Genomic DNA, 1,153,433 nt, shown 5'->3' with positions numbered 1-1,153,433 from the left:
GTCTGACGGAGAGCCAGAGTGGATTGTGCTCATGGTCTTGATGGTGTCATCGACGCTCACGCTGGCCCAGGCTAGCAGGGGGCCTTGCTCGATGGTGTGCGGAGGGTCTGTTGTGTGGCTGTCTGTTGGGGCTGTCTGGGTGTTGAAGCTGTCGTGGATGTCTGCTATCTTGCGGTGGAAGAAGGTGGCGAGGGAGTCGCACAGGGCTTGCGATGGCGGGATGTTGGAGCTGGGGTTGGAGAGTTCCTTCACGATGTTGAAGAGCTCCTTGCTATTGTGTGCGTTGTTGTCGAGGCGGTCTTTGAAGGAGGTCCTCTTGGTCGCTCTGATGAGGTGGTGTTGGTTGCGGATGGCGTCCTTGTGTGCTGCGTGGCTGTCCAGAGTTTGTTCACTGTGCCATTCCTTCTCTAGTTTCCGGCAGGCTTGCTTGGAGGCAAGGAGTTCTGAGGTGAACCAGCTGGCCCTCTTGCTGGTGTCTCTGTGGGGGGTTTCTTCAGCGGGGCGAGGGTGTTGGCGCAGTCCTCGATCCAGCGTCTGAGGGCAGCGTCGGCGTTGGAGGGTTTGGTGGGTGGGCGGAGAGTGAGGTTTGCATGTAGTTGGTCTTTGGTGATTTTGCTCCTTTTGTTATGCCCCAATGGAACCTTAATTTGGTCTTCACTTTTTTAATGAGTTCCCCTTTTAAACCCATGCACATCTGCTTTTTGAGGCTTCTGACGTTTAAGGTCGTAAGTATATATATTCCCATTCCTCGATGACTGGCTGCTAAGTGAGGGCTTGCTATAGTTTCATGGACCACCTTTGGACAACTGCTGAACTCTTGCCATCATTGCGTTTCATCATCAAGAAGCTAAAATCCAACCTGAGCCCCATGCTGAGACTTCCGTTCATTGGGACAATTCTGGACTGAGTGGCGTTCCAGACATTTCCACCACTGTTAAGAGTCTGGGAAATTCATGGTGTGATCCCAATATTTCGGGTTCACTCCTGAATGTTGGTGAGGATATCTCCAAGGCTTTTTGATTTCATGAATCCTCTGCATCTACATTAACAGGTGACACGTGTGAGCATTGCAGTGGAACCGCAAATCCCAGAGGGTCTGATTAAAGATTGCCTCTCCAACTCCATTAGGGTATCAATGGAGATGGCTCTGGAACTGCAGTGGTGGCTATTAGATGCTGATCTGAACCTTGACATGTTCCTCCCCCTTCCACACCCAGAGCTCACAGATCCGTAAGTGCTGGGTTGGGGTGGTGGGGGTCACCTAAGGGAGTTAACGAGCAGAGACCTCTTGTCTCCAGCGAGGAGCCTGATCTGCATCAACCTGCTGAAGCTTTGGATGATGATCTTAGCCCTCCAAGCCTTCCTATCCTCTGTCAAAAGAAAGCACATTCTCTTGGACAACACTACTGCCATGCATACCACAACAAGCAATACAGAGTGGGGTCATAGGCCCTGTACCAGCAGGTTTTCTGCCTCTGGATGTGCCTGGAATAGAAAATCTCCCTGGTTACCAACAGCATGGCAGTGTCCTTCGGTGCACAAACTGAGCAGAGGTCTGGTAGATCAAGGGTGCTGTCTCCATCCTTAGTTTGTGTTGGATGTCTTCAAAAACTCGGGGTGGGGGAGGGGAGCCCTGGCTAGAGCTATGCACCACAGTTCGGAACATGCAGTGCAAACAATTTGGAGCGCTGAATGTTTCTCTAAGGTGCTTGTTAGGAGACACATTCTGATTGATATGGAGCGTGGGACTCATGTACACCTTGCCACCAATACCTCTTCACCCTTTGATTATAAAGATCAAGGAACACCAGACCCAAGTCCGCTTGATTGCCTCCGACCGGGCCAGGAGAGTGTGTGACCCAGAGCTGCAGTGCCTGAGCATTTGCCCTGATTAGTTTTCCGTTTTGAGTGGCCCTCCTGTCTCGACCACCAACCCTACATGTCAAACTTTGATGTTCTTTTAATTATCTCCTTGGCCTAGCAGGGGCTTGCAGCGGGTACAGTGAAAGGTTACCCAGTAGCCCTTTCAGCATTTCTCCGTTTACTGGATCAGCCATCCTTTTTTGTCACAAGTTGTTAATTATGTTTGACACATTCTTCCTCCAAAACAGTTTGGGATGCCCCAGTGGGACCATGATCTAGTTCTGACATCCCATATATGCAGACTTTACTTTTTTTATGCGTTTGTTGTGAATCGTGATGGTATTTTACAGTGTTTGCAAAAGTTGTAAAAATCAGTGGTTATCAGTTTGTTTTTTTGCTCCGCGCACAATCATGGGGTGGTGTTTTTCCAATGCTCAAAGAAAGTTGCTTTCATTTTCCTTCCCTCATTCATTACTATTTTTTAAAATTATTCTTACATTCTTCCTTTGTACCCTTTCATTAAATTTGCTCTTTCAGTTAACTGATAGCCTGATCCTGTTAGTTTGATTTGCCACTTGCCTAGGTGTTGATTGCGGGGCATTGAGCCCCTTTGCAGGACTCCCATACTTTGCTCGCTGGGGGCATTGTTTTATAAAAAAATTTTTTTTTTAAATGTATCTACCTTTTTAGGTCTCGCAGACCTAGCGCTGGAGCGCGCACGGGCTCTTCGCTCTGCGAGGGCTTTTTGTCATCAATACGCTTTCCTAAGGGGACTTGAAGCCCCGCCAATCTTTTTGATTGGGTAGCGTCATCCTCCATGCTAAACGCTGGCTTCTTATTGAAAAGGAGGCTTCTTAGTCCCTCCTAGTTACCGCCCTGTCCACTTTTGGCCCTGCCCACCCGGACTGGATCTTTCACTTGCGGTGCTACACAATGGGCTTCATTAGTCAGCAGGCACTGTTTTTTCAGTCCTCTCTCCCGACCACTAGTTTCCGTCCCTCGCTGCTTGTCAGGCTTTGTTTCTAGCCACTACTCCCTCCTGTCTTAATTTTCAACTCGTATGCTTCCCAATGCACCCGCACAGCACTTGTCCCCCGTGCTGTCTGTACCTTTAAATCGCTACTTCCTCTTGGAAGGCAAGTACCCGGTGAAGCTCGTTCTCTCCTGCCTCCAATGGATGACCCGGGATACAGCTGTGATGGCGGTCTTGATTGCAGACGGGCCCCCGGTGGGTGCTGACTTCCTCCTCTGCACGAGTGCCCTGGCTGCAGTGGTGATTCCGATCTTAACTGGTTGATGGGCCCCATTTCCGCTCGCCGTCTCATAAAGGTCCCAGGTCGCAGCAGTCGCACCATCTTTGCTCCCCACGGGCAGGCCCCTGGGGTGACGCTCACCAGCCCGCATTTCACCTCTGGTCAGTGCTCTAGGCCCACAGCGGTAATTTCAACCTCCCGCAGTCTCCCTTGACACGATGACCTCCTGTCCAACTGTGTTCTCAAGCTCGATGCCCCAAGAGCACTCTCTTCAAGCTGTCCTGGGTTGCAGCCGCATCTGTTGGTCTTCCCCTCTGGCCAAGGTACGTCCTCTCCTCTCCATGGCACTGGGAGTGGTTGCCCGCCTACTTTAATAGGAGATTACATGCACTGGGTGTGCATTTTCAAATCCTGCATGGCCTTCCCATTGGCCGGCAGGCTTCGCTCCTTTTTCCCCCTGCTTTGGTGCCATTTCTCCACACAACCAACCTTTCTCCTGTAATTTGGAGGGGAGGGGCATTTCCTGGCCATTGCCCCACAGGGACCCACAATTCCAGGCCTTGGCAAGTTTACCATGCCGGCCCCATAAGCCCCCTTCTTGTGCAGGCCTCTGTTTGTCCATTTAAATGTTAGGCTCAAAGCAGGCAGAATCAGCTGCAATTCTTAAGTGGTCCCATACAAGTCAGCAGTTACTAGGCACTAATTATATGTATCCTCCTCTTGCTTCCACTTGTGTTTTTTCCCCTCATTGTACCGGGCAGGATTTTTCAGAGCACCGGTTTACCTCTCATGTTACCAGGGTTTTTAGTGCAAAGCGGAGCAGCACCTTTGTTACTTTGACCCTAACAGTTGCCATGGGATTTCTACACTCAAAGTCCAGGAGCTCTGTGAGAGGGCAAAAGCACGCCAAGAACAGCCTTATTTCCAACCTGCAGTAGCAACGGTGTGTAGTCATTGCGGGACCAGGATTTGTATCACAGAACCCCAGTTCACAAGCCATTTGGCAATGCTTGTAGTACATTTACCCTCAGAGAATCTGTGGGACAACACATCACGGCAGCACCCTTGTCGGTGTTCCTCTCCGTAGGGACAGTCTGTTTGTGCTTTGCCGGCAGAATTTGCAGGGCAGTGTTGCAGAACCTGTGAAATATTTTCACGGAGGTGTTACCTGGTGCGTCACCCTCCCAAAGTCCACTCTCTGGCAGCAGACCGTGAGACAGGGCAGCTGGTCCTCTTGACTGCTCTAACCAGGAGGAGGACGGTTTCGTCTCCGGGAAGGGCAGGGTAGATCCCTGGGAGAGAGGCGTCCTACCTGTGCAAGTTTCAGTCTTGCAGGAAGAGGGCTGGGTGTTCCCTGTCTCTCCTCCCCCCATGGGCCAGCCCAACACGTTCCACCGGCGCCAGTCAGTATACAGCCACAGCCGCCGTGTGCCCCAGTACCGCAGCATGCCCTGCTAAAGAAGCAGGCCCGGAGCACCCCAGGTATGGTCCACAGCACCCGACGCCATGAAAAAGACCCACTCCAAAACCGGGACCCTGACCAGGCTGTTTGGAAAGAAGCAGGCCAACAACAACCTCTTTGCCCCAAATCCATCCTGGATCCTACAACAGACTTCCAGCAAAGGAATCAAGAATACCTACGGTCAGTATTTCATTTATCATCAATCCCTCCGTTCTTACTTTCTCAATAACATGTTCCAGTTTGCCTTTCAACCCTTGTGGATTTTTCAGTGGTATCAATTGGTGGGTTTTGGTCTTTAATGATTGTTTTTCTTTTGCCTAATTGTGCTCGTTGGCCTCGGTCGTCTCTGGGCTCAATGTTTCTAGCGCTATGCGCAAGCAGTTTGTTAATCCAGGCAATCTTTTCTCCTTTTTTTCTGGTACTTGTAGTCCCGCTTTTATAATTAGAAAAACTCTGGATTTGTTGAGCTCCTGGATGGATCGGAGATCTGGGAAGTCGACCTTCTTAAAGAGATCCTCACCCAGACTTGTACTGTCAACAACGGGGGTTCCCGGATGGCTCCTCCTTTCATGGTCTCCAGGCCTAGTGTGGCCCGCAGGAGGCCGCCCATATATAAACTTGTTCGCCTCTCATCGGGCATCAATACCATACTAATGACATATTTAGTGGCAATTATCAATACCAAAAACACATCACATCACAGCACTGCCTGTTGATCCACCACACACCATTTTACAGCTGATCAGCTGAAGCCGCAAACACCTAGCCTCGACTGCCGAGGATGTGGTGGAGTGGTCAGATTGTTAGCCCTGGAATCAGAAGTCCTGATTGCCACTCACAAATAGGTACTGTAGAATTGACACTTTGTCTATCGTCATGTTAGTGTCAAATAACGTCATCAGCAAGGGCATAGTCTTCCTTTCATGCATTTCTGTATTACAACAAAATGCATTGTATGAGTTATAGCTCTGGCTTACCGTAGTTAATGCAATAAAACTAACATACCAAGAAACAATGATTTGCAATGAAAAAGGTCACGGTTGGATTATTTTGATCGTGGTTATATGAAGACCTCTTTTAATCTTTTAGTGGTATGATCCTGTGAAAAATCCATTTATTTCCTTGATTTCTTTCTTTTGTCAAATATTAGAAGTGTTTCAAAACAAATTTAAACTGCAAAACTATATATGTAAAAACAGAGCATTTTTATAACAGATTATTATCATGGCATCATATCTACCATTGTCAGCATAACTGCCAAGTTTCCCATGTCCACGTGTGACATGCTCTTCCAGTCCAGTCCTTTTCCTTACAATTCTAGGACTATTAGTCCTGTTTTATTATGGAATAAACAAGACTTCAAGCCCCAGAATAAAGCTGGACTGGATCAAAACATAATGCTTGCACCCGGGAAACATAGCAGGGTGGCATCATCTTGATAATTAGTGAGCAAGAAGGCTTAGTAAAAAGGACTTTAAAGTATACATTGACCAACTATCTCCATGTCTCACTCCTGAAGCTTTGTTTAACGTCCTAATGAATTCTGGGTATCGTAGTCCTGGTTCAATTTAATTCATCTAATTGGGCCAGTACACCTGAAAACAATGATTTGTCAAATGAAAGTCTAGGACTGGAGCATTGTATCTTTGAAGACATGGAGTCATCTGGTATCTAGACATTGTCATTTACAACGCCTTTAGCTCTAAACTAAGCAAATGCAAGACATTTTGCATTTCCAATCCTTGTTTAGACTTGTTGTACAGAGAAGACCTTGATATGTTTTTAATTATGTTTTCTATGCTTGTAGTGTGCTTTTATGGCTGTGTCTTGCCGCTCAAATAAAGTATTATCCGATCTGAACTGTTCATTATTTCTCTCAACTCCCCTGTTGTATTCAAACCCTCTTTATGGCAGTGCCTATACCACCCTTTGTCAAAGATTTGCATTAAGGGAGACCTGTTTGCATCCCATTAAGATTTTATTGTAGCAGATAAGGTTTATCTGCTCCTTTTGCTCTGTTCTTCTGACAAATTACAAAGATTTGCTAAATGAAGATTTTCTACTTATGACATGAGTTGTACATAGTGGGATGCTCTGTGCTCAATTATTGCAAGCCTGCTTCGATCTGCCTTTTTCTTTCCTTGATATCTAAAGAAAGTACTGAGCTAATAGATTTATTTTTACTGTACTATCTGGGCCTATTACGTCTCTGCCAAGTGATAGGGGAGACACTTGTCTCTCCATATGCTAAGGAATAATATGCATACTGTAGGAAACTGGATTTTTATGTGAAATATCAAAAATCTGATATACCATTTAAAGAGTCCAGGACGGGGCTTGTTATGAAATACAAAGTGCTCTATTAGGGGGTAGTGTGTTTGAGCTGCCTTAGGCTTAATACAGAGGAGTGAAAGACATTTACAAATACACACAATGATTAATTAATTACTCACACGACTCAAGGAGATCCACACCAATTTGTAAAAAATACCAATTCCTGTTATATATGATTTGGCATCGGAGAAAAATCGTTCAGGCAAGTTTTTAAATATAAATTCTTTTCACTTTAAAAAATGGACCCAGAACTTTCTGAATATATTAACCTAAGGAAGGGAGAACAAGTTCTGTAAACAGGTACAGTACATCAGCTTACAGGACCAATCTCCAGGAATTAAGGTGAGCGGTAAGCAAGGTCCAAGGCAGCACCAACAGTATATAGCAAGCGATACGAGGGCGTCCGGGTGCAGAATACAAATCAGCATTGGAAGCCCAATGTGTTTCAATGGGGATCGTCACTGCAAAAAGAGCCTGCAGGCTCTGGCTAGGAAGCCAGGCGGTCTGAACCAGCAAGTGGGCTCAGACCTTGCGATGCTTGGAGAAGGGAGGGGGGGAGGCACACCTCCGATCCACTTCTCCAAGGCCCATGGGCGACTGGTGCAGGGGTTTCCTTAGGTGTCTGGTTTTTCTTTACTATAGCAGCCGCGGTTGAGGTGACCTACATGCCAAGGCTGCAGTCGATGTCTGAGAGTCCAGGAGGGGTGAACTCGAACTCTGGGGGGCTGGGGAACCTTGTTGGCACCGGTGGCCCCCTTGGGCTGGAGAGGACTGGTGCAGTTGTAGCTTCAGGTGTAGGGTTTTGGCGGTTCCGGAGGCCTCAATCTTTTCTTTTGGAGTTTCTTCAGAACAAGTCTGCGGTTCACGGGAGTTCTTGGGTCTATTTCAAAGGCAGGCAGTCCTCCCAAGTTTCTGGAGTTACAGTTGCAGGACATGTGGACTTTTGTGCTGTTTTCGACAAGGGATGCAGACAGGCCGGCAGTGTTACAAGGACAGCTACATTTTTGATCTTCTCTGCTTTTGCGGCTCTTCGGTGTCCTCTCTCTTAGGTAGTCAGAATCAGACTCCCCTAAATACTAAATTTAGGGTCTTTAGGTGATTGTTAGGTATTGGCCAATAGGCTACTGACCCTTGGTGTCACTATGCCCCCTATAGGGCCACTTACTGTGGGAAGTGGGCCTAATCCTGTCCCTGAATTCCTAAGTATGCCATCTCAAAGATAGCTGCTTCTGAAAAATCGTGTCCACCTCACAGTAGACCTCCTAAGTGGTGTTACTAGCCTGGAAGTGGCACACCTACCTGACTAATTTTCCCGCCTGTCCAAGTGCGCTCTGGACAGGGAGGATGGCTTCCTCTCCTGTGAGGGGAGTCAGATTTGCATTCCAAAGGTGGCAACTTCTTTGAAGCTTGCTTGGCTAAGGCAGCTAATAAGCAGGTCATCCTGTGGGGAGGGAGTGTTACACCCTCTTCCTGGACAGGCTTTTGTTTTGAATCCCCTGAGAGCAATGGCTCTCACCCTAGGAGGTCAGGCCAGCGTCTATGGTGGCAGGCTCTCAGGGGGCACCTCTAAGGTGCCTTTTTGGTGCATGTATTGGTAAATTCGACACTGGCATATGTGTGGGTTTACCCATATGAGATGTTTGATACCAAACATCCCTATTTTCAGTGAAGCCTTCATGTAGCTGGGGATCTAGTTTTCACCAGTGTCCAGCACGTGTTTTAAAAATTGCTTCCCTGGTCACTTGTACCAGCAGTAATAGGACTGACCACCACAGGGTGCACACCTGCTCATGCAGGTATGCCCTCACATGTAATATTCCGCTCCCTGCCTTTAAGGCTGTTAGACCTGCTGTAGGGGTGACTTACAAATATTACATGTAGTGGTAGGGGACATGACACACGGTTGTGTGACAGGTCTTGTTTTCACTTTTGTCTGCACCAAGACCCGCAGCCTGCGATGGCAGTCTAGCTTCTGCTTGGTCAGAGGTCCCTTAGGTTGACAATTTGTGCTGCAGCGCTAAGGGGCCCGCTTTAGTACCTCAGGCTCTAGGTATCATTTACTGGAGACTTACAGAGGGTGCTAAAGAGTTGGCAAATTAGGGGAACAATTGGACAGTTTTAGGAACAAGCTCTGGCACTGGGGACCCCGTTAGCAGAAACCCAGTAAACTACATCATTTACCAGGCAAAAAAAGTGGTGACCATTTAAAAAAGGAACACATTCCTACACATACTGTTAGCGGTAGGGACTTTGGCGACAGCAAACTGCGCTGCTGTATGAAGAAGAATCTAAATTAGTGGTAAAGACGTTTCATTTCCTGCAGGATGCCTAGCATCTTTTGCATGTGCAGTTCACAGTACGATTTGCATTTTGCATTCTTCCTCCATGTTTGTGGGATTTTGTGTTAGAGGACCTCTTAGCATTGATTTTTCCCATGCATGTGGGTATTTGCTTTTTGGAAGCAGTGCAGGACTGTGTTCCTACAAGGCAAATCTATGCACTGATGTAGGGATTTTCCCATCTTGGGAGAAAATAATAGGACAGCTCCATATGTTTCCATTAAATGCAGTCAGTGTTCCATATGGAAATTTTTGCTGTGTCAAGCCTTCTTTTAAGACCATAAGACCAACATATATTTTTGGCATGGTAGTAGGAATTACATTTGAGCTTGGTGACCAATGGGGCTGTATTGATTCCAGTGTAGTGTGTCACAAAGGGTCCATACACCTGTTTTTTTTTTTTTTTAACTGCACCAGTCGTAGCGCATAAAAGCAAACTGCTAACTTCAGTGTCTACAGCTTATGCACTAATTCATACATTTTCGCAGTTCATGTATGCACTAAAAGCAGCAGCGTTTAGCCAAAACGAGCTTGTGGACCTCTCTGCGTGGTGCATGGACAAGGATTGTTCTGTATGAAGCTTGTAAAGGCATGCAGTTTTAGACAAACATGTAGCCTAAGTACAGGAGTGTTAGGTGTAGTGCCTTATCGGATGCCATTGATTATTGAGGCATCTATGTGCATAGGGAGCTTAGTTGTGATACTTTAGCTTTCAGCAACTACAGCTCTGTCCCAATTACAAAAAAGAGATACTCTTTGTCCTGAACTGCTCAGAGTTCAGCTGCAAACCTGCTGCCCACTGTGCAGCAGCATACAGTGAAAGGTCAGCTAAAGTCTTATGAAAGTGAAATAAGACTCCATTTTGTGGTACTCCTGGGATCGTGCAGATGTCCAGAATGTCATATTAAGTGGCTTAACATGGCCTAAGTGGGTCATAGCATCCATCACAGAAAAGTGCTTAGAAGTGTAGGGATGCCTTTATTCGATTTGATACTAGAGGCTGCAAAATAAAATAAGTAAAATACTGTGTTTTCCAGATTCTACTGAAAAATATTCCCTTTGGTTAGGTTTTATTGGTTACTGAAAACCGGAAGCCCGACTTAAGTGCATGCTGTGTGAACCCATGCGCAGTTGCTCCTTCAGGTTTTGGATGCTAAAATAGGTATTTTTATTGCCATGTCAGCAGCATGCTGTGTGAGTGAGCAGGAGGCGATATTGCTACAATCGGCTGCACTACCTGGACAAATTGGTATTTTGGACCTGGGCAGCTTTGCAGGTGTAATGCGGATCAGGGTGTTTCAGACTACTCTGTCAAGGTGGATTTCATTCAAATCTACTATGCACTGACCATAAATCAGTCTCCGCTGCCTGAGAAACCATTTCACCAGTGCCTAGGTCACTATGATATTGACACAAACTGTGTCTTGAAATCTCCTAGACTGAGAAGTGAGCGTCAGTTCATACGTTCTTGAAGGACTCCTTTAACAGCCAGGTCGGACAAGGTTACTCACTCTGTCCTGTAGAACTTTTAGGTCTGAGCCCACCCCCAGAGTCTCCACATTTTGGAGATACTGCTTTGGTATCTTTTCTAAAAATGGGGAAATTGTGGTGAGAATTATCTATTCTCAGAATAAGTCCCTTTCAGCAACACACTCCTAGATACTCGAACTTAAGATTCCTCAAAGCGGTACCAAGTTTGCGATCTGTTCACTGTCAGTTGTTCTACGTGCCACGTCTGAAGGCCCAGAATGGTGTTTTTGTGCAGGGTCAGTACTTGTATGTGGTTCTGCTCCATCACTTTCCTGATGATACTGAGCCAGAGTGAAGCTGCACAACACCCCTTGCACACATGCAAGAGCACTGCTGTTGGTTTTCCTCCACTAGTATGCTGACTAGGGATATTCCGAAAGTGAGCTATCTGGTTAGAGTTCCACCAGAAATAGCATTCCTGAAAGAAAAAAATGTTGTTAATTTTCACTTATGTTGTTTTTTGCAGACTGTAGAATGCTGTTGCTTTTATTACCATGTTAGGATCCTATTTAGTGGTTTCTAAATATCTTCATTTTTCTTTTCTTTTTTCTGACACCTGTTTGTCCTCTTGAACATGTTGTGACAGTGGTTAAAGAAATGGATTAAAAAATGTGATGATGATAGTGAAACTTCCAACTGGATTGCAGCCAACACTAAGGTTAGTTCCAGACTTTTGTTCCTAAGCTACATGTTATGAAACGTGCTTCACTGAAAGTACTGAGCCCCAATACAAGTAGCATATATTCATAATAGTGGATACTGTATTTTGAAGCCAGTAGTAAAATAGTTTTTGATACTGCACATTGCAAGGATAATGGCACACTTGTGATACATTTTAATCACAAAAGAACTCCACTGTGTGTGTGGAGAAGGGAACAAAAGGCATGGGGTTCTAGGAGCTAGCAGCCTCCAATATTAAATGTTTACCACAAAAGAGCTGCTCCTAGTGTGATAACCCAACGAGTTACGAGAACGTCCTGAGTGCGGGCATCTCACAAAAAGTTACGGACTGGTCTCACACACCACCTGGTGTCATGCTTCATCATTGACCAGTCCTCGCCCTCTAAAACCTTCGTTTGATAGAGGGCGGGCATGCACTTGATGACAAGGATGCACTTCTAAATGACTAAGTGGGGGCCCGTGATACTGTGAGTGGATTTAAAAATCATTATAGTAATCAGGAGTGTTTTTTAATGTGACTGAAAACTATATGATATTAAAAATATATGTGAGGGTGATTGGGGTAATTAGTGTCCCCTAACCGTCTCGTGAGTGGTCAACATGTTTCTGCCAAAGCGGCCCAAATGGGTCCAAGGCATTCATCAGGACCTAGTGATATCAGGGGGGCTCCGTTCTTACCAATCGGTGGTAAGATGTTACCACTGCGTGGGTGTGGCAAAGGCCACACTCCACTTCCTAGATGGCTTCCAACGGTGAAGCCTGAAACAAAAGAAGAATATTTGAGAAATTATAGTTACTTCGAACATGTTGGGTTAACCATACCTGTAAAGGAAAAGAGAACAATGCATGCATTGGTTTCTAAAAGTGAAAAAATTGTGCGTGACAACACAAATGTCCCCCCCCCCTTTTTTTTTTTCCTTTCCTCATGCACTTGCAGTGTATAACACACTGCTATACTATGCATGCATCCACACTACAAGATGGGTGTTTCCACCGTGTACTTGGTCATTTTCCAATACCATTTCATATACTTTAAAACATGTACACCGGCATACGTTCCTACATATGCGAAATTGCTTTTAGAGGTAAGCCTCGTTTGGGAGCCATGTGTGATCAAACACATTTCATTTTTTCCACCAGCATGCCTCCCACGCTTCCTTTTCCCGGCGCGTGCAGCGTTACCATACCAACGCAGAAAATACGGACGCGCCCAAGCACGGCGCAAGCTCCATTGTTTACCTATGCGGCGTCTATCTTAAAACGGGTTACAGCCCCCTGAGTTTTCTAGCCAACCACGCACCCGCGTGGAACGCTTTAAGCCCTCTATCGAATCAGCCCCCTTTTCATACGGAATACTGACACAAATACGCCCACACCCGCCATTTTGGATCCAGGCAATGCTTGGGACACCGGGGAACGCACACCTGACAATATTCTTCCTTCATTAACGCTGATTACACACATCAAATGATCTTGCCACACTATAAAAGACTGCGGCCGCTCCCTCTCATTTCCACATTCGGGAGGACCGGGAGCGGACGCATAGGAGCCAGGAGCAATCCAATACTTGTCACAGTAAGAGTGTGAATGAACAGAGAGACAAGCGAGTTTTAGTTTTACTCTTCTTTTACTCGCAAGGGTGTTGGAGTGTGTGCTGTTCAGAATGTTTTGGAGATCTTGCTCCACCAGTATGTCTGATGGAAACTATGGTTTTATGCTTTCTTTTGCAGAGCTGACATAAACCGGATTTCTTTTCTCCCCTCCCCCCATGGGACAAGTAGTCCATAGAATTAGGGTAAGACTGATGGCACCTTCGGCTGCCATCACCTCCGGAATTCTCTCACATGTGTACACAAATAGTGTCACGTTGTCACGCACAATTTTTTCACTTTTAGAAACCAATGCATGCATTGTTCTCTTTTCCTTTACAGGTATGGTTAACCCAACATGTTCGAAGTAACTATAATTTCTCAAATATTCTTCTTTTGTTTCAGGCTTCACCGTTGGAAGCCATCTAGGAAGTGGAGTGTGGCCTTTGCCACACCCACGCAGTGGTAACATCTTACCACCGATTGGTAAGAACGGAGCCCCCCTGATATCACTAGGTCCTGATGAATGCCTTGGACCCATTTGGGCCGCTTTGGCAGAAACATGTTGACCACTCACGAGACGGTTAGGGGACACTAATTACCCCAATCACCGTCACATATATTTTTAATATCATATAGTTTTCAGTCACATTAAAAAACACTCCTGATTACTATAATGATTTTTAAATCCACTCACAGTATCACGGGCCCCCACTTAGTCATTTAGAAGTGCATCCTTGTCGTCAAGTGTATGCCCGCCCTCTATCAAACGAAGGTTTTAGAGGGCGAGGACTGGTCAAAGATGAAGCATGACACCAGGTGGTGTGTGAGACCAGTCTGTAACTTTTTGTGAGATGCCCGCACTCACGACGTTCTCGTAACTCGTTTGGGTTATCACACTAGGAGCAGCTCTTTTGTGGTAAACACTTGTGATACATGGCAGTTAGCTATTTGAAGCACTGAGGGCTGGAGGGGGAAGATCTAAGACTGATTACATTATATGGGTTAGGATGTAATCCATTGGCACGGAGTAGTGACACAAAACTTGTGATCAAGGTATTGAAGCAAATAAGACCAGTGAGATAGAAAACTGAATAGGAGATTTGGAGGCATGGTTCAGGGGCTGGCCAGGGCATGTGATTATTAGGGGTTAAGGAAATGTTTTGACAGTTTTGAATTCAAATTTAAGAAGCTCTAAATTGAGAAGTATCCCATTCCTGTACTCAGCATAAGGCAGTTAGGGTATTAACCCAGATTATTCTTCAGTGTGACTGCTAAAGCTATTGATTTTACGAAGAGAAAAAAGTATGCTGCATCCACACCTTTCGTTGATATAACAGTATCCTATCATCTCACCTCATTTAGGCAAACCAAATATTAAATCATACAAAACTCATTGGAACAAGCTGCTGCAAAACAAAATTGCCGAAAATAAACTTAAGAGTTAGCTTAAGATTTATGGTAAAGATTGTTCAGTTTTATAATAGCCTCTTATCAAAATAGAAAATGGACGTATAGTTTCTTAAAGGAATGGAAGTGAGTTATGGTTTTCCAGCGTTTGGTCTTTACATTTACATGCTTTGACATGCCAAGTCCACCATAAGGATATACTTGAAGAACAGTTTGAATCTATAAAATGCCAGACACAGCAGAATGTAGGGTCACATGTTTGTTGTCCACCGCTTATAGGACTATAGATCAAAGATCAGATATTTGGTCTACTAGTAAAATTTGAAGTAGAATGACCTCTCCTTCTGTAGAACCTATGTGTTAGAGGCATGTGAGCTGTAGATCACATGCTTGGCATAATCCTGCCATCTCGTGTTGGGTCCCGATGTTTGCAGACTGTTTTTTTTCCGAAGAAGTCTTTCCAGTCACAAGGTAAGGTAACTCTTCCTTTTGGTGATAGTCCACATGGGCATCAACTCTATTGTTAAATAATTTTTATCCGCCATCGGTTTCGGACGTGTATTGCTGCACTCCGGTTCAAAGCCGTTCTTCGGGTTACCCTCTGTTTGCAATCCACTCTTCCTGCGTCGGTATTGTTTTCGTACTCGTATACCACTTCTCCGTGTATCGTATCGGTTGAAAACATTTCTATTTAGATCGGAAGATTTGTTGAAGGCCGTCTGGTCTAACCGCGTCGGTCAAACCTTGCAGTCGATGGAATGGACTCTCCGACGCACCGACTCTCACCGCACGAAGTGTGCAACTTGTGCTTATCTCCAGAGCACAACGAACAGGACTGCGATGCGTGCAGATCATTTCAGTCGAAGAAAACGCTCTGCGATCGTCTAGCTTGATGTCATGAAATGCAAAGCCAGAAAATCGAAAACCACCGGACGTCTTCGGTAAAGGATCCAAACAGGAAGAATTTGATGCACAAGGGGCCGAAGAGGAGCAGGAAGAACCTGTATCTATTCCGGAATCTGACTCCAAGATGGAAGATGACCTACCGCAAGGTCAACGTCCCGTGAGCACTGAACACCCCTTGCCCCGAATTCAGATTCAGACCAAACAAAAGGCTTCAGTTCCACCACTGACCTTTCAGGCCACGGTCGGCACCGAGACAATGTTTCTACCACCCTGTCTCCCGGCTGGGCACTGCACCGAAAAACATAGTTAAGCCTTCCTACTCAGGATCGAGTCAGCCAAAGTCAGACACCGATCAGAAACATTCGGGCTCAAAGCCTGCTTCAGAGCGAAACCCTCGACTCCGAAACCGGCTTTGGAACCCAAATCTTAATGCGCTGAAAAGACATTCCACCCGGCACCAAAGTAGTCGGTGCCGAAACCGAAAAAATGCTCCTTCTAAACTGCAGGATCCTCATCCTCATCCTCATCCTCATCCTCATCCTCCTCCTCCTCCTCATCCTCCTCCTCCTCCTCCTCATCCTCCTCCTCATCCTCCTCATCCTCATCCTCCTCATCCTCATCCTCCTCATCCTCCTCATCCTCATCCTCCTCATCCTCCTCATCCTCATCCTCCTCATCCTCATCCTCCTCCTCATCCTCCTCCTCATCCTCCTCCTCATCCTCCTCCTCATCCTCCTCCTCATCCTCCTCCTCATCCTCCTCCTCCTCATCATCCTCCTCATCCTCCTCATCCTCCTCCTCCTCATCATCCTCCTCATCCTCCTCATCCTCCTCATCCTCCTCATCCTCCTCATCCTCCTCATCCTCCTCATCCTCATCCTCATCCTCCTCATCCTCATCCTCATCCTCATCCTCATCCTCCTCATCCTCATCCTCCTCATCCTCATCCTCATCCTCCTCATCCTCATCCTCATCCTCCTCATCCTCATCCTCATCCTCCTCATCCTCATCCTCCTCATCCTCCTCATCCTCATCCTCCTCATCCTCATCCTCCTCATCCTCCTCATCCTCATCCTCCTCATCCTCCTCATCCTCATCATCCTCCTCATCCTCATCCTCCTCATCCTCATCCTCCTCATCCTCCTCATCCTCCTCATCCTCCTCATCCTCCTCATCCTCCTCATCCTCCTCATCCTCCTCATCCTCCTCATCCTCCTCATCCTCCTCATCCTCATCCATTTGAACATTTACTTATCACACCAACTAACTCTCCACCACCACAGCCTGATGATGGAGATACTCCTTTACCTGTAGATCCCTGGTAAAACTACAATACTGATTCACTTTCTGACAGTGACCCAGACCTTTACCCTCTTGACAATATAGTGTATTTATAGAGCTGCAGAATATCATGGAGTACAACTACATAAAGAATCCCTAGAAGAGGATTTCTTGTTCGAAATTCAGTAGCACACAGATCTAGTCACTCTCCCTATGCTCAAAGACATGATGATGATAATAAAGAGAAGATTTAAGCAATGAATCTGCACAATCGTGATGACTATGTAAGGACTGATAATATCAGGGGGCAAAATTAAATCTCTACACAGTGTATTCAAGATGATATTTTATAGAAAAACAGCAATTAGCATATACACTTTAAATCAAAAGCACAAAACTTAGTGCATGGTGTCCCCAAGTGAAAAATGAAACCAAAAAAGTGACTATACGTTGTGAAACAAACACATTTTTTTAGTACAGGGTTTCCATAAATTTATAAAGAACGGCCATTTAAATGCATTTTGACAACAGTCCACATATGCAATGATGCAGGCTGGATAATGGTCCGTCCTATGTACTGGTCAACGGCGTTTCGACCCTTCTGCAAATGTAGGGTCTCTTCAGGACTAACAGTGTAGGGACATCTAAAATAAATTAATAGGAATTAGCAAAAGACCCATATACCGGCACAGATGCGAGAAACTATAAAAAGGGCTTAAATGTACACTAATTACCTGGATTGTAAAATGGAGCGCAGTCTTAGTGAAGGTGTGGTGCCTTAGTGAAAGATGAAAAAAGAAGAGAAGAAGAACTCACGTGAGGACCCAGCCGGGTTCTTCAATGGTGTGTTCAAGGAGAGGAAAACAAGGAATGTTATTGCTGAGTGAGTAACTGGTGGCAAGTAATTGAATTACTGGGCGCAATAGCCATAGTACTCGATGTAAATAATGAAGACGCTCGGGCAGGCCCAAGTCGCACTGACAATTACCCTGGTCAGGCTTTTTTAGATCGAGGAGGCAAAGTGAAAACCAAAACATGGTACCAACACCCAGGAGAGAGACACTCGCAGGAAGCGCTACCAATGGGGCCCACAGCCATATTAATACTCAATAATAATCAACCAGAAACTATCCCTATTTTTAATTTATCTCAACATGTACTGTCATCAGCAGAAATATCGCTGCTCAGCAAGGGTCTTTCCTTTGTGATCACAGAAAGCACAAATTGTTTTACATTAAAAACAGAGGTTTCAATTTTTTAGGAAAATAAGGTTGAAACTATTTTTCAAGGATAAGGAACCCTCTGTTCAAGACTCATGCAAAGAACTTAGACCCCCCCCTCTAATTTCTATCCCACTAACGATATGATGCCACCAGAATTATTAACCTTCGAAAAATTGGTTATACAAGTAATTGACAACATGAAAATTAAGAAATCTTACACTCCATATAACATCACATTACTTGAGCGCCAAGCTCTTCAGGCACTAAAGTGATGATTCTATAATTCTGAAACCTGCAGATAAGGGGGGTGGTATTGTTGTGCAAAACCGTGAAGATTACGAGGTAGAAATTTGCAAACAAACAAATGAGGAAAAACATTACAGAAAGCTAAGTAGCAATCCTCTCCCTCAAATTTGCAAAGATATTCTGCAAATCACCACAGTTGCAAAAGAAGATGGGTATATCACCAAAAAAGAATTTGAATTTCTTAATGCTGATAATCCCAGGACCCCGGTCCTCTATACCATACCAAAAATACATAGGAGTACCACCAATCCCCCTGGTCGACCGATACTATCAGGCTGTGGTTCCGTGTTGGAACCCTTAGGCTCATACATAGACTATTTCATCAGAGATTTTGTCCCTCTGCAAGATACATATGTCAAAGACACTATGTACATGATAAATCTAGTGGACGGTATGCCATTTAATCTAGGTAGTGACCTATTAGCTACCTTAGACATCAGTTCACTGTACACAAATATACCTCACAAAGAAAGCATTAAGATTATAGAGAGTCTCCTAGAAAAAAGACCCAGGCCTATACAAGTACCTACTAGCTTCATCATCAGTCTCTTACGAATTGCTCTACAGAGCAATTATTTCATTTCAGATGGTCATTATTACCAACAGTGTTCTGGCACCAGTATGGGTGCAATTTTCACTCCAAATTTAGCGAATATTTACATGGACCATGTAGAGCACAAATTTGCCCTCAATAATGACAATATGTATCGCTCCAACATTAAATGTTGGAAGCGATACATCGACAACATTTTTATTATTTGGACAGGCGGGGTCACAGATTTTAATAATTTTGTCACATATTTGAATACAGTTCAAACACATCTTACATTTACATCTACCGTTCATTCATCCTCCATAGCATTCTTAGATCTTAATATCAATCATGAAAATGGGGCACTTTATACCTCCCTTCATAGAAAGATCACAGAAAGGAACACGCTGCTATCATATCGTAGCCATCATCCACTAGCCTTGAGAGACGGTCTGCCATTCAGGCAGTTTCTCAGAATCCGCCGCAACTGTACTCACAAAGCAGACTATATGAGAGAGGCGGAAATACTCAAAACCAAACTAGTCAATAGAGGCTACCCAAACAGACTTGTAAAAAGAACACTTTAACGAGCCTGGTATTGTCCAAGGGAGGAACTACTGAAGACCAAAGAGAAACCAGATATGGACAAAATAGTATGTTACCACTTTTGGAACACATACAAATCAAGTGCGTAACCTCATAATAAGCAACTGGAATATCATCAGGAGTATAGATCCGGCTTTTGACACCACTTTTTGCCTATAAAAGAGGGAAAAATATAAAAGACCATCTTGTAAGATCTGCCACTAATAAGTGAACTCACCTAATACTCTCATTGATGCATGGGGTTTACCCAAAATTAAAGGACACCATAAATGTGGCAACTGTGTGTCTTGTGAGTTCACATTCAATACTTCCACCTTTGAGCATGGCAATCTCAAATACACTTTAGAAAGTTTTTCTAATTGCAACACAAAAAATGTTGTGTACTGTATCTGGTGTCCTTGTAACCTCCCATACATAGGCCAGACTCAACAACCTATCAAAGCAAGGATTGGCCAGCATCGAAGCCGCATTCGGAGATTAGTTCCCAATGCTCCTCTGGTCTCCCACTACATTGAGAAAAATCATACTGCCAACGATTTCAAATGGCAGGTGATTGATATCGCCTGCCTACCAGAGAGAGTAGGAGAGATTACAAACGTACTGCAACGTACTGAATGCAGATGGATGGATAGATAGGATTAATTCAATCGAACAGGGCCTCAATTCCGCTGAGGAATGGAGAGGCTATGTCACTACCTTACACTGAGACCAAAGAATGAGTACCATCTGTTTCACAACTCAACGTAGAACGTTTCTGTAACCAACGCTCCTACTAACAGTCACATATCATTATTCTGTATATACTCCCAATACAACAGTTCAGACACCACATATATGCAGCCCATGTTAAAGAAACCAGTCCTTATCTAAGTATCCTTCATATTGATATCTATATTAAAGCATGTTAAACATCATTTTCATTACTGTTTGCATTTTGTAGTAATGAGGGTTCATAGAATGTGAGCAAATATCCTCTATACGAGGGTATATGACAGACATCACGTTAAAAACAGAAGTCTAACATGTCCAAAATGTAACGTACCTATTAAGGCGCATGTAAACACTGGGCACACACTGTAATTTACTCTGATCAGGCAGAGCTGTCAAATGCTTATCGTTGCATGTTTTTCTCCCTTACTATATGCAAAGAGTAATACATTTATTAGATCACTAATTCACGTTAGAAAATGCAATTGGAGCATTTTGAGCATTGTTTTGCAACACCGCCGTAAAGGCACTAGTCTGCTTTCCGTTTCTATTCCCGTGGCATCCTAAGCAACGGATCGCTCGTAATTACGGCACTCTGCTGTTCGAACTGCCGACTGATAGGCGGAAAAGGCGGTACTCCGTCTATATTAACAAGGCAGTGCATTTACTCGTGGTCATCGCACCAGGAACAAACCCAGATCCAGGGAATAACAAGCGTTACTCGCGGAGACTCGTCCGCTCGCATTTTCCAAAGTAAGTAATAACGCGATAGACGTTGTCAGCCCTAATTCCCTTCTATTTCAACTGCTCTCCCTTACATAATTCTTTAACTTTTACAGTTACCCTATTGCGATTCCACTAATTGTGAATATGTGGCAACATTGAGTGGAGCTCATTAATGGAAGACAGAGCGCCACAGCGGTAGCAACATTTTTGAAGATATCATTGATATATACGTAGCATCGTAGAGCCAGCCCTCCACCACATGAGGTATCTTTATTATTTACATCGAGTACTATGGCTATTGCGCCCAGTAATTCAATTACTTGCCACCAGTTACTCACTCAGCAATAACATTCCTTGTTTTCCTCTCCTTGAACACACCATTGAAGAACCCGGCTGGCTCCTCACGTGAGTTCTTCTTCTCTTCTATTTTCACCTTTCACTAAGGCACCTCACCTTCACTAAGACTGCGCTCCATTTTACAATCCAGGTAATTAGTGTACATTTTAGCCCTTTTTATAGTTTCTCGCATCTGTGCCGGTATATGTGCCTTTTGCTAATTCCTATTTTATTTTAGACGTCCCTACACTGTTAGTCCTGAAGAGACCCTACATTCACAGAAGGGTAGAAACGCCGTTGACCAGTACATAGGACGGACCATTACCCAGACTGCATCATTGTATATGTGGACTGTTGTCAAAATGCATTTAAATGGCCGTTCTTTATAAATTTATGGAACCCCTGTACTAAAAAAATGTGTTTGTTTCACAATGTATAGTCACTTTTTTGGTTCCATTTTTCACTTGGGGACACCATGCACTAAGTTTTGCGCTTTTGATTTAAAGAAGTGTATATACTAATTGCTGTTTTTCTATAAAATATCGTCTTGAATACACTGTGTAGAGATTTAATTTTGCCCCCTGACATTATCAGTCCTTACATACTCATCGCGATTGTGCAGATTCATTGCTTAAATCTTCTCTATATTATCCACTGGAACCACTGTTTCTTCGTATATAACTTAATACCCTGGTTCCTTGTGAGTAGGGTTCCCCTGTTTTTGGTAGCAAAGACATGCCGATATATTTAAGGACCCTGTTTGTGCTCGTATTCTCACTCCAAGAATAGACAAATATAAGCTGCTCCGTCAGATCCAGTCTTTATTAAGGAGCAATTACCACTAGACTTGCTGGTTGTCTCTAATGCTGGTAAACGGGTCAATTCTTACAAACCTTGGGGGATGACACCAACCCCCTTCCGGACTAAGAGTCAAAATTAATCGACGCTTCTGGTAAGCGAGTAGCCGCCCAGTCAGCAAATCATTGGCATATAGCCAACACCCAGGCCCTATTAGCCAGGTATGATAGAGGGCACTGGGACGAAATGGAGCAATTGCTCCAATATCTCCCAGATGAGCACAATGCTAAAGCTCAAGGTTTTGTACAAGAAGGAAAGCTCATCTCCAATTCCTCTATTAGATGTGCTTTAGATGCTGCTGACACTGCAGCGAGAGAGATTAACACTAGTGTTTCTTTGGAGGCACGCCTGGTTAAGGATTTCCGGGTTTAAACCTGAAGTCCAACAATCCATTTTGAATACTCCATTTGATAAAAACATCTCTTCTGGCCCAAAGTAGATCAGGCATTGGAGAAAATGGAAAAAAAACCACTGAGGTAGCTAAATCAATGGGAGCCCTACAATCTCAAATCGTGGCTCCTTTCGTCGCTCCTTTTACCGTGGGGGGTCCAAGACCATATCCTCAGACAATACTTCTGCCTAGTACAAAGGCAGCAATCAATCTACATCCTCAAGAGGCTTATTTAGAGGAGGATACAGGGGTAACAATGGCAAAGGTAGGGGCGAGGGTTCCAACACCACGTAATTCCCCTTCCCCTAACAAGCAGTGACTTGCCTACCCTTCCTCCCGATCATAACACCTGTCGGAGGACATATTTTACAATCCTTCTCCATTTGACAATCCATAACTACAGACAAATGGGTGTTAGGAATCATCCAACATGGTTATTGCCTGGAGCTTATCACTAATTCTCCAAACGTTCACCTCGTTGGTACAAAATGTCACCAGAACATTTACAGCTGCTCAAACGGGAAGCCTAGTCTCTCTTGCTAACCTGAGCCACAGAGCCTGTACTGTTACAATATCAAGGATCAGGCGTGTACTCCCTGTATTTTCTAATTCCCAAAAAGGACTGCTCCTTGAGACCTATTCTGGACCTAGGAGAACTCAACCACTACATACGGTCAGAACATTTCCACATGGTGACACTTCAAGTGCTCCCACTTCTACAGCAGGGCGACTTTGTCTACTCTAGACTTAAAGGACGCATATGTCCACATTCCACTCCATCCCACTCATTGCAAATATCTGATTTGTGATAGCTGGTCAACCTTACCAATTCAAAGTAGTACTGTTTGGAGTCACCACTGCTCCCAGAGTATTTACTAAATGCCTGGTAGTAGTCGTAGCTCATCTGAGAAGACCGCACATCTGTCTTCCCATATCTGGACCACTGTTCATCGAAGCCAGCACTTACCGGAAGTGTCTCAAACATACTCAAGCCACAATTCACTTACAACACCAACTAGGGTTTACATTGAATGCGTTGAAGACTCGTCTGCAGCCTTCCAACACACAGACCTATCTGGGAGCCACAATAGACATTCAAACAGCTCAAGCCTCTCCCAATGCAGCCAGAATTTTCAGTATTCAATGTGTTCTCACTCAGTTTCAGCCCAAACCATCATTACCAGCTTGAGTCTTCATTCAAATGCTAGGAATGATGGTGTCTTGCATCGTGATCATTCCCTATGCAAGACAAGCGTCCCCTTCAAGAATGCTTAGCAAGTCAGTGGAACCAGTCGCAGGGTCAATTGACTGATCTAGTGTTGGTAGATGGTTGCACTCCTCGCTCTCTGCAGTGGCGGAACCCACAAAATGTATCCAAAGGGCAGCCCTTCGATCCTGTACAACAGAAATTGCTAAACGCAGAAGCATCGCTCACTGATTGGGGTGCTCACTTACACAATCACACAATCCAAGGATTGTGGAGTCTAAAGCACAAAAGGCTTCATATAAATCACCTAGAGCTACTGGCAGTGTTTCAAGTGCTCGGAGCCTTTCAAATTCACCTCATAGGCAGAGCTGTCCTAGTCCGTACAGACAACATGACAGCTATGTACTATATACAAAAACAGGGGCGGTGGGGCGGGGGGGGGGGGGAGGGGGGGAACACTCCAACTGGCACGCCTAGCGCAATCCATTTGGAAATGGACTATACACCACAAGATTTATCTTCCAGGAGTAAACCATCAGATTGCAGACCTCCTCAGCCAACAGAAGCAGCAAATTCACGAGTGGGAACTTCATCCCCCATGTTCTCCTCCCCTACTTTCAGGAATGGAGATTTCCTCACATAGACCTGCTTGCCACAGCACAAAATGCCCAAGCTTTGCCTCCAGGTTCCCACACCCGCTCGCCAAAGGCAATGCTCTATGGATGAACAGGTCAGGGATATTTGCTTACGCTTTTCTGCCTGTCCCAGTCAATCCGCCGGTAGTTCGGAAACTCAGACAAACATCCCTCACACTGATTCTTATAGCTGCCCCATGGACAAGGCAACCCTGGTTCACCACCCTGCTGGAGCTGTCAGAAGTTCCCTACCAAAAACTGCATCTTACCTCCCGTCTCCTCACTCGGAGCCATGGAGAAATCAGCCATCCAAATCCCAAAGTACTCAAACTAGCATTCTTGATCTTTGAGTCATAGATTGGTTATTTACAATTGCCACCAGACTGTAAAAATATTCTAAAAGAGGCTAGAAAGCCTACTACTAGGGCATGTTAAGCAGCGCAATGGAAACTATTTGTTATCTATTGTAACAATAACAATGGCAGTCCTCTTGATGCTTCTGTCCAGAACATCATCTGTTATCTGTTACATTTACAGCAGTCGGGATTAGCCTACACATCCATTCGCTTACTTCTAGCAGCAGTAGCTGCATACTTTCAAAACAGACAAAACTTAACTCAATTCAGAGTACCAGTGATTAAAGCCTTTATGGAAGGATTAAAAATAGTGATACCACCAAGAGTCCCTCCTGCACCAGAATGGAACTTAAACATAGCCCTTACAAGGCTAATGGGTCCATCACTTGAACTAATGCACAGGTGTCAATTACAATTCCTCTCATGGAAGGTTGCTTTTCTCATCACAATCACTTCATTAAGTAGAGTTGATGAACTCCAGGCATTAACTGTACAAGAACCCTTCTTTCAACTGCACATAGACAGAGTGGTTCTTTGAACCAATCCTACATTTCTTCCTAAAGTAGTTTGTTTTCCATATCAATCAGTTGATTTAACTGTGGGCTTTCCTCAACCTGCTTCTGTAGCAGAGCAAGCTCTACATACAATTAATAGTAGAAGAGCTCTACTATATTATGTGGAAAGAACAAAAGAATTCCGCAAAACAAAGCAGCTTTTTATTGCTTTTTCCCACCACACATAGGTAATCCCATATCTAAATCAGGCATTGCTAGATGGATTGTGAAATATATCCAGAACTGTTATGTGAAAACAAAAAACTTTGCTAATACCCCCTAGAGCGCATTCCACTCGTAAGATAGGGGCTAATATGGCCTTCTTAGGGAATATTCCCCTAGCTGACATCTGTAAGGCAGCAATATGGTCTACACCGCGCACACTCACCAAGCACTATTGTGTAGATGCGTTAGCAAGGCAACAAGCTATTGTAGGCCAGGCAGTACTTGAAACACTGTTTCAACAAACTACAGGTTAGCCACCGCTTTGGCAGTATACTGTTGTATAGTCTATGGAAAGCATGTGATCTACAGCTCAAATGCCTCGAACGGATGTAGGTATCTGTTCTTGGCATGTAGAGTTGTAGATTCACATGCGCCCACCCGCCTCCTCGGGTACCTATAGTTGTTGCAGTTCTCATTTTAGATATGGATGGACATCTTTATTCTACACTTACTTAAACTCCATTCTCACCCTCTGCGGGAAAACAATCTAACAATGGAATCGATTCCCATGCACTTTATCACCGTAAGGAGGAGTCACCATACCTCGTGACTGGAAATACTTCTCCAAAGAAAATCAACTTGCAAACATCCGGACCCAACACTAGATGGCAGGAGTATGCAAAGCATGTGACTCTAAAGCTCTACATGCTAAGAACAGATGCTTACTGGGTAAGTTGCATTATCCTTTTATTAAGTGTTGAACGTTTTCAATACTTCTGGTAATGCCAGGAGACTGACAAATCTACATAGAAATAATTTTAAATAGAGCAAATGTGCGGGAGATTTTAAGGAATTTGCGAAGTTTGTTTTTCTATCTGTAGCCAGGCCTTTTTGAACCACTCTTTTGATCCTATACAGCAGTGGGCAAACAGACAGATTGGTACAATTCAAATTGCAGAGGGGGCCATTTTGTTGACTCTAACCATCCTGTAGAGTGTCTTGCATAGAAGTTATTCCGGATTTGCTGCACTTGTCAGTTTAGGGGAAGATTTGTTGTGGCATGAGTTCAGTAAGATTCTTGACAGAAACAAGATCTCCTGTTTGGCATTTCAAATGTGCTCATAAATGTACAATTCCTGTCACAGTACTGTATCCCCTGAATGCTTCTATATCAGGTGTCTCCAGCGAGTAGCTTGCGAGCTAACAGTAGCTCTCCAGCTCCCTGTAAGTAGCTCACCTGTGTGCAGCCCAGCCTACTACTATAGAAGCTTTTGCTTGGTTGAATTATTATATGTATACCAAAAGAAATAAAATCTGAAATTCGAAATGAGCATGTGTGTATTTTCAGTACTCATAAGGTGTTTGGTGAAAAATAGTTGCGTTTTCAAACATACTTAAAGCTATCATTTGAGTAGGAGAGATTTATTACTCACATTATCACCTTGGTGACAGGTGCGTTGCAGCTATGGCTGTTATATATTGCCCATTTTGAAGCATTCTAAATTGATGATGTATTTTTGCTATACTGCTGGCAACCCTACTTAATATACTGTTGTCATCATTGCTGACAATCCTAGACAGGGTGGCCACTAATACGCCGCCAATATTAGAAGCTCAGGATGACTTTCACTGACTAGAAGTAGCTTTTGTTACAGAAAAGGTTTGATACCCATGTTCTAAACTGTATGTGAGTGACAAACTATAGTACATTTTATAAAGATTTTCTTTTGAGTCCTGAATACTATAAAGCTTGAGGGGGTTTTACGTAGTACTTTGTTTTTATTTTCTTCTTCAGAATATAAGAAACTATACATATGCAAAGCTCTCCTTTCCTCGTGGAAAACCGCAATATGCTTTTACAGCTCCAGGCTTTTGAACCTCTGTTCATCTTTCTTCCAGAACATTGACCTTTGCCCATTGCAGGGACTGACTAGAAATTCGAGGCGTTTTTCCTTTTCTCAACACCTTCCTAACAGCTATATTTTCTGTTTGATATTTCCAGAGGTGGTTGTTTTAATCAGTCTATTATATTTCTGTTGCCAGAAATACCTTCAGTGCTTTAACCCCTTCAGTGCCACGCCCTTTCCCCCTCCTGTGCCGGGCGTTGCACTAGTGGGTGGCGTTCATGACGAGATAGTCTCGTCATGGGCACAGCGCAACCGTGCTCCATGACGAGACTATCTCGTCATGGGCACTGAAGAGGTTAAAGTACCTGTTCGAAATGGGGGTTTCTAGTTGGCAATGGGGATCAACTAGGGACCCTTTCTTCTAGTGAGGGTAAGGGGATTACATAGCTAAGATAACCCCTGCTCAACCCCATTGGTAGCTTGGCATAAGCAGTCAGGCTTATCTCAGAGGCAATGTGTAAAGCATTTGTACAAAACACACACAGTTACACAGTGAAAACACTACAAAATGGACACCACACCAGTTTAGAAAAATAGCCTAAATTTATCTAATCAGAACAAAACCAAAACAACAAAAATCCAACATGCAAAAGCAAAGTTATTACTTTTCTTATGCATAAAGCAACAATTCAGTCTGACCTCGATGACCCGCAAACAGTACCTTGGAGTTGAAGAGGGCTTGAGGACTTTGCGGTGAAGAGTAGTGGTGAGGCGCTGCTAGAGTCCCGAGGTGTCAGTGTTGCACGTCGGTGCAGAAGTCGATGAGTCCTTGAAGTCGCACACGTTACAATTCAAACTCTGCGAGGTTGAAGTTGGGAGCGCGGACATCGGCAGTGCCAGTGTTGCGGTGTCTTGGATGGGCGGTGTGTCATGCACTTCACAATGCGCTGTCTGTGGCTTTGGTGCAGGCAGCGGCGTGGCATAGGTGCAGAGCACTGGTGTCAGTCGATGCCGCTGTCTGTCAGCGAGAAGCATTGATGTCGGTGAGACCAGGGCTGCAGTGTCGTCAAGGTTGGTGCTGTACTGTCCCAGCAAACGGGGCCGATGGCGTCAGTGTTGGGAATCCTTTCTTTGAAGCTTACAGCCCAGCAAACACCTCCAATGGCCCAGAACAGGAATTGACACCACTTGGCAGGTCAGAACTCCCAGCAGTGGTATTCAGGTGCTGTAAGTGAGTGTTTTGTGTCCCTGAGACCTCAACAGCAAGCGCACACACAAGCCCTTGAAAAAACTTTCCAAACAGTATACACAGCCCAGTCCTTTTCCTCTCCAAAGCAGAAGCAGCAACTGCAGTCTAACCCAGCAAAGCAACACACAGCAAAGGGGCAGTACTCCTCCATCAGCTCTTATCCTTGGCAGTGTCTCCTCCTGATCCGGAAGTGTTCTAAAAGTCTGGGTTACAGGTCTAATACTTATACCACTTTTGGTCTTTGAAGTAGGCATTCTTCAAAGGACAGCCTTCGTAGTGCACAATTCCTGCCTTGCCCAGACTTTGCTCCAGACACACTCGAGGGGGTTGGAGACAGCATTGTGAGATTCCAGGTTCAGCCCTATTTAGTTGTCGGTGATAACTCCGCCTGGTGCTGGGCAATCAGGATATGCAGGGCACATCTCAACTCCCTTTGTGACTGTCTAGAGCAGGGGTACTCACAAACTTTCTCTCAGGGGCCAAATTTACAGTGTGGTTTGTGACCGAGGGCCGCACTGGTGGGGCCGGGGTCAGTGGCGGAGGGGGCGGGGCTAGCGCAAAAAAAACTGTGTCCATGAGGTTGAACACAGGTCTCTGCAGTGGACGCCTGCGTCCACTGAGCCACCAAACCTGGCATACGCACATCTCTCTCTCTCTCTCTCTCTCTCTCTCTCTCTCTCTCTCTCTCTCTCTGTCGGTCTGTCTCTCCCTCTCCCTGCCTGTCTCCCTCTCTCCCTCTGTCTCCCCGTCTCCCTCCCTCTCCCACCCTCCGTCTCCCCATCTCCCTCCCTCTCCCTCCCTCCCTCTCCCTCCCTCCGTCTCCCTCCCCCTCCGTCTCCCTCTCTTCCTCCCTCCGTCTCCCTCTCCCTGTCTCCCTCTCCCTCCCTCCGTCCCCCTCTTTCCCTCCATCCCTCTTCATCTCTCCCTCCCTATGTCTCCCTCTGTCTCCCTCCCTTTCTCCCACCCTCCCTGTCTCCCCGCCTCCCTCCCTCTCCCTCCATCCATCCATCTCCCTGTCTCCCTCAATCCGTCTCCCCCTCCCTCCATCTTACTTCCTCCATCTCCCTCCCTCCGTCTTCCTCCCTCCATCTCCCCCTCCATCTCCCCCTCCATCTCCCTCCCTCCCTCTGTCTCCCCTCTCCCTCCGTCTCCCTCCCTCCATCTCTCCCTCCGTCTCCCTCCCTCCGTCTCCCTTCCTCTGTCTCCCTCCCTCCCTCTCCCCCTCCCTCTGTCTCCCTCCCTCCCTCCCCCTCTCCCTTTCTCCGTCTGTCTCCCTCTCTCCATCTGCCTCTCTCCGTGCCTGTTCCTGTCTCTGCCTCTACCTGCCTCTGCCTCTGCCTCTGCCTGCCTCTGCCTCTGCCTGCCTCCTGCCTTTATCTGTCAGTCTGTCCCTGTCTATCTATATCTCTCTCTGTCTCTGGGCCTCGGGCTGTGTCTACACGTCCCCGACACCAGCCCACAAACAGCCCCCCCACTCGCCCCTCTCCCTGTGTAATGTAAAGGCCCTGCTGCCCTCCGTCACCATACCTGGCTCTCACTTCCTGCTGCCCCCGTCAGCCTCTGCCATTTCACCCGGCTCTCACTCCTCGCTGGCTCACTCCCTGCTGCCCCCATCCCCCTCACCTCACTGGGCACTCTCACCCTGCTGTCCTCTTGTCACCTCACCCTGCATGTGTGGCAGCCCGGGCTGGGACAGCTTTCCGGGCTCACCGGAGAACTTCACGGGTCTTTAAAAGACCATTTACTTGCTAATGAGGCTTTGTTGTATTTCACCTCTTGTTAGCGCCCCTGCAACATCAAAGCCTCGTTAACAAGCAAAAGGTCTTTTAAAGACCTGTGAAGTGCTCGGGTGCAGGGAAGCTCTCTCATCCCGGGCAGCCAAACACGACGGGGGCCTGTCTCCACTCTTATCCTGGAATCTCCTGGCCCCCATAGAGCAGTCTCTCTCGGAGTCCGGCGGAGTTTGCTGACACACTTTGGGAAAAAATAAAAAACCAAGGTACGATGTCTGCATGGTCCGCGGGCCGCCAAGGAAGGCCTGCAGGGCCGCTGGCGGCCCGCGGGCCGTACTCTGGGTACCCCTGGTCTAGAGTGACAGACCCCTGTTAGACTAAACCTGATATTGATTCCCCTAGCAGCCAGAGGTGCAGGATGGCAATGCAAGAAAATGCTCACTTTCTAAAAGTGGTATTTTCAAACACAATTTAAAAACCACCTTCACTAAAAGATTTTTTTTCATTCTGAGCTTGGAGAGCCTAAACGCCAAATCTCTAGCTTTTCCCATTTGAAAGTTACACTTGTAAAATGTTACAAGGCAGCTCCAATGATAACCTATGGGAGAGCTGGTTATAGGGAAAGCTAAATTGGCAGTATTTCACTATAACCATGTAAAACACGCCAGTACATGTCCTACCTTTCACATACACTTCACCCTGCCCATGAGGGGACCCTGAGCCTACCTTAGGGATGCATTACCTATAGTAAAAGGGAAGGTTTGGGCCTGGCAAGTGGGTGCACTTGCCAGGTCAACTAGGCAGTTAAAAACTGCACTTGCAGACACTGCAATGGCAGGTCTGAGTCAAGTTGTAGAGCTACTCGTGCGTGGCACAACCAGTGCTCTAGGCCCACTGGCATCATTTGATTAATGGGCCCTGGGCACACAATGCACTTTACTAGGGGCTTACCAGTGAATCAAATATGCCAATTATGGATAACCAATCAAAATTACAATTTACACAGAGAGCCTATGCGCTGATCAGCAGAGGTAGTGTTCAGAGTCCTAAAGCCAACAAATACAAGTCAGAAAAATAGGAAGCATAAGGCATGTTAAGTAGAGTTAGAGAGTGGAAATACATTTTCAGGGCCAGATTACAACGGTCTGAGATTCCTCAGCATGGACACCATGTAGCCCTGATGTGTGTGAATTAATGAAAAAACGAAAAACTAAGAAGAAACCACAATGTAAGAAAGCAAATCAGGGAAAAACAATTTTAAAGGTAAGACGAACAATTTGCATTAAAAAAAAAAAACTGATATTAGAGGAAACATTTTAAAGGAAAGATCATATAAGGAAAAAACAAAATTACATTGGGTGTAATGTAAAGGTAGGGAGGGATGATTTTGATTTCACGAATGGGTGCTGTATAGGGGTGTGGAGGGTTTTTATGGGTCAGAGAAGGGCAGAGTTCAGGTGTAGGGAGTTTTTAGGATTTAGGGATGGGTGGAGTTGTTGAAGGTTGGTGAGGGTTTTTAGCGATCAAGGATGGTTGGAGTTTGGTGGTGGGGAGGGGTTTCTATGGTTCACAGATAAGTGACGTTTAGGGTTGATGAGGGATTTAGGGTCCAGGGAAAGGTGGAGTGTAGAGGAGTGTGTGTTTTTCAGGTTCATGGACAGGCAGAGTTTAGGTCTATGAGCGGTTTTTAAAGTTCAGTGTAGGGTAATTTGGGGTGGTGAAGGGTTTTTAGAGTTCAGGAATGGGTGGAGTTTGGAAGTAGTGTGGGGCTTTAGTGGTCTGGGATGGGTGGAGTTTATGGGCAGATTGTTTTAGGGTTCGGGTGAAGTTTAGGGTGGTGAGCGGTTTTAAGGATTTAGGGATGGGTACAGGTTAGGGTTAGAAAGACTTTTATGGATTAAGGCTGGGTGGAGCTCAGAGGTGATGAATTTTAGTGGTCTGTGTGTGTAGTTAGGAGTAGTTAGGGTTTTTTAGGGTTCAGGGATGGGTGAAGTTTAGGAGGGGTGAAGGGGTTTAAAGGTTCAGGGATGGATGGCATTGGGACATAGAAAGGGTTGAGGAAAGGATGGAGGTAGGGGCAGTGAGGATGGATGGAGTTTGTATGGTGAAGGGTTATTAGGGTTCTGGGATGAAAGAAGTTTAGGAGTTTAGGAGTAGAAAGTGATGGGTGATGGGTGGAGTTTAGTGGTCAGGGATGGGTGGAGATTAGGCATGGTGTGGATGATTTTTAGGGGGCAAGGATGGATGTTTATAACAAGACACAATTTGAGTGCTTAAATTAAAGTGGTAGCCCTGATTCCAGGCCACTCTGACATTTGTCCTGGTGTGAGCGGACACCTCTTGTCTGTCTGGGTAGCCAAAGGCTTAAGACACTTCTACTTAATAAAAGGACACTAATTTGTGAAAATTTAAAGAACTGTGTTGACAAATTCAGCTACCACTTACCACTCATTTGTTAAACAATTTAAAGATTGATCATTGTTTTCAGGATCATTCATGTACAGTGCGGATTGACTCTGCACTTTAAGCTGGATAGACAAGTCGGTAGATCCTTCCATGTCTTGACACCTTGGCTGTGGAATGAACTCCACATTCACCCTAGGAATATATCTAATCATTTCAGTTTTAGAAAATGGCTAAAAATCCTGACTGTTTTAGGTAGGAGAACCTGTTTCTTAATTGATGCATCAGGTGCCCTGGGAATCCCTTGTCTTGGCTGCCATACACCGTGAAAAGTCTTATAAAATAACAGTTCGAGGCATGTGGGCTGCTGAATTCATATCTGTGCATAGATCGCCGCCTAGTGTTGGGTCCGGATGTTTGCACGTTGTTGTCCTGGAAGAGTCTTCGAAGTATCCTGAGATAGGTGACTCCTCCCCTGGACCATAGTGCGCATGGGCATCCTCTCCATCCTCAGATTGTTTTTTTCCGCCATTGGGTTCGGATGTACTTATCTTGACTCAAGTTAGGAAAAACTTTTTTCAGGCCAAAAGGCCTTTAGTTCGCGTCAGTACTGTTCCCGATCGGTATCGGCAGTTACTTGTTAGTTTATTAACTTCAAAAAACAACTTTTTCGCATCGACCATCGACGATGGAATCGAGGACACCATTCAAGCGGTGTCCTGTTTGCAATGCGAAATATCCCCATATCGACGTCCACCCGGTGTGCAACAAATGCCTTTCACCGGATCACGACGAATCCACATGTATGGCCTGTGCCCGATTCCGATCCAAGAAGACCCTTCGGAATCGACGAGCGGCGAGACTTGAAGCGCAGCAAGCGGCACCGGCCCCGACCAACATCTTCAGCGCCGAGGACGAAGATGTAGAAAGCATGGAGAACCTGCCCTCCAGCCCCGCTTCCGAACACGATTCCGGATCGGAAGACATCGAAGAACAACTCTTTCACAGAGATGAAGACGACACCGAGGTAGGAGACTACGATGAGGCCTTAGGGGCCGAAGAAAGTGGCTCCGGTGACGAGCAAGGCCTACCCGTACAGACGGAGGATATCCCAGTGCGTCAGTCTATAGCTCCGGTCGAGGGATCGCCTTCGGGCCTTACCCAAGACCTATCTCGCGGTTCTTCGGCCCCGCCCTCTGGCCCGGCCTCGGACATTCAGCAACAGCCATTAGGACCCAAACCGGCTGGTTTCCCTTCATCGAAACCGAAACCAAAAGTCGTGTCGGTTCCACAGAAACTGAAAGTGGTACTGGTCGGATCGAAGCCCACTACACCTTCGACGCCAGCAAAACCCGTCGGCACCGACCGCACCAAACGGGACTTCGGTGCCGAACTCGCAGCAGCAGACGTCGGCGCCGACACACGGAAAAAGGCCATCGGCACCGACAAACCGCCTCGGCACCAGGCACCGAAACAATCGGCTCCGGCCACGAAGGTCAAAATGGCCGCTGCGTCGCACACCTCTTCGAAAGCAGCACCTAAGGCACAATCATCGACGCCGTCAACGGCTACCGCCTCTCCTCGACTCGATGACCCCGTGGCCCCGAAGAAGCCCACGCCTGCCTCTACTGAACCGCTCGGCGCCAAACAACCGTCGGCGCTCCAGGTGCGACAAGTTGCAGAATCCTTGCAACGCATCAAAGAAAAGGCAGCCCTCCAGGACACGTCGGGCCCAGAGCCGAAAAAAGCTCAAAAAGCTTCTCCAGCGACACCTCATATCACTTTTGGCCTGCCGCCATCCACGGCGCCAAAAATGTTTGAAATAAGAACTTGTGTCACCCAAACTAGGATCACACCCGCCGAACGCTCCCCTACGGAGACGTCACCATCTCACATCATCGATGCCGACACCGGCAGAATTATGCTCCACAAGAGGAGAATATCTTCCGAACACGCTTTGGACTCCTACCGGATCCCGCTGAAGAAAAAGCTGCCAGCGGATTCGGAGCCAGTTCTTTACGAACGTCTCCATACCTCCTACCCAGTTCCACAGTCCTTCTCCCCGACACACTCCGAAACCGACGTTTTGGAGGACTATATGGGTGACGACGTCCCCTACCCAAGAGGGATGGACCCTGAGGGCCAACAGGACCCTGACCAGGCTTGGGATGACCCTGTAGACACAGGTGCACCTATGGATACACAGGACACGCAGCTCTATGGCACAAAAACATCTCCCACAGAGGACACTGCCGCATTCAACGCCCTAATTGAACGTGCTGCGGAAAATCATGGTGTGCAACTCCACTCTGACACAATTGAGGACGATTTTCTAATGGATACTTTCGCATCCTCAGAAAGGAATATCAAAACTCTACCCATGCTAAAAGGTGTCCTCAAACCAGCAAAGGACATTTTCAAAGAACCCACCAGGGCAAGAGTGATAAACCCCAGGATCGACAAAAAATATAGGTCGGCGCCTGGGGACCCTACGTACATTAGAGGCCAGTTGCCTCTAGATTCCATCGTAGTCGCAAATGCTCGCAAACGGGCACACTCGCAAACAACTGGGGATGCTCCTCCCCCGGACAAAGAGTCCAAGGTGCTAGAGACCTCCGGCAAACGAGTGGCAGCCCAGGCAGCTAACATATGGCGTATTGCCAATACACAGGCGCTCCTAGCTCGCTACGATCGCGCACACTATGACACATTAGAGACCCTACTCCAACATCTCCCTGACCAATACAAAGAGGGAGCAGAGATCCTCATCAGGGAGGGACAACTCCTCACAAACGCATCCATTAAGTGTGCACTGGATGCCGCAGATACAGCTGCCAGAGCAATAAACACCAGCGTCATGCTACGACGACACGCCTGGTTACGAATCTCCGGATTCAAACCTGAGGTTCAAAATAACATTCTCAATCAGCCGGTCAACCCCGACTACTTATTCGGGCCGGAAGTTGACAACACCCTAGAGAAAATAAAAAAGGACACAGACACTGCAAAGTCCATGGGGGCTCTCCAAACACAGACCTTTCGGAGTGGCTCATTTCGTCGCCCCAGGAATAAAGGAGCAGGCAGAGGACAGGGGTCACAGCAAATCTACAACCAGGGCAACACACAAAGTACCTACGATAAAAACACCCGGGGTGGGTATCGTGGCTCCAGCACAAAGGGCAGAGGACGCGGATACGGCAATACCAGGTCCTCCCCCAAGAACAAACAGTGACGCCCTCTCCCTTCCTCCCGACCACATAACACCTGTCGGGGGAAGGCTACAACGGTTCCTGTCCACGTGGAACTCCATCACCACGGACAGGTGGGTCAAAGATATTATCAAACACGGTTACTGCCTAGAATTAACCTCCACTCCACCCACAATACCGCCAAAGCACCGTCCTATGTCCTCAGAGCACTTAGCGCTCTTACAGCAGGAAGTACTAAGTATGCTGGAAAAAGGCGCAATAGAGGTTGTACCCGTCCACGAGCAAGGCATCGGGATATACTCCCTGTACTTCTTAATACCTAAAAAGGACGGGTCACTCAGACCTATACTAGACCTGAGACCCCTCAACCGCTACATTCTGTCAGAGCATTTCCACATGCTCACCCTACAACAAGTCCTCCCACTGCTCAAACAGGGAGACTTCCTAGCCACGCTAGATCTCAAAGACGCATATTTCCACATACACATTCACCCCTCACACAGATAATATCTCAGGTTCACTATTCAAGGGCAGCACTACCAATTCGAGGTTCTCCCCTTCGGTGTGACAACAGCACCCAGAGTTTTCACAAAGTGCCTAGCTACTGTGGCTGCACATCTACGGAGGCAACACATTCACGTCTACCCTTACCTGGACGACTGGCTTGTTCAGGCAAAGTCAGCCCAGCAATGTGCCAGCCACATGTCCCACACCATTCACCTTCTTCACAGTCTGGGGTTCTCACTAAATTACCCAAAATCACATCTCCAACCCGCACACGTACACCAGTACCTAGGTGCGACCATAGACACTCTGGCAGCCACAGCTCAGCCGAATTTAGTGAGGATCAACAGCATACAAATGCTGATTTCCAAGTTCAAACCACAACACTCCCTTCCTGCGCGAGTGTTCATGCAGTTGATAGGCATGATGGCCTCCTGCATCTTCATAGTCCCACACGCGAGACTACATATGCGCCCGCTTCAGGAGTGCTTAGCACGTCAGTGGAATCAGGCTCACGGGCAACTGAAAGACCTAGTGTTGGTGAGCGGTCGGGCATACAACTCTCTGCATTGGTGGAACCCACAAAACCTTTGCAAGGGCCGACCGTTCCAAGAGCCTGTTCCACAAATTATACTGACAGCGGACGCGTCTCTCCAGGGATGGGGAGCTCATGTACTCAATTACACAGTGCAGGGACTATGGACAACACAACAAAAGAAGATGCACATCAACCTTCTGGAACTGATGGCAGTCTTCCTAGCCATGAAGGCATTCAAAGTACATCTGTGCAACAAGGTCGTGTTGATCCGGACGGACAACATGACCGCCATGTACTACATACAAAAGCAGGGAGGAACACACTCTCCACAGTTGTCCCATCTGGCTCAGAGCATGTGGAAGTGGGCCATTCAGAGGAACATGTTCCTCATGGCGGAACACCTCCCCGGCAAGGACAACCAGATGGCGGATCTGCTCAGCAGACACAGCCACCAGATGCACGAGTGGGAGTTACACCCATCAGTACTCCAACCGTACTTCCAGCAGTGGGGTCATCCAGAGATAGACCTATTCGCCACAAGCGAAAACGCAAAATGCCAAAGCTTTGCCGCCAGGTTCCCACATCCGCAGTCGCAGGGCAATGCGATATGGATGAACTGGTCCGGCAGATTTGCGTACGCTTTTCCCACAGCACCATTGATACCGCTGGTGGCGCGCAAACTCAGACAACACTCACTGACACTCGTCCTGGTTGCTCCAACGTGGGCACGCCAACCATGGTACACCACCTTTCTCGAACTTTCCGTGGTGCCGCATCAAAGGCTGCGGATCAAACCCGCGCATTTGACGCAGAACCATGGAGAGATTCAGCACCCAGATCCGCAACAGCTGAACCTGGCAATCTGGCTCCTGAAGTCCTAGAGTTTGGCTACCTGAATCTGCCACCTGACTGTATGGACATCATTAAGGAAGCTAGAAGACCCACTACCAGAGCTTGCTATGCAGCCAAATGGAAAAGGTTCGTAATTTATTGCAATAACAATGACATTAACCCGCTAGATGCATCCATCCAAAACATAATTTGTTACCTCTTACACCTATACCGATGCAATCTGGCATACACCTCAATACGTGTCCATTTGACCGCAATATCAGCCTATCTCCAGACCAGGCAGCACCTCTCTCTATTCAGAGTGCCTGCCATCAAAGCATTCTTGGAAGGACTCAAACGAGTAATTCCTCCAAGCCACCCACCAGCTCCAATGTGGAACCTCAACTTGGTCCTCACACGCCTGATGGGTCCACCCTTCGAACCTCTACACTCATGCGAGATTCAGTTCCTCACCTGGAAAGTAGCTTTCCTAGTAGCGATCACTTCTTTAAGGAGAGTTAGTGAAATCCAGGCACTAACCATTCAAGAGCCATTCATACAGGTTCACGCAAACAGGGTTGTACTACGTACCAACCCAAAATTCATGCCTATTGATCTCGCAGTTCCACATGACTCAAACTATTGAACTGCCTGTTTTCTTTCAAAACCCACAAACTGTCGCAGAAAGAGCACTCCATACACTGGATGTAAAGAGAGCCCTCATGTACTATATAGACAGGACTAAAGTCTTCAGGAAAACAAAACAACTTTTCGTTGCCTTTGCCCACACCACAAAGGTAACGCCATCTCCAAAGCAGGTATAGCCAGATGGATCGTTAAATGTATTCAAATTTGCTATCAAAAGGCTAAACGCACATTAACGATTCCCCCACGAGCCCACTCAACACGTAAGTTAGGGGCCTCCATGGCTTTCCTGGGAAACATTCCTTTGCATGATATATATAGAGCAGCCACCTGGTCCACTACACATACATTTACCAAAAACTACTGTGTAGATGTGCAATCAAAACAGCAGGCAGCTGTAGGTCAGGCTGTTCTCAAAACTCTTTTTCAGACCGCTGCAGCTGGCACTGGTAGCCGCCGCTAATAGGAGGTACTGCTATGTATTCTATGCACAGATATGAATTCAGCAGCCCACATGCCTCGAACTGAATATGCTACTTACCAGTATGCATCTGTTCTTGGCATGTAGGGCTGCTGACATTCATATCGCCCACCCTCCTCCCCGGCGCCTGTAGCAGCTGCAGCTCTCAGAATTACTGTATAGCATGGTCATCACTTTCTGTATCTACTCCATCACTGCCACAATGGCGAAAAACAATCTGAGGATGGAGAGGATGCCCATGCGCACTATGGTCCAGGGGAGGAGTCACCTATCTCAGGATACTTCGAAGACTCTTCCAGGACAACAACGTGCAAACATCCGGACCCAACACTAGGCGGCGATCTATGCACAGATATGAATGTCAGCAGCCCTACATGCCAAGAACAGATGCATACTGGTAAGTAGCATATTCATTACCCTCTGCGCATCTTCACTTATTTTATGAATGTATGTGTAAGGGTATACCCTGCGATCAGGCGAGACTCTCTAAGGAAAAATCAAACTTGGCGCTAGATATATATTTAAACCGCTGAGCCACAGAAAGTTCGTTGAAATTACTGATGGCAGCAGAACCATTTCTCCATCAATTTAGAGGACTGTCTTTTCTGTGGAGTGGCCTACAAGCAACGTCAACCTTGCCAATCAGTGTTACAGCACATAGTCCAGTTCTTTCGTAGCCGTGGATGTAGCACTAGCATACACTGCACAGGGCAAGAGTTAACTGTTCTCCAGATACTGCACCCCCACTGCAGCAGCTGCCAAGCACCTGAATGTTGCCCTAAATGACTCCTGTCAATCCGGTGGGAGGCAGGATTCAAATCTTCCTTCCGTGCGGGTAACCCATTACATCAGACAGGTGGGTTTTAACAGATTATTAAGGGAGGTATGCTATATCATTCACTTACTCAGCCCCATTTGTTTCCTATGTAAAAACGAATTTCAGAGGAGCACATTACCATCCTGATACAGCAGGTACATCTTTTACTCTTCAGGAATTCTATTGAAGGGATACTGGACCTCGAGAAATTCAAGGAATTCTATTCACGTTCAGGAAAAGAACGGGGACTTTGGGTCTAACCTGAATACTTACCTGTTGAATTTCTTTCGGCAGAAGGACAAATATAAAATGCTCATGATCCACCTTTGACCTGGGATACAAGAGTGTTTGTATACCAGGTGTTACCTGGGCCTGGAACACTTTGTTTGGCATGCTCCCCTTGGACCTTCCCTCAGCAGCTCCGGTGTTTACTAAACAAATGGCAGTGGCCGTGACCCACCTTTCAAGTATATGTATTTCCGTGCCTCAGTGACTGGCTGCTAAAGCCAGACAGCCATTAAGGTACGGTCATGGACCACCTCTGGATAACAGCCGAACTCTTGACCTCATTGGGTTTCTCCACTGCGCAGAAGTCCCACCTGGGCCCCACAGAGACTGCCATTAAGTGGGACAGTTCTTAGCACAGTGGAATTCAAGCCGTTATCTCCACTATGGTGAGTCCGGAACATTCAGGGTATAATACTGATGTTTCAGAATTAGTCCTGGCTCTCTGTATTACTCTGAAGCTTCTTGGCTTCATCCAACAGGACCTTACCAGCATGTATGAATCTGACACCGCTCACTCGTAGGAAGAGTCTTTCATTCTATGAATCTTCATTTTTTTTTAAACTCCCAGAAATTAATCAATCACATTGCGGCAACTCCGGCAACTGTTTCTTTTTAACAAAAACATCTCTGAGAGCTAATTTTCATAAACAGAAATGTTCCTCACTTGTAGCTTTCACTTCAGACAGTGATTTACGGTCAATTTCAGCAGTTGATCACAATATTGGTTCTTCCATCCACACGAGCCTGCAGCAGCCTAATCTCCACGATCTGTTATCAATTATTCAATTAAGGTCAAGAAGCAAGCTATATAAACTGCGTCCCTCCAGACCACCTTCAACATTCGGTTGGAGAGATGCATGCAGGAGCACTGCGCAGGATGGTTTACAGCCAAGTAAGTTTCCCTTCACGCTTAAACCCTGTCCTACGTTTCTCCACACCATGATGCTAATTAAATGTGTATTTATGGTAGTTTCTTTGAAATAAAAACAGCCCCCTCTCCCTAAATGGGTTCTTCAAACAGCCTAGTAGTATCATTCCACTTTTTTAAATAACTAAGATATTTTTGTCCCCTATTTCTGCCAGCATGTTTGCCAATATTGAACGAAGTGATGATATATCTATTCATGATCATTTAACAGAGAGAATGCTATACTTTACCACACAGTTCTCTACATATGTTTGCCAAGAGCAAGGCAGTATCCCTGTTTCCCCTGGCTTTTTCTTTCACTAATGTATGTCTATAGGATAACCACCCCGTCGACATATTTTCCCACGGTTTTCCAGTGTCACACTGAGTGAATTGTGAAATTGGCAATGTTAGTTTTATCAAGCATTTAGTTTTTCCTTTGGTTTCCCTCACAGTTATTGTCCTAAAGACGGTACATATAACCATGTTCCGTCTGGATCAAAGTGTGCTCCCTGACGAAGACGAGTGCTTCCACTCACTAATAACACAGTATCTGGGAAGCCCTGAAGTTTAAGGCCTCCATATATGTTTCTTTGGCCCGGATGAAGGCCATAGATGCGTAGGGGCTGTTCGAGGCCGAAACATGTCAACCCGACCACCAAGTGTCGTGGACCAGTGACTCGTCCACTAAACACTGCTTTGTTTTTAGGCTTATCCATATCCAACTCTTTCCCCCCAATAAAGATTCACCTACAGGATAGATATATTTAATCCACTCACCACTGTTGGCATCCAGACAGTACACCTCCTGGTGGAGGTTTCAATGCAATTTGTAGAATGGGGCTCTCAGGTGACGAGACACGATGATGCTACCCACAAACCACAATTACATACACCGCATTCTGTGAAAGTGTGGTTGAGGGTCTCCGAGCATAAGTTCTGAGACTCTGGTATTGAGACTTATGTGATTCATTCCCACCTTTTCTTTTAGCCAATACCTCTTGAAAGCTGAATGGACCTCTTTTTCTTTCTCCCTCCATTTGTTTTGATCTGTACCATTTCCTCTACTTATCAGGCTTCTTTCTTCTAAGAACCTTCTGTCTCAGCTGGGGTAGCGCCCTGCATCCCCAATGTCCTCAAATTAAAGCTCCATGCATAGAGGTTAGACAGTGGTAGTTAAGTGCGTTTTAATTGCTGACTGCGTTGCTTGTACAAACTCCATCTGCGCTGGTAACTGGGACAGATTCATTGTCTGGTGTGCTGTCTGAGACACCAACTACCTACAAGCCAATTTTCTTGAAAGCAGTTGGTGTTCTGATGATCTTTCATTTATTCTCTCCTTGGCCCACCAAGCCCTTGCAGGGGGCACAGTGAAAGCAGAGACGTTTTAAGACATGGGCAAAGTGGGCTCTGGCCCAGGGCCACAGCCTTTCTGTGGGTCCCCTGATAGAGCTCTGATCAGGAGAGTCTTGCCCTGATGACCTTGAACAATTCTTAAACCGTGTTTTAAATACTGCTTTCCTTTAATTTATTTTTTAAGTAACCAATGTTGAGGTCAATCACAGACATTATGTAGAGAAGTTTTGTGTTTCTTTCATGCAACATTCATGAAAAAAGTTTATTTTAGATCATAACAAGACTTCACATATGAGAAATGGGAGGGTGTCACTGAGATTATTTGCAGTAATATTAGTGAGCTGCTGTGCTACAATATTGAAAACACAGGTCACTACGCCTGTGCATTGTCTGGACCAGGCCAAAGAGGGCATGAAAGAGCTGAAATTGGATCATAAATTCAAAGTTGTTCTGAACAGGGGCCCCCAAAATCCCTTTAGCCCAGGGCCCCCAAAGTCCTTAAGATGTCCCTGAGTGAAAGGCTACCTATTGACCCTTTTGGTATATTGGACCAACCATCGTTGTTTAAGTCACCAGTTGAGATATTTTCATCAAATGTTTCACATGTTTCTGCCCAAATCTTTTGTGTTGCCCCAGTGGGACTTTAACCTTGCATTGACATTTCTTATGCACACCTTTCAAGCCTACTTGCTGCTTCTCCTTACGGGTTTTGTGACTGAAAACAGGTTTCCCTATTAACATCATGTCGGCATATCATGGTAATCTGGTGCAGATGCTGTCAGGACAACCACCCTATACTACACTACCATCTTCACAGACAAGTCGGTATTGAAACCCCAGGCATTTTTCCTCCAGAAAGCCATTGGTGCAATTTAATGTTGGCCAGTCGCACACATTTCCTGCATTTTCTGTGGTGCCTCATTCCCTGAAAGAGGTGGAGCCAACAGAAGTTTTTTCTCTGAGCAATTCTGTACACCCATCTTCTCATCGCCCCAGTCAGTGGAGAACTTGCTACATGTTTTCCAGCCGGCCCGTGCTCCATTCTCATTCACCTTCGGTTGCTAAAAGCATTTTGTATGAAAGAGGACAGGCTTCATCATCTTGATCCAAAGATCGTGTTGAGCTTTTTTCTTGAACCCGATGAAAGTTAATCAGCCAGACTGTCATCTTCTCGGGGGCAAATAAGGGAGAGTTGTGCAAAAGAGGACCCTGTGACTGTGAATAGACCTCTGTATTAATATCTGCTACGCATTGGCAAAAAAAACAGCAGCATTGGCGAGAGGGATGCCTAATCTTGAAATCTGGCAGGCTGCGACATGTACATACGTTCACAAAAACACTTGAATGTAGCTCCAGTATGCCCCTTCTGAGGTGGTGCAAGAGCCTTACAGGAGCACTGCTGTTGCAGTTCTCCGGAACCGGTCTGGCACCTGGGGATAGTCTAAAGATGAGGAACCTGCAGTTAGAAAAAGTATGCATCTTATAGAGCATTAACTAAAGTAACTTGTTGTAGTTAGTTAATGGATTTGCAGAGCGCAGTTGGTCTTCATACTCTCATGGAGATGAAAGGGCTGAAAGGACCGCGTATCTACTGCCACGTAAATTACAACAGCAACTTTAAAGATAAGTAGGCCTTCTGTAGGCTGAATCAATTTTTAACAGAGATGTGCCCAGGCAAGCAAACTACACTGCCTATTCTTTTCAATGAGGCACTGTTGCCTTATATTAAAAAGACGTAGGAAAAGCTACGTTGTCTCGTAGTTGATTTCCATGTATAGTCATACGCATTTGCATAGTTCCACCCATGTGCAGGGACCCGAAGCACTTCTTTTAGATATATCATCTTAAGTGGCTATTTTATACCTTTCTTCAGGAAGGACTGCAAAGACACTTAAGAGATGGAGACCATAATACAGCCTGAATAATTAGGCTACACTTGCCGCATCTTCATCTTGAAATGAAAAAAGGCTGCCAGTATACTATATTTTGTGCAATTTTGTAGTGTGTAATCACACAGAAGAATCCCCTTCCTTTTTTCATGATAGAGATGAAAGGGAGAGGACAGAATAGCCTCAAAGGCTGCCATTATATGTCTTGAAAATAGAATCTGTGCCTTTAAGAATCCAGAGACCACCAGTATCACATCTTGCACAGCTAGTGGCAGTTACTTTAGTTCTTTTTTCCGGCTTCTGCTATCAGGACCCTGGAGCATTGAGCTCTACCAAATTTAGTTTTTTTTCTTTCAAAATTCACTTCTGAATTTACCAAATAGCTTCTTCACTTGACGTCTTTGGCTTTTCCCTACCTTTTTCTGACAGGACTTTCTACAGTTTTCATTAAAAATGCCATCTCTTTTTGATAAGTGTTCAGACTGCGGTTGAAAGAAGGCCAAGACTAATCCTCAGAGTGTGAATACTATGCTTGCCTGCAAGCTATGTTCCTGACTCTTGTCTCCTCTGTAAAACGTTCTCAAAGCGCACACTGCCTGACAGAAGATTTGCCTCAAAGTAGCAGAGAAGTGGTGAAAACTGCAGGCAGAGTCTTCAGGTGTGACTTCAGAGCGAGGAGAGGGTCAGTCCTCTACCAGGGCTCTGTCTTCGGTCTCGGCAGGGATGAAAATTGGCCCGGTCCCAGTGAACGTCACGGACGATGGCGTAGAGAGGAGGTAGAGCGTCAACCTGTTCGCTGCTGCTCCAGAGCTCAGGGTCTAAGAAATGTCGGCCCTCTATGTCGAGAGGAAGAATATATACATTGGATGGGTATTCCCGAACCTATTCTCCATCAAGGGAAGTTCTCTTTCCGATGCCAACGCTTCTGCCTCAGCATCCTCCACTGCCGCTACCAGATGTGAAACCAAGAACTCCAACACCGCCACTGCTTCCACCTCCTCTGCCATCACCACCACCGAGACCAATGATTAGGTCTCGCACCAACATTGATCTCCCAAACGAAGACGCTCCTCTACTCACTCCCATTATCTGCATCACGAAGGAAGGTCCAATTCAAGACATACCAGGGACACCACCTGTTCAATCGCAGGGAGATACACGCCAACACACTCGGACTCTTGCTCCCCATGTAGATCACCATTTGATGACATATTGACCTTTCAAACGGTTCTGGTGCTTCCAAAGTAAATATCCCAGTGTGCACTCCCGACAACTATGTAATATTTGAGACTCTACAGCAAAAAAAGCTTGACGCCCCTTGTTGCCTCTCCTAGAGCCTACAACGTTTTCCGACACTACCTTCAATTAAGTCCGCTCCATCCAGGCTGCAAAAGAAATACAGTCCTCCAGAGCTGGACCCCACTTTCCTGCGGGCAGACCCAGCTCTGGATTCTGTCATTGTGGTGGCGCCGAAGAAGCAACATGCCATGGCTCCAGCATCAACAGTTCCACTGGACAAAGAAAGCCAACAAATACTCAGAAGGGAGGAATGTTTGCAACACAGCAGAGACTTCCATGAAAGTAGCTAGTGACACATCCTTACTAGGCAGACCGGGCACTGTAGGAGTCCCTACAACTGTTTGTAGACTACCTCCCTAGAGTCAAATGAGAGTACGTCAATGAGATCTTGACAGAAGGTCTTATGGTCTCTAATCAAGTCATGAGCGCAGCAGCGGACACATCTCTTCTAGCTGCACACGAAAATTGCCACGGTGTGGCCCTTTGGCAGCACTCATGGCTGCGCCTGACGTCTCTTAAACCTGAATCACAGCAGCGCATCCTGAATCTTCAGTTTTTGGCGACTACTCTTTTCGGCACTCACACGACGAAGAAATGGCCAGGATGAAGGCAGAAATGGAGACGCTGAAAGCTGTTGGCTTATAAAGACCTATGGATCAGTGTACATTTCAAACCTTTCAATGCTGCTATCCTACACAGAGGGTTCAAACCCCTCGGTGGTATCGGGGCCGCCAGTCAGGTACAAAACATTACCAACGATCCTATCAGCCTTCTCAGAAACGACAGGCCAGAGGAAGTTCAGGGCAGCCACCTGCTCAAGGAATCCAAATACTAGCAGGGTCGAAACACCGAGATCTTTCTTCCCCCTTGCCCGTTACCCACCCCGGTAGGGGAAAGCATATATAACATTACATAGCAGAGTGGCAAAAATTCATGCAAGACAATTGGGTGCTTAATAATGTTCGCAGTAGATATTCTCTCAGATTCATCAGCCCTCCATTATCGATACCTCCGCAACAATCCAAGTTCCAACTGCACCAATTAGTCGGGGGCCAACATTCTCTTACAGAAACAGGTGGTGAAACCCATACCGCATCTACAAAGGAGGCACTGGACTAAACTCACGATTCTTTCTTGTCAAAAAGAAAGACCAGAACGAGTTCAGGCCCATTCTCGAATTAAGAAAGGCCAATAAGTGCATTCGAAGATGAAGGTTCCGGAACCTGGCATTGCACCAAATGTACACTCCGTTACACCAAGGGGATTGGCTATGTGGCATAGACCTCCAATACGCATACTTTTACATACCTATCACCAGAAAGCATCGCAAGTTCTTGAGGCTTGCAGTGAGGCACAACCACTACCAGTACCGTGTACATCCATTTGGCCTGAAGTCAGCACCCAGGACTTTTGCGACCCGTCTCAGGAAACATTGTGTTTGAGACATATGAGCTGCAGAATTCACACTCTGTGCATAGATCTCTATCTGGTATTGGGCTTGGATGCTTGCACCTTGTTGTCTTGGAAGAAGTCTTTTGTAGTCACGAGATAGGTGACTCCTCCCTTGGACGATAGTGCGCATGGGCATTGACTCCATCCACAGATTATTTTTTTCCGCCATCGGGTTCAGATGTAACTTCTGCGCTCCGGTTCAGTACCGTATTATCCAAACCTTTTCGACGCGCAAACCATCAAAAAACTCAACTGTATTGTTTTTGTTTGCGTGCCCTTCGACACGCTCCTCAAATACCAGATTCCAGTCGTCTACGTGGGCCGCTGGGCCTATCGATGCCATTCGGGCCTACGGCTAATGGAAAGGACTCCATTTAAAAAATGCCACCAGTGTGGAGCTAAATTCACACACCGCGACCAACACAAGGTTTGTAACCTCTGTCTCTCGCCCAAGCACAAGGAGAGTAATTGCCAGGCCTGTGCCTCCTTTCGGTCCAAAAAGACTATCCGTGATCGCCGGGCCCGACAACACATTATGGCGTAACGACCAGATCCGGTGCCGAAGGACATCTTTTTTTTTTTTTTTTAAACCGTTTTTATTGCAGAACAAAAAGATAAGCAGCTTACATACATAATGACCCTGCACCGCAAATGCCAGTGCCTTTTCCTTTCTTGGCCATGAGGCTTCTGTACACAGCTTGTGAGCCCACATCCCAGAGGCCGGGCAGCGATAACATGTAGGTCATTATACTTAACCATATTTCAACCTGTACATTTGTTTGTCATTATAGGACGTCTGCGTTCCGCTTTTAAGTTTTCTCCCCCCTTCCCTCCCACCCAGTCACTCCCCCTCCCCAGTCCCTATCCCCCCTCCTTGCCGAAGGACATCTTCAACGAAGGCCCCGATGTCCCGGAGGAGGATACGGAGGATCTGGAAATAGTTTCCGAGGCAGACGAGTCAGACTCGAACGACCACATCACTCCAGGTCAACGAGTGAGTACAACTGCCCCTACCCCACCCCCACCTGAAAAAAAGAAAGCTCCGGTCAAGACTTTGCCTGCTGGCCCCAGTCGCGACCAAAAGAAAGCTTCATAAGTTCCGCCCCGGGCCCAGCTCTGAAAGACCAAAGAAGCCTTTCGGCGGCTCGGGACCGAGCAAGCCGCATATCAGTGCCCCACAGACAGTCTGCACCGAACCCGGGAGCTCATCCTACTCCCGCAAAAAAAAACATCGGCACCGAACACCTCGGCACCAAAGGAAAAGGCCTCTGATCTGAAACTATAACATTAGGAACCGAAAAAGATTTCGACATTGAAGCCGAAGGATCCAAAAACCCCTTCAAAGGCTCCAGAGCAGTAATCTAAACCCTGCTCGAACCCAAAAAAAATTGGCACCGAAAGAGACTACCGAAGAGGAAGAACTTTTTCTACCGGATCCCATCGTTCTGAAACAAACTCTCCAAGTGGACCGCAAAACAGGACATGTGGTCAATGTTCCACACAAGAAGAAATTGGACACCTCACACATCCCTGAGGTGCTTGTAAAGAAAAGACTGTGCCACTTTACCTTTACGACCCTCTTCTCCTGTTCTTCCTGCTAAGCCTTTCTCTCCCAAAATTCCACCATACTTGCCACCACCACAGGATGATGATGATTTAGGGGGTGGGGGAGGGAACAATGACCCTTTCACTGACCCTGATGATAAGACGTACCACAGGACGATTGGGATGATTATGATGACCCAGTAGTTCCTCCAGACCTTCCTGATCCCGATGCATACCCAACAAAGTCATCTCCCCCAGATGACAATATTGGTTTTAGTCAGCTTATAGTTAGAGCTGCCCAGTACCATGGTATTCAAATGCATTCGGACCCCACAAAGGAGGACTTTGATACACACTTTTGCACAGTCACAAAAGACTGTACAAACCTTACCAATGTTAAAAGGTGTCAATAAATACGCCCCAGACCTATTCAAAGACCCTGTAAGGGCTAGAATTCTCAATCCCAGAATTGACAAAAAATATAAACTCGCTCCCAATGATCCCACCTACATCAAGGGGCAACTTCCTTTAGATTCTCTAGTGGTGACCAACGTTAGAAAACGTGCCAACTCTCAAACCTCCGGTGATGCTCCACCTCCGGACAAAGAGTCCAAATTATTAGGTGCTTCGAGCAAACGAGTTGCTGCGCAAGCAGCTAATCACTGGAGGATAGCCAATGTGCAGGCATTACTTGCCAGGTATGATAGGGCTCATTACGACCAGCTGGAAACCCTATTGCAGCATTTGCCTGATCAATATCAGACCAAGGCCAATGATTTGATTCAAGAGGGCAAATTAAAAACTAATGCATCAATCAAGTGCGCCCTCGCTGCAGCAGACACCGCATCTAGATCCATTAACACTAGTGTTTTACTAAGGAGCGCATTTCTGAAACAGGAGGTACAAACCACTATTCTCAATCACAAACAACTTTTTGGCCCAGCTGTGGATACAGCTTTAGGAAAAAATGAAAAATACACGGAGATTGCTAAATTCATGGTAGCATTACAGACTCCATCCACATGAGGTTCCTTCCGACGCTCCTTCTATAGAGGCGCATCCAAAAATATCAGTGCAGACACTGCTTCTTCCTCCTACAAAAACCCCAAACAAACATCCCCTAACAAGGGATATTTTAGAGGTGGATACAGAGGAAATAAAGGAAGAGGCCGAGGTAACAAATCTCACGCCTCTCCCTCTAATAAGCAGTGACTTCCCTCCACTCCCTCCAGACCATTCCACTCCGGTCGGAGGGAGACTCTCACAGTTCCTACCTGTCTGGAAATCCATCACTACAGACAAGTGGGTAAGACAAATTATCCAGTATGGTTACTGCCTGGAACTTACAAAAACTCCACCCAACATACCACCCAAATAGCGTCCAATGTCCATGGAACATCTGACACTCATCAAACAGGAAGTTCATTTGCGTCTTCAAAAGCATTCAATAGAACCAGTCCCCATACAACATCAAGGAAGAGGAGTATACTCTCTATTTCCTAATCCCCAAAAAAACACGGTACCCTAAAGCCAATATTTTACCTCAGACTTGTCAATCTCTACATACAGTCAGATCATAATCACATGATCACTCTTCAACAGGTTCTTCCACTGCTTCAACAATGCGAATTCCTTGCCACACTAGATCTCAAGGACGCATACTTCCATATCCCCATACACCCTGCTTGCAGAAAATACCTAAGGTTCACAGTGGACGGCCAACACTATCAGTTCACAGTCCTTCCATTTGGGGTGACCACAACACCCAGGGTGTTAACAAAGTGCCTTGCAGCAGTAGCAAGATACCAATAAAGGGTTTGGCTGTTAAGCAGCAAGCCAAGCCAACTATAATCACAAAACAATGAGAATGCCAATACTGCTAGTACATCACAGTTCTTTTAAACGTGCATTGAAGAAAACAATGACACAGCACCCCCTATTCCGTTGGATTTAATCCCAATATTGTGTAATCAATACATAAATATTTGAACACCACAAAACATCTTTCACTTTTTAGTAAAACATATTTTTATCCTTCCAAATAACGACAGCACATATTTATTTACATTCAAATCACACTTGAACAAACTATCATTTCCCCATATATCCTGACTGATTCAAAACTTCACTCACTCTAACAATACACACACTTGTCATACCAACATATAACAATACCTCACATATTTACAACAAAAATGCCAAGAAACAACTTTTTGCAATAAGTGCAAGGCCATCAACACAAACGATTTCTCTAAATCAAAAACATATGCAATTTTGGTCTTGGATTGGCCATAACAACGGTATACGCGTTTCGAATCCCTCCAAGTTTTTGGGGGATTCTCATCAGGACCAGAATAGCTGGAAAACAAGAAGAAATATCCTAGTCTTAGTCATTGACCTTAAGGACCCCTAGCTGTGCAGACCTAATCTGTTCAAAAACCCTTACCAGGGCTCGACAAATCCACTCGACCGCTCGCATTTGCGAAGTTAATTTAATGAGGTCGAGCTATGTTTAGGTCCTACTCGCCCTGTCTGGCGAGTAGGAAAACATACTAACTTTTGTCCTCTGTCTTTGAAAACGAAGCAAATATGAAAAGATAACAAGATTTAAAGGCCTTTTTATTGCTCACAAATAAAGATGCCTTTAAATCTTGTTATCTTGTCACATTTGCTCCGCTTTCAAAGACAGAGGTCAAGTAGGTTACTGTTGGGTCGAGGAGAGTTTTCAAGGTATTAGACCTGCAGGACTAGTACCATTTTTCAGATTTTTCGAGCCCTTTACCTTTTCAGATGCTCAATGATCAGCCGACCAAAGAACGTTTCAGTTTCTCCAAACTCTCGCACCTAAAAAACAATCATTCTGTCACAGTCTCATTCATTCAGTTGTAAAGTCTGTGTGAAACCACACTTTTATAGACAAAAATATGAAAATTATAAGTATTTAACTCTTATTTGTAGCAAATCGATAGTGGCAGAAAGCCAGTTGCAGATTGATATGATGATTTTACATATCTGTTTGGAAGACATATATATACCTCGTATTTAATGGGGCTAAATCATTGATGTAGTTCACAATATTCTATTTGTTCAAAAATGACAAGTACCTTATTTAATGTCCGTTTCTCCGCTGAAAAAACGAGTGTGGTAGCACCCGCGGTGAAGGGGCGTGGCAGCGTTTTGCTATGAAGAAAAAGGGCTACGTTACTAATGTAGCGATTAAACGTTGCTTCTTATATTGTTATTCAACACAACTAAATATGGTCGTTCGCCGAGCGTGTTTATCCATAGTTTAAGCTACCTTGTATTCTGTCTGTCATCCGCTTGAAAATAATTGCGGAAATGCCAGTGGCGTTCGGCGTCTTTCTGGAGAAGAACAGACGATACAATTCAATTTGCGCTTGTTTAAAAGACGTGGCAATTATACAAGCTGCTTGCACCAAACTGTTTCACGCAGTTGAAGAATTAACACGGCTCTTACCTCAAATTGCAGTATCAAATTTGCAAACGGGTTGGTTTGTTTGGCAGTTCGACGTAGAATCGAATCACTAGCGTTATGAGGGCGGGAACTATTTTGAACACGAGGGTGATTACATCACCGTCCCAGGAATTCTGGTAATTATAGTTAAGGTTGGCCTCATACAAAAGTTCTTCGAATGCTTAACATGATTTGTTAATCCTAACGTTTCATGCAGCAACTGCCTGGCTCTGGACTATTATAATATGTATATATAAATGAATATCGACTGTGCAGTTGACGACTCGCAGTATTAATCTCTGCACTGTTTACAAGTCATAAGACATGTGGGCGACTCAATATTACTTAGTTTGTAAGTTTCTGAAAGTTCATTTAGCCCATTGACAGCTGTATTGAATCTGATAATTAGCATTGCTTCGCTTTTTGTTAATTTCACATCCAGATCTCCACCTCCAAGATCCTGTTCGACCTTTGAGATAACAGTCCATTTTAAATCTTTTTCTGTATGTGTTTGTCTGCCAGTACCTGGATCAACTGGTCAGGCAGATTTCTCTACACCTTTCCGCCAGTTTCCCTGATCCCAGCAGACCTCCTCAAGCTGTCGCAGTCATGGGCCAAGAGGATGCTCATAGCCCCGAAGTGGCCTCGCCAATGGCAGTTCACGAACCTCCTTCACCGGTCTATCCATCCAAATCTCAGGCTTCCATGCAAGACAGATCTGTTATAGTCTTTGAATTTGGCAGCATGGCTCCCGAGCTAGTACAGTATGGACACTTGAACTTACCTCAAGGAAGCAAAGCAGCCGCTTATGCTCATAAATAGAAGAGATTCTGTATTTATTCATCGAAGAATGAGGATCCTACCTCTTGCCAGGAAGATGTCATCCTTCATTATTTGCTCCATTTGGCACAATCTGGCCTTCAATTTTCTTCCATTAATGCTCACTTGGCAGCCCTAACTGCCTACAGGAAATGTCCTTCACAAATTTCTTTTTTCAGAATTTGTCAGATTTCCTGGAGGGTTTGAAAGTTTTTCGTCCCATTAGACGTCCTTCTCCTCCTTGGAAGCTTAATGTGGTTCTCTCTCGTGTTATGCATGTACCTTTTGAACCTATACATAAGGCTACTCTTCAGCATCCGTCTTGGAAGACCGCTTTCCTTGTGGCTATAATGTCTGCCCGCAGGGTTAGTGAAATCGAGGCACTTTGCTGTTGAGCCATACAGTGTTTCAGGCATCCAAAGTAGTCATGAGGACTCATCCGAAATTGCTCCCGAAGGTGGTTTTGAATTTCCATGTAAGCCACACGATCTCTTTACCTACTTTTTTCCAACATCCATCTGCTGGGTGTTAGACAGGTTCTGAAATTTTATTTTGATAAAACTAAGGATCTCTGCAGATATGACCAGTTATTTGTAAATTATGGCTCCCTCCGAACAGGTCTAGCGACTTCTAAGCAGTCCATGTCCAGATGGATTGTTTTGTGCATCTTACTTGGTTACCAAAAAGCGAATAAATCTCTAGCTTCTATACCCAAGGCTCATTCTACCAGGCAGCTTCAGTGACTTTGCTCCGTAATATACCCATTCCAGAGATATCCAAAGCAGCCATCTGGAAATCAGTTTATGCATTCACTAAACACTACTGCCTGGACTCAGATGCCAAGGCGGATGCTCAAGTAGAGCAGGCTTCCCTTAGGAACGTATTTGCTTAAATCTGTCCACCTCTATTCTCTCTCCCCCACCGTGTTCTATAGGGATGGGCATGCTAATCTATTCAAGTGCTTATTGTGGAAAAGTGAAGATGTGCACGCAGTTGTAAGTTTTATGCTCAAAGTGAGTTTGAGAGCACCACAAGTAGAAGCAGTTGCTCCAGGCTCCCAAGGCCAACTGACTCAAAGAAAGAACATAGAACCGTGACACACAAGATTGTACGCATCATAACCATAGGGACATGGAAGGAATAGGCAAAACAAGCGTTGTGAACTAACTACTATGAAAATACTACACATCTTCCCTCTAAAAAAGAAAAATAACAAAACACAGCAAAAGAAAATATACAGTTACCCTCCGCTGAACTTCACAACATTAAGTTCCAAACCCTACCATCCTCCAATTCAACAGCATTGCGGAAAAGTTTCACGACTTTGAATGGACCTATGAATCTGGAGTTTCCTTTTTACATCAATGGCCACTTGACCAACACATCATCACCCACCACCACATTCAAAAGCTTGACACCTTTACGAACATCATAACTCAATTTTTGCTTCTCAACTCAAGCCTTCTCTTTATCATTACCACCACTCATGGAAAGACACACCCCCACAACCACCACCACCAGTACCCCCCACCCCCATTCTCTCCCCCCCCTCTACCCCCCCCCCCCCCCCCCCCCCCCCCTCCCCACGCCTCGTGCTTAATACCCGTTTCACTCAAATACTTTTGCATTTCAGTACACACAAACTGTGGCTCATTGTCAGATAGGATACAATTTGGGAAGCCCTCTCGGCTGAACACATCAGACATGAACTAAATTCTTCTTCTTGACTCAGTGCTGCCTACAATACCAATTTCAGCCTACTTGGAGAACTGGTCAATAAGAACTAACAAATTATTAGAACCACCTTTCATATGCAATGGTCCAACAATGTCAACAGCCACATTCTCCCAGGGCTTGAATGGAAAATCTCTTTTGCACATGGGGGGATGGATTTCTAATTTTGTACTCTTTGTCACTGAAGCGAAAATCCAATCACACTCTGATCTTCCTTTCAATCATAAGATCCATTCCAGGCCACCAATAACTAAGATGAATCCTGGCCTTAGTCTTACTCATTCCTTGATGCCCTTCATGTCCAAGATCTACAATTATTTCTCTCAGTACCACAGGCACCACTAGTCTCAATCCTCTCAACACCACCCAATCATCACAGGACAACTCATCTCTAATCTTTCAAAAACCAACAATACTTTCGTCCCTCTTCATGTCATACTTCCAACCTCACATAATGCTTTCTTACCACGCTGAAGTACAACATCCCCTCCAACTGCATCAAGCTACTCCTCTCGACTCACACATCCACCAGTAACACTGCACACTTGGACCTGGTCCACCTCCTCATCACACTTCATCCACACAGGAATTGAGTCTACATAAACAGTCCTCAACCCTATTCTGGGGTCCAGGAACATAGGAGGCTTCATAATTATAACCTTGAAGACCAACCACCCTTTTACAAATCTTCATTGAAATCGTGTCCAAACCTTTCTTAGAAAATACTTCAACCAAAGGTTTGTGATCGGGGTACACAGCAAATTCCTTATCCCAAATGAAATTCTTTAATGTCTTGATAACCAAAATACACTAAAAGCTTATCTTTCAATGGTCAAATACTTTTCTTCAGCACCACGCAATTACCTGGAGATCTAGGCAATCTGTCTGAAATGACCGTAATTCTTATCCTTCTGCATCAAGACCCTTCATGCTGGCATCAGTCATAATGACACAAAATATCGAATGATCATACCTTTTGAGACCGCCTGCACTGGACAGTTCACTTTTAATGAAATCAAATGCCTTCTGACTATCCTCATGCCACTAAAATTTAACGCCTTTCTTAATCAATTTCCTTATGCTTAGAGTCTTGGACGCTAAGTTGGGAAGAAATTTAGCATGAAATTCCACCATACCCAAGACGGTAAGAACATTCTCTAGCTTTTCGGGATTTGTCAATTTCTGCATATTCTCCACTAGGTCCATTTTAGGGTATCGTCCTAAGTCATTAACCCAATGATCCAAATATTTAATCTGTCTTAAAAGCCAACTTGGAGAGTTTCAACGTGAGACCGCTTGCACTCGGCACACTCAGAACATCTTACTCTGCTGTCATGCACTTCTTTGGTGTCACCATAGATGAGAATGTCGTCTTGAAAACAGCTCCCCGGTGGAATAGACAAAGGGATACACACATAAGGCATGCATTCACTTCACATTGCCCTCAAAAGGATATTCAGTAACTGCCACTAGCTGTGCATGATGGGATACTGGATTCTTAAATCCACAGCTTCTTTTTTCAAGATGTATAATGGCAACCAATGAGGCTATTCTGTCCTCTACCTTTCATCTCTATCGTGAAAAAAGGAGGTTTGTAAAGGGGATTCTTCTGTGTGAATAAACATTACAAACTTGCACAAAATATAGTATACTGGCACCCTTTTTTCACTTCAAGATGAAGATGCGTCCAGTGTAGCCTAATTATTCAGGCTGCATTATTGTCTCTATCTCTTAAGTGTCTTGCAGGCCTTCCTGAAGAAAGGCGAAAAATATCACTTAAGAAGATATATCTAAATGAAGTGCTCCGGGGTCCCCGCATGAGGGCGGGACTGTTCAAGTGCTTATGACTTATAGAAATACTCCTACATGGCAAAAAATTTCACTTTAGAAGATATATCTAAAAGAAGTGCTCCGGGGTCCCCGCACGTGGGCGTGACTATTCAAGTGCTTATGACTTATCATAGAAATACCCCTACATGATAACTGGAGTTACAGGTAAAAAGGTGTTCCTTTTGCCTATGCGTCTAGGAAGCAAAGATGTGCATCAATTCGTGCATCCCAGCACCACATGTGAGAGCCTGAGTTTTCATCCAATAAGTTGGATAGAACACTTTCTCCTTTCCCTGTCTGGATAGGTAATCCTTTGGCTAACCAATGCTCAGAAATGGGCCTCATGATCAGCCTATAACTGGGGCGAAATCGGTACTGGGTTGCTTGTGTTCTGGTTCAGGGATGACCTGGCTTAGCAGTTCAGGCTAGACTGTCCATATCCCTTCGTAATCATAAACCTCTGTTTGTTTTAGCAAGAACCTGCTCAGGGCCCAGGGTGACGCAGCAGTCAAGCTTGATTGATTACAGCGCTTCCATTTGCTCACAACTTCACAAGGACGGCATGCTTTGTTGCGATTTGAATTTCGGGCTATGGGTGCAAAAACCCATTGATAGCAATCTAATGCCTTTGATCTAGATGTATTGCCCAGAAAGGAAGTTGTTGCCTACCCTCCCATTAATGGGGGCAGAACGCTGGCGTGAGTGCCCCTGGGAGAGCTGGCCAGGTTTCAATGAGCCATTTACATACAGCACAGGGAGGGGACAGTGTAGCCAATAACTATATGGCATTATGCCACAGGTGACAGTTCCGCCATTTTATACCTCTGGCCCAGACTGTCACAAAATTAGCCACACCTGCCAACCGATGAAAATGACACAACCAAATCAAACACACACTGTCCACTTCCTTCTCAGCTGAACAACTTGTAAATTGAGACTGCCAGCAAAGTAGTTTAACTTTATAAATGTCAAATATTAGGAGTGAACACATGTACACCATTCTGACAATTTAACAAACAGGAAGTTGCATTCTGGAATTTGAAGTTTTCAATTTAACATTGTAACAAAAATAGCAGCAAGAAAATGCTACTGACTAAAAAAAAAATCGGGAGCGACTTAAGGCCTCGTGAGGGACAGGCCACACCTTGGTAGCTTTCAGGAGGCACACACTTAAGGCTACTTCAGGCTCTGAGCATCTCCCCAACCCAGGTGATGACTTGTGAACCCCTTAAAAGCACCGGTCAGGCACCCTTGATGCAGAAGGCCACCCACCCTAACTGTTTGCTCGCCCCTTATTGCAGACACCACCAACACTATCTGCCCTCTTACCCACATGGTAGAAGTCTTCAAGACCCTCTGCGTCCCCTTTCCCTCCGTTCCATGTTCCACTGTCGCAGCGTGCATCTTGTACCTCCAAACCCAGCACAGGCCTACAGTAGACAGCGCAGGGAGGGTGGGTCTGGTACCACCAGCACAACTGTGGGGGCTCCATGTAAAGATCCTGCCTGCAGCTAGCCGTTGACTCTATTTGCACAGGTGCAGGAGGACCAGGCCTACGCCCACAGACTAGGAAACCACAATCAACAGTCATGTCCACATGTACGTAAAAATTAAACTCCTACTTCTGTGACACTATACTAGGAAAGTACCCCAAACAGGGCTGTGCCATGCCTACAATGAGTAAGTGACTCTCATGAAATATAACTGGGCCTACACAAGAAAAACATTTTAAAAAAAAAGTCACATAGCAGAATCCCACCAATGGAAAAGAATTATCCATTCAAGTTACGTCAGTCTGTTAAGTGACAAACCACGGCCAACAAGCCACTATTGCACTGACTGAAATCACATGCCAACAAACCTTTTTTGCCCTTCTCCGGGTGGAGTTGAAAAGTTGTTAACTTGAGCAGAGTTTACCGCCCACCCCTAAGTGTAACGTCAAATAGTTTGATGTCAAACTTAGGCAACCTACCCACTTGTTCACTGTCGATAGGTACTCTGTCAAAACGACACTCTACATCGAGACGCCATCCAACATCGACATAACCTCGACGGTCACTGTTGAACAAGTTAAAGACATCTAAGATTCCTCTGTCAATGTCAAAGGCAGCAACATCAAGGCTATTGTCTGTGGCACCATCAAAACATAGATCTAGATCCAAGTCAAGATCTCATTCACTTTCATTTCAGATATCACCCAAGTGGCGTCAAAGTTTGCATAAACAGCAAGCTGGCACTCCATGTTCTGACTACTCATGTACCTATTTGCCTTTCAGGAACACTCCCGAGACAGTGCATTGTATCTCACCCGGGTGTGCACCAGGTCCATGATCATATCCGAGACAAATAAGGGCATCTGCTTCACTTTAGGCTCATCTACAAGCCCATCAATCAGACAATCATTTTACTCCAAGATTATCAAGATCTCCTCGGAGGAGACATCATACACAATCTAGATCTACGAATGTCTAGAACAAGGTCTTCCTGTTCTCATTCCAGAAGGTCTAGTGGAACAGCAGCAAGATCTCGCTCTCTCCACAGAAGACATACTCCATCTTGGACGACCACTTCATGTTCTTCTATCCGAGATTATTCTTCAAATCTGATGGGCACTCGTCCTGTAAGAGTCTCACCAGTAGATGACCTCACTACATTCAATGAATAACTAATAGGTGTGGCAAAGATAAATATTGCAATGCCCACCACATAGACATCGGTCACCTTTCAACCTAGAAAATAAGTTTATTTTATAAAGTGCGCAATTACATGAAGGTGTCTTAGCGCTTGCAGTTATGCGACAGCTGTCAGTAGGAAAGAATAGAATCGGGGTTGAGTTTACCTAATTATCAGTGAAAAGCCATGTTTATAACTGTTTCCTAAACTGCATCAGATTGTACTGGGATCTCAAAGTTAAGGGCAAGGAGTTCCAGAGTTTACCTGCTCCGAAGGTGGAGGTTCTCCCGCTTCATCTGACTTGATTCATTCTGGGAACCATTGTTTGTCTAGCTGAACTGGGTCTAAGGTACCGATTGGAAAAGTGCCATAGGCGCCTGTTCCGATGCAGGGTCTTATGGACCAGGCCTTAAATTTGATCTTGTTCCTCACTTGGAGCCAGTGTACCACCTGCGTGGCCTGAGCTGTAGGGTAAAATCAGTCTGGCGGCTGTTTTTTTGCAAAGGACTGGAGTTTATTCAACAGTAGAACCTCTGTTTTATCCGAGTTTAGCTTCACGCAACTTTCCTGCATCCACTTGGCTGCGGGAGACATGCAGCTGCTGAAATTTAAGGCTTCCTTTTCCATGTCAGATGATATGGACACCAGGGTTTGCTTGTCGTCGACGTAGGAAAAGATGGCGAAGGCGTAGCTGTGAATGAGCTTTATCAAGGGAGTGAAATAGACATTGAAGAGCGTGGGACTGAGGGAGGACCCCTGAAGCACGCTCAATATCCTGTGATTCTGGGCAAATCACTTAATCTCTCCATAACTAACAAAAATTAATGTGTCCTTGTGTAACGCAACTGGTGCTCATGTAGAGTGCTCTGACACCTCATGCCTTCGGGTCAAGTTTGCGCTATATAAAACTCGGGGGGGAGGGTAGGGGGGGGGGGAGAAAGGGTCTGAGATAAAGTCTCCCAGCTCCACGGTCTGGTGTCTGTCACTCACTTAAGTGCTCAGCATGGCCAGTGCTGACTTGTCAAACCAAGCATCTGAAGCCAAGTGAGTGTTGGACCGTATCAATGGCGGCAGATAGGTCTAGTTGAATCAATGCTGCCTTTCCACCCTTATCCACTACCATTCTCACGTCTTTGGCTGCTACTAAGGCCGATTCTGTTTCCCGGTTCGCTCTGAACCCATACTGTGAGGCGTCAAGGAGCTGGTTTGCTTCTAAGAATATTATTTCGACTTTAATGGCCTTTTCTAATATTTTTCCTGAAAACTGAAGGCGAGATATAGGTCTATAATTTCACATCATTCGGGTCCAGTGAGGGGTTTTTCAATAGCGGTAGAATAAAGGCTTTTTCCAGATAGCTGGGAACTGGCCCATGTACAGTGTGTAATCAAGTAAATCATTAAGCGGCTCTGCTACTAAACTAGATATCGTATGTAGAACCAGCGGGGGGCAAGGGTCTGATGGAGCCCCTGATTTGGTGGAAACGGATAATTTGATCACGTTTTGTTTAGAGTGTGGGTGACCTTTTTCAAAGCTTGTATCATCCCTGCTTTTGAAAGCTGTTTGGGATTCTGGGCCATCTGTAGTGGCCGGGGTATTTCCTGCACAGGGGGTAATCTGAATTTGCTTCAAATCCTGGAAGATGGTGTTGACTTTGATTTGGAAGAAATCTGCAATTTGATTGCAGAAAGATTGTTCAGGGTTAAACATGCTGTCATTACTAAAGTTGGGCATGGTCTTCACTGTTTTGAATAGTTTTCTAGTGGTACCTTTAGCTGTATTTATCTTTTCAGTGAAGTATTTAAACTTGGCTGCAATGATTAAAGCTTTGTAATCCGGCAGGATTTTTTTATACTTAGTCTTTTCTTCTGGGCAGTGGCCTTTACTTCATCTGCTCTCTTGGAGTCTCCATTTTTGTTTAGAGGTTTTTAACTCTTGTGAACGCCAGGGGGCCAGTGGGTTTTTTCTGTGGTACTTGATCAGCTTTTCTGGCACCAGTCTACAGTTGTTGATTTTGACCGTTGAGTGTAATTCCCTGCAGCAATTTCTACATCGTTGTCTAAGACTGGCTTTGTGTTGGAAAGAATTCCCATTAAATCTCCAATTGAGGTTTTTCCATGATCTGAATTTTAAGGTTCTAGATGTGCTTGCATCTGGGCCAGTTTGGGGGGGGGGGGGGGGGCACTTTAAGTGAGAGAAATATGTACTTGTAATCAGACCATATTATTGGCAAGACTTTAACCAGAACGAGGTTATGATTGTTAGGAAATACTCAGTCATGGGTATGACCAGCTAAATGCGTGGGTACATTAATATGTGAAAAGCTGAAATTGTCAGTCAAATGAGTGTCCAAATTACTTGTAAGCTCTAAATGGAAATATAAATTCCCCCAGAAATGTAAAATTTGGGAAAGCAATACAGGATTCTGTATAGTCCTGTATTTTTGGAACAAAGTCCCTACTGGGGCCGGCGGTCTATTGATACAATGTGAAACAAATGTGTATTGATCGTTTTCAGATTGAAGTGGTGCCTCACAATCTAGATGGGTGACCGCTTGGAAGGTAGCTTTGATGGTTTTACAGTGAACTATCGCAATTCCTACCCCCCTTTTTTATCTGTTTGGTCCACTTTTTCATTGTTAACACTCCGAAATGGCCATTTTTTAATTCTGGCCCGAGAATTCATCAGCCCAAGTCTCCGTGAGCAATACCATATCATGCTCGTGGTGTGCCATAAAATCAGCAAATTCATACCTGTTTTTCATTAAGGACTTAGTGTTTAGTAGTACACAGGAAACGGTCCTTCCTTTGGATTTCTTTTTTTCTCATAGCAAGTGAGGTAGGGGGGGGGGGGGGAGATGAGTGATAACTGTGGTTTCTGCTGGACGGAAGCCTCTTTATTAAATGCAAAGTTGCATTGTTGACCATGCAGTACGCAGCTTCAATAGTGCTTCTCTTGAATAGTTATGTTGTGACATTGGCCAGGGGGCCTGGCGCTGTCTGGGCGCAGATGGGTTTGCTTTGGCACGCCAGCGGCATGCCCGGACCATCATCTCATTTTATCTGTAGAGGCGCAGTGCCTTAGTCCGCTAACCTCAGTGATGGTGGCCGGAAATGGCAGGGAGAAAGTGAAAATATCCCCCTGTTGGCTTTCTCCACACAAACGGGAAACCCGCAGTAGACCAGAAAGTCAAGCCGTCAAAGATGTTTAAAATCATCACATAAAATACTTTTATGTGTAAATCCCTGAAGAATTTTAAGTAAGTAGTTTTTAAACGAGCAATCAGGCCGAGTAATAGAGCCTGCCTTACTGCGCTTTGTCATCATAAAACCTCTTCAAGCTCTTCCGTTGGTCCCAGATCTACTGGGACCTGCTATGCAGTTGTTCCTCACACTTGTATCTATACAGTTTGCTCCCTCAGGACTGTTGAAAAAATACAAGTCACTGGATCAGGACCCTCTGTTCCTCAGACAGGACCCTGCTCAGGATTCTGTTATTGTGGCTGCGTCAAAACAAATCCCTCACAGTTGCTCCTACTTTCTGTTCCACAAGTTAGAGAGCAAGAAAATGGACACTATGGGTAGGAAAATGTGCGGAACATCTACATCCATCATGAAAGCAGCAAGTGCTACAACGTTTTTTGGGAGATACGATCAATACCAAAAAAGATAGTGATGATTTTGAAGAAGTATTTTTCATGGTGTGCTGGTATCCAACCAAGTCATTCAAGCAGCAGCAGCAGCAGCAGCAGAAACTTTGGCCCTAGCAGCATGTGGGTATTGTCATGGCATATGTATACTAGATTTAACTCTTGGCATAGGCTGACTGTTCTAAATCCAGAAGCTCAGCAGAGAATTCTAAATTTACCCTTAATTTTTATATAGCGCAAACTTGACCCAAATCGGGTATCAGAGCGCTTTACATAGCACCATTTGCATTACATGAGGACACGTTCATTTTTGTTCGGCATGGGGAGATTGTGATTTGCCCAGGATGTTCAGCGTCATTGCTTAGACTCGAACCCAGTTCCCCAGATTCGAGGTTGACCGCCCTAGCCGTTAGGCCAACTCCTCTCCCCATGTTTAGATAACAAGCGAACGACGAAATGTCTTGTATGAAAACTGAGATTGAAACTCTAAAAGCTGTTGGCCTGGTAAAGAAAAAAGAATTCAGGAGAAGCTACAGGCCTTTTAGTCGGTACTTCCCTCAGGGTTTGAACCCCTTATTGGATGCATCACCAACAGGGACAATCATACCATTCTAGTACTTCTTCCAGAGGTAGAGGAGGCCAACAATCTGCTCTTGCAGGAAATCCTCCTGCAAAAAATGACATACCTCTTCCTCCCCCTGCCGGCTACTCCATTAGGAGAAAGCATTTCCAATTATTTCCAAGAGTGCTGAAAATCATCAAAGACAAATGGGTCTTGAATATTTCTCAGAATGGGTACTCACTACTCTTCAAATCCCCTCATTCAATATCACCAGCCAGCACATCGACTTACCAGCTAGTTCTGTTGCAAAAGGAAGTCAAAATATTGTTACAAAAGAATGAGGTGGAGTAGGTTACATGTCACCAAAAAGGATTGGGAATTTATTCATAGTGTTTTCTGGTTTAGAAAAAAGGGACCAAAATAAGAGTTCAGACCAATTTAGATTTAAGAATATTGAACAAATACGTTAGGAAAGCGCACATCAAATCTGTCCTTCACTGCATCAAGTATACTAGATGTGTGCTTTAGATCTTCAACATGCCTACTTCCATATACCAATCATAAAGGGACATTGACATTGACAATTTCTACAATTTATATTCTGTTCCAAGCATCTCTAATGTACAATCCACCATTTTAATCTGTCAGGTCCATGATCATTTTTAAAATGCCTGACTGCTGCTACAGTTATCTGCGGAGGCAAAATATTTGGGTCTACCTTTACATAATAATAGTCCATCCACAGAAAACACTCAAAGCATTTTCAAATGTGTCAACACTTTTTCAAGTCCGGTCTTTGAGTCAGTAGAAAAATCAACAACCAAGGGGCAATCTTGGATTCTCAATCTTAAACTTATCTCCCAAAGGCTCAACATATATCTCTGCTAGGGTCAATGGCATTTTGTGTCTTACCTCATTCCAGACTTCACATGAGACTTAAACATTTTAAGATCCAAATGTCCTTTCACTAGAAAAACACATATGGCATAAAACCAGATTGGTCTTGCGCCACTACCTGATGTACGACCTACATCAAGCCGTTCAACACCTTCACCTGTAATTTCACTTCCATGTTCAGGAGCAAAATTGGGCCTTAGGATGAACAATGGTGGGAGGGTGCCCTTTCTTGTGGGTAAGAACCACATTTGCCTGCTGTTGATCCTCCAGCAGTTCCCCTTTCTGTTTGAACTCGCAAAGCATAGCCCGTAGCTGTTTCACTACCTGGCTCATAAAGCATTAAAAAAAAAAATCAGTGTAAGGCCACATGGGTGAAACCTATACAGAACAATGGGCCCCCTTTATACATTTACTATCAAGAGTGTAGGGAACTCATATGCCCAAAACACCTTAAAATTCTGCACTTGATCCCAGGGGTGCAGATACCGAGGGCATCACCTAAGTAATGGCGCAGGTTCTAAGGTTGAGCAAACAGTTGAGGGTGAGTCGAGCCTAAACAATCTAGCAAGCCCAGGTGTAGGATCCCTTTTTTTTTCTTTTTATCCCCGCTTTTGCGGGGGGGGGGGGGGGTGGTCAGTTCTTCTTCCTTGTACTGATACTAGTCTTTTTTTTTTTAATATATACTCCTGCTACCTAGACAACGCTGCCAGCCTCCGGGTTGTAGGCATTGAAGCTGTGTATATTTGATTTGTGCTTCTATCCAATGCTGCCGGCCAAGGTGGTTGTAGGCACACAGCTGTGTACTGGTGACAGATTGTTCATAAAACTAATAAAAATATTTGTTCCATTAAAAAAAAAAAAAATTCAGGAGGTAAGCCATTTTGTCTGGGGGAGCCTTCACATTGTTTTTTTTCATTTGTTTTATTATTTTTGTTATTTGGTATGGCCATGCATAGCAGGACAACACAAATACATGTCAGTGTGGTTCCTTCCCCTCACAATATCCCCTGTTGCACATCTGGCCCATTTGAGGTTACACATTCCTCAAGTATGATCAACAATTGTTTTCCCCTCACCATTCTATGTCCTTCCAATCCTGTTCCACCCCCGTCTCCCATGGTCTTCAGTTCACCCTATGTTGCTAGTCACCTGTATTTCGCCCATCTCCCCCAGACTTTATCCCATTTACCAGGACATCCCTGCCCCTGAAAGATTACCTTATCTGCAGCACAGCACCAGTCCAGGTCTTGCTCCCATTCCCTTGCTGTAGGTATCTGCGGTATGCCCCACATTCTAGCTATATTTCTTTTGCCACCATATCAGTTAGCATTAGCCATAGTTTGGTATATCGTGACCATTTCAGGGCTTCCTAAACGGTCAATATGTGCCACTTAGCCTCCATCGGAACTGTCTGTCCTACCACCTAGGACATCACTTTTATCGACCCCTTACAGAATCTATCACGGGACAGCTCAATAACGTTTGGAAATAGTGCCCTCCTCTCCACAGTCCCTTATACATGTAGTTGAATCACACTTGCCCAAATAGAAAAAGTCTTGATCTGGTTTTGTATGACCTGTGTATTATTTTAAGTTGTAGAAGTCTGAAACGGGACCCAATGGCTACCTCTGTTGGGCTCTGTATGACTTCCATACAGTCATCCTCTTCTAAGGTCCCTACATCTCTCCCCGTTGACCCCTTTGGGCTACCAGTGGATCTGGGGTATTTTTCATTATTTTCCTATAGATTAAAGATGTTGCAATATCTGCTATAGGGTCCATTAGAAGTATATCTTCCAGCGGTGCGTATTCTGGTATATGCTCTCCTTTTTTTAATATGTGCCCTTAGGGCGTGTATCAGTTGAGTATATCTGAAATTTTCAGTAAATTACATTTTATATTCGACCTGCAGTCTCTGGAAGTCTACTATGTCGTGACTCTTCCAGATGTCTCCTAGAGAGACTATGCCGATGAGTATACATGCACGGAATCCTTTTACCTCTCGCACCTCTTTCAGAAGGCCACAGTCGCACAGGGGGGTCCGTTCCGTCAGTCCGCCGTCTCAGCCAAAATGTGGTTGCCTCTCCATAGTCTGAAGGCCGTTTGCGAATGGGCCGGCAATCTTCCCGTAGATCCCTTACTATATAAAGCCTCCATATATACTCTCTGTCCCATTGCCCATCAATCTACTCGATATGCCGGTTCCTAGTTTATTTGGTAACCTGAGTAGCTACCAAAAAGCTGAAATATGTGTAGGGTTTGGTATACCATAAAGTATGGTCTGCTAGCATATATGATTGTCATCCGCATATAATGAAATTCTTTCTTCCCACTCCTCTCCTATCATTATGCCTCTTATTATCAGGTCACTTCTAACCCATGCCACCAGCGGATCCAATGCAACTGCAAATAGCATAGGGGAGAGGGGACATCCCTTTCCTTGTGCCCCTACGGAGCGTCGCCTGTCTAGAGACTGTACCGCTGACTTGTATTCTGCCGGTGGGTTTGTGTATAACTGCGTAATCCATTCCCTTAACATGTGTGGGGCTACTAAAGTGGCCACTCGTTTATATAATTCCATAGGTATAGTATACCATTTGACCCTGCTGCCTTTCCTGATTTGAGTGCTCCAATGGCCCCACAGATTTCCTCACTTGTAATATCCCTATCTAGTTCCTCCCTCTCGTCTTGTGTAAGCATGGGGAGTTATATCTCCTCTAGGAGTTGCACACAGTCCGCCATAGTGCGGGTTGTGGTAGGTCGATATATCTGTTCATAATTGGATGCAAAGGCTTCCACTATTCTTTCTCCCGTTGCAGAGAGTTCACCCTTCGTATTTTGGACCTCCAATACCCAATTCCACTCCCTGTCTTTCCAGCCATCCCAGCAGTTTTGTAGCTTTATCGCCAACTTCGTATAACCTCCTTAGAATGGCCATGTTATATTCCCTGGCCTTACCATCCGCCAGATCTCTCATCTTTTTGTTTAAGCTGCATCTGATGGCCAATTTGTGTGTCTGGGACTGTCAAATTCATATTTACGATCTCTAGTTGTAATAGTTCCTTCTCTAGCTCTTCATAACATATTTTCCTTTTTCTTCTCCCCCCTGTCAGTGCCTGTGTGAAGCCTCATCTTACTGTTTTATAGGCCTCCCAGAGTACCTTTTACGTGCCTACCAAACCCGGTTTGTCCTGAAAGTATTGTTTTGTGCGTACTCTGATTTTGTCTTGTCTGTCTAGTTTTAAAAAGCCAAGGGTCTGGTGGGCTCCTACAGTGTGACTTCTACTGGTGAGTGGTCAGAGAGGCCTCTTGCCCTAGTAACGGCACCTCGGAAGCTACCAGCCCTTCAGGATTGTGTCAGTAAGTAGTCCGGTCGAGAATGCCCTTGATGTGCAGCTGAGAAATGTGTATTGTCTGGTCAATGGGTTGTGTACTCGCCATAGATTTAGCAATCCCATTGCTTCCACAAATTACTTTAGTGTGTCCCCTCCCGCTTCCCTGTTTGTGTTCAATATTCTGTCTATATTTGCGTCCATCACTGTATTCCAATCCCCACTCATTACCAAGAACCCATTTGGTAGTTTTAGGAGCAGAGCACTCCAATCTGGCAGTGTGGTAGAATGCATTTAGGTGGCATGTTCACCGAGCATATGTTAAGAATCTTGCCTTCCCACATCCCTGTGAGTGCTACATACCTACCCGATTTATCATACCATGCCTTTTGAGGAACCAGTGGCAATGTTTTCACTACAATTCCCATCCCTCTGGACCCTGATGTGAACCCTATATAATTGTTTGCAGCCAAATCTGTTTAGTAATTTGTATGTGTTGACCTTTAGGTGTGTTTCTTGTAGCAGGACTACATCAGGGACATGTCTTGGGATGTACTTCAATACCATCGTGCACTTCAGCTTGTTGCCCAATGCATTGACATTCCATGTTATGAGCGTTCTGTCTCTCCCAGCGAGGGTGTGTATTTCAGGTGGGGATTGGCTCTGCCTCCCAGTGTTCTTCATAGCCATTGGTGCCTTTGGTACAGTATTGTACAGAGTATATGTCGCTGTCTCACTTATGTCTAGAGATTCTATGCTTCCTGATTCTAATTCAAATGTATGGTCTTATCTGTATGTCCAGTCTCTTGCTAGAGTTCCTCCTGTTGTCTCAGCCTCGATCCCTGCCCTTAATTCAACATCCGATGTTCGCACCGCCTTGCCGGACTGTAGATCGTACTTCGTCTGGCTGGGGCTGACTGTTCCTGTGTTTCCTGGGCCCTCGTGTAGCATCATCATATGCCTCCGCCTCGTTGTCTGTTATGTTGCCTTTACTGCCATTCGTGTGTTTTAGTTTACCAACTTTCCTCCACCATCTTACCACTCCCATTCTTCCTCTGGAGTGAAAAGCCTCCAGATTTGACCTCCTGCTGTCACCCAGAATGTGGACGGGAAGAGCATGGAGTATTGTATGTCCTTTAACCTCAGTGCTATTTTTTTTAATTTTTTTTTTAACTTCCAGGTATGTTTTCCGAGCTTGTTGCACTTTTACTTAAAAGACCGGATTGAAAGATATTGTTACATTGTCTATCTTAAGTGGTGGAGAGCTCCAGGCAACCTGCAGAATTACGTCCCGGTCCCTGTAGTTAGATACGTGCTATAATGGGGCACGGTGGGGCCCTGCCTCAGCCTTTTTCTGGTTATTCCATAGGCCCTTTCCACTGAAAAGTATTTAGACAGGCCCTTAAGTTGGAGTTTTTTGACAATCAAGTCCTCTACATACAAGTCAACGGAGGGTCCTGCCCATCCCGGCACTCCTCTTATGTGGATATTATTCCAGCATGACTGTGCCTCCTGGTCTTCGAGCTTTGCCTCTAGCGCCTTCTTCGTTGTGGAGAGTATCTGCACACGCTTCTGTAGTGCTTGTGTCTTCCACCAGAGTGGTTGTTACTTTTTTAATTTCTTTCACCTTGGACTCCATATTTCGCGGATCAGCTCTCATCAGTGACACCTCTGTGGTCACTATGTCTATCTTGCCTGCTAGATCCGTTCGCACTCCTTGCAGTATTGTTATAATGTCCTGTAGTGTTGGTCCACCCCCGAATAGAGCACCAGGCTGTGGTCTGGTACCTGATTCCATCTCCTCCATGCTCACAGCTGCGTGGTCCCTGAGTACTGTGTTTTTATCACTTTGGATCCATTCTTTGGTCCTATGCGCGGTATGTAGAGGCAGTACGGTTCCGTGAACCCCGGTCGTACTCACCTGGCTGCCTCTCGGTTTTCTTGTCCAGTGCTCTTAATTCGCGTCGCCCGGGCCGGTCCTCTACGGGGCCTTTTAATTATCTATTCCTCACCGCAGTAGGTGACGCTCCCCCACATTTAGCAGGAGGTCTGGTGGTGGTCGCGTGTCTGGTCTTTTTGCTGTTTCAGTAGGCCTACGTCATTTTAGCCACTTCGTTGCTTCCAAATCGGTGCTTTCCTTCCATCTTGGCCCACTCACTATCTGTCGCACCATGGCTTCCAGGCCCTCTCACTTAGCTCTCTGTATCTTGCCGTCTCTCCTCTCCAGTCAGCGGCAGCACCCCCGAGAGGTCTTATTTTGTTGTGCTCCTCATTATCTTCCGCCACAGTGCACACTGTCGCAGGTTGCTTCCACTTTGCCAGCTGAACTATCTACGTAGCGGACAATTTGTTTATTCTCACTGCAAAATACGATGTATTAAAATTATGTGAAATGTATGAAAGTTTCTAGAATCTTGTGGGTATACATTTGGCAAACAAATTATTGTTTGCAATACGCAGAGCGGACAGGGTCAAGTGATCAGACACACTTGAAGTATTTGGTTGATCTTCACATCAGGGAGGGTAGCTACCTCCTTTCCCCCCCAGCACGCCCAGATTAAACATAGGATTAAAATTAGATTTAGGTTTGAATTTTTTCAAAAAAACTAGGTGTGCACAGTACAAACCATTATCAACCTCGTTACCTTCCGCCACAGTGCGCACTGTCGCAGGTCGCTTCCACTTTGCCAGCTGAACTATCAACGTAGCGTACGATTTGTTTATTCTCACTCCGCCCGTTGTTAGGGTTCCCAGGCTCTGCTCATTGCCGGCCCCAAAGTAGGAGGAGGGGGCCTTCTCACCGAGCCACAGGCCCTCCTGCTTCACGTCTTTCTTCCGCTTCAGGTGTGTCCACCTCACCGGCCTGTCCTCGCCTAGTTCATTGTTCCACCTAGTGTGCCCAAATCGGTCACTTCTTTTCAGTGTCTCTGAACCAGGAGGTTCTCCGACCTCTTCTGCTCTGCATGTGGCCCAATTTTACAGATTTTTACAGCATTTGAGGGGGGGATTAGTGTATTGGCCTGACGGAGCTCTCCTACCTTGCGGCCATTTTCCTTCGCAGCAAGCCACGCTTCCCGGCCTTCACATTGTTAATCTGAGGGAAAGCCCTACAATCTCCTCCTTCCGGATTTCTTCTCCCAAAAGCTTCACCGCCTCCTCTCCCAGCATTAGTAGTGGGAAGTCAGCCAGAAATTTCCCCAAGTTTTTTGTGACTGAGGCGTCTAGATGGAGGAGCATAGATATTTCTTGGGTAAACAGAAAATGTTGTGATATTTCAACCACGATTCCACCTCTTGTCCAGCAGGCGTAGCCACCTTGTGTACCAACCTCTGCCTTGCCTCTTGCCTTGCGAGCCACACCAGCAACTCCCCTGCCTTATTTCCCATCTCATATAATTTCTACTGTTACTCTCAAAAGATTGCCCCGGCTCTTGGTGCATGAAACAGCAATATTGCTCCTGTTTGGTGTCAATAGCAGTCGCTAATCGCGGGTTGTGCTGGACCACATATTTGTATTCCCCTTCCACCAACTGCTTCATCAACTTGCACCCCGGTTTCTCCGGGTTTTGCCCTGCCACTTGCACTATCAACTGGTGCCTTACCACTGTTTTATAGGCGTCTCAAACAGTAACGGTGGAGGGCACAGATTCTTTGTTCTTCGAAAGATATAATTTGGTCGCCTCTTGCATTAAACACTTGGAGGCCCAGTACACCAAGACCAAGGGATAAACTGACCAGCCCCGTGAGTAAGAGGATGGGACTGGTGAGGTGCAGCTTAAGTGGGGAGTCGTCCAAGATACCTTGTGGCAGGTTCCTGAGGTCGCGACAATGACTGGCATCCTGCCGGGACCAGAAAGTTATCTAGTCTGGAAAGAGATGCCATTTTATTGATTAAGAGTACTGTTGCTTGTGTGGGTCTCTACGGGACAACGAACCCCAGAGCATCCATAAATGTCGCCAACCTGATGTCTGCCCAAGGGCATGCCTCCCCATACAACTCTGTCCAGGGCACCCCACAGTGTAAGATAAAAGAAATTCCACCAAAAACATCTGCCACTTGCAGGATCCATTTCCCCATCACCACTAGTCCATCTGGATGTAGGTCTGACGGAAGATACCCTAAAGCTATCTACAGCTCCTCCCCTTGCCAGGTGCCGCAGACCACCACTTAGCAGCCCTAGGAGCCCTTCGATGTACCTAACAAGTGGAAGGGTACACATTTTCAAATCCTGATGCATGCACCACGTGCACTCTTGGAAAAGCCTGCATGTGCCAGCACTGTATATTTTCCCCTCCCTAAGAAACCACAGTTATTTCCTGACTAGTGGGTCTCCTACAAAAGCATGAAGTCTGGAGCATGTCGTGTTACAAACTTCCAAACCACCCCTCTCTTCACTTTTTTGGAAAGCCCCTTTACATTCCACTACAGAAAGGTCAATGAGGTGTCCTCTTTCCCTTGCATCATATTTGTGGATTGGCTGTGTGTAGTGTACAAGTCTGCCTGCTGTTAGTGTATGTGCGTCTACTCCATAAGTATGCCATGCCCTAAACTTCCCCTTAGCTCCCAAACTATATCCCCACTATAATCTTGTTCATCGAGCTTCCAACTACTTGCCTCTCCAATACTCGAGATGCCTGTCCCCCACCGCCCTAAAACATGGTGTACTATCCTCTACAAAATAGGAAAAGTACTTGTTAGGTGGGAGGGTGGCCATATTCCTGCAGGCCAGTTTTACTTTCTCTTGGGGAACATTGTCACCGTCCTCGCATAGCCGAGACACCACCGCTGCTCCATACAGTTTTCTGCCTAGGGGCTAGAGCAGGTCCTCTGCAGTCATTGGGGTGACCACCGGCTGGCCCGAACCCTCCCGCTCCCCCTCAACAGCCTGAGCCACTCCTTAATTCAGAGGAGCCCCTCCAAATGGCCACCAACTTACTGTCCATTGCCCATGGGCTCCCCACCTGGAAAATGTGCGTCACTCAAGCTCTCTCCTCTCAGGTCTGATCCTTTGTTGGAGTCGTAGTCCCCTGCCGGCATCCCGGTCTCAGGTTTAGGCGGTGGATGGCCTTGCTCCTCCAACCATTGCCCGTCATCATAAAGAACCAGTATTTCTCTGAGGTAGAAGCACAGAGCTTGCCAAGAAAAGTAGGGCATATTTAAGACTGAGTATGGAGTTGGCATTTTACCGGCAGGAACGTCTCCCGCTGTTGCTGATCTGTATTTGTATAGTCTTGGTAGATATTCACTGGACTGCCCGCCATTCTCCATGGGGAATGCATACATGCCACCTGCAGGATGTGGTCTATGTCTCTGAAATTCAACAGTCTATGATCGGACGGGGGGGACCACTTAGCCGGGGGTAACCTTGGTACTCAGTGACCCCTTTCCTTTGTGTAGAGTGTCGAAGCCCTCCCAGTCAGCTCCTTTCCAGAAGCAATTTGTCCACAAAGAGATTAGCACTAGGGCCCTCAGTCTTTTCAAGGACGCAAATGATGTCCACATTGTTGTTCCTCGAGCACCCCTCCATATCTTCCAGGTGCTCTTTTAGGGTCTTGACCGCTGTTTGAAGCTTACATAACTGGGCAGTATTGTCTTTGACCACAGTCCTGATGTGGGCCAGTGCTTTCTGTGTCGGACACTTTCCCAGCCAGTTTCTTATAACTGGCGCAAAGTAGCCCCAGTTCTAAAGACTGTCTTGATCTTGTATTCAAGAGCCACTTTGGTGTCCTTGATCACCACCAGAATGCGTTCAGTGAGTGTTTCCAGCTTCCCCTCTTCTGCAAGCTGTGGCCCGTACTTCACCTGCAGACTCATTTTGGTTTGTTTGGGTTGCACCATGCCTCCAGTCGCTTCAGGAGATATTCCGTCCACTTGGCCACCCCGACACACCACCCCCCAAGCAGTCTTTCTCCGCGCAATTATTTATTACATCTTTAATCTACATTTACTTACTTCCTTTATACATCTAGATACCTTCCATGTACTTATGGATTTATATATTTCTTACTTCTATTTAAGCATATCCAATGCACTACCCTAGGTCTCATCCTGTACCTCGATCAATATATCCCCTACCTCTGCTCTTTTATCCCAAACCCCATACCACTACTATAATCCCCCAAATAACCCTTTCTAGTCTCTTCCCTACTCTACCCCTCCTTGCACAGTCTCATACCTTTTACTGTTCTGATCCCCCAAAACAAACCTTTCTAAACCCTTCCCTCTGCCTCTTCTGCCTCCACATTCCTTTTACTCATTCAAACCTTCTCCTACTACCGTGACCTCCAAAACAAAGTCTAAATCCTTCCCTCGTATATCCTGTCACTATCTTTTTCAATCTAAATAATAGACTAACATGTCCACCTCTCAAATTAATTTTGTATTTCACTATACTAAATCGCCATTAATCCTTTATGGGTTCCAGAGTAACGCGCTACTCTCCAAAAAAAACACTTCAACACCCCATCCAGGGTAGCAAGCACTATATAAACACAAACCTTTTGTCCCTCTTCTATCCCTCCACTATCCTTCTGAATCCAAATAACTGACATAACACCACTCAAATTACCTACATAATTCACTATGCTAATTCACCACTACTCCTTTATGGGTTCCGGAGTAGCGTTCTACTTGCCGAAAAAGCACTGACTCCTTGTTGGGGGTAGTAAGCGCAATATAATTGCAATTACAGTACATTACATGGAACAGATTTTGTATTTGGTGTATACAAAAGAGCTATGACCCATCTACGTGTCAAGAAGATGTAATATTACCTTATCTGGCATGATCTAATTTACAATTCTCTTCCATTAAGGTTTACCTTGCTGCTGTAACTGAAGGTAAATCTCCTTCACAAGCCTCATTCTTTAAAATACCTTTAGTTAAGGATTTTTTGGATGACATTTGTGGTTAACCCTTCTGTCAAGTCTCCATCTATGTGAATTTAACATTGTTTTATCTAAATGTGAACTCCATTTGAATACATTCATAAAGCCTCTTTACAACACCCTACCTGGAGAGCAGCTTTTTTAATTGCTGTTACTTTGGTATGCAGAATTAGTGAAATCAAGCTGTGTGCGCAACTTAACCATATACAGTATTTCACAGTAATAGAGTAGTAATGAGAATCCATTCTGGCTTTCTTCCTAAAGTAGTATTGGACTTTCACATTAATCAGACTATTTCCTTACCTACATTTTTTCTTAATCTAGCAACTCCAACAGAGATCTCTGCATTCCCTTAATGTATCAAGAGTTTTGAAATTCTATTTACAGGGGTGTGGAATTTAATATAATATCTACTTGTCCATGGGACAGTTTGTTTCATAAATCCACTTGTCCCTTTTGTGCCATGTAATTATGCGACAAATGATGGCAGCAATCACCTTATATAAGAGCACTGGTATAGCCTCTCTGATTATGCCAGTGTTCATACCATAGTAGAGTTTGAATACTATCTCTTCCCTTATGTTGCCACGATTTCGCAGATCTACAAACTGTGGCTGAAGTTAGAGGTAAGCAATAGTTCCAGGGTTGGAATGTCCTTTTGAGTCTGTGCAAACCTACTAGCTTGCATGTTTTAAGGGTTTTTTACCAACTCTGCTCTAATCTTTTCCCATACTGAGAAAGGTTAGAAATGTACTCCTGACATTGGTAGACTTAAAACCTCTTCCAGGGTTGGGAAAAAAGTGGTTGGAGGGAAAGTGAACTTGCGAACACTCAGATTTTGGCATGAGCAATTCTACACACACATTTGCTCATGCTAAAATGCAGTTCACAGTACTATTTCTTGGCCTACTTCTGTAAATTCTTGTGAATTCACGAAAGCCATATATCTGCATTTAATGCAAGGACACATATTTGATGGTGCACTTTTGAGACTTTTTTTTAATTGGGCCCCTAATTAAGTCTGTGACAATATGCGCTTTTTGAGACCAAAAATTATTTTTGCTATTGCCAATATTTTTATAATGTTGAGGGCCAGGCAGCTGCCACACCAATAAGGTTTTTCAAAAACCAAAAGCCTGATTTCCAATTTCCTACGTACTGGCTTTGCCACTGCTTGTTTTTTTTTGTTTCCCATATCTTATTGAAACTGGTTACACTTAATTTCCATTATGAATATTTTGGGTAAATACGTATAAATCAACACATTTTACTAAATGATACTGCAAAGACGCGGTCAAATTTTACTGTAGTTTAGCTAAATGTTTTGTTCCTACTTGCATTTTCCTGTGAACATTTTATTTTGAAAGCAAAGAATTATCAATCTTGCTTTCAAGTTTCTGCAAATATTTGCATCTAATCAGAGCATTCTGGAAGCTTTATACATATCCTCATATTGCTAAACTTTCAAAACATCTGTACACACGTAATACTGGAACAATTGTCAGTAGTGCCGTCCTACCTTACAACATTTACTTAGAGCAAAAGCACTCACCCTAATAATAAAGGCTTAACATTAATGAACCATAAATACAAGTTTGAACAGCATTAACATTCCCTTATCTATGATGGTAGTACTGTAAACTCAAGCCAAAGGGTTTGTGCTCTAGGGTAGGGGGTTGTGCCTACTTGTCCCAAGGACAAAACACACATGAAAACGTATTGCCCTTGACCCTAAACAATATGTCCGGGGCGTCGGGCTACAGAAATTCCACATCCTTGATTCATTGCAGGACTCCTCAGGATCCCTCACACCTGCCTACACTTCCCATTAGCGTCCGCTGCTGAGAAGTGATTGGAGCTTCTTTCTCAGTTTCTCCCGCCCAGACATCCTAAATCCCCGCGCTACATTGCGTGACGTGCACAGACGTCGCCAAGGTCGGTCCAATCCACGCCCAGATGAGGCTCATCCCTCTTTCGCCTGACTCCCAACTTAAAGTAGCCTGTCTCCTGCGCCACCGCCTCCTGCGCCACCGCCTCCTGTCTCCTGCGCCACCGCCTCCTGCCCATACTGCCATCTCAGCGCAGCCTGCTGTCCTGCCCCAGTGCACTGCGCCGCCTGCCTGCTGCCCCTCCACTGCCTGCCTGCTGCCCCTCCGCTGCCTGCTGTCGCTGCCCCTCCGCTGCCTGCTGTCGCTGCCCCTCCGCTGCCTGCTGTCGCTGCCCCTCCGCTGCTTGCTGGCGCTGCCCCTCCGCTGCCTGCTGGCGCTGCCCCTCCGCTGCCTGCTGGCGCTGCCCCTCCGCTGCCTGCTGGCGCTGCCCCTCCGCTGCCTGCTGGCGCTGCCCCTCCGCTGCCTGCTGGCGCTGCCCCTCCGCTGCCTGCTGGCGCTGCCCCTCCGCTGCCTGCTGGCGCTGCCCCTCCGCTGGCGCTGCCCCTGCACTGCCTGCTGTCCCTCTCCGAGTTTTTTGCTACAGGTTCCTGCCCAGGTCCACCTGGACCATCTAGCAGGACTACCAATGGAGGCCACCGCACGCGCGCGCCACCTACTGGTTGGAAAACGCTCAGCGCCAGGACCCCTGGCCCTCCGCCACCCGACAGTTCACCACCAAGGAACACCTGGACCTGACCCCCGGACGCTGAATCAGCAGTCTCTTCTCCTCCCCACGATCCAGCAAAAAAAAAACACTTGTCACTTCTCCTGTGACACAACCTACGAAAGATCCTGCACCACTCCTGGCCACAAGACCAAGAACACCTGCAACCGCTCCACTGTATCCTGCTCAACACCCGCTCACTCTGTAAACACGCCACGGAAGTCTGGGACACCATCACCACCCTCTCCACAGATGTTGACTTCATCACTGAAACGTGGCTCAACATCACCACCGCCACTCCCGAAGGCTGCAAGATAATACACCAAGACCATGCCAACAAACAAGGCAGAGGCATCGCCACAATCTTCAAGGAAACGATCAGATGCACCATCACTAACGATGACCCCACGCCTCTCATGGAACATCAACTTCCTACTACAAATTGGCACAAAGACCACAGTAAGAGGCACACTCACTTACAGCCCCCCAGGACCCCAAGCTAAATTCTGCAACGCCATTGCCAACCTAATCACCCCCGAGCAATCTATTTTCATCACTACGTCCTACTCGGTGACTTCAACTTCCACATTGACTACCTGAATGAAGCTAACTCCATCGCCCCCCTGGAGAACCTAGACAACATCGGCCTCACCCAACTGGTCACTGAACCCACGCACAAAGCCGGGCACACACCCCATTTGCATCTTCAGCGACAGAATCAAATTCAGCCACACCACAGAACTCATCTGGACTGACCACACCATCGTACACTTCACTGTCACCAACGCCCAACACATCATTAGGCCTCAGATCACCTCCCACCGCAGTTGGAACAAGGTCACCGAAACTCAGTGGTCACAGGCCATCCAAACCTGGCCGTCCAGACCTTTGCCGCCTGGATCACCTCTGAAACCCACAAAATCCAACAAGACTTCCAGACATGCCAGCTGGTACACCCCAGAAATCAGGACCACCAAGAAGAACTGACACCAACTAGAGAAACGAAGGTGCGCCACCAAAAACCCTGCCGACAGCTGCTCACAAAGCAGCCCTCCGCAACTATCACCGGCACATCACAGAAGCCAAGAAAGCAGCCATCTCCACCCACATTAACTCCCACGGCCAACCACACAGAGAGAAACTTCAAAATAGTCAAAGAATTAAAATTTTCCTTGCTATCGTAACGTAAAGTTTCAATTCCACTAAGGACTCTGAGGTGAGGATTATGCTATTCTTTCTCCACTTTATTGAATAGCAGCCATTTAAAGTTAAATAAAACCAACTACTATTCCCATGAAACATCGGGAATAACACTAGCAAAATGATAGTGTCCAGGGCAGAGTGTCCCCCTTCATGCACCAATCACAGGGCTCCGAGGCGTTGGTAGTCCTTCGTCCCTGTCCATTCCCCCTCTTTCGTTGCTGAAGGTCATCCAGCCAGGAGGCATCACGAATCTTGTTTACCAGACTCGCCTGCAAATCAAAATAGAATGTAAGCGACCGCAACGGCTAAGGTTTACCCTGCGGAGGAAACCGTGCAGAAGATATATACATGAATCTTTAATCCTTGTCGCAGACAAGAAACCAACATCTTACCTCAGTACGAGGGTGGGAAAGGTACAAAAGACAACCTTGTACCCTGGGTGGGATAATCCTTGCCTCAGAGTCCTTAATAGAATTGAAACTTTCAGTTACGATATCTATGAAATTTGTCATTCTATGTCCGGACCGGAGGCGAGGATTATGCTAATTTAAAGCTTGCTCACCACCAAATGAGCCATGTCAATCACTGGCTTGAAATAAAACCGTTTGAAGGTGGAGTCCAAAGATCAATCTGCTGCATTCAGAATGTCTTCTAGACGAGCTCCCAGGGTAAAAGCTTTAGAGGCCATCACTCCTCTGACAGAATGGGTGCCGAATGCCCGAAGATCAATTCCAGATTTTTGCGTCACCCACCTTACCCAGCGGGCAATGGTGGAGAAGAACCACCCTATGGGGTTTCTTGAGCGCAATAAGTAACTGCTGCTCCCCTGGAGGACGGAACTCCTCCGACATGTCCTCGTTTAAAGAATCTGGAAAAGCAGGATAAAAAATGGATTTCGTCCCAGTCTTAGTTCGTTGTCGAATTGTGAAAGTAACCCCGGTGGGGGAGAAAATCCTGCTGGAGACATCCAAGGCCCTAACATCGGAAACCCGTCTGCAGGATATAAGGCAAAGAAGCATAGCCAACTTCGCCGATTAAGACTTCATTGAGAGGAATCTTTTCGGCTGCCAAGATGGGAATAAGTTTAGAACCTGTTAACATCCCAGAGCTGAGAATAACGAGGCTCAGGAGGCAAAGAGGCGGATACCTCAAAGAAGACGACAAACCAAGGAGTGTTCGCCCACCGGAGAACCATCCACCATGGTATGACCCGCTGAGATGGCAGAGCGGAAGGTATTAATGGTCCTGTAGGCCAAACCCTCCTCCGCCAGGGAGGCCAGAAAATGTAAATTGGGTCACATCTGTTGCCACAGGATTGAGACTCCGTCGCACACACCAACGATACCACCTTCTCCAGGTAGAACAGTATCGTTTGACGGTACTATGGGCCCAAGCCTTGGACATGAATGCCTCAGCCACTCCCTACGCGAATAACGGGTGAGGAACCTTGTCCGGACTGATAGGGAGTGTTGGAAAACAGGGAGTGGGATTGGAGAATCCCAAAAAAGTTCCAAAAGAACCGGAAACCAAATTTGAGATCTCCAAATTGGTGAAATTAGAACCGCGTCTGTTCTCTGGTGCCGAACCTGGGCCGAGACTCTCGTTAACATGGTGAACAGGGGGGAAAGCATATCCAGTTTCGTCTCGCCAGTCCTGAAGGAATGCGTCCTTCCGCGCTGCTACGGGATCTGGCCTCCAACTAAAGAACCTGGGAAGATGGTGGTCCAGGTGGGAGCCAAATAGGTCCACTGAGAACGGACGCCAGAGACTCTGGAGATCTGAAAAGACTCCTGGGTGTAGTTTCCAAAGGCTCACATCGTGAAAGTTATGAGAGTGGAAGTCTGCCACCTGAATGTCCTGACCTGGAAGGTATTCCACCGTCACAGAAATGTGATGATCCAGGCAATACTGCCAGAAGCTCTCTGCCATATCCGAGAATGCTCTCCATCACGTGCTCGCGAGATTATTGATGTATCGGACCGCCGATATGTTGTCGATCCTGAGAAGGACACCGGACCGGACTGAGTCCTTGGTCCAGCTCCGGATCGCAAACGACCCTGCCAAGAGTTCCAGACAGTTGATGTGTAACTGTTGTTCTTGTGGAGACCACACACCTCCTGTGGTGAACTCGCCACGCCGCTCGCCCCAGCCGGATCTGCTGATGTCTGACTCGATAACGATATCTGGCGTGGAACCGAAGATTGCACGCCCATTCCAGGCCTCCTTGTTGGTGAGCCACTGCTGGAGTTCCTCTCTGGCTTCCGCCGAGAGGGTCAACTTCTGAGAGTAGGCAAAGCCCCTACGCAGATGAGCTTTGAGCCGCTGGAGGGCCCTGTAATGGAGCGGGCCCGGGAAGATAGCCTGGTTCGAGCCCGAGAGGAGACCCACGATCCGGGCTAGCTGCCCGAGGGAGATCTAAAATTGAACAAGAGTTCTCCTGATCTCGTCATGGATTTTCGTCATCTTTCGAGACAGAAGACTGAGAGTAGACTCCACAGAGTCGATTGAAATCCCGAGGAAAACAACCTTCTGGGCTGGAACGAGGGTGGATTTCGCCTCGCTCACGATACCCAGGCGCTGAGGTAGGTCGACCGCCATCTGGAGCTGACGAGCTAGAGTTGTGGGACACTGAGCCATCAGTAAGATGTCGTCCAGGTAAACGATAAGCCTCATACCTGATGCTCTCAGACGCTTGATCACCGGACGGAGAACCTTGGTTAAGCACCAAGGGGCGGAGGACAGACCGAAAGGGAGCAGTGTGAACTCGTACACCTTGCCCCAGCAGGGAAACTGTAGAAACCTCTGGTGAGGAGGAAAAACTGATATGGTAAGGTAGACGTCCTTGAGGTCGAGGCGCGCCATCCAGTCGTTGGGCCTGAGAAGGTTGCAAAATAAATTGATTCCCTCCATCTTGAAATGGCGGCAAACCAGCCACTGGTTGAACTCGTGCAAGTTGATGACGGGCCTCTGGCTTTGTCCGGTTTGTCCACCAAAAAGAGGTTGCTGACAAAACCCCTGGGGTGAAGAGGTCTCTATGACTGCGCCTTTCTCTAGGAGGGACCGGACCTCCTGGTCAACCAAAGCGGCGTCTGCCAACGAAAAAGGAGAGGGCACAGCGAAACCGGTTGTGAGGGCTCCCTGTGAAACTCTGTTTGAACCTCGAACGGTTTGAAGAACCCAGGCATCCCCCGTGACAGAAGTCCAAGCCTGGAAAAAATGCGCCAGATGGCCCCCCACTTTTAGAAGGGAAGAAGGGAGAACACTCGCAGGAAGAGCTGGAGGCGCCACCGCCTAGACCGCCTCTGTTCTTCCCTTGACGCCCTCTTGTTGGATAGAAATTGCCGAATTGGGCTTGATTCTGCTACCGCCCATGATTGGAACCTTGCCCTCTGTGTTGATTTGGACGGCCGGACGAGCAGCCCCTGCCTCGTCCGGCCCCTCTGAAAACCCACGGGTGAAATACCTTCTTAATGGAAGATTGCGCCCTATCTAAGGACGTAAAGGTGTTCACGAAGCACCCAAGCTCCTTTATAAACCGCTCCCCAAAGAAGCCACCCTGAGCAATGGGACCTGATTCAGAGCCTGCCAGGTCCCCAAGCTTGGGGTCTACTTTAGTTAAAAGGGACCTGCGCCTCTCTGATTGAATAGCGCAGTTAGCATTCCCGAGGAATACTACGACGCGTTGGGCCCAAGCTGAGAGGTTGTCTGGGGATATGAGGGATCCAGATGACTTTGCTTCCTCCGCCATATCAAGAATTTTTGTGATGGGGCCTAAGGCGTCTAAAAGCTCGTCTTGGCAAGCAGGCCAAGACCTGTCAATACCCTTTATACGGTCCTTGACAAACTTCTGCAAGAATGTCGCCATGCAAGGTTCAATGTCGGGGGTGGCATGCTACCATCCCTTCCAAAGAGGGCCAAGGGCACGCTGTCCTGAGACCGCTGCGAGCTGTTGCCTCTAACGGCCAACAGAGGCGGCTAGCGACATATTGGGCGACCTTTTCAGACGGTGCATAGTCAGAGGACCTAGGATGCAAGATGTCATCAGGGTCTAACATGTCTGCCAAGATGTTCTGGGAAGTTGGATCGGGCGTGCAGGACACCAGGGGCGAGAAGGGCCAGCAGCATCATCCTCGTCCCCTGTAGCCGTATCCCCAGGGGTAGTAGGAGTCACTGGCGGGGCATTATTCATAACAGGAAAGCCTGTTTATGGTGAGACACTGTCCCGGGCGCACGCAATTAGGATAACGTTTGGTGTAAAGTCTCATATTCTGACAGTATCTGCGGACCACACCAGTGTGATGATTAAATGTTTTTAATGGTGCAACAACGTAAAACAACCAGCCAACAAGTGTTTCGTCACCGAAGGGAGTTATCCCATGACTACTTCAGGGCTATAAGGAACTTCGGGGTGATGCCGAGAAATAGTGGGGCCGGTGATTATTCCAACCCGGCTAAGTTGTCCACAAGGGGGTTAATAAGTCCCTGTAGTACCGTAAAAGAGCCTGTAGACTCGGGACATCCCTGTGGTGATCCCCTGTGGGTGAGGATGTAGGGCGAGCGGTATGGCCCCTGAGCGACAACAAACCTAATGAGGGTTCATCAAACTGGATGTGAGTCGTGGACGTATCCGTGTGACCAATGAAGAGGTGTAGGTAGCCGTGTGAAGTAAATTATAGAGCCGTCCATGGTGAGGAGGGCGGATGCGCCACAATAGCAAAATAATCTCGAGTAATGCGAAAGGGGTGAGGAGACACTGGTGCCGTCTCTCATCCGGAAAGCAAGACTGCACCAGTGTCCCCTCACTCCTTTCGTTTTACTCGATTATTTTGCTATCATGGCAAAACACATATTGGCTGGTTCTTTTTCGTTGTTGCATCATTAAAAACATTTAATCATCACACTGGTGTGGACCGCAGATACTGTCAGAATACGAGACTCATTACACCAGAACTTTAGCCTAATTACGTGTGCCCGGGACAGTGTGTCTCATTGTTGTGTTCTTGACTCACATATTTACGGGGGTTACAGGGTATTTCCCCCTACCTGGCCGCACCGTGCATACACAGAGCATAGTAAACCCAACGCAAACTAGCCTGAGCGCCAATCTTCCTGTCATTACTAAAAACCCTACATCGATAGAGCAGCCTGTTTAAGGCGTTCAAAGGCGTCCATATAAACCCCCGTCTCTTTGGGACGTTTAGCTGGAGGAGGTTGAGGGTCAGCAGGGTTTCCATTGGGTGATAGGGAGGCAGGGATGGCCTGAGCGGCCCTGTCCAGCTTGTCGCAGACATGTTCAATCCGGCGGGAGAGACGGATGCACCGCCTTGTGGATGGATGCGTCCCCCGCATCATAAGTCTTCATCCCACTGAAGTGCCGTTAGTGGGTCCTCCTCCCACTGGTCATCGTGGTAAGTATTGTCCTGGTAGGATTCCATTCCCAGGCAAAGATGACACAACCAGGTAAGTGGGGTAAAATGAAAAAGAGGGGTTACTTCAGGCTATGGGGGGGGCTGGGTGTCAGCCTACACTTTCTGCGGGCAGTGATCGTATTAGGAGGCCAAGCTCTGGGACCCAAACAGCCTTGTTGCAATAGTCTTTATAAGGGCAGCCTGCCTAATGGGCCCCAGCAGGGTTATCCTGCAGTGCAGACTCCAAAAAGAATGTTAAATAAGAGCTATAAGTACAGACCCCCAGGCGTTCGAACACAACCGCCAAAATTCCCCGTCTGACAGGTTACCAACCCAGTTGACGTTTGCGGGGGCGTGTGAGCAAAAAGGTTGCCCAATGACAGAACCAGACCACAAGAGGTGTCAGAGGCAGGCTCAGGCACGGCGGCGCGATCGGAGATTGCAACGCGGAATGCGCGGAAACTCAGGAACACCCGCCTCGCCGAGGACACAACACGCCCTCTAGCAGCTGGAGGAATGCTGCAAGCCACACCTATGACGTAGCCGCTAGGGAGAGAGAGGCTCTCGCAGCCGAAAGCGAGTCAGCCGAGTAGCAGCAAAGAAAGAGGGGGAATAGACAGTGATGAAGTACTACCAACGCCTCGGAGCCCTGTGATTGGAGGGGGACACTCTGCCCATGGACACTATCATTTTGCTTGTAGTGTTCCTGATGTTTCATGGGAATAGTAGTTTGCTTTATTTAACTTTGAATGGCTGCTATTCAATAAAGTGGCGAAAGAATAGCATAATCCTCGCCTCCGGTCCTGACATAGAATTCTGCAGCTTGACCGCCATAGAGAACACCATCTACCCCTTCCAAGACCTCTGCGTACCCTCTAAGACTACTTACACAGCAATATCACCAACATCTACAATTTCAACCTCAAACCCGCCCCCCTCTACTCTGACCACAACCAACCAGCGTACACCAGCCAAACCATTACTACCTTGCTTCCACTCACTGCCCTGAACACCTCGGCCAATCTCTTCGATTCACTCAAGGGCGCCCATCCACCTCTGCCCCCACCACCTATGCAACCTCGCAACAAACCCAATCAGCACGCAACTCAACAGCATAGTCGACACCTCTATCTCCACTGCAAGCTTGCCGGACAGATGAAAACAGACATCAGACCCCTCCTTAAGAAAGGCTCTGCGGATCCCAACAATCTCAAAATTGTCCAATCTCGTTCCTGCCCTACCCAGACAAAGTATTTGAGAAAGTTCTCAACCAGCAGCTCGCCGAATTTTTGAAACAAAACCACCTACTGGATTTATATACATCAGGATTCCATGCCAACCAAGCCACAGCACTGAGACTGCGCTGATCGCTGCCACAAACATGAGAACACTCCTCGAATCTGATTCTCCTTCGCCTCTCTACGGCGCGTGACAGTCTCCCACAAAACCTTCATCAACAGACTCTACAACACAGGCATGCAGGAAGACACCCTCAAGTGGATCGCCTGCTTCTTTAAAGGGCACACCCAGATATTCTGACTGCCTCCTTTTATCTCCGCACCCAAAGACTTCAATATGCAGCTTAACACAAGGATCATCCCTCAGCCCCACCCTGTTCAACATCTACATGACCCACCTCGCATATTTTGTCAGATCTCTGACTCAACATAATCTCCCACGCAGACGACACATCAACTGACTGAACCTCTCACACATTGAGGACCACTCCAACACCAAATCCAACTTCTGCAATGTCATGACCAACATAGCCAAATAAGGAAGACAACTGCCCCAACTCTATTCGGATAAAACCAAAGTACTGCTTTTCAGGAGGAACACCTCCACATGGGACTACAGCTGGTGACCCGGAGAACTTGGACCCACGCCGACCGACCATGCACGCAACCTCAACATCTTCGACAGCCAACCGACCATGAAACAACAAGTCAACGCAGTCACCTACTCCTGCTTCCACACACTTGACTTGCTCAGCATAATCTTCACATAGATTCCAACCAACACCAGAAAGAACGTCACTCAGGCCCTTGTCACCAGCTGCCTCGACTACAGCAACGTTCTGTATGCCGGCATCTTCACCCAGCTCCTCGGAAGACTCCAGACCATACAGAACGCTGCAGCCAGACTCATTCTGGATCTCCCCAAACAAACCCACATCACCCCCCACCTGAGACACATCTACTGGCTGCCCATCCAGAAGAGATGCCAGTTCAAGATCCTCATTCATGTCTACAAAGCCCCCCACGACCTAGGACCTGCCTACATCAGCCATTCACTGATCTTCCCCATACCCTCTAGACACCTGCGCTCCTCTTCACTTGCCCTCGTACACAGCCCATGCATCCATCGCAGCGGTGGTCGCTCCTTCTACATTGCTGCTAAGACCTGGAACTACCTTCCCCTCCAGCTCCGTACATCCCCCTCAGTGGCAGACTTCAGACCGCGACTCAAGATCTGGCGCTTCAACTGAGACAGCACCAAGATACCCTTAGGGCTGACAGTGTTGCGCTATACAAATGCTGTTTGATTGAGATAAGACAATATGAAAGGTTCTTCATAAACTATGGGCCAACAAGAACCCGTTTATCTTGTAGAAAGCAGTCCATTTCAATAGGATAGTTTCTTGCATAGTTTTTGTATACCACTTTGGCAAAAAAAACAGCTCTTCGCTTTATAGACCTAAAGCTCACTCTTCCTGAGGTAAAGCTGCTTAGATAGCCCTTCCTAGAAATGACCCCATTTCAGAAATTTGTAAAGCTGCTGCCTGGAGATCAATCCTCACGTTCACTAGACCATATTGTCAAGATTTTGGCTCCAGGGAAGATACTCGAGGAATCTTTTGGGTGTTTGGTGAAGCTGTCCCTGTTTGTCTGCTCTTTTGTGGAATGGAGTTGCTATTCTATTCAGAGGTTGAGTATTGATGAGGATCCCCTGGAAGATAAGGAAACGTTGCTATACCTGTAATCTTAGATCTCTTCCTGTAGAATTCTCATCAGTCATAAGCAACCTTTCCTCCTCTCTGGACAAGAAATACTACAGTTTTGCAACTTGAATCTTTTCTGGATTCACATGCTGTGTAACAGACACAACACACACCTCAAGAAGACCAGTGAGTGTGCTCAAAATGAAGACAAAGCAACTAAAATCAGGATCACACACAGTTACTCTTGCGTTCTACACCAGTAGTAGGCAGACTAAAACTTCTTCACAAATGGAAACTTATCACTTCGCACAAATGGATTCTAAACATAATACAATACGGTTACTGCATAGAACTAATGAAAAAATCCCCAGAGGCCCAAGAAGGAAGGTCCATTCCGAGGAAGAAACAACACACCTACTTAAAGAAGTAGAAGAAATGATGGCAAAGCAAGCAGTAGAGTTGGTGCCAAACAAGAAAATAAGCAAAGGAAATTACTCCAGATATTTCCTAGTTCCAAAGATAGAGAACACTACGCCCTATTTTGGATGACAACCCTGCTGGAGGTAATAACCACAGCTCCACAAAGGGGACTATATAGCTACAATAGACTTGTATAGGACGCTTATTTGCACATGACCATGAACGCAAAACACAAAAAATTCTGAAGGTTTGTGATCAACAATATGTACTACCAATTCAAGGTGCTGGCCTTTGGTATTAAAGCTGCACCAAGAGTATTCACAAAGTGCCTAGCAGCACCAGCCGCATACCTAAGAAGACCAGTAATAAATGTAGCAATGCACCTACTGCGAAAGGATAGCGTAGAAGCAGACACTGAGCAGGCAAGCGTCATGGTCGACAAATACACCAATTCCTGACCCAACCACTAGATGACGGAATTATGTGACTCCTGAAAATTCTTCAAGCTGCAAAACTACATCGACATGTAAACTATACATTTTCATAAATGTTTGGCCCAGAATACTGTTATTCTGTAAAAGTTACCTAACTGTCAACTGTGGGGCACAATGAGATGCTGGGTGTGCTGTGAGGTTCTTTAAGGCACAGTGTCAGTTTTGTTTGCTAGGCTTTTACATGCAACCTATTGGCCAATTCTGTCCATTCCTTTTTATTTTTCCTTTTAAGAGGTTTGTGAAAGATTTTCTGTGGTCACTTATCGTTTAATGTGACTTATAATAATAATTGCCTTTTTAAAAAATAAAAAAAATGAAATGTGGCCGCCTTAGCCATATAGGCTGCAAATATTTGAGTGTAAATTATTTATATATATATCTCATACGAAATTAACATTTATTACTGCATTTTTTGTACAGCGAATGCACATTTCAAAAATTTACACTCAATATAGCACATTTTGCACATGCGTATTTTGCACATTTACGTTGCGTATTTTTGCACACATGTTGAATATTGTCAAATTTTAAAACAACAAATATATGAATTTATTTGAGAGTAACATGACAATTTGCAGACTTTCTATACTAGAGTTACAGCGAATTTTGCACATGCGTATTTGCACATTTGTTATGCATGTCGTGCTTATTTGCTTATTACGTGCAGAAATAGATACGTATATTCTATACGAGATGCATAGATCAGTTTGCTCAATGTCAATGTATAAGATTTATGGTGCATCCAAGTTTGAGATTTCTGACATAACTTGTTATTATTTATTAACACATAGTCAGTGAAGAACGATACGAAAAAGATAAAAGAAAAGGGAGGAAAAAAAGCCTACTTGTTAGTATGTTACTTTCCATTATAACGTGGTGTAATTGCAAAAAAATCAAAGAAAAAAAGCGTATATATGTTTAAATTGTACCGCTAATCCGTTGTGTGATCAAGGGCACTGGATGCCCGAAACGCGTCGTGAGGAGTGATTCTATGAGGAAATAAAACTTACCTGTGACTGTGAACTTTCGCGTGGGACGTTGTCTTTCGTGTTCGCCGCAAGGAGTTACAGGAAGTGTTGTGATACTAATTCACGGAAGTCCGGTTGCTTCCGCTACAACAGTCCCCTCTCCGCAAGCTGGTGGCAGCCCTCAATCGAACTTTTGCTGTGAATCCGAAAAGGAATTTTGGCTGCATACCCCCTACGAGCCGTGAAGACGCACACCAGGAAGCAGACACCCAAGTTTGTAGTCGGAGGACTCGCGAAGGTATACTGCACACACTGGTGAGTAAGACTGCATTTACGTAGGTTGGGGAATTGCGTGAGTTCACACAGGGCTATTTTCTTCCAACAACAATATCAACGTTGTTTTTACGTATCACTGAGCAACACCTCAAAATATGTCTAGTGACGCGGTATGAGAACGTGAGGCAGCAGCTATTATATTATTTGGTAATTTACCAAGAGTCAATCCGAATGCTACAATTATCAACGAACTTAATGGCAATATAGACACCAATGTCAATTTCATGCTGAAGAATGTAGAGAAAAAAATGAGAAATGAAGTAACGAAGTGGTGGGAGCACAAATCCCTGACAAAATATGTGGAGGCGGATAGAATACCTCGGGGACTAAATTCTTCTGGCTCCTAGTTTTGACTACCCCAACCCAGCAATGCTAAGAGAATGGGGTGAAAGTAACCTGGCAGCATCTATGAATTTAGTACGCATATTAATTAAATATGCTGAAATTGATCGTCAAGTGTTGCTTACGGAAATTGAAACAATCAATAAAGATTTAGACAAAATTGAAAATAAAAAAGATTTTATCTCAGCAAAACGGAAAGAAATTGACGAACGGCTAAATAAACATGAAGAAAAGATAAAAGCAAGAAAGGCGCACAAGTTTGCTCGCGACCAGGCGGACTATGAGCTGGGCCAAATTTACACATTTGCACGTAAATATGACAATGCAAGAAAACTAAAAGCAAGCAACAATAACAAACCCAATGCTATATGTCTCGCACAAACAGGTAACATCGAGGCAAACATAATTGAAACTGACACTGAATCTCTTACAAGTGGATCAAGCGTTGAGGGCCTTAATGTTGAAAGAACACCTAATGATGCAATTCTGACTCTGGGCGAAGAGGTTGATTTTTTTAGCGGATGCTCGGAGACAAACTCTGAGACCGCGGAACGAAAGGAACAACACAGGAAAAGACGTAATACAATCAGAAGGACGAGGCGCCGTAGGCGGAAACGCGAAGCGGAGAGGAAATCAGCGAAATTATTGGCGCAAAAGGTAAAACCGGATGAGAAAACCATCATAAATCTATCGTCCATAACACTAACCAAGGCTGAGGAACAACTTCTAGCTTTGGGACTTAATTTTTGCCCTTAGAGCAACTTTGATTACGCCACAACAAGAGTCGACATTTTTTGCTTTATACGTAAACTAAAATTTAAAAAATTCTTCATGATTAAAGCAGGTTTGGAAAAGAAAAAGAACTTTGAAGATATGACCAATCAGTTTAAACTACAAGCCTCTGATGTACAAACATTGTTGACTATGCATGAATTAAAAAATAATGAGCACGAAGAACCTTTACAGTCAACTCAACAAAAATTACGCACAATTGATTTACTCCAAAAGGGTGCAGGGGAAAGCCCCTACAAAGCTAAGTCCACATTTTTGCCAATTATGCCTAAGGACGCTGTGGATATCTTCCATGAACGTGTTATAGATGAAATAAAGAAACTTCATCGTCAAGTTAATTATAAAAAAAGTAAATCAAATTTCAATCAAAAACATTATCAAAATTTGATGAAAAAACTGGGCGAGGACAATGAAATAATTGTGAAAAAATCAGACAAAGGTGGCAACATTGTCCTTTGGCCTAGAACACAATATACACAGGAAGCTATGCGACAACTAAATGACATAAACTGCTATGAGAAATCCACTAAACTAGCCTACAATAAAGCGAAAGAATCGTTAAAGAAAGAATTGAAACAATGGAGACAGGAGAGACTTGTATCCACAGAAGAATATCAATTCATGTTTAATTAATATCCAGTCCTTCCCTTCCTTTATTTACTGCCAAAAATTCATAAAGAGAAGGTTCCAGTTCCTGGACGCCCCATTATTTCAGCTATCAAAAGTATGACTGAACAATTGGGACGATATGTAGATTTTTACTTACAAGATATAGTAAAGACATTACCTTCCTTTGTTAAAGATACGGGAGATTTTATAAATAAGCTAAAGGACATTTCGTGGAACAATGATTGGATTTTAGTAACTCTTGACATAGAATCGCTTTACACGAGTATTGAGCATTCATGTGGAATTAATGCAATAGAATAATTTTTGAGCTTCAGGCCATGTGAATATTTTATGCACAACAAAATGCTGTCATCTTTAATTTCCTGGTGTCTGAACAACAATTATTTCATGTTTGGGAAAGATATTTACAAGGTGTTGCGATGGGGGCCTGCTTCTCCCCTAGCTACGCGTGTTTACACGTGGGCTATTGGGAGGAGCGGGTCCTCAGGACGCAACACAAGGAAATGTTTGACACAAGAATTATGCACTGGTTGCGGTATATTGACGATGTTTTTATGGTATGGAATGGAGATTCCAAAAGTGCAGAGGATTTTATTAGAGCTATCAATATGAATTGTTTTAATTTACATTTTACATCGTGTATTAGCCCCACTAAAATTGAATTTTTAGATGTCTGCATTCAAATTAAGAACTGTGAACTAGTCACCACTGCTTTCAGAAAACCTACAGCAGGAAACGCAACATTACATGCAACCAGTGCACATCCCAAACATTTAATTAGCAGCATTCCTTATGGGGAAATTTTAAGATTAAAACGCATATGTAGCAACTCAGAAGACTTTCAGAATTGTCAAAATGAAGCCCTGATTAGATTAAGGAAAAGGGGTTATCCTAATAAAATTCTAACAGAAGCAGTTACAAAAGCCAGTAAGAGATCAAGGGCATCTCTCTTACCAGATGCAACAGAAGAGGAAGAACATAATACCATATTGGAAGAATCACCTAGACTTATCACAACTTTTAGTCGCCAGGAAAGGAAGATTAGAGCCATAATGAACAAAAATTGGCCTATTGTTCTTACCGATAATGTCCACAATAATAAGCTGCCTGATAAACCCACCATCACTTTTAGAAAAAATCAATCTATGGGGGTACAACTATCTAAAAATTGTCCTGAACTTGCTATAATCACTTCATGGTTAAAACCTAGAAACGGTTTCTTCAAGTGCACAAGTTGTCGTGCATGCAAATTTGGTATTAACACTACCAAATACAACACTCCATTTAGGAAAAATGGGGTAGAAATCAAAGGCAATTACAACTGTCGTACTGATTTTGCGATATATGTACTCACATGCACCTGTGGGCTTAGGTATGTGGGAAGTACCAAGCTCCAGGCGCATGTGAGGATACTGCAACATCTTCGCACCATCATCACCAGCGATCCGGCATATCCGGTCGCTCGTCACTTCAAAGAAGTTCATAACAAAGATCTTAATTGCCTTTCGTATTTTGTAATTGACTCAGTTTTAGCTTCACGCAGAGGAGGTAATCGAGAAAAAATACTTAGACAGCGAGAGACAAAATATATTTTAGAACTTGATAGCAAATTTCCGAATGGTCTTAATAACACAGAAGAAATGCACACTTTTTTATAATTTTAACTGGGCTCAGTTTGAATTTGCATGACATTATAAGAACTAATCAGAATATTGATACATAACATTCCATTTTTAACAGACTTATGTGAAGACATGGTTATTGTATTAAGCAGGTTCATTATTTCGCTGTAGGTACTCTAATTTCCTTCATCAAATATCTGTCCAATCTGCCTCAGCGTATTTTCTTAAATAATATTCTTCTTAAATAGTAATTTTTCTTTGGGAATAGCTTTCAGAGATGAAGTTGCACTAGTCACTTTAATTTATAAGTAACATCATGAACATCTAGGCTATTATGAATGTCAATAGGAATATCTCAATAAATAGCTGATGTACTTAACACCTGTAAACGAACTCTCATACGAAATTAACATTTATTACTGCATTTTTTGTACAGCGAATCCACATTGATGTGGGAATTTGCACATTTCAAAAATTTGCACTCAATATAGCACATTTTGCACATGCGTATTTTGCACATTTACGTTGTATATTTTTGCACACATGTTGAATATTGTCAAATTTTATAACAACAAATATATGAATTTATTTGAGTGTAACATGACAATTTGCAGACTTTCTATACTAGAGTTACAGCGTATTTTGCACATGCGTATTTGCACATTTATGTTATGCATGTCGTGCTTATTTGCTTATTACGTGCAGAAATAGATACTACGTATATTCTATACGAGATGCATAGATCAGTTTGCTCAATGTCAATGTATAATATTTATGGTGCATCCACGTTTGAGATTTCTGACATAACTTGTTATTATGTATTAACACATAGTAAGTGAAGAAAGATACGAAAAAGATAAAAAAAGAAAAGGGAGGAAAAAAAGCCTACTTGTTAGTATGTTGTTACTTTCCATTATCACGTGGTGCAATTGCAAAAAAATCAAAGAAAAAGAGAGTATATATGTTTAAATTGTACCGCTAATCCGTTGTGTGATCAAGGGCACTGGATGCCCGAAACGCGTCGTGAGGAGTGATTCTATGAGGAAATAAAACTTACCTGTGACTGTGAACTTTCGCGTGGGACGTTGTCTTTCGTGTTCGCCGCAAGGAGGTACAGGAAGTGTTGTGATATATATATATATATATTTTGTTTAAAAGTTCCCTGGGATTCCACATGTGTGTGGGATTGTTCAGTGCTTATGACTGATTAGTATTCCCCTGGAAGAAAACTAGGTTTACAGGTAAGCAACTTTTCCTTTCACCAGTCATTAAGGTGGCCATTGCAAGATGGCAGTTCAAACAATCCAAACATGCTGTGAAACTGCTGGGATAGAACTGGGGGGAAATCTGGAGCACACTTCAGAGGCACAGTAGCATTGCTCAACGTTTCCATAAATAGCATCTGTATGGCAGCTACAAGCTCATGAATACTGAACTTCACAAAACAGTATGTTCGAGGCATATGAGCAGCAGATCACACACTTAGCATAGATCGCCATCTGGTGTTGGGCCCGAATGTTTGCACTTGTTTTTGTCTTGGAAAGGCTTTGGAAGTCACGGGACAGGTGACTCCTCCTTTGGACTATAGTGCGCATGGGCATCGGCTCCATCCTTAGATTGTTTTTTTCCGCCAACGGGCTCGGATATGTTTGTCGTGCTTCAGTTCGGAACCGTTACCGATTCCACTTTCGTCGCGCAATCCTTCACCCTTTCGACGGTATTGTCTCGATCGCAAACCCTAATCGTCGCGCATCTCTCCAAATCGAAGTCCTCTATTCTGATAGTTGAAGAAGGCCTTCGGGCCTACCTGGGCTTTGGTTTCTGGCTCATGGAAAGGACGCCATTCAAGAAGTGTCCTCAATGTGGGTCGAAGTTTCCCCACACCGATCTGCATGAGGTGTTCAACCTCTGACTTTCACCAGTGCACGATGTCAGAGACTGTCCAGCTTGTGCCTCTTTCCGCTCGAAGAAGACCATTCGGGACCGAAGCGCGCGAAGAACCATGGCTTGCTTGTTGACAACCATCCCCGACATCTTCCAAGAGGGCGTCGACGTGCCGGAGCGAGAGCGGGTCGAGGAAGGCTTGGTCAGCGCCTCAGAAGCAGACGACTCCATCGTCGAAGAGATCACTCCGGCGCAGCGGGTCGTAAGTAAGCACGTCTACCCCGACCCCCTCCCTGCACCCTCGAAAAAGGCTTTCACACCTTCACCTTCGGGCCCAGGTGCACACCGAGAGACTGTTTCCCATGCCCCGGGCTCGGCAAAGAAGCCTACTAAGCCTTTAGGCAGCTCGGGCTCGAGTCAGCCTGCCATCGGTACCGAAACACAATCCCCAGCACCAAAAAACAAACCGCCCTCCTCCTCCTCCGTGCTGACAGCTGCTTCCACATCCAAGCACAAGGCACCAAAACCCACAAGCACCAACTCGACACCGAAAAAACATTGGGAACCAAACAAAACCACTCCCAAAGGGCTCGGATTCGGAGCCAAGAAAAGCCTCTGAACCGAAAAAACAACAAGTTCCACAGGCCACAGAGACTATAAAGACACACCGTTCCAAACCAAAACAACACAGAACTGCTACAGAGTCTGTGCCAAAGAAGCCTACGGAACCGAAACGCTCAGCACCGAAAGACCAACCTACAGCAGAAGAGCTGTTCACACCAGACCCTGCTCAAAAGACTCTCATAAGGGATCCTAAAACTGGTCAATTGACTTATAGGAAAAGACCACTAGAGGCACCTGCACCGGCTCCACCACCTAAAAAGAGGGACATTGCTTCATCTCCTCTAAGACTCCCTTCTCCCCACCACATCGTTCCCCTACACCATCTCCTACACTAGTAGACGATGACACGTTGGATGACATGGGGGAGGGTCTGGACGATGTGCCACTAGGGGATCCTAGTCCACCTTCTTCTCAAGACCCCTGGGATGACTATAACATGCCAGATGTCCCTAATGTTCCACAGGATGACATCTACCCCTCCAGGCCTTCCCCTCCAGAGGGGACACCATGGGCTTTAATCAGCTCATCCACAGAGCTGCCCAATACCACGGGGTTGCCTTGCATACAGACCCCATAGAGCAGGACTTCCTAATGGATACATTTGACACCACTCAAAGATCCACCTCAACACTACCTATGCTTAAAGGTGTTATTAAGCATGCACCTGAAGTCTTTAAAGATCCTGTTAGGACTCAAGTTATTAACTCCAGGATCGATAAAAAATATATAGCTGCCCCTGACGATCCAGCTTACATTAAATTCCCAGTACCATTAGACTCCCTGGTAGTTTCCAATGCTAGGAAAAGGGCCAATTCCCAGACATCAGGTGACGCTCCACCACCCGACAAGGAGTCTAAACTCTTGGACGCCTCTGGCAAGAGAACAGCCTCACAAACGACTAACATATGGCGCATCGCCAACACTCAGGCGCTGTTAGCCAGGTATGATAGGGCACATTATGATGTCCATAATGCAGCACCTCCCAGATAAAAACAAAAACAGGGCCAATGAACTCATACAGGAGGGTAAGCTCATCACCAACACCTCTATCCGTTGCGCTCTTGACGTGGCAGACACAGCCTCCAGAGCAGTAAACACTGGTGTCCTTTTGCGTATGCATCCTTGGCTACGCATCTCTGGTTTTAAACCTGAAGTTCAGAGCTCCATCCTCAACCAGCCTTTTGATCAGGAGCACCTATTTGGCCCAAATGTGGATTCAACCCTTGAAGAAATGAAAAAGGATACGGACACAGCTAAATCAATGGGAGCCTTGCAGCTGCAAGCTCCCAGACGTTCCTTTCGTCGCTCACCTTACAAGGGCACCCCCAGAGGCTACTCCTCAGACAACCCCTCCACCTCTTACAAGGCTCCCTCCTAGTCTACATTTACCAGAGGTTACCAGAGAGGAGGCTACAGAGGCAACAATGGCAAAGGCAGAGGCAAGACCAACACCACCTGCTCTGCCTCCGCCCCTACCCAATGACTTCCCTCCAGACCATTCCACTCCAGTCGGGGGAAGACTACAACAGTTCCTGCCTGTCTGGACCAACATCACTACAGACAAGTGGGTGCAACAAATAGTTCAATCAGGTTACTGTCTGGAACTTAATTCTACCCCCCACACATACCACCCAAACAAGGCCCAATGTCCTCAACACTTAGCTCTGCTAAAACAGGAGGTCATATCCCTCCTACAAAAGGGTGCAATAGAACCAGTTTCCCTGCAACATCAGAAAACAGGAGTTTACTCCCTGTATTTTCTCATACCAAAGAAGGACGGATCCCTCGGACCTATTCTAGACCTCAAACCGCTAAACCTGTACATACAATTGCACCACTTTCACATGGTTACACTCCAACAGGTGTGAGAAAGTGCCATCTTTCTTGCATGGTATGCCCCCACTTTTTGCTAAATTGCTGAATGAACTTCGATTGAGTGTACCCTGGGTTCCTGCCAATCAGGTGCCCAGGGCCTATGTTCCTTCCTTAAACCACACAAACTCCAAATTGGCAAACCCTAGCCACATGTCAGCCCCTAGTAAATGGTACCCTAGGTACCCAGGGCCTTGTGGCCAGGGAAGGCCTCTAAGGGCTGCAGCACTCATTGTGCCACCCTCAGAGGCCCTGTACCCTTACACACACACTGCCCTTGCAGGCTGAGTGTCTGGGTGCAGGACAAAACAAAGAGTCGACATGGCACACATCACTGTGTACCATGCCCATCACCTACACTGCCAAGGCATATGTCAGCCACCCCTCTAGCTGGGTGCATTACGCCTATGGTGTGGGCACAGGAGCAGGAGCCCTGTGCCCCTACAGTACCCGGGTCCATTCCTGAGCACTGTGTGCAGTGCTGTCATTTAAGAGTACATGGCGCTGAGAGCTTGTCAAATACGAGCTCCACAGCACCATATTGGCACCACTGAAGCCTGGGAAGTTTGGTATCAAACTTCTCAGCACATTGAACCCACACTGATGCCAGTGTAGGATTTAATGTACTAAGCACCCCAGAGGGCATCTTAGAGATGCCCCCTTACAGCTAACTTACAATCCACGTCTGCTCTGAGGCTGCCCAGGCTGCCACACAGCAGACACGTTGCTGGACCCCTGGGTGGGAGAACCCCTGTTCTCCCGGGCCTGCAACAATGCACATCCTGGGTGAGGTGAGAAATCTCCTCCCGCAGGATGAGCAAAGGGAAGCTTCAAAGGCAGGCCGCCATTTGGAGTTTCCCCAGGCCACTGCAACCCCCCACTCTGGCGGGAAGCTTGGCCGGAAACCCCATACAAGGACAGGGGATGTGCCAGCCTGCCCACCCCACCCCTCAGGTGGGGGAGGCGAGGTGAAGCACATCTCCGGGCTCTCGCCATCTTGAAGATGGGAGGCCCTACCCTATCAGGATTAGGCTACTGCCCCCCTCCCACAGGAGAGAGGCAGGATAGGGGGTGTACCCACCCCAGGACAAGGACCCATTGGTCCCTGGCCTTCACCTACCTGTAACGCCCCTAAATCTAGTATTTAGGGGCACCCTGAACCTTCCTTCCTTAGATTCCAGATAGAAAACTACAAGAAGAGCAAGAAGAACAAAGACCTGCCCTGCAGCTGCTAAAAAGAGAAGAAGACACCAACTGCTTTGGCCCAAGCCCTACCGGCCTGTCGACTCTCGAACCTGCACCAGCGCGGCATCCCTCGTGGCCAGCAACCTCACCAACCCCGGAGGACCTGGCTACCTTTTAGCTCTAAGCCCCTGGGACTCCCACGAGTAGAGGCTCTACTCAAGAAACCTATTTGCTATCCCTGGCACCAGCCCGGGACCGCGGACCCAACACACTCTGCACCAGCCAAGCCTGGCCAGTGCCGGAGTGGACAAAGACCCAGAGGACGACCCCACGGCGACTGTGACCCAGAGTCCGGCACCCAAGGACCCCCCTCGACATCCCGGAAGAAGCCTGCAGCCTCAGAACCAAGTGCCACCCCAGCCGCGATCAACCAGAGGGTAAGATTCCCGACGTCAAAAGGCACCCCTGCACCTGGCGCCCTGCGGCCCCCTGTGCCCAATCCCGGGGTACCCACCTAACCTACAACTACCCAACTTACCTCTCGAAGTGGTGGTGGCACCTGAAACATCCTCGTCCCCGAGCCTGCAGCCTTTTTCCAAACCGGAACATTCCCATTGATTTCCATTGAGCGCCCGAAGGCTCAAAAGCACCCTGCACCCAGCCGCCCGAGTGGCCCTGGCAGTGCCCTCTCTACACTAACCTACTTCCCCACTTGCCCTGAGTAAGTGACCAGGAGCCCAGCTCCCACAGCCGCGTGGCTTGCCAGACAGCAGCCACCAACCAAGGCCCCCCTATCCCTCATAGGATAACATTGGGCCCAACTCTCTCTGCACCCGGCCGTCCTGAAACCGCTGAGGGTGAACCAACTGTACCTACCTGACACTGGGGGACCCCGGAGTCCATGCCCAGAATTTCAACACTGCCAGTCGAGTACTTACCCTTAAACCGCTAACTTCATTTTCCTCATAGGGTAACATTGACTGGCTTTTTCTTCAAAAATCTTCTAAGTGTGAACTTTTCAAAACTGCAAAAATTCACCAAAAATCAGCCAAGTGACAAAAACGAATTTACTCACCTGCTCCTAGGTGAGCTCCCAGTGCTGGATCTTGGTGCCCAGCCCTGACCCTGAAAAGTGTTCACAACTATACTTACCTCTAACTCATTTTTCTCCCATAGGAAACCATTGTCTGCTTTTCTGTGAAATTTCTTCTAAGTGTCTATTTTTGCAAATTTGAAATATTCTTTTAAAATCGTACCAATTCTGCAAACGAAATTACTTACCTGCTTTTGATAAGGACCCCAGTCCTGGGTCTTGGCACCCAGTCCTGGATTACTAAAGTAACGATAAAGTACTCTACCTGCAATGTGAATTTCTTGCCATAGAGATCCATTGAATGTTTTCTTTGAAATATTTTCTAAGTGCTAACTTTTGAAATAGCTAAATATTATTTAAAAATCATTACAGTTATTAAGTCGACTTTCATCACTTGATTCTGAATACTGACCCAAGGCTGGTTCTAGGAGCCAGACCTGGAATTCCAAAAGTAATCTGAAAAGTAATTTATTACAAATAACCTGAATTTACCATTGAGCTCAATGCATTGTTATGTTTAGGAAATAGGATTGTTTATTGCAACCAACTGTGACTGTTTACACAAATTTTTTGCTTAAGACAAAAGTATTTATATTCAACCTCTCATTCTGAGAAAGTATATTTTTACCCCCTTTGTGGTTCTAAAAATAAAACAAGCATATATTTTATATATATAAACCATTGGCCTAGAGTTCAGTTATTGAGTGTGTGAAACCATTTGCTGACTGAGTGTGTACAATAAATGCTTTACACTGTCCTCTGGTACTGCCTTACTGCTCGACCAAGCTACCACTTTTGAGAGTAAGGTCATACCTAACTTTGACCTCTATCAGCCTCTGGGGGACTGTGGACTCTGTACACCCTGTACCTATTAGGGAACAGTATATACAGAGCCACTTTCTCACAACAGGTCCTTCCTCTTCTTTCACAAGGCGACTTCCTTGCTACTCTAGATCTCAAAGACACCTATTTCCATATTCCCATTCACACGGCTCACAGGAAATATCTAAGGTTTGTAGTGGACTGCCAACACTATCAATTCAAAGTACTCCCTTTCGGAGTCACAACAGCACCACGGGTATTCACCAAGTGCCTAGCGGTAGTGGCAGCCCACTTAAGAAGACAACACATTCACGTCTTCCCATATCTGGCTCATAAAAGCCAGCTCATACAATCGGTGTGTTAATCACACTCTCACCACTGTCCAACTACTCCACAACTTGGGGTTCACAGTAAACTACTCTAAGTCTCATCTACAACCGTCCCACATACAATACCTTGTTGCCACAATAGACACCTCAAAAGCATTAGCCTATCCCAACCAGGATAGCAAACATGCAAGCTCTCATAAATAAATTTCAGCCTCAATATTCTGTCCCAGCAAGAGTGTTCATGCAGCTAATAGGGATGATGGCATCTTGCATACTCATAGTACCTCATGCAAGTCTCCACATGACTCCTCTACAGGAGTGCTTAGCATGCCAATGGAACCAGGCTCAAGGTCAGCTAACAGATCTGGTGTTGGTAAACGGTCACACTCCTCGATCTCTGCAATGGTGGAACACCAAGAACCTTTGCAAAGGGCGACCGTTCCTAGAGCCAGTTCAACAGATAGTCATGACAAGGGACGCATCGCTCTCCGGCTGGGGAGAGCACCTATTACATCACACCATGCAAGGCAGGTGGACTCCTCAACGAAAGTTACTCCACATCAACCACCTGGAGCTACTAGCCATTTTCCTAGCCTTAAAGGTTTTCCAAAAACAAATATCAGGCGCAAAGCTGTCTTAGTCCGCACAGACAACATGACAGCCATGTATTAAATACAGAATCAAGGCGGCTCTCTCAACTGGCACAGAGCATATGGAGATGGACTATACCCCAGGGCATCTTTCTCCTAGCTCAACATGTCCCAGGAGTCCAAAACACCACAGCAGATCTGTTAAGCCGTCAAATGCAACCGATTCACGAGTGGGATCTTCATCCATAAGTTCTTCAGCCATTCTTTCAAATGTGGGGGCAACCAGAGATAGACCTCTTCGCCACCCACAAACGCCAAATGCCCAAGCTTCGCCGCCAGGTATCCACATCCATTGTCCAAAGGCAATGCGATATGGATGAATTGGTCAGGCAGATTTGCGTACGCCTTTCCACCTCTCCCACTCATTCCAATGGTGGTGCGCAAACTACAGCAACACTGACTCTCATCCTGGTTGCTCCAACTTGGGCCAGACAACCATGGTACACAACACTACTGGAAATGTCTGTAGTTCTGCACCAGAGACTACACCTCTCCCCACGCCTCCTAACCCAGAACCGTGGAGAGATCAGACACCCGGACCCAGCTCAGCTCAACCTTGCGATCTGGCTCCTGAGGTCTTAGAATTCGGTTACCTTAATCTACCCCCTGAATGCATGAACGTCATTAAGGAAGCTAGACGCCCCACCACTAGAGCCTGCTATGCAGCCAAGTGGAAGAGATTTGTAATATACTGTCATACCAACTACATCAATCCCCTAGACGTGTCTATCCAACTCATCATAGGTTACCTACTTAATCTCCAAAGGTACAATTTAGCCTACACATCTATTAGGCTACACCTTGCTGCCATAGCAGCCTATTTACAAAATAGACAACACCTATCACTTTTCAGAGTGCCTGCCATCAAAGCCTTTATGGAAGGCCTCAAAAGGATAATTCCACCTAGAGTACCACCCTCGCCTGTGTGGAATTTAAACATAGTTCTCACAAGACTAATGGGTCCTCCCTTTGAACCGCTGCATAAATGTGAGCTCCAGTTTCTAACATGGAAAATTGCTTTCCTAGTAGCTATCAATTCTCTTAGAAGAGTTAGTGAACTGCAAGCGTTAACTATTCAGGAACATTTCCTACAAATCCATCACAATACGGTTGTTCTCAGAACCAATCCAAAATTCCTCCCTAAAGTAATTTCTCCTTTCCACATCAATCAGTCTGCAGAGTTGCCAGTGTTCTTCTCACAACCACAGACAGTCGCGGAAAGAGCTCTTCATACCCTAGATGTCAAGAGCATTGCTCAGTTACATTGAAAGAACACAACCTTTTCGTAAGACCAAACAACTTTTTGTGTCATTTTCACCACCACACAAAGGCAACCCCATATCGAAGTTTGGGATAGCTAGATGGATTGTTAAATGCATACAAATTTGCTATCACAAAGCAAAACGTATTTTATCTGTTCCTCCTAAAGCCCACTCAACACGAAAGATAGAGGCTTCAATGGCATTCTTAGGGAACATTCCCTTAGATGACATCTGCAAAGCAGCTACATGGTCTATTAGGCAAACCTTCACAAAACATTCTGTGGATGTGCAAACAAAACAAGCTAGTGTGGGCCAGGCTGTACTCAAAACACTATTTCAAACTATTGCAACAGGTACTGGTGGTCGCCGCTAAGGATGGTTACTGCAATACAATCTATGCTAAGTGTGTGATCTGCAGCTCATATGCCTCGAACAGGATATGCTACTTACCAGTATGCATCTGTTCTTGGCATGTAGAGCTGCAGATCCACACACGCCCACCCGCCTCCTACCTTTATCTGTTCCAGTACTATCTTATTTAGATATAGCATACATGGGCATCTTTCTGTCTCTTACAAAACTCAATTTCCCTGCTGTCAAAAAACAATCTGAGGATGGAGCCGATGCCCATGCGCACTATAGTCCAAAGGAGGAGTCACCTGCCCCGTGACCTCCAAAGATTTTGCCAAGACAAAAACAAGTGCAAACATCCGGGCCCAACACCAGATGGCAATCTATGCTAAGTGTGTGGATCTGCAGCTCTACATGCCAAGAACAGATGCATACTGGTAAGTAGCATTTCCCTTTGTGGCTATTCAGGCCTACCAGGAGGTGCTTGTGGGACAGAAGGTACTAAAACACATGTTTGGTTAGAATTTAAACCATCGCCCTCAGTCTACCCCCCCTTTTGACTCATTTCCACCCCTCTCTCTTTGCATTATCTCGGTGAGGCACCCTTTTGGCCCCCTCCCTCTGACCTGTTCCATCTCTATTTGCGACCCGACGCTGTGAGGGTGACCGGCGTTGAGGTGGGTGATCACGGGTACACCACCGGTTTAACTTCTGACTTTGTTTGGTGTCGCCTGCCAGTACTTTACTCCATGGCCCTTTCCGCTGATACATGATCTGCATTCTAACCCCTTTACTTTTTCCCCCTTTTCCCTCTTTGCTCCATTGGTCTTGATTTTGATGTTATCTAATTGCACTAACTGATGTAACTGTAACTGATGTAACGTTGTAATCCCTGTTTTAACATCATGTAAAGCGCTCTGATACCTCAGGGTCTAGCCAGCGCTATATAAAACTCTTCAAATAAAATAAATAAATAAAAGATCTATGCTGCACTAGAGGTGAGAGAGTCCGGGTTTGAGAAACCCTGGGGCCCATGCATCGCTTTAATGGTGCAGGAATACACGGAACTCACTTGCCCTAAATTCTTAAGGGTACTCCATCTCACGTCCTCCCCTACCCCTTTCTTATATCATAAGCCCATTACTCAATATACAGCGTTTACTCTGGCTGATTAGTAGTGCACACACTGGGTGGTGAGGTGGATAAGAGATCGGGAAGACTTTGATTAGTGACTCTACTGTGTTTGGGTATACAGGGTGGGTTCAGGGGGCCGGTGGGTATCTGCAGTTGAGATGGGAGACTCCTTGCACTGTTCCTTTTCATGCTTTACCTTATTGGGTACACCGGCCTTTAGATGTAGATGGCACATGTAAATCCATAATCCGACTTAAATCATAAAACATCTGTTTGAAAATACTCTTCAACTTTGTCCCACCTAGGAGAAAGAATCCCGCTAAAAAAATCAATGCACAATGTCAAGCTAAAAGATATTCTCACTGCAAAATCAGTGGTACTTATTTGCACGAATAATTTTTCTGCTTAAATTATTTTCTGGATTCACATGTGGCCCTCCTATCTCCTCAGGATATTGGGTTAATTGGAGGAAGTAGGTGCGAAGAATAGACAACTCAAAGAATAATGAAAATTGCCTAAAGAGGAGGAAAGAATCTAAAGATGGTGACCCAATACAGTGGGTTCCGGCATGTATGTCTAGCATCATAGATGGGTGGACTTGCCACCAAACCTTCGACAACGCCTAATAGAGGAATAAAAATATTAGAAAAGACAATTCCAGATCCAAACACTAGATGGTTGAATAATGCACAGCATATGAATCATGGAAATTCTAAGATCTCAAAACTTTTCCTACAGGTAACTATTTTGATTCTTTTCTTGCCTCCCTGGAAGGATGCCCATAGGTTGGTTTTGGAAACAGGCCTAAGGATCAAGAGTTAGTCAATGTAAAAGTAGTTTTATCTTTTTATGCTTCCACCCACAAGTTTGATTGTAGATTTGTATTATTTAATAATTCATCATGCCTTCTGAAGGTATGTTCCTGGTATAGATGCACAGGGCAGCTACTTGAATCATCCCACATATCCAAAGTATTGTTCTATCACAATGTCCCAGTGCTGTGCCAGGTAGCATTATAATTCTGTATGCAGACACTGCAGACATTTTTAAATAGAATTTTAGTTTTCTAAAATGTAATGTGGTTCTGCTGTCCTCACTCAGATATCCACATTTTTTAAATATGATGTTGAAAAACATAATAAAACCATACTAAAAAAGGCTTGTAAAAATGTTCAGGTTTGAAAACAGTTGGGGACCCATTCCCAAGCTTAAACCAGGAAAAGAAAAGCAGGTTCCCTAGGTACACTATCTCGTGCCATTCTGCTGCCTACTCTTTTTTAATGTTTATGACCTAGGCTGTGGAAGGGGACATTGAGGTGGTGACCCCAACTGTAACATTGTCCTTGGAGAACATCTTCCTAAGCTGCCTCAGTTGTTTACCCTATTTTTGCTGCTTTCTGTATCATACCATAACTTGTGTGCAATTATGAGACACCAAAAGCTAAACTTAAGACAGCAGAAGTACTGATACATAGACTGTTGGGATCAATTTACTTGAAACAAAAGTTTTTCTTTTTTTTTTTTTTTAATAATCCCTGCATAGATCCACATGTAGGTCGTACCTTTAACAAGTGCTGTAATTTATAGGTGAAGTAGAGTAGGATGCAGCAGAGGACCAGTCCTTAAGTGAAAATTTTGAGAGGACCTTTTGAGAAGCTTTGGTTTTAAAGTAGTGAAGAAATAAAGTGATTAACTTTGCGACAATTGTCTCCTGCAAAAGAGTTGGATGATCAGTCCATCTTGAGCACAAAGGTAAACAGTTATTCATTACGGTGTTTATTCGCATCACAGGTTTGTGGTTGAATTGCCGCAGTCTATGCAGCTAGCAAAATCTTGTAAAAGTCATTTTGATGTATAGGATAGTATTACTTAATGTTGTCTTATTTGATGCAGCTGAAATAAATGTGAAGTGTGACTGAGGAAAATACGTAGGAAGTCGGGGAGACGTATGTGCAATCCTGAGACATCAAGCTATACTCCATGAACCAGTAATACCTTACCGATAATGATAAACATTGGAATGTTTTACTATTACTGGGATTGTCCTCTCCACTTTCACATAGTACACTTTGATCCTTTGGTTGGGTGAGATGCAGATGTGTATATTATCTTTTACATGGAACCAAAAGAAACTTGGAACAAAATTGGCGTTCATATACGAGGCTGAGGTAGTTGATAGCGACTTGGTGCTAATAGAAAATTGAGATGTTAGATAAGCCTCCCATATTGATACTTTAACCCAAACTTTCTCAGTAGGGTGACTGTTCTTTGGGATAGTGCAAATTGATTTTCTGCCTGTAGTAAGAACTCACTTTGTTTGAAGAGAGTTGGTAAGCCATGAATAGTTTTTTGCTAATTACCTTTTACCAACATTTTCCTTACTCTTGTCCTGCAGGAATGTCCAAAATGCCATGTGACGATTGAAAAGGACGGGGGCTGCAATCACATGGTGTGCCGCAATCAAAACTGCAAAGCAGAGTTCTGCTGGGTGTGTCTAGGACCCTGGGAACCACATGGATCTGCCTGGTAGGTTCCAATCCTGAGGCAGGGGTGAGAGACACTTATGACTTTGAGTATATTCCAAACTTGATCAAACAGTTATTTCCACCCATAATTGATAGACTGTAAGCTTGTTTCAATAGATATTTTTGTGCCCCTCGAAGTCTACGGATAGTTAATAAGCTGCCTGGTTTCTCACATACCCAAATTGCATAGTGTACACAAGTGGGGTTTAACATGAGAAGAGTGAAGGAAAGATGCCAATCAGGTTTTTAAAATTACAATGTTGTAGTTGCATGTGGGAACGTTTTTTCCTAACTGAACCTAATGTCAATCAAGAAAAATCCCAGCCAGTTGTATTCAATTTTATCTTTCCACCATAATAGGAATATTTGTGGACATGTGAATAGTGTGCGGTTTTTCTTTTCTTAATAAATCTCCTCCAGTGCTTTCAAAATAAATATGCATTTTCAAGTGTTTGTTTTTTAACTACTGCTGTGTGAAGAGAGCTTAGTTCAGAACATGTCTTGATAACCTAGTGCGCATTTGAAAAAAACTTTGACTCATCTTGTGAACTGTATGTAAAAATATGAAAAATTGTAGTCTTCATTTTCTTTCTGTATCCATGAACCAATACAACTATGGGCTAACATATGTAAAACTGATTTAATGTGTTGGTAGCAACCGAATTGAGTAAATGGAAGGAACGTGAACTACAGGTTACTTAATTCCCCTTCCATGATTTAGTAAAAAAATATCTGAACAAATATTAGCTATCAGGTGGAACTTCAATCCTACCTACTAAATCGAGTATTTGTAGACCATGCCTGTATGCACATTCTTGCAAAAGTAGCTTGTTATGCCAAGTTACTATGTATGGAGTATTCAAATAAGCACTGCAGCGCTGAGGAGCAAATAAGAACTCAGTCTGAAATGGAATAATGATTTCTGAGAGATTTTATAATCTTTCCTTACATAGAGAACTAGGTTTGCGTGACTGCACCTTTTGAAATATGTTGGTGTAGCTTCACAAGCAAACCTAACTTATATTCTCCTTTGTAGTAGGATTCGGCAACGGTGATTACACTTTAGGTCCAAGGGTACCCTCTAGCATCTTATCTTTTTTAAGTGAAATCTAAAGGATGGAAAGAGATGTATTAGCATCACTTGGGATAAACCTTGAGCTTTGATTGCTAAAAGATACAATTACTTTTATCCAGTTAGACATTCTTGTCTTTCACATTGAGCTTTTTCAGTGATTTCTCTTTATGGTCATTTGAAGATGGAGTTGGAATGTTTAAAAAATCCAGACCATCATTTTAGCTCATCATAAATAGTGTATTTCAAACACTGTTTAGTTAAGTAAGCACTTATTTAGCATTGTAGGTCCTGCAATGATAGTCCTAAATGTAGAAAATTACCACCTATGCGTGTGAAAGCAATCTTTACTTGATGGTAGATAAAACGTTCTGTTGGCACTTTCTCCAGTATATAGACTGCATAGTTTTGAGGGAAATGTATAAAGGCTTTAAGACCACATTGGACCACCTAGCTGAATGGAGATGTAACTGTATCCCAAATAACCTTTTACCATCTCTCTCTGATAGCGAAAAAATGCAGGAAATGGGTGTCAAAAGGTCACGTTAAAGAGTTGACCATACCTATGAAAAGTATCTATCAATCGAGATTTGTAAAGCGCTACTAATCACCGGTGTGGGTATCCAGGCACTAGGTTCTTGCTGGGCTCAGCTGAAAAGCTTTGTCTTGAGTCCCTTTCTGAATTCCGGGAGAGAGGATGCTGTTCGTAGGTGGAAGGGAAAGTAGGTTTAGGACTTGGCGGTGAGGTAGGATAAGGAGCGTCCTCCACTATAGATTCGGTGGATGCGGGGAGTGCGTGCAAGGGCGCAGGAGAATGTTGCGCAGGTGTCTTGAAGGGTTGGTGGAAGTTCAGGCAGTGGTCAATGTATGCTGGTCCTTGGCAGTGGCGTGTATCAGCAACTTGATTTGTCATCTTTTCTGGATGGGGAGCCATTGGAGGTTCCTGAGGCGGGGGTGATGTGGGTCAGCTTTGGGAGGTTGAGGATGAGTCTGGCAGCAGCGTTTTGTATTGTCTGGAGTCTTGTCAGGAGTTGGGTGGTGATCGCTGCGTAGAGTGCACTACCGTAATTCAACCAGCTGGTGACTAGGACTTGTGTGACTGTTTTCCTGGTGTTGACTGGGAGCAGAGGAGACTGTTGATTTGGCATTTCATGGTGAGTTATCTGTCCAGGATGATGCCAAGATTGTGGGTGAGGTCCATTGGTGTGGGTCAGAGTTCGGAGAGTCACCAGGGGTCATTCCATGGGGAGGCAGTGTTCCCAAAAATCAGCATTTCCATCTTGTCCATGTTTCATGCAGGTTAGTCTCATCCAGTCTGCAGCACTGGTCATGCAGTTGTGGGAGTTTCTCCGGGTAGTGGTGGGGTCTTCTGGGAGCAAAAGAATTAGCGGTGTCATCTGCATAGGATATGACGAGGCTTTGGGTTCTGATGATGTTGGGCAGGTGTAAGTGTTAAACCGGGTGGGGCTGAGGGATGAACCTTGAGGGGCGCCACAGAGGATGCTTGGGTTCGATGATGAAGGATGGTAGACAGATTTTCTGGGTACATCCTGTGTGGAAGAATGCTATCCATCTGAAAGCATCTTCCTGGATACCAATGTAGTGGAGTCTCTTGGTGAGGGTGTGGTGAGATACGGTATCGAATGCTGGTGAGAGGTCGAGGGGGGGTACGGATGTCATTGGTTGCAGCGATCAGGGCGGTCACGAGCTGTGGTTAGCCGCGGAAGCCGCGTTGGGGGGAGTCCAGTGAGTTGTTCCTGTCCTGGTGTTCAGTGAGTTGGCAGTTCATTGCCTTCTCAGGGTCCTTGGAGAGGAAAGGGTAGCAGAGAAATGGGGTAGTAGTTCTTGAGTTAAGGGTCAGCGGAGGGCTTCTTGAGGTATGGTCTGACCCATGCTGGTTTTCCAACCATCGAAGAAGGTGGCTGTGATGATGGACCATGATTGGTGTAGTATCGTCTTCTGTGGTGGTGCAGTGGATGGTTTCTTTGTGGATGATGACGACACCGCCTCTGTGTTTGTTGGTGCTTTCCCTGTGTATCAACGTGTAGCCGTTGGGTGACATTATGCAATGTTGGGGGTGGATGAGGGGTTAAGCCAGGCCACTGTAATGACAATAACATCGGAAATGAAGATAGTGTCCCAGATTTCCGTGGGGTGTTTGCAGAGTTATGAGATAGTGAGATAGTTTAGTAGTTTTGGGGAGGTCGTAGTTGGTTGGTGGGTGGGAGTGGTGTGTGTTTCTGTGATGGCCGAAGGTTATGATTTGCAGGTAAAGAGGCAGCGGCAACAGGTAAAAGGTCCTGGCATTGATAGAGGATATGTGATGCAGCAGTTGTTGCAGCGTCTGTGGTCCAGGGCTCAGAGCTCAGCAGCTGAGTATATGTGGGTGGTGGAGGGGCCAGGAATCCTAGCATTGGACGCAGTTCTGGCGCAGACTGGCACAGACTGGGCTTACCTTTGGCACGTCTGCACTGCGGCTGGCATAAAGTAGGTCCTGGGTGGGGCTCTGGGTTGATGGAAGCTGGTACGGCAGGAAACAGGCGGAAGACCATGTGCGAGTCAACAAAAAACAGTGCGGCTACGTTGACAACCCACAGGCAGCAAAGTGAACAGTGAATCCAGACAAAAGCAACACAAAGGGCAAGAGACACAATATAAGAATGCAGGAGTGAGCGGTCAGGCGGGCTAGCTCCTATACAAAAAGCTTCAGGAAACAGGCGGAAGACAACAATGTATGAGTCAACAAAAAACAGTGAGGCTACAGCGTTAACCCACAAGCAGCAAAGTGCACAGTGAATCCAGAAACAAGCAACACACAATATAAGAATATAGGCAGCAAAAAGGACAAGCAGAGGAAAGGGCACAAGCGGAGGCGAGACAATGCCGTAAAGCAAAATGGTTATCCGGTCAGCATTCCCAGGAGATATGCTGATGCAGCAAGAGCTGGAGAGGATCGAGAATGGTTTCTTTAAGACATATGCTGTACTGGTAGTTGGTTTCAAAGCTGCAGTCTATCGCTCCCCACCGTCCACAGGTCGAGCTGAGAGGATCTCAGAACACTTCAGTATTGTTGTTGCTGCTTGAGGTTCATAAGATCCATACATAGCTGTATCTCAAGGGTCCATAACAGGACCTTGTGGTGGCATAGGACATTTAGGAGATTGGCACATGAGGCCTTGGAGGAAGATTCAGAGGCTTGAGTAGTTCTTGAATCGGATCTTCAGCTGGAATTGTGAACCTCGGAGCTGGTAAAGGGCAACTTTGCTCCGAAAGACCAGCCTTGTGAGCAGTAATGGAGTAAACTGATGCTGAAGAAATTTGATGTCTATATACTTGTCATCAATCTCCTCTGTGACGATCTCAACATCCTACATTTAGATTTCCTATACTGCACGCGAGACTTTTTGACGTAGTGTCATAAAATAGAAAGTATTCACGGCGTAGGACTAGACTTTGGTGCTGAAGACAGTCAGCTGCTTAAATGAAACCATGGGACTCTGGCATCTGAGGCACCATTAAATCGTCAACCGAGCGTTTCAGTGCCGATGGTCTTGACGTCTACCAGTACACTCTGGTGTGGCAAGAGTGTTTAGAATGATGGAGATGAGATTTTCTTCGCTTCCTTTCGAGCTTCCTCTGCAGGTGTCTTTTTCATAACGAAGTAATTTCATAAGACAGCCCCTTCTCTGTTCTGCCTTTTTGTTTATTTCTCTCCGTCGGCTCTGATATCTTCTTTCTTACCTCCATTCCCTCTGTCTTTAAGGGGAAATTTTGTCTTTGGTTTTATTTTGTTACTTTTTTTTTTTTTTTTTTACAAAACTTGCAGTCTTTTACTGAATGTTGAAGACAACACTGACATGAGGGTCTGATGCAGCCTTCATTCTTCAACACAAAAGTATTTCACAAAAAGATGGCATTCCAGTTAAAAATTCCCTTCAGTGTTATTACAAAATATGGAGAAACGGCCAGATGAAGATGTTGAATGAAGATGGAAAAGCTTCACTGTTCAAGAAGAAACTGGGTTATTAACGCCTAATTATTCTGAGATCCTCAACACAAGCCAAAAAAACACTGGAGCTGTGCAGCAAATAGTCCAGTGCATGCTGGGGAAGGGAATCTGCTGACTTCTGCAAGAAACAGTGCGTTTATAGGTATGGTCACCCTTTGACATGACAGGCACACTTTCCTTACATTTTACCCTAGCAGAGTGGAAGGTAAAATGTTATTTAGGATACTGCTACACATACCTTCAGCTAGGTTCTGCAGTGTGATCTTAATGCCTTTTCAAATGGGTTTTTGTCCTGCTTAGAAAAAAAATGCTGGTAAGGTTGTACTGCCAATTAGTAAGTTTACCAATGAGGTCTTACTCCAACTAAAGGGTACCCAGTGCATAGATGGGAATATTCAACGTTTATGACTTCAGTGAGGATTCGTACGAAGCAGAACCACGAATATATATTTTCTTCCATTTCCTCTTGCTAGTGCCTCAATCTTTGCACTCCTTTTTTGTTTTCAGGTACAACTGCAATCGTTATAATGAAGATGATGCAAAAGCAGCCAGAGATGCACAGGAGGTAAGTCCACTGGGCATCATGAAAAGGAAGATCCAATCTGTAGTTGGTGTGTAGGAGGCAGCTGTCCTCTGAAGAGGGTAGGAAGGCATGCCTACATCTCTCCGTCAAGATGTTTGTCGGCACCGACTGAGCACTGACATCTACAGTATTTAGGATTAATACAATTTTCTCATTGTGCAATTATGAAAATTTATTTAATTTGAGTAATTAATTTTTTACCTATTTGGTTGTCCTAACCTTCAACTCTACGTTTGTGAATATATATTATTCTGTAAGGTGTTTTTTTTTTCTTCTTACTCTCCACCAACATGAAAATGCAAGCTTTTACTCTGCACCTTTGCTACTATATGGGATCTATACAAGGATCACTAATTCATACGGCAGGAGAGAGCCAAATTGTGTGAGGGTTGACTAAATTATGCTCCGCAATGCATCGTATTTAGTGGTATTATTTTCAGATTTTGACACAAGTTAACACTCTTGGCAAATGTTTCACCTCATTAGTACCAGCTAAACACCCAAATGCAACATTAAGTAACAAAGGTGACCCGTCAACCTTTGGAAGGCCTTTAAACTAAACTGCAGTACAATTATTGAGTTTTGATCTGTTTGAGCTAGAAACGTTTTTTGTTAAAATCTGCAGATTATGGATTGTCAAATGCGGAAAAGGCAGCCGCCATAAAATTGCATAATTCTAGTGGCCCTCATCTACAATGTTTACTTCTGATTTTTTTTTTTCCTGTTTCAAATGTTGAGTGCTGTCCAGTCCTAGTGTTTACAGCATGGTTAATACAAATATTTAATGTCTGGAAAGTTTTGGATTGTGAAGACACTCAAACAGCATGCAAAAAGCATAATTTATTCCTTCAAATCAATGTATGTCCCATTAAATAAAAAGCCTTGCATGGCAGTTAATTCTTCATACCATTTCATTACATCATGTAAAAGCACCTTGTAGTGTCCCCATTATGGGTGTGCAGATTGCCTACTTTGTTCTGTGGAAATGGAGTGGGTTTCTTCAGGAGCTCAGTGGGTTCTTGGAGGCATCAGGGAAGACATTTCAAATTCTTAAGACCGCTCAAACACATTCAGTTTTCGGGTCATGGTTTTAGATATTGAATAAAATCAAGCCGTTTTCTTAACTGTAATAGCTCCTAATATTATCAAGGCGCTTAGTAAGGTGTAAAACAAACCTTTGAGATCAACTATTTTCTGAAGTGCCATCTTTTTTCCTAACTTTTGTAAGTTAATTTGTTGCAGCAATACTTCGATAAAAAGTTATGGCACCTTTATTCGTTGTAGGAAGCTGGCTATTTATATGCTATATCAAAATGAGATGGATCTTGTGAAGAGTTCAGGGGGCTCCCTTGTGAGTGGCAGGGGGCTTGCTATGGCAATTCCTAGGTGCTCTGCTAGGGGTAGTATGGTCGAGCAGCCTTAGATCTATCACAAGGGAGTGCAAGATATTGAAAATACACACACTGGTCAATAAACGAGGCGCATGATGGAGATCCACACATGTTTAAAATTGGCAAGTATATTTATATATGTTTAGGCATCAGAAGAAAATCGTTCAGGTAAGTTTTCAAAGAGAAATACTTTTCAGTAAAACAACTCAACACTTAGTGCAATTTCTGAGTTTAGCTATAGAAGGAAAATCATATGCTATTTACTAGTACTTGTCTGCGACTTACGGGACCAGTGTCTTGGGTCAAAGGTGAGTACAGGGCAAGGTCAAGGCAGCACCAACAGGTCGCCTCCGGCAGCACTAGAGCGGCTGAGTACAGTGGTGCTAACAGCATTGGGTGCCCAAAGCAAACCAATGGAAATAGTCACAAAGAGGCTGCAGGAGGGGAATGAGAGGCCAATCCATTGAAAGAGTGGCTACGGTTCTTGCAATGTTGGGGGACGTGGGGACACCTTTGACGGCTTGGGACCATGCTGACACCATTGGCCAACTTAGACACTGGTTTGCGGAGCTATGGTGTAGTGGTGTGTCTCAGTGTCTGGTTTTGGCAGTGCCGGAGTCCTCTTGGTGGTTCTTTTGTTGTCTGCAGGAGGCAGGGTACAGTTACGCTATCCCTCAGGAGGTCTTTGTTCCTGGGCAAAGGTGGGCAGGTATCCCACGTTTTGGGGACTCAGCAGCTGCAGGACAAGATGACTTTTGGTGCAATAGGCAGTCAGCCAGTAGGGCTGGCGTCAAGTCAGTTGCTAAGTCTTCTGTTATCGCTGTCGAGTCTTCTCGTCCTTCTTTCTTCAGGTCATCAGGATCTGTTCTTCTGGTGCCAGTGCCTCCCCTAAATTTTGAATTTTGTGGTCTTAGGGGAGTGTAGGGTAGAAGTCAATAGGCGGCTGACCCTTGGGTTTACTATGCCCCTTATATGACCACTTCCTGTGGGAAGTGAACTTAACCCTTTCCCAGATTTCCTAAATGCGCCATCACAAAGATGGCTACTTCTGAAAAGTCATGTCTACCTCAGTTTTTCCCACCTTAGGGGTGGCATTAGCCAGGGGTGGCACGCCTACCGACTAGCTAATTTTCCCACTTGTCCAGGTGCCAAAGTGGGTTGACTTCCTCATGTGAGGGGAGAAAAATTGGCATTTGAAAGGCTGCAGCTCTTTGATGCTTGCCGGCCTAGGAGCGCTAATCAGCAAGTCATCCTGTGGGAGGGAGTGTCACTCCCTCTTCCCGAACAGGCTTTTGTTCTGGGTCTCCTGAGAAGAGAGGCTCTCGCCCTTGGTTAGAATCTTGTCTCGGGTGGCAGGCTGGCAGAAACAAGTCAGCAAGCTAACCAGAGGCTGGTAGGATTTCAGGGGGCACCTCAAAGATGCCCTCTGTGTGCATGTTTTGATAAATCCAACACTGGAATCAGTGTGCATTTACAAGTATGAGATGTTTGATACCAAGCATACCTATTTTCAGTGAAGCCATCATGTAGCTGGGGATCTCGTTTTCACCAGTGTCCAGCACATGTTCTGAAATGGCTTTCCTGTCCACTTGCACTGCCAGTAATGACCAGCACAGTGGCATGTCTGCTCATGCAGGTATTCCCACAAATGTAATATCAAGTGTGAGAAAATGGGGTTCTCTCACAGTACCACCTCCCCACCCTCCTTTTTGCCTGACTTTTGATGTAGCTTTGACTGTAGAGTACTTGGTCCTTGCTGTCCAGGTTCCCCGTACCAGTATTCTTTCCCTAAAACTGTTCCACAATTCGTGTAAAACCCTAATGGTACCTGGGTACCGGGACTGAAGAGGATCCCCTAGTGAACCCTCGCCTAGGCCAGACAAACTGCCACTGCAGCATGCTTGGCCTGGTGCAGACAAAAAGAGAGTCGACATGGCACACTGCCCGTGTGCTATGCCAACTAGCACTGCCTAAGGTATAGGTGTCACCCCTCTAGCAGGCCTTACGGTCCCGAGGCAGGTTACATTATACCACAGGTGAGGGCATATCTGCATGAGCAGATGTACCCCTACAATTCTTAGATATTGTAAGTGCCAGGGTAGCCATCAAGAGTACATGGGCTGGGAACTCAACAACTCGAGCTCCCCAGCACCATGATCGCTTTTTTGAACCCACAAGCTTTGGGTACCAATCTATTCCTCTCTATAAACTACCACTGATGCCAGTATGGGATTTATTGTACCATGTGCTCAGAGGGTGCCTAATGCTGTAATTGCACCCTTCACCCGGTCGTCCCTGTGCCGCTAGTGGTGTATGTTTGGTGCTGCTTTGTTGCCCCCACTGTGCTTGCTCTAACCCCGAAAGTTTGGTCCCTGTAACCTGATTTACCTACCTTCAAGCAGTGTGGCTTCGAGCACCCCCACTCTTCATTGGGCCGAACTCCGATTTTTGACCTCTGCACCCGCCTGCCCCTGTGCTGGTGGTGGTGCAATTTTGGTACTCACCTGACCCTTGAACCTTGCCCCTTACTGACCTTGGGTCTCGTAGATTGGAACTGTAAGTCAGATCCTTAACTGTATAACTGCATTATTGTTTTCCTCCATAGGATAACATTGAACTGTTCAGAAAGTGTCGACTTTTAAAAGTCTTAAGTATTTTTCTTGCAAAACGTACTTACCTCAGTGCGAAGATCTTGGTCTTGTAATAAAACTTGAACAAAGCATATTTTTATAAAATTGGTGTAGAACTCCTTTTTGAGTCGTGTGTCCCTTAATTTATGTCTTACTCCTCTGTTAGGCCTATGGCTGCTCGCCCACACTAACACTAATAGAGCACTTTGCGTTTTACATTGAGCGCTTTACACTTCTGGGGAATCTCTGGAGTTTATGCACAGCATAATCACCTATTGATATACCATATGCTGAGCTAGCTCCCTACACCAAGCACCCTTCATTAGGGCTGTAAGGCCTGCAGTGGTGGTGACTTACATGTACTACATGCGGTGTTAAGGGGTCTGACACACAGGAATGTGTCTGGTCGTGTTTTCAGTTTTGTCTGCACCAAAACACGTAGCTTGTGATAGCAGCCCTGCGTGAGTTTAGCGAGGGGTCCTTTAAAGTTGCACAATTTGTGCTGCAGCCATTAGGCACCCTGTTTAATACCCCAGGACCTAGGTACAGGGGTTACCCTTTACTAGGGACTTGAAGAGGGTGCTAAAGGTTTTGCTAATTGGGGAAACAATGGTTCAGTTTTGGGAAGGAACACTAGTACTGAGGACCTGGTTAGCAGAAACCCAGTTCTCTTCAGTCAAAGTTCCATCAAATACCAGGAAAAAAAGGGAGGGGGGGCTACTGCAACAAGAACAAGCTACATTTGTGATCCTGGTTAGACCATCCCTTCAATAGACTGGAAATTTTTTAATTAAATAGTTTTATTATCTTTAAATGAATTTCACATTGAAATCGCTGATTGAGTTCTCAATGTACGATATAGGTTTAGGTTTATAGATCGTTTTAAGAGGTACCATACATAACGAACATCATGAGTATACATGAATTGTTTTCCAAGTGCAGTTATTACAGCTCATTCAAATTTGTTTCAGCAAATACATTTTTCGCATCTTAGTCAGTTTCTCAAGGCTTAAATTTGATGCCAAGTTATCACTTGGAACAATAATAATGGTATATTGAATGGGTTTGATCCCAATATTAGACATAATAGAACTGGTCCATTTTAAATGTTCAGTCTATTGAAGGAATTTGCTGAACAAGATCACAAATTCACGTACCTCAGTCGTTCATAATAGTATTTGAAAAGTAAAGTCAGAGACGTAACTGACATTTTAGAGTGCACCATGCGCTGTTGTTGAGATGGAATGTCCCTTGCATGGTGACAGACGTGCATGCCTGCCCTGAATGGCCCAGCTGCAACAATATCTGGTTTCTTGGTTCTGCTTTTTGGTCATAGGAGAACACAGATCATGCATGTGTGCAATGATCTAGGCCTGTGTCACGGATTGCGGCCATGCATAGACTGGGAGTGGTTCCCAAAGCACTGCCTTTATAAGTACTATTCTTACCAAAGAGTTAAATAAGTGCACGACTGTGGCAGCACAACCTGTTAGTAATGATGATCAGTAATGTGAACAGGTCTTTTTACCAGTCATTGGAATGGGGCCTACTAACTCACTCATGTAAAGTTCTGCTGCTGTGTGTTTAGCTTACCCTTGGCCTGCATGTAGCGCTGTGCTGCCTGCGTGCATGTGTGTGCTGAGATATGTGCTACTCAGTGGTATACTACATGGAGGCTGATGGGTTTTATATTGGAAGTCCTGGGTCTTGAGGAAAGCATGTAGAGGAGCTCCCAGACAGATTTGTGGATTGCCACATTCCTTAAAGCTGGGTGGGACGCAAACGAGGAGGAATGGAGAGCCAGGCGCTCCTGTGCACTTCAAAAAGCCTTTTTGATTCTGAAAAGGTCACTGATCAGTGGAACCTCTGCACATCTCGTGAACAAGATGGGCTATTAAAAGAATCGCAAAGGGTACGGATGGAAGCCTTTTTAACCTTTTGTTAGGCATATATCAATGAGGCTAACATTCAGATACGATTCACAAATACCTCCCATGGCCTGTGTTGTAGTCTCTTCCTGGGCAAAGGGCAGGACACAGGAGTGGGCACGCTCGAAACAAACACTCCAAAACATGAAACACTTAATCACATTTGTGTCTGGATATGGTTTATAAGAAGGGGAGCTGGTAACTCACAAATAATAAAGCAAGCTATCCTGGGCTGTACTTCAACGTGGAGAAGCTCAGCCAGAATTCTTCCTAGTGTGTCCAGGACTTGGGATTAAGGACTGACAGTCTCTCAGCTGGGTAGGGGACATCCCATCCTCCATTTGCCCTGGAGCACCAACCAGCGCATTTCTGCCAAGACTAGAGTACCCTGTGGGGATGAGGACAACGCCGGGAAGGAGTAAGGTCTAGTGAGTCCTGGCAAGTGGAGCCCCACATCAGAAGCAGCTGTTGCACTGATTGCGCAGTTGCTTGTTTGCAAACTTAAGTCTGTGGCTCTGTGTTCCAGAGGAGTCCACCCTGAAGGAAGCTGATTTTGCACTGATCGTGCCATTGCCAATGTGCTGACTTAAACCAGCGACCCCTGTATGCCAGAGGGGGCCGCCGTGAATAGCTAAGGCTGCCGCCCTAGCGCACTGTTTTCCAAGAAGGGCTGTCAATGGGTGAATTATGTGACCGCGAGAAGGGGACAAGGGGGGCGCTTTGAAGAAAGTTACTGTTGGACTGATCTGGCCTTTGCTTATGTGGAGACTAAAGTTGGCAACCCTGTGTGCCTCATGGGGTCACCGTTAAGAGAAAGACCATTGTCCTGGTGCACCATATGCCAAAAAGGAGTGCTCTTGCTGGATGAATTGTGTGAACACGAGGATGCAGCGGGTTAAGACCTGTGATCATACCCCTAACCGATGCATTAGTAGCAGTAGTTCCTCTAATCCGAACTTACCGCATCCGAAGGAGCACGGCGGATGACTGACTGCCTAACCTGTAGCTCCTGGGGTCTTCTGTATTGCAACACCAGCGGGAGCGGATAAGCCTGATTGCCAGGCCGGAGAGCCTAAGGGGAACTTCTGCCTCTTGGTTCTGTAGCACTGGCTTATAAAGAGTCATAGTGGAACGTATAAGATTAGGAGTGGGGCCTAACCTATTACCCATTGTAAATGGGTAATAACTACTTCAATAGACAGCAAAGTGAGACTCCAGGCTCTGCTCAGACGTTAGAATTTCGGCCTTAGGAACCCTGTATATATTGCTTGCGTTTGACTCATTTCACTGTTTGTATATAAACACTACCTTTTCATAAAAGCTAGTAACTGGCCAAGCATTAATTTATCGGGGTTGCCATGTGTATTTTGAGTCGTAAGCCTGTTCATTTTGCACCTACCTCCCCCCATTATCTGACACCTCCACTCTGCCTAAGAACACTTGGACTGCTAAACCCATGTTGCCACTGAGAATCAAGTGCGGAAAGATACTTGGCCAAGTTGTTCAGGCCACATAGTAGGTCGGGCCCCACGACATCTGGAGTAAAAGGCCACAAACACCATGGTTTGGTCCAGTAGCTCCTGGTTGCCATGTGGCACTCTAAAATGAATTCTGACATTACAATTTTCAGTATCACCTCATATTAGATCCTTTGTTGTAACACTTCTGTTTGACCCCTGCTCCTATCAGATTTGCCATAATCGCTGGCTATGTGAAAAGTGCCCATCTTATCATTTGTCTTCGATTCAACTTAAGGTAAGCTTTACGCAGTTTAACCATCAACAAAGACCCCTAAAACTGGCTTTTTCCATTGCATGAAGCTGCAATTTTCAGTCAGCCACAGTGTAGTGACAACACTCTGGCCATGCTACCTTCATCAGTCTCACGGAAATAACTGGCCTTTAACCTTTTGCTATTTTTAGGTCCTGCTTGTTCGAAGTTATGATTATCTGATAAAGCCTTGTAGCCGCTGTTTCCTTACCTTTTAATTATCCCCAGGTGCCAGACTGGATCCGGAACCTTTTCTACAGCAGTACCTCTGTGGTTTGGTAGAGGGTGTCGAACGACTCTATAGCGACATCTTCCACCGGATGTGATGTTGACAGTCCAAATAAGCCCTCCCCTGGCGCGCTGACGTCAGTTTCTCCCTTTCCACAAATCCAATGCAGATTCGGAGAGTGGTTCCACTGGCTGTTTTTGGCCTATCTCTACATTTTCTGTCGAAGCAACAGTGTGTGCTTTTTAGGTTCAGCATGGGCTGCGCATGCGCTGCTCTGCAAGGCATACTGTTTTCGGGTATGGACTTGAAGACTGTCCATCTTTTCATTTAGCTCCTGTTACTATCCTTTCTAAATGTTTGCTTCTGATTCGTTAATAGGCTTCTTAGACCCTCCTTAGTAATGCCTTGTCTGCATTTGCAACCTCCCACATCAATGCCGGATGGCGTCGGGGCAGCGTTGGTGGAGCAGTTCACCTTTGGGGACTTCCTCCTTCGGAGAGTCCCCCCAAGAAACAGTCCATGTTATCCTATGGAGGAAAATAGTGTTATTGGTAGTGGGAGTTGAGGTTCTGGGGGTAGTCTCGGGGGTCCCCCTGGGTCAAGGATGCACTCTAGTTACACCCTCAGCGGCACTAGGGCGGCCGGGTCCAGAGTGCTGAGGCCCAATGTTATCCAATAGCTCAGTGTTTCCCAAACTGTGGTCCGGGGTCCCTGACACTTTCCCAGGGGGTCCGCAGGCAGCAGTTTAAAAAGCACTGCACTAGTATAATTAGCAGTTTTCCAGCAACAATAAAAGTGTCAAGATAACACCAGTGATTAATGTACCTGCTGGGGAGAGATGAGTTTTGTCCTGTGGCAGCTTTGAGTTATCTAATGTAGCACAGAGGGTTAATATGCCTATTGCAAAGAATGTTTACCATGCATTTTAAATACAGTATTTTATGTGCATAGGTGAGTGGGTTACTGCTTTTGTCACAAAGATTTTGTTACTGTGCAGTACATAAGTGACAACCATAATCTAGCACAGTGACCTATAAACTGTCATCAAAGAGCTGCTTGCAAACTGCATGGTACAAGTTAGTAATTTATGTTTTTTCCCTGTCTTTCATTATCCCGATGCTGCTAAAAAGGTTTACCAGGGTGGAAATACATTTTTATTGTTAAAGTCAATGCTAACCACTGTCTTATGTTCTGAATCCCAAGTTTTTTGTGCTTCTCCATACCAAACACTCTTTAAAAATGCTTACCAGTATAAATGACATGTGAATCCTCACCTTGTAGTCCCCTTTGCCTTATGTAACATTTTCTATACACTGAGTTACACTTATGATTAATTGTCTATATGTGTGTGATGTAAAGTGATAAACGTGTTGTAGACTGCACCATTGTTTCCTAAATTTCTTTGGGGGTAGAGCCTCCCAAAGCCCCCTTTGTAGTGGTCAGGCACACCAATGCACTTGGTGTGCACTGTATGGGGACTGAAAACATTTGCCAGGGCTGCTTTGGGTTTCCAGTCTGGCCCTGGCAGGAGTAGGAGCCTCGTACTGCGAAATAAAACCAACCATTTAAAAGTTAGTCACAGAGATGCAGCACCAACGTTTCCATTAAAATTTTAGTTTTTGCAAATTCTTTAAATATAAAATACTAAGGGGGATATTTACAAAAGAAGTGGTGGAGTGTGTCGTTAGCCTCTGTGGCTTAACGACACGTGCCGCCACTTCAGAAACGCTGCGCTGCACCATATTTACAAGAATATAGTGCAACCCTACATTTCGCCCTGTGCTGGTGCTATACTTAGCAGTGTAGCGCCAATACAGCACCCTTGCAACACAGTACAAGGGTGTCTGCGTGAAGGGGAAGATTGTTTATGTAAAGGAAGGTCCCCCCTTCCTGCATGTAAACAATCTTGAAAAGGGGTTTTTCTCACTTGTATGTGTGCTGCTTAATACAGCATACATGGAAGTTACAAAATGCCATTTTTTTTAATGATTGTTTATGTACAGGAAGGGTCACCTTCCTGAACATAAATAATGCAAGGCGTTTTGCTTTTTCCATGTGTGCTGCACAAGGCAGCACACATGGAAAAAGCAAACATGAGGAGAAATAAAGCATTCCTCCTCGTTTCGCCAAGTTAAGATCTGGTTTTCCCTGGTGTTCATTGTGTCGCTGCCTTCTATTTACGCTGCCCCTGTGAATAGGGGGCAGCATCAAAATCAATGGGTTTTGCGGTGGAACGCCCACTGCAAAACCCACAACCCACCCCTTTCACGCTAAGCATTGCGCGAAAGGGGGCCTTATTTACAAGGCAGCGTTAAGCCATGTTAAGTGGCTTACCGCTGCCTTGTAAATAAGGCGAAGCCCCTATCGACACGCGAACGTTGCAAAAAGTGATGTTTCCATGGTGGTACGGGTCTGTAAATATGCTCCTAAAATCCTTAGTAATTCGAGTATTTGTTTTGTTGCTTTTTTTTTATTACTGTTTCAACGTTTGAAATTTAAATCATGCAAATTGCTTGGGGGTCCCCGACTTCCATTGGTGACTCAGTGGGGTCCTCAGGAGTCAAAAGTTTGGGAACCACTGCAATAGCTGATAGGGAGCCTCTGGTTGGTGGCTGCTGACAAGCAGGTCACTTGGTTGTGGGTACACCCTCTATTATGCCACCCTCCAGCGGGAGGAGGGCATGAGCCTGTCCCTGGTTGGTCGCGTCTTCTCCCCCCAATGATGGCGAGGACTGAGAGTTGTGCTTCACCTCGCCTCCCTCACCTGAGGGGTGGAGTTGGCAGAGGTAGGTACACCTCTCTTCCTCACTTGTTTTTCCTGCAGGTTCTCCCGCCCAAAGTGGGGGTCAGAACCAGTAGAGTCCAGTTGCTGAAAGCGGCAAGTGGCCCTGGGAAGCTCACAAAGGCGCCAAGCCTTTGAAGCTTCCCCTTCGTTAACCCTGCCCATCGTGGGGGAGGAGGCTTGGCACCTCGTCCCAGGATGTACATTGTTTCATGCCCCAGAGCAGCAGGCTCTCGACCCACGGGTCCAGAAACATGTCTGGTGGTGGCAGCTGAAAGCAGCCACTCAGCCTAGACACTAGTGGTAGGTTAGTTTTCAGGGGGCATCTCTAAGATGCCCTCTGTGTGCACTTTTCATTAAATCTCACACTGGCATCAGTGTGGGTTTAATGTGCTGAGAAGTTTGATACAAAACTTCTCAGTTTTCAGTGTAGCCATTATGGTGCTGTGGGGTTAGTAATGACAAACTCCCAGCACCATATACTCTTAATGGCAGCACTGCACTTACAATGTCTAAGAATGGCCTTAGGCACTGTAGGGGTACAGGGCTCATGCACCTGTACCCTCACTACTGGTATAGTGCACCCAGCTAGAGGGGTAACTGATCTATGCCAGGGCAGTGGGTTGTAGGCATGGCACACAGATGTGTGCCATGGCGACTCTTCACTTTGTTGTGCACCAAAACACATAGCCTGCAAAGGCAGTGTGAGTGTAAGGGTGCAGGACCTCTAAGGGTGGCACAATAAGTGCTGCAGCCTTTAGAGGTCTTCTCTGGTCACAGTGCCCTGGGTACCTGTGGTACTATTTACCAGGGGCTGACCTGTGGCCAAAGATGCCAATTGGGTTTAGGCTTCAATGCAGTTTTAGGGAAAGAACATAGGCCCTGGGTACCTGATTTGCTGGAGCCCAGGGCACACTCAAAGTAAATCAGCAATAAAGAAAGAGGGCCCTTTCTCACAACCTTCCCTTCCTTGCACTTGTTTTCCCCCTCCTCGCTTCACTACTGAGGTTAGCTCAGCTTTTGCTGAACGCCTGAGGAGTATAGTAGTGAATCTGGAGCTGCAGCTCCCTACGGTGTAGGTGGCCATTGGCCTCTTAATTGGGGTGCTTCATTAGTGCCAAACGGGTGTGGAGCCTGTTCTCCCCTTCAGTGAAGCTCTATTTGATATTTTGTTAGGCTCTTGGGCTAACCCGTTTCGGAGGGCCCAGTGGTCTGGTCTGTATCTAATACACCATCCTGTCCCTGGAGACCTGGCCTGCCTTCTCCAGCAACCTACTCCGCACAGCTTTGTGGTTCAGGTTGCTACAGCCTCCCATGACATCCACGCTCTTTCCAACATCCCTCAAGACAGGGAGCCTACCGGTCTCAGTACTTTTAATCCGCATATTTTTGCTGCCAACAGTTTCGCTTTGCAGTGACTTAATACCACTTGTGGTGATTTTCTCATGTGTTGTGAGATTCGGTGTCGCGCCTTCTCCCCTTGATCCCAGATGAGACCCGGTATGATCTTCCTCAGTTACTCCATGATGGCCAACAAGTAGCTAAATTGCCGATTCGATGTGACATGCATACGACAGATTCTGTTGGGCGAGTCATGGCTTTTTTAGTGGCACTTCGCCAGCATGTGTGGCTACGCACCTCTGGTATTTTAGAGGCTGTTCAATCCACCTTGGTGAACATACTTTCAATGGTCAACACCTGTTTGTCGCTCATGCAGATTCCGTGTTATACCATTTTCGGGACAGTTTGGGTGAAGCAGAATCCTAATCCCTGTTTTGCTATATCGTCTGTTGCTCTTCCTCCCATACTGAGCTTCTACGGGGTATGGTCTCCTTGATATTTTTTACATGCGAGTTGTTCTAGGACAGTGCCATGGGCTTTTTTCCTGCAAACTTCATCTACGAGTGGCACTCAGTGAGGTGCTCCTGCCTCCTTAAGGTCTTTGTTTTATACTTCCTAAACTGTCCATAACCGGTTATGGTCCCCGTTGTTTGGGACACATATTGTTTTATGGCCCTGTTGGGCTTCAACACCTGTTGATACAAGGTGTTGTTCTGCTTTTCTACCCAGGTATCTATCTATACCTTTATGTTCGAGGCATATGAGCTGCAGATTACACACTTGTGCATAGATCGCCATCTGGTGTTGGGCCCGGATGTTTGCAGTTCTTTTTCCTCTTGGAAAGTCTTTGGAAGTCACGAGGTCGGTGACTCCTCCTTTGGATCGTATTGCGCATGGGCTTCGGCTCCATCCTCAGATTGTTTTTTTTTCTGCCATCGGGCTCAGATGTGATCTTCGTGCTCCGGTTCCGAACAGGTTTCCAGTTCAATCGACGCGCAATCCTCACCCCAAGTATTGTTTTGATCGCGATCCCCACACTCGACGCGGCTGTCATCGATCAAGAACCTTCGATTCCAGTCATCGACGCCAGCCTTCGGGCCTACCCAAGCTCCGGTCCTGGCTAATGGAAAGGACTCCCTTCAAGAAGTGCCCTCGATGTGGGTCCAAATTCCCCCACACTGATCTCCACGAAGTATGTAATCTCTGCATCTCCCCTGAACACGAGGCTCGAGACTGTCCGGCGTGCAAGTCCTTCCAGTCCAAGAAAACTATTCGAGACCGAAGGGCAAGAAGAACCATGGCACACTGGTCGACAGCGATTTCAGATGACCTCTTCGGAGAGGGCATCAACGCTCCAGAAGAACGCCACACCGACTAGGGCCTCATCAGCGCCTCCGAAGCAGACGATTCAGATGTGGAGGACATCACTCCGGCACAGAGGGTCGTTAGTACCAATTAGAGGCCCTAGAAAAGATGAAAAAAGACACAGCCAAATCTATGGGAGCCTTACAATCACACCCTCCCAGGCGTTCTTTCCCCATTCCTCCTTTCGGAGCACATCCAGAGGATACTCCTCTGATACCGCTTCCACTTCATATAAAGCTCCTACCCAATCCACCTTCACAAGGGGTTACCAAAGAGGCGGCTACAGGGGCAACAATAATAAAGGCAGAGGCAAGACAAACACCGCCCGCTCTGCCTCCACACCTACCCAATGACTTCCCTCCACTCCCCCCAGACCATCCTACTCCGGTCGGGGGCAGACTCCAAAATTTCCTTCATGTCTGGGCTACCATCACCTCAGACAAATGGGTAACACAAATAATTCGGTCAGGCTACTGCCTAGAACTAATATCTACCCCCCCAAACATTCAACCCAGACAACGCCCAATGTCACAGGAACATCTAACATTACTAAAGCAGGAGGTAATCTCCCTCCTATAAAAAGGGGCGATAGAACACGTTCCTACCAACCAAAGAAATCTGGGGGTTTACTCCCTATATTTTCTCATACCAAAAAGGGACGAGACTCTACGGCCCATCCTAGACCTCCGGCCCCTAAACACATACGTACTCAGACCATTTTCACATGGTAACACTTCAGCAGGTACTTCCCCTGCTCTCCCAAAACGACTTCCTGACCACTTTAGACCTAGGACGCTTATTTCCACATTCATGTACACAACGCTCACAGGAAGTTCCTCAGATTTGTAGTGAACTACCAATTCAAAGTACTCCCATTCGGAGTCACAACAGCACCACGAGTATTCACCAAGTGCCTAGCAGTCGTGGCAGCACACCTCAGGAGACAACACATCCATGTCTCCGCATGCCTAGACGACTGGCTAGCTAATAAAAGCCAGTTCATACAACCAGTGTGTACAACATACGCATGCCACTATCCAGCTACTTCACCAACTGGGCTTCACGGTAAACCACGCAAAGTCCCATCTGCAACCGTCCCACGTAAAACAATACCTCGGTGCCACCATAGACACCTAAAAAGCGCTAGCCTACCTCAGTCCGGCCAGGATCACAAGCATCCAGGCTCTACACGCAAAATTCATGGCACAACACTCCCTTCCAGCTCGAGTGTTTATGCAACTAATCGGGATGATTGGCTCTTGCATATTCATAGTACCTCACGCAAGAGTCCAGATGCGTCCTCTCCAAGAGTGCTTAGCGCGCCAATGGAACCAGGCCCAGGGTCAATTAACGGATCTGGTGTTGGTAGACGGTCGTACCCATCGCTCTCTGCAGTGGTGGACCACCAAAAACCTTTCCAGAGGGCGACCATTCCTGGACCCGGTTCCTCAGATAGTACTGACAACGGACGCATCGCTCTCCGGCTGGGGAGCTCACCTATTACATCACACCATGCAGGGCAGATGGACACCTCAACAAAAGTTACTCCACATCAACCATCTGGAGTTACTAGCCATATTTCTAGCCCTAAAACCTTTTCAAACACAGATTTCAGGCAACGCAGTCCTAGTCCGCACCGACAACATAACAGCCATGTACTATATACAAAAACAAGGCGGCACACACTCTCCACAGCTCTCACCTAGCACAGAGCATATGGAGATGGGCCATACCCCACAAAATCTTTCTCCTGGCCCAACATGTCCCAGAAGTCCAAAACACTATGGCCGATTTACTCAGCAGACACACAACAGATCCACGAGTGGGAACTACATCCACAAGTTCTTCACCCGTACTTTCAAATGTGGGGGCATCCACAGATAGACCTCTTTGCCACCCACAAAAACACCAAATGCCCAAGCTTCGCCGCCAGATATCCACACCCATTGTCCAAAGGCAATGCGATATGGATGAACTGGTCAGGCAGATTTGCGTACGCTTTTCCGCCTCTCCCACTCATTCCATTAGTGGTGCGCAAACTACAACACTCCCTCACTCTCATCCTAGTAGCTCTAACTTGGGCCAGACAACCGTGGTACACCACACTGCTGGAACTATCTGTAGTACCACACCAAAAGTTGCACCTCTCTCCACACCTCTTAACCCAGAACCATGGAGAGATCAGGCACCCGGACCCAGCTTAGCTCAACCTAGCGATCTGGCTCCTGATATCCTAGAATTCGGTTACCTCAATCTTCCCCCTGACTGTATGAACGTCATCAAAGAAGCTAGGCTACCCACCACTAGAGCGTGCTACGCTGCCAAGTGGAAACGTTTTGTTGTCTATTGTCACAACAATACCATCAATCCCCTAGATGTGTCCATTCAACACATCATAGGCTATTTACTACACCTACAAAGATGCAATCTAGCCTATACGTTTATTAGACTGCACCTCACAGCCATAGCAGCTTGTCTGCAAAACAGGCAACATCTATCACTTTTTAGAGTACCTGCCATTGAAGCCTTCATGGAAGGCCTTAAAAGAATAATTCCCCCCCAGATTGCCACCCTCACCTGTGTGGAACCTAAACCTCGTTCTCACCAGACTAATGGGGCCTCCCTTCGAACGTCTGCACAAATGTGAACTTCAATTCCTAACATGGAAAACCGCTTTTCTTGTAGCCATCACTTCCCTCAGAAGGGTTAGTGAGATACAAGCACTTACCATTCAAGAACCTTTTCTCCCAATGCACCATAACAAGGTTGTTCTCCGTACCAACCCAAAATTCCTCCCTAAAGTCATTTCTCCCTTTCACCTAAACCAATCAGTAGAACTACCAGTATTCTTCTCGCAACCACAGACCGTTGCAGAGAGCTCTTCACACACTAGATGTCAAAAGAGCCTTACTCTACTACATACAGAGAACACAACCTTTCCGTAAGACCAAACAGCTGTTTGTCTCTTTCTCTCCACCACACAAGGGCAACCCCATCTTCAAGTTGGGAATAGCTAGGTGGATTGTCAAATGCATTCAGATTTGCTACCACAAAGCAAAACAAACGCTATCCGTTCCCCCTAAAGCCCACTCTACACGTAAAATAGGGGCTTCAATGGCATTTTTAGGGAACATCCCATTAGATTATATCTGCAGAGCAGCTACATGGTCAACACCGCACACTTTCACTAAACACTATTGTGTAGATGTGCAAACTAAGCAACAGGCTAGTGTGGGCCAGGCTGTACTCAAAACATTATTTCAAACCACTGCAACAGATACGGGTGGTCGCCGCTAAGGGTGGGTACTGCTATATAATCTATGCACAAGTGTGTAATCTGCAGCTCATATGCCTCGAACGGAATATGCTACTTACCAGTATGCATCTGTTCTTGGCATGTAGAGCTGCAGATCTACACACGCCTACCCGCCTCCACGGCTACCTTTATCTGTTCCAGTTTATCTTATTTAGATACAACACACATGGGCATCTTTCCTATTATTACTACGCTCCATCTTTTCCTGTTGGCGAAAAACAATCTGAGGATGGAGCCGAAGCCCATGCGCAATACGATCCAAAGGAGGAGTCACCGACCTCGTGACTTCCAAAGACTTCAAGAGGAAAAACAACTGCAAACATCCGGGCCCAACACCAGATGGCGATCTATGCACAAGTGTGTAGATCTGCAGCTCTACATGCCAAGAACAGATGCATACTGGTAAGTAGCATATTCCATATATTTTATACATCCTTTTATATAGTTATCTCTATAAACAGTCATGTTATGCTGCCTTTCCATAGAGAGAGATCATTATTGCTTATGATGCTGTGCTTTTCCTTGTATCCTAGAGGGACCTTCACTTGTTCGTTGCTTTGCGGTTGTTAACCCTTCCTCCTCTTTGGGTTCTAAGTTAAATAGTCACAGAGGGCTCACTTCTCTCTTGTTTCCTTTGAACACGAGTGGTCTATGTCTGTAATAGTTATGGTTACCACTGCTTTTCTTAAAGCATTGATTGGTGATCTCTACATTGCTTAGTTCCATGGCAAGGAACTTTGGCTCAGTGGTATTGGCTATATTAGCTATTGTTCTTTGCCTTCAACCCCGTCCACAAATAGTCTAGCTACCATTGGAGAAGCTGTGTAGTATTATATGAAGTGTTCTTAACAACACCATTTTATTCTTCTGGCAAGGGTCGCGCCATGTTTTTCTATAGTTACGACCTTTAGTTCCATACGGGCTTTCCACAATATTTCTGGGGCATCTTCTGTCCTCCCCTACCTACAAGCTGGTCACATGGACACACCCACACCTCACTACACCAGTCAAGGATCTTTTACTGGGTTTCTAATTCAAAGGTAAGTGATCTGCCGCTAGATGTCTATCAGATAAATACGTTATTTACCTGAGGTAATGCTTCATATGGTAGAGACAGGATCCAGTTGTAGATTACTTACTGACCCACCCATCCTCCCCACTCTGCGAACTAGTTTATCCTTTTGTTTATCAGATCCTTTTCTAAGCACTCTTGTACTTTTCATTATGATTAAAAAAAAAAAACATTTTACAAAATTAGTTTTTGGGTACACTGATTACATAAGCAGCTCCGCGTTTTTCAGAGCAGATTAGTCGCAGAAGAAACTGACTGTAAAACTGAGGCTCCACTGAATTTTCCTAATTAATCATGTTATAGGAAAAATAGCTCAGCTGTCTGCGCCTCCTGCCTTTAAACACACACCTCACAGGGTAAGTGGTTCTCGTCAAAACAAACATGGCTACCATGTACTATATGATATTATATTGATAGGAATTAATCATTTTGGAAAACTCAACTTTGTTGCATTCTCAAAGCCACATAAGGGAAGAACGATTTCTAAATTGGGTATTTCATGCTGGATTGTAAAATGTATACCAACCTTTTATGCCAAAGATAAAAGACCGCTCACAATCCCTCCCAAAGCTCACTTTAATTGTAAAAAGGGAGCGTCCTTGACGTTTGGAAATATACCGTGGCTGACATATGTAAGGCAGCTACATGGACTACGCCAATCACATTTACCAAACATTACTGTGTGGATGTTAATGGCGCGGCAACAATCCAATGTTGCTTAAGCGATTTTACGCACATTATTTCAAGTAAATGCAACCCACACAGGTTAGCTACCACTTATGGAGGAAAACTGCTTTACACTCTATGTTAAGCACGTGATCTACAGTTATACATGCCCTCAAACTGAACATGTTAATTACCCAGTAAGCATCTGCATGTGGCATGTTTTACTGTAGATTTACATGCGCCTACCCTCCTCCCTGAACACCTTTGTTGGTTTGCACTTATCTACATTTAACATTAAAACATCACATTACTTTGGCATGGTCATCTCACTAGGATACATCATCCTTTACACTCCATCCTCACCCGCCAAGCGGAAAACAATCTTAACAATGGAGTCGGGGACCATGCGCATTGCAAGCAAGAGGAGTTACTACACCTCGTGACTCGAAAGACTACTTCACAGAAAAAACAATTGCACACTTCCAAGCCCAACACAAGATGACGGACTTATGCTAAGCAAGTTAATCTACAGGACTGCATGCCACAAACAGATGCTTACTGGGTTAGTTAAAGTTATCTATCTTGGCAAAAAATGGCTCCATTTTTTTGTAAAGTGTCCTCTTGTAGGAAAAAAAGGCTCAGACAGGCCACCTTCTGTTTGCATTATTTGCCTTCCAGAAACCCACCACCCCGAGACATGTAGCCTCTGTCAGAAGCTTTCCAGGCGAACTCTAAAGGACAGAGATCAGGCTCCATGGTCTGCAATAGAGAAAACCGAGAATAGAGCAATAGAGAATGCCTCTTCAAGAGGCGTTAAGGAAGCTCAGCCTTTTCCCAAAGCACCCTCTTCTCACTCCGAGGGCTCTTGCACAAGAGGACCCAGAGAGAACACCAAACAAAGAGAAGACGCTCCTGGTTGATGTTGAGGACAGTACAACTAATGTTGTTCTTGCTGTCGACGGGTACATCGTCAAACCTGCTGTCAAAACGTCCTCTGTGTTCTCTATCAACGTCACATCACCTCCAACGCGTATGTCAAGGTTGCCACCGGTATTCCATAGCCGATAGATGTCGGAGTATGTATCAATGTCGAAACCTTTGACGTTGAGGGAACCACAGTCACCACCTCATTTTAGACCTCATTCTACATCAAGAGCCAGATTTCAGTCAACCTGTATTTATCTCCATGTTTGCTTCAGAGTTTAGATCATAGACTTGTGCCGAACACATATAACTGTGAATATTTTCTGACTTCCTTTCCTCCGAAGGTAACTCCTGAGATTCAGATTCCAAGTACTCCATCTCCCAGGAGATCTCATCACCTTAAATTTCACCAGGAATACTGTCTCCGCCCCCAACAACTCCCAACAGGGCCTCAAAGAGTTGCTCTCATAGATGTCCGAAAAGATTCTGCGATTGAGGGACTTACTTTAACAAGGTGTTTATAAGAGGAGCATCAAAGTTGAATACAGATACCAATTCCTACTAAATCCTCTTCTGTAATATTTGAGACTTTACATCAAAAACACATCACAGCCTTTCCTTCTGGTTCCCGTCATGTTAGAACCTGCAATGCAGTTGTTTCTGACACCTGCATCAGTGAAGTCTGCTCCATCTCAATGTCTCAAAAAATATAAGCTACAGGACCAAGACACACTTCCCTTAGAACAGATCCTCCTCCGGATTCTGTCATTGTAGCGGCCGCAAAGAAGTTGCACACTGTTGCTCCTTCACCTTTCATAACACTGAATAAAGAAAGTAGGCAAATAGATGCACTTGGCAGAAAAAAATTTGGGACATGAGCATCAACTATGAAGGTTGCCAATGCTTCCGCTTTGTTGGGAAGATATGACAGATCTTTATGGGACTTGTTGCATACATTCACTGAAACTCCCCAAAGAAGACCGATAAGAATTTCAAGAAATCTTGAATAAAGGTGACCTAGTGGCAAATCAGGTCATAAGTGCAGCAGCGGACCCGTTTGATCCGGCTGCTCGTGGATATTATCATAGTGTTATGGGATCTCTGCACGTAGATCAGTTTGACTCAGGCTCACTGATCTCAAACCACAAGCGCAACATTGTATTCTGAATTTGTTGTTTTTAGGGTTCACACTCTGTGTCTTGTGCAGATGAGATGTCCCAAATGAGAACTGAAATGGACACCTTAGAGGATGTTAGCCTAGAAAAGCGGAGAGAATATCATAGGAGGTACAGATCCTGCGATAGAAGCTATTGTCCTCGGAGGGTTCAAACCCCTTATTTGTCTCTCCACTAACAGCAGCCGAAGCAGCCCTATAACCCTCAAACCATCAAGAGGTAGGGGAACAGAGCAGCAATTCACATCCACTGGCAACACTCCTTTAATTCCTCCTCCAGTTACCCACTCCATTGGGAGGAAATTTTTACCAAGGATTTGGAAGAGTGATACTTAAAAACAAGCACATGGGTCTTGAATATGGTTCATAATGGTTATTCTCCACTTCAGGTCCCCTCCTCCTTCTGTTCCACCACCAAAACATTGCTTTTTTCAGAAGGACCTACTCCAAAGAGAAATCAATTGTTTATTGCAAAAGAATGTGGTGGAAGAGGTTCCTTATCAGAAAGGATTGGGAATTTATTCTGGATTTATTTTGGTGCCGAAGAAAGAGCTAAACAAAGAATTAAAACCCTTACTCAATCTTTGAGCACTAAACAAATACATAAAAGAGAAGTTCAAAATGTTGGCGTTACACCAGATCTCTCCTCAACTTCACCAAGGAGACCAAGATGCCTACTTTCATGTTCTAATAATAGCAAAACATCAACATTTGTGTTGTGCAGTTCATATAAATCTATATAGGATCTGCGCGTTTAGACAACATAAACTAAGGGATTGGTGTCCAGCCTGATTCCAGTCTCCCTCCCCCCAGGATTTGTTCTCTTTGAGACGAGACAGTCTGCCTAGCGGGCCTTCAGGGAACCGCAATAATAAAGTCACCGGAGGGGTTCTGGAAATTAAAACGTGCACAATAATTTGAGCAACAATTGAACAATACTCAGTAAACCTTCCCCGGGGGGGGCGTGGTGGAACGCGCGCCTCTGCGGGGAAAGTTTTACTATCATAGTTCTACACTAAAGTATGAGATAAGAAAAAACACTTAACTGGCTGTGAAGCAGCGAAGAAAGAGGGGGCACTAACCGTGTGAAGGGACTATGTGGTTTCATGGATACTATGGAAGGACTATGATGTTGTGGATCTCACTTTGGTTCATGGGAGTTGATGTTTTTTACTTCAAGTTTAGTCTTTCGGGCTGCTATGAAATGTATTGTGTAATAAAGCGTAGAAAGACTTAGCATAATCTGAGCCTCCAGTCCTGACCTAGAATTCTGCCATGGTGCTAAAACCGTGAATATATGCAGGAATATAGATACATAGCAATAATCAAGCGTACTGTAGCTAGCATGTATGTAAGAGTGAAGCCAAGTATCCCTCTAAGAAAGCGCCATCCCCATTACCTGATGGGAAAGAATGAAGGACCCAGTCTTGGTCTCGAGTTCGACACCCCACGAGGGATGTTGGACCACTGCGTGCTGGAGTTTCTGTATGCAGGGACTTCAGCATCTAATGACAGCATGGAAGCCCAGCGAAGATGTGGTGCTTATATACCCAAAAGGTACTCTTGGGGGTTCTACGTAGATGTGTAATGATACTATGGGCCTGTTCAAGGATGACGATAGCGGTGACTTTTGTACAAAGTTCTTATACAGAAGATGGTAATCCTGCTGTGAGATACTAAGAATCCTCATGCATAATAAATTCGGCTAGTTTTAGAAGAAAAGCACACATTTATTCAGCACATAGCTAGGCAAAAGATCAGCACCAGCGCCGTTCTGTAGAGCAAGGTAGAACAAATGTAGGTAAAAGGTCGTGCAACTACCTAGGCCTATATTGGGGCTCATAACACCCACTCCTCATCCAAAGGACGATAAGATAAACTAATGATAAAATATGCCTGTCTAAGAAGCATAAAAAGATTGTTAAAAAACATGGTACATGTAAAAACAATGTAAAAAGTTAAAAGAAGAAAAAACTCTACATCCTCTAAATAGTCAATATACTGTTTAGACTAACTGAGCACATCGAAAGCCATGGTGCTCTGTGAGAGCAAGGAGAGGAAAATAAAACAAAGTTATGTTTCCGGATTCCGTTTTGGAAAAAGGCTGAATTGTTCCCGTCACAGAGAGCCAAATGTTTGTGTCCTGTGTGGGAGACGCATCATCACTGTTGCTTGCCTTCGCAGACGACTGTCCCTGTAACACCTCTTGGAACAGGTCAATGGAGCAAAGGTGATCTTCTCCGTTCCCACGGCAGCCGCTGAGGAAGCACTTGACACCTGTGAGCCTGTTGCAGAGCTGGTGTCAATTCCGACAGGAACTGAAACATCCTGTGGTTGCTCGAAGAATGCCGACATCAACATGGGAATACACTGAGGACACTAATATGTGGGCCTTTAAGGGGTCTAGTAGTACGTCTAGGTCCGGTGGCACAACTGATGGAAGTGTTAGACATATGTCCAACACGCATTCGTATCCGCAGAATAGGCAGCGGAGCACATGCAAGACTCAGTCAATCCAGACTGATCTGAATGATCAGTACCAATGCTGACTTAGCTCCCGAAGCCTAGGTGTGCCTTAGATGGCGTACCATGCGTTCACGGCAATGTCGCACCAGGAGTGTTTTTTCCATTTCTTAGGAAGTTGGGATGTCCAGTGCGTAGCAGGAAAATTAAAACCAGGATACTCATTACAAGGAGTAGGACCAGTGGAAGCCCACCAAAAACTCTTCCTAATACGGAGTGTATGAATGATGGGTTAACTCCGAAGATAATCTGTAAGGTGCTCAATAGTCAAAAACCTATGCTCTCAAATAGGTGCTCAATCACTCTTGTATCAGACATGTTAAAGATACGATAAACCATTTCCCCAAAATGAAGCGGGAAGTTCAAACAGACTAGTGCCTGTATCTCAAATGAAGACCTTGCAACCCGGAGATCAAAATCCTCTCTGGCTGAGGTTAAGGCCACATTCTTCTGTAAAAGCATTGCTTTGTCAGCTCAGAGAATTAAATGGTGTAAGGGGAACATTCAATGAAGGCCACAGCGGCACCTCTCTGACTGTGTGGGTTGGTGGAAAACATACTTGCATGCAAAAAGTAACCCTGGAACTTATTGTGACCAGATATGCAGCATCCCACAACAATCTTAATCATTCAACATCAAATATCTCCCATTCAAGAGCAGTTTGAACACCAGATGAATTACTGCAGCTGGCAACCTTTTCAAATGACAAGATAGGTTTGCAACCAAAGCATTACATGCTCCGTGAAGCATAATATCCTGACAAAGAGACCCACTTAAAGAATGCTCAGTCTGAACCGCTGAGAAAATCTTCAGTGTCCCATTCCTGCATCTAAATTTGTACGGTAATTCCCAAGATTCATGTATGCACCCCTCTCCAAATGCTTCATACCTGCCTGACAGGTGATACTGTAGGCAGTACTGAAATTGGAATCTCTTGACTGGCAGTGTAATATGGCCATGGATTAACCATTCTGTGAAGGGTGACTCTGCCCACGGTAAAAGGTAATTGGTCCAATTTTTCAGTGTGCAGCATTGTATACTTTGCATCTCTTCGTGCCATTTTTGTCTGTCTTTCTGTTAAATTGTATGCAGAAAACAGATGTACTGTTGATATACCGCCAGGACATGTGACCAGAGCACAGCGATATCAGCGTCCAGCTCAATAACAGAATGGATTGCGATTGCCCATGTTGAAGAATAGACAAATCCTGTCCTATTATATCTATTGCAGAAGACACAATGTTGCACAGTGAATAAATCCTGGATGTCGGTGTGGGTATACCATTGACCACTGCCAAAGCCTCTTCTAGGTTAACCCTGTCAATCTCACACAATCTCTCTGCAGCCTCTTGTTGAGAAATATTCCATACTTTTTTGTATAGTGTATAAGACATGGCTTCTGGGGACCTTACAAAAAATCCCTTATATCCATGTCATCGAACTACCTTTAGGAGGTGTCGGACAATGTTCCCATTGATGGTAAGAGAAAATATTACGTGGAATGCTTGCTTGCTGCAGGAAAGGACCATAGTGTGGGTAACAATACATGGTATCAAAAATCAGATGCATCATGTATCATCATCCAACTCATTACTTGAGAACCCAGCAGATTGTTCTAAATCGGACAGCATAGTATTTAGTTTCCAGTCGCAATTGCCAGAGACAGTACTGGAGGTGATATTATCACTTAAGGAAATTTTAAACAAGTGTGGTATTTTCTCAAAAGTTCATTTGGACCGTATACATCATATGCAACCCTATCCCAAACTATTCCCTCCGGAATTAGAACTGCTGTAATGTTCACTAAGAACAGGTCTTTGTTCGCAGTGTGATGATACATGCAGTTTCAATATCGATGAAGTAGCCAGACACAGTTTAGTCTATCTTTGGTAGCTCAGCAGGTTTTGCAGAACTGGCAGACTACTTGTTTCAAGACATATTCACATAGATGTTGGCATTAGGCTGAATTGATATGTTTCATTTGTTTTTTGTTGCTGTTTAATTTCAACAAGCACAAGTTCCATTCCGTTACTGGTAACGCCTTCAGTTAGTAGCTAAGGATCTTCAAATGTTGTTATTCTTTCTAAACTTCCTGTATTGTAGCGACAGGAGATCGGCGACTAACCAGGAGCCCACGTGACCTGCTATTCAGTATCTGCCGCATAGTGTGGTTTGATCGTATCAATAGTGACAAATCTATTTTCTTTCTTGCCGGCAAGGGGCGGAAGAAGTACTGTTCTTGTTCCTTCAACAGCCAGGACAAGTTGAGGCGCTCTGTAAGATGGCCCACATTCTTTTTTTCTCCCAATCTTCGAGACCCAGGCAGGTCTTGCCGGAACAGCTTTCACTTCCCTAGTGGCAGTGCATTTTACTTGGACATTTTTTTGTGATGCCCAGAATTCATTGAGTTCCTGTAAAACAGCCAAATGATCATTGATGTCAATTGGTTTTTCATCCGCCACTGTGCTGCCACAATTGAGGTTGGGTACCCACATTCTAGTCCCAAACAGGACTTCATACGGAGTACAGCCCCCCAGGGAACTTTTTGGCATGTTAAATGCCCTCTGTACCCCATATAGGTGATTGACTCAACTGCCACCCAAGCCCAATACCCTTGCTGTTAAGGAATGCTTTGAGTCCCGGTTTTTCCTCTCCACAATATAATTTCCCTCGGGATGATACGGAGCGGAGTACAGCAAGACCACACCCAAGCTTCCCATAGCTTATTTGTAAGCCAGAGAACTAAAGGCAGGACCATGGTCAGAATGTAATGTGCCAATTGTGTATGTCCCTATAAAGACTCGCAAATCCTTTATAACAGTTTGAGCATCAGCCAAACACTGTGGCCAAACCTACAAGAATCTAGATCATGAATCCACCGCCACCAGGATGTACCTGTAAGCCCTGTCAGATTGTAAGGGACCGCACTGGACCAAATACAAATGCGAGAGGTCTGTCCAATATCATTAGTGGTGTTTGTGGCGGACAGATGTCGCAATTAAGGAGAGAACCTTTGGTCTGTTTGGTACGACCTGGGCATCAATAACGTTGTTTCAGTAGTGAAGCCGTTGCAGTAATACCTGTGTGCGCTGAACCCAGACCCTTGTGTGCAGCTAGAATTAAACCTAATCTGCGATCCATGTTTGGTATTGCTCTATCCCCCACTCATGGAATTTGAGTATACGGAATATTTTGTGCATCTAACTTGTAGTACTTAAATGGAAAACCTTTTGGCAAGGTTGAGCTGTTGTTGCGCCTGGTGTTCACAGCGATCATTATCTGTCCGTCTATCCTCGTGCTAGAACAAGTGATTGCAGCAATGGCAGAAGCTCTCACTGTCGCCTTGGCTGCTTTATCAGCCACTGAATTCCCTTCCACATGCACACCAACACACTGGTGACTTAATGTGTGAATTACATGAGTCCGTGGCAAGCCTCTTTTCAGCTCTGCCACTTGTTCCCAAAGCAACTTGTGCTTTATTGTGCAACCTTTGGAATCGCTAACCCCATTTTGGCCCCAATTGTAAAGATATTCATTGCATGACTGGACACAGTAAAACGAATCGCACACAATAAGTGTTGGGAATTCCTGATCTGTATTTTTAGAGCCAGTATCATTGCTTTTAGTTTTACCAGCCGTGCAATCTCCTAGAGATTGTCTCGGTGTATTTCTCGGAAGGAACTTGCCATCCTGCATACATCCTGTTGCAATCTCACATGCTGTTCTGTATTGCTGTTTACTTGTTACGGAAGGCTGGGCAGAACAGTCGGTGTAAATGATGTATTCATGCTGATCTAGAGGCATTATTTCATTTGAGAGAAGACATTTTTGTTCGTACTGCAGGAATGCTTGTGTTTTTAATGTAGATTCGAATTTGTAGTCTAGATCTGTTGCAGTGAGAATTATCCCATTGTATCTATCGCGGATGCTTTTGTAACTGGAGTCAAAACAATTATTTGTTTCCCCTAAGCTAGTGCTAGTTATCTCACTATAGCAATCTGTACTGCTGTCAGTATCTTTTCTGTGGATGCAAAACGCTTTTCAGCGTTTGTGTACAAATTAGATTTGTATGTAATTGGTACTTTCTCGCCTTCATTGAAGTTTAGGTAATTGTATCCTGATTGACCCGCTATTACAGGGATCACCAAGTTCGTAGTGTTTACACTTGTAAATGTTTAGAAACTATCGTGTCAGCTTGTAAGAAACTGAGAATTTCTATGTTCCGGTGTCCAATGTCGAACTGAAAAATCAGGTCTAGTTAAGTCTTACAGAAGTTTTACCTTTTTTGCGTAATCTAAAATGTATGTTCGGCCAAAATTCAGGAATCCTAAAATGGATTGTTACTTTTTTAGTCATTGGAGGTTGGAGCAGCACACATTAAAAAACAATTAGCTGCCAGGCTGTTTCCTTCACTTCATAGCTCATATCCTAAAACTAGGACATTGAGGTGAGCAATTTTTTGATTTTTTTAGAGTTAAATTTGTAGCCTTCAGCGGCGAACCCCAGAATTGTTGTTCACCCTGTGCAAGTGATCCAACAATTCATCATATGTCAGCTAAAGGTCATCTACATAGGACAATACCTCATCTTAATTTTGAAGCAACTCTGATACTCTTGCTGAGAACAAGGGGCTATTCTTATACCCTCGGGGCAGTCTACAGAATTGGCTCGGAGAGCCAAGCACTGAAAATGCTGTCAAATATATGCTTTCAGGTGCTATATTTTGACAAAAGAATCCATTTGAGATATCTAGTGTTTTGAATTTCTTCTGCACAATGTTGTTCATTAATGCGACACTGTGTGCATTTTGAACTGGAAATGTCTTTGTGCATGTGTTTTAATGCCTGTAGTATAAAACTAGACTGTATGAATTCTTGGGTTTAATTTCGGGAAACTAAGCATTATTCATGGAGGACGTGCAATTCTCGATTACACCCGGGTATTCAAGTTGATCTAAGATCTCCCTGACCGGTTTCTTTGCGTCCTGTTTAATTGGGTATTGCCTTTGTATTGTAGGAGTAGTTTTAACTGGGATTTCATGGTTTGGTAGCATTTTCCCACCCTACATGATTGCGGTATAATCCAGGATCTAGTGCTGCGCCCACTCCTATGCGTATGAATGATTAAGTGATTCTGGCATTGGGTCAGAGAAGGCTGGTTACATTACAGCATCTCCTTATGGGCAGTTCATAACAAAATTAGGTGGCCAATCTTTTTCAGCCAAAAGGATGTTGTATCCATATGTCAGGTTCTCCCCGATGAGACCATTCAATGTCCTTGGTATGTCCCTCTCAATTTGGAGTGTTAGTTCGTAAAACTGATGTGGGACACTTACCCTAGTATCAGGTGTTTCAACTGTAATATGTTCATTCGATGCTGCTGTCACCAGAAATTCCATTAGGTGCTGGCGAGCTATTGTTACTTCTGCTGCGCTGTCTAGCATCGTCAGAGCCCATTACCCGTTCCGTAGTTTAGTCCTCAGTAGCCTGGGCATTTCTTATTTTAACGCCTGCTACCTTCTTCTCTTTAAATTGAGTTATAGATTTTGGTTAATCTTCTTATTTGATAATATAATCTGAAGGGCGATGTGTCTCTCTTGGCTTTGCTCTCTCTTCTGATCTGCATTCTTACCGTCCTTCTCTCTGAGTTTTTTGATGAACCCTGAAAGGAACGAGAGGAAAGTGTATCAGTATCCAGATACCTGTCAGGTTTTTTTAAATATTGTCACGGTTTCTAAGGTTATATTTCCCGTCAGTTCTCCTGTTGGTGAGATCCACCCTTGATGCATTTTGCTTGTTTTTTGATTTATTGTCCCATTTCTTTTTAGAAGAATCGGGTGCTTGCTTTGTTTCCCTTTTCAGGATCACCTATTAATAGTGGTTTCACTGGTCAGGCTCCCAAATTATCTCTACCCAGTGGCGCATAGGTATCTTCGATAATTTTGGGTAATTCTCGCTGCTGTTGTGCAGGAGTACATTTCCTCAGGCATTGGCGTATGGCCACCGCTGCTGCTTTCCCTTTTATGGTAGCCAACAAAATTGTTGATACCTGGGCAAAATTGCCTATCAATTTCATCCCCAAGTCCAAGGCAGGTTCTGCCCTGTACTCGTTCTCTATTTTTCAATACTTCTGGTATGACTGCTATTGAAGGGGTACCATGCGTTCTGGAATAAACTGCAGTGAAAACTGTACCCCAAGTTGTAGTGTCTTCTATCAGGGGAACTATTCCCATTGGTAAGCAAATTGTCAGTATTGTGGTTTTTTTTTTTTGCAGGGGAGTTTGTGGAAAAACTCCCTCAAGCTGTTCTATTTTCTGTGCTATCGAGAATGGCATTTGCTCACGTTTAGTGGGCATAATCTCATTCAGCTTTTGTGGGTTGATTTTTGTTGCGGTCCTTTGTAGTTGACAGCCAGAGTGACCAGCTGCTGGCAATGTGTCAATGTCTGGATGCGGTGTGTTAGCAGCTAGGACCGGGCAAGTCTCTCCTTCTCTGCTGAGCTGACAGTCTCACTTTTTCTGTGGTATGGGGGAGGCCGCTTTTAAACCAATATATATGTTCTTGGTAAGTTAACAGTACTTCTCTGTCCTCGTATGGAGAGTATTCATCTGGTATTTCATCTGTAGTATAAGAATAAAAGGTATGTGTGCTTGCATCTGTAGGAGGGAATTTGATCCAAAAATAGAACACCTCTGTTCTGTGTGCCTCAATCTCAAAGGTAATGCTCCCGCCTAATGCTGAGACCACAATTTTCTAATTTTACTGCAAATGCATTTCTGCAATTTCCTAACATGTTTATAGCACCTTCCTGCTCAGCTTCCGCCCTACTAGCACCAGCAGTACCACCAGCATCTGCAGTTTGAGACATTATGGGTGGAAGTTTATAGAGCCAGAGAAGGTTTTGCACAGTGCGGGTAACTTTAATCCTTCAAGCTTGAACAAACCTACAGCCAATGCATAGGGTGTACCTACTCAGCCGTGGCGGAAATGTCCTCCCCTCTCCAGACATGTCTGGGTAAATGTGAGTAGGGGTCTCTGAGGAAGCACGACTGAACTCCTCAGATTTGACCGTTAAATAACAACCAAACTAACGTTGAAGGCGCCATGTCGTGTAATTCCTATAAATCTAAAGGATCTGTGCGTTTAAACAACATAAACTAAGGGATTGGTGTCAAGAATGATTCCAGACACCCCCAAAAGATATGTTAGCCTTTAGACCAGCTCGCCCACAGTGCCACCATAAGCCCCTAACTTGACTAGGAAGTGAATAGTCTCCGACAACTATCGAACAGGACAACCCTTGATCCTTCAGGGATCGTGGAAACAGTGTACTACTTTTCGCTCAGTCACTCGTGCTCACTTAGTCTCCAAGAAATACACAGAATAAACAATGGCAACGTTTTCAAAAAGCATTTATTAAACCAGCATCATTCTAGTATAAAATGTGTGCTGCAACAACCATTAGACAGAAACAGATATATACGATTGCAAGCCCCGGCAGAGTAAATAAAAGGTTGAATTCTACCATGGTGCTAGAACCATGAATATATGCAGGCATATAGATACATAGCAATAATCAAGTGAAATCCTAAGATGCAAACCCTAGCTAAGTGTACCTAGGTTTACCTAGCATGCATGTAGGTATTGAAGCCAGGAAACCCCTAGGAAAGAGCCAACCTGATGGGAAAGAACGAAGGACTCGTCTTGTCTCGAGTTGGACCCCCCGCAAGTGATGTCAGACCACTGTGTGCTGGAGTTTCTGCATGCAGGGACTTCAGCATCTCGTGTAAGCCTGGAAGCTTCTCCTCTGGTTTGCCCAGCGAAGATGTGGTGCTTGTATACCCAAAAGATACCCTCATGGATTCTACCTACATGTGTAATACTGTGGGCCTGTTCAAGGAAGGATGGCAATAGCGGTGACTTTTGTACAGTTATTCTACAGACAATGGTAATCCTGCTGTGTGATACTAAGTATCATCATGCATAATTAATTAAGCTTGTTTTCAAAGAAAATCACAAAATATTTATTCGGCACATAACTAGGCAAAAGGTCAGCCCCATAGCAGTTATGTAGACCAAGGTAGGACAGATGTAGGTAAAAGGCCGTGCAGCTACCTAGGCCTATATTGGGGCTCATAAACATTTCATTTTTTTAAAGTAGGCATAAATAATTATCAATACAAAGTTCACTTTTTCGCTAAACTCAGCCCCACGAACATTCACACAATGCTTAGGCAGTTCGCAGCATATCTAAGGAAACAGAAACTATTTGTCCCTATCTGGACGATTGAGTAATAAAAGGCATATCAACAATTGAAACACAGTTCCAGTATTACATCAGAACACTAACCAACCTGGTGCGTCGGGAGAGGGCTTATATGAACTTCATTGACACCACATTTGAGAGATGGCGTTGCTGTCGAGTTGCTAGACACCCTCTACCTACGTGCAGAGGTACTGCTAGGAAAATGTCTGGATCCAGTCTTGCTCCTGTCTCTACCAAATAGGGCGTTACCAAAGGTAAGTAGCTTGTCCTTTACTGTCTTTGCTGAAAGCAAGTGAAATGGATTGGGATACAAGGAGTGCAACATTTATGAAGCATTAGTAGAAAAGGTGAGTGTCTTTCTGAAGGCAGGCATGTCCAGTAGAAGGGATTCAGAGCTTCTGATTGAGAAACCTCCTGAAATTGATATTGTGCATCGACTGTATAATCTGGGCAAGTGTAATCTGAGACTTTGAGCTATGCAGTCCATTTTGAAGAGGCTTCTTGCTTGTTTTGCAAAGCTATTAAACTGTTAAAAAAAAAAAGCATGTTAAATATGTTCAGCACGCCTCATTTTTTGATCATTTCAACTTCAGCATCCATTTTTTACCCACGCATAAGGCTTTGGAATGGTATGGATCAGTTTTGGAACAATATTCTAGTTAAAGGTCATCCATTTGTTAGTGGATTTGTGTCTGGCTCGAAGGGTCTTGAAATACAATTTGGTAATTTTAACCTTTTTAGCAAGCATTCAGCTAATTAACAGGGAGGGTATTTATTGATATGGGGGTGTATTTATTAACTGTTTCACTATATCAAAACAAGCATTGCCATAGCCAATAGGTGTCGTCTTTGGGACCTTATAAGTGTTTAGCTATGCAACAGTTGCATAACTAAATACTTATAAGGTCCCAAAAGCGAGACCTATTGGCTATGCGCCGTGAAAGTGATCGCACTCGCGATCACGATCAAACATCAAAGCGACCGCTAAAGTGAAAGTAATTGCGGTAAAGTGCGGCGCCCGCGCACATGCACTGTAGCTCTATGCTGGCCTGGTAGCACTTTTTGGAGCCCTCTCAATAAGTCTCGCCAGACCAGCGCATGCGCTGGGTCAGGCAAGACCTAAACAGGCATTTAGTTACACGGAAGTTCAGATCAATGTAGTATAGAAGGATTTTATCTTTTCCTTCTGAATCAATGTGGTGACTGATAAAAGGATTTTCTTCTGAAATGTTTTCTTGTCCACTGATAGCTTTTTGAGATTGGAAATCGACTGACATTGTTGCCATCTGTGTTCTAAGGCACTTCAGGATTTCCTTTCCTCATTTAGGTTGGGTAGTGTTTTGAATTTCAATAATTTTAGTACCCAATAAGCAAGATCATTGGTGTGTGATCTTGTTACATTACAATGATGAAGTAAGCAAGTTAATTGGACTCTGAATAGTAGGTAGTTCGTAAGTAACTCTGAGCCAAAGTCTGAGCTAAACACCTTTATTGTTTTTAAATAACACTTTCTTTTCTTAGCTCTCCAAGGGTCAATATTTTGGAAAATAAAGTTGTTTTTTTTTATATATTGGTGGTTATTTCATTTTAGTCTCCTGGTTTTATCAGTGAAAATGTGCTCCAGAATCCCACACAAAAGGAAATGTAAATCCCACACAAAAGGAAATGTACAGTATAATTTCAGTGGAGGAGGACAGGGAGTTTGAGTAACTTGTTTCCTTGTTTTCATAAACGCTGCTAGTGACTAAACTGAAGCATTTAATTGCTAATCCGTAATATTTTGTGTAAATGAAGTCTGTGGGAAATTCTTTTAAAGCCCTCTACTTTAACCAGTACTAAGTGAGGAGCTATGAAACATTACTCTTATGAAGAAAGATTGAGGTTCTTGAAGGAAGACATTAATTGCTGTTCACTCCTACTTCTTTAGACAAGGTCACTACCTAGCAGGCATACCAGTTGCACCTGGAAGTCAAGGTATAAATGCACCACATTGCTGTTTGCATACCCTCATTCTTTTGCTCTCCAACTTCGTTCAAGGTTGTCACTTTATTTTTATTGTATTTCATGTGTACTGACACAGCGATCCAGAGCAGCCTTACAGAGGTACCTATTCTATTGCAACCGCTACATGAACCATATGCAGAGCCTGCGTTTTGAGCACAAACTCTATGCTCAGGTGAAGCAAAAGATGGAAGAAATGCAGCAGCACAATATGTCCTGGATTGAGGTGCAGTTCTTGAAAAAAGCAGTTGATGTCCTCTGCCAGTGTCGAGCAACGCTGATGTACACTTATGTCTTCGCCTTCTACCTCAAAAAAAATAATCAGTCCATTATCTTCGAGGTAAGAAAACGGGGATTTCTCCTTTAGAGTTAACGTTGGCTGGTCAGTGTGGACAACATTGTGTCAAGTAGGAGTTTGTTTCTATACTGTTCATTTTCTTAAATAGTTGTGAGGTGGCAACTGGTCAGTCATTAAAGTTTGGCAAGCGCTCCTAAGTTTTATTGGGTCTTGTTTGCCCCAACGTTTGTCAATGCTAGGGTCTTTAAGTGCATGTTTTTGTGTAGGTGGTACTATGTGTACACTTCTAAGCTAGAAAATGTGACATTAACAAAAAAGTGACTGTCTCAAAGGATGCCATACATTTCTATGTACTTATTAAAACTAAATTATCTTTCTATTTGTAGAATAATCAAGCAGATTTAGAAAATGCTACAGAGGTGCTTTCAGGGTACCTGGAACGAGATATATCGCAAGATTCACTTCAAGACATAAAACAGAAAGTACAGGATAAATACAGGTTGGTATGATCAGAAGATTGTAAATGCTGACCAGTCAGCATTTCTTACTTTCACCCGAAAGAGAGTAGTACCTCTAACACCTGCTAAATTACATTGTTGGTATGTCCAGTGCCCTCTTCTCCAAACTCTTGAATTAATGACAATACCAGGACCTCCAATTGCATCCTGATAAGAATCAGGAACCTCAAATAGCTCAGAATCTATGCAGCCTCCCAAAGCCCCTTTTAATGTTAATATGGATTTCCATAGCAATACATTTATTTTTGTTTTCAACTTCAACTGGAAATTTAACACAGCTAACTCCTCCCACCGGTTTTTAATCCATACTTCAAAAAGGAAACTGTTCAAGAAATTGTAGATGTGCAACGGAGTACAAGTCCCAACATGTTCTGCGGCTTTATCTTGAAGCCTGTTAATATTGTCACTCTGTTGAGCTAGGACTCCTGAAAAATCATTGGGATCTGCTCCAGTGTTTACTTGTCTCATCCTTGGGCTTCTATAATCTGTTAAAATCATTGTGAAGTTAGGTTGCTTTATTATATTTTATGGTCTCTTTAGAGCATCTTCCTTTGCTTTTCAGTTACCGTTCTGAATGACTGTAACAATTGTCCTTTTTACAGTGTCTTCCTGACACTGGGGACAAGTCTACTACTTGTTAGATGTTTGGGCTACTGAAAGACAGGGATGACTCAGTTCACCTGGTGACGAAGCAGGACTGTTTTGAGAAGCACACTGACATAATTTGTGACATATCTGTTTATGGTATTTCTATAGGGCAGACCGAACTAAAAGTCTGTGGAGCGTTGTACAGGGACAAAAACTAGCATAAAGCCATGGAGTGATAGAGGTTATGGATGATTATTGCATTGTGATAGTGTTCTTTTAAGGGGAGAGTCTTCAACTCTTCCTAAATTGGATCAGTGTTGGGGTGGTCCTGATAGATACCAGGATGTTGTTTCAGGTCCTGGGTGCATATATTTAAAAGACCTGCTACCTTGTTAGGTCTTTTTTTACACTAATTAGTCTGATGTCCTGGTTGCAGAAGTTGATGTGGTTACAACTCAGCTGAAGAGACAGAATGGGAACTTACCTTTACTTTAGGCCTACATTAGACCATGGTAGCAGCCTTCTTGAAAACCTCAGTGGGTTCTAAAGAAGCTGTGCACTGCTTCGGTTTCTGCACTGACATTCTTCTAGATGACCGAGATACCGGCGTTTGCCAGTGACCTGCTCTATGTTTTACATAGTATCAAATGGTTTATATGTGGGTACAATTGTCCTGTAGGGAGCTTTGACCGAGACCTTGCTAGAGGCTGGATGCAGCCTCAACCATGAAGCCTTGAAGTTAGTCACCATAGAACACATTCCACGTATTTTTCACCAATGCCTTTGAGGACAACTGTTCTAAGGGCATGTCCAGCATCGGGTGAATGAGCAGAGCACTACAGATTTGTCAACCCGGAGGAGTTCTTGTTGGAGACTAAAAGTAGTAACACGTGGTTAAAATCTGCATTGGTTAATTTCATTACAGGAAAAGATAGCTCCTTCAAGATTAGATTATAAAATACCTCAAGGGAGAGAGATCAGAGTACCAGCTAGGGCATAGATTTGAAGGGTAGTAATTTCCCTCAGTTTTCGGGTTCCTACTTCCAAAGGCCTTGCTGGTGGATAACTGCACCTCTAATGAGTTTTACATCAAAGCTGCTTCTTGTGCTTTTTTTTTAACATTGTTCTTACATCTGTGTCCTCAAATACTGCTGCTCCAGACAAAAGACCTATTGAGCTTCAGATCACAACTATAATAAAGATTAACTCTCCTTCTTCTGTAATAATCTCAGATGTAAGGAAGTAGTGTGCATTCACCTACTGCTCCTCCTGGCATGACAAAGTTGATAAATGCAAGTTGGAAGAAAGCTTGTAGAACCTCCACAGTCATTTCAAGCAAAACTTGTTCACTGGCTGATTTCTGAGCCATCAAATATTGCTGACCAATATGCCCAAGGTTATTGCCAAAATCTTTCCACGAGACCTACATCTTAGTTTTGCCTCACTGGTCTTAAACTTGAACTCTAATATCAGTTATATATTTGCTTTTGACAGTTTCTTTCCCTTTCGGTGCGCGTCCTTTAGATTAAAGACAGTGTAAATCTACCCCAATGAGAAAAGGAAGAAGTTTACAAAGTCCCTTTTGGGTCATCTAAAGTGTGTTCAAACTCTAAACAGGTAGAAAGAGAAGCGTCTCATAAAACAATCTTTATCCAAAACAAAGGTAACAAGCATTTACAATGCAATGGTCTCGGCATTGGTAAAGTTAGAGCTATTGGCATTGCTCATGACATTATTTTTGTTTATGTTTTTGTTTTTAAAACCTTTAACGAAACGGCATTGTCATGAGCAATGCCAATAGCTCTAACTTTAACAATGCCGAGACCGTTGCATTGTAAATGCTTGTATCATAGTAGGTTTGGGCTTAAACAGCCCAGTCAGCAAAGGACAGTGCGATAAAAATCCAGAGCTTGTTTATGATGCCGCACGTTTGGTAGGGGTTACATACCTGTTTACCGACGGAAATAAGACGGGGTTACTCACATTTTCCTTTTAAATAAAATGGATTAAACAATACAGAACATGTGCAGGTCATTGCAGAGAAGCATGAGATTCCACTTACTGAGGCCGGCATCGAGGACCTAGGTTGCGCACAGGTCCGTGGTGGTCACCCGGCAGAGCAGCCCCATGTCACCCCTAGATTCTGCCCGGGCCGCCCTCTGGGATAGAGTGAACCCAGAGACTCGAAGCACCATCCCGGGCGGTCGCTAAGGACTCTTTGCAGGTGTAACCAAGGGACGGCGAGCCTTAGGAGCCAAATTACACAAAACGGGTGACGTATAAGGAGGACTCAAATAAAGCATCTGACCTGACGGAGACCGCGGCCATCTTGGAATGGGAAAGCTCTCCGATGAAAGGAGGGCGAGGAGATACGAGTAAAGGCTTAGAGGCGTTGATACATTTTACGTTCCTTTGTTTAATTGACTTCATGAAATGTAGAATTACGGATAAAATTTTTCAATGATGTGGCGGAGTCAATTAAGAAGGCCATGGCCGGGGGCCCATAGCTGCAAAGTTCAGACAAGCATGTGTGCTTTTGTGTGACATTTCCGTGGTTTCAAAGCTTTTCCTTAATATCTCGTGCCGAGTTAAAATATGACTCATGAGGTCTTGGGCCATCCCACAATATCCGACACTGCGCGTATTAAGTATGCCTGTAACTTGATGGGGGAGAGGGCCAGAGGTGCGGCGTCTGTGACAGGAAAGTGATGCCTCCTTTAACAAAGAAAAACAAGGAGATCAGGTGAGGGAGCAACGCCGGGACACCACCGCCTTTCTCCGAGGCACAGCAGAAAATGCCTCGGAGAAACGCCACATCCTTTTCGGATTTGGGGGCGTGTTTTGCTGTTGTCTCCTCCCTGAGACTTCTCGCAAAAAACACACCCCCCGATCCGAAAAGGACGGGGCTTCAACGGAGTGACTGGACCTCTTCTCCAGTGGCTGGCCAGCATTTAAGAGGCCAGCCAATGGAGAACAGGAGAGAAGAGGGGCGGGTGCAAGCCCCTCTTCTCAAAGTCATTAAATCTCGGAGCGAGACTGCGCAAGCGCAGCCTTCGCAGCCGAGACCTAAAAAACCACACCACACCAACACATGCCCGTGTGGTGTTCGCCATATGGGGCCTGGGTTGGCAGATAAAGTGAACACGCTGCGGCCTGCTACAGGTAACCACGAGATGTGGTCTCGGCGCTATCCCAGCATCCTACCAGGCTGCTTGCTTTTAAGCGCTATGCCTCTAGAGCAAGAGGCTAATTTATGCCTGCTTATCCTAGCGCAATCCAGGCAGCCTAGTAGGCATGCTGTTAGGCGCTATGCTTGCACACCCCAAGCTTGTTCCCAAGTACTATGCATGTTTTCCCCGAGGTTCACTAATGACTACAACGCCTTAGCCTTACCCTTAGGCGCTGTACCTGCGCGCCATGAAGGTTAGTTTTGGTTGCGTTGTTAATAGAGATATATTTGTATGCAAGCAGCCCACGAGGCTTGCTTTTGGGCGTTATACCCACAGCCCACGCGGAGTGCTTTCGGCGCTACGTCCAAGGCCCCCCCTTTAGACTTGTTGTTCGGCGCTGTGCCTGCAGACTTAGGTACTTGTTTTGGGCGCTAACCCTACAGTGCATGAAGCTTGTTTGTGCTGCTTTTCCCGTAGAACATAACGCGTGTTGTTGAGGTATACCTGCAGCCGTGGGAAGCTTGTTTAGGGCCGGAGTTAACGTGTTTTGCTCTTAAGTACGCCTTCTGCACTGCAGCACACCAAAAATGTGTCGCTGGGCACTGTTCTTGCCACCTCTAAGGCATTTCCAGGTGTCCGCAACAGTGGCGTCTGGTTTGTAGACTCCTAGCAGCGGCCGGAGTTTGTTCTTGGGCGCTATGCCTGCGGTTCCGGCGGCTTGGGCGCTGTCCCTCAAGTCCCTGCATAATTTGTACGCACTAGTGCCATGCCTCTGGCTAACCTCTGCTGCACGACACTTTCAACTGACATCCGGGCTGAAGTGCAAAACAACTACCCATAATGAGCAAAATGAAATAAGACAAAGTTTCCGCCTCCTGTACTTGTGAAAGTACAGTGCCTCACATCGGAAGCACGCCATTTCTGAGCGCTGCATGTTTGTGTAACAGAGGCCACGGGAAATTAATCGCGCTGCCCACGATCACTCAGTGTGGAGAAGCCTGCCTCTTCTGGCCCCACATGACATTTTGATGGAGCAGACCACCTACCTCTCCGTGTGGCCGCGAATGCCCGCCAAGAAGGGCAGGGAAGGGAAATTCCATTGCGGGGAAGTGGAGAGAAACACGCGTGAAACTGCTCTGAAAACCTGTAAATTAAAATCGATAATCTACGGTCGGAGAGGGGGTGTCCTCTCACCAAGAATGCAAGGGGGAACGGGCAGAGCTGTATGTTCTCAATTTACTTTGTTAAATACACTACTTTAGTTGTAATAAACACCCGATTCAAATATGTGGCAATTGGAATTTGTCCCAAATAGATAAGTCCTTTCACCCCAAGCCTGCGGAGTTCTGCCTTCGCCCAGATCCTGCCCCTGTGGCCCATAACCACATAACGTCTAAAACTGCGGCGAGTGGATGCAGTGGAACAAGAACATTTCTTGTAGCGCTTACAATACACGGGAGGCGTGTATCGCTGGATGCACCAGCTCTACTTTCGCCAGTCGACGCCCTTGCCTCGGGGTTGGGAGACGGCTAGTCTGCCCAGAGGCCCCGCATCACTTCTGAGCACCCGTGTGGCAAGGAAGTTACACTGTTACAAAAATGAATCGATTTAAAGCGCCACAAGCATCTATTCTGGTGCCACTGAATCTGACCTCAGTCGAGTGCTTTGAATTTCAGACGTGCGCCGCGGCGCTACTTTAGTGTCTGAATAAACATGACCGCAGCTCACTCAGTATGAAGGGAGAGTGTCGTCTGTAAAACTAGGGCATCAAGGGAAAGAGATTGTTTTTAATTCGTGCATTCTAGAGACGGTGCGTTTATGTTTGGGGGCAGTCTGCAGTCGCGGGGATGCGTGTGAGATGTGGACGCTTTGAATCAGACTGAGCAACAAAACAAGAACAAAAATATAACTTTGAAACAGACCGTCCAGGCTGGACCCCGATCGAATTCCAAAGCGAGGCGGGTTGTAGATGTGTGCCCGAGGGTACATGCAGCGCACAGAATTGTGAATTTAACCTGCGATTTGGGGAGCGACAGGACCGTATGTCGGGTTTAGTTGTACAACTTTCAAGTGAAGCCAAATATGCAACGGGAAAATGCGATTTGTCGTCTTCTAAAAGATAAGACAGTTTAAGGCGGCGGTATCTGAATGTGAGCAAACTACAGCTGCATACGCGCGTATTAAGTATGCCTGTAACTAGATGGGGGAGAGGGCTAGAGGTGCGGCGTCTGTGACAGGAAAGTGATGCCTCCTTTAACAAAGAAAAACAAGGAGATCAGGTGAGGGAGCAACGCCGGGACTCCACCGCCTTTCTCCGAGGCACAGCAGAAAATGCCTCGGAGAAACGCCACGTCCTTTTCGGATTTGGGGGCGTGTTTTGCTGTTGTCTCCTCCCTGAGACTTCTCGCAAAAAACACGCCCCCCGATCCGAAAAGGACGGGGCTTCAACGGAGTGACTGGACCTCTTCTCCAGTGGCTGGCCAGCATTTAAGAGGCCAGCCAATGGAGAACAGGAGAGAAGAGGGGCGGGTGCAAGCCCCTCTTCTCAAAGTCATTAAATCTCGGAGCGAGACTGCGCAAGCGCAGCCTTCACAGCCGAGACCTAAAAATGGCACCCTGAGGAAAGAGGATTTCACTCCTCAGCACTTGAAAAACATAAGGGCATATCACCATAGTGTGATTTCATTCCTCAGTCCCCTTGGCCAGAGCCTTAGTGGGAGTAAATCTGTTTTGTATTGGAAAAAAAATAACGGAACAGAATGGGTGCTAGGTGTACTGGGCAGGTACACTAGAATGTGTCTCCCTTACTCTTGCATAGTTTGTGTCAAGTATTTCACGCCTTTCTAGGAAAAATAGCTATAAAAAGTGTTTAGAATATCAAAAGAAATGCATTTATTTCAGTGGTTTTCTATTGAGGCAAAGAATTCAGATTGATGTATGTGAATTAGTGGAAAAACGAAAACTGGGAAATTACATTGGAGGACACAAATCATGGAAAAACAATTTTGAGGAACGACAAGTTTAAATACATGAATCAAACATTAAAGGAAACCTGTTAAAGGAAAGATGATTTTTTAAGTAAAAATGCTAAATTATGTTAAACTTGGGTGGTGTTTAGGATAAGTGAGATTTTTGGTTTCTGGAATGGGTAATGTTTGCAGGTGGTGAGGGTATATTAGGAGCCAGGAATGAGTTGAGTTCAGGCATAGAAAGGAGTTTTTAGTTTTGGGGATGAGTGTAGAGTTCAATGATGGATTGTGTTTAGGGGTGGTGAGGGGTTCAACAACCAAAGCAATTGTTTGACAATGTAAAATATATAAATCCAAAATGAGATCCCCTGAAGTAAAGCACTGAAATGGTTACCTCAGCAAAACTGTTTCTGAAAGTAAGACCTGCAACATTTTCATTTACACATTAAAAAGTAAGCATGAAAATCCAATTTCAAACAAAGATATTCTATTAATTGCTTTGTGTGAAATGGTAAATGTTGTTTATTCTGCAGATTTCCATTAAACAGTTTAAGTGAAATGGTTTCTCAGTAATGGTCTTCCGTTAAATCATCTTTCTATATAATGACATACAACCGTTCAGGCGTATCTAAGATTGCAAGCATGAAGGTAAAGGAGGAAGAAATGAGACTGTAGTCCCTGCATCAGATTTATCTTTAGCAGAGAGATTGAATGTACTTGGTAGACATACAAAGATGCACAATAGGATGTCCCCAATTTCAAAATAGTTGAATTTTCTGAAATTCATTGTGAACCTTTAATATCATTTCAGAATGCTCTCTTTTGGTGCTTTACGCTTACCTTCACAAAATGTAGGCATTGGTGACGGCTCACTCCAAGAGAAATGATTTTTCACATGATATCCAGCAATGCATCTTCAACAGTAATAGGGTTAGCAATGGTTCCAAGCAAACTCCAAATATTCCCCAATCCTTTATACCCCATGGAACCCCAAGATAGAATGTTCTTTCATCTTTATACAAATGCTTAGCAACCAGGCCTTCTCCCTCTCTCCATTAGCCTGCTCTACAGCACCGGAAATGTTTCAAAAGCTGCGGTACTCGGATAGCGCTCACAAAAACCTGCTCTCCTCTGCTCTTACACCCTGATCTAGACTTATTACACTGTAGGACGGACGTATATCGGGAGAATCCTAGTCGTTAAGAGGGTAGGTGAGAGAATCTCCTCTACTAAAAGAAAAAAGTATCTCCTAAATGATTTGTACATTACAATTAAAGGCACAGCATCACCCAGATGGCCCTGCTCTGTGTGGGATAATTAAGTGCCTTTATCTGATAGACTTCTAGCTGCAGATTCCTTACTGTAGAGTTATCCCCAGGCATCAGACTGGATCTAGAAATGTTTGAGCATTACCCATGTACGCCAGTAGGGGGAATCATTTGACCCGAAGTGAAATGCAGTGCCTATATAGGCACCACCCCTGTGCACTGACATCAGTTATTTTTCTTTTTGCGCCAGTCAGCTCGGATCCGGAGAGAGCTAACACTGGTCATTTTTTTTGATTTATTGTTTTTTGACAGTCTGTCAAAGTTTTGTGAGATTGTTCTTCTGGTGTGGCAGGGATGTTCACTAGGGAAGCTGGCTTCAAGCCCTGTGGTGCCAATCACCAACAGATGTCTGTGATAGACCTGCATCTTGTTTTCCTCTGGGGTCTTGAGCACGGCCACAACACTAAGACCTGCGCTGACTGCCTCACCATACACCCCAAGACCTTGAGGGAGTGGCCCCTCAAGCTCCTTACAGCTCGCTGTGCAACATCTATGATGGTCTCAATCCAGGTTGAGAGGAAGGTCCCGGGAGAAGTCCTTGATCTTAGTCGTAGCCGAAGTCGTTCAGGTACGTCTCACAAGAAGAAAGAACAAGAAGTCAGAGAGGTCTTAGACTTCACCCGTCTGTCAAAGTAATCTGACTAAGCCAGCTCTGTGCCCCCATCTCTCCAAGCCCCCACACCCCCCTCCTAAATTTAGGGGCATGAGGCCATCAGTGGCGACTCCTCCGCTAAGGCTGAGGACCTTGGACCTACTGCTCAAAAGGAAATATAAAATAACGCATTGCTATTATCATTTTATTTTTACTATTGCAGTCAGTGGCAGGGTTGGCAAGAGCAGTGACTACCCTTCCACTCATGCCACCCTTTTGCGAGACGCTGACGGAGGGCCATCACTCCTTACTCTGCCAGGAAGTGGCGGCTCCCTTGACCGAGGGAGCCATAGAGAGGGTGCTGACTAAAGAAGTAGGTCGTGCTGGTTAATCTCCCTACTTTCTGGTGCCCAAAATGGACCGAAGCCTTCGTCCAATCCTAGACATGTGCTCACTCAATTTCTTTGTGAAAAAGGAGAAATTCAAAATGTTCATGCTTGCTCAAGTTCTGTCTTCCCTCGACTAGGGAGACTGGTTGGTAGCGTTGGACTTGCAGGACACATATTTCTACATTCCCGTCTTGCCTGCCCACAGGCGTTACCTGCAGTTCACTGTAGGCCAATGCACTGTACTCCCTTTTAGCCTACCAGTTCCTCTTGTGTGTTCACCAAGGTGATAGAGGTGGTTGCAGCTCATCTGCTTAAATCAGGGGTATCAGTCTTCCCTTTTCTCAACGACTGACTGTTGAAGGCGGGTTTGCTGCAAGCAGTAGTCTCCCACCTACAGACTACGTTAGACCTCCTGCACTTGCTGGAGTTCACTTTCAATGTGCCGTAATCGCACCTGACTCCATCTCAGATGCTCCCTTTCATCGGAGCTGTACTGGAGACGTTGCAGTTTCAGGTTTATCCTTCCGAATGACAAGTCTTTGATATTCAGGTGGTGATACCAATGTTGCAGCCTCTTTCCTTGGTTTTGGTGAGACTGACTCTGAGACAGCTGGGCCTTATGGTTTCCTGTATCGTGCTTGTGATAAATGCCTGATGGGATATGTGAGCTCTGCAGTCGGACCTGAAGTTCCAGTGGGCGCAGCAAATGGGGAATTTCTACAACATAATAGAGATCTAGTAGGGAACTATAAAAGATCTGCAGTGGTGGTTAGCGAACCACGATTGGTTCAGCAGCAGACACTTCTCCCTTCCCCAACCAGCTCTGACCATAATGACAGATGCGCCATTCCTGGGGTGGGGCGGTCGTTGGGATAGTTGGAGATCAGAGGACTCTGGTCTCAGGTAGATTCCGAACTCGAAGTCAACCTACTAGAGCTGTGGGCGATCCGGCTGGCATTGAAAGCGTTGCTGCCCTGTATCAAGGGAAGGCAAGTGCAGGTGTTAACGGACATCACCACTGCCGTGTGGGACTGCAACAAGCAGGGCGGTGTTGAGTGGTGGACTCATTATCAAGAGGCCCTGCACCCCTGGACATGACTGGAACGTCAGGGCATATCCCTGTTGGTTCAACAACCGACGGGCTCTGTGAACGCCAGGGTGGACAATCTCTGCTAAAGATACCTAGCAAATCTCGAATGGCGTCTCCATCCAGAGGTGGTGGAAGGTCTTTCATCAGTGTGGAGAGCCTTGGTTATATCAGTTTGCCAGAGCTGTTAACACACAATCTCAACACTTTAGCACGCCGAAGTTTTCAAAGCGGCTTTCGCTCAGAGGCGCTTGTATCGAATACAGCTCAGGGCGCCTGTACGCCTTTCCGCTCATACCACTCCTGCCCAGAGTTCTCAAGAAGAGCAGAAATGACCAGGCCAAGTGTGAGAAAATGCCTCTTTTGACGTAGTTAGCCCCCACTTTTTGCGTAGTATTTGATATGGTTTTGATTGTAGTGCACAGTTCCTGCTAACCCGGTCCCCCCTGTGCCAGTGCTTCTTCCCCCCCAAACTACTCCATAATTGGCCCTTCAGGCCCCCTGTAAGTCCTTAGTAAATGGTACCTAGGGAATTGGGACTTATGAGGGTCCCCTAGGGACCCTCACCGAGACTATTCAGACTGCCACTGCAGCATGCATGGCCTGGTGCAGACAAAACAAAGTCGACATGGCACACGGCCTTTGTGGCGTTTTTAACTTGCACTACCTAGGGTAAAGGTAAGTCAGCCTCTAGCAGGACCCCATAAAACCTGCCACCACCAGACATGTTTCTGGACCCCTTGGTTGAGAGCCTCTGCGCTCTGGAAACAGAAACAATGCACATTTTGGGCAGAGGTGTCACACCTCCCCCAGGATGGGCACAGTGCTCGAGAGGGAATCTTCAAAGGCATGCTGTCTTTGTAATGCGACACGCCCCGCCTCTTCTGGTGGCCCCCGGTTTACACCCCCACTTTGGGCAGGAAAGTTTTGAAGAATAGGTGGTGTGCCCACCTCTGCCATCTCCACTCCTAAGGTGTGAGAGGTGAGGTGAAGCACATCTTTCGATCCCAGCCATCTTCAGGATGAGTAGACCCTCCAATCAGGTCTAGGTTTATGCCCCCTCCCACAGGAGGGTGGCATAATTGAGGGTGTAGTCACCACAGGTAAGGTGCCCATTGGCTCTACCTGATACTGCCCTAAAACACTCCTAAATTGTGTATCTAGTTGGCTCCCCCAGACCCGGAAACAAGTTCCTGCTGACCTAAGAAGGACAAAGATGACGCCGGGCAGAGAAGCCTGAAGACGACTACTGACTTTGCCTCAGCCCTACCGGCCTGTCTCCAGCCTCAAAGACCCAGCCAACAAGACGACTGTCCAGCAGCCAGCAAATTCAAGAACCTGATCAAGACTGCCTGCACTTTGATAAAGAAAACAGAACTCCAGAGGACAGTGGATCTGTCTCCAAGAAACCAACACAAAGGACTCTAGTGCCCTCCGGAAGCAAAACTCCTGCCCACTCTGCTCCGGCTCATGTCCAGGTGGATCAACAATCCAGACAGGTTCCCCAGCGATCCCGACCTCAAGTCCAGCATTGACTGGCCCCTCCGTGACTCCAAGATGTCACCTGCAGCCTAAATCTAGAGGCTCCCCTGACTGTGACCGGCTCCATTAAGAAGAATCCGGCATCTAAAGGCCACCTTGCACCCGAAGCCCCTGGGCCTTTGTGAGCTGAACTGACAGTGCACCTACAACCCCCGACATATCAACTTAACTCTGCTGTTGCCAGTCTCCCTCCTGCAGCCTTCGGTACGATGCCTGCAGCCTGTTTGTCCGAAGCAAGTACTCCAATGAAAGGCATTGGGCGCCCAATTCTGTAATTGCACCCTGAACCCTGCTGCCCCTGTACCACTGGTGGTTTGTTTGATGCTGCTTTGTGCCTCCCCACCCCCCATGCTTGCTCTAACCCTTAAAGCCTGGCCCCTGCAACCGATTTACCTACCTGCAAGCAGTGGCTTCGCGCACCCCCAGTCTCCATTGAAACGAATTGGGACGACCTCTGATTTTGACCTCTGCACCCTGCCGCCCTGTGTGACACTGGTGGTGCAGTTTTGGTACTCACCTGCCCCTTGCCGACCTTTGGTCCCGAAGACGAACTGTAAGTCGGATACTTAACTCTTGAACAAAGCTTATTTTTATAAAATTGGTGTTGCTCTCCTTTTTGAGTTGTCCCTTATTGGTCAATGTTGTGGAATATATGTCTTGTACTCCTCTGTGTTCGGCCTAATGCTGCTCATCCACACTACCACTAATAGAGCACTTTGGGTTTGCATTGAGCCCTGTACAGTCCTAGGGAATCTCTGGACTCAGTGCACGGTGTAACCACCTAGTGATAACCCATATACAAAGGCAGAATCCTACACCAAGTAGTCCTTGTGGTTCCAGGCTGGCCTCAGAGTTCGAAATCCATGGCCATCGATCAGGCTGCCTCTTTGGAAGGATCTGCTGTCGCAGCAGCAGGGTAGGGTTCTCCACTCGAACCTTTTAACACACTGCCTTCATGCATGGAGATCGAGCGGCGACAGTTGGCAGCTTTCGACCTTCTGCCTGAAGTCTCCATTGTTATCTTTGGAGGCAGATGTCTCTCAACCAAGACTGTGTACACCTGCTGCTGGAACAAGTAGTTTGTGGCATGTTGTGCAGAAAAGCAAGTTAACCCTCTTACTGCTCCCCTTTCTCTGGTCCTTCTATTCTTTCTCTTCCCCAGCAGGGCTCTGCTTTGGGCACCTTAAAAGGCTATCTTTCTTCCATCTCTGCCTTCCTGTGGTTGCCAGATCAGCCATCCCTGTTCAAATTCCCCCTTGTAAATAGGATTTTGAAAGGTTCCAACATATGTTTCAATCATCTTCCTTTATCGTGCCACAGTGGGACCTCAATCTCGTACTCACAAGTTCAAAGCATATGAGCTGCAGATCTCACACTTAGCATAGATCGCCATCTGGTGTTGGGCCCGGATGTTTGCATTTGTTTTTGTCTTGGAAAAGTCTTTGGAAGCCACAAGACAGGTGACTCCTCCTTTGGACTATAGTGCGCATGGGCATCGGCTCCATCCTCGGATTTTTTTTCCGCCATCGGGCTCGGATGTGTTTGTCGCGCTCCAGTTCGGAACCGTTACCGATCCCACTTTCGACGCTCAATCCTTCTCCCTTTCGACGGTATTGGCTCGATCGTGAACCCTAATCGTCTCGCATCTCTCCAAATCTAAGTCTTTGATTCCGATCGACGACGAAGGCCTTCGGGCCTACCTGGGCCTTGGCTTCTGGCTCATGGAAAGGACGCCATTCAAGAAGTGTCTTCAATGTGGGTCGAAGTTTCCCCACACCGATCTGCATGAGGTGTGCAACCTCTGCCTTTCACCAGAGCACGAGGCCAGAGACTGTCCAGCTTGTGCCTCTTTCCACTCGAAGACCATTCGGGACAGACGCCCGCAAAGAACCATGGCTCGCTCCCATACAGAGATGATAAAATCAGACCAGAATAACATACATGTCTGTGAAACAGAAATTACACTAATTTAATTGTACTAGGAGTGGGGTGTCCAACGGTCTGCTAGGGTCAGTTGTGCCAGGTTTTTGTAAAAACCCTTGTCCAAGTAAATTACTCCCATTATGATTAATTGTATATTTATGAATCTGAGGTGGATATCCCGTAAATATAGCAAGGATCAGGCCCTAAAAAGTCAGCACTGACAATGTGCCAGTGGATTCTGAAGTTAAATTTGGAAGAAGTGGCCTGAATTAGGATGTGGCTGGGCTTTACAATATGAAACTAATTCATTTGAGACAGGCACATACGAGTTTCTTCAGCCAACAAAATTAATCAGTAAAGCAAAACGTTTTCGCTTTATAAAATTGGTTAGAAGAAAAGGGCTGAAATCATACGGGACCAAGCCATATGTTCAAATAACAGATTGTATGATTTAAAGAATAAAACACTATGACCTTAAATTTCATTATAAAAAAAAAACGCTCGCTCGCTGACAACAATCCCCGACGACATCTTCCAAGAGGGCGTTGACGTGCCAGAGCGAGAGCGGGTCGAGGAAGGCCTGGTCAGCGCCTCAGAAGCAGACGACTACGTCGAAGAGATCACTCCGGCGCAGCGGGTCGTAAGTAAGGTCGGCGACCCCGACCCCCTCCCTGCACCCTCGAAAGAGGCTTCGGTCACACCTTCACCTTCGGGCCCAGGTGCACACCGAGAGACTGCTTCCCTTGCGCCGCCCTCGGGCTTAGTCAAGAAGCCTACTAAGCCTTCATGCTGCTCGGGCTCGAGTCAGCATGCCATCGGTACCGAAACACAATCACCGGCACCGAAAAAGAAACCGGTCTCCTCCTCCTCCTCCGTGCCGACAGCTGCTGCCACATCCAAGCACACGGCACCAAAACCCACAATCATCGACTTGTCGACACAGGAAAAACATTTGGAGCCGAACAAAAAACCACTCCCAAAGGGCTCGTATTCGGAGCCAAGGAAAGCCTCGGAACCGAAAAAACAAGTTCAACAGGCCACAGAGACTGTAAAGACCACGGTTCCAAACCAAAACACAGAACCGCTACAGAGTCTGTGCCGAAGAAGCCTACGGAACTGAAACGCTCGGCACCGAAAGACCAACCTACAGCAGAAGAGCTGTTCACACCAGACCCTGCTCAAAAGACTCTCACAAGGGATCCTAAAACTGGTCAATTGACTCCAAGTTCTAGGAAAAGACCACTAGAGGCGCCTGCACCAACTCCACCACCTAAAAAGAGGGACATTGCTACAGACTCCCTTCTCCACCACCACCACCACACCACCTCCCCCACCACACCGTTCCCCTACTCTATCTCCTACACCAGTAATCGATGACACCTTGGATGACATGGGGGCGGGTCCGGGCAATGTGCCACTAGGGGATCCTAGTCCAACTTCTTCCCCAGACCCCTGAGATGACTATAACATGCCAAATGTCCCTAATGTTCCACAGGATGACATCTACCCTCCAGGCCTTCCCCTCCAGAGGACACCATGGGCTTTATTCAGCTCATCCACAGAGCTGCCCAATACGACAGGGTTGCCTTGCATACAGACCCCATAGAGCAGGACTTCCTAATGGATAAATTTGACACCACTCAAAGATCCATTAACACTACCTATGCTTAAAGGCATTAAGCATGCACCTGAAGTATTTAAAGATCCTGTTAGGGCTCGAGTTATTAACCCCAGGATCGACAAAAAATATAAAGCTGCCCCTAACGATCCAGCTTACATTTAAAGGCCCCGTACCCTTAGACTCCCTGGTAGTTTCCAATGCTAGGAAAAGGGCCAATTCTCAGACATCAGGTGACGCTCCACCACCCGACAAGGAGTCTTAACTCTTGGATGCCTCTGGCAAGAGAACAACCTCACAAGCGGCTAACATATGTAATGTATGACCTTATTCCGCAGCCTTTTTCCCCGCTGGGAATCACAACACGGTCGTTACGACATTGTTGCGATTCCACATTCCATTACTCCGCAAGTCGGAACAACGACTTGCGGAGGGGGGGCACTGGATGTTGGAATATTATAATTTACTATTCCTACTCCAGTCTGTGCGGACACTAGGGAAGGGCTTGGAGTTTAGCTCCAACACCTCCCAAAGCCCCCGTTCTCCCACCTCCTCCCCCTCTCCGCAAGCCGTTGTTCCGACTTGCGGAGTAATGGTATGCGGAATCACAACGCGGTCGTTGTAACGACCGCGTTGTGATTCCCTGCGGGGTAAAAGGATGTGGAATAAGGTCATTCACTGCATTGAAAAAGTTTCGGGGTAAACATTGTTTACCCTGTTATCCAGGTATGATAGGGCACATTATGATGAACTAGAGTCCATAATGCAGCACCTCCCAGATAAATACAAAAACAGGGCCAATGAACTCATACAGGAGGGTAAGCTTATCACCAACACCTCCATCCGTTGCACTCTTGACGTGGCAGACAGTCTCCAGAGCAGTAAACATGAGTGTCCTTTTGCGTAGGCATGCCTGGCTACGCATCTTTGGTTTTAAACCTGAAGTTCAGAGCTCCATCCTCAACCTACCTTTTAATCAGGAGCACCTATTTGTCCCAAATGTGGATTCAACCCTAGAAAAAATGAAAAAGGATACGGACACAGCTAAATCAATGGGAGCCTTGCAGCTGGAAGCTCCCAGACGTTCCTTTCGGCGCTCACCTTACAAGGGCACCCCAAGAGGCTACTCCTCAGACAACCCTTCCACCTCTTACAAGGCTCCCGCCCAGTCTACATTTACCAGAGGTTACCAGAAAGGAGGCTACAGAGGCAACAATAGCAAAGGCAGAGGCAAGACCAACAACACCCGCTCTGCCTCCACCCCTACCCAATGACTTCCCTCCACTTCCCCCAGACCATTCCACTCCAGTTGGGGGAAGGCTACAACAGTTCCTGCCTGTCTGGACCAACATCACTACAGACAGGTGGGTGTAACAATTAGTTCAATCAGGTTACTGTCTGGAACTTACTTCTAACCCTCCCCCCCCCCCCCCCCCCCCCCCCCCGCGCACATACCACCCAAACATCGCCCAATGTCCTCACAACACTTAGCGCTGCTAAAACAGGAGGTCTTTTCCCTCCTACAAAAGGGTGCAATAGAACCAGTTTCCCTGCAACATCAGAAAACAGGAGTTTACTCCCTGTATTTTCTCATACCAAAGAAGGATGAATCTCTCGGGTCTATTCTAGACCTCAGACTTCTAAACCTGTACATACAATCGCACCACTTTCACATGGTTACACTCCAACAGGTCCTTCCTCTTCTTTCACAAGGCGACTTCCTTGCTACTCTAGATCTCAAAGACGCCTATTTCCATATTCCCATTCACACAGCTCACAGGAAATATCTAAGGTTTGTAGTGGACTGCCAACACTATCAATTCAAAGTACTCCCTTTCGGAGTCACAACAGCACCACGGGTATTCACCAAGTGCCTAGCGGTAGTGGCAGCCCCTTAAGAAGACAACATTCACATCTTCCCATATCTGGCTCATAAACGACTGGCTCATAAAAGTCAGCTCATACAATCAGTGTGTTCATCACTATCCAACTACTCCACAACTTGGGGTTCACAGTAAACTACCCAAAGTCTCATCTACAACCGTCCCACATACAACAATACCGTGTTGCCACAATAGACTCCTCAAAAGCATTAGCCTATCCCAACCCCACCAGGATAGCAAACATGCAAGCTCTCATAAACAAATTTCAGCCTCAACACACTCTCCCAGCAAGAGTGTTCATGCAGCTAATGGGGTTGATGGCATCTTGCATACTCATAGTACCTCATGCAAGTCTCCACATGCGTCCTGTACAGGAGTGCTTAGCACGCCAAAGGAACCAGTCCCAAGGTCTGCTAACAGATCTGGTGTTGGTAGACGGTCGCACTCATCAATCTCTGCAATGGTGGAACACCAAGAACCTTTGCAAAGGGCGACCGTTCCTAGAGCCAGTTCCACAGATAGTCATGACAGCGGACGCATCGCTCTCCGGCTGGGTAGCGCACCTATTACATCACACCATGCAAGGCAGGTGGACTCCTCAACAAAAGTTACTCCACATAAACCACCTGGAACTACTAGCCATTTTCCTAGCCTTATAGGCTTTCCAAAAACAAATATCAGGCAAAGCTGTCTTAGTCCGCACAGACATGACAGCCATGTACTACATACAGAAACAAGGCGGAACACACTCTGCAGCTCTCTCAACTGGCAGAGAGCATATGGAGATGGGCTATACCCCAGAACATCTATCTCCTAGCTCAACATGTCCCAGGAGTCCAAAACATCATAGCGGATCTGTTAAGACGTCAAACGCAACAGATTCACGAGTGGGAACTTCATCCACAAGTTCATCAGCCATTCTTTCAAATGTGGGGGCAACCAGAGATAGACCTCTTCGCCTTCCACAAAAAAACCGAATGCCCAAGCTTCGCCGCCAGGTATCCACACCCATTGTCCAAAGGCAATGCGATATGGATGAATTGGTCAGGCAGATTTGCTTACGCCTTTCCACCTCTCCCACTCATTCCAATGGTGGTGCGCAAACTACAGCAGCATGCACTGACTCATCTTAGTTGCTCCAACTTGGGCCAGACAACCGTGGTACACCACACTACTGGAAATGTATGTAGTTCTGCACCTACACCTCTCCCCACCCCTCCTAACCCAGAACCATGGAGAGATCAGACACCCGGACCCAGCTCAGCTCAACCTTGCGATCTGGCTCCTGAGGTCTTAGAATTCGGTTACCTTAATCTACCCCCTGAATGCATGAACGTCATTAAGGAAGCTAGACGCCTCACCACTAGAGCCTGCTCTGAAGCCAAATGGAAGAGATTTGTAATATACTGTCATACCAACAACATAAATCCCTTAGACGTGTCTATCCAACACATCATAGGTTACCTACTACATCTCCAAAGGTGCAATTTAGCCTACACATCTATTAGGCTACACCTTGCTGCCATAGCAGCCTATTTACAAAATAGACAACACCTATCACTTTTCAGAGTGCCTGCCATCAAAGCCTTTATGGAAGGCCTCAAAAGGATAATTCCACCTAGAGTACCACCCTCGCCTTTGTGGAATTTAAACATTGTTCTCACAAGACTGAGTCCTCCCTTTGAAACTCTGCATAAATGTGAGCTCCAATTTCTAACATGGAAAGTTGCTTTCCTAGTAGGTATCACTTCTCTTAGAAGAGTTAGTGAACTGCAAGCGTTAACTATTCAGGAACCTTTCCTACAAATCCATCACAATAAGGTTGTTCTCGGAACCAATCCAAAATTCCTCCCTAAAGTAATTTCTCCTTTCCACCTCAATCAGTCTGTAGAGTTGCCAGTGTTCTTCTCACAACCACAGACAGTCGCGGAAATCATACCCTAGATGTCAAAAGAGCATTGCTCTATTATATTGAAAGAACACAACCTTTTCGTAAGACCAAACAACTTTGTGTCATTTTCACCACCACACAAAGGCAAAAACATATCGAAGTCTGGGATAGCTAGATGGATTGTTGAATGCATACAAATTTGCTATCACAAAGCAAAACGTATTTTATCTGTTCCTCCTAAAGCCCACTCAACACGAAAGATAGGGGCTTCAATGGCATTCTTAGGGAACATTCCCTTAGATGACATCTGCAAAGCAGCTACATGGTCTACACCTCACACATTCACAAAACATTACTCTGTGGATGTGCAAACAAAACAACAAGCTAGTGTGGGCCAGGCTGTACTTAAAACACTATTTCAAACTACTGCAACAGGTACTGGTGGTCGCCGCTAAGGATGGGTACTCCTATACAATCTATGCTAAGTGTGTGATCTGCAGCTCATATGCCTCGAATGGGAAGTGCTACTTACCAGTATGCATCTGTTCTTGGCATGTAGAGCTGCAGATCCACACACGCCCACCCGCCTCCCCGGCTACCTTAATCTGTTACAGTACTATCTTATTTAGATACAGCATACATGGGCATCTTTCTGTCTCTTACAAAATTCAATTTCCATGCTGGTGAAAAACAATCTGAGGATGGAGCTGACGCCCATGCGCACTATAGTCCAAAGGAGGAGTCGCCTTTCCCATGACTTCCAAAGACTTTTCCTAGGCAAAAACAAGTGCAAACATCCGGGCCCAACACCAGATGGCGATCTATGCTAAGTGTGTGGCTCTGCAGCTCTACATGCCAAGAACAGATGCATACTGGTAAGTAGCATTTCCCTTCTGATGTGTGCTACCTTCGAGCCACTACACAACTTTTATCTCAGGTTCCTAACCACCAAGACTGCCTTCCTAATGGGAATTAAATCTGCCTGGAGGGTCAGTGAGCCCTAGACTGTCATCTAAGCCTCCATACCTGACCATCTTTCCAGACAAGCTGGTTTGCAGTAGAGCTTCCTTTCTGCCAAACGTTGTCACTCCCTTTTTATGTTTGCCAGTCCATCACCCTGCCTACCTTTTTACACTCCCCTCACCTCTAAGGAAGTTGTGACTCCATTGACTGGACCCAAGAAGAACATTTTTGTTCTACCTTGACCGCACAAGAGTTCTGGGTGGACGACCAACTCTTTGTGGTTTGTCGTAGCCAAGAAGAGGAAGGCTTTGCAGAAACGCACCATCTCCAGATGAATCGTGCTCTGCATTAAAATCTGCTGTGCACTGGCCAAGAAGCAACCCGATGAGGGTTTGAGTACTCCTACCACCAGAGCTAAGGCTGCGGCCACAGAGCCAAATGAGTCTGCCTACTTGCACGCAGGGGTACTGTGGTGAGTTTGCCTTTAGCAGTCAGTCGTTGAGGTATGGCAGATCTGAGGGCCAGGTCTGGGGAAGCCACCTATATAAAACATTTAGGAGGCGTTTTAGGAGAGTAGCAAGTAGGGCCAATGGGCACCTTACCGGGGGTGACTACACACCCTTTTATGCCACCCTCCTTTGGTAGGGAGCATAGGCCTAACCCTGATTAGAAGGCTCCCCCGATTTCCAAGATGGCAGGGACTGAAAAGTGTCCTTCACCTTGCTTCCCCCCACCTTATGGATGTGAACACCTATCTTTTTGAATTTTCCTGCCGGTTTTCCCACCCAAGGTGAGGGTGTAATCCTGGGGCTGCCATCTGCTGCTAGGAGCAGAGGCTGGGGGAGTACAAAGGAGCAGGCCTTTCAAGCTTACCTCTTAGAGCAGTGGGGTAGGACGCATGACACCTATGCCTGGGATGTGCATGGTTTCTGGTCCCAGAGAGCAGGGGCTCTCCACCCAGGGGTCGAGAAACATGTCTGGTGGTCGCTGGCTGCCTACAGCCTGTCAGAGACCCCACACACACCATATTAGGCACCCAACAAGAATTCCTCTTTCCTAAGGGATTAACCAGCTTGTTGTGGTTTAAGTTTTAGTTAGGCTGCAGGCATCCAGGTTTGAATAACATGCAGGCTTGATTAATGTCCAGGCTGGGTATCGGAGATGGAATTAACTATAAGCACTATAAGGTATACTTGGGTTTTATCTTATTGGTGGATAGCAGTGTCTTCATGTCTTGGAAGTACTCCTGTTCGTTTTATATTCAGGTTGAGTATTATGGAGTAGATTACTTCAGAACTTCTCAAAAGACAGAAATTGGTGATTTGGTCCAATCCATTTTTACAATTGTTTTTGGGTCAGAGTGATGCCTCTCCTACCGTTTATTGACCTTATGCTAGTCTTTTGCTCAGTTCTGTGCTCCCTTTTGACTACATTTGTGATATAGAAATATCATGTACTTGGAGAGGAATGAGGTGAACAAGGTGAATAAAGTGTTGGTAATACATATTAATACAGGGAAATTTTGAAGCTAGATCTCGTACGTAGTCAGTGGTATCAATGTCCACTGACAGTTAAAAACAACTGCAACAGACTTGGATCACCATAATCTGCTGTAGATGGGATTTAATTTAGTAACTGTGGCGGTCTCATTACTAATGCATTGTTAATGTTGCAGCAGTATTTGAAGCTGGTTAGCTATTGTGCTTTCAGGAATATTCGGTATTAGAAGACTTGTGATGGAATCTACTAAAAATACTCGTCAGATCTGTTGAATGCTAACTGCAGGTTCCTTACCATAGAATGTCTGAGGCGCTATACCAGGCCTTGAGATTTTTTATAGCAGTGCTTCTCAGGATATTTCCATTGAAAGACCTAAGAGCTGAATAGTACTGCCCATATGTGGGGATCCTAGAACACTTTTTCATATTGTCTCAAGTGTAGATGTTCGCCTTTCTTCAGGAAGGTCTGTAAAAGCACTTGAGACAATAATATTGTGCTGGCTATAATGGCCAATTTCTTCAGATTGCATTTAAAAAAGGGTAATGAATACCAATGTATATATACATTAAGGGCTAATACTTTGGTAGAATGCTTAGGTTTTTCACATTTTAAAAATCAAAAGAGGAAGATGAATGAAAAGAGTACGATGTAGCCCTATAAGCTGCCAATATGGGAATGCAAATATCGCATCTGTGCCTTTTAGGGCACCGAGACCACTAATATCCCATCATGCCCAGCAAATGGCAGTTGCTTCAGTTATTCTTTTCCAAGATCTGGTGACAGGATCTTAGAGCACTGACCTGGGCCTCTTGCAACTTTTGTTAATCAAAAATCTCATTAGGAAATATTTGACAACTGGTTAACTCAACTGATTTAATCTGTTCCAGCGTTTTTCTGTCTTTTCCTGACCAAAAATCTTTTACTTTGGTCAAATAATGCCATCTTTATTTGACAGGTGTGCTACCTATGGACTTCATGATCTCTGCCTTCCTGACAACCATGTTCCAGCTAAATATCCACACTGCAGAAAGTTTTCTAGATTTACCCTGGGGGAAAGAAAGAAGAGTTGCCTCCATGCTACAGAGGAGCAATATCCATAGTGAGGACTGGGTCCGTGGTCTACCAGGGCTTTTCCACCTTCCTCTGAGGACTTCATTCATGGGAGATGAAGCACAACCAAAAAACGACTTAGTTTCAGGTCAACATATAGAGCATAGATGTAGACACAAGGTACCATACCTACATGTTAAAGGTTGAGTGTTGGGTCGGCGTTGAAGAGAGGACTCAGGTCGATGTAAGAGTGTCGAAATCAAAACTAAAGTGTCAAGAACTGTCGACATCGAAACATAGGAGAAAGTCGATGTCAAGATCATCCAGACCTGCACAAAAAGTTTTTTAAAAAAATAATAATAATTCAAGGCAAAGACGTATACCAACATCCCTGGATCCTGAGTACTCTAGGGGGTATTCTCCATCATCTAGAGTACTGCCAGACTCTCCTACTCTGGTCCTGGCGAGCCTCATCTCAGCCGTCCTCTAGACTAGCACGTAGTCACCAGGCATCTAGCTCTAGGTCCAGGTCACGAATAAGGTCAATACATCGTTCAAACTATTCTTCCTCATCTTCCCCCAGTCCAAGCAGATACCAACGCTGCCTGACTCTCCTCAGCTAAAGGTCTCTCCAGTGGATGATAAGCCCCTCTCCAGGTCATGGGGAGAGGTGCTTCAAAATTAAATATTCTGATGCCGGCTCCTGCACCATCTACATCGATCATTTTTGAGACGCTTCACCATAGATCAGCGTTTAGCCCTCTCCTGCCATTGGCTCAGGGCCTGTTAAAACCAGCAATGGACCGGTTCCTCATGCCAGCCTCAGCCAAATCTACTCTGTTGAGACTGCGAAAGAAGTACAGACCTCCAGAGCAGGACCCACTGTTTCTACGCTCAGACCCACCCCCTGATTCTGTAGTCATCTTGGCGGCAAGGAAACAAGATTCCACCACTCCTTCGTCTATGGTGCCATCAGACAAGGAGAATTAAAAGTTGAACTCAGTGAGGCGCAATGTTTGCGGTACAGCTGTCACCACCATGAAGGTAGCAAATGCATCAGCTCTCCTGGGCAGATACTACAGAGCCATTTGTGAGTCTTGACAAAAATTGGCAGACATCCCTAGAGATAAGAGAGCTTCCTCAAAGTGGTCAGTGAGAACATGCTAGTCTTTTACCTAATCATTAGTGCTGCTGCTGTCTCATCATTACTAGCAGTCCACGAATACTACAGCAATGTTGCTTTGAGAAGGCATTAATTGCACCGCCTTACAGCCCTTAAACATGAATCCTAGCACCAAATTCTTAATCTTAATTTACCTGGATAAAGTCCAAAATGGAGACCCTGGAAGCAGTAGGTCTCAAAAAGCAGAAACAGCGAAGGCACACCTATAAACCTTACCAACTACGATTTCGCCCACAGAGGGTTCAAATCCCTCACAGGTACCAAGATTGCCAACAAAACTAACCGCAGAGACCTTAACAGCAACGTAGTCAGCCCAGAGGAAGAGACACCCGACAGTCTGCTCAGGGGGAGGGAAGCTGCAGCAGGCTCTAAACAATGAATCTCTGCTTCCCCTCTTCCGTTCCCCACTCAGTTAGCGGAAAGTATTTCTCATTTCCTAACAGAGTGGCACGCAATCATAAAAGTGGCCTTGGTATTAAATAGTGTATGGATTTGGGTAATGTCTCAGGGTCACCAGTCCTCGGCCATAACCATCCAATCACCAACTGCATATGTTTCGAAGTAAACATCCTTCTACAGAAGCATGCGATAGACTGTTCATCTGGAATAACTGGGTACGGGGATTTATTCCCATTATTTTCTGGTGAAAAAGAAAGGTCCCGGAAACTAGTTCAGACCCATTCTCGATTTTGAAACTAGCCAACAACAAGATTTGAAGAGAAATTCTGAGTGCTAGTACTACATCGGGTATGTCCCCAGATACACCAGGGCGACTGGCTCTGTTCGATAGCCCTCCAAGATATGTACACATCTCCCAATAGCCAAAAAGCAATGCAAATTCTTGGTTTGTCATAGGTCAAGATCATTACCAGTATACAGTGCTTCCATTCGGCCTCAAATAAATCAGTCTCAGCAAATGTCAAACCTTATTCCAGTCCAAACACTGCATTACTTGAGAGCCTCAATTGACACTATTCAAGCAAGAGTGATTATCAATCTGTCTGAAGTGTCACTCTCTCATGAAAGTCTCTCATCCCACAATGAGAAGTGTCATTTCGTCTTGATTGCTTTGTGTATTATCTTTCTGACTCCAAACGTCCACCTCCACATGCACCCTCTACAGGAGTGTCTTAAAGATCAGTGGGACCAACTTAACGGGTAATTGGGAGGAACTGATCACTCTCTCCCCAATAAAAATCAGCCTCTGAAATGGTGGCGCTCTCCGAAAAATCTGCTTCAAGGTATGCTATTTCATCGGGATGTCCCTTCCCCGACAATAGTATGAGATGCCTTGCTGTTAGGATAGGGAGTGCACATGAATCACCTTCAAATCCTGAGATGAGGGTCTCAAAGATGAATTGTTACATAATCTCCTTGAGCTATGAGCAGTTAACCTAGCGTTGAAGGCTTTTCTCCCGTCCTTCGACTCAATCCCTGCTTGTTCAGACTGAAAAAATGACAACGTTTTACTTTCTCAAACAGGCAGGAGGACAAGATCCAGACCTTTGTCTTATGAAGCCCAGAAGATTTGGAAGTAGCTGATATGACTCATCTCCCAGGTGTCCAAACTGATCAGGCAGACTCCCTAAGCAGGGTCCATTAAGAAAACCATGAATGGGTCCTTCGCGACAATGTCGTGCAAAATATTTTTAGAATGTGGGGAGCTCCGCACATTGGCTTATTTGCCACCACTGAAAACAAAAAAAGCCCCGGCTTCTCGAGGTACTGCCAACCAGGGACTCTGGGGAGTGCCCTATGGATTGACTGGTCTGGCAAGTTTCTGCGCCCCTTTCCTGTGATGCCCCCGGTCCAGTCAGTTCTCATCAAGCTGTCTTGCTCGAGGGCCAGAGTGATCTTGATTGCACCGCAGTGGCAACATTATTGGTGGTTCACAGACCTTCTCCAAAGATCTGAGCGTCCACATCTCAACCTGTGTAGACCAAATCTTTTCATGAAATTCTGAGGCCACATGGTTCACCCTAACCTCTGTTTTACAGTATGGCTCCTGAGCTAGTTCAGTATGGGCACCTGAACCTTCCACAAGAATACATGAACATGGAGGCTAAACGACATTCAACAGTTCAGCCTAGTCTTTCACATGGAAGAAATTTTGCATTTGGTGTTCTTACAAGAACCTGAATCCAATAGGTTGCCAAGAAGATGCAATTCTTCCATACTTACTTCATTTGGCTAAATCTGGCTTACAATTTTCTTTCCTAAAAGTTCATTTTGTGGCAGTTACTGTCTATAGAAAATGTCCTTCACAAACTTCTTTTTCCAAAATTCCTCTTATCAAAGATTCTTTAGAGGGTTTGAATAAGGGGTTTCTTCCCATGAGGCGTCCATCTCCTCTCTGGGAGCTCAAGATAGTTATCTCACGCAGGTTGCTTACAAGCCTCTTCATAAATTATCCTTGAAGCATCTCTCATGGAAAACTGCTTTCCTCGTAGTCATCCCATCAGCATGCAGGGTTAGTGAAATCCAAGTGTTACGTTCCCATGTTTCATTCCAGTAAGGTGGTTATGAGGACTTACCCAAAATTCCTACCTAAAGTAATTTTAGACTTTCATAGAAATTAGACCATTTCCTTAACTACTTTTTTCAGCGCCCTTCCACACCTGCTGAAAGAACTCTCCATTCTCTAGACGTTAGGTGAGTCTTAAAGTTTTATTTGTTCAAGACAAAAGATATCCAAAAGTCAGAATAATTGTTTGTGAAATGTGGGCTGGTCCATACAGGTCTAGCCCCGTCCAAACAGTCTGATGGATAGTATCTTGCATTCTATTATGTTTTTAGAAGGCAAATCTGGTTTTGTCCAGTAGACCTAAAGCACACTCAACTAGAGGAAAAGGGGCTACTTCTGTTTTAGTGAGAAATGTTCCAATAGCTGAAATCTGTAAAGCAGCTACGTGGAGATCTGTTCACATGTTTACCACGCATAATGGTTTGTATACAGATGCTCAAGTAGGACAGATTTCCCTGAGAAATGTATTTGATTTAGTCAATTGATCGTTCCTCTGTCTTTTTCACTGCTCATTGTGGGGATGGGCATGCTACTAGTTCTCGACAGGTTGGACTATGAGAATACCCTCTACGCTGGGATCGCCAAGCAACTCACTGGAATCCTACAGACCATCCAGAACTCGGAAGCCAGACTCATTCTCAACCTCCCACACACAACTCACATCATACCACACCTCAGGGACCAACATTGGCTTCAGTACATAAAGGCCCTCAATTCAAACTCCTCAAACATGCATACAAGGCACTTCACACCTCAGGTCCCAAGTACCTGAACAGTTGCATCTCCTTCCACCAACCATCCAGACACCTCTCTGCAGGACCTCCCATGCATACACAGAACCAGATCAGGAGGACGAGCATTCTTTCATCGTTGTCCCTCAGCCTTCTCTCTTCTTCTGCAACATGCACTCGTGGGTGATAGTGCAGTTTACAAATATACATAATGTAATTTCTGCAACATGCCCTCGTGGGTGATAGTGCAGTTTACAAATATACATAATGTAACGGGACAGGTCATACTCAACAGACCAAACGTGAAATGTGCAGATCTCTAAAAGTAGAACAATATCTAACAATTGCACTAGTTAAAGCAAGTGAAGCACTCAAGCTTGGCCTTCCTGTAGGTGCCAAGGGCTTTTTCTCCTGCACAAGTAAAATAAAAATACCAAATAGTGTATTTTATAGAACATTTTTCAGACATTTGCCAGGGGCACTGGTGAAATATTGTATATGTTCATAGTGTCAAACAAACAAAACGACCCAAAAAGGAGGATGAAGGGGGTGGAGAAGGCACGATATTTAACCACCTCATAGAAAGTTTGAGAAAACGGTGCATTTTTTAGCACAATTTCACTTGGAACTTCTCTATTAAAATTGGCAATAAAAAGAATGCTCAATTATGTATTGGTTTTATTGCATCTTTCATGTTTCTCTTTTCCTTTCAAGTATATTCTCAGTCAGGTGTTAAGAGTAACACTATTGGAACAGACCAAGTGGAAAAATTCAAAAGAAAAATATAATGTTATCTCAGTCACTAAAGCCAGACCGATTTTAGAGCTCCATACAACAGTATTATCACTCTGGTTACAAAAGCATTACAGGTTCGGACAATAACTAGTCTTGCAGGTTAGTGTGTGAGTGACGTTTTGCAGCAGACTCCTTTCTCAGCTCTCCTTTAAGTTCTGGGAAACAATCCTAGACTATCATTCTACACTTGGTAAACACATCATCCTGTGATTAGGACCTCAATAATTTCTAAATCCCTGTATCACAAGGCCAGTAAACGCACGGTGAACGCTTTTAACAACCCTTAAACCGCTCTGAAGCACCCTTCAATCAAAGAAAAAATAAACTGCTTCATTATAGGATTTGTAACATTTCCCTTCTTATAAGACTACAGTCCAATTCCAGAACCAACCAATAGTGACCGTGTAAAGCATAGCATGTGACTTTATAATCGATGTGAAGCTGGAAAACCTCTACAGGTAATAACTAGGTTCAATGTCTTGCAGTCACAAAAGCAAAATTTAATTGGGTTTAACCCAAATATACATATGCCACAGTCTGCATTCATTCCATATATCTTGCGTCCAGGAGTTTAAAAAAACATGTAATTTCTAAAAAGCCTTGTTCCCTTCCGTGAATGTTTTACGTTGCAGGTTCTTTTTCTAGCAGCTACTTGTGACTCAAATGCTCCCACTCTAGGAAGAGAAAATGTACAGTCATCGTCCTACAGATACGGGCACTTTGACTTTTTTATCAGGGCATAGCTTTTATAACCTGCAATACATCTGCTGGCAAGAGCATTCTGTCGGATAGACCTATATTTCTGGATTTTTCTAATTTTGTGTTTTCCATATGCACAATTACCTTGGTACTGTGGGAGGATTATCGGATACCATTCTTTGATACTACCATGGTTTGCCTATTTTGGTGTATTTTGTGGATTCTCAACATGTGCACGGTCTACATTGTAGGATTGCCCTTTTTTTAAAATCTCAAATTCATATTATTTAAGAATTTAAAGAGAGATGAGCTAGGGCAAAATGGCATTAGTAGTAATATTATAAACAAAAAAATGGAAACATGCCATTAACCTTAAAATGAGATATAAACTGTGTTTTAAAATGAGACCGCTTTTTGAACTGTTTTGTCCTGTCATTTAACATTAATTTCTCTACTTCCAGATGAGGCTGTCTTACCAGCCTTTCCTCTTTTTTTTTTCTTTTGATTTTCTGCCTCTGTATTTGGGTTTGGTTTTTGGTTATTCACCTTACTGAGTTTGGTTACTCGTTTTTCACCCTACTTTTTAACTGTACATTCACATTCTGTAGCATAAATTGTCTATGGTTGACTATTATTTGCTGTGTTTTGTCTCCAGATAACCACTAAGTAGTAAACTGTTCTTAAAATCTAAATATATGATTTAGAATTCTATGGAGCATTTATATAAACAGACATAGAGCCTGGCTGGACATCCTAGACCTCTTACGGAGATTAGAATACCAGCTCCTCAATAGGTCTAGAATATATAGTTTGTCTTGTGACTGCCTTGATATTTCTACTGATATCTTCAAAGTCAACAGCTAAGTGACCAGCACATTAGATTTCCTCTCTTGCAGTTGAGCCAAGGTCTGCACCTCTGGTTGAACCAGACATCCCATCTCATCTTATCTGATTGCTGCTTCCTGCCCCCAAGAAAGTATTTATTGAAGAGTAAGAGCCGCAGGTTGTGTGTAAGATGTCTTTAAATCAAGACCAGGCCTCAGTTGGAGTCTGATAAATATGCTAAACCAGTTTCTTCTATTTCACCCTGAACTAGCTCTCATTACTCCGGTACCCTGCCTAACCTTTTTTCACCCTTCACACATTATGGCAGTTGAATTAGGAAATCCCTCTTTAAATTCCTCACCAATAAACTGTAGTAGTTTTGGAGAGCATCATGACAACTGTTCTGCCCAGCATTGGACTCTAAGGCAGAGCACAAATGCATGCCTGATGACTTATCCTTTCTTTCTGCACCAAGCTACTGTACTGCTTAATGGAAGGTACCCAAAAGGAGTAAGTTAAGGTGAGCCTCCATGATGAACCTCTTTGTAAACATCTACCTGTGGCCCAAAGGATACCCTGTTTAGACTAAATGATGGTTCAGATTCAGGTGCTTTGATATTAACTGTATGCACAGAGAATGCGGACACAAAACTGGTCACCTGCCTATTTTTAGAATACTGATGGTGGTTTTTATTTGGGTTTACGAAGTGCCAATGGCCTAGCTACATCTCTAGAAGGAAAGGGGGCATGATTTCCTCTAGGCTGCGACTAGTCCAAATGTATTATCTCCATTGCGTGTAGATTACTCCAGACTGTCAGCATAAACCAGGCCTCCTTCCACATCCCAGATGTTTCTGATGATCTCAAACTGCCGTACACACATTTAATGGACTGGTAGTACCCCATCATTCAAAGATTCTGGTAGGCAGTGGTTGCTGAACTCTCAACAGTACTGGGATATTACTGCTGCTGGTGGTGCTGGAAAGTACCGGGGGTTCGGGGGCAGACAGGGCCTTACTGGGCGCGGACTTCATGGTAGCCAAAAGAGATATAGCAACTTATTCGAAATCTGCTGCACCTCCACCAATCCCTCAATGACATCGAGGAGGGACTTGTGTGCCCAACAGGAGAAGCGGGTGTTCAAGGCCAGAGGCTGTCCTGCCAAATATCATAAGATATGGGACAAATGGTTGGGGAGGCAGATATGGATTGGTTGTCTTAATGATACTGAAATTCTGCCTGACAGGATAACCTATGAACATTGCGGGATAAATGTGATAATTGAGCAAGATGCCTTAGGCCAATTCATCTTTACTGATGGTGATGTACCGATTGATGTGATTTTTCATATGTGTGATACTGTTTTAAAACTCAGTCGTTTAAAATAAAAAAGCAAAGGGAGGGTGGGGCATTTACTACAAGGTGCTACTAGACCATGCAATGGCTGCACAGCAGAAACACTATTCTGGGCCATTGGTTCAATGGTAGATCACCAAAGACCAGCTTCTACCCACACTTTTTGTCCTCCCACCCATCACTGTGGAGTTGACTGTTTAAGATGTCTTCAGTGCAGACCCCAAATTATTTCACTGCAGCCCTTCCGGACAGAGTTCAAGAAACTTGAGTCTTTTGGATACATACATGTAATGACCCCTTCTTTTGGGCTGCTGTGTCCATGCTTAATGGTCACTGTTCATCAGCTGTCAGAGTACATGAAGCCATGTTTTACCCTGATGAGTGACGGATGCCTCTAAACAGATGTTGAAATGTATCTTTCACATGTTGTGCTTATAGCTGTCACACTTCAGCACTATGCTTGGATGTGTTTCACTAGATCATTGGGGGTATCCAGGCTATGCTTATGGACATGCCCTTTGACAAAATGACTTTTGGGAGAGAAAGCAGATGTTCCAGGCATATGAGCTGTAGATCATATGCTTTAGCATAGATCGCCATCTAGTGTTGGGTCTAGAAGTTTGCACTTTGTTTTTCTTCGAAGAAGTCTTTCCAGTCACGAGGTAGGTGACTCCTCTTTTCGGTGATGGTGCACATGGGCATCGACTCCATCCTTAGATTGTTTTTTTCTGCCATCGGGTTCGGATGTGTTTTGCTGCGCTCCGGTTTGCTATCGTTTTCGAACTCCTTCGCGCAATCCTCTACCCTGGACGGTATTGTCATCGATCGCGGTTGCCCATTCAAAGCGCATCGTCTCAACTGAGAATCCTTCGATCGAGTAACTCGAGGCAGGCTGTTGGGCCTACCCGTGCCGACTGTGCTATCAGTCGATGGATTGAACTCCATTTAAACTGTCCCGCGTGCTGTACTAAGTTTCCACGCACCGATTTGCACAAGGTCTGCAACCTCTGCTTATCCCCAGAACACAACCAAAAGGACTGACGCGCGTTGATCGTTCCGATCGAAAAAGACAATTCGTGATCGTCGAGCTCGACTCCACGAGATACATCACAGCGGCTCCGTGCCGGATATCTTAGGCATAGATCCCGATATCCAACACCCAGTTGAAGGAGCTGAAGAAGAACAGGTCTCTGTGTCTGAAGCAGACTCCAACATGGGAGAAGAACAGCACATCACTCCGGGTCAGCGTACTGTGAGTACTGATCCCCCTGTGCAGTAGGCTCCGGTACCCCCTTCGCCCTCAGGTCGGCACTGACAGAATGTTTGATGCCCCGCCCGAAGCCCGGCTTAGAAACATAAAGAGAAGCCTTCCGGCTCGAGCCGGCCCAATTCTGGTACCGAACCAACACTTTCGGCACCGAAACATAAGTCGAAGCATCTACAGGTCACCACACCACCGGGACCGAAGACTACACCTTCGACACCGAAGACTTTAGACCAGAAAAATGGTTCGGAGCTGAAATCCTCCACACTTACAGGATCGGAGCTAAAATCCTCCTCACCGTAAAGGCTCTGAGCCGAAACCTCCCGCACCGAAACAATCAATGCCGAAATCTTGAGCACCAAAAGTCTTGGAGCCGAAACCTACCAAGCACAAAGACTCTCAGCCTAAACCTTCAACACCAAAAGCGCCGGAGCCGAAACCTTTGGCCCCGAAATCGGCACATAAAGAAAGAGCCTCAGTCTGATGAACCACCTTTGGATCCAAAACAGAAAACACTTTTCATTAATCCTCAAATAGGTCACATTCATGCCACTCTGCCCAAGAAACGGAAGATTGATCTCTCAGATGACTCTCCTATACCTCTTAAGAAAAAGTACATGGGTACTAACCCTTCTCCTCCTTACATTACACCTTCCTCTCCTCCTCCTAATTTGATTATCTCACCATCAAATTCACCACCATCTCCACTTTCACCTACCACACAGGAGGACGACTATGGGGATGAGGATGCGGACAAAGAGCAGGATATTCCACAAGACACTGACCCTTAGGAAAATTATGATAATGGAGCGGATACCAGACAACGACCCTGACCTGTATCATTCTAGACCAGAGGTCTTCAAACTTTTGGATGCCGAGACCCCCCTGTCAACATTTTGAGGCGTAAGGACCCCCTCCTGACAAAAATGTCTAAACCTGTTGACTAAATTGCGTGGGATGAAAATGTAAATGAGGTTATGTGATGCCGCGTATTTTGGGATAGCATTGCTTCATTATTTTGATATTTGTTACACACAGTAACGCTGAGGAAAGATTTCACCCAATCAGTACCCATTTATAACCAAAATACAGCAATTATCATCAGAAAGATTTCAAGTCAACCTTTGTGAAGGGCCTTCCACTATGCAGCAATACGTGCTGCCACATTAGAAGCTCACCTGGCCCTGACCGGAAGAAGCAGGGGTCCCTTAAAACCCTGGCGGTTTTGTGTAGAGTTAAGCCGTTTACCCATGCAGCTTTCCTCTCACCCCCTCCCTTCCATCCCTCTCTCCTCACCCCGGATCCCTCTCTCACTTTGCAGGTCATTTTCTTTCACCCCTTTTTACAACTTCTGAACTCTCCCCATTCAACCTCTCACTTCACCTTTAATCACCTCTTGCCATTCTGTCCTTTCACTGCCCTCATCTCTAACAGTCTCTCACATTTATCTCATGGCCTTTCTGGCCCTGTCCCCTCCCGTGCCCCTCAGCACATCTCATTCACCTCGTCTCTTCATTCAAATTTTTGTCTATTTGTATCTTACACCTCTCCAGTCCCCCCATTCCTCTTTCACATCTCCCCTTTGTTCTAACAGAAGCCCTCACCTTTGGATCACACTCACTTCTTGCGTGTCCACACTTCTCTTCGGCAATTCACATTTCTCCTCATCCCTGACCTCTTCAATCAAATTCTCTCACTCCCTTGCTGTCCTCTCTCATTTTGGGTGCGGATGCAAGTTCAGAATGGGATGAATGAATGTATGATTACTGATGGGCTTGTTTGAGTGAGTTGCATATTGAGTAGTGAGGGGGACAGGTGAGTGAAGTGTCACATGAGTGCAGGATGAGTAGTGTACTCGTGTGACTGCAGGTTGAGGTATAGTGTGAGCAGGACAAGTGCATTTTGAGTGCAGAGTGATCACTGTGAGTGCAAGGTGAGAGGGTGAATGGTGCAAGTGCATGGTGATCAGTGTGAGTGCATTGTGATCACTGTGAGTGCAAGGTGAGCGTGACAATAAAGGGCGAGAATGAGGAATGAGTTGTCTGAATGCAGGGTGCATTCCCAGACCGATGAAGTAACTCAGCATGTTATTGACGGGGCGTAGACTTTAAGATCTAAGTTAAACTATTGCGGCATTAATCGGGGATCGAGGGTGAAGGAAATAAATAATGTGCTGATCCTGCAACAAACTTCCAGTCCTATGGTTAGGGTTACCAGCAGATTATTTTGATGGCCCAGTCGGTACAAAAAAAAGCAGTCACCTAAAGCGGTATTTTCAGAGCTTATCTGTGCATACTTCCCTGGGCCGGCTTTAGTGCTGGTGGTGCCCTGTGCGACAATGTTTGTTGGTGCCCCCCCAATAACCACCCCACCACGGATTCTCTCACTAGCACCCTTTAACAGTGACCAAGTCTCCATAACCCCACACTCTCAGATGCATTGAATTAGTTATATAGAGCCACCCATACCAGTGTAGGGTGTCCGAGCACTTTGCATCACACACACATTACACAGAGACAATCAATCATAAGTGTGTAAATCAGTGTATAGGAAATGTTACATAAGCCAAAGGACAAAGTATAGGAGTCACATGTCATCCATACTGGTAGGCAGCATAGTTCAAGAGTGCTTGGTGTGGAGAAGCACAAACTCAGAGTCGAAAAAAAAACAGCATAGTTGGGAGTTTCCTTTAATAATAAGAATTGATTTCTAGCCAAATTAACCCTTTTTGCAACATTAATCAATGGTCTAATAATGTACTCTTTGTAGTGTGCATGCTGTTCTAGGATGAAAGTTAATAGCTCACTATCCTATATTAGGACTTTAAGTTATAAATTGCAAGTAACAAAAGGATGTCTCTTTTGAAAGCAGTAACCTGCTGATCTCTTCACATTATACGCACTCTGTAATCTACTTGGTACACGTTCTTTGCAGCAGGCATATTAACCCTCTGCACTAACTTCACCTAAGTCAAAACCTCAACTATACAAAATTCTGATCTCTCTCCAGGAAGATAATTAATCACACGAGTTATCTTGACATTTATGTGAGGCCTGGTAATTGCCGGGAAAGAAACCTGCAGCAGGTGCTTCAAAAGCACAATAAACTTTCACACACGGCGCCCCCAGAAAGCCAACTTTGTATTCCTTTCCATGAAATGCATTCTCACACTACGGCAGTGAATGTAAAATCCAAATGTAAGGAATAGGCACAGTGGGGACCCAGGGGGTACTGGAACCAGCAAAAAAACCTAAGCCTCTGTAACCAGTTTACAAAGGCATGTTAAAATGCAAATGGTCTTTAAAGACCTGTGAAAAAACACGGGGTGCCGGAGATAGGAATCCAGACACTGCCCAGCTGAGCCCCCAGCAGCTCAAGTTTCACTGCAGCAGCCCGGGCTGAGACACAGGAGGGGGGGGGGGGGGGTGAAGTGTGGGGGGATGCTGAAGCCCTTGGGCCTGGGCAGAAGTGTGACTGGGAAGGCGCGACCCCCTTTGCATCACTCCACGGCCCCCCTGGGGGTCGCGCCCCACAGTTTGAAGACCCCTGTTCTAGACCCTCCCCAGCTGATGACAACATTGGATACGTTCAGCTCATTAACAGAGCTGCTCAGTATCACAGGGTGGAGCTCCATAAAGAGGCTTTGGAAGAGGATTTCCTCTTTGAGACACCCACTTATTCCCAAAGATCTACTTACACTTTACCAATGCTAAAAGGCACATTAAAGCACACAGATGAGGTATTTAAAGACCAAGTTAGGGCAAGAATACTCCCACCCAGAGTAGACAAATATAAACCCGCTCCTACAGATCCTGCATATATCAAAGGTCAGTTGCCTTTGGACTCTCTTGTAGTCTCTAACGCTTGCAAGAGAGCTAACTCTCAAACCACAGGAGTAGTCCAATCTCATTGATGCCTCAGGTAAGAGAGTGGCTACACAGGCTGCAAATCATTGGTGTATTGCAAACGCTGAGCCTCTGCTAGCACACTATGATAGGGCACATTACGATGAGTTAGAAAACCTCATGCAGCACCTACCCGATCAGTACAAAGCAAAGGCTAATGACCTTATCCAGGAAGACAAACTCCACTAATTCTGCCATTAAATGTGCACTAGATGCAGCAGACACCGCAGCTCATGCAATAAATACTAGTGGGCTATTGCGCAGACACGCTTGGCTTAGGATTTCGGGATTTAAACAGGAGGTACAATCCTCCATACTTAACCAGCCCTTTGATAAGGAACATCTTTTTGGACCAGCTGTCGATACCTTTGGGGCAACTTGCTGGTGTGACGAGCAGTGTGCGACCTACTCTTCCACAATTTAAACAGCTGTCGATACCTCCCTGGAGAAAATGAAGGACACTGAGTTCGCAAAGTCTATGGGGGCTTTACAATTACCTACTAATAGGGGTTCCTTTCGCCACTCCTTTTACAGTGGTGGTTCAAAGACGGTGTCTACAGAAAATCCCTCCTCCTTTTACAAGGGTAACAACCAATCCCCTCTCTTCCAGAGGTTATTTTCGAAGAGGTTACAGAGGAAACAACAATAAGGGAAGAGTCAGAGGTAAACACACTTCTCCTGCCAACAGTGACTTCCTTCCACTACCCCCCAATCATTCCACTCCTTTCGGGGGACGTCTCTCCCATTTCCTACCTGTCTGGAACTCAAATCACCTCAGACAAGTGGGTACTACAAATTATCCAGTATGGTACTGCCTGGAGCTTACCAGCTCTCCTCCCCCCCCCCCCCCCCTCCAACTATTCTTCCAAGAAGACGTACAATGTCATCAGAACATCTCACCCTCTTAAAACAAAAGGTTCTCTCTCTCAGGCGATAGAATCAGTGCCATTACATCAAGGAACCGGAGTATACTCCCTGTATTTCTTAATTCACAAAAATGGATGGCTCTCGGGCCTATATTAGACCTCAGACAGCTAAACCTCTATATTCAGTCAGACCACCTGCAGATGGTCACACTTCAACAGGTGCTCCCACTGCTTCAGCAAGGCGACTTTCTATCCACTCTGGATTTAAAGGATGCCTATTTTCATATCCCCATTCCCCTCGCTCACAGAAAATCTCAGGTTCATTGTGGACGGACAACATTACCAATTCAAAGTTCTCCCATTCGGGCTAACTACAGCACCCAGAGTCTTCACCAAGTGTCTGGCAGTAGTCGCAGCTCATTTAAGACAACAACACATTCACGTCTTCCCTTACCTACACGACTGGCTAATGAAAGCCAGATCGTGACACAGCTGCCTACACCACACTCAGAAAACAGGTCAACTGCTTCAGGACTTGCGATTCACTGTAAACCTCACCAAGCCTCACCTCCAGGTATCCCGCACACAACCATATCTGGGAGTTACAATAGATACTTGCAAAGCTCTAGCATACCCCAACCTAGTCAGGATATGCAACATAAAAAATCTAATATTACAATTTCAGTCTCAACACTCATTACCAGCCCGAGTGTTTATGCAATTGATCAGAATGATTGCTTCTTGCATTCCAGTTGTTCCTTATGTAAGACTACAAATGTGTCCCCTACAGGAATGCTTAGCACGTCAGTGGAACCAGGCTCAAGGTCCGCTGACAGATCAAGTGTTGGTGGACGGCCGCACCCATCGCTCTCTGCAGTGGTGGAACATACAAACCTTTACCAAGGTGCAGCTATTTGTCGACCCGTATCCACAGATAGTGCTAACAGCAGACTCATCGCTCAATGATTGGGGAGCGCATCTTCAAAAACATACCATTCAGGGCATGTGGACTGCACAACAAAAACAACTCCACATAAACCACCTACAACTACTAGCAATTCTTCTTGCATTGAAAGCCTTTCAACTGCATCCAGTAGGCAAAGCGGTCTTAGTTTGTACAGACAACATGACAGCAATGTACTACATACAAAAACAGGCAGGGACACACACTTTACTGCTCTCTCGGCTAGCTCAAAGCAGCTGGAGATGGGCCATACCACATAAAATATATCTCCTTGCAAAACACCTCCCAGGAGTAAACAACCAGATTGCAGATCTGCTTAGTCATCAGCGACAAATGCAAAAACAACAATTGATGGACAGAATGCGGAACAATGTCATACATTCACCCCAGTACAGAGATCTGGGCCTAAGTCCATCGTTTTTTTGCTCACCATGCCATTCCAGTTTGAACCCAGCCATATGCAAATCAGTCTTGACCCTGTGCCTCATGGGAACAGTCCAGCCCGAACTGCCAAGCCAGGTCCTCCCTGGACTGGAACAAGCATCCTAGGACCTGTTTCGGGGTTTCACCCCTCTTCAGCCATGATAGCTTGAATCCAGTGGCATGGAGAGCACAGGACTCGCGTCTGAGCATACCCGTCCCACTCGGGGTGACAAATGCAAAAACAATTGATGGACCGAATGCAGAACAATGTCATACATTCACCCCAGTACAGAGATCTGGGCCTAAATCCATCGTTTTTTTGCTCACCGTGCCATTCCAGTTTGAACCCAGCCATATGCAAATCAGTCTTGACCCTGTGCCCCATGGGAACAGTCCAGCCCGAACTGCCAGACCAGGTCCTCCCTGGACTGGAACTAGCATCTTAGGACTGGTTTTGGGTTTCACCCCTCTTCAGCCAGGATAGCTTGATTCCAGTTGGATGGAGAGCATGGGACAATCCTGCTGCTGTGCTGACTACTGCAGAATGTACAAAAGGATTGGATGCGCTAAAACAGATTGATACAATCGGCCATGTTTTCTCTTCCTAGAGAGCGGACCTACTCTTGATGCAGGATGGACAAGTTCTCCAGCCAAATTCCAAGTCGCTTGCACACGTTGATATTGAGCAGTGCTAGCAAGACTCCTTTTGCTTTACTGAGGAGGTCCCAGAAGTCATCCCGGCTGCCTGGAGTTCACTCCAGGGACCATAGCTTCATGATAAGTGACTTGCTGCATATGGCCGTGTTTCTACCCTTCATCTTGAAATTTGCTCCATAGTTGTTGCAAGTTCCTAGCAGTGCTGAAACAGATGACTGGTTGCACACTCATTTAAAAGTTTGGGAGCCTATTTGGAGCATCCCCTCTAAGCCACTATGTACTACATAAACTTCCTGGAGCTCAGGGCAGTCAGGCTGGCCCTACAATGGTTCCTTATGTTTGGGAGGGCAACGGAGTTGCAGATTGAACAAACATGCAAGGAGAGGTGAAGTTGATTAATGTGTCTAAGAAAACCCACCAACTTTGGGACTTAGCGGTTCACTTTAATGATCTGCTTTCAATCCAGCCTCTACTGGTATGCGCTTCTCAGTACAGAATTAGTAGGCCTTGCATTGAAACATGGTTTGTTTTCTCATAGGTTCTTGAGGAGAGCCTTTGAAGGTTTAGAAAACAGCAAAAAAAAGTTGACTTCGGAAAAATCATATAAAATAATTTTGTGTTTTCTAAGACAAAAATTGTGGAGGATTCCTAGCTAAAGAACTGTTTCTAGGAAGGAACCTTCCTTTTCTTAAGAGCATAGATACGTTTCTCGTCTAAGGAAGCCGTTTTCTGCTTACAAAAAAATTGCCTTTTCAGATCTTTTTCTTTACTAATCAATGTTATTACTTTTTTAAGCGCTTAAAAGATTTTAAGTAAGGCAGCATTCTCTTGCCTGCAAGCTTAAAATGGCTCTGGAAACAAACGCAAGTGATATTGGTGGCGCTCCTGAGCTACAAAATGGTTAGTCATTTAGGCATGCCCAGTCCTAGTCGATCAGTGGACTATGGTGTCCACTACAGAGATCATTGTTTGTCACCATGATCACAGGTTAAAATCCCTATGGGTCGACTCAGCCTTTCAGATGTTGATAAAGTGAGACCCAGGCTCGTTCGTGCTTCTTGCCTTAAACTGCACACTCAGGGCAGCAGTGGGCATGGCAGACACTGGAAGATCAAAATTACTTTAATAACTCCAATCCTAGAATTTTTGGGAAAGTTATAAACTCCCCAAGTGTTTATTAGGAAAGGCTGAAAAGTAGTAATTTTGAATTGCAGAAAGTACTGCTCTGAGGGCTCAGCTCAGGGCAAAAAACTACTAGGAATACCCAGTACCAGTGATTTGGATATCAAGAAACCTCAATTTTCCTTAACAATAAGGCCTTTCTTGTCGTGAATGTGTACGCTACAAATAGGCCTGTTAAACAGCCACTGCATTCACAGTGATGCTTAGTTGTCTTTACATTCCCCTCAAACCATTCTTGCTGCCCAAGGTTCTTGCATTTTGTGAGATCAATCTTTTCATTCCCAGTTTTTGAGCTAGTACAATTAAACAGTCTTGTTCCCTAAATATGTTCTAGCTATTGCTTAAAAGAAGTCAAAGCCTAAGCAGATATTTTATGGTGGGGTTGCCACCAAATTTGTTTGTAGACATTCACAGCAAAATTGATTTTATCCTATTTTTCCATTTGCTCTCTGAAAGCTAGTTGAATCCTTCTAGGTAAACCTTTGACTCTTCAGTAAGGGCAAAGCAGCCACTTCAACTCCATGTAAATATTCCTATTTATGAGGTATAAAACTAGAAGCCATTTTGCAAGACATTACAGATTGATTGTTGTCATAGCGTATCTTCATTTCTTTGATAGAACTTAACTAGATTTCCTTCACTTTTCTTTTGCGATCTGCTTACTATTCTGTTCAGTGATGACATCAATGAAAATATCCTAAATGGAGAGTAAATTTCTTTGAGATCCTTCCTTAGCCCACTTGAAACTCCCCTTTTCTGAGTTTAAGGTTGTTGACCCTTCAGTTTACCTGTTATGTTTTCTCCTATTCAGATGGGCCACCTGTGTTACATTTCATAGAGTTTTGTTGTCTGAAAATATGTTGAAATCCCTCAAATGTTGCTGGGGGTATTCAGTCGTCATAAATTCAGTGAATAGTCCAATGATGTAATAGGGTTACATGTGAATACAGTTTTCTTCTGTGTTGTAAAATCTCCTTTTTCTTTGCAGATACTGCGAGAGCCGACGAAGGGTGTTGTTGTTGCACGTGCATGAAGGCTATGAAAAAGACCTATGGGAATATATCGAGGACTGAAAGCCGAACATTCTCCCTGCATAAAAACAAAAATCATAATTGAACTCTTGACAACTTTTATCATCTAGAGTGCTCATGCAATTAAAAGCAAAGAAACAATAACACAAACAAAAGGCGCCACACAGGGCCCTCAAGCCCAGTCTCCCATCGCTGGTCTCTGCTCCCGCCATTCGGGTTTGTTAATGGAAAGTTTAAGTAAATTATATTGTAATAAAAAACAAAAAAGGTAGCTAAAGAATTGTACAACAGTATTCTGGGCGGCCAATGGGAATCTAGAGGAAGCACTAAAATCAAATGAAAACCCTACAAGATAAACTTGTGACCTGCTGAAGCTTTCCCTCCTTGAAGCAGGAGCCTTCTCTTTTCAATGAATTTGCCCCTTGTAATCCAGGTGATTCTCGCCTAGGTTTTTTACACCACATTTCATTTGCGAACCTGCAATTTTGTTGTTGGTTCCTGCTCTACAGCCACATCCTTTTATTCCCTCTTCCCAGCCTGGTACATGAATGAAAGCTGCTTGACCCATGCGGTGTTCTTTGGAGGGGAAAGCAAAAGGGACAATGGGGTAAAAACAAAAAACTTTGTATATGACTTTTAAACAAACAAGATTAAAAAAGAAAAAGGAGAGCAGTATTTTTCAAGAATGTATATAGCGCATATGCATGGACAAAGAGCAAGTGTGGCACGTGTTCGCATAATGTTTCCTTACAAAAAAAAATATTTATTCTTTAAAAATCTTCATGATCATGTCTATTTGCTGTTCTGTTTTTCTCTTGTGCTATAGTATTAGGTGCTCTTCTGCTATGGCATTGGCTGACCATAGGTATATTGTCAAAAAAAGGAGTTGAAGTGAAAAGGCACCAAATGTCAGGACAGTTTGGTAAGTTACATTGTATATTTGAAGGCGACAGTTCGGTCTTCTCACAGTTAGGATTAGATGGAATCTTGAAGATTGTGCAGAATTGTATGGTATGGGACAGACAAAGCTTATCAAATTGGAAGGCAATGGGGATCAGGAGAGCATTATTTTAGTAAGGCACAGTTATTGGTAGGGAATACAGGTAGAAAGGCTTGTTTTAGCAAGTGGGCTGTGTGATATTGAAAAATGTATGCATTGAATGCTTGGCATAATTTGGCATGAAAGTTCAGCAATGGAGTTTTGGGAGCTTATCACCTATCCCCCTATGAAACAGACAGGCTGGGAACTGTTATGCAGGCAATAGGTTTGGAAGGAGGAGGCAAGTTTGCAGTAGCTGGTACTTATCTTACATTGTTGTGTAAACGAAAGAAAATTAGTTGACTTTGGCATGAAGATTCATTTTCTAAAGGCGGTTCTGTAAGTTGACAACCTGTAAAACATAGATTTGGAAACAGAGACTGCGGACTTGGACAACAATCTATGAATTAGGGGAGCTGGGCATCATAAGCACACACAAGGGGTGGACATTCAAAGTCCTATTAAAAAGGGGTAGTAACATGATTGCAGTGTAAAGCAACTGTAGCATGGCAGGATTTCCAAGAAAGTTTGTACTGCCAGGAATAATGTCCAAGAGACTGTTTAGTCTTGATTGCTGATGAATATTTTGAAAGTTGTAAATGTTACTGACTTGGCTATTTGAACTAAGACGGTCTAGTATGAATAGCAATGGATGAATATCTAAGACGCTACTTATGGTCAGGACTCAAAGGCAAAGCCACCACATTTTGAGTGATACATTTTCAAGTCACCAATTAAACCTTGGAAGATGCCCACAATAATTGTCCTAGGAAGGGGTTGGAATGACAGCCGGCATTATCAAGAATGAACATCTTACAGAAAGAGCTATTTCCTTGAAGTAAGAGCGTTTTGTCAGTAACTTAACAAGATATTTCATTATTGAATTTTTAAAAGAGCACTAATGCGTACTTCAATGGCTATGTGATTGTGTGCTGAGTATGAATATACAAGAGGTTCTTATTGTTGAATGAGGACTATCAATAGCTTTGATCCTATAACATATGTTGCTCTTTTGGTATTTGAACGTGTGACTGAGCTAAATTTTGAAGACACTGTGGGTGATAGCCACCCAATTGTGATGCGGCATGCCTTATTTTAAAGGGAAAAAATAACCAAAAGGCATTCTCCAGGTGTCAGACTGTAGCCAGAAAATCATGAGCAGTACAGCGTGCTGGTAGGTGACGATGATCGGCTCTGCGTATTCCATGCCGGAAGTGACTAGCGCTGTGCCTGTACATGCGCCACCCCAGCGTGCTGAAATCAGTTCTTTTCTTTCTGTACCATCTGGGCAGATTCAGAGAGAGCTACCTCAGTCCTTTTTCAAAGTAACTTTTTCGACTTTGTCAATTCTTTTTTGAGCTACACTCCCAGTATGCGTTACGGGTGTCCCCTAAAAAAACGGTGGGGTTTAAACTCTGTAGATCCTGTCTCAGACCAATATCTGTGACAGACCCCCACCTAGTTTGCTTGTGTTTCCTTGGTGGGACACGGCTGCCCAGACCTTCCCAGACTGTGGAGCAGTAAACCACAAGGCGGTCTGGGAGTCTTCCCTGAGGCTCCTGGTCACACAACACCCTTTGGATCTGTACCTGGATCCGAATTAACTACAGTTGCACATCCATATTCTTCCTTGGCTCCACAAACCCCATACTCCTACCCAACTCCAATGTGGATCCGGACCAGTGCTGTTTTTTCGGTGCCGACCGGACAAAGAACCTCTGGTGCGGTGATAGCCACTCTCTTTAGTGACAGGCCCTATGGGGCAGATCTGAGAATCTTTAAGGTTATTCCAACCACCCTCAAACAGCCCTTGGCAAGAACTGGTATGAGGAAATGGTAGATGCCAATGATCTGGACACTGGCCTAGTCTTTCCTCCCAGTGTGGCTACTGAGGAAGGATCTATATTTTCCATGGTGGTGAGGGGGGCAACAGAAGTCCTGGCCCCTGGTCTGCCCTCTTAGATAGGTGAGACTAACATCTTGACATAGAAAGCCCACACTGATGCCAAGCCCTGTACATGCGATCCTGTGCACAGGACCATTGTCTGCCTCTATTGCCAAGCTCCCCCCCCCCCCTCCCCCCCCTCCCCAGAGAGCGTGATTGTCCAGCCCTTCACCTCCAAGGTTAACCCAGTGCATTCTCTACCACACCACTGATAAAGGGAATCCAAGAAGCTGGACACCTTGAGTGAGCAAGAGGGTTTTCTCTTCCACCTTCATTGCAGTGTGGTCCATCATTACTGCATGCCTCTTGGGCCGGTATTCCCACACAGTTTGTGAGTTGTTTGCATCCTGTCTCAGGCTATTTCTGATGGCAGGGACGCAGCAAAGTTCACAATACACTGCGTAATGAACACGACAGACTCCCTAGGTAGAGCATGCTTCATTTGTGGCACTCCGGCAGCATTTCTGGCTTAGGTTAGCTGGTGTTTTTTTGGGAGGTTTTCAAGGCATCCCTAATGCACATTCCCGTCAGTGGCACTAGCCTATTCAGCAATAGGGCAGACTTGGCACTCAAACACTTTAAGGACAGCATGGCCACCACATGGTGGTCGTACTCTCCATGGCCCCACGTCAGCCCCATTCTGCCTTTTTTTCCTTACATGGCTACGGTAGGGGCTGCCAGCTTTTTGCAGCTAGCAGACTCCCCAGTCCTTTCGTGGCCACAGACGCTCTTGCCACAAGCCTCATGGGATACAAGGCAAGGGTTTCCCAGTCCACCACTCAACCGCACCCTCCAAACCCCTCTAATATGCCCTCTCCCAATCATAAGTAGCTGGTAGGCAGCAAGATCTAGCACCACCTGCCCCGATATTTGTCTATCACCACAGATAACTGTGTGCCCCAAGTTGTTCACCTGGGTTGCATCTTTCCATTCACAGGAGCCCTGAGCTCCGCCACCATCTTTATATCAACTGACGGAGGACCACCTCTCCCTCTGGTGTTAGGAAATACAGGCTCTTCTGGCCAAAGGAGCTATTGAGAGGGTGACTACATCAGAAGTAGGTCATGCTTGCTATTCAGACTACATTCTGGTGCCGAAGGAGGACAGAGGCTTCCACCCAATGAAAGACCTATGCCTTCTCAACTTCCTGAAAAAGAAGAAATTCAAAATACTCACATTGGCTCATGCCCTGACAATCCTGGAGACTGGATAGTAGCGCTGGACTTGGAGGGCGCATATTTCTAAATACCGGTCTTGCCGGCCCACGCGCGTTGCTTCCGTTTTACGGTGAGCCAAGAGCACTTTCAGTTCGATGTACTCCCTTTTGGCCTTAACAGCTCCCTTCGGATGTTAACAAAAGTGATGGCAGTGGTTGCAGCTCATCTTTGGAGGTCAGGGGTTTGTCAACTGGCTGTTGAAAGCGGGCACGCACCAGGCAGTCATCACCCATCTCCAGACTACGGCAGACCTTCTGCATTTCCTGGGGTTCACTTAAAAAGGTGCTGAAGTCACACTTGACGCCCTCTGAGGCACTCCCTTTCATCAGAGCTGTTTTGGACCCAGTGCATTTCCACTCATACCCTGCGGAGCTGCGAGTCCAGAATATTCGGGCTACGATTTGGATGTGTCAGCCACTGTATCGAATTTTGGTGAGACTGAGGCCGCTGGGTCTTATGACCTCCTGCAAACTGCTGGTAAACCATTCCCACTTTAATATGTGGGCTCAGCAGTGGGACCTGCAATCCAAGTGGTCGTGGCATCAGCGGAATCTCTGATCTGGTCCAGATATTGGAAGGAACTGCAAAATACCTGCAGTGGTAGCTGATTGCCACCACTGGGTCAGCGGCAGAACCCTCTCTCTACCCACCCAGATCTCTGTGGTAACAGGTGCATCACTTCTGGATTGGGGCAGCCTCTCTGGGAGAGGTGGAGATCAGAGGTCTCTGGCGGAGTCTCAGCTACACATCAAGTTTTTGGAGCTGAGAGCGATCCACCTGGCATTGAATGCCTTCTCACCCTCCAGCAAGGTGAAGTTGCTTTACGTGTTCACGTACAACACCACCACAATGTGGTATTGCAACAAACTGCGTGTGCGGTGTGGACCTTGTGTCAAGAGGCCTTGCTCCTTTGCACATGCCTGGAACGTCAGGACATTTTCCTGGTCATACAACACCTGGTGGGCTCTCTGAATGACGAGGCAAATAAACTCAGCTGTTGATGCCTAGCGGATCACGAATGGTGTCTTCATCCAGAGGTGGTGCAAGGTCTCTTCCACGACTAGAGAGAACCTTGTTTAGAGCTGTAGCTTGTTTATTAACCCCTTCGCTGCGCGCCGGCCGTCGCGAGCACTACCTCGGTAGTGCTGCGCACGTCCGTTGGCTGACACAGCCCCGCCCACCTAATAGAACGCCCGCAAAGGGATTAAGGAAAGAGAGCCACCAACAAGAACATGCAAAAAGTCAGCACTTCTGTGTTTTGGAGTTTTCAAGGTGGCTTTCCCTCGGAGACTTATTTCGTCTTGATTGGGGCTTAGGACTCTTGTACACATTCCAGTCTGTACCACTCCTGCCCTGAGTTCTGAAGATCATTGGACGGACCAGGCCCAAGTCATCCTTGTGGCCCAGATTGGCCTCGGAAAGTATGTTATCCTGAACTCCTGAAAATGAGCATCGGTTTTCAGGTCAGGCGGCCCCTTCAGGATGATCTACGCGCGCAGTAAAAGGGCGGAGTTGTGAACCGAACCTGCAACCATTCTGCCTTGCCATGTGTTTGGATTTACGTTACGTTTTTGATCTCCCCTCGGAGGTCTGTGACGTTATACTGGCAACTGCAGCAGCAAAGACTGCGTGCACCAGCCGTTGGGACCAGTTTGTGGCTTGGTGTGCAAATAATCATGTTGATCCTTTTTCGGCATCTTTGTCCAAGGTATTGTTTGTTTTACCTTTAATCCAGCAAGGCTTTGCTTTGGGCACAGTTAAAGTGATCTTTCGGCCATTTCGGCTTTCTTACGATTGCCGGATCAGCCCTCCTAGCTCAAGTTGCCTGTTGTAAATCATTTTCTGAAAGGACTTTAACACGTTTCCACGTAAACCCTTCATTATACCCCAATGGGGCCTTAACTTGGTTTTTAACCTTTTTGATGCGTTCACCCTTTGAGCCCAAGCATAGCTGCCCTCTGTCTCTTCACAATGAAAACAGTCTTCCTGGTGACCATTACTTCTGCCAGAAGCGTCAACAAGCTTCAGGTTCTCTCTGTACACCCTCCATATACCAGCTTCTTCCCAGACCAATTAGTTCTCTGCACTAGTCTCTTTTCAGCCAACGATGGTGACTTCTTTGTACGCTGACCAAAGCATCACGCTGCAAAACTTCTTAACTCAGCCTTACCCCTCTAAGGAGAAATAGTCCATCAACTAGTCTAGGGTTTTTGGAATCGCCTAGGCAAAAAAAAGGAAACCAAGTGCAGAAACTGACCATCTCCAGATGGGTTATGCTCTGCATTAAGATAATCTACCCACTACGCAAGAACCTACCCCTAATTGCTTGTGGGATCACTCTACTAGAGCCAATGCTATGACCACTGAGTTGCTGGAAACCTATCAGACTGCTACATAGGCTTCTCTGCACACACATTTCAAAATACTACTGCCTTTACAGTCAGATCTGTCATGACAGGCTTTTTGCCTGTTTAGTCCTCCAGGACTATTTGGTATGAACCAGTTTGCAGACCCACTTCTGGGGAGGTGTTGCTTCGGTATCTATTGTAAGACAAGTAATCTGCGCCTAGTAGTCTGTCAGATGAGCAAGTTACTTACCTTCAGTAACACCTTTATCAGGTAGGGGTTCATTATCGACCCTGCCAACCTCCCTGCTACTTCAACCGGTTCTCTTCTAACTAGATGACCCCTGTAGTTATTTAGTAACTGCACACTGGCCCATCACCCTTCTGATGTGGTGCTGTTTCTGGCACGTATTGTCAAGAAAAGTGATGTGTGTGCCACGGAGGCTCCTGTATAGGCACCATGCATGTCACTACCGGCGAGCACAAGTACTTCTCAAATTTTCCATATCCAGTCTGACGCCTGGGGAATATTCTAATGGAAGGAATCTGCGGCTAGATTGTCTCTACCGGATAAGCATTGCAGAAGGTAAGTAGCTTGTTCATTAAGAAAAAAAAGAGCCTGCAATTCAAACAATGCTGGTCTCCTCTTCTGCTTCCCTAGTGACTGGCAAATGTCAGCATGCAGAGGTAGGACCGGAAAGTACTTTATAACTGGTAAGCTTGTTCTTTAAACATTTTAGTGGAGCTACAGAACAAACATTCCGCTCTGAACCCAGACCTTATTAAAACACATTTCATTTTACAACCATTGGCAGGATGCAGGCATTGGCTAATTTCATCTTCGTCTTTATTGGATTTTTTTCATAAGTTCATAAACATTTCTTGGCATATGCAGGATCTCTGAAAACTAAACCTATACAAGTTTATTTCTTATGTATAAGTCTTATGCATGGAAAGGATGTCTGTGTTTGGCAAAATTCTTTGCTGTAAGCAAAGCTAATTTAATCGAACCAATAACTAGCAAAGTATGTCACAAAAAAAAACACCAATCCAGGTATGACTTTAAAAAAAAAATTGTCAATTTTATGCAAATTCTTTGACATGACAAAAAACTCTTCCATCATGCTCCAGAGCAAAAGTCACTGTTTATATTTTTCATACTGTATAATGATCCCAGAACATTGAATCACGACTAGACTAGCAGTTTCTTATGAGTTTTTTTTTTTATAGCTGAACACTGGAGGAAGTCGGTCTTCGATTTCTGTAATTATTTTCATAATAGATGCCTCTTCTGTTTTACGTCTCCCTTTTTCCTTCATCTTGTTTTCTCCCCTGGAGCATAGCTCAGCCATCACTGATTTGCTTGATGTTTCCTTCCACTTCTTACATTCAAAGAACTACTTTTTTTGCTTGTGTTCTGTACTCAATGGGGGGGCATGAGCTTATTGCTCTCTCTCCCCCTCTCTCCTCTGTGATGTTCTCCCTTCACACCCCTGCCTCATGTTCTTCGTGTTGCTCCTATTGCCTCTCTAGCTCATCAGCCACTATCTTTTCCTTTTACAACTTCTGCCCCACCCCCTGTTGTTCCTCTTCCTGTTCTCCTACCCCTCCCTGCTCACCATTTCCACTTGTTGGCAGAGTTTAGTTGCCCATCAACCTCTAACTTGTATATTGCTTTGCCCCTCCCTTTTGCTCTGGTTTTTAATATTTGATTCAACCTAAACTTCTCCATTGCTCCACTACACCACCCTACTTGGAATTCTTTTTCCATTGTTTTCGCTCCCTCACATCCCCCGTCCCACAACTATACTTTTATCATTGCCTGTTGCTGATATTTGCTTTACTTATGCTGGTTCGTGATAAAAGCATCAGGCATTGGTAAAGCCAGTAGTGGCTGGCACAAAGCGTTGGCAAAGCGAGATTTATTGTTTTTGCCAGTGCTTGTCATTGTAAGAAACAATCACCTAGTCTTCCCTGGCAACAATAGCTCTGCTATTGACAGCAGTTGTTCAGAGCTTCACAAATTAGAAACATGAAAGACATGTGGTCTTTGTGTATTTGTTTTTCCCCCTTTTTTGTACTTAATATGAACACTTTCTTGACACTGTTCTATGTCAGACTAAAATGAGATTGGAGGAAATGTAAAGCAGCCAGGAATCTTATCTTTTTTTCAAAAGGAAGAGAAACAGCGGTGTAAGATTTACATCCTCTGCTTCACTAGAGAAAGAAAGCAGAATTTCTACCAATAAGCTGTGCCAAATGACCACTCCTTTTTAGGTCTCGGGACCATCCGGTCGGCAGACCGGAAGTCCGGAGATTTAATGTCATTGAGAAGAGGGGCTTGCACCCACCCCTCTTCTGCCCTGTTCTCCATTGGCTGGCCTCTTAAATGCTGGCCAGCCACTGGAGAAGAGGTCCAGTCACTCCGTTGAAGCCCCGTCTTTTTCGGATCGGGGGGCGTGTTTTTTCGTTGCTTTTCGCAGGGTGTGTTTTTCTCTCCTCCAGCCAATGGCAAGAGGAGAGAAAAAGAAACACGCCCCCGAATCCGAAACCGAGGCTGCGTTTCTCCGAGGCAGTTCTTCTCTGCCTCGGAGAAAGGCGGTGGTGTCCCGGCGTTGCTCCCTTACCTTAAATTATGCTTGATGTGCCTGCACTGGACATCTCTATTTAAGCAGTTAAAAACAGCAGTGCCTGACTCTGCCTTTCATCATTCTGAGGTCACTGCCACGAGTGCCATTGGAAGTGGGCATTCACAGCACCCATCACTCAAGCACTTGCACCTCATTGGGTTTGTGCTGTCCAGTTGTCCGGTATCAGAGTGCGATGCTGGGTTTTAGCAGGCTGCAGTGTCTGGGCCGAGAGCGCAGGCAGCGCCCACACACACAGCAGAAGGCGCTGCGGAAGTCGCAGGTCTCTGCCTGACCCCTGAAGGCCGGCCGTGTTTACTTTGCAGTTACACAAAGTTGCTGTTTTCCTTCAAGTGGTGACTGGCTGTGAACAGCCCTCTCTGCGTGTTCAGCATCCATTCGTGCATGTTTTGGGGAGGCGGGCTGCGGGCTGGAGGCGTGGGCTGCGTGCTTGTTGCTGGCAGTCATGCAAGCTGTCGGTGTGAAGTTGTTAGGTGGCCGAGTGGGTTGGGGTGTGCTGGGGAGATCTGTTTGCACAGTACAGGCCGCGGTTGCCAATCCTGGTGGGCTGTCGTCCACATGAGGTTGAGGCTGCGGTAGTCTTGACTTGGGTGGGACTATATTTCCAAGGCAGTCCGGGCTGTTGATGAAAGAGTTAATGTAAAAGACGGCTCTTCGAATTAACGTTTACACGGACGCAGTGAAAACAGTCAATAGTGCCCTGTTTATGGAATAACGTCATATTACAAACGCTTAGTGGCACCGTACCATAAAACATAAGATGCGCATTACAGGGAACACTCCCACTGTAGCGCACAATGTGAACAGATTTGCTTCTCGGCACACTGCGGAAACGCTTACTATAACACCCTGTGTCTGTTGAGAGCGCTGGACCCGTCCTTGTGGTATTCAAGCCCTGCACTCATTAAACAAATGCGGTTCTCTTTATATTCACAACGAAGTGACATACAAATTGGGAAGAACCTGCCAGGACTCAAATATCTCACTTGAAACAGGCGCTCCACCGACTCAGCTATCTCGTCGGCGTAGCGTCAATGTCGCCATGCGTGCATGGTGTGTGCAGCGTCACAGCAAGCTCTCCGGGACACGGACTGAGTCCCCATATAACACTGACCCCTCAACAACCCCGTCGACACCTCCAGTCTGCGTTAACCATACGCTCGGCCTGCCGACCTTTGTTTTGTCCGAGGTCAGAGGTTAAAGATTAGAAGCTCCCCTATCCTTCTACTGTACCCGGCGCCAATAAAAGGACAAAAGCACAGCTCACACAGAGAACAAGCATTTACAATGCAACGGTCTCAGCATTGTTAAAGTTAGAGCTATTGGCATTGCTCATGACAATGCCGTTTCTTTAAATGTTTTAAAAACAAAAACATAAACAAAAATAATGTCATGAGCAATGCCAATAGCTCTAACTTTACCAATGCCGAGACCATTGCATTGTAAATGCTTGTTTTGTGTTGTAAGTTTCTCCACACTCTTGGTCAGTCTGATAGAGAAACCTTCCCACAGATTCCTGTTCCTTAATAATAGTCCTCCTAGGCTACAGGACTGATGAGGATAACTGTTTCCTCTGCAAGGACTCTCCAGTGCTTTCAGGTGGTGCAACGGGGCCTCTAGCTGCAACTTCATTTCAGGACATGATGACACAGGAGTATATTAGCTTCTAACCTGCACATTGCCTACGGCACCGGTTTTTTCCTGTACCTCATGCAACATGGTCAAGAGCGCTTTGTCTCACTGGCAAAATTATCTGCTTTCGACAACAACTAGGTCGACTGTCTCCTCAAAGGTCCTCTGTCTTCGACCTAGCACAGGTTTGAGGCCTTCCATCTATCTATGCAGGATCTTATCATCATGGCCCAACCACTCTGGGCTACTCCCTGCAGTCTCTTCAGCTTGTCTGTTCCTATGGATTTGCCAACTACGCCGCCTGGTGTCTGCAGGAAAACCCCACCATTTGCTCCCCACCACAATAGTGGCTCATAAATCCTAAAAGCAGAACCCAAATACATTTTCTACAGCCTTTCTGGATGGAAAGTCCAAGAAACTGCTTTGTGGCACAATATATTTGCCTCTGGCAACTCGATTTTATCCACAGCTAATGCCACCTTTCTTTAGGACCATACTATCTATGCTTTATGTGAACTGGCAGAACTCCTGGTCATCATCCTGCCAGAGCACATGAAGCCATTCGAAGACCTGTTGAGCGATGGAGTAGATGCATCCAAACAGACCGTGTCTCAATCTATGGGTGCAGAGGGAGGGTGGTGGTATTCCAGCTACATTTACAAGCATGCCCTTTGATGAAGACAGAATGACTATTTGGAGAGAGGGAAGATTATTCTTAAAACATTTAAAAAAACAGCAGGGTGACAACCAGGGCCTGACCTCAGCTACACAACAATTCCACAAACAAGTGCCATGGTTACTCTAAGTCTGTGCAGGCCTGACAATGGACCTATGAGCAAGTGCGGACACCTCCGCAGATGTATCTCTCCTTTTAAGGCAGAAATTAATTTAGAAGACTTGGGCAGAAGCAGATCTAATATCCACCATCCGATCACTAATAGGTGATCACAATGGACTTGCAGGGTCATTCTGGTCAGCTGAGCCTACACCTTTCATATCCTAGCCACTGTATATCCTTCCATTCCCTTCCTTTGGAGTATGCTGGCTTTATCACATTTTAGTTTTGAATTACAGAACCTCTTTGCCTTAGTGAGAAAAGGGGATATAAAAAGCGGTCCCTGTAGAGGAAAAGGGCACCGGATTCTATTACCTTTATTTCTTGGTTCCCAAAGGAAAGAGGCCTTGGGCCTGTTCTCAACATGTCACTATGGATATGTCTTTTGAACCTGTTCCTTTGGCAAGACTTATTCAAAATGCTTTCTGTGAGTTAGGCTCTATTGTCCTTAAATTCTGAGAGATTGGTTGAACACCTAATTCAATCTTTTAAGTGCTAAGTGCCCACTGGCACCGCTTGAGCTTAAAGGTGGAGTCCCAACATCATTTTGCATTACTCCCGTTTAGATTGACAACAGCCCTGCGCATCTTTGCAAAGCTGCCGGCGGCATGGCAGCTTTGTTGCTGTGGGCAAAAGTCCATGTATATCCATACGTCGACAACTGGCGGAATGCCGAGTACCCATCGCTGGTCAATAAACATCTGACAGTGACTCTTTTTCACAACCTGGGCTTTAACATAGATGTTCAAAAGTCCCACATCACTCCCACAGAAAGTATGACTTTTTTTTGAGTAGTGCTAAACACACTGATTAGGAAAATATCCTCTCCTTAGAGGATCACTGATTTGTAGGACATGGTTCTGCAGTGTCTTATAAAAGCTCAGATCAGAGTCCTGTAGGTAGTGTACATACTAATCCTAAAGGTCTCCCACGTCTTATTGTTGCCTCACTTCAGATGTTGGATGAGTCACTGAGCACTGTCTGAAGAGATAATGGTTACAACATCAAGGGAGCCTCTAAGCTTGGATACAGATCTTCCAGTCTGTGATTCAACACCTCAACTGGTGGATGGATGCCTCCACCGTCCTGAACTGTCACCCTTTCTACCCTCCTTGAGTTCAGCCTACTGAATTCACAGATCCATCCTCACTTGGCTACAGTGGTTCTCTCAGTGACAGAACAGCACACCGCATCTAGTCTGTCAGACTAGCACCTGGACATTAATGTGCTCTAGCTCTGGGTGGTCCGTATTACCCTAAAAGACTTTGTCTCATCTATTTCCGGTGCCACTGTCTAAATTCTGTCTGACAAGCTCACCCCAGGCAAATATATAAAAAGACCGATACTTGGAAGCGATTCACGTGTGGAATTTGGGACAATAACTGAGAATCATCCTAGTTGTGGAATACTTAGCAGGCTCCTATAATGTGAAAGTGTTTGCTCTCTTGCCTCACTGGAAGAACAGTGGGAGCTACACCCTAAGGTGACAAAGGCTATTTTCTCCAGTTTGGAGTTTGTACAGGGGTCTCTTTGCCGAGACCCAGAACAGTTTTGTACCATTTGTTTTTCTGCTAGGTGGTGTCCTACTGGATGACGTCAGGTCTTGTTGGTTTTATGGTTGTTTGAATGCGTTTCCACCATTACCACTCATATCCATGGTAGCATTGAAAGTGCAGAAGGGATATAGTGCTGCTGATTCTGAATACTCCAGACTGGATGAGAAGGTTTGCTAAGTGGATATGTTGATACTCTGAATTCGACCACCTCGTCGTCATCTGCACAGTGCGGACATGCTCTCGCAGCTGCATAGTTAGGTCCTCCGCCCAAATCCCCAGATGGTGCATTCCTGGAGATTGAGCCATGCAGCTAAAGTAGACTCAACTCGGGGCATGTAGTATCGTACTTGACAAGACCTAGTGGGAGATCAGCTTTTTGTGAGTGTCATTGAAGTGAAGAAGGGCCAGGCAGTGAATTTTACATTGTCATCTTCCATATGAAAACCTGCTATGACATATCAAAGTAAGAACTTCTAGAACGCGTTTTTATGCATTGTCCCAGGGCCATGACTGCTTGCCCGCTGTTTCCAGAGTTTTCAAAATCGTTGCATACGCTTGTGCAGCACTACTGCTCCACATATCTGCCACACAATTATGGGAACTTTGTCCAAGCGGTGTTTCACAATTTCCTTGCTGAAATTGTTCTGTTCAGTCCCGCCTTGGAGCTGCTGCTTTTGAACTCACTATATGAGGAAGCTGCAGAGGGTCTGTCCTTGAGAGTACAGATACTTACCTTTTGGTAACAATATGTTTGTGGCATGTGTAGCTGTAGATAACACATGTTGTACATAATTCTGCCCTCTATTGTCTGGCTTGTACGTGTGTAATTTGAAGTCAAGTATGCTGACCACCTATTGGTAATTTGCATGGACCTATGCTCCATTGTTAGCTTGTTTTTTCCACCAATCGGGTTTGAATGTGCATCCACTGAACTCCAGTTCAACTCACTTGGCTGTCCAGCACCGGTACCTCCCAGTTCTTTCCTCCCAATCCGCTTGACTCAATCTTCTGCAGCTTCTTCTTATCACTTGACTACATCATCCAAGTTTCTTTGAGTGCCCCCCTTGGGGTACTCTCCACTTTTCGGGGCCTTCTCCTCCCCTTCTTTCACTGAGAATGCAGATTGTGTAATGGAAAGAACCTCTTTCTGGTACTGTCCACAGTGCCATTTGTAATACCCCTGGTCTTAACATCGATTCTGAAACTCTTGTCTCTCCCCAGAGCACGATTAGGCTTCCTGCACTACCTACCTTGCCTTCAGATGCAAAAAGAGACTCTATTACCGTTTAGATCGGTGTCTAGCTTGATGCACTATGGTGCACAGTCAGGAAATTATACCCCTGATCTTCAGGGATCAAGGCATCGAGGAGGAACCAGTGACTTTGAGCAAACAGGCACTCTGCTTCAGCCCAGAACCAAGCTCACATTCCGACTCATAGAGCAGCTGTCCCTTGTTCAGCTTAAAATGTCGACTGCGAGTACCACATCCTCCACCTTTACATGCACTTCCCTTAAGAGGCTCGAGCGGCGAGCCCTGAAGTCCACGTCTAGACTTCCTACCTGCCACTGCCAGAAGGCCATGGTCGGCCTGGTAAAATTCATCAGAGCAGTGACTAAGCCAACCACCAGTGTCGAAACACCAGACCCAGCCCTTTGTGTTAACCGCACCATTGAAACTGGCACAGAATCCTTCTGCGACTCACAAGATTCCTTCATCTTTGAAGAACTCCTCAATGCACAATGTTGCAAAGCCTTAATCAGTGTCAAAATGTGGAACCTGAAGCCCCGTTGTTTGGGTAGGGTGTCCAGGAACAACCTATCCTGCTTCTACTTCCGGAGGACCTAGATGCCAAACAGCACCACATCCTCTGACAGGGAAAATTGTTACATGGCCACCTCCTAACAAATAGGGCTTTCTGTTCCATAAACTGAAATTCACCTTTGAGTAGGGACTTGCACAGGAACCCCCTGCTCCACATAAGTGCATGAAACATTGGTACAGGGGCACTAGCCCAGCACCACCTCGGTCACCTGCTCCACCTACACCATTGACTCAGTCTTACCAGAGGTATTCCTTTACCCTCTTACTAGGGGTTCGGGGAGGGTGAGATATAGTGCAGTGCTTACCCTTGATCCATATGAGCAACCCTTTGATCCAGGGACCGATTGGATGATGGAATGATTACATTGACCCACCTAGATACTCAGACCTCTACCCCACAAAACCATTGCCCCCTGATGCCACCTCTTACCACTTGTCATAAAGATCAGGAAGATAAATATTTGCTAGTTGACACACACTCCTCTACCCAACAGTCAGTTCAGTATCTCTGCATGCTTCAAGGCATGCTAAGAACAGTGCCTCATACTTGTAATTACCCTGTGAAAGCCAGAGTGGTAACCTCCAGGACTGATATAAAATAATACAAGGCTCCACTCACTGACCCACTGTATGTTCGGTGGAAACTACCACCTGATTCCCTGGTGGTACATACAGTGCAAAAATGCACTTATGCACAGGCAGTGCCCCTCCTCGGGATAGAAAGGTATAAAAATTGATGCAGAAACCGAGCACATTGCTGTCCAATCGGCAAGCTACAGGACAATTGCAAATTCTATTGGCCTACTCAAGTTATCGTGCTTATTGGTATGAGATAGAACTCCTCCTGCATCTCCTAGAGGAGTAAAGCAAGCCGGGATACAAGCTTGTCTCGGAAGGTAAACTCCTATCTAACACCACCATCCGCTGTGCCCTGTACACAACTGATATGTAGCACTGGGCAGTAACTCTAGTGTTCTGATTCTCGGACACGCCTGGCTGCGTGTCTCTGCTTTCAAACCAGAGGCACAAAAGTATATCCTAAACCTCCCCTTCACTGGGGAACATCTCATCACAACAACTACCTAGAACTACTGGCTGTCCAGCTAGCACTGTATGTGTTCAACACAAAGGTAGTCCTTATTTGTGCATGCGACATGATTGCCAAGTTCTATCCACAGAAGCAAGTTGGAGCTCTCGCCACAATTGACTGCATTAGCTTGGAGCATTTGTCGGTGTGTGATCCATCTCCAAGTCCATCTCCTAGCAAGAATGTCTGCCGGGAGTGCACCTGCACACAAACGGATGCTCACAAGGTATGTAACATTTTCCTTCTGCTAGATACATGATCTTCATCCCTGATGAGCTAGTGTTAATATTAAAAAGATTGTACGATATAGAAACGTGCGCTGCATTCTTCTATGTCAAAGCTCCCTCCGTTCTTCCCCACATGTCTTCACAATGAGCAGAAAGAAAATCAGGAACTGACAGAGTGCCATTTGGCAAGTCTGGAAATGGAGTTGCAATGCCCTACCTAGTGGAGAGTGATTGTTGGAAAAAGATTTTCTGGACCAACCTGGAAGGAGTAATCATGAGGATCAAGAACCCCCTTCCCAATGGGTAGAGCTCGCAAGATGTCTCATACTGAGGTTGAGCACCAATCTCTGGGGAGTTGGACAGCAAGCACTGAGGCTAGCCTGAAGAAGCACTGGCCTTTGGGTTTGGCGCATGGCCTGAGGCCTCTCAACCCCAAGGGACCCCTCTTCTCCAAGAAAACTTTCAGCAAAGGGCTCCGACTCTCTGCACCCACCAATGCTAGTTCAGCCAGAGTCCTTGGCAAGCCCATCGTCTAAAATTAAATCTACTCCGAAGAAGACTTCTAAACTAACTCCAAGGCCTGCTCACAAAAGTCTTGATGCTAACAGAATCAAGTGACCACCCACCCAATTAAACTCCCAGAGGTGCCTGCCGTTAGGCTGTATAAAGTATTCATACACATCTTGTTGCAGGGATTCTGCTTATGCGCAGAACTATGCACAGGAACCTAGGCCCTCAGTGAATTGCGGTGTACCAAAAACTCACCCCAGAACCCCCTATCCGGCCAGCATCAGTGTTCCATTCGTTATCCGTGGTTTAGCTCGGCGGTCCCAATGTATAGACAACCCAGAACAAGCGACTTAGTATATTTCTCAGGAATGGTGGCAATCAGAAACTCCTTTTCGTAATTATTCTCGTACCAGTCCACAACAGAATAAACAGAGACACGGGAAAAGTTTAAAGAGTTTATTTTATAAACCTCGTGTCCTAATATGCAGCAGTTTGGCTAACATTAGCAGACAAACAATTAAAATCAAAACCATCAGCATAGTTACAATACCATAGAAAATGAAAGGAGCAATCATACTAAAATGACAGTGGCTCTAGGCCACCTTCCTTTCTCTAACACACTAATAGTATTATTAGACTAATAAAAGGTCTCTAGGCTTGACGGGGGAACCCCATACCGTATAGATCAGCTCGGAGAATTGACAATACAGGATCAGCTATGCTCTGCTCCTAGGAACGCTCTTCTTCCGAATGTGTTGAAAAACGTGCAACACTGCAATATTAAAAGCATTCGACTGTCAGGTTTTTGCAGCTGCGTGCGTGTTATGGCTAAACTAGTGGACCGATCAACCTGAACTCAACAACATGCACCGTCTAGCGATCCAGTCTGTTTCTGTTACACTGTGTACAGACCAAGGTCGCTATTTACTGTTCAAGATGTTAACGGACAGTTCTCATGTGAAGCAAAGTCAAGTAAGCATTTCTCAATTCTAATAACATGTGACTACAGTGTTGTGTGCAAAAGCAGCAAAAGCGGCAAGATGGCTTTCTAACATTTAACGCGGTTATGCTAACTTAGCGTTGTACATAGGTAGATAACGATCATCACTACACCCCCCCATGATCGGACCACTAACCACTAGGGGCGCACTAGCAAGAACGCAGAGTTCAAGTTCTATAGAACGGAACCAAGGGCATGAACTAGAAGTCCACATAAGGGAAGTGAAAAAGTTCAAAAGAAAAAATCAATGAAAAAAGGTACAACGTAGAGAGGAGGAAAAAAAATACCCCAAAAAAATCAATGAAGGACTGAGGACCGAAAGGAAGTTTAAAAGTCAATCCATCAAAGTGTATGCACAATACGTTGCTACTGCTTCCAAGAGGAAATCATTGGAACGTTCCGCAAAAGTATCGGCCATCCAGTTCAGGACGGGGAAAGAACAGACATGTTCTTCAACCACCGGAGCCTCCAGCACCTGGCGAGGACAACCGGGGTGTACCTCAAGATAACTGTTCGTCAAGAAGTCAATCGCTGCAGTTCCGATGTCCCAATTACCAAGAACTCCATGCGCTGCAGCAGAGGCCATAATCCCGACCCCAGAACAATCCGACTCGTGGACCACTAAGGGGCTCATAAGCCGATCATAATCCGGATCAGGAGACACCGGGTTTGACAGACACAAATCCAGAGCCCATTGGAACGGACAATCTAGGCAATGAAAGACAGGCTGCACACAAGTAAAGTAGGCAAACCGGAAGGACAATCCATAGGCTACGCTCCGAGTCGCCAGTGGTAAGGCACCATAGAATTCAATCATCCGGTCACAAAGATGGTGCAGCCGGGACATGTTGTTGTGCATCCATAGCGCAAGGCACAGATCAACAATAGTATTCCAGCTACGAGGGCAAGAAGCAAAGGCAGACCTCCGAAGACACTGGAAAAAATAGAATGAAAAAAGGATGGGATCACTCCAAAAATAGTTTGAAAGGAGGTCACGAGGCCAGAGCCCACGATTTTAAAAAAAATGAGCTATGCCACTTGTGGAAGAGGCATTAAAGATAGTCTGTATCAAGGTCCCAAAATGAAGTGGGAGATCAGTATTCAAAAGCGCTTGCACCTCAGTGCGCGTGTTTGCTACGTGAAGGACAAATGTTTCCCGGGATGAAGTCAGAGCGACTTCTTTTTGAGACAAAAGAGCCCTTATTCTGCTCATCTTATTGTACTCTGCTTTCAAGGTTGGAATCGAAGGCCATATGGAGACATCCAGCCGGTCATGCGGCGGTGGGAAAAGGACGTTATTACAGCAAACTACCCTCTCTGATACAGTCACGATGTAGGGAATCCCCACTAGCATCCCACAGCAAGCTTCATTATTTAACAGCAAATAACTACCGTTAGCAAGCAGCATAAAAGATGGAGTAATAACTGGCACTGGAATCCCTTTCAGGACGCAAGCTAAATTAGGTGCATGGACAGTACACGCACCATGCAATTGAATGTGCCTACACACAACAGAGTGATCCGGTGCGGAAGTGCACTCTTCACCTTTCAAGTAAACCTCCTTGCCGTCCCTCACACATCTGTATGTGAAAGGGAGCGACCAGACTTCATGTAAGAAGGCAGTACCCAACTGTTCGTACCTGCCTAAAGCATAATGTTTCATGCACGAACTAAACTTAAACATGGGAAACGGTAAAGTGATCAACCCGTGTACTAGCCACACGGCCGAATTCAGTTCGGCAACAGAGAAAGGCAAAGGTTCTAACTTCTCAATGTGCAGCAATGAATATGTAGCATCTTTCATGGACATGAACTGTTGTTTCGCAGTTAAATTAAAGGGAAGGAATAAAGATGAAGTATTCATGTAATCCCAAGGGGCTTTCCCTGCCTTCAATGTTTGCAATGTCCATGCAAACTGCATAATGGATCGCAATTGGTTTTGACCATGATACAATACAGATAAATCATCCTGCACAATGTCTACCACAGATGAAACAATATTATCCAAAGTATAGATTCTAGAAGACAGGGTGTTAATGCTATTATCTATAACAGCCAACACTTTTTCCATATTGGCTTGATCAATAGCACGTAATCTGGAAGCAGCCTCAATTTGTGACAACTTCCAAACTTCGTTATAAACAGCATACACCCATCGCTTGGGTCTGCCGACTGCAGGACCCTTAACAAAATCATTCAAATCTATTTTGTCATTTAATCGCGCTAAATGTAGTTTAACAGATGCTAACGTGGAATGTTGCAGCCAAGACTGGCATAACTTCCCTACTGAGTAGGTAGTTAGTGTGAGAGGATTCAAAACGGGGGTCCACACGAACCTGTGTATACCCCTGCTTCAAATCCAGAAACCTATGTTGACAGGAGTCCAAATTCGTTTGCCACACAAACCACCCCTTCGGATTCAACGTAGAAATATTGAAGGATGCGTTGGAAACCTGTGTCTGCAATATATCAAGGGATAGATCCGTATGATCACCCCAATTGGGATAAGCACCCAGATCTGGCATGGAGGGAGAATTTAACTTTTTAGAGGTAGCCAAACCAAAACAGGTAGTCTGAAAAATTGAGGAATTTAAAAATAACATATGATTCGGGATGAGACAGGCACGATGCTAAGCCTCTGTTCCCTGTACTTGCCATCGTTTGGAACCCCAAACCGATTTAAGATCGACCGTAGCTTTCCACAGATCATACCCGCCAATTGCCAACTCGTCCATAAAGGACTTGGAATACAACAATTTGGTGTGTGTCAGTCTAGCTTTAGAAGCAGCCTCAGGCGCAACCTTAAAATAAAAGGACGCTGGATGGGCTACACCAAAATCAGAAAAATAAGTGAACTTTTCCACTAACGTGGTAGAGCTTCCCATCCTAGCGGCGGGGCAGTGTTCCCATTGTGTAAAATTAAAAAAAATTCTAAACGTATTTGCCTTGTGCAGGAAATGTGTGCCATAATGTTGATAACAAAATTGTTTATCATAATTAGCAGTATCTAAATACAAATCCTCAGCATCAAACGCAGCATAATATTTCAAATCAGAAAACAGTGCTTCTATGGCTTGAACATCCCAATCATCTGAGTGAATGTTCTGTTTAACGACATCACCCATAGAAACACGAAATACATTTGGCACATTAATCACTTCAGTGGGGCCATGAATTTGAAGTTTAACAGCATCCCAAGCGATCCCATCACGTACAGGCCAGGCAGTAATGTTCACAAAAGTCTGGTCCCTCTTCATTATGTGTGATGAGGAGTGGTGGGCCAAAGTTCCATTAATTAGTCGAATTGTAGAACGTTTATTCAGGTAGTGTCCATTGATAAGTCTAAAAAACACTACCACAAAGCCAATGGACATAAACAAAAAAACACATATGAGCACCAGCCAAATGTAAGTCCAAGGGGGTATCAAAAAATGTCTCTTGAACCAAGCCACAAAAATTGACACTTTGGACGGGGCAATGGAAGTCACTGAACGAGAATCAAAAGAGTCTTGTGAGAGAGCCATTGTAGTGGATTGCAAAACAGGCAAGGTAACATCCGCAGGATAAGCATACTCAACTTCGTCAAGCACGCCACCAGGTGTTTGTGGCAACAAGGGACCAGTAACGGCAGACATCTCAATGGCAACATCAGGCACTATGTCAGAAGCTCGGGCCACAACAGAATTTCTCAGCATTGAAGGGCATGAAACCGCCGGAGTCATACTAAGAAGAATCGGCCACTCGTTGTAGTTTGACATTGTCAACTGAAATGTACCTGTTATCCTTTCGACCAGGGAGAGGAGGTAAAATGGCAGTTCTTGTACCCTGCACTCCAAGCACTGGAACCGGTGCACGATAAGAGGGGCCGAACTCCTTCTTGTTCTCCACCTTCTCACGGACCAGATCACCAACTCGAGGTAGCCAGCCGACTACCTGAATCTGAACCTCAGCTTAAGATGAGGAGGGTACGTGTTCCTTTGCTAGACTGTTTCTGGCTTCTTGTAGAGTCTGCAATACAGTACAGTGTTCATCTACGTCAAAGGGTGCGGCTGACGCCGCCATGTCTAGACAATCAAGGTCTGGAACAAACACTCGAACACCAAAGAGCATCATGTATGGGGTCCGCCCACCCAGAGACCTTCTAGGGAGATTATTAAGTGCACGTTGCACGTCATACAAGTGGGCAAGCCAGTTCCGGCCAGTACCGAAAACTCGGGCTGTCAAAGATTGCTTTAAGTCACAGTTCATTTGCTCCAAGACACTATTGCCCTCAGGCCGGTATGGAGACGAAAATTTGACCTGGACCCCCAAATTTCTCATGGCCTCTTTGTATGCCTTAGAGGCGAACGCCGGGCCTTGATCAGAATGAAAGGTACCGCACGCAAAACTTCCTACAAACACACGCAAATCCTTAATGACAGTGCGAGAATGAGCACTCCTTTGTGGCCATACCCACAGAAAACGTGTGCACGAATCCACTGTAACCAAGATGTATTTGAAAGCAGTATCAGAGGTAAAAGGACCGCAGTGATCTAAATAAACACAACCCAATGGTTTACTAGATATGTACAACTCAGTTTGTGTTGGGCGCGCCGCAGAAGAAGGTTTAATCTGCTGGCAAATGTCACAATTAAGAACATAAGCCCTGGGCTGTTTATACAAACAGCACTACCAGTAACGTTGTTGTAGCAAAGATACAGTAGCCGCAACGCCGGCATGCGCAGACGCCATGCCCTCGTGGGCTGCTAATATCAAAGAAGGTCTGCAGTCCGCGTTGGGAATCAATCTGTCCCCAACGTCATTAATCCTCACTAATGGGACTTTATCAGGACTTAAGCGATAATGGTAACGAGCAGGGAAACCTTTCGGTGGTTTCGTGCCCTGCTCTGTAGCAGCAATAGCTGCCAAGATGTCGTCATCGATCTTACTTTTGGATCTTGTAACTGCTGCTACTAAGTATGTTGCCACTGCTGTTTTAGCTGCCTCATCAGCTAAGCTGTTACCGACAGCATGGACACCAACGCGTTGGTGACCAAGAGTGTGAATTACATTCACGAGGGGCAGACGTTCTTTAAGATCTGCCACTCGAACCCAAAGCAATTTATGCTTAATCGTGCTACCTTTGGTATCACGGTAGTCATTCTGAGACCAGAAATGCAGATTGTCGATGTAAGATTGAACACAATAGAAGGAGTCACTCACAATAAGAGTAGTGACTCGGGGATCAGCAAACTCCAGTGCAAGCACCAGAGCACGAAGCTCCGCCAACTGAGCGGTCCAATCACCCAATGACTGCGTGTGCACGACATCGGACAGGAATTCACCATTTACGAAAGTACCGATTACAATTGCGCAAGCCGCTGAATAGGCGTGCTTTGATCTAGTTGCGGGTTGCGCAGACCCGTCAGTGTATATGACACAATGGTAATCTTCGAGCGGGCGCAAGGACAGAGGAGCCGGATGAACGAATTCATACTGCAAAAACTCCTGAGTCTGAAGTGCCGCGTCAAAGATAAGTGACATCCGGCGAGGTCAAGGAAGTGGCCCATTGTATCTACCTTGGATGCAAAGCTTTAGAATTCGGTACACTCTCTTTAGTCACTGCCTCTAGAGCAGGATAGGGTGTAACGACCAACATGCGTTTCCCTTGCGACAGCGCTCGTTCTTTCAGAATCGCCATCTGCACTGCTGTCAGAACTTTCTCGACAGCGGAAAATCGTAGTTCAGCTGAAGCGTACAAGTGAGATTTGTAAGCAATGGGGACGGTGTCGCCCTCATTGAACGTTAAGTATGTGAAACCCACTGCGCCGGGCACTATTCTTATGACCAGGTTAGTGTGGTTATCACGTGTCAGTAAGTACTTAGAAGCAAGAAGATTAGCTGCAATATAGCTGAATGCTCAGGTAGCCAACATGATTTGGAAAAAGTAGGTTGTACCAAGGTGTAAAGCGGCTTGATACGCTGGGCATAATCCGGGATATAAGTTCGACCGAAATTCAGAAAACCCAGCAGGGATTGCAATTTCTTCAGTGAAGTAGGAGCACGGAGGCATGCGCACTTTTCTAGAAAGTGCGGAGACAATCCTCGACCTTCATTGTTGAGTTTGTACCCCAAGAACAACACTGTATACTCTGCTATGTGCGACTTCGCAAAATTAAATTTGTAACCGAAGTTTGCAAACAAAATAATAATGCAATCAACGCACCGAAGATGCGGGTCCAACTCGTCATCCGTGAGATAAATGTCATCCACGTACGAGTACGCATCTGGGTCTACACCCTCTAAGAGGGAGACCACGCGAGCGGCAAAGACTCCCAGGCTGTTCTTATAGCCCATTGGTAATCTTTTGAATTGTTTTTGTTTGCCACCAGAGGTGAACGCCGTCCACTCACTACTAAGAGAGGACAGGTTAAGGCTGTAAACGCCATTGGAAATGTCAAGTGTGGTCTTAAACCTTTTTCTCACGAGACTATCGACGAGAGCCGAACTGTGGGTATTCTGTACTGCACAGGTCCGGCAATGAGAGTTAAGATGCCGGTAATCCAAAACTAGGCGGTACGACCCGTCAGGCTTTGTCACAGTAAATAAGGGATTATTCATAGGAGACACACATGTTTCGATTACTCCCTGATATTCCAATTGCTCAAGGATAGATGCTATGTGAGATCTAGCTTCACGACGCATGGGGTATTGGGGGTAGTGGCTGGGGCGTAGTCCGCAACGGAATCTCATGGCCGGGGGAAAATTTATCCCAGCCCACCTGAGTCCGATTTAACGCAGGCGCTTGCACCTGAGCCCATTCCCCGGCATACTTATCAGCTAGGACCTTAGGCACTGTGTGCGCAAAGGACGGGAGGATAACTTCCTCCCCTCTAGGAGCAGCCAAAACGAAAGCCGAGGGCCAATCCGCCTCCGCCAACAGAATATCATAGGTAGTGGTCAGATTATCCCCAAAAAACCCTTGAATTGTACGTTGTATGTCACCTTCAATGTGAAGGACTATATTATATAGTCTATCGGGGAGACACACGAGTGTCAGCAGTTTCAATATTCACGAATATATCAGTTGCTGTCGCCACCAGATATGGACGCAGTGCTTGTCGCACTACTGTAACTTCCGCCGCGCTGTCCAGCAGCATTAGCGCCCATGTTAGGTTCTGATGCTGCGTCCGTACCATCTGAGGCATACCTCGCTGTCAGAGCAGCAACTTTCTTCTTCTGAAACGGGGGTCTTTGACGTGCAGAGTCTTCTTGCTTGCCTTTGCTGTCAGTCTGTTGGGATTGCTCACGTGCTTGCGGTGCACCCCGACTTTTCCCAGCGCCTCCGCCACCGGATTGTGAAGCCGATGTTTCCTGTGAAGAACAAGGAGAGCGTTGTTCAGAAACCTGAAATCTATCAGGTGACTTAATAGTAGCACGATCGTGCAAATCATAAGTGCGTTCACTACTTGACCGAACGGGAGAGGCAGGACGAGTCCCCTGTTTCTGTTGCTGTTTCTCCTGTTGTTTCGCCCTCCAACTTTGTTTTGGAAAGTTAGGGCGTTCGTCCTTACCAGACGAATTTGCCTTTGTCTGCTGAGAATCAGGATTTTTCACAGTCTGCTTAACCCCTAAAGCGCTACGACCAACTTGTTTATAGGCCATCGCGATAATTTTCGCGAATTCCCTCGGCTTGTCGTCTTCATTCACAGCGTCTAACTTATTAAGCACTTGGAACTGCATAGCATCTCCTTTGAGGTTGCCCAAGATCATGGTAGCAACCAGATCAAAGACTCCGACAAGCCGCATACCTAATTCAATAGCAGCCTCCGCACCATGATTCTCCTGAACACGTTTTATGACGGAGGGCAGTACCGACCGAGACGGAGTGCCATAGCACTTCGAGTATGTCGCTGCAAAGACCTTACCCCAGTTTTCACAATCTGCCATATCTGGGACTAAGTCTTTAGGCAAAGCAATGGTAAGGATCCTGTGCTTCTCCACAGGAGATGTACGCGGATAAACCGCTTCTATTTGATCAAATTTCTCAGCAAGCCAATAAGGGAAATCATCCCTATTCTGGGGTTGCTAGCCTACCACCGAATTGACCATAACAGGACTAATAACCACCGCGTGGTGGTCCGTCGGTTGTCCTGCAACAGCAGTAGCGACCACCTGCACGTTGCGTGACACGTACTGAACCAGAGCCCTATGTACTGTAATAAGGGCTGTGTGCAGTACACGCAACTGATCCACCGTTACCTGCAGGTAGCCGGGGATGAGGCGTATATCCGGCTAACACCGGCCATGTGACCCCTGGGATTGACAAAGAGCCCATTCTCGCCGGTGTAACCGCATGGGGAAGGGCGCCATTAAACCAAATGTTATGCTGCCAGAGTCCTATAAGGCGTATAGTTGGCTGGTAGTGCCATGGCAGTATAAGTGTGGAACGTATCATCGTCATCACTTATCGCCGGCAAAGTAACCCAAGAGTAGAACAACTCAAACGGAAACAACGCATCGGCACTCTCTACAAAAATCACAGCCATACCATCGTCTGACACCCCATAGTTCGCCAAATGACGTTTCAGAGGCGCTCGGCTATGAGCCGGAATTGCGACCGCCATTAGGACTCTAACAGTAAATCTACAATATATCAGTAGCACTAGGGTTCAGATTAAATAACCTTTTTAATGATCAAGCTTGAATGAACCTATTTAGTCGAAACACAGGTAGGTTAAACCATCACTCCCGTTATCCGGAAACCAGAGTGAGGGTGATGTGGACTAATACAAGCACTACTAAGGCGTCTCAAATCAATAGACCAAACGTTAGGTGCGCCATGTTGCAGGGATTCTGCTTATGCGCAGAACTATGCGCAGGAACCCAGGCCCTCAGTGAATTGCGGTGTACCAAAAACTCACCTCAGAACCCCCTATCCGGCCAGCATCAGTGTCCCATTCGTTATCAGAGGTTTAGCTTGGCGGTCCCAATGTATAGATAACCCAGAACAAGCGACTTAGTATATTTCTCAGGAATGGTGGGAATCAGAAACACCTTTTCGTAATTATTCTCGTACCAGTCCACAACAGAATAAACAGAGACACGGGAAAAGTTTAAAGAGTTTATTTTATAAACCTCGTGTCCTAATATGCAGCAGTTTGGCTAACATTAGCAGACAAACTATTAAAATCAAAACCATCAGCATAGTTACAATACCATAGAAAATGAAAGGAGCAATCATACTAAAATGACAGTGGCTCTAGGCCACCTTCCTTTCTCTAACACACTAATAGTATTATTAGACTAATAAAAGGTCTCTAGGCTTGACGGGGGAACCCCATACCGTATAGATCAGCTAGGAGAGTTCACATCACAGGATCAGCTATGCTCTGCTCCTAGGAACGCTCTTCTTCCGTATGTGTTGAAAAACATGCAACACTGCAATATTAAAAGCATTCGACTTTCAGGTATTTGCAGCTGCGTGCGTGTTATGGCTAAACTACTGGGCCGATCAACCTGAACTCAACAACATGCACCGTCTAGCGATCCAGACTGTTTCTGTTACACTGTGTACAGACCAAGGTCGCTATTCACTGTTCAAGATGTTAACAACATACGGTTCTCATGTGAAGCAAAGTCGAGTAAGCATTTCTCAATTCTAATAACATGTGACTACAGTATTGTGTGCAAAAGCGGCAAGATGGCTTTCTAACATTTAACGCAGTTATGCTAACTTAGCGTTGTACATAGGTAGATAACGATCATCACTGCAATTTTGAGGGGACACACACCCCTAGCACTCAAGAAAAAAAGGAAGGTTCCATAGCATGCGTGTAGATACTTGCTCTGCATACTCCTACCATCTAGTGTTGGAGTTGTGCAACTGGTATCTCTTCAAAGAAGTCTGAGTCACAGGTAGTGACTCCTCTCTGTAGTAGCGCATGGGCATTGACTCCTTTGGAGATTGTTTTCTCTCCGTCGTCTGGTTCGGACGTGTGTGCCTCTATTCTGTGTTCAACTCTGTTTGGTACGAGCCTTTGGTCCTACCCAGTCTTCAAAGGTATAGTTTATCTAAATCACGGTTTTCCATTTCCACGCCACTCAACAATTTTGTCTATTTGGTCACGGACTATCGCCCTTTGGGGTGTTGCCTGTCTCGGACCTACGATCCAGTGTGCACCATGTGTTTTGAAAATGTATTCCTAATGGAACTGACCCCTTTTTGATTTTGCCCACCGTGGCACGCCAAATAGCCACACACCAACCAACACCAGGTGTGCAACCTTTGCCTCTCGCCCGATCATCGTGAGGCTGATTGTGACGTCTGCAAGTCCTTCCAATTGAAAAGACTGGAGATGTCTCGCTGCTGCAAATATGACACTACCAACCTTTTCGCTGAGGAGCATGCTCAGGAAGAGTATGATGAGGAAGAAGGGGCGTTCTCTGTCGAATATTTCCGGGGCCTATGTGGAGGACGAATTAGAGTACACCCTGCCACTCAGGCAGCACATGAGTACAGTCTCCCCAGACCCTGCTCCACCACCCAAAAAGACTTTTAAACGCTTATCTTTCCCACTCTTAGGTTGCTGGACCGCTACTGCCAAAATCGCCATGGTCTGATCCGAAAACATACTTCGGATGCCTCTCCTTTGGGCCCAGCACCGAAAACTACCACCAAGGCTAAGTTCTCGTTGTAGACCTCCCCGAATCAAGCGCATTCCACTGTCTCCACACAGCCTTAAGGACCAAAGCAGCAACTGGCTCATCTACCTCAGTGCCGGGCAAAAACCCTTCCTCAACTTCTCAACCTTTCATTCTGAAATCAGCCAAGGAAACCCTTGAAGCAATCCCCGGTTTCTCTGTCTCCGGTTGAGCTAATTCTAGAGAAAATGGATGTTAGAGGAAAATTCACATTCAAGAAGGTACAGGGTCAATTGTGGCCTCTACACCACCAAAGAGGCATTTAACATTTGAGGAGGAATTGGATGTTCCTGTTCCTCTCAAAGAGGACAAAGGACAGGGCTACCAGCCCCACTCTTCATCCTCCACCATCCCCACATCATCACTCTCAATATTACACCTTTAGGTTCACCAAGGTTACATATAGTGGGTATGGGAGACCCATTAGGGGATCTTATCCTTGGGGCACTTACGAGAAAGATCACATGAGGCCTAATGTCCCAGATGTCCATCCAGGTTGTCCCTTCCATCCTGAAGATTTTAGTGCTGATAAGCAGGAAATTGCTAGAGCAGCTACTTACCACAGAGTCAAATTACATAAGCAGTATCTAGGACAAGACTTCTTTTTTTTATATACTCATCTATTCACAAAGACGCACAGTTTTTGCCCATGCTTCCTGGCATGCTACGTCACGCTGATGACCTATTTAAAGAGCCAGTACATGCCTGTGTATTACCCACGGGTAAATAAAAAATATGAAGTGACTGCTTCAGACCCTCTTTTAAAACGCAGCCAAGTTTTCTCAGACTCTGTTGTTGCTACTACAGCTCGTAAGAAGTGAATTGAAAAAAAGGTTTATATAGCGCGATACAATTACCCGAATGTGTCAAGGCATTAGCTCATTAAGTTAAATATGCAGTATGATCTTAATTCCGAATCAGAGCTAAAACAGCCATGGTTTTAACGCTTTCCTGAAAGCCAACAATTGTTACGTCTTTTGACCTCTAGGAAAGAGTATCGGAGTCTGGTAGTACCAACCAGAAAGCTTCTGCCGCCCCATGAGCTTTTGTTGAACATGGGAATCACCAGATTGTGAGACTGAGCAGAGCATAGATTGCACATAGGAATATCCCGTTGAACATTCTGCTTGAAAAAGGCAAGTCCTATGTCATGGATTGCTTTAAATGCTATGCAGAGAGCTTTGAACTCAATAAGTCTTTTCACTGGTAGCCAGTGTAACACTTTTAGTGCAGGAGTGGCAGATTTGTGCTTGGGAATTTCCAGCAAAATGCGCGCTTCAGCATTTTGTAGAATCTGTAATTCAGTTAGGCATTTAGTCCTGAAGTTAATAAAAAGAGCATTGCAGTAATCGGCTCTGGACAGAACTAGAGCAGTGATCACCAGCTGAGTAATTTTAATGTGTAGAATGATACAGAGGTGACCTTGTTCACATGGCCTTCAAATATGAGCTTGGAATCGAAGGTGACTCCTAAGTTTTTTACTTTATCTGAAGGGATGGGCAAAGAGCCCACTTCCCATGGCCAGAAAGCTGGAGACCAGAAAGTGGAGTTGCTACCTAAGAGTAGAACTTCAGTTTTATTGGAATTTTACTTCAGACAGCTGTTGGCCATCCAATCACTGACTTGACGGAGGCAGGTATAGAACTGTGACGCTGTCTGAAGGCAAGCTTGTCACTGACACCACAATTTGCGTATCATCAGGGTAGGAAATTGCTGAGAAACCCAGAGATCTAATCAACTGCGTCGGGGGACAACGTAGATGTTGAAAAGGATCGAGCTCAATGATGAGCCCTGGGGTACCCCACAAGGCAGTGTAAAATTGGGTGATTTGAATTCAAAAAGAGTTACGAACTGTTCTCGACCAGACAAATGATCTGACTAAGGTGAGCGCTTTTCCTTTTATACCTATCCTATCAAGGCATTCCAGTAGCTTTTTGTGATTAACAGTGTCAAATGCAGTGGAGAAGTCAAGCAGCACAAGTGCTGAATTGCCCCCTGCATCAGCTGTCTGCGTGATCTGGTTGAATGCCGAGATCAGTGCCAGTTTTGTGCCATGGTGCTTCCTGAAGCCGAACTGGGTGGGATCCAGGAATGCATGTTTCTCGTTGTTGTTAGATATTACTACATTCATGGCCTTCTCAGCCATTTTAGCGGGCAGGGGGGGGGGTCTTGGGATTGGACGATAATTATTAGGATCCGCCCTGTCTAAGTTTGCTTTATTTAGAAGAGGGAGGACTGATGCTAATTTCCAGTTGGTGGGAAAGATGCCTGAGGAGAACATTTGCTTGAAAATGGGAGACAAATGAGTAGCAAATACTTCTGGTCAAAGATGAAAGATCTGGCGGGGTTGGGGTTGGGGTCCAATGGGGACCCAGATTTGGTAGACAGAAGTAGTTTGGTGACCTGATCAGGGTCAATGATGGAAAGTGAATTAATTCAGGAGGATTGATAGATTTTGTGGTAACTAAGACCTCCTTCAACGTGTCAGGAGTGGCTGACTTACATTAGGAGGGGGTAGCGCCTTGACACAGAGACATAGAAAAACCACTGTAGACTGATTTAACTTTTTCCTGAAAGAAGGTGGCCAAGGAGTTACAAAAAGCCTGGCCCACCGGTGTATTTGCTATTTTGGGGGTGTTTGGCTAGCTTTTTTTTTTACTGTGGCAAAGAGTTCCTTGGATGAATATTTTGCTGTTGCTATGGCTGTAGTGAAATAGCGGGTTGTTTCATCATACATTAATTTTTTGTAGTCTGGCAGAGATTGTTTATAGGCTATTCTATCACTGATATCATAGCGAGATCTCCATTCCTTTCAAGATGGCGGTAGTTTTGTTTTTGAAGTTTAAGCTGTTCAGTATACCAGGGTTCAGAGCGTCTTGATCTACGAAAAGTAATGGACTTTTCAGGTAGAACATGATCAATTGAGCTGCAGAGCCACGGCTCGAAGGCGTCTGCTGCTGTATTAGGGTCATTGTTTATCTCAGGGGGATTCTGGGCCAGGGAGATTTCTAGGGTTTCAGTTGAAATTTTGTTCCAAGGTCAGAACCGTCTCCAATGTATATTTCTTAAATTCTCTAATCTAAATGATGAAGATAAAGGGAGAATATGACAGCTTTGTGATCAGACCAAGTAAGCGGGAGAGACTGGAGATTTTGTAGAAAATTATTATTGGAGAAAACTCAGTTCAGCAGGTGTTCTGCAGAGTGGGTGCTACCAATTACCTGCTGAGTAAGTCCTAGGCTATTCATGATATCAATAAAACGTACAGCATCCCTGTCTTGAGGGTCCTCGAGGTGTAAATTTAAGTCACCCAGAAGTGTGAAATCAGACGACTAAGAGATCACATCCAAGGACTGACCCAAAGTGTTTAAAAAAATCCGCCCTGGGGCCAGGACGACGATAAATTAATAGGCCATTGAAAGTGTAACGTTTATCTATTGAGATCCTAAAAAGTAGGGATTCCATGTTTGACCAATTATTTTGGGTAGTGAATGTCCCTTTCCAGCTACTTCGGTATATTATGGCCAGTCCACTGCCCTTTTTTCCAGCCCGATCTAGTTTAAAAATGGTATACCCAGTTGGAACGGTAATGGCTATGTCTGGGCCTGAGGAGGCATCTGCTCAGGTCAAGTCAACAGCTTGAATGTCCAAAAAAATGGCAAATTCAAAAGCGTGCTTACATGGGGAGTGTGTATTGATTAGGGTACAGAAGACTGATCTGGTCCTGCGTGGCCCTCTCGAGATGGGGGCTGAACTGGATTACACCAATTGTGGTTTAGTGGGGCAGATATGAAGGTTGGAGTGAATAGGTACAGCGAACGGGTTATAACTAAGGCGAGGTTTCCTGCAGTGCTTATATTATTGAATTCTAGCAGCTGGTCCCTGGTGTAAGTATGCTTAAATGTAGAATGGGGACTGAAACTAGCAGAGTGGTGGCACTAGGCACGGACGGGGGCAGACGGGTTTGCCTTTGGAGCAGCTTTGCTTTTACCTTCCCCGATGCTCGGCATCTAAACTGCCTCCCCTCCCCTCGTGGTATTACCGGGACTACCGGAAGTGCTGTGATCACCGTAGCCACAGCTACCCGCGCTGGGGAAAAGTGCAAGTGCTGCTAAAGATATGTTTTCTCAGCTAAAAGCACATATCATACACAGAGTAAAAGATTAACAAAATAAAATCCGATTCAATTAACAATGTGCAAAGAAAAAAATCAGCATAAAAGTTCATTACGTAGTAGGCGCAAGTATTTAAAATAGCAGAGAGGTATCTCTCTTTTTTTTTTTTTTTTAAAGTAAAATACTAAGAGATGTGGTGTCTGGCAATTCACCAGAAAGCCAATAGTTAGGCAACTGGGGATTCGCCACCACCTGAAAAAGAGTAAACTTACTGATGCAGCAGGAAAAGCAGTAGCAGCACAAGCAGCTAATCAATTGAGCATTGCCAATTTCAGGCCCTTTTCGCACATTATGACAGGCCCTATTAGGATGATATGGAACAACTGCTACAGCATCTTGCTGAGGAACCTAAAGAGGGCAGCAAATTGTGTCGGAACGTGAGGCCTTCAATAACAGCTCTATTAGATGTGCCTTAGAGGCAGCGTATACCGCCGCTAAGGGTATGTTGCATGGATTCTGCAAATAAACAGAACTGTGCACAGGAAAACAGGAACTCAGTGTATAGGGGTTGTACCTTCATACCAACTTAGTACCCAAAATCCCCAAACCAACTATCTATAGTCTCATTCATCCTCCTATATAATCCCGAAGCTACAAATGATTAGACAACTGAGAACACCACACCCGACTCTCTCAGGAATTGCGGTAGCAAGATATACACTTTCACACACTCACCCGTACTTGTCCACAGTAAGAATTGGCAGAGTCACTGTAATAGTTCAAAATGTTTAACTATCCTGCTCTATAATGTAGTATACAAGCCACTACCAGCAGCGAAATGCATAAACTCAGAACAATTAGCATTGTTACGATTCCATAGAATATAAAGGGGGATGTCCTCATATATAGACAATGGAAAAAGGACTATACGGCCTAACCACCCTTCCCTTGGTAAGTTGAGGTTTATTATATAAAGGAAGATATTTGGGCTTTGACAGCAGACCCCATACCTTAGAGCCTAGATGAAAGATTTACATCATAGGAACAACATAGCTCTTCTCCATGGAAAGGTCTCTTCAAGTGTGTGTTTGAACAACATGCATCCCTTTAATATCAAAGCATGAGTTTCCAGCAGTGGAGCTGTGATTAGCATGTTTTATCTAGGTGCTAGGGACTGGCCAGAACAGAATAGCAAGGGGCATCCTTATCGACCTTGCACATCGTATTTAGAATAAACTTCAGGAACTAGTATAGAATGCAAAAGGCAGACAGTTCACATGTGAAAGGCATAAACAGAATCTTACAAAATAAAGGCAGGTAGTAACGTGCACAAAAGCAGTATCATGGTAGCAGAGCTCAGGCTAACACAGCAATGTCAGTAATGACCCTAATAACCATATAACACCCTCCCCTTGGTAAGGTCATAGTATATAGACAAAGGACCAAAACAGAGTTCAAAAGCCAAATGGAGTTCAAAAGCACTTGAAAAAACTAAATTGGGAAAAATAAAAATATAAATGTTGTTCTACCAAAAACGTGATTAAGAAGGAGGTGGGAAATCCATCAAAGTACGTGAACCTAAGAATACAATTCCTTCCAAAAGGTCATCCGTATCATTAATAGAAATGCCATCCATGCTCCTCGTAGTGTGATATTTCCAAGAGCATGTCCGGGCAACTTGCGTGATATCCGATGAAACTTTGTCTTAAAGGGTTCTGTGCAGCCACACAGATATCCCATTCAGCCAAGACTCCAAGTGCAGCTGCACGTGCCATAGGGCCATTCCCAGAGCAGGCCTGTTCATGGGCCACTAAGGGACCCATTAACTGGTTAAAATCCGGGTCAGGACATGACGTATTGGAGAGGCAAAAATACAAAGCCCAGTAGAAGGGGCACCGCTGACAGTAGAACACAGGTTGCACGCAAGTGAAGTAGGCAAAGGGAAAAGTTAATCCATAACTCACGCTAAGCGTTGCTAATGACAAGCATCCAAAAAGTTGTTGCATTTGATCACAGTACAGTTGCAATTGGCCTGGTCTGTGCATTACCACAAGATGAGCAGCCATTGTGCAGCAGGAACAGAAGAAGCGCCAGTAATAAAGGGAACCCTCCGAAGATGCTGGAAAAAAATAAAATCCAGTTTTACTCCTAATACCATCAGGAAAGTAAAGGCCGGATTCCACAAGTTTAAAAAAATGAGCAAGGCTTTTGGTGTCAAACGCATTAAATATTTGATGTATAAGCTCCCCAAAGTGAAGTGGGAGGTTCGTTTTCAGAAGTGACTGAATCTCGCTAGATGTTATAGCCACCTGCAACTCGAAGGTCTCTCGAGCTGAACTGAGAGCCACTTCTTGTTGAAACAATAGCACTTTGAGCCTGCTTAATTTGTTGAAATCTGTTTTCACAGTAGGAATGGAAGGCCAAATGGAACTATCTACTTTCCCATGCAGGGGCGGAAAAAGAACATTGCTTTAACAAGTAACACGTTGTGAGACTGTTTTAAAATACGGGATTCCTGCACGTAAACCACAGCAGTCGTGGTTGTTCAAAATAAGATAACTGCCGTTAGTAAGCAAGGGAAAAGCGGGAATTATTGCTGGGACAGGAGTTCCTTTTAGAAAACCAGCAACATTAGGTGTGGATACATTACAAGCGCCGTGCAACTTAACGTGTTTACAAACTAGGGAATGTCCTACTGTGGAATCGCAGTCCTCCCGTTAGGAAAACTTCCTTATCCTCCCTTTGACACCTGTAAGTCAAAGGAAGGGACCATAATCCTGGAAAAATGCACTACCCAAGGATTCAAAGCGGCCAATCAGAAAATGTTGCATACTTGATTTAAATTGAAACAGAGAATGGAGGCGAGAGAACCCTGTGAATTAACCAAACAGCTGAATCAGTCTCTGCCTCAGAGAATGGCAAGGGTTCCAATTGTTCAATGTGAAACAGCGAGTATGAAGCATCTTTCATTGACATAAATCTGTTTATCAGTCATATTAAATGGTAAAAACAGAGCAGAAGCATTCAAGTAATCGCAAGGGACCTTTCCCATTTTGAGAGTTTGTAACGTCCATGCAAACTGCATAACTGATCGTAATCTATTTTGACCGTGATATGACAGATGCATCATTCTGAACAATATTAATAACAGATGAAACCATATTATCCAAGGTATAAATGTGTGAATAAAGTGTATTGATGCCATCTGCAACCGGGAAAGCTGAAATGTTGACAAGAGTTTGATCATGTTTCTTGATATGGGACGATGTATGAGGGGCCAAAATTCCATCGACCAAGCTCACAGCAGAGCGTTCTGGCAGATGATGTCCATTGATGAGCAAGAAGAATATTGTCATAAATCCAATCGACATGAAGAGGAAAATCAGCATAAGTTACCAACCAGATTTAGGTCCATGGAAGAACTTTTTGAAACAAGAGATGAAAATACTTATTTTTGTAGGCGGAAGTGTCGAAGTAGAAGACGAGGAGGATGAGCCATAAGAGAAGCTTGCATGGTGCCCAAACTAACCGCTTTCTCTCATGTTTATTAGAGGTGGTAGGGCAGTATCAGCATGATGTTGTCAAGGACTGTTCGGCACTTCACTTTGGGACTTATCTGTAGACTCGACCTCTGTGGTGGAAGAGGATGGAAGCACAACAGGCGAAAGGTCAATAGTAGTTTCCATATCACCCTCACCGATACGGGCATTAGTCATAGAGGTTGAGGGTACCGGATTCAAAGAGATAGCGTTGCATGAAACTGCATGTGTTCAGAATCGGCCAGTCTGTGTAACTTGACATTGTCCACTGAAATTCTTGTTTGTTCTCCAGCTTTTCTCGTACCAGATCTCCAGCCTTAGGAAGCCAGCCGGCAACCGGAATCAGCAGTGCTGCATCATTGAAAGTGGGTAAATGTACAGTCACATAGCTGTTGCGGGTCTTTTTTAGATCCTGTAACATAGTAGAATGATTATCTACATCAAAGGATGTGGCAGCCGCCTCAACGTCTAGACCAAGGTCTGGCATAAACATTTTAATGCCAAAGAGCATTTTGTATGGGGTCCGTCCACCCAGAGATCTTCTAGGGAGATTGAGTGCACGTTGAACACCATACAAATGGGCCAGCCAGTACCTAAGACCCTAGCTGTCAAAGATTGCTTTAAGTCACAGTTCATTCACTTCACTATAGAATTGCCCTCAGGCCTGTATGACGACAAACTGCACCAGCACCCCATCTACGCCATTGCGTCCTTGTACACCTTCGAGGCGAACGCTGGACCCTGGTCTGAATGTAAGGTGCCACAGGCAAACATCCTGACAAAGACACGCAAATCTCTGACATTTCGAGCGTCAGCATTGCGTTGTGGCCAAACCCAAAGGAATCTAGTGCACAAATCAACTGCAACAAAAATATATTTATATGCAGTATCGGAAGAGAACAGATCGCAGTGACCAAGATGCACACAGCCAAATGGCTGATTTTAAATACGTAGCTGTGTTTGTGGTGTACGTGAGAGCGTAGACAGTTTGATTTGCTGACAAATGTCGCACGAAAGTACATAATTATGAGTCTTTATATAAACCACACCACCAGTAACTTTGCTGTAAAATAGACTGTTACAGACACTTCGGCACGTGCAGAAGCCATGCCCTCGTGTGTGGCAATGATCAAAGCAAGTCTGAGGTCCTTGTTAGAATTCAGCCGATCTCCAACTGAGGGAATTTTAGCATAAGGGACTTATGCGGGAGATAAATGAGAAGAATACTTTGAAGGGAAGCCCTGCGGATAAACAGTTCCATCCTTCCTAGCAGCAATTGCTGCCAAAATGTCATTATCTATCTTAGTCATGGACCTTGTAACTGCTGCTACGGCACACGTGACTACTGCAGGTTTGGCTACTTCATCAGTGTTAGAAATGGGGGTCTCTAGTTGGCAGAGGTAGGTGCCTTTGTCCAAATAGGGACCCTTCTTCATAGTCAGGATAAGGGAGTCACATTCCTGAAATAACTCCTGCTCACCCCCTTGGTAGCTTGGCATGAGCAGTCAGGCTTATCTTAGAAGCAGTGCGTAAAGCATTTACACATAACCACCAGTAATACAGTGTAAGCACTACAAAAGGACACCACACCAGTTTAGAAAAATATCCAATATTTTTATATACTTAAGACGACCAAAAACAATCGAAATCCACAATACAGAACAAAATCTTCCGTTATCAAAATATGCTTGAAAAACAGTTCCTTGATGTCGATAGCTGCGTCCTAGTCTATCAGGGTGTTGTGAGCAAACAAATCCAAACAATTCTGGCTGACTGTTTGTCGCGGGCCAGCTACGGTGTCAGGAAGACCCGCAAACAGTACCTTTTAGAAATGCAGGGAGTCGGCGACCTCTCATGGGCTTCCTAAAGCACGGTGTCCGCACGCGTCTGTTCCGGAGGTCAGTGCGGCAGTCATCGGGTCCCTTAAAGTCACACGCGTTGCAGATTGAACTCCTCTCTGTTGAAGTCAGGAGCGCTGGCGTCGGCAGGCGTCGAGTGTTGCGGCGCGAAGTGCAGTGGTGCGGCGTGCGGTGCCCTCAGGTCGCGGTGCAAGCAGCGGCTCTGTGGCGCCGGTGAGACCAGGGTTGCGGTGCTGGCAGGGGAAGGTGCAAGCGGCGTCGACTGTTGACGAACTGGAGTCGATAGCACCGACATCGATAGGCCAAGGCTGCGGTGCGGGATGAGGGCGGTGCATCATGTAACTTTACGAACGGTGCCCTCGAACCACGGTGCAAGCAGCGGTGTAGATTTTGGCGTGGGGTGTTGTCAGGGATACCAAGGCATCGTCGTGAAGCGAGGTGGTGCGGAGTGCGGTGCCCACAGGTCGTGGTGCGAGCAACGGCTCGGTGACGCCATCAGCAGGCATCGTCAGTGAGACCAGGGTCGCGTTGCGGCGGTCCCCTCTGCGATGCCTTCAGGATACGTAGTCGGGTTGCTTTTTCTTCTGTTGTAGCACAAAACACACAGTTCCCAGTGCTGAGGGCAGAAGAGCTTGAAAGTTCAGTCAAGTCCTTTCACTGCCCAAGACAGAAGCAGCCACTGCAGGCCAACACAGCAAAGCGCTCAGCAAAGTGGTAGTTCCTCATAGCTCCAGCTCTTCTTCTTGGCAGTCTGAAAGAGTTCTAAATTTCAGGGGTCTGGGCCCCAATATTTATATCCCAAAATCCTTTGGTCTCTTAGGCAGAGAGTGTCTGTGCCCAGCCAGAACCAGTTCTGCCTGCTCTGGGTTGGCTTCCTGGCAGGAGGTGGAGACGGCATTGTCAGAGGCAGACCAGGCCCATTCAGGTGCAAGGAAATCTCCTCTACGACTCTAAATGCAGCCCAGGTCTAGTCAACCTTTTCCTGACCCACCTAGACTATCTGGCGCCACTCCTGCTCCCCAGCCCCTGTCTTCCAAAACCCAGACAGTCAATCCACAAACCCAGCAGAGGCACACTGGATGGTTAGGCTGGAAAATACCTACTTTCTAAAAATTGTATTTTCAAACACAATGTAAAAATGACCTTCACTAAAAGATGCATCTTTAGATTCTGAGTACAGGCATATTTTCCTTCCTAGTTCCCAGGGCCAGTTATGTTTAGAAGATGTTATAAGCAACTCCCCATTCTGTCCTATGGGGAACAGTTAGCCTTGCAATAGTGAAAAACAAAATTGGCAGTAATTCAATATCCGGACGTGCCACACACACCAGGGCATGCCCTACCTTTCACATACACTGCACCCTGCCCACAGGGGTACCTTGGGCCTACCTTAGGGGTGACTGACATGTAAGGAAAGGTTAGGGCCTTGCAAGTGGGTGCACTTGCCAAGTCGACATGGCAATACCAGACCGCACACAGGCTCAGCAATGACAGGCCGGAGTTACATTTACGGGCTGTTTGGGGTGGTGGCACAATCCAGTGCTGCAGCCCACCAACAGCATTTGATTTACAAGCCCTGGCACACGCAGTGCACTTTACTAGGGACTGACACATAAATCAATCAGGCCGATCATGGAAACACCAATCCACAACACATTTTACCGCAGAAGCACTTGCACTTTACCACTGATCAGCAGTGAGAAAAGTTTGCAGAAACACTTATCTGCTGTTTCTACTGTAATAAATGTATCAGTTGCTCCCGCCTCCAGACAAGGACGCAGTGCCTCCCGCACTATGGTAACCTTCGCTGCACTGTTGTGCAGAGTCACCGCCCAAGTCCAATGTAGAAGTCGTGTTCTCACTGTCTATGGCATATTTCGCTGTTAACGCAGCAGCTTTTTTCTTCTGATATGGGGGTCTAAAACAAGGCAGATCCTCTTGTTTGGATTTGACGTCAAACTCTCAAGGTGGATCACGTCTCTGTTGTGTGGTTGGACCTTTGACACGATACTGGCGTCCCCCACCACCGGCTTGAGAGTCCGATGTGTCCTGCAAAGAACGAGGAGAGTGCTGATCGGGGGCTTAAAATCTATCGCGAGTCTTGAATTTCGCACAGTCGTGCAAGTCATAAGTACTCTCAGAAGACTCGGGTGTCGGTAAACCAGCACGCAAACCATGCCTCTGTTTTTCTTATTAGGAAAGAACGGGAACCCATCCTTTTCTGTCTGGGCTTTTTGTTGAGTTTGAGCTTGAGTCTGTGTTTGCATAAAAGGCTTAATCCCCAGACTATTGCGCCCTATGGTCTTATATACTTTAGCAATAATCTTCGGCAATTTGCGTGGCTTGTCTGCGTCAGTAACAGCCTCCAAGCATTGTGCCACCTGCAAGCTTACTGCATCACTCTTAACATTAGCAAGGATCATATCGGAAACAATATCGAACACCCCCCACCAGTCTCATTCCCAACTCCAGTTCCGCTTCGGTGCCATGTTCATCCTGAACACGTCTAATCACGGAAGGGAGAACAGTCATTGAGGGGGTCCCAAAACACATCGAATATACCGCTGCGAACACGTTACCCCAAGTGTTGCAATATGCTATTTCGGGAACTAGGCCTTTAGGCAAGCACACTGTCAAAATCCTGTGCTTTTCCCCAGGTGTCATGTTAGGAAAAAGAGCTTTGAATTCCCAAACTTTTCAGAAAGCCAATAAGGAAGCTCATCCTTATTTTGTGGATGCTGGCCCATCACAGAATTAATCATTAAGGGACTGATTACCACACCACCAGGTGGTTGCGCAGCAACGCCAGGTGGTCCCACCTGGAAGCTGCGCAACATGAACTGTATATTAGCTCGATGTATGCATATTACCAAAGCATGTAATCCACCACCACAGACACCTCCACTTCTTAGCAGAAGCAGGCCCAAACCACCTACACTAAGGATTTTTACAAAGGCTCCTTCCGAGGTAATAACAAAGGAAGGGGTAGGTGTGCCTCCACAGATTGGACAGCCTCTACTGCCAAACAGTGACTGCCCAGTCCTCCTCCACCCCGACCACAGAACACCTATCTGAAAGAGACCATTCGTTATAGATTCCTTACCTTAGAATTACCCCCAGGCGTCAGAATGGATCCAAAGAATTTTTTCTGTAGCATTACCCCTGGGCGTCTGTAGGTGGTGTCTGTCGACTCTGCATCCTTCATTGGCTTCGTGGTCGCCAGGATGACATTGCAGTGTCTACTTAGACGCCGCCCCTCAGCGCAGACGTAAGTTCTTTTTTCCGCGCCAGCTAGCGCAGATCTGGAGAGAGCTTGCCCCTTAGTCATTTTTTGACTAAACTTTTTTCGACTTTTTGTTGACTTCTTTTTTGAGTCTTCGACTCCTGGTAGAATGAGAAATGTCACATTGCCAGACCAGCTTCAAGCCTTGTGACTCCTGTCACAAATTGGTGTCCGTCACGGATCCACGCCTCGTGTGCCTCTGGTGGCTGAAGCATGACCACGACTGCCTGGCCATGAATCCGAAGTCTTTGCAGGAGCGGTCCCAAAAGCTCTTGAAGGCCCGACAGTACGCTTTTCGTTGTTCGAGGTCCCGGTCGACAGGAAGTTCTAGGGACCGGTCATGGAGCCAACACCACTCGTCCTCGAAAGTCTTCGCACTCCTCTGGTAAGTAGAAGCACAAGAAGGCGAAGGAGCATAGTCGCTCTTTGCCTCCTCCCCATACGTTGGCCGACGTGGGACCCAGAGCGTCGTCGCTCTGCCTTCGGAGTCCGCTGCTGGGACAGCTCCCCGCATCCCTCCCTTTCCCGTCGCCTGAGCGTCCCCTGCCCAGCTTCAAGCTTTTTACGAAGCGCTTCCTGGCCTCTTTGGGCAGCCTGACTCTGCTGTGGGGCCCTGGGCCTTCGATGCTGGTGGCTCCGGCCTCTGGGGGGCCTCGGATTCAGGCCTGGATCCAGATCGACTCCAGTTTACCTCATGGTACCTTCCCCTGCGCCAATTCCAGTGACGACGATTGTGACTCCATTTGTGCCCCCAACTGGCGTCAACCCCACCCTCACCCCCGAGTTCGACACGGAGCCAGACCGACGTCTATCAATGTTGGTACCGGCACCAGAAGGTACGTTTGTACCTCTGTTTGTTCCTGGCGTTCCCTACCACCCTGAGTAGCAGCCAGAGGAGGGTGAGGAGAAAAGGGAGGGGTCTGTAGACCCTTTCGCTGACCAGCTTGTTGAGCCGGACTGGCAAGAGTAACTGGGTGATGCCAGTGGTTTGGATACCTCCCCAGAAATCCCCCCCTTAACCGTGGCTAGGGAGGTGGGAGCTTCATACGCAGTGGTGTTGCGTAGGGCGACTGTGGCCTTGGGCCTGGAGCTTCCACGGTGGCAGTCTGGACTAACCTCCTGACAGAGGTACTTCAACCGGCAGCGGCCTCTTCGGAGCCCCTGCTACCTTTTAATGAAGCCCTCACTGACGTCCTTCTGGGCACTTGGTCCAAGCCCAGCACAGGGGCTCCTGTGGACAGGATGATTGCCCGACGCCACCGCCTGGCTCCGGGCGACCCACTTCTCCTCTCCCAACGCACTACATCCGAGAGCTTGATGGTCCAAGCCTTGTCTTCTCAGGGCGCACTCCCTACTTCTCCCCCAGATAGGGAATCCAAGAAGCTGGACCACCTTGGGAAGATGTTTTTTTCCACCTGCTTAGCGCTGTGGTCAGTATGAACACCGCATGCCTCTTGGGCCGTTATACCCATATGGTGTGGGATACGGTTGCGTAAGTGCTGCCACAGTGCCTGGAGGAGGCCCGGGCTGTTACTTGTGCAGTGGCAGAGGGTCGAGACACAGCTAAGTTGACCATTCGGTGTGGGCTGGATACCGCCGACTCTGGGCAGAACAGTTTCCATGTCAGTAGCCTTGAGGCGCTACGCTTTGTTGAGGACATCTGGTTTCTCTGGGGATGTCCAATCCACCTTTCTGGACATTCCATTTGATGCCGTCGCCTGTTCGGTGACAAGGCGGACTGAGCGCTTTAAGGATTCTAGGGCTATTGCCAGATGCTTGGGCCTCCCGGCAACCTCTCGCCCCACACAGTCCACCTTTGCGCAAGCTACCCAGCCTCTGCGTGGTTGCGGACGTGGGACCAAACAATGCGGGTCTGGGGGCCAGCGGGTGTTCCAGTCTATCCATGTCCCCCCCTGCAGCAGCCTCCAATCCCTCCTAGTCCGACCTTTAAGGATTCGCCATCACCTCCCCCACTGGCAACACATCAAGTTGTACAGGTGGGTTTTGCAGATAGTCCAAAGGGGCTACTCCCTCCCCTTCGAGACTGCCCCTCCCTCCATGCCACCAGCATTTCAGACACATGTCGGAGGAACATTTGGCCCTTCTCTGCCATGACGTTTCAGCTCTCTTGGCCAAGGGAGCTATCGAAAGAGTCCCTGTGCCAGAAGTAGGTTGTGGTTGTTACTCCCACTACTTTTTGGTACCCAAGAAGGACAAAGGTCTGCGTCCTATCTTGGACCTCAGAGCCCTCAACCGCTTCCTCTGGGAGGAGAAGTAAGTTCAAAATGCTCACGTTGGCTCAGGTCCTGTCTGCCCTCGATCCCAGAGACTGGATGGTAGCATTGGACTTGCGGGATGCCTATTTCACATCCCCATCCTGCCAGCCCACAGGCGTTACCTACGGTTCACCGTAGGCCATGAGCATTTTAAGTTTACTGTGCTCCCATTTGGCCTCACCAGTACTCACGAAAGTGATGGTGGTGGTCGCAGCTCAATTGCGCCGATCAGGGATTCCAGTCTTCCCCTATCTTGAAGACTGACTGTTGAAGGCGAGCTCACCCCAGGCTGTCGTCTCCCACCTCAGACTACAGCTGACCTCCTGCACTCGCTGGTGTTCAATATCAACGTGCTGAAGTCACCCCTGATTCTCTCTCAGAAGCTCCTTTTCATAGGAGCAGTTCTGGACACAGTGCACTTTCTGGCTTCTTCTACAGGTCATCGAGTCTGGGATATTCGGGCTATAATACTGATGTTTCAGCCTCTATCCCGGAATTCGGTGAGAATGACTCTGAGGCTTTCTGGGCCTCATGGCCTCCTGCATCCTGCTGGTGGATCATGCCAGGTGGCATATGCGGGCTCTGCGGTGGGACCTGAAGTTCCAGTGGGTGCACCATCTAGGGAATCTTTCCGATGTCCAGATTTCGGAGGGGACTGCACGTCATTTGCAGTTGTGGCTTACGAACCAAGATTGGGTCAGTGGCAGATCCCTCTGCCTTCCCCAACCAGAGTACACAGTAGTGACGGATGCGTCACTGCTGGGATGGAACGGCTACCTGGGTGAGGCAGAGATCAGGGGTCTCTGAAGGAGTCCGGTCTCCACATCAACATTTTGGCGCTCTGGGCGATCTATCTTGCACTGATGGCATTCCTTCCGTCAAAGGAAGAGTAGTGCAGGTGTTCACAGACAACACCACCGCCATGTGGTACTGCAACAAACCGGGCAGGGTGGGGTTGTGGACCCTTTGTCAAGAGGCTCTTCGCCTTTGGACATGGCTGGAAAATCAGAGCATATCCCTGGTGGTTCAACACCTGGCAGGTTCCCTGAACGCCAGGGCGGCCGAACTCAGCTGCCGGTGTATGATGGATCACGAATGGCGTCTTCACTCAGAGGTAGTACAAGGTCTTTGGCAGTGGGGAGAGCCTTGGTTAGATCTGTTTGCCACTGAAGAGAACGCGCAATGTCAGCAGTTGTGCGTTGGAGTTTCCAAGGTGGCACTTGCTTTGCGACACTTTTCGTTGCAAGTGGAATTACGGCCTCCTGTACGCCTTTCCACCTGTACCACTTCTGCCCAGAGTGCTGAAGAGGATCAAACGCGATCTGGCCCAAGTCATTCTTGTGGCTCCAGACTGGGTGCAAAGAGTCTGGAACCCTGAACTCTTGAACATGGCCATCGATCCTCCGATCAGACTGCCTCTTTGGGAAGATCTTCTGTCGCAGCAGCAGAGGACGGTCCTCCACCTGAACCTGTCTAGCCTCTACCTCCTTGCGTGGAGATTGAGCGGCGACAGTTGACCGCTTTCCACCTTTCCGAAGTCTGTAATGTCATCTTGGCAGCTAGGCGTCGCTCCACTAAAACGGTATACGCCTGTAGATGGAACAAATTTGTGGCATGGTGCACAGCAAAGGCTGTGGATCCCCTTTCTGCCCCTCTTTCAGAAGTTCTCCTCTTCATTCTATCTTTGGCCCAGGAGGGCTCTGCTCTGGGCACTCTTACGGTCTACCTTTCGGTCATCTCTGCCTTTCTGCGCCTTCCTGATCAGTCTTCTCTTTTCAAATCTCTGATTGTCAAAAGATTTCTAAAGGGCATTACTCCTCTCTTTCCCCTTTCGTAATGCCCAGTGGGACTTGAATCTTGTTCTTACTTTCCTTATGTGTGCTCCCTTAGACCCACTAGATAATTGTCCTCTTCGTCTTCTTACCTTGAAGGCCCCTTTCCTGCTTGCCATTACCTCTGCTCGCAGGGGGAGTGAGCTTTAGGCTCTTACCTCCAAGCCTCCTTTTCTTGCAGTTCATCCAGACAAAGTAGCCCTCTTTTCTGCCCAAATTGGTTCTCTTTCCACATAGGTCAGACCATCACATTGCCCACCCTCGCACCTTTTCTAAAAGGAGAGACTCCACCATCTGCACCCAAAACGTGTGCTGTCCTTCTACCTTGACCGCACTAAAGATTTCCGGGTGGATGATCAACTCTTCGTGGGTTATGTGGACGCCAAGAAAGATTGGGCCGTGCACAAACTTACCATCTCTCGATGGGCTCTCCTATGCATCAAAATCTATTCATTGGCGAAAACAGAACCTCCAGTAGGACTGCGCGCACATTCTACCTGGGCAACGGCAGCCTCTACTGCTTTGGGACTTGTTAATTGATTCTTATATAGCGCTAATCACCGGCGTGTGTCTAAGTGCTTATGAGAGAGTTGCCAGAGTTTGAAAACAGGTGCATAGCCGCACAGTAAGGCCAGTTAAACAGTTCCCAGGGCCTCCCTGAACAGGAACGTCTTAAGCTGCTTCCTGAATGAGAGGAGTGCCGGTTCTTTACATAAGTGATTAGGCAGTTGGTTCCATAGTTGTGGAAGCAAGACAGAAAAGGCTCTGCCCCCTTTGGATGCGGTATTGCATCTTGGGGTGGCCAGGCGGCAGGCCTCAGAGGACCGCAATATGCAGCCCGGAACATAGTTCTTCAGGCGTTCCTTAATGTAGGCCGGGGCTTTGCCATAGATTGCTTTGTAGGCAATGCAGAGACCCTTACATTTAGCTCTTTGCTTTATGGGAAGCCAGTGTAATTTGCACACCAGAGGGGAGGCGTGGGACCGTCTTGGCAGACTAAAAATCAGCCTGGCTGTGTCGTTCAGCACCACCTGTAGTTTATTAATAGGCTTTTGAGGGAGGCCGATGTACAAGACATTGCCATAGTCTAGTCTGGAGACAATTGTGGCTGATGCGATCGTTTCTAAAGAGGCAGTTGAAAGGAGGGGGACACCTTTCCGTAGCGTCTCCTATGCAAGCACCGACCACAGTAGTGACTTGGTTAACCATGGAGAGCTCTGAATCAATTTTTATACCAAGGCTTTTCACGGCATGTTCTGGTGTGAGGGTGACACCCAACTCCTGGGTTCAGAAACAGTTGCTCCAGGGGTTGTCTTTTGTTGGGATGACAAGGACTTCCGTTTTCTCAAGGTTGATTTTTAATGAGTTGGCAGTCATCCAGTTTACTGTGAATCTGAGGATGTTTTGCAATGCGTCCTGGGCATAGGTGGAATTGCCAATCCTGAGGATGAGCTGGGTGTCGTCCACTTAGTTGAAGACTCGGCAGTCCATGTGGGCTAGGTCTGTCACTAGAGGCTGTAAGAAGATGTTGAAGGTGAGGATGCCCCTGTCTGATACCCGCTCCCCTAACTGGATCCTCTGGTACAGCTCTGACAGGAAGGATTTTATCTACTGGTGTGCCGGCCCATGAATACCCAGGTCCGTTATTCGATCCAGCAGCCGAGTGTGCTTGACCATATCGAACGCCGCTGACGGGTCTAATAGAATCAGGGCGATCGGTTTTTTATTGTCAGGCATAATTCTGAGATTGTCAAGAACCGACAGCAGCATCCGGTCCGTGCTGTGGTGAGCTCTAAACCCAACTTGTCGCATCTGGATTAGTTGGTGTTCCTCCAGGAACGATGAAAGTGTTTTGAGAACATGTTCTACCACTTTCCCCAAGAAGGGGATTTGGGAGATAGGCCTATATTTCTTGAGACTAGCTGCATCTGCTCCAGATTTCTATAGGAGGGGGGTGACTCTGGCCTCCTTCAGGTTGGAAGGTAGGTGTCCGGTCTCCAAGGATTTATTCAGTAAGGTGAGGAGCTGCTTTTCCAGGCCGGGAAGGGTCATACGGAAAATTCTCAGAGGTCAGGGGTCTGCGGGAGAGCCCGATGTAATGCGGTTCATCAGTTGTTAGTGATGTGGAATCCAATATAGGGTAAGTGGAAAGTTGCTTACCGGGAAGAGGGTGGGCCTGATTCTGGACTAGTGAGCTCTGATTGATGTGGGTATTGTGGGGGGTATTGTCAATCTCAGAGATGTCCTTGACCTTTTGAAGGAAGTAGGTCTGGAATGTATTGCAGTCTAGGGGTACGGCTGCGGATTTCACCTCAGACTTTTGGCTGAGTTCTTTCAGTATTCTGAAAGTCTCTTTCTGCTTATTAAGCACATCTGTGATTCTCTCTTCGTAATATTCAGCTTTCCTGACAATTATAGTTTTTTTTATATGAGGTAAGTAAGGATTTATAGGTTGCCAGCTCTGCCTGGTCGTAGGCTTTCCGCCACCGCCTCTCGGCGGTGCAGAGGCTTTGCTTCAATTCCCTCTGAGTCTCATTAAACGAGGGGGCCACTTTCCCTTTGTCTCTCACTCTATCTCTTCACTCCTGTGCCACTTTGTCTATGGCTCCGCGTAGAGTGTTAGTCAGAGCTTCACTCTCTGATCGAGATTCACTGCTGTGAATTTAGGGGGTGGGGGGTGGTGCCTAGGTACGGTTTCTACTAGATGATCGGCTTCAATTTGTTTCCAGTTTCGCACCTTTCTCCACTCTGGGGGTGGTTGTGATAGTTGGCTGTCTGTTGGGACCCAGCAGCTACTTAGCACGTGGTCCGACCATGCACAGGGGCTGATGGATATTAGACTGGCCCATGGTTGCGAGTTCCAGATAAGATCCGGGATGTGCCCTTTTGAGTGCGTAGGGGCATCCACCAAAAATAGTTGGAGTCCCATCACGCACATTCCTGTCTCAAACTGGCTGGCGAGCGACTCTTTCGGAGCTTTATCCCATTGATAGTTGAAGTCACCAGTCACTAAAAGTCGTTTGTACCGTGAACAGAGGTCTGTAATTACTTCCGCAAACAGATCGTTAAAGCTGGGGGTTGACCGTGGGGGGCGGTAGGCAACCACCACCAGCAGTAGTAGGCAGGATGATTTAAATGAGATTTTGACCCCTAGTATGTCTGCATTATCAGTGCTCTCTGCCACTATTTTGGTGACCATTATCCGCTTATTAAAAAGAATGGCTACTTCCCCTCCTCGTGTCTTTCCTTGTCTATTATGCATCGAAGTTTCCTCTGAGGGCAGCGATAATGTCTGGTACTGAAGAGTCACCCAACCAGGTTTCAGTGAGTGCTAGAATGTCCGTCTCTATCCTGGAGGAGTGAAAAGACTTCAGGGTGGTGCTTCTGTAAGGGACACGTATTGAGGACTGCCACTTTCAGGCCTGGTTGGTTGCTAGGTGTGGTGATGTTATGGGGCACTGGGCGTGGGGTAATGGGTCCTCCCGCATCATTGCTTCTCAGCAGATTTGCAGCTCTCCGCGTCTGCTACCATTTTGTTGAGCAAAACACACAAGATGATGGACGGAATGTTGCACATTGGCAAAACAGTCACCCCCAGTCACAGATCTGGGTTTAATCATCGTTATTTTGCTCACCACGCCACCCCAGTTCAGACATGGCCATATGCAAATCAGTCTTGACCCTGTGCCTCATGGGAACAGTCCAGTCCGAACTGCCAAGCCATGTCTTCCCTGGACCGGAATCAAGCATCCTAGGACCGGTTTCGGGGTTTCACCCCTCTTCAGCCAGGATAGTTTGACTCCAGTGGCGTAGTGAGCACTGGGACCCATGTCTGGGCATACCCTTCCCATATAGGGCAAACCGTAAAACACGCAAGATGATGTACGGAATGTTGCACATTGGCAAAACATTCACCCCCAGTCACAGATCTGGGTTTAATCCATTATTTTGCTCACCATGCCACCCCAGTTCAGACATGGCCATATGCAACTCAGTCTTGACCCTGTGCTGGACTGTTCCCATGAGGCACAGGGTCCAGACTGATTTGCATATGGCTGGGTTCAAACTGGAACGGCATGGTGAGCATAAAAACGATGGCTTTAGGCCCAGATCTCTGTACTGGGGTGAATGTATAACCTTGTTCTGCATTCTGTCCGTCAACTGTTTACCATTTTGTTAAGGGCATGACTCTTTCAGGCTGTAGTCTGCAATTCTGCCCCTGTGTAAGTCTAAAATTGACCAGGGGTTCTGGCCCCTGGCAGACGCCGACGGGCGCAGACGGGCTTGCCTTAGACGTGCCTTCGGCGAACATGGGGTTTCGCTGCTTGACATCTGACAGGCAGCCACGTGGGCATCCCTGCACACGTTTACAGCTCATTACTGCCTGGATAGCCAAGTCCGGAGTGACTGCTTTTTTGGCCGTTCTGTTTGCCGTTCGAGTATGTGCAAACCCGACTGGACCACTCAACTGCTCGACCACGCCACGTGATTTAAAGGACATATCAAAGCCTACATTATTTTTAAACCTGCGGCTTGATCTATTTTTGGAAATCACCTCTACCAACGATTGGAATATCCGAAACATTAAATAAACTATGGATTTTTCAAACACCTTCACAAAACGCGTGGGGAATTGGAACCCAACTTTTCTCATATCATAACAGTCCATCAAAACGCTTAACAAGCCTTGATAAAGTTACGCAAAGTAACGAAACACGTGTCTGCTGTCTTTAGATACTTCCCAACTGGGCTGTCTCTGACTGTTCTCAATCGCCAACTTCTGGAAGGCTCCAGGACTGAGACCTCCACTTTGGCCTACAAACTTGTTTATAATGCTCTCAGTGAAGAATATTGTAAGGCAACATTGAAATTTTGTATTGCATTTGAAATCATACACAATGTGTCTAGTTGTGCATCGCACTATAGATGAGTTGGTCAGAGAGATTTGCCTAAGCTTTTCCTCCTCTAATTCCATTTCTGGTTAGGAAACTCTGGTAAACACATCCCACCATGATCATGGTAGCTCCCACCTGAGCACATCAGCCATGGCTCACAACACTACTAGATCGCTCAATAATCCCACACAAGAAGCTCCCCAACAGGCTGGACCTTCTCACTCAGGATTAGGGACAAATCAGATACTTCTACCCCAAGATGCTCAACCTAGCAATTTCGCTCCTGAAGTCTTAGACTTTGGTTATTTTAAACTTACCAGCAGAATGTATGGACATTCTTAAGCAAGCATGCAAGCCCACAACTAATATGCTGCAAAATGGAAATGTTTTTGTCAGCTACTGCCAACCAAAACAAATGAATCCCATCAAAGCCACAGTGCCAGATAATATTTGTTACTTGCTGAATTCCAATTTAGCATACTCTTCCATTTAGGTTACTTCTTGTTGCAATTGCTGCTTATCTCCAAAATAGACAGCATCTGTCGCTTTTTAGAATCCCAGTCATTAAAGCATTTATGGAATGACTAAAACGAGTAATTTGCCTCATGTACCTTCAGTACCCTCTTGGAATCTAAACATTGTACTTAATAGGTTGGTTCATGTGTCTTCCTTTTGAGCCTCTACACTCATGCCCCCTTCAATTTCTTTGATGGAAAGTGGCACTTCTAGTTACCATTACCTCACTCAGGTGTATTAGTGCGCTCCTGGCACTAACCTTAGAAGAACCTTTCTTTCAAATTGATAAAGACAAACTGGTTCTTCGTACTAATCCCAAATTCCTACCTGAAGTAGTCTCAGTTTTATCTTAATCGATCCATTGAACTACCTGTTTTTTTCCCTCTAAGCTTGATTCTGTAACAGAAAGAGCTCTTCCTATCCTAGGCTTAAAAAGAGCACTCATGTTTTGCAATGATGGAACTAAAACTTTCAGAAAAACAAAGTAACTCTTTGTAGCCTTTTCTCCACCTCATAAAGGCAACCCTATATCCAAATGAAGCATTGCCAAATGGATAGTGAAATGCATTTGCCAAAAGACCTTTACCTGTTACTCCTAGAGCGCACACTACTTGGAAAAAAGGAGCAACTGTTTTTTTAAACTTTTTAAATATCACACATTCCCAATGACTACATTTGTAAGGCTGCTACATCGTCTACCCCACATACATTTACTAAACACTACTGTGTGGATGTTTTAGCACACCAACAAGCTAATGTAGGTCAGTCAGTGCTAAGGACCCTGTTTCAAACTACTGCAACTCCCACATGCTTGTCACTGCTTCTAAGGAGGGACTGCTTTACAGTCTACGCAGAGCATGTGTATCTACAGACACATTCCATCAAACTGATTATTACTCACCCTGTAAGCATCTGTTTGTGGCTTGTAGATTCACATGCATCCTCCCTGGATGCCTGTGGCCATTGCAGTTATGTATATGCACTTTTTTTTCTAATACATCACTATTAGCGTAGACGTATTCATCTTCAAATTTTCCTTACAATCCTTTCTCACCCACCTGGTAGAAAGCAATCTAGCAAAGGAGTCGATGCCTATGCGCAATATTACGTCGTGAGTCGAAACACTTCTTTGAAGGAAAACAAGTTGCACAACTCCGACCCAACACCAGATGGTGGGAGACACCTGAGGCTTGAGCCGGGTGCTTAATGAGGGTGCGCGACGTGTGAGCGATACTTAGAACGTTTTTTAATTAAAAATTACTGTTTTATTCTAATTGCTGCTATTGTTCTATTCTGCTATTTGCACTTGCGCACTGTATATTCTTCTCCTACCGAGCCTCTTTGAACTGATTTTATACATTGTTGCTGTTGAGGAGCAGCCGCCATCTTGGAAGCCTGAGGTTAGCGCTCTAGGCTTCCTCACTGGCCCTTATTTAAGACGCTGCCGTCGCGACCGCGCAAGAGACACCTGAGGCTTGAGCCGGGTGCTTAATGAGGGTGCGCGACGTGTGAGCGATACTTAGAACGTTTTTTTAATTAAAAATTACTGTTTTATTCTAATTGCTGCTATTGTTCTATTCTGCTATTTGCACTTGCGCACTGTATATTCTTCTCCTACCGAGCCTCTTTGCACTGATTTTATACATTGTTGCTGTTGAGGAGCAGCCGCCATCTTGGAAGCCTGAGGATAGCGCTCTAGGCTTCCTCACTGGCCCTTATTTAAGACGATGCCTACGCGACCGCGCAGCGGACACGCGCAGCGGGCGCGCCTAAGGCAAGCCCGTCTGCGCCCGTCCGCGGCCGGCCGGGGACAGGGGCCACAACCCCTGACCAAAACAGGACAATAATTCGATGGAGCGCACAGCAACTCCGAGCTTTCTGCCCGCCTTTTCCTAAAGCCTGTCTTCACAGTCTTGAGGCAGAAGATGCTCATAATTGTAAAGAGTGCTCATATAATTGGCGCACTGAGACTGCGCATAAGATTAAGAATAGCAGGCTTATATGTGGACTACTCAACACTAGGTCGATGCGAAAGCATAGTCTTGATATTTTTGAATTGCTCACAGACATGAAACTCGACCTATTGTTTCTTACAGAGACTTGGCTCGACTCTAACTCCGAACCTGATATAGTCGCCGCTCTCCCGTCTGGCTATGCTATAGCACGCCTGGATAGAACGACGGGTAGAGGTGGTGGAATTGCCATAGTTTATAAGCAGCCTCTATGTTGCCAACTCGAGCTACTCGATATCGCCGATAGCGAGACAGGAGTCTTTTCTATTAAGGTCATTGATGGCAACATATTGAAGGGTTTGCTGATTTATCGCCCTCCTGGCCCTCTTACCCGTTTTTCTAATAGCCTGATCGATGGTATAATGGGGGCTGCTCTACGCAGGGATAAGTTCATGCTCCTAGGTGATCTTAATGCTCACTTGGAGGACCCTATGGATAAAGGAGCAATAGACTTATGTCAGCAATTATCTTCCCTCCAATTAGACATCAAATCTAAGGCCCCGACCCATCTAAAGGGCCACTTACTGGATCCTATCTTTGGTAATTGTGAAGACATTGTAATCAAGGCCCCTGTTCCTGTTTATTGGTCTGATCATTTTCTTGTGCCTTTTACTATAACTATCCCGCATGACAATATTCTTAAGATCAACAACTCCAAATATATGAGCAGAAAATGGACTGCCTTCTCTAAAGTGAAGTTTGATATTGCCCTTACTAAGGGAGGCAAACCAGGAGGTGAGGATGTTACATCTGCAGCTGAAAGATTAGAAGCTCGTATCAGTATGGCTTTAGATGAGACTGCTCCCCTCTACCATAAAAATCCGCATAGTAGGATACAGAAATCTGCCCCTTGGTATAACAAAGAATTACACTCAGCGAAAACAGAGTGCAAACGACTTGAAAGGCTGTGGAGAAGGGCCTATCTCGATCAAGATAAACAAAGATATATAGCTAGACGAAGAGAATATCATACTCAGATTAGGCATGCTAAAACTGAATATTTCTCAAGTAGGATAGAAGAAGCCAATAATTCTTCCAAGGAATTGTTCAAAATCTATAAAGAAATCGCCTTCTGTGGCGCCTCGGTTGACCCGTCCCTGGTATCTGAGGAATTCTGCAACCGCATTGCGACTTTTTTTTCTGAAAAAGTGGCTACCATTTATTCCACCTTCTCAGGAGGGAAGGAAAAGGGAACAGCATTTGTTGAGAGCCCTCTAGCCAATGTGGGTACTAACTGTCTGACAAGTTTCACTGTCCCGCCCTCGGACGAGCTCCAGCGGATATGTCGCTCGATCAAGTCTGGGTCACCACGAGATCCTGCATCCCCTAAGCTCTTGGCTGAGAGCATTGAGATTCTCGAACCCTATATTAGAAATGCTGTGGACCTCTCCTTTAGCTCCGGCACTGTACCTTTAAACTGGAAACAGGCTATAGTACTCCCGCTCCAAAAAAAACCCCAACATCAGCTGGGATAGGCTGGATAATCTCCGACCCATCTCTCTCCTCCCCTATATGGCCAAAGTGGCAGAAAAGATGGCCAGCCTTCAACTCATGGCCTTTGTGGAGAAAGCCAATCTGCTTCACATCAGTCAGTTTGGCTTTCGTGCTCGCCACTCAACGGAGTCTGCACTACTCCTGGCCACTGAGACCATTAGGGGAGGGGTCGATGAGGGGCACACGATGGCCCTTATTTTACTGGACCTTAGTGCAGCCTTTGACACTGTAGCACATTTCACCCTGCTACAGTGTCTCAATAAAGGAGGAGTTACGGGCCTAGCACTTAGGTGGATTCAATCCTTCCTCACGGACAGGGGTTTTCAGGTCAGACAAGGAGAACACTATTCTCGTAGTGTCACTCTTGATCAAGGTGTTCCCCAGGGCTCGGCCCTTAGCCCTACTCTATTTAACCTATATGTCTCCCCTGTTGCCTCTATAGTAGAAAGTCACGGTCTTCAACTAGTGTCATACGCCGATGACACACAGCTGGTCATCTCGCTGTCACGAGCACCGGATGTTGCGGTATCCAGTTTCAGTGCTTGCATGCAGGAGCTTGCTTCCTGGATGTCCAACAACTGCCTGAAATTAAATGGATCTAAAACTGAAGTGCTCGTGGTGGGAGGTGCACCGAATGTGTGGTCATCGGTCTGGTGGCCAGCATGCTTTGGACCCACTCCAGTACCTTGTCAGCAGGCAAAGAATCTGGGAGTATTGTTTGATATCGATCTCTCATTTTCTGCCCAGATTAATCGAGTGGTCGGAGTATGTTTTAGCATGCTTAAGAGCTTAAGGAAGATCCTTGACCTACTTCCAGTCAATGCCAGACAGACCCTTGTTCATGCTCTGGTCACCTCCAGACTTGATTATTCCAATCTTCTGTACTTGGGTGCCACAGAAAGGAGCCTAAACTGTCTTCAAGTACTCCAAAATGCCACAGCCCGTCTGGTACTAAGGCTTCCTAGAAGATCATCTTCTAAAGCTGCCTTGAAGTCCCTCCATTGGCTGCCGGTCAGGGAGAGGATTGTCTTCAAGGCACTCTGCATGTGTCATCGTATCATAATGAGCAGAGCGCCCTTACCTCTTTCTAATCTCATCTCCCTCTATAGACCGAAGAGGAGGCTTCGTTCTTCAGACACGGGACTTGTAGTTGTCCCCTCAATCCGGAAAGCTCGGATGGGAGGGAGATCTTTTAGATTTCTTGCGGCCAAGAATTGGAATTTGCTCCCCATGGAGCTGCGCCTCGAACCCTCAGAGACTACATTCCGAAAAAAATTAAAAACGCATCTTTTCCGCTCTGCACTGATCTGATTCCCTACACTGGCGCCTCTCTTGCCTTCTCAGCGCGGGGACACGCCGGTGTGCGTAACCATGCGCTTTATAAACCTCCATAATAATAATAATAATGTGAATCTACAGCACTACATGCCACAAACAGATGCTTAGAGTAAGTAACCTAATCCTTAAACCTTGAGGAGCAAATATGTGAGGAACTATAGCAGACCCAATCAAGAAGTGTAGACGTACACATAGACGGCTCCCCTGACACTCACAGGGAGCTTAGCCGGGCACTACACGGCATCACAGAGCCGAAATTGCTTTTAAAAAAAGTTATTTTTCGAAGTTGGTTAGAAAAAGTTTGTTTTACTTTTTAATTCACTCCTTGTCACACCGCCTGGTCATATTAGCTGTTGGGGGCATTTTCGAGCCGTTTCTGGGCTCTGAATGACCTCTGATAACCAAAGTCTAAACCGGAAGGTCCCGCCATCTTGGATTGGGAAGAGGGCATTTTGCGCTCTAGTGCGAGGGCGAACACAGGCCCTCGTGCTATAAATTAAGGCAGGAGCCTCGGGCGCAGCCTGTACACATAGGCGGCTCCCCTGACACTCACAGGGAGCTTAGCCGGGCACGACACGGCATCACAGAGCCGAAATTGCTTTAAAAAAAAGTTATTTTTCGAAGTTGGTTAGAAAACATTTGTTTTACTTTTTAATTCACTCCTTGTCACACCGCCTGGTCATATTAGCTGTTGGGGGCATTTTCGAGCCGTTTCTGGGCTCTGAATGACCTCTGGTAACCAAAGTCTAAACCGGAAGGTCCCGCTATCTTGGATTGGGAAGAGGGCATTTTGCGCTCTAGTGCGAGGGCGAACATAGGACCTCGCGCTTCATAAATGGCCGCACTCACTCGTCCGCGCAGCGGGCGGCCTCGCCGATGGCGCGCCGGAGGCGCGCCAGAGGCAAGCCCGTCTGGGCCCGTACGGACCTAGGGCCAGACATGCTGCCCAAAGCAAAGCGAGGGCCTCTCACATACTCGCAAGAACAGCTTTTGTCTCTCTGCCCCAAAGCCTCCTGCCTTTGTCCGATGGGATTGAGGATGGATGTGCTTTTTAAAGTCTGCGATCTATGTATTACGGAAAGTAAAGAGGCTCAGAATGCTCCCCCCCCCTAGGGAACTACTTCGACTAGCCCTCCTGAACTGTAGATCTTTACCTAGGCACTCCTTACACATCCACCATCTGATCTTGGATCATAAGCTTGATGTGCTATTTTTGTCGGAAACGTGGACATCTGACAGTTCGGATTTCGACATGGCGAACGCTCTTCCCCCCGGATTTTGTATCTTCTGCCTGCACAGACCGCGAGGCAGAGGGGGCGGGCTGGCCATTATATATAGAGATACTTTGACATGTAGGGCCGCTGAAGGGTCTATCCTGGATGCGGAAAGTTGTAGCTTTAAGATTCAACTGTCCCCCAATGACTCACTGTCGGGGTTGCTGATTTACCGGCCTCCGGGCAACATCAAGCAGTTCGCGAACTCTCTGCTTGAAGAAGCCCCAATGCTAATAGCGTCGGCACCCAATTTTCTCCTGCTTGGAGATTTAAACCTACATTTCGACTCAGTGGAGGATAAAGCTGCAAACGACCTAAGATCCGAACTTGGGTTGGGGAACATCACCCTCCATAATCAGGAGCCCACCCACGTCAAGGGCCATTTATTGGATACGGTGTTTTCTAATCTTCCCCTTCTTTCCATGTCACCGTCCCTGCCTCTCCCTTGGACTGATCACTTCTTGATCCCCTTTCAACTGGGTTTTGTTACAGCTCCCCCACCTCCCCCGGCAGCCACAGCACAAGTACCAGTAAGGGCATGGTCGAAACTCCCAGTCAGCGATCTTACACGCAAGCTGACACATACCATCCCGGTGCTTAATAGGGATCCTATAGAGGCAGATGAGGCTTTCTGCGAATGGCTCAGCACAGCCTTAGATGCGGTACTTCCCCTAAAAATAGCCAACAGGAAGACGGGGGGCCCCAAATCCTTATGGTTCACCCCAGAGCTGGGTCTTCTGAGAAAAATTTGTAAAAAGAAAGAACGTGACTGGCGGAAAAACTGGGCAGGAAACTCCAAAGAAGAGTATAGGGCAGCCATGAGAACTTATAAAGTGGCACGCAATGCCACCAAAGCTGCCTACCTTGAAAATAGGATAAAATCATCAGCCAATTCTTCACAGGAAACCTATAAAATTCTCAAAGAGCTGCTCAAAGTTCCAGAACCCTCAGAGGGGAGTACGGACCGCTGTAACCTTCTGGCCCAGTACTTTGACCAGAAAATTCAAAACATCATAGCCGGCCTCCCCTTGCCCCGTCAGAGCCCGCCCTTAGGGGAGAGCTGTCTGGCCACTGATAGAGCCGTGCTGGACAAGTTTGCCCCGATCACCAGGGAAGCTTTCTGTAAAGAGCTGGCCGCGCAAAAAAGTGGCTCTCCTACGGATCCCATGCCTATGTACATCCTAAAGCAGTTTATGGATGTCATAGCGGGACCGACAGTAGATCTACTTAACGCCTCCTTTGCCGCCGCCAAGGTCCCCCCCAGTTGGAAGCAGGCCATAGTAAAAGCCCTGCTAAAAAAGGCGGGGCTTGACCCCGCCGATTTGTCCAACTTTCGGCCAATCTCCTTACTGCCGGGGATGGGAAAGATTGCTGAGAAATGGGTTAACCGGCAACTCTCGTCCTTTTTGGAATCCAACGAGTTGTTACGGCACACCCAGACTGGCTTTCGGCCCGGTCAGGGCACTGACTCGGCGCTGATCACCATGGTAGAGGAGGGCAGGTGCATCTTAGATTCAGGAGGATCAGCAGCCATGGTCCTCCTGGATTTGAGTGCGGCATTTGACACGGTGGATCACAAGATCTTGATCCACCGGTTGAAGGAGCTGGGAGTAAGAGGCCTGGCGCTCACCTGGCTAACGTCATTCTTGAGTGATCGAACATATCAAGTGTGCGAGGGCAACAATAGATCAGTGCCCACCCCCCTTCAGTGTGGTGTCCCGCAGGGCTCATCACTGAGCCCTACGCTTTTTAACGTCTACATGGCCCCACTGGAGGGGGAGGTCGCACCCTTTGGAGTGAAACTCGCAACGTACGCGGATGACACCCAACTGATTGTTTCGCTTTCGCTCGCAGAAAGCCATGGTGAGAAGTTTGCCGCCTGCCTTACCAACATCATGGCATGGATGGCCGACTCAAGACTCAAGCTTAATGCCTCCAAAACCAAGGTGATGTTGCTGGGAAATCTCTGCACCTCCCTCCCCAAATGTATGTGGCAGGCTTGTTTAGGAGATCCTCCGACCCCGAAGGGATCCATAAAAAGTCTCAGCGTCTGGCTTGAACCGGAGCTGTCGATGCACACTCAGGCGAAAAAAACTGCTGGGTGTTGCTATGGGCTGCTCCGCTCAATACGGAAAGTTTTGCCCTTACTCCCACTAGACTCCAGGAAATTGCTGGTACAGGGCCTTATTCTGTCAAGACTGGATTATAACAACGCCCTTTTCCTGGCTGCACCGGAATACACCCTGAACGTGCTCCAGAGGGCACAGAATGCAGCTGCAAGACTGCTGACGAATACACCCAGAAGAACGTCAGCGAAACCGGCCTTGAAAGCGCTCCATTGGCTGCCCATAAGAGCGAGAGTGAAATTCAAAGCGCTCTGTACAGTGTTCAGAGTCCTCCAAGGCACAGGCCCTCCGATCCTTAGAGATCTGATCCGCCCTTACAAATCATCACGAACGCTCCGCTCTGGCGAGGAAAACCTGGTAGCTATCCCGAGAGCAAAAAGAGCAAGGACCGGAGGACGCCGCTTTACGATAAACGCGTGTCAGCTATGGAACTCCCTCCCAACATCAATGAGGAAAGAACCTAGCTTGACCAGATTCCGAAATTCCCTGAAAACGTTCCTTTTCCCCCAGAATGACTAACATCTCCGGATGCGATTCAGAGGAGGTCTGTCTGTGTGTACACGTAGCGCTGGGACGCTCAAGGGCAGCCATGCGCTTTAGAAATTCTTTTTCATTTCATTTCAGGTGAAAGGCCACTAAAACTTTCTGGAATTCACCAATCTGCCATAATCACTTCCTTCAGTTGTTGGTCCAAACTGACTGAAACCAAGGGAGTCTGTGATGGTCTTTGGGAGAATTACCATGTCGACTCACAAAACGCCACAGACTTAAAGCCCTATCATGTTAAGACCTCACCAGCCCAAACGACCCCAAACAAATGTTGAGGAAGGAGACTACTTTCTGGTGATGACACTTTAAAAGACAGATTTCATCAATACCTGCCAATGCTTTAACGCATTAGCAAATACTGTTATTTCAAGGACCCATTCACCGTGTGAGTCGTCATCAAAAGGGTCGAAAAGAAATGCAAGTCTGCCCCGAATTACCCGATGTACATAAGAGGACATGTCCCACCAAGGTGCTTGGTTGTGTATTCAGCCGGAAAGAGAGTTTTCACCCAAGCAGCTAGGTATGGATATCTTCATAAAGCAGAAAGATTGATGCAGCGAAGAAGCTAGTGGCAGTGGGGGAAGCTACCCAGTGGGGAATTGCCAAGTATGGTTGTTCTCTTGCTACAATATATTTCTGCAAGGAAATAAAGCAGTTGGTCAAGCACCTGTATGAAGAGTATTGTAAAGAACTTGTGGCAGAGGGCAAAGTGATTTCAAGTGCAAACATACAATGCACTCTCGATTCCTGGACTGCCTCCAGAGAGGTGAATACTGGCATAATTCAAATAATCTTTATTTCGGTCAAAAAGGCCTTAAAAGATACATATAAAAACAATCATTAAAAACATCATTCCTAATATAAAAAAAAATACACTGTCACTTTCTATAGAAAAAATGCACAGCAATAAAATGTAAAAAGATAAAAATATATACATTTTTTTTTAAATATCTATAGAATACGAGACAGATTGAATGCGGCAAAAGGTAAAAGAAAATGCATTTGGGTCTCTATCTGTTGATGTATGACCTACGCCTTTGCCACATGGCATTTAAGTAACGGGAAACAGAAAATACCACTGATTGGGAGGTGTCACTTTTTAAAACCCTATATGCTTGTTCATACTGCCTGAGCCCCAGGTTTCTGCATAATTAAATAAGCCATCTCTGTCTAATGTTCTTATAGGATGGGCAAAAAAGGAAAACATGGGGCACAGATTCCACATTTAAACCACAGGCTGGGCATTCTAGCAATTTGTCGCCAGACCATTTAGATGTAAAAGACCTAAGAGGTAGCGTGCCATGCCTAAATTGTACATAGAGTTTCCTTGCTTGGGTGGGAACAATTTCATCCAAGAAGGGCTCAAATTTGTAAACATCTTTGTACATAAGAAACTCTAAAGTTCGGGATCCCAGTACTGAGCTAGAAATAACTTCTTCATACCGATGGTTAAAATAAAGATTCTTCAGGTCAGCTCGGGACAGATTCATACATGTTATCTCTGGGTTACTCCAGAGGCCCGAAAGACCCAACCTATTACTCTCTTCCCTTATGTAGACCAACCATTGGATTTTATGTGATTGATGATATCTCATAAATTCCATTAGTTCCTTTCTAAAATATCTCAATTCTGGGGTAGTCCATAATCTGCGCCAGTATAATAGTGGTCGAAGACCAATTACCTCATTTATAGCATTGATATCTAAATCCATTCTAAGTGGAATAAGAGGAGTGCTGGCTGGTAGGGACAATAAAGATCTCAGAAAGCGGTTTTCCACCATAAGAATATCTTCAGTTCTGCAGTGGCCCCATAACTCTGCACCATACAAGATGGCCCCTCGGGCTTGCGCTTTTTAGATTTCCAAAACAGGGGCCACAGGTTTGGAGGTAGATTCCCGATGTAATTTTTGCACTGCCCCTGTTAACTGTGCCAGTCTAAGTTTGGCCTTGAGTATCTGTGGGCCCCACTTCATGTTGTCATTAAGGGTGATCCCAAGGTAGTCCAATACAGCGACCCTGTCTAAAACTATGCCATTCAAAGATGGGCTGGAACGAATAGTCTTCGGCGGATTACAGATCATATATTTTGTTTTTAAGATGTTAATTTCCAACCCTCTTATCTTACAGAAACTGGCGAAGCTATCAAGGGCACGCTGAATTCCCATCCGGGATTTGGACAAAAGGAGGGTATCGTCTGCAAACATTAGGGCCGCTACCTGCTCGCCGCATAACTTGGGCGCATCGATGTTTTTAGTAGCCCTAAGGTGAGCAATTAGGGCATTAACAAAAAGACAGAATAGTTGGGCGCCAAGACACATCCCTGTCTTACACCCCTATTGACCACAAACCTGGGAGTTAGTACACCATTTTTCCCGCTTCTGACCTGTGCATAATTGTCAGTATGGAGTCTCCTCAAGATATTTAAAAGATAGGATGGTATCCCCATATCTGCCAAAATATCCCACATGATGTCCCGGGGTACCAGGTCAAAAGCGGTTTTAAGGTCGACAAAGATAAGGTAGAGGCTGCCACCCTCCACCTTAACAGTCATCCAGTACAGGATTTGCAATCTAAGGAGTTGGTCAACAGTTGATGTTTTTTCCTGAAATCCAGCTTGATAAGGGCTGAGTATCTCCGATTCCTCCATCCAAGTCTGAATACGATCTAATATTATTTGGGCAAACAGTTTTTGACTCACATCGATCAGACTGATCGGGCGGTAGTTTGCTGGGATTAATGGGCATCCCTTTTTAAATATAGGGACGATTTCTGCTCCCAACCAACTTTCTGGTATGGGCGAGCCCTGCAGTATGGCATTGAACAGAATACAGAGATACGCAGCCCATATCTCTATCTGCTCCTTGTAAAGGTCTACCGGGATTTTATCGATGCCAGGGGCTTTCCCTGTCAGGAGTCTTCTTATTGCTCCTTCCACCTCCAGCAATGTAATTCTTATGTCCATTTCTATATCATAGATGGTTGCTATCGGGATATCTACTAATCTAGACTTTGAGTAAATACTGCTAGTCTGGCATAATAATTCGCTATATTTGTGTTCATGCTAAAAGTACAAGAGCACATCGTTAATGTCACATTTCAAAGGGGAGCGTCTGTTTGGCCCCCCAGGTAGACCGTATGCTTGAAGATCATGAAGGGTATGGAAACCGCTAAGGCCAAAGATGCTCTCTAGATGTGAACATCCAGGTCTTCTTTTTGCAAGCAGCATGCAAGAGGGAGTACCAATGCTGCAAATCCTCTCCAAAGACTTGGATAGCAGCAGCTACCAATCATTTCAGGAAGGCCACCCATCAAAAGCCTATGGAAGAGGTGTCGTTTGTAAATATGGCAGAGCCAATGGTAAAGGCGGGTCTAGCTGAGGGGGCTTACCCATCATTCCCTCTAATCGCACTACATCTGTTGGGAGTTGAAAAGGTTTTTCCTTCCACAATGGGAGACAATAACCTCAAATAAGTGGGTCCCCTCAGTGGGTACTGCCTAGAGTTCACACCAAGCGCACCACTGTCTAGCACACCTAAGTCTATTGCAGGAGAAAGTTAATACACTCTTTGGCAAGGATGCCATGAATCCAGTACCCCCTCGCTCCTGGGGACAAGAAGTCTGCTCCGTCTGCTTTCTCATTCTTAAAAAACATGGTCCCCTGCAGTTTGTCCTTGCTCGTAGGCCATTGAACCAGTACATCCTCTCGGAGCACTTCAGAATGACTACTCAGACGCAACTGATCATTACCATCGACACCTCCCTAATGTGCTGTGATGCACACTTCTACCAAATGATTGTTTACGGTAAATGGAGGCAGAGACAACAGGGTTGCTATAGCAACCACCAGGAATTTAAATCAATCAATTGGTAGTAAGAGCACTTTAAATGCTAATTCAGGAGAAAGTAGATGGCATAACTGCCATGTAATAGATCCAGAAACAAGGCGGGACATTTAATGCTCCTTTCAATGCTAGTTAGGAAAACAAATTGCATTGGGACAACCACATTAACATTCAGTCATTATCGGAACATCTGCTTGGAATGTTTTTGTGGACCAGATAAGCAGGATGCATCAACAAATTCACAAACAGCAGATTAATCCTCAAGGGCTTCCAAAATTGGGGCATGCCCTCAGTTTGCCATCAAAATGCCAAAGGTTTGCCTCCAGGTACCCACAGTCCATAGACACATTCATGCCCCCATGCTTGTCACCCCACCTTAGGCGCGACAGCCATGATAATGCTTCTAAAGACTTTAATCCACCCACATAAAAAGAAACTGAGACCCAGATCTTCTGTCTCAGCTTAAGGGCGGCTCAGACATTCAAACCATAGGGAGATGAACTAACCATCTGAAACCTGAGGTCTTGGTATTTGTTTACCTTAAACGTCCACACTAGTGTGTCCAAATCCTGCATGAGGCCCACAAACTCACCACACTCAATTACATAGCCAAGTGGGAAAGGTTTATCCATTACAGCTTAGGGAAACATATAGCCATTTTAAACATCAGCTCCAAATACTTGCTGCATCTTCAAAAGGCAGGATTAGCATATATTTCTATTTGTCTTCATTTAGCTGCAGTAGCACCTTATAAATGGGGGCAAGTGCTCTCTGTTTTATTTGTATTTCGAGCAAGACCTTCATGGAAGCTTTTGATTTACTCCTCCAAGAACGTGCCCAGTATGGAACCTGAATGTACATTAGGATTGAAGAACATTGTCATTCTGTGGACAGACTTTCTTCTGTGGAGAGCAAGTATTGTTTACTACAGAATAATTATCATCTAACAGACCAGCCTTTTTTCTTCTGATTCCATGAAGTAGTGCATTTTTCTAGTGTTGAATACATGAAGTTTAATTCTTTGCAAGAATTCCAGAAAGATAAATAGTGTTATAGATTTGAAGACTGCACTAATTAAATGATGCGCCATTTGGGCACTGCAGTCTCTTCCCAAATGACGCAGGATGAGCATGCTGACTGGAGTTTGTTGCAGATGTCAGTTGAGTTCCTTCTGCTTAATTGTTTGTGATTCAGTGGCAGTAGAAAATAACAATGGTAAGTGTAGGAAAATGCCTCTTTTGCACGATCACCCTATTTGTTTTTGGGACTGATGCTATTGTCTTTTTCAATCTGTGGACTGGGACTCTCCTAACCAGGCCTTAGTGCTGATGCTCTGCCCCGAAAGACATATTGAAATCAGCTACACACTTAATAAACATCTTTACCTTACCAATAAGTCACTAGTATATGGTACAAAGTGTACCTAGGAGCTGTCACCCAGGAGCTGAGACAAAGACCTTGGCTGTGCCCAATGTCAAAGGCTGATGTTGCTAACACCTGGTCCTGCCCCTCCTCTGTTCCTCTAGTCAGCCAGGCACCAGTCCCAGTGGGAGAGGAGCTGCCCCCAGTACCTGTTTTGAGTTTCTCCAGCGGATGGGTTGCTCATTTCCATGGCCACACACATCTCTAATGGGCACAGGAGCTCTGCAAGAAAAGTTCTGCCATGTTGGATTTAGGTAGAGAGAGGAATTTGGGATTGTTTGCAGTAGGGCACACAGGAACTGCTGTAAACAGGGTTAAGGTTACCTCTGGGAAATTCTTCTCTAGGGTTACCTCTGGTAACGTTTTCCCTATTGGTTAGGTAGGGACCATGAATCGCCCCACCTACAGAATACTGTTGGGTATAAATGTGACACTCATGGGTGCATCCTTTTCAGAACACCATTGTAACTGTGGAAGAATGAAGGACTGCATCTGTTAAGAATGTTGAGACTTGAAAGGCTGGACCTGCCACTTCTGGTACCCAGGACAAAGAAGTGGACTCCAATAGTTAGTTGGCTGACCTCCTGTTAAGCTACAGGATAATATCAAGCTTTTTCCTGAAGAGCCCTGCTGACCAGTTTCAACTGGACCTGTCCTGGACCCTGTTGGTGACTTCTTATAATGAACAGATGTTGGTTTTAGTAATGAGGTTCCTTGTAAATAACGCTATTTTAAATGGATGAAGTATAAAATGAATTATTAACTGATTTTAAATTCCCTTTTGATCAAATGGCAGGAACATTTTATTCTGTACTTTTATGCATATATCAAATGCAAATTAAGTTATTTGATTGATTGACTGATTGATTGACTTCTGTTGGAGTGAATCATGACCCTCCAGATGCGGTCTCTGAGGTCTTGGGACCCTCTACTCCTAACATCCTGAGAAACCGGGGACTTTTTGCCTCCAAAGACCTCCAAAAGACTGGGGCAAACCGGCCAAGTCAGTCCGATGAAGGTGCTTTGCTGCTTGTCTAAATATCCAGGTTGCTTTTGTTCAGAGCTTTTCTCTAGGCGCAAATCAGTTTCTGCAGGACGTTGCAGAGAGGCTATACGGCTTCGTAGAGCTGCCCTGCTGGAGGAATTTGAGCTCCAAATAAATGACTAAGTCCAAAGATAGGAATCTTCACCAAGCAGAGGCCCCAAAAATATCTGGTCGACGAGAGACATTCCTTGGGTATGTGTTTAGAATTGCTCCCGCTTGGAGCTTTCCTGCCAAAAGTCAGTGGCTTCACTTGGACTTTGTCCAACAGCTATTCGGCCTTGTAGAGCCCATCTCGATCACAGGCTGCTGTCTTAGGATTTTTTCAGAAGGAAAATCGTCTGACCGGGACAAACTTGGTTTCTGTATCCACCGCAGTTGGCCTTCAGTCACGCCTAGGTACCAGTCAAGCGCAACTAGATAACAGCGGTTGGTGCTTAATGCCACAGTTTTCATTTAAAACTTTAAATATTCATATTTCCAGTTGCTCTAATTAGATTTTAATCACTTTGGTGTCATTTTGTTCATTGACAATGGCGCCGACAATACTCTCCTGAAAAAAGATCCCAGTACATCACGGCGCACAAAGGCTACAGAAAAAACATTCTGACAGCTAAAACTGCCTTTTTTCTGACCGCATTCTAAAGTCTAATCATAGTTCTAAAATTATATTTTCTGTTATAGACTAACTTTCTAACCCTGAACGCGTACTTAGAAAGGCCGCTCCTTCCCAGGAACTATGCGATTCCCTGAATGACTATTTTATTGATAAGATCATTCTAATCAAAAGTAGTATACCTGCTCACCCCCCCCCCCCCGCCCCCCCCCGCAGAATGCCCCGGTCCATCAGTGTAATAATAACACCCTTAACAGTTTTCCTTTGATCAGTGAAGAGACTTTTCAGTCTCTCTTAACGGATACTAAGTCTGGTTCACCCGCGGACTGCTGCCCGCCCCATATTCTGAAAGAGTCCCTTGCGATCCATTCTGGTCCGGCGCTTGCCCTACTGAACAATTCTATTACTTCTGCTATCGTTCCTCTAGCTTTTAAAAAAGCCATAGTGGTCCCCCTCTTGAAAAAGTTGGGAGCGGATCCGGCCATCCTCGCCAATTACCGCCCTATATCTCTGTTACCTTTCTTGGCCAAAGTCTTGGAGAGTTATGTTGCTAAATGCCTCTCCAACCTTTTGGAGATGTACAAACATCTGGACTCCCATCAGGCAGGTTTTCGTCCCGCATACTCTACCGAAGCCATGATCCTGTCAGCTATGGATAGCCTACGGGAATTCGCTGATAAAGGGTGTCCGCGAGCTTTGGTCCTGTTGGACCTGTCTGCGGCCTTTGACACGGTCGACCATGACATCCTGGTCGACCGTGTCAGGGGGGTCGGAGTCTCTGGTACAGCGGCTCACTGGATTTCCTCTTTTTTGAGGGACCGCCATCAAGCAGTGCGTCTTGGCCTATTCTCATCTGACAATCACAATATTACTTGTGGGGTGCCTCAGGGCTCCCCCCGTCTCCCTACACTTATTTAACATATATATGTCCCCTCTGATTAAATCATTGAAAGAAAGAAAGGTACTGGTTCTTAACTACGCTGATGATCTGCAGCTTCTCCTCAGGGTTGACGGGTATAATGACTCCGTTTCGGAGTTCCAGAAGACTATGTTGTTCATCCAAACTTGGATGGATATGAACCATCTGAAGCTTAATCCAGGAAAAACGGAAGTTGTCTTTACGGGGGACAGCCTTAAGCATTGGGGCCCCCAGTATTGGCCTCCGGCACTCGGCCCACCTCCTATCCCCTCTAGCTCCGCCAAGACTCTGGGGGTACTTCTGGATAGTGGTCTATCCTTAAAAGCTCAGGTTGGAGCAGTGGTGTCCAAGTGCTTCTACCAACTGCGAAAAATTAGAAAAATCCATTGCTTTCTCACTCATGAAGCTCTGGTCCAAGCCATGATTTCTACTGTGCTATCCCACCTAGACTATTCCAACTCAGTCTACCTGGGAATGCCTCCGTATTTGTTTAATCGCCTCCAGTTGGTTCAAAACCAGGCTGCCCGTCTGATTTACCACCAACCTAAATGGCAACCCGCATCTCCTCTACTGAAGAAACTACACTGGCTCCCGGTACAACGCCGCTGTTTCTTCAAAACTGGCTGCCTTATTTTCAAGGCTCTACACGGTACCAGTCCGGAATTCATCAACAACATTATACGTAGGTACTCCCCCACCCGTTACCTAAGATCTACCCACCTTTCATTTCTTTCTATTCCGAACTTCAAGAGGGCCCGTCTTGGAGGCCGTAGGTTTGCCATTCTCGCTGCCAAGTTGTGGAATTCCCTCCCTCTTGAGCTCCGTACATGTACTGATCTCCTCCCATTTAGGAAACTCTTGAAAACTTGGTTGTTTACTCAGTTAGTTTCCGCTGCCTTTGTCAAGATGTCTGCTAGCGCCATGAAGCCAACCCGGCGTACGTGCGCTTTATAAATCCCCATTAACATTAAATTATGCTCTAGTGTTATAAATTTGAGTGGGAGTTTTATTGTGTTGTGTTGTTGATTCTTTAACTGTTTTGGTACTGACAAATGCTTTACACAGTTTCTTAAGTTAAGTCCGTCTGCTTTGTGCCATAGCTACCAGGGGTTGAGCTCCGGTTTAAATTACTGAAACCTTTACTGGACCTAACCGGAAACCATCCACCCAACTAATAATTCACTTTCTCACATTGTTCAGAGGTGGGATTCAGAACCTGTGTTCAGTACCGTTCAGCTCTTAAGTTGGAAATTAAAAATCCCTAAATCGAACTAAAATAAAATCATTTTTAATTGGCATTAGGTGTTTGTCATTTTTAACTTCTCTAAATTGTTTGATTCTAATTTTAAAAGTCTAAAGGGAACATGGAGTTGGATTTTCTACGCTGAAAACTCTCACAGTGATGGAGATGAAGGCCCTGTGCAGAGAAAAGAAATTGAAGCTGAGCCAGAATGCCAGGAAGGAGGAATATGAAAGGGCCCTGGGAGGAATCCTGCCGAGCAAAGGTCTCCTCTGAGGAAGAAGCTGTGTATGCAACCCCAGAGGATGAAGGAGCAGGGGACCACCTGTCCCAAAATGGATTATCTGAAGTATCACAAAGGGCTGGGAGCAAAGTAGGCTGTGCCACCATAAGCCATTCTGAACTGGTAATCTGCCAATTGGAGCTCAGTGATAAGCAATCAACAAAAGAACTGCAGACCAAACTGACAGCAGTCGCACTGGAGAAGAAACTTTCACTGGATCCCGGGGTGTACCTGGACATTAGCAAGACCGGGCATAAGAGGAGACCCAGTCTGGTTAGTCCCAAGGGATTGCAAGTGTAGGAACTTGGGTGGGGGTTTGCCCTGGGAAAATCAGGGGTTGGATTGAAGCCACCTTCGTCTCTGTGGGTGGGGTGCCCTGGCCACCATATCTCCCACCATAGTGAAGTACAGGCAAAGGCCAGTCATCAAGATCAAGAAGGAGGCTCCAAGGCGTGCAGGAGCTGGCATGACCACAGTGGTGGACCGGCTGTTTTGCCAGAGCTGATTATCCTCAATAGCGTAGTCAACCGTGACAACAATGTGAAATGTAATCTTCTAGTAATAGTGACATTTGAGTGGGGAGGAGTTACTGGCCTGAAGGTAGTTGTGAACGCTGCCTTTCCAGTAGAGCGTCTGTTGAGAAGCAACCTTACAAACCTGCTTGATCTGAGGTGAAAAGGAAGTCTCGTGCAGAAATGTTGGGTCTGCCTGATTGGGTGTATGGCCACAAGAGCCCAGGGAAGTCGAGGTGTAGTAAACCAGTTTCAAAATATCTTGCGACCCAGAATGTATCTGACCCTCAGGGGAAGGATCTGGAGCCGAAAGGGGAAGAAGAGCCTACCCTGAAAGACCTGCCAGAGCTCTCCAATGTACATGGTATAAATTGGAGAGCGAAGGCTTTTGGCACCAGGCTGAATCCAGGAGTAGGGTTATACCAATTGAATCCTCGGGATCTACTTAGAAGAGGGTGTCTTATACAGTCCAGTTAGGGAGGGATCCAAAACCTGAAGCAAGCAGGAGATTGGCGGTTCAGCAATACGGGGCATTCCTCATAAACTTTAGTCTATAATATCTCCTTAGCTAGACACTTGGAGCAGACCAAAACCTGGAACTGGTTGGTCGACCACACTTATTGGCCACAGATTTCTGTATAGGTGAAGGTATGTCGCTCCTGCACCACCTATCAAGCCAGTAGCAACATGGGAGGGTAACACAGGGCTTCCCTAATTCCACTACCTGTGATGGGAGCGCATTTTAAGCAATTTGGGATTAACATTGTCTGGTCCAGAGACCCAAAAACAGCTTTAAGAAAGAGGTTCATCTTGGTGGTAGATTATGCCAGTAAGTACCTTGAATCAATACCGCTGAGGAGAGTGACTGTGCCCGTGGTAGCCGGAGCCCTACTTTGTGTCTGTACCAGAATCGGGTTCCCCAGTAAGCTAATCTCAGATAGGGGAACCAACTTCATGTCTGCATACTTGACAACTATGTAGGTGGAGTGGGCAGTGACTTATACGTGCACAACCCCTTATCACTCCACCCCCAACCCCTAACCAAGGAGCTGGTGGAGAGATTAAGCAAGATCCTAAAAGGTATGATTATGGGATTGTCTGTGAAACTCTGTAGGAAGTGGGGTGTCCTACTTCCATGCCTATTATATCCCCTGCAAGGAGGTACCACAAAAGGAAAAGAGGTGAAAACAGAGGGTTGAGGCAACGAGTACCGCACCTGACACTTAATGTAGCTCAATAGTTGGGTGATGGTGCTTGACAACCAGAAAGTGCACCCCTCTACACTTCATATTGGGACCAAGTCCCAAAGAACATGAAAAAAAGAATGGAATCAGCACCCATCAAATCACATACATTATTTCTCAATTAGATTAAACACAAGTTGTACTCGACGACTTCAAAGAAACATGTCCATTCCAAGTTGTTCTTTACAAAAAATACTTGTCGTTTTTTTATTGAAAGATAGACTAAATCATTTGAATCCAATTTTCATAAAATCCATTACACAATGAGGAGACTTCTTCAGGGCTCTAGTTATTAATAATCTGTCATATCTAGGAATCCAATAGTATACTTATTTCAACAAACAACTTTTAATATTTCTCAACGTCTGTTACGGCTTGGAGATGTTGGTCTCTAGAGAATAAAATCTTGTTTCTAAGGATCCAATAGTAGTCAGGCGCGCGAAGAGGTAACTTGTCAATAAGTATACTATTGGATTCCTAGATATGGCAGATTATTAATAACTAGAGCCCTGAAGAATAAAAACGACAAGTATTTTTTGTAAAGAACAACTTGGAATAGACCTGTTTCTTTTAAGTCGTCAAGTACAACTTGTGTTTAATCTAATTGAGAAATAATGTATGTGATTTGATGGGTGCGGATTCGATTCTTTTTTTCAGGTACCACAAAAGGGAGTGAGCTTCAGCCTCATTGAGCTTTGGCAAGAGTACCCTGTCAGAGTTCAAATTAAAATGTATCTGATAGAGGCTTCTACCGCAGATTCTTTACCTTAGAATATCTCAAGGTGTCGGACTGGATCTAGAAGATTTTTGAGTAGTACCCCATGGGTGCCGGTAGGTGGTGTTGTTGGGCTACACGTCGGCATCGTCGGCGCCCAAAGTGACGTGCATAGTATCTATATAGGTGCCATCCTAGGGCGCTGACATCAGTTTTTTTCTTACTGCATCAGATAGAACTGATCTACCCCTCCAACAGTTTTTGACTGGCCTTTTTCAACATTTTGTCGAACCTTTGTAATAAATATTTCTCCGGGTGTGAGGTTGTCACTCCAGAAACCATCTGGTATCAAACCATGTGGGGTCTGTCACAGGCAAATATCAGTGACAAACCCTCCACTTGGTGTGTTTGTGGTGCTTGGAGTGGGACCAGGACTCCAAGACCTGTTATGACTGCAACGCCATGCATCTCAAAGTACTGCTTAAGCTTTTCACCACTACGTCTGTCGACTCCGCAACGCTCGCGGTCCAGGTTGCATGGAAGGTCCTGGGACCACTCGTGGAGCCCTTCCCAATGGTAGTCATCGCCCTCAAAATCGTCGGGGAAGTCTAGTAAGTCCCACAAACATAAGAGATCGAATCTGTCTAAGATTTCTGACATGACACTGGAGAATCTGGACTCTCAAATTGTTGGAACTAGAGCCCTGGTCCAGTCTGTGATTCATCTATTTTCTATTTTGGCGACACAAATATAAGGGTCTTCGGGCCACACAGTTGCGTTGGGAGTAGGGGCCCTATGAGCCCACACCAGCAAATGTATCCTCAGCTTAAGTAGTCTCATGGATCCCTTGATGGATCCAGAGCGTAGCCGCCTGTGAGACCGAGACTTTCCTGGATAACTTTGGCAAGAGAATGGTCTCTTCCACCTGCCTAGCACAGCAGTCGGTGAACACAGCACGCCTATTGGGCCTTTATTCCCAGGCGATATGGAGCTTGGTTGCGCAAGTGCTGCCTATGGTCTCGAAGGAGGCTCGAGCCATACTTTCCCAGGCTATTGCCGATGGGTGAGGTGCAGCAAAGGTCACCATAAGGTGTGGGTCCGGCACAACTGACTGGCTGACCAGAGCAACTTTATCGTTGGTGGCCTCGTGCCATGCCTGGCTGAGAATGACTGGCTTTTCAGGGGATGTTCAGGCTTCCATCAGGAATATACCCTTTGCTGGCTCTTGCCTATTTGGAGAGAAGGCAAATTCAGCACTGGAGCACTTTAAGGACAGCAGAGCTACAGCCAGGTCTGTGGGTTTTATGGCTCGTCACCAACCCAAATCTGCACTCTGCCCCTTTCGTGGCCACGAAAGGATCTCCAACCACACCCATGCCTTCCCAGCCTTTTCATGGCTGAGGATGCGGGGTCCCATAGACAACATGGGTCCGGCAGCCAGCAGTCTGGTCAGTCCACCAACCACCCCACTTTCCCCTGATGGCAGCCATTGCTGCCAAGGCTTTTTAACTTGCCCTGGAACATTATGGGCATCCAGTGGGAGGCAGGATACGCCATCACCTGCTCCATTGGCGGTCAGTGACATCAGACCATTGGGTAGTACGAATAGTCCAAAGGGGGGTACGCCCTCCTCTTTGTGACTACCCCGTCACCCATGCCACTCAATTATGATTGTCTTATGGAGGACCATCTCTGTTACTCCATCAAGAAGTGCAGTCTCTCTTAGTCAAGAGAGCTATAGAGAAGGTGCCTGAATCAGAAGTAGGTTGTGGTTCTTATTACCGCTACTTTCTCTTGCCGAAAAAGGATGGAGGACTTCCTCCTATCCTAGACCTGCACCTTCTCAATCACTTCTCAAAAAATCAGTTCAAGATGCTTATGCTTGCTCAAGTTCTATCCGCACTGGAACTGGGGGGGCTGATGATTTGCATTGGACTTGCAGGACGCATATTTCCAAATCCACGTCCTACATGCCCACAGACGTTCTCTTCGGTTCACAGTAGGCCAAGTGCACTTTCAGTTTGCTGTGCTCCCTTGTGGCCTTACCATCACCCCTCCGTTTTCATGAAAGTGATGGCAGTGCTTGCAGTTCATCTGCATAGGTCAGAGATTTTAGTCTTCCCCCACCGCACTATTGAAGGCAGGCTCGCCCCAGGCAGTCGTCTTTCACCTTCAGATTACGTAAACCTCCTGTACTCGGTGGGGTTCACTATCAGCATGCCAAAGTCACACCTGACTCCCTCTCAGACCCTGCCTTTTGCCTGAACCGTTCTGGACACAGTGCAGTTTCAGACCTATCCTCCTGAGATGAGAGTCCAGTATATTCAGGCTTCGAATCTGATGTTTGTCTCTATCCTGGATTTCAGTGAAACTGACTCTGAAGCTGTTGGGCCTCATGGCTTCTTGCATGTGCCAATTGGCATTTGTGGGCTCTGTAGTAGGGTCTGAAGGCCCAGTGGGCGCAGCATCAGGGGAATCTTTCCGACATGGTCTAGATCTCCAAGGGAACTGCGAAAGAACACCAGTGGTGGCTAACAAACCATGATTGGGTCAGTGGCAGATTCTTCTCCCTTCCCAAAGCAGAGCTTATTGTAGTGATAGATGTGTCACTCCTGGAATGGGAAGGCCATCTAGGAGAGGTGGAGATCAGAGGACGCTGGTCTCCAGCGGAGTCCAAGCTCCACATTAACCTACTGGAGCTGCGGGCAATTCACTTGGCATTGAAAGGCTTTCTTCCTCCTATCAGGGGAAGCATGGTACATGTGTTCATTGACAACACCACTGCCATGTGGTACTGCAACAAACAGGGCGGGTTGGAGTTGATGACCCTCTACCAAGAGGCCCTGCATCTCTGGACATGGCTAGAACAGGGCATCTCCCTGGTGGTTCAACATCTGGCCGGCTCACAAAACGCCACAGCAGATGAACTCAGCTGAAGATGCCTAGCGGATCTCGAATGCGGTCTCCATCCAGAGATGGTGGACGGTCTCTTTCAGGAGAGGGGAGAGCCTTAATTAGATCTGTTCGCCACTGCTGAGAACAGGCAATGTCAGCAGTTTTGCATGCTTGAGTTCCGAAGGTGACACTCGCGTGGAGACGCTTTTCGTGACAAGTGGAGCTCCAGGCCCTCCTACTCCTTTCCTGCCAGTGCCACTACTGTAAATTTTGTGGCACCGGATTGGGCATGGAGATTGTAATATCACGAGCTCTTGAGCATGACCATCTGTCCTCCAGTCAGGCTACCTCTTCAAGAGCATTTTCTGGCGCAGCAACAGGGGAGGGTCATGCGCATCCGCCACCTTCATGTGTGGAGATTGAGTGGCGACAGTTGACAGCTTGTGCGCTTCCTCGCAAAGTTTGTAATGTTATTCTGGCAGCCAGGTATCCCTCCAACAAGTCGGTATACACCTTCTGTTGGGTTAAGTTTGTGTCATGGTCTGCTTCACACAATGTTGACTCCCTTTCTGCATACCTAGGTTCTCTTGTTTTCTTTATCTCTAGCCCAGCAGGGCTCTGCTCTGGTCACAGTTAAAGGTCATCTCTCAGTCATCTTGGCATTTATGCGGTTGCCGAACCACCCTAAGTTACCTGTTGTGGTTAGGTTCCTTAAAGGCCTCCAGCATAGGTTTCCACGTATGCCATCTATCATGCCTCAGTTGGACCTCAACTTGGTCCTCACCTTTCTCATGCGTTCACCATTTGAGCCTCTGCACAATTGCACTCTTAGGCTATTAACCATCAAAAGTGAATTTTTAGTGGTCATAAAATAGAGATGTTTAGTGCAGCCTGTCTTGACAACATAGATGTATTTAGCTCCACCTTGCAGGAACACCTGACGCACCGTAGACAAGGACTTTAGACCCTGCAACAGGCTGGACTGACTATCAAGCCCAACAAGTGCTATATAGGGCGTACCACGGCCACAAAGATCCGAGGATGTGCAGTCTTTCCATCCCAAGTTCTACACCATTACGGCTTGGGAACCTCTCATTACCCAGATTCAAGTCTGAGTTTCCCTGAGTCTGACAGGTTACTACAGAAGGTTTGTCAAGGAATATGAAACCATTGTAGCCCGCCTGACAGAGCTGACTTCAAAGAAGCAGCCAAAAAAGGTCATTTGGACTGCGGAGTGTCAGAAGCCCTTTGACACCCTTAAGGAGGTGCTGTGTACAGCACCTGTACTCCAGGCATCTGGTTTTCAGCAATGAGTTTGCCATCCAACAGATGCTTCAAAACATGAGATTGGGGCAGTATATCACAGTTAAGAGATGAGGGTCAGGATCAAAGAGTTGCCTTTATCAGCAGTCAAATACTCCTCAGAGAGCAGACTTTGCTTTGATTCAGTCACTGAGCAAGGCCCTACTTGTTTGGGACTCACTTCAAAATTAAAACTGACCAGAGGTCTCTCAGATGGTTCATGCGGATGAGAGAAAATTCTCAAACTGTTGAGGTGGTTAATCTCCCTAGAGGGTATGGACTTCACAATGGAGCACAGCAGTGGCGGCTCACTCAGAACGAAGGTGGTGAGGGAGGGGGGGACATTTTTCACAAAACATTTTTTTTACCTTGTCTGCCGTGCCACTGCACACCTCTGTCCAAATAAAAATAGAGAGTTTCCCAGGTTTGACCAAAAGGGACCGGGTACGTAACAACGTTCAAAATTAACAAACTTCCCTTTTGGATTTATTTAAACGTCTCCTACTGTGAAATACGAATCAATGTATAATGAACCAAAGACAAGGAATCTATAGGATTTAAGCACAACAGAGATAGGGTATATTGTTATTTTATTTAAAACTTTTTCTATATCTCAGACTGTATTGTAGCAATATAGTAATATATCCACGATTATCACATACATTTAGGTAAGTATCTTCATAAACAACATTCATATGAAAACATAGTGAAGATTATACACATTAGCAATTCAAGTCAATATTTGCACATAATTAGATCAAAAATAAAACATTCAATACGAGAATCAAAAATATTTTTATATATAAAAAAAACAATTTTTAGATTTAAAAACACAAATACAATAATGTCCTCTTGTCGACGCGTTTCGGTGAATAATGTGATATGTACCACCTTCTTCAGGACCAATACGTTAAAAACAGCTCTCACTACCAAGTACAATCAATCTACAAAAAAGGGGATATATACAATTACAAAACATACATGAATTTACGATACTAAATCCTATCTTTGGTTCGATATACTTGATTATAGATGACTAAAACAATAAAGCATAATAATTTCTAAGATGTCAATGTTTGGTTAAAAAAGTACAGAAAAACTGCACAAGAAGAAAAGAAGAACTCACATTGTTTAACCTTAATGTGACGTAACCTCCTATATCTCATAGACTTGTTTAATTGCAGCCGCCAGGGTATGCTGTTATTTAATTTAATTTAATTAAATGTCTCCTAACATTTATTACGTTTTTGAAAAAAAGGGGGGCATATATTTGGTTGATAACCCGTAAGGATCCCTCGTATCTTTATATATCACCAAGAATATAATGGTGATAGGTCTTCAGTAGGCCCATATTCATTTTTGGGCATATACTCACATGAAGATAGGACCTTTTAATCGTGATCCTTAAATGACCAGGGTGACGTATCAATTCAGTGCAACCTAATCCAATCAGATATAAAGTAGTATGAAAATATTATAAAGACTTACAATTATTCAATTTTATCTGTTTGTGTTGAGTCTTAATTAATATTCATTCTAAATTTCAAAATTGAAATTAATAGGCACCACTCACCTTGATTTCACGCATGTATCTTTTAAAACCGCTCATCAATGTTGTATGTAGCGTTTCATTTCAAACTCAATTAGTTCTATTGGGACAAAATTAATATGGACTCATATTAGTGTCCAAATAAGTAACAAACCTTAATGGTTAAGGGTTCTATTAAAAAATTGATTGGCTTACCATAAAATCAACAGGCAGTGTATATTTATTACTCTCTTCTCCTAGTCTTTAATTACGACGAAGTGCAGGTCATTCCACTTTTTACCACGATATCTATAATTGTGACAATCGCATTTGATTTAAGCAGATACCGGTTCCTAGAATTTAAGGAGAAAATCTCACTAATTTATGAATTATATGAAACCGGGTCAATGTATGCTTGCTTAAAGAGCCATTTGTCAAGGTTACTCTTCAGCTGGGATTAAGTACTCTTCACCCCGTAGGCTATATAGCGAAGTCGCTCTCTATATAAGTAGCACCGAATCGCATAATAGTTCGATGGCACAATTATCATTATTGTAACCCGCTGTATTTCTTGATGGGGAGTACACAGTATCTACATTGTCCATATCAATAAGATGTGTAACTTGGACATTATAAAGTCACGCTCTGTTACGAGTTATTATTGCTGAACACAGAATCAACTTGTATACTACGGTTATCTTGGTGGTAATACCACTGAGTTCCTATATACAAGATTCCCTATCTCTTACTTTACAAGGAGCGTAGCGTCACCTCTTATCGGATTCTCAGATGTTTATCACAGTCGGCGGCATCACTACCTCTCTATTTATACGTTTCCACGTTTCCCGCAATTTTTTGTGTTTACGTATATACGTGCAGTACGGCCCTTTTTGTTGGTTCCCAAGTGTTTTTCTTTCGGTTTAAGCCGAAGTTACAAAGAAAAACTTTATTTAAATATGAGTCGCCCCATTCATTAGGTCGAGCGAAAGTTTGAACAAACATTTAGTATCTATTATTAAAGACAACACAATGCTTATCGCTGTTCAAAAAGATGTCTATAGTTCATTAATATTAAATTATATAGACACATTGTTTCGAAGGTTATATTAAACGAATTTTAGGATCAAATTTATACTTTCCAATCAAACCATTGGGATACTGTGAAAACAGATACCTATTGTATTGCCTTCACTTTGTTTATATGGAACAATAAGGTGCCATATCTATTACTCATGTCGGCATTTTTGTGTTTACGTATATACGTGCAGTACGGCCATTTTGGTAGTTCCCAAGTGTTTTTCTTTCGGTTTAAGCCGAAGTTACAAAGAAAAACTTTATTTAAATATGAGTCGCCCCATTCATTAGGTCGAGCGAAAGTTTGAACAAACATTTAGTATCTATTATTAAAGACAACACAATGCTTCTCGCTGTTCAGAAAAATGTCTATAGTTCATTAGTATTAAATTATATAGACACATTATTTCGAAGGTTATATTAAACGAATTTTAGGATCAAATTTATACTTTCCAATCAAACCATTGGGATACTGTGAAAACAGATACCTATTGTATTGCCTTCACTTTGTTTATATGGAACACTAAGGTGCCATATCTATTACTCATGTCGGCATTTATGATCTGATTAAATTATGGACCTAAAAGAACACAGTTTCCTTATCAATAGAGTCCGGAGGGGGTAGAAACACAATACCTTATGGAAACTTAAAGCCACAGAAATGCAGGGCTAATAGTTGTATAGATTGAGCAAAAACCCCATTAAACATCGTTGACATGGGCATATTAAATGTCATGTCTTCTTAGTATTGTGAACAATATAATCCGATTACCTGATGATTCTTTCCCATTCCTCTCTATTATTGAGGCCCTGATAGTAAGTCTTAAATTTGGACATAAAGAATTGTTCTCTTTGTTTTCTTCTTCTGTCCATGTCACCGCCTCTTGCTGACATTTTCATTTTCTCAAGAATAAACCAATTGAGATCATCTTCCTTGTGTTTCATTTCTTGCCAGTGATCAACCAATGGGGCATTCTTTTTGCCATTTCTTAAGGCTGACCTGTGTTCAGTGAGGCGAGACCGCATCTCTCTGCTGGTCTCACCTACATATTCCTTTTGACAGGGACAAATTAAAAGGTACACCACATTTTTGGTTCGACAATTAACCATTTCATTTATCCAATGTGATATGCTGTTTAATACTACTTTTTTGTCTTTAATAATAGTCTTACAGTGTGTACATGAACTACAAGGAAAGTTGCCTTTTAGCTTCGTTCCATCTTGAATATTGGTTTGTACACTCATCTTAGGTTCACTAAAGGTTTTTACCAAATGGTTACGAATAGTTTTGTTCCTTCTATAGGAGAATATAGGTTTGCTAAGTGGACAATGACATGGTTTGTTTAATAAATACCAGTTTTTGTTAATCAAATTCTTTAGTTGATTACTCATACCATTGAAGTTAGTCACCATAACAATTTCTTGTAAGGCTTTTTGGGGCTTGTCTTTGGGCTCAAAGATGCTATCCCGATTATAATATTTAGCTCTCTTATACGCATCTTTGATGAGTGTTTTGGGATATCCTCGTTGTAGGAGTTTTTGTTGCAAAGATAATGCATGATGTTCAAAATCTTTGTTGTCACTACAATTTCGTCTAATCCTTAACCCCTTCAGTGCCCGCCCCTTTCCCCGCCCAGTGCCGGCCGTTGCATTAGCGGGCGGGGTCTATGACGAGCTGGACTCGTCATGGGCACAGCGCCACCGCGGCCCATGACGAGTCCAGCTCGTCATGGGCACTGAAGGGGTTAAAAACTGGCTAAAAGGAATGCTGTCCTTCTGGCACTTGGGATGATAACTCGTGTGATGTAATAGAGTATTCCTGTCTGATGGTTTCGTGTAGAGCTCAACTTTTAGTTTTTCATCCTTTATTTTTATTGTAATGTCCAAAAAGTCTACTGATTCCTTACTTCTGTTGGCCGTGAATTTCAGGTTGGCATCACCACAATTGAACCAATCTAGAAAAGAAACCAGATCCACCTCGTCTCCTTGCCAGATAAAGAACACATCATCTATATATCTTGACCACTGTTTTATATTTTCAAAATAGGGAGTGACTTCATTATAGATGTGACGGTCTTCAAATTTACCCACATAGAGGCAAGCCAGACTGGGAGCACACGTGGCTCCCATACTGGTGCCTTTGATTTGACAATAAAAGTCATTGGTAAATAAAAAAATGTTGTTCATAAGAATAATTTCAATGCATTCCACAATGAAGACTTCCAAGGGTGAGAGATCTCTTCCTTCCTCGCTAAGTATCTCTTTTAACATCTCAACAGTATCTTGTTGGGGTATGTTGGTGTATAAGGACTCTATGTCCAAACACACCAACCACTCCGTCTCTATATTGAAGCTGAGTCCTTCTACCTTTGATATCATATCCGTTGTATCTTTTATATATGAAGGTAACTTTTTAACAAGGGGACTTATGAATTTATCGACATACTTACTCAGTGGTTCTGTGATCGAATTGATGCCCGAAACAATGGGTCGCATAGGGGGATCATTGATGTTTTTGTGTACCTTTGGGAGGCCGTAGAGGGCTGGAATAAGCGGATGATCATTATGTAGAAAACGAAATTCATCTTCGCAAATTATACCATCCTCTTTTGCCAACCCAGGCTTCTGGACTCTCCCAGCCATGCATGACACTGCAGGAGAAGCATTGTGAATGGTCTGAGCGTCCTGTTTGGCTGCTCAGGCAGTGGCTGAGGAGGCTGGGCATGTTCTCCTTGGGGCTCAGCCCAATGGAGAATATGACTAGTGCGCATGATGATTTGGCCGGCCCTATACGGACAGCCAAACTGTCATGTGCTCTTAGAGGAGTGCAAACCACTCCTCCAGCATAGAAAATGATAATAACGTCCTGTAATTATCATTTTCTTTTTTGCACTGCTGAAATAGCAGTGGGGCAACACTCCTCCACATAGTGGAGCACAGACCTGGGATGGACCATGCCAATACGATTACCTTTCTAGGTTAGATAACTGCCAAGTGATTGGCTGAATTGCTCCTGTCCTTACATCTGGAGAGGGCTATGTAGGAAAATGCCTCTTTCTGCATGATCATCCCATTTATTTATTTTTGAGTGATGCTGCTTTTTTTAGACTATATACTGGAACTAACCAGGCCACAGAGTATGTGCTCTGAACCCCAAACATGTTAAAATTGGCTATGCTTCTAATCAATATATTTAACTTGCCTATAACTCCCTAGTATATGGCACTAAGTGTACCCAGGGTCTATCATTTAAATGCTAATAGTAGATTACAGCACTTCTTGTGCCACCACTAGTGTGAAAGTGCAAAACATGACTACAGGCCTACCACAGTAGACTGTTTACTTTTTAAACTGCAATGTCAAAACAACCCCTTTAGACAGGCCTAAACCCTCCTTTTTATCATTAAATATTAATAACTCACTCCTAAGTAGGCCTAAAATGCCCATAAGGTAGGTTACATAATTTTTTTAAAGTGGGACAATTAAAAGTTTAACATTAAGCATACCCTTACAGTAAAAAACACACAAAGTTATTTTCACTGTAGAAGGGTTAGCTGTTTCATAGGTAAGTTTAGGGATATTATGTTAAAATGAATAAAGTTACCTTTGCCTACAAACCAGCTAAAATGTTTGTTCTTGGACTTATTAGAACATTCTTTACATGCCCAATTCACTGCTAAAGTTGGAGTTGTACTAAATACTTTACAATAGGTACTTTTTAAAAAGTCACCTTTTATGAGTCTATAGCCTCTAGAAAGCCATTTTCATGAGCTTCCAAATGACACCCAATAGATAAATAGCCTCATTAATGAGGTGTGAGCTTGATCCCAGACCTGAGACAAAGGCCTGGGGTGTGGGAGGTGTGCTGTGTCTCAGACAGGGTGATCAACTGTGCAGTGCCCAAAATCTTAACTCCAAAGAAACCTACCCTTCCACAGGAAGATGCAACTGACACCTGGACCAGCCCCCTCTTTTGTCCCTCTTATCAGCTAGGTACCAAACCCAGTGGGAAAGGAGCTTCCCTGAGAGCTGGTTGTGTGTAATCAACGAGGAGCTGTACCTAAATCCAACATGGCAGAACATTTCTCCCACAGTGCCGGCAACGGCACTGTGAGATTGTTTTCAGTAGGCCACGCAGGAACCTCTGCGAAAGGGGATTAGGTTACCCAAATGGTCCACGGGAACGGTTTCTCCATGTGGCAGGGTTCAAAAGTCAACCCCAATACTGTGCCTAGTGCCAGGCATAAATGTGGCACTGCGGGTATTCAGAACACTATTGAACCTGTGGAAAACATAAGGACTGCACCGGCTATTGAGACCTGTGAGGAGACTTGAAAGGCTGGACCTGCTCCTTGTTGTACCCAGGACAAAAGTGGACTTGAAGGGTCAGTTGGCAGACCTCCTGTTAAGCTACAGGGTCATAGCAAGCTTTTTCCTGATGAGCCCAACTAACCAGTTCCAACTGGGCCCTGCTTGTGGCTTCTGCTGGAGTGAGTTTACCCCCAAGTGCCGTCCCTGAAGTCCTGGGACCCTTGGCTCTGTCAAAACGTAATCATCCTCACATCCTGAGACTTAAGAACTTTTCGGCTCCAAACACATCTGGTAGTCCGAGACAACCCCACCGAGTCAATCCGATGAAGGTTTGTGGCTGCTGGGACAAAGATTCAGGTTGCTCATGCTCTGAGGTTTTTCTCCGTAGCAAATCCATTTCAGTAGGATGTCCTGGAGAGGCTTTGTGGAGAGCTCTGTTCGACTATGGCTTTCAGTCTTGCCCCTCTGGAGAAATCTGAGTTCCAAAAAAAGTGACTAAGTCTGAAGGTAGAAATCTTTTCTGAGTGAAGGCGCCAAAGGTATCCAGCAGGGGAGGGACCTTCCTTGGGCATGAATTTTTAATCTCTCACTCTCTGAGCTTTCCTGCAAAAAGTCTCTGCCTTCACTTGCACTCTGTCCGACGGCTATCTGACCTCCTAGAGACTGTCTTGGCCTCAGCCTGCTGCCTTGCCTTGGTGAAGTTTTTTATTTAGGTTTCAAAAGGTAAAACTTCCACCCCACGCTCCATCGTGGTTGGCCTTAAGTCACGCCTAGGTACCAATCCAGTGCAACTAGATGACAGTGGTTGGTGGTCAATTAATTTTGGCTTGATACTCATTTAAAATTTTGAAAATAAATATTGACAGTTCCCTTAATGGATTTTGGTGTCATTTTCTTAATTTGACCCTGTCTCCTCTGTGCCATATTAACCTAACAAGAATGACATTAATACTTGTGGTAGACTACAATTCACCCCAACTAATAATCCACTTATTCCCAGAAGGCATATAACACGGAAAACCAGGATGATATAGGTACTCAGTGCCTATCACCCACAGCCCTTCAATACCAAAAGGTATGACAGAGTATACCATGAATGACTGAGTCAGAGGAGAGTTGAAGAGTCAGGAACAATTGACCATGTGGTGGACTGTAATACTCCACCTCCAAAGAAAGAGAAGAAATAGCAAGTGCTACAGTGCAACAAAATGTATTTATACAGCTTTACCCCACGTCTTATAGAGTTTGGAACCCGCACATTCAGATATGCTGTTTGTGAATTTGATGAAAATGTCCATGCTTGAAAATTAAGATTACAGTCACTTACTTGTACCTTCGTATGAAGTCTTTTCTTCTGAAGGGCACCCATTGAGTCAACAATGGCCAAGGACAAAGTGACTCATTTCCTGGGGTAACTTGAACAGAAATCATGCCCCCCCTTTGCGCCAGCTGCCATCTCTGACCTCACTTCTCGTCCTGGCTTACAGCATCTGTTTGCCTGATGATTGATGTCATGTTAGAAGTGATTCAGTACTCTGGTACGGCACTCAAAAGCAAGATTAGAGAAGTGGGTTTAGATGTCTTTATTACAAAACTATTCTCAAAGTGATTGAGAAGGTCACCAAGGTGGAGGTCACAGTATTGAAGTTAGAAGATACTGTTAAACAGCCACAGACATCTGACTCTTCAACCACATATGTCCTGGAAGGATCACTGACAGAATATCGACGGACCGAATATCAGCCTACAAAAATATCGAGGACAGAAGATCGATAGACAGAATATCGACATCCTATCTCTACAAAGGTAAATACAAAAATATCCAAACCAAAATATCGTTGTTTAAAATTGTCAGGAAATCAATTGACAGCATAGCCAAAAGCCCGGGTAAGCTTGAAAAGTGCAGAAATGCCCATTACCCCCGGTGGTTACGGCGTCGTCCTCATCTATGGGTATTATTTAGAAGATTCATGCTTGCAATCTCGTTCTTTGGTTTGAGAGCATTCCAAGATGGCGGCCGCTATCAATACTTACATCAGCGCTCTAGTCTTTTTTCTCTGGGCTCAAGCAGCAGAGTTCCTCCGTCGCGCTGTGAGCTGCGCACTTCAACTGACTTCTGAGGACAGAAGCAGTGTCTCGTTAATGCGCTCAACAAGCCTTTCATAGTTAAATCCTGAACTATTTTTTAACTCCGTTCCCTAGAGAAAGTTTCCCCTTTTAATTTTGGCTGTCTGGAAAAGTATTCGGAGAAACGTCTCAAGGATTTTTCCTGAAGAGAGATTTATCGGAGGAGCTGAGTTCTGAGGCAGAAGTCTGCTACAGAAGAGACTCAAAAGAACAGTAAGATTTTTCCTTTATTCTGGAAGCGGAGCATAATTCTGGAAATAGACTTTGTCTGCATTTTGTATTTTTTCCCTTAATTTACCTTTTTGTCAGGGCGCATTACTAGAGATTCTACACACTTTCAAAATAGTCTCCCAAGCCTTGTTTTTGACTAACCAGCAATTCAGCATAGAGCGAAGCAAGCCTACAATAGAATCAGGTAGAGTTAGAGAAGGTTAGAAAGAGTAGAACTAGAGAGAGTAGAGTAGGATAGAAAAAGTAATCAACTCATTGTTTCCCTTCCTCACAGGTATCTTCCTACCTCATCCCAGCGCTGAATACACGCACCTCAACACACACAGAAGAATAGTTGGGAAGTGGGAGTGGACGGATACCTGTTTACAGAGACGGTCTCTCTTTCTCTATCCCTATTCCCCCCTGTGGGTGTTAGTGTGGACCTTGTTCCCGCTGGCAGCTACGGTGGGGACTGGAGAGTTAGTCATCTGCTCCTGTGGATTCTGGCACGCAGGTAAGATCCTGACAAAAAGATCGGTTTTTTTTAAATGTCTTAAAAATAATTTAAAATTAATTAAATAATAAATATAATTAATAAAAACATAGTTAGAAGTATTTAAAAAAGTTAAAAATGATAAATTTAATATAACAAAATTAAACATATTTAAAACAATTGATATATATTAACTTAATAATATTAATAAATAATTACTTTATTTAATTATAAAATGTTAGGAACATAATAAAAATTATAAATATATATATATATATATATATATATATATATATATATATATATAATTTTTTTTTTTTTTTTTTTTTTGCCGAAAAACATAAAAGCAACAGCAATCTTTTAAAATTCTTCTGCCTAGATCGAGTCCCACCCCTTAGAAGAGGTGGTGACAGGATAAGAACTCTCAGACAGTTAGAGTCGAAATACATCATAGAGCTTCGTACCCTGACACCGAATGGTTTAAACTGTGAGGAAGAATTGTGGATACATGTTGGCTAAAATATGAATAAATCAGTAAATGAAAAATTGTTAGAAATAACTGTAACACAAGTAAGTAGAATAACATCTCAGAAAAAAAAAAAAAAGAAAAATGAGGATATTGAAGGTATAAGAGTAAGAAACTGAAAAATCTATGGTGAAAAAATGAGAGAGAAAAAATCAAATTACTATAAGAAAAGGATCATAATTGCATATGTTGTGGTAAAAACAGAGTATCTCAAATGAATTAATGGCAATACTGCTGCGAAAAAACGTCATGTATTTAAACACAGTTTAAACAAATTTTGATGAAAGCTTTTCCCTCCTAGAAAGTTCATATTTTGTATAGAATCCGTCTGTTTTTAATTGCTATCAGATTTAACCCATAGAATGACTGATAGGAACAATGAGAACGCAATGATGTATGCCCATTCAGGGCAAAATTTCATAGATTAAATGCAACATGTTCCAAACCAATTCAGGTGTAACATCGTGACGGAGGGCCAATTGAGTTGCCTAAAGAACAGCCATAAAATACATGAATGAAATGTTTACTGCGATTATAATTACACATATATGTTTAAAAGCCCATTCGGGGGCGTAATGTATGATGAGAGGTTATTCTAATGAATTCATGAATAATCATGCCAAAAAATTGAAAGCAATATGTTTATTAATTATGTATGTGCACCTTGGCGGAATTTAGCTATAGGATTACATAGCATTTCCTGACTAGTTCAAAATGGCAACCTCTTAGATCGGCTGTGAAGGAGTCTTTCTGAATGTTACAGTCCTCTTTCTATTGCAGTCTAAGATGACGTGGGTTAAACAATGATTATTTATCCGGTGCAAACATTGTGTGCATTGACATTGACGAAGGCCAGCATGGCCGAAATGCGTTTGTCTGCCTTTGGAGCGGAATAAAGAAATTTGAAAAGATCATCGAAGTGTGTGCGCCACGTTTTATGTCTTTGACAAAGGAACGCTTGGATTAATATATATATATATATATAACCATACTATAACTATAACTTTTTCCCTACTGTTATAGTTAATGTAGTGTAAAATATTTTTTTACAAATGAATATTAATTTTAATATTTTTATTTATTATACATATATTTTATTTTTATATTTATATTACCGGTGTGTGTGTATATATATATATATATATACATACACCGGTAATATAAATATTACCGGTATATATATATATATATATATGTGTGTATATATATACCGGTAATATAAAAATAAAATATATGTATAATAAATAAAAATATTAAAATATTTATTTGTAAAAAAATATTTTACACTACATTAACTATAACAGTAGGGAAAAAGTTGGATAGCGTAGGGGATAAAATTACTATTCCCACTTCAGAGTGTGCAACAGTAGGGAAAATGGTGGATAGCAGGTGGGTCAAAATTACTATCCGCACTCCAGTGAATGCAACAGTAGGGAAAGTGTTGGATAGTGGAGGGGTAAAAATTACTATTCCCACTCCAGTGAGTGCAACAGTAGGGAAATTATTGGATAGCAGGTGGGAATAATTTACTATTCCCGCTCCACTAAGTGTGACAGTAGGGAAAGTGTTGGATAGCGGAGTGAATCATTTAGTATTCCCACTCCTGCAAAATAATTAACATTAATTAACAATTAATTGGTCAAAAATAATTTACCTCCCACCATATTCCCCTATAAACAACACCACCAATATTGTAAAATAATATATAATTAACAACATTAATTAACAATTAATTAATAACAATTAACAATTTAAAATCCATCAAAAATAAATTATCACCCAATTAACACTATAAAATGCCTTCAAATGAATATGATATAAATAAATAATTACAATGTTATTAAAATTAAATTACTTCCCACCCTACTCCCCTATCAACCCACAACCCACTCCTAAAAAAGTGCACAATTAACATTTACCAATTAATTATTAATAATTAATATCCAATTGATAACTAATCAACATTTTCTCAACACAATTACCAATATCAAATATTAACTACATAAATATTAATACAATTATTAATGAATTATAATTAAATTACTTCCCACCCTACTCCCCTATAAAACCACAACCCGCTCCTAGAAAAAATACACAATTAACATATTTACCAATTAATTATTAATAACCAATTAAAAATTAATTAATAACAAATCAACACAATTAACATACATTATTAAATACAAACATTTTAATTAATTCAATTATTAATTAATTTCAATTAAATTACTTCCCACCCTATTCCCCTATAAACCCACGACCTGCTACGGAACTAAAACACAATATATATATATATTTTTTAAATTAATAATTTCTAAAAATTATTAATTAATGTATTATAATTAAATTACTTCCCGCCCTATAAACCCACAACCCGCTACAGAATTAAAATACGCAAAAATATAATTAATTACTTGTAAAAAATTCAAACATACATTAGAAAAATAAGCTATACTTTTAACACATATACTAACATACAGAAAACCAAAAAAAATCGATATTATAAACAATATTTTTACTTACGATATTATTAACTTCGATATTAAGTAAAACAATATTTCTTACCTACATGTCGATATTCTTGTTGACGATATTCTTTTTTTTAAATTTTAATTATTAATATATTTTTTTATTTTTTATGAACAAAAACAAACATCAGCAATTGCATGACAACACAGGAGGAGCAGATCAATAGGCATCAGCGGTGCAGCAGGCAATACACAAAATACAGTCATGCATGGTGGAAGGTCTAGGGCGACGGGGGAGTTGACGATATTCTTGCAGGTCGATATTCTGTCACATCGAAATTTAAACATCGATATTATGGCATATCGATATTTAAAACTCAATATTATGTCTGTATACCGTCCTGGAAGACTGCGCCGAGGATGCCAAAGATGGAGTGAGGAGCAATACCCTCTCCTTTTCACTCTTCAAACAAAAAAATGAGTTTCCCATAATGAGAGAAAGTTTTCCACCAACAAAACTTAAATAAGTTCATTTGATTTTCAGAATCCTATACAAAGGTAATTCTTAAAATCCTAAATTAGAGCCGCTTTTATTGCCGGCAAAGGTTTCGAAGTTATTGCCAAAGCTCTGTCTGGATGTTTCAAAATGTTTTATTGTGGATGCCTTTCAGATAATGCCAATAAGTGAAAGATGACTTGGTTTCCATGCCATTATTGGAATCTTACGCCTGACATCTCAGTCTTCTGAGGGAATTGAAGCCCTCCATCAACCAATCTCGATTTTTACTGGAGACATTCCACAGGGATACCGAGACTCCACCTTCGACCCCACATCAAGTGCATCCTCAAAAAAGAGACTGTTTTGAGCCCTGAGGAGAGTCTGATCACTGTGTGAAAGAACACCAAAGCCTGGTTGACCTTTGAAACTGAGCTCCAGAGGTATACCATCTGTAGTTGGCTTCATAGCTGTGCAAATATAAACTCCTGAAAGCAGAGTCGCCTCTGAAAAGCAGTCTCCTAAACAAACTGTCAAACTCAAAAGGCTCGCAAGAGATTCATCAACACAGTCAAAGACGACACTAGGGATAGTATTAATTCACCCAAAAGCATATGTTGATGGGTACTTCTAACCTCAGATTTCTACCTTTAGAATATTCCCCAGACACCAAACTGGATTGGGGCGTTTCACATAAGTGTTCCTATGGGCATCTGTGGCATCATAATGCGTCTCTGTGTTGACCTTGTTCTGCCTTGTAAATGAAGGATTGAAGCTGCATACAGAAGCCACCTCTGATCGGCAATGTCCATTTCTTTCTGTGAGTTAGCATGTGATCTGCTCTCTTTCGTCGGTTTAACTTAGGGGAGAGGAGTTGGCCTAACGGCTAGGGCGGTCGACCTCGAATCTGGGGAACCGGGTTCGAGTCTCGGCAATGACGCTGAACATCCTGTGATGCTGGGCAAATCACTTAATCTCCCCTTGCCTAACAAAAATGAATGAGTCCTCGTGTAACGCAACTGGTGCTATGTAATGCGCTCTGATACCCGATACCGGGTCAAGTTCGCTCTATATAATACTCCACAATAAATAAAAAAACTCCTTCAAAATTATTTTCTAGTGTGCAAGGGTACTATTTGATATAATATTTTCTAAAGCACGTGATTGCCCTAGGGCATCTTCGCGCTGACATAATACTATGTCCAGCCTGAGCTATAACACTAAAATAGTGATAGCTATAGAGATGCAGATAACAGCCGAGTTTTTAGCTGTTTTCAAAAGCAAAGAAAGCTAACCTGACTTTTAAGAGAAAAGGGCAGAGGAGAGGGCAGACTGTTCCAAAGGTTACAACTGGAATAAATGAACAACGACAGCCCCAAGCCTCTTTCTTAATTTTAAGAGTGATCACTGATCTGAAAGAGGCTGCTCATAGTGATCTTTTTGGAGGGTACAAGATATTCTGGTCAGGTTCCATGCAGTGCTTTATGTGCCAGGCATAATGCCTTGAAGGTGATCCTTTCTCTTACAAAGCTAATGGAGCTCCTCCAGTGCTGCTATTACGGACTTAAATTTATGAATTTTCTTATGCAAGCGACAGGCTGTGCTCTGCATCTAAAGCTTGTTTAGTGGTCTATGTTTAATGCGCAAATAAAGGGGGTAAAACTAATCAAGCCTAGATATGACTAGAGAGATGACCACTGACTTTTGCAGGTCGGACGGGATAAAGGGTAACACCTTCTTTAAAAATGTTGTAATGAGAAAACATGATGATGCAAATTTATTAATCTAGTCCACAAATGCCAACTCCGCATCAACTACAACACCTAGATTTTTCACTTTCGAAACTAGCAGGGGGTCAGTGGGAGACCAAGAGACTGAGGCCACCAAGATCTGTTCCAAACGGTGACATATTTCCCAAAAAGAACTTCTGTTTTTGGAGTTTAACTTTAAGCATTTGCCTCTCATCCAATTTACCATGTTCTGCATGCAATTATTGAACTGATCTGCAAGTTCTTCAACATTGCTTGAGATCGACACCACGATTTGGGTGTCATCAGCATGCGCTATAGTGGTGAAGCCAAAAGTATGACTACGTTTAGATAAAGGGGCCACATAGATATTAAATAGCTTAGGGCTGAGAGATAACCTTTGGGGGACTGTGCAAGGCAGAGATAAAGATTTTGAGTTGAACTCCCCAAGGGCCACCTGTTGCTCATGATCTCTTAGAAATGAAGAAAGAAGGTCCAAAGCAGATCCGGTAATCCCAATTTCTGCTAACTGCTCCAGAAGTACCATATGGATCACAGTATCGAAGGCTGCGGAAAGGTCCTAAAGGACCATCGTAGCCTTCCCACCATTGTCTATAAAAAGTCTGATCTCTTCTGAGACTACCACTAAGGCAGTCTCAGTACTGTGGCCTGGCCTGAAGCTGAACTGTGACTCTTTCAGAATATTGTTCTACAAAATATTCGGACAAGGTTTTTTTAAAATGTTTCTTAATAACCTTAGCAGGGAAAGCTAATTTAAGTTTTTTTCAGAAGTGACCAAGCCAAAGGATTTTCCACTCCACAGGAAAACAGCCCTCCTTAATTATGTTATTTAAAAAAAGTCGTAATTACTGGATCTATCTTGTGGATGACTACATGCATCACCTTGGGTGGAACAGAATCTGAGGGGGCACCTAAGGTGGTATGCCTGATTGACTCAGCCACCTGATTTCCTGTAAAGGGGGGAGGAGTTGCAGAGCTCAGCATTCTTGGTATTTGAGGAGAGGGATCGGCTCTTTAATATTATCTAGTAAGATCAAATTCGCCATAAACTGCTTCCACTTTGTCTTTAAGGTATATTACAAATTTATCACAAAAGGACTGGCTGGGGGAGAACCAGTAGGAGGGTTCGAGCGCACTAATGTCCGGACACTTTTCTAAAACTCTTTTGATGAATTTGTACCATTATACATTTTCTCAATATGTTTATTTTTTCCCTTAATAATGAGTTTTTTTAACTCCCGAATTAGACTTCCAAAGCTAACTTTTTCATTTTCCCTGCATGAGATCTCCCGATTTATTCCTGCCTGCTACATTTCTGTTTCATTTCTCTTACATTATGAGAGAACCATGGTGCAGATGGACTATTTCTAAAAGTTTTCAGATTTTTCTCTGGGACCAAATCAAAAACTGTATTGTATATCTACTTATTATACAGTGCTCCTGTTTCATTTGGATCTCCTGAAAGCAACGGCCTTGAAGCTTTGATGCGTTATTCCAAATCTTAATGGTTCAACTTATTACAATCGCTACATTTCTTTACCATCCCAGCAGAATGGACTATGGGTTTAGGAGCTAATAGGTCTAGTCTGAAATGAACTGCATTGTGAGCTGACGAAATTATGCAAAGTAGTGTTTCTACCTTTAGCATAGGGTAACGTGGCCTGCCTTGTGTTTAGGGTCTTCATCAACTGATTTATGTTAAAACAACTTAGTGTTTCTAATAAAAAATGCTGACTCTTTATTCTCCGCATCCTCTACATGAAAATTAAAATCCCTTAAAACGATAAAATTGGGACCCGGGGTGAACCGCCGTCACGCCTGCCTTCTCGCCGGCCTGGAAGGCAACAGATACCAGAGTTGACTCCTGTGGGGACTCCCCGTCCTCCATGTGACACTATTACGGCAGCAGATTAAGGTACATTCACGGCCGCCTACAGATCTCCCGGCTGGCCGACACCCAACTCCTGCTATTGAAAATGACTCGAGACAAACTGCAGGGCACCAAGCAGAGTACATTAGATTGCTATGCTTGGTCTGGAGCGCGGGCGCCGGAGCCGACAAGCCAGGTCTTTACCGGCCCAGACAATGCTGCATTGATGGCGGCAATAACGCAGTCTCGTGAGGCGCTGGAGGCGAAAATCGGGGCCAGATATTATGCTCATCTGCCAAGATCTCTGCAAAGCTGTAGACAGAATAACAGAGGCCGAAACTTGCATATCAACCGCAGAAGATACAGTTGCATACCTCCAAACGTGGATTTCCGCTCTGGAGTCTATTAAGAAGGGCCTGGCAATCAGAGCAGAGCACAGAGGAACAACCTTCATGGTTTTTCCGGAGGGATGTGAAGGCAACAACATAGAGCAATTTTTTACAAAGTGGATAGCAGTATGGATCCCTCAAGCAGCTCTATCTCAATGCTTCATTATTGGACACACACATCGCGCCCTGATGCAGAAGCCTCCGCTAGGGGCCCGACCACGACCCATCATTGCTAGACTCTTGAACTTTCACGACCGCGACGCCGTCCTTGCACAGGCCAGACTGGCCCGCAAACTTCAATATGAGTCCCATCACATATTAATCTTTCCAGACTATACGCGACTGGTGCAGCAGCGCCGCCAGTTGTTTACGCCCGCAAAGGCTCGGCTGCGAGACTGGAAAATTTGGTATACTCTGCTCTTCTGAGCCCAACTGAAGGTTGTCTACAAGTCGCGTACCCATTTCTTTGACACCCCAGAGGAAGTCGGACGAGAGGCGGCGGCTTAGGCCACACACCCCGCTACGACTCGACTCGGAGCCGTCCTCTGGAGAAGCCATGCAGCAACTGAACAAACCTAAAGGGAAGACCGATCGCAATCGAGATGCCGCTCCAAATCACGGGGTGCCTCCGGCTCCCAGATGGAGGAAGATCGACAAGATCTGTCACTCTCACAACATCGATACTGAGGGCCATATCTAAGACGTCTATCCGGCTGATGAACTTGTTTTGGGGCCTATGAGAGACTTCTTCCCCACAACCATAGGGGAACCATTGGTGTGGGGTTGTGTCCTGCCCCTGTTGGAGCAGATGTAAGACCCCCACCGCGACAGATGCTTCAGCTGTTTTGAGGGGTTGGGTGGGATTGGGAGGGATTGGGATTGTTTAGTTTTGTTTAATGTGCTGTGCCATACTCTTCTATACATATGGTCTACATGCCCTACGACAAGCCATGCCCTGCATTCATTTCACATACTTTGCCCTATGACGGGCCTCATTGGTAGGCTCCAGGTCGTCAGTTGGAACATACTGGGGGCACTGGATACGATTAAAAGAGGGGATGTTCATTGACAGACCAAACGCGCCTCAGCAGATGTCCTGTTACTTCAGGAGACACATCTTATGGGTTCCAAGACGCTGTGTCTCTCCCGTTTTGGCTATATACAGATCTATCATGTAGGGTTCACCAGCGGTTCTCGTGGGGTGGCAGTCCTAATCCATCGCAGAGTCCCCTTTGTGCATGCTGAAACATGGTCAGATCCCCAGGGTAGGTGTATTATTGTGACTGGCTCATTACACGGGGAATCCGTTATACTTCGCAGTATCTATGCACCCCCTCCGCTATCGGAGTAATTTGTAGAACGCCTAACGAGGACAATACTAGAGATGCCAATGGGCCTCTCTATAATAGGTGGAGACTGTAATGACATAGTGAATGGGGCCCAGGACAGATGGAGACCACATGGTGGGCAAGGGACACTCGGGGACCCGCCTGCAGACAATGATGCGGAACATGAAGTGGATAGACACATGGAGACATTTGCACACAAAGCTATACATATTACTATGCAGTTCACGACAACTCCTCCCGATTGGATTATATATTTATACCGGCAACTTATTACTATCGAATCGTGGCGACAGATATACTGCCTACGGGCCTATCGGATCACTCTATAGTGGTGCTGATTTTGCATTTAGCGGTGGCCCGTCCTCCCTTCCGGTGGCGCCTATCGACATGGCATCTTTAAGTCCCGCAATATGAAACACACGTGTCAGGCACATGCCTAGGTTATCTGCGAAATACGGATTATTTCGCAGATAACCTATGCACGGTACACTCCACGAGATTATCTGGGAGGCTATGAAGCCGACCATTAGGGGTGCGGATATATCCTGTTGCACCACCCAGCAGGAAGAACGTAGGGAGGCATTGCTCCAGACCAAGATTCCAGTGTCAGAGTTGGAGCAGAGGAGTAGGGGAATAGACAGTGGTCAGATTCGCCGCCACCTCCTTCTCCTGAAACAAACATATGCCAATACTCTGCGTGACAAGGCCAGACAGGGTTTGCTGGCCTCGCACAGCAGAATATACCAGTGGGGAAATAAATCGAGTTCGCTCCTGCATCGTTTATGTTAACAAGCACTTCACCCACCAACAACACCTGGTATCCACGGCGACGATGGGCAAACACTCGCTGTCCCTTCCCATATTGCATCCAGCTTCGCGACCTACTATGCGGAGTTATATACCCCCAGAACAGTTGATCTATCCATATCTTGATAATATACTCCCCAAAGCTGTTTCGGATGAGGCACGAGCAGAAGTAGATGCCCCTTTGACGGTTGAAGAACTGAGCGCGGCCCTTGCCGAAATAATGCACAGGCAAAGCCCCGGGCCACAATGGCTTCCCATGCGAGTTTTATAAGCTGTTCCAATCACAGTTCCTTACTCACTATCTAGCGGCAATACATGTGGCCCTTGAGGAGGCGAGACTCCCGCCGGACTGGCGGCATGCAGAAATCATGATACTCCCTAAACCCGGCCGATCCCCAGACCAACACTCATCGTATCGTCCTATATACCTGCTGAATGTGGAGGCCAAAATATTGGCCAAAACCCTGGCTAATCGCATCCTTCCCTATATGTCAGAATTGGTTCACTCTGACCAGGCAGGTTTGATGCCTTTGCGAGCGACTCGCCACAACATACGGCGGGCCCACAATGCACTAGCAGTGATTGATCATCTTGAAGGCCCAGCAGCGCTGCTGCTGGCAGACATAGATAGAGCATTCGACTTGCTGGGGTGTTTTCCCTCCTGCAGTGCCTAAATGTAGGACTGCTACAAATGTCCTATATTCGACTACTCTATATACTGACCTTATGGCCTCGGTTAGAGTGGTCTGTGCGGTCTCTGATCCCTTCCCTATAGGACGTGGTACCCGACAAGGATGCCCCCTATCCCCTTATTTATTTGCGTTATCAATGAAACCGCTAGCCTCGTGGGTTCGAATCTTTGCCCAGGTAAAGGGATTTGAATGGCCGGGAGGGTTTTCAGAGTGGATAGCCCTCTATGCGAACAATGTTTTTATACACCCCAAAAGAGCTATGACGATTTCCGCTGCCACGTGTGTGGTTTTCGGAATTAAGAAGGAATAGATGCGCAGGATGGGATGGTGGAGACGGTTGACGAGAGACATGCCCCTCTGGCAGAGCGACATTATGCCGCAGGTGTCCACCTTGGTGGGGTTTAGACAATGGGACGCCATAGGCATTTCTACAATTGGGGATGTAATGCAAGGTACCACCATGAGGTCCTTCCAGGAGCTCAGGAACAAATTTACTATGCCACACACTCAATTATACAAATACTTACAACTGCGACACGCCTTATCCCCATATGGCACAAGTTTAGAATCTCTCCTAGATTTCAATCCAATAGAGGCAAAGGTTTTTATGGGGGACTTTGGGGACCACAAGACTATAAAGATATACCAAACCCTAGTGACAAATCTCTCCACAACCTTAGATTAACTCCGGGAAAAAATGGCAGACAAACCTCGGTCACCTTGACAGTTACGACTGGACAGAGGTCTTGGAATCCCCGAGGGACGCCGCAATAGCTTTTCGCCTCATACTTATTCAGTTTAAATACTTACACCGTGCTTATTTTACCAGATACAGACTATGGGGGGCAGGGCTGATGGATTCCCCTACGTGTCTACGATGTGGCAGCGCGGAAGGCACGCTTATACATACAATTTGGCAATGCACTACGGTTAGCAGGTTTTGGAGAGGGGTTACGAATTGCTTATCAGAAGTGCTGGGATGGGAAACACTTCTGTCTCCTAGGCTCGCCCTATTACATATCACGGACGAAATAGGAAAAACATCTATAAAAGACACCTGCTATTTTTGTACCTTAGCCTGGCAAAAAGTGATATAGCTAGGGCATGGAAAGATCCGGCTCTGCCTATATTGGGAGCTTGGAAGGCGGGCCTTGATTGGTGTATGGGTCTGGAACAGCATATCTTTAAAGCACGGAGCTGCCTGCAAAAGCACCCTAAAATCTGGAAACGATGGGCAGATTTCAGGGGTCTCATTTTGTAACCTCCTTCACAACAAACTACTGATGTGGGAACCTTCTGAGAATGCATCGCAGGGAAAAGCGATGATATAAAGGACTACGATATATGTGAAATGGCTAGATGGGTATGATATATAGACTACTACACAGCATGAGACAGTCATTTGTGAAGTTAGGGGCTGATGTTCACAGACCCGAAAGGTTTATCTTTTTGTATCATAAATGTCATACAGATGTCACCTGCTTGAATGCTATTATATTGATCAAGCTATATTATCTTTCTTCTGTAAAGAATGTGATTATCTTATCTGATGACTCAATAAAGAAGTATTTTGAAGAAAAAAAACTAAAACATTGGGGTAATATATGCTAGTCTGCACAAGGGTGCTCAATGTGTTTAAAAACTTTGCCTTGGGGCCAGGAGGCCTATAGATTAACAATCCGTAAAACATGTACTGGAGAGTTAATTTACAATTAAATGAGAGAGACTTACTATCTTCACAGATTAAAGGTTCACAGATTACTTCACGCAGTTTTAAATAAATTATAGCAATGCCGCCTCCACGTTTGCCAATTGGTTGTTTAACCAGCAGGGAGGGCAGCGGCAAAATCTGGATCAGAGGCTTTATCTGCCCACCAGGTTTCTAAGAAAAAGACCAATTGAGGGGTGTGAGTCTCTAAGAGGTCTAAAAACTCATATTTGTGTTTAATCAAAGAACGGGAATGGATTAAAAAACGGCAAAGTGAGCTTATTGTAGCAACAAAGCAGTGTTGTGATTTGTTGAACAGGCAAGAGTTTCTCCAACCTACAGGTAAAATTGCACTTATTACACTGAAACCACTCTTCTTTATTCCTAAAATTGAAAAAGTTACAACCATTTTCTTTAGTAAGTGATTAACTTGCATGAGCGTTTCCTTTGAGCACCTTATTGGGGAAAAACTAGCAGGTGTGCTGGCGCGGACAGAGTTGCCTTTGGCGTGCGGTTGTCCTATGACCTCATTGAAAAGGACAGGGTTCAATCATTGCCATGGCTGTTGGAAGCAATGTTGGTAACGGAGCTGCATGAGGTCTGCTGTGGTGTTAGGCTAGGGGCGCAACTCCAGGACATGCAAAGAATGCTCTTGTGCACCTGAAGGCATTCCGGAACAAATTAAACAAATGTTTGTCTGCGAACATCAAAAATAGTCTCGGACCTCACATTAGTTGATCTCGGAGTAGATGGTGTAGATTCTTACCCCCTTGAAAGGCGTCCCCACCACAGTTCTTCATGGTCGAGGTCGTCCGGTAAGTCAAAGTAGAAGAAACACAAGAAGTCAAAGTGGGACTCAACCACATCCCCCAGCAATCCCTGTCCAAAGAAATAAGGGTGTCAAGTTGCCAACCAGTCTTGTGTAACGCCCTCAACGTCTCAGGATCGTTTAACAGACACGATAATGAGAACGCAACCACTTGTGAAGGTTTAGTTATTTTAATGAAGGCAAAAATAATACAAGGAATAAACAAAGGTTATAGTCACTGGAATCCTCCAGGCTAAGTACGTTACCAGCCCACAGCACGGATGGTCCTAACCGTCCTCTGCATATACGCCGATCCCGGCGTATGCCAACAGAGGGCAGAAATGAAATGGCCGACAATGCCAATCGGTAGGCTGTGAGGGGCACGAAGAGTGTTGGGGAGAATCGAGGAGTCAGGGAAACACCCAGCCGGGGTCTCTACCTGAAGGGAGCAGCCGCTCAACCTCTTCCTCAGACTGCACCGGGACGCGGAGTCACCTCCTGGTGATGCGTCACCGATACCCCAATCACAAGCAAAGAAGACTGAACCGAGAGCAGCCGCTCGATCGATCCTGTGGACTTCCGAGTCTGTAACGCGGCAAACACCTCCTGGTGTGCGTTACAGCTGGCAGTCCCTGTATCTCTGGTCGGGCTGGGAGTTACGACTCCAACCAGCAAAAGCGCCTCTGCGCTGTGACTCAGCCGAGTCAAAAAGCGAAGCTCAATGGTTATCCGGTAGAGCTTCCGGGTCCTTCACAGGTGACGATGGGGCAAGACACGGCCCAGGGAGTAACGACTCGACCTACCTCCGTTCTTGCCTTACTGGAGCACCACTCCGGAACACTGCTCTTCACTAAGCAGGTACGTCGGTGTAAACACAATATCCGACAGCGTTGTACCTCCCGGTTCCTCCCTTTATAGGGCGTGTTTTCCTTGAGTTATGTAACAGCTCTCCTGTTTACATAAGGGCGTGTTTTCCTTGAGTTATGTAACAGCTCTCCTGTTTACATAAGGGCGGGTTTCCTTGAGTTATGTAACAGCTCTCCTGTTTACATAAGGGCGTGTTTTCCTTGAGTTATGTAACAGCTCTCCTGTTTACATAAGGGCGTGTTTTCCTTGAGTTATGTAACAGCTCTCCTGTTTACATAACCTCTCAACCGCTAAGCATCCTGGGAGATGTAGTCCGTTTTCGCTGGTTACCGTTTTCCTCCCCTCGCATGACAGGAATTCTTGACAGTACATCCTCCCTCTCAGCGGCTCCCCACGGGTCCAGCGCTGGCAGGAAAACGTCGATGGAACAAGGAGACCAAGCGCGGAGCATGAACCCCTTCAGCCGGTTCCCATGACTGCTCCTCCGGGCCATAGCCTTTCCACGCAACCAGGTACCACAGCTTCCCCCTGCGCCATTTGGATGCCCGTATGCCCGACACTTCATACTCCACCTCCGACTCCACGCATACCGGCCTAGGTGTCCCAGACGGCTTGGAGGGTGCTGGTTTGAGCAATGATACATGAAAGACAGGGTGTATCCGCAATGACTGGGGCAAGCACACCTTCACGTTCACGGGACCCATACACTTGGTAATTCGATAGGGGCCCATGTACTTGGGATGGAACACACTGTTCTTTCGAAACCTCATGTTTCTTGTGGATATCCAGACGTAGTCTCCAGTGCGGTACAGTGGCCCAGGCCTTCTCTTCCTGTCTGCCGCAGCCTTGTATCTTCTCTTGGCCTCTATTAGGACAGCCCTTGAGCGCATCAACGTGTCTTTTATGTGTGCCACCCTGTCCGCTGTGGCGGGAATCCTGTCCTCTCTGAACGGATGTAGAAATGGCAAGAACCTGGGATGTTGGCCCTAGTTGCTATAGAACGGAGATGACTGTGTGGAGCTGTGAGTGGCGTTGTTATAGGCTATCTCTGCAACCCATAGCAAGTCGACCCATTCTTCCCTGCCCTGGTCCACAAAACATCGCAGATACTGTTTGAGCGTTTGGTTCAGGCGCTCGGTTTGGCTGTCCGTTTGAGGGTGGTAGCTGGTGGACAGGGCGGTCTTAACATGCAGCGCAGTGCACCAAGTCTTCCAGAATTGCGCAGTAAACTGCGACCCCCGGTCCGACACGATCACCCCAGGTAATCCATGCAGTCGTACCACATTCTTTAGGAGTAGTGACGCCAATTCCCCGGCCGTAGGGACTCTCTTGCAGGGGATGAAGTGCCCCATTTTCGTCAAGTAATCCACCACCACCAGTATTGCCGTCATCCCCTGGTCTACCGGTAGGCCCACCACGAAGTCCAGTGATATGCTATCCCATGGTCTATCCGGGGTCGGAAGTGGATGTAAGAGCCCTTGTTTTCGGCCATGGTCGGCCTTCATGGTAGCACACGTAGGACACTCCTGTCCCCACCTCCTGACATCCACTCTCATGGTTGGCCACCAGAAATGCCGTCCCATGCTAGCCACCGTTTTTTCAAAGCCCAAATGACCTGCGCATGGAGAGTCATGGCACCAGATGAATGCTTGTTTCCTTAGCCTAGGCGTGGGTATCAATAGGCACCTGCCCTTCAGGGGTATCCCGTCATCAGCTGCCATTCTCTGTGACTGAGGAGCCACCTCCGCCATGCGAATGACCTGATCCCTCTCTTTATTCCCCTCAGGAAAGTATCCGGTTGGATAACCCCCAATACCATCCTCGGGGAAATGATGGAATGCTCGGTCGCAGGCAATGGTTCCGTAACTGCAGATTGACGGGACAGGGCGTCCGCCTTCCGGTTTTCCGTCCCCGGCCGATATGTGATGCGGAAGTTGAACCCCGCAAAGAAGATCATCCACCGCAGCTGTCTGGGAGAAAGGTGTCATGTGGCCGTCATGAACTGTAGGTTCCGATGGTCCGTGTACACCGATACCACATGTCTTGCCCCCATCAACCAATGCCTCCATTCGGTGAAGGCGTCCTTGATTGCGAGAAGCTCCTTCTCCGCAATATGGTAGTTGCGTTCGGCGTCGTTGAGTTTGCGGGACATGTACGCAACGGGATGAAGCACCCCTGTGTCGTGGTTGCGTTGGGACAAGATAGCCCCCAGCGCCACATCCGATGCGTCCGCTTCCACCACGTAGGGGAGATCCGGATCGGGGTGAGCCAACACCGGCGCCTTACCAAAGGCGCTTTTCAGGGCCTCAAAGGCTTTGTTCGCTTCAGGGGACCAGACAAACTCCTTGGACTTCCTCAGTAGCTGTGTGATTGGGGCCACCAATCCTGAAAATCCATCTATAAACCGCCTGTAAAAGTTGGCGAAGCCAATGAAACTTTGGACGTCCTTCACGCTTTGGGGCACCGGCCATTCTTTCACCGCCTTGATCTTTCGTTCTGCCATCTCCTGTCCCTCTGGACTCAGCATCACTCCGAGGAATTCCACGGATGTGACGTGGAAGTCACACTTGCTGAGTTTACAAAACAGCATGTTTTCCCTCAGCTTTTGGAGCACAGCCTTGACGTGGTGTACGTGCTCCTCCACACTGGACGAATAGATGAGGATGTCGTCGATATATACGACCACGTAGATATCCAACTCCTCTCTGAATACCTCATTCAAAAAGTACTGAAAGGCTGCCGGGGCGTTGCACAGACCGAACGGCATGACGAGGTACTCAAAAAGGCCGAACCTGGTCTTAAAGGCGGTCTTCCACTCGTCTCCGTCCCTCATGCGCACCAGATGGTATGCCCCTTTCAAATCCAACTTGGTGTAGATACGAGCTTTCTTGACCTGTTCCAGAAGTACACTGATGAGAGGCAAGGGGTACCGATTCTTTACGGTTATCGCATTCAATGCCCTAAAGTCCACACAGGCTCTCAGCTCCCCATTAGCCTTCGGGATGAAGAAGAGTGGCGAGGCGGCCGGAGACTTGGACGGGCGGATGAATCCTAGCTTGAAGAGTTTATCCAGGTACCCCCGGAGATGCACGTTTTCAGGCTCCGTCAGGGCATACAGCCTGCCGCTGGGAACGCTGGCCCCTGGCACCAGGTCGATCTGGCAGTCAAACTGTCTATGTGGTGGTAGCACTTCCGCCTTCACCTCATCAAATACATCCTCAAAACTGTGATAAGCCTGGGGGAGAGCCACATCTTTTTCTGCCGCTGTAGCCACCGTCTGACTCCCGCTCTCATCTGCGTCAAGGGATTCCGTTCTTATTCCACAATGCAGGATGCAATACGGTGACGTCAGTTCGATGCGATGTGTTGGCCAATCCACAGAGGGGTTGTGTTTCTGTAGCCACGGCAATCCCAATATGACGCCATATTGGGGCGCTCGGATGATGTTAAAATCGATTTGTTCCAAATGGTTCCTCCCACATCTCATCGGAAGGACCCCCGTGTGCTGCCCGATGGGCCCCGTCACCAATCGCCTTCCGTCTACAGCATAGACGTCTTCGGGTACAGCTTTGGGAAGAAGCACTAGCCCTAGCCTGCATGCCTCGTTGTGGTCCATAAACATGCCAGTGGCCCCTGAATCCACCATGGCCACAACGGGTATCCACTGGTCATGCACTCCCACGTGCACTGTGAGAAACAGGTGTCGTTGTCCCTTAGTGACCGAGTTGGCAAGTGAAGGGATGTATGAGTGACTCCGAGATGCCCCTTCTTTGGTCTGGGAGTCCTCTAGTTTTCCGCCGGTACGTCCACCACGGCTGTTACCGACCGGTTGGCCCGATAACGTGACGTTTTCGGTTTGGCAGGGCATTCACGTACGTAGTGGCCTTTTTTGCCACAATATAGGCACAATCCTTGTTTACGGCGTGACTCTTTCTCCGTGGCTGTGAGGCTCGCTCGTATTGCGCCGATGTCCATGGGTTCTCTCTTGGATGCGGTGGAAGTTTCAGGACTTCCCACTGTCACATAGGATGGAAGGGAGTTTCCTTTTCTCCCATGATCCCCCTTTCTTTCACTTAGCCTATGTTCCAGCCGTAATACCAGGTTGATAAGGCCCTCACATGTCTTGGGTTGTGGGTCAATATGAGCCACGGCGTCCTTGAGCTCATCGCACAGCCCGTAATGGAAGAGCGCCGTCTGTTTAGCAACAGGCCACTTGGTTTCCGCAACCAGCCTTCGGAACGCGTTGAGATACTGCACCAGGTCGTTGGATCCCTGTCTCAACTCAAGCATTTCACGGTCCGCCGTGTACGAGTCAGCCCTTCTGTCGAAGACTTTCAGGAATTCCTCGCGAAAAGCACCCCAATCACATAAGATGGGGTCGTCCCTGCTCACCAGAGGTACGGCCCATTGTGCCGCGTTTCCAGCCAAATAGGATATAAGGAAAGCCACACGAGCCTGACTCGTGGGGAACGCCCTTGGTTTGCACGATAAATGTAGCGCCACTTGTGTGAGGAATACCTGCACTGTGTTAGGATCCCCACTGTACCTCTCTGGTGTTGCCAAGGGGACGGCTACCGGCATTTCCACTACTACCGCAGGGGTCTGGTTCGTGAGGGAGGTGCTGGGCGTGAGCGGGTCCAATTGGATAGCATCCAGTCTGGCTTTTACATCTGCTGTTTCTTGCCTGGAGGCAGCCAATTCAATTTGCACGGTCGCTAAAGCAGCCAGCACATCATCAAGTGTTGCCATGTCTGTTATCGACCGGGAGACAGTTAGTGTTATTAAGGTCGGATATTTTGTAACGCCCTGAACGTCTCAGGATCGTTTAACAGACACGATAATGAGAACGCAACCACTTGAGAAGGTTTAGTTATTTTAATGAAGGCAAAAATAATACAAGGAATAAACAAAGGTTATAGTCACTGGAATCCTCCAGGCTAAGTACGTTACCAGCCCACAGCACGGATGGTCCTAACCGTCCTCTGCATATACGCCGATCCCGGCGTATGCCAACAGAGGGCAGAAATGAAATGGCCGACAATGCCAATCGGTAGGCTGTGAGGGGCACGAAGAGTGTTGGGGAGAATCGAGGAGTCAGGGAAACACCCAGCCGGGGTCTCTACCTGAAGGGAGCAGCCGCTCAACCTCTTCCTCAGACTGCACCGGGACGCGGAGTCACCTCCTGGTGATGCGTCACCGATACCCCAATCACAAGCAAAGAAGACTGAACCGAGAGCAGCCGCTCGATCGATCCTGTGGACTTCCGAGTCTGTAACGCGGCAAACACCTCCTGGTGTGCGTTACAGCTGGCAGTCCCTGTATCTCTGGTCGGGCTGGGAGTTACGACTCCAACCAGCAAAAGCGCCTCTGCGCTGTGACTCAGCCGAGTCAAAAAGCGAAGCTCAATGGTTATCCGGTAGAGCTTCCGGGTCCTTCACAGGTGACGATGGGGCAAGACACGGCCCAGGGAGTAACGACTCGACCTACCTCCGTTCTTGCCTTACTGGAGCACCACTCCGGAACACTGCTCTTCACTAAGCAGGTACGTCGGTGTAAACACAATATCCGACAGCGTTGTACCTCCCGGTTCCTCCCTTTATAGGGCGTGTTTTCCTTGAGTTATGTAACAGCTCTCCTGTTTACATAAGGGCGTGTTTTCCTTGAGTTATGTAACAGCTCTCCTGTTTACATAAGGGCGGGTTTCCTTGAGTTATGTAACAGCTCTCCTGTTTACATAAGGGCGTGTTTTCCTTGAGTTATGTAACAGCTCTCCTGTTTACATAAGGGCGTGTTTTCCTTGAGTTATGTAACAGCTCTCCTGTTTACATAACCTCTCAACCGCTAAGCATCCTGGGAGATGTAGTCCGTTTTCGCTGGTTACCGTTTTCCTCCCCTCGCATGACAGGAATTCTTGACATCTTGCTCCCTATCCCCAGTTATTGAGCCTTCAGGTCCAATGATCGGCAGGGGCCTCCAATCAAGTTACTGCTGGCTAATCCATCCTTGTGCCGTATGTGGCCCTAGAATCTGCCTCTGGTTACTCACCAACTCCTAAGTGGACCTCCACTCTAGCTCCAAGATCTGCACCTGTTCCTTCTTCACCACTGGAGATTGCGCCCTAGAGTCAAATCGTCTTTGACCCCTGCCCATGATCATTCATTGACTCCACCCCAGCGCCCCCCTCCTTGTACATTCTGATTCATACGAAGCTCTTTCTCTTTCGCGAGGCCTTCCTCAGAGGTTTGATCAACTTTTTGGGTGCAGATTTGGATCAGCCTGACCTTGATGATGGGGATGATTTATCCCCACATTATGATGACATTTGCATGGATTTACAAGAGGCCAGTGAGCTGGACTCCAATACAGACACAGGGTTGGTGTCGCCCATTGGACCCCCTACGAAGGAGAGTACATCTTTTATTGTGATGTTAGAAGTGCATTTGAGGTCCTGGATCTACAGCTACCTTCAGTGAAAGAAAAGACTAATGTACTGACTACATGTTTGCACCCTTTTGAGCTCTTGCTCCAGTTTAATGAGGCCCTGACTGACACTTTCATGAGTACTTGGATAAAGTCCTTCGCTTGCCCACCAGTAAATAGGCAGGTGGCCAGGTGCCATAGACCAGCACTAAATGCCCTGATTTTCTTATGCAGCACACAACTCCTGAGAGTTTGGCCAAGCTTCACCAGTAGGGTTAACCCAAATGCATTCCCTACAACACTCTGGACGAGGAATCAAAAACGGCTGAGGCGTTCTGAAAGTCTTCCTTCTTCGCCAGCCTAGCAGTCTAATCGGTCAATGCAGTCTGCCTATTAGGCCGTTATACACACGCATGCCCTTTGGCACATGGCTAATTAAATTATGCTAGCTGTCCTGAGAAGTTTTGGGCCTCCACGACTCAAGCTATTCAGAATGAACAGAATGCAGCAAAGTATGTCATCAGGGCTGGCCTGGATACTATTGGCTCCCTGGGGCGTTGGGTGGGCACTAGTATGGTGCTCAGCTGTCACACACAAAAGCTCTTCCCCGTCTTTTGGGGGATGCGCAGGCGTCCTTTATGGCTTAATGTATGTCATTTGATGGCTTCCAATTTTTTGTGCGTTTTTTATGAGTAGGCTGATTCTATCCTAATGCACTCTAAAGAAAGCAGCAGCACAGCGCTCTTTGGGCAAGTCTACCCCTGCTTAACTGTTTACTCAGCAGTTTGAGTCTTTCAAGGGTACAAAAGAGGCATGGCATATTGACACCACCAAGTCACAGCAGTCACCTCAATACTTCCAAGGCTTAGGACTGGGATCCGGCAGACATTGTGTAGGCCACCAAGAGCACCGTTTAACGTAGCCCCCCCTGCTGCATCTGCTTCCAAAACAATTTAGCTTGTCCTTTGTGGCACAGGCCACCATGTGAGAGGCACGATCAAGCATTTTCTTGAAGGGTGACGGACCTTTGCATCTGACAGATGGGTCCTCTAGTTTATCCAACAGGCCTTTGCCCTTTCATTCCTTCCTGACACACCTCAACTTACCGGTTCTGATGGCTAGAAAAGTTCTTCACAGGCACAGATCTCAGTCAATCAAAAGTTACTCCATGTCCTTGCCTTCCAAAAATCGCCCTGTGCATTCTCCAAGTGAAGAGTGGTCATCAAACACTCCACAAATTAAATTTTCCACAATTTGTAGCAAAACCCTTGAGCCCCTTAAAACAACAGTCAAATCAGGTGAACATTGGTACTTTTTGTATTTCTTGATTTTCACTCTATCCAACACGTGTTTAATCTTTTACAGACTTTTTCAGGCTACAAAACATACACCACATAAATTAAAAATCAGTCTCCATGGAATAGTGAAAATCTCACAGCTTGATCAAGTTCTGTATGCACTGGATCCAGCCAACTAGATGGTTGCCTTGGACCTGCAGGATGTGTATTTTAATGTGCCCATCCTGTAGTCCCACCCTGCGGTTTGTTGGCTAGCAGCTTTTTCAGTCTGCTGTGCTCTCCTTTGGCCTTACCAATGCCCCTCTGGTGTTTAGAAAAGTGATGTTGGTGGTCACTGCACTTCTCAGGAGTTTTGATCCCAATATTTCATCCTTGGTTCTCAGAGAGACCATCTCTGAGGCTGTTTTCGTCTGTTTGCCTTATGCATCCTTTTTGTCCTCTTAAGCAGGTGGCCTGTGTGGGCTTTGCATTGGACCTAAAGTTTCGGTGACTCAGCACCAAGGATACCTGTCGGATATCATCGAGTTTCGGAGGAGACTGCACAAGACCTACAGTGCAGTGGTGGCTGCTCGATTGCATCCTGACCAGCAACAGACCTTTGTTCCTTCTCCACCCAGAGCGGACTGTGATAATGGATGCATCACTGCTGGGTTGGGGCTGAGATAAGATCTGAGGTCTCTGGTAGAAGTCCGGGTCCAAAGAAATCTGTTGGAGCTACAGGCCACCCTCTTTGCATTGAAGGCTTTGCTGCCATCCATCAAGGGATGCCTAGTGCAGGTTTCATGGGCAATACCCTGCCTTGTAATATTGCTATAAGAAGGGAAGGGTACAGTTCTGAGCCTTCTCTCGAGGGGTGCTGTGCTTCTGGAGTTGGCTGGAGTGTCCAGGCATCTCCCTAATCATGAACCATCTGGTTGGAATGTTCAAACGCCAGGGTGATTAAGCTCAGCCGGTGACACCTGGTGGATCACAAATGGCAGTTGCATCCCCAAGTGGAGCAGGACATCTTCTGCCAGTTGGGAAAGCCTTGTCTGGATCTTTTTGACACCATCAAATACACAGTGTCAAAACTTATGCCTGGTGGAGTTCCCAAGGATGCTGTTTAGGAGACAGATTCAGACTAGAGCACTAAACTCCTGTATGCCTGCTGTTGTGGATGTCATCCTCACGGCCAGACGTCCCTCTACAAAATCTATTTGTGCTGGGACAAATTTGTGGCTGGTGTGAAGTCCACAACACAGACAAGCTTAACTGTTGGATATTTTATCGTTTGTTTTATCTTTGGTCCTTTCACATGTAACAGATCCTCTGACCAGTCCAAGTCCTTTTCAGACCCAGCTCACTTGCCTCAAGGCTCCTGCCTCGTTCCTCTCTCTCTTTTGCCTCTCCCTCCCATCCCCTGTTCAGACTTTTTCTTTCTCTCACACTCTGCTTGTTCTTCGCTCAGCACATTTTGGCTCAGGCCATTGCTCTTTCCTGGAGCTCTTTTCCTTTCCACCTTGATTTAGATCCTCCACTCGGCTTTTTTCTACACCTGCTTCTGCCTTTACTGAAGCACTTTTTCACCATGTGTGCTCCTTTTCTGTAGCTCTTTCTCTTTCATCCGTTCTCTGTGGGCCCCCTGCTGCCCTTTGCCTCCTCTCTCCCTCATGCCCCTTTTTTCCAGTTTCCTCCTGTTCCTCACCTGTTTCTTCCTGCTTAACTGTAGCTCCGCCCACCTCACCCTCCCTCCCCTTGGACCTACTTAATGAGGATTGTTGCTCATCCGTGCGGCTGGCACACCAAATGCATGCTCATCCACGCCTGGACCACATCTAGGTTAAACAAATAATGGGGTGACCCAGTATCCCTCAGAACCTGGGCAGTAAGTTTATAAGGTAAACAGTGGTTCCGTTGGGTGAAAGTATTGCTTTACGCATTTAGGCTTAGTCAAGCGTTATTCGAATAATATACAATAATTAAACTATAAGCAACACACAAGACAGTTCAACTGCAAAACAAATTCTTTATATATAAATTACGTCATTCATATATTTATAAATCAATATTTCACGAAGGGCCGTCAAGCAATGGTGTGATGACGCAAGTGACACAGTGAATAATAAGTGCTCGGTGACAGTGTGTGTGATATGTACAGTAATTTAAAATCGAGGTTATTCGAAAGTGGCCAGGGGGTGTACAATAGTAAAGCTGCGCGATGGAAGGGTTCCTTTTGGCGCAGATTCTATGCGAAGGTCCACAAAATAGTCGACGTTTCAACCCTAGTACTGCACTCTTGATAGGTCAGTGCGGGTCTTCATCAGGACTTGAATTAGGCGTGATGGCCTGTGAGTAAAAAGAGGACTAAGTCAGGTGTGTTGACATTAAAGAAAAGATCTATGTACTAAGGGTGGTGGATGACTCACCTTAGTAAGGGAGAAATTCAAATTCAAACTGGTCTAAGTCTATGGAGTAGGTATCTCTGAATGAGGTTCACTCCAGTGGTCTATCTTGTTGATGGGCCTGTAAGTAATTACAATCATTGTAAATACAAGATAGGGTTGGGTGGGGGTTAACGACCAACGAGATGAGGGAGCCTGACATGCTCACCTATGTCAATTCACTGGGCCCGTGGCATTCAAGACTCCACCGCTGTGTCTAAAAATGGTTGTATCTAAAAGATAATTAATAACGGGGTGTTAGTGTGAAACACCACTGTACATAGGCCGATGAGTGGGTCGAAAAGGTGCAGGGTTAACGCTCACCTATTTACTTGCGAAAAGCTGTCTATAATCCAGACCCTTCTATCCCCTTAGTGTGGGTAAAGGTGGCTTCTTCAGACGAAGATAACTGTAAAGAAGCAAGATTGAAGTTTAGATTAGAAAGCCTGAGATCCGAAAGGGAACAAGGTCCGAGATTCTACGATATCGCTTTGGGAATCCGCAATTACCTCATTCGGATGAAAGGGCAGCCGGCCTGGGGGTCCTGGCTCCTCTGATTGAATCGGCAGTCAAGTCTGCAGTGAGTCTGCATAAAAGCCTGGTGTGGCGTGCGCGTGGACGCCGAGCGCTGTGGGTTGCTAGGCAACGAGTTGCGCTAACGTCGATGGACGTAACCAGTCGTCATATGTTACCGTGGTAACAGAGTAAAATTCGCCATCTGAGGGATTCCATGCGCCAATTGTTGAGCAAAAAGTGAAACGTGGCGCGAGCGTCCACGAACGTCACTACTCGTCATACGTTACCGTGGTAACAACGTAAACAGAAAGTATCATCTAAGGGATTCTCATGCGCCAATTGCTGAACCGCAAGTAAATCAGCATAGATGAATAAAAAAAGCAAAATGCACAGAGAGTCAATCAAACTAGAAAAAGCAACGGGTGTGTAAAAAAAGGGAAGTTTATATCAATCAATGAAGTCAATGAAATCAAGGGTACTGAAAATAGACAGTTATACAAATATTGGAAGGAGGTGGTAAAGTCAATTGTTCCTTCACATAAACTTAATCAAACACTTTTTCATAATAATAGTAAATAATTATATAGAAAACAGTGTGACAGTCGACGTTTCGGTCTTTTAAATATCCATTCATAAGACCATCTTCAGGACAAGTCGATTAAAAGTTGACCCCTAAAAATAAAAATATAAATTAAACATAACACACACCCGTACAAAATAGTCTATAATCTCTATTACAGAAGAATAGACAAATCAATTTCAATCGCACATCATATAGAGATACGATACATAAAAAGTGCATAAAAAACTACATTCAATTGAATGTATTTTTTATGCACTTTTTATGTATTGTATCTCTATATGATGTGCGATTGAAATGTGAAGGAACAATTGACTTTACCACCTCCTTCCAATATTTGTATAACTGTCTATTTTCAGTACCCTTGATTTCATTGACTTCATTGATTGATATAAACTTCCCTTTTTTTACACACCCGTTGCTTTTTCTAGTTTGATTGACTCTCTGTGCATTTTGCTTCTTTTATTCATCTATGCGGATTTATATTACTGATGTATAAGATACAATCTATAATACATGAATGCTGATTGAATTCAGTTCTATAGGAAAATAACTATCCTATATCAAACAATTGACAACTATACAACTAAGTATCTAAACCAATCCCATGAAGGCATCTTTTTACCAGTTCATTTAACTTTACCCAAGCCCTCAAGGGTTTATTGGGTTGTCCACTTTCTAGATCAGAACCGCAAGTAAAGCGTGGCGCGAGCGTCAGGGAACGTGACTCAATAAGGTGACCAAGAACACATTTACGTCAAGCATAGTGGAATCCATCCTCCAAATGTGGAGTATCGGGGCACAATTAAGTAAGAGTCAGAGTGTACAGTGAATGTTAGCATGTACGGGGATCGATGAGAATGTGATCCCATACAGAATAATTGGCATTCGAACACTTATTGGATTAAAGTCTCCATACAAAGTTTTACATGTGCTCGGGTGGGATGCCGAAGTACAAATAACAAGATTCCAGTAATTTGTGATACATTGTACGGTTCATAGCAATCATGCCCATAACCTCGATAAATTCAGGGAGTGCAAGTAAGTACATATGCAAAAAAGTTAGACATTTCTAAATATACTGAAAATAGGACGGGGCTACACAGTGAATCCAAATTATGTTAAATGATTCAGACAATTCTGACTCCTGTATATCGGGCTAGGGGGAGGTTTGTGATCAAAGTAGGCCCATTTGTTTTGAGATCTCCTCCATCTCATTCAACCCGTTCTGGACCGAGTTAAGTAAATGGATCCATCTACACTCCTTGTAGTTCAGTATCCTCGCAATTGACCCACCCCTGTTACTGGGGATAATCTTTTCTAGTACCCACCATATGATGTTATTGGGAGAGTGATTGTGTGAGGCATAATGCTCAACCATAGGGGCCCATGTACCTTACATCTTATCCTACTCATGTGCTGCAGAATTCGTACTTTCACTTTCTGAGTTGTTTGTCCCACATATGTAAGTCCGCAAGGGCATTGGATGGCATAAATAACATTCATGCTGTTACAATTAGTAAACTGGGAAAGTTTGTATATTCTACCAGTGTATGTGAATGTGCTTCCTTCATAGCATACGTCACATGCCTTGCATTGCCCACATTTATGGTGTCCAGTTATAGGAGCCAGCCCCAAAAGATCCCTGAGGTCAGGTTGTTTAAGTGTGTCCAAGTATGCATTCACCACCGAATCCTTAATGTTTTACCTCTCTTGAAGGCGAATGTGGGGTCCTGTGATATCTGTAGTTCACTTGCGACCAGGTTCCAGTATTTCTTTACAACTTTCTTTATTTCATTGCTTTTGGTGTTAAATGTAGTCACACAGACTATTTTGTCTGCCTCTAGTTGTTTTTGGTTGGTCTCTAACAATTGTTCCCGGGGGCAGTACCACGCCCGTTTCTTTGCCCGCTTGAGTAGGCCTCTTGGATAACCTCTCTCTCTGAGTCTGGACACTAATATTTCAGATTCCCTGAAATAGTCTGTCCTTCTTGTGTAGTTCCTCCTCAGTCTGAGGAATTGGCCATACGGGAGGTTGTCTCGCAGGCTACGTGGATGGTGGGACTGGTATTTAAGTAAAGAGTTTCTTTCCATGGGTTTACGATACAGATCACAGTATAGCAAATTATCTTGTGAACGGAATGTTAAGTCCAGAAAATCAATTGCTTCGTTATTACTTGTCATTGTAAACTGGATATCTGTAGATCTCATATTTAACCAGGTAAAGAAATTATTGAGTTCGATGTTGTCCCCATTCCAAATCATTATCACGTCGTCTATGTAACGCTTCCATACTGCGATGGCATTCAGGTATGGGTTGTCCAGACTGTACAAATGTTCCTCTTCGTAATGGTCCATGTACACATTCGCTAGACTTGGGGCATATGTAGCACCCATGGCTACGCCCTTGCACTGGTAATAAAATTGTTTTTTGAAGGTAAAATAATTCTTTTTCATGGCAATATCCAGTAACGAGATCAAAAATTCGGTAGGGATCCAATGTGGTCTTGATCTGGAGTCCAATGTGTTTCTGATGACATCCAATGCAGCGTCTTGAGGAATTGAAGTGTACAAGGAGGACACGTCTAGGGTGACCAAGAGCTGAGTATGGGGATCAAATGCCTGTCCTTCTAGTATTTGTATGACGTGCGTCGTGTCCCTTATGAATGATTTTGTTTTTGACACGAAGGGTTGTAAAAAATAGTCTATAAATTGATTGAGTGGTTCCAGGATTGAGCCACATCCCGAGACAATGGGTCTTCCAGGTGGCTTCTCCAATCGTTTGTGTATTTTAGGTAAAGTATAGATGGTTGGTGTTCGAGGGTCTTTGCTGTTGAGGAAATCATATTCATGCTGGCTTAGGAATCCCTTAGAGAGACCTCCTTTGGTCACTTTTTCTATCATAGATCTTAGAAGAGGCGTAGGGTCACGTGGGGTTGGTTGGTAACTGTCCTCCATTCCTAGTTGTCGTTCGAGCTCCTCCACATAGTCATCTGTGTTTTGTAGTACCACTGCACCACCCTTATCAGCCGACTTGATAACGATGTTTTTATTATCGCTCAAGGAACGTAAGGCACTTTTTTCTTCTTTGCTGATGTTGTACTTTATGTACTTCCTTTCTGCCACAATTTGCATGGTTTCTTCGAGTACAATCTTCTCATATGCAAGTATTTTATCACTCACCATGTGTGTCCCTGGGGTGAAAGTTGAGATAGGTCTAAATCCTGTTGCGGCAGGCACAGGGTTGTAGGTATTTTTGCTAAAATAGTACTTCAATCTGATTTTGCGAAAGAAGCGTTGCAGCTCAATTTTGATCTGGAAAGAGTCAGGGATGGTTGTAGGGACAAAGGAAAGTCCTTTGACAAGTACATCTTTTTCAGCCTGAGACATAGTGTGACTTGATAAGTTGATGATTGGATCAGATGAGTTGGTGCTGTTCTGATTTATTGGAAGCATGATGTTAGTTTCAAGTAAATGGGGTGTGGGTTGTAGAATAGTCCCCGATTGGTCAGGAGACTGGACAGAGGGTGTGTGAACCTCTACCATCTGTAAGTTTGCCTCCGTGTAGAGATTTCCCCGTGTGTTTCCGGTTGGTAGAACCGTACTCGTGATGTGCCTTGCTGAGTGTTCCTCCCCCTGTTCCATCCTCTCGGTCTCTCCCAGTTCTGAGCTCTCCCTCCGCCCCTGTTGTTTTGGTGGTAGCCTTCTCCTAAAAAACGTGCACCCTGGTTGGTTTGTGGGTTTGAGGAGGGTCCGTCAGATTCAGTATCTGAGCCACTTCCCACAGAGGAATTTGAGAAGGTGTAAAATCTTCTAGGTCCCTGTCGGCTTCTATTGCTGAAGAAACCCTGACTGTCTTGCTGGTAATAGTCGTCTGATAAATATGGATAAGTGATGTTCTTGTCGTAGTTCCTTATATCTTTGGATAACTTATCTAGCTTCCTATTCAGAGTGACGGTGTTGAAGTCAGAGAGTGTCTTTTCCGCTCTTTCTAGTGCCTCCCTGGCGTTGGTAAGGGAGGTGTCATCAATCAGTTCCTTTTTAAGGTTCTCTATTTCCTGTGTTAGTCTTTTAACGTATTCTAATGCTGTTTCCACCCCCAGGACCATCCAATGCCTGGAGCAGTTGTTCGCTACGTAACTGAATCCTTCTCTGAATTTCGGGATATCTATGAATATAACAGGCTCATTGCGTACTTGTAGGCCTTTGGGAATTATGTTAGACTGGAGATATTTTGTCAATACATGCCCGTGAAGGCGTGCTCTGATTAGCTTCTTCTCCAATCTCTCAATTTTAGCCAATTTCTCATTCAGACTGGTGTCTGCTGACACTCTATCAGAACCTAGTAGAAATCCAGAGGCTCCCTGGTCATGTATCAATTTGGCTATGTAGTCTTCACTATATGACAAGGTTTCTCTTTCAGACATACTAGAACAATGCAACAAATAATACACAATAGAAAAATTGAAAATTAGTCCGAAAACATTAAATGAGAGTAAAAACCCTCGCAGGTGGGAACCTGCACCATTTATAGTTAAACAAATAATGGGGTGACCCAGTATCCCTCAGAACCTGGGCAGTAAGTTTATAAGGTAAACAGTGGTTCCGTTGGGTGAAAGTATTGCTGTACGCATTTAGGCTTAGTCAAGCGTTATTCGAATAATATACAATAATTAAACTATAAGCAACACACAAGACAGTTCAACTGCAAAACAAATTCTTTATATATAAATTACGTCATTCATATATTTATAAATCAATATTTCACGAAGGGCCGTCAAGCAATGGTGTGATGACGCAAGTGACACAGTGAATAATAAGTGCTCGGTGACAGTGTGTGTGATATGTACAGTAATTTAAAATCGAGGTTATTCGAAAGTGGCCAGGGGGTGTACAATAGTAAAGCTGCGCGATGGAAGGGTTCCTTTTGGCACAGATTCTATGCGAAGGTCCACAAAATAGTCGACGTTTCAACCCTAGTACTGCACTCTTGATAGGTCAGTGCGGGTCTTCATCAGGACTTGAATTAGGCGTGACGGCCTGTGAGTAAAAAGAGGACTAAGTCAGGTGTGTTGACATTAAAGAAAAGATCTATGTACTAAGGGTGGTGGATGACTCACCTTAGTAAGGGAGAAATTCAAATTCAAACTGGTCTAAGTCTATGGAGTAGGTATCTCTGAATGGGGTTCACTCCAGTGGTCTATCTTGTTGATGGGCCTGTAAGTAATTACAATCATTGTAAATACAAGAAAGGGTTGGGTGGGGGTTAACGACCAACGAGATGAGGGAGCCTGACATGCTCACCTATGTCAATTCACTGGGCCCGTGGCATTCAAGACTCCACCGCTGTGTCTAAAAATGGTTGTATCTAAAAGATAATTAATAACGGGGTGTTAGTGTGAAACACCACTGTACATAGGCCGATGAGTGGGTCGAAAAGGTGCAGGGTTAACGCTCACCTATTTACTTGCGAAAAGCTGTCTATAATCCAGACCCTTCTATCCCCTTAGTGTGGGTGAAGGTGGCTTCTTCAGACGAAGTTAACTGTAAAGAAGCAAGATTGAAGTTTAGATTAGAAAGCCTGAGATCCGAAAGGGGACAAGGTCAGAGATTCTACGATATCGCTTTGGGAATCCGCAATTACCTCATTCGGATGAAAGGGCAGCCGGCCTGGGGGTCCTGGCTCCTCTGATTGAATCGGCAGTCAAGTCTGCAGTGAGTCTGCATAAAAGCCTGGTGTGGCGTGCGCGTGGACGCCGAGCGCTGTGGGTTGCTAGGCAACGAGTTGCGCTAACGTCGATGGACGTAACCAGTCGTCATATGTTACCGTGGTAACAGAGTAAAATTCGCCATCTGAGGGATTCCATGCGCCAATTGTTGAGCAAAAAGTGAAACGTGGCGCGAGCGTCCACGAACGTCACTACTCGTCATACGTTACCGTGGTAACAACGTAAACAGAAAGTATCATCTAAGGGATTCTCATGCGCCAATTGCTGAACCGCAAGTAAAGCGAGGCGCGAGCGTCAGGGAACGTGACTCAATAAGGTGACCAAGAACACATTTACGTCAAGCATAGTGGAATCCATCCTCCAAATGCGGAGTATCGGGGCACAATTAAGTAAGAGTCAGAGTGTACAGTGAATGTTAGCATGTACGGGGATCGATGAGAATGTGATCCCATACAGAATAATTGGCATTCGAACACTTATTGGATTAAAGTCTCCATACAAAGTTTTACATGTGCTCGGGTGGGATGCCGAAGTACAAATAACAAGATTCCAGTAATTTGTGATACATTGTACGGTTCATAGCAATCATGCCCATAACCTCGATAAATTCAGGGAGTGCAAGTAAGTACATATGCAAAAAAGTTAGACATTTCTAAATATACTGAAAATAGGACGGGGCTACACAGTGAATCCAAATTATGTTAAATGATTCAGACAATTCTGACTCCTGTATATCGGGCTAGGGGGAGGTTTGTGATCAAAGTAGGCCCATTTGTTTTGAGATCTCCTCCATCTCATTCAACCCGTTCTGGACCGAGTTAAGTAAATGGATCCATCTACACTCCTTGTAGTTCAGTATCCTCGCAATTGACCCACCCCTGTTACTGGGGATAATCTTTTCTAGTACCCACCATATGATGTTATTGGGAGAGTGATTGTGTGAGGCATAATGCTCAACCATAGGGGCCCCATGTACCTTACATCTTATCCTACTCATGTGCTGCAGAATTCGTACTTTCACTTTCTGAGTTGTTTGTCCCACATATGTAAGTCCGCAAGGACATTGGATGGCATAAATAACATTCATGCTGTTACAATTAGTAAACTGGGAAAGTTTGTATATTCTACCAGTGTATGTGAATGTGCTTCCTTCATAGTATTTACAATGATTGTAATTACTTACAGGCCCATCAACAAAATAGACCACTGGAGTGAACCCCATTCAGAGATACCTACTCCATAGACTTAGACCAGTTTGAATTTGAATTTCTCCCTTACTAAGGTGAGTCATCCACCACCCTTAGTACATAGATCTTTTCTTTAATAATGTCAACACACCTGACTTAGTCCTCTTTTTACTCACAGGCCGTCACGCCTAATTCAAGTCCTGATGAAGACCCGCACTGACCTATCAAGAGTGCAGTACTAGGGTTGAAACGTCGACTATTTTGTGGACCTTCACATAGAATCTGCGCCAAAAGGAACCCTTCCATCGCGCAGCTTTACTATTGTACACCCCCTGGCCACTTTTGAATAACCTCGATTTTAAATTACTGTACATATCACGCACACTGTCACCGAGCACTTATTATTCACTGTGTCACTTGCGTCATCACACCATTGCTTGACGGCCCTTCGTGAAATATTGATTTATAAATATATGAATGACGTAATTTATATATAAAGAATTTGTTTTGCAGTTGAATTGTCTTGTGTGTTGCTTATAGTTTAATTATTGTATATTATTCGAATAACGCTTGACTAAGCCTAAATGCGTAAAGCAATACTTTCACCCAACGGAACCACTGTTTACCTTATGGACCACATCTAGGGCCACAAACCCTGGTCCAACAGACCCCCTCCCCACCCCACGATACACCGTGGAGCTCCTTCGTTCACTCGACCTGAGACACTTCTCCCCAAGATTCTACCATGCCACACACCACTGTAGGAGTTTTTACCTGCACCCATTGTTGCTTCACCTGCAGCAACCTACCCACACACACCCACACAATCACCAGCAACCCCATTAACACCCACACACAACAGCCAACCAGCATCTCAAATCTTACTTGCATACTACTCAACAGTCGCTCTCTCCGCGAACATGCCACTGTAATCTGGGACCTGCTGAGCAGCGATGCACCTCTTCCTCACGGAAACCTGGCTTAACCCATCAAGTGCTCAACAACCACAGAGAATGCTACTCCTGTGGTAAATATTTCATTACCGGTACTATTTTTTATGCGGTAAAATCTAGTAAGAATAACTCAGTAAATATAAGAGGCAGAATCCGTGGTATTAGAGGTTCTAAAAGGCTTTATTCCCTTACAAAGGAAATACAATTCGAATTGCAGGATTCACATTCCATCACCATGAGGGTTCAGGAAGGAAGGCAATACATTATTGACAGGTAATCACTTTTATAAGAAATGCATTATAGTGTAACAGATGCAGGAGGCGTAACAGTTGATAAGAGAGATAAAATATGCATACGTAACCAAAAAGGCGGACATAGAGGCGTAACTTAGAAAACGTCATTATACATGATGTCACAAGTGGGTGGATCCATAAGAGAATCCTGCAATGTCAGCAGAAATATTTGGCAGAGATGCGTGCGCAGCCGCATGACGTGTGATTGACGTGCAACTAGAGGGTGAAGGGGACTTGACATTTAGCTCTACATGTGGAGACAGAAGTCTGAGGGGTCATGTCAACCTAATCCCAAATCATATCTAATATCTTATGTTTAAAGAACTGTATTATCCAAAAGGAAAGGTCTCTCGGACGGAATCTATTCTATACTGACTGTTAGTGCGTGTACAAGCGTCTAAGTGTCTACATGAGATGCGAGGGGGCAGGAATCTTCCATGGTAACAGGGGCTATGAATTACTTGCATGAGGACAGTGAGGCCTGGCCCCTTGCACGGTAGCTGGAGGAGTGTTTACCTAAACTACTAGACAGGAATGCATCGGATGAGGAGCTGAGCAGATAATCTTGAAGGTGAAATACAGTTTTTGGCAGGCAACAGGCTGGATCAGGCACCGTTAGCCACGCAGGGAGTAGGACAAAGTTCATGGATACAGATGCAGGCTCGGACTGGAGCTTTCAGGGGCAGAAGGCAGGAAAAGGCTTGATGACAGAATTCAGGGCCTACTCGCCTGAATCTGTAAAATGTGGAAAGTGAACCACATAAAGTCGGTGGCCTTTCATACTTAGGAATGGCATATCTGACCCATTCATGGCGGATCTGAAAGAGGACATGTTGACGGTGGACACACATGTATTTGCGTCTTCAAAACTGGAACTGGAGGGAACATACATGTACTTATAGCATGCACATGGAGCCGTTGGGGTCTACGATAGGGGACATAACTGATCACAAAATTCATATTTCTTCATTCCCTCCTTGTCCCCTACGGACCCTCAGGAGATATCGATCTTCATCAATCCATCGATCTGTTCATATAGCATCATTTGTTCTTCTTTCTTCTTCCGGGATTTTGAACGAAAACTTGGAGGTGGGATACACGATGTGGCACACAGGCCACAAATCGCTGGCCCACATTGTAGACATAAGCAGCAACTGAATAGTATGAGAAAGCCAATACCTAGGAAGGATAGGATCCTCCATCCCCAGGCGGACAACACGCTCCAGAACCAACCGGACCAAGTCCAGGTGCCTGGACTCTGGTGTATCTGGCTTATAATCTTATGAAGGCGGGTTATGGCTTTATATACTGACGGTGAATTTTCTGGTATGAAAATGCAGCAACTTGATCCGATGACCCTACAAGCTCCGCCCCTATCGGCCAGGATGACGTCAAGGACAAGACGATTTTGAAGCACAACAATCCGCATAGCAGACTGCTCTTCTGTTAAATTACCTAAGGCGGAAGTAGTCTCGTTTACTACTGCTTCAAGGGTTCTAGTTAATCTACGTATCAGTTTACTATTAGTGACTGTTCCTATATAAGGAAAGAAACCTTTATTGAAATCTGTGTATTGCTCCCATGCCGTTTCAGTGTAATCGACAATCGGGAGATCTCTCTGCTGTCTATTGTGTACTAAATGGGTATTTCTGTGATAATCAGGAGGAGCTAGGAAAACAGGTGGCAGAAGGAATGCTATGTAACAGGTACCATCCCAGTCTAGAGGTAGACATATATATGCGGTCTGGCCACATATGAAGTAGGAATGACGGGAAGCTCTAAATGTAGATTTGCCTTGATCACTGAATTTTATTACAGTGGTGCATTTACTATGGCCCATGTGTATGGAACCATTCTTTCTTACACATAATTCCCCTTTAACTGGGAATACTGACATAGCGGGCAAGATTGGTGTGGCTTCGGATTCAACATTCAGGATCATGAGGTTAAGTGTAAAATTACCTAATCCATATACTTCATTTTCTAGATCAGTTCCTGTTCTTTTGGGAAGTCCCTCCTTGTTAGGGTAGCAGACTTTAAGCAACACTAGGTTCAGGTTTCCCCATACCCAGTTGTCTTGATAAACTGCGGAATTTGAATCTAGGGAATTAATCAAACAAAACCATGCTCCACAGGAGCCATTGTGAGTGAACGGATACGGAAAGAGGGGCAAAACTCCCTTATAGTTCTGATAGGGAGGGAGTCGGCCACATATCCAACAATTTGTAGCATTGCTGGTCTGATGGGAATGATGTAACATACTAATAAAAGTGTTGTTGCGCAGCGCAAATCTATAGGACAACTCATGCGGAGGTAATTCACTAAAAGAATGTTCAGCAGTAACATTATAAGCACGTTTAGAAATAGGGTAATACATATGAAGCAGTACACTGGTCATGATGATCAGAAAACTTAGAAAAAACAAAATTAATAGTGTTACTGTGCAATGACTACGAAGTGATTTACAATACGCATGCTTTTTAAGCTGCATCTGTTGATTTCTTTCTCTATTCCGGTCTAGAGGATACATGTCAGAGACAAATTCAACCGATTCACCTTGGAGAGGACTTAAACAATCAAATTGTCTGACTTACTAGACCTTAATTTCAGTTTATAAAGTTCCGTTTTCGTGGGTTCAACCAAGGGGAGCTTTGAGTCTGTCTGTGAGGAAATGCAGGGCTGAGTGTTCACACTGGATGGTAGTCCATAAAATTTCTTGATATGACTCGAGTGCAACCACCCTTTACGTCCCTCGATCTTCACGGCTGTCCTTGTTGCTAGTAGAACAAGTTTTGGCGATTTCCACCTAGGCTCCAGTTGGGTCTTCCGGTCAAAATTCCGTACTAGGACCAGATCACCTGGAACCACGTCATGGGGCTTCACCTCAGTGTTATCGGGAAAAGCTGCAGCTACCTGTGAACGACAAGATTGTAGTGCAGACATCAAGGAGGCCAGGTAATCTGTCAGCATATTACAGTCAACATCAGTGATTTTGCGAGGTATAGGTGTCCCCCACATATTTGGTGGTCTACCGAAGATCACCTCGTACGGGGATAGCCCTGTTCGAGAATGTGCTACCATTCTCATGTAAAAGAGTGCAACTGGTAAGGCTACTATCCAATCGACACCTTTTTCTCTACATATTTTGGACAATCTAATTTTCAGAGTTTGATTATGGCGTTCCACGAGACCTGCTGCCTCAGGATGTCGGACACAGTGGAATTTCCATTGGTAGCCTAACAAAAGGGAAACATGTTTCATTAGTTCGGATGAGAATGGCTGGCCGTTATCTGAGTAGACAACACGTGGCAAACCATACCGTGGGAAGAATTCTCGAACTAACTGTTTGGCAGTAGTCGGGGCAGTGTAATCTGAAACCGGGTAGGCTTCTGTCCAACGGGAAAGAGCACAGACAACTACGAGAACATATTTGAATCCTCGACATCGTTCCATCTGGATATAATCCATCTGGAGGACTTCAAAAGCATGATCGGGAGGTTGAAATCCACCCTGCTCTACGGGGATGCTTTTACCTGGATTAAACTGACAACATATCATACAGGTACGTACTTTCCGTTTGGCTGCTGCTCGCAAGTGTTTGTTGAACCAAATGTGTTGAATACTGTCTAGCATAGCTTTTTCTCCTAGGTGCGCTGGACTATGTATTGTGTTAATGATGACTTGGACCATGGAATCGGGAAGAAACCATATAGATTTTTCCTTCGTCATCCATCCTTGATCCGTTTGGATCCCTCCTAATTCAGTCCATTTCTTTATTTCTTCTGGTGTAGCATGTGTCTGTATGTCAATTATATCAAGGGCGGGATCCTTAACTGTCATGCAATGTGTTGGCGTCGGAGCTATTGTCTTTGTCGCGTCAGTTGTATGAGTCTGGTTCTGAGCAGTCTGTTTAGCTGTTCTGTCAGCTAAGTCGTTACCCTGAGAAATGATATCGGTAACTTTTGTATGAGCTTTGCATTTCATAATTGATATTGCAATAGGTAAATGAATCGCATCTAATAGGGCTTGAATGAGGGGTCCGTGTTGGATGTGGGCACCGTGAGAAGTTAAATAACCTCTCTCTCGCCACAGCACGCCGAAGTCATGGACGACTCCGAATGCATAACGTGAATCTGTGTATATGTTGACTTTCTTATCTTTGGCTTGAGTACAGGCTTGTGTCAGAGCGATGAGCTCTGCTGCTTGTGCTGACAAAATGTTAATACAATTTGTTTCAATGACTTCAGTGTCTGTTGTGACTGCGTAAGCGGCCACTAACTCTCCTGTACTTGTTCTCATGCATGAACCATCTACATACAATGTCAAGTCTGGATCTGATAAAGGGATATCTGTCAAGTCTTGTCTGGGTTTTGTCGTGATAGTAATGACTTCAATACAATCATGTGCTAATGGATCTGTTCCATTTACTGGCAAAAGTGTGGCAGGATTTAACGTATTACAACGTCTGATTTCTATGTTTGGTTGAAACAATGTTAATTCATAACCGGTGAGACTCGCTATAGTCAAGTGTTGTGTTTGTGTGCGGTTCAAGAGAACCTCTACTGCGTGTGGTACTTGTACTGTCAATTGATGTCCTAACACTATGGCATCGCTTTGTCTGATTGCTAAAGCTGTTGCTGCCACTGATTTCAGGCACGCAGGAAGAGCCTGAGCTACTGGATCTAATGTACTAGAGAAATAAGCACATGGTTTGTGTGATCCTGCTTGTTCCTGAGTGAGTACTGACAAAGCAGTACCTTCGCGTTCTGTAACAAATAGTGTAAACTGTTTACTGTAACATGGTGTTGCTAAAACAGGTGCTTGGCATAAAGCTTTCTTTAAGCTTTCAAAAGCATGTGTATGTTCTTGAGTCCAAGGGAGGACAGTCGATGTGGCGGCCTCCTGTGTTGTCAACTGGATGAGTGGTTTTGCTAGAAATGCATATTGAGGGATCCACTGCCTACAGTATGAAGTGAGGCCTATAAAAGCCCGCACCCCCTTTTGTGTCTTGGGTGGTGGCATGTTAGCAATTAACTGGATGCGGTCGGGTGTAAGCTGTCTTCCCTCCTTGGACAGCGAGTGCCCAAGGTAGACAACTCGCGGGACACAGAATTGCAGCTTAGAAGGGGACACCTTGTGCCCCTTGTCGGCCAGAAATTTTAAAACCGTCAGTGACGCTGTTTCACATTCAGGTTCGCTTCGGGCGGTGATCAGCAGATCATCGACATATTGAAGCAAGGCAGTGTTGACTGGCATGTGGATACTGTCAAGTTCTCGTTTTAGTGCTTGGCTATAGATGCTGGGGCTTTCTGTAAATCCTTGAGGTGCGCATGTGAATTTAAAACTTCGTCCATTTAAACTGAATCCGAACAGATATTGACTTTCCGGATCTATTGGGACGCTAAAGAAAGCATTCTTGAGATCAATTACAGTAAAGAACGTGGCTTCTGAGTCAATAGCTGTTAGCAATGAAGAGATATCTGGGACCACAGGGTATTGTGGTACAATACATTTATTTAATTCGCGCAGGTCAATAACTAATCGATATACTGGTGGTGCTTTTGGATCCGTTCTTTTAAGAATCGGAATTATCGGGGAATTGCATACGTTGGAGTCGGTTTCGACAACCACTCCTTGTGCAATGAGTTCGTCAATGATTTGCAGTAAGGCCACAACAGCATCTGGTGGTAACTTGTATTGTCGCATTCGTGGTAGTACTACTCCTGTTTTTAGTGTGACTCGATATGGTGTAATGTTCATGCAACCAACATCAGTCGGGCCTTGTGCCCATAAATGCGTAGGTAAATTCTGCAGCCGGTGATCCATGTCTCTGGACACGTAGTGACCTTTAAAATCACGTAAAAATAGTCGTACTCCTTCCGGAGAACAACATATTATAGCTCCTAGAGCTTTCAATGTTTTTATACCTAACAAGTTTTCCGGACATGATTTAGTAAGCAATAAATCTGTAGTACGTGTCAATGGACCAACCGTAAGTGGAAGAGGCTGTGTTACGTCATTAATTATAGGTTTTCCTGAGAATCCAAGGGAAATATTTTGTGAGCCTGAGAGGGGTGCCCCTGGAACTTCACTGCGTCGTATAGTTGTTCTGCTTGCCCCTGTATCAAGTAAAAACTTTCTGTCTTCCCCTAATAGTTCACTATGTACATAAGGTCCCTCTTGATCTACAGGAACCTCAATAAGGGGTAAGCCAACTTCCCTCTCTAGGCTATTTCATGTGTATCGCTGATAATCGGGATAATCTGCTTGTGCATACTGGTACATCTGTTGCGTTGTCGCTTGTGTGGCAGCAATAGGCTGCGCTGGTGGTGGTGCTACGGTCTGTTGTGGAGCTGGCTGTTGCGGAGCTAGTTGTTGCGGAACTGACCTAGATTGTGCATGCTGTGGGATTTGTTGTTGATTCTGATCCTGTCTAGGTGGACGTGGTCTTTCCTGAGTTCTACCCGTGGCGATATTATGTTTCAGAACTAGACAATCGTGTATATAATGACCTTGTTGTTTACAATAGTTACATGTCCCTTTAACTGGACCTGTTGAGTCACCCTTTTGGTGACCATCAGCTGGAACTGACTGAGCAACAAGCATTTTCATTTTTGTATCTTTCATACGTCTTTGTTCGTGTTCTTGTCCTTCCCTAATTCTATTGTGGTGATATTGTAACATCTGTAACATCTGTGACGGGGTGTTACCTTGCCAGGTACTCTCAAATTTCAATACTCTGTTCTTAACTTGCGGTAGGGAATTTTCAACTAATTTTGTCACAAACAGATGCGGATATGACTCGCTACTTGATTTTATGCCACTATTTATACCAAAACATTTTTCAAATCGGGAATAGAAATCACTAGTGTCTTCATCTTGCTTTTGTTTACAGGCTGAGATTGCACCCCAGTCCTCCTTTTTCGTAATTAATAAACGTGGCAGTACCTGCACTAGTAATCCTGGTAGTGCTGTAGTCTTTTCCCCAAGCCCTGCTCCTGCAGCTCGGGCCTTTTTTTCGTTTTCTAATGCTGTCCAATCTATCTTTTGGTCTCCTACCTCCCATTCTTTTTCTTTGAGTTTCTCGTAAACACCGGCAGGCATTAACACTTTCAGTATTTTCATAATGTCGGGGTAGGTATACTCTCCCATGAGTAGCATGTCTTTTATCTCACGGTGGAAACCTGCTGGATCCTTGTCATGGCTGGGTACTACTTTCTTCATTTCTAATAATTCGATTTTAGTTATAGGCGTGTACACAAACACGCGTGTAAAGTTATTACCTTCACCTCTGATTGGGTGTACTTCGCGTAACGGATTTAGTCTATCTATGTGATACACTTTTCTTCCCATAGTGGGAACTGGAACGTGTTCTGGGCACACGAAAGTTATATACTGGTTTCGAAATTCTAGAATTTCTTTAATCAAATCAGTACCTGAACCTCTCCATTTATTCGTGAGTAGTTCTATCAATATGTCAGGTAAGGGTCCTGGATCGGAGTGTTGACTTTTATACAATATAAGGAGGTGTTGAATCATGTATATACTAGCTAAACGCTGTTCGTCTGGGGTAAGATTCAGAAACGTGTGTGCTAATGCATCTTCACTGTATTTGTCGGGACAGTCAGCCCATTGTACTGCTGACCTGGCTAATTCTTGTTCGTCCATAGAATCGAGCATATGGTACCCCCTTCGATCTCGGAGTAATTTATCAGCGGCTTGGAATAGGTGTTCAGGGGACCTTGTATTTAACATAGGGGTTTGAAAATGTCTGTTACATTCTGGACGTATCGGACGTATCGGATCATTGAAGCCTCTGGTATTATTATGGGGTCTTCCTCTACCTACGTAAGCTATCGTTTCTATTTGTTCTGATTCTTGCTCCTCCTCTCCCTCTGATTCAATTCTGTCTGCTTCTCGTCTTTCTTTATGTAATCGTTCTACTTCCTTGCGGATCTTTCGATACATGGCGATTATACACGCCTGTCTATCATGTTTCTCTTCTGATATGTTCTGACCCCATTTGGCAAGTTTTTGCATGGTATCATGATCTGCCCCAGGCCTGTCTTGGTTCCTGATCACGCAGTTTATGAAAAAACGTAGTAGTTGTCTTTGTACATCCACTTTCTGGTATTCCATAGCTTCGTTAATACTTTCTGGGCCTCGCCCTGTTTGGACAAAGTGATATATATTGTCTAGGTGTTCAACCATTCCTGGTATCGTTATTAAATATAATGTAGCTCGTCGTATACGTAGTGATGATATTAGCAATCTGTCCTGTTTACCGGGCACTGGATCGTATCTACAATCCACAAGATGTTCTTTAAACATGTCGGATGTCACTAGATGGGGTGTACGTTGGAGTGCTAAATCTCTAAGGGTCTGTTTATTTCGTGGCGGTGTGGCAAACATGTCTGTCGTACCTCCTGTAGCACCATCTGAGGTGCTAGGCACGAAAGGATTCGTTGGACGTAAGATAGAAATTGTAGATGCGGGAAAAACGGTAGAAACGGACGGACCTGTTGGAACTAGTGCAGGAGTTTGTTGCTGCGGAGATACAGACGGATGCTCTTGGTGTTGAACACCATCGGCAAGCGGTGTGTGTGGTATGGTATTAGCATACTCGGAGCTACGTCATCTAAATAGGAGGAAAGGAAAACGTCCTTTGCTGTTTTAGGATGTGCTTTTATCGGGAGCAATGGAGGAGTCAAATCTTTTGGTATTTCCGGGGTGGCCTTAGGTAATCCTTCGGCCAGAAGAGGATACATACCATTCATAAGAGTATTTCTTTGCCTATCTACTTGTTCTGTTTTTACTCGGGTACCTTCCTCTATTAATAAATTTTCTCGGGTTTTATTCGAATTCTCCCTACCTTTCTCTTCCTGTCTGAGCGCCTTTTCTGTACGTCTATATGATTCTTTACGCCATAATTCAATGGCATCTTTCTGTGACTGTCTGGCTTTCTTTTTCCATAATTCTTCTTCTACTCTCATGATGCAATCTGCATCCCAGGTCCCCGCTGCGGGCCATCTTTGACTCTCTGGTAAATCTTTGGTGTAGTCCACCCATAAATCAAGAAATAACATGGCATCTAGGCCATGCTTATGATACATAAAGTACCCTGGAGTGTCCCTAGGTGGGATGGGAACAGCTTCTTCGAGTACCCCTTTTCTAGTTTTGATCTGTCTTAATTTCGAAAAGAGCGGCATTTTTTGATCTTATTATTTGAACACACTTAATACAGTAAACACAATAATGAACACTCATTCACACCACAATGTATAGAACGTATAAAACATTTAACATTTGACAGTTTAACGGACGATGATAACTAATAAGAAACTCGTTACTGACATAATACTAACACTAAATAATACTTAATTATATGCAAGACATACTAGATATACTGCTAAACAGTACAGATACACTGCTGAAACAGTGCAGACCGGATTTGTGTACCCAAACCCGTCTTGACCGGCACAACACAATGTGCACGTCTAACTGCCTCCCCAGCAACGGTACTCACCGGGTAGCACGGAACGGAAGGCCTCGGAACTGAACTGAAACTGGACCGGACTGGACTCGACTCGACTGGACTCGGAACTTCGGAACCTGGTGGGCCTCTGTATACCTCGGATCTTGCTCTCTCAGCTAGGCTCTGGTCGGGATACTTCGCACTTCTCACCGCCTCGTCTGGGTGTTGATCGCAGCCTCAGTCACCCCCGCTTGGCCGGAGGGAGATACAGGAAATCCTGCAGATACGCGTTTTTGTCCGTTCAGCTGTGGCAGGAGACCGGGCCTGCAATGCACCTCCGGCGCGTGAGATGAGAAAGTGTCCCTGTTCGGGCGCCAATTTCTGTGGTAAATATTTCATTACCGGTACTATTTTTTATGCGGTAAAATCTAGTAAGAATAACTCAGTAAATATAAGAGGCAGAATCCGTGGTATTAGAGGTTCTAAAAGGCTTTATTCCCTTACAAAGGAAATACAATTCGAATTGCAGGCTTCACATTCCATCACCATGAGGGTTCAGGAAGGAAGGCAATACATTATTGACAGGTAATCACTTTTATAAGAAATGCATTATAGTGTAACAGATGCAGGAGGCGTAACAGTTGATGAGAGATAAAATATGCATACGTAACCAAAAAGGCGGACATAGAGGCGTAACTTAGAAAACGTCATTATACATGATGTCACAAGTGGGTGGATCCATAAGAGAATCCTGCAATGTCAGCAGAAATATTTGGCAGAGATGCGTGCGCAGCCGCATGACGTGTGATTGACGTGCAACTAGAGGGTGAAGGGGACTTGACATTTAGCTCTACATGTGGAGACAGAAGTCTGAGGGGTCATGTCAACCTAATCCCAAATCATATCTAATATCTTATGTTTAAAGAACTGTATTATCCAAAAGGAAAGGTCTCTCGGACGGAATCTATTCTATACTGACTGTTAGTGCGTGTACAAGCGTCTAAGTGTCTACATGAGATGCGAGGGGGCAGGAATCTTCCATGGTAACAGGGGCTATGAATTACTTGCATGAGGACAGTGAGGCCTGGCCCCTTGCACGGTAGCTGGAGGAGTGTTTACCTAAACTACTAGACAGGAATGCATCGGATGAGGAGCTGAGCAGATAATCTTGAAGGTGAAATACAGTTTTTGGCAGGCAACAGGCTGGATCAGGCACCGTTAGCCGCGCAGGGAGTAGGACAAAGTTCATGGATACAGATGCAGGCTCGGACTGGAGCTTTCAGGGGCAGAAGGCAGGAAAAGGCTTGATGACAGAATTCAGGGCCTACTCGCCTGAATCTGTAAAATGTGGAAAGTGAACCACATAAAGTCGGTGGCCTTTCATACTTAGGAATGGCATATCTGACCCATTCATGGCGGATCTGAAAGAGGACATGTTGACGGTGGACACACATGTATTTGCGTCTTCAAAACTGGAACTGGAGGGAACATACATGTACTTATAGCATGCACATGGAGCCGTTGGGGTCTACGATAGGGGACATAACTGATCACAAAATTCATATTTCCTCACTCCTTTCACAGAACATCCACACATCAAGCTGAACATTTCTAACAACTTCAACCTAAACGGAACCCTCGTCTACCAACTGCTGCGACCACGAGCTACCTTCACGAACTTCATCACATACTTCATCACTATCCTCACCGTGGACTCCAAAGCCTTAATTTTCCTCAAAGACCTCAACTTCCACCTGGAAGGCAGAACAGACCCAAGCTCCACAGCACTCCTAAACAACATCGGACAAACCCACGCACATCACCAAACACGCTGGACCCCATCTTCACCACTTCCAACAACATCAAGTACAACTCAACCTCACCTCTCACATGGACCAACCAATCCATAATCCACTTCCAGATCATCACACTGCAAACCAACGCACCCACCAACATCAGCCTACGCAGCTGCAGCTGGGGCAAAAACTTTAAATCTGACTGGCTCAACGCCCTAAGCACTGACCAACCCAACCCCAAGGACAACATAAACAAGGACATTGAGAACTTCAACAATTGGATCAAAAACTGTGCAGACTCCCTCAAACTGGCATGGTCCAACACGCAAGCCAGATGGTACACGAGGACCTTCGGGACACCAAGAGGCACTGCAAAGAACTTGGGAGAAAATTGAAAGCCAGCCCCAAAGCTGCAGACAGAGCCACCTTCAAAGCTACATTCAAATGATACTACCAGCAACCAATAGACACCAAGCAAAGAGAGCTGGGTAAATGCATTGAAGGGAGCTTCAACAGATGCAAAGAAATCTTCTTGATCATCAAAACTTTCAACACACCCAGCGTTCCATCAATATTGCCCCCTTACAAGAACTGTGTGACAACCTATCCAGCTTCTTTTTTAAGTTTAAAAGAATTTTATTAGACAATGAAAACGGAAAATGCAATACAGAATATCAATAGGAAGGGGGGGAGGAAGAGAAAAAGGGTAGAGAGGGAGGGAAGGGGAATGCAAAATACAATATGTAAGAGAGAATGTACAACAAACAATGGTCATGGGCATTTAGAAAGAAACAGAGAAATTACATCAATCATAGCTAAATAACTAACTGCAGAGAGCATGAAAATACAACAGCATGTTTAACAATTCTGAATGTGAAAAGGGTATCATGGGGGTTTAGGAACTTCCTGTTGAGCAGGCGATGGACAGGAGGAACGAGCAGCACAATTGTCTAAATATAGCGTAATGGGGAGCCATAGGTCTGCACGTCTAGCTGCTAATTGAACAGGAAAGACAAAGGCATTATCAAGTCTATGGTTATGACAAACATTGTACCACCACGCTTTGAAAGAAATATTGGAAGTATTTTTCCAATTGACGGTAATCTGTTGAAAGGCTACAGCCAATAACAAATCAACAATGTGAGTATACATGTCTACGTTATCCCAATTAGGGGATAAACTGCCCAAGAAAAGGTGGGTGAGGGAGAAAGGAATACAAGTATGAAATATAACATTGACTTGAGCCCACTCCTGTAACCAAAAAGCGTGCACGTGTCTACAAAGAAATATCATGTGAGTTAGGGTGGCATTGGGAGAATCACATGACCAGCATTTGTCTGGGGTAGTAGGAAATCGTTTGTGTAATGTGGAAGGAGTGAGAAGTAATCTATTGTAAATAAAAAATAGGGATTGTGTCAAGGAAGCCGCTCTAGAAGTTTTACGTAGCTTTGTCCATATTTTATCCCATAGAGATATCGGCCACTCCATTCCGAGGTCAGTTTCCCACTGAAGTTCAACTTTAGATTTAGGTCTAATTGACTCATGACCGTGAAGGTATTTATAAATAAGAGACGCATTGGGAGTATTACGTAAGAGAGAGTGAAGTTGAAAACTAGGGGTGTGTGAAACAGGGGGAGAAGGAAGAATCGAGAGTCGCTCATGAACCTCCAAGACAGCAACTTTAAGTAGAAGATATTTGGAGAGAAATGATGGGGGTAAGCCAAAGGAAGAACAGAGATCAGGGAAAGAGATAAAGGTGGAACCAGAAAAGAGCTGCGAGATCCAGATCAAACCGCGGTTTCTCCAAGATTTCCAGTAAAAGGGCTTACCACCAATTAGGAGATATTTATTATGCCAGATGGTGGAAGATAGGAAAGCTGCAATGGTCGTAGGGGAGTCAGGGGTAGCAGACATTAAAAGCTTAAGGGTATATTTGTGGATAGAAGTAGGAATCAAGGAGGGCTTACGGGAAAAAGCAAGATATTCTGCAAAAGAAAACGGAGAGAGAAGAGTACGTTCAATCTTAACCCATAGAGGGGAAGGAGAAGTGGGATCTTGTAGCCAGAGGGAGGCTTGACGTAGTAAAAAGGCCTTCTGATATGCAGGGAAGTCAGGAAAATTGACACCACCCTCTGAGGCAGGACGGATAAGTCTGGCAAGAGACATTCTGGGTTTTTTGAAGTTCCATAAAAATGAGGATAACGTTGAGTTAATTTTTGTAAAGAATTTCATTGGGATGGGCACTGGAATATTGGAGAGAGTATAAAGAATAATAGGAGAGATCATCATTTTAATAGTGTCAAGACGGCCCCACCAGGATAGGTATAAAGGATGCCACCTTGCAGTGAGATCTGCAATCTTTTGTGTGCATTTGGACATACATAAAGAAACAGTGTCTGAAAGGGATGGGGCAATGTATAGACCAAGATACTTAATATGTGAGGGACACCAAGTAAATCGAGAATCACTAAATTCTTGTTTAAAAGTAAATTTGGTCAGGGGAAGGATCTCACGTTTGTCATGATTAAGCTTATACCCAGAGATAGAGGAAAAAAGGCTGACTTCATTCAGAAAAGCAGGAACGGATTCTGTAGGGTTGGAAAGAAAGAGTAAAATGTCATCTGCATAGGCAGCGAGTTTAATATGAGTGTCTGCAAACTGGAAACCATGAATGGCAGGATTCTGACGCAGCCTGGATAGAAAAGGCTCTAACGCAAGGTTAAAGAGAAAGGGAGACAAAGGGCAACCCTGACGGACGCCTCTGCCAAGATCGAAATAAGAGGAAATTTGACCATTCGCAAATACTGCCGCTCTGGGGTGTGAGTATAGCAGGGAGACTAAAGAAATAAATCTAGGGCCAAAACCAAACCAAGTAAGAGTGTGAAAGAGATAACGCCATTCAACCCGGTCGAAAGCCTTTTCGGCATCGAGGGCAATAGCAGCAAGTGAGTACTGACAACGGGAGGATTTTGACAGGATGTTGAATAAAAGTCTGGTGTTGTCCGTAATATGTCGGCCCTTAACAAACCCAGATTGCTCCTCGCCTAGGAGATCGGGAAGAAGGTGATCTAAGCGGATCGCCAACGCTTTGGCGAAAAGTTTGTAGTCAATATTGACTAAGGATATGGGCCTGTAATTTTTGCAATATTGTGCGTCCTTCCCAGGCTTAGGTATGAGGCAGATATGAGCGTCTGAAAACGTCCCTGAGGAAGCACCATGGGTAATAAAAGTGTGGAGAAGGGAGTGCAATCGTGGAATCAACAATTTAGAAAAGTGAAGTTAGAATTCGACGGTAAAACCATCAGGGCCAGGGGCTTTGTAGGGTTTGAGATGCTGCAATGCGTTGAGTAATTCTTTTTGTGTGACGTCGGATTCTAAAGAGGAAAGATCAAAGGGAAAGTCGGGTGATGCATGAATGGTAGAGAAAAAACGAGTAAGGGAACTAGGAGAGGAGTGAGTTTCAGATGTATACAGATTCTCATAAAAACGTGAAAATTCAGCGAGAATGTCAACATCCATGTGTTTCAAATTATCATCAGAGTCATAAACAGATTCAATATTTAACTTATTATGTTTAACCTTCAAATAATTAGCTAAGAGCTTTCCTGCTTTATTCCTACCTCCATAAAATTTAGCAGTAGATTTCAATAGGTACAAGGAGGCATCCTCCGTAGATTTCTCATTAAATTTCATTTTTGCTGCAACAAGGGCCGTCAAGCTATCAGCAGAATGAGAGGTGAAATACGCATGTTCCAATTTGTTAATGTCAGAAAGGAGATTTTGAGTGAGTCTTCGTGCATTCTTGCGTTTGTCCGCAACGTAACTAATAATAAAGTCACGTGCTGCTGCCTTAAAAGCATCCCAAATGGTGTGGTCAGGGAGGGTAGCGTCATCATTGATCAGGAAAAATTCGTCAAAGAAGGAAGTGAAGGTGGATGTAAACTTGGGATCAATAAGGAGAGAGTTGTTAAAACGCCATCTCCTAGGGCCAACATTTTTAGGGAATACATCAACACTTGTAAGAACAGGAGCGTGATCAGAAAGCAGTATCGGGCCTATCTCAGAATGTAAGAGTGATTGAGTGAGGTTGTGGGAGACAAAGATGTAATCAAGTCGTGATTGGGAGTGGTGACAGGGAGAATAAAAAGTGTACTCCCGCAACTTTGGATTACAAAGGCGCCAAGAATCTACTAACTTATGCTGCGAAATAGCATGGTTAAACAGCTTGTGGGGTTTACTGGGAATATGGGGGGCCGTGGACATCCTATCGATAAATGGGTCGAGAGGTTGATTACAATCCCCCGCCAAAATAAAGTTATGGTCCATAAATTTAGTTAAGAGTGGGGAGAAATCGGCCCAAAAAGAAGGTTCACCCATGGTGGGACCATAGACATTGAGGAGAGAGATTGGAACACCTCTGAGTGATAGCTTGGCATAAACCCATCGACCAGAAGTATCCGATTCATGGGCAAGGACCTGGAAGGGAAGGGACTTACGACAAAGGACTGCCACACCATTGCGTTTGCCATCACCCTGCGAATAAAACAGTTCACCCACCCAACCACGTTTAAGCTTAACAGATTCTACCTCAGGTGTGATAAAATCCGTTGACGCTTAATCGGAGAATTAATACCCCTCACATTCCATGATAATAAGTTCAACGACATAACAGTAACTTATCTACAAAACATGTGAATATAATGTCTAATAAAAGAAACACCCATGAAAAGGAGAGAAGACAGAAAGAAAAAAGAAAGATTAGTATAAACACGTTGAAGTAAAAGAAAGGAAGCAAGTGATCAGAAACGTGAGCCATAGCAAGAAAGGAAGAAGAAAATGCAACAGTGTCAAAAATAACACAAAAAGCCAGAAATAAGGAAAGAGTGGGAGGAGAGAAGTGGCCAAAAGGACAAAATGTACAATTCTCACCAGAAACGAGAGCAAGAACACTAGCACAAAAAGGAGAGTGTAGGGAAACAATATAGACGCTTGAATAGGAAGCCAGAAAGAAGAAAAAAATTATAAAATAGGTGTGCCAATAAGAACAAGGAATGCAACTCTTTCTTAGGCAAAAAGGTTCGGTCAGAGATATTAAATCACAATATAAACATATGAACAAGAACACGAACAAGGGAAGAAGGAAGAGGGAAAGAGAGAGGGAAAAACCAACAGATGCATTAGGAAGACAGGGAAGGAAATAGGGCAAAATCATACCTACAAAGGAGAGATACGAGAGAGGGTGGAGGGAGGAAGGAGCCACATGGGTGGGGCAGCACATCCAGGAACAACGAGGCAGGGACCGAGAGACATCATCAAATACGGGAACAAATTCCTGTGAGACGAAAAAAGGAGAAACAAAGGATTAAAACATACTAGGAAGGCCTGATGAAACCATGACTAACAAGGAAAACAAGGAACAACCATCATACATAGACAGTAAAGAGTCAGCACAGTGGGCAACCGGAAAATCGGAAGAATTCAAGTGAACTACAACCAAGAAAAAGTGTCTGAAGAGGTACATAAGAAAATGCAGTAGCCATATGAGAAATATAAAAGCAATAGTCAGCCATGTGTAGAGGATGATGGACCGGAGGCATCCATGGCAGATGATTTGTGCGCATTGATAAAACTTTGTAAGCGCACTGGATCTTCGTAAGTTGTAGTCTTATTGTTGTAAGTAACTTTGAATAGACATGGGTGATAAAGGCCATATCGCGCACCCATAGCCCGCAGAGCCGCTCTTGAATTCAAAAAAGCCTTTCGCCGAGCAGCAGTAGCCTTAGCATAATCTTGTGCGAAGAACAGGGACGAACCAGACCAGGTTAAATTCGGAGAAGATTTGGCCGCCGCTAAAACCATCAGAAGGTCGGTATACTCCAGAAAGTAGATGATAACCCCTCTGGGTCTCTGAGAGGAAGAAGTAGAAGAAGGTGGTCGACCCAACCTGTGAGCACGTTGAATGTTGAGGGCTTTATCCTGTGACAGATGCAAAAGCTTGGGGAGGAACGACTTGAAGAAGGTGATCGGGTCAGGCCCCTCAAGACCTTCAACCAGGCCGTAAATACGAAGGTTGTTGCGCCGATTTCTGTTCTCCAACTGCTCCACTTGTTGTTGAAGGTCTGAGACTTGAGACTTCAGGTTGGAGACCACAGAGGATGTCTCTTGGAACGACTGAACAGATTTTTCAATCGAAGTTACCCTCGTTTCCATTTGCGACCAATTGTCTGTGAGAACCTGGAGTTTAATATTCGTCTCTTCCATGAAAGGACGTAAGGATCTTATCTCCTCTAATAACAATTCCATGGATACTGGCCCCGAATGTTTTGGAGGAGATAGAGAATTTGACTTAAGTCTCTTCGTGTTAGATTTAGAATTGTCTTGCGTGTTTTTAGAAGGATCCATTGGCGTAGCAGAGTCAGACGAGTTAAGAGAATCTTCCAGTTGTGAGAAAGCAGAGAAAACCTTGGAGTTCTTCACAATCTGAGGCTTGGTAGAACGAGGCAAGCGCGACATTGACTTAAGTCTACCCATGTAGCAATAGCGGTGGAAAGGCTAACTCAGCGGAGGTCACAGGAGGCAAAAACGAAGGCTACACAAGGTATAACATGACAGAAGTGCGATGGCAACTGAATACTTCATGAAAAAAATAAATAAATAAATAAATAAAGCAGCCAACTTCACAGCAGTTCAAGTGAAATAATCGTTAGAGCTTATATGAAAAAATGGAAGAAGCCGTCTGTGAAAGGTTCAAAGCGTTGTTCAAGTGATTGTATATGTCAGAAAAGTGGCACCAACTCATTGCGCGATATAAAATGAGCTCAGGTAAATTGGTGAAAATAAATGTCTCATCGCGCACCTCACAAGAATCCACAGTGAGTGATGGTGTTAACGCAGGGAGCCGCCTGGCATGCTTCAATATAACAATTTGCCACTAGCAAAAAGAGTCAGAGAGGAATCCATACAGGCGACAACGAAGTTATGGCTTGTAAAACAGCACAGAAACGGTAATATGGAACAAGGGCAGTTCATGTGAGTACATTGTCTGTGCGCTTTAGGAAGAACATGCGCTTCAATAATGCAAAAGCTCCATGTTAGCAAGAGGAAATAACAAAGCAGGCAACTTGTGAGACATTAGAAATGCGTGGCTTCAGGCAAAGAGAGCGCTGGGTTGACTTTAGAAGATCCGCTATGTAGTGCGCTTCGCTCGGCGGACCCAAGATGGCGGCCGCAACCGAGAGAATCCAGTCAGGACTTACGAGTGGCAATTGTAGTGTCACGGAGCCTCAAAAACACTTCCATCGAGTACAAGTAAGGTCATGACATGTTCCGACCTTCCGTCCGTCGGTCGTCCTGAGGAAAGTCAGACTGGAACCGGCTAATCCCTCTTCGCTGCCCCGGAGCCTCACTGAAGCGCCGCCATCACCCGCGGACGCCAAGCCACGCCCCCAACCTATCCAGCTTCTTCCACTGCAAAATCGCAAATATCTACAGCTACTTTGAACCCCAACAAGAACCCAGGGAACTCCTTGTCATCCTGCCCATTGTCAATCTAGACTATCACCTAACCAAATGGAAGACTCACACCAGGAAAAGAAATGCCACAATAATGCGGCCCGTTCACTCTGAGGCCCCAGCAGATTAATTCCCCCACCACCTCTCTAACTTTGGTGCATCTCTAATCAGCACAGCACTCGCCCACATCGTACACACCTCCACCACCTGCGCCACCTTCCCGGAAGCCTTGAAGCACACAATGCTCATAGCCCTTCTCAGGAAACCTTCAGCTGATCCAAGCCAACTGGCCAACTTCGGTCCTATCTCCCTGCTTCATTACCCAGCAAAACTGATTGAACAGGCCATCAGCAAGCAACTCACAAGCCACCTCGAACTCCTCCATCTACTGGACAACTCAAGTCAAGTCAAGTCAAAACCACTTTATTCGATTAATTAAAATCATAAAAGTATGCTATACAAATACAAAAATATTAAAAATCTGGTTAATACAAATATACAAAGACTATACAATAACCGTTAACAATTCCTGGTTGATCATGGCCAGCTTAAGCAGTAAAAACAGGTTCAATTTTCAATTAAAAGAGGGGATCAACTTCTCGTACAGTTTTTAGTCTGACCCTCCTCTCTCTAACACACACTGCTAAAAAGCTGGCAACACTGAACATAATTAAAGGACACTCTAGCAAATTTAAAAACATTAGGGCTGGCTTGCACTGAATAAAATTCATACTGGACAACTCACAATCAGATTTCAGAAAAACCCACCGCACAGAAACTGCACCCATTGCAGCCAACGACGACATCAGGACCATCCTAGACTGAGGAGTAACAGCGGCCCGCATTCTGCTCAACCTCTCTACAGCTTTCGACATTATCTCCCACAACACACTCACGAGAAGATTCAACAAGACCTGCACTCAACTGGATCTGCTCATTCCTCACAGGACGAACCCAAAGAGTCAGACTACCACCCTTCATATTGAAGAATTCAAGAATCTAAGAATTTGATTTGCAGAGTCCCCCAGGGATCAGCCCACAGCCTGACCCTATTCAACGTCTGCATTGAATGACTCGCTAGCATCATAAGATCTTAAGACATCGCCCTCATCTCCTACGCAGATGACACCCAACTCATCCTCTTCTTGACAGGTAAGGCAGCCACCACCAAGCCAACTTCACACACTGAATAATCATGATAGCAGAATGGATGAGAACCAACTGTTTGAAACCCAAGTCCAATAAAACAGAAGTATTAGTCTTGGGAAACAGGAACTCCCCGTAGGACCCCACCTGGTGGTTAACAAAACAAGGACCCTTATCAACACCCACCGACCAGGCAAGGAATCTGGGTATCATCCTGGACGACAAGCTCAACATGATGGTACAAGTCAAAGCAGTGAGTGCCTCCTGCTACCACAATCTGCTAATGCTTTGAAAATCTTCGTGGGCTTCCACAGAACACCAGACAAACCATCACACAAGCATTCATCACAAGAAGACTACACTAAACACTCTATGCCGGAATCGTCAAGCAGCTCTTACACAGACCATTCAGAATACCGCTGCAAGACTCATAATCAACCTTCCTCGCCACACCCACATTTCACCCCTCCTCAGGGAGCTTCACTGGCTCCTCATTCAGAAGTGCAGCCAGTTCAAGCTACTCATGCACACCTTCAAAGCCCTACATAACACTGGACCTGCATAACTGAATGGCTGCATACACTGTACCACCTATCCAGACACCTTCACTCAGCCACACACTCCCTTGCACTAACAAAAGCAGAGGAGGAGGTTGCTCGTTCAACTACATCGCTCCTTAAACATGAAAGGCAGGGGCGTAACAATCACCCCGCAGCGCAGGGGCCCAAGTCTTCAGTATGTGAAGGGGCCCCCTCAGCTCATCTGTAGAGAGCTGTGAGAGGCTTGCTCTAAAGCAGCTGCAGTGTGCAGCCTGCTCAGAGCTCCTAGGAATGAAGAGAAAAAAAGTAACAGTTTACATTGTTTCTCTTCAGTCACAGCCAGGCCCAGAAAAAAGATGGGGGTGGGGGCCCTTAGAGACAGCATTCTCCACATGGTACCGCTTCTCTGAGACAAGACGAGGCAGCACAGAGCTGACAGGGGCAGGAGAAGGTTTGCAGCTCCAGGAACAGGATCTGCTGGGATGCATTGGAAGGTAAACAAGCATTTGCAATGCAATTGGTCTCGCATTTGTGAGAGTTACAGCTATTGATGTTGTTAATCAATCAATCAATCAATCAAAGACATTTATAGAGCGCACTACTCACCCGGAGGGTCTCAAGGCGCTTGGGGGGGGGGGGGTGCCGCTACTGCTCGAACAGCCAGGTCTTGAGCTTCTTCCTGAAGGAGAGGTGGTCTTGGGTCAGGCGCAGGTCGGTCGGGAGGGAGTTCCAGGTCTTGGCGGCCAGGTAGGAGAAGGACCTTCCTCCTGTTGTCGCTCTTCGGATGCGGGGGACGGTGGCGAGGGCGTGGCTGGTTGAACGGAGATGGCTTTTGGGAGCGTAGAAGTTGAGACGGTTGTTGAGGTAGCTCAGGCCTTGGTCGTGTAGGGCTTTGTGTGCGTGGGTAAGGAGACGGAAGGTGATTCTCTTGTTGACGGGGAGCCAGTGCAGGTCTCTCAGATGTCCGGAGATGTGGCTGCTTCGGGGGATGTCGAGGATGAGTCTGGCTGAGGCGTTCTGTATCCGCTGGAGTCTCTTCTGGAGCTTGGCGGTGGTTCCGGCGTAGAGGGCGTTGCCGTAGTCCAGTCGGCTGGTGACGAGGGCCTGGGTGACCGTCTTCCTGGTCTCGGTGGGGATCCACCGGAAGATCTTCCGTAGCATGCGCAGGATGTTGAAACAGGACGAGGAGACGGCGTTGACTTGTCTGGTCATGGAGAGGGAGGAGTCCAGGATGAAGCCCAGGTTTCGTGCGTAGTCTGTCGGTTTGGGTGCGGTGCCCAGGGCGGGGGGCCACCAGGAGTCGTCCCAGGCGGAGGGCGAGGAGCCCAGGATGAGGACTTCCGTCTTGTCTGAGTTCAGTTTCAGGCGGCTGGTCGTCATCCACTCGGCTACGTCTTTCATCCCTTCGTGGAGGTTGGCTCTGGCGGCGGCGGGGTCGTTGGTCAGGGAGAGGATCAGCTGGGTGTCGTCGGCGTAGGAGATGATGTTGAGGTTGTGTTGGCGTGCGATGGCCGCAAGGGGGCTCATGTAGACGTTGAAGAGGGTGGGGCTGAGCGAGGATCCTTGAGGGATGCCGCAGATGACTTCGGTGGCCTCTGACTTGTACGGTGGTAGGCGGACTCTCTGTGTCCTTCCGTCGAGGAAGGAGATGATCCATTCCAGTGCCTTCTCCTGGATTCCGACGTTGCTGAGGTGCTGCACTAGGGTGCGGTGGCAGACAGTGTCGAATGCTGCGGAGAGGTCTAGGAGGATGAGGGCCGCTGTTTCTCCGTTGTCCAGCAGGGCTCGGATGTCATCCGTGGCAGCGATGAGGGCGGTCTCGGTGCTGTGGTTGGCTCGGAAGCCAGACTGTGAGGGGTCAAGGGATCCATTCGTCTCGAGGAAGGCGGTCAGCTGCTTGTTGACGGTCTTCTCGATGACTTTGGCTGGAAACGGGAGGAGCGAGATGGGGCGGTAATTCTTGAGTTCGGTGGGGTCCGCTGTTGGTTTCTTTAGTAGAGCGCTGAGTTCGGCGTGCTTCCAGCTCTCAGGGAAGGTGGCGGTGTCGAAGGAGGTGTTGATGATGTCCCGCAGGTGGGGTGCGATGACAGCGTCGGCCTTGTTGAATACGTGGTGAGGGCAGGGGTCGGTCGGAGATCCGGAGTGAATAGAGTTTATCGTGCGGATGGTGTCTTCTGTGTTGATCGGGGTCCAGGCGCTGAGGGTGGTGGTGGGGGGCGTTGGTGCGGTCGTGGGGGGCGTTGTTTGTGGGATGAAGCTGTTGTGTATGTCCGCGATCTTGTTGTGGAAGTAGGAGGCGAGGGAGTTGCAGAGGTCTTGCGATGGGGTGATGTCGTTGTTTCCGGCGTTGGGGTTGGAGAGCTCTTTCACGATGTTGAAGAGTTCCTTGCAGTTGTGTGCGTTGTAGTCCAGCCAGTCCTTGAATGCTGTTTTCTTGGTGGCGTGGATTAGTTGATGGTGCTTCCGGGTGGCGAGCTTGAGGGTGGTCATGTTGTCCGGTGTTGGCTCCCTTCTCCAGGCTTTCTCGAGGGCTCGGCAGTTCTTCTTGGAGCTCTTGAGTTCGTTGGTGAACCATGGGGCCTTCTTGCTGCCGGGTCTGCTGGGCGGGGTCCTCAGTGGGGCGAGTTCGTCCGCGCAGGTGCTGATCCACTTCGTTAGGTTGTCGGCGGCCTGGCTAGGGTTCGCTGAGCTGGCTGGAGGGTGCTGGCTCAGGGAAGCGGTGAGCTGGTCGGCTGTGATCTTGTTCCAGCTTCTTCGAGCATCCTGTTGCTGGTGGTGGTGGATCGTGGTTCTTCTGAAGGTGAAGTGGACGCAGCTGTGGTCCGTCCAGTGGAGTCCAGTGGCGTGGCTGAAGGCGATGTCTTTGCTGGATGAGAAGGCGGCGTCGAGTGTGTGTCCGGCGAGGTGGGTGGGGGTGGACACCAGCTGCTTGAGTCCGAGGTTGGCGAGGTTGTCAAGCAGGGTGGTGGTGTTGCGGTCGTTGTTGTTCTCCAGGTGGAAGTTGATGTCCCCCAGGAGGATGTAGTCAGCGGAGGGGAGGGCGTGCGGGCTGATGAAGTCGGCGATGTCTTCGCTGAATGGTGTGCGTGGTCCCGGGGGTCGGTAGATCAGGGTGCCTCTGAGGGTGGTCTTGGGGTTGATGTGGATCTGGAAGTGTAGGTGTTCGGCGGTAGTCAGGGTGTCATCGGTGTTGGTCGTGATGCGGATGGTGTCCCTGTGGATGATGGCGATGCCTCCTCCAGTCTGGTTGTCGCGATCTCTCCGGGTGATCTTGTATCCCTCTGGGATGGCGATGGCGGGCGCTGAGGAGTCATTCATCCAGGTTTCCGTGAGGAAGGCAACGTCAGGAGATGTGGTGTCGAGGAGGTTCCAGAGTTCGATGGCGTGTCTGTGGACGGAGCGGGTGTTGAGCAGGATGCACTTGAGGTGGTTGCTGCTGGTGTTCGGCTTGGTGGGTGCTGGTGCGGTGCAGGTGAACTTGCAAGCGTGGCAGCTGAAGGGTCCGTGGGTGCGTCTCGGGGTGGCTTGGTAGCATCCCGGGATTCGGCCGGTGTTGAGTGCGTTGAGGGTGGCGGCGTCGTACGTCTGGCGGGTGGGCTGGGGTCCTCGGGGGCCAGGGGTTCGGGCGCTGGGCGCGGGCCAGGCACGGACGGGCGCAGACGGGCTTACCTTTGGCGCACCTTCGGCGCACAATCGGCGCGCCCGCTGCGCGTGCACGCTGCGCGTTGGCCACTCTGCCATATGAGGAGAGTGGGGGGGGGGGCGGAGCGAGGGAGGGGCAGCTGGGAGGGGGAGCGGGGTGGCGAATGGGGAGGGCGAGCGAGGGAAGGGGGCGGGGCCGCAGGGGGGCAGCAGCGGGGAGGTGGCGGGAAACGCGGCCGGGGCTGGGCGAGGGAAGGGGGAGCACAGGGGGCTAGGGCAAAAAGCCGGGAAAGACGAAAAGGCGGCGAAGCAAGCTGGTGGCAGGGGGCACAGGAGATCCGCAGACCAAGCGGATCCGGCGGACGGGGCACAGCAGAGGGCACAGCTGGTGGCAGGAGGCGCAGGAGAACCGCGGACCAAGCAGATCCGGTGGGCGGGGCACAGCAGGGATGCACAGGGCACAGCTCAGGGCAGAGGTGGCACCAGGGGACGGGCTCACTCACGGGGAGTGTGCTCGGGGGTTAAGGACAATGTATGTTACCTATGTGCTTTCTGTTTGGTGTGGAGTGAATGTATGTGGTGTCAAGTGGACATATATAGTTTGGATTGGAATTGTTAGTTGTGGAATTGTGTTGTGTGGATTGGATCTGTGTAGTGAAATAATGTGGCATGGTGTGCAGTGTAATTATGTGGATAGTAATTGTGTGGTATTGAGTGTACTGGAATTATGTGGAGTGGGTTGTGTGTCTTGGAGTGAGATTATCTGGAATGGTATTTTGTGTTGTGGAGTGGTATGTAGTGGAGTTTACTTATGTGGTGTGCTGTTAAATATTGTAGCATGATGTGGAATTTTGTGGTGTAGATTGGATGTATGTGGTGTGTTGTGTAATTGTGTTGTTGGTTTGAATTAGGTAGTTTGTTGTTGAATTATGTGGTGTGGAATGGAAATGTGTAGAGTTGAATTTGTGTGATGCGGAAGTGTGCGCTGTTGAGTGAAAATTGCATTGAGTGGTATTATGAGGCATGGTGTGAAGTGTAGTTATGTGGAATGTTGTTACGAGGCATAGACTGGATTTATGTGGAGTGTATTTATGCAATATGGAGTAGAGCATAATTATGTGGAGGTAAATTATGTGGTGCTGAGTGGTATTATGTGGAGTTTAATTATGTTGTGTGATGAATTGTGTGGGAATGAATTGTGGAATTGTGTGACGTGTGGAATTATGTGGCATGGTGTGGTGTATAATTGTACGAAGTGGACTTATGCAGCATGTTGCAGAGTTGTATTTTGTGGAGGGTAATTTTGTGTTTTGGAGTTGAGTATAAATATGTTGTGTGAAGTATAATTATATAGGTTGAAGTGGAATTATGTGTAGTTGAATTGTGTTGTGTGGAGTGTAATTATGTGGTTTGGAGTGGTATTCAGTTGTGTGGAATGTTATTATGTGATGTGGAATTATGTGGGATGGAGTGAAGTGGATATATGTGTTTTTTAATTTTTAGGATTGTAATTATGTGGTATGGAATGTAGTAGGGTTACATTTTTTATAGTTTAATTGTGTGGCATAGAATTATGAGATGTTCAAATGTGCTGTGTGTGATAGAATTAGCATAGCTGCCAAGGTTTCAGATTGCTATGTGTGACATTTTCATAATTTCGGTGTAATTATGAGTGACATTTCAACAACTATGAGACACTTTCTCATGAGCAAAATCAATCAATGAACAGGAGGGAAACATATAAATATCAAAAATTACACCCATTTGAGCAACTAGAAACTCTAAGAAAGTCACTGAACTAAAGTGTGCTAACAGCAGGCTATTGAAAACTGAGCAGAGTCAGACTGTGTTAATGTCACCCATAACAGTTAAATTGTTAAAACGTCACACTTACCAATCTGAAACCTTGGCATCTATGAGTGAATTGCTGTGAAAAAGTGCTCTAATTGAGGGGTATTCCTCTGCACCCTCATGGTGACCAGCCTGCCAGGTGTCTTTGCAAACTTGCAAGCACCAAGCAGTTTTCCATCAGCTACATGTTAATGTAACTCTATAAAATAAATACATAGGATGTTCTCTGCAGAAATCAGAGGTTTGCCTGCGCCAGGTGACACTTACTCTAGCACTTTAAAAGTGGCAGTTTGGGGGCGTGGCCAAGATGGCGGCGTGAACGGACGCTTTCCCTGTCGGCTCCCGCTCTGCTGGGCCCCAGACCCGGATCTAAAGGCAGTATCTCCCCCCACGCCGAGGTGGAAACCGGCGGAGGAGATAGCGGAGCCTCGGTGGGCACAGAGAGGCAGCTCGGAGCACCCAGAAACCCAGGGCAGCAGGCAGGGCGCCGCCGAAGCTGAGGCGCCGGGAAAAGGCGGAGACGAGGGCTAGGTCGGGCGAGAGCGCCCACGGCCAGGAGCCGGACGAGAGCTCGAACTTGCTAGCAGGGCCCCGCAGACACCGGCGGTGAGAGAGGGACGATCGCAGCGGCGAACACGAGCCAGCTCCGGTGGGGGAACGGCAACCCAGCGGCGGCGAACAGAGGCCGTCGCACCCTGCGGACCGGAGAGCCTCTGCCGGCGGTGGCGGCCACGAGGAGCTGAGGCGACACAGGCGGAGAGTCGGGCTGGAGGTTGGCGGCGATCCGGGCGGGGGATGTCCCCTCGGCCGGTAGTCGAGCGCTGGGGGCGCTGAACTCGGGGCCGGTGGGGGCTTCCCTTCTCTCCCCCCCCCCCCTCTCTCCTCCATCGAGGCTAGGAGCGGGCCGCAGCTACGGCGACAGCGGTGCACCCTGGGGGGGTGTGCCAAGAGCAGAAGCGCGAGGACGCGCTGAAAGCACCCGCCGGTCAGTGCGGAGAGGACCAGCAGCTACGGTCCAGAGGCAGAGTGATTGGGCCCGGGTGTGCGCCCTCGGTGGTGCTGGCCGGGGGGGCGAGGCCCGCCGCCCGGCGCAGCCGCGACTTGGCGCTCGGCCGCAGGACCCGGAGGAGACCCTGGGAGAACGAAGGCACAGTCGGCAGAGGGCGAGGGGGCTACGCGCCCTGCCTTCGGACGGTCCCTGGGGATCGCACGTGGCGCTGGAGCAGCGGCGGTGACCGGAGGTCAGATCCAGAGCAGAGGGGTAAAGCTGGGACCGGCTCCCTGAGTCGGCGGACACGCAGGAACAGAGCTAAGCACCCAGCGGGCAGCGGACAGCGGTAAGGAGGAAGCGGCTGAAGGGCGGTGCGTGGGGAGCGGCAGCGGCAACTCGCAGCGGAGAGAGGGAAGGCCATACTGGGACTGGAGGAGGCGACCAGCCCGGGCCCACTAAGCGCGGGGCGGAGGGCCCCGGGATACGCAGAGCGCAGTGCAGCTCATACAGGCAAGGAGCAGGCGGTGCGCGGAGCTTTGGACGGCGGAAGGGGCAGGGGCCCGGCCGGGAGGACCGGAAGATCACCGGAGCAAAGCGCAGCGGCCGCGGAGTGGACTGGTGGGGATAAGCCCAAGGGGACCTTGCGGAACCGCGGATTACACGAGGCCATCACAGGAGACGGCGGGCCCGCGCGGCCCAGGGGTCTAGCCTCCTCCTCGGAATGGCGGGCAGTAGGGGAGGACGGAAGGGGGAGCGTACACTCCCCGAACTCCTAGGCAGAACACAGCAAAGAACCGACAGGGGTCTGCCGTCGCCTGGATCCTCAGGTGGCACAGGAGGTGCTGCTGACGGAGAACCCCCAGTCACCAGGTCCTTTATGGAGTCCCTCTTCAGCTCCCTACGGGAGGACTTCCAAACCCTAAAGACAGAAGTGGCAGGGGAGGTGCGAGAGCTGCGTCGGGAGATGGATGGCTTGGGAGAAAGAGTAGCCACGACGGAAGACGCGGGCCAAAGACGGGACGAAGAGATTGCATCCCTGCAGCAGGAAGTGTTACGCCTCCGGGACCAGCAAATTGACCTCCAGGCACACGCGGAGGATCTCGAAAACAGGTCACGAAGGAACAACGTCCGGGTCCGAGGAGTGCCATCCAAAGAAGAAGGGGCAGATGTAGCGGGATATTTACGGGACCTGTTCCGGGAGGTTCTGGGCGAAGAGGAGACCTTCCCCATCCGCATCGACAGGGCGCACAGGGTGGGGCCCCCACGGAGGGCATCGGCGCCGCCCCCGGACATTCTCGCTTTCCTCCCGGACTTCCCACTCAAGGAGCGCATTCTGGCAGAGGCGCGAAAGCGACAGCCGCTGACCTTCAGAGGACACCCGGTGGCCCTCTACCAAGACCTATCGGCCATCACCCTTCAAAAACGGAAATCCTTTAAAATTGTTACGGACTTTCTCAGAGAGCACGGAACGCAGTATGCTTGGGGGCATCCCTTTCGAATAATCTTCCGCTGGAATGGCACTATGCATCACCTCCGCTCCTTGCAGGAAACGTGCGGAGTCCTGGGCATCACCGCAACGTACGGAGATGACACGACGCCTCGGCGAAGGGGGCGCCCCGGGGAGGATGGCTGGCAACGGGTGTCAAGGAGGCGGACCCGTGAACGCCTCGAGAGACCGGACTCGCCCACCATCAGAGCTAGCATGGACAGCGCGGTGCTGGAGGTGGCGGAGAGCACCGGCGCCACCGACGTGGCACTAACTGCCTGAATCACTCCGGGGGGAGAGACTTTCGCCATCTCCCATTTGCAGGTTTGGGGCCCGGGGGGGGGCGGACGGGGAGGGGCGGGTGGCTGGACGTCCACTAGAATACCTTACTGAAGTTTGGTACCCACGGGGACCGGACTTGGACTATGAGGAGCTGGAGTTGGGGGACAGGCGGGGGGAGAGTGGGGAGGGGCAGCCCTAAGTTAATGGCCCGTTGCCAGGGGAAAGGGCTAGAGGGTGGGCGGGGGGCAGTTGGGGAGGGAGAAGTAGAGCGGGGGGGGACCGGGGGGTTTGTGGGGCGAGAGGGAGGGTGAGGCTAACGGGGGGGGGGGGTTCGTCCGGTGGGCACGATCAGTCCCGCGGCGGGCGACAGCGGTCGAGGCCTGAGTCCAGGAACCACAGCAGGGAGGCACGGCCACATAGCGGCAGCGGTTTCGTCCACAGATGGCCACGACTCTTAACATTGTGACGCTTAACGTTAGGGGCCTCAATAATCCAGTCAAACGGAGGGCGGTTCTGTCCCTCTTGGAGAACACCCAGGCGGATATCTGTCTGCTTCAGGAGACACACCTCCTGCCCCGCGACTGCCTCAGAATCCGGTCTCGGGCATTCCCTTCACAATTCTTCTCATCAAACGGCACGAAGACGGCGGGGGTAGCGATTCTGGTGGCCCGACGCTTTAGGGGAGAGGTTCTCAATAAACAGGCGGAACACAAGGGCAGGCTATTGGCCTACAGGTTCAGACTAGCGGGCCTCTCTGTCACGATAGGATCCCTCTACAGCCCGAATGACCGGCAGGAGCCCTTTTTAAGAGCAGCCTTGGAGGAGGTCATGGCGACGCCTGACAGGCATATCATTGTCGGAGGGGATTATAATATGGTCTTCGACACGACCCTTGACAGGTCGGCACACCGCTCCCCGCAGACGGGGGAGTTTTCGGCTGGCTTCAAGGCCCAGTTGGCGGAGATGGATCTGCACGACCTGTGGCGTCGATTGCACCCCACCGCTAGGGACCACTCCTACTATTCCCATGCACACAAAACGTACGCACGGCTTGACCACTTTCTGGTCACAGGCCCAATGTACTCCTTGGCCACATCGGCGGAGATAGGGGTGATATCAATGTCGGATCACGCTCCGGTCATGGCGACGTTCACCTTACAACCGGTATTCAGCACACCGCGGATCTGGCGGCTCCGAGACTCCTTACTCTATAGGAAGGAGGGGGTCTCGCAAGTCACAGCGGCGATCCGGGACTACCTCTCACACAACGGGGGTTCCGACACATCTAGCGCGACCCAATGGGCCGCTCTGAAAGCGGTCCTGCGGGGGGAACTCATCGCGATCTCCGCGGCGGAAAATAAGGCCAGGCAGCAGAAACGGGAGGAACTCACTCAGAGGGTCCGTGAGCTGGAGCAAATGCACTGCAGGACGGGGGCCCCCCGGGTTTGGCGGCAGCTCAAAGAGGCGAGAAAGACACTGACAGCGCTTGACATGGACCGCGCGGAGTACGCGGCGCTTCGTTTAAAGCATGCCTACTACACGGGGGAGACAAAGGCGGCAGGCTACTAGCGAGTAAACTCCGGGAGGTGCAACAGAAGCAGATGGTGAAAGAGGTCACTAGCCCGACAGGCTCACCTGTCACGGAGGAGGCCGAAATAGTGGAACTCTTTCGCCGGTACTATGCCGACCTCTACGCCGGGGAGGCCCCAGACGCTCACGCGACACGCGAATATCTGGACTCGGTCTCTTTGATGTCCCTGACACCCACTCAGGCGGAGTCCCTAGACAAAGAAATTAGGATAGATGAGGTGGTTTCGGCCATCGCTCGTCTCAAGCATGGTAAGTCCCCCGGACCGGATGGCTATTCGTCCCTATTCTACAAAACGTTTTGTACGGAGCTAGCACCGGTCCTAACGCGTCTTTTTAACTCCTTCGCGGAACCGGGGGCCATCCCGACGGAATTGCTGCAGGCGTCTCTGGTAGTCCTCCCCAAGCCGGGGAAAGATAGAACCCAGTGCGGGTCATACAGGCCGATATCTCTCTTAAACATCGACCTCAAGTTGTACACAGGCATATTGGCGGCGCGCCTGGCTCCCCATCTGCCGGGCCTCCTCGACCCGGATCAGGCGGGCTTCGTTCCCGGGAGGCAGACGGTAGATAATACCAAGAGAATCACCCACCTCATTGAAAAGGCGTCTTGGATCCCGGGTGAGAGGATGTTATTGGCGGTGGATGCTGAGAAAGCGTTCGACCACGTTCACTGGCCTTATCTAGAGCAGGTATTGGTGAGATTCGGGATGGGGGACAGGTTTCGCCGCATGATCCTCAACTGCTACCGCTCCCCGATGGCTGTGGTGCGTGTAAACGGGCATAGTTCCAAGAGCTTTGCCATCGAGAGAGGCAAGAGGCAGGGATGCCCACTGTCACCCCTGCTCTTTGCTCTCTACATGGAGCCCTTTGCGCAGCGGATCCGGGATAATGCGGCAGTGAGAGGGGTGAAATTTGGCGGCTTTTGCCACACCGTTAGCCTATACGCGGATGACGTCATACTGTCCCTAGAGGACCCGCTGCAGGCCTTACCGGAGTGCATAACTGAGCTAAATGTTTTTGCGCGGGTCGCGGGATTCAAAATGAATATGGGGAAATCGCTGGCCCTAGACCTTCCCCTCTCGCGGACGACTAGAGCGCTTTTACAGCAACGGGTGCCGATAGTTTGGTCGTCGGACACTGTACCCTATCTGGGAATTTTGTTGGCCCCCACGTTACCAGCGATGGTCACGACGAACTATGCCGCCCTGGGCAAGAAGATTCAGGGGGAATTAACCCGATGGGACCGCGGCTCCCTCTCGCTACTGGGCAGGGTGGCAGCGGTCAAGATGATGATCTTGCCTCAGATTTTGTATCTGTTAAGAGCGCTACCGCTCCAACCCCCGGCTGGGTGGATACAGAAGATGCAGGCCGACCTCAGCCGCTTTATATGGCAGGGCAAGAAACCTCGACTGAGGAGAGCGCTCTCGATGCTGGCACCGGAGGCGGGAGGTCTAGGTATTCCGGACATCCGCAAATATTTTCAAGCGACGCAGTTGCGCTATTTAGTAGAGTGGAGTAAGTGGGAGTCCGACAAACATTGGCTCTTCCAAGACCAGGCGGTGGCCGGCAGGCCTTTACAGGAGGTGCCGTTCCTGCGCAGGGCGCACCGCCCCGCCAACCTCTACGCCTCCTTCATCACCCGAGTCCCGCTACGGATCTGGGACGCCACCAACATCATACACGGCCTCACGACCTTTCCCTCGCCGTTAACCCCCCTGGTGGATAATCCTGATTTTACCCCGGGGATGGAACGGGGGGCATTCGCTCATTGGCGTGGGGCGGGCTGCAGGGCTCTATGCCATTTGTACGACGCGGAAGGGGTGATCCCCTTTCGGAGCTTCCGACCAACCTATGCATTCCAAGAGACCGAGCGGATGCGCTACACGCAGGCGCGTCACTGGGCGTTGCACCCCCGGGTCCGAGAGTCGGCGGACAGACGACTCCTTCCTTATGAGCGCTGGCTCCTGTCGCGGACCTCGGATTCGAAGCTCATAAGCGACCTTTACCGGTTTCTTCAACCACCCCCATCACATTTTTACAGTCCAGGGAGGGAGCGTTGGGAAAAGGAATTGGGCAGAGCTATGAGCCACGAGGAGTGGGGACAGATAGCCTACAGGGCTCGGCACTCGGCGTACCACACAGGCCTCACGGAGACCCTCACCAAGGTCTCGATTTACTGGTATTATACCCCGGAGCGTATACACGCTATGGATCATAGCAAAGAGGATACGTGCTGGCGGGGATGTGGACAGGCGGGTACGCTTACGCATATCCTCTGGGATTGCCCTCGCTTGGGCTCCTACTGGCAGGAAGTCCTGGACGGCGTGGACTCCCACTTCGACGTCGAGTTGCCGCGCCTGCCGGTCTATGTCTTACTAGGCCTCCCGAATCAGCTGATGTATCCCCTGAAATCCCGCAGAGGGAGGCAGATGGCCATCGCATTGGGGTCGGCGGTTCAGAATATCCTGATACATTGGCGCACGGCTACGCCTCCCACGATCACGGGCTGGCTCCACAGACTGTGGTATGTATTGGGTATGGAGAAGCTGTCGCTGGCGGCAGCGGGCGAGGCGGAGCGGTTCGCGGACATATGGCAGCCGTTCCAGTCGTTGTTGGCCACGGAATTTAGAGAGTTGACCTGCCCACGTTATCTTCGGCTCCTGCGGCTCGCAGGGCCGGAGGAGACGGCTGCTTGACGTTGACTGACGTGGCCCCCTGAGAGAGACGGCGAGCGGTTTCGCGGTGGGCCTGGTGGCGCGCACTGGATGACGAACACAGGGGGGGGAGGGTAGGGGGAGGGAGCAGTGCGGGGTGGGGGAGCGGGATGGGGGGGGTGTTTGGGGAAATGTTTCTTAGTTCTTCAGTTGTTTTGGTTCAGGAAGTATCGAAGCGGAGGTTCCTCCTTAGGATGGATCAGGGTCACGAGGCCTACGCCCGGGACCGCGGGTTAGTCTGCCTGGGGCCCACCCCTCCCGGGCAAGCGCATGGCGGGGAGGTTCCCCACGGGTGGGCTCCATTGGATGGTACAGGGGGGGGGTACAGTCAGAGTTGCCCAGCAGAGGATTCGAGGTCCCGCTTGAACAGTGCAGTTGAGACGCGGCCGGCCCCACGGGGTTGTAGGCGACATGCTGTGTTTAGAAGGGATCTGCCTATGGGGCTCGGATGGGGTTCTGGGGGGTTGACTTACAGGAGCTGTGATCCGCCGGCCCGCAGGGTTGTAGGTGCCAGCTGCTGCTGCCATTCCGATACTGTGTTTTCTTGAATAAAACAGATGTAATCCTAAAAGTGGCAGTTCATTCAAGGTCCAATCAGGCCTCCCATAATGTCTGGTTACTCTGCGTAGAAATGCTGCAAAGTTTTTTTTTAAATGCTAATCTGTGGTCAGATTAAACCTTCCAAAAAGAGCTGCTTTCATCGATGAGTAATCAGCCCGTTTCTAGGATGCTAAAATCACGGTAAGACCCAATGAACTACCCTCTAGTGCCTCCTCAGTGATCTTTTGTCTGAGGTGGGGGGAACTGGGATCTAACATGTTTTAGGACTATGTGGTCTAGACTGCAATGGGCTGGAGTGTTTCATCCATTTAGCCAGGAGTGTGAGAGGGGGGGAGATCCAAGCCTGAAGCAGTATGTGCAGTGGTGCCTCGGATGCTACCAGACTAGAGTTAGGCCACAGCTCCCTCCCCATGGTAGGCAGCTAGACCCTCAGTGCAATCAGCTCGTCTGTGGAGCAAGGTCTGTAGGTGCATTAATACAACACCTGCTGGATGGAGGGGGACCTGAGGCCTCTTCTGTGTGTGTGTAAATTGGGCCTCACAGGCCTGCGACCAGCAGGCAGAGGCCCAAACTTGAGAGGCTGGATGGGGCAATATAGTAGACTGTTAGAGCATGCCTCTCGATGGACTCTAGTCAAAAGAGGAGCGTTGAGGACAGTGGGAGGGCCAACAGGCGTTGGATGGCTGCAAGGTGACGGACCACAGTAACAGGTGGAACTACAAAAGATGACTGGAGGCGCTAACCCTCTGCGGATCTATAATTCATGGCAGTAAGGGGAGGGGAGGTTATTTATATGCACTCCGAGAGTGCAATGTGCAGTATCAATACAATGTCACCTGGGTACAGTAACGCTTTCTGAAACCATTGTCACACATTTAGCAATTACTCAATGTAACACCCCTAATCAGTGCAGCTATATATCTATCGTACATCTGAAGAAATCAACGCTCTGACACAGGTAAAAGTTACCAATACACCTCGGTCACAGGAGTTATGGGACCTTCACAATTAACGTTTTTGTTTTTCATTCCGGTATGTCTGCTGTTGAAAAAAGCTATTACCGCCATGTGAATGTTTCGAAGAAAACAAATAGGAGTCAGCCTGGAAACAGACTCCCACATGTTATTCCTTTAATACTTACTCATCATTATTTCCGTTCCCTCAACAACAAAACAGCAAAGAAGTTAGGCACTTCAGCACTGTGGTGTCATCGTGTTTGAATCTTAGATCCCGGCTCCCCCATGCAGTACGGCCGTTTTTGCACATCGCATCCCGCAGGAGGTTATCCCGGGTCACATCACCCACTCCAGAGCTCCGGTGCCCTTCTCATGCCTCTAGCTTCTGTCAGGGACCAGTCCTTACAGATGTCGCACTGGAAGTGGCTGATTTCGTAGGGCTGCCGGTGTATAGAGGGCCTGCAACAAATCCTCGTGAGACCTAACTTTATGGCCACACCTAACGGAAATACGGCAAAATGTAGTGGGCATAGAAAAGGGACATTCATTACAGGACTACCTCACAGGCAGCTGTACTGCATAACGAAATATACCACATCGCGTTTAGGAGACAGGAAAAGTTTCAGAAAACAGACAGCGGCCACATGGAAATAATGCTACACCACCATTGATTAGCAGCACTGGTACCCGAGGCCGAGCAATGCCTGTTTTGCGTGATTTTGTATTTCAGTGCAGTGATGCAGATCACCACACTGAAATGTGTTAGTCTAACGCCAGATGCTTGGTACTTGGCAGGGGGCTGAATTAGGTGGCGTGGATTTGGACAAGCTGTGCACGCTAAGGCTTTTATGTCATGGGGTATAAAGTGGACGTTTGTCTAATTTTCTTTGTAAAAATAATATAGGCTGTTTCTTTACCTTCCGGTACATTTCTGAACAATTTGTTAAGCTAAATTGGATTGTAGAATTGTGTGCGCATGCAGGGAAGAACGAGTGTCTGTCAGACATGCAAAAAATCATCCTACTTCTCAGTATTAACTTCCACACTTTTAAGCAGTAATTCCAATCATAGAATGAGTTACCTGTTTGCTCTACAATGACAGTTAGTATAACAAGTAATTGCATTGCGAGCCTGTATCAGTAGCAAAGGTTTTAAAGGGACTTATTTTCGTGCAAGGTATTGCTTTTCCTAGTTCACGGAAGGAATAAAAAACATCTCCAGATAATAATAGGGTTGACAGGATGGTGCGATAGCAGAATATTGATACATGTGGATCTGGTGAGGACTGCGGCAGCAAGTGCTTGATACGCTATTTGCATAAGAAAGTACTATATATTTTTTTCATTATCCTCCATTAGTTATTAGTAAGGAAGGGGGAAGAGAAGCGTTCACCAACCGCATTCGGTTAGTCTTAGGGAGACAAAGAATGCTGTGGTCTGTGGTAGATGCCGCCCAGAAGTCATAGGTATATGTACCAGGAGCTGCCATTTAAAGGAAGAGGAAATGCGCTTTAGATGTTGCTGGTATTGATGGCTACTGTGAGGTTGCAGACTTCGCTGGGCTGACAGTGGGTGGGGAAATGCTACGTTGTCACTGTAGGTTTAATTACATGATTTGCGCATTCTCTCTGGTGTTTGTTCTTGAGGTACTTGCTGACTGGTGCTACACATGGGATCAGGTTTGCCTTTGACAGGAGGTATGGTTTAGTGGGGTGTACATAGTGTAGATTAATATTGGCATGAGGAAACAAAAATCGGACCCTTTGTACATTTAATATTATTGTGTGCATCATGCCGAGGATGAAAAGTAGGAGGAGCGGCTTTGATGCCAGGAGAGGCTAGCGAGAAGAACTGTTTTTGGGTGGTCAGTCGAAGAGATTGTTTAACATGTTTTAAACTACTACCGTGGCATTGGGGAGGGCAGCAGCTGAAGGGCTCTGTCTTTACTGATAGGCAATGGTTAGACGGGGACCGGCCATCAGTCTTCCTGTCAGTGATGGACAGGGGAGCAGTGGGCGGCGGTCACAGGTTCACAGTGACTTCCGAGGGGTGGTTTTAAAGGTGGGCGAAAAAGCATAACTTCGGGTTTCGTAGGGGTGATAGTAGAGTGCAATGGATGCGTTAGTAGCAGGCTGGAAGGCAGAAGTCTGTGTTTGGAGGTGGTCAACTGAGCGGGCTTTGCTTGAAAGTGGGTCATCAAGTAGGAGGATTTTCTTTGTAAAAATAATATAGGCTGTTTCTTTACCTTCCGGTACATTTCTGAACAATTTGTTAAGCTAAATTGTATTGTAGAATTGTGTGCGCATGCAGGAAGAACGAGTGTCTGGCAGACAGGCAAAAAATCATCCTACTTCTCAGTATTAACTTCCACACTTCTAAGCAGTAATTCCAATCCTAGAATGAGTTTCGTAGGGGTGATAGTAGAGTGCAATGGATGCGTTAGTAGCAGGCACAAAGGCAGAAGTCTGTGTTTGGAGGTGGTCAACTGAGCGAGCTTTGCTTGAAAGTGGGTCATCAAGTAGGAGGATGTGTTTGGTGGGCCGGCTGGAGGCAGGGTTATGTAACTTTGCTAGAGGGCGCAGCAGCAGTATTTACTGATGTTTGTAAATCGCCCGATGAAAGGGCGGATGTGACCAATGGAGGACCCAGAATCCTTTTTTTATGGCTGGGGTGAGCCCCTGCAGTATGAAGGGTCGCTGGCCTGAGAGCTCTTGACTGACGTGGAGAATAGGGGCCCCCCCCCCTCCATGTACTTTGCAAGGAGACCCCCTGATGAAAGGACCTGCCACAACACATCAGAGCCTCCTCCTTGCGTCTTGATTTCCACAGGAGGTTGAAGACCTGGCTCTTTGAGTAACTGTGGGGGACTACTCACCTGCTCTAGTGCCGGGATACTCTCACAGGTGATTAGAGCATTCTTCAAATCGACATACCATAACATATGTCCAATTGTTTTGAGTTCTGCATCCGAAGGCACGGAATGAGTCAATCAAAAAACTAATGTCACCGTGCAGGGGTGGCTGAGGCCCCAAAAGACACCTGCAACCAGTGTTCTCAAGAGCAGTCTTACCAAAGGGGGACTTTCCGATGATTGAGACAGGACTATTACCAGCAGCAAAGGGTGCTCTCAACGGGATGGGGGTGATATCTGTTTTTATCGAGTTCATCTCTTTACCACCCAACATCCCTCTGTATGCTCACAAGATCAACGAAACCAGATCTGTCTCTTTGATTGTCTAGACAGCATGTTTCCCACTCAGCGAGGGTGCAACAAATGAATTTCCCTTCATCAGTGAGGTCAGGGAGCGAACTCCTTCTACTTTCTCATCATAAAGAATAACAGCTGTGCATCCCCAATTATAGATCTGTGTGTCTTGAACGCCTATTCCAAAATATCACCTTCAAGTTGGCTTTACCGCATTGTCGAATAATTCTCTAACCAGCTGTTAGTCGTCTGTAGTGTCCTTAGTTCATGGCAGGTGCAAAGGATTAGCAGTTCAGTTTTGATTTTGGGGATAAAATCTGCTCCATGAGTATTTATCAAATGTCTGGCAGTGGTGATGGCACACCATTGGTGCTAGGCAACACATCTTTACCCCTACCTAGACGATTGACTGGTGAAAAAGAACACCTTAAAACGACTTTCTCACACCTTGAAGACGGTCTCCCTAATTCACCATACAAGCATTCCCATATACAAATTCAGAATGTTCTTGGCTCGGCCATCACCACTGAGGTAGCCCAACCATCTCAAACTCTTGAAAGGGCATATATGGATTACAGAAATGTTTTCCTCTTTTCCAGACTTCAGCCTCAGAGCAGTCACAAAGCTAATATAGCTGCTAGACAAGATGACGCCATGCAAGTCTCTGTTGCCAAATGCATGTGTATTTGTCCTCTGCAAGCATGGTGAGTCAGTGCGCTCTGGTGGTCTGCGGGGTGGTAAAATATTGTGTTATTGTGTCGCCTCAGGTACAGCAGAGGGTCCTACGGTGCATCGCAGAGCTCTTCGAAGGGCGAAGCTTTGCAGAGCCCCAGCTTCAAATCCCATTCAAGGCTGACACATCACTTAAAGGCTGAGAGCTCATATGTCCCATCTTTCAATACAGTGCAAATGATCCAGAGTGGAACAGCTCCACATCAACGGTCTAGAGTGGAAAGCTGTGTTTGACCCTGAATGCCTTTCAGTTTCACATTCAGGGGAAAGGTTTATCATACGTTCATATCATTTTCAGAACGGGGCCACACACTCCCTGGCTCTTTCGGATTGCCCAGGTGATATGGCACTGAAAAGAGACATACTCGTTGCTGTCTTTGGTTATTGTTGGTTTTATGTACATAGCTGTGCGAACAGCGCACTGACAACATCTTTTATTATATATTTTTTTTAAATGGTCATTTGCCACCTTTCAAATTGAAAAAACATACACCTCACCACCCTGTACCCACACCTCCTGTATTTACGTATACTTTAGTCGGTCCCACTGAATCTAGGTATAAAAAGTGCATCTACTGTCCATGTGGTGTTTTGCCGTGAGCAACTCAAATATGAATGTCTGAACAGCCATAGTGCATGCCACAACTTTGTCTAGACTTATTCGAAGCAAAGGTCTAATCTTTCACCACAATCCTGAGTTGCTGAATCTGTCGATTTCGCTCCTCAGGTCTTAAAATTTGAATACATAAATCTGCCTGCAGGATGAATGAACATTCTTGATATTCTTTCTGCAAGCAGACACTACAGTAGCATTTCGCCCAGCCACAAGTGATTGCTATGCTGATAAATGGAAAGTTTTTGTCCATCTCTGTGCCTGTTTCTCTGTGGATCCTTTATATGCTACACCTTCAGGCATATGTACAATATATGGTAGGGCTGCAAAAGGCAGCTTTGGATTATACCCCTAGACATGTCTGCTGTATCTGCATACTTAAAAAAACAGACGCATTCTTAACATTTGGGAAAAAAACGGTCATTACAGGATAAAGCCTATACACATGAGAAAACAGTTATTTGTTTTCTTTGCCCATGCACTTCTGACTTCCTATATATAGGGAGGTGCCGCAGATGGATTGTGTATCGAGATTTCATATGTATAGCGGAATTACTGTGCTCACTGACTTGCTGCAGGTTCATTCCACTTGAAAGAAGGGAGCTTCTATGCCCTTCCTTCGTCCTATTTTAGGCATATTTGCAAGGCGCCTTCTTGGTCATCTGAAGTCACTTTTCACTAAGCGCTACTTCTCTGCAAGAGTGGCCTATGGCCTTCACTTGGCCCAGCAGCCAATAAGGGACAAACAGGAGGTGGTAATTCAGGTGTTGCTAAGTGTCAATTTTCCACAAAAGCATTCAGTGCTTTTCCAAAAGTCCTAAAGCTCTGGGTGGAATTTTAAATGTTGCTTGCTAGAGACCCTCTCTAGCAGCTGAAACTGACAAACCTTCCTTGCTAAGTCCATCCAGGAGAGGATGAGGTTGCTGTATGGTCAAGGAGTGTTCTGTTGTCTGTGTGTATGTGTATATATATATAGATATATATACACATGTATTGGTTGTGTATGATCATCAGACCAGCCAAATAGGCACTGTATATTGTCCATTCTAATCTGTTTGGAGATGTGTATAGATCCGCCTAGGAGTAAGAGGAGAGCATGCTAGGCGGGGTCAGTTCATGAAGATGAATGAATATTCCTCTGTCAAGTTTTAACAAAAATTATGTAATATTGAAAACAAAATACTGATGAAATGAGCCTTTATAAGTTTCTTTGGTAGGTGTTTTGGGGATGCTGGACTACTTTGCCGAGACCTGTTCTTTCCTACTATCTAAAAATGTGCCTTGCCACTGCGTGTGCTGGACTGTTGCAGTTTTTGGTTTCTATTCCTCACCATTGTCTCCATCTTGGGCTTGCTGGGATTGTTGGCTGCATCAATCCGTATGGCACTACTGTTTGAGTTTTTCCTTCGGATACTTCTCTTGAGTGTATTGCTTTGGGTCTGATCTCATAAAATGAAGGATCTGCAGATAGTAGTACCCATCAGAAAAATAAATGACTTACCTTTGGTAGGTATGAGAAGTGTTGTATGTTTGAAAAGGTGCCAAGTGGGTTTTTTCTGCACTGCATTTCTGCAATTGATAGGACCTGTCAGCATAGCGCTTGGATGGCACCACATGTGGCTCTGTAATGTCACATCTGGGGAGCCCCACAGTTGAGTTGGAGCCGTGGCATCGCCTACAGGTGCAACAGAGTTCTACTTTTCTGGTTCCAGTCTGGCCCCTGAGGAGATTAATTAGATGAGGAATCTACAGATAGAATATCCACCCGAAACATTGTTACTGACGGTAAGTAACAGATTTTAACTCTCCAAGGTTTCCTTTCTTGAGGGGGGTGGGAAAGCTCTCTAAATCCTTAGAAACAACCCAACTGCCTTGTTTAACTATAACAAACATGGTAATACTCCAACATGTCACCTACCACCTCAGCTTTGGGAGTGGGTACTCCAAAACAAGTTTTTCCTGTTGCATCTCATCTTGAAAATAAGATGGATGCAGAAGCAAATATTCTGAGTGGGCTCTTTTATGCTCCTCACAAGTAGGAAACCAACTGCTAAATGGTCCATTTATGTTCTTTTATTATGTGGGATTTCTAATAAGTAATTTTTACCTGGGGGGCGCTAAGTGGTGCAAAACAGAATGGCCGCCTTGAGGTGAGGCTCCCGTAGCCTGGTGATATTATCCTGCATACAATCCTGCCCAAAAGATACCTACGGCCACAAAAAAAGCAGATTAATGGTGCGAGCGATGCGAGTTTAAGGCCAATCGGACACCGAATGCGGATGTGAGGGAAGGTCGTGGAAGGCGCTGCTAGGGGATCCTTTACAGTCTGGAACTCCCTCCAGGCGTAGACCGCTACGCAAGAGCCGGGGTCCCCACGTGGCGAGAGGGCCGGAGAGATACCAGCCGCCAGAGCAAGGGTGCAGTGAGTGCGAACATGCTGGGCCGATAAATGCTGAGAGTGGCGGCTGATCGCAGCGGGTGGCAGCAACTAATTTATACCCGCAAAGCGGTGGATTGTGCGATACGGTGCCACCTGTATCCAGAGTACTGAATGCTGAAAGCAGTGCTTTCTGGAACTGCTGCTGTGAGTTCCTGAACGGCCCGGCCCCACCACAGGCAATAGACTGCTGGGCGAGGATCAAGTTGCCCAGGGAGTAGGAGGACTGACTAGTTACTGGCTGTCAGGGCTCCGGTGCGGAGAGTGCAACCTTGGCTGTGCAGATAGGCGCTACGGGAGGCAAGCGACCGGAGCGGGTGAAGGAGACTGCTACATTCCTGCTGGACGAATCCTACTGCAGTATGGCGCCATTTTGATCTCGGCCGCGTGGGTGGCATATCGGCCATAAGCGGTGTTTTTCACTACCCATATCCTGCAAGGTGGTTGGCTACATAACTGCATTGTTATCCATGTGAGCAGCTAACTCCTTTCTACTATAGTCACGCCATTGACCTCTGCTGGGTATAGACTAGTGTTAATGGCCCCGGCTGTGCATGCCACCAAGGCCTTCACGTGGTGACAGAAGGTCCGAACCAGAAGCTACAGAGCTGGACACTCAGGGTACTCAGGAGAGATAGAAACACGGGATTAGCGTCACCCTTCCTGCGACAGTTCACTCCTGGTTTGGAAAGCCTAGGAGCGAGTATAGCTCTTCTTTGACACTCCTGAAAGGAGGAGAGACCGGTGGGGAAGAGGAGGTGTTAACGAACAGGCTCTCAGTCGCTCTTATTATTTCACTGGTACCTGTGCAGAAGCTAAACAGATAACCAACAGTGCACTCACAGACGATAGTCCCTCGGTGCTACTACAGCTAGAGGCTGGTGCTCTCCTCCAGATAGTTGCAAGCTCATCATGGGGAAACCGGACGCGAGACAGCCGAGATTGAATTTCGAAGTGAAAAAAAGTACCCGACTGCAACAGACAGAGACGGAACAAGGAGCTGAGATGCAAGACTCCCCTCCAACCCAGAACGAGGACGTGAAAAATACACTACTAGAGGTCAGTCAAGGCCTCGCAGCTATCGCGGACAAAATGGATGCCATGTCTACGCGAATGGATGCTATAGTCCATAAAATTGACGGACACGAAGAACACATAAAGGAGACGGAGCACCGAATCTCTGATGCTGATGATGTCACCTCTCACATACAAAGCTCTGTGTCACAAATGGACAAGCTGCTGAAAATAATTGCAGCGAAGAATGAGGACATTGAAGCAAGAAGTAGACGGAATAACATTCGTGTCCTAGGAATTCCAGAAAGTACAAATACGGGCAAAATGGAGGACTACATTGAGAAGCTGCTGCTGGCTGTGGGCGGGCGGAATCTCTCTCCTCACACTTCATAGTTGAAAGAACCCACCGCTCTTTGGCTCCGAGACCTCCACCCGGATGCCCCCCTCGGCCTATCATCGCCCGCCTCCTGAATTACAGGGATCGCGATGTCGCCCTCAAGGTGGCAAGGGAAAAGAAGCAACTGCAATTTGAGGGAGTACCATTCACCATATACCCTGACTTCACGGCAATCATGCAGGAGGAGAGACGCAAATTTCTCCCAGTGAAGCAGAAACTCAGACAAGCCCAAATAGACTATGCCTTACTGTACCCCGCTAAGCTTCGAGTCACCCATCAAGGGAAACAGATGTTCTACACCAAACCACAACAAGTTGAAGAATTAAAAAAAAATTCAAACGCCAGAGCACTGCTAAGGACACTCCGAATTCATCGCCAAGATCGTCCACACTGAATACGGAGTGACCACTTAAATTAGAAGCAGCCGTTCACTTACTGATACATGTTGGTGACACTCAAGTGATATACGACACCGGACGCTAATGTCATATACTCCCCTCGATGTGGGATATTGATGTATTGTGGATAGTTGTGTCACGTGTTGGGTAATGTAAAATATCTGTCACCAGGCACCCTCATGCTCAACGGCGTATCGTGGATCTATCGCCATGACCCTGGACGGAGAGAGGTATTCGTGTGTCACCAAGGAGCTTCCCCTCTATGGGAGATCCCCCTTTTTCTTTCTGCCAGTTTAGGCAATTTGAATACTATTGCATTGTCTGATGTTAGACATGTGGTTTGTTGGGAATAGGGTGGGGGGAGGGTGGGATAGTTCTGTCATGATTGGGATGCTTCAGTGGGAGGGGTTGGATGGGCGGGTTGTTCACAGGATTTTCACTGCGCATACACCACAGTCAAGCAGACATAATTATGCTGATTTACGAGGTCTCACTGCAATACGCGTTGCTATGCAAAGTTATCATCTCTTGTCCTCCAATGGGTAGTACGGCTGATTCACTAATCATCCGACAGCTACGACTGCTATCTTGGAATGTATGAGGACTAGGTGACCCGCAAAAATGCCGGCAGCTACTAGCATACTTCGATTGTCACCAGATAAATATTGTTATGCTCCAGGAAACTCACACTAATCCACAGCACTCTACCAATTTCGCTAGCAAATGGGCAGACTTTAGACTCTTCTTGTCATATTCCTCTTATGCGAGAGGCACTGCAAATATCATTAAAAAACGGACAACTTTCACATCATTGGGCACGATCGTGGACCCCGACGGGAGGTACACAATTGCATGGGGGAGTCTGTCACTGTTGCTACTGCCCTAACGGTGATACCCCTGATTTTTTCACTAATCTATGGGGAAAGATTGTGGGCATAGGGTCTACCCACATAATTTGGGGGGGGAGACTTTAATGTGGCCCTTAACCCGGCAGTAGATAGATCCAGCACAGCGACCTTTCACTACAATAGATCTCAGGCAGTCCTACAGGGGATACTGCGAGAGGGAGGTTTAATTGATGCCTGGCGCCATCTTCATCCTAATTCAAGGGAAGGTACTAATTTCACCATACAGGCTGCTACATGGGCTCGGATAGACTATTGTCTACTATCTCGGTGTCTTGGTCTGTTTATACAGAATGCCTCACATCTTGCTAGGACCTTCTCTGACCACTCACCCGTGCAACTCGTTCTCAGACCGCCGGGCTTTAGAATGCCCAGATCCGTCTGGAGGCTGCAACCTACTGCATTATTAGATGCTGCCTTTCATAGCGAGCTTGGGAGGAAGTCAAAGACTTTTTTTCAGAGAAACAGGGGATCCGTAGTTAGTGTGGAGACTATATGGGAGGCCTTCATGGTCACGATTAGAGGGTTTTGCATTTCCAAAAGCTTTGGGGGTACTCCAAGATATACAGAAAACATTGTGCAAGCTAGAAAAGGACCTCAGACTCTTGGAGACCCGATTTGCTGCAGGGAGGGAGGTACAGGCAACATGACTTCCGAGAGAAACTATCAGAATATACAGATACTGCGTAGGAGAAACTAAATTTAGGGGCAAGTACTGGGTGGCCCGCAGGTATGGAGAAGGCAAACGCCCTGGAAAGGCATTGGCTGAGGTGATAAGGCGGCCGAGATTCTCTAACTACATACTGGAGATTGGGGGACCGGGGAAGGGTAAAGTACCGAGACACTGCTGACATACTGGCGGCTTTCACCACACATTATTCCACGTTGTACACCTCGCAACGGAGAGACGACTTTGAGCTTGAAAGTTTCCTGGGAGATGTCGCACTTGGGTAGCTGGGTGACTCCCAGCGGGAGTTCTTAAGTCCCCCTTTCGAGATCGACGAGATCCGTGAGGCGATAATGCAGATGAAATCCGGCAGAGCGCCAGGGCTAGATATAAGACCTATATAGACTTAATGGCCCCTATTTTGAAGGAGCTTTATGAAGAATCTTTAGAAGTTGGCATGCTCCCCTCATCTATGAGGGAGTTGTTTATTACTTCCCTTTTGAAACCTGGCAAGACAGCTGACTCATGTGATTCCTATAGGCTGCTATCGCTATCGCTTATAAATTGTGACACTAAAATTTTGGCTAAAGTCATTGCTAACCGTCTGGCCCTCCTAATGGACAAAATCGTCCTCCCTGACCAGGCGGGTTTTGTTCCCAGTCGTGGCACCACTCATAATCTCTGCACCCTATTTTCCATTCAACAGAATTTAGCCCCTGATTTGCCACTAGCTACAGTGTTCTTAGATGCCACCAAGGCATTTGATTCTGTGGAATGGGATTACCTCTTCGGCGTTCTACAACGCATGGGTTTTTCCCCCCTCTTCATATCCTGCATATGATTGCTGTATCAAAGTCCCATAGCCAAGGTGCTGATAAACTGTCATTTTTCATCAGCTTTCCCTATTTCGAGAGGTACCCGGCAAGGATGCCCGTTATCCCCTTTATTATTTGCCCTTGTGGTCGAGCCTCTGGCATCTAAGCTGGGACAACACCACCAGGATAAAGCACTCCATTGTAATCTCCGCCAAATTTTGATATCCCTCTATGCGGATGATATTACTCTCTATGTGAGGGATCCTCTGCAAAATATTAATCCTCTTCTGCGCAAATTTATGGTTTTTGGAAAACTCTCCGGAATTCATATTTTATTGGGGAAAATCACTCATATTCCCCTTAACGCCCGCTGTCACTAAATTCCCTCTGGACTTCCCATTAGACTGGTGCGACACATACCTGCGATATCTGGGGATTCAAATCACTGGGGACAGGGAAGAATTGATACGCCACAACTATGGTACGACTATAGATCACCTCGCGAGTAGTGTCACCCACTGGATTTCCCTGCCCCTCTCAATCGCAGGACGAGCTTCCTTAATAAAAATGGTGGTATTACCACAAATTTTGTATCTGTTCATGAATATACTGTATCATCCTGGCCTCTTTCTTTTCGGGGCGCTCCGCACAGAAATGATAAGGTTGTTCTGGGGTGGTAAACAGCCATGAATACAATGGTCGATACTTACGAGACATTATGCGCAGGGAGGGTTTGATATCCCAGACTTTGAAATGTACTTTACATGTGCACAAGCTCATTATGCCTACTATTGGATTAACCCTTCCAAATACATGCAACAGGTGGCAGCGGAGCACTGGCTGGCTGATCCTATCCCCCTGAATGGGATGCTGCACACACCCATGCGCACACGGGACATAGTACCCACTACTATCACGTATCTCCGGTCTCCTCAAATCTCCCATATTCTATTCGCCGCTTCTCCCCCTCTCCTATCATTTAGAATGCCCCTACTCCAAGAAAAGGGTTTCATCAAGCTAAGTGAATGCACGCACATCACTAACTGGGGAGATCTCTTTCATGATGGGACATTTCGATCTTCGGATCACTTTTTTCACAAGCTGCAGCCCTCCTCTATTGATCTTTTTCTATATGTCCGTCTTCAACAGGGAATGCGCTCTGTGGTTCCGACGTTTCCTCAGGAACTGGCTAGCCTTGCACCTCTACACCAAATGTTAGGATCTGCAAAACCGGGACATCTGGTATCTACACTATATCACAATATCCATACACAGTAGCCGTATTCCCCCAACACTTCTCGGGCACACTGGAACACTGATCTGGGGGGTGAGTTAACGGGCGAGCAATTGAAATATTGTTGTTTACAAACTGCACACATATCCGCCAGTTGTAGGCGATGCCTTATGCATTATAAGTCCCTGCAGCGTCTATATTAAACCCCTGTAAAAATGTTTCAGTTTAAACTAAAAGACACGGATTGATGCAACATATGTCATAGGCCGGATTCATACATTTAGCCTGGGAATGTCCACGGGTTCAAGAGTATTGGGTACAGGTCTTTAATGCATTGAAGAGAATGACATCCTTCTTGTTGGAGCGTAGCCCTCTTATTGCTCTGTTGGGCTACACTGAGCGAATCCCCAAACTATATAGTCGATACATTACCATATCATTATTGCTGGCAAAGCGTAGAGTGGCCTGTAGGTGGGGCAGAGGACGGGCCCCAAAATTTAAGGAGTGGTTGGATGATCTCCTGTATTGTCAAGATCAGCTGACTATATAAACACTACCACGAGCTTCTCGGCCCAAGGATGTATGGGGTCCTATCCAGAGCTATCTGATGGCACAAGCCGCGGAGGATGCAGATGCTACTACATCGGTGGGGGGAAACGTAAGGTGAACTAGGGTCTCCTTTCCTCCCTCTCACACACCAACAGCAGTGGTATTGTAATATTAAATGCCTTCAGATGATATGTGTCCTTCTCAACCTGACCCTCTTATACATATTATTAGGCCACTCTTCAATTTTCTCGAGATAGTAGTCATATGTACGGTAGTGTAAACTATCACCTTCACAAGTCAAGTATAATGTGATATTAACGTTCCTCTCGTTTCACTATTATCTGTAATAGTTGTGTGAGACCTAAATGGGGAAATTGCAATTAATTTCTATGTCTGTACTCACCAGCTTCAACGATTGTGCTGTATGCTTTTGTTGTTGACTAAAAATCAAACACAAGTTTAAAAAAAAAAAAGTTATTTTTACCTCAGAGAACTGAACGTCATGTCAAAAGTTGTCCTTTTTTGAAGTAGTAAGAGCTTCTTTAGGGGATGAGTTACTGTTAGACTTGGCCCTTTTTGCAGGGCCATTCCTGAACTTTTTGCCTTCCTCCCGGTATCTTTTCTGACCTGGTGTTGGTGGTTTTAGGACTCTGAGCACTTTATCACTGCTGTCCAGTGTAAAGTGCACGTGCTCTCTATGGTAAACATAGTAAGATTGGTCTACACCAGTTTGGCGTATTTAATTTACCTATCAGTCCCTTGTAAAGTGGTATCTCTTATGCCCTCAGCCAGTAAATTAAATGCTACTGGTGGATTTTCAGCGCTGCTTGCGCCACCCCCCAAAATAGCCTTTCAAACTTGTCTCGGGCCTCTGCCATTGTAGGGCCTGTGAGTGCAGTTTACTTCCGCAGTAATGTGGCACATAAAGTGGTTGCCACATCTGTGACTCCCCTTTTACTACATATCAGTCACCCCTAAGGTAGGCCCTAACTAGCCCCAAGGGCAGGGTGCGCTGTAGGTAAAAGGTAGGACTTGTGCTTTAACTGTGTGGCATGTCCAGGTAGTGACAAACAACCATTTTGGTTTCTCACTACTGTGAGGCTGCTCTCTCATAGGAATGCATTGCGGATTCCCTGATATGTGTTTCAGTGGTAATTCCTGACATGAGAGGAGTAGCGTAATCAAGTTTGGTATGTTTGGAATAGTGGTAATAAATGCTGCGTAAGGGTGTTCGCAGATTTATTATCACTATTTTAGAAATGCCACTTTTAGAAGTGGACATTTCTGTGTGCTATGTGTCTTTGTGCCTGCCTGTTGTGTATTACATGTCTGGCTCTGGAGTGACAGGCAGCAAAACAGTGGTTCTGTTGGGAATCTACTTAATTTAAACAGCACTGAATGCATTTGATAGCTGTTCCATTATTCCGTTAACAACAGTTATATAGACACACACATATAAATCAATTTAAAGGACACAACATGATTTTCTTTTCACTAAATTTGAATCAAGAATTATATATTGCTACTAGACAGGACTGACCAACAATAACTGAAATGTAACATAAAACACTTAGTGACTAATAGTGCTTAGTGACATGACCTTCAAACATAAATTGACATAAAAAACATATATATATACATAATGACACACTTGTACTTTAAACACAAATGGTCCAAAATCGGATAGCATATAACACCACAGTATATGTTATTCAGTGATTCAAATGGTGAAATTGCATGGACCAATTAGACAGGTCCTTGATTTAAATATAGTGAAAAGAAAATCATGTTGTGTCCTTTAAATTGATTTATATGTGTGTGTTTATATAACTGTTGTTAAAGGAATAATGGAACAGCTATCAAATGCATTCAGTGCTGTTTAAATTAAGTAGATTCCCAACAGAACCACTGTTTTGCTGCATGTACTTACCCAGGTTCTGAGGGTTACTGGGTTACCCCATTATCTTTAATGGTCTGGAGTGACAGGGGCTGGGGATGTGCAGTGGCTCCAGAGGGATTGGGTGAGCCAGCACTACGCTGAATAGGCCGATCTGCATTGAGAGTGGTAGGAGGAGTAGCACTTGGGCATGAATAGGACTGTGCCTGCCTTCCACAATGCTGGCTCTGCCCCCCTGTGGTGTGTCTGGGGCCAGAGCCCACACTAACAAAGGAGGTTGTTCTGCACTGTAAATAAAATATGAAGTGCCCCCCAGAACTGGTTTAGTCCGGGCACAGACCCCTGTGCCATGGGGAGAAAAAAGAACATAGGGTGTATACATATTGAAGCTGTAACCCTATGTAAGTGTGCTGGAGAAACTTTTGGTTACCTGCTGCAGCCAAAGGACTGCTGGGTAGGAGGAACCACAGTGGGACCCAGCTACTGTCTCCTGGGGGTCCCTACGACCTGGCCAGCCTGTCCTCAGCTCTGCCCCTCTGAACCAGGGACCTAGCGCCTCGTGAGCGCTGCATTCATTATTGTCCCTTGGAACCTGAGATGGGGGCTTTGACTTTGCAGATAGTAGGGTGCTGTCACGCCTTGGCAGAAGAGCCACAGGCCAGGAAGCCAGGCGGCTGTTGCCTGGTTGTGGGCGTGGTGATGATGAGAGCGTTCTTCTAAGAGCCTGAGGAGGGGGCTTCAACTTTGCCCAGGAAGAGTGCGTGACGAGCACTCTGCCGGTACCTTTTCCTGAGCCCGTGAAGAGGGCTCCAGCACTGCTCGTTCCGAGCGATTAGAACCGAAGTCAGGCGAAGAGAGCCAGACCTGAGGCGTGGCCGGCGGCCGGAAATCAAAGCATGGAGACCTGGCGGAAGCCAGGCAAGGTTTGAGCCTGGTTGTGGGTGTGGCCCGCACACGGAGAGACGCCGCTGAGCCTGAATCAAAGCGGGAGCCTACCACACATTCGTGGGCGCAAAAGGAGGGGATCGGAGCCTCACGGGCTCCCTGCTGAAGTTCTCGATTTCCAGGTTACCTTAGGAGAAGCCCAGGTGAGTGGGGCCTGTACAAGCACACTGTGGTGCCCGGGGTATGCTTACAGCTACACCACCAGATCATGGGTAGCTGCAAACAAGGAGGAGAAGCCCTGGTGAGGGGGGCTCACAAAGGCACACTGTTGGTGCTGGCTTGTTTCACAGCTGTGCCGCCGGATTGTGGGCAGCTGCAATGTGGGGGGCATTTAGTGTCTGTGGATAGTGATGGGTACGTTGCACCCTCGCCCCCATTTTGGTACAGGCCTTTTGGGGGCAGTACTCCGCTGCATCGCCAGCCTGGTGGCCAGTCCAAAGGCCACATGCTAGTAGACCGCTGACTTTGGGACATTACGGGGATGCCCAAGACGGACCCCGAAGAAGGCCAGTCTGCCTGGGGTTCATCCTGTGTTTCAGTGAAGCGTAAGGCCCTGAGGTGATGTGCACACCTTACTAGTGTTACTGTGGTGCACTGGTAATTTAGGATGTATGCCTGAGATGGTTTATGCATAATGTATTTATGCCAAGTACAGTGTTTACCAGTAGCTACTGGTTGTTTTACTACTTGCATGTTCTAATGGTTATGACAGTGGCCCGATTAGCCCTGTAATGTATATACTCCCCTGTAAAGTCATACCTAGTGCCAGGTGGTATAGTGTATATATCTGATTATTCTCTAATGTGTTTTATGAGTAATACAAAGACTATTTTGATATAACCTTGTGTGGAGTTTCTTTTGTGGTGTGCCTAGTGTGTTGCTGCTGTGTGTGCGTTGCGCAAACGCCTTACACATTGCATCTGGGATAGGCCTGACTACTCGTGCCAAGCTACCAAGGGGTGAGCAGGGGTTAGTTTCTGTATCCCTTACCTCAGTTTGTCTCTAGCAGCTCTGTACTACCGGTCCAGTACGGAGGAATGAAGAGGGCTCCCTTTTCTCCTTCCCAACAATGATGTTTTGCCATTCCTGATAATCTTGCCTTGATGCATGTTGCCAGAAAATAAAAATGTGCTAGAAAGCAGTAGGCCAGCCTAGTCATGTCTTCTATAGCTCATTTAACCTCTAAAGAAATTCTTGCAAACATCTAGCCAAGGGACACCTCTCATTAACTGATTTATGTGTGGCTCTTATTTAATGGTTAATTAGATACATTCGTCCTGCCTTAGGAGATACAGTTCCACAGTCAGGTGGGAATTCACTAGTGGCTTTTCATGCACAGCCATATTGATTTGATGAACTCCTGTGACACAGCCCCCTGGATTAAAAGATTTTGTTAAGTAGCCTTCACTAAGATTAGCACCTTCAGCCCTGGTCTTGTAAAATGTCAACTCAAAGACATTGTGACCATTCGGGCTCCATCTTTCATTCCCAAAAAAGACTCGGAATCCCATCTAAATTAGAAATGGTTCCCCAAACTTGACCTCCTAAATCCTCTTTTGGGGACAGGTTACAGAATGTACCTGTTTCCTGATCACCTATATTATATTTTCTAAGAATCCTTCTAGAGTTTCTGATTGTTTTCATTCTGTAGACTTTCTTCGCCCCTCCAAGCGAAAAGGAGGAGGAAACTGCCATCTCAAAGTGCCAAACGTATGCGTTTGAAAGGGTCCCTAGATTCAGGCAGTTCATATTCTTCGATCAACTAGTATTCAACTCACCACTGCAAAAATAGTCTTTGGCTTGTCTATGACATACTCATTGGCGTCACATAATATGGCAGCTTGGGCTGCTGAAATTCAAAATATTGATGATGTGAATCTCTCCATCTAGGTGGGCACCACTGGGAATTAACTTGCAGAAATTTCACTGATCAAAGTTTTTTTTCAATCAAAGAGAGCCTTTCATTATCAAATAAAAATTGCTCACAGCTATGACTTAATTTCCAATAAAGTTCATCTACTTCAAGTAGAAATGATTCAATATGAATTAATTTTGCATCTCAAGAATATATTCGTATTATCCCAAATGGCTTTCGGACCTTGCATTCATCATCGGGTATAACTCACAACTGAAAAGTGAACTCCAAAAACACAAAAAATACAGCTCCTAAGAGTTAAAGAAATGAACATAAAAACCGCAGAACATTATTAGTTTTGTGCACAACCCATAAAAATACAGACGAGCTAATTACCATGAGTAATATGCTTAAAATGAACAAGTCATCACAGAAAGGAGTTAATCGTTATCATCCCTTTACATCAAATGCAGACCAGATTAAATAAAAAAGTCAGCGATATTTCACGAGTAAGAAAGCCTACATGGTAGTGGTGTCTGAGTTGAAGTGCAAACAACAAGTACGTTTCTTAGGACCGGATGTACAACCCTATTTGTCATACGCAAACGGGTTAGCGACCCGTTTGCACATGCAAAATACAATAGGGCCATGTACAAACCCTATTTAGCGAGTCACAAAACACTCGCAATTTACCGCCCTCTTCAAGAGGGTGGTAGCCCATTCGCAAATGGGGACCCCTTCCCCTTTGTGAATGCAGGGGAAAATATTTTTTAGGGGCAGGCAGTGGTCCCAGGGACCACTACGTGCCCTTAAAAAATGAAACTAAAACGTTTAATTTTTCTTTTTTTAAATGCAGCCTGTTTTCCTTCCAGGAAAACAGGCTGCATTAAAAAAAAAAAAAATGCTTTATTTAAAAGCGGTACCAGACATGGAGTTCTGCTGAGCCCAGCAGGCCACCATCCCTGGGAGGGCCAGCCATTCCCAATGGGGAGCAAATTGCGAGAGCCTCATGAATATTCATGAGGCATGCAATATGCGACCCCCATTGGGAATCGCAAACAGTGTCTCAGACACTGTTGTACATGGCAATTTGCGACTTGCAAATTGCGACTCACAATCAAGCGCAATTTGTGATTTGCAAATTGTCAAGGTCATACATCTGGCCCTTATTCTGTTAAAAATTAATCTATGCTACAGGATGGAGTTAGCAGAAGTGTCTTATTTACATGTATCTGCGTAGAGTAAAATGCATTGATATTCCTAGGATACCAATACCGTTCCAAATATTTACAATAGCCTTCACACTTTCTATTCTACGCTAATATATCTCCATTACAAATAATGCAATTTCTTGGCGAGGTAGTTTTAGTTCCTCTAGGAAAGGGTCAACGATTCCACCCAAAGCCAAGAGTGCCGAGGATTCTCCGAGAGAGCACTATGATTTTTCATTCTAGGAGGTGAATAAAATGCTAATCTGCACGTTTTATACAGTGACTGCCAGTAGTAGTCGGAAAGACAGCAAGTCGAATTAAAGAGCATATGCACCCAAAACCCTCTTAAAGATTAAAGAGCGTCCTAGGTTGGAGGGTGCACTGTGCCAGATGTCCCTCACAGAGACAAGAATGTGCTTTAAAAAAGTGTGACATAAACCTATTGTTTATGGCATGGGTTCACTTTTGCTGTAATATTGTCTGGCACCAGTCTTAATGCGCCAGATCCTACAGCGGGCAAGCATGATTCTCCCAAGAGCTACTCAAATGTATGCAAGATATCTACCTGATGTATTCTAAACGGATAATACACCCAAAATAACACATCTTCGTAGCGTTGCAAAGGCTGGCAGCGCTTCCCACTTTTTGTGTTTGAGAAGTTGGGTAAGCCTGCTGTACTACCAAGCAGTAAAGTATTGCCCCAGAAGATGCTGGGTAAACATTGGAGTGACTTTGTATGTATTTGTAGAAAAACTACAGAAGTCTTTTTTTGCAGTTTTTATATGGCGCAAACTTGGCCCTGGGGCATTGGAGAGCTGTACCTGAGCACCAGATTACATTACACAAGGTCAGATTCCTTTAGTTATTTTTGCCGTGGGGAGATTAAGTGATTTACCCAGAATGCTGAGCTGACTCCAGGACTTGAACCCGGTTCCCTAGTCAACAGCTCTGGCTGATAAGCCACATCTACTGTTAACCTAGCTTCCCACCTGAGATCCTTGCAATTTACTAGATTGTGTGTTAAAAGCACCTCTAAGGTTTTAAAACTAATGAGGTGGGGGTGGGTGGTCTGTTGACTTTGTTGGGTACTGTACACACTATTTATGTCGGGACCTTAGTCCAGGCAGGCCGGTTTTAGGGTTTGTGGGTCACGGGCAGAACAGAAACAGGGTTAAAAAGTAGAAATCAAGATGAGGGTAGCTCTGGTAAGACCTTGCAGAGACATCTTCAAAAACATTAGCAGAAATATCTTAGAGTGGATGGAACTCTGACATACTTCTGGTATGACAGATGGGTGAATCCAGAGAACTATTCTGCCAGGATGGACCACCATGAAGGTTCTAGGACACAAGGGGCTTGCCGCTCTCTTACTCACCTTATCCTCTGCTATTGACACTAAGAATACTCTTTTTTTTATATTGTATTTTATTGCATTTTAGAAACATACAATACCACTGAAAATAACCAAAACAGATAGAGAGCAAATAACAGAAGAAAAATCGAACATAAATGGACACATATGTGGATCGCAGACATCAAAACCAATCATGAAAATGTAAAGCAGCAATACAAAATACAATGACAATCAGGGCAAAGAGGCGAAAGAAGGGGTGAAAGAAGGCACTCATGGGGGTCGTAGGACAGTGCACAGTGAGTTGAGGCGCGAGCAGGTACATGGCACCAGGGACGCTGCCCCAGATGGGAGCAGCCCGGGGGGGTGGGAATGGTAGCATGAAATTACCAGCATGCGAATGACCACATGGCTTTCGAAGGCACAGGTTAGTCGTCAGGGGTGGATGATACTGAGCAAAAAGGCCCCAGAAACTCTTCGGGCGATTGCAGGGGGGAAGCATCTCATTATAAACATCAGACTGGGTATTGCAGTAGACCATGTCTCGCTCCCACTCCACAATTGTGGGCAGTGGACCCCTCATCCATCGCATTGCTAATCTAAGCCTAGCGAGGAGGAGGCCGAAAGCAGCCAGTTTATGCACAGGTTTCTGTAGTGGTTTAGTATAACCCAGTAGCGTCAACAGGGGATCCGGGGCAAGGGTGAGGCCCAGGATGTCGCTCAGCTTATGGAAGACCGTCACCCAATAATGTTCCACCGGAGGGCATTGCCACGCCTGATGAAAGAAACCAGCATGGGAAGCAGGACAGCGCTCGCACTCATCAAAGTCACGCAGGCCAAATCTGAAAAGGCGCAAGGGGGAGTGGTACACCCTATTCAGGAACTTAAAATGGGAAAGCCTATGCCGGCCGTTAATAGAAATCTGCAGAGTGGCAGTACAACAATAGAGCCAGACATCATCCGGGATCAGAACGCCAATGTCAAGCTGCCAGGCCTGCCGTGCTTTATTATGGGGGGGAGCCTTAGTAGCCAAAGCGGAGGTATATAATTTAGAAATCAGTTTGCTCGAATTTTGTGCGCATAACTGGGAAGGCAGAGGGGGGATGGTTAAAGGTTCCTGAAGGTCGTCGCCTAAAACCGCACGCAAAGCATGGTGAGTCCTGAAAAAATGAAATCTCGTCAGCGCTGACTGGACGCCATCACTTGCCGCCGCCTCCTCCCAAGAGCGCACCCGCCCATTACGGAAAAGATCACCCATGGTCTGTATGTGTAGACGGTGCAGAGAAGCGAGGGTCCCCCTGTCAGCGCTCAGCAGAAACCAGTGGCACCATTCCACCCGCAGTCGAGGTGAATATAGCTGCGTGCCGTCATACATCCCAAGCAGCGCATTCCATGCATGCACAACTGAATTGACGGAAACTAATATGCCGCGAAGGGGGCTGTGTGAGAAATCGAGGCAAGGGATACGGGGCAACAGCGACTCCCTCTATCTGAAGATGTGGTAACTCAGGGGGTCCGTGTACCCAACTATACACGTGAGTGGCCTGTGCAGCTCTATAATACAGTTCGAGGTTTGAGGCATTCAATCCCCCATCAGCATACGGAACCATGAGCGTGTCCAGCGCCACTCTGGGAGTCTTACCAACCCACGCCAATCTAATCATCAACGACCGGAGTTCGTGAAACCGAGGCTGCGGGAGAACTATAGGGATATTAACAAAGAGAAACAGCAGGCGAGGGAGGACAACCATCTTCATCAAAGCAACGCGGCCCATTAAAGAGAGAGGGAGCCGTATCCACCGTTCAATATCATCAGTGAGATTGTCAATTGCCGTGCCGTAATTGGCCGTCAATATCAAGTTCCGCGTCGGAATGGACTTGGATGCCCAGATAGCGCACGGGTGCTGTAGTCCACTGCAGGGGAAAGTCAAGCGGAAATTGCACTGTAGCAGGCATTAGAGGGAAAATTATAGATTTGTCCCAGTTGATCCGTAAACCCGAGAGACCGCCAAAACAGAAGACCTCGCGGATCACGGGAGAGAGATGAACTACTGGTCTCGAACATATAAGAGGGTGTTGTCAGCGTAAGCGGATGTAATGAGGTTATATTTAGGGAAGCGAAGCCCTCTGTGACCATGATATTCGCACAGTGCCCTCAACAGGGGCTCAGCGGCCACCGCATAGAGCAGCGGGGACAACGGGCACCCCTGGAGGGTGCCCCGTGAGATGGAGAACGGGGCTGAAACCGCATCACCCATCGGCACACGAGCCATGGGTGCATTGTACAACACTGATATCAGTTGCAGATATACTTCGCCGACCCCCATCCGATTCAGCACAGCCTTCATAAACTGCCATTCGATCGAGTCGAAGGCTTTTTCAGCATCGAGAAATATCGCAGCAGCCTTGATCTCAGGACGCACGTGCTGCAAAGCCCCAAAAACCATGCGGAGATTATATGAAAGCGTACGGCCCGGGATGAATCCAGCTTGTTCGGGACCTATCAACTGCGGGAGTAGAGGCAACAGACGGTTCGCCAGGATTTTGCATACAATTTGGTGTCGACATCGAGGAGAGAAAGTGGCCTATAGGACGGACACTTACGTGGGTCTTTATTGGGTTTTAACAACGTAATAATCAACGCCTCACGCATGGTAGGGGGCATCAAGCCTTCAGCCGCAATCTCATGAAAAAGAGTGATAAGGTGTGGAACAAGAAGATCACTAAAGCCCTTAAAGAATGCGACAGTAAGCCCATCCATTCCAGGGGCACTGCCCTCCCGCATGGAGCGCAATGCAAGGCGGACCTCTGCAATCTCAGTAGGGCGCATCAGGAACTCTTGGTGTCAATCCTGCAACCATGGAAGCTTGATGTACTCCAGGTAGCCAGTGATGTCCTCATCGCTAGGGGAGAGTTTAGAGCAATACAGCTCTTGGTGATAGGAACGGAAGCGGACGTTTATTGCAGTACCGTCCGTCAGGAGCGACCCATCCTCTTCTTCCAGCTCCACGATCCCACCAGACCCCAAACGGTGACGTGCCAATTCAGCCAGGACGGAACCTGGTCGGTTAGACTCACCATAGGCTCTGGCGGACGCATATTTACCCATGTGTTTCACCTCCCGATCAGCTTTCTCCTGGAATTCGGCTAAAGTGGTCCTGATCTGCTCGCGAAGCTCCAGGTTGTCGGCACAAGACTGTTGCGCTTCGAAGTCGGAGAGGTGAGCCTCAAGAAGAGCGAGGCGATCACAGATGGCGCGTAGTACTTCCGCATGTTTGCTGATGGCCACACCACGAATAAAAACTTTGAACGCCTCCCACACTGTGGTGAAGTAGTCGACCGTGCCCACATTAGTCGCGAAAAACTCAGATATAGCTTCCTTAAGTTCTGCTTGAAAGACTGAATCTAACAGCCAGTAGGGAGGGAAGCGGCATAAAAACGGGGGAGGGGTCCGGGCCGGAGCAGCTATGGTAATCACAACCGGGGAATGGTCTGAAAAAGAGCGGGGATGAACCGAGCAATCTAGCACCTTAGGTAACAGCGTGCTGGAGATAAACCAATAAGCGATGCGAGTGTGGACATCGTGTGGTGCAGAATAATGCGTATACCCTCCCTGGGCGTGCGAGCGAGACCTCCATACATCGACCAATTGCAGCTGGAGGGCCACATCTAACAACATCTTTGCTGAAGCGGAATTCGGGTGGGGGGGTGCCCTTAGAACGGTCCAGGGTCGTGTCTAGTATACAATTAAAATCGCCACCCCAGAAGATCGGGAGAGAAGTACGACCTTGAAGTAGTGAGAGCAGGGACCTATAAAAATCTGGGTCATCGTAGTTTGGACCATAAGAATTGACAACCAGAAATTCCCAAACGGGACTATGGCAGCGCGTTAGAGCACATCTGCCCGCCGAGTCCATCAACAAGGTTTCCAATTTGAGGCCGGATTTGGGGTTTAGCCATGTCAAGATGCCCCTGGAGTGAGAGGTAAAGCAGGCCGCATGAGCAGCACCTGACAACCTGTTACCCATGGAGAGCGCACTACCCTGCTGCAGATGGGTCTCCTGTAGTAATGCAACGTTAACCTCCTTGCGCTTCAGGTACGCAATGATTTTGCGCACCTTGCGATGGTCAATTAAACCCCTGACATTCCATGTCATGAAAAAGTGAGTTGCTGGGGCAACCGAGCCCTAGGTGGATCGTCCGGCATAGCGAGCGCAATATAGCAAAGTGAAACTGACACCCCGGGCACCACCCTCCGCACCTCCAGCCAAGGACAGAATCTGAAAATTTGCGATCCAAAGAAAACAAAGGGAAACAAAAAATAAATACACATCAAAGCATACACCACCCCCCACCCACGCCTTGCAAACCCCAACCATGCATAGGCGAACAGTTACCCACCCGTGCATCATAAAGAAAAAAAAACAACGTGATGCATACCCACCCAGTACCCGACCAAAACCCCAACAACAGAAATTAGAACAGCGGGTAACGCAGTGGGGCAGATGATGCCCAGCTACACAAACTGAGCCAATCTACCGCGGTGCCGCCGCTAACAATATACAGGCCTGCTGCAATCATGTCCAGCAAGCGTGAGAAAAGGGCGGACATCTAGAGCAACCCTCCCAATGGGTCCCAGTGCAACCGTTAAAGGACAATTCACTGAGATACGGTATAGCGATCTAGCATAGCATACTGGGAAGCAGGAGAAGCAGAAACCACCGGGTAGGGAAAGTGATCCTACGCATTAACAGAGCAATACTGGCAACGCTGCGAGTGGTCCGGCCACAAGGGCAGGCCATCAGAGTGCAGACTATCTTGAAATCATTCCAGCAACTGTGACTGTGAAAGACAAATGTCACACACAAAGGGGGAGCAACAAGCAGATCAGTCATGGTCATCAAGAGACCCAGCGGCATCATTCTGCGAGGAAGAAGCTTGCTGACTGTTCGAACGTTTGCCAGCTTTCTCCCAGTCACGGAAATCCTTTTGTAGGGATTGAGGGTCTGAGTAAATCCTGGGCTTTCCATCAAACAGGACCTTAAGACGTGCCGGGTATAGCATAGCATATTCTATATGCTGGTCACGCAGTTTGTGTTTCAAGGGATTGAACTGCCGCCGCGCCTCCTGTACTTTGAGGGTAAAATCAGGGAACAGGGAAATGTCAGATCCTTCGAATCTCAGGGGCCCCAGTTCTCGCGCCTTGCGCAATGCAGCGTCTCTGTCCCGATAGTTTAAAAGTTTTGCTATTATGGGACAGGGTGGGGCACCAGGCTGGGGCCGGGGACCAAGAGAGCTGCGCGACCTCTCCACCACAAAGAGATGAGAGAAAGTGTCCGCGCACAAAAGGTTTGTCAGCAGACGCTCCACAAACTGCTCCATATTCCCAGTCGCTGATGACTCCGCCAGGCCGGTAATACGCAGGTTGCTTCGGCTCGACCGGGCCTCCAGATCCTCTGCCCTGTCTCGCAAAGTCGAAAGAGCGTGCTCCATCTGCTTCCGTGCGTCACCGGCATCAGCCTGGGCCTCCTCAACTTCAGTGATGCGGCGCTCCGCCATGTCCAGGCGTTCGGCGTGCTTGTCAACACGCTCGGAAATTCTGTCCATTCCGTAGGCCAGCGTGTCAATCTTAGAGTCTATAGCAGTGAGGCCCTTCTGCATGGACGCAATGATCTGCTTAATGTCCCCCACGGGGTCGTCAGCAGGGGCATCGATCTCAGGGGGAGCCCCATCCACCCCCTCTTCATTGCGGCGGGATTTGCGTTGCTCTAACTGGAGTTTGGGCTGAGTCTTATCAGGTCCATGATGAAAGTCGTCGCAGGTTAGTATGGAATTGGGGGAAGGGTGCAGATTCCCCGGCCTGGGGGGGAAAGGGGCCTCAGCGCCGAAGCACGAAACCAGCTCCAGTAAGGGAGTCGACACTGGGGCCAGAGCGGCTCCAGGAGCGCTGGACAGCGGGCTCGAGGCTCTGGGTGTAAGTCGGCGTGAGCGGACCGCTCCGCAAGTTCAGCCAGAAGCGGGGGACCCCAGAGGCGGGCGACCGCAGGCAGAGCAGGTCAGCAGGCGCAAGCAATTAGGGCCCCCACCTTCAGGAACTCTCCAGGTCGGATCCGGGACGATGGGGCAGCCAGCCAGGAAGGCCCAAGTGCGTGGCTACCAGAGGGGAGCACCCCGCAGCAGGAACGCCGAGATCCACGCCTCACTGCGTCACTGCCAAGCTCCCGGACAAGATGGCCGCTCCACAGGAAAGGCGGCCAGGACCAGGCCCCAAAGCACAGCTTCAGCGGCAGACACCAGCAGGGGCACTCCGGCGGTTCAGGAGCGGATCCAGGCAGCCCCACAGCAGCCGCCCAGCAATCTCTGTAGCGCCAGGGGAGCGCTGCAGTCACCAGATTTCAAAGTAGAGCTGGATGCCTTACCGTAGGAAACAGGTGGGCTAAGCCCATAAGATATCTCACAAAGTGTTGTGGGGATGGACTCTCCTGGCCTTTTCTGATATGTCTCTTGAGCTCAAATGACACTCTGCTGCCTTTTGGGTAGGATTGTGCTATAAAAATACCAGATAGTTCTTCCTGAACCGATCTTTCAGATAGCATCTCATTGGCCACAGCCCATTAGCAGGATAATCTCCCATTGTTCGCATTAGCAGAGTCTCAGTCATTTGATTTTATACTGGGTTCTGGTGGGGCTTTTTAGTATCTGCTTGGACTGCCAAAACTCGGTGGAGATGCATAGATGGTTAAAAGTCATATCCCCATTAACCCCACGCTTAAGGTGAGCTGTAATGAGAAATAATCCTGCAATGTCAAAGCCGTTCTCCCCAAATACTCTAGGATTTAGAGGTGAGCGTGACACAGAGATGGTTTAAGGGATGGGCAAAGTGGACAATTGCCCAGGGCCCCCACTGTCCTAGGCCCCCCCTGGGAAAAATAACTTTCTCTCTATTTCACCAGTTTTGTCTATTTCTCTATGTAAACCTCTCTCTCTCTCCCTACTTGCCTCTGACTTGGTCTCTCTATCCAATACCATTTTTAGGATTTTTTGGGTCCCAGGCAAGACATTTCTACTATTTGTTTGTGACCCAGTTAATGTTTAACATGTAATTTAGAACTGTTTGGCTTCATGCATGCTTGAATTAGTAGGAAATGGATGAGAAAAATAATGTATTCTGCCCGGAGGCCCCCAAAATGTGTTGTCCAGGCCCCCCCAAAATCTTAAGATGACACTGCCTGACTTGCAGACAAAAATGGTATCCAATCAAGAGGTAGAAGCATGTGCCCACCATTGGAATCAGCCTTATGAATTAAATGCTGTTTGATGCAACCAAGGATCATTTTGACTTAGTACTCAAGTTTGCATTGCCAAACCGCTAGTCACCTTGTTCACATGGTAGGCTGCCACTTTATCCTTCAGAGACGTTGCTGTCACCGGCTCATACCGAGCTGGGACAAAAATAAGGGAATGCTCTTGGGGAGGAGGTGGGGAATTGGGGCGGTGGTGGCCATCCAAGGCCAGACAGCTTGCTGAGAGAAGCAGTTCTTATTAATCTCCAGCCTGCTGCTTAAGAACCCGACACTCTATGGCCAGAGCTAGCTTTGGTGGGTGAGCTGGTACAGCCACTAAACCATAATTGCCCATATTCTCCAACAGGAGCCCTAGAATCTCAATAGACACCATGGCAGCACCAGGTACCAGTCTTTGAAGCGGGCTTGGTAGTTTCTAGTTCTCCCCAGGTAAGCACTCTTGCATAAAAGGAGCATGTTGAGATGGATCTCTAGTAGAATCATCATGTCACTGGTGACTCGGCTGCAGCAGCCAGGACTGGAAGCTTGCTCAGGGCTGGTGTGGCTGGTTAAAATGGTGACTTGTGATGGCCTTTCTTTTCTTTGCCTTTGTAACAAGGCAAATTGGAAATACACTGATACCTGATGCAGCGGATGGCATGGATGGGTGGAAGGTGGTGGTGGGGTGGGTGGGGTCTTCCTGGCTGTCAAATTCCCACTGAATATCGACTAATTAGTTAAATATTCAAGATAGCATGGAGACAAATCCTAAAGTTAATTCTGACAGCCCTACTACTTCCTGATGCATCTGCTCTTGTTTTAAAGTTTCAGATGAATTTTATGTGTTCTCCACATTTTCCATAACCTCCAGGTGAGGGAGGGGATACCAGTTAAAAGACTGTCCACACAGTAATACGTCCCAAGGAGACAAATCATCTGTACCAGGACAAGTGCCTGAGATGCCTGTGCAGAGAAAACTGCTGTTACTTTTCCGCGAAGTGGAACATGAGCATTTGGGTAGCCTGCACCTCATGTGTCAGGCGACTTCCCAAGTGATTGGCTGCTCAGATAGGCAATCAAAGTGGAGGTGGCGCTCTCAGTGCCTCTTTATTTTACATCTTGTGCTCGGGTAGATGGGAGCGGGATCTGTTGTTATACTAACACTGGAGGTCTTCCGCATATCCTTGCGCTGAACCTTTCCACTTGCTTATTGGTTTTTCTACCTTTCCACCAACTGCACAGAATGGGGCTGGACTCAATCACAGGGCACAGAAGGCACATGGAAATAGGCCTACCTCATTACACTGAGACTGTTAAGGACACTGCCTAAAGGAGCAGTTGAGCTGATTCCCCCATTGATCCATGCCAAGAGCGGGAGGACGAATGGACTCTACGATAGACTGGCCACACCGGGCTCACCCCTAAGAACAGCAACCTTCACACCCAACAAAATGTTGGAGTATTTTCTGTTGTTTATGCTACTCAAACGTCCCTCCTACCTTAATGTCTCTTCATTAATGTGGCATTTCAAATTGTGTGCACTAGATTAGGGTTTTAGTTTTGAAAATAAATATTTTAAAATGTATATCTTGATTCCTAGTGATCCTTGAGTGTGTTATTCATTTATGGAAAAGGATTTGTTTACCACATACTGTCCCTGTCATGTCTCATTGGACTGATTGCTACCTGAAACACATCTTAGGTAAGCATTGCTCAGTGGCTTGCAATTTAACTGGTTTTCTGATTTGGGCTGGCACATTGACTGAGTCTTTGGTGCCAGGTGGTTGAGAAAACAGAACTCTGCTGCTCTAGAAGATCTAGAGAACGTACCTGTTCTCCATGCACACCTGTCGAAGCACGCAAAGTGCCCTATATAACAGCTCCTCATTGGATGAGATACAGAAGTTATACAGATCAAATTCTGCTGTGGCACAACACACATGGCTTATATGCATTATTTCATCTGAAGTAAGAGGATAGTGGTAAAAAAAAACGACATAATATAGAAGTGTGATTCCAAAAAGACGTTAAATTACTGGGATTAAGCACTGCATAAGAAAATCACCCACCATGGGAGAAGCAGGTCCTGGGGCACACTGATTAGTGGGAAAAATGGAACTGGCAAGGGCGCAGCATATGCACAGAGATGGAAGCATGCTGCTTGCAATATATATTTATGCTCAATACTGGCACTCAATGCTCTGTATTAACCATCAGTTTACAGTGCAAATCTCAGTGGCGGGGACACCAACACCTTGAGAACAGGTACAGGCTAGACCTGGCAGCAACATGGCTTTCCGTCTCTCAAAGAGGCATGCACCACAAAGTTAGACCACTGTTATTCACCTAGTTCCAACATTTGGTAAATTAGTGCTCAGCTGCTTTACTTTGTTACTTAGATTTACGAGCTATCTGAACTTTTGATAACATGAAGGTAATTCTCTAATCCATTGGCCTGAGTTGCAAAGGATGCCTCAATGAGGCATACATCCAGACCGCCAAATGATGTTCTAACATCCAGTAGGCTGTTTGTCATTCGTTGAGATTCGTGGCTCAGATCAGGGAAAAACAATAGCGTTTGGTTATCAGAGGTTACCAGGTTCCTTCAGTACCACATACGCATTTACCTTAATTGCAGGGTCTTAACACAGCCAGGGCAGCACTGTTTGCTTTGGGAGCTTCATTAAAAGCCTTGGTTTCAAATCGAAAGGTGCTGTAGATAGAGCTTCTTCGCTTCGCTGAGTTCCAAGTCCCAATCCATCATATACTGCTACGGACTATCTCTGGAGTCAAGTTTTTTTAGCCTGATCATCTGCCAGTCTTTCTGCCTCCTGACCGCTCTTTGTTTGATGTTCTCCTCTTACCCTCTGTACCATGAAAGGAGAAATAGCTTTACTCTCCTTTCCTTTATTGGGCATGGTGCCTTGTTTGTCTGACAGCTTAATGGATTCATGCATCCACTGCAGTGATCTGTGTATGGGTCATTGGACTAATACATGCACTGCAAAAATCTGTGTAAAAATCTGTGTTTGACCCCATGTTCAAAGGTTCAAATCCCTACAGGTCAACTTAGTCTTTCATCCTCCTGAGGTCGATAACACGATAAACTTCAGGTTGGAAAACAATAAACATCTCTTATTTAGCACCAAGATGCCCACTGATGAATGCCTTCTTTACAAAGAGAACAGTGGTCCCTGAAACCAAACGATAGAGCAAATAAATGAATATAGTCAAAATTGGAACTATATTATAGCCAATGTCCAGCCGGGCATGGCAACTTTAATAAGTAGAAATTCTTGACAGTAAACAAGGAAATGTAAGTAGAAATTCGGTGGGACACAAGCCTGTATCCTATGACTTACATACCAAGTAGACAGAAAATGACAAAACACATTCAGGCAATTACAGTGATGTTTCTTTGAGAAATAATGAATAGCGAAACATCTGATATTCAGATTGCCACCTTCACATTATATTACATACAGCAATATTTAAGGTGTAGGGTGGGCAACAGAGTCGACGGCGTTTCGATCCTTATGAGAGAGATACAGGATCATCATCAGGACTAAATTAGTTAAATTGCCCTTATTTAGAATGCCTGAGTAAACATCGGACATAAGGCAAACGTACAACCATCATAAATATGGGAAAAACAATGAAAATAATAAAGGGGAGGGAAGGGAAAAAGGAAAATAATAATCAATCGATTTGTAATTACATATAAACATTACATTTCGCATCAAAAAGGTACTACGTCAGATCAAGTGCTCGTTCAAGTGTGCATTCCTATGCAGAAGTGACATCGCAAGCAATTGTTTTATGGCAACTAATGTCTAAACAGAAATACGAAAATAGACGATTTTAAAGGTTACGTTAAAAAAATGTAAAAGACATCATGACAACCGTGGTTTAGTAGTCACTAGTTGCGCGGTACGATGTGGACCCGTGAGGCGCACGAGGACGCTAAGTGAAGAAGCCTGTAGAATCCGAAGGGTCAAAGGAGGGGTGGCGGGGAACGAAGGTGAAGAGGGGGTAAGTGGATGGGGGATTACCTCATGTTGCCATGGAGGCAACGGAGAAGATGCCGATTCACGATAAGGTAACGTTGAGTTAAGGATGCGAGTTTACGGTAGGACAATGCCTGTGAATAAATGGAAAACATAAGAAGGGCGAAGTGTAGTAGTGAATGCGTAGGGCGTGCCGTGAATGAAGGGCTTACCTACGGACAATTCTTCCGGGAGGAAGGACACGGATTGGTCTAGTGAAAGAAAGTGAAAGAAATGAATAAGGATCCAAGTATAAGGAGCGGGACATCTAGATCGCGAGTGCGTGGTGGAAGGGCTTACCTCAATCAACTTGCAGAAATGGGTTCCGTGGCCATGCAGTGTGTACGGACGATGCCGGATCAACTGTGGGGGCAGATAGGTGAAGCTACCTAATGTAGGTGTTTCAGGTCATGTGGGTGGTCACATGGTGTATCATGTGACCAGGGAGCAAGGTCGTGCGAGTGTGAAGGCAATTGTCGGCGGAACCAAGGCGCCATGTTGGAAGGGTAATTAAATAATGAGAAAAGTGGCCAGCGGGTAGCGGGACGAGTGGAAAAGAGGAGGGATTCAGTGAGAAAGTGAATGGTAAACGCAAATCGCATATTACAAAGAATTTACAATATGTACATACATATAAATAAAACATGTGATTTATGTGGAGCAATAACCATCAGACATCCAGTGATGGGAAACGATTACCATTAATCACGGAGCCTGGTGTGGAACCCACGGGGGTGTGACCTAGAGTAGGTATTAGTCATTGTTCAGAAAATTGTAGAGTGAAAATGAATCCAAAAAAGTTCATAGTAAAGAGGTCCAGTCCTCAAGGCGATTCAGCCCACTGTGTATGCTTCCTGTTTTGAGAATCCATTTCAATTCCTCTTTGTTTAGCAGTTGGGCGAGATCAGCGCCTCTGGGTGGGATCTTCACTACAGAGATTACTGTCCAGCGTATTTCATTCTCAGAGTGGCCCTTGGCCTCAAAATGTTCAACCAATGGAGCGTTCGGAGTTTTGCATCTTAATCTGCTTCTGTGTTGGCAGATTCGTACCCGAATTTTTTGTGTGGTCTGACCTATGTAGATCATATCGCAGGGACATAAGATAGCATAAATCACATTACAGGTGTTACAATTACTGAATTGTGTGAGTGGTTTACGTATATTACCATATACAAATTCTTTGCAGTCATTGGTAAAACCACATACTGAACAATTGCCACATTTATTATGACCAGTCAAAGAGGGTAACGACCAATGGTCATGAAGGGTACCAGTGTTTGTGGTGCTGGGGAGAGCTGCTCTGACCAAGTGGTCCTTAATGTTTTTGTTTTTCTTAAAGGCGAAGAGAGGTTTCTCTAGGTTCAGTATTCCAGCATTGATTACATTCCAATGCTTTAGAATGCTTTTCCGTAGTTTGTGTGAGGAGAGGGAAAAAGTTGTAACGCATACTATGCGATTCTCTGATTTTTTGTTTTTGGGTTCCAAGAGAGTGTCCCTGGGACAGTACCAGGCTCTTTTGAGGGAGTTTCGGATCAGTCTTTTGGGATAGCCTCTGGAGGTCAGTTTGTTGCTTAGTACTTTGGCTTCCCTGAAATAATCTTCCTTAAGAGTGCAATTGCGTCTGATGCGGAGATACTGAGAATAGGGAAGAGAGTCTCTAAGAGCTCTGGGATGATTGCTGCTGTATTTCAACAGAGTATTGCGCTCAGTTGGTTTTCTGAACAGGCTAGTGACCAGAAATCCGTCTCTGTGAATTATATTGAGGTCAAGAAAAGGAATGGAAATTTTGTTGTGTGTGAGTGTAAATTTCAAACCACCACAGTTGTTGTTCAGCCAATGAAGGAAATTTTCGAGCATTGCCTGGGTGTCATGCCAAATAAGGAAAATATCGTCTATGTATCGTTTCCAGTGTGACAGGGCAGAGAAAAAAGGATTGAGTGGGACCAGTATACAGTTCGTCTCCAGAGCATTCATGTAAAGGATCGCCAGATTTGGGGCAAAAACTGCCCCCATCGATGTTCCTTTAGTCTGCTGATAGTAATGCCCGTCAAACAAAAAGAAATTCCTGGTCAGGCAGATCTCAAGAAGTTGCAAAATAAAAATAGTTGGAACTGCGTGTGGTCTGATGCGTGTCTCTAAAGTTTCTTCAATAACGAGCAATGCATCTCGTTGGGGGATGTTAGTGTAAAGAGACTCCACATCGAGAGTGCAGAGTGTATCTGTAGAGGGATCAAAACTCTGGTTTTCTACCAATGTAATCATCTGCATGCTGTCTCTGACATAATATGGTGTAGATGGGACGAACTCCTTTATGAAAAAATCTACATACAAGCCCAATGGCTCTAGAATGGAGCCGCAACCGGAGACGATAGGGCGTCCAGGGGGGTGTTCAGTGTCCTTGTGGATTTTGGGTAGGGTGTAAATAACTGGTATCCGAGGGGCCTTAGCATTCAAAAACTGGTATTCGAGTTTAGAAAGGAAACCTTCGTCTAGGCCAGATTTGGTGGTTTGTTGGATCATTTGTTTGAGTTCATTAGTGGGGTTAGTGGGTAGTCTACAGTAGTGATCTGTATTCCCTAGCTGTCTTAATATTTCGTTTTTGTAGGTAATGGTTTCCTGGAGTACTATCCCTCCCCCTTTATCAGCAGGTTTGATGACTATCGTGTTGTTATTCTTAAGAGTCTGAAGTGCTGATTTTTCTGCCAGTGAGATATTGTAAGGTATATAGTGGTGTTCTTTGGCCAGTTGTGTCAGGTCATTTAACACCAATTTTTCAAAGGTGGAAATCTCCGGTGGGACCATATTGGCCGACGAGGTGAAAGTGGAAGGAGGCCTCAAAGGAGTATTGGGTGCTTTCGGTGAAAAAGGATTTAGCAGGAAATAGCTGTGTAATCTCAGTTTGCGAAAAAATCTCAAGACTTCTGTTTGTAGGTCGAGAAAATTAGTTTTTGTGATGGGTACGAATGACAAACCCTTGCTAAGTATCGATAATTCTGAGTCATCCAAGTGGTGTTCAGTGAGATTGAATATAGGGAGTGAGAGATTGGATTGTATCTGGGTGAGGGAGGTGGTGGTGTCCGTGTGCTCAGATTGGTCTACCAGCGGTAGTAATTGCGTCGGGTTTGCCGTTCGCCTGGTTGGTTTTGCCAATGGGCACGTTTCAGACCCCCTCTCCTTGGTGGCTCGTGCTGGCCACGTCCTAAAAAAGAGGTTGAAGGTTGTGGATTAACTGGTGTTCTATTGGTACTACTAGTCCCTTCGCCTGGGTCTGAGCTATCAGAGGATTCTACAGAAGTGTCAGAGAATCCAACTAGAGTTTGTCCTCTGTTGAAACGTCCCCAGGGGCGGTTGTTGCGTTGGTTATTATAGGATCGATTAACGTAGAAATCTTTGGTGAGATAGGGATAAGTACGTTCAGTAGAATAGCTCTTAATATCTTTCTTTACTTTGGTAGATTTCTTATTCTGTTCTATTCTATAGAATTCTTCCACTGTTTTTTGAACTTGTTCCAACAGCTGCTTACTGTCAGAAATCGTGTCGTTGCTTGTTATTTGTCGTTCAATATCTGTTATCTCTTCAAGTAGTTTTTTAAGTTCCTCTGTGGCTATGTCGATACCTAGGACCATCCAGTGCCTAGAGCACGTTGTGCTAATGTAGCTAAAATTTGTGATATATTTGGGAATGTCGGTGAAAATTCCAGGTATGTTCCTGACTTGGAGGCCTGCGGGGATAATATCAGCTTTTAAATACTCTGTGAGCATTCGTATCATAAGTTGTAGCCTGACTGATTTCTTTTTCGTTTTCTCTAATTGTTCTGGTAATGTGGAGCCAGTTTCTTGAGGAGCATTGGCGGAGTCAGAAAAGAGGGAAGGACCTTCTAAAATCTTTTTAATGTATTCATCGGTGTATAAAGGTGCGTGATCTGACATGACACGAAGTGATGCGAGGGAAAAAGGGGAGACAGTTAAGGATATGGTAGTCGGTAGGGAAGGAAAGTGACCCACTATCTAAACAAGAAGGGGAATAGGACCATAAGCCCTTGCAATCCAGCGATTGCGCTTACTATATTAAAGGAGCAACAATGGCACCCAAAGGAATTAGACAGGGACCTTGGGTAGATACGTATTGCAGGAAACAGTGGTCCCTGAAACCAAACGATAGAGCAAATAAATGAATATAGTCAAAATTGGAACTATATTATAGCCAATGTCCAGCCGGGCATGGCAACTTTAATAAGTAGAAATTCTTGACAGTAAACAAGGAAATGTAAGTAGAAATTCGGTGGGACACAAGCCTGTATCCTATGACTTACATACCAAGTAGACAGAAAATGACAAAACACATTCAGGCAATTACAGTGATGTTTCTTTGAGAAATAATGAATAGCGAAACATCTGATATTCAGATTGCCACCTTCACATTATATTACATACAGCAATATTTAAGGTGTAGGGTGGGCAACAGAGTCGACGGCGTTTCGATCCTTATGAGAGAGATACAGGATCATCATCAGGACTAAATTAGTTAAATTGCCCTTATTTAGAATGCCTGAGTAAACATCGGACATAAGGCAAACGTACAACCATCATAAATATGGGAAAAACAATGAAAATAATAAAGGGGAGGGAAGGGAAAAAGGAAAATAATAATCAATCGATTTGTAATTACATATAAACATTACATTTCGCATCAAAAAGGTACTACGTCAGATCAAGTGCTCGTTCAAGTGTGCATTCCTATGCAGAAGTGACATCGCAAGCAGTTGTTTTATGGCAACTAATGTCTAAACAGAAATACGAAAATAGACGATTTTAAAGGTTACGTTAAAAAAATGTAAAAGACATCATGACAACCGTGGTTTAGTAGTCACTAGTTGCGCGGTACGATGTGGACCCGTGAGGCGCACGAGGACGCTAAGTGAAGAAGCCTGTAGAATCCGAAGGGTCAAAGGAGGGGTGGCGGGGAACGAAGGTGAAGAGGGGGTAAGTGGATGGGGGATTACCTCATGTTGCCACGGAGGCAACGGAGAAGATGCCGATTCACGATAAGGTAACGTTGAGTTAAGGATGCGAGTTTACGGTAGGACAATGCCTGTGAATAAATGGAAAACATAAGAAGGGCGAAGTGTAGTAGTGAATGCGTAGGGCGTGCCGTGAATGAAGGGCTTACCTACGGACAATTCTTCCGGGAGGAAGGACACGGATTGGTCTAGTGAAAGAAAGTGAAAGAAATGAATAAGGATCCAAGTATAAGGAGCGGGACATCTAGATCGCGAGTGCGTGGTGGAAGGGCTTACCTCAATCAACTTGCAGAAATGGGTTCCGTGGCCATGCAGTGTGTACGGACGATGCCGGATCAACTGTGGGGGCAGATAGGTGAAGCTACCTAATGTAGGTGTTTCAGGTCATGTGGGTGGTCACATGGTGTATCATGTGACCAGGGAGCAAGGTCGTGCGAGTGTGAAGGCAATTGTCGGCGGAACCAAGGCGCCATGTTGGAAGGGTAATTAAATAATGAGAAAAGTGGCCAGCGGGTAGCGGGACGAGTGGAAAAGAGGAGGGATTCAGTGAGAAAGTGAATGGTAAACGCAAATCGCATATTACAAAGAATTTACAATATGTACATACATATAAATAAAACATGTGATTTATGTGGAGCAATAACCATCAGACATCCAGTGATGGGAAACGATTACCATTAATCACGGAGCCTGGTGTGGAACCCACGGGGGTGTGACCTAGAGTAGGTATTAGTCATTGTTCAGAAAATTGTAGAGTGAAAATGAATCCAAAAAAGTTCATAGTAAAGAGGTCCAGTCCTCAAGGCGATTCAGCCCACTGTGTATGCTTCCTGTTTTGAGAATCCATTTCAATTCCTCTTTGTTTAGCAGTTGGGCGAGATCAGCGCCTCTGGGTGGGATCTTCACTACAGAGATTACTGTCCAGCGTATTTCATTCTCAGAGTGGCCCTTGGCCTCAAAATGTTCAACCAATGGAGCGTTCGGAGTTTTGCATCTTAATCTGCTTCTGTGTTGGCAGATTCGTACCCGAATTTTTTGTGTGGTCTGACCTATGTAGATCATATCGCAGGGACATAAGATAGCATAAATCACATTACAGGTGTTACAATTACTGAATTGTGTGAGTGGTTTACGTATATTACCATATACAAATTCTTTGCAGTCATTGGTAAAACCACATACTGAACAATTGCCACATTTATTATGACCAGTCAAAGAGGGTAACGACCAATGGTCATGAAGGGTACCAGTGTTTGTGGTGCTGGGGAGAGCTGCTCTGACCAAGTGGTCCTTAATGTTTTTGTTTTTCTTAAAGGCGAAGAGAGGTTTCTCTAGGTTCAGTATTCCAGCATTGATTACATTCCAATGCTTTAGAATGCTTTTCCGTAGTTTGTGTGAGGAGAGGGAAAAAGTTGTAACGCATACTATGCGATTCTCTGATTTTTTGTTTTTGGGTTCCAAGAGAGTGTCCCTGGGACAGTACCAGGCTCTTTTGAGGGAGTTTCGGATCAGTCTTTTGGGATAGCCTCTGGAGGTCAGTTTGTTGCTTAGTACTTTGGCTTCCCTGAAATAATCTTCCTTAAGAGTGCAATTGCGTCTGATGCGGAGATACTGAGAATAGGGAAGAGAGTCTCTAAGAGCTCTGGGATGATTGCTGCTGTATTTCAACAGAGTATTGCGCTCAGTTGGTTTTCTGAACAGGCTAGTGACCAGAAATCCGTCTCTGTGAATTATATTGAGGTCAAGAAAAGGAATGGAAATTTTGTTGTGTGTGAGTGTAAATTTCAAACCACCACAGTTGTTGTTCAGCCAATGAAGGAAATTTTCGAGCATTGCCTGGGTGTCATGCCAAATAAGGAAAATATCGTCTATGTATCGTTTCCAGTGTGACAGGGCAGAGAAAAAAGGATTGAGTGGGACCAGTATACAGTTCGTCTCCAGAGCATTCATGTAAAGGATCGCCAGATTTGGGGCAAAAACTGCCCCCATCGATGTTCCTTTAGTCTGCTGATAGTAATGCCCGTCAAACAAAAAGAAATTCCTGGTCAGGCAGATCTCAAGAAGTTGCAAAATAAAAATAGTTGGAACTGCGTGTGGTCTGATGCGTGTCTCTAAAGTTTCTTCAATAACGAGCAATGCATCTCGTTGGGGGATGTTAGTGTAAAGAGACTCCACATCGAGAGTGCAGAGTGTATCTGTAGAGGGATCAAAACTCTGGTTTTCTACCAATGTAATCATCTGCATGCTGTCTCTGACATAATATGGTGTAGATGGGACGAACTCCTTTATGAAAAAATCTACATACAAGCCCAATGGCTCTAGAATGGAGCCGCAACCGGAGACGATAGGGCGTCCAGGGGGGTGTTCAGTGTCCTTGTGGATTTTGGGTAGGGTGTAAATAACTGGTATCCGAGGGGCCTTAGCATTCAAAAACTGGTATTCGAGTTTAGAAAGGAAACCTTCGTCTAGGCCAGATTTGGTGGTTTGTTGGATCATTTGTTTGAGTTCATTAGTGGGGTTAGTGGGTAGTCTACAGTAGTGATCTGTATTCCCTAGCTGTCTTAATATTTCGTTTTTGTAGGTAATGGTTTCCTGGAGTACTATCCCTCCCCCTTTATCAGCAGGTTTGATGACTATCGTGTTGTTATTCTTAAGAGTCTGAAGTGCTGATTTTTCTGCCAGTGAGATATTGTAAGGTATATAGTGGTGTTCTTTGGCCAGTTGTGTCAGGTCATTTAACACCAATTTTTCAAAGGTGGAAATCTCCGGTGGGACCATATTGGCCGACGGGGAGAAAGTGGAAGGAGGCCTCAAAGGAGTATTGGGTGCTTTCGGTGAAAAAGGATTTAGCAGGAAATAGCTGTGTAATCTCAGTTTGCGAAAAAATCTCAAGACTTCTGTTTGTAGGTCGAGAAAATTAGTTTTTGTGATGGGTACGAATGACAAACCCTTGCTAAGTATCGATAATTCTGAGTCATCCAAGTGGTGTTCAGTGAGATTGAATATAGGGAGTGAGAGATTGGATTGTATCTGGGTGAGGGAGGTGGTGGTGTCCGTGTGCTCAGATTGGTCTACCAGCGGTAGTAATTGCGTCGGGTTTGCCGTTCGCCTGGTTGGTTTTGCCAATGGGCACGTTTCAGACCCCCTCTCCTTGGTGGCTCGTGCTGGCCACGTCCTAAAAAAGAGGTTGAAGGTTGTGGATTAACTGGTGTTCTATTGGTACTACTAGTCCCTTCGCCTGGGTCTGAGCTATCAGAGGATTCTACAGAAGTGTCAGAGAATCCAACTAGAGTTTGTCCTCTGTTGAAACGTCCCCAGGGGCGGTTGTTGCGTTGGTTATTATAGGATCGATTAACGTAGAAATCTTTGGTGAGATAGGGATAAGTACGTTCAGTAGAATAGCTCTTAATATCTTTCTTTACTTTGGTAGATTTCTTATTCTGTTCTATTCTATAGAATTCTTCCACTGTTTTTTGAACTTGTTCCAACAGCTGCTTACTGTCAGAAATCGTGTCGTTGCTTGTTATTTGTCGTTCAATATCTGTTATCTCTTCAAGTAGTTTTTTAAGTTCCTCTGTGGCTATGTCGATACCTAGGACCATCCAGTGCCTAGAGCACGTTGTGCTAATGTAGCTAAAATTTGTGATATATTTGGGAATGTCGGTGAAAATTCCAGGTATGTTCCTGACTTGGAGGCCTGCGGGGATAATATCAGCTTTTAAATACTCTGTGAGCATTCGTATCATAAGTTGTAGCCTGACTGATTTCTTTTTCGTTTTCTCTAATTGTTCTGGTAATGTGGAGCCAGTTTCTTGAGGAGCATTGGCGGAGTCAGAAAAGAGGGAAGGACCTTCTAAAATCTTTTTAATGTATTCATCGGTGTATAAAGGTGCGTGATCTGACATGACACGAAGTGATGCGAGGGAAAAAGGGGAGACAGTTAAGGATATGGTAGTCGGTAGGGAAGGAAAGTGACCCACTATCTAAACAAGAAGGGGAATAGGACCATAAGCCCTTGCAATCCAGCGATTGCGCTTACTATATTAAAGGAGCAACAAGGGCACCCAAAGGAATTAGACAGGGACCTTGGGTAGATACGTATTGCAGGAAACAGTGGTCCCTGAAACCAAACGATAGAGCAAATAAATGAATATAGTCAAAATTGGAACTATATTATAGCCAATGTCCAGCCGGGCATGGCAACTTTAATAAGTAGAAATTCTTGACAGTAAACAAGGAAATGTAAGTAGAAATTCGGTGGGACACAAGCCTGTATCCTATGACTTACATACCAAGTAGACAGAAAATGACAAAACACATTCAGGCAATTACAGTGATGTTTCTTTGAGAAATAATGAATAGCGAAACATCTGATATTCAGATTGCCACCTTCACATTATATTACATACAGCAATATTTAAGGTGTAGGGTGGGCAACAGAGTCGACGGCGTTTCGATCCTTATGAGAGAGATACAGGATCATCATCAGGACTAAATTAGTTAAATTGCCCTTATTTAGAATGCCTGAGTAAACATCGGACATAAGGCAAACGTACAACCATCATAAATATGGGAAAAACAATGAAAATAATAAAGGGGAGGGAAGGGAAAAAGGAAAATAATAATCAATCGATTTGTAATTACATATAAACATTACATTTCGCATCAAAAAGGTACTACGTCAGATCAAGTGCTCGTTCAAGTGTGCATTCCTATGCAGAAGTGACATCGCAAGCAGTTGTTTTATGGCAACTAATGTCTAAACAGAAATACGAAAATAGACGATTTTAAAGGTTACGTTAAAAAAATGTAAAAGACATCATGACAACCGTGGTTTAGTAGTCACTAGTTGCGCGGTACGATGTGGACCCGTGAGGCGCACGAGGACGCTAAGTGAAGAAGCCTGTAGAATCCGAAGGGTCAAAGGAGGGGTGGCGGGGAACGAAGGTGAAGAGGGGGTAAGTGGATGGGGGATTACCTCATGTTGCCACGGAGGCAACGGAGAAGATGCCGATTCACGATAAGGTAACGTTGAGTTAAGGATGCGAGTTTACGGTAGGACAATGCCTGTGAATAAATGGAAAACATAAGAAGGGCGAAGTGTAGTAGTGAATGCGTAGGGCGTGCCGTGAATGAAGGGCTTACCTACGGACAATTCTTCCGGGAGGAAGGACACGGATTGGTCTAGTGAAAGAAAGTGAAAGAAATGAATAAGGATCCAAGTATAAGGAGCGGGACATCTAGATCGCGAGTGCGTGGTGGAAGGGCTTACCTCAATCAACTTGCAGAAATGGGTTCCGTGGCCATGCAGTGTGTACGGACGATGCCGGATCAACTGTGGGGGCAGATAGGTGAAGCTACCTAATGTAGGTGTTTCAGGTCATGTGGGTGGTCACATGGTGTATCATGTGACCAGGGAGCAAGGTCGTGCGAGTGTGAAGGCAATTGTCGGCGGAACCAAGGCGCCATGTTGGAAGGGTAATTAAATAATGAGAAAAGTGGCCAGCGGGTAGCGGGACGAGTGGAAAAGAGGAGGGATTCAGTGAGAAAGTGAATGGTAAACGCAAATCGCATATTACAAAGAATTTACAATATGTACATACATATAAATAAAACATGTGATTTATGTGGAGCAATAACCATCAGACATCCAGTGATGGGAAACGATTACCATTAATCACGGAGCCTGGTGTGGAACCCACGGGGGTGTGACCTAGAGTAGGTATTAGTCATTGTTCAGAAAATTGTAGAGTGAAAATGAATCCAAAAAAGTTCATAGTAAAGAGGTCCAGTCCTCAAGGCGATTCAGCCCACTGTGTATGCTTCCTGTTTTGAGAATCCATTTCAATTCCTCTTTGTTTAGCAGTTGGGCGAGATCAGCGCCTCTGGGTGGGATCTTCACTACAGAGATTACTGTCCAGCGTATTTCATTCTCAGAGTGGCCCTTGGCCTCAAAATGTTCAACCAATGGAGCGTTCGGAGTTTTGCATCTTAATCTGCTTCTGTGTTGGCAGATTCGTACCCGAATTTTTTGTGTGGTCTGACCTATGTAGATCATATCGCAGGGACATAAGATAGCATAAATCACATTACAGGTGTTACAATTACTGAATTGTGTGAGTGGTTTACGTATATTACCATATACAAATTCTTTGCAGTCATTGGTAAAACCACATACTGAACAATTGCCACATTTATTATGACCAGTCAAAGAGGGTAACGACCAATGGTCATGAAGGGTACCAGTGTTTGTGGTGCTGGGGAGAGCTGCTCTGACCAAGTGGTCCTTAATGTTTTTGTTTTTCTTAAAGGCGAAGAGAGGTTTCTCTAGGTTCAGTATTCCAGCATTGATTACATTCCAATGCTTTAGAATGCTTTTCCGTAGTTTGTGTGAGGAGAGGGAAAAAGTTGTAACGCATACTATGCGATTCTCTGATTTTTTGTTTTTGGGTTCCAAGAGAGTGTCCCTGGGACAGTACCAGGCTCTTTTGAGGGAGTTTCGGATCAGTCTTTTGGGATAGCCTCTGGAGGTCAGTTTGTTGCTTAGTACTTTGGCTTCCCTGAAATAATCTTCCTTAAGAGTGCAATTGCGTCTGATGCGGAGATACTGAGAATAGGGAAGAGAGTCTCTAAGAGCTCTGGGATGATTGCTGCTGTATTTCAACAGAGTATTGCGCTCAGTTGGTTTTCTGAACAGGCTAGTGACCAGAAATCCGTCTCTGTGAATTATATTGAGGTCAAGAAAAGGAATGGAAATTTTGTTGTGTGTGAGTGTAAATTTCAAACCACCACAGTTGTTGTTCAGCCAATGAAGGAAATTTTCGAGCATTGCCTGGGTGTCATGCCAAATAAGGAAAATATCGTCTATGTATCGTTTCCAGTGTGACAGGGCAGAGAAAAAAGGATTGAGTGGGACCAGTATACAGTTCGTCTCCAGAGCATTCATGTAAAGGATCGCCAGATTTGGGGCAAAAACTGCCCCCATCGATGTTCCTTTAGTCTGCTGATAGTAATGCCCGTCAAACAAAAAGAAATTCCTGGTCAGGCAGATCTCAAGAAGTTGCAAAATAAAAATAGTTGGAACTGCGTGTGGTCTGATGCGTGTCTCTAAAGTTTCTTCAATAACGAGCAATGCATCTCGTTCTACTTATTAAAGTTGCCATGCCATGCCCGGCTGGACATTGGCTATAATATAGTTCCAATTTTGACTATATTCATTTATTTGCTCTATCGTTTGGTTTCAGGGACCACTGTTTCCTGCAATACGTATCTACCCAAGGTCCCTGTCTAATTCCTTTGGGTGCCCTTGTTGCTCCTTTAATATAGTAAGCGCAATCGCTGGATTGCAAGGGCTTATGGTCCTATTCCCCTTCTTGTTTAGATAGTGGGTCACTTTCCTTCCCTACCGACTACCATATCCTTAACTGTCTCCCCTTTTTCCCTCGCATCACTTCGTGTCATGTCAGATCACGCACCTTTATACACCGATGAATACATTAAAAAGATTTTAGAAGGTCCTTCCCTCTTTTCTGACTCCGCCAATGCTCCTCAAGAAACTGGCTCCACATTACCAGAACAATTAGAGAAAACGAAAAAGAAATCAGTCAGGCTACAACTTATGATACGAATGCTCACAGAGTATTTAAAAGCTGATATTATCCCCGCAGGCCTCCAAGTCAGGAACATACCTGGAATTTTCACCGACATTCCCAAATATATCACAAATTTTAGCTACATTAGCACAACGTGCTCTAGGCACTGGATGGTCCTAGGTATCGACATAGCCACAGAGGAACTTAAAAAACTACTTGAAGAGATAACAGATATTGAACGACAAATAACAAGCAACGACACGATTTCTGACAGTAAGCAGCTGTTGGAACAAGTTCAAAAAACAGTGGAAGAATTCTATAGAATAGAACAGAATAAGAAATCTACCAAAGTAAAGAAAGATATTAAGAGCTATTCTACTGAACGTACTTATCCCTATCTCACCAAAGATTTCTACGTTAATCGATCCTATAATAACCAACGCAACAACCGCCCCTGGGGACGTTTCAACAGAGGACAAACTCTAGTTGGATTCTCTGACACTTCTGTAGAATCCTCTGATAGCTCAGACCCAGGCGAAGGGACTAGTAGTACCAATAGAACACCAGTTAATCCACAACCTTCAACCTCTTTTTTAGGACGTGGCCAGCACGAGCCACCAAGGAGAGGGGGTCTGAAACGTGCCCATTGGCAAAACCAACCAGGCGAACGGCAAACCCGACGCAATTACTACCGCTGGTAGACCAATCTGAGCACACGGACACCACCACCTCCCTCACCCAGATACAATCCAATCTCTCACTCCCTATATTCAATCTCACTGAACACCACTTGGATGACTCAGAATTATCAATACTTAGCAAGGGTTTGTCATTCGTACCCATCACAAAAACTAATTTTCTCGACCTACAAACAGAAGTCTTGAGATTTTTTCGCAAACTGAGATTACACAGCTATTTCCTGCTAAATCCTTTTTCACCGAAAGCACCCAATACTCCTTTGAGGCCTCCTTCCACTTTCTCCCCGTCGGCCAATATGGTCCCACCGGAGATTTCCACCTTTGAAAAATTGGTGTTAAATGACCTGACACAACTGGCCAAAGAACACCACTATATACCTTACAATATCTCACTGGCAGAAAAATCAGCACTTCAGACTCTTAAGAATAACAACACGATAGTCATCAAACCTGCTGATAAAGGGGGAGGGATAGTACTCCAGGAAACCATTACCTACAAAAACGAAATATTAAGACAGCTAGGGAATACAGATCACTACTGTAGACTACCCACTAACCCCACTAATGAACTCAAACAAATGATCCAACAAACCACCAAATCTGGCCTAGACGAAGGTTTCCTTTCTAAACTCGAATACCAGTTTTTGAATGCTAAGGCCCCTCGGATACCAGTTATTTACACCCTACCCAAAATCCACAAGGACACTGAACACCCCCCTGGACGCCCTATCGTCTCCGGTTGCGGCTCCATTCTAGAGCCATTGGGCTTGTATGTAGATTTTTTCATAAAGGAGTTCGTCCCATCTACACCATATTATGTCAGAGACAGCATGCAGATGATTACATTGGTAGAAAACCAGAGTTTTGATCCCTCTACAGATACACTCTGCACTCTCGATGTGGAGTCTCTTTACACTAACATCCCCCAACGAGATGCATTGCTCGTTATTGAAGAAACTTTAGAGACACGCATCAGACCACACGCAGTTCCAACTATTTTTATTTTGCAACTTCTTGAGATCTGCCTGACCAGGAATTTCTTTTTGTTTGACGGGCATTACTATCAGCAGACTAAAGGAACATCGATGGGGGCAGTTTTTGCCCCAAATCTGGCGATCCTTTACATGAATGCTCTGGAGACGAACTGTATACTGGTCCCACTCAATCCTTTTTTCTCTGCCCTGTCACACTGGAAACGATACATAGACGATATTTTCCTTATTTGGCATGACACCCAGGCAATGCTCGAAAATTTCCTTCATTGGCTGAACAACAACTGTGGTGGTTTGAAATTTACACTCACACACAACAAAATTTCCATTCCTTTTCTTGACCTCAATATAATTCACAGAGACGGATTTCTGGTCACTAGCCTGTTCAGAAAACCAACTGAGCGCAATACTCTGTTGAAATACAGCAGCAATCATCCCAGAGCTCTTAGAGACTCTCTTCCCTATTCTCAGTATCTCCGCATCAGACGCAATTGCACTCTTAAGGAAGATTATTTCAGGGAAGCCAAAGTACTAAGCAACAAACTGACCTCCAGAGGCTATCCCAAAAGACTGATCCGAAACTCCCTCAAAAGAGCCTGGTACTGTCCCAGGGACACTCTCTTGGAACCCAAAAACAAAAAATCAGAGAATCGCATAGTATGCGTTACAACTTTTTCCCTCTCCTCACACAAACTACGGAAAAGCATTCTAAAGCATTGGAATGTAATCAATGCTGGAATACTGAACCTAGAGAAACCTCTCTTCGCCTTTAAGAAAAACAAAAACATTAAGGACCACTTGGTCAGAGCAGCTCTCCCCAGCACCACAAACACTGGTACCCTTCATGACCATTGGTCGTTACCCTCTTTGACTGGTCATAATAAATGTGGCAATTGTTCAGTATGTGGTTTTACCAATGACTGCAAAGAATTTGTATATGGTAATATACGTAAACCACTCACACAATTCAGTAATTGTAACACCTGTAATGTGATTTATGCTATCTTATGTCCCTGCGATATGATCTACATAGGTCAGACCACACAAAAAATTCGGGTACGAATCTGCCAACACAGAAGCAGATTAAGATGCAAAACTCCGAACGCTCCATTGGTTGAACATTTTGAGGCCAAGGGCCACTCTGAGAATGAAATACGCTGGACAGTAATCTCTGTAGTGAAGATCCCACCCAGAGGCGCTGATCTCGCCCAACTGCTAAACAAAGAGGAATTGAAATGGATTCTCAAAACAGGAAGCATACACAGTGGGCTGAATCGCCTTGAGGACTGGACCTCTTTACTATGAACTTTTTTGGATTCATTTTCACTCTACAATTTTCTGAACAATGACTAATACCTACTCTAGGTCACACCCCCGTGGGTTCCACACCAGGCTCCGTGATTAATGGTAATCGTTTCCCATCACTGGATGTCTGATGGTTATTGCTCCACATAAATCACATGTTTTATTTATATGTATGTACATATTGTAAATTCTTTGTAATATGCGATTTGCGTTTACCATTCACTTTCTCACTGAATCCCTCCTCTTTTCCACTCGTCCCGCTACCCGCTGGCCACTTTTCTCATTATTTAATTACCCTTCCAACATGGCGCCTTGGTTCCGCCGACAATTGCCTTCACACTCGCACGACCTTGCTCCCTGGTCACATGATACACCATGTGACCACCCACATGACCTGAAACACCTACATTAGGTAGCTTCACCTATCTGCCCCCACAGTTGATCCGGCATCGTCCGTACACACTGCATGGCCACGGAACCCATTTCTGCAAGTTGATTGAGGTAAGCCCTTCCACCACGCACTCGCGATCTAGATGTCCCGCTCCTTATACTTGGATCCTTATTCATTTCTTTCACTTTCTTTCACTAGACCAATCCGTGTCCTTCCTCCCGGAAGAATTGTCCGTAGGTAAGCCCTTCATTCACGGCACGCCCTACGCATTCACTACTACACTTCGCCCTTCTTATGTTTTCCATTTATTCACAGGCATTGTCCTACCGTAAACTCGCATCCTTAACTCAACGTTACCTTATCGTGAATCGGCATCTTCTCCGTTGCCTCCGTGGCAACATGAGGTAATCCCCCATCCACTTACCCCCTCTTCACCTTCGTTCCCCGCCACCCCTCCTTTGACCCTTCGGATTCTACAGGCTTCTTCACTTAGCGTCCTCGTGCGCCTCACGGGTCCACATCGTACCGCGCAACTAGTGACTACTAAACCACGGTTGTCATGATGTCTTTTACATTTTTTTAACGTAACCTTTAAAATCGTCTATTTTCGTATTTCTGTTTAGACATTAGTTGCCATAAAACAACTGCTTGCGATGTCACTTCTGCATAGGAATGCACACTTGAACGAGCACTTGATCTGACGTAGTACCTTTTTGATGCGAAATGTAATGTTTATATGTAATTACAAATCGATTGATTATTATTTTCCTTTTTCCCTTCCCTCCCCTTTATTATTTTCATTGTTTTTCCCATATTTATGATGGTTGTACGTTTGCCTTATGTCCGATGTTTACTCAGGCATTCTAAATAAGGGCAATTTAACTAATTTAGTCCTGATGATGATCCTGTATCTCTCTCATAAGGATCGAAACGCCGTCGACTCTGTTGCCCACCCTACACCTTAAATATTGCTGTATGTAATATAATGTGAAGGTGGCAATCTGAATATCAGATGTTTCGCTATTCATTATTTCTCAAAGAAACATCACTGTAATTGCCTGAATGTGTTTTGTCATTTTCTGTCTACTTGGTATGTAAGTCATAGGATACAGGCTTGTGTCCCACCGAATTTCTACTTACATTTCCTTGTTTACTGTCAAGAATTTCTACTTATTAAAGTTGCCATGCCGGGCTGGACATTGGCTATAATATAGTTCCAATTTTGACTATATTCATTTATTTGCTCTATCGTTTGGTTTCAGGGACCACTGTTTCCTGCAATACGTATCTACCCAAGGTCCCTGTCTAATTCCTTTGGGTGCCCTTGTTGCTCCTTTAATATTCTTTACAAAGAGAGCAAGGTGCTGTGCTCTCCTCCAGCTATCCAAGCTGCTGCTGCCGCCCAAGCACATAACCGCAGATGCCATTTTGCAATGAGGGCCAGGCAAATCATGATTTCTCAGCAACTGCAGGTTTCATAAATCTACCCATTGTTTTGTCCAATTTCCCCCATCTCCCTTACAAGTGACACTGCTGGAAAAGCTTCCAAATCTCCCAAAGTTTAGCTTTGTAATTTGGAAATCACCGGAGAGCCCTCAAGATTAGTTGCCATCTTTGGACACAATGGCTCCACCGCATTTGAGTTTCAGATCTAGAATTTTATCTTTTTCCATGTGCCTCCTTTTTCACTCTCACGGCATAAAGTAGCAGTCACGTATCCCTATTTTCTCTTTTGAGATTTGGCTCAGTTTGGAGTGCATATTTTTGCTTGAGCCAATGCACATGTTGAACTACCTGGTTCAGCCTGGAGAGGTCTGAGCGGTAGTTGTAAAAGATGTTTGGCTGTGGATCTTGGATCTAATAACAAATCTATTCTTCAGCATTGAGAACCCAATATACTTTAACACCCCAATCATTCATAAATTTACCAAACTCAGCAGAAGTGAATTGCACTTTATCTGTCAACAATTCAGAGGGGGCACCTTCTCTCAAAAACAGACTGCAAGAAATGAATAACCTCCGCAGCATTAGCTGTTTTTACAAACTCCACTTCTAGCCAACAAGAAAAATAATCAACTAGTACAGTGCCATATCTTCAACTTTCCTTAAGCACATTCATTGGACCAATACTGTTCATGCCCAACTTAAACCAAGGTTTGTCTGGCACAGGTGTGTCAACTGGACTTGGAACTTTAACTTGGGACTTATCACTATTGGCACAACACGCAGTCTGTCATGAACTGTTCCACCTCTCTGTCCATTCCCGGCCACAAAAAGCATCCCTGTTCCTCCTCTTCATTGTTTTCATGCCTACATGACCATCATGAGCCTCTTTAAGAACTTTAGAACGCACTCCCCGAGGAACTGCCAACAAATCAGCACATCTTAAAACCACATTGGTCACACTTAACTCCAAGAAAATCTGCTTGAAAGCATTGAGAGACTCACTCCACTTTTGGGCCAACCTCTATTCAAACAGGCTAATATTTCCTGTAACACATCATCACCATACAAAGCCAATCTCTCTTCCTCTTCAGATATGCAATCCGCCTAACCCTCTGACGCAAAAGCAACTATACAAAAACCCTAATTCTTGACAACATGTCCAACCCTTTTTCCTGAAGAAGCAATCGTGCCAGACAATCTATGGAAAGATTTTTCCCACCCAGAATATAATTCAACTTGAACTGAAACACCTGTGACCTAGAGTACCACTTAGCAATTCTAGATATAGCTTGACACGCGTCCTTCGTGGAAAACAGATTAACCAATGGTTTATGATCCATATGCACAGTGAATTCAATACCCCACAAATATCTCCTGAAATGATTCACACCCATTCCTACAGGCAAAAGCCTTCCGTTCAATTGCAGAATAAGTACCTTCTGCTCCACAAAGGGCATGTGATGCAAGTGCCACAACTTCTTACTTACTCCACGCATTTGCAACAAAACAGCACCAAGGCCTTACTGACTGCCATCAGTGACCACTATACATGGAGCCAGTGTATCAAAGGGTTGAAGAGACATGGCCTCAGCTACCTCACTCTTAACCAGATCAAACCCTTTATCAACTTCATCACTCAGAACAAATCTCTAATTTTTCTTCAACTGTAACCTCAGCATAGGAGTCCTTTCAGCATACTTAGGGATGAACTGAGCATAAAACTCCAACATTCCGAAAAAAGAGCGCAACTGATCTCTAGTGCAGGGAATTTCTTAATGGCCCTCACCAAGCTCTCCTTGGTTAAAATTCTCTAGATGACAATTTATAACCTAAATAGTCCACACACTCTACATCAAATGTATACTTACAGGCTTTCAAAGTCACACCATGTTCCTTTAAAATGGATAAAACCATCGCTAAAGTCTGATCATGGCATTTTACATCCTCACCAAAAATAAACCTGCCATTTTGGAAACATCTGGCATTTGATACTCCCTTAAATAGAGCTGCCACCGCTTTTTGAAATGGAGAAGAGGCAGAGGCTAATCCAAATGTCATGCTTTTAAATCTATGAGCCTCATCATGCATAGCAAACTACGTTAAATGCTGGAAATCTCGATGTAAAGCAATTTAGTGGTAGGCTGAGGACATGTCCAGTGTGGAAAAGACCTTCACTTCTTTCAGAGAGGACACCATTTCTGTGATGTTTGGTAAGCGTTGCCTTTCAACCCATATTCTCTCACTGAGATCTCTCAATTCAGTACATATTCTCAGAGAACCATTACTTTTTCTAGCAGGAACCACTGGAGATAACCACTCCAAGCTCTCAATAGGATCAATAATTCCCTGGTCACATAAAGTTCTCAGTTCCTTATTAAACCCCTCTCTCATAGAAATAGGAGCATGTCCTGCTTTGTGAACCACAGGCATCTCTTCAGCTTTCAAGATGGTATGGTGTGAAAAACTTTTAATGTTTCCCAGCTTATTACCAAATATTTCAAGAAACTTTTCTGCCTAAATGCACTTGTCCACTGCCATCACACCCATACATTCTTTTCCCAACATAACCTGCTCGAGACTATTAGGATCTAAGACAATCTCTAGGTTTCTCTTATCCATCCAGCCCAACAAACATGACCCATCCTTAGCCACATAAATGGTTCCTTCTGCCATATTGCCTTTGAAATTCAGTGTGGCATTGAACTCGCCCAACATTTCAGTGGGTGTGCCACCATACATTACTGGTCTCACACATGACTTCCTGAGAGTGACACTATGAAATGTATTCCACTCATCCAGTCCTATAAGAGTAAACAAGAAACTAGAATCAGCCATCGTACTCACTCTAACATTAAAAAAGTCCTTGTGACAATACGGGGTCTTTATGATAGCAACACATATTTATGAAAAATGTTCATCAACCCCCATGGTGGCATCAACAATTAGATCTGCATCCACCATCAGCACCACACTACCCTTATCCAAATCGTTTTGCACTGTTGTCACAACTTCTTTCAATCGAGTTCACACTCTTAGAAGGCACCCCTTAGTCAGCAAGATGTGGCATACACACCTTCACAAAATGCCCCTTTTTCTTACACTTGCCATAAGATTTGTCTACTGCAATGTGAGAAGGTGGTCTGATATATGCTGTCCACTAGTTCTAGTGGGCACCTTGTATCAGTCCAAACAACCCCTTGTGGTGATAGGTTAAAGACAACCTTTATTGAAAGCTATCCTAAGGGTCGCTATGGAGAGCAGCCTTCAGGCTACGTCTTGAAGGAATGTAAAGCATCTTGTTTTACCAGTTTATAATCTCTTGAATGATCAAATGAAAAGACAACCACACCAGGTATATATTTAAAATATATGTATTTAAGATAAAACACACCCCTCTAGTCTCTTTATGAGACTGGAGTTCGAAGTACTTCAGTTACAAGATAGCAATCATCAGTAATAGCACAAATACATGTTTGAGCCCTAGAGGCGTACCAATCCATATACCAAAAAAGTGGTATAAGAACCACAACTGGAATAGACACTAGGCCTATAGCCTCTAGAATCGCTGGGACCCCAAGGAACCACCCAAGGTAGTGACCCAGGGGACCCACGGGGACTGTATGCAGTGTGTAAACACAACCGTGGGTTCCCGTTATCTTCTATGGGCAATGTCGCGGTTGGAAATTTAAAGATTAGGGACATGTAATCAAGTCAGGACCAAACCCCTTTGGACTTAGGAAGTTCTAGGGCTAGCACCCATGAGAGTACAAGAGTACTCGAGTTACCTCACCCAGGGAAGCCGGGTGCATAGGTGCCTTTTGGTGTCAGGTCGCATTGTCGTTTTCAATGGGAGCCTGCAAAGAACTGCTGCTGCCGTGAAGAGGAGAAGTGTCCGGAGAGATCCAAGCCTGCATCTAGGATTTAAGGAACCTGAAAGCAGAGGGGACAGAGTCTGGGTCACTAGCCAGTGACCGAGGGCAGGATGGACCAATGCCCACAGATGTTGGGTGCTTCAGGTGAGTTGATGAGTGTCTTGACTTTTCAGCCACGAGGTCCAGGAGGTGTCGACGAAGTCCATGAGCCGGATTCGAGCTGTCCCACAAAGTCTGTCGAGTGCTGCGGTGTCTGCGACCAAATTGGACCCAACAAGCCTTGACAATGGCAAGTCACTGGAAATCAGAGAAAGGAGTGCGGTGCAGACCAGCAAGGTCTGATGGACTCACCCAGCGAGGGTAAGTAAGGGCACGTCTGGAGCAACGCAGAAAGCCCAAGCAGAAAAGGAGTTGCCTTCGTGGGGACCTGCTAGCCAACGGGCTAGTGACCCCAAAGGAGCCTCGAGCAGTCGCACTTGAAGCTGGCCCACGGGTCACTCGTGGAGTGGAGACCAACAATCTTCGGTGCAGGGGGAGGAGCCAAGATGGCGACCGGAGCAGACGCTTGAGCGCCCGGCTCCGTCGGTCCGTGGCCTCGGACTACTATCCTGATGCTCACCCTTGCCGATTCTCGAGGTGCACCGTGTGCGAAGACGCGCTGACCGCGCTGCTGCTTTCCCAGAGTCTCAACCCGCCCGGATGCCCGAGTTCTGGGTGCTTTTGTCCTCGGCACTGAACCCTGCGCCCTTACGGCCTTTGCCGGCCTCCTGGAAGCTCCGCAGTTACCGGACCCGCTAGCGCTAACCTGAGCCCCGCGGTCCCGATCTCGCCTTGCACCATGGATCGTTGCCGGATGAGCCCGAGGAGAGACGGCCGGACACCTTCTGCATCCTGTGCCTGACGGGCTGGAGCTGTGGGGTGGGCCCCGGTGCGGTGAGTCTCCTGCCCCGCTCTGAGGACCGAGCTGCGGGGGGCTGCTGCCCCCTTTGCCTATTGCCTGGCCAGCGGCGAGGGGGACCGGCGAGAAGATAAGCGACTGTCGGCCTTTCCTGTTGCGGCGTAGACCTGAGGGGAATTGACCCCTTGCCACGACCCCCCCCCCCCTGGCCAGTGCACCGTATAGCGGCAAAACATGGCGTTGAGTGCCTGCTCGCGGCTGGGGGGTGATACTCCGGTCTCGCCCGCTGCCCACTTCGCCCTCCCTCTTCCGGACACCAGCTCCACAGTGCCGTCCCGGATTGCTGCTGATGTTGGGGCCCAGCTTCCGCTGACATGCGGCTCCGTTCTGGCTGTCCTGCGGGACTTTCAACTACAGATGTGCGCTGGCCTGCAGGCGCTGAGTGAGAGGTTTGACCCCATACTGTCGGCTGCGGGCTGTGAGCGCACTGTTCGTCATCCACAGGGCGTAGGTCTCCCGGTGCTCTTGTCCTCTTGCGGGGACGCAGCGGCGGTGTATGATTGTGCTACACTGGTGCCTTCATCTAGCGCTCCCGGCGCCCGGGGTCCACCGCTCTCCACCTCAACTGCGGATACTTTGTCCCCCTGGTCATGGCAGCCTGCTTCATTGTTCCCTGCCTCACCGCGTCCGCGAGGCTATCCTGCTGAGCGATACCTAACGGCTTCGAGGGACCGTCCGCGGTGGCCCACTGCTGCCTTTTTCTGGAACTCCTGTACCTTACTTGCCAGGTTTGGATTTAATGTGGTGCAACGAGGGACCCCAATCGGTGGTCGGCGGCCATTTCGTGATCCTACTTCATCATCCTCTCACAAGCGGCCATCTTGTCTTTGTCTGCTCGGGACATGGGGCCTTCACGCAGGAGCTGGTTTAATCCCAAGCCCGCGATCGGGCCAGGGCTAGACTGACTTCTATCGCTATGGTTATGGACGGGCTGGCCTGGGACTGGGACTGTATGTATGTTTTGCGCGCACTCGTCGCGACTTGTATCCCTTGCTTAAATTGTGGTGCCATGGTATCTTTGCATGCCGTTTTTAGGCGTAGAGGGCTTCCAGTGTGTGGGGGCCATGACTGGCTGATGGTTCGGGGCGCTCTGGTGTCCAGTGGGCTCCTCCCCACCTTCTTTTCTGCTTTCTTCCCTTCTTTACTCTGTTCCTACTTTCTCTCTTCTCTATATTTCGGGTTCATTGGGCGACAGGCACTATGCTGGGGGGGGGGTAGGCCGTAGCCTCCGCATTGGTGTAGGGTGGGGGGGTAATACTCTGTTCTCAATTAGTTCTATGGGCCTTTCTCTTTTATGTCTCTGTGCTCTACTTTCTTCGATTCGGGGTCCGGGTGTGGGGTGGATCGAGTGGGGGCGGCTCTGGAGGGGCGCGTACTTGCTTATGTGACTATCCTGATATATCTCTGCACCGCCTCACTGATTGAGATTTTACTCCCATTGTTGTTCTTACTGATGTTGCTGCTCGCCCGTGTGGTGAAGCTATCTTGCGGACTCGAATCTACTTTGCTCTTATCCTTCATTGACTTTTTTTTTCTCTGATAAAATCATCAAAAAACTTAAAATTAACCTTCACCTCTCCTTCCCCGGGTTTCAAAGATATCTCCAGTATGTAACGTATAACCTGTTGTTAATCCTGACCGTTGATGCACGGGGGCTGTAATGTGGGTATCAGTGCTTTACTGTATCGTGGCCGGCCTGACGGTTGTAGGCCCGTATTTGTTCTTTTAAGATGCACGAATAAAGGTTTTTAAAAAAAAAAAAAAAAAAAAAAAAAAAAAACAATCTTCGGTGCAGGAGGTGCTCAAGGCTGGGGCTACTCGGAGCCCAAAGCACAACATTGAGGAGGACCAGGAAGATAGTGTTGCTGCAAAAGTTCACAGTGTCCAGGGGTCACGGTTCCACGTCACCCACGATAGCCACGGGCCTCAGCTTTGCTGTGGACTCAGGGTAACCTCGGAGAAGTCTGGAAATTCACCTCTGGTGATGCAAAGACTTCAGCGTCCGGATAGTCAGGATAGAACGTCGAAGGTCCAGGATATATGTTGCAGAGTTTCGTCCAGGGTAATCTAAAGTCCTAGGGGTTGGATTCCTATACTTATACTAAATATAGGGGATGGACTAACTCTAAGGCCCCACCTATGGGTGGGCTTGGAAAGAGGGGTGGTTACACCCATTTCCTTTGTCCAGTTTCGCGCCAGAGCAGGGGCAGGTAGTCCCTGCAACCGGTTTGAACTGGAGTATGCACAGGGACACCAAGTGTGCCCCCAGTGCAGGACTTCAAAGCACCAGAGAGTGCTCCCGCCCAGCCCCAATACACATCAGCCTGTCTGGGGAGGTGGTTACACCTCCCCTCGACAGGAAACCTATTGTCCAGGCCTCCCCTGCCGGAGTTTCGGTCAGCAGCAGGAGGCCAGACCCGTGTCTGTGGCAGAGGCATTTATTTTGTGATGCCAGGGCTCAGGAAAGTCCTACCGGGTTTAGCCAGTGTGAACATCTCTCTCCCTCTAGAAGGGTGGAATGCTACCCCCGCCGCCAGAATTGGCGGGGGGGGGGAGGGTAGTATCCCAAAGTGTTTAAAACCAAACACGACATGTTTTGATGCAGCCATTCCAAAGTTAGCATTTACTGCGCGGTTATAATGCAGAGTATATGGTATGGCTGTATCACAGAACAGCCATAAGGAAGTATTTCCGAAAGCTGCAGAGGGGCTCAGCTCATGCTTGGGCACCCTCTCACATAAAACCAAGCACTCTGCCTTCAGGATTGTCAAGGCCTGCCATAGGAGTGGCTTACAGATTTATATGTGTCTGTATATGGTAGTGATCTAGGTAGCCTATACCACAGTAAGGGGTGCAAGCATACCCTTTCCCAGGCTGCAGTAGCAGACCTGTGGTGTCATTTTGGAATGCTTCCCAGGGGTGGCATAATATATGCTGCAGCCCCTGGTAGGCCTCTGGTACCTATCCCCTAGGTACATAGTATACCATATACTAGGGGCTTATAAGGCACTCCAGAATCCAATTAGATATGTACCTAATGTACATGCAAACCATTTTACAGAGAAAGCAGATAGACTGGGGCCCTGAATAGCAGGATCCCAGTCCAACTAAGTCATAAACCAGCAAAACAGCAGGAAAAAAACTGGGGGCAACCATATAGTCAGATTCCACCTTCCTACACAGAACAAAGAGCAAAATTACCTAAATGAATCTTATTGCCACATCTATAACACTCCATTAACTTCTTTCTGTCATCATTTTTCTTCAACTTCCTCCTGGATTTATCATCCAATTGCAAAGCATGAGCCTGTGTTCTTATAGCCATTTGTTCCGTAAATGTTGTAATAGGCTTTATTCCACTAGCAATTTCTATGGCCTTTTCTAATTTCAAATTTTTCATAGTCAATTATTTCTCCTGCTCTTTTTTGCCATTGGACTTGATTACGCCAACTTGTATTCCCTGTTTTCTCTACTAAAGTTGGGACTAATGGTCTTTTATTTGCTTGCTAAAAGTGGTGGAGGGGAGTAAAAGAATTCAAGGTTATACTTTCAATGTAGTCATACTCCAAAGGACCACAGACTCTGAATTTCACTTTTGTGAGTTTATTATAAGGCCAAAAATAATTGAATATAAACGCACCTCAGTATAAGAGTATATAGATACATGAAAATCAATACAGAGCCGAGTCTACGAATATAATTCATTCGGCATAAAAGGCATAAAGTGATGAACTCCAAAATCAGAATACAGCATAGAATAGAAGCTGAGTCCAATTCTCTTTTCATCTTGAAGGAAAACTAAACAAAATCTTTCCCTACACTGCTCTAACTGAGGGTCCTACCAATCCCTCTTGTCAGATCCCAAAGGTGTCAGCACGTGTTGACTTCCTAAGAAGTTTTCACGTCAAATGGGTCTGATAGCTTAAAGCTATGGAGCTCGATCTAAGATGCTCCTTCTCCTCCGAAAACAAGCAGAGGACTCTCGAATCCGTCCCTGCGCATCATACAAAAAGACAATGTCCAACCCACAATATGTCACATGATGAACCTTCTCAATTGCAACGTTTCCAGTAGTTTTCCACAGGAGCTTTAATTAATTTTTCTTCGTCTTCCAGTGGCCTTGGGTTTCAGATAGGCCAGGCACAAAAGGAGTCCTCCCTTCTTGCCTTCCAGACTTCTTTAAAGACATTCCGGGTATCTCCTTAATCTAAGAATAACAAGGCCAAATTCCTGCACCTGCAGTAGGATGAGAGCACTCTGTCTTCAAGCACAAAAGGATTCATTTAATTATATCTTTAGCAACCAAGGGGAAAACGAAACTCAAGACAACAGTTCGGGTCTACAATTCAGTCAACTTTAACTAAACACAATATACTCTGCACAAATATAATTTCGTCCTGCACATTACACATACAGGAATTGTAATTGTCTCTAATACATTTAAAATCCTACTTGAATGTGCACATTACAATTTAGTGCTACTAGAACATGAATAAATGCATCTTAATAATTATAAAGCACAGCAAACGACAAAATACATGTGAGTGCGTTTCACCCATGAGTATAGTGCACCCATACAATTTAGAGTGCTGTAAGCGCTCTATCAGTTCCCCCCTCTTATGACTAGTGTCATAACACCAACATTCTATCCTCCCACAGTTTTCTCCTTGTAGAAAAGACCGACCTAAACAGAAGTTGTAGCTTGCCATCCCGGTCTAAATCTTTCTAACCCCTTAAGGTGCAGATAATGACTGTCCTGCATTCGTTCTAACTGCTGCTCACGCTTTTTCAGGGAATTTTCATTATTTTGGTCCTTTACCATTTGTAAGCCTTGATGGCTCCCAATAGTACAATTATATAAATGACAGCTATTATGATAGGTTTAAACATGTATCCCATTATTCCTTGTCCCGGGCTTTCAAACCAGCTTCCAACCTTTCTAAATCCCTTACCAATTTGTTCCCAGAGCCCCTCAGCAGCTAAATCACGTACATCTTGATGCATCTCTGAAATGTTACTAATGTACTTCCTTATATCCCGATCCCGACTATTGTCAGGAATATAAGTACAGCACTGTTGAACTTTCAATAATTTACAGACTCTTCCGGCTTTTGCTAATAACACCGCTAAAGCAAGACGATTTTGAAGAACCATAGCCCTTATCGAAACCATCTCCCCATCAAAAAGTAATAGAATTTGGGCCATATTTATAGAGAGCTTATCCACCAACGTTGCCAACTTTCTAATTTTCACATCGTTCAAAATCACACCCACACTAGGTATCATGGCTCCAAATACATCCCCAACATTTTCTCCCACATTTACACCACGTTTTCTTCTGTGAGATCTTTTCCCTTCCAAAGGCCATAAGTCATCTACATGGAAGATTTTGGGAAATACCACAGCCAAATAACACGAACCATACTAATTCTTAGCCAGTTTCACATAAGCATTCTTCCCACACACAAAATACACTTTTGGCACTATCGATAATTTATCCTATAGCGCCTTTCTAATCGACTCCTCAATCAAGAAAATGTGTTCACAATCACTCTCGCCCACAAATATCTTGTCATAGTATGTTGACGGGTGTCTAATGTACAGTTTCCCTTTTTGCTGAAAGTCTAAAGCTATTGGACCAGAACTTCCCTTTGCCTTATGATCTAATTTGTCCTGTGTCCATGGAATAACCTTATGTTTCGGATCTGGTCTAAATAAGGTCTGCCTATGCCGATCTTCTATCTGATCCACAAACGTCTTCTCGATGTCAGATAACATGTAGGTCAAATTATGTCTATGGGCATATGATGTATCTAAGGTAATAGTAGGCACAAAATACTTAGACAACCTCTCTACCTCCTTACAGTAATCATATTTACTTAAGCACTGGAACTTCTGAGAGTACCACATCATAATTTGAGAAGTAGTACACAAAATGTGCCTTACTATAAAACATGCTCAACAATACACTACATGTAATGCCATACGTCAAAGGTAAATGATGGTATTGAATGCCTTCTTCTACTGATGCTGGCAGTTGCATACACACATAATAGTCTTTCACTTCCATGGTATCAACGTACTCATTCAACAAACGACCATACGCATTCAACGTGAAATCCCCTTTTGACAAATCTACGTGTAACATCCGACTAGTTTCCCTGATCATCTCTTTATCTTTTGTGGATGTATCTCCTTCTACATCTGAGACAGGAGGTGTAAGTGTTGCCTGTTGCCCCTTCCCTTCAGCATTTTGAGACTCAACCAAAGATGTAACAATCACCACAGTTATCACAATAAGTACTGCAGCAATAAGGGTACCAATTACGCATTTCTGCTTGTGTCCTGAGTTTCCAGATTCCATTTTTGAACCACTGATTAGTCTTGAGGTTCAATGAAATCAACAAAAGTCTCTTTCTTCTTTTCTTTGCCTTATTCTGTTATTTGCAATGTCCTTTTATTTCTCTTGTCCATTCGGTCGTTGCAATATTTAGTCTAATAGTGCTAAACCTATTGTAGATATGTAGTCAGCCCTAGCCTCTGTTGTTCTTCTACTGAAAGTCCCTAATTTTAAATCTGCTTCCACTTGATCAGGGGTATTCACAAACTTTCTCTTGGGGGCCAAATTTACAGTGTGGTTTGTGGCCGAGGGCCGCACCCTGGGGGCGGGGTCATTGGGGGAGGGGGCGGGACTAGAGCAACAAAAAAAAACTGTGACCATGAGGTGGAACACAGGTCCCTGCAGCAGACGCCTTCGTCCACTGAGCCACCGGACCTGGCATACACATCTCTCTCTCTCCCTCTCTCTATCTCCCTCCCGCCCTCCTCCGTCTCCCTCCCTCCTCTGTCTCCCTCCCTCTCCCTCCGTCTCCCTCCCTCTCCCTCTCTCTCCGTCTCCCTCCCTCCCCCTCCGTCTCCCTCCCTCCTCCATCTCCCTCCCTCCTCCATCTCCCTCCCTCCTCCATCTCCCTCCCTCCCTCCTTCTATCCGTCTCTCTCCCTCTCCATCTCTCTCCGTCTCCCCTTCTCTGTCTCCCTCTCTCTGTCTCCCTCCCTCTCTGTCTCCCTCTCCCTCCCTCTCTCTCTCCTTCCCTCTCTGTCTCTCTCCGTCTCCCTCCGTCCTCCGTCTCCCTCCCTCTCCCTCCGTCCTCCCTCTCCCTCCGTCCTCCCTCTCCCTCCGTCCTCCGTCTCCCTCCCTCCTCCGTCTCCCTCCCTCCTCCGTCTCCCTCCCTCCTCCATCTCCCTCCCTCTCTCTGTCTCTCACCCTCCCTCTCTCTGTCTCTCTCCCTCCCCCCTCTGTCTCCCTCCCTCCCTGTCTCCATCCCTCTCTCTCTCCCTCCCTCTCTCTCCCCCTCTCCCTCTCCCCCTCTCTTTCTCTCCCTCTCCGTCTCCCTCCCTCTCCGTCTCCCTCCCTCCCTCCCCCTCTCCCCCTCTTCCCCCTCCCTCTCCGTCTCCCTCCCTCTACCCGTCTCCCTCCCTTTCAGTCTCCCTCCCTTTCAGTCTCCCTCCCTCTCAGTCTCCATCCCTCTCAGTCAAAATGCGATGCAGCGCGCAACGAAATTCGTTGATTTATTTAAATGTGTACTTACCTCCGTTCATCCATATTCCGGTGTTTACATTTCCCCACTCTGCCCCGCCTCACTGCCCCACCGAACTCCCTCCACGGACCGCTACTGCGTATAAGAGCAATAATTTCGGCCACCTTAGCAGAGTATACCCTTTTCAAACAGGCAGCTTCCACCACCCCCAAGATGGTGCACACAGCAAATGCTGCTCTCAAACACCCTTCATTGTCTCTTAAACATGAACCATCAACAAAAAGGACCAAATTAGATTCAGGCAGAGGTTAATCAACAATGTCAAGTCTGGATTTGGTAGATAGCTTGGTGACATCTAAGCAGTCATGCTCTTCACAATCCTCTTATTCCTCTTGCGGGACAGGTAATAATGTGGCAGGATTCAAGGTGGTACAACGTCTCAGTGTAGCATTTTCAGACGCCAATATAACTTGCTCATACTTTGTAAGTCTGTTATTCGTTAGATACTGTGTCTTGGTTCATGTCATTAACAATTCTACTGAATGTGGCACATAAACGATAAGTGGATGACCCATCACTATGCTTTCACATCTCTCAATGCTGACACCTGTTGCAGCAACGGATTTGAGACATCTGGGCAACACAGAAGCTACTGGATCTAGTGTAGCTGAAAAGTAAGCCACTGGCCTACAGGCACCTCCATGTGTCTGCACGAGGACCGCTAACGCACATCCCTCCTTCTCACAGCAAAAGAGCTAAAACGCTTTGTTATAGTCTGGCATTCCCAGAGCTGGAGCGCGACATAGGCTCTCTCTTAGCTTGTGGAAGGCTCTCAAGCAATCGTTATCCCATGGTACCAGATCACTAATGTCCTTTCGAGTCAATCTCAATATGAGCTTTGCTTGCAAGGAAAAATTTGGGATCCACTGTTGACAATAGCCGACCATTCCCAAAAACATGCAGACTTCTTTTTGTGTTCTCGGAGATCCCATTTGCAGAATCGCCTCTATGCTATCTGGTGACACTCTTTGTTTTCCCTTCTCATTCCGGTGACCTAGATACTGAACTTCAGTCAGACAATACTGAAGTTTGTTTGGGGGACCATTTGTGTCCATTCTCTGCCAAATGATTCAACAAAGCCACAGTATCTATCCTACAAGCATCTTAAGTCTCTGAAGCGACCAAAAGGTCATCAATGTACTGAACTAGGACTGACCGCTGAGGCATTACATGCCCTTCAAGATTCTATTTCAGACTCTGACTAAAGATAGAGGGCTTTCTATATACCTTTGAGGGATACGACACCACGTTTACACACGATCGTCCATCCTAAATGCGCACAAAAACTGTCTGTCCTCGTGCAACGGTATGGAGAAAAATGCCTTACATAAACCTATGACTGTAAACCATTCTGCCTCACATGGTATCTGAAATAATATAACAGCTGGATTCAGTACCACAGGACAACATGGGATCACGATTTCATTGACCCTTCGCAAATCCTGCACTATTCTGTACTTGCCACTAGGCTTCTGCAGTCCCATTATAGGTGAGTTGCAGGGACTTACTCTGTTCTCTTTGAGAATACCTTGTGCAATCATAGACTCGATCACAGGTCTTATTCCAGCCACAGTTTCTGGAGATAATTTATACTGCGGAGTTCGTGGAAATTCAGCATTTGGTTTGATCTGTATTCTAGCAGGTTCAACCCCTCGAATCAATCCTATCTCCTTACCCGTGAAATCCCACACCCTCGGAGAAACTGAGTCTCTCAAGTCATGTGGTAACTCCTCTGTCGTGAGAACCACGAATATTTGTGCACACAAGTTCATATTAGCCATTTTAAAGTCTGCATCATCATCACAGGTTTGCAACTCCACACCCCTCAGAGTGCATGAGATGGTACAATTGAGCTTACACAAAAGGTCTCACCCTAATAGACAAACTGGGCTTGAATTGCACACTACAAATTGGTGTCTGTCTTGGAATGGTGCTATTCTCATAGGTAACTTGTTTGTCAACGCGTTAGTCATTCTCTGATTGGTAACTCCCACTACTTGGATCGATTCTCCTGAAAGAGATACATTTGGAACCACTTCCATTCTTACTGTGGAGCACGCAGCTCCAGTGTGTAATAAAAAGGTAACAGGATATCCATTCACCTCTGCATCTACAAACGGTCCACTCTGATCTACTTCTAAGGTCGCACCCAAAGTACATTCTTCCTGCCCCCCTCTGACACTCATGAGGATCTTGAGTTCGGTCAAATCTGTCTTGGATTTCAAAATATGGCATTTGATGATACACCTGATTATTTGTAGGTATTCTTGGAGGCTGAGGTATCTGCATTTGCGGCTCATATCCTCCCCCTTACATGGACCTAGGTCTAGTCACGATGTTAAAAGTCTCGGGCATCTGTCCCTCTCCTTCATGCTGTATTTGATTTGCTGGATTCAATCGACACTCGCGCTTCTAATGCCCGATTTTGTGACAAAAATGCCAAGCAGTGACCTTCTTTTGATTTGCTACCCAATCACCTCCTGTACCTGCAACCATTCCCGTTCCTCTTCCCTGTCCAGGTTCGGTTATTATTTGTTGACCCATTCCTCTGCCGCTTCCTCTACCTCAACCCATCACTCCTCCAACCCCTTGCATTAGATCGGGTCTTTCGGCATTCCTCAACTGCACCAACATCAGCTTATCTTTCAGTTTCTTTTGTGCCGATTCCACCTGATCACTACAGTATTTTGCATAATGCTGAATTTTGTCAACTGACTTATTCTGTCAACATATCAAGTGTCTCTATCATTAAGCTAATATCAGATTTTAGTCCCAGCACAAACTTTGAGACAAACTGTCCCATATCTTTCTGCTCAATTGTGTCCAATCCACTATGCTGTTTAAAAGCCACTAACAGTTGCTCATAATAGTCATGTACCGACTCTTTAGGATCTTGAGTCGTACGATCGATTTTAAGCCAATCAACAGTTTGAGGAGCTACCTTGGATAGTAACCAGGTAATCACTTGCTCGTATTTCTTCATTACCTCGGGTGAAGGACCATGATTCACCGGATCTCTAGTTGGTTCTGCAGCGGGCCAATCAATGGCAACTTTACATGCAGTCCACGAATCACCTGGAACCACTATATCAAATAAGGTATTCAACTCAATCCATAACACCTTAGAAATCTTGACAAATCGGTCTAATTGTTTATACCAGTCGGCAGGTTTTTCCCTCAGCCGAGGAAAATCATTAGTGAATGCTGCCAAATCACCCCTGCTCCATGGCACATGTACATACCCCCCATGTTGTACTTCTCTCAGAGGGAAATTTCCTGTCATTCCCATCCCCCCACCCGGAGGCAGAGTATCTCCTATCCCTTTCTTGGCGCTTTTTTTTTTTGGCCCACCTTTCTTCCTACCTAATTCTTTCCACGCTCACATCCCTACCACTGAGTCTCTAATTTGTGCTTTTAATCCTGTTGTTCGCTTCTCTTTCAATTCCTTATCTGTATAATTCAATCTGCAGAGTCCCTGCATCATTTTGGTTTTCGTCGGGTCCACCTCATACCTTCGTGCCAACTGTAACAGGGCATCATGAGCTCGCTTTGCCTTCTTAGTCACATCTTTAGCTACAAATAGCAGTTCACTTGGGTCATATGTCTCAATTCTGTCCAATGGCAGATTCCCTTCAATCACCTCCTCTATTTCTGCTTTTATTCTCACCACATCTAACAATGGTGCCTTTAATGCAACTTGTAACACCTTCCGATCCCTTTCACTTCCCAATTCCTCCCTGTCACAGCTTTGTGTTGTCCTTGGACCCCCACTTTCCTCCATTCTCCCAACTGGGCGATTTTCTCTCTCAACACTTCGACTTCTCCAATGATTACCTGCACACAAAACTTGTGCCTCAAACAGTACCCTAGCTGCTTCACGTTTCCTCTCCATTTCATCTCTCTGTATCATTGACTCCCTCACCGGTGGAACCCACATTCTGATGTCTGACCTAGAGTTTACCAAAGCTCCTATTCGCCTTCGTTCTGACCCACTGTCCATTCTCGATGGATCAGCTGTAGCTGGCAGTGGAGTACTAGCTTCCACTGGTATCTGAGCCATGCACGTTCCACTAACTGTAAGGCTCCCTCCAGATATAGTCTCTTCCCCCTCTCCTATTTGCTGTTGACTTCCACCTGTTCTCGCTCTGGGGTTATATATTGAAACTACTAGTAACGGGTACTGAAAGAGCTTCTGGTAACTGCATGTTACACGCAGGTTAATTTGATTCATGATCTGCGTACCCTATCCCTCCGGACCCTCCTGGAATTCGTGTTCCCACTGAAATCCTCCCTCTTACTCTGGTGGTCTGCTCCTCTAAACCCAATCGTCTCACTCCTGACATTTCCTCTGTTCGCTGTGTCTGCTCCGGCTCCGACTTAGTCGCCAGGAGGAGGACGTTCTGCTAACAATCTATCAAGAAAACTGTCCTCTTTATCACTTTCCTCTTCTGTCTTACTTTTCCCCCCAGGCCCTTCTTCTAACAGCCTGAATGGATACAATTGTTCTCCCTCTATGGTGTCTACTCTCCATCTCTTCAACTGTGCATCCCATCTGGCATCCTGATATGCCTTCATTGTTTTCTTCATTCTTCCCTGTGAAACTTCTCTTCGCCATTGCTGCTCTCATCCATGCATCTAATGCCTCAAATTGTGTTGGCCTAGGCGGAGGTTTCGAAGAAGACATCACTTCCCTCAGCTGGTACAGCACCGCCATATGAAATGACCCATAATGAGGGAAAGCCAATTTTCCCTCCTTCTCCGTAATTTTATGCCAATTTTGAAGCCACACTATAGTATGTAAACCTACATTTGTTGCCATATAATGTGTCGGGGTATCCTCTGGAGGCGCTTCTTCGCCTACTCGAGTCACCACCCGTGTTGCCTCTACACAAATCTTGCAACACCTTAAAACATCTCATCGTGAAAATCAATTATTTGCAACCCAAGGTTCAATATGCGACTTCGGACGAACTTCCACCAATCCCAGCGCGGCGCTACACCAACCGACCTATCACAGCGTGGCGCACACTGATGTCACTGCTCCCTCTTTGCAGTGGCACACCCTCCTTTACAATTTCACCTCGTACACTCACACATTCACTCTACAAATAACTGTATATACAAAGTTATTAAACTAAGTAACTGCTCCGAACACAGTCACAATAATTTACAGTTATATAAAACAAGTAATTGTCTGTCACTAAAAGATCGATAGAACACTCTTACGAGAATATTCGTCCGCTGTGAACCCCGACCTGCGTTGATCACTCAATCGCCGTAGTCCACCCCCTGGTACCTGAGGCTTTCTACCGCAACGTACTCCTGCATTCACACAAAGTTCCCTATCATAAGTGAATCGTCGATAGCGCTTCACGACACCCACAATATTGATCAGACAATTACGGATACAAAACTATCCCGGGATCTTGGACTTCTCCTGCGTCCGCTAACCAAACTTCCTGATCCGCATGTGTCCGGACCAGTAAACCGATAAACCCACAATCACTCAACATGCATCGCAACTTCTCAAGACATCACACAATTAATTCATCACAGCAATCTAACACACCACACAGATTCATACTCATGCTACCACTGTTTTCGCCGTACTGTCCGCCAACCTACATCAACTGCGCCGTCTTCCACTCCGTCCAAAGCTCTATTATTCTTCCAATCCTACTCTAATTTCTCTTTTCTCCCCTCACTTTTAGAAGCAAACCATCCTCTGCTACCATTTGATTACGCCAACTTGTATTCCCTGTTTTGTCTTCTAAAGTTGGGACTGATGGTCTTTTATTTGCTTGCTAAAAGTTGTGGAGGGGAGTAAAACAATTCAAGGTTATACTTTCAATTTAGTCATACTCTAAAGGACAACAGACTCCGAATTTCACTTTTGAGAGTTATTATAAGGCCAAAAATAATTGAATATAAACACACCTCAGTATCAGAGTATATAGATACATGAAAATCAATACAGAGGCGAGTCTACGAATATAATTCATTCAGCATAAAAGGCATAAAGTGATGAACTCCAAAATCAGAATACAGCATAGAATAGAAGCTGAGTCCAATTCTCTTTTCATCTGGAAGGAAAACAAAACAAAATCTTTCCCTACACTGCTGTAACTGAGGGTCCTACCAATCTTTCTTGTCATATCCCAAAGGTGTCCGCACGTGTTGACTTCCTAAGAAACACTTACGTCAAATGGGTCTGATAGCTTAAAGCTATGGAGCTCGCTCTAAGATGTTCCTTCTCCGAAAACAAGCAGAGGACTCTGTCCCAGTGCATCATACAAAAAGACAATGTTCAACCCACAATATGTCACATGACGAACTTTCTCAATTGTAGCGTTTCCAGTAGTTTTCCACAGGAGCTTTAATTAATTTTTCTTTGTCTTCCAGTGGCCGTGGGTTTCAGAAAGGCCAGGCACGAAAGGAGTCCTCCCTTTTCGCCTTCCAGACTTCTTCAAAGACATTCCGGGTATCTCCTTAATCTAAGAATAACGAGGCCGTATTCCTGCACCTGCAGTAGGATGAGAACACTCTGTCATCTTCAAGCACAAAAGGATTCATTTAATTATTTCTTGAGCAACCAAGGGGAATCAAGGGGAAAACAAAGTGTCTCTAATACATGTAAAATCCTACTTGAATGTGCACATTACAATTTAGTGCTACTAGAACGTCAATAAATGCATCTTAATAATTATAAAGCACTGCAAACGACAAAATACATGTGTGTTTCACCCATGAGTACAGTGCACCCATACAATTTAGAGTGCTGTAAGCGCTCTATCAGACTTCTTCAATAGTTGGTCCCTAATCTTTTCTTCTTCAAACTTTTTGTAGTCACATAAAGCTGCTAAAACCCTCAGATCTCTAACAAAGGTTTCAATTGACTTGTGGCAGCTGATGCCTAATATAAAACGTATGCTGTACCATTATAACTTTTTTCTCCAACATTTTGACAGCTAAAGCATACTTATTCAGAGCATCACCTTCCCCCAAAACAGTCAAAACAGGTAAATGTTTCTAAACTTTTCTTCCCTCAGTACTCAAGGAATGACGCATAATTGTGATTTAATTTGACTGTGTAAACACTACAGTTTTGATGGCCTACAAATACGCCTCAAAACCCACCTTCCATTGCTCCCAATGAATAGATGGAGTGTCAGGAGATGCCAAAATACTGGTGGGGGTAGCACATTTTGTTGCCTAATGGTGAAAAGTGGCACTGTATAGATATGTTCTATATAAGGCTTGGAAGGTGTGCAGATCACCGCACACCATACATTAAAGATGGCAATACACTAAATAGATCACCAAGCAGGTCTGCAGAACATCATGACCTACAGTACATCAGTTTGCTGGTGAAAACATCCAGTGGTGTGCAGATCACAGAAAAGCACACACACTGTACATGAAAGATGGGCAATACACTAAATACATCGCCATGGAGGTGTGTAGGTCACTGTGAACTACAGTACATTATTCCACTGGTCAAACAATCAATGGTGTGCGGATCACTGTGAGGCACTTAATCCATAGATTGCATTAAAATACTCACTTTACAATCAGTTCAGCAGATGCTGCCCTTTCCAAAATGGCACTGCTGTATAGCCTCAATGACACCCAACAGAAAAATGGCACCTGAATCCAAAATTGTCCCAATCCAAAATGGCTCATGTACATCTACGTTGTGTAAACTAAAATAATGCTTCAGCCCAATCCAAAATGACATGACTCCCAAACACGTCACTTGACATCAAGAAGATGTCAGTCGTGAACCGCAAATGAGTTTCACCAAGAAATGCTCACTACTTGTCTCATGAGCAACTCTGGATCTCTCTCCGCAGCACGTACAAACTGCGCAGGCACCTGGAGACCTCATAGAGGGTGAAGACAGTGATTGAATAAATTGGCCACAAAGGTGGTCGCCACAGCGACCCAGAGAGGACAGATGCCACCTTGCCGCTTGAGGAAGATGCGCATAGGTGACACTTTCCGCCTGTTGCCACTGAAGAGTTGAGGCTTCAAATTGAAATACAGGCTCCGTAAGAGAAAACAGGTTACGTTTATCCCACAAGAAGAATTACAACCGGCAGGACAGTCACTGAACCAGCAACTGCGCAGCAATTCAAACCCAGCACTCTACATTCCATCCATCCCAGTTACATCACAACATTCCACACTCCCTTCCAAGCCAGACCCAACTGGCCGTTTTAAATAATGACGCAAACCAATTGTCTACACTAGCTGTTTTACAAGGGTTAACTTTTATTTACTGCAAAACAATTATTACTCCCTTGTGTCTGAAAAAATAAATCGGTGTTTTAATAGAAATCTACCTAATGCTTACCACACCAATAACAATATACACATACTCCATTACGATGGTTTATAATCAAAACATACTTTATAAATCCTCTACACCCCTATGAACAAGAGGGATGCATGCTACAGGTATGATTTTTCAGCATCAATAAAGTAGCATGACAACATTTGAAACGGACCATTGTCCCTACGTCCTTGTCCTACCCATTTACTTATGAGGTGATCTCACCTCAACCACAGAACCAGAGCAAGTAGGAATGGACTTGATCTAGTTCCGCCCTTTCGGGTGATATGAGACGTGGCCAGGGCCACCCCTGGCTTTAGTGTAGAAGTCTGTCCGTAGCTGGAGCACCACTAGCACAACGAAGGTATGCCGGATGTCTTCTGGTTGTTGGGAGACAGGATGGAGTCTATGTCCCAGAAGCCGTGCAGATCAAGAAATAGACTCCAAAGTGTGGCGGCTGGTGTTAACGGGCGAAAGTGGCGTTGCCCTACTAGCTTCGGGACCAGGGCATCGGGAGGGACGGGAGGAGAAAGAGAGACTGTAGTGTACGCCATGCAGCAGCTTCAAATTAAGTGCTCACTGCTGCGTGTGATTACAAATTCAGTTTTTTGGGGGGGAAGGGATGAGGTCAGAGACCTCCTGCGCATGTGCTGGCTGGGGTGAGGACTATTGCTCGCCCTCAAAGCACATGCGAGAAGAGTGATGTCAGCCTGAAGGGAGTGGCCAAAGAAAGCGGCAAATGGTTTGTTTTAAATGGGGCGCTTATGCTGCGCCCCAGGCAGTTCTAGCATCGCGCTATTGAAATGAATGGCAAGGAGCAGGCCTGGCCTATCTAAAGACAGAGTAGTGGGTGGCAACAATTGGTGCACTCCCTTGCCTTCCCGCTACTTTTCGGCCTCCTTATTGGATAATAGGAGCTGGGGGCGTGGGCTGTGGAAGAGTTTGGCTGTGCAGGCGGGGCTCTGAATTTGGCATAATAGGTATTTACACAGCAGGTGTACTGTATTCTATGGGTTTCACTGTTTGCTGCTCGGGACAGACATTGACACGGTCACTGGCTGCAGTCACTGTAAGAGAGCGCTACGAGGTCAAAATTATGCGGAGTGGAGGCGGCTCAGTCCCAGCATCTCCACCGACTCTCCTTTGATCTTGGCATCGTTGTTCGTAGACACACCATCTCCCTTAAGAGTTCCACTCGGCCTGCCATGCCGCTGGGCTGGCTATAGTACCGGGGTGACTGAGAGGGAAGGGCATGCTGCTTACACCGGGCTACAGCAACAAATGCAAGTAAGTCTCACTGTCTTCACAGTCCACTTTCTGAAACCTGTGGCTCGAACTCCAGGATGGAGCAAAAGATCTTGCATTTTTGCCTACTCATTAGCATGTTTGTTTTCTGTTTTTTTATTTTGTAATAGTAATGATTGTTTGTAACTGTGATGTTAAAAGCTGAGGCCTCCGTTCACAGTAAACCACTGTAAATTAAACTCGGAACACACCTGTGAGTGAAAAACCTTTGCTGGGGATAAGATTGTTGTCATCTGATATAAACCCAAAAGTATGCAGTAAGTGTGGCGTAATGCTCCTCTCCGGGTTTTCTTTTTCAATTCTGGAATTTATACTCCGGCTTTTTTAATGAGATAAACAAGCCTACAAGTATAAGGAGACTGCAGATCAGGGGCAAAAGTATAGATATTACCAAGGGTGTGGATGGGGGGGGGGACAGATTTTGAAAGTGATTTGGGCAAACAGTAAAAATGCTAAACAATTTAGATGTTTGAGATTCTTTTGAATGAGTACCCATTAGAAATTAGAGGTTTCTAAACGTATAGATTTTCACCTAGCATAATGGCTCGGAGTTAACTGGCTCCTGTCAAAAGTAAATCAGAGCCCTGCTTCTGAGCTCAAGGAAGGTCTTGCTGCAGGTCAGAGCTGTAGTGACAGAGCAGCCAGGGCTCTAGTGTGGGACCACACATGTGATGACAAAGTGGTCTCTGAAGGAAGGGACGATTGTTAGTCCCCTGGGAGATGTGTTCATAAAGGAGTCAAGATGAAGGCGTAGAGGCTTGTTTTACCTCCAGTTGGAGAAGTAGCAATCAAACTGTTTATGACCTGAGTTCGCAGATGTTTATACACTAATCATAAATGTAGGGGTAGAGCAGGTTTTCGCTCCAGTTGGACAGGTGTTCATACAGTGATGTAGTTTGCGGTGGGAGAGTATGGTCCCCTTATGGGGGTATATTCATATAGCGATCTAGGGTCTAGTTGTGCGGTTATACTGAATAAGCAGCTACCTACATCATTATCATATTTCACAATTGCCTTATTAACCTTTTTTGCCTACTCAAATTTGCTTGATAATGCATCATTTTCCCACTCTTTTTTAAAAGTTTCTGAGGGGGAGAACCCCCAACTGAACTACCCTTATGACAGTCAGGCTTGCTCGCTATGCTCACAGCAGGTCACTCATCGATAACATTTACGCCTCACCACTTTTGAATGTCACCAGCCGCCAGGCATATGCACTCTCTCGCACTTACCTCTGAGTCAGGGTGTCCGAGTGCCTTTCATCGGGAAATGCGTGAAGTAATGATCGCGGACATTGGCAATATACTGATTTTGAGCAGCTTGACCTCTACGTCTTTCATAAACATTGTTGAACAAAGTGTCTGTGCGCATAGGCATAGAAAGTAGCAGGTGTGCATTGTTCTGCCTTCCCTTTCCAGCACTCCTTTTTCCTGGGTATTTATAGGAGTGCTAGAAGCAAATAGGTGTCATTCTGACTCAGTAGAGGTATGGTTTTGTGCCTATTACTTTGATTGCCAGCAGATTCCATATTTTTTCTTTACTATATTTGGAATTTCTTTCAGTATGGGTAAACATCATAGGAAATCTTTATATCTAGGCTATTCTGTTTCAAGTGACTCATCGTCCAGATCCTACTCTAAGAAAGAGATGTGGGAGAGCAAGAGATCCAGGACAGAATGACTCTTTAGAGGAAAGAGTTCAAAAGTTTCCCTTAAATGTATTAGTAGGGATGCAGTATGCCTCTAAGAAGTCTGATAATAAGATTCTTGATCCTTCCTCATCCGAGAGTGAGGATGAGGAAGAAAAAGTATTTGTTTAAGCAGCTGAGTTGAAAGGCTAAATACATTGAAAGAGACATTTTGTCTGAAATATTCTCTTGAGTTCGGATAAATATGGAGTTTCCTCCCGCAGATTTACCTTCTTTGACTTCAGAACCTGGGTTAAGACCAGGGCACGAGTCGGGGGGTACACGCACGTACACTGCATCCACCCACTATTTTCACAGAGTGGACACTCTCTCTCCTGCCAAGAAGTTAGGCCCCACAGAAATATGTTGAACTTGTCCCAGTGTAAGACACCGGGACATGTTCAGCAGCGCCTGCACGCTGTCTGCTTTCCATTCCCTTTATAGGAGCAATGGGGTAACCCAGTATCCCTCAGAACCTGGGCAGTCGTATACAAGAGTAACAGTTGGTTCTGTCGGGTGAAAATTATTTCTTAAACAATTGAACCAATCATTGGTTTATTCATAGTAAAAAACAGTCATAAGGAACACAAACAAAAACCATGTGGGGTATTAAAAGTTTTATATATTGCGTCATTTATAAATACCCAAATTACATTTTGCAGGGCTGTCAAGGCACAAAGTGAAATATAATTTGTGACAAGGTGACATATGGTGCTCAGTGATATAGTGATAGTGCGTAATATATACAAAAAGGATTTTGACGGTTTTTAAGAAAAAAAAAAAGGCCAAAGAAACAGATATTGAAATAATTCTGCGGACTGAGTAAATAGGTCTTTACGCAGAGTCTTTCAACTGGTCATGGGGATATTAGTCGACGTTTCAACCCTGAGTATGCACTACTATCTTAGTCAGTGTGGGTCTTCATCCGATATGATCACATGAGACAGGACACATGCTGAGCCCCTCCACGAGCAACCGGAGCCTCCGTTTTTTAATTCAAAGGTGAGCGTAATAGAAGGAGAATATGGAATACTTAGTTCCCCGACTTGTATGCGATCTGACTTGTATGCGATCTGCCTAGAAGAGGCTAACTAATTCCTCCTTCCCCTTAGAACCTTGATTGAGAGATTAAAGAGTGATCGCACTTCAAGACTGGGTGAGTCTTCGTAATGTTACATCGACTTAGAACCAATCTAATATTTGCATATTCGCATTAATGGGCGAGTTTTAAAACTTCCTTACATATTCTCGTTTCCTCATCTAGAAACCCACACAGAGGAGGCCTTAACACTGTGTAGGAGACCCATGCTCCCACAATGGCAACTGCCAACCAAACGAGGAGTTTTTAACACGCCCTGTAAACCTTATTGGGCTTGCTTAGGTGAGTCATCACTTTGCGTGCTCTGATTAGTTTTAGCACTGCACAATTGGAACACATCTGACCATATACCTTACTACCTACAGGCTGTCACTTTCCTGTCCTTGTCCTGATGAAGACCTGCACTGACTAAGATAGTAGTGCAGACTCTGGGTTGTAACGTCGACTATTATCCCCATGATCAGTTGAAAGACTCTGCGTAAAGACCTATTTACTCAGTCCGCAGAATTATTTCAATATCTGTTTCTCTGGCCTTTTTCTTTTTTTAAAACGTGAAAATCCTTTGTGTATATATTACGCACTATCACTATATCACTGAGCACCACATGTCACCTTGTCACAAATTATATTTCGCTTTGTGCCTTGACAGCCCTGCAAAATGTAATTTGGGTATTTATAAATGACGCAATTTATAAAACTTTTAATACCCCCACATGGTTTTTGTTTGTGTTCCTTATGACTGTTTTTTTACTATGAATAAACCAATGATTGGTTCAATTGTTTAAGAAATACTTTTCACCCGACAGACCCAACTGTTGCTTTCCATTCCCAGCAGCAACGTGCAGGCCACGAGGGAGCCTTTTTTCATCTCCAGCTGGGCCAAAGTTAAGGGGCCATCCGGCCTCCTTTTGTTTGTATATGCTGACTGGAGGTGGGCTGGAACCTCGCACTTAAATGTAAATCCAACAGAGGGAAACAATGGCAATCAGCTTGCCTGCTCTTCACAAGTACTTAAGAGAGGCCTTCGTTCTGGCCCTGTATATAAATGCAAACACTGTAAGAATGTCAGATGGGTTGGTCTGACCCAGTATTTACAATAATAATTTAAATAGTACTATCTTATTTCTTTTATAGCGCTATGTCGGAATGTCATGATGTAATTTGCATACTGTCTTACTTGGTAAGTCCCCCCCCCCCACTTTTTTATAGGACTTGTGCCCTGGTTAAGACTGTGCGATCTCATACAACAGCTTTGCCTATCCACCAACACGTCTCTGAAGTGGTTCTCAAAGAATGCAGAGACCCAGATAGAAGTATGATGCCTTGTTTCATGTCTAAACTGTGCACTGAAAAAAACTTTCCGGAATCAGTATCCATGGATTCTTTGGTTGCCTTTCTAGACGAATGTCCATGTTGAAGGAAAATATGATTAAAGTTCTACCGATGAACAAACTGATTTAGCCTTAAGAAAACATATATGCAGGTTCCAGTTTGGTGATGCGGGCAGCCAGTCTATGCTATCCGACTTCAAGGAGTTATTCATAGTGGTCCAAAAGAGATCGCAATATCAGCCCTTATTGAAAATCTGGATAAACAAACTGAGTTTATTTCTGACATTTCATGAGGTAAAAGTGGCAGTCTTGTCTAAAGGAGTAATATTAGCTTCTCAGAGACATGTTATCCTCAGAGACTGGCATACAGATTAAACGCAAAAGAATGCTGCTCTAAAAAGTCCTTTTGAGCGTGTCAAGCTATTTGGTCCTGAGTTGGAAGAGAAACTGCATAGCAACCCTCCCGAAGACAATATAATCAGGATTCAAGAAGACAGAAGGGAAAGTCGTTCGAGCAACCTCAGGCTTACAGCAGCTTTCCTTCTGGAGGAAAATCAAAGCGCACCTGACCATGCCGGAAATGCCAAAGATTGACCAGTAGGAGGAAGTATTGCACGCTTCTTGGGGCTTGGAAGCAATCCACTTGGACTCCTGCATCCCTCGGATAGTGGAGAAGGGTTCCAAAGAAGAAGTTTGAAACCCTCTTCCAGAAATTGAGATCATTATTACTTGAAGACCTTTGACCAAAGAGAAGTGGAAATCTTTAAATTCTTGATACAGACACTACTCAGCAAGAGTGTTATAATTTGAGTTCCGTGCCATCCGCAAGGAATAGTGATCTGGTCAAGGATATTTCTAGTTCCAAAAGTGTCGGGCTGTTTTTGCTTAGTGATAGACCTGTAGTATGTCAACAAGTGGATAGAGAACATTCATTTGAAAATCGAGACTATCAAAAAGATAATACCTATGGTCCCTCCAGAGAGCTATAAGGTGACAAATGGATGCATACTTCCACATACCTATAAAGGCCGAACATCAGAAGAACTTGCGTTTCTAAATTTTTGACATTCAATATCAATTCCAGGACTTGCCCTTTGGAATCAAATCTGCCCCAAAGTCTACACAAAAATGTTGACTTCTCTAGTAGCTTTCCTTCTTCTGCAAGGTCTTCAAGTTTTTCCTTATGTTGATGCTTGACTGCTGATGGCCGGAACAAGAGACTCTGGAGGGAGTGAAACTCGTCGAGGAATGTCAAACAGCACATGGTCTTGTTCTGAATTATGTGAAATGCCAATTGGGCCCCTCACAAGAAAGATTTTTCTTTGGAGCTCTGTTCTATAGAGTCAAAGACATGGTCCATCTCCTACAAAGCAGGGTGGAGAGGTTGAGACAGACCTTGAGTCATCTACTCAAACAGGACAGAGCCTCAGTGAGGTTATGGTTAAAGGTCAAAGGGCATCTGGCCTCATGTGCCTTTCTGGTTCTTAGGAGACCTCTGTTATGCCATCTTCTGAAATTCTGGTAACCAATGTCCATGAAGTACAAGAGGAAAATTCCTGTTACGGAAGACAACTCCATGCAGCTTCTTTGGTGGTTAAAGACCTCATCTTTGAACAAGGGGTTTCTGTTAAATCTCAACCCTCCTCTCATCCTAAGTACAGATGTCAGCCTATAAGGGTGGAGAGCGACCATGGGGACTCACGCAGCACAAAGGAGATAATCTTGGAAACAGAGACAATGCTCCTCAAATTGGAGATAACTATCAGCAATATGGGAAGCCCTGAAAACATCCCAGGGAACTCTAAAACATCAGCATTTTCTTGTTCAATAAACAACCGGGATGCCATGGATCTCAATCTTCATTGAATCAGGTGGAAATGAAGATAGAGATTCAGGATAAGAAATTCCTCTTCTCTCTGGCAGCCAAATGTATCAAGGGAGTAGACGACATTCAAGCAGATTCTGAGTTAGAAACAGATCAAGGCAGGATACAAATCTCCAACTCATCAAACATTTAGGGAGATATGTTGCAGATTTGGTTGACTGTACTTGGGCAGGTTTGCTTCTCCAAAAAACAAACGGTTGATGGAGTATTGCAATCAAACACCAACTCTGGGTGCTTGGGGGTGGATGTTCTATTAACATCAAACCCCTGTATGCCTTTTCTCCCTTTCCACTTATCCCCAAGCTAATACTGAGAGTTCAGAAGGAAGGGACAGCGATAGTGGTAGTGATTCCCTTTTGACGAAGAAGAGTCTGGTTATCTCTACTTCTATCAATCTCTCTCTTACCTCCTTGAAGGATTCCAATGCCTCCTTCTCCTCTGTTTATGCAAAGACCTATGCCCCTACCCCATTTAACACTTTCTGTTTGGAAGTTGAAAGGGTGGGTTTAATTGAGCAGCCTTGACATCCTTCTATTCTGTCTTCTTACTCCAGACAGTGGGAACATTTCAAGAAGTTGTGTTTTGAAAAGCAAAGTTATACTATTGATTGTGAGAGTGGTACAGTATTGCAGTTTCTATTTGATGGTTACAAAAAAGGGTTAGCGTATGCAACATTGAAAGCCCAACGCTAGTAGAGATACTAGAGGACGATTCTCGGATAAAGAAGACTTAGCCTTTAGGTTACTAAACAGTTTCTTTAATCTCTAGGCCTGTGGTGCATTTTTTTTCCTCCTTGGGATCTACTTTTGGTTCTGAAAGCATTGCTTCTGTAGAAATTGGGGCACTATTGTGCAAACCTCCAGGATTAAGGATTTTGAACACTGAGTTATTCTTCAAACTAATCCAAGTTTTTTTTGTTTTTTTACAAAAGTTCTCTCCTTATTACACAGAGAACATGATTTTTTCCTCCTATCTTTTTCCCCTAATCCAGGTTCTCATTATTAGATCATGCTTCATTCTTTATGTAAAGAGGGTAATCTTGGTGTACCTGGAACGTACTAAAGTATTCAGTAAAACTGAAAAGCTGTTTGTTACTTTTGGCAAGATCAGCCTCAGTGGTAAAGCATCTAGTATTTATATAAGCAGGTGGATTAGAGAAACTATTTTGTTAGCTTACGAATCTGCCAATGTGGGTCCACCAACGAATATTCATGGCTGATCAGCAAGAAGTGTTGGGTTGCTTTTAAGGGAATGTGTTTATCGGGGTCTGGCAAGCAGGAACCTGGGCAACCCCACACACCTTTCTTAACAATTACAAAATTCAGGGAGTGGGATTAGAAGGAGATACCTTTGGTGAATAAGTTTTGGAATCAGTAATGAAGTCATACAGTTGCGATTAATTTCTTATTTCCTTCATGATTAAAAAGGAAATTTGTTGACAGTAATAGCGACTCTTGCGGTTGGTTCTTCGGCCATGTAAGCTTTTGTATACCTCATAAGTAAATGACTGGGAGGAGGATGTTAAGACATAGGGATAATGCCCTGGTTACGTACGGTCATCTTCATTATCCTTTGTTCCTTAGTCCTTGTCAAGGTCATTATAACTCACCCACCCTCCTTTGAGCTGCTGGGCTCAGAAGGCTTGGTCGTTCAGGAAGAATTGTGGGCCTGGCCATGTCTTATACCACCTCTAAGGGGTGGAACGTGACCATGCCCACTCCTACTTCTTGGTTTTGGTCCTCTGGTGGAAGTGGGTTCACAGCATAAGTAAATGACTGGGACGACAACTAAGGATAATAAAGATTACCGGTAAGTAACCGGGGCATTAACTAGTGTGTATGTCGAGAAACAAGAAGAAAGACTTCACATGATTGAATACAGTCTTGCCCAGTGCATCCTTATAAACGTAGTTTAAAGCCGGGTAGTGCTGGGCTTCCAAAACTCCAAAAAGGATTAAAATACTCGTATTGGCTGTTACAAGATGTGATTGACAAGTCTCAAGCCAATGCCTAGAGACCCTCATGGGTGCGTAGCACTCTATATAAACCCCTGATTGATTGATTGAATGTCTGACGGCTCCATGACAAAAGAAACCAATTGCTGAGAGTGGCTGATCCAAGCCCATGCATGGGCACATATCACAAAAGTAAAACCTAAATACAGGAGGCTGATAAAAAGCTCCTGAAGTGTGTAAAGAATACAATATGTTTGTCATGCAAGGTGTAAATGTCGTACACATCATACCCAAGATATACCAAGCTACTTAATAGTGTGTTCTCTATCTTTATATGGTTAGAACGGAATGCTTTGACAGATCCATCCCAGTTTAAATATAAATTGCAGCATGATAGTTATATTAAAAGGCAATCAAATGTCTAATAAATACTGCTCTAGAAAACTATTATATAGTTTGCATACTTGTGATGTATTTATGACTAGACTCCAACAGGAACCACAGTGCTAACGTTCGACATTTTTATGTTGAGCATTCAAGACCTCTTGTATATACTTTAGTATATACTTATATGTGTATGTACTTATGGCCTGGTACTCCCCCCAAGTCCCCTCTTTACCTTTGGTACCCACAGCCCTTGAGGTCTCCCTCCCTCAAGGCAAGTATTGAGACCACACCAATTTTTGGATTAGGGGGTGTAACCCCCCGGCCGTATTTATTGCAAAATTAAAATACATTATTTATTAACATTATGTACAATTATGCAGAAAGGCCAGATACATTGTTAGACAGAGGTCACATGGCTATCCTTAACTCTAATACAGACGACACTCCTACTGTAAATCTAACAATGCATATATTCACTTTCTGCGTGTCCCCTCTAGAGCCTATGGCAAGGTCAATGACTGGCAGCCTCCAGATCCCAGCAAACTACGAGAAATTACTTCACCGGAGTCGGCTTGCGCAGGGGGTACAGCTTATTGGATGGATACTTTCCCCCGGGCCACCCCCTACGCCCTGTGCCTTAAACTCCATAACAGGGGCTTCAGAAATTCTGCATACTTGCGCCCTGATGCGCATGCACTTGCGGGGTGGCCACAGGCCCACTGGAAAGAATGACTCCCCCGGCCCCCGCACCCCGACAGCCTACCTACCGGCTGTCACTGCCCCTGGAGTTACATGTTTCTGACCGCTAAGGACCGAAGACTATGCTTACCAATCATGACCTTACCGCCACAGGACAGCATAGTTGCTCGACTATCTGTCCTCCCCCTCAGCCCACTAGGAAGGTCATGCCCTGTAAATCGCATGCCCCTGGACTCAACTACAACCCTTCGTCTCAGGTGAGCCGGGTCGTTACCCCTTAGGTGCATGTCCTTGTAACTTTACACTTGTTCCCAAATTACGTACCATGGCCTCAGGAAACTTCAAGCAAACATGAAAATAGCACATCCGTCAGTGTACTGCCCTACTGACAGGCTAAATACTTACACCACTGTGTATGATACTATGTACCAGTGCACTGATGCAACCTTCTCCCCGAGTCACAGGGTAAAGAAGCTTGCCATTCACGTGAAACAGAACCAATGGGCTAACTCTATTCTTGTTCCCAACTTACGCACCATGACCTTGTGAAACTGCATGCAAACATGAATAGAACATCCATCAGTGTATTGCCCTACTGACAGGCTAAAACCGACCCCACTGCACATGAACCTATGTAACAGTGTACTGATGCAAAATTCTCCCTGAGTCACAGGATAAAGAAACTTGCAATTCATATGAAACCGATGGGCTACAGCAAGTCAGCCGAATCCAACCCGGCGTCGTAGATTGCGAAACCCATGACTCTTGCACTGGAAGATAGTGAGGCGTGACCCATCGCCACGTAGCAGAAGTGGCTCTGACAGCTCGCCGTCATTGCGGTGTGGGTCACCTCACAGGTGTCACCTTCATGGATCCACCATACTTAAAGGAACATAAAACACAGCTGATTAGTGCTCCTAGCCTTTGGGTAAAAGATACGGTTTGCATGCCAGGCCCATCGACTACCTCATGAGATTGTACCCCCTTTTTCCACCCCCACCCCAGGTTGCAGAGGTACGGTGTGACAATGCGGACATCGAATGCGCCAGCAAAACGGATGCATGTGCGACGTCCCATACGTATCTAGTGCGAAAAGTGTAAAAACACAGGGTGCGTAGGTATTGTATGATACGACATGGGCATCTAATGCCAGAATGTGCCCAAGTATAGGTACCGTGACACAAGCACGGACATCCATTGCATAAGTGTTCGGGCACCAGGGCGCTGAAGTACTGTGTGGCACAATACATTAATAGTATAAGTGTACGAGCACAAAGGGAGTGACAAACTCCAGCCATGTAAAGCTTGATTGCACAAGCACAAAGGGTGCATAGGTACCGTGTGACACGACACGGACACTGCAATGCCTCAGCGTTCAGGCACAAGTGTGCCGAGATATTGTGTGATACAATTCATAACTCATCATAAGTATATGAGCACAAAGGGTGCATAGGTACTATGTGACAATCCACAGGCATAACTTGCGTACGTGTACCAGTACACAGGTGCAGAGCAATAGGGTGACATAACCCGCTTCCAATGCATACGTGTACCTGCGATGGGTGCATAGATGCTACTTGACAACAGACTCCTAATTCATATTTGTAACAGCACCCACTTGCCTATGGGTACTTAACAGACTCCTAATTCATATTTATAACAGCACCTGCTTGCCTGTGGCCCTCTCGAAGGTGTGACCGCGAGGCCTGGGATGTAGTGACAGCATAAGTACTGATAAGGTATGTAAGTGACCACACAGAGGCAGGCGCCTATCGAGTCTGACATCAAAAGACTTGTAGAATATTGGCGTGACATCACCCCGGTTTGAAATGCCTTGATGTATTATTAGAGCGAGCTAACCAGGCTGTCTTCACGCTTTAACAAGCAGGGATATGTTCGCATTCGCAAGGCTTTGTTTGTGGAACTACCAGAGTAACGGGTAATATACCGTATATATACACCTTGCTGGCTGACCTGAAGCAGGGCTTTTAAAACTTTACATTAACATCAGACTTTCAATTCTGACCGCTTAGCATAGCCTCAGTTCCATTACATAAGGAACATTGCATATGACTTTCAATGAGAGCGCCTAGCATAGCGCCATTTGCATTAAGTGAAGGAACATTGAAAATCATATTACTAATTAAGAGCGCCTAGCATAGCACCAGCTGCTTTTACCCGAAGAACATTGAAATCTGAGTTTCAGTTCTGACCGCTTAGCATAGCCTGCATAGCGCCATTTGCATTAGGTGAGGCACATTTGAAAATCATATTACAATTAAGAGCGCCTAGCATAGCACCAGTTGCATGTACTTGAGGATCATTGAAATCAGACTTTCAATTCTGACCGATTAGCATAGCCTACATAGGGAACATTGCATGTGATTTTTAATGAGAGCGCCTAGCATAGCGCCATCTGCATCAAATGAGGAACATTGAAAATCATTTTACCAATTAAAAGCGCCTAGTATAGCCCCAGTTGCATTTATCTGAGGAACATTTGAAATCAGACTTTCAATTATGACCGCTTAGCATAGCCTACATAGGGAAAATTGCATGTGACTTCCAATGAGAGTGTCTGGCACACACACTGCACTTTTCTAAGGGTTTTGCCAGTAGATCCCATATGCCACCCATGGTAAAACCAATCTCTGTCATCAGATAGAGAGCTTATGCCCTATCGGCACTGCTCAGTAGTGCCCCTGAATCTAAAGGCCTCTTGCTTCTGCCCATGCTGTTGCTTTACATTGAAAACACAGATAGTGAGGCACTGGTGTAGAGAAGTTCCTTTTACGCACAGTATTATCTGTTCAATTCAGTTGCTTCCCGTAGAGTTTTGCAGAGCTCACGTTCACCAGAGGGCAACTTGGCGCTGAATCACAGATATTTATTGTTACCCAACTCAATGGTATTCAGTTTATCAACTCAGAAGGATAAAGGCTGAATGAACCCACCGAGATTTGAACCTGGGACCATGAGGTCAAACACAGGCCCCTAACGTGGACACATTAGTCCCTTAAGCCCCCAGGCCCAACTCAATATTGAAGACAGCTGCAGATCATTAATAGTGCTGCCAAAATTAGCCTCCGAGACCCCTCCGGTTTCTTTCATATGACGTCCTGATTTTGATCTAAAAGAAACTTTTATAAATTTTTGCAAGAACAACCACATTTCTCTGAAGCATGTTTATACTGGGCTCACGCAAGGCACCCACAGGAGATAAAAGGAACATGGCCTTTAAACCATCAGCTTCGCAGTTATTCACTGACATCGGGGTGAGGGAAAGCAGACCCAACATTAGTCTGCATTAGAAACACATCCGCTTATATATGTGTTCTGCATAGATTCAACAATATCTAAAAAAAGGGGTGGTGTATGTGGTGGCCAACAATATCACTGTATGTCCCCTGCCCAAGCACTGTTAGACTATTAATAGGCTGACCTTATTGCTTGTTGATAAATTTCTTATTTCAAAATCACTCCCACTGAGTGTTACACAAAATTCACTGACCCCCACTCTGGCCTGTTTCGTTGGGCGTGACATAGGTGTCCAAACAATCAGCCATGCGTGTTTTCATAAACCGCTGTATAGTCTGCCTCACCACAAGGTAGCGCGCTAGCGTGATGGTAAATGGGAGGACTCCAATATGCTCTTATTAAAGGGAATAGTTGCGTACTCATGTTATGCGCTACGAAGGCGGCCTCCGGTGCGTGCGGAGAACCCTGCTGTTACGAATGTCCTCCATACTTGTATGTGTGTGAAAGCGTGCTGCACTTCTAGAACATCCAACCCATATCACGCCGCTTAATATGATACCGTGCATGGCGCCTCATACAAATGCCAAGTGTTACCAGTGTGCATCAAGGTTACATCAAGCTACACTTGCTGTCCGATGTGAATAGTAACTTCACACACATTAATTTTTTTTAAAAATCTTTCCAATCTATTGCGAAACCCTCTAACAATAAATAACTTCTCAACATTGCTTGCCAAACGCGGACATGCGTAGTTTTAACTGGGCGATATACAGAGGCTTGACACGTATTCAATGTTTTTTTTAAAAAAAACACATGCCCCTTGAAAATCAGAGACTCGAACCCTTAACCATCAGAATTGGAGTCTAGGACCTTAACCAGTAAGCCACACAAGATTCTGAAGCACACACGTGGATGCACTGCGCTTCCTGTGCTATATTATGAAAATCTTATTGCGGTGCACTAGCTTCACCATCTTGGAGTTTCCAAAGCACTATACATATGTGACAGATCAGACAACTCTGGAGACCGAGGGGGTGTTTTGATCGCTTTTATTTGTTTAGTCTTTCGTTTACGAATGGGGGAGGGTCTATAGTATGGTAGGGGGGCTTCGATGATTCTTTCCCTGGGCTTTCTCCTTCCCGCCGTGGTCCTTCCTCTCCGGATTCTTCCACAGTGGAGGTTAAGTTGTACGGTTCTCCCCAGGTCCCTGGGTCTCATGCGCTCAAAGAAAGAAAGAAAACAGCCCTGAGTACTCGGTCTTCGGCCCGATCTGATTAGGGAAACGGGGGTGAGGGAACACTCGGTGCACTGGCAGACAGACCTTCAAGTGAAGTGGTGCTCAGGAAGGGGTGTGACGGGATGCATACACCAACGCTACTGACTAGTGCCCGGTTGTCCCCTTAATCGGTCCCTCCCTTTCTTTCTCCCCAGCCCCGTATGCGCTCTCGTACCTTGGAAAGCCACGCTCCTCCGTGAACGTGGCTGGGCGGCTCACGGGGTCGTTGGCCTCCTGGCTCTCGTCGCTGGGGTTCCACGTCGTCTCCGGCCGTCCTCTGCTCCTCCCTCGCTCCTCCGCCGTTCCCAGTCTCGTCCGTACGTCTCCCGATCTTCTCCTTCGTTGTTTCGCCTTCCTCTCCGCCAGTTCTCGATATTCCGCTCCTGTTCCTCTCACGCAACTCCTTCCACTCTCCGGTGTCCATGCACACTGGAGGATAGGCTGCACTTCCTATATCCGCCCGGGCTTCCTCGTCATCGCTGTTGGGGGTGGAGCTCTCCGCACAGGCCTGCCAGTTAAAGGAACAGACACCCGGATCCTCTGTTAAGACGGGTGTCGGGGTCCCTCTAAGGAACCACTCGTTTTGCTGTGGAAGAGAAGGAGGGGAGAGGGTATTGGTCAGAGTCTCGGCCTGGACGCCACGTTTCTCAGTCCGCTTCACCCCGTGACAACATAATGGGTGCTCATATCACCCCGCTGTGCTCAATCTACCCACGTGAGAAGGTTTAAAAATTGCCTGAAGACTGCACAAAGCTCCCCGGAGCCGGCACGATAAACCACTGAGTCACCTCGCCCCTGTATCTAGCTAAAGAGAAAGATATGCAAACCATTTATTTTCGGTTGATTGCGGTGCACGCTCTTTAAATTGTCCACTTGTTTCCAGGTCGGCATTATGGCATAGACCATAATATATATTAAGAAAGCTGATTTGGATATATTAATCCTCCGCATTTCACTGCAGCTTAATTTCCGCGGAGATAAGATATTTCTCGGAAGCTGCGTACATCTTAAAAAGGGGGTGGGAGGGGGTCAAAGACAGAACACTCAGGGTTGCATAACCATGGGCAGATGTACAACTAGCACATTTCTACCAGATCTCTGACGTCGACCCGACACAGGATTTAGCTTTCTGGCTTAAAAAAGTCTGACCGTATCAATGGAGTCATTCATAATCATACGATATTGCAGCACTTTTATAAGCAGCCAGGCTACTCTTGACATACTAATCCTCCGCCTAGGTATCCTAACAACCAAACCCATAATGTTCCTGCCAATACGCTATATAGAATTAAACTTTATGCGTTTTACAACACTTCAGTGTCGTCCGTGCTTTTATCCTGCATAATGGAATCAAGCCCTTGCCTTTCCCATTTATGCACTGTCATACATGCTTCACTTTTCCCAACAGAAATTGTCAACTTCTGATTAATAGCTGACTGATGACCGAATCGCTCCTAGAACTGAAGTTTGACGTAGTAATGGCAACGTTGATAAATTCTTTCTGGATATTGTTGTTGTAAAAGCCTCACGTGAAACAGCAGCTGAATGCACCTGAAAGGACACTGGAGCCCGGTGCTACAAAATCGCTGCACTGACGGCAAGGCTAGTGCTGTGGTATTTCCCACAAGCAAAGCGTCACGCATGCAAGGAGACACCAGCAGTGTAAAAAATTACGTTTCCGCCTAAGGAAACGAAAGCATGCAGTGAAAGTAACATTTCAATATCACTGCGCTGAATGCAACATGCGAAAGAACAGCATGGCAGCCTTCCATAAATAAATGACTCTACACTCGTGGCTCAAATCCCCCAAACACGGGTAACCAATTTGAGGGGTTTTTAATGACGCTCTCTCCACACGAAAGCAGACAGAAGAAAGAAGAGTAACTCCTACACGATCTTTCCTGGATCAAATAGTTAACCACTGCAGGCCGCAGTTAATTCCCTGCCCACATCGTTACTCAATCAAAATACAGGCAAGCATTAACCAAGGAAAACAAACGCGTGCAATGCAATTATTATTTCGCAAACAGCCGTGTCACTGCACTGCACGCCAACTGCGAGAAAGAACAGCATGGCAGCTTTCGATTCTTTGAACATATATAAACCCCAAACCGGGTCTTGGAGCTAAGTGTGTGTTATACAGCATGATCGCCCCCCACCCGTGCACTCCCAGCAACTTAACTGAAATTGAAAAAAAATTCCTCCTGCTGCTCTCGCGGGCTCCGCATCTTCGAATACGGCTGCCCTATGACGCTGATGTTCCCCCTCCTGCCGGAGGCTTGAAATACGGACTCGCCCGCAGCCTCGGACCTTTTCATCATGGCCTCTCCACCACAAGCGGGGTCCACCGTTCACGAGAGAATCATCACGCCGCCTGAAAACAAAAGTGAAAAATACATTACAGGCCGCTGGTGGCCCGGGTGCTGTGCCTGTGGGGAGCATAGAACAAGAGACTGTTCTGCTCCCCACATCCCCTTTTAAAGGGGGGGGGGGCGCACGGGCCTGGCCGGTCTAAACCGGCCGGACCCCCACGCTGGATGCCCGTGTGAACCGGAAGCACTTCAAGTGCTTCCGGTTCACGCCACGCAGAACGCCGCTTATTAAACGCTTATGGGGGAGGTGGGAGTGCTCCCACCTCCTCCTTTCCCCCTGGGACAGGTCCGACCGCCATAATGGCGGCGCGTGCTGCTTAGCGCTCGGCCTTGCCCATTGTGGGCACTTGGTTGCTTCCGCTTAGGGACTTTTTTCGGTTCAACTGCCTCTATTTAAGTGTCTTTATAGAAAACAACCAGCAGGGGTCAGTAAAATACCAGAATCTATTTCTGCTTAGGGACTTTATTTTTTTAAAATTTTTCTGGCAACTGCCTCTATTTAACTTTCTTGATAGAAAACGACCAGCAGAGGTCAGTAAAATACCAGAATCACTTTAGCATTCTCTAGATTCCAGTCCTTAGAAATTGTATTCCATGAGCACCATGACAATAATATTTTTTTCAAATTTTATATTTTCAGTGATATGACCACCGAAGGCCCTGATTTTATATTAAAAACAGGGCTTTGGACTATGCCATTTCCCACTGAAAGGCAATATTTCCCTCCATGTGTTCCCATACCTGGTGTATCACGCAGTTTGGTGCTTATTTTCCCTGCATGTTAAAGAATAGTAGATGTTTCAGCACTCAGGCTAATGTGCCACATAGCTAAATACATATAAGGTCCCAAAGGCGAGACCGCTTGCATTCAAATGCTTGTTCTGTCTCTACAGTTTATAGCTGTACAGAAAGTAATCATTTGTATCTTAAATACGTAAAGAAAGGAATAGATTACAAATCATTTCTGATCTACAGACGGCGGCCACTGCTTAATACGATCTCATAACACTAGTCCTTTGTTATACATTTTTGGTTCAACCTGGAAAAACACGGCTTTATTCTCCTTTTGACCACGAGCTGTTTCCTATCAAAGATGGCCACTGCACTGGTGGTAACTGGTAACTCCTCTTTCGTTTACATCCTAAGCGTTTATACACCCGCTTCCGGTTCAGAGTTCCAGCTTGTCTCTTGGCAACGGCGCTGAAGCTGCAGAAATGGCGGAGGAGAAGCTGCAGGAGGTGAGGAGACAGGGGTTTGGGCCGGTAGACTTCAATAGTGTAAAGAAGGAAACGTCACGCATTAAAGGTAGATAATAAACCTACGCCAAAGATAAGCACAGATAAAACGACACTTTCACACGGTGGCAAAAACACTATTCGCTGCATAGGGAAATAAAACACGCAAAATGCGTGGTAGTGCTGGGAATGTAAAATAAGACACTGTGAGAACATTAGGGAGGAAGACGTAAGGAAAAATGCGATAGTAAAGGTGCCTGGCTTACCTGTGGGAAAACACCAACACTTTATAAGATAGCCTAGTGTGCTAATAAACTGCCGTAGGCAGAATGTGTCGGGGTGTAATACTGATTATGGGTAGTAGGGTGGCCAACTTTACATTTTCACTTCGTATCACAGTTTGCACGCGCTGAGGGGTTTTGCATGCGTGTAGACATCAGAATACTGGTTTGTGGAGTGTTAGTGGGGGAAGCTATGAGTTGAACCTTTTCTTCTAAATCTGGCCTTTTTAAAAGACATAACTGGTCTGGATATTGCATTTATAAAGCGTGGTACCATCAACTCATGGAGTACTGTATTCAGAGGTCCAAGTAGGGAAAAAAAAGTAGGGGTACTGTGGGTGGAGAATCAGAGGGCGGGAATAACCCGTTGACTGGGTCAGTAGGCGGAGTAAGAGGTGTGACCAGAAAGAGCAAAACATCCCAGTTTTTAGGTCTCGCCTGAGCCAGCGCTTTAGCGCTGTTCTGGCGATAGCTTTAGAAAGCGGGATTTGGAAGTGCAAACTAGTGCTTTTCAGGCCGCCAACTACCGTGCATGTGCGCCGGGCGCGCGCACCATTTGTCAGCCTGCTGATTACTTTTGCGGCCGCTTTGATGTTCTCAGTGAGCCGCGCGGCCACTAAGAACATCAAAGCGGCCGCAAAAGTGCTTACCATATGTCAGCCTTCCCTATGTTGCTTTAGCACTCACCGCCCCACCCCCCTCCTTCCATGTTACCCGTCTGGCTCACTTTCTCTTTCACAGCCGCGCAGCGTTAATTGCACGGCCGCGCGGCCAATGCTTCTCATCCTGGCGACTCCGTGTTGCTGAGCAAATTCCATAGTACCGAAAGTAAACAGATTTAACCCACACCTCACCAGCCTCTACTCATGTAACCACTGCAGCCCTCGGTCTGCTTCTGAAATGGACCTTGGCACAAAGATCTCAATGGACTACGAATCTGAAAATGTACATTATGTCCATGTGTGTATTTCTGAAAATTGACTGTGTCTATACTCTGCATTAGAAAGTGCACGCAATGCTCAGTACGTTTTACTATAAGAACAAGTGCACTTCATGGCTGTATTTGTGCACTGTGAATGATATGAGCACACGTGAGTGTGTTGAGTTCTGCATGCGCGTATAACTAGGTCTGCACTTTACCTAAAAGTGAAGACTGCGCTATTACATTTGAGTGGTTCTAGTCAATGTAACCAGCTGTTGTATGTCGTTAATATCTACTGTGTGTATTTGTAACTATTATTCTACACAATACTTGACAATGGGAATAGTCTGTTTCCGAGCACTCGCAGAGAAGGCAGCTAGGGTGCAGGGAGATAAGTGATTGGCCTAGAATCACACAATGTGTCTATTGTCAGTTGGAGAAGCTGGGAAAGAATCGGGCTACTTTGGTTCTGGCGATGGCAACGTAGATAGCAGACCAGTTATTGGCTGAGTAGACTAAAAGCAGCAGCTGTTGCACGTCGGAGGCGCCCATGTCATTAGTACAACTGGCCTTTGACTGCTCGCCCTTTATTGACCCCAGGAAGCATGCATGCACGTTTTGTACAGTGCCACACACAGAGGAGGCAGTCTCTGCTTCCGGGGGGCCACCTACAAACCATTTATGTATCAAACTCATCTACAATGCCAGGGGCGGCTCCTCCATTAGGGGGGGAGTAGCGTCGCCCCACTGCTTTCTCGCAGTGTGAGAAGCAGAAACATAAAATGGTATTTTAAATACCATTTTATGTTTCAGCTTCTCGCACTGCGAGAAAGCAGAAGGGTATGCCTGGTTGGGGGCAGTTCGGGGAGGAGTGGCTTGCCCAATGCTGTGGGCCCTTACTGTTTGGTCGGCCCTCTGGGACCGACCAAACCACTCATGCACACTCTGACAAGCATTGGAATAGCCAATAGGTCTTGCCTTTGGGACCTTATACGTTTTTAGCCATGCAACAGTTGATGTTATTGCACAAAGGATATTGTGCTGCATAACTAAATACTTATAAGGTCCCAAAAGCGAGACCTATTGGCTATGCCAATTCTTGTTAGTATTTGTTTGGTATTTCACTGACCAGTTACAATTTATTAGATTATTTAATTCAACCAATAGATAAACATGTTTATTAAAGGTTGTATATGAGTTATTCACATTAAAATGTATTCACAAAGTCGAGTACGTTTCCAATCACAGAATGTCCCAAATACACTTAAAAGTGGAAGTACAAGCCATTTGTCTCCGAGCCATGCAGTTTCTGTCATCAGCACTTCTCCTCCCTTTTTCCACAAGAGCAGTTCAAACATGAATGACAAAATATCCCAGTTTGCAAATGTTTTCCACCTAATTATGGCTCTGCCATATTTGCCACATAATACACCATCTGCTGCAATCTGATGATTTTAACTAATAAATTGTTTGTAGCTCAAATGGATCAGAAGTTACTAAATTTTTTTACTTGTATTGCTGCATAGCAGAGGGCCCTTTGCAAAGGTTGACTGGTCACCTTTCTCACTGCTGCAGTTGACTGTTACACTGGTACTAATGAGGCAAAATTTTTGCAGAGACTTTTCGTATGTATAAAAATCTAAAAATAATAAAGTATCAGAAAATATAGCGCATTACGCTGCAGCCTTTTTGTTTGCTGCATAATTTAGTCAACACTGTGGCATAATTTTGTTCTCTCTTGCTGCATAATTCTACTGGCCCCAAAGCAGGCAACACATGTTAAAAGTGCTTGTGCATGGAGCAGAGAGGCTGTGAAGTTTACGAACTTCGTTTGGTGTGCGTACAAATCCTGCATTGCAAATCCCTGGTGAATTGCACTAGTACTACTGAAACCAGGCCAATTAAGGTACCAATGGGTGAGGAAGATTGACTTCAAGGGTCCTGTGACTTCAGTGACAGAGTCACTTTCACTCTGGGGTGTGTTGCTTCGTAAGCCTGTCCACAAGACTGGAGGTGATCTTCAGCATGGATTGTGATGGACAGGCCTTCAAGGTTAACCCACACTTGCCACTGGTAGGGTCCACCTGCTGGTGCTAAGACACCGTGGCTTCTACAGTCTAGCTGGGCCTCCTAAGGTCAAGCATGGGAATGTGCTCCCTCAGGAGAGTGGATTGATGGAGTGGTCATGAAGGCTGAACTTGGTTCCGCAGTTGAAAGTTGGCTGCTCTAGCCATAGTGCCACATCCTCTCCCCCACTAAACACCATACCGCCCTACTGAGAGAAACTGCCTTCAGCTATAACCCAATTGTACTGCGCTATAAACACCTGGATGCGACTCAATTCAAATTATGCACTAGACGGGTAATATGCTGCCTGATAAAAAGTAATAACATCTTGGAAAAAGCAATTACTCATAGGGAATGCAAGATTAAGTAAAGCATGTGAAATGTAAGCAGGAACAACGTGGCCTTAACAGGGCGCAACAAGGAGAAATGTATTATTTCTCCTTGTTTTCGCTGTTTTTATGTGTGCTGCATTGTGCAGCACACAGAAAAACAGCAAAACGCCATGCATGATTGTTTATGTACAGTAATGTGTCCCTTCTTGCACATAAACAGTCATTTAAAAAAATGATGAGTTGCAACTTCTATATGTGCTGCACAAAGCAGCACACATAGAAGTTACAAATCACCATTTAAGATTGTTTATGTGCAGGAAGGGACGCCTTCCTGCACATAAACAATCATTCCGCCACGACCCAGGCATCCTTGCACTATGGTGCAAGAGCGACTGCGTTGGCGCTAGGCAGCTGCAAATATCACCAGCGCAGGGGGAAATGCAGGGCTGTACCATATTGTGGTAAATTTGGTGCAGTCCTGCATTTCTGTAGTTGCGGAGCGTGGCGTTAATCCAAGAAGGCTAACGCTGCGCTCTCTCACTTTATAAATATTCCCAGTTGTTTAACCCCTTCGGTGCTCATGACGGAACGGTTCCGTCATGAGCCACGGTTGAGCTGTGCTCATGACGGAACCGTTCCGTCATGACCACGCCCGCGCAAGATTCCGTCAGCACAGCGGCGGAATCTGCGCAGCATGGAAGGGGTTAAAGAAAGATGACAAAACAAAAGTGGTGCTTCCTTCACTGGCAAACTCTGTAAAGGGGCCCTAATGTGTTTTGGTGCGAATAAAACCAATCTGGCCACTTTGCGACCATTCTGACTTGTTTTTTTTATTTGTCCTGTTTTAAACCTTTTTTTCTCTCCGCCCTGACGCTGCATTTTGGAATAGAAAAATGTCAGAAAAAAACATTGTGGCATGCTATGTCAGTATTTCTTCTCTGTTAGGTCTATTGTTATGTAAATTGGTATTAGTAAGGCTATTGGTTCCATTCATGGTCTAGTTCGGCACTCTGTTGAGCCTGTTTGAACGCTACCGGTCTTCGTGCTCCTGGGCCCTTAGTACCCGCAGTTTATCTTCAGCCTACAAATAAAGAACTACTAAATTCTTTGAGAAGCGTCTTCAATACATTACATACATTTGCAGCAAAAGGGCTTCTTTCTTTTTTGGATCCATTTCACAGGGGAACAAATAAAGGACAAGCATTTGCAATGCAATAGGTCTCGCATTGGGAAAGTTTGAGCTTTTTGTATTGTAAATTGACAAATTTTTTATTTACGTGTTGGTATTGAAAATATTGAAATTACTAGCTTTCTCATGTATAATGTCAATAGTTTTAACTGTTGCAAATGTGACACCTATAGCATTTGTAATGCAATATGTGTTGTATTTACGTGACTTAGATGTATTGATATTACAAATAACAATGGCTTTTAATTTTTGCAAATAATTAATACTTAAATAAAAGTTAATGTAAATTATAATGGCAATCGTTTAAACTTTTGTTAATAACTCTTGTGAAGATTATGTTTAGTGTATTTAATTGCGCCTAAAATCCAAGAACAGAAGTTAAATATCATTTTTTTTTGTGCCATTTGTAATAAAGCCTAAATATTGAGAGAACTTATAAGAGCCAGTTGTTGAATGGTTGTACAGATTGATACTGTGGTGGGGTGAGTGATGTTGTGGTGGTGTCGAGTGATGCTGTGGCGTTAATTGATGCTGTGGTAGCGCATAGTGATGTAGTGGTGCCCTTGAGTGATGCTGTGGTGGTGCTAAGTGATGCTGTGGTGATGCGATAGATAGAGTGCAATAGTCCGATAGATAAGATAAGATAGATAGATAGATAGAGAGTGAGGGTGATAGATAGATAGAGTGTAATTCTGTAGAATATAATTATGTGGCACTGAGTGGTTTTGTGTGGAGTGTATGTTGATTTTAGTGGCGTGTAATTATGTGGCATTGAGTGTTATTTTGAGTGTATCTTGCATTGTTTGCATTGTAATTAATTGGCACTGAGTGTTATTTGGAGTGCATGTGGCATTGAGTGTAGTGTAATTATGTGGTGTGTAATTATGTGGCGCTGAGTGGTATTTGAAGTGTATGTGGCATTGAGCGCTGTGTAATTATGTGGTGTGTAACTATGTGGCACTGATTGGTTTTTGGAGTGTCTGTTGTATTGAGTGCATTGTAGTTATGTGGCATGTAATTATGTGGCTCTGAGTGGCATTCGGAGTGTATGTTGCCTTGCCTTATATTTCTATGGTTCCTTAAACCCTTAGAGGCAATTCTTTTATTTTAACTAAAAGGATGGTAGTTAAATGGTGTTTACGGCAGGATGGTCGTTAAATGGTGGCTACGGAGAAGCTGTGTGCTGAAAGGCAAAGAGAACACGGGCATGAAAGTGAAAGCGAGGATTAAAATGGAATGAGTGTGGCAGGATGGTCGTTAAAGGGTGGCTACGGGGAAGCTGAGTGCTGAAAGGCAAAGAACACGGGCCAAAGCTGGAAGAAAACACGAGGTGTGAGAGGCATGTGTGTGTGGCAAACACTGGTGGGGCTCAGAGCATTCTGTTGCTGCCTTGATGCTTGTGTGTGTGTGTGAGCAGTGGGGCTGTGTGTGTGAAGTGCCTAATGTTGCAAGAAAACATATGGTTATTTAAATCCTTAGACGCAGAATTAATGGAGCTAATGTTATCGACCTTAGAATGATGAAAAGGGAATGAGCGCGGCATATGTTAACTTTGTAAGCGCAGAAAGCGTGCAGGGCAAACTTATTATTTTGGTTGTTTGAGACTCAGATCTGGGCAAAGCTGCAAGAAAACACGGAGGGGGGAGGGCGGGCTGTGTGCTGAAAGGCAAAGAGAACACGGGCATGAAAGTGAAATCGATGGATGGCAATGCGTCCGTGAGACTAGCCCTGTGGTGGACAGTTGTGAGAGGCGCCATGAGGAAACAATCTCTCGGCATGCTGTGCTGGGGGCGGGGGAGCGCATTCCAGGCGCGGGGAGCGGACCCTTTGAAGTATGATGCCAAGGCTGTGGCTACACGTGCATGCGCCAGTGGGCTGAAGCGCTTCCCCAAACGGATTGCATGGCGGCAAGATGCACGTGATCGCCATGCAATCCACTTTTGGGAGCACTTTGAAATGCCCCTCTTACTAGAGTCTCTCATAGCGATTGCGTAAACGCAATAGCTAGGCGAGACCTAAAAAGAAAGGTTAAGAGCCGTTTTTGAAGTCACGGTTTTCAGCAACTGAGAAGACAAAGAGGCCATAAAGAGAAGACGTGAGAGAGATGGGGGCAGCTGCCAGCGGCAGAGCGGAGGCGGACACTGTCCTTGTCTTCCCTGGGCAAGAAGGAACAGAGACAGAGTCCTTTTCCTTCTCTTCCCACCCAGCCCGTTCTCAAACAGCCACGAAGGGCCGAACCTTATCTAAGGCTTTTGCTATTTCTGACGTCCTGGGACGCATTACTAAAAAAAGCATTGACAATGCAATAGGTTTCGCAATGACATTATTTTGAGCTATTGGCATTGCAAATGTCATTGTTTTCTTTTTTTTTTTTACCTTCGTGAAGCATGTCATTGTTTTCTTTTTTTACTTTCGTGAAGCATTAATCAAATGGTGTAATGCAAAATGGCAATAGCTAACTTTGTTGTTACTGCAAAATCTATTGCATTGCATTTTTACTAGTGTGAGTTTTGTATTGTAAATGGTACTGGCTTTTATTAATGTGATATTTTTTTCTATCACATTAATCTAATGTGTCCGCATTCGAACACGTAAAATAATCACATGTCCACGTAAATAATATCACATAATCCATATGCTATATGTTCTTACTTCTATTGTGCAAATTTTTTTACATTAAAAAACAACCAGTGTAGGCAGTCTAATTAGGTCTCATTTCCCCAATGCATAGAAATAAAACTATAAAAATAACCACTGGTATTATGTAAAGGCTGTTTTGCGCCTCGTCATCTTGAAATGTCGCATTTTGCGTGCAACATTGGCGAAACTGAACGTGAGCGGCGAATTCATATTTCGTTAAAGATATGGCTCACATCTGCCCACCAATGCATCGTTGACAGCTGTCCGGAACAATCTGGGCCAAGCAGCCCATGCTGCAGCAAAGAGTGCAGCATCATCGAATGTGTCACTGATGTGTAAAGTGCCAGTGCGATCACAGACCACGTTGTATGTGCAGATAGCGGTACACTGGCTGCTGAGGCACGCGCAGGGCCCCGCGTGCCGCTTCCACGGCACGCCCGGCGTATTTGCGCGAGCCGCAGTGAGGTTCAGGAAGGCGAGTGCGTGCGCGCTGCGGGCTCCGTTTGTAAGAATGAGAAGTAAAGTGTAATCCCCGGGCTGGGACTAGCTGCCGGACTCTGGATTGGATGGCGATGATCTCACGCTCACCGGAGCCTGCGATTGAGGCACCAAAAATAGCCTGATCCTGAAAAGGAGAGAAGAGGAGATGTTGCACAGTTAGCCGCCGCAGAGCGCGGGCACACACACCACAAACGCACATTGCACTACCGTGCATTGGGCCGCCCGGGAGCATGGGCACCGCCCAGGGGCTTCAGGTGCGCCCAGCGCGGGGACTCTAGTTCGGCTTACTGGACAAACAGCACGTTCAATATTCAAACCGCATATTGCATACTTACCAGGCAGCTGTAAGCAGGGTCAGGGAAAATACCCCCATAGAAATCCGTTTAGAACAATATCCTCGTATGGGAAAATAAGAAAACGCGTGCCCATCTGTTTTTAGATCCGCTAGAAAATAGTGTGTAATTAGCTTTTCTTAAAATGACATTTTAATGCAGTGCAAGAAATTAGCTCCTTTAAAATAACACACTGAGTTGGGCGTGAGTACACATAATATCTATTTAGGGTGTGTGCACATTCAGACGCGAGCAGAGTGGGCTGTAGGTGCAACGCTGCGCCCGCTCTCCCCTGCCGGCCTGCGGGTCACTGGCTGACCTTTCAGTTTCTGTGCAGTCAGCACACGACCAGTGCAGTGACTGCGTGGTGTCAGAGCAGTGCGGGCTGCAGCCTCATTCGTGATCCAGCACTCCCTTCCATGAAACAGCTGACGGCAGCCCGGGATAGGATGCGCCCGCACACACTATGCTCCCGGGGACAGCGTCCGCGATGCACGTGTCCGGACATCGTAAACAACACTGCACACACCGCCACGGCTTGTTTGATCCCTTTCAAATGCGGACCTCGTTTCCGATCCCACACATAGACACAGCACTTTAGCTATCACCCATAGGCAAGCGTGACCCGAAGAAGGGCTGTTGTTCAGATCCATGTTACACATGACCTGCAGGGCGATGTAAACAAAGCAGCACAAAACTGTTGCGAGGTGGGAAGCACCTTGCCGGGTGCAAATACGGACCTCCAGCAGTCTATTTTCTTGCAAACTGACTAATAAAACTAGCACGGGCCGCTTCCACTTTCGTCCGTTGTGAAAGCTTTCTTGTCTTTATGGTGCCATGTGTTTGAAACACATGGCCCCATAAAGATAAGAAAGCTTTCACGACGCAAGGAAGGCAGGCGAGCCCGTCCAAATGATACAGCTCAGAAAGCCAGACGAAAACGTCACACACACCTCTTTTCCAATGGCTGGTCACCGTTTAGCATAAACGGTGACGCCAGCCGATGGAAAAGAGGGGCGGGCTTAATGCCCATTACAGAAAATCCCCGAAATCGTTGAATCTCGCCAGCGAGACTGCGCATGTGCGCAGCCTACGCCAGGCGAGACCTAAACAGAGAAGTAGGGGAATGGATTGCATACAATTAACGAAGTAGGGGCACGCCGTGCCCTTCCTATCCCGCCCACTTCGACCACTGACTGTATTAGATACTCTAGAAGTCGCCTTCTTGAGTAAACGTTGATTGCCCACTATTGCCTCTTTTGGAAGACAAGTTTGTGACATGAATAATTCCATTACCAAATACAGTAAAATACTCTGAAGACGTGAAACGCCAATGGTAAACAAGAGCATGCACCACAAATTTGGCTGAGTAACCACGTACTGCCCCAGCATCCAAAGAAAAGGTCTAATCTATGTGTGCCTTTTTTCCAGTTTTGAAAATATTGCAGAAGGTTCAAAACAGTCTCAATACATATAGCGAGTGGTACAATAAAACTTTTCCAGGACATCAAACAAAGTGAGCAAGTCACTGGGGGGGGGGGGGGCTTTGGGGGGGGGGGGGCGGCGCAGACAATGTCATTAGATGCAGTTCATTCAGCGTGTACGTTTTAGCATTGAAACTATGGAGACTTGGCATCAGATCTCGGCTCTATTGCTATGTTGGAAATAAACATTTTATCAAAAATTTCGGCATGGCCTGTAACATTTCTCATGGCAGTGGAGACCAATGTTCCCTCTAATTTTTTTCCTCTGTGTGCGGCAGTGTAAGGTCTCTGTGTGCTGAGCCAAGGTTATGCGTGCCAAGAACCAGACCGCGCGTGTGGGTGTAGCGTCTAAAGAAAGGGGCGAGGCCAACATTAAAGTAAAAGTGCCTATGGAGCACTTTTTAACAGTGTAATAAAATAAAGAAAGAAAAAGCTTTTGTAGCGCAGACGCAAAAGTGAAAGCAGTTGTGCTGTGATTAAATAAATAAGCACAGCTGCTCAAGTGAAAGCGACCACGCCATAAATTAAATAAGCGTGGCCACTGTAGTGAAAGCGTACTGCGCTGGAAATGAAAAAATACATGAGTAAATGACGTGATATAAAAGGTGGCGGCATGCTGCATCATCGTGGGTGGAATAGGAAAGATCATTAAAGAAGACAGTGCTCACCCACTAGATAAAGCAGACCGTGTAATAACACAAGTAAAAAGTCCAGTCGTTATGGGGGGGATACAAATGAAGACAAGGCGATACCAAGGATGGACTACTAAGCCTATTCACAAATGAAAAGCAACGATTTCGAAAGGACATGAGCCATTTAAAAAGATGGGTGGGAAATGGGCAGAGCTTCTATGCCATACCTCAATACAGCATGCCTCGTAGAGCAGCACATGTGCTGCCTCGGCTTGAACTAAAAACAAACAGACGCTTGGTCTAAAATGATACGGCGCTGTGTGAAGAAAATGGGCACACGGGCCAGTTGGCCCCCCAGGGCACTGTATCTAATATTACCCCGGGGGAGGTTCCTTTTAAAGGGCGGAGGAGCGTCGCCCCGCCTGCGGCGACTCTCCCCCACTCTCTAGACCATACCATTGTTACTACTTTATAATTTTCACAGGCAGTCAGGCATGAGCACGCTGTTCTAGCGGCGAGTGTCAGAGTTTCAGAGCGGGGCTGATGGCAGCCACATGATCGGGGTGATTTTTGAAGCTGGCTGCCCAGTGCACATGTCGGATTGACCGGCCATCTTGCGACGGCCAGCTAGACATGTACACTTTACACTGCACAACACATAGCTGGTGTTAACCTGCTGGGTATTGCAGGGACCTAGGCTCAAAAGGAGCACTAAGTTAGCCTGCTCAAACTAATCCTGGGGCTTCTCTCATGCTGAGAGAAGCTCCAGGATTGGTTAGGTTCACATTGGCACAAAGTCAACGTGAAACACTTTCAGTTTCTTTCCTACCCTGAACGCGTGCACTACACACCACATGGGCCTTCGAGGAGAGCAGAGGAGCTGGGGTGAGGAGGAGAAGAAGGGATGGAGTCAGGATCTGAAATGGCGACTACGGGCAGTGAGCTCACCTGGGTGAAGTTGAGGAGCCGGAAATCGCTGCACTCACAATGCTGTCAGTCTGACTCTGGCCTCCGTATTGTTGGCGTCCTCGGTCTACCAGACAAAGCTGGAACTTCAAGACCGGTAAGCACTAATAAAGCATCCCACTCTTCCAAAAGTGACAATTTAGACTATTCCAGTCCTCCAAAGCTGTAAGAGTGGCTCAGGTGGCAGGTGTTAGTCATTTTTAATATATATACTATATTCATAAATAACTAATACAGAGACGAGTAGGATAACGGCACACTGCCACCTTGTGGCAGAATGTCATAAGTGCTGATGTTGACAATTAAGTGCCAATGCTGAGCACCGGAAACCACCGTCTCAATTTAATTTGAAGCACTGCATGCAACACTACTGGATCTATACTAAGAAAAGTCAAAAGGTACACTGAACCGTCTATACCTGGCTGTGGGCTACCATGGATATTTGTATAGTAATCACATTTGAGAAGGTTGCAGAAAAAATTGGAAAAGTTAAAGCACACAGTTCCTGGAAAACTAAATAAAATCAAAACATTTACATCTTTAGTCCAATATAGTTCTTATAAACTTCAGCCTGAAAATAGGAGTGTATGCTGCTTTTCCAGGTGCAAACCAAAAAATAAGAAAATAAAAACACTTCATGTCTGATGTGGTCAAATATTCTGCAACACATTATTCATTTCCTCCAATGTTTCTTTAAATTACCTCCTACAGTATCTACAAGTCCAGAGTACTGGCACAGAATGCCACTGAGGGACAACAAACTTAAGGGCATGTTCTAGCATGCACATTACAGTACACCTGTAATCCAAGAATACTCAGACAATCAAGTTGTCACATATCTGCCATAAAGTGCTGCACAGTCTGGCTGATGGCAGCTATTTCTTAAGGCAGAAATACTGCCAGGCTGGAGTCCAGAATCAACTCAATTAACCTAATCATTTTGAATAATACCAAAGGTGATCTGGCATAGTGAAAGAACTCAAAGCTTTATAAGCTTTAGAGCATTGGGGCATACTGCCTCAAAGCAGCATTAAAGGACAAAAGCAATGGTTTAACTATGGATAGCAGCGGACCTTCTGCTACAGCCGAGAGGCAGCTATCGAGTCCAGATCCCTAATGTGAAAGAAGTACTTCCTGTAATAACTGTACTGTCAACATCTTCACCAAAGTTAGCATTTTAAACTTCTCAATGTGGAGGAACTGACTTAGCTTGTTGAAGTCCAAAATGGAGGCGAAAGCCTTTTTCACCAACATGAAAACAATGGCAGTGATATATGATAGCCCTCTTTACGAGGTAAGGCTTAGAATAAATACTAATAAAAGGAGGAGCCTCTCTGTCTCTCTGCCTCTTCCAGAAGCCTGGAGTGGTCTTGTAGTAAAAAAATAGAGTAAGCAACCACGAGTCATTACTGGGTATCTGGGTAAGTAAGTTACAGTGGATGGGTGTTGGAGAACTGTTTGGGAGTTCAGGATCTCCCGAGGGGGAGTGGTGTGTTAATCCCGCTACACCACCTAGTCTTCATCTGCCTATTTCCTGCAAATAGGGGGTTTCAGCCTGGGTTCATGGAGCAAAGAGTTCCACTAGCCCTAAAAGACAAGAGGGGCAGGTCTTACAGTACCATTTAGAGCGACATTGATTTGGCCATCATGAGCACCCCACCCTTGGGTATAGCACTTAGTCCCACATTTGTTGCAATCCCTTTTCCAAGACCTAAATGAAATACAGAAAGCCCAAAAGCACGACTTGTGCTTTACACGTCGTGCTTTTGGACTTGCTGCATTTCGTTCCTTAACAGAGTGAGGCTGTGGGCATTTGTGAAAGTTTTCCTGTTAATCGCAGCACCATCATGCGTTGCAATTAACAGAAATATTTTCACAATGGCCCACAATTAGCCCCCAGCCGCGCTCCATTATGAAAACAAATGCAGCTTCTTGTGCTGAATGTGAGCACAAGCTGCCATAAAAAGGAAACTTCCCTGCCCCGCCCTAGATGGATCTGCTCTGTACGCGCTTCACATATGACACTGCGCACTCAGGGTGGAAGAGGTGCGCGAGCGCGTGCAGTTTAGAGGGAAACACTGGGGGAGACCCTCTTGACCTTTTCAGTGCCAATCACCGCCACTCCACGTGTGGTCGATTTGAAAACCATGGATCCAGAAGAAATGGTTTTTAATCTGGGACTCCCCATTTGGCCACAGCTTGTGCTCTTTCGTCAACCACTAAACCTATTCCCGTGCTTCATTTGTTGACAAGATTGAGAGCATTTATAGTCAAGCTAAAAGCAGCTGATAAGTTTGTGGTTCGAAAAAACTGGACTGGATATCTCACCTGGGATGTAGGAGGACATGGCCCAGTCTCATGGCCTGCTCACTATAATGCAATATCGTGGTAATCTTACAGCTTCTGGAGCAATCAGTGCTGTACTGTAGCCTCAGTTCACATACTTTACCAAGTCCTATTCTCTTCTTCTCGACACTAATCTGACAATATGAGAACACTTTGAAAGTGGCTCAATGGAAGAAACAAACTCCAAAGGCATATTTTCTGGGCAGGCCACCCACTATGGTTTTGCCAGTATTTTTACATCCTGGTTTCAAGTTGATGTCATGGTCAGTAAAAACATATTGAGTAAATCAGCACGGTATTTTCCTCTTTGAAATATAAATTTAAAATAACAAATAGAAATCACTTATTAAGTATTTGGTAGCTGGCTAAAGTATTATTCAATTAAGTATTTGGGAGCTATCTAAAGTATTATTTAATGATTGTTAAACCAGAGCGATAATTGCTATGTTAAAAAGTATAGCGAGGCTTTTACACACATTTATTCAACTATCATTTCTTGGCCCTCCCAAAACAGCAAAATGTAAACAAATTACCAGTATTTTTTTCTGATAATGACAAATTTAACCCCCAGCATGGTTTCATTCACACATTCAGGGATGTGTAACTGCAGGTGGTCACATGCATCTATCTCTAAATGTAAACATGCTCCTTACACTGCATTGTGAATGGACCCCAGCATGCTGGAGCTCCTCCTGCCAAACCATAGAGAGGCACCCATTTTACAGCTCATTCAGGTCTGGAAGAATGAAAGTCGGACACCCTACCTCGCTGATCGAGGTGCCCCACCTAGCAGCTCCGAACTTTCTTGTCCTTCGAGTTGCAAAATGTGGGACATTTGGTTCCATGTAGCAGGAATAAGGACTGAACAGTGGGACAACCCAGCCCAGAACAAGATAGCTGGCCATCCTTTGCAGCAAGGTAGGTTGATAATGTGTGTGGTACAGAGATTTATGTGTAATCTGATCTCAGATTGGAATAATCATAATATATCTTGAGTGGGTTAGTATACCTGCTGAAGACATAATCGGTCACAGGTTTGCAATTGTGGAAATTGTACGGTGGAATAACATATTTGTTGTGGAGATCGTTATGTAATGTGTAGGTCACAAATGCTAGTTCAAGTGAAGTGCCCAGCTGCATACAGCACAAATTCATACATTTAATTATTTTCATGTTTAGCACTTAGTTTTTTGCTCTTCTATGGTTAATATAATGAATTCCATTGAGTTTGGTAGGATTGGTATATACTGGCGCAGGAACAGGTCTCGTTTAGCATATGGCTTTAGTTGCCTATTGCACCCACTAACATGATCAATATAGGGTCATAGCATTTCACGTCTGTTTTCTCTGTGCTGTTGACTATATATTATAGCTTTGGTAATATGAAAAGGCATTTCCTTACTGCAAAAATACCCAGCTTAGATCTCCCAGCAGTAGAAGTTGCTCCTCTAGTCTGGGCGGGGTTTCACACTGGAGACTCACCGCTCCCCTAGGTGCGCTCACCCACCTCACCCCACTGAAAGTGGCTCTCCCTAGGTAATCCCTCTGAGATCTTAACACAGTACAAGGCAGGCAAGTTGGCATTGCCCAACATTTTTTTTTTTACTTAGACAATCTGTACTGGAGCACGAGATGATTTGTTGGGGTTGGTCCCTAACGCACTTTTGACATAAGAATAGTTGCCAGGTCCTCCTTAATCGAGATGGCTTTCTTTTTTGCCAGCACTGCCACAGAAACATCATATTGCACTCGATGGAAAGACAACACTGTAAATGCATCAAAGCAAAGTGATACCACACAGACACGCACACACGCGCGCCCACCTATACAGTTAAGCTTTAAAAGTTTGTAGCATTGGAGAAGAACATTTCTAAATTTTTTAGTCTTCAAATGTTATTTATCAAAATGAGGGTCGAACCAGCCTTGAGTGGATAATTTGCGATGGGGCACCACTTGGTCGTCAGAAAGGCATTCTTTCACAGTTCATGCACACTGCGGAGGCACAACTGGTGTTAAAAAACCGAAATGGAAGGTTATATAGATTAAAGTGCGTTTGCATGCAGCTTTTCTCAAAGGAACAAATAAATGTTGTCTGGAAGAATAGAGACAAGCATGTCTCTGTGCGCCTAGGTTGTGAAGAAGGTATCAAAGAAAAAGTGGTGAACCCAATTTAATCTACTTGTGAGACTGAAGAAGTTGACAAAACATAATTATGTGCGTAGTTTAGAGAGTTAATTGTGAAGTAATTCAATTCCCTTTCCAATTACACCTCTGTGGGCTCCTTTTGTCTGATCATCAGTTTGTGACTTTGTGGCCGAAATATTACTTGTTTGTGTTCGAGTTTTCGAGAGAATAAGGATCCAGTCAGGTTATTGCACTGTTCTGGTGGCAGTGCTGGATGTGTGGCTGTTTTGAGCCAATTTTTGCATTATTCTTTAGTTAGCCTCAAAAAAGGCTGCTTTTTTCACATTGGCAGAAAGTTGTTGCATAGTGTAAATGTCCATATGCCATTTTGATTGCAGACGTCATTTCATTGGGCGTTCTGTCGAATTGTCTTATTTTAAAGCTCTTGGCATTGCTGTAGGCTTCAGCAGTGTTCCATGGTTCTGGAAACACGCTATGATCCTCCCATTTTTAAAGAAGACCAATGTCGACCCAACTAACCGGGCTAATTTTAGACCCATCTCCTTGCCCATGTTTTCCAAATGTTTGGAAAACCATGTACACTCGCAGCTTACCACCTTTGTGGAAGCCCAGCAACTTCTTCACTCCTTCCAATCGGGTTTTAGGCGGAAACAGTACGGAGTCTGCTCTCCTAGGAGTTACGGAAGATCTAAAACGGCTCCTGGATGAGGATGGAACTGCTGTGCTGATCCTATTAGATCTCATCGTGTCCTTCTATACTGTGTCTCACTCTATCCTTTTGTAAAGACTTACGACATTAGGTCTTGATGGGGCAGTCCTAGTTTGGCTGTCCTCTTTTTTTTAACAATAAGTAATTTCAAGTCTTCTTGTCATATGCTAGGTCAGGGATTTGTGCCTGGACTTCAGGAGTTCCCCAGGGCTCCGCGTTGAACCCAATGCTGTTCAATCTATATGTTCTCCCTCTTGTTGATGTGGTAAAGAGCTGTGGCCTGACACTGTTCTCGTATGCAGACATCGCACACATTATTTTTTCTTTGTCGTCGTCACAGGGGCACAACCCAGATGCCTTCTATCTCTGCTTAAGACGAGTTGCTTCCTGGATTTAAAGCAACTAGTTTCAACTTAATGGTAACAAAACCGAAGTTATGGTTTTAGGCAGGAACTCACAGATTTGGGGTCCACAACATTGGCCTGAGTCTTTGGGGGCTCGTCCATCTCTATCCCCTAAATAAAAAGCTTGGGATTTTGGTTGGATGAAAATCTGTCTATGCGCCCCCAAATGGCCAAAGTAGCCTCCACTTGTTTTGCTAAAATGATGTGGGGGAGGAAGAGTATTTGGATCATCCCTCAATCTGCACAAAGAACATTGATTCAGCCCTTGAAACTCTCACGTGTGGATTATGGGAACATTCTCTACAGGGGAATTGATAAGGCCTGTATTCGTTGTCTGCAGGTTGTGCAGAATTCTGTGGCTAGACTTTCGGCTTCCGAAACATGCCTCTCCTCTTCTTCACGAATTGCACTGGCTTCCAATTGAAAAGAGAGTTCAATGTAAAACTATGTATCATCTTCAAAGCTAGCGCTGGACTAGGCCCTCGCTATAATGGGGTTCTGATCTCTCCGTATCAGCGTAGCCGAATAATGAGATCTGAGAATCCAGCATTGTGCAGCGTGCCCAGAATCCTCCTTTGCATACCTGGGCCCAAAACTCTGGAACACCGTCCTGGAATCCTTAAGACACTGTACGTGTCTGCAGCTATTTCGTAAGAAGTGTTCTAACTCTGATTATTTTAATCTTCCAGTTTAGTCATTTCTATGTATGCTCAGCGCCTTGAAACCAGCTGGGTAGTTGCGCCCTCTCACCCTCTACAAGTGGAAATAAAAATAAGTTACACAGTTCTCAGCAATTCCCAAGAAAGCAAAACTCGTTCTTGTGAAAGAGAACAAAAATAATTATTCAGTTAAACTGTTTTGCATTACCACTCAGTGAAAAATTGCTTTCTGAGTCTCTATTGCTCCTTAACATATAGCAGGCATTGGTGAAGTCAATAGAGCGTGCCTTTTTTGTTGTGGCGTTATCCAGCCTTTTGGCTTTGCTTATGATGTTCAATTTCACCAAAAACAAAAAAAAATGCTTGTTTGCTGATGTAGAACTTCATATTCAAAAAACCTCAATGATGTATATGTGTATGCGTATCACCCTACATAGGTGCACATATGTTTTTCCTCATTTGACATTTTGTTTTAATTTACCATTCCAAAATGGCGGACGTCCATCAGTGAGCCAAACTCACACTTAGAGAAGAAAACACATGCACTGCCATGGTGTGCTTAAAAAAAAAAGTATATTTTCTTGAATATAAGAAGCTGAATTAAACAAGTTATCTAAGCAAGTTAAGCTTTATTCAATATCACAATAGTGAATCATAAAAACATACATAGTAAAAATACAAGATACAGTTAAAAATGTACAAATAGGTCAAAAAACGAAATGATAAAAATACAGAAACAATTTAAGAAAAGTCAGCAGTAATCTGCTTGCCCGAGATTGACTTTCTTCGGAAAATAATAACCCGTAAGAAGCGTGATAAACCATACATGTGTACAGATTTGAAAGTAATTGTAGATGTAAAAACGCCGGTCTACATTGTTTAAAGTTTAGCGATTTCATTACTGCTTAGTAAAGAAGTGTCTCAAATCAGAGTAAAATCGCGTGACCAGTTGTTAATATTGGGAAAGCTCATCAGGCGGTGGAAAATTTCAAGCCTAAAGCGTGTGCTGGGCATTGAGTACATTAACTAAGTAGGGTTGCATGTCATAGGTGGACAAGATCATTCGGTGTTTGTAAACAGTAGGTTTAGGCAGTTCAACTGACAACCTCAGTTCCTCAAGCAAAGTTAAACATTCCACCTTTAATGCTTTCCTTGAGATATTAATCGGAGTTTTTGGATGATCATAATAATCAGAATGGCCAATGTCTGACATGAATTGCTTAAAACATTTTAACCAGGGATTTTTGAAGCACTGATCCGCAGCAGTCCTTTACGATAGCTCGATTTGAGTTCCGTGTAGTCCGACAACCACATTTTTTGCCAGAACAAAACTGGCTGAACCTCTATCAATTCTGCTAAGTATGCAGCACACAAATCCGAATGACATATAAAACTGAAACAGCTTTTAGGAGGTACAAGAAGATAAAAAAACAAAAGCATTTTCTGCAGCTGTAAAGACTCCATGTTTGCATATCCGTACTACTCAAAACCATACATCGGAATAGATTGACATTTAGAATTGTAAATGGTCAGCATCTCTTTTGCGTGTCTATTGCCCAATTTCCTAGAAAAGTTGAGCAAGGCCATAATGGATTTACTAAATTGGAGTCTTCTAGAGTTTACACCACATCTCCAATTCCCCTCGCAATCAAATAAGATCCCTAAGTAAGAGAAAGAAGGTGTTTGTGGTAAGATGGTATTCTCAATTTGACTATTACAACATTTAGCTGTTCTTTTACCAGCTTTCATAACAAAGGTTTTACTTGTGTTGATTTGTAACCCCAGATAGTTATGTAAGCAAAAGGATGGTAAACCACTTAGGCTCCAGTGGCTGAGGAGGAAAAACAGCATTTGAATATGATGTAAGCAATTCAGATTGACAAAAAAAGCTAACTGTAGGAAATCCACCTTTTCGACATGGTCATCCTGGATTTTTTGCTGTTTGCCAGAACCTGTATTTTTGCTGACTTAAGAACTTTGTACACTTTGCCCCGGCCAACCAGGAGCAAAGTGCCAATGTATTCCCTTTAAACACAGTTTAATTGGCATATTACTAACTGCCATATTTAACTTGCCTGCAAGGCCTTCGTATTTGATAACAATTGTACCCAGGGCCTGGAAGGGCAAAGTCTCCAGTGGACTACATCACCTATTGTGCCATTCGCTTCATTGCATTGCAAACACGGCTTCAGGCCTCCCATTGTAGCTTGACTGAAGCAGTATAAAAACTGCAGTTCGGCCTATCATAATACATCCTTTTAACAGGTAAAAACCTCCCTTTTAAATATTAATACGTAACCCGTATGTAACCAGTGTATCCCACAAGACAGGGTGCATGATATTTAAAAGTAGGACCTGTAGAAATGTAATGTTAACAGACTTAAATCCCAAAACTGTATTTTGGGAATGGGACTAGCTAGAAAAACAATTAAAGAACAATTTTTAACAGTTATTAAAAATTCTATTCAGTATCACATTTTTAATAAACGTGAAGAAAAAATCTAACTTTCAGAAGTTATCCTTTACCTGCCTGAACTGTCCAAAGGTTACTTAGCAAAATCCTCTGCCTTCTCCCAGACAGTATTTAGCATTTGAATGAGTGTGAAAAGCCTCCCATGAGCAAACAATAGGCTGAACTCAATGGGTAGAGATGACTCCTCTGAACCTCACAACTCTGTGTCAAATCCTGCCTGGTCATTCCGCTGAGCCACATGTAACACTTAAAAAGGACCGAATAGGAAGCCAAGAAAATTCTTGTAAATCCACTGACCGGTTGTGGAAGAATCCTGCTCTTGTCCTGTCAGACTTCTATCTCTGGGTTTATTGTGGGTACAGTGGTTGCCGCAAACTGGGTTTTAGTGTGAGGACTATCGGATTACCATAATATACTCACCACACACACACTCCAGTCCTCAGAGCATGTGGCTGAAGACTTTTTACATCTTGAAAATTCCCACCCGCTAGCTAGTGCCAAGTGTAAATGTGACACCTCCAGTCCCCACTTCAAAACTCTCCCAGATCTGAGGAAGAATAGAAAAGGACTGGACCTGCTCTCTGATCTTAGGGGAGCCCTGAAGAACCAGACCTGCTCCATCTTGTAAACAGGACAAAGAAGTGAACTCCAGGGGTCATTAGGCTGACCTTCTGTTCAAGCTGCCGGGATATAAGCTGCAGAAGGCCTTTCCTACAACTTCCCAGATGACCAGTGGCAACGGGATCTGGACTGGACCCTGCTCTTGGCTTCCCCTGGGGCCTTGGGGGAAGAGTAGAAGGGGGAGGGGGTTTAGAAGTGTACTCCTGTGGTGCAGTGGGACTTAAAGCGTGGGACAAAAAGTTAAATCTTTGAAAAAGACGAACCTGGTTGATGTGGCCGGCCTGCAGTCCATAGAGGTGATCAGTCTCAAATTACGCCTAGGTCCCGTTCTACTGCAACAATTGACTATCATTGACACTTTGTACTTTTCTGGTGCTATTTCTACTGAAATCTTTACAATCTCGGATCTGTTTCCCCAGGTTTTTGTACATTTGGTGTCATTTTATTTATAAAATTGTAGTCTGTTGTTGTAATTTAGTTTTGGATTTTTATTGTGTGCCAGTTCAACTTTATTACTATTTTTATATTGCATAAGTCCTTTATAATTGCTCAAAATTAATTCTGTTTGCTCTGTGCCATAGCTACCAGGGAGTTGAGCTGAGGTTAACCCTGATATTCTAATTTCCTACAGCAATGGTAAGCAATAGGCTGACCTAAAGCCCACTGTATGCACTGCCATTGTTACCTACATACAGACTTTAGCTATTTGTGGGTGAGAGTTAAACAGGAGAGGTCCTTGGGAGCCATTACACCAACCTCCTCTATTGCCCTCCTTTAACCCCAATTGGGTGGCTAATGATATGCACTGACCGTTTTCATACAACTCTAAAACATCCACTGCACATTTACAATTTATGTTTCAAAGTAACTCCTTATACATAAGTTCACTTCTTTGTGGACCTGAAAATATATTATGCTTAGGAAAGGAAACATTTGGGTCTCTGCCAGGATGATCATCTCCACGATCGAACATGTACAGCTGCAATGCTTTGCACTAGGCCTGTATTACCAGTATAAAACTTCAGTTCATTATCTGTATCCTCTGATGCTTCCTTTTTTATTTATTTTAAAATTGTATTTATTAGGTTTCATACAGCATAAATAGTAACACAGTGTGAAGGTCATAGAAACCATGTGAAGATTTAAAAGAAAACAGAAAAAAACAACTCCCCCCGTGATCGTTCAGAACAGTGCAGAGCATCTGTTCCACATTTTGTACAGTACATTTTATACATGACCAGAGTTATCCATCTTCAGATTCAGAGTTAACTGCGTGATCTTTTGACCGTAAGTACTGCATTAGCGGTTCCCAAATGTCTTTTGGTTTAGATGATGTGGGTAGTTCCTCAGCGTAAAGTGCAAGATTCTCTTTGAAGTAAACAAGGTCCTTAATCCAATGAACTGGTTGTGGAGCCGTTGAGCCCTCCCATGTCACCGCCATCCTTCTCTTTGCCAGTAATAAGGCTACTCTTATGAATTTACCAACTGCACCTTTCAGGTGTGGCGTGAAACACAGTCGACAGATCTGCGGCGTGCATGGCAGGGCAATAGTGGTCATGGCATTGAGCCTGATGAGCACCTCGGTCCAGAAGGCAGCCACCCGACCACACTCCCAGGCCAGATGCCAGAAGTCTGCACCATAAGTCCCACATCTCTTGCATGCGTCTTTTTTGCGGAGACCACATTTAAACAGTTTGGCTGGTGTACGGTATACCTGGTGGAGGTATTTGAAATGAATGATTCGTAAATTGCCATTTGATGGGAAAAAACTGGTAAGTTCACAGCAATACTCCCATTCTTTTTGTGTTAACTGTGGATGAAGCCTAGCATTACATCTATCCAGGCTTCTGCGGTCCGGAATTACCTTCTCGTCGATGGCTGCTCTGTATAGTTTGGTTATTAATTTACGGCACGTGGGGCTAACCAACAGTAGTTGGAGAGTTTGTAATGTCTGCGGTTTGTCCGGAAAGGTTTGGTAATGTTTTTGTATTGTCTTTTTGAGCCTGTGAAATATAAATAGAAAGAGCGGAGATCTGTTCTGGACATACCCCATCTCATCATTGGTAATGAAACTGCCATTTGGGAACAGGTCCTCCATACTATCTATACCTGTCAGGTACGCATTGTGCCTGCTTCTTGTGTTACTGAGAGCGCCGCATGGTGTGCCAGTGGGACTTTTTGCAGCCAGTCGGCCTATACCCTGCCAGGCCGCGATTGTAGTGTCTATGGTGTTGATTTCTTGTTTGGGAGTGCCTCTATGCGTGTGCAACGGCATACAGTTCAGTGGAACCGGGTGGGCGTCTCCGTCCTCTACCACAACATGCGGTATAAACTTGTGGTGGCTTAGCAAATAATACGCATATTGTGCTTGCGCACAGAGATAATATAAATACATGTCTGGCACACTGAACTCCCCCCCCCACCCTTATTGTGGTCTAGTGTCAAGGTGTCCCAGCACACGCGGGCTTGTTTCCATCCCTATATTAACCGTACTAGCAAGGAACGCATGTTTTTGAAAAAATGCTGTGTCAACTTTATTGGGATGTTGCTGAATAGGTATAAAAATTGGGGTATGATAAGCATCTTGATGAGGGCTATACGATCAGCCAGTGACAACGGCATCACTGACCAATGGGCAACCTGCTGCTCAAGTTTGGTGCACGCAACTCTGTAATTCTCCCGAATTACTACATCTGGATCACGATGCACCCACACCCCTAAATATTTAAAAGGGTCAGAGGACCACACAATGTGGAAGTCCAGATCATGTGTGGTTGTGCTGTCAGTCAGCAGAACTACCAAAGATTTACTCCAATTAATAGTGAGCCCTGAAAAATACCCGAATCCTAAATATTCGCGCAGTATGGGCGCCAGATATACCTGCGGTTCTGAAACAAAGAGCAGCATATCGTCCGCATACAATGATATGCTTACAGGCCTGTGTGCAAATCGTAGCGCCGCCTCCCTGTGCCACTAGCGAATGATGCAAGCTAATGGCTCCAACATAAGAGAGAAGAGAAGTGGCGACAGACTGCATCCCTGCCTGGTTCCTTGTCCAATCCAAATGGGGCTTGACATAAACCCCCTACTCAAACCCGTGCCGTGGGACTCATGTATAATAAGCGCACCCATCTGTTGTAGCCCACGGGAAGTCCTATACGTTGTAAAATGTGAAACATGTATCGCCATTCTATGGAATCAAATGCTTTGGCAGCATCTAACATCACTGCCGCCACCTGTAGAGTGGGGTCAAGGATGTGGAACATCGCAAAAATTGTACGTAAATTGTGGGCCGTGGATCTATCTGGTATGGATCCAGATTGGTCCGGTAGGACCAGATTTGGCATTAGTGGTTGTAACCTTGTTGCTAATATTTTTGCCAGAATTTTGGCATCTATGTTGATGAGGGACAAGGGGTGGTACGACTCGCAACACGATGGTTCCTTATCTTTTTTCAATAGAGTTATAATTAACGCTTCCCGAAGGGTTGGCAAAACCAAAGGAAATGATGGACGGAGTGTTGAACATTGCAAGCACTCACCCCCAATCAACTGATCTGGGTTTAATCCACCACCGTTCTTCAGCCCACTCTGCCACCCCAGTTCAGACATGGCCATATGCAAATCAGTCTGACCCTGTGCCTCCCGGGAACAGTCAGCCCGAACTGCCAAGCCATGTCTTCCCTGAACCGGAAACAAGCTTCCTAGGACCGGTTTCTGGCATTTCAGCCGTCTTCAACCAGGCTTGCTTGAATCCAGTGGCAAAGTGAGCAAGGGACTCACGTCTGAGCATACCCTGCCAACTTATGGCGAACAAAGCAAAACCAAAGGAAATGATGGACGGAGTGTTGAACATTGCAAGCACTCACCCCCAGTCAACTGATCTGGGTTTAATCCACCACCGTTCTTCAGCCCACTCTGCCACCCCAGTTCAGACATGGCCATATGCAAATCAGTCTGACCCTGTGCCTCACGGGAACAGTCCAGCCCGAACTGCCAAGCCATGTCTTCCCTGAACCGGAAACAAGCTTCCTAGGACCGGTTTCTGGCATTTCAGCCGTCTTCAACCAGGCATGCTTGAATCCAGTGGCAAAGTGAGCAAGGGACTCACGTCTGAGCATACCCTGCCAACTTATGGCAAACAAAGCAAAACCAAAGGAAATGATGGACGGAGTGTTGAAAATTGCAAGCACTCACCCCCAGTCAACTGATCTGGGTTTAATCCACCACCGTTCTTCAGCCCACTCTGCCACCCCAGTTCAGACATGGCCATATGCAAATCAGTCTGACCCTGTGCCTCACGGGAACAGTCCAGCCCGAACTGCCAAGCCATGTCTTCCCTGAACCGGAAACAAGCTTCCTAGGACCGGTTTCTGGCATTTCAGCCGTCTTCAACCAGGCTTGCTTGAATCCAGTGGCAGTGGGAAGGGTATGCTCAGACGTGAGTCCCTTGCTCTCCATGCCACTGGAATCAGGCTATCCTGGCTGACGAGGGCTGAAAGCCCGAAACCGGTCCTAGGATGCTTGTTTCCAGTCCAGGGAGGACCTGGCTTGGCAGTTCGGGCTGGACTGTTCCCATGGGGCACAGTGTCAAGACTGATTTGCATATGGCTGGGTTCAAACTGGAATGGCATGGTGAGCAAAAAAACGATGGATTTAGGCCCAGATCTCTGTACTGGGGTGAATGTATGACATTGTTCTGCATTCTGTCCATCAATTGTTGTTTTTGCATTTGTCACCCCGAGTGGGAAGGGTATGCTCAGACGTGAGTCCCTTGCTCTCCATGCCACTGGAATCAGGCTATCCTGGCTGACGAGGGCTGAAAGCCCGAAACCGGTCCTAGGATGCTTGTTTCCAGTCCAGGGAGGACCTGGCTTGGCAGTTCGGGCTGGACTGTTCCCATGGGGCACAGGGTCAAGACTGATTTGCATATGGCTGGGTTCAAACTGGAATGGCATGGTGAGCAAAAAAACGATGGATTTAGGCCCAGATCCCTGTACTGGGGTGAATGTATGACACTGTTCTGCATTCTGTCCATCAATTGTTGTTTTTGCATTTGTCACCCCGAGTGGGAAGGGTATGCTCAGACGTGAGTCCCTTGCTCTCCATGCCACTGGAATCAGGCTATCCTGGCTGACGAGGGCTGAAAGCCCGAAACCGGTCCTAGGATGCTTGTTTCCAGTCCAGGGAGGACCTGGCTTGGCAGTTCGGGCTGGACTGTTCCCATGGGGCACAGGGTCAAGACTGATTGCATATGGCTGGGTTCAAACTGGAATGGCATGGTGAGCAAAAAAACGATGGATTTAGGCCCAGATCTCTGTACTGGGGTGAATGTATGACATTGTTCTGCATTCTGTCCATCAATTGTTGTTTTTGCACTCCCGAAGGGTTGGCGGCAGGGTTCCTGTTTCGCATGCTTCCGTGTACATTTCTAGCATATACGGTATTAACTAATCTGCGAATGCCTTTTAGAATTCGCATGTGAGACCATCCGGTCCCTGCGCTTTCCTGTTTGGCAGCAAGTGGATTGCCTCACGGATGTCGGCAGCTGTAATTGGCTGACTCATATATTCTCGCTGACCAGAGGACAACCAGGCCCTCGTGATATCCTCCAGGTATTCATCCAGTTCCATGGGCTCGATCTCACCTTTGGATGTGTACATCTCAGAGTAGCAGCTGTGGATTTGCTCCGCAATCGCCTGTGTGGCGTAATGGTCTTGTCCAGCTTTGTCTGTGATTTTGATTTATCACATCTTTTTCGTTTCTGACCCTGATCTTATCAGCCAGATTGTGTCCCGGCCTGCCTCCCTCCCCATATGCTCGAGCAACGTGTCTATTAGAGAGATAACACACCTCTCCGATTGCCAACTCATCATATTCTAGTAGGAGTTCCTTGATCCGGGCTAATGGGGCTGTGTCAGGTGTTTTCGCATATTCTTGTTCTAACTGCACCAGTTCAGATTCTTTTCGGAACAGGATACCTGATGTTGTGCTGATACAGATGCCCCTGATGGTGGCCTTGAAGGCCTCCCAAAGTGTAGCGGCACTGCTCACTGACCCTTTGTTTAACTCGCAATATTGAGTTATGGCTTCACTGATTGTGTTGGTGTATAGTGGATCTAGTAGTGCTTCTGATCTGAATCGCCAGGTGAACGGACGTGGGACACTCCACGGGATGTGTAGTGTAAGCCGGACTGGGTTGTGGTCAGTGTTTTGGGCAGCGTGTCTACCAATTGGATCCATGGATAGATTTCCTCAATCACCAACCAGTAGTCCAGCCTCGACTAACTGCTGTGTGCCGTAGATGTATATGTGCCTTCCAGTCTGTCTATATTATGGTGTTTCTTTGCATCTAGTAGTCCCATCTTATACATCCCATTATTTATGACCAGCGCCGCTTTGGGCGACTGCCCTCCCTGTTTCCTTGACTTATCCCTGCTAGGATCAAGATGTGTGTTCAGGTTGCCTCCCCATATAATCTTCGCTTCTGGCCATTCCCCTAGGATAGCGAGTATGTTCTCAAAAATTGCAGGTGTCAGTTTTAGGTACATAGATATTCACTATAGTGAATAGCGAGCCAGACAGTTTCCCATGTAGGATAGCATATCGCCCCTCGACATCTGTGTATGATTTTATGACATTAAGCTGGAGTCCTCTCTTTACCAATGTGAGTACCCCTCTGGCATATATCGCGTATGAAGATGCCAAGCGGTATCCGGCCCACCTGCCACCCACCCTGGCCTCTGTCTGCTTGGTCAGTTGTGCCTCTTGTAGCATATCTAACCAATCTTGATATCATGCCTGTCTAGGTACGCTAGTACTTGTCGTATTTTTTTCAGGGATTTTAAACCACGAACATTCCATGTTGTACACGTTTATACTATTTTTCTCACATTTCGTCATGTGCGCTTACTTTTGGTATTTTGCAGACATCTATACAGTAAGTTATCATAAACAATTTCGAGCCTATGCTTATCCTCTGATCGACCACATAAAAACCGATATTATAACCCCCTCCCGCTCCCTCCCACTTCAGCAGCCCCAACTTTGCTAAAGCCATACCAAAAACAGACAACAACCCCCCAATGCAGAACATAATACGGGTCACACCCACTGGGGAAGCGTGTGAGCGCAGCTAGCCTCCCAGATTAAGAGGGAGGTGGCTGTATGTATGTGTAAATTATCTACTGACGGCCGCCAGTAGATAGTTATAGTTAGGACCGTGTTTCCATAGGAAATCTCAAAATTCTATTTTGAATAACTTTGGCGCCGGTTGACGAATCCTTGCGAAATTTTCAAAACTAATGGGGCGCTCCGCTCAGCTCCTACCCTGAAAGTCTCGGGGGGGGGGGGGGGGGGGGGGGATTCGTCAAGCGGGGGCCGAGAAAAAAGAGGGGTCCCAAAACGTGTTTTCCCCATGCATTTTCCCATAGGACCTTTAGTCAAAGGTAAAGCCCGAACGGCTGAACAGAATTACTTGAAATTTGGCAAAGAGGTAGTCCTCAGGTCAGGGATGTGCCTTTTGCATATATGGAGTCAATCTGTTCAGTAGTTCCTGAGAAAATTGCAGTTAAAGTACATAAATTTCTATAGCTGCGCACCGTGCGCGCACGGTGCGCGCACCATAACGTGCGCGAGCGTAATTCTGATCGGTGGTTACATGTCAGTCAACGTTCGAATCGGTCGAAATCAGGAAGTGTCGGCCGCCATTTTGTTTGTTTTCAGTGCAAGAGTGGAAAAGGAAGGTAGCGAACGTGAAAAAGAGGCAGGGTAGAGAGTTCCTGACCCCCTAGCCTTTGTCAGGGGGTCCCTGAAGGACCCCAAAGGAAGAAAACATTTTTTAATTTTTTTTTTTTTAAATCGCGGGGGTGCGCGCACCGTGCGCGCACGGTGAAAAACCATTAAAAAAATAAAATAAAATTTTAATACGTAGTTTATAAATAAATATAAAAAAAAATAATACATACATAACTTAGCATTTAAAAAAACGTACAAATTCACTGAAAAAACCATAGGTTTCACACACGTTATAGTTTAGAATTAGCATTTAAAAAACCTTGTAAATTCACTTAAAAAACCATAGGTTTCACACATGTTCTAGTTAGGTGGATATTTCACTCGTAAAAAAACAATGAAATTCCACCGTTCTAGTTAGTTCAGATAACTATAACTCGCGCGACCGCCACTCTATCACAAGGATGATGTCATCAGTGATGTCAAGAGTGATGCCACTGACCAGGTCATGAGTGATGTAATATGTGACGTCATGAGCAGAGGATTGCGGGCGCGCGAGTTATAGTTATCTGAACTAACTATAACAGTGGAATTTCATTGGTTTTTTACGAGTGAAATATCCACCTAACTATAACATGTGTGAAACCTATGGGTTTTTAGGTGAATATATGTGTGTGTATATATATATATATATATATATATATATATATATATATATATATATATATATTACCTACTGGCGGTCGCCAGTAGGTAGTTATAGTTAGGACCAAGTTTCCATAGGAAATCCGCAACATTCTATTTGGAATAACTTTTGCGCCGGCAAACGAATCCTCGCAAATTTTTCAAAATAGGTGGGGCGCTCCGCTCCGCTCCTACCCTGAAAGTCTCGGGGGGATTCGTCAAGCGGGGGCTGAGATAAAAGGGGGGTCCCAAAACACGTTTTTCCCATGCATTTTTCCATAGGACCTTTAGACACAGCTACAGCCCGAACGGCTCAGGTCAAGGAAGTGCCTTTTGTAGGTTTGGTGTAAATCTGTTCAGTAGATTCTGAGAAAATAGCCTTTAAATCAATATATATATCTGAGCCAGCTTACGGTGCGCTTACGGTACGCTTACCGTACGCGTACGGTGGCGTGCGCGAGCGCGATTCTGATTGGCTCTTAGATCTTAGTAAACATTCGAATCGGTCGAAACCAGGAAGCGGCGGCCGCCATTTCGTGTGTTTCACTCAGAAAAAAGAGAGTGATATCTTGAAAAGGGGGCAAGGAGGAGAGTTACAGACCCCCTAACATTTGTAAGGGGGTCAAAGAAGGACAGAAAAGTACAAAGAAAACATTTATTGATTTTAAAAAAAATCGCGGGGTACGCGTACGGTAAGCTTACCGTACGGTAGAAAAAATAAATAAAAAATGAAATGAAATGCAGATTTAAGTGTTTAGATATTAGGGGGCTCTAAAAAGAGCCGTTGTGTTTATGAAATGATTTTTTAGTGGTACCTACAAGTAAGTACCGATGCAGAGTCTAAGGTTCAAGAGGAAGACTCTGTTCCCTTCATCATTGAAGTGCACACCATCTCCTCTATAAATGTCTTGCATGTCGTAACGCAAGTTGTTGTGGTAAATGGAACCCATACCATAGTCACGGAGGAAAGCAGAAACAGATTTGTTGATGTGCTTTCTTGCTTTGTCAATCTGCGGACAGAAATGATTGGACCAGTTCCATTTTTGCCTTTGGCATATGTTAGAAAACACAAAGGCAGTTTTAGGGAAAAGTGAAAACAGTTGTGCAAAGGTGTCCTTCATAAGCATTTCCAGACCTACCCCAGTCAAAGTGCCTAGGTCATTGCCACCACAGTGCACTATTATGAGGTCAGGGTGTTGGATTTGCATGAAGGATTTCACCAATGGCATCAATTGGTGCCACTTTAACCCTCTCTGACCAATCCATTTAATGTCTACATTTGGTAAAGCAAGGTCTCTCACCATACCTGTTTTCTCTGCATACTTTTCACTCCAGAAGACATAGCTGTGCCCTACAATCCACACTGTGAACATCTTCAAAGGAGAACTGGATGCACTCAGGAGGTGTAATTCAGTAGAATGGTAAAAAGAAATGAAAGACAGTTTGGAAATGGAGGCATACCTATTTTTTTCATAAAAAAAAGAACTGATTGGCTATGGGGAGACGTCCTAAAGCCCCAGTGTACACTTGGAATTGTAGTAGTATTTGCACTGTGCGTCAGGAATCTATTGATAAATTTCGTGAGTTTCTAAGAGAATATAGTAAAAAAAAGTGTAAAACAGAAGATTAAGGTGCTTCAAAGTCTAGATCCATGCAGAGTGAGAGAGAATACTGGTTTGCAGGGTCATTCTCTGGCTTGTCTATCTAGAAAAGTGTGTAATAGTGTTTTCCATCATTTTAGGATGCTGGCTGTTCATCATACTGAAATGAGAAAGTTTGTGAGACGGTTGTATTTTGCTAAAAGTCCAGCAATAAAGTTAGATGAATTAAATAGGGCTCTGTTCCGTGGATCGGTATCAGATGTAGAGAAGGTTGTTGATGAAATTCAGTTTTGTTACTTTGGTCCTGAACAAGACAGTGCAGAAAAGGACACAGTAAATGAGGAAGAAGTGGAATAGAATGTAGAACCCTCTGTAAGTAAGACATTTAATGATCACATAACAAAATTTGCAATAATCTCTAATGAAAGACCAAATATTACTTGTATTTGTTGCCGCAGAACTCATTATAGAAAACAAACCAGGTATGTTGATCTCTATAAAAAAAAAGTGAAAATGAAGATAATTATAAGTGGAAGGATTTTGCCACATATATATTTCTTGAAAATTGTTTTGAATTGGGTGAAGTTCAGCGTATTTGTAAATACTGTTACAACAAATTAGAAGAAAATAGAATGCCGACCAGAGCTGTACATAATAATTTAGAATTGGATGCTATTCCTGCCGAACTTTCTGAATTAAATACATATGAGTCTATGCTCATTCAATGTGTTCATCCCTTCCAGACCATAGTACCTATGGAGCCCAAAACTGGTAAATTACCTCCTTCAGATTTACTGAGAGGTTTAAAAGGTAGAGTGGTGTATTTGCCCTTGGATTTGAAAAAAAATATGGAAACTATTGATGCAGATACTTTGGAAACTGAACCATTAATTATTCTGGTTAATGGTGTACCTACAAAGAATAAGAAGATTTGGCAGGAGCTGGTAGATGTACGGAAAGTACAAAGAGCAAATTTGTATTTGAAAAGGAATAACAAATGGTATGAATCAATTTCTATAGAAGAAGAAGATTTACAAGAAGACACAGAAACACCAACTGGACAAATTGAAAAAGTGGACAAGTCAAAGGAAGAAGAAATTTATGAACATTTTAGCATACATCCTCTACATTCAAAAGAAGCTATGGGAGACCATATTGATCTGTTTCAGATGAAGAAAGCAAAAGGAACTCCCGTGAGTGTATGGGAGGAGAGCTTGGAAGCTCGATGTTTTCCCTAGCTGTTTCCTAAAGGAAAAGGAGGACGATACGATGAACGTCCAGAACAGATTCCAGCTTCTGAGTATCGGACTACAAGACTATATGCGGAAGATCCCAGATTTCGACAAAGTATTCCTTATTTGTTCCATCTTTTATTTGAAAGCGACTTGTCTGCACTATCTTATGCAGTAAATCACATTTTAAAAAGTGGAGTACATTTACAAAATGTGTCTGCTAAGGATTTTATGGAGAAAGTGCAGCACCGAGATGATCATTTGGAAACACAACTGATCAATCTGATGGCTTGTCAGCGTGGGACAAATGAATATTGGTACCGACGCCATGGTGAATTAAAATGCATGTTACGGAATTTAGGAACACCAACATGGTTCCTTACCCTAAGCTGTGCTGAGTACGCTTGGGATGATTTACTGGATTTTCTACGAGAGGCAAATTCAAACATTAAAAACATTGAATACAAGACAGCAGGAGAACTGTGCTCATTGGATCCGGTTAATGTTTGCAGATATTTCAATCATAGATTTGAGGCTATGATGTCCTTCATCTGCAATAAAACAAATCCACCCCTTGGAGAAGTAGTGGATTTCTTTTGGAGAAAAGAGTACCAGGCAAGAGGTGCTCCTCATATTCATATGCTGTTGTGGATCAAGGATGCCCCAAAGTTTGGAACAGATACTGATGAAGCAGTGTTATCTTACATTGAAAAATATGCAACATGTGCTATACCAAAAAGCACAGAAGAGAAAAAGTTAAAGGAGCAAGTTTTACGTTTCCAAAGTCATCGGTGTGGAAAATACTGTCGACGGAAATACAAGAGCAAAGATAAATACTACACTAAATGTCGATTTGGATTTCCTAGACCTGTTCTTTCAAATGGAAGAGTAAACAATTTTATGTCATCTGTGAGACATACTATCACAAGAAAATCACCTAAGAATACCTACAACCTAAAAAGAAAAGAAGAATCAAAAAATATAAATGACTACAACCCAGTCATTTTATCCATGTGGAATGCTAACATGGATATACAGTATGTAGCTGACCATTCCATTGCTGTTGCTCGATATGTAACGTCTTACATTACTAAATCTGAAAAAACTGAATTGAAAGAAATGTGGGAAGAGATTTCTCACGAGAAGACTGTCAGTAAGAAGCTGTACAGTTTCAGTTTAAAGATGTTATCGCATCGAGAAATTGGATCCTACGAATGTTCAGATAGGTTATCTTCTGCAAGTCTCTACTCGAAATCAAGAAGAATAATTTGGGCAAGTTTAGGCCTTGCAGCAATGAGAAATCGGGTACTGAAATCTGTTGGAGAAATTGAATATTTGGCCGAGAATGACCCAGAAAGTACAGATATTTTGAAATCAAACATGTTGGACACATATTATCCAAAAAGAAGTCATCATCTGGAAAACATGTGTCTCTAGGAAGTGCTGCAGAACTACATTTATTCACGGAAAGCCGCAGAAGACATCAACAATGGAAAATCTAAAGTCATTGGTGAGGAAGGATGTTTGGTGAAGCAAACAAAAGGAAGTTATCACAGGAAGCTGAGTTGCGACACTACTGACAAAAAGGAATTTTACTACTTGGCTCTTTAACAGCTGTTTAAACCATGGCGTACAGAGGATGAACTACTGGGAGAATTTCAAAGCTATGAAGATTCTTTTAATACTTGCAAAGACAGCATACAATGCAGTACATTCTCAACTTATCTGCAAATGTTAAATGAAGAAATTGAACAGGAAACTACAATTGCAGCAGAAATAGCTAGAGACAGTTCTCAAGACAGCCAAAGTTCAGGAACACTCAGTCAAGATCCCCTAGGACAACCAATCGTTGAAAATGAAGCATCAATAGCCATGAATGAAGTGGAAACAGCTATGAATCAAGCTCAAGAAGAATTTATAGACTTACAAAATTTGGAAAGACAACTGAATGAAGAGCAGCAACAAATTTATGAAGAGATCAGAAGCAAAATTGATCACGGATTACTACATGAAAAAAAAGAGTGCTCATGCACATCATTTCATCCAATCAGGATGTATGTAAGCGGACAAGCTGGAACTGGAAAAAGTTTCTTAATAAAAGTCATCAGAAGCTACCTACAGCAAAAAACGGATTCTACTTTGTCTTGTGTGGTTACTGCTCCAACTGGGTTAGCAGCATATAACATAAAAGGAATCACCTTACATCGTTTGCTAATGTTACCAGTGGAGCATGAGAACAAAATACAATACAACAAGCTAACTGGAGAAGCATGCTTGGAAGTTTCAAGAGTATTGAAGAAGATGCAAGTTCTCATTATTGATGAGGTGAGCATGGTATCAAACTTAATGCTTGCCTTTGTGCATTTAAGAATGCAGCAAATTCTAAGGACAGACTATGACGTGTTATTTGGTGGAAAACATGTCATAGTTTTTGGGGATCTTCTACAACTTACTCCAGTTAAAGGACAACCAGTGTTTAATACTATGACACATGAAGACACAAAGAAGTCATTGGGAAGCATCGGTAATGCAAATATTTGGTCCTTCTTTGAGTACAAGGAACTTACTACTAATATGAGGCAAGCAAACGATGAAGAATATGGAAGTATTCTGAAAGATATCAGAATTGGACTACTCACTGAAGCTGGCACGAAAGCATTACAGAGTCGGCTGCTACATAATTTATTTCCAAAGGAAGAAATAGTTGTAGAGAAGATATACAAGAACATTGCAGAAAAGAAAAGTGTCATCTGCTTAATGCCAACTCTACGTGAATGCTCAATATTCAATGAGGAGCTTTTAAAATTGGAAAAGGAAGATATCAGGAAATTGGAAGCAGTGGACAAAATTGAGGATGGAAGAATTACTATCACATTAACAGGCACACTGAAAAATAAATTGGATTCACTAGAGAAGAACATTTCCAAAACTGCTGGATTAGAAAAAAATCTATATGTTTGCATGAACTGTAGAGTATTTTTAAGGAGAAATTTGGATGTTGAAAAAGGTTTAGTTAATGGAGCTATGGGAAGAGTTGTGGGTTTTATTAATTATCAGAAAAAAGATGGAATTGAATGTTTAAAAATAAAATTTGATCAGATAGAAGAAGTTAAAGACATTTGTCGTTGTTCAGTTCGTTTCATGCTTGTGAAAGACTTATATGTACGTAGGAAGCAGTTTCCGTTTTCTCTAGCATATGCTGTAACTATTCACAAGTCTCAAGGATTGACTGTAGATTGTGCATTTGTAAACATTGGTTCAACTGTGTTCAAAGAAGGTATGGCTTATGTAGCTTTGTCACGAGTGAAAACATTATCTGGCCTATTCATGATAGACTTTGATGACTCAAAAGTTAGTGCTGATACAAATTGTGTAAAGGAGTATAATAGATTAAGAAGAACCTATGCTCCTCATTTAGGTCAGTATCCTGTGTTTGAGAAACGTGTAGTTTCTCGTAAAAGGAGAAATGAGAATATCTGTAATGAAGATGTAGAGAAGAGGAAAAAAAAGAGGAGTGATGTAATTGCAAGCAAAAAGAAAAAGGAAAATGTTGAAGAGGTTGTAGGTTGTCATTTTGAAAATAGCTCTGGTGTCAACTGCTACGCTAATGTAGTGCTGAATGTTGCATTTTATCTGGAAAGTGTGCAAGAGCAGATAATAGTAAATCAGGGAAAAAGATTCTGTTCTGAGTTGAGTCTCCTTTTTCAAAAGCTGAGTAATGATAAAACTCAAATAGAAAGTGCTACTGAAATTAGAAAACTTTTAGATGTATGTTCAGGACAAACACAGTTTTCTCAAAATGTACAGCAAGACGCACAGGAATTCTTGATGTTTTTTCTTCAGGTACTGGAAGAAGAAGGGGTTCCCATTGAAAATATGTTTGGTGTCTCTTATAAATGGGAACATAGTTGTGAAAACTGTTACAATACATGTGGCTCTAATGTTGATTCTGAAAGGTTTATTTATTTAACATTGCCAGAAAGTAAAACAGTCACTTTTGCTAAATTAGTTAAAGATGCTAATCATAGCATGGAATGCAGTGAGTGTCAATCTGAAATGTTTTCAACGTTAATTTTAAAGGAATACAGAAAATATGTAATTTTAATGATGCAACGATGTAAAGCTGATGGTTCAAAATTGGATACTTTAATAAAGAAGTTTACAGGACAGCAATTATCAATTTCAGGAAAAACTTTTGTAACAGTTGCAATAATTTTCCATGAAGGACCTACTGTTACTTCTGGACATTACACAGTTTATCTTAAATGTGAAAAAGGCTGGACACTGTGTAATGATTCCCAATTGATTTTCAAGCAACGTTTGCCTTTTGATTTAGCAAATTCCTATCTAATCTTCCTGAAACCTAAATTTTAGAGAGACTTGGCAAGATCTGTACAAAACAATTTTACCATTTTATTGGATTACCATTGGAATTAAAAAAAAAATGATTTTACAAATTATCATTTGGCCTAATGGAAAGGTAACCAATTGTAATGTGGACTTTTTAAATTTTTAATGAAACTTTGGAAAACCAAAAATTTAGACAAAATCGGTAACATCTGCACAATTTAAATTTTGGAATGTTATTGGATTGCCATTGGAAATTTATTCAAAAAAGATTTTTAAAATTACTATTTGGCCATGAGGAAAGGTAAACAATTGTATTGTGGACTTATTTAATTATTAATTAATCAATCGGAAACCAAAATGTTACAGAGAATCGGTGAGATCTGATCAATTTAAACTTTAGAATTTTATTGGATTAACATTGGAAATTTAATCAAAAAAGAATTTTAAAATTACTATTTGGCCTAAAGGAAATGGAACCAGATGTATTGTGGAGTTATTTGAGATATATTTTTGTGATTATACTTCTGAAACAAAAATGTCAGACGGTATTTTAAAGAAATAAGTATTGATATTAGATGATATTTTTTTAGAATATTATGCATTTCTATAATGTTATGTTTAAGTAAAAAGAGATTCTGGGCTTTTTTAAAACAATCTTTGAGATTGTTATTTTTTTTTTGCCCGCTGTTAAATGATGAATGCAATTGCTTTCACAATATATAGTGAAATGCAATATATTCTGAAAACAGCAAAAAAAAGGCAAAAATTTTTTGGGGAAAATATGTAAATATGTGTACTGTATTATAAAATGTTTTATTAAATATTAATACTTTTTTCTTTTTTTTCAGATTGAGATAGAAAATTTTCGAAAACTTGAACCATTGATAAAGCAATTAAAATTAAATTTTAATTCATAAATAATTTTTAAAGTGGGTATGGTAAGTCAAAAATGTCATGGTCCCTTTTTTCCACTTCTCCACAATCACATTTTCAGTTTTTCATTGTAGTCTCTCAAGGACCTTGTAATGTGATAATTGATTTTTAGTGTTTTTAAAAAAAAAAAAAAAAAAAATTACGCGTACGGTAAAAAAAAAAAAAAAAAAAAGTTTTAAAAAATATATAAAAAAAAAAGTTAAAAGGTAAGGTTGGCTCTTAAAAGAGCCGTTGTGTTCATGCAGGGACAGAGGAAAGAAAGAATGGGAATATTAGTCGGTACGACAAATGTGCTGATCTATTAAATTGTTCACTAGGGCAACACTGGTCTCCCTATGACAAATTAGATCATGACAAGTGGCGCACCGAATTAAAACCCTCGCAAACCGATGGTTGGTTTCCAGAGGACGAGAAAAAGGAGATGCTCCCCCCACAGATGAAGGGCTCAGCTGACCTACCGAAGATGGACTCGGCCCTGCAGATGATGGACCAGGCTGAGCTGCTGTGGATGTGCTTGGTTGACTTACTGAAGGGTTACCTTCAGTATGTCGAGCATGTGTCCTACCGTGTACATCTTGAAGGTGTCTCAACATGGTGTGATTCCCGAAGGAATACTTCTTGTTGGGATTCCCTCTTGAAAGTACACGGCCACAAAGCTTACAAGTCACTAAGGGTGCATTTACCTTTTTCTTGCCCTCTGGAAAAGAAAAATACTCCCATATGAAAGAGGTCTTTTGTTTCCTCCTTCTCTGCCTCAAGGTAGTGCTGCTAGCCTCACTCTCAGAAGAGCTCTGCTGTTCTGCCATTGTATCCCAAAGACAACCCAGCTCCTTCTCCTAAGGGATCACAAGCAGAAATGAGGGGAATGGGTGTGCTGTAGGAGAGCTTTCTAGAACTGAAAGTAGTAAAAACCAATCAAAAGTCTTGTTTCTTGATCACGACCCAACGTGCGCGTACGTTACGCTTACGGTGCGCTTACGGTGCGCTTACGGCAAAAGTACGCATGCGCGTAAAAAAGACACGCGCGCATGCGCAAAACAGGCACGCCCCTTCACTTCCGCGTAACATGCGCGTGCAGCGTACGCGTTACGCGCCGCGTGCGCGTAATGTACGTCTACGCAAATTGCGTAAATGAACGCAAACAGCGTAGAAATCTAACGTAATAAAAGCAAGACGTGCGCTTACCGTACGCGCACGTTAAAAAAATACTAAAAAAAAAAAAAAGGGGGAATTTAAAAAACACTGTTATACTAATAAATCTTACCTGTTTAGTTTAAAAAAAAGGTAAAAATAAAAAATATATTGTAGAATTTTTAAAATGTAACCATAGTCTTTAAAAAAGGATAGAAAATTAAAATAAAAATGTGTATAAAACATTGCAAAAAAAAAAAGGTCAATATAAGAATTAGCATTAAAAAAACCTTGCAAATTCACTGAAAAAAAACATGGGTTTCACACACGTTATAGTTAGGAATTAGCATTTAAAAAACCTTAGAAATTCAATGAAAAAACCAAAGGTTTCACACACGTTATAGTTAGCTGGACATTTCACTCGTAAAAAACCAATGAAATTCCCCCGTTATAGTTAGTTCAGCTAACTATAACTCGCGCGCCCGCAATGCACTACTGATGACGTCACATATTACATCACTCGTGACATGGTCACTGACATCACTCATGACATCACTGATGACATCTCAAATGACATCACTGATGACATCACTGATAACATCATCCTTGTGATAGAGTGGCAGACCTCCTCTTCCCCTAATATAACCTTTGATACACACAATCAAAAATAGAGACTAAAATTTTCAAAACAATGGACATACCAATACCAGTTACAACAACCTCTTCAGTAATTCTAAGATCCACATACACAGCCACTCATTCACCAACAGTCCTATACAGTCACTCATACATGTACTCACTCATCATATGTACTCATACACCTATACATCCTGTTACACAATGCCACTCATCCATAGAGTTACTCACACACATAGTCACTCATGCTAATAAAGAATCAAACATACATTTACTTGCATATACAGTTATACACACACCACCACACTTACTTCTACGGAAACTTACACATACTTAGTCTTATAAACAGTCACTTATAGAAACACATACTTATTCATACAGGAACTCTTTCAATCTCTCACTCTCACATATACTCACTTATATACACCAATAGTCACATATACTAGTTTAAAACATATGTAGTTACTCATAAAGACACTATTGAGACAGTCATTCACTCACTAACACACCCATACACACACTCATCCACCCATACATTCCTGCACACATGCTGTCTTCAACACATACAAAGAGTGAATCACTCATTCATGCACCTATGCACTACGTAATGCCCCCCACCGAACCATGCAGACACTCAGACTGATACTCAAAAAAACAACTAATAACCTATATAGACACCCATGAAGCTACTCACCAACCCATGCAGCCACTTATACACAAAGTGAGAGACTGATACAGATATTTACATATTTAAACATTACTCAGTAAGCCATGTATTCACTATGATACACTTAATCAGTCAGTTACACAATAAATGTTTCTAAAATAAAGCATCCATTTAGACACTTATATACCCATTTATTCTTCCATTGACCTTGAGATATACATATATAAAACATATTTAATTTTCAGAAAAACACACATTCACTGGATGATGTCATCAGTGATGTCATCAGTGATGTCATCAGTGATGTCATTTGAGATGTCATCAGTGATGTCATGAGTGATGTCAGTGACCATGTCATGAGTGATGTAATATGTGACGTCATCAGTAGTGCATTGCGGGCGCGCGAGTTATAGTTAGCTGAACTAACTATAACGGGGGAATTTCATTGGTTTTTTACGAGTGAAATGTCCAGCTAACTATAACGTGTGTGAAACCCATGGTTTTTTCAGTGAATATATATATATATATATATATATATATATATATATATTACCTACTGGCGGTCGCCAGTAGGTAGTTATAGTTAGGACCCTGTTTCCATAGGAAATCCGCAACATTCTATTTTGAATAACTTTGGCGCCGGTCGACGAATCCTCGCGAATTTTTCAAAATAGGTGGGGCGCTACGCTCCGCTCCTACCCTGAAAGTCTCTGGGGGGATTTGTCAAGCGGGGGCTGAGATAAAAGGGGGGTCCCAAAACGCGTTTTTCCCATGCATTTTTCCATAGGACCTTTAGACACAGCTACAGCCCGAACGGCTGAACAGAATTACTTGAAATTTGGCAGAGAGCTAGTCCTCAGGTCAAGGAAGTGCCTTTTGTAGGTTTGGTGTAAATCTGTTCAGTAGATTCTGAGAAAATAGCCTTTAAATCAATATATATATCTGAGCCAGCTTACGGTGCGCTTACGGTGCGCTTACCGTACGCGTACGGTGGCGTGCGCGAGCGCGATTCTGATTGGCTCTTAGATCTTAGTAAACATTCGAATCGGTCGAAACCAGGATGCGGCGGCCGCCATTTTCTCTCTCGCTCTCTGAGTTGGGAAGCAAAAACGAAGCCAAAAAATGGCTAAAGAGGCAGTTTCGTCACATCCTAACCACCCAGCATTGATATAGGGGTCCCCAAACAACCCTCAAGCCCCAAAAATTTTTTTCGGAAATTCGCCGATTACGCTTACCGTACGCGTACGGTAAAAATTATTTAAAAAAAAATGTATCCACATTCTCCCCACCCCGTGTGCAAATGGTGCCCGAAGGGCACCATTTGTGCATGGCATATTACACATATCAAATTAACAAAGAATACATTTAAAAAAGATGCGCATAATATGTCCCCCATGTGCGCACGGTGCCACCCCGTGTGCAAATGGTGCCCGAAGGGCACCATTTGTGCATGGCATATAACAACAATAAAATTAACAAAGAATACATTTCAAAAAGATGCGCATAATATGTCCCCCATGTGCGCACGGTGCGCAAAGCGCATCGTGCGTACATGGCCCATCCCGCATAATGTGACCACCGTGTGTGCACGGCACTAACTGCGTAAAGTGGGCGCGCGGTGCACGAAGCGCACCGCGTGCTCACTGTGCGCGCACGATGCGCGAAGTGCACCGTGCGCGCACGGAACGAACTGCGTTAACTGGGCGCGCAACGCCACGAATGGCGTAAAGTAACTTAGCATTTAAAAAACCGTACAAATTCACTGAAAAAACCATAGGTTTCACACACGTTATAGTTAGGAATTAGCATTTAAAAAACCTTGCAAATTCACTGAAAAAACCATAGGTTTCACACATGTTATAGTTAGCTGGACATTTTACTGATAAAAAACCAATGAAATTCCCCCGTTATAGTTAGTGCAGGCAACTATAACTCACGCGACCGCAATCTTCTGCTGATGACATATGTGTCTTTATGAAAAAAAAATATTTGTAATATATGTATAGCTAAAAATTAATGGAAGAAGACATGGGCAAATAAGTGTCTAAATACAGTATTAGCATCAGCAGAGGATTGCGGTCGCGTGAGTTATAGTTGCCTGCACTAACTATAACGGGGGAATTTCATTGGTTTTTTATCAGTAAAATGTCCAGCTAACTATAACATGTGTGAAACCTATGGTTTTTCAGTGAATATATATATATATATATATATATATATATATATATATATATATATATATATATTCTTCTACTGGCGGTTGCTAGTAGGTAGTTCTAGATCCGCAACATTCTATTTGGAATAACTTTGGCACCGGTTGATGAATCTTCGCGAAAGTATCAAAACTCCTGTCCCGCTCCGGTCCACTCCTATCCTGAAAGTCTCAGGGTGATTCGTCAAGCAGGGGCCGAGAAAAAAGGGGGGTCCCAAAATGTGTTTTCCCCATGCAATTTTCCATAGGGACCGTTAGTCACAGCTACAGCCCGAACTGCCGAACGGAATTACACCAAATTTGGCAAAAAGGTAGCCCTTGGTTCACACGCGTGCCATTTGGTTAAATGGTGTAAATCCGTTCAGTAGCTCCTGAGAAAATCAAAAGTAAAATCATAGATATATCTGGGCGGAGCCTAACCACACATCTCATTGTGAGATCTGATTGGCTGTCGGCACTTCATCCAAGAAGTGTTGGCAGCCATCTTGGGACCAATATACATAATAGCACCTCATTAAAAAGCATTGCAGTTAATAGCAGGTTTTAAGACTTTAGTTACATTATAAATCATTTGTTGATGGTACCATATTCATTTTAGGAATTGTGGTGTGTTCTAAGGTGATTTGACCATGTGAAAAAGCCTTCTGCTGGGATATCATGAATCATGTTTGAGATAAAACTATTTTCCCATGCTTTTCCCACAGAGGTTTGGAAGGTGATCTATAAGCTAAACGGAGAGCATATTGTAGTGATCAAGTCCACGCAGGTTGAGATGATTCAAAGAGGTTTTATTGAAGATAGTTACAAGATCACAGGGAGACCCCACCAGGAGCAGCCATCAAGTTGCTCATCCGACTCAACTGTGTCTTTTCTGACTGAATCATAACATTATAAACAGCATCATCAAAGTAACATTCCATTGGTGGTAAATAGCATTGCATTTACTAAAGTCAGGATATAACACATATTTTCTGTAAATTCACATTATCTTTCAGTCATGTGAGAATGAAGTCTGACATTCTCAGTAAAACATGTACATCCAACAAGGGCAGAGACTGTCAGTTGATTCCTTTGTGTTCTACTTCAGCTTCCCAGAATGTTCTAAAGAACAACTAGAGCGCTAACAGTCCTACTTATGACAAACGTATGGCACACCTGAAGCCATCTTGATTGGAATAAAGTGGTAACTCTTAAAACATTTAATTTGCAAAGGAACAAAATGTGGGGGTTCATTTTGCCATAGAAATTATGATTAGTGCTGCAGAAAGCAAAATTAGGGCACATTTTGAGTGACTTCTCAAAGCCTCTTCTATTTCATAAAAACATTCTGACATGCAGACTGAAACATGCACTTTGAATACCAGCAGCAGACTTCCCTGGTGAGCAGTAGCTTTACTACAGTGATCTAAGGAGCAACTAGAGTGCTAACATTCTGAATTTATGGCAAATGTGTGACACATCTGAATGCCTTCTTTATGGAACCAAAGTAAACAAGCATTGAAAATGCAATAGGTCTCGCCCTCGTTTAAGTTAAAGCAATTCTGTTTGTAATTAGGTGGCTTTTTAGCTTTGCTTTTATTAGTGTTTTTCAAGCTTTCATGTATATAACATGCATATGTATGCTTATATGTATATGTATGCATGCATTTATATTTGTATTTATAGAGATATGCAGATTATATATGTTTATATATGTATATATACACATTCATATATATATAAATGCATATATATAAGTGCATATGTGTGCGTGTAGAGAGAGGTAGAGGTGTAGAGAGTGAGTAGCAGAGAGAGAGTGAGTAGCATTGAGAGAGGTAGTAGCAGAGAGAGAGTGAGTAGCAGGTAGAGAGTAAATAGTGGGTAGTGGAGAGTGGGTAGTGGAGAGTGGGTAGTGGAGAGTGGGTAGTGGAGAGTGGGTAGTGGAGAGTGGGTAGTGGAGAGTGGGTAGTGGAGAGTGGGTAGTGGAGAGAGAGTGGGTAGTGGAGAGAGAGTGAGTAGTGGAGAGAGAGTGAGTAGTGGAGAGAGAGTGAGTAGTGGAGAGAGAGTGAGTAGTGGAGAGAGAGTGAGTAGTGGAGAGAGAGTGAGTAGTGGAGAGAGAGCGAGCAGTAGAGAGCGAGCAGTAGAGAGCGAGCAGTAGAGAGCGAGCAGTAGAGAGCGAGCAGTAGAGAGCGAGCAGTAGAGAGCGAGCAGTAGAGTGGGAGCAGTAGAGTGGGAGCAGTAGAGTGGGAGCAGTAGAGCGTAGTAGGAGAGTGAGTAGTAGCGAGTGAGTAGTAGCGAGTGAGTAGTAGCGAGTGAGTAGTAGCGAGTGAGTAGTAGAGAGTGAGTAGTTTAATTTAAAAGGAACACAATGAGGGGGTCCATTTTGCCATAGAAATATGATCAGTGCTGAAAAAAGAAAAATTAGGGCACATTTTGAGTGACTTATCAAATCCTTTTCTATTTCATTAAAAAATTCTGACATGCACTTTCAATACCAGCAGCAGACTTCCCTGGTGAGCAGTAGCTTTACTATAGTGATCTAATAAGCAACTAGAGTGCTAACATTCCGAATTTATGGCAAATGTGTGACACATCTGAAGTAAAAACTGAAAGTATTTCCTACTGAGGAGACTGTAGTAAATGAGGAAATTAGGAAACTTCATAACAAATAAGTCTGCCAAGATGGCCACCAGAGAAAAAAGAGCCCAAATGTAGCCCAAATATCACCCAGATGTAGCCCAAGTATAGCCCATTGACCGAATGTCCCAGAGTGTTCTTAAAAACAACTAGAACGCTTACTGTCTTCATTATGACAAAAGTATGGCACACCTGAAGCCATCTTGCTTGGATTAAAGTGGTAACTCTTAAAACATTTAATTTAAAAAGGAACACAATGAGGGGGTTCATTTTGCCATAGAAATTATGATTAATGCTGATGAAAGAAACTGAGGGCACATTTTGAGTGACTTCTTAAATCCTCTTCTATTTCATTAAAAAATTCTGACATGCAGACTGAAACATGCACTTTTAATACCAGGAGCAGACTTCCATGGTGAACAGTAGTTTTACTACAGTAATCTAATGAGCAACTAGAGTGCTAACATTCAGAATTTATGGCAAATGTGTGACATATCTGAATACCTTCATTATGGAATCAAAGTAAAAAACTGAAAGCATTTCCTACTGAGGAGACTGCAGTACATGAGGAAATTAGGAAACTTCATAACAAATAAATCTCCCAAGATGGCCACCGGAGACAAAAGAGCCCAAATGTAGCCCAAAATCACCCAGATGTAGCCCAAATATAGCCCAATGACAGAAGTGTGCAAAACACCTATTATTTTGTGTTTTTGCAGTGTTATATAGTGCAGACTTTTCAGGTATTGGAGTGCTTTACATGAGCATTGGTTACATCACACAAGAACAAATTCATTTTGGTTGTAGACATGGGGAGACTAAGTGATTTGACCAGAATCACAGAATGTCGAGCTGAAGCAGAAACTCCAACCTGGTTCCCCAGTTGCAAAGTCTGCAGTTCTGGAAGTAACACCACATCCTCTCCCCTAAGTGCAATATTTAATCAAGTGGTCAACTGGATAAAAAAACATAAAGGTAACAAATAATTTAAAAGTGCTTTCTCGCTATTTGAAAACACAGAAAATATGTCCTTATTTTAGTCTTTTAGAGCACTAACCATAATTTTGATGCCAATAAGACCCTCTCATATATGTAATTTCTAAAGGAAATGCTCTAGGTATTACAGTTTTGATTACATCAAGATGACGTCAGGCGTTCCACACTTTTGTAATAAGTATAGAATGTTAGCAATCTAGTTGTTCATTAGGATACTGTTGAGAGGCAGAGGCCAGGGGCACGGACTCTGAAAATTGAAGGCAGGTAGGAGGGTGCAAAGGCAACAATTTAACCACACTGAGCAGGCATGAAGGGCCGTGGCAGCTCAACAGACTATGGAGGGCAGTGGAAAGGGGGGCAGGGGCAACAAACCAACAATACAGGACTTGCAAGAGAGGCTGTGGCAATGTAATAGACCATTGTGGGCAGAAGGAAGAGGCAATGGTAGTGCAACCATACATGCCAACAGACCCGATTCAGCCAGGAAACGTCCAATGTTTTTAAGCTCAAATGGGCTTTATTTGATCTGTCTCCTGTCTACAATCTCCTCTTTTTCAATGTAACTCAAATGGGAAAATCAATACCCCAGTTTTTTTTCAAAATCTCCCTCTTACCAAGTTCAAAATGTTCGCAAGTATGGTACATTGGATCATGGAAGGAAATGGGGTAGGGACATGGACTTGGATAACAGAGGACAGGAGGGACATGGAGAGGTGCACCAAACTGACCCTGCAGGGCAGGCATCAGGGTTTGCAGCAGCACAATACACCACACAGGGCATGCGGGACAGGAGTGCAGCACAACAATCCATAGAAAGCAAGAGGGAGGGGACAGAACCATGCACATGGACAACAGAGAACAGAGGGGCAGGAGGCAGGACCATAATGGACAGACAGGAGAGAAAGCTGCAGCATAACAGACCATAAAGGGCAGGAGGGATGGATCAGGGGCATTACAATGGAACAGACAAGCCAGGAGGGAGGGAGTAGGGGTCTGCACATGTAAACAGAGGGCTGGGGGCAAGGGGGCAGGGCAGGAGCAGCAAGATAGCCATGGAGGTCAGGCAGGATGGGCACTAGAAGCAAGACACACCATGAAGAGCAACAGTGAGACTGTGATGGCATACACACAGACCATGGAGGGAAGGTGCGAGGGGTTCAGGGGCAGCTAACTGACCACACAGGGAAGGTGGGAGGGGCCATGGCAGCACAGAAGACCATGCATGGCAAGTGGGAGGGTTAGTGGTAGCACAATGGCTATGATGGGCAAGAAGGAGGGTGCAGGGGCATGCACAAAGGACGATGGAGGATAGAAGGGAGGGTCAGGACCTGTGCACAGACAAGAAAGTTCAGGGGAAGGGGCCTCACAACAGACCACACGGGGCAGGCAGGAGGAGCAGTTGCAGCACAACAGACCAGGGAGGGCAGAAGGGTGTGGCAGTACAATGGACCATGTAGGACAGGAGGAAGAGGATGGGGGCATGGCATGTGGACAGGCAGGGGGGACAGGCATCTGACAATGCTAGGCAGGTGGGAGGGGAGTGGCAGCTCAACAGAACACTCAGAGTAGATAGGAGTGGCAGGTCCATGGAACATGGTGGGCAAAAAGGATGGAGCAGGGGCATGCACAAAGACATCGGAGGGCAGGGGGAAGGAGAATAGGGGCAGCAAGCTAAGCACAGAGTTTAAACAGGAGGTCAATGATGGGGCATAGAATTGGGCAATGGAGGGCAGGAGGAGTGGACTGGTACATCATACTAAATTGAGGGCAGTGGCAGCACATCAAACCATGCATGGCAGGAGGGAGGAGGTTAGTCCATGGATTCACACAACAGAGGATAGGGATGAGGGGGATGGGGCAGCAAGCTAACTGTTCAGAGAAGGCGGGTATTAGGAACTTTATTGTTTTTAAAAGGTGTGTCTGTGCGAACTACTTAAAATATGAACAAGTATGCAGCATAATCTCACTTTTATTCAGGAAGAAGAGGACGTTTGTGACTGTGACTCGGGGCTCACTTGGCAGAAACACCCCCTGACCCTCCACCCCCTATCGCAAAATGTAATGCCCGTGAAAAGGGTAGGTGAACACCGTGTTGTATAGAACATAGTCCTGAGAGCACGATTGAAAATGAAAACTAGATCTAGTGTATGGTATAAACTATGCACCAAAAAGTGTGATATAAGATGAACCGGGCGTGAAATATAATATGCAATACATTGTGCGCAATGACAGATTCATTGGAGAGCGCGAGATAGCACAGGCACTAGCGTGTGCTATGCGATATGCGCCTTGGAGTGTAATATGCACAGGGCAGTGTTGTGTAACCTAACTAGTCTCTAAAGTTGTAATATAAAATATGTGCTGGGAAGTGTCACGTTGCATATGCACTGTGACAAAGATATGGATCCCAGATTGTAATATGTATGGCATAGCACTGTGCGTTATAACATAGGCATCGAGGAAGGCACGTTAGATGGGGCAATATAACCCGTGCGAAGACAAGTGTGGCATGACATATTCACGGGGTGGTGTTACCGTGCACATGGGCTAGAGAGTGTCATAGCATATGCACTAGCTAGTGGAATACAACACAGAGGTGTGTGGCACTCAGCAGGCAATGGTGGGTGTAACACAGCATTGGGCTCTGCCAGGAGCGCGCTGTGACTCTCAAGTGATGTTCGTCCCCTTTCCAGAGAGTAAAATAAAAAGTATTACACATCCGGCAGTGGATGTGTGTTTTATTAACCGTGAGGGGGGTTTCTTGCATAATTTTGGTAGAATTTTTGTCGAATCCCCTTTGAATGGCTTGGTGTGCATGTGTATTAAATGTGCCCGTCAATAGCTACCCATGTTTGTATAAATAAACGACAAGGGTGTCTACTGGGATTAGGCACGGTAGGGCATCAGACATGTCAGAGCTTCACTAGTGGTGTAAATACATTCCACGTGGGTTCATTGTATGCATAGTCGCCTTTTAATGAATATCACGCAAATCGTCATGGTGATGGGTACGTACGGTTTGTCCAGCATGTCCTAGGTGTGTCTATAAATATATATTTTTTAAAAACAATAAAAAACAGTGGCCGGCCCTGGAGATTGGGGTCAAAAAAATATAATTAGGAGACAGGCCCTGGGGGATGGGGTCATCAGGGCCAATAAATTAGAATAAGAAGGGGAACCACACAGCCCCCCTTCTTAAAAAATTTAAATAAATAAAAGACTGGCATCGTGCCGGAGGCCACGCCCCCTCCTTGCAGCACTCTGCAAACGCGCCTCCTGGCGAGTTGTAAGTTGGGGAATTAATTCCTCTTCAATACTGAGGGTCCCTGAGGGCTGTCATGAGTGATGTCACTGACCATGTCATGGGTGATGTAATATGTGACATCATCAGCAGTGCATTGCGGGCGCTCGAGTTTTAGTTAGCTGAACTAACTATAACGGGGGAATTTCAATGGTTTTGTAGAAGTGAAAAGTCCAGCTAACTATAACACCCCTGAAACCTATGGTTTTTTCAGTGAATATATATTATATATATTTATATATATCACTGAAAAAACCATGGGTTTCACACACGTTATAGTTAGGAATTAGCATTTAAAAAACCTTAGAAATTCAATGAAAAAACCAAAGGTTTCACACATGTTATAGTTAGCTGGACATTTCACTCGTTAAAAAACCATTGAAATTCCCCCGTTATAGTTAGTTCAGCTAACTATAACTCGTGCGCCCGCAATGCACTACTGATGACGTCACATATTACATCACTCATGACATGGTCAGTGACATCACTCATGACATCACTGATGACATCTCAAATGACATCACTGATGACATCATCCTTGTGACAGAGTGGTAGACCTCCTCTCACCCTAATATAACCTTTGATACAAACATTCAAAAAAAGAGACTGAAATTTTCAAAAAAATGGACATACCAATACCAGTTACAACAACCTATTCAGTACGATGGCACGATGGCAGAACAGCAGAGCCCTTCTGAGAGTGAGGCTAGCAGCACTACCTTGAGGCAGAGAGCGAGGAAACAAAAGACCTCTTTCATATGGGAGTATTTTTCTTTTCCAGAGGGCCAGCAAAAGGTAAATGCACCCTTAGTGACTTGTAAGCTGTGTGGCCGTGTACTTTCAAGAGGGAATCCCGACAGGAAGTATTCCTTCGGGAATCACACCATGTTGAGACACCTTAAGGATGTACACAGAAGGACACATGCTCGACTTACTGAAGGTAACCCTTCAGTAAATCAACCAAGCACATCCACAGCAGCTCAGCCTGGACCATCATCTGCAGGGCTGAGTCCTTCTTCTGCAGGTCAGGTGAGCCCTTCATCTGTGGGGGGAGCATCTCCTTTTTCTTCTCCTCAGGAAATTAACCCTCGGTTTCTGAGGGTTGAAATACGGTGCGCCACTTGTCATGATCTAATTTGTTATAGGGAGACCAGTATTTCCCTAGTGAACAATTAAATAGATCAGCACACTTGTCGCACCGTCTAATATTCTCATTCTTTCTTTCCTCGGTCCCTGCATGAACACAACGGCTCTTTTAAGAGCCAACCTTACCTTTCATCTATTTTTTATATATGTTTTTAAAACTTTTTTTTGTTTTTTTTTTTACCGTACGCGTACGGTACGCGTAATTATTATTTTTTTTTTTAAAAAACACTAAAAATCAATTATCACATTACAAGGTCCTTGAGAGACTACAATGAAAAACTGAAAATGTGATTGTGGAGAAGTGGAAAAAAGGGACCATGATATTTTTGACTTACCATACCCACTCAAAAAAATATTTATTCATTTCAAAAAAATTTTAATTGCTTTAAAAATGGTTCTAGTTTTCGAAAATTTTCTATCTCAATCTGAAAAAAAAGAAAAAAGTATTAATATTTAATAAAACATTTTATAATACAGTACACATATTTACATATTTTTCAAAAAAAATTTTTGCCTTTTTTTTGCTGTTTTCAGAATATATTGCATTTCACTATAAATTGTGAAAGCAATTGCATTCATCATTTAACAGCGGGCAAAAAAAAAATTAACAATCTCAAAGATTGTTTTAAAAAAGCCCACAATCTCTTTTTGCATAAACATAACTTTATAGAAATGCATAATATTCTTAAAAAATATCATCTAATATCAATACTTATTTCTTTAAAATACCGTCTGATATTTTTGTTTCAGAAGTATAATCACAAAAATATATCTCACAAAACTCCACAATACATCTGGTTCCATTTCCTTTAGGCCAAATAGTAATTTTAAAATTCTTTTTTGATTAAATTTCCAATGTTAATCCAATAAAAATCTAAAGTTTAAATTGTACAGATCTCACCGATTCTCTGTAACATTTTGGTTTCTGAAAGATTTATTAATAATTAAATAAGTCCACAATAGAATTGTTTACCTTTCCGCATGGCCAAATAGTAATTTTAAAAATCTTTTTTGAATAAATTTCCAATGGCAATCCAATAACATTCCAAAATTTAAATTGTGCAGATGTTACCGATTTTTTTCAAAATTTTTGGTTTTCCAAAGTTGCATTTAAAATTGAAAAAGTCCACATTACAATTGGTTACCTTTCCATTAGGCCAAATGGTAATTTGTAAAATCATTTTTTTTGAAAATTCCACTGGTAATCCAATAAAATGGTAAAATTGTTTTGTCCAGATGTTGCCAAATCTCTCTAAAATTTAGGTTTCAGGAAGATTAGATAGGAATTTGCTAAATCAAAAGGCAAATGTTGCTTAAAAATCAATTGGGAATCATTACACAGTGTCCAGCCTTTTTCACATTTAAGATAAACTGTGTAATGTCCAGAAGTTACAGTAGGTCCATCATGGAAAATTATTGCAACTGTTACAAAAGTTTTTCCTGAAATTGATAATTGCTGTCCTGTAAACTTCTTTATTAAAGTATCTAATTTTGAACCATCAGCTTTACAGCGTTGCATCATTAAAATTACATACTGTCCGTATTCCTTTAAAATTAACGTTGAAAACATGTCAGATTGACACTCACTGCATTCCATGCTATGATTAGCATCTTTAACTAATTTAGCAAAAGTGACTGTTTTACTTTCTGGCAATGTTAAATAAATAAACCTTTCAGAATCAACATTAGAGCCACATATATTATAACAGTTTTCACAACTATGTTCCCATTTATAAGAGACCAAATAAATTTTTAATGGGAACCCCTTCTTCTTCCAGTACCTGAAGAAAAAACATCAAGAATTCCTGTGCGTCTTGCTGTATATTTTGAGAAAACTGTGTTCGTCCTGAACATACATCTAAAAGTTTTCTAATTTCAGTAGCACTTTCTATTTGAGTTTTATCATTACTCAGCTTTTGAAAAAGGAGACTCAACTCAGAACAGAATCTTTTTCCCTGATTTACTATTATCTGCTCTTGCACACTTTCCAGATAAAATGCAACATTCAGCACTACATTAGCGTAGCAGTTGACACCAGAGCTATTTTCAAAATGACATCCTACAACCTGTTCTTCATTTTCCTTTTTCTTTTTGCTTGCAATTACATCACTCCTCTTTTTTTTTCCTCCTCTCTACATCTTCATTACAGATATTCTCATTTCTCCTTTTACGAGAAACTACACGTTTCTCCAACACAGGATACTGACCTAAATGAGGAGCATAGCTTCTTCTTAATCTATTATACTCCTTTACACAATTTGCATCAGCACTAACTTAATGTTTTCACTCGTGACAAAGCAACATATGCCATACCTTCTTTGAACACAGTTGAACCAATGTTCACAAATGCACAATCTACAGTCAATCCTTGAGACTTGTGAATAGTTACAGCATATGCTAGAGAAAACGGAAACTGCTTCCTACGTACATATAAATCTTTCACAAGCATGAAACGAACTGAACAACGACAAATGTCTTTAACTTCTTCTATCTGATCAAATTTTATTTTTAAACATTCAATTCCATCTTTTTTCTGATAATTAATAAAACCCACAACTCTTCCCATAGCTCCATTAACTAAACCTTTTTCAACATCCAAATTTCTCCTTAAAAATACTCTACAGTTCATGCAAACATTTAGATTTTTTTCTAATCCAGCTGTTTTGGAAATGTTCTTTTCTAGTGAATCCAATTTATTTTTCTGTGTGCCTGTTAATGTGACAGTAATTCTTCCATCCTCAATTTTGTCCACTGCTTCCAATTTCCTGATATCTTCCTTTTCCAATTTCAAAAGCTCCTCATTGAATATTGAGCATTCACGTAGAGTTGGCATTAAGCAGATGACAATATTCTTGTATATCTTCTCTGCAACTATTTCTTCCTTTGGAAATAAATTATGTAGCAGCCGACTCTGTAATGCTTTTTTGCCAGCTTCAGTGAGTAGTCCAATTCTGATATCTTTCAGAATACTTCCATATTCTTCATCGTTTGCTTGCCTCATATTAGTAGTAAGTTCCTTGTACTCAAAGAAGGACCAAATATTTGCATTACCGATGCTTCCCAATGACTTCTTTGTGTCTTCATGTGTCACAGTATTAAACACTGGTTGTCCTTTAACTGGAGTAAGTTGCAAAAGATCTCCAAAAACTATGACGTGTTTTCCTCCAAATAACACGTCATAGTCTGTCTTCAGAATTTGCTGCATTCTTAAATGCACAAAGGCAAGCATTAAGTTTGATACCATGCTCACCTCATCAATAATGAGAACTTGCATCTTCTTCAATACTCTTGAAACTTCCAAGCATGCTTCTCCAGTTAGCTTGTTGTATTGTATTTTGTTCTCATGCTCCACTGGTAACATTAGCAAACGATGTAAAGTGATTCCTTTTATGTTATATGCTGCTAACCCAGTTGGAGCAGTAACCACACAAGACAAAGTAGAATCCGTTTTTTGCTGTAGGTAGCTTCTTATGACTTTTATAAGGAAACTTTTTCCAGTTCCAGCTTGTCCGCTTACATACATCCTGATTGGATGAAATGATGTGCATGAGCACTCTTTTTTTTCATGTAGAAATCCGTGATCAATTTTGTTTCTGATCTCTTCATAAATTTGTTGCTGCTCTTCGTTCAGTTGTCTTTCCAAATTTTGTAAGTCTATAAATTCTTCTTGAGCTTGATTCATAGCTGTTTCCACTTCATTCATGGCTATTGATGCTTCATTTTCAACGATTGGTTGTCCTAGGGGATCTTGACTGAGTGTTCCTGAACTTTGGCTGTCCTGAGAACTGTCTCTAGCTATTTCTGCTGCAATTGTAGTTTCCTGTTCAATTTCTTCATTTAACATTTGCAGATAAGTTGAGAATGTACTGCATTGTATGCTGTCTTTGCAAGCACTAAAAGAATCTTCATAGCTTTGAAATTCTCCCAGTAGTTCATCCTCTGTACGCCATGGTTTAAACAGCTGTAAAAGAGCCAAGTAGTAAAATTCCTTTTTGTCAGTAGTGTCGCAACTCAGCTTCCTGTGATTTATCAAACTTCCTTTTGTTTGCTTCACCAAACATCCTTCCTCACCAATAACTTTATATTTTCCATTGTTGATGTCTTCTGTGGCTTTCCGTGAATAAATGTAGTTCTGCAGCACTTCATAGAGACACATGTTCTCCAGATGATGACTTCTCTTGGGATAATATGTGTCCAACATGTTTGATTTCAAAAGATCTGTACTTTCTGGGTCATTCTCGGCCAAATATTAAATTTCTCCAACAGATTTCAGTACCCGATTTCTCATTGCTGCAAGGCCTAAACTTGCCCAAATTATTCTTCTTGATTTCGAGTAGAGACTTGCAGAAGATAACCTATCTGAACATTCGTAGGATCCAATTTCTCGATGCGATAACATCTTCAAACTGAAACTGTACAGCTTCTTACTGACAGTCTTCTCGTGAGAAATCTCTTCCCACATTTCCTTCAATTCTGTTTTTTCTGATTTCGTAATGTAAGACGTTACATATCGAGCAACAGCAATGGAATTGTCAGCTACATACTGTATATCCATGTTAGCATTCCACATGGATAAAATGACTGGGTTGTAGTCATTTATATTTTTTGATTCTTCTTTTCTTTTAAGGTTGTAGGTATTCTTAGGTGATTTTCTTGTGATAGTATGTCTCACAGATGACATAAAACTGTTTACTCTTCCATTTGAAAGAACAGGTCTAGGAAATCCAAATCGACATTTAGTGTAGTATTTATCTTTGCTCTTGTATTTCCGTCGACAGTATTTTCCACACCGATGACTTTGGAAACGTAAAACTTGCTCCTTTAACTTTTTATCTTCTGTGCTTTTTGGTATAGCACATGTTGCATATTCTTCAATGTAAGATAACACTGCTTCATCAGCATCTGTTCCAAACTTTGGGGCATCCTTGATCCACAATAGCATATGAATATGAGGAGCACCTCTTGCCTGGTACTCTTTTCTCCAAAAGAAATCCACTACTTCTCCTAGAGGTGGATTTTTTTTATTGCAGATGAACGACATCATAGCCTCAAATCTGTGATTGAAATATCTGCAAACATTAACCGGATCCAATGAGCACAGTTCTCCTGCTGTCTTGTATTCGATGTTTTTATGTTTGAATTTGCCTCTCGTAGAAAATCCAGTAAATCATCCCAAGCGTACTCAGCACAGCTTAGGGTAACGAACCATGTTGGTGTTCCTAAATTCCGTAACATGCATTTTAATTCACCATGACGTCGGTACCAATATTCATTTGTCCCACGCTGACAAGCCATCAGATTGATCAGTTGTGTTTCCAAATGATCATCTCGGTGCTGCACTTTCTCCATAAAATCCTTAGCAGACACATTTTGTAAATGTACTCCACTTTTTAAAATGTGATTTACTGCATAAGACAGTGCAGACAAGTCGCTTTCAAATAAAAGATGGAACAAATAAGGAATACTTTGTCGAAATCTGGGATCTTCAGCATATAGTCTTGTAGTCCGATACTCAGAAGCTGGAATCTGTTCCGGACGTTCATCGTATCGTCCTCCTTTTCCTGTAGGAAACAGCTGGGGAAAACATCGAGCTTCCAAGCTCTCCTCCCATACACTCACGGGAGTTCCTTTTGCTTTCTTCATCTGAAACAGATCAATATTGTCTCCCATAACTTCTTTTGAATGAAGAGGATGTATGCTAAAATGTTCATAAATTTCTTCTTCCTTTGACTTGTCCACTTTTTCAATTTGTCCAGTTGGTGTTTCTGTGTCTTCTTGTAAATCTTCTTCTTCTTCTATATAAATTGATTCATACCATTTGTTATTCTTTTTCAAATACAAATTTGCTCTTTGTACTTTCCGTACATCTACCAGCTCCTGCCAAATCTTCTTATTCTTTGTAGGTACACCATTAACCAGAATAATTAATGGTTCAGTTTCCAAAGTATCTGCATCAATAGTTTCCATATTTTTTTTCAAATCCAAGGGCAAATACACCACTCTACCTTTTAAACCTCTCAGTAAATCTGAAGGAGGTAATTTACCAGTTTTGGGCTCCATACGTACTATGGTCTGGAACGGATGAACACATTGAATGAGTATAGACTCATATGTATTTAATTCAGAAAGTTCAGCAGGAATTGCATCCAATTCTAAATTATTATGTACAGCTCTGGTCGGCATTCTATTTTCTTCTAACTTATTATAACAGTATTTACAAATACGCTGAACTTCACCCAATTCAAAACAATTTTCAAGAAATATATATGTGGCAAAATCCTTCCACTTATAATTATCTTCATTTTCACTTTTTTTTTATAGAGATCAACATACCTGGTTTGTTTTCTATAATGAGTTCTGCGGCAACAAATACAAGTAATATTTGGTCTTTCATTAGAGATTATTGCAAATTTTGTTAAGTGATCATTAAATGTCTTACTTACAGAGGGTTCTACATTCTCTTCCACTTCTTCCTCATTTACTGTGTCCTTTTCTGCACTGTTTTGTTCAGGACCAAAGTAACAAAACTGAATTTAATCAACAACCTTCTCTACATCTGATACCGATCCACGGAACAGAGCCCTATTTAATTCATCTAACTTTATTGCTGGACTTTTAGCAAAATACAACCGTCTCACAAACTTTCTCATTTCAGTATGATGAACAGCCAGCATCCTAAAATGATGGAAAACACTATTACACACTTTTCTAGATAGACAAGCCAGAGAATGACCCTGCAAACCAGTATTCTCTCTCACTCTGCATGGATCCAGACTTTGAAGCACCTTAATCTTCTGTTTTACACTTTTTTAACTATATTCTCTTAGAAACTCACGAAATGTATCAATAGATTCCTGACGCACAGTGCAAATACTACTACAATTCCAAGTGTACACTGGGGCTTTAGGACGTCTCCCCATAGCCTCATCCGCCATCACTTGTACCTCATCTCTTGGAACCATTATTTCCTTCTCCATTATGCAACCATTTTTCACTTCGTAAGCACGACCTCTGTTGTCAACTGCATGCAGCAAACTATTACTTTGAAAATAGCTCTCTTCATTAAAAAAAGGTTCACTACTTGAACTATGCATCCATTTTCCTAAAAACACTTTACAAAAGTTTGTTCTGTTCACTACTCTTTTCCTTTTGCTTTGTGATTTCAGTACATTAACCATTTTATCTAATGTACGCATCCTATTCAAAATTAAAATGAATAGTTTCCTTTTTAATTCTAATGCCTTTGCTGCAATGGCTTCAATTTCTTTTTTTCTCTTATAAAACTTAGCCTTTTGCTTATATTTCTTCACATCCTTTATCAAATTGGACATAACTCTTCTCTGAAACATTTTTCTACGTATCTCTTTAAACGCTGTTTTTCTGTTTAAGTTTATCTTTTTAATTGCAGAAGGTATATTTGCATTAACTAAATGCTCAATTTTTTCCTCTCCTTTTCTATTGAAAACATTTTTTCCAGTACAGACATTTTGTACATTTTTCCTTTTTTTGAATATGTTCTTTAAAAAATCTTTTGTTTGCTTACCAGAAGATTTTTTCTTTTTCCCAACATGAGCATCTCCAACTAACTTAGGTCCTCCAGTTGTCTTCAAATATAGGTTTTTTTTGTGGTCTTTCTTTACTCTGGATTTTGTAGGCATCTTAAATTTTGTTCACTGCTCTTCAGCAATACCTGAAAAAAACTAAAAAAAAATTCCTTTATTTTATTTAAATATATTACTACATTTTTTATGTTCTTTAGAAATCTTAAAATACTATAAACCCCTTTCCTATAAATGAAAATCACAATAACACCTTCACAAATTAAATTTCTAAAAATAATTCCTGTGTGCACACAAAGTCATGCTTTGAAATTAGGCAGAAAACGAAATTTCTTTGCCAATTGCAAAGCATACTTTCTACTACTTTTTAGGCAAGTGAAAAGTACTTTTACAGACTGACACATTTTGAATCCACTTTTTAGATTCTTAAAAAAGCACATGTCCAAACTGCTTTTTCAGACCAGCACCATGTGTAACCTGGGTGACTGCCTACACTCCAGCAAGGGCAACCAGCCTTAGTGATGCTGAATGTATTTGCATTACTGACTGAAACCTCAAACCCCACTCGCTTGTGAATACTGTGCATGATTCCACAGGGTAAGCAGCTGGGTGTGTGCTAAGAGTCTGCTTCTGCACCAAAAAATGGCTCCCCCTTTCCATCTAATGCAACTGTGAAATCACCAGAGCAATACGCAATACATCTCTGCCTGTAATTCCTATATTCACACAGAGTCATGTTTTCACATTAGTCACAAAACGAAATTTCTTTGCCAATTTGAAAGCACACTTACTACTCTTTTTTTTGGCAAGTGATAAACACTTTTACAGACTGACACATTATGAATCCACTTTTCAGATTCTTAAAAAAGCACATGTCCAAACTGCTTTTTCAGACCAGCACCATGTGTAACCTGGGTGACTGCCTACACTCCAGCAAGGGCAACCAGCCTTAGTGATGCTGAATGTATTTGCATTACTGACTGAAACCTCAAACCCCACTCGCTTGTGAATACTGTGCATGATTCCACAGGGTAAGCAGCTGGGTGTGTGCTAAGAGTCTGCTTCTGCACCAAAAAATGGCTCCCCCTTTCCATCCAATGCAACTGTGAAATCACCAGAGCAATACGCAATAAATCTCTGCCTGTAATTCCTATATGCACACAGAGTCATGTTTTCACATTAGTCACAAAACGAAATTTCTTTGCCAATTTGAAAGCACACTTACTACTCTTTTTTTTGGCAAGTGATAAACACTTTTACAGTCTGTCACATTTTGAATCCACTTTTCAGATTCTTAAAAAAGCACATGTCCAAACTGCTTTTTCAGACCAGCACCATGTGTAACCTGGGTGACTGCCTACACTCCAGCAAGGGCAACTAGCCTTAGTGATGCTGTATGTATTTGCATTACTGACTGAAACCTCAAACCCCACTCGCTTGTGAATACTGTGCATGATTCCACAGGGTAAGCAGCTGGGTGTGTGCTAAGAGTCTGCTTCTGCACCAAAAAATGGCTCCCCCTTTCCATCTAATGCAACTGTGAAATCACCAGAGCAATACGCAATAAATCTCTGCCTGTAATTCCTATATGCACACAGAGTCATGTTTTCACATTAGTCACAAAACGAAATTTCTTTGCCATTTTGAAAGCACACTTACTACTCTTTTTTTTGGCAAGTGATAAACACTTTTACAGACTGACACATTATGAATCCACTTTTCAGATTCTTAAAAAAGCACATGTCCAAACTGCTTTTTCAGACCAGCACCATGTGTAACCTGGGTGACTGCCTACACTCCAGCAAGGGCAACCAGCCTTACTGATGCTGTATGTATTTGCATTACTGAGTCCAACCTTAAATCCTTAAAGTATTCTTTATTTTTACCAGTACACCTTAATTTATCGTGAAAACATAGTCCATATTATTTTACATGTTCCTCACATTTAAATTTCTCCCAAAACAGAAAATAATAAACACAACTTCAACAAAAGAAATTCCATTTCTATTATTCATTTCTTAATTTACCATATACATCCCCTCTCAAACTCTAAACTCACCTTTAAAATTAGTTAGCTGTGAAAGAAATGTGGCACTCAAACAGCAGATTATCAGAGCCAGGATCTCTGTTCTTTACACCTCTCTCCTCTCAGCAGAACCAGATAATGGCAAACTTTCCCTCTCTTTTTCCACACATATACATGTTAATTTCAAATCTCAGTGCTTCCCCCTTTTTTTCAAATGTAATCACACATTTCTATTGGTTGAAAACCAACCCTTTTCCAAAAGTACCCTTCCCCCAACTTGACTTCTGCCTAGTACCCTTCCCCCAACTTGACTTCTGCCTGCTACCATAGCAACAGCTCATGGAACACTGCTGTGTGGAGTTAGGTCAGAAGTTCACCAAACAATGTTTCAATTCCACAGCAAGAGTGCTTGACTTTTCAAACCTAACAGCAAATCCATAGTACTGTTCTTTGGTAACACATTTTTCTGTACCAATACAAAACATGCTTCTATTAATTTACACATACAGCCTAGTTTTTATTCTAGAATGGTATGAAACAGCCAATCAGTTCTTTTTTTTATGAAAAAAATATGTATGCCTCCATTTCCAAACTGTCTTTCATTTCTTTTTACCATTCTACTGAATTACACCTCCTGAGTGCATCCAGTTCTCCTTTGAAGATGTTCACAGTGTGGATTGTAGGGCACAGCTATGTCTTCTGGAGTGAAAAGTATGCAGTGAAAACCGGTATGGTGAGAGACCTTGCTTTACCAAATGTAGACATTAAATGGATTGGTCAGAGAGGGTTAAAGTGGCACCAATTGATGCCATTGGTGAAATCCTTCATGCAAATCCAACACCCTGACCTCATAATAGTGCACTGTGGTGGCAATGACCTAGGCACTTTGACTGGGGTAGGTCTGGAAATGCTTATGAAGGACACCTTTGCACAACTGTTTTCACTTTTCCCTAAAACTGCCTTTGTGTTTTCTAACATATGCCAAAGGCAAAAATGGAACTGGTCCAATCATTTCTGTCCGCAGATTGACAAAGCAAGAAAGCACGTCAACAAATCTGTTTCTGCTTTCCTCCGTGACTATGGTATGGGTTCCATTTACCACAACAACTTGCATTACGACATGCAAGACATTTATAGAGGAGATGGTGTGCACTTCAATGATGAAGGGAACAGAGTCTTCCTCTTGAACCTTAGACTCTGCATCGGTACTTACTTGTAGGTACCACTAAAAAATCACTTCATAAACACAACGGCTCTTTTTAGAGCCCCCTAATATCTAAACACTTAAATCTGCATTTCATTTCATTTTTTTTTTTTTTTTTCTACCGTACGCGTACGGTAAGCTTACCGTACGCGTACCCCGCGATTTTTTTTAAAATCAATAAATGTTTTCTTTGTACTTTTCTGTCCTTCTTTGACCCCCTTACAAATGTTAGGGGGTCTGTAACTCTCCTCCTTGCCCCCTTTTCAAGATATCACTCTTTTTTTTCTGAGTGAAACACACGAAATGGCGGCCGCCGCTTCCTGGTTTCGACCGATTCGAATGTTTACTAAGATCTAAGAGCCAATCAGAATCGCGCTCGCGCACGCCACCGTACGCGTACGGTAAGCGTACCGTAAGCGCACCGTAAGCTGGCTCAGATATATATATTGATTTAAAGGCTATTTTCTCAGAATCTACTGAACAGATTTACACCAAACCTACAAAAGGCACTTCCTTGACCTGAGGACTACCTCTCTGCCAAATTTCTAGTAATACTGTTCAGCCGTTCGGGCTGTAGCTGTGTCTAAAGGTCCTATGGAAAAATGCATGGGAAAAACGCGTTTTGGGACCCCCCTTTTATCTCAGCCCCCGCTTGACGAATCCCCCCGAGACTTTCAGGGTAGGAGCGGAGCGTAGCGCCCCACCTATTTTGAAAAATTCGCGAGGATTCGTCAGCCGGCGCAAAAGTTATTCCAAATAGAATGTTGCGGATTTCCTATGGAAACGTGGTCCTAACTATAACTACCTACTGGCGACCGCCAGTAGGTAATATATATATATATATATATATATATATATATATATATATATATATATATATATACACATACATATATAAATGCATATAAATGCATATATATATGTGTGCGTGTAGAGAGAGGTAGAGGTGTAGAGGTAGAGAGGTAAAGGTAGAGAGTAGTAGAGAGAGAGGTAGAGAGTAGAGACTGAGTAATAGAGAGTAGAGTGAGTAGCAGAGTGAGTAGCAGAGAGTGAGTAGCAGAGAGTAGTAGAGGGTGAGTAGCAGAGAGTGAGTAGTAGATAGTAGTAGAGTGAGTAGTGGAGTGAGTAGTAGAGCGAGAGTGAGTAGTAGAGAGTGAGGAGGAGTAGTAGAGTGAGTAGAGAGTAGTAGAGTGAGTAGTAGAAAGTGAGAAGTTGAGTGAGTAGTAGAGAGTAGTTGAGAGCGAGCAGTAGAGAGTAGTAGAGAGCGTAGTAGAGTAGTAGAGAGTGAGTAGTAGAGAGTTAGTAGAGAGTGAGTAGTATAGTAGTAGAGAGTGAGTGGTAGAGAGTAGTAGAGTGAGTAGTAGAGAGCAGTAGAGAGTGAGCAGTAGAGAGTGAGCAGTAGAGAGTGAGCAGTAGAGAGTGAGCAGTAGAGAGTGAGCAGTAGAGAGTGAGCAGTAGAGAGTGAGCAGTAGAGAGTGAGCAGTAGAGAAGTAGAGAGTGAGTAGTAGAGAGTGAGTAGTAGAGAGTGAGTAGTAGAGAGAGTAGTAGAGCGAGAGAGAGTAGTAGAGTAGTGTAGAGTGAGTAGTAGAGAGTAGTCAGTCAGTGTCAGTCAGTGAGTGTCAGTCAGTCCGTGTCAGCTAGAGCAGCTCTGCTGACCTGGTTCTCCGGCTCTAAACCAGCTCTGCTGACCTGGTTCTCTCCCTCTAAAGCAGCTCTGCTGACCTGGTTTCTCTGGCTCTACAGCAGGTCTGCTGACCTGATTCTCTGGCTCTAGAGCAACTCTGCTGACCTGGTTCTCTGGCTCTAGAGCAGCTCTGCTGACCTAGCTCTTAGGCTACAGAGCAGCTCTGCTGATCTGGTTCTCTGGCTCTACAACAGCTCTGCTGACCTGGCTCTAAAGCAGCTCTGCTGACCCGGTTCTATGGCGCTAAAGCAGTTCTGCTGACATGGTTCTCTGGCTCTAGAGCAGCTCTGCTGACCTGGTTCTCTCCCTCTAGAGCAGCTCTGCTGACCTGGTTCTCTCCCTCTAAAGCAGCTCTACTGACATGCTTTTTCTGGTTCTACAGCAGCTCTGCTGACCTGGTTCTCTGGCTCTAGCGCAGCTCTGCTGACCTGGTTCTTAGGCTCTAGAGCAGCTCTGCTGGCCTGGTTCTCTGGCTCTAAAGCAGCTCTGCTGACCTGGTTCTATGGCTCTAAAGCAGCTCTGCAGACCTTGTTCTCTGGCTCTAAAGCAGCTCTGCTGGCCTGGTTCTCTGTCTCTAATGCAGCTCTGCTGACCTGTTTTCTCTGGCTACAGCAGCTCTGCTGACCTCGGTCTCTGGTTCTAGAGCAGCTCTGCTGACCTGGTTCTCTGGCTCTACAACGGCTCTGCTGACCTGGTTTCTCTGGCTCTACAGCAGCTCTGCTGACCTAGTTCTCTGCACTCACGATGCATGTACCCGACTTCGCGAAAATATATTTAAAAATAAAATACGTTTATACAAATATATTATTTTTATGAATATCTTCGATAATCTCTTGCCCTAATATGTATATTAAAGACACATACATATCATTTTGGAACATAACATTTTTTGCGGGAGTCGCGCACCCAGCTCCCCCAGCATGAATATGACGTCACACGGGACCTGCCACCGCGCAAGCATCTCGTACCGTAATGCGCATGTGTCGCGAATGCGCGGGAGCAGGAGTCACGGACTGGTCGCATACCAATCGCGCACATCACGTAATATTAAATGTATATGATATAACTGAAAAACACGCATCCGTCGCTCACCCTACGCGGATCCTTCACAATTTTTCTAAAATGGCGGCTAGAATCCGCGCACCCACCGTGATGTATACGCTTTGAGTGTGCAACTCCGAAAAAAATTTGATTTTTTTTTTAAAAGAACATAATCTAAAATATATTAAAATGAAAACAAAAAATAATCAATATTTCAGTTAGAATTTAATTTTTTTGTTGTTGCAATTTTCAGAATAATATATAATGTAATTTAATGAATAAGATATTTATAAATAAACAGTTAAAAAACTGTAGAAAATCAGTACAAAAAATAGGTATAACCACTATCACACTTAGAAATTAGCATTTAAAAAACCTTTGAAATTCACTGAAAAAAACCATAGTTTTCAGAGACGGTCTAGTTAGAAATTAGCATTTAAAAAAGCTTTGAAATTCACTGAAAAAAACAGAGGGTTTCAGAAACCTTATAGTTGGAAATTAGCATTTAAAAAACCTTAGAAATTCACAGAAGAAAACATAGGTTTCAGGGATGTTATAGTTAGCTGGCCATTTCACTCTTACAAAACCATAGAAATTCCTCCGTTATAGTTAGTTCTGCTAACTATAACTCGCGCGCCCGCAATGCACTGCTGATGATGTCACATATTGCATCATTCATGACATGGTCAGTGACATCACTGATGACATCTCAAATTACACCACTGATGACATCATCCACGTGACAATCTGATACACCTCATCTTACACTAGTATAACCTTTCCTCACTCACTGTAAAATACAGAGTACCATATTTGAAACCATTGACACACCAATACCAGTTACTACATACCCACTCACTGATTCCTAAGTCTACACACACAACTCCCCATTCAACAACAGAATCATTTATACATGCAGTCACTAATTAATAGAACACTATCAAATGCAATTATACACATATATAGACATTGACACATTAGCAGTCATCTTAGTCAGTTATGCAGTCATCCTACTCACTCATGAAAAAATTAATCACACTTACATTTACTCACTTACACAATTATCCAACAACACCTCATTTATTCAAATACATAGTAACTCATAGTTAATATGTTAAAAAAATCACCATTGCAATTATACTCATTCATATAGTTACTCTCACAATCACTGACTCTTACACTTATTTATATACACCAACTCTCACATAAAAATGCCTTTTTACTTTGTTGAAGATGTACAACTGAAACATATATTCGCTCACCAACACACAAATAAATACGCTCAGTAACCCAAACAACTGTTTCCACATGCGCTCTTAAACCTAGTCAATCAACCATTCACACATCTATGCATAGAGTTACACACACCCCATTCAACAACACACAAACTCAGTGTCCCATACAAATACTCACCCAACGAATCAATAACTAATATACACACTCATGTAGTTAGTGACCAACTGATGCAGCATGTTATACAACAACAGAGACAGTGCTGCACACATTCACATAGTTTAGTTACTAATCCATGTATGAAGTGAGACACTTCTAATGACTCTCTTAAACAGACAGTTACTAAATCCTCCATCCAGACAGTTATATATCCACTCAATCTTCAATACAGATTGGTATATATATCTATAACACATATTTAAATTTCAAACTAAACCACATTCACTGGATGATGTCATCAGTGATGTCATCAGTGATGTCACTGACTATGTCATGAATGAAGCAATATGTGACATTATCAGCAGTGCATTGCGGGCGCGTAAGTAATAGTTAGCAGAACTAACTATAACGGAGGAATTTCTATGGTTTTGTACGAGTGAAATGGCCAGCTAACTATAACACCCCTGAAACCTATGGTTTTTTCTGTGAATATATATATATATATATATATATATATATATATATCTTCCTCTAACTAGGCGTTGAGACCGCTACATGTAGAAGGGGTGTACATTACTGTTTCAATTACTAGTTTGTCGTATAATGCATACAGTGTTATAATACAGGGACTGGCCCGGTAGCGGGATCTTAACGGACTAAAAACAGTTAACTTTACTGTCCACCCCAAATCATCCCACGGGGGCAGACATATGCTATATCACTATATCATCTTAGTACAAAACGGTAGTATTTTAACGAGTACATCACCAAATGTGTGTAGCACAAGTTCAGTCCGCTTCATCCTGTGCTTCTGCTGTGGCGCAGGCTTGTCGTTTCATGTTCTTTGCATACTCAATGGCCAACTTCGGGTTTACGAATATTTTTGCCTCGCCTTCTGCCCCAATGCGTAGGCGGGCCGGGTACAGCATGGCATACCGGACGTTTTCGGCAATCGGTATCTTTTTCACCTCGTTGTATTCCCGTCTGGCCGCTTGAACCGCCATTGTGAAATCCGGATAGAACGCCAAAGTGTTTCCCTGGTAGGTTATGGTGACTTTTTCACGGGCCATGCGCAGCACTGAATCACGGTCTCTGTAATTCAGAAGCCGGGCGATTATCGGTCGCGGCCGGGTGCCTGTGGGCGGACGTGCAGACAGCGACGATGAGCTCCCTCAATTATCAAAACCTGGGATAAGCGTTCCTGCCCAAATACATCTCGCAGCATTATCTTTATGTATATTTACAGTCTTCACATGTTCGTCGACTCCGGCAGGCCCGTAATCCTTATATTGTTTCGCCTGGACCTGGCTTCAAGGTCCTCGTTTTTCGCCTGTATGACGGCGAGCACCTTCTCCATGTCGGGTGTCTTGGAGGTCACTTTTTGAAGATTGTCCTCTGTGTCCGATATGCATTTCTCCGCCCCTCCCAGCCTGGCAGCATGCTTGTCTAGTTCGGCAGATATATGGTCCATTCGTGTGTTTAAGGCGGCGACATTCCCATTGATAGACTGCAGACTGTGCTGTATGTTGTCTCCAGTGATGGTGGGCTTTCAGAGGGGGTGTCCAGCTCCGAATCCGATGTGGCAAGTTGTCTAGATTTCCCCGGCGTGCGGGTTCAAAAGGGAGGCGGGGCTGGGTTTTATCAGACTTGCCCATGTCTGTGTTGGTGCGTTCTTCAGATGTGCTGAGCAATTTGGGGTGGATTTCTGTGCTATTGTTGTTCTGGCTGGATAGCCAGGCAGTGCACCACTGGCAGCCGGCTCGTCTTCCAAGGTGGCAGTGGCACTCAGCCGCAGAGGTCTCCTCCCTTGGTGCACCGCGCTTTTCGGCTACTGCACCCCCACCAGTCATGCCCCTGAAGGCCTAAAACCCTTTAATTTTTTGATTGACTTTTTTTTCCAGAAACTGTACAAAGAAACATCAAAATACAATCCACTGTGACAAACCGTGTGTTACAACTCTGTCAGGTTCACTATTAATATGAATACAGAATGAGGTCATCGTGACCATAACATATTCTGAATATTCTTACCAAGAGGCTTTGCTTTCTGTTTACAATTGACATTCAAGGATTTCAGAAGTCAGCCTGGAGGAACGTGGAAATAAAGATCTATTTTCTTGCCTGTGTCTCCTTGCCTCTTACTTGTCTCTCCCAACCCCTTCTTCATCTTCCCTCCCCTTTCAAGATGGCAGGTCATTTGGTGATGTCAATGTTGACCATCTTAGTTCTTTCCAAATATCTAAATCTTTGTTGGGTTTTTATCCTTTAGCATTTCTTTGCCCACCGACCATTTAAGCACCTCCCCAGTCAAACTGCCCACTGCTGGTCCCTGCGACTTCAACTAATGCATGGCATTTCTTCTTAAGACCAACACCAAGCATAAATATGCAAGCATATTTAATTTTCTTCTTCTTTGGCCCTATGTGCAACCCAAGTAAACGGTGTTCTCATTTATTTTACACTATACGGCCTGCAACACTTTGTGATTTCACCATTACTCCTATCCGAAAACCAAGCATCAGTCTTCACGCCCAGATCATATTTAAAAAATCAAAAGTCTTCCCTCAGGACCTCGGGCACTGTCCCTTTTTACCAGCGTAAACCTCTTTCAAGATTCTATGTAGTATATCCTACATAGAAACTTGAATAGTGTGAGTTATTAGAAAGCTTTTTTTTTTTTACCTGACAACAGACCTGCTCCTATTCTTGGATGAACTTCTATCAGAATCTTCCTCCCATTTCGTTTGGACAGTGATTGGGGCATTAATGCTGTCTGCCTTCGTCTCCCTGTACAGGGTGTTAATTGCATGTCGTCTTGATGTCAATTCCAGAACCGCCTCCAATGCTATGCAGTATTTTCATAAGTGTCAATTTGTAAAAAATGGGGAAAAAAATAGAAATTGGCCGTTTTGAACTTCAGGATGCGCACAAGCTCCATCAAGGCTTGGAATCTTCCATCTATATATGAATAGCGCATTTCAGTGCATATTCCCACCTTCATTTTATTACTTCTTCTTTCCCACTCAGTTTAAATATTGTATCTGGTATGACTGTCAACATTCCTTGCAACACGTGGACACCTAATCATTTTAATTACTTAGACCCTAACCATCTGCGAATGAGGCAGTTTTGTTCAAAGTGCTGAGCAGATTTATGGAGTCTCTCCATAAACCTCAGAAAATTACATTCCAAACCGATTGCACCGCTGTAAGAAATTGGATTATTATTTTGGATGGGTTAATGCCCACCTGAAGGAGTAATCGCAGTCTTTGTCAGGGTGAATCCTTAAATTCAATAAATTAACCTGAGCTCAACCACCTGGTAACTATGATTGGCACAGAGCAAACAGGCATAGCTTAGAGCAATGTGTAAAGTATTTATGTAGTACCAAAATAGTAATAAAGTCAAAATGCAAAACAATATTTTTATCCCAAACGGAATTTGAACAATATGACACTAAAGTGACAAACGCAATAAGGGCAACCACAGATATGAATGTTGAAAGTCTTCAGTGGCAATAGCGCCAAGAAAAAAGTAAAAGGCTAATGACAGTCAATTATTATGGTAGATCGGGACTATAGTGGAATTTCAGGCAGACCATGATGGAGCCTGGGTCGGATACACAAAGTGTATTGGGTATGGTGAAAGTCTGGAAGCCTGAAAGTTCGAAAAAGCCTCTGGGTCCCACTTGTTTCCATACTTTCTTCTGGTGCCAAAACAACCACTGGAGTCCACTTCTAAAGCCCCTCGAAGGAGTCACTAAGAGACTTAAAGGGTGTTGGCAGAGGCCAACAGCAGAGTTGCCACTGATCAGCTGGGTATTTCCAGGAAAAGTCGCTTGCAGCTTGTTGTCTTCCCCTGTAGCCACACAGGAAGTCAGCCAATTGCCTCCTTGGAGTCCACTTCTTTTCCTGGGTTCAAAAGGGAGGATAACCAGTCCTCCAGGGCTCCTCTAAGGTCATAGACAGTGGGTGCTGCCCTCCTTTGATTTTCTGCAAGACTAGAAACTGTTCTGTAGTGGGTGCCTGGAGTTACCACATTTATTCCAGAGCACCAGCTAGTGGGTGTTGGTGACTTCTGGGTACTCCCTAGCTAATGGTGTAAAAGTTCCTAGGGTCAACGCCACCCACTTTTTCAGTACTTCTAGGCTTGCCACAGTGAAAATAGCTTTTTTACTTTGTCACTGATCGGACATGGTAATATTAATTTTCTAAATGTTCCACTTTAAATAACATGTACCCTACATTGTGGGCTACAAGGCCTATATAGGGAAGACTTACTAATATGTAAAAGGTATGTTTTTACCTGTGAAAAAGAGGTATGGAATTTTTCACAAGTTGCACTGCAGGTTTAAATGTGCCAATTAGGAACACGTCAATTTAGCCATGTTTAAAGGGGAATACAGGCACTGTACTTGTGCTGGGCAGGGGTGCACAGACTTCTAAAGCTAGTTTTAAAACTAGCAATTATGGGGCACAGAAAAAGCCAAAAAACCCAGGGTGATCATGCAGAAAATTCCACTTTTTGTTTACAGTAACCCTTCTGGACTCTGGCATACAATATTTTCATCCCATTGAAGCTGCCATATTGACCTCTGACCGAGCACCATGGGGAAGACCGTTCCTGCCCGCCACCTTTGCTCCCTGGGGGTCAGTTAGCAAATGGGGATTACATAAAATACAGGCTTGTTTACTCTTTTCCTGTTGTCTCATTTCCAGTGAAGGATCAGTGTTTATTGTGCATTATTATCAAAAGAGTTTTGGGAGGCAGTCGGTAGTGCACAGATCGATGTGCCTTCGGCCGTCTTGACAGCCATGCCCCCCTACACTCCTTTATAAATCCCTCCACATTTACCTGTTTGAATTCCTGACTCTTAATGGGAATGCACCTCAACCTCATTAAGTGCATTGCTATTAATCATGATTCTAGATCTTGGTTACAGATGAGGTGCACATCTACTTATACAGAGGATTTAGACCTTGTTCAATAACACCAGGAGCTGCGATAACATATGGGGTCCAAGTACATAAAATCATTCATAATATGTTTTTAGATTACCTCAAGAGCTACCACTTCTCTTGTCAACTGAGTTCACCATAATTTTAGTGTTGTATTTTACAAATTGCTACCCAGTCTGTCAGCATACATTGTCGTTTAGCACTCCAGACTACTTTTATACTCTGTTTGCTTTAATAATCGACATCAGAACTTGTTATAATTGTCTTACCTGACCAGCCTTCTCAGAATCATGTTACCCCTTCTTTCAGCCCTGAAATAAGCCGTAAACCATGGTGGATTAGAGGAGCATTGGTACATTTTTTGTTGTATTCATATTTTTACTAATTTACTTTTGTTTTTTTATTTGAAGACGCCACCACTGAATTCCAAATTACACTGATCTTGTATTGCTCAACACGTGGGAGAAGAGCCCCTAGCAACTCTTCTGTAACAGACTGTACCTTCCTTTACAGTAATAGATGCAAAAAAGGAAATACACGCTTTAGCTGCTCAATATCTGTGTTCTCACCTTACCAATCTAAAGGATGGGAGTAACACCATTTGGGAAGGAGTGACCACTGTTGACCCTTGGTATTATTTTTTTCACAAAAAAACCTGCTCCATATTTTTAGGATAAAACATCATGAACATACCCCGCACCCCTTAATGGTGAGAATACTTGAAGTACTGGCTATGCTCTACTGTACTATCAGGGTGTTCCTATCCCCTTACTTTAAAAACACATCAGTCTGTATCTATTTCCTCCAGAAAATTTCCTGTGTATATTTACTGGCCACAATTCCTACCAACCCACCACCAAACAAATGTGTTTTTTGTGAAAAAAAGTTGAGTGGAGGGCAACCTGCGTCTTTTCCCTCTAAGCTCCTGTTTGTGACGGACCCTTGGTATTATGCCAACATCCCAACCTGAAACCATGAGAGCCAGACGAAAGTGAATTCTAAGACTGTTGTTCTGAAGGAGGCAACAACTTCTTTTTGTCTTCAGGTCTCTAATGTATCCCTCCATATTGAAGCACTGCACCATGAAAAGTATTTACGGCACCTACATCGAACTGCCTAGAAGCGTTGTGTAGGCTATACAGCTGCTACAGTATTAAGTTTTGACCAGTAAAGTGCTTTCATTGCACATAGTAAAGGGCCCCATGGCCACTCTTCTCGTGTCTTAGTCGTGTATTTTTGTCCCATCCTAACTGCCATGCCCTTAAAACGTTAACTTGGGCAGTTATAAATCTTCAGCAGACCATTTCCATTGTTACATTTGTGGAAGTCATACAAAAGCGTTTCATCCGAAAACAAAAGCTGGTCTATTAGTTTTATTAGTGAATGCCAAATTAGAAATTGGCCGTTAGCTTTACTTGCACATGCTACAAAGTGAAACAGAGTAAGGTGCCATTTATTTACGATGGCTGACAATCGACGATTTGCTGCTTACAAGAGCGCAGATTGTGAAGTTTTTAGGACGAGCCTAGCGGCAGCGCGCATACACTGCTTGCTCTGCAAGGCATGCTGTAATAGAGTATGCAGTGGTAGCCCGCCCACTCTGCGCCCATATTTTTTTTTGGCTTGTGTCATTGTCTTTTGTAAACGCTGGCTTCCGATTCATTATGAGGCTTGTTAGTCCCTCCTGGGTACCGCCTTGCCTCCATTTGTTACTGCTCATAAGGAGTGGACCTTTTACTTGGCTCGTTACACGGCATGCTTTATCTAGTCCGGGACCACTATATAGTTTATTGGAACTGATGGGAACAATGGATGCTGATTTTTTTGTTTTGTTATATTTGCATGCTGAGCCCAGCGCCCACTTTAGGGACACCGCGCTCAATTGAAATTTTATTTTTAAAAGTTTGAAGTTAAGCGCGGCGCCCCCCTCAGGGACACCGCGCTGTGATTATTCTTTTTTTTTTTTTTTTTTTTTACTTCAGAGCGCGGCGCCCGCTTCAGGGGCACCACGCTCTGATTATTAATTTATTTTTATTTTTTACTTTGGAGCACGTGTTTCTTTCTTTTTTACTTCGGAGCTTGGCACCTGCTTCAGGGACATCGCGCTCTGTTTTTTTTGTTGAATTCGGAGTGCGTCACCTGCTTCAGGAACACCGCGCTCATTTTTTAAAATTTTTTTTTTAACTTTAATACTGTCAAACTACTAGAACGTGGTCCCTCCTTGTGGCCGAAAGCATAGCCACTTGGTTCTTGACTTGCTTCATGCCACCAAAGAAGCTTGTCTCAAATCTGACTTGGCGGCGGTTGTGAAAATCAAATATACCAGCTTTGTGGCTACAGATTTTAAATTTTAAAGCACATGCTTTAGTAGACTTGATAAGGAAATACCTATGCCAAACCTTTATTGATAATAAAGCATGAGCAGTTACCTCAGCACCATGGTTTATGCTATGACTACATGGATTGTTTGGACGATGCCACTGTTACTGATTAAAGGTTTTAAAACGAGTTCAACATTGTGCCATGATGGATTTTGTAATTTACTGACTTTATTACAATAAATATTTCACTGTACAAGCACTGTACAAGCTGTTTACAGCACTTGTATTTTGTGCTAAATTATAGGGTTGACTTCTACATTTCGAGCAATTTCGAAAAATGCTTGCAGAATTTTTTGTCATTGTGCAAAAACAAATTCTGCGAATGTCGCACATACCTTGTAAATCCATAGCTATGCGGAAAACGCGGCAGCATCGCGTAATTCCAATGGCTTTGGGTTTGTTAAATGTCCTGATATTCAGGGGCACAAAGCTGCATTATGACTAACATTGAACTCCCGGCATCTGATAACGCGCACGTAGCAGACATGCTTGTCCCATCTTGTGTGCTGTTTACATCTACTGCTGTTGAAATGAGGCATTTGAGGTTCATGTGATTTATGACCTTTTTCTCCCGTTGCAGGTTTTTCCTAAACATGTCTCTTGGCAACCTCTCTTAGATTCTGCAACCGCTTTGCAAACCCATGTAATATGAGTTGTTTTGGAGAATGAATGTCCACCTGTTTAGTAATTTACAGTATGTACAGTTGCTGTGGTGGGCTTATAAAATAGTGGATGGAAAGTCTTATTGTGGTTGTGGAGATAGTCCGCTTCACATCATGACCTCCTGTCATTCAATTTTTTTTTTAAATTACAGAAAGAAGTATATCGAAAGAGTGGTCTTATGAAGTCGGTCCCCTTCAGCCATTGGCTTTCATGTTGTTTTCAGGCTTTGTTATTGCTTGGATGGGCTGTCCATCAAGCCCATGGCGTTTCTAGGATGGTTACATTGTCACATTTGAGTTTCTGTCAGGTTTTGGTGACAGGGCATCAAGTAGTCCCTTTATTAGACTTTTGATACAACATGATGTGTAGCTTGTAATGTGACTCACTGTTTGTTCTTTTATGTGTTGGCTGACACAACATAATAGAAGATAGTAAGTACAGCACATCATTCCGTAACTTGAAATAGCACAACACAGAATACCACACCCTCTCATTGCACAGCCAACACAAAATAGACAACCATAATACAACGCAGTACAGCTGCCTACCGAAGACCCAAACACACCAAATCGTACCACTGCATTACACAGTGCAACATACCACACCGTAACATGCAAAGCTTAGTAGAGCTTGGAGCAACAGAACACACCGTAACATAATACAGAAGAGCATTGCATAGCACTCACTAATGTATGCTATTGGGAAATGACAACATTACTCATATAACCTAACTAGGCTCAAAACAACATAACGCATCCGAACATCACTCACAATTGCACAACATGAAGCATATTACAGTGTAGCACTACAAAGCAACATAATACATCACACTATAAAAACCCAGCATAGCACAGCAAAACTGCTTTAGTTTCAACAAATTGCCGCAAGATTATTATGTGGCTCCCAGATCCCCCCAGTGAGCTTTCTGTTGAATTTATGCTGCAGCTCAAGTCTGCTGCTCGGGTCCCAGTTTCTTCTCTGTCGCCTCAAGTGTTTCTTTGAGTTTATAATCATCTTTCTTTATTACTTATAAAGTTCTCCTTAGCACTCACACAATACAAGTATTGTGCAGGGCTTCTTGGTAGGCCACATCCTCTCCCACTAGAGTGCTCACAGCTAGAACGGTCGACCTCGAAACTGGGGAACCGGGTGCGAGTCTCGGCAATGACGCTTAACATCCTGTAATTCTGGGCAAATTACTTAATCTCCCGGTGCCTAACAAAAATGAATGTGTCCATCTGTAACGCAACTGGTGCTCATGCAAAGCGCTCTTATACCTTCAGGTCTAGTTCGCGCTATATAAAACTGCAAAACAAATGAAATAAAAAGTTTACCGTTTTTGTGCATTTTACTAGTCCAGGAACGCTTCATTTCATGTATGAGAAACACTTCGATTTCCCCATCTGCAACACCTGGAGTCACTGATCTCGAGGTTCTGAAGAGAGGGGGAGCTAGGAGGATGGGGGTCTATCTTTTTCCGAGGTGTTCATATTGTTGCTCTATCACGGGCCTCTCGAACACCCCTTATCGCAAAAGACCACTCCAAGCTCGTCCACATCCAGTGAGCCCAGCCGACCGACCTCAGCCCTTGATATTTACTCCTTCAGAGTGTAGTTTTAGCAAAACAAGTAATCTCTAAGTAAACAAAGGGATTACTAAAATCAGCACCAAAAAACTCCTTTAAGCATTGCATTTGCGTACTTGGATGCATGGAGTGATTTGATTTTTTCACAGCACATGAAAAATTAAAAAACCTGATGAAGAGTTTAGAACCAGGGCTTTGACAATTTGGCTTTGAAAGGTTCCAGGCCTGTAGATTTTCTAGAATTTCTCTATATTCACAATTACCATCCCTTTCAAAACTAAAATCTGAAGTGTTAAATGAAAGATGGATTTAACACAACAGTGTTTTTTCCGTTTTAATAACCAACTGGAATGCTAACATTATGTATTGATGACAACATAAAAGTGTGGTGTCCCTGGCAGCCATATTGTTGATATTGTAGCTGAGAGTTTACAGAATTTCGGTTTGTCGCACCCTGGTCCTGCATGTGCCTTATGCCTATTGTAATTTTTTTTGTGTGTTGAAACCTAACCTGGACTGATTACACCAGCTCCTTTCACATGGACTACTGAAACCTCTTTAGTGTTGGTCACTGGTAACCTTTTTAGGGCGATCTGCTGTTGTGGAGTAGGGTATAGAAGCCCTGCCCACTCTCCGCCCATATTTGCCAATAGCTTGTGTCATTGTCCGTCCTAAATGCTGGCTTCAGATTCGTAAATAGGCTTGTTAGTCCCTCCTTAGTACCGCCTTCTCTTCATTTGACACCTCCCATGACGCCTGGCCCCTTTACTTTGGTTGTTACATTGTAAGTTTTGTTTAGACTACGAGCACTATTTTCTTAATCCAGTTTCTCTTACTGCAGGCACCACGTGCTTTGGTGCCTTCTTTACAACCCCGCCCTCCCTCCCTTTGTTTGTTATGTTATTCGTGATTTATACAGCGCACGGCTACTCCAAAGAGTGTCTTGGCGCTACAGGTGGCCACAGACAACCAACAAAAGCAAAATAGACGCCCATAGATGCCACCCTAATAATAAAGGGGAAGGAGACCTAGAGCTGAAAAAGCCACGTCTTCAGGTTTCGTCTGAAGGACAAAAGATCAGAGTTTGTTTTTTTTTTAACAGATTTCATTTGTCATTTGCACATTATAAGCAGGGCTCTGTAACCCAGAGGCCACTGCCGCATAGAAATATACAGTGACACATCGCAAAGGACATTTTTCATTGTAAAGAAACATAACCCCCAGCAAAACAGAGCAAGCACGATCTTTGAGCTAAAGTGTAATCTCGGATCACCACCCCCCCACCAACCCCCCCCCCCACGAGTTGCGCTCGACTCACTACGAACCACACACCACCCAACACCCAGTGACCACTGAAAGAGGATAGGGATAACGAACCATCTGCCCCAGCAGGGACCCACCGCGCCCAAAACTCCCTTGCCCACCCGTGGCTCCCGTCCCTAAACGGTACAACCCCCAGCATTGGATGTCTACCCAATACCCACTGGGAGATCTTCAGACGCCACAGGGGGCTCCAACCACAGGCCCCCTATAGTCCGCCCACCGCTTCCAAATCTTATAATGCTTTCGCGGACAGCCCCGGGCCACAAAAATGGGTAGTTCCAGACCCATACAAAAGTCAAGGCTATTTTTCCAGGCGGCCACCGAGTGGGCCTGCTCAGCTTTCCACATTCGGGCGATGTCCCGTTTCGCCAATGTAAAACCAAGTAGCATGAGGTGCCGCTTATAAATATTACCCCCGATGCCATCCATGACATGTAACAACGCAAGCTGTGGCGTGCGCTGGAGCAGCCACCCCAGAACCTCGGACAAACAAGAAAAAATCCCCCTCCAAAAGCGATCCAGCGACGAACCGTGCCAAACCGTATGAAGGAATGTGCCCGCCGCACTGCCACATCTGAGGCATTCCGGGGAGGCTATCAGACCCGCACGGTTTAAGCGCGCCCAAGTATAGTATACCCGGTGCAAGTATTTGAATTGGACCAGGCGGAGGCGCATTGCAATGGCCGCACCCCGTGGGGCAGCAAGAGCCTCCCTCCAATCCTCCTTCCTCCAACGAGCCTACATCCTCCTCCCACGCCCGCCGCAGTCTGTCCAAAGTGGGCGTGCTATGGATAACCAGGGACTGGTATATCCGCGAAATCTTCTTGGTTGTAAGATCCCCCATAAAGACTTTCACCTCTAATGGGCTGAACTCAGGAATATCCGCCAGGCCCTCCAGGCTAGGAGCCAACGCGTGGCGAAAAGATCAGAGTTTTGACGTAGTGAAATGGGGAGGCCATTCCAGAAGTGAGAGGCCGTGCCTTCTTTGTCCCCCCATCCTCCCTCTCGTTGTCGTGCCTTCTTTGCCCCCCAGCCCTCCCTCCCGTTGTCCATGACTCCTCTCCCCCCTCACCCGTTGTCTGCAATGCCTACCATGTGCAATAGGTCCGTTTGAGCTATTGGTATTGTACATGACAATGCCTTTTATTTATGTTTTGGATTTTAGAACAAAAATAAAACGCATTGTCATTTACAATTCCAAAAGCTTAAACTTATGTAAATGCGAGTCCTATTGCATTGCAAATGCTTGTTTAGTCTGTCACCAGTGGCGTAACAAGGCCCCCGTTGCCCATGTGGTACAGGTGGAGCCCCCTCAGCACAGTACCCTGGGGGCGGCTCAAGTTTCCTTATGATACTATCTGTCGCTTTTCCCAAGAGATGTGCCCAATAGCATTGTTGGTGAGGTATCGACTTTGCAGCACGTGGACGTCACGTGGACTTGAATGCAGCTGCATTCTAGCCTTGATAAGACGTTTAAAAACTGACCGTGCTAATCGGTAACCTCATTATTAAAATGCCAAAATGCTACCTAACTCAAATATGTAACAATCGGGGGTTGCTTGTGTTTGAAGGGGAGCTGGTCTGGCAGTTTGGGCTGGATTGTTCTATTGGAGCTTCAACAAACCTGATTTGCATATGGACGGCCTCTGTCTGGAGAGGCCTACTGCGTAAACTGTGCTGGATTGGAATGTGGCCGTAAGCAGTTGCCAGTGGCCGAGACTTTTGAAAGCCATTCACCTATGACGTTTTTGTTTTCCTATGTGCCACGTTCTAATTGAAGTCTGTTTTCACCGTCTGTAGTCTTAGAAATGTGCAATAGCTAAAGCCAGATTAGTGTCAAGATTGCTTCATCACTTGTGACGTAGTTCTAAGAAAGAAATCCAAATCCTTTTCAGTCTGACAGTAATCCAATTAGCTTTCCTGTCTGGTGCAACACTGTATGTGAGGTGTTTATTTGTGGGAAGCGTACAAGAAACTTTTATAATGTGAGCGGAGAATTTCTTTTAGAGGTAGTAGGGATGGAGGGCAGGGATTTAATGATATGGGGAGTGGTGTTTAACAGTGGATGGCCTGGGAGAGAGAAACAGCGATTAGAAAAGCAAAAGGATTGCTTTTTGTGATACTACAGTGATTAGGGGTGGGCGGAATTTGCGTAATCGCGTTACGCAAATCTCCGCGAAACGGTAAAAAATCTCCGCGAACACGCAAAAATTCCGCGAACACGCGGAATTGCTTGTTCGCGATACTTTTTCCTGTTCGCGATCGCTGTTTGCGTGCTCGGGGTGAAATATCTCGCGAACACGCATATTGAGAACGCGAACAAGCAAAAAATTTCGCGAAGTCGCGGAACGCAGATTTTTGGGCAATTTCACGTTCTCCGCGGAACGCGAAATTACCCAAATTCCGCGAACGGAACGGAATTTACCGCCCAGGCCTAACAGTGATAAGCAGACCACGGGAAGGAAGAGTCACCATAGTAAGTACTAGGGGGAGAAAAAGACTGGAGGAGAACTGTGAGTAGGTGAAATAGTGAAGAAAGTGTTTTGTCACTAGCGAGTAACAGTGAAGGGCTAAAGGGGGGAATACCTGCAGGAGGTAAGGTTGTGGAAGTGTCGAAGTATTAGCAGTCAAGTGAAGGAGCAAGGAATACCAAAGAACAGGGTATTTTAACTGATGAGAATAGTCAAATAAGAGATGAGGAAGATTCAGAGTGCAAAGAGCGTAATAATCCGGACCAGGACATGGGGCTGGAGTAAAGCAAGAGACAGTAGCAATTTCTTTTATTTTATTTTTTTAAACATATTTTATTGGTTTTCTTAATATTACAACTTCCGCAGTCATTAGTATACATCATAACATATCAATACCGACTGATTCAACAAAGAAGCACAGAAATAATAAGCAGTGAGACAAATAGCTGTGAGTTACCAGTGGCCTAGTCCAGCAAGTGTAACATTTATGTTTTCGGTTTGTTGCAGTGTCTGCAGCACCGCCATTGCTCCTGCCCATTTCATGTGTGGTATTTACAATCAAAAACTAAACCCCCCCCCCTCCCCAGAGACTCTGTTTCCCTTTGCATATGCTTTGCAAACAGTATAACAATATGTAGCAATTGTCGTTGTTTACACAAATCCAATAAGAAGTTCTTTTAACATAGTATAATAATACAACATCCGGACACTTCCTCCAATACCTTTAATTTTTTTGTGTTTAGATCAGATTGCAGTACCCATTCTAGTATGTCTGTGACTAAATTGCTATAAATTCCTCAAGCATCACATTCCATTCCATGGAAATAGGCTTCTTTCGCAATCCCCTACGTTCCTCTCGTTGTAATTCCGCGCACTCTGCTTTGCCCCACCTAATCACTTCGTTGTACCAGTATATCACGGACGGCGCTTTCGCAGCCTTCCATCTCATGGTTAGTGTTCGCTTAGCTAGTATCAGTGCTAAGTTTTCAAATCTTTTTTTTGGGGCTTCCATTCTTTCCCTTGGAGCTCAGTCCCAGAATGTAGTACTCAAATGGATCTCCTCTTCCCCCCAGGGCTACATCTCTTAAAATTGTTTGTAGTGTTGTCCAGTAGTGTGCCAATCATGGACAAGCCCACAACATGTGTTGCAAATTTGCATTTGAGGGCGTGACATCGAGAGCATGCGTCTACTGTATCTGGAAACATCCAGCTTAGTCTGTGGGTGGTCAAGTAAGCACGATGTGCTATCATGAGTTGTATAAATTGAAACTTTGGGTTTCGCGATACCTGTCTCGGATATTCCAATATAATTCCCCATTCTTTATCAGTCAGCTCCCGACCTATGTCAACATTCCATTTATCGCAAAGTGCCTTTACCCATTCGATATTGCATGTGTACTAACTGGTGCGTCCCTTCTCAGGCCCATGTGGTCCGAACGTACCTAATTATATTCGCATGTAGATGAAATAATGTGTTTGGTACTCCCTGAGCAAGAGACAGTAGCAATAAGAGAGATTGACATCGAGAGCTGTTCAGTTGAGAATAGCTGAACACTGGTCAGTCAAGGGAAAGTAACAGCAGGGCATTACAAAACCAGGTAACCGTGTTAGATAATGCCTTGTCTTTAGAAACACTGGGGCATTTTTATGAGTATTGTGGCACAGGGCAGCGCAGCAAGTCACCCTGCTGTGCTGTCCTGCATCACAGGGAAAGGGCAGGAATGCGCCATATTTATCCAATACAGCTCATTCTTGTCCTCTTCCCTTGTGCTGCGGCCTTTTTGGCAGCCTAGTGCCAGCACAGGCACCCTTGCACCACAGTACAAGTGTTCCTGTGTTGTAGGCAGTATTGTTTTTATGCAGGAAGGGAGACCTTCCTGCACAAAAACAATCCTGAGAGGTTTTTTCCTCTTTCAATATGTGCTGCAGAATACAGCACACATAGCAAGAGGAAACAAGCATTTGCAATGCAATAGGTCTCGCATTTACGGGAGTTTAAGCTACTGCCATTGTAAATGACAATGCGTTTCATTTATGTTTCAAAATCCAAAACATAAATAAAAGGCATTGTCATTTACAATGCCAATAGCACAAACTGGCGTAAATGCGAGACCTGTTGCAGTTAACTAGTAAAAATAGAGATGGATGGAAATGTTTGAACAACCACAGGAGAGCTCGCCATATGCAAATTACCCTTAATCAACCACTAAAAGATGAGGTCCAGTTCAAACTGTAGATCCAATTTGGAGGCAGCCACAGTTAAAGCGCACATGGCGCACTGGTAATACATAGAACCAGCCGCCATTGCCGGCGTCCCGCGACTGCTGAGGTGGAGGAAGGGGTATACACCCTGGCATACAGAAATACATAGAAGTGGCCGCCATTGCTGGTGACCCGCAAGTGCTGGGAGGGGGAGGCAGCCACAGTTAAAGCACGCATGGCGCACTGCTAATACATAGAAGCGCCACCATTGCGTGAGTACTGTCTATATTAATTTGGTAAACAGTGCTCCAAACTTACTTTCCGTGTGCATAATTCCAGTGCCTCTGGTTATTACAGCACATAACACTGAAACAACGTAATGAGCAGTTTACTTATATTCGTATGTAAACCAAATATTTATTTATTTATTTTTAATATTTGTAAAGCGCTGCATATACCCGTAGGCGTCTTGGCGCTAAAAACCAATATTGACTAAGGAAATGTGAGGGGGTAAACCAGTTAATTGAACAGATGTGAGGGAAGAAAAGAAAAAAAGTTAATGAGAGAACAGCCAGGTTTTCAAGAGTTTGCGGAACTGAAGCAGTGTAACACTTTGTCTGATGTTAAGGGGCAAGGTGTTCCAGAGTCTGGGGGCCGCCACCAAAAAGCGTCTGTCACCCCAGGTAACTGTTTTGGTGCGAGGGACGACCAGTTGGCTAAGAGTGGCTGATCGTAAAGCTCTTGTGGGTTTGTAAGATTGTAATTGGTCTCTTAGAAAATGTGGTCCTTGATTATTGATTGTTTTAAATACTATGCAGAGTGATTTGAAATGAATTCTTTTTTGCACAGTAAGCCAATGAAGATCTTTTATGTTTTTGGAAATGGGTTCAAACTTTGTTTTGCCGGTAAGAAGGCGAGCTGCCGCATTTTGTATTGTTTGAAGTTTTGCAATTACTCTGGTTTGAGCATTGAGGAATAGCCCATTGCAATAGTCCAGGGATGAGAGGACCAGGGCAGAAACCAGTGTCTTAATGGCAGAGTCAGGGAGAAAAGGGCGTATTTTCCGGATCATTTTTAACTTCAAGTGTGCTGTTGATACTGTTTTGTTGGCGTGGTTCATGAAATTTAGTCCATCATCAAAGATGACACCAAGGTTCCTAACCTTCGAGGTGGGCGTAGGAGGAGTACCGAAGGTCTCTGGCCACCAACAGGTGGACCAGGCTGGAGAGAGTGGACCGAAGATGAGTACCTCGGTTTTTTCCGAGTTTAGCTTTAGGCAGTTTGTAGCCATCCAGTCTCCTATATCTAGGAGCCCTTTCTTAAATTTTTCAGCTACTTGCTCTCCGTCGCCTTTAATCGCCAACACTAGTTGGGTGTCGTCGGCGTAAGAGGTTAGGCTCATCCCATGTGCTTTGATGGTCTTAGCAAGGTCCGACACATAGATGTTGAAAAGTGTCGGACTCAGGGATGAGCCTTGAGGAACTCCGCAGGGAGCAGAGAGTTGAGCTGATTGAAAGGGTCCCAGAATGACAGCCTGCGTTCTTTTGGCTAGGAAGGACGCTATTAGGTTTTTGGCAGTGTGGCAGATGCCAAGTCCTTGGACACGGTCGACCAAGGTGTTGTGGTCGACCGTGTCGAAAGCCGCTGATAAATCTAGCAGAACCAGTATGGCAGTGCCACCCTGGTCCCTGATGACCCTGATATCATCAGCGGCTTTGATCAAGGCTGTCTCTGTCCCGTGATGTTTTCTAAACCCAAACTGCGTGTTGTCGAGAAGCTGATGTTTTTCAATAAACTCGGAAATCTGGGTATTCATGATTTTTTCAATCATCTTTGCCATGAAGGGTAGACTAGCAATTGGTCGATAGTTTTTTAACTCACTTTTGTCCAGTGAGGGTTTTTTTAGCAGAGGTTTTAGTAAAGTGTTTTTGAGAGGGTCCGGATGATTGCCAGACAGCAATATTAAATTGCAAACCTGCGTGAGTGCCGGTATAATGGCATCCATTACTGGTCTAAGTACAGATAAAGGGCAGGGGTCCAGGGGTGAACCTGATTTAATGGTAGATAATGTATTTTTTATTTGGTCCGGGGTGACTGGTTGGAAACAAGGGAACGTGTTAGCTGGGGGGAGAATGGTAGATGAGGTTGAACCCGGAGGTGATTTGGAAGAGAACGCCTGGTAGATATCATCTACTTTAGTGTAGAAAAAAGAGGCAAGAGAGTCACACAAAAATTGTGACGGGGGGGGAGTGAGGTCTGGGGAATTGCCTGATAATGCTTTGGTGATTAAGAATAGTTGTTTGCTGGAGTTCTTAGCTTTCTCAATTTGATCACTGTAGTATTCTTTTTTTGCTTCCGCTATTATGTTTTTGTATAGTGCTAAGGATTCCTTATAGACAGATTTACTACTAGTATCATAGTCTTTTCTCCAAGTTCTTTCCTTGCTACGATTTATCTGTTTTTGTGTCCTTAGTTTGTCATTGTACCAAGGTGCGGTGGGTTTAGCTCTATTACTAGAGTGTTCTTTAGAAGGGGCTGATTGGTGTGTTGCCTGGCCCATCCAGTCGTATAATTGCTGGAGCGCTAAATTGGGGTCTGAAGCGAACACTGGGTGGGTTTGTTCTAGTATGAGCTTCAAATCTTCTTGATTTATATTTTTCCAATCTTTAAAAGATTGTTTAGGTATAGGTTGAGGATTATTATTACAGTGATTATTGGTGGCTATATTTGCAAAAATTGCAGAGTGGTCGGTCCAAGGCATAGGCAAAATATTGGTGATTTGCAGTCCTTCTAGGTTAGAAAAGATGGGGTCTAAAATGTGGCCTGCTTGATGGGTAGAGGATGTGACAAGTTGTTTTAGCCCTAGGGTACCTAGATCAGAGATGAGGGCGGCATAATCGGTAAGGTGACCTAGATCTAAGTGAAAGTTCAGGTCACCTAGAACCGTGAAGCTACTTTCTGTGGCTACAGATTCCATCATGGTGTTTATGTTGGACAGGAAGGTCGTCTTTGATCCTGGAGGACGATATATTAGTATACCCTTGAAATTAAACAGGGGGGAAATGTTGATAGCAAATTGCATGGCCTCACAGGAAGTGGATGGAATAGATGTCGTTCTGACAGGATATGAATCTCTGGCAATTATGGCCAGCCCACCCCCTCTTTGCTTAGGCCTGTCCTGACAGTAGGCTTTAAATCCCTCTGGAACGGCGATGACCAAGTCTGGCTGTGAAGTATCATCTGTCCATGTTTCGGTGATAAACAGTATATCGAGTTTAAAATCAGTTATCAGATCAAATATTTCCTGCCTATGCTTACCGAGTGAGCGAGCATTTATAAGGGCTATGGAAGTGACAGCACCTACATCATGTTTGGTTGAAGAGCCGTTAGTTTGGGGAAGTATTAATGGGATAGTGTCATAACAGTGAGGGCAAATGATGGCAGTATCCTTATGGATCTCTGAGGGTTTGATTTTTGAACATTTGGCCATATTGAGTGGTCGAAGCGCATGTAGGTTATGGCTGGTGTATGTTTTAAAGTCTCCTGATACCTTTTGGGCAGGGGTTGTGGCCCTGGGCCCGGTCCCGGCGCGGACGGGAAGTGCCTATACTTTTATACATCGAGGGGGCGGGAAGGGGGGGAGTGCTGGATAGACTGGAGCGCAGCCCTTCCCTCCTCAAGATGGCGGGTGAGGTAGGAGAAGTCACGTGACCGCGACCGAGAGGGCAGCGCTGTTGGGGATGAAAGCTGCAGTCGCGCTTTGCAGCGCGCGATGATTTATAGAAGGTAAGCGCCAAGGTTTAGCCACCCAAAATGTATTTAAAAATACATCGAACTAATCATTGCCCTATGCACGGACAATATCAGCTGGTACAAGTGCAGGTACAAGTTTTAAAAATAAAGGATAGAGAGAGAATCCCCCGGCTTCCGCCTCAGGGGAGAGCAATATTAAAATAAAGGTTTTTGCCGGTGGTAGAAGAAACGCCCCTTAAGTAGTCTAAGAGGGCGGGAGCGCTGGATAGACTGGAGCGCAGCCCTTCCCTCCTCAAGATGGCGGGTGAGGTAGGAGAAGTCACGTGACCGCGACCGAGAGGGCAGCGCTGTTGGGGATGAAAGCTGCAGTCGCGCTTTGCAGCGCGCGATGATTTATAGAAGGTAAGCGCCAAGGTTTAGCCACCCAAAATGTATTTAAAAATACATCGAACTAATCATTGCCCTATGCACGGACAATATCAGCTGGTACAAGTGCAGGTACAAGTTTTAAAAATAAAGGATAGAGAGAGAATCCCCCGGCTTCCGCCTCAGGGGAGAGCAATATTAAAATAAAGGTTTGGACCCAGCTTGACACTAGGCCGGTGCAAAGCCCTTCCTGCCACTTATGTGTTTTTGTGGCTTCAGATCACTCTCAGCCCATTTAATTCAGCCTACGTAATGTTTTCACCATGGCGGCAGCACCGCGGCTACACTAGCTGGTAAATGAGATGCACGGAAAAAAAGAGGTGCGTAGCAGGCTCTGCTGGCTGCCGCAAGGTGCTTAATAGCTCACGAGCGCAAGAAGCAGCAGGGGAGTTGCGGGTGCCGCGATTGTTGAAAAAGTTAAGAAATAGATTTGTTTTTTTATTTATTTACTTTTGCAGCAATCGCGGCACCTGCGCTTTACCTTTAACCATGTTAATGTAAAGCACGGGTGCCGTGATTGAAGCAAAGTAAAGAAATAGTTTTTTTCTTTTTGTTTACTTTTTCAACAATCGCGGCACCCGCGCTTTACCTTTAACCATGTTAAAGTAAAGCGCGGGTGCCACGATTGTAGCAAAAGTAAGCAAATAGAAAAAAACCGATTTCTTTACTTTTTCAACAATCGCGGCACCCGTGCTTTAGCTGAACATGGCTGAAGGAAAAGCGCATGTGCCTCCACAGGGGGGAAAAAAGTAAATAAATACATTTAAAAAAAGCATTAGACAATAAAAAAAAACAAGCGCTATGCTATAGCGCGGTAAATGGTGGCCAGTGAAGCGTGAGCCCCCTTGCAAAAGCAGAAGGAACACAAAAGAGTGCTTAACCACTAATAAAGGAGACAGTGTAACGCCGCAAGCAAAAGATCCAGTCCGGATGGGCCGTCCTAGAAGGAGACAGGGCAGTAACAAGGAGGGACTAAAAAGCCTCATTTACAATCAAAAGCCAGTGTTTAGCATAAATGATGACGCCAGCCAATCAAAAAAGATGGGCGGGGCTTCAACTCCACTTCTAAAATCTCCTCTGCTACAATATGCCTCTCAGATCGATCAGCGCACACACGCTGCAATGCTAGGCGAGACCTAAAAATGAGGCAAAATAAAGATATTTCTCCTTGTTACACCTCTCCGACGGGGAGGTGTATCTTTTTGGTGCATTCCCAGGCTTACCAGGTTTGGTGAATCTGGGAATGCGTCAAAAACCATGAGAGTTGTGTGAGAACACCCACACAGTACCCATGAAACGCCTCCCTGGCGCAGAGTAATGAAATGCAGCGATTTACGCTGCGGTGCATTACTCATGTTTTTTAAACATCAAAAATATGACTTAAGGTTTGGTCACTCGGTGCAAGAGTGACGCAAACCGGGTCATAATCATTGCCCTCAACTTTTTTCAACGAACCTTGTGGTTCAGTGCAGCAATATTAGGGGAAACTGGAAGTCTTTTGCATTTTCTGTTGCTCAATGTCCAATATTTTAACAGCAACAAGAAGCATATGGCATGTTGTTTATGCCGACCCCTATTGGGGCAGATACACATATATACAGTGCGCAGTTGGAAAAAACATACATATTTGCATACTGGTCCATACCAAGTGGTCTGTACAGATAGAGTTTCAGTGAAACAATATACTCCAGCAACTACTGGTGCCATTTGGCCCTGCAACTCTATGTTCCCAATCAGGGAAGTATCAACGTATTTTCGTGAACCTGAATACCAACCCTCGGGTGAATGCAGGCAAGTAAAAGTCTTCTCCTGGCTGAGAGTGTTGTAGAATCCTCCTGTACCTCTCTAAGCCGCATGTGGTTCTAGTTGGACAGGTTTGTTTGTGCTAGACAAAAATTTGATAGTGCTGTATATGATAGTTTACACAAGAACCGACGGTACTGCCTCCAAAAAGTCTGACGGGGAATGAAGCAACTTGGAGTGGCTGTCTATTGTTTTCATAACAAAGAACCTTTCATTTGTAGACTTGTCCCCGATTACCCAATTGTGACAATCTTGCGTCTCTTGGCACCAAAGTCAACCTAATTTTCACCTAAATGAAGCCTTCAGTTTACAGTCCGCGACTTGTCGAAACAGACTTCCTCCCTGTTTGTGGGTTTAGTGGACAGATTTTTGCATTCTGAACACTTAAACAGTTTCTCGAGATACCACTCACTATTGAAACTCTCCCCGTCTAATTACTTGCAGGAAAGACTTAACTTTTGGTATGACTAACTAGCAGGCTCTTTAGAATCTTAAAGGGTGTAGTCTGCCTATAAACTCGTTTTGGTTTATGGTAATAAATGTCCTGTTAAAATACAAACATATATATATATATATATATATATATATTATTAATATAGCACAATCCTGAATCTTTGTAATGTGACTCAGAGTTTTGACGCAATACCTAATATTTGGCATAATACATGTAACCCACAATGAATTGCACAAGCAACGCACCACAGAAAATTAATTAAAAGGAGGAGTGTGGGTCCTAGCGTCCAAAGGGAGTCATTTAGTAGTCTCTCTCCTCTATGATTACATGATATTAGTCGGAGAAAAAACATAAAATGAGGACAATGAAATACAGTTGGCCGCATTGCAAGGTGGCTAAGATTATGCCAGTATCAATTGTACTTGGTGCATAATAAAGGATTCTCTGGGCTGCACTTAAATATTTCTAGGGAGAAACAGCAAAGTAAATGAATGTGTGTCAGAAGCTAGTTTTTCACATTCTTGGAGCGTTGCTAGCGAAAAGGAATCCTTTATTGTCAAACATTGCTTGAAATTAGGGATCTTAAATTGGAGGATAGATCTTCTTGTTGATCTCTTCCCTCAGGAGATGATCAGTTTGCTTGACTCATATTCTGGAGTGTCCAAGTGTAGTGCCTTGTAAGCAAGACATGTGGTCAGCAGGACTAAATGAGAAGCCATGCTAGGGAGGACATGATTGGCAGGATGTGATCAGAGTTCTTTTCCGCAAATAAGATCCAAGCTATAGTCTAAAACAATTTTCTCGGTTACCAATCGGTTGTGGGGAGGCCGGTGTGTAATGCATTCCCATGCTCAATCTGCAAGAAGATCGTATCTTGAACGATTGATTTTAGATCTCTTCTGTGGCACTTGACCCACCCGATAGATCCAGACCTTACCTTTTGTTTTTTGTGTTCATGCCAATTGCTTGTGGCTAGATTTTGTTCTTGCTTCTCAAAAGACTTTACCTAAATCTCCCACTGCTCCACTGTAGTGAGCGGGGTTTCTGTCCACTCACCAAAACATTTGTAATTAGAGTTGGGCCATGTTGTGCTACTATCTAAATGGTGAAGCATGAATGTAGCAAGATAGAAGCAGCCAACAGAGAAGACCCCCTTATGATATCACTTGTAAAAAATTCTGTATTCTCAGCGCAAAACTCTATGGGAAACGGAAAAGCAGCAATAAGGGATAGGCTAATGAGGGCAACTGCACCTAAGAGAAGCGAATTCCACTATCACTGCTATCTTAGATGGCTCTCATGTTCTTCTTCCCCCCCCCCCCCCCCCAGTTGAGATTACAAGAGCTTTTGCAGACTACTGTCATTGCCTATATCATTCAGGCAGCACCAAAACATTGCTGGTAATTGTAGTTTCAGTCTGCCTGCACTGTCTGATGAAGGTAGGAACTTCTTGTAAGGAGTCATCACGGTACATGAGAGTAGGAAAACTAGTTTGGAACTACCATATGGTAAACCACCAGTGCAATGGCTTCCCTTGAGTCTTTTACAAAGGCAACAAGGCTCATATTAGCCCCATACTTTGAGAGTATTAATAGTCTAACACTTTGTAGCGAGTTCATTAAAGCCATGTTAAAACTTAAACCCAAGCTGCAGCTTTTATATTGTAGACAGACCCATTTCTTTATAGATGGGAAGATGCTAACAAATCACCTGAGGAAGGTTATCTCAAGTCTCATTCACAACTCTCCCAAAACAGTTTTTTGTGCCTGGCCGCGCTTCTACAAATCATAAGACATTCTACATCAGTATGGATGAAAGATGAACTGAAGGAGGCGGTGGAGGTCTCCCATGTGATTGAGATGGCTTTGAACTATGTTGATTTGGTGGGGGTTCTTTGTAAAACCCTAGGAAGGGTGGGCTTGGGTGACAACGTCATTTTAAAGGGGAGTGGCTGGAATGTCAGCCCAAATAGACATTTGAGGCTGCCTCTCTAACACTGTTTGTATTGAAATGGATTCAAGGCTAAAGATTGCTCTTTCGCCTCTTTATGGCTGCTATTAGACAAGCTATAACCATATAGGCATTAGACTCAACGATGGGCAGCTCTAAGCACATGCTGTAAAAGGATCATATGCTGTTTACCCTCAGGGAACCTAGGACGTTGATACCCATGTTGAATTCCATGATCCACAACCTCCTAGGATCAATTGGGATAAGAACAAGACCGCTCTCCTCTCCAACTGTACTGCAAGGGCAGCAGTAGAGGGACAAATATTTCAATGTTTTCCACTAAACCTGAACTACCTGGGGGTGCTGGTTACTAAGGGTTTGATAGGGATGACTGATGATGAACCTCAGCTTCTTAATGCAAAAATGGAGAATGACTTTGGCAGCTGGTCACTACTGCTATTGTACCCGTAGTGTCAAATACAGGCGTTCACTATAGTCGCAGCCCCCAGTTAGAGTTATTTGGTAGGCATGCTGCCTCTTCCTTTCCCACTTTTAGTACTGCAGACCATGAGCAAGAGCATAAGGAACAGTATACGGCCTGAAAGGAGTCTCAAACTCAAGCCAGATAAGTTACACACAACCACTGTCTCTGGAGTTCCACAGCTACTGGACATGGACCTATATCAGCTGGCACATCAACTGTCACAACTAATATATGCTTACTGGGTTTAGGATGATTAGAGATGCATGCAAGGGCTTGTTATGGTGATGCATAGCTAGTATAAGTTGCAACATACAGTTACAGGTGTAGTCTTTAATGCTGAGGACAAAAATATCTGTATACTTAGGTGTATGTACTCGTGCAGGATCAGATGACTACTCAACTTTACGTTGTGCCAATACATTCTGACGTTATCCTATGGTAGGACTAAGTAGGACACTTATAACATACGTAGATCACATTTTTTATATTGATTGTATGCGCAAGATTTAGGGTGAGCTAGGGTTATTGTTGTCCTTGCTGACTAAGGTGTTGCTACAATATGATGGAACGAACGCATAATAAAATATAAAAAAGTCTTGAAAAAGAGGAAATCTGTGTCCACTGTATGAACGGATTATGTCAGTTTTGTGGACAGTTAATAATAATACCAGTAATTACCCAAGGGTGTCAAGGCGCAGGGGGGCGTTGAGAAGATTAAGCGAGCTATTGCCCAGAGTCACATGGTGCTGGGCTAACCTGCCGCCAGAGATCAACCCGTGAGCCCCCGTGTTCCGGAGTCAGCCGCCCTGGCCTCTGCACAACACCTCTTCCATTTAGACCCCACTCATCCAGTAGATCTATTCTGAAGCTGCTCAACAAAAGTGATGGCTCACTAGATCTTTATGAGATTATGGACAAAGTGATATGAAATGAGGCTTTTCAATCTGGTAATGTGTATTTGCTTAATTAAGCCTTATGAGGTATCATGCAAGGTGCCTCAAACGTTTGAGGCGGACTCAGTAGGTCAGTATAGTAGCTGCGATAGAACGACCAGGACCTCAATGATCCCTAATTCAATTCCATGTCACCATAGACACTAAACAACTCAAAAGAATCCCGTCCAATTGATCCAACCCCTGGTTCAACAGCAACCTTTACTAAGAATGGCGACACCTCAGACTTGCTGAAAGAGAATGGAGACCTCTCCCCCCCCCCCGTTAAATGCCCCCTATTGTCCAACCTCAAAGTCCTATGTCAAAGACATACCTACAATAGGCACATTAGGAAAACCAAAGTGGCCTTCTTTCAAAATCAACTAGACACTGCTACTAACAGACTAAGAAGCTATTCCAAATTATCATAAACCAATCTACCTGCTTAAACGATCTTGCTTTCACAAACAAAGCACCCCTAACTGTGAAACCTTTGCCTCCTTTTTCACTGAGAAAACATTGCAAAACACTAACAGGGAGACTGCTCTCAAACTACTTCCGCACCAGTCCCTCCTCCACCCCTTCACAATGGATAATGAAGCATGCCCGTATAATCGCCTCCTCTCACCCAAAAATGACGCCACCTGGTCTAGCTTCATAACCCTCAATGAGATCGACACTCTAAATCTATTGACCTCATTGAAATATTCTAACTACTTCATTGACCTCCTTCCCTCCAAACTCCTAAATGAGTTCATTCACATCCTACTCCCAGTTTGGACTAGGATAATCAGTGCCTCTCTCAACCAAGGCTCCCTACCCGACTGCCTCAAAATTGGTTGTGTTACCCTATTCTAAAAAATAAAAAACAACTCCGACCAGTCCGACCCCAACAACTATCACCCCATCTCCACCATCCCTACTCTGGCCAAACTCCAAGAAAATGTGTTAACTTACAGCTCCACTATCATATTGAACAATTCCAACTCCTAGATCACTGTCAATCTGGCTTCCGATCGGGTAATAGCACTGAAACTGACATGGTCCACATTGTCGACGGTACCCTTCACTCACTCGACCAGAATGAATCCTGCCTCCTGATCCTGCCTCCTGTCAGCAACCTTTGACACCACCGACCATGCTACTCTGCTTGACCTTCCAGAACATAGGATGGGCCTCTCCGACACCTTGCTAAAATGGTACTCCTCTTTTCTACACAACAGGTTGCAACGCTTCCTAATCAATCACTCTCTTTCCAAGCAGTTTCCACTATTGCTAGCATTTTCCAAGGCTCTATCCTCTCCCTGACATTGTTCAACCTCTACATGGAGCCCCTTACTGAAAACCTAAAACTCTCCCAAATCTCCCATCATATGTACGCTGATGACACCAAACTCTACATGAGAATAACCTTCCTCAATGACTTTTACACACTCAATAACACCCTAACAATAATGCAACCATAGCTGACTTGTAACCACCTCCAACCCACTGCCATTAAAACTGATTTCTTACTGATTGCACCACCCACTACCACCCCTAATGTCAAAGACTGGCTCCCTCTTCTCTCTACCTTGAATCACACCCAACACATCGTCGAATCCCCCAAATCCCTAGGTATAACCTTAGACAAAGACTTCTCCATGCAAAAACACATCAGTCCCATCACTAGAGGAGCTAACTATTAGTTGCATATCCTTGGGAAACTAAAACCTTTCCTCCCCACAGATTACCTCACAACCTCAATTCATGCATTTGTGCTTTCAAAACTAGACTACGCTAGCTCTACCCTTGTGGGCCTCGCAAGTAGGCTATACTTGATGCATCCGTTAGGCTCACCATGGGATCAAAAAGAAAATAATAACATCACTCCTGAACTTCCATCAATCAATCAATCATAGAATTTATAGAGCGCACTACATACCCGTGAGGGTCTCAAGGCGCTGGGGGGGTACTGTTCGAAGAGCCAGGTCTTGAGAAGTCTCCTGAAGGTTAGAAGGTCTTCAGCCTGCCGCAGGCGTATGGAGAGGGTGTTCCATGTCTTGGCGGCGAGGTGGGAGAATGATCTGCCGCCGGCGGTCACTTTTCGGATGCGGGGGACGTTGGCGAGGGCGCAGTCTGCGTAGCGGAGCTGGCGGGTGTGGGTGTAGAAGCTGAGTCGGCTGTTGAGGTACGCTGGTCCAATGTTGGGGAATGCCTTGTGTGCGTGGGTGAGGAGTTTGAAGGTTAGCCTCTTGTTGATAGGAAGCGAGTGCAGGTCTAAGGTGGGGTGTGATGTGGCTGCAGCGAGGGATGTCGAGGATCAGGCATGCGGAGGCGTTCTGGATGCGTTGGAGCCGTTACAGGAGTTTGGCCGGGTCTCCTGCATAGAGTGCGTTTCCGTAATATAGTCTACTGCTGACAAGGAACTGGGTGACCGTCCTTCTTGTTTCAGTGGGGATCCACTTGAAGATCCTGCGAAGCATGCGGAGGATGTTGAAGCAGGAGGAGGAGATGGCGTTGTCCTGCTTCATCATGGAAAGGGTGGAGTCGAGGATGACCCCTAGGTTGCGTGCATGGTTGGTGGGTGTAGGAGGTGCTCCTAGTGCAGTCGGCCACCAGAAGTCATCCCATGCCGAGGGGGTGGATCCGAGGATGAGGACCTCCGTCTTGTCCAAGTTCAGCTTCAGTCGGCTGTTTCTCATCCAGTTGGAGACGGCCTTCATTCCTTCGTGGAGGTTGGTTTTTGAGGTGTGGGGGTCTTTGGTGAGGGAGAGGATCAGCTGGGTGTCATCAGCATAGGAGATGATGTTGAGGTCGTGCCGACGTGGGTGAGCGGTGCCATGTAGATGTTGAACAAAGTTGGGCTGAGGGATGAGCCTTGGGGTACGCCGCATATGATCCCGGTGGCTTCGGAGTGGAAGGGGGGGAGGCGGACGCTCTGTGTTCTGACGGAGAGGAAGTAGGTGGTCCAGTCCAAGGCCTTCTCCTGGATTCCGGCGTCGTAGAGGCGTGTTCGTAGTGTGCGGTGGCAGACCGTGTTGAAGGCGGCTGACAGGTCCAGGCGGATGAGGGCCGCGGTTTCTCTGTTGTCAAGCAGGGTCCTGATGTCATCGGTGGCAGCAATGAGGGCAGTTTCGGTGCTGTGGTTGCTGCAGAACCCGGACTGGGACGGGTCCAGGATGCTGTTCTCCTCGAGGAAGCTGGTCCGTTGTTTGTTGACGGTCTTTTCGATGACCTTCGCCGGGAACGGGAGCAGGGAGATGGGTCGGAAGTTCTTGAGGTCCTTGGGCTCCGCCTTGGGTTTCTTGAGTAAGGCGTTCTTCCAGCTCTCTGGGAAGGTTGCTGTCTCGAAGGAGATGTTGATGGTTTTCCGGAGTTGGGGTGCGATGGGGCTGCTGGTTTTGTTGAAGATGTGGTGTGGGCAGGGGTCTTCCGGGGATCCGGAGTGGACGGTGTTCATGATCTTGATGGTGTCGTCGTTGTCGATGTTGGTCCAGGAGAGCAGGCGGTTGGTGCGGGTGGTGGTCGTGGGAGTGGGGGTCTCAGCGGTTGCCGGGGTGGTGACGGCGTCGAAGCTGTCGTGGATGTCTGCGATCTTGCGATGGAAGAAGGTGGCCAGCGAGTTGCACAGGACTTGTGAAGGTGCGATGTCGTTGGTGTTGGAGAGTACCTTCACGATGTTGAAGAGCTCTTTGCGGTTGTGTGCGTTGTTGTCTAGTCGGTCTTTGAAGGAGGTCCTTTTGGTGGATCTGATGAGGTGGTGGTGTCTGCGGGTGGCGTTCTTGTGGGCTGTGTAGCTTTCCGGTGTTCGTTCACAGATCCAGTTTTTTTCGAGTTTTCGGCAGGTTCGCTTGGAGGTCTTCGGTGAACCAGCTGGCTTTCTTGCTGGTGTGGGTGTTGGAGGGCCTCTTGAGCAGGGCGAGGGTGTTTGCGCAGTCGTTGATCCACTGTCTGAGGTTACGGGCTGCGGCGTCTGGGTCGGTCGGGTCTGCGGGTGGGCTCTGGGCGAGGGTGGTGGTTAGCTGGCCTTTGGTGACTATCCTCCAGCGGCGGCGAGGCATCTGCTGGGTGCGGTGGTGGGTTTCCGGAAGGTGAAGTGGATGCAGCGGTGGTCGGTCCAGTGGAGTTCGGTGGTGCGGTTGAAGAAGACGTGAGAGCTTGCTGAGAAGATTGGGTCAAGCGTGTGGTCGGCGGAGTGGGTGGGTGTTGTGACGAGTTGTCTGAGTCCGAGGTTGTTAATCAGGGTGGAAGAGTTGGAGTCGTTGTTGTTCTCGAGGTGGAAGTTCAGGTCCCCGAGGAGGATGTAGTCCGTGGAGGCGAGGGCGTGTGTGCTGATGAAGTCGACGATGGAGTCGCTGAACTGCGGTCGGGGTCTGTAGACGAGGGTTCCTCTGAGGGTGGTGTTGGGGTTGGTGTGGATCTGGAAGTGCAGGTATTCGGCGGTGCTGAGGGTGTCGTCGGTGTATGTCGAGATTTTGAGAGTTCCTGTGGACAATGGCAATTCCATTCAATTGCAGCGGAGGTAACCTCTCTAGTGGGTTACCTCCGCTTCAGCTAATTATGGACAATTATTCTCGGACCTCCGTGTCAGCGGAGGTGATTTATGAGACCTCCGATCCCAGCGTGCATTTGAAAATGAACTTCCACCAAGGGAGGAGCACTGAAAGCCCCCAATTACGGAAACACACAGGGGAAATGTGGTAGCCATAAATCGCCTCCGCTGACACGGCCTCTGAGGAGATGAAACAGCGGCATCGAAACGCGTGAGGCCATGGACTTCAAAGGGATGTTAAGCTGCCTGCTTGGCTTAAATAGAGTTTGTTACTCCCCTGCAGTGTTGTGCGGCTTCAAGCTTCCGGACGTGTATATATTTTATTGTTTATAGATCACAAAATGAGCCCATATTTGCATCTTTGTGCTGAAGAAGCATTTCATAGTATACACAACGGAAAAATATTGCCAACCCCTCATTTAGTATGTTCTATATGTAGTGGCAAATGCCAGTATTATGTGCTAGCAGTGTATGGTCGTGCAGCAGTTATACCGATGCATTTTTAACCTAGTCATGCAACCTACTTAATTTTGGTCATCCATTTTTGTCGATATCCTGGCTACTTCTGGAGAACAGAAGATATGGTTCCTTTAGCATGTGAAGTGAGTATAGTTGCTCAATGACACATTGCCTGTCATGTTCTACTATCTTCCATACGAGAGAATCATCACATTTATCTATATGCAATCCACATGAAAATTAAGCCACATTGCTTTCTTGATCAATCTTCTAGATCTCAAACAGTATTTGTATTCTTCAAAGCAGAACAATTTTATATATCAAAAAGTTACTCAATCATAACTAAAATGTAGAGTTTAGACTGCCACTACCACATCTACAAGGAGCCTCTTCAGTAGTATACTCTTCAAAATGTAGAGAATGATGATTGTCCAATTGATTTGCAGACAGAATCTTGATTTCATTAAAGATAACGGAGGCTAACTTTATGCATAAACCTTTATTACTGCCCCACATGCAGCCCTTTAAAGAACTTAAACACATCACAAAGTCAAATGTTCCATTCTGGATTCACAATACAGTATATATGACCATGACACACAGTTATCTTACTCTTTTTAGGCTGTGACACAAAGAGAACTTAAAATAACTTGTATAATCTCAAACAACGTAAACAACAATAAAGAATTCCAACATCTCCTCTTAGTCTTGTCCAATTAAGAACTGTTTCCTATGGAAACAAGAAAAATTAATAATATCCTCCCCATGAGGGTATATGTAAAGAACCAATGTTTTTTTTTTTTTTTTTTTTAATGAACAGCATTTCACTTTCTTTTTCTTTCTAAACATTTTTTACCCGACCCTTACAAATAATATAGAGGGTGCAGTGGGTGGGATAATGATAGCCTTCGTTGTCTTTAATGAAATCAAGATACTCTCTGCATGTTAATTGGATAATCGTCATTTCATTACAAGACTAGAGGGTATCATTATGTATGTTTAAAGCTTTCCAAAACTATACTGCTTAAATGGTTTACTGGTCTCAAGTAGAAATTTGCAATGGTGCTGGCATTCGACAAGCCTGCTGCTTTCATGATGTCAGTAAGAGAGCAGCTGGCCCAGAATACTTTACTAGCCCTTGCACCTCTGGCTGAATGTGCACCAAATTCTGATAGATCTATGCCTGCCTCTCTCATTGTTGGTCTAACCCACCTAGCTAGTGTGGTGGTAGATACTCCTTTGTGTGGTTTCACATAGGAAATGTTTTATTTGATAATCACATTTTTATTGATTTCAACATTTACAAACAGTTCAGCATAATCACGGATAGCGGATATACATGCACATCCACCAGAGAAAGAACACCCCCCCCCCCCCCCCCCGCAGCCCCACTACGGAACCCCTCAGGGAATGCAACCACCGGAAACTAGAAGCTTCATTAATTTCTCTCAACTGCGCCCAGCCATTTGCCCCACACCCTTCGGTACTTCTTGGGGCACCCGCGTGCCGTGTATAAAGCCTTCTCCTGTGTCGCACACCCGTCCACACCTTTACGTCACTTTCCCAGAGCTGGTGGATCGGGACAAATCCATGCTGACGCTATATCGCGCTTGGCAACTATCATTGCTGTGTTAAAAAAGGTCTTGTCACTCCGGGACCCGTCCAGCCCATCTGTTATCCCCAGTAATGAATGTGGCGGATCGTGAGGCACTGTCCACCCCAAAACCTCCGTGAGTTCCCCCTCAATGGCTCCCCAGAAAGCTGCCAGCCTGGGACAGGTCCAAACCACGTGAAAAATATTGGCTGGGGCCAGGCCACACCTAGCGCAGGACGCATCAGAGCGAAGGCCCGCTCGATGAAGGCGTACCGGAGTAAGGTAAGCAGTGTGCAAGTAGTATAATTGGATAAGGCTAAGTTTGGCGGTAATGGTCTTAGGCGCCATGAGAGCGTCTCGCCAATCCACCTCGTCCAACGACCCACCCAGTCTACCCACTGTTCTTTCAGTCTGTCCAATGAGGTGGGAGTTTTGTTGATTAAAGTACGGTATATCCGGGAGATACCCCTCCCCCCCTCCGCCCCCCTTCCCAAGTCCCCAAGCAGCGTCTGGGCCTCCGTGGGGCTGTATTCCGGGAGTCGAGTATTGTCCACAATGTGTACGTGAAGGGCGTGTCTTAATTGCAAGTACTTATAAAACTGGGAGGGGTGCAGGGAATATCGATTGCGCATCTCTTGGAAGGAAAGCATGTGGCCCCTCACCCATACTGTAAGGGTTAACAGCTGTTCCGCGGGAGCGTCAGGAACCTGAAGCTTAGTCCTCAGCCCTCCTCAGCGGTCTCCCGACTCTATCAGACTCTAGAGACTCAGGAGACGCGCTAGGGAAAACAGGGAAACAAAACAAGGGTAGGAGGGTACACTTCAATGAGTCACCAGCTTCTGACCGGGATGGACTGCAATGTACGACTGGCGCACTCCCTGTAAAACAAACACTATGTCACAATATCACTAGCTAATGATCCCCCCCCCTTTTGTGATATCTCGTCAACCTGGACCTCACCTACCCGTAGATCGTGTTTTCTAGTGGGTACCAGGAAGGCATTCATATGGCAAATTAAACCCCCCTCTTGTAATGATCGAGTGGAACTACCAACTCCCTGGACTCTGTCTGTGTGAGGCACACTGTGGAAAGTCATCTACAGAAACATATAATAACACATTAAAGTAAACCAGTACATTACTTAGTCGTTTGAAATAAAGAAATAGCGCAAAACGCCTTTACCGTGATTCTGGCGAGATGGAGCTCAACAATACTGTGTTTCACGCAGTGTTTCACGCAAACCCAAAGGAGTTACAGGTAACGGAAGGGGAGAGGGCGCTTGCAATCCTCTCTCTCGGGAGAATATTCAAAGGAACATGATACGGGTAACAGTACTAATAACCAGGTAAGTGGCAGATGGAAGGAATGATACTACCCAATTTGAAGTGACGATTATAAAGGGTAAACAAGGGGAGAATAAGGGCAGTACGGAAATGGGATAATACGAATTAGGGTGAGCGGAGAATATACATCCCCTGCGTATGCATGGAAGGTAATGTGGAACTATCCGGGTCTCAAGGGAAACCTGGGCTTCACTCCGCGTTAGCACCAGAATACCTGGCACAGGAGAACAGGACAACGATCCCGGGCACTATGACTAACCCGGGCACTATGGTAAAGGACTCAGGTCCTGTGGGACACCCCCTGGGTTGTTTTTACCGGGGTACCTCTCAGCAAACGTAGAACAAGACGCCAGTGGGAACTCAGGATGCGGCGTTCACCAGCGAGTCGGCTCCGTACACACGGACGAGGCCGGAAACAGGAAGAACCTGAAACGGAAGTCAGGCAGCTGAGCGTTGGGACACGAAGGGATCTTGAGACAAGAACGCTAAGCGCGTTTCCTGGTCTCGAGATCCCTTAAATACCAATGCCCCGGGCGACGCGGACCTCTGGGCATGACAGCACACTCCCCCCACAACGTCCTCCCAACAGGTTGGGCTTATCAGGAAATCGTTGGTGAAAACGACGAATTAACCGCGGAGCGTGCACAGCTCTAGCCGGTTCCCATGTACGTTCTTCCACACCATATCCCTTCCAATGCAGCAAATACTGGAGGGTTTTCCCTACTATACGAGAATCCACAATGTGATCCACCTCGTATTCCTCGCTACCCTGAACTTTAAGGGGCGCGGGCCGTTTAGGTAACAAAGTGCCCGGCTCCACTGGCTTAAGTAAAGAAACGTGGAAAACAGGGTGAATCTTAAAGGAAGCAGGCAGATCTAATTTCAAGGCCACCGGGTTGATTACCTTCACCACCTTGTATGGACCAATAAATTTGGGATTGAACTTGCGTGAACCACTGAGTGTCAAATGTTTGGTGGAAAGCCACACCTTTTTCCCCGGAGTATAGATAGGTTCCAGTCTCCTGTGCAAATCTGCTCCCTCCTTATATCGTACTTTTGCCATGTCAAGGTTCACTGTAGTGTCTTTGTGTAGATCTACTAGTTTGTGTATCAGATTCTCTGCTGCTGGAATGGGACTATTTGGGGAACACCCGGATGGCAATAGTTTAGGATGAAACCCCGCAGAACAAAAGAAAGGTGAGTACTTGATGGAGGAGTGTGGGCTGTTGTTGTATGCTATCTCTGCCATCCACACCCACTCATCCCAATCTGACGGTGACTGCAAAATTTGGTTTCTAATATATTGCTCAAAACACTGGTTGACTCTCTCAGTTTGCCTATCTGACTGCGGGTGATGGCTAGAAGACAACCTGACATCTATGTGAAGCAAGGAACATAAGCCCTTCCAGAACTTAGACACAAACTGGGCCCCCCTGTCAGAAACCAGAACAGAAGGGAAACCATGCAGACGCACTATCTGCTGCAAGAATACTGCAGCTAAATCCATAGATGTGGGCAAACCCTTAAGAGGAATAATGTGAGCTGTCTTTGTGAACAGATCCACTACCACCAAGACAGTATCGTGATGTCTTTTGGTAACCGGCAACTCCACAATGAAATCGAGGGATACCGTATGCCAGGGACCAGGCGGAGAGGCTAAGGGCAGGAGAAGACCTACCGGATTGTGGTGGGATGCTTTAGTTTGGGCACATGTAGAACAAACCCTGACGTAAGTTTCAATGTCCTTTGACATGTGAGGCCACCAAAACCGTTCACGAATCGTCTGGATGGTCTTCTTTATGCCCGGATGACCTGCTAAAGGATGGGTATGATACCATTTCATGACTTGTTCTTGTAGCTCTGGGGTAGGTAACACAATCCCACCTTGAATGCAGACATACCCATCGTTCATCCCCGTCTCGTGGGTGCCCACCACCTCCCGCATCTGGCCTGAGGCTTGAGCTAGCCGAATCCTTTTGCGGAACTCATCTTCGGTGAACACCCCACCTACAATCGCATCTGAGGGTATGATGTGTGGTATTTCTACTGGCTCATTGGGTTGTGTGAAACCTAAGCGTGATAAAGCATCGGCTTTCCCGTTCCTCCTTCCAGGCCTGTAGTGAATCGTAAAATCATATTCCCCAAAGAATTGAGACCAACGTAATTGTCTCATTGACAATGCCTTGGCGGATTTGAGGTATTGGAGATTGCGATGGTCTGTGTACACCGTAGCTGGAAAACGTGCACCTAAGAGATACTGTCTCCATTCCTCAAAGGCCTTTTTTATCGCAAGAAGCTCCTTCTCCCCCACTGCGTAATTGTATTCAGCAGGTGTGTATTTGTGTGAAAAATAGGCTACAGGGTGACAGTGTCCTGAAACTGGGTCCTTTTGACTAAGGACACCTCCCACAGCCACCTGTGATGCGTCTACCTCTACTACAAAGGGTAAGGCCGGATCTGGATGCCTCAGGACGGGAGCTCTCGTGAATGCCAATCTTAAACGTTGAAACGCATCCTCTGCTTCCCTAGACCAACTAAACAAAACACCTTTCTTCAACAGAGCGGTGAGGGGGCTTGCCAAGTCCGAAAAATCACGTATAAAACGTTGATAAAAATTGGCAAAGCCCAAAAAGCTTTGTAGTTCTTTAACCGAACCAGGGGCAGGCCAAGAGAGAACCGCTGCAACCTTACTGGGATCCATAGCCAAACCCCATGGGGAAACAACAAAACCTAAGAATGGCACCTCCTGTGTGTGAAAGGTATATTTTTCCAACTTACAGTACAAATGATTATCGCGAAGGCTTTCCAACACCCTTCGCACGTGGAGAACATGGTCTGACATAGAGGCAGAAAAGATTAACAGGTCGTCAATGTAAGCAATTACAAAATCGTCAAGCATATCTCGGAGTACCTCGTTTATGAAAAACTGAAATGCTGCCGGAGCATTACACAGCCCAAAAGGCATCACGAGGTATTCGAATAATCCATATTTTGTACAGAAGGCGGTTTTCCCCTCATCTCCCTCCTTGACACGCACCAGATGATAGGCGCCACGCAAGTCCAGTTTTGTAAAATACTGGGCTCCGCGTACTCTGTCAAGGAGGGAGGAAATCAAGGGCAGAGGATACCGATTTTTTTTTTTATTTTTTTTTATAGTGACCAGATTTAGCTTCTTGTAATCTATACAGCAGCGAAGACCCCCCCTCACGTTTGGGTATGAAAAATAATGAGGAAGAGGCAGGAGAGCGTGAGGGACGGATAAAACCCTTGGTCAACATGGTGTCTAGATATTCCCTCAAATATGTATTCTCCTTTTCAGTCAGGGAATACACCCTGCTGCACGGTATTCGGGCTCCTGTCTCTAAATCAATGCGACAATCATATGCCCTATGGGGAGGAAGAACTTCCGCCTCCTTGGGGTCGAATACTGTAGTTAAATCCTGGTAGGGAGAGGGCAATTTAGAAAGACCTACGGCCTCTTCTGCTTCCTCGGTGACGTGTGTACTTGCAATTTTCACTTCTGGTTCTGTAAGAGGGCGAAACAAGAGAGTGGATTTCTCCCAATCTATCACGGGATTGTGGAGTTTTAACCATGGTATGCCTAGTTAAACCGGAATATGAGGAGACTGAATTAAGTCAAACTCTATATCCTCGTGATGATCAGGATCTATGACCATATGTAACAGGATTGTTTGATGAGTTACAGGTCCTGAGACAAGGGGACGCCCGTCAATGGTAGTAACCTTATTTACTGCATTTCGTCTTCTACAGGGTATCATATTTTCTCTAGCCCACTCTGAGTCCATGTAGTTCCCAGATGCACCGGAATCGATCATAATGGCAACCTGCAGCCCTATGTGTGCGTGGATTAGTTGGGCGGATACGTAGAGATGAGAAACCGGGTTAGAAAGGTGAACAGAAGAGACAAAACCATTTGAACCACCCGGGATCCTTGCCTCACAGGGCCCCGGGCTCTCTAGTTTCCCGTCTTATCCGATTGAGTGGGTTTAACCGGACAGGATCTCAAGAAATGGCCTGCTTTCCCACAATATAAACAGAGTCTGTTAGTACGCCTTCGTTGTCTTTCTTCCGGAGTTAGAGGACCCTTTACTACCCCTATTTGCATGGGCTCACTTTCGTCTGTGGTTTTGGGAGATTCGCTCTTCTTTTCCCTAGACGGTATGTATCGATGTTCCCCTTTTCCCTTTTCTTGCTTTCGCTCTTGTAGTCGATGTTCAATCTTGACTACTAGGTCTATGAGTTCTCCACACACCTCGGGTAAATCTACGATCTGGGAAAGAGCATCTTTCAAATCATCGCGTAGACCCCTGTAAAAGAGGGTGCTACGCTTTTCTTCTGGCCAGTTAGCCTCCACTACAAGTCTCTGAAAGGACGTGATATACCTGACCAAGTCTTGATTTCCTTGTTTGAGCGCTAACAACTCAGTATCTGCTGAGTGAGTGTATGTGTGCCGATCAAACAATTTGCGGAACTCTCTTCTAAATGCTGCATGGTCATGCAGCAATGGATCATTTCTATCTACTAAAGGGATGGCCCAATCTGCAGCGGAGCCACTCAAATATGAGATTGTGAAAGCTACTCGGGATTGGTCAGATGGAAAACAATTACTTTTACATGTAAAGTGTAATTGGCATTGGCTCAGGAATGCGGCACACCGAGCAGCATCCCCCGAGAACCGTTCAGGGGGTCCTAAAGGAATGGAAGGAGGGGTAGTGACTTGGATGATAGATGACGGGGCCTCCGGCCTCTCTCCTTGCTGTCGCTGCAGAGCATCTACTCTCGCAGCCAAAGCTGTGTTTCTATTTGTAAGTTCCCTATCATGCCGGCTACATCGGCTAGGGAAACTGCTCCCAGATCCATGACGCTCGGGCAGAACACACCACTAGAGCTTAGCGTTCTGTAAGGGTTAACTGCTGTTCCGCGGGAGCGTCAGGAACCTGAAGCTTAGTCCTCAGCCCTCCCCAGCGGTCTCCCGACTCTATCAGACTCTAGAGACTCAGGAGACGCGCTAGGGAAAACAGGGAAACAAAACAAGGGTAGGAGGGTACACTTCAATGAGTCACTAGCTTCTGACCGGGATGGACTGCAATGTACGACTGGCGCACTCCCTGTAAAACAAACACTATGTCACAATATCACTAGCTAATGATCCCCCCTTTTGTGATATCTCGTCAACCTGGACCTCACCTACCCGTAGATCGTGTTTTCTAGTGGGTACCAGGAAGGCATTCATATGGCAAATTAAACTCCCATCTTGTAATGATCGAGTGGAACTACCAACTCCCTGGACTCTGTCTGTATGAGGCACGCTGTGGAAAGTCATCTACAGAAACATGTAATAACACATTAAAGTAAACCAGTACATTACTTAGTCGTTTGAAATAAAGAAATAGCGCAAAGCGCCTTTACCGTGATTCTGGCGAGATGGAGCTCAACAATACTGTGTTTCACGCAGTGTTTCACGCAAACCCAAAGGAGTTACAGGTAACGGAAGGGGAGAGGGCGCTTGCAATCCCCTCTCTCGGGAGAATATTCAAAGGAACACGATACGGGTAACAGTACTAATAACCAGGTAAGTGGCAGATGGAAGGAATGATACTACCCAATTTGAAGTGACGGTTATAAAGGGTAAACAAGGGGAGAATAAGGGCAGTACGGAAATGGGATAATACGAATTAGGGTGAGCGGAGAATATACATCCCATGCGTATGCATGGAAGGTAATGGGGAACTATCCGGGTCTCAAGGGAAACCTGGGCTTCACTCCGCGTTAGCACCAGAATAACTGGAACAGGAGAACAGGACAACGATCCCGGGCACTATGACTAACCCGGGCACTATGGTAAAGGACTCCGGTCCTGTGGGACACCCCCTGGGTTGTTTTTACCGGGGTACCTCTCAGCAAACGTAGAACAACACGCCAGCGGGAACTCAGGATGCGGCGTTCACCAGCGAGTCGGCTCCATACACACGGACGAGGCCGGAAACAGGAAGAACCTGAAACGGAAGTCAGGCAGCTGAGCGTTGGGACACGAAGGGATCTCGAGACAAGAACGCTAAGCGCGTTTCCTGGTCTCGAGATCCCTTAAATACCAATGCCCCGGGAGACGCGGACCTCGGGGCATGACACATACGTCCCCGAGCTGTGTTATGCCTATGGGGTCCCAGGCTTTGAACCCCCGCAGACCACCCACCTCCAGCAGCCAAGCCCCTTGCCAGAGGGGGGTGCATTGGGTCAATTTGCCGGTCCAGCCGGTGTGGCGTAGCGAAGCCCGCCAAACCAGGAATACCGTATGTGTCACCTCAGGCAGCTGAAGCGGGACAGTTCCCCCGTACAACATGGCCTGTACCTTAGAAAACCCCAGTTCGCACAACTCCAGCCGGTAGGCCGGGTCGGACCATCCCCCATTAAACCAATCATGGACCACCAGCAAACGTGTGGCTAAAAAGTAGAGGTACAAATGCGTCATGGCAATGCCCCCATCAAAGGAAGGGATCCGGCACGTGGAGAGAGCCAGGCGCGACCTCCCACCGCCCCATAAAAATTTGGTAACGAGCCCATCCAACTCCTTAAACCAGGGTCTGGGAAAACAGAACAGGGTGTTCTGGAGGACATGGAGGAACTTGGAGAGAATCAACATTTTAAACAAGGCCATCCGGCCCGGAGGGTTCAGGGGCAGCGCCCTCGATTTATGGAGGTCTGCTTTAGCCTTTTGGATCAGAGGGGTTACATTGAGGGACCAGCCCAGCTCCAGGAGCGTGGTAACCCATATTCCCACGTACTTAAAGGAGTTGCGTCGGATCGGGATATTAGACTGCCAATCATAACAGTCGCTTGACAGGTGATGCGGGACCAATATCGATTTCCCAGGGTTCAGCCGAGGACCCGACGCCTGCCCAAACGCTCACAACAACTGGAGGCTACGCGGCCCAGAGGAGGCGGGCTCCGCCAGAAAAAGCAGAACATAGTCTGCGTAGAGCGCGATCTTGTCCGTTTCGGTGCCGGGCCACTCCCATCCCCTAACACGGGTGTCAGCCCGCACCAGGACCCCTAAGGGTTCCATGGCCAGGGCAAACAGGGGTGAAAGGGGACAGCCCTGCCGCGTACCTCTCGCTATGGGAAAGGCCTCAGACAGGATGCCATTCACCAGCACCCGTGCCTGCAGCTGAGCATACAGCACACGGACCAGTTCTCGGAACCGGGACCCAAATCCCATCTCAGCCAACACATCTTGGAGATACATGCAGTCCACCGAGTCAAAGGCTTTTTCAAAATCGATAAGGAGGAGGGCCAAGTAGGGACTAAGGAGGTGTCAGTGGGCCAAAGCCATCTGCACCCTCCGAAGGCAGTGCCTGGTCGCTGGCGGACATGAAGCCACATTGGTCCGGATGTACCAACTTAGGCAGGTATGGCTTTAGCTGTTGGGCCAAGATGGTGGCGTAGAGTTTGATTTCGTTATTGAGGAGGGATATGGGGCGATAGTCCGCGCAATGACGGGAGGGGGGCTGGGACTTCGGAGGGACCACGATTGTGGCTATGTCCGTCTCTGGCGGGAAAGAACCCCGCTCAATGGCTTTGTGAAAAAGGCCAGCCAAGTGGGGTACCAGTATGTCACGATAGGCCGCGTAATATTCTTGGGGAAGACCATCTGGTCCCGAAGTCTTGCCCGGGGACGTAAGAGAAATTGCTTCCTCGATTTCTTTCGTAGAGAGGGGGCGGTCAAGATCCTCCCAAGCTGCCGTCTCTAACTGGGGAAGATGGACGTGACTCCGTCCAAGGAGATCACGGAGTGAGGATTCGGGTGGTTGTGCGGCATACAACCGCCGATAGTAGCTGACGAAAGTGCTTACCATCGCTGAGGGGGCGCTGAGGACCGAACCTCCATCATCGACCACTTATGGAATTATTCGGCTCGCCCTGGGGAAGGTAGCCAGCCTGTGCAAAATCGCGCCGTTTTTATCCCTCCAACCATAGACTCGTGCCACTGATGACCTCCAGAGTAGCTTGCCGCATCCAGAGATAGTTGCCTAATCTCGGACCGAAGAAGGGCTAGTTGTCGGCTTTGGATCGCGTCGTCAAGCTGGGAAAGGGACTACTCCAAGCGAAGCGCCTGTGCTTCCTTTGCGGTGATTTCCCGGTGTTGCTCCTGCCTCTGCTTTTTAAGTTGCCCTTTCGCAAACCCCCGAATTGTGGCTTTCCCAGCCTCCCATAGGGTCCCGGGGGAGGGTACGAAGCCCTCGTTGGTGAGGAGGTATTGCTCGAGCTCCTTCCCTGCCACCTTCCGGAAGTCTTTATCTTGGAGGAACCCCGCATTCATCCTCCACGTTTGACGGGCCGAGGGAGGAGGGGATCCGGTACTGAGGAGTACCGGCGAGTGATCTGAAATACCCCTGGGTAGGATACGAGCATCCACAACCGTCAAGCAGTCAGTCGAGGGGAGAAAGATCATATATATGAGTGCCTGCATGTGGTGTGCTGCGGAGGTGTGAGTAAAATGGGCGGCACGCAGTTGGCACGCGCGCCAAGCATCACAGTGGCCCAGGGACTCAGACCAAGACCTCAATTGTTTGGCTTGTGCAGTGTGCAGAAGGAGGGCCAGATGAGTCTGTAGCCAGATTGGAGACCGCATTGAAATCTCCCCCCACAACCGTAACGCCCAGGGGGAGCGAGGCTAGGAGGGTGGAGGTCTGTGTCAGGGTAGAGGTAAGTAGCGAGGGGGGCGAGTATAGGGACATAAGGTTAAGCGGGGAGCCGGCCAGAGAGCCGCATACCATCACGTATGTACCCTGAGGGTCGTGGATCACCCTGGAGAGAACGAAGGGTAAGTTGCGTCTCATGAAGATAGCCACCCCCCGGGAACCCCTGAAGAAGCCAGAGTGCCACACTCTGTCATAACCGTAACGCGCCATAAAGGGGCAGTAGTTACCCAGTAAGTGTGTCTCCTGGAGGAGAAGGATATCGATCTGGAGGCGTTGTGCATAGCGCAGGACTGCGGTACTCTTCAACTTGTCCAGGAGACCATTAACATTCCAGGACAGGACGTGTAGGGAAGCCCCGGTCACGGTGTCGTCTATCACGGCGGGTGGAATCTGGGGCTAGGCCGCGCCAACGCCTGGAGCAATGTGAGTGCAAGCAGCGGCCGGTGCGTGTGCGGGTGGGTGCGCGCGCGCATTAAAAGCTAGGACTATCTCTAGAGAGGGCATGTATCCGTCCGTGGAAGCTGAAACAGTAAAACAAGTAAAAGAACAACAACAAAGGCAGAACCCATTCCCCAACCACCCCCACCTCCCTGCCCTACACTTCAAGAACGGAAGCATCTGTCGACCCCTTAATCAACTAAACCAAACTAAAACGCTCGGCTCTATAGCGTGGAGGACCCCTCCAGAAGCACGGATTAATGTGAGCCTCGGCATAAAGCAATAGAGAGAGCAGACAAGTCTGTCAAAGTCGGATGCCCCCCCCCCCCCCCCCCCCCGGGGGTTGAAGCACCGCACCCCACAGCGAGCCAGCGTCCAGACCTGAGGGCAGGCCAGCTAAAGGGTGGGATTGCGAGAGAGGTCTGAGTCCACCTGGGCCCGCGGTGGGGATGAGCCCGTTAAGTCATCAGTGGAGCGGCGCCTGTTTCGCGGCGGAGTGCCTGATTGACTGGAGGAATCAGGAGCAGCCTGTTGAAGCACGTAGTTGGCGCCCCCTACGGGACCTTGTACGATGCCGCCGTTGGCGCCCTGGTCTCGGCCCACCGGTGGCGGCCCCGTATGTTCGGAGGAGTTCTCTTGCCGAAGGCGGAGGAGACGCTCTTCCGCCAGCCATGCCCACGCCGCCCGGGGAGTTTCAAAGAATTGTGTCTTGCCCTGAAAAATGACTTGAAGGCGTGCCGGGAATTGGAGCTGGTATTGCATGCCCAGAGTGCGCAGCTTCTTCTTAACCTCCGTGTAGGAGAGCCGGAGATCCTGAACTTCCCTGGTGTAGTCCGGGAATACCAAAATAACGTGGTTTTGGAACTTAAGGGGACCCTTCGCCCTGGCCGCCCGTAAGATGGCATCACGGTCCTTGAAGTTGAGAATTTTAAGGATGATGGGGCGGGGTGGGGCAACGGGAGGAGGGCTAGGCGCCAAGGACCTGTGGGCCCTTTCTACAACAAACCAAGTTGACAAAGCTTCCCCCGGCATCCAGGACCAAAACCATTGTTCCACGAAGGTGGCCGCTTGCCCCGCTTCCACCCCCTAGGGAAACCCCACCAGGCGAAGGTTGTTGCGACGTGCACGGTTCTCAGAATCCTCGGCATGCCTGTGGAGCTCCCCGGTACGAGCTCGAAGTTGGGCCACGGGTGGGTAGGGGGGTCCACTCTGTCAAGGCCCGCCCACCAGGAAGTATGCGCCGCCACCCGGTAAGATGGCCGATGGTGCCCAGTCCACGACAGGCCCAGCCGCCACCGCGGCTCCGTTTGCCGGCACAGGTCCAACCATGCCAGTATCAAAGGGGGTCTATGCCTCGGCCATTCCCTGCCTGATAAGGCAGCTGATCTCTCCCCACCGCCGTCAGACAAGGGGGGGGCGCGAAGACGGCCGTCCCGGCCAGACACAGGGAGTAGCTATGGGGTGGGGGGGCACGCACCCACCCCCGCGCCGCTGCCCGAACCAGCAGCCGATCCCCACCCCACTCCCACACAAGTCCGCCTGCCAACTCCCACGCCACACTCCGCAGCATGCAGCAGACCGTTGCTCGCAAATGGCCTCCTCAGGAGCGGCGCCGGCCGACGAGCCGGCCGAGTTCTCACCAGGGGCCCCTCCAGCCGAAAGACCGCCACTCCCCCGGGCCGCCGGGTGTCTAGCGCCACTCCTCACCGGCACCTCAATCATCGCTGCCTGGTCACGGAGACTGGGTGCTGCGAAGCCCTGGGCAGCCAGAACACGCAGAAGGCAGGATGATGCGGGGGTGGAGCGGGGAGCCGCAATTCACACTGCCACCACCATCTTGCTGCCTGCCGGCCCCCGGCTCGCCACACCCCACCAGAAGTGCTTCACCCAGCTCAGAAGCCATTCACCTTGCCGCTGCTGCCCCTGCACCGGCCGATACACCGGCGCTGAACCAACAATGCCAGTCCTGAAGGGCGTCTATGGCGCAGCCAGTCACTGCCCGGTAAGGCAGCCGATCTCTCCCCACCGCCGCCGAACAAAAACGGGGGGGGGGGGAGGGGGTGCGAAGACAGCTGTCCTGGCCAAACAAAGGGGACAGCTATGGGGTGGGCACACACCACCCCCCGCGCCGCTGCCTGTACCGACAGCCGATCCCCCCCCACTCACCACACAAGTCCGCCAGCCGACTCCTCCGCCACACTCCGCAGCATGCAGCAGACCGCCACTCGCCAATGGCCTCCTCAGGAGCGGCGCCGGCCGATGAGCCGGCCGAATTCCCACCAGGGGCCCCTCCAGCCGAAAGGCCGCCACTTCCCTGGGCCGCCGGTCGTCTAGCGCCACTCCTCACCGGCACCTCAATCACCGCCGCCGGGTCACAGAGATAGGGAGACTACGAGGCCCTGTGCAGCCAGAACACGCAGGAGGCAGGATGATGCAGAGGGGATGCAGGGGTCGCAATTCACGCCGCCACCACCATCTTGCCGCCAGCCGGGCCCCCTGCCAAAAGTGCTTCCCCAGCTCAAAAGCCGTCCACCTCGTCCCCGCGCCGGCCGATGCACCGGTCGATCGGGGTCGCGAAGCACCACTGGCAACTTCCTGATGGGTGGCGGCCCCGCCACTCAGGGCCGCCGATGCAGAGCCGCCCCTGCGCGGGCCGCCGCCCGACCCTCAGCAGCCTCGTAGCTCACGTGAGGCCCGGCTCCACCTCAAGGCCGCGCCGCTTGCCGTGTAGGTCGCGACAGGCCGCAGGCCCTAGGAGGCCACCGGCTCCGCGGACTACGACCGGAACAGCAGGAAAAGGGCCCCCCGGGAGGTAAACACCGCTAGACGCAGGTAAGTGGCACGGGATGCGCACCGAGGGGTACCGGATTCGAGGCGGATGACGGAGGGGTCCGGAGAACTCTTAGAGTGCGACCGCCATCTTGATGCCTCAGACTGGTTCACATAGGAAATTAGTAGTTGAATATCACCATCATGTCTAAATTCTTCATTCTTTGCTCATACACCTACATGCATCTAGCCATGCACAGTTTCAGACAGTCCTGGAATGAAGGATAGAACACGTAACCAGACATATTTTTTGTTCTCTTTCAAATATCAAAATGTACACCATCCGATGATAAAACTCTATTGCGAGTCTCTAGACTTTTAACATCTGAAACCCTCCTGAAAGAAAGTAAGTATAGAAGTGTTGCTAATTTCTGGGAAATCTAGTTCAGAGAAAGGTAACTGTTACCTGGCCATGAAAAAAGGAAACCAAGTGTTTGAATACCAAATTTACATCTCATAAGGAAGTGTAACGTGCCTAGGTGGTCTCTTAAGTCTGATTCCCTTCATCATTCTACATATTAGTGGGTCACATCCAATGCAATGTCACCTACCAGAGCATGGCCGGCTGATACGCCCAACCTATGGCAATTAATAGTTCTGTAAGGTAAACCTGCTTGAAACAGCATGGCTAAATAATTTTCCAAATCTGTCACCAGAGCATCCACAGGATCCAGCCCCCTTTCCATGCACCAACTACGCCATCTACACCTAACCCCCCTTTATTTTTTCCTCTTACCTGGTGCCCATGACTCATCCAGTAAGGCCTTTGCCTTTCCTGAAAGGCCAGAGAATCTTACAGAATACCTGATATCCTCCAAATAAGAAGGTTCAACTTTCCTTCCACTATCAAAGGGTGCTCCTCTCCATCGGGACTCACCAGTAGAACCGATTGTACCAAAATGAAACAAAGTTCCTCTATTGCAAGCTTCATTACCTCTGGGAACCAAACTTGTGAAGTCGAAAAAGGTGGTCACAAGAATTTTTTTTTATAAAGATTTTTATTGATAAATTCAAACACAAAACAAAGTACATTGGCGTTAGATAGTTCAGCATAGATACCCTTGGATTGTGTACAAGCATTCAAGAGGCATTTTCACAATATATCGACATAATAGTGATGCAAGGTACCGCATTAACCTCCATCTGTATCATGTAGTAGTATAACAGTTCCTAATCTGCTTATTGATCAACCATAGGATCTCAGTCACTCAATTCTGACTCTGAGGTTTCACGTGGGGGGTCACATATATACCCTCTGTACGCATTCCAGCCTCCCCACACCTGGGTCCACTTTTTGGGGCAGCCTCTATGAGTTCATAAGAATTAACTCCCTCCAGATGTTCCATAATACTCTCTTAATCATTGTAAATCGGGGGGAAAGCATACGCTCTCTCAGCCTGTAATGCAGGGATCCTGGAGAAATTGCTTATATAGAAGAGGACAGGAGACCAATAGTCCTTGCCAAGTCCCTGAGTGTTACTACAGTCTTTCCTAGGATGTATCTTCCTTCCTTCCTTATTTTCTTTATCTTTTTCTGAGGGAGAAGTAACTGATTTCATAGAGTGTTTACCTGAAAACCAAGAAACTCCAAAGACGGACTTGGTACCAAGACTGACTTCTTCACGTACACAACGAGTCCAGATCTTTTAATAGTTCCTTTGTCATACATAAATGATTCACTAACTCTAATTTTGCCTGACTCAACAGCATAATGTCATCTAAATATATTATTAGAAGAATTCCTCTCTCAGAAAGGCCAACACCGGTCTTGAGACCATGGCAACACACCATGGAGTGGAGGATAACCCTGAAGGACGACGACAAAACTGGTATAGCACACCCCTCCATTTGAATCGGAGATACCTCGTTGTATCCGTCGCCATAGGAATCATGAAGTATGCATCTTTTAAATTCAGTTTTACTATAAAATCCCGCAAAAGATGGATTCCCTCCATCTTGAATTGCGTGTAGACCAAATACTTGTTTAGGTCTCTTAGATTTATCAAAGGGCACCACCCTTTGTCTTTCTTTTTCACCAGGAAGATTGTACTTACAAATCCATCATTTGAGTGTACAACTTTACTATTGCGCCCTTTTGCAACATTTGAGAAACCTCCACATCCACCAAACACATTCTCTCTTTGTCGAAGACAATCTCCTTGGAGTTTCCAGAACCCATGGGTCTTCCCATTTGTGTACACATAGTTTTAGCCCTCTGTCTAAAAGAATCTCTACTTTGCAAGAATCAGTACAAACTTTGCCACTTACCTTCGTATCCTGCACCTTGAGATCTAGCTCTTCTCCCCCCGGTTCTAGATCTACCTCTCTGTGGGTAGAATCCTAATGAAGTTTGGAAACCTCTGCCATATCCCTTTGAATTCTGGGAGTACTGGTTATACTTGAGTATAAAAGTATGACCTTCTATCTCCTCTGTCAACAGCTAGTCCCTTCCTGTCCGCCTTTCCAAAAATGTGTGTGCCAAACACACGCCTCACGCTATCTTGAGCCTACTCAAAGTCGTGAAAGTGGAAACGTACTTGCCCAAAGACTTAATGAAGTCATGTCCTAATAGGAGGCTACCAGGGTCGCCATCCGATTCTTTATTGGCCAACTCGGCGAGTTTAGGGCTCATTCTCATAAGGATGATCTTTTTTCTTTCAGATATCAGGCCTGCGTTGGTGTTGTCCAACATACAGCCCTTTGGCTCCAGCCTCTTAAGAACTCCACGCCTGTTTCCATGTTATTTATGTGTGCTTCTTCAGCCATATCTAATATATGTACCAAAGGGCCCAAGACTTCCAAAAGGAGGTCCTGACATTGTTTCAGGCACAAGAATGTTATTGGCTCTGTATCTAGGTTGGGTGTATGACATGTCTTTTCATCTATCATTGGCCAGGGGCATTCAGCCCACATCAAATTCTGATGCTGCCTCTCAAGGGGTTTTCTCACCCATCGTTTTATAAACTTTTTCCCGATGGTCAGTGGCCACCACTCAGAGCTATGTGGTGCCTTATGGCATCAGGGCTGTACATATCCTTCCCCAAAAGAATCCTTAACTGGCTTAGTGGATGAAATACCCTGTAAGTCGTTGTCTAGACTCTCATAGGTATCTAAACCTTCATCAGAGTTAAAGACAAACTCATCAAATCCTTTGTCATCGTTATTGGCATCGAACATATCATTCAAGCTGAGTGAGTCTTTTTTTTTTTTTTTTTTTTTTTTGAAAAACCTTTATTGATGTTTCAATCATTTACACGTATGGGCCTACAACCCCCCGGGGCCGGCCGCCAAGCAATCAGAACAATAAAGGCAAATGTAAACACAGGCGGCACCTCGGAAAGCAAAGTCTACAATACAATATAGTCCGGCCAATGAGCCGCACAGGTAGGACACCAGGAGAGAAAGGGTTTTTCATTTTATAATAAAACAAAACAGTAGGATCAGGTGCCAAACAATTTCCCAACAGCGATAAGGGGCAAGGATAAGAGACGTAAGCAATAAGCAGCAATACATTGAATCAATGGCGCAGACACGGGAAAGTACGGATGGGGAGAAATATCAAAGATAGTTGCGCCTACAGGTCCCCGTACCTAAAGCCCAGCGAAACCCCCGGAAACTGTGGCACACATTAAGAGCAAACGATTCACAATAAGAGGAGTGTACCGCGCTGATCCCAGAAAAACAAGCAAAAAGAAACAGAGAAGAAAAAGGAGGCCATGGAAAAAGAGATAAAGACTAAAGAGTCCCCTCCCCCATCCCCCCACCCTGCACCTCTGCAAATGAGTATGGCCCCACCCCCCAGCAGTGTGCCTGTCGCCCTGGAACTAGACCCGAAATATAGAAGAGACAGGGAAAGAAGGAGTAAGAAAGAGCCCCCCCAGACGGGGGGGCGGAGAGAATGTAATAAACTGGAGGAGGGCCTTCAAAACATACCCCCGGCTTCTCCCTCCCGCACGGTGAAGTCTCCCCACAGCAAACAATTAGCAGCACCAAGTTGATCATATCAAAAAAAGGGGGGGGGAGTGGGGAGCATTATGCACCAACTATGCGAATAATCATGAGAGCACGCAACCATGAGTCCGCCTGTCTACTAGGTGACCACTCCCGACGGATCAGCCTCAGCCTTGACCGCTCTTTGCGATTCTGCCCATGCCTGCCCCTCGACCCAGCACCATGTCCGATGTCCCAAGGTACAGGAGTGTCCAAAAACAGTCGGGAAGCGACGCACACAGGTGGGGTGGAAGTCTCTGAGCATCAGCACGGACCGCTCCATGGAGGGGTGTCTTTTCCAGTGCTGCCCCAGGATCTGCACTGCACACAAGGTCCAGACAGGCTGAAGCAGTCAAATGAGACACACGTTGCTGGAATCGTCCCTGGGCCGCCGGAGACCGCGCACGGGACAAGGCCACCATCTTCCGCTCAGGTCCAATACCTCCGGAGCAGATCAAGCCCACAGTTAGCCGACCACACGGTAGCATACTGTCCGGAGTGTCCGGCTGTACACTAATCGCGGGGGGGGCCGCAACATCTTCCTCCTGTGTGCAGTGTGGAAAGCCACTGTGTACTTGTGGACCAGCATGCCGCCACTGTCCCAACGCTGATACCACACCATCTAGCTTCCTCCCCAGGACCCCGGCGCCATGAGCCAAGGAGTAATGAAGGGCACCAAGAGCCTCCAGGAGGTCGCCGTACCCCAGAGCAGCTCTCTCCGATCGCTCTGCCACACTCCCGACCGTCGCACACCCCCAGTCCCGCTGCGTCCCAGCGGACAGGATGGTAGGCTGCATAGTGACAAAATGGCCGCTGGGAAGGCCCGACTCGTATTGGGGCCAGGACCCCGAGACCAACGCCTCAAGGTCCACGTCGCTGAAGACAGGGATCCTGGGGCAGGCACAGACTCAGCCGTTGCGCGGTCACGGGCAACCGTCGTCTCCACCACGGACCAGCTCCCGCGAAAAGCCGGGAGCAGCCCGCAAGGATCAGGGCGAGCCAGGGACGGCGTCCGGGCAGCTCACCGTCAAAGGCAGGGGCAAACACCACAGAATCCGAGAATTGCACACCCGGGCATGTCCTCGGTCCGCAGCGCTCAGCAGGGGGGAGCGACCACAGCAAAATGCAGGCCGAGGGGAGCACCACTCCGGCGGACCGACTCCACCCAGTCACCACAGGCCGCTGTTGTTAAACTGCCGCCCGGCCAAGGCGTCCACTCGAGGTCCCGGCTTCGGGACCGCACGGGCCGCAAAGTTCAACCGCTGATTTCTCCGGCGGTACGGCAGTCAGAAACCTCAGAGTCACACGATCTGTTGCCACTTTCGTTTACGAACACGATCTCGTAGCGCAGAATAAGGATCTCATGCAGGATATCCGTGCGGGATGCGGAGGTTCACGGAGCCGGGAATCTACGCTGCCGTCCCGGTCGCCATCTTGGCTCCTCCTCAAGCTGAGTGAGTCTTGGTCCTCTTTTGTGCCGCTGAGGACACCACTTCTTTTTGTGCAGCAGCTGACACCACCATTTCTTGTAGCGCTAAGGCTACCCCAGCATTTTGTAGTGCTAAGGCTACCACTTGTGGAGGACAGGGGTTCGTCCCTCCTTGTCCTTGACAGTGTTTAGGGGTCTGTTTAGATGACTCGTCTTTCTTAGGGCCTTTCTGACCTTTTTCGGGTTTGTCATCGGCGGCGGGAGAGAAGTACTCCTTTTCTGAAGGAGTGCCACTCTTCCTGTTAGATATAACGACCTCCACTGCTTCTTTGATAGAGGTCTTTAACTCCTCTCCAAAGCAGTGGCGGCTCCTCCGTTAAGGTGGAGAAGCGCCATCCCACTGCTTGTAAGCACTGTAACTAAAGGAAAATAAAATGATTAATAAAATGATAATAATGTTATTAGCATTTTACTTGTTCCGGCTGCTTTGTGGGCAGGGCAGCTCTGCTCTCAGAGCAGGGGAGGGGAGGAGTGGTTTGCCCACTCAAAGTTCACATGAATGTTCTAAACGCTGGCTGCATTACAGCCTGGGTGGAGAACATAATCAAGCCCCCAGTCCTCGTCTGAGCACTGAACCACAGCGCTTAGACCAATCGCAACGCTGCATTGCAGCGTTGTGATTGGACAGGGGAGTCTGTGGGGCTTTCTGGGTGCCTACTGCTCCCTGGTCCGGTCTGAGTCCAACACGGAGGAGAGAAATGGCAATAAGGTGTATGTGTATGTATGTATATGTGTGTATATATATATATATATATATATATATATATATATATATATATATATATATATATATATATATATATGTGTGTTTGTTTTTCTTTACCCGCATTGCCACCTCCGATCCGTGCCGGCCGCCATTTCAAAGTACCTCCTAAACATCTCCTCACTTCGCTATAGCTGAGGGGTTTCCCTCTCCTCAGCCATACACTACCTAAAATAATCAGTGATCTACACTATACTATTAGAAACATAAGCCTAAAATCACTTAATATTACCTACTTTTATTTAAAATGTGATCCCAAATGTGTAATTATTAACCTAATTATATAATTCTAAACTTGCTAATATTGGAAATCTTCTAAATAACCCCTCTTCTTTTTTTTTTTTTTTAAATACTACTCTCATGGTGGGGGGGGGACCCTAGGAAAAAGTATTTACTGTTTCAAAAAAACAGTAACCTCACAAGAGAAAGAAAGCGGCACTACTAGTCAGCTGACAACCAGATCGGATATAAGCAGTTTAGAGCAACTAGCGATCACCTTTGAAACAAAGACATTGCCATGGCAGCTAGTTATGTTTTGGTATCCCCATACAAAAAGGCAGCTGGATTCCAGTCCTCTTTCCATTGCCTTTACCTTCTTTTAAAAAATATTTTTTATATGTGATCAGAGGACTCACCGCCACAGCTGGGCTCACTGTGGTCGTGTTATTGCGCACTTCAAATACTCACCGCCGTGGTCTGTCTCGCCACCTGTTAAACAGTTACCGCCTTGGCAGAGTCGTAATAAAATGGGAGTGGTGGCGTGCGCATGCGCAACCGCCTTATGTTCCTGCTCCCGGCCGTGTCTTCATGCACCTCTAGTGCATCGGGAGAGGCCGGTTGGTCATGGGAGCCACCCTGGTGCAAAGGCGTGTGAGTCGGAGAGACTCCCCAGCGTGTACTATTGCCTCAGCGCCTGCTGACTGGCAACTACGCAGTTAAACAAAAACAGCCTGCTGGTATGTACCTGTTATTTGCAGCTGAATTGTAATCCCAAATCAACAACTAGGTCATTATTAGCTCATGGACCCATATTGCGTTAACAGTAGTTTGTTACACAGATAAAGAAATTCAGTTTATAAGAACAGTTAAACACAAGAAATGAAAGCCTACGATTTACTCCATACATTGGAGTAGCTCAACAAGCTATCTAAGTACAAGTGTATATATATATATATATATATATATATATATATATATATATATATATATATATATATATATATATATATATATATATTTCTGTCGGTCACAATTGCGATAAAACACACTCTCAGGCTCCAAAGTAAGTACCAAGTGGGATGTTTATTTCCACGCTACGCGTTTCGGCTAAACAGCCTTGTTCACACGATGGAAATGCATGTAAATGTCACCATTTTTGTAAACCATTCGTACTTCCTGAGGTAGTAAACACAAAAGATGGTTTCACAATAAGAAAACACTCACTGAGTCTAATGCAAATATCGCGGCCATATTGGCATGGTTGAGTAACATAGGAATTACCAAGTGTATATACATTTTGCAGTGTGTAATATGTGTGTCAATAAAGTTAAATACACAAACTAAACAAAATATATTCACATTGCAAATAACGCGGCCATATTGGCATGGTTAAGTAACATAGAGATTTCCAAGTGTATATACATTTTGCAGTGTTTGGTATGTGTGTCAATAAAGTTAAATACACGAACTAAACAAAATGTATTCACATTGCATTATCACTCAAGTTTTCAACGAAGATGATTTACAGTAAAACTTCACATGTGTTACACACCTCGAAACACGAGTGAAAAAGATATATATAATTTGTTAATGAAAATATTATTTCCATGGAGTTATGTGAAAACATTAGTGAAATTAAACACCACATCACTCTGCATTAGAATACTAGGCTAAATCCCAACGGACACCTATCTGCTGCAAGTGTAACAGTGAAAGACTCGTCACCATAGTTGTGCTAAAATAACTGCACTGGTTGCGAATGTTTAAACAGATCCCATGCTGAATACTAGCGGGTCCCAGGATGCTGATGATATCAAGGGGCATACTTATGCACATAAATGATAATACTAATATTCGTCATATGCAGAGAGACCTACCCCGAAATATGCTTCAAGTTATTGCTCATTCCTGGGATGGGTGATTGAAATAACGGACAAGTGCCCGTATTACATGTGTCATAAATGGGTGAAGAGTTGTGGATTTAAATAACCAACTCTATGTGTGTGGAGTGTATCAAATATCAATAACTTACAGGAAAGCCTAGTCTATGGAGTACATGAAGGAGAATGTCAATGATCATATTTTTGGACAATCAATAACCATACTAGTCATTCCAAAGTTTCTATCACAAGACTATGTCTGTAATACTCCAAAAGGCTGGATGTACACCACGGAAAAAACTTCGGTGACATTTGGCAAATTTGTAAAGATACCGCATTCTGTTGTGCCTTCGGAAAAAAGGGTGGGGACCCGTGAATGTGATACCACCCCTGTAGTATGGGTCCCTGCCTTTCCTCCTATAGTGAGAAGAAAAGAAGAGAAAAAGAAAAAGAAAAAAGAGAAAACAAAAAGTATATGTGAATATTTAAACCTCTGAACAAGTGCTTTAAAATAAACAGATTAAAATAAGTTCCGTTATAGTTAGTTCAGCTAAATATAACTCGCGCGACCGCAATCCACTGCTGATGACGTTACATATTACATCACTGTATTCACTAAGATACTGTTAATAAGTCATTTATACAATTAATTATACAAAAAAAAATCCATTTAGACACTTATTTACCCATTTATTCTTCCATTAACCTTTAGATGTACATATATAAAAAATATGTATTTTTCGGAAAGACACATATTCACTGGATGATGTCATCAGTGATGTAATCAATGATGTCATTTGAGATGTCATCAGTGGTGTCATGAGTGATGTCACTAACCATGTCATGAGTGATGTCATCAGCAGTGGATTGCGGTCGTGCGAGTTATATTTAGCTGAACTAACTATAACGGGGGAATTTCAATGGTTTTTTACGAGTGAAATGTCCAGCTAACTATAATGTGTGTGAAACCTATGGTTTTTTTTGTGAATTTGTAAGGTTTTTTAAATGCTAATTTATGTTTGTATTATTATATTTTTTATATATTTATTTTACAATAAACTACCTATGTATATAGCTATAGATTGAGGTTGATTGGTGTCCAACCAAAAGGCGCATGATACCATTTAAATTAACTTAAAACGGAGTGCAAACATAGAAAGAGGCCTGTTCGAAATAAAAACATACCTATCAAGATAGGTCCTGCATATAGCTGATCACGTTTTTTTTGGATGTTTTGTTGTTTGTGCAACCAAATATAACAATAAGAGCTTAGTGCTCCTTAATTCATGATTCTCAAACAAAAATTATCCAAATATGCAAAATCAGATCTTAGAGTGTATCGAAATACAATTTCTAGCATAGTGCTAATTTTCGAGATAAACTAACTAAAATATGCATTGGATACAGGCCTATCAACAACATCATCTTAGCTCTCCTAATTTTTGACTGTTAACAATGCCAAATGGTATTTTTAAAAATGTGCAAATGGTGCAAAAAAGTGCTAGCGTTAAAGTGCTTAGTTACATAAAAGCATATATATAGAGTTGAATTCATAGCAGCTTCTAGTAGACGTCTCTTGTATTTTCTTATATTTCAATCTCTTGACATGTTTAGTAGTTGTATATACACACGTCCCAATCTCCAGATTACTCTGTTTGTAGCATCTATTGAGACAAAAAATATACGGGTTTTTTGGTATTTGGCAAACCATTGGTATTACACTTAGCAGCAAAAACCTTTTTTAGAATATCAAATTTTCATGATATAAAAAGAACTGTGGACCAATGTCCAACAGTTTTTTATATACAGAACTGGTGCTATAATGTTAAAAAGCCGGCAAAAGCCCAGTAATACCAAGTAAAATCGAGGGAAACCCCCAATAAAACCCAGTAAAACCAAAACCTCACCAGATAAAAAACACCACCACAGCAGCTCATATATATTGTTGAGCCACAATAAAAACCATACATTTTAGCAGCCATTAGACTAAAGTGCATACATTTTCATAAATTAGTGATGATAAAATAGATAAAATCCCAGAGCTCAAGAACCGGCAATGTACTCCACTAAAACCAGATAAAACCTAGGAAAAACCAAGATTAAAGCCCGGCTGAAGCAGGAATCAAAACCAATTAAAAAGCAAAACTGAGATTCATCATTATTACCATCCCCATCATCAATATTCATAAAAAGTTGTGCAAATCATCACTGTTGTTGAGGCCATTCGGCATTTTAGTATCGAGTAACATGATAAATTCTGATTCCACCTGTCTCAATCTCTTCTGTGTTACCGCCTCTGATGTTTTTGGGTACTGAGCTGATAACATAATATCTGAGGTCATTAAGATTATTGTTGTGTACTAATTTTAAATGTCGCGCCACAGGATAGTTGGGGTCTGAATTGACCACCGCTCTGAGATGTTGTAAAATCCTGTTGAAAACTTGCAATTTGGTGCTGCCCACATATAGTAAATGGCAAGTGCACTCTAAGATATATACTGCATAATCAGTTCTGCAAGTATAGTGTCCTTGTATTTTGATAGGATCAGAGTTAAAAGCAGTAACATATTCAGAATTTTTTTTTCCAAATTTACAAGCGCGACATGAGCTACACTTGAAAAAACCTGGTCTAGCTGATAGCCAGGTATTTGAAGTATTAACCTCAGGACTATTTCTTACAAGTGCATCCCTCATCGAGGGCGCCCTTCTAAATGTTAACGTGTGATGTTCTGGCAAGATTCGTGACATAGTAATATCTGACCGAATTATCGGCCAGTTTTTGTATAGAATCTTGCGTATCTGTCTCTGCTGTTTGCAATAGTTAGTTATCAATCTAATGTTATCAACTGATTCGACAGTAATGGTATCAGTGTCCTCATTAATCTGCCCTAATTGTATTTGAATCTCAGGTGTTGTAGGCAGCTGAATATCACTGTTAACACTGTTTGCCTTGTCGCGAACTATTTTAAGATCTGTAGCCTTGTATCCTCTGTTTAAAAATCTTTCAAAAGTTTCAGCCTGGCATATTTCAAGATCATCTTCATGGCTACAGATACGTTTGATTCTTAGAAATTCACCAAAGGGGATACTACGAATAAGATGGTGAGGATGTGAGCTATTAGCATGAAGCACAGAATTCCCAGCTGTTGACTTTCTGTGCAGTCTAGTATGTATAGTGTCCTCCCTTATATAGATATCAACATCCAAGAATTGTACTTTCACATTACTAATGTCTGATGTGAACTTAAGATTCAATGTATTCTCATTGATTGCATTTACAAAGTTATTGGCTGACTCAATAGAGCCCTTCCAAATCAGACAAACATCATCAATAAATCTCCACCAGTGGAGAACATGCTGATCAAAAATAACTCTGTAAGTGACCTCCAGGACATGCTCCTCCCACCAGCCCACGTGTAAACACGCATAGCTGGGGGAGAAGCATGCCCTCATAGCCACTCCACGCAACTGTTGGAAAACTTCCTTGTTAAATAGGAAGTAATTGTGGGTCAAACAAATATTTATCATTTTTACAAACATTTTGTTGTGTTCATACATATGTATACTCCTTTTGTCCAGATAATAGCGAACTGCATTTGTACCATCACTATGTTTAATACTTGTATACAATGAACTAATGTCCATCACTATTAAATAACAATTATCCTCCCATTTAACTTTCTTCAATTTACTCAAAAAGTGTCCAGTATCCCTGATGTAAGATGGCAGACTTTCCACAAATTCATGTAGAAAGTGGTCAACATACTTTGACATAGCTTCCAATAGGCTTTTTTGTGCCGATGTAATTGGTCTGCCTGGGACTGGTATTACATTTTTGTGCACCGTAGGAATAAAATATAGGATGGGAGTCATAAGATGGTAATTTTTTAAAAAGCTGTATTCGTTTTTAGTTAATAGACCCACACGTTTCCATTGTGCCAATTCAACAAATACATTTTCTTTGTTCTGTCGTAGTTCTTGGAAGCTAGCTTTTCTGTAGCAACGGATATCATTAAGATGATGCCAGGCTTCTTCCATATATAATGTTCTCGGCCACAGTACAATGTTCCTGCCTTTGTCAGCCTTGTTAATAACTTCCGTATGTTTTTGCAATTTTTGGATGAGCTTAGTGTATTGAATTTCTGAATATTTGCGATGTCTATTTTGTTTCATAACAGTACAGTTCAACTTTTTTAGATCCTCAACCATACAATCACTAAACACATCTATAGCATCCCTTGGCATCATTGGGATAAAGGTGGATGGAGGCTTAAATGGGCTGATGGCTGGAGTTTTACAGATAATGCCTGCTTCTTGTAGATTTTCCTGTGTAGAGTTTCCTACTAGGTCATTGTCATTTGCCAAAGATTGTGCTGCTAACATGGTGCCAACATCTGCAGCTTGTAAATGTAAACAAAGTCCTTGAGTAGGTCTAGTTTGCGATGCAATACTCGCTGCATTTTTTAGTTGAAAATGCTTTCTCAATTTCATTTTGCGAATAAACTTAAAAACATCCACTCTCGTTTGTGTATATTTAAAGGGACAGTACGATAAACCCAAAAACAACAATTGTTTTTCTGCAGTCGATAGTTATTTCAGATAGATTAATCACAGTATTATCAACAACATCCTTTGATACCTTATTCATTTCTTGTTGTTGAAACTTTTCTTGCCTCTCCCTATATATATATATATATATATATATATATATATATATATATATATATATATATATATATATATATATATATATATATATATTATCTACTGGCGGTCTCCAGTAGATAGTTATAGTTAGGACCCTCTTACCATAGGAAATCCGCAACATTCTATTTTGAATAACTTTGGCGCCGGTCGACGAATCCTCGCAAAATTTTCAAAATAGGTGGGGCGTTGAGCTCCGCTCCTACCCTGAAAGTCTCGGGGGGATTCGTCAAGCAGGGGCTGAGATAAAAGGGGGGTCCCAAAACGCGTTTTTCCCATGCATTTTTCCATAGGACCTTTAGACAGAGCTACAGCCCGAACGGCTGAACAGAATTTAATGAAATTTGGCAGAGAGGTAGTCCTCAGGTCAAGGAAGTGCCTTTTGTAGGTTTGGTGTAAATCTGCTCAGTAGATTCTGAGAAAATAGCCTTTAAATCAATATATATATCTGAGCCAGCTTACGGTGCGCTTACGGTGCGCTTACGGTGCGCTTACCGTACGCGTACGGTGACGTGCGTGAGCGCGATTCTGATTGGCCGTTAGATCTTAGTAAACATTCGAATCGGTCGAAACCAGGAAGCGGTGGCCGCCATTTTCTCTCTCGCACTCTGACAGGGGGTTGAAAAACAAAGTGCAAAAACATGTAAAGGGGCTGTTTAGACAGCTCCCAAGCACCTAGCCATGTCGAGGGAGTCCCCAACGATCCCCCAAGTGAAAAAAGGCAATTTTAATTTTTTCGAAAATTTCGCCGATTACGCTTACCGTACGCGTACGGTAATACATAATAATAATAAAAAAAAAAAAAAATATCCACATTCTCCCCACCCCGTGTGCAAATGGTGCCCGAAGAGCACCATTTGTGCATTGCTTATTACATCAAAACAAAACATATATTTTACCTGTCACAACGATGCTCATCATATGTCCTCCATGTGCGCACGGTGCGCAAAGCGCATCGTGCGTTCATGGCCCATCTAGCGTAACGTGGGCACGCGGTGCGCGAAGCGCACCGTGCGCGCACGGAACGAACTGCGTTAAGTGGGCGCGCACGCCACAAATGGCGTAAAGTAACTTAGCATTTAAAAAACCGTACAAATTCACTGAAAAAACCATAGGTTTCACACACGTTATAGTTAGGAATTAGCATTTAAAAAACCTTGCAAATTAACTGAAAAAACCATAGGTTTCACACATGTTATAGTTAGCTGGACATTTTACTGATAAAAAACCAATGAAATTCCCCCGTTATAGTTACTGTAGGCAACTATAACTCACGCGACCGTAATCCTCTGCTGATGACATATGTGTCTTTATGAAAAAAAAATATTTGTAATATATTGTTGGAAACGCCCACTCCCACTCCGCAGGGTGGTGGTGGGCTCCCCGAACACACTGTGGTAGCTTGGCTCGAGTGGTCAGGAAACAGGCGCAGTGCTAAGCATACAATATACCCATACAATAACCATGCGTGCATCCGTTCCAAAAACGACTCTACACCGTAAAAATTATGAAAATATTCTTCTTTATCTTTTTCTCTTAGTTGCTGATTGGAAAAATAAATAGGTCAATCACAATATACAAGTTTCAATTAGTGCAGGTCAAATAAATATTGGCTGTTTGATGAAATAAATAGGGGTGATCATAAATAACAGGGCATAAATACAAGTGCAATATATACAGACAATTAAATACTTTGAGGCAATAAATACTGTACCAATAAATATTGTACACCATCCAGTCCTGTGGACCTATAAATATAGTGAAGCAATAAATAGGTAAAAACTCAATAAATACAGTACCCCCAATAAATAATTAAAAGTATACAGCAACACTCATGTAATCAGATGACACTTCAATTCTTAAGGGCTGATTTGGCCCAGGCACAGCTTGTAGGGTTGTGGAAGGCTTGAGGGGGGCTACTCCCTGGCTGGGACAAGGCTGAGGCCTAAGCTGAGGTAGATCAAAGGGGGGAATACCAGTGCCCTGGCTTTCTCTCTCCACACAACCTCTCTAGGTTAGTCCCAGTTCACCCCTTGCACAGTCAGGTTGGTTTCAGCACCTCCCTAGCCCCTTAGAGCAGTCTCTCAGGTCTCCACAGGGCCTTAGGCGCCCTCTACTCCACTTACTGCCCTTTTTCTGATGTTCCGACGCCGCTGGAGTCGTGTCGACGCCGTGAGGCGGTTCCGGTTCGGTCTCGGCGGCCTCGGCACAATGTCAGTTCTTTGTCGACGCCGGAAGGCGGTTCCGGTCCGATGTCGGCGGCCTCGGTTCGATCTCTACCTCCGATTTGACGGCGTCGGGCAGTCTCTTCACGATGTCGACTTCGGGCGGCTCCGGTCCGATGGCGCTCTCGGCTCCGATGACGTCGGCCGGCCTGGCCTCGATGTCGACTTCCGGCGACTCCGGGGTGCGATCCTCACCCCCGACCTCCGGTGCTCCTCCTCACAGGCTCCGGGCGACTCCGGAGTGCGATCCTCACTCCCGACCTCCGGTGCTCCTCTACCTCGGTCTCCGACGACTCCGGAGGGCGGACTTCACTCCTCCGATGACGCCGCTCGCTCGACCTCGGTTCACTTCCTCCTCGACCTCTGGTATTCCTCTCGACCCCCGTCGGCGCCCTCTCACGACCTCAGGCGGCTCCGGGTACGACGTCTGCTACTTCAGTCAGCGCCGCTTCTCCACCTCGGGCTCCAGGTCTTCAGGCTACTCGACGCCGGACTCCAGGGAAACCAGTTCTCAGGTCAGAATCTTGCTGTTTTCTTGGTTCTAAGGCCTGTTCCTGCTGTCCAGGTCCTTAGGATGAGTTTTTCTGTCTTCTTCCCACACAGGGCTATAGGCTGGGATCCATCAGTAGGGACAAGTATCAAGGGTGGGTTTATGGACCCCACTCCAGGCACAAGTTTCCACCCCTGCTGCTTCACTCCTTCCTCCTTCACTGTTGTGCTCCTCTCTCTTCACCAGTCAGGTGCCAACTGCCAGCTCCAACTGCCAACTGCCTCTCTTATCCTCCCAACATTCTAAACCGCCTCCAACGGTCACAGGGTTCTGGAATCTCCTGGAATGTTCTGGAAGGTGCTGGTAGGTTCCAGTGGATGCTGGTGATGTCACAGGTGGCCACCATTTTGTGCTTCAGGCCCTCAGACAGAAGTTTCAGGGGTAGCTAAAATGGCTCCCTGAATCTGCAGCAACACGAAAAAGTCTGGTGGTTCCCCAAAAAGGAAAAATTCAAACAGGGTTTGAGGCAAAAGTGGGACAAAATAAATAATGATGAGGAGGGACCACCCAAAGGGCTGACAGGTCTAACATATATGTATAGCTAAAATTTAATGGAAGAAGACATGGGCAAATAAGTGTCTAAATACAGTATTAGCATCAGCAGAGGATTGCGGTCGCGTGAGTTATAGTTGCCTACAGTAACTATAACGGGGGAATTTCATTGGTTTTTTATCAGTAAAATGTCCAGCTAACTATAACATGTGTGAAACCTATGGTTTTTTCAGTGAATATATATATATATATTCAATCCAAAGTTTCTGCCGCGAACGAAGGAGCCCAATCCTCAGGTAGGTAAAAGCATCTTTTATTTAGATCAGGGCTGCATGCACAAGTCGGTGGGATGAAAAGCAGTTCATTCAGAAGCCGACGCGTTTCGGGACTCTTCCCTTCTTCACAGGCTTGATGAAACTGAACCTGCAATGGCGAATGATGCACTTTAATGTTCATGAGTACTATGCCCCAGTGGGCGGGGCCACATCGCGGTATCTGCCGCCACACAGCATCCTGGTACTTGAAGTGTATCTTTGTATTACTCAAGTGAGCCGCCGTGCAGGTAGTTCTCAATTCAACAATATTACCTCAGTGGGTTTGCTATAATCCTCCTTTGCCTGTGCGAGCACTTTGATGCCCTGATAACAGCTCCTGTCCTGATATGATGTCGACATCTGACGGCATCCAGGTCTGCTTATACGCAGCGGGTCTCCTTCACGGCTTGACAAATAGCCGTACAAATTCAATCCAAAGTTTCTGCCACGAACGAAGGAGCCCAATCCACAGGTAGGTAAAAGCATCTTTTATTTAAATCAGGGCTGCATGCACAAGTCGGTGGGATGAAAAGCAGTTCATTCAGAAGCCGACGCGTTTCGGGACTCTTCCCTTCTTCACAGTATATAAAAAAACATCAATCAAATAAGTTTAGAAAAGGTATGCAACAGTAAATAAAGTAATGTGCTTATCTGTTGAGGGAGGAGCTAATAAAAGAGGGAGATAGCTGTGTGTTATGTTCCTCTATACTGCATTGTGATTCCAGAATGAAACATTTCACGTTGTGATGTTTTTAAGTTCTTTAAAGAACTGCATGCGGGGCAGTAAAGGTTTATGCATAATGTTAACCTCCAGTCTTGAAATGAAATCCTTGCCGCAGACCATGACTTGAACTTCTTTTCGCATTGTCAGACTATGTAGCCATGTGTTATCTCTAATTCTGTGAGTACATTTCTTCTAACTCATGGTTTGACTACTATATTATAAATGGAAAGCACAACCATATTGCCTCTCAACCTCCTTTCTCTGCAAGGTAAGCAAACCTATTTGAGTAATCCCTTGATCACCCAAACAACAATAATGTGGAGATGATGCCTTCCTCATTGCATTAGCGTTTTTTTTTGGGTCAAATTTGGCGATAAATGGGGGATGAAAGCTCCCTACTTCAATACCAAATGTAGGTGGTATGATTCTGACAAAGGTGGTTCTCTCCTTAGATGAGGCGTTCCTTGTTAGTTACCCCCTTTTGCCCCTGTACATTTCCCTATTAAGGGAACCAGCACTATGCACGTTTCTCACACTTTGAATCTGATGGTTTTTCTGGTTTCAGGTACCTTCGTTTCCAGTGTCAACTGAAGCTCGGAAAACAAGACCAAAGAAAGGTGGGTGAGCAAATTAAGATACGTATTCATCAATATGTATATAATGGTATAAAATGGAATTGTAAATATGTAATTGTGGAAATGAAATACACAAATGAAAGTACGGTAATGAAAGCATTGCTGCCCTTAGAACAATAGTTAAGTACTAATCGGTACCACAGTAAGCTGGTAAAACTGCTGAGCATATTAAGCATTCACTTTACAAATCTATGTTATCAGCTGTCTGTTATACTTCAATTATTCTGAGGTTGATAAAATTAGCACAAATTGTGACCATGTAATAACAATTTGCCATCCTGGCATTTTCATTCACTTCTAAGTACTATGAACCACCAGTTTGTTTGCGATAAGATAATTATTTCCCATTATTGGGTCTTCATTAATTATCACTGCCTACCTGCTGGATACATTATTACTTTTTATGAAGATAAATATCTCTTTTCGAAATAATTGTTATGCCTGTCAAGGCACAAGCACTTTTTTAATTAGTCGCATAAAAGAAAAAAAACAGATGGGAGGAAATGGACTGGGGGCTCATAATACAATAATTGCAGTCTGCCACTTTTTTAAAGCACCACAGCTGCTGTAGAGTTCCAAAGTCCACTACAGTATGTAGAGTTCCAAAGTCCACTACAGTGACAGATAGGTCTCCAGTAGGTAGTTCTAGTTAGGAACACGTTTCCATAGGAAAAGTGCTTTTTAATTTGCCTATATATTTGGCGGCAGTTGACGAATCTTCACGTAACTGTCCCAAAAAGTGTGCAGCTAATTATAGCTGTGCATGGAACGTTTTGGGCCGATCCATCAAGCTGGGGCCGAGAAAAAGGATGGGGACCACCACCTCCCTGGAGCTTTATTGACAATAAGGAAAAGGGGCGCAGCAACCCCTCTCCATTGGGCTTTAAGAGCCCCGGGTACTGCCATCTCCCGGGGCTTCAATTAAAATAAAGGAGGGGTGGGCCGCAAAGGCCCCCACACCCCTCCTGGGGCTTACATATGCCCGGGGACCACTACCTGGGCTTGACAAGGGCAAAGCAACTGTGTTTTCTCAGCAATTCCACATTGAAAGACGATCTGAAATTCTTTGTGGAGGTGAATGCATCATTGATCTGTTGAAGTGCAATGTGAAGTGACTGTTTCGAGTGGCGTCTTTTGTATCCTTACCTAGTGAGAGCCATGGTTCTCCCTTTAAATGACTGTGAGTACACAAATGTGCAAAATCACCTGAAGCTCTGCCCATTTGGCCCGCTCCGTCCACCTTAATAGTATGATGTGGTCTTCCTGCCTTTTGCCAGTAATACAGGCAACTTACAAAAAGGCCACCCAGCACTTTTCTTGCTGATTTTTGGTGACGCGTTCTTGATGCTGAGGAATATGAGGACATCTTCACCAAACAAAGAAGCACTTACTTCGTATAGTCTACATTGTCTCTTTAGAAGAATTTAACAACTTGTGTGTGACATACAAATATTCCATTTGGCAAGCAAAGAAGAGGCACGTAGAAGCAATACAACTAGAGCTATCCTTGGCCCGTCGAACAAAATACTCTAAAGCTTTCTGAATCGTTATAAATCGATTAAACAATGAAAAGGTCTTCCCTCGACAAAATGTAAACAACGTTACTGCAGACAGCTGGTCTCAACACATCAGCACTCTGTACCAAACCAATCTCAATCACACAAACTGCCAAGTTCCACACTCTATAACTTACCAAATCTCCAGAACCAAGGAGGACGTTAAAGAACAAATGCACCGTTTAGCATTAACCATCACGGCTGAAAGGATTGCAGACTTAATTAAAAAAAAGTAGAGCGGACGGTGCCCCTGGACCAAATGGTATCCCAGCTTTGGTTTATAAACAGGACATTAAATTCTGGTCACAACTGCTGGAAAGGCTTTTCAGAACCTGCCTTATTACAGACACCGTCCCGCCCTCTTGGCAAGGTTCAATCCTGTAACCCATTTACAAAAAAGGCTCAGTGGCGAACCTAGAAAGCTATCGCCTCATCACTCTCCTAGATGTTGAGGCTAAATACTTTGCTTCCTTATTTCTGGAGGACCTAGAAGCATGCAAGCTCAATTCACCTGCTCTCACTAAATCAAAGTGGATTTCGGCCCATGTTGGGCACTACTGATAATCTAGTGGCAATTAGGATGATAGTGTCAAAACAGATACAGGAAAACCAACTCCACTACAGCTGTTTTGTATATTTCGGCAAGGCCTTTGACCACTTCCAACGCAAACTTCTCTGGCTAAAATTAAAACACTGGGGCATCACGGAACCAAGGCATCCAACTGCTCTACTCTGATACATGGGCCAGAGGTAAATTCGATAACAACTCAACAGTCTCCAACAAGATCATGATGGAACAAGGAGTCAATCAAGGATGTGTTTTGGTGCCAGCCCTTTTTAACCTATTTATGACCGATTTGTCCCCTACCCATTATGTGATTGTCAGCGACGTGCCGAAGCTGGGACATCGTCATATCACCTTCCTTCTTTACGCTGACGACGTTGTTCTCTTGTGCCGAACAGTGAGGAGGCTACAAAGGCGGCTTGACGTCTTATTCGCACACAGCACTACGAATGGCTTGACAGTGAATTTTGAGAAGACCAATTTTGTGATCTTTGGACGGAAACGGAAAAAACCCGGAACATGGTACCTCAACAAACGCAGACTGTCCAGAGCCCCCAGATAGAAGTACCTTGGATGTTGGCTTGATGAGGGAGGGCACTTATCCCACAAGAAATCACTTAAATCAAACACCGCAGCACTACAATTCACATTTAAAATCCTCTTTAACCACACGAAGACTCCTACTCTAGAACCCTTGCTGACGATAGTAAAAGCCAAACTAATTCCCACGTTAGCATACGGCTCGGAAGCCTTCCCCGGTAAGCTGGGCTCCTTTCTGAACAAATTCCAGAGTCTGGTATTCAGGGCATTATTCAAACTCCCAAATCACTCTGCAGCTGGCCAGATTCACGTTACACGATCAGCTCCTGGCACAAAAGGCCTGCACCCTCAAATATTTACATGCCACGCGTGCTGCCAAGGTAGGAAACCTGAAAAATCTAATCCGGCAAGAGGCATCCGAAACAAATCATCCAGTCCTTCAAAACCCTTGGACCATCGCCCTGCACGATGCACTAAAACTGAAAACAGCCAGCGCGCTCACACCAAAATTTTAAGAAGGCGTTAAACAGAGCAACTGGAAAAGCATAATGATGGACAGAAAGCATGCCCGTCTCATACAGAGAAATTACAACAAAAGCAAGATGCAAAAATATCTCAAGACACTTTCGCGGGGCACTTCAAAATCAAAAATTGTCATATTAGGATGGGAGATTTCTCATCCTTGGTTCTCTTACCGTCCAGCGTCCAATGAGTATCGGCTATGCGGTCAATCTTGAGAGAATTTAGCTCACCTTCTCTGCATCTGCTCAGCCTTAATCACCGATCGCCGGAAGTTCCTCTCTCATGCATTGATCAAACAAGGGACTCACACAATTCAAGCAGCTGTAGATTTTCTGCTCAACGACCCTTATCCTCGAGCCATCTGCGGCCTGGTCAAATTTCCTGAGCAAAGCCGACAAAATGCGAAGAGCCGTCACCCCATAGGTTACTTCTGGAATCTAAAATTCCATTCTCTAGTTTCATCTGCATTTTTCCTTGCGTATAATTGCACAAAGTACCTTTCCACATGTAATAAAGACGGGTGCCCAATATGGGCGCACTTTACCGCCTAAAGGCTTTAAATTTGACTTAAGGGCTTAATGCTACAAACTTAAGAACAGGGCACAATTGTCTCAGCATGGAACAAGCTCATGTCTTAATGCACCGGCATTTCAAATCTCACCATAATAGGAGAAATGTCCGACTGAGATTCAAATGCATGAGACCATTTTCAGTTTAATATACTATGATTATCAAAACGCTTAGGGCAACATATTGGCTGAACTCTGAATGACCTTTTAATAATGATGAAATTGCCATTTTAAAGCTTTTATAACTGATGCCACAGCAGTGAACCCCACCTTTTGTATACTATTAAGCAATCCTATATTGTGATATCAATCCGCAACTTGCACTTCATTACTGAATTGAATTCTATGTTACGGCTTGGGCACCAGGCCTAAGTGGTTTTTCTCTCTTTTTTTAGTTTGACATGTTTTATAAATTTTGCAATGGCTTTTATTATAAATTTGCAATGGTTTTTATTAGCTGAGCATAAATAAATAAACTTGAAACTCATGTAGGAAGGACCCTTGTTTGGTGATGATTTACCTCTTTGTACTCTTGCCGTCTTCTCTATAGAAAGATTCATGTTGTCACAGATTTCTGGATAAAGACGCACGAGGAACAATCACATTACCAAAATGCACACAAGGTCACTGGTGACATTTCCTCTTGCTCCATTACACTGCTGTAGTTTACAATACATACTGGATATTTACCCAAAGAGGTAACACTTAGTAATTAACCAGTAGAAAGAACTAGACTTGGGTAGATATTTAGTGCAAAACGGTGGTCTCTTTTTGGATAAAGGGGCAAGTGCTGTTCCATTGTGGCTCAGTCATTGACTTACCTACCCAGACACTTAGATACCCATTCACACACTCGCCCACTCAGGCACTCACACACCCACTGACAGACCCACTCCGACACAGATACACCCACTCACAGACCGACTCCGACAATCTCACATGCACTAATAGATCCATGGAGACACTCATGCACCCACTCACAAACACGCTCAGACACTCTCACACCCAGTCACAAATGCACTCGGGCACTCATTCACCCACTCGCAAAACCACTCACACTCTCACAGCCACTCTCAGCCCCATTCAGACACTCATGCACCCCCTTACAGACCCACTCAGACACGCACACCCACTCACAGACCCACTCAGACAATCAATCGCTTTATTTCAGGCACAAATGTAGCGCTCTTGCAGCTAGATCAAAAACAGAAAAGGGTGGTCTTGAGTAGCTTCCTAAATTGTAGGTGGTCAGGACACTGTCTCAAGTGCAGGGGGCCCAGATAGGAAAGGGCCTTACCCCCTAGTCTTGCCCTCCTAACTCGGGGGACCTCCAGAAGATGTATGAAGCCTGAGCGGAGAGACCTAGAGGGAAGGTAGGGTATGAATTTCTCCAAGAGATAAGTGGGACCAAGATTGACTAGCGCTTTATGAATGGTACAACAGACTTTGAATTTTACCCTTTGGCGTATTGGAAGCCAATGAAGCTGCAGAGAAGAGGATGAGAGGCAGTCCTAGGGGGCACATTAAGGACTAGTCGTGCCGCCGTTTTCTGGACCACCTGCAGTCTGCTGATCGAGGTCTCACCAGCAGAGATCAGCAGACCGTTACAGTAATCCAGACGGCTTAATATAAGTGCCTGAGTCAGAGTCTTCTGAGTGGTATCAGGAAAGACTTTACGAAGTAGGCACAATGTATGGAAACAGGCGCCAGTTGTCTGGGCGACATGCTCCTTCAAAGTAAGGGCTTGATCCAGATGTATGCCTAGGTTCTTAACTGTGGATTTAGGGGCAGGAGGGGCACCAAGATCATTCGGCCACCACTCAGGAGACCATAGTAAGGGGGCCTCTCTGAAGAGTAAAATCTCAGTTTTCCCAATGTTACATTGGAGAAGATTGTTCATCCAGTGTGAAATGGCTCTCATACTGGAGGAGAAGGTCAGCTGTACAGAGGGAATACATTTGTCAAAAGGGAAGAGCAGCTGTGTATCGTTGGCGTAGGATATTTGGGTTAACCCATACGTCCTTCGGAGACTGGCCAAGGGAGCGACATAGATATTAAACAGAGTGGGACTCAAACATGAGCCACTGGGGTACTCCCTTGGACAGTTCCATTGGTTCCGAACGATATGGGCCCAGAGTGACGGTCTGAGAGCGATCAGATAGAAAGCTCGATATCCACTGATAGGCAGAGTTTCTTAGTCTAATCTCCTTCAGTCTCCTGAGCAATATCTGATGTGAGACCGCGTTGAACGCGGCAGATAGGTCCTACAGCACCAGAATCGTGGAACGGCCCTTGTCTAGTGTCATCCTGATGTTGTCCGTGACCGCTAGCAGAGCTGATTCGGTACTGTGTTTGGGCCTAAAGCCTGACTGGGAGGGATCTAAACAGCCAGTGAGTTCTCACAGGCCTTGGGATTGGTAAAAGACTGGTGTTGGAAATGGCCCTTTTTGCAGGGTTATCCCAAAACTTTTAGCTTTTTCCCCCTTTATTTTTCCTGACCTGTGGTTGTTGGCTATAGGACTCTGGGCACTTTACCACTGCTGATCAGTGCTAAAATGCATATGCTCTCTCTGTAAATTGTTATTGTGATTGGTTATCTATGATTGGCATATTTGTTTTACCTGTAAGGTCCCTAGTAAAGGGCACTGAGTGTGCCAGGGCTGGTAATTCAAATGCTACTAGTGGGCCTGCAGCACTGATTGTGCCACCCACATGAGTAGCCCTAAAATGGTGTCTCACGCCTACCACTGCAGTGCCTGTGCGCAGTCTGTGAACTGCCATGTTGTCCCGGCCAGTGTACACACTTGCCAGGCCTGATCCTTCACATTTCTTACACATTGGACACCTCTATGGCCATCTTGCCCATAGGATAGAATGGAGAATGCTGGGTCCCATGTGTACCTGCATATCTCCCCATAGGAGGAAGATGGGAAGCTGAAGTCTGGTAACCCTGAACTCAGAATTTGATGACATATCTTTTAGGGAGGATGGTTTTTAAACTTTGTGTTTGAAAATAGCACTTTTAGAAAGTGGCTATTTTCTTGTTCAACCTTTCTGTGTGCCTCTGCCTGTTTGTGTATTGACTGTCTGGTTTGTGAGTGACAGGGGCTGGGGGTGGCTGCAGGAGGCTGGGTGAGTCAGCACTAGCCTGAATAGACCTATATGCATTTGGAGTGGTGGGAGGAGTTGCACCTGGGTCTGACTAGGGCTGTACCTGCCTTCCCCAATTCTGGCTCCACCTCCTGCGGTGCGCCTGATGGCCCTGGCGCACACTCACAAAGGAAGAAGACATGTCCTGGCAGAGGGACCTAGAACTGGTTGGGACTGGATCCTGGACTGCTCAAACATGTAAGAACAAAGACTTTTGGGGTATAAAAGAGCTGAAACCCCAGTAAATTTAGACTACTTTTGCCAACAAGAGGAATACCTGCCAAAGAAGATCAGCTGAAGAGACTGGGAAGGAAGATGGCCCCTGCTGTGTGTAAGGAAGATGGCCCCTGCTGTGTGTTCTGGGGCTGACCTACAGTTTGCTGTTACTACTAAGGAAGGGGACAGGGGACTTTGCTGTGTTCCCCCTCCTCCTATGTGCTGTGTCAAAGGATAAGTGTTTCCAAGGGCCTGAGAAGAGCTGGCCTCCTGTTAAAACTCTGGAACACAAATGTTTACCAGAAAAGGCCATTTTAATCAACGTTGTGTACGTGTCTCTGCGCACAGCCTGTGCCTTCGTGAAGATGCCTGCGTGAAATTTGACTCTGAGTGCTCATCGGCACACAGCTGGGGCCTGTCATGAGGTCTGCTCTGCCTCAAGCTTGACCTGCCCCAGGATCGTGCCTCTCGCGCTTTGTGCCGACTAGCGCGCCGCTGAGGACCTGCGGGGCATCTGCCTTGCCCCAGATTGCTGTATGTGCACTGAGTTCACCGCCGCCGGCCCGGTACAGAAAAGAAGCGAAGCGCTGGGCCCAGAGAAATCACCGCCGCTACTCGAGCAGCCTGGCCGAGCCCGTGATCTAAGAAGGGCCGTGTCACCATAGAGTGAAGCCGGAGGGTTGCCTAGTAACGAGGATGCCTGTGTCGATGTCATCGCTGCGAGGAACAGGAAAGCCACCGTAAGGAAAACCAGTCCCGACCAGCGTGTCACCACCGGATGAGAAGGGCTTCCGCTGAGGATCTCCTGAGGATCAACGTCGCCGCGAGAGCAGCCCGAGGTAACACGCTCCCGGCCGTGCTGTTTTCAGTGCAAGGTCAGGAGCAGGTGGGAGAACCGGCGAGGGCTGCCTGGGACTGTTGGTGCAACACGGGAGCAAAGTGGATCCGTCTCTGGACAGAGCAAAGCGAGGACAATATTCAAAGATCGCGTCCTTGGCAGGACTAGCGCGCGCTCACGCTTTGGAAAGCCCAGTTTGACTTCAAGTGCCGCGGGGGCGTCTAAGTGAACAACGCCCTTTTGGATCCAAAGTGCAGCTGCAGCAGGGACATATACAAGAACGGTGCCCTATGTGAATTAAAGGGGTAACGAGGGCATTTTGAAAATACAGTGTGGGCAATAGTTGAAGGCAGTGGCCTGTTGGTGACGGACGCGCGCTCGCGCTTTAGTGAGGGGATGATTTCCCAAAGGTGAAAGCGAGCACACCCAGGTAGCGCACTCCGTGCTACAAGTACAGCAGGGCGGTCATTGATACAAGCACCATTGTTAGAATTTCCACACGCTAGAAAGGAGGGCTCACAGCCTTACGGAGCCCACAAGTATTTTTAACATCAGCAGTGCACTTTTGCAAAAGGAACGTATTCTACATGTTTTAAAAACTTTTATTGTGTATGTTGGATCTATGTCATTTGGTCATGCTTAATTTTAGATAAAGATATTTATTTTTATAAATACCTGTGTGGTGTTTCACTGTGTTACTGTGAGTGTTAGTGCAAATACTTTACACATTGCCTTGGGGATAAGCTGGTCTGCTCGTGCCAAGCTACCAAGGGGGTGAGCAGGGGTTATCTATAGTGTGTTTCCCCCTTACCCTGACTAGAGTGGTGGTTTCTGCCTCGCTTTGGCGCAAGCCTCCGCCAACCAGAAATCCCATTTCTAACAACTGGAGGATGCGAACAAACAGGTCTCCATAATTGCAATATCATACATAAGGTTAAAAGCGAAAACAATAAATATCGCACACGATAATACAATGCATGAGAGATGAATACATATAAAGTGCAAAACATTTAGTAGAAGTTCAGTTTAGATTTGATTAAGTGCAAAATAACTACCTGCCAGAAATGTTGTATGTCAATTAAAACATTAATGAATTTCGTCGCCTAATGCACATTTGAGAAAGGAGCATAAGCAGGTGCAACTATAAGGGGATCAAGGTGTTTCAGGAATACAAGGGCTAATCTCCAGGATCTAATACATTGCTTGTATATAATAGGGATCAAAAACCTATTCGTAAGGTCAATAAAAAATTGACAGAAAAGGGTAAAATGCAGCAAACTTTGTGGGAGGACTTGTCACATGGCCATATCAGGACTTTGGAGCACTCAAATTGGCCAAGGGGGAAACCAAGCTGCTACATCACAAAGTGTAGCCTAAACCTGGTGAGTAGTGACCTGTCCCAGGAACCTTCGATCCACTCTAGGTATGGCTCCGGGGATGGGATAGTTTGAATCTCCTCATACTCTTTGAACCTTTTTTTTATTACTTAATTCAATGTCCTCCCCATTGGCTGTTGACCTTTCTTTGAATGACGATTTAACTAAAGTATATCTATTTTACATATAGACAAAGAGTGTGTAAAAAGGGACGGCCTACCTAATTTCTTTAATTCAGAGTTAATGTAGTTGAACCAAGGGATTTTCATATCTTTCTTGCACATGAGGCAATCATTGATAATCTCTTAATTTAACGAGGCATGTGGGTTCTCCCAAATAGAACACAACAAAGTCAGGGGGGCTAGTTTTAACAATATACTTGGTGAACTCCATTCCGAGCTCCTGGTGTAAGATATAAGGGGAGCATGACGATGGAACACCCAGCAGTCACCTAAGCACCCTATTTTATTCTACCTGGAGTAAGCTTATGTTGGAATATCCCCAGATCCCTGCACTATAGTTTGAACACTATGGTAAAAGTATTCCATTGATTTATAGCCATACCCCATGTCCCCATGAAGGATACAAATTCTTAGAAGAGCACATTAAGGATGTTTTGGGTTCTGTATAATAGAACCGCATCGCCTACGTATAGCAAAACGGGAACCTTTTTCCTACCAACGGTCGGAGCACCTTTAGCTGTTTCTAAAAGGGCTACACCAAGGACATTTATGTACATTAGAAACAGATTAGTGTTCAAAACACAGCCCTGCCTCCCCCCTCTCCCAAGCTTAAAGCGGCCCGTCGGTTCTGTAGACGGTATGAACCTCACAGAAGCTGATAGCTCATAATGGAGGGCCCTCAAAAACTGCACCAGGTCGTCCTCCACCCTGAGGTCAGTTAGAATCTCCCAGAATTTGGAACTGGTCACGCTGTCAAAGGTGCAAGAGAGGTCTATGAAGGCCAGCCGGATGGTGCCCTGCCTAGTGACAGTATACTTACTGACCAGCAGATGGAGGTTTAGGCCTTGCTCTATCGTGCCAAGATCTTCACAGAACCCATACTGCACCACCAACATCGTGTCTGATGCCCCAATCCAGGTGTGGAGGCGATCAAATACAGCTCTTCCCTCCAGTTCAATAGCTGAACCCAGCAGGGAGATCGGTTGATAGCACTCAGAAGACTTCAGATTGCCCTTATTGAATATTGGTACAAGTACAGCAGAGTGCCAGGTCTGCGTAAGGCCCACTAGACAAACTGCATTAAAAACATTACAGAGGAGGAGAGCCCACAAGTCTGGGGCTGATTTATAGAGGTTCATGGGGAACTCCGTCGTGGCCTGGGCCTCTGTTAGGTGGACTCTTATTAATTGCCTCAAAGATTTTACTACATGTAAATTCCAAGGCTAGTGGGAATACCACCTCCTTCTCTTCATATCGGTGGTCAGCACTCAAACAATAAACCTCCTTAAAATGATCTACTCGGGCAACAGATTTGGGTTTGGGACAAACCGATCTGATATTGTTTGCGTCCATCCAGAAGGCCCAAGTATCCTTCAACCTAATTCTTCAAGCACTAATCAGATTACCCAGGCTTTGGTGTGCAGTTCTCCGACGTTCGACTACATATTTTGAATGGATCTCTGGGTATCTCCTTCAGAGCATCGTGGAGCAATGAAGTTGCCTTCTGGTAGGCCTGATCAAACCACTTGGCTTCTAGGGGTCCGAGTCTGTAAGGCTTCAGTAACAATCTGTTAACCTCCTGGTTCAGCAGGATGAATGAGCTAGCCTTCTCCCTATATTCGGCCAAGGTGTTACTTGTTTTTTTACATTGTGTTAATGCATTGAAGCACCAGGGGCAAATGATGTAAACACAACCTAACCAGTAGAGTGTATATGTTAGTGTTTTTCCAAGCCATAAACTGACCCTGGGTCTTGACTGTGAGTAACTCTACAACTACTCTTTTTTTCCCACTCAGACACTCATGCACCCACTTACAGACCCACTCACAGACCTACTCGGAGACGCACACACCAACTCGCAGACCCACTAAGAGACTCGCACCCCCACTCAAAGACCCACTCAGACACTAATGCACTCACTCACAGACTTAATCACATGCTCATTGGGGCACTAGCAAACCCACTCAGACACTCACTCAGAAACTCATGCACCCATTCACAGACCCGCCTAGACACTGACACACCCACTCACACACCCAGTGAGACATTCACGCACCCACTCACACACCCAGTGAGACACGTACGCCCTCACTCACACATCCACCCAGACACACATGCACTCACACCCAGTCCTATTCAGACACTCATGCACTCGCACACTCCCTCTCAAAGGTTACAGTTAGGAAATAATATTGAAAAAATATAGAAAATCACTTAAGAACTCAAAGGTTGCAGGGGTGTTATAGTAACGAAATAGTAATACAAAATACTTTCTAGTTAGGCTCAGATTTCACTAGTACAAAACAAGTGAAATTCAGCAGTTATAGTCACTTGAGCTCACTATAAGTTACGCCCCCAGTGCACTGCTTATGACCTCACATACTATATCACTCATGATATTGTCTGTGACGTCACTCATGACATTTCAAATGACATCACTCATGACATCATCTAGTGATTGTGAGTGTTTTCCTAAGGTGCCACAAAAGTTACATTAGTATACTTTGTGTACTACTAATGAGTGATTCCATGTATTAACATATATTATGTGAGTGTCGCTGTGTAACTGTGTGTATCTGTGTGTGAGTGTGTCTGTGAATGACTGGGTGTGTGAGTGGATGACTGTATGGGTCAATAGGTGGGTGTGTGAGTAACTGTGTGGGTGAGTGTGTGGTTGTGTGAGTTGCTGTATTGGTGTGTGAGCGACATAGTAGAATTTAAAAAATATTTAATATGCCAAACTGACCTTTATGGTAAGTGGGCTACTATTTGGTATTAAAAAACAAATGTGGAGACAAGGGGAGCTAATACTACATAACCACTAAGACCGCCAACATATTTCTACCTTTTGGCTCATGCAAGTCTGTGGCATTCGTCAGGATGGAAACATGGGATCCTTACTTAGTACATACCATGGTGCATGTCACTATTAATGTAAGGCTGACCTTTGTCGACCCTCTCAAATCCTAGGTCCCTAGGCACCTACAAGACAATAATAATACAATTGTATTATATAATTTCTTATAGGCTGACCAGCAAGGACAAGTGAGCATCAAAAGCATGCAACATTCGCATGCAATGTGAGTGTGACACTGCACTTGTGTATCGTATGTTAACAACTGGCATACTGCGAGACCAGCTCACATCCTTTTACCCTAAATTTGGGTCTTCTGAGCCCTATGGAGGAAGGGCTCAGGCACTCCTGTAGTCACACACTATATAAGGGAGAAGAAAATAAATAAAATATCAAGTTTGCTCCATTCTCGGACAATTACATTAAACGGGTTGTGCTGTGACAGGATCATTCCCACCCACCCCCACTACCCACTTTATCAAGGTGCATAATGGCTACAGTTATGAATAGATGCCTGTATTTTGTGTAATCTACCTTTGGACTAGTTTGAAAGGAGCCCCTAGAATTTGTGGCATCCCATTGGACTGACTGGAAAGAGGTGAATGGGAAGGGGTGCCAACAATGTCTATCGCACCTTTTTCCAGGGTATAATATGTACCATTTTCATTTAGATACCTTTTTATCCATTTGTGGCATTCTGTGTGCACTCTTATGCCCTTTTAAATCTAGATAAGTAGTAGGGTCATCCTGCCAAGAGCCCTTGTGATGGGAACTGATTTGATATTGAGACACATATACCATACCTGAAACGTGCTAATTATACCCATGCTACTCTTGGTGGCTTAATTAATTGTGTAGTGCTTTGCTATGGCTGATGTGATGAGCAACTGCATGTTGCATGATGGGACGTCAGTAGCAAGATGTCCTCTGGAGTCAATGTCTTTAGAATACCAGAGTTCTGAAGGCTTTGGCTTGCACTTGTATGTTGTAATTGGAGTGTGGATGATCACCTATCTTTCCCAAAAATCGTTGATGTTTTTTTTCAGAAGGGTATTGGTGTTGAACGTGGAATTGGTAAGGTGAGAGATGAGTTCAAGCTTTAGGTTGTCTGTGGAGAAATTTAAAGTGTGATCTTCAATTTTGTGTTGACCTTGGTTTACTGGTAGCACGATGAGTGGAAAGATAGGGATGGCAAAGTGGTCAGTCCAGTTCAGGGGTGTAGGTGGTTTGTATTAGATTGTTGTTGGTGATGTTGAGGCAACATGGTCGAGAATGTGACAGTTGGAGTTTGTTGGTTGTTTGACTTGTTGTATCACATTGAGTGTATCAATGAAGTTGAAGACTGCACGTTATCGTGGCATCCTTCAGTGTGGAGACCAAGTTCTTGGAGTGCCAGAACATTGAAAATGTTACGGTCACCTTGAATAGTCTTGTTATAGAGAAAACAGTGATTTCAGCACACTTGTACTGTTACAGGAAACGTGGAGCCTGCTCCTGATCCACAGTCGAGTTCTGCTGCATGATCTTCAAGAAATCCCTCAAGATGTTAGAACCCTTATCAAAATTTTGAAACAACCACATTGTGCCACAGATCTTTGTCCATCAAATTGCATCAGTAGCCCTTTCACTGCCCACTCAAATATGTCATAAAATGCGGCGAAATGCAAAGCAACCCTGGCAGCGAAAGAGGTAAATGTGTTTATGAACTGCTTTAATTCATAACTGAAGTTCGAAATAGTGTTTTTCACACCGGAATGACCATGGAATTATATGAAAAAGTATGAATGACTCCATTGACTAACAAGGCATCCCTGCACTAAATAGACGATTTCCTATGTTCCAGTGAAGCTACACATCTTGCACAAGGCTGCAAAAGTTGATTTAGATTCTTCTTATGAAAGAAAACTCCATCAGGGTAATTGCTGCTATTTTGTTCACATACCCCACTGTATATTTTGTTTAGATATTCCAGTGCCTATGATTTATTCTTTTTATACCGTTACTATGTATATTTATATTCTCTTTTTGTACCTCATGCTATTTCGGTTGAGCTCTAATACCTTCGGGTCAAGGTCTTGCTATATAAAACTCATTAGATAAACATATTTGGGTTTGCCAGTCAGGCCTCTATGCTTATACATTTACAGAAACAGCTTTGCTAGTCAGTTATCCTCTCACCTGGAGATCTAGAGCTCCTCTGATGTGGCACGTCTTATATTGTTAGACCTCTATGTGGCTTTAACTATCCATGACTGCTCAATCCTATTACCTTTTGTTAAAGATGCAGTGTGCTGACAAGCCAGTAAATAAATCACTGATTCGCTTTCAGGCAATGGGCAGTTGAGAGTGTCTCTGAGACAAACTTTCGTGTGTGGAGAATCTCTGAAACAAACATTCGTGTTTGGAGCAAAATATTCCTGTTTACGAACACCTTTGTTTCCAGAAAATGTCAAATGTTTCACCATATTCTTCAAACTTTGGGATTCCAATTCCATAACTAAACTGATTGCATAAATATAGCTTTCGGGCTGACCGATTGTCCAGAACAAGATTTAGTGCTTACAACACCCAAATTTCCGGAGATTCATTGTTGAATGAATTATACTATTCAGAATCATCATAAAGCATCTCCATATGAAGCACCACAAGCTAGGCATCTTTATAAGAATATTTCAATTGATAGTTTTACTGTTGGATACAATGAAAAGCTGGAGTCTCCTTATGGTATATTTAGTGTATTTTTAAGCACAAACGCATTAAGTTGCTAATAAGTTTTCCATTTGTGTTAGAAACGCACAGAACAGTGGTCTTGAAGTACCATCATTGATTTGAAAATTGATTCGTGAAACTGCCTGCTAGTTGGCATGTCAAATAAGAACGTCCAAGTGTTTCAAGGTCTGTAACACCTTGCAACCAGGACTGGTACCAGTAATCTTAGAGGGTAATGCATTATACTAGTCCTTCAGAGAATCCACTGGCTACAAATATATGCCTCATACAAATGTAAAGCCTTGACAGTTCATCCTAGAGATATTTACAGTTAGTCCACAACATTTAAAAGACAGAATGCTTTCACGTCAGACCTTTATTCAGAAAGCCAGGACCAAAAAAAGTCCCTCCAGGGAGAAAACTGGAGTGCATCACTAAAAACTATAGAATGCGATTCTTAGATCCACGCAGAGATGGCAGTTTTGGACTTGGTTGCATGGCATGATATTCTGTTACCATCAAGATATTGGCGCATCATTGGAGTGGGGTACATTGGTTTGGAGTGGGATGGATTGGTGTGGAGTTATTGGAGTGAATGGGGTAGATTGTGGTAGATTGGTGGAGTGGGGTAGTTTGGAGTGGAGTGGGGTATCATGGAGTAGGTTATATTAGATTTGAGTGGAGAGAAGTATGATAGATTGCAGTGGAGTCTGGAATGGAGTGGGGTGGGGTAAAGTAGAGTGAGGTGTGGTAGATTGGAGTGGAGGCGGGTACATTTGAGTGGAGTATGTTAGATTGGGGTACATTGACGTGTGGTGGGTTGGGGTAGATTGGAGTGGAGTGGGGTAGAGTGGAGTAGTTTGGAGTGTTTGGCTTAGAGTAGAGAGGGGTAGATTGGATCGTAGTGGAGTGGATTGGGGTACATTTGAGTGTAGCGGGGTAGATTTGTCGAGGTATGTGGTAGATTGGGGCAGCGTAGATTGGATTGCATTGGGATAGATTTCAGTGGAGTAGATTGGGGTAGATTGTAGCAAAGTGGAGTGGGTGGGGTAGACTGGGGTACATTGGTGTGGAATGGATAGATTGGAGAGGAATGGGGTAGATTGGAGTGGGGTAATGTCGGGTGGCATGTCGCAGCGTGGAGTGAAGTTGACTGGAGTGTCGTGGCATGGAGTCGAACAACATGGAGTGGAGTAGAGTGGCTTAGTGGGGAGTATGCATAATGTGGTAGCACACTGCCATTACATACAACATATGTTCTATTGAAATGACCATTACATTTGCACGGAAATATGATTTTGCTGCACACAGCAAATGTGTGCAAATGTCATCACCTAGTGTGTTGGGTTTTGCTCATATTTGTTGCCATCTCACTTCGAAATTACAAAAAAAAGTACTTCATTTGTACTAATTTTGATATATTCTGAAACATAAGCACAGTACATCCTCTCCTCTTACATGGGCTCAGCAGGATTGTCACATACATTTGCTCACTTTGAAGTCAGAGAAAGAAAAATAAACACCAATCTCCCTGGAAGAAAGAGCTTGACATCTGATCTGTCTTTGAATGTACAGCAAATATAACAAAATAAGAACAAGATTTAAAGGCCTGTTTAGAGAAAGCGAGTTTGTGTAAGAAATCAGTAAACCAGGTTTGAGCAACGGGAGGGACAAACTCAAGCTGGACAGCCTAAAGCAAATAAAGTCAGCAAATAGAAAGCCAGGAAATGTGAGATGCAACCCACAAAGCCAATGGTAAGCAATTGGCGGAACACACTCCTAGGTCAGCTTTCTGAATGTCCTCAAGATGTGTTTCGAAAACCAGACGTTGTGTCTGGTAGGGTTCCAGATAAAAAAAATGGCCCCTTTCCATGATTCATGATTATTCTAGTCCCAAATGCCATAAACAAATAGGATGGGAAACATATTTTTAATGTTGGTGTAAGATCAAATTTACACCTGTCTGCGATAAGGGACTGGGTGTACTTGTTATATGCTCAAGATGCATTTATGCTCATCCTACTACACAAACATTGCATTACATTCTCAAGATCTTATTTAGCAAGCGATCATACCAGTACAGAGTCTCCCCATTTGATTTGAGATCAGCGCCCTGTACTTTTTCAAAAATGTGGCAGTAATATAGGATTGTATAGGAAATATGGAAGTTTGTTTACACATCGTTGACAATTAAAATGGTAAAAGCACTTTGAGATTTTGATAAAACAACCTCCACTGTTAATCTAGTACTTCATATAAACCGTAGCAAATTAGCCTCCCTCACATCGCAAGGAATCAAGTATTAGTGAGCTTTATTGGGAACAGAGGCCATATGTGTCTCCTTTTGGGAACAGATTTTTTTCAACCATCCAGAAACGCCTGTACTTCCAAATTAGCCCTCGAGCAACAGTCAGAAAAGTCTTGTCATTTTGATGAATTGATCATATAGTTTCTGTATATTCCCTCCAATTACTCTACTACCGTAAGTGAATCATGAACTAGAAGAATCCAGAACGAAGATGATCATGGTTACCCAGGACACACCAGTAGTAATGTGCAGACCATCTTCTTCTGCCACAGTTGCCAAACAAAAGATCACCATACAGAACAGACCTTGTGCCCAGGATTGACATCCAGTGCCTATCACAGCATTGTGCTTTTAAAGTTGAAAATCTGGTTACAGATTACCTGCCGTGCTAAATATGAAAGATGTCCCCAGATGGTACCAACATCCTCTTGGGAGCCTACCAACCATTTATGAAATCATCCAATGGCTAGAAAATTGTTTGTCAAACGTGCTAGAAAGCACATTTCTTGACCAAGTTTGGCTTGCGGTTTTCGTATATGAAATTTAATTAAGTGACATTATAAATTTGATTGGGGCCCTTCAATATTACCTAGACAGAGCCACCTTAGGGGGTATTTGTGCAGACGAGGTAATGTGAATAAAGTCCCTAAAGCCAAGTGGATAGGAAAATGTGTCGCCACATTTTATCAGAAGGTCAACAGGACCTGTTTTTGCAGAGGCGGCTGCTCCGCTATGGGGGAGGAGCGTCACCCCACTGCTCTCAGAGCAGGAAAAATAAAATGATAATAACGTCATTATTATCATTTTATTTTTTGTAGGTTTGGGGCTGGGTTAGTACAGGGAGGGGCTGGTGGCACATGGGGAGGAGTGGTTTGCACAACAAGTTTGCATGTTCCCCACTGGGCTGCATTACACAGCCTAGTGAGGAACTTGCCCCATCTCCAAATTCCCGTCTTGAGTTCCGAACCATGGCGCTCAGACCAATCTCAACGCTGCATTGCAGCGTTGTGATTTGCTTAGGGGAGGGGTCCTGTGTGCTTTCAGTTTCCGGCCGTGGAGGGATTACAGACGAGAGACGACTGCGGAATGACTCGGCGAGGATGTAATATTTTATTTTTCTTTTGTATTTTGTACCCCCGCCGCACCTCCCCCTCTAGTACCCTGCCAGCCGCTACTGCTTATTAGTGTTCTTGTACAGCCAAAACCAGTTGGGAGGGGGGCCTGCAACTGATTGCAGGGGGAAAATGGAGATGACTCCATATAGCTGTCCAATCCTACTGTATGGTTACCAGCATATATATGCAAATAGGTTTGCTTCTTTACAAAACCTGCTAAATTAAAAACTATTATAATTTTCACTTTCATTCTAGTTTTCAGTCTCTCCCACAAGGCTGTGCTTTCTAATATATGCTAGTGTTTATGAATAATTACAAAATGTTCCTTAGATAGAAAATTAAAAGTAAGCTCTTTTTAATCTTAGTTTTCTTTGTTGTTTATCTTAATTGAATTTAAAACATCTTGGTCACTTCACCTGTGAAGCTATATAAATGACTGTGGAGGTAGGAATGAAATTTTTTTCTTGAGGGTAAAGGACTAGTGACCTGAGGAATAACAGTCACTGCAGTGCATTCTGGAAATTGGAGCAGTGCGGCTGCTTTAAAGTAATTTATCGGATTACCTCGTTATACTGCTTCAGCATTTTTGCTACCATTTCTTTTAACATCGTTTTAATTACACTTTTTTTAAAGTGATAGTTGCTTCTAGATATATTTACGATTTCTTGAAAAAAAACAACTATCTCCATAAAAAGTGATCTGGAGAAAAAATACATTTTTTTTACTTCTTATTATTTTCCTCCCTTTAACCTATGTACTCCACTGGGTAAGCAGCTTTGGGTGCTACCTCAGATACAGCCAACAACTCTTAATTGAACAAATTGATTGCTGAAAACATCATTAAACAATGATGCCTTCGAAACTGTACAAAATATTGCAAGTTCTCGCTTATCCCTGCCTCATAAATACAATAGCAAAGGTCATCTTGAATCCTCTCTTCGACTTATTCTTTCTTCATGAGTCCTTATTGCGGCTATATCTTTTTCTATGTAGGTTAACAGAAGTAATATTAGCTTATTTTCTTTTAGGTTTGTGTATTTATTCCTCTAGTATGATTTGCCCAAGGAGTTAATAGTCTCTCATATTAGTTAACTTCCTTCATAGCTCATCGCGTTCCCGGTGTTCCAGTTCAGCATATTATTGATGGGGAAGTACTAACTGCCATCCCTGTCAGTGACATTTGGCCATATATACTAATATGTATGACAAAAATCGGGCACAGAGCACAGTGGGGGAGACTTGGGACAGGCTGGACTGTATGACCCGTAGGGAATTTCGACAATTATTGCATAGGGAAGGGGATAGATCAGGTAGACTACTTGCGTGGTTGTTAAGGCGTGAACGCCCCCCCCCCCCCTGCTGCTTCTCATGTTGCGTTGCCTAGAGGGAGGTACAGCGAACACACAGGCCGGGATGAACAAGATTCTTTTCGATCGCTTAGTGACTACATACAGCGAAAATGCAGGAGACAATGACACAGACGGATGTGCTTTCCTCCAGGGGGTCCCGCTCCCGAGGCTCTCAGACGACCAGCGGAAGGATTTAGAAGCATAGATAAGGTTGGACGACCTTCAGGAGGCCCTGAGAGTGATGGGCAGGTGTAAAGCGCCAGGCCCGGATGGGCTCCCTGTCGAATTTTATCAGGCATATGCCGATATCATCCTTCCACGACTTTGGACATTCTATGGGAAGCCAAGCAGGCGGCCATTCTTCCCCAATCCATGCATGAGGCACAGATTGTCATGCTCCCCAAGCCCGACGGGGACCATGAGGACCCTGCCGCATATAGATGCTTGACCATGTTGGGTGTGGACGCAAAGGTATTGGCCAAAGTTTTGGCCCTTAGTCTACGGAGGGTGGTGAACTCCCTGTTCCACGAGGACCAATGTGGGTTTATGCCCGGGAGGGGTACACACATGAACTTATGCAGACTTTCACATGCCCTCCATTCGGTAGCGACACAGACCTCAGGGCAGCGGTAGTCGCCCTGGATATCGAAAAGGACTTCGATAATGTCAGATAGGCCTATCTTTGTCAAGTACTGCAGAGAATGGGGTTTGGAGCTGAATCCATAGCCTGGGTTTGGCTCTTGCACCAGGTACCGATGGCCAGGGTGCGGTCTGGGAGACATGTGTCAGAGGCCATTAAGATCGAGAGGGGCACACGGCAGGGATGCCCGTTGTCTCCGTTGCTGTTTGCCCTGGATCCTTAGGCAATACGCTTCCGTAGAGACATGGAGCCATGGGGTGTGAACGTAGATGGTCGCATGCATGTAGTTTCTCTATTGGACGATGATGCTCTCCTCTATATATGTGAGCCCGAAAGAGCAATTCCCACGGCTTGGGAAATATTACACCTATCTGGAACATTTGACATGCTGAATAGCCTCCTGATATCCTTGGTCTGGGCTGGAAAGCGGTGCAAAGCCAAATTGTATATACTAAAACTTGACATGGATGAAGGTGGCCTAGGGTTGCCGGACCTACGACTATACTATATGGTGGGCTTTCTGCAATATGCTGCCCAGTAGTGCATGGGAGAGCGCACAGTTAAGACGGAATTACTGGGGAGCTGGAATGAGGGAATGCAACTCCAGAAATACCTAATGATGGGCTTGAGGGTTCCGAAAACGTGCCCCCATATAGTTCGCCAGGTTACTGAGATCTGGGAGGCGGCGGTGACTTGGGTGGTTAGAAAAGCCCCATATACTAGCGCACTACAGCTGAAATGGTTACAGGGTTTTCAGAGGATACAAGGTGTCATGGATCTCTCAAAATGGTTCGAGGGAGGCTGTGTGAAGGCCAGAGATTTATACCAGAATGGTACGTTCATGACCTTCCAAAATGCGCAGGCCTGGTTTCAGGTACCACCTGGAAATGTTTTACAGTACGCTAAGATATCTCGTTTCCTTACGAACTGGAAGAGACCAGTACACTGGGGGCTCTGCGTATATAAGGTGTTGAAGGTGGATCAGGCTCGTACTTGGGGCTAGGGCACATTGGGAAGAGGACCTCCCAACCCCTCTGACGGATGGCGATTGGAGTAGAGCGTTAGCACAGGTAGCTGAAGCTACCAGTAATGCATGATTTAAGTTAATTCAATTGTATTATCTTCATCGCACTTACTTGACCTCCAAGTTCCAGGCTCGATTTACGCCAGGGATATCTTCCGCATGCCCGCGATGTGGCACAGATCCGGCTACATTTTTACATATGGTCTGGAGCTGCCCCCGTCTGCAGCGTTACTGGCACCAAGTGGTGCAGTCTCTTGGCACAGTGACTGTGGTGCATATAGATGTCTCCATAAAGCACTGCCTACTGGGGGTACTTCCGATACCTAAGAAAGGGACGAAGGTGCGCTATAGGTTCGCTCTCTTGTGGCTGGTCCTGGCAGAATGACGAATAGCTATTCACTGGGTACAACCAGGTCCACTTGCATGGAAAAAATGAAGGAAAGACTTATGGGAATGGGGGGTAGCCGAGGAGTGTCCTCTCAAGATAGTCCAGACAGATGACAATGCGGAGAGTGATCTCCTGGATTGGGGGCAAATGTTAATCGCAATGTCGACAACAACAAATGAGAGTGGGATGGACAGCGCGCATGGCACACAGAGCACCATACTTGTCTCAACACACCCTGAAGAGTCGCCGTTCCCTACACCTTCTCACAACATGAACACATGATTCACATGCTAGTTATGAGTGCACCACCAGCTTTTCTGCTAAGGTTAATTAGGATGTGCCACCTGTCTGCCGCTGTCACAGGAGTGCGGGGGTAAGAGGGGTGGGAGCTGGATCGGGGAGGGGATTTAATTCCCTAGTTGGGATGATTATTGGTGTATAGGTCCCAAGAACATAAAAATATAAACTGCATTTGCACTGTTATAATTGACAAATAGTACGCACACGTGCTGGTGAGACTGTCTGTGAACAGGATGTGATGTATGGTCAACACAAACTGTATATTGCTTATAAGATTCCAAATTGTATGTGCATGTCATATGTACCTGATACAGTGGAAGCAGTTTTAATAAAAACAAGTTTAAAAAAAAATCGATGACAATGATACTAATAAATTATTAGCAGTTGCTCTGTTTAAATTGCCCAAATTGGAAATTATTTACTCATACTACACTGGATGTGGGTAAAAGTAATGAAACAAAGTGGAGCCTCAAGAAGTCACCCGTGAAATGGTAGCAAAAAGGCGACCCTGGATTTAGTAATGCCAATATCATGTTCTGCACTATACATTACCACAAGCTTCATGGTTTTACACCCAGGGGTGGTATTCATGCACTCTGTTAGAGCAAAGGGGTAGCATTGGTGACTTGTCCTCAAAATTAACTTATCAAGTTAAATTGCTGAGGTATTATATAAGATATATTAAATATTTGTTGTCGTCATTATCTGCTGCATGCATCTTTTAGTGATGCTCATGCTGTCAATGCAGTTATCAAGAACATGCTTGCTCTATGCTAATGCCTTTTCTTATGATTGGGTGTACAGTACTGCTTTTGCCATTCTTTTATTTTCTGGTCTGATGGACTATATTCATTTTTCTGTATAGATAGATATAGCTTTTTAAAATCTTGTTTTTTCTGTTGGCACTTTAATAGTTCTCATTTAGAGCACCCTGGACTTTACCATTAGATTCCCCGGGGATTGAGGCAACAAGGACCTCACTTATCCAAATGTAGGGATAGTCAAAACTAGTTTGTGGTGCACAGAACAAGAAGTTCAACTCCCCTAAATTTCCCAAGGTTAAGGAATCCTTAATTCATCAATCAAATGCACAATGGTTCAGCACCCAACATCATGTGATTCTAGTAATTTTACATCAAGCAAGAGTTCAGCAAAAACACTTTGAATATTGTAAAACAAATGACATATTTCATAATACATAGCATCAATTACGCATATTAGAATTTTAATCCTTTATTCTTTTATATTCTTCATAATCAGTTTAAGAACCGTAGCCAACGCGTTTCGTCCTCTCGGACTTCTGAGCTCTCAATAAAATTCTTCTTAGTTTGGCTTGACAGTATAGCTTAGTCAGTTCCTCTATCTAAAGTTATGTATTTCGGGGGCGTGGTCTGGCCATGCGACAAGATGGCTGCTTGACCTTGGAGCTCTGCGCTGGAGCTCCGAACGGCGATTGTGGACGCCTCAGCACACAATAAGCAACCTATGTCCTGCCAATAGACTGCGGAGCAAATGGAGAATCTGGCACAATATTTTGTTTCCACTTAATGTTTCTTTTTCATTCACGGAGAACTGAATGAAGAGGGAGATGGTGACGCACAAAGTACTGCAGCGCTGTGGAGGAGAATTAACCAGCTTTGAATTCCATTACTGGGAAGCGTGGGACGACCTCGCAACATTGTATTTCTGTCTTTCTCCTTGGGCAACCTGGTAACGTTTTTATTCGTATCACCCCTCGAGTAAAATGAAATAAATCTGAGCTTCCCTCAAAGTTCTTGGAGCGCGCGGCTTTCACTTGAAAAGGAATGCTTCGGGCAGTGTGAACATCTCATGAACTGTCTGTTAGATTCTTTATTGCAAGACTGCACCTGCTTCTTCAGATAACACTTTCATTAGTGATTCTGGGCTGATTATTCCTGTCGGAGGAATGATTTTACAACACTGAAGATATATTGCAAAATACTTCAGAATATCCTGACCCGCAGTCTTCAAATAAAACTCACTAAGTCTTTACCACTCTTATGCTGATTTGAGACGAGTGCTGTATGCTGTTGTCATGCATCTGGAATGAGTGAGAGAGCCTCATTCATGATCACAAGGTGGCGAAATACTGAATTATCAATGAGGTGAATCTACTCTTTTGTCAAGTGAAAGGGCTGAGTCTGCCTTATAATGTCATAGTCCATTTTTCTTAAGCAGAATTTACTGGACCTATACTTTGAGGCTGCTCTGAGGTGAATAGTGTGCTTCATTATCATATAACTGGTGTGGTTTACACAACCTCATTCTAAAGGGAATAGACCTATTGTTCAAGCAAAACTTAAAAATTTCCTTACTGCTCGGGTGCTGATTTGAGACGAGAGGTGTGCGCTCTTATCAGGTGACTGGAAAACTTGAGTCCACCTCATTCTCTGTCACGAAGTGGTGAAATACTACAACATTGCTGAAAATTTAGTGGACCTGCGCTGCTTTGAGGAAACTCTAAGTTGATTGATGCGTCTCACTATCAATTAACTCTTTCTACGACACAAGGCCTCAGTTAAGAGTACTACTTACTTGCTAAGCAATTAATTACCTGTTGTAAGACCTTATACAACAACAGCCTGGAATGTCTTCTGGAAAAGCGGCTGGTAAATCTACAAAACAACCCTCTTATTCTGAAATCCTAAACCAGAGCCGCTCCGCCTTAGAAACTTGGAATAATACTTCCTCAACCCAAAAGTCATCTAATCTTATGATGACCTCTGCACCAGACTCTACTATGGAGCGGATACTCCAAGAAATTACTGCTGTAGGACGATGTCTGAAGGGAATGGAGATGTCCATCTCTGCCCTTGGGACTGAGACTAAACCCATACATGCTGACATTGCCGGTTTCCAGGGTCGGATTGATGGTCTCACAGAATGAGTAGTTGCAGTTGAAAATCACCTTAATAATATACCAGACCGAGACCAAGAACTTCTCTTCCTTAGAAGCAAAGTGATAGATTTTGGAGATAGAAATCGTAGGGACAATGTGCGCTTCTTTGGATTTCTGGAAGGAGTAGAAGAATCAGACGCCAAGTCCTTTCTTAGGACAGCTCTCCCGAAGATTACAGGTATCACCTTTGACCCGCCATTGAAAAAGCAGAGAGCACACCACATTGGTCTTAAGGGAGGGAAAAAGGTGCAACCCACATACACTTGTTTGCTTTCTGCAACATGAATAAGCCCGCCAGCTAATCACTGCGGCCCATACACACAGTCCACATATATTTGAAGGTCATGAGATTCGAATGGCAGTGGACTTCTCAAGAGAAACAAATGAACGTCGCAAAGCCTTTCTCTCTCTTCGAACTCGCTTGCATCAACTAGAAATCAAATATGGTCTTTTTGATCCTGCATGTCTATGGATTACTAAGGATGGCATATCCAAAGACTTTTTTAATCCAGAAGATCTCCGTCATTTCTTGGACAACATTACTCCTCAAATTATGGAATGCACGGAATCTACACCTGAGCTCCAGTCTTCAATTTCCTCACTAACCTCCAAGAAGACTTCTAATGAAATTCGGCATTACCCAGGTAGTTCTCAAAGTAGGGGAGAGATCCAGATAGACATGTTCGCTCTGTCGGTGATCTAGCTCAGGTCCTTCAAGCAGTAGCACCTCTTACACAGGAAAGAGATATAGACAAATCACGCCCCCCTTAAGTCTCCTCCATCACCTGAAGAAGATGTTTCCTGAACTTTGACTTGCTATTCAACTGTTTAATCTTGAAGAACAGATGGAAGAGATTTGCCCTACTACCTGCTGAAGTCATGACCTGATGAGTATCTGAATATATACTTACTCTGTTATGCATTATTTGCTGCACAATATTTGTATTCTATTCTAATCTATTCTTGGACTTCTCTCCTTTTCCCCTCTTTTAATATATGCATAGGTTCATGTTTAACTATTCTCATAGTGTTATGAAACATTTTATCTGGTTGTACTCTTTGTATTGCTAAAAATCTTAAATGATCTAAATTAAGAATTTGACTGCATATATGAATTATTGCTTTAATGATATACTCTATACTTTTTATACTTTTTTTCCCTTATACACATTTTCTCTTCTTTCCTTCTAATAAGTATTTCTGACAATATTTGTCTCTCATGTGATTTAATTATCATATTATTTAACAACGCTAATATTTAAATAGATCATTTTTTTAATTGCTATTAATGCTGTATAAAAACTATTCAGTTGTTTACCATATGAGTTCTATTTTGAATAATGTTGACTTTTTCCTTCATTCCTTGAGATTCCTCTCTTGTATATTACCTAAAAAATTATACATAATGTTCTTCTCTCCTTTAACTCCCCCTCATACCCTTTCCTCGTCTTTTCTTCTTCTTTTTCTACTTAGTAAAAAAATCATAAAATTGCTTACCTAATATATTAGTTTGATGAACTAGTGTTTAAATCATTAACTATGATAATATCTGATAGTGTCAGTTTTTATTATTGCATTATTTCACTGTCATATTTTGTAATGGTTATATTTAATACTTATTTCTCTTTGCTATGTTTTGTAAAGATTATCTGTCTATATTTCACATCTAATATTCTTACCTCACTGTATGACACAGACTCTATTTCCACCATTATCCCTAATAAGCTCATTTATTATTGTTAATAATTTGACATATTTCTGTCCTTTCTACCCACCTTTTTACTGTGAGGGGCTCCTCCGGCGCATATTCCATTCCCCTATTACTGCGTTATCCCTGTAACGCACATCCCTTTTCTCTTTTCATTTCTTTCTTTCATTTTAGTCCCTTAGTGTCCTAAATCTTCTTCTTTTTACTTGCTCTCCTATATTAACTAGTAACTCATACTTATTCTCCTCTCTTGCTCGGAACTTACTTTTTATTTAATTCCTTAACTATTTTTCTTATTTCCTTTTCTCTTTACTCTTCCCTGTTCCTCAGAATTTAACATCCCCATTTTCTAATACACACATGGCTGCGAACATTTCCTCTGCTTCCCATCCACTAAGTATTATCTCGGGGAATGTTCTTGTTATTGCGCATTTTATTAAACGCAAGAAAGTACTCCTATTTGCATGCGAAAAAAACAGATATTGCTCTTCTGCAAGAAACCCATTTGGATGCTCTAGAATCTTCTAAAATACGAGGAGACTGGGTAGGCAAGGTCGTTCACTGTGGGTTGACTACTCAACTTCTTCCCAATGAATCTCACCCAAGAAAATGTTGAGTAGCTATTTTACTTCACAAATCCTTACCCGTTACGATTATCAAAACTTGGATTGATCCAGAACGCAGGTATATTTTTGCAAAGCTGAAAATAGGAGATCGGATTCTTTGTGTATGCTCGGTAAATGCTTCGACAGGAGCTAAATGCCCTTTCTTTCTCAGTCTGAATCGTTTGTTAGTAGAAATTGGTGCATCTAGTTATGTTATTGGTGGTGATTGGAATCTCACCTGTGATGCTGTGATTGATAGAACAGGTCCTCTGGATAGGTGAAATGACGGAGACAGAGCTTTATTGGGAGACATAACATCAGACCATGGATTAGTGGATCATTGGCACCTCTGTCACCCCTCTGATTAGGAGTATACTTTCCTCTCTTCTGCCCAAGGCACCCAATCCAGAATAGATTCTTTTCTTATTTCACATTCAGTAGTTGCAAACACTACTGAATCCCATATCTCAGAAGCTGCAATATCAGACTACGCTCCTATTCTTCTTACTCTAGAAATAGGTTTAACCTCTTCAGGCCGTAAACCATGGCGTATGAATATTCAAAGATACCGTCCACCCAAAGGTGCTTAGATCTCATCTCTCTGATTATTTAGCTGTTATTAAATCATCAGTTACCTCCAACAGAACCATTTGGGAAGCTGATAAAGCAACCATTCATGGTCAATTAATGAGAGATGCAGTTGAGGCCAATAAGTCTGCGTCCTTGTGTCGTACCGAATTGGAGACTCAAAATACTTCCCTCACATATCTATACTCTTCTCATCCCACAAAAACCAACAGTCGTAAAGTTGAACTTGCTAAATTAGAGCTTAACAACGTATACACTTCCAAAGCGGAGTATGCTCTTCAACGCCTAAAGGGTAGACAATATGAACAAGGGTAGGCCGATTACTTGCAGCACAGCTGAAACAAAGTGAGGCAGCTATGGCCATTCCTGCTTTACGTGCAGAAAATGTGATATCCTTACACAACCGCAAGAAATTGTAGACACTTTTGCATCCTTTTCCAAAAAACTTTACACCCCTGAAACTTCAGTAACTGAGGATCAATTAATCACCTACCTTGATGACATTAACCTCCCTTGCCTCACGGATGAGGGTAGAGTTTTCCTTGATGGTGATATTAGCAAAGAAGAAATTGCTACAGCCATCGCCAAATTACCTTAGCATAAATCTCCAGGAGAAGATAGCTTCCCTGCAGAGTATTATAAATGGACTGGTACGGAAACGGTTGATGCTCTATTTTCTGCCTTCCATGGGGCAGTTCACAAATGTTCCCTTGGTCCTATTTCTAATAGAGCGTTGATTGTGCTTATTCCCAAACCTGGCAAGGATCCACTTGCTTGCAGTAGTTATCGACCCATTTCACTAATCAATAGTGACGTCAAAATTCTGGCAAGTATCCTTGCGGCACGCCTTCGTAAAGTTATTCCTTCCCTCATACATCATTCACAGGTTGGTTTTGTCCCAGGCCGTTCCTCTAGAAATCACCTTCAAACTTTGGCTCACACTTTAGGAACTGAAAATCAGTTGGCGGAAGATGCTGTAGCCCTCTCATTGGATGCAGAACAAGCATTCAACTGGAGATATTTTTTTTTGCAGCTATGAAACGCTTTGACCTAGGTGATCAGTTTATTTCTAAAGTTCATCTCTTATACGACAGCCCGATAGCTCAGGTCAATTGCGGTGGATTTCTTTCTGATACTTTTCCAAACCAAAGGGGCACCCGTCAAGGTTGCCCTCTCTCCCCCTTCTTATTTTTACTTGCAATAGAACCTCTCGCCTCACTTATTCAACATTCATCACAAATCCAAGGTTTACCCATACCAGGAGGTGACTCCAAACTATACTTATACGCTGTTGACATTCTCCTCACGTTAAAAGATCTTCCCCACTCTTTACCAGCTTTACTTCAGAATATTGATGGCTTTGCAATTCATTCTGGGTACAAAGTAAACTGGGATAAAAGCGAGGCTCTTCCGCTTTCTTCTGGCACCACAGAAGCATCAATCAATGGTTACCCTTTCTGTTGGAAATCATCACACTTAAAGAATTTGGGAATTCTGGTCAATAGAGGTTTAGCAAGTATGATCTCAGATAATCTTTCAGCTCTTATAACGCTAATAGAAACTGATTTTGCTAAATGGTGTCTCTTGGGTTTTTCCATGTGGGGAAGGGCACAAGCCGTTAGGATGGTCACCTTACCTCGCTTTACTTATGTACTTGGAATGCTTCCGGTTGTAGTTCCTTTATCTATGCTACATCGGATAGACACCCATATTTGGCCTTTTGTTTGGGATCTACATGCCCTTGTTTAGCTGCCACCAAATTAATCGCTTGTCGCTCCTATGGTGGTTTGGGATTACCATCTTTAGAACATTACTCTTTAGCCTTGCATCTATCACAATTAATTTATCTACTTCCAGATACGACTGATCCTCCACAGTGGGTAAAAACAGAACATTACCTACTTAATCGAAACAATGGCCTTGATTTTCTTTATGGAACTCGAAATCCACGTTCTTCTCCTTCGCACCCAGTGTTACAAGCCACATATCAAGCATGGCAGCGAGCACACCGTCTTTTACGAATTGCTCATCATTTACACCATAAAGCTCTACTTTGGGATAACAATAGTATTCGAATAGTTAGTAAAGCGCTCCAGTGGTCTAGCTGGAAATCTAGTGGCATTCAGACACTCGATCACATCATATCAAATGGAGAGCTTAAATCCTTTGATTCGCTTTGTGATGAGTTGGGTCTCCCAATGCACAAAGCTTCACGTCACTTGCAGCTACAACACTGTCTAAGAAGGTGTCTAGGCTCCCCTTCCTGGACATTAAATTTCTCACCAATATTAGATTACCTCCTTACTCGGGGACGACATAAAGGAGAGATGTCGGGTCTACATAGTGTTTTAACTCATCATTTATATTCACAACCACTTCTTGAAAATCTTCAAGAGAAGTGGCAAGAGCATCTACACATAAATAGTGAAGATGATGTCTGGTCAGATATGCTAGACCTAACAAAGGTACTCGAGACGCTTGTTTGAAATTCTGCCTTTCCAAAATTTTACACGATTGGTTCTGGACACCTCTGAAATTACAAAAAGCAGGATTATTGTCACACTCTAAATGTTGGAGATGCACTGGAGTCAACTGTGACCTTCCCCATATATTATGTGAATGTCCTTTCATGTAGTGTTTCTGGACTTATGTAGGGGACACTCTACAGAGAATAATCCCTTCCCTTAGTACTCCTCTCACTCCTTCCATCATTTTATTGCATGATCTTAGGAGTCTTCCTGCCGTTACACGTCCAAAACGTCGTCTTTTACACACTGCACTTTCTACAGCTAAAATCTGTATCCTAAGACATTGGCAATCGCCTAGCTCTCCCTCGTAGGAAGAATTGATGGTAGCACTGATTCAGCCGGCATCCCATGAACATATTATATATAGATTACAGGATCAAGAGGAAATTTTCCAACAAGTTTGGGCTTCTTTTCTTTGAGATTCCTGAATATTTTATTTTTTCCTTCATATCTCTTTTCATCTTTCCTATTCTCTATCTTCTCTTTCTTTTGACTTGATTTTTTTCCCCCCTATACTGGCAAGGAGTCTACACTTATTCCTTTCTCCACATTCTTTTATATATATATATATATACATATATATATATATATATATATTCACTTAAAAAACCATAGGTGTCACACATGTTATAGTTAGGTGGATATTTCACTCGTAAAAAACCAATGAAATTCCCCCGTTATAGTTAGTTCAGATAACTATAACTCGCGTGCCCGCAATCCTGCTCATGACGTCACATATTACATCACTCATGACATGGTCAGTGGCATCACTGATGACATCATCCTTGTGATAGAGTGGCGGTCGCGCGAGTTATAGTTATCTGAATTAACTATAACGGGGGAATTTCATTGTTTTTTTACGAGTGAAATATCCACCTAACTATAACATGTGTGAAACCTATGGTTTTTTAAGTGAATTTGTACGGTTTTTTAAATGCTAAGTCATGTATGTATTATTATTTTTTTTATATATTTATTTTACGTATTAAATTTTTTTTTTTTTATGGTTTTTCACTGTGCGCGCACGGTGCGCGCACCCCGCGATATTTTTGAAAAAAAATTAAAATGTTTTTTTCTGCCTTCGGGGTCCTTCAGGGACCCCCTGACAAAGGCTAGGGGGTCAGGAACTCTCTACCCTGTCCCCTTTTCACGTTCGCCACCTTCCTTTTTCACTCTCGCACTGAAAACAAACAAAATGCGGCCGACACTTCCTGATTTCGACCGATTCGAACGTTGACTGACATGTAACCACCAATCAGAATTACGCTTGCGCACGTTGGGGTGCGCGCACGGTGCGCGGCTATAGATATTTATGTGCTTTAACTGCAATTTTCTCAGGAACTACTGAACAGATTGACTCCATAGATGCAAAAGGCACATCCCTGACCTGAGGACTACCTCTCTGCCAAATTTCAAGTAATTCTGTTCAGCCGTTCGGGCTGTACCTTCGACTAAAGGTCCTATGGAAAAATGCATGGGGGAAACGCGTTTTGGGACCCCCCTTTTTTCTCGGCCCCCGCTTGACGAATCCCCCCCGAGACTTTCAGGGTAGGAGCTGGGCGGAGCGCCTCATTAGTTTTGAAAATTTCGCGAGGATCCGTCAACCGGCGCCAAAGTTATTTAAAATCGAATTTTCAGATTTCCTATGGAAACACGGTCCTAACTATAACTATCTACTGGCGACCGCCAGTAGATATATATATATATATATATATATATATATATATATATATATATATATATATATATATATATATATATATATTCAAAACAAAGGACATCCGCACTCTGGAACCTTGTAGCAGTTTATTAAGTTGACAGAGCCCTGACTGTCACACCACCAACGCGTTTCAGCCTTGTCGGCCTTGTTCACGGTAGGTGATTTTACTTTCTATGTCTATTGTATATCATTTCCTGTTAGTACAAGGTTGATAGAGACCCCATGGGATTCTGGGATCTGTAGTCCTATTGACATTCAATAGAAAAACCTCGTGACAGTGAGAAACAAATTACAACTTTAAATTTGTTTTGGAGAAACAACACATACATATCGAACATGTTGGCATGTAAACTGGTATTAGTGACCGGTTTAAAATTTCATTGAGTAATGGACTTGTTTTTAGTGACTACTATAAGACGGGAGGTTCTGAACACAAATGGAAGCACGCAAGGCCAAACGCATACTAAAAGCAGCAACCTTTCTGCAATCTGATGCGGAAGAAAACCCGCCAACAGATACAAATGCAGCTCCACCTAACGGCACCAATCCAACTTTAAAACAGCTATTTTTCGCAATTGAAAAACAATACAAACGCGAAATTAGCAAAAGCTGGGAGGCGCTATCGCTACAAAATTACCTTGAAATTAATCGAATTCCTCGTGGTTTGAGGATTTTCACTATGCCTACACACCCAGATACGTGGAGCGATATGCTTGAGGAATGGGGAGCCAATAATACAGCATGCAGCCAAAACATGATGCGTATACTGATCAAATATGCCGAAAAAGATCTCGATGAAATACATAATAAAATTAAGGAACTAGAGGTTAAAATTTTGCAAGACAACAAGGAAGATGCCGATAAATTAAGGAAAGAAATGGAGGATCGACTTGAGAAATATGAAGATGAAATTGAACAACGTAAAAAGAGAAAGTTTGCTCGGGATGAAGCTGATTATAAATATGGCAGAATACTTACATTTGCCAAGAGGTTTGACGTACTCAAAATAAACCAAGTGAAAAAACCTATACCAATCTCAACAGAAATTGAAACGGAATCAGACATAAGTGGAAGTGAAAATGAAGCAACCTCCAGTACCACTGTACCCACAAATACTACTTTTTTAGAAGAAATGCGCCTCGTCAACCTGGACCAGAACTTATCCCGGACCCAGGGGCGAGGCAGAGGCAGAGGACGAGGCAGAGGGTTTGGAAGAGGCAGTTCAAAGTTTTCAGAAGTACCAGGAAAACCAGAAGATCGAAACGGAAAAAAAGCCTATTCACTGAGGAATCGCATGAAGAAGAATTAGACAACAACAATCTAATAATCAATCTTTCAGTCCATGTGCTAACAGATACTGAATATCGAATTCTCAACAAAGGCCTCTCCTGAAACGCGTTGGTGGTGTGACAGTCAGGGCTCTGTCAACTTAATAAACTGCTACAAGGTTCCAGAGTGCGGATGTCCTTTGTTTTGAATATTAAAAATCGGCCATTGGCTTGGCCCAACACCCGCACCCGCTGCTGAGCGATCCGGTTCAAGCCACATTGCAGGAAAAAAAAAAAAAAAAAAAAAAAAAATATATATATATGTATGTGTATATATGTATGTGTGTATATGTATGTATGTATGTATGTATATATATATATATATATATATATATATATATATATATATATATATTCTAGCTAAACAGCTCTTGGTTACCAGCTCGAAACGCGTCTCTTTGTGCCCGAAATATACCTTCGAATTTATACCTTGGATCGGTGTGGCTCGTGCTTACATGATCGTGTAAGCTTGGTGGTGGATTTAATTGTGCGGGGCGCCCGCTCTAAACGAGCCGCAACCCACTTGGAAGGGCATTCATCAGCACCATTTTACTTTGTTTTGATATATGTGACTCTTCAATAATATTTCCCATCTCTTTACTACTCAACTCACATTATGCATTTACTACTCCATGGATTAATTTTTACTTCCTTTTTTATTTTATTTTCATTGTATCTGTCTTTATCATATTCATAATTATTCTCATGTTCGTTTTTTTTATTTACATTTTTCTACGATTATTTCTTATATGACATTTATGAATTTTTAAATATATTATGATATATATTTCTCTTTTATTATTTCTTACATTTTCTATAAGATCCTTCTTGTAATGTTCTTTCCCTTTAAAATTGAATGATATCCCTTTTCATTATACTTTTTGTGAGCTTATGATGTTATACGGTAGTTTCTATGTATTCATATTTCTCTGTATATTAGTTTTTTCTAATAAGGAATTACGAAAAAAAAAGTTATGTATTTCATCGATTTTTGTATCCTCTTAATATGAGGTGTGTCCACATTAATGTTTGTTACAAAGCCATAATTTAGGAGGATGTGAAGGATGTCGTCATACGTTGCATCATGGAACTTGGTGTCTGGAGAAATTGAGAATTCTATCCTTGAACTATAGGATGCCATCAACTTGAGTGGATATTGTAGATGACAACATCCTTCTCATCCTCCTAAATTATGGTTCTAAATAAGACTCCCACATTTTTACTTAAGGTATTTGTATAATGTGGATCTAGCCACTGGTGCAACTGAGCACTGCACAGTAAACTGTAGCAGAACTACAGAAGAAAGCTAGAAGAGGGCGTGGAAAGAGCGAGAGAGAGAGGTGAAACAAGTTATACAAAAGACACAATGTGAACATTTGTGTCTTTAAGTCTTCTGGAAGGAAATTGAGTTGAGTTTTTGCATCCTGAACATGTTCATCTTTAAGTTTTTGTGAAGGATTGCAAGTTAATGGTGAACATTATATTATCTGTAAGATGATTCTAGAGTCTCCGTGCTTGGCAAGAAAGAAAGAGTGGTCTACTGTCTTGAAACTTTTCTCTGTCTCTTTGATCTCAAGGCATGTGTGGTTTACACTTCAAGTAGCTGAGGAGGCCGATATATGAATCACTGTGAAGAGAGTTTATCCTTTCAGAAGTAGCCAGTAGTGTGCTGTTGGAATCTGTGTTTTATGTTCTGATTTGTTAGTGTCTGATAAGGTGAAAAGCTGTGTGAAGCGTAGCCTTGAGAGGTGTGATTGTTGATTTAGGAATAGCAGAAAAATAGCATTCTTGCCATCTAGAAGGGAGAGAAACATCATATTATGAAATCTGCGAGATTTATAGAAGGTTTCAGCTTTCTTGAATGAAGGATTTGAAAGGAAGCAGCTTTTAAAAGTTTAGAGAGGTGGTGAGATATATTTAAATGTTAGCTAATTATTTAAAGTGGTTTGAAGAATGATACCACAGTGAGAGAGATGACCAGTTCTGTTAGTGTTCTAAACCATTTTTAAACAGTGTGTAAATAATGTTTGTAGTGCAGTTGGAGCATTTCACTTTTAGTAGGGTAAATATCTCTTTTTTTTTTTTTTTATTCTTTTTTATTTGTCAACACAAAAGTAGAACAATAAGCAAAAAAGAGGAAAATAGAAAGAGATCAATAGAAAGACATCATAATAATCAATACTTATACATTCTTATACATTCCATACGAGCAATCAATTATAAAGTTCAAATTAAATTGTTCACTCACAAAGAGAAGTAAATAAATAGCAGATTCATATACATTTCATATGTCGTAAACTACTGTTTAGAACAAAGATCCCCAAATTCTATTGAATTTACACAGAGTAAGTACCCTATAACTTTGCTAATGCTTCCTCCATATCGTGTATTTGTCTAACTAATGTCCACCAGTCCATTACTGTGGGAGGTTTTGGTGAAAAGCAATCAATTATAAAGTTCGAATTAAATTATTCACTCACAAAGAGAAGTAAATAGCAGATTCATATACATTTCATATGCCGTAAACTACTGTTTAGAACAAAGATCCCCAAATTCCATTAAATTTACACAAAGAGTAAGTACCCTTTGATTTTGCTAATGCTTCCCCCATATCATGTATTTGTCTAACTAATGTCCACCGGTCCATTACTGTGGGAGGTTTTGGTGAATTCCAGACCCAAGCTATTGTCAGTCTTGCACAAACAAGCAAGATAGTTAAAAGATCTTCAGTATCGGGTCTCGAATTTCTTTTTCCCATCATTATTTCTGTAATCGTTGAAGATATTTAAATCCCTAGTTTTTGAAATAAAATTTGATCTACCTGCTGCCAGAATATAGAAAGTTCTGGACATGTGACGAACATGTGTATTATGTCCGCCGCATGCAGACCACACCTAGGGCATTTTGTCCGGTCGTTAGCCTGATTGTTAGGTGACCATTTTGCTATCTGATTCGGGGTATAATATAATAAACATATTGTACAAAACTGTTGCATTCGCACGTGGAAGAGTGTACTACTCTAACTATTGTACTAAGTGTGTGCGAAATAGTTTTAGCCAAGACTGGTGTACCCATAACACCAGTCCAGCGTTCAGCTATTCTCGGTCAGTCATCCAGTCTGTAAATGCAAAGGCTATTGTATGCTCTACTAAACAGAGATTTTTCATTAGTAGCATCTAAGCAATCCCATATATCCGAGTCGGATATATTTATCAGACTTAAAGTGCTTGATAAAATAGTCGCGAATCTGCATATATTTAAACTGCATGTCATCTGCCAGTTTATACAAAATCTGCATTTTCCCAAAAGTAATAAAACCGCTATAGTTGTACAGGTCACCTAAACATGTTAACCCTTGGCTAATCCAGCATTTACCTAGAGGATCATGAAATATCGCTGGCAGCCCTGGGTTATACCAAAGGGGAAATTTACCGTGAAACAACGAGACATCATATTTAAGTGAAATAGAACGCCATAAGGTTATAATATCCCGGGCGGTCTTGAATTTAACCCTTTTGTAATAGTTCGGGTCATTAGTTCTAAATAAGAACATATTACACTCTTCGCCCAACATAAATTTGTGAAAATAGGTAATCCTCTCCGGATTAATAAGGCTACGAAGGCGGCCAAAGAAAGCAGACCAAAAATAAATTTTAAAATCTGGAAAGTCAAGACCTCCTTGACCAAAGGGAAGTTTTACCAGGTCCAAAGCTTTTCTCGCTTTTTTATAGCCCCAAATGAAGCTACTAAAAATCCTATCTAGGCGTTTAAAAAACGATATGGTCACCCTCAACGGATAGACCTAAACAGATAGAGAAGTTTTGGCAGGATCTTCATTTTTATAATATTTATACGCCCAATAAAGTACTCTAGCCGTCTCTTTCAGCAGTGTTTCATAATTTAGAGGAATTATTCTTTCAATCTGTGCCGCCATTTTAACTCCCAGGTATGTAGCAGTTGAACAAACCCCCTGCACTGGGAGCGTTGCTTTATAGTTTAAAAGAACCTGGGTTTTATTGATATTTAATTTATACCCAGAGATCTGCCCGAACACCCGTGCTTCTTTTGTTGTCATTGGTGCTGCAACCCCCAGGTCCGTTGAGAACACCGCTATGTCGTCAGCATATGCGATGACTTTAAGAGCATTATCACCTTACATAAAAGGGCAAATTAACTTCCAATTTTGGAGAGTCAAGACAAAAGGCTCTATATAGAGAGCAAATAAAAGTGGTGATGGGGGCACACTTGCCGGGTGCCCCGGAGAATCGGAAAGATGGTAGATTGTAGTCCGGCATACATTACTTTAGCAGTACATTTGTCATATAAAGCTTTTATCCAAGTTATATACTGCCCTTTAATACCAAAGGCTGTCAGTATGGCCCACAGAAAGTCCCACCCCACTCGGTCAAATGCTTTCTCAGCATCTAACAAAATCATACCGAGTGGAGTCAACCGCGTCTTTGCCACACCAAAAGCAGTGACAGCTATATTTACGTATGCAGTCGTGTCTCTCCCTTGGATGAAGCCATGTTGATGAAGTGACACCAAGCTAGGTAGTACGGGAGATAAACAATTCGCAAGAATCTTTGCAAAAAATGTTGTGTCGGTGTTAATGAGTGAGATCGGTCGGTACGATCCACACTCATCCGCCGGTTAATTTTTTTAAGAAAAAAAAAATTATTTGCGTTACCTTCCACGAATCGGGAGCTCTACCTTCCTCCCCAATAAATCTTATAACCTGGTTAAATGGTATCAGCAGTTCATCCAGGAAGATCTTATAAAATTCTAGAGGAATAGTATCATCTCCTTATGCTTTACCTACTGGTAAAGAACTGATTGCCAATTTTATTTCTTCTATAGTGATATCTCTTGCTAGAGAGTTAGATGTTTCGTCCTCTACCCTTATCACAGGATTACCTTGTATATAATTAGAAATTTCTTCTTATTTAGGCTGATTTTCTGGAGTATATAATTCTTGATAGTAAGCCACAAATTGTTCCATTATCTGTTTTGGGCATTCTTATAATATATTATTAGTCCTCCTAATCCTCTTTATAGTGGTCTTAGCCCTATCGTCTGCTACTTTGAATGCTAAAATCTTACCTATCTACTCATATTGCGAAAGTCGGTGCTTATTAAGTTTCGTTATACTTCTCTCCCTGAATGTCCTTTTCAATTCTGATCTAAGATCAACCAGGGTGTAACCCAGATTTTCCATATTTTGAAGGCCTCTGGCAACTGCCTCTATATGCTGGTTTTCTGTTGTACGAATGGCAGCTATAGTTGCTTCCATTATCTTTTTCCACTCCTTGTTTTGCCTCCAAATGTATTGCTGGGTAAAACCCCTAATTTCTGCCTTGAATGTATCCCATACGATTATAGGAGAGGCTGTCCCTGTATTTGTTTTAAAAAACTCCTTAAGAAATACCCTGGTCTGTGTCGCAAAATCTTCTTCCGTCAATAGGTATCTAGGAAAAGAGAAGGGTCGAGGGCTTTTATTCTCAGAAGAAATCTTAGAGAGTAAAATGGGATTGTGGTCTGAAGTAACCCTCAGACATATTTCCATAGTACTTGACCATAAGATATTATCTGACACCCAAGCCATGTTGATTCTTGAATGGAGCTTATGAGGAGCGGAGTAGTATGTGTAACCTGCTAGATTGGGGTAAAGGGTCCTCCAGACATCCTTAATTACATGCAACCGTCCCAGCTCCCCTATTGCAGCCCGAGTCCTCCGCATCCTTTGAAAGGCCCCTCTCCTTGTGGTGTCTATCCCATAGTCCATTATACAGTTGAAGTCTCCCATCACCAACCGTTCCCCCTCCCAATTTAGTAGTTCCAAAGTCAATGCCTCTATTACAGTGGGATCATCTAAATTGGGGTCATACAGTGAACAGAAGACATACCTTTTACCCTCTATCTTCAACTGAGAAATAGCCCATCTGCCCCCATTGTCAGACAGAGTCCGACATGTTTCTGCTGTAAATCGTTTATTCTTAAAATAGCTACTCCGCGAATAGACGTTGTTTGTGCCGAGCTTATTATCACTTCATATCCTAGTTGTCTTAAAAAACCTCTATCTTTATATGAAATATGTGTTTCCGATAGCATAACTATCTGAGAATTGTACATTTTTAATTCTTCAGCAACTAACGGTCTCTTGATCTTGCTATTGAGACCGGCTACATTCCAGGCTAAGCATTTAATCTCTCCCATCTCAACAATAATTCTCTGCTACCTTTCCTGCTAGTTAGCTCAATAAACTTTTTATTACTTCCCTGATTACTTCCCTTCGTACCTGTAAATTTGCTTTTTTCCCTTATCCCTACTGTTGTATTGACATTTTCCCCTTTTACCACCCCCCCATAACCTCCTCCACCACCTACACCTCTAAGCCCTCGACCCACCCCCCTGCAATCTAAAGGAGGAATCATTCCCTTCTTGCTGCCGCCAATGGAGTGGCAGCTAGCTGGAACCCAGTTACCACAGTGGCTGCCCAGAAATCCCGATACCCCGTACTAATTACCGAAGAGAGAAGCTTGCATGCAGAAATAAACGGGAAAAAGAACAAAGAAAAAGCCCAATTAATCCACTATGTTTCTCAATCTAAAATAGCATATTTAGCACAGAGAGAAAAGGAAAAAAGGGAAGAAGAGTGAGCAACAATGGCCCACCCTTCCTCTCTGGCCAGCTTAGAATCTTTACGTAAGAACTACAGATTTATCTTAGCTTTAATCAACCACGTCTTTCTGCCATTTTGATAATAATTCCATTGCTTCTGATTCAGAAGAAATAGAAAATGTTTGACCACCCCTTATAATCTTCAGGCGGGCTGGTTCTTGTAAGAAGGCTTGTGCCCCCGTTACCTTTACTGGGTCAATTACCTGTTGTAGCCACCATCTCCTGTCCATGGTTGCCTTACAGAAGTCAGAGCGGAAAACAATAGAAAACGATTCCACAGCAACCGGTGTACGAAGGCTCGCTTTTAGAGAAACTGCTTGTCGCAGAAGATAGTTCCCAAAATAAATCAAGAACGGCCTTGGATAACGATCATCCTTCTGGCGTTGCACCAGGGGAAGTCTTTGGGCCCTTGGAATCTGGCAATCCCAATGCCAGTGTATGAGATCCGGAAAGGCCTTCTGCATCATATGCACAATGAAAGTTCTAGAATCTGGACCCTCTTGACCCTCAGGAATTCCAAAAAGTTTTACATTTTGTCTCCTTTGCATGTTTTCAAGTCTTCCAATTTAAGTCGCACTCTTGCTATTTGATCGCCATGTTGCTGTGTTAAATTTACCACTTTAGCAGTAACCTCCTCAGTTGAGACCACTCTTTGCTGCAGCTCTGTTATATCGCCGGTCATTTCCCCAACTTTTCCCATTACCTCCTTCAGGGATTGTTGAATGCTGTGAATGTCTGCTCTGATTTGAGCAAATAGCTCTCGTGTCTCTTCCTTCTGATCTTTTAAGGCTTGTAATATCAATGACAATATTGGATTGTCATTTTTCTCCGGGCTCTTTTTTTGCGAGTCCTCCGCCATACTCGACTGATAGGGTAGTTGGAGAGAGCCGCGTGAAGCAGATACCATAGATAATCCATTGTGAGTTAAATCATCAGATCTATCCTGTGTTGTGCATGGCTCTGAGTCTAGATCCGTTTCTGAGCCACTTATGCTGATTACAGTCTTGACGGCAGTAGTAGCTTTGTCTATCAGGCCTACATCAGACAATCTAGACACAAGTCTTTATCCCTCCTTTTGACTGAACCCATCTACGCATGGGGCTATTAGCTGACAAACCTTTACTTTGTGATTTTTCTTACTGCCTAGCCCCACACTAGTTGTGCTCTGACTCCTCTTTGTATCTTTGATGTTTTTGGCTTTCGGACTCTTTTTTTTTTTTAATTTTTTTTTTATGTGACTGAGGAGACCGAAGGGACCATTTGCTCTTCCCTTATATTTGCCTGGAGTTGCTTCCCCATTCGCACACCAGCAGGGGACAGGTTCTCTTCTTGAGGTCAATAAAGTGGAGTATTGTGTTATTAGCAGTTACAACAGTAGTGGTTATATCATCAGGATTTACATTTAAGGTGAAATCCTCCACAGCCATATCCTTAGCGGATAGTGTCTGACAAATGCGTGCCCCACCGGTCTCATAGCAAAGCGGAGTTTTTTGCATCTTCGCAGGCTTAGCTTTGTTTAATATTTTGCCTGTCGAATGTGGTTGGTCCAGCTTAGAAGCTTGGACTGCAATGCTACTCCCAGTCCTGGTGCCCCCTAAAACTCCTGAAGTGCACGCGCTATCCTGGGTTTCGGCCCCCCCCCAGTTTCAGCAGGCACTATTGGCTCCGATCCCTCAGCGGAATTTTGAAATAATTTTTCTTGATTCTCAGGTACAAGACAAACCTTATCTGTGCTAAGTTGCTCCAAACAAATTGACTTAGTGAATATTTCCACCAGCTTGTTACTTGTTATGGCATCTGTATCATTATCAGCCTCCAACAGCTCAGCTGACTTCTTTGAATGCAGGTATCGCAGCACCGGCTTTCCAAGGCCTGCAGCCTGCTTAATGATCTCTCCCCCAACCGCCTCAGTCTTCCCAGCCACGTGCTCACCCCCCGGCGTCTCCACACTCTTTTCAATCCCAGATGTCCCAAGGGTCCTTCTTTATATTATTTTCCTGAAAATGGTCTTGAGGATTTACTTCTGAATGAGATCGAAACGTTGACAAGTTCTCCACATCAACCTGTGAATTCTATGCATATTTGAGAATCTGGACAAACATCCACATTGTATTTACAAGTGTCCTTGTTGATGTATAAATTATGATCTGAACCTCTTAACTTGTACATAAATGGATTTTTGTTATCATTTTAGTATTGAAAAATCATAATCTATGAATTCTTTTGATATTGGTATTGAAAAAACGTAATTGCTCATTAAATATATTTAAGGTTTCTTTCAAGTACTATCACAGAGTACGCATTCATTCACTTTGAACTTTATAGACAATACATTTTCTTAAAAAAGAATTTACAATATTCATTCCGTCGTTTGGAACTATTGACCAATCATCCAGAAATCAAAGTTTTCCGTAATAATTCCTTCAGGAGTTTTTTTTTCTGTGAATACCTACACATATATGTGCACACACCAATAAATGTAAACAGTACATACAACTGTGAACAATAATATTCAATAATTCAGAACCAGACATTCATCAATTTACATTTGCTTGAATAGAACACAAAGAAAATGTCAATCTTTGAATACACCCATCGTAAGAAATTCCCCTTTGTGACATGTAAATTCCTTTCAAGTATCTAAACATTTTCTCCAGTCGATCCCCATAAGCAGTCCTCTTCTAGTGCAGTGTAGTGTATGAAAAGTAAAAGTCTTTCTTCAGTAGCCATATTCCTTATTTAACCTCTCAGTTCAATCACTGTCAATCAAAAAGGAAAATGTTAATCACCAATGAAGAGAGATCAGACTACAAAACACAATAAACACTGACACAGCAGATCAGAGGCCATTACTATTCAACAATATGCTGCAGGTGATGTCAGTCTCCCTTTTCAGTAAACCCATGTAGTCCTCCCCTCACCCCGATGGAAAAGCGATTCAACTCCCCAGTGTATAACGCTCACCTGCTTGTCTCAACAATAGTATTCACCGCATGCTCTAACAAGACCAAACAAAAACATAAGTAGCCTGATTCCAGACACTTAAGCTGCTACTACTGCTTATACAGTGCATATGCCTCCAAGCTGGGTTGCCAAGTCCAGTACCACTCTTCCATCATCTCACACTCAATGCGGTCCACATAGTATGACTTACAACCTAACTTTTTCAGCTGGGTAAAACACAATGTTTGTGGTTAGCAAACGTGTGTTTATATCCCATTCTCATTGCCTATGTTACAATGATGGTTCAAGTAAGTTTATTCAGCATAGTTACAAGCATTAAAATAAAGCTATAGCAGCCCACCAGGAGTGCATAGCTTTCAGCTAATGTCCAACTATATAATTATTCTGCCAACTGACTGGTTGACCCTTCAGTATACATGGATTCTTCACACTGTGAACACACTCAGCATACTCCAAGACTACTTGCTCCATTTGTCTGCTGTCTCTTCTCGCAACGAAACAGGCCTTAGTTCTGGACCTGTGCCACACATGCTGCCTCTTTCTCAATGCTTACCACATTCACACAAACTATATTTGAATATTTTGTACTCTTATCTCCCTGTTTCCCTTCTCACACGCAATATATTGTGTACTTTTATCTAATGTTGCCTTATTCCTTCATGTCCTCCCTCTGGAAGAAACTTAAACTCCTGCCTCTAAATAAAAAATACCTACCACCCTCCTTCCCCAACTAAGCCTTCTGTTTGGCCTGTTGCTCCTACCTCACACAAATTTGAGCATCTCTACATCGTGGAAAACTGCATCTACTCTCCCCATCTTCGTAACTCCATACCACAACTACCTCAGAACTTAAGCATTCACTTATCCCACTGCCTATCATATTCCTCTTTTATATACAGTTACCATGTATTTTTACTTAAGCTTATGTGGCCAGGGTAGTTGCTGCTATTTTGTTTACATATCCCACAGTATATGTTTAGATATTCCACTCTTTATGGTTTATTCATTTTATACCATTACTATGTATTTATATTTACTGTTTATGTACCTTGTGTTATTGCAGTTGTGCTTACTCTGACATGCTCAGATACCTTCGGGTCCGGTTCGCGCTATATAAACCTCATTAAATAAATGCTAAACTGTACTTAAGAAATTGGTGTGGAGAAAGTTTAGCTTCTTTCATTTACCACTGTTGTAAGCAGTGCTTAATTTGTAAAAAAAAAATAGGTTCAAGGGCTTTCATCAGGAGGCCACTGCAGCTTATGCCATACATTACTGTAGATGATGGTAAGAATAAAACTACTAACAACCTCACTCGTGCAAGTGTGATAAGTCGGACTATTTCAAGCTACCAAAGCTATAATAATGGCTTGGGCAGCGGGTAATAGTCATTTTAGCGTATATTGACTTAAGAATTAACTGTTGTTGTGGTCATCTCTGAATTAGCTAGACAGCACCACCTTCTGGCAGACTGTAACAAGTTCCGGTGTTGACAATTAAGTGCCAGTGCTGAGCACCAGAATCTACTGGCTCAAATTAAGCACTGGTTGTTATCTACACGTTTCAAATTGACACAAGCTCTGGTAACATGATTCCACTTTACTTTCAGTTACTGAACATCTATCTCTCCTTTCTGATGTCATGGATTTACAAGGTTTCTTGCTGGGTCCTAGATCGCCCAGTTCTGAACATTTCATATATGCCACATACAATGAATTTTGGAAAGTCTCTCAGCAGGAAGAAGCTGAAAACTTAAGGGAAATTGGCAGGGCTAATTCGGAAAAAGAATTGACTATTGTACATAATGGTATGATTACATTGTCGACTCACATTTATTGTCTGAATAATATTGTACCATCTCCATTCAGTATATTACATAATGACATGTCTCTCCTCCAGCATGGGCATACTTAGCTGAGGTCGATTATGCAGTTGAGCTGGACATTGCAGGTTTGAAAATAAAACCATTGTACACTTTTTTAAAGCAATCGGGTCTGGCTTTGTAAGCATGTTCCAAACTGTATTTGGAGTGATTCCGTCCTTTTTACACTCTGTGTTCTAGTGTGTTTGAAAGCATACCGCTTGTGTTATTCTGATTGTTGGGATTTTAGTCTTATTTTTGTTGCTCCGCCATGGATGTTATTGCTCGAGGCCAAATTATGATGACTTACTACACGTTCTCCTGTGTAGTGACCACATGATACAGTAGTTTGGAGTGTCTTTACTTCAGGAACTAGATGGCAACTGGTCTTTGTCCTTTAGACCTGTAAGGTTACACTGAGTACAGCCTGTCTGTTGTGCACTGGACCTATGTCTCGCAATGCGACTGGTACAAGTTAGTTATGGATCTGCAGGTGCGTCCGCTGAGGGCTCATCTTCAGTGCTGTCCTATGAGACTATCATTGCTACAGGATGCTTACTATGAGCCAGTGCTGATGCTTTGGCTCCTCGATTCCTGGAATCTGGCTCTACCACTGTGGTTGGCACACCATCAGCATCCACTGATTGGGCTGGATATGACCAGGTTTGATCTTTGGAACTTGTTGTTCAAGCCACTGGGGGAATAAATTGTCTGTGGAAGCGGGTTCTTTCTTGGATCCTTCTCACTCTCCAAACATAGGAAACATTTCGGGAGCCTCCTGGATTTTTTATTTGGCCTCTTGTTTTTAGGTCTCGCCTAGCTATTGCGTTTACGCAATCGCTATGCGAGACTCAAGTAAGAGGGGCATTTCAAAGTGCTCCCAAGAGTGGATTGCATGGCGAACACGCGCACAATCACGTGCATCATGCCACCATGCAGTCCGTTTTGGGAAGCGCTTCAGCCCACTGGCGCCCTCGGCATCCAACTTCAAAGGGTCCGCTTCCCCGCCTGGAATGCGCTCCCCCGCCAAGCGCGCTTGCTTGCTTTCCATTTCACACGGCGGGCGCTCGCTCGTGTCCGGACCAATTTGTCTTGTTTCTGTTGGTGTGCTTATTGTACAATGCTCGTTCTCTCTCATAAAGATGTAATTTTTTAAAAATCTTTTCTTATTCGGTTAGCGGTCACTAGCATCCCTCCTTTTCCTCTTCTCACTATCTCAATAGACCACAAACTGGCAGTTGGACGGGTCTTCATATGATACACGACCACAACCGGGAAGTGACATCCATCCCTAATGTAAATATTTTTCATGCATTTTTTCTCCATACTTTTTTACAATCTAAACAACATTTATCAACTACAAAATGTGCGTTCAATGCCCTAAACCATCCTGTACTTTTACAGAACATATTTGATTGTTTTTATAAATGCTTCACGGTTAGTATAATATCTTTGTGTGCATGCAAACGCGCGCTTTACCTTGCCACTTGTAGACATGATTGCTGAATGCGTCGAGCTCGCCGCACAGTGAAGCAGTGTTGCAGTGTGTTAGGCGACTGGCCCAATGTGGGGTTTTATCCAACGCCTCCAGTTTTACAGGTTTCACATATACAGCCAAGCCTCCAGGCACGTGACGTGCTCATTTGATTCCCAACCCGCCTGTCCTCCGCTCGCCCTCTGTGAATTTAAAGTTGTACAGAGCAAGTCACAGGGCGTGTTTACACCCACAAGTAATGTTGTAAACAAAGTTATGTTTTCAATATTTTACCAAGGTTGTTGGAGGCGTCTGGAAAAAAATAAAAGCTCGCGACCTTTGGGGAAATGAATTCACGTTTTGATGAAAAACACACCTGGGCCTGAAAGTCACCTTCGTTTAATGCAGGCTTTTTAGCCTACATCACTTTGTGACTTGCTGGCCCCTACTTCCAAAGAAAAATAAGCCATTTTATCACATGAAAAAGGTTCATATTAGGCGTAACTCTGGCGACCACCATTTTACTCAACAGCGATCTGGGCTGTGTTACATGTAAAATTGCATAATCCCGATTTTATTAATGACAACGGAGGCGAGCATTCTGCGTAACTCTTCTCTTCCTCTTTATTTATACAGCACCTTACCAAAAACAAACTACAGCTCCCACAATCCTCTCTCTGTTGTGCATTCGGCTGCAACTTTCGTTTTTTCCCCACCATCTTGTTTTTATATATAAAATCTACTGTTTAGTCAAAAGGAAAAGGGCAAAAGGAGGGTACTGATAGTTCTTCACTTTTAGTTTTTTTTGCGCATGTTCACAAGTGGATGGCTGAGGACTGACTCATCAGCCCTAAGTTCTGCCCTGACATGTGCATGCAGCTGTGACCAGTTTCTAAACTGAGAGCACACAGCGTGTGTAAAAACTTTCTTTGTTTTTAGCAACGCGCCACGCTTCAAGTTTCACGAGTGATTGGAATTCCAGACCACGGAAAGAGCACTTTCACCGGAAATTACTGCCCCGATGGCCCTGAAGGAATTTGGGTTGAGGGTGGTTGGCCCCCACTGCTTTGTACTCCCCATGACTGCGTGTCTGTAGCTGAGGCACTGCAGGGTTTGTGTTTGCTTAGGCACAGGGCTACAAAAGGCCGCACTCCTGTGCCGCTTTTCTTTAGTCCGTAAAAACAGTCTCTCCATATGGCTCTTCAAAACTATCGATTTCCCTTTTTGCACGACATAGAAGGAGCCATGGTATACAGTGAGTGACCCCAATTATGCTGTCTCCCTACTAACCCCCTCTCCTCAGAGATGGATACACTTGGGGAGATCCAATCACAGTCCACTCATGGGGGAGATGCTGACAGTGCATGTGTTTTTAAAGTACACTGGACATTTATTAACGTGCACAGTATAAAAAATTTGCCAGCAGCTGTACCAACTATTTCTGAAGTGATTTTTTTTTAAAGTAAAAGGCAAAATTCTACAGTATGTAAAAAAAAAGCTGTGTTTGTGTTTTATTGCTTTACATTATTGCTGGGTTTTTATTACTTTCCCACAACACTGTGCCGTGTTTTATTTTCCGTTTGCTTTCGTTAGTGATCAGAAGCGCCGGAGTGGCTGCAGAAATGCAGATTCCTTTGCCGCGTGATCACCCCACAGCAAACAAAAACAAGCATTGGCATAGCCAATAGGTCTCGCCTTTGGGGCCTTCTAAGTATTTAGTTATGCAGCACAATATCCTTGGTGCAACAACACCAACTGTTGCATGGCTAAACACTTATAAGGTCCCAAAGGCGAGACCTATTGGCTATGCCAATGCTTGTTATATAAAGTGACTTTTTATTAGTTTTTATTACTTGAGTGCTTTTAATTGACATTTTTATTGGCATTATGGCTTTCATTTGCTATTGTTATTGAAGTACACTTTATAATCATCATCATCATTTAGTCTTTATTCGATTAACCCCTTCAGTGCCCGCCCCTTTCCCCGCCCTGTGCCGGCCGTTGCATTAGCGGGCGGGGTTTATGACGAGCTGGTCTCGTCATGGGCACAGCGCAACCGCGGCCCATGACGAGACCAGCTCGTCACGGGCATTGAAGAGGTTAAAAATCATAAAAGACACAGCATCAACAAATGTATAAGCCACATCAATAAAATTAAAACAAATATTAAATACACCAGACTAGTATAATAACAGTAAAACAATACAAACAATAATCACTCATAAATCCCAATAATCGCTTTTAAGTTTGCAGATATTTCCTTCTTATAACCCAGCACGTGGACCAGAACTTTGCCACAGGAACTACAATGACCTCCTTAGTGTCACACTTGAGGATACGCAGAGCTGTTTGCGCAGAACTTATGCCTAGCTGTTTACACAGGGGCTTGATCCACTTCATGCGGGGTGCTCTGTATGCTGGGCAAACAAATAACACATGTGAAATAGTCTCAGGGATCCCTGGGCAACAGTGGCAGGAAGTATCCGAATTTAGACCCTGATTTTTGCCCCAATTTGTAATAACATTTTTTAAGGGTAAGCATCCAACTCTGAATTGATGATACAACTTCCTATCACCAATTCCAATAATAATGTCCCAATAGGGTTCCAATGAATAATCGACTTTATGGTCCATAAAGAGATCAGTTAATGAATCCCTGGTAATCTGGGCGTGAGACTTAAATTGGGACATCTCAACATACAGTCTCTTAAGCTCACTCTTCGATGGGAAGGGAGTTCCTTCTGGATCTAACCAAAGATGACCTAGGTTCATAGCCATAAGGACAGCTCTGATGTTGTAGAGCCAAGGGATTTGACGGGACTTATCCACCCCTATAAGATGTTTAAGAGCCAAGCGTAAGGTGCTAACTCTGGGGTGGTCCACAAGCGTCTCCAATACGCCAATGGTCTAAACCCTGCTATCTCTTCAAAAGACACACACCCCAAATCCTGCAGCAATGGTTTTAGGGGTGTAGATTGGGGTAACCCAGTAAGAGATCGCAAAAACTTGTTTTGGGCAAGTACCAGGGGTCGCAAGTTTTCGAAACCCCAGAGTTGCGCACCGTAAAGTATTGACGCTCTAACCTTCCCATGATACAACTTTATTACTGGAGCTATGGGTTTAGTTAAAGAGGATCTGTGTTCTTTTAGAAGGACTCCCGCTAATTGATTATGTTTAATTACCGAGAGATCCAACTGATTATTCCAATTAAGTCTCCGTCCCAGAGTCACCCCTAAGTATGCAAAAAAATCAGTTTGTTCAATAGGGGCATTATTCATTCTAAGTGTAGTACTGATTTTTTTCCTCTTATGAAGGACCATAAACTTTGTCTTCCCAACGTTAACCTCCAACTCGTTGTCGCTACAAAAGAGTTGGAAGCGATCCAGAGCACGTTGGAGGCCGGGTTTAGTTTTGGACAATAAAAGAGTATCGTCCGCAAACATTAAAATCGGTACTCTTAACCCGTCCAGTGTGGGGGCATCCGTGGGATAATCAGTAAAATAGGGGACGACATTGTTAATAAAAAGGGAGAATAAGGTGTGAGCTAGCACGCACCCCTGACGCACACCTTTAGCCACTTTAAAACTAGTAGTAGTCTCCCCCTGCCCTCCCCATCTCACACAAGCAGAGTTATTTTCATGGAGCCTTACAATAAACGATAAAATCTCTAATGGCATCCCAGCCCTTTCCAGGGATTCCCAAAGCTTATTTTGTGGAACCAGGTCAAAGGCGGATTTAAGGTCCACAAAAGCTGCATATAGGACACCGCCGCCCAGCACTACTGTATTCCAATACAACATCATAAATCTGAAAATCTGGTCAATAGTGCTGACATGGCTCCGGAAACCCGCCTGGAAATTAGATAGTATATCATTTTCATCTATCCACTCTAATACCCGATTAAGTACAATTTTGGCCACCAGCTTCTGAGTTGTATCGATCAGGCTGATAGGCCTGTAATTAGATGGCAAGGCCCGATCACCCTTTTTATAAATAGGGATGATTTCAGCCCGAGCCATGAATCGGGTAATGGGGCACCTCCTGCGATACCATTAACCAGTATTTGAATATATTTAACCCAGTTTACACGTTCAATTTTAAATATATCGGAAGGGATCCCGTCCGGGCCTGGGGCTTTCCCTGCCGGTAGACCATCCAATACATGCTCCACCTATGCATAAGAAAATGATAATGTCCCCACTCTTGAGTCAGACAAGAAGGAAAACGGGATCGTCGAATTGGAACAGGCGAACTGGGATTCGAAAAAGATAACCCAGTCCTCAGGAGATACATGATTTACCGGATTTGGATTATCAATACCACTTCTCCATTTAATTAAATGCCAGAATTTACTCCAATTCCTATCCCTACAAGATAACAACAAATCCCTCCAACGAGACTCATCAAACATCCGCTTTGCTAAATATTGGGTTTGCTTATATGCCGCGCGACATCTCCTTATTTCTGGAATTAACCCCGCTATGATTGCACAAGATAGAGCTCTAAAAGCCATCTTACAGTCGCCGTTATACCATTTAGCCGACTTGTGTTTTTTGTTATTGGTACAATTTTAACTTGGGCCTGATTTAAAAAGGATTGACCTCAGCTTCTTAACCAGTACTAAAAGATATGCTGTTAACCCTTGAACATTAACTCCTGCAGCATCTAAGTTTAACTGGGTGACAGCAGCTAGGGTATCTATTAAAATTTGCCTGATCGAGGGGCGTGGCCAAGATGGCGAGGTGAGCGGACGACTTCTCCGCCGGCTCCCGCTTCCTTGAGCCCCTAGACCGGGTTTAATCGCTGCATCTCCTCCCGGAGGAGCGGGTATCAGGCGGCGAAAACTCTGGCGTGCTGGTGGGGGCTGCCCGATAGCCCGGAGAGCCTGAGAGACGCCTGCGGCGCTCGCCGGAACAGTCTGGAGATCGCGGCCGAGAGGGGGCGGAGCATCAGGCCGGCGCGGCTGGCTGCGAGCCCGGAGGCCCGCCTAGGAAGGCACCCGGCTATGAGGAGGTGACAGGCCGAGGCACGAAGGGACGGCCCAAACACCAGCTGGGGGTCCCGAAACAGCCTTGATCGGCGCAAGCTGGGACGCAGGATTGTGGTGGTGGTGGGCGGAGCGGGGGGGCGTGACCCCGCCCCCAGCGGCAGAAGAGCGGAGACAGCGCAAGATCGGAGGCACCCCTGCAGCTCCTGCGGAGACCAGCGGAGCGATTTCTGGCCCAGAGAGCCGACTACGGCGTCGGAGCAGGAAGCAGCGTGGGGCGGGACGCGCCCCTGGGTGTGGAGTGCAGGCCCTCCGGCCCAGAGGACACGAGACGGGCGGAGGCATGTGCGGCGCGTGTGAGCTGGCTGGCCGGAGGACGGCACAGCTGAAGGGTCCCGGTGCTGGTAGGGACACGTGCGCACACCGGCGCGGCGGCCTGCGGACAGTTTCGGTGGGGTGAAGCTGCTGGATCGCAAGGGGGGCGCCTGCGAGGCCTCGGAGCCAGTTTGGAGGTAGGATGGGCTCTGCTGGCTGAAGGGGGTGCATGGAGAGACCCGATTCACGACCACTGGGGCCGGGGCTGTGAGGGCCGGAGTCCGACCTGTACGCTCCCCACAGAGGAGCTTGAGCATGAAGCGCTAGCTGTGGACGGACCGGGTGCGGCAGGTGTCCGGCTGAGGAGGGGTTCGTGGCCCCCGGCGGCGGCAGCTGCGCTGCGAGCACAGAAGTGAGCGGAAGGGTCCCGGAGGGACATACCTGCAGACAATCGGAGGGCGTAAGCAGAGGCGGGGGGCACCGCAGAGAGAGGACGCGGAGGGCGGAAGAGGACAGCCGGGGCCCCGAGGGCGCCGAAGCAGGACAGGAGCCCTAGTGGGACGTCTGTGGCACTGAAGAGCCGATCTGTACTGAGTCCCAGAGCACATGGCGGGCAGCAAGGGAGGACGGAAGGGGGAACGCACTCTCCCCGAGCTACTGGGCAGGAACCAGCAGAGAGTGGAACGGGGGCAGCAATCGCCCGGCCCCTCCGGAGGTGCGCCGGTCGCTGATAACGGGGAGCCTCTGATCACCAGATCAGTCATTGAATCCCTCTTCGGCTCCCTACGGGAGGATTTCCAAGCCCTGAAGAAGGAGGTGGCCAGCGAGGTGCGGGAGGTCCGGAGGGAAGTGGATAGCTTGGGAGAACGTGTGGTCACGCTTAAGGACACCGGGCGGAGCAGAGATGACGAACTAGAACGATTGCAACAAGAGGTGCTGCGTCTCAGGGATCAACAGATCAACCTCCAGGCGCATGCCGAGGATCTAGAAAACAGATCTCGATGCAACAATATCAGAGTTCGAGGCATTCCGCCCACAGAAGAGGGGACGGACATGGCGGGCTACCTGCAAGATCTGTTCCGAGAGGTCCTGGGGGAGTCGGACGGGCTCCACATCCGGATAGACAGAGCGCATCGAGTGAGGCCGCGGCGCCATGCGTCGTTGCCGCCCCTGGACATTCTGGCCTTTCTCCCGGACTTCCCGCTCAAGGAACGCATCCTGGCGGAGGCTCGTAAGAAGCAGCCCCTCACTTTCCGGGGCCACCAGGTCGCCTTGTACCAAGATCTGTCTGCCATCACGCTACAGAAACGGAAAGCGTTCAAAATTGCCACCGACTTCCTGCGGTCGCACGAAATACCATACGCATGGGGACACCCGTTCAGGCTCATATTCCGATGGAATGGCACTATGCATCAGCTATGCTCCCTGCAGGAGACATGCGGGGTCTTGGGCATATCGGCGCCGGAGGTGGACGCGGCTCCGCGGAGGCGGGGGCGCGCTGGCAGTGACGGATGGCAGCGGGTGTCGGGGCGGCACCACCCGGCACGACCTTCGAGACCAGACTCACCCACCATCAGAGCTAGCATGGCGGAGGCAGTACTTGAGGTGGCGGAGAACACTGGACTAAGTGACACGGCGCCGACCGCGTAGGTCTGTTCCGGGGGGAGATCATCACAGCCTTTGACACTAAGCAGGTTTGGGGGCCAGATTGGGGCGGGGGCGGGGGGAGGGGGGTTCGGTGGCTGGACGTCCACTGGAGTACTTCACCAAAGACTTGCCCCTTGGGGACGGGACTTGGACAATGTTGACTCAGATTGAGGGGAGTGGGAGGGGGGCATTGCCCGATGGGGTTCGGGAGGTGTTGGCACGTTGCCGAGGGGCAGGTGGCGGGGTGGTTGGGGTGTTTTCTGCAGGAATTCGGGAGGGGGGGAGACTAAGGGAGAGGGTTGAGGGAGGGGGGGATGCAGGGGGGTGGGGGGGGGGGGGAGTCCAGCGTGTGCCTGGTAACACGGCTGCGGCAGCGGCGCACATACTCCGGTCCGTGGGCCCTTGTGGGGGCCCTGCTGTCATACTTGCCACTGCCAATGACGCCCACGGCACTTAAAATTGTCACGCTGAATGTCAGGGGCCTCAACAACCCGATTAAACGGCGAGCCATCCTATCCCTCTTAGAAGGTACCCGGGCCGATATTTGTCTTCTACAGGAGACTCATCTCCTACCCCGTGACTGTGCCAGGCTGCGCTCCTCAGCCTTCCCCACCCAGTTCTTCTCGTCCAGTAACACTAAAACAGCGGGGGTGGCGATACTGGTTACCCGGCACTTTCGGGGAGAAGTGCTCCACAAACAGGCGGAACAAAAGGCAGGCTTCTGGCGTACAGATTCAGGGTGGCCGGCCTCTCCTTCACAATCGGGTCCCTTTATAGCCCGAACGAGCATCAAGAACGCTTCCTCAGTTCGGCGCTGGGCGCGGTCACTGCCACTCCGGATAGACACATTATTATAGGAGGAGACTTTAACATGGTCTTTGACGCTGCCCTCGACAGGTCTGCCCCCCGCTCGCCGCAGACTGGAGAGTTCTCAGCGGGGTGCAGGGCCCAGCTGGCGGCTATGGACCTCGAGGACCTCTGGCGTCACCTACACCCGGCGGAAAGGGACTATTCCTACTATTCGCACGCACATAAGACCTATGCGTGGCTAGATCACTTTCTGGTCACCGGGCCGGTCTGCGCACTGGCCATGGCGGCAGACATTGGGGTGGTCTCCATGTCAGATCACGCCCCGGTGACGGCTACCTTCTGCCTGCCGCCGATTTCTCAACCCCCCCCCGTGTCTGGCGTCTACGGGACGCATTACTACACAGACGAGAGGTAGTCCAGCAGGTAACGGCGGCGATTCGGGACTACCTGACCCACAACGAGACCTCGGACACATCGCGAGCGACACAATGGGCGGCACTGAAGGCGGTGCTTCGGGGGGAGTTTATTGCGATCTCCTCGGCGGATAAAGCGAACCGGCGCCAGAAACGGGAGGAGCTCACGCAGCGGGTTCGTGAACTGGAACACGTACACAGACGGACAGGCGCTCCGCGCGTCTGGCGGCAGTTCGTGGGAGCGAGGAAGCTCCTGACGGCTCTGGACATGGACCGGGCGGAGTACGCGGCACTACGCCTCCGGCACGCCTATTACACAGGGGGGGACAAATGCGGTCGGCTATTGGCGAGCAAGTTGAGAATAGCACGGCAGACACAGACGGTGAAAGCGATCACTGACCCCACAGGGCCGAAGGCCACAGAGGACGCCCATATCGCGGAGCTCTTTCGTAGGTATTATGCTGACTTGTACGCGGGGGACCCCCCGGACGCGCCCGCCACAGCAGCATACTTAGAGTCGGTCTCTCTGCCGTCCCTGACACCTACACAAGTGGAAGCTCTGGATAAAGAGATCCGGATCGAGGAAGTTATCTCCGCTATAGCCAAGCTTAAGCACGGGAAATCCCCAGGTCCGGACCGGTACACCTCCCTCTACTATAAAACGTTTTGCTCGTCGCTCGCGCCGATCCTTACGCGGTTATTCAACTCTTTTGCGACGCAGGGAGCCATACCGCCGGACCTGCTGCGGGCGTCATTAGTGGTCATCCCCAAACCGGGGAAGGACCGGACACAGTGCAGCTCTTACAGGCCTATATCGCTCTTAAACATCGACCTCAAGCTCTATACCGGGATTTTGGCGAGCCGCTTGGCCCCGCTCCTCCCGGGGCTAATAGATCCGGATCAGGCGGGTTTCGTGCCGGGGCGGCAGACAGTGGACAACACCAAAAGAATCACACACCTCATAGAAAAAGCATCGCGGATCCCCGGGGAGAGAATGTTGCTGTCAGTCGACGCCGAGAAGGCGTTTGACAGGGTCCACTGGCCGTACTTGGAGCAGGTCTTAACAAAGGTAGGGATAGGGGAGAAATTCCACGGCATGATCTTCAATTGCTACCGATCCCCGACCGCAGTGGTGAGAGTGACTGGGTACTGCTCTCAGAGTTTTGACATCGGAAGAAGCACGAGACAGGGATGCCCGCTGTTGCATTTACTTTTCGCCATATATATGGAGCCCTTTGCGCAGCGGGTGCAGGATAACCCGGCGGTGAGAGGGGTGAAGTTTGGAGGCTTCAGTCACGCCGTAAGCCTATATGCGGATGATGTGATCTTCTCATTGGACGATCCGCTCTCTGCCTTGCCGGCCTGTATAGCGTAACTCACCTCGTTTGCGGCGGTGTCGGGATTCAGGATGAATATGGGGAAGTCGGTGGCTTTGGATCTTTCCTAAGCACCGGGGACTAAAGCCTTACTACGGCAAAGGGTTCCGATACTGTGGTCTGCGGACTCGGTGTCCTATTTGGGGATCCAGTTGGCTGCAATGGTAATGGCGAATTATACCGCCTTGGACACGAAGGTCCGAGGAGAATTAGCCCGATGGGACCGTGACACCCTCTCATTGCTGGGGAGAGTGGCGGCAGTTAAAATGACAAACCTGCCTCAGATATTGTACTTGTTCCGGGCGCTTCCACTGCAGCCGCCGGCGGAGTGGCTTCGGAAGATGCAATCCGACCTGGGGCGTTTTATCTGGCAGGGCAGGAAACCTAGGATGCGACGGGCGCTCTTGATGTTGTCGCCGGAGGCCGGAGGTCTCGGGATCCCGGATCTCCGCAAATACTTTTACGCGTCACAGCTACGTTATCTCGTGGAATGGAGCCGCTGGGAGTCGGACAAACACTGGCTCTTCCAGGATCAGGCGGTGGTGGGGCGGCCTCTGCAGGAGGTACCCTTCCTGCGCAGAGCTCACCGTCCCGCTAATCTTTACGCTTCCTTTATCACTAGAGTAACCCTACGGGTCTGGGATGCCACAAATCTTGTGCACGGCTTGATGTCATTCCCCTCTCCGCTGACACCCATAGTGGATAATCCGGACTTCACTCCAGGACTGGAGAGAGGCGCGTTTGAGCACTGGCGGCCGGCTGGATGCCGGGCTTTGTGCCACTTGTACGGCCCAGAGGGGTCCTTCCATTCACGAGCTTCAAACAGGAGTATGCGTTCCCGGAATCTGAAAGGTTGCGATACCTGCAGGCGCGCCACTGGGCGCTGCACCCTCGGGTGCGGGAGGCGGCTGACAGGCGGCTCCTCCCTTATGAGCGCTGGCTCCTGACACGCTCGTCCGACACAAAGCTTATCAGTGACCTGTACAGGTTTCTCCAGACGCCCGCTTCACACTTATATAACCCGGGACGGGAGCGCTGGGAACGAGAGCTGGGAAGGTCCCTGAGTCATGCCGAATGGGAGCAGGTCGCTTACAGGGCCAGACACTCGGCCTATCATGCCGGCCTCACTGAGACCTTCACTAAAGTCTCCACGTATTGGTACTATACTCCGGAACGCATGCACGAAATGGACCATAGTAAAGGGGCCACTTGCTGGAGGGGCTGCGGGCAGATAGGAACGCTGACGCACGCACTATGGGATTGCCCCCCTACTAGCCGCCTACTGGAGGGAGGTGATAGACAATGTGGATTCCCACTTTGACACCGAAATACCCCGCTTCCCAGCTTATACCCTGTTGGGCCTTCCAAATGGGCTGACATATCCCTTAAAAACCCGCAGAGGCAGACAGATTGCCATAGCCTTGGGGTTGGCAGTTCAGACGATCCTGGTACATTGGTGTTCTCCCACGATACCCACAGTCACGGGCTGGTTACACAGATTGTGGCATGTGCTAGGGATGGAGAAAATGTCGCTAGCGGTGGCAGGTGACGCGGAGCAGTTTAATGACCTTTGGCAGCCGTTTCGGTCTCTACTGGTCACGGAATTTAGAGAATTGACCTGCCCTAGATACCTGCGACCCCTGCGGGTTACCGCGCGGGAGGAGGAGGAGGCCTCTTGAGGTGCCTGATAGGAAGTATCGGAGTATGGACCTTGGGGTCGAGACGGATTCACGCGCTGGACCGGGAGGGGGAGGGGAGGGGGGAGGGTTTGGGGGGGGCATCGGGAGTTGGGAAGGGCGGGGGGGAGGGTTAGGGGGGGTTGTTGGGGGTAGAAATTTTAGGTTACTTACTAGGTATCGGAGCGGATGGCAGCCCTCTCGGACAGGACTGGAAGGCGGTTCCTATGACATGGGAAGGGGCTCTGATTCTCGAGGGATGGCGACCTCCCTGATGTTTCTTACGACAGCTTGTGCTTTAGGGGGGGCTACACACGGAGCTCAACTTGGAGGACAGTCTTACAGCGCTAGTCCGTGGGAGGGAAGGGGACTTTTGGTTTCTGCTTGAGGTTAAATCGCGGCCGGCCCTGTCGGGTTGTAGGGCGGCATGCTGTGTATAGTAATAGTATTGCCTTCATAACGCGAGCCCCTGGGCTCTGAGACAGGCTGGCCTTTCTGGGGAGTAACGTGCCGGCCCGCAGGGTTGTAGGCGGAAGTTACTGATGTCGTCGGTGATACCTGGTTAAGATTAATAAAAAGATTTAAACCTAAAATTTGCCTGATCATGGAGCATCTTGCTTCGTCATTTATAATCTGGTCCCACTTAACTCTACGACTATTGTTAGTGACTAAAATAGAGGACGAAACACCAACTTCCTCAATGTCTACTCTCTCTTCCGTGAAGACTTCCAACTGTACTAGAAGAGGGTCGTGATCGCTCTCTGTCCTGGATCGTACCTCCATGTCGATCAATTTGGGCCACAATTCAACATTTAAAATGAGATAATCTATCCTGCTATGTTTTCTACCCATGTTATACGTGGATTTGCCCTGAGGATCTGATTTAGACCTACCATTAACTGCCCGGAGCCCATACTCCATTGTGAGTGCCTTTAGCTGGAGAGCGGCTGCCGACCAATTTTTGACAGGATCTAATGTCAAAGACTGGATACCCCAGACTGGATCCTCATCACACGTGAGATTACCATCTTCAAAACCAAGGGGTTCGAAGGTACAATTAAAATCTCCAGCAATAATTAAATTCCCAGAATTTTTTGGGGACTGCAGAAAGGTGTCAAGAGCAACCACTGTGGGGGATATTCTTCCACCCACCTGACCTCTGGCATAAACATTCACTAAAGTACACTTGAGGCCAATGCCAACCGAAATAGAGAGAGCCAGGATATCCGAGTCTTCTATTTCCACCTCCTTAACTACAATGTCAGCCCGTTGTCGTACCAAAATTAGAAGACCTCCCATAGCTCTACCCTTATTTCTAGGTGCAGGGGTGGCCGGTTTCCCAAAGGACAGAAAACCTGGCCTAAAGTGCATTTCCCTAGCCCAAGTTTCTTGAAGCATTATTATATTGGCCTCTTCTATAAAGGAAGACCAATCCTCTGAGTCAACTTTGGATCCTAAACCCGCTATGTTCCATGAGAGTATTTTAAGTATACTGGACACAAGTACACTAGGTAACCCCGAGTTATCAGCTCTCTCGGCGACAAGAATAACACTAGAGTCGTCATTGTCAACAACAGGGATCTCAGTAGAATCTTCCAGGGTGGTGGGTGGCAGTTTAAGCTTCACAACTCCCCGCCCCTCCTGCAAATGTCAGTCACTTTATAATCATTTGGTTGACATTTTTGGTTAGCTTTTAGGCTTTAGTTTGGAAGAAGTCTCCCTACGGCAAAGGAGATGGTGTTGTAAGGTACAGCAGGTCCCAAGCTAAGTCTCCATTTTAGCTACAGTCAGTCAGTAAAAACAACTTTATTCGGTTTACAACTGTAAAACCATAAACGTTCACATATATATATTCATATATATATAAAAACAACAATGATAAAATTCATAAAACCATTTGTCCAATTCATTACATGCAGAAGGTTAGTTCATAAAAAAATATCCATTAAAATCGGGTCTCTGGTAAAATCAGAGGTTCAGATACACCTAGTAATAAATAAAGCCCACAGACCTGGCGATTTATTGTCACTGGCTGGGGACTGAGTTGATAAGCTTCCCTCCAGGGTACTGCCCTCTAGTCAAGTAATGCCCTGTTTTTTTTACTGCAAATTTAAGAAAGTTAAGATCAAATAGGACAGAGTCTTCAGATAGCAGTTGTAAATAAATTAATGCTGGGCGTGCCTGCCTAAAATTCAGTCTCCTTAAAACAGGGACTATTAGTTTCCTCCGGGGAATTGCATAGAAACTGCAAAAGAATAAAAAATGCGACAGCAGGCAGGACAAAGCTATTTGAGAAAATAGTGCTCGGAGGCTGTAATTAAAGCCTACTGAGTAGCAACACATGTAGCATGGGGTGTCGCCATGGGAGGTTACAAAATTAGAGAAGGCGGTATTAAGGAGGGACTACTATTCCTATCGACCAATGAACAGCCACAGTTTATAGTGGACAATGAGACAAGCCAATGAAAAATATAGGTGGAGAGTGGTGGAGCTTCAAGTCAATACCTGAATACAGCATGCCTCGCAGAGCATTGCATGTTCTGCCCAGGATCGACCTCAAAAGGCACTGTATGTGTCTCAATGGACTAATGGGGATGACAATATTGAAGAGCAATGAAATAATGGCAAAATAATGCTCCTAAGCAGCAAATGCTGAAAGAAAGTGCACATTAATAACAGGTGAAGTAAGTTCAAAACCTAGAGAATGGCTATTTATGAAAAGGTAAACCATAGAAGTTAAACAGATGCTGCAAAATACCACTGGTATATAAAATACGATTGTGGCATCGTTGATGGAAGAACAATTACCAAAACCAAACAGCTGCTGCAAAGATGAAAACTGTGTCAAGCCAATAAAGAAGGATGAAGTGAAAGGTCTGATAATCTTTGACAACCCCCGCCTTCAAAGAGAAGATTTAGGTTTGATTATTTTTATTTGTGACAAACACTAGACAAAAAGACAAAACTATATTAATCATCGCAAGGTAACTAAAACACAGATAGGATCACCACGTCGTGGCTATCCTGAATAAAAGCATTCTGGTTGCGGGAAACCAGCAGACCTTCCTTGACTGGCTCTGCCTAACTCCCATGCGCCTCCAGCAGATCACGCAGAACACTCACCTTACAGTCACAAAGGATATCAGTTGAGATTAGCCTAGGCACTCCTAACACTGTAAGGTTAACTCCGCTCCACACATTTTCCAGCATCTCTAGCTGTGCTTCTAGCTTTAACATACCCTCAGTGGCACAGGATTGAAAGACAATGTATCTTTTACATTGATAATTGTCACAGTTGACTGGTTCTAGAGCTTGTATCTTACCCTCCACTCTCCTCGCTATCTGTCCAACCGAAACCACTCATTCACCGCAACTGTTTTTCTACACTCAATACTGCAGTTTCCACAGTGTCTATTTTCTTCAGCAACTCTGGTGACAGGGGGGTGGGTTTGGCGAAATGGGGGTTGGAGTAGGGGGTGGGGTAGTCTCTGCTTTGCCTTTCTTCGATGTAGTGTTGAGCGGATAGAGGAATCCTCCTTTGTCCTGTTCCACTCCACCATATTTTGGGCTTCTGCAGGAACACCAATCTGATTTTTGTTCCCCCAACATGTGCAACTTTCGCAGAGAAATCCACAGGGCTAACTCTGTTGTGTCATGCTAGGTTACTGTGTGCCAGTCAGCAACTCTGTGTAGCAGGAGGTCCAGTTCTAGTTTGGTGCAGCGGCCACAACCCCAGTGGCTCTAGTATCCAATCCACTGTTTAGGGGGAGAGGGTTTCCTCTTCGACTCACTCCTAAACTTTCCTCCCTGGACGCTGCCAATTTCTTTGTGTTCTTCTCTGACCATGTCTGTATCACTGCATCTGACCCCGACTGGCCACAAAGGTTCGGTTTCACCCCATCCACCCTAGCCTCTCACTCCATAGTGGTGTGCAGATGCTGGTTTGCCAGCACCTGAACTGCTAGTTGCTCCGTGCGGTCATACTCAAGTTACCTCTAACCTGTAACTCCATATGTGCCTGCAGGATTAACATGTAGTAGGCCATTCTCTTTCCTCGTAACACATCCAAGACTGTGTTATATACTGATGGTGAAGAGAAGGAGTGGGGTAGGAGATAAGGGTATTAGAGAAGGTACACAAGAAATCTAGTCCGTTTGTAGTCACACAGCTTCTTTTGTCAAATGAAGGATCTTGAGTGTTCTTCCTTGTCTCAAAAGTGAAAGCTCTTTTATTCCGAAAGGTAACACAAGAATACTGGTACTCTCTGCTCTTACATCAATTTCAGGTGCATACAATTTTTTCTTTTACATTAATTTCACGTGAATGGAAACATTCTTCAGAAACTGAAACAAATCCCCACAGATCACTCTAGTTACAGGTGCAGTATATTAACCACTGAACGTATCTATGGCATAGTACATTTATCTTGCTTAGACCCAAGAAATCCACTTCTAGACTGACCCTGGTCCAATATACAATACATAGTTCTTAAAGCTCCACAACTTGAGGGAGCAAAACAGGCACACATTTTCACTCGGGATTTGTAAATAACTCAGTGAATTCCCAGCACGACTTAGAAGATGAGGCTGAGTTCCCGTACCTAGGTACAAAGGGTAGTAGTTTCACAGTCCAAACAAATATGACTAACTAGCTAACCAGAGGCCTCTGAAGACAGCATTGGAGGAGGTTGAAGAATTCTGAGGATGTGAGGAAATTCTTCGAAGTGATGCTGCAGGAGAAGTTATAAGATGTGCCAGAAACAGAACATTTCTGAGAAGATGGACTCTGCCTCGGATTGAATATTGATAGCAAGAGAATTATGAATACAGGTGAAGATCTGAGCCCAAGTAGAAGAACACAGGTGAAAAGCAGAACCCAAGCACACAGCCACGCCCTGTGTGCGGCTTTTATGGAGTGGCTGATGCATAAACCCTGCAGTATTCCCTCGAATCCTGTGGTGGATCCTCCAATCCTGCAGCAGGTCCTCGAATGAATCTCGCTGTAGTCCGGCACTCAGATGGGGCATACTGTCATGGCTTTTGGGGTGTCCTTCTATGCTCGCACTGGGCTTTGGGGATCGGAGCGAAATAATTCTGCACGTGTGATTTCAAGGCAGTGTATACTGCATGTTCCAGAACGATTAGCACTTACCGTTGTCAGGCAAAGATTCTTTATATTGACATCTTGGTTGCTTATGTCTGTTAGAATGTAGGTGACCATTTCATAGCCGCACTGTGCTTTGTGAATCTTGTAGTCAAGTAGAAACCCTGTGTATTGTGCTCATGTATTACAAATGATTCAGTTTTGTACTCTAAATTTCTGGAGTGGCAGTGCATATAATGGAAAGTACCCTATGTGCTAACCTTTATTTTGACTCCTGTCCCCTCAGCACCCGAGCTGCCTATCTTGGAAAGAAGAAACTGGCTGATCCACCTGCACTACATCCGAAAGGATTATGAGACATGCAAGGTGCGTATAACGTTTGAAAAGTACAACTTGAAATAACACAATGAATGAGGTGAGAGTGCTTCCAGCAGGGATGGTGGAGGGGGCAGTATTGACAATCAAGAGAAGGTCACCGATCTATACTAAAATATAGTCTGATACTGTCCTTTTATTTTCGTTTTTGCGATGTCATTTAAAGGTGGCCTATTGTTTATATATTTATTTTTTCTTTTGCATTTCAAGACTTCTATTTATTTTCTGAGACCGCTTTTCCCCCGAAACTGCCCCCCTTTTACGTCTGGCTTATGGACCTCTTTCGCTGTCTTGCCAACCTCACATAATCATAAAAGTTAATAAATGCAAAAATGTGTATAGACGTACCTGTTTGGGCACTGGGTCAGCTCTCTTTCACTATTTCCCGTTTTAACAATTATTCAAATTTTGTTTCTGCCCACCACAGCATATAGCATGGGGCAATGTTTAAGCCACTTAACACATTATCTGTCTGGCACTTTGAGTGACTGTTTGATCACATGCACATCTGCACAGAAAAAAAGCCATTTCAATGGGCCAACACCTTACATTTCCAATGTTTTTCCTTTGCATTCTTTCTCCTAGATCATCAGGTTAACAGTAATTTAAATCCAACTTGATTTTTTCTTTGTGCCAGTAGAATCCTATTGCCAGTGACATGCATTAAAACTAAAATCACTTTCTATGCGTGTTATAAGTACATGTGCCTGCTAGGAAGCACCCATATTGTTTTATTAACCTTGTGTGCTGTAGTGAAGATTGCTATCTATATACGTACAATGCTAAGTTAGCACAACCGCGTTAGATGTTAGAAAGCCATCTTGCCGCTTTTGCACACGACACTGTAGTTACATGTTATTAATTGAGAAATGCTTGCTCGACTTTGCTTCACATGAGAACTGTCTGTTGTTCACATCCCAAACAGTGAGCAGCGACCTTGGTCTGAACATTGTGTAAAGAAACAGTCTGGGTCGCTAGATGGTGTATGTTGTTGGGTTCAGGTTGATCAGCCCACTATTTAGCCATAACGCGCACGTAGCTGCAAATACCTGAAAGTCGGGTGCTTTTAATATTGCAGTGTTGCATGTTTTTCATTACATTCAGAAGAAGAGCTTTCCCAGGAGCAGAGTCTAGCTGATTCTGTGATGTGATCCCACTAAGCTGATCTTTACAGTATGGGGTTCCCCATTCAAGCCTAGAGACCTTTTATTAGTCTAATAATAATAGTATTAGTTTATTAGCGAAAGGAAGGTGGCTGATATCCACTGTCATTTTAGTATGATTACTCCTTTCATTTTCTATGGTATTGTAACTATGCTGATGGTTTTGATCTTGATCATTTGTCTGCTTATGTTAGCCAAAGTACTGCATCTTAGGACACAAGGTTTATAAAATAAACTCTTTAAACTTTACTGTGTCTCTGTTTATTCTGTTGTGGACTGATATGAGAATAATTACGAACAGGTATTTCTGATTCCCACCATTCCTGAGAATACCCTAAGTCGCTTGTTCTGGGTTGTCTATACATTGGGACCGCCGAGATAAAACTCGGATAACGAATGGGACACTGATGCTGGTCGGATAAGGGGTTCTGGGCTCTGAGGTGAGTTTTTGGTACACCACAATTCACTGAGGTCCTGGTTTCCTGTGCATAGTTCTGTGCATAAGCAGAATCCCTGCAACATGGCGCACCTAACGTTTGGTCTATTGATTTGAAACGCCTTAGTAGTGCTTATATTAGTCCACAAAACCCTCACTCTGGTTTCCGGTTAACGGGAGTGACGGTTTAACCTACCTGGGTTTCGACTAATAGGTTCTTTCAAGCTTGATCATTAAAAAGGTTATTTTTACTGAACCCCAGTGCTACTGTTGATATCGTTGATACTGTTTAGTGTGTCCTAATGGCGGTCGAGATAGCCGCGCATAGTCGTACAACTCTACGCCGTCATTTTACGACGTATGGGGTGCCAGAAGATGGGATGGCTGTTATTTTTGTGGTGAGCGTTGATGCGTCTTACCCATATGAGTTGTTTTACTCTTGGGTGACTTTTCCGGCGGTGGATGATGATGATACGTTTCATTCCTTTACTCCCACGCAGCTACCTGCGGTCTATACCCCGTATAGGACACAAGAAATTCCAATCTCTGCCTGGCAGCATACTATTTGGTTTATTGGCGCCCTTCCCCATGCGGTTGCACCGGCGATAATGGACCCGTTGTCTATTGCAGGGGCCACATGGCCGGTGCTGGCCGGCTTTACGCCTCATCCCTGCTATCTCACGGTGGCGGTGGCTGAGTTGCGGGTACTACACACAGCCCTGATTACAGTTCATAGGGCTTTAGTGCAGTACGTGTCACGCAACGTGCAGGTGGGGGCACCTGCTATTGCGGGACAACCAACAGACCACCACGCGGTGGTTATTAGTCCTGTTATGGTTAATTCGGTAATGGGCAAGCGCCCCCAAAGTAAGGATGATTTTCCTTATTGGCTTGCTGAGAAATTTGACCAACTGGAGGCGGTTTTTCCGCATACCACTGCTGTGGAGAAACACAGGATTCTCACCATTAGTTTGCCAAAAGACTTAGTCCCAGATATGGCTGATTGCACAAACTGGGGCAAAGTCTTTGCCGCGACCTACTCGAAGTGCTTCGGCACTCCCGTCTATGTCTGTACTACCCTCCGTCATCAAACGTGTTCAAGAGAATCACGGTGCAGAGGCTGCTGTTGAATTAGGAATGAGGCTTGTCGGAGTGTCCGATGTGGTGGCTTCCATGGTAATGGGCAACCTCAAAGGCGATGCCATGCAGTTCCAAGTAGCTAATAAGCTGGACCGCGTGGATGAACTGGATAGGCCCAAGGAGTTCGCTAAAATAATTGCGCAAGCCTATAGGACCGTGGGCCGTAGTGCGTTGGGTGTTAAACCAGCCGTGGTAATTCCTGATATAGTACAGCAAACTAAGGTGAGCTTTTCTACTAAAGACGAACGCCCAAATTTTCCTAAACAAAGTTGGCGAGCAAAGAAACAGGGGAAGCAGCAACAGAAACAGGGGTCTCGTCCTGCCTCGCCCGTGCAGTCGTCCAGCGAACGCACATATGATCTGCTCGATCGATCTCGTATTAAGTCACCTGATAGATTTCAGGTTTCTGAACAACGCTCTCCTTGTTCTTCACAGGAAACATCGGCTTCACAATCCGGTGGCGGAGACCGTAGGAAAGGAAGGGGTGCCCAAAGTCGTGAGCAACCCCGCCAGAATGACGGCAAAGGCAAGCAGGACGAGTCTGCACGTCAACGACCCCCGTTTCAGAAGAAGAAAGTTGCTGCGCTAACAGCGAGGTATGCCACAGATGGTGCGGACGCAGTTTCAGAACCTGACATGGGCACTAACGCTGCTTGACAGCGCTGCGGAAGATACAGTAGTGCGACAAGCACTGCGTCCATATCTGGTGGCGACAGCAACTGATACGTTCATAACTGTAGAAACTGCTGACAGTAGAGTGGCTCCCCCGACAGACTATTTAATATAGTCCTTTTAATTGAAGGTGACATACAACGCACGATTAAAGGGATTTTTTTGGATAATCTGACCTCTTCATATGCTATTCTATTAGCAGAGGCTGATTGGCCCCCGGCTTTCGTTTTAGATGCTCCTAGAGGGGAGGAGGTAATCCTCCCGTCCTTCGCGCACACAGTGCCAAAGGACCAAGCTAAAAAGTTTGCCGAGGAGTGGGCTCTGGTGCTTGCACCTGCGCTGTATCGTAATCAGGTAGGCTGGGATAAATTGTCCCCCAGCCATGAAATTCCGTTGCGGTCCACGCCCTAGCCACAACCTCAATATCCCATGCGTCGCGAAGCAAGACCTCACGTCGTGGCTATCCTTGAACAATTGGAATATCAAGGTGTAATTGAAACATGTGTGTCACCGATGAATAATCCTTTATTCACTGTGACGAAGCCTGACGGGTCGTACCGCCTAGTTTTGGATTACCGGCATTTAAACTCTCATTGTCGGACATGCGCAGTACAGAATACCCACAGTTCGGCTCTCGCCGATAGTCTCGTGAGAAAGCGGTTTAAGACCACACTTGACATTTCCAATGGCTTTTACAGCCATAACCTGTCCTCTCTTAGTAGTGAGTCGACGGCATTTACCTCAGGTGGCAAACAGAAACATTTCAAAAGATTTCCGATGGGCTATAAAAACAGCCCTGGTGTCTTCGCCGCTCGCGTGGTCTCTCTGTTAGAGAGCATAGACCCTGATGCGTACTCGTATGTGGATGATATTTATCTCACAGATGACGAGTTGGGACCGCATCTCCGTCGCGTTGATCGCATTATTGTTTTATTTGCAGACTTCGGGTACAAATTCAACTTTGCGAAGTCTCACATTGCGGAATATACAGTGTTGTTCTTGGGATACGAACTCAACAATGAAGGTCGAGGATTGGCTCCGCACTTCCTAGAGAAATGCGCATGCCTACGTGCTCCTACGACACTGAAGAAATTACAATCTCTGCTGGGCTTTCTGAATTTCGGTCGAACGTACATTCCTGATTATGCCCAGCATATCAAGCCGCTTTATGCCTTGGTACAACCTACTTTTTCCAAATCATGTTGGCTGCCAGAGCATTCAGCTATATTGCAATCATTGCAAGCTGACCTTCTTGCTTCAAAATACTTATTGACGCGTGATAACCACACTAAACTGGTAATAAGAATTGTGCCAGGCGCAGTGGGTTTCACATACTTAAAGTTCAATGAGGGCGACACCGTCCCCATTGCCTACAAATCACACTTGTACACTTCGGCTGAACTGCGATTTTCCGCTGTTGAGAAAGTTCTGACGGCAGTACAGATGGCGATTCTGAAAGAGCGAGCGCTATTGCAAGGTAAACGCATGTTGGTGGTAACACCATATCCTGCCCTTGAGGCGGTGACGAAAGCAAGTGTACCTAATTCTAAGGCTTTGCATCCAAGGTGGATACAATGGGCCACTTCCTTGAAATTGCCTGACGTCACATATATCTTTGACGCGGCACTTCAGACTCAGGAGTTTTTGCAGTATGAATTAGTTCATCCATCTCCTCTGTCTTTGCGCCCGCTCTAGGATTACCATTGTGTCATTTACACTGACGGTTCTGCGCAACCGGCTACTGGATCGAAGCATGCCTATTCAGCGGCCTGCGCACTTGTGGTCGGTACTTTCGTGAATGATGAATTCCAATCTGATGTCGTGCATACGCAGTCAATGGGTGATTGTACCGCACAGTTGGCGGAGCTTCGTGCTCTGGTGCTTGCACTAGAGTTTGCTGATCCCCCGAGTCACTACTCTAATAGTGAGTGACTCATTTTATTGTGTCCAATCTTACAACGACAATCTACATTTTTGGTCTCAGAATGACTACCATGATTCCAAAGGTAGCACGATTAAGCATAAAACGCTTTGGGTTCGAGTGGCAGAACTTAAATAACATCTGCCTCTCGTGAATGTTATTCACACTCTTGGTCACCAACGAGTTGGTGTCCATGCTGTTGGCAACAGCCTAGCTGACGAGGCAGCAAAAACAGCAGTGGCGACATACTTAGTAGCAGCAGTTACAAGATCACAAAGTAAGATCGATGATGACATCTTTTTTTTTTATCAATCTTTTTATTCAACATAAAGAACATTGGTCATGTTATACAGGTCCGATTGGTTACCTCACAAGGTATACTTGCATCAGTGTGTACATACGTCAGTATATAATGTTCAAAATAGCAGGCGCTGTTACTTAACATACAGACTGGTTTACGTTGAACAGTGGTCTTCTGGGGAAGAAACAACTGGTGGCTCGCAAATTCCCCCCCGGTATACATTCCACTTTGTCCAAATCAATAACCATTTTTTGGGGCTTCCCCGTGCAACATATACAGTTTTTTCCCGCACCAATCCATGTCATCTTTCCATTTCTTTAAGGTGGGAGGTGTAGCGGCCCCCCACAGCTGCGCTATGTTGCGCTTGGCCACTGTCTGCCCCAGTGCGACCCACAACCTCCCATGTATAGGCAAATCTGTGGGCTCCCACACATTCAAAAGGCATCTCTTTGCTTCAGGCAACAAGGGACCCCCCACACCACAGTCATTATTTTCAACACCCCCCTCCAGAAACTATGAATGACCGGGCACTCCCAGAGCACGTGTAGGAATGCGCCCTGCATTCCACAGCCCCTTCTGCAAAGCCCATCTGTACTACTCCCCATGTGGATCAATTGGGTCCCTGATAAGTAGACTCTGTGCAGAATCTTCAGCTGTATTAATTTCAATTTTGCAGAAATGGCCACCTCCCTGGGGGAAGCGAGTGCCTCCTGCCATTCCTCATCATCCACCTCCACACCGTCTCTTACCCACTTCTCCCTGAGCGCTGCGAGGGGATCTGGAGTGTGGTGGATGATCTTTTTGTACGTAAGTGAGATACATTTTTCGGGCAGGTGCCCGTCTAACAACCTGTCTTCGAGTGGGGATGCCTCGGGGAGCGTCGTGCCGGCACATATGGCGGTCTGTAGGGCATGCCTGATTTGCGTATATCGAAAGTGTTCTGACGCCGCCATTTCATACGTCTGTTGCAGTGTGTCAAATGGCACCACACCCTCCCTCCCCCACAGGTCCCTAATGTGGGAGATGCCGATCAGGTCCCATTTTGCAAACCCTTTTGTACGTCCCAGTGTGCCTAGTCGCTCCGTATCCCACAGCGGGGTCGCTAGTGTAAGTTTATTGGCCCATCCCAGGGCTTTAGTTGCCACATGCCAGACCTGTACCGCGTGTTTGGTGGGGCCTGTGAGTGGAAACCTGTTTGGTCTAGAATACAAGGATCTCGTGAAGTCGCCCCCCGGAAGCAACCACCTATCCATTCCGTATGCCGGGTCGTCTCCGTTGCTATACTGGCATTGGTTTATTGCTGCCAGGTGAGCTGCCCAATAATACTTCCGAATGTCAGGGAGGGCTATACCTCCGTCATACCAGCCGAGTGTGAGTTTGCCTAGTGCAATTCTGGGTCTACCGTCCCACAACAAGTCTCTCTGTAAGGATTCCACCTCCCTAAAGAACGCTGGCGGCACCGCATCTGGGTAGTTTTGAAGAGCATACAAGAATCGAGGCAGAGCCATCATTTTGAAGAGTGCCGCTCTCCCGAGTAAGGATATGGGCAACTTCTTTCAGACCTCCACGTCTCGCCTGAGCCTTTGCAAGGGGGGAATCAGGTTTTGGTCATATCGCTTCCTAACGTCAGTGGTTATGAATATCCCCAAGTAGCAGAAACCCTCGTCCGCAATCTGAATTGCGCAGCCTCTCGGGAGGGAGGGGGCCGCTCCGTGGAGCATGTAGATCACTGACTTGCTCAAGTTAATACGGAACCCTGAGTTTCTTCCGAAACTGGCGAAAATGTCTAGAATCACTCTGAGGGAACGGGCAGGTGAGGCCAGATAAAGAAGTATATCGTCTGCATATAACGATATCCTGTCTTCCCAGCCCTCAGTCCACTTGAGGCCGCGGATGGTCACAGTTTGGCGTATCCACGCCGCAAGCGGCTCCAGAGATAGTGCGAATATCAACTGGGACAAAGGGCAGCCTTGCCTCGTACCTCTGCTGAGTGGAAAGACCTCAGAAGTCTTGTTGTTTACTGAAACAGTCGCAAGTGGTTCGGAGTACAATAGACGCACCCACCCCAGAAACTTGGGTCCAAACCCTAATTTCTTAAGCACCGCAAAAATGTATGCCCACTCGAGTGTGTCGAACGCTATGGTTGCATCCAATGACACCACCATAGCATCCTCCTGGATTCCAGGGCAGCGCCCCAGGACTCCATGAAGTCGCCTGAGGTTGAGTGCGGTGTTGCGGTGAGGCATAAAGCCCGACTGGTCCGGGTGCACTAGCTTGGTGATAACTGTACGTAGCCTGTTAGACAAGACTTTAGCCAGTATTTTGGGCTCCGCGTTAAGGAGCGATATGGGTCTGTACGAGGAGCACTCTGTTTTCGGCTTTCCTGGTTTGGGAATTGCCACCAGAGTGGCTATGCGCTGGTCCCGGGGAAGGATCCCCTGTTTGTTACTATCGTGAAACATTGCCTTCAGGTATGGCGCTATCCTATCTGGTTTAAGCTTGTAGTGCTCAATTGGGAGGCTGTTGGGCCCCAATGCCTTACCCCCTGTGAGATCCCCTATTGCTTTGGTAAGCTGTTCTGTCGTAAGGTCGTCTTCCATTTGGTCTCGTTCCTGATCTGTCAGGGTGGGCAACTGAATGTCAGTCAGGAAGGCAGCAGAGTCGTCCTCCGTGAGGTCCGACTGCCTCCTATACACCTGTTCAAAGTGCAGGGCGAGTTCATTCACTATGTCACCCGGCTCAGTCAGGAGCCTCCCCGAAGTGCTCATGAGTTCAGGCACCACCCGCTGTTCCCTTTCTTTCCTATCCAGCCAGGCTATTAGTTTGCCCGCCTTGTCACCATGATCGTATATGCGCCCATCCCTATCACGTGCCAGAGTTTTCGCCGCCTCCGTGGCGATGTCCTTATATTCTGTGGCCCTGATTTGTAATCGGTGTGTAATATCCTCGTCAGGGTCTCGGCCTATTCTCTCCTCAAGTTGTTTGATTGCGTGCTCTATCTCGGTCAATTGTTTTTCTTTTTCTTTACGCCTACCCGCGATGAGGGAGAGGGCCTGCCCCCTCAGGACTGTCTTGAACGCCTCCCACAACGTGGCTGGTGAGTCCACCGTGCCTTCATTATCTATGAAGTATTGGTCAACTGCTTTTACCAGCTTTGCTCTAATCTCCGGGCCTTTAAGGTACCATGGGTTTATCGGCCTTGAGCCTCCGGTTCTTCTATCCCCCATTGTGAAGTGGACCCAAAGGGGTGAGTGATCCGAGATACCCCGTGGCAGATGCGTAATGTCTGTCATAGTCATGTCAAATTGTGCCGTGGTGAGTATGTAATCGAGTCGAGACAGTGTGTGATAAGAAGGTATATCCCCTGCCTGTGGGGTGGTGTTTCCGCCAGACGTCCACAAAGCCAAATGCAAAAATGAATTGGGGGAGCCACTGCCGCCCTGCTCCAATCTCTCGCGGGGGGTGTCTATCCCATTCCCCTGAGACCACGGAGTTGAAGTCACCTCCAATCACAAGGTGTCCCATGGGTAAACCTAATAGAAAGGCCCCCAGATCTTTATAAGTTTGCGCTTGCAGTCCCGGCGGGATATACACCGCAACTAATATGAGGATTCTGCCCTCCCATTGCCCTGCTGCTGCAACATAACGCCCCAACGGGTCCGTCCATGTGCGCTGAGCCGCGAAGGGGAAGGAGTGGCGCACGAGGATCCCAGTCCCCCTGGATCCCGACGTGAACCCGCATGTACTATCATTTTGTAGCCCCCTCTGTTGAGCGCCCTAGTTGTTTCCCATTAAGTGGGTCTCCTGCAATAATGCAACGTCCGGGGAGTGTCTTCTAAGGTATTGCAGCACAATGCTTCTTTTAATTTTGTCCCCCAACCCGTTGACGTTCCAGCTTATCAGTTTGAGACTTTTATCCCACTGCATGTGAGTCAGAGAAATCAAATTGTAAGGCATCCTGCGATAATCTCGTTCGCTGACTGTATGTCTGATGCTGTATTTTCTTTTGACCAATAAACCCCCAGTGCCCCCTTTCCCCTCCCCGTTCCACACCCCAACAAACACAAAACCCCAACAGTTTCAACCTCATCGTCCCACCCCCCCACCCTGCTACCCTGCCACGTAGGTTCCAAACTACCCACATCCCCAACTAGCAGAGTGCCTATCGCCCCAACGTGTGAACTACTGTGTCGTGGGAAAGCGGACCGCAGCCGATCCGGCAGCTAAAGCCCCTTCCCCGTAGTGAACTGAGCTGTTGCCATGTGGGTAATCACGGGTTATTACTAAGCACTCTCTTAGCGGCCTGCACCGCAGTAGGCAGAGCGTCCCTGTCGTTACCATGTGTCTCTGGTTCGGCCCAAGTGTCTGCCTTTGGGGGAACGTATATTAACAGGGAAAGGTTGGATCGTGCTCCCCGGGAAGCAAGGACCCACCCACCAGTGTCCCCTCGGAATCGTCCCCAACAATGTACATTACGGTTTGTAGTCTTCTTCAAGGCAGCACTTAGCTGGGTCACGGGTCCGAGTTTTGGTTCAATGGCTCCCGAGCCGGGCTGCTGGACCGCGACCTCCATGTGCGATCTGCATGCTGTCCCTGCGCACCGTCGTCACCCCTTGAGGACGCCCCTCGACTTGCTGATGCTGTCTCTCTCCCGTCGTTTCTGATGCGTTTTCGGAGATCCGCCTTTCCGTCCAGCCAGTCCTGTACTTCCGGGGGCTTGTGAAGAAGAGTGATTTCCCGTCCACAAGAATCTTCAGCTTCGCAGTGAAGAACATCATGTATGTGATCCCGCGTTGCCGCAGTGCGGCTTTCACCCCTTCAAAGGACCTCCTCTCTTGCTGCACCTTTAGCGTGAAGTCCGGGAAGAACCTAATAGTAGCATTGTCGTATTGAACGTCTCCCTTGTCCCTTGCGGCCTGCAGGATAGCATCCCGGTCTCTATAGTTCAAAATCTTTGCAATGATCGTTCTGGGAGCCGCCCCTGGTTTCGGCCTCGGGAGCAGCGCTCTGTGTGCCCGCTCCACCGTGAAGAGGGAAGAGAGTCTCTGTGATTTTAAGTGATTTAAGATGAGGTCCTCCAGGAAGAGGTCCACGCTCGGCCCCTCCAGTCCCTCCGGGACCCCCACCACTCTAATGTTGCTGCGTCGTGCCCTCCCTTCTTGGTCCTCGAGCTTCGCCGCCATTTGGCGGTGTTGGTGGGTCAAAACGTTTATTCTCTCTTCCAGTCGTTTGGTAGATGTCTGAAGTTCAGTGACATTGGAGTCTGTTTCTTTGACCCGGTCAGAGGTTTTCTGCATCTCAGCCCTCATGAGGTTCATTTCAATCGACATCTTATCCATTTTCGTTTCGAGGGTAGTCCCCAAATTCGTAATGGCCGCCATGATGGACTGTAATGACGGTTCCGATTCCTCTTGACGGCGGTCGTGTCCCTCCTCGGACGTCTGGGAGGCCTTCGGGAGCGCGTATTTGTCCAGTTTGTTGGACTGCACTGCGGAGCTGTGTTTAGGCCTCATATTTATAGGAGGCTGAGATGGCCGGCCTCTGTGAGTGTCACCCCAATGGCTGCGTACGAGCCCTCCGGCGCGGTGCACCCCACTTCCGCCGGCTAATTCGCACCACTTCCGCACTCAGCCCGGTACGGCCCCGTCAGCAGGCGCTCGGTAGTCCCGCCCTTCAGCGTGGTGTTCCACCACACATCCGCCACCCGGAACCGGCTTCAGTCGGAGGTGTCTGGCCCAAGGGTGGACCACCACGTGTTCCTCTTCTGCCCCCGGGCCGTTCAAAGAGTCGCCTCGTTGACAAGTATCTGCCGCCTGGAGGGCCGCACAGGCCACCGGGGGCGCTCCGACGCGATTCCACACAGTCGCACCGCGACTCCCAGGCAGGCCAACCTCCAAGCGCTCCGTGCAATCTAGGCTTGTGATCCGTCGCCAATACGCGGTCCTTCTACTGCAGGCCACTGTATTCCCAACTCAGCACACGCAGGGCCCACCCAGGCTGTCGCGATGCACAGTGACCTAGCGCCCACCCGGGGCAGCATCACAGGGCCCCAAAGATCCGTTCCGCTGCCAACTTCATGTAGTATGCTGGGGAGCAAGCACGCTGGTTGGTCTGGGGCTCACCTGGCACTTATCTGCCCCTTTCACCTCCGTTGTCCCAGCTGCCAGTCTTGATTCCCCATTAGTGGCTCTCGGTGATCGGGGGCGGCACCGGGCATCATTTCTGCCTTCACTGGGGTCAATTATGGCGCCGTCGTCTTGGCGGAGCTGCCTGGCCGTTCCTGTGCGCGCTGCCCACTGCACCGCTGCTCTCGATGTCTTCCCCCCAGAGGACCCAGGTGTCTCCGGGCGCCCGATGAAGGGGCCGCCGTGCGCCTCACCTATCTGCGCCGACGGATCTCAGGCAGATACTCACGCGAGCTCCGCCCCTCCCCAGGCTCCGAAATGGCAGCAGGTCCCGGCCAACAACTCCGGACCTCGCGGCTCCTCCGATCTTCGTGGGCTGTATGAATGCGACATCCGCGCTCTGCCCTGCTCACCGTCCTCTCCAGTGATGGAACGGTGCGTTGATTTCACGGCGCCGGCCCCCTTCAGGCGGGACCCTCCGCCCGGCGACTGCAGTCCGCTCCTCGCCAAGTCTGCCGAGTCTCCGGTGGGTGACACTTTCTCTAGCCGCCTGGTGCAGGGGTGTTTAAAATGTCTATGGTTGCCTCCAGCACCCCTTATGGGCGGATTTTAGCGGATTTAAACGGGTTAAGAGCTCCCGCTCCGGCGGAGCTCCGAAGTTAGGCTGCCATTGCCGTCGGCGCCAAGCCACGCCCCCCGATGATGACATCTTGGCAGCTATTGCTGCTACAGAGAAGGGAACAAAATATCCAAGAGGTTTCCCTTCTCGTTACCATTTTCGCTTAAGTCCTGATAACGTCCCGTTAGTGAGGATTAACGACGTAGGTGACAGATTGATTCCCAACGCGGACTGCAGACCATCTTTGATATTAGCAGCTCACGAGGGCATGGCGTCCGCGCATGTCGGTGGTGTGGCTACTGTATCTCTGTTACAACAACGTTACTGGTGGTGCGGTTTATATAAACTGGCTCGCGCTTATGTTTTCAATTGTGACATTTGCCAGCAGATAAAACCTTAAACTGCGGCGCGCCCACCACAGACTCAGTTGTACATATCTAATAAACCACTGGGTTGTGTTTATTTAGATCATTGCGGTCCATTTACCTCTGATACTGCGTACAAATACATCTTGGTTGCAGTGGATTCGTGCACACGTTTTTTGTGGGTGTGGCCACAAAGGAGTGCTGATGCCCGTACTGTCATCAAGGATTTGCGTGTCTTTGTTGGAAGTTTTGCATGTGGTACCTTTCATTCTGATCAGGGCCCTGCGTTTGCCTCTAAGGCGTACAAAGAAGCCATGAGAAGTTTGGGGGTCCAAGTCAAATTTTCGTCTCCATACCGACCTGAGGGTAATAGTGTAGTGGAGCGAATGAACCGTGACTTAAAGCAATCTTTGACAGCCAGGGTTTTAGGTACTGGCCGGAACTGGCTAGCCCACTTATATGACCTGCAACGTGCACTTAATAATCTCCCTAGAAGGTCTCTGGGTGGGCGGACCCCATACATGATGCTCTTTGGCATACGAATGTTTGTCCTGGACCTTGATGGTCTAGACATGGCGGCGTCGGCCGCACCCTTTGACGTAGATGATCACTGTGCTGTATTGCAGAATCTTCAAAAAGCCAGAGACAGTCTAGCGAAGTAACACTTACCCTCCACATCTGATGCTGCGCTTCAGATTCCGGTAGTCAGCTGGCTACCTCGAGTTGGTGATCTGGTCCGTGAGAAGGTGGAGAACAAGAAGGAGTTCGGCCCCTCTTATCGTGCACCAGTTCCGGTACTTGGAGTACAGGGTACACGTACAGTCATTTTACCTCAATTTCCTGGTCGAAAGGATAACAGGTACATCTCTATTGACAATGTCAAGCTACAGCGAGTGGCCGATTCTTCTTAGTATGACACCGGCAGTTTCTTGCCCTTCGATGCTGCGAAATTCGGTTGTGGCCCCAGCTTCTAACACCTTGCCTGATGTTGCCGTCGAGATGCATACAGTTACTGGTCCTTTATTGCCACCGACACCTGGTGGTCTACCTGAAGATATTGAGTATGCTTATCCTGTGGATGTCCCGTTTCCTGTTTTACAATCCACCACAGTTAACCAGTCGCGCTACTCCTTTGACACTAATTCAATGACTTCCATTGCCCCATCAAAAGTTTCAATGTTTGTGGCCTGGTTCAAAAGACATTTTTCAATTCCCCCTTGGACTTACATTTGGCTGGTGCTCATAAGTATTTTTTTGTTTATGTCCATTGGCTTTGTGGTAGTGTTTTTTAGACTTATCAATGGACACTACCTGAAAGAAAGATCTACAATTCGACTAATTGATGGAACTTTGGCCCCCCACTCCTCATCACATATCATGAAAAGGGACCAGACTTTTGTGAACATTACGGCCTGGCCTGTACGTGATGGGATCGCTTGGGATGCTGTAAAATTTCAAATACATGGCCCCACTGAAGTAATCAATGTGCCAAATGTATTTCGTGTTTCTATGGGTGATGTAGTTGAGCATAACATCTACTCGGATGATTGGGATGTACAAGCAATAGAAGCACTGTTTTCTGATTTGAAATATTATGCTGCATTTGATGCTGAAGATTTGTATTTAGATACTGCTAATTATGATGAGCAATTCTGCTATCAACATTATGGCATGCATTTCCTACACAAAGCAAATACGTTTAGAAATGTTGTTAATTATACACAATGGGAACACTGTCAAGCCCCTAGGCTGGGCAGCTCCACCACGTTAGTGGACAAATTCACATATTTTTCTGATTTCAGTGTGTCGAATCCGGCCTCCTTTTATTCCAAGTCCTTTATGGACAAGTTGGCAATTGGAGGATATGATCTGTGGAATGCTACTATCGATCTTAAATCGGTTTGGGGTTCTAGACCGTGGCAGGTACAGGGAACAGAAGCTTTGCATCGTGCCTGCCTCATCCCGAACCACATGTTATTTTTGAATTCGTCTATTTTTCAGACCACCTGTTTTGGATTGGCTACTTCTAAAAAATTAAATTCTCCCTCCGCTCCGGATCTGGGTGCTTATCCTAATTGTGGTAATAATACGGATCTGTCCCTTGCTACGTTGCAGTCATACATTTCCAACACATCCTTCAATATTTCTGAATTGAATCCGGAAGGGTGGTTAGTGTGGCAAACGAGCTCAGATTCCTGTCCACATCGGTTTCTGGATTTAGCACCGGGGTATACACAAGTTCGTGTGGACCCCCGTTTTGAATCTTCTCACACTGTAACTACCTACTCAGTAGGGAAGTTATGCCAATCTTGGCTTCAACATTCCACCTTAGCATCTGTTTAACTTCATTTATCACGATTTAATGACAAAATAGATTTGAATGATTTTGTTAAGGGTCCTGCGGTTGGCAGGTCCAAAAGATGGGTATATGCTATTTACAACGAAGTTTGGAAGCTATCACAGATTGAAGCTGCATCCAGATTACGAGCTATTGACCAAGCCAATATGGAAAAGGTATTAGCTGTAATAGATAATAGCATTAACACCCTGTCTTCCAGAATTTATACCTTAGATAATATTGTTTCATCTGTGGTAGACATTGTGCAGGATGATTTGTCTGTTTTGTATCATGGTCAGAATTAATTGCGTTCCATTATGCAGTTTGCATGGACATTGCAATCGTTAAAGGCGGGGAAAGTCCCTTGGGATTACATGAATACTTCATCTTTGTTCCTCCCTTTTAATTTAACTGCGAAACACAATTCATGTCCATGAAAGATGCGACATATTCATTGCTGCACATTGAAAAGTTAGAACCTTTACCTTTCTCTGTTGCCGAATTAAACTCAGCTGTGTGGCTTATCCACGGGTTGATAACGTTACCATTCCCCCTGTTTAAGTTCAGTTCGTGCATGAAACATTATGCCCTTGGCAGATATGAAAAACTTGGTACTGCCTTCCTGCACGAAGTTTGGTCACTCCCATTCACGTATAGATGTGTGAGGGACGGAAAAGAGGTATACTTAAAAGGTGAAGAGTGCTCTTCCACGCCAGATCACTCTGTAGTGTGTAGGCACATTCAATTGCATGGTGCATGTAATGTGCACGCTCCTAATTTAGCTTGCGTCCTGAAAGGGACCCCTGTGCCAGTCATAACACCATCCTTTACGCTGCTTGCTAACGGTAGTTATTTGCTATTAAATAATGAAGCTTGCTGTGGGATGTTAGTGGGAATTCCTTACATAGTGACTGTAACACCGAGAGTAGTTTGCTGTAATAACGTCCTTTTCCCACCCCCGCATGGACGGCTCGATGTATCCATCTGGCCTTCCATTCCAACCTTGAAAGCAGAGTTCAATAAGATGAGCAGAATAACGGCTCTATTGTCTCAAAAGAAGTCGCGTTGACTTCGTCCAGGGAAACATTTGTCCTTCACGTAGCAAATACGCGCACGGAGGTGCAAGCGCTTTTGAATACTGATCTCCCACTGATTCAGACTATCTTTTTTTTTTTTTTTGAAACCGTTTATTACATGTTAAAAAGTTACAAGTATGGGCCTACAACCATCCGGCCGGCCGCTAGAGTGGCAGAAGCACATGACATACCTACAGTAAGAGTCTCTTGGCGGTGCAGATCGGTAAATCAGGAGATATCAATAGCGCAGGCCACATAACTCCAAGCCCACAATACGGTTTCCTTTTTTCAAAACAAAACAACACAAAAAACCACACCCGCAAGGCAACCCGCCATCCAAAGTGACGGCACGTGCTCCTTAAGTGGGGGATCCCAACCAGCAGCCTAACTCTGAAGAGGGGAATGGGAATAGATCAGGGACAGGGGAACCACACGCCCGTGGCTGGGGGAGGGGGTCGGCTAGGGGGACGGAGCTGGTGAGGCGGCCGGTAGCAGTGGCGGCTCACAAATACCCCCGCGATAGGCGTTCCAGGGGCCCCAGATTTTCACCCACGCCCCAGGCTTACCCCTCGCCACATACACTACCTTTTCACGAAACATACACCAATCCATATGTTCTTTCCAGGCCAACACCGCTGGGGGCCACTGGGATCCCCACAATTGAGCAATGTCGCGCTTAGCTATCATGTATCCCAGAGTCACCCACCGCGTCTGCGGGACCGAATAGTCATTTGGTTCCCACACATTCAGCAAGCATCTCCTCGCTTCAGGCAACAGCGCAACACGCGTCACAACACGCAGGACCTCATGCACACCACGCCAGAATCGCTCCACCTGTGGGCATTCCCACAGAATATGCATGAAAGTTGCCAAGGCACCACAGCCACGCTTACACAATCCGTCACCAACAAAGCCCATACGTAGAAGCCTTGGCCCCGTCACGTAAACCCGGTGGAGGATCTTAAGCTGGACGAAGCGAAGGCGAGCCGGGATGGCCACCTCCTTCGGAGAGGCCACCGCGGAAATCCAGTCCTCGTCGTCCAGTTCCAGCCCGTCGGCAACCCAGGCCTCGCGGAGACTAGTCAGCAGGCTCGATCTATCGTTGATCAGTTTTTTATATATAAGGGAGATCGTGCTGTCTGGGACATGGCCATCCAGCACTCTGTCCTCCAGGGGGGAAGACTCCGGAATGGACGCGACGTCAGGGAAGACGGAGCCCAGCGCGTGGCGGACTTGCAAGTACCGAAAGTACTCACTGCCCTGCAGCTGAAATTCCGTCCGCAGCGTCTCAAAAGTTTTGAATCCACCCCTTGTCCAGAGGTCTCCCACTGTGCTGATTCCGATCGTGTCCCACTTCTCGAAGCCCTTCGATGTCCACAGGGAGCCCAACCTCTCAGACGCATATAGCGGTGTCGCCCGGGTCAAACGGTCCTTCCACCCCATCGCTGCATTAGCCGCGTGCCAGACACGCACCATGACACGCGTCGGTCCCGTCAGACGGGAGTCGGGCGCGCCAGAGTAGAGCGCTCGATTGTAGTCGCCACCGGGCAGGAGCATCTTGTCCATTTCAAATGCCGGGTTCAGGGCGGGCCCGTAAAGGCCATGATTAATCGCAGCTAGCTGGGAGGCCCAGTAATACCGTTTAATGTCCGGGAGGGCAACCCCCCCATCGTACCACGGGAGCGTCAATTTAGCCAGAGCAATACGCGGCCTCCCGTCCCAGAACAGGCGCCGCTGCAGGCTCTCCACCTCACGGAAGTAGCGCGCCGGAACCAAGTCCATAGTGTTCTGAAGCGCATACAGAAAGCGCGGCAAGGACATCATCTTAAACAAGGCCGCTCGGCCAAGCGGCGAAAGCGGAAGACGCCGCCAGCGCGCAACGTCCTCCCGCAAGCGCTGGAGGGGGGGTAGCAAGTTCCGCTCGTAGCGGGCCTCCGGGTCTAGAGTAATATATATACCCAGGTACCGGAACCCCTGGGAGGCAATCTGGATCGGGCAGTCCCTTGGTAGGGCCGGAGCCTCCCCGGAGAGCACATACACGCAGGATTTCGCCCAGTTGATGACAAGGCCTGAGTTACGACCGAAGGAGCGCAAAACATCAACCAGGACAATCAGCGAGTTACGCGGGGAGGCGAGATACAAAAGGATATCATCGGCGTAGAGGGACACGCGGTCCTCGTGCTCGGGGGTCCAGCGGAGACCACGGATAGAGGGGTGCCACCGCAGCCACTCCGCCAAGGGCTCCAAGGCCAATGCAAACAGGAGCGGTGACAAGGGGCAACCCTGACGCGTGCCCCGCCCCAGCGCGAAGGGGGCCGAAACTCGCCCATTCACCACCACCTGCGCCAATGGGCCCGAATACAACAATTTGACCCAGCTAATGAATCCCGGGCCAAATCCAAATTTCGCCAGCATCGCCCAGATGTATGGCCATTCAAGCGTGTCAAACGCCATGGTGGCGTCTAAGGACGCCAAGATGGCCGGCTCCCGCACAAACGGGACACGCGCGAGCACCCCATGCAAGCGTCGCAGATTAAGAGCCGTGTTGCGATGGGGTATAAAGCCAGATTGGTCTTGGTGGACCAAATCGCCCACCACGCCAACCAGCCGGTTGGCCAGTACCTTGGCGAGGATTTTGGGCTCCGCGTTCAAGAGCGAGATAGGCCTATAGGATGTAACCCGCTCACGGGGTCTCCCCTCCTTGTGGATCACCACGATTGTGGCCAGACGCTGGTCCGGCGGGAGGGAACCCCGCGAGTGGGCCGCCAGGAACATGGCGCGCAGGTGGGGCGCCAGTACATCCGGTCGCAGCTTGTAAAGCTCGATGGGGATACCATTGGGGCCCATGGCCTTGCCGGATGCGACCGAGTGAATAGCCAGGGCAATTTCGTCCGAGGTGGGAGGAGCGTCCAGCAAATCCCTGTCCTCCACCGTAAGGGAGGGCAGCGCGATGTCCCGAAGCAGGGCATGGGAATCTTCCTCCGAGCAGGGAGAAACCGGGGAGTACACCTCGCGGAAGTAATTCGCGAAGCAGGAGACAATGGCTTCCGGCTCGGTGACAGGCACACCATCCATCCCCTCAATCAAAGGAACCACACGACTCGCTCTCTCCCTCTTGTCCAACCACGCAATCAATTTACCAGCCTTATCACCCACATCATACAGTCGCCCCTGTTGCTCTCTACTGAGGCCCCTGGCCGCCTCCGTGACGAGGGCCCTATAGGCCGCCTGCTTGAGGTGCAGAACATGCAACTTGGCGTCTGTTACCCCGCTCCCCAGGTCACCCTCTAGTTCCGCAATTTCGGCCTCCACCCGGGTTACCTCCTCCCGCTCGCGCCTCCGGGCATGGGAGATAAAGGAGAGGGCCTCTCCTCTGAGAACTACCTTAAAAGCCTCCCACAGGGAGATGGCCGAAGGGACAGACCCCACATTCTCATCAAAGTATCTCTGTAAGGATTTGATCAAGTCGGCACGAATAGTGGGGTCACGCAAGTACCAAGCATTGATTGGAGCCACCCTGCCCTCCCCCCTAGGGAAGACATCGAAATGTAACAGTACTGGGGAGTGATCTGAAATGCCCCGCGCCAGATGGCACACCTCTCCCACCCTCCCAGCATAGGCCTCCGGGACAAGGATGTAATCAAGCCGCGAGAGGCTACCATGGGCACCCGAGTGGAAGGTGTATTGCCGCTGTGCGGGATGCTTTAGTCGCCAGCAATCCACCAGGCCCAGAGTATCTAAAAGGCCGGACAGCCAGGCCTGTGCCCGGGGGAGGTCCCTAGGGGGATGGCGATCCATAGACCCAGAAACTACCGCATTAAAGTCCCCCCCAACCACCAGCAGGCCACCCGGGAGGTCCAGGAGGAGGCGCCCCAAGTCCGCAAATGTAGTAGATTGTAACCCAGGCGGGACGTACACTGATATAAAAACAAACACTCTACCCTCCATTCTACCCACCAGAACAGTGTAGCGTCCCCTCTCATCATGGCGCACCTCATCAATCTCCAACGGGAGCGAGTTCTTAATCATGATACCCACCCCCCGCGAGCCCGAGGTGAAGCCCGAGTGGGCCACCAAACGATAGCCTCGCCGATTCATGGCATGAAAGGAGTTACCTATAAGGTGTGTCTCCTGCAGGAAGATAACATCTGGTGAGATACGTTTCAGGTACTGCAGGACCACACCACGCTTAATCCTGTCCCCCAGGCCGTTAACATTCCATGACAACACAGTCAAATCCCTACCCCCCATCATACGTAGAAGCAATCAGTCGTCCCCCACAGAGCATCTCGAGAGCAACAATACAGTAAAGGGCTTGCCTTGCGGTGCAAACAAACAACACACCCCCCCCACCCCCCCATCTCAACAGAACTCCCCCCTCCCTGCACCCCTGCATGAGCCCAAACAGCCCCCCCAAAGTGCAGTGTGCCTGTCGCCCCATAGATGAAAAACTAACTAGTCCCCCAGAGGAGGAGGGAAGCCCCCAACAGACCCCACACGACCTCCATCGGAGGGGAACATAAACGATCAGTAAATGGTAAAGGAATGTTGTCCAGAGCAAGGCCTTCAGTTCTGATCCGGCGGGCCCTCCCCGCCAACCACACCCCCCCCACCCCCTCGGCCCCGATCTCCAGGCAGAGTGTCCAACCAGTCCCCAGCCGCCTCGGGTCGGTCAAAAAAGTGCGTGCGCCCATCCACCTCCACCCTCAGCTTAGCTGGAAAAAGCATTGAGTACTTAAGGTTCAGGTCCCGTAGGCGACGTTTAACTCCGAGAAAACTCAATCTCTGTTTTTGGACCGCCGGAGTCTGGGTAGAAATGCACATCCATGTTATCAAGCTTGACCGGTCCCTGTTGCCTGGAGGTCTGCAGGATAGCGTCTCTGTCCCGAAAATTAAAAAGCCGGGCAATGAGAGGCCGCGGTGGGGCACCGGCCTTAGGTCTGCCCCCAGGGACCCGGTGAGCACGTTCCACCGCAAAAAGCTTACTCAGCCCCCGGGGCTGGAGATGGGTAAGGATCAATTCTTCCACAAAAAGATCTGCCGCCTCCGCCTCTCGTCCCTCCGGCACTCCCACAATGCGAACGTTATTCCTCCGGGCCCGACCCTCGGAATCCTCCAGTCGCCGGTCCATCAGGGCGCTCGCCTGGCCAAGCCGGCGCACCTCCTTTTGGAGGGCCACCACGTCCGTCGTGAGGCTCGTTGTGGTGTGGGCCAGGGAATCGACCCGGTCGTTGGTTTTGGACAAGTCAGCCCTCACAAGGCTAACATCCACCAGGACCGAGTCTATCTTTTGCGCTAGGGTGTCGAAGCGCTGGTCCACCGAGGCCTTCATCTCTGCGATGGCGCCCATGACGTCCCGGAGGGTCAGATCCACCGGTTGAGCAGATGCCTCCTGTCGGGCCCGCCGGGGATGTGCGCGATGTCTCTGGAGATCCCTTCTGGAGGGTGTAGCGGTCCATACTGTTGGATTGAGGCGCCGGGCCGCGGCGGGTCGTCTTCACCTTCGCCCGGTCGCCATCTTGTTTGGTGGACATGCCTGCTCTCCCACCGTCGTGCCAATCTCCTCGAAAGGGCCGATAAACCAGTTCACGGGTTCCGGGGGGGGGGAGGGCGACCACTGGGCCGCAGGACGACTCACGGCCGGCGGGTCAGCCGGGCACCTGGACAAGGCCACACCACCGCACCCCGCTCCGCAACCCTACCTCGCTTGAGGGCAAGGAGAGCGCAAAAGCGAAAGTGAAAGCACGGGATACGCGAGTCGCCCAGCCCTGCCCGCCGCTGTTGTTCGCTTTGTCCCCGGATCGCCCCACTACTCCAATCCGGGGGGCCAGCGCGGAGAAGGCCGCAACCTTCAATCGGTGCTCCCACCGGTACCCGGGGTCCGATTCGAAAAGGAAAAACGGATGGCGCCTCAGCTCGGGTTCACCGATGCAGTCCCCTCAACAAGGACAGGATATAGCCAGGATTAATTCAGGAGGTCGTGGTGGTCCTCGGGAGCCTCGCACCTACGCGGCCATCTTGGTTGCGCGCTAGGCTCCTCCCACGATTCAGACTATCTTTAATGCCTCGTCAACAAGTGGCCTGGCTCATTTTTTTTAAATTGTGGGCTCCGGCCTCGTGACCTCCTTTAAAACTATATTTGGTGTGATCACGGCATTCTTTCATTCTATTTTTTCCAGCGTCTTCGGAGGTCTCCCTTTGCTTCTCGCCCTCGTAGCTGGGGTGCTTTTGTTGATCTGCGTACTACGCTATGGATGCACAACTTGCGTCACACGACAGCAGGTCCCGGCTGCTCCATCTTCGTAACCGGATGCTTGAATACTATGGCACTTTACCACTGGCGACCTTAAGCATAGCCTATGGATTGTCCTTCCGGTTTCCCTACTTTACTTGTGTGCAGCCTGTCTTTCATTGCCTAGATTGTCCATTCCAATGGGCTCTGGATTTGTGCCTGTCGAGCTCGGTGTCTCCTACCCCGGATTATGATCGGCTAATTAGCCCCTTAGTGGCTCATGAGTTGGACTGTTCTGGCGTCAGGATTATGGCCTGTGGAGCAGCGCATGGAGTCCTTGGAAATTGGGACATCGGAACGGCTGCAGCTGAATTCTTAGCGAGAAGTTATCTTGAAGAACACACCGGTTGCCCGCAAATGGTGCTGGAGGCTCCGGTTATCGAGGAACATGTGTGTTCCTTCCCCTTGCTGAACTGGATGGCAGATAGTTTTGCAGAACGTTCCAATGATTTCCTCTTGGAAGCTGTCGCAACTTATTGTGCTTATACACTGATGGATTGACTTTTTGCCCCTTCATTTTGGCATACGTCCTTCAATGATGTTTTTTTTTTATCCTTTAAATGTTTTTTTTCTTCAATCCTTTTTTATTTTTTTCTTTGTTTTTTTTTTTCTTCGAACTTTTTCACTTTTACAATTTATGCCCTTGGTTTCGTTCTATCAAACTTGAACTCTGCGTTCTTGCATGTGCGCCCCTACTGGTTAGTGGTCCGATCAAGGGGGGGTGTAGTGAAGATTGCTATCTATATACGTACAATGCTAAGTTAGCACAACCGCGTTAGATGTTAGAAAGCCATCTTGCCGCTTTTGCTGCTTTTGCACACGACACTGTAGTTACATGTTATTAATTGAGAAATGCTTGCTCGACTTTGCTTCACATGAGAACTGTCTGTTGTTCACATCCCAAACAGTGAGCAGCGACCTTGGTCTGAACATTGTGTAAAGAAACAGTCTGGGTCGCTAGACGGTGAATGTTGTTGGGTTCAGGTTGATCGGCCCACTATTTAGCCATAAAACGCACGCAGCTGCAAATACCTGAAAGTCGGGTGCTTTTAATATTGCAGTGTTGCATGTTTTTCATTACATTCAGAAGAAGAGCTTTCCCAGGAGCAGAGTCTAGCTGATCCTGTGATGTGATCCCACTAAGCTGATCTTTACGGTATGGGGTTCCCCATTCAAGCCTAGAGACCTTTTATTATTCTAATAATAATAGTATTAGTTTATTAGCGAAAGGAAGGTGGCTGATATCCACTGTCATTTTAGTATGATTACTCCTTTCATTTTCTATGGTATTGTAACTATGCTGATGGTTTTGATCTTGATCATTTGTCTGCTTATGTTAGCCAAAGTACTGCATCTTAGGACACAAGGTTTATAAAATAAACTCTTTAAACTTTACCGTGTCTCTGTTTATTCTGTTGTGGACTGATATGAGAATAATTACGAACAGGTATTTCTGATTCCCACCATTACTGAGAATACCCCAAGTCGCTTGTTCTGGGTTGTCTATACATTGGGACCGCCGAGATAAAACTCGGATAACGAATGGGACACTGATGCTGATCGGATAAGGGGTTCTGGGTTCTGAGGTGATTTTTAGGTACACCACAATTCACTGAGGTCCTGGTTTCCTGTGCATAGTTCTGTGCATAAGCAGAATCTCTGCAACAATGCATTGCCTCTTTTAAAAAAAATTAAAAGTCTAATAGGCATATGCCTATGTAAAGCGGTGGCATGTTTTCTTATATTTTTGTTGCATAGATTTGCAGTAAAAAACAAGTTAATTACCTTCGGTAGCGCATTATCTGGTAGAGACTTTATCTAGCTGCAGAATCCTGACCTTTGAATTTCCCAGGCGTTAGGCTGGATCCGGAAACTTTTGCTGAGCAATACCCCTTGCACGTGGCGTCAGGTGGCCCCATTTGGGCTCCGCAAGACGACATCGGTAGCATCGCTTACAACGTTGTGTTACCTATATAGGCGCCACCCAGGCACATGAACATCAGTACTTTTTGTTTTTTCCACGCTTAAAGTACAGAGCCACAAAGTAACTGATGTAGTCGTGTGCAAAACTAGGGCCCTGAAAAAGGGAGTAACCCTAGTCCTACAATATTAGTCTGCAAAGCGGGGAGGCATGGGTGGGGCTGTAAGGAATCTGCTGCTAGATAGAGTCTCTACCAGATAATGCGTTACCGAAGGTAAGTAACTTGTTCATTTGATAGACTTCAGCTTGCTGATCCCTTACCTTTGAATTAGATACCCAAGCCATACCATACCGGCGGTGGGCTGCGGACCATTAGCTTATACTAGGAAGTCCTGCAGGACTGAACTGGCAAAGTGTGTGTCCCTGCGGACCTGACCGTCCAGGCAGCAGTGTTTTGCAAACGTGTGCAAGGATGCCCACTTTGCTGCCTGACAGATGTCTTGGACTGGGACACCCCAAGCCAAGGCCGTAGTTGCAACCTTTCCCCTGGTGACTAGGCCCTTAATCCTTCAGAGGGCTGCTTCTTTGCCAAGGCCTACCGCTAGATGCAGCGAACGACCTAGCGTGAGATGGTCCTTTTCTGCACTGCCCTTCCCTTCTTTGCTCCCACGTACCCCACAAAGAGTTGGTCATCTACCTGGAACTCTTCTGTGCGGTCAAGGTAGAACAGCAACGCTCTTTTCGGGTCCAGCCAGTGGAGACGCTCCTCCTCCTTAGAGGGATGCGGGGGAGCAAAGAAGGTCGACAACGTGATGGACTGACCCAGATGGAAAGGAGTCACAACCTTTGGCAAAAAGGATGCCCTGGTGCAAAGCACCACCTTGTCTGGCAAGGACATAAGATAAGGAGGCGAGCAAGATAACGCCTGCAGCTCACTCACCCTCTGGGCTGATGTAATCGCCACTAAGAAGGCTGTTTTGATGCTCAACAGCCGGAGGGGACGATTGTGTAAAGGCTCAAAAGGAGTGCACATCAGGTAGGTGAAAACCAAATTAAGGTCCCACTGCCGCATAATAAAGGCCGTAAGTAGAAACAGGTGAGCCAGCCCTTGTAGAAATCTATGTGCAATAGGAGATTTGAAGAGAGAGGGCTGGTCTGGCTGCCGCAAAAAAGCAGACAGAGCAGAAAGGTAACCCTCGAGAGTTCCCAAAGCACAGCCCTGTTGGGCAAGGGTCAGAATGAACAAAAGGACAGTAGAAAGAGAAGCAGAAAGGGGGCCAATAGACCTTTCTGTGCAGTATAATACAAATTTATGTCAACTGCAGGCGTATACCGTCTTAGTGGAGGTCCGTTGGCCGCCAGAATAACATTACAGACTTCGGGAGGAAGGTCAAAAGCTATCAACTGTCGCCGGTCAATCTCCACGCATGGAGACGCAGAGTTGACAGGTTCGGGTGGAGAACCCTCTCCTGCTGCTGCGACAGAAGATCTTCCCGAAGGGGCAGCCTGATCGGAGGATCAGTGCTCATTCTCAGAAGCTATGGAGATCAGACTCTCCTTGCCCAGTCCAGAGCCACAAGGATGACTTGGGCCCGGTCGCTCCTGATCTGCTACGGAACTCTGAGCAGGGGTGGTATGGGTGGAAAGGCGTACAGTAGGCCTGAGCTCGACTCGCGATGAAAGGCGTCGCCGAGCGATAGCTGCATTTGAAACTCTAGCTCGTGGTACTGCTGACACTGCATGTTCTCTTCGGAGGCAAACAAATCTAACCAAGGTTCTCCCCACTGATGAAAGAGGCCTTGCTCCACGTCCGACTGGAGACACTATTCGGGACCCGCTAGGCATCGACAGCTGAGTTTGTCCGCCTGGTGTTCAGAGAACCTGCTAGGTGTTGAACCAACAGGGATATGCCCTGCTGTACCAGCTCTGTCCAGAGGAGTATGGCCTCCTGACAAAGGGTCCACGATCACACCCCGACCTGCTTATTGCAGTACCACATGACGGTGTTGTCTGTGAACACTTGCACCAGCTTCCCCTTGACAGATGGAAGAAATGCTTTCAATGCCGATCGAATCGCCTGGAGCTCCAACAAATTTATGTGGAGCCCTGTCTCTGCCGGAGATCAGTGCCTGCTGATCTCCACCTCTCACAGATGGCTGCCCCATCCCAGAAGTGACACTTCTGTCACGACTGTGAGATCTGGTTGAGGAAGGGAGAAAGGTCTCCCATTGTCCCAATTGCGGTTTGTCAACCACCACTGCAGATCTCTCGCAGTTCCTTCCCAGATCTGGACCATGTCGGTAAGATTTCCTCGATGCTGGGCCCATTGGAACGTCAGGTCCCACTGCAGAACCCTTTTTCGCCACCTGGCATGCTTTACCAACAGGATGCAGGAGACCATGAGGCCCAACAGACTCCGAGTCAGTCTCACCGAAATCCATAATAGAGGCTGAAACATCAGAATCATAACCTGAATATCCTGGACTTGCTGCTTGGGATGATAGGCCCGAAACTGTACTGTGTCCAGAACTGCCTTAATGAAAGGGAGTGTCTGAAAGGAGTCAGGTGTGACTTCGGCACATTTATAGAGAACCCCAGCGAATGCAGGAGGTCTGCCGTAGTCTGAAGGTGGGAGACGACAGCCTGGCGAGAGGACGCCTGCAAGAGCCAGTTCTTGAGGTAGGGGAAGACTGACATCCCTAACCTATGCAGATGAGCTGCAACCACCACCATCACCTTGGTGAACACCCAAGGGGCACTGGCAAGGCTGAAGGGGAAACTGAAAGTGCTTGCGGGCTACCTTCAACCACAGGTAACGCCTGTGGCCCGGCAGTATTGGGATGTGAAAATAGGCATCCTGCAGGTCCAGCGCTACCATCCAGTGTTCTTGGTCGAACGCAGACAAGACCTGAGCTACAGTGAGCATCTTGAACTTCTCCTTCTTGAGGAAGAGATTGACGGTTCGAAGATCTGAAATGGGCTGCAACCCTTTATTCTTCTTCGGAATCAGAAAGTAATGGTAATAACAGCCACTGTCTACTTCTGAAACCCGAACCCTTTCTATAGCTCCCTTGGCCAAGAAAGCTGTAACTTCCTCTTGGAGTAATCTTAAATGATCCTCTGTCAACCGTTCCTGTTTTGGCAGAATGAGAGGAAGAAAAGAGAGGAAAGGCAGAGAATAGCCCTCCTGGACAATCTGCAAGACCCACTTGTCCGATGTTATGGATCTCCAGTGGGGGAGATGATGATGAATTCTCCCACCAACTGGAGTAGTGTGGTCCTGCAGAGTCAACCTAGGAGTGCATGGAGGCTGCGCCTGCTGGGGGCAGTGTGGCGGTCAACTTCTGGCCTCCGCATCCACCTCCTCGCACAGCTTGGGCAGTCTGTTCGGCACGGTGGCTGGGATAGGGTTCACGTGGCTGGAAAGCCCTTCCATTGCCACGAAAGGGGCGATCTGAATACTGGCCACGTGGAGTAGAGGAGAGGCCCAAGGATCTGGCTCAAGAGTCCTTGAACCTGACCAGGGCAGAGTCTGCTTTTCCCCCAAAAAGACTGGTTCCATCTGTCGTTAAACTGGATCTGCGCCGCAAATCCATTGTATCTAGGCCACACTGTATGGTGAATTTTGCTGAATCTCTCCCATCCTTGACAGCTAGGAACAGCACAGCCTGGGCCTCCTCCGGGACCTGTGGCAGTACTTGTGCAACCATCTCCCAAAGGGAATGGGAGAAATGGCCCAATAAGCATGCAGTATTCACCGACCGCAATGCCAGGCCTGAGGAAGAAAACAACTTCTTTCCAAATGAGGCCAGCCTCTTGGATTCCCTAGCCGAAGGAGCAGAGGGGAACGCGCCCTGGGGTGCAGAGGCCTACACCACTAAACTTTCTGGGATGGGGTGTTGGCTGAGGAACTATGGGTCGCCCAGAGCTAGGCAATAGCAGTGTGCAATTGTTCTAGTCACAGGAGCGCCTGTGCTAGGCTTAGATCACGTGCCTAGATGGATGTCCGTAAGTGCCTCAATAAAGGGCAAAAGGGTTTTGAAAGTGGAAGCCCCTGGTTGAAGCATCTCGGTCAGGAGATTAGTCCTGACCTGCACTGAGGGCAACTCTAGTCCAAGGACCTCAGTTGCCTTCTTTACCACCATTGCATAGGATGCCCCCTCCTCCGTAGCCACTGTTGGCGGAGAAAGCATGCCAGTATCTGGGGAAGTGTCCTCCCCAAGTTCCCCATACCACGTTCTCCTCAGAGACATCCTAGTGTTCCAGAGGGTCCATAGACCCTTCCCATGCCTCTCCTGAGTCTAGCACATCTTCAACGTGCTCAGGCGACAACATGGAACCCTTGAGTTCAATCGACTTCGTAATCGGCGTTGAGCAACCTTGTTGCGGCTCCGTGTCAAGGATGGAGCTGGTGCTACCGATGAGCACCGGTCGCACCGCAGTCAACGACCTCGGGTCCAACGCTAGCGGAGGTCGCAGTGGCACGACTGGCACCTACTCGGATCTGGGATCGTATCTCTGAGGCCCCTCCGAAGCCGTGGGCGGGGCCGACATCATCAAACCCTATGGGGGCCCCTTCGGACTGCGAGGGCTCACCAGCGTGGTCATTATGCTCAAATATGTGGCGCATGGCCTCATAAAATTCTTTTATTTGAGCGGGAGTCGCTCTGGGCTTCTGGAAAGGGAGGGAGGCGCGGAAGTCGCCTCTGGCTCCACAGAACTATGCCTAGAACGTTGGTGCTCCTTACCTCTCTTGATGACAGACGTCAACCGAAGTGAAGATGATGTCTGCTTGGACTTCTTCTTCTTATGCCTCTTCCTTGACCGTCCTGAGGACCTTTAATGGGAAGAAGAGGACTTAGTGCTCCGGGAGCGATTCCGCACCCTCCTCTTCTTCGATTGGGCCCAGGACCTTTGCGGAGTCTCGCTGGACGGCAAGGAGCTTCATTGCTCGCTCCCTCAAGGCCTTCGGAGCCATGGCCCAGCAGTCCGAGCACGACTTTGAGTTGTGGTCGCGCTCGAGACACCAGAGACAAATGAGGTGGGGATCAGTGACCGATATCATGCGGTGGCAGGCACCACACAGCTTAAAACCTGTCTTCCTTGAAGACATCCCTCGCACATGAAGTAGAAAAAATGTACACACTCGACCAAAGTCGAGAAGAAACCTGCCAAAAAGAGGTAGTGGGGTAGCTCTTCCCGGATCGGCTCTTAACTGGCACGGAAAGAAAAGAACTGACGCCTGGGTGGCACCTACGTAGACACAGTGAAGTCATAACCAATACTACCGATGCTGACAATCACGTGGAGCCAAATGGAGCCACCCAACACCGTGCACAAGGGGTATTGCTGAGCAAAAGTTTCCTGATCCACACTGATGCCTGGGAAATCCAAAGGTAAAGAATCTGCAGCTAGAAGTCTCTATCAGACACAACACTTAAATTTTGTACCAACATGTTAGCTTTGCAATGCTTGTCATGATTTGTTTCCACTCATAGCCCTCACTTATCCGCAGCCACCAATTTTCAGAAACTGCTTGTTCGAGGCATATGAGCTGTAGATCACATTCTGTGCATAGCCCGCCATCTTGTGTTGGGTCCGGATGTTTGCACTTTGTTTTTGTTTAAAGAAGTCTTTTCCAGTCATGAGGTAGGTGACTTCTTCTTTCGGTGATAGTGCGCATGGGCGTTGACTCCATTGTTAGATTGTTTTTTTCCGCCATCGGGTTCAGATGTGAATTGGTGCGCTCCCCGGTTTGGCACAGTTTCTCAGGTTCCCTTCGACGCGCCATCCACTACCCTCGACGGTATTGTTTCTCGGTCGAGTTTCCTATTCTCTGCCTATCGTTTTGAACCAAGAATCTTCTATCGGAAAACTAGTGAAATGCCGCTGGGCTTACCCACGCTGGGCTCGCTAACAGTCGATGGAACGGACTCCATTCAAGCTCTGTCCCGGGTGTCGCATCAAATTTCTGGCACCGACCTGCATGAAGTGTGCAATCTCTGTTTCTCCCTGGAAAACGACGAGAAAGACTGCGATGCGTGCCAATCGTTTCGATCGAAGAAGACGCTCCGTGACCGTCAGACCAGACGTCACAAAATGCAACAACAAGGCGTCTCCGTACCGGACATCTTCGGAGAAGATTCCGACCAAGAACATGCTCAAGGAGCCGAGGAAGAACATGTCTCTGTGTCCGAAGCTGACTCCGACATGCAAGAAGAGGAGCATGTTACGCCGGGTCAGCCTACCATGAGTACAGGGACTCCCTTGCCGCAACAACCAAAACCTAAAAAGGCTCCGGTCCTTCCTCTGCCTGTGGGCCAAGGTCGGCACCGAGAAAAAGTTTAGAAAAGCCTGACCTCTGGCCCGGTGCCGAAACACAAAGAAAAGCCTTCCGGCTCGGATCGAGTCGGCCCCCTAGCGGCACGAACCGAAATCCTCGGTGCCGAAAACCAAGCATGTCCATCCTCCATCTTTGTCCAAGTTTAAATCTTCGGTGCTGAAGAGTTCGGAGCCAAAACTCTCAACGCCGAAAACTACAACTAAAGAGAAAAAGACTCCCAACAAATGATTTTCCGTCTGATGTTCCACCTCCGGATCCAAAACAAAAAGAACTGGTTATCAGCCCAGATACTGGACATATTCCTGCCAAATTACTGAAAAAGGGAAATTGGCACATCAGGATGAGCATCATATACCTCTAAGGAAAATGAATATGGGTACAATCCCATCACCACCTGATATTCCACCTCCTTCACCTACTAATCCTCACCTACTTATTACCCCCACTAATTCACCACCACCACGATCACCTGACCCACAGGATGAGGGGGTTGGGGATGGGGGTAACAGGCCACAAGATGCTGATCCATGGGAGGATTATAATACTGATCCACATACAGACACTGACCCTGATTTTTATCCATCTAGGCCAACACCTCCTGATAACAATATAGGTTATAGTGAGCTTCTTAATAGGGCTGCTCACTATCATGGGGTGGAATTACATAAAGACATTTTAGAGGAGGACTTCTTATTCGAGACATTAAGGTCCACTTAAAAAAACACACACAAAAAACACACACTTTACCAATGCTTAAGGGGATGCTTATGCATGCAGATGAGGTTTTCAAAGACCCGGTCAGGGCAAGAATAATCAGGCCAAGGGTTGAGAAAAAATATAAACCAGCACCTACTGATCCGGCTTACATCAAAGGTCAACTGCCCTTAGACTCTTTGGTGGTCTCTAATGCTCGTAAAAGAGGAAATTCACAATCAGGTGAGGGCCCTCCTCCTGATATAGAGTCCAAGTTAATTGATGCCTCTGGTAAAAGGGTAGCTTCTCAGGCAGCTAATCACTGGCGCATTGCCAATGCTCAGGCTTTGCTAGCCAGATATGATAGAGCTCATTATGATGAGTTGGAAAAACTTATCTAATATCTGCCTAATGAGCATAAAGATAAGGCAAATGATCTCATAAAAGAAGGAAAACTCATTACCAATACCTCCATCAAATGTGCATTAGATTCAGCAGACACAGCAGCATGTGCAGTAAACACAACGCAGACACGCATGGTTAAGAATATCAGGTTTCAAACCTGAGGTACAGGCCTCTATTCTTAATCAACCTTTTGACAAGGAACACCTTGTTGGCCCAACAGTTGACAACCTGCTGGAGAAAATGAAAAAGGACATTGAGGTCGCAAAGTCCATGGGGGCTTTACAATTACCTGCTAGTAGAGGTTCCTTTCGCCGCTCCTTTTACAGTGGTGGTTCCAAAACTGTTACCACAGAAAATCCCTCCTCCCCTTACAAGGGCAACAATCAATCGCACTAATCAAAACGATTTTTTAGAGGAGGTTTCAGAGGAAACAATGGTAAGGGAAGAGGCAGAGGCAACTCCACACGCACTTCCTCCGGTAATAACAAACCGTGACTTGCTTCCACTACCCTCGATCATTCCACTCCTTTCACGGGACATCTCTCTCAGTTTCTCACTGTCTGGAACACTATCCTGTCTGGAACACTATCACCTCAGACAAATGGGTTCTACAAATTATCCAATATGCTTACTGCCTGGAACTTACAGACACTCCCCCAAACATTCTTCCAAGATCACATGCAATGTCACAGGAACATCTCACCCTTCTAAAAAAAGAGGTTCAATCTCTGTTAGAAAAAGAACCTATAGAGCCTTTTCTGTTAGAACATCAAGGAACCGGAGTATACACCCTATATGTCTTAATTCCCAAGAAGGACGGATCTCTCAGGCCTATACTAGACCACAGAGAACTCAATTTGTACATACAATCAGACCTCTTTCATATGGTCACTCTACAACAAGTACTTCCACTCCTTCAACAAGGCGACTTCCTGTCCACTATGGACTTAAAGACGCCTATTTCCATATCCCAAAACATCCTGCTCATCGCAAATACCTGAGGTTTGTGGTAGCAGGACAGCATTATTAGTTCATGGTGCTCCCATTTGGAGTAACAAACGCACCCAGAGTTTTCACCAAGTGCTTAGCAGTAGTCTCAGTTCACCTTCAAAGACAACACATTCACGTCTTCCCATATCTGGACGACTGGCTCATGAAAGTCAGCTGCAAAAAGAACTATTGATGGACAGAATGCAGAACAATCTCATACATTCACCCCAGTACAGCTTGCAAAAAAGCTGTCTCCTTCACAGTCACAAAACAGTGAAGTTGCTGCACTATCTTGGATTCACAGTAAACCTGTCCAAGTCTCATCTATAGCCATCCAACACACAGGTGTATCTGAGAGCCACAATGGATACACAAAAGGCTTTGACCTACCCCAATCAGGCCAGAATCTGCAACATACATGCTCTATTGTGCCAGTTTCAGCCTCATCACTCACTACCAGCTCGAGTGTTCTTGCAGTTACTAGAGATGATGGCGTCTTGCATATTAAAATCCCCTTACACAAGTCTTCAGATACGTCCCCTTCAAGAGTGCTTAGCACCTCAGTGGAGCAAGGCTCAGGGTCGGTTATCGGATCTAGTGTTGGTGGTCGGCCGCACCCGTCGCTCTCTTCAGTGGTGGAATACACAAAACCTTCCAAAAGGGCGGCCCTTCATTGACCCGGTTCCACAGATCGTGCTAACAGCAGACGCATCGCTCACTGGTTGGGGAGCTCATCTCCAAACACATACAATTAAGGGCATATGGAGCCTGCAGAAAAAGCAGCTCCACAAAAACCATCTAGAGCTGCTAGCAATTTCTCTAGCGTTCAAAGCGTATCAAGTTCATCTAGTAGGCAAAGCTGTCCTGATCCGTACAGACAACATGACAGCAATGTACTACATACAAAAACAAGGGGGGGACACAGTCTCTCCAGCTGTCACAACTAGCACAGACCATCTGGAGATGGGCCATACATCACAGAATGTTTCTCCTGGCAGATCACCTTCCAGGATTAAACAATCGGATTGCAGTTCTGCTAGGTCGTCAGAGACAGATCCACGAATGGGAACTCCACCCTCAAGTTCTCCTCCCATTCTTTCAAATGTGGGGCTTTCCAGACATAGATCTGTTCGCCACAAACCTAAACGCAAAATGCCCAAACTTCGCATCCAGACATCCACACCCATTGTCCAAGGGTAATGCATTGTGGATGGATTGATCAGGGATATGTGCCTACGCTTTTCCGCCTCTCCCACTCATTCCACTAGTGGTTCGGAAGCTCAGACAGGCATCCCTGATATTAATCCTAGTTGCTCCCACATGGGCTCGACAACCCTATTGGAGCTCTCAGTAGTTCCTCACCAAAAACTACACCTCACGCCCAATATGCTCCCTCAGAGCCATGGAGAAAGATCCCAGCCATCTCAACCTTGCGATCTGGCAACTGAAATCTTAGAGTTTGGCTACCTTAATCTTTTGCCAGACTGTATACATATTATCAAAGAGGCTAGATGTCCTACCACAGGAGCATGCTATGCAGCAAAGTGGAAGCAATTTGTGAAATACTGCAATAACAATCAAAGAGATCCAGTGGTCGCTTCAGTTCAAAACATGATTTGCTATTTACTACATCTGCAGCGTCCCAATTTAGCGTACTGTTCCATATGCTTCCATCTTGCTGCCGAACATCTGTCTCTTTTTAGAGTGCCTGTCATTAAAGCTTTTATGGAGGGACTTAAAAGAATGATTCCTCCAAGATTTCCACCTGCTCCAGTGTGGAATCTCAACATTGTCCTCACCAGGCTAATGGGTCCACTCTTTGAACCATTGCATAAATGTGAAATACAATTTCTTACTTGGAAGGTAGCTTTCCTCATAGCTATCACATCTCTGAGGAGAGTGGGCAAGCTCCAGACACTAACTATAGAAGAACCATTCTTACAAATACATCAAAACAAAGTGGTTCTGCGGACCAACCCTAAATTTCTACCAAAAGTTATTTCTGCCTTTCATATCAACCAATCTGTTGAGTTGCCTGTGTTCTTCCCTCAACCAGATTCTGTGGCAGACAGCTCTTTTCACTTCTAAGGTGTGTAAAGCACGATTATTTACTATATAGAAAGGACAAAACCTTTCCGCAAAACAACTGTTTGTCGCTTTTGCTTCACCACATAAAGGCAATCCAATATCAAAGTCAGGAATTGCAAGGTGGATAGTCAAATGCATTCAGATATGCTATGCAAAAGCAAAAAAAACCTTTAACAATTCCCCCTCGAGCACACTCCACTCGCAAACTAGGGGCGTCTATGGCATTTCTAGAAATCATACCCATAGATGATATCTGAAAAACTGCAACATGGTCTACACCTCACACATTCACAAAACACTATTGTGTAGATGTGTTAGCAAGACAGCAAGCTAGTGTGGGCCAAGCAGTTTCACGTAAACGATTTCAAATCACTGGAACAGCTACAGGTTAGCCACCCCTTTGGGAGATAACTGCTTTGTAGTGTATGCACAACATGTGATCTACAGCTCACATGCCTCAAACACAAAATGATTCTGTTCTTGGCATGTAGAGCTGTAGAGTCACATGCACACACCCGCCTCTCCGGGTATCTATACCTGTTGCAGTTCTATCTTACTTAGATACATACATGGAGAACTCTTATTACTCTTACTAACTCCATCATCACCCTCTGCGGCAAATAATCTATCAATGGATTCGATGCCCATGCGCACTATCACCGAAAGGAGGAGTCACTTATCTTGTGACTGGAAAAGACTTTTTCGAACAAAAACAAAGTGCAAACATTCTGAGCCAACACTAGATGGCGGGCTATGCACAGCATGTGACTCTACAGCTCTACATGCCAACAACAGATGCATACTGGGTAAGTAGCATTTTCCTTTTGATTTCAGTCTCTGCCTCGTCATTTTCCAAGACTGTCTTTATATTTTTAAACTGTTTAAAAAAAAAAAAAAATTTGGGTTAACATTTTTGTTCTTACTCATGGCATCTTTATTGCTATGATTAGTCCTATCCGTCTAAAGGATTCCAGACAATAGATAACATATTTTCTCAAAAGGATAATTTTTACATGCATATCTGCAGTCTGTATTGATAAACTTTTATTATGTCTTTACATTTAAATATAATTAATTTAGATTAAAAATATTACGGTGCTTATCTTTTTTTAAAAGAAAAGGAAAAGCAAAGGAAATGATACTCGTCTAAACTGGGAGCTGCTAACCAACATAGATCATATATATTGCAAAAGGTGCCCTTGGACGATAACTGAATAGGTTGTAAGCCTTATGATAGAGTAGCTGAGAGCTGTGTGGTTAAGTGTGTTGTGCTGGTTCGAGAATTGCAATATTTGTTCATGTCACTTTTAAGGGCATCTGAGTCTGTGTTAATGTAGTATCTACTTGTGTGACTTGCTGTTAGTTTGTAGGATGCCAAGGCTTACCTATTTTCAATTAAACCCAGATACCGATTAATAGATATCACTGAGAGGAGCGTCAATCTTTTTCAAACACCTATGTCAATTCCCCTTGGGGAGTTGTAATGAAAGGTCTCAGATCTCCCCTGGACCAAGGTATGTACCGTCACTTTCCCAGGGCGAGAATATCAGTTCCAAGCTTATGGAATAGAACATCTATACAGCACTTCCTAAGGTGGGCAAACTTTCAACACTCCCCCAAAGGCAAGGCAAGAAACAATATCACATGAGTCTCCTCTAGACCAAGGTAACACACACAACACTTCTCTAGAGCAAGATATACTTTGCACATCACTTGCCAGGAGGGCACACTCATCACCTCCTACGACAAGGAAAAGACGAATTCAAACATATAGAATATATAAATTTATTAACACAATACTTCAGTCACGGGCAGGCTAAATATATATTAATCATGGCAGACTCTCAGATATCAAATAACCGATTGAAATACACAATCAAAGCAAATAAATATGTATGGATATAAAAATCAGAAAATAAGAAGGAAAGGAAAGAATCCGTAAAGAATCAAGAGACAGTTAGTAGCAGAGATACCTCACCCACTGCTTCATCATTTCACCCCACTTCGCTCAAGGGGAGTCCATTGCTTGAACCGGATGAAAGCTCAGAGGTGACACCAGCCCCCACTCTTCCGTGATAACACGTCTGCTCCACGGCGTGAACTTCCACCGGCCAAGTCCCAGACACCTCCTTTAGTATAAGTGGAGACGTAACACGAAGCTCCTAGTGAGCCTCGCCCCCTTTTCCTATCAGAGTCCGTACCACTCCGCACCAAGGCCACAGCTTCAGCTGGCCAGGCGTCTGTAATGGCTTCAGAGCAGAGCGAGCACATACCTCTGACAAGAACCAGTTCTCTCTAGTCAGTAAAGAGTGAAAAACAGGAGGAAAGCAAAACATGCCCTCTTCACCTCTGCAGCTTCGTACAGGCACAGAAAATGGCTTCAGTCATGAAAATGGAGTTAGTTAAGCCATGCACACAGAAAGGCCCAAAGCAAGATGAAATTGAAAAGCAAGATGACATGAGAACATGTCAAAGGCAATAGTCAGCACTGCCATAAAGCAAGGTAAACTCAGAAAACAGAATTACATTAGACCACGTCAAAGCCAATAGGTCAAAGTCATAATTCACCTAACCCAAATAACATTATACACTTAATCCCTCAGTATCCAACATTGAGCACATGTGTGCACCATCACCCACAACACTGCACCTCGACATCCCACACCTTCTATTCTTGGCAAGACTATTCTACTAAAAGACAGCAAGATTATAGGACAGAAGAGAAGCAGGCATATGCAAAACCATCCTATATTAAGGCTAGGGTAACATAACACACTAAAGTCAGTACAAAACGGTGGTGGTTGAGGGTCATCATAGGGTGTCAGACCACAAAAGTGGCTTGTTCCCTTCAGGAGGTGAGTTGGGAAGGGTGAGGTGTTCCCCATGTGTGAAAGCCCTGCTGACTGTTGGTAAGAATGGACTTTGCGTCTATTTTCCATTTACCCGAATTCTGTATTTTCATCCATCTTTTCCTCCTCTCTGTATCATCTTATTATGCCTAGTGTTTCTGATCATTCACTTCGGTCCTGTTAAATTGTAAATGCTTCAGAATTTAAGCACAGTTGGGTTTCATTATTTTGCTGTTTATTTGTACTTCAGTTTTCCATATGCTTTCCATTCTAAGCCATGTGCTTAGCCTAGCTACTAAGAAAACAAGTAACTTTAAGAAGTTACTATTACGCAGATATAATTTCCATCCTGACATTGTGTTAGGGCCTGGATGAAGAAGACTGAATGACTTGGATCATTGTACATGGAGTACAAATCTCAGGTTGATTTCGTAAACGCCTTTTAACTGTGTGTCAATGGGTCTTCTGATATTGTGTTACTGCCCAATAATACGCTGTCTTATTGTTTCAGGCAGTAATTAAAGAACAACTGCAGGAAACACAGGGGATGTGTGAATATGCTGTGTATGTGCAAGGTAAGTTATGGTGCTTCCAAGCAGAGAGGCAAAATATAGTAGTGTGTCAATATAGATCAGACTGCGATTGCTATGGCAGGCCTCCATCTGTAAGGATTATTGCACTTGACGCTCAGTCTGGTGAGAGGCAGCTCTATATGTATTTAGCGATGGTCTGGTAAGCCATGAATAGACCTAGTAATTCCTTTTAGGTGAAGCGATCAATGGACAGAGGTGGAAAATAGCTAAAACTGAACGTATTTTCTGCACATAGATTTGTATGCTGATGCGGACGTAATCCTCTACTTTAGGCTGAAAGAGAACATAGCCAGGGCTTTGATGTATACTGATCCTTGCATGTTTCTAGTGTTTCTGGCACCTGCTGAATCTTGTTAATAGTTAGGTGTCTTCTTTAAGAACAGGGCCACATGAATGCTGTCCTCCCTTGCATTAGATCAAATTTTTCTATTTATTGGTCTTTATTTGATGGGACATTCAAACGAACATTGCTTTTCATTATCGTGGGTTCTAAATTATACTTGCAAATGGACACTTCTTCCCTCAGATCCAACATGTTATGTTATGTTAGATTATATTTGTAGAGCGCCAATCACCAAAGGTTTCTAGTCTCTAGAAACATTTTCCCAATCAGAATACAATTTTACTGTTAGCAAAAATATATATTGATATCATCAGCCATCAGAGCCCAGTCCTTAGGAGACTTTGCACTTAACAAGCTGCTGTCTGCACTGCCACAGCCCTACAATTGTCATCCATGGGCGAAAACGAAATACCATGCTTGTTACTTTTTAAGATTTGTGTTGAAGTATTGTATTTTGGAGCCATCACCCCCAACTAAATAGGACGAGAGTAGTAGTGAATGTAGAATACATTTTCGAATTTCAAATTGAAAATAACAGACTATTGAACAAGAAAAAAATAAAGATGGAAAAAAACCAAAATGTAAACAAAAAAAAGTTCAAACAGTATTTAGAAACTTAGAATAAATACTATTTTAAATTTAGATGGTAGGATTAAGTGGTTTATTACTTGGGATGGATTGAGGTCCACCACAAGTAATAAAAGCATTATCCTGTAAGTCCAGTAAAAGGTTTTAGTAATTAAACCCCAGCTCGACCCTATGTAGCTACAGCACAGAGCACACAGCGAAAATGTGTATAGTATTTACTAATACCAAAACAGTTAAAAACCTAAAAACAACAAAATAAAAATCCCACTCCAGTTTAGAAAATATAGAATAATTTAATGAACAAACTGACACCAAAATGACCAAATTCCAAAAAGGGAAACCGGAGATATGAATATATAACAATTTAAGTCAAAATACTCCTTAAAAGCGTGTAGCACAAATGATAGTCAATAGTTGTGGTAGACTGGGATCTAGGCACGATCTCAGGCCTACCGCGATGCAGACCGCGGCCTGAGATTGTGCCTAGATCCCAATCTACCACAACTATTGACTATCATTTGTGCTACACGCTTTTAAGGAGTATTTTGACTTAAATTGTTATATATTCATATCTCCGGTTTCCCTTTTTGGAATTTGGTTATTTGACCCAATACACCATCGAGGTTATAACCAGATGCAGGTTTTACCTTGGGACTTCGAATCAAAAATCTAATTTAAAATCCTTTAGCAAGGCAAAACAGCAGACTGTGTTGCAGGATGTCTCTACGATGTTGGGAGAAATGTTTGATGAGGTCCCAGTGAAGCCGTTGGTTTATGCAGGAAAAGTCCTCTTGCCTGTCAGATGCTTTTGGCCCCCTCACCTTGTCAACATTTCTATTAGGGGGGCGTGGCCAAGCCGCGAGCTACGATGGCTGCGCGGTGTTGAAGCTCCGCCGGCAGCCAAGCAGAATTAACGATGTCCCCTGCCTCCTGAAGCAAGAAACGGACAGCAGGCGATGCCGCTGCGTCCCAGGACCCCGGGAGCCTAATTTGGGGGCTCCGTGTCCACGGAGGCGTCCGTTGGCGACCCGGATGCGGCTCTACCCGCGAAGCTGAAAGGACAAGATGGCGGCCTGAGGGGAAGAGACGAAGGGGACATGGTGGCGGCGGCTGCTGGTGCGCACACAGGTACCCCGCAGGGGCGGCTGAAGTGGTGGGTGCCTGAGCGCGGGCTTGGCCGGCTCCGCTTCCCCCCCTCGCCGTTACACGAGCGGCGCCGGTCGTGTAGGTGAACGGGATCGGCGCCGCTTAGCGGTCCCGCCCGCGCTGCTCCCCGTTCTCTCACTGTTTGCAGCGGGTTGGACGGGTTGGGGCGGGCAGCGGCTTGACCGCTGCGGTGGGGGGCGAGGGTGTAGGCCTGTTAGATGCCCTGCGCCTGGGTTGTTCCTGCCCCCTGCGTTGCCCCCCCCCCCCCGTTGCGGTGGATGTGTGCACTGGCCGGAGTTGGCGGATTGACCTGCCTGATTGGCCCATCCCTCGAGTCCTGCCACATGAGGAACTGATCCCTCGGTGCCTACGCTTGCCAGTGCTGGCCAGCAGCTCTCTGTTTGCACCAGCCAGTGGTCTGAGCTTCGCAGTGCCTGGGGGCTGGGCTGGTGATCATCGGTCCTGGACCGGGAGCGGGGCTGTGGAGTCAACCGGCCTCTACATCGCTGTAGCATGGGTCTGCGGCTCGGAGATAGGGGTGACATACATGTCACTGCGTAATATGTGGAGGCGCTCTTGAGAACCACGCATTGTTTTGAGACCGGGGACACCTCACGGGTCCTACGCTATCCTTGCCTGTCGACACCCTAGAGGAACCCCAGTGGGCTGGACGGAATCCGGTTGCTTTGCGGAGGCATGGATCGCAGGGACCCGAAACAAAGAACACTTCCATTCGAGAAGCTTGCGGATCAACCGCCAGAGAGTGCCCCTGCCATGGCGGAACATGATGAGAGCCCGGCTGGTGGCGCGTTGGCCCCGCCCGCGGACTGGCTGCAGGAGATGAGAACTGGGTTCAGATCCATAGATAGTCGCTTTGACTCCCTAGACAAGACGCTGGAATCAATGGGCGCCAAGATACAGGCACATGATCGACGTCTGGATGTGGCAGAAGCTAGGATCTCCGACATTGAGGACTGTGGTGCGCAGGCAACTAAGCGTCTAGACAGAATGGAGCGCCTACTAAAAGATGTGGCCATTAAAAACGAGGACCATGAAGCGCGCAGTCGTCGCAATAATGTACGTATTCTTGGGGTTCCGGAGTCCACAGCAACGGGACGTCTGGATGTCTTTGTGGAAAATTTGCTTGTGGACATATTTGGGAGAGACTCTTTCACGCCAGGCTTTGTGGTGGAGAGGGCGCATCGCTCCCTTGGGCCGTGTCCTAATCCGGGACTTCCTCCTCGCCCTCTGATAGCCCGCATCATAAAATTTCGAGACCGTGACACTGCCTTACGTCTGGCCAGAGAGCGGGGAGTCGTAACCTGGCAAGGCTCAAAAATTGCATTTTACCCTGATTTTACAGCGATGGTACAGGAAGCCCGGCGTAAGTTCACAGGGGTACAGGCGGCGCTCCGCAATCTCGGCCTTAAGTACGGCATGCTATACCCTGCACGGTTGCGGGTTGAGATTGAGGGCCGGGTGCGGTCCTTTGACAATCCTACAGATGTTCAGGACTTCTGTCGTACATACAAACCTAATGAGAGCCCTCCGCGGGGCGGGGAGGGTGGCACATCTCCCCCGCACAGTGGCTCCGTGGCTAGCTTGGACCTGTTTTCTGGCTCCGGGGTGGGATGAAGTGGTGCACTGTATGATCTTTCTTTATTGCATTGTCTATATGTTGGGAACTCATGACATTTTTGTAGAGTACGCTATGCACTACTGGGTTGCTGTCTTGGCGTTGCCACCCCCCCTGGTGGAAACCTCGGGGTTCTTATGCTGGTTCTAACGTTCCTACTGTTAATTGTGTTTGCCCATGGCATAAATGTATGGTGCGGTTTTTTTTGTTTACAGGTTGGGGTTGGCCTCACATTTTTTGTTGTAAGGCTGGGTGGGGAGAGGGGGGATGGGGAAGGTAGTCTTGATCTCAGTAGCATTTATTTTGTGTGTCGTATTTGGTGGTATATGGGCAATATGATGACACCTGTTTTCGTCTGTTTCTTCACGTTCCTGGATGGCTCGGATAGGCTTAAATGAATGCCCCTTAGAGTTGTCACTGTTGTCTTGGAATGTCAGGGGCCTTAATAATCAGCGTAAATGCAGGCAGGTGGTGCACTATTTTAATAGGCATAATGTGGACGTTGCCTTTATCCAGGAGACACACTTACCCACTACAGACACAGCACGTTTTGCGGCGAGCTGGGGGGCACACAGGTACTTCGCCAATTTTAGCAATTATGCTAGAGGCACAGCAGTATTAATCCATAAAAGAGTCCTGTTTCATTGCAAACAGGTCATTGGAGATAGAGAGGGGCGCTATATCATAGTGAGGGGGGTGATGATGGGCCACAGGGTCATCTTGGTTTGTGTCTATGCCCCCAACACTGACTCCCCGGAGTACTTCCACGCCCTAAACGCTCAACTTTCTAAACTAGAACCTGCTTTGCTGCTGATTGGTGGAGATTTCAATCTTTTGCTGGATGTGGGCCTGGACGGTACCTCGAATGCGGCGGACACTAAGCCCAGAGCCCGGCGCGCAATCCGTGAACTCTGTGACCATTTCTCCCTTATTGACATTTGGCACAGGCGTAACCCTTCCACCACTTGCTACACACACTTTTCTGGCCAACACAATACTTGGACTAGGATTGACTACTGGCTGCTCTCCCCAGTTGTATCCCCCTGGTACCGGACATTGAAGACCCTCCCTAGGACGTACTCTGACCACTCTCCTGTGTTGCTTTGCCTGCACGTACCGCGCCCCGAGGGATTTGAGAGACAATGGCACTTCCCTGGACGCGCGCTATTAGACGACCTTTTCCGTCACGAGGTCAATGAGGCGATTGAGGAATATTTTGCGATTAACACCGGCTCGTTAGACTCCTGGGCCATGCTGTGGGAGGGTTTAAGGCCTACATTCGGTGTGTTTGTATAGCCAAACATGCAGGGGTCCTTAAGGCGTTGCGTACAACACTTGCACAGTTGGAGGCTAAACTAGAGTCTCTAGATGCGGAGGTGCTTCACGCTCCTCCTGGCTCTATACTGGCCAGGAGGCTGAGCCTCCTTTCCGATTACAGGGAGACTGCGGATAGGGAGATCCTTTATCTGGTTAAGTATCAAACTGCCCGTAGATATGAGGAGGGCGATCGTCCGGGCCGCACCTTAGCTCAGCCTCTGAGACCGCCGTACAGCAATGCATTCGTCACTGAAATCCGTGGCCAGGACGGATCGCTTCGCACGACACCCTCGGAGATCAGGGATGAATTTCTGGCCTACTTCTCGGCATTATACACGACTAGACACAGCAGTGACACTGCTGCATGAGAGGACTACTTATCTGAAATTGCGCTAGTGTTCTTAGAGAAAGGCATGCAGGAGTTTATGGCGGAGCCCATAACGGTGACCGAGGTGCGAGGGGCGATTAAAGTGCTTCGGGGCTCCTCTGCTCCGGGCCTTGATGGCCTGACGGGCGAGTTCTACAGGGCCTTTTCGGATCTGTTAGCACCGAAACTTATTGAGGTGTATGCTGAGGCCTTGGAGCGGGAAACCCTTCCTCCCACCTTGAGCGAAGCGGTTATTATTCTACTTCCAAAGCCTAATAAGGACCCGGCGCTTTGCGGGTCATACAGGCCCCTTTCGCTATTGAACATCGACTAAAATTTCCTCGCCAAAATCGTGGCCAACAGACTCTCACAATTGATGGAGTTTATTATTTCGCCGGCTCAATCAGGCTTTGTCCCCCACCGCTCGACCTCATTGAATTTGCGGACCTTGTTCTCAGTACTGCCTAGAATAAACCCCGCTACACCAGCGGCGGCTATACTGCTTGACACAGAAAAAGCATTCGATACTCTTGAATGGCCTTTCTTCTTATCCATAATGGCTTTATTGCCACCACGAGACTCTTATACAGTCGGCCCACGGCGAGACTCCGCATTAATGGCACGTTGTCACACCCATTTGCTCTTACCCGTGGCACCCGCCAGGGTTGTCCGCTTTCCCCGCTTTTGTTCATTCTCGCCATGGACCCCTTAATTAGGCATTTTCAAGAGCAGCATCTTCACAGAGGGCTGCAATTCAGGACAGGTCCCTTATTGGTTTCATTATATGCCGATGATACTATACTTTATGTTAGAGAGCCACATCTGAACCTTGCACCGCTTATACGGGAAATACTTCGCTTTGGGCGGCACTGGGTATCAAATGGCATAAGTCCATAATTTTTCCGTTGACCAGCTGCACCTCCCCTTGGCAATGTGAGTTTCCGCTGGAATGGTGTGCGGACTCTGTAAGGTATTTGGGTATCCACATAAACATGAGTCAAGATCAGATTCTACGACTTAATTTATGCCTGACACTAGCTTGTTGGTGGGAGTGACTCTTGGCTGCTCCCTAAGCAATAAAGGTTTTGCAGCAGTTTCTGTCTGCCCTATATAAGCAATTCCCCAGTGCCACTCCATAAATTCAAGGAGAACCCTTTTTTCTCCTTGTGCAGAGCTTGTGTGCCGAACCAGAGGTATAGCAGGGTAATAAGCAGTCCCCTCCTCCTTTGTCACTCCAAACGTTTTCTGGGGCAGCAACTCCCGGGTTTGGTTCCTGCCTGATTGGTATTACAAAAAGTGTATTTGCAGGTGTCATCTGACATCTGCTTGTGACAGGGGAGGCCCCATTAAAGTAAATTAAGTTCCTGGGCACTGCCCAGCTGGTCTTCCTGTAAGTGGAACAAAATGTCTCCCTACACCCAGTCCATTGTCTCTGCTTTGAGAGCAGTTTGCACCCCTCATGAGGGCCATTTACCAGCTGGTGGACAGTTGAAGGCTTGTCTCTAGGAGCTTCATAAAGTCCCTTTTACTTAAGTTTTATAACAAATCTGACTTTTCTTTGAGTTGGGATCTATCGCCTGCGATATAATTATTATTTAATATTGGTTCCTAGTGGTTCTCATGGGCCATCCAGCCTTTCTTCAGTGAAAATAGCTTTAGGGGCCTAATCACTATAAGGACATTTAACTTTAAATGTCTACATGTCCAGCCTTTAAAAACCATGCACCCTGCCTTTTGGGCTACAAGGCCTACATAAGGGTGACCTATTAATATTTAAGAGGGAGGTCTTCTCCTCTCAATAGGGTTTACTTTGACGTCAGGTTGCAGTTTTAAACCTCCAGTAGCCAGGCTACAGTGTTAGACCCGAAGTTATGTTTATCTTGTCACCCTAGTGAGTGGCACACTAGTGCAGTCCATAGGTGATTTAACTTTTCATGCTATGGAAGTGGAAGTGAATAAAAAAAAATAGTCACATCTTTTCTTTCCATCACGGCGAGGAAAGCTGTTAGTCTTCAAAGTTATACGTACACCAAGAAGCTGTTGGAAAACTGCTTGACAAGTATCTACAACCTTTTGTTATGAACATGAACACATACATTAGGGACACTATGGACTTATTAATCAAAATCCAAGACATCAAATTTGATAATGACGATGAAATATGGCTATGTACAGCGGATGTCAATTCTCTCTATACCTCTATCCCACACAACTTGGGAATTGAAGCCATAGAGGAAATTCTACTCTATTCAGAATTGGATACCAACTTTCAACAATTTCTCATGGAAATTGTTACAATTCACTCTATACCAGAGTTACTTTAAGTGGAATGACCAATGTTACCTACAATTAACTGCCACTTCATTGGGCAATTGTGCTGTCCCTTCGTATGCGAATATCTTTATGAACAACTTTGAAGAGAAAAATATACTCAACACTGACGTTTGGAAAAATCATGCCATGAAAATTTACAGGTACATTGATGATATTTTTATCCTATGGAAGGGCTCATATGACAGTCTCAACAATACTCTGATTTCTCTGAACACAATTCACGATAGAATTCAAGTCACATATGAAATTAATGCAAATGTCATAATCTTCTTAGATGTATCCATAAGCAAGGTTAATAACCATCTTGAAACCAACATATGCAGAAAAAGTACAGACAACAGTACACTGCATTACCACAGCTTTCATAACAACGCTCTGAAAAATCATCTCCCATACTCTCAACTCTTGAGAGTTAAAAGGATTGTATCCAACCCTGTTGTTCTTCAAGAACAAGTCCAACTCATGCTTGACCATTTTAAACCGAGAGGTTATCCTGACAATGTTTTGGAACAAGCCAAAAATCGTTGTTCCAAAAGAACTTGCTCCAAATTATTTGACATCTCCAAGAAAACTGAAGACAAAAAGGAATGTGGCGGTGTCTAAATTCTTCACACTGAGTCAACAAAACAAAAGGTCGATCAGGAGACGCTGGCCTATACTCGCTCTTGAACCTGACTTTAAAGGCATTTTCAAAGACATACCAATTTTCGCATACATAAGGGCGAGAAATTTGAAAGACGTCATATCGAAAAGACCCATAGACAATCAGCAAACCAACTTCAAGGGCACTGTACCTTGCCACAATTGCAGCAATTGCAACAATGTGATCAAAGGGGCAAAAATCAATCATCCCATGAAAGGCACCAACATAAAACTCAAAGTGAATGGTACTTGTGACACCACTAACGTCATATATATGTTAAAATGCCCATGTGGCTTGGTGTACGTTGGCAAGACTGAGAGACAGATAAAAACTAGGATACACGAGCATAAAAGCAATATTCGTACCAGGAACTCCAAATCCGTCATTGCAGCTCATTTCATGGACAGTCATCATAACATAAGCCAACTACAATTTCTCATTTTGGAAACTGTCAGGAGAATGGATGGCAGAGACAATAACAAACATCTCTTACAACGAGAGAATCATTGGATAACATTTTTGAACTCACTGAAACCAAATGGCCTCAATGACCGGATGGAATTTGCATGTTATCTTCAAATTTCACCTGATTTAACATTGGATGGATTTGCTGTGCTTTCTCTTCATGACTATTCAGCTCTTATTTAACGTTTCATTCTACTGTCTTATAGTCCCTCTTCAATGCTTTTTCTGGTTTACTTATATTCCCCTTGCAGTGCAACTAACTTTCTTTAAGCTCTGGCATTCCCATGTAGTTTGTTTACCCCGGATGTTTTTTTTCATTTTCTGTTAACCGTGATTTTTTTTCTGATTTAGTTGTTTATTTACATGATTTTTGTCTTATCTGCTCATATCATTGTTTTTATAACTTAAACACATTACAACATGGCACCCTCTTTCCATGCACTTGGTTTCAGTCTTCTTTCTATGTCGCATTCACCACTGTTTTAAGTTCACGGCTTGTTTCACACTTTTCACACACTTTTGCCGAGACGTGATCTCGTTTACATTTATGTAGAAGTAAGTATGCGTTCACTTCACGTTATTACGTTGAGGCTTCTTGCCGTTAATAACTTGTGCTTAGCAAATATTTCGCCTTTACTCTGCACTCTGTATTACTTTTTGTTCACGTTACTGGTGCACCACGCAGCTTTTTTCACCGGCTTTCAGCGACGGATTATATCAGCTTTTCTTTAACTTCTGTCAGACACGCTCTGATCAGCCGGTGTTAACCTCACGGCGGTTCATGATCTTTAGCAGTTTAAGTACGCATGCGATTTTCACACAATTTTATATTCACAGATGTTTGTTTGATCTCGTCATCAATTACCATTATCGTGTTCTTTTTTTCGCTCTCGCTGCACATGGCACCGTTTTATTTATTTTCTTTGGTCTTCATTTTACTACACCACCATGATATTTATTCGCCTTTCGTACCATCATACTTACACATGTTTTTTAGCATGTTGCACAATCTGGTGACGATTACCTCAATTTACGAGTGGTCCTACTCATTTTATGCTCGCATATTTATCCTTTGCACACTCTTCCCTGACGAAGGGCACTGTGATGCCCGAAATGCATCGGGAGACACGCTGATATTGATTTATATTTATGGATTTATCCTGATATATACAAGATCGATATGAAACGTACAATATCGAAATCTGAATAGACAAGTCCTTGGATATACCTACAAACTCCATCTACACGTTTTATTATACAAACAACAATCTAGACCCCACACCAGTGTGGTTGTGGGTTCCTGCGGTGCTCAGAAGGACGCCCCCAAGCTGGGTGACGCCTCCATTTGTTCAGTTCTCACACTCTTTGATCAGTGAGTGATACTTCTGAAGCATGCCACATATTATTTCATAGATACACACTGGATTTGCTGGGCGTGTTCAACCATATTTCTACACAGGGCTGTGTGCCATGTTGTGTTTTCACTTCTGTCTGCACCAAGACACGCAGCCTGCAATGGCAGTCTGCATGAGTTTGGTGAGGGGTCCCTGAGGGTGGCACAATAAAGGCTGCAGCCCTTATGGACCCTTTTTAGTACCTCAGGCCCTAGGTACCAGGGGGTACCATTTACTAGGGACTTAGAGTGGGTTACATGTATTTACAGTTGGGGTACAATTGCACAGTTTTTTGGAAAGAGATCTGGCACAGGGGACCTGGTTACCAGGAACCCACTGTACTTCCAGTCAAAATCACATCAAACACTAGGTGAAAAGTGAGGGTGATCACGTCAAAAAGGAGCACTTTCGTACAGCGATGATCCCTTATACCTTGACTAACAGAACATCAGAGGGCGCACTATCTCCCCTGAGACAAAGCCTGACACATGGACCACAAACAGTAGTAAGTGCCTAATTTGCCGTGGTGGTTTGGATGGCAGTTAAAGTGCTGGCATTACTGCTCCCCTTCACTGAGACAATAAAAATAATTTTGATAGGAATTCTTCAGCCTGGGCCAGCAACATTGGAACCCTTACTTACATTTAATGACACTCTCACAGATGTGTCGGAGACTACCTAGTTGAAACCATTTTCTTGCACGCCTGTGAAGAGGTAGGTGGACAGTCTTTATACACTGGTGACTGACATTCCAGATTTTCTCACCAAACACCCCACTTGCGAGAGCGTTATTTTCAGGTTTTGACCAGCAAGGTTAATCATAATTCTTTTCCCACCACTGCTCCGTATAGAGAATCTAAAAGCATTGCTGCCTTTGGCAATCGTATAAAATGTCTTCAATCAGTCTGCCACTGCAGTCTGTAAACACAGTCTGTGTCTGTCTTTTAGGCCGGTACACACAGGCAATTTGGAAAATGACCTGCAAGATCTTACCAGCACTCCGAGAGGACCTTAAGACCTTGTTACATGATGAGTAGGATGCTGCTACGAATGTTATCTGAATAGGTCTGAATTCCACGAATTTCCCTTAGCAGAACAGTTGGTACCAGTTATGTCCTTTGTAGATATACCTAGATGAAGTCCACTGGATTTTCTGACAGTGTATCAGCTTTGCTTTTTTCTGGGTCTCTCCTTTTTGGAGAGAAGGGGGACAATGCTCAAAAACACTTTAAAAACAGCAGAGCTATGGCCTGTTGCATGTGACTGTTGACCTCTTCCAAACCATTTCCGCGCAAGTTCTGTAAATTTAAATGTTAATCTCGGGGACTGGCATATATGCAGAGACCGCTTTCATAATTAGTGGTGCTGCAGACAGCCTAGACCTTTCGAGGCTATGGATCTGGGCAATGTGTGGACCAACGGAGGCACCAGCCTTCCAACTCCTCATCCCCTCCCATGATAGCCAACAAGCCACTTTAATTTCCCTTTAGCTACACATGCCTAACCAGCAGAAAGCATGGTCCTGCACTTTCTCCTGGGTTGGTGATCCATCACATCTGACAGATAGGTTTTGCAAACTGTTCAGAAAGGGTATGCCCAATATCCCTCCCACACCAGAACATATTTCAGAAGAAAATGTGTCCATTCTGAAACCACTATCAGTTCTAAATTGGCATCTGGATATAATAGTGGTGTCAACCTGTACAGTATATGGGTAAATCAGGTTCTTATTAAGTAAAAACTAGCCATGCTAGAAGAAGTCATCATGTCACTCATTCTGGGATCCCCCTTATGATCACAGTTGTATAGCTAAATTATAACCTGCATAACAGAGGTGATATGTTTAAAATGTATTGTTGCCACTTCAAGCAAAATTGTTGAGGTATTAAAGTGTTAAATCCAGCGACAGAGAACCCTGACTTAAAACCCTTTCATGATAAATTAAATTAAATTCCAGAATCTTTTAGTATGCTCAGCAAAGTACTTCAACTTTCGTTGTGCTCTCCGTGTGCGAAACATCTTTTCTCTCACAATAGAATTGTAGATGCAATAGCTAGGAAAAATCCAAGAACTCTTTGTTCGTAACTGACATTGCAAAATATCTCCAAAGATTTGCACTAAGGGCTGAGAAGGACCACTGTCTCCAAGATCTTTAAACAGTTACCTTCCAACATGATGCATTTGACCTGTGCCCCAGAAAAATGTTTACCTCTCAGGTGTTTCCTCTAGAACAAACAATAAACATGGAAGTAGGAGGGGTACAGCCTGCGCCAAGATAGTGATGGCCATGTAGCTGTTAGCTCTGCCCGAACAGCAGAATTGATGGAACATTCTGGGGCAGCGTTAGTTCCCTCATAGGATGTCGCAACAATGTAAAGCTGTGGGGTCTAGGCTGTACATAATAACTGAAACAGCAGAGTACAAGACTGATTGCAGCTATGAAGTGCCTGCAGAGCAGAAAACTAGATGGCGGCCACATAATACTTAAGCCGTGTTGCGAGGCATGACAACCCTGGCTTTTCTGACCCACATCAGAGGAGGCAGAAGATGACCTGATGGAACAGGGAGAAATGCCTCCAATTATAGAAGTGGCAGTCAGTGGGCACCTAATGGCTTTGGAAGAATTGAAATGACCCAGTTAGGGACATGAGCCCAACACTGGCAAGTTGGAGTTGGAGGGGAAGGGCACAAGGCCTTGCTGAAGCCCAGAGCCATCCACAACTATAGCCCTGATTTAATAGTGGAAAGCACACAAGGGTGCATCTGGACCTTGGGGAATGTGGACAGATCGGAGGCATCTCATGTTAGGTGGTCAAAGGAGTAGAAAGGGAAGGGAGCCAGGTGACACCATCTTCAGGATGATAACCTCGGAGAGTGCCCGTACCTAGTAAAGAGAGGCTTGCATATCCCAAACCTGCCTGTGATGGGGGCAGGTGAAGGGGACCTGCAGCCTGTAATGGCACAACTTTGACTACCAACAAAAAAAGTCTGAGCCTCAGGCATGGCAATATATACTGACTTTAAATGGTACCAAAAGCAAATATCAGGAAATAGACCATACACAAAAATGCTGTGGCAAAGAAAGGGATGTGGTGCATGGAGATCCAAACACCACTGTCCCATTATCTAGAGGAAGGCAAAAGCAAAATACACTAAAGCTGGGTTGCACTAGTGTGAGCATTATGTTCAGTGGGCCCCCTGCCTCCCATTTGAAACATCCTGATTAAAAATGGCAATGGGCAAGCAACAAGAAAAGACAGTACCTTTAAAGAAATGTTCCTACTTAGCTCCACTAAGAAGTCCAATAACACTCTTTGACTTACTCGTTGAGGAACCCGAGAATGACCAAGACTATTTACAATTATGCTGCAGAAGAGGAAAGCTTACAAAACAGCAACAAATGTTTTGAGACACAAGAGCATCAGGTACTGATAAGCCACCCATTTGGCATTCTATTTGAATGGGATGGTATGCTTCGGGCAACAGGGTCACTGACGGAGGTCTACGGAATATGGGGACTGAGTCCACAAGGGAAGGAGGAGGAGATGAAAAGCTGACTGAAATGCCTCTACCTAAAAGTTTTGCGAATTCTGAAAAGAGAAGAGATTATGGAAGGCCACAGACAGCACTCTGACATCTCCAGCAGACCAAAAAAGGCGCTAAGCTTCTCCTGCTGACCAACAGAAAATTACCCAAGATATCAGAAAGAGGGGACTCGGATAGTGCAGTAGTGGCTACATTAACATGAGGAAATTGTAAGAGGTCACGGCTGGGGGTGGGGTCACGAGAAGGGTACCCTAAAATTGTATTGGTGATAGAAACAGACCCTGTGGTGTGACGGGTCACAGGTTGGAATCCAACAGATATGAAAACAAACTATGGGACACTATGTTGTATTCCAATTGAATTAGGGTGATTAAAGACATATAAACAAAACAGTTCCAGACAGAATCATTTATAAGGACTATTCAATTCTACTCCAGAACTACCCAATATAATGGCCCAACTGACACAATGTGCAATATATTAATTATTGAGAAAATGTAATCCTTTGTCATTGTTCATGCACCCATATATATATAAATGTGATCAAGACCGCGGCAACACGTAATCCTGGGCACTTGCCATGAGATTTTGATTTGATTTTGATTTTTGCCATTTGAAAATGGAATAAAGCACATATCATTTATCAACTGTACGTTTGAGGTCCGTACCTATTTTTTCGCCGAGGATTTGATGTTACAGGATTGTGGTGTATGTATATATATATATTTCTCTATCGGTGACAATTTCTATAAAAGAATAGGTACTACAAGTGATGGCGCAGTGCAGCTAAAGCGAAGAGCAAAAATAAAACCATATGGTGTGCGCATGAACATATGAATGCCTTAATCTTTCGTACATCAGTACACAAAATGGAATCAAATTCAGAAAAGATTTTTCGCTATATCGCATTCGGCAGCAAATGCATACATGATTAAGACCAATTAGTCAACACATCGATCCTGGGAAGTCATTTGAATGGGGTCTTCTTCGGGACAAGAAAGTAGCACCCAATGAAAGATTTGAAGAAAGAAACGGGAACTGTCAGCATCATATGTTAAAAGAAGAGAGAAAGAAAGAATAGACAAAAAAAGTCTTGGATGACTGCAGATTACAGCTCACCTGACCTATATGTCACTACAAAACGTAAGAAAAGAGATCCAGGACAACAAGTTCCTACAGAGATCAAGGGGTCCATAAATGACCTACGAGAAGAAATACAAAACCAAAAATAATTAAAAGCTCATGAAAGTTGTGGAAAGCCACGTTCTACTGAAAAAAAGGTGCACATTCCAGGTTGGTCATGTGGAAAAACCCCGGCCCACACAAATATATGCAATACCAAGATGTATCATTCAAACATGCCTCAAATGACTTGTGTTACAAAAAACTTTGAGAAAACACATGTCCCAAAAACAAGCCCCTACTCCTTGTATGTGTCTAAAGCATGCACTGCATAAGAAATAACATGCAGGTGTATCACACCGATGCTGGGGCAACATGTTTTATGTTCTCATAAACAGCATGCAACAACCCAAAAACAAAGAGAGCCAAGGGACTTCCAGTCACGCATGTAGTATTTTCAATGGAAGTCACACAAGCGGTCTGACATATTATCAAGCTCTCTATCGGAAAAGCACAAAAAGTCAAATTAAGACAAATATCAGAAATGCCCCCAAAGAATGGAGTGAGCGGGCAAACAAAATACCTGGGCGTGTCGGTGACAGCAAATCTTATGGCAAATGAGATATTAGAGATAAAGGCAACGGATGAGAAAACATCCACAACAAAGCGTGAAAAAATTTGCATCTTACGAAATACAAAGTTCTGTAACCTGAGGACAAATTTATCCAACCAGCATGGTAGAGCGTCACAAGTTTGTGTATGTGAGAAACAAACAAAGGACCTCAACCAGAATCTATCTCATGTTGTGTTGAAAGGACCAATGCAGTTGCGCACCCTGAAATTGGGTTAGTCCCCCTGGGCACAATCAAAGCCTCACTTGTTGAACACAATAATCCCAAGTTCAAAACAAGAAAGAAAAGGAGATACTCTGCAGTCGATTGAATAATTTCAAATGTATTATCCAAGTTAAATGAACTTAATCTTTCAATGCATGATAATTCATATCCAACATGTTTTGACAAAAGTCTGTGGTCAATACACTGTGAATATTAATCCATTTATGCTGCTTTCCAGTAAATTTCGGGCACAACACCCTTCATCAGGAAACAACGCTGTCATGTAAAGAACAAAAAAAAATACAATAAGGAAATCATCCTAAACGTAAAAGTTTAGGGAAATGATGGCATGCCATGCTTGATGTGACAGAAATTATCACATGTGTAAATTCAAAATGCAAGCAAGCACCTCCGAGCGAGCTGGAAGTTCAAATTGTGTGGTCAACGTGAAGTTCTAAATAAAACAAGTGAAAATGGTGTGATTAAAAGAAAAGGGGGTAATATCCGCAATCTCAAAGATGAGAGTGTTGCGTGGTGAATTAAACGGAAATATCCTGCCCAGTAGTAAAAAAACGTGCATAGAGTTCAACAAAGAAAAGTTAACGCAATAATGAAAACATGATGTGTCCAAATTTGAAAATATGCAATTCAAAGCTGGAGTGAGTCTACATGCTTAACACGTTGTACGTTGTTCAAAAAGGTGCTCGTTAATCAGAAAGTCAGCTAAAGTGACTGAATTAACGTGAAAATTCCAAGAGTCGATGAGTGAGTGTATATTCAGTACTTACTATAGCATAAACATGAAGCCGTTCACGACAATAAGCAGTTTCCTCGGTGAAATGACACACACGAGGAGTATTGAAAGGACCGCAATCGTGGTTGTATTGAAACAAGTAAAAAAGGCATATCCTATCTTATGCAACAATGACACCAAAGAGTGCAACACATATTATTATGCCCTCAGAGATACATAAGGGAAAAACAGCTGTCAAAAAAATATCAATAAAGAAACCCATGTGAGATGCAATATTTCAAACTACAAACAAAAGGGTCCTACCACCATGTAGATAAGAACTAAAAAAATGCCAATTGAAGTAGCCAATAAACCAATCAAGGAAAACCAGGGAAAGAGAAAGATGGAAAATAAGAACAAGAACATGGATAAAGATGTGATTGTTCTTAGCTCTTTAGTTCAACCCCAGAATAAAACGATAGTACAAGAAATAACTTGACAGAGCAGTAGAGAATTGACTCCATTCATCTGTCATCTTCAGATCATTGTCCATAGATTTCAACAGTGCACTTTTGTGTTAGTAATTTGATGCTGTGATTGCCACCCCTTGTATTCCGTCTGGGTACTTTGATCACTTGCCATGCTATGTCTTCGTTTTTTTAGACATTTTCCAAGAAATGTTCCACTAAAGGGGATCCTGTTGTTCCACAGTTGATCATGTTGTTCCACAGTTGATACTGCTCCGGTGTTGGAGTATGCATGCTTTAACCTTTTGTGAAGTCTGTCCAATGTAGATCTTACAACAAGGGCACCAAATCGCATAGATAACGCCTCTCGTGTTACAGTTGTAAAAAGCATTCAACTCAATTTTTACATCTATCTTACAAGCGTGAAATGAGGGAATCTGATTCTCTAAAATAATCATTCTTTCTGGTACAATTTTTTATACACAGAGAAGTGGGCCATAGGGTAGATTATCACAGAGTCCCCTGTGGTAATGACTTGAGTACAGCAATAATGAGCTCCGTTCCAGGGGCTTCCTTAATAGTGTGTTGTAAAGAGCACCATAATTAACCTTCAAGTTCAAGTCATATTCCATAGTGAATTGTATGTCTGGGGATCTGTTATTGATCTGTAGTAGAAACTGTTCAAATGATGTTGTATCATTCTCCCAGATCATTCTTCTCAGCCTAAAATGTGTTCCTTCTTTTTCTCACCTATCAGAGCATGGCCCTGTATTAACACCTTAAAGACTACCCAGAAGATGTAGTCATTCACCCAAAAATATTGATCGGTCCGTTACCTTATCTTTTCTATGAATGTTTTGTCTTTCAAATGCCAGGGAACTATACTGGGAGGCAAGGTGGTGTCCTTGGGAGGGCCCTGTAGCAATTCTTCCACCAGGGAGTGGTCTGATATGTCACATGCTTTATGTATTGCGCCGCGAAACAGGCCTGCCTTTGTGCTGGGTGAAAATATGATCTAAGCGGGAGCAGCTGCCGTGTGTGACAGAAAGGTATGCCAACTGTCGTGCTGTAGGATTGTGTCAGTAGGGTGCTGAGTGCTGACAGTGTATCACCGTGGAGCCTCGGCGGTACGTACGCCGAGCATATGTTGAGTCTGCATCCCTCCCAAGTGCCAGTTTGTACAACATATCTGCCAAGGAGGTTGTGCCAGGTGCGACCTGGAATGAAGGGCACAGATGGTTTGAGGCATATGAGCTGCAGATCACACACTAGCATTAGATCGCCATCTGGTGTTGGGCTCGGATGCTTGCACCTTGTTGTTGTCTTGGAAGAAGTCTTTGTAGTCACGAGATAGGTGACTCCTCCCTTGGACGATAGTGCGCATGGGCATCGACTCCATCCTTAGATTATTTTTTTCCGCCATTGGGTTTGGATGCAAATTTTGCGCTCCGGTTCGAAACTTCCATTTCAAACTATTTTGACACGCAAAACGTTCACAAACTTCGGATTGACTTCGAACATCGATATCTTCGACGCGCCTTTCATCTGCCCGATTCCAGTCGTCGACGCGGGCCGCTGGGCCTATCGATGCCGTAAGGCCTACGGCTTATGGAAAGGATGCCATTCAAGAAATGCCCCCAGTGTGGTGCAAAGTTCCCGCACAGTGACCATCCTAAGGTCTGCAACCTGTGCCTCTCGCCAGAACACGACGAGTCAAGCTGTCCTTTCGATCGAAGAAGACTATTCGAGATCGAAGGGCTCGACGACACATCATGGTGCAGAGATCAGCCCCAGAGCCAGAGGACATCTTCGATGAAGGCCCAGATGTCCCAGAAGAAGATTCCGAGGATCTCGAAATCGTGTCTGAGGCAGAAGACTCAGACGACCCCATCACTCCTGGTCAACAAGTTGAGTACTACTGCCCCTACCCCAACCCCACCACCAAAACAGAAGGCACTGGTCAAGACTTTGCCTGTTGGCCCCAGTGTGTGAAAACACACTTCAGAAGCCCCGCCTCCGTGACCAGCTCCGAAGAAAAAAAGCAAGCCTTCCGGTAGCTCGGGACCGAGCAAACCGCATTTAATTGTCCCACCGGCGCCTTTGGCACCGAAGCCAAAGGAACACTCTGCTCCGAAATCGGTTCCGACTCCTTCCACATCAAAAGACAAACTGGCCCTGAAAACCTCGAGACCCATGGATAAACTGGCTTTGAACGCTTCTAAGTCTAAAGATCCCACCTCTGCTCCGAAGCCGAAATCCTCGGAATCGAAAGACAAGCCTAAGGATTCTACCACGCCTCCTAAGGCCAAAGAGCATAAAACTCAACAACAGCCCCGCTCGGAACCAAAAAAGTCGACACTGAAAGCGGTCATTGAGGAAGAGTAACTTTTTCATCCGGATCTCATCGATCCTAAGCAGAAAAATATCTATATTAATCCTAAAACAGGACATGTCACAGCTGTGCCATGCAAGAAGAGGAAGTTAGACACCACACATGCCCCTCCAATGCCTGTGAAGAAGGACTCTGCTACATCACCTATTCCTCCTTCTTCTCCTATACTTCCTTATGACCCCCTTCCTCTCCCTAAATCTGTTACACTACCCCTGCCTGTAACTTCTCCAACACATATACCACCACAGGATGATGATGATGATGATGACCTAGGGGCGGGGGGAGACCCTGATCCATTAACAGATCTAGACCCACCACAAGATGATTGGGATTACACTGTCCCAATAGATCTACCAGACCTCCCAAGCCCCAACCATACCCCTCAAAACCATCTCCCCCAGACGATAATATTGGTTTTGGACAATTGCTTAATAGGGCTGCCGTTTTTCACGGTGTGAAAATGCACTCAGACACAGCAGAGGAGGACTTCCTTTTAGACACATTTGAACAAACCCAAAAAACAGTGCAAATATTACCAATGATTAAAAGAGTCATTAAGCATGCACCTGACGTGTTCAAAGATCCTGTACGTGCCAGGTTTCTTAATCATAGGATAGATAAAAAATATGGACCTGCTCCTGAAGACCCTGCTTACATTAAGGGACAACTGCCTTTGGATTCTCTAGTAGTTTCCAAAGCTAGAAAGCGCGCAAACTCACAAACCTCCGGGGATGCACCACCCCCTGCTCACAGGAAGTATCTAAGGTTCGTTGTGGACGGACAACACTATCAGTTCAAAGTCCTTCCGTTCAGAGTCACCACCGCACCCAGAGTATTCACAAAATGTCTTGCGGTGGTAGCAGCACATTTGAGAAGACAACAGATCCATGTCTTCCCATATCTGGACGACTGGCTAATAAAAGCCAAGTCATTCAACCAATGTGTTCAACACACTCACCAAACCATCCAAACAATACGCAACTTGGGGTTGACCGTCAACTACACCAAGTCGCATCTCCAGCCCTCTCATATACACCAATATCTAGGGGCCACAATAAACACTTCCACAGCTCTGACATATCCCAGTCCAGCCAGGATAGCCAGTACACAAACCCTCATCCCAAAATTTCAGGCCCAACTCTCTCTCCCAGCCAGAGTGTTCATGCAACTAATACGCATGATGGCATCTTGCATCTTTATTGTTCCACACCAAAAACGACGCCTGGCCCCATCCTTGTTAACACAGAACCATGGAGAGATCAGACATCTAGATCCAGGTCAGCTGAATCTGGCGATCTGGCTTCTGAAGTCATAGAGTTCGGTTACCTTAACCTACCACCAGACTGTATGAACATCATTAAAGAAGCCAGACGCCCTACTACTAGAGCTTGCTATGCTGCAAAATGGCAAATCTTTTCCATTTACTGCACTAACAACCATATTGAGCCACTGGATGCCTCCATCCAGAACATCATTTGCTACCTACTACACTTGCAAAGATGTAATCTAGCATATTCATCCATATGTTTACATCTAGCAGCACTTGGTGCTTATTTACAAAACAGACAACACTTGTCACTTTTTAGAGTCCATGCAATTAAAGCATTTATGGAGGGACTGAAGAGAATCATTCTTCCCAGGTTGCCACCCTATCCAGTATGGAATCCAAATATTGTTCTTAATAGGCTCATGGGACCCCCATTTGAACCTCTACATAAATACGATTTGCAGGTTCTCACATGGAAAGTAGCTTTCCTTATTGCAATCACCTCTCTTAGAAGAGTAACTGAGATCCAGGCTTTAACCATACAAGAACCATTCTTACAAATACATTGTAACAAGGTGGTTCTCAGAACAAATCCAAAATTCCTTCCTAAAGTCATCTCTCCACTTCATCTTAACTAATCGGTGGAGTTACCAGTGTTATTTTAAAACCCAGACTCCGTAGCCGAGAGAGCTCTACACACCCTAGATGTAAAAAGAGTCCTCCTTTATTACATTGACAGAACTAAATCCTTTCGCAAGACAAAACAATTGTTCGTAGCTTTCTCCCCACCACATAAAGGTAACCCCATCTCCAAAGCTGGGATTACAAGGTGGATCGTTAAATGTATCCAAATATGCTACCAAAAAGCTAAACGCACATTAACAATTCCCCCTAGAGCACATTCCACACGTAAACTAGGAGCCTCCATGGCATTCTTAGGGAACATTCCCCTAGAAGACATCTGTAAGGCAGCAACATGGTCTACAACACACCCCTTCACTAAACAATATTGTGTTGATGTGCAAGCCAAGCAACAAGCTACTGTGGGCCGAGCTGTTCTTAAAACTCTCTTTCAAACTACTGCAACCGATACAGGTGACCACCGCTAGGGGAGATACTGCTGTACAGTCTATGCTAGTGTGTGATCTGCAGCTCATATGCCTCGAACGGAAAATGCTACTTACCAGTATGCATCTGTTCTTGGCCTGTAGAGCTTCATATCCACACACGCCCACCCACCTCCCCGGGACCTGTATCTGTTCCAGTTCTATCTTACTTAGATATACACACATCTACATCTTTTTCTTTCTACTAACTCCTTCATTTCCCATTATGGCGAAAAACCATCTAAGGATGGAGTCGATGCCCATGCACACTATCGTCCAAGGGAGGAGTCACCTATCTCGTGACTACAAAGACTTCTTCCAAGACAGCAACAAGGTCCCAGCATCCAAGCTCAACACCAGATGGCGATCTAATGCTAGTGTGTGGATCTGAAGCTCTACATGCCAAGAACAGATGCATACTGGTAAGTAGCATTTTCCTTTTTATGAGTTAGAATGACTGTGCCTCTGGAGCCCGAAGTAAATCCTGCATGGGCTAGGAGAGTGTACCTAAACCTATCATGCGCCTTATAGTGATTACCTTTCAAATGAGTCTCCTTTAGGATGACTAAGTCTGGAGCATGCCTCTGTAGAATACTGCAGGACTATGCTGCATTTGATGTTATTACCGAGGCTGTTGATGTTCCATGTTGTCAACCCTCAAGACTGAGCTTGCTCAGGACGCCATGTGATGTCTAATTGAGGTGTGACCCACCCCAACAGACATCCCTCCACTATCAAATGGCCATCTTCCCTGGGACCTAGTGTCGCTGAGCCAAAGTCAATAAGAACATATAATCTAAACGTATAACAGCAATACTGTCTACAACTCAGAAACCCCCCAACCCCGCATTGTAGGCCTGAAACTGCCTACTTCCCCAATTTGCAGAGTGCCTGTCACCCAAACAAAATCATCAAAACTCTCTAGGGTTGGCCGGCACCGCCATATCCAGCCTGACTGTGGTATAACATACACCATTACTATCTTCAGAGCTGCATTACTAAAGTCTCAGCGTTCTTTTCCTTTCCTCACCCCCCAAGTCAGTCACACCTGATGCCATAGAGCCACGAGGTCCTCAAGAAAAATACACTGGGTGCTTCATTGGCTGGCGTCACCGTTTATGCTAAACGGTGGCCTGCCATTGGGAATGAGTTTTTTTTGTTGACGCCCTTTCGCCTTGCCGATCCGGACTGGATCGTCTGCTTTGCTGCTGTCGCAAAGCAATTTCGTATCTTCATGGGGGCCATCTGTTTTCACTCCGCCCCGTGTTTATTTTTGCATGGCGCTTTCACTTATAGTAAGAGTAAAAGCGCGATGCAAATATAAACAAGCGGCTGAAAACACACACCTGCAGCAGGCCTCGAGTGTTAAACTCTTAGGTCTCCCACATGGGTCCGGAACCCTCACCCTCAGCGGCGCTGGCATTACCGGCAGCGTGATATCTCGAGTGCGCTGTCAGTGACCCTGCCCATGTTCGTCTCGGCATAGCAACATGGCATGTATGTACCTCTCATAGATGATGTAAATCTTAGTATCCTCGCAGAGCGTTCATGCACAAAACATGCATGTCATCATACCCTCACAGAGCCTGAACGCCAATCCCTGTTATCAAGCATGGTAGTCAATATACACTCACAGTCCTAGAGCACCTTTTACTGAGCATTGACAAAAAACATTAGTTTTTGTGCCCTCTCAGAGCATGCATGTCACTGCACGCCTTACAAAGCATGGCATGCCATTGTGCACTTATCGAGCATGCATACCACAGCAGCCCTCACAAAAATATCACTGTGCTCTCACAGAGCAGACCTTTCTTTCCACGCCTCCTGCGGTCACAGAGCAAGCATCCGGTCATCAGCGCATGTCCTCGGTGTGCCCACACGGACTGTGCTGGCCACGTCCTTGTATTGGTAGCCGGACATGAATGCATGGGGCTGCAGGTGTACACTGGCAGGTGAGCTTATCGGTGGAGTTGAGGATGAAGCAGTAGCAACACAGGTCAGCTGCTTTGTTTATTGGGTCCCTGGTGCACCGAACATATAACCAGTGGAGCAGTGATTGCCCCCCCCCCCGCAGTGCCACAACAGGATCTTTAATCTCACACCTGTCGCTGCACATCTAAGAGACCGCCAGAAAAATAAGCAAGCATTGGCAAAGTGTGTATATATGGCGACCTCTTGCACGAAATAAAAATCAAGCACCAAACTGTGGTCCGTATCCGTCTGTTTTTCTGCGTAGGACTGCGCAATTGAAGCGGAATACCTGGATATATATATATATATATATATATATATATATATATATATATATATATATATATATATCTGAAACGTTGTAGTGGAAATATATTTTTGTTCTTTGGTGAATCCATCGGTTTGAGTCACTTCTTTCTTGGATATTTTATTTCTTTGTGACTCATTGTATCCTTTGGGATCCAGAATTTTACGGGCTGTTTTCTTGTGATCCTTCATCTTCAAGTATGTATGTATGTATGTACGTACATACATACATACATACATACATACATACATACTTGAAGATGAAGGATCACAAGAAAACAGCCCGCCAGGGCAAAATTCTGGATCCCAAAGGATACAATGAGTCACAAAGAAATAAAATATCCAAAAAAGAAGTGACTCAAACAGATGGATTCACCAAAGGACATAAATATATTTCCACTACAACGTTTCAGCTTCCGTCTTCCTCAGGTAGTACAAGATGGTTTGCTCAGTGGCTGTACAGCTGAATTTTCAAAAGCATCTTGAGTGAAGATTCCATTTGGAATGTGGAATCAATGCAGTCCTGAGAGTATGTGTATATATATATATATATATATGACAGGATTCCGCCTGTCATATATATATATATATATATATATATATATATATCTCCCCTACTGGCAGTCGCCAGTAGGTAGTTATAGTTAGGACCTATTTTCCATAGGAAATACGCAACATTCTATTCCCAATAACTTTGGCGCCGATTGATGAATCTTCGCAAAATTTTCAAAACTTTTAGCCAGCTCCGGTCCGCTCCTATCCTGAAAGTCTCGGGATGATTCGTATAGCGGGGGCCGAGAAAAAAGGGGGGTCCCAAAACGTGTTTTCCCCATAGGACCATTAGCCGCAGCTACAGCCCGAACTGCTGAACGGAATTACACCAAATTTGGCAAAGAGGTAGTCCTCAGTTCAGACTTGTGCCTTTTGCTTAAATGGTGTCAATCTGTTCAGTAGTTCCTGAGAAAATCTAAATCACATATATATCTGGGCGGAGCCTAACCACACAGCTCATCGTGAGATCTGATTGGCTGTCAGCACTTCATCCAAGAAGTGTTGGCAGCCATCTTGGGACCAATATACATGATAGCACCTCATTAAAAAGCATTGCAGTTAATAGAAGTTTTTAAGACTTTAGTTACATTATAAATAATTTGTTGATGGTATCGTACTCATTTTAGGAATTCTGGTGTGTTCTAAGGTGATTTTACCATGTGAAAAAGCCTTCTGCTGGGATATCATGAATCATGTTCGAGATAAAAATATTTTCTCATGCTTTTCCCACAGAGGTTTGGAAGGTGATCTATAAGCTAACCTGAGAGCATATTTTCTGTAAATTCACATTATCTTTCTCAGTCATGTGAGAATGAAGTCTGACATTCTCAGTAAAACATGTACATCCAACAAGGGCAGAGACTGTCAGTTGATTCCTCTGTGTTCTACTGCAGCTTCCCAGAGTGTTCTAAAGAACAACTAGAGCGCTAACAGTCCTACTTATGACAAACGTATGGCACACCTGAAGCCATCTTGAATAAAGTGGTAACTCTTAAAACATTTAATTTAAAAAGGAACAAAATGAGGGGGTTCATTTTGCCATAGAAAGTATGATTAGTGCTGCAGAAAGAAAAATTAGGGCACATTTTGAGTGACTTCTCAAATCCTCGTCTATTTCATTAAAAAATTCTGACGCAGACTGAAACATGCACTTTCAATACCAGCAGCAGACTTCCCTGGTGAGCAGTAGCTTTACTACAGTGATCTAATAAGCAACTAGAGTGCTAACATTCCGAATTTATGGCAAATGTGTGACACATCTGAATGCCTTCTTGATGGAATCAAAGTAAAAAACGGAAAGTATTTCCTACTGAGAAGACTGCAGTAAATGAGAAAATTAGGAAACTTCATAACAAATAAGTCTCCCAAGATGGCCACCAGAGACAAAAGAGCTCAAATGTAGCACAAATATCACCCAGATGTAGCCCAAGTATAGCCCAATGACAAAATGTCCCAGAGTGTTCTAAATAACAACTAGAGCGCTAACAGTCTTACTTATGACAAAAGTATGGCACACCTGAAGCCATCTTGATTGGAATAAAGTGGTAACACTTAAAACATTTAATTTGCAAAGGAACAACATGAGGGGGTTCATTTTGCCATAGAAATGATGATTAATGCAGCAGAAAGAAAAATTAGTGCACATTTTGGAGGGAGAGGTGTAGAGGGAGAGGTGTAGAGGGAGAGGTGTAGAGGGAGAGGTGTAGAGGGAGAGGTGTAGAGGGAGAGGTGTAGAGGGAGAGGTGTAGAGGGAGAGGTGTAGAGGGAGAGGTGTAGAGGGAGAGGTGTAGAGGGAGAGGTGTAGAGGGAGAGGTGTAGAGGGAGCGGTGTAGAGGGAGCGGTGTAGAGGGAGCGGTGTAGAGGGAGCGGTGTAGAGGGAGCGGTGTAGAGGGAGCGGTGTAGAGGGAGCGGTGTAGAGGGAGCGGTGTAGAGGGAGAGGTGTAGAGGGAGAGGTGTAGAGGGAGAGGGAAGTAGAGGGAGAGGGAAGTAGAGGGAGAGGGAAGTAGAGGGAGAGAGAGGTAGAGGTAGAGGGAGAGAGAGGTAGAGGGAGAGAGAGGTCGAGGGAGAGAGAGGTCGAGGGAGAGAGAGGTCGAGGGAGAGAGAGGTCGAGTGAGGTAGAGAAGTAGAGGGAGAGAGAGGTCGAGTGAGGTAGAGAAGTAGAGTGAGGTAGAGAAGTAGAGAGTGGCGAGTGAGTAATAGAGTGAGTAGTAGAGAGAGTAGCACAGAGTGAGTAGTAGAGTGAGTAGTAGAGTGAGTAGTAGAGTGAGTAGTAGAGAGTAGTAGTGAGTAGTAGATAGTGAGTAGTAGTGAGTAGTAGAGAGTATGAGTAGTAGAGAGTGAGTAGTAGAGAGTGAGTAGTAGAGTGAGTAGTAGAGTGAGTAGTAGTGTGAGTAGTAGAGAGGGAGTAGTAGAGATTAGTAGAGATTGAGTAGTATAGAGTGAGTAGTAGAGAGTAGGAGAGTATGAGTAGTATAGAGTGAGTAGTAGAGAGTAGGAGAGTATGAGTAGTATAGAGTGAGTAGTAGAGAGTAGGAGAATATGAGTAGTAAAGAGAGAGTAGTAGAGAGTGAGTAGTAGAGAGAGAGTAGTAGAGTAGTAGAGAGTGAGTGGTAGAGAGTGAATAGTAGAGAATAGTAGAGAGTGAGTAGTAGAGAGTAGTAGAGAGTAGTCAGTCAGTGTCAGTCAGTCAATCAGTGTCGGTCAGTCAGTGTCAGTCAGTCAGTGTCAGTCAGTGTCAGTCAGTCAGTGTCAGTTAGTGTCAGCTAGAGCAGCTCTGCTGACCTGGTTCTCTGGCTCTAAAGCAGCTCTGATGACCTGGTTCTCTCCCTCTGGAGCAGCTCTGCTGCTCCTGGTTCTCTCCCTCTAAAGCATTTCTACTGACCTGGTTTCTCTGGCACTACAGCGACTCTGCTGACCTGGTTCTCTGGCTCTAGAGCAGTTCTGCTGACCTGGTTCTCTGGCTCTAAAGCAGCTCTGCTGACCTGGTTCTATGGTTCTAGAGCAGCTCTGCTGACCTGGTTCTCTGGCTCTCAAGCAGCTCTGCTGGCCTAGTTCTCTGGCTCTAAAACAGCTCTGCTGACCTGGTTCTCTCCCTCTAAAGGAGCTCTGCTGACCTGGTTTCTCTGGCTCTACAGCAGCTCTGCTGACCTGGTTCTCTGGCTGTAGAGAAGCTCTGCTGACCTGGTTCTTAGGCTCTAGAGCAGCTCTGCTGACCTGGTTCTCTGGCTCTACAACAGCTCTGCTGACCTGGTTCTCTGGCTCTAAAGCAGCTCTGCTGACTTGGTTCTTTGGCTCTAAAGCAGTTCTGCTGACCTGGTTCTCTGGCTCTACAGCAGCTCTGCTGACCTGGTTTCTCTGGCTCTAAAGCTGCTCTGCTGACCTGGTTCTCTGGCTCTAAAGCAGCTCTGCTGGCCTGGTTCTCTCCCTCTAAATCAGCTCTGCTGACCTGGTTCTCTGGCTCTAGAGCAGTTCTGCTGACCTGGTTCTCTGGCTCTAAAGCAGCTCTGCTGACCTGGTGCTATGGTTCTAGAGCAGCTCTGCTGACCTGGTTCTCTGGCTCTCAAGCAGCTCTGCTGGCCTAGTTCTCTGGCTCTAAAACAGCTCTGCTGACCTGGTTCTCTCCCTCTAAAGGAGCTCTGCTGACCTGGTTTCTCTGGCTCTACAGCAGCTCTGCTGACCTGGTTCTCTGGCTGTAGAGAAGCTCTGCTGACCTGGTTCTTAGGCTCTAGAGCAGCTCTGCTGACCTGGTTCTCTGGCTCTACAACAGCTCTGCTGACCTGGTTCTCTGGCTCTAAAGCAGCTCTGCTGACTTGGTTCTTTGGCTCTAAAGCAGTTCTGCTGACCTGGTTCTCTGGCTCTACAGCAGCTCTGCTGACCTGGTTTCTCTGGCTCTAAAGCTGCTCTGCTGACCTGGTTCTCTGGCTCTAGAGCAGCTCTGCTGACCTGGTTCTCTGGCTCTAAAGCAGCTCTGCTGGCTTGGTTCTCTCCCTCTAAATCAGCTCTGCTGACCTGGTTCTCTGGCTCTAGAGCAGCCCTGCTGACCTGGTTCTCTGCCTCTAGAGCAGCTCTGCTGACCTGGTTCTCTGGCTCTAGAGCAGCTCTGCTGACCTGGTTCTCTGCCTCTAGAGCAGCTCTGCTGACCTGGTTCTCTGGCTCTAGAGCAGCTCTGCTGACCTGGTTCTCTGGCTCTAAAGCAGCTCTGTTGCCCTGGTTCTCTCCCTCTAGAGCAGCTCTGCTGACCTGGTTCTATGGCTCTAAAGCAGCTCTGCTGACCTGGTTCTCTGGCTCCAGAGCAGCTCTGCTGACCTGGTTCTCTCCCTCTAAAGCAGCTCTGCTGACCTAGTTTCCCTGGCTCTACAGCAGCTCAGCTGACCTGGTTCTCTGGCTGTAGAGCAGCTCTGCTGACCTGGTTCTCTGGCTCTACAACAGCTCTGCTGACCTGGTTCTCTGGCTCTAAAGCAGCTCTGCTGACTTGGTTCTTTGGCTCTAAAGCAGTTCTGCTGACCGGGTTCTCTGGCTCTAGAGCAACTCTGCTGACCTGGTCCCTTGGCTCTAAAGCACACCTGCTGACCTGGTTTTCTGGCTCTAAAGCAGCTCTACTGACCTGGTTTCTCTGGCTCTAGAGCAGCTCTGCTAACCTGCTTCTCTCGCTCTAAAGCAGCTCTACTGACCTGGTTTCTCTGGCTCTAAAGCAGCTCTGCTAACCTGCTTCTCTCGCTCTAAAGCAGCTCTACTGACCTGGTTTCCCTGGCTCTACAGCAGCTCTGCTGACCTGGTTCTCTGGCACTACAGCAGCTCTGCTGACCTGTTACTCTGGCTCTACAGCAGCTCTGCTGACCTGGTTCTCGGCCACTAGAGCAGCTCTGCTGACCTGGGTCTCTGGCTCTAAAGCTGCTCTGCTGACCTGGTTCTCTGGCTCTAGAGCAGCTCTGCTGACCTGGTTCTCTGGCTCTAAAGCAGCTCTGCTGACCTGGTTCTCTCCCTCTAAATCAGCTCTGCTGACCTGGTTCTCTGGCTCTAGAGCAGCTCTGCTGACCTGGTTCTCTGCCTCTAGAGCAGCTCTGCTGACCTGGTTCTCTGGCTCTAGAGCAGCTCTGCTGCCCTGGTTTCTCTGGCTCTACAGCAGCTCTGCTGACCTGGTTCTCGGCCTCTAGAGCAGCTCTGCTGACCTGGGTCTCTGGGTCTAGAGCAGCTCTGCTGACCTGGGTCTCTGGCTCTAGAGCAGCTTTGCTGACCTGGGTCTCTGGTAGAGCAGCTCTGCTGACCTGTTTCTTAGGCTCTGAGCAGCTCTGCTGACCTGGTTCTCTGGCTCTACAACGGCTCTGCTGACCTGGTTCTCTGCACTCACGATGCACGCACCCGACTTCGCGAAAATATATTTAAAAATAATATAAGTTTATTAGAAGTACAAATATGTTATTTTTATGACTATTTTTATGACTATCTTCGATTATATCTTGCCCTAATATGATATTAAAGACACATACATATCATTTTGGAACATAACTTTTTTTTGCTGGAGTAGCGCACCCAGCGCGACCAAGTACGTATATGACATCACGCGGGACCCGCCACTGCGCAAGCATCTCGTACCGTAACGCGCATGTGTCGTGAATGCGCGGGAGCAGTTGTCGCGGACTGGTCGCATACCAATCGCGCACATCACGTAAAAATAAATGTATATGATGTAACTGACAAACCTGCAGCCGTTGCAACCGTACGCGGATCCTTCACGACTTTTCTAAAATAGCGACTAGAATCCGCGCACCCACCGTGATGTGTATGCTTTAATCAATATTTCAGTTTGAATTTATTTTTATTTTTTTGTAATTTTCAGAAAAATGTTATTTAATGAATTAAATATTTATAAATGAACAGTTAAAAAAACTGTAGAGAATCAGTACAAAAAAATAGGTATAACCACTATCACACTTAAAAATTAGCATTTAAAAAACCTTTGAAATTCACTGAAATAGTGAGCAGAACTAACTATAACAGAGGAATTTCTATGCTTTTGTACGAGTGAACTGGCCAGCTAACTATAACACCCCTGAAACCAATGTTTTTTTCTGTGAATTTCTAAGGTTTTTTTAAATGCTAATTTCTAACTATAACGTCTCTAAAACCTATGGTTTTTTCAGTGATAGTTATAGTTAGGACCGTGTTTCCATAGGAAATCTGCAACATTCTATTTGGAATAACTTTGGCGCCGGTTGACGAATCCTCGCGAAATTTTCAAAATAGGTGGGGTGCTCCGCTCCGCTCCTACCCTGAAAGTCTCGGGGGGATTCGTCAAGCGGGGGCTGAGAAAAAAGGGGGGTCCCAAAACATGTTTTCCCCATGCAATTTTCCATAGGGACCTTTAGTCTAAGGTACAGCCCGAACGGCTGAACAGAATTACTTGAAATTTGGCAGAGAGGTAGTCCTCAGCTCAGGGATGTGCCTTTTGCATATATGGAGTCAATCTGTTCAGTAGTTCCTGAGAAAATTGCAGTTAAAAGCACATACATATCTATAGCCGCGCACCGTGCGAGCACCCTCACGTGCGCGAGCGTAATTCTGATTGATGGTTACATGTTAGTCAACGTTCGAATCGGTCGAAATCAGGAAGTGTCGGCCGCCATTTTGTTTGTTTTCAGTGCGAGAGTGAAAAAGGAAGGTGGCGAACGTGAAAAGGGGGCAGGGTAGAGAGTTCCTGACCCCCTAGCCTTTGTCAGGGGGTCCCTGAAGGACCCCGAAGGCAGAAAAAAACATTTTAATTTTTTTAAAAAAAAATCGCGGGGGTTGTAAAATAAATATATAAAAAAAATAATAATACATACATAACTTAGCATTTAAAAAACCGTACAAATTCACTGAAAAAACCATAGGTTTCACACACGTTATAGTTAGGAATTAGCATTTAAAAAACCTTGCAAATGCACTTAAAAAACCATAGGTTTCACACATGTTATAGTTAGGTGGATATTTCACTCGTAAAAAACCAATGAAATTCCCCCGTTATAGTTAGTTCAGATAACTATAACTCACGCGGCCACCACTCTATCACAAGGATGATGTCATCAGTGATGTCATGAGTGATGCCACTGACCATGTCATGAGTGATGTAATATGTGACGTCATCAGCAGTGGATTGCGGGCGCGCGAGTTATAGTTATCTGAACTAACTATAACGGGGGAATTTCATTGGTTTTTTACGAGTGAAATATCCACCTAACTATAACATGTGTGAAACCTATGGTTTTTTAAGTGAATTTTATATTTATATATATATATATATATACAGTTGTGGTGTAAGCTTGCAAGAAATGTTTTTGTATATACAAAAAAAGTTTTGCGAGCATACACCACAAAGAAGAAAAAACAAGCATTGGCATAGCCAATAGGTCTCACCTTTGGGACCTTATAAGTATTTAGTTATGCAGCACAATATCCTTGGTGCAACAACATCAGCTGTTGCATGGCTAAACACTTATAAGGTCCCAAAGGAAAGCCTATTGGCAATGCCAATGCTTGTTTTCTCAGGCTGGGGTTCCCTTGTGAACAATGATTCCTTGAAACTTAACTACAGTTCCCCAAATTGGGTACATTTCCGGTCCTCTCTATAGGAGAGCAGTTGTTATAGATGTATGAGTATTATTTTTGCTATTGCGCATCATTTTTAGAAGAGTGACGATTCTGGGAATGGAGGTCTTGGACCTGTGTTCTATATTACTACTCGAGCACCCGTTTACTATTTAAAACATGTTGAGAATTTTATCTCCCAGTTTAGCTTCAATTGTAAAGACTTGTGTTTGGAGCTTGGGTGGCTCTCAGTGTTGACTCTGAACTAGCTTGTCACTTTTCCTTTGCTGGCGGCTTTTTAACCAGTATTATTAAATGTCATCAATAACAGGTCCTTCAATTCAAGTCATTTAAGCTAGTTTTGTACACTGGGAGAAGGCATGCATGTTTTGTGTTTTTAATTCGTATAATATACCTTTTTTGTGGAACAACACCTTGAAAAATACAGTAAGCAACCAACCCCGCAAGTAAAAGTTTGAACTTAATGTTTTTAGGTCACCTTTTCTTTAGCATGCAAAGCTTCTGTCAGTTTTTCTTACTACTGCTGCGGTAAAAATTAACCATCGGAAAAAAGTGATAGTGATGGAAAGTTCCTAGGGTTTCTTATTGGCAAACTACGACTATGGATTTTGCGGTAATGTGATCTCTTATTGTCTTCTCCTATAACTCATTATTGCTGTTAGCTGTTCTCCTCCTACTGTTGCCAAGCGCTTACTCGTGCTACATTTTTCCCTAATGTGCTTTCAAGTCTCGTCAGGGGTATGAAGCGCTATACAAATGCACGCACACGTAATACATTTCCATGGGCCGGTTGTAGAGGCCCATACGATCTGTCACTGGGGTGTCCCACAGTCCCTTAGGGGGGTAGAGTCTTAGAGTGGCAGGAGCATAAGTCCTGTGCTTCAAAGCCTGAATTTAAACAGCGTGACAAACCCCGATGTGGAGCATTATCCAGTTGGTAGTCTTCTGACAGTGGGTGGCATTAGAGAGGCTCAAGGGGAGGGGGGGCGATCATAGTACCCGCTGGTTTGTAACAAGCAACTGAAACAGTAACATGAGGACACGTTGTGTGCTTTGGCTGCAGAGAACACAGATAACTTACATTGTCATCATGCCATGTGTAACAAGCGCTGAAACACAAAAGCGGCCGCGAAAGTGAAACCGTACTGGGCTAACAAGTAGGAGGGGTGGGGGGAGTGCGAGAGAACACACAGCGATTCCTTTGCGGGAGCGAGCAAACATATGTTGCCAGAGCTCGCTCCTGCAAGGGAATCGCCAAACGTGCACGCATTGCTATTGAAAGCAATGCAATGCGTGCACGTTTTTGGCTGAAAAGCCGAAGCGATTTCTATAGGTCTTTTTCCTATATAGCGCATGTGCGCTGCGTAGGCGAGACCTAAAAATCGGACCCCCGGGACGTGGTAACTAAATGCTTGCAATGCAAATTATCAATAAAAATGTTTAAAAAACCTACACATACACTTGATTGGTACGGGTAATTCCAAGCAGGCAAGTGTACTTAGAACACGTAAGCAAACTTTTTATTTTTATGTAAATCAGCAGAAATTTTGGTTCATATTAGCACAAAACATATACTATTGGCTTTCAATTAATGTAAACTGAAGGTATAGTTAACAAGCATTTGCAATGCAATAGGTCTCGCATTTGCGAGAGTTTAAGCTAATAGTATTTTAAATGACATAGGGCCATATGTATCAACACATTTCCCCATAGACACAGAATGGGCAAAACCCTTTGATACATCTGGCCCAATGCCTTTTATTTATATTTTAAAACCCAAAACCTAAATAAAAGGCATTGTCATTTATAATGCCAATAGCTCAAATTTGCGTAAATGCGAGACCTATTGCATTGCAAATGCTTGTTACTCCCAGTCTTTGGTCCCCGAATGTGCCAGTTCAGATTGCTTTATGGGGAGAGGTTGATGGGGGTTTCCACTGGGGGGCTGAAGCTTCCCCAAAGGCATTCAGATGTCATGTCCCAGCACCCGCCACATCAGAAAGGCCGTTAGCAGGCATCTTCCACCCTTGAGGCGGCAGCCTACATGGCTGTGTGTGAAAAGTGTTGGATGGTTATGTGTCTGCCGGGGAAGCCCCCCACCCCCACCCCACCCCACCCCTCCACGATACTGGGCCCTCGATCCCGGCAGCGTGGCCACTCTTCCTCTGGCTGCCCGATGCTACCACGACTCACCCCTGTAGAGAATCCCCATCTGCCATCATATGCCCCTCAGAGCGGTGCACCCTTCCCACGTCGAGTCGGCGTGGACTGCTGATGTCAACACGAGGCCTCCTTTTTTAGGTCTCGCCTAGCTATTGCGTTTACGCAATCGCTATGCGAGACTCTAGTAAGAGGGGCATTTCAAAGTGCTCCCAAAAGTGGATTGCATGGCGAGCACGCGCACAATCACGTGCATCGTGCCGCCATGCAATCCGTTTGGGGAAGCACTTCAGCCCACTGGCGCGTGCACGTGTAGCCACAGCCTCGGCATCATACTTCAAAGGGTCCGCTCCCCCTCCTGGAATGCGCTCCCCCGCCACAGCATGCCGAGAAATTGTTTCCTCATGGCACCTCTCACAACTGTCCCTCCCCCACCACAGGGCTAGTCTCACGGATGCATTGCCATCCATGTCAGAGAGGGCCGTCACCCGTAGCAAGTGAAACACACACAGATCGATCTCACTCATATGTCCCTCTACAAGATATGCTGCAGATCTACAGCCCGGTACAACAGTGTCTCTCAACAGACATGCTGTTGCAACTAGAAACGGGGATCCACTCACCCAAACCCAACATCTTTGAAATCTGTGAGGTCATGCTTGTCTCAAGAAAAAAATCATGCACGGGGCACGTAAATCATAAAGAAACTTCAACTGCAAACAAGCATTTACAATGCAATGGTCTCGGCAATATTATAGGTAGAGCTATTGGTATTGCTCATTATTTTTTTATTATTTTTGTATCCGTAAATAAATGGCATTGTCATTTCTATTGGCATTAGCTTTTTTTTTGCATATGTGACACCTATTGCATTAGCAGAGAGAGAGTGAGGTAGTGAGATACAGAGAGAGAGTGAGGTATTTAAATAAGAGAGTGAGGTAGTGAGAGAGAGTGAGGTAGATAGAGAGTGAGGTAGTGAGAGAGAGTGAGGTAGATAGAGAGTGAGGTAGTGAGATAGAGGTAGTGAGATAGAGAGAGTGAGGGAGAGGGATGTTGTGAGGTAGTGATACATACCTTCTCTGTGGGGGTGGGGAAGGCGGGGGAGAGCCGACACCGCTGGAAGTTAAAAGAGTGGGTCCCGAGAGAGAAAGAGGAGCGGTAGTGGAGGGGGCAGAGGGTGGTAAAACGAGATAAGAGCAGGGAGAGAACGAGACGCAGAAAGGGAGACGGGGGCGGGGTGCGAGGAAAGGGTATGAGAAGAGAGGATAAGAGAAAGTAAGATGAAGAGAGAGATTGGTGAGGGAAGTGTAACTGCTGGGGGCGGGAGGGGGGGCAGGCACGAAAGAAGAGGAAGCGCACGTGAAAGATAGGAGGGAGTTTGAGGGGAAAAGTGACCCAAAGGAAGAGAGAGGAGATAGCTGGGTGGTGGAAGAGAAACGTGTGAGGTGAAGGACAGCAGGAGTAAGTGAGGGGTCACAAGGAAGGAGGGAGGGAGTGACACAGAGGGAGGAAGTGACACAGCAGGACTGGAGGGGAAGAGAGGAACTGATAAGGAGAGCGCAGAGCATAGGAGATGAGAAAAAAAGAAAAGTTGCACCAAGGATGGAAGTGTTTCTGCTGGTGCAATCCATCAACTGTTTACAAGTGCGAGCTCATAGCGTGACCTCTGACCTACAGCAGGGGCGCGCTCTGCGCTCGCGGGCCAGACCTTGCTGAGAGCACCGCCCCCTCCATTTACTGCAAGCCTGGAAATACTTAAGATCAAAGCTTCCCCCCTGTTGCAGAACAAAGGCAAATGTTGTAAACGGGCAATCTGGGCTTTAAAATAAGAGCCACAGCCAATTTACATGCCATGGGTTTATTGGGGGACCAATCAATTATTTTCCAACTGGGCTATATATAGTTTAATAAAACATCGAAACTGGCTGGGTTTTAGTTCTGGACTTGCATGCTTGCATGTTGTACTTGAAGGCAGCGGGCATCTTCAAATAAACAGGGGCTGGAGACCCACGGGCCTTGAGGTAACGGAGATGGGAGGCAGACGCTTCCTCAGGACTGACCACGGTGCGCTGTACAACAACTCTGCACAAAAGGAAACCACACTATACGGGCCCATCACCCGGCTGCCGATGCAACCCCCTCGTGGCCATCTGTGGGCAAACAAACTTTCCAAAGAAAGCACACATCATTCTCTAAATCGCTTTCGGGCACTACTTACAAAAGGTGTTTAACCCCAGAGATACAATCAATTCAACATCTGCTTGTTAACAATTTGGAGTTTTGAGTGCAACATAACCAGCAACAAAAAACAGCCACGTGACTGTCCGCCCCCTACATTTTGCTTGAAGCAAACCAATTCAATCGTTTGATACTAAGCCCAGCTCGTAAGTATGCACGGTGACAATTTTTTGTCGGTTACTTTGCATACTTGAGAACAGGATGCATATACGTAGCGAGCCAACCCTCGCAGTCAAACACGCCCCTTTCTTCTAAGAACCCCGGCCATGAGTCCTTAGTCTTCTATCACAAAGCCCCGTCTCCGCTATCATGGCACGGTAAGTACCTAAAGTACCAGCCCAGAAAACAACTTACTCACCCTTACAGTTGCTGAGCCCTTATGGCAATCTACGTATAGGATCAGTGAACGAATGCCCTCCCATTCCTTGCTTACCAGCAGGTTGCTGCTACGGTTATCTCCCTCCGCCATGATCTCGGATCCACAGACGGTCAACGACTGTACCCCGACAGCTGTGGAGTTAAGAGAATATAAAATAGCGCAATAAATATCCCGACAGCTTTTACGTGTTTCCGGAATATCACCGTAAACACATCGACACGGGGCGCCCTGATTGGTGTAAATCAACCGAAAACTCTACCCTCGTCAGCCAACGGCAAGGCGCATGCGTATCCGGAACCACCAGGAGAAGTTTACATTTAAAACGTTGATGGCTTGAATACGCACTGTTTACTGTTGCCATAATTTGCTGAATGGAAGCTCCAACACATGTCAAAGAGCACATCTAGTGTGTAAAAAAATCAAATAAGACCACACCCACAAAACCACATCAAACCTAAACAATAATCTGGATCACTCAAGTCGAATCGAGTTTTCCGTTATTGGTATATTGGAAGCCGGATCGAGCACGGGATTGAGAAGGGTGATCCAGCGCAGGATTGAGGAGACTTGCAACGAGGTAAAGTTACGGGGTCTAGCACAGAACTAAGACGTGGGATCTTGCACAGTACTGCTAAGAAAAAAAAATGGCGGATGGAAGCTTCGAAACTTTTTCGGATTCGGGGGCGTGTTCCTGCTGTTCAAAAGGGCGTGGCTAAAAAGTGGAAAGAACAGCACGGAACACGCCCCCGAATCTGAAAAAGACGGAGCCTATTTGGAGGGACGGCTCTCTCCTCCAATGGCTGGCCTCCGTTTAGGAAGCCAGCCAATGGAGGAGAGGCAAAAAGAGAGGCGGGCTAAAGAGCCACTCTAGAAAACATTAAATCTCCGACTTCCGGTTCTGCCTTCGGCAGACCGGATAGTCCTCGACCTAAAAAGTACGAAAAATATATGCTACTAGCCAATGCAACCTTTCAGTAAGCATAGGACAAATGTAGCTTTAGTGTAACTGATTCAGGAACGATGTCAATGTGTTTGATCACAGTCATTTTCAACGCTTGTCAGCCAAAGAAAGAATTTTCGGGTATAAATCCCACCAGAAGAGAATCCCTGTGCTTACCTTCCTGCCTACTTTAAAATCAGCAAAGAAAACCACTACTCTCCAACATTTTCAATGTATGTAATTGCGTGCAGCTGGATGCAGGACAGAGCGATTGTTTGTAAAATATGTAGATGGTATTCCAGAATATACTTTTTAATCTACAGGTGCAATCTCGTTCAGTTTCCCCCCCCCTACTTTTATAAGCACCACAGGGACAATCGAACCACTAAAAGGAACAAGCATTTGCAATGCAATAGGTCTCGCATTTACATGAGTTTAAGCTATTGGCATTGTAAATGACAATGCATTTTATGTTTTAAAAACCAAAAGATAAATAAAAGGCATTGTCATTTACAATGCCAATAGCTGAAAAGCCCGGAAATGCGAGACCTGTTGCATTGCAAACGCTTGTTGTCTACAGGCCCCTCACGCCATTGTATCCAGGTCAACAGGGCGGGGCAGATGCGTTTAGATCGGAGCCGTGATCAGGGTGTCATGTTTGGATTTGGCTGGGACACTCGCCTGTACTTTAAACTTCCCTGTGAGGAAGGCCGCCTCGTCTCCGCAGGCCGCTAGGCCTCCCCCGGCACCCAACAACCAGGTAGCTCTCCCTCCTCCAGTTGCAGTGGCAGCCCAGAAGTCGCTCTTCGCCGACTGCCTGCCGCTCACGTAAATCCCTACGGTATTTCAGTGCAGTTTTGAGCAGAGATTAGAACTGATAGTGGGGGTAAATCAGCCGTCGCCACGGAGTTATTTGAGATGGGGCCTGGACCGCAGTCGTCCATCGAGGAGACCCATTTCTGCTAATACAAGTCCTAGGTGGAATGCAGAGGTACTTGTAGAAATTTATTTTTGTGTGTGTGTAATGAGCTGAAAGTGAGAATGCAATGCAATGATTTGAGAGTGAGTGTTCTAAAGTAGTTGGAGACAAGAAAATGTTTTGGCTCAATGTAAGAAACAAATCACTTTTTTTCATCGTTCTTTAATGAACAAGAGAAAAAAATGAAAACTCTGTTGGGGATACCGCTCCTCTTAACTCGTAATGGGGCCATTACAACTTAATTCACTAGCCGTCTTCTGGACATTCAGAAGTTTAGACATACACAGAGTTTTCCAGGCCAGAATCATCATATCAACATATTACAAGGGAATCCAGTAGGTCCCCCTACCGTCTCAAACTTCCGTATGTTAAAAATCAGAATGTTCCATTTTTCTAAGGAGGACTCTGAAAAAGCCCAAAAAGATTATTACATTTAAGACCTTTGCAGTTTCCAGTAATGGTATAATTTAAATTTGATAGCATTTATTTCAGCTGTGGATAAAAATGCTATGCTCCTCAGAAAAGTTTCCATTAATGTATATTTTGTCGCATCCACAAGTAAATCAGTCTTATCAACTTCAGGCAGTATGCATTAGATTCTTTTTCCAGTTAGATACAAATAGGTCAGGCCTCTGTGGAGTTTATTTAAATGAATTCAGTGCATTTTGTGAATTACTTTAATATGTATTCGGCTAATTCCCTTTATTGGCCAGGTCCCAAGATGAGATTGCTTTTTTATTCATCGTTAAACAGAAAAGGACAATTCAATTACCTTAGTGGCCATCCTAGATATATTCAATAAGTTCATAATCAAACTAACGTCCCCACCTCACAGTGATTGAGACTTTCTATCTTGAGACTGAAATAAAATTGCTACTTTTATGACAGCACTGTACTCTGGGATGCTGCAACAACCCCATGACTTAAAAGAAACAGTGTTGAATCCCTTTTATTGTGGAATCTGTCTGTTTATACACGTTTCCTGCAATTTCTCCTTTCAGAAAGGTGAAAAGGTGTGTTAAATCCAGTTAATAGCTTAATATACTCAACATGAAAAGGCCGATAAGGATATTGACCAGAAAAAGTAAAATCGAATTACTGTGGGAAGAGAATTTTCTTTATTGAAATACACATATCTAGGATCTTGCCCTCAACTAGGGATATTCTGTGTTTGACAGTTTAAAGAAGATACATAACTAGGTTAAGACCAAGTAACCTTTCGTGACCAGCTGTCTTTCTGTGTGGGCTGACTTGCTTTTTGAGGGCAGTACTACTGGCAACTAAGTGCCATTAGTATCTTCAAAGTAAACATGCAGCTAAAGTTATGTGTATCATTTTCAAAATGTTAATTACTGTAAGTATGTCTCCTGTATCTAGCAATCTGTCAAGACTCGTTTGTCTAAATGTATGGGTTTTTTCTTGCATTTGTTAGCACTGATATTTCGCTTGGAAGGGAAGATTCAGGAATCGCTGGAACTTTTCCAGACTTGTGCAATTCTCAATCCGCAGGGCTGTGACAATTTGAAGCAAGTGGCTCGATCATTGTAAGTGCTTTCTTTTTGCCATTACTGAGACTAATGCATTTTCTGGCATGTCCTAGTTAAACTATTCCTCTAAAAAGCTTCAACTAATTCCATGTTTTAGTTTGAGTTCTTTCTTTGTATTGTTTTATTAAACGTTTAAGAGGTAATTTAAATTATAGGTTAACTTCACCTTTCCTAGAAGTGACGCGCATCACTACAGGTAAAATTGACACAAGATTGGTTCATCTCGTAAACACTTGTAAAGAACCATCTGCATGCATCTGTACATGGGTATACAGAGGGAAAGTATTTAGAGCAGTATGATATTGGCTAGTATGCTAGGCAATCCGGTTCCAAGCACACCAAACTCTAACACCAACATGGTTCGTAACAGTTAAGTTGTACAAATGACATTCAAGGTGTACACATGACAATTGCGTAAAGAAGATGACTGTTTTATCAAAGATGACAATTGGATTTTTGACTTGGACCATACCACTTTTAATGTCTGAAACACTCCACACGGCTTTCACCAGGCATCTTGCTGGGGGATTTCCACTTCAAGATTATTTCTTTTGATGGATACTTGTAACCACAGATTCCTCATTGTTAGTATAATCTCATGCACCAGACTAGATCTGGATTATCAATGGCAATTGCTCCTATGCACCGGTACATGGCACACTGACATCAGATTCTTTCTTTCCTCCTCCTTTCTACCCCGATCTGGAGCTTTTCTCCCAACTTCGTTATTTGTTCTGACACCAAATTCCAATGATAAACAGTGTGCCAGGGAAAATATCTCATTCCCCAAGGCAACATGTTCTGGACCACGTCGAGAACAGGAAGCAAATGTCAATCTCTGATCTGCTCAATGTTTGTTTGTGACGCCTAGGTTCCATCACGATTTGAAGTTGTGTGCCAGATGTACCTGCCTGAAGTTGGTCAGGGAAGGAAAACTCTACGTTCTGAAACATAGAAAGAGTTTGCATGTTAGTCAGTGATCCCACTCCAAATAGCAGAGCCATTTTCGTTCCAAGTTTTGATCTTGATCCAAGACTTCGAGTAAGTCTAGGTCACACCATAAGTGTAAGAAGGCTAAGAGGGATTTGTACTCTAATTGCCACTCCAGAATAGGCAAGAAGCCATGCAGTTTACTTTCAAAATGCCCAACCAACTCCTCACTTGTGTTTTTTAACTCCAGGAGTATTCTGATACTTGATTTGGCATGCCTTTAGCACCCTGTGTCTTTGTCGACACCGCAGCATCTAGAGGTCTTTAGAGAGGCCGTGCTCCCATTCGCTGCCTGCTCCCTCTCCAGCGTCTTCTGGTACCATGGATTCTCGGGGACCACAAGTCTCACTTCCACTGCCAGGTCCTTCCACAGCACAGACTGACCCCATAGGACCCTCCTCTCGCTTTCTTGCCAGTGCCAGCCACAGTCTGGCCTATGAGGACAAGCTGGCCCCGATGCCGATCCCAGACCAAGAGCAGACTAAATCATCAAAGCGCAGCCCCCAACTTTGGATGTTCCACAGCCTCTCCTTTTTAGACCAGTACTGTATGGCGGTGGGGGCCTTTTCCGCTAATTTTTTTTATGTAGTTCAGGGTCTTCAGAACATACAATGCAATGAGGAGGCAACTGCTTGCTCTTCCCTCACTGTAGTGATTCTGGATCATCTGTGAACCTGCAAAATGCTAGTGGGTTGGACTATTATTCTGAGACTGAATTTGAATCTCCACCTGGTTTACCTAAAGAGGAAGGTGCTTCTTTGTGGTGGTTGTCTGCAAGACAGCTTCATTTACTTGATTGTTATTTGATGTACAACTAGCCACAGTTGAAGCAAAAGCAGTCTTGATGAAAATATTACAGCCTTGGCCTGGCCTGCTGCATCAAAGCCCTTGCAGCCTTTCATGAGTCCATAACAGATGCTTTATTGGCTGCTTGAAGGAGGCCCTGGTTGGACTCCTCCTGTCAGTCATCCGGTTGCTAGACGAAATATGACAGACAGTGGTGATCCAGGCTTTCTGACACAGTACCCAACCCCAAGAACTTTGTGGTTCCAGCTTCTACAAATATGGTCAACCCCAATACGTTTCCTTCTGCACTGCCATATAGGATCAGTCAAAGCACATTGATACATTGGGAAAAATGGTGTTCTCACCAGATTGGTCCTTATGTTCTTACACACTGTGTCCTGGTTCAATGTACAAACACCCTTTATGACATGGACAATTAGATCTTGTCAGCCGTCCTCGAAGAGTTCAGGCACGTCCTTGCACAAACAATTCAGGACCTACAGAACGCTTTGAAATATATCTTGCGGGCTGACTTCACGACAGCAGACTGTGTGGGCCAAGTGATGGCCTCCAGTGTCTTCATCAGGGATCATTCCTCGTTGTGAGATACTGTTTTTTCTGGTGATATTCAGACATCTGTAATGGACATGCCCTTCCATTAACCCAGACAGTTTCACCAACAATACAGAAAATAATTCAGAGGCTACTCACGGTGTCCAGCAGATAAACAGTGACCTTTGAACCATTTCACCAGCAGCCCCCAGTCTTTTTGCAACTCCAGAGGATGTGGTGGTGCCTGTGGTTTCAGGCACCACCAAGGGCAGCACTCTTCCACCTCATCCGCTATAGTGGCTTCGAAGCTTCCAAGTTTGACTTTCCCTTGTAGTACCATGCATAGGTAGTGGTGGGCAAAGTTTGATTTTTCTTGCCCAGCAGGGAATCCATCACTTCTGATCTGTGGTTGTTGCAAATTGTTCAAAAAGGATATACCCTACCAGTTTTAGCACCCCTCCTTGTATCCCTCCATTCCTACTCCAATTTCAGTGGATCATGCTGCTATACCTTTTGCAGAAGGTCAAGTAGTCAAGTGGACCGAAATCAGGAAAGAGAGTAGTTACCCCTGCTACTGCCCAGTGCCCAAAAAGGATGGAATGCTCAGGCTGATTTTGGCTCTTTGTGTCCTGAATGCCAGCTTAGGCAATTTCTGGCCTGTACCTGGGGAATTTATTGTATCCTTGGACTTGTAGGAAGTGTACCTTGATGTGCCCGTATTGTAATCCTTTAGATGCCACTGTTGGTTTGCGATGGGGTCAGCGTTTTCAATTTCCCATTTTACACTTCAGTCTCACCTTCATTCACTCTTGTGTTTTCGAAGGTGTTGCCAGGGGTCACAGACCATCTTCACAGGTCAGGGTATATATATTCCTGTACCTTGGCGACTGACTGCTCAAGGGGGGCGCGCCGCAGTCAGTTGCAGACAATTTCTTAAAAACGTTTGCCCTTCTTTTATCTCTAGAGTTTTTCATCAGCAAACTGAACTTCTGTCTGATGCAGAGACAGTGGATTCCCTTCATGGGGTGACAAAGTGGCATTCAAAGTATTCCCACCACAGCAACGTGTCCAGGACATTCAGGATATGATCTTCATGTTTCAGGTTCAGTCTCTGGTCTCGTAGAGGTTGCTACTGAGGCGGATTGAAATACTCGCCATATTCTTTGTCCTGTTACTATGTGTGTGATTGATGACACGTGTGGGTCTTACACCAGGACTGTCTGTCGGACAAGGAGGCACTCCAGGACTTTTGGTCATGGTAACTGAACACCAACTTGTCATGTGGCAGGGTATTCTTCCTACTCTAGCTAGAGATCAGAATAGTGATGGATGCATCATCTTTGTGTTGGAACGGTCACCTGGGAGGGGTGGAAATGAGGAGTATGTGGTCTCAGTGTAACTGATGCTTCATATCAAACGATCAGTCGGAATTTGTAGAGCGCGGCTAATAACCCATGTGGGTATCTAGGCGGTAGGATCCTGTTGCGGTCAGTCAAAAAGCCAATCATATCGACCTCCTGGAGATTTGCATTATCGGCTGGCCTTGAAAGCCTTTTTCCCATCAATCAAGACCAACCTCTGTACAGCTGCTGATGGACAACACAACCGCCATGTGGCACTGCAACAAGAGGGGCGGTGAGTAGTCTTGAAGCTTGTGCCAGGTAGCACTGTGCCTTTGGAGATGAATGAAACGTTGGGAGAATTTCCAGGGCAGCCAATCATCTGACTGGCCCAGTGGCCACCAGGGTGGACAAGCTCGGCAGATGTCAGCTGGCAGACCACAAACGACATCTTTATCCTGGGGTGAATCAAGACATCTGTGCCCAGTGCTGTGTCTTGGTTGGATCTATTTGCCACTGATATGAACAGATATTATCAAGATTACTGTATGCTGGAGTTGCCTTCAAGAAGGTTCGTTGAGGATGCATTCCATCCCCAGTCGAGCACACGACCTCTGTACACGCTTTGACTACTGCCCCCCTTGTCTTGAGTTCAGGGCCAAGTCCTTTTGAAATCCCTGCATTGAGCTAGGAGAGTGTGGTTCCCTGACCTGTGAGCCTTAGCATTTGCCATCTTACTTGTGTAGCTTTCTTGGAAGTCCTGCTGTCTCAGCAACAGGGCAGAGTCCTACACCTAAATCACCACAGCCTACCTACATCTTTGGAGAGAGAGTGATGAAAACTGAGCACTTTTGACTTGCGTGCTGAAGTTGATGTGATTCTTGTGGCTTGGCGCCCATTCACCAAATTCATCTATTCGAGGCAGTGGTAGAAATTTGTGGTATCCTGTAGGGACCGTCCGATTGATCCCCTGCAAGGCAAATTTTCAGACATTCTGTTTGTCGTAGCTTTGGTCCAGCAAGTCTTTGCGGTGGACACAGTTAAAGATTATAGGTCGGCCCTCTCAACCTTATATGTTTGCCTGACCATTTATTTGTATTCAAGTCATCTGTTGTGATTAAATTCTTATAGGTTTGACACGTTTCCGACAAGACCCTTCAGATTTAGCGCCATGGTAACCATAGAAATTTAAATAATGCTCACTAATTCATACATCATGCCTCAATAGAACCTTAGCTTTGTCCTCACATCTCTGATGTGCAGTTGTTCGAGCCTATGCACAGTTGCTTTATGTGGGTCCTCACTATCAGGATTTTGTTTCCTTGCTGCAGCCACTTCTGCGCATTGTCATTTAGCTGCATTGCTGTCAATGCAACATCCGTGCACCACTTTCTTTCCTGACAAATTACTTCTGAGAACCTGGGCTTCCTTTCTGCCAAAGATTGTATCCTCTGCATAAACACAAGCTATCATCTGGCCTAGAAGTAACCCTCGGAGGCCCTCTGATCTCATTCTCTTCTAGACATAGCCAGGCTACTTACTACGTGAGTACTAATGCAGAGAGGATTCTTTTGTAGGCCCGGTCCTGCAGGACTTTTTTGTACAAGTCAATCTTCTTTGTGGAAGGTAGTGCTTTTGTATCTATTCTAAAGGTGAGGAATGTGTTCTGTGGCTTAAAGTATTCCACTTTAGAATAAGTTACTTACATTAGTCTTTCTGGTGGATACTCTGTTCTAGCGCTGTTTCCTCACATCCTGAGCCTCCCTCCTCATTCTGTGGCGTGGACTCTTGTACTGCTGGATGCAGCGGTGGTCGGTCCGGAGGAGTTTGGTGGTGTGGTTGAAGGAGACGTGCGGGCTTGAGGAGAAGACTGGGTCGAGCGTGTGGCCGGCGGAGTGGGTGGGCGTAGTGATGAGTTGCCTCAGTCCGAGGTTGGCGAGGTTATCGATCAAGGTTGTGGTGTTGCTGTCGTTGTTCTCAAGGTGAAAGTTGAGGTCTCCGAGGAGGATGTAGTCAGTGGAGGTCAGGGCGTGCGTGCTGATGAAGTTGGCGATGGAGTCGCTGAACTGGGGACAGGGTCCGGGGGGTCGGTAGACAAGGGTGCCTCTGAGGGTAGAGTTAGGGTCTGTGTGGATCTGGAAATGCATGTGTTCGGCGGTGCTGAGAGTGTCGTCGGTGCTAGTCGAGACCCTGATGCTGTTCTTGTGGACGATGGCGATTCCTCCTCCAACTCCGTTGGTGCGGTCACTGCGGGTGATCTTGTAGCCATCTGGGATGGCTATGGCGATGTCGGGTGCGGAGGAGTCGTTCATCCACGTCTCTGTCAGAAGGCGACGTCCGGGGATATTGTGTCGAGCAGGTCCCAGAGCTCGACGGCGTGTTTGCGTGCAGAGCGGGTGTTAAGTAGTATGCATCGGAGGTGGTTGAGGATACAACTGTATCCATAATTAAACGTAGAACCCAATGACTGTCGCTACCGCACGTTACTTGTTACACAGGTAACTTGTTCTTTTCAGTTGTGCTTCTGTAAAACGTCATTTTTTCATGATCATGAAAATTCCTAAGACATCTCTTACCACCAAGTATAAACCCTTTAAGAAAAGTTGCATGAGCACAGCTAGGATTAGATTAATCCTAATTGATGCATTTTGCAGGTAAAGTAGCATTTAAAACAGCAATACAGAAAGTGAGCCGCCAGCATGTAATCTGTCCTCCATATTTTCAGCACTGATGGACTAGCAAATCCTGTCACCGCCGCCTGTTGCCTTTAGCCACCAGTGGGGAAGAGGAGGACCAGGACTACCGGTCCCAGCCTCACACACGGCCGCTGCCGCCCACGTCATTTGCTCGTGCCCGGTGGCACCCCAAAGCAAAGCCCGGGCCAAGGGCGGGCCTGTCAGAGCCCGGAAGAGGCTGGGCCACACCCCTAAGGTTGGACGTCCGGATTATTGGAGCAAAGGTCAGACTCCTGTGTTTCTTCATCTTAAAGAGCCGCAGATGTATTAACTTAAACTTAAGATCATCTTCGTGTACTGGGAGTTGCTGCCAATTTTTCCTGCTCAAGACCTGTTTCTCTTACATAGTCCTGAAGTAAAGGTTTGGCTGAGGGTAGGAGGGTCTAATTATCTGCCATAAGTCCTTTGTAACGGCGTATTAAAATCATGGGAAAGCGCATTGGTGCAGGCAAATCCCAACTGCAATCCCCCAAAATGCAACGCCCCACCAGCAAACTTCTATTGACAAGATGCTCCAGAGGGCAATTGGGGCAGTAGCAACGGAAATCGAACTAACAGAAAGGCGCTTATCGCTGGGCACAGATCTTGTCCCACCTCTTTCCATCCAGACTGATTCACGGCGCGCGCAGGTCCTAGACTCGCCCACCCAACACCCAATCCCAAGTACTAAGGTATGCAAGTCACCTGGCTCTGAAGCGATCATGGGTCAAACTCTTACTGCAGCACCACAAGCAAGTAAACGTAAGCCAACTGTAAACACCGGGTCCAGACGCAAGAAGCCCCCCCAGAACGCCTGACAATCAGGGAGCTATGGTGTCGGGACTCTTTGCAAGAAGGCTTGGTACATCCTCCCTGGGTACATTCGCTGGTCAAGGACATGCAGGCCCAAATCGAGGCCATTGTAAGGGACGAACTTAACACCCACTTGGAAAGGGTAGATAAGCTTGTGGCTCTGGTTGAAACTTGGGCGCGAAAGATTGAGGCTCCTGTAAGGGGGAACGAACCTTCTGAACACTTAGTCTCGCACCAAGACCCACCTCCCACTACGGTAAACCATCCACTGCCAAGTATTATGCCTCCATACCATACTCAAAATCATATTAGTCAGGAAGGAGGGCTCAAATGGCCGAGTCATGTAGCTAGGATTAAGATGAATGATTCACAAGACAGACAGGGACAAGCCCAGGTTTAAACGACAGGTAGAGACAGTAGGTCCCACATAGCAAGGTCTCAGGTGCAGGATCATGACCCACAGGAAATAAGACCCAAAGGTGGAGTAAACCCCGCCCAATGCTTCGGAAGTGATGAAGCAAGCCTAGAATTGCTATTTATTAATCTCCCCCGGCCCGCAACCCCATACGTAATAATTCTAACTGACGTTCCCGGGCTGAATAATGGCATTAGGGATCCACATTCAGCACTCAAAAACAAATGTACTTTTTGGTTGGCCAAATATCTTAACTTCTCATTTAAGAATTCAGATGACATACTCACGACCCGCAAGGGGGGATGGGTAGGCTGGAGGCCGAGAAACACCACAGGGGACTGCGTTGTGATCAACTTCAGGTCACCCTACATAGTCCAAACACTCCTAGATGAGAACCATTGAATGGGGGGGCGGTATAGGGTCTTTTCGTCTGGGCTATTTTTACCATCCAAGCATTATACTGGTATGTACAAGCCAGGATGGTCTTGAGGGGTGGGGGGGGGGGGGGGGGAACAGACCAAGCAACGCCACACTAGGGGCTCACACCACCCCAGCCCACTTTTTTCGGTCTCGCCTGAGCCAGCGCTTTGGCGCTGCTCTGGCGAGAGCTTTAGTAAACGGGGGATTTGGAGGTGCAAACTAGTGCTTTTCAGGCCTCCAAATGCAGTGCATGTGCGCCGGGCGCGCGCACCATTTGGTAGCCTGCCTGATCACTTTCGCGGCCGCTTTGATGTTCTCAGTGAGCCGTGCGGCCACTGAGAACATCAAAGCGGCCGCGAAAGTGATCACCATTTGCCACCCCCTCCCTTTTCCCACTTCTCTTCTCCCTCGCATACTTGCCTCGTTCCTCCGTTGTCCCTTTGTAGCCCTAACGTAAAGTTCACTTAAAACCCCACTTCTCTTCTCCCACGTCAACACACTACTGACACTGTCTTGTTTATGTAGTAGAGCGTTTTTTTGTCTTGCAGCACATATATATTGTCAACTTATCACAGGGAGAAATTACGTGATTTTCCCAGAATCACAAGATGTTACGGAGCAGAGACTCGAGCCGGGATCTCCCGCTCTCGAGTCAGCAGCGCCATAGCCTCTCTACTAATACTTGTTTTTTTTGTAATGTTTGCTTGCTCTTCGCCATAGGCTTGGTTACAAAAGTGCAGGTAGGCGCCTTTGCAGAAAAAACGTGAATCCGAGTCGGGCTGCTTCAGGTTTTACTCCATCTCTTAAGTAATTTGCCGATAGAAAGCCATCTCTGTCTCGTTCCCAGTTTTAATTTGTTTCTCTGTGTGTGCACGCGTGGCTCTACTTTTCAGCGCTTCTCACCGGCGCTTTCCACTCCGAGAAGCTTCGCCATGGTCTCAGATTAGCTGGTGCCTGACATTTCACGGGTTTGTACTTTCCTGGAATGTTAAACTTTAAGCAGGATTACTTGGGTGGATATTTAAAGGAATTGACTTGTGCCTGCTTTAAATTTTAGCAATAGAGGGAGTGACTTTTTAATTTGCCAGAACAGAGAGGGTTGCACGATGAGTCTCGAGCACACTTTCAGAGAATCTGAGAAGACCAGATGATCTACTGACAAGTAAATTAATCAAGCCCTTGCTGCTTTAGGGTGCGTAGCCCTGTCATGCAGAGAGTTGTTTTCACATATGCCGCCTGCGCCTTTCTTTTGTTGTATACGGCGCGGCTCCCTTAAAACAAACATTTTAAGCATGAGCGCGGCGCTTGTGAAACAAGCACAGAGCTTTGTCTATTACTTGCAGCTCACCGGCACGATGTGCTGCAGGCAATCACATTCTTGCATGTGTGGATCAACAATGGCAATAGTGCTACGCAAATACAATCACTCCACTGCAAATAAAACAAGCATTTGCAATGCAATAGGTCTCGCATTTACGAGAGTTTAAGCTATTGGCATTGTTAAATGCCTTTTATTTATGTTTTAAAAATCAACACATAAATAAACGGTATTGTCATTTACAATGCCAATAGCTCAAACTCTTGTAAATGCGAGACCTATTGCATTGCAAATGCTTGTTACAATCTGCCACTCACAAACAGATTCGACTCACTAGAACTGGTGGATTGACCCGTGAGCAGTGGGTTCCCACAAGGGAACTCCATCAGAACAGGGGAGACCTGGAGGGGCTCACCCTGTCGGGGATTGATGGCACTAGGGCAGAGGCCAGGGGAACAAAAGAGGGTAGAGAGTGGAGCAGAAAACAAAGGATGGAATGTGGTCATTAACACTCAAATCACACCTGATCACCCCCTGGAGACCCTATGTTGACCTATAGTACACCTATAGTACAACAGTGTGTGATTGCAAACAACACAGATAACACTGCCGGCCTCCTTGCCTATACTAATTGCCTTCACCTAGATAGGCCGAAGGTGACAAATACACCAAGCCTAACAGCAAAGCAGGGTGATCGTCTCGTAAACCCAGAAGCTTGTAAGGGCCCACCCGGGATGAAATGTCTTTCTTAGAACATAGCAGGTCTTGCCCCCGAGCTGGATGATCCAGAATGGGGTTCTTTTATTGGTCTTCATGAAATCTGCATGTTCCAAGAAACCTGGGCTAGGATGGACACTCATAAAGAGGGTTATGCCACGTTCAGTATACCAGCATCCAGTGAGGGCAGGGGAAGGCCATCAGGGGGATTATGTACCTGGGTTGGAGTGCACTTGGGATGTGTTGCCAAACAGATAAGGACATCATCCCAGGATATTCTTTGCATTTTTCTATCTTTCCCCACGAAGATTAGAATTGCTTTGATTAATGTTTACTCCCGACCAGTCCTCTACGGCTCAGAGTCACCAACTCTTGATCAATTAACTTTCTTTCTCTCATCAATTCCTGCAAATCTCTGGGTTATAATAGATGGGGATTTTAATTGCCAGTATGAACCACTGAATGGATGGATCATTGACAACCCAAGTGATGAAGATCTATATTGGGCTATTCCGGTGCCAGCTATCCCCCCAGTATGTGCATGGTCCCCACTAGTCTTGCAGATAAACTCTTACACTCAACCACTCCATGAGAGCCTGCAATGGATGTACTAAATCAGATACACCAGGGCATCACACCTTCAATAGACCAGGGCAAACATCTATCATAGACTACATCCTGGTTGACTTTAAATCATGGCATAGGGTGATAGACTTCAATATTGAGCCCCGTATCGATAGTGACCACAATGCTCTCATAGTAGAGGTAATCTCACCCTGTGACAAGAATGTATCTACAGTATCATCACCAGCTGATCATAGGTTAAAACTGAGTAAATGAAGGAGGTGAGTGCGCTGGGGCGATTTTTGCCAATCCAAAGCAAAGAAGGCTCTAATATATCAAACATCCATTCCCTTTCTTTTAGCATTGGAACAATTAACTGTGATTGATGGGGTTCCAAACTCCCTTTCCGCAATATCGAACAATCACCAAAACCTAGTAAACAGCCTGGCCAACATACTTAATCCAGTTAAAAGAAGGAAAGGGGCTGGAAGTTCAATTCATCCATGGTACAATGTAAGCTGCCTCAAGGCTAAGTCAGATCTTATTGCTGCAATTAAAAAAAATGATAGGCCCCTAATCAGAGAGAAAAGGCCACTACACAATAGTCATTTTGCAAGCAAAAAAAAATGTGTAAATGGGAATCACTGAACAACGCTTTAAGTGCGCATGATAGGCGAACATTCTGGAATATAGTTAACACGGGTTCACAGGAATCCAAAAGCGCAATAGAACCCAATATAGCAGAGAGCGATTGGAGGGCACATTTCCAATCACCATATGTGAGGGAGGTGGACGCTGACGATCCACTGGGCTCCACTCTTGTCACACAAGATAAATGCCCCACCTATCACCCTAAAAGAGACATCAGAGGCAGTAAATAGGATCCAACCCTCCAAGGCCTAATAACATCCCAGGTGACCGTTTTCGCTCAGAATCCATTATTTGGATCCCCTATTTGTGCATTTTATTTAATGACCTACTCCGTGGAATGGCGATACCTACCACTTGGGCAGGGGCTGAAATTATGCCAATTTTTTTTTTTTAAACATATTTTATTTGTCGATTGCATAAATATCACAGCACCCTGCATATCAGTCGTCTACGTAGTCATATAGCATCATGTTACAGAAGCAATCCACTTTTATGTATGCCATCCGACAAGATAATAAAAAGACACAATAAAATACTACAAAACCCCCCTCCACGCCCCCCACCCTTTCCCTTGCGTCGCACCATGTCCAAATGGTCCCAACCTCTGTTTTAATAACCTGCAACCCAGCCGTAGCACACTAAAGCATGACCCCCCCTTATTCCCCCTCTATCCGGCACCCCCCAACTTGATTGGCCTCATGAATTATCCCCAGGGACGATCCTCCACCTCCACCGGCCGCTCCAGCCACATCCCCCGGTAATCCGCCCATCGCTTCCATATTTTATAATGCTTACATGGGCATCCCATGGCCATAAATATGGGCTGTTTCAGACCCATACAGAAATCTAGGCCGTTTTTCCATGCAGTCACCGAGGGGGCCCGAGGCTCCTTCCATGCCCTGGCGATATCGCGCTTTGCTAATGTAAGGCCCAGTCGCAAAAGGTGTTGCTTATAAAGATCGCCCCCAATACCCTCCATGATGTGTAGCATTGCCAGTCGTGGCGTTCGCGGGAGTTCCCAACCCTAGAACCTCCGACAGACAGGCGAACACCCCCCTCCAAAATCGGTCCAGGGAGAGGCAATGCCAAGTAGTGTGTATAAATGTGTCTTCTTCCCGGCCACATCTGAGGCAATCTGGAGCAGCAATCATGCCCGCCCGATACAGCCTGGCCCAAGTGAAGTAGACCCTATGCAGATATTTGAATTGTATAAGGCGCAGGCGCATTGCTATAGCCGCTTCTCCAGGGGCCGCCAGGGCTTCCCGCCAGTCCTCCTCACCTAATGCACCAACATCTGTCTCCCAATCTCCCCGCAGCTTCTGAAGCTTCGTAGAACAATGGATAACGAGGGCCTGATAAATCCTGCAAATCTTCTTGGTCTTTAACTCCCCCATAAAGAGTCTCGCTTCCAAAGGACTGAACTCTGGGAGGGATGTCAGACCCTCCAGGCTAGGGGACAGTGCATGGCGAAACAGGAGATATCTATAGAACTGTGATTGGGGCATAGAAAATTCCCTCTGTAAGTCCTGGAATGACTCAAGCGCTGTGCCATTCATAACGTCCCCCAAAGTCGAAATGCCAATATCGTCCGAGCCGCGGAAGCCCCGTAGAGCCACCAGGTCTGGGAAGCGCCCATTGTTCCAGAGAGGGGTCTCCTCAGTCAAGACATTCCACCAACCCATACGACGCAGCGCCTAATTATACCTATTTTTAAAAAAGGATTGCCACTTCTACCCGCAAATTAAAATCCAATTATTCTCATTGATGTAAGTCAAAAATGATTCGCCCAAGTCCTTTTTGGACGGTTACAGAGCTGGATGGACGAGCACAAGGTACTTAGCCCCCTCCAAGCTGGGTTTAGAGCCAAGATTTCAACAATCGATCAAATCTTTAGGCTCCAAATGTTATATTGCAAGTGTTTACTTTTAGAGGGTGGCAGCCTCTACTTGATTTTTGTAGACCTTAAGGCAGCGTTTGACTTGGTTCAGAGGGGGAAATTGTGGGCACTCCTGTTAGATATGGGCGTTAGATATGGGCGTCCCACCATATCTATGCCACTTATTTGAACGTCTCCACCAAGTGATTTATGCCAAAATAATGTATGGGAAAAATGGCGATCTAACTGCCCCATTGCTGGTAGAAAGAGGTGTACGCCAAGGTTGAGTCCTGGCCCGACCCTCTTCTGCCTTTTTATCAACAGCTTAGTTGAGTCACTAACCACAGCGTTAGACATTGATGCCCCCAAACTTGCAAAACATAAAATCTCAGAGATGATGTTTGCAGATGATACCCTCCTTCTGTCTAAATCACCCATGGTAATCCAGAAGTTCCTTAACAATATTAGTTCTTTCTGCAGAAACCGGGGCCTGGAGATCAACCTACAAAAAATATATGGTCTTCAATGCAAGAACTAGTACTTGCCCAAATCCCTGTCTAGACGGAAAACCACTATAGAGGGTCCCCATCTTTGAATATCTTGGCATCACGCTTACAAAAAAACTGGATAGAGGAGCGCAAATTCAGAAGGCAAGTTTAAAGCTAGCACAATCAATAGGGGGCTTAACTATTGTGTACAGGAGTTGTTCCTAAAAAATTCTAAGCCCGGCAGTTGAAATTTACAAAGTTCAAGCCAGGGGTGCTGGGCTGTATGGTGCCGAAATCTGGGGCCACTGCCCCCTGGGCTCCTTGATAAACTCTGGGAACTCCTTTACTAGACAACTTCTTGGTCTTCCCCCCAGCACCCCTCTTATAGCACTTAGAATAGACCTGGGAATAAGACCAATTTCTGATGAAGCCGCCCTTAGACCTCTTTTATTCTGGCGTCGCTTGAGGAGCACCCCTGAACTGTCAATTTATAGAAAAGAACTGAGTGAAGTGCTGAGGCTCCTGGGCGTGGGCAAACTTGCCTGGTTGGTACATATTAGGAACACCTGTGCTGCAATAGGGAGACATAACCTGTGGACCAATGCAGAAGAATCCTGCTCTGCTATCCCCAGGAATACACTAGTGGAGAGCTATAGGGAAAACAAACTAACTCAGGCCACAACCAATTCCACAGCTGGTCGCCTAACACTCGAGTTTCTACAAATTAAAGATCAATACAGTCTAGAACTAGTCTTGGATGATATCCAGCCACTTTTGGGCAAAAAAATTATATCTCCAATTCAGACACGGGGTGCTCCCACTGCACGCATATACTAGTAAATAGGCGGTCAGACCTGATCATGGTTGCTCAGCTTGTAGCAATATAGAGAAGACAGATATCCATTTATTCTTCATCTGCCAAGGCTATAAGAAGGCAAGGATGCGCTGGCTCCGTCAGATATGTAGAAATCTGGGAGTTAAACACTGTAGCGAGGCATACAGGATATTGAAATATGATACACATCCACCCATTGTGTTTTCTGTTTGCACGTTTTTTATTCTCAATGTGGTGTGTGCGCAGTGCCATTTTAAAGTCAACACCCTAGCATGGGCCAATACACTGTACTATACCTCCCATGACGAACCTAGTTTCTAGTTTTCCATTGGTATCTTTGTAAATTATAAGCAAGAATTTTAGAACTTTTTAAGAAAACCTTTTAACTGCAATGTTCAAAATGGATATTGATTATCTCCTCTCTCTTCGATTGTCTAGTGTTGCTAGATTAGATCAGGGATATGTCCCGCCTACATAAGGGCTTCTTATGAACTCAATATTCTAGTCAAAGCAGTAATCATTAAGATTGCTCGTAGGTTGCACAAGCACTTAAATTATTCGTAGAATGTGTATATGATGTATAAGCACTTTGCTATCGCCCTAACTAACCAACATCGTGGGGCTGCGGCCTGAGGCAGAAGGAAAATGCTATCACAAGCACTTTACCATTCACACACCTAAACAACAATGTGGGGCAGGGGATGATCTAGATTTCTAGAAGCCCAAATGAGTTGATAATGGATTTTGTTCATAATACATGTTTTTATCTCCTTGGCTGACATTCTCCGAGGGCCTTGGTTGAGATAATGCAATGTCACTCATGTCATTTTTTAACTCTGTTTTTAATCAAATGTAATGTAGTTTTTACTTGTGCATTAAATGGATATTTTTAGCCGAAATAAAGTTTTCTGAGATGAGACTAGCAAGTCTCTCTTTGCAATACAAACTCTGATGGTCTTGGGTATGTAGATGACACCTTTCTAGGTAGCTTTAATTCCCTAATGTAAGACAGTCCACCTGTGTCTGTAAAAGAGTTTGCTTTGTGTGATGAGGTCTATTGAGTGTGGGTAGTGGAAAACATTTGTTTTATAGTGGGGCAGGTGAAATACCCAGACCAAAAATGCAGCCTACTCTCTTTCTGCCATCCTCGAAGTATGATTTGGTAGTACTTATTTGATCATTCTAATACAGCATTTGTTTTTATTCTTAGGTTCTTGCTGGGGAAGCACAAAGCAGCCATTGAAGTGTACAATGAAGCTGCCAGACTGAACCAGAAGGATTGGGTGAGTGTACAAACTTTTGTTATACTCTCTACCCCCATGCAAAGTGCATCTCTGCCTGTCGAGCACTCCTGGGCGAAAAGACCTCCTCTCTGCCAACTCATACCAGAAATCGCGGAACTCCTCTCATAGTCCTCGCATGCCTTGTCCCTGCAGTTGATGGGTGAGCGCTACTATTTCTTTGCTAAGAATCACAACATAGGACACTGCATGCTGCCCCATAAATGAGGATCTTGATGGTCAAACATAATTTTCCGCATTGAAAAATAATGCACATTAAATGATGTACACCTGTTTCTGAGTACTCCTAGTTTTGGCAGATGAAGACCAGATGCTCACTGAGTAAGTGAATTGCTCCGGGTAAAGCAATTTCAGTCAAGTATGGAAGCAGTGATCCAAGCCTTGGTCGCTTAGCAAATGTGTCACTGCCTTTTTTGGGTGTGAGGTTTTGCCTACAAGTTAGCTGGTTTTACTTTCCATGTACAGTTATCGATCAAGTTTAGAAAACGCAATGCAATCATAAAATTCTGAGCATATCCATTCTTTATGTGTCCATATACTTGTCTAAGCACTGCTTTCCCTGCCCTTATACCCTGTGCTGGAACTCCTGGTATTTGTAAAAAACAGTTATCCCTTGACTGAACAAATTGTATTATTTAATCAACTCATACCAAACACCTCTTGTAATTTTAAACACCCTAATGTCCAATTATAAACTTCCACATTCAGTTCGTACATACTAAATTTATTGGATTAAAAAACATACGTTGTACAAAGTTAAAAACATGTCACGTCACAATCCCTCATAAGAACCACTTGATACAATAAAAATAATTTATAACACAAATTATAACAACCGTTATGAACCAGCATAACAGAGAAAACAACATCTGTGAGACAATACACTTTGTCATATGTTGCACATCAAATAGGACCATAAACTTCAAAACATGGCTTGTGATACGTCCCAACACACTTGTATCTACAAGTCTTTGTCGATCCTCTAGATTGTGCATGCAACTGCGTCGAAGCGTTTCGATGGATTTTACTTATATTTCCATCTTTCTCAAGACAAATAATATTGGTTTTCTCAGATGTGATTTCTGGTTTCGCTATCCTGTTTAAAATAGATATATGCAATCAATATCTCCTACTCAAATTACATCTCTACCACATATGTTACAATAATATGTGTATCAACTGGTCATTGTGACAAAAATAATTCACATTTTTTAAATCATTTTGGCATTTTTAAATAATGCATTACATTAATTCATCATGCTCCAAAAAAGAGAAAATATGCTCAATTCACCCCTTCATGGTAGAACTCATCAACTAGTCATTATAGCAAACGTAATTCACACTTCTTAAATCGTTTTGGCATTTTTTTGAATTATGCATCAAAATTGATTCATCATACTGCAACAGAAAATGAGGAAACTAAAATATGCTCAGTTCACCCCTCAATAGTAGCGTATCTATAGCTGGGGCTCTACTTTCCTCTTAATGTATTGTTGTATACCATCTTACCGCTTTCTCCTATTTAAGATCCTAACTAGTGTTTCTGCGTCACCACCCGATATTCTTCTGAATAATCTGTATATTCCCTATCTCTAAATTACCCTTTCATTTCCTTCTTAGCATGGACCTGGCGCTTCTTAACACCTTACATCGGAGTACATCCTGAGGATATTCGTCACCAGTACCAGTCGTCCATTATACATTTGATCTTTGACTCTTCAGATTATGAGAAAATAATGAGGGATCTTCTTAATGTAAAAGAACATTATCAATCTATTCGCTTTTCTGCTATAGGTGATTTGAAAAAAGAGGTTGCATCTCTCTTGAATCAAGGTAAAGAGGAGGGCTGGATTTGTGACAATGAATACAAGTTTTTATTTAATGCACACCCAGTTCTGCCTGCTATTTATGGATTACCTAAAATCCACAAAAATATAAAAAATCCACCAATGAGGCCCATTGTGAGCAGTGTTGGCTCAATATTGGAGCCCCTTAGCAGATACGTAGATTTTTTCCTTAAACCCATAGTACAAAAACAAAGATCCTATCTTAAAGACACAGCTCCTGCTATATCCATATTTGAGGGACAGGGCTTCAACAGGGTGAGCCAAATTTCGTTCACCCATGACATTGAAGCCCTGTACATAAACATCCCTCAGGATGGTACAATTAAGGTGATCTCCACTATTTTGGACCAGGAGGAGCTGGATGGAGCCAATAAAGGTTTCATTATGGCATGCATAGAGATGGTACTTAAAAACAATATTTCTCTGTTCAAGGATGAAGCATATATTCAAATCAAAGGGACCAGCATGGGGGCCACCTGTACCCCTAGTCTGGCCTGCCTCTATGTGAGCGACTTTGAGCAAAGGCATATTTTTAATGAGATTGCTCCCTATTATGAAAACATCACTTGCTGGCACCGTTTCATAGATGATATCATTTTGTCTGGAAGGCTGCCAGCCATGAGTTGGAGTCTTTCTTAGAATGGATCAACTTGGGTGATCCAAATTTAAAATTCACCGCACATTATAGTGATTCAAGTGTAGAGTTCCTGGATTTTAGGATTAAAAATTTGATAGATTTACTACACGTGAAGCTATACACGAAGCCCACGGATAAGAATACCCTTCTACTATATGGAAGTAATCATCCACGTTCTCCGAATGATAATATTCCCTTTGGGGAATTTTTAAGATTGTGACGTAATTGCACTACCATATCAGATTGTTATTATCATGCAGAGTTTTTAAAGAAAAAATTGAAAGCAAGAGGTTACCCTGGTAAATTGATCAAACACTCATTAAAAAGAGCCAGATTTTACAATCGAGATTGTCTTTTAGAGACAAATAAGAAAAAGAGAGACACAGCGACAGGGAGAATTGTTTTTGTCACTCAGTTTTCCAATATGAGCAATCAAATAAAAAATATAGTCAATAGAAATTGGAAAATTTTAAACTATGGAACTAATACCCAACTAGAAAAAACATTGTTTTCATTTAGATGAAATGGGACCATCCGTAACTCCCTAGTGAGAACTTATAAAGACACGTCTGGAATTCAAACCACGCTAAATGGAGAGATAACGAGAGGCAACTACAAATGTGGTATGTGCTCAATATGCCCACACTGCATTGAAGTTAAAGCATGGTATATGCCAATAAAACAGTGATTGCAACAACCCTAAACAATTGCCGAATGTTATATATCTCTTAATCTTCCCATGTGGGCTAGGTTATGTGGGAGAAACGATCAGGGAACAGCGCACATGTTTATTAGAGCACAAATCAGCCATCAGAACGAAAAAAGAAAATGCTCCACTAACAGATCATTTTGTGAAGTTCAACCATGATTGTAATCAACTTCAGTGGTTCATTCTTGAGAAAATTGTCATTGACAGGAGAGGAGTTGACTTCAATGCCAAAAGAAAGAAAAGAGAACAATGGTTCATGTGCCATTTTAATACATTGGATGCCGGCTTAAATTCCAGGGAAGACTGGATGAGGATCATAGCTACATGAGATCACAGGGTATAAGGATTTTTATAAATATAAGATTATCAGCGCAGGGGTAATGTTATAAATATTAAATAGAATAGCGTTCAGATCAGTAAATAGATCAATACCACAGGAGTGTGTAAGTTCATATAGAACTTTGAGACTTACAATAAAGCTTTAGAACCATTGAATCATGCCCGTATAAGCCCAGGGGCAGAGACAGCACATGTCGAAAACAGTAGCGAGAAACGTGTATGGAAATAATTCCTTGATCGCAAATGTGTGAGGCTGAGTCAGCAACTGTCGCATATGGGAAAGGACGCCTGATCAGGTTCCGCTCTGTAAATACGTGAAGGAGGGTAATGAAAGAAAAAGGAAATAAAAGAACCACATTGTTGACTTAAGTTGAATGGCACAGATTTAATCTTAATTTAACCCCTTCGGTGCTCATGACGGAACGGTTCCGTCATGAGCCACGGTTGAGCTGTGCTCATGATGGAACCGTTCCGTCATGACCACGCCCGCGCAAGAAACCGTCAGCACAGCGGCGGAATTTGCGCAGCATGGAAGGGGTTAAGAAACATAAAAACACTGGCCTATTAAAAGATAAAGTTATGTTGAGTTGGCGACCATCCAAGAAATAATAAAATGTAAAAAAACAGGGACGTTGGCCACGTGAGTCAATGACCAATTATAGAAGAGATTACTCTGGTCAAATAGGAGTAGAGGTAATGAGCGAGCAAGATAGACGCCATAGAAGAACACTCTCATCTACGACAGAACGCGACACGCTTAGAGCTGAGGCTGGTAGAATAAGGAATGTAATTTTAGCCGTCGTATGACATGCCTAGTTGGCCGGCTCACATATTTACTAATTCGGAGCAATTTGGCCGAACGACGCAACTAATACTTTGTATGCTCTCTCACCCTGCATTAGGCGGCGTATGTAAGAAGGAGGATTTTTGTGGACCTCCAAAGCCCGCCGTAGTGAGAAAACATCTAATTAGAAAACACAGTGGTCTTTAGAATGCAGCACTAAGGTAGGAATTATGAAGTAGTGAACCAAGATTGGAACAGCACATATGATATCTTTTACTTCAGGAGGTAACATTATGTTAATTTGTTGTAGACCAGAGTGGCTTGCAGTGTTTTTGGATATCTTCCTGAATACAGATAATACAAGAAAGCCTGCCGTATATAACAGAGGCTTTGCAAACTTGCATAATCAATAAGGTGTAAATCACACGATTATGGTGAGAAGAATTACAGTAGTAGTAATGTTTTATAGGTGCCGCTAACAGACTGATATGTATAATGGACGACTGGTACTGGTGACAAATATCCTCAGGATTTACTCCGATGTAGGGTGTTAAGAAGCGCCAGGTCCATGCTAAGAAGGACATGAAAGGGTAACTTAGAGATTGGGAATATACATATTATTCAGAAGAATATCGGGTGGTGTCGCAAAAACACTAGCTAGGAGCTTAAATAGGAGAAAGCAGTAAGATGGTAAACAACAATACATTAGGAGGAAAGTAGAGCCCCAGCTATAGATACGCTACTATTGAGGGGTGAACTGAGCATATTTTCGTTTCCTCATTTTCTGTTACCGTACGATGAATCAATTTTGATGCATAATTCAAAAAAATGCCAAAACGATTTAAGAAGTGTGAATTATGTTTGCTATAATGACTAGTTGATGAGTTCTACCATGAAGGGGTGAAGTGAGCATATTTTCATTTCTTTTCTTTTTTGGAGCATGATGAATTAATGTGATGCATTATTTAAAAATGCCAAAATGATTTAAGAAATGTGAATTATGTTTGCCACAATGACCAGTTGATACACATATTATTGTAACATATGTGGTAGAGATGTAATTTGAGTAGGAGATATTGATTGCATATATATATATCCTATTTTAAACAGGATAGTGAAACCATAAATCACGTCTGAGAAAAACAATATTATTTGTCTTGCGAAAGATGGAAATATAAGTAAAATGGAGCTAGCGGTGTGCGCTCCATTGCGGTTGTTTATAAAAATGGCTCCCTTGAGCTTTGAGCTGACGAGCTCCTGGACGACGCACCTGCGTGCCTGTGCGGGCACTGAGGCCCTTGATGGTTGCTTGGCGGCCCTCTCTTCCACCCCTAACTATTTTCTCTACTGAGGAGGGAAGTTATCCTGAAACCCGATCCATGTCTCGGGCGATATTTTAAAAGCCGGGACATGTATCGGGTCTAGAGATCATCAGTTCAACAAGTACTTACTTGCACCCACTGGGGTGAACCACTTAAGAACTTCATGTACCAGCTTCCCATGGGGCGACTCGGAGGAGGAGCTAGCGGTGTGCGCTCCATTGCGGTTGTTTATATAAGTAAAATCCATCGAAACGCGTCAACGCAGTTGAAAGCACAATCTAGAGGATCGACAAAGACTTGTAGATACAAGTGTGTTGGGACGTATCACAAGCCATGTTTTGAAGTTTATGGTCCTATTTGATGTGCAACATATGACAAAGTGTGTGTCACAGATGATGTTTTCTCTGTTATTCTAGTTCATAACTGTTGTTATCATTTGTGTTATTAATTCTTTTTATTGTATCAAGTTGTTCTTATGAGGGATTGTGACGTGACATGTTTTTAACTTTGTACAACGTATGTTTTTTAATGCAATAAATTTAGTATTGTACGAACTGAATGTGGAAGTTTATAATTGGACATTAGGGTGTCTAAAATTACAAGAGGTGTTTGGTATGAGTCGATTAAATAATACAATTTGTTCAGTCAAGGGATAACTGTTTTTACTTGTTAAGAGTACCTTAATTCCCTTGAGTATCTCAAGGGGTCGCTCTCTATACTACATACACTCCTGGTATTTGAACACACTGATGAAATGCTGTCCTCCTAGAAAAGATAGCCTTCTTCTAACCATCTAAAAGTATGTTAAAATCAGCGTGCTCACAGAAGAGGGATCATTAAACCAGTAGAAAGCTCTTTCAGATGATAACTTTTAGCTTCGCATCAGGCTAACACCGGAGCCATGGTTTCTGAAGCACCTTCTCATGCTGACACAATGGCCTGCATCAAGCTGTAGAAAACTAGAAACACATATGAGGTTCTTTTCTTCCTTAAAAGGAGCACTGGATACATGGTAACCAACAATGGAGCATTATTCACTCAAATTCCCAAATGTATTCAGAAACACCCAAAGTGTGGTCCTAAAGAGTCACCAGTACCACACGCAGAGATATCGAACTTCACTAAGTGTGATTCACAGTAGGCATTGTTACACCAAAAGCCCTCACTGTTGGGTCACCTGAACAACAACAGTTTTGGACATAGACCAGTCTACCATGCCATGAAAAAAGCTAGTTTTAATCTTACAGCCTTTGAACCTTTGTGCCCAAGGTTCCCTGGAGGTGTTTGAAGTGACATTTTGAGCCCTTGTATGACGACTCTGCATTCAGACTAGAAAAGGATTTCACTGGTTCACCTTTTGAATGTGAGTGGACTCCATAGGAAAGTTTTTTAAATAAAATTGCAGGAAGAATGCTCCTGTATTCATGCAACATTGCTAGATTTGACCTACTCGAGCAGCAGAGGCAATGGCTAGGATATATTTGTCCTTCTCTCTGTACACAGAACATTCTCTTCCAGGGGATACTCCTCAATAGTCATAAGCATAGTCATAAGCACCCACGTGCGGGGACCCCATAGCATTAACAAAATATATATAATGCATATATTTCTAAAATACACACATATATATAAATATGCAGCCCAAAAATTAATTTGAGGCTCAAATATGCCAAAATTGCTTTGTATTTTTCATTTGTAATATGTAAATCATATACAATAGCATGTGGGTGACACAGAGAAAAGTACCTCAACTTGTTTTTTAACACAGCCTTTATTTTCAAAGAAAAAGGCACTCAATGCTTCCTGTTTTTCTCATGGAGCTCCAGCATCTCGTACGACTACGGCTGGTTCCATGGGTCTAACTCCTCTGCCTGTCACGGGGTCACTGGATTTGTCAGTTCCACTAATACCAGTGTGCCTTTACATTCCAGCACCCAGGGGCAGCTCATCATTTTTGCAAATAGTGGATTGAGCACCAGCTCACTTCCACCTGCAAGCGTGCACACAGATTCACACCCACTCATCCGCAAGCACACTTACTTATACCCATCTATTGACAAGTGCATATACTCACACATGCACACGCTTGCACACACACATCCACATGTGCATATATACATACATTCATACATCTATGTACACATCCAAACTTCCAAATAGCACTTACCGGGCCGCAGCGGTAACTGCACAGGATCAGCAGATGGGAGGAGGGAGAAGCACAAAGGCACTGGAGGCTTCAGAAAAGAAAGGGAAAAAGAGAAGATCCCACCCCTCTTCTCATTCCAGTGATAATTTGTCATGTTTGTAACTAGTGGGGCGGACACATGCAGGCCCACCCATCAACTCCCAAGCACGCACATGCTCTCATCTAGCCACCCACAAGCACACTCACTTATACCTATCCATTCACAAGTGCACATACTCACACCCTCTTTTCACAAGCACATACGTGCACACATCAGTCCATCCACACACACGCAAATAAAACATGCTTTCATAGATACATTCACGAACCCATGCATTCAACAGCACTTCCTGGGCTCCAGCGATGACTGCACAGGACCAGCTTATGGGGGGGATGGGGAAGCATGAAGGCACCTTAAGGTGCTGGAGGCTTTGGGAATGGAAGAGAAAAAAGTGAAGAGCTTGCCACCTCCTCTCATAGGCAACCTTGTGCATTGTCAGCCAGTGAGAGAAGGGCTTTCCCTACCTCCTCACAGAGTGGATTCAGTGAAAGTTGCTGACTCAACCCCACTCTGATGAGGCGTCATTGATAGGCAGTCAGCCCTGGGTACTTCAGCGATTAAACATGGGACTGCTCTCATGAGAGGGAGGACCTCCCAGGGCTTTGCCGGGCTGTAGAGGTCCTTACCTCTGGGCTGTAAAATCTTCAGCCTGGCAAAACTTGTCTCATACTCCCAGGCACCTGCCCATTAGTGCATGTAAAGTACCTGGCTCCTGACCCGGACATGGAGCGTGGCTGTGTATTGCTCTGCCTTTCAGATAATACAGAATCTCCCACACGGTGGCTCATACACGGCAGAGCAAAACATAAAACACATCAATACCTAGAAAAGGGTTTCACTTTACAAAATGCAAAGACTCTCTTTTTAGAATAAGGCTTGGATTTTATTTATGCAATGCTCTAACAGAAAGGCTTTCCCAGATGTCAAATGAACCACATTCAAATGTATATAGAGAGATATATTTTTATGCAAGCAATAATAACACACTTGGAAAATGCAACCGTTAAATGCATGGATAATAATATGAAATACAAACAGCAAATAATATGAGATAAAACTCAAGCAAATAATATGAGACGTCCTGCAAGAGATCAGAAAGATATTTCTACACTAAATACATCAAATGGTTACTTTGGATGTGCACTCATTCACACATCACAAAGAAAACACCTCAAATGACCACAGCCACTGGAACCACGCATCACCTTGGCACTAGTCAGAAACAAATCACCTCACCTGATTGTTTACTCGACATCCTTGCCAACTCAAGCTGGGGTAGCCCGTTGCAGACAGGCAGTGGACTCTCGATCAGGACTCAAATCCAGATTCTTGTGGCAATACGTCTATTCCACAAGTGAACTCCCACCCTGGCTGTCAACAACCCTCAGCTTTATAGTCTTAAAACACACTAGAAGGTTCGAGGGTCTTCCCCTCTGTGCCAAGAAAAGTTACTGGAACTGGGCAGTTTCCAGGCAAGCATTCCACGGCAAGAAGGAGTTCCCACGTTCCCTCTACATTTTCACATGTTCCAGCCTTTATCTTGACAAAGCTTAGGAAAGCCTTCCAGGGTACATTAAACAATCTCTCACAAAACAGACCTTGAACGTGATTACCCCAAACAACTTGCAAGCCTATCTGTGCGTGCAGAAAAGCTCAAGCAAGGCAGAGTCATAATTTTTTTTTTTTTTTTTTTTTTAATGTTTTTATTGAAATTAGACAAATCAAATAATACAGATTTTGCGGCTGTGCGATACACAAATGACCAATCAGTAGCAGCATTGTGACATTTCCGGTCCTGAAATAAACAATACCACATCATGAATGCAACCGACAACAAGACCCCATCTACCAATCCATCATCAACATCTGCCCGGACCTGAACCAGGGGGATTCCTGACCCGTGAGCTGTCTCCAGGGTACCAAAGACGTCCCCCTCCCCTGCCCTCATTTCTAACATGGGAAAACGCCACTCGGTGTACAGTACCCGACCCCAGGAGCTTAATATCCCCGCGTCGACACCCCAGCAGGACCCATACATCTTCGTAATAGTGGGTTGGTACGACCTACCCCACTCCAGTGGGAGCTATTCCGGGATTTGGGGATGGCGGGGTCGAGCCAGGCAAACCTGCAATGTATGTTTTATAAGGGCCCCAGATGTCCCTAGGACGCGCTATCGTTGGGAGGAGACTAGAGTAGAGCTCGCTATTCGTGCTGCAGAAAGCCATGGCGGTAAGCCATGTCTTGGACGTGGGAGCTGTCTTCCTCCCCCAGTGCTTTGCTATCTCCCGCTTGGCCAGAAGAAGCCCTAGAGAGGCCAGTTTACGGACATTCTTTGGGAAATTGACCGTGTAACCCAACAGTGCGACCTCAGGAGTGGGAATGAGTGTAAGCCCTAGCATCTCTTCTAGGATCTTGTGAACCTGAGCCCAGAACGTCTGCAGTCTCGGACACGTCCAGGCCATGTGTGCAAAATCGGCATGTGGTGCAGCGCATTTCCAGCAGGCGTGCGGCCGCGCGGGATCAATGGCATGGAGTCTAACCGGGGTCATATACCAACGGCGTAGGAATTTATAATGTAGGAGTTTGTGACGGCTATTCAATGACACTGTGTCGGTGACCTTGCAACATGCCGTCCATTGTTCGTCCGTGATAGGCCTACCCAGGTCCGTCCCCCACTCCTCCCGCGCACGATCGTCCGCACAGGGGACCCGCGCCGCGCACGCCCTGTACAGCTTGGAAACAATATGTGCCCCCGTATCGGCGTCAATCAGGATGGTGAGAGGTTCAAGGGAGGCCGGCTCGAGGGGGAATCCCTGAATCTCCGCCCGGGCGGCGCAATAGAGCCGGCGAAGAACGAACCGGTCCATGAATGTAGCGTCACTTAATCGCGCGTCCTCTGACACAGAGAAAATGTGCCCACCCGGGTACAGGTCCCCGATCCTGGTGAGGTCAAATTTCGTCAACGTTCGTCGCACTAGTGCTTCATCCGTGCCAGGTAACAGCCCCGGGTTGGGTATCGGGAGGGAAGACGAGTACAGCAGAGGCTGAGCCAAATAGCGCGAGAGCCTGTTCCATGCCCAGCTGGTGGTAGACACGGTTTGAATGTCCTTTGGGTCCCTGGGGACACCTTTGGGCAACACCGTCGACAGGCGACCCGGGAGGACAAAGTCCGCCTCTGGGCGGAGGAATGGGATCCGAGCATCAGGGTGGTACCAGGCATAGGCATGTGCACACTGAGCGACTAGATAGTATAAATATAAATCCGGCACTCCAAGGCCGCCACGATCTTGTGGGAGTGTGAGGGTCGCCCAGCGGATCCGGGGGTGTTTCCCGCCCCAGACCAGCCTAATCATGAGGGACCGCAGTGTGGAGAAGAAGGCCCGGGTCAGAGGGATAGGGATGTTATTGAAAAGATACAAGAATTTGGGGAGCACTATCATTTTAAGAATAGCTATCCTGGCGGACATAGAGAGCGGGAGCCGCAACCACCCATCCATCTGAGTCTCCAGCCGCGCAATCGCACGGCCATAGTTGAGGCGGATGATTTCGTCCGTGTTCAAATGTATATGTATGCCCAAGTATCGCACCGAGTCTGAGCACCACTCAAGAGGGAACTCACATTGCCATGGGGAGGTGCCGATAGTCAGTGGGAAGATGATGGACTTATGCCAGTTTATGCCCAGGCCCGAATGGCAACCGAAACGAAGGATCTCATGTATCAAGGGGGCCAGGTTGGCCTGCGGCTCCCTGACATACAGGATTGTGTCATCGGCATAAAGAGAGGCCAGCAATGGGCCCGTCCGAAACTGGAGACCCCTGTGGAGGTGCCGCTCTTGGAAATGCCGAATCAGAGGGTCCATAGCCAAAATGAACAAGAGCGGTGAAAGCGGGCAACCCTGCCGCGTACCGCGCGTGAGTGAGAATGGGCGAGATAGCGTGCCGTTGAGACGCAAACGGGCCGTAGGGCGACTATAAAGGAGTCTGACGGTCGCCAGGAAGTTCATGGGCATGCCCATGCGCTCCATGACGGATAGAAAGAAAGGCCACTCCAAAGAATCGAACGCTTTTTCGGTGTCTAGGAGGATCGCTGCAGCCGGAGTGGTCGGGTTAATTCTGTGCAGAACCGTGAAGAGCGTTCGCAAATTAAGCGACGTAGAGCGGCGGGGGACAAAGCCGGACTGTGCGGGCGATATAATGAATTCCATCAGTTGGGAAAGCCTGTTGGCCACTATTTTGGCCAAGATCTTATAGTCAGTGTTTAAGAGGGAGAGGGGCCTGTACGACCCACACAATGTGGGGTCCTTATTCGGCTTCGGGAGCAGCACAATGACCGCCTCACTAAGAGTTGACGGGAGGGAGCCACGTTCCAAGGCCTCAGCATACACCTCTATTAGCTTGGGCGCCAGCAGATCCGAAAAGGCCTTGTAGAAGTCAGCGGAGAAGCCATCAAGGCACGGGGCCGAAGAGCCCCGGAGCACTTTGATCGCCCCCCGCACCTCCGCAACCGTTATAGGCTCCGCCATGAACTCCTGCATGCCCTTATCCAGGAACACAAGAGCGATTTCCGATAAATAGGCCGCACGCGCGGCCGCGGAGTCACCCAACTTGGTGGTGTATAGATCCGTGTAGTAGGCCAGGAACTCGTCCCGGATCTCAGCGGGCGTTGTGCGGAGCTCCCCGTCCGTGCCCCGCACCTCGGCGATTAGGGACTTGCTGTATGGTGGTCGCAAGGCCTGCGCTAGCGTGCGCCCCGGTCTGTCCCCCTCTCCATACCTACGCGCAACCTGGTATTTCCCCAGATACAGGATCTCCCTGTCCGCGGCCTCCCGGAAGTCAGATAACAGTCGTAAGCGCCTGGTAAACACCTCGTCCGCGGGTGCCTGCTGCGCCTCAGTGTCTAGCACGTCTAGCTGTGTCTCCAGTTGTGTTATTGTGGCGCGCAATACTTTCAGGACCCCCGCGTGCTTGGCAATGCAGACCCCTCTGATGTATGCCTTGAACCCATCCCAGAGCACTGCCCACGAGTCCACCGAGCCAGTATTTATGGTGAAGTAGTCCTCTATCGCCTCGGAAACCTCGTGCACAAAAAGGTCATCCAGCAGCGCCCTCCCAGGGAAGCGCCACTGCCGCTCAAACCCCTCAGGTCGAGGAACGTCTAAGCCAAGCAGGACTGGAGAGTGGTCCGAGTACGTTCTCGGGAACGTCCTCAACGCGCGGAACCAAGGGGACAGGCCCGGGGAGAGGAGCCAGTAGTCAATTCTGGTCCAAGTGTTGTGCTGCCCTGAAAAGTGTGTGTAGTCAGTAGTGTTTGGGTGTCGCCTGCGCCATATATCCGTCAACAAGAATCGACGGCAAAGGTCCTGGAATGCGCGCCTTGCCCTAGGCTTAGTGTCTGTGGCCCCAGAGGTGCTATCCAGCCCCACATCCAGCAACATGTTTAGGTCGCCGCCCAGCAAAACGCCAGCCGGTGCCAGGGTTACCAGTTGGGCCGCAAGCGCATTGAAAAAATCCGGGGAATCAGTGTTGGGGGCATACACACAGACAAGAGTAACAACATGGCCCATCAAGACCCCCTGTACAATACAGTAGCGCCCCTCCCTGTCCCCCAGAAACGTTTGGCATTGAAACGGGACTCTCTTATGGATCAGCACCGCAGTGCCTCTGGCGTAATTACTATAATTAGCGAAGTATCGGTGAGCGCCCCAGGAAGCCGCAAAGCGGGAGGGCACGGGGCCATGTAGATGAGTCTCTTGGAGAAAAGCAATGTCCACCTGATGCCGATTTAAGTAGTGCAGTACCTGTTTGCATTTACTCCGGTTGTTCAGGCCCCGGACATTCCAAGTCATTAACGATAGATTGAGAGGAGCTTCATTCAAACCTATGTGGGCCATTGGTGCCAGTCAGCAAGTGATGGGAGCAGCAAAATCGGAATGTCACTGTGCATCAAGAAAGTTCGTTCACACCTAGCCGTAGTAGTAGAATCAAAAGTGCTTACCCCAACCCCCCTCCCCCCGCCCAGCCAAACCACGCAAACGTGAGGCAATCCCAATTCTGGAAAAAAAGAAGAACATAGCTCTAGGCAGGAATACCCAGTGTAACCAAATAACAAAAAGTAGAGCATCGTAACAGAAAACGATCCCAGCGGTTTCAACCAAAGGGGGGTGACAACGATCCGTAATCAACCCAGCGCTGTAGCACCTATGTACTCCAAATGTTAATACGTCCTCAAATAACCAGAGTTAAAACAGTGCAAAGTTCAGTAACGGGCGCCGTCTCAGCCGACACCGGAGGATGAGAACAGGTCCTGGCTGCCCGCAGACCCACTACCAGGGGGAGACCGTCCACCCTCATCTCCCCCCGGCGGGCCCCTGCGCGGCTTGTAGGTACGGCAAAACTCCTGCACCGCAGCGGGATTGTCAAATAGCCGTGCTCGGCCATCAACCTCGACCCGGAGCCGGGCCGGATAGAGCATGCCATATTTAAGGCCCAGGTTCCTGAGCGCCGCCTTCACCCCCGCATACTTACGCCTGGCCTCCTGGACCATGGCAGTGAAGTCTGGGTAGAATGAGAGTCTTGCACCTTGCCAAGTAATCTCGCCCTTCTCTCTGGCAAGCCGCAAGGCCGTGTCACGGTCTCGGAAGTTCATAATGCGGGCAATCAGGGGGCGAGGCGGGAGCCCCGGGTTAGGCCTCGGCCCCAGGGAGCGGTGGGCACGCTCCACCACGAAGCCAGGAGTGAAGGAGTCTCTCCCAAAGATATCAGCCAGCAGTTGTTCCACGAAAACATCCAGCCGGCCCGTGGCCGTGGACTCCGGAACCCCAATAATCCGTACATTGTTTCGCCGACTGCGCGATTCCAAATCTTCGTTTTTGCTGGCCACTTCCTTCAGTATGCGCTCCAATCTGCCCACCCTTTTGATCTCCTGTACCGATTTATCCTCCACTGCCGAGATCCGGGCCTCAGCCTCTCCCAAACGCTTGTCGTGGGCCTGGATCTTGGCCCCCATAGTTTCCAGCGTCTTATTGAGGGCGTCAAAACGACCATCCAGGGCCCTGAAGCCGGCACGCATCTCCTGTAGCCAGTCCGGGGCCGGAGCCTGGGTCGCCGAGCCGCCGGTCGCCCCACCAGCCGGGTCCGGCATGTCAGGGGGGTTATCCGTGGGCTGCTCAGACAGTTTCTCGAATTGCAGCGTTTTCTGTTTGGGGTCCTTGCGACCCATTCTCACAACCGCCCGACGTGTGGAGCGCAAGGGAGGCGATGGTGCGATGGAGCGTCCGGCCAATCCTTAGCCAATCTGGTCAGGAGCACTGACGATGGTGGGCCCACCAGGCACCGGACAGCTCACGTCCTCACTGCGCAGCAGGCAAGAGCCACGACTCCGTGTAGCCAGCAGGGCCCCAATGGAACATCAAGTGCGCCATCGCGATGTGTTCAGCAGCCTCGATTCGGAGCCGCCGGGAGGGGTTCGGGAGGAACGCAACAACCAGCCGCGGAGCACATGGCAAAACCCGAGAGGGCCCAAGTGACGAGGCAGAGACAACCCGGGCATCAGGCCCAGCGCAGGGCCCCAACCGCCCCCCCCCCCACCGCCAGCAGGCCGTCCCACCACCCCTCCCAGGCCCCCCGACCGGATTAGTCCGGGGCCCCAAGGAGGAGACAACGAGCGAGGCCGCGGCCGGAGCGCAGGGCCAGAGCCGTGCGCCCGGTCGTCCTCCGGTGGCAGAGTCATAATTTAGGAGGACATGAGGCCATGTCAAAGTCAATAGTAAGAACTTAATAATACTTGCCAATGTACAACACAATGCACATTTGTGCACCACTGCCTGTAGCATCACATACTTCATCTATCAATGTACAACATAGTGCACATTTGTGCACCACTGCACATAACAATGCACTTGGAGACCAAAAAGTACATTCCACACCTCTCTCTCTCTCATGCTTTCATATGCACATCTCACACGTTCTGTTCTTGGCAAGGCTGTTCTACTCTGTGACTGCTCCCACTTCAAAACTATGAGAAGAAATTTTCAAGAGAAACAAGGCATATGCAGGACATCGTACATTCATGCTAGGGTAAAATAAAACACCAAAGTCAATTAAAATGATGGTAGTCAACAGTCATCACGTGGTGTCAGACCACAAGAGTGCCTCTAGCACTACAGGCTGTTAGGCTGATTTTTCCTCAAATGATTCTGTTGGTATCTGACGGTCTCTGTGAAATGCAAATAAATCAACGGTCAAGGTTTTAACCAGGCAAAGTACTCCCAACCCCAACCATGATGGTCCCTACACTGCTTCCAATAGAGACTCCACTCCATCTGGCTCCCCATCCTTCACAGTCGGCGTCTCTTCAAGGGGTACTTCTCATCCCTCGCCTTCATCCGTAGGTTCAGATATTGACGATGGCAATCACTCAATTAAGAGTACTTTTGCGAGGTGAAACTCACCTACGGATTTTGGACTGGAAAAGCATCTAATCTTTGTAAGAGTTCCTGACCAAAACCAGTTCTGCTGCCTGCTCTCCCCCACTTTGCCATTCAGACCAGAACAAGTTAGAAATCCTCTGCGGTCATGCAAAAGGATGTCTTTAACAATGTGATAGAGAACTGTTAAAATATAAATACTTCTACCAGGTGACCATGGGATATAAGTGCTGCTGATTCATTGTATGTGAATCGTATCGTATTGTATTTCCATGCTAAGATGGAAGATAATTAAACTTAAGGAAAAAGGTAGAAGACAGACGAGAATCACCAGCCGTCTGTAGCATGTTGGTCCCTCTCTATCTGATACCCAATTTGAGCGAAAAAAAGGAACAAGGCTATGTTATGAAAAGGATTACAACATGGTCCCATATTCAGACTCTGTACCTACCCATAGTTATGTTACTCTGCTCTTAACTGTCTGTTTCTCTGCAGAATACGTTTCCTCAAAATAGGAACTCTGCCGTATTGTGCCAGAATATTTACCTACCGATATAATATATCAAGGTAGCTGTTCTGAAAACAGGAATACCTGCAGGAAACGCAATTCCTGTACAGAATGGGTGTTAATCATACAATATTTTGGGGATTCTTGACACCAGTTTGAAAGAAGAAAAACACACTGAATTACCCATACTGCTCTACCAGTCAATGCCACTGCAACTCTTCCAATATTTAGTAATATTCCTTGCAGGTTATATAGGTTATATAACCATAAGCACAAGACTAAATACTAAAGAAGTAACTCCCATCACACTAAGAGTTATGCGGGGTCTCGGACGTTTGCAAAGAAATTCAACTACTCATTCCCCCTACACACTATGATAGAGAAATCTGTTGTATCTGGCCACACTACCTGTTACTGCCTGACACTGTCCCCAAGCACTAAACTAGACCTCTGCAGAGAGTCTCTGATCTTCCACCTCCGAGATGGTCTTGTGATCTATGGTTACTGTCAGTACTATCCTGGAAGTGGCTTCTAGTTCCTTAGTCCGCTGACCTTTCTCCATCCTGAGTTGATGGATCAAGGACTGAGGTGGAGGAAATCTGCTGGGTTTGTAAGTCAAGGTCAGTACGAACTGTGGAACGTGCAAGAAACCCCTTTCATAATACCGTGGCTTGTTCTGACAGCGGAAGGCCCCATAAGTTTAAAACTGCACGAGGCACCCTGAGATAAGCAGGAGATCGGCATCTACCTAGAGAACATTCAAGAATGCATATAACAAATTAAATGTTGCCAACTGTATTTAAGGCCAAGTTCTCTCTCGTTGGCCCCATTTGTCAGACTGCTGTCCCTTCCCACTGGCTTGCACCCAATGATCATGAGCTCTCCATTGCCACAAGCCCATGTACTAAGAATGTCTTCCATCTTTTACATACTTTGAGGCATCCTCCCAGTGTTGTCCCTCTCACACAGCAATACCTGCTTATGGTGACCACAAAACTGTATATTAAGTTTTTGAAGAGGACAGTGGAAGGATTCACCCTGACTTCAGGGAGGAGGGAGTTTCAAATCCTCGGTACCGTACATGAGAATGCTCGATTGTAGGTTTTCTTCTTCTTGAATTTTTGTGGTTTGAGCAGTAGGGTGCTGGCGCTTCTGGAGGCTCTCAAACCACATGAGAGCTCCAGTTTCTGAGAGCGGTACAGTGAGGTATTGAAGTGAATGGCTTTGTGTGCCATGCATGCAATTTTTTATTGTATCCAAGCTTCATATGGCAGCCAGTTCAAGGACAACAGGTCAGGAGTAATATGGTTGTATTTTTGGGTGCCTGCTATGAGCCTAGCAGCAGAGTTGAGTTCAGCCCTAAGAGGAGCAGTCTTCACTCTAGGTAGGCTGCAAAGGGTTGCTATACCATAGTCCAGCTTTGATATCACTAAGGCTTCCACTGCTACCTGAAGATCATGAGAGGTGAGGTTTGAGTTTCCTTTGAGTGTTGAGTTGGAAGTTCACTCCTTTGGTGAGGGAGCTGATGTGCTTCTGCATGTTCAGACTTTTGTCTAGCATAATTCCCAGAGAGGTTGCAGAATCAACAAGATGCGGCCTACAGTTAAGAGCAGTGAAATGATTCAACCATTGTTCGATGACCGGATATTGCTTTTGTGGTGCGATTAGGAGGAATTAAGTTTTGAGAGAATTTAACTTCAAGTGGTTGCGTGTCAGCCAGATTTGAGTTTCCAGAATGACTGAGTTGAGGGACCAGATGTCCTCAAGGGAGGCGATCTTCAGGTATAGTTGGGTATCATCCGCATACATGTGATAGTGAATGCCTGATGATTTCAGAATTTCTGTGAAAGTCTCCATGAACAGTTTGAAGAGCGTGGGTGAGAGCGCTGAACCCTGTGGGACACCCAAGCGCAACCCGCGAAGGATGAGACAGGGACTGGTTCACCTTAAAGCTTTGGGATCTGTTTTGAAGGAATGAGGAGAACCAGTTTAGTACAGGCCAAGCCAACCCCATTCTGTGTTCCAAGAGGTCAATTAGGTTATCGTGTTTGAGTGTATCAAATGCTGACGAAAGGGAGAGAAGGATCAGTAGGCAAGATTTATTTGGATCCAACATTCTTAGCGCATCTTCGACAATGTTTTTAGAGCCTCATCTGAATTTGCAACTGGTGGCTCCCTTCATCTAATTAGCCTCGGGATCTGTTTATGACCATCAGAGAACACTATTAATCCCCTGCACGGAGGTTTATCAGAAGAGATGACAAGAATACAACATCAAAGTCGCTGAAACCACCAGAATATCTATATTGATTCCTCACATTGGCAGCAGCATAACATTCCAATCCACCCTTTGTTGTCTCTGTCCTCGCACACCTTGAGGCCCCTCTTACTGTTTGGGTTGTTATAGTGACCATTGCTCGTGACATGCTGGCGTATTCTGGAAGAGTGCTGGTTGGCTTACTGCACGTGCTTCCTCACAGTGGGAGACCCGCACAAATCAAGGAGACACTACTCTCGCCACCCAGTGCACACATCACATTCCTGCTTCCTGCACACAAAGGACGAGCACAATTGTCAGTCCTCACACACATTGTGGAGTGACCTCTTACATTAACTGTACCCCCTGGACAAGGCCTCCTCCGGACAGGCTGAGGTGCACCAAGGACGCACCACTCACATGGTCTCTGCGCTCACACGCAGGGTATCACTTCCCCTTCACACACCTAAACAGACATCATTTTAGGCTCTTCAGCACATTCGGTGATATATTATAACTCTCCAAGGTGAGAGTTACGACAGTGGGAAATCAATGTGAGTGCACAAACAGGAAGTGCTGCTATTAATGTAATGGCGATGATGTTCAAGAGGTCAGTGTACCCTCTGTATGTAGAGACCAACAGCAAAGATCCAATGGGCAGTGGATGCCATGATATGTATGCTATGCACATAAGAACATTAACAGAATGGCTGCCCCACGTGTTTGGAGAGACAGTAACAGCAGATCAGCTCGGTCTATGTAAATGTTGCTCTCTGGTGTGTGTAAGATGGTCAGGTTTTACCAGTGCGTGTGTTGGGACAAAGAAAGGTGGTACTTCTATGTGCAGTGACGGCGAGAACTGTACTGTTCATGTGTGGATGTAAGAAGAGCAGACTTCTTTCACGATCCATTGAAAGGGTAGCCCTGCTCAGACCGGTCAACCACATTGGCCAGGGGCAGATGAACACACACCTGTTATCCAGTATTGGGGTATCTTTCATAGATTCACTTGCCTGAATCATTCCCCGTCGCCGAGGCGGGAGTCCCCGGTAAATAAAAAAGTAGTGCCAAAATGTTAGTAGTAGTAGTAGGCCCAAAGAAAAGGCCAAAGCCTATATCTTAGCAGCCTATCTACCTCATTATGCAAAAAGAACCAAGAATTTGGTAACAACCAATCAGACACCAGCACCCTTCTAGAACCCTCTCAGCAGAGCCAGTTCTCCTCAGATTTTCACCGCACGTCGTGTGGAAGGGAGTCTCCCTTAGTGCCTCTCAGTTTTGTTTCAACTTGCTTCAGCATATCAGACAAGAAGGCCTTGTTTAAGTCCTGCAGGACCTGCGCCAAGAAGAGAGTCCATGTTGATGATCAACATGTGGACTGCATCTATTGCCTCTACCCTAAACATGAGGCAAAAGATTGCAAGATTTGCCGCACCTTCCCTACAAAAACTCTTAGGGATAGGGAGGCGAGAGTGCTTTTGTGGCTTAAATCCTCTTCGGCTGAGGAGGATGACAGAGCCTCTACTTCTAGCAAGAGAGCTAGATCGCAGGACAGCTCTTCCAGTGAAGGGAAGAAGCGTCAGAAATCGCATCATTCTACTTCTGAAGCGCACTCTCCTCAGGATTCTACAGTCAAGGCTAGCGCACAAACTGTGAGTAAAAGCCTTTCAAAATCTTTGGCTTTCTCTCAATCTTCAGTTTCTGTCACCTCGTCTGCTTCTTCATTGACGCAAACCATCACCACGACGGCAATTACATCTCCTATTCTGTCTACGAGGATTACTATCCTCACAAAGAAGCTCGCCGTCGAGGTGTCGTCGACGAAGTCCTCGTCGACGAAGTCAGCAGTACCGCCGTCGACGATTCCGCCATTGAAAAGCCTGTCGACGAAGATTCCATCGTCGACGAAGATTCCATCGTCGACGAAGATTCCATCGTCGACATCGAGCCCGTCGACGAAGAGCCCGTCGACGAAGAGCCCGTCGACGAAGAGCTCGTCGACGAAGATTCCATCGTCGAAGACCCCGTCGACGTCGAGCCCGTCGACGACGAAGACATCGTCTACGATGAAGACACCGTCGACGATCCCGTCGACGATCCCGTCTACCACAGCCCCGTCGACGACGACCTCGTCGATGATGGACTCTACAAACCTAATCACATCAAAGGAAATGGCGCCCGCTCATTCCACGCCAGTTTCCACCAGGACTTTTCAACTAAAGTCTTTTCAAAGGCAGGACATATCACCGCTTACTCCCTCGCATCTCCTGGAAACGTATGTGCAGTGTGACGATGATGATTATGAGGACGACGAGAACGAAGGGCCCTTTGGGATTGCTCGCCATCCTTCGGAACTGCACATCAAATGTCAGGAGGACGATGATGATGAGGAAGAAGTCAATTATCAAGGGCATTACTATCAGGAAGACATAGTCGTTCCGCATCATAGACCCTGCTACACACAACCTCGTAGGAACGAGATGTCACATCTGCCTCCTACTTTGATTCAAGACCTGCAAGCCATGCTTGCAGATTATAAGCAGCGTTTTCCACCGCAGCCGAACGTTCCACAGGTTCCACAGACTGCGCCGCAGCCGAACCCATTGCCTCTGCCTGAGGATCCAGCCCCAATGCCTCAACTGCCTGATCCTCCACAGGACCCGCATCAAGGTCAAGATTCAACCTCGGAGGAGGAATTCGAAGAGGGCGAGCTGCCAGACCCAGCAGACCCTTGGGATTCTTATATAATCCCTATGCCTTCGCCACCTACCCCTCTACCATCTGATTCACCTCCAGAAGATATAGGGGGGTTCCATAACCTTATGCAGCGAGCTGCGACCAGGTTCAACTTGCCGGTCACCATTGAGCAATCTGACTGTTTTCTGCATGACTTTAAAGAAGAGTCAAGAAAGGCTACGAGAGCTATCCCTATCATTGACTATATTTGGAAAGAAGGAGTTAAAATCATGAAAAACCCGGCATCAGTGCCAGCGGTACTTCCACGGATTGACAAAAAATACCGCGCTCCAGCCAACAGTCCCTCTTGTCTCATTGGCCAACCGCGTCCAGACTCGGTTATATCTCAGGCAGCCCAACAAAAATCTAAGAATCCGGCAGCACCGGTCACTACACCACCGGATAGGGAAGGACGCCGACTGGATCTAATTGGGAAAAAAATTTCAACTATGGCAGCTGCTTCCATCAGGGCAGCCAACTCCCTAGCGATAATAGGGCGTTATGACCGCCAGATGTGGTCAGAAATGGCAAGCTTTATCGACCTCATCCCAGAGGACAACAGGCAAGATGCTCGAAAGATTTTGTTGGAGGGTGAGCGTGCAGCCTCAGAGACTATCGACTGCGCACTGGATATTGTGAATACTAACTTTCGCCAGTTGGCTGGGGCTGCGGTTCTTAGGCGCCAGGGTTGGCTTAAAGCTACCACGTTCAGACCAGAAGTCCAGACAAAAATATTGGACATGGCCTATGATGGCGAATCATTGTTTGGAAAACACATAGATGATGCACTCCAAGCAATTAAAAAGGATACTGATACTGCAAGATCATTGGGCTCCTTGCAATACAAAAGAGGTACCTTCAGAGGAGCAAGGGGCCGTGGATTTTCATCCAGAGGAAGTTATCATACCCAACAAAATAGGTACCAGCCTCAGTATCGGCAATCATATCAGTCTTCCTACAGACAGACCAATACGTCTGGTTTCTCTCGTCAAGGCGGACGAAAAAGATCGTAGAATCAGGGAAGAGACACCTCACGGAAGCAATGATTTCTGCAGGGCGCCTTCCACTCCTTTTCCCCTCCCTGTGGGTGCGAAAATTTCAACCTTTGTGACCAAGTGGCAAGAAATTACGTCGGACCAGTGGGTTCTGGACCTGGTTCACAACGGTCATACCTTAGAGTTTGTCACCAAACCACCCAACAAACCACCCAAGGGACCCCCTCCCCCTCGTCTTCACTTACTATTCAAAGAAGCTTTAACGATGCTCCTCAAGAACGCAATCGAGAAGGTTCCTGCGCTTCAAAAGGGGACAGCTTTCTATTCCCGCTTTTTTCTCATCAAGAAGAAATCAGGGGAGTGGCGCCCAATCTTAGACCTTCGCAATCTGAACAGATTCCTCAAGAAGAGGGATTTCGCATGGTCACTCTGGCAGAAATTCTAGGTTGCCTCAACAAGGGAGATTTTCTAGCTTCCTTAGATATGGAAGACGCTTACTTTCACATCCCAATACATCCGAAGCATCGCAAGTATCTTCGCTTCACAGTGGCTGGCGCCCATTACCAGTTCAAAGTGCTCCCGTTTGGGTTAAAATCTGCCCCAAGGATCTTTACGAAGTGCCTAGCTCCAGTGGCAGCAGTGTTGCGCTCCCAAGGAATCCAAGTCTTCCCGTATTTAGACGACTGGTTAATAAAGGGTCCTTCGGAAAGATCAGTCAAGACTGCCGTGACAACATCTCTTCGTCTGTTCCACTCTCTGGGGCTTACGATCAACAGGAGCAAATCTCAATTACAACCAAAGCAGATCCTTCCTTTTCTGGGCGCTCTGTTAGATACCGTCCGCTGCAAGGCATTCTTATCTCACGAACGGCAGGTTCGTCTTCAAAACTTAGCAATCCGAATTTCCAAAAGAAAGTCAGTTTCTGTCCGGATGTTCGCGTCGCTCCTAGGGATGTGCTCCTCTGCAATACACCTCGTTCCTCTGGCGCGGCTCCGCATGCGACCCTTGCAGGAGGAGTTACACCTTCAGTGGCAGCAGGTGATGGGCTCCTTCGACGACATCATCAGAGTCACTTCAGGCATGAAGAGCGCTCTACGTTGGTGGTCCCATTTCCCAACTTATCGGAAGGGCTTACTTTCATTCAGAAGATTCCAGACTTTGTCCTCACTACCGATGCTTCCATGGAAGGATGGGGAGGTCATCTTCAAGATTTACAGATACAGGGGAAGTGGTCTCCAGAGTACAAAAACAAACACATCAACAGTCTGGAATTGCGAGCAATTTTCCTGTCTCTGCAAGCTTTCCTTCCAAGGATTGCAGGTTCTTCGGTTCTGATTCGAACCGACAATACCACCAGCATGTTCTACGTGAACAAACAAGGAGGAACAAGATCAGCAACTCTGTCCACGGAAGCTCAGGAGTTGTGGGAATGGGTCACACTCCACAACATAAACCTCAGAGCAGAACATGTCAGAGGTCTCTGCACTACATTAGCGGACACGCTCAGCAGATCCCAATCAGATTGCCACGAATGGGAGCTAGAGCAGGCTCAAGTGCTCAGAATATTCAGAGCTTGGGGAACACCACCGCTGGATTTGTTCGCCACGAAGGAGAAAAAGATACCCTCAACAGGGCTCAAGGGGGAATGCCCTGTCCATGCGATGGTCAGGGATTTGTGCTTACGCTTTTCCCCCCGATACCGAGGGTCATACGCAAGATGAAGTTAGAGGGCTGTCGTCTCATCTTGATTGCACCCAGATGGCCACGCCAATACTGGTTTCAGGAGCTCCTATTGCTATCACAGGACCAGCCGATCCGTCTTCTCCCGACGCCCACAATGCTGTCGAGGAACAGAGGTCAGGTTCTCCACCCGGACCCTCAGTCCCTACATTTACATGCATGGCTCCTGACTTCTTAGAGTTTAAGGACCTGGATATCCCTCAAGACTGTAGGGATATATTAACAAAATCACGAGCCCACAGCACGATAAAAACTTACCGTCTAAAATGGAAGCGGTTTTGCTGCTGGTGTGAAGCAAACCAGGTGCACCCGGTGGACGATCCTGCAGAAAAGATCCTTCCTTATTTGTTACACCTGGCAAGATCTGGACTTTCTTTCCCTTCAGTCAAAGTCCACTTAGCTGCACTTTCCAGATTCAGAAGGGGTGCTCATGGCCCTTCTCTTTGTTCATCCTCTTTAATTAAACAGTTTATGAAAGGACTATTCCGAGAGTTTCCTCCGGTCAGACTTCCGCCACCGGAATGGGAACTCAACACAGTCTTAATGCAATTAATGAAGCATCCATTCGAGCCCATCCACAAGGCTGACCTAAAATTCCTTACCTGGAAGGTTGCTTTACTTCTGGCTTTAACATCAGCTCGACGAGTGAGTGAAATTCAGGCGTTTACTGTAAAGGAACCTTTTCTACACTTCACTCAAGCCTACGTGCACCTCCGAACTAATCCAACGTTTATCCCTAAGGTGCCTTCACAGTTTCATCTTAATGAACCAGTGACGTTAAAAACTTTCTTTCCTAATCCATCTACTCCAGTGGAACGAGCCTTCCATTCTCTCGATATCAAGAGATGTCTTAAATTCTATCTTCTGAAAACAAAGAACCTTAGAAAGTCCGATCAATTATTTGTGGCTTATGGCCAAACTACTCTGGGAAAAGCGGTTACAAAATCCACCATTGCCAGATGGATAGCATCTACAATACTTTTCTGCCATGACAAGGCTCACAGGCCTTTGCTGAGGAAACCCAAGGCCCATTCCACGAGGACAGTAGCAGCGTCTACAGCATTGTTTGCTGGTGTGACTCTAGAAAATATCTGCCGTGCTGCGACATGGAAAAATGTCCACACTTTTACAAGACATTACTGCCTCCAATCTACGCATCGTGATGATGCAGCAGTTGGGCAAGCTGTACTACGACATCTGTTTCTTTGAGATACCTTCAGGTACCCTTTTCATATTTTAATATGTAAGATGTTGATATCTTTAATATAACAATGCAATGTGTTACAATAATGATTTGCTTTCATTTTCAATGTTATTGCATTACATGCTATTTTCCTCTTTATGGCTTGCATGTTTTGAAATTGTAGAATTTTTCTTATACCTCTTATTAATAAGCTGTGGATGCAACTTGGGAGCATCAGCACTAGTCTCCCACCATCCGCACCGACTGTATACTTGGTATACTGCTCGTTATTCTGATTCAGGCATGTGAATCTATGAAAGATACCCCAATACTGGATAAGAAAACAAGTTACTTACCTGTAACTACAGTTATCCAGTATTGGTATCTTTCATAGATTCACATGCACCCACCCTCCTCCCCGTAGAGTCAGTTCTATATAATATGGGACGTTCACTTCCCACTTGTGCTGCGAAAATATGAGGAGAACTGGCTCTGCTGAGAGGGTTCTAGAAGGGTGCTGGTGTCTGATTGGTTGTTACCAAATTCTTGGTTCTTTTTGCATAATGAGGTAGATAGGCTGCTAAGATATAGGCTTTGGCCTTTTCTTTGGGCCTACTACTACTACTAACATTTTGGCACTACTTTTTTATTTACCGGGGACTCCCGCCTCGGCGACGGGGAATGATTCAGGCATGTGAATCTATGAAAGATACCAATACTGGATAACTGTAGTTACAGGTAAGTAACTTGTTTTCTTATGCATGGAGATCGTCACAGCAATGAACTAACTAAATGGGTTTCATTTTTCTTTCACAGGAGATCTGTCACAATCTTGGAGTGTGCTACATTTATCTTAAGGAATTCAGCAAGGTAATGTGCATCAGAGGTCAGAGAAGGGGGGTGGGGGGTTACTGTGTTAACAGACTGCGCTGGCACCTTTCCTCTGCTGAGGGCAAGAGTAGTGCCCAATGCAGAGGAAAAAATCCTACCTCACCACAGATCGGCAACATTGGACTGAGCATTTAATATCATCCGTGTGAGTGTGTGTGTGTGTGTGTGTGTGTGTGTGTGTGTGTGTGGGTGTGTGTGTGTGTATATGTATGTTGAAGCCGGAGGTCAAACATTGACTGGTATTCTACATGAATAGTGCGTGTGTAAATAGGCACTTAATGTGTTCAGTATGCCAACAAGTGAGATTATTCCCTATTCCATCGAACAATCGATTACTCGATTTTGATACCATGGAGCTGTAATTTGTATAAAAAGCATTGGCAAAGTCAGTAGGTCTTGCCTTTCAATGGCGTTACCCATCTTTTTGGCTTTGCCAATGGTTTTTTACTAATGTTGTTTAACTAATATACATGAGTGCATTCTACTTTCCGTAAGGTTTGTTAAGAAGAGTATATATAGCCAGTATTGCCTGCACACTGCCTACGTTGTGGATGCGAGGAAAGGGACCGCTTAGAGCTCTGGAATTCATTAAACGAACTGGAAAGCCGATGTTTAAACTGTATTGGGGGTAATCTGGAGTCATGTCCTGCATCAGGCTGTGAGATTAATAATCCCAATCGGTCTCTGTTACAAGGCTTAATTTCACAGGAGAGGGCATGCAAAGGGTCATTTTACTAGCTTGCTGTTCAGCTGCCTTGTGAATACAGAAGTACTTTTGCATTAAGGAAAAAAATACAGTGATTTTAAAATTACAGTCGTTACTCTCCTGTGATATAGATTTTAAGCAGATTTGATTGTAATTCACTGAGAGTATATTTTTGAGACCTGTGAAAGCTCTTTTAGCTGTTTGTGTTTTCTGATTACTTTCCCAGTACCCTTTTCCGTTTTTTAAAGGCCTGGACACAGAGTCAGGTACTTGTATAGTTTCTGGGGTAGGAGGCTGAGTGCTAGGGTAGTGATTGTCTGTTTTTAGGTCTCAGCTAGCGAAGGCTGCGCTTGCGCAGTCTCGCCCGCGAGATTTAATGATTTTCAGAAGTGGGGCTTGAACCCGCCCCTCTTCTTCCCTCTTCTCCATTGGCTGGCCTCTTAAATGCTGGTCAGCCATTGGAGAAGAGCTTTGTCTCTCCAAAGAATCCCCGTCTTTTTCGGATTCGGGGGCGTGTTTTTTACTTTCTTTCTCTCCTCTGGAATGTAAACATTCCAGCCAATGGCAAGAGGAGAGAAAGAAAAACACGCCCCCGAATCTGAAAATGCCGCTGCGTTTCTCCGAGGCATTTCTGCTTGACCTCGGAGAAAGGCGGCGGTGTTCATGGCTGGACACTCATTTACGGATTTGTTAACCTCTCTTCCTCATTATTGCTAGTATGACCCCCCCCCCCCCTCTCTCCTGCCACGATATATCATTATGGTGTTTCTGACTGCCCTCTTTTCACTCCGCTCTTTCCTTCTTTATTTATTTTTGACTATCCCAGCTCTTTCTTCAGCAGTCTCCCTAAATCCATTTTTCAGCCTGGATGCAGACAGCTTTACCCGATAACACGTGAACAACCCAAACAAACGCATACAGAGCGGCTTTGGATCAACATAACTCTTTCTTCGATAAAATGAATGTAGTGGAGCGCGGTCTCCATTAGTTCCTGCACACTTCGACCTTTGGTGTAAAATAATGAGGTCATACATGTCTTTGGCCTGCTCCTGGAGCCCAGCCACAGGGATGTTTACTCGTGTGAACTCATGACGAGGCTGTTTCGAGCAGACACGCTGACATCTATTTTAGAACTGGAAGCAACCAAGATAAGCGTCAGCGCTGGCACAGTGTCGTTAAAACTGGATGGAATGATCCTTGCCTTATTCGGTCTGTTTTTTTTTTTTTTAATCCTCCTCCATGTAAAAAAAAGAAAAACAGATGACTTCATACCCCGTCGAATGGAAAATGCCAGTGATAGGAGAGCTTGAACTGAAAACATTCCAAAAACTCCATGAACCAAAAAGGGAAGGATTTTTCCTTTCTATTTTTAAGACGTTGCTAGTGTGTCAGAGTAGCGTCAGCCACCGCACTGCGGAATGAGAGACGACCGCGAATATTTTTCTTTCAGATAACTGCGTTTTCGGGTGGCGTGAAACTATGGAACTCCCCCAGTAAACAGGGCGATGTTGTGTGTACGTAAGCGCTGCTCGCGACTTACCGTTGGCTCCGCCCTTGCGCGGTGCCATGCCAATTAAAGATGAAGCATTGCGTTTTCCCACTGCCCACAGGACAGCAGCGGCCGCCTCCCGCCCATCTGGTACGTTTTTGTTTCACTTTCTTTTTCTATGACTGACAACAATACACAAACCGATCATGCAGTCAGTGGATCTGTTATCTGCTCTGCATAGAGAGTCACGTGAAGAACGTGTGTTTCGTAACATATTCACACTGTGTATTAGTTTATGGTCTGCCATACGCTGCAAAAAGGCGCGACTGCAGTTTCACATTTGCGGGAGGGGGGGATGCTGCAACTGTACAGTTTTCTTGACAACAGCCGAGTAACCCGTTACTCGCCGTGATCTTTCTAGCTGGGAGATGGTGTCTTGCATCTGCTGCTGAAGTCCGCGGTGTACTGTCAGAAGTGACACATGCCAGGGGGCTCGTCAGCCTTAAATTCAGGTATGTGCTGCACGCGCGCACATGCCGTGAAAGATACCACGAGACTGGGCATTTTTAATAGTATTTCAGTATGGAGATCAGGCCCCGGGCAGGCGTCTTGTGACGCATAATGTGGCACACGGAAAACAGACCTAGAAGCAAGGACACACTGTTCCCATCTCCGACAGGTGAGGTGGCCTTGTCGGCGTTCGAACTCGTGACCTACTGTAGAGTGTGAATGTCAAAGCAGCGAGCATTCATCTCACTGAGCAACCGTTTTTAGATCTCGGCTGCGAAGGCTGCGCTTGCGCAGTCTAGCTCCGTTAGGTCTCGGCTGTGAAGGCTGCGCTTGCGCAGTGTAGCTCAGAGATTTCATGTTTTTCAGAAGAGGGGCTTGAACCTGCCCCTCTTCTCCTTTGGCTGGCCTCTTAAATGCTGGTCAGCCATTGGAGAAGAGCTTTGTCTCTCCAAAGAAGCCCCGTCTTTTTTGGATTCGGGGGGCGTGTTTTTTACTTTCTTTCTCTCCTATGGAATGTAAACATTCCAGCCAATGGCAAGAGGAGAGAAAGAAAAACACGCCCCCGAATCTGAAAATGCCGCTGTGTGTCTCCCTGAGGCATTTCTGCTTGACCTCGGAGAAAGGCGGCGGTGTTCATGGCTGGACACTCATTTACGGAACAGTTAACCTCTCTTCCTCATTATTGCTAGTATGACCCCCCCCCTCTCTCCTGCCACGATACATCATTATGGCGTTTCTGACTGCCCTCTTTTCACTCCGCTCTTTCCTTCTTTATTTATTTTTGACTACCCCAGCTCTTTCTTCAGCAGTCTCCCTAAATCCATTTTTCGGCCTGGATGTGGACAGCTTTATCCGATAACACGCGAACAACCCAAACAAACGCATACAGAGCGGCTTTGGATCAGCCCTTTAGAGTTATTGGTTAGCTCCGGACAGCCTCCTTCTTCCAGCGCCTCGATGGAGGGCCAGTCAATCAGTTTTTATTCCTTATCTTCCTTGGTGATCTGTTTCTGTTCCCGTGCCTCTCACATATATACGTGCAGCGCTAGACTAAGCACACTGTAGTTCTCTTTGCAGCGCAGAATAGAACGCTCAGAAAGCGTTATAATAGTGTTTACGGGTTTCACATGTTATCTGTGACCCCCTGTCCTGGCGCTACAGCCAGTGTCACTCTCCTCGTCATTGCCACCCTCTGAGCCTCCCTTATCTCATTACCACATGATGACTACAAGTACATAAAGGCCAAAGAGGCCACATGACTGCAATTTGAGGATTTAGAAACATGATTCTCTGGGGCTGATGTACTATTTAAAGTACTAAATCTCAGGACGACAGATGTTAGTCTTTGTCATAGCACAATAGGGCCAAACAAAAATAATGTCATGAGCAATGCCAATAGCTCTAACTTTAACAGTGCCGAGACCGTTGCATTGTAAATGCTTGTTGTGTCAAGTGTGCCAGATGTACTGAATACTTTGTAAAACTAAATTCAGACCGACTTATCCCCCACCATTCTTTTTCACTTGCTCTGATGAGCCTCATCTCGGGGTTGGAAGCCATGGATAATGAATGGTATTGGGTATGTGTGTGTGCGCAGTCTCATAACATTCTGGAAAGAAATATGTCACTATTAATACATTGCTTATAACCAGAAATTGAGTCTTTCTTGAGTACTTGCCAGTGGCTGAGGTGGGTGGAAGGATAAGTGTATGTGTGTGCATGCCTGTGCACACGTCTGTTTGTAGGTGTCATGCTTATTTCATTGCTAAAATAAGTGTTGGTTGGAGTAGCTGCAATTTAGAAAGAGTGCAAAGGTCAAGAAAGTGTAAGAGATGCACACTGCAGTTTTAGAGGGATTAGCGAACACTTGCAGGGGATTCGGCAGATTACAATACCAATATTTACTGTTCATCAGCAACTTAATTGTGTGAGGAGAGTCACAGCTCAAGGGAGGCCATTTGCCTTGTGAAAGTCTTATGGTCACGGAAAGTGTTTAACAAATAATTGCAATCTGTGAGTGAGTTAGAATGGTGTCCCAATAGCACGGAGGGGTCGTGCAAGAGTGGGAGCAGGTTTGACAGGTATGGAATGTGACTAACCAAGAACAGCAGGAGAAGGACAAATTGTGTTTGATGTATTGGTGACAAACTCACTTTTGGAGAACCTTTGAGGCCAAAATATACCTAAAAATTGTAGTTTTTCTCGAAGGGGTTCGGCAAGTAGAGATTCTCCAGAAGTTGTGAATAAAGTTAGGCATGGCAGAGTTTTACTACAAATTTGTGATTAATTATGCAAAACTCACCTCAGAATGTTTGTTAGGTACAAGTTGCCTACGTTGAATGTGGTTTGTGAGAGAGTTCCATGAGGTTAAGAGGGGTCTGAGAAGTGCCTTGGCATAAAGTCATTTTTAGGTCTTGGCTAGACAGAGCATGTGCGGTCTCTTCGAGAAATGTTGTTTACTGTTAGTGGGCTTTGAGGCCTCCCATTACTTACCATTGGATGACTTCAAAGCCATTCTCAATTGGGGGCTACCTACTGGTCAGCTCTGCGGTGGACACTTCCCTCTTGTTGTATGTAACTATCTCCTGGACCATGGCCCTATTATTTGTGTCCATACACTGCTGGCGCTTATGGGAGCAATTTTTTTCTTTTTGTTGAGTCATTCTAGAGAGTGTATCTTTCGTAGTTGGCTCTGTCTGTAGTGTCTGTGTTTGCTTGTTCCCACTTCCTCCCCGCCTCTACCCAGCGCAATAGATGCCCAGAGGCCAGATGCCTTTGTCCCATCCTTTGATTTTTGTTTTTGTTGAAGCTTTTATATAGCGCGAATTCAAAGCAAAGGTGTTGGAGGACTTTACACAAGGACACATTCATTTTATGTAGGCACGGGAAGATTAAGTAATTTTCCCAGAGTCACAGGATATTGAGCCGGCGCCAGGAATCAATCCTGGTTTCCCTGCTCCAAAGGTGGTATCTTTGACCGTTACGCCATATCCTCTCCTCACTTTCGCTTGTAGATATCAGATTGCAGATCTTGCTTCCATGTTTAAAGTCCCGAAGGTAGAGCTTCCCAGTGCAAACTCAGACATTATTTATTTTTGCACCGGGAAGCTCTGCCTTCGGGGAGTTCAAACATGAAAGCAAGATTGCATATTTCTCCGTAAAACGATTGACATCTGCCTGAAAGTTTTACAGAGAATTATATCAACAAATAAATGCATGGCATTATCTTAAGGTTTTGCAATGGAATCGGATGAAAAAATATAATAAAAGCAACGTGCTAGCTCTTGTGACATAAAAGTCATAAATATCTATTTTAGTGCTTAGGTATTGGACAAACAGGCTCTGCTGCCTAGGAGAAGAAGAAAGAGTACATTGTTTGATAAATTCATTTTGTGTAGTCATAGGTAGATTAAGTGATTTGGTCAGAGTCACAGGATGTTGATCCAGCGCTGACGCTTGAAGTAAGTTCCCCAGCTCCAAACTCGGCAGCTTTGACCCTTACACCACATCGTCTCCCCTGCATTGCATGCAGATATCCGATGGCAGATAAACATGTTTACGTTGCTGATGGTATTTATTTTGCCCTGTGAAGTTTGCATTTGAATTCATCCCCTCCTGCACCATCCCTCCTGCCACCCTCTCCCTGTTCATGCCACATAATTCCACTCTATGCCACACAAAGCCACTACACATAATTCAGCCCCACTCCATACCACATAATTATGTGTATCATAATTCAACTCCACATAACTCAAAACAGCACCACACAATTAAGTGCCATGCAAGTCCACCACACACAAATCCCCACCACATAATTCCACTTCACACAACAAGTTTCAACATCTCTCAATTCTGCACCACAAAATACATTTCCTCTTAATTCCACTCCATGCCACATAATTACTATCCAACAAATTCAACTCCACACATTTCCACTCCATGCCACATAATTCCACTTCACATAATACCACTCCATTCTACGTAATTCCACTGCACTGCAATGCACATAATTACACTCCACACAACACAATTCAACTCCAGATAATTCCACTACACATAATTACACTCCAACCTACAAAATTGCACTACACGCCACATAATTACACTCCACATATATCAACTCTGCTACAAAACACATAATTCCACTCTACAAAATTCAACCTTGCACTATGCTACATAATTAATAATTCCATGCCACACCATGCCACATAATTCCACACAGCGCCACTCAATTTCACACCACACAGCATAATTACGCTCCACCTAATACCAATCCACACTGCATAATTCAACTCAACATAATTACACTCAATTCCATACCACATAAATCCACTGCACACAATGCTACCTAATTTCACAACACAACACCAAACTCTACTCAACACCACACAATTCCACGCCACACAATTCCACACCACACAATTCCACCCAAAACAATTCCAGAGCAAACAATTACACTCCAACTCACAAAATTCCTCTTCACACCACATACATGCCATCCACACATTATAATTCAACATCATGCCAAATAAAACCACTCCACGCCATGCAACTCCACATAAATCCGCACCATTCCACATATTTACATTCAACATAATTCCACTCCACATCATACCTCATATTTACACTACACATATTTCAACTCCACACCGCATGCATCCGCTCCGTAAAACATGGCTAAAAGACATTGAAAACACCAATAACTCCTGGTTTGCCGAGACCTATTGGATTTGTTAATGCTTATTTCATGGAGCTCCCAAGTATTGTGACCACTGACTGCGTCCAGAGTAAAATCTGCTTTCAAATAATTAAAAGGAAATCAAGAGTGTACGACCGTTTGCTTCCAGGTTATTGAAAATTGCTAAATTGAAATAATTTTTGATCGAAAAGAACATTTATACGAAAAACAATCAATACATTTAGAATGATTATGTGAGATAAGGTAGGGACATTATAGGGGCATGCCACAGGTCTGAAGGAGGTGGTAATATATAATGGGTTAGAAAGGATTTCATCTAGGACGTGTGAGTGGGCAATCTTGTTGCAGTAGCACCAGTCACAAGAATTCTACAGTGGTTGGCTCTCAAGGTAGTTACATTGCAATGATGGGTGCAAAGAGGCCTGAAAGGATTACTGACACTTTTGGTCTCTGCAAACACAGTGTTGAAAGCAGCGTGGAAGGAAGCCCTTCGGAGGATGAGTGGCATTCAAGGCTGATTGGTTTTGTGGAAAGATGAATGGGCAATGATGTGGAGGTAGTGTACCAGGGATCTCGTATAGTTAATGGCAAATTGATTGTGGATGATGATTTGTTGGTTGAGAGATTAGTTGATGGAAAGAAACCATGCCAGAAAAATGGAATGACCGAACCTCGTCAAAGGCTTGTGGCAGATTGTTGTAGCCATATAAGGGCAGGGAAGTGAAACTTGTAATGAGAGAGTCTCTTGTGCAAAGAGTATCTATCTACTGAAGATACGCAGTCCAACTTTGGTGGCCATAAAGTATCTCACGTTGCCTTGTGGAAAAAGTTGGCTTTGACCTCATGTGTCCATTCAGCAAAGATTGTGTTTCCTCACTGCCACTGTGGTGACAACAGTAAAAGATAAACCTCTGCTTCCTGAAGTCTGGTGCATGTTTTGCAGGACCTTCGGCTTCATGGACCCTCTGTGGTGAACAAATCGAAACTATGCTGGCCTTGGACAATGTCGGGACATTCACACTTCTTGTTGAAGTCCTAAACCCCCGACTCCTCACAACTGCTCATCCCTAGTCACAATGCCACAAAACAAATGGCAAATTGTGAAAAGGACATAAGGATGAGCATGTAGCGGGTTAGGGGACTCCTGCCTGCTTCCTGTGACGCAGGGTGACTGCAATTAACTGTGTCTACTTTGTGAATGCTTCATGCCTGCCTTTTCCGTTCACTAAATCATTTCTATGCTTCGCAACCGCAATAGTGATCACAAAGTATTTGTGCATTGCTGTGTGATTTAGTTGGAGTGAGAAGCATCTCCTGTGATTTTTTTCTGGGTTATCTGTACCTATGTTTCCCCTATTTGCTTTTTTGGACACTACAAACGATAGTGGGTTTAAACTCTCCTCTTCGCTGACCTATAAGGTAGGCAGAATCCAGCAGGTTGGTCTGTGCCTTTATGCGCTTGTCACTTCCAAATGCTTTCAGATTGAATGGTGTATTTTTGACTTTTTGTAGATTTATATACGGCAGAGACTAAGTAATTGATCATTTCCAAGGACTTTACATAATGCAGAAATAAGTCATGGACATACATTTAAAGACAATGTAGTAACTATTCATAAACTACTGTATGGACATAGAGAGTTTTTCAGAGAGCAAAAAGGATGATGCTTGTGATGCTATTTACATAGTTACTCTTAGATGAAGGGAGGATCTCTAATCTCGATTGGTGTTGATGATTATGACAAATGGATTTGGCCAAGGAATCATTTACAAGTATTTTTTTCATCCCTCTCTTGAAGAACTTGAGCGATTATGGGTACTGGATGAATGCTGTGTTTTATTCTTGGTGTTTGTTTCAAGTTTGGTATTTTTAAGTTGAGCACATTTTTCAATATGGAATTTCTGTTTTTACGTAAGGATTTTAGCTTCTGCGCAGTTGTGTTAGGGTGGGGTGAAGTTTTGTACCCAATACATGCAGTTCTCAGCAGGCAGTGTTTGTCCATATGAAGCCAGTTTTTGACATTTCATTACCTAAGAGATATGAGCTGTTCTTTCAGTGTTGGAAATTAGTGTTGCCTCTAAGTTTAGGAGTACTTTTAGAGGAGTAAGACTTGAGATCTGGTGGTTCTGTAATTCAGTTCAGACAGAACTAGGGATTGTACAAGGGTTTTGAAAGCTTAATGTTGTTACTAAATGCTTTAGATAGCTAATTACACATATTTGCTGATTGGAATTTTTTAACTACGTTATTTGTGATTGCGTTGTAATAGTTTAACCCATTTTGTCTCCCAGAGATTTTTGTTGTGTGCTATTAGCAATTTGTTTCCAAAGCATTTAAGTTCAGGATCCAGTTGTGGGCATGCCCGTTGTTTGAATTCGGTTTAATAAGTAGGAATGCAGCCTAGGATGGGTTTAGTTTTTATTAAATAGCTACAAAGCCACTGACAATTTCACTTATTCTACCAACGTTCCTGCTACTGCTGCTCTCTGGCTGACAGCCATGGCTCCTTTACCTCCCAAAGAGACAGACATCTCACTCCTCTATGCTACACATCTATTTGTCTGGCAATGCTGACTTCTGTCAGACTGTCGTTCTGCAGTTTTTTGGGCCTCAATAGCAGTCTTGATGTATGTTTACTGAGCAACTCTTTTGGTCTTTACAAGTCTCCCCTAAACCTTTCAAGCAAGCAAACTGTTTTAAGCGCACATAATTGAGGGTTGTGGAGGATACTCTGTTTTGGCACTGCAACTCCCACAGCGTCTCTAAAGCGCATGTCAAGTTTGTGTTTGAAAGGAGTAAAGCTGTAAAAGTGGCTGAATCAAGTTGGTGGAAAGGTTGTGCAGTTCAAGCGAGCTTGCTCCTTGGCTCACAAGGCCAGTTTATATTCCCACACAGTGGCAGCTGGTGTGAACCCAATCAGCTATTCAGAAATTGTGCATCATTTCAGATTTTGGTGGTAACCACTCAACTCCTGCGCATCTTCCTTCAGGTAGAGTGCAGACCCATTATGGCAAACATCCTATAAAGTTCACTGTGTCTTCGACTCTGTGGTAATTGTTGGTAGTCCATAATGTGTGCAGGGAATGTGTATCTTCCTCACAGATAGTCCCTCAGCCATCAAGACCGTTGTGGGGGCTTTGGATGTCTTTCCAAAGTTGACCACAGGATATGGGGTGCAGGGCAGGATACACGCTAAGTACTTTTGTTTATCTGAGAATAATGGCTATGCCCTTAGCCACATCTTTTGTTACTATGGTGCAGTCCATCGTTTGTTTTGTTTTTGTGCTCTGCCTGAGCAATTAAAATTGACACTGCCCACCTGTTGAGTCACAATTCTTTCAGAAAATAAGACCAAAATCATCCACACATGGGCCTAAATAGATTTTAATTAATGTATGTTTGGGTTGTAATGTGTGCATTAAAGGTTTGTTTGGTTGGGAATAGGACTGTATTTGGAAAGTATTTAGTGGTTTAATCACATCTCCTATTTCTGCTTGATTCCCCTTTCTTTTGACAGGCAAAAGAGCAGCTAAATATGGCTCTGCAGCTCAGCAGACATGACATGAGCTCCGTGATGCTCGGTAGGATCCATCTCTTGGAGGGGGACATGGACCTGGCTATCGAGGTGTACAAGAAAGCTGTTGAGTAAGAAGGTTTTGTTTGTATCCTAGCATTGTTGCAACATGTAAAGGGGGCTGTGGGATATTTATTAAAGTGTTGCATTAATTTCAATTATCCAGGATAAGAAATTATCTAATACTACATGTTCATTTCTGTCAGAAGAACAATGGCACATTAAAAGAGTTACTGATTGTCTTTGCAAGACTTTAGAAAGCATTTCACACTGAAGAACCAACTATACAGTAAAATATGCTTATCTGACGGCAGCATTACACTGCAAATTCCAGTCATATAATACAGGGTGCTTTCTGAAATTGATAAAAGATATTTAAAAAAAACTTTTCTTTTTATATACCGGTTGCTTTCTGATTCTCAGTCTTTCAGTTATTGGGAACTGTATTTTCATCAATGCTTTTTAATGGCAGTACATTTCAAAATAAGGAACATAAATAGTTATAAGGAACATAAATACTTAAAAAATAAACCTATACTACAGAGCACATGAAAATGTTCTCAAAAGTACTATATTTCATAGGTTCTATTTCCTCTGTGCTAGGTGTAAAGCCACATTTTAAAAACAATGATTGGAAGAACAACTGCCTTGCTTTTAAAAATCAGATACAGTCTAATAGCACTGGCTCACTGCAACATTTAGACAGCAGTGCGCACAAATACAGTCGATTAAATCAATACAAGGATGGCGAATAACTGGGTATTCGCCATCCTTGATGGCGAATACCTAGGTATTCGCCATCAAGGATTAACCCCTATCCACCATTTCACAATAGCATTCTTCATAAGAGGATTGAGAAGCATTATGATGCCACTTATCTCTTACATTTTGAATATCATGAAACAATCATGATATTCATTATCTGAACATTTGGAGCTCTCAAGAATTTATGCTTAAACAGCTGAACCCCAGCTAAGCACAAAAGTGGTATTTTATCCTTTTGCAAATGTTTATTATTTAGAAGGAAAATAATTGATTATCCTTTAGCAGTTAGATCCCAGAAACCTATTCTTCGTTTCAGCCTTAATATGAGAACAATACCAGATTGTGAGAGTTCAGAATCTCTCCTGGGAACATAACCTTGTAAACATGTGGTATTGAATCTGCCACTTAGAACCAGAATCTTCATTCTTATAACCGAGTTGGGAGTAATTTTCCTTTCATAGCTCTCAAGAAAGGTGACAAGAAGAAACCTCCCAAAAGACTATTGCACTTTATCAACCCTTCCAAAATACTTTTACGTTTGATTTGTAATTTGTGCTAGCTTTTAGAGCATGACAAAGAATTGGTTCTGAGCAACAACTGCCAAACAATAGAGAGGCTAACAGACACTCCTCAGCCTATTGTTTACTGGAACCTTGAATTATTATTCCCCTTTAAGAGGTAGCTCAAACTGGGCCCCAGTATTTTAGTGTAAGAGCATTATAATTGAAAATAGTCCAGGTAAAATCAGATTGACTCTCTGGGTAAAGCTGAAAGCAATCGACACATTAGGTCAAAGACACCAAATAGTCCATAAAACAAAAATACCTAACATCTTTAACCTCCTTGGACCTCCAAGAGGCCTCCCCCAACACAAAGTACTGGACTAAAGTCAAACCTATGTTTTGGCTGAAGGTATTCTATTACAGTTTGCAATCAGATTATTTAATTGATTCAGCTCCAGTTTAAAAAAATCTTTGTGGCCAAGTTCCCCCCCCCCCCCCCTCATATCACCAAGAAGCGTCTGCACAGCAATGAAAAAAACGCATTGTCTAACTGTCCGCTCAGCGGTCACTGCACTCGCCCTAGTCCATTCCATCTGGACCCTCACCTTTTGTTAGTGAATCGTGTAATCATAGGGACGGTTGACCAACACCCAAAGATCAAGACCAAATCAAAAAAGGAGACCAGATAAACCGGGACTCTTGGTTGTACTCTGGTCGAGGCCACAAACTCTGACCGCAGCCCTGACCCAGTCCTACTATCTGAGGCAGAGGATCCTTCCATTTCAAACAGATTTCTCTCCTAGCAATAAGAATTAAATAAAAAATTAACCTTCTACAAGGCCTTCTTAACAACAAAGTTGATGTGCCGTTAACCCCCAAAAGAATCAGGGTTGTATTAAGTTTGATCTCGTGATCAAAGATTCCTTTAAGCGATAGTTCTACAGTGTCCCAAAAGATCTTCAAGCATGGACATTCAGCAAAAATATGAACATCGTTGGCTCCTATGCAGCCACATTTCACACACTTTGGGGAGAGGTTGAGGTGCAAACGTGGATATTTTATGCGGGGTCCAATAAAGACGATTAATAGTAAAAAAAAAAATGGTTACGCTTCAAATTGGCCAGTTTAACCGTTGAGTAAAGAGTCTTCAGAGAGCTATCCCAAATTAATTCGAAGCCCTCCTCGTTGAGGCTTCCTCTCCAGACTGCAGGCAGGGGTAATAACTTCCTCTCTTCTGCCTCTGAGAGTCCATCGTACCACCTTGTGACTTCCTTGTTCTTAGGTCTAACATCTTGAAAGAGCAACTCCAATTCAAAGTTACCACCAATATTTTGCAGACCCTCTTTGGGCTTCATACTGGGTGCCGAGAATTTCTACAATATGTCTTACATGTATAATGCTTGTTGGGCTTTTGCTCCTTTGGCACCTTGGAAATTCAATAAAAATCTGTTACCCCCAATATCCCTTTTTGATGCTACAAACCAAGAAGATAGTTGGATGAACTTAAGTTTGGACAGCTCATGATTAGTTTTAATATTCAGTACTTCCCAGGGGTGAACTCCTTCCGACAAAATTAATTCTGACCAAGTTGAGACCCCCGCCCTTCTGAGTGGAACACTGAGTGCATCTTTTAGACATTCTTGTGTTCCGGGGGAGTCCCAAACTGGAGCAAAATCATAAAAATATCCAATACCGCACCTCCTCCTAAATCCATACCAAAGATCCAAAGCAGCTCTCCGAACCTTAGGAGCACCAAATTTATATAAGAAACCCTCTGCACTTGCAGGCATTATCATTTCCCCCAAAAGATTCTCCCAAGTAGAATCACCTGTTTTACCCAAAAGCATTCAAATATTTTTAAACTGAAAGGCAACACAATACCAATTAAAATCAGGTATGGCCAATCCCCCTTTATTCAATTTACGCCTAAGATTTTTCCAAGACATCCTGGCCCCTTTCTGGGCCCAAATAAAGCTCAACACCCTCCCCTGGATTCTATTGATGTCGTTTTTGGGGAATCATAGCGGGATAGCGTTGAAAAGATAAGTTAATTTGGGAAAGATAACCATTTTTATCAGATTAATCCGTCCATAGATTGTCAACGGGAGGTTCCTCCACCTATTTAATAAACGTTCAATCTCATTGGAGATCCTAGAAAGATTCAAATGTGGGATTTTCTCGATATCTTTTACTGTTGTGATACCTAAATGTCTAAACTTAGAACTTACTTCTCTCTCTCAGTCAGTAATATTCCAACACATGACCTCAGTTTTGGCAGTGTTAACCAAATAGCCAGCGATAGAACCAAATTCCTCCAGTAGTTCTTCTACTCTTGGAACTGAAGACAAGGAATCTGCTGTATAAATGAATAAGTCATCGGCATAGAGCGCAACTTTGGAACTGTAAGACGAGCAGCTAAATGGGACCACTAAGGGATACAAACGCAACTGTTGAGCAAGAGGCTCTATAGAGATATCAGAAAGAAGGGGAGACAATGGGCACCCCTGCCGAGTGCCTCTTAGAATATTAAAACCGGAGGACAATGTGCCATTAAGAAATATCTTCGCCAAAGCCCCGGTATAAATAGCCTTAATTGTATTAATAAAGTTGGTGCCGAACCCCATCAAGCTCAAAACGTCCCAGAGATAGACCCAGCATACTCGATCATATGCCTTTGCGGCATCAAGTGCCACTACGGCAAGAGGGCAGATCACTCCCTGGCAAGATCTATCATGCCAATTAACTGCCGGTTCTGATCCTGTATAAACCTCTTAGGGATAAAGCCCTTCTGGTCAGAGTGGATAAGCTTGGGGGCGAGCTTAGACAATCTCCCCGCTAGAATGCTCATAAAGATCTTATCTGCATTAAACAGAGAGATTGGACGGTACGAGTCGGCCCTGACAGGATCCTTAGAGGGTTTTAAGATAAGGACTATTGAGGCCTCCTTCCAGGACTGGGGAACCTTACCACCCTGCCTATATATATAGTTGTACAGAGCTTCCAAAACCGATATCAGCTCATCTATCAAAAGACTATATACTTCATTTGGAAGGGCATCAGTGCCAGCAGCTTTAGCCCTCCTACCCTTACTTATGCTCAACCGAATCTCCTCCTTAGTAATTGGATCATCCAGAGCCTTACAACTTACATCTGTTAGATTGGGGAGCTGCAGCTTCCCCAACCAGCTCTTAATATACTCTGGATCAGGAGAGATTTCTTCTCGATATAAGCTGGAAAAAAGAGACAGTAAACAAGCCTGCATATACTCCTGCTTCCCTGAAGAGTCACCCATGTCATTACCAACCAGTTTTTCAATAAAGTTCCTTGACCTGTCTGTCCGAGCCTTCCAGGCAAGTAGTGCGCCTGCTTTCTCCCCTTACTCAAAATCCTGCATGGACTTAGCATCCCACTGAGCTCTACATTTTTTATCAATAAAGACCCTGTATTCCATCCTCGCATCCTCAAGTTGCTTCCGCAACCTTATCTCAACATCGGAGGTTTGCATTCCAGCTTGAAGTAGGCTGCTTCCTAATAAGCCCACTCTGCTCTCTAGGGTTTTAAGAGTTAATCGTTCAGCCCTTTTCTGAGCGGAAGACTGACTTTGCAATTCTCCTCTTAGGAAGACCTTAAAAGTATCCCAGACTAGGTCTAGGGAGGCAGATCCCAGGTTGTCCAGAAAAAACTGCCTACAAACTTGTTTTAATACCCGACCTGTCTCAGGATCAGATAAGGTAGCTCTCCTTAGAGTCCATCTAGATCCAACAGAGCTAGAATACCGAACCAAGGACAGAGTCATAGCTGCATGGTCAGAGAAATGGGCTGGTAATATATGTGTAGACGATATTTTTCCCCCCCATTGTCTTATCAACAAAGTAGTAGTCCAATCTAGAAAAGTGGCCATGTTTCTTGCTATGAAACGTGAAACCCTGCTAATACCCATCTTATATCTCCTTACGTCCAACAAACCCAAATCTAGCATGATGTTTGTTAGCGTCTTCCTAACTCGAGGAGTGTTATCATAGCGACCAATGTTGGATCTATCCTGAACAGGGTCCAGCAAGACTTTAAAATCTCCCCCCATAATGACGGGGCGGTGACCTCCATTAGATTCCATTCTAGATTGGACAAATGAGAGGGGTCGTCACTATTCGGCCCATAAAAGACCACGCATACCAATTCCACCCCGTAGTCTAAAGTGGCTATCAGCCACCTCCCAAATTTATCAGAGTTAGAGGCCTTAATAACACAACCAGCTCCTTTCCTGATTAAGATCGCAACTCCCCTACAATGTGCAGACTGTTCCGAAACCACAAAACGATCCATCCATCAACATTTGGAAAATACCTTATTGCCCTCTGGGGTATCTAAATGAGTTTCCTGTATTAGGCAGATATGAGCACCACTCTCTTCCAAATAGCTCAATGCAACATCTGTCTACGTCTACACCTAAGCCCGTTGACATTCCAGGAAAGGATTTTTAATTCATTAAACCCCCCATCTGACCTAGCAAGGGAAACCATACCCATGGACTGACAACGTAAGCCGCTTACAATATTAAGATGATAGAGGGAACATTTTTTTTTCTTTTTTTCCCCCCACTGCTCCCCACCACGTGACCCCCCCTCATCCTCCCAACCCTTCACCCTGAACCTCGGTGCCCCGTGCCCCCCCATCACCCTCCCTAGGGGAACCCCCCCCACCCCCAACTAGATTTGGCCTAAAATCTATTGGTCTCCCAGTCGGCTAAGGAAAAGAAAAACCTACATCTGGCCTCCCCTCACTTCTGCCGCCCCAGACCAGCCTCACTTTTTGCTTGCCCTCTTCTTAATTTCCTCAATCAACAAATCTGCTTCCTCCACCGAACGATGTATATACATACGGTTGTTCTACATCGTGCAGAGCGAAGCTGGAAACTTCAACTGAGCTCTTGCGCTAAGTATATTCAATTCTTCCGCCTTTTTCCCCAATTCTCACTGCCTTAGTGAAGTAGTGTGACACAGATCTGACCTAATCGAGAATGAGTAGGAACCTATTGAAAAAGACCCTTCTTTTAAAGCAAAGTACAAAACAGCCTCCTTAATAGTAAAAGTAAGGAAATTAATCAAAATTCGCCTTGGTATTTGCCTTCCAGGATTTCTTTTGCATGGATCACAATGCACTCGCTGGATTTCTTTTGAAAGATCTACATCTGATCGATTTTTTAGTGCGGTATCTTGTAGTAATTTAATCACAAAGGCCTTAATATCAGAACCTTCCGCATCCTCTGGGATATTTATAAGTCTGAGGTTATATCTCCGGCTGTGATTTTCGAGACGTTCCAAGTCCTCCCTCTTCTCCTTATTTTGACGGGATAGACAACACACCTCAATTGATTTATCAATGGTTTGCTTTAATTTAGGAACCTCTTGTTCTAAGGCCTTAGTTCTCAAAGAGACCTCCTCAAGCTTCTGCGTCAAAGCAGCACAAGACGCCTGTAGTGCGACCTGATTCTGCTCCGAAATTGTGAATCTGCTTTTCATTTCTTCTTTAAAGGCCAGAAGAACGCCCACCAGTGTTTGAGTCTGATCCCAAATCTGTGTGTAAGGGTTGACTAGCAGCAGATGTTACTGGCATAGTTTGCAAAGACTCCAACCAAACATGAAAATCTTCTCCAGATGCCCCGCTCGCGCTACTACCTCTAAGGCCTGAAATCGATTCGATGTAGGAATCGAGATTGCAGAGGAAGCAACATCATGAAGTAACTCTGTCAAAATAACCCAGGCAGGAGTTATCACATTGGGGCCTTGAGGTGCTCCACCTGGAGGTTTCATATTGGGGGGGGGGGGGTCTAGGAGCTTCAGAGGTAACCACAGCAGGAGAGGCTAAAACTTTACAGAACGACTTCAGAGAGGGGGTAACCTTAATCTTAGGTACCGCAGCCTTCTTCCCTCTGCCCTTACTTCTAGGGGATTTCCCAACCGTAATAGCAGAGGATATAACTTTTCCTGCTTTTACTCCCTCCTTGGCTAATGCCAGAGACTTGTTCCCCCCTTTTTTTGCAAGATTTAGATCGGAACCTGAACAGGGAGGGGGCAGGGGTTCCAGACCCCCTCTAGTGCGGAGGGTATATCTACACACTTTCCCAGACGTAGTAGTAAGCCTATCCTGTGGGGTTTTCCCACTCTCCATAAGCTGCAGACCTTTCTCCTGAATAGGCCTGCTTGGGCCCCTAGTAGCCCCTTCTGTAGTCCCTTCTGTTTGTGGTACAGGGTAGAACACTTCAAAATTATCCACAGAGTTACCAAATATCATAGCTTGTTCTCTAATAATTCTACCCAACTTGCTAAAAGTATTGCCGTGTGCTGTACACTCCCCTAATGGAGAGGTCATACCGCCATCCCATCTGAAGGCACAGATCCAACCGGCATACTTCTGAAAGTCCGGTCCATCCAAAATGTCCCTACAGGTGCTGACTCTTCCACCACTGCCCCAGGAACTGAACCGGGCAACCTCCCTGTCACAGGAAACCTATTGTCCAGTCTTCCCCTGCCGGAGTTTCGTCCAGCAGCAGGAGGGCAGACTCGTGTCTGTGGCTGGCAGCATCCATTTTGTGATGCCAGGGTCAAGAAAGCTGGGACCGGGTGTACCGGTGTTGTCATATTTCTCCCTCTCGGAGTGTGGAATCATACCTCCCACACCAGCTACTGGTCTGGAGGTATGATTCCAAGGTGTTTGACACCAAACACAACATGTTTCCATGCAGCCGTTTTAAAGTTAGCATTTATCGCAAGGTTATAATGCACTTAAGTATATATGGTTGGCTGCATCACAAACAACCCTGGAATATAGGTTCTGAAGGCTGCAGAGGGGCTCATGCAGGTGCACCCTTTTCACATAAAGCCCAGCACCCTGCCTTCAGGATTGATGAGGCCTGCCATAGGGTTGACTGATAGGTTTATATGTTCAGTGATATGGAGTAGATATAGTGAACCTACATCTAAGTAAGGGGTGCATGCACCACCTTACACAGGCTGCAGTAGCAGACCTGTTGTGTCATTTTGAATGGTCTCCCTTGGGAGGCATAATACATGCTGCAGCCCCTGAGAGGCCTCTGTGGTACCTATACCCTGGGCACATAGTATACCATATACTAGGGACTGATAAGGGTACCCCAGAATCCAATCTGGAGTGTACCTAAAGTACACAAACAATCAATTTAGGGAGAAAGCAGATAGACTGGGGTCCTGATTAGCAGGATCCCAGTCAGACTAAGTCGAAAAACAGCAAAACACCAGGAAAAAAGTGGGGGTAACCATGCAGTCAGATTCCACCTTCCTACATATGTAGAAAAAAAATATTGCTTTCTCCTGTGAAATGCCATGCATACTATGCATTTTGATGCTAAATGTGGTGATATGAAAATATAATAAATCCGAGTAAGCTCTGTTCCATGATTTACAGTTTTACATGAAGGTAATCTTCTTTGAAGTATCCATTTAAATAAATCAGCTGTTTTTCAAACAGTATCTTCCCCAATGTTTATTTTTCAGCGCTTTTACATGAAGAATATTTTCCTTGAGGATTATTGAAAGATATTAAAACTACTCTAAAATAGCCTCCGCTATATCAACTTTTTGTAAATCTCATTTCTGATTGAAGCCACTACCCAAAATTCATTTTGCATCTGAATTTTTTTCACATTCCTTTCAAACTTTTCCGCAAATCAACAAGATCCTATACATTGGAGTCACAACTATGAAGAACTCAACGCTTACATTCCCAGGTGAAGATAAGCGCGAAGGGATGGGCCCATTGGTATTTAATTTTTAGTTCATGTAGCTTATCTGTGACTGGTTTGAAGTCCTTGCGCCTACAAAGGGAAACGGGGGCAATGTCCAGTAAGATCTGGATCGAGTGACCATTGTAGGATAAGTCCGTGGCTCCATGCACCTTCTGGGGAATGGCCTCTTTCTCCACAAAAAAGTGGACTCATGTGAGAATGTCCGGGACAAAGTCGGGATGCCCTCTGGGACCGGGGGCCAGGTGGGCCCTATCGAGGGCCGGGGGGGGAGGCGTCATCATCTGCTACATGATATCTTGGCACTCTGCTCATCGGGGAATCTCCCTGATGCGGAGATTATTACATTGGCTTCGATTTTCGAGGTCCTCCTGCTTGAGCTGTAGGTCTTCGAGTTCCACCATTCTGCGCCAGAGACTCTTGTGGTCTTCCGCCCTTGCGTCCATCGTGCGTTCCCGGTCGTCCACACGTCCTCTGATCTCTGTAACGTCTCGTCAGATTTCCTGTAGGCAGGATTTGGAGTCTCATTTGAGCGATTCAATTTTCATCCTTGATTTCCTGGAGGAATGAACTCATAAAAGCTTGCGTGATCGGAGCTGTGGATGGATCCCCACAAGCTGCAGCCCCCTGGTGATCAGCTGCGGATAATGTTGGGGGATTGAATTTCAGCCACAACGAGGCTACAGGGCTAATCTTTGCCGGGTTGGGGCTGGGTCTTTGCCTGTCTTAGAGCGAGGCATGATCAGGGGGAGAGTCCCAGCAGTCCGCAGGCCTTACCAGAAAGGCGCAGCGCAGGTGCAGACCTCCGCTGTGAAGGATAGGGCCCTCTTGATGTCAAAAAGATGTAAGCAGCTCCGCAGCAAGGAGGGGCGGCAGGCAGTGGGGAGTTGCTACAGAGTGGTTCCAAGGCTCTGGATTTGACCGGTCAGTTCCACCAGCCGACTCGATCAGCAGAGCTCTCCAAGGGTCCCCACACCAGAGAGGAGCGGGCTCGCCCAATCATGGGGATGGGCAGCAGAGTGCCATGGGAGAAGCAATAGGTGAGAGTTAGTTTAGCTGCAGGGTCCCCTCCTACGAAGCTGAAACCGTTGGGAACATAGACCAGCACTACGCCTCTGCCTGGTGGTGAGCTGGGAAGTGGGGGATCAGGTACTTTCAGATGGCCAGGTTTGAGTTTAGACAGTGCGAGGAGATCTAGATTAGGCAGAGAGAGCTTTCCCTCCAGATTCAAGGATCACACGCCAGACGCCCCCACCGCAGGTCAGCAGCTCAGCAGCTCAGCACCAGCTCCGAGGGACGGAAGGCTTCCGACAGCGCCTCCAGGAACTAGACAAGCAATCTGCTTTGGGACCCACAGCAGTGGATCTGGACACCTTAGCCCCACAGTCAGGCACCCCAGAGCAGACCCACAGCATGTCTCCAGGGCAATGGAGGGGGCTATCCTAAGTGGTTAGAGGATGCCTATGGTACAAATATCTGGAGAGGGGTGAGGAGTGCACGATCCCCGCAGCCGGTCTCCCCAGTCCGCAAGGCAAGTGAAATGAGGTTCCACTATACTGTTCAGCTGGCCCAAGTGCGCCTGGCCTGTGTTCAAGTGTCTCTGCTCACTAACGGGCTCCCAGAGAGTTCAGGAAAAGCGGGATCCTAGGCGCCAAGCAGAGCCAATGTAAGCCCCACTAAAGGGGTTGGGACAGAGAAGGGGACCCCCACTGCATGAACCCCACAGCCGTTTTCTCTCACCTTATGTCTTGTGAAGAGGGCTGGCAGCGTCAGTGAGGCCGGCGAGTCCCGACTGGGTCCGGATCTCCGTGGGAAGCAGCGAAAGCCACAAAACAACACTCCTTAGGTGCGCTGTTCTCCCTCCAGCACGATGAGTTAGAGGTGGCGCCCTGGGTCAGAGGCGGGTCCTGGGCTGCCGCTGCCCCGCAGCAGGAGGTAATAGAGAGGGAGGCCCAGACTCCCCACTGACCCTGAAGAGCGGCCCCAGGCGCTGCAGTGCTTCTACCTCCGGGCACGAGGGCTCCCTCCGCACAGGCCACGGTGCCGATCAGAACCACCCCAGGCTGTCTCCTTCCATGCGCTAGGCCAATTCAAAAGCAATGCAGAAGATCAGGGGGCCTGCGACATCCGCCAAGGCAAAGTCCAATGTGAGCAAGGGCGGATCCCCTGCCGCACCCCCGCAATGTCAGCAGCAGGGCGGCGAGGTCCACGGGCCCGCAAGTCTCCGCCTCAACTGCACAGGCCTCTGTGCCCCAGGAGACAGGCCCGGCGCTGGGCCGCGTGGACCCCGAGTCTGGCTCAGTAGCAGGCAGATGGATCTCCCGAGCCGATAGCAGTGCCGGGGGAATCCCAGACTTCCAGGAAGTCCGGGGCCAGTCCCGAAGACAGGGGTGATGCCAGACGGCCCAGAACGAGGACAGAGGGGCCAAGTCTCCCTACGTGACCTTTCCCGCCAGGTCTAAGATGGCAGCCACAGGAGCTGAGGCACGTCTGTTACCGGTCACCAGACGGGCCCCTACAGCCCCATGGTCATCCCTCAGGCCAGCCGTAGGTGTCCCGTGATGTCCGGGCAAAGTGTCTCAGTTGCTGTGTCCCTGGTATAAGTTGAAGCAGGCCGCGTAGGAGCGGAGACCCAGCAGGACATGTCTCACTCCATTCGTGGCTTGGCCACACCCACCCATAAGTGTTACCTACATGGTGCAGCAGGACTTCACTTACAGAAGTTTGCTTGGTCCACGGTACCATGGAGGTGCTGCAGCTCCTGCGGGAGTTCTGCGGTACCTCACGGGAGCTCCCATTGGAAATACTGCTGTACCTGAAGGATAATTTCTTTTTGGCCGCTGGGGGGAAGAGGGTGGTCCCTTTGAGTCCTCCCTCCCCTCCACACACACAAGTGCCAGGGGGTCCGAGTATCCTTACTAATGTACCCGATAGCTTGTTTCCAAATCATACTTTTAGGCATTTAGACATTGACACTGCCGAAGCTTACCACCCCTGGGACTCCCTGGTCAGGCCCACCATCTATGACCGCTATCACTCACTCACCAGCTATGCCGTTAACCCTCCAGTCATCTCTTTAAACACCGTCCCAAACGCCTATCACCATTGCATCGTGATCTCCACTTTACCCAAATGACCAGTTCTGGGTCAATGAACAGGCTTATGTTGACTGGTGACTCTGTGTGTCCGCTTGCTAATTCAATTTTCCCAACAAAAGCTGATTTTTACTGCAGTTTAGCTGACTATGGAGCTCTCTGCATGGGTTTCAAGTGCCCTTGATGTCCTATTTTATTCATGGTGGTCCTCCTCTGATGTCTGCCCTAGTAGGCATCCTTCACTGGACAGACTAAAGCAACACATGCACAGCAGGGTTGATACTGCTGCTTTGGTCCCAACTTTTATCTCTTTGTTTCTGTTTCTCTTAACCTGTCTCCATACAAGTCCTTATCCAGCAACCTCCACCACGCCGTACACATAATGCTCAATGGATTACACCTTACACTCATCCACCCGACACCTGCTCTCCTCTACCCCCAAACTGCCCTTTACTTGCCACACCTCTAGCAAGCCAGACTTTCCTACACCAGCTCTTCATTAGCTCTCCTGTTTGTCTCACACTGAATGTCATCTACCCAGCTGAGCAAATGCTTCTAGCACCTCATAGCAAAGGTTGCTAGCATTTTGGTTTCTTAATGGCCAATCACTAATCCCCAAGACCTGTCATTGCCACCAAAACATTTCTCCTTAGCTTGCACACTAATTGCAGCCACATAAATTGTCACTACAGTATCCATCAGGAAATCTCACTTTCCTTCATACCTAGAGGGGTCATTCATCTTTTTTTATTTTTTTGTAAACTTGTTTTTATTGGCATTTGTAGTTTACGAAAAACATGGTACGTTAGGTCATATTTGAATTACTTGCATTTTTGCATTTTATAACATTATACAATGTTAATTACACGATAAATGGACATAAATCCTGCCATTGGTAAGGTCTAGCATCAAACAATTTCTACTGGGAACTGGGATACAGAACTGGAGGGGAGTATTCATGGGATCCTAGGAACTAATGTTGAGTGGGGTATCGGGGCGATATGCGCTCCACTAAGTAGAGTATCTGTATGTCCCTGGGAGTGGTGGGGAAATCAGGTCGGCCTGGCTCCGGCCGTAGAGGGGTCACTCATCTTTGAAGTGAAATTTGCCACTGGTCTAATGATAACCGTTCCTTGGGATATTTCAAATGCAATAGAAAGTCTTAACTCACTAATGAATATTGAATTCAAACTTAAACAAAGCAATGGTTGGCATCTCCAAAAAAACGGTGAGCTCTAATCATTGCAGTAGGAATCCAGAAAAGTAAATAGAAAGATCATATATGTGGAAAGACTGGGACATTGAAGCATAAGTTGGAACAGCATATAAAAATGTTACTTATGTGGAACTGTACATTATCATCCAGACCAAACTCACAGGACAACTGAATTTGTTGACACCAAATCAAATATTCTATTCCTATAGGCTGGATTGGAAGCTGTCTGAAAAATAAAGATTTATCCTCTACTTACTGTGACCCCACAAAGAACTACTGCACATGTTTTACTCCTGCCAGAGACTTAAGCATGCCACATTTTCTGCTGCATACTCTAGTGAACGGCACTCCTCCACAGCTTTATCTGAACTAAAATTTCAACCGCTGCAAGAATATTCTAAGGACAGAGCTGATAAAGAACATGTTGTGTGACCTTTCTTTTGATCCCTGAGCTTCTTTTTCTGGTCATTTCTCCATTCTTGAATGACATGGAGCTCTCTTTTCATGTCTGGAGAGTATGGGCCCAGAGGGAATAATTGATACCTTTTCTTTTGTTGAAGTACTTCTGCCATTGGAAGGAGGGAAAACTCTAAGTAAAGCGCAGAAGTCCCTCTTTAATTTAAGTCCTATCCGGACTGTGGGGCCAAAGCGGTCTTTTCAGATGAATCTCAGGTTCCGCAAATTTACGCCTTGCACTTTAATGATGTTTACATGTTGCTGAATGACCAGCCTCCTTGTCAGCAGCTACCCAATTTGTGTATGGGCCCAAATAATTCTTTTGACCCCCTTTGAGAATCCTGCACTCATTCCTCCCCTTCCCCCCCTGGCTGCAGCGGGTCCGCTTCATCCTGCGACCCTTATCCTGCCCTTACTTCCTCCTCCCCCACGCAGGTGGGTAACAAGCTATCCCAATTTATGCTGTGTTGTCCACAATTGTATTGTCTTTTCTACATCCCACGTTGAGCTGCTGCAGGAAGCAAAAGACCAAGTTTTCTAAGGTCACGAGTATGAAGCAGAGAAAGGGAATTTTGAAGCCCAGAGAAAACAGATTAATCTGGTTTATCTCTTGGGATTAAAAAAACAAGGGCAGTCTGGGAAGCCTCAGGTGGCCAGCAGGATGTCCAAGCGTGTGAGGAGCCAACATGTGCATAAGTGGTATCTGGGATGATGGAGTTGTGGCATAGAATGTGTCCTGCGACATGCTGCTTTAACAAAATATTATTCTTCATGTATATTAATACATAGCAATGTCAGTGCCTGCAGTTCAAAGGTGTGGAACAGCCTTAATATACAGGTGAGTAGCCTGAAGCCTTCAACCAAATTGACTTAACAGCCAATCAGCTCCTGAAGATTACCAGTTCCACCAGTGTGGAACAGTAAAGAGGGTCTATAAAAATTCCTTAACCATTGACGTAATTTAGGAGTCATCAGGGGATGCAACTACCCATTGCAAACCCTGGCAGTGCCTTTCCAACCCCCAGCCTAGGAGGTGGCAAAATCAGTGCTTAGAGCACAGGGATGGCTCGCCCTTGTGGGCTTTGCCCTTCTTGTTTTCTGCCCTCTTTTATTATATTAGTAGGGAATTACAGTCTATTATCCACAATTAGTGTAATAAATAATGGAGCAACAGGAGCTAGAACTGGAACTTAGCTGACAGAAGAGCTAAGTAAAAGAATATATTTGTAAATCTATGTTGTGTGCCTGCTTGCGGAGGAGAATGTGCTTGTATGAGACAGAGCAATGTGTGTTTGAGTATGTGTGTTGTGTTTGTGAACAGGTGTGAGTGAAAGTGCGTAAGTGAGAGTTAACATGGATGAGTCTGAGAAGAGAGAACTAGAGTAACAGCACTCGAGTGAGTGACGGCTGCTGTGTTTTTTCAGTTTTAAAAAAAATGCTTCTTCCATTACTGACACTTTTGTTGGTAGAGCCGATTCTGCTACACCGTCCCCACTTGTACCTCCCTCAGCTGATAATTTTAACTTTGTTCCGTGAAACGTTGCCGGGTTGACTGTTCAGCTAAACAATACTAAGTGGGCTATTTTTATCTGTGGGTATGATTTGCTTTGCCTTAAGCACACTCACCATATACATGGCTATTTTTCACGCCCTAATCAATGCATACTGAAGGGAGGTTTGCTTACTTCAGTTTCAGTTGCATTTAAAGGGAAAACTAATTGGTCCTTTTTCAACTGTTTTGGTTCAGGGAAAATCGACTCATTTCCTACTGATTAATTTTTGCAACAACTTTGTTTCCTTTAATACTGACATGATAACATCACTGACTAGGGTCTTGGAATCTTTCATGATAGTCACTATTCTGATGTTCCTGTAGTGTGGGTGAATTTAATATTTGTTTGTCTATCTCTCCCTCTCACCTCCTGTGAACTGTTGAGTCCCCATGGTGAGGTGCTGAGACATTATATCCATACTACCTATGATGATGTTGTAAATTTACTAATAACTTGCATTTTGCCTCTGACACAGCTCCTAATCATGTTCCACAAAAACAACTTTTATTGAAAGGGGTTGCCATTGAGTTATTGATTTTATCTTATTTACAGCGGATATCACTGGTATTATTTCTGATTACAAGATACACGAAAATGAACCACAATTTTCTTGTGGGCTGCTTAAGCTGGGGTGGCGATTTTGCATTAAAATCCACTTTTTCTAAAGGGTTTAATTTGAATCAAGCGCATAAGTCTACCCTGTTAGGTGAGCTTGTTTCAGGCTATTCTGCTATTGCCATGCCCTGGTTGAACTGTAACACAGAGGTTTAAGATGTTAGATACTATGGGTTTCTTTGGAGATCTTTTAAGGTTCCTTTGAAGGTTCCAATGCAACCTCTAAAGTAGAAAGTAGCAAGATGGTTTGACTTGCATTGTTAATAGGCTCATAGCAGCATTCTAACTGTGTTGAAATTAGGACCTAGTGTCTGCAAGGTGCCAACATAGATTTGCATATAAAAAAGCTCTCACACATAGGAAAAAGCAGATGAGAGAGGATGCTCATGGCTAGAGCTGTGAAGAATAAATGCACCTCTTAGCAGATTATCAATTGCCTTTTTTTACATAGAAAAATTTGCCCAATGCTGCTTGAGTCCGTGATCTAGCCCATAAATGGGTGGCTCATTTTACGAAGGTGTACAGTTGTTTTTCTTCTCATTCAGAGCCTATCGGCTGAAATATTGTTCCCACAATAGATAGTCAATTCAATTTCAAAAACTTTATTGCGACAATTAAGTCATGAAAGTATCAACATCATCATCTTGCATAATTACAATAAGAACAAACCATAATAATCAATAACATTTGTGCTTATGTGCCTAGGGAAATAATATACTCTACATTTTATAAACATGATAATATTACCTATACATCTATACATCCAGAAAGAGAAGAAAAAAAAAAAAACATTTCAATCTTCTCAATATTAGTTAATCCTCATCTTATAAAAGCAATCTGGACCACAAAAGGTCCTTAACTGGGTGTATATTATTTATTAATCGGTGCCTAGTCAGATAAATTAGAGGGCCTGTTCGATGGACTCTTTGTTATTAATCTGTCTAGATCGTATTATCCAGGCCCACTTTAAGTATTTCGCCATTGCTATAGCAATTTTCGGGCTCGGGTCTGAGCACAGAATTCTTAGAGCCTCCTCGTGCCTTCGGGATCCTATTTGCCGACAGACGGGTAGTACCCATTTTTTCCGCGGCTGGACATACAGGGGAAAAAAAACCACAAAATGGTTCAAAGTTTCAGTCATGTCCCCACACTTTGGGCACTTATCCTGGGATCCTTTGCCCCACTTGGATGTAAATATACGGATTGGAAGAGTTCCTATCCTAAACTGAAAGTAGAGCTTACGATCGCATGGTACTTCGATCAAACCCCAGTACAATTCCTGTCTGGGGAAGACCTTAAGATCTAAGAATCTAGCCGTGAGATGAGATGTACTCCCCTTCACAGATGATTCCAACCCGATCATTTCCCAATATTTTACCTTTACAATTTCTTTTGAGGGAAAGACCGCGTTTAAGGGGTCATCCCACAGATTTCTCCAACCCAGTTTATATAGTAACATTTTTAAAGATCTCAACCAATCAATTTTTAAAAAGGGGTCTTTTTCCATAATTTCCTTTAAGCCCAAAGCGTAATGATTAAGCTTCTCTGTTGTCCATATCCTGCGCCAATACAGCAGAGGACGCAAGTTGGCTGTGTCTGATACGGTTTTCAGACCAAGGTCCCAGAAGAGGGGCAGTAAAGGAGTACTTTGTGGCACTCCAACAATCTTCCGGATAAACTCGCTCTCCACAACATTCAAGCGTTTTGAGTTATTACCATGCCCCCTTAGCTCAGACCCATATAGAGACGAGCTACGGATCTTCATTGTATAAATCTCTAGAAGTGGGCCAATTGGTTGTGTCTGCGAGCTTTTAAATCTTTTTAAAAGGAAGCCTGTCTGCTGTTGGAACTTCAGTATTGATAAGTCCATTTGGCTTTTCCAACTCATATTCTTTTGCAGCGTAACTCCCAAATAAGTAAAAGCCTCAACCTGTTCCAGAGGCGAGCCATTCATAAGAATTACTCCTTTAAAAGGTTTATGTGACCTGCATGGTTTAGGGCCATTAAGGACCATAAATTTAGTTTTGGCAACATTTATTTCCAGGCCTCGCAGCAGGCAGAACTCTTCAAAGCGCTGGAGAGTAAGCTGCAGGCCACTCGGGGTTTTGGAGATCAGCAGCATGTCATCCGCGAACATGAGGACTGGAACACGAGAACCAGCCATGGCCGGTGCATCAGAGGGGGCCCGGGACAGGAACTCGGCCACCCCATTCACGAAGAGGGAGAACAGGGTCGGTGCCAAGACACAACCCTGCCGAACTCCTCGCTCAACGGGGAATGGCTTCGTAACCTCGCCCTGCCGACCCCACCGGACCCTCGCAAAATTGTCCTCATGCAAGCGGACTACTAGTGTCACCAGCTCCGGTGCCATACCCAACTCCTCCAGTACTCGCCACAGCTTATCACGGGGCACTATATCGAAGGCTGTCCGCAGATCAACGAACACTGCGTACAAAACCCCCCCCTCAAGGACCACTGTCCTCCAATATAGGACCATAAATCTAAAGACCTGATCTATGGTACTGGTCTTAGGGCGAAACCCAGCCTGGAGAGGGCTCAGGATGTTGCTAGCCTCCATCCAGGTCTGGATTTTGCCCAAGACCAGACGTCCCATAATTTTTTGCATAGCGTCAATCAGACTAATCGGCCTATAGTTGCTAGCCAACGATTTGTCCCCTTTTTTATATATTGGGACAATTTCAGCACCTTTCCAGGAAGGAGGGATGGCCATTCCCTGAGCTATGGCATTAGCTATAAAGGTAATGTATTGACGCCATCTTTGCCTATCGTGCAAAAATACGTCAGCAGGGATGCAGTCCATTCCTGGTGCACATCCTTGTGCTATCGTATCCATGGCCCTATCAACCTCCTCAGGGCTAAAAACAAAGTTGTTAAAAAACACCATTCCCTGAGAGGTCATACTTGCTTCCTCAGTGCCCTTTGCATATTGCGACTTAAAAAATTCTACCCAGGAGTTCTGAGGGACATGGTTGTGTGGGCTATCAGTAATCTCACCCCTCTTCCATTTAAATATGTCCCAAAACTTTTTCTGGTTTTTATTGATACATGCTGCCTTGAGCTCTTGCCACTCGCTCTCTTCCCTCTCTTTTTTTGCTTTCCATTGGGTTCTTCTGTAAATACTACGTGCTAATTTGATCTTACTTGGGTCTTTTGTTTTAAGGGCAACGCCCAATTCTCCGCGAGCTTGTTTGCAGGGGGCGTTAAACCATTCCTCCTGCTTACTTCTAAAAACCTGATTCACTGAGAAAGGTCTACAAAAGTAAGATTTAAGTTTAACAAATAAGTTTTCGTGTGCTTTCTCAGTTATAGCTAAAAGTTGGCTTGGAGTACCACCAACCATCATTAAAGTTAACGCTTCTTCAACATCAGACGCAATACTATCTAATAGATCTGGATGCTCTGCTACTTTATGCCACTTAAGGGGGCGCTCATCATTTGTTAAGGTGGCTACTGGTCCTGTCACGTCGGGAGCACAAATTGTTCTATCTCCCAAACCCAAATTAAAAACAGCAACCAATGGGTTGTGATCACTTTCAATTCGAGGCTTGACCACCATATCCACTAGGGTGTGCCACAACCTCAAGTGAACTAAGAGGTAATCAATGTTACTTGCCCTGATACCATTATCATATGTTTTGCTACTCTTCCTGTCGGATACAGTTCTGCCATTGGCTGCGCTTAATTGATTGCCCAGGCAAAACCCTTTAAAAAACAAAGCCGCCTCTGTCCACTTACTAACGGGCTTTGTCTCAAGCTGAGGAACACCCCATCTGAGGTCCTCCTCCTCAGTTAATAGCAAATCCTGCGGGCCTAGTGGCTCAAAGGTCGTATTAAAATCTCCCGCTATCAGTGGAATTACGTCAACTGCTCTAGCTTCAACAAGAGTATCTAATACTAATGCCACATGTGGTTTTTTTCCGCCAGGTAAACCCCTAATGTACACATTCTATATATCAATTTTGAGATTTGGCGGGAAGTTCAACCTAACTCCCATAATGTCGTTATTCGAAATTGGGATAGGTTGGATGTTGCATTGTAAGCTCTGTTTGATCCAAATAGTTGAACCTCCCACTGGCCGGCCTTTACTCCTTTTCTCTGCTGGAACATAAAATTTCAAATAGCCCAGCATGAACACAGGCTCTATTGACCATGTCTCTTGAAAGAGGCAAACATCGTGCTCACTAATGAAGTCTGACCAGAGAGATGATGATATTTTGGACCCCAAACCCGCCACATTCCAGGATAATAACACCATATGTCCTACAACATTGTTTGTCCCTTCAGCAGTCTCAATGTTTGATGTCAGGGGAGTAACAACACCATGAATAAAAGAAAGACTGGTCTCTTTACCCAACATTTCTCTTTGGGGCACTGCTTGTAAACCCAATTCCCCCAGCTCAGCATTATTAGCTGGAAAACTAGATCCATCACCATTACTATCCATTAGGGTCCGCTCTCCTTGCCTTATGTCCTCCTCTAACCCTGGGCCTGGGTATGTCTTTTCATGGTTATCTTGACCACTTCTGCCATTTTGTCAATCGCAGTCCGCCAGCCCTGATAGGACATCGAATCTATTAATAGACCTTATATCCTTAAAAGTGCACCCATTTGATACAAATCCCCCTCGTGCTAACCCGCCCAGGGGGAAAGATATGGGAGCATAAAAATAGGCTTTCAAACTGCCGCATTTCATAATCATTGGTACTTTCCTACTAAAGCAGGAAAAACACATATAGTGTGAGTGTATCTACCTATACTAGATGAGTGCAGTAAAATATTCCAAACTAAACTCCTACATCACTCTCCTGCACCACAAATGTAAAGGGGTCCTCACCTCGAGAGTTAGTCCCTTACTCTAAAAAAGTAAACTTAAAAATGACTCAACACAGCATCCCCAAATGTCCTTATTATGTGTGCCCCAGTCTCATGAGTAAAAACAAAATTACATGTTTATACCATGATTTGAAGAACTGCCGACATGTTTCATTGTCATTATAAAATTACGGGTAAGTTCATCTGGGCAAGAAGACCCACGTGACACCCAGCAGTGCACCATATTTACAAAAGGATAGGAAAGGAAAGTGGGGGGGACGACCCCACAAACAGAATAAGAAAATGTATGTCAGATACAAATTATACTGTACACAGGTAATGCAGAGCCACCAATACTTATTCATATTTATCACAAAGCTACTTGGTGAAGACCTACCAGTGGGAGCAGTTGCTAAAGCAAATGGCAAAACTGAGCTGCCTAAAATAAACAAAATGAATAATAATGATGATACTTGCATATACTCATAATTTTCCTGATCATGAGTATCCATACAACATCTGCCCTTCGGACTGCCCTTCAAGGGGCATTGAAGACAGATTATTTATGTGCCAACGCTGCTCCCACAAGTCCCTTGGTACAGATAAGACCGAAAATACCTTTGGAAGACAAATAATTTCAATTCAACTGGAGTTATATAGCCTACAAGTGTCCGCAGGTTTAGGTAATCCTCATTATTAATACTGCTAAGCAAATGAGTGATGAACTTCTGAAGGAGATCCTGGAGCAGGTAGAAGCACTTAAAAATTATTCCACTGTCTCTGATGCTAAGGAGCAGCTGGCTTGGGTCCAGTTGGATATGTCTAAGTATGATACCTTCATTGTAAATCAGCAGATTAAAGGTCTGGAAAGAAATTCAGAGAGGTTCTCTCACAAAAGGGCCTCTCCCTATGTTTGAGGACAAATATTATCCAGCAGAACCAGCTGGTGGTTTGTCTAACCAACACAAATCTGCTAAGTCTAACGAGACACACACCAAACAAACGGGATATGTGATAATACCAGTAGTGAGGAAGACTGAGTGAACAACCATCCTCTTCTAATGCACAACATAACCCATTTGCTCCTCCAAACTGACAGAAAGAAGATCTAGGACATCTAGTAAGCTCTTTTTTATGTTAGGCCAGGACCAGATACATAGGGGCAACCGCAGTGTGGGGCGAACAAGAGGTTGAGGCAGGGGGGTCAGCAGGACCACCCATGACTTGGAGCAGAGGTCACGGCCAACAGCTGTTTTATTAAACATAGTCAATCTGCCTGACTTCTCCCTGTCTGAGATGGAAGAATGTGTTTTGAACAAAGGCTTTGGTATCATTCCTACATCTAAACATGACCCCTTTACATTTTTGCATAGAGTTTCAAGATGTCATGCAGAAGATAAGACTGCATGAATTCTTCCTTGAAAAACCAAGGGACCCTTCTTCAGTGTTTTCTACTACTCTTCATAGACCCTGGATGTTTGACCTCCACCATCAGCCATTAGTTCTGAGGTGTGTATCTTCAAACAATGAGTATAAGAACATATCCCTGAACATAAACAATCATCCCCCCAGGTTTTCCAGAAACCGACAAGGGCAGAATGACTGGCCATTAATTCCTTACAGGAGAATCCGAGCATTGTGATTAAACCCACAGACAGCTGTGGAGCAATATTTGTGTTAAACACAAAGGATTATGAGGCTAAGATCAACTGACTGTTGAGTGTCAGAAGTAATTATGTTCACTTAACTAGGGATCCGACACTGAAGATGTGAGAAACATCCTTTAGATGGTGGTGTCTGAGGCACCGGACGAACAATAGATTAGAAGGAAGGTAGCAGACTTTCTGCTTAACCCTCACCCTTGGGTTTCAGCATTTTATGTCCTGCCAAAGATTCATAAACCTCAGCATACACCTCCGGGCAGGACTATTATGTCGGGCATCCAGTCAATATTGGAGCCTCTTTTGCAATTTACTGATTTCTTTTTAGTGAGAGTGGAATCAGTCAACCAGCTTGCCTGTGGGATACCCTGGATTTGCAAGATCTAGAATATGACCCTGCCAACCAATTACTAACCAGGAATTTCTTTACTTTCAAGGACCAGTTGTACCTGCAAGTCTCCAGGACTTCCAGTAGGTGCAACTTGGGCACTAAGACTAGCCTGTATATATGTCGGTATGTTGGAAGCTAATTTCATTTACCATGAATCAAACCCCTACCACTCCAGTCTGACCATCTGGAAACAATATACTGATGACGTTATATGCATTTGGTCTGCGTACAAGAATTATATGATAGCATTCTTACATTGGTTGAATAGCTTCGATCCTTACCTCCACTTTACTTGGGTCATTAACCAAAACTCAGTCAGTTACTTGTATATGGATATTACAGCTCATAACTGCGGTACATAAAAACCTACTGATAGAAATTCCCTGCTACACTGTACCTCATATCACCCCAGTGTCATGTGGGGTAACCTTCCTGTGAGTCAATTCTTCAGATGCAGTAGGAATTGTTGTGACACCTAGACCTTTATTGCCAAGTCCTCAACCCTGGAGAAACGCCTCAAGCCATGAGCCTACTTTAAAAAGGTTGTTAATCGGACTTGCAAGAGGGCTCTGAATATTCTATGCTGCGCTCTATTGGAAAAGCATCTGAAGTCCAAAACTATGTATCCTTGTGGTGTTCACCTATGACGCTCTGGCTAGTAAAATACGCCAAACTATACGGAAGAACTGATATCATCTTTGGGATCAAATAAAATTCTGAGATCTCAGTTTGCCTTCTGACACGCTCCTAATCTTAAAGACAGACTTGTGCATAGATGTCCAAACAATGTGCCCACGAACAACGCCATTGTCACTAAAGAGACATTTTCCTTGTGATGGATGTAATGTGTGTATATTAACATCCCTATCCCAGAATGTTACACTCAGTAGTGTCCGGATATGGCATCAGAATAAAATGATCAAATGAAATCCCAGCGTTGTGATCTATAGACTCACATGCCCCTGTGAATTATTTTATATTGGTTTTAACAACTTGAAAGGTGAAGGCAAAAATACAGAAGCATATCAGTACCTTTAAAGCAGGAAGATTATCAACTAGACTGGTACAGCATTTCAGGGGTGACACGCCATGGTCCCCTGGATCTCAAATGGACATCTTGGAATGTCTGGACTAGAAATGCATAGGAGCAAAGGCGGTCTTATACTAAAAAGTAAGTACGATGGATTTTTTCAAAACAGAGTGATAAGCAAGGTCTGAATGAGTGGGTGGAATGGCACAAGATACTGCATAAATTGGTGACTTGCCTTACTCTGGGACAGTCTGCTTGAACGTGACTGCCAGTATCTATAAATGATTGTTTTGAATGTATTGTTTTGAATGCATTCGGTGCCTCACCTTATGATGCTTTACCATATGGGGAGTTGGTTTATGAAGGGCTAGTCCTAGTGGCCTCCCCTCCCTTTTTTGCCTTTCTTGTTTTGCCCTTCGTCCTTCTGCACTTATGCTTCCTGTATATGAATAGGGGCCAGCTTGACCCTGCCTTATTTGTAAGGTGGTAGCTAAGTGCCCTCTGTTACTTTTTGAAGGTTCCTGATTCCTTCCCAGGATTGGCGCAAGCAGCTATCATAGATCCGGTATACCTCCAGGATGACGCTGCCTTTGAGCACTGACCTAGTGTTTTGCCCGATGAATATGGAACTATGCTTATTCTCTTTGTCTATGGAGTGGGCTCCCATCTTGGTTTTCGCATACATCCCTGTCAAGTACCACACATCAGGGGTTAGAGTAACGCCTTTTAGTGTGATGTCTGCATTTATGGTGCCACCCTGACACCACTGGTGCATGCAAGGTGTAAGCCTGACTAATGAGAAGAGCTGCATTAGCAACACAAGTGTGCTGCTGCCAGAGTGCACACTATGCTGCTTATGCCTGAGACTGATCTTACATATAAGGGCTTTTCAGTTTATTCGTAGATTCGATGGAAATGAGTGCTAGAACTCACTCATAAAATGATGGCACCACTGCAGCCTGGAGGCTGCGTTGAATCAAGTCACGACTCGGCCCAGAGGCCTCGGGTATCACATGACCAACACACCATCCTATATCCGAAGTAACCGAGGGCTGGGTGGCAGCCTTGTTGCACAGCCAGAGTGGCACATCTGGTGCATGCGGCAAAATCCGGCCTCAGTGCGGGTCAAGTGTTAAAAGGCCAGCACACATAACTTGCACCAGGCAGGACAGTTTTTTTACAAGTCTTGCTGGGCCCCTAGGAATTCATTCCATCAACCCAGTCCGGGCTCAGAATCAGACCAATAACTCGACTTCATTTTCGGTCATGGTGAAAACAACCTTTGAAAGAGAAAGCTCAATTTGAGAAACCATGTCACGGACTAGCTCACTCATTGCAGCTTCTGCTCTCGAGTGCATTTGCTAGATGTGCCCCCAGCCAGAGTTCTGAGGCCTATGAGTGCAGGATCAAGACTGATTTGCAGATGGCTGGGTTCAAACTGAAATGCTTTGGGAGCAAATAAAACGATGGAATTAAGCCCAGATCTATGTACTGGGGTGAATGTATGACATTGTTCTGCATTCTGTCCATCAATTCTTCTTTTTGCAGAGGCCTACGGACTGTCCGACTGACTTGATTAGAGCACTGTCTGAGCAGCACGGAATAGAGCAGCTGTCAGCAGTGAGATTCCCTCACTGCAGCTTTGAACCTACTAGTACAGTGTCGGCCTTAGGCAGCATTTTCCCAGCAGCGTTGGTAAGTGGCTAGTTACAGGCAGAGCAAGCACTAGAGAGTCAGTAATGTCTGTTTGGGAAGAGATCATATATTATGGCACTGTTTAAATTGAGAGATGGAGTTGGATTGCAGCTCTAAGTGCAATAAGGGGTTCTGAAAGCTGCTGCAGTGGTCAGAACACTTGTAAAATAATGTAGGATGTCAGCAGATTGCGGTTATACAACTGTTTTACAGTAGGATCAGCTAACAAAAGGCAGTAGGATAGGGCCTTTCCATTTCAGGTGCTTTTCAGCTGTTTCAAATTCTTTTTATAGCTTGTCCTTGCTCAAATGGGTTTAATTTCTAATTCTTTGTTTGAGTATGCGTGCACCCATGCCCGGGGAGTGTGGAGAACTTGAATAGGAAGCTGAATGTGTCATTGGTACGGTCTTTATAAGGAAGTACCCTGCATGGTTGTATTACATTTTTTAACCAAAATTGGTACATGTGACCTGCCTGTGCGATCCTTCTCCGTACCATACCATCAATATATATATGTATAAACAAAGCATCATGGGTCTCCAGTTGTGGTATGGATCCTCACAATCGGCAACATTACATAAATATTTTCATTGTTACAGTTTTCGTTGATTTTTTTGACCGCTCAGTTTTGACATTTGTTACAGCAACTGCTCCCATTGCCCACTGTTAGGGCGTCACCTGGTGGCATTGTGGTAAATATGAATAAGTATTTATTTATTTATTGAAATACATTTTCATCTACCAGGTAGTATAGCAGCTACTACCTTCAAAAACATTTATGAAGCATACTGGTTTAACATCAAGAGCATTGTCAATAAACAGCCTGCATTTGACGGAGATAGAATGGTTCCTAGCACTTCCCTTCCCACCCTTCTTTCCGTATAGTGCACTAAGAGAATTCAACCTACACCCAGGTTGACCCACAGCCCTCCCCCCCCCACCTCTAGACAATCCGTTGGTTGCATGAGGTCTGCTAGGGTGTCTTGTCTTCTTCAGTTCTCCACGATCCCCATACATTTTCTTTATTATGTTTGAAAAGCTTTATTCAAGGAAATGTTAATACAAAGACATCAGCATAGGCGTAAGAAATAAGCAAATATAAGTAAAATAACATAAGCAGGCTAATATCATATAGAAACGAGCAAAAGCATTTTATACAGTTTTTAAGGAGAAAAAGGGAAAAAGGGGAAGGAAAAGGAAGGGTAAAGAAATAAAAGGGGGAGAAAGGGAAAATGGTGATAACGTATAATGAAAAAAGAAGAAATAAATGTATATTCGAAACATAAGTGCTGTAAGCAAAATACCAATCAAATAAAGCTTAGAAGAACAACTATCACAGTAAATAAATCATGTACTATTAATATAATAAAAGAAGAGACAATTTCCTCAAGGCGGTTCAAAATTTTCGGAAGTGGTACGTGATACATTCTTTTGAACCATCCGATCTAAGTATAAGGTAAGAGGCAACCAGAAGAGATCCCTATTGTGCGTAGGATTACAGGAAGAGGCAAAAGCAGTATCAAGCCTATGAAAGTGACAGAGAGAATTCCACCAAGAACGTGTAGAGAGTTTTGTGAGGGATTTCCAGTTAGAGGAGATGTGTTGAAAGGCCAGAGCAAGCATAAGGTCAAAAAGACCGCGAGAGTGTAGAGGAAGATCTAAAGTATCAGATAAACTGCCGAAAAAAAGAGTAGAAATTGAATACTGAGAGGAAAGTGTGAAAATACGAGAGATGTATAGCCAAATATTATTCCAGAATTGAGAAACAGAAGGACATAAGAATAAAAGATGAAAGAGGTTAGCGTTGGGGGCATAGCACGTCCAACAATTAGACTCCGAAGAGGAAGAAAAACGAGCTAAAGAAAGTGGAGAGAGATATAATCTGTGGTACAGGTAAAACAAAGATTGAGTGAGGGAAGCAGAACGAGAAATTTTCAACGATCTGGACCAAAATTTATCCCATAGGGCAACGGACCAAACACAACCCAAGTCCGCCTCCCAAGAGAGTTCCAGTTTAGATTTAAGGCGATCAGGATTAGGAGATGAAAAGAATTTATAAATGAGAGAGGCTTTGGGAAGGGTTAAAAGAATTTGGAGAAGAGGAGCTTGGGAAACAGAGGAAGGGGAAGAAGGAAGAGAATAAAAAATATCAAGGATAAGTGTAATCAATGTGACAAACTTTTGCAGAAAGGAACGAGGACAATGAAAGGACATCTGAAATTGGGGAAAGGAACAAGGAGACACTCCGTCAAAAAACTGGTTAACCCATATGATGCCCTTCGATCTCCAAGAATTCCAGAAGATGGGCCTATTATTTATAAGGATGAGCGAGTTATACCAAACCGTTGAACCAAGAAACGATTCCCGAGTAGTAGGTGTAGAAGCGAAAAGAGGTTTTAAAAGAGAAGAGGTATGTTTAAACAAAGGAAATGACATGTGTGGAGCCTTGGCAGAAAAGCGTATGAACTCTTCAAAAGAAAAGGGCAGCAACAATGTATGTTCGATGTGAAGCCAAAGAGGAGCCAGAGGAGAAGGAACTGACGTAAGCCATCTGGACGCCTGACGAAAAGAAAATGATTTATGATAGAGACGAAAGTCTGGAAAATTGACGCCACCATTGGACTTGGGTTTACGAAGCTGTGCCAAAGAGATTCTAGATTTCTTTTTGTTCCAAAGAAATCCTGACAAACAAGAATCAAGACGTTTAAAATAAATCGCAGGGATGTGAACGGGTAACATAGACAAAGTATAAATTAAAATGGGAGCTATCATCATCTTAATTGAGTCCAATCGCCCCCACCAAGAGAGAAAGAGGGGGTTCCATGAGGAAAATAATCGTTCAATACGAGACAAAACCGCAGACATGTTTAGGGTAATTGAAGAGGAAATAGAGTTGGAAAACCATATTCCTAAATATTTAATTTTGGAACTATTCCAAGCAAATCCAGTAGAGGAAAAGGCATGAGGGGTGCAAAATTTTGTAAGAGGAAGAATTTCGGTTTTATCCAAATTGATTTTATATCCCGAAACCCGTGAAAAAGAGTCAAACTCAGACAGTAGGGAAGGAATAGAAGTTTCTGGAGCAGAGATGAATAGAAGGATATCATCTGCATACGTAGAAAGTTTCAATTGGTCATCACCATAAGGAAAACCTAAAATGGAGGTATTGTTACGGATAGAAGACAAAAAGGATTCAAGGGCAAGAACAAAAAGTAAAGGAGATAAGGGGCAACCTTGACGGACACCTCTCTGAAGAGGAAAATATGAGGAAACCTGAGCATTGACCAAAACCGAAGCTTTAGGAGAAGAGTACAACAAAGAAATAAAAGAGATGAAATGAGGGCCAAAACCATGCCAACGCAAAGAAGCAAATAGAAAAGACCAATCAACTCTATCAAAGGCTTTCTCTGCGTCAACAGAAATAGCCGCTAAGGGAATAGAAAGAGAAGAAACTTTATTTAAAACATTAAAGAAAAGGCGAGAATTATCAGAGGTAAGCCGGCCTTTAACAAACCCACATTATCCTTTACCAATGAGATGGGGCATTAGAGGATCTAAGCGTAAAGCCAGTACTTTAGCAAACAGCTTATAGTCCACATTTACTAAAGAGATCGGGCGGTAGTTCTTGCAGAATTGGGGATCGCGACCTTCCTTGGGAATAAGACATATGGTGGCTTCTTGGAATGTACCTTCTGCCTTACCCACCAGACAAAACGATTGAAAGAGAGAAAGAAGTCTGGGAAGTAAAAGGTCAGAAAAGTGCAGATAAAATTCAACTGAAAAACCATCAGTACCTGGAGTTTTACCTTTGGTGAGAGTATTCAAAGCCGCAGAAAGCTCATGCAAAGAGAGATCAACTTCCAGATCTGGGAAACTAAGATGAGAAGTTGAGGGTTTAGGAAGGTTGTCAAAATAAGCTTGGACAAGAGAGGGAGAAGGAGAAGATTCCGGTGTGTAAAGAGTACGATAAATGAACTGAAACTGGTCAAGAATAGCCTGAGCTTTATGCAGTAAAGTGTTGTCCGAAGAGTAAATAGAGTCAATAAAAGAGCGCTCCTTACGTGTCTTAAGATAATTAGCTAGAAGCTTCCCTGCCCTGTTGCGACCGCCATAGTAACGAGCACTACTACGAAGAAGCATCGAGGAAGCATTATCCGTAGTAGATTTATTGAATTCTAGCTTGGCCCGAATAAGCGCCGGAGAGACCGAATTATTAGGGGAAGAGTAGAATTTATGCTCCAAAGATTTAATATGGGCTAAAATAGATTTCTGCTTCTGAAGGAAGCGTTTCTTCTTCTTGGAGACAAAATCAATAACAATACCCGCGAGCGGTAGCTTTAAAAGAATCCCAGAGGAGATGTGGGGAGATATTAGAAGTGTCGTTTAACAGGAAAAAATCAATAGCAAAAGAACGAAAAGAAGAGGAGAAAAATGGATCAGTAAGAAGAGAATTGTTAAATCGCCAACAAGAGGGTTTGGGATGCGGAGAAAGGAGGTCAAGATCCGTTACAATAGGAGCATGGTCCGAGATGAGTATAGGTTCAATAGAAGAAGATAGCAGGCTTTGTGATAAGGAGAGAGAAAGAAAAATATAGTCGAGGCGAGAGAAAGATGAGTGAGGAGGAGAGAAAAAGGAAAAGTCAAGAGAGTCAGGATGTGAAAGCCTCCAAGAGTCAGTGAGACGTGCTTGAGAAATGGTATCTAGAAATTGTTTGTGAGGTTTGTGAGGTAAGAACCGAACCGTTGACTTACGGTCAAGAAAGGGATCTACAATCTGGTTACAATCACCACCTAGAATGAAGAGATCATCTTTATGTTGAATACATTTGCTCGTAATGGAAGGCCAAAAAAGTAAGTCAGTTTGTGTAGGGCCATATACATTAAACACAGTCAGAGGAATAGAATTAATTGATAACTTAGCTAATATCCATCTACCATCAGAATCTGTTTCTTGTAGTAAAACCTTACATTTTAACTTTTTATGACACAAAATGACAACACCATTCTTCTTATTGATAGAAGGAGAAAATAAAACCGTACCCACCCATCCGCGCTTCAACTTGAGAGATTCAGCCTCAGAGAGGTGAGTCTCTTGTAAAAGAACTATGTCAGGGCTATATGAAGCAAGGTGGGAAAGAATCCTCTGACGTTTAATGGGATTGTTAAAACCTTTTACATTCCAGGAAATTACTCTGAATTTAAACACTGGAGAACATTAATTGGAACAATACCTACAGCAACAGATAAAAAGAAAGGAAATGTCAAGAAGTGGAAAAGAATATAAGCTAGATAAAAGGGATGAGATAAGGCAAAGAAAAATAAAAAGTACAAAACTGAAACATAGCCAATAAAAAGAGAAGATAATAAGACAAACAAAGAGAGAGTGAAAAAAAATAATAAATAGAACGGACACAAAGGGAAGAGAGAGGAAGGGTAAAAAGAGAAGAATAGAAGAAGAGACAGTACAAATCCAAAAAGGACGACTGAAAATAACATACCTGAAGGGGACATGAAGAGGATAAAGGGGCAATGGAGAGACAAAACAAGAACAACCACCCGGAACCAGGAGACCGGACCGCACCAGGACGAGAGACGAAAAGGACGAACCATGTAAAGGAATAGAGGAGCACATCAATCGATCTGGATAAGAAAAATAAATACAAGAAACGCTTATAATGACACGACAGACCATCAAACAAATGAAAGGTGATATTAAGAACGGGATATAAAAGAGAGTTAAAAGAAAGAAAACCAGCAAAAGTAGCAACAGACAATGAGAGGCAACGTAATAGAAACTATGTAAAGTTAGTCAAAAGGCAAATTAACAGTATAATAAACAAGGGCAATATAAAAACATTAACAGAGAAAACCTGCAAGAAAAAAAGGTAGAGTTAACATTCAACCACAAGCAGAAGTAGAAGTATCCATGCCGGCATTAGACTGAATGTGAATACAATTTTTAAGTTCGGCAGGATCTTGAAAAGTCCAAGTCTGATTTTGATGAGTGACTTTGAAGGTGCAGGGATGGAATAAGCCATATCTGGCACCAAGAGAGCGCAGAGGGGCACGAAGGCTAAAAAACTCTTTCCTTCTTGCTGCAGTAACCGTAGAAACATCCTGAGTAAGAAACACCCTCTGGCCCAACCAGGAAACTTGGCGTTTGGATCGAGCCGCAGAGGGGACTAGAAGTAGATCTGTGAATTTGAGAAAAAGAATAATGACACCTCGAGGTTTAGTAGAAGTTGATGAACGAGGACCAAGTCTGTGAGCCCTTTGGATAGTGAGAGAAGTTGTAGCAGGCATGTCCAAAAGTTTCAGGAGGAAGGAGGAGAAAAACGAGACAGGGTCGTCGCCTTCCAAAGACTCAGGTAAACCATAAATGCGCAGGTTATTCCTCCTATTTCTATTTTCCAAATCCTCAGTGTGTTGCTGGAGGGCAAGAACGGATTTTTCCAGTGAGGAAATACGTTGAGAGTTAACTTGGATCTCTGAAGTCTGCTGCTCCACGGAAGCCACTCTGTTTTCCATAGTCGACCATTTCATTTCAAAAAGCTGCATTTTATTATTGGTCTCCTCAACAAACGGTCGTAAAGCACGTATCTCTTCCAAGAGAAGTTCCATGGAGATGGGAGACGACGACTTATCTAGAGGAGGAGAGTCTTGTTTCAAGCGTTTAGATGACGTGGTAGGAGGAGAGGACTTACTGGAAGATGGCTGGGATGAGGAGGGACGATTAGGGACTGGTGACGCCATTTGATCTGTGGTAGAAGACGAGTCAGTAGTTGAGGAATAGGAAGATGGTGCTGAAGAAGAACCTTTCGAGGGCACAAAAACAAACTTCGGGTTGCGTAACTTGCCCATAGATATGTGAGCGGACAGACTGTATAGTAGATGAAGGGAGTATTGCAGCACAAGCACAAGCAGAGACGTGACTAGAGCATGGAAGTCCCCACTAGCAATAAACAGGTTGAATATGTAGGAGCCACAATATGAGAAAGGATGGTGCGTAGCAGAGACAAATAAAAGTAGAATATGAAAAAGTTCCTCCAGACTGGTGTATTAGCTTTGTGTAAAACTGATCCCAAGTATCAGAATTGAAGAGGCGCAACACAGCAGAACAGCACGACCTTTGCAAAGATTTGTCAATCAATGGCAACTGAGGAAAGATTCATGAGAAAACCAAGAGCCATCAGAAAAATCAATGAGGCAGCGCAGAAATCCGCCTGCGCACTAAAAATAAATCCACCCTGGCGGAATGGAGAATGGGAATCAGTTGGTCCTCTTAATGCCTCTTAATGCCTCTGACAAAGTGACTCAAAACACAGGAGCTTTAGTTGTTATCATCCACGCCGTCTCAACTGCGCTGCGCTACTAGTGAAGAGCGAAATAGGATTAATACCATGAGGTTCTCACTAGCTTCCAGCTAAATCCATAAAGATTTTGTCAGTAAATACCAAACAAAACCACAAGAGGGCAATCACAGATCAGTCAGAAGCTCACTGCATATTACAGCAAGTGTCAAAATGCAGAAAAGAGCGATTTTATAAAATAGGAGGCATCAATACTTTGTAGCTAACATTTCTCTTGTCATAGCGCAGTATGAAGGCATAACTTTGTGTGAGGAAAACTGAAGGAAAGAGGTCACGGTCCATTCACAGAGCGAGCCATGAAACAAAAACAAAAAAATTAAAAATAGGAGGAAAGCACATTTAGATGAGCATTTCAGCAGTTGAAGCATTCCGAGTGAGGCGGCATTTCTTTGAAGTGAAGACCCTCTGTGAGGAATACATGAAACGGCGGGCACAAGATGGCGGTCGCGAGCGCCTCACATAACGTGCCGTTTATCACAGGCAGATTTAGGCAGGAATGCGAGCTTACTGCGGTAAAATAAACATGAAGTTAAACTCAGTGGAAATTCCGACAGTCAATTCTGTCATTGAAATCCTCCGAAGAGTCCTTCCATCGGTCCGCTTTTAGTAGTCTCCTCGATATCGTCCCGGAGCAGTACTAGCCGGCCGCCATTCTCGTTGGCGCTCAAGCCACGCCCCCCCCATACATTTTCTAACTTTATGGGAAACCCTAGTGCCTGGCATACCAGTTTTTCTGCCCTCATACACCAATCCAAGTTCAGTTTCCTGTCCTGTAGTGCGAGGATGCTGCCCCTTCCCTAGTTCCTAATCAGATATCGTCATGCAACCATCAGGGCTACATTGCAGATTAAAAACGTGTAACAGTGAAGTGTTTGTTCCCTCCCAGATTAACAGTGTTATCAGCTGTGGGGTGAGTTCCAGCGGAAAGTTAAGGACCCCTGACATCTTACGGCCAACCGTGCCCCAGTAGTCTTGAACCCTAGGGTTCACATTGTGTGCAATAGAGTACCGCTTTCTTGGCACCCTCTCAGATAGAGATCATTGTCTGCTCTTCCAATGTGGAGCAACCCGGTCCTGGTAAAGTATGCTCTGTGGAGCAATTTCAGTTGGATGATTTGGAATCCTATCCGTATGGCCACCTCCTGCGGCTACTAACATGCCCCTTCCTAGTCGCCATCCTCCAGTCTGCCAAGATCCCGCTCTTATTGGTCCCTGAGGTTTTCTAGCAGGAGGGAGACTGTTGTGAAGGGGCCCTCCAAACTCTGTATTCTAGAGGTGTCTCATTTAGCACATCCCATAGCAGGTCTGCATGTATGTATTAATTGCTGATCTCGGATTTGGCTTCCCGCAAGTTCGTACTGTTCTTGTAAGTCAGAGAAGAATATAATCCATTATAACGCCACACATTGCCTACTCAGGAGATACACAATACTTTATTGTAGCCCTGTATTCTATTCAGTCCCGGAGTGGGGTCTCTCAAGTCATCTTGCTTTTACAACCTGTGGTCCAGGTCACCCCATGTCATATCTTGATGACAGTGCCGTTAGTGTGGGTAGTGGTTTCATTCCTGTGCCCCCATAGAGCCGTTGGACATAGCCTTTAGGGTCCATGGTCCTCCTGTCCGCCATCAGTGAGGGTGCCTGCTGTGAGGAGAAATGCAAAAACCACAGTTGATGGACAGAATACCGAACAATGCTTCCATTGCTTCCAGTCCAGGAAAGACCTGGCTTGGCAGTTCGGGCTGGACTGTTCCCATGAGGCACAGGGTCAAGACTGATTTGCATATGGCTGGGTTCAAACTGGAGTGGCATGGTGAGCACAAAAGTGATGGGTTTAGGCCCAGATCTCTGCACTGGGGTGAATGTATGACATTGTTCTACATTCTGTCCAACAACTGCTGTTTTTGCTGCTGTGAGGAGAAGGCACAATCATTAAACACTTGTAGTTGTGTCTCCCAGTAGTAGAGTCTCAAGTTTTGGAAGGCGATCTTGCCCTCCAGGGGTTTCATGGTGAGGGTTGACTTGGCTATTCTTGGCATCCCTCCATCCCACAGTATTCCATGTGTCACTTCGTCCACTGACTGAAAGAAACCCCTCTGGAACGTTGAATAGATTATTCTGACACACATACTGTACTTTCGGTAGATAGATAATTATATAGAGTGCTGCCGTACCCATTAGCGACAACAGGAGTTTCTTCCATCGCCCTGCTTCTGCTCTTTAGACCTCAAGAATTTTGGTTACATTTTCATTGCGAGGGGATCAGTCTTTTGTCATGTAGATCCCGAGGTAGGTAAAGACTGAGGGCTTCCATCTTGGTGGGTAGTGCCAATTCCGCTCCGGTCTAATTTTCCGTGATGTCCGCATCTAGGGAGCAACCCACCTCCCTTCCCTGCCGTGGGGCTGGCACGTCGGTAATGGATTTCTGTAGGCCGCCTGAGACCCCTACTTATTTTGCCTGATAGAGGATGCTCAGATGCGTCACAAAGGTCTGGGCTATGGCAATCGGGGTTTTGACAAGTGCGTTATACCCTGTGTCTATGGCCTGCATCCACCATTGTTGTTCCTCTTTTTCACTATCCAATCTAAAAGCTTATGTGCCTTATTGCTTACCTCATATAGTTTGCCCCGCTTAGCCTTGGATTGGACCCTAGCCTCATGCTGGATGTGGTTTTTCAGGTTGTCTCTCGCCACCTCAGTCGTGTGTGCCTATCCCATAGAGGGAGAGGCTACATATTTCACTTACCATTGTGTCAATTAGGATTCCATCATCCTACTCACTTTGACTGCGTCCCTCTTCAACCCTGTCAAATGTGTAATGAGCTGCCCCGCATAACTGCCTTGTATGCTTCCCATAAAGTTAACTTGGAATCAACCGTGTCTGTATTTTCTTTGAAACAGAAATCTGTAGACTCTGTATCAACTTTCTAGTTTTCCGGTCTGTTAGTTTCCATGGGTCCAGCTTCTATTCCTCCTGCAACTTTAAGTTGTAGGAGAATATGTGCGTGACTATAGGTGAGTGCTGAAATGCCACAGGGCACAAAGGTTGTGCTGCCAAATTTCCCAAATTAATGACAAGGTATTAGAAAATAGTTCAACTTGGACATCGAGCGCCAACTATTGAATGCTAAAGAGTACTGCCGTGTTTTAGCATGTTCTTCCTGACACAATTTTGCCATCTCGAGTGATTTGAAGAACGAAGCTAGATGCTGGTTGGTCCTGGGTCTATACTCTGATGCCCTCAGTCTGTCTAGTTTCTCTTGTACTGATAAGTTGAGGTACCCTAATAAGTAATAGGACCTCCAGCGTCTCCACTATCCATCTTCCCAGGCTGTCTAAACCTTCAGTCTGCAATGCTAGTGGGATGTACCAGGATGCGAATGTTAGGTTGACCTCGTTCCAGCGCCCACTCACCGCCGCTCTACATCCAAGCGAGTTGGTCAAAGAGTGGGTAACTTTAATTTGCATCTAGGCCATTCACGTTCCATGAGAGTACCTGGTCTGTCCTTGGGACTCCTGGTGTGGTGTGTATTCTGCAGTGTCGGCTATGTGTACACTATTCCCTCGTGCATGTTTCGTGACTATTTATACCGCAACCTGCCACCCTCCACCCAACAAACGTGTGCTGTGTATCTGAAACTACCCACCACCCCAATGTTCGTGGTGTATGTTGCCCCAACCCATGCTACTTGTAATTCATTTTGAGCAAGAAATAGATATTCTCTACTGGGATAAGGGGGGATGGGGGCCCGCGGAAGAACTTGTGTCTCCCACTGTGGTTAACCCAGTTGAGGTTCACTCTGGGTGGCCCCAGGGTAAGCGCGCTCAAAGGTCTCCAAACAGTCCCCATTGTATAATTCTATAGTGTGTGCCATCACTGGATGGGGGACGACCAGGAGCCTCACCCCCTCCGGGTCCTCCTGGGAGTCTGTGGACTCGCTGGCCATATCTTCTGAGTCCCTCACCAGTGTTTCCCATCTGTTGTCAGTGAACAAAGAGTGTTGGTGTTATAATTCCACCACAACTTTGCCTCTCTGTCTGATTTTTTGTTGGGACAGTCTCCGGTTTATGTTTTGGCATCTGCCCCAGACAATCTGGGGGTCAGTCTTTCTCCGGCGGCTCCATTAGTGGATGTCCCCATCGATGTTCCACGCTTCCCAGGGTCCCACGCCGCCCAACTGTGCTCTTGTCCTTTATTCACCCTTGGGATGGGCTATGGCTTGCTCACAATCCACCATATACGGACCTCTGAGACTCTGTAACTGTGCAGGGGCCTGCAGTGCTGTATAAAGCGCCAGAGTATCAGTCTCCCTTGTCTCGGTGGGAGTTTGCAGGCACAGAGCCTCTCTCGACTGGTGTCTTCAGACGCCGGCTTAGGCTGTTCTGGCTGGGATCCTCTGTACAGCGCTGCCATCTTGGCTGCCGCCTCGGGTCTCAGCTTCCATATGCCGGTGAGGGCATGGGCAGCACCCACATTAATCTATCCTGATGCTGGCCACGGGTGCGCCTTCAATTTCTGACTTTGGTCTCGGGGTTGTCAGCCCAAATCCATCATCACAGGATGGCCGCCTCCACCTTGGGTTTCTTACAGGCTGCCGGTGTTGTTCTCCCTCCTGCTGGTGCAGCCACGGATAGCTACCAACCCTTGCTGCAGTGCACCAGGAGATACCCCAGCCTTGCCAGCATTTCGGAACAGCAGGAGAAGTGATTCTGCTGGACCTCACGCCGGAACTCTGGCATCAAGCGTCCGACTCCATACATATTAGGCCACACAAACAAATATTAATAAGTGTTGGTAGCTTAACTCTGCACAATATTATTTATATATAACATATGTTTTCTTATTGTGTGTGTGGCTTATCCCCCCCTTTCCCTTCTGTAGGAACAGTGCACTGTTGGATATCATATAGGTCCTCTTGCCCTAATGAAATTGCCTGTAAGTTTATAATGGCAATGAAACGTGTTGGCCAGTCTTAATAAGATAGTCTAAACGTGTAATTTTGTTTTTACTCATGTGCCCAGGGCCCACATATTAAAGACGTTTAGGGATGCTGTATGGACTAATTTCAAATTTTCCTTTTTGAGACTAACTCTTGTAGCATGCGGACTCCAATTTATTTGTGGTGCATGAAAATGGTGTAGGAGTTTAGCTTTGAGTATTTTACTACACTCTCCTAGTATTGGTAGATACACTCACACCAAAATGGTTTTTCTTGCTTATAAGTGTCAATGACGATGAAATGAGCCAGTTGGTGAGCCTTAGCAAATAGGTTCCTGGTGGTAGCTTCCATGAGGCAGTTCCTGGTTTTTTAGGAACATTTTACCTTGCTACAGGTGGGTCTGTCCTTTGACACCTTATGATGTTATATATATTCACTCCTGTTCTTGATTAACTCTGAGCTTTACTGAACTTGGACGGGTTCCTAGAATTGGCTGTGACCACAGGAGTCCTCTGACATTTACCTTTCACTGGGGGTGCAGGATATTAGGACTGCTGGCTTTGGAGCTGAATTTGATTTTACCCACAACTTTAGGATCGGAGAGTCTGGAGTTCCTGAGCGCTTTCCCTTTCCGGGCACCGGAGCAGCAGCAGCTGGTTGAGGGAAGTTCACTGTACGTGGCCTGGGCATGCTGCACTCTGTGATCCTTGAGTTCCTCATACGCAGTCGGTCACTCACCCGCAGTGACCGGAGGTTCCTCTTAACTCCTCTTTGCAGGATACGTTTTTGGTCCATCCTACAGCAAGGGGGAAGTTGGTGCAAAGTGCCTGATACTGATCCATTACCCGGAGTAGGTGCGTATGGGTTCCCTTGGCAGCCTCACTCCTCTGGAGACGATTCAGGCCATGTCACATGCCTTGACGGTTCCGGTGACCTCTTCTGGCATATGTGTTTACCGTATCTCTTCTGTACACAGGTACTAACCTGATCAGCACAGCAGATGCCTGCATTGTGGCCCCTCCTGTCATACTGAGTCTCCGGCTCTTCACCACTTAAGGGCTACAGGCCACTCTGCCTAGCAATCTGTCCTTTGAGGTCCCTCCTGGCATTCGGGGTCGCTGGTCCTTCACTGCACATGGGCTACGTCCTGGTCAGCGCAGCGATAATTACTGTTCACTCTGTGGCACACTTCCTGGCATACGGGGGTCGCTGACTTTGTCCTACACACAGGCAAGGACTTGATTGGTGCAGTAGCCGTTTCCTCACACCTCTCTCAGGTAGTCCACTCAATAGAATTCCCCATTGGAACTCGCTCTCTCCAGCGCTCTCCTCTTCCTCACAGGGCACATTGGTCTGGACAAGCAGACTGGTGCTCCATGTTCCAAGGCAGGTGGTCTTGGATTCCCTCGGTGATGAGCCCTGATCCAGCAGGGAAACTAATCTGTCTTAGCCCACAGTCCTGGTCACAGGCATAAGTCTTGCAGAACATCTCCGTGCACAGCCCTACTTGCTACTTGACAGGTGACAATGTTTGGGGTCTCAAGCTCCCCTTCTTATAGTCCATTTCCAGTCCCCAAATGGCCCCAGAGTCTTTGAAGTCTATGTTGGGGGTTTGCTTCCTTTTGAAGTGCCCACTCCTCTGCCCTCTTCTGAAAGCAGTCTGTCACAGCAAGAGTGACTCTACAGCTGATAGCCCCACAGGACAGGCATGTGTGTGACTAGAGTTCACAACTGGAGAAGTCAGCCACAGTGATATGTGCATCAGAAGGTTAGTCCGTGGCCTCAGCCAAACTCTTTGATTCTCTTATTAGCCCCATCTACTCCCTGAGCTGTGCCAGAGCCCCTTCCTTGTTACCTTTCTCTGAATCAAAGAGCACCCTTGGAAGTGCACGGGAACGCTTGTCTCTGCCCTCACCAGTGTGTCCCACGCAGCTTACAGGATTGAAGCAAGACACAAATCTTTGTTGGGAAATTCATCTACCTCCTCTCCATGTTTCACCTTGAAGCCCTGGGTCTCCCAAAATGTAACCCATTGTCTGCCATATATTGTACCATTCACAGGCACACAAACAGCTAGTACATACATTTAACATGCACGCACTGCACAGCACTATGTCTTTCATGCACTGTAACACACACATACACTCTGCATTTAACATGCTTGCACTGCAGAGCACTACATCCTTTATGTACTGTACCACTCACAGGCACATATATATATATATATATTCAGTGTACATGTGCTCAAAATGCATGCATTGCAGTGTTTCATTATCCTTGTATTGTACTCTTCCTAGGCACACATACACTCAGCGCAGATACACCACTCATACACTGCGCAGCACTCCACATCAGTCCGATGTAAGCCAAGGGGCAAGATAAGCATACAGCAGCGGAAATTTGAATGAGTGAGCCCATTTATTTTTATTTTTCTACTTTTATGATTATTCTAACCCAATGATGTGTTTTGACTGACTGACAGTGAGGAGTGTTAGAGAATGAGTGAGTGAGAGATCTGTGAATGAGGAGGATGAGGCAGAAAGAGTGTGATTAAATGAAAATGAGTGTGAGTAGGAGTGTTAATAAGTATGAGTAAGTGACAGAAGAGTGAATGAGAGAACGTGCAAGAGCATGGGATAGAAAGAATGAGAGACTGTAAGAGGAAGAGAGGAAGTGCGAGTGAGAAAGTGTTAGTGAGTCAAAGTAAGAAAGTGAAAGTAAAAGTGAGTCCAAGAGAGAGAGAATGAGAGTTAATGTAAGTGAGCGTGAGTGAGAATATGGTGTAATGCATGCAAGTTTGGCATTGGCCTTGGCATACTGAAGGTAATTCATGGCTTAAAGGAGCACCCATGACAAAGTACTGGTGCTGGCATACTGAGGCAGTTCTTAGAATAATAGGCACCTGTGACAAATACTGGTAATGGCTTACTAGATGTACGTCTTGGCATAATGGGCACCCATGGTAAAATACTGTTACTGGCATACTAGAGATTTGTGACATATGGGGCGCAAATGCAAAATGCGGGCTCTGACATACCTGGAGGAAATATTTGGCATAGGGGTCATTCAAGGTAATTTTTGACATAAAGGTCAGCCATGGTATATGGATGGCATTAATTGCAGAGTTCTGATTTTGGCATATTTTATGTAAATTTTGGCATGACGGGAGCCGTCATGGCATGGGAGCACCGATGACAAAATGATGGCCATGGCACAATGGAGATTCTTTTCGACGTATGGGGTCACTCATAACACATTTTGAAAAAATTGGAATCCACTACTGGGGAGTGCTTTTTGACATATTTATGTGAAAATTATGCTTTAAAATGTGCTATTTTCTCTCATTTTAGAGATAGAACCCAGCAGGTCCTCTTAGCAGGAGTTTGGCACACTCGATTCACTCTCTCACTACAATGCAGGGAAATTATTATTCCCTGACACTTTCAAAGATCATTTCAGTATCCGAATAAAGATGGCATCTAGAGGTAGAACCCAGCAGGTCCTCTTAGCAGGAGTTTGGCACATCGATTCACTCTCTCTCTACAATGCAGGGTAATTATTATTCCCTGACGCTTTCTTTTTTTTTTGTTAAAATTTTTATTAGAAACCGTTGGTACACAATAAAATACAGACAAGGGCCTACAACCACCAGGGCCGGCCGCTATGGAGCCCGATGGCCCACAGTGCAACACCACACATTAAAATGAACCAGAGGCAAAGCTCCCGGCAGTTCGTGAGCACATGTAACAGGCCGCGGCCATAGGCCAGTAGCAATCGGAATAAACAGTTTCATTTTTTATTAAATATAAAACACACTCAAGGCAATGAGAGTCCGAAATAGCAGCGTGCTCTTCCCAGGACGGGAAACAACGTACAGTGTCCAAAACAGTTCTTGTCTGGAAGCGGTAGAGGGGGGCAACGGGAGAGCAAAGCATGGAACACATCCCCGCTTACACAGTCCATCCATCGAGTAACCCATGCGCAGCAAACCGGGCCCAGTGACATACACTCTATGAAGGATTTTTAGCTGTACGAATCGTAAGCGGGCTGGGATCGCCACCTCTTTCGGGGAGGCCACCGCCGATACCCAGTCCTCATCGTCCAGTTCCAAGCCATCGCCCGTCCATGCCTCCCGCAGACGGAGCAGCAAGTCCGCGCGATCGTTAATGAGTTTCTTATAAATCAGGGAGATGGTGCTGTCGGGCACGTAGCCATCCAACACTCTATCCTCCAGTGGGGAGTACTCGGGGATAGCAGCAACGTCTGGAAAAGCCGAACATAGCGCATGGTAGACTTGAGCATACCGGAAGTACTCTCTATCGTTTAATTTGTATTCAGTTTTAAGCATTTCAAACGTTTCGAAAGACCCCTTCGCCCAAAGATCACCCACCTTACATATACCAATCATATCCCATTTCTCAAAGCCTTTCGATCTCCACAAACAGCCCAACCGCGCAGAGGCATACAACGGCGTCGCCCGAGTCAAGCGATCCCTCCACCCCATCGCAGCATTCGCCGCGTGCCACACACGTACCGCAACCTGCGTGGGTCCTGTCAACCGCGTGTCTGGGGTCACCGAGTACAGCGCTCTATTATAGTCTCCACCCGGGAGCAGAAATGTATCCATCTCGAAGGCCGGATTCAAGGCAGGACCGTATATCCCGTGGTTCACCGACGCCAACTGAGTCGCCCAATAGAATCGTTTAATATCGGGGAGGGCGACCCCCCCATCGTACCAAGGGAGCGTCAACTTGGCGAGAGCAATCCGCGGCCGCCCGTCCCAAAACAGTTGGCGCTGAAGACCCTCCACCTCCCGGAAATAACGGGCTGGCACGACATCTAGAGTATTTTGCAAAGCGTACAAGAAGCGAGGTAGCGACATCATTTTAAACAATGCCGCCCGTCCGAGTGGCGAGAGCGGAAGTCGGCGCCACCTCGCGACGTCGGCCTTCAATCGCTGGAGGGGAGGGAGAAGGTTTCGCTCATAGAGGACCGCGGGATCAAGTGAGATAAAGATTCCCAAATATTTAAACCCCAGGGTAGCAATCTGGATAGGGCAATCCCGTGGCAGGAGGGGGCCCTCACCCGAGAGGCCGTAAACACACGACGTGGCCCAGTTGATGACCAGGCCGGAGTTGCGACCAAAAGAATTCAGTACGTCCACCAATACAATTAGCGACTGTCGAGGAGAGGTGAGATACAGAAGGATGTCGTCCGCGTAGAGGGAGACACGGTCTTCAAACTCCGGCGTCCATCTAATGCCTCGCAACGACGGCTCCCAACGCAACCAGGCGGCGAGAGGCTCCAAAGAAAGTGCAAAGAGAAGGGGTGATAACGGACATCCCTGCCGCGTACCTCTCCCCAGTGCGAAGGAAGCCGATACCCTACCATTCACCACCACCTGAGCCAGAGGGTCAGCATATAGTAATTTTACCCAACCAATGAACTCAGGGCCGAACCCAAATTTCGCCAACACGGCCCAAATATATGGCCACTCCAAAGTGTCGAACGCCATAGTAGCATCTAAAGATGCCAAGATGGCCGGCTCACGTATAAATTCCGGTCTAGCAAGCACGCCGTGCAACCGCCTCAAATTTAGAGCGGTATTCCGATGAGGTATGAAACCGGACTGATCCTGATGAATTAAGTCGCCCACGACCCGAACCAGTCGATTAGCCAATACCTTGGCCAGAATTTTGGGTTCTGCATTCAACAGCGAAATGGGCCTATAGGAGGCGCAGCGATCTCGCGGCTTCCCCTCTTTGTGTATCACAACTATGTTAGCGAGGCGTTGGTCGGGGGGGAGGAAGCCCGCCGCACGTGCCGTGAGAAACATGTCCCGAAGATGCGGCGCTATCTTATCGGGACGCAACTTATATAGTTCGATGGGAAGACCATTAGGACCCACAGCTTTACCCGATGCGATCGAGCGAGTGGCCAGAGCGATCTCATCTGACGACAACTTCGCCTCTATCAATACTGCATCAGCCTCCGATAGGGTTGGCAATGCAATGTCTCTAAGCAACAGATGAGAGTCCTCCTCCGAACGCACAGAAACCGGAGAGTATACCCCGCGGAAATGGGCCGCAAAGCAGTGAACGATCTCCACCGGGTCAGTCACACGCACTCCATCCATTCTCTCCACAACGGGCACCACCCTGCTCGCTCTCTCCTTCTTATCCAACCAAGCAATCAACTTTCCGGCCTTATCCCCCACATCATACAGTCGTCCTAGCTGCTCTCTACTCATCCCTTTAGCGGCTTCCGTGACTAGCGCTCTATAATCTGATTGTTTGAGGCTGAGAACATGCACTTTCTCATCAGTAACTCCCCGCTCCAAGTCCTCCTCCATTTCAGCTATTTCAGTTTCCAGGCGAACCACCTCTGCTCTCTCGCACCTCTTAGCATGGGAGATAAGGGACAAGGCCTGCCCCCTGACCACCACCTTATAAGCCTCCCATAGGGAGACGGCCGACGGCACCGACCCCACATTATCATTAAAGTAGTGATCAGTGGACTTGACCAGTTCCGCGCGGATCTTAGGGTTACGTAGATACCAGGGGCTAATAGGTGCAACTCTCCCCTCTGCCCCAGGGACAACCTTCAGTTGCAACCATATAGGGGAATGATCAGAAATACCTCGGGCTAAATGACGCACCTCCCCAATCATCCCAGCCTGGATCGCCGGCATAAGCATGTAATCAAGTCTCGAGAGACTCCCATGGGCCCCTGAGTGAAAGGTATATTGCGCCTGACCCGGGTGCATCAATCTCCAGCAATCTACAAGTTCCAAAGTGTCCAAAAAGCCGCTCAACCAGGCCTGAGCCCTAGGGAGATCCCTGGGGGGGTGACGGTCCTCCAACCCGGAGACAACGGCATTAAAGTCACCCCCCAACACCAGAACCCCCCCAGGGAGTCCCAGGACCAAACGCCCCAAATCAGCAAATGAAGCCGTCTGTAACCCCGGAGGTACATACACAGCAACGAGCGAGATAGTCCTACCCTCCCATCTCCCCACCAGTGCCACATAGCGCCCCCTATCATCGTGAAGCACCTCATCAACTTCCAATGGGAGAGAGGCCCTAACCAAAATGCTCACTCCCCTAGAGCCAGAAGTGAAACCAGAGTGAGCGGCAAGGCGATAGCCCCTCCTATTTAGGGCATGGAAGGAGTTCCCAATCACGTGTGTCTCCTGCAGGAAAACAATGTCGGGCGAAATCCGCTTCAAAAACTGCAGCACCACCCCGCGTTTGATCCTGTCCCCAAGTCCATTCACATTCCACGAAAGGATTCTCAATCCCCTACCCCCCATCCCACTCCCGTGCATGATACCCACATCCCGGAAAGCACAACCCGGCAGAGAACTTCACATTGCCTTGCGAAACAAACAAACAATCCCCAACAACCCCCCTCCCCCACAATCCCCAAACCACAACTCCCCCCTCCCTGCACCCCTGCTTGAGCCCGAACAGCCCCCCCAACTCGCAGTGGGCCTGTCGCCCTAACATATACCACAAAAAGAACCCCAGAAGGAGGAAAGGGCCCCAATAAGCTCCCCACAACCCCAAAGCATTTGAAGGGCATATTGTGCCAATCTAGGGTCCAGTTGAGCCAAGGTACAAAACGTCACCAGTTCAGTCCATTACCAGGAACCAAGTTCTAGTCCTGCGTCACCAAATCCCGTCCGCTCTCCGCCATCCGACTGTCTCGATCCTGTCCCCGAGGCAGGGCATCCAACCAGTCTCCAGCCGCCTCCGGCCGGTCAAAAAAGTGGGATCGACCCTGGAACTCAACCCGCAGCCTCGCCGGGAATAACATCGCATATTTCAGCTCCATGTCCCTCAAGCGCCGTTTGACACCCGAAAATCCCAGCCGTTGTTTCTGGACCGCTTGCGTGAAGTCCGGGTAAAAGCTGACATTAGAGTTCTCAAACTTCAGCGGCCCGGCAACTCTAGACGCCTGAAGGATAGCATCCCTATCCCGAAAGTTAAAGAGCCGTCTAGCCCTGCTTTCAGAGTCCTCAAGTCGACGGTCCGTCAGATCACTGGCTAGCCGCAACCTACGGACCTCCATCTGCAGGGCGGGCACGTCCACAGTTAGACTCGACGCCGCTCGACTCAAGGAGTCGACCCGCTCGTTAGTTTTGGACAGGTCTGCCCTGACCAAATTCACATCGATCAGGACCGCGTCCAGTTTCTGAGCCAGGGTATCAAACTGCTGACCCACAGCGGTCTTCATCTCCTCAATGGCGCCCATGACGTCCAGCAGGGTCAATTCCGACAATGTGCCGGAGACCTCCTTAGACCTCTCAGGCGATTTATGCGAGCCACCAGGGGATCCCTTTGCCTGCGCATAACGATCCATGTTATTGACCTGGGTATAGGCACCCCTTCGGGTTGACTTGGGTTTCGACTTGTCTCCGTCTAGTCTCGCCGCCATCATCCGGAGTCCACCAAGGCCGGTACCCGCCCGCACCAGGAAAAAGGGGGGACCAAGAAGCTAAGTCAGTTGAGCACAGCCGTCGCCGACAGTAAGCCCATGTATAATCCGAGAGTCAGGCCAGACACTTCGCCGTCCGCGCCCCTCGGAAACACCAGCGTCTCTCGGCCGATATCAAAGAGCAAGCTTGAAAACGAAAGTGAAAGTGCGGGGTCCGTGGCAGGTCAAGCCCAGCCAGCCGCTGTTGTTCACTTCGTGCCCGGGCACTTCACCAGCTCGAGATCGGGGACCAAGGCAAGAGCAGGCCGCAAACTTCGGAGTCCAACCATTCCGGGTCCCGGCGTCCGATCTGAATTTAGAAAACGGGTGGCACCTCAGCGCAAGTTCATCTGCAAAAGCCCGTCAAGTAAACCAGGATTAAGTCAGGATAGACGTGGGAGGTTGCGGAGGCCCTCGAGAGCCGTAAGCCTACGCGGCCATCTTGGTTGCGCGCCTCCCTGACGCTTTCAAAGATCATTTCAGTATCCGAATAAAGATGGCATCTAAAATAGACTTTTGTATGCAGTTATCGAACTTCAGCTAATCATGTCAATTATTGTGATGCCACCGGGGTGAAGGTTATATGACGTCATTTCCTGGAAACATTCTGTTTCAAAGGTCATGTGATGTCACTTTCTGTGATTTCATTACCGTCAAAGAGTGTATAATTTCACTTCCGTTACCACTGGCAATTTGGTGGTTCGATGTCCATGTCCTCAATGGCACAGAATGTACTTGTAGGCAAAAAGACATTGATGGCCAATATACTGATGTCTAGTGTTAACACGTACTTATGCAAAGTACAGTACAGAGAGTAAATTCCCCAAAAAGACCCCAGGTATAATAGATGTTCAATATATACAACAACACTTTTCATATTAAATAAGCACTAAATATCTCATCTCAAAATGTCTTTTGACTTCAGAGTGTTTTCCTCCAAGTAAGATCTCAAATGAATCCATATATCATGGCTTATTAGTAATGGTTTGCATTGATGAGGTCATGAGCCATAATCTTATAAACATGTCTTGCAACTAGAAATACAGTGCAGCGTCATCTGTTAATAACCCCCAACATCAGTTGTGAGACCTACGTTTTGAAGATACTATTTCTAGAAACGTCACCAAGAGATGGCTTTAGCTCATTAACATGACAGTGTCTACAGTAAAATAGCAGCGGACACTATATGCTTCAAGAAAACAGAGATGTAATTAAACAAAACACACTATAGCTATGCTAAGAAGAGGAGAGAAAATCTTTTCATTGTATTGTAAAACCACAATGCAGCTCAATGTACACACTGACTATTAGTGGAATTTTCTCCCATCTGATAATGTGTTTAGAATGATGCATGAGTCAGCTTAAAAATAGTGCATAATTATTCTTGGGCAGGTGAATGCCTCATTCAGAGGGAATAGAATCCTGCTCCATGAAGAGGATGCCAGGCGCATGCCCATTAATCTCTCCAGCTTCCTTTCCCCGGCCAGCACTTGTTGTCAACTGGCCAAAGTGGAGGAGCTGACTTCCGAGCAGCATTGTCCCAGATGAGATTGATCAAGTGTAACTAGATTTGGGAGTGTAAACTTAAGCTAAACGACAAACAAGAAGGAGAGTGTAACTGAAAGCCTGTGTCTCAACGTGATGAAGCATGATCTCTCGCCAGCATACCCAAGACATTTTGGCAATACCAAGCAACAGTGAACGTCTGCGACTTCTGAGTTGTGTGCTGAAGCTGAGAGCTCAGCTCAGTCCGGGTGCATCAGAGATCACACCCATCACAGGTCCATTACCTGTGAGAGACAGGCTGGCAAGTGACGAGACAGACCCAGTTGGCGAACATATTAATCTGCCACTGTCTGCTCAACTACACCCCTAAGGCTGTGTTTTAGAAATGCAGAAATGCATGTGCCAGGTTACATTTGGAATACAATTTTTATTGCTTCAGCTAATCACAGTAGACCAGCGTCAGGCCTTAAAAAGCCATAGAGCGGGGCATAAATTGGTAGTCTGACTGTATCTCTACATAATGGTTGCTTACCACCTTAATCAGAAGGGTTGACAAGTATGGTAATTGCCTCCTTGCTATGGAGAAACAAAATCTGACTTTTCTCTGTGATTTCAGTCTTAGGTCAGTTGCTCCATCACATACAGACCATAAATGTCTTAATGATCTTGAAGTCTTTCAACTAAGTTAACACAAAACTAAGCCAACCACCAAGCGGGCTATCTCCTTGACTCAACATGATCCACTCTAGATTGTGTTGTCAAGAATTGCTCACTTTGTTGTGGGTACTGTTAATGTTAGTTTAGTACTGACCCAGCTTCCAAGTGCTCTTAGCGTTTGCATATAAGAGAATAAGTGCAGAATAAGGTGATTAATGCACTTGTTGTAGACTTCTGTTTGAATTCTCTGGTCAAATTGTATTCAACATGTAGGTCTGTGTATGATAGCATTGAGGGATAATTTGAACACTTGAAATAGTGTGGGGTCTATATTTTTGTCATCAGTGAATAATAAAAATGGCTATTGTCTTATAGAATATAGTGGCCTGCTAGAGAAGTGTGATTACCCCCGACTATACATGCATCATGGATTACAAAAAATGCTACTAAAGTTGACTTCAATATTCACTTTGCACGTTCGCTCCAGAAAAGGGAGAGCTGCTCTCTAACATCTGATTACAAAAAACGCTTCAAGAACTTGACTTGATTTGTCAACCTTTTACTTTGCAGGTTCTCACCAGAAAACGCAGAGCTGCTTACTACCCTCGGACTACTGTACTTACAAGTAAGTGCTGCTCTAATTTTCAAATGCTCTCCTCACTTTGTCTTTACTTTCACTTCTTTGTGTTTACGGACTTAGTGGTACACCTCAGTCATGGAACCCTAGAAACAAGATGGAACATTGGGAAAGACTCTTCTATCCTACCTTCTGAAACTCCCCATATGTGTATGAATAAAATCTGTTTATGGGGGCAGTGTTAGTCAAATGGGGGGCCTTTTATCATAGTTTCACCAATGGTTGTAGTTTAACTGGAACAGATTTGGCTGCTTAGCTCTCATCTGGTTAAAGAGAAGTTGTAGTCCTGGGCCTCACTATGTGCTGTTGTCTTCCTCTCTACTGCATCCACTGCCTACGTTGATCCTCACCCCAAGCAAAGGCATTGTCTTCCCATAAATAGAATAGCCAGAAATTCCATTCCCTAAGATAAAGCTATTCGTGCAACTGTGCGTTCTGGGTTTTTGTCATACTCCGGTGGCAACTTTGCTTTCACATAGTCTGTCAGACCCTATAGGGATACTTACCTGTATGTGATTCTCATTGGCGTTGTGAAACTGATATGACTACACTGTTGAGTAATCCACTTTCTCTTGTGTTTTTGTTTAATTTTTGTGAATACTCTTCTTTTTTCTATTCTTGCTAAATGTTCATCTCTCTTTGTCTCTGGCTATCTCACTGTCGGTTTCTTGTTCCCCATTATTTTTTTGCGTTAGACTTCATTAGGTATGTCTCTCCTCTGTCATTATGTATGTTCATGGTTGCCATCTGGTTTTGCAGCTTGGTGTCTACCAGAAAGCTTTTGAACATCTTGGAAACGCTCTCACTTATGACCCTGGTAACTGCAAGGTAAGATGATCCATTATTACAAAAAAAGTTTAATGTGGCCGTTGTCTATTTTAACATTTCTGTCTAAAGTCTCAGTGAACTAAAGGCATTTTTTTACTGAGACTTTAGACAGAAATTTTCTGCAGGGAGGGAGAGGCCAATAATAAGTTTGATACAAGGGAAGAATCTTACTTGGGGGAGGAGGCAACATTAACCCTTGGCAATGCACTGTAACCATTTTCATTGTGCCTTGTAGGCTATTCTAGCAGCAGGAAGTATGATGCAAACACATGGTGACTTTGATGTGGCCCTGAATAAGTATCGAGTGGCCGCACACAGCGAGCCTGAGAGCCCGCCCCTCTGGAACAACATCGCTATGTGCTTCTTCGGCAAGAAAAAATATGTGGCAGTGAGTCCCGCTCACTTTTCATTGTTTTTACTTGTTTTTTTACTATTTCTGTTTATTTGTGTCCTTTTTTTTACATATATGTTGCTATTTTACATTTATTGCTTCACTGATCTTCTTTTATTAGGTCAAGCCTGGGCAGGGCATGCGCTGCTGCGAGGCATGCTGTATTGGAGGATGGACTTGAAGCCCCGCCCACTCTCTGCCCATATTTTTAATTGGCTTGCGCTTTATTTATTTATTTATTTTGCGCCCATGGGACGCTTTCACATTCGTGGAGGCCGCGCCCCTTTTTTAGACAAGCCCCTCCTAAAGAAAGGTGCGCTGCCGCTATTAAAGTGAAAGTGTGGCATTGACGCTTTTACAAAAAAAAAAATCATCTGTTTGTCTACTTGACCCACAGATGCTTATTTCCCCTAAGCGCCCCATGCCGCAGTTTCACTTTAATGTCGGCCAAGCCCCTTTCATTAGACGCGACATGCCTAAAGAAAGGGACGCGCCCTCCATGAATGTGAAAGGGCCGCATGGATGCTAGTAAACAAACAAATATTTGCAATGCAATAAGTCTCGCATTTGTGAGAGTTTAAGCTATTGCATTGCCAATAGCACAAACTCTCGTAAATGCGAGATTTATTGCATATGCAAATGCTTGTCTGTTCTTCTCATCCAGCACCCTCTTTACCTTCTTTCTTCCTTAATCTCTTCTCATTCTCTATGTCTCTTAACGTTTAAGGTTTCATGTTTCCATCTATCACTTCCTTTTCAATTAATAGCCTTCCCTCTCTGATCTTGCCACTCCATTTCTTTTCATTCAACATTTGCTCCCCTATCTTCTGTCACTGCTTGAATCGTTCACTTTTTAATCTTCATTCCATTCATCTTACTCTTCTGAAATTCATGTTTCCAGCATGTGATACTGTAGATCACATCCAAGCACACTCCTACGATGCAGTATTGGGCATGGATTTTGCAAGTTGTCTTTCTTGGGAGAGGTTTCAGCTTTGAGGCAACTTGGGATTCCTCACCAAAACCCATAATACACCGGGATAAAGACTATTTTTCCATTACTGTTTTTTTACACCCTTAGGTCTGGAAGTACTTTCCGAGCTCCAGTACTGGTGCTACAAAAGAAAATCTTTTGACTTTAAGGACCGTAATCACATTCCATACCGTACAACCGCTGACCATTTCGAAATCCACCTGGACACAGAGGATTTCGATGCTAGTATAAAAATGAATCAGTCAGGGTGGGTGATGGAGTACGCTTCTTTCAAATTTTGCTAGCGGTGCAACAGCACATTTTGGTGGTCAGACCAGCACAGTGTCTGTGACCCTTGTTTACCAAGAGACCACAAAGACGCAAACCAGCCAGGACTATTAAATGAAAAATACCATCCACTATCGGAGTGAATATCCGTGGGTGCATTACAAAATGTAGTGCCTGAGAGAATTCTGGCACCGAAGACTTTGTGGGCACATACTCCAAAAAGAGAGGGAAGGGCCATCCAGTATCTCGGGAGGCCCTTTGCAGCACAGTTCAGAATGTCCATCAGAGAATTTCGAAGAAAAATAGTCTCCACGGCCAGCATGTGAAACCTGCACCCAGGACACAGAATGCACCGAAGACACCCACCCAATATGAGAATCTTCCCTCCAGGAGTCTTGACTTCAGGACAAGCACCAGCCTTGAAAGAGGTGAACTGCAAACCCTAAGGTGGTGGAAAGAAGGCATTGACTGCTGGCAACTACCACCGTTTCAGAGCTTGTCTTGGTTGCCTTGATTCCTAGAGACACACCCAAGACCCAGAAACACAGTCTTTGGTATCAAAATGAATTCTGAAATCTTCTTCAAAACTAGTACTGACACATATTTTGACATAGAGTGTGACACCCTCTCTAGAGCTGCAGAAGAAGCGTGTTGTCAGGCAGAGGAATATTTATGTTCACCCTCAGATATGACAGATACTTGCATATGCACCACAGCAAGAGCCTTGGTCAGCCCAACATAGGAAGAGGAAGCTTACTTTTGAACTGACTAGTTTGGAGGAACTTAAAATGTTCCCTATACCTAAAAAGACTCTGGCTTAGAGACACCAGTCCTACCCTTCCAGTGCCGTCACCAGCACACTAGCCTTCATCACAGCCAACACCACACACTGAATTCGACACATAGCATGGGCCAGCTTTTTTTGACACATAAAGAACCTATCTAAGCTGATGATGTTGATAACCCCCGGCAGGACTACAGCATGGACTCCCAAGAAGATCCATTGTTGAGCTCTACATATTGAAGGCTTATCTGTCAGATTACTCTATAGCATCTTGTGCCATCGGACTGTGCCTCATGACAAGGTGAAACTCTATGTGGCTGAGAAGGATGACTACTTTATGGTTGAAACACTCTCCATGACTGAAAGATCGACCCATGTTATAGTGCGTGACCAAATGTGCAGACAACATTTTTAAAGACCCAGTAAAAACAAAGATTGTAACTTCTTCTGCGTTAAGAAGTACAGGGTGGCACCCATCGAATACTTGTAGATCAGAGGTCATGTACTACCTCACTCTGTAGTGGTACATTCTGGCAAAAAGAGGATCTATGCCCAAAGCACCGGAGACACCGTCACCACCTGATAAGGAAAGCCACAAAATGTATGCTGCTGGCAAGATGGTGTACATAGTAGCAGTGGCAGCGCCAACTCAGGGTTCCTGCTCGCCAGGTACCACTGAGGAGATGGGACAGCTGATGAAACACCTCCCAGAGGCCTATTGCAAGAGAGGCAAAGAGTTTGTGCAGGAGAGTAAAGTAATGTCCATTGTTAATATCCAACACACTGGATGCTGCAATACTAAATAACACAAGACCAACTCCGAAAGCATGCACGACTTAGGATCTCAGTCATCTGTCTGGATGTTCAGCAGAAACTACTCTGTGTTCCGTTCAACGGCGTTCAATGGCAATAGTCTCCAGCATGTACCTAACCATCTACCTTGACAGGGTGTTAGTGACTTTACTAATTCTTCTGTTGTCCGCAACCCTTCTGTCTGCCTGGAGACTCTCATGTGTCGGTGACACATTCACTGCTGAAAAAGCCTTGGTGACCTCGATCTACGCTCATTCAGCTATTCATTTTTAAATAAGACAGTTATATACAAACCTCAATTTCTGACAACAGAAGAATTAGTGAAGTCACTAACACCCTGTCAAGGTACATGGTTATATTGATGCTGGATGCTTTTGCAATTTTTAAGTTAGATTGCTACTAAAGCTTCCCTGGCGCTGACCTGAGGATGACCGTGGCCTAGTTTGGCAGTGGGGCAAAATGTTGACACACTCTCCTAAAACTGAACTGTGCCTTTCCCATTGATCAGATTAAAACTCCCCTGTATTTAAGCATAATAAGATATAGACTCCGATCAGTGTGATGTCTATCCATTTTAATACTTGTATTGAATTTATTTACATTATTGACTGCACTAAGCACTGCTAGCTTTTCCCTGCTGTGTAGCACCCTGGTTTATCAATGAGGTCTTTATAATAATATATTTAGTGGCAATCTGCACAGAATCAAAGTCATTGCTGTCCTTGAATATCTGTCAAGTATTCTATTTGTAAAAACCAGTTGGACATCAAATCATACCAGGATATCAAATTACTACAGGGTCAATCATTTACTCTTTATGCTCTCTTAAGAGTACTTCCTGAAGGACCACTGTTTTTAGGTCGAGCCTAGCGGCAGGGCGCTTGCACTTCTCACTCTGCGAGGCATTCTGTAATAGAGTATGCAGTAGAAGCCCCACCCACTCTCCGCCCATATTTGTCATTGGCTTGTGTCATATCCTTAAATACTGACTTCTGAATCGTAAATAGGCTTGTTAGTCCCTCCTTGCTACTGCCTCGTCTGCATTTGTTACTGCCCATAACGACTGGACCTTTCACTTGGCTTGTTACACGGCCTGCATTATAAGTGAGTGAGCACTATTTTGTTTATGACACTGATAGGGACAATGGCAGCTGCTTTTTTTTTTGTATTTGCATGCTGACGCGGCGCCCGCTTCAGGGACACCGCGCTCAGTTTAAACTTTATTTTTTTTACTATAACATTGTAAATGCTTGGTATTTACAATGCGACCATTCCAATGCGACCATTCGAGCGGTGGCTGGGCTCCATGGCTTTTGATTGTAGAATGCACTGATATTCTATTCTACAGCTGGCTACAATCATTCCGGATTCCCAAGGCACATCACATTGCACGACTGCAACACGTCGCTGAATCACTCGGGGTTTTCTCACAGTCTAGCCCAAAGCGTGGTGTCATTTTCCCTGCTGTCTAAGGTGTACTCTCAAGTCGTAAATTGTTCAGAGTTGCTTTTTTAGAAGCCTTGCTTGGTGCTCTAGCCCAGTCTGTCAACCCTCGAAGACAGACATACTTTTGAATGTCGCATTCACCCTGCTCCCTGAAATGGAAAGTGCTAGCTGTATTTACAGTAGCACCGCTTCCAGTTTTTACAACAAATATCACAGAACAAAATGGAATTGAAATAAAGCACAAGCAGAAAAAGGTTAACCATCGTCGGATCCACAAATGAGTAAGTTGTTATTTAAAATATTATCTGTCAAAAATCAGCCGTTGCATTTCTGAAATCTGGGACTTTTCGCTGGGAAAACAGTGATGGGAGCTGCCATGAAAAGAAAGCACCCGGACTGTTCTTGGGGTCTGCCCTGTGAGTCTTCATGCCAAAACATGCATCGGGTGCAACTTTCCCTTTAAGACCATGGACTTTGTTGTAACCTCTCACCTGAGGTTTACAGCGAATGGTAGGTGTGCTCATGTGAATGAGGATTGCTCTTTCTTGGTCCGAGGAGGATGGACATGTTTCAGTCCTGGTCCTGCAGATCACCTCAACAATCTGTTACAAACTTGAGTGCTGGCTTCTGTTTTGACATCTATGTTTACTAAAAATGAAAAGCTGATATTTCGGTGCAAACATAGTGGTATGTTTATGAAGATGACCATTCTTTGTACTAGAGAAGTGGGAATGTTTATCCAAAATGAAACCTATGTACTCCATAACGAAATGTGTGTATTTTCAGAAAGTGTCAGGCTGTTGTTTGAGAACAGTACTTTTGCATTCCTGAACCATGTCTGATATTGAGATTTGCGTAATAGTTTGTGCTGACTTTAAGATAGGCATTGCTGATCTAGGTTCCTTGTTACTAGAGTACAATTTCTGGTCTGGCTTGTTAATGGACTTCAGCTTTTATATTGATAATGCTTTTTACAATATTATCACTACCGCTGGGTGAAGCCTAAGTATGTATTAGTGATATACCGAGAGTCCTTTCGGATCCTAAATGTCTCTGTAAACTTAGCAGTAGCACTGTTGTATGAGCCTCTAAGATTTGCCTAGCTCTCCTTTTCCTGCCCTGCGATTGAGAGTTTGTATAACAGTTATTGTTTAGGTCGAGCCTGGCTAGCGCATGTTCTGCTACAAGGCATGCAGTAGTGGAGTATGACTTTGAAGCCTTGCTCACTCTACGCCCATAATTTTAATTGGTTTGTGTCATTTTCCTACGTATACAATGGATTCCGAGTCGTTATTAAGCTTGTTAGTCCCTCCTTGGTACTGCCTTGTCTGCATTTGTTACCTCCCATAACGACTGGACCTTTTCTTGTGTTGTTACATGGTTTGCTTGATAAGTCGGTGAGCACTATTTTCTTTAATGCTCTTCCCCTATTCCACCCATGACATCGCAGCACCCCCCATCTTTCAGTTTAATAATAATGTATTTATTCGAATTGCAGTGTGGTCCACTTTAACTTAGCAGCTGCGCTTATTTAAGATATGGCGCAGGCCGCTTTCGCTTTAGTGACTGTGCTTATTTAATTACCAGCGCAGCCGCACTATAAAAGGTTTTGAAATCAATTTATTTTTTTTACCTTTGGTGAAAGTGCCATATGCACTTTTACTTAAATGTTCCCTCAAAACGGAGTTCCTCCTAATTGCCCCCCCCCCCCAACAAATCATCCACCATCCTTGAATGGATGAAGCACCTAACTGCACTCAAAGGGCAACCTCTCATTGTGGAATCAACTAAATCATTAGGTGTGACACTGGACAGAAACCTAAACATGCGGAAGCATATCAGCGCCTCCATAAAAGGAGCAATTTTCCACATGAACACCCTGCGAAGACTGAAACCCTTCGTACCAGCTAATGACTTCAGACAAGCAGTTCAAGCCCTAATAATCCCAAGAGTGGAATATGGGGCGGTAGCCCTAGTCGGCCTCCCCAGGGCAACGACGGCTCCTCTAAAAGCAGCGATCAACTCCGCTGCGAGACTCGTCACAGGTTCAAAAAGAACATCGCACATTTCTCCTGACCTTAGAGCACTCAACTGGCTACCGTTTGAAGCTAGAATACAGCTGAAGATTGCTTGTATGACGCACAAGGCACTACACTACAATTCCCAGAGCTATCTAGCTCAGAAATTGGTACTCTCAGCTGGGAATAGAGCCTCCAGAAGTTCCAAGAATCTTCTTCTGAAACCACAACGTTTTGCCAAGAAAAAAACAAACAACCGGTCCTCCTCTGGAAAGGCTCCCAGGACCTGGAATGCTTTGCCTAGAGAAACAAGACTGAACCCTTCCACTGCTTCCTTCAAAAAAGAAGTGAAAGCAATTCTCATGGCGAAATTCATGTGAATTATTTACCTACGACTGGACGTTAATCACTAGTAGATATTAGTGAGCACTGTATTTAATTACTAGTTTGAATTATGGAGCACCCTATGTCTGAATCACCTACAATTGTACTTCTTTCTATGCTTATACTTGTCCAACATATGACATGTAAAGCGCTCTGATACTCGTAAGAGTCTTGTTTACGCTATGTAAAATCTTCAAATAAATAAATGTTGGCTGCACCCCTTTATTTAGATGCTGCTCACTGTAACCTGAATATGCGAGCAGTGTTTAAAAAAAGGGGTGCAGCTACCATTAAAGTGCTCTCGCATTTGCGAGAGATTGAGCTCTAGGTATTAAAAATGACAATGCCTTTTATATGTATGTTGCTTTTAAAAACATATAAAAAAAGCATTGTCACTTACAATGACAGTAGCTTAAACACTCGCAAATACTTGTTTCTATTGGCACGCTGGAAAGGTACACAGGTTTTATGGGGACAACCTCATATATGTGTGTTGTTAGCATGCGATCTACAGCAATACATGGTGTAAATGAAAAAGTCACTTAATTGTAACAATCGGTTTGCACCTTGTAGTGCTTGTAGATTCTGAAGCCCCCACCAACCTCCTTAGATATGAGTTCTTATCTCAATGTTTTTTCACTCTATAAATATTTATATCATCCTAATTACAATCCACCAAACACACTGTCTTGCTGCGCAGCACTCACATTCCTTCTTTCACCTCTTTAAGGTGTGGGTGGTGGAAAAGTCTTAGGTGGAGTCTTTGTCCTTTTACAATGTGGGTTTCGGGCAGAGACCACTGGTCGGTCACCTTAAACCCAAAACGTCTTCTATGAAGAAAACCGACTTGCAATGTCCGCACCCAACACTGGATGGCTGGAGTGTGTGAGCATGTGAATCTACAGCATTACAAGCTGCAAACAAATTGTTACAGGTAGGTAACATTTACCATCTTCGATCTCTCGCCATCTTTAGTCACTCAGTCTCTCCTTGTCTGCTTACATTTTCTGTCACGCTTATTTTCCTTTCTCTCATTTCTGTCACTTTCTTCAATATTATCATCCCATATGCTTTTTTTTACATTTCTCCATTGCACATGTCCTCTATTAAACAATAATGAAAGCCTAAAAAACCCAATAGTTAAGAAAATGCAAAAACTAAAAGGCCTGTGCAGCATTAGCTTATCCTCAATTAGCTATGTTGAGCAAAAGTTCAATAACAAAAGAAGAACAACCCATCTCTTTAGTCAATATTAAACCTTGTATCACTGACATAAAAAGGATTACAAGAAAAAAGAATCATAACACGTGACAAAAAAGCACATCCACAGTATACAAAATACAATTACAAACATAGTAGCACACAAACCAAAAAATCTTTAACTGTCATCACACTGATTAGTTAATATTTGGATTCCTTATTAAAGTAAGTATTTACCTGTACAGCCAGCTGTTGTAGTCACTAAAGCCTTAAAAAATAACAAATCTCTTAGAAACTTTGTAATTCAGGGTTTGCACAGATAGCATACTATATTGTATTTGTTTACCAATAGTCAATATATTTTACCTCTAAAATTCCTTTTTATTTCATCAAATACTGCTAGGGGAGAGGATGTGGCTTAACGGCTAGTATAGCCTACTTTGATCTGGTTGGAGGCTCAAACATCCTGTGATTCTGGGCAAATGACTTAATCTCCCCTTGGCTAAAAATGAATGTATCCGTCTGTAATACAACTGGTTCTCATGATACCTTTGGGTCACGTTCACGCTATATAAAACTGCAACAAAAAAAAATCTAGGGAACAATTTTTAAGAAATTAACAACCAACATATTAAACCTTGCAAACAAAGAGATAGCTGAAACACAGGGCGTCATTTTGAAAGAAAACCCAAAGCTGGCTAAAATTTAAAAACCCCTCAATATTCACCAGAAAAACAAAAGTTACTGGGAGGTTATAGTTAGGAAATAGATTTAAAAAAAATCCAAATTCATTGAAAAAAACAGAGGTTACAGGGAGGTTATAGTTAGGTTCAGATTTCACTCGTACAGAACCATAGAAATTCAGCAGTTATAGTTAGCTGAGCTAACTAGAATTTACGCCCCTGCAATGTTCTGCGTATGACCACATATTACATCACTCATGACACGGTTAGTGACATCACTGATGACATCTCAAATGACATCACTGATGACATCATCCACAGAACCACTAACACATCCACACACCCACTTGCACACCCATATAACCACTCATACAACCGTTCACATGCCCACTTAAAGATCCATACAACCACTCACACACCCATTCAATCACTCACTCACCCACTCACTCACCCATGTAGCTAAAAACAGTACTACTCACTCGCCCATACAGCCACTCGGACACCCATTCACTCATCCACACAATCATTTACAAACCCACTCACATATCCATACAAGTACTCATACGCCCACTCACTCACCTAGACATCCACTCAAACAGCCACTTATTCACCCATACACCCACTTACACACCCAGTCACTCACCCATAGAGCCACTCACACAGCTTCTCAGTCACTCCTACAGCCACTGTCACACACCCCACCCACTAACCCACCAATAGAGCAACTCATTAACCCATAGAGCCACTCACTCATCCACCCACTCACACACCAATACAGCTGGTCACACAACCACTCACTCACCCACACAGCTACTCACACACTCACTTATTCACCCTAATCTCCACTCACACACCCATACAGACACTCAGACACCAGTCACACACAGATTCAGACAGTCTCACAGCCAATCCGATTGCATATATTAAAAAATAGTATCTCACTTACGCTTACTGGATGATGTCATCAGTGATGTCATTTGAGATGTCATTAGTGATGTCATATGTGATGTCATAAGCAGTGCATTGCGGGGGCGTAAGTTATATATAGCTTATGTAGCTATAACTGCTGAATTACAATGGTTTTGTACAAGTGGGAATATAATTGGAATGCCTCATGTGTGCAGGTGTCGTGAGAAAGGCTAAGTCAGCCGAAACACATCTGACCCTAGTGTGTATCATCTACGTAAATAAACTATGATTTAAAGCTACGCGGATTGCCTTTGCATTCATCATACATGACCGAAGAGTGGTGTAAGTTTAATATGTGCAGGTGTTCTGCGAGCACCCCTGGCATTCGGGCTGCGCACCACTTTCATGCAGATTGAAAGGATGAGATATATATTATATATGTGTGTGTGTATATATATGTGTGTATGTGTGTGTGTATATGTGTATATATGTGTGTGTGTATATGTGTATATATATGTGTGTGTGTGTGTGTGTGTGCATATATATATATATTACCTACTGGCGGTCGCCAGTAGGTAGTTATAGTTAGGACCACGTTTCCATAGGAAATCCGCAACATTCTATTTTGAATAACTTTGGCGCCGGTCGACGAATCCTCGCGAATTTTTCAAAATAGGTGGGGCGCTACGCTCCGCTCCTACCCTGAAAGTCTCGGGGGGATTCGTCAAGCGGGGGCTGAGATAAAAGGGGGGTCCCAAAACGCGCTTTTCCCATGCATTTTTCCATAGGACCTTTAGACACAGCTACAGCCCGAACGGCTGAACAGAATTACTTGAAATTTGGCAGAGAGGTAGTCCTCAGGTCAAGGAAGTGCCTTTTGTAGGTTTGGTGTAAATCTGTTCAGTAGATTCTGAGAAAATAGCCTTTAAATCAATATATATATCTGAGCCAGCTTACGGTGCGCTTACCGTACGCGTACGGTGGCGTGCGCGAGCGCGATTTTGATTGGCTCTTAGATCTTAGTAAACATTCGAATCAGTCGAAACCAGGAAGCGACGGCCGCCATTTTCTCTCTCGCTCTCTGAGTTGGGCAGCAAAAACGAAGCCAAAAAATGGCTAAAGAGGCAGTTTCGTCACATCCTAACCACGCAGCATTGATATAGGGGTCCCCAAACAACCCACAAGCCCAAAAAAAAAAAGTATTTTTTTTTTCGGTAATTCGCCGATTACGCTTACCGTACGCGTACGATAAAAATTAAAAAAAAAAAAAATATTCCACATTTTCCCCACCCCGTGTGCAATTGGTGCCCGAAGGTCACCATTTGTTCATGGCTTATTACAGATATAAAATTAACAAAGAATACATTTCAAAAAGATGCGCATAATATGTCCCCCATGTGCGCACGGTGCGCGAAGCGCATCGAGCGTACATGGCCCATCCCGCATAATGTGGGCACGCGGTGCGCGCAGCGCACCGCGTGACCACCGTGCGTGCACGGCACTAACTGCGTAAAGTGGGCGCGCGGTGCGCGAAGCGCACCGCGTGCTCACTGTGCGCGCACGGTGCGCGAAGCGCACCGTGCGCGCACGGAACGAACTGCGTTAACTGGGCGCGCAACGCCACGAATGGCGTAAAGTAACTTAGCATTTAAAAAACCTTGCAAATTCACTGAAAAAACCATGGGTTTCACTCACGTTATAGTTAGCTGGACATTTTACTGATAAAAAACCAATGAAATTCCCCCGTTATAGTTACTGTAGGCAACTATAACTCACGCGACCGTAATCCTCTGCTGATGCTAATACTGTATTTAGACACTTATTTGCCCATGTCTTCTTCCATTAAATTTTAGCTATACATATATTACAAATATTTTTTTTTCATAAAGACACATATGTCATCAGCAGAGGATTACGGTCGCGTGAGTTATAGTTGCCTACAGTAACTATAACGGGGGAATTTCATTGGTTTTTTATCAGTAAAATGTCCAGCTAACTATAACGTGAGTGAAACCCATGGTTTTTTCAGTGAATATATATATATATATATGTGTGTGTATCTATATATATATTCAATGAAAAAACCATAGGTTTCACACATGTTATAGTTAGCTGGAAATTTTACTGATAAAAAAACCAATGAAATTCCCCCGTTATAGTTACTGTAGGCAACTATAACTCACGCGACCGTAATCCTCTGCTGATGCTAATACTGTATTTAGACACTTATTTGCCCATGTCTTCTTCCATAAAATTTTAGCTATACATATTTGACAAATTTTTTTTTTTCATAAAGACACATATGTCATCACCAGAGGATTACGGTCGCGTGAGTTATAGTTGCCTACAGTAACTATAACGGGGGAATTTCATTGGTTTTTTATCAGTAAAATTTCCAGCTAACTATAACATGTGTGAAACCTATGGTTTTTTCATTGAATTAGCAAGGTTTTTTAAATGCTAATTCCTAACTATAACGTGTGTGAAACCTATGGTTTTTTCAGTGAATTTGTACGGTTTTTTAAATGCTAAGTTACTTTACGCCATTCGTGGCGTGCACGCCCACTTAACGCAGTTCGTTCCGTGCGCGCACGGTGCGCTTCGCGCACCGTGCGCGCGCAGTAAGCACGCGGTGCGCTTCGCGCACCGCGCGCCCACTTTACGCAGTTAGTGCCGTACACACAAGGTGGGCACGCAGTGCGCTACGCGCACCGCGTGCCCACGTTACGCACCGTGCGCACATGGAGGACATATTATGCGCTTCCTTGTGATAGGTAATCTGTTAAATTTAATTTGTAAGTGATGACAATAATATGCCATGCACAGAGTGTTTTTTTTTTTTTATTAAAATTTTTAGCGTAAGCGCACCGTACGCGTACGGTAAGCGTAATCGGCGAAATTTTCAAAAAATAAAAATTTACCGTTTTTGGCCTTGGGGGATCTTTGAGGACTCAACTAACATGGCTATGTGCACGGGCGCTGTCTAAACAGCCCCTTTATATGTTTTTTGCCTTTGTTTACAGCCCCCCCCTCAGAGTGCGAGAGAGAAAATGGTGGCCGCCGCTTCCTGGTTTCGGCCGATTCGAATGTTTACTAAGATCTAACAGCCAATCAGAATCGCGCTCGCGCACGCCACCGTACGCGTACGGTAAGCTTACGGTAAGCGTACCGTAAGCTGGCTCAGATATATATATTGATTTAAAGGCTATTTTCTCTGAATCTACTGAACAGATTTACACCAAACCTACAAAAGGCACTTCCTTGACCTGAGGACTACCTCTCTGCCAAATTTCTAGTAATTCTGTTCAGCCGTTCGGGCTGTAGCCCTGTCTAAAGGTCCTATGGAAAAATGCATGGGAAAAACGCGTTTTGGGACCCCCCTTTTATCTCAGCCCCCGCTTGACGAATCCCCCCGAGACTTTCAGGGTAGGAGCGGAGCGTAGCGCCCCACCTATTTTGAGAAATTCGCGAGGATTCGTCGACCGGCGCCAAAGTTATTCAAAATAGAATGTTGCGGATTTCCTATGGAAACAGGGTCCTAACTATAACTACCTACTGGCGACCGCCAGTAGGTAATATTCCTAGAGCAAACAAATAGAAATGACTAGGAGGGACAAAAAAGTGCAGGATGACCTGAAAACAAGGGAGAGTTGCTGGATAACTTCACAGAAGGGGGAAGACTCAAAGACGGATGTAAACACTACTTTCTAGGGCAGATGAGGATTGTTATATTTGCACTGCATCATACTTTGGGGTGAGATGAGGTTGAATCGGAGGGGAGGATGGTCAGACGACTTGGATTTACAAGGTTTGTGTGTGTGTGTGTATAAATGTGTGTATGTGTGTGCATATATGTGTGTGTGTGTGTGTGTATATATGTGTGTGTGTGTGTGCATATATATATATGTGTGTGTGTGTATATATATATATATATATTCACTGAAAAAACCATAGGTTTCACACACGTTATAGTTAGGAAATAGCATTTAAAAAACCTTGCTAATTCACTGAAAAAACCATAGGTTTCACACATCTTATAGTTAGCTGGACATTTTACTGATAAAAAACCAATGAAATTCCCCCGTTATAGTTACTGTAGGCAACTATAACTCACGCGACCGCAATCCTCTGCTGATGCTAATACTGTATTTAGACACTTATTTGCCCATATCTTCTTCCATTAAATTTTAGCTATACATATATTACAAATATTTTTTTTTCATAAAGACACATATGTCATCAGCAGAGGATTACGGTCGCGTGAGTTATAGTTGCCTACAGTAACTATAACGGGGGAATTTCATTGGTTTTTTATCAGTAAAATGTCCAGCTAACTATAAGATGTGTGAAACCTATGGTTTTTTCAGTGAATTAGCAAGGTTTTTTAAATGCTATTTCCTAACTATAACGTGTGTGAAACCTATGGTTTTTTCAGTGAATTTGTACGTTTTTTTAAATGCTAAGTTACTTTACGCCATTTGTGGCGTGCGCGCCCACTTAACGCAGTTCGTTCCGTGCACGGTTTTTATCAACTTTAATAAGCCCTGTACATTTGGTGGCCTTCGGCCACCAAAAGCACAGGGGGTGAGGTCAATGTGGATAGTGTTTTTTTTATTTCGATTTTATAATTTCATGTTGCCAAAATTACGTTTTTTTTCTCTATTAATAAGCCCTGCACATTTGGTGGCCTGCGGCCACCAAAAGCACAGGGGGTGGGGTAAGTGTGGATAGTGTTTTTTTTATTTTTATTTTTTTACCGTAAGCGTACGGTAAGCTTACGGTAAGCGTACGGTAAGCGTACCCCGCGAAATTGCCGAAAAAAAAATAAAACCGTTTTTGCTCTTGGGGGATGTTTGGGGACTCCCTCAACATGACTATGTGGGAGGGAGTTGTCAAAACAGCCCCGTAACATGTTTTTGGCCATCATGTTTGATAAACAACACTCAGTGCGAGAGACAAAATGGCGGACGCCGCTTCCTGGTTTCGGCCGATTCGAATGTTTACTAAGATCTAAGAGCCAATCAGAATCGCGCTCGCGCACGCCACCGTAAGCTTACGGTAAGCGTACGGTAAGCGTACGGTAAGCGTACCGTAAGCGGGCTCAGATATATATATTGATTTAAAGGCTATTTTCTCAGAATCTACTGAACAGATTTACACCAAACCTACAAAAGGCACTTCCTTGACCTAGGGACTACCTCTCTGCCAAATTTCTAGTAATTCTGTTCAGCCGTTCGGGCTGTAGCTCGTTCTAAAGGTCCTATGGAAAAATGCATGGGAAAAACGCGTTTTGGGACCCCCCTTTTATCTCAGCCCCCGCTTGACGAATCCCCCCGAGACTTTCAGGGTAGGAGCGGAGCGTAGCGCCCCACCTATTTTGAGAAATTCGCGAGGATTCGTCGACCGGCGCCAAAGTTATTCAAAATAGAATGTTGAGGTTTTCCTATGGAAACGTGGTCCTAACTATAACTACCTACTGGCGACCGCCAGTAGGTAATATATATATATATATATATATATATATATATATATATATATATATATATATATATATATATATATATATATATATATATATATATATATATATATATATATATATATATATATATATATATATATATATATATATATATATATATATATATATATATATATATATATATATATATATATATATATATATATATATATATATATATATATATATATATATATATATATATATATATATATATATATATATATATATATATATCCTACTGGCGGTCGCCAGTAGGTAGTTATAGTTAGGACCCCTTTTCCATAGGAAATCCGCAACATTCTATTTTGAATAACTTTGGCGCCGGTCGACGAATCCTCGCGAATTTTTCAAAATAGGTGGGGCGCTACGCTCCGCTCCTACCCTGAAAGTCTCGGGGGGATTCGTCAAGCGGGGGCTGAGATAAAAGGGGGGTCCCAAAACGCGTTTTTCCCATGCATTTTTCCATAGGACCTTTAGACAGGGCTACAGCCCGAACGGCTGAACAGATTTACTTGAAATTTGGCAGAGAGGTAGTCCTCAGGTCAAGGAAGTGCCTTTTGCAGGTCTGGTGTAAATCTGTTCAGTATTTCCTGAGAAAATAGCATTTAAAAGCATATATATATGTGGGCGGAGCCTAACCACACATCTCATCCTGAGATCTGATTGGCTGTCAGCACTTCATCCAAGAAGTGTTGGCAGCCATCTTGGGACCAATATACATGATAGCACCTCATTAAAAAGCATTGCAGTTAATAGAAGGTTTTAAGACTTTAGTTACATTATAAATCATTTGTTGATGGTACCATACTCATTTTAGGAATTGTGGTATGTTCTAAGGTGATTTCACCATGTGAAAAAGCCTTCTGCTGGGATATCATGATTGAGAGAAAAATATTTTCTCATGCTTTTACCACAGAGGTTTGGAAGGTGATCTATAAGCTAAACTGAGAGCTTATTTTCTGTAAATTCACATTATCTTTCTCAGTCATGTGAGAATGAAGTCTGACATTCTCAGTAAAACATGTACATCCAACAAGGGCAGAGACTGTCAGTTGATTCCTTTGTGTTCTACTGCAGCTTCCCAGAGTGTTCCAAAGAACTACTAGAGCGCTAACAGTCCTACCTATGATAAACGTATGGCACACCTGAAGCCATCTTGCTTGGAATAAAGTGGTAACTCTTAAAACATTTAATTTCAAAAGGAACAAAATGAGGGGGTTCATTTTTCCATAAAAAGTATGATTAGTGCTGCAGAAAGAAAAATTAGGGCACATTTTGAGTGACTTCTCAAATCCTCTTCTATTTCATTAAAAAATTCTGACATGCAGACTGAAACATGAACTTTCAATACCAGCAGCAGTTTTCCCTGGTGAGCAGTAGCTTTACTACAGTGATCTAATGAGCAAAAAGAGTGCTAACATTCTGAATTTATGGCAAATGTGTGACACATCTGAATGCCTTCTTGATGGAATCAAAGTAAAAAACTGAAAGTATTTCCTACTGAGGAGACTGCAGTAAATGAGGAAATTAGGAAACTTCATTACAAATAAGTCTCCCAAGATGGCCACCAGAGACAAAAGAGCCCAAATGTAGCCCAAATATCACCCAGATGTAGCCCAAGTATAGCCCAATGACAGAATGTCCCAGAATGTTCTTAAAAACAACTAGAGCGCTTACTGTCTTCATTATGACAAAAGTATGGCACACCTGAAGCCATCTTGATTGGAATAAACTGGTAACACTTAAAACATTTAATTTAAAAAGGAACACAATGAGGGGGTTCATTTTGCCATAGAAATTATCATTAATGCTGAAGAAAGAAAATGAGGGCACATTTTGAGTGACTTCTCAAATCCTCTTCTATTTCATTAAAAAATTCTGACATGCAGACTGAAATATGCACTTTTAATACCAGGAGCAGACTTCCATGGTGAACAGTAGTTTTACTACAGTGATCTAATGAGCAACTAGAGTGCTAACATTCAGAATTTATGGCAAATGTGTGACATATCTGAATACCTTCATGATGGAATCAACGTAAAAAACTGAAAGCATTTCCTACTGAGGAGACTGCAGTACATGAGGAAATTAGGAAACTTCATAACAAATAAATCTCCCAAGATGGCCACCGGAGACAAAAGAGCCCAAATGTAGCCCAAAATCACCCAGATGTAGCCCAAATATAGCCCAATGACAGAAGTGTGCAAAACACTTATTATTTAGTGTTTTTGCAGTGTTATATAGTGCAGACTTGTCAGGTATTGGAGTGTTTTACATGAGCATTGGTTACATCACACAAGCACATATTCATTTTGGTTGTAGACATGGGGAGACTAAGTGATTTGACCAGAATCACAGAATGTCGAGCTGAAGCAGAAACTTCAACCTGGTTCCCCAGTTGCAAAGTCTGCAGTTCTGGAAGTAACACCACATCCTCTCCCCTAAGTGCAACATTTAATCAAGTGGTCAACAGGATAAAAAAACATAAAGATAACAAATAATTTAAAAGTGCTTTGTCGCTATTTGAAAACTCAGACAAAATGTCCTTATTTTAGTCTTTTAGAGCACTAACCATAATTTTGATGCCAATAAGACCCTCTCATATATGTAATTTCTAAAGGAAATGCTCTAGGTATTACAGTTTTGATTACATCAAGATGATGTCAGGCGTTCCACACTTTTGTAATAAATATAGAATGTTAGCAATCTAGTTGTTCATTGGGATACTGTTGAGAGGCAAAGGCCAGGGGCACGGACTCTGAAAATTGAAGGCAGGTAGGAGAGTGCAAAGGCAACAATTTAACCACACTGAGCAGGCAGGAAGGGCCGTGGAAGCACAACAGACTATGGAGGGCAGTGGAAAGGGGGGCAGGGGCAACAAACCAACAATACAGGACTTGCAAGAGAGGCTGTTGGAGGGAAGATCTATTACGGGTCAAGGAAGCTAGAGGCGGTCCCCAGAGCCCCGGGAGCCACCACAGAACTGAGCAGGAGAGTGAGTCAGGGACAAAAGGGGCACCTTAATTTGAGCCGGGGTGCCTAGGAACGCTTGCTCCAAAAATGAAGAAAACAGACATATGAGACATGGAATTGGTGGCAGAATACAATGGCAGTTTAATGAGAAGATACAACTTCAAAGAAACCGCAGAATAGAGACATAAAGTACAAAATACAGAATCCAGATAATCATACAGCTGTCATGATATTCTCTGTATCTCAATTAATGTACTGACAGAGAGAGAGAGAAAACACATCTATAAATGCATCATGAGAAACAAGTTACACCAAGGAAAATGTTACCTAGGAACACTCACGTTTACTCTTAGAGCAAGCATTCCTGCAATTACAATACAAAATCTTTTAAATGCAAAAGTAAAGAGAACAATGGTTAAACATAACATGACATTTCATATAGGTAAAATAGAATAAGATACTTCAAGCAAAGCAGAGCAAGACATTTGAAGCAAAGGAAGACAAGAGCTCCCAGCTCTTGGGGAAAACCTGCACAGCCTGTTAACCTACATACAGACGGCGAGGTAGTCCGTCAATATCTGTGGGTGCTCCCTTTTTATATCATTTTGTGGGCTCCTTTGCACGCTACATCTACCTACGTATGCTACCCAAAAGCTTCGTCTGCAGATTTTACCAGACATTTCGTCATTTACCCACTTAATGCTGACAATGGACTGGGTGAAAAGGTCAGTCTCTCAGGCCAATCGCTTATCGTAAGTTCCATAGAGCAAGCAGAAAATAATGGGTATTGTACGGGAATTCAATATATTCATGTACAAAATCTCCTCAGTTCTCCTAACTTGACGCTCTGCGGTTGCCACTTCCTTAAAAGCGGGAAACCTGCCCAGGAAGCAAGTACCAGTCCAGGATGCAGCCTACTGTATGTCGACAGCTTCAGTGGGATGTTGAACTTTGATACCGAGCACGGAGCACTCGGGTAGGGTGGGGGCTACTAGTTTGGAGCAGAAGGCCTCGCAGACCTGCCTTCAGACTGCTATACACTAAAATTGCAGAGCTATGGTCAATTTAACAAAGAGGCCTACATATTGAACAGAAGGGCCTACACAGGGGTTTTATGCTGGCTGAGTGGTAAGGATGTCTCAGGATAATTATATAGCAACACAGGACCCGCTGGTCAATTTAATACGGCCTACAAATGCGGCTGGCAGGGCAAGGACAAGGGTCTCATACTTCAGGTGTGGACAGAACGGGCCAGGGGCCCCCTGTGATACAAAATCTACCCTCCTTCAAGGCTGTGGCAATGTAATAGACCATTGTGGGCAGAAGGAAGAGGCAATGGTAGTACAACCATACATGCCAACAGACCCGATTCAGCCAGGAAACGTCCAATGTTTTTAAGCTCAAATGGGCTTTATTTGATCTGTCTCCTGTCTACAATATCCTCTTTTTCAATGTAACTCAAAGGGGAAAATCAATACCCCAGTTTTTTTTCAAAATCTCCCTCTTACCAAGTTCAAAATGTTCGCAAGTATGGTACATTGGATCATGGAAGGAAATGGGATAGGGACATGGACTTGGATAACAGAGGACAAGAGGGACATGGAGAGGTGCACCAAACTGACCCTGCAGGGCAGGCATCAGGGTTTGCAGCAGCACAATACACCACACAGGGCATGCAGGACGGGAGTGCAGCACAACAATCCATAGAAAGCAAGAGGGAGGGGACAGGACCATGCACATGGACAACAGAGAACAGAGGGGCAAGAGGCAATGGTAGCTAGCTGACCATAATGGACAGACAGGAGAGAAAGCTGCAGCATTACAGACCATAAAGGGCAGTAGGGACGGATCAGGGGCATTACAATGGAACAGACAAGCCAGGAGGGAGGGAGTAGGGGTCTTCACATGTAAACAGAGGGCTGGGGGCAAGGGGGCAGGGCAGGAGCATCAAGATAGCCATGGAGGTCAGGTAGGATGGGCACTAGAAGCAAGACACACCATGAAGAGCAACAGTGAGACTGTGATGGCATACACACAGACCATGGGGGGAAGGTGGGAGGGGGTCAGGGGCAGCTAACTGACCACACAGGGAAGGTGGGAGGGGCCATGGCAGCACAGAAGACCAATGGCTATGATGGGCAAGAAGGAGGGTGCAGGGGCATGCACAAAGGACGATGGAGGATAGAAGGGAGGGTCAGGACCTGTGCACAGACAAAAAAGTTCAGGGGAAGGGACCTCACAACAGACCACACGGGGCAGGCAGGAGGAGCAGTTGCAGCACAACAGACCAGGGAGGGCAGAAGGGTGTGACAGTACAATGGACCATGTAGGACAGGAGGAAGAGGATAGGGGCATGGCATGTGGACAGGCAGGGTGGAGGTGGCAGGGACAGGTTACAGTCATCTGACAATGCTAGGCAGGTGGGAGGGGAGTGGCAGCTCAACAGAACACTCAGAGTAGATAGGAGTGGCAGGTCCATGGGACATGGTGGGCAAAAAGGATGGAGCAGGGGCATGCACAAAGACATCGGAGGGCAGGGGGAAGGAGAATAGGGGCAGCAAGCTAAGCACAGAGTTTAAGCAGGAGGTCAATGATGGGGCATAGAATTGGGCAATGGAGGGCAGGAGGAGTGGACTGGTACATCATACTAAATTGAGGGCAGTGGCAGCACATCAGACCATGCATGGCAGGAGGGAGGAGGCTATTCCATGGATTCACACAACAGAGGATAGGGAGGAGGGGGATGGGGCAGCAAGCTAACTGTTCAGAGAAGGCGGGTATTAGGAACTTTATTGTTTTTAAAACATTGAGTCTGTGCGAACTACTTAAAATATGAACAAGTATGCAGCATAATCTCACTTTTATTCAGGAAGAAGAGGACGTTTGTGACTGTGACTCCGGGCTCACTTGGCAGAAACACCCCCTGACCCTCCACCCCCTATTGACCCTCCACCCCCTATCGCAAAATGTAATGCCCGTGAAAAGGGTAGGTGAGCACAGTGTTATATAGAACATAGTCCTGAGAGCACGATTGAAAATGAAAACTAGATATAGTGTATGGTATAAACTATGCACCAAAAAGTGTGATATAAGACGAACCGGGCGTGAAATATAATATGCAATACATTGTGCGCAATGACAGATTCATTGGAGAGCGCGAGATAGCACAGGCACTAGCGCGTGCTATGCGATATGCGCCTTGGAGTGTAATATGCACAGGGCAGTGTTGTGTAACCTAACTAGTCTCTAAAGTTGTAATATAAAATATGTGCTGGGGAGTGTAATGTTGCATATGCACTGTGACACAGATATGGATCGCAGATTGTAATATGTATGGCATAGCACTGTGCGTTATAACATAGGCATCGAGGAAGGCACGTTAGATGGGGCAATATAACCCGTGCGAAGACAAGTGTGGCATGACATATTCACGGGGTGGTGTTACAGTGCACATGGGCTAGAGAGTGTCATAGCATATGCACTAGCTAGTGGAATACAACACAGAGGTGTGTGGCACTCGGCAGGCAATGGTGGGTGTAACACAGCATTGGGCTCTGTCAGGAGCGCGCTGTGACTCTCAAGTGATGTTCGTCCCCTTTCCAGAGAGTAAAATAAAAAGTATTACACATCCGGCAGTGGATGTGTGTTTTATTAACCGTGAGGGGGGTTTCTTGCATAGTTTTGGTCAAATTTTTGTCGAATCCCCTTTGAATGGCTTGGTGTGCATGTGTATTAAATGTGCCCGTCAATAGCTACCCATGTTTGTATAAATAAACGACAAGGGTGTCTACCGGGATTAGGCACGGTAGGGCATCAGACATGTCAGAGCTTCACTAGTAGTGTAAATACATTCCACGTGGATTCATTGCATGCATAGTCGCCTTTTAATGAATATCCCGCAAATCGTCATGGTGATAGGTACGTACGGTTTGTCCAGCATGTCCTAGGTGTGTCTATAAATAAATATTTTTTTAAAATAATAAAAAACAGTGGCCGGCCCTGGGGATTGGGGTCAAAAAAATATAATTAGGAGACAGGCCCTGGGGGATGGGGTCATCAGGGCCAATAAATTAGAATAAGAAGGGGAACCACACAGCCCCCCTTCTTAAAAAATTAAAATAAATAAAAGACTGGCATCGTGCCGGAGGCCATGCCCCCTCCGTGCAGCACTCTGCAAACGCGCCCCCAACAGGCATCTCCAGTATGCGCCAGGGAGCTGCGCTGCAGACAGGTGTTCTGAGGCCAAGCCCCTTTTTACACCTCTCTGCAACGCAGCTCTGTGGCGCTTACTGGAGGTACCTAGTGGTCTAGTTTGACCCTAGGGACCCTTAGGATTCAAGGGGACTTAATCTCTCAACTTAGAACAGCCACAGGGCGCGTTTACACAGTGGTGAAGGGAGGGGACGGGGCCTGAGGTGACGTGTGCAAACACGCACTATGGCACGTTTTAAATTGGGGATATAATTTCCCTTCAATACTGAGGGCCCCTGGGGGCTAACTAGCCCACCAAGTGCTTCCAGTAAGCGCCACTGAGCTGCATTGCAAGGAGGTGGTCCAGGCCGTGCCACTTTTTACACCTCTCTGCAACACAGCTCTGTGGCATTTACTGGAGGTACCTAGTGGGCTAGTTGGACCCTAGGGACCCTCAGGATTCAAATGAACTTAATCTCCCAACTAAAAATGGACACAGGGCGTGTTTACACAGTGGTGAAGGGAGGGGACGGGGCCTGAGTTAACGTGTGCAAAAACGCCCTGTGGCCTGTTTTAAGAGGTAGTTTTAATCCCCATGCCCTATTATGTACTAGGGGCTTACAGAGGAGGTCATGCTAATCACAGGGGGACCCCAACGCATAATGTTCCCTAGTGTATGTAGGTGTTTTCACTGTATTCTAAGTGTCTTTTAACATAGCACTGGCTCTAGGACTGGCTAGTCAGACTCAGTTACCACCAGTATCCGTCTGAAAAAGTTGAGGGTACAGGATGATTTTGCAACAAGGCTTCTTTCTGCTCTTCTTTTTGTTCTTTCTGCACGTTATCCTTCTTCCTGCACTTATCTTCGTATTTGAGGACTTCTGTTGCTTCTTTCTGCACTTCTTTTGTTTCTTTCTGTGCATTTTTTCTTCTTTCTTCACATGTCCTATCTCTGTAGGCATAGTTAGAAATTAGCATTTAAAAAACCTTTGAAATTCACAGAAAAAACCATAGGTTTCAGGCACGTTATAGTTAGGAATTAGCATTTAAAAAACCTCAGAAATTCACTGAAAAAACCATAGGTTTCAGGGGTGTTATAGTTAGCTGGACTTTTCACTTGTACAAAACCATTGAAATTCCCCCGTTATAGTTAGTTCAGCTAACTATAACTCGCGCGCCCGCAATGCACTGCTGATGACGTCACATATTACATCACTCATGACATGGTCAGTGACATCACTCATGACATCACTGATGACATCTCAAATGACATCACTGATGACATCACTGATGACATCATCCTTGTGATAGAGTGGCAGACCTCCTCTCACCCTAATATAACCTTTGATACACACATTCAAAAATAGAGACTAAAATTTTCAAAACAATGGACATACCAATACCAGTTACAACAACCTCTTCAGTAATTCTAAGATCCACATACACATCCACTCATTCACCAACAGTCCTATACAGTCACTCATACATGTACTCACTCATCATATGTACTCATGCACCTATACATCCTGTTACACAATGCCACTCATCCATAGAGTTACTCACACACATAGTCACTCATGCTAATAAAGAATCAAACATACATTTACTTGCATATACAGTTATACACACACCACCACACTTACTTCTACGGAAACTTACACATACTTAGTCTTTTAAACAATCACTTATAGAAACACATACTTATTCATACAGGAACTCTTTCAATCTCTCACTCTCACATATACTCACATATATACACCAATAGTCACATATACTAGTTTAAAACATATGTAGTTACTCATAAAGACACATAGAGACAGTCATTCACTCACTAACACACCCATACACACACTCATCCACCCATACAGTCCTGCACACATGCTGTGTTCAACACATACAAAGAGTGAATCACTCATTCATGCACCTATGCACTACGTAATACCCCCCACCGAACCATGCAGACACTCAGACTGATACTCAAAAAACCAACTAATAACCTATATAGACACCCATGTAGCTACTCACCAACCCATGCAGCCACTTATACACAAAGTGAGAGACTGATACAGATATTTACATATTTAAACATTACTCACTAAGCCATGTATTCACTATGATACACTTAATCAGTCAGTTACACAATCAATTTTTCAAAAACAAATCATCCATTTAGACACTTATATACCCATTTATTCTTCCATCGACCTTGAGATATACATATATAAAACATATTTAATTTTCAGAAAAACACACATTCACTGGATGATGTAATCAGTGATGTCATCAGTGATGTCATTTGAGATGTCATCAGTGATGTCATGAGTGATGTCACTGACCATGTCATGAGTGATGTAATATGTGACGTCATCAGCAGTGCATTGCGGGCGCGCGAGTTATAGTTAGCTGAACTAACTATAACGGGGGAATTTCAATGGTTTTGTACAAGTGAAAAGTCCAGCTAACTATAACACCCCTGAAACCTATGGTTTTTTCAGTGAATATATATATATATATATTAACCTCCACCAATTCAGGATACGCCTGGCCGATTCGCGGGCGGTCCGAGTTGGGGCTACCGGAAACCCAATTAATTATACACCGTTCTCTGCTCCTCCGACAGTAATGCTCGGACACCCATGCATGCTCGTGAAATATTTATTTGCAGGAAACAATGCGTTTCGGCTTACGCCTTGATCATATATATATATATATATATATATATATATATATATATATATATATTCCAAAACACAAGTTGCCCATCGGCGAGAAGCACTCGAGCACATTATTCGCATCAAGCTCATCATTGGTACGGATGTAATCACACACGCAAATGTCCATCAAAAGCAGTTCCTCTATGTGCCTGACGCGTTTCGAAGGTAAAACTTCTTTTTCAAAGGCTTGATAGGGAAGGCGTGCTGTTCCGGTTGCTCCCATTTATGCTGAATTGCACGTCCTGGATGGACTGTTCGATTGAAACTGTGCTGTTGCATTTTGGGACTTCAAGTCCGGAAATCTCGGTCTTTAATGTATGCACTTCATGACTGCTTAATTAGATTAAAGCCCTGTATGCGCCTTCGCATGTGGATACTTCCTCAATCCACTTAATGTTGCTCCGCAAACGAGGCTCAATAAATATCCTGCCTCACGGCCCCCTAGATACAGGGGTGGTGCTTTCTCAGCGGCGAGGCTGCCGCTTCTATAGTCCAAAACACAAGTTGCCCATCGGCGAGAAGCGTGTGTGATTACATCCGTACCAATGATGAGCTTGATGCGAATAATGTGCTCGAGTGCTTCTCGCCGATGGGCAACTTGTGTTTTGGACTATAGAAGCGGCAGCCTCGCCGCTGAGAAAGCACCACCCCTGTATCTAGGGGGCCGTGAGGCAGGATATTTATTGAGCCTCGTTTGCGGAGCAACATTAAGTGGATTGAGGAAGTATCCACATGCGAAGGCGCATACAGGGCTTTAATCTAATTAAGCAGTCATGAAGTGCATACATTAAAGACCGAGATTTCCGGACTTGAAGTCCCAAAATGCAACAGCACAGTTTCAATCGAACAGTCCATCCAGGACGTGCAATTCAGCATAAATGGGAGCAACCGGAACAGCACGCCTTCCCTATCAAGCCTTTGAAAAAGAAGTTTTACCTTCGAAACGCGTCAGGCACATAGAGGAACTGCTTTTGATGGACATTTGCGTGTGTGATTACATCCGTACCAATGATGAGCTTGATGCGAATAATGTGCTCGAGTGCTTCTCGCAGATGGGCAACTTGTGTTTTGGACTATAGAAGCGGCAGCCTCGCCGCTGAGAAAGCACCACCCCTGTATCTAGGGGGCCGTGAGGCAGGATATTTATTGAGCCTCGTTTGCGGAGCAACATTAAGTGGATTGAGGAAGTATCCACATGCGAAGGCGCATACAGGGCTTGATTCTAATTAAGCAGTCATGAAGTGCATACATTAAAGACCGAGATTTCCGGACTTGAAGTCCCAAAATGCAACAGCACAGTTTCAATCGAACAGTCCATCCAGGACGTGCAATTCAGCATAAATGGGAGCAACCGGAACAGCACGCCTTCCCTATCAAGCCTTTGAAAAAGAAGTTTTACCTTCGAAACGCGTCAGGCACATAGAGGAACTGCTTTTGATGGACATTTGCGTGTGTGATTACATCCGTACCAATGATGAGCTTGATGCGAATAATGTGCTCGAGTGCTTCTCGCCGATGGGCAACTTGTGTTTTGGAATATATATATATATATATATATATATATATAATATATATATATATATATATATATATATATATATATATATATATATATATATATATATATATATATATATATATATATTCCTGCAGCGGCAGGAATATATATATATATATATATATATTCCTGCCGCTGAGTTCACGCCACCAGCAGTGTGCCTTAACTACCCGTTAGGACCACCTTAGAGGTTTTGACTGTGACACAGTATTGGGTAAAGGTACGCTGAGGATTTCTGCAAATGTAATAACTGCTTTATATGTGGTTTTTTTGGCCTGGTTATGTGCTGCTGCATAGACATTGAAAGTGACATTGCCCCCTGGGGCTTTTAAAATGAACTATCTGGCTTTACTACAAGGTCCAGCAATCAATTTGACATCCACGAGGAAGCCCACAGAGCAACAGGCGCTGTTTCCAAATGACATCTTGAAGCATGGTGTTGAAGTCGGGCAAACATATCCACTTGTTTGCCATCTACAGGTCTGGCGTCAAACACAGCATTGAGACCCCACAAGACGTTGAAGCATTCATCGACAATTAAACTACCTCCGACGTCCATGAACGTCAATGTGTCAAAATGCCTGGGGTAGCAGAAGTGATATCACATACCCTTCGACCATCAGTTTTACTCACACACACTCAGTAGCTTACACGTATACAAACACACTCTCTTTCTGATGGATACATCTGCCAGTGGATTCCTCACCTTGTGAATATCCCCTGCGCCAGCATTCCACGGAACTTTTCTTTCCCAGCACTCCACGTCGACATGGGCGACGTCACAATGCATCGGCTCCGCACGCGACTCCGTTCGACGTCATTGGAGCCATAAGAAGCCCACGTCGGCGTGATGACGTCAGTTCCCTTTTTTCCGCGCCGTCGACGCGCAACGGTTTTTTTCCAGTGCTCTCCAGCTACTTTGTAGTTTAGCTGTGTTACTGTGTTAAATTCAGTATGTCTTCGACGAGGAAGTCGGGCTTTAAGCCCTGTAGGGAATGCGGAGGCCTGATTTCCATGACGGATCCGCATCAGGACTGCTTATGGTGTCTTTCTTCTGACCACGACATGGAAGAATGCGGGTGCTGTAGGAGCATGAATCCTAAGGCGCTGAAGGAGAGGAAGACTAAGCTCTTCATGAAGAAGATCGGTGAGGAGAAGAGAGGGAGAAAAAAGGAGAAGTCCAGGCGGGAGTCATCGACTTCGAGGTCGTCGAAGTCGAAGAAACACCACAAGAAGAGGAAGCATTCTTCTCGGCGTCGGTCCTCGAAGTCCAGGAAGTCGAGGTCGGCTTCGCCCCGTCGACGTCGGAGCAAGTACTTGTCACCTTCTCCTTCTCCTTCTAAGTCTCTGAAGTCTCCCTCGCCGAAGCGGGCTCCAGCTCGTTCCCCCGACGCCGTCACCGGCTCCGTCTAAGGCTTCGACTCCGGGTCAAGTGGAGTCTGATGTTCCTTTGGATGAGCAAAAACCGGAGGAGGCTGTTCCGGTGCCGGATGACTCTGCGGCTCCGGTGGATGATTCTGTGGAGCCGACGCCGGTGACTCCACAAGGGGATACAGGGACGGTCCCTTATCCCCAATTCCCGGCTCCAGGTACAGATTCCTCAAGTTTTCTGAATGCCATGTATGGTATTTTTAATAGGGCGGCCTTCCCATCCGGAGCACCAACTGGTCCCGTGGGTCCGATGGCGTTTACGCTAGGGGTGCCGCAGCATTACGCTCAGGCCCCCTTTCTGCCCTTTATGCCGATGGCGCCTTCTTGGCAGTTTCCGGCGCCGGCAGGGGATCCGATTCGACCTCGGATGGACCGTCAGTCTTCGGAGCCTTCTTCGACGCCGAGGCCGACTCCATCGGCGCTGCGTCCGGTGCCGCCGACTCCACCTATGGCGCCTCCGACACCGGTACCTCTGGCTCCACCGACCCCGCGTACGACGTCGACGACGCCGGCTCCCCGGATCCGGTCGAGGCGGGAGGCCCAAAGGGTATTGGAGGAAGGGAGATATCGAGCAGAAGTGGAAGAAGGTGAAGTCGACTCTTCTTCGGATGAGTTTGAAGGAATAGAGGAAGCAAGTGGTTTGGATACCACCCCAGAGTGGGAGCATACTTCTGCCAGGTCTTCTCCTCCACAGGAATTGGCACCCTACCATGTGGTGATTAAGAAGGCCGCAGAGTTGTTAGATCTGCAGCTACCCTCTGTGGAGTACAAGTCTAACCTGCTTACGGAGGTGTTGCACTCTCCGACGTCGGCTTCGGAGCCTTTGTTGCCTTTCAATGAGGCCATCTTGGAACCAGTGTTGGAGGTGTGGAGGAAACCTCTTTCAGCTCCGGCGGTTTGCAGACAGGTGACAAGGAGGTACAGAGTTGCACCAGGAGATCCGGATTTTTTGTTCACGCATCCTTCTCCGGAGAGCCTAGTTGTGCAGGCTTCATGTTCTAAACATGCTTCGGGTGCTTTCCCTCAGTCTCCGGCTGATAGGGAGTCAAAGAAAGTTGATCAGGCGGCCAAGAAGACTTTCTCCTCAGGAAGTATGGCGCTGAAATCATCTAATGCCACATGCTTGCTGTGGCGTTATGTTCATGCCTTGATGGACTCTATCAAATCTTTGGCCCCTAAGTTGCCTGAGGGGGATAAATCGTCCTTCCTGGCAGTTGTTGCGGACACTCAGGCGGCTGCTAGGCAGGTGATACAGTCTGGGCTGGATACGGCGGACTCGGTGGCGAGAATTATGGGGTCGTCTATAGCTGCAAGGAGGCAGGCTTGGCTCCGTTCCTCTGGATTCTCAGCGGATGTTCAGGCCACGTTGGTTGATCTACCATTCGACGGACAGAAACTGTTTGGGGAGAAAGCAGACTCTGCCCTTCAACGTTTTAAGGACAGCAGATTGACGGCAAAGTCCTTGGGTCTGCAGGCTCCTGCTAGGGGTACAGCTTTTCAAAAGTCTAGGGGATTCGGAAGATCATCCTTTCGCTCCTTCCGACAGCCCCAACAGCAGCAGCAACAACAGCAGCAGAATCCCCTCTATAGGTCCTATAGAGGGAAGCAAAGGGGTCGGAGAGGTTCTGGTCGCAACCCCTCTTCTTCCTCCTCCTCCTCTGCTCCAAATGAGGCTTCAGGGAAGCAGCCCTAGATCCCCCATCCCGGATCATGTAAGACCTGAGGGGGGTCGGGTATCCTACTTTCTACGGGGTTGGAAATCTGTTACAACCGACCTTTGGGTTTTGAACCTCGTAGAGACTGGGTACGCCCTTCCCTTTCGGGAGTTTACTCCCCCTTACCCTCCTTGCCAAGGTTATTGCTCGGAAGACCATCTGCTTCTCCTGCAGAAAGAGGTTCTAGCCTTGCTTCAGAAGGGTGCAATAGAGGTGGTTCCGGAGCAGGAATGGGGTCAGGGATGCTACTCCCGGTATTTTCTGATTCCCAAAAAGGACGGCAGATTGCATCCGATTCTGGACCTCAGAATCTTGAATTTTTACCTGAGACAGGAGCAATTCAAGATGCTGACCCTTGCGCAGGTTCTTCAAGCGTTGCAGCAAGGAGACTGGATGGTGTCGCTCTACTTACAGGACGCGTACTTCCATGTCCCAATCCTGAAGTCGCACAGGAAGTATCTCCATTTTACGGTTGGGTCGCAACACTACCAGTTTGCGGTCCTTCCTTTTGGTCTTACTACCGCACCTCGAGTCTTCACAAAGGTGATGGCAGTGGTGGCTGCTCATCTCAGGAGGTCAGGGATCCCGGTTTCCCCTTACCTGGACGACTGGCTTCTGAAGGCAGAGTCCCCAGAGATAGTGCAGCGTCATCTGCAGGTGACATCTCAGCTGTTATTCGACTTGGGTTTTTCAATCAAGGTGCCCAAATCTCACCTGGTGCCCTCTCAACGCAACCTGTTTATAGGGGCAGTACTGGACACTACTGTGTGTCGAGCATTCCCTCCTCCTCAAAGGATTCTCGACATTCAGGAGATGGTCCCTTTATTCCACAGTGGAGCGGTTGTTCCAGTTCTGAAGGTCCTTTGCCTGCTAGGTCTGTTTGCCTCCTGCATTCTGTTGGTCAACCACGCACGCTGGCACATGAGGGCGCTCCAGTGGTGTCTCCGCAAGCAGTGGTATCAGCACAACGGGGATCTCGGGGAGTCGATCAAGATCTCCGGAGAAGCTGCAGCGGATCTGTCTTGGTGGAGCGTGGAGGGCAATCTGTCTCAAGGAAAGCCCTTCCATCTGCCTCCATCGGTGGCCACAGTGATAACGGATGCATCCACTTTAGGGTGGGGTGCGCATCTGGGGGATCTGGAGATTAAAGGACTTTGGACTCCAGAGGAGAGGTTGCTTCACATCAACCTTCTGGAATTGCGGGCGATTCGTTTGGCGCTCAAGGCCTTCCTCCCTTCCCTTCGCGGTCAGTCGATTCAAGTACTGACAGACAACACGACCGCGATGTGGTATGTCAACAAGCAGGGAGGTGTGGGGTCTCTTTGTCTATGCAGAGAGGCCTTACGACTATGGTCCTGGGTCCAGGACCATCAGATTTGTTTGATGGCAAATCATTTGGCCGGGGTGTTGAACGTGCGTGCGGACAGTCTCAGTCGGCAGTTCTCCGCCGACCACGAGTGGAGGCTCCATCCGGAGGTGGTTCGTCACGTCTTTCGGACGTGGGGGTCTCCTCGGGTGGACCTGTTTGCTACCCGCGAGAACGCGCACTGCCCGTCATTCTGCAATCTCCAGTATCCGATGCAGGGGACGTTGGGGGACGCGTTTCAGTTGAATTGGGGCTCACAACTCCTTTACGCGTTTCCTCCCATACCCTTGATTCCTCAGGTTCTGAGGAAGATTCGCCAAGACCGGGCCCAAGTCATATTGGTCGCCCCGGATTGGCCAAGAAGGGTGTGGTACACAGATCTTCTCCGCCTCTCCTCGTGCCCTCCGCTCCGTCTCCCTCTGAGGGCAGACCTCCTCTCGCAGTCGGAGGGGCAGGTTCTACACCCCCACCTCCAGAGCTTACACCTTCATGCCTTGAGATTGAACGGGGCAACCTGAGTTCTTTCTCTCTCCCGCCTGATGTGGTGGACGTTATTTTATCGGCCAGGCGACACTCCACCATTTACTCCTACAGGTGGTCGAAATTTGTTAAATGGTGTGGGGAGAGATCCATTGACCCTTTAAAAGCCCATCTTTCTAATGTTCTCCAGTTTGCTCTTTCCTTGGCTCAGCAGGGCTGTGCTGTGGCCACGGTTAAGGGCTATCTTTCGGCCTTATCGGCTTTTCTATGCCTTCCAGATCAACCGTCACTATTTAAATCTCCGGTTGTTCTGAGGTTTATCAAGGGCCTCACAAACATGTTTCCTCCCACTCCTTTTGTAATGCCTCAGTGGGACCTTAATCTTGTTTTAACCTTTCTGATGGGGTCCCCATTTGAGCCTCTACATAGTTGTCCTTTGAGGCTGTTGTCCTTTAAGGTGGTTTTTCTTGTAGCCATAACCTCGGCAAGGAGGGTGAGTGAGCTTCAAGCTCTTAGTTCTAAACCCCCGTTTTTAACCTTGCATGCTGAACGGATGGTTCTCAGGACCAGGGCTGCTTTCCTGCCAAAAGTTGTCACACCGTTTCATTTGGGGCAGTCCATTACTCTCCCTGTTGTCTATCCTCCTCCTCATCCTTCCAAAGAGGAGGAAAGGCTTCATCGCCTGGACCCAAAGAGAGCTGTAAGCTTTTACTTGGACAGAACAAAGGACTTTCGTCTGGACGATCAGCTCTTCGTGGGTTATGTTGGACATTCCAAAGGAAGAGCGATGCACAAGCGCACGTTGTCGAGATGGATTATCCTTGCCATCAAGATCTGCTACGCCCTGGCTGGTAAGACCCCTCCTGAGGGCATTAGAGCTCATTCAACTAGAGCTAAGTCATCTACATCTGCTTTGGCCCGGGGTGTTCCTGTGGCAGACATTTGTAAGGCCGCGACGTGGGCCTCCCTCCATACCTTCGCAAAGCATTATTGCTTGGTCTCGGAGATGAGGAGGGAGGGCCACTTCGCGCGCTCTGTCTTGCAAGACTTTCTGGTATAGGAAGGTGGACACCCTCCTCCGGGAGTGGGGACTGCTGTGGGAATCTATTCACAAGGCGAGGAATCCACTGGCAGATGTATCCATCAGAAGAACAAGTTACTTACCTTCGGTAACGCTTTTTCTGGTGGATACAGTATCTGCCTGTGGATTCCTCACTGGCCCACCCGCCTCCCCGTTGTCCACCTTTGTGTACCATGAAAGAGGTCTTGTTGGGATGTTTTGATACTTTCTTGTACTGTTGGTAGGAAATGCTTGTTTGTTTAGCATTCCTTTTATTTGTATGCTATGTATTGGTATTCTGTATACTGTGTATACTTGGAGTTGTCGTTGGTTCACCTGTTCGCCTCGAAGGCACGGAAAAAATGGGTGGAACTGACGTCATCACGCCGACGTGGGCTTCTTATGGCTCCGATGACGTCGAACGGAGTCGCGTGCGGAGCCGATGCATTCTGACGTCGCCCACGTCGACGTGGAGTGCTGGAAAAGAAAAGTTCCGTGGGATGCTGGCGCAGGGGATATTCACAAGGTGAGGAATCCACAGGCAGATACTGTATCCACCAGAAAAAGCGTTACCGAAGGTAAGTAACTTGTTCCTCTCACACGTAAACACAGACTTATCTGCCAGCCCCACACAATGTACATTTAAAAGCATTTCTTGTACTTACCTCAGCAGCCCCCACAGATGTCTATAAGGACGAGCTGCAACTGTGTTCCTTACAACAAACAAATGATGGACGGAATGCTGACAATGCATACATTCTCCCCCAGTCAAGAGATCTGGGTTAAATCCAACGTTCGGGCTGGACTGTTCCCATGAGGCACAGGGTCAAGACTGATTTGCATATGGCCATGTCTGAACTGGGGTGGCGTAGTGGGCAAAAGAACGATGGATTTAACCCAGATCTCTTGACTGGGGGAGAATGTCTGCATTGTCAGCATTCCGTCCATCATTTGTTTGTTGTAACGCTTTTCGCCCTAATTAGGATGGGTATTCCCAGACGTGGGACCCGTGCTCACTACGCCACTGGAGTCAAGCTATCCTGGCTGATGACGGCTGATAGCCAGAAACCGGTCCTAGGATGCTTGATTCCGGTCCAGGGAAGACATGGCTTGGCAGTTCGGGCTGGACTGTTCCCATGAGGCACAGGGTCAAGACTGATTTGCATATGGCCATGTCTGAACTGGGGTGGCGTAGTGGGCAAAAGAACGATGGATTTAACCCAGATCTCTTGACTGGGGGAGAATGTCTGCATTGTCAGCATTCCGTCCATCATTTGTTTGTTGTAACGCTTTTCGCCCTAATTAGGATGGGTATTCCCAGACGTGGGACCCGTGCTCACTACGCCACTGGAGTCAAGCTATCCTGGCTGATGACGGCTGATAGCCAGAAACCGGTCCTAGGATGCTTGATTCCGGTCCAGGGAAGACATGGCTTGGCAGTTCGGGCTGGACTGTTCCCATGAGGCACAGGGTCAAGACTGATTTGCATATGGCCATGTCTGAACTGGGGTGGCGTAGTGGGCAAAAGAACGATGGATTTAACCCAGATCTCTTGACTGGGGGAGAATGTCTGCATTGTCAGCATTCCGTCCATCATTTGTTTGTTGTAACGCTTTTCGCCCTAATTAGGATGGGTATTCCCAGACGTGGGACCCGTGCTCACTACGCCACTGGAGTCAAGCTATCCTGGCTGATGACGGCTGATAGCCAGAAACCGGTCCTAGGATGCTTGATTCCGGTCCAGGGAAGACATGGCTTGGCAGTTCGGGCTGGACTGTTCCCATGAGGCACAGGGTCAAGACTGATTTGCATATGGCCATGTCTGAACTGGGGTGGCGTAGTGGGCAAAAGAACGATGGATTTAACCCAGATCTCTTGACTGGGGGAGAATGTCTGCATTGTCAGCATTCCGTCCATCATTTGTTTGTTGTAACGCTTTTCGCCCTAATTAGGATGGGTATTCCCAGACGTGGGACCCGTGCTCACTACGCCACTGGAGTCAAGCTATCCTGGCTGATGACGGCTGATAGCCAGAAACCGGTCCTAGGATGCTTGATTCCGGTCCAGGGAAGACATGGCTTGGCAGTTCGGGCTGGACTGTTCCCATGAGGCACAGGGTCAAGACTGATTTGCATATGGCCATGTCTGAACTGGGGTGGCGTAGTGGGCAAAAGAACGATGGATTTAACCCAGATCTCTTGACTGGGGGAGAATGTCTGCATTGTCAGCATTCCGTCCATCATTTGTTTGTTGTAACTGTGTTCCTGGCACAGATTTTACCTCTCCTGAAGTCAGTGCCAGAGGTTGCAAGGGGCAAGCCAAGGGTTGCAGCTGTGACCCCTAAATGACGGTCATGCTCTCATCAACAAACACCAATAATGCGACTACGAAGCCTTGTGCGACTTTGAGATCAACATCTCCATCAACCTGCATTAACGCTCTGTAAATTAAGGAGCGAAAAAAAATTACTTCTGACTTGGAGTACTCTCAAATCTATTCCCCTTCATAAGAGATCACTTCTAAGTTACTCCTTTAGCCTACACTATCGCCAAGGGGTTCGAAATCTGCTTTTTTTCCCCAGGCCCATCGCCTACTCAACTGCTTTTATCTCCTCTGCTTCCTCCACAGACTGTTCCACTAATTCTTCCCTCTGGTCCAGTAAGGCCTGAAATGGTAATGGCTCATCACTCACCAAGTTCTCGTTCTAGAACTCGGAGAAGACATTCAACCAATAGTTCCCCTGGAAAAGGAAGATCATGTTCCAGATCATTCAGAAGGAGGTCTAGACGGTCTTCTAGAAGGGAGATCAACCTCCCACTCCCGGTCTAAACAATCCAACAGAAGATCTTGTTGTTGACCAAGTGTTGACAAAGGAGACAATCTCCATCATGGACCTCTTCCTCACTGTCCAACTCTCCCTGATTCACCTCTGGCAAAGATCCCACCAGCAGACAACCTTACTGTGTTCAGTGAGGTACTGGTTAGAAGAGCAGCAAAGTTGAATATCACAGTACCCACTCCAACTACATCAACCTCAGTGATATTCAAGAATCTGCATCAGAAAACACCATCCAAACCTCTTCTTCTGCTAGTTCCTGGATGGCTTGAACCTGCTATGCAGTTATGTATAGTACCTGGTTCAATAAAGTCAGCACCATCTAGACTTTGCAAAACGTACAAACCACCTGATCAGGACCCTCTCTTCGTTGGAATGGAGCCTCTTCCAGACTCTGTGATTGTGTCTGCAGCACAGAAATCACACCCAGTCGCTCCTTCTACTGTTCCATCAAACAAAGAAAGAAGTTCGCTAAAACAATAAAGTCAGCAACTAAACTTTTGGAGAGATGTGACTAATCTCTCTGGGACGCTTTCTAAAGATTTAATGAGAGACTAGTGAAGGAATACAGGCAGGATTTTCATGAAATCCTTAATGAGTGTATGCTTGTCTCTAATCAAAAATTGGTTAAGCAGACTATTGGACACATTTATGCACATTTTATGGGAGTGCGAACACATAAAATCCTATTGGCGTAAAATACATGACATAATAAGTGAAGTACTCGCTCTCGTCCTTCGCCCAGAGGCACGTAGGTGTCTCTTGAATATATGGGAACCTACTGATTTTAAAGTTGCGGAGTCAGTTTTCATATGTACATGACTGCAACCTATGTGTCTACATTGCCCTATTCCTCATTGTCTACATTGCCCTATTCCTCATTCTCCAGTTCTTTTAAAAAAGGTTTATGAAAGAGATTCAGTAGGAAGAACTATATAGCGTCTTGTAATTTTGCCTACGTTTTATTACTAATTTGACCTTTTAAAAAAAAAAAAAAAGTAAAGTCATTGGCCAATATCGCCAATGACTTTATAGCCTGCAAAATGGTATAAAAAAATTAAATGTTCAAACTCGGCCTTCCTGAAATGAGGGAAGAATTACACTTATGAAGATATATTTTAAATAGGTTCTCTGTGGTCCCTGCACGGGTGGGACAATTTACTGCTTAGGATTATGATTTCATTAGACATTCACTTGAGAGAAAGCAAGATTACAGGTAAGAAACCATCCCTTATTCTTTTTCACCAGCTGTCACCCTCCAGTCTCTCAAGGTTCGATAGAAGATACAAATAACTAGCAAATCAGGACTTGGAACTTAGGCAAGTGTAATTATTCCCTGACTCCAACAACAGCTCCAACACCAGTAGGCTTCTCATCTCAACCTATATGAGAAATGCTGCAGTAGGAAACAAGGCAAACACTAAAATAAATAATAACCATCTTCCCACGGAAAAAAGAGAACTATTGCAAAGCAATCTAATGTTTTCCTGACTTGATCGACAAAATGAGAAGAAAGTTAGGAGACTCAAGGTATGCATGGACCTTATTGCCCGTCTTTAACCTTAGATTTGTTGATTGAGTAGAGAATAATGGGAAAAGATGTCCCTCAGGTGGTAGATGAACTAGACTTGTAGAGGTTGAAGCAAACATTTGCTTTGACATTACGCCATATTGAAGCAACTTAAGAAACACGTGCTGTCAAATACTCCATGGGTATATTTGCTCTATTATTTCCAATAACTTGTACAGAAATGAAGAATAAAATCTCGGGTCGTCCTTTAAAAATCTTAAAACATAACTGTGAATCAATAACCTATTAATGAATACTGAAATGCCGAGGCAAATTAAAAAAATATCAAATAGTCATCTCTATTTACAGCCATCGGTCTTGGATCTAAAAATGAATCCTGTAATTCCCAGCATTGGATCTTTCATAGATTCACATACTTGAAACATTCCCTATCGTCGAGCTGGAAAACCAACTGTAGTATAGCCACACCAATGAAATGCATTGAAAAAAAGAGGATAAGCAATGTAACTTTAGTAATGCAATCTCCCATTAGAAAATACCCAAACTCCAGCCAGGGAGGTGAGAGTGCACTGAACTCCATTCCCCCCAGAGGCTGCCATACTTCAGATTTCTACTGCAAGTCATGTGGCAGAAAGTCCTCCTCATAGCTCTGATCAAATAACTTTCTTTCAATATTTTTGCAGGATTTTCTACTAGATTTAAACTCTTTAGGAATTATTTACCTATGTTTCATAGTCTATGGGAAGAACTTTTTCTACCAAGCAATGGCTTAATAGCCTAAAAAAATCCTTTTTAAACCATGTGCCTCATGGTAAAAAGTAATTATTTGTGAACAATTCACATTCTGACTGCATCTACTACCTTCATCTGTAGCATACATTTAAGGATTGTAAACGTTGCTACATATTCAACTTGAAAATCCTGCATCCCAGTGCAGACTGGTTGCAGTAAAGGCTGCCAATTACTAGATCTTATCTGATGCGACATTCTTCCCACGCACATCTTTAAAGGTAAACGGACACCCAAAAAGACCATTTGAGGGGATACAACCATCTTTCAAAACATTGTCTATGTGGTATGTACCATACCTTTGGAGAAGCCCACTGTAAGTCCTTGAAAAATCAGACAGGAAGCTGGATAGGCTGTCAAAGTAGTCTTCTGTGATGCATGATGTATCTTAAAACTGTCAAACCGTGGACAGTGGTCCTTTTGATGATAGACCTGGCTGTGTCGGCTACACCTGTCAATGAACCACTGTTAATATGTTCAGCAACGACTCTAGCAATTTGGGACTCGTTAGCATCTGTACCATCAACTATTATGCATCGTTCACCTTTGATGATGGCCCCAACTGATTTGCTGCCAACAGCACGCTAGATAACTACTGTACTGCCAACATTTCAACATCACCGTCGGCAGCACCTTCAGCAACACTCAATGGAGGGCTGTTTCTTTTCCATCAATCCTTGCAAAGTTGCCCTCGCTTTCTGAGGACACATTACCAAGCAAAGTGCCCTCAAAATCACCAGCAAAATTCCAGTACACTGAAAGTAAATCGCACAATTACGGGCCCTTTAGGAATGTCACCAGGCCTACGCAACTTATTGACCACAATCAGGCAGAAAAGGATGAGGTTTATCAATATCCACATAATCAACAATAATACATCAGTTACAGGTATTTTGAGGTAGAAGTCTCTTTGGGATATGAGCACCCTCGTTATGATTAATCTTATGTAGAGTACTATTAAGACCCATCCTACCAACAACCATGAATGCTTAGGGTCCCTGTAGAACTTATTAACGATCTTCATTGGATGATGTAAGACAATAATAACTGATTTCCATATCCTCAACAAATGTGGAAGTGCCATCCTAGCCACCACTGGAGCCACCACATTGTGCTGAACCGACACAACCCCCTGCTGCTTCTCTGCCTCCACCATTAAGACCAGTTCCATAAGTGTATATAGAAACCTTGGATAATGACCAAGATGATGGCGGTGAAAAAGAACTTGACCGGCCCACAATACCAGATGAATAGGATCACTGCATAGCCCCATCAATTAGTCCATCTACACCACCTCATCCCAACTCACCGCAGACAATATCGCCCAATTTCATTCCCTGGTGGAGAGAGCATCAACACATTTAGATTTTCTGGTGCCTGTTAGCCAAACAGACCTGTATACAATTTTAAGGAGGCATCTGGTATATCAGTAATTGTGATCCCAATCATTCATCATATCTGGAAGGCGTAACAGTCATGCAAGCACATGCCTTTTCTCATCCATTGTCCCTAGACTGGATAAAAAATAAAGACACCACAGGCCAATTCGATGGTAATGTATTGCACACAGTGTAGAAATTCATCTTTGCCACTGGACCATAAAAGACAAGTAATGGGCAACTTTAGAAAAAAAGGTTTCTACTATGCTGGTGAAGTCTATCAAGACTGTAGACTCTCTGGCAATTGTGATCCCAATATGTGGCCAGATATGGCTCCGTACCTTGATCTGCTACTAAATGGAAAAATAATGGATCCTCGCCATTCTCTGAGAGGGACTTGGTCAGATGGCAGGAGGTGGCAGCAGAGGCTGTGGTCTACCTCTTTCAGACCAATAGAACAACATAGAATTTTAGCTCTGCCTGTTGAGGGCCACAACCCCTTGGAGAAGGCATGTAGGCGATGCCCTTCATTCATTGAAGTTGGACAGTGGTACATTCTGTTGCCTTTAATATTGACTGCAGACCTTTCGCTGGGCAAAAAGTAGAGGTGTCTTTCCTTGCAAGGCAGATACAAGCTATACTGCCTTGTGCTTCAATAAACGCCTGATGTATCGTAAGGAAGCATTATTATCTGTTCCCCTCTAACCAATAATATTACTCTTAGTGTTCAAAGCAACCATCTAGGAAAAAATCATCTGGCCCAAGGATCCCTCACTACGTTTCTGACTGCCAGCCATGGTGATTTTGTCTCCACCGAATGGCCAGCCAACCCCATGGGCAGAAGGATTTGCACCTTCTATGCGCAATGGCAAGATATTGCAACCAACAAATGGGTATTAGAACTTTTACAATACAGCCATTTGCTCATGTTTACTCAAGCTATGCCAGGTGAAATTGCTAGGATTTGTGCACCAGCATCTGAAAATTTTGCAGGCTGAGATGCTGTCTATGCTTCATAAATGGGTGCTGGAACATGCCCCAATATCCAGTTTCTTCTCAGTCAAGAAAGAATCATGAAGAGTGACGCCCCCATCCTGAATCTTTTGGTAGCTCAACAAAAGCACAAAGCCCGTCAAAAGTGTTAAAGGGAGTTATGGCTTCTCTAGAGCCACAGGATGCTTACTTTTATATCCCCATTCACGTCGAGCATTGCAAGTAACTGAGATTTGAATTAGCTGTGCGCCATTATCAGTTCAAGGTTGCGCCTTGGATCTCGTGCCAGATCCAAGGATATTTACAAAGTGCATGGCTCGAGCAGTGATTTTCCTGCATCACTAAAAGATCTACATTGGGATGACTGGCTGGTCAAGGGGAAGAATATTGCACAACAGACATGTTCTCAATGTGGTGCACAAAGCCGTTAAGCAAGTTATGTCTTTCAATCAACACAGTCCAGACTCAGTCATGGCCCCAAACATCCATCCTGTTCTTTGGCAGCATCCTGAACACAACAGTAGGCAAGACCTTCCCATTGGAAGAGATACATTTGCATTCAACATTAGGTCATCTGGTTAAATCTCTGCTGTGCATAGTGTCTTCCTGCATCCCACATATTTATTTCTGCAGTCTACAGATTTGCTCTTTGCTCTTTACTAGAGGTATTGTATACCCAGGGATCAGAGTGACTGGATCCTTCGATTGTCAAATACAGATGTCAAGCAAATCAAGCCTGACGTCACCTGGTAGTTGGAGCGCACTAATCTTACACAGGGCTGCCTTTAGCGCTGATGGTGCCTGGTGCAATAGTCCTTTTTGGTGCCCCACTCCACTGACTACTACTTCAGATTCCCTCACTATTTCCCTCCAACAGGGCCCCTCATCTCTTTATAGCCCCTCTCTCTCATGCATTTAATTTGTTTTATAGTGCTACTCATACCAGTGTCGGCTGTCAGAGCACTTTACATCTCTCACACATTATTCAGAGACAGTGAATCATACGTGTGTAAACTAGTCTGTAGGAAATGTTATAGAAGACCAAGAGGATTACAAGGTGTAGGAGTCACATGTCATCCATACTAGTAAGTAGCATTTTTTAGGAGCGTTTAGTCTGGAAAGGCACAAACTCTGGATTTAAAATGTACCACAGTGGCTGGGGTTGGCTTTACTAATTAGAACGTATTTCCACCCAAACAAACCCGCTTGATTAACATTAAGATAATGAAAAACGGAGGGAGGAGCCAAGATGGCGACCGGAGCAGACGCTTGAGCGCCCGGCTCCGTCGGTCCGTGGCCTCGGACTACTATCCTGATGCCCATCCTCGCCGATTCTCGAGGTGCACCGTGTGCGAAGACGCGCTGACCGCGCTGCTGCTTTCCCGGAGTCTTAACCCGCCCGGATGCCCGAGTTCTGGGTGCTTTTGTCCTCGGCACTGAAACCCTGCGCCCTTACGGCCTTTGCCTGCCTCCTGGAAGCTCCGCAGTTACCGGACCAGCTAGCGCTAACCTGAGCCCCGCGGTCCCGATCTCGCCTCGCACCATGGATCGTTGCCTGATGAGCCCGGGGAGAGACGGCCGGACACCTTCTGCACCCTGTGCCTGACGGGCTGGAGCTGTGGGGTGGGCCCCGGTGCGGTGAGTCTCCTGCCCCGCTCTGAGGACCGAGCTGTGGGGGGCTGCTGCCCCCTTTGCCTATTGCCTAGCCGGCGGCGAGGGGGACCGGCGAGAAGATAAGCGACTGTCGGCCTTTCCTGTTGCGGCGTAGACCTGAGGGGAATTGACCCCTTGCCACGACCCCCCCCCCCTGGCCATTGCACCGTATAGCGGCAAAACATGGCGTTGAGTGCCTGCTCGCGGCTGGGGGGGTGACACTCCGGTCTCGCCCGCTGCTCACTTCGCCCTCCCTCTTCCGGACACCAGCTCCACAGTGCCGTCCCGGATTGCTGCCGATGTTGGGGCCCGGCTTCCGCTGACATGCGGCTCCGTTCTGGCTGTCCTGCGGGACTTTCAACTACAGATGTGCGCTGGCCTGCAGGCGCTGAGTGAGAGGTTTGATCCCATACTGTCGGCTGCGGGCCGTGGGCGCACTGTTTGTCATCCACAGGGCGTGGGTCCTCCGGTGCTCTTGTCCTCTTGCGGGGAAGCAGCGGCGGTGTATGATTGTGCTACACTGGTGCCTTCATCTAGCGCTCCCGGCGCCCAGGGTCCACCGCTCTCCACCTCAACCGCGGATATTTTGTCCCCCTGGTCATGGCTGCCTGCTTCATTGTTCCCTGCCTCACCGCGTCCGCGAGGCTATCCTGCTGAGCGATACCTAACGGCTTCGAGGGACCGTCCGCGGTGGCCCACTGCTGCCTTTTTGTGGAACTCCTGTACCTTACTTGCCAGGTTTGGATTTTATGTGGTGCAACGAGGGACCTCAATCGATGGTCGGCGGCCATTTCGTGATCCTACTTCACCATCCTCTCACAAGCGGCCATCTTGTCTTTGTCTGCTCGGGACACGGGGCCTTCACGCAGGAGCTGGTTTAATCCCAAGCCCGCGATCGGGCCAGGGCTAGACTGACTTCTATCGCTATGGTTTATGGACGGGCTGGCCTGGGACTGGGACTGTATGTATGTTTTGCGCGCACTCGTCGCGACTTGTATCCCTTGCTTAAACTGTGGTGCCATGGTATCTTTGCATGCCGTTTTTTGGCGTAGAGGGCTCTCAGTGTGTGGGGGCCATAACTGGCTGATGGTTCGGGGCGCTCTGGTGTCCAGTGGGCTCCTCCCCACCTTCTTTTTTGTTTTCTTCCCTTCTTTACTCTGTTCCTACTTTCTCTCTTCTCTATATTTCGGGTTCCTTGGGCGACAGGCACTATGCTGGGGGGGGGGTAGGCCGTAGCCTCCGCATTGGTGTAGGGTGGGGGGGTAATACTCTGTTCTCAATTAGTTCTATGGGCCTTTTTTCTTTTATGTCTCTGTGCTCTACTTTCTTCGATTCGGGGTCCGGGTGTGGGGTGGATCGAGTGGGGGCGGCTCTGGAGGGGTGCGTACTGGCTCATGTGACTATCCTGATATATCTCTGCACCGCCTCACTGATTGAGATTTTACTCCCATTGTTGTTCTTACTGATGTTGCTGCTCGCCCGTGTGGTGAAGCTATCTTGCGGACTCGAATCTACTTTGCTCTTATCCTTCATTGATTTTTTTTTTCTCAGATAAAATTATCAAAAAACTTAAAATTAACCTTCACCTCTCCTTCCCCGGGTTTCAAAGATATCTCCAGTATGTGACTCATAACCTGTTGTTAATCCTGACCGTTGATGCACGGGGGCTGTAATGTGGGTATCAGTGCTTTACTGTATCGTGGCCGGCCTGACGGTTGTAGGCCCGTATTTGTTCTTTTAAGATGCACGAATAAAGGTTTTTAAAAAAAAGAAAAAAAAAAAAAAAAAAAAGATAATGAAAAACTCGGGGGGGGGCAAAATGTAACCTACACCATGCAGTGTGTTTGTAGCTCTTTGATAATAGTTCAAAGCTCACTGTGCTGTATTAGGATTATAACTTATGAACTTCAAGTAACTAAAAGATCTCTGTGACAGAAGCAGTAACCCACTGAACTATCCAAGATAAAAACGTTCTATGATCTGTATGGTACCCATTCTTTGCAGCAGGCATCTTAACCATCTGTGCTACTTTATGATGAGTTAAAACTGCCACTAGACAAAACTCCCATTTCTCTCCAGCAGAAACATTAATCGTCCGAGTTATTCTGACATTTGCCTTCTTGCCTAAACGTTGCTGGAAACACAAAGAACTTTGCAGCAGGTGCTTCTAAACCAATAAGTTATTTCCAAACATTGCCCCCTGCGCTCAGTGCCAGGTGCGGCTGCACCTGTTGCACCGCGCTCTACTCTCTTTATTTCAGTTCACTGCCATACTGACCTGAGTCTCTGCTGCATATTTAATTCAGTTTCTGTATAAGTCACTTGTTTACCGCTGTGTATGGCTCTCACTGCATCCCTAAGATTATGTAAATCAGCTGCCCTTACTGTGCATTCATAAAATATTAGTTTCTCTCCAGAGCCTACACTTCTTTGTGAGTCTTAGCTTCCTTCTAAAGTGTGTGCATGCCGCCCCTACTTGAGTGGTCACTGATGACTATTTGAGGGGAGGATGGCTCCTTCAGTTGTAAGTGGTCTGTCTGCTACTTTGCTGCACGTCTACATGAGACTCTCCTGTATTTGTTCATATTCTGTTTTTCTAACAAATACCTTCTTTCTACTCACAGGCTATCAGCTGCCTGAAGAGAGCCAATTACTTGGCACCCTTTGACTGGAAGGTACTCTCTAACCTTGGACTTGTGCACCTGACCATGCAGCAGTATGCCTCATCCTTCCATTTCTTAAGCGCTGCCATCAATCTACAGCCACGGAGAGGAGAGCTGTACATGTTGCTGGCAGGTATGGATGGCTTGCATGTATGTAAGGGAATTGGCATCGAGCAAATCAAAGCATTAGAGTTCCGAAAAATTGGCAACACCTAGTGTTGCAATTCATGGTTCTGTACAGAGAAGCAGATGACAAGTGTCTTCATATTGTGTTATGGGATAGTGTTCTTTGAAGAGGTGAGTCTTTATCTTCTGCAGGAATTGCAGGAGGGTTGGATAGGTTCTCATGAAGATGAGGATGCTATTCCATCACCTTAGGAGACTAGAGAACAGCTGCATTGTTTTTATTTTCTTGTATTGTTTCTTGTCAAGTCCGGCACTGTCCTGATCCATAGTAAGGCGCTGTTCACCTTAGGTTGTTAGGTTCTTGACCCGAAACATCTTGGTAACAATACTTTTGGCCTTTTAAACAATACATATAGTTTTGAAGATGACGCTAGCTTGGATGTGAATCCATTGTAATTCCTTCAGTCACTGAGGGATGCGGTCAGTTTTCTTCAGGTACTTGATGGAACGGGTTTGGCATGTAGGAATTACGCCATGTTGCCACCTAGGTATCAATTCCTCCAGGTTCAGAGCCCTCTAGCTGCTGTAAGAATGTCTTTGATGGGTGCCAGTGTGAGGCTGGCTAACCTTTTGATCAAAACATTGCCTCCATCCAGGTATTAAAGGCCCATGGATTTGTATTGTCATGAAATCGTTTTTTGGAAGTAAGGGTTTTACTTTTTTTTCTGAATGCAGAGCTAGTACCATGGCAATATGTTTTTTGATGGATTTGACATAGGGTACACCCAGTCTCCTTATATGAAGCAGCTAATCCTTTCCTACTAAACTGAGAGCATTGTATAGAAGATGCTTTGTGTCTGACCCTCTGGCAACATGGTGTATACTAAACAAGCCTCCTGAAATCTTATGTTCAAGAGTTAGAGGCCACAAAACGAACCAGTAAGAACGAGTTTAAACAGCAGAAACAAACTCATCACACAGGCTCTGAAGGCACTTCACTGGCTATTGTGGTAGAGTAGAACATTCTATTTTAAGTATTTTGCACTGACCACAAAGCATTTTTAAAAAGGGCCCAAAGTACGTATTGAAGCTGATTATGTTCTACATACTGACCAGAAATGTCTGCTTTAGCCAAGCGCACCGGCGCTACCAGAATTTACTTAAAGGGAAAAAAAGACTCTAGCAGATCACCAAGCATGCCTGCTGGGACTTGGACCTTCAACCAGATCTCCACCACCTGCTCACCACATGGACACCACATCCATCATGACCTCGATACACTCTGGAGCACCGACTGACCCTTGCCCCCACCATGTCTTCAACCTAGGACAGAAAGAAATCAGCAAGTAATGTCACCGACATCCTCAATGCCACCATCACCAAGGCCACCTTCACCGACGCATGGAAAAATGCAGAAATCCCTCCTGAAGAAGCCCTCCGCCGACCTCAGTGACCTTAATAATTACTGCCCCATCTTGCTGCTCTCCTTCTCTGCCAAGGTCTTAGAGAAAGCTATCAACTGCCTGCTCACCGGCCACCTAGAAGGAAACCACCTACTCGACCCCTCCCAATCAGGCTTCCGCAACAACCATTGCACCGAGACCATCCTGATCGCCACGACCGGTGACATCAGAACCCTCCTTGACCGAGATGAGACGTCAGCGCTGATCCTCCTCGACCTCTCAGCGGCATTCAACACTGTATCCAACCACATCCTCATCAGAAGTCTCCACCACATCGGCATCTAGGGAGACGCCCTCAAGTGGATCACCTCCTTCCTTACAGGACGCACCCAAAGAGTCCGCCTACCGACCTTCACCTCCAAACCCATGAGCATCATCTGCGGCATCCCCCAAGGCTCCTCCCTTAGCCCCACCTTATTCAACTCCTACATGATTCCACTGGCTGACATCGTCCGCGTTCAGGAACTCCACAACATCTCCTATGCCGACGTCACCCAATTTATCCTCTCCCTCACTGAAGACCCCCACCAGATCCAACTTTCGTAATGCAATGACAGACGTCTTCGACTGGATGAGGTCCAACTGCCTGAAGCTAAACACAGACAAGACTGAAGATCTGATCTTTGGGAAGAACACCTCATTGTGGACAACACCTGGTGGCCCACCGAACTCTGACCCACATCGATCCCCACTGACCACACCTGCAACCTCGGCATCAACCTGGACAGCAATCTCATTATGAAACGCCAGGTCAACGCAGTATCTTCCGCCTGCCTTGCCAACCTCTGCATGCTCCCAAAGATCTTCAGATCGATCCCCATCAACATCAGAAAAACTGTTACACAAGCCCTCGTCACCAGCTTACTGGACTACGGAAATACAATCTACGACAGAATCACCGCCCAACTCCTCAAGCAACTCCAGACTTTACAGAATGCCACAACTAAACGTCACCACCCAACTCCTCAAGCAACTCTAGACTTTACAGAATGCCACAACCAAACTCGTCCTCAACCTCCCCAAACGTACCAGCACAGCCCCCACCTCAGAAGCCTCCATTGGCTCCCTGTGCAGGAGAGATCCCATTTCAAGATTCTCACCAGCGCCTACAAAGCCCCCTACAACATGGGACCAGCCTACATCAATCACCACCTGGCTTTCCACCATCCTGCCGATTGACTGCGCTCAACCTTACTAGCCCTCACCCATGGTCACCGTATCTGCCGAAACAGAGGTCATTCCTTTTCCTACCTCGTTGCCAAGTCCTGGAACGGCCTTCCCTCCACCTTTGAACATCTCACTCACTCGCAGAGTTCAGAAATGGACACAAGAGCTGGTACTTCAACTAAAGACCTGCCTGGATACCCCCGGGGTAATTAGCCGCACTTTATAAGTAATTATTGATTGAGATCTCCCCTATTTCATCTGATTAGACTAGGCTCTAACATTCCCATAGCCAAACTGTCCACTGTTGATTAGATATCTCTGCGACCCACCTACACCCTCCAGTATATGTTCTACCCAAATACTGGGGCTCTCTCAGGTCATTTCATCATTGCTAATTAAATCAGTTATCAACTTCTCTGGTTTTATGATTAAAAACCACTAGCATCAGTGGTTGACATGGTGGCCGTGAGGGATGTGGCAAACAAGCCACTCTTTTGAATTTGGCACTTGTTTCTGGGCAGTGGTGCGTGCTAGGTGAAGCAACCTGGAGTTCCTTTGCTGTTTTTCACCCACACGTTGTGGCCAAGTCTGTTTGATCTAATTTCCTTGGATACAGTACTGGTGGCATCCAGGAATGTCGCCTCTAAGCATTTCCACAGCTGTACGCATTTGCAACTCACTCAAGTCTTTCACAATAGCCAACCATTTCTCTAAACCAGCATGGAGTGTGGTCTATTTAGCTTTTGTCTTTGCAAAATCTTCCAGAGTCTCATACCAGTCATGTAATGCTTTATACATTCAGTATAAACATGGAGACATCTTTCTTAAACATTATGCTGTACGATGGTCAAACATGGCCACTACTAATTGCCCATTGTTCTAAAGTCTGGGATTAAAGGAAAAATTAAGATTTGTTGCTAATGTATAATCAATCAGAAGGTCAGCAATTTGTTCCATATTATTGGTGACTGAACCAAAAAACACCCACCTGTAGTAAAAATTCAGAATTTAGGTACTACCAAGAAAACTTGTTTGGTGCTGAGCATGTCCCTGGCCAGGATGTAAGTTTGGAGTTTGGATACTAATTAGTGAGATTCTTGTTGGTTTAGACATTTAAAACTAGCACAGCTTAACTTGATTTGAATGGAAGCTGTGAGGAAATGCCGTGTATTGGATAGTGAATCAAAACCAAAGGAGATGATGGACGGAGTGTTGGACATTGCAAGCACTCACCCCCAGTCAACTGATCTGGGTTTAATCCATCATCATTCTTTAGCTCACTCCGCCACCCCAGTTCAGACATGGCCATATAAAAATCAGTCCGACCCTGTGCCTCATGGGAACAGTCAAGCCCGAACTGCCAAGCCATGTCTTCCCTGGACCGGAAATAAGCATCCTGGGACCCGTTTGGTTTCTGGCTCATCAGCCGTCATCAGCCAGGCTAGCTTGAATCCAGTGGCAAAGTGAGCAAGGGACCCACGTCTGGGCATACCCTGCCAACTTAGGGTGAACAAAGCAAAACCAAAGGAGATGATGGACAGAGTGTTGAACATTGCAAGCACTCACCCCCAGTCAACTGATCTGGGTTTAATTCATCATCATTCTTTAGCTCACTCCGCCACCCCAGTTCAGACATGTCCATATTCAAATCAGTCTGACCCTGTGCCTCATGGGAACAGTCTAGCCCGAACTGCCAAGTGTATTGTATAGTGATCACAACCTTCCCTGAGGGCATTTTTTCTGGGCATAAAAATGCACCGGAGAAGAGGACCTAAGAAGGACTACCCTGCTGCAATACAACACCAACCTCTTTAGGGCCTATCAGGTTTTGTTTGTTAAACCAAAGAAATTACTGCAACAAGAAATCCAACACCAATTTATAAAAGTAAAGCAAATTTTTATAGATTTTTTTAGACATCAAAACAAAAGAGATATACCGGATTGTTCCTGAGATATAGAATTAACAAATGTTTAGTAAATATTAACTTTTTACTTTACTGCAAGCAAGCATAGGCAAATTCAATGAACTTGACACCAAGAAACCTTGGGGCCCATGCATCAAACCATTTTGCGATCACAAACAGTGCGAATCGAAAAATTCATCCGTTTGCGATTGCAAAATGGCCTTTTCCGATGCATGCACCTTTTGTGCAATTCGCAGTTAAGGAAATCGAATTTTTTTGCAATTCCCTTAATTGTCAATGCAGTTAGGGAAATGCAATGCATCATGCATTTGCAAATTGCGTTCTCGCAATTTGGAATCGCAAATTCTCCAGTATTTGGGGTGTCTTTCATAGATTCACATGCCTGAATCATTCCCCGTCGTCGGAGTGGGAGTCCCACGGTACATAGAAAAGCAATAATTATGCATATAACAACCAAAAAACCCTGGTAACCTGAACCAGGAAGTAAAGTAGCCTAAGCTACAAGGGAAAAAACGTCCACAGCTATGACTATCACAGTCATTATATCCAGTCCAAACTGCAGCCAATCAGGCGACAGCTCCCACCAGAATGTTCTCCTCAGAGGCTCAGGCTCTCAGATTTTCTACTGCACGTCGTGTGAAGGGAGTCTCCCTGAGCTCTGCTCAGTACTTCAAGTTTTTTCTGCTGTTTCTTCAACTTCTAGGATGTCAACTACAAAGAGATCCCTCTTCAGACCTTGTGAGTCCTGCGGAAAGCTTCGGCTTTTTTCTGAAGACCCTCACAAAAAATGCATCTATTGCCTCTATCCTGATCATGAGGTGAAGGAGTGTAAGATTTGCCGGACTTTCCCCCAGAAAACCCTAAGGGATAGGGAAGGACGCCTTCTTCTGTGGCTACAGAAGCTCAAGGATAAAGATGCTCCTTTGTCAGAGATAGAGAGTGCCTCCTCTATGTCTTCCAGAAAGAGGGTGGCTGAAGAAGAGTTTTCTTCTACTGGGGCGAAGGTGTTGAGGAGAGCCCAGTCTGTTAAGGGCTCGGGTCAGTCTTCGTTTACATCTAAGAAGACGTCTCCACCTTCAGGAACCAAGCCCTCTACGCCCCCGAGCAAATCAGGAAAAAATCTACCCGCTAAAAGTTTTCCTGACAGGAATTTACCTCAGGTGAGATTGCCGTCGTCGACGGCGCCGTCGACGGCAGTGGCGTCGACGGTTATTATCGTCGACGCGGTTTCAACGTCGACGATTACATTCTCGTCGCCGAGACCTGCAATGATAATGTCATCAGCTTCGTCGCCGTCGACGCTGGTCTCGGTGAGTGTTAAACCCATCTCGTCGACGAAGGAGGTGTCATCGCTCGTCTCCGCTCCGTCGACGGTAAGAAGCAAGAAAGTTGCTCCGTCTACGAAGACTTCCCCGTCGACGACTGCTCCGTCGACGAAGATTGTGGTACCATCGACAGTTGCCCCGTCGACGAAGAGTGGCTCGTCGACCAAGATTCATGCGTCGACGAAAATGGACTCGTCGACGCCCTCGTCGACGAAGATTGCCTCGTCGGCGACGTCCTCGTCGATGAAAATTTCCTCGTCGTCGACGCCCTCGTCGATGAAAATGTCCTCGTCGTCGACGCCCTCGTCGATGAAGATTGCCTGGTCGACGGCTACCATCTCGTCGACGAAAACAGCCTCGTCGTCGAAAATGGCTTCTTCGTCAGGATTACCACCGTCGTCGGTTCCGTCTACGCGATTGTCACCACCTCCTTTATCTACCTGCATGGATATGCAGGTATGGACTGCGACTCTGGCGTCTGCCGTATCTGATCAAAGGGCAACAGCGACTACGCTTCTTCAGCGCCGAGGATCGTCTTTAGGAGCTATTTCGCCTCTAAAATTGCCTGCGCAACTTTTACAATCGGAGGAGGATGAGGATAACGACTCTGGAGAGGATGAGAGGTTTCGGACTGCAAGGAGTCCATCGGAGCTTCTCATCAAATATCAAGATGATGATGATGATGACCAGGACGAAGATCCTAATACGGAACCACAGCCGACACCTCCTGCACCGGTGCCGTCTGGTCAAATGCCATTGGAACTGCTTGATAATCTGCAGTATATGTTGCAAGATTATTATAGACTTTTCCCTCCTTCGGAAACGGCGGAATCTCTTCCGTCGACACCTAGGCCAAGAGTGCAGTTGTCGTCTTTTCAGTCTCCAAGACCACCTTCTCCGTTGCCATCTCGTCAATTGCAGGTTACTGACGATGAAAGGGAAGAAGGAGAGGTAAATGATCAATCTAGCATGTCGGAGTGGGATAATTATCAGGTACAAACTCCTTCTCCAAGTGCTCCGCCTCCGGTGGATTCTCCCCCGGTGGACATTGGGAATTTCCATTCACTTATGGAAAGAGCGACCAAGAGATTCCTGATCCCCATGGAAACAAAGGAGGATGACTGCTTCCTGTATGATTTTAAGGACCAACCAAGGAAGCAGGTTCGGGCAATACCAATCATCGACTTTATTTGGAAGGAGGGATTGAGACTGATGGCTACCCCAAATTCTCTTCCAGCAGTGTTACCAAGGCTGGACAAGAAATATAAAGCCCCAAGTAACTCGCCAGCATGCCTTATTGGTCAACCTAAGGCGGACTCTGTTATAGCACAAGCGGCTCAGAGACGGGCTAGAAATCCACCAACGCCCATATCAGCTCCACCTGATAGAGATGGTAGAAGATTGGACGCAATAGGAAAGAAGGTTTCCACGATGGCAGCAACCACAGTTCGGGCTGCAAACTCCCTGACGATTTTAGGGAGATACGACCGCCAGATGTGGTACGACATCTCTCCTTTCCTCGACATGTTATCGGAGCCTTCAAAATCCGAGGCCATAAAGATCTTGCAGAAAGGGGAGTATGCATCAGCGGAGATCATTGATGCAGCAGTGGATGTGGCATCAACTGGGTTCAGGTAGTTGGCAGGAGCTGCAGTGCTGAGGAGGCAGGGTTGGCTGAAGTCAACATCTTTTCGCCAGGAGGTGCAGTCTAAAATCATAGACATGCCATTTGATGGTGAGTCCTTGTTCGGTGCACATGTGGATGAAGCACTACAGGCGATTAAGAAGGATACGGAGACGGCAAGGTCCCTGGGTAGTTTGCAATTTCGAAAGTCTTCCTTCTGTGGAGCCAGAGGACGTGGATCCTTCTCTAGCAGGGGAGGTTATAATCAGCAGCGTTCCTTCCAAACCTCCCAAACTGGCCAAAGATCTCAGAATTATCGCCAGCAATATTACGGTCAGCGAAATCAACCATATTCGCAGTCTCGAAGGAAACAGTCCTTTCGTGGACGAGAGTCCAGTAAGAAGCAATGAGTTCTGCCACCTGCCACCATCTCTACCGTTACCACGTACAAAGATTGGAGGTCAAATATCCCACTTCTATTCAAATTGGTCCAAGATTACCACAGACAAGTGGGTATTAGATATAGTATCCAGAGGCCATGCTCTGGAATTCACAAAAATTCCACCAAATTCTCCTCCCAAGGGCCCACCCCCTGCTCATCTCAAGGAGCTTTTTTCCCAAATAAATTTGATGATTCAAAAAGCAGCAATCGAAAAAGTCCCTCTACTACAGAAAGGAACGGGCTTTTATTCAAGGTTTTTCCTCATCCGGAAAAAGTCAGGAGAGTGGCGTCCAATTCTCGACCTTCGCGCTCTCAACAAATTTTTAAAGAAAATGTCTTTCCGGATGTTAACGCTCCAAGAAATTCTGCAGTTGCTTTCGATGGGAGATTATATGGCCACCCTCGACCTGCAGGACGCTTATTTTCATGTACCAATCCTACCCAGGCACAGAATATTTCTTCGGTTCAGAGTGGCTGGCAGGGATTTTCAATTCAGAGTCCTCCCATTTGGACTCCGTTCTGCACCCAGAGTCTTCACAAAGGTCATAGCGCCAGTGACTGCGCATCTCCGTCTGCAAGGAGTTCAAATATTCCCGTACCTGGACGACTGCCTTATCAAGGAGAGTTCCGCCAAGGTAGCATCCGAGCATGTTCAAAAATGCCTCTTACTCTTCCAGTCCCTGGGTCTGTCAACAAATCTGGAGAAATCGCATTTAGCTCCTTCGCAAAGAAGAACGTTCCTAGGAGCGACATTAGACACGGATCTGTCCAAGGCCTTTGTGTCAAAAGAAAGGCAAATCAAGATATGCAACCTTGCGCGCTCACTGCTATCAAAAGAGTGCGTTTCAGTCCGTGTGTACAAATCCTTCCTAGGGATGATTTCTTCTTGCATTCATCTCATTCCCAACTGTCGGTACAGAATGAGACCGTTGCAAGAGGAGCTCAATCTGCAATGGCTTCAGATCACAGGGTCATTCGAGGATATCATTCACATCACCTCACGAATGCGGGACGCCTTTCAATGGTGGGGTCAGATGAACCACTTGATAGAGGGTTGTCCATCTCTGGTCGAAATGCCGGATTTCACAGTCACCACAGATGCATCCCTCGAGGGTTGGGGAGCGCAGCTTCAAGGAATGACAGTCAATGGCAGGTGGACTCTAGAACAAAGAAAGTGGCATATCAACCTGCTAGAACTGCGAGCCATATTCTTGGCTCTAAAATCCTTCCAAGCCATCATCCGAGGAGCATGCATACTTGTAAGAAGAGACAATACAACAAGTATGCATTACTTGAACAAACAGGGCGGGACGAGGTCAGCCCTCCTATCTCAGCAAGCGCAAGAGATTTGGGATTGGGCGATTCGCCACAAGATCAACCTCAAAGCCATTCACGTCCCAGGAATCACGAATGTTCTGGCAGATTCCCTCAGCAGAACCACAACGTCGAATCACGAATGGGAGCTACACCAACCATTCCTAGACGGGGTATTTCACGAATGGGGGCATCCCGATCTAGACCTCTTTGCAACCAGCCAGAACCGCAAATGCCCATTCTTTGCAAGTTGGGCTCCCCACAAGGACTCGCTGGGAAATGCCTTTTCGATGAATTGGTCGCAAATATATGCCTTTGCTTTTCCACCAATCCCGTTGGTTCCACGAGTTCTGCGCAAGATCAAACAACAGCCTTGCCGCATGATTTTAATTGCTCCCAGGTGGCCCCGCCAGTACTGGTTCACAGAACTTCTCCTCCTCTCGGAGGCCGAGCCCATACAGTTTCGACCAATTCCACATCTTCTGACCCTTCAGAACGGTCAAATTTGTCATCCGGACCCAGCATCGCTGAGATTAGCGGCATGGCTCCTCAACAGCTTGAATTTGCACACCTAGATATCCCTCCAGACTGTCAAGAGGTTTTGGCCAATGCTCGAGCACCCGCAACTGTTAAAACTTACACACTAAAGTGGAAGAGGTTTTGCATGTGGTGTCAATCTGTTAATCCCCATCCGATCCACGCAAGACCAGAGCAAATTCTGCCTTTCTTTCTTCAGTTGGCGAGGTCAGGTCTTTCCCACTCTACTCTGAAGGTGTTCTTGGCTGCAATTTCGAAGTTTCGGCAGGATGGTGTTAACTCTCTCTATTCCAATAGTCATCCAACAATTTTTTAAGGGGTTATTTAGGATGTTCCCGCCTATTCGGCGTCCACCTCCTTCTTGGCACCTTAATATAGTACTTTCACAACTAATGCGGCATCCTTTCGAGCCCATCCACAAGGTGGATCTAAAGTTCCTTTCTTGGAAGGTTGCTTTATTATTGGCTCTAACTTCAACAAGAAGGATTAGTGATCTCCAAGCTTTCACTGTTCATCCACCCTTTCTGCAATTCACATCTGAGTCTGTGGTGCTGCGCACTAATCCAAAGTTTATGCCAAAGGTTCCGACGGATTTCCATCTTAATGAACCCATAGTTTTGAAAACATTCTTCCCAAATCCGATAACAGCTGCAGAAAGGGCCTTGCACTCCCTAGACATCAAAAGATGTCTGAAGTTTTACTTACAGCGTACAGCATCACTGCGCAAATCGGACCAACTCTTGGTAGCATATGGTAAACCACGCCAAGGCCATTCAGTATCAAAGCCAACCATAGCTCGTTGGATCTCGGCTGCAATTTTTTTATGCCATGATCAAGCTGGAAGACCATTGCAAGCGACCCCAAGAGCACACTCTACGAGAGCGATCTCTTCATCTACAGCTCTTTTCGCCGGTGTGCCTCTTCACCAGATCTGTAAAGCGGCAACATGGTCCAGCTGCCATACGTTTACCAGACACTACTGTTTGGAAGCTGCAAGTGATGTGGATGGATCAGTGGGACAAGCTGTTCTACGCAATCTTTTCAAATAAGGTGAGCCTCTGTTCTCCCTCCTCCACTATGCTTTTATAAGACGCTCTTTTCCATATTATTTCTGTCTTGAAATTGTTTTGCATATGTTGAAACACACATGTATTTCTCTATGGTTATACTGTTTCATAATGTATATGTCTATGATACAAAGTGGCGTCTTATGAGCATAAGGTTATGTACTGCTATCTACTCTGATTCAGGCATGTGAATCTATGAAAGACAGCCCAAATACTGGAGAAGAACAATAGTTACTTACCTGTAATCTGTGGTTCTCCAGTATTGGTGTCTTTCATAGATTCACATGCAACCCGCACACCTCCCCTCAGAGGCTTTTTAGGCTATTATGTATTGCTTCACTCCTGTGCGAGAAAATCTGAGAGCCTGAGCCTCTGAGGAGAACATTCTGGTGGGTGCTGTTGCCTGATTGGCTGCAGTTTGGACTGGATATAATGACTGTGATAGTCATCGATGTGGAAGTGTTTTCCCTTGTAGCTTAGGCTACTTTACTTCCTGGTTCAGGTTACCAGGGTTTTTTGGTTGTTATATGCATAAATATTGCTTTTCTATGTACCGTGGGACTCCCACTCCGACGACGGGGAATGATTCAGGCATGTGAATCTATGAAAGACACCAATACTGGAGAACCACAGATTACAGGTAAGTAACTATTGTTCTTACTGTCACCTTCAAGTTGATGGTAATTTGCAATTCCTTTGAAAAATGAAACTAAATGCATTTTTCAAAGTGCATTGTGGTGCACCCACATGGCCCTAAGGCATACCTGCCTTTTTTTGGGGGTGCATCAGGGTGGTCTTGTGGCCCCCTTCAAATTACATGCGCATTTTGCGAGTACCTATTTGTTACTCGCAAATTGAGCATGCAATCCATTCATTCTTAATTAAGGAATGTGTAGGAATCGCAATTTTTTTGGGGGGGCTACTTTTGTTTGTCGGGTCCTGGTCCCTGGTACTGCACAGCGGCGAGACAAAGATCTGTGGTATGCTGTCAACTCGCCTATGCAGGCTTTTTCAGCGAAGTGTCGCTGTGCTGCGAACAGGTCAGCCAACTGACCCTTGGAGTTTCTTACTTTGGCTGGGCTCAGGAATCAACTTCTCCACAAGCAAGACACAGCAGGCACAATCCTTTCTTCTTTTCTAGCCAGCAGGTGCAGTCTGTTGCAGCCTCGATTTGCCAGGTAGTCCTTCTTCATTCCTTTTCTCCAGTCCAACAATTTCTGAGTTCTGGGGGCCAGGATAGCCATTTGTATTATGCCCAGAAACTGTGATCAGGGAAGGTTGTGATCACTAGGCAATGGACTGCAATGTTCCCTCCCTTCTGATGACAACTTCCTGAGAAGTGTGGTATCTAGCTATCCCAGAAGTATCTAGTCTATTGTAGTTTAGATCCTATATCCCTGATAGGCTCTGCGCATTGGAATAACATACGCTATAGATTTGACATAGGACTAAGGTCAGTATGTCTCTATCGAGTATATTAAACTTAATTACTTGTGTGTGCCAGCTAACTCAGAGGTCACTAGAAACTTCTCGAATATACAAGAAGAGATTAGTCTCTGACAACCGCATACACATGACAACTTTGTTTCCCTTTAGAATCGGAACAGTCTCAGAATCGTGGAAACAATAGATAACAGTTTCACTCAGTCAATCGTGCATGCTTCGTTTCTACAGAGTTGCACAGAAATAGAGAGACGGGCGTTTCAATAAAAGGGTTTATTGAACAGTCTTATTTCTCATGCAAGAGATATGAATTGCTACAATCGTAAGACAGACTGCGATGTACAATATGTACAAGGTTAGCAGTAAGACAAATGAATACTGCAATAGCATGGTTTGTAGCTGTGACATATATTAATCAAAATACATACATAAATAACAATGCTAAAATGTGATACTCATTTGATGCTTCTAAATTGTTCTACCCCAGTGTACCTATCCTAAGTGCAGTACGAGGTTTGAAGTAGGTGCTGTTTCTAAAGTATAGCTAGCTATATTTTTGTTTTGCCAAGAGTTGCCAAAGGTTTCTCCAAGTTCTAGTCCGCTCTATACCTGAGAATGAGAGAGGTTGGAATCTCTTTCCTGGACTCGATAGTTTTAACCCCCCCGCAAGGGAAGTCCGAGAGCACTCGAGCTGGATTCTCTGCAAGGAGGATGGCAGTGTCAGGTCAGTGCATCAGGCTGGAACTTGATCTCCTTCCGAACTTGCCTTCGCAAACCGCGTAGTCTGGCTTGGATCGAATCCTCCGGGAACCGCAATTTGCCAGGGCAAGTATTGGTATATTTATACCTTGAAGGTGTCTAGGAATGCTAGTATTGACGTAAAAGTCGGGCAGAGGAACATCATGAATGAACCCCTAAGGAATAGATGTTCATGCATACTTAATGAGTTCTTGGAGAAATCAATATTCAAGCTCAGGGAAATTCCTAAAGGCTTAAGGGTCTGGTTTTCCAAGAATTCGTTGTGACATGGATGGACGGATGTAGGTGACCTTGCCTGTATTTGGTTTGTACAGACAATATCTAAATAAGGGCCGGATTTCTATGTCCCAATAAGGCCAATGTGAATTGTACCTATCTAAGGGCATAAATCGGGAAACCTATATACGGAATCTAAATCTGCACACAACACTACTCACTCTCAATATGGCAGAATCCCTCTCTTGGCTTGTTGAACTCCTCAGCCCAACCTAGAAGTTTGGCTACCTGGTAGGCTACACCCCCCTAAAAAACTGTTTGACAAGTGGTTTACCCTCTCTGAAACAACCGATCTGCCTAAACAGTAGAGTAGCTACTCTCTAGTGTTTCCCATTTGCCCTTCAAAGGCGGCTTTTCCATGGAAGCTCTGCTTTTGGGCTAACAACCCACGTGGCTCCCATTCAGGCTTCTATTGTGTCCTTCCTACAAGTCGGTCACACGTCTCCCATTGAGGGTAAAAGGCTGTGTGTGAAGACAGTCCTGGTGTGCAACCATAAATGGGCACTGGATACCTTGGGCAACTAAAGTATCAACTTCTAAAATTGCAGTTTTCCCACCAGTGACATTAAATTCGAAGTAACCATTAAATGAGATTTAATGCACTGATTCTTTTGATACCTTACAGTACCAACTTTAATAGCCCTATTTAGAAGTTAGCAGAGCTCAGATGTCAGCCTGTAATTATGTACTTTCAATTAAGGCTACTAGCCTTTGCACAGTAAAAATAACAATATAGGGTTTTTACTGTTGGAACACATAAAAGTACATGTTCCACTTCTTAGCACACAACACACTGCCTTAGGGATATTTGACCTACCTTAGGGATGGCTTATGTACATTAAAACGAGAGGATTAGGCTTTGCCATTACCTTAAATTGCAAAGTCGAGCTAGCAGTTTTAAATTGCCCTTCCAGTTTGCAGTGGCAGACTAAGGGCCATGTTTTACCTTGTTGTATACTTGGATACTTGGTGGCTTAACTAGTGTTGCAGTCCACGAGAGACACTTCAACTTACACTCTCTTCCCAACAAGTTCGTGGTGAGGAATAGTTTCATAATGGTCCATTAATTTTGAATTTGTCATCTCTCTGAAAACATTGCACGTAACTAGAACTTTATGGTGATTTAGCTGCCATTCAGCAACATATTCACTTATATATGTCTGACCACCAATTCCCTTGGAGCTTTTCTGTGATCTCTGGATCGTCTGTTCCAGTTTCATATCTGGAGCCACAGCATTGAACCTTCCCTCTCTGTCTTTCACCACAAAATGTCATTGGTTGAATTTTCTGCAGAGGTATGGTTTCTAGCTTCAACACTCTTTTCAAATACCAGGACCCAAATCTCCGGTAATTTATACAACCGAATTTGCAAAACACAGAAATCAGTAACTCCACAGTCTTTATGTGCAGCTCCCAATCACCTTTCCGATCAACATGTCGCAAGTTTTTTACTAGAGCTGTCCTGTGTAAAACATTTCCCCGGTACTTACAAAGTTCTGATTTTTCTTCACACTCTTCGAGAAAATCTGCGAACTTGGTTTTCAGGTTTTCTGCTCTTGAACTGAGTGTATTGAACATTGCCTGGCTTTGCATTATGTCTTTGAATGAAGTGCACCCTGTGCCTTGTTCATTCCTGAGATAAGACGTGCAAAGCCAAATTTGTCATTCTTGTTACAGAAAGCATTCCAACGCAATGTTTCTATAGCCTCTGATATGATGAGCATACCTTTTAGTGGGCCCACATAATGAGTTCCTCTCAATACTGACTGGACAGTTTTGCTTCCAAAGATTTCAGCCTTTAATAAGTGCATTGTCTAGCCACATCCACTGAGATAACTTTTTGCACACTGCAACGCAACTGTTGTCATGTGGAAAACACCCATCATTGGATAAATATCATTAAATTTCACTGGATTGCTCATAAAAATGTCAGCTACAATATGGAAAACAACTTCATGGCAGAACATTGGCAGAATAGGCTGGTCTTCAAGCTGAGCAAGGACATTTTGTAAATTTTTTAGAGCTGTGTATACTGTTGCATAGTTTGTGACTGGAGATGGTACTACTGGTAAAAACCCAGCCTTCTTCAGTGGGATGGTGTGACGGAGCGGGACACGCAGGACGGAAAGACATGAAAGAATGGTGGACCCACGTACCGTGCTCACCCCCTCTTGTCCCCCACAGCAGAACGAGTGGCTTCCATCTCCTATGAGTACGGGACGGCTGCAGGAAGGAGTGGAGCCCTTTAATTGGAACCGTGACGTGTCAGCGGACACACCCCTGAGTGACGTCGCGGCACCGGGAACGTCAAAAGGAGGAGCGACCCGACAGTGGACGGACGGCGTTTCCTGGAGGAGCGGAGGTGAAGAGTGGAGCATCGGAGGAGTATCGAGAGGAGGAGAAGAGGGTGCGTCAAGGAGCGAGAGCGAGGAATACGGCGGAGGAAGCGGAGAGACGATCGGCAGTCGGCCAGGAGGCCCAGGATCCCGCGAAGCGCCCCGCCACGTTCCCAGGGGAGGAGCGTGGCTAGGACAGGTACGGGACCGCGTAGTGGGCTGGATAGCGAGAGGGGAGAAGCCGACTACTTAAAACCAGTACCTAGTGCTTTGTGTATTATCCCCTGTTCCCCCCCCCCCCCCCCCCCCCCCTGTTTGAATGCACGATTGCACGAAGAGTAGAGTTTGTTAGGTTGTTCACGGGTGCACGCATTAGGGTGTCTCCTCACTTCCCGGTCCCGGTCTCAGGTAGAACTTGTAACGAAAGGTTCCCTGACGCTTTCCTTGTTTGTTTCCTTGTCTTTTGGGGCCTTGACCTTCCCGGGGAGAACCGTATCACCTACCTCCCATCGTCCCAAGAAACGCGAGGACCGAGATCCAAGGCGGGATAGAAGACCCCAACCCCAGAGGAGCCACGGATCCAGCCGTGTGGCCAAGGGAAAGACTGACAAGTCGTTTAAAAAAGAGATACATTTCAATAAAGCCACGTTTACAACGTACCCGTGTCCCGTCTGTCCCTGACCCCCCACAGATGGTCTTCCAGGAGATCAGAGCAGGAATTCCAGTCCACGGAGGAACTGGCTTTTCTTTATCCTCCAGTCCGCATCAAATAAGTTATATGATAAATTAAATTAAATCAGCTTTTCGGACTGCAGCATCAGGTAGAAGACGATCCATGACTTCAGCCACTTTGAAACTTTGTGGTAGACTGGGACATGCTGATGGCTAATAGTGAATTTGCACATGTTGGCAAGTCAGTTGGGTTATAAGTAGGGCTCCCGGTTTTATGGTATTTATATTTTTGTCATTTCCGTCTGTATTTATCCATATTTATTTTTTGCTAATTTTGCCTGTATTTATCCATATTTATTTTAGGGTTTGTGAAAAAATGAAGCTGAAATGTGTATATTTCTGCATTTATTTAACCAGTTAAAGTGCTCTCGTGATGGAATGCCTGACATTTTTCAATTATATATACACACTCAGATGGTAAAATATGCACTTGTAAGAAAATATGTAAATTTTAGTATCAAGGTTGTGCAAATCTACTGCTGTTTAAGGCTCTTTACTCAAATCCCTATATTTTTTTAATCACCTTGCCTGTCAATCTGCACAGCTATTGGCCTGGCAATCATGATTGACAGTATTTAGAATCACTCAAAAACAACCCAACTTCCGTTTTTATCCACATTTAAAAATAAATACAGACAGGAAAATAAATGGTTTTCTGTCTGTATTTATCTGTAAAAGTCTGTAAAAACTGAAAACAAGGAGCCTTAGTTATAAGCATGCAGCTTTGTTTGTTTATGCCTACAGTTGACACAGCTTGTTTTCCAGCAGCTACTTCGTTGGTACGATCTTAAAAAAGCACCATGGCAGTATCATGTGTGCTGGATGTTCCAGAAAAAGAAGAGCCATCTTCAAAATCAAAATGATCAAGAGCAACAATTGTAAATCATTTTCTGGTAAAGTGACTTGGAGTGGTGTGCTGTTGTATTCAAAGATTTTACAACAAGAGGTGCTAACAAGTTCCTGCTCCGTACTATGTCATTACAACTTGTTGATACACCAATCCTATTAATTGAAAAGATTAGATCTCCACTTTTGCACTTGTCATAGATTGTGTGGGCAGTCATCATGTGTAGCGGCGTTTTTTTTGTTGCTGTGATGTAATTCACAAAACATGATTTGGAAAAGACAGTACATTTGCACAGCATAAGCCTGTCGGCACATACGATTGTCTTCCACTTCTTTGCTTATATCTTCAAAGCCATCATCAATGTTGTTGGCCTCTGGTCCGAACTCAAGAACTTTATTTTGTGACAGTTTTGCTTTGCTGATATTAAACAATAATGTGAAAAATGTTAAGACAACATTGGGCATTCTTGTTGACTCCCATGATTTGCGGTGCTCTGGGACATCACTAAAGTTGTCATCAAGTCCAAAATCGAAATCTTGCAGTATGTTTCTGCTGATTATACTGCACCATGTGATATTATTTTGGCAGCAAAAACCTCAGGCGTCAAATCAGCTGAGAACAGTAAAAGTGGCTCGTTCTTTTTTTTTTTTTTGACTGAGAAGAACAAATTCTGTCATTGTACATTCTCACCAGAAACATCTCAGTTTTATTATTATGGTTCAATAGTTTCTTCAATTTTGACCATTATTTTTCTGATCTCACGGACTGTGAACCCACAGCCAGCACTCGAATGGCTTTAAAACCTCATTTGCATTTTCAAAGAGTGCTAACTGAAGGCTGGTGGTTATGTTGCTGCGGGAAGCTCATTGTTCATTCATATTTTTGAATGTATGCACGCATGCGGTTCGTGTGGGCATACAAATCCGCTGCAAATTCGTTCACCTCGCTGTTTATATCAGCTACTCTGCTGAAAACTTCATCTTTGAAGAAACTAGCTTCAGATAAAAACATGCTTGTCCTTTGAGACTCACATATGCTGTAGTCAATCCCTTTAGCGCTTGTTCTGGCTAAAGCACAAAACGAATTCTCACGCCATTGGCTGTGCTTAAGGAGGGACACTACCCACACAGGATAGTGCAACTGCAGTGATTCATTTACGTCTTGGTTTAGAGGACGACTCCTCCAAGCACGCCCATGAAAATTCTAAATTACCACGGAATCAGTGATTAAATTGGAGTGCGTGGTACATCACCATTGAATACATTACCTTTACGCTAAACCAGCACCACAGCATCCGCTTTTAAATTATGGCTTACCAAGACATTACCAACCTCACAGACAAACAAGCAGATACTTTTGCCTTCAGAGAGGATGAAGCTCAACGTATTTATTCTTTGATAGGAGACATCGAGACGACCACCACCGGAAGCGGCACAGTACAAAGCAACATCAAACAACTGATATATCTGACGAAACGTGAAATTAACCAACGACTCCACGCCAGTACACTCATTCAATACCATCGTGCTCAACGTATACCCAGAGGATTAAGAATTTCACTCAAACATCATTATGCAAAAACGACCCCAAATTTATAGAAAGATGGTATGGTATTTTAAAAAAATGTTCGTTGGACCTTATCCTACTGATAATTGAAGAATTATCAAAAAATGTGGATGAGTTAAATATGGAAATAACCCAACTTAAAAGTGAATTATCTTCAAAGATGAGTCCAGAGGAACTGTCACAGACACTGATTGACATCAATGAACAACTAACAAGACATACACAAGAAATCAATGAACGGAAACTCCGTAAATTCCGCTGAGACACAATAGATTATAAATTGGGAGAAGTGTACAATTGGGATGAAGTGTATGCCAGAAGGAGACAGAATAAACCTCCTGGCAAATCATCTGACACTGACACATCACCTGCCAGCAGTGACTCGGAGATCAACAGAGGTAGATTCAGAGCAACAAGCCACAAAGAACATCCTAATTACGAAGTCACACGGATTACAGATATTCCATCCACTTCTACTTCTACGGTTCCTTCTTTAGGAACAGGACATCCAGGCAACGAAGAACCAGGAGGGGTAAGAAAAGGAGTACCTCCCGAGACTGTCACAGACAAGAGGGTAACAAGGAGCCAGAAATGAATGATATTGACAATCTCGTTATCAACATCTCCTCAACTTCATTGAACAGTCACGAGATCAAGGTTCTACAGAAGGGATCCTCATTTGTGCCCAATTATTCTTCTAACAGTTTAGAGGCGGAAGTCAGCTTACACAAGTTCATTAGAACTTTGAGACTTAGACGTTTTTTTGATAACGTCGTGACGGAACCTCCAGAGAAGATGGACAACACTCTTGCCGGTTTAAAGGTTAAAAGTACATATATGGCTCCAGTCAGCCATAAAGTGTTGGACACTTTTGAAACATTGGTTAAAAGAGATTTACAACATATCTTCAAACATCGTAGAATCAATCATTCAAACTTCACTGTGAAAGACAAGGCCTCACTAAGACGTTTGGCTGACAATGCGAACATCAAGTTTGTCAATGCAGACAAAGGAGGAGCACTGGTTATAATGGACACCACACATTATAACCGAAAAATTGATCAACATGTACAGGATACAGCAACTTGTTCCAAAGTGGAGTTCAATCCTACAGCACAATTTCAATCAGTCCTCCAGAACATCCTTAACAAAGCAGTCCATGACGGCACCATTGGTGACGAAGAAAGAAAATTCCTCATACAAGAATTTCCTATATGCCCTACACTCAGGATGTTACCTAAGATTCACAAAAATCTTTCAGACCCTCCATTGAGACCCATAGTCTCCACTCGAGGATCCATTCATGAACCAGTGGGTAAATATCTAGATAAACATTTACAGCCGTTTGTACAACAAATGTCGACGTACATTAAAGACACCACTGACTTCTTGAACAAAATTCAAAACACCTCAACAGAGTGGAATGAAAACATGTTTTTTTGTACCATTGATGTTACGGCATTATACACCTCAATACCACACAATCTTGGCATAGAAGCGTTCGTATATTTTCTACTACGATCAGAGTTAGATCAGGACTTCAAAATCTTTCTATTGGAACTCCTTCATTTTACTTTGTATCACAGTTATTTTTCCCACAACGATAAATTTTTTGTACAACTCAATGGTACATCCATCGGAAATTGCGCAGCCCCTTGCTACGCAAATCTCTTCATGCACAAATTTGAATTAGACAATATCATCAATGATGAAACATGGAAGACACATATGGTATTATTTTTCCGTTACATTGACGACATTTTTCTCATCTGGAACGGCCCTAAATGTGTTCTAACCAATGCCATAGACCAACTCAACAATTTAGATGAAAGACTTAAATTCACATACAACATCCATGAGTCTCAGATAAATTACCTGGACGTTCTGGTATATATAAAAGACAATAACATAGAAACCACCTTATACAGAAAGGACACCGATCGGAATAACCTGTTGTATTTTACCAGTTTCCATCAACCAGCGTTAAAGGCACATTTACCATACTCCCAATTATTGGAGATTAAAAGAATTATTTCAGATCCTGAACAACTCTCACATAACATGTCATTGATGGAGCACCGTTTTCTTAAACGAGGATATCCCAAAGAAATAATTTCTAAAGCTTCAAATCGAGTATCGTCAACATCAAGACCTCAGCTTTTGATCACCAAGAACCGCGCTGAAATGACATCTAGAGTGGTTATGGTTACCAAGTTTTCCACTGAAAGCTTTAACTTCAAAAGAATCATTTTGAAACATTGGCCCATGCTACAGGTTGAACCAGATTTCAAGAACATTTTCTCTGATAGACCTCTGTTTCCATATGAGAGGAGTAAGAATCTCATGGAGCTACTTAAACCTCGCACAAAGAGCGATCTAACTGCGACACACAAAGGCACCATGCCTTGCCACAAATGTGGTAATTGCAACAATATCATTAAGGGGAATAACATATGACGCGGTTATAACATCAAATTATATATAACAGCCACATGTGATTCCAAAAATCTTGTATATATGCTCAAGTGCCCATGTGGCTTGGCATATATAGGAAAAACAGAGAGGAAGATTAAAACCAGACTCAATGAACATAAAAGCAATATTCGTAACAAAAATCAGTAGTGGCTGCACATTTTATCAACCATAACCACAACATCAGTCAACTAAGGTTCCTGGTATGCGAATCAGTGCCCATCAAAGAAGGAAGAGACGATCGTAAATTTCTACTTCAAAGAGAGACCTTCTGTATTTAAAAAAATGAACTCACTGGTGCCCCATGAACTCAATGATCGTATTGAATTCAGTTGTTACTTGTAAACAACAGTAGTTATCTTTGTACTGTTCCCTGTTCATCTCAATTTTCATTTTCAATTTTCATCCTTTATTCTTCATTCATTAATTTTTACTCTCTATTCTTTTCTCTTCATCTTTTATCCTTTCAACCCTGTTTTCATACGTGTCAGTTTACTTGTCAATGCCACTTCACTCATTTGTGTATACCTGTTATTCATCTTTACTCTCAATTACATTTAATTTTATTCTATTATTTATTTAGTTCTTCATATTACTTCGTTTTGCCACCCTCCATTCTAAAATGTTATTATTTAGTTGTTTCACGTTATACACACAGTTTCCCATTTCAAAATGGCCGCCGTTTTTCCTAATCGTTTTGACACACCTCTTTCGCTTTCTACTCTTTATAATATAGGGGGTAGTAATGGCCGCTACTCGTTTGGACTAACCACGGGAGTTTGTAAAGGATTAACCCGGCTAACATCGAGGTACGAGCACTTTCAGTGATTTAACACATGTTCGTGACACCGCTAATACGGTGTTGAATAGTCGTGTTTTCGGACTAATCCAGTAACTTTTGGTAGGTCCGTAACGCTGGCCTCCGAGTCACACTTTCCTGCCACTGTAGTTCTTGTTATGTTTATTAATCAGCTTTTATTTATTGTTAAACTAGCAACTTGTCCTTTCTAACTTAGTTGGCATTCCCTATACACTTGGATGTATCGGGTCCTTCACCTTCCTTTACCGTCTGTTGTTTTCCTTATGTCAGGCACTGCACGAATGGCACACACTCTTTATTTACATGCGGGTCTTGGTGTGATCCGCTTGGGTCACAATCCATTGCCTAACACTTCATATTATCATCCTTTATTTTTTGACACGTTTGAAACCTTCATTATTAACGCACAGGAGCGCCGTCTCTTGACTAAAGTATGCTTATGAGCTAACAGTTTGATGAAACAGGTCGCTCGAGTCTCCCCTATCTTTGTGTTTCTTTAGGAATACTCTCCCTGACGAAGGGTAGTCATTCTACCCGAAATGCATTGGGGTTCTTCATTCAAATGTATGCATGATTGCTCAACCCTTTGGATAAATGGAATTATGGATTAACTCATGAATACAATGAGTTTAACTCACTGGAGAATTACCAGAATAACATTTTTGATTTGAACTTGGTTGGAACCTTGATTTAATTTAAATTTTGAACTGCAACAAATTTGCACGCCATTGGCTGTGCTTAAGGAGGGACACTACCCACACAGGATAGTGTAACTGCAGTGATTCATTTACGTCTTGGTTTACAGGACGACTCCTCCAAGCACGCCCATGAAAATTCTAAATTACCACGGAATCAGTGAATAAATTGGAGTGCGTGGTACATCACCATTAAAGCACAAATAGCACATTGAAGATCCTCTGCTTCCTGATTAGTTGTTGGAGGTAGACGAGGGGTAGCCATCGATCTTCTAAGTGGATGGGCATTGGGTTTGGTTGTCGTCGCTTTCTCAGAAAACTCGGATTCTTGATGTGATTCACCGGTATCTGCTATTTTTTCAATTGTATACGACTTGTAGCACTTGTTGTCACAATGATAAAATATTTGATCCTCTTCTCCCATCAGTTTCAATCTGTTGTGAACTTCCTCTTGCTGTGTTTCTGCAGCATCTTGAACTCTCTTCTGTCCAGCCGCAGTTGATGTTGGCTTTTCTTTCACATTAGTTTTTCATATGACACATTTTTCTTTGTTGAAGGAGTCCTCAGATTTTGTAGTGAGTCAGTAGGTAAAGATCCTCTGCTACCACCTGCTTCTCTCATGTTTAGAGCTCTGAATCAATGGAAAAACCAATATGATGGCTAAAACATACCATTATAGAGCCCCCATTTTGGAATGGCAGAAGACTTGCTCTGAGGAGTTATTTTTTGTTTCTAGAAGATTACTTGATCCCCAATACCTATGTTTTGACACCGAAATAAAGTATATAGGTCTCATGATTCCTGAAATATTACATCATCACTGCAACATAACCGCAGTTTTTAAAAATGTCCAGAAAAATTCGGCCCTGATTAGCAATGTCTACCGGTAGCGGCTGGTGTCAGGGCAGAGACAATTAGAAAAAACAGAAAACATTAAAAATAACATACCTGCTGCCCACCTCATCACTGCTCTTCTGCTCCTCTGTGACTCCAATGCAGCGCAAACTCCAAGACTCCCCTGCAGCCAATCCAGACGCTGCTCTCAAGCTGTTGGCAGCATGAGATCAGCATTTGGATTGGCTTTAGCACCCCGGATTTGCTTTCCCAGAGAGACTGTGAACCTGTGCCTTCTGTCTCCAATAAGGCTCCGGTTGGAGACATCTCAGTGTACCGTCCTAAGATGTCTGACAGCAGTGTCCACCACTCCCCCTCCATTACTGCCCCCGCGATAACCCCGCCTCCAGGACACCGGCCATAGAATTTGAAAAATAGAAGGAAAATAAACCTGTTTTATTATCGTTTTATTTTTAACATTTTTGAAGCTGCTGGCAGGAGGAGGGGGGTGCCAGGGGGTGACATTCCTCCTTTATAGCTGAGGAGCCACTGCTGATGTCTACTCTAGCTAAATGACTCCTCTAATAATACAAAAACACAAATCAAAAATGAAGAACTCTGGACAACTATCTGGACAACTATTTTTTTACGGAGGTATATCAAGGAGACTATTATGGTATGGCAGATTCATGACGTTAGAGTAAAGAAAAGGGCCCCCTACTATGAGGATATGGTTCCTTAATGTAGGGAATTCACAATAATTGTAAAGAATTAAGGTAACCAAACAACACAAATTAATAATACGTACTGTCAAGTAGAACCCAAAACAACTATGATTTTAGCAAAAATACAAAATAAATTTTATTATGCATTAATTTTATATAAAAACATTGACATTCATACAGACACTTGCGTATCCTCCATACACACTTCCAATCATACTATCAATTATACAAAAACATGTAAATTAATTGACAATAATACATAAATATTTGACATTATAGAAAAGGAGGAATAAATACAAAAACGTGGCACAATTTTGATTGACAAGAATATTTTCTACGCGTGTTTTGGCACACCAGGGTTCCTTCGTCAGGAAAAGTTGGCCACTGGGGGGAGACAATGGAAATTCTGTAAGAATTAAAAACGGGAGGTGTAGTTACTAATAAGGGTTCAACAATGACAATAATGCTACAAAATGGTGCAAACTCAAAGATTGTGTGCATTGAACAGAGGAGTGAAGTGACCATGCTGGTAATGAAACTAAATTAGTAATAGTGACTGCATGTCCACTAATTAATGTAGAGAAATGATAATGAAAAAGAAAGGGAATAACCTGCCACCAAAAGGGTGCAAAGGATGATGAATACACCCTTATTGACAGTGCTTGTTAATATCTCTCTCACTTTAAAAAAAAATTTTTATACAGAAATAGTGTATGGTATGAGAAGGTACCTTAAATATCTTTTTCTTAAAGACCTGAGACTTGTAAGAGGATGACCACAATGAATATGAATTCGAAACAGGGATAAACTGTGAAGAAAAACATGTATATATGTATTCTAGATCGTTTAAAAACGTTCTCATACAGCGAATTTATTATATATTTGGATTAGTACCTAAAGGATGAAGTCAGAGATGGTCTAATAATTTTCCTAATTTCGATGAAAGAAATGATTATGGCATCTTCAAATGCAGTGATAGAAGCTTTGAAGAAGAAGAAAAAGGAAACAATATATAAATAATTTTACAATTAGGTTTATTCAATTGTTAATGTAGTATTTATCAAGAGTACCTAAAATACCTGTAGGTCTCTGGTATGAAAACCAACAAAGGACAAGTTTCAATATTTGGAGAGATGCAAGATATCACAAAATTAGGGTAGTCCGGCTCTAAGACGTCTGGATATTCCTGGGTCCACAACGATGTGTTAGATCCAATGTGTCATGATATATTTATATCTAGAATAAGAAAAACACTCATATAACATATTTGATCCATTTTACTAACTTGTGGCATAAACTATCAGTTCAATATTTTTTATGGCAACTGAAACTAAAGCACCAAAATAGTGTAAATATGAAGCAACGACTAATAATTACATGACTTAATGTGGGACATGGGCTATGGTAAACGCAGATTCACCAACAAAAAATATCGTACGTATCAGGTAATGACGTGAACAGGCTCATTGTCGTATAATGTGACATATATAGCTGAAGCGCCAAGATGAAATAGATATAAGTTGGCGTCTAAAGGATCCCTAAATAAGTGCGAGACATAAGATGAAACTTAAAGTGGCTCTCAACAAGAGTTATGTCATTGTCCACTAATTGCGACGAGATCGCATATGTTTAAAATTGGCATCTCGTAAAGTTGTAGCTGGTGCCAGACGTAACCTACGTGAAGCATGAAGTGGATAGAGCGATTGTGGCTTCAAAGTAGCGCACACGCGACTGACATTAAAAGAGATATTTCTTTTATGGAAACAACAATAAGTTTGAAAACCACAAACAACTTCAGCGCTGCTTACTTGATGAACTCTGAGCCTTCGGAGCTATGCTTCCGGTTCCTGCACGTCCTTCCCTACGCTGAAGGTTGCGTGCACAAAATGTGGTCATATGACCGGCGTAATTCGTCACATGGATCGGATAGGCCAATGGAGATGAAGAGATGAAAAAAATGTATTTGGAAGCACCAACTTTATTTGTGTTTCTAACGTATGCACATCAACATTGATGTATAACGATATCACAGGCCAGCATGGGATTGAAGAAATGAAGCCTGCTAGCGGGAAAGTTTCTAGTATTGCACAATATCAACACCAAATGTGTAAAAATGGAAAAAATAAAATAAATACAAACTAAGACATTCGTATATAATGACAAAAAGAATAATGTAACAATCAGATAATCGGATACTAAAAGACAAACAGTGTCTTACTTCTGAAAAGAGCATATGGAAGAATATGCCAACCAGTTAATTCTTTCAGGAGTGGATATGAAGATTATTTCTGATTACAGTATAACAGGGAAAAAGATCCGCAAGTTCGTTGTAGAAAATAGTAATAACACTAGATGTTCTATATTGTGTAATGGGGGCATAAAGGAGATCTATCCTGTATTATAACGTATGGCCTGTTCCCACGGAATTTCTTGATTCAATCCATTTTTTACTGTATCTAGGGAAAAGATCCAATAGACTTCTCGACTTTTTCTGATATTGTCAATGTCTCTGCCTTTTTAGGACTAATCTTTTCTAAAATTAGCCACATAATGTCTTCATGGCTGTGGTTTTTCTCTATGAAGTGCTTCACTAAGGGCGCTACCATCTTATGTGTCCGTATCGCAGAGCGATGTTCTGAGAGTCGTGTGGCCAACGTCCTAGAGGTTTCACCCACGTATCCTAATTTGCATGGACATAGTAACAAATACAAAACATTTGTTGTTTTACAAGTTGTAAATGAATTTAATACAATGGAAACCCCATTGTATTTGAATTTTGAAGTAATAATTGCATTGTCACATGCCTTACATTGGGAACACTTCTGAATACCCCAAATAGGCGCACTACCATCGTTTGTATTCTGGATGAATGAAGGTTTGGTATTGATGCGCGAATGGACAATGTGATCCTTTAAATTTTTGTTGTGCCGATGTACAAACATTGGACGTGGTAACTTGGTAGTTTCCTCAAGGTTGGCATTTAATATGTGCCAATTGGCACATATAATTTGACGGACTTGTTCATTTCCTGTCGAATGCCTGGTGACGCATACTAAAGGAGGTATGATTTTTTCTTTAATCTGATTGGATAGGAGATGATCTCTATCATAAAATCTCGCTCGTTTATATGCTTCTCTTATTACACGTTTTCGGTAACCACGTGCACTGAACTTTCTTTTCATATTGTCAGATCTGTTGTCGTAGTCAGCAATATTCGTACAGTTTCTCCGGAGACGTAGGAACTGTCCGAACGGAATGCTATTTTTTTGTTTTGTCGGGTGAAAACTCTTATAATGTAGAAGAGTATTTCTTGCCGTGGGTTTAGCAAAGAGATCAACCTCTAAAATCTGATTATTTTCTTGAATCTGTATGTCTAGGAATTCTATGTTGGTGGAATTCATGTGTGCTGTAAATTTAAGGTTCGAATCGCACATGTTAATCAACTTAAGAACTCCTGTAGTGTGTTAGAATCATTGGTCCAAATGAAGAAGATGTCATCTATATAGCGTGCCCAGTTTTGTATAGATTAAAAAGAGGGAGCTATTTCATTGTATATATGGATGCTTTCAAAGCATGCCATATATATATTTGCTACAGTTGGGGCACATGCTGCCCCCATACTGACTCCTTTAATTTGTCTATAAAAGGTACCATTGAAGTCAAAGGTATTTTCCTCTAGTATAATTTTAAGAATCTCTAGAATAAATGTGGAACAGCAGTCAATTTGGTGAAATTCTACAAACCACTTCACAGCCGTGAGGGCTCCCTCTTGGGGTATATTGCTGTAAAGAGATTCCACATATAAAGTAACCAGCGTTTCTCTAAAAGTATTAAAGGGTAGACCCTCTACTGCCTGTATCATGGCTTTTGTATCTTTAATTTAAGATGTAATCTTTGGTACGTGTGGACATAGAATACTATCTATATATTTAGAGCTAGGCTCAGTAACTGAGCCAATGGTGGTTACTATAGGTCGATAAGGAGGGTTGTTTCTGTCTTTATGGATTTTGGGCACACCATAAATGGCTGCCATTCTTGGATTTTCTATGTTAAGGAAGTCAAACTCCAATTTGCAGATGGTACCCATTTCTAATGCCCTTTTTGTGGAAATGAAGATTTTTCTTTGAACACGGGCAGTAGGGTCTATTTTGAGTGGTTGGTAATAAACCGTATCATCAAGGAGCTTTTGCATTGTTTGTATATATTCTTCTGTGTCTACAACTACAATCCCGCATCCTTTGTCATGGTTTTTTATTGTTACTTTTGAGTTTTGTCTGAGATTAGTAAGTTCATCTATTCCTCTCTAGTTAGATTAGGTGAAGGACGATGAAAAGGACTGATAAGAAGTTTAAGTTGTTTAAGTACTACAGTTTCAAAGATCTGTACTTCTGCTCCAAGCTGGTCTAATGTAGGGGTAAAGATTGATTTAGGTCTGAGACCTGAATGATTTACCTGAATAGTTTGATCAGAGTCTTCAGTTCTTGTGAAATACTCTTGAAGGCGTATTTTGCGAAAGAATGCCATTACATCCTGGTGTAATTCAAAGATGTTAATACCTTTATGTGGTACAAATGACAAACCCTTTGAGAGAAGGAAGATAGTAGATCTCGATAGTTCTTGTTTAGATAGGTATGTCAGTTATGGTCTCCAGTATTGGGCATTCCTTGTTACCAGACATTCCTGGTTGTTATGTGGGTAATTTCCCCGATTGAAAGTACCTTGATATCTGGGTTGATATCTCGGTCTCCAGGGTCCTCGTCTTGTTTGACGTCTGCCTAAAAACGGCTGGCCAGAAATTTGGTTGCTTAAATTCATGGCCCGATGTCCTTCTTGATGGGATTGATTTGAACTGCCTTCTGTTTCTGAGTCCGAGGTATCTGAAAAGGTAACACATTTTCTCATGGGGCGTTGAAATTCATTCGGTTCAGACTCTTGATATTCCCCCTGTTTAAAGAATTGTTCATTAAGATAAGGATAGGTTCTTTCTTTAGTGTTAAATCTGATATCCTTTTTCAATTTATCAGTTTTTCTTTTGGTCAGATAATCAGAATAAGACATAACCTCTTTATCAATGTCATCTAGGGTTTTCTTTGCTTCTTCTAGGGCATTATTTTGCTTGATTTTTTCTTCTAATGTATTCTATTCTAGTAATTGGGTTTGTACAAGTTCCTTTGCAGTTTCTATGGTTAAAATCATAAGGTCACGTGAGCATCTATTTGCTATAAATGACCATTTTTCAAGGAACGAACGTATTTGTACAAAGAGGTCCGGAATGTTTCTAACGCTTAATCCCTGGGTTTTGACCCCTGCTATAAGATAATCAAGCATACATTTACTGTGAAGTTTTATTCTACAGACCTTTTTTTAAGTTGAAGTAATGCATTCATATCTTCATTATTTGCTAGATTAGCATGATGGCCTGGGTTCATAGTAGCTGTTTGTGATCCTATTAAGAGAGCATATTGCTCATCTTAAAATCCAAAGGTTTGTAATGTATCCATGATTCGTACAGATGATAGAAAATCTCAGAAAGACAAGAGAGAAGCACACAGTGTTAACAGGAAATTTAGAGAGTGTGGGTAGAAGATATCTCCTAAATGTTCAATGAAAACATGTTATTGTGAGAGAAAATAATGAAGTGCATGTACAGCCCCATGCAGACTAGCTGCGGGTAAAGTAAGAGTAAAGAAAAGGGCCCCCTTCTCAGAGGATATGGTTCCTTAACGTAGGGAATTCACAATAATTGTAAAGAATTAAGGTAACCAAACAACACGAATTAATAATACGTGCTGTCAAGTAGAACCCAAAGCAACAATGATTGTAGCAAAAATACAAAATAAATTTTATTATACATCAATTTTATATAAAAACATTATGACATTCTTACAGACACTTGCGTATCCACCATACACACTTTCAATCATACTATCAATTATACAAAAACATGTAAATTAATTGACAATAATACATAAATATTTGACATTATAGAACAGGAGGAATAAATACAAAAATATGGCACAATTTTGATTGACAAGAATATTTTCTACGCGTGTTTCGGCACACCAGGGTGTCTTCACCAGGAAAAGTTGGCCACTGGGGGGAGACAATGGAAATTTTGTAAGAATTAAAAACGGGAGGTGTAGTTACTCATAAGGGTTCAACAATGACAATAATGATACAAACGGTGCAAACTCAAAGATTGTGTGCATTGAACAGAGGAGTGAAGTGACCAGGCTGGTAATGAAACTAAATTAGTAATAGTGACTGCATGTCCACTAATTAATGTAGAGAAATGATAATGAAAAAGAAAGGGAATAACCTGCCACCAAAAGAGTGCAAAGGATGATGAATACACCCTTATTGACAGTGCTTGTTAATATCTCTCTCACTTTAAAAAAACAAATATATACAGAACTAGTGTATGGTACCAGAAGTTACCTTAAATATCTTTTTCTTAAAGACCTGAGTCTTGTAAGAGGATGACCACAATGAATATGAATTCGAAACCGGGATAAACTGTGGAGAAAAATATGTATATATGTATTCTAGATCGTTTAAAAATGTTCTCATAGAGCGAATTTATTATATATTTGGATTAGTACCTAAAGGATGAAGTCAGAGATGGTCTAATAATTTTCCTAATTTCGATGAAAGAAATTATTATGGCATCTTCAAATGCAGTGATAGAAGCTTTGAAGAAAAAGGAAACAATATATAAATAATTTTACAATGAGGTTTATTCAATTGTTAATGTAGTATTTTCAAGAGTACCTAAAATACCTGTAGGTCTCTGGTATGAAAACCAACAAAGGACAAGTTTCAATATTTGGAGAGATGCAGGATATCACAAAATTAGGGTAGTCAACGCTCTAAGTCGTCTGAATATTCCTGGGTCCACAACAATGTGTTAGATCCAATGTGTCATGATACATTTATATCTAGAATAAGAAAAACACTCATATAACATATTTGATCCATTTTACTAACTTGTGGCATAAACTATCAGTTCATTATTTTTTATGGCAACTGAAACTAAAGCGCCAAAATAGTGTAAATATGAAGTAACGACTAATAATTACATGAATTAATGTGGGACATGGGCTATGGTAAACGCAGATTCACCAACAAAAAATATCGAACGTATCAGGTAATGACGTGAACAGGCTCGTTGTCGTATAATGTGACATATATAGATGAAGCGCCAAGATGAAATAGATATCAGTTGGCGTCTAAAGGATCCCTAAATAAGTGCGAGACATAAGATGAAACTTAAAGTGGCTCTCAACAAGAGTTTAGTCATTGTCCACTAATTGCGACGAGCTCGCATATGTTTGAAATTGGCGTCTCGTAAAGTTGTAACTGGTGCCAGACGTAACCTACGTGAAGCATGAAGTGGATAGAGCGATTGTAGCGTCAAAGTAGCGCACACGCGACTGACATTAAAAGAGATTAATCTTTTATGGAAACAACAATAAGTTTGAAAACCACAAACAACGTCAGCGCTGCTTACTTGATGAACTCTGAGCCTTCGGAGCTATGCTTCCGGTTCCTGCACGTCCTTCCCTACGCTGAAGGTTGCGTGCACAAAATGTGGTCATATGACCGGCGTAATTCGTCACATGGATCGGATAGGCCAATGGATGAAGAGATGAAAAAAACGGATTTGGAAGCACCAACTTTATTTGTGTTTCTGACGTATGCACATCAACGTTCTCCTCCATTTCTTTAAAAAAATATATTTTTGGCACATCCTTCTTGTAGTGCCTCCAGTGTGTATATAATTTTGTGCAGCATCCTCCTGTTGCCTGTGCTGTAACGTTTTCCCTCTACTGTGTGTTTTCATTCAATCTTTTTATTCTTTCTCTTCATTGCTTAGTGCTCTGCCTATTATCTTAGTGCCCTATTTCATCTTTTTGCTTTCCCACTTTCTTTCTAACTCAAACGTTGTGCTGTTTTTCCTGTTACTTTATTTTGTCTCTTTCACCTCTTATTTTTGTGCTTTGCCATTCAGTATGGCCTCAACCTTATATAATCCTTTTATGTCCTATTGCACCTTTCTATTTCATACATCTAAACTTCCTTCCCCTTTTAACTCATGCATTTCTACCTACATGTATTTTTTCTACCCAGTATCCTTTTTCATGCATTGTAGAGCACCTGACTGTCATGAACCCCTGTATTACGGGATCCTGGAACACTTAAGTTCAAATAAAAAATATCCATTAGGTTCAATAAAAGTCTGACATTTATAAATGCAGCTACTCTCCATAGGATATACAGACCTTTTTATTCTCATTTTGTTTTTTAAGGCTTTTTATACAAAACAAAAGACAACATTGCAACAGTAAATGTAAATTCTGTCTCACAGGGAGAAACATAAACCATATGTGATTTAGTGATAGAAGGAAATGTAGCCTGATAGTCTGTATGTAAGTTAAGAAAGAAATTGCATCAACGCAGGGTTTGCTCTGCTAAGGTTTCCTATTCCCAGCATGCAGAAGCAGGCAGAGTTTTAAGAACAAAAACCACCTAGCACTCACATACCTTTCCTGATGAAAACGGTGGCGCCATATTGTGTATGGCCATACAAACCCCAACAGGAAAGGTCCCAAAAAGGAATGTGAAAACATCAACATTTTTTTATTGAATTTCATTCTTTCGGGAAACTAGACAACTGAGGCAGTTCAGGGTAGCACGGCTTATGGAGATCTTTTTCTTACCTAGAATGTCAAACTTTGATTACTTTGATTAAACATTTCCACATTTCTCCTGATAAAAACAATACCCAATTTGTGTGACAGAAACCATTGCAACCTTTGGCTGTGTGTAGTCAATGTGGTCTTCACACGGTTACAGTTTTGGTCCATTCCTTTGATGTGCTTTATGTCCACAAACAGCTGGGGTGCTGGGCACAGGTTTTTTTAATGAAGATGTTTGGGAACCCAGGTTGATAAGACATCTACCTTTGGCTGTAAGTGTCTAAGATAATAAAAATAGAATTATTGACCCATACTTTATTGTTTGCAGTGTATTCTAGGTATTATACCATCCAAGCAAGCCACGCCAGTCTGGATTTCCCAGCGTTTCTTGGTTTCAGTAATGCATAGGGTTGTTAAAGAGCCGTGGTGCTGGCCAATCCAAGTCAAAAATGTTAACGCCATTAATTGTGGAAAGAGAGAGGACATTGGCTGTTTTAGGCATTTTTTAACGTTTGCATGGTGTTCTTCATAAGAAAACATACTAGGATCCCTGTAATCCACACAATCCTAGAGTTCCCCTGGCATCTAGGTTTCGGAAATCAATCAATCAATCAGCATTTGTAAAGCTCAACACTGTCACCCCTAGGGGTTTTGGGTAAAATATACGTCTTCTGTTAAAAAGACAGAGCATCCATATCTCTTCATGCCTTGTACTGTCAGTTGGCACACAGGCTCAGTTCTTATTAACTGCTCGTCAGTACGATCACTTAATATCTCAACTGTTTTGTCATCCTACTTTATTGGGATTTTCTCCCCCAGACACCGAATTTTATGTCTTCACTCAGCTTTTTTATTTCTACCTTTCTTCCTTCTTCTGAATGGTAAGTTTCTCTGTTCTCAGTTTATTTTGCTATGCCTTGACTGTGAGAGGAAGAAGGTAGCCTCCGACTCACATATTTACCCAAATTTCAGATACTAAAGACTGAAAATGTTTAAATAAAAAATAATACAAACCCTGGAAGGACATTGCCTCAGAGGAGTAGAGTATGCAGAAAGAGCCAAGGGTTCCCAGTTGCTTTATCCCATGCGACTGTGTCCTCTCCACCAAAAGATTGGTACGGGGCGATCTAAAGAAGCGAAAAGGCACCATTTTCATCTATATCATTCTTGTCATTTCTGAATCTTCTAATGGATGCCATTCTTTTTTGCATCAAAGTCCGGTAACAATCCGACTCAACTACCTGCTTGTTCAACATCAAAGCACAAGAATCACTCAATCAGAAAAGGTGTCATCTCCATTCTCAGCTCAATATAAGGTGCTCAACTTCACACCATTCAGAGTCGAAGAGTTCTCTGTCGCACCACTCTACATCATCAGCCTCTTCTTACGCTATAAGAAAATGCCTTCCAGTGCTCCTGAAGCTTCCCTGATCCAGGTCTCGTTACAGCATCTGCATACATCATCAGCAAAACCTTATTTCTCATCTTCCTCCAGCTTTGTCACCTCTAATTTCTAGGATACACACACAGCTGTCTGGTGAGGCTCCTGGTGTTCAATTAGATGCAGCTCACCAGTGGAAGGACTCCAGGATCTGAGTCCACACAAATGCAAAAAAAAAAAGAATGCCTGCTCTCCACTGAGACATACTTTGGATTAAGACTCTGACTTCTCCTGTAATACACCAAATGCATGAGTATATATTCATCATCACTGCGTTTCATGATGTACTACCTTAGGAGCAGCTTTGTTAAACATCCCAGAAGAGGCTCCACACATATGCCTCTATAATGTCATCATGGAGATACTACAACTGCATTCAACATCTTGAGCTCTGTTACTTTTAGCCTTTTAAATTGGAAAGATGTTATTTGTGATGTCAGCATCACAATTGCCACACAGCATCCTGCCAAGTGGATGTTATCCTTCCCTATCTGTTCCTTCTCATGCAAAACAATGATTTGCTTATATCCGGTGCATCCAGCAGCTGTTTTGGGTTACAGCATGGTCTTTCTCAAAAGCCTTTACATACGTTCCCTGTCATCAAGTCTTTTTAGAATTAAGAAAGATAATCTACTCCTCGTGGCCTTCACCTTTATGGTGTTTTATCCAAACTGATAGCTCCTACTTCTGAGCCTATGCATAGGACATCATAGCAACATCTCTCAAGAAACGAAGCTTTCTGGTCTCTATTAGATTAGGCCATAGAGTGAGGAAGCTCCACGCTCTGTCAGCAGTAAAACCTTACACTTTTCACTCCAATAGAGTCATTTGGAGAATTAATCCCTCTTTTGTACTAGAAGTAGTCTCGGGTTTTTATAATGTAGTCCATCTCTGTGTTAGTCTTCAGTAATTTTTCCTTCCTAGAAGAGATATCCTCTTTAGCTGTAAGGAGAGTACTAAACTTTACCTAACCAAAAACAAAACATTTCACCGCCTGCCAAATAGTGGCAAACCATGCCTGTCAAGAGATAGTTTTATGTATTTCACTTTTATGAACTGGCCAACAAGCCTTTGCCTGGCAAACAAACAGCACACACTTTTAAAAAATTGAAAACATTTGGCCTATGTAGGCTATGGACTATTCATCTGCATTTAAAAATGCCAGACATTCACCTTATCAAAATGGATATGTTATTTGAAATTGAAGTGTTTCTGTATCTCTGTACTTAGATGAGAATATTTTATATTTAAAGATTCTAGTGATACAGAACTTAGATAGCAAAGTAGCATGTCTTTCTCAGTAGTGTATTCTTGCTTCCTTCAGTGTCTGCCCACTCTTTGCCTTTCATACCTACTCTCCTCTCGAGCTCCCATGTCATCTCTTGCAACCACACTTGTTTTGCTTCATTAGTGGAAGGTGAAATGAGGGTAGCAATAAACTATAAATTCCCCTGACCTCCATCACAATCTCCCTACACAACTGTCAGAGTGAGGAGAGTGGAGAGCAGATCATAAACTCTGTGCTGGAGTCTTGTGCTACCATAATGCTTTCTAGATCAAAAAAGCCAACATGCTCAATGGCACGCCAACATAAGGAAAATTCCTCTATGCTATGTGATTTCTAATGGGGCAATGTGAGTAGCCATGCAAACATTTCAAGCCCTGTTAAGACTGTTAAGAAAGTCCAGAAACTCCTAAAACAAAAGTATCCTAAAATCTTAAAAAGACTTCTTCAGGTCAGAACTAGACAACGCCAGAAACAGACCGAGGAAATGATTCGAAATACTAAAACAGCAATAAATAAACTGCCCAAATCCTCACCCCTGACATCGAAATCTCCCTTAAGCAGCGAATAATTCTCCTCCTTCTTTACTGCTAAAGCCACCTCACTGGAGAAGGAACTCAAGACTGCCACTGATAACCCCCCTTCCTCTAAGAATTCTCCAATCACTCATCCAACTCAACTTCCTCTGTCAGGATCCAAAAATAAAGCCCACTGGTCCTCCTCCAACCTTTATGACCATAGAGACATCACCAAAATCCTATCGTCTATAAAACTTAACCACTACAATGACCCCACTCCCATCGAGTTGTCTGACAGCTATCAACCATACTGTCATCCCCATCTGGACCAAGATAATCAATGCATCGCTCTCTCAAGGATCCATCCCGCACTGCCTAAAAACCGGCCAAGTCATCCCCATCCTAAAAAAACCTACAGAGAACCCTTCGGACCCAAACAATTTCCAACTGATAACCAACATTCCTATTTTAGCCAAAGTTATAGAAAAATGTGTTTAACAACAGCTTAACCAATACATTATGGAATTCAAGCTGCTTGACACCTGCCAATCAGGCTTCAGACCCAGGCACAGCACCGAAACAGCTATCCTACATATTGTGGATGACGCCCTACTAGCATTAGACCATAATGAGCCATGTCTGCTTATACTACTTGACCTCTCATCTGCTTTTGACACTGTTAACCATGTCAAAATTCTCGAGAGACTTGAGAACAGGATGGGTTTATCAGGAACGGTCCTAAAATGGTTTAAATCCTTCTTAGACAACAGAACGCAAAGACTCCCGGTGAATCGAAATCTATCCACACCCTCCCCTAACCTACTAGGAGTACAACAAGTCTCAACACTATCACCATCATTATTTAATCCCTATATTGAACCTTTAACCGTAATACTACAGCAGGCTAACATCTCCATCCACATGTATGCGGACGACACTCATCTATATATCAAGATCACTTCCCTGGAAGAAATTAAGATGATGAACCAAGCGCTAAAAAAGACCATCCACTGGCTAACAAATAATCATCTTAAACTAAACTCTCAGAAAAACGAATTCCTTCTAATCCCCCCACCCCCGAAAGACTCCTCAGCTAAGAAAGATTGGACTAATCTAACCACTGCACTAAACTGTACTCTGACCCTGGTGGACTCCACCAAGTCGCTAGGAATCACTCTAGACAAGAACTTTAATATGCAATCACACATCAACCTGATGGCTAAAAATGCCCGTTTTCACCTCAACTACCTTAGAACAAGCATTGAAAATGCAATAGGTCTTGCCTTTTATTAAGTTAAAGCCATTTGCTTTGCTAATGGTATTGTATAGCAAAGCAAATAGCTTTAACATCACACACACACACTCAACCACACACACAACCACACACACTCAACCACACACACATGCACTCAACCACATACACACACACACACACTCGACCACACACACACACTCAACCACACACAGACACACACAACCACACCCACAACCACATACAGACACACTGAACCACGCACACACACATGCACACACACATGCACACAACCACACACACACAACCACACCTACCCACACATGCACACACACAACCACACACACTCACACAACCACACATGCGCACACACAACCACACACCACACACAAACACACACCACACACAACCACACAAACACACACCACACACAACCACACAAACACACACAACCACACAAACACACACCACACACAAAACCAAACACACACACACACAACCACACACACACACACACACTCAACCAACCACACACACACACACTCAACCACACACACATACTCAACCACACACACACTCAACCACACACACACAACCACACACACAACCACACACACACAACCACACACACATACAACCACACAAACGACCATGCACACAACACACACACAACCACACACATACAACCACACACACACACACAACCACACAAACACACATCCACGCCCACACACACAACCACACAAACACACACCACACACAACCACACACACACACAACCAAACACAACCACACACACACATACAACCACACACACACAACCACAAAAAACCAAACACACACACATACAACCACACACAACCACACACACACAACCACACACACACAACCACACACACACAACCACACACACACAACCACACACACACACACAACCCCAAACACAACCACAAACAAAACCACACACACAACCACACACACACAACCACACACACAACCACACACCCACACCTACACACACACAACCACACACACACACACAACCACACACACACACACACTCAACCACACACACACTCAACCACACACACAACCATACACAGATACACACAACCACACACACACACTCAACCACACACACACACTCAACCACACACACACACTCAACCACACACACACACACTCAACCACACACACACACAACCACACACACACACTCAACCACACACACACACTCAACCACACACACACACACTCTCTTTCGCTCTTTTTCTCTCTTTCTCTTTTTCTCTCTTTCTCTTTCTCTCTCGCTTTCTCTCTCTTTCTCTTTCTCTCTCTCTTTCTCTTTCTCTCTTTCTTTCACTCTCTTTCTCTCTCTTTTTCTCTCTCTTTCTCTCTCTACCCTAAGCTAAAACCAGCATTACGCACAGACCACCAGGGCTGCACAGACTTTTAGAAACACACACGCCAAGAGCCAAGCACCACATACAAGATCACCACCACACATTGCCAGTACTAGATAAACTGTCACACCATCCACTTACAAGACAACACACATTACGAGCAGCACAAACACATGCGCACACAGCACGACAAACACACCAGCAGCAATTTATTTACTCACCCATCACCACACCCAAGTACGCAAACACACCCACTGGTTAACACACAAAGAGCAATTCTAGCAGCAGAAGAGTACTTCACCTTAGATGCAAACTCAACTACACATGCATCTTACACAAGCTAGTGATTGTTGCGCAGCCCCTAAACAATTTAATAAAGATACGCTTGTGTGTGCACATTGACGGAAACCCATCGGGCATTAAAAGGAAAACGGCCGGAAAACAAAGCGCCGTGAAGTAAAGCTTACAGCAAGCAAAACAGAAAACAAAGCACCGTGAAGTAAAGCTTACAGCAAGCAAAACTGAAAACAAAGCGCCGTGAAGTAAAGCTTACAGCAAGCAAAACGGCTAGTTGAAGCTGCCGCGATAACAAACGCATGCAATGTCTTTAAAAAAAAAAAGTGCAGCAACTTTAGAATAAACTTACTGTGTCATGCCGCCGGTAAGAGATCCAATCCCGCAGGGTGTGGATTAAAGGAGACAGGATGGCAACAATTAGGGATTGACATGCCTTCAGTGCAATCATTGCACTGCCTTTGGCATAATTCGTGACGCAAAACGACGCGCACAAATCAAAACTTAAGGCGGAGCTGGGACGAGGCTTCTGGAATCGTATTGATTCCAAGAAGTCTCGTATGACGAGAGCAGCGCATGCGCTGCTTACGTCAGGCCGAGAACTAAAAATGAAACCATACATCGAACCACTAGACCTCAAAACTGCTGTTCAGGCTTTAGTCATCTCCAGACTTGAATATGGATGTACCACTCTATCAGGACCACCCAAAATTTCAACAGCCCCGCTTATAGCCTGTCTAAATGCAGCCGCGAGACTCTTAACTGGGTCTAAAAAAATTGAACACATCACCCCGCATCTGAAAGCCCTCAACTGGCTCCCTCATGAAGCAAGAATCCTACTAAAGATGGGTCTGCATAACGCATAAGGCAATCTATCACAAAAACCCACTGTACCTAGCACAAAAAATCTAGATCTCTGGAGGAAGCAGACTCTCACGGAGCGCCGATGCTCTTCTTCTAAAACTTCCACTCTTCTGTAAGAAAAGAACATACGACAGAGCCTTCTCCGGAGCTGCACCTAGAATATGAAACTCACTCCCATCAGGCACCAGGAAAATCTCCTCTACTTCTACATTAAAAAAAGAAGCGAAGTCCTTCTTAGTGAGCAAATTCCTCCCTTAATCCACAGTAACCCGCTCATGTCCTAGAAGCCTCATTCGGACAATCACTCTACCCAACCAAGCCGGGGGAGTACCTCTCTATGTAATCTCATCCATTACCAGGCTCTAGTGAAGTTCCTCACTCTCTCACCAGGCACATCGTGTTGGGCTGTACTCGCACGGAAACGTCTGCATGAAGACTGCTTCCCCTACTGTCACACTGAGAATAACCAGAACAATCCCAAATATATGATGAGCTATAACCTACGCTACTCTTATTGTATTAATGATTGTACAGATGTTTCTATCCACTTCTTTTTTTCTTTCTCTCTCTCCTCACCTCTCTTGTCTATCGAGGTAACTACATTTATAGGTGTCTATTACAATTTTAATACTTCAATGCTATATGTATATGTATGTATATATATATATATACTTTTGATCCGCTCTGGTACTGTTAAATGCGACATTTCTATGTATATGTGAAGCGCTCTGATACCTTTTCCTGGGTCTTGTTTGCGCTATATAAAACACGAAATAAATAAATATATAAGCCCAGTCTCTTTTGAAAGTGTAACCATAAAAGGGAAAGGTTTTGTGTAAGTCTGTCATGTTTTATTAAAGACATCCTTTTCAGGGTTCCTAGAGTGCAGCATAGAAAACCTACTCCTCACAGGATGTCAAGTGTTTTATAATATGTCGGTCTCCTCTTTTCTTTCTGCAGTTGCTCTAACAAACCTTGATGATCCAGAGAATGCAAAACAATCTTACGAGCAAGCAGTCCGTTTGGAACAGTAAGTTCTGATGTGGAACCCTTCTGTCTTCTCTGATCCACGTCAAAGCAAAGTTCGACTTTGTCACATCACCGAGTGAGGAGAAATGTCAATTTGTTATTCCCTCTAGAGATTCGTTCTTTGCAATGGCTAAGCCATCGACTCAGGATACTTAGACTTTTATCTCTTGGCCACAGCACAGCAGATAGCACCACGTAATATTATGGGGTTTTGTAGGGCACAGCTTATCACCTGTGAGAGTATCCAGGCACCAGAGCTGGAAGTTGATTAGTGAAGGGGTGGTCTAGATATTTAGTGGGAGCTCGTTCCAGCTTTTGGCTGGGAAGAAACAAGCGCATCCTCTTGTCTTTCTTCTGCAAATGTAGGGGATTCGTGTGAGGCAGAGAGAAGCGGAGTGCAGGTGTCTGGAGGGATGGTAGAGTTGGAGCTAGGTGTTGGATAGCTTTGTAGGTGTGGGTGAGCAGCTTGAAATTGCAGCATTTCTGGATGGATAGCCAGTTCACTTCCGCAAGGTGGAACGTGATGTGTGCCCTTCTGGGGATGTCTTGGATGAGTCTGGCAGCGGTTTTTGAATGGCTTGGAGTCTTGGAGTGCAATGGCTGGAGATGCCAACATATAGCACATTGCTGTAGTCAAGTCTGCTGATGATGAGGGTTTGGGTGACCGCGCATGGCGAGTCATTTAAAGATTTTCCCATGCTTTCTGACGATGTGTTATTTGGCTGATGTCACGGCGTTGACTTGTTTGTTCACTGAGAGCTTGTTTTCAAGGATGCTGTCTAGATTCCTGGTATGTGTGAGGGCTCTTGCTCTTGAAGGATCAGATCCCCGATATGATCTCTCAGGTTCTCCTGACCTTCTCATCTATAGGAACTGCACACCTTTATGCATACCTACATTTCTGGGGGTGCTTGTGCTGGACCTTGATCTGCCCTCTGTCCCTCCTTGTGATTTTTGATATATATTGTGTTCCAACACACTAGCAACATTGGTGCAAAATTGGGTATCCAGAATACGCTCCAGAGCCATGTTATGGTTCCATCAGTCATGCAAGTTTGAATATATTTATTACTTGTTTTTGTTTTGTAAATGAAAACAGCAAAAGGCACCACAATGTTTAAGTACTGTACAATTTGCAAAAATCGTATTTCTGATAGAGACTTCTAACTGCAGATTCCTCACCTTTTTAATATCCCTCCATGCATGAGACTGGGCCCAGATTTCTTTTTTTCAGCAGGAACCCTGTGTGCCTGTGGCTCCGCAACTTCATTCTGCATTGAATGTGACATACACAGGCCTATATAGGCATCACACATGCAAGCTGTCATCAGTTCCTTCCTTTCTTTCTGCACCAACAGGGGCGGATCCTGAGCTACCCCTCATTTCTTTTGAGACTGTCTTTTGGCTTTTCAACAACAATTCTACTGTGTGCAAGGAATTATGTCCTCTTCCACATCTACAGGATTCAAACTGTGTGGAGAATGTCACAAACACATGTCTGCGACGGACCCACACTTGGTTTGTCTGGGGTCAGACCATAACTCAAATGCCTGCGGCGATGCCACCTTGAGGCACCCCAAAGCCATCCAGGATCATGAAGGAAAATTGTTTGTGGTGAAGCATTGTAAAACCACATTATAACCAATCGAGGTCCTGAGCAAGATCTAGATACCGCTCCACAGTCGGGGGGCGCTAGGTGGCGCACAGCGGAATGGCTGCCTTCGGGTGAAGCTCCCGCAGCCCAGCGACGAAATCCTTCACAATCCTTCCTGACAGTCGTCTTTTGCTGCCTGCACGGACCTGTGTAGGCAGCCCGACATCCCTACCGCAACCTGAGCGCTGTTTCATCCTTGGTGGCCCGGCGATATCGGACTGGGGAGCCGCTGCGAGCTGCGCCGGCTGTGGCGGACGTCCCACTGGAGCCGCGACCGGGAGGCTGCTGCGACGCGAGGCCGGTGCTTCCCACGTGGGTGACAGGCCTCGCCTCCGGATCCGAGGCTGCGGGCGGCGGCCCTGCGGCGTGCCTGCGGGGGTCGCTGTAGCCCACACTGGATACCCCTGGCCGGGGGCGAGAGGACGACCTGGGTGGCAGCGTGATGCCCGACGGGCGCGGGCGCTGGTGAGTGGCGCATCCGGCTGAGGTCGCGGCTGAGGCGGCCGCCTTCCCTGCCCGCGCCGGATCCTTGCTGCGGCGTGGTGCTGCCTCGTTAGCACCAGCTTGTGCGGATCTCTCGCCCCCCCCCTCCCACTGGTGCCTGGCGGCCTGCCCACTGGGGGCGATTGACAGTCCGACGGATCGGTGGATCGGAGGAGGTGCGGGGCCCGGAGGGTCTGCTGCCTGGTGCGCTGATTGCTGGCCCTCCTGCGCCGGAGCCTGTGTTGTGGAGCCCACGCTGGGGAGAGACGGGACTGAGAAGGGAGCCATTGACCTGAGGGCGCTAGACGGCGGTGCATGCTGTCTCCCCCCTGACTGGCGAGTCACGGTTGCGGGTCCTGCGTGTGGGGCTCGCCTTGGATCCTTTTTGCCCCCACCTACCTGGCTCTTCCCTGCTGGCGATCCGCGCAGGGGTCACCCTGGTCGCTCAAGGAGTGTTGCTACCAGCTGTGGAGGTGAGGGGTACGCTTGGGGGATCGCGATCGGTCCCGGGGGCGGCGGCTGGTCCCCAGCGGGGTCCCACGTAGCAGGTGGAGGGGGTTGAACAGGGTGCTTGTGGTTGATCCTGTGATCCGCTGTACGATCTGGAGGCTTCCCCCCTCCCCTGAGCTGCCGCTCCCCCCCTTTTGCTGCTTGCCCTCGAGGCTCACCCGAGCGCGCCCCCCGATCCTGCTGTGGGAGGCTTGGCAGTGCCGCCATGGGGAAGCCGGACAGCCGTCAGCCTCGCCTTACTTTCGAGACCAAGAAGCAGACCAGGTCGCAACCGGAGGCCGCTGCGGCGGGGTCGACGTCGGTGGAGGCCCCGCCGGGGGAGGATGTCAAGTCCATACTGCTGGACATGCGGCAAAGTCTAGCGACCATAGTTGACAAAATGGATTCCATGCAATCCCGCATGGACTCGATTGTGCATAAGGTTGACAGCCATGGCGAACGCCTCACAGAGACGGAGAGGCGTATCTCAGACACCGAAGATCGAACAACGGAACTGTCTGCCACTGTAGCGCGCATGGACAAAGTCCTCCATGTAATAGCAGCTAAAAATGAAGACTTGGAAGCGCGCAGTCGGAGGAACAATATCCGTTTAATTGGCATTCCGGAGTCGACCCACACGGGCAAGATGGAGGACTATGTGGAGGGTCTCCTGCGAGAGGTGGTGGGCACGGACTCCCTATCTCCCCAGTTCATCGTCGAAAGGGCACACAGATCTCTGGCCCTGAAACCGCCGCCGGGGGCTCCCCCTCGCCCTATTATCGCACGCTTGCTGAACTTCCGTGACCGAGATGTCGCGCTTCGGACGGCGAGGGAGAAGAAGACCCTATCCTATGGCGGCACAACCTTCACTATTTTCCCGGACTTCACCCCTGTGGTTCAGGAGGAGCGGAAGAAATTTGTCCAGGTCAAGCACAAACTGCGTGCTGCACAAATTGACTATGCGCTTCTTTACCCGGCCCGCCTGCGCATCACTCATCAAGGGAAACAAATCTTTTGTACTAAACCCCAACAGGCGGAGGAGTTCTTGAAGCGACTCAAGAAACGTGACCAGGACTGCCCCTCCTCGCCGGCATCAGGATGATGGTGCTGGATTGTTGACCTGTCGACTCTGAGACTGTTGCTTGTCAGCTGGTAAGGTGTTGCGCGTGTCTGCCATTGTGGGACTTGATATAGGGACCCATGGACCTAGCTGTGTTCACTGTGAGGGGATGTTAGCGGAGTTCAGCAAATTTTTTTTGGCTTGCTCTAGACTCTCAGGACTTCATCGTCTTGCTGGGCGCCCTTTTGTCCATGGAGAGGGTCCGGCCCCCGGGCAGGGCGCATTCTTCTGGATCGAGGGGTTACTGTGTATTCACCTAGACTGTCCTCCCAAGGGTATTACCCACTTGACGTTAAGTTTACATGTTGCTCCAATATGGCATTTGCTATAGACGGAGTTTGCTTCGGGGTGGGGGGGAGGGGGACTGTCCAGATAGCATGTTTGGGATGCTGCTGTGGGTGGGGGGAGGGGGGGGGGGGGAGTTGGGGATTTGGTATGTATGCTAGTTTTGAATGGGAGGTGGCGCTGTTGGCATGGTCTTCTTCACATGGTTCGGGGGGCGGCGGTTGCATTGTATTGCTGTGTTTGAGTCTTCTTGTTTTCCATGAGTGATCCGCAGACACGTAGGGACTCTACTGGGCAGCTTAACTTTTTGTCCTGGAATGTGAGGGGCTTGGGAGACCACAGAAAGCGTAGACACGTCCTGGCATACCTGGATAGGCATCACATAGGGGTAGCCTTTCTTCAGGAGACGCACCTAGACCCCTCCAGGCCGGTGTTGTTTGCGTCGCGTTGGGCTGTGCACCGTACCTTCTCCTCTTACTCCACCTATTCGCATGGGGTGGCCATCCTCATTAGGAAACATACCCCTTTTGTGCAAATGGGCGAGCGGATGGATCGGGAGGGCAGGTATTGTGTTGTCTGGGGGCGCATGGGCGTGGATACGCTCACTTTGGTGTGCTATTATGGTCCCAACATAGATGATCCGTCTTGCCTTCAAACACTATGGGGAGAGATTTTGCGTATCGGTTCCACTTATCTAGTGTGGGGAGGTGACTTTAACATAGCTGTTGACCCCGAGAGGGATAGGGCGAATCCGAGCCCACACCACTACTCCCGCTCGCAGGCATATGTGCATGACCTCCTTACTGAGCGTCATTTACTGGACACGTGGCGTTCTAGGCACCCGGCGACAAGGGAAGGCACGCACTGGACTGCTGCGCACTCCACGTGGGCGAGACTGGACTATATCCTAGTTTCCCCGGGGCTTGCTCCCACGATAGGCTGTGTAAAACACCTTGCTCGCACATACTCCGATCATGCCCCGGTTCTGCTGAGCGTTGAATTGACTGACCTCGCTGGCTCTCCGATGTCGTGGAGACTGCAGCCAACTGCCCTGCTGGACGACGTCTTCAGGTCCGAAATTGCACAGGAAATTGAGAGCTTCTTCCAGCGCAACGGTGGCACGGTGGATAGTGTTGCCGTGGTGTGGGAGGCTTTTAAAGTCACAATTAGAGGACTGTGCATCTCGAAAGGGGTGGGGGTCCTCAAGGTTCTGCGTAGCACCCTTCGTAAACTCGAGACTGACCTGAAAGACTTGGAGACTGCCCCCACGTTTCATACTGATGCTGGGGCGCAGGCCCGTTTCCGGGAACTACTGACCGACTATAAAGAAACTGCGGACAGAGAGGTTCGGTTCAGGGGAAAATACTTTCAGGCTCGTAGGTACGGGGAGGGGGAGCGCCCGGGTAAATACCTAGCTTGGGCAATCCGGCCGCCCCGTTTTAACAACCAAATCCTCGAGATCCAGGGTAGTTCGGGGGAGCTCCATAGGGACACCCGGTCTATCATGCAAGCATTCGTTGCTCATTATACTGATCTATACTCCTCCGCTCACACTAAACCGCCGGAGTTGGCTCCCTATTTGGGGGAGATCACATTGGGATGGCTCTCTGATGCACAGAGGAAGTTCCTCATGGCACCGCTTGGGATTGATGAAATTCGTGAGGCCATCATGCAAATGGCCTCGGGGAAAGCCCCGGGACTCGACGGGCTCCCGATCGAGTTTTATAAATCGTACATAGATATCCTTGCCCCGATCTTGAAAGTGGTGTTTGAGGAGGCCCACACGCTGGGAAAGCTCCCTCCTACCATGAGAGAGGCCTTGATTACCTCCCTCTTGAAGCCGGGCAAACCGGCGACCTCCCCTGACTCCTACCGGCCTCTGTCCCTCCTTAACTGTGACGCAAAGATCCTCTCTAAAACTCTGGCTAACCGGCTGACGCTCCTGATGGAGGGGCTAGTACTCCCGGATCAGTCGGGCTTCATACCGGGCAGGGCAACGTCGCACAACCTGCGCACGCTGTTTGCCACTTTGCAGAATGTGGCCCCCAGCCTCCAGATGGTGGCCGTCTTTTTGGACGCGACGAAGGCGTTCGACTCCCTGGAGTGGGATTACCTGGTAGCGGTGCTGACTAGTATGGGTTTTCCCCTGGTTTTCCTGGGCTGGATAGCTATCCTTTACAGTGGCCCCTGTGCCAGGGTCTTGATCAATGGTAGGACATCGGAACCCTTTGGAATCGCCCGTGGGACCAGGCAGGGGTGCTCTTTATCCCCTCTCTTGTTTGCGCTGGCGCTGGAGCCCCTCGCCTCGCGGTTGCGACAGCGTCATCAACACCGGGCGCTGATCTGCGAGCAGAGGCAGCTTCTGCTGTCGCTCTACGCAGATGACATTACTTTGTATGTGCGGGACCCCCAAAATAACCTGAACCCGCTACTCCGGGAATTCATAACGTACGGTGAGATGTCGGGCGTACGAATCAATTGGTCAAAGTCTCAGATCCTCCATCTGACGGATGGATGTCGGAAGTTCTCACTTGACTATCCCATAGAATGGTGTGAGTCTGACGTAAAATATCTCGGCATTAAGATTTCTCGTGACAGGGAGGAACTGATGCGTTCTAATTACGGTACGGCGTTGACACAGGTCTCCTCCTGTGTGGACCGCTGGATTGTGCTCCCCCTCTCGATGGCAGGACGTGCTGCCTTGATTAAGATGGTAGTGCTCCCTCGACTTTTTTATTTGTTTATGAACATTTCCTTCCCCCCCGGGCCGGCATTTTTTCAATCGCCTACGCTCGGAATTGATTCGGCTTGTTTGGGGTGGGAAGAGACCTAGGCTGAAGTGGGCTGTGATGACCTCTCCCTACTCACGGGGGGGTTTGGACATCCCGGACCTGGAGTTATATTATTATTGCGCTCAAGCGCACTATGCATTTTACTGGTTCCACCCCGTTGCATTTATGCCCCAACTCGCTGCGGAGGACTGGCTGGCGGCTCCTCTGCCTCTGCGCGGCCTGCTGCATAGTACTCTCCCTCATAATATCTGGGATTATAACGCCTTGCAGGGAACGGTGCGGGCGTGGCTGGAGATATCTAAGCGAGTGGCGAGCTCGTTCTTGTACTCGCCCCTTCTCCCCATTGCCTACCACCCGCAGCTGCCCCTTCTACAAGAAAGATTGTTTCAAGACTTGATTCGCAAATTGGGGATTCAGAGGTGGGGGGATCTGTTCTCTGCTGGGCGCTTCCGCGACAGGGAACACTTCTTCGACGGGTACGCGCCTACCCCTCTGGAGCTTTTCACCTACATGAGACTGAGGCATGGAATGCGGTCCATATTGCAGACATTTCCGGCGGAGCCCGAAATCACTGGCCCATTGCATAGAGTCCTACAGGCGTCCTCGCCCTCCCACTTGGTCTCCATACTATACCACACAGTTCGCTCTGACACTGCACTTGACACCTCACGGGCCCGTGGGGAGTGGGAGCGGGAGTTGGGGCTGGAGCTGGGGGATGACAGGTGGTCGTACTGTTGCATACAGACAGAGCAGATTTCTGCGAGCAGTAGACACCGTGTCATTCACTTTAAGTTCCTGAACCGCCTGTACTGCACACCGGTCACCAAGTACAAATTTAAGCTGCAGAACTCGGATAACTGCGAGAGGTGTCATGCCCCACATGCAGACTTCCTGCACTTATCCTGGGATTGCCCCGCAATTCAGACCTACTGGACCCAAGTGTATTCTGCCGTTTCGCAGATGGTGGACCTGCTCCTTGAGCCCGAACCGGTGCAGGCGCTATTGGGTTATACCAAACATATTCCGCGAGCGAGCCGCAGGTTTGTCACAACGGCGCTGCTGTTGGCGAAACGGCGTATAGCATGCCGGTGGGGTAGGGGGAGGGCCCCGAAATTTAAGGAATGGCTTAAAGACCTTGTCTACTGCCAAGAGCAGATACTGACATACTCCGACCTGCTCCCTGCTCGATCCCGTCCCGCTGATGTTTGGGGACCATTACAATGTTACCTACTGCAATACCCGGGAGCCCTGACGGAGGATGCTCCCCCTCGGGCCCATGACGACACTACTTCTGATGCTCTTGACGCACATCCTGTGCAAGGTGACGGTTGAGCTGTTGCAGACCTGTGGGGGTGAGGGTTGTGTTCATGTGTCCCCTGGCTTCCCCTTCTCCCTGAGCAGCTACTCTGATCTTTCTTCCCTGATTCCCATGCCATGTTGATTGGTTTGCATGCCTGTTACACGTGCTATATGGGTAGCGGTCACGCCTTGGGGGAGGTATAATGCATGGGGGAGCTCCACCCGCGGGCCCCCCACGTCTGCATCGATCGCTTAACTTGTGTATGGCTCTGCTGCCAGCTGTTCATGCCCCCTGTCCCTGCGCCAAGACTCATGCTACTTTATGTTTTGCTGTTCACGTTCCCCCCGGAAATGCACTGGATGTACTGCTGTGATGATTTAGACCTTGAAATGCCACTGAAGTTCGCCTATGGCTATTGTGTGACTGTAATGTTTTGGTAAAAAATTCAATAAACAAAGTTTAAAAAAAAAAAAAAGATACCGCTCCACAGTCAAATTGTTGTAGAGGTCCAAATCCCCGGGTAAGTCCAGAAGAGAAGGCCAAGTGGAACTTTGCACCATCCCACCACTCCTGATCATCCGAGAAGACGCGAAGGTGTCATCGTTCCTGATGGTCTTGCTCCTAAAGTCGGTCCACCTCGGAGTGAATTCCTACACTTGTCCCATGGCAACCTGGATTTCCGGGGCAGCGCTTCGAAGCTGCAGCAAATTGAGGACTGCCATAAAGCAAAGTGGTGCTTTTTTGCATGTTACTGGCTCTCACTGGTAAGCCTGCGGGCCGCGATGAACTGTAGGGCCTCCCAATTGGAATTCTGCTGGCAAGTTTTCCATCGGTGCCAGGTGAGCCTCTCTGGGTTCATTCTGGGCCAACCTCAGTACCAGTTCATTCTTCCATGCCAGAACACAACTCACCCATGCCGTTGCTATCAACTCCAGATGACGTTGGGCAACGCGTAATGCTGTCTGGAAAGCTCCGTCTGTACTTCCAATGGGGTTCTGTCCTATTTCTACGGCTGCACTACTGGTATTCTCTGAGACAGTGCGTAACTTGGGAGTTAGTCTCGATAACAAGTTGAGTCTAGAGACTCAAGTGAACAAAACGGTCGGGAGCTGCTTCTCCCTTATTAGAGTGCTTCGGAAGGTTCTTCCGCTGTTGCCAACACAGGCCAGAGCAATGATAGTTAGGAGTGTCATCCTGAGCCGACTGGACTATTGCAATGCTTTGCTGCTGGAGTCCCCAAGTTATTTGACTGGGAGACTCCAGAGGATATAGATAATCGCAGCCAAGCTAGCTCTAGCGAGACCGCGACGCTCATCCACCTCTCAGGCCCTTTTGGAGCTCCACTGGCTTCCAGTACTACAGAAGATACAATTTAAGTCGCTCTGTATTGTTTTTAAAGCCCTGCACAGCCTTTGGCCCAAACGATTGCAGAACAAATTTGAAAGGTATGCTTCCTCCCGCATTCTCCATTCCTCCTCAGCTAAACTGGTGAGAGTGAAGGAAGGGCCTTTAGGATTGCAGCGGCACAGCTTTGGAATAAGCTTCCAACCGACCATAGACAGATAGAAAACCTGCTTCAGTTTAGGAAGAAATTAAAGACCTGGCTCTTTACCAGAGTATAACGCTAGTTCTTCCATCCTTACTGGAATTTTGTCCCCCTTATAGCACCTGGGATCGGTAGGGCACACGTATCTTAGCGCCAGGATACCCGCAGGGTCACAGTGCGCTTTATAAGTTCTGATAACAATAACAATACCGAAACGGCACCACCTCGACTGAGGCCATGAGCTGCTTTGAATGCATCACACCCGTAGTCATCCTTCTGACTTAGACGCCATGCCCTTTTCCCCTGGAAGGGCTCTGGTCCTACACATATTGTTTGGTAGGGACTCTGCTGTGACGCTGAGGACAATTTCCCTAGTCCTGTCAGAAGGATGCTTGACATGAGTACCTCCAGGACACCAGTGGATACCTACCTCCCGAGACACTGGACTTGTGTCACCTCTATGCCTGGCCATGGAGGAAAGCACCATCTTTGCCATGGTTGTGCATAGGGCAGCAGAAGTTCTGGATCTTCAGCTTTCTACCCAGAAAGTCAAGACCAATGTTTTGAATGAGGTGCATCAACCTGGACAAACCAGTTCTGAACCTCTTTTGCTTGTTAATGAGGCATTTACAGTCACTGTTTTGGAGACCTGGGCCACGCCCTGTTCAGGCCTCCTGTTGATCGGCAGGTTTGCTGGCACCATGCCCTGCTCCATGCAATCCAGACTTCCTTACCCAAAACCCTACTTCCAGGAGCCTCGTGGTCTAGGCTTTGACCAGCAAAATTATTTCCCGACTACTTGCTGTGACAGGGAATCCAAAAGCATAAAGACTTTTGAGGAAACAGTAAGTTTGGCTTTCAATTCTGTCAATGCCAGCTACATTCTAGACTGGTATTCTAATGCCTTGTGGGACTCCATGGCTCAGGCGCTCCCCATGGTTCCAGAGGAGGCCTACGCTGGCCTATCTCAGGCCATGCAGAACGGTCATGATGCAGCCAAATTCACTATCCTCTGTGGGCTGGCCTCTGCAGGCTGGACTCTAAGGATCCACTCAGCAGTGTGATAGGCACCAGTGTGGGCCTTTGAAGGCATGTCTGAATGTGGTCCACTGGGTTTTAAGGGGATGTTTAGGTGCTTCTTATGGACATGCCATCTATGTTTTCCATATTTTTGGGGACAAAGCAAATTCAGCCGGTGCAGCAATCCATCCAATCTTTTAATGGCTGTGACACCCACCGAACACGTGGATGACAGGGCAGCATGTGGCCCAATCCCCCACCCCTCCAGCTGCCACAACCCCAGGCCCCTTTAACATGCCCTTGCCGGTACACAGCCGTCTGAGGTAGGATCTGACATTTTCTGCCAGGGTGGCAGGTGATGACTTTGGACGAGCGTGTCCTGCAAATTGTGTTGCAGTGTTACACCATACCCTTCCTTGAAAGCCACTGCACCTTCCACCATCCCTAGAACTACTGACAGAGAACCACCTGTCCCTGCTGCAGCAGGAAGTGCAGGCTCTTTTGGCCAGAGGGTCCATAGAGAGGATGCAGATGCTGGTAATTGGTTGTGGTCGTTACTCCTGCTACTTCCTGGTGCTGAGAAAAGATGGAGGCGCTCGTCCCATCTTGGTTTTCCACCCTCTAAATGGCTCCCTATGAAAAAAAAAATTCAAGCTGTTCACCTCTGCAAAGGTCTTTCCTGCCCTTGGGCCTGGAGATTGGAGGTGGTGGTGTTGCGCCTGCAGGATGCTTATTTCCATATCCTCATCCTGCAGGCCCACAGGTGCTACCTATGGTTCACGGTGGGCCAGGAGCATTTTCAATTCACCATACTCCCCAGCACCTCCTGGGTTTTCACTGCCAGTGATTACAGCACATCTTCGTAGGCTAGGGGTACCACTCTTCCCCTACTTCGACAGGCTATTGAAGGCAATAGTCACCTACCGCAAGACTATGACGAAGTGCATAACATCGTTGGGATTCACTATTAACATGCCATAGTCACACCTGATTCCTTCATTCTGGACATGGTGCAAGTTCAAGCCTATTCCTAGGACCAGACAGTCTAGGACATTAGGACTATGAACGTATGAATTCCATATAAACTTCTTTGAGTTAAGAGCCCTTCGCTTTGCACTGAAAGCCTTTCTGCATCCATCAAAGGGAAAGCTTGTGCAGGTGCTCACGGACAACACCACTGCCATGTGGTTCTGTAACCAGCAGGGTGGGGTAGGGTGCATCTCTTTCTTGACATGGCTAGAATGCCAAGGAATGTTTCTGGTTACACACTACCTGGTGGGTTCCTTGAATGCCAGAGCAGAGGAATTAAGCCAGCGACAACTTGGGGATCACGAATGGCAGTTACATTCGGAAGTGGCACAGCGTCTTTTCTGCATGTGGGGAGAATCCCGGCTTGATCTATTTGCCATCTCCGAGGACATACAATATCTGCACTTTTCCACGTTGGAGTTTCCAGGGCAGCTCTCACTTGGAAACTCGATCCACATAGAGTTGAACGCAGGACTCCTGTAAGCCTTCTCTCTGATACATTTCTGCCCCGAAGTCTGAAGAAGTTCAGGACAGATGGGGCCCAAGTCATCCTTGTGGCCCCAGATTGGGTACAGAGAGTACAGTATCCTGAACTCCTAGGCATGAGCATCTGTCCTCCGGTAATGCATATTGCAAATGACAAGGATCGGTTTACTCAGTACTGTGGTGGAGACATTTTACAGATCAAAAAAGACCCCAACGCTAGATGGATTATCGTAAGCTGGAAAATGAGTAACCAAATCTTCCAAATAGTTAGTTTCTATGGCCCAATTGTCGGCCACACAACTGCACTGGATGGTCTTCAAGACGCTGTCTCTCACCTTCCAGGCCATATTATCATAGGGGGTGATTTTAACTTAATACAGAATTAGCAGCTCGATTCTTCACGCAAGAATAAGGCTCAAAACAAGCCTAGAGTAGCGAGATGTGCCACCACCCTTATACAGGAATTAGCTTTTTTAGATCCCTGGCGAGTTCAGCATCACCAGGTACACAAATATACCTGTTTTTCGAAACGATACAACTCTGCTTCGAGAATCGACTTTTTTTTTCTCTCACATTACTGGGAACGAGGTAAGACCTATATCCTTGCAAACCCATTGTCAGATCATTTGGTTCTAGTAATAGAAATCAAGCTTAATTCAGTTAGGCGTGAGTATCCTCGCTGGACTTTAAACAAGACTGTCTTAACTGAGGAAGAATGGGTCATGAGCATGCAAATAAAAATCAAGGAGTTTTTAGAGAAAAACACGGGCTCTGCTCCCCTTCTCTTTGTCTGGGAAGCTTGTAAAGCATTTATTAGAAGCAAGATAATTTCATACAAGTCTAATATAGCTAAATCAAGAAGGGCTACAGCTTTGGCGCTACAGCATAACTTAGATCAAGCACTCCAGAGACATATAATCGATTATCCTCTAAGCACGAAAATCAATTTGGACAAAGCACGAAGTGATTTAAAATCCTTATACATTTCCACTACCATTATCAATCAAAATGCTTGCTTTCAGAAACTTTACGAGGAAAGTGAATATGCTGGTAAGCTTCTGGAATGGTCTTTAAAAAAGATATCTAATAAAGCAGCGATTAAAACCATTTTTGATGAAAATAGAAATCAAGTAGTAGACCAAATGGTGGATATTGGAGTGGTTTTTCTCTCACACTATAAGAAAATGTATTCATTTTCATCTCCAACCCCTTCCTCCGCCATGGATACATTTCTTAGTCCTAACCAACTACCAAAACTTAACGACTTCCAGCAAGCTCTTATAGTAGACCCGACTACAACTGAAGAGGTTCAGGAAGTGATTAGGGGGTCTTCCAATGACAAAGCATGTGGCTGTGATGGTTTCCCATCTGAATTTTATAAGGCTTTTCTGCCTCAATTAACAGAAATTTTAGTCGAGCTATTTAACGCGATTATAGAAGGAAATCATCTTCCGAAATCTTTCTCCGAGGCAGTTATCATAAGACTGCAAATAGTTTACCAAAATCATGGCACGAAGATTGACTACTGCTGCCCAATTAGTGGTGCATAGAGATCAGTAAGGTTTTTTTTCCCGGGAGAATGTTGGCAAGCAATACCAACTTTCTAGTCTAGGCAATCAATTATTATATACACAAAGACATAGAGGCTACTATAATTATAATAGACGCTGAAAAAGCTTTTGATTTAGTTCCAAGAAAAATCTTATTTGCAAATTTAAAAAAAATGTATTTCCCCCTACAACTCCCGAAAATATTAAACCATCTTTATAGTAATGCCGAAGCAAAGATCGTAATAAACTCTCAAACCGTTGGAACACTACAAATTAAACGAGGCACTCGGCAAGGGTGCCCAATGTCCCCAGTGCCCTTTGCATTATTTTTAGAGCCTCTAGCGTGTTTATTACGACAGGACCCGCAAATCAGAGCACCCCTTCCGGACGCTCCAAAACTAAAACATTTTTCAGATGACCTGATTCTATATTTGTCCTCGAAGCACACAACATTTGGAATGCCTTTAAAAAAATTCAATTATTCTCTGACCTGGGGGGTACAAGATTAATCATTCCAAATCTGAAATCTTGCTCTTTAATTGCTCTGACCAGGTCCTTCCGTTAGATATGCGGAATCAGGTTTGGTCTTCCGGCCAAATTAGATATTAAGGGATATATGTTTTACAGGATCCTTTCCAGCTATACCGACTCAACTATGAAAGAACGCTTCTGAAGGCTAGAAATCTTTTAAAACAGTGGCAGAACTTACTACTTTCACTGATAAGGGAGTATTGCTCTCGTCAAAATGATGATTTTGCCTTTATTTCTCTTTGTTTTTTCAAATTTATTAAAGTCCCCAAAAAATGTTTTAATGACGTAGACCAAATACTTTGGTATTTTGTCTGGTCTGGCAGGAAACCTCATACAAAATTAGAGACTTTACAACTACCAATTGCAGAGGGTGGACTTGCACTTCCTCACTTAAAAAAATATATTTACTAAGCTGATTTTTTTTGATTGGTGCACAAGGTCACTTACGAGACGTGATCTGGGCTGTAATTATTACTTGGAGCAAATGGTTCTGGAATCCAGTTCCCACCTTGTTCCCTTTAGTAAAATTCCGATGCTCCCAAAGCGAAGTAGATATAAGCGACCTCAAATTACTTTTTTATAGATTTCTTCAATTGAAGCAGGAATATCAGTTTACCTCTCTTCATCCAGAAATGCTAATCTCCCACAGTAGGGGATAGGTTTTCAAATTAGCCAAAGAAATATAACAGCCTGGGGGAGATTAGTAGTAATTCGTTTCAGGGTTCTTTGCACAGGAGATCAAATCAAACAGTCCTATCCAGTAAATTTCATCTTCACAACATTTTTCATTTTTTCAGCTTAGGAACTTTTTAAGAAGTTCTCAAGTCGCCTCAGATCCACAAGTAAATCTGATCAGTCCTAATTTTTATGTAAAAGAAAGTCGAAGGACAGGCAACTGGCATTAAATTTTACTTGGCTATCTTCAGGCTAGAACTGCACCTAAAACTTTACAAATGATCCAAAACTCTATTGGTAGTAGGCTGGATATGCAAACATGGAGAGCTTAGAACATCTGGCCCCATTATGCCATAAGGGGCACTAATTTTAAACATATGGCTTTTCTTTCCAGATGGAACCTTTATTACACTCCTCTTCGACTCTCTAAAATGTATTCTTCTATTTCAGGAGCATGTTTCAGATGCACGCATCTTATTGGGGACTGGCTCCATATTTGTTTTGAATGTCCGGTTTTAGCTAAATTTTGGAACCAAGTACTTCAGTGGCTCGAAATACATTTAGCGCCCGAACCAAGTACTGCTCTTCTTGGATTGACCAATACACTCGCCCTACCAGTACGACAACAACAGTTTGTTTTTATTGCTTCACTTGTTGCTAGGTTGCTGATCTTGCAAAGATGGAAGGAGGCTGATTCTCCAACACTTTCACAATGGTTGGTTAAGATGTCTTGTATCAAGGCGAAAGAAAAACTATTCTCGCAAAGAGTAGGAGCCTTAAGGAAATTCTACAAAATATGGGGTGGGGACTAAGTCTATGCATACCCTTATCCATGTTGAGTCAGCTTTTATATACAAAGGTATAGATTTTGTATTTATGTTTGTTATTTATGTTGAGTATTTATGATGTATAGTAATGATAATTCTATTTTTAAAAATTGTTTATTTATGTCTACATTTACTAACTGCAAATAAAAAAATTAAAGGGTCGGAAATAAATTCTGGCATTGCCCCAAGAAAGAGAATTTATAATGTATATCTGCCCTGGCCACAAATGCATTTACCTTCTAGATAAGGAAAAGCAGGAAGAACAAGTTGCAGTTTGGTGCACTGTGGTAGATCGAAGTTGATTTACGTTCTTTCCCATCTGACACAAAGGTGAGGCTTGGTTGAGTTTGGGTGGTCAGCAAGTTAAATGGCCATCTTGCCTCTTGGAGAGTCTGGTCATCTAGTTATTTGCCAAATGACCACCCAAAACCTGGGAACATTTTTGAGATGCCTCAGTCGTTCAGTGGATTCTTCAAAAGCTGGCTGTTCGAATAATTTAAAATTTTTACCTTATAAAAATGAAAATCCAAAAAGTAGTTCTAGGGATACATTTGTTCTATAATATGAAATAGCTTGTATCAAAGAGTCTCTGCCTCTCTGTAGCAGGGCCAACATACTCCCAACGGCATCGCTCAGACATAGAAATTGTGGGTATACAAATGTTCCCTGATAAATAACAACCTTTCGGCGTTCTCGTTTGCATACAAAAACCGGGAAGAACATTAAAATCTGACTAGAAATATTGAAGCTAAAAAGTGACATAAGAGACACAATTTGACACTGGATTATGGTCTGAAATTTCTTGATATAGAGCCACAACTGGGCTTTGTGGTGTGTAGATGATCATCCAAACTAAATCTTGTCTAATGCATGTTTTTGAGGTCAACTATCATGCCAAGGTCAGTATTAAATCTAACTTTCTTCAGCATATTTTCCAAAGGTTTGAAAATACTGATGAAACCTAATGCTATTGTTTGGTTCTTAATCTGCCTGAAAAATGAGTAGCTTTCTCAATTGATTCTTTCTGTGTACTTTGTTGTTCTTGTTAACGTTGCACATCCCAATTTAGGCAGGCCGAATCGCCCTAGTAGCAGGGATGTACTGGCAGCACTAGGCACAGGGAAAAATCCCTGTCAGTAGAAACCTGATCTCAGGGTTGAGTGGGCTGAGGCAATGTCAACCCATTCGTTTCTGAAAACAGATGTGACAGAGTGGCACACAGCTATCTTACATCTTATTGTTTTTGCAGTATATTATTTGGGGGTAAGGAATAATGTGCCTGGATATTCTTTCAGTTCCAGGAGTATTGGAATATTTCATGCGTTTTTCTTTTTAGAATGGTGTGTACATTGTAAGGCTTTTTAGCCATACATTTGACCCATTCTGCTGTTAAATTAATTGTACAGCCATGTTATTAAAAATGAATTCCACATACTCTTCTGTCGAGGGCCAGACTTGGTCAGTGTAAAATATAAGGTAGATTAAAATAATATCCAGAGCTGTTTTAGCTCCCAGGACCACCAAGTCTGGTAGGAGTTAGAAGAGATCCACAATAAAAATTAATCTCATGAGATGTTTATTTACCAAGTGACATTGCTGCCTGCACTAGATAGCCAAAATTATGGGAAAAGTTGTATTAAATCGTTTAACGACATGGCTGGATGACCGAAATGTTATTTCCAACCTGCAATATGGCTTTAGGCCTGGTAAAAGGGTCCTTGGACCAATGCTTAAATTTACACTTAGTGGTAGGAAAGTACACCATTGCCAAAAAGGGAACAATGCTTGTGGACTTCTTACATGCTATCCACAAGAATAACACAGCAGCTGTTAGAGATAACAGCAATGGGGATCTGACACCCACCTGGGATGTGAAAAGAGAGGTACGCCAAGGTTGTTTGCTGGCGTATCTCTTATTCACACTATACATAAACAATCTGGGAGACTCTTTAACAGCCAGTTGCAAAGATATTCCTAGATTCGGCGACAAGATGATCCCCGCATTATTATATGCGAATGATACAGTCATATTAGCTAGAACGGCAATGGGTCTCCAATCACTTTTAAATGCTTTTATAGTTTTTATGGATTCTTTGGACTTATCAATAAATTTTAATAAATCGCACACTATGTCTGTTGGCCCCGGAAAGTCCCAAAAAAAGACTACATTTTATTGCAAAGGGATAGACTTAACAAAGGTCTCAACTTTCCCTTACCTGGGGGTACTTTTTGACGAAAGTGCGTCATGGTGCCAACAAAATACACAAAAAAGAATACCCTTGCAAGGGCTATAGGGGCCACACTAAATTTTGCTAATAATCTAGGGACTAAGGGGCATATGTATCAAAGGATTTTGTAGTCGCAAACGCGAATCGCAAAAAGACAGCGTTTGCGAATACAAAATCGCAAAAGGAGATGTATGAGGCATTTCAGCCTCGCAATCTTAAGGAATCGTTAAATTAGCGATTTCTTAAGCAATGCAATGTAACACGCACCCAAGTTGTGCGATTTCTCCTTAAGAAATCGCAAATTACCACCAACTTCAAGTTGGTGGTAAGTTGCGATCTCTTTGAAATATGCACTTTTATGCATGTTTCAAAGTGCCATGTGGTGCACATACATGCCCTTAGGGCGTGTATGTGCGCCATATGTGCACACATGCTGATTTCAGGGGTGCATCAGGGTGTCATCATGACACCCTTGCACCTTTGAAAATATTCTCAATTTGCGATTAGCAAATAGCGATTCGCAAATTGAGAAGGACTTCCCATTCATTGCTATGGGCCTCCTGGCCCATAGGAATGAATGGGAAGGTATTCCTTAATTGCGATTTCGCAATTTGCTAATCGCAATTAAGGAATTTTAAGAAATCGCAACATTTGTGCGATTTTTTTAAATACATCCCGTTTTGCAATTCTCAAATAGCGATTCTCAAAAAATCGCTATTTGAGAATCGCAAATGGAGATGATGATACATATGCCCCTAAACCCATTGCGGCCCTGGCGAAGATATACAAGGAAAAATGCATCCCGATGGCAACCTATGGCAGTGACATCTGGGGATATAAAGAAGGGAAGGGCATTCAGCAGGAGGAAGACAAATTCTTATGTAAGGTTCTGGCAGTCCTACACTCCACCGCTGCTTATATAACACACGAAGAACTAGGGATGGGTTATATATCAGATGAGATTGCAGTGGCTCCGTTAATGCGCTGGCTGAGAGTATGGGCAAGTCCCATTACAAATTTATATCAAATAATAATCACTGACTGCCTAGCGTTAGACAGAGCCAAACACATTCCCTGGTTTAGGTATCTAAAGGAACTGACAATTTGGTTAGGCTGTCCTGACTTATTTCTAAGCCCCAAACCCATGGACAAACTTACAATTAAAAATATCAAACTTCAGTTTTTGTCCAAGCGCCAGGGACTAAGGGAAGAAGAGGAGCTGTTAAAACCATCTGTAAGACGCTATGTTACATTATCCATGAATAACCAAGTCCAACCTTATTTATTAAGTGTTGGTAAACCTTTCCATCGTTTTGTTTTAACAAGATTTCGTCTGCAAATGGCTCATTGGCTTCTATCTGTCCCTCAGGGCTTTTCCAAACCTGGCACCTTAGAACCTTGCCCTTGTGGCAATTTCTCTGAACAGGACATTCTTCATTTTATTTTCTTCTGTGATTATTATGTTTCCCTACGTAAGAAATTCATAACACCATTACTCAGAGATTGTCACTTTGTTCAAGTTAGGCCAGCCCTACTGTTCCTCCAGATGTCAGCTTCACCCATGGTCTGTTTTGGGGTGGCAAGCTTTTTAACAGGAGCCATTGAGCGTAGGAAAAAACTGGGTTTTTTAACTGTCATTATGGTTTTTAATATTTTTTTTACTTCGAGGCCCAATATGTGTCATAAACGGGGATTGTCCTAATTCATGAGGTTGCCCTATCGTACTTTGCACTTTATACAATGTTTTTTTGTACTGTATGTATAGCCGGTACTTGTATTCTGTATGGTCTCCGGAAATGCTATGAATGTGGACTATTTTTGCCTTGAGCATATTTCTTTAGCACCGTGCACTTTTTAAAAGCCCAGATGTCAGGTTCCCCCATGGTCTGTTTTGGGGTTACAAGTTTTTTAACAGGAGCCATTAGGCGTAGGGAAAACTGGCTTTTTAACTGTTACTATGGTTTTTAACAGGGATTATCCTAATTCATGAGATTGCCCTATTGCACTTTGCACTTTATACAATGCTTTTTGTACTGTATGTATAGCAGGTCTATTCTGCTTTGAGTATATCTTTTTAGCACCTTGCACTTTATTTAAAAGTCCCTGTACAATACATATCCCAGGACTCGCTTTTTTGATGGATCATAGGAACAACATAAGCGGAGTCTTTGTATTTGACTATGCTTGCCCATTTGCACTCTGAATTTGGCACATAATGTTTTGCTTCGTACGTATTTTAAGATTTGGTTACCTGGCTGACATTAGGAATGTTTTTTTAATGAAATGTAATGTTGTGTGTTTTGTGTACTTTTATGACATTAAGTTGTCGAATAAAGCATTCTTGACTTGATATATCACTATTCACCACCTGTGAATGTTTCTGTCTCCCTGTCAGGTGTCACCCTTTGGTGAACTTGAACTATGCTATTCTCTTATACAATCAGGGGGATAGGAAAGGAGCCTTGAGTCAGTACCAGGAGATGGAGCACAAGGTGAACACCATGAAGGAGGGAAGTACTATGGAATTTGATCCAGAGGTAAAATATTTGCACCATTAGAATCGTCTTTTATGAATTCCCTGTGTCTGTTTCTTTTCTGTTGTTGAGGATGAGCAGGAAGGAAAAGGGAGAGGGTTTGGAGTTTGCCTCTTTTATTTATTTATTTGATCTACTTTGTAAATTTCCTTTTTTTAGAGAGTTGATTTCTCTGAGCCATTTTAGTTTTATCATTTTGTTTTGCTTGTGTGTACATCATTCCTTCCTGTATACAGATGCTGGGCTTCTGGGGTTCAGCTTCATGCTGCAGGAATATGCAATCTCCATTTGCTTGTACATCCGTGTGTGTAATCAATTCCATTGGCCTTGAGTTTTCTTCACGAAGGATCAGCCCCAGACCCCTTGCAACTTGAATTTCGAACCCACCAACCTCTGTGCTCCACTTATGCCTTCTAGTAGCTAGGTAAAGAAACTCTACCAAACTGGAATGGTGATGGCTGGACCTGGCAGAGTTTTGGGATCCTAGTTTGAACCCGTGAAATTGCATGAGTATCATACCCGTCTCCACAAGACTACTGTGCAGTGGTTTGTAGAAGGTTGAAACAACGCTCCCTCCTATAAACACACAAAGGCCCAATTTTTATTCACCTGAGGTCTGATTTATGACTTGAAACCTATGCAAATGTAATCGCAGTCCTTCTGTCTGCAATAACAATAGAGTATTCTGAGCAGTAAGGGAACTAGCATTTGTGGGTCCACCACATTAACAGGTGCGGGTGAGTTAGTATTGCATCAGGCTGCCAGTGGCAGTTCCTCTATTACGGCAGAGAAGCGTCACCCACCATGCTGCTAGCGCAGCAAACATGAAAAATAAAATGGTAATAAAATGATTTTGTTACCATTTTATTTTTCAAGCATCCAGCCTGAGCTAAGTGTTGGAACTGGCAGTGGCGGCTCCTCCACTAAGTTGGAGAAGCGTCGCCCCACTGCTTTGACAGCAGAAAAGAGATCAAATAAAATGATAATAAATGAACATTATTATCATTTTATTTTTCCGTTTCTAGGTGTGGGAAGGGGCGGGGCTTGCCAGAGCAGGGGCCAGGGAGAGGAGTAGTTTTCACTCACAAAGTGCGCACAACTGTTTGGCCAGCCCCCTTGGGCCAGCCAAACAGTCATGCACACTTTGCATCTTCTCCACGAGGCTGTAATGCACAGCCTCGTGCAAAGGCTCCCTGTCCCTGTCTGAGACTTCTGGTCCTATAACCTTTTGCCCCTAAACAGATCTTAACATTTTGAAAACAATATATGCCCTTAAGCTTTCTTTCAGATGCCACATCTGGCACTGACCACCATTGGTGCTAGAAGCACCCCTATCAGCAAATTATCTGATGGAAAGAGGTCAAGGGGGCAATGAGGATGAGTATAGATATCTATGATTTCTATTTTCAGTCTCTTCATACACTTTGAAGCAGAAAATGAAAAAACTTCAAAATCCTTAAAACATTTTTAACGATAAAACCTTGATATCTTTAGAGAGATATATCCCTGGGTTAATTGTTGCTGTGATTAACTATCTATGCAATTAACGAGAAAACAACAGACACAAGTATCTTGCAAATACAGCCCTCTGCCTGGGAAACTACATATTTCTATAGGTGCCCCCTCTGGCTTTATTTCATTTATATACCAGATTTGTCCAGGTTAGTGTGTAGACTTGGCTATGATGCTAGGAGATGCAGTAATGTATCCTCCTAAGCAGTGCTTCCCTCAGGGAAACATTCAGCCTAATGCTTCTGGCAGTACTGATGATCACTCAACAGATGCAGAAGACAGCCAGTCTCCTTCCTTAGTCTTGTGCTGTTTTTGCAAGTTCCAGTGGTACCTGCACGTTTTGGGCTGCAGTACCCTCTGCCAGCTAGGCCCTCAGTCACAGTTGGTGCACTATGTCGTTTTGGCTGCTGCACCTCCATTCACCTGAGTTGGTGCTCCTGCAGTCATTTGGGCTGCTGCGAGCACAGTCTTCATGTCTGCTTTGTGCTTTCTCATCAGGGCTGCTGTAGCCTCACTCCTGGAGTGCTGCGCACCAGGTTTCCATGGTTGCTGCACATCCAGTCATCTGAAAGAGACTGTAGTTTTCATCATCATCATAGTCTTTATTCGATAATAAAATATCATAAAAGACACAAACAGAAAAACACAAAGAGAAAAAAAAAAACAAGCAATGCATACCGTATAAAATACTTGAAATCCATCAATAAATACTTAAAAGATTTGTTAAAAAAAACATTAAACAATGATAAGACTAGAAAATGAGCTAAAATGTTGAAAAAACAACATATACAAAGAGAAGAATGGGAAACAGCAGTTGTAAAAGACCCACAATCCTACTTAACATAACTTCATAGGGATACTACCGGAATGTGCTTAGGGACCTTCTTTCTTAAAAACCATGCCCAGCCCAAATACTTAGCTAGAGCAATAGAGATGATCGGTAGAGTACTTGTGCGTAAGATTCTTAGAGCAACAGTACTGCTTCTTGTACCTAGGGTTTTGCACATTGGAGACAGCCAGACTATTCTTGGGGTAGCATATACGGGACAAACAAACAAAAAGTGGGCAATTGATTCAGCTTGCAGACCGCAAGCAGGACATAGTTCCACGCCAACACTGGGCCATCTACTTGTAAGGGACCTAAGTGGTAAGGATCCGGCTCTTAATTGGAAGTACAATTTCCTATCGCCAGGTTTGGCGATCAGGTCCCAGAAGCATTCCAGAACGGGAGAAGCTTTTGCCTCCAGGAACAAACTGGTCATCCTGGAGCAATTCGCTCTGCTCCATACATGCTAATCAACTCGTTCCCAGTAGGTCATTCCCAACGATCTCTTGGAAGGGAACTGTAGTTATATTATTACCCCCAGGCGTCAGACTGGAACTGGAGCAATTGTTTTGTAGCAGTACCCCTGTGTGTCGGTAGGTGGCGTCGGTCTACTCCACGACCGGCGTCGTGGTCACCGGGATGACGTGGTGTCTACTTAGATGCTGTCCCTGCGCGCTGCCGTCTCATCCGGAGAGAGCGTGACCCTTAGTCTTTTTTGACTAATCCTTTTTTTACTTTTGTCGACGCCTTTTTGGAGTCTTCGACTTCTAGGGCACAAGGGATGTCCCATTGTCGGACCGGCTTCAAGCCCTGTGACTCCTGTCACAAGTTGATGTTGGTCACCGATCCGCGCCTCGTGAGCCTTTGGTGCCTGGAGCGCGACCATAATCTGAAGTTGTGCTCCGACTGCCGGGTTAGGAACCTTTGCGGGAGCGGTCTGGAAAGCTTTTGGAGGCCCGACAGTCCTATTTGCGCCGTTCGAGGTCTCCATCGAGAGGAAGGTCGTGGGACTGGTCACAGAGTCATCACCATTCGTCCTTGAAGGCTTCGCACACCTCCGGTAAGTCGAAGCACAAGAAGAAGGCGTAGAAGCATCGTCGCTCTTCATCTTCTCCTCAGCTGACACAATGTGGGACCCGGAGGATCGTAGCTCTCTGGCTCTATCGTCAGAGCCCGCTGGGACGGCTCCGCACTTCCCTCCCTTTCCCGGAGCACTAGCCTCCCAACTTCGTGCCTTTTATGAAACGCTCCATAGCATTTGTGTGCAGCCCGACTCCTCCAGCGCACCTTCGTGCCCTGCGGACTGGACTGGGACTCGGGGCCTTTGATGGCGTCGGCACCGGAGGGCCCCCATAGATCCATGCCTGTCAGCGCATGTCGACCTGACGGTACCTTCTCTGGCGCCGATTCCAGTGACTATGCCCCCCCCCCCCTGACGCCGGTTGTGTCCCCAACCGGCATCGACCCCAGCCCCACCCCAGACTTGGACCCGGTGCCAGACCAACATCATACGAAGTCGCAGGGAACTTTTGTACCACTGTTCATCCCTGCCGTTCCCTATCATGCTGAGTGGCTGCCAGAGAAGGGTGAGGAGGACTGAGAGGGGTCAGTTGACCCTCTAACGGACCAACTTAAAGTGCCGGACTGACGAGAGGAGTTGGGTGATGCCAGTGGTCTGGATACCTCCCCAGACCTTGGTATGCTTTCTCCCCCTCCTGTGGCTACGGAGGAGGGGGCTTCCTACGCTATGGTGTTAAGTAGGGCGGCTGAGACCTTGGGTCCCGAGCTTCCTACAGTGGCTGTCAGGACTAACCTCCTGGCTGAGGTGCTTCAGTCGGCAGCAGCCTCGTCGGAGCCCCTGCTACCTTTTAATTAGGCTCTCACTGACATCCTTCTGGGCACTTGGTCCAAACCCTGCACAGGGGCTCCAGTGGAGAAGATGATTGCCCGACGCCACCGCTTAAGCCCCGGGTGACCCACTTTTCCTCTCCCAATACCCTACCCCTGAGAGCTTAGTGGTCCAAGCATCATCCTCAAAAGGCGAATTCCCTACTGGTTCTCCATATAGGGAATCCAAGAAGCTGGACCATCATGGGAAGAAGATGGACCATCATGGGAAGAAGATGTTTTCTTCCGCCAGCTTAGGACTGCGGTCGGTGAACACTGCATTTCTCTTGGGACATTATACACACATGGTGTGGGATACGGCGCACAAGTGCTGCCACAGTGCCCTGAGGAGGCCCGGGCCGTGCTCACCTGCGCTGTTGCGGAGGGGCAAGACGCAGCTAAGTTCACCATCTGGTGTGAGCTGGATACTGCTGACTCGCTGGGTAGGACGGTTTCCACGTCAGTAGCTCTGCGGCACTATGCCTGGCTGAGAACGTCTGACTTCTCTGGGCATGTCCAATACACACTTTGGACATGCTCTTTGATGGCCATTGCCTGTTTGGTGACAAGGCTGACAACGTGTTTGAGTGCTTCAAGGAATCTAGGGCCACGGCCAGATCTTTGTGACTTGCAGCAGCTTCTCTCCCCATGCAATCTGCCTTTCACCCCTTTCAAGTCTACCGAAGGGGTCCCCACCCCGTTCCGCCCAGAGCCACAGGGCCACGCAAGCTGCCCAGCCTATACGGGGACATGGGACCCAGCGTCGTGGGTCTGGGTGCCAGCGGATGGGCCAGTCCACCAATGCCACCTCCCCGTAGCAGCCTCTAAACCTTCCTAGTCTGACTTTTCAGGGCCACCAGTTGCCAGTGGGCAGCAGGATCCGCTGTCACCTTCCCTACTGGCACCACATCACATTGGACAGGTGGGTTTTGCAAATAGTCCGGAGGGGCTACTTGCTCTCCTTCGAAACTACCCCTCCCACCATGCCACCAACACTCCTTCGCATGTCGGAGGATCACTTGGCCCTTCTCTGTCAGGAAGTTACGGCTCTATTGGCCAAGGGAGCTGTCGAACGAGTCCCTGTGCCAGAAGTAGGTTGTGGGTTCTACTCCCACTACTTCCTGGGACCCAAGATGTACAAAGGCCTGCGTCCTAATTTAGACCTCCGGGACGTCAACCGCTTCCTCAGGAAGGAGAAGTTCAAAATGTTAACCTTGGCTCAGGTCCTGTCTGCCCTTAGGTCACAAGCATTTTCAGTTTACCGTGCTCGCCTTTGGCCTTACCAGCACCCCTTGGGTGTTCACGAAAGTGATGGCGGTGGACGCAGCTCATCTGCACAGATCAGGGGTTCCAGTCTTCTCTTATCTCGAAGACTGGCTGTTGAAGGCAGACTCGGCCCAGGCTGTCGTTTCCCACCTCCAGACTACGGCAGAACTCCTACATTCGCAGGGGTTCGCTATCAACGTGCCGAAGTTGCACCTGATTCCCTCTCAGAAGCTCATTTTCATCTGGGCATTTCTGGATATAGCGCAGTTTCGGGGCTTTCCTCCCGAGCAGCGAGTCCAGGATATTGGGGCTATGATACCGGTGTTTCAGCCTCTATCCCGGATTTTGGTGAGAAGGACTCTGGGGCTGCTAGGCCTCATGTCCTCCTACATCCTGCTGGTGGATCATGCCAGATGGCATATGCGGGCTCTGCAGTGGGACCTGAAGTTTCAATGGGCGCAGCATCAGGGCAATCTTTCTGATGTCGTCCAGATCTCGGAGGGGAAGTCAGTTGCAGTGCTGGCCAACGAACTAGAATTGGGTCGACGGCAGATCCCTCTCCTTTCCCCAACCAGAGTTCACAATGGTGACGGATGCATCACTCCTGGGATCGGTCGGCCACATGGGAGAGGCGGAGATCAGGGGTCTCTGGTCTCCGGTGGAGTCCAGGCTCCACATCAACTTTTTGGAGCTCCGTGCAATCCATCTCGCACTGAAGGCATTCCTTCCTTCTGTCAAAGAAAGAGTAGTGCAGGTGTTCATGGACAACAACACCGCCATGTGGTACTGCAACAAACAGGGCCGGGTGGGGTCGTGGACCATATGTCAAGAGGCTCTTCGCCTTTGGACATGGCTGAAACATCAGGGCATATCCCTGGTGGTTCAACACCTGGTGGGTTCCCTGAACGCCAGGGCGGACGAACTCAGCCGCCGGTGCATGATGGATCACGAATGGCGTCTTTACTCGGAGGTGGTGCAAGGTCTCTTTCTGCAGTAGGGAGAGCCTTGGTTAGATCTTTTCGCCACTGAAGAGAACGCACAGTTTCAGCAGTTTTGCGTGTTGGAGTTTCCACGTCTGCACTCGCTCGGCGATGCCTTTCGTCGCGAGTAGGATTGCGGCCTACTGTTCGCCTTTCTGCCTGTGCCACTTCTATCCAGATTTCTAAAGAAGATCAAGCGCAACCGGGCTCAAGTCCCGGACTGGGCGCGAAGAGTCTGGTACCCCGAGCTCTTGAGCAAGGCCATCGATCCTCCGATCAGACTGCCTCTTCGGGAGGATCTTCTGTTGCAGCAACAGGGGACGGTTCTCAACCCAAAGCCGTCCAGCCTCTACCTCCTTGTGTGGAGATTGTGTGGCGACAGTTGACAGCGTTCGACCTTCCTCCCGAAGTCTGTAACGCCATCTTGGCAGCCAGGTGTCCCTCCCCTAAGACGGTATATGCCTGTAGATGGAACAGATTTGTGGAATGGTGCACAGCAAAGGCTGTGGATCCCCTTTCTGCCCCCTTTCAGAGGTTCTCCTCTTCATTCTTTCTTTGGCCCTCCAGTGTTCTCCTCTGGGTACTCTTAAAAGCTATCTTTCGGCCATTTCGGCCTTCCTCAGTCTTCCTGATCAGCCCCCTATTGTTAACAGATTTTGAAAGTCGTTACTCATCTCTTTCCTTCTTCTCCTTTCTTAATGCCTCAGTGGGACTTGAATCTTCTACTTACTTATCTTATGTGTGCTCCCTTTGAGCCACTACATAATTGTCCACTTCGTCTTCTTTCTTTAAGACTGCTTTCCTGCTTGCCATCACCGCTGCTCACAGGGTGAGTGATCTTCAGGCTCTGTCTTGCAAGCCTCCCTTTCTTACTGTTCATCCAGACAAAGTGGTCCTTTGCACTAGGCCTTCTTTTCTGCCCAACGTGGTTACCTCTTTCCACATAGGTCAGACCATCACTTTGCCCACCTTCTTCCCACCTCCGCACCCTTCCAAAGAGGAGGAGAGACTCCACCGTCTGGACCCAAAACGTGCGCTGTCCTTCTACCTTGACCGCACTAAAGAATTCTGGGCGGACGATCAACTCTGTGGGTGCCAAGAAAGGTCGGGCCATGCACAAATGTACCATCTCTCAACATGTTGTCCTATGCATCCCGATCAGTTATTCTTTGGCGAAAAAGGAACCTCCAGTAGGACTGCACGCCCACTCCACCAGGGCGACGGCAGCCACTACTGTGTTGGGACGGGGAGTTCTGCTGGTTGACATCTGCCAGGAAGCCGCGTGGGCATCCCTGAACACGTTCACTAGATTACTGCCTGGACAGCCAAGTCCGGAGAGACGGCTTCTTTGGCCGTTCTGTTCTCCAGGACTTTCTGGTGTGAACTTTGTTTGCAGACCCACCACTGGCATTGGTATTGCTGGCGTATCTATTCTAAGGTAAGGAATCTATAACGGTCTCTTTCAGATGAACACATTTCTTATCTTCGGTAACGATGTATCTGTAAGAGACATATGTAGTTATAGATTCCTTACCGCCCCACGCATCCTCCCTGGGCCCTAGTTATGTGCACCAGTGGTCAGTGTCTTGCAGGGCTCTGTGCTACTGGCGTGGAAAGTCGTGTCAGAACTGACTTCAGCACGTATGGGCGGCGTCTAAGTAGACACTGCAACGACATCCCAGCGACGACGGACGCGGAGTCGACCGATGCCACTTACCGACGTGCAGGGGAACTGCTATGAAAAAATGTGTACAGATCCGGTCTGACGCTTGGGGGTAATTCTAAGGTAAGAAATCTATAACTACATATGTCTCTTACAGATACATCGTTACCGAAGGTAAGTAACTTGTTCATCTGGTCTACTGAGCTCATAATCTTCAGGACAAGTGCACATTAAAATATTTGGGCAGCTGTATGTCCAAACACTTGGGCAGCCCGGCATGCAGTCATTTGGGTTACTAACTCACATTCAGTGATCTAGGACATGGAACTCCTGATCACTCCAGGCTGTCCCATATGCGGTCACTTGTCCTGCTGCACGAAATTATTGTTGAGAGGTGTCTGAATCTTTTAATGCTGCAGTTAATTTTGCACTGTCTGAGGATTCAAGATTTGCAGGTTTAGATTTCAAAGGATAATGCCAACTTTAGTCCAAACAGTTTCCTTCAAAGTATCTGTTTCGTCTACATCACCAAATCTATTTCCATGTACAGGTGGCATCATTCATTAAAAACTTCCTTTACAACGACTTTGTTACAACGCATGTCATTACCCTGCTTTTTTTACTCCGCAGCAACTTTTACAATGCAGGGCTTTACACTGCTAGCCATTCCAAAATGATTTTATTGTTTCAATTAATAAAAATTGTTACAAAAGACTATGCGTAATATGTATTTCCAAGATTCTTCTTTGACCGTAAACAGAATATAAACAACATAATTTCAATTCATATCATACACGTCAGAACCGTACCCAGAGTAAAAATAGAGGCCCATGGATACTTGGTTTATGCTCACGGCTTTGGGCTTAGTGTCCTACGTTAAGACTGGCTCGATCTTAACTTAAAAGTGCAAATTTCGCTAGTCTAGCCAGTTCCTTGGGATCTCTAAATTAAAAAGAAGCTTCATTGCTGTATTCTAAAAAACAAGGGTTTTAATAAAGTGCTACGTGCGAGGCTCCGATAAGGACAGATTCAGAGTAGGTGGGCCAAGGACTCCTCGAACTGGTGGCAGAGTCTACAGGAGGTGACCGCCTCTAGTGATTTCTAGCGGGTATTGATGTCTTTTATTGGGATGACCATGAGTCTGACTGAAAGGATTTGGTTTAGTATTTGTTTATTCCGTGCTGAATCAAGGTAAGGCTGCCTCAATTTGTTCTCATAAGAGCTGAATAGTATCCCAATATTGCTGCTGGAGGATTCAATAGTCGCTATGTTGTCTTGCTTTGATTTCCTTAAAATTGCTTTAAGCAGTCCAGGTTGATGAAGACCCAAAACAGGTGCAGAGCAGAGCTTGGACTTGGAGCAGCGAGCCACGAGCTACGAGCCTCACCGTAATCTTCGGAGACCGCGAAGCCTGCAGCCTTGGGCAGCACACCATCTCGGCGAGGACGCCCCCGCTGTTGGTCCCCGCAGCAAGGCACTGTTCTTTTCCGGGGGTTGGGTGCTGGGGTCCGGGCGAGGTGTGCTTTTGGTGGCCGCTCCTCTCTTGTTCCTTCCGACCCCTCTCCTCACAGAGGCAGCTGCGCGACTGGAACCGCGCAGGCTGCCTGGGTTTGAGCCGTGTGCTGCTGCTGCTCCTGCCCCTGACCTGAGCATGCATGCAGACGGCCCCGAGAGAGGCCAGACTGCACGTCCCAGCAGGACCCATCAGAGCAACCAGAGACCGGAGGAGTGGGAGGAGGCCCCGTGATTGCTGGTGCACCGCACCGCAGACAGCCCCAGTGAGGAACTGCAGCCCCAGGGGAGGTCGGCAGGCTTCTTGGTGCTACTTGCTCCCCCAGCCCTCTGCACACCCCGCGCACGTCAGTGGCCCCTGGTGTTCGGTCCTTGCTTTGCAGTGGGAGCACTGTACTTGTGGGAGGAGAAGGCAGGGGGCAAGGGGGCTCAACAGAGCCACAGCCGCCCAGCCATCTAGCCTTCAGGTCTCCATTGCCCCTGCCTTGTTTCCCCTCGGGCTCACTGGCCCCACACATCGTCTGGGGACACACTCTTTAGCCTAGACCAGGCCACGGTGGCTAGGAGAGCCCCGGGAGAACGAACAGAGCCAAGGGAGGCCCCCTAGCTATTACAACGCATTCCCCATTACAACACCCCAGTGGAGTTAGAATACTAAATTGCGTTTTAAAGGTCAATGCGATGTAATGAATTGCGGCGTAAAGCTCTGCATTGTAAAAGTTGCTGCAGAGTAAAAAATGCGGGTTAATGCCAGCGTTGTAAACGCGTGCGGGGTAAAGAGTCATATTCCATCATTCTGCTATCGGAAATTAATGAATGATTGTCATTTATAAAGCGCAACAGCTGCTTCATAAGAAGTGTCTAGGCGCTACCAGTAAGTAACATAACTCAATCCTAACGAGCAAAGAATGATTGCCAGGTACAATGGGTAAATATTAAGCGAACTTTGGAGGTTGTGTTTCTAAAATGTGGTTTCTTTAGGTGGCTGCTCTCAAAAAGTGATTCTCCACATTCTGCTGCACCTAGTTTGCTTCCAAAATATTTTCTGTGAGCGCTGTTGGGGGGACATTGTCTATGACGCGCAAGCACATCACACACTTTGCATAACTCCCTTTCCATTTTTGCTGTCAGTCAGCACTTCAAGCATGACTGCTTCTTGTTTCTTCTCTACATTGTTTTTGAAGATGGTGGACATGGCTCAGAAGTTGGGAGCTGCTTTGCAAGTTGGAGAGAGTTTGGTGTGGACAAAGCCAACAAAGGATCCCAAATCCAAGCAACGAAGTGCATCATCCAGTAAAGTGTCCAACACACAGCAGCCTTTGGGTTCCAATCAAGCCCTAGGGCAAGCCATGTCCTCCGCAGCTGGCTACGGAAAGAGCTTGCAGTCCTCAACAGGTAGGTGTTGATAGCTGTTCTTTAGTTCAGTGGCTTCAAATGGATCCTTCAAACCAATTCGTCTGTTATTGCTTTAACAATTCGTAACAGCCTGTAGCCCTCTACAGATAGGTGATGTAACTTAGCAATGATGTTGGTCACTGACTTGAAGGAAAAGTCTGCTTTTACTGATAGGTAAGTGCCTATTGCAGCATGTTAAATTAGCAAGACTAAGATCCTGCATCTGCCTAGAGGTAGGCTATCCTAGTTGTCATGTATCATGCGTCAATTGTTGGGTACCTGCCTATGACAGTATTTCCTCTTTCCCCGTTAGACTCCGTGGTGCGGTAAAGCTTGTTAAATAACAGTGTAGTTCAAAAACCCTGTTACTTGAACTATTGAAAATTTGAATATTTAAGATTTTATGAAGAGTTTATGAAGCTGCCACTTGTCTCACTTTCATATTTTCAGTGTCTCAACTGTGTAATCGATTTATTCGTAAACATCCTGGCTTTGAGTAGCATTGACCCCACAGTTTAACCCCAATAGTCTATTTGCTACCGCAGCCTCCTAAAACTGCCTCTTCTACTGCAACTCTTGTCCACAGATTACTAGACATGTTCTAGATAACTTCATCCAGCTACTATGAGGGCTCCAGTTTTATTTCTTTTATTTATGAAGCACCCAGATCATCCACAAGGGGACATCCCGGCGCTCCAGTCAGTACCATTATCCCTGAAGAATTTGTGAAATGTGCTTACCTGGAGGCACAGTCCCACGGGCAGCACTGTCTACCAATAGAGAGGAACGGCAATCACTCAAATTTTTTAAAGCCCTTATTCTGACCAAGGGATGAGGGTCTTTCTCTTCATGTGACACAGCGGAAACAGAGTGGTCAACCGGTTGCTAGATAATGATGTTATTTATCCAGACGGGATTCTTCATGTCAGATGGAACCACAGGATCCTTATTTGAAAAACACTGGTAATAGAATACCCTTTGCCCTCCTTCCCCCTGTATGGCACCTAAAATAATCCTTAAATCATCTCTCACATTGTGGTACCTAGTGGAATTATTCAGAAAGTTTATTGACATCTGACTTCCTGTGCCATTGGCAAAAAAATATTTTGTGGTCAGCAAGCCTTCCCATGACCAGAGCAATGCATACTCAGAATTCAAAGAAGACGCTGAAGGTCTCCACTTGGTTGGTTCTGCTGAATCAAGCTAAACAATGGGTACCTCCATGCTGCCGACATAGACCTATCACGCTATCATCCAATTCCAAATCAGCATCCCTCGCCTAATGAGACCCACCACCACAGACCCGTCCAAACGAAGTTAGAGCAGCATCAAGGATTCCAACTGGGTGGACACCCTGCGCTTGAATCAACCAACCCCCACCAACAGCAATACCAAACATGTGGACGAGTGGATCACAAAATGTGCCGACTCCCTGGCCACCCCATTATTATTATGAAATCTGTTTATTGGCATTTCGTTAATATAGACATAGCATAAATCATAAATGGAACATCTCACAGGCAATGAGTCAGTTACTCGGAGGAGTCCCCACCAATTGTGAATGCGGTGAACCACAGGATCAATCGCCACCCCCATGTGTGGAGCAAGTTAAACTGATAGGTGTCGGGACCACCGCCCACATTTAAACAGATTCATAGAACAACAAAAGGAAACAGGCTAAACAACAGAAGCCCAGCATAACAGCAGCAGCAGGTCTCCCTGGCCACCCCATAACCACAATGCATACAGAGGCATGCCCGTTGGTACACTGAGCAAATCCACACGACAAAACAATGTTACAAACAATTGGAAAGAAAATGGAGAACAAACCCCCTAAAAAACTACAAAAAGACAGATAAGACAGCCCTGAGACGCTACCACCAATAAATCAAAGAAACAAAGAAGAAAGCCTTAGCAAAGTGCATAGGCAACAGCTGCAACAGCAGATAAAAAATCTTTGTGATCATCAAAGACTACACTTCAACCGCTAACACCAACTACATCATTTTCTCCCAAGAACTGTGTTACAACCTCTCAGGATTCTTAAGAGACAAAATCAAAGCCATGTACAACAACTTCGACCCCCAACCGAACTCCTGAACCCTTACCTCTAGTCTACCCTCAAATACACATAATAGCCCTGACTGCCTGGGAACCACACACCACGGAAGAAACAGCCAGCATCATGTAAACCAGCCACTCTGGGACACCTTACCCTACCACATCTACAACAAGGGAACCGCCCCTTTCAGAGAAGTCCTCGCCTGCCTCATGAACACCTCCATCACTTCTGACATGTTCCTGGATCCATCGAAACACGCGATGGTCAATGCACTACTAAAGAAATTCCTCGGCAGACCCCACTCAACTAGCAAACTACTCCCTAATCTCCCCGCAAACCTACCTGGCCAAGGTCATAGAGAGTCATAAACAGGCTCCTCTCTCAGTCCCTCAACACACACCAGCTCCTAGACACCATGCACTCAGGTTTCCAGCCCAACCACAGCACTGAGACTTCCCACATTGCAGCAACTAACAACATCAGGCTGATTCTTGAACGCACCAAAGGCAAGCCCGTCTGCACCTGGACCGCGCCCAGCGCCATGACCCCTGCTGATTGTAATAGATTAGTTACTCAAGGAGTGAACTAGAGGCTGTAAATATTGGTAAGTGCACTAATCACTTTTTGGATAATAACTGTTTGCACATTCAACTTCTAGCTGTCCTAAGTGCAAATATGTCTGGCCTTGAGCATGTTTACATGTTGTCCTGGTGTGCTCCCTCATCTCCCAGATGCTTTAAACTCAGAGATTAGTAATAGGGTAATAAATGGGTCTTTGCCGGAACACCGCACAAGGGACAGCAATGTCCTGGCTACAAATGCCACAAATGCTAATAAGCTTAAGGCTATCTTGCTTAATGTCAGATCGGTAAGCAAGCATAAGTTGGAGATTGAATGCCTGCGTCAAACAACTAGCCCTGATTTAATATTTTTCTCAGACACATTGGCTAGCCCTACATCTGAACCTGACTGGGTGGCGGCACTACCTCCGGGCTACTCCCTTGCCTCTGTCCCCAGAGTGGACAAATTAGGTGGAGGAATAGCTATAATTTATAGAACAGAATATAAATTGAAATTTGAGTCAATACCCCTCGCAGGCGCTGAAACCATGTCATTCAAACATCAAAATTAATAATAAGGAGGGAGGAGCCTAGCGCGCATCCAAGATGGTCGCGTGAGCACAGGGCTCCCCGGACCCTCGCTGCTCCTCGGAATTTATCCTGACTCTATCCTGACTTGGTTGATGGAATCTGGGAGACGAATGCTGGCTGAACACTAAACTCCTTTCGGAAATCAAATCGGACCTGGCAATCCGGAGTTATGGCGGTTTGAACTTTTGAGGCCCACCCGACGGCTGTGCCCGATGCGAGGGTGATCTGTGGAGCCGGGGCGTAGTTGAACAACAACGGCAGCGGTGCTGTGCCAGTGGCCGTCACATCACTTTCGGTTTCACTTTTGGTCTTTGAGGGGCTGGACTGTGGACTTGCTTGGTGGGACTGGGCTTTCATTTTGCCTTCGCTTGATGCCGGTGGCTTCGTCTGCTGCCAGTGTGCTCATTGACGGTGGTCCCTTCGCTCCGCCATATTGCGGCCTGTGGTGCGACACGCGTCTGCCTGGCCTGTGCCACCTCGACGCTTCCTCGGTGGTCCCCTTCGGCGATCGAGGTTCTCATGGGAGGCAAGGGAGACCCCGAGAGGCGTAAGACCAAAACATCCCTACGTGGGGGACCGGTCCAGACAAACAACATGGACCGCTACACTCAGGGTAAAGGATCCCCCGGGACGGCCAATGTCCCCCCGGAGGACGCCAGTGGGGGCCTGTCCGTTTCTCCAGATCTGTCCCTGCAGGACATCATGGGCGCCATTAAGGGCATCAGAGAGACCATCGCTAAGCAGTACGAGGCCTTGGCCCGTAAAATCGACACGGTGGCCATTGACATTACGCTAATCCGGGCGGATCTCTCTAAGACCAACGAGAGGGTTCAATCGCTGGATGTGCGGACGTCCTCCCTTGGTACGGACGTGTTGGACCTGCAGGCCACTCTCGGCGATCTCAAGTCGGCCAATGCTCTGATGGCCCGGCGGCTGGAAGACTTCGAGGGACGGGCCCGCCGCAATAACATCCGCGTCATAGGCGTTCCGGAGACCTCCGATAACCGCCCGGTTGATCTCCTGGTCGAGGAGCTCATCCTCGAACATCTTGCTCCCGCTGGCCTGAGTAAGTTTTTCGCTGTGGAGCGGGCCCATCGAGTCCCAGGTGGCCGGCCGCGACCGGGTGCCCCCCCGAGGCCTATCGTTGCGAGACTTTTCCATTACAGAGACCGAGACGCGATCCTGCAGGCCTCACGGGTCCATGGCCCGGTCCGACATGAGAACTCGTCCATTAACTTTTTCCCGGATTCACCCAACTTGTCCAGAAACAGCGGATGGGCTTCCAGGGGGTGAAGCGGCGTCTCCGGGACCTCGGTCTCAAGTACTCTATGCTTTATCCTGCAAGGCTCCGAGTGGAACATGAAGATCGGACTACCCTTTTTTTTTTTACTCTCCTGCGACTGTGAGTGACTGGCTGGATTCGCTGCCGGACCGGGGTGACCGGACTGGGCCCTCTGCCGGTACCGAGGGTGGCGGGTCTCCTTTGGAGTGACTTATGGTCCCGGACTCTGCCATGTTGTACTGTTCGGCTGGGTTCTACTTCTTTTGTGCATTTTGTTTCACTATGTTGTATGTGGGGAGCGGGCGGGGACGGGTCCCTTCCCTCCTCCGGGGTCTTTTCGTAGAATGGGTTTTGTAGGGCGACAGGCACACTGCAAGTTGGGGTGGTTTTTTGGACCGCAGGGGTGCAGGGCGGGGGGTGTTGGAGTTGGGGGGGGGGGTTGGTGGGTGGGTGGGGTTGTTTGCATTTGTGTTTTTTGTTTTCAAGGCGAAGTATTGGCTATGGTTCATCCTTGGGTGTTGAGCTCTTTGCTAGGGGGCTACTGGAGGGGATGGGGGGGGACGGGTTGAGATTGATGTCTTGGAACGTCAATGGATTGGGGGACCGTATCAAACGGGGTGTTGTGCTGCAATATCTGCGTCGTCTGACTCCTGATGTGGTGTTCTTACAGGAGACGCATCTGGTTGGCAATGTTTGTCGGGCTATGAACAGGGGGGGATATCGACTTGTGGCCCACTCTGGTTTCACCACTGGTTCGAGAGGGGTGGGCATTCTCTTGCGAGCTTCACTTCCGTTGGAGATCACCAGGGTGGTCCCAGACGATAGAGGGCGCTATGTGGCTCTGACTGGGAGGTGGGAGGGGCAGTCCCTTTCCCTGATCTCGGTCTATGTTCCCCCGGGCCTCCAGAACTCCACCTTCTCAGACTTGGGTTGTATGTTGCTTGGGCTTCCTGACAGTCTTTTGCTTATGGGTGGGGACTTTAATTCGGTTGTCTCGGGTGACCTGGACCGTCATCCGCCCAGGGCCCTCCCTGCTGCCCAGGCGTGGCTGGGCGGGCTCCTGGAGACCTTCGGTCTGGTGGACTGTTGGAGGTTAATGCATCCGACACAGTGTCAGTACACCTTTCACTCTGGGGCCCATGGGAGTCTCTCCAGACTGGATTATTTCCTTATGCCCGCGGCCCAGGCTACTCGGATTCGAGAGGTCAAACACCTGGCCAGGGGTATTTCTGATCATTCCCCACTGTGGTTGCTTTTTGACACCGGGTCGCGGTCCGCTGGGCGGATCGCTCCTATTAACCCTTGGTGCCTGCGAGACCCCAAGATCCGTGATAGCCTGATTAAGTCGATTGATCAATATTTTTCTGAGAATGAGGGGTCGGTGTTGTCCTCGGTGTCCCTGTGGGAAGCTTTCAAAGCAGTGCTCCGCGGGCATGCCCTGTCTCAGATAGTGGAGGCCAAGAGGGTTAAGAGAGAGGCGGTTGTGACGCTGGAGACTGAAATATCGGGGCTGGAGGCAGCCTTGGAGGCGGGTGTCACCCCGGATGGGCTGCATGCCCTCAGCCTGAAGCAGTTTGAATATAAGTCTCTCGTCACTGATGCTGCCAAGACTATGTATAGGGAGCAGCAGGGTAGGTTGTATGACGCCGGAGACAAGGTGGGTAAGCTGCTTGCCTGGTTGGACAAGAAGGAGAGAGTGAATCGTGTGGTCCCGGAGCTTTGGGTGTCGGATGGAGTGTGTGTGACTGAGCCTGGGGAGATTGTTGAGTGTTTTGCTGACCACCTCCGTGCAGTGTACTCCCCGGTGTCTGATAGAGATGAGGACGACTCTCGTCTTCTGCTTCGGGATATTGCCCTGCCCGGCTTATCCGTCGAGGACCGCGAGCTGATGGATGCCCCTTTGTCTGTCGAAGAGATAGCTACTGCGATTCGCTCCCTCCGCTCGGGCAAGGCTATGGGCCCCAACGGTCTGCCGATTGAACTATATAAGTTGCGCCCGGATAAAATCGCGCCTTTCCTCCGTCATATGTTTCAGGAATCGCTCGAGAGGGGTTCCCTTCCTGACGACCAGCGTCTGGCTACTATAGTGGTGATTCCCAAGGAGGGTAAGCCACGTGACCGCTGTGCCTCCTATAGGCCTATTTCCCTGCTGAATGCCGAACCCAAAATCCTTGCTAAGGTCCTCGCCAATCGCTTGCTGAGCGTTATATGTGACTTGATACATCCGGATCAATGTGGCTTCATCCCACATCGTAATACCGCTCTCAACTTACGGCGTCTGCACGGCGTCCTCGCTAGGGCTGAGTACTTCGCTGAACCGGCCATATTGGTTTCCCTAGACGCCACGATGGCCTTTGATACCATTGAATGGCCATTTCTTTGGGCCGTCTTGGCGAAGTTTGGTTTTGGGGAGGGGTTCCTTAGCTGGGTGAAGCTCCTTTATGCTGGACCAATGGCTCAGGTGGTTATCAATGGGCGGGTTTCTCGGCCTTTCGCTCTCGGGAGGGGAACTAGGCAGGGGTGCCCGTTGTCCCCGCTGCTCTTTGCTCTCGCCCTGGAACCGCTCGCTGCCTGGCTCCGTTGGGAGCCCTCGATTAGAGGGCTCCGGTGGGCCCCGGGCTTCGAGGATCGGGTTTCATTGTACGCGGATGATATTCTCTTGTATCTCACCTCACCGCGGAAGTCGCTCAATGTTCTCTTTGATGTCCTTACTTCCTTCGGGAAAAACTCGGGTCTGATAATCAACTGGTCCAAATCTTGTGTGTATCCTATCTCTGGTGGTCTTCCTCTCTTGCCGCCTCGGCTTCCGCTCCAAATATCTCAGTCCGGCTTTAAATACCTGGGGGTGTACGTTTCGTTGGATCCGGCGGTCCGCTATGAGCAGAATCTCCTGTCTCCACTCCGGCGTTTGAGGGCAGATACGGCTCGGTGGTGTAAGCTGCCCTTGTCTCCGCTTGGTCGCGCGGCGCTGTTTAAAATGATGTCCCTTCCCAGATTCCTTTATGCACTCCAGAACTCCTTCGATGTCATTCCTGCGGCCTACTTTAGGGAGGTGGAGAGTTTGCAGAGGAGACTGGTTTGGGACGGGCGATCGCGTATCGCTTTGGCCAAGCTGACTCTTTCCTGGTATGACGGGGGCATCGCGCTTCCTGATATTAGACGGTACTATTGGGCCTCCCAGCTGTCTGCCATTAATCATGCTACGTACGCTCCTGGTTCGAACCCGGCATATGAGATGGATAAATTCCTGCTCCCCGGCGGTAACTATAACAGAGCGCTTTACTCGCGGTCTGCTGGTAGGGCCCTTACGGGCCCTACCAGGATTGCGGTCCGTGTATGGAAGGCGGCTAACGTTGCGATGGGCTGGAGTGAGCGTTTAACATGCGCCACTCCTCTATTCGACTCGGACCGCTTGGGAAGCCTCTGGACAACGAAAGGCTTCGAGCGCTGGGATACGATCGGCATCAGCAGAGTGGGGGACCTGTGGGTTAAAGGTGCGGTTAAATCCTTCGCGGCGCTTCAGCGCGAGTATGAGCTTAGTGACAGAGAGTTCTTCCGTTATGCACAGGTTCGGCACGCCCTGCTTTCGGTCTTTGGGGAGGGGACCACGGTCCCTTCTTCTTCGCCTCTCGAGGACCGCATACTCGATGGTCACGTCCTCGACAGTACTATCTCCCTGATTTACAAAAAACTGATAAACAATCGGGCTGACCTCTTGGTGCGTCTTCGGGAGGCATGGACGGGAGATGGGGTGGAGCTGGACGACGAGGACTGGCAGACTGCACTGTCATCCCCTAAGGAGGTGGCCATCCCGGCCCGTCTCCGCCTGGTCCAGCTTAAGATTCTCCATCGTGTATATGTGACGGGCCCCCGCCTGGTCTCGATGGGGTTTTCAGACGACGGACTCTGTAAGCGTGGCTGCGGGCTCAGTGCTACCTTTCTCCATATCCTATGGGAATGCCGCGTGGTGGCGGAATACTGGCGCCGGGTGCATGATATTATGAGACGAGTCACCGGGGTCGCTCTGCTGCCGGAGGTGCGTCGTTGTGTGCTGAATGTATGGGAGCCCAATGACTGCAATGCGGCTCAGGCTCGGTGGGCGGCCTTGGGGAACATGATTGCAAAGAGAGATATTGCACAGCTTTGGGGTTCCCAGCGGCCTCCCACCGTGTCCGTCTGGAAGGAGAACATGGACTGGTGCATGTTCAGGGAGAAAACGGTGTATGTGGCTCGTGGTAAACCGGGGGCTTGGGGTAAAATTTGGGGGCAGTGGAACGCGTATCGTGGGTCTATCTGTGCTCCCCCTTTGGTGGATACGTCCGGGGTTGCCTCGTCCCCCTGATCCTTGAGGGTTCCTTGTGCATCTCGTACTTTGGAGTACAGATTTGGTTCTCTCGTGGCCCCCCCCTCCCTCTCAGGTCTTCTTTTATTGACCGCCCTCGGGTGGTTGGTGTGTTGACTCCCCCGGCTGGTGTTCGCCGCCCTTCATAAGTCGTTTCGCCTCGTTTGTTGTATTTTTGTATTTTTCTTTTTTGTTATTTATACTAAAAGTGTGTATTCTGATTTCCCTTATGTGCAGTCTGATCTACTGTGATAGTGCGGAGCCCCTGTGGGCCAGTCATTGTTTTCTGATATGCTGGAACACTTCGACTACTAGCGGCCGGCCCTGGTGGTTGTAGGCCAGTGTTTGTAACCCTTTTTATGCACAATAAAATCTTTTCAAAAAAAGAAAAAAAAAAATTAATAATAAGGTTCATTTTACTGGTCTGCTTCTTTACAGACAACCAGGCTCCAAACTTCCATTCTTACAAGGTCTTTTTGATTTTATCCAGTCCTGTACCGATTCTCCGTTCTTTACTGTTCTCGGGGACTTCAATTTTCATCTTGAATTGCTTACTGATTCTATGACCCTGTCATTGTTAGATAGATTTGAAGCCCTTGGCTTATCTCAACGAGTGATTGGCCCCACTCATAATGCTTTACATACATTGGATGGAATTTTTACTAATTATCCTGCTATACAGATTGATAAGATTCTGCCAGTGACTTGGACAGACCATAGGGCTTTCATTTTTAATTTCTTAGTTGAAATAACCCCTCTTTCCTCTGCACGACGTCCACTTACAACTTCTGCACGGTCCTGGCGTAATGTTAATCAGGAGATTTTCACTAAGAGGCTAACTAATACTGTTCCCTTGTTTACTTCTAATTCAAATTTGGATGCAGTTAGCTACTATAATTGGATCAGTGAAGCAATAGTCCAACTAACCCCTTTAAGATCAGTTTCCCAACGTAGGCATAAACCTACTGCCCCTTGGTATACTGCAGAGCTGAAAGACCTGAAATCAAAATGCAAGCGCGTTGAACGCGAATGGAGACTGCATTATACTACGGAAGGCAAGCTTAACTATAATAAGTCTCTTACAGACTATAAAGAAGCTATTTGTAGAGCTAAAATAGAGTTCTACACTGGCAAGATTGAGAAGGCAAAGAATTCCACCAGAGAATCCTTTAAGACTGTCACTTCCCTATCCAAGCTTCAACAGGGAGACTTGTTTTATCCCGATCAAACTTTATGTGATCAAATGGCAGGGTTTTTTAGTCAAAGGTGCGAACAATATACAACGAATTGGAGGGATTGGATTCCGACCCCCATATTCCAGTCGTTCAGGACAGTTAGGAGGGGTCATCTACTTTCAATCATTTATCCAGTTTTTCGCTAGTTACACAGGACTCGGTAAATGATCTTTTACTGTAGATCAAGTCTGGCTCACCAGAGGACCCCTGTCCACCGAATATAATTCATGAGGCCTCTAGACTAACAAGCTCTTTTCTGACCCCCTTACTAAACACCATTGTAGGATCTGGAGATTTTCCTACAGTATGAAAGAAAGCTTGTATTAGGCCCATTTCAAAGAAGCCCTCAATGGATCCTAGGGATGTCAAGAGCTATAGACCTATCTCCTGTCTCCTGGCGGCCAAGGTCTTGGAGAAAGCCATTAACCAGGAATTAAATGACTTTCTTATTTCCAATAATACTCTGGACACTTCACAACATGGTTTCCGTGCACCCTATTCTACAGAGTCTGCACTGGTTGTGGCTACGGAAGAACTTCGCATGCAAATTGATAGTGGTGGAAGAGCGATCCTGATCCTACTTGACCTATCAGCCGCGTTTGATACAGGGAACCATCTAATTCATTGGCCAATCTATTTAGAGACTTTGGCTTTTCTCTTGTGTCCTATGCCGACGACACTCAAATCATAGTTTCAATATCTTCTGTTAGTGAGGTGCCGTCGGCAAGGTTTCATAGCTGTCTTGTTCGCATCATACAATGGCCAACGAAGGAAGGAGAGTGTCCAGCACCAGTGGACAAGATGAGAAATCTGGGTGTGGTTTGGGACACACAGCTTAATTTCTCCGCTCAGATTAACCAAGTTACCTCGGCATGCTACTTTATATTAAAAATCCTATGGGAGATCCTACCATTTCTTCCAATGGAGCTGAGGAAAACTGTTGTGGTTGCTCTTGTACTGTCTCGCATCGATTATTGCAATGCTCTCTATTTAGGGATTGATAAACAACAACTGACTAAGCTGCAATCCCTTCAGAATACTGCTGCTCGGACATTACTTAACATTCCTAAATTCAATCATATCTCTGGGGCCATTAGGAGCCTACATTGGCTCCCTGTCAAGCAGTGTGTTGAATTTAAGGCTCTCTGCCTGGTCCACAAAACCCTGTATGGTGGTGGTCCTCTGGCGTACCACAACTTTTTCCAATGGTATTGTTCAGGGTGCTCATTAAGGTCTGCTAATCAGGCCTTGGTTAAAATTCCAAAATGGAGGAAAGCCAGATGGGGCGGCAGATGCCTCTCATACTTGGCTCCCAAACTCTGGAACAGCTTGCCGTTGGATATTAGATCTCAACCAACTCATTCCAAATTCCGTGGCCTTTTAAAATCTTGGCTTTTCTCGGTTTAGTAGTTGAGCCTGTACCTATGGACTCACTTGTGTTTCTATGTTTCTCCAGCGCCAAGACGCCTCGGCAATCAAGCGCTATATAAAACCCTCACTTACTTACTTACAGTGGCTGGGGTCAGAGGAAATATGATGGACTTGTCCCAATTGATTCTTAGCCCAGAATATCCACCAAATTGAACCACCTCACATAGTATGGGGGACAGATTCATTTCTGGGTTATGAATATAAAGAAAAGTGTCATCCGCATATGCGGAAATATTCAGTGTGTACTCGGGGAACCCCAGCCCTCTATGTGCGTGGTATTCACGGATGGCACAGGCCAATGGTTCAGCAGCTATTGCGTACAACAGTGGGCACCCTTGTCTTGTACCCCACGTGATGTTAAATGACTGGGAGGGACCGTCTCCAATCCTCACTCTGGCGGTGGGCGATGTGTATAACACAGACACTAAGCAAAGAAAAATATCCCCAACGTCTATCTTACGCAGTACTGCAAGCATGAACCCCCACTCCACAGAATCAAAAGCTTTCTCGGCATCGCGAAATACTGCCGCTGCCTTGACTTCTGGGTTCAATCTCTGCATCACTCCAAACAAGGTTCTCAAATTCCTTGACAAGTTGTGACTAGGGATGAAACCAGCCTGTTCAGGGCGGATGATACCAGGCAACAAAGGGGCCAGCCTGTTAGCCAAGATTTTGTTGGCATCTACATTAAGCAAAGACAAGGGTCTGTATGAGGAGCAGTGGCTAGGTGACTTGTCCGCCTTTAATAGTGTGACAATTACAGCTTCACACAAGGAGGGGGCATAATTCCAGACCCCGCCATCTCTTCATAAAGCATTTTAAGATAGGGGATCAATAAGTCTTGGAATTCTCTGTAAAAGGCCACCGAGAGCCCATGCGCGCCCGGAGCCTTCCCTGCAGCCATACCACTCAGTGCGTCACTTATCTCATCAGATTCCGGGGGTGCCATCAGGTGCTCGTGATTCGGACCATATAAACCGACCAAAAGGAATTTAAGATCCCCCTTGTTACAAAGGGCTACCATGAACCTTTTGATATATGACAGGTACTCCTCAAGGGCAACGCTGTCCGTCGGGATTTGGGATGTGTACAATGTCTGGTAATAGAAGCGAATATGAGCTGCATTTTCCACAGTAGTGCACAGAGGATGTCCATCATCATCCATCATGCCTACCATTCTATCTAACTCCTTCTTGGGTCTCAAAATCCCCAGCTAGCATGGCTCCAGGTCGTTCCCACTCCCCGTAACTGCATGCTGTGGCGTATTTTCCCCATATGCTTGAGTTCATCATTTGCTGTGTCTAAGAACTCTACCAATTTCTGCTTGACATTGGCTGTAGTCTGGGCTACACCCGTCCCAGAGAGCTCCCTTTATATGTGCCCTTTTTTGTTTTCTATGGTCGCTAACCTGCCACGAATGGAGCGGAACACTCCCGCGTGTGTGGAAATCACTACTCCCCTAATATACACCTTGAACGTTTCCCAAAATGTAGCAAATGTTGGGACCGAGCCTAGGTTATTGGCGAAAAAGTCTTCTATTGCCGTCCTCAAACCTGCCTTAAACACAGTGTCTAATAATGAGTAGGGAGGGAAATGCCAAGTGAATGCCGGAACTCATGGTGTTCTATATTGTATTGTGAGCTGAACCGGGAGTGGTCAGAATATGTCAGGGGGAGATAAGTACAGGCCGTGACTCTGGTGTCTAACCCCCCAGATTTTAATCAATACGGGTGTGAGTGTTGTCGGCTGAGGAATAGTGCATGTAGCTTCCCCAAAAGCGACCTATGTCTCCAAATGTCAATGAGGCCCCCAGTGTGCATTATGTCCATTATCCATACCGCAGCAGCCGCTGGGCGCCTGGGCGGGCCTTGGGATTTATCAATCTCTGGATTGAGTATACAATTAAAATCTCCGCCCCACACTTGCGGAATACCCTCCCACTGTACCACTTTGCTGTCAGCAAATTCTAAAACTGGGGATCATCGTGATTCGGACCATACACATCGACCAAAAGGAACTTAGGATCCCCCTTGTTACAAAGGGCTACCACAAACCTGCTGTGTGGGTCCCTAATTAGCCCAGTCATTACCACCCCAGCCCTCTTATCTACCCATATCAAGACTCCCATGACATGTGAGGTATAGTCTGCAGAGTAATACTGCCCTTGTAATTTACGGTGTACTTCCCTGCTACGTGCCACAGTGTGGTGTGTCTCTTGTAGAATCGCAATAGCCACAGAGTGTCTCTTCAAATAGGCTCTCACTTTCCGAACCTTCCTACTATCATTTAGGCCACGAACGTTCCAGGTCATAAGATGTAAAGACTGTACTCTCTCACCCTCACATGCCATTAGATGAGTGTGACCACTGCGATGAATGGGCCCGACTACATGTGGCATGCCAAGCATTGGAATGTTGAATATACTACTGTTAGACCTGGGGCTCGCTAGTTGGCTGAGGTAGGTACCTTAGGCCAAATAGGGACTCTTGCTTCCACATCAGGGAAAGGAAGGACACCTTCTCAGATAGCCCCCGCTCACCCCCTTGGTAGCTTGGCACAAGCAGCCAGGCTCATCTTTAAGGCAAATGTGTAAAGTATTTGCAACCACGCTCTCAGTAACCCAATGATGACACCACAAATGGACTCCACACGAGTTTCATAAAAACTAGTATACATTTATATAAAAAGATATACAATGAGACCACACGATATAAATCCAACATATGCGTATTTGTAATATTCCTCCTGGCCGTTTGTTAGGCCAGCCAGCCCTTGTAAGTTCTGGCGATATTAATGAACAATTCTAAATGATCCACTGCAGTCCTAATGCAATACTATGCAGTTCGTAATGCTAGAATCAGGCCCTTTGCAATGTAAAAATAATGCAGTTTGTGATGCTAGAATCAGGCACTTTGCAATGTAAAAATAATGCAGTTTTCGTAATGCCAAAATAATGCATAACGCAACAATCAGCTAGTTCGTTATGCAAAAATAGTGCAATGCGTAATGCAACAATCAGGCAGTTCGTAATGCTGAAATAATGCAATGCGTAATGCGGCAATCAGGTAGTTCGTAATGCAGGAATAATGCAATGCGTAATACATTCCAGCACCGACCACGGTGCCTTAGGCGGTCTGCCCCTCGTACTGACTCACAGTCAGCTTCTGTCAACAGTGGCCCCCACACGGGTATGGTGTAAACAAAAGTGCAGCTCTGCACTCCGGCCCCGGTACTGCCACTCCTTTGGCAAGTATATGCCGCGAACCGACCTGAAGCAGAGGCTCGCGCTGCAGGAATGGGAGAGGCCGAGATTGTCTCCCTCCGAGCCCGCACCCCGCCCCAGGCGTCGACACACATTACCTGGGGGGTGCGACCTCGCTCTCCTATCCTCTTTCCGCGACTTGGGCCTCCGATGCAATCTTTGTGGATTCCGGGCAGTGGGACTCGGGCCCTCCCTCAACGAGGTTGGTTCGAGGTCTTGCTCTGGCAACGGCGGGCTCGGGTTGGCGGCTCAGCTCCTCCGGGGTTGCCAGTCCGGGCTGCTGGTGCTACAAAGATCTCAGGCTGCAACTGGGCACAAGTTCACAGCGTTGCTGAGACTCACTTGAGCTTTGGGTGCACGATCACAGGGCACTCCTCACGAAGGTCTCAGGCTGCACAAAGCACACGCACACAGCGTCTCTGAGACTCAATTGAACTCCGGGTGCGCGATAACAAGGCAACCTTCACAAAGGTCTCAGGCTGCACACAGCACACACACTCACAGCGTCCCGGAGACTCACTTGGACTCCGGGTGCCTGATTACAGGGCAATTCTTAAGAGGGTCTCAGGCTGCAAAAACACACAGCTTCGCTGAGACTCTCCTGGAAACTTTTGTGTTCCTGAGTTTCCGCAACAGGGAGCCAGCTCACCTTGGGCCCCTGGGGATAAGTTACTTCTGGACACAGCAAAGTCCCTTCAAGCAGGGGGACACAGCACACAGCAAAGTCCCTTTAGCCCCTCCTTGGTTAAAGCAGCACACTGCAGGCCAGCCCCACAACACACAGCAATGGTCAGTCATTTCCTTCAGTCTCTTCAGCTGTTTCTTCCTTGGCAGAGGTTCCTCTTGACCACGAAGTAGCTTCAGTCTTGTTCAGGCTTGATCAATCCATTTCTCCAAAGTTCAGCGGCTTCAGCTCTCATATTTATACCCCTAAATGTCTTTGAAGTCTTTGTGTTCAGGGGGGCACTGACCCCTGTTCAAACCAGTTCCTCGGTGCCTCCCTACCAGTGACCCCTTCCTTTGATTAGTGGGGGTCTGGATTCTCCATCACTCCACAGAAGATGGGACCATTGTTTCATGGCAGCAACCCAGCCCTCTTCACTTCTAGGGGCTACTCCTCCCCCCTACACTCCAGATGCAGGTCAGCCTGTTGCTGTCTCACCTCCTTCCCTGGGTCAAGACGTTCCCCAGATCCTATCACTTTCAAATCCAGACAGTCAATCCACAACCAGGGAGAGACACACAGAAATGTTAGAGCACAAAAACGCAGTCATTTCTAAAAGAGTGGTTCTGTAGTGAGGACATGGGATTAACTGCGGACATTGCTAAAGTTAGCATAAGTTAGGATATGCTTGGCCGCCATTTGCCGCTTTTTGCACGGGTTCCTACATGGCTCTGTTCTTGTAAATACTCGTCTTGCACTTTTTCACATGAGAACTGTCTGCTTTTCACACTTCTAGCTGTACACTGTGCTCCCCGTCTGCACAGCGTGTTCAAGGTCGAAAACAATGTATGCTGTTGATTCACTTTGGTCAGTCCCGCGCCCATAGACATAACATATAACACAGCTGCACTACTGAAACTCGGGTGCTTTTAATATGGCATTGTATGCGTGTAAAGGCACTTGCAGAAAATCTTTTCAACGAAGAAGAGCTGTGCTTGTCCGGTGATGTAAATCCTTGCATCTAAACTTGGAGGTATGGGGTCCTCCTGACAAAGCCTAGAGGTCTTCTATAATTATAATAAACTAGCCTCTAGCACGGGGAGGGTGGTAAGGCACTGCAGTCCTGTTTCCAATGTCATTATAATATGGTTTCTCCTATGTTGATGATATTTATCTCACGGACGACAAATTATGGCCGCATCTTTGTCGCGTGGACTGCATCATAGTTTTGTTTGCGGACTACGGCTATAAATTTAACTTTGCTAAATCATATATTGCAGACTACACAGTGTTGTTCTTGGACTACGAGCTCAATAATGAAGGTAGAGGCTTGGCGCCTCAATTCTTGGAGAAATGCGCACGTTTGCGACCTCCTACAACCCTGAAAAAACTACAGTCTTTTCTGGGATTTTTAAATTTCCGTCGAACTTACATTCCCGAATATGCCCAGCGTATCAAGCCATTGTATGTTTTGATACAACCTAAATTTTCCAAAGCCTACTGGCTTCCGGAACATTCTGCTCTCCTGCAATCTTTGGGATGCAGTGGAGTTCCAGATTCATGACCCTACCGAGATAATTAATGTACCAAATGTACTTCGTGTGTCAATGGGTGATGTAGTGAAACATAACATACAGTCTGATGATTGGGACGTACAAGCCATACAATCTTTATTTTCAAATTTGAAATATTATGCGGCTTTTGATGCTGAAGATTTGTATTTGAATACTGCAAATTATACTGATTTGTTTTGCTACCAGCATTCTGGATATCACTACCTGATAAAGCTAGTACATTTAGAAATGTATTTAATTATACACAGTGGGAACATTTCCCGACTCCTTTGGAAGGCAGCTCTAAAACACTTTTGAAAAAGTTTACATATTTTACAGATTTTAATAAGTCGAAACCATAATCATTCTACTGTAGATTAAATACTTAGTCCAATCCTAAAGTAATGCTCACCCACACTAAATTATTGTATTCCTCATCCTTTATTAATAAATTGACGGTGAGTGGCTATGATCTGTGGAAATCCACAGTAGATCTTAAATTTGTCTGGGGTTCTAGATCCTGGCAGGTGCAGGGCACAGAAGCTTTACATCGTGCGTGCCTCATTCCAACTCTGATTTTATTTTTAAATGAATACCCCCACAATTCCTGCTCTGGCTACATATCAGATCTTGAGCAGTCATACAGATTATTCCATGGAAGACTTGCAATCATGGTTTACAAATGATACCTTTAATATTTCAAGTCTAGACCCCCTAGGTTGGTTGGTTTGGCAGACCAGTTTGGATGCTTGCCAACTCCGTTTCCATTAGAAGGCCCCTGGCTACACAGGATAGACCTGAGCCACGTTTTTCTAACTCCCATTCGATTACCTCCTATTAAGTGTGAAAGTTATGTCAAAATTGGTTACAACGTTCAACACTATCATCAGTAAAACAACATTTGTCATTATTATCAGGTGACCTTGATTTGACAGATTTCATAAAAGCGCCTGCTGGTCCTAGATCAAAAAGATTTATATATACAGCATACATGAAATCTGGAAGCTGTCTCAAATTGAAGCTACTTCACGTTTGAGGGCAATAGACCAGGCTAATCTAGAAAAGGTACTTGCAGTTGTTGAGAATAGCATTAACACACTTTCTTCCCGCATTTACACATTGGATAATATTGTTTCATCTGTTGTTGATATTGTACAGGATGATATGTCTGTTTTGTATCATGGTCAAAATCAATTGCGTTCAGTTATGCAATTTGCATGGAGAAAGTTCCATGGGATTATTTCAACGCGTCATCTTTGTTTTTGCCTTTTAACTTGACAGACAAACATCAATTTATGTCCATGAAAGATGCTACATATACTCTTTTACATATTGAAAAGTTAGATCCTTTACCATTCTCTGTGGCCGAAAATGATGCTGCTGTTTGGCTCTTCCATGGGGTAATAACCCTGCCGTTTTCTTTGTTTAAATTTAGCTCATGCAGGAAGCATTATCCACTAGGCCGCTTTGAACCCTTAGGCAGTGCTTTCCTTCATGAGGTGTGGTCATTACCATTACCATTCACATACAGATGCCTGCAGGATGACAAAGAGGTTTACCTTACTAGGGAATCATGCGATTCGACCATAGGTCATTCTCTGGTTTGCAAAAATATACAGTTGCATGGAGCCTGTAACCTTACGGCCCCAAATCTTGCATGTGTTTTGAAAGGTACTCCAGTGACAGCTATTACACCTCCTTTCACTCTGCTTGCAAACGGTAATTATCTGCTTTTAAATAATGAGGAATGCTGCGGCATGCTTGGCGGCATCCCTTTCATTGTTACAGTCTCACAACTTGTGGTTTGTTGTAAAAATTTACATTTTCCACCCCCACACGGAAGGCTCGATATCTCGATTTTACTTTCCATTCCGACCTTGAAGGCAGACTTCAATAAATTGAGCAGAATAGGAGCACTCTTATCCCAAAAAGATGTTTCTCTCACATCTGCCCGGGAGACATTCGTCCTTCATGTAGCTAACACCCAGACAGAGATGCAAGCCCTTCTTAATACTGACCTCCCACTGCACTTCGGTACGTTAATTCATACTATTTTCAATGCCTCTCATACAACAGGTTTGGCCCATTTTTTGTTAAAGTTGTGGGCTCTGGCCTTGTGACTTCTTTCCAAACTATATTTGGTGTGATACCAGCATTTATTCATTCTATTTTTCCAGTGTCTTCGGTGGGTTGCCACTATTACTTGCCTTAGCTGCTGGAGTTCTGCTGTTGCTTTGCCTACTGCGAAATGGCTGCTCCTCCTGTGGCCCTGCACAGCCCAGACCGCCTGCAGATGCTTTGTAGCTGTATGCTTGAATGCTATGGTACTCTGCCCCTGGCCACACTCTGCGTGGCTTATGGTTTATCCTTTCGTTTCGCACACTACACTTGCGTGCAACCAGTCTTCACCTGCTTGGAATGTTCATTTGAATGGGCATTGGATCTTTGCCTCTCCAATACGGTATCTCCTGCACCGGACTTTGATCTGCTAATGAGTCCCTTAGTGTCCCATGAGCAAGAGTGTTCTGGTGTTGGGATTATGGCCTGCGCGGCTGCCCTTGGAGTTTTGGCACAGTGGGATATCTGTGCGGCTGCACAGGACTTCCTCCAACGGAGTTACATCGAGTATCACACAAGTTGTCCTCTGATGGTGCTGGAAGTCGCCCATTATTGAAGAACACATATGTTCGTTCTGTTTACAATGTATGCTGTTGATTCACTTTGGTCAGTCCCGCGCCCATAGACATAACATAGAACACAGCTGCACTACTGAAACTTGGGTGCTTTTAATATGGCATTGTATGCATGTAAAGGCACTTGGAGAAAATCTTTCCAACGAAGAAGAGCTGTGCTTGTCCGGAGATGTAAATCCTTGCATCTAAACTTGAAGGTATGGGGTCCCCCTGACAAACCCTAGACGTCTTCTACAATTATAATAAACTAGCTTCTAGCACAGGGAGGGTGGTAAGGCGCTGTAGTCCTGTTTCCACTGTCATTAGAATATGGTTTCCCCTTTTGTACTATATGAAATTGTAACAATGCTGATTATATTGTTCTTATGCATTTTGCTGCTAGTATTGGCTCGTGTACTGTATTATAGAGCACGTTAGTTAAAATAAATATTTTAAACTATACAGTGTCTCTGTTTACTCACATTGTGGACAAGTATGAGTGTTTAAACAAAAGAGTGTTCTTCTTCCCACGATTCCTGAGATGGTCGGAGTGACATGTTCTAGGATGTCTAATCATTGGTAGCCTCACTGTAGTACAGAGAACGAATGAGACACTATAGCTAGTCGGATTGGGGTTCTGGGCACCGAGCTGGGTTTTTGGTACACCACTACACACCGAGGTCCTGGTTGCCTGCGCATAGTTCTGTGTATGTGCAGAATCCCTGCAACAGTTTCTAAACACTCAATGCAAAAACCACCTTCATAAAAAGATGTGTTATTACATTGTGAGTTCAGGCACACTAAACTTCACCTCTCCATCGTAAGCCTTTGGGAAGATAGGCTGGAAAACATACTACTCAGCCTCCACATTCTATCCTATGGGCAAGATGGCCTTTCAACAGTGAAAAACGAAATGGAGATTATTTCACTGTCAGGACATGGTACACACCTTAGTACATGTCCTATTTTCACATGCACTGCACCCTGCCCAGGGGGTACCTTGGACCTACCATAGGGGTGTCTGATGTGCATAGAAAGGGAAGGGTAAGGCCTGGCAATTGGGTGCACTTGTCAAGACAACATGTCAGTTTAACAAACTGCGCGCAGGCACTGCAGTGGCAGACCTGAGTTCCCTCTTTAAGGCTACTGGTGTAGGTGGCACAATTAGTGCTGAAGGCCCACTAGTAGCATTTGCATTATCAGCCCTGGCACACATAGTGCACTCTACTACGGACTTTACTAGTAAGGCAAACATACCAATCATGGACAATAAATTACCATGACACTTTACACAGGGGGCACTTGCACTTTGACACTGATTAGCAGTGGCAACGTGTCCAAAGCATCTAAGTTGGCAACACCATGTCAGAAAAAAGGTCTAGGGGAAAAGCAAAACGTTTAGGTAACTTAAGCCAAAAAGGGACAAGCCCAACAACTACACTCAACCATACACACGAAACTGAGCTTCCCACCCACGCCACGAGAACCCACAACTGTCACGGCTACCCTGAATCAGTCCTCCCACCCCGTTCCCCCTTAGAAAAAAGAAACCCCAAACAAAACAAACCATATAGTGTGATACACTTGGGGGCAGATGTTGCCATCTCCTCTGCATCCCTGCGCCACCATATCTACTCCCCCATTCGCCGTCCACCGTAATAATTACTGCTATGAGGAGTGCTGCATTATAGCCTTTCTGTGAAACTGGTGTAGTACCCTGTGCCAGTTATTCAACTGTCTACCTAAGAAAGACATTTATAGGTTATCCGTCCCCTAGATAACAGTTCCATACAGTTTACAGCAATACAGTACATCTAAATGACAGGGGATGCAACCTAAACAGTGCATTCAAATCACAACATTGATTATCAGTCCCTACCCCACCAGTGTCCCATGGCGTACATGTTGCACTTATAGTACCATCGTTATCCGTGCGATCTCCCTTGGGTGCCAGTTCCAGAACTGTTTATCTGTTCACTTTTCTTGTTCCTCGTCAGTGCCCGGGGAGGTCCTCCGCATGGGTCCGAGAGCTACTAGGTGATCCCTGGCGTTTCAAACGCTACTCCTTATCTATAAGAGAACGCAGAACAGCCTTGGGGTATGTAAAAAAATGAAGCTTACCGTCCGCTCTGACCCTTAATTTGGCGGGATATAGCATACTGTAATCCAAGTTCAATTCTCGAAGTCCCTTTTTGGCAGGGGTGAAGAGCGGTCTTGCTTCCTGTATTCCTGTGAATTCCGGAAATAGAGATAATATCTGCACCCTTGTGACGAAGAGTTCCCAGTTCACACGCTTTTTGTAAGGCCGCATCCCGATCCCTATAGTTCAACAACCTTGCTATTATAGGTCGAGGGAACGATCCCTGGATCAGAAGAGGCACCAGGGTACGATGGGCTCGCTCCACAATAAAGATTTCAGAAAAAAGTATCCCGACCAAGCAGCATGATGAGCAACTTCTCTACGTGCTGTTCCATATTTCCAATATTAGACGACTACGCCACTCCAAAAATGCGAATGTTATTCCGTCTAGATCTAGCTTCAAGATCCTACGCCTTAGCCTGCAATAGGCGCAAAATCTTATATCTTTCTCCATCTGTCCCGGCGTCCGCCCTTACCACATCCTCCATATCAGATATACGTTGCTCCGCTGTGTTGAGCCTGTCACCGTATTTTATCGAGCCGTTCTGACTTCCTGTCCATGCGGAACGACAAAGCGTTGATTTTGCTGTCTATTTTGCTGTATGATGCGTAATGCTTGCTTCAAATCCGTGTCTGCAGCTGCTTCCTGATCATCAGAGTCGGCATCTTGCTCAGTAGATGTGAGATCCCTCGATCTCGTAGTTTTACAAAGATCGAAGTGTAATTTTTTTATTGGAGCTAGTCTGCTTTGCCCATGATGTAATAAGGAACTTCGCAAAGGGGTGCACACTGTGGGCTACTGTGCTGACACAACGAAGCCTTTTTAGACGGCCGATGCAGTCAACTTGTCAGGATCCTAGCATGCCCTACGATCGCTCACTTGACCAGCCCTCCAGCTCTCGCTGCACACCTCCTGTAGGTTTCAAGTAGAGCAGTAGTCCTCCCGACACTAATCGATGGCAGCAGCACCAGGGTGCAATCTTACGCTAAAAACGACCTTGCATGCAGGGATATATTGGTCATATAGGAGTTGGCACTTTGTAGGGTCTTGGCTCTATCCAGCGTGTGCCCAACCGTCCCCTTGGGCCTCAATCTCTGAGCCCCACCAGGATGCCACGAGGGAGTCCGCACAATGTGCGCACCAGCACACTACCCCAGTACCCAGGCACTCAAGAGTCGAGATCGGCAGTCCCAGGCTGTCTGCTCGTGCGGGAGTGCGATAACTATAGCACAGTCACTGGCTCAGCACGTCCTCACAATCACAGTTCTGCACATCAGTGCAATCGCACCGCTACATCCACTCTCGGGTCTCCATGCCCAGCGGGAGCAAAGGTTCTGCAGAGCAGTGAGCACCCGCTAGTTAACCCAGCGCCCCCACTTACTGCTCAAATGGATATCTCAGGAAGGGCTCCCTGCCACGACTCACGGCTGCCTTCGCCGCCCACTGGATCGTAGCGCCTTCTCTGATCCGCTTCTCAGTGTGTCTCCGCTGAGTCCGGCACACCATGATACCTTCAGGATTTGTGCCGCAACAGGAAGGCACGCACCCCCGGCCCTCTCGCTCGGAGTCAGAGCGTAATTTGCTGCTACCCGGTCTGAAGGTCTCACGCTCCTCAACGTCCCGCAGGCGTCGCTGACGGAAACCCTCGCTAGGCAACTCCGATCTGGAAACTGCTGGGCTCACCGGGCAGCGCTCGACAGCAGCTAAGCAGCGACCCCTCACAATAGAGTCACAAACAGGATTTCTGCCAGGATTATGTCGAATTAATAGTGGCGATCGGGAGAGCTAACCTAACTCGTGCCCATCTTGGAGTCAGGCAAGCTTCGCCCCCCCCGGGCTGTGAACATTTAGTAGGAAGCTGGAGAAACTTTGAGAACATTGCAGTTCCTATGCACCATCAGCCACCAATGGTAAGCCCTGCCTCCATATCCTGGTGGTAGCACACCTTCCCAAGGACAGGGCCACCACAGAGCTTCAAAAGACCTCTGCAATCTTTATTGGAGCTCATCAAGCTCCACCCTGTCTTTTGAGGGAATTTATTCTGAGATTGAGGACAAAAATTGTTTTTTAGATATCCTTTATTCTTCACCACTTTAACTTGCTCTATTGGAGAATCATTAGGGTGATGAGGGGTTGCTTGATGAGCCCATGCTTCGATAGTTCCCAAATGTTACATCTACTCGACTGGAAAAAGACTACTTTATGCCAAGATTTAAAGGCTATTCGTACTTGCTACATTGAATCCCATCCTTCATTCCATTCCTTTCTTGCTGCTCCTTTAAGAAGAGGGGTCATCAAGTCAGTGGATTTGTGTACTCTCTCAGATTAAAGAGATGCACAAAGATATTTCCTAACAGAGCTTCTTAATATTGGCTTCATATACATATTTCTGAACCTCATGCAGAGCCTAGTCATGCGTATGTTCAGAGCATATGAGAGCAGGTGGAGAGCATTATTAAAGAAACCATGGATTAGCCCTTCTACACCATATCCAGCATCACCAATGCAAAAATAATCTACAGTTGATTCCACTCTCTCCTTAAGGATTCCCTTTACGCGCAGAATGAACATTTCCACTATGAAATTGTCCACATACTCATAACAAAAATTACCTTTATTCCATTAGCAATATTGGGGAAGGCATTTAACATCAATGCCATCTTTTTACTTTTTAAGACTACTGTTTGTTTTAAAAAAAATTGTATTCAAGTTATGCATTAGTCAAGACCAGCATATTAGATTAGAGTTCATCATATCATATACCACCCACACACCAGAAATGACTGTGAATTTGCATATTTCCAGTGTTACAGGTGTCTTTCAATTTTTTAATATAATAAGCTTCATTTGCTACACAGAATGTTACTCTCTTCCAGGAAAGTACACACAGCAGCTGCTTTATAACTAAACCAACACCCCCCCCCGTCCTTCTCTTGCAAGACTCCAATGTCCCATAGAGGGTCATGCGGTGCTGTAAGTGTTAAAAATACACCCCTTTTATCTAAGTCCTCAATTCGTGGTAGAGTTCAGCTTTATATTTTCTACAAACCCACATGCATTTCTTTCACTTTCAGGTCTGTTGGAATCCACATTCAGGCAGAGATCCCATATGACTTGAAGTCTCTTGCTTATCTTTTGGACCTATCTTCTGTCACCTATCAGTCAGTCAGTCAAAAGTCTTTATTCGGTTTAAGTGCAAACCATAAAAGCATACTACAATATAATGGATAAAAGACGAATTTCATTTCAAGTGATCTATAGCACCTATACACATATAAAAACAACTAAATATACAATTTAAAAAAGAAAAACAATCACAATTAAAAAACATTTAAAAGAGGACACAATTCATTTCCTCAAAGATCTAATGACAACAGATAAAAAATTCGCAATGTTAAAAGTTTCCCAAACATCGGTTAACATTTGAAGATGGAGAAGAGCAGGTCTCACCTGCACAAAACCTTTGTTTTTTAAAATGGGGAGTAAGAAGCGTTTCCTAATGTCAATAAAGTGCTCACAAAAGAAGAGAAAGTGTGTGATATCCTGTTGCGAAAAATTATCACAGGAACAAGGGCCGAGATCCTCTACCCTTTTCCAACCTTTCTTATCTCCAAACAATAGGTGTAATTGATTTAGTCTAAATCTAGTCAATAAAAAACGGTGATTTGCATTTGTGACATATCCTAGGTATGGTTCCATAGATGGTGTTGTTTTACATAGCTGGTGGGCCCTGACAGTAACCTTTGTCAGCTCATTTCCTTCCCGATCCATAGTAGCTATGTACATAAAGGTTTCCTTACACCATTTTATGTCTCCCTTGACTAGGGCTTCTGGTGAATGGTATAATTCAGGTCGACCCAACTTTTTTGCCAGTTTCTGAATGTATTTCAGCCAGGGTATAGATGACCCATGATCTAATAACATACAATCTCTCATAATCGTGCGATTTAACTGTAGATCCGGGTTTAACCAAATGCTAATCCATTTCAATAATGGGGCCAAGGCTATAGAGTCTTCTACAAAACCAATTCCAAGCTCCTGATGGGTGTTATAATTAGCAGTTGAGATCGGAACTGAAAGGAGGTTTTTTAAAAACCTGTCCTCAACAATCTGTATACTTTTAGCATTTTTAATACCCCATTCCTCGGCTCCATACATTGCTAGAGAGAAGCATTTGGCTCTATATACTTGAATAAGAGCCTTCATTGGCCTGGCACCTAACTTCCTGGCAAAACCTAGAACAGCCACAGTCGCTCTAGATAAGACAATCTTTTTGGCTGTTATTTGGGTTACCCAAGAACCTTGATCATCAAAAAGAACGCCCAAGTAGGGAAATGTTGATACCCTGGATAGTGGATGGCCCCCACATTTAAAGGTTTTAATCTTTGAGGATTTTGGTCCAATGGCCATTACATGCGATTTTGAAAAATTGACAGTAAGATCCAATGCCTTCATAAAACCCGCAAATGAGTCTAACAATAACTGAAGTCCCACCCCCGTTCTTGCAAGTAAGGCGGCATCATCCGCATATAAAAGTGCGGGAATTAGACATTTCCCTGCACGCGGAATATCATTACATGAGGTGATTAAAGCATTATCTAATTTGTTTATATATAGGGTAAAGAGCAGGGGTGCCAAGATGCACCCCTGTCTAACTCCATTAGATATGGGTATGTCTTCTGTACAGTTGCCCAATTGGTCATACCGAACCGTGGCCGATAAATCACTATGTAAATCAGCTAAGAAGTAGACGATGTTTTTGTCTACTCCATAGGATAGGAGCAAGGACCACAATTTTGACCTATTTACACGGTCAAAGGCCGATGACAGGTCCATAAAAGCTACCAAAAGGACTCCCTTCTTGGCCACCGTATATTTGCCTATTAATAATTGCAAATTTATACATTGATCTATGGTGCCCATCCCTTTTCTAAATCCATACTGAGCCATGGAGAGTGTTCCTGATTCCTCTAACCAACCTGTCAGTTGGGCAAGGACCACCCTTCCCAGTACTTTCACTGAAGAATCTATTAGGGATATCGGGCGATAGCAACTCGGGTCACCTCTGTCGCCTTTTTTATAAATAGGTATTATAACCGATTTCGCCCAAGTGGGAGGAAGACCCAGTTGACAGGCATTAACGAAGACATTGTATAAAATTTTGGACCACGTTTTTATGTCTGATTTAAAAAGGTCTGCCGGGACTCCATCGGGTCCCGGTGCCTTATTGCTTGTCATTTGCATGATGGCATGTGTAACCTCTAGTTCTGTAAAAGACAGAGTATAATCCTCCAAGTTTAATGTAGGGGCCACCCTTGTCCCATCTCCATCATACACCTGTTTAAAATGACTAAACCATTTTTTTTCTTGAATACCGCAGTCAAGCTCATTATTATTTTTGCCATGAAAAAAAGGCTTATTGACCACGGACCAAAATTTGGCACTATTTTTAATTACATCTATAGATAAGAGTTCATTCCATGCTTCCTCCCTAATTTCATTTTTACGCTTACTCTGAGCTTACTCTGAGCCTTTTTATAAGCTTTCCTGAGTACAGCGATTTCTGTTTTGTCAGATGGCACAGCTTTCAATGCTCTTATTAACTTCCGTTGGGCTATTGAGCAATTATGATCAAACCATTTCTCCCCGTTCATGGGTTGCCCCTTCCATACTTTTTTAAGGTCACTATTGACCTGTAAGCAAATTTTACCATAGGCTACCAGGACCTCATCACCAGTAATCCCGTCTTTCAAGCAGGTAGACATTTCCTCCCCAACCTTTCCCAACAAATTTTCATTAAAGTCCTTCGGTACCACTCGGCACCATTTCAGGCGACGTGTTTGGTCAATGGGCCTTATGTCCAAAATTCCAGCGGCGAGAGTGTCAGATTCTCTTTTCCTTAAGTCGTCAGACAGGGTCAACTGGACAGAATTATGGTCACCATAAATAGACCAGTTGACCCTGTACTGACTCACACTATCTACTAGAATTGTACTAACAAAAATATAGTCAATGGTAGAGCCCAAGCGGGATAAACCAAAGCATTTCCAGCGAGGAGCTCCTCTAAGTACATGCCCTGCGGGGTGTGTTCAAAATGAATATTTTCCTGGTTTGATGGACCTAAGCTGTCCCACACAAAGCAATTGCTAAAACAACGATGAACATTAAAATCTCCGAGCACTATAACCGAATAGGGATTCTTATTATTATCATTATAGATTTCCAAGAAATCATGAAGACTGACTAAATGTTCATTTGGCGTACTCTTAGCAAAAGAATTATAAAAATTAACAATAAGCCAATTCCCGTTTGAGTTGGTTTGAATTTCTACAGCAAGGCAATAAGGCGAACCTGTCTCCACTTTACTATAAGTACCCTCAATTTTCAAAGAAATGAGGGTTAAGAGTCCGCCTTTTGCCCTCCCCCTGCAAGAGGCCACCGCAGCGGACCAAAAAGCAGAATACCCATCCAACAAAAAGGTACTTTCCGTATCCCAGGTCTCTTGTAGCCCAATAATTTCACAGCCTAATAAGCAGTCCCTCCACAGGGGATCTTGCGCTTTACTATTAAGAAGTGCTATATTCCAACTAAGGACCCTCGTACCTACAAACTGGGATGGCACACCAGCTGAGCTATCCATATTTCCATCATTAGCATTCATTTCCACAGTCATAATATTTGGGATGCCCTCCACCCCCGTACATAATTGAATTTCGTTTATCCCCTGGTCCTCCTCCATGGTCAGAGTGGGAGCTTCCATAATAGATATAGAAGGATCCCAATCAAAATCGAGTCAATCATTTGAGTCTAAATCACTCAAAGGTTGAAAACGATTATATGTCGCAACACCATGGAATGACTGCCCTTCGGACATAAGTACTCTGCCCCTCGAGGGATCATTAATAGGATGCTTTGTTTGATGCCTATAGAAGTATCCCAATGGGCGGAGAGTGATACCCTGGTCAGTGTGAGGGAGCAAAGAGGCTCTTAACAGGGTATTATTAACCAGGTATGGATTTCTGAAATTTATTATGACACAATCCCCCTTAGTGTTCTTACGTGAGTGCCCTATCCATGAGACTCTCCTGGTAGTTAATATCTGATGTGAAAATTGTACAGGGAACCCACACTGTTTATTTAGCCACGAAACAGATTTATTCTTAAGAGAATCGTGGGATTCTGATTTATTTGTCAGGTCACCATCCGGCAAAGGTGGGACATTTGTCAATACTACCACAAAAGGGGCACACTCAGGGGGTAAATCTGGTTGTGCCCCTACCATACGCATAATCCTGGTTTCCCTCTTACTCTTTGGGCAAATGTCCAAAGGTGTAATATTATTAACTTGTGTCATAGATACAACATCTGGGGATTCAGCAGGATTTAATACTTCCTTTGTGAAATTATGTGGCTCAATAGTTCCGCAGGTACCCCCAGCTGCAGTACTAGCTTTTACAGATGAACTACTGCGAGGGCCCAGAAGGTTTCGTAGACTAGCAATTTCTGCCGATAGTTCACCAATTTTGGTTACTAAGGGTTCGACTATCTTAAGAATTTTAGCCTCCATAATGGCAACCAGACAATCTAATTGTTCGGGATCTATTTTTGTTTTGGGGTTATTAGGTGGAACTTCCCTCAAAGTATCCCCCGTTATAGGCACAGGGCCTGTTTTTTTGTGACTACTTCGACCACCTCCCCGTTTAGATTGTATAAGTTTACGGGGTCTCAGGACTCTCTGCATTGCCGGAACCAAAGACTCCTCTGATGGAGCCTCATTAATGTCTTTTGGGACGTCCATATTGGCTTCGATCAGCTCTAAATCAGCAGAAAGAGGGGTTAGATCTACCAGAGTTACCGGGTCATGATTTTCAATGCTACAGCTCACACCATGAGATGGCGGAGATGATGTAATGGGCGCGCTGATCAATAAAGGGGAAATGGTGGTGGGAGTGGAACCCTGTCCTAATGATTTACGTCTTTCACTATTTATTTTAGTGACCACTTTTACTAAATAATTATCTAGTGTAGTAGCAGTGGAGGATTTGTTTCCTACCGTGGGTTTCGACATGTTCATTGATACCTCAGGATTTTAAAAATGAATTAAACAATAGCAGGATGTAATAACACCTACACAACATAAGAGTTAGCCAAAATAGTTCAGTTAAAAAGCATCAAGCAGTTTCTTATCCTGCACAATAACGCCTCCGTTTGTGGGGCAATACAGGTCACCAAGTCCAGCTAATCTCGGATGAATACCTGACACCTTAATGACGTGGCCCGTCCCGGCCTCACTCGGTCCTCTGAGGGCCTCAGAGGGCCCGCCCTTTGCCCGGGCTTAGCCCGGCCCGTCCCGCGAAGCGGTCCGCAGGGAAGTTTATATCCGCCTCCTGGCGCTTTCGCTGCGCGTCACAAGCACGCCGCCGCTGAGGCTACCGGGATTTGGAGTCCCGGGGCGGCGACGCGGCGATTTCAGTTTCCAGGACTCTGTCACACCCTTGACTCTTGGCGGTGGCGGCGTGGACCAGATTGCTGCAGTTCAGGTAGGTGGTTTGTTCCTTTGCTCCCCCCGCTCCGCCGTCCGCAGGGAAGTTTATATCCGCCTCCTGGCGCTTTCGCTGCGCGTCACGAGCGCGCCGCCGCTGAGGCTACCGGGATTTGGAGTCCCGGGGCGGCGACGCGGCGATTTTAGTTTCCAGGACTCTGTCACACCCTTGACTCTTGGCGGTGGCGGCGTGGACCAGATTGCTGCAGTTCAGGTAGGTGGTTTGTTCCTTTGCTCCCCCCGCTCCGCCGTCCGCAGGGAAGTTTATATCCGCCTCCTGGCGCTTTCGCTGCGCGTCACAAGCACGCCGCCGCTGAGGCTACCGGGATTTGGAGTCCCGGGGCGGCGACGCGGCGATTTCAGTTTCCAGGACTCTGTCACACCCTTGACTCTTGGCGGTGGCGGCGTGGACCAGATTGCTGCAGTTCAGGTAGGTGGTTTGTTCCTTTGCTCCCCCCACCTATCAAAAAGCTCTGTTTGGTTGATGAGGTATGAGCCACATTACCCGTGAGTCAATAAGCATTTTGCCGAATCCTCTCTTTCGTAATATTAAGTATTAAAACATTCACTAAACCACCTCCCCCCACCCGTTATCAAACTCTCAGTACTATATTTTACTCAGATGGCCCACATGACACTTAAAGTATTCAAAACAACCACTGATCCTCTTTGTACACCTACAATGACCAACTCAGAGAGAGGGGGACAGTTAGCATCAAGCTTTGTACTAGAGTCTTATGCCAGAGAATTAGACATTAGATCTGGCCCGTCATCTTTAGCTTGTTTGGAACGGTCATATATGGTAGAGATTCTAGTCTCAGATTCCTTATCATAGAATATTATCCAGGCATCAGACTGGATCTGGAAAATCTTGAGCAGTACCTATGCGTTCCAGTGGGTGGGGCAAGTCGGCTCTGCGTTGGCTGGGTAGGCGTCCTGTGCACCGAATGTGACGTGCGCAGTGCCTAAACAAGCGCCACATTAGCATACTGACATCAGTTCTTTTCTTTTCGCCCCATCTGCGCAGATCTGGAAGAGCTCCCTCAGTCTCTTTTTGACTGCTTATTTTGACTGTGTTTGTGCCTTAGGGATGTCCCTTAAGAAACCTGTGGGTTTAAAACCTTGTGGAGCCTGTCACAGGCAGATGTCTGTGACAAACCGTAGTAAACTGGGCTTTTGCTGCAGTTATCCCCTCACTTTGTGCCCCTTTTTTATCTACTCGATTCTGAGTTTCGACTGACAGTGCACTGAGGCCTGCTAACCAGACCTCCGTACCAGTGATCCTTCCCCAAAACAAGATGTTATCTAATTGTGCTACAATTGGCTAAGGACTTGAGCATCCCTGCAAGTCCTTAGTAAATGGTACCTAGGACATGAGTGCTAAAGAGGGTCCCAAATTGGCTGCAGCATATCTTATGCCACCCTAAGGGACCCACACACATATTCCACAAAGACTGCAATTGCAGGCTGCGTGACATGGTGCAAGCCATAAGTGAAAACATGACACCGCACACTCCTGTGTGTCATGCCAAAGTCACTGTATCTAATATATGTAAGTCACTCCTACAGCAGGCCTTGTAGCCCTAGGGCAGGGTGCATTATATTTTATGTGAGGACATATAAGCATGAATAGATATGCCCCTGTGTTGTCTAGATCTATTACTGGATAGTGCGAGTGAGCAGGGAAACCATCTTAAGGTATGTACTGTGCACTGGTCAAAACGAGCTCCCCACCTACATAATATCTTCACTGAAATATATGGTGTTTGGTATCAAACACCTTGTATCGATAAATCCATTCTGATTCCAGTGATTGATTTATCAATACATGCACCCATAGAGAACCCTAGAAGTATCCCCTGAAACCTACCAGCCCTCTAGTTTAATGGCTGACTGGTACAATCCAGCCTGCCGCCGCAGACGAGTCTGTGACCCCCTGGGGTACTGGTGGAGGGGAGGGGGGGGGGGGGGAACGGTAAAATATAAATAAATAAAAGAAAAACTTACCTTGCCATGCCAGTTCCACGTCCGTTCCTTTGTTTCCAGACTTTTGTACACTGATCCGTTGCACCACTCCCTTTATTCAGTTGACAAATTCAGTTTGTATATATTTTCCAGTGTCAAAGGAACAATGTTGCCTTCGAAGGCAACAGAGCTAAGCCCCATTCTTCGACACCAGCTTAGAAAACATTTCGATGTCAGAAAGAGATAACCACCTAGTGTTTGAATTGCCCAGTTTGAAATTGGAAAATCTTGGATCGGTCCCAGCTTCCCTGCTAAATTAACAGTCTCTCAGAATAGGACCATTTGCACTCAGTGCCGCCGTAAAGGGAGCAGGAGTAACCTTAGACCATTTCTGCGTTTTGTAATGGTCTCATGGTGACGTAGGTAGAGGAGCAGACCTGGAAGGGAAGAACAAAGAGGTCTGACCATACCACAGGCATGGGGGAGCCACGCTTACACAGGCGGATTTGGCGAATATAGGATCTAAAGTATAGGCATGTTTATGAGTAGGAACATGGACCAATTGAGTGAATTACAGTGTATCTAAGTTTTCAATACGGGGCACTACCGAGCGAGATGTGGCTTTTCGAAGTGCAAATTGAGCTCATTCAATTTAGAATAATGCAAAAAAAATTAGAATATGGCAGTGCATAAGTGGATAGAGATAGTAAGAAGAGTGAAGAGGACCACCTCGCAGCCCTTAATCTCCACTTCTGAGAAGGTACATGAGATATGCCATTTGAAAATTACCGCTATCTCTCCTCCCCGTTTGGTTAATCTGTCACGTCTCATGATTGCATAGTCCTGTAGAATAGCATCAAGGATGTCAGGAGCCGACTGCACTTTTAGCCAGGTTTCGGCAAAGAAACGCGCATCCAGCTGTGGATCATCAAGTCATATATCTGTATTATGCTTCGGTAGGGAGTGGCAGTTCAGTAAGTAGCACTGTGCTGCATGTGAGGTATGTCCAAAGTTGCTTCCCTCGAGTCTCTCAGTTGTAGGACTTGAGAAGATGAACCCACACTTACCACAATCTGTTTCACTCCTGGAGACATCCATAGAGTGTTTGCAGTCTTCAGCAATAGAAGAAACAGGTTGGAGAATCTCCTTAACATTGTATCGCATAATGGCTGGTTCTGAACCAGCAGGGGTCCTGGCTACTGGCAATGTCCAGCTGGGGACAGATTGCCTTGCCAGCATCCCTCGAGTGTTTACTAAGCTGATTGTAGTGGATGCTGCCCACCTTTGGAGGTTTGGAATACCAGTTTTCCCGTACCTCATCGACTTGCTGTTGAAGACAGGTTCATCACAGTCAGTGGTAGACCTCCTCCAAGTAAATGGCTACCCTCCTGCCACCGTTGGTGATTTGACGAACAAGCAGAAGTCACACCTTACTCTCTTCACAGTGGCTTCCTTTCACAGGAGCCGCTGTGGTGCAACTAAGGCCCTTTCCTCTGTCACAAAGAGTGCAGGGCATTTGGGCTATAATCCTGATGTTTTAGCCACAGTCCTGAATCTCGGTGAGAGAAGCTATGTGGCTTCTGGGCCTAAGGCATCCTTCTCAACCTCATCAGGTAGCATATGCTGGTCGTGCAAGGAGATCTTAAAATTGCAGTGGGTCCAGCACAATTGAAACCTGTCAGATGTCATCCTAGTTTGGGAGAAGACTGAACATTTTCGGCAGTGGTGGGTGCTTCACTGCAACCTGACCAGCGGCCGACCCTTCCCCTACCCAGAGATGACGGTGGTGATGGAGGAATCCCTGCTGCATTTGGGCAGTCATCTGGAACTCAAGAAGAGATCAGAGGATTGGTCTTTGGCAGAAAATCAGTTCCACTTAAATCTGTTAGGTCTGTGAGCCATTTGCTTGCCGTTGAAGGCCTTCCTGTGTCCATCACGGGAAAGCTGGTACAGGCTCTCACCCACAACACCACTGCCATGTGGTACTGCAAGCCGGTGGAGTGGGGTTCTGGGTCCTGTGTCAAAAGGCACTGCTTCTCTTGACTTGCCTGGGGCGTCAGGGCATTTCCCTGGTAATGAGCCACCAAGAATGGTGGTTGCAGGAATCTTCCGATAGTGAGGAGAGCCCTGGCTGGATCTCTTTGCCACTGTCGAGAACATGCAGTGACATGACATATGTACGTTGGAGTTCCCAAGCACGCTACCTCTAGGATTCTCATTCAGGCTAGAGTCATGGACTCCTGTACAACTTTCTGCCATTGCCTCTTCTGCCCCTTCTGAAGAAGATCAAGAATGACCTGGCCCAAGTCATCCTAGTGGCTCTGGATTGGGCCAGGAGAGTGTCGTATCCAGATCTTCTGGGTTTTTAACATTTGTCCACCATTCAGGCTACCTTTTTTTAGGATCTTCCATCACAGCAGCAGGGCAGGGTTCTGCACCTGAACCTGCGCAGTCTACACCTCCATGCTTAGAGATTGAGTGCCAGGTGGACACTGGGAGAAAATTTGTGGCCTGGTGGTGAGTCTGTAACACAGACCTCTTAAAAGCCAAACTGTCAAAAGAATTGCTGTTTGGTTAGTCGTTGTCCCAAGCAAGGTCTTGCAGTGGGCCTTATTAAAGGCTATTTGTCGGTCCTATCAACCTTTTTGCGTTTGCTGGACCTTACGATCTTGTTTCCATTCCGTGTTGTAAAGCATTTTACTAAAGGTTTAATACACCTGTTCCTTCACAAACCGTTAGCGATGCCACAGTAGGATCTCAATTGGGTCCCAACTATCCTTATGTGTACCCCCTGTAGACCCATGCACAGCTGCGCATTCTTACTCTCAAACAGTCTTTCTCATTGAAATCACTTCAGCTTGTCACATGAGTGAGCTCTAGGCTCTATCTGTACAGCACTTTACACCACCTTTTTGCTAAACAAGCTAGCATTGAGATCCAGCGCAGCCGTCTTACCAAAAGTTGTGAGTCCGTATCATATTGGGTAATTCATCACCCTCCCAACATTCTTTGTTACACCTCAGCCCTCGGAAGAGGAGGAGAAACTCCGTCAACTGAATTCCAAGAGTGCCCTGTTCTTTTATTTTGATCACACTAAATACCTTTAGGTGGATGATCAGCTCTTTGTGGGACTCTCTCAACCAAAAAAAGGCAAGATAAGTGCAGAAAAGGACTCTTTCCCAGTGGAAAGTCCTCAGCATTGACCTACTACGCATGGGCCAAGAAGCAGCCACAGGGAAGGCTGAGGGCTTTTTTCACTAGGACCATGGCTGTCACACTGCATTGGTACATGGAGTGCCTGTTGTGTACATCTGCTAGGCTGCGACGTGGTGTCTGAGGACACTTTCACAAAGCACTACTGCCTTTACAGCCAGGTCCAACATTAAGGGCGTTTTGCCTTTGGGTGCTGCCGGCTCACTCCATAGACCCTCCACTATTGGGCAGTGCAGCTTTGGGTTTTGTCTAACGGTGAGAAATCTGCTTTTAGAAGCATCCATCAGAAGGACAAGTTACTTACTTTCAGTAATGCTCTTTCTGGTGGATACTTTATGTAACAGCAGATTCATCGCTTTCTTCTCACCTCCCTGTTCTGTGTAGTGGTCTATTTTTACCATCTAAAAAGGTCCCAAATTCTAGATCAGCACCCTGATACCTCTATTCGATTTGTGCTCTGTTAAAGGGCACAGAGAGGGTCCAAGCGAGAAACAGACGCAGACATGCAGAGGTGGCACTTACATGGGGAGCTGCATGACGCCACCGAGCAGTGTGTTGAAACACTTCCATGAAAACTTCCATATCCAATCTAGTGCTTTGTGGAATAGTCTATAGGTGAAAAATGCTGATTCTCAAAGTCTAGGTAAGTAGAGAATTATGATTTTATTAAAGACAAGGAGGGGAGTATTATGAATTATCCTTTTTATTTACCGCTCTACAGCTTTTTAAAAAACATCAGAATATAGAACCTTATATGAACACACATAGGCAATCAAGAAAAGCGGCTTGATAGTATTTCTGCATATAGGAAAGTGCCAGACTCGTATAAATCCTCTGTCCTCCATATTCTCCCTTTTTTGATTGCTGTAATGTAGGAGAAACAACTCTCATTAATTTTGCTTGTTGCAAAAGAAAAACCCCAACCGCCTCATTGACTCTGTTAAGAAAAAATAAATAATAAATGCACTGACTCATGAATTATCCAAAACCATAACAAAGTATATCCTTTGTAATGGAATCAATACACAAAAATCATTCCTTTTGATATTTTCTGTCTTTTTAAAATATTGTGATAAATGCTGTTAGGAAACATATAGCTTTCCCAACAAATCCAACAGGGGTGGGGTAGGAGGGATAATGCTGGCCTTCTTGTCTTTAATAAAATCCCAAATCTAAACTCACCTAGGCTTTGAGAATCTGCATTTTATGGCAAGATGGGAGGCTAGTATTATGCATGTTTTAATTCTTTCAGTGCAAAGCTTAATACAGCTTTTAATGATTTAAAATGAAATCAATAACACTGAATGGACTGATCTGCCACCTTCATAATATCCTCTAATCTTCCTCCAGTACTAAGTCTCCAAAGGAATACACTTTAAAACAGACAACCACCAGCTTCCCTAATGACCGTGTTGATCCACATGCAGTAGTTGAAGATGAAACGCATCAATAGGTTTTACCTTAGAAATGAACAATTGATGCACACATACTCCTCTGTTCTCTAGAATACTTTTCTCATGCTCTTTCATACATCTTATGACTCACAACTTTGGATGATAATCAGATTTCGGATAAAACACAGACTCCAACAGTTTTAGTCCTTTTCCAGATTTAAAAAACACACCATTTGGTTAATTAAACCTACTACTTAATTCTAGTACTTTTACATCAGACGCTTGTCTACTGAATATAAGACAAAGAAAAATTTCTATGTCAGTTCCCTGAGAACTAAAAACTTATTTGCAGGCTATCCTTCAAACAGCTTAAATATTAAATGAACATATCATAGACTTTCATTTCTAGAACATGGTGGTCTCTTCAGAGAAATCCTTTTCATGACACTACATATCAAAGAACTTCTTACTGAAACATCATCAACTAGAGAATGGCCTGTAGCTATAGCCGATCTGTCACAATCAATGGGCCTATAATTAACAGTTTCCAAATAAATCCACAAAAAATCACTGTAATTTCTTTGTTAGCCTCCACTGTATCCAAACTCCTTCCCATACACCAACAAACACAAACTTTCAGGCATTTCTATATTTATTCTTTGTTCCTGGCACGCATAATTCACTGAGGAGTTCCAAATCTTCTCAGGAAAGATTTCTAAATCTCCCAGAATTCCTGAAATCTTCCAAACTAGAAGGTTAAACACTCCTGACTCTCTGTGGGTGCTTTTCTGCTGCCACACCTTCTAACAAACCTCTGCATGTTTGAATTAGGGAAGCTATTTCATTGACAATTACAGAAAGGAACCGAGCCTGAGCTATCCATAAATAATTCACCAAACCTATTTGACAATTCTGCCTCTTCCCATTTTACAATATCTCCTGTATCAGTATTAACTGAGGGAATGCATGACACTTCAAATCCCTCTAATTGTGAGTGCATGCTTCCACTGCCTGAGCTCCCGGATCTGGACGCCAACTGAATACCTTTCTAACTGGCATGTAAAACATGATGCAAACTGATACACTTCTAATGGTCCCTAGTCCGTCTGAATCTTCAACAATATCTCCCTCTTCAACTTCCACTAGCTGTATTCTACCAAAAATACCTGCCAAACACTGAGCTCTCAAACTTATCCTGTGTCCAAACAGAATTCCCACATTTCCTTCACAATTGCAGACAGTCTCCTTGATCTATTTATTCCCAACCTGTTTATATATGTCTCTCCCATCATGTTGTTCATCCTCAACAACAGTGAACAACCTTGAATGTGCCTCTGAAAACTGCAAATTGCAAAAACTCCCACTTGTCAATTCTAAAAAATCTATGTTCCTCCTTCCCCTCCTTTTTTGCATATTCCCCCTGCTTCTTAATCTAGTAACATTGCATTCCATCCAACTCCATTATAAAATCTGGGGCTCCTCCAAAAAGCGAACTACTGTTCCATGTCTCCCTAGTTTTGAACCACCATAACAACTCTTCCCTCGCCTATTCCGAAAACAAATATCTTGGCCCTGTACCAAACCCTCTTTTCTAATCCATAATTTAAAAAAAAAAAGGGTAAGACTTTGTTGTGCAGTGGACCTGGAAACATAGTATTGAAGAAGACAAAAGCCCAATTACTCAGGAATAAACTCATCTCCCCCAATTCAACAAATGCAACACCCCCTGATTTATCTTCATTACTTTTTTCTATAATAGCTAGAGCTGAACCTTTACAGTGTCTTCCCTGAATCGCACTGATTTTTTTCTTGATTCACAATAAAATCCAAATTCTATATAAGAGACTTTGCTAGATCCAAATGAGTCCTCAGAGAACTTAGTCCTGACTCATTATCAACATTTTGACTACAAATACAATAATTTACCAACATGCTCTCTCAAATATTCTACCACTGGTGTCAGAATCTTCGAAAAACACCAGGGTGCCTAAGAAAGTCCAAATGGTCAAAATATGAACTGATAAATTGTTCATTCCGTTTGTATTGTAGACATTTCTGACTCTCTTCTGTCTGAAATATAAAATATCAATCCTTTAGGTGTAACTTCATGATCGAATCTCCTCCCCGTAATGATTCTCGCCTTCTGTCTTGAAATGTATGTAAACTACAAATACGTTATTCCTCATATTTATCACAGGGCGCCAGCCCTTGCTCTTCTTTGTCACCAAGAAGAATATGCTCACACTCTTTTTTTTCTTTTCGTACCTTTAATATTGAGCCTTTTTGCAACATCTGAAATACTTTGGTTTCTACAATACTCATTAATTCTTCCTGAAACAGTAATTCGCTAGATTCCTTTAGCTGTCAGGGTGTGATACATATTTCTGATACATACAACTTACAACATCTAACACCCATGGATCTTCTGTTATGATCTGCCAATATGTCCAGAGCCTGCTCAGCCTTCCTTCCACCTTTCCATGGGGAAAAACCGAAATGGTCAACACTCACCCTGGGTTGAGTTTTTGTATTGGTAGTGGTCTCTTGGCCTCTGCTTCTGCCCATTTTCCTTATCCAAGGCAGTGTTTGCCGTCTTGCTTCCCTCCTCTTCATCCAATCGAGGTTCCATAGATTGGACCACAGGTATGCAGTGACCTATTACACTAGCCATACCAGATAGGGCAGAGTGGATGATCAGCTCTGTCAGCTTTGCAAGAGTTAAGATGGGCGTGGCTGTGACCAAACGCCTAATTTCACATTGGGTCATATTCTGCACCAATATGTGCTGTGAATTCCTTGCAGGCATAAATGCGTGCATTTTCAGTAGCTCACAGATGTTTAAAGCATAAAATACCTTTGTTGATTGGCACGTTTTCTTGATAATTAAATTCTAACTTCGAACAATATGACATGCTAAATGTCCTACAAAAGTTTATAAATTAAACATTAGACTTAAACTGTCTCCCAGGATTAAACTTTGTGAGAGCTTGGCAAGGACTGCCATGTAAGTTTTTGCTATGCCGATTTTGCAACATCAGTGGTATCCCTTGAGCTTCACTTTCATCGCTAGAAATTGTCAGTTACAATCGAGAATTTGTCTCTGATGTGAAATAGATAATTAGGATTGTAACTGTTTATTCACTTCTGTGAACAAAGTACATGGATGCGTGATTCATTTTGTGATACTTGTTTTAATATTTTTCTGGAGATAGTAGGTGATTTGTATCTTTTTTAAACTGCAAATAAACATAACGTTGAACACAATACATAAATTAAATAACACTTAGCCCAGACAGAACTTTGCACTTCTTTAATTTGAATGAAGAAAGGTTGCTTAACGCAAAGTTACGTTTTTACGAATGACTAAAGGGATAAAGTAGCAGGAAATATATTGTAAGCAGTATAATGTATTCAGACTTGCAGATTGGAAACTTTGGGCAGCTATTAGGTGGTGGTGTGTGTTATACGATTTGTCTGTACAGTTGTTAACCTCATCTTCGAGTTTGTTTAAAGCAGTTAAAAGACCAGTAATACGTTGCTGATATTGCACAGATTCCCATGTAATATACTGTTAGCTGAAATGTAGCATTCATATTTGGCCCTGAGTTGATGGATTTTGTTTGCTTTCTTCAGGTGGTGTGGCTCCCTCGCAGCTCTCCAAGCCTCCTTCACTGCCTCTTGAACCTGAACCTGGACCAGATGTCAACTCTGAAGCCCCTCCAGCAGAGAGACAGGATCCCGAAAGGCACAAAGACCGCAGCAAGAGTCGCCTGTTGGCAGAGTGAAGAAACCATCTCCAAAGAGTTGTATTGGAGGTTCGAGAGCCAATATTCAACTTCTCGTCCTGGCATTAGATATTTTTAGTATCGTGTTAGAGAGACGAAAACAATGCTTCAGTGCTTCAGTGTAAGCCAAGCTGGAATGTAGATGTGACAGTACCCTATGGTATCGAAAACATGCTGTTGGAGTGACCTGGGATCAGAAATTGTCGCACGATGCAAGCTGTGGTGCTCCACAAGTAGTCACTGTCGGCCCTCCTGCAGCCCAGAAAGCAAGTGGTTTCCATTTTCGACATTCGTTAGGTGTTGCTGCAAGACCAGCACATATGTGTCGCACAAGACCCCTACTTCTGTGCCAGGGCAGAAGGTGTCCTTGAGAGAGAAGCACTTGGCTGCCTTAGGACCGCGTTCTGTACCACTCTAAGCTCTCCTCTTCCAGTGATTGAAATATCCCTTAGCACCAATGCTAGCAAGTACATGTATTGACTTTATTTGAATATTATGATGTCTTGGGCATTGTAGTGCTTTGCAGATTTGCAAATGCTGCAAAGGTCATGGTCATAAAGAGACAATAAAAAGTAATAAAACATGGCATAGTAGACCGTGGGATTTGCTGAATGTCTACTAGCATGGAATTCCACATGTTTGTGACACATTATGAAAAAGGAATTTTTTTCACATGGGTGTTAATAACATTACTGCATCATGAGACATTCGTCCATATTAATAAACAATATATATCATTGCCTATGAAAAGGATTCAGAACTCTGGGGTGAAGAAACCTATAAGCTGTTTTAACAAAACGTTAATCTTTTCTTAAAGCAGGATTTCCTTTTAAATCAGAAAAAACTATTTGAGCTTACACTTGGCTTAGTTATTAAATTAGAAGGTGAGAAAATAATATGAATTTATCTTCTCTAATACAAAAAATTAAGGGAAGGAACTGGGCAGATAGGCAGCAAAGCCTCTTATTAAGGATACGTTTCAAAATCCTTTTAAAGCAGCTGAAAAGCTCCATCAGTCTAGAATGCAATACAGATACCTCTGGAGACCAATACTTTTTTTGTGTTTTGTGAAGTAGGAGACCTACAACTTATCTATATTCAGCTTGGGGATATGTTTTGGAATTTATTTTTTAAGTGATGAAGACACAAAGTAGGCGATACAATGGCACATTAAGTTTTTTGTTCTCGATGTTTTATCATATAGAAACATAAGTATTTAATAAACTCTGTTCATTGATAGAACATCTATGTAAAAAATTTCACATTTACAGCCCACAGAATAATACCACTTCATCAAGGCTCTATATTTTAAGTTTCAAAATTGGGTCACATTTAGTATTATTGTATTCAGTACTGATGCAATTTGTTTTCTTCTTCAGATCTCGATTCCTACTGCGCGTTTCCTGTGCGTAATCAAATTGTGGATCTTTAATATAAAATAATCACCAGGAATTGACAAGAAATACACTAGAGAGAATAACATGTTGTGCAGTGTACTACCGAAGATCCAAGAGGGTGGTGCTTATGTGAGATGATGATAGAGCAATACTTCATGACAGGTGAGAACTTCAGGACCCAAGTAATATACAGTGAGAGATACCTGTAGCAAAGGAATGAGCTCTGTGGCTGGGCCAGAGGCGGGTGACAGCAAAAATGCTGATCAGAGTGGGTGGTGAACCAACTGAAGTGTTGTAAGCCCCTCTTTAGCTTTCTTCGTCCTTTGACAGGTTTACAGTGATGGAGCTGCAAAGTTTGCACTGGAGGATCAAGGGTGGTCATCTCATCTGACCCTCGAATGCTCACAATAAGGTGCAGAAGGAAGGGCAGCCTGGGTCTCGAGGAGCAGCTACAAGGCCAATGGAGGGCGCACAGAACACTAAGCAATTCTTCCAGCTTAGAGGCACCTCTACAGATTAACTCCCTGTGGAGATTTATCTTTTCTAAAGATAACAAAATGGCTATGAAAGCCATAAACCAGATGCATAATAAGCTGCATACAATTGATCAAAGAATTCTGATGTCGCTAATGAAATTGGAAAAAGCGGAGATGCATCCGAATGAGGGGAGGATGGACATTGTGGAAGTTTCAGAACAGAATCTGATGATAGACTCCATGAAGACCAACATATTTCTACACTGTGCAATTAAAACAATCAATCAGTGGTGTCCTGGACCAAGTGGATCGTTTAGAAAATTCCCATAGAGACAATGTTATCCAGGACCTTAGGTGGAAGATGTATCAGATATGGCACATTTAAGACCATACTTCAGCAGGATATTTAGCTATGTTAGTTGTAGGAAGATATTGGACATAAATGATGATTCATTAGACTCCTGGATACAAGCATGGAGCAGTAGAAAAAGGTGGTACCTAAGGTTCCACAATCTTGATGACCAGTAAATGTGAAGACATTAAGGGGGCAATTCTGAGCATGGCAGCTGTGAGCTCTTATACTGGGGTAATTTAATTTTTTTATTCCCAGACTCCCATGACTAGAAAATGCAAGAATAGTGTCAGGAGACAGTGCAGAGAGGTGCTGAGGCTACGGCCCTGTTCTCCATTAGTCTACTTTTAGTGCTAGAAGTCAAAGTATTTATAGTCACCTGAGTAGAGGCTGTAGATCCTTACCTGTGGTCCATGAGATAAGGGCATGAGGACTGACTACCTTCAAGATACAGACAGTATACTTATGTAATGTGGTGGGTATTCTGTGAATTGTAGTCGATCTGAAGCTAATGTACACTACTTTTGACTCTATTCGGAGCATTTCTCTGTTTTGAAGCCATAAGACGGGCCACATGATATACCCTTATTCTCCTCCCCTACGAAGTCCTCCTAGAATATCCACAAGGCAAGGCAAAACAATCAATCAATTTAATTTTATTTGATTCAGACCTCAACTGAAGTCAACAAATACAAGTACGTACATATATAAAAAATTATATTTATACTTTTTAAACAGCTTTAAAACTCGTTATAAGCATTATCTATGTTGTGGTTGAGAAAATACAAAATACATGAGTTTAAAATTATTAGATTTATGCGCTTTTAAACCAGCTTTAAAAAAACTCTTTCAAAACTTAAACAAATTACAGCAGACAAATTTGTTCGGGGGTACTTAATCTGCGTAATTAAATCTTGAGTTAAAATAATGTTGTGTCTAAAACATAGGCTTTATAAAGCGTCTCCGAGCCTCTACCAAAATCGGATTAGGACAGATTAAGAGTACATGGAAAAGATCTTGTACTCCACCGTTACACAAGTCACAATTACCCTAGGGATTTTCAAGGGAGTTCCATCTGGAGGAATAAACTTTTAAGGGTAGAATTCCTAGTCGCAGGACAAGAATGCATCGACTTACTCTATGCTCTAACTGAAACTGTAGATAGTGCTCGGGAGTTTTATACACTTTATTTTTGGTGAATTTTTTATAGTACTTTAGTTGGATATAATACGCCTTATCTAATTCAAAACTTATTCTCTGCGTCATATGTTTAAATAAGAGTTTCAGATGCGCTGGAGACCTAGCCTGCAAAAGTGCTACTGTGCATTTAGATGCCTCGAGGGCTACTCTAAGGGGCTACTTTAAGGTTCCTATTCAAAGTATGCTGTACCGATTCTGCTCTAAAAATTTCCAATTTTAATATGTATTTTAGGGAGCCAGGAGCTGCATGTAAAGGTTAATGGCCAACCTAATGATATTAGAGATGGCTCGAGCATATATACTTGTTAAAGAAATCTCAAGACTTAAGGCTTGTACAGGAATTGATTGGGTGATTTTTAGCAGTTTCCGTAGAATAATCCAGTCTTTCACTTTTATTTGATGCCTAGTTTTAATCTGTATATATACCAAGGCATAAGATAAAATAGGTGGGATTTTCATACTGTGAACTTTGAGGAAGTATTTAAAATGTCTATTCCCAGTAGAGCAATAAAATCGCTGTAGGAGGGCGTGGCCAAGATGGCGGCGTAGTAGGACCGTTTCTCAGAGGCTCCACTCGCCGAGGCCGACATTTAAGCATCCATTTGCGGTTCTGGGACCTGTGTGGAGCAGCGGAGTGCACCTGTAGTTCCCGCAACGCAGAGGGGCTGTCCGGTGTTGCAAGCGGGCGCCGTCCTCGGCTCTGCGAGGCAGGAGACACACCGGGGGGCCTGCAGCTGCAGAGCTGGGGCTGTGGAGGAGGCCGTGAAGAGAGGCAAGCCATTGGAGGAGGGGCACGGGGCCCGCACGCTAAGCTGAGCTCCCCCCCCATCTACGCTGCTGTGGTGAGCCTCAAGTTCGGAAGTCTCAGCCATCCTGGAGCGATCCAGAACGGAGCAGCGATGAGGAGCAGCCCTGGGGATTGAACGTGCGGCAGAGCCCTGGGAGCTAGGATACAGGAACTGGAACAGTGCAGCCCAGAGGGACTTTGGAGGCCTGGTTCAGTTGACCACGTAAGGCACAAGAGTGAGACCGCCAACGTGGCCGCAGTGCATAGGGGGCAGTGGTGGTCCCGTCACCCCTGAAGAAGATTGGGGCCCGCGCAGAAAACGGAGCGTGGAGGGGGGTACGAGCCTGGGGATTTCTAACTGCCGGTGTCTCCCCCCCACCCCGCCGCTCATTTTCCACGCTGTCCAGCGTGACATGAGACCAACCCCCCGGGCTTGGTGGAGGAGCTATACATAACTGTTACGTCTGACATGGTGGGAGCCAGCACGCCGGGAGGGATTGTCGCCCCACACAGCCTGCATTAAGGACCTCAGAGGTGCAAGGAGTGAAGAGGTGGTTGGCCCTACCTGTAAGTGACCCAGCAAGGCACGTCTCCGCTCCCTTGGGGCCTTGACCACGTGGCGTCCTCGAGTGGGGTGGAGTGAGCAGGCCCCTTACAGCCTTCGGTGGGATTCCCGGGGTCCCCGCAACTGCCCCGATTGGGTGAAGTTCTCAGGCCCAGACGTGGCAACAGGCCTGATCGCCCCTCGCAGCGGCTAGTCTGGAGGCACGACGAGACCTGTGACGGGGCCTCCAATCGTGGGAACACTGATCACCGCCCTGCGGACCTGCCAGACATGGCCACCCAACGAGCAAAACAAAAGGACATCCCGAGCAAGGAATCTTCCATTAAAGACCTCCTCCAGAAGCCGAGCGGGAAGAAGTCGGAGGGGCCTACCACGGACTCTCACGGGTCGCTCTGTCGCAACGGACTCAGTCGCAGGGAACGCTGCCGAACCAGTCACAAAGAAGTTCATAGACCAACGTTTTGGCACACTACGAGACGATTTTTCCGGGTTGCGACAAGACCTGACTGCAGACATTAAACAGCTCCAAGCAGATCTCAGCGACGTGGGAGACAGGGTAGACACCCTGGAGCGCAACGGGGACAGATGAGAGGAAAAGCTTGCTGAACAGGCCTGGGAACTCATTGACCTTCGAGAGCAGCATGAAGAGCTATACCTTAAGATGGAGGATTTGGAAAACCGCTCGAGGCGCTCCAACATTCGCATCAAAGGCATACCACTCCAAGCGGATGGCGGCAAGCTCAAGGAATGGGTTCTCCACCTCTTTAAGCACATGGCTCCGGAATTGAGGGACCAGGAGGTCATGCTGGACCACACACACACCATGCCGGGCACCCTGCCTCGGGCCCTGGCCAGCTGCAAGACATTCTGACCTGCCTACACTCCTGCAGGCAGAAGGAGGTAATTATGGCCGCCACACGTGACCGTCCAACGGTGGAGTTAGAGGGCCTCTTTGTGGGGGTGTACCAAGACCTCTCGCCCCTCACTCTCCAGAGGCGTAAGGAGTTGCGACCAGCCACGATCCTCCTCCGCGAACAGGGAATACGCTACAGATAGGGACATTCATTTCGACTATCCTTCGTCTGGAACAAAGAAACACATGGGGTGCGTAACCTGCAGGAAGCGAAGGCTGTCTTTGGGTCCGCTGTGACAGTGGCTGAAGAATTGGTGGTGCTGGCGGGAGATCCACCCCTGGGGAGGCTGCAGAGATCGGGCAGGAGACGGGGCACTCGGAGGGGAACCTAAATGAAGCCTTCTGAAGAAGAACGCCGAGTGAAAAGGGAGGCCCTTCTGCGACAGATGTCGGATCGGGAGGACTCTGCTGCCAACGCCGGTGATTGATCCAGTCAGTTGTTGTCCTGAGATCACGAGTTGGGAAGAATGGTCCAAACCTAACATCCTGCGTTGTCGGTCTCCGTAGGGGGGGTAGCCCCACCCTCGGAATGGAGATGACCGACCGTCGGACTCACGGACCCCTGCACATTGGTGCGATCTGTCCTCATTGGAAGACAACTTCAAAGTTCCTTTACGTTCTTCTTTCTCTTTTTTCCTCCTTTCTTTCTCTCTCTTTATTATTTCCTTCCCTCTATACCCACGAGAGAGCTGCAGCCCTCCTGCAGATTGTGAGAGCAGATGCCACCCCATGGACAGGTAAGGTGACTCAACGAATTTGGCAGCTGAGTGCGGCGGGAGGAAATGGGGAGGAGGGGGCCACTCTGGATGGGAGGGTGGCTCTGCTGTACGCCCGGGGGGAGGGTTGCCGATGTGTTTTGTCTGCTCTTCCTCTGCTGAGATGCGCTGGCTGCTTGACTCGATGCCCTGGCCTGGCCTGGCCTCCCCATGCGCGCACTAGGGCCGCCCTGTTAAATTAGGGAGACGCTATGTTGGGCTGCTGCGGGTGGAGGGATTGTCAGCACTGCGCCCTCACAGCGGGGTATGTGGGGAGAGGGGCGCATGTCTTGTTGCCGTCGGTTCCCTCATGACAGGTTGGATCAGTGCACGATTGAGCTCCCTCCTACTCCCACATGACATGTCTTAAAGTAGTTATCATGAGCTTCAATGTGCGAGGTCTTAGTTAGCCCGCAAAGCGGAGTGCACTCTCCTTGCCTTGTTGACGGAAGCTAAGTGCGATATTTGCCTCCTACAGGCGGCACACCTCATGCGAGCGGACTGGAAGCGGCTTCGATCTCAGTGGTTTGATAGGCAATATTTCTCATCAGGGCCGGAAAAGAAGGCTGGAGTGGCGATTCTTTTAGCCACGCATCTTCAGGGGAAAGTAGTGGGCATTCACAAGGAGTCCGCTGGACGTCTCCTGGCCTTGACGGTGCTACTGGGAGAGAGAATACACATGATAGCCTCGGTCTATAGCCCTAACGAACATCAAGAGACCTTCTTACAGGAAACTATAAGCGAGATTCTGGAGTCTCCTGATGAGGACCTCGTAATCGGGGGGGACTTTAACCTGGTCCCTGTTGCGGAGCAGGATAGGTCGACGCTATGGGTGGGGCACACGGGCTCGATTTCTGACGCGATGCTTCAGAGATTGAGGGAGGCAGGTCTCACGGACTCCTGGCACCATTGATTCCCGACAGCACGCGAGTATACTTTTTTCTCCGCGTCCTATCAAACCTACGCCCGCATTAACCTCTTTTGGACCTCAGCTAGAGTCACAGCATCTACTGATGATGTATCCATTGGGGTGGCAGCGCTCTCGGACCACTTGCTGGTCCTTTTGACATTGCTCTTCCCTGGCGGTGCCTCGCAGCAGAGTTTGTGGTGCTTAAATCATAAGCTACTCACTTACGCTGCTAATATTACTGAGCTCCGCAGCACTATCAAAACATACCTGGAAACAAACGACGTAGGCTCAGTGGGGATCGATATGCTCTGGGACGCCCTGAAGGCCGTCATCCGCGGATGCTGCATCGCTATCGCGGTGGGCATGAACAAGGACCGCAAGGTCAAGAGAGGGGAATTGGAGGACCAAATTCGGGAACTGAAAGGGGTGCATCGCTGAACGGGGGCGGTCCAAACTCGGCGCATACTCACACAAGCGAGGAAGCAATTGCGGGCTTTAGATCTTGACCGTGCCGCATACGCCCTTCTCCGCACCAAACAGCGCTATTACAAAGGAGGAAACCAGGCGGGGAGACTCCTTGCACATGCTCTGCGGGCCGAAATGGCAGCGTGTCGAGTAACGGAACTCACGACCGAACGGGGCGAGATCCTACATGCAGATGGAGACATAGCGTCCGAATTTGAGGCCTTCTATCAGGCTCTCTACTCAGCCGATAGTCTGGACCCCACCGTGGCCAAAGAATATGCGCAAGAGGCACCGGTGACCCCGCTCGTGGCCTCGGTTGCAGCCAGTTTGGACACAGACATTAGCCCTGACGAAGTTTTGTGTGCCATTCAGGGCCTCTCGGAAGAAGGAGCCGGGAGAAATGGCTTCCCAGTCAACTTTTATAAAACTTTTGTGTCTGATCGCTCTCCCTTCCTGGCGCGGTTGTTCAACACCTTTAGCTCCTCCGGGAAACTCACCCCGTCTGTCAATGGCGTAAGTGGTGGTCATTCCCAAGCTGGGAAAGGATCAGCGTGAGTGTGCCTCATACCGCTCCGTCTCCTTGCTCAACGTGGACTTAAAGATCTTCACCAGGCTCACTCCCCATATGCAGAGATTGGTGGATCCCGACAATTGGGCTTTATCCCAGACCGCAATTGCGGAGATGGGACTCGACGACTCTGTCATTTACTGGACAAGACGCAACAAAGCCAAATCCCGGGGATACTTCTCTCGGTGGATGCCGAAAAGGCATTTGACCGGGTCCACTGGACTTATTTGTAACAGGTCCTCTGCCGCTTCGGACTTGAGGACAGATTCCGGAGATGGGTGAATTGTGTATAGCATGGTCCACAGGCCCGCATCCGGGTCAATGGGGTGGTCTCTCGTGCCTTCCGGGTCGGACGCGGCACACGGCAGGGGTGTCCCCTCTCCCCCCTCCTTTGTACGCTCTATATGGAGCCATTTGCTGAAAAAGTTCGCCAACTCCCTACGGTCACGGGGATCCGGATGGGCGACAGAGAACATAAGATCTCCCTAGACGCAGATGACGTGCTCCTTTTCTTATCGCACCCATTGCTCTCTCTTCCCCCTCTCCTGGCGGAGGTCGAGGCCTTTAGCGCGGCGTCTAGATTTAAAATAAACCTGAAAAAGACTCAGGCTTTGAGTCTTACGCTTCCAGCGGCGGATCGACACCAATTATCGCTCCACTTCCCAATTATTTGGGCTGCCACCGACATCCCATACCTGGGGCTCCGGATTTTCTCTACCACCGCGAAGACTGCCCAGGTGAACTATACGGAGGCTCTGAGCAAATAGTGCCTCGAGCTGAACAGTTGGAAGAAACACGCCCTCTCCTGGTTGGGCAAGATTGCGGTCGTCAAAATGACGACCTTGCCCCGTATGCTTTATATCATGCAGACGCTCCCCCTATGTCCGCCGCCCACGGTGCTGGCTCAAATGCAGCAACTCATCAACAGCTTCATTTGGGGGGGAAAGAAACCGCGTATGGCTCGACACCTCCCTTATCTGAGGCAGGAAGAGGGTGGCCTCGGTGTTCAGCATCTCAGGCGCTACTACGAAGCGGCGCAATTGCGATGGATGGTCGAATGGTATCAACTAGAGTCAGAAAAACACAGGTGTTTTATGGATAGGGGAGTCGCGGGGATCCACATTTGAAAGATCCCATGGTTACCCAGACGTTATCGACCGCTGGGCGCGTACCTCTCCCCAGTCATGCGAGCCACCATGTAGGTGTGGGACAGAGTCCAGGAGAAGTGTCAGCTGTCCACAGCTATCTCACCCTTGACTCCTTTTATTGGGAACCCCGATTTCCCCCCGGCCCTAGAAGGCAACGCTTACATAAAAATGGCAAGAGGTACACTGTAAACGTAGAGGCAATCTTTTTGACAAGCGGGGAATCCTGGACTTCCCCTGGTTGGTGGCTCATTATGGGATCCCCAAGGATGCGTACCGGCAGTACTTAGCACAGCGCCACTGGGTCACACAACCCCAAGTCTGTTCGCATGCTGGCCGGCTCCTCACCAACTTTGAGATTTGGTTCATCACTCGCACCTCCAACAAGCGCCTTCTGTCAGACATCTATGGCTTCCTCAACAGGGCAGGAACCCAGGCTAAGTCCCCGGCGCTGCACAGGTGGGAGGCGGAACTAAGTCGGGAGTTTTCCCTCCAAGGAATGGGCGGATATTATTCATAGGGCCCGGGCATCCTCGTGCAGCACCTCAGGGAAGGAAATGCTCTTACAAATTGGTGTTACACCTCAATGAGGGTTGCTAAATGGAAGCCCAGCTGCAGCAACCTCTGTTGGCGTAATTGCGGGCAGGAGGGTACACTGTCCCATATTTTATGGCATTGCCCTAAGATACAGACTTTCTGGGAGACTATCCTGCCCATAGTCGATCAGGTACCAGACAGAGCTCCCCAGATTTCCTAGTTACATCTTCCTGGGACTACCCAATCCCCTCACATACCCTCTCCGGTCCTGTAGGGGCAGGGCGATCACTTTAGCACTAGGGGCTGCCAAGCAGGTTCTTCTGGCACGATGGGGCACGACTGCCGTCCCGACCAAGTTAGATTGGCTACACAAAATTTGGGAGGTTGTGGGGATGGAGCGGATCACAGCCGGGATCAATCACACACTGCCTAAATTCGACAAGACTTGGGGTCCACGGTAGCTTACCTATCCTCAGAGTTTGTGGAACTTACCTGCCCTCATTACCTAAGAGTCCTGCGATTCCCTACACCTCACATAACGGACCTGCCGCCTCCTTGGAAGGTCACTCAGCCCTAGACCCCTACCCAGTCTCGTCATATGCTGTGGGTGGATACCTGTCCTCTACCCTCTCTGTATCTCTCAGTCCTTTCTTTGTTTTCCTTTCGTTCCTCCTTGCTTCTTTCCCTTTCTCTTTCCCTGAAGTTTGCTTTTGAATAAGTCGTTCCCCGCCGGCCGGTGGTTGTTGGTGGGCGTACAGTTTAAGGTTGCAATATACTCAATAAAAACAGATTTAAACTATAAAATCACTGTAATGCCCCAGCAGGGGCGTCTGCCTTTCGCCCGAGATGCTGAAAATAGGGAGCATTTTAAAGGTTATACAAAAAAATTTGGCCCAAATAAACGTATTCTTTTTCTATCTCAATCGGGTTACCCCCCAATGTCCATTTGAAAGGCAGAAATTTTCTTCTTCCTCTAAAAGGTAACATTTTATGTTTAGAGATATTAGAAACCCCCCAAAAAATGTTTTCCATATCGATTTAATTAGATTAGGTTTCTTTGTAAGCCAATCGTTGTACGATTGAATATAACTATGTCATCTCAGTACATTTTAGGCTATGGATATCACTCTAATTCTGGTGGAAAGGCAAGGCAATCACACAGTAATCCCAGCCTTTTTTGCAGTTGGTGGAAATCACATTTCCTTATCTGTGTTGGTAATCCACTACTGACAGATAGTGTTGGGCATTTTCCCTGGACCCTACCAGCTCCTTTTTTATTTTCTACCTTCCTTGGAATTTTTATATCGCTTGATTTTTCTGCTTCTTTTATACATATCCTCAGCCTCTTTTTTGTAGCTTTCCCCTCCAGGTCCTGAAACATGGGTGACCCTCGATATGATGCTTTAAGCATTCCTTTTGTTAGGTACAAGAGGATCTCTAGAGACTGGAATACTGCAGTCCATCATCTTCAGTTTATTCCCAAGTGCATGCTTTGCCTGGTTATTTAAAAGCACAAATGTTAATCACGAATATTAATTTTGATAAGTCTGTTGTAGCTGTTTGCTAGATTGTGGTATGTGATTGATTTTTCTTTCCACTATATATGTGTTTTATTTTGTATAATTTTTTGGAAGTGTCTGTTGTGCTGCATGGTTGAAAATAAATTAGACAAAAGCGCTATGGCACAGTCGGCGTGGCTGCATCATAACACTTTATTTTTAATAATTTTACCTATACTGCACAGCAGCTGAGCTGCTGTTCAACATGGCTAAAAATACACTGAAAAAGTCAGTTGAGCTTACATAGGACAGACCTATTACCTTTGCCAATGCTTGTTTAAAAGAAAGAGCAGACCGAGTGGAAGCAGTCACGTCAGACTGCTGAGAATCAGAGCAAAGCGGGAGCGAGGGGGTATGGGGCTCGCATCTGTGGTACTATGGGACTGTGGGGCTGTTATGGACCCTCCGAGTGCTTGTAATCATTTTAGGCAGAGAGGAGTTGGGCTGAGGCATTGCTGGGGTCATGGCTCACCAGGTGACTGTCGACCTGTGGGATTAAATAGTGCACTGCCGAAGTACTTCATAATTCATTTTAGTGCTTCCTATCTTTTTGACATCAGAAAATCAGAGTTGCTGTTTTATTTACTTTAAAAAGAAAAATCGAAAATGTGTGTGCCTGCCTTGGAACTTCATTACAGTTGTGTAGACATTAATGTACGATGCTTCTAATAAAGATGTATTGTTTATATCTTCGTGAGTGGACACTGGTGGCCGCACGTAAATCGCCACATTTAGTTGTGAAATGAGAATCATGGTACCTTTGCTGTAATAGCGCCATAGAGAATGCCGCCAGTTAAACAAGAACGTTTTTGTGCCTTTTAAAGTATAACTTAAAATAGAGATGGCTTGCCTTTGCAGCAGACACAGCATGGATCAACGTTCTTTTCATCGCAAAAGTGGAGCGAACATACCAGAAACAATTCACGATTGTCTTCTAACTGAATTAATTGCAAATAAAGTGAAGTTATGTCCGCTTGGGGCGTTTCCACAAATAATTTCAGTTTGAAATATGACAATACATACTTCAAGGAACGGCTTTGTTGCTACACCGAGTCGTCAGTCGTTGTTTTTACTATGTGAAAAACGCCTTTGTAACAAACAAGCGTTTAATTTAGCCTCGAAGGGTATAATAAAGCCAAAGTGTAGTTGATAGTGTGTATTTGAATTGAGAACAATGCAAAACAAGGATTTGCAATGCAATAGGTCTCGCATTTTCCAGAGTATGAGCTTTTGGCATTGTAAATGACAATGCCTTTTATTTATGTGTTTTTTTTCTATTACATTTTTTTTATTGAGCTTTCAGTAAGATACAGCAATAACCAAGAAAATATGCACAATTTGTGGGTGTACAATTATCATGATCCCATAGCGAGGTTGATGTCTACAACAGGCATTAGATTTATCATACAGCGTATTCGGAACATAGAAGCCTAACAGGCATGTACATATATATCATTATGGATACACTAGACCTTCCAGCATTGCAGAATGTGTAACACAAATAGTAAATTATTTTCTCAGTCCTTAGCATACATTATGTAGAGGGGGTCGGTTACATTGCTCTGATCATATCCATCTGGTATAGTATGTGTAGTCCTTCAAACTGAATTTTCACGCAGGTACGTTTGTAAAGGTTCCCAAATAATCTTTGGGGTGGGACGAGATTGGCAAGAACCTTGCATAAGCTGTCAACTGGTCTTTGCAATATATGAAGTCTGTCCTTTGTCTCATCTACATTCTACTCTTCATTTTGCCAGTAGTAGGCCTAGCGAAACAAACTTCTTATGTGGTGTTGGTAAGTGTTCTGTGCATCCTAGCAGCGCCAGTGTCGGTGATAAAGGAATAGGGGACTCAACCATCTTGGACAGAGTTGTCATCACCTCCCGCCAGTAGCTATGTCTGTCCTCGCATTGCCATGCTCATTCCTGCCGGCATCTGTCACAGCAATCATCCATTCTCAGTTTATATTTACATAAGCGCGCTGGCGTGTAGTATACTCTATGTAGAAACTTAAAATGTGTGATCCGGAATCAACTACTTGCTATGATAGCACCTGTTTGCGCGCAGCACTATATCCACTATTTATCTGTCAGCAGCTCATCTAGTTCATGGTCCCAAGCTTTCCTTGTATCGTGTGGCACGTTTGGGCGCTCTAATAACGCAGTGCGGTAGAGTCTGGATACTGCGTGTGCCAGCCCCGACATTTGCAACGAGGCTTTGAGAATGTCGAGCGTGGGTGACTCCTGAGGGAACTCAGGAGTATTGGCTCTCACTTCATGCCTAAGCCTGCTATATAAGGAGATCTCCAGTGGTGTGACGTTCTCACAGCTTAGAAGTGCCTGTCGTTCTTTAAAAACGCCCTCATGATAGAGGTCGGTACAAGTGTTTAAGCATCTTTTGAGAAGCACGTCTCGCCATACGATTTCGGAGTGACTGGCGCAAATGGATGATATAAGAGAGGCATCAGTGGAGAGTATCATAATGGCTTACGCGCTGATTTAACTAGAAGCTCTCATGCTAGATTGGTGCAGGCTACTGTGTAGTGGGCGGTGTCTTCTCTGGAGATTTTCGTTCCTAGGAAGGATGCCATGGGTGTGGGGGCCATATATCCCTGTTCGATGGCCAGGTGTGGCATGAATGGTGGTGGATGGAACCAGTATATTGCATGGTGGGCTTGGGCGCATAGGAAGTATAATTCCAAATCTGGCTGCTTGAAGCCACCCTGTGAGAATGGTTGTGTCAGAGTCTACCAGCTTACCGCCTTACGCCTGTTTGACTAGCAGTGATCGAAGTGAGCGGAAGAATGGGTGGCCAGTGTGGTATGGTATGTTGAGAAATAAATATATCAGTTTAGGTAAGATTATCATTTTCATTAAAGAGATTCTTCCTGCTAGTGATATCGACAGCAAGGTCCGTCGAGCTATCGAGTTTGTGATCGATTCAATGGCTGTGCCGTAGTTTGTCCTGAGTGTTTCCTCTCTGCCTCCTAAATATTTTACTTCTGAGTCGCACCATTTTAGTGGATAGTCTAGGGGGAACCCTTCCATAAGTAATGTTAACCTATTGGCTAGTACTTTGGCCAAAATCTCAGTATCACAATTAATCAATGACGGGGGTCTAGAGGCCTCGCATCTGGTGGCGTCTTTGCCTGGTTTGAGGAGGGAGATAATCATGGCTTGCCGCATCGTCATGGGGAAGGCGCCATTATCACTAGCTTCTTCGTAGACTTGTTTAAGGATGGGAACTAGTTGGTTGATGTAACATTTATCAAAGTCTGCAGGCAGTCCTTCTGGGCCCGGCGCCTTGCCCGAGCCCAGATTCATTATGGCGGCCCGTATCTCATCTTCTTCAATATCGGTTGCCAGAAACTCTCTTTGCGAGTCACTAATCCAGCCAAGGGCTGTCTTTTCAAGGTAAGACGTCATGTTGGTTGGTCTTGCTCTATGTGTGTTATAAAGCTGTGCATTGTAGTCAGCAAATATGCTAAGTATCTTCTTAGAGTCGGTTTGCCTCATGCCTCTCTCGTCTGTTATTTCAAGAACGTTATTAGCAAATCTAAGGGTTCGGGTTATCTCTGCTATGGCTTTACTGGGTCTTTCTCCCTCGCCATATGTCCGGGCACACTGATATTTGGAGCGTAACCTAGATTTGCGTTCTGTCGTGTCTGAGTAGTCTATCAGTAGTTCTTTGAGATGTGCCTGTTGCTGAGGGGATTGAGTTTTCAGCCATACGGGCTTCTGCGCCTTTAATATCGCATTCCAACCTTTGCACTGACTTTCTGATATCTCATAAGATTCCCTTCCCCCACCCTTCGCAATGCAGAGTCCTCTAATGGTAACCTTAAACTCTCCCAGACGCAGGCCAGTGATGACACACTGTCTGTTTATGGGGAAAGTTCAAGGATTTCTTGTTGTATTTCTTCACGAAAGCTGTCTTCTAGTAGCACAGTGGGCTGGAGCCTCCAGGAACGATACGTGGGTTCATTACCTGGAGGGGATAATTTAATCGGGATGGGTGAATGATCCGAGAGTGTGCGCGCCAAGTGTGACGAGTCTCTCAACCATGAACCCAGGCCTTTCGAGAGTATCCAGAAATCAGTGCGGGACCAGCTAGAGTACAAGGTACCCTTTCTTTATGTGGGGTGAAGGGCCTTCCATGCATCAACTAAATGGTGATCTGTGATAATGTTGTTTATGTGCTCATCTGCTTTTGAGTGCGAGGTAGGAGCAGCATGCAAGAGGTCGACTTTAGGGTTTAATATAACACTGAAGTCTCCTCCCCATATGAGATTTGTGGACCTAATATCCAGGATATGGCCCCAGAGTTTGACAAAAAATGTGGCGGCATCAATGTTAGGGGCATAACAGTTAACCAGCATGACTGAGTGATCAATCAGCCTGCCCCACATCATACAATAACGGCATTGCACATCTTGCTATGTGCCAATCGGGCAGTATTTTATGCTAGCCTCAATTAGGATGGCAGTCCCCTGGCATATTTCGGGTTGGATGAGAAGCATCTATGTGCAGCCCATTTTCTTCCAAAGGCAGGTGGTGTCTTAGGGTCAATGTGTGTTTCTTGTGACAATGCCACCTGCACATGGTGTCTATCTAGATAGCCATGGATTTGTCTGCGCTTGCGAGTGTCACGTAGGCCCCGTATAGTCCATGCCAGGAAGTTGTAGGTAAGGTCTGTGTTTATTTTAGGCATGTCCATTGATCAAAATGTACCCTAATATTTGCAAGGATTTGATGCTTCTGTTGAGACAATGACTTCGATAAGTTTCTGTACCTATTCTATCATTATCATTGACATGCCTTTTACATGCAGTGTTTCTGTATTCAACAGTAAAAACCTCCTGCCCCCAAACACCTACACACGCGGCACAATCCCGCAGGCGAATATCAACCAACCCATATTCCCAAAAATCACTCCAAAATGAGTCAGAACTTGTAGGGTAGTTGAGAATGGAAATGGAAAGTTCATAGGTTATGAGAGGGAGGAGATGAGAAGAGTGTAGAGAGGAGTATGATAAGATAGATAGTGGTTTGGAAGAGAGAGAGATGAAGCACACCTTTGCATTGTCCGGAGAGTTCCCACTGGGGGCATGCGCTGGGGAGCCTGGCACTTCACCTCACATGTGCGAGGGTGCCCTGGAAGTCATTTTTTTTGGGTGGAGTTTTAATTTTTTTATTTTTTTTATATAGCGCGAACTAGACCCGGAGGTATCAGAGCACTTTACATGAGCACCAGTTACATTACAGACGGACACATTCATTTTTGTTATGCACAGGGAGATTAAGTTCTTTTCCCAGAATCACAGAAAGTTGTGCATCCCTGCAAAGACTCGAACCCAGTTCCCCAGCTCCAAGGTCGACCGCCCTAGCTGTTAGGCCACATTCTCTCCCCGGTCATTGTTAAGCGGCTGTTGATCGTTTCTCTGCAGTGGCTTGAACGTAAATCTGAGTAGGTGGCGTCTATGAGTATTCTATTGAAGTTAATGTCTTGACGTTGGCGGAAGTGCAATGGGTTGATCCTGTGGTCGCCAATTGGGAATATGATCCAAGAGCGTGTGTGAGTCTCAGCTATTCCTCCTCAGATACTGGAGATGGTGATCGGGGATCGGAATCATTACCCTGGGTTGCAGAAGCTTAATGTATTATAGATTTTAGGAAGTCCTGTTGTGGGGTGTTGAAGATGTGCGTTTTTCCTTGGTATGGGACACGAATATGGTATATTAGCTTGTTGGCATTTGCGTTTGACTTGAACAAATTTCTTCTGCGCTTCTTGCACTGCCATAGTAAAGTCCGGGTATATAGAGATGGTGTCCCCTCATAGACCAGCTCTCGCCTGTCCCTTGCGGGTCTTAAGATCGTGTCTCAGTCTTCTTTATTGAGTAGGAGTGCAAGAATTGGGCGAGGATGATCTCCCGGTGGAGGTCTGGCAGAGAGTGAGCGGTCGGCCCAGAAGTACTTTAGAAAACGCTTCAGCACCGAAGAGCTCTATCAGCAAGCATTCAATGTACTCCTCCATACGGCCTGTGGCTGTTGATTCTGGAATCCCTACTATTCGCACGTTGTTCCTGCGCGAGCACGCCTCAAAGTCCTCATTCTTGGCAGAGATGATTTTCATTAGTTTCTCCATACCTTGGAGATGTTCTCTACCTGCTGAGGTTGTATCTGCGAGGGTGGATATTCTATGTTCAGTTTCAGTTGTGCGGTTATCATGTTTCTCCAGTCTTTGCGTTATAAAATCCATATGCATTCTGATTTGTGTCGCTTTTGGATTTAATTGATGTACCTACACTCCTATCGGAAGCAAATCCCATGCAACCTCGGATGAAGTTCCACCCATCTTGACCTCAACCCCAATCAGATTCCAAAGAAATGCTTGCATTGCCATAACGTTTCTCAGATCTTGATCCACATGACGTTGATGACAAATCACATCAATATGGTGAGCAGAATTTATGTTTGGCCGACCAGGAGGCCAGGGGCCTGGACACATATCCTAACTTGGCCTCAACTCACCACCTGGTACCTCCACAGAAGAATCTGCATCCTTTGCTATGTTCATCAGGAGGACGACAAACATCCTCAACCTTCAGTGAAGGTAAAAACCAATGTCCTCACGGAGGTTCTGCAACCAGGGCTGACCTACTCAGAGCTGCTCCTCCAAGTCAATGAAGCCCTCAGGGACACTGTCTTGGGCAAAATCAGGGTCTTACCCCCTGGCTATAGACAAATTGCCAGACAACACAGGCCAGCTCCAGGGTAAACATGTTTTCTTCTTCCAACACCCAATAATGATAATAATAGTAGTGCACGCCTCCACTTATAGGCTGAACCCAAATGCGTTCCCCACTACCCCTCCAGACAGAGACCAAATTCATGGAAATATTGAGGAAGTGAATATTATGCTACTCACATGTGTTTTGGGACATGGTTAGCAGCATCTTGCCCGTAGTCCTGCATAATCTTTAAGACATCCTCAAATAAACAATACAGGATAGCCAAGACGCCGTGAAGTATGACATTCGATCAGGCCTGGACTCTGTCAATTTAGTAAGTAGGGCAGTTGGTACTAGCGTGGTGCTTTGGTGCCATGCAGGATCTGATCAATGGGCTTTTCAAGTGATGTCAAGGCATTATTAATGTACATGCCATTTGATAGTACCCATCCCTTTGGGGAGAAGGTAAACTCGGTTCTCTAGCGCTTCAAAGAGAATGAAGCTGCAACCCACTCCCTTACAATGTTGACCCTTTTGAGGAAATGCTGCAAATAAGCCTAAGCAGCAACAGACCCCATAAACCTTTCGAGGCAAAGGTCGGAGATCTGGCCGACAGCGTCCAAGTCCCCATGGGGCATTTTATTACCCAGTCCCCCACTACTGCAAAGCACTTTTAGTTTGTCCTTTTTGGGGCATTGCAACCCGATTGGAAGTCAGGTAAGTTATTACAATGGGTGATGATGCTTCACATCGAACAGGTGGGTTCAAATTGTCTAGATTTGGATATGCCTTACCCTTTGTGTCCACCCCTTCCAACAAGCTGCGTATACCACTACAGTTTCTGGAGGACCACTAATCCATTCTATGGAAAAAAGCCCAGGCTCTCTTGGACAAAGGAGCAATAGAGAGAGTGTCTCATAGGTCACGAGTGGCTGCTGCTTTAAGGTTCAGATTAACAAGCTCACCTCTTCCTGTTTCTTTCTAGTACGGAAAATTTAGTTTTTTTATTTATCTTATTATTATGACAGAGCAGTCATCACATCTTACATTACAGTTATTAAAAACACGAACAAATAGTATTACATTTAGTTATAGGTTGGTATTGTTGATTAATTCCTGGGCCTCGAACCCCTTTGCCCTCACGCTTTACCTTCAATTGGTCCCTGGAAGAATCAAAGAGACAAGAAACAAGCCTTCCATTCCCAGCTAAAAAAATTGAGAAACTAATGAACACACAATTGGCCCTCTACATTGAAGACAATAACCTCCTGGATGAGACTCAATTTGGCTTCAGGAAAGGCCATGGCACAGAAACAGCCCTCATCAAAGCAGCAGATGAAATTAGAACAATCTTAGACCAAGGTGGCTCGGTGGTGCTAGGGCTGCTAGATCGGTCAGCGGCCTTTGACACGGTCAACCACTCAACCCTGATCGATCGTGTCTCGAATATTGGCATCAAACTGAAGGCCAAAAAATTACTGACCTCATTTCTGTCGAACCGCATACAGCTAGTGAGCCTCGGCGAATACAAATCCTCCCCTTTTACCCTCCCGTGTGGAGTGCCACAAGGCTCTTCCGTGAGTCCGACACTCTTTAACATCTATGTGTCGGACCTGGCCAGGGTCATCAAATCCCACGGGATGAGTTTTACCTCATACGCCGAAAACACACAACTGGTGCTAGCAATTCACAAAGATGGCGGAGAAATTGCCTCCAGATTCCAAAGTGGTATGCTTGCCATCAGTACCTGGATGGCCAATAACTGCCTAAAGTTAAACTCCGATAAAACCGAGGTCCTGATATTCAGCAAACTCTATCCCATCTGGTCCTTCATCTGGTGGCCCACCGACCTGGGTCCAGCGCCTCCCCCAGTATCAAAAGTTCAAAACCTGGGTGTTATATTCAACGACAAACTGGCTTTTACTTCACACACTAATGCTGTTGTCTCGCCATCCTTTTATATGTTAAGGATGATAAAAAAACTTCTACCCTTCCTTCCACCCATTGCTGGAAAAACCCTTATTAACACTTTAGTCATGTCTAAAATCTACTATTGTAATGGCCTTCTCATCAACGCTCAGAAAAAGGTCACTAACAGACTGCAGATGTTGCAGAATTCAGCCGCAAGACTGATAACGGGCACCCCTAAGTATCCTCCAATCTCATCTGTAGTGCGAAACCTTCATTGGCTACCAATAACAAACCAAATCAAGTTCAAGGCTCTCTGTATTGCCTTCAAGGCCATACATGAAACGGGACCCGACTTCCTGAAGAAAGCCTTGTGTGGATATACCCCCAATAGAACCCTCCGCTCATCTACGGCCAACCTCTTGAATATTCCCAGCACAAAAAAAGTAGCCTGGGGTGACAGAAGATTCACCGTCGCCACTGCCAAACTATGGAACACCCTTCCCCAGCATATAAAATCTTGCCCAACGTTATTTGCCTTCAGGAAGCTGATTAGGACCTGGCTCTTTAATCAATAAGCACCTTATCCCTAGCTCCTTTTTCTACACAGTCCGCAGCGCCGAGACACCCGAGGGTATTTGCGCGCTCTACAATTTGCTTAAATAAATAAATAGTTTCTCCCACTGGGGGCGTGCACGGGCTCCCTCTGTATTCATACCATTTACCCCAGATTTTCCCCCTTTTTCTCGGGCACCCTCTTTTTACATAGACTTATTTCTCCGCCATCATACATCAGTTCTTATCTCTCTTCCAGTCTCGGAGCATTGGCAGTGAGTGAGCACCCCAGTGACGGGCTATGTTACGTTTTGCCAACATTAGGCCCTGGGTAGCCCAGGTTGGATCTGCTCGCCCCAGGTTTGTCTCCTCCCATTTAAGAGGCACCATTTAGGTGTGGGTGTAAGCTCTTCTCCCACAATTCTAGACATACATATTACTACCGCCTGCAAATAGTCATGAATCCCCAAACATGCCCATATTATATGGTAGAACGATCCCTCCTCTCCAGATTGTCTATTGCAGGTTGCGTCTGCCCATCTTCACCAGTGTAACACAGGAGATTTATGCTCTGTGTAGGATTTTGAGCTGGACCAGTCTGAAGCGGGCCCTGATAGCTACTTCTCTCGGGAGGCTAGAGCTTCGGGCCAGTCCTCGTCTTGTAAGTAAGTCCATAATGTCCTGTTCTGGTATGTGAGCGAGATTGCTTTTCGTGTAAAGTGCTCCTCAAGCAGTCTACATTCCAGAGGCAACGACTCCGGGAGTTCAGACCCCCAGGGCACTGCTTTCGGTATAATGTGGCAAATCTGTAGATAATGGAAGTATTCCTTTGGGGCCAGTTCATGCGTTTTTTGTAGCTGTTTGAACTAAACTATATCTACCCTCGTGTGTAGGTCCCCCAACCTTGAGATTCCGATCAAGTCCCATTTGTCAAAACCCTTTCTAAATCCTGTGGCACCTAACTGTTGGGATTCCCAGAGAGGTGTGGCTTTGGTGATTTTATTTTTCCATCCTAATTCGGACAGAGTTGAGTGCCACTGGCAAACTGTCAACTCCGTGGGACCCTCCAGAGAGTGTCTCCATGGTTCAGTATAGAGCGCGCGGAGGTATCCCCTCATCTGTAGAACCAGCCAGTCCATTTTGTAAGCTGGTTCTGATAATGGTTGGTGTGCCCATTGTTTTGTTTTTTTTCCCCCCCTTTTTTTTTTATATTAAAGTTAGGGCAGAACAAAGTCATATAAATGAACAATATTGCAGTTGGCTGGTACATTTTCTTAAGTCATTGTGCATATCACTGTTACAGCTAGTACAGGACATACCACACCTATTAATCCATGTACACCGCTTCATCCCCTCCCCATTTCAATTCAAAATGTCCTCACTCTGTAGCTCCGGTGGTTCACAGATAAAGCCCCTGTATTTGTTTCAGGCTCCCCACACTTTCCCCCATTTCTGGGGACAGCCCCGGTTAACATATGCAGTCTTCTTTGCTACCATGGCTTCATCCATGTCCACACACCAGGCCTTGATGGTTGGTGGGCATCTGGAGCCCCACAACCTAGCTATATTTCTTTTGGCGACCATCATTCCCAAAGTTGCCCAGTCCTGTGCTGGATGATTTAAATCATTGGGTTCCCATATATTTAACAAACATCTTTTAGGTTCTGGTGCCACCGACACCTCCTCCGTCTGTGATATGGTCCTCATCACTGCCACCCAGTATGGCATGATCTTCGGACATTTATGAATCTAAACACCCTAGGCAGTCTAGAATTAACAACTATATAATGATAACAATCATAACTTATTCAAAAGGGAACTCAGTGTACACAATATTTATAAAAACATATTTGATTTTTATTATATGTAGATTACAATAGACATATTGATTGTATATATATCTACATTGAAAGCAATGATGTGTGTATAATTTCAAATTATCAGACAAAAGTACAATACAATACGCAAAATATACATGACAAATCAATATACAATGTGATAAACAAAATTACACATAAACAAAGACAAAAACGGTGGCTGTAATCGAGATCTTCTCAACGCGCGTTTCGACGCTAGGAAGCGTCTTCATCAGGAGAGCCACAGATTCTTTTCCCTTAATACACAAAAATAATTAACATAAATAAACAACTCTTAAAAACACTGAGTACCCTCAAAAATATTCATCCAATAATATTTTTGTGCTGTCATAAAAGACCCAAAGATGAAATAGTCCTCCAATGTGAAGGAAAAGAACCGAGGAAGTGATGAGTACAAAGAAAAAGAATATGTGCAGAATAAAGTCACATGGAAGATACCGATAAATAGTGAAAACACCAAAATAGAAAAGATAAGTAATGCAGAAGAGCAAAACAAAAAGAGGGGGGAGAGAGAAGGAAATCAGATATAGAGCCCGGTTTGTGGCCAGAGATAGACTATGATATATAGAATCTCTTACTTTGTAGATTGTCGTCAATATATATATACATATATATATATGGTCTATAGAGACCTATTATGGATGTAAAAACTCCCTGTATATAGAAAAAGAAACAAAAATCGAGAAAACTATAATGTTTGTGTAGGGATAACTCATGAAAACATTAATTAATTTAAATGTTGCAATTAAAACGAAAAACTGGCCTACAGAATATAGGCTATATTTGCTCACATTAATGATGCAATCAGTAGGAGAATGCCACTGGATCCAGAAAAGACACTTTGAGCCAGTTAAAACTCAGGAAATTGCTAAACAAAAAATGAAAGATGAATGAACGAAAATGAGCTAGAAAAATAGTGAAGCAACATATATGTTATATCAGCGCAATTCACTAGGAATTAACGGTGTAGCAAAAAATAAGAAAGAAAGGATACCTGAAACAGAATTCCAACAAATGCAAGAGGACGGTTTGAAGAATCGGCCCCAATGTCCACTTTATTAATAATATGTGTGCAAACAAATCGGACTTTGAACGATTATTATCATATCGAACAAGGAAATGTCCAAGTCGTATAGAATGGCAAACACTAAAGGAAATAAGAGAATTGAGACTTGTACTGTGGTCATATATTAAAGAATCAGACAGGTGTTGTGTGATCGTATGTCAACACGAAATTCAATGGAAAACAGCAACATGAAATCGGTAGTTAAATGATATGAATTGTCGATTGAAAGCTGCATATTATAGATATGTGTTCAAGATTCCAAAATAGAGATACAACATAACAGAGTAGAGAAAAGAAATGGCCAAGAGCTAGTTAACATGTCGTTCATTAGGTAATCAAGAGAAGCATGACAAACAGAAAGAACTAAACCTTATGTTGCATTTACTGAAGTTAGCAAAGGGTAAACGGACTTGGTGTGATATATCTAAGCGATAAAACCGAGGAATAACTTACCCAAACTACTCGATAGTCGAACAAAGTTGACAATGTGGACCGCTGGCATTAGCGCGATCCCGGGCCGGAAGACTCGATTTGAATAAATCCGTCATGTCACGTGATATGCTGGAAAAGAGCAGAATACAACCGGCGAGATAGAAAGCGCACAGCGGTTCAAAACGAAAGAAATAAAGACGTAAATAGCGGTTTGAGATGAAAAAAACACAAAGACATGAATGGTGTATGTTAAATATAAATGACGGTATCGGTACTGTAGCGTCAATATATAATGGTCCGTATGTTTTTTAGCATACAATAAAGAAACCACAAAAAAGGGAGAGGAGAGCCAATAAGGGGGACTTAAAAGAAATATAACTAAACTATTCTAGTGCTTACCGACAGAAAGACAAATCCAAGTACCAGTGTGAATGATACTGATCAGAAAAAGTGACAAAAATGAAAAGAGAATATTTTATAAAATGGAATATTTTATAAAAATGCGTAAGGAGAACAGACGCCACCTAGAACTTATTGAATATAATGGCATTCTCCCTAAGTAATTCGCTGTTTAATCCCTTATAGAAGGTATTAAGGGTGAAAATCCAGAAGACTTCTCGTTTTTTACGGACTTCCTCACTATGTTTCTCATTCTTAATGTTGATTTTCTCAAGTATATGCCATTTAATATCTTTGGCAGAATGTTGTCGTCCTTCATAATGTTTTACCATGAGGGCTAGCACTTTATTGGTTCGAATAGCTGAGCGGTGCTCATTGAGACGAGTAGCTATGGGTCTGGAAGTTTCTCCTACATATCCAGAATTGCACGGACAGACAATCAGATAAATAACGTTGTCTGTTTTGCAGTTAGTCATAGATTTTGAATCAGTAGTATATCCATTATGGGTAATGGTATGTCCCTCTATAGCTCCATCACATGCTTTACAGTTAGAGCGTAAACATTTAAATGTTCCTCTAATTGGTAATGTCCCATCGATTAGTTTTTTGTATGAAGGGAACATGGGTATTGAAGCATGATCTGACTATAATGTCTTTCAGGTTTTTGTTGCGTCTATGTGCAAACAATGGTTTCTTAAGTTGCAAAGGTGGGTCCTGGTTAATGTTCAATATATGCCAGTTGGCATTAATGATACGTCGGACTTGTTCCTCCATGGTGGAATGTTTTGTTACACATACCAGTTGGTCTTTGATTTTGGGGTCTTTTGCTTGTAAGATGATCTTCGGACATTACCATATAGTGTGGTAAAACGTTCCCTCCCCACATTCCCGCAGGCAATACGGATGGGAGATATTCCCTATTTTATGTAGGGTTAATCTAGTGTAATATACACGGTGTAATATCTTTAATTGTATGAGCCTCAATCTCGAGGGTATTGCAACTTCCCGTGGTGATGTCTAACTGCCAGTCTGTTTCGTCAAGTTCCCCAAGATCCACGGACCATTTGATCTTCAGTGCCTGCGTTGGGTCAGGTAGGTTATTAATTAATTTACGGTAAGTAAAAGAGGTGGCCTTTTTCGCCATGTAGTCAGTGAGAAGCCTATCCTCCAAGGGAGAGGCCTCCGGCAGAATGGTGTTTGGCGGTATAGCTGCCTGTAGTGCATGTCTAATCTGCATGTATCTGAATTGTTCAGAAGGGGCTAGTTCGTATTGGTCCTGTAGGCCCTTAACCCATAGGTCGCCCACCGTAGAAATGCCTATTGCGTCCCAGTTATTGAATCCTTTACTATTTCTAAGTCTTCCCAGCCGCTGTGTATCCCAGAGTGGAGTAAGTTGCGTAATAACCCCCTGCCATCCCAGTTTTTTATGTGCCGAGTACCATATCTTAACTGTATGTGCTGTCGGCAATCAGTGGGTTAGATCGTTTTTTATTGTATAGGGCCGCCATGACTCCTCCATCTCCTAATATACATCTGTCCGCCTGGAACGCCGGGTCGGCCTGCGGGGCGTGGATCCATTGACTGATTATTTTTAACTGTGCTGCCCAGTAGTACAGTTGTATGTTTGGTAGTGCTATACCCCCATCATATCAGCTCCTAACCAGTTTTTCCATTGCAATACGCACTGGCTTGTTTCCCCACAGTAAACTAGAGACCTCTGTCGCTATTGCTTTAAAATTGCTCGCTGGTACCGGAAACGGAGTATTTTCCAAGGCATAGAGAAACTGTGGAAGCGCCATCATTTTAAAGAACGCTGCTTTCCCAAGCAGCGTCAAAGGTAATGCGTGCCAGTGCGTTGTACCCCGTTTTAGACGGTCCAGGGGGGGTATTCGATTTTTTTAAATAAAGTCTTCAGGCCTAGGCGTTACATAGATACCCAAATACTTGAAGCACTCTGTTGTGATTAGTAGATCGCACTCTTTAGGGAGATGCGGTGGTGGACCAGATAGTACAAATAAGACCGATTTGGACCAATTAATAGTATAGCCAGATACTCTCCCATAGTTTTCACAAATGTTCAAAAGCACCATAATGGAACGTCTGGGGGAGGCCAAGTATAGCAAAATGTCATCTGCATACAAGGAGATGCGGTCCTTCCATCCCACCGCCCATTTGAGTCCCCTGATGGTCGGTTCCCACCTAATCAAGGCTGCCAGTGGTTCCAGCACCAGGGCAAACAACAAGGGGGATAAGGGGCAGCCCTGGCGAGTTCCGCGTCCCAACAGGAAGTCCTCAGACATGTGACCATTAGCTGTGACATGTGCCAGAGGTTTCGAGTATAGCAGGTGTACCCATGCACAGAATTTGGGGCCGAAGCCCAGATGTCTAAGGACCGTAAATAAGAAGGGCCACTCCACCATGTCAAACGTCATACGGGCGTCTAACGAAAGAATAACAGCCGGTTCTTGGATATAGGGTATACGGACCATCACCCCATGAAGGCGCCTCAGGTTAAGAATCGTGTTACGACCCGGCATAAAACCCGATTGATCTGGGTGTATTAGGGCCGTCATGTGCGGGGTTAATCGAGTTGCCAAACGTTTTGCGAGTATTTTAGCTTCGGCATTAAGCAATGATATTGGGCGATATGAGGTGTAGTCCTCAGGAGGTTTCCCAGGTTTTGGAATTGCCACAATGGTGGCTGTTCTTTGGTCCCGCGGGAGTTCTCCCGCATCTAGACTTTCGATATACATTTTTAACAGGTGGGGGGAGAGTGTTCCCGCCATCCTCTTATAGTACTCAATGGGTATGCCGTTAGGCCCTACCGCCTTCCCTGTTTGTAGAGACTCGATTGCTAATTGCAATTCTTCCGTCATGAGGTCAGCTTCAAGCGTGCTGGTCGCCTCAGGTGTTAATGTGGGCATTTTGATATCTTTGAGGTAAGCTTGTGCCTCCTCAACCGTATTGGTCGACGAAGGTGCATAGACCTGGACTAAGTACCTGGCCAGTCAGAGGTCCTCAAGGACTTTGGGATTATTTAAATATCCTGGGTGTATGGGGTAAATGCGTTGTCTATCCATGTGATGGTACGTGTGTGTTAGTAGCACTGGGGAATGATCTGATATCCCTCTGGGTCTGATCTCTATGTCCACTACATTCTGCAGGCTGTCCGCAGACGTCAAGAAGTAATCTATCCTTGAGCGGCTATTATGTATTCCCGATTGATAAGTGAACTGCCTTGTCGTGGGGTGATGGCATCTCCAGGCATCCAGGAGACCAAGGGCTTCTAGAAAGCTCTCTATGTGAGATAGTCTGATGGTGTGGGGTTTGGGAGGATGTCGGTCAAGAGTCCCGTTGATTCCGGCATTGAGGTCTCCCCCAATTATCATTTCCCCCTCTGGGAGAGCGAACAGAAATTTACTGAGCGCTGGTAGGGCCACAGCGTGGAGCGCTGGAGGGATATACACTGACACCACATTAAAGGACCTCCCCTCCCACTGACATGCTATAGCCGCGAAGCGGCCCTCGTCATCTGTCCATTTTTGGTTAATGATCAGCGGGAACTGTTTTCTTACCAGGATACCCACTCCCCGTGATCCGGAAGAAAACTCAGAGTGCACAATCATTTTAAAACCAAACCGATCCAGCGCTTTACAGGTCGTTCCCGTTAAGTGTGTTTCCTGTAAGAGGGATATCGCTGGCGCACACCGTTTCAAATATTGTAAAACTAGACCTCTTTTAATCGTGTCCCCTATCCCACGGACATTCCATGTAACCAAAGATAAAGGGACAATTGGGCCCACTGGGGCCGTTAGCGACTCAGCCCTTGAGTGATCCTGAACCATTATTCCTGTCATACTTAACAGATGCAGTCAGTGCCATAGATCGCCTGCATTTCCTGTAACCAGCACATATAAACCAATTTGCATCCAATGCCCTTAAACAAATAATAACCAATAACATCCAATATTGTAATAACAACCCTGTCCCCCCCACCCACCTCCTTGCCTCCCTGCTTGACGGACCTATAACTACCCGCCACCCCAACAGTGTAGAGTGCTTAGTACCCTTCCCCGATACCATAACTTGGGAGTGAGAGCAATCGCCCGCTGTCCTTGGAAAGCCATTGTTCCCTCTTCAGTAGTAGCGGTTTCGTCTCCCTCTCTGATAGTTTGTGTACATTAAGCAAATGGGAAGCATGGCTTCCCTCCATCGGGCTGTTCTCGTCGCAGTAGTCACTCCCTCGAACCCTTGTGTGAGGCAGCCTTGGTGTCGTTACAATGGAGTCGTAGAAAATCTGGTAGACTGACCGGATTCTTGATTTCAGCCGTTCATCATGTCCAGGCCGCGATCGCCGTAGTATTGCAGTTCGTTCCTTCCCTATTCAGCAATGAATGTCACCTTCTCCTACAGCCGACCACTCTAGTCCCTCTCGCACTTCGACTTCCTCACGGTGGTCGTGACCTCCTTTCCGGCGCTCCGAACGTGGGGCTTTACGCCAACCCTCCAGCCACTCCTGGGCGTCCTCCAGCGATAGAAAGAACCATGCTTTACCTTCGGCTTCCACCCTTAACTTCGCAGGGAACAGCATTGAATACTTGATCCCACGTTCGCGGAGTGTTGTTCATTGGTTTTTGGTTACTAGTTGGGCTGCCCTGTAGTATGTTTGAATATCCGGCAGTGGGATTCCTCCATCATACCAACCGCGGGGGGCCACCATCCCACAAGAGGGCTTGCACCAAAAGTTGGGTTTTGTAATATATATAGAAATCGTTGCAGCTCCATCATTTTAAACAGTGCTGCTCTACCCAAGAGCGAGAGGGGAGGGAATGCCAATGATGGACATCGCTCTTGAGGTTTTACAAAGGAGTTTGCAATTTTCAGGCCTGAAAGCGCACCTTATCCGTTGTTATGAAGATGCCTAAATACCGTAATCACTGTCTAGCCACCTGTGCCTCACACTCAAACGGAAAGATCGGTCTTTGTCCACTAAGGACAAACACCACTGACTTTTTCTAGTTGATAATATATCCTGAATACTGTCCAAATATGGCGAAAATATTTAGTATTTTCACAATAAAGGAGCGCGGGGATGCAACATGTAGAAGGATATCGTTGGCATACAGCAAGATCCTATCTTCCCAGTCCTCTGACCAGCGTAAGCCGCGTCATCTTGGATATCTACGGATCTCGTTGTAGAGGAAACACACAAGATTTTTCACCATTAACCACTACACCTGTGCTTGGGGTTCTTCATATAGAAGGCTGAGCCAGGATAGGAATCGGGATCCAAATCCCATTCATTTGAGCACTGCGACCATATAAGGCCACTCAGTGGTGTCCAAGGCCATCCACGCGTCGAGGAATAGGACAGCTGCATCTTCTCTCATTCTGTGGGCATATCCCAGCACTCCGTGGTGGCGTCTAAGATTTAGGGCAGTGTTGCGACCTCGCATGAATCTGGATTGGTCCAGGTGGACCAAGGTGGGGAGCAGGGGGAGAAGCCGCAGGGCCAATAGCTTTGCAAGAATCTTTGCTTCTGCATTTAGCAACAAGATTGGCCAATAAGACGTTCGTTGGTCTCTTGGTCTGCCCTATTTGTGTACCACTATGGTTCCCAATCTCTGACCCATCAGTAGTCTACCAAGAGTCTTGCTTTCATTGAACATTGCCAATAGGTGCGGTGCGGTTATCTCTTCGGTGACCTTGTATAGTTCCATTCGGTCCCAGTGCTTTGCCTGACTTCAGGGCTCTAATAGCTTGTGTTATTGCGGCTACGGTTAGGTCTTCTTCCAACAGCTGATGTTCTTCTTCCGTCAAAGCCGGAAGCAAGATATCCTCCAGGAACTCTAAGGTTTACTGCTCTGAATATATCGTGCTTGTGGAGTAGATCTCAGTGTAGTGGTCTACGAAGGCCTCAGCGATTTCTAAGGGGTCTCTGAGGGCCTCCCCCAAGTTAGAGGTGATGGAGGGGACCCTTCTATATTCTCTCTCGGACTGATCCAACCAAGCCAGCAGTTTACCTGCTTTGTCGCCAGTTTCGTATACTCTGTGTTGTGTTTCTTTGATTTTATTCCTGGCCTCTAATGTCACGCAGTCTCTATAGTCTTGCTGTTGGAGTTTTAGCGTATGCTGTAAGTAATCGTCGTAATTTCTTACTATCTGAAGTTCTAGGTCTAGGATGTCCTTTTCAAGCTTTGTTACTGTCACTCTCTTCTCCAGTTTGTGCCCTGAAATCAGCAAGAGGGCCTGTCCCCTTACCACCGCCTTAAATGCTTCCCATAATATCTGTAGTGATGAGACTGTATTAATGTTTTCCTGAAAATAAAGGTCAGTGGCTTCAGTCAGACCCTTTCTTATTGTTGGTACTTTAATATACCAGGGATTAATGACCACCGAACCTGGACGCCGCGTGTTACCCACCCTGTATCTTGCCCATATGAGAGAGTGATCTGAGATACTCCTTGCTAGGTGTCTTACATCATTGAAGTGAGGAAGGAGAGAGGAGAGGGAAATCAAAAAGTCGATTCGCGACAGACTACCATGTGCTCCAGAGTGAAACGTGTATTCTGGTGAAGTGGGGTTTAGGGATCTCCAAACATCGATTAAGCCCAGTGGCAAGAGAAATTCTGTCAACCGTGTTTGTATGGGACTGGGGAACCTGGGCGGAGTATGGTCAAGAAAGTCGTAACCCGTCATGTTAAAATCACCTCCCGTATATAGACAACCCACTGGAAGGTCAAGTATAAAAGTACCCAAATCCATCAAAGTTGCGTCTTTTAGCGTTGGAGGATGTATATTGACAGGATATTTATTGCTTCGCCTGGCCATGGTCCCGAGATCGCCGCATATCTACCCAGTCTGTCAGTCCATGTCTTTTCTATTATGAGGGGTAGTCGTTTCTTGATGAGAATCCCAGTGCCTCTTGAGCCCGATGTGTACTTTCATTTCGTAACCCCAACGATTTAAACTTTACATCTGTTTCCCATGAGATGGGTCTCTTGTAAGAGAACCACATCCGGGGAGTGCCTCTATATGAACTGGAGCACTATTCCTCGCTTGACTTTACTCCCCCAACCATTTACATTCCAAGACATTAGTCTGATTTCAGCCTTGGCTTGTCCTGCCATGTGATGGCTGATCTGTTGTTCTTATTGGCCATGTGTCGTGTTTCCACTGGGTCCCTCCCCCCACAAGGCACTATCAAACCACTAATAATGGTCGTAATGTAATGGACGTGTTGTTGGATAATTCTTGCTTGTTTCTTAAGACATAAGAGGATGCACAGCAAAACAATTAAGAAAATTTGAACAACCTCCGTCCCTTCTCCACCCCCACCCTAAAACCCTGCCTGACGGTGCCCCAATTGCCAGTGCCCCCAACTCAGCAGAGAGCCTTTCGACCCCTCCCACCTTAATGAACATAGGGAACGTATGCTTCGCCCTCAACTCTTTTGCCCACCCCAACTTCGGTCCTACAGTTTTTCAATTTGTGATTAGTATAGAGTTTATATATTCATCAGTTCGGAAGTGGTTCATTGTTCCAGCCCATTCCAGCTTAGGTCGCTAACTGGTCCTGACGGTGTATCTGTCCCATCCTATTATGCTAGCTGGAGAACAGATCATTTGGGCCAAAGTTACTTTAGCAGACAATTGCCCAGCTGCTCAAGGAAGATCTGTCTCTCTTATCACTGTTTGAGAAGGCACCACTGTTTTTATGGCACATCTCCGGAAAGGGCATCTTCATCTTCAGTTGGCAGATCGTTTGGGCCCATCGTTGTTTTCCTTGGTCTTTCACGACGAGCCTCGTTGCCAGCTCCTCCTACTGTCCTCCAGCCTTCTAGCCAGTCCCATCCCGTCTCCAGTGTGGCAAAAAAACAAACCTTTCCCCCTGACTCCACACGCAGGTTGACGGGAAAAGCATGGAATATTTCACCCCTTTATCTCTGAGCACTTTCTTCACAGCGATGAAGTTCACCTTAGTCTTTGTGTTTTTAGGGTGAAATCTGGGAAGAAGGTAACCTGTGAGTTCTCAAATAGGACTGGCGGGGCTGCACTGGCTGTTTACAGTATGAAGTCTCGATCTCTGTAGTTAGAGATGTGCTATGATGGGTCTCGGCAGAGCTCCGGGTTTGGGAACCCCCCAGCACACGATGAGCTCTTTCTACTGAGAAATACTTTGAGAGTCACTTTGGCTGAAGATGACCAGGTATAAAGTCCTCGACCAATAGATCAGTAGCTAGTCCCTCAGCCCTCTCCCGGATTCCCAGAATTCGAACGTTGTTCGGTCTCGATCATCCTGCCTGAACTTCAAGCCTGGCCTCCAGTTGGAGATTGTGCGTTTGCATTTCTTTCATTTGAGCCTTTAGCGTTGAGGTGTCTTGGAGCAACGTTTTTGTGGAATCTTCTACTGTTTACACCCTTGCCCCCTATTACGTAAGTCTGCTCTAATTAATGAAACCTCTGTTGTAACTGAATCTATCCAGCTCTCAAGAACCGTTTGTACCCCTCGTATAGCCGCCATGATGTCATGTAGGGATAACTCACCTTCGCTCGTTGCTGTCTGAGCCTCGGGGGGTAGGCATTTGTGAGGGGACTCTTGGGCTTTGGTTCCCTTTGGAAGGGTAAATTTGTCCAGTTTCTTCTAATGGGTGCTTTTAACGTTCTTCCCCCCCCAGTCACTGTAGAGCCTGGGCTGTGCCGCACCCGCTGTATTTCTCGTTTGGTATACTGAGTGAGCTGCTGCTACCTGCCAGGAGCTACCGAGGCGGCCCCTGCGGCCTGTCAGGTTTTCACCCTGCTCCACCGACGTTTGGTCCTCTCCCACTCACCGGCTGAAGATTGGGGCAATTGTGGGCCAGCACATTGTTCCTACTCGCAAGTACCCACTTTCCTGCCCCCTTCTAGTCTTCTCCATTGTGGGTTGACTTCTACTTGTGTTCCATGAGAGGAGTGGGTCTCTTGATCCTACCTGGACGCTTCGGTCTGTACCAGCGTGCTCTCACCCCGACCTCCGGGGATATGTGATGCTGTCAGTTTTTAGGTGTTTATCTCCCCCCTCCCCCGGGTTGGGCAGGTGGGCAGGCCTGTAGTTGCCGTACTCACTGTGTGTCCACCTCCCATCCGGCCGACCAGCCTCCGCCTCCGGTGTCACTTGGCTGCCCTCAGGCAACTTTTCCTTGCTGCCTGGTCGATCCCGACCTCATGGCCCACACCCCCCTGATCATCCGGCACTGCCTCGGGGGGTGGGGAGGGACACCTTGCTGCGTCCTCTCAGCTGCAGAAAAAGAATGGGGGGAGGCGGGTCTCCGGACCTACAACCAGCCTCCAGAGTCCACTAGCTTACGTACCTCCTTCCCCCCACGATCAGAAGAACCAATGGGGTGGATGGGTCACCGGGCCGCTTCTGCTTTCTCCTTTATCCACGGGCCGCCGCCATTTTTTTGTCTGCTCCTTTAACTGTCCCAGATCACCATCTATCGTCCCCTCCACTCCCAATCCGCCCACTTCAAACCTTGGGCGGACGGGGGGATGGGGGAAGTGTCTCCGAGTCCAGCAGGGAGCTCCTGCCTCTCCCCAGCGGGGCTCTGTCAGTGTTGGTGCGCGGCGCTCAGCCTACCTGGCGTGATGGGAGGCTGACTCCAGGGCACCGCCGGTCGCTTATTCGGCTACGCCCCTTGCTCACCCGCGTCCACGTCTTTGCGTTTTCGCCATTGTTTCTGGGTGAGCTTTCTCTTGCTGCAAATTTAGACTGGTGCTTTGTCACTTCAATCAGGCCTCGAAGCGGGATTGTCCTTGCGCCTTCCACGGATTGCCAACCGGGTCACTCCAATGGCGATTCTGCTCCTTCACCACCTCTGCATGCGACCCGTTGCTGCTTTTTGGTCGGATTTTAAACAGATTTACGGGGGTTTATGGGGACGCTCTAGTCAGCGGTCATCATCAACCATAGTAAGCCACACCCCGTCTTGTACGCAAGATTAAGCTGGTCACAGCCTTATTGCTATTGAACCTGGATTATTGTAATGCCCTATACTTTGGCATTCATCAGCGTTCACTGAAAAAGCTTTGTCTTACAAAATGCTGCGGCAAGACTACTGAAACAAATCCCGAAATGTGAGTCAGTGGCTGAGTCTCTTCGAGAACTCCACTAGCTTCCAGTGAAGAACAGAGTCAAGTTCAAAGCACCTTGCTTGGCTCATAGAACCCTGTATTGGAATGCCCCTGCATATCCGAAAACAAATCTCTCCTGGTACAGACCAAATAGGAGACGATGATTAACTAATTCTAGGATGATAATTACACATAAATTAAAGAGAAAGAAGTGGGGTGGCAGGAGTTTCCTCCACATCACAGCACAACTGTTAAACACTCTCCCTGGACATCTTAGACGGTGTAGCAAAAAATAAGAAAAAAGGATACCTGAAATAGAATTCCAACAAATGCAAGAGGACGGTTTGAAGAATCCGCCCCAATGTCCACTTTATTAATAATATGTGTGCAAACAAATCGAACTTTGAACAATTATTATCGTATCGAACAAGTCGTATAGGATGGCAAACACTAAAGGAAAGAAGAGAATTGAGACTTGTACTGTGGTCATATATTAAAGAATCAGACGGGTGTTGCGTGATCGTATGTCAACATTAAATTCAATGGAAAACAGCAACATGAAAGCGGTAGTTAAATTATATGAATTGTCGATTGAAAGCTGCATATTATAGATATGTGTTCAAGATTCCAAAATAGAGATACAATATAACAGAGTAGAGAAAAGAAATGGCCAAGAGCTAGTTAACATGTCGTTCATTAGGTAATCAAGAGAAACATGACAAACCGAAAGAACTAAACCTTATGTTGCATTTACTGAAGTTAGCAAAGGGTAAACGGACTTGGTGTGATATATCTAAGCGATAAAACCGAGGAATAACTTACCCAAACTACTCGATAGTCGAACAAGGTTGAGAATGTGGACTGCTGGCATTAGCGCGATCCCGGGCCGGGAGACTCGATTTGAATAAATCCGTCATGTCACGTGATATGCCGGAAAGAGCAGATTACAACCGGCGGGATAGGAAGTGGACAGCGATTCAAAATGAAAGAAATAAAGACGTAAATAGCGTTTTGAGATGAAAAAAACACAAAGACATGAATGGTGTATGTTGAATATAAATGACGTTATCGGTACTGTAGCGTCAATATATAATGGCCCGTATTTTTTTAGCATACAATAAAGAAACCACAAAAAAGGGAGCGGGGAGCCAATAAGAATAAGGGGGACTCAGAAATATAACTAAACTATTCTAGTGCTTACCGACAGAAAGAGAAATCTAAGTACCAGTGTGAATGATACTGATCAGAAAAAGTGACAAAAATGAAAAGAGAATATTTTATAAAATGGAATATTTTATAAAAATGCGTAAGGAGAACAGACACCACCTAGAACTTATTGAATATAATGGCATTCTCTCAAAGTAATTCGCTGTTTAATCCCTTATAGAAGGTATTAAGGGTGAAAATCCAGAAGACTTCTCGTTTTTTACGGACTTCCTCACTATGTTTCTCATTCTTCATGTTGATTTTCTCAAGTATATACCATTTAATATCTTTGGCAGAATGTTGTCGTTCTTCATAATGTTTTACCATGAGGGCTAGCACTTTATTGGTTCGAATAGCTGAGCGGTGCTCATTGAGACGAGTAGCTATGGGTCTGGAAGTTTCTCCTACATATCCAGAATTGCACGGACAGACAATCAGATAAATAACATTGTATGTTTTGCAGTTAGTCATAGATTTTGAATCAGTTGTATATCCATTATGGGTAATGGTATGTCCCTCTATAGCTCCATCACATGCTTTACAGTTAGAGCGTAAACATTTAAATGTTCCTCTAATTGGTAATGTCCCATCGATAGTTTTTTGTATGAAGGGAACATGGGTATTGAAGCGTGATCTGACTATAATGTCTTTCAGGTTTTTGTTGCGTCTATGTGCAAACAATGGTTTCTTAAGTTGCAAAGGTGTGTCCTGGTTAATGTTCAATATATGCCAGTTGGCATTAATGATACGTCGGACTTGTTCATCCATGGTGGAATGTTTTGTTACACATACCAGTTGGTCTTTGATTTTGGGGTCTTTTGCTTGTAAGATGATCTTCGGACATTGCCATATAGTGTGGTAAAACGTTCCCTCCTCCCCACATTCCCGCAGGCAATACGGATGGGAGATATTCCCTATTTTATGTAGGGTTAATCTAGTGTAATATACACGGTGTAATATCTTTAATTGCATGAGCCTCAATCTCGAGGGTATTGCAACTTCCCGTGGTGATGGCTAACTGCCAGTCTGTTTCGTCAAGTTACCCAAGATCCACGGACCATTTGATCTTCAGTGCCTGCGTTGGGTCAGGTAGGTCATTAATTAATTTACGGTAAGTAAAAGAGGTGGCCTTTTTCGCCATGTAGTCAGTGAGCAGCCTATCCTCCAAGGGAGAGGCCTCCGGCAGTATGGTGTTTGGCGGTGTACCTGCCTGTAGTGCATGTCTTATCTGCATGTTTCTGAATTGTTCAGAAGGGGCTAGTTTGTATTGGTCCTGTAGGCCCTTAACCCATAGGTCGCCCACCGTAGAAATGCCTATTGCGTCCCAGTTATTGAATCCTTTACTATTTCTAAGTCTTCCCAGCCGCTGTGTATCCCAGAGTGGAGTAAGTTGCGTAATAACCCCCTGCCATCCCAGTTTTTTATGTGCCGAGTACCATATGTCAACTGTATGTGCTGTCGGGCCAATCAGTGGGTTAGATCGTTTTTTATTGTATAGGGCCGTCATGACTCCTCCATCTCCTAATATGTCGTATCCCGTTTTAGACGGTCCAGGGGGGGGTATTAGATTTTTTTAAATAAAGTCTTCAGGCCTAGGCGTCACATAGATACCCAAATACTTGAAGCACTCTGTCGTGATTAGGATATCGCACTCTTTAGGGAGATGCGGTGGTGGACCAGATAGTACAAATAAGACCGATTTGGACCAATTAATAGTATAGCCAGATACTCTCCCATAGTTTTCACAAACGTTCAATAGCACCAGAATGGAACGTCTGGGGGAGGCCAAGTATAGCAAAATGTCATCTGCATACAAGGAGATGCAGCCCTTCCATCCCACCGCCCATTTGAGTCTCCTGATGGTCGGTTCCCACCTAATCAAGGCTGCCAGTGGTTCCAGCACCAGGGCAAACAACAAGGGGGATAAGGGGCAGCCCTGGCGAGTTCCGCGTCCCAACGGGAAGTCCTCAGACATGTGACCATTAGCTGTGACATGTGCCAGCGGTTTCGAATATAGCAGGTGTACCCATGCACAGAATTTGGGGCCGAAGCCCAGATGTCTAAGGACCGTAAATAAGAAGAGCCACTCCACCATGTCAAACGTCATACGGGCGTCTAACGAAAGAATAACAGCCGGTTCTTGGATATAGGGTATACGGACCATCACCCCATGAAGGCGCCTCAGGTTAAGAACCGTGTTACGACCCGGCATAAAACCCGATTGATCTGGGTGTATTAGGGCCGTCATGTGCAGGGTTAATCGAGTTGCCAAACGTTTTGCGAGTATTTTAGCTTCGGCATTAAGCAATGATATTGGGCGATATGAGGTGTAGTCCTCAGGAGGTTCCCCAGGTTTTGGAATTGCCACAGTGGTGGCTGTTCTTTGGTCCCGCGGGAGTTCTCCCGCATCTAGACTTTCGATATACATTTTTAACAGGTGGGGGGGAGTGTTCCCGCCATCCTCTTATAGTACTCAATGGGTATGCCGTTAGGCCCTACCGCCTTCCCAGTTTGTAGAGACTCGATTGCTAATTGCAATTCTTCCGTCATGAGGTCAGCTTCAAGCGTGCTGGTCGCCTCAGGTGTTAATGTGGGCATTTTGATATCTTTGAGGTAAGCTTGTGCCTCCTCAACCGTATTGGTCGACGAAGGTGCATAGACCTGGACTAAGTACCTGGCCAGGCCGTTTACAATTTCTTGAGGGTCTGAGACCACTACCCCCTCTCGAGTTTTTATATGTGCTATCCAGTTCGTTGCTTGCTCTTTTTTGTCAAGCCAGGCCAGAAGCTTACCTGCCTTATCTCCAATTTCATATATCTTATGTTGTGTATTCTTTAACTTGGATTTCGTCATCTCTTTTAAGTATTCTCTGTATTCTTGTTGCTTAATACTCAAGGATTGGGACGTTTCCAGCGTCGGGTGTTGTGTATGACGGTCCTCGGCTCGATGCAAACTCGATTCCATGTCAAATAACTCCTGTCGCTTTTCGCGTTTATAACCTACTATGGATGTAATGGCTTGCCCACGAATAACAGTTTTATAGGCCTCCGAAAGGGTGGCTGAAGATGGGGCTGTCATTGTATTTTCTTTAAAATAGTGTTGTGTCGTAGTGCAGAGGTCCTCAAGGACTTTGGGATTATTTAAATATCCTGGGTGTATGGGGTAAATGCGTTGTCTAGCCATGTGATGGTACGTGTATGTTAGTAGCACTGGGGAATGATCTGATATCCCTCTGGGTCTGATCTCTATGTCCACTACATTCTGCAGGCTGTCCACAGATGTCAAGAAGTAATCTATCTTTGAGAGGCTATTATGTACTCCCGATTGATAAGCGAACTGCCTTGTCGTGGGGTGACGGCATCTCCAGGCATCCAGGAGACCAAGGGCTTCTAGAAAGCTCTCTATGTGAGATAGTCTGATGGTGTGGGGTTTGGGAGGATGTCGGTCAAGAGTCCCGTTGATTGCGGCATTGAGGTCTCCCCCAATTATCATTTCCCCCTCTGGGAGAGCGAGCAGAAATTTACTGAGCGCTGGTAGGGCCACAGCGTGGAGCGCTGGAGGGATATACTCTGACACCACATTAAAGGACCTCCCCTCCCACTGATATGCTATAGCCGCGAAGCGGCGCTGGTCATCTGTCCATTTTTGGTTAATGATCAGCGGGAACTGTTTTCTTACCAGGATACCCACTCCCCGTGATCCGGAAGAAAACTCAGAGTGCACAATCATTTTAAAACCAAACCGATCCAGCGCTTTACAGGTCGTTCCCGTTAAGTGTGTTTCCTGTAAGAGGGCTATCGCTGGCGCACACCGTTTCAAATATTGTAAAACTAGACCTCTTTTAATCTAGTCCCCTAGCCCACGGACATTCCATGTAACCAATGATAAACGGACAATTGGGCCCACTGGGGCCGTTAGCGACTCAGCCCTTGAGTGATCCTGAACCATTATTCCTGTCATACTTAACACATGCAGTCAGTGCTATAGATCACCTGCATTTCCTGTAACCAGCACATATAAACCAATTTGCATCCAATGCCCTTAAACAAATAACCAATAACATCCAATATTCTAATAACAACCCTGTCCCCCCCACCCACCTCCTTGCCTCCCTGCTTGACAGACCTATAACTACCCGCCCACCCCAACAGTGTAGAGTGCTTAGTACCCTTCCCCGATACCATAACTTGGGGGTGAGAGCAATCGTCCGCTGTCCATGGAAACCCATTGTTCTCTCTTCAGTAGTAGCGGTTTCGTCTCCCTCTCTGATAGTTTGTGTACATTAAGCGATTGGGAAGCATGGCTTCCCTCCATCGGGTTGTTCTCGTTGCAGTAGTCACTCCCTCGAACCGTTGTGTGAGGCAGCCTTGGTGTCGTTACAATGGAGTCGTAGAAAATCTGGTAGACTGACCGAATTCTTGATTTCAGCCGTTCATCATGTCCAGGCCGCGATCGCCGTAGTATTGCAGTTCGTTCCTTCCCTACTTCAGCAATGAATGTCACCTTCTCCTACAGCCGACCACTCTAGTCCCTCTCGCACTTCGACTTCCTCACGGTGGTCGTGACCTCCTTTCCGGCGCTCCGAACGTGGGGCTTTACGCCAACCCTCCAGCCACCCCTGGGCGTCCTCTAGCGATAGAAAGAACCATGCTTTACTTTCGGCTTCCACCCTTAACTTCGCAGGGAACAGCATTGAATACTTTATCCCACGTTCGCGGAGTGTTGCCCATTGGTTTTTGGTTACTAGTTGGGCTGCCCTGTAGTATGTTTGAATATCCGGCAGTGGGATTCCTCCAACATACCAACCGCGGGGGGCCACCATCCCACAAGAGGGCTTGCACCAAAAGTTGGGTTTTGTAATATATATAGAAATCGTTGCAGCTCCATCATTTTAAACAGTGCTGCTCTACCCAAGAGCGAGAGGGGAGGGCATGCCAATGATGGACATCGCTCTTGAGGTTTTACAAAGGAGTTTGCAATTTTCAGGCCTGAAAGCACACCTTATCCGTTGTAATGAAGATGCCTAAATACCGTAATCCCTCTCTAGCCACCTGTGCCTCACACTCAAACGGAAAGATCGGTCTTTGTCCACTAAGGACAAACACCACTGACTTTTTCCAGTTGATAATATATCCTGAATACTGTCCAAATAGGGCGAAAATATTTAGTATTCTCACAATAAAGGAGTGCGGGGATGCAACATGTAGAAGGATATCGTTGGCATAGAGCAAGATCCTATCTTCCCAGTCCTCTGACCATCGTAAGCCGCATGTTATTGGATCTCTATGGATCTCGTTGTAGAGGAAACACACAAGATTTTTCACCATTAACCACTACACCTGTGCTTGGGGTTCTTCATATAGAAGGCTGAGCCAGGATAGGAATCGGGATCCAAATCCCATTCGTTTGAGCACTGCGACCATATAAGGCCACTCAGTGGTGTCCAAGGCCATCCGCACGTCGAGGAATAGGACAGCTGCATCTTCTCTGATCCTGTGGGCATATCCCAGCACTCCGTGGTGGCATCTAAGATTTAGGGCAGTGTTGCGACCTCGCATAAATCTGGATTGGTCCAGGTGGACCAAGGTGGGGAGCAGGGGGAGAAGCCGCAGGGCCAATAGCTTTGCAAGAATCTTTGCTTCTGCATTTAGCAAAAAGATTGGCCAATAAGACGTACATTGGTCTCTTGGTCTGCCCTATTTGTGTACCACTATGGTTCCCAACCTCTGATCCATCAGGAGTCTACCAAGAGTCTTGCTTTCATCGAACATTGCCAATAGGTGCGGCGCGGTTATCTGTGCGGTGACCTTGTATAATTCCATTCGGTCCCAGCGCTTTGCCTGACTTCAGGGCTCTAATAGCTTGTGTTATTTCGGCTACGGTTAGGTCTTCTTCCAACAGCTGATGTTCTTCCTCCGTCAAAGCCGGAAGTGAGATATCCTCCAGGAACTCTAAGGTTTACTGCTATGAATATATTGTGCTTGTGGAGTATATCTCAGTGTAGTGGTCTACGAAGGCCTCAGCGATTTCTAAGGGGTCTCTGAGGGCCTCCCCCAAGTTAAAGGTAATGGAGGGGACCCTTCTATATTCTATCTCGGACTGATCCAACCAAGCCAGCAGCTTACCTGCTTTGTCGCCAGTTTCGTATACTCGGTGTTGTGTTTCTTTGATTTTATTCCTGGCCTCTTCTGTCACGCAGTCTCTATAGTCTTGCTGTTGGAGTTTTAGCGTATGCTGTAAGTCATCGTCGTTATTTCTAACTATCTGAAGTTCTAGGTCTAGGATGTCCTGTTCAATCTTTGTTACTGTCACTCTCTCTCCAGTTTGTGCCCTGAAATCAGCAAGAGGGCCTGTCCCCTTGCCACCGCCTTACATGCTTCCCATAATATCTGTGGTGATGAGACTGTATTAATGTTTTCCTGAAAATAAAGGTCAGTGGCTTCAGTCAGACCCTTCTGTATTCTCTCTCGGACTGATCCAACCAAGCCAGCAGTTGACCTGCTTTGTCGCCAGTTTTGTATACTCGGTGTTGTGTTTCTTTGATTTTATTCCTGGCCTCTTCTGTCACGCAGTCTCAATAGTCTTGCTGTTGGAGTTTTAGCGTATGCTGTAAGTCATCGTCGTAATTTCTTACTATCTGAAGAGGGCCTGTCCCCTTACCACCGCCTTAAATGCTTCCCATAATATCTGTGGTGATGAAACTGTATTAATGTTTTCCTGAAAATAAAGGTCAGTGGCTTCAGTCAGACCCTTTCTTATTGTTGGTACTTTAATATACCAGGGATTAATGACCACCGAGCCTGGACGCCGCGTGTTACCCACCCTGTATCTTGCCCATATGAGAGAGTGATCTGAGATACTCCTTGCTAGGTGTCTTACATCATTGAAGTGAGGAAGGAGAGAGGAGAGGGAAATCAAAAAGTCGATTCGCGACAGACTACCATGTGCTCCAGAGTGAAACGTGTATTCTGGTGAAGTGGGGTTTAGGGATCTCCAAACATCGATTAAGCCCAGTGGCAAGAGAAATTCTGTCAACCGTGTTTGTATGGGACTGGGAAACCTGGGCGGCGTATGGTCAAGAAAGTCGTACCCCGTCATGTTAAAATCACCTCCCGTATATAGACAACCCACTGGAAGATCAAGTATAAAAGTACCCAAATCCATCAAAGTTGCGTCTTTTAGCATTGGAGGATGTATATTGACAGGATATTTATTGCTTCGCCTGGCCATGGTCCCGAGATCGCCGCATATCTACCCAGTCTGTCAGTCCATGTCTTTTCTATTATGAGGGGTAGTCGTTTCTTGATGAGAATCCCAGTGCCTCTTGAGCCCGATGTGTACTTTCGTTTCGTAACCCCAACGATTTAAATCTTTACATCTGTTTCCCATGAGATGGGTCTCTTGTAAGAGAACCACATCCGGGGAGTGCCTCTATATGAACTGGAGCACTATTCCTCGCTTGACTTTACTCCCCCAACCATTTACATTCCAAGACGTTAGTCTGATTTCAGCCTTGGCTTGTCCTGCCATGTGATGGCTGATCTGTTGTTCTTATTGGCCATGTGTCGTGTTTCCACTGGGTCCCTCTCCCCATAAGGCACTATCAAACCACTAATGATGGTCGTAATGTAATGGACGTGTTGTTGGATATTTCCTGCTTGTTTCTTAAGACATAAGAAGATGCACAGCAAAACAACTAAGAAAATTTGAACAACCTCCGTCCCTTCTCCACCCCCACCCTAAAACCCTGCCTGACGGTGCCCCAATTGCCAGTCCCCCCAACTCAGCAGAGAGCCTTTCGACCCCTCCCACCTTAAGGAACATAGGGAACGTATGCTTCGCCCTCAACTCTTTTGCCCACCCCAACTTCGGTCCTACAGTTTTTTAATTTGTGATTAGTATAGAGTTTATATATTCATCAGTTCGGAAGTGGTTCATTGTTTCAGCCCATTCCAGCTTAGGTCGCTAACTGGTCCTGACGGTGTATCTGTCCCATCCTATTATGCTAGCTGGAGAACAGATCATTTGGGCCAAAGTTACTTTAGCAGACAATTGCCCAGCTGGTCAAGGAAGATCTCTCTCTCTTATCACTGTTTGGGAAGGCACCACTGTTTTTATGGCACATCTCCGGAAAGGGCATCTTCATCTTCAGTTGGCAGATCGTTTGGGCCCATCGTTGTTTTCCTTGGTCTTTCACGACGAGCCTCGTTGCCAGCTCCTCCTACTGTCCTCCAGCCTTCTAGCCAATCCCATCCCGTCTCCAGTGTGGCAAAAAAACAAACCTTTCCCCCTGACTCCACACGCAAGGTTGACGGGAAAAGCATGGACTATTTCACCCCTTTATCTCTGAGCACTTTCTTCACAGCGATGAAGTTCACCTTAGTCTTTGTGTTTTTAGAGAGAAATCTGGGAAGAAGGTAACCTGTGAGTTCTCAAATAGGACTGGCGGGGCTGCACTGGCTGTTTACAGTATGAAGTCTCGATCTCTCCCAGCACACGATGAGCTCTTTCTACTGAGAAATACTTTGAGAGTCCCTTTGGCTGAAGATGACCAGGTATAAAGTCCTCGACCAATAGATCAGTAGCTAGTCCCTCAGCCCTCTCCCGGATTCCCAGAATTCGAACGTTGTTCGGTCTCGATCATCCTTCCTGAACTTCAAGCCTGGCCTCCAGTTGGAAATTGTGCGTTTGCATTTCTTTCATTTGGCCTTTAGCGTTGAGGTGTCTTAGAGCAACGTTTTTGTGGAATCTTCTACTGTTTACACCCTTGCCCCCTTTTAAGTAAGTCTGCTCTAATTAATGAAACTTCCGTTGTAACTGAATCTATCCAGCTCTCAAGAACCGTTTGTACCCCTTGTATAGCCGCCATGATGTCATGTAGGGATAGCTCACCTTCGCTCATTGCTGTCTGAGCCTCAGGGGGTAGGCATTCGTGAGGGGACTCTTGGGCTTTGGTTCCCTTTGGAAGGGTAAATTTGTCCAGTTTCATCTGATGGGTGCTTTTAACATTCTTCCCCCCCCCCCCCCCCCAGTCACTGTAGAGCCTGGGCTGTGCTGCACCCGCTGTATTTCTCGTTTGGTATACTGAGTGAGCTGCTGCAACCTGCCAGGAGCTACTGAGGCGGCCCCTGCGGCCTGTCAGGTTTTCACCCTGCTCCACCGACGTTTGGTCCTCTCCCACTCACCGGCTGAAGATTGGGGCAATTGTGGGCCAGCACATTGTTCCTACTTGCAAGTACCCACTTTCCTGCCCCCTTCTAGTCTTCTCCATTGTGGGTTGACTTCTACTTGTGTTCCATGAGAGGAGTGGGGTTCTTGATGCTACCTGGACGCTTCGGTCTGTACCAGCGAGCTCTCACCCCGACCTCCGGGGATATGTGATGCTGTCAGTTTTCAGGTGTTTATCTCCCCCCTCCACCCCCCGGGTTTGGCAGGTGGGCAGGCCTGCAGTACTCACTGTGTGTCCACCTCCCATCCGGCCGACCAGTCTCCGCCTCCGGTGTCACTTGGCTGCCATCGGGCAACTTTTCCTTGCTGCCTGGTCGATCCCGACCTCATGCCCCACACCCCCCTGATCATCCGGCACTACCTCGGGGGGTGGGGAGGGACACCTTGCTGCGCCCTCTCAGCTGCAGAAAAACAATGGGGGGGAGGCGGGTCTCCGGGACCTACAACCAGCCTCCATAGTCCACCAGCTTTCGTACCCCCTTCCCCCCACAATCAGAAGAACCAATGGGGTGGATGGGTCACCGGGCCGCTTCTGCTTTCTCCATATCCACGGGCCGCCGCCATATTGTTGTCTGCTCCTTTAACTGTCCCAGATCACCATCTATCGTTCCCTCCACTCCCAATCCGCCCACTTCAAACCTTGGGCGGACGGGGGGTGGGGGGAAAGTGTCTCCGAGTCCAGCAGGGAGCTCCTGCCTCTCCCCAGCGGGGCTCTGTCAGTGTTGGTGCGCGGCGCTCAGCCTGCCTGGAGTGATAGGAGGCTGACTCCAGGGCACCGCCGGTCACTGATTCGGCTACGCCCCTTGCTTACCCGCGTCCACGTCTTTGCGTTTTCGCCATTGTTTCTGGGTGAGATTTCTCTTGCTGCAAATTTAGACTGGTGCTTTGTCACTTCAATCAGGCCTCGAAGCGGGATTGTCCTTGCGCCTTCCACGGATTGCCAACCGGGTCACTCCAATGGCGATTCTGCTCCTTCATCACCTCTGCATGCGACCGTTGCTGCTTTTTGGTCGGATTTTAAATGGATTTACGGGGGTTTATGTGGACGCTCTAGTCAGCGGTCATCATCAACCATAGTAAGCCACACCCCGTCTTGTACGCAAGATTAAGCTGGTCACAGCCTTAGTGCTATTGAAGCTGGATTATTGTAATGCCCTATACTTTGGCATTCATCAGCGTTCACTGGAAAAGCTTTATCTTACAAAATGCTGCGGCAAGACTACTGAAACAAATCCTGAAATGTGAGTCAGTGGCTGAGTCTCTTCGAGGACTCCACTAGCTTCCAGTGAAGAACAGAGTCAAGTTCAAGGCACCTTGCTTGGCTCATAGAACCCTGTATTGGAATGCCCCTGCATATCCGAAAACAAATCTCTCCTGGTACAGACCAAATAGGAGACGATGATTAACTAATTCTAGGATGATAATTACACATAAAATAAAGAGAAAGAAGTGGGGTGGCAGGAGTTTCCTCCACATCACAGCACAACTGTTAAACACTCTCCCTGGACATCTGAGAAGCCAGCCTAATCTGCTTGAATTTAGGAAGGAGTTAACACATGGTTATTTTCTGGCCCATTATGATACGCTTACTTAGTAGACCATATTCATTAGACAGTGCTCTGATAGTAGCGCCAACACGCCATTGGCATTCCAGCCAGAAGTTTAATCAGTATCTGCTCCTGCTATGCTCCCCTGTTGAAGAAGGATGGCGGTCTTTGTGCTATTTTAGACCTTTAACCTTTGAATTTGTTCCTCAAAAAGACACGTTCAAAATGTCCTCTCTGGCCTGTATCCTCTAGATCCCGATGACTAGATGGTGGTTTTGGAATTGCAGAATGCCAATTTTAGCATTCATGTCCTACAGTCCCACAGAACTGAACTGGTTGAATTGTCAAGCCATATCTCTGGTCATTCAACCTCTGGCAGGATCTTTAAATTCCAGGACAGACAAACTCAGCTATTGCCTAGAGCATAACAAATGGTGGCAACACTCAGAAGTGTGATGCAGGCTTCTTCCAGCAAATAGGAGAACCTTGGCTTGATCTTTTTGAACATACAGTGTCCACACTTTTGCACGTTGGAGTTCGCAATGCAATAATTCTCCCTTGGAGATGCCTTTCGGTTGGACTGGAGCTTGGTACTCCTGTATGCCTTACTCCCTCTAGGTCTCCTGCCCAATGTTCTGAAGAAGAACAGGAACAATCGTGCCCAAGTCATCCTAGTGGCTCCAGATTGGACCAGTAGAGTATAATACCCAGGGTATCTGGCCATGAGCACCCGTCCCCCAATCCAGTTACCTCTCTGGGAGGACCTTCTATCACATCAGCAGCGCAGGGCCCTGCACCCGAGCCTATTGAACTCACACCTCCATGGTTAGAGACTGAGCGGCAACAGTCAATTGCTTTAGATCTTCCTACTGAGGTAGTAAACATCATTCTGGCAGGTAGGTGTGCCTCCACCAAAACCATCTATGCTGCACCCAGAAAGAAGTTTATTGTGTGGTGTTATTCTAGGCATATTCAGCCCCTGCAAGCACAATTATCTGACATCCTTCTTTTCCCCCCTAGTATTAGCTGAACAATTCCTTGCTGTGGCTATAGTTAAAGGTTATTGTTAGCCTTTACAGCTTTTTTACGGTTACCTGATCAGCCATTGCTGTTCAAATCACTTGTTATGATGCATTTCCTGAAAGGGCTGACCCATGCGTTTCCCCCAAAACCTTTTGGAATGCTCCAATGGGATCTGAATTTGGTCCCCACATTTCAGATGTGCATCCCATTTGAGCCAATGCAAAATTGTCCCCTAATGTTGCTAATTTTGAAAACAGTGTTCCTCAGCGATCAAGTCAGCTCGTCGCATGAGTGAGCTACAAGCACTCTGTCCAGCAACCATAACCCCTTTCCTCCATGACTAGCTAGTGGTAAGGACTATGGCAGTATTCCTCCCCAAAATTGTCACACCATTCCACATTGAACATTCTTTCACTAAGTCATGTGTCCTTAGCCCTGCATTATCCATTCACTGAGGAAGGCTCTATTGCTTAGACCTTAAGACATCTCTGATGGCGCCAGGGACCGTTGCCTTTTTAGGGACAAAGAAGGATAAGGCAATGCAGAAATAGACCATCTCCAGATGGATTCTCCTCTATAGAAAGATCTGCTTCAGATTGGCCAAGAAACAGCACCCAGAAGGCCTGCAGGCTCATTCCACCTAAGCCAAGGCTGCCACTACGCTGGTGCATGGATCCCATGTCTTGGACATCTACCAGGCTGAGACTTGTTCATGAAGCACTACTGTCTGTATAGCCAGGCCTAGCAGGAGGGGCACGTTGCCCATTTGGTCCTGCAGGACATCTTGGTTGGAGCCATTCCACAGACACCCCCGGCAAGGTGCTGTTCTTTGGTATCTATTCACAAGGGAAGGAATCTGCAGTTAGAAGTATTCATCAGAACAAAAAGTTACTTACCTTCGATAACGCTCTTTCTGATGGATACTTTGACCACTGATTCCTCCCACCCGCCACCTGCTTTGTGGAGAAAAGTTTTTTTTTCTCCATCTTAAAAATGTCCCAGTTAGAAATCTGCACACTGTAAAATCTTATTAATAATGGATATCCGAAAGAAACGGACATCAACTAACAGAGATGGCAGTGATATGTGGCCCAACGTCACTTCAGAGTGGATCGGACCGGATGCAGACCTGCATGACTCCACCAGTCAGGCTCCTGGCTGTATTCTCGAGGTGAGGAATCTGCTTTTGAGTATCCTCTAGAAAGAGCGTTACAGAAGGTAAGCAAGTTTTTCTATGGGCATAATCCAATCACATAACCTTTCCAGTTTTCTAGCATTCCATAATATATCTATAGTGAAGAACCTGAAAACCATGTCATGGGCAAGTCGAACAATAAAATCCTATTTCAGGCCCTATCACCAAAGAAACTGCATTCTGTCCAGCAAACTATACTGCTAAACTTCCAGCCATTCTCTGCCACTGACTTTAAGGATATCATCATGAACAGTGACATTGTTGACTCCTCTCCAAAGCCATGTCCGCCACACCTCTGCTGCCTTTCCAGCTAGAATGTTCGCTACCTCGGTAGGGAGATCTAAAGCAAGTGACTGTCGTTGATCATTTCTCAAGCATGGATGTGTCATTGTGTAGGTTTGGATGCAGTACCCTGCCCAGCTGCTGTGACAGAACGTCCTCCCAAACAGCCTGAACTAAAACATTAGATTGCTCCTACTCGGCGGGAGCAAAAGAAAAGCTGCTCCCAGCTAGATGGGAGAAAAATAGTGAAGCTTGCTGCCACTGGCACTCTGAATGGGTAAAGGGTGGGGACCTGGCGTGGCTGCAGAAGCCATGATTCTGACACCCTCCTGGCAGCCCCAGGCCTGGTATTGTTGTGGGTGCCCTGGGCGAAACAAAAAGGAAATTGTCTGCTTCTGCCAGCAGTCAAGATGGGTGCTCGCAGTGCAGCCAGTTGTGTTGCGTGGGCCATGGACCCCATCCTGGAGCCTCCTAAGGTTTTTATGTTTTTGGGTGGTGGATTGGGGCGGGGGCACCAAAATATAAAAATTCATTTATTTTAAAAAGAAAAAAGCTGTGAAATGAGTGGAGTAGCCGCTCATCCCACACTCACTGCTTCCGCCAGGTAGCTCCCCATAATGCCCCTAAGAGCTGTATATCTGAAAAATGTGCTCCTCCTGGTGCCTGAAGAAGGGGGAGACGCACAAGCATTTTTTTTTTATTTCATAGGCTCTGCGGGTAGTGCAGCTGCCCCCTTAGGCACATTGAAAAAAAAGTTGATGTAATTCTCCTATGCCATTGAAAATATGACCCAAGGAGAGTGTACCATACTTTTTAAAGCACTTTGGGCTGGAACTATGTGCTTTTCAGCTGGAGTTTGGGACCCCTTGTGGTTGGTTCTTTTGGCTGCCTTTTGTGGCCTGAAGATTGTTAAAGAATTATGCCAAGGCATGTTTTTGCTTTATTGAGTAAAAAAGGCTTTATTTAAAATATTTTTGTTACAATAACTATTATTAGTCATTGCTGTGCACATAGAAGTAAATACATTGGTTTATAATTGTTGATAAATTATTGTGGTGTTTTAATGACAAAAGCAATAGGTCTGGTTTATATATGTTGATGTGATGACCGCCAGATACAGCCTATAGGCCTATCTTTTAGATTTTGGACCTTTGGCAAAGCCAGTAGGCCTGCCTTACTTATAATGACAAATGCCCTCATCAGCCAGAATAGCTTGACTCCAGTGGCATGGAGAGCACGGGACCCACGTCTGGGCATACCCATCCCATTCGGGGTGACAAATGCAAAAAGAACAATTGATGGACAGAATGCAGAACCATGTCATACATTCGCCCCAGTACAGAGATCTGGGCCTAAATCCATCGTTGTTCTGCTCACCATGCCATTGCAGTTTGGACCCAGCCATTTGCCAATCAGTCTTGACCCTGCGCCCAATGGGAACAGTGCAGCCCGAACTGCCAAGCCAGGTCCTCCCTGGACTGGAAACAAGCATCCTGGGACTGGTTTCGGGCTTTCAGCCCTCATCAGCCAGAATAGCTTGACTCCAGTGGCATGGAGAGCACTGGACCTACGTCTGGGCATACCCGTCCCACTCGGGGTGACAAATGCAAAAAGAACAATTGATGGACAGAATGCAGAACAATGTCATACATTCACCCCAGTACAGAGATCTGGGCCTAAATACATTGTTTTTTTGCTCACCATGCCATTCCAGTTTGGACCCAGCCATATGCAAATCAGTCTTGACCCTGCGCCCAATGGGAACAGTCCAGCCCGACTACTATGGAGCGTTTCGTAAGATGCACGAAGCTGGGCAGGGGATGCTCAGGCTCTGGAAAAGGGAGAGAACTGTGGAGCCGTCCCAGAGGCGGAGCCGGAGAGTGACGACGCTCTGGGTCCCGCGTTGCATCGGCCGACGGACTGGGAGAAGATAAGGAGCGACGATGCTTCTTAACCTTCTTCTTGTGCTTTGACTTACTGGAGGAGTGCGAAGACTTTGAGGACGAGTGGTGGTCACTCCACGACTGGGCCCATGACACGGAGCGGACTGCTGAGCCTCCAAAAGCTTTCGGGACCTCGCCCGCAAAGGCTTTAGGTTCATGGCCCGGCAGTCGGAGCACAACTTTGGATCGTGGTCGTGCTCCAGGCACACGAGGTGCGGATCAATGACCGACATTAGCTTGTGACAGGAGTCATAGGGTTTGAATACCGTTCGACGATGGGGCATCCCTTGTGCACCAGCAGTCGAAGACTCGAAAAAGATGTTGACAAAAGTCGAAAAAAGTTTAGTCAAAAACAGACTAAGGGGCACGCTCTCTCTAGATCTGTGCTGGCTGGTGCGGAAAAAGAAAGAACTGACGTCAGCAAGCAGGAGCGGCGTCTCAGTAGACACTGCAACGTCATCCTGGCGACCACGATACCGACGACTGACTTGGAGTCAACCGGCGCCACCTACCGATGTACAGGGGCTACTGCTGCGAAAATATTTCCCTGGATCCAGTCTGACGCCTCGGGGTAATTAAAAGGTAAGGAATCTAAAACTACGGTCTCTTTCAGATATATAGCGTCAGGCAGTATCAAATTCTAAATGACTTTCCCAATATCTAATTGTAGTCAATTCCCCCCTTCCCCTCCCAGGTAAAAACCAAAGAAATTAAAGTTTTACATTCTGAAACATGATTAAAAACAGGATAACATAATTCAATGAATATCACCAAGCAGCCTAGCTTCCACTTCGATCACTGCACGTCCAAGGTGGCAGGCCCATTAAATACTGGTGCCTGCCAGCCACTAGAACCCAGCAACACCAAAATGTCTGCCTGGAACGGGGGTGGGGGGGCTTCCTCCACCCAGAAGAGGAGGAAAAGTGCAAAGTGCAAAAAATAAGGATAGCAACTGGGTTGACAATGCCTAAAAGAAACCCGGAAGAAACAGTGATACGAGCACAAACAAATTTAAGGTAAACTTTTTCCAATGGTGAAATTAGTTCTGTTTCCCCCAAGAGGAGATGTGGAGGGAGTGAAGTCCAATGTGGAGCTCTACCAAGAGGACTCCTGGTGTGAGGATACAGCTGTGCACAGATAGGGTAGTTGCACTTGTGCAGGATTGATTTGGTGACCCCTGGAGTGAACCAAGTATCGAGTGCTGTGCGAGAAGCGCCAAGCCCATACTGCCTCGTTGCGGTTGCCCCCATATGCCAGCAGGGCACACGGTAATTAATTTCCTGACCAACGCATTAGGACTTGCGAATGCCTGAGCGGCAACCCAATACACCAGGAGGGGCTGCTATGGTGTAGAAAACTGCACCAGAAAAGTCTGTGTTGTTTCCAGTTGCCATAGAGTACGGTCCATTGCCCAGGGCAAGAGTGAGTTTGCAACCAGCGGGATGAGCCCCACACATCAAGATCTGCCCCTGATGACTTTGGCGGACGCAGAGGATGATGTTGCGGTTGGGAGCTGGAAGACCAATTCTCCATGTGTGGGGAAAGACAGACTTATTGCGTCTACACAGACTGCGAGCAACTCCGATTACTGGGGAAAACTGTCAGGGCCGCTCGAGAGAGAGCTTGCGCCTGCCGGGTGGTGCTGCATGTACTGCAAGCAGCACATCGAAGAGCACAACATCCTTGACTCCTCCCAATCCGGCTTCAGAAAGACCACAGTACGGAAACCGCCCTCCTCGCCGCAACAGACGACATCCGCACCTTACTGGACAAAGGAGAAACAGCAGCCCTCATCCTCCTCGACCTCTCAGCGGCATTCAACACAGTCTCTCACCGCACCATAATATGCAGACTCCACGACGCAGGGATCCAAGACAAGGCCCTTGACTGGATCTGCTATTTCCTCTCCAGCAGAACGCAGCGGGTCAGACTCTTCCCCCCCCTCCTCCCCCTCCTTTCCTCTCGGACCCTACACCTACCTCCTGCGGAGTCTCCCAGGGGTCCTCCATCAGCCCTACGTTCTTCAACATCTACATGGCTCCGCTCGCCCCCATCGTCAGAACCTACGGACTCAATATTGTGTCATACGCAGACGACACCCAACTCATCCTCTCCCTATCCAACGAACCCAACACCTCCAGACTCAACTTTCGAGAAGGCATGGAAGCCATCGCCAAATGGATGAAAAACAGCTACCTACAACTAAGCACCAACAAAACGTAAGTAATCATCATGGGCCCAAACCCCGATGCCTGGAATGGCACCTGGTGGCCACCCCCTCTCGGAAGCCCGCCCACCCCCACGGACCACGCACGCAACCTGGGAATCATCCTGGACTCAGCTCAAAATGGACCGCCAGATCAACTCCGTCTCATCCTCCTGCTTCCATACCCTCCGCATTCTACGTAAGACCTTCAAATGGATCCCCCTCGAACACAGAAAGACCATCACTCACGCACTGGTCACCAGCAGGCTCGACTGCGTCAACTCACTCTATGCCAGAATAAACAAAAACCTCACCGCAAGCTAGAGAACATCCAAAATGCCGCCGCAAGACTGGTCCTCAACCTGCCAAGACACTGCCACACCTCCCAACACCTGCGCACACTCCACTGGCTCCCCATCGAAGCTAGAGTCACCTTCAAGATGCTAACCCACGCTCACAAGGCCCTCCACGACACCAGACCAGCATACCTGAACAGCTGACTCAAATTCCATGCACCCCAAAGGACCCTACGATCAGCCCAGCTCTCCTACGCCGTGGTCCCCCACAGAAGATCGGGAGGCCACTCTTTCTCCTTCCGCGCGGCCAGAGCCTGGAACAACCTTCCGCTCCACCTCAGACAGACATCGCTCCCCATCTTCGCAAGAAACCTCAAAACCTGGCTCATCGACAGACCCCCCTCCTTGATGGACTGGAACCTGCGACCCCCCTCACCAGCGCCTTAAGACCCTCACGGGTGAGTAGTCGCGCTTAACAAACACCTGATTGATTGATTGATTGAAGCAGCCTGATTTCACCCCACTGACAAGTTGAACACTTCTGTGCTGCAGGAGCGTGCAACACTTGAATCAGGCCTCTTGGGCCCTGGGGGATTCGATGCTAAATGTGCTGCGGCACCATAGACACTTTTGACTAATTTCTAAGAGTGAAAAGCGAACTCTTGAGTATTGTCTACTAGTAAGCATTCCCTAAAAGTGGCCACCAGTGAATGAGGAATAACCCCCGGTGCCGATGAGGGACAACACTGCTGGAAGCAAATTCAATCCCTCTTTGAGCTGGTGCCATAGACTGTAACGAGTAAAAGGTACAAATGTGTTAGTGATACAAGGCTGTTCTGAGGTGACTCGAAATGTGTCATGGCATAAGAAGGTTTGTGATCATCTTCCATCAACAGGAGTAGTAGCACCTGAACTGTTCAATGAGCTGGCTGATGAGAACGCCAGAATCGATGCAAGTGTACACGACCATAGGTAGGGTCCAAAACCTGTCCGAGAGACCACTGTATCGGAGTTTCACAGTTACCAAGACACTTGTGATTCCCCGGCCACTCGGTTAGGCAGCCTTATGGCCGGACCTGACCTCATCCTAGAAGTATGAGAGTAGTCTAGTCACATTACAGTTGGCTAGCAGTGGCTAATACTGGGAGGAAGAAAGAGGGGTTAGTTATGAGCTAATGGATCAATTAATGGGTTTGTTAAATTGTTGATCGTGTTGTACACTTACCTAAATATTTGGGGGGAATGTCATCTAGCTGGTCATGTCCAGCAGGTGCTGCACAGCGTGGCGACCTCTATACTTCAGACAGGACTGATCTGACCCGAGGTACGTCAACAAAGGTAGGCAGGCTGTTGTATTAATTATTGTGTACAACCAGTACTGTCTCTGTGTCCGCGTCTGTAAAAAATGCAGCATGGAAGGGGTGCCACAACACACAGACTCATATACCTGATCTATTTCTCAAGTTACCTAGATATTTTATGGTAGGCATGAAAAGAACTATACCTCACGATACACAGGTTTTAGAGCTATGTGCATCTAATGGAAGCCGAGGGCCTCGTTCACAGCTTGGTGGAGCAGGACCACCGTTGTAAACTGGCTGTGCCTCCACCCCACCAAACTAGTACTTCCTCTCTTTATTTAAAGTTGCAGAAACATTATGGGGCAGATTTACAATAAACGTACGCAGCGCGGTGCAGCAAGTCATCTTGCTGTGCCGCTCTGCGTTAGTTTGGAAGAACAGGGATAGCGACATATTTACAACAATATCCCACATCTCTCTGCTTCTCCCTGCGCTGGCGCACAAGCCCCGATCCAGGCACCCTTGCACCATGGTGCAAGGATGCCTGCCTCACGGGGATGATTGTTTATGTGCAGGAAGGGTTCTCCTTGTGGCGCCTCCCTACGTCCCTATGTAGCATTCAGATGCATTTCAAGATTTACGATTTCTTGTAAATCTGGAAATGTGTCTGGTTCCATTGGCGTTGCGTGGGAACACCAACAGCACCACCCATGGAATGGCCCTTTCACGCAAAGTGCTGCATGTAAAGAGGCCGTATTCACAAGGACAGGAAAAGCCACTCAGGCTTGTCCTAGTTTTCCTTGGGCCTCACACAAGCTGTTGAATTTGTCAGGAGCAAGACAGAAGAAAATAGATGCAGTACCTTGCAATAAACATTGATTGTTCCCACTAGTTTTCACTAGATAGCAACACTTGTTTGGGGCAATTCATGAGCCTATATGTTTGGTTGAAAAGTTTAAAACTGGCTTTGCGTGTGTGTGTGTGTGTATATATATATATATATATATATATATATATATATATATATATATATATATATATATATATATATATATATTATCTACTGGCGGTCGCCAGTAGATAGTTATAGTTAGGACCGAGTTTCCATAGGAAATCTCAAAATTCTATTTTGAATAACTTTGGCGCCGATTGACGAATCCTCGCGAAATTTTCAAAACTAATGGGGCGCTCCGCTCCTACCCTGAAAGTCTCGGGGTGATTCGTCAAGCGGGGGCCGAGAAAAAGGGGGGGTCCCAAAACGCATTTTCCCCATGCATTTTTCCATAGGGACTTTAGTCGCAGCTACAGCCCGAACGGCTGAACAGAATTACGTGAAATTTGGCAGAGAGGTAGCCATAAGGTCCATGAAGTGCCTTTTGCAGGTTTGGTGTAAATCTGCTCAGTATTTCCAGAGAAAATAGCATTTAAATCAATATATATATCTGTACGCGCGCAGCGTGCGCGCTGGGTGCGCGCACCTTGCCGTGCGCGAGCGCAATTCTGATTGGTTGTTAGATCTTAGTAAACATTCGAATCGGTCGAAACCAGTAAGTGTCGGCCGCCATTTTGTCTCTCGCACTCTGAGGGGGTGAAAAACAAATGTGGAGAACGTGAAAAGGGGGCAGGGTGGACAGTTCCTGACCCCCTAGCCGCGGTCGGGGGGTCCCAGAAGGACCCCCAAGGGCAAAAAATTTTTTAAATTTGTTTTTCGAAAAATCGCCGAGCGCGAGCACCTTGCGCGCACCACCTGCGTAAAGTGGGCGCACGGTGCGCGAAGCGCACCGTGCGCACGCCGAGAAAAAGTTTTGTTTAAAAAAATATATTAATAAATACATAACTTAGCATTTAAAAACCGTACAAATTCACTGAAAAAACCATAGGTTTCACACACGTTATAGTTAGGAATTAGCATTTAAAAAACCTTGCAAATTCACATGAAAAACCATAGGTTTCACACATGTTATAGTTAGCTGGGCATTTCCCTCGTAAAAAACCAATGAAATTCCCCGTTATAGTTAGTGCAGGCAACTATAACTCACGCGACCGCAATCCGCTGCTGATGACGTCAGATATTACATCACTGATGACATATGTGTCTTTCTGAAAAAAAAAAAAATGAAATATATGTATAGCTAAAGATGAATGGAAGAAGACATGGGTAAATAAGTGTCTAAATACAGTGATGTAATATCTGACGTCATCAGCAGCGGATTGCGGACGCGTGAGTTATAGTTGCCTGCACTAACTATAACGGGGAATTTCATTGGTTTTTTACGAGGGAAATGCCCAGCTAACTATAACATGTGTGAAACCTATGGTTTTTTTATGTGAATATATATATAGATAGATATAGTTAAGACCTAGTTACTATAGGAAAATGGCAACATTCTATTCGCAATAACTTTGGCGCCGATTGATGAAGCTTCGTGAAATTTTCAAAACGAATTCATTGTTTAGATCAGCTCCTATGTTGAAAGTTTGGGGGTGATTCGTCAAGGGGAGGCCGAGAAAAAAGGGGGGTCCCAAAACGTGGTTTTTCAATGTTAATTTCCATAGGAAACTTTAGACAAGGCTACAAATTTGGCAGGCAGAAGCGTATTGGTCTAGAAAGCATGCTTTTGTTTATTTGGTGTAAATCCGTTCAGTAGTTTTTGAGAAATATTGTGAAATTTACAGATATCGATAGTTGGGAATTCTGCCATCTGATTGGCTGAGGCGTGACGAGCACGAGCTTGCTGCTGATTGGCTGCGAGCGCTGCAAGCGTTTGCAACTAGGAAGTGTTGGCTGCCATTTTGTGATTCCATTGAAGGGAGTAAGGGGGATAAAGGGCGAAAAATGTGGGAAAGAGGAGGGTAGCAGCACTGTAACCTTTGTGGGGTGTTTAGGGTGTGCTATAGAGGGGGTGCGAAGTGAACTAATCATACCTACCAGTGTGAAAGTTCTAGGCTACGAAAATTAAGTGAGGTATTGGGTAGTTTGTGATGTTTCTAAGGTGAGCTTGTGCGCGACTCGAGGATTAAAGCGTGAGCCCACACTGTGGGTCTTATGCTGTGAAGTCATGTGCCCTGGCCGCTACAGTCCAGTTGTGGAAGTAGTGTCAGCATGTGTTTATACCTACTTGGATGAACTACTGACCCGTAGTGGTGTGAAAGTCCTGGGTACGGACAATATGTGAGGTATTGTCTAGAGTCTCATGGAAGGAGGAAGTGTTGGCCGCCATTTTGTTATTCCGTTGAAGCGAGTAAGGGGAAAAAAGGGTGAAAAAAGGGCAAAAAAAGTGGGAAATAGGAGGGTAGGAGCCCTGTAACTTCTGTGGGGTGTTTCGGGTGTGCTATAGAGTGGGTGCAAAGCGAACTACTCATACCTACCGGTCTGAAAGTGCTGGGTACGGAAATTAAGTGAGGTATTGCGTAGTCTGATGCTGCTAAGGTGAGCTGCTGCGGGAGTCGGGGATGAAAGCGTGAGCCTAAACTGTGTGTCTTATGGTGTGAAGTCATGTGCTGCGGCCGGTGCAGCACACCTGTGGAAGTAGTGTCAGCATGTGTTTATACCTACTAGGACGAACTACTGACTCCTCAATGTCAATGTCAGAAGTTTTTGTATAGCACACATATCACCAGACGGTCTCATGGGGCTTTGCAGCCAAAGACAAAAGGAGGGTACAGTGACTCCTAAGCTAAGCCTGAAATTGAAGGGCAAAAAGCCAAGTTTTAAGTTTTCTACAGAAAAGTAAATGATCGGATATGGACGTTAGTTCCACAGGAAGTTTGTTCCACAGTAACGGGGCAAGGTATGAGAAAGAGCGGCCACCGTTACGTACCGTCCGGATACGAGGCTGAGCAAGAAGGAATCTAGAGCTGGACCGGAGAGAGCGTCCAGGAACATACCATTGAAGTTTTTTAGCAAGATACAATGGACCTGCTCCATGCATCACCTTGTGGGTAAGACTGAGGATTTTAAAACGCCCTCTCTGGCGGACCGAAAGCCAATGCAAGATTTTAAGAGTAGGGGCAGAGGGAGAGCGGAAGGGAAGATCTAGAACCAGTCTGGTGGCCGTATTTTGAAGAATCTGGAGCTTACAGAGCAGATCGTGATTGATCCCAGTGAACAGGGCATTGCCGTAGTCCAGACGGCTAATTATAAGACCCTGGACCAAAGGTTTCCTAGCTTCCAAAGGCAGCCATTTAAAGATCTTCCGTAGCATTCGCATAATCCCAAAACAGGTCCCAAGCACTTGATTTATATGGGTCTTCAGAGACAAAGAGTTGTCGATCATGATGCCCAAATTACGCACTGCTTGCTTAGGCTGGGGACATATACCCAACTCTTCCGGCCACCAGTCACTGGACCAAAACTGTTCTGCTTTTCCGAATAAAATGACCTCCGTCTTATTGCCATTTAGTTGAAGCTTGTTCAAGTTCATCCAATCATTAATCCGGAGCATACAACTTTTAAAACGGGTTTGCACATCAGCTTGGTCTGACTTACAGGTGATAAGCAACTGAGTGTCATCGGCATAAGAAATTGTTTCAAATCCGTACTTCCTAATGATATTAGCTAAAGGGGTTAAGTGAACATTAAATAACATGGGGCTAAGGATGGAGCCCTGAGGAACCCCAACTGTGACTGGGTACGTGTTGGAGGCAATGCCGTTGACAGATACCGTAGTAAAGCGGTCGGTCAGGTAGTTCTCAAACCAATTGAAGGCATTCCCTCTGATACCCACCTCCCACAGACGAAGTTTAAGAATGCTGTGGGAGATGGTATCGAAAGCAGCGGACAGGTCCAGCAGGACCAAGATTGCAGATTCTTGATGGTCTAATGCTGACCTAATATTATCCACTACTTTGATGACTGCAGTCTCAGTACTATGAGACGCATGAAAGCCAGATTGTGAGGGATCAAGTAGCCCATTCGTCTCGAGAAAAACCGTCAAGCGTTTATTCACTAGAAATTCCAGGACCTTCCCAAAATAGGGGAGCAGGGAAATGGGGCGATAGTTGACAGGCAGACTGGGGTCGGCTCGGGGTTTTTTAAGTATAGGCTTAACCAGTGCGTGTTTCCATTTACGAGGGAGAGTGGCTTGATTCAAAGATAGGTTAAAAAATTTTGTAAGAGCATCCACAAATAGAGGAAGAATTTTGGTACAGGCCCGCGGGGGAAAAGGATCGGCTGGGGAGCCAGATTTAATCCTTCCTAGACTTTCAGTGACTTCACAACTTGTTATGGGTTCGAATTTAGTAAGAAGGAGAGGACTATTTGATTCCATAGGCAAAGGCAATTCACTGGTATTGATTATAGGGCAACTATGGGTGGCATCTGCAGACGGAAATGATGCATAGATAGCTTTAATCTTATTATCAAAAAACAGTGAAATGGAATCAACCCACTCCTGTGTAGGCACACAAGAGGATTGTTCAACCGTTGGAATGGTGAATTCCTTCAAAATCTTGAACAATTCTTTACTCGAGTGGGCCGCCTTATTGATGCGCTGTGTAAGGTAAGCCTTTTTTGCGGATTTAATATTGTTGATATAAATTGAATGGAGCTGTTTATACTTCCTGCGATGTTCATCAGATTTGGACTTCCTCCACTGACGTTCGGCTGCCCGACTTTGTTGTTTATACTTTTTTAATGAGGCAGAAAACCAAGGTGAGGCATTGTTTTTTATTTGTACCTTGGTAAGTGGAAGGGCTATATCCAAGGCTTTTAATATAGAAGACTCCAACTTGACAGCAGCGGATTCCACCGCATCGGCCTTCTCGCCAAGTAATGAGAGCTCGAAATGGGAAGAAAAGGAGTCTATAGAAAGTTTACGCCAAAGCCGAATCCAAATACTCCCTTTAGGGCTCATTTTGCTGAATGTCTTTACGGGCATGCTGAATTTAAGAAAAGAGTGGTCAGTCCATAGAACAGGACAGGGGGATTCAATGTTCACATGCAGAGAGTTAGTAAATACTAAGTCTAAAGTATGCCCGCTAAGTGAGTGGGTCCAGTCACCTGCTGTATGAGTCCCAGAGTGAGCATAGTACTGACAAGGAGAGCAGAATCTGAATCAGACAATAATTCTGCGTGATAGTTAAAATCACCAAGTAAAATGAAATAATCAGCTGTTAGTACATGAGGTGCAATAGCTTCCAACAGCAGGTTGGTAAAGTCCGCCTTAGAACCTGGCGGTCGATAAATCAGGGCCCCATTCCAGGATTCAGGACCAGGCGTATCAATAGAAAAAATTAAAATTTCTAGCTTGATAGAGGAGAGGGAATCTAATACACGGATCTTTAGAGGGGCGGCTGTTGCAACCGCTATGCCGCCACCTCTTCCAATTTTCCTATCAAGTCGGGTTAAATGATATTGGGAAGGAAACGCAGTGGCTATACTAGCTGGCGAAGAGTCATGGAGCCAGGTCTCAGTAATAAAACAGATCTCCGGTTTCTCTTCTTCTAAGAGGCTCCAGAGTTCAACAGCATGTTTGGGTAGAGATCTTGCATTCAGATAAAGGGCAGACACAGGGCTAGTACGGGAGTCGATGTCGTGGGGCAGAGACTTACCAACTTTCTGGACATTGGTGCTCGAAACTACTCTATTAATGGGGGCAGGTTCAGAGTTCTTGAGGCGCACAGAAGAGTGCGAGCACCTTTTGAATGAGAGAGCTTTATCAGGATTTAAAAGATGGAGTTCCCTACTGGAATAGCGCAACATAATGATGGGCCAACGTACACCACTTACTTCAAGGCGACAGGCTGTCAGGCGGCGATCAGGCGCAGACGGGCTTGCCTTTGGCGCGCCGCTGCACGCGTCCGCGCCCCGATCCGCGTTAAAAAGACGGGGTGGGCGTGGCCAGCGCGACTGAAACGCTAACCAAATTAAGGACCGGAAGTCGCTCTATGACCCTGAGCGTCCGGGATAAGCTGAATCGTCCCTCCGCAACAATTGGCACAAGCCGTGGCGGAACGGGGACCAGCCGGGGAGAAAGATGGTGGGCGCAGCAAATAATCAGCAGCAACAGGTATGAAGGATAAAAGGATGAGAGAATTCTAAATAAACACAGTCAAATACACAACACGGCAAAATTACACAGCATTAATAAAATACAGAATTCTAAGATCAGGCAAAATTTAAAACTTATTTTTAAAATCAAAAGACAGGGGAGTGCAAGCAGTAACAGACCAGGAGGGATGTCTGAGGCTGCGCGCTTCCGCTCCTACTGGTTTGAAAGTCCTGGGGTACGGAAAATATGTGAGGTATTGTCTAGAGTCTCATGGTGCTAAGCTGAGGTGCTGCCGGAGTCGGGGATGAAAGCGTGAGTCCAAACTATGTGTCATATGCTGTGAAGTCATGTACTCTGGCCGCTGTGCCACATCTGTCAAGTAGTGTCAGCATGTAGTTATATCTACTCGGAGGAACTTTTGTTTGGAACATTGTAACTTGTGTATGGTGCTTAGGGGGTGTTATACAGGGAGTGCGAAGGTAAATTTGAACGTATCAAATAAATACGGTATTTTTAAAGCGCAAACTACTCACTCCTATGGGTCTGAAGGCCCTCGAGGCCGGCGTGGAAATTATGTGAGCTATTAAGTGAGCTATTGCCCAGAGTCACATGGTGCTGAGCTGAGGTGTCCAAAGGTGTCCTTCATAAGCATTTCCAAACCTACCCCAGTCAATGTGCCTAGGTCATTTCCACCACAATGCACAATCATGAGGTCAGGGTGTGGAAGATGCAAAGTTGTTTTAACCAAAGGTAGCAATTGTTGCAACTTCAATCTTCTCTGTGTAAACCATTTAATGTCCACATTTTGTAAACCTAGGTCTAAGTCAATACGTCTGTGTTCTGCATACCTCTTGCACCTGAAAATATAGCTATGTCCTACGATCCACAGTAGCATTTTGAAGGTATGGTTGGAAGGTATGGAAAGATGTCTGTAGCTTATGCAGTTCCTTGGTAGAATAAGAGATGTTTAAAGATGGGGGGAAGTACTTTTTTTTTGCCATACAAAACGATACGTGATTGGGAGTTGAAAAGCATTCTTTTTTAAAAGTAGGGTGCACATTCATTTTGTGGAAAAGCATCTTTGTGATTGGTTAAGAAAAAGCAGTTTCAACGTGGAGTACATATCATAGGATAACATTTGCTCAACTGCACCACAGCTGCTACTTGCATTTGGAAGGCACTGTTCGAACTTAAAACAATCATGAATTTTTAACCTGCACGTGCCGTTAAATGTTCAAGAAAATGTTGCAAAAAAATATTGTTAAGTTTAAAAAAAATTGATGAACTTTTAACTTGCACGTGTTGTAGAATGTTCTAGAAAGTGTGTTGATAGAATACGTTCTACTTCTGACTTCTATGTGTTGTTGAATATTTAAAAAACGGTTTATATGGAAATTAAAAAGAAACCAATAGAGAGAAGTTTTGAAACCTAAAAGAATCAAGGACCTATTCTAATTTGTTCTTTACATGTGTTTGTGTGGAGCAACACAATTATAGACACAACAGCACCAGGAAGAGGAAGAAGCAGGGAGTGGGGGGACGGGGGGAGATGGGCAGAATGGCACACATGCACAATTAAGTATAGACAAACAATGGCCAAAATAAAATACACCAACAAGGAGCACAAGTCACACAACCCGCCAACATCACACCACTGAACGAGCATAGAAGTGAAAACCACGCTGCATTCATACAGGATGTGTACAAAGGCCGGTCGTTGGTGTTGTGGGATATCTGCGACCGTGGTTATCAGGGATGAGATGCCCAGCACGTGGCACATGGGCGAGTTCACTTGTAGTGAAGGCAGCGATTTAGATACATACATTGCTATGTTAGCATAAGCGTGTTAGATGTTAGAAACGCCATCTTGCCACTTTTTGCTGCTTTTGCACACGACACTGCAGAGACATGTTATTATGTGAAAACTGCTTGCTTGCCCTTTCTTCACATAAGAACTGTCTGTTGTTCACATCCCTAGACATGCACTGCGACCTTGGTCTGAACATTGTGTGCAATAACAGTCTGAGCCACCAAACAATGTGGGGCTCATTTATGAGCCCCTGCGTCACTTTTGCGCCACCGGTGCGTCACTTTTTGTGACGCACCAGTGGCGTAAAACATGCGCCATGATGCGCCATATTTACAAAGTGACGCATCTACCTAGATGCGTCACTTTGTAAACCCCTGCGCTACATTATACCTGCGTCAGGTATAATGTATGCAGGGTGGGCGTTCCCACGTAAGTAAGCATCGTAGAAGTGACGCAGTGAAATCTACGAGATTTCACTGCGCCACTTCTAGGGTGCAAAAGCGTCAATATCTTGCGCCTGCCTCACAGCAGGCGTAAGACTGATGCAGGCCCTTTCACATGGGGCTTACCCCATGTGAAAGGATACATTGCTGGAGTTGCGTCACTTTTGTGACACACTCCAGCAATGCGTCACTTTTGCGCCTACAGATACGTCAGAAATACTGACGTATCTGTGACTCCTTGCGACATGATGCGTCATACTGTAAATATGACGCATCATTGGAGTCGCAGGGAGGGCGCAGTGAAAAGTGACGCATCACTGTTTTCAGGCAGTGATGCGTCACTTTTCATAAATGAGGCCCTGTATGTTTTTGAGTTCAGGTTGATCGGCCCACTCTCTAGCCATAACACGCACACAGCTGCAAATACCTGAAAGTCGAGAGCCTTTAATATTGCAGTTTGCATGCATTAGACACACATTCTGGAGAAGAACTTTTCCAGGCGCAGAGCAAAGCTGATCCTGTGATGTGATTCACCTAAGCTGATCTTTACGGTATGGGGTTCCCCATTCAAACCTAGAGACCTTCTATTAGTATAATACTACTAGCTTATTAGCGAAGGGAAGGTGTTTGTATTCCACTGTCATTTGTAACATGATTGCTCCCTTCATTTTCTATGGTATTGTAACAATGCTGATGGTTTTAATCTTAATCATTTGTCTGCTTATGTTAGCCAAAGTACTCCATCTTAGGACACGTAGTTTATGAAATAAACCTTTTAAACTTTACCGTGTCTCATTACTCTTGTTGTGGACTGATATGAGAATAATAACGAACAGGTATTTCTGATTCCCACCATTCCTGAGAGTACTCTAAGTCACTTGTTCTGGGTTGTTTATACATTGGGACCTCCAAGAGAATACGGATAAAGAATGGGACACTGATGGTAGTCGGATTGGGGTTCTGGGTACGGAGGTGAGTTTTTGGTACACCATAATTCACTGAGGTCCTGGTTTCCTGCGCATAGTTCTGTGCATGAGCAGGATCCCTGCAACATGGCGCACCTAACGTTTGGTCTTTTGATTTGAAACGCCTTAGTAGTGCTTATATTAGTCCACAACACCCTCACTCTTGTTTCCGGATAGCGGGAGTGACGGTCTTAGCCTACCTGTTTGTACAATAGGTTCCCCCAAGCTTGTTAATTAAAAAGGTTTTAATAATTCTGAACCCTTGTGCTACTGTAAAATCCATTGTTCTTCTCTGTGTCCTTATGGCGGTCGATATTGCAGCACATAGCCGAACACCTCTGCGGCATCATTTGACACCGTATGGGGTGCCGGACGATGGGATGGCCGTTATTTTTGTGGTGAGTGCCGATGCGTCTTACCCCTACGAGTTGTTTTACTCTTGGGTGACACTGCCGGCAGTAAATGCGGATGATAATACGTTTCACTCCTATACTCACCCACGGGTCCCAGCAAATTATACGCCATATAGGACGCAGGAGATTCCCCTTTCAGCCTGGCAGCATCGCATTTGGTTTAATGGCGCCCTTCCCCATGCGGTTACACTGGCTAGAATGGGCCCTTTGTCAATTCCAGGGGCCACATGGCCGGTGCTGGCCGGATTTACGCCTCATCCCCGCTATCTGACTGTTGCGGTGGATGAGTTGCGTGTACTCCATACAGCCCTTATTACAGTATATAGGGCTTTGGTGCAATACGTTTCACGCAACATGCAGGTGGGGGCACCTGCTGTTGCGGGAGAACCAGATGGCCAAGCCGCGGTTGTTATTAGTCCCATCATGGTTAATTCGGTAATGGGCAAGCGCCCCCAGAATAAGGAAGATTTGCCTTATTGGCTTGCTAAGAAATTTGACCAACTGGAAGCGGTTTTCCCGCATTCTACCCCTGTGGAGAAACACAGGATCCTCACCATTAGTTTGCAGAAGGACTTAGTCCCAGAGGTGTCCGATTGTGACAACTGGGGTAAGGTCTTTGCCGCAGTCTACTCTAAGTGCTTTGGCACCCCGTCTATGGCTGTGCTTCCCTCCATCATTAAACGTGTTCAAGATAACCACGGTCCGGAGGCGGCTGTCGAGTTGGGAATGCGGCTTGTCGGTGTGTTCGACGTTGTTGCCTCTCTCGTCCTTGTTAATCTCAAGGGAGATGCGGTACAATTCCAAGTGGCTAATGGTTTAGCCCGCATCGATGAGCTCGACAAGCCCAAAGAGTTGCCTAAAATTATTGCGGAAGCTTATAGAACTATTGGCCGCAGTAGCTTAGGGATTAAACCGACTATAGTCATTCCTGACTTAATACAGCAAACTAAGGTGAGCTCGTCTGTTAAAGACGATCGTCCAACTTTTCCAAAGCAAAATTGGCGAACACAGAAACAGGGGAAGCAGCAACAGAAACAGGGGTCTCGTCCTGCCTCTACTGTACAGGCGACAGGTGAACGCACATACGATTTGCGCGATCGCACTAGTATTTGTTCACCTGATAGATTTCAGGTTACTGAACAACATTCTCCTCGTTCTTCACAGGAAACATCGGCCTCACAGTCCGGTGGCGCAGAACGTGGCAAAGGTCGGGGTGCCCAACAAGGACGTGAGCAACCCCGTCAGACTGACGGTAAAGGCAAGCAGGACGAGTTTGCACGTCAACGTCCCCCATTTCAGAAGAAGAAGGTTGCTGTGCTAACAGCGAGGTATGCCACAGATAGTGAGAACGCAGCTTCGGAACCTGACATGGGCACTAGCGCTGCTCGACAGCGCAGCGGAGGTTACAGTAGTGCGGCAAGCACTGCGTCCATATCTGGAGGCGACAGCAACTGACATGTTCATTACTGTTGAAACTGCTGACACTAGAGTGGCTCCCCCTGACAGACTATATGACATAGTCCTTTTAATTGAAGGTGACATACAACGTACAATACAAGGAATTGTTTTGGGATAATCTGGCCTCTTCCTATGACATTCTCTTAGCTGAGGCGGACTGGCCCCCGGTTTTCATTTTGGATGCTCCGAGAGGGGAGGAGGTAATCCTCCCGTCCTTTGCACACACTGTGCCAAAGGAGCACGCTGAAAGGTTTGCCGAGGAGTGGGCTCAGGTGCTTGCTCCGGCATTGTACCATACTCAGGTTGGGTGGGATAAATTGTCTCCAAGCCATGAGATTCCTTTACGGTCCATGCCACAGCCACAGCCCCAGTATCCCATGCGCCGCGAAGCTAAATCTCACGTCGCGGAAATCCTTGATCAATTGGAATATCAGGGTGTTATTGAAACATGTGTGTCACCAATGAATAAGCCTTTATTCACTGGAACGAAGCCTGATGGGTCGTACCGCCTAGTTTTGAATTACCGGCATTTGAACTCTCACTGCCGGACGTGTGCGGTACAGAATACCCACAGTTCTGCTCTCGTTGATAGTCTCGTGAGAAAAAGGTTTAAAACCACACTTGACATATCCAATGGCTTTTACAGCCATAACCTGTCCTCTATTAGTAGTCAGTGGACAGCGTTTACCTCTGGCGGCAAACAAAAACAGTTTAAGAGATTAGCCATGGGCTATAAAAATAGCCCTGGCGTCTTTCCCGCACGTGTTGTCTCTCTGTTAGAGAGCATTGACCCTGATGCGTACTCGTATGTTGATGATATCTATCTCACAGACGACGAGTTGTGGCCGCATCTGTGTCGCGTTGATCGCATCGTTGTTATGTTTGCAGACTTCGGTTACAAATTCAACTTTGCGAAGTCTCGCATTGCAGAGTATACAGTGCTGTTCTTGGGCTACGAGCTCAACAATGAAGGTCGAGGGTTAGCTCCTCACTTTCTAGAGAAGTGCGCATGTCTGCGTGCTCCAACAACACTGAAAAAATTACAATCTTTGCTGGGCTTTCTGAATTTCGGTCGTACTTACATTCCCGATTATGCCCAGCGTATCAAGCCGCTTTATGCCTTGGTACAACCTACTTTTTCCAAATCGAGCTGGCTGCCAGAGCATTCAGCTATTTTGCAATCTTTGCAGGCTGATATTCTTTCTTTGAAATACTTACTGACACGCGATAACCACACTAACCTGGTAATAAGAATTGTGCCAGGCGCAGTGGGTTTCACGTACTTAACGTTCAATGAAGGCGACACAGTCCCCATTGCCTACAAATCACACCTGTACACTTCGGCTGAACTGCACTTTTCCTCAGTCGAAAAAGTTTTGACTGCATTGCAGATTCCGATTCTTAAAGAACGAGCGCTGTTGCAAGGCAAACGCATGTTGGTGGTCACACCGTATCCTGCCCTAGAGGCAGTGACTAAAGCCAGTGTACCAAATTCAAAAGCTTTGCATCCACGTTGGATACAATGGGCCACTTCTCTGACATCTCCAGATGTCACCTATATCTTTGATGCCTCATTGCAGATGCAGGAGTACTTGCAGTATGAATTCGTTCATCCGGCTCCTCTGTCTTTGCGCCCGCTCGAAGATTACCATTGTGTCATTTACAGTGACGGTTCGGCGCAACCAGCGACGGGATAGAAGCATGCCTGTTCGCCGGCCTGCGCAATTGTGGCGGGTACATTCGTGAATGGTGAATTCCAATCTGATGTCGTCCATACGCAGTCATTGGGTGATTGTACCGCACAGTTGGCAGAGCTACGTGCGCTGGTGCTTGCACTGGAGTTTGCTGATCCTCAGGTTACTACTCTTATAGTGAGTGACTCGTTTTACTGTGTTCAGTCTTTTAACAACAATCTATTCTTTTGGTCTCAAAATGAATATCATGATTCCAAAGGTAGCACAATTAAGCATAAAATGCTTTGGATTTGAGTGGCAGAACTTAAAGAACATCTGCCTCTCGTGAATGTAATTCACACTCTTGGTCACCAGCGAGTTGGTGTCCACGCTGTCGGCAACAGCTTGGCTGACGAGGCAGCGAAAACAGCAGTGGCGACATATCTAGTAGCAGCAGTTACAAGATCCAAAAGCAAGATCGATGATAACATCTTGGCAGCTACACAGAAGGGAAGTAATTACCCGAGAGGTTTCCCTTCTTGTTACCATTATCACTTAAGTCCTGATAACGTCCCATTAGTGAGAATTAACGATGTTGGTGACAGATTGATTCCCAACACGGACTGCAGACCATCCTTGATAACAGCGGCTCACGAGGGTATGGCCTCTGCCCATGCCGGCGTTGCAGCAACTGTTACTCTGTTACAACAACGTTACTGGTTGCGTGGGTTATATAAATGGGCTCGCACTTATGTTCTTGATTGTGACATTTGCCAGCAGATTAAACCTTCAACTGCTGCTCGCCCACCACAAACTCAGTTGTACATATCTAATAAACCACTAGGGTGTGTTTATCTAGATCACTGCGGTCCTTTCTCCTCTGATACTGCGTACAAGTATATCTTAGTTGCAGTGGATTCGTGCACACGTTTTCTTTGGGTATGGCCACAAAGGAGTGCTGATGCCCGTACTGTCATCAGGGATTTGCGTGTCTTTGTGGGAAGTTTTGCGTGTGGTACCTTTCATTCTGATCAGGGCCCTGCGTTCGCCTCTAAGGCGTACAAACAAGCCATGATATCATTGGGGGTCCAAGTCAAATTTTCGTCTCCATACCGACCTCAGGGTAATAGTGTAGTGGAGCGAATGAACCGTGACTTAAAGCAATCCTTGACAGCTAGAGTTTTAGGCACAGGCCGGAACTGGTTAGCCCATCTGTATAACATCCAACGTGCACTTAATAATCTCCCTAGAAGGTCTCTGGGTGGGCGGACCCCATACATGATGCTCTTTGGCATAAAAATGTTTGTCCCAGACCTTGATGGTCTAGACATGGCGGCGGCGCCCGCGCCCTTTGACGTAGATGATCACTGTGCTGTATTACAGAATCTACAAGAAGCCAGAGACAGTCTCGCGAAGGAACACTTGCCCTCCGCATCTGAGGCTGCGCTTCAGCTACCGGTAGTCGGCTGGCTACCTCGAGTTGGAGACCTGGTCCGTGAGAAGGTGGAGAACAAGGAGGAGTTCGGCCCCTCTTATTGTGCCCCGGTTCCAGTGCTTGGCGTGCAGGGTACAAGAACAGTCATTCTACCTCCACTTCCTGGTCGCAAGGATAACAGGTACATCTCCATTGACAATGTCAAACTACAGCGAGTGGCCGATTCTTCTTAGTATGACTCCAGCGGTCTCTTGCCCTGCGATGCTGAGAAATTCTGTTTTGGCTCCGGCTTCTAACACCATGCCTGATATTGCTATCGAGATGCATACAGTTGCTGATCCTTTGTTGCTACCATCGGCTGGTGGTCCGCTTATGCTTATCCAACTGAAGTGTCATTGCCTGTTCTACAATCTACCGCAGTTAACCAGTCACATTTCTCCTTTGACACTAACTCTATGACTTCCAGAGCTCCATCAAATGTTTCTATTTTTGCTGTTTGGTTTAAAAGACATTTTTTGATTCCCCCTTGGACTTACATTTGGCTGGTGCTCATATGTATCTTTTTGTTTATGTCCATTGGTTTTCTGGTGGTATTTTTTCGTCTTGTGATTGGACACTACCTTAAAGAAAGATCTACAATTAGACTAATTGATGGAACTTTGGCCCCCCACTCCTCCTCACACATCATGAAGAGGGACCAGACTTTTGTGAATATTACTGCCTGGCCTGTGTTAGATGGGATTGTGTGGGATGCTGTTAAATTTCAAATTCATGGACCCACTGAGGTTATTAATGTTCCGAATGTTCTTTGTGTTTCTATGGGAGATGTTGTGAAACAAAACATCCGTTCTGATGATTGGGACGTTCAGGCCATAGAAGCATTATTTTCTGATTTGAAACATTATTCTGCATTTGATGCTGAAGATTTGTATTTGGACACTGCCAATTATGGGGAGCTGTTTTGCTATCAACATTATGGCAATCATTTCCTACATAAAGCCAATACGTATCGAAATTTTGTAAATTATACGCAATGGGAACATTGTCCAACGCCGATGCTAGGCAGCTCCAGCACATTAGTGAACAAATTTACCTATTTTACTGATTTCAGTGTTTCGAACCCTGCCACCTTTTATTTTAAAGTGGTACAAAAGAGGGTGGTGATGGACGGAGCATCAGAACCAATCAAACACTCACACCCAGTCAACAGATCCGGGTTTGATCCATCACCGTTCTTTAGCCCACTCTGCCACCCCAGTTCAGACATGGCCATATGCAAATCAGTCTGACCCTGTGCCTCATGGGAACAGTCCAGCCCGAACTGCCAAGCCATGCCTTCCCTGGACCGGAAACAAGCTTCCTAGGACCGGTTTCTGGCATTTCAGCCGTCTTCAGCCAGGCTTGCTTGAATCCAGTGGCAAAGTGAGCAAGGGACTCACGTTTGAGCATACCCTGCCAACTTATGGCGAACAAAGCGGTACAAAAGAGGGTGGTGATGGACGGAGCATCAGAACCAATCAAACACTCACACCCAGTCAACAGATCCGGGTTTGATCCATCACCGTTCTTTAGCCCACTCTGCCACCCCAGTTCAGACATGGCCATATGCAAATCAGTCTGACCCTGTGCCTCATGGGAACAGTCCAGCCCGAACTGCCAAGCCATGCCTTCCCTGGACCGGAAACAAGCTTCCTAGGACCGGTTTCTGGCATTTCAGCCGTCTTCAGCCAGGCTTGCTTGAATCCAGTGGCAAAGTGAGCAAGGGACTCACGTTTGAGCATACCCTGCCAACTTATGGCGAACAAAGCGGTACAAAAGAGGGTGGTGATGGACGGAGCATCAGAACCAATCAAACACTCACACCCAGTCAACAGATCCGGGTTTGATCCATCACCGTTCTTTAGCCCACTCTGCCACCCCAGTTCAGACATGGCCATATGCAAATCAGTCTGACCCTGTGCCTCATGGGAACAGTCCAGCCCGAACTGCCAAGCCATGCCTTCCCTGGACCGGAAACAAGCTTCCTAGGACCGGTTTCTGGCATTTCAGCCGTCTTCAGCCAGGCTTGCTTGAATCCAGTGGCAAAGTGAGCAAGGGACTCACGTCTGAGCATACCCTGCCAACTTATGGCGAACAAAGCGGTACAATGCCGATGCTAGGCAGCTCCAGCACATTAGTGAACAAATTTACCTATTTAACTGATTTCAGTGTTTCGAACCCTGCCGCCTTTTATTTTAAAGTGGTAGCAGAGTCTGCCTCGAAGTTTAGGCCGACACACACTAAATTGTTGTTTTCCAAATCCTTTATGGATGTTTTGGCTATCAAGGGTTATGATCTGTGGAAAGCTACTATTTATCTTAAATCTGTGCCTACCTCATCCCGAACCATATATTGTTTTTGAATTCCACCATTTTTCAGACCACATGCATTGGATTGGCTACTTCTAAAAACAACTGAATTCGCCCTCCACTCCGGATCTGGGTGCTTATCCAAATTGGGATAATCATACAGATCTGTCCCTTGCTGCATTGCAGTCATACATTACTAATACATCCTTCAATATTTCCAAATTACATTCTGAGGGATGGTTGACTTGGCAGACAAGTTCAGATTCCTGCCATCGTTTTCTGGGTCTGAAACCTAGGTATACGCAAGTTCGCGTAGACACCCGGTTTGAGTCTTCTCATTCTGTTACTACCTACTCTGTAGGGAAGTTATGCCAATCTTGGCTGCAACATTCCACCTTGGCATCTGTTAAACTTCATTTATCTAAGTTACATGACAAAATAGATTTGAATGATTTTGTTAAGGGTCCTGTAGGTGGCAGGTCCAAAAGATGGGTGTATGCTATTTATATCGAAGTTTGGAAATTATCTCAAATTGAAGCGGCGTCCAGATTGCGAGCAATTGATCAAGCCAATTTAGAAAAAGTACTGGCTGTTGTCGATAATAGCATTAACACCCTTTCTTCCAGGATTTACACATTAGATAATATTGTTTCATTTGTTGTTGATATTGTGCAGGATGATATGTCTGTCTTGTATCATGGTCAAAATCAATTACGTTCTATCATGCAGTTTGCATGGACTTTGCAAACGTTAAAGGCTGGGAAAGTCCCCTGGGACTACATGAATACTTCATCTTTATTCCTTCCCTTTAATCTCACTGCGAAACAACAATTCATGTCCATGAAAGATGCAACACATTCATTACTGCATATTGAAAAGTTAGAACCTTTGCCTTTCTCTGTGGCCGAATTGAACTCAGCTGTGTGGCTTATCCACGGGTTAATCAGATTGCCATTTCCTTTGTTTAAATTCAGTTTGTGCATGAAACATTATGCCCTAGGCAGATATGAACCGTTGGGTACTGCTTTCCTGCATGAAGTTTGGTCACTCCCATTTACATACAGGTGAATGAGAGAAGGTAAAGAAGTTTATTTGAAGGGTGAGGAATGCTCTTCCACACCTGATCACTCTGTAGTCTGTAGGCACATCCAATTGCATGGCGCGTGCAATGTGCAAGCGCCTAATTTAGCATGTGTCCTTAAAGGGATTCCAGTGCCAGCTATTACACCCTCTTTCACGTTGCTAGCGAATGGTAGTTATTTGCTTTTGAATAACGAGGCTTGCTGCGGGATGCTAGTGGGAATTCCCTACATTGTGACTGTATCGCAGAGAGTAGTCTGCTGTAAAAATGCCCTTATCCCACCCCCGCATGGGTGGCTGGATGAATCCATCTGGCCTTCCATTCCAACCTTGAAAGCAGAGTTCAACAAGATGAGCAGAACAAGGGCTCTATTGTCTCAAAAAGAAGTCGCTCTGACTTCGTCCCGTGAAACATTTGTCCTTCACGTAGCAAACACCCGCACAGAGGTGCATGCACTTTTAAATACTGATCTCCCACTGCATTTCGGTGCCCTGATTCAAACTATATTCAATGCCACGTCCACAGCTGGCTTGGCGCCTTTTTTCAAAATTGTGGGATCCGGCCTCGTGACCTCCTTCCAAACTATTTTTGGTGTGATACCGGCATTTTTTCATTCTATTTTTTCAAGCTTCTTTGGCGGACTTCCGTTGATTCTCACCCTCACGGCTAGAGTGCTGTTATTGATCTGCTTAGTACGCAATGGCTGCACAATTTGTGTCACGCGACAGCCTGTCCCGGCTGCTCCATCTTCGTAACCGGATGTTTGAATATTATGGAACTTTACAACTGGCAACCCTGAACATAGCCTATGGATTGTCCTTCCAGTTTTCCTACTTTACATGTGTGCAACCTGTTTTTCATTGCCTAGAGTGTCCTTTCGAATGGGCTCTGGATTTGTGCTTGTCAAACTCGGTGTCTCCTGCCCCGGATTATGATCGACTGATGTGTCCATTAGTGGCTCATGAGTTGGACTGTTCTGGTGTCAGGATTATGGCCTGTGGAGCGACACATGGAGTCCTAGGGAATTGGGACATCAGAACGGCAGCGTATGACTTCTTGGCAAGAAGTTATCTTGAAGAACATGCCAGTTGTCCTCTGATTGTGCTAAAGGCACCACTTGTCGAGGAGCATGTATGTTAGTTTACCTTATTAGAATGGATGGCGGACTCTTTTGCAAATCGTTCCAATGACTTCCTCTTGGAAGCTGTCGCTACGTACTGTGCTTATACATTGATGGATTAACTTGGATGTCGTCCAACCTTCCTTGCACAAACCTCACATTTTTTTTGTGTGTTCCAACATCTGTGCTCGTTGAACCTTTGCAAGATGTAATGACTTACCATTTTTTTTTTCCCATTCATTTTTTTTTTTTTTCCTTCGTTCTTTCTTCGAACTTTCACGCCCCTTTATTTGGATTCCCAATACATGCACTTGGTTCTGCTCTGTCGAACTTGAACTCTGCGTTCCTTTCTTGTATCCCTAATGGTTCGTGGTCCGATCAAGGGGGTGTGTAGTGAAGGCAGCTATTTAGATACATACATTGCTATGTTAGCATAAGCGTGTTAGATGTTAGAAACGCCATCTTGCCACTTTTTGCTGCTTTTGCACACGACTCTGCAGAGACATGTTATTATTTGAAAACTGCTTGCTTGCCCTTTCTTCACATGAGAACTGTCTGTTGTTCACATCCCTAGACGTGCACTGCGACCTTGGTCTGAACATTGTGTGCAATAACAGTCTGAGCCACCAAACAATGTATGTTTTTGAGTTCAGGTTGATCGGCCCACTCTCTAGCCATAACACGCACACAGCTGCAAATACCTGAAAGTCGAGAGCCTTTAATATTGCAGTTTGCATGCATTAGACACACATTCTGGAGAAGAACTTTTCCAGGCGCAGAGCAAAGCTGATCCTGTGATGTGATTCACCTAAGCTGATCTTTACGGTATGGGGTTCCCCATTCAAACCTAGACACCTTCTATTAGTATAATAATACTAGCTTATTAGCGAAGGTGGTTGTATTCCACTGTCATTTGTAACATGATTTCTCCCTTCATTTTCTATGGTATTGTAACAATGCTGATGGTTTTAATCTTAATCATTTGTCTGCTTATGTTAGCCAAAGTACTGCATCTTAGGACATGTAGTTTATAAAAATAAACCTTTTAAACTTTACAGTGTCTCTAATTACTCTTGTTGTGGACTGATATGAGAATAATAACGAACAGGTATTTCTAATTCCCACCATTCCTGAGAGTACTCTAAGTCGCTTGTTCTGGGTTGTCTATACATTGGGACCTCCGAGAGAATACGGATAACGAATGGGACACTGATGCTAGTCGGATTGGGGTTCTGGGTACGGAGGTGAGTTTTTGGTACACCACAATTCACTGAGGTCCTGGTTTCCTGCGCATAGTTCTGTGCATGAACAGAATCCCTGCAACACACTGTGTGTTACATTGCCAAACAGCTGCTTTTCCCTCCCACGAGCCCCCACACTTTTCTACGGAGCGCTGTTGTATCTCGTGCACTCGTACGGCACACCATTGCAATGCCTATTCGCGCATGTCCTGCTACATTCAAACAACACCATCACAGTGCCGTTTGGAGGTGGTGCATGGCACTTTACAACATCGAGTGCTGGGCCTTTGTGGCAGGCCCCACCAGAACACAGACACACTTACCGCACTTCCTGGACATGGACATGTCCGAGACCCCCTGTTCCCCTTGCCGGATAGGCACACCCCTGCGCTGACCTGTGTACTCCAGACCAGCACATGCCAGTTGTGCATGCAGGAGGATGCGTGCGTAGCTCCATGTCCAGGCTCACTGCCAACGCTGAGGTGACAGCACACTGTGATGTTGCAGGGCTCATGCCAAGACAATGACCACAGGAACACACTTGCTCAGATGCGGGTTTGGGGTGCGTTGGCAGTCCTGGAGTTGTTGCGATGAGTCTTGTGGCCCTCATGGGTATCCCTGCATCATGCTCATTAATTCTATGGCACCTGTGGGTGTTCTGGTGTGGCTCTTGGCTGTGTTCCGTTTCATGGTGCAGGTTGTCCTCCTGCTTAACACCAGCAGAAAGCAGGTGTAAAATACCTGGTGCTAACGTGGCTTATCGCCGGAATTTGTTTCGCATTGCAGTTGGTGTGAAAGTTGTGATGTGATTTGTTTCGTGTGCAGAACAATATACGAACTGAGCAGTTTATCTCGTCAAGATCCAGCACTTGACGCACTATTCCCAATCAATATAAATACAATGAGAGTTCTTAATTGATTTTGTGTGTACACTGTAAGTGCAGCCACTATCTCAGTGCAATTCAATACAGGATTTTAGTATTTAGAATAAATCGCAAAGGTGCACCTCGTGTCTTTTTGTACGGGAACGGCTAGTCTGCATTTCATTATCAGCACTTTAATGGAAGTAAAGTTGAGATAAATCTAACACACTATTCAGAAGTTGGTGTAAACTGCAGACATCACCAGTATTCCCATGATAAGTGCCCAAACAATTAACACCATGGTGGACTCCATCAAATAACAGTAATAAGAACAAGAAAGAGTCTCACAGCAGTGAAGAGAACAACCAAAAACGTTATTACATTTTTTTTAACTTTATTTTTTTAATAATTATATATGTAAACGATAAACGAAAAACTATTCGCAAAATTAATTTTTTTATTAACATATATATAAATGATAAACTAATAAACAAAATGTAACAAAAGTAATAGAAAACAATAAGACGGAACACTCCGGTGGGGACCATGGATGTCGACGACCAAGCCTGGAAAATAAAGCACAAAATAAGGACGTGTGTAATGGGCATATCAAAGGAGAGAGGCACAGAGAAGGAAAAAAAGAGCCATAGAGAAAAAGAGAGGGAAAGAAAGAAAGGGAGATGGAAGAGAGAGAGTTAGAGAGATAGAAGGAAGAGAAGGAAGAGAGAGAGACACTGCCGCCTCTGCACATCCATGAGCAAAGAATTACCTGGTGCCACCGGAGTGTGCAGCAGTGGGCAGTCCACGTGTCCGTCAAAAGTCATCCCAGATATGTCTCTGAGTCATGAATGGCGGAGACAACATCATCTTCTCCACGGCCCGGCAGATCTCACACATGTCGCTGAGTCCCGAGTCATCAATGGCGGAGACCACATCAGCTTTTGGGGCTGCTAAGCCTGTGGAAGTTAAGTTCGTGACACGTGGTGGTAGGCCCCTGATGGCCATATGAGCTTCGGGTGGCACTAACCCTGTGCATCTGAAGTCTGTGCCAAGGGGGTGGTAGGCCCCTGATGGCTATACAGATCAGGGTGCGACTAACCTTCTGCGCAACTTTTCAAAGACTCTTTATGGTTGAGACACGTGGAGCGTCCGCCATCTAGTCAGCACCGGCAATAAAGGATGTGACATTGTCGATTTATTATATTTGCGTGGTCACATGGCCTGTGATGCATGTGCCGGAGGGATGTGGTGTGTGTGCAAACCTGCCCTGAGGGAGTGGCCGTGAGATGTTGGGAACTAGTCCACTGACCTGCACACCAACAGCGAGTACGCCTGCGACAGGTAGCTATGTGGGGCCAACGTCGGAACGTAATCACAGTGGCGTGGCATGGCGTACGACGGAACAGGGCAGGGATAGCTACAATAACGTGGACGGCTCTTAGTACTGCGTCTGTGAGTCGAGCGGACGGGCCGCAGCTGGCCCTCTGCGAGCCTGGGTGTGAACTGTTTATAACTCACACTACATAAGCATTGAAAAACCATTTTGTGATTCAGTCCGTCAGCTGGCTTTTGTCCGAGGCATTTGTGAAAACATATAGGAGTTCTTTCTGTGATAGATACCCCTTTGACGCTGCCTCTCCCCACAACAGCAGGTAACGCACCCTTTTCCACATTACCATCATACCCCCAACAACCTTCTTGGGCCTGGAAGTTTCCCTGTGCGGTTGGACAAAGAAGAATCTTAGTCATGTATAGATTTACATATTAAAAAAATTATTTAAAGAAAAGAACAACAAATAAGACTGAAGGGAGTCTGGTGCTGTGGTCGCTGCCACGAAGTTGGGGGTCACTGCCGTTCAGGACTCAGGACACAATTAAACATGTGGGATTGGTTTGTGTTAAATAGGGTAAGTGGTACCAGAAGCATTGAGACTGTATGAGCCTGTGATGATGCTTGATGTGGACGGGTCGCACTGAGAGCAATGTGTCTTGCCTACTGGACTGCGTCATGTTGAATTGGGACTGTATCTGAATTATGAGGCCTACTGACTGTAGTGTAGGCCAGCGGTAGCGATGAGGAAGGGCCCACAGCCATGTGCATACGTTGATGGCCTCACTGGCCTGCGTAGTGCAGGTTCAGTGGCACCACTTGTCGGCAGACTTCAATCTGTAAATACTCCTCACTAATCGAAGGGATTGAGGTGCTCTGGTCGCTGCCACAAAGTTGGGGTCGCTGCCATTAAGGACTCAGGACACAGTTACACTTGTGGGATCGGCTTGTGTTAAAGAAGGTTAGTGGGAGTACGTGTGGCCGGCTTGCATATCGAAATATGTCTCACTGATTGAAGGGAGTGTGGGGCTGTGGTCGCTGCCACGGACTTGGGGTCAGTGCGATTCAGGACACATTTACACATAAGGGATCGGCTTGTGTTTAAGAGGGTTAGTGGCAGCAGAAGTATTGAGACTGTATGAGCCTGTGATGATGCTTGGTGTGGACGGGCCGCACTGGGAGCAATGTGTCTTGGCTACTGGACTGCGTCATGTGGAATCAGGACTCTACCTGAATTGTGAGGCGTGCTGACCGTAGTGTAGGCCAGAGGTAGCGGTGAGCAAGGGCCCACAGCCACATGCATACGTTGGTGTCCCCACCGGCCTGGTAGTGGAGGTTCAGTGGCACCACGTGTCGCCGGCATTTCATATGCAAATACCCCTCACTAATCGAAGCGAGTGTGGTGCTGTGGTCGCTGTTACGAAGTTCGGGTCACTGACGTTCAGGACACAGTTACACATGGGGGATCGGTTTGTGTTGAACAGGGTTAGTGGCACCACGTGCTGTTGTCCTTACATATGGAAGTATGCCTCACTGATGAGAGAGAGTCTGGTGCTGTGGTCACTGCCACAGACTTGGGGTCACTGCCATTCAGGACTCAGGGCACAGTTACACACGTGGGATCGGCTTGTGTTAAAGAGGGTTAGTGGGACTACGTGTCGCCGGCCTTGCATATGGAAATATGTCTAACTGATCAAAGAGTATGCTGCTGTGGTCGCTGCCACGGACTTGGGGTCACTGCCATTCAGGACTCAGGACACAGTTATACATGTGGGATCGGCTTGTGTTGGACAGTGTTAGTTGGCACCATGTGTCCAAAATTCAAATTATGAGGTCTGCTGCCCGCAGTGTAGACTGCTGCGTGTTCATTTGTACTTGAAAATGAATTTGGTCATTGTACTAAAGCTATAACTGATATAAAAAAATGTTCAAGAAGAAAGGATACTAAAAGGATATTATGTAAATTTGAGGCCTGTAATAGTTACTTGCCTAGTGGACTCTGTAGTTAATGAATGAAGAAATAATTTTCATTGTGAGCCCTACTGAGTTCAGTGTAGGCGTATGATGAAAAGATGAAATAAGTATAGAATACATTGACGAAGTGTTGTATTTTCTGAGTACAATCTTGTTAGAAATTAGCATTTAAAATTGGAATTGCGAGCTGTACTGCCTGTAGTGTAGGCTGCTATTCCATGTTAGTTTGCATTTGAAGATGAATTTGGTCATTGTAGTAAAGCTATAACTGATATAAAAAAAAAAATCTTGAAGCGAGGATACTAAAAGGATAATATGTAGGGTGTAGGACTGTTATAGTTGGTTGCCTACTGGAGTCTGTAGTTGCATATGGAAATACCCCTCATTGATCAAAGGGAGTGCGGTGCTGTGGTCGCTGCCACAGACTTGGGGTGACTGCTATTCAGGACTCAGGACACAGTTACACATGTGGGATCGGCTTGTGTTAAAGAGGGTTAGTAGGACTACGTGTTGCCGGCCTAGCATATCGAAATATGCCTCACTGATCAAAGGGAGTGTGGTGCTGTGGTCGCTGCCACAGACTTGGGGTGACTGCCATTCAGGACTCAGGACACAGTAACACATATGGGATCGACTTGTGTTGAACAGAGTTATTGGCACCACGTGTCGCCGCTGTTGCATATGGAAATATGCCTAACTAATCAGAGGGAGTATGCTGCTGTGGTCGCTGCCACAGACTTGGGGTGACTGCCATTCAGGACTCAGGACACAGTTACACATGTGGGATCGGCTTGTGTTGAACAGAGTTATTGGCACCACGTGTCACCGCCGTTGCATATGGAAATATGCCTAACTAATCAGAGGGTGTATGCTGCTGTGGTCGCTGCCATGGACTTGGGGTCACTGCCATTCAGGACACAGTTCCACATGTGGGATTGTTCGGCTTGTGTTGAACAGAGTTATTGGCACCACATGTTGCCACCGTCGCATATGGAAATATGGCTCACTGATCGAAGGGAGTCTGGTGCTGTGGTCGTCTCACGGAGTTAGGGTCACTACCATTCAGGACTTAGGACACAGTTCCACATGTGGGATTGGCTTGTGTTGAAGACGGTTAGTGGCACCATTTGTCGCAGGTCTTCCACAGTGTAGGCCAGAGGTAGCGGTGAGCTAGGGTCCACAGCCACGTGCATACGGTGGTGACCCAAACAAACCTTGCGTAGTACAGGTTCAGTGGCACCACGTGTCGCCGGTCTTCCATGTGGAAATACCCCTTGGTGATCGAAGGGAGTCTGGTGCTGTGGTCGCTGCCATTGAGGACTCAGGACACAGTTACACATGTGAGATCGGCTTGTGTTGAACAGGGTTAGTTGGCACCACGTGTCGTCGGTCTTCCACAGTGTAGGCCAGAGGCAGCAGTCAGCAAAGGCCCACAGGCAGGTGACGTTGACTTGATCTGCAGAGATTGGTAGCATGTGGTCTTCTTAGCCCACTATTGTGTCTTACACAATTTGCGTTGCTACTAATCTTGAATTGTGAACCGTGTGACCCCAGTGTAGGGCGGAGGCAGCGGTCAGTATGGGCGCACAGCTACGTGGCGATGATTTATGGTGCAGTGAGTTAGTAGCACCTGAAGCACACAGCGTGTGCGCACCGTGCGACGATGCATGGTCTGGGCGGGCCGCACTGGAAGCACAGTATCTTGCGAACTGGACTGCGACATCTGCAATCGCCACTGCTGAATTGTGAGCGCTGCTGTCCGCAGTGTAGATCGAAGGCAGTAGTCGTTACAGACATAAGTCTGCGGTGCTGTGCCGCTGGGTTCACAGGGGGCCTGTGTGTAGAAGGTCCGCGTTTATGGCGGCAGCCACGTGCCAGGGTGAGGGCTGCCACTGTGACAGACTCGTTGGTCTTCCCTCAAGTGAACCACGCCTAGGTCCTGGCCTATTTATTCATACTGCTACGCTGGAGTGGCATACGTTGGAGCAGCCCACTCCGCTTCCACTTCCACGGGGGGACAACACAGCTACATGACCGAGATCTTCCCCACTGCCTGAGGTAACATGGTTGCGTCCACTGTGCACTACACTACAAGTATGAACAGTATATCTCCACATGGAGAGGTTTGTGCTTTGCATAGTGAGGTCTGTGCAGCATATTAGCATTACACTTGGCATTGTGTGCTTTATTGTTAAGGGTGACTTGCCTCCTGTTTAGCGCTGCCTTGGTGGTAGTAGAGGGGGTGGTAGAGGGGGTGGTGCAGGGGGGGTTCTGGTGGTGGTGGCGCTGGGTGTTGTTGCGTGTCAGACCTGCATGATCAGTAGCTCTATCACATGTTGGTCTTTAGATGTAGCTGTGAGTTGGGTCCAATTCACGGAGTAGATAGTCGACCTCCTTACACCAGTTAAAGGTTGATGTTAATTTGTTACTGCTAACTCGGCTTATCGCCCGCTTTTTGGATCGCATTGCAGATTTGGCTGGTCGTTGAAAATATGGGGAAGTGGTGTTTTCGTGTTTTTTGCACGGGAACGCCTACTTTGCATTTCATTAGAGTTAGTTCTGGCTCTCGTTTGTGGCGATTTTGTTGGCGTAAGGTATCGATAGAAGAGTGGTGAGTTTTGCAGTTTTCACCAAGTTGAGAATGGGTTGATAATTAAAAAACACAGAAAAAAAAGATAGGTTTAATGAACATTAGAATTAGAAATTAGCATTTAAAAAACCTTTGAAATTCACAGAAAAAACCATAGGTTTCAGGCATGTTATAGTTAGAAATTAGCATTTAAAAAACCTTAGAAATTCACTGAAAAAACCCAAGGTTTCAGGCACGTTCTAGTTAGAAATTTGCATTTAAAAAACCTTTGAAATTCACTGAAAAAAACCATAGGTTTCAGGGATGTTATAGTTATTTGGACATTTGACTTGTATAAAACCAGATAAATTCCCCTGTTATAGTTAGTTGAGCTAACTATAACTCGTGCCCCACAATGCACTGCTGATGACGTCACATATTACATCATTCATGACATGGTCAGTGACATCACTGATGACATCACTGATGACATCTCAAATGACATCACTGATGACATCATCCAAGTCAAAATCTGAGGCACCTTATCAGACCCTAATATAACACTTGATACACCCACTCTAAAATACAGACTATAATATTCGAAACCATGAACACACCAATACCAGTTAGTACATATCCACTCACTAATTCCTAGGTCTACACACACATCCATTCATTCACCCATACAGTCACTCATTCATACAGTCAGCCATCAATACAGCATTATCATATCCAGTCACATATCTATACAGACACTCACACACCGCCTCTCATTCATAGAGTTATTCACACACCTAGTCAGTAATGGAAATAATCACACTTTCATTTACTCACCTGTACAGTTATACATATACCACGTCACTTATTTAAACATATACTAACACATACTTACACTATTACAACAACTAATACAAGCACACACTGATCCATACAGGCACTCTCACAATCACTCCCTCTCACATATAGTCATTTATACAGTCCAACACTCATATATACTGCCTTTCACATATGGAGTTACTCACACATGTACCACTGAGGCATCCATTTACTCACCAAGACACTCATACACACACTCACCAAGCCATGCAGCCCTTCACAGATACAGACTTGAACACATATACCCAGTGAATTATCCACTCACACATCTATGCACAGAGTCACACCCCCAACCCACCTACACAGCCACTCAGGCACCCATACTGGTACTCAGACAAGCAATCAATAGCTCATATAGATCCTCATTTAGTTGCTAACCAAACCATGGAACTGCTTACACACCAACTGACAACCTAAACTGTGTGAATGTCTGTATCAGTCGCTAACACATGAATTAACCCCTTCAGCGCGGCGCGGATTACCGCGCTGTGCTGAAGGGTTCGTGCGCGGGCGAGGCCATGACGGAGCGGTTCCGTCATCCGCACAGCGTGACCGACGCGCATGACGGAACCGCTCCGTCACACGCATCGAAGGGGTTAAGCAAAACACAATTAATCACTCACTTTTACAGTCAGTCACACACCTATTTAATCATCCATCCTGACTCGTATACACCCGTTCATTATTCAATACACCTTGGCAGATATATATAAAACATATTTTTATTTTATAGAAACACACATTCACTGGATGATGTCATCAGTGATGTCATTAGTGATGTCATTTGAGATGTCACTGACCATGTCATGAATGATGTAATATGTGATGTCATCAGCAGTGCATTGCGGGGGCGCGAGTTATAGTTAGCTCAACTAACTACAACAGGGGAATTTCTCTGGTTTTATATGAGTCAAATGTCCAACTAACTATAACATCCCTGAAACCTATGGTTTTTTCAGTGAATTTCAAAGATTTTTTTAAATGCTAATTTCTAACTAGAACGTGCCTGAAACGTATGTTTTTTTCAGTGAATATATATATATAAAAGATATATTTGGATATATATATATCCATCAACTGAAAATAAGGTTAATGTGAATGTTTAGTTAATTAAAAAGGTCATTTAAAACATACCTTTTTAAACTAAAAGAAAAAAAACAAAAAAGCACTGAAATTCACCAGCTATAGCTAATGCGGGCTCCCACCATGCACAGTGATGTCATCAATGTTGCGATTTCAGATGTCAACAGTGATACTATCAATGATGTCATAGAGAATGCCATGAGTGATGTAATATGTGAGGTGATCATGAGTGCATGACAAGGGCATGAGTTATAGTTTCTTCAGTTAACTATAACTGGTGAATAAAAATATTTTTTTTGTTTGGAATTTTACATTTAAACGGACATTTTCACCTAACTATTCTGAGGTTTTTTTCAAAGTAAGGTAACAATAAATTGGCTGTCATTATGAGTAACGCAAAAACAATTATTGATGGACAGAATGCAGAACAATGTCATACATTCCCCCCAGTACTGAGATCTGGGCCTAAATCCATTGTTTTTTTGCTCACCATGCCATTCCAGTTTGGACCCAGCCATATGCAAATCAGTCTTGACCCTGCGCCCAATGGGAACAGTCCAGCCCGAACTGCCAGGCCAGGTCCTCCCTGGATTGGAAACAAGCATCCTAGGACCGGTTTCGGGCTTTCAGCCCTCATCAGCCACAATTACTTGACTCCAGTGGCATGGAGAGCACGTGACCGACGTCTGGGCATACCTATTCCACTCGGGGTGACAAATGCAAAAAGAACAATTGATGGACAGAATGCAGAACTATGTCATATATTCACCCCAGTACAGAGATCTGAACTTAAATCCATCGTTTTTGTTGCTCACCATGCCATTCCAGTTTGGACCCCGCCATATGCAAATCAGTCTTGACCCTGTGCCCAATGGGAACAGTCCAGGCCGAACTTTCAGCTGAAAGCCCAAAACTGGTCCTAGGATGCTTCTTTCCAGTCCTAGGAGGAAATGGCCTGGCTACATTCTATGCCTGACGCTCCTCTATTCTAACAGCCACTCCCCGCTACCATGACTGCCCTTTAGTGCCCACCTATTGATCTGACCTAGTCACTCACTCAGCGCTTGACGCTTTCCCTTATGGGTGCAGATTACTGAGACCGAAAGTCAGCCCTATCCTCTAAGGAGCTACAGGGTCGTGTCCCACTTCCTGTCCCCCTGCCACTGTTCTCTCTCCCTTGTCTTTCAAATATGTGGTGTATAGCCCCCAGAAATTCTTTGGTCTGCTCTTTGGAGGGAGCAATTCACTAAATCTCTCAGATTGTGTACAGCAATAAAGTACATCATGCGACCACTGTGTTACTGTTCGTAAGGGGCCACTCAACCAGCACATTGCACCTAGCCATCAGCAGGCCCAAGTCCACCAGTCGACGAGTTGCCCTCTGTAGTTTTTCTTTTTTTTCTTTTTTTTTTTAGAGTAGCCTAGCAACGCCAATGCTGGGTCAGGGGGGATCTCCAACTCCGCTATTGCACTAATCTCATGGAATATATTTTCCCAGAATCGGTATACACCTGGGCAGCTCCACGCTACATGTATGAAATCCGCTGAAGTGGCATCTATCGCATGTCTTGTCCTCCCTCAACCCGTACCTGTGTAATCTTTCAGGTGTGTAATACACTCTGTTGAGATATTTAAAATGTATCAATCTATGTTTCCCATGTAGAGATATGCGCTTTGTGTTTGTGCAGCAGTAGGTCCACATGGCGTCATCAATAGTTATTTCCAGGTCGCGCTGCCAGGCCAATCTAGCTTTGGTATACTGGTTAGCTCTCTGCGACATTGCTAGTCTATAAAAATTGGAGACAAGTTTGCGGGGGGATTTAGTTTTGATCAGGTATGTTAGTTCTTGCACTTCTGGAGGTTCGTTCAAGTCGTCCCCCAGTTGTTGTCTAAGCGCACTGTGCACTCTGTGAAACTGGAAGCGTTGAAGCAAAGTGGGTGCCTCTGCGGAATTCATGACTTCATCACTCGTCTTGACGACCCCTTCTGTAAACATATCTCCCATCTTGCGAATACCCAGCGCTTGCAGTGCTCTAATGACCCCTCCGTCCCTACAGGGGGGCAGCCAGACCGCCCACTCCACTGACATCTCTGGGGAATATAGCAACGCTCCCACTCTTAGTTGTAGCAAGCTGTGCCAGGCATGCCGGGTCGAGTTTAAGGAATCCAGAAAGCCTGTTCTGCGGTCCAGCAGCTCAAATATGACAGCAGGGAGAGGGAGTGGGTCAGCAAACAACCTCTCAAGCCCCTATCAATGGTAAAGATACCGGGACGAGTCTGATTCTGGTCAAGACCTGCCTCATGAAGGGCCACTCCACCGAATCGAAAGCTTTCTCCATATCCAAGAAGACCGCAATTGCCTTCGTATCGTGTCGGACATGTTGTATTGTTCCAAAGACTGTACGAAGATTGTATGTGAGATTTCTTTCAGGCACAAACCCTGCCTGTTACGGAGCTACCAGATCCGGAGTCTGCAGTGCCAGTCGAGTCGCCAAAACTTTGGCGAACAATTTGGTGTCAACATTCAGCAAGGAAAGCCGCTATACGACCCTCACTCCTCCCGTGGGTTACCTGTTTTGGGAATTGCAACCATCATAGCTTCCCTCATCGTTTGCGGTATCTGCCCCGTAACGCATATGTCGTCGAATAATTCCGAGAGGTGGGGGAGCAATAAATCTATGAAGGTCTTCTAAAAGTTCACAGTGAGGCCATCCGACCCTGGGCACTGTTCACCCTCATTCCCGACAATGCCTCCAAAATCTCATCTTCTTCGATGGAGAGGGCAAGGAACTCTCTACGTGAGTTGGACAAAAAGGGCAGCTTGATATGTTCCAGATAGTCAAATATTTCCCCGTCCATGTCCGCTATGCGTGAGGCGTATAGTTCCGAGTAGTATTGATTAAATCTATTAGCCATCTCTACGTCCTCGGTGAGGAGGTCGCCCTCTCTGGTTTTTATTGTCGTAATTAAGGTTTTATCGCGTTTGGCTTTCAATAGGTTAGCCAGAACTGATCCCGGTCTGTCCCCCTCTCCGTATACCCTCGCTGTGGCGTATTTCCCCAGGTGTTTCACTTCACTGTACGCCACCTCCTGGTATTCCTCCAATAACTGTTTCATTTCTTCCGCATGCTCCCCCTCTGCCCCTAACGACTGCTTTGTTTCCAACTCACCCAGTTGTTGCTCCAACGCCGCCAATCTTTGGCCGATGTCGCAGAGTACCCCTGAGTGTTTGGCCATGGCCACCCCTCTAATATACACTTTGAAGGCTTCCCATACTGTCTGAAAACTGTTGACTGTCCCAATATTGTTGGCGAAAAATGTTTAGATGGCTTCAGCCATCGTTTCTCTAAAAAGAGGGTCCAACAAAGAATAAGGGGGGAATCGCCATGTAAATGGAGGGATTGTCTTCTTGGGAGTGGCCAAAACTACAAGGAGCGGGGAGTGGTCCGACAGCGTGCATGGTAAAACCTGACATGCACGTATTTGTGAGAGGAGTGGTAGTGATGCCAAGCCAGTAGTCTATTCGGGTATGCAGATTATAATAAGCGGAGTAGTGTGTATAACCTCCTTCTAGTGGATGTAGTTCCCTCCACACATCTTTGAGGCCTTGACTAATCAGCACCCCTTCCATAGCTCTAGCTGCTGATGCCGGCACAATTTGCGATGCCATGTGCTCCTGCTTAGATAGCCCCATGCGTTCCCCCCTCCAATCTGCCCAGGCTTCGTGATGATCAAGTCGGCAAAAAAAGAGTATTTCTCAAAAATAATTTTAGATGCTAAACAGAATCTGAAAAATAAATTCTTGATAGTAAAGTCCGTTACCAATCCAAAAACATTAGCTAAGGACATTCTACCATCACTGACTTTATGTGACCAGATCTCAGCCTTCTTCGAGGAAAAAAGTTACAATATTCAAAAAGAATTCAGTGCGTCATTCACCCCCGCCCTACTGGATCTAGAATTAGATCCTATTTACATAGGGCCATCACTCAAGGCCTTTGGCAGAATTTCACTGGAGCAGTCGCACCAAGCTATTCGTTCGTGTAAATCTGGGTCTCCTTCGATGCCTGTCCTCCTGCAGTGGACATAAGATGGGAGGGATCGTTAACCCAGTCATTAATAACAATTAATTCCTCTCTATTCACAGCTACAGTTCCTCAGGAATGGAAACTGGCAATGGTGTAACCACTCTAGAACAAACAGGTCAAGGAACCATCCACACTCTCCAACAGCCGCCCCATTTTGCTACTTCCCATTCTTGGCAAAATACAGAATGATCAGTCAATAGGCAGTTATCTGTTTTCTTAGACGAGGCCAAAAGTCTTCATCCTCATCAGCAGGATTTAGAGCTTTACACTCAACAGAATCTGCTCTTCTAAAAGTGGTAGACACATTGATACTCATGCTGGACATCAGAAAGAATGCAGTACTGATGCTATTAGATCTGTCTGATGCTTTTGATACCATCTCTCATGATCTTCTCCAATCTCGAAGGAAAAATTGCGGTATAGCACAGACGGTCTTAGCTTGGATACAATCCTGTTTATACAATTGTAGGCAAACTGTGGCCTTAGGCCCGTTCCTTTCAAAAGAACGCCTTATTTCGACTGGTGTGCCAGAGGGCTCCTCTCTGAGCCCTCCTTTGTTCAACATCTACATGGCACCACTAATATTAATCTCATCACTCCACATTGAAACTATCTCATATGCTAACGATTCTCAGCTTATCTTAGTATTGGACAAAGACTCGGATGACTCAGAACAGAACTTCAAGCAATGCCTATGAGAGGTCATTTGTGGATGTCTTCCAACCACCTAAAATGAAATACAGATAAGACTGAGATAATGTTAATAGGTAAAAACAATCCTTTCAATACAGTCTAATGGTGGCCAGAAGACATACCAGCCTCCCCAATACAGTGTAAGTAGTCAAGAAACTTGGGTTTAAATTTAACGCAACTCTTTCGTTGCGTCCACAGGCCTTGGCAGTGTCAGGAATGTGTTTTAACTTAATCAAATCACTAAACAAATCATTTGATCTCATCCCCTTTACGGTAAGGAAACCAGTAGCGCTAGCTCTGATCTTATCCAGATTGGCCAACTGCAATAGCCTATGTGCAGGGGTAAATAAACTGGTGCTAAAAAAAGCCACAGTTCAACAGGCAGCTGCTTGGCTAGTTTTGAAATTTCCCTCTGGTTCCTCGGCTACGGCAGTCCTTAAAACTCTTCACTGGCTGCCGAGACACAAAATAATTTTATTCAAGCTACTTTCAATTACCTTCAGAGCATTTAGGAAATCAGGGCCGTCATACTTAACCACTAGGTTTACACCCCGTTCTACCACTAGAACACTCAGATCCTCGTCAGTCAATCTGCTCAAATGCCCCCTCCTTCTAGAAGAGGAAAATCCGTGGCAAACCTAGGAACAATAGCTTAGAACTTCCTGCCCATAGAACTAAGAATGCTTGAATCAGAAATGCTTGTTAGGAAGGCTCTTGAAACTTGGATCTTCACAGCTCTTGACTTACTCTGTCTTTATTTGGTGTAATCTATAACAGTCTGACACTTCTGTTTACTTTGTCATGGCGCCAAGATGCTCCTTCGCAAGTGATGGTTGCACTTTATAAATGAAGAAATCAAATCAAGCAGGTAAACTTCTAAAATCTGTCTAAGACAATAAATGAATCTCAGAAAAATAAAACACCATCTTCATCAAGCTGAACAGTTTCTCTTGCACTCTGTGTATGTAATGTATCAGTCCTAACCGTGTGAATGTACATGGCCCTCCTGTTGTACTTAAAAGGATATCCTTTCACATTGGTCAGTCAAAAGTACACTTGGAATCACCACTTTCATAATCAAACTGGACTCATATTGATGAGGATTCATTTTTAGCAGTCAGCCAGCAAAGGCATCAGTCTGCGTTGTCAGGTGGTCACTTCAGGGTTGGGAACTCCCACACCCACTCACAGCCCCACTCAGAAACAGGCATCCACACACAGAGCAGAACAACCAATGCACTGACACTTCGCAGTATGATCTAGGAAATAAACAACTATAACTATTCTTGAAAGCTAAAGGTTTCATAAAGCACATGTTCTCCATTTCCTGTCTTTGATCTGATGACAAAGTATTGTCTTTTCCATCTGCAGGATTTTTGCTAGTTCTGGAGAATGATTTGAGAATTCTACTCACACTTTGGCCTCTGGGTTCTTGTTTATGGAGCCAACCCCTCCTTCCCCTCACACAGCAAGAAAGGCTGGGAAAATTCCCTTCCTGACTGTCCCTTTATACACTGAAATGATAATTATTTGGGCAATTCTGTCGCCAGTTTGTATTACTAAATCAGTGTCACCACTGGTCAGAAGCATCACCTGTAGGACTGGTCTGTGTTGTGCATGCTGACAAATAGGGATCACAGTTCTACTCAAATCTAGGGGAATATGCATCCCATTATTCTCTGTCCACCTGTTAGTGGGTTTCTCTCTCAGGTATACACATTTTTTGGTGTGCCCACTTAGCCATTCCCACCAAATCAGTATCCTGTGTCACCCCCTCTGCTTGGAGATTTTGACTTTTTTGGCTGCAAAGGAATTAAACGGCATTCTAGTGACGTTATGGGACAATGGGCATATACATGATACACAGTAAATGTGCTTTGCGGTAACATTTCCCAGGTCTCCCGCCACAAGTCCTTACCCGACTACACAGGGGATTCTTACATCTCAGACACATCCTGTAACACCTGTATTTTCCACTGAAACCGGCACCACCTGCTCATACAACACTGCAGTTTCTGCCTGTATGTACCTCTTCCATTTGATCACATTTGCTTCTTCTGGATGCCCTGTTCTGTGTCACTTAGGGGAACTCATCACCCATTGCATTAGAGAAATTTCAATTCTCAAAATGAAATTATGCCTTATTGTCCTCTGTCCAGTGTCTATCAGATCACAGTAAACCACAATCAACAGTTTTTCAAAGGGAGTAAATCACTCTCCAGCATCTGGTAATGTTTTAGTCCATCCAAAAGCCCAGGAGCACTCTCTTCTTTCCTTGTTTTCCCCACATACTCCAATTACTTCCTGTACTAGCCACACATTTAAAGCATATTGCATAGCCTCTTTAGTCAATTCAAAAGTAAATTTCAACTGCTTTCCCCACTCAGAACGAGGTTTCAAAATAGCATATATCTTCCTTCAGACTCTGCATAACACCCCTCAATGTAAACCAAGGTTTATCAATTATTGGCCAGTCTGACTTATGACTGCACCCAGCAACCGCTTATTATAACAGGCTGATTTGATGATCTTCTCTGTAATTTCTAATTTGTTCCTGTACAGTGGAGTCCACGCTATGTGCACAAAACTGTGCTGCTTTTCCTAGGTATAACATCACTTCAGAGGCTCCTAAATCAAACAAACGCATAATCCACGTTAGGAAAGCCTCCCCTGGTTTTTGTTGAAATCTGTCGAAAATGTCAATCTGTAGCTGAGTAAAATCCTGCAGAAAATTCATGAAAAACCTCCTATGAGCATTGTGAATTAACATGCAGCTCTCATTGGAGAACTGGCTGTACGTGAACAACATTCCTTTCGTCTGACTCACTCTGGCTGTCTGAAAAGTCTGTTAATTTATCCTACATCACACATACGGCATCTTGCCTTTGCGCTGTCTGATATATTTGCAGTTTATGTTTTAATGATTTTTTTTCACACCTCAACATATTAGAATTTGTTTTTAGCTTCAACTAACTTCAGCTATATTTTATCATGCTCTTTTTCTAACTGCACACATTTTTCATACATGCTATAAAAAGCACTCAAATGAATCCAACCTTTTCACCCTGAAGTGCTAAGCTCTTTTCCCCCTTAAAAGGAAACTGTCTGCAAACATTTAAATATCTGTACTTTCCCCTCATCTGTTAAACATGCATAAGAATTGTCTTCCCACCCCAATATCTCAGTTGGCATCGGGAGTCTGCAACTTGAAATATGGTCTCTGAGAAAACATTTTTCTCCTTTCCTTTTAGAATTGTACCCTATTTCTGGTACCAAAATGTCTTGCTCTACACTCCCAAATAAAAGAAATTCAGCACTCCCAGGAAGAGGCACACTGTAAAACACGAAAAGCAAACTGAAAAGGAGGCTAAGCACTCACCAAATGAGGCAAATCAAAAGTCAGTTTCAAAATAAAGTGTGGGGTTTTATTAATGCAACGCTCTAACAGAAAGACTTTCCCAGATGTCAAATGAAAGAGTTAAAACAACATGCAAATGTATACAGACATATATATATATGCACAAGCAAGTAATAATAAAACGCTCACAAGTAATCAAATGCATGAGATAAAACACAAGCAGATAATAATGGTAAAACACACACAAATAAGAATGAAACACTCACAAGTCAAATAATAATGGAACATTCACAAATAAAATGCAAGGGAGCAAACATAAGCAGATAATAATAATAGAACATTCACAAGTCCAAATGCAATAAAGTAGAACACAAGCAAATAATATTAATGGATGTCCAATGCAAGAAACAAGCACTGTCAAATGCCAGGAAAAAACACTATCAAATGAGAGAATCAATTATAAAGAGCACAACATAAAAACATCACAGAGCAATGAAACTCATAGCTCATACATCACCTTTGAGCACAGCACAGCACAACATTCTGGTCAGCTTGACTGTGAAGCCTTTCAGTCATCCAGAAGTCTCAATAGGACTGTAAAACATTCTTGTGACAGTGCATCCTCCTCAAAAGCTAGCTTCTGTATGTTTGCCAAAACTTCCTGTCTTTAATACCTTTAACTAACAGGGAGAGCGCCTTCTAGAAATTTTACCCTCCCTTCATTTATTGCAAAACCAAAGCTGAGCATACCGGTCTGTTCCAAGGTCAAATCGGAAGCTGACCAGCCTTCTGTGATTTGACTCCAAGACAGAGAAGTATACGCTTTCAAACTCAGATCCCACACGTTCTTTTCCAGCAATGAAGCAGCAAGAAGGCGTAAATGAGAGTACAAAATAATGTTGTACATTGAAAATGTGTTTTAACTTACTCCATTTTGAAAGGTCACCACAGTCGTATTAGGTGAAAATACATGTAGCACAACATCTCTGTTCTTCTACCTGTAAAAATAAAAGTCTTTCTTTGGGTTCTATTACAGAAGTAGCTGTCGTTGGCCCAGCATTGGATTTTGAGTAAGTCTTCAGTCTCAGTAGGACATTCCCCTTTACAAATCCATTCCTATTATTCTATCCCAACTCCACACTCTACTTGAAATCAAGATAACAAACCCAACACAACCAATGCACATAAAAAAACTTTTTTTCACTAACCTACTATTGGTTTTGGGTTCCAGAGTAGTATGCTATGTGCCAAGAACTCGCTTCAATGCCTTGTCAGGGGTTGTAAGTGATATATAAGTACATTTAAAATTACATACATCCAGCACAGTCACTACTCCTGCGCTGTACAGCATTCAACATCTACCCGATGTAGATCAAAGATGACAAGCACATAGCAATGGAACTTTAAAAAAGGTGAGTGAGCCTGTAGGCCTCACTTCAGTGACACAGGGTAAAAAGGAACTGTTCACTCCTTCTGATCACAACACGCCCTGCTGCCACTATTGCGCTTGTGCTACTTAACTCCTTGGTGTAGGCGGTAGCTTTCGACTTATGAGGGTAGCTCTTTTGGCGCCCCTCTCAGTCCAAAAAGACAACAATCCGTGAGAGAGGCCTATGTCATGGTTCACACATGATCTGTGTTTGCCTATGACAGCAAAAATCAGCATATGGGGTCCAGACAACAGTACAGTTGGCTACTAAGGGGAGGGGTTCACCTCTTTTACCATGCAGAGGACTTTTCAGTCCCAACTCCATCGAACACGGGTGACCACAGGACTGCGTCTCCTCCATGTTGTTGTCGTGAGCCCTCCTGTAGCGCAGGTTGTACAATTTCAGACACAGAGGTAGTACTGCTGACGCTGGCCGCAAACGCTAACTAAAACATCTGCGTGACCAGGCCCCTTATTTTTTTTCTCTCATAGCTTTGTTGACGCACGTCAAGCCGGATCACTCCTGTCTGATGTGCATTGGTCACCACACAATGTAGCACCAACACCTGTTTGATCAGGGTAGTGTGGTAATAATGTTTTTTTTGACGGACGGACCAGCCCTGCCAAGTACCACACACATTTTAATGCTAGTGTCAGCCTCACCACACTAAAATGCATTAGTCATGCGTTATGATGCCACTGGGACCATATGGTAGGAGGAGCTAGCGTGCTTTTTGTTTGTAGTGCTGAGTTACTGGTTGCAGTGCCATCAGACACTGGCCTACTGCAGAGCCTCTCTGACAACTTTAGTCACATTTGAGCCTGGCCCAGTTTGGAGAGGTGAGCGCTGGCATGTTCTGTTTAGTTTTGTTTACAAGCCAATTTCCGATAAGCCCACAGCCCGGCCACGCAGGGTCTCTGGGACCACATGGTCACCGACGTGTGATGACAACACCCGGATGTGGACCTAGTAGCTGTCTGCACTGTGCAGCACTCATGTGGATCCGACAGAACTCTGCCTTCTGTTCCAGCAAGGCACCATGACTGGGACTGACCTTAAGACAGTGCTCACCATGCAGAGAGAAGATGCATCCAGACAGCTTTGTTTTGTTGCGGCATGGCCCACCGCCAGACAACTGGTGCTGCCCGCACATGACCCTTACTGTGTTCTGTGTGTGTAGAGGCTGGGCTTGCAGGATATTTCTTCATCTCTGTCTTGAGTTCAGCTAGCCCTTAGAACTAATTTTTGCCACCCAGACCGGATATACATACATTTGTTGTAAAAGTAAAAAACTATTCCTCACCTACTCTCCGGTTGTGTGTTGGGGGAGGAGGAGAATGCACACTGTGTATGTGTCTCAACGGTGGTGGCTAGGTTCACACATTAAAAGCACAAGCCAACCAGCCTCTGCCCTGCCTGCAAGAATCAGCTCACAAGAGAAGTACTCATGTCTCCAGATAGAAGAAGCCTGAGGCGACAGAGAGCCTGTTGTCTGCCAACACAATGACGCCAGCAGCAGGAAACCTGGCAAATAACAGAACTATCATATGAAAGGAGGACTAGAGCAGTTCTTGACTGTGCTGCGAGAGTGACATATTAAGCTAATAAATCTCGACGCGGCCACTCCCATTCTAATGACAGACTACATGATTCGTATGTGTTTGGAAGTATTTGGCTGCAGCTTTATTGTTAAAATGGATTCCCAACATGTAACCCGTGTAAACTTTATTTGGGGGTCATAAAATATTCAGTGTGCTTGCATGTCATAAATCAATCGCTCAACCCTTCCTCCTCTCGGATGACTTCAAGTCCGCTGTTCAAGCTTTAGTCATCTTAAGGTTGGAATATGGCAGTGCAATCCTTTGCTGTCTACCTAGATACAACCTGGCTCCTCTTCAGGCTTCTCTGAACTCAGCAGCTAGGCTCATTACAGAATCCAAAAAAAGCAACCACATCCCTTCGGATTTTAAATCTCTAAATTGGCTCCCTTATGAGGCCAGGATACACCAAAAAATTGCCTGCATGACCAATAAAGCGTTCCATTTCAATACCCCTCTGTGCCACGTTCAAAAACTGGAACTTTCTGGTGGTTGCCAATCCTCTAGGAGCTCCAGCACCCTGTTGCTGAAACCAAAAAAATTCCACAGAATAAAAACTTATAAGCGGTCTTTCTCTGGTATTCCCTGCCTCCGCAAACCAGATTGAATCCTTCAGCAGTGTCCTTCAAAAAGGAAGTGAAAGCTTTATTGATGAATACTTTTCTAAACTAGATAGTAACCATAATCTATTGTCATGTCAGCCTGCCTCGGTACGGGAATCCGCCAGGTTTGACGTTGCTCTAGCCTGTATCGTTCTTGAACATTTTTGTTGTATTCAACATCCATGTTCTTTTGGATACCTATGCTATTGTATATTTAAGTTATACCAGTCCTTCTCCGTTAGTTCTGAGGCGACTTACAACCATTTTGTTGTTTAGCCTCACTGGTCTCTTTCTCATGTGCTCATAACTCTTTGCAAAGCGCTCTAATAACCTCTTGGGTCATGTTTGTTCTATATAAAACTTTTAAATAAGTAAATAATCATTGTCATTATACTGGTCATCAACTTTAAAGCCTCTGCCTAAATCACGCCATACTGCTAGTCCGGTCATCAAAAATCAAGCGATAAATCAAGTAGACAGAATTATTGCTGGTTTGTCATAAATTATGCCATAAATAATTTTCTGCTAATCTGACGGGCCTGGGCTGCGAGTGCCGTGTTTTGTGTAACCCCCATGTCTGACTGCCTTACCCTACTATATGGTATCTCATGGGTAGCCTGGTTTGCCATCCCACTGTGGTCGGGTTTGGCCTTTCAAACTCTCTGTAAGTGCATCCCTATTTATTTCCTTTACCGCTGACCTTGATTTGCTACAACACATCTGTTGCCAAGTGTGGGTGGGTCTTTTTGTCGCCAAGCCGCTTGTCCCAATAGTTCAGGGACTATGGACCCAGGGAAGGCACTTAAATGTGCTTAGCTTGCCCTCAGGGGTAATTTTGAATCGCACTCTGCTCTGCCATTGGCTGGTGAGCTTTGCGCCCTTCTTTTTTCTTTTGTGCCGTTTTCTTCCTCACCCCTTCCTTTCCCTCCCGCTGGTGGGGGTGCCAGTTCCGGACTTTTGTTTTGCTTGTCCCTTTCGGTACCCGCCACTTTCCTGGGCTTAGGCGCGGTTTATTTTGCTTGCCCCTTTATGCTCCCCTTTGGATGAAGCCTCTGCCCGAGCAGGCTTGCACATGCAGAGTAAAGACTGAGAAGTAAAGCTGTACTTAAACTCGTCAGTGCGATGGGGGCAAATTTACAGTATGAACATCTTAGAAAGGGACAGTAGGTCAGTGACCTTAATTTCAGGGGTTTTGTAGCAGCTCAAGGTTTTTTAGGTCAAGTCTAGCGACAGCGCGCATGGGCTGCTCGCTCTACAATGCATGTAATAGTCGAGTATGCTGTGTAAGCCTCGCCCACTCTCCGCCCATACTTTTCATTGGCTGGTGTCATTGTCCTTGGTAAATGCTGGCTTCCGATGCATAATGAGGCTTGTTAGTCCCTCCTCGTTACCGACTTGTCGCCATTTGTTACCGCCCATGACAACTGGATCTTTTACTTGGCTCCGTACACGGTCAGCTTTACCTAGGGGTCAGCACTATTTTGTTTATGGGCACTATTGGAGACAATGCCGGATGCTATTTGTTGCAAAGTCATCCTGTGCCCTGGGCATCCCCTAACTTTATGCTGACTGGAACTGGTGGTAACTGACTCTGACACTGGGTTCTGTCAAACCAGGTCCAGGCCCAGTGCCAAGCTGAAAAGGAACACATTAGAATACAGTTAAAATACCCAACATACACTAGGGTACACTATGGTGTGGTGGGGTACCCCTGTAATTGGCATGACCTACCCCATAGGTCCCTAGTATACAATAGGGCAGGGGATTGAAACGGCCTAAAAGTCCACAGGACCCTGGGGCATGGCAGTTTAGAGGCCAGCAGCTTTTTCTGAACTTGCATGTGTGCACTGCTGAAGCCTGAGGTCAGTTTAAAAACAGGCCTGGGTGCCAGGACTGCATTTAAAAAGTAAATTGTGCCCAAACTCGACTTTGGTGGTAGGGGCACTTAAAAATTGATAACCTACAATAATTTGGCATATTAGGGACCCCCAGGGTCTCCACTAGGTATCCCAGGGGTGGGGGGTCAGATATGTATACGGTACACCCCTATAAAATGAGTTTTTATATGTCTGGGTAAAGTGAAATTTCACATTTCACTCCCCACATTGTGGTAAAGTGCTGCTTAAATTCGACTTTGATGCTAGAAGTACTGTGGAAGAAGGATCTGCAATATTTCTGCAGATTTAGAAACCCTAAAGTCTCCTCTGGTTGCATAGAGGGTGGGGGTCCTGTAGGAATTAGGGAAATACTTATAAAACATGTTTTTATAAACCCTGGTGCTAGAAAACTGGCCCAAGTCATTTTCCCCATTGCAAATCCCATGCCCTATATTTAACATTGCAGGAAGTTATTAAATAATAAATTACTTATAGGCAGGACCTAGAGCCACCATTCAAAGACTTATCAGAATAGTAGTGCTAAATCCAACAATATCATATTGTTGAATTTCTCCTAAAATTTACATACAAGATGTTATAAGACTTTCTTGTTTGTAAGTCCAAATTCAGCCTTCCAGTGGTCTGCCCTGATTGGTCAGAGTTAAGTGGATTAGCTAGGCTGCTTTGAAGAGGTGATAAAGAGCCCCTAGGGTTACCAACTCTGCTGGGAGGGCAGTGTGCTGTTCCATAGGAATGCCAGGCCAGAGGGTGAAGTCGTAAACCATGCTCTTCAAATGCAGAGGGGAGGCCTGGGTGTCAGTTTCACATTTACACTCTTGACCCAGATTCAGGGCTAGGCTTAAGGAAGGTATGTACAGATGGTAGTGGGAGAGTCTAGGGAAATAAGCCATCCCTGGGGGTGGGTTTAGCCAGGTCTTGACTCTCTGCTGGAAATTCAGCCATTATGTATTTAGAAGATTTGATGCACTCTGGGACAAAATGATGCCACACTCTACAGGGAGTGGTCAGCGCCTTGAGGAGTTACCCTGCTCCCATTGGTCAGGAATGACCTGCTGCTTGACCCAGAGAATTTTGAATAAGTATCTGAGAGGGGCAGAGCCCTCCAGATCTGCTGCTTGAAACTTACTGAAGCAAGAAGGGCCCTGCTGTGAAGTTTTAATGTGCAAAGATTTCTAAAGCCTGACCTCTGAAGACTGCACCAACTGAAACTGCAGCCCTGTGGATTACCTTGCTGCAAAAAGACCAAAGAGTGGACTCCCTGCAAGCTACAGGTTAACAGAGCTCACCTGGTCATCCCCACAAAGAATCCCCAGCCTGGAGTACCAGTGGATTTGTAAGGATTTTGTTCAAGTGGATTGCGGAATTGAAGTTTCACACTTTCAAGGACCCTCTTGGAGAGTCCAGAACTTTGGATTGTGTGTTGGATACTTTGGGACCAGCAAGCAGAACTTCAGGAAAGAGTTCTAACTGGACCCGGCCTGCTGGAGAAGGTGCACCACACATTTGGTGAGATTCTCCAGAACAGTTTCTAAAGGTATGTTCCTGTCATAGAAAACGAAATGACTAAAAGGGGCACTGTTGGTTTCTAAGCACTAGAAAGTGACTAATCTTTAAAAATTCATATCTCTGGTTCCCTACAGTGGATTTTTTTCGTTTTGGTGTCATTTAAAAGATAAAACTATTACCTATTTTTATAAATTGATGTTGGATTTTTATTTTGTGTTGTGTCTTGATTATTTACTGAAATTGTGTTTTTAAATGCTTTACATACCTGTCTTTGAAGTTAAGCCTGTCTGCTCGCAGCCACGTTACCAAGGGTTGAGCATAGGAATAATTTTCTAAGACCTATGCTGGGTCCTACCATGTGTTAGTGGCTTTATTGCCAGTGGCAGACCTACATTTGCCCCTACCAATAACCCACTTTCCAACATTATTTTGTTGTATTTGTATCCTGAGCGCGGCGCCTGCTTTAGGGACATAGCGCTCAGCTTGTTTATTTATTTATATTTAACTTTTATGTTGAGCGCAGCGTCCACTTCTGGGACACGGCGCTCTGTTTATTTATTTTTTTAACTTTCATAATGAACGCGGTGTCCACTTCAGAGACACCGCGCTCGGTTTCTTTTCTTTTTTAACTTTAAAACTGAGCGCGGCGGCGCCGCTTCAAGGACACCGCGTTCGGTTTCTTTATTTATTATTTACTTTAACACTGAGCGCAGTGTCCCCTTCAAAGACACTGCACGCAGTGTTAAAGTAAAAAAAAAAAAAGTGTGGTGTCTTGAAGCGGCGACGCACTCCGTTTTAAACTTAAGAAAGCAAAAAAGCAAAAATAAATCGCCATTGTCATTTACAATACCAATAGCTTAAACTCGCGTAAATGCGAGACCTATTGCATTGCAAATGCTTGTTTTTAGTGCTTCTCATTGCTTTCAAGGATGTCATTTTTAGGTCGAGGCTATGGCAGCGCGCATGCGCTGCATAGAAATCAACCTCTTGGAATCACTTCAGCTTCAGGAGAAGCTCGTGCATATGGTGCTCACACGCCATTTGCCTTTGCGTCTGGCTTTAGCACGCAATTGGCCAAAGGCGTGTGGATGTCCCAGCTTTTAGGACAATGTTCACTCCCAGAGCGATTTGCTCTCGGGAGCCAGCAGTGGTGGGCAGGTTGACATCTGTGTTGTGTCACCAGCTTGCGCAGGATGACATCTGTTTTGTGTCCTTCAGACAAAAAGGTAACAGTTCCTATAGCGGGCAGTCCCAGTAAGGTATGCTGCCTAAAGGGTGGGGAGAAAGTGGTCGAGGAGGTTCGTGGTGATGTCTGAGATGTAGGCCAGATACTCCTGGGTGGTGTTCCAAGTGCCCTCACACACCCTTGCGGGTGCAAAGCATCATCATAGGGCGTTGCTCCTCGTGGGGGTGGCGCTGCAGTCCCTCACGGGCCCTTCAAGAGGGCTCTCTGTCGGAGATCTTTTTGTTGGAGTAGCCGTAGTTGTGCGTGCGGGTGTGTGGGGATAGTGGGTGATGTGGTGAGACTAAAAAGACCCTCAGGTCCCCCATAACGGTTTATTAGTGAGTCCGTAGGGTCTGGTTAAAATCTAACGGGGAGTGGTGCCTGTATAGCACTCTAAAAAGTAGGGGGAAGGTAGATAGTTCTGCTACTCTCAACCCGTGTGTGACAAAATTAGAGTGAGAGTGAGAACGTGAGGTGGGTGGTCAACATGTTTCGCGCTGCTCGTGGTCCCTAACGGATCCGTAGCGCTTCGTCAGGACCAAAAGTAAGAAAGAAATAAAAAATACAAAAACTGAGATAAAGGAGCAAATGTATCCTATAATCCCATCTAAGATGGAACACGTATTGTTCGTGTCCCAAGGAGCGAACCTAAAGGGAAAAATGGGGGAAGAAAGAACAAGGAGACAAAAAGACAGCAAAAGGCAAAATAAAGTGGTCCGCAACGTATCCAGAGTGCGTAATACAAGTGCCCTGTGTAAAGGCCAACCGGTGCGGAGATATACTCGGATAATGGTTGTGCCACATGCCAGATAAAGGGCGGGCGGGGGGGAAATGTGTTAAAATATGCCCTCAATTGGGCAGGTGCAAGAGAGACTCGTAGCTCTATCAACTCTATAGATCTCTTGAACATGCAAGTCCGCTTGGTGGAGAACATGTGCCTGGTGGACAGCTCAGGGCTTCGCAGTGCTATGGTCATGCAAGGTTTGTAAGTGAATCTTGAGCATAGCTGTTGAGTTGGTGTATAAAGACCGACTAGTGTCGAGTTAAACTGGGTGTTATCGACATGCCGGAGGTTCGACCGGGGATAGTGGCGAAGATGGACGAGTGGTCCAAAAGTTTTTTAACAATATTCTGTGACCGTGTGCAGACTACAATATAGTACTAAAGATATATGGAGCTGGTGGGAAACCGGTAAACCTACCCAATATTAAGTGGGTCCAGGCTGTACCGGATAGAGATCAGCTGGGGCGGGGGCGCCAGCTAGAAAGAGACAACCAGCGTTTATGAAGAGCTCATACTTCGTGAGGAGGAAAAAGACACAACAGTTGAACTGCCGATAACAGAGCAAATGTAATCGTAATTTCACAAAGAAGTAAGTAAAAAATATATTAAAAAAAAAAAAATTCCATGTACTTACTTCAGCCCCGGGTAAACTATTCCGAAAACCTACGTGCCTCCAGGATCGCCGGTAGTTGAAGCGGTGTGGAGATTCAATATATACCAGGAGTTGATTGGATGTTCGTCCCGGATGTGGGTCAGCTGTGTGTGTAGTAGAGACTAGGGAGGGACTGAATATTCATGGCCCTGTGGATGGCGGCCATGTTGGAAAGGTCCGTACCACACTAAGAAGGGTCATAGTGTGTATGTCTCCGTATCACGGGGCTGGGGAGACTCATGGAGGGGTATTATAGGGGTGGTTCGTGTAGTAAAGACCTATGTAACGGTCCCTGAGAGTCGGACGGAAAAGTAATGTCCTAATACCCCCACTGGCCTCTATGGTATAAGCGTCGGCCATGATGGAACGGGTCCGTGGCCATAGTAATAGTGTGTCGACAGGTTTTCTAATCGTGTTTGGTCAAGTACAGGGGCTGGATTTGGATCTCGTAATGCCAGCTAGGTATGGTGGTATCATAGGATGCTCAAAGCAAGTGGTCATTGGTGAGCTGGAACTGTTAACTCTAGGTGAATGCACACATATTGTAAGAGTCTGCACTCGTGAAGGGTTTATGAGTGTCCGGTTCTGGTATCGTGTGTGGAACTCACTAAATGGGTATGTGACCTAATATGTTAGATACAAGTGACTCACGGTAACCTGGTAATGTTAACTAGAAGTGTCTGTACATCAACTCTAAGGGGTCCATAAAATTACTGCAATCGTCTGCATACAAATTGTGAGGAACCCGCAGTGTCGGTCCTGAGGCTGGAAACAAGGGTGGCACCTTGGTCATATCAGAAGTTGGTAAAGTATGCAGTGGGGAACATGTTGGGGGATGTTCTGCCGGATGTTATGGATTCAGGGAACTCCATGGGATGTCGTTGTTAAGACCAGTGACATCAGAACGGAGTCTGAAGACCCAACGTTGTTCAGTTTTGAACAGATTGGTAGGTGTCCAAGAAGGATTGTGATCAATCACAGTCCAATTAAGACTGTCAGGAGAATGGTTGTGTTCCAGGAAATGGTTCTGCAGTCTGGTCTGTGTTTTCTTGCACCGTATAGTACTCTTATGTTCCCCAATGCGGGTTTTGACAGGTCTTGTAGTCATGCCTATGTATCGGAGTCCGCAAGGGCAGGTGATTAGGTAAATGCAGTTTTTAGTATTACAGTTAGTGTGGCGTCTCAATTGCTATGGTCTGGGTAGTCCTAGATCCAACTCTTTCATAGGTTTGGTTTGGGGACAGGCGGTGCAGGAGCCACATGGGAAATGGCCTACAACTGGAGGTAGAGCCCAAAGGGTTTCTCGTGGTTTCATATTCTTTCTAGGGCGGGTATGCACTAGAATGTCTCTTAAGTTCTGAGTGCGTTTGAATGCAAACAAGGGGGAAGGACCAGGGTCAAAAGACCCCGTTTTCAATATTTTCCAGTGTCGTCTCACTATCCTCTGAATGTTGTTAGAGAGAGGGGTGAAAGACGTGCCTTGTTCTCTGATTTGGCCTTGGTTTCCAGCAGCGCACCACGATGGTTGTTCCTAGCCCTCTTATGTGCTGTTTTAATGATGTTGGTAGGGTATTTCCTGGTAATAAGGTTCCTTTTGAGGATGGCCGCTTGGGCTTCGAACTCAGTGAGGGTATTGCAATTCCTTCTCAGTCTTAGGAACTGTCCCACAGGGAGATTGTCCCTCAATGCTTTCGGATGGTGGCTCTGATATAGTAGGAGACTATTCCTATCAGTTGGTTTTCTATAGTTCGTTGTGAGTAGACAGCCATCTTTCAGGGATATAGAGAGGTCCAGGAATGGAATCGACTCGTGAGAGTGGGTCCCTGTGAATTTGAGGAAAGGGTTAATCGTGTTCATCCAGGCAAAGAACGCAACACAATCATCTGTACTCCCTCTCCAGAAGACAAGAATGTCGTCGATGTATCGTCGTCACAGAAGGATGTTATCTTGGAAGGGGTTAGATGGATTTTGGATTTTGTCTTCCTCCAGTTTGGCCATATAGAGACAGGCCAGGCTCGGCGCAAATGTGCTCCCCATGCAAGTGCCCTGTGTTTGATGGTAAAGTTTGTTATTGAACTCAAAAAAGTTTTCTTTGAGTGCGAGTTGGGCACATTCGCAGATAAAAGGTATGGGAGTGACAAATGGCCATGGATCAAGAGTGTGTAGAGCATCTTCCAGGACCATCAAAGTGTCGTCCTGGGGTATATTAATATATAATGCTACTACATCTAGAGTAACTAGAAGATCAATCGTGTCAGGGGAACTGAACTGTTGTATCAGATTAAGAACTTCCATGGTGTCTCTCAAGTAGGTAGGGGTTTTTTCCACGAGTGGTCGTAAGAAGAAATCACAGAATTTGCTAAGTGGTTCTAATACAGAGTTGATCCCTGACACAATAGGGCGGCCCGGGGGGGGGGTTGACCACCAACACTAATTTTAAGCACTCTAATTAGAGACATTAAACTCTACCGAGTGCCAAATACACTTTTTTAATCAGGGAAGGAGACCTTTAGAATAAAATTGAATTCCTACACTGGTACTCTCGACCCTGTTTTAAATCACTTTTCCATATCTACAATAATCAGGCCCCCATACCCGCACTTCACTAAACGGCTGTTGGATTAAAAGAACTCCGATAAAGTGCCCCTTTTAGGGAGCCCGTTAGGCATTGCACCGCCGGCCCGACGAGGAGCAGCCCAGATGATGAAGCATGACACCTGAAAGGGTGTGTGAGGGCATTAATATCCAACAAAAGGATTACCCACTTCGCACATAGCACACATGTAGTCTAATCCTGCTCTCCTGTTGATTCATTTTCTATCGTTTCCTTCTATTGAGGAACAACAGGTTACACTCTTCTTGGTAGTCTCACTGTTGGGGCACTTTACCTGTCTGGACCTCCCACTCCCTTGTGTGAGTGGAAAACGCCCCCCTTTATCCCTCTTATTTGAAACCAGTAGAAGAATGGTGTCCGTGGATTGGTTTGGTTAAGAAATACTGCTTCATCATGTGAAATCCAATCTTCTGCTTCGGCTTCGGTGGTCATGTTCTGTATTTTGGTCACCAAGCGTTTTGTGGGGTCCACGTTGATAGGTTGGTAGTATTGCATATCCGAGAGTTGGCGTTCACATTCTGCTTCATAGATTCCTCTATCCAAGATGACGATGGCCCCACCCTTGTCAGCAGGTTTGAGAATGATGGACTGGTCATCTGCAAATTTGGTAAGGATAAGTCGTTCTTCTTTGGAGAGGTTATCAAAGTGGTGGTTAGGGGTCGTATCGGCGACATCTTTCAGGACCGCTTGTTCGAAGGTGAGAACTTCGTTGGGTGTCATGGCCGAGGTCGGGGTGAACTTGGATTTGTTCTTGAGTCCGGTCCCTACCGTGGGTGTTTCCGGTTTCCCTTCGAAGAATGCTTTCAGGCGGATCTTACTGAAGAATTGATGGAGTTCCTGGTGAAGTCTGAAGTCGTCTTCTCTAGGAGTGGGAACGAAACCTAGGCCTTTATCCAGGAGTCTCTGTTCGTCCACTGTCAGAATTTTGGTGGACAGGTTGACTACGAGGGTTTGGATGTTTTGCTCCTCAGGATCATCTGTTCTTGGTCTTTCCAATGCACGTTCCTTTTTTTTTTAAATTTCTTTTTATTTGCATTTCAACAACAGTACAAACACAATACACTGCAGAATGTATAGAATCCAGTATAGACGAGACAGTCACCTCCATATACAACGATGTCCATAATGCCAATAGGTATCCACACAATAGTGCCAGAGCGAGACACAAGAGCAGAATCTCCCCTCGTCTCAGCCCCCAATACACCCCCAACATCTCCCACATCTTCAGCGTCAGCCGCTGCAACCCCTCAGCAATCTCGGCATCTGTCTCCCCCCGGTCATCCGGCTCGAGGGTCAGCGCCCTACAACGGATCGAGCGGTGTTTGAAGCAACCACTGTGAGAAAGGGCCCCATATGTCCCGCGGACGCGTGCGTGGTGGCAGGAGCTCCCAGAAGAGGGTGAGCTGCGTCTGGCAGTATACAGCACTCTTAAGCCACTCCCTGATAGTAGGCGTTGTGGTAGCCCCCCAGTGTATCGCAACCTGGCGCTTAGCAAGTAGGAGGAGCATGGCCGGCAGTCGGCGATGTTTAGGCTTGACCATATGTAGGATCCCCAGCAGTGCGGTCTGAGGGGTACATGGAATCGGAAGCTCCGTAATGAGACACACCAGCCGCAGCACCTCTTCCCAAAAGGGGGCGATCATGGGACACTCCCACGCCATATGCAAGAAGTCAGCGCCACGCGCAGTGCATTTCCAACAATTGTCCGTGTCTCGTAAGCCAATACGATGAAGTCTGCGTGGGGTGCGATATATCATATGTATGTACTTGAAATGGATAAGCCGGAGTCTGTAGTTAGGGGATAATGTCTCAAGCATTCTGCAGCATAGGTCCCAGTGGGTATCGAGAATTTCAGTTCCCAACGCAGCGCTCCACAGATCGCGCGCCGCCGGGGTCACCACTGGATGATCGCTTTGCATGCGGCTATATAGCCGCGAAATCAGCTTGCGCCCCGATTCCACCTTCAGGACATTTTCCAGAGCCATCAGACTGGGCGGCGGCTCCGGGAATGTCGGGAACAGTGCTCTACATGTGTGGCGAAGCTGGTGATGAAGCAGGACGTCTAGCGCCGTCGGGGCCTCCGCAGAGCACATCTGCGGTAACGTGATGAAGACACCATCAGGAAAGACGTCTCCCGCCGTATGGAGACCCCGAGACGCTGCGCGCTCTCCCGTTTTCATGCTCTGTAGCGGGGGCCACATGGGGTTCCCGCGCAGAGGGATTGCCGACGTATAGAGAAGATCTAACTTGGCCCGGCGGCGCAGTCCGTCCCAGGCCCACTGAAGCGCACGCACCGTATCGATTTCGTCCCGCCTGCTCTTGTGTGGCGCATATAGGGCAGTGCGGAGCGGGAGCGGGCCAACCATGTCCGCCTCTATCGCCACATGTGGCTGATACGGCGTGGGGTGTACCCAATAGTGCAGGAATTGCGCCTGCGCACAATACGCATACAGCGCGAAGTCTGGCGCCGCCATACCTCCCTGTCTTTGTGGGAGGGTGAGCGTCTCCCATGCTACCCTCGGCTGTCTACCCCCCCACACCAGTTCGATCATGAGCGATCGTATCTTGTTCAAGAAGTGTTTAGGCAAGGGGAGGGGGATATTAACAAAGAGGTAGAGGAGCTTGGGCAGTATGACCATTTTGGTCACAGCTATCTTACCCGCCAGGGACAGGGGCAGGTGTTTCCATCGGCCTACCCTTTCCTCTATCCACTGCACAGCCCTCCCGTAGTTCTCCGTCCACAGTTCCTGCATGTCCGTGCTAACCCATACGCACAGGTAACGCACCGGCCCGTCCGCCCACTTCAGCGGGCAATCCGGCGTGAAGCGGGATGTCGCCTCCGTTAAGGGCAGGAGGACCGACTTCTCCCAATTAATAGTCACCCCTGAAAGCAGACCATACCTCATCAGTTCACTCGTCATTGGGGAGAGGTTAACCTGCGGGTCAGTCACATAAAGGGTGATATCATCCGCGTACAGTGAAATGGTCAGCGCACGGGATGAAAATCCAATTCCCCTGTTCGCATGATGTTGCCTGATCCGGGCTGCCAAGGGCTCGGTTGCAATCGCGAATAGTAGGGGCGACAGAGGGCAACCCTGTCTCGTGCCCCTACCGATGCCAAAGGGCTCGGAGACCAGCCCGTTCACCCTCACACGGGCAGTGATGTTGGTATAGAGCAGGCGAATATATCGGATGAACGCGACGCTTACTCCCATTCGCTGCAGCAGGGTGAACAGAAACGCCCATTCCAGGGAATCGAACGCTTTCGTGGCGTCCAATAGTACCACTGCGGCCTTGACATGAGGAGCCAAGTAGTGTAACACTCCGAACAGGGTCCGTAAGTTGTGGGTCGTGGAACGGCCCGGCACGAACCCCGATTGATCTGGGCGGATCATTAGTGGCATCACCGGTTGTAATCGCAAAGCGAGCATTTTCGCAAATATCTTTGCGTCTGTATTTATAAGGGACAGCGGCCGATAAGAGTCACAGCTCTGGGCGGCCTTCTCGGGTTTTAAGAGGGCAATAATGAGGGCCTCTCTCATGGACGCGGGGAGTATCCCAGACTCAGCCGCCTCATCGTATACAGCCAGCAGCCGGGGGGCGAGGATGTCAGCGTATTCCTTGTAGAACTGTGCCGGAAGACCGTCCGGTCCAGGCGCCTTGCCAGGGGCCAAGGACCCCAACGCCTCCTTCACATCGTCAATGTCAAAGGGGCGATCGAAATAACCTTGTTGATGCGCATTAAACCAGATCAACTGAACCGTGTCTAAGTAATCAGCAACGTCTGCTGCGTCAGTCCCACCCCTGGAGCGGTATAACTTTTTATAGAAGGACCTGAACGTATCCAGTATCTCTGGAGGGGAGTGCACGGTGTCGCCCTGCGCCGTTTCTATAGAAGGAATGTAAGAGGAACCTCTTTGCGAGCGCAGCAGCCGGGCCAATGTTCTACCCGGGCGATCCCCTTCGCCATATCTGCGCGCCGCTGCGTGTCTGTGTAGAAATTTAAGCTCCCTGTCCGCCTCCGCCTGGTATTCCGTTAGGGCGGCGCGTGTTTCCGCTAGAGTGGTCGCTGAGGGGTGCGAGCTATATTGTACTTCTAGATTATGTAAGCGGTCCTCCAGTCTCTGGAGTGTATTTCTAATGGACTTCAGCACTCTAGCCTGTCCCGCAATGCAATGGCCCCGGATTACCACCTTGAACGCGTCCCATAGGGTGCCAACCGACGCCACTGAGTTTGTGTTGAGTTCAAAGTAATCAAGTATATGTTGGTGTACCTCCTCGCGGAATACCGGATCTAGCAGGGCCTGCGCAGGTAGCTGCCACGTGAATGGGGCGATGTATGGTTTGGGGACCCGTAGCACCAGTTCAACCGGACAGTGGTCCGATAGAGTACGCGCTCTGTGTTGCACGTCAGACGTCCAGGCTTGAATATGTGGAGTTATTAGCCAAAAATCTAATCTAGACCACGCCTTTCTGTGTGGGGTGAAGCATGTGCCCTCACGCTCGCCGGGGTGCAGGATTCTCCACGAGTCCAACAGGTTATATTCTTCCATTAGACCTCGAAGAAGATTTGCTGTTTGCGGATGATGCGTGCGCGCCGCACCTTCCCTGTCATTTTCCAGCGAGAGTACGGCATTGAAGTCCCCTCCCCATATGTACTCCCCCGCGCCAAGGGATTGTGCCTTTAGCCAGACTGTCCGGAAAAAATCCGGGTCATCCGTGTTGGGACCGTAAGTGTTAATTAGGATTATCTGTTTATGGAACAATTTCCCCAGTATGATTAAATATCTGCCCTCCGAGTCGGCAGTTACTTTAAAGGTTTGCCATGGTAACCCTTTGCGTATTAAGGTGGCCACCCCACGAGAGTAACTGGAGCATCCAGACGTGTGTACCTCACCCCACCTAGCATGTCGCAATCGGTCTCCCGCTTTCTGTAACAGGTGGGTCTCTTGTAAAAGACATATGTCGATGTGGTGTCTGGCCAAGTGCGCATGCGTCAACCTAATCTTGCGATGGTCATTAAGACCACGTATGTTCCAAGTCAGACAGCGTAACTCGGTCAATGGAGCAGTGGATAATAGTCCCTACGCAGCAGTGTGCCAATGTGCGGGGCTAGGGGCAGGGCGAGCAGCCGGGTATCCAGTGTACCAGTCCCGACACTTAGCAAGAGAGCGTGGATGTGTAGAGGCAACACCGAGTCGTCTATCAAAAGTGTATGACATTTCTGCAGGTTAATAACAACAAACAAAACAATCCCCCCCACCCAACCTCCCACTCCAACCCCCCAATTAGGTTGAGATGCCGTACCCCTCCCCAATTTAACCCATAAAGAAGTCAGTTTCACGGGAATCATCCCTTCGAGGGCGTGGGGTTACCTGCACACTCCCCCATCGGTGAACAATAGGGTGGCCGAACATTCCACCTACCAAAGCCCCAAGCAGATCATACACAACAGGCAACGACTTATGCATCACCCTCAGTATTAACGGTGTCACCCGTGGAATCTATGTCCAAACATGAGTCTGTGGGATCCCAGCTGCAGCTAGTCTGTTCTACCGTCACCACCCACCACAGGCAGCAAGATATAAACATTCAAGTAAGTTATGGGTACTCATCCGCAGATTGACCTGACGCCATGCTGCACAGTAGTATAACATGGGTCACAGAAAAGTCCGGCAGTTCATTCCACGTCGCTCAGCTGGTCCACCGGGGAGGTCACACGACTTGCGCGCTGTTCCCCAGTCGTTCGCTCCGCTCTCCTGGCAAATTTCAGCGCCTCCTTCGCCTCCGTGAAGATCAGCTGCTTCCCTTTGTGGTGAATTTTTAACTTGGCAGGGTACAACATGGCATATTTGGTCCCCACTTTTTGAAAGAGTTTTTTGGCAGGTATGAATTCGCGCCTCGCTGCCTGCACCGCCTGTGTGAAATCGGGATATAGGGAAATGGCCATGTTCTGGAAAGTGAGGGCTCCCTTTTCCCGGGATAGCCGTAGTATAGTGTCTCGGTCACGGTAATTGAGAACGCGAGCCAGGATCGGTCTCGGTGGTGCCCCAGGCACCGGGCGAGGACCAAGTGTTCGATGTGCACGCTCAATCAAGAACATTGCCGACAGTTCTGCCCCAAATAAATCGCGGAACATGCCTTCCACAAATTGCTCCATGTTGCCGATATTTGTGGACTCCGCAATTCCGAGAATGCGCACGTTGTTTCTGCGAGAGCGGGCTTCCAAATCCTCATTGCGCCCACGTATTATATCCAAGACTTTGTCCATGTGCAGCAAACGTTCCCGGGTTTCCCCCAGGCCTTCCTCGCAGTCCGCAATACGCGTCTCAGCCGCCGTTAGCCTTTCCCCATGTTGATCGACTGTGCGCGACAGGCCCTCCATTCGCTGTGCCATTGTGTCAAGTTTGGAGTCAATTTCCCTCAAACAGCCCTTTAGTTCACGGAACATACCCTTTATGTCGTCTTCTTGTGAGGGCTCCATCTGTGTCTCAGGGACCACTGTCTGCGATGCCGGCCCCATTTCCACGTTACGGGCGGATTTTCGCTCGAACTGTAGCCGCGGCTGTTTATTGTCCGGCTTGCCCATGATCCCGCAGGGGAGATCAGCCAGGGGGATCCGATGTTGGGGGCGATCACAGGCCAACACACTTCGCAGTCAAGTGCCGCTTCCTCGGGAGGTCTCCCCTTGCAATTCCCAGGCCAGCGGCCGCGACGATCGGCCCACCGCGCCGACAGAGAAGGACTAGGCCAGCCCCACCTCACGGAGAGCGCGGCTCGGGGCCGCTGCGTGGACAGGCAGATACGTCGACTCAAGGTATTAGAGGGAGCGGCCCATCACCCTCGCCCAGCCCTACAGCCGGGTCGCCAAGTCTCCCTGTCCAGTGGCGTGCGCCAACTCCACTTGGGCGCGAGGTACAAGGAGATTGCCGCCCTCAGTGGTACACCTATATCCGGCCGCGTCGCCACCAGGCCTGTCGCGAGTGTTCCTCCGGCAGCAGTAGGCAACAGCCCCAACCCCAAACAGGGCCGGGAGAGCGAAGAACAGGCGACCTCCTCCAGCAGCCAGGCCAGCGCCGATCACTCAGGCTCCCCGGAGCGCGGTCCACACCGCGGCGGCGGCGCCAGCCGCGGCAGAACTAGCAGGCGGCTCCGCAGCGCTCAGGTCCTACCGGAGTCATCGTGGTGTCCTCGGGTCTCGAATTACTTCCAGGAGCGGTCCGCACGCAATCTCCCCAGGCTCCCGATGCGGCTCACCGGCCCCACGGGCCCCGATCTCAGCAGCGCCGCAGGTCCTCTCCGCCTGGTCTCCCCACGTGTCCGAGCGAGGGCCCAAGCCGGGGACTCGCGCTACAGCGATAGCCGACCCGCGGCTCGCGGGGTTTCCGGCAGCACAGCGCAGGGCCAGCGCGGCTGCAATACTGCACCGATTTCCTCCGCGGAAACTGCCGCCAGGTCCCCAGGTCGTCAACACCACGTTCCAACCGCTCTGGCTGCCCGGGCAATGAGGAAAAAAACGGATGGGTTGACGGATGATGTGTTCGGCCGGCAGAGCCCCGTTAAACGGCGGCCATCTTGCGGCTCGGCTCGGCCACGCCCCCCCAATGCACGTTCCTTGATCCTGTTCTTCTTCTGCCTCTTCCTCTGCCCCTCCCTCTGTTTAGAAAAGGTGGGTTCTCAAATTGGGGGTACTGAGGCAACGGTGGGTTAGGACCTAGGTGGGGGTTCCACACAGGTTGTGGGCCCATCCAGGGTCCCTGATATAGGGGTGGTTGGTATGGGAGACCCGGGAAGCCTTGGAATAGCGGGGGGGGGGGTTGAGATGTGTGTCTGTAACCTCCACGGTACCTAGGTTTCCTGTTCTCGTAGTTCGAATTACTATTGGAGGAATTGGATCCTGATGAATGATTACTACTGGCATCGTCCGATGTTTCCGTAGTCTGAAAGACATAGTCTTCCTTAGTATAGGGGTAAATCTTCTACTTGTCAAATTGTTTTACATCCTTTTGAAGTTGGTTAATTTTCTGTTTGGTAAGATATTCCTTATGTTCGTTCATCTCTTGGTTGATCTCGGATAGGCGGGACTTAAATGTCGTGATTGGAGCGTTGGTACAGGACCTACTCTTTAACCCATGCTCCTGGTCCCCCTCTCAGTGTGTTTATTATCTGTTTTGTGTCACCTTTCACTTTCGCCACTTCCTAGAAAGGGACGAACAGCTGAGCAGACTGCATCTACACCGATGGTTGACCGTCTTGTGCTATCAGAGTGAACACACCGCAGTGCGTGCAAACGCTTTATTGACAGTTTTCTTATTTGCACACGTTGGGGCAGATTTACAATAACTGGCGCATCCCTGCATATCAGCAGGGATGCGCCAGTTATTGTGCGTCACGGCTCCCCCACCATGGATGCGCCGCATTTACAATGCGGTGCACCATGGGGCAAAAACGGACAGATGCGTGACGTATCTGTGCCGTAAAGGTGGCGCATTGCTGGAGTTGCGTCGCTCCAGCGAGGCTCTGGGGTGCCCTATCGTTACAATGCTGCGTCAATCCTTACGCCTGCTTCAAGCAGGCGCAGGGTTTTGACGCAGCATGAGCTCAAAAGTGACTGAGTGAATTCTTGTAGATTTCACTCAGCCACTTTTAGGAGGCGTTCCTGCGACAGAACGCCCCCCCTGCACAGGAACGCCTACTTCTGGCGCAGGGCTTTACAACGCGACACATCTCCCAGATGCGTCACGTCGTAAATACCCCGCAGCATGGCGCTGGTTTTGCGCCGCCGCTGCGTCACAAAAGTGACGCAACGGCGGGCAAAAGATGCGCAAGGGGCTTGTAAATCTGCCCCGTTGTATATTATTTCTAACATCTCTAATTCAATGGAGGGGCCACTGTTGCCCTTCGTGTCTGTAGGCGCCGCGTTTGTTCATGGAATTGAAGCAGCACAGCATAGGAGAGGGCTCCAGCTGTCCTGCTGCAGGTAGGAGCTTCTCCGTGGGGGAGAAACATATTAATACATTTTATATAGCTCTTGTTACTGCAGTGTGCTGCTTCTGTGTTAGTCGATCCTTGCATACTTCACTTTGCGCTTCAACTACAGACTCAACAACGCTGGCTTATTTACATAATTAATATAACATCGGTGCTGCAGCCAGTGTGAAGAGCAATGCCACTATTTAAAAGCTGTGCGTGGTGAGCTTCTTCGGACTCTGGGTTCCCCTTGTACTGTGTGTGTTGTGCTATTCATGGCCAGAGTTTTAGGATTCTGGGCGCATGCGCATCAGAGTCCGCAATTGCACAAGCCTATGGGCATGGGGAGCGGCGGATGGGGTTCCACTGTGGGGTGAGGTGGGGTCCGTGTTCAGTGGGATTGCTTCCAGCAAAATGTGAAGACAATGGTTACTGTCTGGATATTATACAGTACACATCTTAGCGGCCATAGTCAAGCCCCCCTTAAGCCACCGTACTGCAAGCCGCTCTAGAATCAACATCTCTCTGCTTTGGCCCTTTTACGTCCAGCACGACCTTTGGTCATCATTTCATACTCTTCTGTCATTTTATTGTAAAAAAAAAAAAAAAAACACCTGGAGCTTTTGCCAGGTGTCCACAACGCACTAGAATCAGTCAGGTGATTCAAATGGATAAACTCATGGAAGGGATTTTTCTATGGGGTACTCTAAATATTCTCTGCAGTTATTTTGCCCTGCACTTTCCATAGTGACACTTAATTCACTTGCACTGCTACTGAAGGCTGCGCTCTCTACCCAGCTGCTCTTACAGCCTCTCCGCCGGTGCTTTAAATGCGCTGGTACTGCCCGGTATGGAGTACCGGCACTTTTTTATTTTGAGAGGAAGTACCGGCACTTCTCAGAAACAAGCAGGTACTTTGCTACAGAGTACCTGCTGTAATGTTGCCCCTTTCTTCCTGTACAATGCCCCACCACAGATGACTAAGACAGCTGGCAAGGTTTGAGGGGTTTATTCATGTATTACACACTCCAGCAGGAGCGCCGGCACGGAGCTCCTTATCCTATTCGAATCGGCGCGCTAATGCGCCCCTAAGATGGCCGCCGCCGGAAGTCCGGTGACGTCACGCCTAGCGTGCCGTCGACTAGACCGCAACACCACATCTCCCCCTTTTACAACACAATAGGCAATGTCCCTCTCCACAATAGAACAGTCTTACTTGTGGTCCAGGTTGAACTCCTCGAACCTTCGTGGGAGCAGTATTCTTCTTCCGCAGCGTGTCCTCCTGCTTCCTGCGCCTGCGGTCGGGGTATTGCCCCCTCCACTCGGATCCGCTTCCCCACGCGCTTCTTGGGGCTCAGCCCCACCTAACTCAGTCCCTCGGTCACCAAGCCCCGGAGTCTCGACTTCTCCTCCTCTTGGACTCCAGGATCCCTTGGGAACGCTTCCTGCTTCCCCCTCGGGTCTCCTACACTCGCCTTTCCCCGCCGGTGTGGCCCCAGCTCCTGCCTCGCCATCCAGCTCCAAGTTCTGTTCAGTCTCATTGATTCTGGTGCATCTTGCCATCCGATCTTGTGCCCAAATCTTCCCGTCACTTAGTAGGGCTGATGTGGAATAGGGCTCTACCACTTGGAAGGGGGGCGTGAACTTGCTGTCCCCTTTCCTTCCCTGTGTAGGCAGTTTCACCCTCACCCACTCTCCTCTCTCCAAGGCGGCTTCCTTGGTGTTGTGCCTTGCGTCGTAGTAGTTCGTGTATACGGCTTGTGCTTTCTCCAAGTTTCTGCGCACCACTGCCGGTGACCAATGACTCTGCACCGTGAGCCTCTTCCAAGCTACATTGTCTCTGGTGAACGGTTCTCTTCCTCTCAGAATGCGGAATGGGCTGTAGCCTGTGGACGAGGGAGTTATCCGGTACGCCCATAGCATACGCTTGAGTTCTTTCTCCCAGCTTGCTCCCTGGCCGATTGCCGCTTGCACTGACCCCATTATCACCCTGTTGAATCTCTCCACTGCTCCGTTCCCAGCAGGGTGGTAGACCGGCGTGCGCCTGACAGTTATCCCGTTCCTGTCCATGAAGGCCTCCCACTTCGTGGATGTGAACTGTGGGCCGTTGTCACTGAGGATTCCCTTGGGGATCCCTTCTCTGATGAACACCTCCGTGAGGAATCCCAGGATGGTATCTGTCTCTGCGTTGTCATCCACATGGACTTCTGGCCACTTCGAGTACCTGTCCACGACCACGGTGAGGTACTTCTGGTCGCCACTGGCGTCTTGTATGGGACCTAGAACATCAATGGAGATCTCTTCCCACGGATTTTCCGGGAAGTCGAAGCGTCCCAGCGGTGGGCGCAGCACTTTTTGCGTCTTGTCTGCATTGTTGCATTGCTCACACGTTCTGACGTGTCTTTCCACCGCGAGGTCCAACCCTGGCCACCAATAGTCCTCCTTCACTCTTCCCTTTGTTTTCACGATGCCCAAATGTCCTTCGTGAGCAAGAGCTACCACTCTGGGCCTCAGCGCCGTCGGGGGTACTACCTTGTTGCCCCGGAACAGAAAACACGGGTTGTCCCCCAGCGACAATTCTTCCCTGACTTCCCAGTACTGTTTTAGTTCTTCTCCCAGCAACCTCTTCTCCGGCCACCCCTGCGTCATGTACGTTTTGACCGCCTTCACCTTCTCATCGGACCCATACTCTTCTTCCCACTCCTGATTGCTCTTTCGTGATCGCTCATGAACGCCACTGCGTACTAGGCCCAAGTCTCTGTGTCTTGCGCCTCTGCCGGTTCCTTTGCCGCCGCCCTGCTCAGGTAGTCCGCCACGCGGTTCTTGGCGCCTGGGATGTACTCTACGTCGTACACGTAGTCGAGGAGTCGCAGTGTCATCTTCGCAATTCTTGGGGTAGCGTGCTCGTGGCCGTTGGACGTGAGCACTTTAATCAGGGGTTTGTGGTCCGTTCGTAAGAGGAACCGTCCTCCCCACAGGAACTGCCGGAATCTTTCCACTGCCCACACGACCGCCAGCATTTCCTTTTCAATCACGCTGAATTTGCGTTCATTGTCAGCCAGCGTGCGGGACGCGAAGCTGATTGTCGCGGTCACTCCTCGCGCCGACTGTTGCGTGAGCACTGCTCCAAGGCCTCGGTCGCTAGCGTCTGTAGTCAGGGTCGTGGGAGCCGTCGGGTCAAACCCTTGGATGGGTATGGCTCCACAGATTTCTCTCTTCACTTCCTCGAACTCTCTCTCTTGTTCCTCCTTCCATGAGAACGCCGTTTTCTCCTTCAGGATCGACCTCAGGTGGTGCGTCTTTGATGCAAAGTGGGAGACGAACTTGCTGTAGAACTCAGCCATCCCTAAGAATGTCCGTACCTCCTCCTTGCTAGTGGGCGTGGGTGCATCTCTGATGGCAGCTACGTTGGATGCCTTGGGTTTTATGCCTTCCTGACTGATTTCGTGCCCCAGGTATGTGACTTTCCCCAGTCCGAACTTGCACTTGTCCCACTGGGCCGTGAGCCCGTTTTGTTCCAGCACTGTCAAGACATTCGCTAGCCTCCGGTCATGTTCTTCCGTGGAGGCGCCCATCACCAAGATATCGTCCTGGAAGAACTGAATACCTTCCATCTTGTGGAACAGACGGTACATCAATTTTTGGAAGACCGCCGCTGCCGAGGCGAGCCCGAACGGCATCCGTAGGAACTTGTAGCACCCGAAAGGTGTAATGAATGATGTGAGGTGGTTGCACGATTTGTGGAGTGCGATCTGGTGATACGCAGATGTTAAATCCACAGTGGAGAACCACTTGGCGCCCTTGGTCTTAGCTAACATCTCATTGATGCGGGGAAGGGGGAACTTGTCCACTACAATGTTCTTGTTGAGTTCCCTGAGGTCCACACATAGTCTCACCTTCCCGTTCGGCTTCTGCGCCACGACTAAGGGGGCCAACCATTCCGCATTATCGATGGCTTCGATGATCCCGTTGTCCTCCAACCTCTGCAGTTCCTCTTGTACTGCCTCCCTGGTGCGGAACGGGATGTTTCGCACTTTGTGGGACACTGGTCGGGCTCCTTCTTTGAGATTTATTTTGTGCGTGAACTTTGTTAGCCTCCCTATGTCGTCTCTGAAGACTTCGGGGAACTCTTCCTTCCACTGCCTTGCTCCCACTTTGGGGTCGTCCTCCATCATGAGTACTTGTATGCGGCCTCCTGGGTTCAGCTTTATTTTCAGCTTCCCTTGATCTTTCCATCCCAACACTGATGGTCCCTTTTCTGCCACGTACAGTTTTCCTTCGCACGTCCTGCCCTGGAACTCGAACGTGAGAGGGCAATACCCTACCATGGGTATGGGTTCCCCTGTGAACGTCACCGGGTGGATGTCCGTGGGGCGCAGTCGGTGTGTTGTGACAGGTGCAAAGTCATCCTCCCATATCTTCCTCTTTATGATCGTGTAGGGGGACCCTGAATCTGCGACCATGGTGACTCCTACACCCCCTATGGTCATGGCGCACCTCGGTTTCTTGTCGACCGCGCCGTCGATCCCCAAGACCTGGTCATCTATCATCAGGATCTCTTCTTCGTCCTCCTGCCCTTCTTGCTCTTCCTCCTTGGTCATCTCCTGCGCCACGTACTTCACCTGCTGCCTTGACGTCTTCCTTCGGCATACTCTCTCATAGTGCCCCATCAGCCCGCAGTACGTGCATTTGGCCCGGAACGCTGGGCACCCTTTGTCGTTGGCGGCGTGCCTTTCGCTGCCGCATCTGTAGCACCCGTTGGTGCTCCCTTGTCCCTGCGTCTGCTGTTTCGCGCCCCGGGTCATGGGCTTCCTGTGTTGTCGCGTGCTGTGCTGCTCCGTCGGTGTCTGTCTCTCGTGGCCTTTTCGGTCTTCTATCCTGCACACAGTTTGTTCAGGGTAGCGGTCCTTCTTCGCTGTCTCTGCACGTCTCTTGGACATTTCTGCCTTCTTCACCATGGCTATCACCGTGTTGAGGGGTTCATCACCGTTGGCCCACAGCTTATCTTGAATGGACGCATTCGCTGCGTGCATTACTATTTGGTCCCTAATCAACTCTTCCTGGAAGGCTCCGAACTTGCACGTTAGGGCCAGCTTCTGTAACGCCGCTACGTACTGGTCAATCGTCTCTCCTTTCTGTTGCGCTCTGTGGTAGAAGTTGTACCTGTCGACGGCTACACACACTGTCGGGCGGTAATGAGCATCCATGTCGTCGATCGCGTGTTGAAACACATCGTCATCCGCCGCGGGCCGGACCACCTTCACTAGATCGTCGTAAACCCTCTGACCTGCAGGGCCCAAATGGTGTAGCAGCATCCTCTTCCTGCGCGAGCTCGAGAACTCAGCGCCACTTTCCTCTTCCAAGGCGAACAGGAAATTCAAGAAGTACGGCTTCCAATCCTCCCATGGCATATCTGGAACCCCAGCTTTCGTGAGGAAGGGTATCGGGTTCGGCAGTCCCGTCGAAGTGGCACTCATCCTCCTCCTTGCCTCCGTTCGCCGCGGTCGTGGACTCGAGCTTCTCGACCCCTGGGTGCTGTCGGGGCTCCCTGCGTCCGGGTCGTCGTCGCGGTCTGTGGCGCCGCCGCTCGCGGTACGTCCTGTGACCCCCGCCACGATGCGTGCAACCGCCTCTCCACGTGGACTCTACCTGGGGCGGTACCTGTGGGGTTGTCGCGGTCCGGAATCGGCTCAGGAGGGCCCGTCAGGAATGTAGCGCTCTCGCCTTCCCTCTCCGCGACACTGCCGCGCTCCTGCTGGTCAGGGGTGGTGCCTGTGGGCGTCGATGGCTGGCAGACCACAAGACACTCACCCTGGAGGCAGCGCTGGGCCGTTTCACCTCCTCGTCGCCATTGTAATGTTGCCCCTTTCTTCCTGTACAATGCCCCACCACAGATGACTAAGACAGCTGGCAAGGTTTGAGGGGTTTATTCATGTATTACACACTCCAGCAGGAGCGCCGGCACGGAGCTCCTTATCCTATTCGAATCGGCGCGCTAATGCGCCCCTAAGATGGCCGCCGCCGGAAGTCCGGTGACGTCACGCCTAGCGTGCCGTCGACTAGACCGCAACACCACACCTGCCCTTCTGTTTTTCATTTCAAGCACTGCTCTCCACTCTCTACGTGCTTGCACGCCTTCAGGCAAATGATGACCTCGGAGGCCTGTACCACAACCACATCGACTCTCTCAGGGGCTCGAAGCACTTTATCAGGCAATAAAGTGGATATTTCCCTAATAACGCGAGACTGGAAGCTACAAGCGACGTTCCACTCACAAGATGCAAGCGCATATTTATGCTCCTGTTCTGTTCAGAGACTAAATGACAATTTGTGAGATTTTTTTTTTTTTGATACTGGTGCAAGGAAGAAAAGCAAAGAATAGATGCCCGGAGAACGCTTAATGCGCCTCTGAGTGAAACAGGAGTTGACGCCGTCATGGTTTCTTGCGTCATCATTGGGATTACTTCTTGAATTTACCAAGTAGGAATTAATAAAGGGTACTCTGAGGGGGTCAACTCCTTTCGGGGCAGGAGTGTGCTCTTCTGAGCAGTGTAGCTGAAGAGTCGTATTCTGTATATACTCAGACAAACTAAACAAAAGGACATGAGAGCAGTTGCCGGGCTGGGAAAGACCTCGAGTGCTTCGTGTGTAGGCCCGTATTGGGACCCCGTAGATGGAGCTCAGGACAGCAGATGCCCCACACGGACTCTCTGACGAAAGGCTGGACGTGGGGCGAGATGAGAAAGCCAGAAAGGGAGACAGGGACACACCTCGCACCTCCAACCATGGGGCCGTAAGGCGCACTGAGTATAACCGAGGCACTCAGTTATAGGGTCTTTATTATTCTTTAGAAATATTGCGGGACCGGAGCTCTCACCAGGGAGCGTTCTCTGTCTCTCTGTCTCTCTCTCTCTCTCTCTCTCTCTCTCTCTCTCTCTCTCTCTCTCTCTCTCTGTCCCTCCCGCTCTCTCTTTTTTTCCCCCTCTATCTCTTTCTCACTCTTTACCTTTCGCTCGCCTCTCTTTCTCTCCCTCCTTCTTTCTCTTTCTCCCTCCCTCTCTTTCTCCATCTTTCTCTGTCTCCCCTGTCTCTCTCTCTTTCTCACTTTCACTCTCTCCTCTCTTTCTCTCTCCCTCCCTGTCTCTCTTTCCCTCCCTCTCTCTTTATCTCTCTCCTCTCTCTCACCCTCTTTCACTCTTTCTAACCCTCTCTCTCCCCCTCTCTCTCTATCTCTTTCTCTACCTCCCTCTCTCTTTATCCCTCTCCCCTCTCTCACTCTCTGCTCTCTCCTTTCTCTCTACATCTGTTTATCGTCCTCCCCCTCTTTCTTGCCCCCACCTCTTCATGTCTTTATGTCTCTTTTAATCTTCCTACCGCTTTCTCGATTCTGTTCAATGCTGCTTTATTGATTTGTTTTTTAGAAAAATCCACTGGAATTATGCGGCAAAGGACAACATTATATGGTAGGGTTGAGTTGTTTATGCAGCAAAAAAAAAAAAAATTATGCTGCAATCACGTGGCATATCTGGCAGTTTAAAAACAGTGTAAAACAGCATGTCACATTCATGTGTCTCACTCGGCGGAGGTTTAAAATCCCCGCCTATAAAAACACGCGACAAAGCTTTGCACATCTGCCAACAGGTTTGCAACTGGAATCCTAAAGCAGCAATACCAGCAGATTTAGTTTGAACCCTACTGAAAGGACTGGGGCTGTACGGAGGCCGATGAGGGACAGCAGACCCCCGCCCTTGCAGACACCCGCCCTTGCAGACACAGTCGCAAATTGCTGTTTTATTTTATGGATTTCAGCCTCTGCCCCAGGTTACTAATTGATTTTAACGCGCCGCCCTGCTTTTTTTTTTTAACGTTTGTTCAGTCGTGGCATGGGGCGCTGCAAAATACCTCCACTCGACCTTGCTTAACCCTGCGAAAGGAAACAAGAAGCCCCAGCACTCCTGGCAGCGCCACTACAGCTATACAGGGGCTTAATTTCAGCGGGTACCTGCCGGTATGCTCATGAGCAAAAGCTATTAAAAGATGAAAAATTGTGGCTAATACACATGCCATGCCATAGGGCGGTTGTGCAGCGACCACTCTCTGTTGAAGTGTAATTTAATGACTTGGCAGAGGCATAGTAATAGTGCCAAGGTCTCCAAAGCAGAGAAGAGCATGGGCTTCTTCCTCTAGCATTTGCAGCAAAACAGGTATTTGGGGCACAGTAGGACCTCCTCATAAATGGGCCTAGTGGCAGCCCCAGCACTCCTGGCAGCCTCACTAAAGCCATACAGGGACTTAATTTCAGCCGGCGTCTGCCGGTACACTCATGAGCAAGAGCTATTAAAACATGAAAATGTGCGGATAATACATATGCCATGCCATAGGATTTGATTTTGAATGGGGGTATAATTCAATGGGTGTCAAATAACATTTGAAAATGTCACCAAAAGTAATTCCATCTGCCTAATGTAAATGTTTCTAAATGACACCATAGTATTTAGTAGTGTGCTATAGTAAAAGTATGTTTACTTTCTTAATAAAAAATATTAACAATTTTTATTTCCGCATTATTATTAATCCATACTAGTGTATGGTAAGTACTAACCGACACAAACTCCCATGAATACGCCTTCAAATTCAATACCCTAAAAAAAAAAAATCAACTACTACAATTCAATGCATGTTTCCCATTTTTCAGGCATTTTTAAACAGATTACTTAAAGCCTTATATTCTGCAAAACTAATAACCCCTCCCAAAGGCGAGACCTATTGGTTATGCCAGTGCTTGTTTATATTGATCTCTTCCCATGCACTGCACTGCTTAAACGTGGTGTCACACATTGGGTTGTTGATTGTGACCCGTGGGTACGCAGAAACCATGGAAGTGTTACCCATAAGTAATCTGCACGCCTGGCAGCTGTGGGAGGCCGCGTCACCGCCGGAGCAGCGCATCTGTTTGTCCAAGTCCGTAAGTTGCCTTCTGAAAGGTATTATTGCCTCAGACACAAGTCATGTGAACATAGTTGTATCTGCCATGGTGAGGGCAGTAAGGGGCACGGATACGAAAGGCTCGGAATAGTCAATAATGGTGCTCCTTTAAAGGCCTTTACTTCCTCATATCGGAGACATCTGTGACACGTCTACACTGCTTCATGAAGGGAGACCCGCCGTGTCTACAGGATGCTCGGGGAAATGTAAATATTTGTAGAGTAAGTATTTGTATGTCGCATTAAGCATAAATAACTTTTATTGACCTTTCAATGACACACACACACACACACACACAGAGGGTTTCCGCCTTCTGCAAACTGAAGCTCTGTTTAGTTATGAGATTTCCCGCACAGAGTCCCTTCTTGATCTGTATGGTGTATTCCGGGCACCATGTTCACTAATGTAGGGCTGGTCCATATAGCGCCCTGGAGGCTGCTAGCACATCCCCTCGCTACGTTTCATTTTAGCAAACCCTCTTGTTGGTGGTGCTTTTACATTTTTTATTTTGTTTTACTGTAAACACATTCTTCATTTACAATGCTGCAGTTTTGAATCCTTTTCGAGCTTTCTGCAAGTACCTCTAGATAAATTATCAGGACCCCCTTTTCAGGGGTTTAGTTTAGTCAGTCGAATTCGGGGGCTTTGACTCTCAAATTTCCCAACCAAAAAGCAGCGGGCTGCTGGGTGGAGCGGAGAGATGACCATGGTTTGGGATTGGCTGCCGTGCGGAGAGATGACCATGGTTTGGGGTTGGCTGCCGAGCGGAGAGAGGACCATGGTTTGGGGTTGGCTGCCGGGTGGAGCGGAGAGATGACCATGGTTTGGGATTGGCTGCCGTGCGGAGAGATGACCATGGTTTGGGGTTGGCTGCCGAGCGGAGAGAGGACCATGGTTTGGGGTTAGCTGCCGGGTGGAGAGATGACCATGGTTTGGGGTTGGCGGCCGAGCGGAGAGATAACCATGGTTTGGGGTTGGCTGCAGAGCGGAGAGATGACCATGGTTTGGGGTTGGCTGCCGGGTGGAGCGGTGTCCATGGTTTGGGGTTGACTGTTTCCAAGAGGAGGAGCGTCTGTACCCATTTGCCTTAGGTGGGCCTCTATCTAGAGTGGCACGGTGGGTGGAGGGCTGGAATGCTACTAAGTGATTGCCGCTGGTTAAACCATGAGTACTCACAAACGACGAACATGAAGCTGAGTCCACGGACGCTCCTCCCCTTCTTTTGACACAGACACAGCCAGGGAGCGAGAGAGATCTCTGGTGACTGCAGTCATTGCGAGAACGAGGCCAGGGCGGAGAGTGAGAGAGGAGGACGGAGAGCGAGTGGCGGCGGAGTGCGGACGCAGAGAGCCGCCATCGCCGGGAGCCGCTCCCGCTTGCGAGAACGAGGCCATCGCGAGAGGAGGACAGAGAGCGAGAGGAGAGCGAGAGGCGGCGGACACAGAGCCGCCATCGCCGGGAGCCGCTCCTGCTTGCCCCCGCCCCTGCCAGCCTTGCCGTGCTGTGGGCGGCTGGGCAGCTGCGGTTGTTGAAGGTGCCCCACCGGGAGAGCGAGAAGCAGCGGAGAGCCCACGCCAACGCAGAGCCGCCATCGCCGGGAGCCGCTCCTTCGCTCCTCCCCTCCGCCTGCTTTGCCTTGCCGTGCTGTGCTGTTGGCAGCTGGACTGTTACGGTTGGGAGTTTGCCTTTGCTTCCGACGTTGTGAGCTGGGTGCCAGCCTTCACCGCCTCCACTGCCTACAAGTGCCGCTGTAGTGGAGACGGAGTTTTAGATGCACACATTGCTATGTTAGCATAAGCGTCTTAGAAGTTAGAAACCCCATCTTGCTGCTTTTGCACACAACACTGCAGATCGATGTTATTATATGAAAACTGCTTGCCTGCTTTTTCTTCACATGAGAACTGTCTGTTGTTCACATCCCTAGACGTGCACCGCGACCTTGGTCTGAACAGTGTGTGCAGAAACAGTCAGGGCCAACAAACAATGTATGCTTTTGAATTCAGGTTGATCGGACCACACTCTAGCCATAACATGCACACAGCTGCAAATATCTGAGACTCGAGCGCCTTTAACATTGCAGTTTGCATGCATTAGACACACATTCTGGAGAAGAACTTTTCCAGGCACAGAGCAAAGCTGATCCTGTGATGTGATTCACCTAAGCTGATATTTACGGTATGGGGTTCCCCATTCAAACCTAGAGACCTTCTATTAGTCTAATAATACTAGCTTACTAGCGAAGGGAGGGTGGTTGTATTCCACTATCATTTGTAATATGATTTCTCCCTTCATTTTCTATGGTATTTTAACAATGCTGATGGTTTTATTTTTAATCATTTGTCTGCTTATGTTAGCCAAGGTACTGCAGGACACGTAGCTTATAAAATAAACGCAACATGGCGCACCTAACGTTTGGTCTTACGATTTGAGACGTCTTAGTAGTGCTTATATTAGTCCACGACGCCCTCACTCTGGTTTCCGGATAGCGGAAGTGACGGTTTTAGCCTACCTATTAGTTGAAAAGGTTCTATCAAGCTTGTCAATTAAAAAGGTTTTTATATTTTTGAACCCTTGTGCTACTATAATATAGATTGTTTTTCTTCTGTGTCCTTATGGCTGCGGTCGATATTGCGGCGCATAGCCGAGCACCTCTCCGGCATCATTTGACGCAGTTCGGGGTACCGGGCGATGGGATGGCTGTTATTTTTGTGGTGAGTGCCGATGCATCATATCCCTACAAGTTGTTTTACTCTTGGGATACTATGCCGGCGTTGAATGCGGACGACAGTATGTTTCACTCCTATGCTCCCACGCGGGTCCCAGCGAATTATACGCCATATAGGATGCTGGAGATTCCGATTTCGGCTTGGCAGCATTGCATTTGGTTTAATGGCGCCCTTCCCCATACGGTTACACCGGTTCGTTTGGGGCCTTTGTCAATTCCAGGGGCCACTTGGCCGGTACTTGCCGGATTTACACCTCATCCTCGTTATTTGAATGCTACGGTGGATGATTTACGTGTCCTCCATACAGCCCTGATTACAGTACATCGGGCTTTAGTGCAATACGTTTCACGCAACGTGCAAGTGGGGGCACCTGTTGTTGCGGGGCAGCCAGCTAGCCCGGCCGGGATTATCATTAGTCCCGTCATGGTTAATTCGGTAATGGGCAAGCACCCCCAGAATAAGGCCGATTTACCTTATTGGCTTGCTGAGAAATTTGACCAGCTGGAAGCAGTTTTTCCGCACTCTACTCCTGTGGAGAAACACAGGATACTCACCATTAGTTTTAAAAAGACTTAGTCCCAGAGGTGGCCGATTGTGACAACTGGGGTAAAGTTTTTGCAGCGGTCTACTCGAAGTGCTTCAGCAACCCATCTATGGCCGTGCTTCCCTCCGTCATCAAACGTGTTCAAGATCAACACGGTCCGGAGGCGGCGGTCGAGTTGGGAATGAGGCGTGTCGGTGTGTTCGACGTAGTTGCCACTCTCATCCTTGGTAACCTCAAGGGAGATGCGGTTCACTTTCAAGTGGCGAACTGTTTAGCCCTCGTTGACGAACTCGATAAGCCCCGATAGTTGCCTAAAATTATTGCAGAGGCTTATAGAACTATTGGCCGCAGTAGTTTGGGGATTAAGCCTACTATTGTCATTCCAGATGTACAACAGCAAACTATGGCGATTGACCAACTTTCCCTAAACAGAATTGGAGAGGAAACAAGGAAAGCAGCACCAGAAACAGGGGTCTCGTCCTGCGTCACCGGTACAGGAGTCTAGTGAACACACATATGATTTGCGCGATCGCACTAGGATTAGGTCACCTGACAGATTTCAGGTTACTGAACAACGTTCTCCTCGTTCTTCACAGGAAACAACGGCCTCACAGTCCGGTGGCGGAGAACATGGCAAAGGTCGGGGTGCCCAACAAGGACGTGAGCAACCCCGTCAGCCTGACGGTAAGAGCAAGCAGGACGAATTTGCATGTCAACGTCCCCCGTTTCAAAAAAAGAAGGTTGCTGCGCTAACAGCGAAGTATGCCACAGATAGTGAGAACGCAGCTTCGGAACCTGACATGGGCACTAACGCTGCTCGACAGCGCAGCGGAGGTTACAGTAGTGTGGCAAGCACTGTGTCCATATCTGGAGGCGATAGCAAATGACACGTTCATTACTGTAGAAACTGCAGATACTAGAGTGGCTCCCCCTGACAGACTATATGACAGTCCTTTTGATTGAAGGTGACATACAACGTACAATACAAGGGAATTTGGGGGATAATCTGACCTTTACATATGATATTCTATTAGCAGAGGCGGACTGGCCCTCAGCTTTCATTTTGGCTGCTCCTAGAGGGGAGGAGGTAATCCTCCCGTCCTTCGCGCACACAGTGCCAAAGGATCACGCTCAAAGATTTGCAGAAGAGTGGGCCCAGGTGCTTGCTCCGGCTCTGTACCGTACTCAGGTTGGGTGGGATAAATTGTCGCCAAGCCATGAGGTTCCGTTTACGGTCTATGCCCCAGCTCCAATATTCCATGCACCACGAAGCTAGATCTCACGTAGCAGAAATTCTTGAGCAATTGGAATATCACGGTGTTATTGAAACCTGTGTGTCACCGATGAATAATCCTCTATTCACTGTAACTAAACCTGATGGGTCGTACCGCATAGTTTTGGATTACCGGCATTTGAACTCTCATTGTTGGACTTGTGCTGTACAGAATACCCACAGTTCTGCCCTCGTTGATAGTCTCGTGAGAAAACGGTTTAAGACCACACTTGACATATTCAATGGCTTTTTCAGCCATAATCTGTCCTCTATTAGTAGTCAGTGGACAGCGTTTACTTCTTTTTTGTTTTAGTCCTCATACATGCCATCGGAAAATGCTCTAGATGGAATATTTCCACACCCTTCAATCAAGCCCTTATTGGAGATCGCACTAATGGTGGGCCTGAAGGAGGGGTAGAGTCTTCCCAGAGGTACGGCTGTATCCTGGTCCCACTCCCGTTCACAACACCTGGGACACCACCTGTTACTGGGGAGGACCGGACCGACAGACCTCCGGCATAATGATAGGACTGATCTTACTTCCCTCTCCAGACCTCTAGTGCTGCCCAGATTTTTTGGGCGCTAGAGTTGTCACAGGCCATATCAGATTGACTAGTCATAATGATGTTCTTTAGGCAGTCCACAAAGGAAGGAGGTGCCTCAAGCTTCCAAGCTTTACAAATTTCCCTCCTAGCAATGATTGCACCATAGAATGCAAACTTCGAGGCTGGGGCATTCATACAATAGTCCGGCAAAAGACCGAAAAAAATTAGGCTTGCACTTACTTCAATCTGCATATGCAACACATCCTCCAGGAAACCACATACCTCAGTCCAAAAGTGGCCAATCTTCGGGCAATTTATAAATATATGCAGGTCATCAGCAGCTGGATACTTACATCTGGGGCAGTGGTAGATCGTTGCAGACATCTTAGATAATTTACCCGGAGACCAGTACACTCTATAAGCGGTGTATAAATCGTTTCTCGTGAGATTAGCTGGTTTAACCACAGTCTGTAACATAGAAAAGGAGTCACACCAGAGTTTCCGTAAGTCATCCCCATTTTCGGAGAAAGCACTGCCCCATCGTCTCACCAACTCTAAATCTAGACGATCCGCTGTATCTACAAAAGCCCCATACCAGAAAGACACTTCACGTTTCCATGATCCTGTTCTAGAAATGGAGTCAATGGTTGTGCTCAAATCTTCATTGCTCCATGACAGTGTTGCCCACCATGCGGACAATTGATAGAACTTAAATCTCGCCAGTGTCGCACTGGTTATATTAGACTTTGAGTCCCAGCTGATAAGTTGTGAATCTTTCTGAAGATCTCCCCACAGCCTGATGCCTGCTAATCTAAGTGGTTGTGACAATTGGTCCTGAAGGCATTCCGGAGTACCTGGAGAGTCCCAGATAGGGGCCTGTGACGTGTAATATGGTATTCGCAATATATTCCTAATATACCCCCAGTTTTTTAGTGCAGCTGATAGGATCTTGACTCGAACTTGTTTGTAAAACCTGGGGTCCCCAAATTTATAGAGGAAAAACTCCTGTCCCTGCGGAACATCATGCAACAATGCCTGAAACAAACGGCCCATAGAGGAAGAATCCACCTTGTTTGCTAACACTCTAAAACTTTTAAAATGAAAAGTATGGCAATAAGAAAGTAGGTCAGGAAGGGCCAATCCTCTTATCTTAAGCCCTCTCCTGAGCTTTTTCCACGCTATTCTCAGGGTTTTTGTGGCCCAAATAAATGACCCGATTTTACCTTAAAGGGTAGCAAGATCTCTGATATTGAAAGAAAGTGGGATTGAATTAAACAGAAAAGTTAACTTAGGCAAGATTATCATTTTTACAAGGTTCACCCTACCGTATATGTTCAATGGTAAATTCGCCCAGCGTGACAATAGGCAGCCCATCTCCTTAGAAACCTTATCCCAGCTGATCTTAGATGTATCTCTCAGTTTCTGCGCTAAGTGGATCCCCAAATATCTCATCCGACCCTTAGCCCCTGGTATTGCATTCGCGCAATTCCAACTCATTATTTCAGTTTTTTCTCTATTAATTTTGTAACCAGAGACCTTACCGAATTCCCCAGCTAATTCGAACAGCCTAGGTATGGCTTTTACATGGTCAGATGTATACATTAAAAGGTCATCTGCATAAAGAGCAAACTTAAGTTCCAGGTCGGCGATCTTAAAAGGCAAAATAAGGGGATCTTCTCTAAGGGAGCAGACAAAGGGTTCAATATATAAATTAAACAATAAGGGTGAAAGGGGGCAGCCCTGTCTGGTACCTCTTGAAATACCGAACCATTCCGATAGAATACCGTTAACTAAAACTTTTGCTCGTGGGGCTAAATAAAGAGATTTGACAGCCTCAATAAAATTCATAGGAAAACCAAAACTACGCATGGTCTCCCAAAGATAATTCCAGCTGACCTGATAAAACGCCTTAGCGGCATCGATTGCAACAAGAGTTAGTGGCAACCTTCTTTCAGTTGCAACATCAATTGCCCCTATGGCTTGAAAGGTAAGCTCATTGAGCTGCCTTCCAGGTATAAACCCCCTCTGATCGGGATGTATGATAGTTTTAATAATTTTTACCATCCTAGCAGCCAGAATTCCAGAAACGATCTTGAGGACCAAAATGAGTAACGAAATAGGCCTGTATGCCTCAATTTTTTGAGGATCCTTATCTTGCTTAAGGATCAAGGACACTGTCGCTTCCTACCAAGAGGGGGGGATCGCTTCTCTGTATAGATATATTTTGTTAAAAAGAGTTTTTAGAATCGGCACTACCCTGTCTGATATGCCCAAATATATCTCAACGTGGAGACCATATGGCCCCGCAGCTTTACCCCTGCTCATTTTTTTGAGTTGTTCTCTGATATCCCCCTCTGAGATACTAGTTGATCAATACAACCTGTCTGTCTCAGACAGGCGAGGGGGATCCCTCAGGTTCAGCCTTGTTTTAACAGCATCCGGTCTATAAACAGTGTCCTCCTTATATAGATCGTGCATGACGGATCTAGCCTCCTCCCTGATCTAATAATCTTCCAGCAGCAGGACTCCGGACCCTCTTTGGACCAGGCTCTTGATATGGTTCCTAACCCTATCTATTCTAGATTTCCAGGCCAGCAAAGAACCACATTTTTCACCATAGGCGAAATGCTGTAGGTTACTGGCATCCCATCTATCCTTCACAGTTTTATCAATCCTGGCTTGGAGATCGGCTTGCAACGAAACCAACTACCTCTCTAATTGTGGCATAAGGCTTCGGGAAGTCAGAGCTGCCTGTTGCAGTTCTTTCTCCTTTTCCTTAATTTTCTTGAGGCTATCTATATCTACTTCTTTAGCTATTCTACTTTTATTGGTCATTAAGGAACTCAAAAGTTCCCTCAGATATGCCTTAAAGGTCTCCCACATTATTTGATCGCTGGTGGAGGCTATATTAAACCTAAAAAACTCTTCTGCTTTTGCGTCAAGCTCAACCCTCACCCTCTCCTCTAATAGTAAAGTCCTGTCTAAAGTCCATCTCCTCTGGCACCCTTTAAGCTTAAGGTTAAGCTTCAGCTCAACTGCGGAATGATCAGATATTGAGGCAGGAATGTAGGCTATGGACTTGAGATCTGAGAGCAGACTCTGATCTACTAAGAAGTAATCAATTCTTGAATATTGTCTATATTTCTTACTATAGAAGGAGTACTCCCTAGTATTCCCTTTATTCACTCTCCATATATCCAGCAGCCTAAGCTCCTTAACAAGAGTCTTAAGTGTGGAGAAGGTTCTGGGCGGCACATTATACTTTACTTTAGATGTGCGGTCCAATTGAGTATCCAACACTAAATGAAAATCTCTTCCAAGTATAACTGGAGCAGATGTATTTAACAAGCTGGCCCGGAGTTTCAAAAGAGGGCCCGGAATATCCTCATTAGGCCCTTAATAGACGGCACATACTACTGATATACCACAAATAGAGAGAGTTGCCACTATCCACCTCCCAGATTGATCGGTGCCCCATTTCTCCACCTTGATCCCCATATTACATCTTATGATCATAGCTACCCCTCTTGTGCAACCCCTTTGATTTGATGACATCACCTCCTGAACCCAACTAAGCTTATTGAAACCTTGTTTGCATTCCTGGGCTTCCAAGTGGGTTTCCTGCAATAGATAAATATGAGCCTCATTCTTCTTTAGAGATTCACACACCCGGGATAACTTCCTGGGTTTCCTAAGGCCATTTACATTCCAGGAGAGGAACTTAATCTTCCGTAGACTACTCATGCCCAATCCAGAGAGGAACTACCTGACTTGAGCCATTAAACTCTACTATTACTTGTATGAGGACAATTTTTCAATTCTTCCCTCCCCCCTCCCACCCACCTGCGCCCCCCCATACCCACCCTTGAGGAACCCACCTTCCATCCCTTGGCACCAAACTGCCAGATGGGACCCTCCATGGAGCAACCTAGCGTCTCGCTATTATTCCATTAACGAAAAAAAAATCTCACTGTAGTCAAGTATCCGATAGGCGTGGCAATCGGGCAAGGTTCACACAGCATTCATAAATTTCCTTCCCCCCCTATTAATATTATTATTTTTTTGAAAATAGATTCTCTTTATTTTGTTTTATATTTTGTAATTTAGATTTCTTTATATTTCTCACTATAAATCTGAAGACCCTAATAATTCTACTGCCATGAGGAGTACTAAACAGGCCAACCATAAAACAACTAGATGAAGCTATACGGGACTACCCCCTCATCTGCAGCAAAAGAGCATCTACATCCTCTGGGGAACTGAAGTTATGCATCTTATTGTTCCACATTACCTTAAGCAATGCAGGAAACTTCATTTGGAAGATCAGAGCAAAGCGGCTCTTGGTGGAGGAACATGGCGGCGGGCTAGCGCCAGTCGCAGGAGCAGCACAGCGTCTGCTATATGGATTCACAGCATACGCGGCATATTGAAAGTTACCCGGTAGGAATGTGGTGTCTGCATGGGTTCCATAAGGCATATTCTGTCTGATGCAGTTTCATTTTCCCCCTTTTCCCTTTATTTTCGAGATTGTGTTGGCTGTGGTTGCCGGTGGTGATGCGGAGGAGGTGGCGGCTGAGCGGTGGATGCTAGGGCCGGGAACCAGATGGTTCAGGAAGCGGAGGAGGAGCCTGAGGGAGGGCCGGTAACCTATTGTGGTTTCGGTGGCCGTCGAGCCAGGTTGTGGACGCGGATATGGGCTGCGGCTGCACTGACTTGCTCCCGAGGGCTGAATGGTGGAAGAACCCTACGTATAACTTCAGGCGCCCCGATCCCAGAGTGTCCCCCAGATCTTTGTGCGAGTCCGGTAAGCGGGTTATCAGAGGGTGGGGAGCAGAGGTGTATGGCTCTTGTTCCCTCGGATTCAGCATCGGACTCTGCTCCGCTTTCTGGCCAGGCAGTTGAATTGGCTATGAGTTCGGTTGGGGGGGGGGGGGGTCAATATTCCAGGAGAGCTGTGCCCCTTGGGTGAGAACAAGAAGGGGAAGAAAAAAGAAGTGTCGCTCTCTGGGACCGCTTTAGTAAAAAACAGATACCAGTTGCGGTCCCAGACTCAGTTTGGGTTCAAGATCAAGGGTACTCTGGATTCCACAGAGGGCTCGAAAAGTGTGGTACTTACGACCCCCCGAAAGAGGAAAAACGCTAAGCCTAGGGACACTGTGAAATCTAAAGGGCCTAGGGCTATTTGCCCCTCTGTAAAGTCTACTTCATCACTCAAATCTTATTTCAAAATAATGGAGCAAGCTGTGAGGTTAAAGGAACCAGCCCCGTCCCCAGCCCTGGAAGGAAGCCCTCCCCCAGTCCATCTTGAGAGCTGTTTTTCCCCGTTGGCAGGGATACAGGAAATCGAAAATGGAACTGGTACAGTGAGCCCTACTAGTTAGATGCCCCTACCCCGGACATGGCTCCTGCTATTGTCGCTTCTGTCCCCCACGCGCCTACTCTACCACCCACTCAATCAAATTTACAAGATCTAGAACTTGCTGATGGTGGTTCCCCAGACATGTTGCGTTTAGAGTCAGCACATGAAGGCCCTGTAGTGTTGGCTCCCAGGGAAGAGGGAACAGGTAGAGATGAGCTGCAGTTGTGGTCTTTCCTTCAGGCTCTAAAGGGTGACTTGCTCTCTAAGTTCGCAATCTAGGAGGCAAACCAGAAGGGGATTCGGGAAAAATGCGAAGCACTAGAGTTTAAGTTGGATAATATTTGTTTACGTACAGGGTCCCTGGAACTTGAGGTCAAAACCCTCTCGGAATCAGTCCAGGGGAACACGAAGGATATTGAGGTTTTGAAACTGCAGAATCGAGCACTACAGCTGGACCTGGAGAGGCTTGAAATGCAGGCCCGCAGAAACAACCTGAGGGTTCTTAAGATCCCGGAGGGTGTGGAGAAGGGTGATATTAAGGCCTTCATTTGTAAGTTGCTAAGGGAGGAAGTTCTGAAAGATCGTGAGGATATTGACCTTGAATCAGGGATTCAGAGAGTCCCTCGGGACCCATTTAAGCTCCATCCGGATAGGAAAGCACCGAGGAAAATCTTAGTTAATTTTCAGTCCTATGCGGTAAAGAGCTGATTCTGGGGAGGTCCTTGCATAGGGCGACACTACATCATGAGGCAGGGGCCTACCAAATCCGCTCGGATATGGGCAGTAGAACAGCGCAAAGGCAGTGGGAGCTAGGCTCTAGAATGCCAGAACTCAGGACAGCGTTTACTTCTGGCGGCAAACAAAAACAGTTTAAGAGATTGGCCATGGGCTATAAAAACAGCCCTGGCGTCTTTGCCGCACGTGTAGTCTCTCTGTTAGAGAGCATTGACCCTGATGTGTACTCGTACATTGACGATATCTATCTCACAGACGATGAATTATGGCTGCATCTGTCTCGCGTTGATCGCATCATTGTTATGTTTGCGGACCTAGGTTACAAATTCAACTTTGCGAAGTCACACATTGCAGAATATACAGTGTTGTTTTTGGGCTACGAGCTCAATAATGAAGGTCGAGGTTTAGCCCCTCACTTCTTGGAGAAGTGCGCATGTTTTCGTGCTCTGACAACGCTGAAAAAATTACAGTCTTTGCTGGGTTTTCTGAATTTCGGGCGTACTTACATTCCCGATTATGCCCAGCATATCAAGCCGCTATATGCCTTGGTACAACCTACTTTTTCCAAATCGAGCTGGCTGCCAGAGCATTCAGTTATCTTGCAATCTTTGCAGGCTGATCTTCTTGCTTCGAAATACTTACTGACACGTGATAACCATACTAACCTGGTGATAAGAATTGTGCCTGGCGCAGTGGGTTTCACGTACTTAACGTTCAATGAGGGCGACACATTCCCCATTGCTTACAAATCACACCTGTACACTTCGGCTGAAATGCGTTTTTCCACGGTCGAAAAAGTTTTTGACTGCAGTGCAGATGGCGATTCTTAAAGAGCGAGCGCTGTCACAGGGGAAACGCATGTTGGTTGTCACACCGTATCCTGCTCTAGAGGCAGTGACGAAGGCCAGTGTACCTAATTCTAAAGCTTTGCATCCACGTTGGATAAAATGGGCCACTTCCTTGACATCACCAAATGTCACCTATATCTTTGATGCCTCATTACAGACTCAGGAGTACTTGCAGTATGAATTTGTTCATCCAGCTCCTCTGTCTTTGCGCCCGCTTGAAGATTACCATTGTGTCATTTACACTGATGGTTCGGCGCAACCGGCGACGAGTTCGAAGCATGCTTATTCAGCCACCTACGCAATTGTAGCGGGTACTTTCATGAATGGTGAATTCAAGTTTGATGTCGTGCATACGCAGTCATTGGGTGATTGTACTGCACAGTTGGCAGAGCTACGTGCTCTAGTGCTTGCACTGGAGTTTGCTGATCCTCGTGTTACTACTCTTATAGTGAGTGACTCGTTTTACTGTGTTCAGTCTTTTAACAACAATTTATTCTTTTGGTCTCAGAATGAATATCGCGATTCCAAAGGTAACACAATCAAGCATAAAATGCTTTGGGTTTGGGTGCCAGAACTTAAACAGAATCTGCCTCTCCTGAATGTAATTCACACTCTTGAGCACCAGCGAGTTGGTGTCCACGCTGTCAGGAACAGCTTAGCGGACGAAGCAGCGAAAACCACAGTGGCAACATATCTAGTAGCAGCGGTTACAAGATCCAAAAGTAAGATTGATGATGACATCTTGGCAGCTATTGCTACGACAGAGAAGGGAGGTAATTATCCTAGAGGTTTCCCTTCTCGGTACTCTTATCATTTAAGTCCTGATAAAGCCCCCTATGTGAGAATTAACGACGTTGGTGACAGATTGATTCCCAACGCGGACTGCAGACCTTCCTTGATAACAGAGGCTCACGAAGGTATGGCCTCTGCCCATGCCGGCGTTTCAGCGACTGTTACTCTCTTACAACAACGTTACTGGTGGCGAGGGTTGTATAAACAGACTTGTGCTCATGTTCTTGATTGTGACATTTGCCAGCAGATTAAACCTTCGACTGCTGCGCGCCCACCACAAACTCAGTTGTACATTTCTAATAAACCACTTGGGTGAGTTTATCTAGATCACTGCGGTCCTTTCTCTTCTGATACTGCGTACAAGTACATCTTAGTTGCAGTGGATTCGTGTACACGTTTTCTTTGGGTATGGCCTCAAAGGAGGGCTGATGCTCGAACTGTCTTCAGGGATTTGCGTGTCTTTGTGGGAATTTTCACATGTGGTACCCTTCATTCTGACCAAGGTCCTGCATTCGCCTCTAAGGCGTACAAAGAAGCCATGAGATCTTTGGGGGTCCAAGTCAAATTTTCATCTCCATACCGGCCTGAGGGCAATGGTGTTGTGGAACGAATGAACCGTGACTTAAAGCAATCCCTGACAGCTAGAGTTTTAGGCGCTGGCAGGAATTGGTTAGCCCATCTGTATAACGTACAACGTGCCCTTAATAATCTCCCTAGAAGGTCTCTGGGCGGGCAGACCCCATACGAAATGCTCTTTGGCATAAAGATGTTTGTCTCGGACCTGGATGGTCTAGACATGGCGGCGTCAGCCGCACCCTTTGATGTAGATGATCACTGTGCTGTATTACAGAATCTACACAAGACCAGAGACAGTCTTGCAAAGGAACACTTGCCCTCCACAACTGATGCTGCGCTTCAGATCCCGGTAGTCGGCTGGCTACCTCGAGTTGGTGACCTGGTCCGTGAGAAGGTGGAGAACAAGGAGGAGTTCGGCCCCTCTTATCGTGCACCAGTACCAGTGCTTGGCGTGCAGGGTACAAGAACAGTCATTTTACCTCCACTTCCTGGTTGCAAGGATAACCGGTACATCTCCATTGACAATGTCAAACTACAGCGAGTGGCCGATTCTTCTTAGTATGACTCCAGCGGTCTCTTGCCCTGCGATGCTGAGAAATTCTGTTTTGGCTCCGGCTTCTACCACCAGGCCTGATATTGCCATCGAGATGCATGCAGTTACTAATCCTTTGTTGCCGCCACCGGCTGGTGGTCCACCAAAAGATACTGTGTATACTTATCCCACAGATGTGTCGTTGCCTGGTTTACAATCAACTGCAGTTGACCAGCCACGTTTTTCATTTGACACTAACTCTATGACTTCAAATGCTCCATCGAAAATTTCTATTTTTGCTGTTTGGTTTAAAAGACATTTTTTAATTCCCCCTTGGACTTATATTTGGCTGATGCTCATAAGTATTTTTTGGTTTATGTCCATTGGATTTGTGGTGGTATTTTTTCGTCTTGTAAATGGACACTAGCTCAACGAAAGATCTACAATTAGACTAATTGATGGAACTTTGGCCCCCCCACTCCTCATCACACATCATGAAAAGGGACCAGACTTTTGTGAATATTACTGCCTGGCCTGTGTTGGATGGGATTGTGTAGGATGCTGTAAAATTTGAAATTCATGGACCCACTGAGGTTATTAATGTCCCCAATGTACTTCGTGTTTCTATGGGTGATGTTGTGAAACAGAACATCCGCTTTGATGATTGGGATGTTCAGGCCATAGAGGCACTATTTTCTGATTTAAAATATTATGCTGACTTTGATGCTGAAGATTTGTATTTAGACACTGCTAATTATGGGGAACTATTTTGCTACCAACATTATGCCAATCATTTCCTACATAAAGCCAATACCTTTAGACATTTTGTAAATTATAGGCAATGGGAACATTATCCAGCACCAATGGAAGACAGCTCCAGCACATTAGTGAACAAATTTACATATTTTACTGATTTCAGTGTTTCTAAGCCTGAGGCCTTTTATTTTAAAGTGGCGGCAGAGTCAGCTTCGAAGGTTAGGCTGACCCACACTAAATTATTGTATTCCAAGTCCTTTATGGATGAATTGGCTATCGGGGGTTATGAGCTGTGGAAAGATACTATTGATCTTAAATCTGTTTGGGGTTCTAAGAATTGGCAGGTGCAAGGGACTGAAGCTCTGCATCGAGCTTGTCTTATCCCAAACCACATGTTATTTTTGAATTCTACTATTTTTCAAACCACCTGTTTTGGATTGGCTGCTACTAAAAATATGAATTCCCCCTCAGTTCCTGATCTGGGTGCTTATCCTACTTGGAATAATCATACAGATCTGTCCCTTGAGGAGTTGCAGTCGTACATTACTAATACATCCTTCAACATTTCCGATTTTGGTTCCTATGGCAGAAGAGCTCAGATTCCTGTCAACATCGGTTTCTGGGTCTACACCCTGGATATACCTAGGTTCGAATGGACCCCCGCTTTGAAACTTCCCATTCAGTTACTACCTAATCTGTATAGAACTGGCTGCAACATTCCACCTTGGCATCTGTTAACCCCTTGGCAACGGCAGTAATTCCGCCGCAGCGCTGGGGGGGGGGTTTGGGGGCACTACGGTGGCGCTGTGCTCATGACGGAACCACTCCGTCATGAGTCACGGTTGAGCTGTGCTCATGACGGAGTGGTTCTGTCATGACTCCGCCCACGGCGCTAATCGCCCGCACAAACATCCCAAAAATAAAATGGGGCAAGGTAAGACCCATCCTCATGGGGCTACATATAAGCTTCCAGGTGAAACAACGTCCGATGTAACTAAATCCCCGCACAACGCAATTTACAACAATTGCCACTTGGCGGAAAGAAGAGACTCAAGACTAAGCGTCTTCCAGCCTTCTTATAAATCAAAGGGCAGACATGACATCATAAATAGGGACAACCTATTAAGGCTCCTCCAACATATTCCATCTTTGTCAAACATAACAAGTGCAGACAGAGAGCGTTCATTTTGAACCAAGGGACGAATACCCCAACCAGGAAAACACGGTAGTGACCTGGATAAATCATCACATCGCAGAAGCTGTGCTCGTAGAAACAGAAACTTAAAAAAATTGGGGCATAGCAGTCACAATACCTGAGCAAGAAAAATATCCGCAAATTTTATTTGAGTTCGGTCAAAGACATAAAGAAAGTAAAGCAACATCCTCGTAGCATATTGAAAGGTACCTCGAATAAACAACCGGATCAGAACTATAATAATTTAAGTATCATGGTAAGCACCAAGGAGGAAGCAACCGCACATAGAATAATAAAAGCAGAGGCACCCCAAAAAATCCAATGGAGGGAGAATTTTATGGGGAATTACAGTGATACACAGAGTTCCATTCGCCATACCTGACGCAAAAGTGTACACTGCGGACTTTTTGGGAGACCTACGAGCAAAGGCCAGAACAAATTTGTTAATTGAGGAAAACACTGGCATACCAGGTCAAACGCAAAAAATATACCAAAATCTCAAACTCGTTTCCTGGAATGTGGCGGGCTTACAAAAAGCCCTTAGGCAAGTAACAGCTATAAATAAATTGCTAGAAGGTGACATCCTATGCCTACAAGAAACCTGGGCAACAGAACCGGTACACTTGGAAGGGTATGCGGGTTACCATCAATCTGCTACCAAACATAACCATTACGGAAGACCATCAGGTGGGTCAAACACGCAAAACAACTAACTGTTAGGAACATAAATACCAACTCAAACATGCTACAAGTATTGCTAATTGAAGGAAAAAGCGACAAGGAAAACATCATCTCGTTGCTTGTAATTAATGTATATTTAAATACATCAGCTCAATGGAAATTAAAGGTCATAAAATCTATGATTACATCAATACAGGAAATTCTATGTAAATATCGGTCATCTGCGAAAATGCTCTTGGGTGATTTTAATTTGCATCACTTAGGAACAAAACAGTGCGAAAAAAATGACCTAACTTGCACCGAAAGACTTTTTAATAATTTCTTACTAGATTATGAACTTAATTCAGCTGAGTATCTACAAAAAAGCTCAGACCCAAACAACCAAGGGAGACCCACATTTAAGAACTGCTCCACAATTGATTATATTTTCCTATACAATCAGCTTGCTAGCAAAATTGAAAAGTTTGAAATTAAAACAGACGACACAAGCGATCATGCATTACTTCAGGTAGAACTTAATGTCACTACCAAAGAACGAGAAAAAATTATAACGGTTTCCCAATCAACAGGCTCCGAAGAACATGCCCTGGTGAGAAGAATAAAATGGAATATTAACCAGGTGACGGCTCTAAAACATTGGAAAGAACATACAGAGGGTAAACCTGGTGTTGCGCCTAATAGGGAAAATTGGTCAGGGTGGACAAATGACCTGAAAACATGCTTGAAGACAGCTGAGCCCAACTCTAAGGAGATCATTACACAATCCACGGACAATAATAAAAAATTGATTCATATAACTCGTAACTTAAAAAGGGCAAAAAGAGCATATAAGAACGTATGCTCGAAAAATACACGGGACAAGTACAATGAATTGCACACAGAACAGAAACAACTGCTCTTGACAATCAAGCAAAATAGGCTTGAAGAAGAGTGGATTCAAATCCACGAATTAACAAAACCTCATAAACAACGACAACTCTGGCATTATATAGCAGAATTGGATAACAACAAAGTAGTCCGGAGTAATGCCGTGCATGCCGACGCATGGGTGAGACATGTGGACGCAATATACGTGGATAAGGAAGATTTCACTAAAAGTGGAAGCTCCATGGTGTACATAGAGAGCATAAATAATGATGCAGAACTCACAAACTCCACAAACGTAGCTATGCTCAAAGACCAGGACGTAAGAGCTGTTGAAAAAGTGATAAAAAAAGATAAGGAAAGATGGGGCACCAGGACCTAACGGCCTGCCGGCTGCGATGTTCAGGGAAGATCCAACTTATTGGGGGAGAGTCTTATCCGCCTTATTCACTGAATGCCGATTACAGGGCAAGGTGCCAGACTCGTGGCGCGGGTCAATCTTACAACCCATATTTAAGAAGGGCGATAACACAGAACCGAAGAATTACAGATTAATAGACCTTCTGGACATTGAGGGGAAATACCCTGCTAACAGAATTAACCAGATAGGTTGAAGAAAACGAAATTCTCCCCTTCTATCAAACAGGGTTCCGCAAAGGCTGCTCGACAACTGACAACATCACGGCAATATCATATCTAGGTCACCAAGCCAACAGTAAGGATAATAAACCAGTCTATGCCTGTTTTACAGACTACTCAGCAGCGTTTGACGGAGTGCCACGTTGCAAGCTTTGGTCCAAATTGCGCAACTGGCAAATTCCATCTGGCCTCCTCAATGCCATTATTTCGCTATATAGCAATACCTGGATCAGAGTCAAACGGGTAAATAACATTATAACAAAAAAGTGTTTCACAAACCGGGGCTTAAAACAGGGATGCGTACTTGCCCCAACACTTTTTAACTTATATACAGCGGACTTGGGCAAGTCGATCCAAAATGCTAAACCTAGCAGTTCCAAAAATAGGTGCTGACAAAATTCAAATTTTACAATATGCGGATGACTTAGTTGTGATGGACCACACGAAAACAGGCTTACAAAGGGGCCTCAACGCTCTAAATGATTACAACCTGAATAATGAATTAATGATAAACCCGGAAAAGACCAAAGTTTTGATCTTTGGTAACTGTATAAAAAAACCATTCCTAAAATGGCATGTGGGAAAAGAGACAATAACCGTCTCAAAGTTTTATAATTACTTTGGGTGCTGGCTGAGCGATACAGGAAAAGCTACTATGCATTTACATAAAATGAAATCTAAGGTGGAGTCCACAATATATGATCTGTGCAAGTTACAAGAGAAAATGCAGAGCCCCACCACCATCCCAATTAGAAAGGTGCTACAATCAAAAATAAGGGCAGTCGCGGGATACGCCCAGCAGGCTTTCCCCAGAAAAATGAGCACAATGATGGACAAAGCGCAGTGTCGGGCGTATAAACGTATCTTCAAACTACCGAAATACACCCGCAATAGCGAGATTCGCCTGGAATCGGCTTGGTGCACCAGAGCAAAGAATGCTTAGGTACGCATGCAAAATACTACTATTCAGTACTTAAGGCGCCGAACGGGAGCTTTAAGATCAGGCTGAAACCCATTTATGACTGCTGACCCAATCCATGGCAGGCTTATCTGCAGGAAGCAGTAGAAGTTTTGGCCTTGGCAACACAAAACTGGAGCCAGGAAGGCATAACCTACCCGATTGTTAAAATGGCAATAAACAATGTTATCGACTGTCAAGAGAAATCGACTTAATAAATCTTGAAAAAGGAAGAGGTCAATCTGGGGTGATAACTTACAAGGACCACAAATCCCAGCCTTATCTTGATCAAGCACTGGGGAGAAAGGCCCTAAAAACATCCAATGGGTAAGACTTGTATCTCTCCCAATAAAAGAACTAAATCCGGGCTGGAAAACCTTGGAAAATAAAATCTGCTGCAGAATATGTAACTTAAAAACAGAATCATTGCTACATCTGATGTGCTGCTGTACGGGGCTCTTACAATCCCGTCGGAAGTTACTAAAGCCAATATGGCTACGAAAAGGTGTCCGAACAACAAAAGAAGCAGTTACAGCCATATTTTCTTGTACAGTAACAACGGATCTGGCCAGAATCGGGAGATACATGCAGGACGTTCGCTCCAGACTTGACAAAGATAATGGACTCGGATAATTGCAGAAAAATAGCCTCGAGGTGCACAAACTAAGTTGATACTATGGTGATAATGTCTTTTTAAATTTAACTAATTTTTTACTTTTATATTATGCCCATATTGTTTTATGTTTTTTTATAGAAAGAAAAAAGCCATAATAGTTATTGAATTGCCTTCTTTCTTACCTTGCTATATTGCAAACATTTCCTCATGGGCCAAAAAGTGTGGTCTGTGGCATGCCAGTGGACTGCATTGATGGCAGCAGATTGAGGGTCAGGGTGGTATAAGGTGGGCGCAGGGGAAAGTCAAACATGTACATGGTGTGGACAATAAACGTAGCCTTCATGTGGCTCCTGTCTTCAACGCAGCCCCAAACTTTGTATCCCAAGAAATAAAGTTACATCATTAACTTTTGAGGTGTGAGGTAAAGAGATACTCTTATAACAGCTGAATTGCACAATGTGAAACCAGAAGACCTGGGATCAATCCTGGCTTGACCAAATTGTGTGATCCTGGGTAAATATTTGTTTTTACTTTGCCTCCTTTTTCGTTATTACTACATATAAGAGCATCTTGAAATATATGAGTTCATTATGTGTGCTGTACAAAACCTTCTCTTGCACTTGATTTAATAATGTTGTTCCAATTATAACAACAACTTAGGCCACACAGGGCGTGCATCTGACAAACGGCTTGCCTCTTGGTTCTTTAATGGCATTGTTGTCAGGCTGGAGAGGCATGAATGTTTCTTAGCTCATAGCTCATGTTGTAAAAATATCACTTTTAACAAATGCCTCTCAATGCAGTGATATCATCTGATGTACTAAGGTAAAACACTTCTGCATGTTAACGAAATACCTCTTTTTGACCTTTGAAAAGTGTTCATCATATTTGTACATGTTTAGTGCACGGTATCTTTAAAAAGAAAGGTGTTCCTAAAGATAAGTTGGGGAGGACACATTCTTTGCTTCTTTACTATTCCTTTAGTTAACGTGTAAATAAATCCTTCTTGTTTAACAACTTTCTGAATGTTTGTCCCCTGTCAAGTAAACAGCAGCCCCGTGCTGCTGTTTACTAGGAGGCCGCAAGCGGCCATTGGGCAATTCTGTGAGTATCCATAGTTTAGAGCCATTTGGAGTCAAATATCCCACAACTTTTTGGGTCTTTGATTGCTGAATACTTGGAAAGCTGAAACTCGCACAGCTTTCCAATCCAACTATTGCCTATGTTTGTGAACTCCAAAAAGTATTGCATTTGCACCCATTCAAGGAGTACTTCTGTGGGCAGGGGCGGCTCCTCCGTTGGAGCAGAAGAGCGTCGCCCCACTTAATATCCTCCAAAACCTCCATGAAAATAAAATGGTAATTTAATACCATTTTATTTTTCATCCCTGTCCCGAGCCAAGCATCAGGACGGGGGCTGGGTCGCTGCAGAGTGACAGCAGTGGGAAGGAGAGTGGGCTGTCAATGTACTTATGTTTAAAGTGCGCATGTCTTTTTGCCCGGCCATCTTGAGATGGCCAGCTACACATGCGCACTTTAAACATCTCTAACCCAGCTGTCTTAAGACATATAGGATAGAGTCAGCACAGGCCTCCAGGGTGCTTTGGAGCGCCAAGCAAGGCTGCTCCCTCCAATCAGGGAGCTGCTCTCACAGCCCTCTCACATGTCCTCAAGCATGGTATAATTATTCTCTATAAGGGTCACCACTTTTTTTTAATCTTTGGCCAACAGCTAGCTGGCCATGATCGCATTTGTTTGGAGAAATATTCATGATTGTTTCCAAAACATTTATGGTTGTTTTCAAAAGATATCGATTCTAGAAGAAACCCTGGAGTGACCACTTTAGTATAAAAGACCCTCACTCCCCCCTACAAAGTAGAGGAGAATTCCTTCCAAGCTGAAACGGGGTCCTGCACCCTGAATCTTCAACACGCAACGACCTGACATCCCTTGCGGGCTGTCATCCTCGAAGCAGAGACGGGGTCCTTCATGCTAAACCATCAGGTGAGGGGGCTGGTTAATTCCCGTTTGCGAGTGGCTTAATAATATTTTTTAAATAGGTGTTAAACTGCGAGTGTTTTGCGACCACAATTGTGGTTGCAAATCAATCATACATAGATGTGCTACTTGCTATTAGGAAGAGACGTCCTTGGTATGCTCCTTCCTAATAGTGAGTCGCAAACCCTGTTTTGTGAGTCAGTAATAGGTTACTGACTCGCAAAATAGGGTTTGTACATTGCACAGACCTATTTTGCAGTCGCAAATGGGCCGATTTCCCGTTTGCGACTGCAAAAACTGGTCGTACATTAGGCCCCTTGCCTTTTTCCAAATCATTTTATTGAGTGACTGGCGGCCGCATCTACTAAGAACAAGTTGCAAATAGAGTTGGGCGCACCAGAAAATTATTATGAAGAGCCAAGCCAGAGCTGAGTCAAGAGTGTGGTTTGGCTCTAAGAGTTAATGCACGAGCAAAGCCAAAAAATGTTTGGCATGTAAACATGCAACAACAAAGTACAAATGTTATACAGTTGCTTCAAAATTCAAAAAAGGGTATTTCCTTAATATGTGGAGGCGCTTCACCTTAGTACATCAGATTATGTCACAGCTTGGGCAGACATTTATTAAAAGTGATAGTTTTTAACAAGGACTTACAAACATTAATGGGTCGCCTCCAACGACAATGCCATTAGTGAACTAAGAGACAAGTCCATAGTCATATAAACCCTAAACGTTGCCAATTTGTTTTATTTTAGATGGAGTAACATTATAGTCTGTTAAATCAAAAATAAGAAATGCTTGTGCAGTGCACATCCTGAAAGCAGGTGTTTACAAGTGTATTATCATACATGATAATAAACACAAAGAAGGTTCTGTGAAATAAAATGGTTGTTTAGAATCAATTCGGACAAGCAAAGACGCTGGTATTTCATTTTTGCCTCATGGCGAGAAAAGCGAACACAGAAATAGCAGTCTCTACTCTGGGTTTCTAGACCCAATTACCAGGCCAAGATTTCAGTTTTGGAACTGCGGTTTCAATCCAGTGTTTTTTATTTGCCTTTTTAACAGTGGCAGCCGCTCCATTTGGGCTTTGGAGCGCCGCTCCACTGCTTTCTCGCTGGTCAAGAAGCAGAAAATAAAATGGTATTTTAAATACCATTATTATTTTCTGCTTCTCGCACTGCGAGAAAGCAGAAGGCAGGGAAATGCCTGGTTGGGGGCGGGTCATGAGGGTAGCCAAGGTTATGCCTGTGTGGGGGTGGGCGGGTGGGCTAGGAGTGGCTTGCACCACTCTGAGTGCCCTGACTGCTTGGTCGGCCATGGGGCCGACCAAAGCAGTCATGCGCACTATAAATGTTCTCTACATAGAGAAAATGGCGTCCCTACTGAGCGCCGTCTGGGACTCCCCACCAATCACAACGCTGCCATTGCAGCATTGTGATTGGCTTACAGGAGGGGAGGGAGGCGGGAGCATGCTTCCTGTTTAGGAGCAGCAGAGGCAGGCAAACCCGACCCAGGATCAGAGACGGTGTGGACCCAGCAGGTACGTTTTCAATGATTTTTTAATTTTAACCTTTAACGGCCCCTTTCTACCCCAACTCCCCCCTCGTGGTAATCCCCTCTGTCGTGTCCTCGCTGTCCTACAATAACGACAGACACGATAGATTCTCTTTGTGCTCTTTATTTCCAACCGTTCACAAGCATGGCCCTACTCTCACTCCCGTCCCTCGGCTCCGCTCCGCCCTTTCCTGCCGGCCAGTCCTCCTCTTCCTCCTCCCACTACGCTCCACCCTCGAAACCACTAGACCACCTCATATCTCTACATCTCCCCCTTTGTTAGCAAACGAACTGAGTCACTAATGGGCTACATTTCTTCAATTAGCCGCTTGGGCTGGCGGATTGTCTGTCGGGGTCTGAGCGATCGTCCTTCAGGCACTACAGTGGCGCTGGCACCGAGTTCCTGGCCCGAGTGGGTGTCGTCTTCACCTTGCGCTTCCGACTGTCGAACTCTTGGTGGCGTCATTCGTGACTCGAGCGCCTCTTGCAGAGCTGGACTGCACTTTTGAAAGTGAGACACGTTTCGGGTGACGCGCCTGTTGTCCGACTCCGCTGTCAGCATGGTGCCTTTCTGTCGAATGACTGTCAGAGGTTCCGCTCTGAACTTGCTATCCGTCTTCTTGCATTGCTCCTGCTTGACTACCACGCAATCTCCTTCGTGGAACGAGAGAGAGCGAGCTCGTCTTCTGCCATCCGCATACGTCTTCATGCTTTCTTTGCGAGCTTTGTCGGTGGCTTCCACTTCCCGATGGACGCGGCTGGGGGATATCGGTCGTAGGGCTCCCTCCCAGGTGGGTATCCGCGTCCTGACTGGGCGCCCCAGCATGAGCGTTGCTGGACATTTGCCTGTGGTGGCGTGCGGCGTCGTCCGGTATGCTCGGAGTACGTCGTTGAGTGCCGCCTGTGGGTCTTTCTTGTCAAGAGTGGCCTGCTGGAATGTCTTCTTGAGGGTGGCCATGAACCTCTCAGCTGTGCCGTTGGCCTGCGGCCATAGTGGTGTTATCCGTCGGTGTCGAACATTCATTAGTGTCATGAAGTCACTGAACTCCCGGCCGTTGAAAGGAGGACCATTGTCCGTTTTCACCTCTGTGGGTATTCCCCAGGCTGCAAAGACTTCATCCAAGATAGTGAGTGTGGCAGCAGCGTTAGTGGATGTCACAAACCGGGCGATGGGGAATCTCGAGTATTCATCTATTATTACTAACACATATTTGCCCGACGGCATGGGGCCATGGAAATCCATCGCCAGTTCTTGCCACACTCCTGGCGGTAGGGGCGTCATCTGGAGTGGGGCTGGCGGGTCTCCTTGCCTTACCACTTGGCACTGCAGACAGTCCTTCAGAGTGTGCTCTACCATTTTGTCCAGGAAGGGGAACCAGACGCGCTCACGAAGGGCCCTTTTCGTTGCGACCACTCCTCGATGGCTTTCGTGCGCCAAGTTGATGACTCCTTGCCGCAGTTGCTGGGGGATGACAATTCGGTGATCCCTTAACAGCAGGCCATCTGTTGTGACAGATAGTTCCTCACACACGTTACGGAACGCTTGCCACTCCTGACGCATTGTTGGGTCACCGCTTTCATCCTCCGTGTCTTCATGCCGCCACCGGTTTGTTTGAACTCTGCAAATCACCCGTTGCAGCATTGTATCCTGCGAGGTGGCGTCCTGGATGACTTCTAGGGGGACCGCTGGTGGCCGCGCCTGATCCACTACAAAGTGGATGTATTCGTCCGCAACAGATGGTGTGGGGCGCTGGGAGACCTCGGGGTGTCGCGACATATAGTCAGCTGGGTTGGCTGCCTTCCCCGGTTTGTGCACAATGGTGAACGTGTATTCCTGCAAGCGGAGTCCCCAACGTTCGATGCGGGGAGGCATTTTGGACCGTGGATTTCCATAGATGGTGATGAGTGCTTGGTGGTCTGTCACCATTGTGAAGTGTTTGCCGTAAATAAACACGTGGAAGTGTTCGCACGCCCACACCACCGCGAGGCTTTCCTTTTCAGGTTGAGAGTAAGCCTTCTCTGTGTCGGAGAGGCTCCGGCTGGCGTGGGCCACTATGTGGCGTTGGTCCGTTTCTTTATCATATTGGGCCAGGATGGCACCTAGCCCGACGGGGCTCGCGTCCACGGTGATTTCAGTCTTGCGGTCTGGGCTGAAGTATGCCAGGCTCTCCACCGTGCCCACGGCCTGTTTTATTTCCTGAAATGCTCGCTCACACTCCGACGTCCACTCAAACACTTTTCCCTGTTTGGTCAGCGTTCGAAGGGGGTGGCTGAGTGTGGCGTAGTCCTTAATGTACCTTGAGCAGTAGCTCGCCATGCCCAGGAAGGACCGTACATCGCTGACATCTTGTGGACTCTTGGTGTTGTTCAGAGTGCTCACCTTGTCAGGGTCTGGCTTCATCCCAGCTCCAGAGAAGATGTGGCCAAAGAATTTCAGTTGCGACTGGTGGAACTCACACTTCTCTCTGTTGAGCGTGAGGTTTGCTTCTAGGAGGGCATGGCAGACTCTGTCCAAGGCCGTGTCGTGGTCCTGGATGTTTGCCCCGTAGACTAAAATGTCATCGCTGTAATTCAGCGTGTTAGGGATGTGATGGATTGTTTGTCTGATAGCTTCTTGAAATATTTCTGCGGCTGATGAGATGCCAAAATTCAGTCTCTTATATCTGAACAGCCCCAGGTGCGTTGCAAACGTCGTGATATATCGGGAGCTTTCGTGGAGTTCCAACTGGTGGTAACCTTTGTTAAGGTCCAATTTGGAAAACACCCGCGCCCCATTTAGAGCAGCTATCATGTCACTTAAGTGGGGCCCTGGATGGCGCTCCCTCTCGATGGCGGTGTTGGGCACCCGCATGTCCACACATAGTCGGACTTTCCCTGGTGTTCCTTTCTTCGGTACGACCACTACTGGAGATACCCACGGCGTGGCGCCTTCTGTCCGTTCGATGATATCAGCCTTCAGCAGATCTTGTAGCTCGTCTTCCACTGCTTGCTGGAGGTGGAAAGGTACCGGAGAACAGCTTCGGGAACTTGTGGATGGTATCGTTGTCACTGCTGACACGGTAAAGTATCTCTACCAGTTTTAACCGTTCAGCCGTCGGCAGGCTGAGGAGACAGTCTGCTTCAGGCCCCTCGATGACATGTATCACGGCTGGGACAGATGTTGTTTGGTGCCTCAGCGTCGTCGAGAACTTCCCAAGACATGGGAGCGGTTTCCTGGACATCCAGGTGTAGACGCGGACATGTGCAGGGTTTAGCCGGGGCCGAGGGTTCATCTTCTTATACTCTGTCACTGGGATATAGTTGAGGGATGCCCCGCTGTCCATTACAAACTTTGTGTGATGCGTGCCTACACTGATGTCCAGTCGGGGGTATTTTTTCAGCTGGTCTGGATCAGCAATCATGTTTGCATATTCCACGGAATATTCTCGTTCGCTTGATGGTGACCCAGAGTCTCTAGACGGTGACCTTCTCGACCACCTTGAGGATCGTGACTCCCTGCTAGACTGGGAGGATTTGGACGATGACTTCCGACGGTCATGTACTGCTCGCGCATGGTGTCGGCGCGTCTCGCCTCTTGGCATCCTTGTTGTATCTTTGTCTTTCTCACGGCGGTACTCCCCGCACATGGTCTCAAAATGATTACTTCGGCCACACTTGTGGCACTGCTGCCCCAAGGCGGGGCATGCTCCGCTGTGCGGGAAGTCATACCCACATCTGTAGCACCTTCGCACTGGCGTCTTCTTCCCGTGATCCTGGCGCCTGCTCCTCCTCCCCGAGTCTGGCCGTCGATGTCCAGGGCGGCGGTGTCTCGACGGCGGTCGGGCGTGCCGCTCTCGTTCTCTCGATCCCCGGCGGGGGCGTTCGGTGCGTACTTGACAGACTAGCTCCTTGCGCTCCGTACGCCCTGCCTCCATGGTCTTGGCCTGTTCCTCTGTTTGGTCGTGTAGTCTCGTGAGTTCCTCTATTTCATCTAAGGTGTGGCTCTTCTTCAGTAATTTCCTGCGAAGGGACTCTGACTGACAGCCGTCAATCACACGCAGCCGTATTGCATCATCCGTCGAGAATGCTTCGAAGTTGCAGTGGCGCGCCAATCGCCGTAGTCGCGTTATGTACGAGCCCATTACCTCATCTTTCTCCTGTCGCGCTCGCTGAAACACATACCGTTCGTAGTCCACATTCTTCTTGTGCAAAAACTTCTTATCCAGGGCCTCTCGCACCTTGGCATATGTTCCCGCGTCTGCGGCGGGGATTTCTTTTATCATCTTGCTGATACCCTTCCCCACGAGATTTCGAAGTGCGATCAGTTGGTCTTCATCCCCCATTACCTTGGAGCCTTTGATATAGTCCTCGAAATCTTCTATCCACTCTTCCCAGCGAGGGCCCATGCTACTTCCGACTACGAGCGCCAGGGGCTCTGGAGGGCGCAGATGCGACAGTCCCACGACGATTGGTTTCGCTTCTTGGCGGACCGGGGATCCCTGTTGCGACATCGTGTTTCACGTGACGTTAAATCTGCTCCGAGCACTTGTTTTCCCTTTGTTTGTACGTTAGATGCTCTGTTTTGTATTTTTTTTTTGAGTTGTCTGTCCCTTTTATGCTCGTGTGGGCTTTTGCTTTTGCTCGTGCTTGTTTATTTCTTATGGCGCCTGACTTCAAATGGCCGCCGGGTCTACTTGAATGGGACGTCTTGTACTTCGCCTGACTTCAAGATGGCCGCCGGGCTGGTAACGTGCATGGGGCTTCACACGTGCTGTCGTGTCTGTGAGGCTTCATTCATTCCCAGTCTGCGCACTGCTCATTCAGCCTCCTCACGTCCTCCGCTTCACTCGGGGCTTCGCAACGGGCGGGTGAGTGAAGGGTCCTCACGCTGGGTTCTCACCTTGAGACGCGTGTGTCAGCGTCGTCACTTTTCTCCCTTTGCTTCGAGCGCTGGCCCTCTTCCGATGCAGGGTGTGTTCCGCGCTCTCGCTCCTCACGCTGCTGGGCTCTCTTCACGCTCGGGGTGCGTTCTGCGGGTGGCGATGCTCCCGCCGTCTTCTCCCGCGTCTAGTCCTTCGGCAGTCTCGGTTGCACGTCAGTGTTCTGGGAGAGCATTCAGCTTCATCCCACCCTCGTCGCCAGCTGTCGTGTCCTCGCTGTCCTACAATAACGACAGACACGATAGATTCTCTTTGTGCTCTTTATTTCCAACCGTTCACAAGCATGGCCCTACTCTCACTCCCGTCCGCTCCGCCCTTTCCTGCCGGCCAGTCCTCCTCTTCCTCCTCCCACTACGCTCCACCCTCGATGACCACTAGACCACCTCATATCGCTACACCCTCTTTGTGAGTATTGCGAGCTCACAACTGCACATACATGTGTTAATACATTTTAAATATTTAGCACATCCGGGCCCTTTCATTTGAATGAGGGCAATTCAACTGGGTGGGATGGAATCATTGTGCGCGTAAATCTTGGTTATAATTGGCTGAAGCAGGCATTGACAAGGTTTGGAGAGGTCAGTGATTGACAGTAATTGGCGGCCATTAACGGTTGTGATCTACTAAGGCATTACACTCGGCCCATGCTGAACCATCCTGACCTCGATGAGGCTGTGATGTCATCTTTGATCGTAGCTCTTTGGCCCAGAAGAAGGGATCTATTCTTAGCCTCCTAGCCTTGCAGAGGGGACTTGTTACCTTTTGCATCAGTATTTTATCATTATGGGGAGTTATGCTACAAAATATGCACTTGTAAAATTATCTGTGGACTCGGAAATCCTACCTCTAAATCATGGTGGGAGCAGAAGCCAGGAGATCACACACAAAAGTTGGAGAGGAAAATAATGCTTGCTATCAATAGTTATAAAAGAAGCTCTGAAACACGAAGTAACCCAAAGGCAAGGCTACTTACTGCCCCAATCTTTGAGACACCCTTGAGTTTTTGGGCAATTAAAGTATGGTGGTTTTTATGCCTGAATATTCTTGGTTCGAATGTGAACCTGTAGGAGATTCTCAGCTATGCTTGTGTGTTTTTGTTGTGAGAGGGATAGATGCGATTTATTTCACAACCTTAACGTTTTTAAAAACAGGATACCTGTCCAGTGTTTGCAAATACAAGCGGTGTGATAAGGGCTCCCGGGAGGAAGCGGAGCTAGACCACAGGTGTGAATGGAATTCAAAGTGTGAATTTTAGTTTGACTTGTCACGGTGACATGGAGCTAGGAAATAAAATGCTTGGCTCGCCTCATGCAGCCAGGCAGATGAGCGTTGGCTGCCATATGCCTGCAGTTGCTCTGGGATTATAGCATGGACGCCTGCTCTGAATTCAGCAGGGCGCTGCAAGATCATTAATATGGGCAGTGCATCCGAAGCAGTTAATGGGCTCGCCTGTAGTACAGTGCTGTGTTTCTATTGTAGTTGCATCCGCCGCTTCGCCCTGTGCTGACTGGGATTAAGAGATGATTTTAACAGATGCTGGCACCTTATTTTGTTATATGCCTGGTTATTGGCAGGAAAATGATATGAGGCGTTTTTCTGGGTCAAGCGTTTTAAAGCCCGCTTTGATGCGTTTTTAATTCAGATTTATCTGCAAAGTTTTCAAATTTAAAATAAAGCATGCATTTTTAAATATTGGAAAATCGTAGGGAAGCAATGCAAGTCTATAAGGAGCTGCACCATGTCCGTGGTACAGGAGATATGTTCCGTTTCCTCTGTCACGTGACTCCTGTAGGATTATGAATGCACTTAACATGAACACATGCTCTTGCGCCATCATTTGCTAAATACAGGAATAGTGGAATGCAAAGCAAGTTTATCTAGCGGTGCCCCCAGACTATGTAAAGGGACATCTGAGAGGGCACATCTGTATTTGAGGCTTATGGCTGAACTCAATGTAAACAGCGCCTACACATTGAATGAATGAGAATCTTAAATGTCATGCTTGAGTCTGGATCAAATATATATGAGAATGCAAACATCTGGATGCCACTTGCATTCACAATATGCATGTGATTAGTTGTGCTTTTGACCTTTTTGTTAAACCTGCGCTTGTTGTATTTATGTATGGCTGGATTACTCTAAGACTTTAAATCTGCTTGAGATACCTGCTGGCAGAGGCGCAACTAGAGCCAAATTTCGGGGGGGGCTGAGCAAAAATTTCGGGGGGGGCTGAACTTTAAGCAATAGGCAGAGTGGAGCTGCAGGGGCTCTTAGAAGGGGTGAAACAACAGCGAGGCCTCATTAACATGCAAATGGTCTTTTAAAGACCTGTGAAGTGCTCGGGTGCGGCTTCTTTTTTGCCCAGGAAGGTGTCTCATCCCGGGCTGCCACACACGACGGGGGGGGGGGGGGGGGCTGAAGCCCTGTGAGTCCAATGGGTGTTGCGCGCCTGCCTGCTGGCACACAGCGTGCACATTGCTCAGAGGTGCGTGGCACTGGCAGGGCCTATCTTCAGCAACATTTCTATCTACATGTTGTTATATGACATCCCTTTATCAATGTAATAACTGCACTTTCACAATTGCTTTATTAACCTTCTTGCTTCTCAAATTTGCTAGAAAATGCACCATTTACCCACTCATTTCAAAATGTTCTCGGGGGGGAGAACCACCCCCAAACCACCCCTTAAGATGTTGGGGTTCGGTTGCTGCACTTGCTCGCCACAGTACACTCCCACAGAAACTTTACGCCCACCACTTTGAAATGTCACCAGCCACCTCTGCTTTTTAACCAAAATTAACACAGGTGAATTGTTAGTATTTTTACTCAGTCAAACCAACGTTTTCTGAGGAGGACTTTAAGTAAAATAAATTGAGTCCCTTAATCTGCAGAATCTGATTCCAATGGCCCTGTCTACCTAGGGAAAAAAGATGCATTGCCTCTCCAGAAATATTCACATCACAGGCATTGGCTTCTGTGATATAGGCATCTCTTGAATGAGGTGTCAGCATCCCTTTGCACTGTGTTCCCTCCCCTGTGTGGGCTGGAGTCCTCAAAGAACAAACTGACCTGCAACATTTAAAGAACTGAGCCTGTGTCTTACAACTGATGCACAACTAGTTTTCGGGTTGATTCTCTGCAAAGGCGGGTACGCCCATTCGTGCCAAAATGGCCTTTTATTGTGTGCTGCTGTTAGAAGCAGCTTGCAGAAAGGAATTTGATACAACCGTGCTAGGCAAGGGTTCTGAAAAGGGATGCACGTGTTAAAAACGTGGCTGCTTTATAAGGAGGCGAGCAGTTGGCGCAGACAGCAGCACCCTGTCGGTTCTGCTAATTGGAGAATTTTGTACATAGAAGTTAAAAAAACGTATACCTGCTGACGTCACCGTGCCTGGACTTTATTTCACCTGCTATGTTCGCTTCTGAGCAGGCTGGATCATCCTGATATTTAGCAAGGAAGGGTATAGAAACCGCCTTGACTCGAAGATTTTCTGCCAACTTCTCTAGAGTGAGGAAAACTGCACGTTTCTGCTTTTGCCCTCAAAAACGTACAAGCAAGCAAAGGATACTGGGAACTGATATACAAAGTATTCATAGGCTTAACCCCTCCATTGCCATCATCGGGTAACATCTCCACTTAAGATGCTGATCATGGATAACCTCCCAAAGCTACAGTAAAATGTCACCACATGTCTGGGGCATCCAACCTTTGAACCCCCTTCTAACCTTCACTGTTTCACACATCTTTAAAAGATTCCTGCAGAACACCACCCAGCATGTGCAGGAGCTCCAGGACCGGCGCATTCTCCGACTCCATCTCCTTTGGCCACAAACAAACATTGCACAGGCAGCTGTATCTACATTGGCAATGCCTTCTGCTACCAGAGCTGGGTGCCTCCTCCATGTGGGGTCCTCCTTTATACTAGCTGGGAAACTGCTCTCCACGAAATATGCTTCTGTAGAAATGTCTTGAGATTCAATGTTTTGTTTATGCCCCATGTTCTGTGATCTCAATTAGCGAGAAGTGTCAGTACTACCACACCTCCAGCACTGAGAGAAGCTATTTAATAAGGCTCTCCCAGAGTGACTTCTCTTAGGCTCACAACCTTTTAACCTTTCGCCTGAGCCTTTAGATCTGTCCTGTTAGTGCACTACAAGGAGGGCTGCTCACCAAACATTTTAACATTTCCGTTCCTGTTCTATTTTAATAACAGCTTTCAAACCAGTTTGCCTTCTGAGAGTTTCAGAGCAAAGAGCAAAAGCCAAACCAGGAAACAAGAGGAGATGTTCTCTCCATCATGTCAGTCTTTCACCTAAGGACACAAGTAGTTGAAGGGGTACATTCAATCAAACTCAAAAGTGGGCATGGTTTGTATCATGAGAAAGGTGACCCTGCCAGATTTCCAGGTTATGCCAAACCAGAGCAATCCTTCCCCTGAAGTGACACTAAGAAACATTACACATGGACCCGGTTTAGAAGTGTTACAAAAGTTAAGGACCCCCCCCCCCTGCTTTGAATCGGTCAACAGAGCAGGGAACACACGCTGAAATACAGAAGAAAAGACCCCTGTCTGACCTTGCTCTTTTACTGCCATATGTCTTCAATTTACCATGAATGTGCTAAAGGCACAGAACAATTTTGATTGACTTAAACATATATTTATTTGATTAGATTTAGTAGCACATCAATTTATTGTTAACAATGAAGGTATCTTTTCTTTTCCATCCTATTCATAATTGAACAAAGAACTTTGGTGAATGCAAAAATAGTTCAAACCATTAAGACACATGCAACCACTTGCTTTCATACACACATGTATCTTTCCCCCACATTCATCACTCAATGATCCGACATACAAAGAGCCAAATTTGCTCTAGACGTCTTGCGGGTCAGGCTTAGCACAGATTTTATCAAGTGTCATCATTAGCGATGCTCAATACCGAACTTTTTTTTATATTTTCATGCCAAACAAATAATACATCAAAACAGTATATATAATTAAAATGTTTATGATTTTTAGATTTCATTTTCTTAGTTCTTCATTTTTGTTGTAGTTTTGCTAATGTAGCTTGACCAATCATACGCAACGCGCGTTTCGGCTAAAACGCCTTCTTTGGGACTGCTACATACAATGACCCCTTGTAACATCCAAAGCCTGCAAACAACTAATATAAAATTGCTGTCCTAAACATTCACGAAATGCTCCAACAATTGAATGCGTCTTAGTTAGAAACTATTCATTGGACCACCAAGTACAGAAAAGAGTATCCGTCACCAATGGAGGGGTAGCAGTAAAGGATTTGATAACAAATATCACTGTCCTACTAGAGCCAACACAGAGCCAAAGAAAAAGTAAGTATAACAATTCAAAGATTACAAATGTGTTTAAAAGAAACATGCATTGTGTGGCTAAATAACCAGGTTTCACCAGAAGCCGCATTGTGGTATATATACAAGAGGAACTGGGCCACACCTACCAATAGCGAATACTGATTTATCGCCCACCTGGAAGGCAACCATATGGGTCACGAATATTTGACTTGGAACCTCCCTCTGTGAAATTCCTTGAGCACCTGCACCAGATGTATGTATTAAAAGCGGGAGAGATGTCATTACACCGAGGGCCTTTGTGTACCATAAGTTGAATAAGTAATATGCTTCAAGAGCACACTACCTTAGTTTCCACATGTGTGATAATCGGGTGAAATGGCACAGTGACCAGACTAGTGAAAGTAAAAGGCTACTTTATTAGGAAAGGTATACAGTCCTGCAGCTCATAAAACGTTTACATTTTCTGAAAAGTCTGTGCCTCACTAATACTATAAACAATTCCTAACCCCCCACCATTAAACCTCCCCCTCAAAAAGAAACAGTTCTAAAACAATTATTCAACCATTCAGTCTTCGCCATCCCCTTTCTTTCATCCACTGACCATCACACACAACTCAACCAACGCTCCCTTGTATTCTCTCTGCCAAGGACTACTCTGTAATGCCCCGACACCCTTCTGGCTTGTCGCGAGCTCCTCCATTTCTGCAACCTGTCCTACAGTGACTACCTAGAACCTCAGAGCTGCAGACCGATCAAGAAAAATACCAACAAGAAGAAAAAATCAAAGGCAAAAGGAAGATAATAGCCATGAAAATAAAGAGACGGAGGGGGAGGGACAAGGAAAAAGAAAACCCTATCGTCTACCAAGACCACAGAATCGGAATGACGTAATAACGGACAGAAAACCTAACGGCTAACTAAACGCCAACCATTGCGAAAAAAGTGGCAATTAGTTCAACCCTGGGTATGGGCTACACCATTCTCCCGAATCTTCCCGGGGGTGGACATCCTGCGTATGCCACCGCCAGGAGTCCCCATCCGGCGAAATGACGCAGTAACCAGGCCAGGGAGAGTAAAAGGCCACTTTATTAGGACATGTATGCTGTTCTGCAGCTCATAAAACATTTTACAATTTCTGAAAAGTCTGTGCTACACTAATACAATAAACAATTTCTAATCCTCCGCCCTTAAACCTCCTCCAACAAGAAACAGTGCCAAAAAGATTATTCAAACTTTCAATCTTCACCATCCCCTTGTTTTCATCCATTGACCATCTCACATGACTCAACCATTGCTCCTCTGTATTTCCTCTGCCAAGGACTGCTCTGCAATACCCCCAACCCTTCCGGCCTGTCGCGAGCTCCTCCATTTCTGGAACGAGGAAAAAAAATCCTGTCAAGGGATTTTTTCCTGTCCCTCCCCCAATCCTTTGCAGACCATAAAATTAATCTCTGAAAACTGTAGCCAAAACAGCCAGTTCTTAAAAATAATTTTTTGAGCTGAAAACCTGGCTGTCCCCAAAACAGCCACAATGTAAATATAACACCATCTTTTGGAGCCAAAGTCAACACCTCATATTAAGTAAATCAAACTCGTTCCCCACAAATGACAAGCATTGGCAGAGCCAATAGGTCTCGCCTTTGGGACCTTATAAGTATTTAGTTATGCAGCATAATATCCTTGGTGCAACCATATCAACTGTTGCATGGCTAAACACTTATACAGTCCCAAAGGCGAGACCTATTGGCTATGCCAATGCTTGTTTTTTCTTGGAGTGTGGTTTGGGGGAGGAGATTAGGGTACATCAAGGTTTCACTTAGAGGAAAGCAAAGGTCAACTTAATGAAAGTTATCTCATGGTGTAAGATGTCCGCTATCTATTGTAAATGTGTGTACATTTGTGCCTGGAAAGCATGAATGGCCAGTGTGATCCAAAGTCCTGAGCAAGGGGGAGAGATTAAAGGTGAGGATAGGCTTGTGGGAATTCGAAGCAGACTCACTGTACTGTTGTAACAGTGAAAAGAAGTACTGTCAAAATGTTTCACCATTTTGTCACAAATTCGATTTATGTACTCAAGAGTAAACCAAGGGGTTTTTCACTTCAGAAGGTGGGTTGTGGAGGCTAAAAGTATGTGGAATCATTAGTGAGTTATGAGTGGTCAAAAGAAGAGGGATATATAATGGGGAGGGCTGGTGATAGAGTCAGTGATGAGACTGATGTGAAGGGTATTGTCATAAGATTGAGAAGGGAATAGAAGACTTGGTAGAACATTTAGTTTTAATGTAGCAAAGCTCTGGAATTCCCTTCCACTGGCCATTCGGGCAAAAGAGAATGAGCTACATTTTTGGAAAGCGATTAAAACCCAGCTTTTTAAATAATTCAGTACTCGGGTGCTCTTTCTGCTTTGGCGGTGCCGCCTCTGATCCAGCGCTGGGATGCGCTTGGGTCACCATGTGCTTTACAGGTAGTACACATAAAAATAGAATGTAGACGTGTTGGATAGTGAGTGGTGGCACAGGAGTTGATTGAAAAAAGTGAATTATGTTACTTTATGTTAACATTTCTGAGGCCTCCTGGGTGGCGTGGATGGTGGAGCAACCTCTTGCATGGAATCAAGGTTCCTAGAAGAATCTATTAGTGGTGTTTTTGTGGCTCTGGTTGCTGTGGTTGTGTTTTTAAGAGAAGTAAATCAAAACTGAATGGTGTAAAGGGCTGGAGAGGAATTTATTTTAAAATATTCTCACACGACCAGCTTAAAACAAATTCTAGTTGTGTGGAGAAAGAGGGCATGGCCAGAGTGTATAGCAGGTAAAGATCACAGTATAATTGTATTCAATTCATGTTGTGAAAGGAATATGCTACTTACCAGTATGCATCTGTTCTTGGCATGTAGAGCTGCAGATCTACACCCTTGTGCATAGATCGCCATCTGGTGTTGGGCCCGGATGTTTGCAGTTTGTTTTTCCTCTTGGAAAGTCTTTGGAAGTCACGAGTTCGGTGACTCCTCCCTTGGATCGTATTGCGCATGGGCTTCGGCTCCATCCTCAGATTGTTTTTCGCCAGCAGGGAAAGATGGAGCGTAGTAATACCAGTGAAGATGCCCATGTGTGTGTTATCTAAATAAGATAAGCTGGAACAGATGCAGGTAGCCGGGTGGGCGTGTGTAGATCTACAGCTCTACATGCCAAGAACAGATGCAAACTGGTAAGTATAATATTCCGAGGCATATGAGCTGCAGATTACACACTTGTGCATAGATTATATAGCAGTACCCACCGTTAGCGGCGACCACCCGCATCTGTTGCAGTGGTTTGAAATAATGTTTTGAGTACAGCCTAGATTGTTGCTTAGTTTGCACATCTACACAATAGTGTTTGGTGAAAGTGTGCGGTGTTGACCATGTAGCTGCTTTGCAGATATCATCTAATGGGATGTTCCCTAGAAAAGCCATTGAAGCCCCTATTTTACGTGTAGAGCGGGCTTTAGGGGGAACGGATAGTGTTTGTTTTGCTTTATGGTAGCAAATTTGAATACATTTGACAATCCACCTAGCTATCTTGATTTGGAGATGGGGTTGCCTTTGTGTGGTGGAGAGAAAGAGACAAACAGTTGTTTGGTATTACGGAAGGGTTGTGTTCTCTCGATGTAGTAGAGCAAGGCTCATTTTACATCTAGTGTGTGAAGAGCTCTTTCTGCTACAGTTTGTGGTTGCGAGAAGAATACTGGTAGTTCTACAGATTGGTTTAGGTGAAAAGGAGAAATGACTTTGGGGAGGAATCTTGGGTTGGTACGGATAACCACCTTATTATGGTGCATTTGTAGAAAAGGTTCTTGAATAGTAAATGCTTGTATCTCACTGACCCTTCTGAGGGAAGTGATGGCTACAAGAAAAGCGGTTTTCCATGTTAGGAATTGAAGTTCACATTTGTGTAGGGGTTCAAAAGGAGGTCCCATTAGTTTGGTGAGAACAATATTTAAGTTCCACACAGGTGAGGGTGGCACTCTGGGGGGAATTATTCTTTTAAGGCCTTCCATGAAGGCTTTAATGGCAGGTACACGAAAGAGTGAGAGATGTTGCCTGTTTTGTAGGTAAGCTGCTATGGCTGCGAGGTGTAGTCGAATGGACGTATAGGCTAGATTGCACCTTTGTAGGTGGAGTAAGTAGCCTATGATGTGTTGAATGGACACATCTAGTGGATTGATGGTGTTATGACAATAGATAACAAAACGTTTCCACTTGACGGCGTAGCACGCTCTAGTGGTAGGGCGCCTAGCTTCCTTGATGACGTTCGTACAGTCAGGAGGGAGATTTAGGTATCCGAATTCTAGGATTTCAGGAGCCAGATCGCTAGGTTGAGCTGATCTCTCCATGGTTCTGGGTTAAGAGGTGTGGAGAGAGGCGTCATTTTTGATGTGGAACTACCGATAGTTCCAGTAGTGTGGTGTACCACGGTTGTCTGGCCCAAGTTGGCGCTACTAATATTAGTGTGAGGGAGTGCTGTTGTAGTTTGCGCACTACTAATGGAATTAGTGGGAGAGGCGGAAAAGCGTACGCAAATCTGCTTGACCAGTTCATCCATATCGCATTGCCCTTGGACAATGGGTGTGGGTATCTGGCGGCGAAGCTTGGTATTTTTTGTTTTCGTGGGTGGCGAAGAGGTCTATCTGTGGATGCCCCCACATTTGAAAGTATGGGTGAAGAACTTGCGGGTGAAGTTCCCACTCGTGAAGTTGTTGTGTTTGTCTGCTGAGTAGATCTGCTATAGTGATTTGTACTCCTGGGACATGCTGGGCTAGGAGAAAGATTTTCCGGGGTATGGCCCATCTCCATATGCTCTGTGCTAATTGAGAGAGCTGTGGAGTGTGTGTCCCGCCTTGTTTTTGAATATAATACATGGCTGTCATGTAGTCTGTGCGGATCAGGACTGCTTTGCCCAAAATTTGTGTCTGAAAAGATTTTAGGGCTAGGAAGATTGCTAGTAACTCCAGATGATTGATATGGAGTAGCTTCTGTTGAGGTGACCATTTGCCTTGCACTGTGAGATGTAATAGATGAGCTCCCCAGCCGGAGAGCGATGCGTCTGTTGTTAGTACTACCTGTGGAACCGGGTCCAGGAACGGTTGAACTTTGTAAAGTTTTGTGGTAGTCCACCACTGCAGAGAGCGATGGGTACGACCGTCTACGAACACCAGATCTGTTAATTGACCCTGGGCCTGGTTCCATTGGTGCGCCAGGCACTCTTGGAGAGGACACATCTGGAGTCTTGCGTGAGGTACAATGAAGATGCAAGAGGCCATCATCCCTATTAGTTGCATGAACACCCGAGCTGGAAGGGGGTGTTGGGCTATAAATTTTGCGCGCAGAGCCTGGATGCTTGCAATCCTGGCAGGATTGGGGTAGGCGAGCGCTTTTGAGGTGTCTATAGTGGCACCTAGATATTGTTTTATGTGGGATGGGTGGAGATGGGACTTTTCGTGGTTGACCGTGAAGCCCAGCTGATGAAGTAGCTGGATGGTGGTGTGTGTGTGTTGTACACACTGATTGTATGAACTGGCTTTTATTAGCCAGTCGTCTAGGTAAGGGAAGACGTAAATGTGTTGTCTTCGCAGATGTGCTGCCACCACTGCTAGGCACTTGGTGAATACTCGTGGTGCGGTTGTGACTCCGAACTGGAGCACTTTGAATTGGTAGTGGTGGCCGTCCACTACGAATCTGAGGTACTTCCTGTGGGCCTTGTGCACTGGAATGTGGAATTAAGCATCTTTTAGGTTCAAAGTGGTGAGGAAGCCGTTTTGGGAAAGTAGTGGAAGTACCTGCTGAAGCGTTACCATATGAAAGTGGTCTCAGTGTATGTATGTGTTTAGGTGGTGAAGGTCTAGGATGGGCCGTAGAGTTTCGTCCCTTTTTGGTATGAGAAAATACAGGGAGTAGACCCCCATATTTTGTTGGTTGGAACATGTTCTATTGCCTCCTTGTCTAGGAGGGAGATTACCTCCTGCTTGAGTAGCCGTAGATGTTCTGGTGACATCGGGCGTTGTCTGGGTGGAATGTTTGTGGGGGTAGATGTTAGTTCTAGGCAGTAGCCTGACCGAATTATTTGCGTTACCCATTTGTCTGAGGTGATGGTAGTCCAGACCGGAAGGAAATGTTGGAGTCTGCTACCCGACCGGAGTGTGATGGTCTGGGGGAAGTAGAGGGAAGTTATTGGGGAGGCGCGGTGGCAGAGCGGGCGGTATTTGTTTTGCCTCTGCCTTTGTTATTGTTGCCCCTGTAGCCGCCTCTTTGGTAACCCCTTGTAAACGTGGACTGAGTAGGGGATTTGTATGCAGTGGAAGAGGAGTCTGAGGAGTAGCCTCTGGATGTGCTCCGAAAGGAAGAGCGGCGAAAGGAGCGTCTGGGAGGGTGAGATTGTAAGGCTCCCATGGATTTTGCCGTGTCCGTGTCCTTTTTCATTTTCTCCAGGGCGTCATCCACTTTGGGGCCAAACAGGTGTTCCTGGTCAAAGGGATGGCTAAGGATGGAGGCTTGTACCTCTGGTTTAAAACCTGATATCCTTAGCCAGGCATGGCGGCGGAGAAGGACACTAGTATTGATAGCCCTAGAGGCTGTGTCTGCTGCGTCTAAGGCACAACGTATGGAGGTATTAGTAATGGTTTTGCCCTCCTGAATGAGTTTGTTGGCTCTAGCTTTATATTTATCAGGGAGATGGTTCATTATGGCTTCCAATTCGTCATAATGGGCCCTGTCATATCTGGCGATACGCCATATGTTGGCAGCTTGGAATGCAGTACGCTTGCCAGATGCGTCCAAGAGTTTAGACTCTTTGTCAGGTGGTGGTGCTTCGCCTGATGCCTGGGAGTTGGCCCTTTTACGTGCGGTGGAGACTACTAGAGAATCTAGTGGTGCAGGCCCTCTAATGTAGGAGGGATCTGTAGGGGCAGATTTATATTTCTTGTCGATGCGCGGGTTAATGACCCTGGCTCTGACTGGGTCCTTAAAGACCTCTGGCGCATGCTTTATAACTCCTTTGAGCATAGGCAATATGGAGGTGGTCCTATGTGTGGTGTCGAATGTATCGAGGAGGAAATCCTCCTCCACGGGGTCGGTGTGTAGATCTACCCCGTGATAGTGTGCCGCCCTTTGCAATAGGTGGTTGAACCCCAATGAGTCTTTTGGTGGAGAAGGTCTGGAAGGGTAAAGATCATCCTGTGGGACGTTAGGGACATCAGGGACATTATAATCGTCCCATGGGTCTGGGGATCCTGTGGGGGTGGGTTTTCCTGTTGGTAGATCTTGGGGTGCATCCCCTATGTCGTCATATGGATCCCCCTGATCATCCTCATCCGGAGACGGAATTGGGGAATGATGAGGTGGGGGTGGAGAGGGCGGTGGAGGAGGAGAAGGTGGAGGCGGTGGAGGAGGTGGGGAAGGTAGTCTGAAAGGGGAGGTAGCAGAGTCCTTCCTCTTTGGAGGTGGAGGCGGAGCCAGTTTCTCCAATTATCTCTTTTTGATAGAGAGCATTAAATGTCCAGTTTTGGGATCCTTGGTTAAAGTTTTTTGTAAGGGATCCGGTGTAAAAAGTTCTGGTGAGGCTGGTTGGTCCGACGGCATCGAAGACGTCGGGCCGTTGGTTTCTTATGTTTTTCTGTGCCGGTTCGCTGTTAGAAACCATGCTTAGGAAATTCCGGTTCTTTGGTAGGCGCCGAGATGGGTTTCGGCTTCGAAGTGTCGGTGGCCTTGTTTGCTTTGGTCGGTACCGAAGAGCTGGGTTTCGACCCAGAGTGTTTCGGTGCGGGGCTCGGTGTCGAGATGGAGTGTTGCGTCCAAATAATTATTCCAAGGGCCACACTTACCACTGGCCCGCAATATTATGTAAAATAAGGAGCAGTTGGCAACGTGGAAGGTTCAAACGTTTATTAGCCACCACAGAACTCTATATAGAGGAGCCTCGTCGATCCTCACCCATCAGGTGCGCCGAGGAAGACTGCTGGCTCCTTGACAGTAACACACTTTTATACATTATCAGTACAGCATACAAAACCTTATATGTGGAAAGTACCAGTTAGTCCTGGTGCCCCTAATGAGCTCATGCCTATTTCTAGTTTCGGTTACACATACAAAGGGTTACTATCTTTACAGAGAAGGTCGAAAGGGTGACTCCCTTCTCGTCCCAGGTCTAGAGGAATTTGCTTGATACTCCCTTTTAGCAGATGTGACCTTGCTTCTCAGCAACTCAGCCTGTCTCCTAATAAATGCAAGAAAAGGGGGAAGCAGAGGGTGTGCGGAAGAGACCACGTGATTCCCAAGCGAAAGAGCCGCAATCCAAGATGGAGGCGGTTCGGTTCTCGGCCCTTTTTGTCGTGCTAAACATAATTGGGGATTTCGAACCGTTTAACACACCGTAACTAATCAGACTATCATTAGATATACTGCGCTAATCATACCATAGTGACTTGAATACCTCAGAACGGCCCTTTTAGCGCAGCATAGCTAATAACGGGGTCAGTCTTCAAAAATACCCTCATCGATCTGCATTAAGTCATGCATCTCCTTCTGAGCCCGTTGGGTATCTATTCTGGTTTGGATGGGCTTGGGCCTAGGGATGGATCGGCGAACCTGAGTAGCGCAATAGGCACAGCAAGCAGGCCCGCACTGTAGACAAAGGCAGCAGGTGAAAATGAACCCTACTGCTCCCAAAAGAATCATAAATAACTTCCATCCCCAGGTGGTCACCAAATCCCAAAACCACCCGGACAAAGACCAAGTACCAGTCTCAGTGTGAATTTCAGAGGCTAGCCGATGCAGTTTCTGGATGGCGAAATGGACAGAAGGGGCGGAGTCAGGTATATATACACAACAGGAACTGCCGATGACTCTACAAGCTCCTCCGCGATCAGCTAGGATAACATCTAAAACAAGACGATTTTGAAGGGTCACAAGCCGGGTCGCCTGGAGCTCCACTGTGATATTAGTTAATATTCCTGCAGTAGTATTAACCACCCCTTCCACCACTCTAGATAGCCTCCTAACTTCTTTACTATTGAGGATGGGTCCCCATATGGGCAACACCCCTTTTATGATATCAACGAAGTGTTGGGCTGGAGTGTCAGTCTGGTCAGTGGCGTCATTACTGGCGGCTTCAGCTTTCAGGCTCCGCCGATTTAAGGAATGAGACTTATGATAATCAGAAGGAGCTATGTAGACTGGTGGGTAAAGGAAAGATAAGTAACATCGACCTGCCCATCCTCTGGGTAGCCAAGTGTATGCGTTTTCACCGCACACAAAATAAACATTGGGAGGGGTGAGTGTTGGGGGACTACTGAAAGTCTGCAGTTTATAAGTGTAATTACATCTACTATAACCTACGAATAAATGTCCAGTACCCTGCACGCAGAAGGAGGAGGATGTATTCAGTACCGGGACCGGAATGATTTTCTCCTCTGAGACATTTCGCTCCTGGAAATACTCAGTAAAGTTAAAAGTCATGAAATCCAATACTTCATCCCTCAACCAGGTATCATTTTCATGATCAGTGTATACGTTCATGCAGGCGGTAGGATCAAGGGTACCATCCGTTCCCTCAGCATTAGGAGTAAAACCTTGGTGTTTCTCTATATAGGCTAGAATCAAGGCATAATCCTTCTCTGAGAATCGACGCTCATCTATAGTGTAGTGTTCATATAGCATGGATAACATTTTGAACCAGGCTTCGCAACTACCTAAATAAGATAAGGGCATTGACATGAACAAATCTTGCTTATGCATCACTGACGGGAGAAGACCACAGACCCAACAATCAGTAACATTTGTGGAACTATGAGTCTGGTGTAGCATCTCAATGAAGGTATTATGTACATATGTCTGTCGGTGTCTTTCCTTATGAGGGGCAAAGGTCTGGAAATGATGTTCCTTAGGAGCAGGGGTAGACACTATCAAGGTGTGTACAGGATGGCGGACTCTAGATATGTAAACAAACCTAAGCATAGTACAAATGATACAATCAGTATAGAAATGAAAACAATTTTAACACGCAAACTCCATGAGGAGAACATTGGCAAATGCGGGGGAATGGCACGGGGTACTATGGGGCGCCCTTCTTCAGGGATAAAACGAGCAAAAGGGTACATTTTCTCACTAAAAGTCCAATATAATCTCGGGAAAAGGGGGCTACAAGCAGTCCGACCTGCCGGAGGGTGCTTCTTTCCTGTGTCCGTATAGAGCCTCACAGGCAGACTCCTATCGTTCAGAGAAACCAAAAAGGTAAAAAGATAAAAACTTCTCGCGTTGGGGTCGCACTTGACGCAACCCTTGTTGAAAGGAAACTCCACCTGGGCCCCCCACCAACCGACCAATGTCTCTATCTTCGTTCTGAACAGAGCTTTACTGAAAGTTCCATGCTCTCAACGAGTTCAGTCCAGTGTTCTACCAATCCTCAGGTCTTTGCCGAGGCCTCCAACTTCACTCGCCAAGGCTAGACCTGGGATTCCCTATTTCCGGGGCTGCAGGTGATATCGATCCCGACCAGGGGTTTCAGGATTCACAAACAAAACGGGCACAGTGGGGTCAGACGAGGAGCTGGGCTCCCGACCAGATGCCTCGCTTTGAGCAATTGGGTGGCCACAAAAAGGGGTTTCCAAGCTCACAGCACTCTCCCCTCGCCCGTCAGCCTCTCTGCGGGTGTCCAGGGAAAGTGGTTCTCTAGTGCTGGGTTCGCCCTGAGTTGGCAGGCCTTCCTCCTGGTCAAGCTGCTCCCTGGGCAACGGGAGGGGAACTCGCTTAAGATGGGAGATATGGATCCAGTGCTGCTTCCCCTCGACTTTCACCGCCGTTCGCGTGGCCAGGAGCACCTGGTACGGCCGGGACCAGCGAGGATCCAAACTCGATTTTCGTTGGTAGTTTCGAACCAAGACCCACTGTCCAGGTTCCACGCTGTGTCCAGGACCCTCCGGCAGGGGCTGCAGTACGGCAGATATCTGTTGATGAATGGAATGGAGATCTTTAGTCAAAGCATACAAATAGTCAGTCAACATAGGATGGTCGATGTCCCTGAAGGATTTGGGCCTGGGTACTCCCCACACGTCGGCAGGTCTGCCAAAAATTACTTCATAAGGGGAGATACCGCTCCGGGAATGGGGAGTAGTTCTCACGGACAACAGGGCCAGGGGCAGGAGATCAGGCCATTTTAATCCTGTCGTGTCCTGAAGTTTAGCCAGTTTCAATTTCAGAATCCCATTATATTTCTCAACCAGGCCCGCTGACTGAGGATGTCGGGCTGCGTGAAACTTCTGCTGGATGGACAGACCCTTGCATACATACTTAACTAAGTTAGCATTAAAATGTGTCCCGTTGTCACTCCAAATCACCCGTGGCAACCCATATCGAGGGAAAAACTCTTTTACCAGAGCTTTCGCGGTTGCCAGGGCAGTATTTTCCTTTGTGGGATACGCCTCCACCCATTTACTAAAAGTACAAATCACCACCAGCACGTATTTCAGATTGTTAACTCGCTCTAGCTGTATGTAATCCATTTGGAGTACTTCAAAAGGCAGGGTGGGTGGCGCAAAATTACCCGCCAAGACGGGAATGCTAACCCCAGGATTATGCTGGAGGCAAATCATGCAATGCTGGACCAAGTTCCTAGCTGTCTTATGGATATTAACATTATACCAGACAGGATCCAATGTGGCACAGATGCCCTGAACCCCTACATGTGAAGGTCCGTGTGCCATGGTTACTACCACATTTACAAATGCGTTTGGCAGTAACCATCTACACCTCTCTGACAAGTCAGTCCAACATCCATTCTCATCAAGCCTCCCCACCTGTTCTTGCCAGTATGTCAGCTCTTCCGGGGTCACCTCCTTTTGTAGCTCTTTCACACTATCTATGGTGTTGTTAAAAACCCCTGCTTCTATCATTCTTGTCACTACAAACATGGAAGTGGTGTCAGACTGGGCTGTTTCTTTGGCGATTCTATCCGCAAAGAAATTTCCCCTCCCCTCATCATCAACTATAACCTTGTGTGCACTGCATTTGACTATGGCCAAGGTCTTAGGCAATGTTAATGCAGCCAGTAATCGGTCAACTAATGGTCCATTTTTTATCTTCTCGCCATGAGATGTCAAGAATCCTCTTTCCGCCCATAACCTCCCGAAGCTATGTGCTACACCGAACGTGTACTGGCTATCGGTGTAGACATTTAGCCTTAAGCCTTTCCCCAACTCGCAGGCCCTGAATAATGCAACCAACTCGGCCGCCTGGGCCGACCGGTATGGTATCTTTGCTGCCTCGACTACCGTTTGCAGGGTAGTGATTGCATAAGCCGCAGCTGTCGTACCATCCGGTAATCTAAAACAGGACCCATCAACATACAATTCTCCTTGGGCATCAGATAGTGGGGTGTCAGTTAGATCTATCCGGCCCTTGGTTTCTTCTTCAGTTCGAAAGATACAATCATGTATGTCTTGTCCACCATCTCCCGAAGGGAGGGGTAACAACGTGGCAGGGTTCAAATTAACACATCTTTTGATCGTTATATGAGGTGCAAACAGGGTCAATTCGTAACCTGTAAGACGCGCACTAGTTAAGTGCTGCGTCTGTGTCCTGTTTAATAATACGTCAACAGCATGAGGCACCATCACTGTCAGATCCGTATTCAGGACTAGCCCTTCCGATTGTCTGATTGCTACAGCCACTGCCGCTGCAGCCCTCAGACAACTGGGAAGTGCTCTGGCGACATTGTCCAAAACCGCCGAAAAATATGCACAAGGCCTTTGCTTACCACCAAAGTCTTGTGTCAACACTGAAAGAGAACAACCGTCCACCTCATGCACGTAGAGCACAAAAGGTTTCCGGTAGTCAGGGGTGCCAAGCACAGGAGCAGAGCAAAGAGCAGTTTTCAGAGCGGAAAAAGCAGTCTGGCATTCATCGGTCCAAGGTAAAGGCTCATGCACATCCTTCGTAGTTAGATACAGGAAAGGTTTAGTCAAGAGAGAATAGTTAGCAATCCATTGGCGACAGTAGGAGGTTATACCAAGCAAAGCGCGGACATCACGTTGCGTGCGAGGAACAGGCATGTTAGTTATGGTTGCGATGCGATCAGAAGTCAGCCATCTTCCCTCCTTCGACAGGAGATGACCGAGATAGGTCACCTCCGGTCGACAATATTGAAATTTAGAGAGCGACACCTTGTTACCATGAGTGGCCAAATGCCGTAGCAGGGTAACCGTGGCATCGCGGCAACCATGTTCTGTATCAGAGGCCACAAGGAGGTCGTCGACATACTGCAATAGGACATTACCTGGCGGCAATTGTAAAGAATCCAATACTCTTTTGAGGGCTTGGCTGTAGATACTAGGGCTTTCGGTATACCCATGGGGGGCGCGACAGAATCTAAAGCTGCGGCCCCCCAATGAGAAACCGAACAAATGTCTACTATCTGGATGTATGGGAATACTAAAGAAAGCATTCTTCAAATCAACCACTGAGAAAAATGTTGCAGTGGGAGGAATCATGGTCAAAATGGAATTAATGTCTGGTACCACAGGATATTGGGGTACCACAATCTTGTTAATCTCTCGCAAATCAATCACAAATCGGTAGGTATCAGCATAATCAGGGGACTGGGGTACGGGGGCTCGTTTAAGAATCGGAAGAATAGGACTGTTGCAGATATTGGAAGTCGTTTCCTCCACCACCCCTGTTCTAATCAAATCAGAAATAATGGCCAGTAAAGCGCGTTCTCCCTCGGGGGCTATTTTGTACTGTGGGATCCTCGGCAATTTGGCATTCTGTTTCAGGGAGATGGACACCGGGGGAATTTGTAGGAACCCTACGTCAGTGTCCCCCAGGTCCCAAAGATCCCTCGGGAGTTTTGCAAGCTCAGGGGGTAAGGAGTCAGTTTTTGAAAAACATTGAATGGAGGGGATAGAGGTATTCCGAATGGTCAGGTAAACTCCATTAGGGGAGCAATAGATGCGGGCATGCAATCTTTTTAATATATCCATACCCAGGAGATTTTCCCCACACTGGGAGGTGAGGAGGAAAGGCGATTCTATCGTAACCGGTCCCAGAGTAAGGGAAAGTGGCTTAGAAATGGGGCTCACCACCGGAGTTCCAGAGAACCCCACGGACACATTAGTCTGGCCAGATAGAGCGGCCCCCGGGACCAGGGCACGTGAAACAGAACTGTTCATAGCCCCTGTGTCAACCAAAAACTTACCTGATGCATCCAACAATTGTGCATGGACATAAGGTCCAGCTTGATCTATCGGGATTGACACATGCCCCTTACTCTGCCCTTGGCTGTCCTATGCTTGAGTATACCCGGTGCCTTCGTCCGTTACACGTCCGTCATGGTAGTACTGTTTACCTTGGCTTTGGTCGAAATAATTCTGACTGTTCTCACCTCGGGCTGCCTGTTCTTGACTCGTGTATCCACCTCGATGCCCACTCATCCTTCCCCGTCCACGACCCCTTGAAGCAGTATTCTGCTCATACAACAACGGGCACTGCGCTCTCCAATGCCCCTCCTCCTTACAGAAAGCACATTGATTTATGCCTAGATCCGTTCGCCCAGCCGTTTGTGCGGGTCCCGCCCCTCTTGGAACGAAATTCTGCAACCCTCTTCCTCTACCCCTCTCCACTTGCTGCAGTAACACTCGTGTTTTCAAATCTTTCGACTTTCTTTCTGTCTTATCCTTGCTCTCATTCTCCCGATGCTCATAATACTGAGCCATGCTTAGTATCGTGGAAGGCGTGGTGGTCGTCCAGGTACTCTCAGCTGCCTGTAACCGGGCCGATACCTCAGGTAGCAAATTGGTTACGAATCTATTAACAAATAAACGCACACCCCCCTCCGTGGCCAAGTCCTGTCCGCTGAAGTCAATGAATACTCCCTCAAACCTCGTGAAGAAATCGGATACACGCTCGTCCTTCTTTTGCTTACAGGCCGTCAGCTTGTCCCAATCTACTTTCCTGGGTGGGATCAATGAATGCATATAAGTTATTATTTTCTCAGGCAAGGTCAGTATCTCAGGTCGGGGCTTGTTCCCCGGTTTACGATCTCTATCCCAGTTTCTCAGTTGGTCCCATGTCCCACCAAATTCCGTAACATGGTCCTGGTCATGTACCTGGCGCCAAATGTCCACCGGTACTAATAAGGCAAAGAATAATTCAATATCCGCCAACGTCATTACTGCTGACGAGGCGGCCTCGGTCAGTTCCTTGTAATATGCGGTGGGGTTTTTTCTAGGATCTGGCAACTGGCTTTTTAGGGATAATACCTCACTCCGCTTCCAGGGGGTATAGACCCATTGTTCCTGGAACCGGGCGTCTATTCCCGGGCGGGTAACGACACCGTGGGCATCCACCACCTCAGCAACTTCCGGATGGAAGATAGGGTGCACTTCTCGCATAGGGAACTGGGAGAATCCGGCGGGAATGGCAGACTGCAAACGAGTTCTATAAGAAACCAAAGTCTGCACCTTCCCATATACCTCTTCCGGCGTCAACTGAGATTTGTGAACCTGATCAAGAATATCATATAATATAGCCGGAGCTCTCCCTTCCTGGTGTACCTGTTCCCACACAGAAATAAGACGGTTGGCCATATGCTCCAGGGCATGCTGTTGCATCACCGGTTCATAGTCTCTCATGGTACTCCAAATATCAGCAAGAGTATAAATAGGATGTCGCATCCACTGGGATGCTTGTGTGGCAATAGTTTCCCTTTCTTCCGTTCCCAAGGCAGAACGAGTGAACAACCTCCTACCCTCCGTTAGACTGGCCGGATGTATTGGAGTAGTCACAGCTGTTACCGGCGTTGTACTGGCGGAGGAGGAGGGCAGAACAGAAGGGGAAGACATTGACCCCGGCAACAGCTGAGGGGTCCCGGCTGCAGCTGCCGTCAATAAATTAGGCAGCATGGCCATAACTTCAGACACAGATGTCGGCAACCGGGAGAGGTTCGGCAGGGAGGGAGGGGTAGTAGTGGCCGGGGGAGCCGAAGCCGAGGCCCCCAGGGATATATTTGGGGCCGGGGCCGAGGCCCCTGACACCTCCGGATATATCCTCTGTGGTACATAAGGGGGCGGTGGCCTAGTGTCCAATAAATCCTCTATTTCATCTTCCGCATTCGGGCGGGTCACATAGCTCTTATCAATCTTCAATCTAAATTCGCGATTCATGCAATCCAATCCCTTTTCTACTCTTTCTCGGTCATAGGCCATAGCTTTCTGAGTGACGTTCTGTCCTGCCTTGGCCCTAGCTACTTTCTCTTCCCTTATTCGCCGTTGTTTGGCCTCCTTCTGCCATGCAATTAGAGCATCGAACATGGCCTGCCTACTTCGCCTAGAAAACAGTTGTTCCTGTAGGAACGCAATTTTCTTCTCATCAAACGAACCCGTCTTGGGCCATCGTAACTCCTCATTTCCCTTGGTATACTTATGCCACAGAGTGCAGAACAACAAAGGAGAGATCCCATGTTTGACATACATAAAATGGCTAGGACTGCCCTCCGGCGGGGCGGGTGGCTCTCAGCTAATCTGGAGTCACTTGTTCGGCAGCAGCAGCCAAAACAATTCAGTTTACTAAAACAGGACATTTTGGTTAGTTTTCAAACATGTATACACAAAACAACAATCAACAAAAATCATACACAACATACAATCGGTATCAGAGAACCAAGCCCGTCGACTCTGGTTCACAGTCCAGACACCAAACTGCACGCGGGATTCCGGCCACCCTCCTGGCTCACCACTAAGACCAGCCCCCAACGGGGACTTGCCCCGTCAGGAGTATGCCTTGTGGCTACCCAGTCTAGGTCGCAGGTCTTTCCACGTGCAATCCGTCTATATTCCTCCGGCGCGCTGTTTTTACTCAAATCAAATACAACCTGTACGTACTTCGAGTCAAACCACGGTAATGCTAACCAGATCAAGCAAGACACCACTCTCCGGTGCGTGCCTTCAAATCAATGCACCGCTGTCCAGCGCGAGCTTCAAACAAATGCAATCCGTGTTCAAAATCAAAAATGCATCGTTCTCAACGAATGCTCTTAAATCAATCAAATAGCACACCGTCTTCAACGCGTGCTTTAACCAATAATGCACCGTTTACAACGCGTGCGTCAAATCAAATCAATACTCACCGGGTGCACCCAGATACGAATGTTCATTCTCCGCTGCCAACTCCTCCCGACCAAATAAGTCCATTTTCTGGGTTAAGCCCGTAGGACCCCGGCGAAGGGTGACTAGCAGCAGGGGGACGTACCGAAAAGTCGCGCAGGGTGGGAGAAATCCTCAGGCTCCTCTCCCGCCAACCGATCAGGACGCCCCCAATCCCACCACCCGAATACGGGGGGGGGGGGAAGACCCTTTCACGGGGTCCCTTCGTGGTCGCCAACTGTTGCGTCCAAATAATTATTCCAAGGGCCACACTTACCACTGGCCCGCAATATTATGTAAAATAAGGAGCAGTTGGCAACGTGGAAGGTTCAAACGTTTATTAGCCACCACAGAACTCTATATAGAGGAGCCTCGTCGATCCTCACCCATCAGGTGCGCCGAGGAAGACTGCTGGCTCCTTGACAGTAACACACTTTTATACATTATCAGTACAGCATACAAAACCTTATATGTGGAAAAGTACCAGTTAGTCCTGGCGCCCCTAATGAGCTCATGCCTATTTCTAGTTTCGGTTACACATACAAAGGGTTACTATCTTTACAGAGAAGGTCGAAAGGGTGACTCCCTTCTCGTCCCAGGTCTAGAGGAATTTGCTTGATACTCCCTTTTAGCAGATGTGACCTTGCTTCTCAGCAACTCAGCCTGTCTCCTAATAAATGCAAGAAAAGGGGGAAGCAGAGGGTGTGCGGAAGAGACCACGTGATTCCCAAGCAAAAGAGCCGCAATCCAAGATGGAGGCGGTTCGGTTCTCGGCCCTTTTTGTCGTGCTAAACATAATTGGGGATTTCGAACCGTTTAACACACCGTAACTAATCAGACTATCATTAGATATACTGCGCTAATCATACCATAGTGACTTGAATACCTCATGGAGGCCGGTTTCTTTTTCGGTGCCGAAGAGTGTTTATCGGCACCGATGGTGGGCTGGCTCGAGCCCGAGCCGCCGGAAGGCTTACTTGACTTCTTTACCGGGCCCGAGGGTGCGGTGTGTGAAGCAGTGTCTCTGGTGTTGCCTAGGCCCGGAGGCGAAGGCGTGACCGAAGCCTTTTTCGGTGCCGGCGAGGGTGTTGGGGGGGGTAGATTAGTACTCACAACCCTCTGTGCCGGAGTGATGTCCTCCACATCTGAGTCGTCGGCTTCGGAGGAGCTGACCAGTCCCTCGTCGGTGTGAGGCTGTTCTGGAGCGCCGACGCCTTCTCCGAAGATGTCGTCCGGAATCGTTGTCGAGGAGTGTGCCATGGTTCTTCTGGCTCTTTGGTCTCGAATAGTCTTTTTGGACCGGAAGGACTTGCACGCCGGACAGTCTTGAGCCTCGTGTTCAGGGGAGAGGCAGAGATTGCATACCTCGTGGAGATCGGTGTGGGGACATTTGGACCCACATCGAGGGCACTTTTTAAATGGAGTCCTCTCCATTAGCCAGTACCGGAGCTTGGGTAGGCCCGAAGGGCGCCGTCAACGACTGGAATGGAAGGTCTGTGCCGATGAGAAGTCGCGTCGAGTGGGGAGATCGCGTTCGAAACAATACCGCGAATTGGGGTGAGGATTGCGCGTCGATGGTCGAACTGGAAGCTGTTCGGAACCGGAGCGCGAAGATTACATCCGAGCCCGATAGCGGAAAAAAACAATCGGAGGATGGAGCCGAAGCCCATGCGCAATACGATCCAAGGGAGGAGTCACCGAGCTCGTGACTTCCAAAGACTTTCCAAGAGGAAAAACAAACTGCAAACATCCAGGCCCAACACCAGATGGCGATCTATGCACAAGTGTGTAATCTGCAGCTCATATGCCTCGGACATGGCATTTAAGTCAAGGAGGCTTAAATGGAGTTAGAATTGACCATGTGTGCTGTGCAGCCATCTTGCTACTCAGTATTCTAATATACACTGACGCTCATGTTTGTATACAAGCGTGTCTACAGATGAGAAAACATCACCCAATACTGTGTCTACATTTACAACGCCTTGTGAAGGACAACTACAACTTGGCAACAAATGTTGGGTTCATATTAACAAGGGCTGGCGATAAATATCGCAAAGCGTGCTTAGCGCTTGCATATTTATCGCCGACTATCTCTGGAATTTATCGCCCGGTTAGCGCGTTATCAACAACGTGCATCGCCGAGGCGATAAAAATTCCAGAGATATTGTGGATATCGCCGTTTTCCATAGTGGAAAACGGTGATATCCTAGATGATAGGGCCTGTGGTCTTAGCCACAGACTCCACCCCCCATGTTAAGCATGCCTTAGTCAGGAATTTAACAGACGTTAAATTCCTGCGTTAAGGCATACTTAACGCGATTTAAAAAATTGCTAACCTTCCTTGTTAATATCGCAAAGCTGCCTTCGCGATATTTTCCCTGGTTGGTTTCACAGCCACGCCTACTTTGCATCTCATTAGCGATGCAAAGTTAGGCGTGCTGGAAATGGGCACTAAGTCAGCAAAACATGCGATAGCGTGTCTTTGCTGATAAGGCAATGAAATTATCGCTGCTTTTCCCCCAAATACGGACGCAAAAGCGGCGATAATTTCATTGCGCCACCTTGATAATATGCCCCTTTCTCTTTAATTGAAGTCAAAGACCGCTTTACCAGATGATTCCAAGCCATAGAAGACACCATGTTTCAGACCTGGGCTTTCCTTTTCATATTACTTGTGAAACCTGTTTGTAGCGCTGGCGCTTTTGCGAGCGTTGTATACCTGGAACTACTGGCCTTAGGCTTTTTAAAACTTCCTCGTTTTGTATCTCCTTTAGATTTTAATTTTGAATCATTCCCTGATTTTATTCTCTATGTCCCCTGCTTGCACTATAATTTGGATTGCTCACCGCTGTTGGGCGGGTCCTTCTCCCGGTCTCATTGAAGACGATAGGGCGCCATCTTAGGAGTGCTACGTGGTGAGCGTGTAGCTTGGACGCTCTAGCTCTCCGTAGGGCGATAGACACTTGAAAAGGGAGGTAAACTGTCTGCTCTCCCTTGCTGATTAATTACTTGTGAAACCTGTTTGTAGCGCTGGCGCTTTTGCGAGCGTTGTATACCTGGAACTACTGGCCTTAGGCTTTTTAAAACTTCCTCGTTTTGTATCTCATTTAGATTTTAATTTTGAATCATTCCCTGATTTTATTCTCTAGGTCCCCTGCTTGCACTATAATTTGGATTGCTCACCGCTGTTGGGCGGGTCCTTCTCCCGGTCTCATTGAAGACGATAGGGCGCCATCTTAGGAGTGCTACGTGGTGAGCGTGTAGCTTGGACGCTCTAGCTCTCAGTAGGGCGATAGACACCTGAAAAGGGAGTCATGCCTTCGCGCAGCGGACTCGCGCAGCGGAATCGCCGGACTTCCGCCGGAGTTACGCCTGAGTTCAGCCCGTCTGCGCCCATCCGCACTGAGGACGTGCTGATGGGCAGGCTGGCTGACCGGATTCCTCATTGCCCGCTACATATAGTGAGGAATTATTCATTAGGTGAGTTGCTTGCCCTCAGACCACGGCCTCTAGCGTGCCATCTCTCTCTCTCCCCTGAGGACCTGAGATTCTCATCTTCATGCCGCTTATGTGGGGTGGTGTTGTTCCCACCTAAAGCGGTTGGGGGAGGTTCTTCTAATTTTTTAGCTAGTCGGACTACTACACAATCTAGAAAGGGCTTCTTGATCAACGCCAGGTCGCTTATCAAGAATAATATTGCGTTCCATGAGTTCGTCACTGATAGGCAACCGGACTGGGTCTTTGTCTCGGAAACATGGGCTTCCGACTCTTCCGGACATGATTTATTACTGGCGATTCCGGAGGGCTTTACGATTCATAGACAGGATAGAGTGGGACGTAGAGGGGGAGGGTTGGCTATTTTGTGTAGAGCCCCACTTTCCTGTGTGATAAAGACTCTTTCTGAGCCCTCGGACTCTTTTGAGGCTATGTACTTCTGTATCTCTTCTTCTCCTACAGCTTCCTTCACGGGTATTTTCGTCTACAGACCGCCTGGTCCCAGAACGAGTTTCTGCTCCGATCTACTTCGAATCTTAGAGCCTTACTTCGGTAAATCACAGCTTACCATTCTTGGGGATTTAAACTTCCATCTGGACGATCTGGGAGCAAGAGATACATCTCAGTTGATTAATTCGCTAGAAGCCTGTGAGCTTAGCCAGCTGGTGAAAGGCCCTACTCATCGAGCGGGCCATACACTAGACGGGGTTTTTACCAACGACTCTAGACTCTCAGCTGGCTCTCCCATTCCCTTGGCCTGGTCGGACCATCTGGCAGTACCCCTTGAACTCACAATCTCTATTGAAGAGCCCCGTAGTTGTGCCACCAATAATAGAGTTTGGAAAAGAAGCTATAAAAATATTACCACTCAAGCCCTCGCTCCTCTTATAAGAGGCTCTGGGGCTTTGCCCTCGCGAGATGTTAACGTGGCGGCTCAGGAGTTTGCCGATTCCATTAGCAGAGCGGTTGATGTGCTTGCTCCCGCTTCTTTGCGGTATGTGGCTCGTCGTAAACCCTCAGCGCCCTGGTTCACAGAGTCTCTAAGACTCCTTAGACAAACTTGTAGAGCCAAGGAGAGGAAATGGCGTAAGTCATGGGATCCTTCTGATAGAGATGATCACAAACTGTTGCTACGAACTTATAAATTTAATGTGATCAAAGAAAAACAAGACTATTTTTCTAATTTGACGGTTTCCCTTTCCTCGTCCAAAGAATTGTTTAAAATAGTTGACTCTCTGTGTTCTCTTCAGTTACCGGATCCACTTGTGGACTCGCAGGAGTTCTGCAACAATATTTCCGATTTCTTCTACAAGAAAATTTCGGATATTCAGCAGGACTTAGAAACTCAGAGGAAACCATCAGATGATGGTTCCCTCCTTGTTGTTAAGGCCGCAGAGTCCTGGAGGAAGGACCCCAACAAGTTCCTTACCCTCTTTCCGCTGCTCTCCCTTGAGGGTCTCAATGACCTACTCGATAGGACTAAGCCTGCCTCTCCTGCTGATCCCTGTCCTTTAAGAGTTTTAAAGGAGTGCAGGGAGATCTTTTTGCCTCCACTGTTGGAAGTTATGAATGAGGCCCTAGCCCAGGGTATTTTTCCCTCGGCTTGGAAAAAGGCTATAGTTAAACCTCTTCTTAAAAAGCCTTCCCTTGATCCTGGAGTATTGAAGAATTTTAGACCAATTTCTTTGTTACCTGCTCCTGCTCCTGCTAAGATGCTTGAAGCCCATCTCAATTTCCATCTATCCACCTTTCTTGACTCCTCTGAGTTTCTTGATAGTTCTCAGCATGGATTCAGGAAATTCCACAGCACTGAATCTGCTCTGACAATGGTGGTAAATAACATTCGCTGCAGGGTTGATGGGGGTCAGACAACCATTCTAGTCCTTTTGGATCTTACCGCAGCGTTTGATACCCTGTCTCCCTCTATCTTAACTTCGCGGTTAAGGGAGGCAGGGGTGGCTGGGTCGGCTCTAGGTCTCCTTGACTCTTTTTTACATCTGAGAGAGCAAAGAGTCATGCTTGGAGACTTCCTCTCCCCTGTTAAATCTTTGAAATGTGGGGTGCCTCAAGGGTCTGCTTTAAGCCCAACTTTATTCAACATCTATGTTGCCCCTCTTGCTAGGTTAGTAAGATCTCAGGGGATGGAGGTAGTTTCGTATGCCGACGACACACAAATTATGGTGTCCCTAGCCCACCCTGTTAGTGTCTAGGCGTCCAGTTTTAGGTCTTGTATGCAGTTGGTGGCGGATTGGATGGTTTTAAACTCCTTAAAACTGAATGCCGACAAAACTGAGGTCCTTGTCTTTGGTAAAGACCAGGACATTTGGTCTAGTGATTGGTGGCCTACATCCTTAGGAACTTGCCCTTCCCCTGTCAAGTCTGCTAGGAATCTTGGAGTCATCTTTGACACTTCGTTGACTATGAATCTCCAGGTCAGCAGGACGGTATCTACATGTTGGGGAGTCATTATGACCCTAAAAAAAAATCTTCATTATCTCTCACCACTGGCACGCAAGAAAACTGTGATTGCTCTTGTTGGCTCGAGGTTGGATTATTGTAATGCACTATATGCGGAGACCAATAAACACCTCATCCAGCGTCTTCAGGTGGTGCAGAATGCTGCCGCTAAATTCGTCTTGGCCCTTCCAAAAGACTCCTCTGCAACAGCTGCTAGGAAGCACTTACATTGGCTCCCCAACCATTTCAGGATTTCTTTTAAACTTCTTTGTCTTACATACAGAGCCCTCTTTGCTGGCCCTTCGGATGCTCTGGGGTCTCTTTTGACCCATTATATTCCCAGTAGATGTCTCCGCTCCTCAGAGGCTAATCAATTGGTAGTCCCCCGAACCAAGAAGGTGAGATGGGGTAGTAGAGCGTTTTCCATCGTTGCTCCGCGACTTTGGAATTCTCTCCCTTCAGAGTTTAAGTCCCAACCCTCCTTGGTCCTTTTCAGGAAAGCACTTAAGACCTGGAATTTTATGAAGGCTTACCAGTAAGTTGCGTTTATTCTCTAGTCAGTATTGTTTGGTTAGGCGCCTTGACGCCCATTGGGCTTAGTTGCGCAATATAAATCCGTTTCATTCATTCATTCATTCATAAATCAGTGTTTTCAGGCGTGTTAGTACAATGGGGGTCACCTAAAATGAATCATGACTACAACTCCCAGTATGTAGTTGAATGGACGTAAAGAACCATAAAGCTGTCTCTGGTGACAAGGAGTAGACTTGTAGCTTAGATAGCAAGGAAGTAGACCTATCCTAAATGTGTTTAGCCAAAAAGAAAGAGGATTAGAAACGAGACAAGCTACTGGATGGCATGATAATTTGGAAATGTATTTGAAAGAGGTTAAATCATAGCATCTATTAAGAACACTTGGAAATCGATGTCATGCTTAAAATACTTTGCTGTTTCTACTGAGTGGTACCACCTACAAAGACAGTCTGCAATTCCTAACCAAAGTTTCAATTTAATGCCCACGACTGTACCAGGTAGTCTGGTGTTTCTCCCATTGTATTTTTAATTGTTTTGGCTAATAAGCCATACAAAATAAATTAGATTTCTACATAAAAGTATAGCAACTATGATGATTAAATACAAGTTCCTGAGTTAGGTTCAATAAAGAAATTACAGTTTTAAATTATTCATTTGCAATCGGATAAGATACAATTTATGTTTAGAATATAGGTTAAGGTATATTTAGTTGCGTTAGTACATTGGAGACACAAAAGGGCAACCCACTGCCTATTTTTCAAAATTCTGCGAGACACACACACACACACACACACACACACACACACACACCCCCCACGGCCAACACCAAACTATTGTTTAAGATTCCTAAAGCTGCAGGAGGGGTTGGGCTCCAAGTAGTCACGAAAAGTTGCAGCCTTGGCCTCTTAGCAGGAGCCTTAAAAGCCCTGCACTGCATGATAATAGCTTTCTCAAAAGTGTTTCCCCAGAACCATTCCTGAAACACACAAACAATGCAACAGCCTCGCCCTTTTTAACTGCTGAAAATGACAGAAGGAAAAAAGTTGTGACTTGGTTTTCAAATGAAAGAGCTCCTCCTAGCAAACATTGAAAAACAAACCCTGATAAAGGAAGTGAGGTGACAAAGGGGAAGGGAAAGAGAAGAAAATAAAGAATAAATGCGCCCCTCACCCCCGTCGCGTTCTTCAAGTCCCGAGGTGGAAGTTTCAAAAGAAAGAGAAAAAAGCCCCGGTCCATTAAAAAAAAGAGAAAAGAAAACTTGAGCTTTGGCTGGGGGAGGATGGGGGAAGCGAGAAAAAAGAGAGATAAAAGCCTGCTCGGGGGAGGCGATTGTCCTCTGTGTGTTCCTCTCTCTCTCTCATGGGCTGCGGGGAGGTGGGCTGCTTTGCATCGCTTAACATCAGCTCTGCTTCATTCCCTTCTTCCTTCCTGCTACAGAGAGGGGAGGCGGGGGAGATAGGGTGGCTGGAGGAGGGGTAGAGAGAGAAAGCATTACAAAGGGAAGGTGGAGACGGTGACACACAGAAGGAACTGCAGGCAGGAATGGGAGAAGGGAGAGACGGGCAGAGGGAGGGGAAAGACAGTGGGGGAGAGGGAGAGACTTAAAACGAGAGGCTGGTAGACAGTGAGGAGAGGACATCACGGGAGGGGAAGGGCTGCAGAGTGGGAGAGTGGGAGAGTGTGAGAGATAGGTGGAGAGAAGATGGTTGAGGCAGAAGGAGGGACATGACTGAAAGAGAAGAGGGAGGAGTAGGAAGACAGTGGGTGAGGGGTTGACGAGCCCGGATCCCGCACCCGCGCGCCGTGAGAGGTACTATACCTGATAATTTTTGGCAGTCTACAGCACCCCGCATACGTACCTGCTCCCTGCTGACGAGAGGCAATTACCTCGAAACACGTGTCCAGGGATGGCATTTTAAACTTTTTACTCGTGGCATAGGTGTACCCGCCGCTGTCACTACATTCTCCAGAATCCTATGGGGCTATTTGCTAGTATGACGAGCGGTGTGCGACCCACTTCGCAATTTGAGAGGCAGGAGAGTTGCAGGGGGCGAGAGGCTGCGGGTGAGAGAAAAGGGTTACTTTGCAGAGAAGAATGTAGAAAGGCGCTAGGAGAGGGGTAGAGAGGATGAGGCGGACGGGGAGGGATATGACAGCAGGAAGCGAAGAAAGGGGAGGAGAAGTGCAGATAAACAGGCAGTGAAACAGAGGAAGGAAGGAGAAGATGGATATTACAGACAGATTACAGAGGGAAGGGGGACCGGGCGAAAGAGGAGAGAGTGGGCGAGATAGGCGGGGGGAAGAAACAGGAAGGTTAAGACGGGGAGGGACATTACGGAGGAGGAGGGGAGAGACAGAAGAAGAGGAAGGAGAAGAAAAAGAGTGTGTGAGGCAGGCAAGGAAGGAAGACAGGAGCAGACTGAGGGAGGGACTTGGAGAGGAATGCTGGCCCGGGAGTGGTGCGTGCTTGTGTGCGTGCGCGCGCAGTCTGCTCTTTTTCGAAGCACATACTCTTGCTTGTGGTGCGCCCCTGTGCACTCCCGCAAGGTGGATGCCGCCACAAGCACGAATATGTGCTTCGAAAAAGAGCAGAATGCCGGCTAAAGGTCCTCCTATGTAGCACATGCTCGCTGCGTAGGCGAGACCTAAAAATGAAACCCTATCCTGCATGAAAAGCTGGAGAGACTTTTTTTATGTCATCAAGCTCAATCCAACCGATCCCCCTGCCACTACAAAAATGCTACATCTCTCATTGACCTTCCTTCACAACTGTTGCAAAATTCCACTACACCTCGCCAAACTCTTCCAGTAACAAGGCTGTATAACATCTAAGCACCAGACCACGATTCTCCAATCAGATCAAGATCTTTAAACCCAAACTTGACAATTGCACCAGATCGTTCTCTCCTAAGTGCGCAATCAAAATATCTAGGCACACTCTCCCAGAAACCAAGCTAGACCACAATGGCAACAGTTTGTCCCATTTCATACCCTCTACCCCACCAATCAATCTTAATTTCGTCACTACAAAAACCCAAATTCTTCCCAAAAGGATGCTTTTTCGGCTGGTTTCACAGCCCATTTGATGAAAGACATTCTAATGATCCAAATCGAAAACAACGCCACCAAAGGTCCTGCCACACAACATGAAATGAGAAACAAAAGTTAACAAGGCATACAAATTAAGCATCTTCCATATCTCTGATATAGCGTAAACAGCAATCAGAAGACCATCTGCCCAATTTCTTCACTTCTTGTAAAGAAAAAAACAACCTGGTTGCTATAGGTGCAGTGCCAATTCGGAATAAATTAGTACCAAAATGAAATGGATCTTCTCCAATGTAACATAGCACTTTTCTCATTACTCCAAGAACTTGCAATGCTAGCAGCCTAGAACCATCTACATGTGCAAAAATGTAAATCTGAACTAGCCACCCCCAGCTGCTTTAAAATTCTGCCATGTTACCACTGGGCACACCACTCCACTGATTTCTTTTAAGTAAAATCTATGTTCCCTACCAACTTGATCAGTTTTTGATTGCCCAAAATAAATCTGCACCATATCGCCTGTTTCCAATATGGTCTCTGCTCTCATACCTCGTGAATTGCCTTCCCCCCATTAACTCGGATATCGAAAAGGCACCAAAATGACCAAGACCTACATAATTGAAGCATCAACTCTTCAAACGAGGAAAAACATATGGTTAAAGGGGTTTGACCATTCGTAACAATTTTATTGAGTTAGGGACTCTGGTCATGAGACCTCTCTGATGTTCTCTAGCCCAGCTTTGTAAAATTCACCTACCCGTGTCGCCAGGCGAAGTCTCATAGCTCCAGTAAAACGTACTGTAAAATTTTAAGACCCACTAACTCACCATTAATAGCTGAAATGTTCCTATCAATATTTCTCACTATAAAACGTAACACATCTCTGCGAAGTCCTGCTCATCTTGCCTCCTCTCACTTTCCCCACTAAACAAAAAATGTTTTCCCCATGCTGTCCTATAGAAAGGCCTACTACTGAATGCTCGAGATTTTTCATTTAGTGAAGCATCCTCAGCCAGCTAGCTCCATGCATCCTGTGGTACCTACGTTTTCCACAAATCTGCTCCGGGTGCCAAACAACGGAATCTCTGCCACTATGAACGAGACAATGCATCTGCGATGTTATTGTCCACACCTGGCGCCTGCTTGGATCTAAAAACAATGGTATACATCAAGCAGCCTAGCATAAATCTCTGCAGTTACCTCAAGAGATGCTTATCCGTTACATTCTGTCCATCGACTAAATCCACCACAGTTCTGTTGTCTACCCGAATTAGAACTGTTATATTCTCCTGTGACTTTTCCCCAGACCGCTAAGGACACCAATAAAGATAAGAATTCGAGGAATGCAATGCTTCTACCTACCACTTAAAAGGGGGCCACTTATTGGCACATCCCTGCCCTCTCAGAAAAAAACAAAAACTTGCAGCTCCAGCTGCATCCGAGAATATCTAAACCATCCCAACAAACACAGGTCCATAGATCACATGGTAACACCATTTGAAACCCCTCCAAAACGTTCACAAAACTTACAAATCTGCACGCATAGCTGCAGAAAACCGTATTTTGTGGTGTGGTAACTTAGCTCCTGCCATGACAAAAAAATAATCTGGCGACAAAAACTACCTGTCTGGCTTCACCACACAACCTGCAAAATTAAGATGATCTAGAAGTTGTTGAATTCGCCTCAATTAAAGCTTATATCCATCTTGTGAAGCAACCAGCTCTTTAACCTTACTGTCTGGTAGCTTTGCATTCATCTTAACAGTGTTCAATTCAATACCCTGGGAAACCTAACAAGTAGTTGGACCATCAATTGTTTCTGGTGCTAAAGGCTCACCTAAATCTTCTGCTCGGTCCTGAAAATGTTTAAGGCCTACCACACTAATTTGTTTCCCTTGCACCAATAAACCAAGAAATTCATCCAGATAATGGATAATCAAGTCACAACCACTCTTGAATGTAAAGCACCAGCACCACTGCAAAAAAGGTACCAAAAGACTAATCAATTGCTAGAAATGACAAATCCCAATGGCAGGACTTTATCAACATAAAACTGGTTTACAAATGGAATTCCTAACAGAGAAAATCAACCGGACGGATTGGAAAATGCCTGAAGACACACTTCATGTCAAATTTTGCCAGTTCAGCTCCAGGGCCTAACAGATCCAAATGAGAGCCAATGCATGGTCTACAGAAGCAAACTTCACTGCAACGACTTCCCGAGCTATGAAATAGTTGACAGACAAAGCTTGGTGCCAAGAAGGATAACAAATCATGCAAAATTAGCCATCAGCTTTCTTTGGTACTACTCCTAGTGGAGAAATCATAAAATCAGGCAGAGTCCAAATGGAAAGGGACCTGCCCTGTCCCCTCCCCACACCCCAACCTTGATAACAAGTGTAAAACCTTCTCTAAGCCCCCATTCCAATCTCTGCTTCTCTCTTCTGCCCACTGCCCCCAAAACGTGCTTGTTACGCAAGGCACTGGTAGGCTGCATGCTTACCTCCACATTAAAAAAATTCATGCCCTCTCCCCCAGGTAGGTTTTCCAAGAAAAAGATGATATTGAACCGTCAAACCACTAGCCATATGCATAGAAAGGGTGATCTCTGTGGGTACATTCACTGCCCCCATGAATCATCATCTACTTCCCCTCAGGGTTTATCTGGTTTAAACACCATACGGGCCTGAAAGTCCTCAAGATAATGTTACCAGGGGAAGCCCCCAAAACCATATGTGCCTTCTTAATGATATCCAGATATTTAAATATAAAAACTGATCTTTCTGGAACTTTTTCACAAGAGACACTGCCATATATTAAAATGCCAATGTGCATGTGTAAATTGTAGTGGGTACCCTGGGCCTTATAGCTTATTCCCAAGCTTCTTCGTTGGGACCTTCTTTGTTTGTGTGTCTCTATGTAAAAGTTTGTACACATCAGTAAACTCACCTTTAAAATATTTTATTTTGTCACATTATTCAAATGCGCCCCCAATTGCATGGACATCCTGGGTAACCTACTCTCAGACAATTTTCAAAAGAGGGGAAAGCAGAGTGTGGGAGTTGTTAATCTAGATCAAGGGCAAATACCTAAGCTGCTTCTTGGAAATAAAGAAATAGAACTTGCCCTCTCCCAGTCCTCTGCCATGAAGGCGGCTGGACCAGCTGGACCGGGTCCCTGTAGATATTTTCCTTACAAATAGAACCCTATGGGCTCCCCTGCTAACAAATGTATTTAATGCAATCAGTAAAAACGTCCCTTATCAGTGATCATTCCAGTATACAAGGGGGATGGGTCGAACCCAACTAACTATTGGCCTAGCTCTCTAATAGACTGCTCAGCAAAATTAATGGGCAGGCTATTGCTTAATCGATTGGAAGAATGGGCAGAGGATGAAAACATCTTAGCTGAGGTCCAAGATGGCTTCCGAAAGAGCAGGGGGACACTTGATCAGTGCCTAAATTTAACCCTAATAGCATCAAAATATGCAGTAGCAAAGGAAGGTCAACTCCACATGGCCTTCATGGATCTTTCAACTGCTTTTGATTGCATGGCCCACGAAAAACTATGGTCCATTATGAAGGCCATGGGAGTTGACATAGGGATAATTTTATTTATTAGACAACTATATGCCCAGGCATTAGCGATGTTATGCTTTGGGAAGCACAGGGAGTGCACTAAACATTTTAAAATTGAGAAAGGAGTAAGCAAGGGGTGTGTCCTCGCCCCATTTCTCTTCTCTCTGTGCACAAACAAACTAAATAATGCCATTGTTGAGAAAAGTAAGGACGTTCCCCATATCACTTGTACACTTCACCCAATTCTGCTATATGCAGATGAGATGGTATTGGCTAGAACACCAATGACTCTACAAAGCAGTAGGACAATATATTCGTCTTTTATGTAAGATCTAGATCTACAAGTAAATAAAATAGAGACCTTTGTTCCGACAGTCGGTGGGGACCAGAAAAGACTGCGAAAGCTCTATATAGAGGGCAAAACTATAGCACGGGTGGAAACATTTGCTTATTTAGGCATTCTGTTTGATTCAAAATTAAAATGGACTGAGATGGTGTTAAACAGGGCAAATCTCATGACAAAAAGTATAGGCGCCCTATTTAAATTTGCAAACTATTTGGGCAGTAAACCAATCGAGAAATTGATTAAAGTTTACTTAGCTAAAACCATCACTACAGCCCCATATGGTGCTACAATATGGGGATAGGTTTGCTAAAAGGCTACTATCAATCCCAGGCACCTGCAGCAACTTTATTGTTCATCAGGAATTAGGACTGCCTTAAATTAGTGATACTATCAAAATGGCCCTGCTACTGCTGTGGATATCGATTAGGAAGAGATACGGTCCAACTTAATCAGCACATCATACACTTGATCGTGCTGTAACCATCCCTTGGTTAACTTATGTTAGACAGCCCTTTATCTCTATGGACCTGAAGGATTTGTACGAAAATCCTAGCAGCTGCGAAACTTACTCTAAATTAAGACTGAAAGGGCTCTTTTATAGCGAAAAGTGAACAGATAAGGTGGGAAAGGAAGAAATTAAAATGCACAGTAAATTCCTATCTGGCCTCACATCCTGTGCTAAGTGGTCAATCTTCTTATCTTTCTTTTGTTGTGAATTCTCAGCACCGTTATTTATTGACAAGATTGAAAATACATTACGTTCCCTTGATGTTGGGCTTCCTGGAAACACATTCACTAAACCATCAATCTGTATGTCGATGTGATGCCTTATCTAATCAAACAACGTCCCACATCTTGCTTTTCGGTCCCTTATATGTGACAGAGAGGAAAAGGTTTATTGTGCCGCTATTCTGCAAGCTCACTCTGAGTAATTATATTTCAGCTTTCTCAGTTCTTTTACAATTAGAAACACCATTTGTATGTTTTATGATGGCGTCTTTTCTACAAGCTGCCCTAAAAAAAAAAAGAAAGATTGCCAACATAATGTTATCCCGATCTGATGATAATGGATAGAGATGGACTTAATCTTGCGTGACTCAAATGGTGAGATAAGCTCATTTACACCCTGCTGCTACGCAATATTTGAGTAAATATTTTTTTATATCATCGATCACCTAGGGAAAGGGATGCTATTTAACACAGGAGGATAACATTTTATAAGCATTTGTATAGTATTTTTTTTTTTAAAGTAAAGGATGAATTTATTTGATAGATTCTTGTTTTTAGTATTGGACTAACTGTATGCCATGAAATTGCATGTACTTTTAAGCATTTTTAAATGCAAATTAAAGTTATGATTGATTGATTGCATGAACACTCCCATATAAGGTAATCTTTCCAAACCTTCATTTTTGCTCTTATTCCCTTCTTTCCCCGTTTAGTTTTTTCCTTTCCCCTTCCCTGTATTGGACTTGTCCTTGGTGACATCCCCCGTATTCACTTTCTCCCTTTTTTCCCCACCTCATTAACCATTTTACCTGATAATGGTGCTCTTTCAACTATTTCATCAGTACCAACACCTTTATCCACTGCCTTGACCCACTTTTTGACCACCTTCTTGTCAATTTCTTTCTTACTGCACCCTTTCCAACTGTACCACTTGTTTGTACTCTAGCAACTAATTCTGACAATGTCTGCCTATGCTCGCCCTTCACCTGTGTTCTCTTAACACCACCTCTTCTTGCTATTTCCACGTTTGCGACTCCACCAGCTGTTATTCAGGATTCTTGGAACAACGTTTAGATCCCCCTGTCCCCCCCACTTTCTTGGCCTCTTTATTTGTTGTCAGTTTGGTATTACCCCTTCTTCCAAATCAACATCTTCATCCCCATAATCCAATTCACACTCCATTCCCCCCCTCTGCATGCACATTACTGACTCCCTAACATCCCTTATCACCTACACCACCATAAAAAAAAAAGTCCAATCTACTAGTTTATGTATTTTTAGATGGCGCCGACAAAGTCTTCTTTCCTTCATCATTTGGATGGTTGGAGTCAACCTCTCCCGCTCTTTGGGCGGGACTTCCCAGGTTGTACAAAACCCAGCCGGTTCATATCCACTGCATCTGTTGGTGTCCTGCAGCTTTACCCTTCTTTTGCCCGACAGGTAACCAGAACCCTCTGAAACTGTGGTCCTGGACTAACCTGACACTGAGATTCACCTCAGCTTTGCTACCTACCCAACCATCTACCTGCAAGGATAACTACTTTAGACTCATATTGACCTATACAAAAATTACATCGTCTGCTCCTTTTTCAAAATGCATGAAAAGGCATTTTCTGTTTGATTGCTGCCTCCTCACTTTCCTTACTGTGTTTTCCTCCCAAGCTCCCTAAAACTGGCTGACTAAAAAACTGTTCTGCATCTCATGTCAAGTAAAAGAAGGAAGCGCTCTTTCAATATTAGAGAACCCCCTCTGTCACCACACTCTGAATTAATGTGCTCTAAAAAATTGTGGCCCTATCAACAGAAGCGCTGGAACCAGGGCACATATGCCAGCGTTGTGCTGCTCCCGCTGGCCTGCATTCTTTGTCACCCGACTAACAGGTGGGGCCAAACTGCATGCTGTAATGCGCTACCGGAGAGATCCAGATACACAGCAGGGGCCCGCCCTTCTCTTAACGAGCACCTACCTTTCAGTGCGCGTACACAGACCTTGCCACCTCACACAGCGTACCCCGGCATCTCATCAGGTACAGCCTGAATATCTTACTTTTCATGGCCTAACAGGTCTCTTCAACCCTAGGCCCAGACTGCACCATTCGCCTGAAACTACCCGGGTGTGGACATCCTACAGATGCCACCCCCCAAGAGCCCCTATTCCGAACTCTATTTCATTCCGAAGATGAAAAAGACCATTGAAAAGAGGAGGTCCTTAACTACGTATGCCCGTTCTTAAAGGACATGTAATGTTAAGACTATATCTCGAAACTTGAGATAGATCATAGATATGCAACCGCCTACGCTTGTAAATTGCTAGAGGGTTCCCTAATCTAAATTGCATGTAGAAATTACGAATGTCAATAGGTTGTGTGCTGCGTATACTAATCGCGTATCTGAAATGGAAGACATTAATTCGCATCATATGTCAACAGAATCCCCGAGGTATCTCGAGAACCACCCTCCCATGATGGTAAAAATGCTTTGCCAACCCATCTCGCCACAGATTTATGATGTTTCAGGACTCGCGTATCCTAGTGTTCTATCCAAGAGGCATAAAATTGCTTCTCTAGAAATATGCAGCAATTCACAAATTATATTTGGGAAAAACTGAACATGCTCAAGAATGGTACGTACAATTCTTCACATTCCAGCCCAGGGGGATAGCTAGGTTGGCCATTAGATACTATTGGTTGTCATGCACATTTTTTGAACAACACAAGGGGGTTAGAATAAACAGACCAGACCTGCGCTATAAGCATACACAACACTCCGGAGTAGTAACAACCTATAGCGTGGAAACATTGTGCCTTAAATGGCTAAAACATTCCTCGTTAGATGAGGTGAAAGAACACTTGTCTCTCCTTTCTGATGACATGGATTTACAGGATTCTTTTTTTTTTTTTGAAAACCTTTATTGACATTTCAGTCAATTACACATATGGGCCTACAACCCCCGGGGCCGGCCGCTAAACAATCAGAATAACAGAAAGCAGGTCTATCACAGTCAGTACCTCGGGGAGCAAAATCTCGACGCTAGCATAATCTCAGTCTCTGAACAGCCCAAGTAGGAGACCAGGATAATAAAGGTTTACATTTTATAATAGAAAAGGATGGAAGGATCAGGTGCCAAACAGTTTCCCAGCAGCGAAAAATGGCAAGCAGAACGATGAACGTAAACAATACACAGCAGTCTATCTAAGCAATGGCGCTGAAACAGGAAGTTCAGGATGTGGAGAAATGACACGGCCATTTGCGCCTGCAACCCCCTGCCCCAAGACCCAGGAAACTCCACGGAAATTATGGCACTCCGGAAACAGCAGTGATTAACAACAAAGGAGTACTACCATGCTGATCCCAGAAAAAGACAAAGAAGAATAAGAGAAGAAAAAGAGGCCATAGAAAAAGGAGGTGAAAGACTAAAGGATCCCCCCCCCTAACCCCCCACCCTGCACCTCTGCAGACGAGTACGGCCCCTCCCCCCAGCAGTGTGCCTGTCGCCCCGGAACCAGACCCGAAATATAGAAGAAACAGAGAAAAGAAGTGGGAAAGGAGCCCCCACCAGACGGGGGGGTAGAGAGAGTATTAATACACTGGAGGAGGGCCTGCAAAACACGCCCCCGGCTTCTCCCTCCCGCACCACACGGTTACCCATAAAGCATACAATAAAGAACACAAGATCTACCCTGTCAAAGAGGAGTAAGGAGCATTACGCACTTGGTACACTAACAGTTATGCCGTGAGAGCACACAACTCCCGAGCCCGCCCGCCTAGTAGGTGACCACCTCGGAAGGGTCAGCATCATCCTTGGCCACTCTTTGCAAACCCACCCATGCATACCCCTCGTCCCAGTGCCATGTCCAATGTTACCAGGAAGAGAAGTGTCCAATAAAACTCAGGAAGCGGCACACACAGGTAGGGTAGAGGGCTCTGAAGATCGACACAGTCAGCTCTAGGGAGGATCGTCTTTCCCGATGCCGAGCCAGGATTTACACTGCACACCAGGCCCAGGAAGGCGGAATCAGCCAGGGCGGGCGACCGTTGCTTGGACGTTGCCTGGGTCGTCGGAGACCGCGCACGGGACAAGGCCACCACCCCCCACTCAGGTCCGAAACCTCCGGAACAGACCAAATCCACAGCCAGCTGATCGCACTTTAATATACTGTCCGGAGAGTCCAGGCGTGCACTATTCACAGGGGCGGCCACGACACTGTCCCCCCGTGCGCGGCGTGAGAAGTCCCAGTGCACCTGGGGATAGGCAGGCGGCAACTGTTCCGACGCTGATGTCACTCCATCGAGCTTGCTCCCCAACACCCAGGCTCCGTGAATCAGGGTGGAGTGAAGGGCACCGAGAGCCTCGAGAAGGTCACCGTACCCCAGTACAGCTCCCGGCGCTCGCTCCGCTACGCTCCTCAGAGTCGCACCCTCCCAATCCTGCTGCAACCCGGTGCACAGGATGGTGGACTCTGGCATACCAAAATGGCCGCTGGGTAGGTCCATCCCAGATAGGGACCGGGGCTCAGACACAAGCGCCTCGGGTTCCATGGCACTGGTAACTGGGTTCCGAGGGCAGGCAAACAATGTGTCCGGTGTGTGGTCACGGGCCACAGTCGTCCCCACCACGGACCAGCGCCCGCGAAAATCCGGGAGCAGCCCGCAAGAATCGGGACAAGGTACGGGCGGCGTCCGGGCAGCTCACCGGCGAAGGCTGAAGCAATCACCGGAGAGTCTTGGAGTTGCCACCTCGGGCACGCACTCGTTCAGCTACGCTTAGTGGTAGGAGCGACCACGGCAAAGCGCAGTCCGACATTCGCACCACTCCGGCAGTCCGACCCCACCCAGTCACCAAAGGCCGTTGTTGCACTACCGCCCGGCCACGGCGTTCACTCGAGGTCCCGGCTCCGGGGCTGCACAGGCCGCAAACTTCAGACGGACATTTCTCCGGCGGTACCGCTGCCAGAAACTTCGGGGTCACACGGCCGGTTGCCGCTCGCGTTCACCAACACGGGTAGATAGCGCAGGCTAAGGATCTCGTGCAGGATATCTGTGCGGGGTGCGGAGGTTCACGGAGCCGGGAGCCTACGCTGCCATCCCGGTCGCCATCTTGGCTCCTCCCGCTGCAGGATTCTTTGTTAGGTCCTAGAAAGCCATGTTTTTTGTATGCAAGACAACAAGTTGTGGAAAGTTTCACAGCAGGAAGCTGCTGAGCTGTTATGTGAAATTGACAGAGTTAATTTAGAAAAGGCTCTAGCAGATGTTGATAATAGTATGACTACATTAACCACTATAATTTATTCTCCGAGTAACATTGTGCTGTCAGCAATTAACACAATCTAGAGCGACATGTATCTCTTACGACATGGACAGAGTCAGCTTAGATCCATCATGTTATTGAGCTGGACTCTACAGACTCTGCGCAATGGTGTGTGCCCTGGAAGCATTTAAACACAACAAACCTATTCTTGCCATATAATTCAACAAGAGAACAGAAAACTATGGCCAAAAAGGATGCAACACACTAAATATGCTAAATAAAGAACATCCAGAGAAATATCATTCACTGTGGTAGGAACATCGTCAGCAGATTGTATAATTGATGGGTATATATCTCTGACAATTTCCATATGCCACTTTACCAGCTGCTTACAACACTATCTACTATGCAGGTTTGAAACATTAGGGGAGAGAATTGTATATGTGAAAGGGGTCCTACTTTTCAAGTTCAGGTGTAGGAATGGAGGAACTGAGGTTTTTCTTAGAGGTACAGACTTCAAAAACACTTTCGGCCATTTATCAGTTTGCAGGGAAGTCACACTTCTCGGAGAACGTAATGCATCCAAGACAAACTTAGCCTGTTATCTGAAGGGTTCCCCAGCTGCTGTAGTTTGTCCAGCATTTAGATTACTTTCGATTGATGGTTATTTGTTATTGTATGACCAAGGTTGCTGTGGGATAAAACAAGCCTTGCCCTATGTGGTGGCGGTTTCCAGGGTGTGACCAGTAGTAGAAATGGGCTTCTTCCACCTGCCAGTACAGTTAGAGAAGTGATGATTTGGCCTTCAATTCAACTTGAATTTTGATAGTCTGGGCAGACTAACCAACTTATTGTTTGAGAAGGAAGTTTCTTTAACATCTGTAAGAG

General features: G+C 45.6%; 2 protein-coding genes across 5 annotated transcripts in view; both read left to right on the top strand.

Moving 5' to 3' along the window:
• Positions 1-187,124, top strand: part of ARIH1 (ariadne RBR E3 ubiquitin protein ligase 1) — a 557,709-nt gene extending 370,585 nt beyond the window's left edge. For 2 of the 4 annotated variants that reach the window (XM_085643928.1, XM_085643926.1), the window contains exons 9-14: positions 11,368-11,439; positions 105,449-105,579; positions 111,167-111,224; positions 144,699-144,959; positions 145,304-145,416; positions 186,291-187,124. In XM_085643928.1, coding sequence (XP_085500054.1) covers positions 11,368-11,439; positions 105,449-105,579; positions 111,167-111,224; positions 144,699-144,959; positions 145,304-145,416; positions 186,291-186,375 — 720 coding nt within the window. In that variant the 3' untranslated portion in view covers positions 186,376-187,124. Of the gene's footprint in view, positions 1-11,367; positions 11,440-105,448; positions 105,580-111,166; positions 111,225-144,692; positions 144,960-145,303; positions 145,417-186,290 lie in introns of all 4 variants that reach the window. The other 2 variants (XM_085643927.1, XM_085643925.1) reach the window with 1 other exon arrangement.
• A 240,487-nt stretch (positions 187,125-427,611) lies between these two features.
• BBS4 (Bardet-Biedl syndrome 4) lies at positions 427,612-960,239 on the top strand. The gene is made up of 16 exons (XM_085643924.1): positions 427,612-427,697; positions 555,759-555,810; positions 619,020-619,099; positions 657,357-657,420; positions 697,682-697,793; positions 713,486-713,558; positions 740,122-740,175; positions 751,119-751,246; positions 800,286-800,340; positions 801,112-801,180; positions 801,416-801,568; positions 845,887-846,058; positions 887,137-887,206; positions 907,616-907,757; positions 918,585-918,795; positions 959,338-960,239. The coding sequence occupies exons 1-16, from the start codon at positions 427,674-427,676 to the stop codon at positions 959,487-959,489; spliced, it is 1,611 nt and encodes a 536-aa protein (XP_085500050.1). The 5' UTR covers positions 427,612-427,673; the 3' UTR covers positions 959,490-960,239.
• Positions 960,240-1,153,433: the final 193,194 nt, after the last annotated feature.

Source organism: Triturus cristatus, chromosome 3_1, assembly GCF_964204655.1.
Source record: "Triturus cristatus chromosome 3_1, aTriCri1.1, whole genome shotgun sequence".
Lineage (NCBI taxonomy): Eukaryota > Metazoa > Chordata > Amphibia > Caudata > Salamandridae > Triturus > Triturus cristatus.
Note: the sequence above shows the minus strand (reverse complement) of the source record. Positions and strands in the feature narration are given on the sequence as shown.

What these genes read in the sequence shown, in the direction of transcription:
- BBS4 (XM_085643924.1), top strand. Translation starts at nt 427,674, where the DNA reads ATGGCGGAGGAGAAGCTGCAGGAG. An exon ending in GAAAACAAGACCAAAGAAAG is followed by an intron (nt 555,811 to 619,019) that starts GTGGGTGAGCAA and finishes CTGTCCCCTCAG; the next exon opens with CACCCGAGCTGCCTATCTTG. An exon ending in AAGCAAGTGGCTCGATCATT is followed by an intron (nt 697,794 to 713,485) that starts GTAAGTGCTTTC and finishes TTTTATTCTTAG; the next exon opens with GTTCTTGCTGGGGAAGCACA.